Source organism: Typopeltis vanoorti, chromosome 11 (genome assembly GCF_054136105.1).
Source record: "Typopeltis vanoorti isolate ZY-2024b chromosome 11, IOZ_Tvanoo_1.0, whole genome shotgun sequence".
NCBI classification, from domain to species: domain Eukaryota; kingdom Metazoa; phylum Arthropoda; class Arachnida; order Uropygi; family Thelyphonidae; genus Typopeltis; species Typopeltis vanoorti.
Window position 1 is genome coordinate 39,337,812 of NC_143559.1, and position 947,405 is coordinate 40,285,216.

The 947,405-nt window shown below is 35.6% G+C and overlaps 5 protein-coding genes, 1 long non-coding RNA gene, 1 other non-coding gene and 1 pseudogene across 18 annotated transcripts; 5 read left to right on the forward strand and 3 right to left on the reverse strand.

The window, feature by feature from the left end:
- Nucleotides 1–596: 596 nt before the first annotated feature.
- On the reverse strand, nt 597–74,642 carry LOC150101453 (deubiquitinase DESI2-like). Of its 3 annotated transcripts, none has more exons than XM_090400613.1 (6): nt 63,272–63,354; nt 52,750–52,839; nt 39,131–39,203; nt 20,551–20,644; nt 6,653–6,794; nt 597–1,381 (listed from the first exon to the last, which is right to left on the reverse strand). In XM_090400613.1, the coding sequence occupies exons 2-6, from the start codon at nt 52,786–52,788 to the stop codon at nt 1,208–1,210; spliced, it is 522 nt and encodes a 173-aa protein (XP_090256739.1). In that variant the 5' UTR covers nt 52,789–52,839; nt 63,272–63,354; the 3' UTR covers nt 597–1,207. The 3 variants fall into 3 exon arrangements, with proteins under 3 accessions (XP_090256739.1, XP_090256737.1, XP_090256736.1); XM_090400611.1 differs by lacking the exon at nt 63,272–63,354 and adding an exon at nt 74,434–74,642 and having other exon boundaries at nt 599–1,381; XM_090400610.1 differs by lacking the exon at nt 63,272–63,354 and adding an exon at nt 74,350–74,642 and having other exon boundaries at nt 601–1,381.
- A 9,448-nt stretch (nt 74,643–84,090) lies between these two features.
- On the forward strand, nt 84,091–86,921 carry LOC150101454 (large neutral amino acids transporter small subunit 2 pseudogene; annotated as a pseudogene).
- A 1,080-nt stretch (nt 86,922–88,001) lies between these two features.
- Nucleotides 88,002–155,756, forward strand: LOC150101455 (WD repeat-containing protein 27-like). Its single transcript, XM_090400799.1, has 7 exons — nt 88,002–88,185; nt 104,466–104,615; nt 117,351–117,475; nt 131,206–131,313; nt 144,275–144,329; nt 150,233–150,400; nt 155,728–155,756. Exons 1-7 carry the CDS (start codon nt 88,002–88,004, stop codon nt 155,754–155,756), a joined length of 819 nt encoding a protein of 272 aa, XP_090256925.1.
- A 5,237-nt stretch (nt 155,757–160,993) lies between these two features.
- Nucleotides 160,994–312,334, forward strand: LOC150101456 (WD repeat-containing protein 27-like). The gene is made up of 12 exons (XM_090400800.1): nt 160,994–161,160; nt 177,367–177,467; nt 193,479–193,576; nt 215,127–215,293; nt 244,538–244,608; nt 245,752–245,836; nt 270,269–270,355; nt 279,915–280,012; nt 285,827–285,916; nt 286,059–286,228; nt 294,605–294,726; nt 312,220–312,334. Exons 1-12 carry the CDS (start codon nt 160,994–160,996, stop codon nt 312,332–312,334), a joined length of 1,371 nt encoding a protein of 456 aa, XP_090256926.1.
- Nucleotides 304,938–305,009, forward strand: TRNAS-UGA (transfer RNA serine (anticodon UGA)). Its single transcript has one exon. It is a non-coding gene; the product is annotated as a tRNA-Ser (tRNA).
- A 25,994-nt stretch (nt 312,335–338,328) lies between the features above and the next one.
- Nucleotides 338,329–381,547, reverse strand: LOC150101458 (glyoxylate reductase/hydroxypyruvate reductase-like). Its single transcript, XM_090400801.1, has 7 exons — nt 380,986–381,547; nt 369,137–369,267; nt 362,581–362,653; nt 362,164–362,280; nt 355,375–355,466; nt 353,962–354,017; nt 338,329–338,337 (listed from the first exon to the last, which is right to left on the reverse strand). Exons 1-7 carry the CDS (start codon nt 381,054–381,056, stop codon nt 338,329–338,331), a joined length of 549 nt encoding a protein of 182 aa, XP_090256927.1. The 5' UTR covers nt 381,057–381,547.
- Nucleotides 381,548–407,793: 26,246 nt separating this feature from the next.
- On the reverse strand, nt 407,794–896,235 carry spri (Src homology 2 domain-containing protein sprint). 10 transcript variants are annotated; one of them, XM_090400600.1, is made up of 20 exons: nt 895,830–896,235; nt 857,521–857,673; nt 670,908–671,035; nt 644,012–644,279; nt 608,349–608,543; nt 601,771–601,958; nt 597,668–597,759; nt 584,022–585,871; nt 569,180–569,360; nt 554,958–555,030; nt 546,170–546,272; nt 538,388–538,477; nt 505,796–505,911; nt 491,785–491,860; nt 483,696–483,827; nt 478,757–478,811; nt 447,866–448,131; nt 441,810–441,945; nt 437,016–437,090; nt 407,794–420,163 (listed from the first exon to the last, which is right to left on the reverse strand). In XM_090400600.1, exons 2-20 carry the CDS (start codon nt 857,578–857,580, stop codon nt 420,036–420,038), a joined length of 4,212 nt encoding a protein of 1,403 aa, XP_090256726.1. In that variant the 5' UTR covers nt 857,581–857,673; nt 895,830–896,235; the 3' UTR covers nt 407,794–420,035. The 10 variants fall into 10 exon arrangements, with proteins under 10 accessions (XP_090256726.1, XP_090256725.1, XP_090256727.1 ...); XM_090400599.1 differs by having other exon boundaries at nt 569,180–569,363; XM_090400601.1 differs by lacking the exons at nt 857,521–857,673; nt 895,830–896,235 and adding an exon at nt 817,073–817,111 and having other exon boundaries at nt 569,180–569,363.
- Nucleotides 839,392–858,167, forward strand: LOC150101460 (uncharacterized). Its single transcript, XR_016549034.1, has 3 exons — nt 839,392–839,630; nt 856,718–856,930; nt 857,922–858,167. It is a non-coding gene; the product is annotated as an uncharacterized LOC150101460 (long non-coding RNA).
- Nucleotides 896,236–947,405: the final 51,170 nt, after the last annotated feature.

Here is a 947,405-nt window from a genome sequence, read left to right on the forward strand (position 1 = left end):
TAATTTTACATCTGCATACAGATGAACAGTGTCCCAAACCTATATGCCCCAGTTTAATTTTTCGATCATCAGATTTACTGAGGTATACAATGTCTTAAAAAACATGGCTAGTATATGATATTGTCAATTTCTTTCTAACTTGGAGGTGCACCGATGGATCAGAGAATTTTACTGAATAGAATGGACTGGGCAAAAAGACAATATCACTAGCCATTGTGACATGGAATAACTATAGCTGATGATATATGTCTTAACAACCACATGATAACATCTTTGCAAATATGATCTGTAAAATTACTGTGAAGAGTGAGGTACTAAAAGAATTAGCATAACATGGCCTCATTACATTTTCCAGAACTAGAACGCTCAAGAATTATGTGAAACAAATTATATGGGACATGGAGGTTAAGGCACTGTATACTAAAATCCTGTAATCTTTAATATTCTGCACTCATCAATAAAACTTAATAAACTGAAATAAAAGTAAATTTTATATAGAAGAGAAAAATATAATATGCAAGATATAAATACTACCTAAATTTGTTTATATTCATAGTATTAGCTTAAAGACAGCTCTAAAAATGAATCTTTTTCAATTTCAAAAAGTTGCAAATGTTGTATGCTATAAATATATCAATATTTATAACAGTTATAAGACAATACTCATTTCAAAATTAAATGTTTAAAAATCAGGTCTTACTTATTAATGTTTAATTTCTAAATTGTACAGATCATATGAAAAAAAAATTAAAAAAAGTTGACTTTTTAAGTCACACTATCTTCAAAAATTAGGGAAGTGTCAAACTATAAATGCTAATAAAACATTAAAAATGATTAATTCTGTTTTATATGCTAGATGCCTAGTATGAATGTTATCATGTTTTCCATATACAACATAATAAAAGCATTAATTCTTTATTGTCATAAAATACTGTCGATGGTAAGGTAAATTATATGCTATATGCAACACAATGCGATTCTTAGATATATAAAAAGTTGCTTGCCTTATAACAACTTCCTGCTCTAAATAACAGAACAGAAAACACTAATCATTAAGTTTATATATCATGAATTAGTCCTCATAAGTAACTGAGGACTAGGCACAATGAAGAGACGGTTTAGACTTTTTTTTTTTTTTTTTTTTTTTTAATTATGGCACTTTAACAACCGACACGTAGTTCATAGCCAAAATGCATTTCATAAAATATCAGAGGTGTCCTTCCTTATCTTGGCTTGGTGAATCTACATTCTCCTGTATTGATGCTTGAAGAGCAATTGGAGTCAACCATTCCTTTGGTAAACAGCGCTGCAGGAATGGCACCCTGGAACTAAAGTATGCAAGTCGATTTACCCAAGAGGGAATGTCTCTACCACAAAGAATCTGTTCACAAAAACAATGGTTGAAAGTTGAAAATTAGAAAAACTAGAATAACATTATTCATACAGAGTAACATAATGAAGCACTTTTATTACACATTAAACAATTTAAATTTTGTTGGTTACTAGTTCTTCAGCATACACCACCATATACATGTTTTGTTAAGAACAAAACATGACAAGCAATCAGCTTGTTGCCAAATTGTCTGCTATTGTTTTCTTGAAGAAATTTATTTATATCCTTGATAAATAGTTAAATGTTACTTGCACACCAACAGAATATTCCTATAGTAGAAAATTATAACAGTGGGATGATAATAATAATGCAGTCACTATTGTTCATACCGAACAGCATTCATTTATTCCAATGGAGAGTACTATTATCTCATATGGGAAAATTTCGAAGTTCTAGTAATAGTGGAGGTTGCTTATGAATAAGCTTGATAACTGGAAAGCGACTTCCACAGTCTTTAGAAATGTAACAAACCAAATTAAGCTTCTGACCTAATGCCCAATCCTCACCTTATTGTGGTGCTTCCCATTAGAAGGTAGTTAACCAAAGTGTAACAAAATGATAGTACAGCATGGTGAAGTGCCATGCAGGCCAGGGACATTGCCAGTTAAACAAGCTTTCTGATGTTTTATCAATGAATCAGGAAAAAAGAGTTAAAAGTCAGCTACTAGAAAAAAATTCAAGCTGAAAGCTGACCTAACTGAAGATAGGTAAATGAATGTAATCAGCATCGATAGAAAACAAGGAACTAATAGAATTATGTCAATAGCAGAAAGACTGAAATAGTCTAACTGGTATTAAAAAGGCTGTAAAGGTGCATTACCTCTAAAGATAGATTTAGTTAGATTAATGTCACTTCTCATACTTTCCAGAAATACCTGTTTCAAATTCTGTGTTAGTGTTGAGAAGCCAAGGTTTTATTAGATTTGAAACTAATATTCTCACTTCAGTCCTACCTTCATCCAGCCATCTCGATAACAATAAACCACCTTCATCTAGATAAAGTATTGCCAGAAAAGTAAATTCATCAGGTACACATTCACTTTTTTTAATTCTTTGATGATCTCTCTCTTTCATATAAAGATTTTTTCTCAAAATTGGATCTTCCTTCTGGGTTTCAACTATCAAGGATTTTCTCAATTTTGAAAATTGACTTCCTTAACTCAATAAATCTATTTTGTTAATCTGTTCATCCAAAAAAAGACACCAAGAAGATTGTATTTTAGCATCTATTTCTAAACATCTAGATAAATAATCTGTCACAACATTTTTCTTCCCAGGAACTCAATATCAGTATTATGTAAAGACATCCAAATTTGTTTAAACAACTTTACATAATTTATATATGGAAATTTATTATTAATTGAATTATGAAATAAGAAAATAAGATGCACATAAATATTATTATACTGATAAAATTCTCAGCTATCTTGTCAAAACTATATTCTATTGTAGAGAGAAAAATGCTGGATTCACTATTAGCAGAAAACAAGTAAAGATGTAACCGCTCTAACTGCACGAGATGTAGTTAGAGCAGTTAAGCTCTAACTACATCTCGTGTGGTTGAGCTAAACAGGTAACTGATAGAAAATATTTCATTTCACAGCAAGAAGATGAATCAGCAAAAGTATACATATACTTTTTTAACATTGCTTTGGAATTAAAATACTTGTAGGCATTTTTCAGCATATATTAAGTAGCCATCAAATTAATGAGAACCATTGTTTTATTATGCCAGTGATGAATGTACTTATCTGTGATGATGACTGAACTGCTCTTTGTTGTTTTGCAATGATTGAAAATAGAGATTTGGTCAAACATCAAAATGCAGAATTGGAGAATGATACTAAATTATGCCTATGGTCTCAGAGAAAATTCTATTAAAGAAAGGGAAGCATTTTTTGAGTCATTTGACAAAAGGCAGTTGACACAAAGTAAAAGGAAAAGTTGGTCCTTGTTGGAGATCTTAACAGCAGAGCAGGAAATGAATACCAGACATACATAAATGTTTTTGGAAAATTTTGAAAAAAAGAGAAAAGCTAATAATAATGAAAAGTACCTGCTGTACTTCTGTTCAGAACATGGACTAGTTCATTATGCATGCAAATTCATATGGAAAGAGAGAAGACACAGGAAATAAGAAAAATCTCACTGATTATGTTATTCTGGATAGTGATATCTCTATGCTGGTTCAGAAGACAAGCATATACAGGGGATTTGAAATAGGAATGAGAGTGAATATTATATTGAAAAGAAAAGTGTGTAAGAAAGTTTTAAAAATCAACAAAGTTAAGCTGCTTTCAGAGATCAATTATAGACTCAAATATACAAATATTATTCAAGAAAATATGAGAGTCTGAAGATGCAAATCTTGGAGACTCAAAATCAGGAGTAGGTCAGGAGGTGCTCTGAGAAAATATAGAAGAAAAAAATTAAGAAAATGAAGCAATGAAAAATGAAGTTATCCTAACTAATACTGACCATGCAAATGTTTCATAAAAATTGTTTTATGAAATTATTTAAATTAAATTTTTTAAAATTTTAATTTATTCCTTGATATCTATTAATGTAAATGGAGTTATCCTCCTGCAGTCAATAATGTCACAAATTAATATCACATGCCTTTAATTTAATTGTTGTTCGGTTTTATGCTTATCTCTTCTTGCTGCAGTGTATCGAAAATGGCTATGAAACATAGCTGAAAATTCTATAGAAATAAATTATTTATTTATGTAAATGGCTTCTGTAATTATTTACTGTTATAATATCTTCCATTATAACGACCTTCATATAAAGGTTATCTACATGCAATTTATATGATATGCTAAAATCACACTAACATGCCACTGACACTACTGACCTGAGGTGAAAAAAAAACCTTACTACATCAAAGCTAGAGTCCTTTAATTGGTTACAAATCAAATTGCTTACTACATCAAAGCTAGAGTCCTTTAATTGGTTACAAATCACTAAGAGATATATTAAGTTTAGAGAAATGTGCTCTCACATAATTACTCACAGATAAATTAGAACAAAACAGAATAGATGGTGGCAATAAGGGCTGAAATTATTGCTTAGAGTTCTAAAGTAAAAGTTTACTGGAGAAGAGCATACATGGACTGAATGTGTGCAATCCAAATTCTTGTGATTGTTATGCCACCATTATTGTTTAGATTAGGATGGTTGATCAAAATTTCACAGGCTTCCTTGAATTTGTGTTCATACCAGGTTTTTGCATGATGTAAAAAAGGCACCTTTCCAATCAATTTGGTGTAGGGTGTTAAGAGCATGATTTGAGAGGCCTGCTTCACCAAAATTTTTAATTTTAATGTGTTATGTGTGTTCTGTTTTTATCGACATCCAGTTTCATCAACATAAGCTAAGTTACAGGTGCAATGGATCCATACCGCCTAGGGTGGGCTAAGGGGGAGGAGAGGATCCTTCAAGGAGTTAAAAATGTTTTTTTTTTAATTTTATAGGTGGTTTAACAGTAGCATTAAAACTGTAATGGTATAGAATTCTATTTATTTTATCTGATAACACTTTAATGTATTAAAGTGTTATCAGATAAAATTATGATATTTTTGCTATAGCTACTGTCTACAAATGTTGATAATAATTTGTAATTCTTGTTACGTGATGACGTGACCAGTGTATCCAAGAAAGGAAGTGAGTTTTGATTTTCAATTTCAATGGTAAATTGTATGTGCTCATGTTGTTTGTTTAGGTGGCTGAGGAAAGTGTTTCAAGTCTGAAGGCTGTGTGGTCAGATACCAAAAATATCATCAACATATCTAAGCCAAACTCTAGGTTTCAAAGTAAAGTGGTGATTCCATGGCTGTACCTTCTTTTTGTAGATAAAAATTATTTTGCCACATGAAGTAACCAGAACATAGTATTATTATTATTATTATTTGACACCTCTAGTATGTGGCCAAAGAGACAAGTAATATCGGGCAGAAATTTGTTCTGTAAAAGAAGAATTGTGTCACTGATTAATGCATTTGTGAAAAGGGCAGAAACATTAAAATTGACCAATAAATCATCTTTGCTGAGCATTATGTTTTAAATTTTGTTTATGAAGTATTGTGTGTTCTTTATTTTTTCGCCAGAGGTCAGGTAGTAGTGTTAATTGACCAAATTAGTGTGACTTTAACATAGTATGTAGATTGTAATATAGCTTGTTTCTTTGTATACGTATGTATACTCCAGATGAGGACCTTGATATGAAGGTTGAAACGTCAGATGATAATTTTAGTTTATATTCAACTGAAGTTTTACTACAACACCATAGTTATTTCCATAATATTTTAATAATGAATGTTGATCACTGTGTAACTATGAAAGAAAGGATAAATGACTATATGATTTACTCCTATTCAGATGAGATCAACAGTGAGTCATGATTCCATATGGTCAGCACAGGAGGATATCAGAAAAAAAAAAAGTTACAATATCTTTTGGTTTATATTCTAAGAAGAATGCATTAAATCATTTATCTTATGCAGAGTTTTTCAGGATTCTCTACTCCTGCAGCATCATATTTGAACAAAATGCCAGGTTTGCAGTTGCTTTTCTTTGTAATGAACATAGACTACAATTTCTATTATGAACTGGAAAAATCAGATCTTGTGGACTACAAAATACAGACTAGTTACTGAGTAAGATGGAACAAGATAGTCTACAGAAGAGTAAATCCTTATTTTAAATAGTCTGAAGAAAGCCATTAAGTATTAATCTATAGGGCAAACTTAAATCAATGACTGTCTAAAGTTCTCACAATTTTGAAAATCACTGTATTTAATTATCACTCATTTTATTTTTTTAAATATTTTTTATTAGTGCAAAAATGCTGATAAAAAAATTAGATATGCAATGGAATAACCTATAAAAATACAGGTTATCCAACTACCTATAACAGTTGTCTGAAAACTAAGTGGCATGAAATTGATTTATCCACCTTCATCTAAATAGTCATGCACAGTTAGTGCTATGCATGCTCAATTCACTAATGCAATGTGTCCAATCACTCACTTTTTCAAAGCAAATTTTAGTGTTAGTTTATTATCTTGAAAATAATCTTCAAAACAAGACCAAATTTCTGGTATCAATAAAAAAAAGTTCAGTTACATAAGCTTATTACATTTTTAAATTCACAATTATGTCTTTATATCAGATACATATCTCAAATATGAAGCATATTGTATGTTATAATCATATTGTACTTATGCTGTAATTTATATAATCAGACTACAGTCTCACCAGTGATAAAGCACCAGAGAAATGATTACAATTCTTATTCATCAAGTGATAACGATCGCCACGAAAATCTTTTCCCAACTCCTCAATAATCTGCCTTATGTCAGTATCTGTAAAATCTGTATGTCCAATTAATACGGACTGCCTATTTGGGGGGAAAAAATTAATTTTGATATTTTTGGTAAAATTAAATCACCCTAATAAAAAGAAATAGTACATTAATATGAATATATAAGCTTATACAACATTTTATTAGCTTATATATTCATTATGTATTAGCTTATGTCTGTTGTAAAGATACATCATAAACAACAACATGTATGTTTAGAATAGAAAACACATCTAAGGATAATAATTAACTTTATTTAATTATAAAATTATTAAATCAATATTGGTCGCCAGGACATCTTCATGGACACAAAGATATACACGATACCTGTGCATATCTAGGTATTAAACAAAGACTGAGTGTAAAAGGAGGATCCTAAGGTTCTAATTAGTGCCTCCATGAGTACAGTGTTCAGATTTTGATTGTTTTGCTGAGGTGTCAAGATGATCATCTTAAACATTTTGGATGGGGGAAGTAACAATATTTATCAAATATGGAGAATGTTGTAGTGCCATGGAAGATTCCAAGGATAGTTTTTCAGATTTGTATTTCTCTGTATAATAGGTTGATTTTCTTCCACTGGAAGAATGGGTGTAGTGTAGACAATGGATATAATTCATATATTCATCCATTTGGATATATGTTTTTCCTGGATAACCTAAACTGTATCCCAACTCTTTCAAAGTATGTCAGTTTGAAAGAGTTGGAATAAAGCAGACACCCAGATGATATAGATGATGAAGGGAGATCTTTTGGACAGTAGATAAGGGTAACTAACTTTTGATATGGTTTAAAGAAAGTCTATATGTTGCATTTCTCAAGGATGTATGAACTGAAGTGGTTAGGATGTAAGAGATGATAATAGATTTGTTGTGATCTAGGTTTTGGTATATGTATGTGTGTGGAGGGAAGGATTGGAAGATGATGATTTTGGAAAGGGGAAAGCAACAGAATTAAAAAAAAAAAAAAATAGCCAATGGATTTTCCTTTTTCAAAATCAACAGAACTCACTATCTCCAGCCTCTTCAAAAACCCAGTTCCCAAAAAACCTATTGCCCTTCCTTACATCTGAGGCACCTCAGAAAAAAGATTTCACACATTCATAAAATATACAACATACAGACTTCGTTTAAATTAGTGTTCTTCAAACTACAAGTCATTACCCATTAGTGGGATGTGAAATCTAATTTTGTGGCATGATTGGCATTTTTTTAAATGAAAAAAGAGATTGAAAATGAGAGTGGATCTCACAAATTCATGGCTTAAAATAGTTTGATTTGATTTTGTACATGGCTTCAAACATAACTATGAAACAAATAGATGCTTCTCTTTGTTTCATAGCTTGCAAATATCTTGTTAACTCACTTGAGCAACTATACATTCCCAATGTTGTTGCAGCATATTGAAGAGAAAACATTATCAGTGAAGACAGCCTGAACAAAATAAAACTAGAGATATTGTTAATTTCACTTCTCTGTCTCAAACATTTAACTATTATATTCCAGAAGAGAAATTTGAAACATTAAAGAAAAATGTTTGGAAAATCAATTTGCTTTTCATAACTCTGAATCAATAACTGAATTAAACTTGGCGCCTAAAGAAGAAAATGAAATATTACAGCTTAGTTCGTTATTTACAATGAAGAATGATTATAAGACATTAAGTTTATCATTATTTTAGATTAAAGAAGAATTTCCACTACTTAGTAGAAAGTGTATTAATATCATTACCATCCACAATCTATTTATGTGAACCAGGATTTCCAACCTTGAGATGACCGGAAAGAAAGAAATATGAACAATGCACTAGATATGCATGTAACACTGCCTTCATGTGTTCCATATATGTGTTTCTAAAAGGACCTCCCAGGTGAGACTTTGACTCCATGAGGTCTTGGGGTAATAATAATAATAATATTGAAATGAACAGGCAAGCACATCAATTGCATTAAATCAAATATTTACTGATTTCTGTTTTTGCATTTAGTTTGAGTTTTTTTTTTTTTTCTATGTTGTATTTAAAACTTAATATAATTTTATTTGTTATTAATTTTGTCACATTTCTGTTTTTACTTTATTATATGTGGTAAATGTACCACACACACACACACACACACACACACACACACACACACACACACACACACACACACACACACACACACACACACACACACACACACACACGTGGTGTGTGTTGTATACTGAATCACATGATGTAAAATGTATTTCTTGTTGTAGGTTACAGCCAAAAAGGTTTGAAAAACCAAAAATTAGTTTCCCTTATCTGCTTAATAAAAGATCCTCATCATTATCTACAGTTTTAAATAATCCACGGTCCCTTGTCTGGTTCAAGTTCATTCACTGCCAATGTAAAATGTGTTAGCACTAACAAAGAGACTGAACGAGAGAACATTTGTGGATAGCTAAATAAAAAAACTGAATCCCCTACAGAACAAATACGCAACAGAAATGAGCAACTTTTTTTTACACTGCTGTCCAAGACCTCAAAAACCAACTGCCAGTTGGTTTTTGAAGTGCTACAACTATAACATCTCTGTTATCAGAGATGTTGAATTTACTGAACCTGTCAACAATTTATAAGATATTTTCCCAGAATCAGTGGAAAACTGGGCCAAGCATTTTGGAGAGCTCTGTGATTTTAAAAGGGTTTTGTTAAATATTCTTCCATCTTCATGTGTTGTGTGTCCAATATCCAAAACTGACATTGGCATATTAAAAGAATAGATGAAGATGAAATATTCAATGAAGTGCATTATGTGAAGAGTATGTGTGAATCTAAGAGTGGCAATTGAAAAAATGTGGTGTGACAACTAGCGAGGGACAGCAAATGTCATACTTCTCTATAGCAAAGATTACAGCAATACACAAGGTATCAATAAACAGTCAATAAAGAGACAAATCAATAAATAATATGGAAAAAAAAAAAAAAGTGAAGCAATTCAGTATCTATACATAAATAGAATTTATAATCAAATGTGTTTGTATAAATTAATTCTTTGTAAAAAGTTAAAAACATATGCAATTTATCCAAGTCTGATAACATCTGTCACAGTGAATATATGGCTCAGCCAGATAAGTAAAAATTTCATTCCTCTTGTATGAAGTGTTAATGCTCACCAGAATATTATAAATGGTAAAACATGCTGCATTATGCACACATAGGCGGGTCATCAGCCCTCAGTAAATAAGAATATGTGCGATAAGCATGACCTATGTGAAGCTTAGCAAGAATCCTGTCTTCTGTTTCTATGTCGACTAGACTGCCAATGCTTAATATCATGCAATTAGCTTTGATCTTATAAAATGTCTGTAGTCTGTACAGCGAACTGTCAAACAATATGTGAAATTATGAGCTGATCTAGCAGCTGCATTTGTAGTCTCATTTCCCTTAATTCCAATATGGCTGGGAATCTAACACAACCAAACATTCAAAATGAAGAGTCTTCGTTTTGTACAACAGTTGTAACATCTCACAAAGCACTGATTTATGTGCACCAATAATCCAGAAATTCTTCAACTGTAAGTATTCTGTTATATATTAAGAGAAGGAGATCCATAGAAGATGATGAAAAATGTTTTATCATTTCATAATGGATGTCATCAAGACCAACTGCACTGGGATGAGACACAAAAAAACTAGCTCTTTTTAGTTCCACCTTATCAAATGGCTGAATGTACGGCACAGTCTCATTGGTAGAAAAACTGTTTCTCTTGTTGCTGTTTCAATATTAAAATTCAATTTTTGCAATGGTTGCTTGAATAATCAATGAGGTAAAATGGATCCACGATTGTTTTTGACTCCGACATCTTCCATAATGTGCTTTGGTCCCCTGATCACATTATGGAAGATGTCATCTATTACGTTTGATGTGGTGGGGTATCTATAAAACATACCCCATGCTTTGTCTTGATTTTTTTTTTAGCTGTCTTGCACTCTGGGTTCCTCCAAGGCATTGGAAAGTTTTTAGATTTGGATGAATTTGTCTTCAAATATTTCAAGGGACCTCAACAGGGTCTCCTGAAACATTTGAGAATAAAGGATTCATGCTCAAAGATTTTTTCTTTGTTCAGTGCCAGAGTTCCCCCCAGATGATCCACTGCAGCACCATTCACTTTTGTAGGCAAGCCCATTAGCCAATTTATCCTGGCCAGGCCATCCAAAACCACCCATTTTGCCATAGCTGAGGCCAAAGTAGTGCAAGACTACCAGGATCCCCTTCCCTTAACCGATGTCCATGGGTTGCACTGCATGGCAATCATGGCAAGACACTGGATCCAGGTGATGGTGGTCTGGAAGAAAGGATATTAAAAAAGATTCAGGAGAAGTAGAGTGCAGAATATGGGATGAAAAGCAAAGAAAAATGAGGAAGAATTAAAAAGGCCAGCAGCACCATCACTATGAGGTTCCTTCCACCACAAACAGGTGTCCCCATGGGGAGGAGTTGGACTGATGAAAGGAGCCAGTTGTCAGTTGAAACTGCCCAGGCAATATTAATAACACAAACACATTTTACAAGACATTTCTGATATGGACTTTTACAATTTCATAAGCAATTAGGTCATCTAAAAAAATATGACATAGATATTATTATTATTATTATGTGACACCTCCAGGGAGTCCAAAGACTCATCGAGGGAGAGTGTGCCAACAGCATCGAAAGATTGATCTCCTTCCGAACTACTAACTGCGCTCAAACTTGCTTAACTTTTGCATACGCCATTAATAGCAGAGTCGATTTCTGTCTTGGTTCCATGAGACCAATCTTTGCATATATTAGTAGTGTATGTCCTAGACCAGGGGTCGGCAAACTGCAGCTCGCGAGCCACATGCGGCTCTTTAGGTATGTACATGTGGCTCTGAAGTAAAATTGAAAATGAAAATAAACTATCATAGTTTCATTTATAAAATTTTTAAATGATTTTATTCACATAATGGTGATTTCATTTGTTTTATAGGTCTCGCAAAACTTCATGGCACTAAGTTGTGCGATGTCAGTGAGGGGAAAGTGAGTGTGGAGGTATACAGAGGGAGTGGAGGAGATGGCTGAGCACATGGTGGGCATGGCAGCCAAACAAAGTGACTAATTAGGATTAAGTTTTAGGGTGACTTGACATCTGAGGTCATTTGCAGAGCAACAAAGTGACTAATAAGTGAGAAAACGAGTGCCCTCTACTAGGCAAGGCAACGTTGGCGATGGTGCAATGTAAACGCGGAGTCCGTGTCGCTTTGCTGTTTCTGCAATTTAGTATTCTCTTTTGGTTAGGTGCATCCAGAAACTGTATTAAGGTGATAAAGGCAACCTGGCAATTATTATTATAAAAGCAATTATTATATATATATATATATATATATATATAATATTGGTTATATTATATTTAGATACGTTGACGGTCATGATTTACCACGCTGTTTTATTTCGAGTGCAACTGTTACAATAAAACGTGTTACTCGTGAGATTTATTTTTATTATATTTTCGAATTACAGTCATTTATTATTTTGAATAACCACTTGGTTCTTTTTATTTTCTTTTTATATAATCTATTTATATAACATGTTAAATAAAATATACAATATTGTTTAGGATGCTTTTCAACAAACTAAGAAAAACAACAGACGAGCATCATGACTTTAAAACTGAATGGACTGAATCTTTGGCGTTTATCTTGAACTCAGATGGCCTTCCAACCTGTCTTATTTGCCAAGAAAAACTGGCGTACAACAAAAAGTCAGATTTGGAGAGACACTTCACAACAAAACATGAGACATTTGCCAGAAAATATCCTGTCAGTGACACGAGAAAGAGAGCAGTTGAAGAACTTCAGAAAAATGTTGAAAAATCAAGTTCTGTATTTAATTATTGGAGAGAGCATGCCAATGATGTTAACATTGCAAGCTTCGTAGTGAGTCAGGAGATAGTTAAGAGAGGAGAAACATTCACAGATGGTGAATACATAAAACGTTTTGTTTTGTTAATGCATCTGAAGAACTTTTTCGGGATTTCAAAAACAAAGAGATTTTAAATAAAATTAAAAACATACCGTTATCTGCCAATACAGTAGCAGATAGGACAGTTACAATGTCCTCAAATGTGACCAACCAACAATTCGAAGACGTTAAATTAGCTTCAGCTTTATCAACTGCAATAGATGAGTCCTGTGATGTCAAGGACACAGCACACGTTTCCTTTTTTGTATGGTATGTATGGAGATATAGACTGGAAGGAAGAAAGATCGCATGGCAGGAAGGAAATGGAATTTATACACCTACTGAAAGATAATTACTTGAAGAAGTACGTGATGGAGGGTACCAAGGGTGTGAGAATAGTGGACCTTGTCATAGGATCAGAAGAGCTATCCATAACCAAGGTGGCCACACTGCCTCTGATTAGTGAAATTGACCATGCGTCTTGACTTAGGAGATTGTAAACATGAGGAATATTCTCTCAAGAAGGAGTATACTTACAAAGGAACTACAAGTCAGTTGACTATAACGAGCTTAGGAGGAAACTTGAAGCTGTGCAATAGCATAAAATCCTACAAGAGAAGGATGTTGGTACAGCATGAGAGATAGTTAAGGAGCATCTATAAGAAGCAATATTAAATTGTTTACCAGGAATGTTAACTGGGTAGCAGTTATGTGGATGAGTAATATCATTAAGAATGAGCAGCAGAAAAAAAAAAATGTTGTGTAAGATATATACAGAGAAAGGTGACCAGCAAGCTCATGATCCAAGTCTCAGATAAAAAAGGTGATCAGCATGGCAAGGAAGGTAAAATCAGATTATGAGAAGAATCTAAAAGAGCAGGTCCAAGGAAATCCCAAAGAGTTCTTTCCTTACATGGCAAGTAAGAGGAAGAATGACTATGAAAGATTAACCTTAATGTGTGGTGATGATGGTCATTGAGGTGACAGAAGCAGATAAAATAGCTGAGTTACTAAGTGACCACTTTGCAAGGGTATATCATCCAAGTAAGGTCACTGCTTAACATATGTGACAGACACTAATGTGGGAACAGAGGTGGATGAATTGGAGGTTCTTAGGATATTGCAGAATCTCAATGTAAACAGCTGTGGAATTAGATGGGACATCAGCTCGAGTTTTGGGAGAATGTGCAAGAGAACTGGTAATGCATATGACTAGGTGCTTTAATTTAAATTTCAGCTCTGGTAAAGTTCCAAGAGAGTGGAAAGAGGGCAAAATAATTCCCTTGCATAAGGGAGGTTCTAAGACTGCAGCAGCAAATTATAGACCAATCAGCATATGAGGAGTAGTGGTAAAAGTAATAGAAAAACTGGTAAAAAAGAGAATTCAAGAATGGGTGAATAAAAATATGATACTGTATGAGGGGCAACATTGCTTTCTGAAGGGTAGGTCATGCCTTAGTAATTTACTAACTTTTAACAACAGAGTAACAGCTGAGATGGACAAAGGAAATGTCTACACAATTTTGCAATGGCATTTGACAGAATACCACATGATACTCTGTTATGCAAATCAGAACAAATGGTAATGGATATGACACTAGTTATGTGGATAAGAGGGTGGCTACTGGACAGATATCAAAAAGTGATATATGGACGGACAAAAACAAGGAGAAAACAGATGACTAGTGATGTGCCACAAGGTTCAATGGTGGGACCACTAGTGCTTAATTTGTACATAAATGATACACAAAATAACCTGAAAGGAAATATTCAACTGTTTGCTCATGATGCAAAATTAGAAAGAGTAATAGTTAATCAAGAAAATGTTGAGAGCTTGCAGAAAAATTTAAATAGGCTGTCACTATGGGCAAAAGATAATGGCTATCAGTTAAATGTGGAGAAATGTAAAATTATGCGTTTTGGGATAAATCGATTACAAGAGCTGTGTATCACATTGATGGCAATGTACTCCAGGAAACAAATGAAGATAGAGATTTAGGGGTTGTGACAGAAAGAGTTAAAGTTCAGAGGACATATTGTTAATGGAAGTTTATTCACTTGGTTAGACTATAATAAATTTAATTTAATCCTTCATCCAAGTGTAAGTAAGCAAACAAAGTTTGCACCTGAAAATATCTTCAGGACTGAGGCAAGGTGGTGCAGTATACATGTCCGCAAGAAGATGTGCTTTGCATTATGGGAGATACTGAGACAAGGAGTGATGAGAGCTTGATCCACCTTTGCTTGGAGTTGCCTGGTGTTGCACCGCCTTACCTCAGTCGTGAAGATATTTTCAGGCGCAAACTTTGTTTGCTTACTTGGATAAAGGATTAAACTAAATTTATTATGACATATTGTAAAGTTTGCTAAGGTAGCCCATATGATACTTGGCTATTGATGAACACAGAACGCATTAACAAGTAGAAATAAGGAAGTTGTTATTCCTCTTCATAAGGCCTTGATACATCGAAATCTGGATTACTGTGCTCAAGTCTGATTTTCTGAGGATGAGGAAGCAGTGGAGAAGATTTAGAAGTGAGAGATCAAGATGGTGGATGGTCTGTGGAATGTTCCATAAGAGGATATATTGAGGATGTATGAATTGCAGAAATTGGTTGATAGGAGAAAAAGAAGTGATATTATAGAAGCATTTAAGTTGCTTAAAGGATTTTATAAGACTGATGTAGGGGAAATGTTTCAGCAATTGGCTAGAACGTTTCCTTTTTTGGTATCTCCCATATCATCCTTGGAAGTTGAATAAAGGTGTGGTTAATAGGGTGCGAGGACTATATTTTTTGTTTGTAGAGTTGTGAATGAGTGGAATGAGTTGCCAGAGTTAGTTGTGAGTGCTTTGTCTGTTAATAGGTTTAAGGAGAGGTATGAGAGATTGTGGATAGATTGGGTCTCCCCAATTTATTCACACTTCATGGAGGTGCTCATTTAATAATAATAATAACTTATGCAAAGAAGATTTTCTAAAGCAAATAAAGATGTACGAAGGTTGTTTGAAAAGTTTGATAAATTTCCAATAGACCATTCATTCATACCAGTGTCGGCATGTATGACCCCTGGCAAAATTTTAGCTACGTGCGTCAAGTAGTTCTTGTTTGGCAAACATTTAAAATGACCGTGCTCGCATTTTTCATATAAATGGAGAAAAACGAGTTTCAGTTATAAAACAGTTTCATTTGAAGAAGTGGACGGCTGTGCAGATCAAAGCCAAGTTAGATGCAGTTCAACGGGGACTCTGCATTTTTGGATAAATGAGTTTAAACATGGTCGCAAGTCCATCGAAGATGAAGTGCACTACAGATGCCCGACTGAGGTCACTATGAAGGAAATGATTGACAAAATCCATGACATCGTTATGGAAGACTGCTGAGTGAAAGTACGTGAGATTGTAGGCATCTCAACTGAATGGGTGTATAATATCCTGTATGAAAAATTACACATGAAAAAGCTGTGTGTGTGACAGGTGTCGCAATTGTTGACTGTCAATCAAAAATGCTTGCGAAAAGACATTTCAACACAGTGTTTGGCGACGTTTAATCACAATTTGCAGGATTTTTTGCTTTGATGATAATGTAGACGAAACTTGGATCCACCACCACTACATACCTGAGTTCAAGCAGCAGTCAAAACAGTGGAACAATGCCCGCTGAAAGAGCACTGAAAAAAGCAAAGACCGTTTTGTCAGCTGGGAAGGTCATGGCTACTATTTTTTTGGGATTCCCAAGGAATTATCATGATAGACTATTTGAAAAAGGGTAAGGCAATAACAGGAGTCTATCATGCGTCGTTGTTGGACCATTTAAAAGAAGAACTGAAGAAAAAAACGACCAAGATTGGTGCACAAAAAAGTGCTCTCATGAAAACAATGCATCATCCCACACATCGACCATCGCAATGGCAAAATTGCATGAATTGTGGTTCGAATTGGTTCCACATCCACCGTATTCTCCAGACTTCGCCCTGTGTGACTTCTTGTTCCCAAACTTAAAAATTTGGCTCAGTGGAGATTTTCTTTGAACGAGGATGTCATCAAGGCTATCAATGACTATTTTGCACAATTTGACAAATCCTACTTTTTAGATGGGATGAAAATGGAAACTCGCTGAACCAAATGTGTAGACCTCGAGGGAGACTATGTTGAGAAATAAAGGTGATTTTTTTCCAAAAATGTGTTTAACTTAATTTTTTTAAAACTTTTCAAACAACCCTCATATATGTGTGTGTGTATCATCATAATCAATCTCCTGATTTGTACCTCTAAGGAGTGTTCAGGTTACTTTGACACTACGTGATTATGTTTATATTATTATTAATCTCCTATCAACAATTTTCCTTCAAACAAGTCTATTACTTGTGAGAACTACAATATTGTCATATCTAATATTTCGTGCTTCTAAAACACTTCTCACTGAATCAATCCACCCTGACCCTGGACTTCCTCTCTGGATCTCTTTCCTGCCATCTTCACATCAAACACCTGTTTTGCTAATCATTCATCACTCATTCTATTTAAGTGGCCATACCACCTTAGATTAGATCTCTTGACACATTCTTGAATGCTAATAATGTAAAGTTTCTTTCTAATATTTTCATTTTTAATATGATTCTGCCACTGATGCCATTGGTTCACCTCCCTAATTCTTCTCAGAACCCTCATATCTGTGGTCTCTAGTCTTCGATCAAGTGCTTTATTTCTAACCCAACTCTCAGATCGATAACTTAAAACTGGTTTGAACACCGTCTGCTAGTTTGGTGTTTTGGCTAATTTCTCACTTATTCCATATAAATTTATTCAGCTGGCTACCCACCATACCAGCTTTGCTTATTCTGTTGGCTATTTCCAGGTTTAAACTGCCATCTTCGCTAAAAACTGTGCCTAAATAGATGAAATATTTTACTTGTTCTATAGGATCTCCTTCTGAATCCACCTGAAGTTTAATATGCTCCTTCCTATTTTCATAGTTTTGGTATTTTTATTGCTGATTTTCATGCCATATTTGTTACAGCTGTTATTCAATTTAGCTAGAAAATCATGGAGACTTGCACTACATGTGCTTAGGAGTACAACATCATCTGCATAAAGCAAAAGAGCTAAGTTTGACATATCCAATTCTTATATCATGCCTAACGCCACTTTCTTATCATAACATGATCCATATAAATGAAATAAGAGTGGAGATAATGTGCATCCTTGTCTTACCCCTGATGTTACATTATACCATCTTCCTGTATTTTCTTCAATTCTAACTGCTAACTGAAATACTTAAATACAGATTATGTATTGCCTGTATAATGTTTCATTTACCCCATATAATTGAAGTATTTTGAAAAGCTTTCCTCTGGGCAACATGTATGCCTTTTCCAGATCTACAAAACTTAAGAACACATCTTAGTGATAATCCCACCATTTCTCAACTATTTGCCTTAAAGTGAAAATGTGATCTTGACAACCTTTATTTGGAAGAACAACCAGCTTGTTCTTCCAAAATATTTCTCAACCTTTTTCCAAGTAGGCTTGCATAAATCTTACTGGGAATACCTAGCATAGAAATTCCTCTATAATTCTCACATTCAGCTTTATTCCTTTTTTTTTTTTTTTTTTTTTATAGATGGGTACTATGAGAGCTCTGCACCAATCATCAGGAAGTTGACCTTCTGACCAGACACTCTGAATTATGCACTGTAAAACTTTGATACCTCCATACTTATGCATTTCTGGCGAATACCACTACTCCAGCTGCCTTACCACATTTCAAGCTTTTGACAGCGTTTTCTATCTCAAGTATTGATATAGACTTCTCTTTGCATCCCTGTTGAAAATTTTCTAGTATGGTTCTGTCACTGCTAGGTGCTTTTTAACAGTCTTTCAAAGTAATTACTCCAGACATCCAGGATATCCTTATCTTCAGTTTTCTTGTCACCTTTATCATCTTTGATTCTTTTTACAATACTCTGTCCTCCATTTCTAAGCTTTTTCAGTAGCCTCCTGAACATTTTGCCACCTTCCTAATATTTATTTTCCATATTCTTATTAAAGTCTTCCCATGACTTTTGTTTAGCTATTTTTACACATAGCTGAGCTTGCTTACATTTTTCTCTGTATTCTTTTAGGATGTCTGCTGACTTGTTTGCTGGAAACTTTTGGTATGCTTTCTTCTTTTCCAGGACTGCTTCTTTAACTTCTTATGTCTACCATGGTGTTCTTAGTTTTCTATACCTGTAGACAATTTCACCACATACCTCCCTAGCTGAATCAATTAATGTCTTCTTCATAGTTTGTTACTGAGACTCCAATTTCAGTTAAAGCTGAATGGAACTTGAATGATTTTGAGTTCACATAGAAATGGGCTCAAGTAAAGTTTGTTTTACTTAGGACTCTCAGTCTGATATGTGATTTCTAACAATGGATATGACTTTGGTTATTTCTTCAGAAGCTTTCATATAGAATGCAAATTTGTTCTGAAGTTAAAGCTGTTGATAATATAGAAAATTAATCCATTCTAAAGTGATGTATGGCTGATATAATTTTTAATAATTAGTAGTGTATTCAAAGGCGGTTCTTGTTACTTTCATATAGAAAGTGCATTGGATGAAGGCATGTTTTCTTCAGTGTTCTGTGATTTTAGGATGCAAGACGAATTTAACTATCTTACTGTCATATTCAGAGCAGTCTTGGTTTTAATTGTGTTAGTCTTTCTCCTGTGTGAATTCAAAAAGGAATATGTTTCTGTAAGTAGCAAGAAACTGCCAGAAATTTTGTCTGTATAGGAATTATTGGCTTATGATAACTGAAAGGAAACTGTGGAGCTAGAATGTTTTTTCATGTTGTTTGGAGTTGTAATGTAAAGAACACACTAGCTCTTGCACAGTTAAGTAGTTGATTTGATGTTGTATATATTTGACAGTCTGTTTTTTAATGATTTTTTTTTTTTTTTTTTTGGTAAATTAAAGAATTTTATTTGGTTGCAAAAGTGTGAAGACCCAATCTCTTAATGGGTTGAAAGAATTTAAATGGTTATTAAGGTTGAATAGAAAGGTTATGATGTTTAAGTGACATCCTGAGATATGAAACTGTGTGCAAGGTTAATTAGGAGTTTAGTTTCAGTATTTTCTTTTTATTTAAACTTAAAGAGTTTCACTCACTCGAAGCGTGAGGAAGTAAAAATAAATACTTCCCACACACACTCAAACATATACAAGTTAAAACTAATTTGAACAGTTGTTCAAATTAGTTTTAACTTATGGATCTGAGAGTTGGGTTAGAAATAAAATATTTGATTTCATACTGGACACAAAGGATATGAGAGTTCTGAAAATAATTAAAGGAATGTACAGATGGCATTATCATATTAAAAATGAGGATATTAAGAAAGACCTTGCCATTGTTAGCATTTAGGAATGTGTTAGCAGAGCTAATATGAGGTGTATGGTCACTTAAACAGAATGGGAGAAGAAAGATTAACAGAACAAGCGTTCTTTGCCAGGTTGGCAAGAAAAAGATCTAGGTGGATTGATACGGTGATAAGTGCCTTAAAAGATAGAAATTTAAGATCTGATAATACCAGAGTCTTAACAAATAACAGATTAATTCAGAGGAAAACTGTCAATCAAAAGTCAGTAATGATGTAACTTTTTTATATAGTGCTATCATAATATCTTGTGCCCCCCCCCCCCTCGAAGGTACACGTCAGGAATTTGAGGATGAAAACTTATTACTAAGCATATTATTAATATCTATAACAAAAATTTATACACATGCAATTCTCATACTACTGCTTAATGATTTACAAAATAAGGAACATAAGTTGTTAATAATAAAAGCGAATTTACTTGAACTTAAATTGTTCTCCTAAATCATCAGCATCCTTTGGAGCAATTTCAAATATGCCAGAAAATGGAAAAGGGTGTCCTCCATAAGCAAATTCTAGAATTCAAAACAATTTCAAGATTGAGCTTTTCTAAAGTATTAAAATGATATTCTTCAATAGTTTAACACTACTAAGATAACTTATTTTGGAGAGAGAAGTTCAATTTCCACTTATTACTGAAATTAACAATAATATACAGAGAAAACAAACAATCTTTAAGTCATTGTCCCCTGCAAAGAGTAACAATTTTTGATTTATAAAGAGATTTTTAAAAAATATTGCACAGCTCATTAAAGTTCAAATTTATAAGTAATTTGGTTTCCAGCCATACACTAATTCCAGTGCCTTTCATGTTTTGAAAAAAAAAAAAAAAAAAAAAAAAAAAAAAAAAAAAAAAAAAAAATGAGTTATAGGACTATCATATCCCAAGCAGCTGATGTGAAGTTAACAGCCTATAAAAGTAGACTAGTCTGAACTTATACTTAGGTATAATTTAAAGGCATTATACAATAACTTGACTACACTCAGATGAATCACTTGGATTTAGAGAAGATGAAGAAACAACTAAAAAGATCCAATGGTCAGCAACCAAAATTATATTGGCCCTATGGAATTGTATATATAAGAATAGACTAAGGAAATATGTTCTTGAAAGTTTGAGTAACAGAAGGAAAAAAAGAGACATCACAGAAACATATGAGTAAGCAATCTTACCGCATAAACACAAGTGAGATTTTACAATTCGTGGCAAGATCATCTCTGGAAATTGAGTAAGAGTGTGGTAAGAAGGCATGTCATATTCAAGAATTCAAGAAAGAGAATTATAACAGATATTTAGGCATAACATAATCTGGAAGAGGTTTTCCATTATAAGTGAGCTAGCTAATATTATTATTATTATTATTACGTGACACCTCCAGGGAGTCCAAAGACCCATTGAGGGAGGACACCGACTCTAAATCTCTCTGTTTCCACAAGCTACAACTAACCACACCTACACCAATTTTTCATTGCCTTTTTGCCTTGAGAAGATGGATTTTGTATATTTGCAGCATTTTTTAAAAATATTTCTATTAAAATTTTGATGACTTCCTATTTCTATAACAACCATATCAAACTCATCATAAAATATCATTACCGGAATCACTTAAGTTAATTCAAATCTTTATTTGTAAAATTTTCAGCTAAGTTTTATATCCATTGTCAATATATTATAGGAAACCACAAAAAAAAAAAAAAAAAAAAAAAAAAAAAACAATTCAATTGAAAGTGCATGATATTATGTGTACTATTGGCTGTAGAAGAATAGCTCCATCTGCATTAATAGATATCCAGATAAATTATTTTTAAATACAACGAAAAATTAATTACAAATTAAGGAACACATAAATGGCGAGTATTAGTCAGTATAACTTCTCAAAACTGAGAAAGTTTTAGGAAATCATTTTTGTTCAGGTTTGGGTTGCAAATGTGTACTTCACAGCATTCATTGTACAGTCTTTCCAGAAGAAAATAACTTTTGTGTAACATTTTAGTTTTGTTCTACTGAATCCTGTGTTTTGTAGATAATACATGGCTTGCTAAACCAAAGATTTGTTGGGTTCTTTAAGTGAATTGTATTCCTGATGTTCTTCAGGATGAATTTGTGCAGAACAACCAGTCTGTCAATAACAATAAGCAGCAAGAGGCAGGGAATTCTGTAAACTCCAGGATAAGAAAGGGAGGATATTTGTCTTTAGATCAGATAAGGAAGGTATTAAGTTTGCAAACTAAGGAAATGTGCTCTCAGAAAATTTGAGTAGCAGAAGGAAAAATAGGAGACATGACAGCAGGGCCAGATTTAGACTTGCTGAGGCCCTAAGCTATACAAAACCCAGAGGCCCTCTACTGTTTTCAGAAAAATTTAAAATATATACGCCTTTTTAATATATGAAAATATATTGTCTTTTAATTTTTATTAAAAAAAATAATAAAGTATGTATTTACAAAATCACAGAAATAATTATATAATTAAAGGGTTTTAAAAACGACAAATAAGGCTCATAGAACAGAAAGTTTTAAATTAAAATAGGAAAATAAAATGTAAAAATTAAATTAATATAACAACATAATTGGTAGTATATAAAAAATGAATCTTTTATTCAGGTGAAAATTTGACAGTAGACATCACATAAAATTGGGTACCCAAAATTCCAAATAATACAGGTACATATATATATGTATAATAAATTAATATTGAAAATATGGAGTGGATAAATTGTTATAATACAACAATATTTAATAGAAATAATTATATTATATAATCCTCTAAAAGGATCTAAGATATAACTTAAAACATTTTCTTTATTGATTTCCCAAAAGCAAAATTATTAATTATGTCATCAAAAGATATGCTACATAACTTATCGCTTTCTATACACACGATGCTAAGTGCAGACAATATTTCTTGAGACACAGATTTTTCTACGAATATTTTTTATCAATTTTTATATATTTTTGTTTTTTTATTTGAGGCACCAGCAGATTGCGAGGCCCTTTGCTGTAGCTTTTTTTAGCTTATACATAAATCTGGCACTGCATGACAGAAACATATCAGTTAGTAAGAAATCTTACAGTATAAAAACAAATAAAATTTTACAGTTTGTGGAAAGTCAGGAATGGTGGTTAGAAAGATAGATATCTAGGAACATAAAAGTTATTTTCTTCTGGAAAGACTGTACAAAGAAAGCTGTGAAGCACACATTTGCTAAAAAAACACGATTGCCTAAAACTTTCCCAATTTTGGGAAGTTATACTGACTAATATTCACCATTCATGCATTCCTTAATTTGTAATTAATTATATTTAAAAATAATTTATTAACTAAATTATTTTATTGTAATTTATTTTGAATAACTATTGATGCAGATGGAGGTATTCTCCTGCAGCCAATAGTGCACATTATATCACATCCTTTCAATTGAATTGTTGTTCTCTTTTTTTGTGGTTTCCTATAATTTATAATATATTGACAATGGCTATGAAACTTAGCTGAAAATTTTACAAATAAAGACATTTGAATCAACATAAGTGATTCTGGTAATAATATTTTATGGTGAATTCTTCCTCTTATATATCAATTGTTAGAACAACCATGTCAAATATTACCCACTATAATCAACATTGTTTCCCCACATTAATAGTGTCTAAACAATCTTTTCTTTTAGGGTTACACGGTGATTAGCATTCATTTCAAAAATTTATGGAATTTACAACCGTATTAAAAAAACTTTTTTTTTTTTTTTTTTTTATTCCGACGTTTCGATCTTCACATCAAGATCATCATCTGGAGCGTACATAAATATACAGGACAAGCTGAGTTACATCATTAACTGTAAGCTAGAGAAACAATGATTTGATCACATGTTATTCTACTGGCGTGACCTCTGGTGGAAAAAAAAATTATTAAAAAAATAAAATAAAATAAAAAATAAATTTTTACATCAAGCTAAATTCCATTTTTACAATGACAGGAATAAACATTCTTTTAGATGGTTTTCTTTCAGAAACAATTTGTGTCCTATTTTTAGTATTACAATTCTTATTTCTGATTTACAATACTGGATTTTCTACAGTCCTGTTTATAGTTGTTCTTGGTGAGGAAAGTTGAATATATAACTTCCATATGTTTGGGATTTTTAAACCATCGTTGTTCAGATTGGGGTGATTGCTGATAATCTCACAGGCTTCCTTGAATTTCCATTCATACCATGTTCTAGTGTGATGTAAACAGCTGGTGGTTTTCCGATCAATTCTGTGTAAGGTATTCAGGGCATGATCAGAAAGGCCAGCTTCACCATAATTATTATATTTAATGTGTCGTTTATGTTCTTTTTGTCTAATAGGAATTGTGCGTCCTGTTTCTCCTATATATGTTGTAAGTACAATAAATCCGGTATACTCCAGGGTGAGCTAGTGGAGGGAGTGGGTCTTTGGATGAGTTGAGTAAGCTTTTTAATTTTGCAGGAGGTTTAAAGGTGGCTTTGAGGTTGTATTTTTGTAGTACTCTGTTTATTTTGTCTGATATTCCTTTAATGTAGGGAATGGTTATAGTTTTACTGTAGTCTAGTTTGTCTTTGTTTTTTATTGTAGTTTTGTAGAGAATTTTGTTTATAGTGTTTTAGCTGTATCCATTTTTTGTAAGTTATTACTGATAAGTTTAAATTCGTCTTTCAGTGCCTGTTCATTGGAACAATTCGTCTGAGCTCTGTTTTTTAGTGTGTTGATGACACCTAGTTTTTGTGTTGGGTGGTGGTAGGAGTTTATGTGTATATGTTGTCCCGTATGTGTCGGTTTTCGGTAAACAGTGAAGGAAAGATTGCTCGAGGGAAGACGTGTGACAAGTGTATTTAGAAACGGAAGTGTGTTGTGTTTTTCAATTTCAATTGTGAACTATATGCGTTTGTGTTGTTTGTTTAGGTGGCTAAGGAATGTGTCTAATGTCTGGCGGCCATGGGACCAGATCGCGAAAACATCCTCAATGTATCTAAGCCAGACTTTGGGTTTTAGAGGGGAGAGGAATCTAGGGCAAGTTGCTCAAAATGTTCCATGTAAAAGTTAGCAATGGAGGAGGGGGGGGGGGATAATGGCGAGCCCATGGCTGTGCCTTCTTTTTGTAAGTAGAAGGTGTTTTGCCATACAAAATAACCCGACCATAATACATGCGCAAAAAGCGCCGTGATATCTGGAGGGAATTTGTTCTGTAGGAGAAGGATTGTGTCATTGATTGGGACATTGCGTAAAGAGGGCAGAGACGTCAAAACTGACATCTCTACCCTCTTTACGAATGTCCATTATCAAATTTTGTTTGATGATGTTTATCATTATAAACATCATCAAAGACATTTCCTAATGTAATGTCTTTGATGATGTTTATGAAGTGATGTGTGTTTTTGATATAGGAAGGGGAATGACCTACCAACTCCTTGAGTGTTGCGGCTAATTTTTTGGCTAAGTGATATGTCGGGCTATCAATTCCTTCAACGATAGGTCTTAGCGGGGTGTTTTCTTTGTGAATTTTTGGTAGCCTGTAAATTCTAGAGGAGCGCGCGTAATGAGGGAAGTTTTTTGACTGTATTTTCAGGCCATGTGGTAATTGATTTAAGTAGTTTCTCTGTTTTGTTTTTTGTTCTGTTAGTTGGGTTGTAGTTAACTAATTTGTATGTGTTATTGTCAGAGACCAGCAGATTCATTTTTTCTATATAAGTGGTACGGTTTAAAATGACAGTGGCATTTCCTTTATCGGCTCTGGTTATTACTATGTTCGGATTTGTTTTAAGTGATTTTATCGCTGTTAATTCGTGTATAGTTATGTTGCTTGTTATTGTTTTGTTATGGTTTAAAATGTTCGCAGTTTCTATACGTATTTTGTCTGCTATGTTATTAGGTATGAATCTTAGGCCTCTTTCCATATTACAAATAACTTCAAGTTTGTCTATCATTTTTGGTGCTATAGCAAAATTTAAACCTTTGTTAAGTATAGAGATTTCATCTTTGTTTAGAGCGTGGTTAGATAGGTTAATTATGTTATTGATACCTGTGGGTGATTGGTGGCTCCTGTTGTTTCTTGCTTCTGGTTGGTTGTTGTTGTTCACTGTAGCAAACTTTGAATATGGCGGCTGGTTTTGTCGTTCTTTTAGTCTTTGAAATTTGGAAATTAGGTTTTCTTTCTTCGTTTGTTGGATGTGGTTTGCTGTGTTGTCCGTAATCCTTACTAGGATTATCCAGATATCTGATGCCAGATATCTGATATCTGATGATGTGAAGATCGAAACGTCGGAATAAAAAAAAAAAAGTTTTTTTAACACAGTTGTAAATTCCATAAAATTTTTAAATCGAGTGTCTAAACAACTTTACTGCTGGGCAGAAATTAAGCATAAGGAACCATATCTTAACGGCTGTTAAGATATGGTCCCTCGTGTATTATTTCTAAACAATCGATAACAAAATCAATTTTTTTATACCATCAGAACCATTTGATGATATGGTCATTGGAATGACTGCCAATGCAAAAATTAAGATTTAAAGATCATTTCAAAGTTTTTGAATAATACCACACATGCTTTATTCACTTCTACAACACGTGATGAGGTTGGACAAAACATAAAAATTATGTGTTCTGTATTGATTAGTATTTTAAATGGCTAGTTCAAACAAATCATTTTTCATATTGACCTATAAGAACTGATAGCATTGCTGATGGCTTTGAGAATGATGTGTGTGTAAAGAGGCAGTAAAGCAATTTCAGACTGGCCTAGACAGTACTGCATGAGGTGACTTACTGAGTGGCTGGTGTGTAATCTTGCCTTGCACATCCTACTCTTCTCTCAGACCATGCTTGATCTATGTATTCTTTATAATGGATGGTATGTTCAAAAGCAGCTCTTCTGTATGAAAAACAACATGAGTAAGAACACTGTATTTATGAAAACAAAACAAAAATATCTTGCCTTCCCCTCAAAAAAGCAAAAAATAAATAAAAATAGTGTTAGTGATGTATATCACCAGCATATATAGTCATCCAAACTTCCATATATTTCTAAATGAACCTTAACAAGTGAGATGGCAGTTAGGTTGGCCAAGCATATGTGGTCCCAACCAAGTCTATAAGTTTTAATCTTATAGCAAGCATATGAAATGTCATTAGGTCAACTGTAGATGAATTTTATTTACTGATATGAGATCACCCCTGCCACAACCACTAGCATGCTTACAGGAAACCTTAAGTGGCATGAAAAAGTTTCATGCTAGTCAAAGCAAGGTGTCCAAGATTATCTACCTCTTAGCCTGCACATGTACTAATGTACAATATAGATTATATAAACAAACTTTCTTGATTTTATGTTGGAGGTTTAATGGATTTTTTTTACAACACTCAGAAAGAATTAAATTAGAATTTAATACTCCTATATTTCATCCTAGTCACTAGGACATCTACAGGGATTACAAAAACAATTAATGTAACATGCACACAAAAACTTACAATACTAAGCCCAACCACGTGGGTGACACTAAAGTCCTATCTAGGTGGAGCGCCCTCTATGGGCGGTAGTAGGTGGCCTGGAATGTAAGGTGGGACCTCTGGTGATGAGTGTTTCCCAAATCTTCGGAAGCTTAATGCAACCGTATTTGTTAAGATTTGGTTGGTTTCTGAGAGCTGCTGCTGCTTCTAAGAAAAGTCTCTCTTTCTTGAATTTGCTGTGGTGGAGCATGGTGGTTTTCTTCCATGATACTCTGTGGGTGGTGTCCAAAACATGGTCAGCCAAGCCTGAATGGCCACAGTTGTGTTTAACGATGTACGACTTGTGTTCCTATGTGTGATATGACTTGATCATACCCCCCCCCCCCCTTTGCCTTCTATCCACCAAACTCTGCAGCCCACATGCCATCCTGTCTATCTTCATAATCAACATTGTACATTCCTCGTATAATTTTTGTTTTCCATCTCTGCACCCCTTCTCCAAGGTTCAATGTTCTTGTCAACATTGCTGCAATTCTCTGAGATATCTTCACAGCCTTGCAATATGTCTGCAATCATCCTAAGATCCCTTCCTTCCTTACTTCTTTTAGTATAACTCCACCAAGTGAATATGAAGCATCCAATCTGAGGATTGCAAATTTAAAACCTTACATTTAGTTGCATTAAACCGACATCCCCATACCTTTGTCTGTAGTCCTCTGACAATATCATTGATGTAAAGATTGAACAACAATGGTCAAAGAAATTCATTCATTCATTTCGTATGGTGGTTCAATGGCCATGAGCCCCTTTTACAGGGAGGTATGGCGGCACCAACTCAATCAACCCCTATTTTTTTTTTTTTTTTTTTTTTTTTTTTTTTTTTTTTTTTCGGGGCTCGGGACCGGCATAGCTGACAATTCAGACCTATGGCTGAAGAGATTGTCTTAAGTATTCCTGAATGCATCCGTGTGTGTTCACGGGTCCGGTTTGTCTGCTTGTGGGATGAAAAACCCTGCAGTCCATGCTCAAGACCAGCTAACTTGGCTGTGGCTGAGGAAGATCCTTAAGCTCCTCATGTCGTCGACGGGAATCTAACCTTGGATACTCCTTCCCCAAGCATATGGTTGTGAAGCGCATAGCCACTAGGCTAACCGTGCAGACATCAAAGAAATGAATCCTGTGGAACTCTACTTGTAACCTGGCTGCTCCCTGATACTGCTCTCCCATATACAACTTTCTGATATCTATCAGAGAGCCAAGCAACAATCCAATCCACTAACCTGATATTTAAACCCATAATGCAACTTAAAAATCAACTTGTCATGTGGCACCCTGTCAAATGCCTTGGAAAAAAAAAAAAATCACAGTATATGCCTTATTTTTATAAGGCATACCTGTGGTGCTATGCCTTATAACTGTAATTATAAGGCATTATAATTGTAATCTTCTATTGTAAAAGGTAAACAGATTACTTAAACAAGAGTACCCTTGAACAAATCCATGCTGGTCTTCATAAATAATATTACCCTCATCGCTCAATTCTGTATATGAGTTCTTACCAATTTCTCCAAAATCTAACAACTACAGAAGAAATACAAACAGGCATATAGTTTGATACTGCCATTCTACAACCACCCTTATATAATGGTACTATCTAACCCTCCTTTCTCTCTAGCAACCTGCCCCATTACAAGATTTTCATTAAACAGCCAAGTTAAAGGCACAGTCAGTTCCACAGCATATTCCCTCAAAACATGTGGTGAAATTCCATCTAGTATTCCTGCCTTATTGACATTTAGTATAGTCAGTATTTGGAATACACCCTCTTCATTCACTTCTAAAACTTCACCACTCATTATCCTTCTAGGAATAAAGCCTGCAGTACCAGGATGGAACACTAATAAAGTGATCATTAAATAGCTCAACTATGTCACCTGATTCCCATTTCCATCCTGCAAGATAATCCATCCACTGTCATTTTTCCTCCTACTTGCCACATAGCAAAAAAATTCCTTGGGATTCTCCTTAGATTGCAATGCCAGTCTCCTCTCATATTCTAATTTTTCCCTCCTTACAATACTAGTCACTTTTTTAGCCTGAGCATTTCTTAGCCTCATGCAACTGTTCTCCACCACTCTCTTTACATGCGTTCCATAAGTACTTTTTTCTTCTACAATCCAACTTTTATTCCTTTTGTCATCCATTTGACACCAAATTGCCTTCATTTCTTCCCTCAAGGTATACAATCTGTCAATGCTATCAACAATATTTTCTTAAGTATTTCCCATTTATTTTTTACATAATCTGGAAACCCAGTTCTCCAGACCAAACATGGAACTTTATCAATTACTTCACACCTCCATTAAACAGCCATGCAGTTCTGCAATACTGTTTCTCAGCCATTGCTTCCTTCTGTATGACAATGACTTATTCCAGGTGACTACCAATTCAATAAACAGTTTTAGAAATTTTTTTTACTTGGTTCTAAATTAAAGATGCCAGGACACTAGGGTAATTAATATGAAATCATCAACTTGTATATACAAGTAGCTTAGTCATGAAAATACTTACTGTATAATCTTTGTTTACTTATACGTGCATAAAGGATAAACTAAGAATATAATTTCTTGGTATCTCTAATTTAATTTATAACCAAGTGAAAAAACTTTCAACAACTAACTGTGATCCAGAGTATTTTAATAATAAGGAGTGATACCTTTTCACTATTTGCATATCAGAAATATATGAATTCCACACCCCTTTAACCTTGGTATCCCTTCTGGGGTACACTGGGCTCACACTAATGGAAGCGGTTCTGCTTGGTGGTTGGCCTTTGCCTCTGGGTGGAGCCACCTCTAAGGTTCCTGTCCTGGAGTGATGAGTTTAGTAGTGATCCTTGAGGGTCATTGAATGAGATATCTTGTAGATCACTCAGACTTTTTGGAGAAGTATCCCTGCACTTTAACATACCTTAATAACAGTCTGAGTAATGGCCTTCCCACAATGCTTAGCATTATACACACCCAAAAGGATGTGTGCTTTGCATTATTGAATATTAAGGCAATTAATGTGAAGTCATCAGCCTCTATATACAAGTAGCTTTGTGAAAATACTTCATGTGCAAACTTTGCTTACATTTGGATAAAGCATTAATCAAGAATATAATTTCTTGTAATCTTTAATTTAATTCAATATATATAGTTTTGGTGATGATAGTGTACTATACCTTGTCATTTGGTCAATCTAGCTCTACACAATTATCATGGAAAAGAACAACTTCTAAATTCTGATTTTCACACCATTCTTCAATGGTGTGAAATCTTGTAATCTTGTAACTTTCAACACTAGCAAAAGATCTCTGCTTTATTTTCCACAACATTTTTTTTGGTCTTGCTTTTGACAATATACAAATCTCCAGATAAAAAGATTTCTCTTCTTGGGATTATTCTAACTTCAAGCCTCTCTTGGCATGAACAAATTACAACTATTGCTTCTTTGACATCCAAAAAAATTAGGATTTTAATTATGCTTAATGCATTACTCTACCTCCCAACAGCTATTAACCCTATTCAAATCCCAACATTTAATACTGCTCTGACATGATTAATGACCCATCTCTTACACTCCACCGACATTCACAGATGCATTTAGTTTCTGCTTCATGCATCTTTTATAAATACTTTCATAGTAATTGTTGATCTGTAGTAGCATCAGTAATTCCCCTGCTCTCTACTAAATCCATTGAAATGCCTGCAGCAATCATCCAATATAGCTTCACAGTTTTCAATTCCCAACTCACAGAACAAATTTCTCTTCCTCCTCTTTCATTATACTGCTGTTCTCTGAAATAGCCCCCCCCCTCAAAAAAAAACATGTTTCCAAAGGAACGCAAGACACAGGTCTTCAAATCAAATGTGAAGAAATTTCTTCTTTTCTTCTTTCATGTATGGGATCAACATAAAACACAACAAAGGGAAAAAATACATAGAACCCTACAGTATAACCATACATCGCTTTCCAATACCTGTCAGTCAGACATTCTTCAATATAAATGAGCAGTGATATTAGAAATACATCCTCATTTTACAGTTAAATAATTACATTTAAAACTTAAATGTTTCACAACTGACTAGAAAAGCTTATGAGAATTGTTGGAACACCCATCCTATTCCTCAGATTTGGATCCCTCTAAAATCTACAATTTTCCTCCAAATCAGTCTGTTACTTGTCAAGACTCCAACATTATCACATCTTATATTTCTATCGTCTAAGCCACTTTGTACCATATCAATCCATCTATATCTTCCTCTGGGTCGTTTTGCTGCCAACCTGGCAGAGAACACTTGTTTTGCTAATCTTTCTTCGCCCATTCTGTTTAAGTGACCATACCACCTGAGATTAGCTCTGCTAAAGCATTCCTGGATGCTGACAATGTCAACTTCTTTCCTAATATCCTCATTTTTAATATGATATTGCCATTGATGCCATCTGTTCACACCTATAATCTTTCTCAGGACTCTCATATCTGCAGTACTTTTTGGTCAAGTGTTGTACTTCTGATCTAGCTCTCAGATCCATAAGTTAAAACTGGTTTGAACACTGTCTTGTATACAGCTAATTTAGTGTTCCAACTAATTTCTCTCTTATTCCATATGAATTTATTCAATTGACTTCCCACATACCAGCTTTGCTGATTCTATTGTCTATTTCTATATTTAATTTACCATCTTCAGTAAAAAATCACGCCTAAGTAGGCATGTTCCACAGATTCTCCATTCACAACACACTTGACATTTTCAATGATTCTGTCTATTTTCATTGTCTTTGTCTTTTTATTGCTGACCTTCATACCATATCTATTACAACTTTTATTCAATTTAGTCAGATAATCTTGCAGACTTGTAACATATTTATTTAGAAGTATAACATCATCCACATAAAGCAAAGAGCTGACATTAACATCTCCAATTTTGATATCATGTTTAATACCACTTTCCTTCATAATGTGATACTTATAAATAATGAATAATAGAGGGGATAATGTACATCCTTGTCTCACACCAGATTTAACATTAAACCATCTTCCTGTACTTCCTTCAATTCTAACTGCTGACTTACAACTCAAATACAGACTAAGTATTGCTTGATATAATGCCCCATTGACACCATATAACTGCGTACTGAATAGCATCTCTCTTGGCACCTTGTCATATGCCTTTTCCAGATCGACAAAACTTAAATACAGATCTTTGTTATATTCCCATGCTTTTTCAACTATTTGTCGTAAAGTGAAGATCTGATCTTGACAGCCTCTATTGGCCTCAATCCAGCTTGTTCTTCACCAAGCTTCTCTTCCACAACCCTTCTCAACCGTTTCTCAAGTATACTTGCACAGATCTTGCCAGGAACACTCAGTAGGGAAATACCTCTAATTCTCACATTCAGTTTTATTTCCCTTTTTATATATGGGTACTATGAGAGCTCTACTCCAATCATCGGGAATTCGTCCCTCTGTCCAAGCTTTCTGAACTACGCAGTGCAGCCACTGTGAGACTTTTATACCACCAAGCTTCAGCATTTCTGGTCAAATATCATCTATTCCTACTGCCTTTCCACATTTCAAGCCTTTGATGGCTTTTTCTACTTCAAGTATGGATATGTATTCTTGACCACATGCCTGGTCAGTATTTTTTACCACTGTGCTGTCATCACTGCTTGTTTCATTTAGCAGTTTTTCAAAGTAATTACTCCATACTTCAAGGATATCTTTTTCTCCTGTTTTCATGTCGCCTTTATCATCTCTAACTCCTTTTACAGCACTTTCCTCCATTCCTAAGCTTCTTCAACAACCTCCAGAATATTTTGCCACCTTCTTGATATTTATTTTTATATTCTTGCCAAAGTCCTCCCATGACTTTTGTTTAGCTAATTTTACACAGTGTTTAGCTTTCTTACATTTGTCTCTGTATTCTGTAAGAGTAAAAGCTGACTTATTTTCCAGGAACTTTTGATATGCTTTCTTCTTTTCCTTCACTGCCTCTTTAACTTCCTGTGTCCACCAGGGAGTTCTGATTTTTTTATCCTTGCACACAACCTCACCACATGCCTCTCTGGCAGAATCAATCAATGTTTCCTTCAGAGTTTGCCACTGAATCTCCAAGGTTTGATTCCTGTTCTCAAACTCTTTCATTGTTTTCTTTAATAATCTTTGTATACAGTTCGCATCTGAGAGCTGCTCAACTTTTATTCACTTTAAAACTTTCTTAAATGTAATTCTTTTCAACATGAAATTCAATTTTATCCTGCTCAAGACTAAATAGTGATCACTTCCAATTTCAAATCCTCTGTACACTCTGGTGTCCTGCACCAGGGAGAAAACATCACTAACAACAATAACATAGTCAATGAGACTTTTCTTATTCCTCGCCATTTCTCTCCATGTGAATTTGTGCACATTTTTATGTTGGAACATGGGGTCAGTAATAACCAGTCCATATTCTGAGCAAAAATCCAACAGGTATTTGCCATTATTATTAGCTTTTCTCCAAATTTTCCCAAAATATTTTTGTATGTCTCACAATCATTTCCTACTCTGCTATTTAGATCCCCAACAAGGACCAACTTTTCCTTTTTCATTGTGTCAGTTGCTTTTTCTAAAGCTTCAAAAAATTCATCCACTTCTACCTTAGTAGAACCTTCTGTGGGACCATAGGCACAAATAAGTCTTATTGTCCAGTTTCCCCATTCTCATATTTTCCCACATTACTCTACTTGAGGAGACTGACTGCCATTCAAGAAGATTGGCCTCGTATTTTGTGTTGAATACTATGGCTACTCCTTCTTTTCTTTGATTGTCATTGCCTGAATATAACATTTTGTATTTATTGCTCAGAAAGATCTCAACAGTTTTTGTCTTTTTTGTTTCAGTCACCCCTATTATGTTGATCTGGTACTTATCTAATTCCTCAGCTAGCTCCATTTCTTTGCATTCAGGCTTCTTATGTTGATAGTACCGATCTTTAACTCTGGTGATGTTGAGTTGGGGTTTGTTTTCAGATTTGTTCCAGTAGCTGACTTTTCGCTATTCACCCTGGTTCCCTGGCAAAAACAACGGGGGCCTTGTTTAACCGGGCAACGCCCCAGCCGGCATGAAATTTTGTCATGTTGTACCATCATTTTTTATTTTGGTTTAACCAATTAGAATACAATTTGGTTGGCTAAATCCCAAGTTGCAAGCCCATCATCAGTATCCAAGTAGATACCCAACAGGGTGCACCACGAGAAGGTGAGGATTGAACATTAGGTCAGAAGCCCTGGTTGGTTCTCCGCATTCCTTTAAAGGCTATGTGGAGGTCTTCTCTCAGTTATACAGCTTTGACCCTTAAGCACCCCTATTTTTTTAAGTTGGTTGTTTAAATGTACTAAACATGTATTCAGTTAAGTGTCTAGGCCATGAGGTCAAGCAGAAAAACAGTGCAGTATAGATCCAATAGATTACAATAAAAAAAAATGAGTAATCTTCTTAAAGCGTCATCTACACATCAGATTACAGACTGGGATCCTATCAAATCTAAAAAGAAAGAAGTGAATACATTATAAAAGAAACTAGATATTGGCTCCAAAGAAATTATCAAAAAGCTAAAATCTTATCATGTCAAATTATCTCAGATATATGTGATGCCTAAAATTCACAAACTATTTCCTCCTGTTATCCAATAGTTGATAGCACAGAACCTCACCTACAAACTGGTGAAACATTCATCCAAATCACTTCCCTCTCTCACAAGCAAGTTTCCCTCATTTATTGAATTATAAAAACTTTAAAACATTATAAAAAATTGTAATCCTGATAGATTCTGTCATTATAGTAGACAATGACATTATTTCATTGTGTTCCAATGTTCTTTTGAAAGAAACTTAATCTGATTAAGGCACATTTTTCCTCTGACATTCTTGAATTATTTAGATATTTATCATTTATTATGGTTTATTTTTCATGGAAAGGAAAAAATACAAAGAGCTAGATGTGAATGCAATGGGTACCACTCTTTCTTCCCCACTAGTCAGTTTCTATATGGAACATTTGCATAACCAAGCACTCCACATGGCTACATATCAGCATTGTTTGGATACTCTATGTAGATGATTTGCTATTTGACCTCATGATTAGATATATTTTTAGCCTACTTAAACAGCTAATATCCGAAAATGCATTTCACAATAGAAAAAGAAAATAACAATTGCTTCCCACCTTTATAGACACATATTAGTGACACAACTACCACGATTCATTACCCTTTTCTGTTTATAGAAAACTCATGCATACAAGAGGATATTTACAGAAGCAATTAAACCACCATCTATTTCAACATTATAGCATCCTCAAAACACACAGAGAGCCGGGGCTATTTGTTCAAATGATACACCCTTGAAAATGAGCTTCAGTACTTTCACAATACTTTTTAGCCTTTGCTATAATCCTTATAAAAGAAATAAAATACTCAATGCCCCTCCCCCATCCTCCCTGCAGCCAAAAGACAAGATCGTAGCAAAACTATACTTATCCATTAATGTTGAGAGTACATTGGAAAACACAGCTGATGTTCTTCACAAATCTCCATGCCACTTTTAAACTGCTCATTCAGCTAGCTGTCTTCATCCATTCTATTATGAATCAACTTCATCCATATGCACATCCTGGAGTATATATATAAAGTTTGTTGTGTCTACAGCATAGCCTACTTTGCACAGACTGGAGGATCTGCTAGAATTCACCTTGAAAAACACAAAAATTACATCTGTAATCATCTACAAGCGAAGTCAGGACCAGCAGACTATGCTCTGGATATTCCTTCACACAGAATTAAACATAAGAAACCATCTGTCCAACCCAGAAGTCATTATAGGTTTGAGAGATTATTTTAGAATCAGCATTGGTTGGCAATGAAGCACTATCCCAACCAAGTATATCTACACTAATTAGCCAGAGATCTGGGAGACATCATTCTGAGACCAAATATAGCCTCCAAATTAACTTTATGGTTATCTGACACTCCTCCAAATTAACCACACCCTCTATCCAAAAAGAAACTAAACTTCTCGAAAATAGAAGAAACTAGTGGCGCCATCTCTTGTATCTTTTTGTTGTTGAAAGCGGCAACCTTCATTAGTGCTGTGTCAACTGTTTATGACATTTGTTTGATTAGAAGCTAAGTTATAGTGCCAAGAGTGACATTGTGTTTTGATGAACAGTCGGAAAATGAGTTTCAAACAGAGTGCTGCAATTGACTTTTGTGTTAAACTTGGTAAAAGTTTTACCAAAACGCATCAAATGCTTCAAAAAGCATATGGTGATGAATGGTTATCCTGTACTCAAGTTTACGAGTGGTTTAAGCGATTTCAAAATAGTCGTGAGATGCTTGAGGACGATGAAAAGCCGGGCCATCCAAAAACTGGACAGAGCGAAGTTAACATCCAAAAAAGTACATGATTTCATTAAAGAAAACCCCAAATTGTCTGCAAGATTGATTGAAAATGAATTGGGGATTCCAAAATCAACTGCGCACAACATTTTGACCGAGAATTTGGGCCTTCGTAATTGAATTCGTGATTTGTTCCCCACAAGTTGACCGATGACCAAAAAATGTATTGAATTGAACACTGCAAGGACCTCATTAAAACCGCTTGTATGGACTCAAACTTCCTTTAAACAATCGTTACCGGTGACAAAACTTGGTGTTTTGAGTACGAACCCAAAACAAAGCACCAGAGCGCTGAGTGTAAACCACCAGAAGAGGGGCATCCGAAAAAAAGTCGCTTGGAGAAGTCAAAAGTAAAGACAATGCTGATTTGTTTCTATGATTCCAAGGGGATCAATCCACAAAGAACTCGTTCCACCTGGCCAACCAGTCAATTTTATCTCGAAGTTTTGAAGCGATTGATAGCGAGAAATCATCACGTACGGCATGAATATCGTGATGCAGGCAGCTATCACTTTTGCACGATAATGCACCATCTCATTGTTCGAACATTGTGAGACAGTTTTTGAGCAAAAACCAAGTTTATGTGTTGGATCACTCGCTGTATTCACCTGATTTAGCACCCTGTGACTTCTTTCTCTTCACCCGACTTCATTTGTTGATGAAAGGAAAGCAATATGACATCATTGAAAACGTTCAAGCGGCAGTAACAACGACCCTCAAAAGTATCCCAAGGCATCCTGCCTTGTTAAGACATTAGTTCTTTTTTCAGTTATAATCATATACACCATCTGTCCAAAAAGAAACTGAACTTTTGATAGAAAATTAAACACAGGCCAATTATAATTATTCAAATAATTTATTTCAATTAATATACTCTCAGATTTCAATCAAGTCTCTCAGCTTTGATACTGCGTTTGGCATGGTCAATTAATTCGTTAAATGAGTTGTTTATATCGGTTTTTGGGATACTGTTGAGTGCTATATGCTTATCACAGTTATAACTTGTGTTCTGACGATGATGCATGAATGTTGCTGGCAGTCTTCTTTTGAGAGCAATCAGTACTACATGCAATTGGTCTGGATCTCTGAATGTCATCAATTCTGTCCTTTGAACTACAATTTTATCTTTGGGGAAAAAAAAAAAAAAAAAAAAAAAAAAAAAAAAAAAAAAAAAAACAGTGAGTCAGGTAGTGAAGACTACTGTTATGTTGTTCTCCACTATGACAATGCTGCTGCACTCTGCAATATCTGTGCGCAAACATTTTTGGCAAGAATACCCAATTCTGTTTATGCCATTTTCTGTTATTTTTCAGAAATATCATTCCTGAAATACTCAAGTAATACAATTAGTTTAGGCACTGTATATTACTGTGCCTAATCACCTTGACTTGTCTGGCCAGAAAAAGTCCATCATTTCAGACACAGAATGGAGCGACATTTCAAATGTCTCTGAAGTAGTCTTAAAAGAGAACTTCATTCAAACTTTTTGCTCATTCACATCACTCATTCTCACAATCATGAAAAATAAGACTGATAACATTATGTGCTAGCAAACCAAATTGAAAAGTTTGGGGAATTTTTGCAATCCTGGAAGTTTAGAGCAATATCACCAATATTCATAAAAAATGTTATGTGCTTTCACCTAAAAAAATATAAAGAAAACAACAAACGTTAATCATTAGCTAAATACACTATTAATCTCTCTCTCATGATAAAACCCAAAATCAATGTAGCCAATTACTATAAGATGCGTGTGAATACCAACCAGTGTACATTAAAATATGCAATGATCAATTCTTGGCATTCAGTGAACTGTGCTGCTCTGTAATGTAACAAAATACAGTTGATTGAATAACTAATGACCTGTAAACAGAGAGGAAATAAATGGCATATTTATGGTTAAGTATCTCTATGAAGCAGATGATTGATTACAAAACCAATAATCAAAAAATTCAATAATTTCATGGTTTGAGAGAGTAAGAAAGAAACGAAAATAACTTTTATGATGGATATTAAATGAATAACTAACATGTAGTTTAATATTAAAAAGTGTTACTCACCTATACCATATATTTCTACTCCTGAGTGAAAAACACCAAGCCCAAAAGCTGAAGTATACTCATTAATCCAATACTAAACAAAAAAATAGATAAATATATACATACACATGCACCAATAAAACAAAATAATAACATACATGTATAACACTATCTATGTGTATATACAGTGCATATATAAAGAATAATCAAAAATTCCATGGAATACCAGAGATATATTAACCATATAGTGATATAAATACCAGAAATATATCAACGATGCTCTTCTATTATTCTTAATAACTTTAGAATCCCCCCCCCCACCACCACCAGATTGAAAAATGGAAAAGAAACAATATTTTGTTTAGCAAAGGTTACTTTATATAGAGTATCCCCAGTACACCCAACCCTAAAGGTCAACGAAGTACTAAAAGTTTAAAATTTTATGAATTAAATTGAAATAAATATTGATATGCAAATATACCAGACCAGCATTAAGAAGAAACCATTCTGTAGAACAGAGGTTCACAAACTTTCTCAGTTCACAGGGCCTTTAGTATAATTTTTTCATGTGCCATGAATAAAATGTACCTTTTTGTTCTTTCAATTATAAGCTTGGGAACCATTATTAGTGCAGAATGGTCTTAATTATTTTCAAAGGAGTAAGTAGAATAATGAAAAGATAATAATAGAGAAAGTGAAAAGACAACAATGAATGGAGATAAAAATAAGTTAGAAACATGGAACAGCATAGCATGAATATAAAGTTAAATTCCAAGATAAATATTAGAAAGTAAAAAAAGACCATGAATCTTCTTCTTCTTCTGCAGCTTCTCCCACTTAAGTGGGGTCACTGTTTCTTATGAGTCTCCTCCACACCTTCCTGTCTTGGGCTGTCACCGCATCCAAGTTCTTCATCTTCAAATCCTCTTCTACCAGCTCCCTCCATCTCTTCTTTGGCCGCCCACGCTTCCGCCTTCCTTGCACATCCATCTGCATGACCCTTCTTCCCACATATTCGTCCTCCCTCCTCATCACATGACCAAACCATCTCAACCTTGCCTCCTGTATTTTCGCTCCTAAGTTCGTAACTTTCACTGTTCTCCTGACATAGTCATTTCTCAGATGATCCTTTCTGGTCACACCGCACATCCACCTAAGCATTCTCATCTCTGCTACTTCCATCCTGCTAATGTTATTTTTCCTCAGGGCCACAGTTTCTATAGCATATGTCATAGCTGGCCTCACTACTGTCCTATAAATTTTGCCTTTCAGATTGATCGGCACCCTCTTATCACATAACACTCCAGCCATCTCCCTCCAGTTCCTCCAACCTGCTTGTATCCTGCATCCCACTTCCTTCTCACCTCCTCCATCTTCTTCCACTGTCGAACCTAAGTATCTAAAGTCTCTCACCTTCCTGATGACATTTCCTTCCAGCTCCAGGTCTGTCTCCTGGCCACCGCCCACTGCGCAACACATATACTCTGTCTTACTTCTGCTCAGTCTCATACCTCTCTCTTCCAGTACTTTTCTCCATCTTTCCAGTTTAGTTTCCGCTTCTTCTCTTGAATCTACACAGAGCAAGATGTCATCTGCATACAACATTGTCCAAGGTGCATCTTCTCTCACCTCCTCTGTTACCACCTCCATCACAATATTAAACAGAAACGGACTTAATGCTGACCCTTGAAAAAAGACCATGAATGATACTCATGATATACAAGACAAATCAATGACAATGTACTGAGCCATTTTGAATACTTCATTGCTTCAGTAGGAGACAAGTGCAAGAGTAATTTATGAGGTTGTTGTTGTGAAGTTTATTAGTTTATTTTATTTAATTATCATACAGATGATATTAAGTAAAGGTTATGTGATTTTATTGCATATTGGTCGGTTTGTACTGTAACAGTTTCTAATATTGTACTGTCTTGTAATTTGCTTTTAGTTGCTTGAAAACCTATGATAGAGACCTTTTCTATTTCCAGAAAACATTTAGATTGTATAGCATGCAATACTATTTCAGTGGTAGGGTTGCAATGCTATACAATCTACAATTGACATAATGTGATTGCAGCATATCAGAACATTTACATTTATAGTTAGCTGGCATTACATCCAGGTTGAGAGCAAAATTTTTAAGTCGATACGTTGGATGACATATCAACATTATGTTGATACATTGGATGACATACTAACTAAAATAATTTAATTACTATTTTCCATATTTTGCAAAGGTGATATTAGTATCATCAGGGAACAATGCACAAGATACATGCAAGCAGGCAGTAGATGAGCCTGAGAAACTAATATGAAGAAAGAAGGCATGTCCTAAATTGCACTACCTAATGGTTTTGATTGGATATTCTTGGCAGTTAGGTTGATGGTGTGAGAACAAGCATTTTCCCAGGCTCTGAGACAGTTTTAAGCATCCAAACTTATTCAAGTTAGGGGTGATTTTTTTAAGGCAGAGGGAGATCTGCGTCTGCCCTGAAAATCAATCTCTGCCTTATGTATAGCATGCAATACCATTTCAGAAGTAGGGTTATACAAGTACATATAACAAACTTAGTTTATACTGCTAGAGTCATTATACCAATATTTTTTTTTTTTAATTGGATGTAAACAGTCTGGTGTGGGAATAATGGAATCATGGTAATGTTCATATAAATGAAATCTGAGAGAATGAATAGTGGATCCAATGTAGCTAGTGTTACATTCAGGTTGACAATGAAACCTGAAAACAACACTATGTCTGATGGCGTTATTGTTGCATTTTGTTTTAGGATGTTATAAAGTTTATTATTACAAGGTGAAGATGACTTTGTAAGTGGAATATTTAAAGATGCCTTTTATAGCTTAATGGACATTGTTAACATTTCACAATCTGAAAGTGTTTTATGCATTATTCTGGAAACTCAATTTTGGGTAAGAGTGAATGGCATAGTCTAATGGATATTGCCGATAGAGATTTTTTGATAAAGTAGGGGATGGAAGAAAGAAAAGTGCAGGTAATGCCAATATTGTGGATTTATGGTATAATTTGACAAGCAAAAAAATTTTTCTTCAAAATATGGCATAGGGCTTTGTCCTATTCCATATCATGATGTGCACTGGAAAAGTGTAAGCCAAATCTTATTTTTCTTCTTTGTTATAAGCCACACTGCTAAGATAGTCCTTATTTCAAAACCTGCAAGTCTCTATGTAGAGAATATCACATGGAGAAGTAAATTTGTAGAAATCTGGATGTTTGTAGAGGGACTTACTGTTCTTTGGAGAACAAAAAAAAGTTGCTTATGGCAAGAATAGGCTTAAATGACACTTTGATGTTATGAATTTTAAGGAGGTTGGTGATTTTATGAATGGGATTGCAAAGTTTAAACACCATCCCCAAGAACATGTACAGCAAGTTCATATGCTGCTGGAAACTAGGAGACAACTGCGATGATCCTAAAGAGATACAAATTAATCTCTACTTTCTTCCCTATCAACAAAATTTCCTCCTATTACCATTCATAAAAGATAAACAGGCCTCTCTCTAACTCAATGACCTCTCGATGTTCACAAAGTTCAATGTGATTGTCTCCACCCATACGTTGGACAGACAGGAAATGCCATAAGGAACAAGAAGTTAAAAAATCACTAGTGAAAAATGAGTCTTATTTCAACCACAAAAAAACCTGCAACAGCTTAGAGTGGACACTAACCATAATATCCTCTGATCCAATATCTGTCTGTTACATCGGTGGTGGTGGTGGTGGTGGTTTAAAGAGTGTGCTGACGCACTTCTACACTGCCCAAACTTAAATCGGAATGACAGTCTATCCATCCATTAATCAAGATTCGGCGAAGTCTCATTCTCATAAGTGGCATGTCCCCCTTTTCCATCGTAATCATCAAATTCCTGATATGTACTCTCGGGGGGGGGGGGGGGTATGGGATAATTTTCTTTACAGAGAATTATTCCAGGGTAAAGATATGCGCAATACATCTCTAATACAGAGACTTAGCCTATTCTTTACCAAGATCACATTGCGTGGCGAAGAGTCACATCCTTCCAGAGGTGCCCCCGTTTTCACAGAACAGTGCGGATCTAGACTGGAAAGTCGAAAAATATTCCAGAGGAAGGCAATGGTAAACCACCTCTGTACCTTGCCAAGAACATTCCATGAACATGCCAAAAATGAGAAAGTATGATATGGTGCTGGATGATAAGACCCCCCAGCCCTGAAGGCATCCAACATGCAACTGGGGAAGAACAGAGGGCTTCCACAAGTAGAACTAGTTTTTATGATGTGTCCAAGTCAAACCCGGAAGGAAGCTTGGTCACGGATGTTGCTGGTTGGAAAAGGGAGGCTCCCTGTTTCCCAAGAAACCACAGATTGGAACTAGGAATGTTAGAAGTATGAACCAAGGTAAGCTGGAAATAATAAAGATGGAAATGGAGTGCAAGAAGCAGGATATATTGAGAATAAGTGAACTCAGATGGACAGGAATGAGCCATTTTTCAGTCAGGGGACTATATGGTGTATTACTCAGGACATGAGACAAGTCGTAAAAATGGAGTAGCTTTCTTACCCAGGAAAAAGATGGCTAGGTATGTATTAGGTTATAATCCAGTGAGTGACAGAATCACTTCTCTCAGAGTGAGTGAACATCCAATGAATATGACCATCATTCAGGTTTATACACCCACTACAGAGGCACCAGAAGAAGACATTGAAGAATTTTATGGCAAGTTACAAGAAGTGATAGATGCAACGCCAAAGTGAGATTTATGGCTACTTATCAGAGATTAGAATGCAAAAGTGGGAGAGAGTGAGGAACAAGGAATAACAGGTCGTTTTGGTTTAGGTATTCGTAATACTGCAGGGAAGAGATGTTGAGTTTTGTGCAGATAATTCTTTGTTTGTTGCTAACACCTGCTTTAAATAGCACAAAAGAAGATTGTGCGCATGGATATCATCTGATGGACACTACAGAAATCAAATTGACTATATACTTGGACAAAGAAGAAGGAGAAGTGCAATTCAGTCTGTGGAACAGACCATGAGTTATTAGTGGCTATGATGCATGTGAAATTATGGAAATTGAAAACAACACAAATGTCAATCAGATATGATCTTGGAAACATGCCAGCTGAATACAATATTAGCATACAGAACAGATTCAACACACTCGATTTGTGTGAAAGAGAACCAGATGAACTATGGGAAGAGATTAAAGATATAATTAAAACATAAGCAAAGAAGAATATTCCAACAGTTTGGAAGAAGAATTCCAAATGACTGTCAGAAGATGCTATCAAAACTGCTCAGGAAAGGAGGAAAATGAAGGCCACACGAAATTTGCAGGAAGTACGGCATTTGAATGCAGAGTTTCAACGATAAGCCAGAAGAGACAAGGAAAAATGCTTTAACCAGGAATGCCAACAAATAGAAGACTAAAACAAGAAAGGAAAAACAAGTGATCTTTTCAAAAAGATCGGAGAACTAACAGGGAAGTTTAGTACCAAGGTGACAATATTGAAAAGTAAACACAAAAGATATCTTACAGAAGCTGCAGACATCAAAGAAAGATGGAAAGAGTATACAGAAGCCCTTTACAAAAAGGACTCCAAAATAACTGAGAAATTTGAAGAGCAGGATTATACACAGGAGCGAGTACCACTGGAGAGTGAAGTGAGGTGGGCACTGCAACAGCTATCCAGTAAGAAGGCACCAGGAGGAGATGGAATACCTATTGAGCTGCTCAAAGCCCTGGGAGAAGAGGCAGTTAAAATTTTAACAGCTCTATGTCAGCGAATTTGGATTACAACTACATGGCCTAGGGAATGGAAAAAATCAGTTTATATCCTAATGCTTCAATGTATAACATTTAGATGAAATGTTCAAGAAATCACTCATTCCTGCATTCACTTTGCACTCTTCAAACAACGCTGATGTAAAAACAAGCTTTTTCACCGATTGCTGTAAATCACACCCTCTGATCCACGCAAACACTAAAAATACATAGCACTCAAGTGTTATAAATGTGTAGCTAAAAACATTAAAAACCAGTTTATGTATCTTTATTGAAGAAAGGCAATGCAAGAGAGTGCGAAAATTACAGAACTATAGCTCTGATTTCTCATGCAAGTAAAGTCTTACTTAAGATCATTCAGAAAAGACTGGAACCATTCATGAAGAGAGAGAAATGCCAGATGAACAGGCAGGATTTCGAAAAGGCAGAGAAACAAGAGATCAAATCGCCAATGTGAGATGGACAATAGAAAGAGCACAGGAACATCAAAAGAATGTCTACCTTTGTTTCCTTGACTATAGCAAGGCTTTTGACTCTGCAGATCATGTGAAACTGTGGAATGTGTTAAGAACAATGGGAGTCCCAGAGCATTTCATTATCCTTCTGAGGAATCTTTATTATGAACAAGAAGCTACTGTCCAAACAGATCTTGGAGAAACTGAGTATTTCACAATAGGTAAAGGGGTGCGACAAGGATGTATTTTATCTCCGTACCTGTTTAACTTGTACAGCAAATACATTTTAAGAATGGCAGGGCTGGAGGAATCTTCAGGTGCGACAAGGATGTATTTTATCTCCGTACCTGTTTAACTTGTACAGCAAATACATTTTAAGAATGGCAGGGCTGGAGGAATCTTCAGTTGGAATTAAAATTGGTGGGAAAAATATTAATAATTTGAGGTATGCAGATGATATCACCTTGCTAGCAGAATGCAAAGAAGATTTGGAGGAACTTATTATGAAAGTTAAAGAAGAAAGTGCTATAAATATGGTCTTAAACTTAACCTCAAAAAGACTAAAGTTATGGCAACATGTGAACTTAATGATTTTTAAGTAGATGGGAGAAAATGGAAGCAGTTAACAATTTTGTGCTCCTAGGATCCCGATTTGATAAAGATGGTTATTGTACTGAAGAAGTTAGAAGATTTTACCTCGGAAAGAAAGCAATGACAACTTTAAGCAAGATCTTTAAAGATAAAGATATTAGCATCGCAACAAAAATCAGAATCATGAAAGCAATGGTATTCCCTGTGGTACTGTATGGGTGCGAAAGTTGGACCCTGAGAAAGAGTGAAAGAAGGGAGATAGATGCTTTGAATTATGGGTTTGGAGAGGTTTACTAAGAATACCATGGACTGCAAAGCAAACCAATAAATCAGTGATAGACAGAATAAAGCCAGATTGCTTCCTCGAAGCTATGATCATCAAGCAAAAATTGTCATACTTCAGACATATTATGCGAGCAAATGATAGTCTGGAGAAGATGATGATGATGCTTGCTAAAGTTGATGGAAGAGGAAGAAAGACCAAGAATTAGATGGGTGGATGGAGTTAAAGAAGCAACTGGAGTGCGCTTGGAAATTCTGAAAGACATGGTCAAGGACGGATCTGAATGGAGAGTGTATGTTTGTGGGATCACTAGAAGTCAAAAACGACTTGATGGAACATAACAACAAAAAAAAAAAATTCTCAGAAGGTGTACAGAATATTATGATAGTACTACATGAAAAAGTTAGATCAGTACTAACTTCCTATCAACAATTTTCCTCCAAATAGTCTGTTATCTGTTAAGACTCCAATATTATTAGATTTTATATTTGTGTCTTCTAAGGTTCAGCTCACTGTATTAATCCACCTAGATTTTGGTCATCCTCTGGATCTTTTGCCTGCAATTCTGGCAAAAAAAATAAAAAAAAATAAATAATAATAACACTTGTTTTGCTACCCTTTCCTTATCATTCTATTTAAGTGAACATACCACCTGAGATTAGCTCTGCTAACACATTCTTGAATGCTAGCAACTTTAAGTTCTTGACTAATATCTCAAATTTTAATATGATGTTGCCATCTGTTCACTCCCTAACCTTTCTCTGAACTCTCATATCTGTAGTCTTCAATTTTCAATCAAGTGTTTTATTTGTACCCCAACTCTGTTCCATAAGTTAAAATTGGTTTGAACACAGTCTTGTATATAGCTAGTTTAGTGTCTTGATTAATTTCTCTCTTTTCCATATAAATTTATCCACTGGACTTTCTACAGTACAGTTTTACTAATTCTGTTGTCTATTTCTATATTTAATTTACTATCTTTTCTAACAATTGTGCCTACATTACATGAAAAATTTTACTTGTTCTATTGGTTCTCCACTAAGAATGCAGTTGCTGGTTTGGCCTATTTTCATTATCTTTGTGTTTTTAATTTGAATATGAAGATTTTCATATTCAATTTAGTCAGGGAACCCTGTAGATTTGTAGTGGATTTAATTAAGAGTATAACATTTTATGCATAAAGTAAAGAGCTGAGATTAACATCTCCAATTTTGATATCAGGTTTACCACATTCCTTCATAATATCATCCATATAGATAATAACTAACAGTGGAGATAACGTGCATCCTTGCCTCACACCTGATTTAACATTGAATTATCATCCTGTACCTCCTTCAATTCTAATATGTTAAAAGTTTATTTTTCACTTGGTTAGACTATAATAAATTTAGTTTAATCCTTTATCCAAGTGTGTGTAAACAAAGTTTGCGCCTGAAAGTATCTTCAGGACTGGGGTAAAGTGGTACAACACCGGGCAACTCCTTGCAAAGGTGGAGCAAGCTACCAACACTCCTATCTTAGTATCTCCCATAATGCAATTGGCTCCCACTGAAGAGACCTCAATGAAGGTCGAAACTAGTCTGGGTAGTGGCCCTTCCCTTAATGCATAACATTATATATATCCACAAGGAGATGTGTTTTGCTTTGTGGGAGATACTGAGACAGGAGTGTTGGTAGCTTGCTCCACCTTTGCAAGGAGTTGCCTGGTGTTGTACCACTTTACTCCAGTCCTGAAGATACTTTCAGGCACAAACTTTGTTTGCACACACTTGGATAAAGGATTAAACTAAATTTATCATAGTCTAACCAAGTGAAAAACAAACTTTGAACATCTTTCTCTAAATCCAGAGTAATTTAATAAAAAGGTGACACACCGTTTGGCAGCTCCTATAGGATATGACCTTGCTAATGCTTCTGTCTTGGTGTCTCCACTTGGGCCTGGCTCCCACTGAAGACACCTCAATAAAGGTCGAAACTAGTCTGGGTAGTGGGAGATACTGAATTGTCCGGTGTTGTACCACTTTACCCCAGTCCTGAAGATACTTTCAGGCGCAAACTTTGCTTGCACACACTTGGATAAAGGATTAAACTAAATTTATTCAATTCTAACAGTTGACTAATAACTCAAATATAGATGCCATTGCCTGATATAATGTCCTATTTACACTACACAAACATAGTGTTTTCTATCAACTTTCTCTTGGTACTTTGTCATATGCCTTTTCCAGATCTACAAAACTTAAATACAGATCCTTGTTATATTCCCATGATTTCTCAACTATTTGTCTTAAAGTGAAAATCTGATCCTTACAACCTCTATTTCGGGTTGAACCTAGTTTGTTCTTCTCCAAGCTTTCCTGTGACAATTTTTATGAAGTACACTTGCATAAGTCATGTGAGAATTCTCAATAAGCAATTCCTCTGTAATTCTCACATTGTTTTATTTCCCATTTTTATAGATGGTATTATGAGAGTTCTACTCCAATCATCTGGAATTCAACCCTCTAGCCAGGTCTTCTAAATTATGCAGTGTAGCTACTGTGAAACTTTTATACCTCCATATTTAAGCATTTCTGGTCACACATCACCTATCTCAGCTACCTTTCCACATTTCAGGTGTTTGATGACTTTTTTCTACTTCAAGTATTGTTATATAATCCTAATTGCATTCCAGTGGAGTGTGTTCTACCATCATGCTGTCACTGCTTGTTTCATTTAGCAATCTTTCAAAGTAATCACTCCAAATCTTTCTATCCTTGCAGACAACTCATTTGCCTCTCTGGCTGAATCAATGTGTTCTTCAGGGGTTTGCCACTGAATCTCCAGTGTTTGGATTTTGTTTTCAATTCCTTTCATTTTTTTTTTCCTGAATAATGTTTGTGTATTTCATTGTACAGTTTACCTCTGAAAGCTGCTCAATTTTTATTTGTTTTAAAACTTTTTCACCTATCAGCTAGTTTTTGAAGTACGCAAACCTTCAATCTATTCTCACAGGGAACATTCCATCAACCTGCCACAATCTTTGTCACTGACCTCTGGATCCACTCTGCCACTTCTTCATCCCCAACTGAATCCTGATGACCAGATCTGTACAAGTAATCAAGATGTCGCCTTATTAAAGGTTTTAATAAGGCGACACCAGTCAACCAAGTTTCATTAATGCTTATAACTTTTAGACGAGCTGAGCTAACCAATACCAAAACCTCCTTGCACTTGTTCCAAATACTTCTAGCATTAGTATACATATATTGCAGTACTCTCTTCATTCCACAACCTATCTAATCCTCTGTGTTGCTTAGCCCAGTGAAGTTAAGAATGAAAGAGCCACATTCAGCACCATGTGATCACTACTCCACTTGTTAAGCTCTAGGTAGCCTGGACCCACACTCACCTGCATCTCCACTCCTCAACATCCTAGTTCCCCTGACTGGAATTCCGAACTCTGTAAACTGTATTTTTATTTTCTTAAGACTCCTAACCCCAAATCCATTCAAATGCAAGCCATCCACCTTATATAAATTCATTTCCTTTCATCCAACTCCCTGCACGCCATTCCTCCTGCACAATCTGTGTACTGACTCCTTCATGATTATAGACATCTGTCTCAACTCGCTTGTATCATGCCATAGCAACAGACTCACAACTTTTGTTTTCTCACTCGTACTAGGAACTCTGATATCTTCTCACATACCATACCTGCCACTTGCTAGATCATTCATACCAGTGAAAATAAACATCTTTGTCAACTTCACTCTCTGCATCCTTAATCTTGGCTGCAGGGAAACACAATTTCATCACGCTCTCCTAAAGCTGTCCTACTGTACACAAGGCATTTCACCAACCGCAGATCTCACACTTTGTTCTGTGAAGAACTCCATATAACAAGCTACCTTTTCCATTACCATCTGGTCATTCTCTTCATTTTCCACTGTTTCATTCTTGTTGTCACTTGTACTGCATGCAACATCAACCGCATAATTAACAATCACATTTTCACAAATTTCATCTTTCAACTCACAGATATCCTCATTCTTACTCTCCCTGCACTTCTGGAATTCACAACACTTACAACAAACATGCTCACTAGTTTTGTTTTCCTTCCATAAATCTTTCATTAAGCACATAGAAATTGCCCACTGATGTTTTACACATTGGTGCCATGACGTACAATATAGCATACAATAAAACAAAAGTTAAAAACTTTCAAAAAGAACTTATCTTTTGGCACTTAAAGTCACAGTGTAGCATCTTCAATATTTTTTGAGTGCCAAGTGAATTATTACCTTAGAAAAGTCAAGCAATATCAGAACAGTGTTGTGCATCACGGTCTCCAAAAATGAAGTGTGACATAAAAAAAATAAAAAAAAATACTGAATGTTGCAACATATTATACCCTGATATTAAAATAACATTCATGACATATTTGCCATTAAAACAGCAAATAGCAGCAATCAGTGCTATGTCCAAATGGTTCCACACTTCTGACTCATGCAATCTGGTCCAAAAAAAGGATGGAGATTTTGAGGATAGGACACGTAAGAAATGTTAAAAGAAGGAGAGAGAGAGAGAGAGAGAAAGAGATGACATTTTAAATACACTGCTTCAGCATGACAAAAGTCAACTGAGATATAAAAAAGTGAAGGACTTGAGCAGGTTTTGTAGAAATGGTGATCGGTGTACAGACCTATGGAAGATTTTTAAATGAATTTGGATTTAGGTATTTGGAAAGATTGTTGGTCTGCAGAGAGAAGATGTGAGCAGCTAGGGTGACAACATGAGAATCTGTCAAGGCAAGTGACCATAAATGTGAACAGGAGGGAGATAAAAAAAAGTGCCTGTGTGGAGGAATTACTTGGAACATGGTAGGATCAAAAATATTTGTAAAGAGAGTGGATCTGCTATAGAGAGAAAGAGGAAATGAGTATAACATCATAGATTACCGATCTGGGTAAGACATACTATTATGCAAGGATATCTCTTAAATCAGGTAAGGATGGATCAACCAAAATAATCAACAGAAAGCATAACACAAAATGCACAAGAATAATAATGGCAAAATATTAGAAATAAAGTGAAGGATTTCTAGCACTGGTTATAGTGAATTGGTCAAAAACTGTTTGACTATGTGATTGATACAGGTGGATTTGCTTATAAGGCTGTGTTTTGTTATAGTTATTGAGCTATAGCTGAAATAGCATCTGTTAATTACATGTATTCTTCTGGCTGATTCACTTGCTTGCAGGATCAAAAACCTAGGAGAAAAAAACACTGCTATCTCTATAGGGGGTTAGCTAACTCACCTTCAGTTGAAAAGTCCTTAGAAAGAATTCAAACCTTGAGCTCTCCACCCAAAATGGCATTGTCATAAGCAGCTGAGCTGAAGAGGCTTCTATTTAATTTACAAAGTCCAACATTTTCAGGAAAGACAGAATAAGAGTGGTGGAAGTAATATTGCTAATATAGCAGAAGAACTGAATCCAATAAAGGTAGTGATTTTGGATGAGGCCTGCTGAAAAGCAGCTTTTTCTTAAAGATCTTATAAAGGTTCCTCATGTCCAGATAGGCTTGAATTCAGATTTTTCCAACTGAAGAATAAATGTTGGAATGCCCTTGTAAACTAATTGGTTACTAATTGTACTATGTTAGACTAAATTAACATTCTCTGTGCTAGGGAGTCATTTCCTTCAATTAATTGTCTGCACATTCCATGCTACCAACTTATCTCTAACTACTCCAATCTATTTAAGAACCCTCAAGAAAGTGACACATGGGCTTAAAACTTCTCATAAAATCATTTAGAAATAATACAGTTAATTATATTTCATAAATTTTTAACTGGCTGAACCAAAAAAAAATCTCACAAATCAGGCTAAAAACACAGGTCTACTAATCGTAAGAAAGAAGTTCTCATACTGCTACGAAACAATTCACATCTAAATTATCTTATGTGCATGCTAGAGTAGCATCTTTGTTTTCATGTATCCAAGGGTCTGTCTAATTAGATTTTTCTACACAGGAAATTTTGAGGATTTCTGTGAAAACTGTGAAACAATAAGAGTTTATTAAGGTGTATTTAAGGTATTCCAATTCATGTTATGATTCCTCCTCCTTAACTTCCTAGTAGCCATGTACTGTCATCAATTCTGTTCCTTCTTTTCCTCATGTTCCACTTGGTTATGTTTGATGATGTTATATATTCACAGCACAAGTCTCTTTGGATCATTCAAATATGATGAACATATGAATTACCATATGAGCACTAAATTGTGCATGCAGGATATTTGTCAAATTGAAACTGATATATTGGAGAATGTAAAGAAATTTTAGACTGACTTGTAACTTATGTGTCGTGTTCCAAAACATCCTGGCAAGGCATGCAGGAATTATAAATTCCAATAGTTTTGACTGTTGAAACAAATGGAATTAAATTTTTTTCTATTTAACCATGAATTAAGTAGGAAAAAATACATTCATAATTTGAAAAGAGCATGCATTGATATTTCACTTACCATATCATAGACATTCAATATTACTGGTTCTCTTGCCATATCCAATGTTAATCCAAATCAGAATTAATATTTCAAGAGCACACAGTGATACTATTTAAAAAAACAAAATTAAACATATTTACAAAGTATTAATTTATAAATTTTTCTTTACTCTTATTTTTAAAAAAACCGTTAAATTGTTAATGCTTTGATCAGAACATCAAAAGTTATTTAAACTACAATTTTAAATAACTTCTGAAGTTATTTAGATATTAATAATTAATAAAATACAATGATTCCTTCCACCTCTCGCACCAGGGGTAGATTGGTAAGAAAATAAGTGGATGCTAGGATGGGGAAAAAAGGAGAGAGAAATACCTTTTTTTTTTTTTTTTTTAAAACCAATATGATGTATGTGTCATGCTTAAGTGCTATCAATTAAAGTTCATTATTCTCTAAAACTTTCACTTCTAAGAGAAAAATTCTTTATTTTTTCAGACATTAATCTGAAATGTTATACTTTGAAGTAAATTGAAGATGCCAAGAAATTATATTCTTGTTTAATCCTTTATCCAAGTGTAAACGTGGCAGGAGATGAATTTCATTGCCCAGTGTGAGAGTCCCCACTTATTGGAAGCCTGAAGTGGCTTGAAAAAGTTCCATGTTTAGTTCTCTAGAGCAGGGTTTCTGGACCATGTAAAAATAAATTAAAAAAAATACAATATATATATATATAAAATTGATATAAATGGGGAAAAAAATCCTTTGCCCACCCATGGTACAAATGTGCTATAGGTTTACTAATAACCTTTCATGTAGGAACCATACACATATATAAATGCATGTGAAATGCCTTCATAACTAGATTATTTGTATATAGTGGCTAATGACTTCATATTAATCACCTTAGTATTCCATAATGCAAAACATACATCCTTTTGAGTGTGTGTGTGCAAGCATTATGGGAAGGGCTGCTACCTAGACAGGTTTTGACCTTTATTGAGGTTTTACCCGTGGGAGCCAGATACATATGTCATCTCCTTACAACAAAGCATTCCATTCACTGTCTACTCTAAGTGAAAAATATGCTTCACACTTCCTTATGCAACTAGAGATGGTCTCTGGAAGTTCTATGAGGAAGCAAATTCCTCATACAACTATTACAACATACAGAAAATAATAAATTTTCTGGATCTGGCTCCCACTGATGAGACCTCAATAAAGGTCAAACTGGTGTCTGGGTAACACCCTTCCCATAATGCTAAGCATTATACATACCCAAAAGAATATGTGCCTTGCATCATAAGATAATAAGATGACTACTGTGAAGACATTAGTCACTATATACAAGTAACATACTCACAAAGATATTTAACATGTAAACTTTGTTTGCTTACACTTGGATAAAGGATTCAACAAGAATATAATTATTATTATTCAGAAGAACAAAACTTTCACAGAATGCTATATCCAGAATATCTCAGAGCACTATCCATTTCAAAAATATGGCACCATTATATCCCTAGTATTGAGCACACAAGATTTGTTCCTCCAAAGATCTCTTAAAGAAGAATTGGAAACTATCAAGTAAACAGTCCTGCTAAATGGATACAATCTAAGAATAACTCAGAAAATAATTAACAACTCTGCTATACAGTAACCTAAACAAGAAGTCCACAGGACTCCTATACCATATATTAAAGGCATCTCTGAATGAGTGGCAAAAATTATTGGAAAATATAAACTCATGCTACCAACCAGCCTTTCAATCGAATTCATAATCTGTTGCCTTCTCCATAAGACAAACTCTGACCACTGATTTTGTATATGCTACTTGACATATACAAAGTACCATGTTTGTGCAACTCATTTTACTACAGACAAACAGGAAGATCTGCCAACAAATGCAAATCTGAACATTAAGACCACATCCAATTCATCAAACCTCACAAATCTGACCTAGCAAAGCTTGGAAATGAAAACACCAGCCACAGGATTCAATGGGGGGGGGCAAACTGTTACATAGATCCAAATATAAATATGAACATTTACATGAGGAAAGTGCTGAAGTCTTACTTCATTGACCTAACCTTAATCATAACAATTGGCTTCACCATTCCTAAAGTGTGAGAAATTGTCATTCTTGACTGTATTCTCAATTTTTTTTAAACTCGAAATTATCCCATTTAATTTTATTTTTAGCTCAATAGTGTGTGACCAATGAACACACAACTATAAATATAGAGGGATTCCAATTTAACGCATGAGCTCTACTGTTTCTTTTATTTAAATTCCTTATTTTCATTCTTGGTTCACACTGTTGATGTCTTATGATACATCTTAAGAAGAAATATCTATATAATAATTGATCCGTTTTTTACTGTGGTATTCTATGATAATGGATGTCCCATGGGGTTTTATTACTCAAGAAACAGTGATAAATGTATAAGTTTACAACCTGTTATACATTTAGGGTAATAGGATTCATGTAAAAAACTTTTTCATACTTTAATTATAAACTACTGATATACAGAATTTATCACTGATGAAGAGCATTACACCTCATCACTGTAGGATGCGGTCTTAATTGTGAAATACGATGGATGACTGAGGTTCAATATATTATGAGCAACATTACTGCTAGATGCTGTTTCACATGATACTATAGTTGATCTTACAATTAAATAAAAACAAAAAACACTGCAAACATTTGTACAAGGTCAACAGCTGTTTGGAGGTGAAGTAACATCTTAAGTGAAAGAGAAATCCTAGTTTTTTGAAAGATGAGGAGGCAATGGTTGTGATGTATTTATACCAGGTAAGGGCTGGATGTCAGGGTGATTCTAAGAAGAGAAATCTCATTTTATCTAGAAATTTGGTCATTGTCAAGGATAATACTCATTTTTTTTTTTTTTTTGTGAGAAATAAGGCAGAACTGGGTTTTGCTAGCATTGAAATTGATGAGGTTATCTGAACTCCATTGGAGGATGGCTTGGAGATCAGAACTGAAGGCAGTAGTGATGGATGTTCCGTAAGTCGAGGTGATTTGTCTAGAGAACGGTTGGGAACCCATCGCCCGCAAGTCTATTTCAATTTGCCCCTTTGCTGATGTACTCGTATTTACATGTAAATAAAATTTTATAATAATTTAAATTTATTATAATTAAATTTATTTAAATTTAAATAATTAAATATACAAAACCAAAAATAGCTATATTACATATAATATGATCATCATATCTCTGGTAAGATATATATTGTATACTACATACACATATATAAGAGTTAAAATTTACCAGTCGCCCGTGGAAGTTTTTAAATTAGCAATTTTCGCCCTTGATACTAAAAAGGTTCCCCACCCCTGGTCTAGAGTATGGTTTGTCAAATGAAAGGGAATTCATGAAACTTCTCCATGTTTGGTGAATCCAAAAGATGGGTAACATATGTGAGTAGATCTTCTGTTGATCAGCAGCAATGAAATCCATACTGATGATGTCATTTATTAGCTGGGTGCCTTCAAGATAGTGTAGGAGTTGGGAATTGATGGTTCTATCCATTTACTTTAGTTAGGATTGAGGTGAGTGAGATAGGGCAGTAGTTTGATGGCAGTGATTTGTCACCCTTCTTGAGAATGAGTTGAAACATAGGCCAATTTCATCTGAACATAGGGTCACTGGTGAGGAAAAGATCTTGGGTGTTTGAGGGGTGGCTAGGGTTATCTGGTATTCTGGTTGGCATGTGAGGGCAAATGTTTCAGCATCTCAGCCTTCTTGATCTGTACAACTGGAGAAAGAAAGCCAGATTGTGTCGTGGACATTAAAAGTTATGCATTGCTTATATCAGATACTTCTTATCATTTCCCGTGCAGTGCAACATCTTTTCTGCACCACCTCATCAACCCAATGTATGGATGCTAGTTGCCAATGGAGCTTCTCATAATCATTGACTTTATAGTTACACATATGTACCTTCTCAATGATGAACTTTCCTGTTTGACTACTTTCCAAACCAGTACTTCATGAACACTTTCACCAATACATGGCAATATTAATACTTCATTCACAACCACATTCTGTGAGGGTATCATCAATAACACCACAATCCTAGTGTTGCTTCCATCACATGCACTTAAATAAATCCAGTACAAGTCTGCAGGTTTCAGAACTAAATTGAAGAACGATAGTTCTTCATAAAGATTATGAAAAGAGGATGAACATTGAAAATATCAACTGTGTCCTGAATGAGGAATCTATTGAACAAGTAAAAACATTTCAGATATTTAATCACAATTTTTAGCAAAGATGGCAAATTAAATATGGAAATAAACAACAGAATTAGCAAAGCTGGTATGGCAGGAAGTCAACTGAATGAATTTATATTGAATAAGAGAGACATAAGTGAAAACATTAAAGTAGCAGTACACAAGGCAGTGCTCAAACCAATTTTAACTTATGGATATGAAAGATAGGTTAGAAAGAAAACAGTTGGTCAAAGACTAGAGACACAAATATGAGAGTTCTGAAATAAATTAACAGACTGAACAGATGGCATCAATGACAGAACCATATTCAAAATGAAGATATTAAGAAGGAACTTCACACTGTTAGTATTCAGGAGTGAGTGAGCAAAACTAATCTCAGGCAATATGGACATTTAAACAGAATGGGAGAAGAAAGGTTATAAAAGAGGAGTCTGATGACAGGATGGTATGAAAAGATTGAGAGGAAGATCAATATCTAGATGGAGAGATGGAGTATGAAGGTTTAGAACAGTGTTTTCTTAAACTGTGTTTCACAGACCCCTAGGGTTCTGTGAAAAGTTGTAGGGGTTCTCAATGCATACAGACATTTATAATTTGTGTTAGATGTGGTTTCCAGAAAAAAAACTTTCATGAATGGAGAAAATATTATCTGGTGAAACTATGCATATGATAACATTTATCATGGTGGGTGTTTCCAGTTATTGCAGTGAAAGTGTTAATATTACTATAATTATTTATTAGATTAATTTACTGATATGAGTAAATGGCAAGTTAGATTCTTTTTAAAACAAAAGAATATTTTTGTTTATTTAATGTTTTTTTATTAAAATAATTTGCAAGTAATTCATGGTCATACTTTCCTCTCTGAATGTTTAATGAAAATTTTCAGATAGCATCTGCAAAAAATAAGTAGTTTTATGCAGTGCTTTGGTTGTAAAATAATAGGTGCCAGTACTCATTGTTTATTAAAAGAATATGAAGAAAAAACTAAAAAATTATTTACCGATATTTTTACTTCATAGCATGATAATGTTTTTGGAATAAGAACAGCAAACTGAGTATATATATATCAGACAGTTTATTTAGCTTAAATTTATTGTACAAGTATATAAAAATTAAGTAAATATTATCATTATTATTTCTTCACCTCCAAAGAGTCACAAGACTCGATGTGGGAGATAAACACTAGTGAATATAAAGTCTATCATGCAACTCCTTAAACAAACTCATTCACTGTTTGCACAATCACCACACTCTCTCAGGCAATACATTCCTGTTCCTAGCACTCTCCGTGCAAAAAACTTTCTTCTTACCCTTTTCCTCACCACTTCCTTTTATAACCTCCAAGGATGGCCTCTTGTCCTTGCTCCTTCCACCCCATTCTACCATATGAAATATGAGTGGTAATAATTAACTGGACAAAATGCAGGCAGGTGAGGATAGTGATTCGCTTGATAAGGATAGCAAAAGCATAGCATGAGACATTTTTGCCTCATTAGCAGTTAAGCTAATGAGGCCTTTTGATATGTGACAAGTATAAGAAAGAATGATACATTTTTGGAATTCGTCGGAAGGTCACTTAAATAAAAAAACAGCAAAAAAATTAAACATTTTCCAACAGCAGTTAATATCTATGGTTAAAAGACTGGAATGATAGTCTAATCACAAGTATTATTAGGCATGTTCCTATGCCAGCAATCACATGCAGAATTTACACAAGAATGGAGAGACTGCACATAACGTGCCTAATGATACTCATGATTAGACTATCATTCCAGTCTTTTCAACTATAAATATTAACTGCTGTTGGGAAACGTTTAATTTTTTTTTTGTCGTTTTTTTATTTGTTAAGTAACCTCCTGATGAATCGCAAGAAAGTATTTCTTGTGATTCTTGAAAAAAATGCAGAGATAACTCCATAATTCCTGTATTTTTAAGGAATCAAAGAAAATACACATTCTGCAAAAGGAGCAGAGGATATATAGAAGCACAAGTTTTGCTCTTTTGCAAGCCAAAACACAAAGCCTGGATCAGACTTATTCTTAACTGAGCAAAATACATATCATCTACATTGTACTCTGGCTAATTCAATATCCCTGAATACATGAAATGTTGTAGATAGCATACATTTGAAGAAGATCTCAAGAACAGACGAAGATTGCAAACAGATTGTCAGAAAATTCAGGCATTTATACAACACTCTAGTAGCAAGACTTATACGTTGGTAAGACATAACTGGTAATTAGTTTACGGAATTAACAACGCATATAAAGTATATTAATTAAAGGTAACTTTAATGAATAACTTCTATATTTCGGCAACGTCACACTGCCATCTTCAGGAACATAAAGATATGGTACGTGCACTCAGGAACTAACACAAAGCAAATGAGGAAGAAAGCAAGAAACTAATATTGTTCCTAAAGTCCTAATGGTGCCCTCTTGTGGGCTAATTTGGTAGTCTTGGCAGTTGGGCTGAAGTTCTCATAATGAAAGTCTCCCAAATTTGGGGCAGTTTCATGCACCCAAATTTGTTGAGGTTAGGAACGTTTTTTAGAGCTGCTGAAGATTCAATACGAAAGATTATTCAAAGAATCTTCAGCAGCTCTAAAAAACGTTCCTAACCTCAACAAATTTGGGTGCATGAAACTGCCCCAAATTTGCGAGACTTTCATTATGAGAACTTCAGCTCAACTGCCAAGACTACCAAATTAGCCCGCAAGAGGGCACCATTAGGACTTTAGGAACAATATTAGTTTCTTGCTTTCTTCCTCATTTGCTTGGTGTTAGTTCCTGAGTGCATGTACCATATCTTTATGTTCCTGAAGATGGCAATGTGACGTTGCCGAAATATAGAAGTTATTCATTAAAGTTACCTTTAATTAATATACTTTATATGTGTTGTTAATTCCGTAAACTAATTACCAGTTTATACAACACAGGTCACAAAAATGGAATCTTTTGGAATTCTAACAAATTTATATTAAAACTTGAGCTTTTTTCTTGGTTTTATTTGTTGACCAGATATTTGTAAATAATATGCATGAATTGTCAACAAGTTTCACCAGCTATTCCGTCTGGCTTCTTCAGCACAAGTATAACAGTACACACTAACGTTTACTAGTAAAAAAGAAGAATGGAGTAACACAGTCAAATAAATTAAAACTGATGTGTAACATCATAAGCATGGAACGTGGTGTCTCAGTCATTGTTTATTGAGTGCGTTATATAGTTTTTAGCGAAATGAAATTCTGGTAAGCTGAGTGAACTTATTAGGCTTTTCCAGATGTCTTTCAGAATCATTCATGATTTCTGTTTAGATTTTCTCCAGAGCAGAGTACAACCACAGCTTCTTTGAAGTTTCTACATCAAAAATCTTCTTATATATAAGGCATGGAGCTTTATCCCAATCGATAGTGTGGTCAGAGATCGAGAAGTGATGGGCTAATCCTGAAGTATCTGTTCTGTTGTTGTTCACGTCCCCTATATGTTCTTTTGTTCAAATTTCCAGGCTTCTTCATGTTTGGCCTATGTAATTTAATCCACAGGAACATGGGATGTTGTATACACTTGCGTATTTGAAGAAGGCATTAATGTCCTTTGGAGATCTTAAAATGTGGGGTATTGTTTTGACAGGCTTGAGAGCAACTCTGACGTTGAAAGACTTAAGGAGTTTGACTATTTTTGTTGACACTGAGCCTGCATAAGGGATGACGATGGCCGATGTATATTGTGCAACAGGAGGTTGCTGCTGTGGAGGGTTTCTATGAAGAATCTTTTTAATTATATTTCTTGAGTAACCATTATTTACTAGGGTTTGAAATATGAGAGTGAGTTCATCAAGGAGATCTTTTCTTCTGAGATAATATTGGTCGCTTTATTTTGCCAGCCTGGCTGGCCGAGTGGTTAGCGTATCTGCTCTCCAGCCAAAAGGCTGAAGGTTCGAATCCTGCTGTGGGCATGGATGTTGTGTCTGTGGAAATACTACTGGCGGTGGTGGTTGGCGGTAGATGGCATTGGTGTAGTTGCAGTCAGTTGGTGGACTGAGTAGTGGAGACTGAGTTGTAGAGCAGGCGCCCTCCCTCGATGAGTCCTTGGACTCCCTGGAGGTGTCTAATAATAATAATAATAATTTATTTTTAAGCATATATATTATGCTGAGTTTTTGCACAATATGGCGAGATGATTTGAAGTGCAGGTAACGTCCAGTGTCTGTTGTTTTTCGATAGATTGTGAGCTGGATTTGTCCATTCTCGTTTCTTTATGAGTGTATCTAGAAAAGACAACTGGCTATTCTTTTCAAGTGTTAACGTGAACTGTATTTTTGGTGGAAGGAAATGATTTTTTTCAACAGGAGGCTTGAGAGCAACTCTGACGTTGAAAGACTTAAGGAGTTTGACTATTTTTGTTGACACTGAGCCTGCATAAGGGATGACGATGGCCGATGTATATTGTGCAACAGGAGGTTGCTGCTGTGGAGGGTTTCTATGAAGAATCTTTTTAATTATATTTCTTGAGTAACCATTATTTACTAGGGTTTGAAATATGAGAGTGAGTTCATCAAGGAGATCTTTTCTTCTGAGATAATATTGGTCGCTTTATTTTGCCAGCCTGGCTGGCCGAGTGGTTAGTGTATCTGCTCTCCAGCCAAAAGGCTGAAGGTTCGAATCCTGCTGTGGGCATGGATGTTGTGTCTGTGGAAATACTACTGGCGGTGGTGGTTGGCGGTAGATGGCATTGGTGTAGTTGCAGTCAGTTGGTGGACTGAGTAGTGGAGACTGAGTTGTAGAGCAGGCGCCCTCCCTCGATGAGTCCTTGGACTCCCTGGAGGTGTCTAATAATAATAATAATAATTTATTTTTAAGCATATATATTATGCTGAGTTTTTGCACAATATGGCGAGATGATTTGAAGTGCAGGTAACGTCCAGTGTCTGTTGTTTTTCGATAGATTGTGAGCTGGATTTGTCCATTCTCGTTTCTTTATGAGTGTATCTAGAAAAGACAACTGGCTATTCTTTTCAAGTGTTAACGTGAACTGTATTTTTGGTGGAAGGAAATGATTTTTGTAAGGAAATCAAATAAGGTAGTTTCTGTGCCTCTCCAAATTATGAAAACATCATCTACGTATCTCCACCAAACCAAAATAAAAAAATAAAAATTTGCATTAAAATTTTCAAACTATAATCTTATTAATACAGAAGATTCAGTTTTGAACAAAGACTTGAATTATGCCATCACTCCAAGACACATCCCAAAAGCAGACATATGATGAGTATCGAAAAAGCTAGTCAATTTCTGTCACCTCATGAAGTGGTAGCATTATCCACAAAATTACTTAGTGCTTCAGTTCTATTAAACAATTGCATGCCAAAAAATAATTTCACAGCTTTGGAGAAAGAAGATTTTAAGTAACAAAGATGAAATCATTATACTAAAGGCAGATAAAGGGAATTCAACAGTTGTTTTAAATAGTGCAGACTATGACATCATAATCACTTCCATGTTACTGGACTCTTCCACATATTTGGAAATGGACGATGATCCGACTTGGTCATCAAGTTGGATCATCATCCATTTGGCCAAAATGAATGATCTAATCTTTAATACTTTTGAATTTACAGAAGACCTTAAAAAACAACTCAAATCCAGACACCTGATTATTCAGATTATATGGCATGCCCAAACTTCACAAGACAGACATCCCTCTACGTCCAATAGTTGATGGCAGAAGATCTCCAACAAATCTCTCTAAACACTTATCTCACCTCCTCAAGCCTCATATAGGACATACAGACTCATATTTAAAAAAATCGAAGCATTTTGTATATAAGCTTTCAAACATTCAAATTTCCCAATCAGATATATTAGCTAGTTTAGATGTAGTTTTATTATTTCCTAATGTCCCTGTTGGAGAATCAATAGATATACTTGAAAACTTATTTCCTCCAGACATCTCTTCCAACACTGCCTAAAATCTTCATTTGTCACTTGGAAAGGAAAATTTTATTAACAAATATTTGGTCTTGCAATGGACTCACCTCTATTGCCTCTGATCACCAACTTATACATGGAAAAATTTGAAGCAGCAGCAGCTATAGAATGGGCAACTTTAAAACCATATCTATGGTGGAGATATGTGGATGACATCTTTATCACCTGGAAACACCCAGAAAGACCTGGAAGATTTTCTATATTTTCTGAATAATTAATATCATATTTATATTATATAAATATGATATTAATATAATTCACATTTGAAGTAGAAAAGAACAGAGAATTACCATTCCTAGACATCCTTGTCAATGGAAACATTGCTGAGGATTATCTGAAGTCTACAGGGAAGAAACCCACACAGGCAGGTACCTACAAGTAAGATCATTCCATCACCCTCAACAAAAATTAGGTATAATCAAAACTTTGAAAAATACACCTTTAAACATACTAAAAAATGATGACATCAAACAAAAACAAGAACTTTAAATCCTATTTCCTCCAAAACAGGTACTCAAAAAGATACTAAAGGAACTTCTATTTTTTGATGAACCATCCCATGATCACACAGAAATTAATTACAAAAGTACAGTATCTGCTCCATACAGTGGCAACGTATCAAGAAAAATAGCCAAAATATTAGAGGCATTTAACATCAGAATGGCATTCAAACCAAGCAACACTTTACAAAGCTTTCTACACCCTCCTAAAGACAAATTTCTATTTTATCAACATTCGGGTGTATACAAGATTCTGTGCTCTTGTGGGGAGATATACATAGGTCAGACTGGGAGAAGTTTCGAAACTCACAACAAAAAACATATAGGCTAATAGGAAGAAAAGAGTGGAATTGTAGTGCACATCCTCAAAGAGCATCACACAGTAATAAATTTAGTTTAATCCTTTATCCAATTGTGAGTAAACAAAGTTTGCACCTGAAAATATCTTCAGGACTGGGGTCAGGTAGTACAACACCGGGCAACTCGTAGCAAAGGTGGATCAAGCTAACATCACTGCTATCTCAGTATCTCCCATAATGCAAAACACATCTATTTGCGGATATGTATAATGTTATGCATTAAGGGAAGGGCCACTACCCAGACTAGTTTTGACCTTTATTGAGGTCTCTTCAGTGGGAGCCAGGCCTAGAAGTGGAGATATCAGGCCGAAGCAATGGCAAGGTCATCTTTACCTATAGGAGTTGCCAAAAGGTGTGCCACCTTTTTATTAAATTACTCTGGATTTAGAGAAAGATGTTGAAAATTTATTTTTCACTTGGTTAGACTATAATAAATTTAGTTTAATCCTTTATCCTAGTGTGAGCAAATAAAGTTTGCGCCTGAAAATATCTTCAGGACTGGGGTCAGGTAGTACAACACCGAGCAACTCGTAGCAAAGGTGGACCAAGCTATAGCAGTGATGTTAGCTTGGTCCACCTTTGCTACGAGTTGCCCGGTGTTATACTACCTGACCCCAGTCCTGAAGATATTTTTAGGCGCAAACTTTATTTGCTCACACTGGGATAAAGGATTAAATTAAATTTATTATAGTGTAACCAAGTGAAAAATAAACTTTCAGCATCACACGGTAAATTGGCAAGCATCCTCCATGCTATACTTAGAGAATTAACTACTTCGACCAGTTGTGCAAGGAATCTTCTGAGGTCATTCGCTGAAAAGAAGCACTAAATAGAAATCAAGGATGGATTGATATGTGTAACATTAAAGAGCTCTTCTCTGCCAGCAATCACATACAGAGTTTGTACAACAATGGAGAGACTGCATGTAACATGCCTAATGACAGTCGTGATTAGACTTTCTTTTCAACTATTGGCATTAACTGGAAAACGTTTAATTTTTTGCTGTTTTTAATTTATGTTAAGTAATTTCCTGATGAATCGCAAAAATGTATCGTCTTGCCAGGGAGACAAAGAAACAAGAAAGAATGGTAATGAAAGGAGTGTCTGTTTGTTTTATGACAAATTCAATTTAAGGCTCTGAGGGCAGTGTATTATGCCCGTAAATTGTATGTGTTCTTCTAAGTGATTTGCCTGTTTTTGTGGGATGAAAAACCCAAGTTTCCAGGAGAGAAAACCATGCCATCTCTGTATGAGATTGACTAATATACCCTCGACTGAAAACCTTTGATTAAAAAAAAAGTTCCATGTCCTGGAAAGGATTCAAACTTTTATTATTATTATTTACGGAATCTGCATGGAGTTCAGGGACTTGTTGCGGGAGACCCAAATCAACCATCATACACACAAATCCTATCACATCTCTCCTTGAATCCATTCACCGTTAGGGAACTCACAACCAATTCTTGCAATCATTCCATTCACTCAACACTCTCCACGCAAAAAATCTGGTTTGCACACCCTACTAACCACACTCTTACACAACTTCCATGGATGGCCCCTAGTTCTCTACTTGTCATATATTGAAAAATTTCACTGGCATCAATATCATAAAACCTCATGATAGAAACTTTTAATATCTTAAATGTTTTTATCATGTCTTCTCTTTTCCACCTATCAACTAAACTTTTTGTAATCCACAAACCTTCAACCTATCCTCATAGGGAGTATCCCACAGACCTGTCACCATCTTAGTCACTCGTCTCTGAATTTTTGTGACCATCTCCCGGTCCCCAAGAAACCCAGGTGAACAAATCTGTGCACAGCAGCCAAGATGTGGCCGAATCATAAAGAGGAATAATAATTTCCTTATCTTTACTTGCTAGTGTGTTTTTCAACATTCAAGTAATCTGTTGAATTATTTTACCAACTTTTGTAATATGCCCTCTGAACTTTAACTCTTTGTCCACCATTATCCCCAAGTGCCTAGCCTCATCAATTTCTTGCAAACCAATACCATCAATATGATACACCACATGCAACCTTTTCAAACTGAAGTGTTGCAGCATTAAATTGACAATCATTATCCTTTGCCCATAATGTCAATTTATTTAAATCATCCTGCAGGATATCTATATCAACTTTTATCAACTATTGCTCTCCCCAATAAACAACAAACAACTGAACATCCCCTCTTAAATCTTTCCCTATGTCTGATATACAAATTAAAGAGTAGTGGCACTAGTACTGAACCTTGAGTTACTCCACTAGTCACCATCACTATCCTAGACTCCACTCCACCATATACGACTCTCTGGTGTCTGTCCATCAGCCATCCCCTTATACATGCTACTGGCTTCTTATCCATTCCCATCCTCTCCAGTTTTTGTAATAATTTTCCATGTGGTATTGTCAAATGCCTTGGCAAAGTCATGTACTATCATGGTGTTGCCATTACCTTTATCCAATTCTGCTGTCACTTTAGGAAGATAGAACTTACCTTTACAAAACCATGCTGTCCAATATAGAACATCACATCCCTATCCACCCACTGTTGTATTTCACCTTTCCCCAACTTTTCCAATACTTCAACAACCACTCCTGATATATTAATTGGTCTATAGCTACCTCTGTCTTGGAACCACCTTTATGCAATGATACTATCTTATTGGCTTGGCTGGCTGAGTGGTTAGCATATCCGCTCTCCAACCAAAAGGCTGAGGGTTTGAATTCCCTCAGCCTTTTGGGCATGGATGTTTGTGATTGTCTGTGAAAATACTAGTGGTGGTCGGCAGTAGATGCTGTTGGTGTAGATGGTGAAAATCTTGTTGCGGTTGGTGAAATGAGTGGTGGAGACGGAGAGTTGTAGAGTAGGTGACCTCCCTCGATGAGCCTTTGGACTCCCTGGAGGTAGTACATAATAATAATAATTGCCCTCTTTCCACTATCTTGGAACCCTTTAAGAGATGAGACTTAGATTGAATAACTTCAGAGGCAATGCCAATTTCTTGCATATTCACGTAGTACATGGACTGATATGCCATCCAGTTCCACCTGTATTCACATTCATATTTTTTAATATGCTGAACACTGCTGTTCATCTACCTCAATGTTAATATGTATCTTTGCAACATCAGCAACTGCAAAATCACCACCTGGATGATAGGTACACCTTTGCAAAATGATCACTCAGCTTTTCAACAATTTCTTTTGGTTCAGTCACCTTCCTATCATGAGCATTGTTTAAAGCCATTCTATCACAGTCAATTTCGCTCGTACTTGCTACATAACAAAAAAAAACACTTTTGGGATTACTTTGGCCTGTTTGGCTAATTCTCTCTCATAGTCTGATTTGGCCTACCTTACCATATTAGTCACCCTTCTTGCTTGCACTTTGTACTGCCCATGAGTGTGCTGATCACTTTTTTCTTTATATGCCACAGTGTTTTCTTTTTTTTGCAGCTCTTACTTTATATAGGATGGATAGAGAGGAGGAGGCATGCTGCTAATGATATCGGATGACTTGAATCCAGTTAAAGTTGAGACCTATGTATATTTATTTCACTGCCACATGAAATACTAACAGTATTTCATGTGGCAGTGAGTTTGAAGTCATCTGGTGTGAGGTGGAATCTAACAAGATCAATTATATAGTGAGGTGTTGCTGCAAACCTGGTGGATTGGTTGCTAGTGACGAAGAAATGTATCACCAAATAGACAAGATGAGCGGGAAAATTGTAATCATAATAGGAGACTTTAATTATCCAAATATTGATTGGGTAGCAGTAGAATCTCATGAGAAGAATGAAAATGCTTTTATTGAGCTGTTGCAGGACAACTGCCTCAAGCAGAATGTGACAGAAGGAACTTGAGGTCAAAGAGTGTTAGATTTGATTATAGTGTCAGAGGGTGTTTCAGTTAAAGACCTAACTATTCTGTCTCCGGTTGGTGACAGTGATCATGTGGTACTCACTTGGGAAGTGAATAAGTTTATGAATGTTCCATTCAGAAAAGGTTATATGCTGAACTACAAAGCAGGAAATTATGACCAACTGAGTTCAGTGGAATGGGATCGGTTGATGGATGGGAAGAATATCAACAGTGCACGGGAAGCATTTAAACAATACTTAAATGATGCAATATCAGAGTGTATCCTGAGAGTCCGAAGAATATATAGGGTAGGAGTAAAATGGATGCGTAATCTTATTAAGCAAGAGATTCGTAAGAAAAGGATGACGTGGAAGGAATACCGTGTGCATAAGGATGATGTCCATTATGAAAATTATAAGCAGCAGTCCAAAATATAAGTTTCATACTACCAGATGTAGTCTTTACGTTCAGAAATTCTGTCCTGCCAATTTGGCTATACAAAGTTAATGGCTCCCAAGTACCTGATAAACATCAAGGAGCTAATCTTTAGGAGAACATATAAGGGATGCTAGTTTTTATGGACAACTATAAAAAAGGTCGTATCAGTGAATCTGCAGAATCTCAATGTAAATACAGCTGTGGGATTAGATGGGATATCAGCTCACGTTTTGCAAGAATGTGCAAGGGAACTAGCAATGCCTCTGACTAGGCACTTTAATTAAAGTCTCAGCTCTGGTTGAGTTCCAAGGGAGTGGAAAGAAGGCAAAATAATTCTCTTACATAATGAGAGGTTCTAAGACTGCAGTAACAAATTATAGACCAATCAGTATCTCAGGCATGGTGGTAAAAGTACTGGAAAAATTGGTCAAAAAGAGAGTTCAAGAATAGGTGGATAAAAATATGATACTATGTGAGGGTCAACATGGCTTTGTGAAGGACAGGTCATACCATAATAATTTACTAACTTTTTATAATAGATTAACAGCTGAGTTGGATAAAGGAAATGGCTATGTGATGATTCTGCTGGATCCTGATCCTGATGATGATCCTGTTCGCAAAGACAATTGACTGAATACCACATTTATTTATTTATTTATTTACGCATATGGCTTTGTGAAACTGGCAAGTGAAATGTACAGTCACAATATCCAGAAACAAATGATGAATATCTTGACATGTAAAAGTTCATTACATAAAAGGCACAAACTGCTTTCCAATTCTTCCTTTTTTAAAAAAAAGCAAAAGTAATTACAACTACAGGTCAATGTCCAGTCTGGAAAGCCAATCCAAGGTCTCATCCGTCACCTTGTGGATGTCCTGTAGGCCACCACTGTGAAATTGGCACCTTAGGCAGTCTTACACAATGAGTAATCGTTTGAGCCACGGGAGAACAATCACAATAAGGGTGGTCTAACAGCCCACATTTATGTAGTAGGTAGCCACATTTATGTAGTTAGTTCTGATCCTATTAAGTGATGACCAAATCTTCTTAGGAAGAGGAAAACCAGGCTGCAGAGCACAGGGATCTTCTATCAGGAAGCTGTTTGTTGGACCAGTATTCTCTCCACATGTCAGGGCAGCTGAAGAGAGTTCGTCCATGGACCAGAGAGGCTTTCTAGATTTTAGGCAAAGACCAGGTGGATTTATGAGAGTCTGGTGCAGGGGCAGGAGTGGGTTACTCATTGCTTTATTAAATTCTTTAATCGAGGCTTGTCTTCTCCAACGTTTGGTGGAACAATGATAGATAGGACAGGCAGCCAGGAGAGAGGGGGGGGGGGGTGCTTCATACTGTCCCACTAATTGTGCGCATGGTAGAGTTTAGCTGAGTGTCTATAATGTTTCAACCTTTTTTGAGGTCTCAGACCTCAAAAAAGGTTGAAATCGGTCTGGGTAGTGACCCCCACCCATAATGTATAACAGTATACATCTCTTAGTGAGATGTGTTTTACATTATGGGAAATACTAAGAATATTAATCAGAGCTTTACCCACCTTTACAACGAGTTGCCCTGGTGTTGCACTACCTTTAGACTTGATCTACGTTCAGGCGCAAACTTAACTATTTTGCTTACTTGGAAGGAGTTAAAAAACCAAGTTTATAAAATTACTTGGTATCCTTAATATATATTATCCCCAAGGTAAAAAACTTTTGACATCTTTATCTCATCCAGAGTTTCTTATTCAAAGTAAAAGCACCTTGTAGGAACTTGTATAGGTAACGTTGATAAGGCTCTGTATTACTAAAACCTTGGTATAATTCCCTTGGATTCCAAGAAAAAAGTCCTTTTTAGGCTCCCAGGGTAACGAATGGCAATGCTGTACCAATGAAGTTTAACTGAGGTTCGGCTGTTGCTGTTATCCTGCTGAGTTTCGAGAGTTCGCTCTCTTAGGGTTTTTGCCTTAAGGGAGCAATTTGAGTCACCGGGGAAAGTGTTCTCCGGCACAGCCCGCTGAGGGGTTCTTGTCGGTGAATTATTTTCTTCGGAATGAGCGGTTCTACTCGGTGGTCGAGTTTCACTGAGTGGAACCAACGCAGAGATTTAGACAGTCTTTCGCCCACGAATGAGTGACCTAGAGATTGTCTGATTTTTTAAAATTTTACCCTTTACCTAAACAGTTCCCAGGGTAACAAATGGCAATGCTGTAGCCAATGAAGTTTTAACTGAGGCTCGGCTATTGCCATTACCCAGCCATGACTAGAGCTTTTAGCTCAATAACACCCCATCTACACAGATTTTCTTCATTCAGATGATGGGATAAAGAGTCAAGGACTCAATCCATCTCCCGGTTCTTTTAAGAACTTTAAACCTTGGTATTTCAGGGTCTAGCTACTCACTGAGGAGACCTCAAAAAAGGTTGAAACCGGTCTGGGTAGTGACCCCCACCCATAATGTATAACAGTATATATCTCTTAGTGAGATGTGTATCAGAGCTTTACCCACCTTTACAACGAGTTGCCCTGGTGTTGCACTACCTTTAGACTTGAACTACATTCAAGTGCAAACTTAACTGTTTTGCTTACTTGGGAGAAGGAGTAAAAAAACCAAGTTTATAAAATTACTTGGTATCCTTAATATAGTAACTATAATATTTTATTTAATAAAATCACTTTGTTAGGTTACCGTATGAGTTTGGTGCTTTATATTTCAAAAAATTATGCTTTTTTTTTTTTTTTTTTTAAATAAAAAAGTAAACAAGAAGAACAAGGGGCTCGCAAATTTTAGAAAAATTTAACAAAGGGCTCGGGCGAGTCCCTTATAACTCACCACTGCTTATAACTCCTTGGACTAATATGAAGAATTGGACAAATAGCATTGGACGAAATGTCCTACTGAATGAGAAAAGTAATCGACAAAATAGGAGTAGACAAATAAGATTGGACGAAATGTCCTACTGGATGAGAAAAGTAATGTACAAAATTGAGAGAATGGACGAAATTTTGATTGGATGAAAATAATTGGACGAGCTGCCCTGAAACTCATGATTTGGGCGGGTCTGTGGGACCCCACCTTACCACTCTTGTTACATTTTCCCACCTCACCAGTGCTGGTAGTAGTGGCTGGGTTAAACTTGGGTCAACACTTGGCTAGAAAGGCTGGAACAAGGCATCATACCTGGAAGTTCAATAAAGATGTGGTTAATAGGGGTGTGAGGACTAGATTTTTTGCTTGTAGAGTTGTGAATGAGTGGAATGGGTTGTCAGAGTCAGTTGTGAGTGCTTTGCCTGTTAATAGGTTCTAGGCGAGGTATGATAGATTGTGTGGACAGTTTAGATCTCCCACGATGAGTCTTTGAACTCCATGCAGGTGCGTGTACAATAATAATCTTCTTTTTTATTTCTGCTACCTTTTTAGAAGTATCATGGACATATGAGATAGTTATAAATTTATTATAGTCTAAATATGGAAGAGATCATAGATAAGTATCAGGTATCAGTATTTTATTTCTTTTGATCCAGTGGGGGAAGGCTGTAGCAATTGGATAAGCATGTGTTTCATGTTATTGTTTAACTCAGCAGTGAAGAATTACAATCAGAGCAAATCAGTTTTACCCTGCTAATTAAAGTATTCATAATAATACTGTACTTTTTGGGAGGGATGATGGTGTGAATGAGGTGAATTTATCTCCCTCTGTGTGCATGTTTCCTGTATATAAACAGTAAAAGCTAAGGAACCATCAAGGCAATGAATAATGCAGCCATATCTGTGAAGGGCAGATTGTTACTGTTTTTTTTTCTCTAAAGTGAATTGGATTCTAAAATGCCAGCTGTTCAAATGTGTCAGGGAAAATGAATAACACATCATCTGCACAGACAAATACATGCACACTGAAACTAAATTGCAGATGTATGTAGGGAAGAGTTTAAAACATTCATACATTTAAAATGCCTAAATAAGAATACTGATACACTAAAAAAAAAAAAGTGATCACATCAATAACCAGTGCGAGTAACGATTTTTATGAAGAAAAAAATTTTCCCCCATAAGTAAGTTGTAGTACCCTATAAAATACTGTAGTGTAAACGTTACACACCAGTAAAAGTAGACGTGATTGGCATTTTTATAGCACTGTTAAGTTTAAAAAAATAAATAAATAAATCATTTCATTTATTTTTCTTTAGTTACAATAATAAAATGGTAAAGGTTTGATTTCAGAAAACAGTGATATTTCAACTGACTACACTTTCACTATTTTTTCTCTGTTACAGAATTTACTTGGTAATATTTAATATTTATTTTGTACATATTTACAGAGGTACATACTGTAACTTTGAAGGATTATGATGGCATATCATATAATCTTTACTTCATTGTGGCTTAGTGTACACAGAAATGAAAAGAAATCAAAGAAATGAAAAGATATTGGAAAGGGACCAGAGACACTTGACTAAGATAGTTTCTGATCTCTGGAACATTGGGTATGAAGACAGACTGGCACATGTAATTTGTCCAAAAATTATTACCAGATTACTGTGGAAGAGGTTTTACATAGAATTGGGCAAAGAAAGGAAGAGAAAACAAAACAAAACACATCATCCTTGGAAGCAGTATAAGGAGGGTGTGAGCAAAGGATTGAGGAGCATGTTTTTTGCATGGACAGTGGTAAGTGATTGTATTTGAGGCTTGGTATGATGAACTATGTGTGGGTGATAGTGGAATCTCCTGTAATGAGTCTTTTGGCTCCGTGAAAGTCTGTTAATAATGATAACAATAAATGAAGGCCTTTAAATTTGATGTTTGTTTGTTAGTGCTGAATTCCCAGTCACACTGGAATCAAGAAAAATAGGACTGCAGATGAAGCTGTTGATCAGCTTAGATTTTCTTCATGCTGTCTGTCAGTCATCTATACAGACAGTTCATAAAAGCAGAGTTAACTGTTCAGTGACAGTCATCCTTAAGGAAGCACTATCAAATAAATTGCATGACATTAAGCCTAAAATTAAGCACTGGAAGTCCAGTACACATACATATTAAAGAGAGGAAGTTGTTTTTGCTAGGTTCAACATAAGTCCCAGTCATCTTCCTTTTTCATATTCTGGAGGGGGGGGGGGGCAGATGACCCACCTATGTATGAACAGTACCTCACTTGATTAATCAATGCAATTTTTTCTATTCTGGTTGAGCCATATACACTAAGGAAGATCATGTCAGGCTCAAAGTGCATGAAGTTTTTAACTTTTTATAAAGAATTTATTTACAGATGCAAATGATTATAAATGTCTTTTATATGCATTTACTGCACTGTTGAAATTGTTTTAAATTTGTTTCCTAGTACATAAGATGTTATCTGCCTATTTAGCTATTTATTTTTTACTTTTTGTATTGCTGTCACCTTTATAATGGTGCAGTTTGACCTTACCAGTCCTTGCACCAATAAACCCCAAACTAACCAACCATAGCACCCACTTTTTTTTTTTTTTTTTTGCATTAGATTTATTACTAAACTAAAGCTAGTCCAACTGCTGATCCAGTAGCTGTTTGGCTAGTATCTACACTTTGCAAGCTATACTGTGAATTTAAAGCTTACTATATTATGCATATTCATGAACATCCTTAGGTGGTAGATGATTTTTTATTGTTCACTGAGAAACTACCAGTGTGCTTACTGGGATAGTGAAGAGTGGCTTGGAAAAGAAAAAAAAAACCACATGTAATCTCAAGATAGGGTTTTGAGATTATCTATCCCTTGGCCCATTCATGACACTTATGTGATACAGAATCTCAACCTTTTCTATATAATTATTACAGAAATATTACACAAAACATCTGCAATTCCTAAAATAAATACCATAATATCCACATGAAAGATTTATAGAACTCTTGAATTAACAATCAACTTTTAAAACACTAACAATTTTTAAAAATCTTTTTAAATAAATGTCTTTTTCTCTCTTTCTTAAATCAATTCCGTTTTATTCAGCAGTATATTACAAATAACAGATGGCCAAAACGGAACTTTGTCAGGTTCGTAAAAGTTTATTAACAAGCTCTTGGAAATGCATTAAGGAAAAATCAGAACAATGACTTCTGTTTTCAGCATGATGTAAAACAAAATATTTTAGCTAAACAGATAACAGAAAGCAACTAAAGAAATTTCAAAAAATACTATTTCCGAAGTCCAATATCAATTCTTCGTTACTCACCAGCTTTCTTGGCTAATTTCACGTTAAATTTATTAAAATTTTGTATAATGATTTTAAATATATTAGTAGTTTTTAATAACTGGCCTTTTCCTATCCCTTCCTTCCTGTTCTCCGTTTACTCTCTTTCGTCCTCGGTCTAATAGAACCGTTCCACTTATTTTTTTTACCTGTATGCTTATGACATGCATACTAGTGATTCGAAAACAAAAATGATAAACAAAATGTTTGAAATAGTTGTCTAAAAGCTACACGAAATCCATCATTGACTTCTCTGAGGGAACTAGATCCATGCTCCCAACATCCATTCATCCAGCAAGTGAAACTAAACCGATCGAAGCTATGTGAGATTTTTAACCACTAGAGGACGCAATATTATAGTAAAAGTTCATGAATGCGGGGAGAGTGCTGGCATTTTCATTTTAGATGAAAAAACTGATGCTGTGTTTGTTTCATCGAAAAAAAATTATCGGGAGATACTGTTAATATCTTTTTATCGCTTCCATACTACTTGTTATTATTATTTATATATACGTCCATTGAGAAGAACTATTTTTCGATACAAGTTAGCGCCTATATAATTTTTTCGTCTTTTTATTTTGCTTTATTTCTCAGAAGGTGATAACTACTCGATACATCATGGTCACCTAAAAATATCTGATATATAGTGTTTAGAGTGTTCCATGCAATTATTTCATTTCTCACCCTAGTTTGAGTTATATATCATTATGCATTGTAAGGAACTTTGCCTAATGAGGTTAATGCATGACTAACTGCTTTTTAATCATATATGAATGTAAACTAAAGCAGTCATAAAAAGATGTATTTCATCTTTTACTGTACCATTCTTATATAGTGATTTTCATCCCAATTCATATTTTCCCAAAGGCTTCGCTTCGGCGATGTAAAAATTATTTAAATTAAGGGGATATTTAATCCCACATTATTTCAAAGCCGAATAAAAAACTCTAAGATAGAAATCAAAGAGTTTCGTGCCGAATATAGCAGCTATAAAAGTTCGGCGAGTCCAAGCGTAAGCAGATACCTGGATAGTACAATACCGGGAAACTCGTAGTAAGGTGGATAAAGCTAGGATCGCTATTCTTAGTATTAATCTTAGTATTAGTGTTAAACTCATCCCCTAGGAGATGTATGTTGTTTTACATTAAGGGAGATAGGTCACTACCCAGACCTGTTAAAACCTTTATTGTGGTCTCATCAGTGAGTAGGTAGACCAATAAATTCCAAGATTGTAGTGATAATAGCTTTAATACTTTATAGTGGCCAAAATGGTCCTGTTTAAACTAAAATTGAGAAGACTGCACAAATTATTATTATGTGACACCTCCAGGGAGTCCAAAGACTCATCGAGGGAGAGTGTGCTAACAGCATCGAACAATTGATCCCCTTCCAACCACTAACTGCACTCAAATTATACTAATGAATTCAAATATTATTATTATTATGTTATACTTCCAGGAAGTCCAAAACTCAAACTATCCACTCAATCTGTCATATTATACCTCTCCTTGAACCCATTAACAGATAAAGGGCAACTCATTGAGGAAGGACACCTACCCTACAACTCTGTCTGCAACAATCAACAAACTCTGTCTCAATCAACAAACTGCAATTATCTTCATCATCTACACCAACACCACTACTGCCGACCACCACTAGTATTTTCAGACAATCACAAATATCCAATTCAGGATTCGAACCCACAGCCTTTTGGCTGGAGAGTGGGTATGCTAACCATTTGGCCAACCAGGCCATATTTAAATATGAACTTTAAAATCCATCAAGTTGATACTTTGAAAATGAAAGCAGGAGAGGAGGAAAAAGCATATCCTCCATAAAAGAGTAGGGGAGATACAATAGCATATAATAATTCCTTAAGATCTAAATATATATATATATATATATATATATATATTTGAAAGACCATTATATTCATATATAATTCATAATTATGTACGAATTGTAAGATATTGACATTAAAAAAACCCTGCATAATGAAGTTTGAAGAATTATGGGACATTGCACCTGTCGATTGGAAAAGATATGAGTTTGATTTTCATAATGATGAGAGAAATCTTTGTTTAGGCTTTTTCAGTTGAAGATGAGTTTCTGCCAAGAACTCAATGTTTTCACCCTTCATAAAGGCCATTCAGCCAGAGAAGACACACAATTTAAAGACCAAAATACCATTAGTAGTGGGTAGATGGCACATAGTGTGTAGATGGTAGTAGTGGCATTGTGTGATTATGAGCTGGAAAGTTCTGATAAATACCTAGAACAAAACTTATGTTAAAGCAACTGATATAACCACAAAAGAGAACATACGGTTATATCATCATCATCAGTTGCTATCAGTCTTAGGACTGGTAGCTCAGCAGCAATTTCCTCCATTCCGCTCTGTCATTGGCTTTCTTCTTAACCTTCTGGTAACTCCTCAAACCTGTGCTGTCTTTGACTTGGTCAAGAAAGCTTTTCCTTGGTCTGCCTCTTCTTCTTTCCCCCTCTATTTTGCCTTCAGTTATTCTTTTCACAAGTCCATCATGTTGAAGTATATGTCCAAACCACCTATCCCTTCTAATTTTGATCGATTTTATTAAAATTCTTGTTTCGTTTATCTCTCTCAGGACTTGTTGGTTTGATTTTTTTTCTGTCCATTTTATTTTGTTCATGCGACGCCAGCACCACATTTCAAAAGCCTCCAATCTTCTTACATCTTCTCTGCCTAGAATCCAGGTTTCACATCCATACAGTGCAATGCTCCATATCAATGTCTTTACTAATTTATTTTTCAATTGTAGGTTGAAGTTTCCTGTTAAAAGGCTTTTCAACTTAGAGAATTGGGCTTTTGCATTGTTTATTCTTGATCTTATGTCTTCTCTTGTTCTGCCATCTTCTGTTATTAGGCTACCTAAATATTTAAAGCTTTTCACTTGTTTTATTTGTTTCCGGCTGGTGTCTATATGCTCTGTATTGATAGGGATTTTGCCTGTAACAATTATTTTAGTCTTATCTGTGTTGATTTTCATTTTATAGTTTTCAAGGTTATTATTTAGTAATTCTAGCATTGTTTTTAACGTTCTTCTATTTTCTGTTACAAGGGCTATGTCATCAGCAAATCTTATACACATAACTTGCTCACCATTTATCTTTATGCCACTATTTATTTTATGTTTAGTTTCCTGAATGGCCTTTTCAATATATAAAGTAAATAAAAGCGGTGAAAGTGTACATCCTTGTCTTACTCCACTCCTGATATTTATTATTTTCTCCTTATCATTGATTTTAATCCGTCCATTTTGATTTTTGTAAATTTGATAAATTATTTTGCTATCCCTCAAATCTATGCCGATATTATTAGACAGTTTAGGAGTATTTGCTGGTTTACTTTATCAAACGCTTTCTCTAAATCAAGGAAGCAAATGTAAGTATTTTGACTAAGGTTCTAATCTTCTCTCTATTATTGTTCTTAAACAGAGTATTGCCTCTCTTGTTCCTGTATTCTTTCTGAATCCAAATTGGTCTTCATCCAATAGACAATCTATTTTTGAATAAATTCTATTTTGAATAATTTTTAGCAGAATTTTGCTAACATGTGGGATTAAAGCTATTGTTCTAAATTGGCTGCATTTGTTTGCATTATTCTTTTTTGGTATTGGTATTATGGTTGATTTCATAAACTCCACTCCTTTGGTATTTCTCCTCTATCATAGATTTGGGCTATTAATTGATAGAGTAAGGGTTTTGTCTCATCACCTAGATTTTGTAGCAGTTCTATAGGAATATTGTCTACACCTGGACTTTTTCCCTTACTCATTTCGGGCAATGCTTTATCAAATTCTTCTTGCATTATTGGGAGTCCTAGATTATTTTCATTTTGATTTTCTATGCTGATATCAACATCAAGTTTGTCGCCATTGTAGAGTTTTTCAAGATAATTCTTCCATTCCATTAATATATCCTCAGATTCTATTAGTAATTTTCCATTTTCATCTTTGATGGCATTGTTTTTGCCATCATTTTGCCATTGTTTTTCTTATTAAATTTGAAAGTCAGTTTGTTAATTTCTTTATAGGCTTTCTCTATGTTTTCTTTTTTAAGTAATTCATCTATGTTATTACACTGTTCTTCCAGGTATTCTTTTTTGGGCTTGTCTACATTTTCTTGTAATTTGATTTTTAAGATATTTGTATTTGGCCACATCTTCTTTAACAGCATTTTTATATTTTCTTCTTTCATCCATAAGGCCAAGTATTTCATCTGTTATCCAATGTTTTCTTTTTTCTTTTTCTGCATTTTTCAATAATTGATTTGATGAATTTGTAATTAACTCTTTAATCATATTCTGTTGGTTTTCAATATTATTCTGACTATTTATGTTTTCTGGAATGTTATGATCAGTTGCCTCTTGGTATCCTCTCTTTACTTTACTCTTTAATTTTTCAAGGTTCTATCTTATTGGTTTGCATCTTTGGATTTGTTTCCTATGTTTCAGTTCTGTTTTCATTAAGACAAGGTTATGGTCACTACTAATGTCAGCACCTGGATAGCTTTTGCAATTTTTTATTTGGTTTCTGTGTCTTTTCTTGACCAATGATATCTATTTGAATCCCCAGGCACTTTCCAGGTATATCTTCTTCTTTTTGGAACTTGAAATAGTATATTTGCTATAACTAACTGTTTTTGTGTACAAAATTCTATTAATTGCTTTCCTCTTTCATTCCTACGTCCAAGACCAAATCTTCCTGAAACATTATCATTGCTCTCTTCTCCCGTTATAGCATTCCAATCTCCCATTATTGTATTGTCTCTGTCTTTAAAGCTGCTCCAGATTTCTTCTATTTGCTCATAAATTTCTTCTATTTCTTCATTGTTATGTTGTGATGTTGGCAAGTAGACCATTATAATACTTATAATGATTTACTGGTTCATTTTGAATGCTTATCGCCATCATTCTGTCACTATAGTTAATTATTGTAGTGATTAACTTTCCAACTTTTTTATGAAGCATTATTGCAACACCTAAATTGCCCTTTTTTGTCCTGAATATATTATCTGAAATTCTTCCACTCCAGAAATCACCCTGTCCCTCCCATCTCGTCTCACTAATGCCCAGAATGTCTATTTCAAGTCTTTCCATTTCTTTTTTTCACATTTTCTATTTTACCTGGTTCTAGCAGTGTTCTTGCATTCCATGTTCCAATATTCAGCTTATTTCTTGTCTTCATTTTTGAATAAGTACCAGGATTTCGTTGGCTATCGACCTGAGAAGCCTGGTTACTTCTCCTACCGGGCATGACTCCTTCAGTGAAGGCTCTATCGCCAATCTTGATTTCATTTTTAACTTCCATTGCTGCTTTTACTTGGGAATGTAATGTGGTGGTTGCCCCTTGCCTTCCACATCATAGTATTGTAACATGTATGCTACAGGAGGTTAATACAAATAGCGCTGGTACCCACTACTATAACTATTAGTGGTTAGTTGAAAGAGGAGCAAACACCCCTAGCCCTAGAGTACTCTAATAGCTTCAGGGAGAATGGAGGACCTCCTCCTGAGATTAGTAAGCAAGAAAAGGGACAGACAGAAAGTTTTAAGTAAAGACTATCCTGCTCTGGGACCCCGGGTTAGCCATGCCCATGCCTGCAAGTCGCAAGCCCATGGGGATATGTGGTTATATTAGTTGCTTTATAATATCATTTTTGTTCTAGGTGTTTATCAGAATTTTTCAGACTCCCCCCTCTTGTAGATTGAGGATTAAGAAGTGCAGATCTTAGGTTGTGTGGCATAGAGTACCCTCCCATGATGAATCCTTGAGGAGTCATAATAATAATAATTATAATATAATTATTATGATGATGATATTATAATAATATTACTATTATAAATTTTAATAATAGCAAAATTCATACTCATCATTTTGAATCACAATTGTGTCATATTTTAGCTTGAGAAAGGAGATGATACTCAGAAGGAATACTTATTAATCTTAGATTGCTAACATGATTTCAAGGTTGTGAATCAGAAGTTACGCTTGTTAATTTATTTTCACAGTATTGAACAACACAGAATAATGAGAAAATAATTAATATTTATTAATTTATTTGCTGATATTTTGCTGATATATCCAGCATCTTCAGCATGCAAAACAGTTGTCACAGTATGCAAAACAACAACAACAATTTGGTATAACAGTGAGACTCTTTTAAAAAATTGTAACAGACAACACAAAAATCTAAAATGCTAATTAGGCACCATCTATGTTTGAAAAAGAGAGAAAAGTATTAATCAGATCTTAATGACTGTCTCCCAAATTTTGTAAATGTATACAGCCATACTTGTTGAGATTTGGAGTATGTTTTAAAGCTTCTGTTGATTCCAAAAACAATCTCTCTGACTTATAATAACTTCTGTGTAGCACTTTTGTTTTCTTCCATTTGATCCTGTGTGAAGGGTATCCAAGGCATGGTCAACTTGTCATAACAATACTGCTGGATGTATTTTTTATGTTCACCAAGACAGATGTGAACAGTTCTTCCAGTCTTCCAATAGTAAGCCTGGTCACAAGAACAAGGCACTTCATAAATTCTTGGATGTGATAAAGAAGAGAGTTTTTCCTTAGGTGAATGGATGAGAGTTGCCAGTTTGATGCAAGATTTAAATACGATGCATATCTGATATTTATTAAGCACTCTAGATATCTTTTCAGATGTGCCTTGAATGTATGGGATGGTGACTGTTTTGCTTTAGTCTTGTGTGGTAGGTAATGGGGTTGTAAAATTTACAACTTGATTTATTTATCAAAAAATGCATATTATGTAGGTTTTTACTTTGAAAACCGATGGCATTGTTCTATTTGCTGCCATGCAATGTAGTAAAGATTTTGGCACTAAGATGTTTTTCTAATTTTATCTCTTGGGTGCATGGTGCTGAAGTTTTGAATATTTCACCAATAAATGGACAAACATGAATGTAAAGTGAAAATCATTATTAAAAAAAAAATTCCACTGTACATACTCTTCTTACTAAGTAGGTGTTTTATGATGTCCCTGTGAAGGCACTGACAACAAAAGATGACAAAAAATGATATTTAATGAGCGGAACACAGTCATAACTAACAGAAGGATCAACAGAATAGTTTGTTAAATGAAAGTGATGAGAATGTTAAGTTATAATAATATATATCACATGGCCAGCAAAGGTTGGTCGATTGGTAGAGCCTCTGCTACTAATGGCTCGCAAAAAGTTAAGCAAGTTTGAGCGTGGTTAGTAGTTGGAAGGGGTTCAATCGTTCAATGCTGTTGGCACACTTCGATGAGTCTTTGGACTCCCTGGCGGTGTCACATAATAATAATAATAATAATAATAATCCCAGATTAATAGAGGAATAGGAATACTGACAAAGTTCAATTAATTTTTATGCTTTGATTATTGAATATAAAACTTTTTCTCTGTATTTTAATTCTGGGTAGGGCAATAAATATTCAAGAGGAATAGGATACAACTATACAACTTGCTGAATTCTTTCAGCATTTAGACAAGATTTCCACATATACTTAAGGCTTTGGTAAGCTGTTGTTATCCTGAGCCTCTCTGTCTTGAGTAGCACAGCCCAGTCTGTTATATCTTTCATATTGCATTAAGTGTATTCACAATAATTGGTCACAGTGCCTGATAAAATTTAAATGGACATTACAATTTTCTGTTTTGTTGGAACTAGGTTGAATATGTGTTTGTTTATGAATAGCACTGGATGTTATAATATATACCAACAGGATGTGTAATTATTAAAATGAGAGAGAGATCACAGCACTGTGAGGACCGCTGTGAGAAAAGGGTATATGTGGAACTACAAAGCTGGTGATTATGAGGAGTTCAGCAGACAGCTTGCAGGTGTAGCATGGAATGAGGAGTTAGATGGAAAGGAGATCATTGCAGCTTGGGGGGTATTCAAGAACTGTCTAGTAGAAGCAATGTCTGAATGTATTCCAAGGGTCAGAAGGTTAAATAAGATAGGTCTTTTACAAGACCTACTTTTACATAACCCCCAGCTATGAAATTCAGAGGTGGCAGTGTGACGGTGTGGTCACATATCATCACGCTGGTTTGGCCTTGGACCTCTGCTTATGGTGTCACGAACATTCTGAACAATGTAATGTTTCCTACTTTGTGGCGTTTCTATACTGACCATTGTCTCTTTCAGTGAGACAATGCACCATGTAATAAGGCTGCTGTTGTAACTGCGTGGTTGTGGACATGAATGTCACTACACTAGACTAATCTCTATAGAGCCCTGATCTCAGCCCTATTGAACATCTGTGAGATGAAATGGATGAATGAAGAGATTAAGAATGCAATACAGTGGAAATCTGTTTCCTACAGAGGAAATCATCCTTTGATTGGAAATTACCTGGGTTCAATTCTTGTTGTGACGAGGGGAATTCTTATGTGGGCTTTTTTAATTGAAGGTGAGTTAGTTGATCTCATATGGAGGTAGCAGGGTTTTTTCTCATGGAAACTCAAGTTTTTCATCTTGCATACATACAAATTGGCCTTTAGAACACACACACAGTTTACAGACAAAAATACTGTTCTTGGTGATTGTTGGCAGTAGATGGAATTGATGGTAGTAGTGTCATAGTAGAAGAATTAAGTAATAGTGGAGAGGGTGAGATTTATTTAGCAAAATAGATTGCCCTCCCATGACGAGTCCTTGGACTCACTGGAAGCACAGGGAGCCAGCTGCAAGTGCTGCCTGCAGTGACCCACCATGCTCACTGAACATGATCGTAGGGTATTACAAAGGGTGATATGTAAAAACTGCCATTCGTTGGCTGACATGTTGAATGCAGTCTTTCAGGCATCAATGGGAACGCGAATCTGCACAAAAATATTCAGAACTGAGGCTCTCAAGATTGGTTTCCATGGTAGGACTGCAATATGCAAGCAAACATTACCTGAATCAACATGCAGTGTTGTCTTTGTCTTCAGTGATGCAAAGAACATGTACAATAGGATGTGGAAGCTTGGAAATCTGTGTTATGGAGCAATAAATAATGCTACACCCTCTACCAAGTGGATGGTCAGGTGTGGCGAATGCCTGGTGAATGTCCTTTACAAGAGTGCATAATCCCAACTATGAAATTCAGAGGTGGCAGTGTGATGATATGGTCATATATCATCACACTGGTTTGGCCTTGGACCTCTGCTTATGGTGTCACGAATGTTCTGGACAATGCAACATTTCCTACTTTGTGGCGTTTCTATACTGACCATTGTCTCTTTCAGTGAAACAATGCACCATGTAATAAGGTTGCTGTTGTAACTGCGTGGTTGTGGACATGAATGTCACTACACTAGACTAATCTCTACAGAGCCCTGATCTCAACCCTATTGAACATCTATGGGATGAACTGGAGTGTTGGGTAAGGTCAAAGGACATCTACCTCCAAACATTCCAGGACCTCATTATATGCCTACAGAAAGAATAGTCCAAAATTCTCATTGATCACTATCATTTGGTTGTGGAAAGTATGCCCCGTAAAATTGCTGCAGTCACTGCAGTGAAAGTCAGGCCTACGTTTTATATATATCATATTATGTTATATTATATTTATATTATCTTATCTTATTTTATTATATTTATATCTTATTATCATATATATAATATACTTATATATACATATATATATATATTATTTTTTTTTTTTTAATTACAGACTTAAAATATGACTTTTGAAGTAACTGAATATGATTCCTTAGATTGTCACTCATCAGTACTACATGTTAATCCAGCCTGTTCTGATTTATATTTTACACTACCACTTAAGCCTGGAAATGATATTGGTGTTTGGAGATGGACAGATCCACATGATGAGGTATTTTTATTTTATTATTATTTTTTTTTAATATCATATAGTAAAAACCAAGTTTTTACTAATTTTTTTTTTTTGGTCCCAAGAAGTGAATTTCACAATCAGCAAGCAGTAGGACCAGTTTATTTTATTTTTACTGACAAAAATATTTAAATTGTTTCTTTATGTTTGCTGTTATAAAAATATAGATAATTTTTTATAGAGAATGTATTTAAAAAAAAAAAAGATGTGTCCATGATCTTTCCCTTCTCAAGAAAATATGTAAAAATAATCACAACTGTAAGTTACTTTCATAAAAAAAATTTTAAAAATTAAATAAAAAATTTATGTTTTTGAAGACTTGCTCAGAAACCAAAAACTTATCACAAATTAATCTTTATATTTTAATTTAAAAAAAAAAAACACTTGAAAATTATATAAAAATATATATAAAAAAAAAGTTAAATCAGCATGCAAAACAGCTCACATATCTACCATTTTCAGCTTGTTCAGTTATGTGATGTTTCTTATTTAAATCATAAATTTTTTGATTAGTTAATTTTTCTTTTCTTTGAAAGAGATTCACTAGCATCACTTTTTTTTTGTGGGTATGTGATAACTTGGTAAACATTTCATTAATTTAAAAATGGTTTTGAATAACTGATATTTGCTTTCAATAATAAAAACCTCTTCACTGAGAGTGTCATGTAAGATACATGACCCAGAATGTTCTTTTGCATGTTTTTTTTCACTTTGGTCTGCCCACACAATATATCTTGCTGTCTTACATAAGATGAGATGAAAAGTTGAAGATTTGTTCTTTCTCTCTGATAACTGGAAAAAAAAAAAAATCTGACTGATGTACATAATACTAACATAACACTGTTGTACATAATGTACTAACTTGGCACTGATGTACTAATATTTGACTTGCTTGAAAAATACTGAGTCTACATTCTATTTAATATCTTTCTGGGGCATGACATTATATGGCTTCACTGCTTTGCTTTCAAATACAGAGTGGCCATAATTAAACTTCCACTATTCAGAGTCTTATGTAGTTCAGTCTATCAACCACAATGTCACCAAATTTAGTAAGGAGATTAATCAAGACATGGGAAGAAGGATTCCATGAAAAAAAATTTAATTAAAAAAGTCACTGATAGAGGAATATGGTACTGTACAATGTGAAAAAAACTGTTAAAATGCACAGACAAATGAATAACAAAGACTAAACTGAAATGAAAGATTACTTTTCTGTGTTTCACTTATGATAACACAGCAATAAAACATTTGATATCAGTTTAATTTAGCACAGTAATTATGGTATTACAGTTACTAGAGCATAAATGTTATCACAAACCTGTTGTACAACTCAAGCACATTGAGTTTATCCATGTGAAAGAGGACCTGATTCAGAGTGGCCATCATTCTTGTGGACCAGAAATTGCACCCTGTGCACAGCATTCTCATTAGCACAATGTAACATGCCTGAAGGAATGTTCATCACTGTCCATGATACATTGCCCTTTAAGGCTGCCAAATTCGAGACACTGCCATGATAGACATTAGCCTTCAGGTATCCCAACAACCAAAAATTTCATGGAGTAATATCAGGGGATAGTGAGAGAGAGAGAGAGAGAGAGAGGTGGCCATGCAACTGGAAAGAAGCGACTAATCACGTTTTCTTCTTTTAAGTAATGCTGTAGAAGCTGTTGTACTTGTTGTGCAATGTGGGGAGTGCTCCATCTTGCATAAAAATGTCTTGTTCAGACACTGTTGTTGCTGAAGTTGCAGAATAATTAAACTGTTTAGCATATCATGATCTTGGTCGATCTAGGTTCAGGATATCTTTACCTGTGGAAAGCTGTTGGCTTTGGCTACTATATAGGCATAGTATAGCTAGGATTTGGACACTACGACTATTTCAACTTTGATGACTTAGAAACTAATATTACAGATAGCATTATCTTTCTACTCGGTGCTGTTTGCTTATAATGGAGGAGCTTAAAGACCCTCCCAGAAATTTGCCAAGAGTCATATTTATTTCATGCATCCTCATAACAGTTGTGTACACTATGACTATCACAGCATTCCATACAACTCTTTTGGTCAAAGAAGTGCTCAGAGCCAAAGCTGTGACCATGATATTTGCAGAACATCTCTATGGGTGGATGGTATGGATCATACCCAGCTTTGTAGCCATGTTAACCTTTGGTGGTGTTAATAGAATCCTTTTTACTTCTTCCCGGTTTTTCTATGCTGTAGCAGAACAAGGTCAAATGCCAGAAATGTTAGCCATGATTCAAGTTTCCCATATGATCCCAGCCACCTGCAGTTCTGTTTGTGGCATTGCTTTCCTCATCTACTTATGCTCTGGTGATATTTATGTCCTCATTAGCTACATTGGGTTCACTATATGGCTAGCAATAAACCTTTCAGTAGCATGTTTATCATATTTTAGGTGGAAATGGCCAGATCTTCCGTGTTCTATTAAGGTGAACCAATTTTTTCCCATCATCTACAGCCTGGCTTCTATATTTATCACTATTGTGCCAATGATTACTGATCCTATCAGCAGAGGATTTGGAGTCCTAATAATCACTACTGGAGTGCCTGTCTATTTCATATTTATCTTCTGGAAAGATAAACCAAATTGCCATAGATTCCTTTACTCACATCCTACTGCTTTTAGTTCGTCCTGAAAAGCCTGAAGACATCTGAAGTGCTAAACTAGAGGCATTCATCTGGAATAAATGACAATAAATACAACAGTACATTTCTTTGCAAGTGGGTGGAAAGGAATTTTTTTTAAAGAACAATCACTATGAAATAAATGTTGTGACTGTTTTTCGTATATCCATTATAGACTGTTTTGAAAGAAATAAGAATGGGCAATTTAGATTTAATGAAGGTGCTATGAAAAATGGTGATTCTGAGTAATTGTTGTCTTCTGCAGTATGGAATGTTTGTTTTGTTACAGTGCATGAATGTATGTATGTGTATAGATGTTTCAGAAGTACATTAATATTTTGTGTAGTATAGTAAAGGGGAGTTATGATAGCAGTTCATGGACAGGATAGACTTAAAACCAAGTAAAAAGATAAGTATTAGTAGTAAGGAAAGATATTATTGTGCTTATTTCACGACATTACTGGTATTTAAGTTTGCACTATTCGAATTGACAGTTTTTTTTTTTTTGTATAATTGTGTGGTATTTGTTTGATATTTAGTTAGGGTTTTACAATCTTGGTATTGTCTCCACATGTAGCGATTATTTTCAACATGGCAACTGCCAGTTTTAGTAACATCCCCAGTTTAAAGATTACATTATTTGTAACCTAGTTGAAGATTTTGTAGCTTGTGATGCACGTAGTATGTACAAAGATGGGAATGTGTATCTGATCTGATCCTGTGGCTTCCTCTCTTGAGAGGGTTGCAGCTGATTACTAGGGAGATAGTGATGCAAGATGGTTTTCTATTGTCTTCCTTGCTGTATTTTTTATGACTGTAGCCTGTGTATTTACGGGTCCAGTTTGCCTGCTTGCGGGATGAAAAACCCCAGATAAGCTGGCGGAAAAAACCCTGCTGTCCATGACCAAGACTGGTTAACTTGGCTATGGCTGAGGAAGATCCTTAAGCTCCTCACATCGTCAACGGGAATCCAACCTAGGACACTCCTTCCCCAGACATATGGTTGCGAAGCGCAAAGTTACTCAGCTAACTATTCGGACAGGAATGTGTATATGTGTATGAAATGCAAGCAGTCGGAGGCACTGGGAGACATGAGCATCTCGATCTCGGAATTTATTGGCAGCAGAGCTAGTGCTTCAGAAACAGGTGATTTTCAGTTTGTGGATGCCAGTATGGAGGATGGAAAGAATGTTAAAGACCTACATATAGATTTAGCCTTGGATAGTTTAGCAGACAAAGATGGTTTGTCTGATGGGTCACGACTGATTGTGAATGGTAATTGAAAACAGAATGTGTGGAGAGAGAAATAGCACTACTGAGAAAGGAGATGGAAGGAATGAAGACTGAGTTGAGGAAGGTGTATGAAGAACTTGGAACGATAGAGAGGTTGGCTAGTGTGAGAGGAAACAGAGTTGGTGTAAGAGAACAACATCAGAGAACAAGGAAGAGACAGTGGAAGAGAGGAAATTGCAGAAAGATAAGCGAGTATGGAAGCTAGGGATAGAAAGGTGAGAGAGAGGAGGGAGAGAAAGGAGAGAGAGAGAGAGAGAGATTGCAAGCCATAAAAGGCAGGAATGCCAGTGAGAGAAGGATGAATGAATCTATTTGGAATTTCATATATGGAGATTCGAAGATTCGAGGTGTGCAGAGTAAAGCAGCAGAGGAGAGCTTGCCTGATGGAATGATAAAGAGTGTTGCATTGGCAGTAAAGAGGGGTGAAAGTGTGGAGGAGATGATAGTAATAGGTGGGATGAATGATCTGAGGGGTAACATAAATCGTGTAGCATGAAATTTGAGGTTCATGCAACAGAAATCTGTGTGAGGAAAGATAGTGAGCATGTTGCCCCAGTATGATCATGTAAAGTGGAGGAGCAGCAGTGATGCCAAATGAGATAATTGCAAGAATGTGCAGGAAAAGGGGTCTGGAATATGTGGATGCATTGAGTACATTTGAGGAAGGGAGCTGGATGCAACAGATGGATTGCATTTGAATGCAGAAGGGTTCAAGCATTTGGAGATACTGTTATTTTCTGGGCAAGCGAGTGTCGGGACAGGAAGACTAGAATTGCAGAGGTGGAATGTTACAGTTATATGGGGGGGAGTTAAAAGTTCTGATAAACATCTAGAACAAAATTATATTAAAGCAACTGATATAACCACATGAAAGAACATATCTTAAAACCCTTTAATCTCATGTTTCATCAAATTATAATACTTTGTTCTTTTTCTTTTAGGATATATAAGAAGACATGTCAGAGGTTTTGAAGAAATTCAAAGACACAGAGGTGCAGGCCATCATCAAGTTTTTCATGCTGCAAGAAAAGTCCGCAACTGAGATTCACCAAACTTTGCATGAGACTTTAGGAGACTATGCTGTAACGTATCCAATAGTTGCCCAGATGGGCCAAGTTTAAAACTGGGCATCCTGAGACAACAGATGTCCCCAGATGAAGATCATGTGACAGGTCAGGAAGATCTTTCACAGAAATCACCTGAAAACATCGATGCAGTGCATGCCATGATTCTTGATGATAGATGAATACCAGCCAAAAACGTTACAAAGACTCTGGAGATATCCAGGGGAGTTGGCATCATTATCCACCAACATCTGGACACACTACTCTCAGTGAAGTGGGACCCTAAATGTTTGAATGCCGACCAAAAGACATAATATATGCTGTCATACCAAGGGATTTTGTTTCATTTTGAGAAATTAGGTATACAAATTTTTTTGCTTGTATTGTGACTGTTGATGAAACATGGCTTCATCACTATGACCCAGAGACCAAACAACAGTCAATGGAGTGGAGACACAAAGGTTCTCCATGACCAAAGAAGTTCCGAACCCAAAAGTCAGTAGGAAAGGTTCTTTGGGATATGGATGGTGTAATCCTTATCAAGTACCTCAATAAAGGTGAAACTGTTACAGCAGCAGTTTATTCAACAGCTCTGCAGGAACTGAAGGAGGTACTGAAGGAAAAATGCTGCAGGAAACTGAGCAGAGGTGTGTTGCTTTTGCAGAACAGTGCATCTGCTCACAGTGCTCATGAATTCCAACAAACATACACAACTTGGGCTTTCAATGTCTGCCTGACCCATCCTATTTGCCAGACCTGGCCCCATCTGACTATTTCCTATTCCCAAATTTAAAGAAACATAAAAGGAACAAAATTTACCACAGATGATAAAGTCATATCTGCAGCTGAAACTACTTTGTGCAACAAAAGAAAAACATTTTTCTCAGAGGATTGCAAATGATGTAGCAGCATTGTAACAAGTGTGTAATACTTTGTGTGGAATATGTAGAATAATGTGTAAGATACATGGTTCTGCCTTAATTCTTTCATGGTGATTAGCACAACTTTTCAGCACACCCTTGTAGCTTCATGTGGGAATAGCAGCTTGAGAAAAGAGGAGATGTACACTGTTTTTATAACACAGCCAGGTGGAGTATGAGGAGAGTAATAATGGCTATAAGAATACTGGCAACACACTGGTTTTCCTGTATACAAATGGTAGGAGCATTAGGAATAAAGGGAATGAGTTTGTGGCATTGATTGAAACACTCTCTTCAGAGGTTGTTGGTATCAATGAAACTTGGTTAACTGAGGAGGATGTTCTCTCAGCGATAGAAATTGAAGGGGTATAACATATTTCAACAGGATAGGGAGGGTAAACATATGGTTAGAGTGTTACTCATGATACGAGAAAAATTGTGCATTCTCAGGATGGAGAATCTCATTGGAAATAACACAAAGGGACAAGATATTTAGTGGGATGTTGCTACAGACCAGGGAATATAGATGATGATGATGTGCAGGAAATGTTTAGCAAATCAGTTTGGGAAGTGTGCAAAGCAAGCAAGCAGGCAATCAATCGTTATAGGGGACTTCAACTATAGTGATATAAACTGGCAGAAGAGACAGCATGCAGTAATGAGAGAAATTAATTTTTGGATTTCTTCAGGAACAACTGTCTTAGGCCGCATGTAGTGGAGGGAACATGAGGATTGAGAGTTCTGGATTTGCTCATGGCATCAGAGGATCTGATTGTGACTGAGATGGCATACTTTCCTCCCGTTGGTGTGTGCATGTCCATGTAGTCCTTATAGGATGAATAGGCATGGGGATGTATCAGAACAGAAGGAAGTTATTTTGAATTATAAGGCAGGTGACTATCATAGACTTAGAAACCAGATTGCAGCAGTGCAATGGATGAAAGAATTTAATGGAAGAGGGGTCATTAGTGCATTTCTCAAGTACAGATACTTAAGAAAAAATTGTTGACAGCAATGACAGATGGTATACTCGAGTGAAGAAGATAAAGCAATTTGGAATCAAATGAATGACAAAAGGAATAAAAGGGGAATTGCAGAAGATAAAGAGATTATGGAAGGCATATAAAGAGAGAGAGAGAGAGGTGGAGAACATTTGCATGAGAAACATAAGGCTCATGCTAAGAAAATAACTAGTATTCTAAGGAGAGAAAAATTAGAATATGAGAGGAGATTGATTCTACAATCCAAGGAGAATCCCAATGAGCTTGTTATGTGGCAAGTAGGAGGAAAAATGATAGTGAATGAATTATCTTGCATGATAAAGATGGGAATCAGGTGACCAAAGCCGATGATGTAGTTGAGATATTTAATGATCACTGTATTAGAGGGTTTCATCCTTGTACTACAGACTTTATTACTAGAAGGATAATGATTGGTGAAGTGTTTGAAGTAAATGAATAGGATGCATTCCAAATACTGAATAGATTAAATGTCAATAAGGCAGGGGAGACTAGATGGAGTTTCACCATGTGCTTTAAGGGAACTGACTGAGTGCTATGGAACTGACTGAGCCATTAATGTGGCTGTTTAATGATGTCTTGCAATCAGTTAGGTTCCTGGAGAGTGGAAGGAGGTTAAGATAATTATCCTAACCTCCATGATAATTGCATAAGGGTGCTGATAGAATGGAGGTATCAAACTATAAGTCTGTTCGTATTTCTTCTGCAGTTAAGATTTTGGAGAAATTGGTAAGAACTCATATACAGAATTGAACAGATGAGGGTAATATTATTTATGCAGACCAACATGGATTTGTTCAAGAGTGTTTTTGTTTTATTAATGTGCTTACCTTTTATAATAGTGTAACAAGAGCAGCAGATGAAGGTAAGGCATACACTGTCATTTTTTTGGAATTTTCCAAGGGCATTTGACAGGGTGCCACACGACAAGTTGATTTTTAAGTTGCATCATATGGGTTTGGATATCAGGTTTGTGGATTTCATCGTTGATTGGCTCTTGGCTCTCTGATAGATATCATAGAGTTGTATATGGGGGGAGTATTATCAGGGAGTAGTCAGGTTACAAGTGGAGTTCCACGGTTTTCAGCCTTGGGACCATTGTGTTCAGTCTTTATGTCAGTTATATTGTCACAGGACTGCAGGGAGATGTTCAGTTGTTTGCAGAAGATGTGAAGTTTGGGAGGGTTAGTTCAGATGTTTTGGTTCTTCAAGAGGATTTGAATAAGCTGGAAGGGCAAGCAAAGGCATGGGAATGTCAGTTTAATGCAACTAAATGTAAGGTTTTAAAATTTGTGATCCACAGAATAGATGTTTCATACTCACCCAATGGAATTATACTGGTAGAAGTGGAGGAAGCAAGCAATATTGGGATGATTGTGGATAGAGATTTAAAGTTCCAGAGGCATATTGCAAAGGTCATTGTAAGTACTTCATCACTCAGAGAACTGTAGCAATATTGAGGAGAACATTGACTATGAAAGATAAAAGTGTGCTAGTCCCATTTTATAAAGCTTTGATCAGACCACATCTAGATTTCTGTGCTCAGATCTGGTCTTCAGGAAAGGATATGAAGTAACCTTGAAGAGGGTGCAGATATGAATAACAAAAATGATATCAGGACTGTACAATATTGAGCATGAGGTTTGACTGAGGGCATGTGATCAAGACATTTAAGGTGTTGAAGGGTTATTATCATGTTAACACTGAAGAGGTTTTTAGTAGAATGAGGGAAAGGATCAAGGACAAGAGGACATCCCTGGAAGTTGCAAAATCAGGTGGTGAGTAAAATGGTAAGAAGTTAGTTTTTTTTGCATGGAGAGTGGTAGGAGTATGGAATGAATTGCCTGAGAGAATGGTAAACGCATGATAGTTTGTGTATGCTAGTGTTGACCTCCTGCGATGAGTCTAGTGACTCTGTAGGGATCAGGAAAATAATAATAATCATAGAAATTGTGTAAAAAGTACAAGAAATTTTGTGGTTAGCAAGGGTGTTAGGAATTTTCACTTGGAGGGTGGTGGAATGAGTTGTCAGAGATCATTATAAGTACTTCATCAGCAAATGAGTTTCAGGAAAGTATGATAAATATTGTGAATAATGGCTAGTGTGTGAGTAATTGATCTCCCGCAGTGAATCCTTTGACTCTATGGAGATACCTGTATAATAATAATAACAATAATATATATCAACAAAAATTCCACCATTGAAATATCATTGCACACAATACAATCTAAACACATCTCTGAAATTGATAACATTACCGTAATTGATTTACAAGATAATGAAAAAACCAATTATATTGTTCCAAATCTCTATCAGTAAGAACCAGTCATGATACTATAAACACAAAATGACCCTCTCTAATTTCACCATCTTTGAAAACAAAATAAAATACTCTTATTTAATCTTGATCCACCCAAACTTCCCTTTAGTCTCAAACTGACTATGCTCCTCTCAATACATAATCTTAAACTATGCGTTAGCTCATACTAGTTTTGCACTGTTTATTTGACAGCGATTCTTGTGAAATGCATCTTCACACTACCACCACCACCACCATCCGTTACAAAAGTTATACAAAAGTTAAGGCATGATAAAAACATTACGGCACATAGCCTACAACATTTCCAGTACTTCATAAAAAAAGGAATGAATAACTGCATTATCTTAGGCATAGTCTCAATGGGTACAAACCTCCACATCCTCCCATAAAGAAGCAAGGAATATATAAAATTCATTAGTGGAATTCACAATGTAGACCAAAAGGGACGGTCTGGAGAAATATGCATTTCTGAACACAAAGGATGTTGAGAAAAAAATGAAAGCACAGATAAGGATTAGCCTTCTATGCAGTAAATACAGGTCACCAAGTAACCAAGTAGTTCAGCCAGAAATGTTATATTGATCATAACTGTTTTAAAAGTTTGCTTTATTATGATGGAATGCTCTAATAAAGATAATTGAACAGCTCAACTATGTCATCTGCCAAGTTCCGTCTTCATCTGGCAGGGTAATCTGTCCACAATCATTTTTCCTCCTACTGGTCCCATAGCAGAATCCTTGGGATTGTCTTTGGATTAAAGCACTAGTCTCCTCTCATATTCTAATTTTTCTCTCCTTACTATACCAGTCACCTTCTTTCCTCATGCAACTTTTCTCCACCTCTCTCTCTCTCTCTCTTTCTTTACATATCTTTCATAACCTCTTTTTCACCCACAAACTTTTATCTTGCAATGTATACTCTCAAAGCCATTAATGTAATTTCTGATCTCTTCTCTCACATGGTACAAACCATCTCTTATCATGAGCAAATAATTATGGTTACTTTCTTTATCCTGCCAAAATATGCTATATCCTTTGAATTTTGTCACTGGCAGAACACCTTCCTCAGTTAATCAAGTTTCACCAATACTAACAATCTTTTGAGACACTGAGTCAGTCAGTGCCACAAACTCATTCCATTTATATATAGGGAATCTATACATTTGTGTAGAGAAAAACTAGTGCATTTCCAGTATTCATACACTGTCAATCAACAAAAATATTTGGACACCTTACATGCTATGCAAATTTTGGATTCTACTGCATGCAGATATTCAGAGAGTGTCTATGTAAGTCTGATAATAAAAAGTGCAATGTGCTGCATGTTTTGCAGTTGATGCTACCATAGCAGGAAAATGCCCTGGAGGCCATCGACACTCACTGACTGAAATCGACGAGCTCTGTCTCGGAATGTTTGAGTATCCCGCATGTCATCAGCAGTGGATCATGTAGTCAACATGGAAAATTATGCAAGGATATCTGTAAACACTAGAACTGTCTGCAAAGAGTTGCATGCCTTAGGTTACCATGGCAGAGCTGCTGCAAATAAGCCACACATCCCCATTCCCTGTAATGCCAAACAATGTTTGGACTGGTGTCTTTCACACCCCTCCTGAACTATAGATAATTGAAAAAAGGTTCCGTGAAGTGATGAATCATGCTTCCAAACATTTCACTCTGATGGTCATGTTTGGATCTGGAGATTACCTAGGGAATGGTTCCAGCAGGACTGCAACATTGTAACTGTCAAGTTTTGTGGAGGCTTGGTAATAGTATGGGGATGTTTCAGTTGGATGGAGCTAGATCCATAGAGGTGAACATGCCCAAAACTACAACATCTGATAACTACCTGGACATCCTGGGCAACTTCATGCTTCCAATGCTGTGAAAGGGGTGCTTAAGGGTCATATAACTGAGAGGAGACCTCCACATACCCTTTAAAGGAATGCAGAGAACCGACCAGAGCTTCTGACCTAATATCCAATCCTCACCTTCTCGTGGTGCACCCTGTTGGGTATCTACTTGGATACTGAACGAACGAGGATGGGCTGGCAATTTGGGATTTAGCCGACCAAATTTTATTCTTATTGGTTAAACCAAAATAAAAAATGATAATACAACATGACAAAATTTCAAATGCCGGCTAGGGCATCGCCCGGTTAAACAAGGCCCCCCATTGTTTTCGCCAGGGAACCAGGGCGTACAGCGAAAAGTCAGCTATGGGAACAAATCTGAAAACACACCCCCAACTCAACATCACCAGAGTTAAAGATCGGTACTATCAACATAAGAAGCCTGAATGGCAAAGAAATGGAGCTAGCTGAAGAATTAGATAAGTACCAGATCGACATAATAGGTGTGACTGAAACAAAAAAGACAAAAACTGGCGAGATCTTTCTGAACAATAAATACAGAATGTTATATTCAGGAAATGACAATCAAGGAAAAGAAGGAGTAGCCATAGTATTCAACACAAAATACGAGGCTAATCTTCTTGAATAGCAATCAGTCTCAAGTAGAGAAATGTGGGCAAATATGAGAATGGGGAACTGGACAATGAGACTTATTTGTGCCTATGGTACCACAGAAGGTTCTACTAAGGTAGAAGTGGAGGAATTTTTTGAGGCTTTAGAAAAAGCAACTGACACAATGAAAAATGAAAAGTTCGTCCTTGTTGGGGATCTAAATAGCAGAGTAGGAAATGATTGTGAGACATACAAAAATATTTTGGGAAAATTTGGAGAAAAGAGCAAAGCTAATAATAATGGCAAATATCTGTTGGATTTCTGCTCAGGACATGGACTGGTTATTACTAACACCATGTTACAACATAAAGTGCACAAATTCACATGGAGAGAAGAGGCATGGAATAACAAAAGTCTCATTAACTATGTTATTGTTGATAGTGATGTTTTCTCCCAGGTGCAGAACACCAGAGTGTACAGAGGATTTGAAATTGGAAGTGATCACTATTTATTCTTGAGCAGGATAAAATTGAATTTCATATTGAGAAGAATAACATGTAAGAAAGTTTTAAAGCAGCTCTCAGATGTGAACTTTAGACTAAAATACACAAAGATTATTGAAGAAAAAATGAAAGAGTTTGAGAACAGGAATCAAACCTTGGAGATTCAGTGACAAGCCTTGAAGAAAGCCCTGATTAATTCAGCTAGAGAGACATGTGGTGAAGTTGTCTGCAAGGATAGAAAAATTAGAACTCATTGGCGGACACAGGAAGTTAAAGAGGCAGTGAAGGAAAAGAAGAAAGCATATCAAAAGTTCCTGGCAAATAAGTCAACACTGTGTAAAACTAGCTAAACAAAAGTCATGGGAGGACTTTGGCAAGAAATAGATAATAAATATCAAGAAGGTGGCAATATATTCTGGAGGTTGTTGAAGAAGCTTAGGAATGGAGGAAGTTAGAGATGATAAAGGAGTTAGAGATCTATAAAAGGAGTTAGAGATGATAAAGGTGTCATGAAAACGGAAGAAAAAGATATCCTTGAAGTATGGAGTAATTACTTTGAAAAACTGCTAAATGAAACAAGCAGTGATGACAGCACAGTGATAAAAAACACTGACCATGCATGCAGTTAAGAATACATATCCATACTTGAAGTAGAAAAAGCCATCAAAGGCTTGAAATTTGGAAAGGCAGTAGGAATAGATGATATTTGACCAGAAATGCTGAAGTATGGCGGTATAAAAGTCTCACAGTGGCTTGCACAGAGGGACGAATTCCCGATGATTGGAGTAGAGCTCTCATAGTACCCATATAGAAAAAGGGAAATAAAACTGAATCTGAGAATTACAGAGGTATTTCCCTACTGAGTGTTCCTGGCAAAATCTATGCAACCGTTTCTCAAGTATACTTGAGAAACGGTTGAGAAGAATTGTGGAAGAAAAGCATTGTGAACAACAAGCTGGATTCAGGTCAAATAGAGGCTGTCAGGATCAGATCTTCACTTTACGACAAATTGTCAAGAAATCATGGGAATATAACAGAGATCTATATTTAAGTTTTGTCGATTTGGAAAAGGCATATGACAAGGTGCCAAGAGAGAAGCTATTCAATATACTACAGTTATATGGTGTCAATGGGGCATTATATCCAGCAATGCTTAGTTGTTTTTTTTTTGAGTTGTTAGTCAGCAGTTAGAATTGAAGGAAGTACAGGAAGATGGTTTAATGTTAAATCTGGTGTGAGACAAGGATGTACATTATCCCATCTGTTATTCATTATCTATATGGATTACATTATGAAGGAAAGTGGTATTAAACATGATATCAAAATTGGAGATGTTAATGTCAGCTCTTTGGTTTATGCGGATGATGTTATACTTCTAAATAAATCCGCTACAAGTCTGCAAGATTCTCTGACTAAATTGAATAACTGTTGTAATAGATATGGTATGAAGGTCAGCAATAAAAAGACAAAGACAATGAAAATAGGCAGAATCATTGAAAATGTCAACTGTGTTGCGAATGGAGAACCTGTGGAACAAGTAAAACATTTCAGCTACTTAGGCATGATTTTTACTGAAGATGGTAAATTAAATATAGAAATAGACGACAGAATCAGCAAATTATAGATCTGAGAGCTGGGTCAGAAGTAAAACACTTGACCAAAGACTAGAGACCGCAGATATGAGAGTCCTGAGAAAGATTAGAGGCATGAACAGATGGCATCAATGGCAATATCATATTAAAAACGAGAATATTAGGAAAGAACTTGACATTGTCAGCATCCAGGAATGCGTTAGCAGAGCTAATCTCAGGTGGTATGGTCACTTAAACAGAATGGGTGAAGAAAAATTAGCAAAACAAGTTTTCTCTGCCAGGTTGGCAGCAAAATGACCCAGAGGAAGACCAAGATGTAGGTGGATTGATATGGTACAAAGTGCCTTAGACGATAGAAATATAAGATCTGATAATGTTGGGATCTTGACAAGTAACAGACTGATTTCGAGGAAAATTGTAGATAGGAAGTTAGTAATGATGTAATTTTTTTCATGTAGTACTATCATATCCTTTTACACCCCTTGAGGGTACATGGCAGAAATTTGATGATGATGATGAATGCTGTGGAAGTACCTTGGCAGTGACCATTGCATATTTCAGCATGACTATGCTTCATGCCATACTGCACTATATGTCTGAGACTACTGGTTTCCACAAAAACGCATTGTTGAATTGTTGGATTGGCCAGCTCAGAGTCCATCCTCAATTCCATAGACATTTTGGGATGAATTAGAATGCCAGATTCACTCCAGAACCATAGTGGCCAGTATCAGCAATGGGGAGTAGCTTTGTGCGAGGAATAGAAGAACGTTCCTGTTGCGATGTATCAGAAATTAGTTGAAAGCATGCCCTGAAGGCTAGTTGCTGTCATTCAGGCCAAAGGTGGTCTCACTCGGTACTAGAAACGTAATTAAAATGCATTTTTTTTTAACCACAACTATGTGTCTAAATACTTTTGTCAGCATAGTGTGTTATAACTATTATTACCTCATGTGGCTCTGCAATATAGTATACAATCTCTCATTTCTCAAGCCACTATTCCCATGAGGTCATCCCTGCTACATTCAATCCTTGCAGATCTAGTTTCTCTCCCCTAGCATACTCACCTGTCCATAAAACAACAGCCTCTCCAAATGTCTGCATCGTTCATTGCTTAAATGTGATGCTGGCTAGTTGTTAGCATATTTGTTCTCCAACCAACAGACTGTGGGTTTGAATCATGGATGTTTATGATTGTCATTGCCCAGTGTGTGATCATCACCCTGATTATGGAGGCCTAGAATGGTTTGAAAAAGTTCATTAATCTTTAGAGAAGGGTTTTCCCAGACTAGGTAAAAAAATGAATGAAAAACACAAAAAAAGTGTAAAATCAATAAAAATAGATTACAAAAATATTTATCTCACTCATGGTAGGAATGTACTATACGTTTATAAATAAACCTTTCATGGGTAGAAGCCACATAAATTTGCATACAACTCTCTTCTATTCTTCACTGTACTACACACATCCACATATTCCAGACTTCTCTTCCTGCATATTCTCACTATCATCTTATTCATGATCATCACTTCTCTTCTCTTCTCCTTTATTCTGCTTTATCCTACCAAAGAAACACTATAAATTAAAGATGCCAAGAAATTATATTCTTGGTTTAATCCTTTATCTAAGTGTAAGCAAACAAAGTTTGCAAATGAAGTATTTTCATGACTGGACAACTTGTATATAGAGGCTAATGACTTCACATCACTTACCTTAGTATCCCATAATACAAGCACATGTCCTTACAGACATGCATAATGCTATGCATTATGGGAAGGGTCAGTACCCAGACCAGTTTCGACCTTTATCAAGGTGAAAAAGTAAAGAGGTGCTCATCATAGACCTAGAGTAGTTAGTATAGAGGTGCTCATCATAGACCTAGAGTAGTTAGTATAGAGGTGCAAGTGAGTCTGATAGTATTAGGAGAAAGAAAAGACAGCTAGATAGCATGAAAGATAGAGAAAAGGCCTCAGCTCTATCAGTTTTCCTTTTTCACCAATCTCATATAGATGAATGACCAAAAGACCAATCGAAACAAGTGCACAAAGATGATTGATACTCAGGTGGAGCCTTATCTGAATTATTATTATTATTATTATTTATTATTATGCAACACCATCAGGGAGTCCAAAGCCTCATCGAGGGAGAGCACCTACTCTACAGCTCTCCGTCTCAACTCCATTCTCACGAACTACATCGAACCACAACTATCATCATCATCTACACTACGGCCATCTACTGCCCACCACCACAACTAGTATTTTCACAGACAATCACAAACAACCATGCCCATGTCAGGATTCGAACCCACAACTTTTTGGCAGAAGAGTGGACATGCTAACCACTCGGCCAACCAGGAGTTAACCACCTTGACTTAGCCTGCTATGCTTGGGATTGCTCTCCAGTCATCCCCCTGCGATTGTCTATAAGATCACATTGAATTAAGAGGATGGAACCATTTAAAAAACCTCTCATAGCAAAAATAGACAGAATTTCATCAACCTTTGGTGAATATTGCATAGTGTGGGTGGTCTGCACCACCTAAAAATTTCATATATCCTAGAATGCTTCTTTCTAAATACAAAAATCGTCTGACTGAACAATAAAATTCCCACAATACAGTATTATAAAGCATTTGGATGTCATATTGCTAGTTTTCAAATTCATATTTCTTTCTAACCTTCCATAAATGGTATTTTAATTCATTAATTATAAAAATCAAAATTCACTTCCCATTACTGATAGGTATGGGTACTTCAAAAAATAACCTGTTCTGTTGTAAGTAATGAAATGCCCAACACAGTATAATCTGTTCCAAATATGCAAAGCAAGAGGGCAGATGTAGAATGCATGTTCTACTGTTTCCAGTTGGTAACAGATGTCACAAATTTGATATCCATTGTTAAAGTACCTCCATTTGATGGTATTGACTGGAAAGCGACGATATTCAATTCTACAAGCAATATTCCTCTGTTAGGCTATCCTTGGAACTTCTATAAGTTATAAATTAAAGATGCTAAGAAATGATATTCTTGGTTTAATCCTTTATTCAAGTGTAAGCAAACAAAGTTTGCAGCTGAAGTAATTTCAGGACTGGGCAATTCATATATGGAAGCTAATGACTTCACATCACTTGCCTTAGTATTCCATAATGCAAAGCACATATCCTTATGGACATGTATAATGCTATGTATTATGAGAAGAGTCACTCAGACTGACCTTTATTGAGGTCTTATCAATGGGAGCCAGACCCAGAAGTGACCCACGAGTTCTTTGCATTATGGGATACTAATGCAAGTGATGTGAAATCATTAGCTTCTATATATGAGTTGCCCAGTCCTGAAATTACTTCAGGAGCAAACTTTTTTTGCTTACATTTGGTTAAAGGATTAAACCAAGAATATAATTTCTTGGCATCTTTAATTTATAATATAACCAAGATATTCTACCATCTATTTCTAATCCAGAGTATTTTAATAATAAGGTGTGACACCTTTTGGCTATTCGTATGTAGAAATATGACTTCTGCATTACTTCAACCTTGGTATCACTTCTGAGTCTGGCTCTCACTGATGTACCTTTGTGCAGAAGTGGTTGCTGCACTGAGATATGAGTTGCTCTGTAAGGATGGGCCTTTGCCTGTCTCTAAGTGGGGCCACCGCTGAGTTCAAGGTTCTGCTTGGTGGTGAGGATGATCCTGGCATTGGGCAGATTCACTGCTGAGGTCTTCTCCCATGGCAGGGTGAGCCTGTCACTGAGTGGAACCTCTGATGACTATAATGATCCTTTGGGTTGCTTGCACTTGCTGAGTTTAGAGTGAGCTGGGGTATGTTAATGCCTGATTTTTGAAGACTTCCCTTCACTTATATAATGAAATTGGTCTGGGTAGTGACCCTTCCCATAATGTGTAGACATATATAATGCATACCATTATATATATATATATATATATATGTGTCTGTAAGAATATGTGCTTTGCATTATGGGATAATAAGACAAGTGATGTGAAGTCACTAGCTTCTATATGCAAGTTGCCCAGTTGTTAAGTTTCTTCATGTGCAAACTTTGTTTGCTTACACTTGGATAAAGGATTAAACCAAGAATTTAATTTCTTGGCATCATTAATTTATAGTATAACCAAGTGGAAAAACTTTCAACAAAGAAACACTATTCTACCTCCCTCTCTCTCTTTCTCTGAAACATTTCTGCTTCACTATGCCTAACATCAATCTCAAATCTCTTGCTACATGATTCACACCTCCTCTCATGTCATTCATGCCAGCCATCACTATCATCTCCTCTACATTTGTACCTTGCTTCATTGCCATTGCTATATTCTGTATTGTTCTTCCCAACAAGCACTTCTCTTGCACTCTGCTCTGCACACTCCAAATCATTGAATTTCCATACATAACACTCCTAACAGTTCCATCCATTCTTCTCTCACTAGCATCCCTGACCCTTAATCCTTTCTGCTTTTAATCTTTCTCTCTTTCTTCCACTCCCTCCTTTCTCACTTTCTCTCATCTCTCTCTCTCTCTCTCTCTCTGCTTGCTTCCACACTCTCTTGACTTTCTCCAGTTTCCTTTCTTTTACTGTCTCTTCCATTCTCTTGCCTCTTTCTTTCCCTTGCTCTCTTTCTCTCTCTCTCTCTCTCTCTCTATCATGCTTTTTTCATATTATTCTTATATCGTTCTCCTCACACTAGCTAAGCTCCCAGATTCCTAATCTCATCATTCACCCTCCTTAAGTCAGTCTTCATGCCCTTCCATCTCCTTTCTTAGCAGTTCTTAAATTCCATCTCCTTTCTTAGCAGTTCTTAAATTAAATTCTTGGTTTAATCCTTTATCCAAGTGTAAGCAAACAAAGTTTGCACATGAAGAAACTTAACAACTGGGCAACTTGCATATAGAAGCTAGTGACTTCACATCACTTGTCTTATTATCCCATAATGCAAAGCACATATTCTCACAGACATATATATATATATATATATATATATAATGGTATGCATTATATATGTCTACACATTATGGGAAGGGTCACTACCCAGACCAATTTCATTATATAAGTGAAGGGAAGTCTTCAAAAATCAGGCATTAACATACCCCAGCTCACTCTAAACTCAGCAAGTGCAAGCAACCCGAAGGATCATTATAGTCATCAGAGGTTCCACTCAGTGACAGGCTCACCCTGCCATGGAGAAGACCTCAGCAGTGAATCTGCCCAATGCCAGGATCATCCTCACCACCAAGCAGAACCTTGAACTCAGCGGTGGCCCCACTTAGAGACAGGCAAAGGCCCGTCCTTACAAAGCAACTCATATCCCAGTGCAGCAACCACTTCTGCACAAAGGTACATCAGTGAGAGCCAGACTCAGAAGTGATACCAAGGTTGAAGTAATGCAGAAGTCATATTTCTACATACGATTTCTCTCTCCACATAACCTGCTTTGACCTAACATATATATATAGAAGGTGTTTTATCTGATGCAACTATCAGATAAAACACCTTCCTCTGCCATTCTGCTCAAAGTCATATTCATGGACACATCTTTCAGGTTCTCTTCACTCTCTAATGCACTAATGTTATCCACAAGTCAGCACTCACCACTTTCTGAAGCACCATCTCTTGCTGCTGAATTCTGAGATCGAAACACTTTGTCACACAGTGCTTCTTACTGCCCACATTTAATGCACGCATACGCATTCCTGTTTCTCAACTGCCATTTTTAACCCACGGGATATATACATGCCATGTATGTAGCGTTCTATGAAATCCTTGGTAATGCTGTGGATAATGTCATTATAAACTGGTGGCAGGCTGATTAAATATAGACAGAGACAATAATTTGAAAAACCTCACAAATCATGCATAAAAAAAAACACAATTCAATAGTACAAATTTAAAAACCATTATTAGTAAAATATACACATAAAAATATTTCTCTGTTAATACAAGTACTATTTTTTTGCCACCTGACATCTTGATCTTTGTGTGCTAGCATCCCATTTTTACTGAAGTTATAGTAACATTATTTAAATAACTGTTTAAATAAAAAAAAACATAATTATGTTAAAATAACATACTTTAAATGTTATTTAAATTATGGACATATCATTATCTCTTACACCAATTATTTATTTAAAAAAAGTCTAGACATTTATTTAATATTTTTATATAATAAAAAGTACTTTCCTAATATTATTAACCTTAGTTTTATTTTTAAAGACTTTCCATTGCTTTCCAGTGAGCTGTTTCATAAACTATTAGGTTTATATTACTTAGAACTAGATTATAACAGCTTTGATCTTTTGTTTGTTATATAAGAAAACAGTTAATTTAATAAAATTTTGTTTAATGGAAGCTTAAATTCAGATTCTTCCAAATGTAATATGCAGATGGTGGTTCTTAAAGGTCATCACACATCAGTGACTGCTGTTGCATTATCTCATCATCATCATGGAAGACTACTTTGTTCATGCTCAGATGATAATGTTATTTTATGGGATCTTTTACAGAATGAAGGTATTAAAAAAATTTTTTTAAGTCTGAGATGTTAATGTATTTTACTCTTTTCATTCAAAAAGTTTACAATGAAGTTTGTAAAATTTTTGGTTGGCAAAATTATTATCAATAATAAAAAAATTTATATTTCATAAACTAACAGTGCTGGAATCCAGAGGCGTAACTAGGCAGGAGCAGAGGGGGGGCGGTGTGCCCTGGGCAGCACTTTGAACCTTTTTGAACTTTTGCAGTTAATTCTAAAATCTAGTCTGGAGAACTCATTTCCAAATATTGTAATACTACTGCGAATTTTCCTCACAATTGCTGTAAGTGTTACTAGTTGTGAGAGGAGTTTTTCTAAATAAAATTGATTAAGAATTACCTACATTACTATGAAATAGACTTCGCCAATGTTATCAACGATTTTGCTAACAGAAAAGCAAGAAAAATAACATTTTAGAATGTTGAAATTAAAGTTTTACTTCAAAAATAAACATAGTGTTTTAATTTATTTCCCTATATGTTGTTTTGACTCTTTGTAGTATTTTTGGTGTGTATCGAGAGGGGCAACAAACTCAGGGCAGCAAAAGCCCTAGCTACACAACTGCTGGAATCACAGTATTTTCACTCACTGATGCAGAAACTCACCAAAGTAAATCCCTAATCACTCTCTACAGATATCAAGACATGAATTTGATGATGATAATGATGCCAGTGAAAGAAGTGGCCAAGCTACATCAGTAGCAGTTATTAACTGATATAGAAGTAGCTTGGCCACTTCTTTCACTGGCATCATTATCATCATCAAATTTCCACCACATACCCTCAGGGGATGTGCAGAATATTATGATAGTACTACATGAAAAAGTTACATCATTACTATCTTTCTATTGACAGTCTTTTGCCAAATTAATTTGTTATCTGTCAAGACTCCACTATTATCAGAATCTTTTATTTTTCGCTTCTAAGTAATTTTTTATTATCAGTCCACCTAGATCTTGGTCTTCCTCTGAGTCTTTATCCCCTGCCACCCTTGCAAAGAACATCTTTCCTTTCACATTCTGTTTTAAGTCACCCTACTACTTGTGATTACCTCTGCTAACACATTCCTCAATGCTAACAATGTCAAGTTCTTTCCTAATATGTTTTATTTCTAACCCAGCTTTCAGATCCATGAGTTAAGATTGGTTTCAACACTGTTTTGTATAGAGCTAGTTTAGTGTTTTGACTAATTTTTCTCTTATTCCATTTAAATTTATTCATTTGAATTCCTACCATACCAGCTTTCCATATCTAAATTCCCATCTTTAGTAAAAAATGATACTTAAATAACTGAAATCAGTTGCATTCTACATGGAGAATGCAACTGATGTTCTTGCCTATTTTCATGGTTTTGATCATTTTATTGCTGATTTTATATCAAAATATCACAGCAGTTATTCAGTTAGTCAGGGAATCCTGCAGACTTGTTCTGGATTTATTTAGAAGTATCACATCATCTACATAAAGTAAAGAGCTGAGACTAACATCTCCAATTTGATTTCAGATTTAATACCACTTTCCTTTATAATGTGATCCATATAGACGGTGAATAGCAATAGAGATAACGTGCACCCATGTCTTACACCTGATTTAACATCAAACCATGTTCCTGTACTTCCTTCAGTTTTAACTGCTGACTTGCAACTTAAATATAGGCATTATATTGGTTGATATAATGTTTCATTTACACCATATAATTGTAGCATTTTGAATATCTTTTCTTTTGATACTTTGTCTTATGCCTTTTCTAGAGCAGCGCTTCCCAAACTGTGGGCCGCGGCCCCCTTGGGGGGCCGTAGGCTTTGTTGAGGGGGGCCGTGAAACAATGAAAACAAATTTAAAATGTTTTAAGACTAAGTAGATATTTTTATTTTAAAAGAAACGTATTTAACTTTTATTATTTATTATTTCTTTTTGTTATTTTTTATATTTTAATGGAAAAATTCACACATTGCTATTGGTTCACAAACTTTGCTTCCTGCGTATTTCGGTGCTTAATGAATATTAGTAAATATTGCTTATTCATATGTTTCATTTCAAAGCAGTAGTTAATTGTATTTACTTTGAATGCTCTCCAGGGAAGCTCCAAATCTTCCTGTCCCTTTCATCACGCATTCGTAATCAGGGACTGTTGATATTGACTTTATATACATATCAAAACTCGTTTTATATTATCACTGTCATCCGAGCTAGTTTTCTGTTACCAATAAAAGTTTCGCATATACTTCACACATGAAAAAAAGCTTAAACAAGTTCATGTGGGGAGACAGTAACTCCCTTGCAGTGGTAAACAACACGCCCTCCCTAACAGCCACTATACTGCAGAGGCAATAAAAACAAGTACTTTTATTATGCCAGCGAATAAGGTATGAGGAGTCTGTGTAATATATTTCTCAACAAATAGTGCAATTAGAGACAACTGGGATAAAAACACACTAATTAATGAATCATATGTCCCCTTATACAGAAACTATGCTGTATAGACTGAAACAAAACCATATGTTGCATGGGCAAACACAGTATCTAACTAAAAACTATTGTTATTAATTAGATGTGTGAGTTCGATTTCCCAAGGCAGCAATAAAATTCAATGGAACGTGTTAAAATTCGTAAAAGTGTTAAAACTAAGTAATATATATATATATATATATAATGAATGTGATGGCAGTTTCACATATGGAATTCGGTTGAAGAGAGTTAGCATTTCAACTCAATTGTTGGCTATGCTTTTATCTTTCGGTTGCGCAATCTTTTGTTAATACCGCACCAATTATATGCACGTTTTAATAACCTGCCTTTGCTGTCTGTTTCGCGTTTCTATATTTGGCTATGAAATAATGTTGGATTCAATATTCACTTAATTTGTACCATCAATTTGTACCATAATTACCTTAAAGGGAGAAAAGTCACAAAAGAGAAAAATGTTCCTGGTCCGGGGATTCCCTTATTCAGATAATATTCACTAATTTCATGTTATCAGTCTGTGGTGTGCCAGTATCGGTAAGTGGTGATATTATTTGATCTATTCTACGTTAAAAAATTTAACCCTGAGATGGATAAGTGGCTGATAAAAAATAAAAAAAAATTCCCGCGAACAATCAGAAGAAGCAGAAACAGACTCAAAAAAAAAAAAAAAAGACAGTATTTCCTATTTTACCATAACACCCCGCATCGTCTTCAGAACCAAACGGTAAGAGGCAAAAAATGTAATATATGCATTTGATTTTTGCAATATTCGCTGTGTATGTTTTGTATTGAATATAAATACCATAAATATAATAATAATATCTCTCTCTATCGCGATTTTTTTTGAGGGGGGCCGTGAAATATTTTAATTTTTGCAAAGGGAGTCCTGACATCCAGAAGTTTGGGAAGCACTGTTCTAGAGTACAAAACAAATACAAATACTTTTCTAGAGCTACAAATACAAATATTATATACTCATGACTTCTCCACTATTTGTCTTAAAGTGAAAATTGGATTTCTCTTTTCTAAGCTTCTCTTCAACAATTTTTTTAGCCATTTCTCAAAAATTTGTACAAGTATACTTGTATAAATTTTACTATGAGCACTCTGTAGTGAAATTTCTTGGTAATTCTCATGTTCAGTTTTATTTCCCTTTTTATAGATAGATACTATTGAGAGTCCTACTTCAATCATCCAGAACTCAGTGCTCTGACCAGGCCTTCTGAATTATGTAGTATAGTCACTGTTAAACATGCTATTCGATATGCTAAGCACCTCTAACTTTTATACACAGAAAACCTATAATGCCTCTCCTTAAACTCATTCACTGTCAGGGCACTCATGACTAATTCTGGCAATCCATTCCACTCACTCTCCAAGCAAAAAACTAGTTGGCACACCCTTACTAACCACACTCTTACACAACTTCCATGGGTGACTTCTAATTCTCTCTCTCTCTGTTTGTCATGTATTCTTTTGTGCCAGTCTGATGAAACCCTTTAATAACTTATGAGTTTCTATTGTCTCCTCTTTTCTTTGCAGCTTTATAACTGCAACTTCAACTGATCCTTATAGGCAACATCCACAGACCTGTCACCAGTTTGGTCACTTGTCTCTCTCTCTATGCTCCTCACAACCGCCTGAATCTCCAAGAAATTCAGGTTACCAAATCTGCCCACAGTAGTCAAGATGCAACCAAATCTTAGGCTATATAAATAAGAATATTAACCTCCCTGTGTTTACTTGTTAGCATGTTTCAGCTATTTTACAAATTTTTGCAATATGACTTCTGAACTTCAACTCTGTCTCCATGTCTGTAGCCTTATAACTTTCCTGCAATCCAGTACCATCAGTGTGATACAAAGTATGTAACCTTTCAACATGAAGTGCCTGATTGTACATTTTGCAACATTAATTTCACAATAATTAATCCTCAACCACAATGGCAGTTTATTTAAATCAGGATATTTATATCACCTTTATCAACTATTTGCCGCCCCTGTTTTGCATAATCAGTAAACAACTAAATTTCCCCTTAAATATTTTCATATATCATTAATTTATCATTAGTGGCACTAGTATAGAACTCTGAAGTACTCCACTAGTCACTCTCATTCTCCTAGATTCCACTCCACCATATACTACTCTCTGGTGTTTGTCTGTTAGCCACTCCCCTATCTGTGCTACCAGCTTTGTATTTATTCACTTTGACTTTAAGTTTTGTAATAGTTTTCCATGTGGTATTCTATCAGATGCCTTTGCAAAGTCCAGCAGTATCATGGTGTAGCCATTTCCCTTATCTAATTCTGCTGTTACTCTATTATAAAATCTGAGTCAATTATTAAGGAGAGGACTTATCTTTTACAAAGCCATGCTGTCAACTATAGAGTATCATATTCCTATCCACCCACTGCTGGATTTTACCTTTAACCAAATTTAACAAAAACTTAACTACCACTCCTGAGACATTAATTGGTCTGTAATTTGCTATTTCTGTCTTGTTTCCACCTTTATGTGTTACCCTTTTCCATTTCCTTAGAACCTTGCTAGAGCTGACTCCTCGAACAACTTTATTAGAGGCAATGCCATTTCTCTTGCACATTCACGTAGTGCATTAGCTTATATACCATCCAGTCCCACTGCTGTATTCACATTGATATTTTTGAATATGTTAAGCACCTTCTGTTCATCTACCTCAACTTGGCTAAATGATCATAATAGCAGCTTAACTATTTCTTTTGCTTCTCTCACTTTCTTACCATTATCATTGATTAAAGTAATCCTTCATAATGAAAAAAAAAAACATAACAGTTAAAAGTTAACTTATGTTTATTTACAAATGCCAAGAGTATCAGAAATGGAGGAGATGAAATGGTTTCACATATTGAGTTTGTTCGTCCCAAAATTGTTAGAATAATTGAAACATGGTTGAATAAAGATGATGTCCTAAAGGGAATAGAAATGGAAGGGTACAGTGTTTTTCACAAAGATAGAAAGGACAAGAAAGGAGGGGGGGGGAAATGCTGCTGATCATTGCCCACATAAGGTAGACACGAAAGAGAGAAATCATGGTAATGGTTATGAGGCAGTGTCATGTGAGGTGTAAAAGATATTTAGTTGGATGTTGCCATAAGCCAGGAAATGTGGAAGACTGAAATAATATATAGAAATTATTTCAGTCTTGCCAAAGCTACATAATTGTGATTTCTGTGATTCCTCATGTCCAAAGCATGAATTATCTTGCTCATTCTCCCTCCTGGATACCAGACCTTATGGACTCTCTCATTAACCAATCCTCTAATTCTCCATACACTGTTATTCTCGAATCACTCATCACCCTTTACCCCTTTTTTTTTTTCATTCTATTCTTCATGCTTTCATTTCTTGCTAAACGTATATCACTCCACATATTCCTCATTTCATTTTTCATTTTGAGTAACAGTTCCATCAAATCTTGTATTCCAACAACTTCACTATTTGTCACTCCCGTAGTCTTGATACCTCTTGTTCTGCCGCACTTTACTTTCATTTCCTCGTTTATCAGTGGTGTAGCTAGAGCTTTTGCTGCCCGGGGTGGTCCCTGAATTTGCTGCCCCTCTCAATACACACCAAAAATACTACAAAAAGTCAAAACGACGTATAGGGAAATAAATTAAATTGCTATGTTTATTTTTTAGGTAAAACTTTAATTTCAACATCCTAAAATGTTTTCTTGCTTTTCTGTTAGCAAAATCATCGATGACATTGGCGAAGTCTATTTCATAGTAATGTAGGTAATTCTTAATCAATTTTATTTAGAAAAACTCCTCTCACAACTAGCAACACTTACAACAATCGTGAGGAAAATTCGCAGCAGTATTACAATATTTGGGAATTAGTTCTTGAGACTGTATTTTAGAATTAACTGTAAAAGTTCAAAATGCCGACCAGGGCAGACCGCAACCTCTAGCTACACCACTGTCATTTATACTTCCTTTCGCTCCCTTATTACTTACTTTCACTTCTACATTCTTATGTTCTTTCACTCCCTCAGTTTCACTAGCTTTTGTTACCGTTCCATTTTTTTCATTTATGTTATCTTTCATATCTTCAGTCTGTTTTGCATTCGTTAACTCGTGGTTCTAATAAAATCTCACACTTCCTATAAATACCCTCTTTCTTTTGTCTCCAATTCAGTCTCTTCACAAACACATCTCTCATATTTCTGGTACCTGAAGGATTGCATAAGTTTGCACTATATTTAGGTACACTACTCCTTATTATACATTATTTGCATAATGCATGGCAAGGAGCATAATAAATGCAAAGGTAGGGCATACTGCTGTTTATTATGAGATTGTCATTTTTTATTCCATTGTAATGTGCTTATTTTTGTTTCTCAAATTCAGTTGAAGGTAGGAAAAGACATTGTAGTTGAGACAAAAGACATTCATCATTTATCTGCACTAACATTTCTGTTGTTGTGTTCCTCTTAGGTTTGTTATTTGCTTGTGACTTTTCACTAATTGAATTTTTTACATCATCATCATCATCAAATTCCTGATTTGTACCCTCAAGGGGTGTACAGGATATGATAGTACTACATGAAAAATTTACATCATTAATAAGTTCCTATCTGCAATTTTCCTCCAAATCAGTCTGTTACTTGTCAAGACTACAATATTATCAGATCTTATATTTCTATCGTCTAAGGCACTTTGTACCGTATCAATCCACCTATTTCTTGGACTTCCTCTGAGTCGTTTTCCTGCTAATCTGGCAGAGAAAACTTGTTTTGCTAATCTTTCCTCGCCCATTCTGTTTAAATGACCATACCACCTGAGATTAGCTCTGCTAACGCATTCCTGGATGCTGACCATGTCAAGTTCTTTCCTAATATTCTCGTTTTTAATATGATATTGCCATTGATGCCATCTGTTCATCCCTCTAATCTTTCTCAGAACTCTCATATCTTGGTGCTTATTATTATTATTATTTTGACACCTCCAGGGAGTCCAAAGACTCATCGAGGGAGAGTGTGCCGACAGCATCAAACAATTGGTCCCCTTCCAACTACTAACCGCGCTCAAACTTACTTAACTGAGCCATTAGTAGCAGAGGCTGGCAATCTGCGGTCTCTTTGGTCAAGTGTTTTACTTCTGACCCAGCTCTCAGATCCATAAGTTAAAATTGGTTTGAACACTGTCTCATATACAGCTAATTTAGCATTCCAACTAATTTCTCTCTTATTTGATATGAATATATTCAATTGAATTCCTACCATGCCAGTTTTGTTGATTCTGTTGTCTCTTTCCATATTTAATTTACCGTCTTCAGTAAAAATCGTGCCTAAGTAGCTGAAATGTTTTACTTGTTCCACAGGTTCTACATTCACAACACAGCTAATATTTTCAACAATTCTACCTATTTTCATTGTCTTTGTCTTTTTATTGCTGACCTTCATACCATACCTATTACAACAGTTATTCAATTTAGTCAGGGAATCTTGCAGACTTGTAGCAGATTTATTTAGAAGTATAACATCATCCTCATAAAGCAAAGAGCTGACATTAACATCTCCAATTTTGATATCATGTTTAATACCACTTTCCTTCATAATGTGATCCATATAGATAACGAATAACAGAGGGGATAATGTACATCCTTGTCTCACACCAGATTTAACATTAAACATCTTCCTGTACCTCCTACAATTCTAATTGCTGATTTACAACTCAAATAAAGACTAAGAATTGCTTGTTTTAATGCCCAATCTACACCATATAACTGTAGCATATTGAATAGCTTCTCTCTTGGCACCTTGTCATATGCCTTTTCCAGATCAACAAAACTTAAATACAGATCTTTGTTATATTCCCATGCTTTCTCAACTATTTATCATAAAGTGAAGATCTGATCCTGACAGCCTCTATTTGGCTTGAATACAGCTTGTTCTTCACCAAGCTTTTTTTCCACAATTCTTCTCAACCATTTCTCAAGTATACTTGCATAGATCTTGCCTGGAATCTCAGTAGGGAAATACCTCTGTAATTCTCACATTCAGTTTTATTTCCCTTTTATTATATGGGTACTATGAGAGCTCTACTCCAATCATCGGGAATTCATCCTTCTGTCCTGGCTTTCTGAACAATACAGTGCAGCCACTGTAAGACTTTTATACCACCATACTTCAGCATTTATACTCCTGCTGCCTTTCCACATTTTAAGCCTTTCGTGGCTTTTTCTACTTCAAGTATGGATATGTATTTCTGCCTGTATGCCAGTTGAGTGTTTTTTAACACCATGCTATCATTGTTTGTTTCGTTTAGCAATTTTTCAAAGTAATTACTCTATACTTCAAGTATATCTTTTTCTCCTGTTTTCATGTCACCTTTATCATTACTAATTCCTTTTACAGCACTCTTTCCTCCATTTTTAAGCTTCTTCAACAACCTCCAGAATATCTTACCACCTTCTTGATATTTATTTTCTATGTTCTTGCCAAAGTTCTCCCGTGACTTTTGTTTAGCTAGTTTTACACAGTGTTTCGCTTTCTTACATTTGTTTCTATATTCCCTAAGAGCACAAGCTGACTTATTTGCCAGGATTCACTACCTCTTTAACTTCCTGTATCCACCATGGACTTCTGATTTTTCTATCCTTGCAGACAACCTCACCACATACCTCTCTGGCTGAATCAATGAGGGTTTTCTTCAAGGCTTGCCACTGAATCTCCAAAGTTTGGTTCCTGTTCTCAAACTCTTTCATTTTTTCTTCAATAATCTTTGTGTATTTTAGTCTACAGTTCACATCTGAGAGCTGCTCAATTTTTATTCGCTTTAAAACTTTCTTACGTGTTATTCTTTTCAATATGAAATTCAATTTTATGCTGCTCAAGACTAAATAGTGATCACTTCCAATTTCAAATCCTCTGTACACTCTGGTGTCCTGCACCAGTGGAAAAACATGACTATCAACAATAACATAGTCAACGAGACTTTTCTTATTCCTTGCCTCTTCTCTCCATGTGAATTTGTGCACATTTTTATGTTGGAACATGGTGTTAGTTGAATACTATGGAACATAGAACATAGTTGAATACTATGGCTTCTCCTTCTTTTCCTTGATTGTCATTTCCTGAATATAACATTCTGTATTTATTGTTCAGAAAGATCTCACCAGTTTTTGTCTTTTTTGTTTCAGTTACCCCTATTATGTCGATCTGGTACTTATCTAATTTCTCATCTAGCTCCATTTCTTTGCCATTCAGGCTTCTTATGTTGATAGTACTGATCTTTAACACTGGTGATGTTGTGTTGGGGTGTGCTTTCGAATTTTGTACATTAGTGAACAAATTAATCTGAACAAGATAAATTTTCATCAAGTTTTTTGTTTTTGTCTGAGTTCACAATAAGTTCACACACAGAGCATGTGCTATGTCAAAGGACCTTTGACATAGCACATGCTCTGTGCACAGAATATTTTAGAAAAACCTGTCCGCTTAGTCCTGAGTCAGACTGTTTTTATATACTAGCTGTCCATTTTATCTCTGCTATTTTTGATGTATGGTAAAGTGAGAACACTTTTTAGTCCATGTTTTCTTGCATGTTTGCAGAGATATTTAATGATCTCTTTTAGAATGTTGTTAATTATATTAATATACTAGTACTACTAAGTATTAATAACAGTAATTAATAGTAGAATGTTATTAATAATATAAGCATGTCCATTATCCAAGCATGTCAATTTCTTGTTCCCTTTTGTTGTTCCTGCTAGATATGGGGCATGCTCTCTCTTTAACGGCTTCTATGACATCCTGTTTCTGGGCAGGATGATAGCCAGAAGCAGAATTTAAATCTACTAGTCTACTAATTGAATTATTTTCTCTAAACTTACAAAAGAAATCTAATCACTGAACAAAATGGAGTAGCTTTCATTAAGCTAATCTCTTTTGGAATGAAGAATGCAATCTAGAAATGGAAATGAAAGTTAGAATTGAAATGGCAAGAAAAAATTTTCTCATGATGAAATCAACACTGGGTAACCACAATTTAAATTTAGAGCTTAGAGTACGCATGGCTAAATGCTATGTATGGTCAGTACTGCTGTACGGTGCAGAAACTTGGACCTTGAAGAAAACATTAATAAAAAAACTTGAAGGCTTTGAGATGTGGTTATACAGATAAATGTTAAAAATCTCATGGACAGCAAAAACGTCCAATCAAGAAGTACTGGAACAAATGAGGGAAATCATGTGACTTTTAGATACCATAAAAAGAAGGAAAACTACACATCTTGGTCACCTACTTCATAATGAAAAATATAAGATACTTCAATTGATTATAATCTTCCTGACATTTCAATTCATTATTAAAGGTAAGATAAATGGAAGAAGAAGAGGACAAGGAAGATGAAGAAAATCTTGGCTGATAGTCATCAGACAGTGGACTGGTATGAACTCTGAGGGACTGTTCAGAGTGGCTGAGGATCACTCAAAATTTGCCAAGGGTATCACTGACCTCTGATAGGAGATGGCACTCAAAGAAGAAGAACCTGTTTTATGTGGCAAGAGCTGAGCCAGCATATACCGTATTTGCCAGCGTATAAGACGCACCCACTTTTTTGCACCCATTATTTAGGAAAAATGGGTATTATAATCACTGAATATTATAATGAATTTACATTATTTCAAATATAAAGTAATAAGCAGGTCTACTTTCAACAAATACCTAATCTAACTAGGAAAGAGTATCCACCTTTTAATCTTCTTTGTAAAACCCAGAAATTCATTTCCAGAGCTAAATGAAGAGAATGGGTATTATAATCACTGAATGTTATAATGAATTTACATTATTTCAATTATAAAGTAATAAGCAGGTCTACTTTCAACATATACCTAATCTACTAGGAAAGAGTATCCACCTTTTAATCTTCTTTGTCAAAACCCAGAAATTCATTTCCAGAGCTAAATGAAGAGACACTTGAAACCTCTTCTAAATCAGAATCTGAATCCTCATGCAACAAATTGTCTTCTATACCATCCAGTGCATTACTAATGCCACACTTCTTAAATGATTTAATCACTGTCTCAGTTTTCACAACATCCCATGAAGATTTGACCCACTCACAAACTTGCAAAATGCTAGGCCTCTTCCTCCTTCAAATAAACTTTTTGCCATCTCCAATAGTTCGAACTGCTTCTGCCTAGTAACTCAACTTGGGCCTGGCTCCCACTGAAGAGACCTCAATAAAGGTCGAAGCTAGTCTGGGTAGTGGCCCTTCCCTTAATGCATAACATTATACATATCTGCAGGGAGATGTGTTTTGCATTATGGGAGATACTGAAATAGGAGTCATGTTAGCTTGCTCCACTTTTGCAATGAGTTTCCCGGTGTTGTACTACCTTACCCCAGTCCTGAAGATACTTTCAGGTGCAAACTTTGTTTGCTCACACTTGGATAAAGGATTAAACTAAATTTATTATGAAGCTGACTAGTTAGACCTCCTGGAATTACAGCTAACTGAGTTTTCAATTCCTTGAGTTTATTTTTAACATCTTCTGTTCTGTGAGAACGAAACTGATCCCATACTAGCAGGGCAGGCTTCTTCAACAGTCCGCCAGAGCACCTAGACCAAATTTTATCTATCCATAATGTCATTCCTCCTCCATCCATCCAGCTTTTTGATCCACTGAACTCTACGTAACTGGAATGCTCTCACACACCACAAGGAAGCAAGAAAGAAATCGCATAGACTTGGAATAGAGAAAACCTCCAGAAATGAAAGTAATAAAAACCTGAGTATCGGCATATAGGACACACCCTGTTTTTCAGACCTATTTTCAAAGAAAAAAGTGTGTGTTATATGCTGGCAAATACGGTAAATTTTACAGTAAATTCTCGATTATCCAAAGACAACAGATTTTCTGGTTAAATAATTGAAAGATTGAATAAATGAATGTACAATTATATTGTACTATACCAGAAATTATTTGATACATTAACCCATTCAAGGGTCATTTTTAATTGAAGGTCTGTTCATATGAAAATCAAATAATTGAGATAACTGGTAAGAGATCAGAATTAAGCATGACATGCAACTGTTTTTAATCAGTCCTCTCATTGCCATACTTGCTTACAATATACTTATTCAATCTATTTCAGTATTATAGGCTTATTTAATGTTTTTGAACTACTTGTCATTCGTAATAAAAGTGTGACTTAATGATAATTATGTAGTTATACATGATATTTATTTATTTTACATTAGGAAAACCTAAGCAAGGAAAAGTACTCGTATCTTCCTTAAGGCATACTGTATATTGCTGTTTTAATTGTGATGATTCTAAAATTGGCCTTTGTCATGACAATAAAGTTTCATTATTTGAAATAAAGGTTTGAACTTTTCAACTTTAGTTTGAGAATATTTAGTGAACATTTTATGTTTTGAAAATTACTTGATATTTATATTATATTATTATTTTTGTTTTGTGAACTTGTACTTAATGATTCTATTATATTATTATTATTATTATTATTATTATTATTATTATTATTATTATATTAATATATTATTATTATTATATTAATATAATATATTATTATTATTATATTATTTTATTATAAGATTCTATCATAAGAGGTGTGCTTGGGGAGAGAGGGACAAAATTGTGTTTCCAAGGTGTAAATATTAACAATGTTAGTAAGGCTATTAGAATGCAAATAGGTAAAGTGAAAGAGTAGATTGTTTTGGCTGGAACAAGTGATTTGAAAGGAGACAAGTATGGTATCCGAGAGGATGTGAAAGAGTTACTGAAAGTGGTGAAAGAAAGGAGTGAAAGAGAGGTAACATAATGAGTCTGTTGCCATGGTATGATAGAGCTGAGTTCAGAAGGAGGCCATGATAGCGAATGAATCAATGCATAGGTTATGCAGGAGGAATGGTGTAAATGGTGTAGAGTTTGTGGATGTGAGGAGTGGGTTTGATGGATGAAAGGACGTATATGAGATGAATGGATTGCATATGAATGGATTTGGTGTTCAGAGTCTGGAAAAATTGTTGTTGATTGAAATGAAAGTAGATGTGCAAAATCAGGGAAACTAGAGTTTTTTTTTTTAGAGCTTTTAGGGGGAGCTGTTGAGTGAGTATACCAATACCAGTGAGGCAGTTTAGTGTAAGAATGTGCAGAAAATGTCTAAGGTACTGCTAATAACAAACCAGAATAGTATAAAGCATAAAGACAGCATTGGGCCTAAAGGGCTATTGCACTTCATGTATACTAAGGCCAGGAGCATTTAGAATTGAGGGAGGGGTTTGGTATTGGTTAGTTCATCTTGGCAAAAAGGTTATTGGCATTAGTGAAACATGGCTGACACAAGATGATATAGTTAGTGGGATAAAATGTGAAGGGTGTAGTGTTTTCAGGGAGGATAGAGAGAAAAGGTTGAGGAGAGGAATATTATTGATGAAAGCTGATGAACTGCAACCAAAGAGAGTAGGAGTTCAGCTACAAGCCAGTGAAAATACCACATTTGAGACCATCTGGTATGAGATAGAGGCCAGCAGAAAAAAATATGCAGCTGGTTGCTTCTATAGACTAAAGCAGTGTTTCTCAAACTTTTTTTGACTACGGAACACTTCACAAATCTTGAAATTTTCACGGAACACTTTGGTTATATTGTAATGTATAAATTAATAATTAATTGGTAATTTAGCTGATTTTTTATTATTAATCAATAATTGATAATTAATAAATAATTGATAATTAATTAAATATCAATTAAACCATCATTAAATTAATTTGTGCTTACAAATTAATTTAAAAATGACAAATTCCAGAACTTCTCACGGAACACCAGTTAAGAACCACTGGACTAGAGGATGTAAAGATTGATGGGGATAGTATGCATCATCAAATAAACTCAATCAGTAGAGGGCCAGTAATTATTATGGGGGAAGACTTCAACTATGGGAACAACATTGATTGGAAGGAGGAAAGAACACATGGAAGGATGGAAATGGAATTTATGCAGTTACTGAAGAATAATTACCTTAGGCAGTATGTATGTGATGGAATGTACTAGGGGTTTGAGAATGCTAGATTAGATCTACTAATTGCATCAGAGAATTTTGTCTATAAACCATATGACCACATTACCACCAACTGGTAAGGGTGATCATATGGTCTTGACCTGGGCGGTAGCTAAATGTGTGGAATTTTCAGTTAAGGTGGGGGGATTAGTGTGGAATTAGATGAGTTGGTAAGTATGACAAATTTAGGAGATTCCTTGGTGAATACCATGGTATGTGAAACTGCAAGGGCTGGATGTTGATAGTGTGTGTGGGAAGTGGTAAAAGAGTGTTTGCAGGAAGTAATAGTAGACTGCATACCTAAAGTCAGGAAGATAAATCAAATGGGGGTTAAATGGATGAATACAAGTCAATAAGCAGGGGCCACAAAAAAAAAAGAAAAAGTGTCTGTCAGATACCTTGTTCATATCATCTCTGCTATTTTGGACATATTAGCCATTCTGCTTTGATTAGAATCTAAGAACATCAAGCCTATATATTGTACTTTTGAAATCCAAAAAGTCTGGCCTTGCTTCTCATGCTGTTGATATTAGGCGCAGAGTTCTTTTTAACTAGACAAAGATTCTTTATTCCAGCAGGTTCAAATTTGCTCTGAATTAACTGCTCTGAATGTATGTCAATCTCTAAGTTTTGGAAAGTAATTACTATTGAATTCTAATAGTGTAATCCTATCACCTCAGCTATGATAAGACACAAGCTATTAGTCACATGCTTCATGACTCTTATGATTCATGTTTTGAATCTAGTTAACGGCCTGTCTCCCTGATGATGTCCATGTTACATTGGATGAAATATATCAGAGTTTTTGAATAAAATTCTGTATTATTTTACATGTGTAAGCCATGAAAGTTTTTATAAATATGTCTAGTACACACATTCCATTTAAACCATTTAAGACAACAGAATGGACACCAAGAACTAGTTATTAGAAACCAGGTAGACCAGTGGCAAGATGAGGTAAAAAGATGTCACAGACATTGATGGTGGAGAGATGCACAAGATCAGTCAAAATGGAAGAAACATGGAGAGGCATTTGTTCAGCAGTGGACTGAAAAAAGCTGTTGATATAATAAGTGGTATCAAGATATAATAATCTAATGTAGTTAAGTTTACATCCTATACTAGCTTCCTATCAACAATTTTCTTCCCAATGTCTTCCTAATTATTTTCAAGTTTGAAGTTTTTATCCACTTGGTTAGACTATAAATTATATATTTAGTTTAATCCTTTATCTAAGTGTGAGCAAACAAAGTTTGTCCACCTTTGCTACGAGTTTCCCCAGTCCTGAAGATACTTCAAGCACAAACTTTGTTTGCTCACACTTGGATAAAGGATTAAACTAAATATATAATTTATAATAATTTTCAAGTCTTCAGATGTTACATTTCAGTATTCTGAGGCATTATTCAATTCTGGATCTTAGTCCTACATTAACTGTTTTTCTTGCATTCTGGTGCGAAATGTCTGGTTTGTTAACATCTTCTCTCATATTCTGTTTATATGACTATAACACTTTAGGTTAGCTTGCTTCATACATGCTTCAGTTCTCAGAATGTCAATTAATTAAATAAATTATACTTGCTAAGAAATTGTATTCTTGTTAATCCTTTAACCAAGTGTAAACAAACAAAGTTTGCATGTGAAATATCTTTATGACTATGATACTTGTATATAGAGGCTGATGACTGTATATCAATTGCTCTGGTATCCCATGCAAATCACACATCTTTTCAGATGTGAATAAGACAGATGTTTATGTTTTGCAGGATCATGCTCACTGTAATCTATTGCTTTGTGGGTTAGGGGTGGATAGCAGCATTTGCAAACATATATTGAGGTTAAATTAATGCAAAAATCATGATTTCTCATATACCAGTAGTAAAAAAGTGTCACACCTTATTATTAAAATACTCTGGATCAGATATAGTTGTCGTAAGTTTTTTCATTTGGTTGCATCATCATCATCATCAAATTCCTGCCATGTACCCTCAAGGGGTATACAGGATATGATAGTACTACATGAAAAAAATTACATCATTATTAATTTCCTATCTACAATTTTCCTCCAAATCAGTCTGTTACTTGTCAAGACTCCAACATTATCAGATCTTATATTTCTATCGTCTAAGGCACTTTGTACCGTATCAATCCACCTATATCTTGGTCTTCCTCTGGGTCATTTTGTTGCCAACCTGGCAGAGAACACTTGTTTTGCTAATCTTTCCTCGCCCATTCTGTTTAAGTGACCATACCACCTGAGATTAGCTCTGCTGACGCATTCCTGGATGCTGACAATGTCAAGTTCTTTTCTAATATCCTAATTTTTAATATGAAATTGCCATTGATGCCATCTGTTCATGCCTCTAATCTTTCTCAGGACTCTCATATCTATGGTCTCTAGTCTTTGGTCAAGTGTTTTACTTCTGACCCAACTCTCAGATCCATAAGTTAAAACTGGTTTGAACATTGTCTTGTATACAGCTAATTTGTTCCGACTAATTTCTCTCTTATTCCATATGAATTTATTCAATTGACTTCCTACCATTAAAGCTTTGCTGATTCTGTTGTCTATTTCTATATTTAATTTACCATCTTCAGTAAAAATCGTGCCTAAATAGCTGAAATGTTTTACATGTTCCACAGGTTCTCCATTCATAACACAGTTGACATTTTCAATAATTCTGCCTATTTTCATTGTCTTTGTCTTTTTATTGCTGACCTTCATACCATATCTATTACAACAGCTATTCAATTTAGTCAAAGAATCTTGCAGACTTGTAGCAGATTTATTTAGAAGTATAACATCATCTGCATAAAGCAAAGAGCTGACATTAACATCTCCAATTTTGATATCATGTTTAATACCACTTTCATTCATAATGTGATCCATAGATAACGAATAACAGAGGGGATAACGTACATCCTTGTCTCACACCAGATTTAACATTATACCATTTTCCTGTACTTCCTTCAATTCTAACTGCTGACTTACAACTCAAATAAAGACTGAGTATTGCTTGATATAATGCCCCATTGACACCATATAACTGAAGTGTATTGAATAGTTTTTCTCTTGGCACCTTGTCATAAGCCTTTTCCAAATCGACGAAACTTAAATACCGATTTTTGTTATATTCCCATGCTTTCTCAACTATTTGTCGTAAAGTGAAGATCTGATCCTGACAGCCTCTATTTGGCCTGAATCCAGATTGTTCTTCACCAAGCTTTTCTTCCACAATTCTTCTCAACCGTTTCTCAAGTATACTTGCATATGTTGTATATCTTGCCAGGAACACTCAGTAGGGAAATACCTCCGTAATTCTCACATGCAGTTTTATTTCACTTTTTATATATGGGTACTATGAGAGCTCTACTCCAATCATCGGGAATTCGTCCCTCTGTCCAGGCTTTCTGAATTATGCAGTGCAGCCACTGTAAGACTCTTATACCACCATTCTTCAGCATTTCTGGTCGAATATCATCTATTCCTGCAGCCTTTCCACATTTCAAGCCTTTGATGGCTTTTTCTACTTAAAGTATGGATATGCATTCCTGACTGCATGCCTGGTCAGTGTTTTTTACCACTGTGCTGTCATCGCTGCTTGTTTCATTTAGCAGTTTTTCAAAGTAATTACTCCATACTTCAAGGATATATTTTTTTTCTCCCGTTTTCATGTCACCTTTATCATCTCTAACTCCTTTTACAGCACTCTTTCCATTCCTAAGCTTCTTCAACAACCTCCAGAATATTTTGCCACCTTGATATTTATTTTCTATATTCTTGCCAAAGTCTTCCCATGACTTTTGTTTAGCTAGTTTTACACAGTGTTTAGCATTCTTGCATTTGTCGCTATATTCTCTAAGAGCACAAGCTGACTTATTTGACAGGAACATTTGTTATGCTTTCTTCTTTTCCTTCACTGCCTCTTTAACTTCCTGTGTCCACCAGGGAGTTCTGATTTTTTTATCCTTACAGACAACCTCACCACATACCTCTCTGGCAGAATCAATCAATGTTTTCTTCAGAGTTTGCCACTGAATCTCCAAGGTTTGATTCCTGTTCTCAAACTCTTTCATTTTTTTTTCAATAATCTTTGTGTATTTTAGTCTACAGTTCACATCTGAGAGCTGCTCAACTTTTATTCACTTTAAAACTTTCTTACATGTTATTCTTTTCAATATGAAATTCAATTTTATCTTGTTCAAGAATAATAGTGATCACTTTGAATTTCAAATCCTTTGTACACTCTGGTGTCCTGCACCTGGGAGAAAACATCAATATCAACAATAACATAGTCAATGAGACTTTTCTTATTCCTAGCCTCTTCTCTCCATGTGAATTTGTGCACATTTTTATGTTAGAACATGGTGTTAGTAATAACCAGTCCATGTCCTGAGCAGAAATCCAACAGATATTTGCCATTATTATTAGCTTTGCTCTTTTCTCCAAATATTTCCAAAATATTTTTGTATGTCTCATAATCATTTCCTATTCTGCTATTTAGATCCCCAACAAGGACGAATTTTTCATTTTTCATTGTGTCAGTTGCTTTTTCTAAAGCATCAAAAAATTTCTCCACTTCTACCTTAGTAGAATCTTCTGTGGGACCATAGGCACAAATAAGTCTCATTGTCCAGTTCCCCATTATTTGCCCACATTACTTTTCTTGAGACTGACTGCCATTCAAGAAGATTAGCCACGTATTTTATGTTGAATACTATGGCTACCCCTTCTTTTACTTGATTGTCATTGCCTGAATATAACATTTTGTATTTATTGCTCAGAAAGATCTCACCAGTTTTTGTCTTTTTTGTTTCAGTCACCCCTATTATGTCAATCTGGTACTTATCTAATTCCTCAGCTAACTCCATTTCTTTGCCATTCAGGATTCTTACGTTGATAGTACCGATCTTTAACTCTGGTGATTTTGAGTTGAGGCTTGTTTTCAAGATTTGTTCCAGTTGCTGACTTTTCGCTGTTCGCCCTGGTTCCCTGGCGAAAACAACGGGGGCCTTGTTTAACCGGGTGATGCCCCAGCCGGCATGAAATTTTGTCATGTTGTACCATCATTTTTTATTTTGGTTTAACCAATAAGAATACAATTTGGTCGGCTAAATCCCAAATTGCCAGCCCATCCTCGTTCGTTCAGTATCCAAGTAGATACCCAACAGGGTGCACCACGAGAAGGTGAGGATTGGACATTAGGTCAGAAGCCCTGGTCGGTTCTCCACATTCCTTTAAAGGCTATGTGGAGGTCTCCTCTCAGTTATACAGCTTTGACCCTTAAGCACCCCCATTTGGTTGCTAAGTGAATTATACTTGCCAAAAAATAACATTCCTGTTTAATTACTAATTATATGAAGAGCCAAAGGCTTCTAAACAATATGGGATGTAATATCCCCTAACTTAAACAAATTCCTGTTTAATCCTTTAACCATGTATAAGCAAACAAAGTTTGTGTGAAGTATCTTCACAATACAATACTTTGCACTCTCCAGTTGATTCACACCTAATTCATTTGAATGCAATCCATCTTTTTAATACAATTTCCTTGGGATTCCAAAAACTCATGATTGTATTCCACTAGTGTTGAATGCATTCCACATATCAACAAACTGCACCCCTTTTCCTCACGTAGCTGCTGTGTTAGCATACTATTTGTGATTTTTTTCTTGTTGTCTCATCATTGTTATACATGGGTAATTCACTAGATCCCTTTCCTATACACTGTTGTTAACTCTTCTCGGTAGTCTCCAATATCTGTTCTTTCATTTTCTCTATGCCCAAACATATCATTCATTCCCAAAACCTCCACCACTTACTCCTTTACATGTTTACTCCTCATATTCAAAGAATCAATCATGCTGTTCATTCTCCTTTCTGGAAAACAAAACCTTGTGCATTGAGAGGTTGGATCTGACCAAACCTATCATTCACCACACCTTTAATAATGAAATCTCTATTCTTGAGTCATTTACCACCTCTTATCTCTACTAATTTTCATTTTATTCTATTGCATCCTTCCCATATCAACCAAATGCTAATCTCATTTGCACATGCTTCATCTTGTTTCTCATCCTAATTATCAATTTCTTCAAATCTTGCATTTTGGCAGGTGCTCATTCATACTGGTCAGTACACTTGATTTTGTGCTGCCATTCATACTCACTTTGTTTATGTAATTACTCTCACTTTTGCTCTGTCAGCCATCTCTTCCATTTCTGCAGTTACACATGCTTCTCACTGTTTCATACTCAAAGTCACATTTTCAGCACTCATATCCTCTCACTTACCATTGTTTAATGTTTGATTCTATTCTCATTTTCTGGCTAATATTATTATATGGTGTAAATAGGTAGTCAAGCAATATTTCGTCTATATTTGAGTTTTAAGTCACCATTTAGAAGTAAGTACAAAAAGGTGGTTTGACATATTTCATCAGGTGAGACAATGATATACTGTCTTCACTCTTATTCATGGTATATGGATCATATTATGATGGAAAGTGGAAATGACATTAAACTCCTAAGTAAATCCAGTACACATGTTGAGGATTCTTTAACTGAATTGAATCACTACTATAACACATTTGGCATGAAAATTGCAATAAAAAGACAAAAACTGTAAAAATAGGCTGAAATGGTAAAACATTGATGACATTTTCAAAGGAGAATATATAGAACAAGTAAAATATTTCAGCTATTTAGGCACAATTTTAGTGTAGGTAACAAATTAAATAGACAGTACAATAAGGAAAGTAGATAGGATGGAAGCCACTTGAATAAATTTATATGGAATTTGAGAGAATTACCTAATGGATCTAAGAGTTTGGGTTAAGAAATAAAACAGTTAATCAGTGACTATAGGCTACAGAGATTACAGTTCTGAGAAAAGTTAAGAGCCTAAACAGATGGGATAAATGGCCAGAATCATATGCAAAATCAAAATGTTAGAAAGGAGTTGACATTGTTTGTATTCAAGAATATGTGAGTATAGCTAGCTAGTTAATATGAGGTGGTATAGTTCGCTCACTACATAGAGAGTTCTGATAAAAAAACAGACTAACTTGGAGAAAAAAAAAGTTGATATAAAGTTAGTAATAATTTAAACATAATCATAATATTGTCATATTATTCTGTGCATTCCTTGAAGGTTTGTATGGGAATTTAGTCGAATGATCTATAATATATACGAAATTAAAAGCTTATTTTTGCATTCAATGATATATGAAGGGGTGCTTAAGGGTCAAAGCTGTATAACTGAGAGGAAACCTCCACATAGCCTTTAAAGGAATGCGGAGAACCGACCAGAGCTTCTGACCTAATGTCCAATCCTCACCTTCTCGTGGTGCACCCTGTTGGGTATCTACTTGGATACTGAACGAACGAGGATGGGCTGACAATTTGGGATTTAGCCGACCAAATTGTATTCTTATTGGTTAAACCAAAATAAAAAATGATGGTACAGCATGACAAAATTTCCAAAATTTCATGCCGGCTGGGGCGTCGCCTGGTTAAACAAGGCCCCTGTTGTTTTCCCCAGGGAACCAGGGTGAACAGCGATAAGTCAGCTACTGGAACAAATCTGAAAACAAACCCCAACTCAACATCACCAGAGTTAAAGATCGGTACTATCAACGTAAGAAGCCTGAATGGCAAAGAAATGGAGCTAGCTGAGGAATTAGATAAGTACCAGATCGACATAATAGGGGTGACTGAAACAAAAAAGACCAAAACTGGTGAGATCTTTCTGAGCAATAAATACAAAATGTTATATTCAGGAAATGACAATCAAGGAAAAGAAGGAGTAGCCATAGTATTCAACATAAAATACGAGGCTAATCTTCTTGAATGGCAGTCAGTCTCAAGTAGAGTAATGTGGGCAAATATGAGAATGGGGAACTGGACAATGAGACTTATTTGTCTCATTGTCCAGTTCCCCATTCTCACAGAAGGTTCTACTAAGGTAGAAGTGGAGGAATTTTTTGAGGCTTTAGAAAAAGCAACTGACACTATGAAAAAGGAAAGGTTGGTCCTTGTTGGGGATCTAAATAGCAGAGTAGGAAATGATTATGAGACATACAAAAATATTTTGGGAAAATTTGGAGAAAAGAGCAAAGCTAATAATAATGGCAAATATCTGTTGGATTTCTGCTCAGGACATGGACTGGTTATTACTAACACCATGTTCCAGCATAAAAATGTGCACAAATTCACATGGAGAGAAGAGGCTAGGAATAAGAAAAGTCTCATTGACTATGTTATTGTTGATATTGATGTTTTCTCCCAGGTGCAGGACACCAGAGTGTACAGAGGATTTGAAATTGGAAGTGATCACTATTTAGTCTTGAGCAGGATAAAATTGAATTTCATATTGAGAAGAATAACATGTAAGAAAGTTTTAAAGTGAATAAAAGTTGAGCAGCTCTCAGATGTGAACTGTAGACTAAAATACACAAAGATTATTGAAGAAAAAATGAAAGAGTTTGAGAACAGGAATCAAACCTTGGAGATTCAGTGGCAAACTCTGAAGAAAATATTGATTGATTCTGCCAGAGAGGCATGTGGTGAGGTTGTCTGCAAGGATAAAAAAATCAGAACTTCCTGGTGGACACAGGAAGTTAAAGAGGCAGTGAAGGAAAAGAAGAAAGTATATCAAAAGTTCATGGCAAATAAGTCAGCTTGTGCTCTTAGAGAATATAGAGACAAATGCAAGAATGCTAAATACTGTGTAAAACTAGCGAAACAAAAGTCATGGGAGGACTTTGGCAAGAATATAGAAAATAAATATCAAGAAGGTGGCAAAATATTCTGGAGGTTGTTGAAGAAGCTTAGGAATGGAGGAAAGAGTGCTGTAAAAGGAGTTAGAGATGATAAAGGTGACATGAAAACTGGAGAAAAGGATATCCTTGAAGTATGGAGTAATTACTTTGAAAAACTGCTAAATGAAACATGCAGTGATGACAGCACAGTGGTAAAAAATACTGACCAGGCATGCAGTCAGAATACATATCCATACTTGAAGTAGAAAAAGCCATCAAAGGCTTGAAATGTGGAAAGGCAGCTGGGGTAGATGATATTCGACCAGAAATGCTGAAGTATGGTGGTATAAGAGTCTTACAGTGGCTGCACTGCATAGTTCAGAAAGCCTGGACAGAGGGACGAATTCCCGATGATTGGAGTAGAGCTCTCATAGTACCCATATATAAAAAGGGAAATAAAACTGAATGTGAGAATTACAGAGGTATTTCCCTACTGAGTGTTCCTGGCAAGATATACAACATATGCAAGTATACTTGAGAAACGGTTGAGAAGAATTGTGGAAGACAAGCTTGGTGAAGAACAAGCTGGATTCAGGCCAAATAGAGGCTGTCAGGATCGGATCTTCACTTTACGACAAATAGTCGAGAAAGCATGGGAATATAACAAAGATCTGTATTTAAGTTTTGTCGATTTGGAAAAGGCATATGACAAGGTGCCAAGAGAGAAGCTATTCAATATGCTGCAGTTATATGGTGTCAGTGGGGCATTATATCAAGCAATACTCAGTCTTTATTTGAGTTGTAAGTCAGCAGTTAGAATTGAAGGAAGTACAGGAAGATGGTTTAATGTTAAATCTGGTGTGAGACAAGGATGTTCGTTATCCCCTCTGTTATTCATTATCTATATGGATCACATTATGAAGGAAAGTGGTATTAAACATGATATCAAAGTTGGAGATGTTGATGTCAGCTCTTTGCTTTATGCGGATGATGTTATACTTCTAAATAAATCCGCTACAAGTCTGCAAGATTCTCTGACTAAATTGAATAGTTGTTGTAATAGATATGGTATGAAGGTCAGCAATAAAAAGACAAAGACAATGAAAATAGGTAGAATTGTTGAAAATATTAACTGTGTTGTGAATGGATTACCTGTGGAACATGTAAAACATTTCAGCTATTTAGGCATGATTTTTACTGAAGACGGTAAATTAAATATGGAAATAGACAACAGAATCAAAAAAAGCTGGTATGGTATGAAGTCAATTGAATAAATTTATATGGAATAAGAGAGAAATTAGTCGGAACACTAAATTAGCTGTATACAAGACAATATTCAAACCAGTTTTAACTTATGAATCTGAGAGCTGGGTCAAAAATAAAACACTTGACCAAAGACTAGTGACCGCAGATATGAGAGTGTCCTGAGAAAGATTATAGGCGTGAACAGATGGCATCAATGGCAATATCATATTAAAAATGAGTATATTAGGAAAGAACTTGACATTGTCAGCATCCAGGAATGCGTCAGCAGAGCTAATCTCAGGTGGTATGGTCACTTAAACAGAATGGGCGAGGAAAGATTAGCAAAACAAGTGTTCTATGCCAGGTTGGCAGCAAAACGACCCAGAGGAAGACCAAGATATAGGTGGATTGATACGGTACAAAGTGCCTTAGACGATAGAAATATAAGATCTGATAATGTTGGGATCTTGACAAGTAACAGACTGATTTGGAGGAAAATTGTAGATAGGAAGTTAGTAATGATATAATTTTTTCATGTAGTATTATCATATCCTGTACACCCCTTGTGGGTACATGGCAGGAATTTGATGATGATGATGATGATATATGAATCATTTATGCTTAATGACTAAGTAATTTTTTTTTTTTTTTTTAGTATGTGTTGTTCAAATCATCTGATTCAAAACATTTTCTCTCGGAATTACTTCTGAAACCATTGTGGACATAAATGATTTTAGACTGTTAGCAAACTTCATTCTTTAAAGGATGCAACCGCCTTCACCAGGTGTGCTAAGTAGGTGAACAGAATCTGTTGAAAGGATTATGCATTTTATTATCATATTCAGTTTGATTTATTATCAGGGTAACATTACCTTTGTTTGCTTTTGTCTTAACTACATTCTTATTATCATATAGCTCTTTTAAGGCTGCAAATTCTTTTTGTGGAATATTACTTTTGGTGTAGCCAAGCTTTAATGTGGCCAGGATGTTAGCTACATCCAAGCAAATACTATTGGCTATAACTGGAGGCAGTTCGTATATTCTTCATCGAACAGATGCCATTATTTCTACTTTTGGAACTTGTCTGGATGTAACGGCAAAGTTATCATCTCGACTTAATGCATTGGCAACTTCTTTCGTTAGGGCAACTGATGATAAGTTTACCATGACACAACTCTGATGTTGCAGTTGACCCATTGTACGACGTTGTTGGCGGATTTCAAATTCCCACTGGTGCTAGCTTTTGAGTTTTTTTAAATTCCTTATCCACTGCGGCTTCAGAAATGTCAAATGGTTAAATTCTTAACCATTTGATATTTCTTAACTATGGTTATATTCTTAACCATAGTTAACAATTTAATAACATGCAGTTCATTGCACAGAGTTGATAGCTATATTTATTTTTGACATCTTGACATGGAAACACTAATTTGCTTGTATAATAGTGCTAGAGTAACCCATTTGTATTGAGCCTTGGCTGAATGAAACTTACTTTTAATTTTGACAGTCTGGGAATGGCATTTAGTGTTCTCAGCATCTTTTTAAGTAGGCGAATTTGTTTACTAGCATGCAATTTCAACTTCCACTTACTGAATTGCCATGCCATTTACAGTATCATCTTTATGTATAATCTTCAGATATGTAGAAAGGCTTGTAGTTCTGTAGAAAGATTCCGATATTGAGACCACGTGTTTTTTAGATAACCCTGCATGTTTCATAAGTTATCCGACTTGCATCATCAGGGGAACTAGTAAAAGCTATTGGTACATTCCAACAAGTAACCAGAATAAATAAACATTAAATTAATTAATGTATATGCATTAGAAAATAAATATATTATTTATTTTCACATAAGCCTTTGTGCTCATCTAATAAAATCTGTTTATTGAAAAGTGCACAGATTAATTTTCTAATCTGTAATTTCTCAGGTTGCTTTATGTATAAAATTCATATTTTTGATTTCTTTTTGTTTTTCATGATCTTTTATAAAGAAATGAGATAATTTTTTTGTATGGCTCTCACTTTAGACACGTCACTGCATAGCAACACTAGAAGAGTGTATAAATAGCATTATTTCATGTGAATTTGGATGGAATAATGTACTAATTTCTGTTTCTGAAGATTGCTCTTGTCAGGTAGGTTAAAAAAATGTGCATATTTTGTAGTCTTTCATTATTCATCATGCTTATAAATGTCAAGTGAGCACTTTTTTTTTATGGATAAGCACCTTATGGTCTATTATAGTATCCTGATTATATAGTTAATAATATTTAATACATATAAAGAATTCATGACTATTTTAATAGAAATAGTCATGAATACTAAAAAATGTGCATATTTTGTAGTCTTTCCTTATTCATCATGCTTATAAATGTCAAGTGAGCACTTTTTTTTTTTTTTTTTTTTTATGGATAAGCACCTTATGGTCTGTTATGGTATCCTGATTCTATAGTTAATAATGTTTAACACATATAAAGAATTCATGACTGTTTTAATAATATCACAACACCAGACAAACTAAATTATAAAAAGATATTTAGTAAGTGGCTTGTGTTTAGTTGGATTTCAAACAGTCATCTTCTGAGAAAAAAAAATGTTACAGTTTACACACAACAATGAGTAAAAGAAGCAATTCCAATTGTAATGTTAAAAAGATTAAAATCCTAATTAGGTATCCCCTATGGTTGTAAAAAAGAAGTATTGATCAAGTCCTATAAGTTGTATAGGAGTTGATCTTAAGATGACAGTCTCCCATATTTTCAGAAAATTAATGCAGCCATACTTTCAGATTAGGAGAATGCTTCATAGCCATTGCTGATTCTAAAAATAATCTTTCTGACCTGTAAAGACTCCTATATATATGCATTTCTTACTTTCTCCAAGGGATGTTAACTGTTAATAAACATCTTTTTATAATTTAATTTGTCTGTGGTTGTAATACCATTAAAATAGTTATGAATAGCATCCAACACCAAAATTTATCTATTAGACTGTAAAGAATAATAGAATATATTAACTCCTATATATATATATATATATATTTCTTCCCCCCCCCCAAAAAAACCCCCAGGATATTTGTTCTTTGTTACAAGGGACATCATCATCATCATGGAGAGAAGAGACAATTTGTTGACAGCATTCATACAGATATAAAAAACAGATGCATTGGCGTTCAAGGGAAACTACTCAGTAAACCAAAGAATACACTATTAGAGTATTCACAAGTAAGAAAACACATGTATGACTTATGTCTGTTTTTGAATGTTATCAATAAATCTTCTCTTCTCTCCTTGATTATGCTCTTGTTAGAAGGAAAACAGGTACAGGAGCTAATAAATTCTGTTATTCTCTACATGTTTTACCTGTTATTAACTTAATATCTTAATATGTCTCCTACATGTTTTCTTGAAATGCATAGTTATTATCTTATTTGTTGCTTACATCAGTTATTTTAATATTGTCCATTTGCTCATGCCTCAGTGTCTTCTGTAAATCATGAGAAGACTATCACAAACAACCTTCTAACTTCTATCTTTATAGAGTGCAAAATCATGTAGCTTGGTTTCCTATACACGTGTATATTTCTGATGATGACTTCAATACAGGGGTCGAAACTTCAAGTGTTATTTTATTAATAATAAGTAAAATAATCATTTCAACACATGTGTTTTGTGTCCCTAAATTTGTAAATATGAATGCTGATTACCGTGTAACCTTAAAAGAAAGAGTCATTAGAATCCATGGATATTTGACCCACAAGAAGTGCAGCCTCTATGGTAAGCTAAAGATATGTGTTTCCTTGTTAATTAATCAACTAGCCTTTTTGAAACGATGTAGAGACAGCAACTTAATACCCAACTGCATTAAACTAAAGAAGAAGTTTTCATCAGCTAAAGTGCTCCGTATCTATGCCTGGTTGGAAAAAGCTTTGTTAAGGGAACAGATCCACGAAACACGAAAAAACTTAGCATCTACCTAAGCCAAAGTTTTGCAACTAAAATTAGAGCTATCCAACTACATTAATCCAGAAATTTGGGATATTTTAGACAGGATCAAAGACGACTTGGCCAAGCATCTACTACTCAGAAACTAGGAAAAATTAATAATGAAGTTTCAAGCACTAAAACAACATGAAAGCACAAGACAATCAGTATGCCATAACGAAAGGAGCAGCCAATCACAAACCAATATCACAAGGAGCAGCTAATCACCCGCAAACGAAGTTAGGAGCAACCAACCACCATCGGACCATGGCCTGGTTATCAACCAATCAAACTACAATCTCATCGAAGGTGAACTCTCACTGCTGAAAAAAAGGTCTAAACTATGCCATTGCACCGAGGTCAGTAAACAAACTTGATATCATTTATCATATCAAGAGAGGTTTAAGATCCTTCCCTGCCAATCTAGCTGGCAAAATACGTATGGAAACATCTTGTATACTAATTTCAAACAAAAAACTAAGCAGCAACCTAAACAAAACGGAAAAACTGAACCTCAAATCTCTAAAAAATAACCAGGACATTATAATCACAAAAGCAGATAAAGGGAATTTAGATCAGACAACTTACATAGAAAAAATGAACCATTTGGTATTGGACCACAACACCTACCAACTGGTAAACTACAACTTCACGAAATGCGTCAAAAAGAAAACAACTGAATTAATTAAATCTGTTAACACATGGCCAGAAGAAACAACTAAAAAATTAATACCTCATTATGCCTGTGCCCAGAATTTATGGCCTGCCAAAAATACACAAAACAGATCCACCACTACGTCCGATTGTTGAAGGAATCGACAGCCCGAATTACCACTTAGCCAAAAAATTAGCTGCCACACTCAAGGAATTGGTAGGTCATTCCCCTTCCTACATAAAAAATACACAACATTTCATAAACAAAATTAAAAACATTACACTCAATGACCAAGATTTATTAGTCAGCTTTGACATAACTTCCCTTTTCACCAGTGTCCCAATCAATGATACTATCTTGCTCCTACAGAACATATTTCTACACGATATCACGGCCCCCTTTTCCCATGTACTCTGCTTCGGATATTTCATGTGGCGAAACAATTTTTACCTTCAAAAAGAGGATACAGCCATGGGCTCACCACTTCCCCCCCAATAGCTAACTTTTATATGGAAGACTTTGAGCAATGAGCTCTAGAGTCAGCATGCCTAAAGCCCAAAATTTGGCTCAGTATCAAGGAAAACATCAACGATATTTTTGCCATTTGGTCCCACGGCTGCGAAGCACTAAATACATTCCTTAACCACCTGAACAAACAACACAAACATATCCAATTCACCATTGGAATGAAAAAAAAACAACTCTCTTTCATTCCTAGACACACTTGTCACACGTCTTCCCTTAGGCGGTATCTCCTTCTCAGTCCCACAAACCTACACACACATGCCAGTACGTACACAAAAATTCTTATCATCACCCAACACAAAAACTAGGGGTCATAAGCACCCTTAAACACAGAGCTCAAATGATTTGTTCAAATGAACAAGCTCTAAACCAGGAATATGAGATCATCAACCATACATTTATAAAAAATGGATACAGTAAAAAAAACTATTCATAAGATCCTCCACAGAGATACTACTAAAATCAAAAAGATTTCAAGAATGCTATTGCCATACCTTATGTTAGAGGCATTTCTGAAAAAATAGACAGAACACTATACAAATACAACATCAAAACCACCTTTAAACCCCCGACAAAATTAAGACACCTACTCAGTTCTTCTACAGATCCTCTTCCACACCTAGCCCACCCAGGGGTTTACAAAATACAATGCACATGTAACCTACCATACATAGGGGAAACAGGGCGAACCATCCCAATTAGGAAGGACGAGCACAAACGACACACATTAAATACCTCCATTTTGGAAAAACCGGCCTTTCTGACCACGCACTCCGAACATACCACAGAATTGATTGGAGAGGTACCAAGTCCCTACACTGCACCAAAACCTGGTTCGAGAGGAAATTTAAAGAAGCATGTGAAATGCTCAAACATAATCCAAATCTGAACAAAAATGACGGTTTAACCATTCCAAGAATGTGGAGGACCCATTTGCAACCTTTATAGCAACTAGAACAAGCCAAAGAAAAATCTCAATACAAGAAGACTTTGGTGAAGTGTTTTTTTTTTCCTTAACATTCAATAGCGACTTGAACTGTCTACAAGCCCAGAAGAAAATTATAGTATAACAATCTGAACTGTACAAATCCAGAAGAATCTTAGTACAGGAGAACTTTAGCAGAGCTTATTGTAGTTTTATTTATTATATTTTTTTAATTTTAATTTTAATTTTTTAAAATTTTTTTGTGTATTTATTTATTTTATTTTATTATTATTATTATTATTATTATTATTATTATTTTTATATTTATCACTAGAGGCCAGGCTAAGTAAAATATCAATTAACAGCGTAGATTTAATTTACCTTTATAGAGTGCAAGAGCATGTAGCTTGGTTTCCTAACACATGTATCTTTTTGATGATGACCTCAATACAGGGGTTGAAATGTCGAGTGTTATTTTATTAATAATAAGTAAAATAATCATTTCGACACGTGTGTTTTGTGTCCCTAAATTCGTAAATATGACTTCTAACTGGAAGCCTGCCAGTTAGAGTCATATTTTTGAATTCTGTCACTGTCCCCATGGTGAATTCTTCTTTTTGTCCACATCTGTACAAATGCAATGAAAAGATTTGTAAAAAGTCTTTGTACAGTATTTTGCTAATTCATGACACCTCTCTTACATGCTCACTCACATAATTCCACAGCATGTTTTGGAAGAATAAGACATGCTTTGATTGACAAGACTGGGTTCAAATCCTGTCTAGACATGAGAAACCTTTATAAGGAATTACATAAGCAAAGTGGATATTAGATCCAGCATTATTTCAAAGTCAAATGTAGAAAGAAACAGAAATTTCATAAGTTGATCAGAGAGCTTGTGGGAATACATTCCTCAGCATTCACGAGTTGCCTCAATGTGGACTACTTAAAAGTCATAAATGCTGCCCACGTGTCTATATATTCACCTTTTATTAGTCCATTTTGATAAGGTTTCACTGTCCTGACAGTTGTATCGAACTGTTTGGTTCTCTGTGAAGAGAACCAACCAACCAGTGCAAAACAGCTGTCAGGCCAGTGAAACCTTATCAAAATGGACTAATAAAAGGTGAATATATAGATGCTTGGGCAGTGCCTACGTATTTTAAGTAGTCCACATTAAGACAAATCGTGAATGCCAAGGAATGTATCTCACAAGCTCTTTGGTCAACTTACGAAACTTTAATAGTTTCTACATTTGATTTTGAAATAATGCGAAATCTAATATCCACTTTGCTTATGCAATTTTGCATCACTGAACTGAAGCCTTTTGGCTCTTTATTTTAGTAATTACTTTATAAAGAATTTTGAATTATTGGTTAATTAACTTGTCTCATGCAGGTAGCAGCCCCCACCCCCTCTAAATTATTGCTAAATATTCTCCTGAGGATATTTACAATGTAGACGAAACAGGACTGTATTTTCGTGCACTGCCTGAGCATACTTATTTGTTTAAAAATGAAAGTACTAAAGGATTTAAATCTTCAAAAGAGCGACTGAAAGTTTTCTGTTGTACAATATGAAAGGTGAGAAATGAGAGCCCTAGTGATTGGAAAAAGTAAAAATCCGTGGTGTTTTAAAGGTGTTAAAAAATTTGCCTGTTGACTACTGTTCTATGCAAATGCTTGGATGACTAATGACATTTTGAACAATTCGTTAGTTAAGTGGGAGCTTAAATTAAAGCGAAAAATTGTCTTGTTAGTAGACAACTGCACTGCACACACAAACAATTTATCATTAAAGAACATCAAAGTAAATTTTCTTGCCTTCGAACAATACATCATTAATTCAACCATGTGACCCAAGGCATCATACGAGCTTTTAAAGCTTTTTATCGCAGAGAAGTTCATTCGTGCGAGAATTATAGCTGAACTTGATTATATAAAAGAGCAATTGCAAAGATTTCCCTTCTTGATGCATTGCATTTGGTAGCAATGTCATGGAAGCAATTCTCAGAGAAGACTATTGAAAACTGCTTCCAAAAAGGTGAATTTTTTAAGACAAACTCTGAAATTCCTTCCAAAAAATTTGAATATCTTATAAATGAAATTTTTGATAAAATGCTAGACGGTATGTCAAAAGAAGAATTTTAAAATTGGTTGGATATTGATAGCAACATTGAAGTAGTGGCTTTAATGACAATGTGGAAATATGTCAAGCTGCTTCTGATGAGAACTTTCAACTAATGAAGAAGGTGAAACCTAATACAAGTATAGAAGAACAAATTTTAGAAGCTCTACGAATACTTCATTGTGGTGTGCAACATAGAGCGACAAACTTCAAAAGGCATTATGAGTATGAGCAATTTATTCATGAACTACTGTATTCAAACACACAACAGACAACACTAGATAATTTTTTAAAATAAATTTTATGTTGTTGCTTATTAAAAAGTTGTATATAACAATAAATTAAATTATGTTCATAACAATAAATTGAAATAAATGATGCAATTTTTTATATCCTTTGCTTAATGTTATCAGCCGAAAAACGAATGTCCCAAAGTGATTCACAATAAGTGGCATCTACTGTACTAATATCAGATAATTAGAAGATGAAGTACAAGGTGTTCTTAATCCTAGTATCTATATAATCATTGATTGTGTTTCCAGATGAAACTACATGAAGTTCTTAATCCCATTATCTATATAATTGTTGGTCGTACTTCCCGCAGATCAGCAGATAAAGTGTGTCAAAAAAAAACTTTGATCATCTTCATAATAGCACAATTAGTTTCCAGCCTTCTCTTTCTTCTGTAACTAATAAATAATTAGTTAATTTGTCTGTATGTTTTTTCACTCATGATGAATTCAGCAGTTCTGACACGCATGCAATTCAAATCATGTAGTAATTTTTTGCTTACTCTTACATTTGTCAACCATGCCCTGTGCAGATGTGTTTAAACTACTGAAGTATCCTATCTGAACACATGTAGAAATCTTGTTTTCCCACAGAAATTTCACCTTATGTTACAAGATGTTGGATTTTGAGTTCTTCTTTCACATTGTTTCAGGAACAAATCATAACATTAAATATTACTGACCTTATAGGTTACATGATCTCTGTTATTGATTAAAACTTAATCTCCTGTATTGAGAGAGTTCATGAATGATAATTCAAAACATCACAATGTCTTGACTTGAATCATGTCCAACAGTGTGCAGAACTCTGTTGATATAAGATCTTTATATCTTGAAACATTCAAGTTGTGTAGACTGCAAGATTATTTGGCTCATAACATCACTTGTTATGAATTGTTTTCTAAAATGTCCATAGTCTTATGTCTCTTTAAGCATATAAAGTATAGTTGTTTTTTTTTCTTAAATATATATATTATTATTATTATTATTACAGGAATCTCCTTGGAGTCAGTAGATTCATCACGGGAGACCCAAACTATCAAAACAATATCTATCATACCTCTTCTTGAATTCATTTACAGATGAAGAACTCACAACTGAGTCAGGCAATGCATTCCACTCATTCACCACCCTCCAAGCAAAAAATCTAGTTCTCACACCCTTGTTAACCACACTTTTCCTTAATTTCCAGGGATGACCTCTTGTTCTTCCATCACTATCAGACAGCTGAAATATTTCCCCTGCATCAATCTTATAAAAACCTTTTAGTAATTTAAATGTTTCTATCATATCCCCTCTTCTCTGCCTATCAGCCAACCTCTGCAATCCACACACTCTCAATCTATCAATGTAGGGAGCATTTTTTACATCACTCACTAACTTAGTCACTCTCCTCTGAATCCTCTCCATAACCTCCTCATCTGCAAGGAATCCAGGTGAATAGACTTGAGCACAGTAATCCAAATGTGGAAGTATGAATGCCTTATAAAGGAGAATAATAACCTCTTTATCTCTAGATGTTAGTGTGTTCTTCAATAACCAACTAATCCTATTTGCAATCTTGGACACCTTAGCAATGTGCCCTCTGAACTTCATCTTCCACCAACACCCCAAGTACCTAGCCTCATCAATCTCTTGGAGTACCATTCCATCAATGTGGTACACAGCTGATAATCTTTTAATCCCAGAATGCATTAACTAAATAACTTTACACTTTTCCACATTGAACTGACATCCATTACCTTTTGCCCATTTTGCCAGCCTATTTAAATCATCCTGCAAACTCTCAACATCAGCTTGATTTTTTATTGCGCTACCCAACTTTGCATCAACTGAATATCTCCCTGTAAGCCATTTCCTATATCATTTATGTACAAATTAAACAATAATGGCATACAGAGCCCTGAGGCACACCACTGGTCACCTGCCTCATCCTGGACTCTGCTCCTCCATACACTACTTCCTGGTATCTCTCCATGAACCATTCTCTTATCCATATAGTATCTGTTCTAATTTGCATAACAGTGTTCCATGGGATATCCTGTCAAAAGCCTTAGCAAAATCCAGAAGTACCACTGCTTAGCCAGTTCCTTTGTCCAACTCAGATGTCATTCTATTATGAAAAGTTAATAGATTGCTAAGGCAGGATCTACCTTTAACAAAACCATGTTGGCCTCTATAGTGTATCATATCCTGATCCACCCATTCTTGAATTTTGTCTTTAACCAACTTTTCCAATACTTTTACCACTACTCTTGAGATGGTGATTGGTCTGTAATTAACTACTGCAGTTTTAAAGCCACCCTTATGCAAAGGAACCACTTTGTCTAACTTCCACTCCCTAGGGACCATACCAGAGTTCAAACTTAAGTTAAATAACCAAGTAAGAGGCGTTGACAATTCCTTTGCACATTCATGCAGCACCCAAGCTGATATTCCATCTAGACCTACAGCAGTGTTTGCATTTAAATTCTGCAATATACTAAGTACTTCTGATTTATTAACTTCAATTCTCACATTAGTTATTACTATAAGTACAGAGATATCCTCACTTGGGTGATAGACTTTTGAAAATGATCACTCAGTAACTCTACTATTACATCTGAATTGGTCACCTCATTACCCACTAAGGTTATCATTCCAAAGTCATTCTTCCTTTTACTTGCCACATAGTGGAAGAACTCTTTGGGATTACCCTTGATCCCCTTGGCTAAGGTCTTCTCATAATCTGATTTAGCTTTTTTTTACTATGCTGGTAACCTTCCTAGCTTGAGCATTGCACTGCTCATGGGTGTACTGATCACCTTTCTCCTTGTAAATTCTCCATAACATTTTCTTTTTTGCAGCTCAAGCCTGCTACTACTCATCCATCTAATGCCTACTTTGTTAGTCTTTCTGACCATGGGAATACGTTCTGATATTGCCTTCCTCAGATACCAGCTGATTATATCCCATGCACTGCTAACATCTTTCCCCTGCAATATGTTCTGCCATGGGATGGCTGTAAGCTCACTCCAAAGCTTGTTATAATTACTTAACCTGTAGTTCCATATATATCTCTTCTTAAGAGAGAAATCTACAAATTTTGCAGCCTTTAAAGTCAATACCACATGATCGCTCTCACAAATTGGAGGTAACGAGGGCACCTTACTTATGTATATGTCCTCTGAACCTATCACCAGATCCAACACTCTCACACCATGAGTCCCTTCAGTTATGTGCTGTTTCAAGTAATTATCTCTTAGAAGGTGCATGAATTCCATTTCCTTTTTGCCATGTGATATTTCCTCCTTCCATTTGATATCACCATAATTAAAATCCCCCATAATAATCACTAACCCTGCACTCATTGCACTAATTTGCTGATGCATGAAGTCAATATCACCCTCTGTACCTCCTTGCCTATAGCAGCAATCAACTGTATATTGGTTGCATTGGTCACTATTTCACACCAGACTGCCTCAAATGAACTATCATTCATACGTCTATCCTCTTGATACACCTTTCTTTGGCTGCAACTCATCAGCTATCATCAACAGTATTCCCCCCCCCCCCCCATTCTATCTTCTCTATCCTCCCTGAGGATAGAGACTACGTGTGTGTGTACATACATACACAGTCCTTGGGTTCTGTTGTGATGTTCCATCATAAGTTGATATAGTCGTAAGTCAGAAATCACCATGTTGTCATGTGTTATAATAGCAAGAGTTCTGCCATTCTCATACTGTTATTTTCACTTTTCATTCCTTAAAAAAAAAATAAAATAATAATACCATCTCCTTTTCTTTTTTACACCACTAGAAGAATTGCTTTTCTGCTTGCCGGTCATTTTCATTTTTAGCTTGCTTGCTTGCTATTTTTATAATGAAATATTGCCACTAAGAAAATCTTGAACAAAAAGTTTTGAATGCAGTGAAATCATAAGATGCTAGCCTTGACATAATTAGTGACTGAGACCAAAACCATAACAAACATAGCAGCTTTGTAGCAGCTGATGTTATTGTATTGCAAATGTAGTGATCATTGTTATAATTTGAACATCAGGAGCCAAAAATATTATAATATGATTAATAAGATTAGGGGCATGTGGGTACTAAAAGTTTAGGAAATGCTGGTCTACAGATTTTTCTCTGAATCTGCATAAAAAATTTTTATAATCATCAAGAAATGTCATATCCATAAATTTCAGTTATTTACCAGCAAAAAAAAACAGATCATCCTCCTTACTCTCATCTCGAAACCAAGAAAACCTTTCATTAACATGGTGACATATCACCATGTGTCTTAAGGGAATGTTCCAAGAAGTTAGCATCAGCCTTGGCCTACCTGTTTAACAAGAGTCTTGCAATATCACAAGTCCCCAAGGAGTGGAAGGAATTGTTTCACTTCACAAAGGTTGTGATAAGGTTAAGGCTATAAATTATAGCTTGTATATCTGGGTTGTAGTTAAGATATTGGAGAGGTTAGTGAGAGATAGGATACAAATGTGGGATGATAACAGTGGTATTCCTTGTCAGTATGGGTTTGTTAAAGGGAGATCATGTCTTATCAACTTGCTCATTTCCTATAACAAGGTGGCAAATGTATTGGACAAGGGAGATGAACATACAGTGACATAGTTAGATTTTTCACATACTTTTGATAGATTGCCACACCACAAATTGGTCACTAAACTGAAGCAGATGGGGTTGGATGAGACTAGTGAGTTGGATAGGTGACTAATTTTCAGATAGGTATCAGCAAGTTGTGTATGGAGGTGCAGTATCTCAATAGAGTAAAGTCACTAGTGGTGTACCACAGGGATATTTTTGGGACCATTGTTATTTAATTTGTATATTAATGATATTAGGATGGGTTAAACTGGTGATATACAACTGTTTGTAGATGATTCAAAACTGGGAAGAGTGATTGAGGAACCAAGGAAATGGCTGTAGCCTTGTAGGAGGATTTGAATAGATTGTATGAGGGGCAACAGTATGGAACTGTCAGTTCAATGTTGCAAAGTGTAAGGTTCTAAATTTTGTAGACAACATTTGGATGCACAGTATGCACTTGGTGGAGAAGTTTTGGAGGAAGTTGTGGAAACAACAGCCCTTGGAGTGGTGGTGGATAAGGATCTGAAGTGCAGAGGTCATTGCACTAGTTGTGAAGTCGTCACATTGGATAATGATGTGGAGGACCTTAACATGCGGAAATAAAAGGGGTTCTGGTTTCATGGTGATATACTCGAAAGGGTTCAGAGAAGACTGACAAAGGTAGTAACTGGTCTTTGAGATGTGTGATATGAAGACAGATTGAAGAAATGAGTTTACAGAGCCTTATGAATATGAAGATCTTGAGTGCTAAAATGCGAAATATTCCATCCAGTTCTTTGGTTGTTATCTCCTTTGGAACCTCATCTTCACATTCCATTTGTTTGTTATCTTCATATGTGCGTTGTTGTTCAATTTCAAGAAGATAGTTGTCACTTAAATCTTTTCAATTTGAATCCAATAATTCTTTAACATCTTCTGCATCAACACCATCAAAACCAAGGTCTTCACCATTTGCAACGATTTCTTCAAACCACATTGTTCACAGGATTTTGAAAATCACCTAAATCATTAGCGCATTCTGGCAAAAGGTTTTTCCAAACAGCTCTCATGCAGCAAGAAGACACTTGCTCCCATGAGTCATGAATGTTTTCAATTGCGTGTTTAATGTTAAAATTTTTCCAAAATTCTTGGAGCATAATCACATTTTCTCCCATTGTTGTTTCTACCTTTTGAGAATCTTTTTAAGAAAATAGACTTTGAAACTTACAATGACGCCTATGTCCATGGGTTGTAATAACGATGTCATATTTCGTAAAAAAAAAATAAAAACTTTCACATTCTCAAACAGATCATTAAGAGAATTTGGGTGAAATTCTTTTTTGAATTAAAAAATTTACAAAGAATGTAATTTGTAAATACAGCAGAACAATTGGAGTTTGTAATACACACAATCTTAATGCTTGATGGGAGAAATGATATCGTCATGCCCATGACTTTTTTTCTCTCGGCCAGGAAACACTCCTCGAGGCTTGCATGTTTTTGCATGGTAAATATAAAGGTGCGTTAATCAAAACTCTTGCCACGTCTATAAAGAGATTGTTGCAATTAATTTCACTGCGTTAATCAAATCCCGCATTAAGCAAAACTGCATTAAGCAAGGGATACCTGTACTGTGGGTTGGCTAAAAATTTTTTTTTTCTATTTTATTGTTTTTGTGGGGTTTTTTTGTATTATTTTAATTATCTTGATTTATATTAAATTAAAATTATTACTCTACCATAGTAGCATTCATAATGAAGAGCAAAAAATAAAAAATAAAAATCCTAGTTGCTCAAAAAACAAACAAAAAAAAAAAACTGCCATTTCGTCTATGATCAGTTACATAGTCCTATATTATATGAAAATTTCCCTACTCTTACTCTCACTCACTTACTCTTTCTCTCTCTCACTTGTATTTCAGTATTCTGTATTAAAAATAATTGCAAAAGTCATTTATTTATTTAATTATAGATACTATTATATTGACACAGATTAATATTGTAATATATATTTTTAGGTATGGAATTTTGAAAAAGAAGCATATTTGATGAAAAAGATTACCTTGTCTTCATGTGAGTGACTTAAAACATAAATATTTTCTTAGCATTGTATGTTTTTGATTTGTGGTCTGTGTGACGATGACAAGTTTATAGTGATTTTAGGTTTAGGGTCTGGCATTGAGGGTTTCTCAACAAATTACCATCATATAGAGTGTCTTCATCCTTGTGTGATTGAATTGCCCAGTTTTCTCTCAGATTGATCTCTACACATAATGATGGATGGGGTGTTCTTCACTATTCAGATTTTCATGTTAATGCAGGTGTGCCATGAGGCTCCATCATTTCACCCATCCTCTTCCTGTTTTATGTAAACAGCATGTTGTTATTGACTGGGATATCCTTGATTGGGATGAAAACAACCTAGTCAACTTCATTGCTTCCAAAATATAGTTTTGCTTGTTTTCTCACAAAAAAAAAAATCTTCAGAACTTCTCCACTTACTTTTGATAATGCTCTGCTCAACAGTCAAAACCAAATCTCTTTTTTCAGACTGACTCTTACTCTAAACCTTTCATGGCATAATCATATCACTTCTGTAGCATCATCAGCTTCCAAAAAACTTGGCATCCTTTTCCTCTCAAGACGGTCCTTTTCTCCTGACCAGTTTTTGAGATTTGAGATTTATACTCTGTATAAATCTCAAATCTGGTCATGTTTGAATACTACTCTCATGTTTGGGGTAATCCATCTCAGACCTCCCCATTGTTTGAGTTCCTGCCAGATCTACAGGAAGTTGAGCAACAGCTATTCAGCATCTCTTTACAATTGAACTGCATACTCACTGAACCTGCTACTCCTAGTTATCTTTCATTCCATTCACCTCAGTTCTGTGGAACAGCCTCTTTCATGAAGCATTTCCAAAGGATCCAACATTTTAAGAAGACTATGAACAAGAATACTCTGCTCCTTATCTCTGCCCACATTTATTTGCAATAGGCCCTGCAGCCTCCTGTGTGTGGGAGTAATATATATATATATGTATGTATAAGATACCAAATATCAGTATCTTATAAATTTGCAATAAGTCCTGCAGCCTCCTGTGTGTGGGAGTAATATATATATATATGTGTATGTATAAGATACCAAATATCAGAATTTTTTTTATTTATTTATTATTATTTTTTTTATGTTGACCCCATGCATGTAAGGTCACAAGACCTATAACACTACAGTGCCATGTGTGGACAAGTGATTAAGGAGTAAATGTAGCCCGTTGATATGTTTCTAGAAGTAGATGGTTGTATTCAGTGGAAAAAAACAATATGGGGGAGATTGTTCCACAAAATAGAGATGGATGGAATGAAGGAAGCTGATGAGAACTTAATTCGGTGTGTTCAGAACTGGACAGTACATGTATTGGTGTTGGCAAGTAGATGCTCTAGTTCTTTTATGGTTAGAACAAAGTGGAGGAATGGTAGCAGCCAATTCAGAGGAGTGATGCCCATGAAAGTATACCATGGCACTGAAACAGAGTGCTTATGACGAGTGACTGAATGGAGTCTGTGAGGGAAGGGTCGTCTATTAAGCAGATTATCCTCTTCTGAATATCATCAAGAATTCTTAGAGAGGTTTTGGTTCTCCACCCAAAATGTAGGAACAGTACAAAGTTGAACAGATTTGAGACTTATAAAGGTTAGGAGTTGGTAGGAAGAAGTAATGTTTGGAACAGAAAAGAACACCAAGCTTTTTTAGAGGCTATGTAAGTAATATGTTTGTGCCAGAATAAACTGAATGTGACAGTCAACCCAAGAAGAGGAAGTTGTTGAAAGGAAATTGGAACATTATCAAAAATGAGAGGGGATGAGGTAGGATTTTTTTTGTGGGTAATAAGATAGGCTTGAGTTTTTTAGTATTGAAATTTACTTCATTGTCTTCAACCCATTTCAGGATGTTGAGGAGGTCAGTGTTCAAGTCACTAGTTATGAAAATTCTTGAGGTTAACAAGAATATTCACAGCTTTGTCGATGACAGTGCTACAGGTTTTATTGAACGAGGAAGAGGAATGAAGGGTACTGTCATCGACAAAGCTGTGAATAGGATATGAAGTCAGAGAAAGAAGGTCGTTGATGTAAGGGAGGAAGAGTGTGGGTGAGAGCAGAACTCTGAGGCACTCCAGTATTGATGGGGAAATCTGATGAGAGGACACCATCAACCAGTGAGGAAGCTAGCAATCCAAGCACAGAGTGTAGAAGAGAGGCCATAAGATGGTAGTTTGTTTAGGAGGCCTTGTTGCTAGACACAATCAAATGCCTTAGAAATATTGAGAGCGATAACAGAATTTTCTCCAAATCTTTCCATGGCCTGAGTCCAAAGGTAGGTGAGATTAGCCATAGAACAAGAATGGCAGAATCCATATTGGTGACCACTAATTAACTTATGAGTCTCCAGGTAATGAAAAAGCTGGTTGTTGATAACCTTCTTCACCACTTTTAAATATACTGAGGTGAGAGCAATGGGATGATAGTTACATGATTAACTTTTGTCTCCCTGTTGGGTACAGGCTGGATGTGAGCTTGCTTCAATAGAATATGAAAGTTTTTATGAACGATATAGGATGGGTGTCAATTCTAGAACACTTCTTGAGCACAAACAGAAGAATACCATAGAAAAATATCCCTTCATTTATGAACTTTTCCATTAATCTGATAAATAACCCCTTATTAAGTAAATTATGCTTGCCAAGAAATTATATTCTTGGTTAATCCTTTTAATCCATGGTTAATCCATGCTTGGATAGTATTAGGTGTTTTTTAGAAAACTTTCCATTTCTGTTGTTTCCATCAACTAGTTCAACTGTATGGGATATCTTGAAGACAACTCACTTCACCTTCCATTTGCAGTGTGGCATTTCTATAAAATGCCACATTACTTCACTCTTTTTTAGTTTTTGGTTTATTAACTTCTTCAGAGTTTCTTTTCTGGTTTTCTGAGTATTCCCTAAACATAGGTCAATTGGCTAAATAACTGGACAACAATTTTTTCAAGGAAACAGAATTGTAGAAATTGTCTGTGTGTGATTCATATCCTTTATCCAAATAATTTGCCATTAGACTGATGATGATTTCTGAAGCATATCTGATATTTTGAGACTTCCATTTTCCAGAGTAAATTCTTATTTTTAAAACAATATTTTAAGATTCACAAAGTTCATGAAGCTTTGTTTTTATTTTTTATATATTGGTGAACCAACAGTCTGCCATGCTAGAGGACTGCTAATTCAACTATACACAATCATTGGTTGAGTATATAATTAGAATAAGTAATATTATTATTGAAGTGATTAAAAATAGATTTTATTTTGTATAGCCTTTCTTCATTTGGGTTCAAGTTGTCAGGAAAATATAAGAAACAAATTAGCAACTGGAACTTATTGCAGTTCATGATGATAAACACTAAAATGGTGCATTATATAAAACATCCATGTGCTAATGATGTTCTACGGAAAGAAAATTACAAGACTCCATAGGTAATAATAAGCCAAGAAAAATTCTAATTCTGTATTTTTCAGTATTTTTGCATTTACATTATCTAAAAGCACTATGCAAACATAATATCTTGTGTAGTATACAAGTCTCCTTTCTATTGGAAAGAAGACTTTTATGAGTTTTATGAGATTGTGGTTTGAATTACCAAAGGAGAACTAACATCCACAGTATATTTGGAAGGGGAACTTGATAAGAAGAGATCAAGTGTGTGGAAGGTGTGTGGAGATACTTAATGAGCAGTTCATAAAGGTCTTTCAATCTTGTGAATGTGACTTCTTGGAGAGATTGAGAGCAGTTGATGATGGGGAAGAGAGACTGACTGTAAGTGAGCAAGAGGTGTATGGGAAGTTGAGCAGACTAGATGTTAATAAGGCTGTGGGACTTGATAATATATTACCATGTATTCTGAAGGAATGTGCCAGGGAGTTGACGCTGGCCTTGACATATTTTTTTAATATGAGCTTTGTACTGGGTCAAGTTCCTAAGGAGTGGAAGTAGGGCAAGATTGTGCCACTTCATCAAGGAGGTGATAGAACTCAAGCATCAAACTATAGGCCTATCTGTGTTCAGGTGTAGTGGTTAAGTTGTTGGAGAAGCTTGTGAGAACTATGATCCAGAATTGGGTTGACAACAATGGTATTATCTTTGATGGACAGCTTGGATTTGCTAAAGAGAGATCATGTTTTAGTAATCTACTTACTTATTACAATAAGGTCACACCTGTATTGGATGAGGGAGATGGATACACAGTGATATACTTAGATTTTGCAAAGAATAAAAGCTTTTGATAGATTACCACATGATAAGTTGATAATCAAGCCATAGCAGATTGGGGATTAGATATTAGCCTGTTGTTGTTGTCGAGTCCGTTGAAGAGCTTGTAGATAGAGCTTCCATGAACAGCGTCTGTTCCATGAAGATATTAGGCTAGTGCATTAGATTGGAGATTGGCTATTTGATAGGTATCAACAAGTTGTTTATGGTGGCGCAATATCCCAGAAATGTAATGTGACTAGTGGTATGCCTCATGAGTCTGTTTTAGGGCCATTGCTGTTTAACCTGTATGTTAATGATATTGAGGAAGATTTGCATTGGGGATATTCAGTTGTTTGCAGATGATGCAAAGTTGGAATGAACTATGAGGAATAGAGCAGATGTTATGGCCTTACAAGAAAACTTGAATAGACTGGGTGAATGGACATGGGAGTGAGATGATGTTGCTAAATATAAGGTTTTAAAATTTGGAAAACAAAAATGGGATGTAGAATTTACTCTTGGTGGGGATATATATTCTCAGGTGGAGGAATTAAGAGATCTTGGGGTGGTGGTGGTGGATAACGATATAAAATTTAGAGGACACATTGCCAAAATTGTAAGGACAACACAATGAATTCTGGCAATGATGCAGAGGTCATTGACTTGTATAGGTAAGGAGATATTCTGGTTCAATTGAATAAGGCTCTGATTAGGCTATGTATAGAATACTGTGCACAGATTTGGTCGCTGGGTTTTCAAAAGGATGAAGAGATGTTGGAGGGGGTTCAGAGGTGATTTGACTAAAATAGTTTCCTATCTCTGGAATGTTAAATACGAAGAAATGCTGAGATGATGCAATTTGCAAAGTCTAGTGGATAAGAGAAAGAGGGGTAATATGATAGAGATATACACGTTGGTAAGAGGTTGTTATAGGATTAACGCTGAAGAGGTTTTTCATAAAATGGGAGATAAGGGGAGAAGAAGACATCATCCTTAGAAGCTGTATAAAGATAGTATGAACAAGGGAGTGAGGAGCAGGTTTTTTTGTACTGAGAATTGTGAATGATTTGAATGCATTGCCTGAGAGCATGGTGGCCAGAGAATTTGAATGTGTTTAAGGCACAGTATGATGAGCCGTGTGTATGACAATGATCCTCTTAGATGAGTCTGTAAATCCATGGTTAGGATAATAATAATAAGTCAACTGCTTCCACCCTCCTTATACATTTCTGCTTCCACTCTCCTGGTCTATAGCAACACCCAACTAAATATCCTATTGACCTCCAACTCACAGCATACTGCTTCAAATGAATCATGATAAATCTTTAATTAAAGTGTTTCTATAGGATTAATTCAGAGGATATTTTTGAGATCAGGACTGGTGGTGGGAGAACTAGGGGACACCTATGGAAGCTGGGCAAGAGTGTGGTTAGGAGGGGTTTAGAGTTGGGTTCTTTACTTTTAGAGTGGTAAATGAGTGGAATAAGCTGCCAGAGTCTGTTGTGGGTGCTATGACGGTGAGTGAGTTCAAGGCAAGGTATGATAGATACCGTGAGAATGTTGTATAGTTGTGTGGATATGATGTTTAGTGTAAAAGTAGATTTTGGATAATAATTATTTTAACAGCTTTAAATTATTGTGTATATATTCACACAGATAATTTTATTTTATTAGCACCATGCATTCTGGTACTTGATATGGTGAACCACTACATTGCAATAGGAATGACAAATGGAAATATTATTATCTGTTCGTCTACTTTTCAGCAGTTTAGTCAAATAAAATTGTGGAAATTAATACGAAGAATAAAAAATAAGAACTCTGATTCTACTCAGATGAGAGGTGAGATTTTTACCTTTAACAATATTAAAAATGGGATTTTTTTTAATGTGACTCTCATCCACAAAAAGGTTTAAACCTGTAGCATATTAGCACCATTCATGGATTATGGTTTTTTGTGTTGTTAAATGTTGTTTATGTTTTAAAACACCACTAAAATCTAAACTTTTCAGGACACTTCTGAGCTCCTGTAAGCTGGATGGTGATCTTGAACTTGGCAATTTAATTCATTCCCCCACCTTAAGATATTCATAACACATTCATATCCATAGCTGGATTTGAAGTTAAGGCCTATTGGTTGCAATGCAAAGATGCTATCCACTTGGCCTTATCCGACTGGCAGTTGCATTAAGTTTATGTTTGTATTCGAAATAATGATTTGAAATCTATGAAGCACAATTTATTCAGAGTTGGTTTTTTTTTCCTGTTCTTTTTTTATTGGTACAAAAAGTTTAAATGACTGTACATGGATGTTCAAAGGACAAGAATCCACCATTGCTTTTGAACTTTATTGACTTTACTAAAGCATTTGATTCTATTGACAAGGAACGACTATGGGAAACGCTCAAACTTTATGGCATTCCACCTAAACTTATCAGGGTAATCAAGGCATCCTACCATGGTGCCTTAATTGCCCTGATATCAAGGCACCCTGGATATCAAGCCACAGTACTAGTTAATGGAGACAAACAGTTTTCCCATCACCACAGGAGCCCTACAGGGAGATACTCTGGTCCCCATATCTCTTCATCATAGTGATTGACTATATTTTTAAATTAATGCAAGTTAAATCTGGAATCCTTATCAAAGACCCATATATACAGATGCACCTTGAAGACCTGAGCTTTGCAGATGATATAGTTCTCATTGACTCCAGGACATTACAGATGCCCAAAACCACTTCAACAGCCTTAGGAGAACCGCAGAAATATTTGGACTAAAAATAAACTCCCAAAAAGCAAAGATATTAAAACACCAGATAGATGGGTACATCTATATAAATCAAAATGATCACCTTGAAGAAGTAGAGAACTTTGTATACCTTGGATCACACATCTGAGATTCCTTAACAGACATTAAAACAAGAAAACAGAAAGCACTGCAGTTACACAGAAGTCTAATAAAGTATGGAAGTCGAGCCTCATCTCAAAGGAGATGAAGATTCGTCTTTACAAGCACCATCCAGTCTATCTTTCTGTATGGCTCCCAGACCTGGAACATCTCAACAAAAGCAGCGACCAATATTATAAATAGCTTTGGAACAACTTGTTAGAAATATCTTGGCTTACTCCTGGGAAGACCACATCTCAACTCTACTATATTAGATGAAACCCAGCAAGATCCTCTAGTCAGCACTATTCAAAGAAACTAAATAAATGGCTCGGCCACCAACTTAGACTTCCACCCTCTGTACCTTTGATGCTCTGGTCCTCTACACCCCTACAGATGGAAAAAGAAAAAGAGGCAGATCTTGAACTCCATATTGGAAATACATCAGCAATATTCTCCCCGTTTCCCCCACCTCTCTGCATCAGAGATCTGTCAATTAGCATATGACATAGAAGCCTGGTTTTCCTTCACATCATAACAACCTTCAAGTCCTATCTTAGTGTACACAGACTACTTATTTGTTTTGATTGGTTTCCCTATTTATAATTCTAAAATTATAAATAAATGATGATGATGATGATGACGACATGGATGTTGTTTACCAGCTACATGTTTAGAGAAAAGCACAGGTATGTTCTTGGCAGCCAGTTTGACAGACAGCAATCATTTGAATACTTATAGAAAACAACATAATGCTGAAAGTGAGCATCTTTGAGATGATTGGAAGTGTGTGAGAGAAAGTTATCTTTAAGTGGATTACCCTCTTCTGGATAGCATCAGAGAGGTTTTTGGTGCATATTAATCCAATTCAAACCTCCTTAACAATAGACCAAAAAAGGAAATCAGTTCTTTAAAATAGCTATACAGTAATAACATTACTGTTATAACTAAAGCAGAGAAAAGTAATGTAACTGTGATGATGAATTTAGCAGAATATTAAAGGCAAAATGCATATAGTTTTACGAGATCACTCTACATATCAAATCTACTATACAAGATCACTCTACTATCTCTCAAAAGAATGAAGTTTGCAAATTATTGAAGAAAGTCAATTCCTGGCCAAAAGAAAAAATTAACAAACTGAAGACTTTTCATACTAAAACATCCAGAATATATACTGCACCTAAAATTCACAAACAAAGGATGTCTCTACACCCAATTGTAGATAGTGTAAACGATCCCACATGTAAATTTGCTACACATGTAGCTAAATTACTAGCTCTCCCCCAACCCTCACAAATATTTCTTCCTCCTTTGTTAAAAACTCTGTTCATGAAAAAAGTGTATTAGAAAACCATATCTTAAAAAGTTCAGACCTGATGATTGATTTTGATATTATTTTACTATTTACCAATGTAAATAAAGTCACATCCCCCATGTATATTTGAATTATTTAAATTTACAGTACATGCAGGTTATTTTATGTGGAAGGAAAGATATACAAACATCTAGATGGGACAGCAATTGGTTTCCACCCTTTAACCAGTTTCTACATAGAACACGTGGAAACCTAGCTATGAATGCAGCCACTGATGGTTGTATGAATATATCTTCCTGATGGTTCTATCTTTTTCTGTTTATAGAAAACCCACACATACTGAAGATATTGGCACAAACATTCACATCATCATCCAGCTCAACAGTATGGTATCCTGAAAACACTAACTCATAGAGCTAGATCTGTCTGTTCCAATGGAAAATGCTCTTAGCCAATGGCTATAATCCCCATAGGATAGAAAAAAAAATACTAAATGCTAGTATTTTTAGTAGATAGATAGATAATGGAGGGAATTTCTGGGGAAATTCCCTCCATTATCTATCACACAAGACTACAGCTAAATTGTTATCATCACATACATTCAAGGCACATCTGAAAAAATATCTAGAGTGCTTAATAAATATCATCTACACATCATATTTAAACCATATGTCAAATTAGCAACTCTCATCCATTCACCTAAGGACAAACTGTCTTCTTTATCACATCCAAGTGCCCTGTTCTTGTGACCAACCTGCTTACTATGGACAGACAGGAAGAACTCTTGATATCTGCCTTGGTGAACATAAAAATATTTTCGGCACTATCGTTATGGCAAGTCAGGTTTAGAAGACCATGCCTTGGATGCCCCTTCACATAGGATCAAATGGAAGAAAACAAAAGTGCTACACAGAGATCATTATAAGTCAGAGATTGTTTTTGTAATCTACAGCAGCTTTAAAACATACCCCAAACCTCAACAAGTATAGCTGTATAAAATTAACCAAAAATCCAGGAGACATCATTTTAAGATCTAATTAATACTTTTTTTTTCTTCTCTTTTTTTCCAACAGTAGATAGTGCCAATTAGGACTTTAGTTTCTTGTGTTGTCTGATAATGTTGTTAAACTAGTCCCACTGTTATACCAGATTGTGGTTGTTTCATGTACTCTGAAAATCCTGGATATAATACCAGCAAAATATATCAGCTAATAATTTAATAAATATTAATTATTTTCTTATCATTCTGTGTCGTTATCAATACTGTTAATATTATTATTATTATTAAGAGAGAGACTCCTACCCTGTTTATTCTTTGACCTCTCGGGACACACTCTGGTATTGCATCATTTAAGTATTGTTTAAATGTTTCCCATGTCAATATTCTTCCTTCCATCAACTGATCCCATTCCACTGAACTCAGTATATGCCTTAGTTAGTAATAATTTCCTGCTTTGTAGTTCAGCATGTAACCTTTTCTGAATGGAGCATTCATAAACTTAGTCACTTCCCACGTGAGTATCACATGATCACTGTCACCAACCAGAGACAGAATAGTTACATCTTTGACTGAAACACCCTCTGACACTTATAATCAAATCTTTGACCTCGAGTTCCTTTTGTCACACGCTGCTTGAGGAAGTTGTCCTGCAACAGCTCAATAAATGAATTTTCATTCTTCTCATGGGATTCTACTGCTTAAAATTTATTTGTTTATCGACTGTGCCAGGTAGACTATATATTGAGTGTGAGAGTATAGGAAGTTAATCCAAAGATAGTGCAGATATCTTAATCGTATTTGTATTCCTTGCTTTAACCTATACTAACCTTAAATCAGTCACGGCAAATAAATAAAAATCGTATATACTTCTCTTGCACATGTTCAAATTTTTTAAGAATAGTGCATTGACAAATTACAGTTCAGTATGTTGTTTACAAACCATTTATTTAAGCCTAAAGGGTATTTACATTATTAACACAAAAGTAGTCACAATTTCCTTATTACTCTACATCCAAGTTCTGAACTAGCTTAAGACCTAAATATACATTATTCGATTATGAGACATACACTGGTCAAGCCTAATTTTATCAACACCATACAATTGCTCACAATTATTATACATGCAACCATTACAAATTTTCACTTTACACATTCTCAGTAATGCAACTACTTACAAGTCCCCTTTAGCAGACAGTCCTTCACATTAATGTAATGTTCCACAAGAATCCTCTTACCTTTCTCTTTGCTTACAGTGTTGCTCCTTTCCTTCGTGATTGTTTCTTTCCTTGCTTAAGAAGTCAACCATCCTTTTCTTTATTAGATCCTTATCATAGCGATGACATGCAGCTCCTTCCTTTCCTGATGATTCGATACAATGTTTGCCTCATGGTGGCAATCCTAGTAGATGACGAATGAAGCTTCTCTTTCATTTTCCGATAATGAATGTTGATGATCTCCAGTAAGAGAACGCCTTGAGAACCCTGAAGATCAACAAATGAGGCTTCTCTTTCACTTTCCGACAACAAATGTCGACAATCCCCGGTAAGAGAACTCCTTGAGAACCATGGAGATGAACCAATGAAGCCTCTCTTTTCTCTTCCCGACCACGAATGCCGGTGATCTCAGGCAAGAGAATACCTTGAGAATCCTGAAGATAAAATTCCTTACTGACAGGGTGCCTTATATAGCCTAGATTTCGTTTTTTTTCACATGCGCGTATTTCTTGAAACTGGTCACGTGCTCACCTTCAGGTATGTTTACGTCATGTTCGCGTGCATTTTGAGTTCCTCATTTTTGGCACTTGTTGACCTTTGGATATGATGACATCATTCTTCACAAGTCTGTAACTTTCCACTTATGATAATCCTCTTAACTCTTTGCTAATCTTAGCATTAGACTTGCTGACTATACAATAACTTACAAAATTCATCATTTCAACAAATATTTAATAATCTTTTTTAGTATATTTTCTGGAATTAAAAACCATGTAAAATCGAACATGATAAGCTATGAAGTTAAGGAAATTCTGTTGAATCAGAGGATCACAACATAACTATTTCAGTTACTTTTTTTTTCTCTACAGAGGTACACTGTCTAGATTGGCTTCAAATAAGAGAAAGTACAATCGGCGTGTTTATAATTAAGAAACAAGAAAGGAATCCAGTCAGCATCCCCCCCCCAAAAAAAAAGTTATTAGTTAATGTCGTACATACTGCAGAGCACTATTAATACAATTAATGAACAACTAGGATTTTATTATTGTACTTTATCGGGAATTCAAAATCTTTTGTGATGTGCAAAATTAGATGAAGCAGTGCTCTGAGTTGAAACTCAAAAATAAATACATAATGGAATGTAACAAATATTCATTGATGCGAGCCATTATCAGGGCATCTGTCCTAATAACAGTAACATCCCTCAAAAGAATTTCAGATATGCATGCGGATTTTCTCCAAAGGAGGGTTTTTCAAATTGCTCTTTGTACAAGTTGAACAATCAGTGGCGGTGCAGCTATTCCAGTGAGCAACAATTTCCTTAGAAGACACGCAGCGTGGAACAGGACAATCTTTTCCAGCTTTACAGGAATTTATGTGAGTAAGAAGACTTTGCATTCTTCGACACAGCAATGGGATGGAGCTGCATGGAGCCTTAGCTTCTTTGGATTGCTGTTGTTCGCACTGATGAACATGTAGCAATGCTTGAAGAGGAGTTTTCTGCTTCTGAAGAACAGGCAGAAGAGCACTAGATGAAGCAGGATCGTTAGGCAGGACTCCTTGTTTCTGAAGGTAAGTTGTGATTTCGTGGAGAAAATTACTTCGTTTGCTTTCAGCAGAATCGATATCATTTTTAAGATCTTGATTTTCCTGTTTCAGCTCCTGAATTTTCTGTTTCCCACTACTCAGCTTCCTCTTGAGTTCTTCAATTTCTTTCGCTAGCGCATTCTCTTCCTCTTTGGAATTACTTTCTTTGGATTCACCACTGTCACTTGTGGGGGGTTTTGGTGAAAAAGTAGTGGGAAACAGAAAATTCAGGAGCTGAAACAGGAAAATCAAGATCTTAAAAATGATATCGATTCTGCTGAAAGCAAACGAAGTAATTTTCTCCACGAAATCACAACTTATCTTCAGAAACAAGGAGTCCTGCCTAACGATCCTGCTTCATCTAGTGCTCTTCTGCCTGTTCTTCAGAAGCAGAAAACTCCTCTTCAAGCATTGCTACATGTTCGTCAGTGCGAACAACAGCAATCCAAAGAAGCTAAGGCTCCATGCAGCTCCATTCCATTGCTGTGTCGAAGAATGCAAAGCCTTCTTACTCACATAAATTCCTGTAAAGCTGGAAAAGATTGTCCTGTTCCACGCTGCGTGTCTTCTAAGGAAATTGTTGCTCACTGGAATAGCTGCACCGCCACTGATTGTTCAACTTGTACAAAGAGCAATTTGAAAAACCCTCCTTTGGAGAAAATCCGCATGCATATCTGAAATTCTTTTGAGGGATGTTACTGTTATTAGGACAAATGCCCTCTGATAATGGCTCGCATCAATGAATATTTGTTACATTCCATTATGTATTTATTTTTGAGTTTCAACTCAGAGCACTGCTTCATCTAATTTTGCACATCACAAAAGATTTTGAATTCCCGATAAAGTACAATAATGAAATCCTAGTTGTTCATTAATTGTATTAATAGTGCTCTGCAGTATGTACGACATTAACTAATAACTTTTTTTTGGGGGGGGGGGGATGCTGACTGGATTCCTTTCTTGTTTCTTAATTATAAACACGCCGATTGTACTTTCTCTTATTTGAAGCCAATCTAGACAGTATACCTCTGTAGAGAAAAAAAAAGTAAGCTATGAAGTTACTTATCATGAGAGATTTTACATATTAACTAAGGCAACAAACTCTACCCCTTTGTTTCTGATACGCCTAGGATTCATGTACAGACATAATAATCTACCTCCATGTTCTTTTGTATACTCTTGTCTGCAGTCTGCATGACACAGTTTGACAACTTGCAGATTTCTATTCTTCTTTAGTGCCTTATGCATGTAGACATCTTTGCACATGTTTCATGGGTCTAAACTGGACGAACACAAAGTGAAAATCAATTATTTTATTTATTTATGTATTTATTTTATTTTATTTTTCTGGCGAAGTGAAAAAAAAAAATAGCCATTTGGCTTTTCTTCTTAACAAAGTGAAAATCGTTCTCTCCTTGTCAACATTTCCATGACAAAGCTCATTCTCGTCATTAACATAGTTATATAGCATTGTTGCTCTACACTCATATTCTCACTATTCCTCCCTTTATAATTTAGTTTTGATGACTCTCTCTGTGTTAGGTCTCATACCAGTTATTAGTTTTTTTAGACTCCTGATACCAAATGCATTCAGGTGTAGGCCATCCATCTTATACAAAACTTATATAAACTTATATTTTATAATATATGTATATTTTATATATTATTTTATAATATATGTATATATTATATATATATATATTATAAATATATAAATTATATTATATTATATATTATTATATATTATATAATAATATAAGTATATGTATTATTATATAAGTTTATATAAGTATATATTATATAAATATATACTTATATAAACTAATCAATCTTTTCATTAATGACATTGGAAGGAATTTGACTGCATACATACAGCAATTTGCTGATGATGCAGAGATAGGCAGAGTAATCAGGAATGTGACTGATGGAGCACTTGCAGAATGCTTTGAATAGGCTAGAATTATGGACATATCAAAATTCTAAAATTCTAATTATTATTTCAATTTCTTATTTTATTTATTTGTTCTTTATGTTAATAAATGTAAAGTTATACTTTGGTTTGATGAGATATTCAGTGATGTATTATATTATTGGGATTATTTTAGAAGTAAAACTGGTCAGGCTAGGGATCTTGTTGTTTTAGTATATAGGAAGTTGAAGTTAAGGGACCATATAGTAGAGATTGCAAACACAACTCAGAGGATGTTGTAATGCTAAAATGAACATTACCATTTAAGGATAAGAAGTCCTTTTTCCTCTTTGGTTGGCATTGAATTGACCTCATCTACACACATGCACATGCACACATGTGCATGCGCGCGTGCACACACACACACACACACACAGAGTTTCTGATGTTATGCAAATATGATGGAGTGTGTTAAATATGATATCAATATTATGGGAATTTGGCAACAGAAGGTGCTACCAAACAAGAGAAAGTGCATTGATATGACAGAGACCAAACAAACTTCTGAAATGGTAATGCAGGGTACTATTGGATGGAGTTTTTCATTTTATGAAGATTGGGGAAAGGACAACCCTGGAAGTTGGTAGAATGAATTGGTAGAATAATCAAGAAGGGAGCAAGTTAGATATTTTCTCTCATAGAGCGATGGATGATTGGACTGGCTTGTTTTAGAGGTGATGAGTGCAGGTAGTGTGAATGAGGCACAGCTGGTGTAGGTGATATGTGGTCCCTCAAATGAATTCTTGACTCCTTGGAGGTCTCTAGATTATATATTTTGGATTGAGGAAATTACAAGTGATATGTTACAATGACAGAACTGTGCTTCAATAAACTGGTAATAATAACAATGTATAAAAAATTGGGCAGAATGGATAGATAATTGGCAGAATTGGGAATCAAGCGGGGAATAAAGATCTTCATTACAGAACTAATAATTTCTGTAATTCACTGAGAGTAAGTGTTTAGATCAGGTGAGTGGAAGCAACAGAATCCCTGGTGTCATCCTGCTTGGCACTTTTGTAGTTTCAAAAAGACACATGAGAACATATTTGGATGAAGAACTGGTTTTAGTTCTTCATCCAAATAGATAGAATGTTAGTATAATCAATGGGCAAGAAGGAACTTGTTAATACTTAATTTGAAGAGCTTTGGATTGCATTCCATGGAAAATACAGGGCCTGATACTATTCCAGATGGTGGCAGTAGAAAGGGATAAATAAGGAGGAGGAGACATTTTTTCTGTGGATTTGAACTGTGAAGGAGTGTTATGTAGTTGCTGCACATGTTTGAGTGTATTTTACACAGGGTGGAGGAATTATTGATGCCAGTTTGGATGAACATTTGCCATGGAAGTATTTGAGATGAGATGCAAGCAGCAGAAACTGTGCACCTTTTTGAGAGCAGATGGGGTGAATTGGTGAGAGATCAGTCATTAATCAGCCTAATTGCTGTCTTCTGTATTGAGTCAAGTACCTAAGTTCTCCCTACCTTTAGGTAGGGAGAACTTAGGTACACCATGCTAGATGTGTGAACATTATTCTATAGTTGATTGGTGTCATTTGTATAGTATTAATAGCTGTTCAGAGGTGAAGTAACGCTTTGAGAAAAAGAGAAATCCTAATTTTTTGGATGCCAAGGAAGCAATAATTGTAATGTGCCTATGCCAAGAGAGATCTGATAATAGAGTAACCATGAAAAGCAATATTATTATTTTATCCGGAGATTAGGATGCTTTTGAGAGACTGGAATTTAACAGTTCTTTTTCTGTGAGAGATGAGACAGAACTGTGTTTTGCTGGCATTGAAACTAACAAGTTGTTCAAACCCTAATGAAGTTTCAAAATCAGAATTTAGAATAGTACAAGTTATTTTTGTTGTTCTAGAAGTTGTGGTGATTTGTGTGGGATATGGTTTGCTGAATGAGAAAGAGGAGTATAATGTGCTATCGTCAGTAATGGTAGGTGGTCAACTGGAATAGGTCATTGATATGAATAGAAGAAGAGAGTAGGTGAGTAGTTGCATTGTTAGAAGATAAAGAACATTTGCAACTATCACAAGTAGTGTACATCCAATCAGAAAGCTGGCCGTCCAGTTGCAAAAGTCATAGGACATACCAAGTGATGGGAGTTTACTTAATACACCCTTGTGCCAGATCCTGTTGAAGGTCATGGATATATTAAGTGCCCTCTATCAGTAAAAATTCGAACTAATTTTTTTCTCACTGCCCAAAAAATCCTCCTCCTTGTGATTCACTTTTGTGCAAACCTCGCTCTAATATATCAATTTTCCTGATTTTTATGGATTATTGAAATATTTTGGAATTTATGGGGCACCCTGTATATATATATATATATATATAGCTAATAAAAATGTTTTTGCTTAAATGTGGATTTTCTGACTACCCTATAACTTCTGGGCTGCCTGAATGTATATTTATAATATTATAATGGTTGTATAACATGAAGTTTTCAATATCTACTTACTTAAATGAAAAAACAAAACAAAACAAAACTGCATCTCTTGTAGATCCTGATCATTTTGGATATTCACATGGAATGGAGTACAGCTATCAACTTTTGGCATTAAAGTTTTTTAATACATACTCTGGAAATTCATCAGATAATAGGTAAAAGATAATTAATAGTTATTTAGCAGTGTTATATATTAAATGGTAACAACATGTTCACTAGATTGAATTTTTTTCATCACTTTGCAAATAAATAAAATTTAATGTAAACAGAATATAGATAAAAAGCTTTTCTATTATTCTGACATAATCTTTATAAATGTTTCTTGTTTTTTATTTTTTTTCACCACATTCATTTTACAACTTTCTGTATTAATAATTATAATTTTTGAAATCAGTATGATAAAGAAAACTGGAAAGAAGTGCAGAAGTTATTATTATTATTTGACACCTCCAGGGAATCCAAGTACTCATCGAGGGAGGACACCTGCTCTGCAACTCTGTCTTCACCATTCAATCACCAACTGACTGCAATTACACCAATGCCATCTACTACTGACCACCACTCATATTTCCACAGACAATCACAAACATCCTTGTCCACGGCGAGATTCAAACCCACAGCCTTTTGACTGGAGAGTAGTTAAAAGTTATAAAGTTTAAAGTTAAAAGTAATTTGCTATTATTTCTATTATAAAACAAGATTGTTGGGATTGAAAAGCCAGAATTGTTTGAATCATTTTTGCATACGAGATATGTACATAATTTTAATAAGAATTATATATTATTTTTTTCCTGTCGAAAACTGTACTTATTTCTCACTTGATCAGTTAATGATGCTGATGGAAATATGAGAATTAATTCAATATTTAGCTGTAATTTAGTTGGTTTTAATTAAAATCTATATTTAACTAAGAAGAAAGAAAACAGAAGTTTAACACATTAATTTTTTGTAATATTCATGCCTAGCTTCATATGTTTGTCGGTTACTGTATATGAAGAGATAGTTCTTGGAGGTTTTCCATTGGTTATACTATAAATTAAAGATACCAAGAAATTATATTCTTGGTTTAATCCTTTATCCAATTGTAAGCAAACAAGCTTTGCACCTTAAGTATTTTCAGGACAGGACAACTTGTATATAGAGGCTAATGACTTCACATCGCTTGCCTTAGTATACCATAATACAAAGAAGATATCCATACAGATATGTATAATGCTGTGCATTATGGGAAGGGTCACTATCCAGACCAGTTTCAATCTTTATTAAGATTTCATAATTGGGAGCCAGATCCACAGGTGATACCAAGGTTGAAATAATGCAGAAGTCATGTTTCCATATACGAGTAACCAAAAGGTGTCACACCTTATTATTAAAATACTCTGATTAGAGATAGTTGTTGGAAGTTTTTCCACTTGGTATTTTTCACAGTCAAAACCGGTCTGGATAGTGAACCTTCCCATAATGCATAGCATTGTACATGTCTGTACAGAGATGTGCTTTGCATTATGGGATACTAAGGCAAGTGAAGTGAAGTCATTAGCCTCTATATATGAGTTGCCCTGTCCTGAAAATACTTCAGGCACAAACTTTGCTTACACTTGGATAAAGGAATATAATTTCTTGGCATCTTTAATTGATAGCATAACTAAGTGGAAAAATTTCAACAACTATCTCTAATTTAGAGTATTTGAATAATAAGTTGCTACACCTTTATGCTACTTGTATATGGAAATTATGACTTCTGCATTACTTCAACACCTGTATCACCTGAGTTATGGAATCAGAAGGAACATCCCAGTCCTTTTTAGGGCTTCCAGGGTAGCGGATGGCAATGCTGTAGCTAATGAAGTTTTAACTGAGGCTCGGCTAATGCCATTACTCAGCCATGACTAGAGCTGTTAGCTCAATAACATCCCATCCACACAGATTTTCTTCATTCAGATGATGGGATAAAGAGTCAAGGACTCGGTCCATCGCCCAGTTCTTTTTAGAACTTTTAGAACCTGTATCACCTCTGAGTCTGGTTCTCACTGATGAGACCTCAATAAAGGTCAAAACCAGTCTGGGGTAGTGACTCTTCCCATAATGCATAGCATTATACTTGTCCACATGGAGATGTGCTTTGCATTATGAAATACTAAGACAAGTAATGTGAAGTTATTAGCCTCTATGTATGAGTTGCCCTGCCCTAAAAATACTTCAGGCACAAGCTTTGTTTGTTTACACTTGGATAAAGGATTAAACCAAGAATATAATTTCTTAGCATCTTTAATTTATTCTGTATGAAGAGAACCTTCCCTTTCAGGACGAATAGTTTGTTCTTAATTATATTGATAACAGGGTACTTTGTGATGCTCTAGCTGTAAGAACCTGTCCTACCTTACAAGTTCTTATAGCTAGTAATCCTCTCAACTAACTTGGCTACTTTTGCACTGTGCCCACTTGAGTTCTATACTCTATCTACCAACACTTGCAATTGCCTAGTTTCATCAAATTCTTAGAGTATAGTTCTGTCTGTGTAGTACAAATCTTGTAATTTTTTTTATTCCGAAATGCATAGCTTTGTAGTTTTCCACATTAAATTGCCAGCCATTATTTTTTGCCCATAGTTTGAGTCAATGTAAATATTTTTGCACTCTCTGCCTTGATTGACTATTCTATAGTACTTCAGGCCATTAATCCCTAAATCTGACCCATATTGTTTGCATAAGCATAATTTTAGGATAAGGTAGTTAGTCTTATGCCAAAATATATATTCCCGTGTTTGTGTGTGTGTGTGTGTGTTCTTCTGGCCGGTTGTGGGATGAAAAACTTGAGTTTCCAGGAGAAAACACCTGGAAACTCAAGTTTTTCCAGCTATATCCCTGATAAAGGTTCTTAATCTTAAGTGGAATTCAAACCTAGATCTTTCCTGCTTCATGGACACTGATAGCTATGAAGGCTCTCTGATTAACTGTTATGCTACCCAAGTTTGCATCATCAGCAAACATCAGAATATTTGTCCTCGGAAGTCTGAGCACAGAGCCCCAGCATACCACTAACATGATTTCTCCTGGATTCTGCTACTTCATTTAATATTTTTGGACATCTGTCCATCAGCTACCCTTATATACTTGTTTAATATCCACTCCTGTTTGCTATGATTTATGTAACAGAGTTCCATGTGGTGTCCTGTCAGAGGCCATTATTATTAAGGCATAATCTACTCTTCATATTCTTATTCCCCCATTCCTGAGAAGTCTCTAATGCCTTTACCAGTACTCCCTAGATGCTGATTGGTCTTTTCCCTGCCTCCTACTAGGAGATGTGAGAAGGTAACTAGCCCAGATCAGAGGCAGTGCCAATCCCTTTCACATTCTCATAATAAGTAGACTTATATCTATATAAGTACACTTATATCTATATATATCTTGCTTGATCTAGCAAGTGCAAGATAAGAAAAATTGAGAACATGATCTGGAGTGAAAGGAAAATTAAGGAGCGAGTGTTATACAGCAATTCAGTAGTAAAAGGTGTAATTGATGAGAGTTTGACAAAATCGTGCTTTTCTGGTGTGAAAATCAATTCTGTAAGTGAGGCTATTAGAGCACAGAGGCATAGGGTGAAAGAAATGATTGTAGTGGCGAGAACGAATGATTTAAAAGGTAAAAAGTTTGCTATGAGAGAAGAGTTGAAAGAATTACTAGGGTTAGCAAAAGAAAAGAGCAAGAGAGAAGATAGTAAGTCTATCTTAACTCTCTCACTATTGCTGTGGTATGACAGAGTAGAGTTGAGAAGGAGGACGATAATTGCAAATGACTCTATGCGTAGGTTATGCAGGAGGAGCGGTGTGGAGTTTGTGGATATGTGGAATGAGTTTGACAGGCGAAAGGACTTATACAAGAAGGATGGTTTGCATCTGAATGGATTTGGTGTTCGGAGACTGGAAAAATTGTTGTTGAATGAAGTGAAAGCGGATGTGCAGAATCAGGGAACCTAGAGCTTTTGGGGGGGGGGGAGGAGCTGTTGAGTGCAAATCCCTTTCACATTCTCATAATAAGTAGACTTATATCTATATAAGTACACTTATATCTATATATATCTTGCTTGATCTAGCAAGTGCAAGATAAGAAAAATTGAGAACGTGATCTGGAGTGAAAGAAAAATATGCAGATATCAGTGAAGCAGTTGGGTGTAAGAATATGTATGATATGCCTGAGTTAGTATGAAGGATAATCCTTTTGGCCACAGATTATTGGCATTAGTGAGACATGGGCTAATATAAGATGATATAGTTAGTGGTATAGAATGTGAAGGGTATAATGTGTTCAGGAAAGACAGAAAAGAATGGGGAGAGGAGTGTTATTAACGATGAACTGCAGCCAAAGAGAATAGAAGTTCAACTGCAGGATAGTGAAAATAGCACATTTGAGGCTATCTGATGTGAGATTGAGGCCAGCAGAACAAAATATACAGTTGGGTGCTGCTATAGACCAGGCAATGGAATAGATGATGGAGATAGTATGCATAGGCAAATAGACTCGATGAGTGGAGGACAGATAATTATTATGTGGGATTTCAACTATGGTAACATTGATTGGAAGTAGGAGAGGACACATGGGAGGAAGGAAATGGATTTTATGCAGTTACTAAGGGATAACTACCTGAGATGGTATGTAATTGAAAATACTAGGGGGGGGGGTCCAGAGTGCTCAATTTGACTTTTGACTATAACAAATATGACCACGTTGCCACAAATTGGTGAGAGTGATTATAAGGTCTTGACCTGGGAGGTGGCTAAATGTTGTGGAATTTTCAATTAAGACAGGGTATATGTGGAATTACCAGGCTGGTAAGTATGACAAGCTTAGGAGATTGCTTGGATCGGTGCCATGGCATGTAAAACTGCAAGAGCTGGATGTTGATAGTGCATGGGAAGTGGTAAAGGAGTGTTTCAGGGAGGTAATGGCTAACTGCATACCCAGAGAGCAAATCAAGCGGGAGTTAAATGAATGAATAACACCATTAAGCTTGAACTCCAAAAAAAAAAAAAAAAAAAAAAAAAAAAAATTGTGGAGGGCGGGAACAGAACAAAGCACAGGCCAGAAGGGTAACTAGTGTGGTAAGAAAAGTAAAAGCAGATTATGAAATGAAATTAGCAATGCAAGCTAAAGAGAATCCCAAACGGTACTTTTGTTGTGCTGCAAGTAAAAGAAAAAATGTATATGGCAGAATGATTTTAAGGAATGCCGATGGTAGGGAGGTAACTGAATTAGTCGAAATAGTAGAATTACTAAGCAAACACTTTGCAAGAGTATGTCATCCAGGTGGTGATATTGCAGGAATGAAGGAACCAATGGCTTATATGGGAATTGAGATGAACAAAAATGGAGGTGAATAGTATATTACAAAACTTTAATGCATACCTAGAGTCCAGAGAGCAAATCAAGTGGGAGTTAAATGGATGAATAACACCATTATGCTGGAGCTTCAAAAAAAAAAAAAGAAACAATTGTGGAGGGAGGGAACAGTACAAAGCTCAGGCCAGAAGAGTAACTAGTGTGATAAGAAAAGCAAAAGCAGATTATTATTATACATCTGTGGGATTGGATGGTATACAGCTCAAGTCTTACGTGAAGCAGCAAAGGAATTGTCAGTGCCTTTGACCATATTGTTTAATTTAAATACAAAATTAATAACGAAAAAACTAACGTAAAAAGATTATTTAATAGTATAATTTTTGCTTGTGTGTCACAGGCATCTTCAGTACATTTTAAGCTCAAATTAAACAATAACTGAAAATTCCAAAAAGTGCCACCTAAGTAGTTAGTGTAAAATAACTAAAAAGGTCAATAAATTTCCTTAAAAAAAAAAAAAAATTATATATACAATAAAAAGTTAGGAAAGATTAGCTGAATTATAAAGTACTATCTCCCATAAAGGGAATAGACGTAAACCATCAGATCTGTTTAAGTTAGGAGAATGAAGTAAAGTTTCACATGTTTCTTTATAAAGCTGTTCCATGAGGAATCGACTTTTGTGAAGGACTCTTGTCTTTTTCCAATGAACTCTATGTCTAGTGATGATGGCATGTTCTGCAAATCCAGACTGTTCGGGTTCAAGGTATTGAATATAAAACCGGTGTTCTTCTAGCCGAATAGAGGCAGATCTTCCTGTTTGTCTGAAATAAGATAATCCACAAGAGCAAGGAATCTGGTAAACACCTGGATAATTAAGATGTGGAAGCTTGTCCTTAGGAGAAGTGAGAAAGGTAGAGACTTTTCTGAATGGTCAAAAGGCAACAAAAATATTTAGTGGTTTTAAAACTTTTGCTATACATTCACTAATGCCTTGTACATAAGGAATAGGAATGTGTGTTATTTCTTCTGTATTTGAAGAGGAAGACATATTAAAACTACTCAAAGCTCATTTGATGAAGGAATTCTTATATCCATTAAATAGAAAGGAAGAAGTAATATATTGCAGTTCTTTCTGTAATAGATCGTCTGAAGAACAAAAGGAGTGGGCACGGTGAACCAGTGTTTTAATAGTTCCTGCCTTTTGACTGCTTCAGTTACTGTTTGTCAGTTATTGTTTAATTTGAGCTTAAAATGTACTGAAGATGCCTGTGACACACAGGTGAAAATTATACTATTAAATAATCTTTTTACACGAGTTTTTCCGTTATTAATTTTGTGTTTATGTGTCTGCTCATGGTTTGCCATTATTAAAACTTATTGTTTAATTTAAGAGTCAGCTCTGGGTTAGTCCTGAGGAGGTGGAAAGAGGAGGAGAAAATAGTTCCATTGCATAAAGGTGGCTCCAAGACTGTTGTTGCAAATTACCAACAGATCAGCATATCAGGAGTCGTTTGTCAAGGTATTGGAGAAATTAGTGAAGAGAAAAATACAGGAATGGATAGGAAATGGAATACTGTGTGGGGGCAGCATGGTTTTGTGAAGGGTAGATCATACCTCAGTAACTTGCTCACGTATTATACTACAGTGACGGCTGAACCGGATAAGAGTAATGGGTTTACAATGATACTGCTGGACTTTGCTAAGACCTTTGACCGAACACCACATGGAATTCTAATCAGTAAACTGCAGCACATGGGGATGGATATAGGGTTGCTGAGATGGATAGGAGGGTGGTTGATTGTGAGATATCATAGTTATTCAGGAGTAGAGTCCAAAAGAAGGCCTATGACTAGTGTTGTGCTGCAGAGGTCTGTTCTTGGAACCATTGCTATTTAATTTGTTCATTAATGATATAGAAAAGGATCTGAGAGGAACTGTTCGGTTATTTGCTGATGACAAAGTTGGGTAGAGCAATAGTGAATATGCATGATGTCAGAATTTTGCAGGATGATTTGAATTGATTGGCAGACTGAGCTAAGGAGAATGGATGCCAGTTTAATATGGCAAAGTGTAAGGTTATGCATTTTTGGGTGAAAAGATTAGCAGTAGTATACCACATTGGTGGAACTCTACTCCAAGAAATTGATGAGGCCAGGGATTTGGGAGTGTTGGTGGACAGGGAGTTGAAGTTTAGGGGGCACATAGCAATGGCTAAATCAGATCACTTGGTTACTGAAGAATACTTTGATGAACAGAGACAAAGAGTCAAGCAGGTTATTATTCCTCTTTATCGAGCATTGATAAGATCCCATCTTGACTACTGTGCCCAGATCTTGGCACCAGGGTTTCTTCTTGATGGGGAGGAGGTAGAGAGGATCCAGATGTGATTGACCAAGATGGTAGCTGGTCTATGGAATGAAACTTATGAGAATAGGCTGAAGATCTGTGGGTTACAGAAATTAGTTGATAGGCAGAAAAGGGGTGATATGATTGAGACATTTAAATTACTGAGGAGTTTTTATAAGATTAATTCAGAGGAAAGTTTTCAGAACGTGTCTGATGGTGGGAGAACTAGGGGCTATCCTTGGAAACTGAGCAAGAGTATAGTTAGCAAGGGTGTTAGAACTAGTTTTTTACTTGGAGAGTGGTGAATGAGTGGAATAAGCTTGCAGGGTCTGTTGTGGGTGCCATGACTTTGAATGAGTTCAAAGCAAAGTATGATAGATACTGTATGAATGCTGAATAGTTCTTGGCATGATGTTTAGAGCCTCCTTCAGTGAGTCTAAGGACTCCTTGGAGTTGCCCGTAATAATAATAATATTCCATTTAATTCCATAGTCTTATTTGCATTCAGTTGCTGTGATGTCCTAAGTACTTCCAATTCATAAATCTGTATTCGCCCATTAGTTTCAGTCACATCTGTGACTAATTTCTTCTCATAATCTGATTTTGCTTTCCTTACAATACTTGTTGCCCTTCTTGTCTTTGCTTTGCACTTCTCATGAACTTGCTGATCACCTGTAAATTTAAAGATACCAAGAAATTATATACTTGGTTTAATCCTTTATCCAAGTGTAAGCAAGCAAAGTTTGTGCCTGAAGTATTTTCAGGACTGGGACAACTCGTACATAAAAGCTGATGACTTCACATCACTTGCTTCATCAGCTTTTATATACGAATTGCTCCAGTCCTGAAAATACTTCAGACACAAACTTTGTTTGCTTACACTTGGATAAAGGATTAAATGAAGTACAATATATAATTTCTTGGCATCTTTATTTTATAGTATAACAAGTGAAAAAACTTCCAACAACTTTCTGATCACCTATCTCCACATTTTCTTTTTGTAGTTCTTACTTAATGATATTACTTATTCATCTAACTTGGATTTATCTGTCCTCCTAACCTGCTTCTTAAACATCTCCCAGGCATGTTAATATCCTTTCCTTGCAGTTTCTTATACCATGGAATTGCTTCAAGCTGTCTACTAAGCTTATCATAACCGTCTAGCTTGTAGTTCCACATATATCTCTTCTTAACTGAAAATTACACTTGTTTGATCACCTGCCCTTTGTTTATGACCATATCCTCTGATGCTATCACCAGAACCAGCACTTTCAAATCCCAAGTCTATCCCCTCCCCCAACCCACACACTCCATTGCATGCTGTTTCAAATTTATTTCTTAGTAGATGAATAAATCCCATTTCCTTTCTACTGTTTAATCTTTGCATGTCATTCTCATTTTTCCTTCCAATGATAGGGTGTATTATCTCTCTCTCTTTTTCTAGTCTCTTTCTCACATTAGATTGCCTCAAATACACCATCTTCTATACCTCTGATGACCTACTCTTCGGCTGCAGTTCATCTGCTATATCAGCCAATCTCTTTCCCTGTCCTATCTGCCTTCTCTAATATTTCAAAAAATTCCTCAGTTCTTCCCTAATTAGTAGAACTTTCTGTGGGACCATAACCACAAATAAATCTCATTATCCAGTTTCCATTCTGATATTTGCCCACATCATTCTTTGCCTTCCATTCAAGAAGATTATCATGATATATTATTATTATTATTACTTGACACCCTCCCTTGATGAGTCTTTCTACTCCCTGCAGGTGTCAAGTAATAATAATAATACTACACCAATTCTACAACTCTGTCTCCACCACTCAATCCACAAACTACAATGCAATCTACCACTCACTACTGCTACTAGTATTTTCACAGACAATCACAAACGTCCATGCCCACAGTGGGATTCCAGCCCATCCTGGGCATAGATCTTTCTCCCCGATTGTTATTGTTGCATAAATATAACATCTTGTATTTGTTGCTTAGAAAGATCTAACCTGTTTTTGTCTTCTATGTTTCAGTAACATCTATTATGCTGATTTGATACTTATCCATTTCTTCTGCTAGTTTCATTTCTCTTCCATTGATGCTTCTTATATTAATGGCCAATCTTGAACTCTGCTGATGTTGAGTTAGAATATGTTTCAGTAGCTCTTTTTTCCATTCGCCTTTGTTCCCTGAAACTACTGGGGCTTTATTTAATTAGGTAATGCCCCAATTGGCATGACAGTCTGTCATGTTATACATGTTCTGACAAGTATAACATGTCAGAGAACATTATGGTTTAAGCCAATAAGAATGCAATTTGGTTGGCTAAATCCCAAATTGCTAACCCATCCCGCTTCATTTAGTATCCAGGCTGTTACCTAACAGGGTGCACCATGAGAAGGTAAGAAATGGACGTTAGGTATGAAGCCCTGGTTGGTTCTTCACATTCCTTAAAAGGCTACATGGAGTTTTCCTTTCATTTATCCAGATTTGACCCTTAAGCAAACCCAAAACTTATTGAAGAAATTATAAATGAATCTCTAATATTAAATGATCAACAACAAGGTTTTAGATATGGAAGATCCTACATAGATGCAATATTTGCAGTGAAGCCAAGAAAAATCGATAGAATATAACCTTCTGTTTTTTTTTTGTGTTTTATAGATCTATGTAAACCATTCAATAGTGTAAATTTACAAGATACTTTTAATGTAACAGTGAAAATAAAAACACAGATAATAAAGCTTATCAGATATTTATAGAGATAATAGATGTTTAATAAGATACTACAGTAATGAAACAAAGGAAACTGAAATGAAGAAAGAAATTAAACAATGTGATTCATTAAGTACTCTATTGTTCATTATCTTAATGGATGAAATAATAACAGAAATAAAGATAAGAAGTTAAATAGAATAAAAAATTGCTAATAATATAGTAAATCTAATCTGCTATGCAGATGATTTAGTAATGATAATAGACACAGAAGATAATTTACAAATAGAAGTATTTCATTTTCAACAGATTTGTAAAAATATTATATGGAAATATCAATAGAAAAAAACAAAAACGCTTGTGATTAGTAGGCAACCAATCAGGTGTAAGCTAGAAATAAACAGAAAAATAGCCAAAGAGGTGAGCAATTTTAAATACTAAGGAATTCACATTAATTCAGAGGGAATAGCAGAACCATGAAGTAAAAGAGCAAGCACTTAAGGCAGACAAGATTTCTCGATGTTTAAGCAACATAATATGAGAAAAATAAAAAAATCTAAATATTGCAAGTAAGATAAGTATATATATGTAACCGGCAAAGTGTGAAAAGCAGGCATTCTATAGAATGCCTAGGTGTTTTTTGGCAAAGTATGAAATGTCTGTTTTTTTTAATATTTTGCATACTTTCCCTAGGCATTGTATAGAATACCTAGGCATTATATACAATGACAAATACTATTTTGGATATATTTTCATTTTGAAGTTTTAAATTTTGCCACCATGGGAAGGTTGGGTTAGGTGCTAACGGTTGCTGGCGGTTGTTATGAGTGTGACAGACAATGGTTTTTACCGACTTGGAACTGATTAGATTAGGTTTTGATGTTTTAAATTTTGTCATCATGAGTGTGACAGATGATCGTTTTTACCGACTTGGAACTTCTGAAGGAATTTTAAACCAACTCTATGCCAGATCACAATTCACTTTATGTCTCAAGGACTTACTGAGAGTTGGAGATGTTCATGACCACGAAATAGCTCTCTGGTCAGCTGCTTCCACGGGTGGTGGCCAAGGGTTCGTGAGGTGTACTTGCAATACCAAGTGCCAAAATTTGAAGAGCTTTTGTATGAAAAAGACAGTTAAGTGCAATTCAAAATGCCATTCCAGAACGTCTCCAACTCTCAGTAAGTCCTTGTGAATTGTGATCTGGCATAGAGTTGGTTTAAAATTCCTTCAGCAGTTCCAAGTCGGTAAAAACCATAGTCTGTCACACTCATAACAACCGCCATCACCTAACCTATCCTAACTTATCCTAACCTAACCTCCCCATGGCAGCAAAATTTAACACTTCAAAACCTAACCTAATCAGTTCCAAGTCGGTAAAAACCATCATCTGTCACACTCATAACAACTGCCAGCACCTAACCTAACCTAACCTAACCTTCCCATGGCGGCAAAATTTAAAACTTCAAAATGAAAATATATCTGAAATAGTATTTGTCATTGTATATAATGCCTAGGTATTCTATACAATGCCTAGGGAAAGTATGTAAAATATTTAAAAAAAACAGACATTTCATACTTTGCCAAAAAAACGCCTATGCATTATGTAGAATGCCTGCATTTCACACTTTGCCAGTAACATATACACTATCTACCAATAATTGTCTGGACACTAGCAATTTAAAATTGATACCATCAGGTGAACCCTAATATCAGGTATGTCCACCTTTGGCTTTGAACACCACCTGCACACTTTAAGGGAGACTTTTCACCAGTGTGTGTGTGTGTGTGTGTGGCAGACATCAGATGGAATTTATCTCCATTCCTCCATCAAAGCAGCACTGCGTTCAGCGACAGATTAAGGATGTGCTGCTCTGGACCTCAATAGGTGCTCCAATTCATCCCACAGGTGTTCAGTGGAGTTGAGGTCAGGACTCTGTACAGGCCAGGGCAGTTGTTTAACACCCATCTCTTCATATCATTCCATAACAGCTACAGCTTCGTGGCATGGGACATTGTCGTCTTGATAGTAACACAGGTCCGTTCCATAGCAACTCCACAGTGTAGGCAGCACCTGATTATCCAGAATATCAAGGACTGAGCTGCCTTCATGGAACCATGAAAAATGACCATTGGTTTCACTCCAAACTAGCTGAATGAAACCCACATCATTACTCCTCCACCACCAAACTTTACTATTAGTAAAACACACTGTAGTAACAAGCGTTCACCAGGCTGCCTCCAAACCCACACCCTGCCATCACACTGGAAACAGGTGAACCTTGATTCATCACACCAGAGTACTGTTTTCCACTGGTCAGTTGTCCAGTTCACACGTTCTTTGCACCAGGCCAGATGAGTCCCCCTTGTTCATTGTTGTGATGTTCTTGTGTGCCGCTGCTCTTCTGTTGAAACTGACTATCTGTGATGATTGTAGCTGGCTTTTGCATACCATTTGTTGTAACACCCTCCTGTCCCTGTCAGTCATTTTTAATGGCCACCCTGGGTGTTTTCCTGTATTAGTGATGTTGCAATGTCTCCATTTGTTGATCACATCACCAACCATTGATTTTGGATGCTCCAGTTGAGTGGCATTGTCATATATGGACATGCCACAAATGTGATAGCCCACGACTACATCTCTCTCTCTCTCTCAAAGTCACTGAGTTCATTTAACGTTGCCATACCACTTGTGATGAAATACTGCTTCCTACTATCTGTACACTGAATTTTATGTTATGAACAAATCTCGAATGTTCCATAACTTCAAATAACAGTATAAGGACTACCAGTTTTAACTTATGTATCTGAAACGAGGTGAAATAGTTAAGATCAAACAGTTAAACACTACTATAGAAATGAAGACTCATAAAAAATCTGTAGGAAAAACAAAATTTGATAAAATCAGAGATGCAGAAATATACAAAAGTGTGTCCTGCAATCATTAAACAGGAAAAAAGAGTGGCACAAAAATGTCAACAAAATGCAGAAGAAAGGATAATCAGACAAATAAGAAAAAATTGTAAACAAATACCAGAAGACCAGTTAGAAGACTATGAGAATGATGGAAAGATGGATTACAAAAAACAATGTGAACAGGTCTTTGACCTACCTAAGAAAGAAGACTCATAAAAAAAAGCTGTAGGAAAAACAAAATTTGATAAATGCAGAAATATACAAAAAGTGTGTCTTACAATCCTAGATTGGTCATTCTCACACAACCTCACCTCATGGGTATCTGTATGTGCACACACATTTTATTATTATTATTATTATTATCATCATTGTATGGGCACCTCCATGGAGTCTGAAGACTCATGTCAGGAGACCCAGACTCTCCACACAATCTATCACACCTCTACTTGAACCTAATAATAGACAGAGTGCTCACAACTGACACTGGCAACCCACTCTCCAAGCAAAAAAAAAAAACAAAAAATAGTCCTCACACCTATCCCTTTACTCAACTTCCAGGGATGACATCTTGTTCTGCTCTCTATCTAGCCAAGTTTTGAAATATTTCTCCTGCATCAATCCTATAAAACTTTTTAAATAACTTAACTGTTTCTTTTTTTGCCTATCAACCAACTTCTGCAGTCCACACACCCTCAATCTATACTCATAGGGAACATTCCACAGACCTCTCACCATCTTGGTCGCTCACCTTTAAATCCTCTCCACCACCTTCCTCATCCCAAAGAAACCCAGTAGACCAGAGTACAGTAATCTAGTTGTGGACATATCAAGGCTTTATAAATGGTATATCATATTTGGATGATATACCATTGTAAAGTGATCAATCAGTAACTCAACTATTTTATCTGCTTCAGTCACCTCCCAACCATCAGCACTCATCAAGGATATTCTTCCATAGCTATTTTTCCTCTAACATGCCATATAGCCAAAGAACTCTTTGGGATTTCCTTTGACCTGCTGGACTAGTTTCTTCTCATAATCTGATTTTGCCTTCCTTACTATACTAGTCACCTTTCTTATCTGACCCTTGGACTGTTCATAAGTTTGCTAGTCACATTTCTTCTCATATGCTCTTCACAGCTTTTCTTTTTCTACAATTCATTCTTATTGATGTTACTCATTTATCTAACTGCTGTCTGTCTAACTATCTCCCATGCACTACTAACATCCTTCTCTTGCAGGGTTTTATGCCATAGCACAGCTTCGAGCTTCCTCCTAAGGTTCTCATAATCACCTGCCTTGTCATTCCACATATACCCCTTCTTGACAGAAAATTCCTCATCCTTTACAGTCTCCCAAGTCAAGAGACCACCTGGACACTTTCCCTAATTGGAGGCAATGTGGCCACCTTAGTCATTATTATTATTCAGGCGATGGAGGCCTGAATAATAATAATAATATTCATAAGTATGGCTGCATTAATTTGCCAGAGACCTGGGAGGCAGTTATTCTAAGACTCCATTTAGCCTAACTTCTCTGAATTAACTTTATGTTTATCTGGCACTTTGAGAAGTTCCTTGATACGACATTAGTTCCTTTTCAGTTATGATTTAAATTGTTACTGCAACAACCTAGTTGAGGTTGTGTGTGTGTGTGTGTGTTTGTTTCACAGCAGTCATAATTTCTGCCCTGAAGATACTGATTAGAAGTTCAGTGAAATATAAGTAACTCAATGAATTGATTATTATTATTGTGTACCTCCGATGTCATTTATTCAGTAAAGCACTACAATATAATAATTTAGTTTAATCCTTTATCCAAGCGTAAGCAAACAAAGTTTGCGCTTGAAGTATCTTCAGGACTGAGGCAACTCGTGGTAAAGGTGGACCAAGCTCTCATCACTCCTTGTCTCAGTATCTCCCATGATGCAAAGCACATCTCCTTGCAGACATGTATACTGCTATGCATTAAGGGAAGGGCCACTACCCAGACCGGTTTCGACCTTTATTGAGGTCTCATCAGTGGGAGCCAGACCCAGAAGTGGTGATACTAAGGCAGAAGCAATGGAGAGTTCATATTTACCTATACGAGTTGCCAAAAGGTGTACCATCTTATTATTAAATTACTCTGGATTTAGAGAAAGATGTTGGAAGTTTTTTCCCACTTGGTTAGATTATAATAAATTTAGTTTAATCCTTTATCCAAGTGTAAGCAAATAAAGTTTGCGCCTGAAGTAGCTTCAGGGCTCCCACTGACAAGACCTCAATAAAGACTGCTCTGGGTAGTGGCCCTTACCTTAATACATAGCATTATACATGTCCGCAAGGGGATGTGCTTTGCATTATGGGAGAATACTGAGACAAGAAGTGATGAGAGCTTGGTCCACCTTTACCATGAGTTGCCTCAGTCCTAAAGATACTTCAGGTGCTTGGTTTAATCCTTTATCCAAGTGCTTACACTTGGATAAAGGATTAAACTAAATTTATTATAGTCTAACCAAGTGGGAAAAAAAACTTCCAACATGTAAAGCACTACTATTAACAAATCATAAACTGATTTGTAATAGCATTATTAGTTCATAATATCAAAGTATCATTATTGTAAGAACTAAGGGAACAATAGAAAATTTCAAATTCAGCTGACTATTATTACTGCATTCTTAACAGTGACCATCTTTTATGTGCAATCATGCAATTTTAATTAAATGTTCTACTCTCTCACTAGAGTACATATTTCTATATTGTGATATGGACACCGCAACAATTCTCTCTATTAAATAAAAAGAGTTAATTATACCACATTTTTGTTGTAATAAAATTAATGCTAACAGAAAATGGTAAATGGAAAATGTATTAATAGATTATTAGTTTCACCCTGATAATTGAAAAATGACAGATTAAAGGAACTGATTCCTGCTGATTTGCTGTGGTTAATGCAACAGTTTACAAAGATAGGATTATGTCTGTGTCTTAAACAAAAATTATATTTTGTGACCAATGGCTTGGGTCCATTATTCTTAATGACTCTTTTTTTTTTCTTTTCTGATACAGAATTTTTCCATATCCATCTTTCTTATTTATTGCTTCCAGTGGCTGCTTTATTGCCATCAATACACACACCTCAGAGGTGTGTATGTTCTTAGATTTTCAAGGTAAGGAAAAGTTTTTTTGTGACTGAAAAATTTAGATATAGATATTGTCTCTGCTAAAGTCAGTTAAGAATCATGAATGATTGTGATAGTTTAAATGTTTAGGAAATACAGTTTTAAATTTGTGAATTATAGGATAAATAGGAAGGCAAACCTGTTGAAAATCTTGTGCAGTGGAGGTCAAAAGTTTGTAAAGTAGGTTTATTTGGTATTAACATATAAATTAAATACAGCCAACAAATGTTTTTCACTGCTTCAGTACCTAAATATTATTATCATTACTCAAGCATATCATGGAGTCCAAAGACTGGTAGGATTCCTATACTAGCCACTATTCAACACCTCTTGTACTCATACATCTCCTTGAACCCATTTAAAACTTCTGCATCAATCTCCTATAAAAGCCCATTAGTATTGGGTTGGCAAATAAGTTCATTCAGTTTTTCAGAGTGCAATGAAACACATTTTATTTAATATATATATAATGCATACTATTCTGTTATATATTGACCACCTTTATCAGTGGCCTCTTGCCATCTATCCACCAACTTCATTATGCCGTGTTCATAAAACTCCTGAGGTTTACTGGCAAAAAAATGATCCTGGTGTCTTTTGATGGCCTCCTCATTAGCAAAGGTTTTCCCGTTCAGAGAATTCTGCAACGATTGGAATAAGTGGTAATCGGAAGGTGCGGTGAGTACCGAGGATGCGGCAAAACATCCCGGCCAAAATGTGACAATTTACTCTGGGTTGATAACGATGTGTGGGGATCTGGCATTGTCGTGGTGAAAGAAAACTCCTTTCCAATTTACCAGTCCAAGTATTTTGTGCTAATTGCACGGGCCAGTCGCATTAACTGTGAGCAGTAGACAGTTGAATCAATCGTTCTGCCTGACGGTAACACCTCATAGTGGACAACACCTTTATAATCCCACCACACACAGAGAGCATGATCTTCTTTGGGTGCAATCCCACTTTTGAGTTTTTTTGTGGAGGTTCGCTCTTGTGCTCCTACTTTTACATGCCACGTTATCATACATGACCCATTTTTCATCTCCTGTCATCATCTGCTTCAAAAATGGATCGTTTTCTTGGTGATGCTACAGCGATTCACAGATGGATATGCGAGCAGTCATATTGGCCTCAGTCAATTCATGCAGCACCCAAACATTGAGTTTTGAAACATATCCCAGTCCCGGCTTGTGCAAATGGTTTTCAATGCTTGTATGGGATATGTTCAGTACTTCAGCAATCTCTTGCACTGTTTGTGATGGATTTTTGTTGACAATATCCTTCACAACACTGGAATCAACCTTGGTTGGACGACCGGTGCAAGCCGCATCACTGACGTCAAAATCTCCAGAACGGAATTTGGCAAACCACTTTTGGCATATGGGTTCTGTTAAGGCACCATCCCCATACATGCTGCATATTTTATTATGGGCCTCCACAGCTCGTTTGCTTTTTTTGAAATAAAAAAGCAAAATATGCAGGTAATGTACATTATTTCCTTCCATTTCTAAAAATATGTTACACACACACAACTGAAATAGCCAAACTAAAATTCACTGAAAGGTTATGTGAAATGTCACCTTTCAATTGCGCAATTGCATTGCGCAACAATAGCGACAGGCAAAGCGGCGTAAACTTGTACTAACGCATAAACCGAACAAACTCATTTGCCAGCCCAATTATTTATGTTTCTAACATATTCTATCTCTTTTGCCTATTTCAACTAATTTTTGTAATCCACAAATCTCAGTCTAACCTCATAGGAAGCATTCCATTATTATTATTATTATTATTATTTGACACCTCCAGGGAGTCTAAAGGCTCATCAGGGGAGGGCACTTGCTCTACAACTCTGTCTCCAACACTCAACTCCACCAACTTCATCTACCACCAACCACCACCATCACTAGTTTTTACACAGACAATCAAAAACATCAATGGTGGGATTTGAACCCACTGCTTTTTGGCTGGAGAGTGGATATGCTAACCACTCGGCCAACCAGGCCAGCGTTAATCTGTCACCATCATGGTTCAAACTGTTTTAATTTAAATTTTTAAAGTAAATAGTTTGAACCACACAGTTCGAATGAGATTGTGTAGTTAAACAGACAAGGCTTTCAGTGTAGGCAGTCAATACATGCCAGGAGGCATATTTTTTTTTATATTGTTATTATTATTATTATTTAGGCCTCCAAGGAGTCAAAAGATTTATCACGGGAGATCCTTCCTAGGAAACACAAGTCTATCATACCACTCCTTAAACACATTGACCTTTCTAGCTTTCACCACTCTATCAGGCAGTGCATTCCATGATTCGACCACCTTCCATGCAAAGAAACCACTTCTCACCCTCTTGATCACAGTTTCCTTTCGTAACTTCCAGGGATGGTCCCTTGTCATCACTCTTTCCTGCTGTTCAATTAAGCAAAAGAACTCCCCGGTGTCAACCCTGTAACCACCTCTCAACAGTTTAAAAGTCTCAATCACCCCTCCTTCTTCTATCCACCAAACTCTGCAGTCCTCATTCCCTCTGCCTATCCTCATAACTAACATTATACAGTCCTGAAACTGTCTTTATTATCTGCCTCTGTACCCTTTCCAAAGTTAATTTATCCTCTTCAAATTTTGGAGACCAAATCTGAAACAATAGTCTTAAGTGTGGTCTGATCAGGGTCTTATACAATGGAATGATAACTCTTTTATCTCTGCAGGTCAGCATCCTTTTCATTATTGCAGCAATCCTCTGTGTTACCTTCACCACCTTTGCAATATGTCCCTTGAATTTCAGATTTCTATCAATCATCAACCCCAAATCGCTTGTCTCTCCTACATCCTCCAGTATATCCCCTCCAATAGGGCATGCAGCATCCCATCGATGTGTCCCAACCTCAAGACCTTACACTTTGCTGCATTAAACTGGTACCCCCATTCATGTGCCCATCTGTCTAGCTTATTGAAATCCTTTTGCATGAATACCACATCTGCACTATTACTAATAACCATTCCCAGCTTTACATCATCTGCAAACAACTGAATATCCCCTGTAGTCCACTGACAATGTCATTGATATAAAGGTTAAACAATATAGGTCCCAGTGCTGAGCCCTGTGGGACCCCACTTGTAGCCCTCTGCCTCCTTGAAACTGCTGCACCATACACAACTCTCTGATACCTATCGGACAGCCAATCCTGAATCCAGTTGACCAACCTGACATCCAAACCCTTGTGCTGCAACTTAAATATCAGCTTATCATGTGGCACCCTGTCAAATGCCTTTGCTAAATCCAAGAAAATGGCAGTATATGCTTTTCCCCTCATTTACTGCTCTTGTAACTTTATTATAATAGGCTAGCATATTACTAAAACAAGAGCACCCCCCCCCCCCTCACAAATCCATGTTGACTCTCACAGATAATATTACCCTCATTTACCCAATGTTGTATACGGTCCCTAACTAATTTCTCCAAAATCGTAACAACTACTGATGACACACAAACTGGCCTATAATTAGACACTTCCAATCTGCTACCACCCTTATGAAATGGCACTATCTTATCTTCCTTCCATTCCCTGGGCACGTTTCCCATAGCTACTTTCATTGAAAAGCCAGGTCAAAGGAGCTGTCAGTTCCTTAGCACATTCTCTCAAAACTCATGGTGAAATACCATCCAGTCCCACAGCTTTACTGACATCCAGAGTACTCAGTATTTGGAATACTCTCCTCCTGCACCTCTAAACCTCGAACCTGCCCTATTCCTCTAGTATTAAAATTTACTCCACCAGGATGAAATACACCAATAAAGTGTTCATTGAACAATTCCACTATGTCCTCTGTATCAGTCACTCTGTTCCCATTTTTATCCCACAATGTCATTCTTCCACAATCATTTCTCCTCCTACTGGCCACATAGCTAAAAAATTCCCTAGAATTTTCTTTGGATCTTAGGGCCAATCTCTTCTCATATTCCAGTTTCACCTTCTTTACCATATTAGTCACTCTCCTGGCCTGTGTCTTATATTCTTCATACATCTGCTCTTCACCTGTCTCCTTATATATTTTCCATAGCCTCTTTTTCACATGCAGTTCCTGTTTAATATTGTTTATCATCCACTTTACACCAAATTGTGTCCTCTTCTTTACTTGTGGAATACAGCTTACTATTGCTGCTAACAAATATTCCTTCACAATTTCCCAAGCACTAATGATATCCTGGCCTTCCAATACCTCCCTCCATGAAACTCCCCCAAGTTGATGTCTAAGACTATTATAATCACCTGCCTTATAATTCCACATATGTTCCATCTCTTTGATATTCCTGCATGTCTATTTATCTTCCAAGTCAAAACCACATGGTGACTCTCTCCAACTGGTGGGAGAGATGTCGTCTCAGTTATTATCAACTCTTCTGATGCCATGACCAAATCCCAAACTCTTGAACCTCTTGTTCCCTCTATTACATGTTGCCTAAGATATTTGTCCCTCAAGAATTCTAGAAATTCCATTCCCTTATTGCTACATGCATCTTCCTCTCCCCAATTTATACTGCTGTAGTTAAAATCTCCCATAACAATCATTCTTCTTGCACTTGCCATGCAAGACTCTAAACAAACAAGGAGCACAGAGGTCCACCCTCTGTGCTCCTTGGTTTGTATCAACACCCCACTAAATATCCTGTCTTGCCTATCTCTACCTCACACCATATGCTTTCAAAATCATTAGTGTCACTGCCTTCCAAAGCCTCCACTCTTAGAGGATGTAAGTCGTCACTTATCATAAGCAGTACTCCACCACCACGCTTTCCCTTCCTATCCTGCTGAAAAACACTGTACCCTGCTACTTCTATTCCTGTTATTATATCCTCTTCTGTCAACCACGTCTCAGTGATCCCAATAATCTTTGGCCAGGCCGATGCTATCAGCACCACCAATTTCTCTCCTTTATTCCAGATACTCCTGGCATTAGTATAAAGCATAAAAATGTGACTATTTCTATACTCAGAATTATCACCTCTAGACTTCACTTGGCTCAGCACTACCTGATGTTGTCTTCCCTTCTCCCAAGTGCCCTTTTCCACAAGAGGCCACTCCTGCTACTATCCACCTTGGGCATTCTAGTTTCCCTGCATTGATACATTGACTCATTCAGAACAGTAATCTCTCCAGATGCCTACGTCCTTCCTCATTCAAATGCAAGTGGTCTCTCGCATACAATTCCTCTCTGTCCTCAAACGTTCTCCAATCATCCACATATTCCAGTCCTCTCTTCTGACACATTCTAGTTATTATGTTATTCAGTATTACTGCTCTTCTGCTCAACTCATTACTATCATATCTAGGCAACACGCACACTATCTTTTCTCTCTGCGTCTTCTTTCGTACTACCTCAAACAAGAATCTCATATCTTTCGCTGCCCAATTTACATTACCTCTCAAGTCATTTGTTCCTACCAGCACAATCATCTCATCCACCCTTTCACCCCTCTTAATTGCCATAGCCACACTTTCTATTGTTCTTCCAGGCAAACACTCCTCACGCATCCTATCTTGCATACTACCGATCATTGAGTCACCATACATTACACCTCTTACCATTCCCTCTCTCCTACTGTTTCCATTCTCTCCTCTTCTATCATTCCCATAACTCTCTCTCATTCCCTCTCTTCCACTTATCCTTTTCATCCTATTCTCTCCTCTCCTCTTCTATCATTCCCTTCCCTCTCTTCTCCTCTGTTCCCATTCTCTCCTCTTCTATCATTCCCATACCTCTCTCTCATTCCCTCCCTCCTACTGCTTCTATTCTCTCTGTCTTCTATCATTCCCAAATCTTTCTCTCACTCCTACTCTGATTCACCTTGCACACATCTCTTCCATTCTTCTAATCTTATCTTTCATACTTTTCATCTCGTTCACAAGATATTCCACCTCTTCTCTGCAAGTTAGTCACTCTTACTCGCCATTCATTTACCCAATCAAAACCATCTCTGTAAACTTCACGGTCATTCACACCTTCCACACTCCCAACTCTTATTTTCTCATTTATACTTCACTCGTCATTCTCTCCTATCACACTACTCATCTCCCGTTCATCATTCTCTCCTATCACGCTACTCGTCACCCGACATTCATTTCCCATCCCTGAAGCCAACTAGGTCGGTTATCAATATATCTAATTCATTAATTTCCTCCTACTGTCTGCATTTTGCGCATATATGCACCCCCCCTTCTCTCACCTGCCACATATCCAACTCCCAGGAAGCATACATGCTGCAAACACTGCATGCCACAAAGTCCTTTATTATATTCCTTATAATATAGTTCTTAAATGGCTGAGGACTTTGTGGCATGCAGTGTTTGCAGCATGTATACTATCCCGGGAGTTGGATATGTGGTGGGTGAGAGAAGGAGGATCTGGAATCACAAATGATGTGTCACCAAGTCCTTTATTATATTCCATATGTAACTACTAAACTAATCGCTAAAAATATATATGAACACTGTATTGTATATATATATATATATAAATAAATGCTAAATATAAACATATATATATATATTGAAAGTTGGCCACTAGAGGGCTACATGGTGTGTAGTGTTTGTAGAGAGCTCCTGAAAAGATAAGTATTATTTTAAGTAATAATTGATAAATTTGCTTGAATCTTACGTAGTATTGTTTACTTTTCATATCTTAGCATGACTGTGTGATTTTTGTGTGTTTTCTGAGTTATTTCAATTAGTAATTTGATAGATACGATTAACAGCATGCACATGGCGCTGATAAGAAGGAATGCAATGGCATCCAGACCGCCATCTTTGTTCAAAAATTTTAATATAAAGGAGTTTATTCAATGTACCGTTTGTGAGATGTATGCTTTGAGAAGAGCGGTTAGATAATGATAGTGGAGTGAATGTGTGTAGAAAGTGTGAGGAATGTGAGGATTTAAAGTGTTTTTTCAGGGCGTGAGAGTGATATCGTTGTTGAAAGTCAGAATGTTGAAAATAATGATATGAGAAGTATGAATAGTGATATTTGCGAAATAGTACCAGATAACTGTGAGAGCAACATTGAAAGTGAGAAGGAAAGTAAAAATACAGAATGAAAGAATGGATTAACGGATAATAAAAATGATGAGACAGATGCAATAAGTGAGATCGCACAGTTGCATGGAGCGATACATAGGGTGAATCGGCAGCTGGAGCATTGGCAAAAATGTTTACCGAGCTTACCAACTAATAAACGGCAAAAGATTGATAAGAAAAATAAGAGTATGACGTGAGTGTAAACAAAATGAAAGAGTGAGTGTTGTACGGCGATTCTTTAGTAAAAGGTGTGATAGATGAAAGTTTGACAAAATCATATCAACCTGATGCAGACATTAAGGATGTAAGCGAGTCTATTAGAGTGCAAAAGCAACGGGTGAAAGAATTGATAGTAGTAGCAGGAACGAATGATTTGAAAGGAGACAAAATGGCTATGAGAGAGGATTTGAAGTAATTACTTGAGGTAGCAAAAGAGAAGAGTGAGAGAGCTAGGATGGTGAGTCTGTTGCTGTGGTAAGACAGTGAAGAGTATAGAGGGAGGACCATAATTGCTAATGACTTTATGCGCAGATTATGCAGGAGGAGTGGTGTGAAATTTGTGAACGTGCGGAGTGAGTTCGATGGGCGAAAGGATTTATATAAGATGGATGGTTTGCATTTGAATGGATTTGGTGTATGGAGACTTGAAAAGGTGTTGTTGAATGAAGTGGATGTGCAGAATCAGGGAAACTAGAGTTATTAAGGGGAAGTACATATGCAGACTTTAGGGAGACAGTTGAACATATGAATGTGTGTAATATGCCCGAGCAAGTATGAAGGACAACAAATCAGAACGGGATATTTAGTATAAGGCATCAAAATAGGGATTGGACAAATGGGCTTCTGCAATTCATGTATACTAATGCCAGAAGTATTAGGAACAAGAAGAAAGAATTTTTGGCCTTGGTTGGCAGATGATATAGCTAGTGGGGTATAGTGTGTTCAGGAGTGACAGGGAGAATAAAATGGGGGAGGAGTGTTATTGATGATAGCTGATGAGCTGCAGCCAAGGAGAATAGAAGTTGAACTGCAGGATAGAGAAAAGAGCACATTTGAGGCTATTTGGTGTGAGATTGAGGCTAGCAGAACAAAATATACAATTGGATGCTGCTATAAACCAGGTGATGGAATAGATGGTGGAGATAGTATGCATAAGCAAATAGAAGAAATGAGTGGAAGGAGGGTAATTATTATGGGAGATTTCAGCTATGGTAACATTGATTGGAAGGAGGAGAGGACACATGGGAGGAAGGAATTGGATTTTATGGGATTATTAAGGGATAACTATCTGCGACAGCATGTAATGGAAAATACCAGGGGTCAGAGAGTGCTTGACCTAGTAATTGCATCTGAGAATTTGGCTGCAATGAATATGACCACGTTGCCACCAATTGGTGAGAGTGATCATAGGGCCTTGACATGGCAGGTGGCTAAAGGTGTGGAATTTAAAATTAAGACAGGGTACATGTGGAATTATCGGGCTGGTAACTATGACAAGCTTAGGAGCTTGATTGGTTCAGTGCCATGGCATGTAAAACTGCAAAGGCTGGATGTTGATAGTGCATGGGAGGCAGTTAAGAAGTGTTTGCAGGAGGCAAAGGCTGACTGTGTACCTAGAGTCCGAATAATAAATCAAGTAAGGGTTAAATGGATGAATAACACCATTAAGCTTGAGCTGCAAAAAAAAAAAAAGAAACAACTGTGGAGGGAATTTAAGGAGAAAGGTGACCCGCAGGCACATATACGGTGTAAAGCGCGGGCTAGATGGGTAACGAGTGTGGCAAGAAAAGCAAAAGCGGATTATGAAAGAATATTAGCCATGCAGGCTAAAGAGAATCCCAAACAGTTTTCTCGATATGTTGCAAGTAAAAGAAAAAATGTATACTGCAGAATGATCTTAAAGAATGCCAGTGGTAGAGAGGTAAATGAATCAGTTGATATAGTGGAATTACTGAGTGAGATGAATCACTTTGCAAGAGTATATCATCCAGTTGGTGACATTGTAGGAATGAAAGAACCAACAGCTTATGCGGGAATTGTCGTGAATGAAGTGGAGGTGAATAGTCTATTACAAAACCTCAATGTCGATACATCTGTGGGATTGGATGGTATACCAGCTTGTGTCGTACGTGAAGCGACTAAAGAATTGTCAGTGCCATTGACCATTTTGTTTAATTTGCATCTTGGGTCTGGGTTAGTCCCAAGGGGGTGGAAAGAGGGGAAAATAGTTCCACTGCTTAAAGGAGGTTCCAAGACTGCTGTTGTAAATTACTGACTGATCAGCATATCAGGAATTGTTGTCAAGGTCTTGGAGAAAATAGTCAAGAGGAAAATACAGGATTGGATAGATGAAAATGCAATACTGTATGGGTACAGCATGGTTTTGTGAAGGGTAGATCATGCCTCAGTAACTTGCTCACGTTTTATAACACAGTGACTGCTGAAGTGGATAAGGGTAATGGGTTTACAGTGATTCTACTGAACCTTGCTAAGGCCTTAGTGGGATATAGGTAAATATGACCTCGTTGTATAGGTAAATATGACCTCTCCAGTGCTTGTGCCTTGGTATCACCACTCTGGGTCTGCCTCCCACTGACGAGACCTCAATAAAGGTCGAAACTGGTCTGGGTAGTGACTCTCCCCTTAATGTATAGCAGTATACATGTCTGCAAGGAGATGTGCTTTGCATTATGGGAGATACTGAGACAAATAGTGTTGAGAGCTTGGTCCACCTTTGCTATGAGTTACCAAGGGATGTACCACCTTACCTAGTCCTGAAGATATTTTCAGGTGCAAACTTTGTTTGCTTACACTTGGATGAAGGATTAAACTAAATTGGCTATAATCTAACCAAGTGCAAAATAAACCTCCAACAGCTTTCTCTAAATCCAGAGTAATTTAATAATAAGGTGATGCACCAATTGGCAACTCGTATAGGTAAATATGACTTCTCCATTGCTTTTGCCTAGGTACCACTCTGGGTCTGCCTCCCACTGACGAGACCTCAATAAAGGTCGAAACCGGTCTGGGTAGTGGCCCTTCCCTTAATGCATAGCAGTATACATGTCTGCAAGGAGATGTGCTTTGCATCATGGGAGATACTGAGACAAGGAGTGTTGAGAGCTTGGTTCACCTTTGCTTCGAGTTGCCAAGGGATGTACCACCTTACCTAATCCTGAATATATTTTTAGGCGCAAACTTTGTTTGCTTACACTTGGATAAAGGGTTAAACTAAATTTATTATAGTTTAACCAAGTGCCAAATAAATCTCCAAATAATAATATTATACATGTAAAAAACCCGGGTTGTTTTTTCAAATAATTCACCCACATTACTTTACCCCCACTTTTCCAAAACTACCTTCCTTTAACAGTTAACAGCAGATGAATGCATATCGCCAGGATAAGGAGACAGAAAACATCAAAAAAGGTATGTCCAAATTGTCCTCCTATATTATTCTTCATATATTAGTTTTATAACATTTCAGTAATTCCCTAAAATTTGAGTAAAGAGCCAATGACATTTAAAAAGGGGGCACTCCTAAACAAAAGTAGGCTATATTAGCCATTAAAATAATAATTATATTCCTGTTTAATCCTTTACTCAAGGTAAGCCAAGTGTGCACATGAAATATCTTCATCGCTACTCCACTTGTATATAGAGGTTGTTGATGTCACATCAGTTGCCTTAGTATTGCATAATGCCAAGCACAATTCACAATGGATGTGTGTGTGTGTATTGCTATGCATTATTGCGAGAGCTAATACCTAGACTGGTTGCAGTCTATAATGGGGGTGTCATCAGCCAGAGCCAGACCCAGAAAGATACCAGGATTACATGTTAACTGTTCTGGCATGATGGATCGATTAGCCTTGTGGTCCCTTGTCAGATATGCAAAGAAATATTGGATTAAGAGTGATAATGTTGAGCAGTTGGGTTGCCTATTGTGAGTTAACTGACAGAAATATTTTTTTTTTTTAATAGATCTTTGTTTGTTGTAGTCTACCACCAAGTAGTAGACTACCTCAGATTTCGGATATTATTAAGCCTTTGGCTCACTCGTTTTGGGCTTCTGGTAGTGAGTTTAGAAAAAAAATCTTTTTTGTATTTTTCAGGGCATACTCATTGTAGTCGATCACTTGGAAAATCAAGTGATTGACAGCCTTTGCAAAGAATTTTACAGCCCTTTTGCACATTTCTTACAACTCATGGTGCATTGAGCACTGTTCAAAAATATTTGTTTTGGATTATCTGTAGTTTCTTAATGTTTGAATTTTACATGTGACTCCAGGTAGGTAAGTCATATATCAGGACTAGACTGATCAGCATCTTGTATAGGAGTAGTTTAAAGTTCTGTGCTTAGTTGGCTATGTCAGTTGAGTAACTCAACTAGCTACCCTATTAATGTGCTTTGGAGCAGACTTGGTCAGCTTCAGTCATGAAGCTAAGACCTTTATCAAGTTGTATCCTAAGTATTTGGGTGACTGTTGCCTTGGAATGGGATACCAAACTTGACTACTTTGTCCTACAGGAATACTCATCTTCTTGTAAATAAGCATTGCAGTGCTCATGTCTGCATTGACATTAATTTGCCATTTTTTAAACTATTGTTCCAATTCCAAGATTGCATTTTGCAGTTTTTCAGATGCTAATCTTGCTCAGAGGGAGTATATCATTATTGCATACCATTATTATGAAGTGTGTGTGTGTCGCACAAGTTTGTGAGACATACGCATACAATCCTTACTGCACTAACTGATAGTTAACAAATGTAGAAGGCCAAACTCTCTACAGATTGTGTTCTAGAATGCCAGTGGTCTAGGAAATAACATGTGTGAACTACAAGAAATTATGACATGCTACAGTGCTGAAGTACTCCTCATAAACGAAACACATCTCCAATCAGTCAACAACCCAAGGCTCAGGAAATAGATTAGACTATAACACAATAACAGGAATAATACTAGGAGACAGCATGGCCATCTTTGTCAACTACAATATAGAATAAAATGAAATTGTAAAATCGATGGAAGTTTTTTCACTTGGCTATGCTACCAATTACATATTTGGTTTAATCCTTTATCCAAGTGTAAGCAAACAAAGTATGCACCTGAAATATTTTCAGGACTGGGGCAACTCATTGTAAAGGTGGTATAAGTTCTGATCACTTGCCTTAGTATCTCTCATAATGCAAAGCACATCTCCTTGCAGACATGTATGATGCTATACATTAAGTGAAGGGCCACTACTCAGACCGGTTTCGACCTTTATTGAGGTCTCATCAGTGGAAGCTAGACCCAGAGGTGGTGATACTAACATGGAAGTAATGTAAAAGTCATATCACCATATACCAATTGCCAAAAGGTGTTAACACCTTATTTTTTCTCTCTGAGTCCTTGCATTTTCCTCATTCAAAAGTCCCTCAAAGTATATTCTCCATCTGTTTCTTATGTCCACATCCCTCCATAATACTCTTCCTTCAAAGATGTCCTTTGCTGCTTTATTTCTACATTTGGCTAGTTGGTAAATATACCCGAGGAATGGAGGGAGAGTACTCTTGTCTCCATCTACATGGATAAAGGGGATGCACAAGACTGTAAAAATTACAGAGGAATAAAGTTGATATCCCACACAATGAAAATTGTAGAAAGGGTTCTTGATGGAAGATTGAGGAAGGAGGTGGATATTGCAAAGGAACAATTTGGCTTCATGCCTGATAGATCAACAGCAGATGCTATCTTTGGGTTATGGCAGATGATGGAAAAGTTTCGAGAGAAACAACGGGAGCTACATCTGGCATTTATTGAACTGGAGAAAGCATATGATAGAGTGCCAAGGCAAGAAGTCTGGAGGTGTCTGAGGGAGAAGAAGGTTCCAGAGAAATATGTCAGGTTGGTGCAGGAGATGTACAGAAATGTGAAGACAAGAGTTCGGACTTGTCTGGGACAGACAGAAAGTTTTCAAGTAATAGTTGGCTTGCATCAGGGGGCATTAAGTCCGTTTCTGTTTAATATTGTGATGGAGGTGGTGACGGAGGAGGTGAGAGAAGATGTGCCTTGGACAATGTTGTATGCAGATGACATCTTGCTGTGTGCAGATTCAAGAGAAGAAGCAGGAACTAAACTGGAAAGATGGAGAAAAGTACTGGAAGAAAGAGGTATGAGACTGAGCAGAAGTAAGACAGAGTATATGTGTTGCACAGTGGGCGGCGGTGGCCAGGAGACAGATCTGGAGCTGGAAGGAAATATCATCAGGAAGGTGAGGGACTTTAGATACTTAGGTTCAACAGTGGAAGAAGATGGAGGAGCTGAGAAGGAAGTGGGATGCAGGATACAAGCAGGTTGGAGGAACTGGAGGGAGATGGCTGGAGTGTTATGCGATAAGAGGGTGCCAATCAACCTGAAAGGCAAAATCTATAGGACAGTAGTGAGGCCAGCTATGACGTATGCTATGGAAACTGTGGCCCTGAGGAAAAATAACAGCAGGATGGAAGTAGCAGAGATGAGAATGATTAGGTGGATGTGCAGTGTGACCAGAAAGGATTGTCCGAGAAATGACTATGTGAGGGGAACAGTGAAAGTTACGAACTTAGGAGCGAAGATACAGGAGGCAAGGTTGAGATGGTTTGGTCATGTGATGAGGAGGGAGGACGAATATGTGGGAAGAAGGGTCATGCAGATGGATGTGCAAGGAAGGAGGAAGCATGGGTGGCCAATGAAGAGATGGAGGGAGCTGGTAGAAGAGAACTTGAGGATGAAGAACTTGGATGTGGTGACAGCCCAAGACAGGAGGATGTGGAGGAGACTCATCATTAACAGTGACCCCACTTAAGTGGGAGAAGTTGCAGAAAAAGAAGAAGAAGAAGATGGAAGTTTTTTCACTTGGCTAACCTACCAATTACATATTTGGTTTAATCCTTTATCCAAGTGTAAGCAAACAAAGTTTGCCCCTGAAATATTTTCAGGACTGGGGCTACTCATGGCAAAGGTGGGTATAACTTCTGATTACTTGCCTTAGTATCTCCCATAATGCAAAGCACATCTCCTTGTGGACATGTATGATGCTATGCATCAACTATCTCTAATCCAGAGAATTTTAATAATAAGGTGTTGACTACTTTTGGCAACTGGTATATTGTGATAAAATACTTTTGCATTACTTCCACCTTAATATCACCACTCTGGGTCTAGCTCCCACTGATGAGACCTCAATAAAGGCCGAAACCGGTCTAGGTTGTGGCCCTTCCCTTAATGCATAGCATCATACATGTCCTCGAGGAGATGTGTTTTGCATTATGGGAGACACTAAGGCAAGTGATCAGAACTTATACCACCTTTACCACAAGTTGCCCCAGTCCTGAAAATATTTCAGGCACAAAATTTGTTTGCTTACACTTGGATAAAGGATTAAACCAAATATGAAATTGTAAAATCTTTCCACTGCCATCATAGATATAGAAATCACCTGGGTGGAGGTCCAAACTGCAAATGCAGGGCCCTTGAAAATATACTCCATATTATCATTATTATTATTATTATTACGTGACACCTCCAGGGAATCCAAGGACTCATTGAGAGAGGACACACTACTCTACTTCGCTAAATACAACTCATCCACTCCACTACTACTTAATTTTCCAACTATGACACTACTACCATTATACATACATATTATAACTATCCAAAAAAAAAAAAAACAGTTACTGGAAGAAATTATAACTGAAATTATGAACACAAACCAAGCAGTGCTAGTAACAGGAGATCTGAATACTAAGCACATCCAGGTATTCAGATTACCAGGCTGTGCTGGTAGTCTGATTACTGCAGTGTGGCAGGACTTCTGGATGTCCTTGACATAGCAATACTACTCCTATGCAAGATGCCGAACAGGTTGGTCACTAGCCTGGAAGTCATATGGCCGATTCAAATATTAAAAAGCTATAGATAATCAAAACAAGCATTTACAAATAGCATTCAATGCACCATAGTTTGTAAAAAATTTACAGCTTCACCGAGAAGCCAGTATCCCTCAGATCAAAAATTTCCTAACAGAAAGGGATGTAGTTCTTTGCAAATGCTGCCATGCACCTTAACCCATTAATGCTCCAAGTGGCAAAAGACAGCACAACCCTGCAAAACACAAACATCCTGAAACTATATGAAAGAACTTTTTTTTTTAAACTTGCACCAGAAGTCTTAAATGGGTGAGCCAATGGCTCAATAATATCCCAAGTTTGTTAGGTATGCTGTAGATTACAACAAACAAATATCGCATGATAAACATCCCAAAAAATCGTACCAAACAGATACATTTTTCAAAAAACTTTCTGCCCACAAGACAATCAAGTGCTCAATAATCACCTTTAATCCAACAATGTCTTTGCATATCTGATGAAGGGATAAGGGACCACAAGTATAATCAATCTACATGCCAGAACAGTTAACAGATAATCCTGGTATCTTCTTGGGTCTGGCTCCCACTAATGAGATCTCAATATAGATTGAAACTGGTCTAGGTGTTAGCTCTCGCCATTATGTGATGCATAGCAATATGCACATCATTAGGAAGTGTGGTTTGCATTATGAGATACTAAGGAAATTATCTAAAAATGTAAACAAATTCCTCCTTTCTTCTTATCCTCTTGCCCACATATGGCACTGATTTTCTATAGGTCTTGTGACCTTTAGTGTGTGGGTCAGATATATAAAAAAAAATGATATGAAGTCAACAGCTTCTATATAGAGGCTGTTGACTCTATATATATTAGTCAAGAGTTATTATACAATTAACAATAGCAAAATTTCTTGACGATAAAATAAATCAGTCCAAAGTACTATTTTTATTATTTATTGGGTGAGTATAAAATTTTGGAAAGGAAAAGATATTGTTTAAATATTGATATGATATTTATGTTTCTGAATTTCAGAGGAACATCCGATTTCTGAAAAGTTTTCAGTTATACCTGTTAAATCTCTTGGTTTAATCAGGTCAGCAGTGTTTAGTTCTCAGCAGGATGACACTAATGTGAGTAAATGAAAAAATAGTAATGGGTTATGAGTAATGTTTTACTTTTGGTTGGGATATATAACTAGAACCATACATTGTTATTTGTAGTCTATTTATTTGTCTGTAGCAAAAATCAACAACCCCCCCCCCTCCCTCAAAAAAGTTACAAAAATTTAATTGAATGCTTTACATGGAATATAATGCAGTCATCATTCACCATATCAAACTATTACAACAAACTTGCTCTGTTTATTAGACTGCTGAGAAATCCTAACTAAAGCCCATTGTCACAATTCTGTTTTAAATAAAATTCACTATAGCAAATTATTCACTTAACAAATTATTCTGGCCAATAATTTGTAACCTCACTTTTATTTTTCCCATTGTGAATTAGAACAATTTTTCCCACTTACCAGTCCTTTGGAACTTAGCCTGTTGTAAGAACCATAAACAGGTGTGCCAAGGGCATTATTAATTTTCTGGAGCATTCCTTCAATACATGCAGTGAGTGAACTTACTGCTTTATTAACATCTGTTTTATCTTAATTCTTCATATACCTCCTACTCGCTCACTACTAGTCTCTCCTCCATCACATCCTCTCTACTCAAACATCTCATGATGCTACATTCATGCATATAAATACAAAATTAATAACGGAAAACTCACGTACAAAGATTATTTAATAGTATAATTTTCACCTGTGTGTCACAGGCATCTTCAGTACATATTAAGCTCAAATTAAACAATAACTGACAATTCCAAAAAGCGCCACCTAAGTAGCTGGTGTAAGATAACTAAAAAGGTCAATAAATTTCCTTAAAAAAAAAAAATTAAAAAATAAAATAAAATAATAAAAAAATTAATACAATAAAAAGTTAGGAAAGATTATCTGATTTGTAAAGTACTATCTCCCATAAAGGGGATAGACGTAAGCTGTCGGATCTGTTTAAGTTAGGAGAATGAAGTAGAGTTTCACATGTTTCTTTATAAAGGTGTTCCAAGAGGAACTGACTTTTGTGAAGAACTCTTGTCTTTCTCCAATGAACTCTATGTCTAGTGAAAATGGCATATTCTGCAAGTCCAGACTTTTAAGGTTTAAAGTATTCTGTATAAGATTGGTGTTCTTCTAGCTGAATAGAAGCAGATCTTCGGAAAAATGTCTTTATTACTTCATGACTTATAGGCCTCTTACATCGGATCCTACCGGGAGTCAATTGAAGAGACTTAATTCTCTTATAGGTAATGTATCTACATGGAATGAAGATCAAAAGAAAAAACTTAAAACCTTCTTCGGTTGTCCACCTAGATTGTATGGTCTTCTGAAAGTTCTTAAACCAGGCTTTCCATTAAGACTAGTTGTAGATTGTATAGGTTGCCGCACTTACAAAATCTCAAAATTTTTATTAAATTTACTCTCCTCTTCAACTAGAAGAACTGATACTTATAAAAAATACTTCGGATTTCAAAAATAAAATTTCAGATCTTCATTTGGACGTTTCTGATATCATGATCAGTTTAGATGTTGTTTCTTTATTTACAAATGTTCCTCTTTCTGAAAGCATTGAATTACTGCAACAGGAATTTCCTTCAGACATTGTAAACTTATTTGATTTTGTAATACATTCTGGTTATTTTTCCTTTAAAAATAAGTTGTATCAACAAATTGAAGGAACAGCAATGGGCAATCCTCTTTCTCCTGCTATCTTCAATTTCTTTATGGAACATTTTGAACAACTTATCTTTGACAACATTTCTCCCAGACCTACTCATTGGTTCGGATATGTCGATGACATTTTTGCTGTATGGAATGGCTCTTCTGATGAACTTCAACAATTTCTCACTAAGTTAAACGCACTTCAACCTAGGATCCAGTTTACCCTAGAAGTAGAATAAAATAAGCAGTTAGCCTTCTTAGATCTTCTAATTCTTCGCCAACCAGATGGTAACCTACATTTCTTAGTCTATAGAAAGAAGACTCATACAAGCCATTATATCCATGCTGAATCTCATCACCATCCCAGTCAAAAGGCAGGAACTATTAAAACACTGGTTCATCGGGCTCACTCCTTTTGTTCTTCAGATGATCTTTTACAGAAAGAACTGCAATATATGACTTCTTCCTTTCTATCTAATGGCTATAAGAATTGCTTCATTAAAGAGCTTTGAGTAGTTTTAATATGTCTTCCTCTTCAAATTCAGAAGAAATAACGTGCATTCCTATCCCTTATGTACAAGGCATTAGTGAATGTATAGCAAAAGTTTTAAAACCGCTGAATATTTTTGTTGCCTTTCGACCATTCAGAAAAATCTCCACCTTTCTCACTTCTCCTAAGGACAAGTTTCCACATCTTAATCATCCAGGTGTCTACCAGATTCCGTGCTCTTGTGGATTATCTTATTTTGGACAAACAGGAAGATCTGCCTCTATTCGGCTAGAAGAACACCAATCTTATATTGAATACTTTAAACCTGAAAAGTCTGGACTTGCAGAACATGCCATCTTCACTAGACATAGAGTTCATTGGAGAAAGACAAGAGTTCTTCACAAAAGTCAGTTCCTCATGGAACACTTTTATAAAGAAACATGTGAAACTCTACTTCATTCTCCTAACTTAAACAGATCTGATGGTTTACATCTATCCCCTTTATGGGAGATAGTACTTTACAAATCAGCTAATCTTTCCTAACTTTTTTATTGTATTAATTTTTTTATTTTATTTATTTTTATTTTTATTTATATTTTTTTTAGGAAATTTATTGACCTTTTTAGTTATCTTACACCAGCTACTGAGGTGGCGCTTTTTGGAATTGTCAGTTATTGTTTAATTTGAGCTTAATATGTACTGAAGATGCCTGTGACACACAGTCGAAAATTATGCTATTAAATAATCTTTGTACGTGAGTTTTTCTTTATTAATTTTGTATCGATATTTCTACTTACGGTATACCTCTTTTAAAACTTATGCATATGAAATACCCTCATAAACTTGCTCCTTGACAACCTCCAATACATCTGCTGCAACCATTACCAGCCTACCATTGTCATCAACTAACAGCATCTTCCTATAGTCATTCTTTCTTCTACTTGCCACATATTGAAAGAATTTTCTTGGCTTGGCTGGCTAATTTCTGCTCATACTGAATTTTTGCTGTTTTTCCAAATGAATTATTTTCATGGCCTGCTCTTTGTATTCTTTGTGCAACTGATTATTACAGTATTCATCTTACGCTGCCTCCACAGTTTTCCCTCTTTCAGATTTTATGCTTAATCCTTTAATTCATCAATTTTACTTCTACCTTAATTAGCCTTTTCACCTTTGGAATATACTCAGGCATTACTGCTGTTAAATATTTTGTGCTCAAACAGCATCTGCCTCCTTTTCATCCAACTCCTCTTTCCACGTTGTTTTCTAAGTTTTTCATAATAACCAGCCTTGTAATTCCACATATGAATCTTCCTGACAGTAATTTTCTTATGACTGGCTACAACCAGGGTTATCACTTCATGGTCACTGTCACCGACTTGAAGATTAGACACTTCATTCACAATCACATCCTTAGATGATATGACCATATTAAGACACTCAGTCTTCATGTGTCCTCTGTTATATATTGCCTAAGATAGTTGCCCCCTTAAGAACTCAAGAAATTCATTCTCCTTATTGCTTGTTGCTTTCTCTTCGTTTCAGTTAATATTGCCATAATTAAAATCACCTATAATGATGACTTGTTTCTTGCTCACTAAGCCAATTTATCATACATTTCTCTCTCTCCACTTGTTACATTATCTAGTCTATAACAACACCTAACTAGATATCTCACTTGTCAACCTCCACCTTACACCCTACTGCTACAAAACTATTTTACCCTTCAATCTCAACTTTGTGTGGACATAAGTCACTATAGGTCATCAATACCTTCTACCCTCTCCTCTCTTCTTGCCATTCCTCTCTTCACAAAAAATCTCATTTGCTTTGATTTCAATATTCAATCAGGATATCACCCTCATCCAACCATGTTTGACTTATTCCAGCTATTTACAGGTGAATAAACTCGATCAATGAACACTTTCACCTCCATTATTTCTGCTATGTTTAGCATTCATAAATAAGAATGGAAATTCATTTCTTGATTCTCTAACCAGTCCTATTCATGCCATCCTTCATCTTTGACTGCTTCATACTGCTTCTATCTGCCTATCTTCCCTTTATCCCATATATATTTACAGATTCAACTGCTTCCCATGCATCCCAGGCTATTCTATTCTTACACTGACCTTCTCCTTACAAACTTACACACATTCATTACTGCTTCCAGAATCCACTCTTCTTAACTTGTATCACCCCAGTCACCCTGACTTCATCCATTTCCCTGTCCAGCTTGTATTCCTGTTAGTATGTACTTGTCTCTCACACTCCTCTCAATTCACAAATACTTCATTCTCACTTGATCTACTCTTCTGCATGTTCATATCATTTCTGATCTTCTCCGTAATCATCTAACAACATGAGGATTACCTTTCCTTTTAGCAACATCTCTCCAGTTGATTCATGCTAAATCTATACGATTACATTCAGTCCTCAAATACATTCTCCACATCAACAAACTGTGCTCCATTCTCCTCACACATCTCTGCGAGTATACCATTCATGATTTTTGCTTGTTGTATCAACTCATCATTGTCATACCTGGGCAACATACTGACTACTTTTCTTACTACACTGTTATCTTTCACTGTCATCAATAATATTTTGATATCCATTCTCACATTCAATATGTTTTGTTCAACCAAAGCATTTGTTCCCACCACTTGTATATCTGTGGTGGTAGTGGTGGGAACTTGCATGTGTATTTCTCATATCCAAAGCATAGATATGAGAAGTACACATGGAAAACAGATTATCTACATCCTTCCATCCACCACACCTCTAATAATAGGATCTCCATACAGTATTAAATTTGAATTATTTGGCTCTTCTTTTCTCCACTTTCATTTTATTCTTTTGCACATTCATGCCCATCAAATATCTAATCTTATTTTGTATTTGTCTCATCTCATTTCTCATCTTATCATCTCATTCTTCAACTCTTGCATTTGGGCAGTCTTGCTCTCTTTCATATTATTATTATTATAAAGGCACCTCCACAGATTCTGAAGGCTCATCGTGGGAGATGTAATCTATCCACACAATCTGTCATACCTCTCCTTGAACCCATTAACAGAACAAGAATGCACAACTGACTCAGGCAACCCATTCTATTCATTCACAACTCTCCAAGCAAAAAATTTAGTTCTTACACCTCTGATAACCACACCTTTATTCAACTTCCAGGGATGACCCACTTGTTCTGGTCCCTTTAGCCAAGTTCTGAAACATTTCCCCTGCATCAATCCTATAAAATTATTTAAGCAACTTAAATGTTTCTATCATATCCCCCTCTTTTTCTCCTATCAGCCAACTTCTTCAATCCACACACACACACACACACACACACACACACACACCCTCAATCGCTTCTCATAGGGAGCATTCCACATGCCACTCACCATCTGATCACTCACCTCTGAATCCTCTCCACTGATTTCTCATCCCCAAGAAACCTAGAGGGACTAGACTTGAGTGATTAGCAACCACTCTCACTTTTGCTCATCAGTTAGTCTCTGTTCTGTTCCTACAATCATTCTTGCTTTCAGCCCATCATTTGTGCTCTCTTGCTCTTCAACAATCACACCTGCATTTGCTATTTCATTCTCTTCCACATTCACAATCATATTCTCTGCAGTCATATTCTATCACTTACCCTTCCGACTAGTACCACTATTACTCTTAAATCTACCACTGTCTGATATTCACTCCTTGATGTCAACTCTCATTTAACTACCAGCAGTCTGTTAAAATATCACCCTTACTGCAACTATACCCTCTAACTTTTCTTGTTTAATCTCTTGACAAACAAATTTTTCATATTCCCTCACATATACTACTACACTCCTGACAACAAACCATATTTGAAAAATTCCACACTATTCACCACATTTTATTTTTATGCCACTCATCTGGTTGTTCTTTTTCTCACTACCATTTTGCCTCTGTTAGTTGTAAGCTGTATTACACAAATTTTTTCTGCAAAACCTACTAACAACCTCAATAATTACTATGCATTCAGTTTTAGTTATTGCTAATAAATAAATTGTCACCAAAATACATAAGTTTTTCAGTAATATCACATAAAACAGAACTTTGTTGAAGCAGTTCTATCCATAATCTTCACCATTGACCCATAGTGCCACCTGCTCCATGAAAATATGCCTCCATCTTTATCAATTGAGCCTCTGTGGCTAAGTCAGTAACAATCATGTTCTCTAGTTGGAAAGATTACTTCAATAAAATTGTACACTAATATATATATATACAGGGTGTTCGGGATAAATTTGACATATTTATAATTAATTATATTTTTCCGTAAGTTACATGTATTAACACACACTTCTCTTCATTTAAAAGTTTGGACCCTTCTTCATTCATATACAAGATGTCAGAAAGGATGGATAGCTGGAACCCACCTGAATCATGGAAGAGAATAACTTGTATCATGATGATTCGTGCCCGCCATCAAAATAAGGATATTACGACTGCTGCCCAATGCTCCCTGAATACAGTAAAAACAATCAGGCATGAACTAGAGACTTGCAATGGTGACTACGAGGATGTAGCAAGAAGAAAGATCCCTAGCAGACGATCTGATTGCGTTCGTACAGCAGAATTCCTCGCAAATCTGCAGGAACAGGTGTTGAAGAACCCTGGCATTGGAATTCGGGCTTTGTTCGTGGAGTTGCTAACTGTAGTCAAGCCCTGGATAACAAGGGTAGCCAATGGTAGGCCGTATGTATGGCAGCAGGATTCGGCCCCTTGCCACACCTCTGGGAAAAGTCAAAAATGGTTGTCTGAAAATTTCTACGACTTCACCAGTCCAAATGTTTGGCCTCCAAACTCCCCAGACCTTAACCCCATGGATTATTTTGTATGGGGCGCAGTTGAAAAAGACACCAATCGCACTTCCAGTAATACAAAAGCCCAGTTAATGGATAAAATTAAAACAGTTTTTGCGGCCCTTCCCAGGGAGACTGTAGCATCAGCTTGTTCGAGGTTCCGAAGCAGAATTGAAGCTGTGATCGATGCTAATGGTGGTTATTTTGAGTAAATCTTGTTGATAGTATTGTAATTAACTCTGCCTGTAATGTTTTTTTGTCAATTCATTAAATTTAATAGATACAAAGAAGATTTTCTTTTTCCTTACGAAACTGTCAAATTTATCCCGAACACCCTGTATATATATATAATACATCCAAACATGAATTCTGTTGAAAGTTTTTCCACTTGGTTATATTATAAATTAAAGATGATGCCAAGAAATTATATTCTCGGTTTATCAGGCTAGAAACTTATGGAACCACCCTCATATAATACTATGTATTATGGGAAGGACCATATACTATGTATTATGGTGAGGAGCGTTTGGATGTATGCCAGGAAGAGGGACAACGGATGCGATATTTGCGCTAAGTCGATTGATGGAGAAATATAGAGAGATGCAAGTGGATCTGCACATGGTGTTTATAGACCTGGAAAAGGCATACGACAGAGTGGCCAGGCAGGAGGTATGGAGGTGTATGAGGAAGAAGGGGGGGTGTCGGAGAAGTACGTGAGGTTGGTGAAGGAGATGTATGAGGGAACAGAAACTCAGGTCAGGTCTAGTGTCATAGGGCTACACCAAGGGTCAGCTCTGAGCCCCTACCTCTTTGACCTGGTCATGGATGTACTAGTGGAGGATGTCAAGAAAGAGGCACCATGGAGCATGCTGTTTGCCGACAACATTGTTCTATGCAAATCATCCCGAGAGAAGCTTGAAAATACCCTGGAAGAGTGGAAAAAGGCATTGGAGAAGAGAGGCATGAGAATTAACCTGGTGAAGACTGAATATATGTCAATGGGGGGGTGACGAGGATATGGCCATAGTGAAAGGATATGGCCAGGGTGAAAGGCTAATTTCAGGGAAGAAATTCAAGTACCTTGGGTCGGTTGTCGAGAGGAATTGTGACTTGGATGAGGAAATATAGCACCGAATAACATATGGTTGGATGAATTGGAGGAAGATGAGTGGGGTCCTGTGCAACAAGAGAGTGAGTTGTAAGAGGAAAGGAAAGCTGTATAAGATGGTGGTGAGACTGGTGATGCTCCATGGTCCAGAGATGTGGCCTATAACCAAGGCACAGGAGAGGAAGATGGAGGTAGCGGAGATGCGGATGTTGAGATGGATGAGTGGTGTGACAAAGAAGGACAGGATAAGGAATGACTACATCAAAGGGACGGTTAAGGTGGGACCAATTGGCAAGAAGATACAAGAAAGTAGGCTGAGGTGGTTTGGACATGTAGAGAGGAAGGGTGAGGAGTATGTTGGTAAACGAGTGGAGCATATGGAGTTGGAAGGAAGGAGGAAAAGAGGAAGGCCCAAGCTCAGGTGGACGGATAAGATGACAGAGGATCTTAGGGAGAGAGGATGGAGTCCGAAGGACGCCCTGGACCGGAGAACTTGGAAGAGGAAGGTTAAAGATCGGTGCGCCGACCCCGTTTAACATGGGATAAGGCATAGAAGAAGAAAGAAGAAGAAGAAGATTATGGGAAGGACCACTACCCAGATTGGTTTCAACCTTTATTGAGGTCTCGTCAGTGGGAGCTAGACCCAGAAGTGATGCCACGGTTGAAGTAATGCAGAGATCATGAAGTTACTTCATGTGCAATAAGGTGTGACACCTTTTGACAACTTGTATTTAGAAATATGACCTCTGCATTATTTCAATCATGGTGTCACTTCTGGGTCTGGCTTTCAGTGATGCTATGCTATAATATCAGGTTTTTGTTTCTCCAAGAAACATATTTCTGCAGATATAAAGATATAAAAACTTTAACAGATAGATATCCACTTCTTTCTTATTGGAGCTTTGGAAGATTTAACAGAGCTGGAATAGGAGTTCTTATTCTTGTCCCCCTCCTTGGGTCATTCTACAGAAGGGAGAATCTTGGCAATAGAGTGGAAATACTGTGGATATGTAATAAAGTTTATGCTCCATCCAATGGAACAGTTAGATGAAAATTCTTCCAGGATTGGAGCTGAACCAATTACATGTACATGAATCAAGGTATTGATATCTGTCTTGATTGAATTTATCTCTTCTTCCCTTATAAATAGGATAATTTATGACATCAACATGTCAGATCATAATCCATTTCTACTTAAGTTTCACTGCATGGAACAAGTAGAGATCAGTTCTGGACTATGGAGACTTCCACCAAATTTTCCGTTGATCTTTTCAACCAAATTCCAGACCCTCTGTGAAGACATGTCTACCACTCAAGACATCCTTCACTCCTTTCAAAAATACTACAAAAATCTGTTTGAAGACAATAGTACTGTTTTAAATTATAACTCTTGGAACATTAATGGCTTTCCTGTTCATATCCAGATGGGCTTGACAGACCCGTTACAGCATCTGAAGTTACCATAGCCTATAAAGAATGCCAGACAAGAAAATCCCCAGAACCTGATGGTCTGAGGATGGAACTTGATTGTGAGGCCTGGGATTTTATTCTTCCCATTCTAGTTATACTATTTACCATATTTGCTGGCATATAAGATGCACTTTTTTTCTTTGAAAATAGGTCAGAAAAACAGGGTGTGTCTTATATGCTGATACTCAGTTTTTTATTACTTTAATTTCTGGAAATTTTCTCTGTTCCAAGTTACGCGATTTCTTTCTTGCTTCCTTGTAGTGTGTGAGAGCATTCCAATTACGTAGAGTTCAGTGGATGCGTATGCGCTGTCATCAATGATCACAGCTGTGTTCCTGTTTGTTTAAACTTTCCAGTTGTTGTGAACGGTGATAAATATCTGCCATTAAATTTTCTCTAAATTTCTTGGCAAATTATGGCTGAAAAAATGTCGGCATTGTTACAATATTGCATACAAGCTACGTGCGATTGTGTGTATGCTAAAGAACATGGAAACAGGGCTGCAGAGAGGCATTTCGAGCCATCCCCCAACTGAGAAAATGATAAGAACTTGGTGTAATCAAGAAGAGAATCTAAAAAAAAGTAACTCACAGTAAACATAACCTACGATAAATTTCTGGGTTTTGACGAAGAAGATTAAAAGGTGGGTACTCCTTCCTAGTTAGATTAGGTATTTGTTGAAAGTAGACCTACTTATTACTTTATATTTGAAATACTGTAAATTCATTATAATATTCAGTGATAAAGTTTATTTCCTAAAAAATGTGTTCAAAAAAGGGGGTGCATTTTATATGCCGGCAAATACGGTAATTCTTTTCTCTCACCAGGACACATACCAAGTGAATTTGTAGCAAGCCACACCGTCCTCATTCCAAAGCCTAATAGAGATCACACCTTAATCAGCAGCTGAGACCTATTTCTCTATCTAATACTGACTACAAGATATTTTTCTGCATTATCAATAAGAGGCTCAAAGTGGGAATGAGATACATAATTAAGAGCACACAGGTGTATGGAGGCCGAGCAGTAGAATTTATTCTATTTCTGCTATGTAATCTAATCTGCTTAGTTAATATGAAAAAGCAGTCAATGGCAGTGCTATCAGTAGACCTTACTCAAGCATTTGATAATGTCTAGCATTTCTTTCTGTTCCACATCACCCCCAGCAAATTGGTGGAGGTAAAAAGCTGCTATCTGTTATCAAAGGAGCCTATTCCAATTCAACTACCTGCCTCCTAGTTAATGGGTTCCTATGACTCAGTCAAAATTCAAAAAGGAGTCAAGCAAGGTTACCCTCTTTGTCTGCTGCTCTTTTTATTGATTCTTGAATCTTTCTTACAGGAGTCGACAATGCACATGATGTGCAAGGAATAACAATTCCTTCAACTAAGAAGAAAAATAAGGTATTAGCATATGCCGATGATGTAGTGGGCACTTTGAAGGATAATGATTCCATATATATCTTTTTTGGTATTTTGAAAAAATTCAGCAAGATGAGTGGATTAACTACTAATGCAGACAAGACAGAATTAAAAGTTTTTGTAAAGCGGGATCTTTGAGGCATTCCTTTTGGACTAACCCTGTAGAGAGAATCCCTCATTATACTTGGAATTTCCTTCTCCACTACCCTATATTGCCAGTTCAAGAACTTATACACAGGAACTTTGAAATCTTAGAAAACTAGAAATAGGGCCACTTTCCTTTTCTTCTAAAGCCGTAGTACTCAAAACAGTAATCTTTCCTACTCGGTTGTACATAAAAATATTATAGACATCACAGAAGCTGAAGAAAAGCAATTATATAGTAAGCCTGTGCAACTTTTTGGTCCTGCCAATACCAAGAAGTTAAAAGAATTTCTTCAACTACCAAAGAAGCATGGAGACTTTGGGATTCCAGTCTTTAAATTCTGCTATTTGAGCAATACAGTTCAAAATCCATAAAAATATTGCAGCCCAATCACACATGTGCAGACCTTCTCCTGTATTACTTGGGTTTTTATCTTCCCTGTTTGGAGTAAATGATTATAAAAGTCCAAAAGCTGAGATTATTCCTGAATACACACTGTGCTTAACTCTAAGACAACACTTGACATTCTTTCCGTTAATAAAAGAAAAACTTGATATAAAGAAATCTTTAAGCTTTTTTTTTACTGCAAACTTCCACAGTTGGGTACTGACAACAAAACTTTGTTTCATAACTTATTTACTACAATCCCATTAGGGTAGTTTGAAGGATATACCTTAACAGGAGGTATCTCGCTTGAAGAATTACATATGGCCGCCTTCCAGTCAAATGGAGGTGCTTTAACATTGGAGATTCAATCTGTGACATCTGTTACCATTTGAAACAGTAGAACATGCATTCTACAGCTGCCCTCTTGCCATGCATATTTGGAACAGATTATGTAATATGTTGGGCATTCTATTACTTACAACAGAACAGGTTATTTTTTTGCAGTACCCACCACCTGCCAGCAATGGGAAGAGAATTTTAATTTTTATAATTAATTATAAAATTTATAATTATAATACCATTTATGGAAGGTTAGAAAGAAACATGGATTTGAAAATATGGCATCCAAATGCTTTATAATATTCTATTATGGAAATTCTATTGTTCAGCCAGATGATATCTGTCTTTAGAAAGAAGTATTCTAGGAGATATCAAATTTTTAACTAGATGGTGTAGACTACCCACATTATACAATATTCACCAGGGAGAAATAAAATAAAACACTGAAGTTAGTACAGGAGAAGAGAATGTTAAAGATAAAAAGGGATACATCAGAATAAATAGAGGAGCAATATAGAAGAAAGTGTAATGAGGTGAAAAAAGCAGTCAGAATAGATAAGATGAAATGGTTAGAAGCCCAATGTAATAATATTATTATTATTATTCAGGCCTCCAAGGAGTCAAAAGACTCATCGAGGGAGGTCCTTCCTAAGACATAAAGTCTGTCAAGACTCACTGAGGGGAGGTCCCCCCCCTGAGAACAGCACTATGGAGACCATAAAACTAGGGAGGTGTACATAATGATTAGAACCATTAATAAAAGGTGGCAACCAAAACAGACCACAATTAAAGATGAAAAAGGCAAAGTATTGATGAATGAAGATAAAATTGTACAGCAGTGTTCATGATACTGTAGTGAGTTATATGAAGAAAAACTAGATTTAGATAGTGCTGGGAAACTGATTGAAGAATTGAAGCAGATATCATCACCATATAGAGTATGATATGGACATTTTAAGAGGAGAAGTAGAAAAAGCAATAGGATGGCTAAAACACAACAGGAGTCCTGGTAATGATAACATCACTGGAGAAATGATTAAATATGGTGGTGAAAGTATTGTTACAGAAATGCACCAACTATGTAATATGGTATGGAAAGAAGAGAAAATGCCAGAGGAGTGGGTGAAATTGATATTAGTGACATTATACAAGAAAGGAAATAAGCTAGAATGTAAAAATTATAGAACAATTGCCTTGATAAGTCACCATGGTAAAGTGATGATGATCATATTGACAGAAAGATTGAGAACACAATTCGAAGCATACCTTGCAGATGAGCAGGCAGGATTTAGAAGGATAGAACTACAATTCAACGGATTTTGACAATGAGGTTAATAGTAGAGAAAGCTAGGAGAAAAAACAAAAACATATATACTTGCTTTGTTGATTTTCAGAAAGCATTTGGCAGTATTGACCAGAAAGTGACATTAGCAGTGCTAGAATCCTATGGAATTAGAAAACTAATAGCTATATTAAAAGATGTGTATAAGAATGCAGTTGCAGCAGTTAGAATAGGTGATGATTTGGAGAAATGGTTTAGAACAAGCAGAGGTACCACACAGGGGGATCCAATATCACCAAGCATTTTCATTGCTTATTTAGAAAGAGCAACGGATAAAATGAAGGAATATGCTAAAGGAATATCAGTACATGGGATGAGAATTAATAATCTGAGATTTGCAGATGGCATTGTTATTATTGAAGAAGACGAAAGAGAACTACAAAAAAAAACATTTAATCTGTTAAATAAGGAAGGGAAGAGATTTGGACTTGTTATGAACTTGGAAAAAACAAAGACAATGGTATTTGGTGAGAAGAACATGAAACAAAAGATGCAAGTGGATGGAATTGATATAGAAAATGTAGACAATTTACATATTTGGGAAGTAAAATTATTATTATTACCCAAGACCCCATGGAGTCAAAGACTCATCTAGGAGGTCCTTTTATCAAACACATAGCTCATCTACCGTGCTTTAAACACACTCAAATTCTCTTCAGATAATACATTCTCAGGCAAGGCATTCCAATCATTCACAACTCTGCATGAAAAAAAAACCTGCTTCTCATTCCCCTACTCTCACCCTCTTTATACAGTTTCCAGGGATGAAGTCTGGTTCTCCCCCTGATCTCCCACTATTTTCTGTAGAACCTCTCCAGCATTGATGCTATAACAACCCCTTAATAACTTGTAGGTTTCTATCATATCTTCCCTCTTCCTCCTGTCCACCAGACTCTGCAAATTGCATCTTCCCAATCTTTCCTCATACTCGACATTCCAGAGGTTAGAAACTACTTTAGTCAATCACCTATGGACTCTTTCCAACATCTCTTCATCTTTCTGAAATCCAGGTGACAAAATATGGCCACAATAGTCCATGTCTGACCTAATCAAAGTCTTATACAATGGAACAAGAATCTCCCTACTTCTACAAGTCAGTGTCCTTTGCATCATTCCCAAAAGCCTTTGTGTTGTCTTCACAATTTTGGCTATGTGTCCCCTAAATTTCAGATCCTTATCGACTATCACCCCCAGATCTCTTATTTCCTCCACCTCCAACAATATATCCTTACCAAGCATAAATTTTGCATCCCATCTTTGTTTCCCAAAATTTTTAAAACCTTACATTTTGCAGTATTGAACTCACATCCCCATTCCCGTGCTCATTCACTCAATTTATTAAAATCTTCTTGTAAGGCCACAACATCTTCTCTACTCTTCATGGTTCATCCCAACTTTGCATCATCTGGAAACAACTGAATATTATCCATCCAAATCTTCACCGATATCATTAATATACAAGTTAAACGGTAATGGCCCTAAAACAGATTCCTGAGGTACACTACTAGTGACTTTCCTTTTCCTGGATATCGCTCCCCCATACACAACTTGTTGATACCTATCAGATAGCCAGCCTCCAATCCAATGCACTTATGTAATATCCAACCCCATCTGCTCTAGTTTGACTATCAACTTATTATTCGATAATCTATCAAAACCTTTTGCAAAATCCAAGTATATTACTGTGTATCCTTCTCCTCTGTCCAAGGAAGCAGTCATCTTATTGTAATAAGTAAGAAGATTACTAAAATGTAATTTCACTTTAGAAAATCTGTGCTCTCCATCAAAGATAATATCATTGTTGTCAACCCAATTGTGGATCCTAGTTCTCACTGGCTTCTCCAACAACTTAACCACAACTCAGCGTCAACTCCCTGGCACAGCACATTCCTTCAGAATACATGGTGATATATTATCAAGTCCCACAGCCTTATTAACACCTAGTTTGCTCCACTCCCCATACACCTCTTGCTCACTTACAGTCAGTCTCTCTTCCCCATCATCAACTGCTCTCAATCTCTCCATGAAGTCACATTCACAAGATTGAAAGACCTTTATGAACTGCTCATTAAGTATCTCCACCACAGCTTCTGCAATAGCTGTCTTTATACCATTTTCTCCAATCAATGTCACCCTTCCATAATCATTCTTTCTTTTGCTGGCTACATATCAAAAGTACTCCTTAGGATTCTTTTTTGGCTTCATTAGCTATGTGCTGTTCATACCTCACTTTAGCTACCCTCACCAACCAAGTCAATTGCCTAGCCTGGTTTTTGCAATCCTCATGGAATTGGTTATTTCCACTTCTCTTATGTTCTCTCCATAATATCTTTTTTCTCTATATCACATGCTTAAACTCTTTATTCATCCATTTCACACCTACCTTATTTAACCTTGTCACCCTTGGAATACATTTAAATATTGCATCTACTAGATAGTTCTTGAAAATCTCCCAAGCTGCATTGATCTCTTTCTCCAGCTAACTGCCCTCGATGAGTCTAAGGACTCCTGGAGTCGCCCGAAATAATAATTCCATGCTACACCTTCAAGCTGTCTCCTGAGCTCTTCATAATCACCCCCCTCTTGTAGTTCCACATATACTCTTTTCTTACAGAGGTCCTCACACTGCTGGCAACCACCCAGGTAATCACCTCATGGTCACTCTCCAATTGGTGGGTGATTTGACACCTTATTTATAATTACATCCTCTGATGAGATGACCAAATCCAAAACCCTCAATCCTTGTGTGTCCTCTGTTACATACTGTCTGAGGTAGTTATCCCTCAAAAACTCTCAAGAAACTCATTTTCTTTACTTCCAGTTGCTATCTCATCATTCCAATCTATATTGCCATAATTAAAATCACTCATAAAATCACTCTTTTCTTATTTGCTTGACTTATTTGATCATACATTTCTTCATCACTACCATCCACATTATCTGGTCTATACCAAATCCAACCAAGTTTATCTCGCACCATACTGGCTCAAAACTACTGGCACTATTTCCCTCTTGCATCTCTTCTTTGTATGGACATAACTCTTTCTCTATCATCAATAACACTCCCCCTCAAAATGACATGATTTGGACTGTAAAAAAGAAATAAAGATCAGGATTGCAAAGGGAAGAACAAATCTGAAGGCTATGGGTAACATCTGGAAAATAAAGTGATCTGCGTGCAAACAAAACTAAGTGTACTGGAAAAATGCATCTTCAGCGGTGTACTGTATGGATGTGAAACGTGGGTAATAAATAAGGAATCAAGAAAAAGAATTTTGGCATTTGAAAGAACTTGTTACAGATAGATTCTAAGAATAGGATGGGTATAGAAAATCAGAAAGAAGAGCTCTATCGGAAGATACAACCAAAGTAGAATCTAATGCAGAAGATTATACAACAGAAGCTGCAATTATTTGGACACATCTGCAGAACAGAATGAGTGAGGACCAGAAGACAAAGACATTCATGTTTGGCATTATGGATGGTGTAAACAAAAGAGGCAGACCATACAGAGAATGAATAGATAACATAAAGGACTTGTGTGGAATGGGTTTACAGAAACTGTGACACTGTGCACTGGACAAAAAAAGGTGGAAAAGGATAGTGAAGGAGGCATCGAACATCAATGGGCAGTGAGCCTGTGGTTTGTGATGATGATGATGAAATAAAATTGTGTCTATTCTTGCTATGAGAGGCTTTTTTAAATAGTTCCATCCTCTTAATTCAGTGTGGTCTTATAGTCAATTGCAGGGATGACTGGAGAACAATCCCAGTCCAGGCAGAGAAGGCCAATTCAAGGCATTTAACTCAAATAAGGCTAACGACCTGGGTTAGCCTTATCAGTCATCTTTGCACTTTAGTTTCAAATGGTCTTTTGGTTGTTCATCTATATGAGATTGGTGAAAAAGGAAAACTGATAGCCTTTGGCTGTGATGATATAAAAGAAGCTGAGGCCTTTTCTCTATCTTTAATATACTATATATCTGTCTTTTATTTCTTCTAAAACTATCAAGCTATTTTGCACCCTTACACTAACTACTCTAAGCCTACGATGAGCACCCCTTTACTTTTCTACCGCAATAAAGGTGGAAAGCAGTCTGAGTAGTGACCCTTCCCATAATGCATAGCATTATGAGAAGGGTCACTACTCATGGATGTATGGGCATTGATGTTTGTGATTGTCTGTGATAATAACAGTGGTGGTCGGTGGTAGATGGCGTTGGTGTAGTAGTTGCAGTCAGTTGGTGATTGAGTGGTGGAAACAGAGTTGTAGAGCAGGTGCTCTCTCTCGATGAGTCCTTGGATTCCCTGGAGGTGTCAAATAATAATAATAATAATAATTATACATGTCCATAAGGAAATGTGCATTGCATTATGGGCTACTAAGGCAATTGATGTGAAGTCATCAGTCTCTGTATTCAAGTAGCCCAGTCATGAAATTACTTTGCTTGCTAACTTTATTTGCTTACATTTAGATAAAGGATGAAACCAAGAATATAATTTCTTGCCATCTTTAATTTGTAAACGTGAATTCTGTTTCTGCTGTTAACTGGCAGTCTAATTAATTTTTAAAAAAATTTATTTATATATATATATATATATATAAATTTTAAAAAAATATTAATTTATTTTATTATATTAATTTAATTTAACTGATTCAATCAATTTAATTGAATTTTATAAGCTACTTCAGGGGAACAAAACACACACACACACACACACACACACACACCAGTGTGTCCTTTAAGCAATGAATTTATGAAACTTTAAGAAAGAATTATATAACTATTATGGCCAGAATACAGGTTAATTTTTTTTTTCATATTGATTATCTAATTTGTCACTGTTGAACTGGTGTTTCAGTTGTGTGTATATAAAGCTTCCAGCAATCATTCTAATAAAGACAGTGCTTTCAAGCAAACTATACTTGGGAAAATCACAAAACTTGTGTGACAAAATTAGCTACAAATTACCCCAAAATATTCCAGAACTGTAGGAACCACTTTCCTAGTCAAATATGAATGGAACAACATTAGTTGAAATTTTACATAATGAATCCAAATACAGTACAAACAAATGAAACTGCTATACAAGGAGAAACTGCAGAAGAAACAGAAAAGCAATTAAAACAGCTGAAAGAATTTAATATGCAAACAAGATCATCAAAAAGAAAAAAGGAATTTTAAAAAAAATTGAGGATAAGCAAAAAAAAAAAAAAAAAATGGCAAACTAAAAAAAGGAACAAAATCTATAAAAAGGAGAAATGATAAAAATTGTAAAGGTGGAGAAGGTTGTGTATTGTTATATGAAAACTCTGGCTCAGAAGAACGGGAAATTCAGAAATACAATTAAAGAAAAAATAACATTTGCTGATGGAAAGTTTTCTTGGTATGATTATCAGCTACCTGAAAAGAAAATAACTAGCTTCCAAATTAAGAACAGTAGCCATGAAATCAAAATAATGACATGCAACTGGAAAAAAATGGAAAAGAATTTACAAGAAGCAGGCTATACAGTTGCTCTTTCACAGATTGAAGACCTCGCTAGGTTCATCCAAAATCATGTCATCTCCCTTCTGTATGTACGAGGATTCCGTGAGCCATAACATAAAAAGCTGTATGGAAACATGCTACGCTGTAATGTCAGGGTTTTTTTCTCCAAGAAACATACTTCTGCAGATATAAAAATGTAAAAATTTTAATAGATAGATATCCACTTCTTTCTTATTGGAGCTTAGGAAGATTTAACAGAACTGGAGGCAAGAATAGGGGTTCTTATTCTTGCCTCCCCTTTGGATCATTCTGTAATGTCCAAAGGGATGCAGAAGGGAGAATCTTGACAATAGATTGGAAATACTGTGGATGTGTAATAAGGTTATGCCCCATCCATTGGAACAGTTAGATGAAAATTCTTTCAGGAATTGCAGCCATATTTATACAATGCCCACTAAATCATAGCAGCTGGAGATTAGAATTGTGTTGGAAATCCCACACTGGACAAAATAAGAGGATACTCCAGAAGTGGAAAATATGTCTTGACAATCCTTAAGCTAGCAGACATATAGAGGATTCACAGTTCTAATCTCCAGGCTTATATGTACGTGAATCAATGGTACCTGTCTTGATCGAATTTATATCTCTTCTTCCCTTATAAATAGGATAATTCAGATAAAACATCATGACATCAACATATCAGATCATAATCCAGTTCTACTTAAATTCTGCTGCATGGAACAAGTAGAGATCAGTTCCACACCATTGAGACTTCCACAAAATTTCCCATTGATCTTTTCAACCAAACTCCAGAATTTCTCTTCAAATTGGAATATGTGGCTAAAATTCAAACAAGCAGTTTAATTATGAATATGATTGAATTGGGAAAGGAACAGGCTTTCCTCAGAAGGAAAAAAAGTTGAAAGACCTAGATGAAGAGATTCCTTATATAGGTCTTTCATAATGAATGCTGGTTCATAATAAACAATGCAAATGGTATAGAATGCAGCAACGTCATTAGAAACATCAACATACAGATAGAAGTGGAAAGGCAGAAACAAGTGGAATAAAGAAATTTTAAAATAAGAATACAGCAGCACTTAGCAGATAGCCTTTCAGCTGCATTCTTCAATAGACAATTCACTAAATTCTAAAGAAAAGACTATCACTCAAATCTGTGTTGATGGTGAAGACATGTCCACCAATCAAGACATCCTTGACTCCTCTCAAAAACTATAAAAATCTGTTTGAAGAAAATAGTACTGTGGGAAATTATAACTCTTGGAACATTAATGGCATTTGTGTTCATATCCAAGACGAGCTCGATAGACCTGTTATAGCATCTGAAGTTACCACAGCCTATAAAGAATGCCAGAAAAGGAAATCTCTAGGACTTGATGGTCTGGGGATAAAACTGCACTGCAAAGTTTGGGATCGAAGGGGATAAATTAACTGTGGAGAGGATGCAGATGTGGATAACAAAGATGGTTTCAGGACTGTGCAATTTTAATTATGAGGATTGGCTGAGGGAATGTGGACTGCAGAGTCTGGTGGATAGAAGAAGGAGAGGTGATATGATCAAGACTTTTAAACTGTTGAGAGGCAGTTACAGGGTGGACACTGGGGAGTTCTTTCGCTTGGTGGAGCAGTGGGGCCATCCCTGGAAAGTACAAAAGGCAGCTGTGAGCAAGAGGATGAGGAGTGGTTTCTTGGTTTGAAGGGTGGTGGAATGCATTACCTGATAGAGTGGTGAGAGCAAGAATGGTCAGTGAGTTTAAGGAGTGGCATGATAGACTGTGTTTCCTAGGAAGGACTTCCCACGATGAGTCTCTTGACTCCATGGAGGCCTGAATAATAATAATAATAATAAATATCTATGTAAAATTAAAAAAAAATAAAATAAATAAAAGTAATCTGAGAAAATGAAAAAGGGAGGGGAGAGAGAAGATAAGCTGAACTCGAGTATACACAAGTTAACCTGTATTTGAATTGGTGATTCTCATTATGTATGCCATGGCCGTGGAATTATTTTCTTCTTGGAGTTCGGTTTTTCCCCTAACAGATATAAAACTGATCTTGAACACATTTGATAGCAGTCACACATACTGCAAAGGTATAAAATATGAATTTGTTATTTTGTAGAGTTTATGCTATTGTTATGTGCAATTAATTTAAGTCTCCTGGTGGAAGGCAAAGTCAAATACATGTTCTAAATTTGTAAAATTTCATGGTATAAAATGAAAATTGACTACCATATTGAAATTGCAAAACACAACAAAACTTATAGCAGTGGTTTGGGGGGATAAGAGGGAAGCACTCAGAGTGACAGGAGTTCCCTTATAAAAGGATGCATACCTCTATGTGGAATTATACTAAAATTAAGAGGCATGGATATCAGTTATTTTCATCATTGTATTGAATTTTTTAGTACTAGACTGATAGTGCGTTGATAGACTCAAGGTTAAATTTAAAAGAAAACAGTTATTATTATTATTATTACATGACACTTCCAGGGAGTCCAAAGACTCATCGAAGGAGTGCACCTACTCTACAACTCTCTGTAGAGTCGGTGCTCTATGAACTATTTTCATCATCTACACCAATGCCATCTACCACCAGCCACCACCACCACCACTAGTATTTTCACAGACAAGCACAAACATCCATGCCCGCAGCGGGATTTGAACCCACAGCCTTTTGGCTGGAGAGTGATGCTAACCACTTTGCCAACCAGGCTGGCTTCAATAATGTTTTGAAAAAATTATATCTCACTGAGTTTCTTCTTGGAATGTCCTGCACATACTACTGCCACCCAATTATATATTTCCCCCACTGCTTTTTCACATGATAATTTACATTTTTTTTTTTCCAGATAGTGTTTCTTCTCCTGCCTTTGTTAGCATATAAATATGTCAAATTGGTCTTGTGCAAAAAAAGAAATTCAAGCAATAAAAACAGTGTCTGCAGTAAATTTAATTCTCTTAGTTTGCAGGATTCACCTACTATTGATATTTTGTCACCTCTTTCATTTCTTTCAAGGTATGTATTGCATGCATGACTTTATTTATTTGTTCTGTTTTATTATTTATACTCTCTTACAGATTTATGATAAAAGTTAATTAATTTCAGGGTCGAAGACATAAATATTTTGACCTTTATTGACGTTAATAAAGTTTAAAACCAGTCTAGGTGGTGGCCCTTTCTGTACTACATAGCATTATAAAGGGTGTATATTTTGCATTATGGAATACTAAGGGCAGTTGATGTGAAGTTTGTCAGCCTCTATGCACAAGTAGCCTAGTTGTGAAGATACTTCATGTGCAAACTTTGCTCACACTTGGATAAAGGATTATATAATTTCTTTGTAAGTTTAATTTAATTTTAAAGAAGAATGCAGTTGGTAAGAAGGTGATGGCAGGAGCAAAAGAAATAAGTTGAATTACTAAGGATCACTTTTCATGGGTGTATATAGGAGATGATGCAGTGATTGCTATGACAGGAAACAGCATGAGAATAGAGTTGGGGTGAACTGGAAGTGAATTAAGAAATCTCAGTGTGAATACAGCCATATGATTGGATGAGATATCAGCGAGAGAGGGTGCAAAATAAATGACATTGCTCCTCCCCAGGCTGTTTAATTTTTTCTCAGCATTAGTAAGGTTGGAAAGAGGATAAGACAGTTCTAAAGAAGGCTTGAAGGCAGAGTAACAAATTATGACCAGTCAGTATCTCAGGGGTGATGAGGTATCAGAAAAGTTAGTTTCGGGTAGAGTTTGGCAAATGAGTGGATTGGAATACTTTATGGAAGACAGAATGGCAGAATTGTCTAACTAATATACTCACTCTACAATAAAGTGATACTTGAATCAGATAAAGGAATAGAGGAAATGGATTTGATTATACATTTCATAGTCACTGCCATCCATATTTCCTGGTCTATAACAACGTCCAACCAAGTATTTCATTCCATTCATCTCTATCTCACACCATACTGCCTCAAAACCACTGACACTATTTCCCTCTTGCATCTCTACTTTGTATGGACGTAACTCTTTCTCTATCATCAATAGCACTTCCCCTCTCTTTTTACCCCCTCTATTGTCACAAAACACATCATATCCTTCCATCTCTATTCCTGTCAGGATGTCATCCTCATCTAACCATGTCTCACTTATTCCAGCAATTTTTGGGTGAACAGACTCAATTAGTGCAACCATTTCATCTGCCTTGTTTCTTACACTTCTTGCATTTGTATATAAACACAACAGCTCATTCCTGGATCTACAACTAGTTCCACCGATAACACTCATTCGATGTGATCTCTCCATTCTTGACTGGGGCCATTTCCCTTTCTGCTTATTCATTTTAGAACCATCTTCAATTCCAGTGGTTTTCTCTTGATCCCAGGTCATCCCATTCCTTTCCTGTCTACACATCCTCTTGGAGCATCCACCTTTCTCATCCTGTCCACCCTGAACCTCCCCGTTTCCCTGTTCATCTTGCACACCCATTCTCCTTGGGTGTGCAAGATTTGCCATGGAAATATTTATAGAGGATGCATGCAGGATACTAAACACCCTGTGCACAAGTAGTTGGAGTGAGTTGGTCAGAAATGGGTCATTAATCTGTCTAATTGCTTTCTTTTGTATTATGTTGAGTATTTTTTAGGGAACTCTTGGAGCACTGCCCGAAATGTGTGAAATAACAGCATTTCATTGATGTGCAGATTTGTGATTTGAACAGGATTAATAGATGTTCAAATTCAAAGTAATGCCTTGAGCAAAAGAGGAATCCTAATGTTTTTAGATGTCAAAGAGGCAGTGGCTGTAACATGTTTATGTCTGATGTCAGGGCGATACCAAGGAGGAGAGATCTCATCTTGCCTAGAATGTCGTCAAAGGTAAGGCCGGGAGAATATAATTCTTTTTTGGTAGGAAATAAGACAGAACTGTGATTGATGAAATTATCCAAGTCCCATTGAATAGTAGTGGAGATAAGAATTTCAGTTTTCAGAGATTGTTGCTCTGTAAGTTACATGGGTTTTTTTTTTTTTTTTGCAAGATTTGTCAAGTGGGATGGAGGAATGTAGTATGCTGTCATTGGCGAAGCTATACATTGGATTAGTGGTCATCTGTAGCAGGTCATTCATATATAGAAGGAAGAGGGTGGACGAGAGGAGAGAACCTTTTGGGACCTCAGCATTAATTGCATAGTTAGAAAATAGAGAACCATCCACCAACTTGTACAATATGCATTCTGTGAGAAAATTGGTAACCTATTTGCAGAAGTCACAGACCAAATAATGGGAGCTTAGTTAATAGACCCTTGTGCCAGACTGTCAAAAGCTTTGGAGATATCAAATGCAACCTTTTTTTGGAATTTTCAAACTTTTCTATAGTACTCATCCAGAGGTGGGTGGGTGGGTGGCATAGGGGAGGAGATCCCCCTGTTAATTGCATTGTGAAATCCATAACAGCAGTTGTTTATTAGTTGAGTATCTTTGAAGTAGCATAGGAGTTAGGTGTTGATGGTTCTCTCCATTACCTTGGAGCGGATGGGGGTGAGAGAAAGATTGGTAGTAGTTTGATGGTAAGGATTTATCATCCCTCTTAGGAATGAGTTCTACATTGGCTAGTTTACAGGGAGCAGAGTAGATTCCAGTGTAATAAGAGAGCATAAATGGGTGATAAAGAATGGGAGTCAACTCTGGAGGAGCTCAATTCTTCAAGATAAGAGGAAGGCCATTAGGACCAGGGATGCTTTTTGGTATCTAATTTAGACAAGATTTTTCTAATGACTTTCTGATTGAAGCTCACAGGAGGAATTGAGTGTTGGTGTTTGGAATGGTTGAGGGACATTTACCAGAATCATCTATGTGTGCATTTGCAGAAACATATGATGCCCAGAAATTAGCTTTTTCGTTAGGTGATGACACAATAGAACCATCTGGGTACAGTAGCAGTGGGAGCAGTACCAGGCCAAAATTATGGGCAGTTGCTTTGGCAAGAGACCAAATGACATGATTGCCATTTGGGCATGATGCATTTTCTTGCTTTTGGCTCTTTGGAAATCAGTTTTCAATGCATTGGTGATTTTCTGACAGCTGTTTCAGGCTCTGTTGTATTTGTGAAGAAAGGTGAAGTTCTTGATGATGACCATTTCTTGTATGCTCGGTTCTTCATTTGTACAGCCTTGGCACATCTTTTGGAGAACCAAGGCTTACTTAAGGGATGGGAATTAGTGATCCATAAGTGCATGTGCTTGGATCAGTAAGTCTGAGGCAATAATCCAACCAAGGGAATGGATGAGTCACTAATGTCAAACTACTTGATGTTCTTATAATGCCAAGCAACTCTTGGTTGGAAATTGCTATATGGATGTCGCTCAGTGGGTGAAGAGATAAGCACATAGTTGTGGTATGAATTACCTATTAATTCCTATGAGATTCAACCTTCATAGTATACTTGGAGGAGTCACTAGTGAGGAAATGCTCCAGAGTATTTGGAGAGTGGTTGGGGGTTATTTGGCACTCTGGTGTTCATCTGAATAATTTTTGTAAGGTTATTTATGATGACACATGACTTGGCATTTTTGCCTGCTTGATCTCTGTAGTTGGAGAAGGAAAGAACCTCACTGTGTGGAAAGTTGAACTGAAGAACGTCAACATTTAAGGAAAGAAAATCAGAAAGATCAGAGTGATTGATGGCATTAGAAAAGTGATGGAGATAGCATATAAATTTGACAGTGGGGCAGATAAATTTCAGCTTAAGAAGATCTTAGTCAGATGATTCTGAATTGAGTGCTCTCTGGCACAGTATGTCAGAGCAGACATATGTACAGACCCTTGAGCTGATGGAAGTCAAAGAGATTGGTAGAGGCTGGAGAGGCTAAAAGTTTGGTTTCTGACAAGAAATGCAAGTGGGATTTGAAGACTAGAGATGGAAGTGAATGAAATTTGGTTTTCCAGTTTTCTTGGGATTGAGGTTGGGGTGGTGATGGAAGATCAAAGGGGAATGAGCTAAATGGTGCTAATCTATGGAGTGCTTTTAGTGAGTTAGATTAACAGGTTGGGAGTTACAAAATTTTATTATTATTATTTCATGACACTTCCAGGGAGTCCAAGGACTCATCAAGGGAGATCATTAATGATGTTCTCCACTCCACAAGTCTCCGTCTCCATCATCACTCAATCCATCAACTACAGCAAACTACATCATCTACACCAACAGCATCTACTGCCCACCACTACTACTAGTATTTTCAAAGACAGTCACAAACATCCATGCCCATAGTGGGATTCAAACCTGCAGCCTTTTGGCTGGAGAGCAGATACGTTAACCACTTGGCCAACCAGGCCGGCAAAAATCATTAGAACCCTATGAGCTGGACTTGACTTGAATACACAACCTTCTGATCTGGCGTCAGATGCACTACGATAGAAACATATAAGTTACTAAAAGAGTTTATAAAATAGATGCTGAAAAAATTTTTGAAATATATGACAGAATAGAAGAGAAAAAGAGTGATGATTCCTAGAAGTTGTGTAAGGAATATGATTTTTTGCTTGAGTAGTAGTAAATGTGTGGATTAGATTCCCAAAAGCAGTTGTGATTTATTTGTCAGTCAATTAGTTTAAAGAGAGTTACAGTAGGTATTTTTGAATAAGGGTTAGTGTAGGTCCCATTGGCCTCCAGAGAGATGCCTATGTAATAAAAATAATAATAAATTCACATCAGAAGACCACAAAAAGTAAGAAAAGTCTTATTGTGTATTTATTATTGTTCATAGTAATATCCTCACACTTTGAAATTTGATCATTCCATAGATAGAACTGGACCAAGAAATTGATAAGGCTAGGGATTTGGGGATATGGTGACAGAGAGTTCAGAGCAAAGTAGACAAAATAAGCCTGTGATATCCCTCTATAAGTCTTTAGTCTTGAGCAGGATAAAATGAGCCAAAAAAAATCATATCAAAATGTTTCTGTTATAAAGTGGTCATGTGTCCTTGTAAAAGATAGAGAAAAATACACTGGTGTCCAAACCCTAAGGACAAACACTCTTTCTGAAGATTACAACTGCAAATTCCAATGAAACAGCTTGTGGCAATTTGTATAACTGACGATTTCGAGTAGAAAGCAAGTACACATTCAGATTTTTGAATCACCCCAAGAGGGGGCACATGATAGCACTTAGCAGGATAAAAGGCTGTGCTAACCGAATTTTGCTTGAAGGAAGCCCTTTTCATGAATAAAGGAATAAAGGAAAAAGGAATGAATAAAGGAATAAAGTTGCAAACTTGGATGCCTTGTAACATCTCAAAGACATCTGAATGCTTTCACGAGGGGAAGAATTGTTGGAAAGCATGAAGAAGGCTGCAGAATAACTGATATTGCCAGAGAGTTTGGAATCTTGCATAGCATTGTATCCAGCCTCTAGACAGCATTTCAAGCCAGTGGAATATGTTCCAGACATTTGCTAAGAGGTCAGCCTCACTCTGCCATGGAGCATGAAGACAGATTTTTGGTTATAACAACAAAATGCAATCAATGAACCATGTCAAGTCATCTTGCAAGTTGGCTCCATTCAAGCACGGGTACATGGATATCTCGACAAACTGTGGCAAGATGTCTGTGACAAATAGATCTATACTCCCAAAGGCTTGTGGTCTGTGTCCATTTATCAACAGCTCATCATAGTGCATGTTTTCTGTAATGTTGTATCCACAAAAATAGGACAAGACACCAATGGGCTGATGTACTCTTTACAGATGAGAGTCATTTTAGTCTTTCCTCCTTTTCTAGACAACACTGATCTAGTGTGAAAGTGTTACTGCTTACCATCATGAGAATGTTCTTGAAGGAATATATATGATGGTGCTGGGGTCATAGTGTGGGGAGGCCTTATGCTTAATAGATGCACCGAGATACAAGTGCTGGAAAAAAGGGACTGACTAGTGAAGTTCTTCAATGTCATGTTCGATTGTTCTGTGTTACTGTTTGTGAAGAATTCTTGTTTTATGGATGACAATGCCACATCGCATCGTACATGAGCAGTGGAAATACTTCTGGAGACTGAGGATATTAATCAAATCATGCTCCCCAGATCTCAGCCCCATAGAATACATTTAGGACACAATAGGGAGATGCATTGCTGCTCGAAATTCCCCTCCATAAAAAAACAAGGCCTTATCCTTGCTCTGAAGAAAAAGTTAGTCAGTTTGCCTCAAGAACTCCTGAATCACTTGGTACCAAGCATGGTACGACATTGTGAGCTGCATCACAATTCAGGGTGGACATATTCCATACTGAAATGACTCTCTGCATAATTTTCTGTAAGCATTGTAAATTAATTCCATAACTACTGGAAATTTGTAATTTTCCAAAAACATATTGCAATTTAATTTGTACAAAATTTAGAACACATTTTTTGTGTAATATAATTTATTACTATGCTGGCAATAAATTTATGTCTGCATTTGGCTATAATCATGAAAATTTTTCATATACTAGTAAAAATGTTCTTTGTCCTTAGCTTTTGGACACCAGTGTATAAAACAGCTATTTGTAAAACAAGCTTTAAAAAAAAACTCAAAATAAATTTTTCCTCGTTTAGTTTCATTTTCCTTATTCCATTTCTGGTAAGCTCTGATACAACCAGTCTATGAAAGTTAGTTAATTATTATCGCTAGACATCTGTTTCTTCCTTTGAACAAAAGGAAAAGTATAGCACATTGGTATCAATATCATAAGTGAGTTAAAAGTCAGATGATGTGGTAAATATTGCTCTGGCAACCAAACATGTAACTTTTTCTAAGCCGCTTCAGGCCTCCAATAAACAGGATAGTGGTCTCAAACTGTGCACTAAAATTCATCTGCCACCTAAAAGACATTCTAATGCCATCTAAAGCCTGTTAGAGAGTTAATACACTAAACCACTCACCAGCTAGTCTTGTCTTTCACTCAGTAGATTCAGGGGAAAAAAAGGTCAACAGTAAAAGGTAATGGAGTAATTAAAAGGAATTAAATATGATGTTAGAGATTTTAATTTTTTTTTTTTAAAGAACAATCTGAACTTCTTGAATTTCACCCTTAGCAGTGGAATTCATTAACTCCAGTAGAAATTTCTGTTTTTAGAAAAAGAAACAAAATCCTAGCTTCATATATTGAGACAAAGAATAGAATTTGTTACTACTAAAACACAGTAATATTTTAGAGAACGTTATTAGACTAAGACTGACATTTGTTTGTGGATTTTGGGCAGTTTTGTTGAATGACAGTATACTGAGAAATCTTCCATAATCTCTTGCATACAAACACATTTGTATACTCGCGTGCACACACACACACATTAAGTAGCAAGGATGCTTTTGAAAATATATTCATGATCCATATAATAATGTATAAAGACTACCACTGAAGGTGTAGAAAGCTCTTTCCCTTAATTACAATTCAAATTATATTTGACCAAAAATTATATTTTTGTTTAATCCTTTACCCATATATACATGCATTATTTACATGTAGATAAAAGAAAAAGATTACTACCTAGATTAGTTTCCACCATTATTGAGGATGGAAGCTAGACACAACAACCTCAGTATAGAAGCTATACTGAGGTTGAATCAGTACAAAAGGCATGTGTTTCCCATATGCAAGTACTAAAATGATGTTTCACTATATTAGGAAATGTGAAGTTTACAACTCTGTATATACAAGTGGCCTTGTTTTGAAGATACTTCACTTGCAAACTTTATTTGCTTGCACTCGAGTGAAGGGTTAAACAAGAATATAATTTCTTGTTGAGTATAATATACCTCAAACGTGTGGACAGACTTATGTGTTCATCGTACATGTTGTTTATTTTTTGTGTGATGTTATGTGGTGTTAGAAATTAGTAAATGTGATGTTAGAGATTTTAATTTTTTTTTTTTTAAAGAACAATCTGAACTTCACCCTTAGCAGTGGAATTCATTAACCCCAGTAGAAATTTCTGTTTTTAGAAAAAAATTATATAATATTCTGAATACGGACCTATGGGAGATCCTAGATAACATCACTGATGCAACGGCTAAAAAAGAATTCGACATAGTCAAAAACTGGCACCATAATAAGTTTGAAAATCTCCAACAATGCAACACTATACAACGACCGCAATTACAACAAGACCTCGTCGTCATGAATTTATCGTTGCTCACCTTAAGCAAAGAAGCCAGTAGTGCTTTAAGTCGAGGGCACAATTATGCCGTGACCCACAAACAAGTTCCAAAAGCCAAAATAATGCCGTCCATCAAACAGGGAATATATGACCTGTCTCCAACAATAGCCAACAACATACGTTTAGATGTGGCCAACATCCTAATCAAGTCTAAGCCTCCCAAAAATAATATCCCGCATAAGGAAATCATTGCTATAAAACAAATACAGAATAATAGCCAGATTATCAGAACAAAAGCAGACAAAGGGAATGCAACTGTGGTGATGGACACAACAGAATATGAAAACAAAATGCACACACTGTTACAAGATCAGTCAATATACAAAATTATAGATCGCAATCCCACCAACACACAAAAGAATAAGGCATGTAAATTATTGAAAAAAATCACTTCCTGGCCCAAAGACACAGTAAACAAACTCAAGCCCTTCTATGTTAAAACACCTAGGATTTATGGAGCACCAAAAATTCACAAACAAGGTACACCCTTATGCCCAATTGTGGACAGTATAAATAGTCCCACATACAAACTGGCTAGACATTGAGCTAAGCTACTAGCCACTCTCACAAACAATTCTCCCTCCTTTGTCAAAAATTCAGCCCACCTAAAAAGCATCTTTCAACACCATACCCTAAAAAAGCTCAGACTCAATAGTAAGCTTTGATATCACCTCACTTTTCACAAATGTACTACTAATAGAAAACCCTCAATCTACTGAAGTCACACTTCCCCCCTGATATATTTGAACTATTCAAATTCACAATACAGGCAGGATATTTCACATGGAAAGGGAAAATATACAAACAAATAGATGGGAGAGCCATGGGCTCTCCCCCCCCCCCCAGCCAACTTTTACATAGAACACCTGGAAAAACTAGCAATCAATACAGCCACTCTCAAACCAACACTTTGGCTATGCTATGTTGACGATGTGCTTGCTATTTGGCCCAGAGACATTGAAAACATTCTTAGCACATTTAAATAGCCAACATCCAAAAATCCACTTTACAATGGAACTGGAAGCTAATAACTGTCTGCCCTTCCTGGATACACTTATATTACACGTCTTCCAGATGGTTCCTTATCATTTTCAATTTTTAGAAAACCCACACATACAGGGAGATATTTACACAAACAATCACACCATCACCCTTCTCAACAATATGGCATTTTAAAAACATTAACCCACAGAGCGAAAGCAATCTGTTCCAATGACAATGCTCTTGCTGCTGAACTGGCTCCCTTACACCACACCTTCTTGGCCAATGGCTATGGGGATTATCTTATGGGGATTATCCTATGGGGATTATCCCCATAAGATAAACAAAATACTAAATGCTCCTAAGAAACCCCTCCTACTATCCACCACAGAGAACTACAACAAAACAGTCACTATCCATAGGGACTGTTTTGTTGTAATTCTCTGTGGTGGCACATCCGAAGAGATGCAGAGATGTCACGAGTTGGATCTACTCGAGAGAGATCCAACTCGTTAACTTCAAAATCGTACAAACAACTTATTAAAAACAATAACTGAATTATCCCGAAATGTTCGCTTATCTCTATGCTCTCTCCATCCGTTAATTCCTCGCATATATGGTGTTCCTAAAGTCCATAAAGAGAACACCCCATCACGCCCAATTGTAGAAGGTATCGATTCTCCTACATAAAATCTTTCAAAATATCTTGCCAAATACCTAAAAGATTTTTCAGGAAAGTCACCATCCTTTATCAAGAACACTACAGAATTTGTTACATACATCAAGGATATTAACAGTTGATGAAAATGACATCATGGCTAGCTTGGACATATCTTCTTTGTTCACTGATGTCCCAACAGATGAAATCCTAACATTACTCAAGGACAAGTTATCCAAAAAAATGTTAGCCTTGCTTACACATTGCATCAGGTCTGGTTACTTCAAATTTCAAGATAATATATACAAACAAAATCATGGACTGGTTATGGGCAATCCTTTATCCCCTCTACTTGCAAATATTTACTTAGAGGATTTTGAAACCAAGGCTATCTCTTCCTTTATTTTAACACCTAAACTTTGGAAACGCTATGTAGATGATGTCTTCATTATTTGGAGCCATGGACGTGAATCCCTTATAGTTTTCCTCGAACATCTCAATAGCCAACATCAAAGTATTAAGTTACTTAAGTATAAAGAGCTAATAAGCTTCATTTCGGCAATGAAAACATTACTTAAATTAAGGGGATATTAAATCCCACATAGTTTTAAAACCAAATAAGAAACTCAAAGATTGCAATCAGAGAGTTTCTTGCCGAATATAGTAAACTATAAAGTATCGGCGACACTAGCGTTAGCCAATGCAAGTGATCCTAGTACGTAGTACAATACCGGGCAACTCGTTGCAAAGGGGGGGAAGTTCAGATCGCTATTCCTAGGTATTTTCCATAATGTAAAAACACATTTCCTAGGAAATGTATGCTGTTATTACATTATGGAGGGAGGTCACTACCCAGACCGGTTTCAGCCTTTTTTGAGGCTTCATCAGTGAGTATCTAGACCTAATACCAAAGTGTATAGCGAAAAGAACTTATGTACTCTGCGAACGAGTTTTCCAAACAGGTGCAACCATTAAGTTACTTAAGTATAAAGAGCTAATAAGCTTCATTTCGGCAATGAAAACATTATGTTTATTATTTTAACGGTATAATAGAACACAGAAACTAAGTAAATAATTAATTTATTAACTTGATGCTGATATTTCGCTGGTATTATAACCAGCATCTTCAGAGCACAAAAACACTGTTTGTCACAATACGCGAGACTAAAACAACATGGTGTACATTAACAAAATTGTAGCAGCAACACAAAGACTAGAGTCCTGATTTTTGCGCCCTCTATCTGAAAAAAAAAAGAAAAAAGAAAAAGCTATCATATATTGCTAGAGTCCTAGAAAAGTGCTAGTTTTTCCTTAATATGACTGTCTCCCAGATCTTCGGCAAGTTAATACAGCCATATTTGTTGAGATTTGGGGTGTGTTTTAGGGCTTCTGTCGCCTCTAAGAACAATCTCTCTGATTTATATGGGTTTCTGTGTAGTACTTTTGTGTTTTTCCATTTGATCCTGTGTGCAGGGGTATCCAGAGCATGGTCTGCTAGGCCCGACTTCCCATAATGATATTTCCGGACGTATCGTTTATGTTCGCTGATGCGGATATACACAGTTCTTCCTGTTTGACCGTAGTGGGCTTGATTGCATGAGCAGGGTACTTGGTAGACTCCTGGATGTGATAAAGGAGGAATGCTGTCCTTGGGTGAGCGGATGAGGGTGGCTAATTTGCTACATGGTCTGAATGTAGTGCGTAGTTTATGTTTAATGAGAATTCTTGAGATCTTTTCGGATGTGCCTTTAATGTAAGGGATGGTGACTGTTTTGTTGTAGTTCTCTGTGGTGGATGGTGGGAGGGGTTTCTTAGGAGTGTTTAGTATTTTGTTTATTTTTTGTGGATTGTAGCCGTTGGCCAAGAAGGTGTGGAGTAAGTGAGTCAGTTCAGCAGTAAGAGCCTTGTCATTTGAACAGATTGCTCTCGCTCTATGGGTTAGCATTTTTAAAATGCCATATTGTTGAGAAGGATGATGGTGTGATTGTTTGTGTAAGTATCTGCCTATATGTGTGGGTTTTCTGAAAACTGAAAATGATAAGGAACCATCTGGGAGACGTGTAATGAGTGTATCCAGGAAGGGCAGACAGTTGTTGGCTTCCGGTTCCATAGTAAAGTGGATTTTTGGGTGTTGGCTATTTAAATGTGCTAGGAATGTTTTCAATGTCTCAGGGCCATGTGGCCAAATGGCAAGCACATCATCAACATAGCGTAGCCAAAGTGTTGGTTTGAGAGTGGCTGTATTGATTGCTTGTTTTTCCAGGTGTTCTATGTAAAAGTTGGCTAGGGGGGGAGAAAGGGGGGAGCCCATGGCTGTCCCATCAATTTGTTTGTATATTTTCCCTTTCCATGTGAAATATCCTGCATGTATTGTGAATTTGAATAGTTCAAATATATCAGGGGGGAAGTGTGACTTCAGTAGATTGAGGGTTTCTATTAGTGGTACATTTGTGAATAGTGAAGTGATGTCAAAGCTTACTATTAAGTCTGAGCTTTTTAGGGTGAGGTGTTGTAAGATGCTTTTTAGGTGTGCTGAATTTTTGATAAAGGAGGGAGAATTGTTAGTGAGAGTGGCTAGTAGCTTTGCTAAATGTCTAGCCAGTTTGTATGTGGGACTATTTATACTGTCCACAATTGGGCGTAGGGGTGTGCCTGGTTTGTGAATTTTTGGTGCTCCATAGATCCTCGGTGTTCTAACATGGAAGGGTTTGAGTTTGTTAACTGTGTCTTTGGGCCAGGAAGTGACTTTTTTTAATAATTTTCGTGCCTTATTCTTTTGTGTGTTGGTGGGATTGCGATCTATAATTTTGTATGTTGACTGATCTTGTAATAGTGTGTGCATTTTGTTTTCATATTCAGTTGTGTCCATCACCACGGTTGCATTTCCTTTGTCTGCTTTTGTTATGGTAATCTGGCTGTTGTTGTGTAGCTCTTTTATAGCCATGAATTCCTTATGTGGGATATTACTTTTTGGAGGCTTGGACTTGATTAGGATGTTGGCCACATCTAAACGTATGTTGTTAGCTATTGTTGGAGGCAGGTCGTAAATTCCTCGTTCGATGGACGCCATTATTTCGGCTTTTGGAACTTGCTTGGGAGTTATGGCAAAGTTGTGCCCTCGACTTAAAGCAGTTGTGGCTTCTGTGTGGCCTTGACTTAAAGCAGTTGTGGCATACAGGCAGATACTTACACAAACAATCACACCATCATCCTTCTCAACAATATGGCATTTTAAAAATGCTAACCCATAGAGCGAGAGCAATCTGTTCAAATGACAAGGCTCTTACTGCTGAACTGACTCACTTACGCCACACCTTCTTGGCCAACGGCTACAATCCACAAAAAATAAACAAAATACTAAACACTCCTAAGAAACCCCTCCCACCATCCACCACAGAGAACTACAACAAAACAGTCACCATCCCTTACATTAAAGGCACATCCGAAAAGATCTCAAGAATTCTCATTAAACATAAACTACGCACTACATTCAGACCATGTAGCAAATTAGCCACCCTCATCCGCTCACCCAAGGACAGCATTCCTCCTTTATCACATCCAGGAGTCTACCAAGTACCCTGCTCATGCAATCAAGCCTACTACGGTCAAACAGGAAGAACTGTGAATATCCGCATCAGCGAACATAAACGATACGTCCGGAAATATCATTATGGGAAGTCGGGCCTAGCAGACCATGCTCTGGATACCCCTGCATACAGGATCAACTGGAAAAACACAAAAGTACTACACAGAAACCCATATAAATCAGAGAGATTGTTCTTAGAGGCGACAGAAGCCCTAAAACACACCCCAAATCTCAACAAATATGGCTGTATTAACTTGCGGAAGATCTGGGAGACAGTCATATTAAGGAAAAACTAGCACTTTTCTAGGACTCTAGCAATATATGATAGCTTTTTCTTTTTTCTTTTTTTTTTTTTTCAGATAGAGGGCGCCAAAATCAGGACTCTAGTCTTTGTGTTGCTGCTACAATTTTGTTAATGTACACCATGTTGTTTTAGTCTCGCGTATTGTGACAAACAGTGTTTTTGTGCTCTGAAGATGCTGGTTATAATACCAGCGAAATATCAGCATCAAGTTAATAAATTAATTATTTACTTAGTTTCTGTGTTCTATTATACCGTTAAAATAATAAACAACATGTTCGACGAACACATAAGTCTGTCCACACGTTTAATGAAAACATTACTTAAATTAAGGGGATATTAAATCCCACATAGTTTTAAAACCGAATAAGAAACTCAAAGATTGGAAACAGAGAGTTGCCTGGTATTGTACTACGTACTAGGATCACTTGCATTGGCTAACACTAGTGTCGCCGATACTTTATAGTTTACTATATTCGGCAAGAAACTCTCTGATTCCAATCTTTGAGTTTCTTACTCGGTTTTAAAACTATGTGGGATTTAATATCCCCTTAATTTAAGTCAAAGTATTAAGTTTACTACTGAGCTTGCAATGGATAATTCCTTGCCTTTCCTTGATGTCAAACTGACTCGCTCTTCTGGTAAACTCAAAATATCAATATATAGAAAGCCCTCACACACCAACTGATATCTGCATAGTCAGTCCCATCATTTCCCTCCTCATAAGCTTGGAATAATTTCCACCTTGGGACATAGAGCCCGTTCTCTTCTGGATGACCCAAATGAACTTCTTACAGAAATATTCCACGAGAATCATTGAAAAATTCCTTCTTAATCCTCCTAGACATCACTCAGAAGAAACAAATAAATTCAAAGGCAATACACACACACACACACACACACAATAAAAAACTGTAGTACAGTTTAAAAAGGAAAACGTGCTGAAGTTCCAATTGAAGTTAACTATGTGTGTGAGTTATCGCGAGAGCGCCAATACCGGACAGTATAGTTGTGCGCATCAGATAATTGTAGCTGAGGCTGTTATTCATATGAGTTGAATCGAGGAATATTTCTTTAGATTCAAGTATCCTTCTCTTGAGTTCATCATAACAAGTGTGTATATTGGACGTTTGAGACCAGACTATGAGGTGTTGGTGGCCTTTGTCGGAGTTTATAGAGAATAGAACGTGGCTTGAGAGAGAGTGCTGGCTCGGGTAGTATTGTAGGATATGTCTCTTTTGTGTTCTTCAATGCATAAAAGGACAGATTTAGCAGTCTGACCATAGTATGGTTTGCCACATTCACAAATGATCTTGTAAACTACTGGATACTGAAGAGAGAGATGTTTCATTTTAGATCTACTAAGTATGGAGTGAAGTTTAGGAAATGTAGTGAAATATGTTTCAATGTTGAACTAATTAAGAATTTTTGCTAGTTTGGGAGACAGGGAACTGATGTATACAAAGATATCTATGCTGTTAGGGAAGAAGAATCTTCAATAGTAGGTAAATGACAGTGAGAGATAAGAGCATATATATCTTTGCACACATCAGCTCCCTCTCTCCCAAACTGGCAAAAATTCTTAAGAAGTTCAACATTGAAACATATTTCACTATGTTTCCTAAACTTCACTCCATACTTAGTAGACCTAAAGTAAAACATCTCTCTCTCTCTCTTCAGTATCCAGGAATTTACAAGATCATTTGTGAATGTGGCAAACCATACTACGGTCAGACTGCTAAATCTGTCCTTTTACGCATTGAAAAACACAAAAGAGACATATCCTATAATAATACCCAAGCCAGCGCTCTCTCAAGCCACGTTCTATTCTCTATAAACTCCGACGAAGGCCACCAACACCTCATAGACTGGTCTCCAACGTCCAATATAAATACTTGTTATGATGAACTCGAGAGAAGGATACTTGAATCTACAGAAATATCCTTCGATTCAACCCATATGAATAACAGCCTCAGCTACAATTATCTGACGTGCACAACTCTACTGTCCGGTATTGGCACTCTTGCGATAGTTCACGCACGTAGTTAACTTCAATTGAAACTTCCGCACATTTTCCTTTTTAAACTGTACTACAGTTTTTTATTAGATCTGTTGTTGTTATTTTATAATGTTTCTGTTATTTTTTGTATAATTCTTTGTATTTGACACCTGAAGAAGTTGATTTTTTCAACAAAACTAGTAGTGTCTCATGATTAAAACATATTTTTTTTTATTCTCGGTGTTATAGTCATTTAAACTTTATTAATATTCATAACATATATATATACATTTGAGTTTGACGAAGTCGTACCAGCCGGGTGCGAACATAAAGGACGTCAGCGAATCTATTCGAGTGCAAAAACAGAGGGTGAAAGAGATGATAATCATGGCAGGAACAAATGATTTGAAAGAGGACAAAATGGAAATGATAGAGGATGTGAGGGAATTACTTGAGGTAGCAAAAGAGAAGAGTGAGAGAGTTAGGATGGTGAGTATTTTAGCACGGTATGACAGTGAAGTGTTTAGAACGAGGGCCAAAATTGCCAATGACTTTATGCGTGGGTTATGCATGGAGAGCGGTGTGGAATTTGTGGATGTGTGGAATGAGTTCGATGGGCGAAAGGACTCATATATAAGATGGATTGGTTACATTTGAATGGAGTTGGTGTACGGAGGCTTGAAAAAGTGTTGATGAATGATGTGGAAGTGGATGTACAGACTCAGGGAAACTAGATTTATTAAGGGGGGGGGTAGATATGTAGACTTTAGGGAGGCAGTTGAGTGTATGAATGAGTATATTATGCACGAGCGAGTACGAAGGACAACAAATCAGAATGGGATAGTTAGTATAAGGCATCAAAGTAGGTATGGGACAAATGGGCTTCTGCAATTCGTGTACACTAATGCCAGGAGTATTAGGAACAAGAAGGAAGAGTTTTTGGCCTTGGTTGGCACTTCCAGACCACAGGTTGTTGAAGAGGGGGGGGGGGAGGAGTGTTATTGATGATATCTGATGATTTGCAGCCAAGGAGTATAGAAATTGAACTGCAGGATAGAGAAAAGAGCACATTTGAGGCTGTTTGGTGTGAGATAGAATCTAGCAGAATAAAATATACAATTGGGTGCTGCTATAGACCAGGTGATGGAATAGATGGTGGGGATAGTATGCATAGGCAAATAGAAGAAATGAGTGGAAGGAGGGTAATTATTATGGGAGATTTCAACTATGGGCGCATTGATTGGAGTGAGGAGAGGACACATGGGAGGAAGGAATTGGATTTTATGCGGTTATTAAGGGATAACTATCTGTGACAGCATGTAATGGAAAATACTAGGGGTCAGAGAGTGCTTTGACCTAGTAATTACATCTGAGGATTTGGCTGTAACTAATATGACCACATTGCCACCAATTGGTGAGAGTGATCATAGGGTCTTGACTTGGGAGGTGGCTAAAGGTGTGGAATTTACAATTAAGACAGGGTACATGTGGAATTATCGGGCTGGTAAGTATGACAAGCTTAGGAGTTTGATTGGTTCAGTGCCATGGCATGTAAAACTGCAAGGGCTGGATGTTGATAGTGCATGGGAGGTGGTTAAGAAGTGTTTGCAGGAGGCAATGGTTGACTGTATACCAAGAGTCCGAATAATAAATCAAGTAGGGGTTAAATGGATGAATAACACTATTAAGCTTGAGCTGCAAAAAAAGAAACAATTGTGGAGCGAATTTAAGGAGAAAGGTGACCAGCAGGCATAGTAACAGTATAAAGCTCAGGACAGGATGGTAACAAGGGTGGTAAGAAAAGCAAAAGTGGATTACAAAAGAAAATTGGCCATGCAGGGTAAAGAGAATCCCAAAACGTTTTTTCAATATGTTGCAAGTAAAAGGAAAAATGTTCATGGTAGAATAATCCTAAAAAATGCTGAGGGTAAGGAGGTAACCGAATCAGTCGATATAGTGGAATTACTGAGCAAGCACTTTGCAAGCGTATATCATCCAGGTGGTGATATTGCAGGAATGGAAGAACCAACAGCTTATACTGAAATTGTGATGAATGAAGTAGAGGTAACTAGTCTATTACAGAACCTCAATGTCAATACATCCGTGGGATTGAATGGTATACCAGCTCGTGTCGTACGTGAAGCTGCTAAAGAATTTTCAGTGCCCTTGACCATTTTGTTTAATTTGAGCCTCGGGTCTGGGTCAATCCCAAGGGGGCGGAAAGAGGGGAAAATAGTTCTGCTGCATAAAGGTGGTTCCAAGGCTGCTGTTGAAAATTACTGGCCAATCAGCATAACAGGAATCATTATCAAGGTCTTGGAGAAAATAGTCAAGAGAAAAATACAAGATTAGATAGAAGAAAATGGGATACTGTATCGGGGACAGCATGGTTTTGTGAAGGGTAGGTCATCATGCCTCAGTAACTTGCTCACGTATTATAACACAGTGACGGCTGAACTGGATAAGGGTAACGGGTTTACAGTGATTCTACTGGACCTTGCTAAGGCCTTTGACAGGATACCAAATGGAATTCTAATCAGTAAATTGCAGCATATGGGGATGGATATAGGGTTGGTGAGATGGATAGGAGGGTGGTTGACAGAGAGATATCAGAGAGTGGTTTATTCAGGAGTAGAGTCCACAAGACGGCCTGTGACTAGTGGTGTGCCACAAGGATCTGTTCTTGGACCACTGCTGTTTAATTTGTTCATTAATGATATAGGAAAGGATCTGAGAGGAACAGTTCATTTGTTTGCGGATGATGCAAAGTTGGATAGGGCAATAGTGAATGTAGATGACGTCAAAATTTTGCAAGATGATTTGGATAGATTGGAGGTCTATGCTAAGGAGAATGGATGTCAATTTAATGTGGCAAAATGTAAGTTTATACATTTTGGTGAAAAGATTAGCAGCAGTTTACTACATTGGTGGAACTGTACTCCAGGAAATTGATGAGGCACGAGATTTAGGAGTGTTGGTGGACAAGGAGTTGAAGTTTAGGGGACACATTGCAAAAGTGGCCAAATCAGCTCATCAAATCACTTGGTTGCTGAAGAATATGTTGACAAGCAGAGACAAGCAGGTTATTGTTCCTCTGTATCGAGCCTTGATAAAACCCCATCTCGACTACTGCGCCCAGATTTGGTCACCTAGGTTTCTTCTTGATGGGAAGGAGGTGGAGAGGATCCAGAGGCGAGTGACCAAGATGACCAAGCAGGTCTGTGGAATGAACCTTATGAGAACAGGTTGAGGATTTGTGGGTTGCAAAAATTGGTTGATAGGCGGAGGAGGGGAGATATCATTCCGACATTCAAATTACTGAAGGGGTTTCTATAAAATTAATTCAGAAGATTTTTTGAGAACAGGGCTGGTTGTGGGAGGACTAGGGGACATTCATGGAAACTGGACAAAAGTGTGGTTAGTAAAGGTGTTAGAGCTGGGTTCTTTACTTTTATAGTGGTGAATGAGTGGAATGCACTCCCTGAGTCTGTGGTGGATGCTGTGACAGTGAATGAGTTTAAGGTGAGGTATGATAGATACTGTATGAATGTCGAATAGTTGTGATGAATATGATTTATTAAATAAAAATCTCAGAATGAGAGAAAGATGTAGATAGTTTTGCTATCTACATCATTCATGTCGAATAGTTGTGATGAATATGATTTGGGCCCTCCCTCGATGAGTCTAATGACTCACTGGAGTTACCCGTAATAATAATAATAATAATAATAATAATAATATATATATATATATATATATATATATATGTTAAAGATACCAAGTAATATTTTTTTAAACTTGGTTTTTAATCCTTTTTCCCAAGTAAGCAAACAGACAAGTAAGTCAAGTGTGCGCTTGAACAAAGTTCAGGTCTGAGGCAACTCATTGTAAAGGTGGAGTAAAACTATCTACATCTTTCTCTCATTCTGAGATTTTTATTTAATAAGGTCAAAGCACCTTTTTGCAACTTGTTGAGATAAAATTTAAAAGCTCTGCATTAATTCAACCTTGGCATTTTTGAGTCTGGCTCCCACTGACGAGACCTCAATAATGGTCGAAACTGGTCTGGGTAGTGGCCCCTTGCCTTTAATGCATAGCATCATACATCTCCGCAAGGGGATGTGCCTTGCATTAGGGGAAATATTAAGGAAAGTGATCAGAGCTTACCCCACCTTTACAACGAGTTGCCTCAAACTTGCACTACGTTCAGGCAGAAACTTGACTTACTTGTCTGTTTGCTTACTTGGGAAAAAAGGATTAAAACCTAGCTTATAAAATTGCTTGGTATCTTTAATATACTATATACCCAAGGCAAGAAACTATCTATCTATTCATACAGAAAGTGTGAGGCTCCCCTCACAAATTACCTATAGCCCTTAAATACACCACAAGAATCCCAGAACTAATATCTCAACTTCAGGATCTACACATAAATTTAAAATGTAAAATGGGCAGAGCAGAGGTTAACAGGAGTAAGCAAATCTACTACCTGATTAATGGGCTATAAACACAATACCAGGACCAATATTAGATTCAACCTACAATTAAACTTTCATAAACATGATGTCTTTGAGCCTTTTCTCTCTCAATGCGAGAGGATGTGCCTCTGCTTTACACAACAGAATAGTCCTTGCCCATGTACAAAAACATCATATAGACCTATTACTTTCGCAGGAAACAAATATAAACTCCTCATCCAAATTATCTATAAGATGGGCAGAGTGGCCCTATGACCTACAGCATTCTGCAACCCGACAACATCATGGAGCAGGAGTTAGTTTAGGTGAACATCATCGATCACCCTACAAACTAAAAGTGATTACTGATATACCAGGATATTCTTGTATGCTCACATAAAAGCACCTAACCATGATACCCTGCATGTGTTCAACATCTACATACCACAGCACGATACTCTGGCATCACAAATCCTAGATTTCGTTCAAAACCATCTCTCTAGTATTGACCAAGAACATATCACAATAGCTGGAGACTTTAATTGCACTCTTGACCAAGAGAAAGACAGACTTCAATGTGCTGAACATCGTAGACAATTAATAAACAAACTTCAAACACTGGTAAACTATAATGAACTCATCGACGTCTTTCGGCATCAACATCCAGATAAGAAGTCCTATACATGGAAGTCAGCAATCACAGTGACTAATAGGCCACTCTACTAAGCACGACTGGACAGATACTATATTTCCAAACACGCCTTTCCTCTAATTAGAAACATCTCGCACAGTCCTTCCTACATCTCAGATCATTGCTTCGTCAAGCTGCAACTTTCTTTATCTTTGGAAGCATCCAAATCAGGAAGTGCCTATTGGATCTTCAACAACACCCTCACGAAAGATCCAGATTATAAGAAACACTCAAGCTTTAATAACCAACCTCACTCACTCGAACGTCGATAGAGAACCAATGAAAACATGGTGGCCCCACCTAAAATCCCAAATAAAATCCTTTACACAGATCTACAGTCACCAGAAAAATCAACAGAGGAACATTTGAATTTGACGACTTGAAGAACAGCTCAAGTATCTCCCAGAAGAAAGCCCTGAATATTATTCTGCCTTCCAAGCCATGCAAAGACATGCAGAATTATTGGCAAAAGGTACCCTACTTCGATCGCAGCAAGACCAGAACCACTTAGAAAACAAAATCACACTAGATAAACTGAAAACTGCATGCACATCCTTGCCAAAAAACAAATCTCCCAGACTTGATGATCTCACGTCAGAGTTTTTCCAAGTCTTCTGGAATCAGCTTGGACCACTTCTCCTCACAACACTGCAAGAAGCCTACCTTAACGGGCTCCCACAATCCGTCAAGACCTCAGTAGCGCGATTGATACCGAAGAAGGGAGAGATATCTGAAATTAGCATCCATTCTCCCTAATTAATACCGATTGCAAAATCATTTCCAAAGTTATAGCAAATCGAATAAAGCCAACACTGCCTGAAGTTATTGGCCAACATCAAACTCTGTCCCAGGAAGATCAATATATGAAAATCTCCTTTCATGTTGACTGTTCGCGATGTGGTTGAGAGATCTCATCCATATTGCGAACAGTCAACATGAAAACCTAGCACCCATCAGCCTTTGATCAGGAGAAGGCTTTCGACAGGGTAGGGCTCGAGTGCTTTGCACTGGCATCCCCATTCATTCGCCCATCTGTCTAGTTTATTCAAATCCTCTCGCAGGGCTGCCACATCTGCATTATCACTAATAATCCTTCCCAGCTTCAGATCATCTGCAGACAACTGAATATCCCCCTGCAATCCATTGACAAAGTCATTGATATAAAGGTTAAACAATACAGGTCCCAGTACTGAGCCCTGTGGGACCCCACTTGTAATCTTCTTCCTCCTTGATATTGCCCCCACCATACACAACTCTCTGATACCTGTCAGGCACCCAATCCTGAATCCAGTTGACTACCCAACATCTAAACTCATGTGCTGCAACTTAAATATCAGCTTATCATGTGGCACCCTGTCAAATGTCTTTGCAAAATCCAAAAAAATGGCGGTATATGCCTTTCCCTCATCAACTGTTCTTGTAACTTTATTATAAAAGGCAATCATATTACTAAAGCAAGAGCGCTCCTTAACAAATCCGTGTTGGCTCTCACAGATAACATTACTCTCATGTGCCCAATGCCATATGTGGTCTCTCACTAATTTCTTCAGGATCTTAACAACTACTGATGAAACACAAACTGGCCTATAATTAGATACATCCAGTCTACTACTGCCCTTATGCAGTGGCACTAGCTTACCTTCCTTCCATTCCTTGGGTACCTTTCCCATAGCCAGACTTTCATTGAAAAGCCAGGTCAACAGAGCTGTTAGTTGTTTAGCACATTGTCTCAAAACCTGTGGTGAAATACCATCCAGTCCCACAGCTTTACTCACATCAAGGGTACTCAGTATTTGGAACACACTCTCCTCTAAACCTCGAACCTGCCCTATCCCTCTAATATTAAAACTTACTTCTCCAAGATGAAATACTCCAACAAAGTGTTTATTGAACAACTCCACTATGTCCTCTGCAATCAGTCACTCTATTTCCATTTTATCCCACAGTATCATTCTTACACAATCATTTCTCCTCCTACTGACCGCATAGCTAAAAAATTCCCCAGGATTTTCTTTAGATCTTGTGCCAATCTCTTCTCATATTCCATTTTCCCCTTCCTTGCCATATTAGTCACTCTCCTGGCCTGAGTCTTATATTCTTCATGCATCTGCTCTCCATCCCTTTCCTTATATCTCTTCCATAACCTCTTTTCTCCTTCTACTGGTCACATAGCTAAAAATTTCCTTAGGATTTTCATATCCATAATCACCCCCCCCCAGTGCTACACCATGTGATTTTTTCTCTTTGTTCTGTTCTGATGACATGTCTGCTCTCTTCCTCCAGTCTAGTGCCAAGCTTATAATGAGGAGGATATTAGATGGCAGTGGTGTCATGGTTTTGATTCAATATCCACAAAACAAGCCTGGTGTCAATTTAAATGTTTATATGTAAGTATATGTATACATATATATAAAATATGTATGTGCTTTCTTTCTTTTCTAGTCAGCATGTAGAAGCAAGTGCTTGCACACACATTCACACACCTGTGATTGTGCATGTGGTAGCAGGTGCTGGATAGAGCATATTTGTGTCAAGTACAAAATTTGTACTCTAGAGAACTTTATTTTCTTTTTCTTTCTGTTTTTCTTTCTTTTTCTTTCTTTCTTTATTTTATTTTATTTTTTTTAGTAATATTCCACTAATTTTCCATCTCACTTTAATAACTATATAGTGCTCATTTCTGCTCTCTCTCTCTCTCTCTCTCTCTCTTATTGAATGGCAATATTATACTTATATGTTGTGTAGTTTGTTATGGTTACTGTGGTCTTGTTATCTGATATGTTGTTTTGGCCATTCTGTAGTTTGGACTGAAGTAATATTTTAACATGACTGTATAATGACATAAGTGTTTTCCACTAAATACTTAGTGTTCTGTCATTGCAGCCTGCGTGTAAATCATCTGTTTGTTTCCAGAATATCAGTTTTGCCATTTTGTATTGCAACAATTGTAATCTGTTAAAATTTTATTTTTCACTTGGTTAGAGTATAATAAATTTAGTTTAATCATTTATCCAAGTGTGAGCAAACAAAGTTTGCACCTGACAGTATCTTCAGGACTGGGGTAAGGTGGTACAACACCAGGGCAACTCGTTGCAAAGGTGGAGCAAGCTACCAACAACTCCTGTCTCAGTATCTCCTATAATGCATAATGCAAAACACATCTCCTTGCAGATATGTCTAATGTTATGCATTAAGGGAAGGGCCACTACCCATACTAGTTTCGACCTTTATTGAGGTTTCTTCAGTGGGAGCCAGGCCCAAGTTGAGATGCCAGGCAGAAGCATTAGCAGGTCATCTCCACCTATAGGAATTGCCGAATGGTGTGCCACCCTTTTTTAATAAATTACTCTGGATTTAGAGAAAGATGTTAAAATTTTATTTTTCACTTGGTTAGAGTATAATAAATTTAGTTTAATCATTTTTAATTAATTCGAATTTAGTAGTCAGTGGTCTTCGCGTTAACGCACAAAAAAACAAAATCAAAAGTTTCGGAAATTTCCATAGCACTGGACTTCCCTACGGTTTAACGCTACAGATATAGCCCCTAACTATACTAGGCGTGCCCTTTTCAGACACCCTAGCACTACCAATCCAAAAATTGCAGGAGACAAGCAGGGAAAGGATAAGGCTGTTCAAACCAACCTTCTTCTCCTTTTATGGCAGAGCGACAGTAATAAAAACAATCGTCACCCCAATGCTGATGCACACTGTCAATATCACAGGCATCACACTGGCACAAGAAAATAAATTATCAAAAGAACTCCTGGATTTCTTCTGGAATGGGAGAAAACACGAAGTAAAGAAAGAATACCTACAACTCAAACAGGAAGAAGGGGGTTATGCTCTGCTCGATCACAAAAGCTTGCTACAAGCAAACACGTTCAAAACCGTACGGAAGGCCTTAAACTCCAATCACATTTCTGGCCTACTAATTAGATATTTTATAGGACTTTTCCTCCCCCTCTTTGGGATCACGGACTATGCTGGACCCCGCGCAAGGGGGGTGCCCAAGTGGTACCGTACAGTAGTGAAATCGATCACAACACTCAGAGACAGACGAACAGCAATCCTCACACACAAACCCAAAGCAGTATACTGGGATTTCTTCCAACGTTCCAGGCATGATACACCCAATCTTAGTACAAATAATGAAATTCTCTTCAGAAACATCAAAAATAGCTGGGGACAGTCTTTTCATCGGGATCTAGCCTGGAGAATAGCCTACGGGCGGCTCCCGGTGAAACAGGTGAAATCCCGGTATGTACCTAACCCGTGCGACCCATTCTGCGATGTCTGCCGGGACGTGGAAACGGTGGACCACTTCTTTTATTTTTGCCCACCAGCCCAACGCATCTGGCGGAGACTCGGCACAGCATTTGGAATCCCCATGCTGACAGTAGAAGAGGTCGTACGACTACAATTCCCGCTACCAGTCCAAAATACCCAAAAGTTCACTATCTTCCTAATCAATGTACTAAAATATCACATCTGGAAAGTACGGAAAAAAATCCCAGGTACGAGACGCAAATTTAATGTATGCAAGAATAAGAAAAGGTTTCTTTTTCTACTTACCCAAATTTCTTGCACAAGAAAGGCACTTACTAGGAGACTTTAAATTTGTGAATCAATACTGCAAACCACCGACAATATGCTTTCTTATACAGGGACGCATCAAGCCCTGTATATCTCTTTAGAACCCAAAAAACCCACCATCCCCCCTCCCACCCCAGGAAAAAGAATAACCACTCTGTCTCCCCTAGCCACAAAGCTTTCGCTGGCACGGTTTCTTTACTCCAAACAAGGGGGGAGAGCTGAGAACCCGGGCGGCGAAGGCTTACTGCGAGGCGGTGCCGCTCCTCGTGAGCGGCATCTCCTGGGCCAGTCTCTTCCCCATTCTAAGTCCCAGTGGTACCAGGTATACAAGTTCCTCAGTAAGTTCCTATTCATTCCTACTTACCGGACCTTAAGTCCTGTTATTTTAGATTTAAAATAAATATTTAAATAAGTCCTATTATTTACATCTTGTCTTTAAAAAAAAAATAAATAAATAAAAAAAAAATAATTATTTACCTGGAATAAAAATAAGGATATTATATCTAGTAACATAAAAAGAACCTCCATTAATACTGGAGTAAATCATTACTTTAGATAAAATAATATGTGAACTATAGACAAAAAAAGTCTGTTTAACCTTTTTCTGAACAGATAAATTGAGATTATATGTTACAGACCAATTAGCCAATAAGGCTAAACAGGTTGACTGAGGCCTCTTTTTACCTCCTACTATCCTACTCTATCTTATATCATACTCCTCTTTTACTGTCTGCTGATCCTCAGCATGCTTTATTCTCCAAAGGCCAATGATGAGAGACATGAACTCCCATTCTACCTCAATAAAGGTCGAAACTAGTATGGTAGTGGCCCTTCCCTTAATGCATAACATTAGACATATCTGCAAGGAGATGTGTTTTGCATTATGCATTATAGGAGATACTGAGACAGGAGTTGTTGGTAGCTTGCTCCACCTTTGCAACGAGTTGCCCTGGTGTTGTACCACCTTACCCCAGTCCTGAAGATACTGTCAGGTGCAAACTTTGTTTGCTCACACTTGGATAAATGATTAAACTAAATTTATTATTGTAATCTGTTAAGTTTGTAGTCTGTACTGAACATGTATGTTGTAATTGCATATGTTAAGATTTTTTCACATAATGTCTTATAGATTAGTAGTTTTGTGTATGTGGGAGCAATGTCTTTTAAATGGTGTAGTTTGCTTGCTATTATCCAAAGTTTGATCAGTATTGAAGTGAAGTCCAGGGGATAATGTGTTGTTTCTCCCCATGTGGTTTTAACAGCATCTGTGCTATAGGAGGATGGATGCCAGATAGTGAGATGCTTAGTTTCTTTGGGTTGGGTCTGCAGTTTTTGAATACTATTAGCTTTGTTTTTTTCAGAGTTTATATGTATGCCATTTTCTTTTAGCCAGCTGGTGACCAGATTAATATCATGTTGCATTTTTGTGTAGACTGTGTTTACATTATTATGAATAGACATGATGACCATGTCTGCATATTGGAAGATATTACTTTTTAATTGAAATTGGTTAATGTTAAATGGGCGCAAAGAAAGAACAGCTTCTTGTGGTGCTCCACAGGTTACCAGTAGCTCTCTGTTGTGCACTGATCTTATATGAGTGATATGCTTTCTGTTTTCTATGTCTGCTTTGAATTCCTCTGAATCTAATGGGTGTTAGTTTATTCAACAAGGTTTTGTGTGTTAGTGTATAAATGCTTTTGTTTAGTTAATAAAAATTTTGCTCATATAAAGAAAACTAGAATTTATTAAATACTCCTATATATTTTCACTCTATGTAAAATGAGCATCATCCAGGGAGAAAGCAGAAGAATTGGCTACAGCATTTAAAATCACAAGAACGAGTCATACAGCATACTTGTGCATATTTCTACATCTCACTCACAGCTGAGTGAGTAGGAGAAAACTTTTTATGAAGTTGTCTTTTGCAGGGCCGTTTATGAGTTGTACTATGATGGTAGGTGGTTGGGAAAATTCTTCTTGTTTCCTTTTTTGAGCTAATCAGTGAATGGACTGGATGTGTTTTATTTCAATGAGGAGTGCCAATTTTGTGGCTTAATTCAACTACCATGTCTCTTAAATATTCAGCTGATGCCATTTCCAGAAGACTGTGTATGAGAAGATTGTTTTTATGCTGTTGTTGGTTTAGAAGTTCATATTGTAGTTTTAGTGAATTTAGTTCTTGTAGTAATTCAATCATTTCTCTAATTAAATTATGCTGTCTTTCTGTTAGCTTGCACTTTTACATTGTTTTTAATTTCTCTGACAGTCAGCTGTAGTACTTCTATAGAATTATAGTCAAACCTGAATAATAATAATAATAATAATAATAATAATTGGCATGTATGCAAAAAATATAGCTTTCCTACTTCTGATAACTGGTGGCAGCATTAAATAGAGAGAGTATTGGAAAACGAAACAGCAAAAATTCTCTGGGACTCTAGAATACAAACTGATCAGCATTTGGAACACGATACACCTGGATTGGATTATTGATATCACAGTACCCAGTGATAACAACATTATCAACAAAGAACTGGAAAAATTACTAAATATCGAGATTTGACAATCAAATTAAACTTTAATAAATATTTTCCGATATTTCGGCAACGTCACATTGCCATTTTCTAAAGGAAATGATTCATTCATTCATTTCGTATGGGTAGGCACTGCAACACAGTTTCTGTGTTGTAGTGCCTACGTGCACGTAACTTTTTTGTAAGTTCCTTTAGAAAATGGCAATGTGACGTTGCCGAAATATCGGAAAATATTTATTAAAGTTTAATTTAATTTATATCCTTAACTACGTTCTTCTATTCCTTAAGTGTTTTAATAATATTGGCAATCAAAGTTGGCCAGCTGTGGCTTAAACACCAAAGTCATCCCAATAGTTATCAATGTACTTGGTGCAATTTCAAAGAAGGCTATCCAACTATTTATAGCAATTAAACATCAATGAAGTGACCTCATATGATCTACAAAAAACAGCATTACTTGGAACAGTCCATATTTTACGACACTACCTAACAGACTATTCTTAGATTCTTGGGTAGAATCTGAATTGTTCTGCATCACCAGTCAAATTGTTGTTTAAATGATTCATTCATTCATTTCGTATGGTGATTCAATGGCCGTGAGTGAGTAGGAGTGAGTGAGTGGTGTTGTACCTCCCTTTTACAGGGAGGTACAGCACCACCTCAATCCCCCTATTTTTATCTGGGCTCGGGACTGGCATAGCTGACAATTCAGACCTATGGCTGGAGGGATTGTCTTAAGTATTCCTGACTGTATCCGTGTGTGTTCACGGGACCGGTTTGCCTGCTTGTGGGATGAAAAACTCCAGATAAACTGGGGGATAAACTTTGCTGTCCATGCCCAAGACCGGCTAACTTGGCTATGGCTGAGGAAGATCCTTACACTCCTCATGTTGTCAACGGGAATCGAACCTAGGACACTCCTTCCCCAGGTATATGGTTGCGAAGCGCATAGCCACTAGGCTAACCACGTGGCCGTTTAAATGATATCTTGTTTTGACTGTGTATCAATTATGTGAATAAAGGAATAATAATAATATTATTATTATTTTTGTTATTGTTATTATAAATTGGTTAAATAACCAGTTTCTTTTAATTAATTTATGGGTCAAAAATATAATGGGATGGAAAAACTGGGAGAGAGAAGAGGGAGTATTGATGTTAATCTCTAAGTGGAATTCATGTTAATTATTGTACTAGGCAAATTTAAAACTTGATTGCATGACAATATATATATATATAGATTAATCAATTTTATTTTTCAAAGGGAGCCATTAATGATGAAAACATTGGAAAGGAATGAAAAAACAAATTTGAAGAGAGGAAAATTGAAGAAAGGTAAGCATTGTTTATGTGAATACATATATCCTACCTTATTATAATCATTTTGGGAAAGTTGAACCATCTGAAAGGTTATTTCACTCTTCTCTCTGCATTGAAACTTTTTGAGATATTATTAAGGTTTTAGGTGAAAATCTATCTTTCTAAATTATAATAGAACATTTGTAGATTAATTTGTTGTGTTATCCACTCCATCTTTACCTTTCAGATTATTAAGTATACCAATTTTAAAAGATATTGCTCACACTAAGCACCACCATCAGAAGTATATGCAATCACAAAAGGCATTGTAATTCATAGTAGGACTGACTGTAGTTATATCCTTTATACACTTTTCAGTTTCTGTATTGATAATGATTTTTGACATTGATCTTTCATCTATGTCCCAAAATTTTGCAGTTATGCACAATTTGAAAAACAAAAATCTAGATAAGTTGGTTGATAGGTAGAAAAGATGAAATGTGATAAATGTTTGTTACTTAAAAGGTTTTAAAGGTTTGATGCAGAGGAAGTATTTCAACTAGCCTAGAGTTGGAAGAACAGTTGTTCATCCCTAAAATTAAATTGGAGTGTGGTTAGTAAGGGTGTTAGGACCAGATTTTTTGCTTAGAAAATGGTAACTGAGTGAAACTGTTTGCCAGGGTCAGTTGTGACTGCTTTGTCAGTGGTGAATGCTTCAAGGAGAAGTACAGTGTGGAAAGTGTAGGTCTCCTGTGATGAGTTTTCAGACTCTATGGAGATTCCTGTGCAGTAGTAGTAGTAGTAATAATAATGTTGGTTATAATCATCAATTTCCATCCTTTTTCCTGCCATTAATATCTTCAATACTATTTTTAATCTTGGTAACATATAGTGTCAATATTCTGTATTTTTAAGTCTATGTTCTCCTGTCTTTTCTCATCTTTTTTCTCTCTCATATTTGGTCTATTTTAATATGACTCAAACTTATCTGTGATCTTTTGCTTATTTTGAATAACACCCATATTTTGAATACCATGTTACTTATCTATGTTTTAGACTAGATTTTAGTCAATTTGAATTCATTAAGTAGTGACTACATAATTTATTTTCAAGTTATTTTAAAATATTCCTATTTAAACCCATTTATAAATGTTTTATAAGAAATTTTCTTTTGTGTAGATAATTTATCCAAATCAGTGATTATATCACAGCCCGTAGTATTTCATTCAAGAATAAAATCATCAGGATATACTGCTTCTCCTAAGTAGGTATTAAAGTGTTATAAGGCATTTCTTTTATAAGTCATTATGAAACATATTGTTTATAACCACCTTCACTGCCTTCATATAATTTTAGAGCTTGTTCTGGCTTCACTTTCTTCTTTCTCTTCATCTTCTTCACTTGAATTATCTTTTTGGTTAGAAGAACATGCTTCAAAGAAGGCAGTAAACTGTTTCTGTGCTGCTTATAGTCTTTCGTACTGTGTACTTTCGACATCTCAGCAAGTACAAGTACGAAAAACTATTCCTTGAATCTGTCTCAGCTCTGAAAAACTTCCCAAACCACAACAAATTTGGGTGCATGAGACTGCCCCAGTGGGAAGCATTCATTCTAAGATTGTTAGTTAAAGATACCAAGCAATTTTAAACTTGGTTTTACTCCATTTTTCCCAAGTGAGCAAACAGACAAAATGTCAAGTTTGCACCTGAAATTGATGCAAGACTAGCTGATCCTACAGGTAGTGCAAGACCAAGGTAACTCGTGGTAAAGGTGGAGCAAGCTCTGATCACTAATCTTAATATTTACCCTTAATGCCAAAACACATCTCCAAGAAGGGGATGTATGATGTTTTGTATTAAAGGCAAGGGGCCACTACCCAGACTGGTTTCGACCTTTATTGAGGTCGAATGGGAGTTCATGCCTTTCATCACTGGCCTCTTTAGATTTAAAAAAAAAAAGTTGTGCTGAGAGTCAGCTTGATAGTGAGAGAGAAGGAGAAAAGATAGAGTGGATAGTAGTAGATAGTTAAGAGGCCTCAGTCGATCTACTTGGCCTGACTTAAATGTCAGCACCAAGCAGATCTCCGACATTATCTCCCTCCATCCGTTCTTTTCAGCTTTCCCCGGTCAGTCACCTCTTCAGGTGTCTGCCCGAGGAAAGTGGGGAAAAACAAATGAAAGAAGCACCACATGAAAAAGAGGAACTAGTAAATAACATTAAAAATTACATATAACAATTTGTAAGAAACTAGGTAAATTCTGAAATTTCAACCTGAATGACCAGTTTAATACTGAGAAGAGCGGGGGCAGAGCCTGGCCTGGGTGATGCAGCCCACAAGGAGCTGCACTGCCTCGGTGTAAGCATTCGCAGCCCAGGTTCTCAAGATACCCCCTCCTGTGTGGAATAGACATAGACCTTTTTTACAACAAAAATTCTAATCTGAAAGAGGACAAAAAGAAGAAAAAACAAACCAGAATTTTTTTTTTTTTCCCCTCTGGAAGATCGATACTAGGGGTCGACTGACTTGTTAGGCGAGGTTTAAATCCTCCTGCTGTCTATTGTTGTGGGTTTTAATGATGAGATCTGCTAATTTGTCTCCACGGACATGGTTTAGCATGTAGAGGCCTCTGTGCAGTGCTAGTCCCACATCGTCCTCTGCATCGATAAGACCAATGATCTTTTCAGGAGTGATTTCATCTATATTATCGACAAACACGTCGTTCCATTCTGCACTGACGACTCTTGGCCCGTTTTGTCCTGTGAGTATCAGTTGAATATCTCCGAATGTTTCTATTGCTTTTCGTAGTCTCGCCGCCTCCGCAGGGAAATCTTTTAAGAGATGCAATATAGGTGCATTGGTCTTTGCATGAAGGAACTTTGTGGGTTCTGAAGTTGACTTTATATTTCCAACTTGTGCTGGACCTCTTTGTTTCGATTTTTTAATATTTACTTCTTCAGGGCTGGCTGGCCTCTTTTGTGTGGTTTCTGCATTGTTGATTTCAATATCTACTGCCTCCGTGTCCTTGTCTATTGTGACTGCAGTGATAGTTCCGTTTTGTTGGTGCTGCTGGTTATTTTCAGTTGCTACGTCTGTAGTGGCGGTTTGATCGGTGGCCAGTTCCTCCTGCCCTTCATCTCTCCTGGTTGCAGGCTTCTCCACTGGTCTACTTGGCAGTGTTTCGGAGGTGGCGGCATGATTCTTTGTTGTTCCCTCATACGCGGCCTTCAGGGTGGGGAAATCATTCGGTTCTGCACCAATAACATTTTGAGCTGTTGTTTCCGTGTTGGGCGTAATAGTGCCTCCCAATTTTTCGGCCAGATTTCTGTCCGGACAGGTGTCTATTTTATGGCCGTTAATGCCTCATTTTAGGCATGCCGATTGGCACTGTGCTAGCGTATGACCCGCTGTTAGGCAGTTCTTACACTTTAACTTCGGGCACTGGACCCCGAGATGAGTCAGGGCTCCACATTTAAAACATTGCCTCTTTACTCCCGGGTAACTCACCATTACCCCGGCCGAGTCGTCAGTGCAGAATGGAACGACGTGTTTGTCGATAATATAGATGAAATCACTCCTGAAAAGATCATTGATCTTATCGATGCAGAGGACGACGTGGGACTAGCACTGCACAGAAACCTCTACATGCTAAACCACGTCCGTGGAGACAAATTAGCAGATCTCATCATTAAAACCCACAACAATAGACAGCAGGAGGATTTAAACCTCGCCTAACAAGTCAGTCGACTCCTAGTATCGATCTGCCAGAGGGGGGAAAAAAAAATTTCTGGTTTGTTTTTTCTTCTTTTTGTCCTCTTTCAGATTAGAATTTTTGTTGTAAAAAAGGTCTATGTCTATTCCACACAGGAGGGGGTATCCTGAGAACCTGGGCTGCAAAGGCTTACACCGAGGCGGTGCAGCTCCTTGTGGGCTGCATCACCCAGGCCAGGCTCTGCCCCCGCTCTTCTCAGTATTAAACTGGTCATTCAGGTTGAAATTTCAGAATTTACCTAGTTTCTTACAAATTGTTATATGTAATTTTTAATGTTATTTACTAGTTCCTCTTTTTCATGTGGTGCTTCTTTCATTTGTTTTTCCCCACTTTCCTCGGGCAGACACCTGAAGAGGTGACTGACCGGGGAAAGCTGAAAAGAACGGATGGAGGGAGATAATGTCGGAGATCTGCTTGGTGCTGACATTTAAGTCAGGCCAAGTAGATCGACTGAGGCCTCTTAACTATCTACTACTATCCACTCTATCTTTTCTCCTCCTCTCTCACTATCAAGCTGACTCTCAGCACAACTTTTTTTTTTTAAATCTAAAGAGGCCAGTGATGAAAGGCATGAACTCCCATTCGACCTCAATAAAGGTCAAAACCGGTCTGGGTAGTGGCCCCTTGCCTTTAATACAAAACATCATACATCCCCTTCTTGGAGATGTGTTTTGGCATTAAGGGTAAATATTAAGATTAGTGATCAGAGCTTGCTCCACCTTTACCACGAGTTACCTTGGTCTTGCACTACCTGTAGGATCAGCTAGTCTTGCATCAATTTCAGGTGCAAACTTGACATTTTGTCTGTTTGCTCACTTGGGAAAAATGGAGTAAAACCAAGTTTAAAATTGCTTGGTATCTTTAACATAATTATACCCAAGTTAAAAATACTTTCTACATCTAAGATTGTTAGTCCAATTTGACGCCCACTAGGAGCACCATTTAGAACTCTAGGTTGCCTTTCTTCAGCCTCATTCAGCCTCATACAAGTACTCACACTCATAGTGTGAGTGCCTGCATGCATATATCATTGTTTTGTGATCCCTGAAGATGGTAACGTAGCATTGCTGAAATATAGGTAGTTATTAATTAAAGTTTTTATAATTAATAATGTAGTTTACATTGTCATTTCCAAAAAAATTACAACCTAGTAATGAATAGGTGTGATCTAAACTTAAAGTTATTAACTAAAACCTAAAAAAAAAAAAAATGTCATTGTATAGATAAACTTAAACTCACCTATAATTTAATAAACAATGAAAAGGACAATCTCAAGAGAAAAAAAAAGGCATTTTTTATAGGTGGATTTTTAGGAAACAACAGCATATCAAATGCCTGAGCAAAGTAAGAAGTGAATGTAGAAAATCCTGTTAAAAAGTGATCTCAATGATAGATGTGCAAAATGAAAGGATAAACAAAAAAAAGATCACTCGTGTAAACGTGATTACATGAAATTTAACTTTTAATAAACCGAATATAATGGTTTCTCTAACTTTTGAGTTCTTTATTTCTAACCCAACTCTCAGATCCATAACTTAAACAGAATTAGTTCAGAGTGCATTATGTCAAGATGTCAGGACATTGAAAATATCAGAACAGGAAGAAAAAGCAGACTACATATAGATTAATAACGAAGATTATTGAACAAGCACTTTATCAGCATATATCCTACTGGTATAAATGTTCCGGTACAATATATAGAAGAGAGACAAGTAGGAGAATTGGAAGTGAAAGAAACAGAGGTGTATCAGATGTTGGTTGGGTTAGATATGAATAAGGCTGTGGGAATAGATGACATATCACCATGTATTCTTAAGTAATGTGCAGCACAGTTGGTTATTTAATGAAGGTCTTGCAATGGATAGGGTTCCTAAGGAGCGGAAAGAAGGCAGAATAGTACCACTTCACTTACATGGTTCTATGACAGAAGTCTTCAACTATAGGCAGTCTGTATAACTGTGGTTGTGGTCAAGGTGTTGTAGAGATTGGTAAGGAATAGAATACAGAATTGGGTTGATGGACATATCATTCTTTATGATGGTCGGCATGGATTTGTAAAAGGTAGGTCCTGTTTTATTAATTTACTTGCATTTTATGATAAGGTGACGAGCGTGCTAGATAAGGGAGAATCATATACAGTGATATTCTTAGACTTTGCAAAAGCATTTGATAGATTACCACATACAAGGTGTACAAGCTGCAGAGGATGGGAATAGATAGTATATTGGTTAGATGGATCAGAGATTGCCTCTCTGAACAATACTAGCAGGTTGTGTATGATGGAGCAGTGTCTCGAAAAAGAAGGGTAACCAGTGGTGTGCCCCAGGGTTCTGTTCTTGGACCCCTGCTATTTAACTTGTTTGTAAATGATATATCATGTGGACTGACTGGGAATCTTCAGTTATTTGCTGATGATGCAAAGTTGGGAAGAATTATAAGTAGCATTGCTGATGCTGAATCCCTTCAGGAAGATTTAAATAGACTTTTTACCTGGACAAAAGAGTGGGGTATAAGTGGATGAGATTAGAGATTTGGGAGTGATATGATAAGAAGTACTTTAATATGCAAGGATAAGGAAGTGGTTGTGCCACTGTATAAAGCACTGGTCAGACCACACTTGAACTATTGTGGTCAGATCTGGTCACCTGGTTTTCAGTGTGATATGGAGGCATTGGAGAGGGTTCAGAGACGAGTGACTAAGACAATATCAGGAGTTTGGGATGCTGGCTATGGAGAGAGAAGTTGAAGAAATGTGGATTGCAGAGTTTGGTGGATAGGAGGAGAGAGGTGATATGATAGAGACATTTAAGTTAGTGAGAGGATTTTATCAGATTAATCCAGAGGGAATTATAAAAAGAGTAGAAGGTGAGAGGGGAAGAACCAGAAGTCATTCCTGGAAGTTATGTAAAAGTGTGGTGAAGAAGGGTGTGAGAAGTAGATTTTTTACATGAATTGTCAGTGAATGGAATACATTACCAGAATGTGTTGTTAATGCTAGAAGTGTTAAGGATTTTAAGATTCTATATAATAAATATGTTATCAGTTGAATGAACCTCCCACAATGAGTCTGTCAACTCCATGGAGGGCATAGTAATAATAATAATAATAATAAAGAAAATGCAGCATTGTGGGAAAAACTAGAAGTATTGCAATAAAAGAATAGAACAGTAAAATCTTCTGGATAGATCCAAAATTATAGAAAGAGATCAATACAATATAGGAAATGTATTGTCTCGGTAGGCAAGATTTACACACCAAGATAATAGAAAATAGAAGTACAAGTGAAGATGAAGGACCTGATATTTTTAGAGGTTTAGTAAGAGTACTTCAGTTAAACAACAGAAAACCACCAAAGATGGTATAAAAACAGAACTGATAAAAGAAGCTGGTAATCACTTTGGGCCCTTTCTATTTTATGTATTATTTTGAGAAGTATTTTTGAAGTAAGTTACAAGAGATTATGCATCTGATAATCTCTTGTAACATACTTCAAAAATACTTCTCAAAATAATGAATAAAATAGAAGGGATCCAAAGTGATGACCAGTTTGGTTTCAGGAAAGGAAAAATAAATATAATGGATGTCATATTGTCACTGATTTGTCACATACTGTCACTAATTCCCTATTTGAATTTTTTTTTTCTAGCTGGAATTCATACCCTCTTATATGTATAAAAGAATTTAAAACAATGCTAGTGTTTATTAAACTTTGCTTTAAATGGTTGATTTTAACTCTGTTTTGAAATGACACCTCCTTATTTCTTCATTGCTTATGTCACCATGTTTATTTATTTATTTTTACACAGCACTTTTCATTTTCTTCCATAAAAGCAAATTACAACTGCCATTCATCTTGAAATGTGTGATTTTTTTTTATCTGATTTCTTTTCTTTATTTCTTTTTTTGTTATTTTTAAATGCTCTCTGCTAGTTGATGGCATCAGCAGCAACTTGTTATTGTTTCCAGTTACAAAATTATTGCCCACAATAGAGAAGATAAAGAAATATAATTTCAAATGGTGACAAGCATGTTTTAAAAAAAGGCCCATTGCTAATTATGGTAATAAAGTATAACTGAAAATAAGTAAAAGAAATCCCACCCTTTGTCATTTTAATTTGATTATCAGTATAACCATGGTATAAATGTATTCCAAAGGTCAGAAAGTTCAATAAGGCAGGTGTGAAATGGATGAATGAAGCGATTAAACATCCAATACAGAGTCTTGGCGTTACATGGTCATCAGCAATCATTTCAGGCAAATTATGGGAACTACAACTGTGTTAGAAATATAAATTAAAGATGAAAAAAAGTCACTATATCTATAGTGAGAGCCAGACCCAGAAGTGATACCAAGGTCAATAAAACCAGTCTGGATAGTGGCCCTTCCCATAATGCATAGCATTATACATGTCTGTAAGGATATGTGCTTTGCATTATGGGATACTAAGGAAGTGGTGTGATCATTAGCTTCTATATATGAGTTGCCCTGTCCTGAATTACATCAGGTGCAAGAATATAATAATATAAAATCAAGAATATAATTTCTTGGCATCTTTAATTTATAGTATAACCAAATGGAAAAATTTCCAACAAGTATATAATTTCTTGATATCTTGAACATATCATTAGCAAACAGCTGAATATTTCTTGTGAAATCATTTTCCATATCATTAATATACAAATTAAACAACAGAGGACCAAGTACTGAGTCCTGTGGTACATCACTAGTCACCTGCCTTCTCCTGGACTCACCTCCTCCATTAACCACTCTTTGATATCTGTCCATCAGCCACCATCTAATCCAAATCACCAGATTCATATCCATCCCCATTTACTATAATTTATGCAACATAGTTGGGATCTTGTCAAATGCCTTTACAAATTCTAGTAATATCACTGAGTGGTTGTTTCTCTTATCCAACTCCATCGTCACTTTATTATAAAAAATAAGCAGATTACTAAGGCAAGACCTTACCTTCACATAACCATGTTGCACCTTATAAAGTATCATATTCCTATCCTCCAGGCCTGAATTCTGCCTTTCACCAATTTCTCCAATACCTTAATCAGCACTTGTGAGATGCTGATTGGCCTATAATTTGCTACATCTGTCTTGGAGTCTCCTTTATGCAATGGGAGACTATTTTTTTTTTTTTTGTAATAGATTTCACGGTTTAATGGAGGAGGTGAGTCCAGGAGAAGGCAGGTGACTAGTGATGTACCACAGGACTCAGTACTTGGTCCTCTGTTGTTTAATTTGTATATTAATGATATGGAAAATTATTTCACAAGAAATATTTTACTTATTCCCTTTTCACTCAATTAGCACCTTCCCAATACTGAGGATTAAATTAAACAGCTTGATAATTCCCTTGCACATACTCATAATACATGGGCTGATATGCCATCTAATCCCATGGTTGTGTTCTCATCCGAGGTTCTGCATTATTTTAAGCAGCTCCATTTCTTCAGCCTCTGTTCTCTTATTAGTCAATGTCGCATCTATTGTTGCTATTTCACCACCAAATGGTACAGCCCTACAAAATGCTCACTCAGTAATTGAACTATTTGGTTTGCTTCTGTTACCTCCCCACCATCAGCACTTCTTAAAGTCATCCTTCCATTGTCATTCCTCCTTTTACTTGCCACATAGTGAAATGACTCTTTATGATTTCTTTTGACCTCATCGACTAGCTTTCTCTCGTAATTAGTTTTTGCCTTCCTTATCATACCAATCACCCTTCTTATCCAACTCCATTTTCACTTCATTATAAAAAAAAAAAAGTAAGCTAATTACTAAAGCAAGACCTACCATTCACAAAACCATGTTGCCACTTAAAGTATCACATTTCTATCCACCCAGTCCAGAGTTCTGTCTTTCACCAGTTTCTCTCTTCATATACTGCACATTGAAGTCTTTCCATCACTAGCTTCATATATATATATATATATATATATATATACACATATAGTCGGGGGGGGGGGATAAACAACAAGTCTTGAATCTTAAACAGAAAATTAATGCCTAGCAATGTGTTCATATGACCAAACATACATTGCATTTTGAGACTGCTATAATTTTATGTTCAGTAAAATGTGAAATTTCAATTCATCAGTATTTTCATATGATTATATATGACAAATTTGCAATATCAAAGCTACATTTAATGGTGGTATGCATAAAAATCTGATAAGTTAATAGATATAATTTATGAAAGTTAACCCAATTTTGATATATAGTGGTATCTTGCTAATCCGAACCTCTTTAGTCTGAACCCTCCAGTAATCCGAACTGTGGTTTGAAAGAAAAAAAAGTTTTATTTATTACATATTATTATTTTATGTACTATTATTTTTATCTAATAATTATTATTTTAAATGTTATTATTTATTTTATTATTATTACAGTACAGTACAGTATTTTTTTCATACTGTTGATTGTACGGTTATACTGTAGACCTATTTTGATTTATTGTGTGTTCACGTTTGCTTTTTTATACTGTACAGTATGTACCATATTGTCGACATGTATCACAGCTGTCCTTAATGAACTTATTAGTCACCAGTATTGCACAGTGTTTGTTTATCTTTATGTTCCTTCAACTACAACAACAACTTAGCTTAAAGCCTGGTTGTATATAACACTGTTTTTCTTTGGTTATTGAAATCAAACGTTGTCTGAGTTGTCGTTTATTGTTTTGTGTTTTCATAAGTTTTCAGTGAATGATTATCGATTGTTTTAGTAAGTGATTTTATTTTTCAGATAAATTTTAAAAGTGACAGTTTTATTGTTTATTAACTTCATTTTTTATTTTATGTTTTTAACACTAAAATTTATTTTGTTAAAATAGCTACCGGGTCGAAGCCTAACAAAAGAAAACACGTAACATTATCATTGTTGGATAAGTGTAAAATAATTCAGCGTCTGGAAAAGGGTGAAGCAGCCATACAACTTACTACTAAATACAATGTCGGCAAATCTATAATCGGTGACGTAAAAAAACAAAACAAAGATAGGATTTTAACTTATGTTTCAACCACAGAAGAAGGACCAAGCAAGAAACAAGTGATTTTTCTTTACTTGATTCTGCTGTTTACACACGTGGTTTCTTCAAGAAAGAAGTCATCATACTCCCATCTCTGGAGACATTTTAAAGCAGAAAGCTAAGCATTTCCATTCACAAATTTACCCGGATCAGAAATTCAAAGCAAGTGATGGTTGACTAGAAAAATTTAAGACATGCCACAGTATTCGGTATCTATCAATATCAGGGGAAAAAACTGTCTAGTGACTTTTCCACCATAGAACTATTCCAAAATGCTTTTTTAGAAAAAATTCTTGAATTAAATTTAACCGATGATCAAATTAATAATGCGGACGAAAGTGGTCTTTGTTGGAGGTCGTTACCAGAGAAAACTCTAGTTCACAGAAATGAAGCCTCAGCACCCAGTCGAAAAACGTGCAAAGAGCGTGTCACGATAATGCCTTGTGCAAACGCCTCAGGAAAACCTAAATTAAAGGTACTTATGATTGGAAAATCAAGAAACCCAAGCCATTTAAGAACTGCTGCCTTCCAGTTTTGATCCGAAGTCAACGTAAAGGATTGATGAATATTGAACTTTTTTCAATCGTTGTGAAATCGTTTCACAACGATTTCGTACTGTCTGTTAAAACTTATTTAAAATCTCAGAATTTGGAACAGAAAGCACTTTTATTATTGGATAACTGTCCTGGACATCCTCCGGCAGATGAATTGATTAGTAAGGATGGAAATTTTATGGTTATGTTTTTGTCTCCAAACTGTACTCCATTGTTGCAACCAATGGATCAGAACATAATACAATCCATTAAATTAAAATAGCGTAAAGACCTGCTTTTAAATGAAATTTCCAAAAATTATGACGTTACCACATCGATAAAAAATATAAATTTGAAGGATGTATCATTCTCAGTTGCTGCTGTTTGGGAAGCCGTCGAACCTGAAGCAATTCGAGCATCATGGAAAAAACTGTGGCCTTTTAGAATTTACTAAGATAACTACGGTGATATGCAAAATGAGGAAATTTAAAACGTGCATAATTTAGTTAAAAATATAAATCCAGATGTTCATATTTCACCAAATGTGGAATGGATTATAGGTAGAACCGAAAGTGAATTCAAAATCAAATCAGATGATGAAATTATAAATATGACGTTACAGAATGAATTAGAAGACGATGATGACGATGAATAACTTGAAGAAAAAAAAGTAAAACATGAAGAGGCAGTTGACAGTTTTAATGTGTGTATAGAATGTGCTAAGCAGAATGATACGCCATTTCACAAAATTTTATTGCTAATGCAGCTCCGAGAAGAAGCATTTGAAAAACGTTTAGCTTCCAAGAAGAAAAAAAAAAAAAACAGTGACTTTTTTACAAAGAAATAAAAAAAAACTTTTTGTGTTATTTTGTGAAACTTTTTTTTTGTGTTCTGTACAAGAAAGTGATATTTTTTATGCAAATTAAATAATGTACTGAACTATGCAATTTTATTAAATCAGAATCCTCAACAATACAGTACATACAAACTAAGTTTTTATGTTACAGTACAGTAGCTTTTTTTCTGTTAGTTACTTCATTTATTTACAGAATTAAATTGGCATACCATTAGAATCTGATTATTTTTATCTTAAACGCTAGTTATTGTTGTCTCTTGGGGGTAAATTCTCTAATCTGAACTTTTCGGTAATCTGAACGAGCACGGTTTTTATTAGTTTGGATTAGCGAGATACCACTGTATATCATAGTGAGACTAGAAAGACTAAGAGAGGTAGCATCTTGTTAATATTGATTTGCCACTGGTCATCACTGTTGATGCAAATATAAATCTGGAATAGGATTATTAGCCGCTCTCTTACCATTAATGCCATGCCACACTGGATTTACATAAGCTGTCCCAGTAAATCACAGAACACCTTGGATCTTGACTAGAAAATTTATTAACTTTCCTGGTAGTGGATGGCTTAAGAGGAAATCTGTACTGAGGCCAGGGCCGCATTTATACTTTTTGAGGCCCTAGGTGCAACATCATAATGAGGCCCCCAAAAAATAAGTCTATTTCAGTTAATCAAATTCATATGCTTTTTTTTTTCAAATTTATTGAAAATAAAAGTCAACATTGCCATAATAACTCATTTTAATAAACTAAAAATAACACAACATTGGTATACATATATTTGCATTATATATATATATACAGGTCTGCCGAGAGAAATTTTCAGGCCAGTGACAAATCTGTGGTCCGATTCTCACTTAAAAAAGTGGAGCCCGGACCACAAACATTACTGTCAATGTAAATACTAGCTAGCGCATTTGACTGTAACAACCTTGCACGAACATCTATTGACGTCATCACCCGCTATAACTACTGCAATCCGCACCGAAAGAATCAGTGTCTTTCGGACACTCACAGTGAGCCAAAGAGCATAGCCATCTGTCTAAAACAAAACACAGTATCATTCTTAATATGCTGATATCCTTTATCATTGTTGTATTATTAGGAGAATTAAAACCATGCATTATAAACACAGTTATGTGACACTTCGGGGCCCGAGTCGCACCCTTTTCAATGCTGGGCCAGTGACAAAAGTCTCAGTGTCACCCTCTTTGGTTTTGGCTTTGGTTTTAGTAAATATATCTATAAAGTCATCATAATTAATTACATCATAATTAATTACAAATTACATCTGATTCAATGCATAATAATGACAGGTCACTTGTCTTATTTTGGTGCAAGTTGCTTCTTAAATTTTTTTATTGATTTCAACACTGAAAATGAGTGTTCAGTACTTGCATTTGAAATAGGCATCCTCAAAAATATTTTTAGAATTGTTTCTGCATTTGGAAAAGTAGACCTTAACCCATCGTTTATAAATTTGTACATTTTTAATTGAAAAATTTTCTTCATTTATCATTATTAAAAAAATTGATTAACTTCACCAATAAATTTTTCTGAATCAATATCAGCCCCATAAGATTGTAAAATTTTTTTAATACTAGTCTTGTACTTGTCTTGGGCTATATCTTTCTTCAAAAAAATGCCAAACATATCTGTCTAAATAGCTTTTGCTCTTTCCTTAATTTCCAAAATTAGCTCATCGCAAAGACATTAAAAGTATTAACAATAAAATTTTATTTCCCATGTAATATACGTGTAATCTCATCATTAGATTGTGAAATTTCGTGAGACATTTTTTTTTTAGTTTTTTCGCTCTTTCCTTCTCATCTTTAAATTTTGTCTCATCTATTAATAAATTTGCTTCTTCATTTGAAGCAGCAAAAACTATTTCTGATATCTAAAATAAAACCATCTAAAGACTGTAACAAATTATTAGCTAAAAACAAATCCATATCGGGATCTTGTAGAGATTTACTACTAGTAAATCTCTACAAGATTTATTCGTTGTAAACTTTTGTCCCACACACTGTTAAAATTGCTGTTTCTGAATTCTCAAAATGATGAGCTCTAATTTAGAAATAGGTTTCTCATGAGGAGAAATGGATACTTCAAGTAATGCCTCTCTAATTTGTTTATATCCACGGTTTCAAAGCAATACAGTGTCAGCTCTTGTGGACCACCTCATTTCACTTAATCTTTTCACTGTTAAAGATTTTTTTTTCTAAATATTTAAGGAGTATATGCCATCTTCTTGTTGAAGATGAAAAGTAATTATATACGTTTTGAATAAAACAAAAATATTACACTGCTTCTGGACAAGATTCCGCAGCATAGTTGCCAATTCAATTTTAATGCATCAAAACTTCATCCGCATTCTACTTTTTATCATGCAATTGTTCCCTTCGCCATTAATCCCTGAAAGGAGATTTTAGAGTTGTTAATGGATTAACTGTGATGGAACAACCTTTGACTTTACGTGTACTGTGTTACTTGGAATTTCCTTTACTGATTTTTATGATATTTGATTTTTTTTTTTTTTTCCTGCACAATTTTTGTGTCTTTTGCCAAAAATAAAAACCAATTTCACATGTGCAAAAATAATCAATCCTGAAATAACCAGAGATCAGCCTTTGCAATGAATCTATTTAGTAATAGTAAATTTGCTGCGTTTTATTCTTCAAATCAGTGTCACGGAACAAGACAACCAACTTTATGTTCTTGTGTAGAGGTTTAAGTGCTGTGAGGACATTATGTTGGAGGTTTAATGGATTTTTTACAACACTCAAAAAGAATTAAAATAGCATTTAATACTTCCTATATTTCGTCCTAGTCACTAGGACATCTATGGGGATTACAAAAACAATTAATGTAACATGCACACAAAAACTTACAATACTAAGCCCAACCACGTGGGTGACACTAGAGTCCTATCTAGGTGGAGCGCCCTCTAAGGGCGGTAATAGGTGGCCTGGAATGTAAGGTGGGACCTCTGGTGATGAGTGTTTCCCAAATCTTCGGAAGCTTAATGCAACCGTATTTGTTAAGATTTGGTTGGTTTCTGAGAGCTGCTGCTGCCTTCTAAGAAAAGTCTCTCTTTCTTGAATTTGCTGTGGTGGAGCATGGTGGTTTTCTTCCATGATACTCTGTGGGTGGTGTCCAAAACATGGTCAGCCAAGCCTGAATGGCCATTGTTGTGTTTAACAATGTTAAACATAATTTTGCCGTCGCCCCGAAAGAAGTGCCGGTGCTCGATGTAATGGTTAACGTCGAACGGGGGATCGGTCGCTTACTGTCGGAGGTAGCCAACAACATCAGACTCGACGTAGCCAACATCCTCGCTCACTCTTCGCCTCCAAAAAGTAACTTATCTTATGCCCAACGCATGGCTCTCCAGAAACTACGCAAAGAAAAAAGTATCGTCATCACCAGAGCGGATAAGGGTAATGCCACAGTTGTTCTTAATACCAGCGAATACAATCGTAAAATGAACATCATCCTCCGCGATCGTGCTACCTACATCCCACTAGAACACGACCCCACAAATACACAAGTTAAGAAATTAAAAATCTTACTTAAAAAAGTAACCTCCTGGCCCCCTGACGTCACGAAAAAACTTAAACCTTTCCGCTCCCGTCCCCCCCGAATATACGGTTTACCAAAAATCCACAAACCCAATTCCCCACTCAGACCTATAGTAGATGCCACCAATGCACCTTGTTACAGACTGTCTAAACAGCTGGCCAACTCTCTGTCCCCCCTCACCGGAAATTCAGCTTCCTATATAAAAAACTCGACCCACTTTAAAGCTCTCACAGAAAATTTAACCTTGAATAATACAGACATATTAGTAAGCTTTGATAACTCCTCTTTGTTTACCAATATTCCCTTAACTGACACTTTATCTCTCTTAGAAAACGTTTTCACCTCTGACATCTTACATCTCTTTTCCTTTGCCATCAACTCTGGGTATTTCTCTTGGAATAACAAAATCTACAAGCAGATAGAGGGAACCGCCATGGGTTTCCCCCCTCTCACCCCCCTTGCCAATTTCTATATGGAAGATTTCGAAAAACGAGCCATAGACTCAGCCCCACTCAAATCTTCTATCTGGCTAAGATATGTAGATGATGTGTTCTCTATTTGGCCTCATGGCCCAGACACGTTAGATTCCTTCCTCGGTCATCTCAATAGCCTACATCCAAGAATCCAGTTTACTATGGAAAAGGAAAAGAACAATTGTTTACCCTTCCTAGACACCTTAGTCACGCGCCTGCCTAATGATACACTTGCCTTCACTGTATACAGAAAACCCACACACACACAGGCAGATACATTCACAAACTCTCCCACCACCACCACCCCTCACAACAATATGGCATCATTAAAACCCTTACCAAGAGAGCCCACAATCTTTGTTCCAGTGGAACCGCCCTCACTACTGAGCTTAACCACATACACAGAACTTTCCTCTCCAATGGCTACAGCGAACACAGTATCAAAAAAATAATCAATTCCTCCCCCATTCCCAGTCCCTCTCGTCAACAAGATTTTAAAAATGCCATCACCATACCCTACATCCGAGGCACTTCGGAAAAAATAGCCAAGATACTAAAAAAGTATAACCTACACACAGCATATAAGCCCTACTGCAAACTTGCTACCCTTATCCGTTCTACGAAAGATCAGCTCCCTCCTCTCTCACTGCCTGGAGTTTACAAAGTACCCTGTTCCTGTAAGCTAGCGTACTTTGGACAGACAGGCAGATCAGCATCCATCCGCTTGGAGGAACACAAGTCGTACATCGTTAAACACAACTATGGCCATTCAGGCTTGGCTGACCATGTTTTGGACATCACCCACAGAGTATCATGGAAGAAAACCACCATGCTCCACCACAGCAAATTCAAGAAAGAGAGACTTTTCTTAGAAGCAGCAGCAGCTCTCAGAAACCAACCAAATCTTAACAAATACGGTTGCATTAAGCTTCCGAAGATTTGGGAAACACTCATCACCAGAGGTCCCACCTTACATTCCAGGCCACCTATTACCGCCCTTAGAGGGTGCTCCACCTAGATAGGACTCTAGTGTCACCCACGTGGTTGGCTTAGTATTGTAAGTTTTTGTGTGCATGTTAAATTAATTGTTTTTGTAATCCTCATAGATGTCCTAGTGACTAGGATGAAATATAGGAAGTATTAAATTCTATTTTAATTCTTTTTGAGTGTTGTAAAAAATCCATTAAACCTCCAACATAATAATAATAATAACTTTATGTTCTTTCACTTTACTGACAATATAGAAGATTTTTTTTCACGAATTTTCAAATGTTTGTTTCATTTAAAATATTGTGTCAAATATTTATATTTTTTAAATAACATTTATTGAAATAAATATGACATTTTGCTTTCTTTCCTTGCAAAATACCGTTATATGGATCGTAACATTTCAATTTTAGGAACGATTTCTTTCTTTTTTTTTTTTTTTTTTGTGAACAACAAATGATGTTAAACTGCATTACTCGGGGTTTCCGATTGTGAGTCTTTTTGATAGCAAAACTTTATATCCAATGGTATTTTATCAGAGACTCTTCGCCTTTGTCTTTAGGATCCGCATTACTATAATATCCAGTGTAACTAGTGGTGAGCTATGGAAATTTTAGCAAAGGGCTCGCATCATCGAGCAAAAAAAAAGCCATATTTCATATAAAAATGTTTATTAATACAGCTTGTCTACAAATGCCAATCAAAGAGTATGAGGGGACAATTAACCTGTAAAGGCTATTTGAACATGAAAGATTTAAAAAAATCTTTCATGATCTAAACATGAAATATTTGCACACAATCATCTGTATTAATTTATGTTACATAAGAAAAACGTTTTTAACTATCAAAATATAATAAGAATAAAATCTTTTATAATCACACATATGAAATAGTCCACATTTTTTATAAACAAAATAAATTTCTTTTGTTGCGATAGAAGTTTTTATGACAATCTGTAAATAATAAATAAATATTATCTAAATGCAATAATATTGAAGTATGTTATGTTTCTCTCGTTTTTATACTTCAAGTGATAATCAACGGTTCCAATCAAGGGGCATTATTTTATAGTCCTATTTATTTATATGCGATTACCAAAAGTGAATTCTTATTTGTAAAATGGTAGTAACAGTAACTATAGTATTTTATTTAATACAATCACTTTGTTAGGTTACCGTATGAGTTTTTCACTTAATATATTTCAAAAAATTTAGGCTTTTTTTTTTGAAAAAATAAAAAAGTAAACAAGAAGAACAAAGGGCTCGCAAATTTGAGAAAAATTTAACAAAGGGCTTGGGCGAGTCCCCGCGAGCGCCTTATAGCTCACCACTGAGTGTAACCACTGTAGATATGCTGAAAATATAACATGAAGGATATCCTATACAAAACACTTCAAAATTTAGGTCATTTTGAAGATTTTTTACTACATCTACCCCCCCCCCCTTCTCCTCTCCTGGAACTCAATTACATAACTACTTGAAATTTCTACTCCCCGCGAGTCCCTTATAGTTCACCACTGAGTGCAACCACTGTAGATATGCTGAAAATATAACATAAAGGATATCCTATAAGAAATAATTCAAAATTTAGGTCATTTTGAAGATTTTCTACTGCATCTACCCCCCTCCCCCCTTCTCTTCTCCTGGAACTCAATTACACAACTACTTTAAATTTCTACTGGTTTGAAAGCTTTCAGACAGTATTTAAAATCTGTTACTTCAGTTTACCGTTTTGATAAAAAAATAAAGTAAAATAAAGCAATAATATTGTTGTGCCGTCAAAGCTTCTAATTCTGTACCATTTCTTTGCAATCTGAAATCAGTTGTTCAGCAGTCTGCTGAAATTTCAGTAGTGTTATTTTTGTTATTATTATTATTTTTATTACTCCTTAATAATACTCCATAATAATCCTGTTAGCTGGAGGAAAAGCTAAACTTAGATTACTCTCACTGCTCTTGAGAAAGACAAGAGGGAACGTTTCCCCAGAAATCACGCTAAATTGCCTAGCTGTAGTAGAGAATACATCAAGAATGTCTTGTTTCATTTTCCATTGTTGATTACAGACATCCTAACACAGAAATACTGACATATCTTTTACAGGCTAATAAAGCAGTTATACCAAAATGATTTCTTAATTTATAGTGATCAGTGTCATTTTTATTATCAAAAAATTATAAATAATTTGATACAATTATCTTGAAAGAAAAAGATTTGAATTATTTAAAAGAAAAGGCACATATGTATTACATAATCATTTATGTTTTTTTGGGGAGGGAGAGAGGGTTATAGACCTATTCCTTTCTACTCGAGTAACAGTAACAGTCCGTAAGGTAACGAAAATTATTGAGAAAGTGAGAAACGAACACATCCAATAGATGCACTAAAATGTCCCTAACAATATACACAGAAATTTATTTTATTTTATTATTAAATTTTTCACCTTTCTGATTACTTTACAGATGTTCAAAACATGTTATTCTGATTGCTTTTGTAGGATGAAGCTGTTTTTTAAACATTAATTTCTCCAATATTACATAATTTAATGATTTATATTTATCAGGAAATAATATAAATGAAAAAAATATACAAAATTTGCTAATTTATAATAATCACAATTTAATTTCGGTATCGGAATATTAAAAGTTCTCTGGTACAGTTACTTTGGAAAAATAACGAATTCAAACAAAAAGAAAGTGCACATATGTTATCTAGCAGTATTTGTGTGTGTGTGTGTGTGTGTGTGTGAGAGAGAGAGAGAGAGAGTGAGTGAGTGATATAATTTTGGGAGGAGTTAGCCATTAAAGGTGAATTAATTCTGTGATGAATTAATGAAATTTTCCAAAATGAAATTTTGGAAATAAAATTTCATTTTGACGCATGCACCTACACAAGTTTCGAAGGATAAACTGTAGGGAAAATATCGCTACTTCAAAACTGCCGCATAATATCGAAATTAGCCGAAAATATGTACGTAACAGTTGACTTCATAACTGCTGTTTATTTCGATTTGTAGTGAGTGATTAGAAGGAAACCAAGAAAGTTGAAATGCAAAAACTTACAGATTACGTCATAAAAATTATGCATTATTACATGATATGTTTCAAGATTTACGTATGATTCTCTATAAAGCAAAATTTAAAAGTGCGAACCTTCACGCAATCTGTGAACTAACCTTCGAACTTAGATTATGAATAAAAAAGCAAACTTAATTTGGAACAGATGGAGGCTGTATTCATTTTTAGATTCGGATTTTCATGAATTTATAAAATAATTGTTTGACAAAAATAATTATCTTCAATCAAGTTCTGGGAGAATTTTAAAATGCATTGGTGATTAAAATAATTAGCAAAAAAAATTGATAGAAATTGATCTTCCAAAATGATACAATATGAAGTGAAGAAAGTATGAAAGGATTTCTTACTTTGCACTGACATTAAAATCTGTAATTATACAATAAAAACAAGCAGCAAAAAACAATTATAACTCATAAGTATTTAGTCTGATATAACTTAGATTCCGGTTACCGAGCAAACGGCAAGCAATAGGGTAATCTAGTTAAGTGTTCTTTTCAGAGTGAAGGATTTTTGCCCCTTCTAATGGACATGACAGTCAAACTGCACTTCTTATCCATGTTCTTTCAACAGGTGGACAGAATATTATCCAGGTTTGCTGGACATGTATATACATCCAGCAAAGAAATGGTATGCTTACATACATGAATTTTATGGAATACAGGAGTTCCTATTAGTTTTATATTCTAAGGAAAGGAAAGAACAATGTATTTCAAATGGAAGGGGAAGGCCATACAAATTTTTCAGTGGCCTCTAGTTTTTATATTATGAATTTATTATTTAAAAATAAGTATTTTATTTTGCAACTATAATTAGGCTGCTTTTTTTATTGTTCTTTGTGAGGAGTAAGGTTTTAAAATGTGGCCCCCATAGAGAGTGAGGCCCCAGCTTGCGCCTAATGTTAAGTGCGGCCCTGACTGAGGCCTTTACTCAGTCTGATGCAGAAGATAGTGGAAAATCACCACAATTCTCTTATTCATCAGCAGACTTGCATTTCAGACTAAAAGCAACATCAGTTCGTCCCAGGATGATCTTAAATGGCCAGAGAGTGCTAAGCAAGACCTCATTGGAGTGTGGAATGTACAAAGCCAACTTGCACCAACTTGGAAAATTTGTTATAAATGATTATAACTTCCCTCCTTAAAGGAAGGAAGCATATGAACATGGATGTCCTTCACCCAGCTGGGTGAGACAGACACGAATTGACTGCCTCTTCTTCCTTGTAATATACCTATGAAAATCACTTTGGTCAGTCCTTCTCTTTCTGCATTGTTCTATTTTTTAACAGAATTACACCAAAACAATAAATAAATAAAAAGATATTTATTAATCGCTTACATTTCTGGATTTCAAATCAGTATGATCAAAGTACAATGATATTATAATATACAGTACAAGTGACAGTGAGTATAGGAAACAGTTCGATTATAATCTGAATTCTTTGTCCATTACAATTTCAATTTTTTTCTTATACTCATTGTCACTTCTGTATTGTAATATGTAATTATTCTTGGATCATGTTGGTTTGAAATCCAGTTAAATATAATCTAATTTAATAATTATCTTTATTTTTCTGTGTGACTCTCACCTACAAAAGGTTATAAACCTATAGTACATTATAACCATAGGTGGACTAAAGATTTTTTTCTTTCTATTTATATATATATATTTTTTTTTTCTATTTTTTTTTTTTTACCTCATTCAGAAACAGAAACATCACTCTGGAATCCAAATGGAACTTTTTCAAGCCAGCTCAGGCTTCCAATAAGCAGAGTAGTGGTCTCACACCAGGCAGTGAAATTCATCTGTCATCTAAAGATAATCACATGCATCCATATTCATGGAAGGATTCAAACCCATAGCCTGTTGGTTAGTGAACAGATATATGCTAACCACATGTCCAGCTAGGTTGGCATTAAAAAGCAGAGATGAATAATGTCCAACAACTAAGTCACCACAAGACAACTAAGAAATTATATTTGTGAATTTAGGGATGCAAAACACACGTGTTGAAAGTTGAAAGAAACACGTGTTTTGTGTCCCTAAATTCATAAATATGAATGCTGATCACCGTGTAACCTTAAAAGAAAGAACTAAGAAATTAATTCTCTCTAAAAAAGTTAAAAATTTGTTACACTTTGTCCTATAAAATGGCCTCAGTTTATATGGCTCAACTAGAGTAGTATTAGATAAATACTGCTATCAAGTAAAGTGGTGACACTCCATGAGAATATACTTTATGATACTTATGATTACTGAATATTTGCACATAGCTCCTATTTTAGACAATCTACACAATCTAAAAAATATAGCAAAAGCTGTTATGGTAAATGGAGCTGCCTTTGTATTCCCACCTAAGGCTAAAATTAAGATCTAACTAATTAAAATTTTATGTATTAATAGTGTTAAAAAAGACATATCTGAGTATATATTTTTTGAAGGAAGTGATGACATAGTATTTGGTGCCATCTTGATTGAGATGACAATGTAAATGGAAAAAGTTTGAGAATAGAGAGTAAATCTTTGGGTGTAGAAAAATATATCCAGTAATCAAAATGAGACATGAATATGATTATGAATATGAATGTAGTCTTTGATAGCATACTGGGTGTGGGTTTTACACAAGAGAACATATTCCCTATAAAACATTTAGAGAGTTCTGTATATATGTTCATTAGAGTTAATTGATGTTAACTGACTTATTCATTATAATTCCAGTTAGGAAAATCTGAAAGATGCATTGAATTTCTGTCACTCTATGCTGAAGAGCAAAGTATTGAAAAGCTAAATCAGTGATTATTCCAAAACACAGGTAATCACATAAAATAGGAAATAGTTCAACTTTGCTGAACTCACACATGCATGTTCACCATATGTTAAGGCTTAAATGCTCGCCATATGTTAAGGAGAAACTCATGTTAGAAGTTTAATGGAGTGAAATAGCACTAGGAAAGGATTAAAAACAGTATTTAATTCTTCCAATATTTTGTCTCAGTTACAGAGACATCATCAGATGTTTCTGTAAGTTATATATAACATATACTTATATGTGTGTTATGTTCCATCGAGTCGCTTTTGACTCCTGTTTATCCCACAAACATACACTCTCCATTCAGATCTGTCCCTGACCATGTCTTTCAGAATTTCCGAGCACACTCCAGTTGCTTCTTTAACTCTATCTAATTCTTGGTCTTTCTTCCTCTTCCATCAACTTTAGCAAGCATCATCATCTTCTCCAGACTGTCATTTGCTCGCATAATATGTCCGAAGTATGACAATTTTTGCTTGATGATCATAGCTTTGAGGAAGAAATCTGGCTTTATTTTGTCTATCACTGATTTATTGGTTTGCTTTACAGTCCATGGTATTCTTAGTAAACCTCTCCAAACCCATAATTCAAATGCATCTATCTTCCTTCTTTCACTCTTTCTCAGGGTCCAACTTTCACATCCATACAGTACCACAGGGAATACCATTGCTTTCACGATTCTGATTTTTGTTGCGAGGCTAATATCTTTATCTTTAAAGATCTTGCTTAAATTTGTCATTGCTTTCTTTCCAAGTAATAATCTTCTTCTAACTTCTTCAGTACAATAACCATCTTTTTCAATTCGGGATCCTAGAAGCACAAAATTGTTAACTGCTTCCATTTTCTCCCCATCTACTTCAAAATCATTAAGTTCACATGTTGCCATAACTTTTGTCTTTTTGAAGTTAAGTTTAAGACCATATTAAGTTCCTCCAAATCTTCTTTGCATTCTGCTAGCAAGGTGGTATCATCTGCATACCTCAAATTATTAATATTTTTTCCACCAATTTTAATTCCAACTGAAGACTCTTCCAGCCCTGCCATTCTTAAAATGTATTTGCTGTACAAGATAAACAAGTACGGAGATAAAATACATCCTTGTTGCACCCCTTTGCCTATTGTGAAATACTCAGTTTCTCCAAGATCTGTTTTCGGACAGTAGCTTCTTGTTCATAATAAAGATTCCTCAGAAGGATAATGAAATGCTCTGGGACTCCCATTGTTCATAACACATTCCACAGTTTCACATGATCTACAGAGTCAAAAGCCTTGCTATAGTCAAGGAAACAAAGGTAGACATTCTTTTGATATTCCTGTGCTCTTTCTATTATCCATCTCACATTGGCGATTTGATCTCTTGTTCCTCTGCCTTTTCGAAATCCTGCTTGTTCATCTGGCATTTCTCTTTCATGAATGGTTCCAGTCTTTTCTGAATGGTCTTAAGTAAGACTTTACTTGTATGAGAAATCAGTGCTATAGTTCTGTAATTTTTGCACTCTCCTGCATCGCCTTTCTTCAATAAAGGTATATAAACTGATTTTTTCCATTCCCTAGGTCATGCAGTTGCGATTGCTGACATAGAGCTGTTAAAATTTTAACTGCCTCTTCTCCCAGGGCTTTGAGCAGCTCAATAGGTATTCCATCTCCTCCTGGTGCCTTCTTACTGGATAGCTGTTGCAGTGCCTACCTCACTTCACTCTCCAGTAGCACTGGCTCCTGTGTATAATCCTGCTCTTCAAATTTCTCAGTAATTTTGGAGTCCTTTTTGTAAAGGGCTTCTGTATACTCTTTCTATCTTTCTTTGATGTCTAGAGCTTCTGTAAGATATCCTTTGTGTTTACTTTTCAATATTGTCACCTTGACACTAAACTTTCCTGTTAGTTCTGTGATCTTTTTGAAAAAATCTCATGTTTTTCTTTTCTTGTTTTGGTCTTCTATTTGTTGGCATTGCTGGTTAAAGTATTTTTCCTTGTCTCTTCTGGCTTATCGTTGAAACTCTGCATTCAAATGCCGTACTTCCTGCATCCTGTGGCTTCATTTTCCTCCTTTCCTGAGCAGTTTTGATGGCATCTTCTGACAGCCATTCGGACTTCTTCTTCTTTAGACTTCTTATATAACATATATTATATACTTATATGACATTATATCATATACATACTTATATAACACACAGAAACATATATGAATCTTATAAACACTCATCCAGAAAAAAAAAAAAAATGTTTTTTTCCCTTCTTATGCTTGTTTGTTTATTTTTCACATACTAAACAAACAATCCAGTTTGAAAGCATATCTATAGACAAATAAATCACATTTTCAGTTGCTCTGTCTTGCTACCAACCTGTCAGTCTTATAAAAGTCTGAAAATTAAGATTTATGTTAATTTCTTAACCTTTTAACAATCTGATAATACTAATTTATGTATGGTTACATGATGGTAAGATTTATGTTATTTTGTGGTAGAAATAACATCGCTCAAACAATACCATGATTGTCAATCATAATTTTTTTTTTATTCATAAGCACTGAGTTGAAAAAAAATTTAACTATTCTCTCTTCATTTATAGGCGAGTAATGTTTAAGCCTCAGATTAACAAGTCTAAAAAAGCTTTATCGTTTCCAGTATTGCATTCAGGATCAACCAAAAAAATAAGGTAATATCAATTATGAACTAAGTCTGACTTTTAAAATATTGAAAACAATTGTTAAATTAATTATTTTGTATATTATAATTCCATTCCACTCCCTTGTTCATGCTCTCTTTATGCAGCTTCCTTGGCTGGTTCCTTATTCCTCTTTCTCCTTGTGAATGAATAAACGTTTCTATCATGTTATCCTTTGTCCTATATGTTATGCTTTGCAAATGACATTCCTTCAGCCTGTTTTCAATAATAACATTCCAGACTTTGATATTACCTTGAAATTATTATGAATCATTTTTCAGTTTCTTCTGTTATGCCTTTTTTCTTGGAATGATTGAGAATAGTATTGGCTGAACTTTTTCATGTGCTGCATAATGAGAACTTTTTCTATTAGTTAATTCATTCATTTCATAAGCATGCACAATGTTTACAAACTTTTTACCTTTTCGGGTCATTTAATAATTTCTACTTTTAGTCCATAGTTATAATGTGCCTGTTCTTATCTGTGAATACATATATTCTCAATACATTGCTTTTACATTTCCAAGATATATTTAAGATTGTTATTTCATTTACAATAAATACTTGTGTGGATTCACTTACAAGACAACTTCTGCTCAAGGCAGAAACAAACAAAATGGCAATGACATTATCAGATTATTAGGAAAGCCATCTATTATGTTAAAATACAGATTATTGTGGATTAAGCCATATTTCATAGCGAAATATAGTAAAATAAGTTTCAAAAATTTATCACAAAGTTTACAAATATAACCTTCAGCATCGGAGTGACTATTAAGGAGTGCAAACCAAAGTAACTCCAATGCTGAAGGTTATATATTCTCATAAACTTGCTGATAAATTTCTGAAATCTTTATGTTTCTATATTTGGCTATAAAATACTGTTAGATCAATAATATCCTCCATTTTAATATCTTACCTGTACCAAACCAAAACCTTTCAGCTGTATATTTTAATCATCTGTTATGATTACAAAGTGGCACTTGTTAGATGGCATTGCTGGTTGTAAATCAAAGTACTGCAACTTCATAGATTCATATCTATGAATCTATATAACTCAAATCCATGTAAGTCAGACATAATTACCTTACTTGTATTTACTTCTGTAAAACTAGAAGGCCTTTTTCCAGTGGATTTTGCAGCATGTATCCAAAGCATGGTCTATAGACTACAATATCTACATAGCAGAATGTTAGGTCTCTGCATGATAGAGTTATGCTTTCTCTTCAAATGTCACCTCATAAAGAAGTTAGATGGAAGGAGAAAGAGAAAACTCTGCAAGCAAATTGAGGAGATAGAGCCCTTTCCTGTACCCTCTTTTTTGTTTAAAGAGAGAGAGATCTTGAATTAGGTCAGAGGTATCAAGTGACAAGGAAAATTCTACAAACAAATAGAAGGTGCTGACACCATCACCTCTCCCAGCAGATGGCATTATAAAAAATCAATTTGCTCTGATGATAATATCTTCATCGCTGAACATAACAAGATTCAAAAAACCTTCTTAGTCAATTGCTGTAGTCCCCACTATGAAAATTCACTAAAAAGACTGAAAATATACTATCTGGTGACTACTTCAGACCACACAAAAAAATGGCATCCATTATCTGCATTTTGAGCGATTCATCATCAGATTATAGAAGAAAGAAAAGAGAAACTGGTTATGAAGTATTGCTGCAAAGCTTATAAAGCTAATCTAAAACTCACAAGTTTATAAAATGGCTCATAAGTTTTTGTGAAATTAGATTTTCTGTAATCTCATGACAAATCACTCAAACATCCAGTACCCTTTTATTAATATTGCTGATTAGTCATGATACAGATTTCTTATTTTTACTTGTTGTTTGTACATTTTTGTATTTTCATTTATTGTATGATTTATTGCTTTACTGGATTATATATTTTTATATTTGCTATTCTATGTTTGTAATTTATAATAATAATAATAATTATTATTATATGGGTATCTCCATGGTGTCAGGCAATTTATTACGGTAGACCCATCATGCACACACTAACCATTATTCACACAAAGCCTATCATACCACTCCTTGAACTTATTCAGTGATGAAGCATTCACAACCACCTCAGCCCTTTCTACCCATTAGCAACCTTCCAACAAAAAGCCTAGTCCTAACATCCTCTTGGTGTCCACTCTTGTATACAATTTCCAGGAATGAGTCCCTTGTTCTCTACTAAAAAATGTCTTCAGTGTAATCCTGTAAAACCTCTTTAATAACTTGTATACTTCTAACATGTCCTCTCTTTTTTGCCTGTCAGCTAGTTTTTGAAGCCTCCACAGACCTTCAATCTGTTCTCATAGAGAGCACACAATAAACCTGCTAGCATCTTCATCACTAGTCTCTGGAGCCTTTTACCATTTCTTCATTCCACCATGAAATCCAGTTGACCAGATTTGTGCAATTAGTCTAGATGTAGCCATATGAAAACCTTATAAAAGAGAATAATAACCTTTCTATCCTTGTTTGTCAGTGTGTTCTTCAACAATCATTTAAACTGATGTGCTGTTTTGGCTGTATTTGTAATATGACTGCTACACTTCAACTCACTGTCAACAATCACTCCCAAATCCATAGCTTCACAGTTTCCTGAATTTCAGTTCCATCAATATAGTAAACTGCACATGATCTCTTTGTCTTCCCAAAGTGCATCACCTTAGTTGGCCATGTTAAAAAGGCAGCTGTAGAAAGTTTTTTCAATTGGTTATAAATTGAACTAACTTATATTGAAAGAACTTATATTCTTGTTTAATCCTTTATCCAGCTGGAGAAAGTTTTTTCACTTGGTTATAAATTGAATTAAAAACCAAGAACTTATATTCTAGAGAAGGTTCTACTAAGGCAGAAGAGGAGGAAATTTTTAAGGCTTTAGAGAAAGCAACTGGCACAAAGAAAAATGAAAAGGAAATGATTGTCAGACATACAAAAATAATTTGTGAAAATTTGGAGAAAAGAGCAAAGCTAATAATAACGACAAATACCTGTTGGATTTCTGCTCAGGACATGGACTGGTTATTACTAACACAATGTTTCAACATAAAAATGTGTACAAATTCACATGGAGAGAAGAGGCAAGGAATAACAAAAGTCTCATTGACTATGTTATTGTTGATAGTGATGTTTTCTCCCTGGGGCAGGACACCAGAGTGTACAGAATATTTGAAATTGGAAGTGATCACTATTTAGTCTTGAGTAGGATAAAATTGAATTTCATATTGAAAAGAATAACATGTAAGAAAGTTTTAAAGCGAATAAAAGTTGAATAGCTCTCAGATGTGAACTGTAGACTAAAATACACAAAGATTATTGAAGAAAAAATGAAAGAGTTTGAGAACAGGAATCAAACCTTGGAGATTCAGTGGCAAGCCTTGAAGAAAGCCCTGATTGATTCAGCTAGAGAGGCATGTGGTGAAGTTGTCTGCAAGGATAGAAAAATTAGAACTCCATTGTGGACACAGAAAGTTAAAGAGGCAGTGAAGGAAAAGAAGAAAGCCTATCAAAAGTTCCTGGCAAATAAGTCAGCTTGTGCTCTTAGAGAATACAGAGTCAAATGCAGGAATGCTAAACACTGTGTAAAACTAGCTAAACAAAAGTCATGGGAGGACTTTGGCAAGAATACAGAAAATAAATATCAAGAAGGTGGCAAAATATTCTGGAGGCTGTTGAAGAAGCTTAGGAATGAAGGAAAGAGTGCTGTAAAAGGAGTTAGAGATGATAAAGGTGACATGAAAATGGGAGAAAAAGATATCCTTGAAGTATGGAGTTTGAAAAACTGCTAAATGAAACAAATGACAGCACAGTGATAAAAAACACTAACCAGGCATGCAGTCAGGAATCATGCAGTCATATCCATACTTGAAGTAGAAAAAGCCGTCAGAGGCTTGAAATGTGGAAAGGCAGCAGGAGTAGATGATATTCGACCAGAAATGCTGAAGTACGGTGGTATAAAAGTCTTACAGTGGCTGCACTGCATAGTTCAGAAAGCCTTGACAGAGGGACGAATTCCCGATGGTTGGAGTAGAGCTCTCATAGTACCCATATATAAAAAGGGAAATAAAACTGAATGTGAGAATTACAGAGGTATTTCCCTACTGAGTGTTCCTGGCAAGATTTATGCAAGTATACTTGAGAAACGGTTGAGAAGAATTGTGGAAGAAAAGCATGGTTAAGAACCAGCTGGATTCAGGCCAAATAGAGGCTGTCAGGATCAGATCTTCACTTTGTGACAAATAGTCGAGAAAGCATGGGAATATAATAAAGATCTGTATTTAAGTTTTGCCGATTTGGAAAAGGCATATGACAAGGTGCCAGGAGAGAAGCTGTTCGATATGCTACAGTTATATGGTGTCAGTGGGGCATTATATCAAGCAATACTTAGTCTTTATTTAAGTTATAAGTCAGCAGTTAGAATTGAAGGAAGTACAGGAAGATGGTTTAATGTTAAATCTGGTGTGAGACAAGGATGTACATTAGCCCCTCTGTTATTCATTATCTATATGAATCACATTATGAAGGAAAATGGTATTAAACATGATATCAAAATTGGAGATGTTAATATCAGCTCTTTGCTTTGTGCGGATGATGTTATACTTCTAAATAAATCTGCTACAAGTCTGCAAGATTCTCTGACTTAATTGAATAGCTGTTGTAATAGATATGGTATGAAGGTCAGCAATAAAAAGCAAAGACAATGAAAATAGGCAGAATCATTGAAAATGTCAACTGTGTTGTGAATGGAGAACCTGTGGAACAAGTAAAACATTTCAGCTACTTAGGCACGATTTTTAGTGAAGATGGTAAATTAAATATAGAAATAAACAACAGAATCAGAAAAGCTAGTATGGTGGAAAGTCAATTGAATAAATTCATATGGAATAAGAGAGAAATTAGTTGGAACACTAAATTAGCTGTATACAAAACAGTGTTCAAACCAGTTTTAACTTATGGATCTGAGAGCTGGGTCAGAAGTAAAACACTTGACCAAAGACTAGAGACTGCAGATATGAGAGTCGTGAGAAAGATTATAGGTGTGAACAGATGGCATCAATGGCAATATCATATTATAAATAGGGTATTAGGAAAGAACTTGATATTGTCAGTATCCAGGAATGTGTTAGCAGAGCTAATCTCAGGTGGTATGGTCACCTAAACAGAATGGGCGAAGAAAGATTAGCAAAACAAGTGTTCTCTGCCAGGTTGGCAGCAAAATGACCCAGAGGAAGACCAAGATATAGGTGAATTGATACGGTACAAAGTGCCTTAGACGATAGAAATATAAGATCTGATAATGTTGGAGTCTTGACAAGTAACAGACTGATTTGGAGGAAAATTGTAGATAGGAAGTTAGCAATGATGTAAATTTTTTTTTCATGTAGTACTATCATATCCCGTACCACTTGGGTTTTTGTCCCCATGGTCAGGAGGTCAAACAAGGCAGGTGTTAGATGTATGAGCAGTAGTATCAAGCTTGACCTTCAAAAAACACAAAATGTTATGGAGAATTTACAAGGAGAAAGGCGATCAGTACACCCATGAGCAGTACAAAGCTCAAGCTAGGAAGGTTACCAGCATAGTAAGAAAAGCTAAATCAGATTATGAAAAGACCTTAGATCAAGGGTAATCCCAAAAAATTCTTCCGCTATCTGTCAAGTAAAAGGAAGAATGACTGCGGAAGGATAACTTTTTTTGGGTGCTGATGGTATTGAGGTGACAAAATCAGATGTAATTGTCGAGTTACTGAGTGACCACTTTTCAAAAGTCTATCACCCAAGTGAGGATATCTCTGTACCTGTAGCAATAACTAATGTGAGAATTGAAGCTAAGAAATGAGAGGTATTTAATATATTGCAAAATATAAATGCAAACACTGCTGTTGGCTTAGATGGAATATCAGCTTGAGTGTTGCATGAATGTGCTAATGAATTGTCAAACCCCTCTTACTTGGATATTTAATTCCCCACAGACTCATCTAGGAGGTCCCTTTTGTCATACACACAGCTCATCATACTGTGACTTAAACACATTCAGATTCTCTGCAGACACCATGCTTTCAGGCATGCATTCCAATCTTTCACAACTCTCCATGCAAACTCTGCTTCTCACTCCCTTGCTCACATCCTCCTATAAGGAGGGTGTGAGTAAAAGGAGTGAGAAGCAGAGTTTATACAGCTTCCGGGAATGACTTCTTGTTCTTCTCCAATCTCTCACCACTTTATGAAAAACCTCTTCAACATTGATCCTATAACAACCACTTACCAACTTGTATGTCTCTATCATATCACGCTCTCTTCCTCATCTACTAGACTTTGAAAATTACATCATCTCAACATCTTCATATTCAACATTCCAGAAATAAGAAACTATTTTGGTCAATTGTCTCTGGACCTCTCCAACATCTCGTCATCCTTTTGAAAACCAGGTGACAAAATCTGTGTAGATTTGGTCACCATTGTATAAGACTCTGATTAGTCCATATGTGGCCTAATCAGAGTCTTATACAATGGAACCAGAATCTCCTTATTTCTACAAGTCAGTGACCTCCACATTATTGCCAGAATTCGTTGTGTTTGCAAAATTGGGTAACATGTCCTCTAAATTTCAGATCCTTATCCACTACCACCATTCCAAGATTTCATTTCATCCACCCCAAACAATATATCCCCATCAAGAGTAAATTCTGCATTCCATCTTTGTTTTCCAAATTTTAAAATCTTATGTTTTGCAACATTGAACTGTTTTCCCCACTCCCATGCCCCTTAACTCAGTCTGTTCAAGTTTTCTTGTACTAGGGGACGGGAGGAGAGGGGGGATCTGAAAAGTTCTGATATACACCTAGAACAAAAGTGATATTAAAGCAACTGATATAACCACAAGAAAGAAATAACATACTAGTAGCAGAGTTATGGAGGTAATTTATGTTCTTATATTCTTAAATCCTCATATGTTCTTTCTTGTGGTTATATCAGTTGCTTTAATATCATTTTTGTTCTAGGTGTTTATCAGAACCTTCCGGACCCCCCCCCCTCCTTCATAAGGCCACAACTTCTCATTGTTCGTCCCAATTTTTCATCATTTGCAAACAATGTATCCCCCATTCAAATCTTCCTCAATATCATTAACATACAGGTTAAACAGCAATGGTCCTAAAATAGACCCCTGAGGCACAAAACTAGTCACTTTTCTCTTCTGGGATATTGCTTCTCCATACACAACTTGTTGATACATATCAGACAACCAATCTCCAATCCAATGCACTAGTCTAATATCCAATCCCATCCGCTCTAGTTTGAATATCAGCTTGTCATTCAAGGTTAGGGAGTTTAGATACTTATGTTCAATAGTGAAAGAGGATGGAGAGGCTGAGAAAGATGTGGGATGCAGGATACCAGCTGGATGGAGGACCTGGAGAGAGATGACTGGAGTGCTATGTGATAAGAGGGTGCCGATCAATCTAAAAGGCAAAATCTACAGGACAGTAGTAAGACCAGCAATGACATATGCTATGGAAACTGTGGCCCTGAGGAAAAATAACATCAGCAGGATGGAGGTAGCAGAGATGAAAATGCTTAGGTGGATATGCAGCGTGACCAGAAAGGATTGTCTAATAAATGACTATGTATGGGGAACGGTGAAAGTTGCAAACTTAGGAGCAAAGATACAGGAGGCAAGGTTGAGATGGTTTGGTCATGTGATGAGAAGGGAGGATGAGTATGTGGGAAGAAAGGTCATGCAGATGGATGTTCAGGGGAGGAGGAGGAAGTGCAGGCAGCCAAAAAAGAGATGGAGGGAGCTGGTGGAGGAGGACTTGAGGATGAAGAACTTGGATGTGGTTACAGCCCAAGACAGGAGGATGTGGGGGGGACACTCACTAAAAACAGCAACCCTACTTAAGCAGAAGAAGAAGATTCATCCACTTAACTTCCATGGAATTCTTTTTAACTCTGGGAATGCAGTCAGATATAGTTTTCTTCAGACATCCTTTGACTAACTCTCATGTACTGTTAAATCCTCTACTATGCAGTTTCTTATTTCAAGCCACTTCCTTAAGCTGCCTTCTCAGTTTATTATAATTACCTGTCTTAAGTTCCACATATGCTCCTTCATAATGAAAGCTCTTACATACGTCTGTACCTCTCAAGTCAACATCACATGATCTCTCCATTATTCTTCTTCTATAAGTGCTTTATTCACATGCTTTTTAAAAATGGTCATCCCTGAATAACTAGGTAAATTCACTTTCCCATCATCGTTCATGTTCTCTTCTCTCCATAGTTGAAATCACCCATAGTGATAGTCCTCCTTATCTGTAAGAATTACTTCTACACCTCATAGTCCTCAGATGATCCTGGTCTATAGCAGCACTCAATTGCATATTTTGTCTTGTTGACTGAAGATTCACTCTGGTTGATTTTAATTCCTTTGCAGTCATTAACAATACCTACCTGCACCTTTTTATTTTGTCTATCCTCCCTGAATAAACTAAAACCATCACATTCTGTTCCCATAATAATGTCCTCTGTGTTTGTCAGGTCTCATTAATACATGTGATTTTTGTTTTCAATTACCAAGAATGCTTTGCCTTTATTCCTGATCTAACATTAATGCATATACGACAGCCTGACTACCATGCTGAGAAGTGTTCCGTGACCTCTTCAACCATGATCACTTCAAGTAGGAAGCCAGAGTGGAATTTCAAACACCAGTTCCTCCACCATTTCCATAGTTTTACTTTTTCTTGGCAAAAATAGTCCCATGTTTACTGGGCTCATCCTTAACATGCTGTCATTTTCTTTCTCACTCTTTATATTATTACACTCATAGTTTCAGCCTGTTAATTCTTGTATCCACCCTTCCACTCATACTTATCTTCTTCCAAATCATTTATTCTGACCAACATAATCATATCATTCAAATTCTCTTTGCTTCATATCGCTTCAGTTACATCACAAATCTTGGATCCAGAAAACATTTTTTCATTGCTCAGTTTACAGCTGCACCTCTGTCATGGAGCTGTTGTTTATTACCGTATCCTTTTTCATCCATTTCTGCTTTCTTGAACTTTTCTGTACTTCATCATGTGTTTCATCTCCTTTTCTGTTATGAAAAGCTAGTCTCTCCAACTCCCACATGATACTGAGCAGGGCTAATCAGTCTCAAATTTCAGACATCATGCTGCACTCTTTTTTTTTATGTCACATTTCTTTCTTATCTCCATTCTCACCTGCCATGTCATCTGATTAATCATTCATAGAATCTATGCAATCCTTGATTATGCATATCAGGAATGGGTGATGACTGTTTATGTTATAATAAATAAAATTCAAAAAATGTTGTCTTTATTTGTATGGGATCTGTGTAGTTGCTGCAGTTGTTTTACATTTATTTCTATTATTATTTAAGAAGTGCACAATATTTTTTAACTTAAATAATATAATTCCTATTTATATCCTATTATATTACTGATGAAATCATTTTGATTCACTGATTTCATGTGTAGATGAAGTTTACACCAACATATTTGTTTTAATATGTAGTAACAATGAATATCAAAACACCTGGGATCACGAGAAGCCTGATTTGCTTGTTTCTAATTCGTTAAATTCTCCAGCACTCACTGCTCTATATGCTTCAGGTAATATATATATATATCAGATTTTATTTCATACCAAAAATTGGTTTTTCCTTAAATTTTGATTATTATTTATGGGTTTTAAGTAAACAAGTTTTGTTTACTACATATAAGGCTTGCCCCACTAATTGAAAATGAATTAACCTTCAAAATAGTGAATTTAAAGCAGATTATTAAAGAATTACAGAAAGTCAAATGCCATTTGAATGAACATAAGGAGGAAAAGAAAATTAAGCATCAGAATAAGAAACAACAAAGCACAAAATTTAGGTAAGTTAGTAAGTAATGAAAATCATGTAAATAAGTAAATAACATTGATTGTGTAAAAGAAGAATATTATTTGGTATGGTGACTCTATCATAAAACATGCAATTGGTGAGTGGGTTTTCTCCAGTTTTTTTGGGGAAAAAATTAAAAACATAGCACATGCAATCGAAAAACAGAAAAGAAAAGTAAATGAGATCATGGTTATAGTAGGTACTAACTATTTAATTAGTGAAAAATTCAGTATGAGAGAGGATATGAAAGGGTTGTCGGAAGAGTGAGAAAGTGAAAATCGTAAGTATATTACCTCGATATAACAAAAATGAATTAAGAAGAAGGGCTATGATGGCAAATGATTTGATATGTAGGCTATGTAGAAGAAATGGATGTGAGTTTTTGGATGTGTAGAGTGAGTTTGAGAGAAGATTGAATTTATATAAGAGGGACGGCCTACATTTGAGTGGGCTTGGTATCAGGAGTCTTGAAAAACTAATAACTGGTATGAAACCTAACACAAAGAATCTGGGAAATTAAATTATAATGGAAGAAATGGTGAGAATATGTGTGTAAGAGCATAAATGTTATGTAACTGTGTTAACGATGGAACTGGCATTATCATGGGAATGATTACAAGGAGAGAAGGATTTTAACTTTGTGTTCTTCTGGTTCAGCCCATCAAACATGTGCAAAGATGTCTGCATATATAAGGCACTAGAGAAAAACAGAGATCTAGTTGACCAGCTGTGTCACTTTTGTATACAGACAAGCATATACAAAAGAACATGCAGGTAGCTTATTATGTCATTACATGAATACTAGGAGTATTAGAAACAAAGGGGAGAGTTTGTTGCCTTGGGCAGTATGTTGGGACCTCATATTGTAGGCATTAGTGAGACCTGGTTATCAGAATCAAACATACTAACTGGTATGGAGTGTGAAGGGTACAGTGTTTTTAGAAAGGATAGACTGAATAAGAGAAGAGTGTAAGGTGGAATCTAACAAGATCAAATACATAGTTGGGTTATGTTGTTGTTATGTTACATAGTCTGTTGTTACAGACCTGGTGGATCAGTTGCTAACAAAGAAATGCATCATCAAATAATGACAATGGGCATGAAAAAGAGCAATCATAATGAGGGACTTTAATTATCCAAATACTGATTGGTTAGCAGTAAAATCTCATGAGAAGACTGAAACTGAATTTATTGATCTGTTGCAAGACAACTTTCTCGAGCAGTATGTGACAGAAGGAATTTAAAGTCAAAGAGTGTTAGATTTGATTATAGTGTCAGAGGGTGTTTCATTTAAAGATGTAACTATTCTGCCTCTGTTGGTGACAGTGATCATGCAGTACTCACTTGGGGAGTGCTAAGTTTATGAATGTTCCATTCAGGAAAGGTTACATGCTGAACTACAAAGCAGAAAATTATGACCAACTGAGGAGCTTACTGAGTTCAGCATTGGTTTGCTGGATGGCAAGAATATCGAGAGTGCATGGGAAGCAGTTAAAATATACTTAAATGATGCAATATCAGAATGTGTTCTGAGAGTTTGAAGATTAAATAAGGAAAAAATCAAATGGATGTGCAATCTTATCAAGAAAGAGATTCGTAAGAAAAGAATGATATGGAAGGAATACTGTATGCATAAAGATGATGTCCATTATGAAAATTATAAGCTCCAGGCCAGAAGAGTCACAACTGTTGTGACTCTTCTGACCTGGTGACAAAGTAACAGAAAGAATGAATATGAAACAATAACTCTACTAAATGCAGATGGTGTGAGGATGACAGATGCAGTTGAAGTTGTTCAACTAATCAGTGCTCGTTTTGCTAAAAGCTATCAACCTCACTGCTACCTCTTTACTGGATGAAGAAACTCAGCTGTATGAGGAATAGGTATTAGAGCTGTTGCATAAACTGAATAAGAATTCACATGGGATATCAGCATGGGTGCTAAAAGAGTGTTCAGCTGATCTGGCTATTCCTTTGACCAGACTGTTTAATATGAGTCTCAGAACAGGGAAGATTCTGCAGGAATGGAAAGAATGTATGGTAATTCCATTTCACAAAGGGGTGCAAAGACTGATGAGGCTAGGCATCCTGGAGTATTAGTGGATAGGAAGTTGAAATTCAGGGGCCATATAGCAAAGATTGCAAAATACAACTCAAAAGATAATCGCAATCCCCCCCCCCCCGCGGTTAGCCTAGTGGCTGTGCACTTTGCAACCATATGGCTGGGGAAGGCGTGTCCTAGGTTCGATTTCCGTCAGTGACATGAGGAGCTGAAGGATCTTCCTCAGCCATAGCCAAGTTAGGTCTTGGGCGTGGACAGTAGGATTTTTTCCCCAATTTATCCTGGGGTTTTTCATCCCACAAAGCAGGCAAACCAGCCTTGAGAACTCAACACTATGGACATAGGATACACCTGGGCATAGGGCTGATCACCTTATCCTGTGAACGGTTTGAGGTCTGATGAGTAATAAACCCTCGACACCATAAGGTAAAAAGAGGGAAATAAGAAGATGAGGATAATTGCAATGCTGAAACAAACATTCACATGTAAAGATAAGGATGTCATTTTGCCTCTGCAAGGCCTTGATAAGACCTCACTTGGACTATTGTGTGCAGGTCTGGTGTCCTGATTTCCATTATAATTCTGATACAGTGGAGAGAAAGAGTGCAAAAGAGAGCATTAAAAATTATATCAGGATTGTGGCATACAGATTTGTGAAAACAGATTGAGAATTTGTAGACTGCAGACACTAGTGTTTGCTAGTGTGTCTAAACTGCAGACACTAGCAAACAGGAGAAAGAATAGTGATTTGATTGAAATTTACAAAAATTTGAAAGGTTCATACAGGATTTCAGTTGATGGAATTTTTTATTTTATTGGGAGTGAGGAAAGTACAAGAGGACATCCTTGGAAGTGCAGAATGAATGACACTAAGAAGGTGGTGAGATCTAGATTTTTCTCTCATAGAGTGGTGCATGATTGGAATGGATTGCCATTGGGTGTTGTTTGTGCAAGCAGTATGAATGAATTCAAGAACAAGTATGATAGCTGATCTGTGTAGTATGTTGACTTCATTGAGGAGCCCCTGACTCTATGGTGGTCTCTCTTAATAATAATAATAATATATCAGCTATCTATACTTTTAATCTAATACGTTAAGCGTTTTGCAGATCTTACTGAGAACCGCTACAGGGATGGGGTAATGGTGCTGGAGCATTGCTGGAATAAATGTATTAGTCTTAAGAGAGATTATGTTGAAAAATAAAAATAGTTTTGAAATGATAAATTCATTTTTTCATTGTTAGGCTGAGAACTTTTCAGACCACCCTCGTACCACCAACCAGCCCTTGCAGTTTTACATGCTTTGGCACCGACCCAAGCAATCTCCTAAGCTTGTTATACTTACTAGCCCTGTAATTCCATATATATCCTGTCTTAACTGAAAATTCTGCACGTTTAGCCACCTCCCAGGTCAAGACCATATGATCACTCTCACCAATTGGTGGCAACATGGCTCATATTCATTATAGACAAATTCTCAGATGCAATTACTAGATCGAGCACTCTTGAACTTATAGTATATTCCATCATATGCTGTCTCAGGTAATTATTCCTTGGTAACTGCATAAAATCCATTTCCTTTGTCCCATGTGTCCTCTCCTCCTTCCAATCTATGTTCCCATGGTTGAATTTCCCCTCATCATAATTATCTGTCCTCCACTCATTGAGTCTATTTGCTGATGCATACTATCTCCATAATCTTTCCTGTCCCCTGGTCTATAGCAGCATTGTTTTGCTGGCCTCTATCTCACACCAGATAGCCTCAAATGTGCTATTTTCACTGTCCTGCAGTTGAACTTCTATTCTCTTTGGTTGCAGTTCATCCGCATCATCAGTAACACTCTAACACTCCTTCCATTGTTTTCTTTCTATTCTCCCTGAACACACTATACCTTTCGCATTCTATTCCATTAACTATTTCATATTAACTGTTAGCCATGTCTCACTAATGCCAATAACCTTTAGCCAGGAAGAATTAACAAATGCCAAAAATTCCGGCTGTTCCTGGCATTAGTATACATAAAGTGCAAAAGTCCCTTAGGCCCACTGCTATCCTGATGCATTATACTAACTATCTCATTCTGGTTTGTTAGTAGTACTAACTTATACATATTATACACATTCTTACACTCTGCTGTCTCACTGATGTCTGCATATCCACTCAACAGCTTCTCCCCCCCCCCCAAAGCTCTCTAGTTTCCATTATTCGGCACTTTCATTTCATTCAATAACATATTTTGTCCATTCTCTGAACTCCGAATCCATTCAGGTGCAAACCATCCTTCTTATATAAGTCCTTTTGCCTGTCAAGCTCACTCCACACCACTCCTCCTACATAACCTATGCATCAAGTCATTTGCTATTATGGCCCTCCTTCTCTGCTCCACTCTGTCATACCGCAGCAATAGACTCACTATCTTAACTCTCTCACTCTTTTCTTTCATGTCCTCTCTCATGCCATACTTTTCTCCTTTCATATCATTTGTTCCAGCCAATATGATGCCAGCCAGCCTGGCTGGCCGAGTGGTTAGCATATCAGCTCTCCAGCCAAAAGGCTGCATGTTCAAATCCCACCATGGGCATGGATGTTTGTGATTGTCTTTGGAAATACTAGTGGTGGTGGTCGGCGGTAGATGGCGTTGGTGTAGTTGCTGTCAGTTGGTGGATTGAGTGGCGGAGACAGAGCTGTAGAGTAGGTGCTGTCCCTCAATGAGTCTTTGGACTGCCTGGAGATGTCTAATAATAATAATAATTGTCATCATCAATTTCACCTTACCTTTTTGCACTCTAATAGCCTTGCTAACATCATTAATTTTCACTCTCGGAAAGCATGATTTTGTCAATCTCTCGTTGGTCACACCTTTTATGATTGAATCGCCATACAAGACTTGCTCTTTAATTTTTCTTTCCCTCTTGGTCAAGCTCTCATTTCTCTTATCTTGCACTTTTTTCTTTCTGTTATCAGGTATACTATATATACTCATATAAGTACTACTTAAAAGTATTTGTTAAGCTTTGTACAACACTTTAGTCATATGAGGTAATATTGTTTAGGATATATTGATATGAAATCTATGTATGTGCTACTGAAGAAACAGAAATAGTTTGGTTTAATTTTGAATTATAATCTTCGAATCCCTTTCAAAGCACTCTATATCCACTATAATCTGTAACTAATAATACTCAAATCATCCTCTATAATGTCTTCTTTCAGAAAGATATGTTATCATCTAGATTATTTTGTCATCATTCTTCTTCTTATCCCCACACCTTTAGTTTTCTGTCTTCCTAACAGAGATAGGACAATAGAATAACACCAGCAATTATCATCAAATTTCCATCATCTTGTTTTAATAGAGTGACTGTATGATATGCATATAAAAAGTTAACTGAAGTGTAACAATAGTATTTAACTTCCAGTTTGCTTTAAATTTCACTGTATGTTACATGTATTTTATTTTTCTTTGCATTTGGAAGGTGATGGAAGCCATGCACTATGTGGATTTTCTGATGGCACTGTAGAAGTAATTAATATATCAACACTAAAAAGATCTTACACTTTATCATGTAAGTAATCCTTTCTTTTTTTGTCATATTGTGTGCAGAAAGAAGCTTTCTGAAATGCAGTAAACCATTCATCTCATTTCAAGATTGTATATGATTATAATTCATCCTATGTACCAAAATAAATTATAAAAAAAATTTACAGGTCACAATGGACCATTAACCACCACCAACATGAGTCACTGTGGTAACTGGTTAATAACTGGAGCTAATGATAATGTAGCTAAAGTTTGGGGATGGAAAAATAACAAATCTGAACCACTTTTAGTTTTAAATCCTGCTGAGCAACAAAATAAAACCTCAAAACGTAATCAAGTAAGTCCCAGAATCTTTTCTTATAGCATTAGTTTATGCGTATGGAACTTTCATATCATGTTTATAATTTTGGTTTTGATATACAGAGATATCTTTCACATTTCATTCTGCTTTTTAAATTTGTAAATTGTAATTTTGTTGTGAAGATGACTAGAATACTAAATAGGATAAACTGGAAATATATTATAAAAAAAAAGATTATCTTTTACATCTGACTGTCATTTAAAACTAGTGCATATCATGGCAAGCTATATGTTGTACTCAGTCAAGATTGATAGGAATGAGTAATTCACTGGTGTCTTGCTATGGAAGTCATCAAGGTCTTCGTAGTGTTTGCTTCTCTGCTTACTGTCACACTGTCACATGAAAAGAAATTTCATTTTTCACATAAAAATGAAATGAAATGAAATTTGCAGTTTATGAAAAACATAAATTACCTTTCTTTATTCCAAAATTCACAGGAGATAAAAATAGAGTGGGGAGTGCTACTTGTGATAATAGATCAGCTATGTCTTACCTGCTATCATAGAGGTACCAACCCTGAGAAAAATGGTTCTAATGGCTTTAAGAGAGTGTATACCAAGTAAGTCATACAAAATATTAGGTGGGATGTTGCTGCAGTTGGGTAATGTTGCAGGTGATGAGCATGAGATTTTTAGGCAAATAAGGTTAGCTAGTTCAAGGTAGGTAATTATTATGGGAGGTTTCCACTATTACAATACAGAATGAAAAGAAGAGAACTCACCTCATAATTTGGAAATTGAATTTATTGAATTTTTGTTTGACATTTATCTCAGACGGCATGTGGAGGAGAGAAACATGAGGAGGAGTTTTGCATTTGTTCTTGCATCAAAAGATGTTACTGTGAACGAAATGTCATTCTTTCATTCTGACGGTGAGAGCATTCCTGTTTTGGGGAGAGTAGTGAACAGACATGTAAGTTGTCTGTTCACTACTCTCATGTAAGGTAAAGGGGGGGGGAAAGAGATCAATAGTATTTTGGAGATAGTTTGGAGAGATTTTATAATGATAGTGACAGAATGTATTCCTAGGGAGAAGAATAATAAGTTTGGTGTGAAATGGATGACAGGGAGGACAAGAATAATTTGAAGTTGAAAATCCGCAAAATCGTCTTTTTTGATTTATGGTTCAAACAGGAACTGCAAACCAAAAAGAGGTTATGTCAGAGGTTTAAAGTCTAGTGAAATGTATAAAAAAAACAGTTTTTGAAAAATTCTAACACAAAAGTGTGTATCATCCTTAATTCGCTAGAAAAATATGCAAAAAAGTTTAGAAAACTCTAAAAACAGTTTTAATAAAAATCTTTTTTTTTTATAAATTTCTTTTAAATTATAACATTGAGTTTGAAATGTATCTGTTTCTATTAAATATACACTATCTACCAATAGTTGTCTGGACGCCCCTGTTATTTGAAGTTATTGTTGAACATTCTACATTTGTTAATAACATAAAAACCAGTGTACTGATAGTAGGAAACAGAATTTCATCATAGCAGTTGAATACATGTGGTATGGCAACACAACGTGAACTCAGCAACTTCAAGAGAGGTGTCATTGTGTGCTGTCACATTGGTGGCATGTCCATACTTGCCATTGCTGCTCAATTGAAGCATCCATAATCAACGGTTGACGATGTGATCAACAAATGGAGATGTTCTTGCATTACTAGTGCAGGAAAACACCCAGAGTGGCTGCAAAAATGACTGACAGGAACAGGAGGGTGTTAAAATGGGTGATATGCAAAAACTGGCTACAATCAGCACAGACCATCCATGACAGTGCCAGTAACACCATGGTAAGCACGAATAATGTACAAAAAGAACCCTATTTACTGGGTTTCAAGGGAAGAGTAGCATCACACAAGCTGAACATGACAACAATGAACAAGGTGGCTCATCTGGTCTGGTGCAAAGAGCATGTGAACTGAACAATTGACCAGTGGAAAATGGTACTCTGGAGTGACGAATTGGAACTGGAAAGTGAAAAGTTCATCTGTTTCCAATGTGATGACAAGTGTGGGTTTGGAGGCAGCCTGGTGAACGTTTGTTACCACAGTGTGTGTTGTATCCACAATAAAGTTTTGTAGTGGAGGAGTAATGGTGTGGAGTGCATTCAGCTGGTTTGGAGTAGGACCACTGGTTGTTGTCCATGGTTCCATGAAGGCAGCTCAGTACCTTGATATTCTGGATAATCAGGTACTGCCGACGCTGTGGATTTTTGTGGTATGGACCTGTGTTACTATCAAGAAGACAATGTCCCATGCCACAGAGCTGCAGCTGTTATGAAATGGTATGAAGAGATGAGTGTTAAATGACTGCCCTGGCCTGTGCAGGGTCCTGACCTCAACCCCATCGAACACCTTTGGGATGAATTGGAGTAGTGATTGATTGCGGTCCAGAGCAGCATGTCCTCGATCTGTCACTGAACTCGGTGCTGCTTTAATGGAGGAATGGAGACAAATTGCTAAAGTGTCCAAACAATTTTTGGTAGATAGTGTATGAATGAAACCAACTATTTGGTGGTTACATTTTGTAATGTAAAATGTTTAATTTTTTTAATTGTTTTTTTTATTTTAATTGACTCATATTAAAATGCAAAGACTCACAGAGGAGATGGACAGCCTTCTGAGGGGATGGTGCAGAACATCAGTAGAATGGAAGTGACGGAGGCCATGAAGAGGATAAGGAATGGACAATCAGTGGGCCCCGACAGAATTCCAGTGGAGGCATGGAAGGCACTGGGGGAAGAGGGAATTGACCTGCTGTGAGACCTGTTCATGAAAGTTTATCAACAGGAAACTATACCCGAGGAATGGAGGGAGAGTACTCTTGTTCCCATCTACAAGGGTAAAGGGGATGCACAAGACTGTAAAAATTACAGAGGAATAAAGTTGATGTCCCACACAATGAAGATCCTAGAAAGGTTTCTTGATGGTAGATTGAGGAAGGAGGTGGAGATTGCAAAGGAACAATTTAGCTTCATGCCTGGGAGATCAACAACAGATGCTATCTTTGGGTTACGACAGATGATGGAAAAATATCGAGAGAAACAAAGGGAGCTACATCTGGTATTTATTGATCTGGAGAAAGCATACAATAGAGTGCCAAGGCAAGAAGTCTGGAGGTGTCTGAGGGAAAAGAAGGTGCCGGAGAAATATGTCAGGTTGGTGCGGGAAATGTACAGAAATGTGAAGACAAGTGTTCGGACCTGTTTGGGACAGACAGAAAGTTTTCAAGTAACAGTTGGCTTGCATCAATTCTGTTTAATATTGTGATGGAGGTGGTAACAGAGGTGAGAGAAGATGTGCCTTGGACAATGTTGTATGCAGATGACATCTTGCTGTGTGTAGATTCAAGAGAAGAAGCGGGAACTAAACTGGAAAGATGGAGAAAAGTACTGGAAGAGAGAGGTATGAGACTGAGCAGAAGTAAGATAGAGTATATGTGTTGTGTAGTGGGTGGTGGCGGCAGCCAGGAGACTGATCTGGAGCTGGAAGGAAATGTCATCAGGAAGGTGAGAGACTTTAGATACTTAGGTTCAACAGTGAAGAAGATGGAGGAGCTGGGAAGGAAGTGGGATGCAGGATACAAGTGGGTTGGAGGAAGATTGCTGGAGTGTTATGCGATAAGAGGGTGTCGATCAATCTGAAAGGCAAAATTTATAGGACAGTAGTGAGGCCAGCTATGACATATGCTATAGAAACTGTGGCCCTGAGGAAAAATAACATCAGTAGGATGGAAGTAGCAGAGATGAGAATGCTTAGGTGGATGTGCGGTGTGACCAGAAAGGATCGTCTGAGAAATGACTATGTCAGGGGAACAGTGAAAGTTACGAACTTAGGAGCAAAAATACAGGAGGCAAGGTTGAGATGGTTTGGTCATGTGATGAGGAGGGAGGACGAATATGTGGGAAGAAGGGTCATGCAGATGGATGTGCAAGGAAGGTGGAAGCGTGGGTGGCCAAAGAAGCGATGGAGGGAGGAAGCTGGTAGAAGAGGACTTGAAGATGAAGAACTTGGATGTGGTGACAGCCCAAGACAGGAAGGTGTGGAGGAGACTCATTACAAACAGTGACCCCACTTAAGTGGGAGAAGCTGCAGAAGAAGAAGAAGAAGAAGAAGAATTGACTCAAAATATTCAGTTATTGAATCTCGATGATATACAGTTATCAGCTAGTTATAGTTTTGGGAAGTACTGCTGCTTAAAGTACAACATTGTATCTTTAAATTACGAAATGATAAAGTTCCTTAACTTGTCATGTCTTTGGATCTAAAAGACCAGTTGTAGATTAGTCTTTAGATAGTAGCTTGGAAGCTTAAAATATTGATGGAGCTGATGTTTGGGCTGTGATAATTTGGGTGTATGGAAATAGACAACAGAATCAACAAAGCTGGTATGGTAGAAAGTCAATTGAATAAATTCATATGGAATAAGAGAGAAATTAGTCGGAACATAAATTAGCTGTATACAAGACAGTGTTCAAACCTGTTTTAACTTATGGATCTGAGAGCTGGGTGAGAAGTAAAATACTTCACCAAAGACTAGACTGCAGATATGAGAGTACTGAGAAAGATTAGAGGCATTAACAGATGGCATCAATGGCAATATCATATTAAAAACGAGGATATTAGGAAAGAACTTTCCTAATATCCTCGTCCTAATAATTTCCTAATATAAATTCCTAATATTGTCAGCATTCAGAAATGCATTAGCAGAGCTAATCTCAGGTTGTATGGTCACGTAAACAGAATGGGCTTGGAAAGATTAGCAAAGCAGGCTTTCTCTGCCAGATTGACAGGAAAATGACCCAGAGAAAGACCAAGATATAGGTGGATTGATACAATAAAAAGTGCTTTAGAAGACCAAAATATAAGATTTGATAATATTGGAGTCTTGACAAGTAACAGATTAATTTGGAGGAAAATTGTAGATAGGATGTTAGTAATGATGTAAATTTTTCATGTAGTACTATCATATCCTGTACACCCCTTGAGGGTACATGGCAGGAATTTGATGACGATGATGATGAAATGTTTAATGATGACTTTTTTTGAATAAAATGATTTATTCTAGTGGAACAGGCTTTATTTTCAGAGGAAGGGAGGGGATAGAGCAAGAAATTGCAAGTGAATGAAAAGGATGTATTGCTGAAGGTCACAGCTAGATAATTGTATGGAGATCTCCATAGCATTTTAACATGAGTGATGTTTTAACATAGGTGTGTTTTCCACTTCACGTATAGGAACTTGCTTTACTGTATGTTATGTGCCATCCATGTTGGGCTGACATGTTTTTACAAAGTTTTCTATATATATATATATGATAATAATAATAAATATATATTATTATTATCATCTTCATCCTCCTAAGAACCCCATGTAGTCCAAGACTCACTAGTAAGTCCCTTTGTCATACACATAGCTCATCATACCTTGCCTTAAACACATTCAAATTTTCTGCAGACACCACACTCTCAGTCAAGGCATTCCAATCATTCACAACTCTCCATGCATAAAACCTGATTCTCACTCCCTTGCTCACACCCTCCTTATACAGCTTAAAGGGATGACCTCTTGTTCTTCCCATCTCCCACCATTTTATGAAAAACCTCTTCAATGTTAATTCTATAGCAACCCCTTACCAACTTGTATGTCCCTATTGTATCACCACTCTTCCTCCTATCCACTAGACTCTGCAAATTGCATCGCCTCAACCTTACTTCATATTCAACATTCCAGAGATTAGAAACTATTTTAGTCAATTGCCTCTGGAACCTCTCCTACATCTCTTCGTCCTTTTGAAAACTAGGTGACCAAATCTGTGCACAGTAGTCCATATATTGCCTAATCAGAGCCTTATGCAATGGAACAAGAATCCCCTTCCTACAAGTCAGTGTCCTTCACACTATTGCCAGAATTCATTTTGTTTTTCCTCACAATTTTGGGAATATGTCCTCTAAATTTTAGATCCTTATCCACCATCACCCTAAGATATCTTCTTTCCTCCACTTCTAACAGTATATCCCCAGTTGTAAGGCCATGACATATGCTGTACTCCTTGTAGTTCATCCCAACTTTGCACCATCTGCAAACAACTGAATATTCCCATTCAAATCTTCCACAATATCATTAACATACAGGTTAAACAACGATGACCCTAAAACAGATCCCTGATGTACACTACTAGTGACTTTCCTCTTTTGGGATATTGTTCTACCATACACAACTTGTTGATAGCTATCAGACAGCCATCTCAATCCAATGCACTTATTTAATATCCATCCCCATTCACTCTAATTCGACTATCAGCTTATCATGTTGTAATCAATCAAAAGCCTTTGCAAAGTCTCAGGATATTACTGTGTATCCATTTCCTGCATACAATATTGACTTATTACAATCACCTTATTGTAATAAGTAAGTAGATTACTGAAACATGATTCCCCTTTAGAAAATCCGTGCTCTCCATCAAAAATAATATCATTGTTGTCATCTCAATTCTAGATCCTGATTCTCACCAGCCTCTCCAACTCTTTAACCACTACACCTGACACACAGATTAGCTTGTAATTTGATGCTCCAGTTCTGTCATCTCCTTTTTGAAGCAGTGAAGTCTTGCTTTCCCATCACTCCTTTTGAACATGACTCAGTATAAAACTCATATTAAACAAATATGTCAAGGCAGGTGTCAACTCCTTTGCACATTCCTTCAAAATACATTTTGATATATCAAGTCCCACAGCCTTATTAACATCAAGTTTGATTAATGCCCCATATACCTCTTCCTCACTCTTCTCCTCATCCACTGCTCTCAAACTCTCCATGATGTTACATTCACAAGCATGAAAGACCTTTATGAACTGCTCATTCCTTATACCATTTTCTCCGATGAGTGCCATTCTACCATAATCATTCTTTTTTTTTTAAAGCTTCATTAGCTAACTGCTACTCATACTGAAATTTTGCTACCCTTATCAACCGAGTCACCCTCCATGCCTGTTCTTTCTATTCCTTATGGTGTTGATTATTACTACTACTCTTATGTTGCCTCCATAATGACTTTTTTCTCATTTCATGCTTAATTTCTTCATTTTCCATTTCACTGCTATGCTATTTAACCCTCTAACCTTTGGAATTAAAACACCCATATTATCACCCTTTTCCCATTTGTTTGGCTAATTTGCTTATTCATTTCCTTGTCACTACTCTCCACATCAACAATCTATAGCGACATTTTTTATCTCCCTTTTTATCCTTTCTATTTTCATGAAATACATCACACCTTTCCTTCTCTATTCCTGTCAGGATGTCATCCTCATTCAACTATGTCTCACTTATTCCAACAATTTTTGGGTGATTGAACTTGATCAATGTAACCATTTCCCTTGTTTCTGATACTTCTAGCATTTGTATACAAACATAACAGCTCATTCTTTGATCTATAACAAGTTTTACTGATACCACTTTCCTCAAGATTTTCTTTTTTTCTTTACTTATCCCAGATGCTATACAGAAGTGGATGAGAAGAGAGTTATACAGAAGTCTGTTATATAGAAAAGGTCGATCTGCTTAATAGGTAACAGATTCAGTTCAGTGACTTTCCCATAGACACTCTTTCTTCCCCTTCTTTTATGGACATTGCTCTGTTGAACTGGAACTACCATTCCTTCACTTTCTTTTAATCATGTAAAAACTACAGCAGCCACTGGTCAGTGCCAATACGCACTGTCCAATTCTAAACTTAAAGTTGGACAGTGTAAACTTACTCTAAACTTACTGAACTTCTTAATTACTTCTCGTCATCATCTTTCATTCCATCCACCTCTGTTCTTTGGAACAAATCCCCCCATCCATACTGTTTTTCCTAAAGAGTCCCCAAACTCTTTAAGCAATATATTAATAGATTACTTCTTTCTCCTTAATCACTTCAACATACATGTCGGTGTTGTGTTGAAGTAATCATGTGGCCTTTCCTGTATGGGGTCATTATTAAAAGGGAGGGGATTATTATTTCAGGTTGCAGGGAGGAAATTTTTAAGTTATATTGAAAGATTTACAAGCGTAAACAAACGAAAAAAAAAAAAGAGTAACAAAATTAGGAAAGGCATAAAAATATTTATGAGAAATGAGTAATAAAATAAAACAGAGAAAGATTAAAAATAGAATATTTCTAAAAGAAGAATTAACCAAAGCAAGAAGAGCACAAAAAACCTGGAGCTGGAAAAAGTAATAAAATTTATTCATTTATTATAATTTAATGCTTAATTATGTACTTTGTTGAATATGCATGTGGTTTGTATATTGTAAATGAAAAAAAAAAAATTAGTATTTTTTTTTTCTCTTCATTATTATTTTTAGGTTCTTTCTCAAGAAATACGAGCCCAGTTCTACTACATGGATAATTTTTTGTTAATATCATCTGGTAATAAATTATTCATATATTCATATCATCTTGATCCCACTAAATCTGATCTAAAAAGGTACATAGTTTCCTGATTTCTTAGTACAAAGGCCTATAACATAATCATTTATAATAATTTTCTTTTCTTTAGTAACCATTATTTTCTGTTTTATTCACTCATTATGTTCACAAATAGTATGACAGTCTAACACAATTAACATCTTCCATCCAGTTCAAGTGACTATACTTAGATTAGATCTAATTTCTTGAATATAATGTCACTTTGCTTTTCTGTTATTTTTAATACGATTCTGATGGCAGTTAAACTTGTTTACTGCATGTTCCTCAAAACTTTCATAACTGGTTTCCGTCATTGGTCACTTTTTATTTTGAACTGAACTCTCAGATTCATAAGTTAAAATATGTTTGCCCACTGTCTTGTGTGCAGCATTATGGATGATTTCACTCTTGTTGCATATAAATTTATTCAGCTGACTTCCTGGCACACCAGCCTTACTTATTCTGTTATCTATTTCCATATTTAATTTGCTATCTTTACTAATGTGATTCAATAGCTAAAATGTGTAACCTGCTGCAGAAAGTTTTTCAACCTAGTTGCAAAGTAAATTATACTTGACAAGAAATTATATTCTTGTTTAATTCATTTTAGAAATTACGGACTTTACAACTGTGTTATAAATAACTATTTTAATTTCCTGACGTTTAGACCTTCATATTAAGGTCATCATCTGGAGTATATACAAATATACAAGGACTTGCTGAGTTACATTTCACACAGCAAGCTAAAGATACAATGATTTAATCACCGGTTATTCTACTGGCATGACCTCTAGTGAAAAAATAAAATAAAATAAAATAAAAAATACAGATAAAATTACAATTTAATTAATTATTTAGAAACTACATCAAAGCTAAATTCTATTTAAGATAGCACAAGAGAAACATTCTTTCTTATAGATAGTTTTCTTACAGTAACAATGATGTCCTATGATGTCCTATTTTTAACATTATAACTGTTATATTAGATTTAGGATTCTGGATTATCTACAGTCCTGTTTATAGTTAAATCTTAGGGAGAAAGGTTCTGTGGGTAGAATATGTGCTTTCCATATGATTGGGATTTTTAGTCCATCATTATTGTTCAGATTGGGGTGGTTCATAAGAATCTCACAGGCTTCGTTAAATTTGCGTTCATACCATGTTTTGGTGTGATGTAAAGAACTGGTGCTTTTCCAGTCAATTCTATGTAAAGTGTTCAGGAAATTATCAGAAAGGTTCACCATAGTTATTATATTTAATGTGTCATTTATGTTCCTTTTGTCTGATAGGAATTGTGCATCGTGTTTTCCCTATATATGGTAGATTACAAGTACAATAAATATGGTATACTCCAGGGTGGGCCAGCAGAGGGAGTGGGTCTTTGGATGAGTTGAGTAAGCTTTTTAATATTGCAGGAGGTTTAAAGGTGGCTTTGAGGTTGTATTTCTGTGGTATTCTGTTTATTTTATTTGATGTCCCTTTAATGTAAGGAATGGTTATAGTTTTATTGTAGTCTGGTTTATCTTCATTTTTTTAATTGAGGTCTTGTAGAGAATTTTGTTAATAGTTTTGGCTGTAACCATTTTTTTAGAAAAGTATTGCTGATAACTTTAAATTCGTCTTTCAGTGCTTGTTCATTGGAGCTGATCTTCAAAGCCCTGTTTTTTAGAGTATTAATGACACCTAGTTTTTGTGTTGGGTGATGGTAGGAGTTTATGTGTATATATTGGCCAGTATGTGTCAGTTTCCAGTAAAGAGTGAAGGAAAGACTACCAGAAGGAAGATGTGTGACAAGTGTATCTAGAAACGGAAGTGTGTTCTGTTTTTCCATCTCAATTGTGAACTGTATGTGTTTGTGTTATTTGTTTAGGTGGCTAAGGAAAGTGTCTAGTGTCTGGCAGCCATGGGACCAGATTGCAAAAACATCGTCAATGTATCTAAGCCAGACTTTGGGTTTTCAAGGAGAGGAATCTAGAGCATGTTGCTCAAAATGTTCCATATAAAAGTTAGCAATAGGGGGGATAATGGCTGTGTCTTCTTTATGTGCCATTATCCCCCCCCCCTCCCCTATTACAACAGAGTTGTAAAGTCCATAATTTCTAAAATGAATGATGATCACTGTGCAACACTAAAAGAAAAGATATTCCTCTTTAACATTTACTCTAGTGTAAGCAAACAAAGTTTGCACATGAAGGGAGGAAATTTTTCTGAAGATTCATGACGATGATTTATAGTTTTAATGGTGCAAAGACAGCAAGGGTCATACTGTGCCATATCAAAGGTTATAGCAGTACACAAGGTAAGACAATCAAAAACATCCATGCTCACAGCGGGATTCAAACCCACAGCCTGTTGGTTGGAGAGCAGGTATGCTAAGCACTCAGCCAAACAAGCTGGTGTATCTTCATAACTAGTCTATTTGTACATAGAGGCATTATGGGAAAGGTCACTACCCCAATCAGTTTTGACATTTATTAAGGTCTCTTCAGTGGGAGCCAGGCCTAGGAATATACCAAGGTTGAATTATTATTATTATTGTGTGGGCACCTCCATGGAGACTGAAGACACATTGCAGGAGATCCACACAATCTATCATTGAACCCATTAACAAATAAACACTCACAACTGACTGTGACAACCCATTCAATTCATTCATAACTCTCCAAGTGAAAAATCTAATCCTCACACCCCTGAAATCTGTTGGAATTTAAATAATTGCCTTAGCAATTATCTGCATATTCAACCAAATGTAATTTTTATTCCATTTAGTTCTGTTTCTTAAATTCTGTTATTGTTTAATCCATAATTATTGATCAAATAATAGCAGGCAATTTCCCAAACTCATCTTTACATATTTATGTAAAGATGAATTTTTATTTGTATGTTTATTTAACATATTTATGTTAAATAAATATAGGCCTTGTGTGATCCCTTTCCTTATAGGGATTTTCTGTATATTTGTGTTGAGATAATTTATTATACATTAATTTTTTGTGCATATTGCTTTGATTGTTTCAATGATTTGCAAGTAGCATATTTCCTGATACGACTTTCAGGACATCTTGTAATCTTATTCTATTAAATGACTTTTTTTTAAGTCAGTGAAACACATAAATATTAAACGTGTGGACAGACTTATATGTTCGTCGAACATGTTGTTTATTATTTTAACGGTATAGTAGAACACAGAAACTAAGTAAATAATTAATTTATTAACTTGATGCTGATATTTCGCTGGTATTATAACCAGCATCTTCAGAGCACAAAAACACTGTTTGTCACAATACACGAGACTAAAACAAAATCAGCATCAAGTTAATAAATTAATTATTTACTTAGTTTCTGTGTTCTATTATACCGTTAAAATAATAAACAACATAAACAACACATAAATATTAGTTTGTTTTATTCTGTTATTTTTTTGTTATTTGCTTAATAGCAAATATAGCATCAGTTTTTCTGTTTTATTCTGTTACTTTTTTTTTTTTTGGTTATTTGCTTTATAACAATTATAGCATCTATACATGATCTTTAAAGGAAAATTCATTGTAGAATCCTTGTTGTTATAATTTAGTCTTGGTTCTAATTCTTCTTTGATAACTTTTGGTATATGTATTTTAGAGAGTGCATAGGGTTTGCTTATTTTTAAACACTAAACCTGGAAAACACTATTCAAAATTCAGACAGTCTAGGATGTTTCAGCTTTTTAAAACTATCAGAAACCCAGGACAGATCATATCATTTATTTTAAAAATTTATGATTCTGATGTAATCCATTAATTTTTATATGTTTATTTTTTAATATAAACTAATAAACAAAAATCTTTTATTTAAAACAGAAGAATTCATTTCACTTAACAAATACAAATCAAAGAAATCTTATTTCTTTGATTTGTATTTGTCCCTTGATTCTGTTTTTAAGAAAAGTTCTTTATCAATTGTTTTATTTAATGTGTAGTCATAAAATTGACTATGTTTCATATATTGAAAATTAAATTTCATAAAAATTAGCCCTTTCACTGTGTCTGGCAGTTGCTAATTTCTCACTTTGTTCCATCGAGATCGATTGGAGAAAATATGCACTTAATGTTGGTGTTGTGAGATGAGCATTGCAAACAAGTACTGAGCTAGTTTTAACATCTCACCATGTAGCTCCTCGAAACAATATATATCCACAATTATTGAAAAATTTGGCATATTTTATGCACAAGAACACAACTTTCCTCAGATGATAGATTTTGTATATATTTTTTCATATTGTACCATTGTATGAAAAATTTTGAATTGCCCACACTCACTCCCTTTTTTTTTTTTTTTTTTTTACATCAGTTTATATCATTTTGAACTTCCATCCATTGAAATATTTCATATTCTTTTATAGGATTTAACCAGATTTTGATGTATTCATAAACACATTTGTGTAACTTACTTGCATTTATCCAAAATGTATCTACTTCTTTTTGGAAGTCATTTTCTCTGGCTTTCTGCAGTAGTTTATGAACATTTAGCAGCATAAAATTATTTAAAATTCTTTTGTATAAATTAACATATATAACTGACTAATTCAGTTAATGAATTTTCACTTCTTTCTTCATTTCTTGAACTTTTGTGTGAACTATTAACATGAGAAAATGAACCAGAAATAATTGTGGCTCAGTAAATTGATTCTTTTTTTTTTTTTTTTTTTTATCACATAGTGATTCAAACATCTGTAGCAAATATCAATTTCTGGAAACATTGATAATCATCTGGTTTTGGAATTATAGAGACTTTGCTTATGTTCAGTCTCAATAAAGTCATAATAACCTTATAGCTCTTCAGTTCAAACTAAACATATATAAAAAATATGAATATATTTTAAAAATCACTACATCTATATCCATAGGTATGTTAGTGAGGCTGTTAGAGCATAAAAGGGTACATGAAAGAATTACTGGAAGTTATAAAAACGAAAAGAGTAAGAGTGTTAAGATAGTGAGTCTGTTCCCATGGTATGACAGAGTAAAGCTGAGAAGGAAGGCCATAATAGTGAAGGAATTATTGCATAGGTTATGCAGGAGGAGTAGTGTGGAGTGAATTTGGGCAAAAGGGCTTACATGAAAGATGGTTTGCGTCTGAATGATTTAGTGTTCAGACTCTGGAAAAGTATTGCAGAGTAATACATTAACGATATAATTGCAAGTTTCAAAATCAGGGAAACTAGAGTTTTTAGGGGGTGGGGGAAAAGCTGTTGAGTGAATATGCAGACATCAGTGAGGCAGTTGAGTGTAAGAATGTATATAATATGCCTCAGTTAGGACCAATGATAACAAACCAGAATGGGATAGTGGTGGGTATAAAAAGCTTTTATTTTATGTACACTAATGCAGGAGCATTCAGAACAAGTAGGAGGAACTTTTGGCATTGGTTAGTTATGCTTTCCAAAGATTATTAGCTTTAGTGAAACATGGCTTCACAGTGTAACTATGTTTACAGTGTAGTGATATCACTGTATATCACTTAGTGATGCAGTGTAGCATATCACTGTATCTTTCCTAACACACAGATAAAATAATGGTGGGGGAGTAGTGTCATTGATGATAGCTGATGAACTGCAACCAAAGAGAGTAGAAGTTCTGCACGCCAGTGAAAATAGCACATTTGAAGCTATCTGGTGTGAGATAGAGGCCAGCAGAACAAAATATACAGTTGAATGCTTCTAAAGACCAGGAGATGGAAAGGATGATATGAATAGTACACATTGGCAAATAAACTCAATGAATAGATAACAGATAATTATTATCAGAGATTTCTACTATGGGAACATAGATTCGAAGGAGGAAGAAAATGGAATTTATGCAGTTACTAAGGAATAATTACCTGAGACAGCATGTGATGGAATATGCTAGGAGTTTGAGAGTGCTTGATCTAGTAATTGCATCTGAGAATTTGTCTCTAACGAATATGACCACGTTACCACCAATTGGTGAGAGTGATTATATGGTCTTGACCTGGAAGCTGGCTAAATGTGTGGAATTTTCATTTAAGAGGGAGTATATGTGGAATTGCAGGGCTGGTAGGTACAAGCTTAGGAGATTGCTTGGACAGTGCCATGGCATGTGAAACTGCAAGAATTGTATCTTGATAGTTCATTGGAAGTGGTAAAGGAGTGTTTGAGGGAAGTAATGGCAGACTGCATATGTAGAGTCAGGAGAGTAAATCAAGTGGGAGTTAAATGGATGAATACCATCATTAAGCTGGAGTTGTAAAAAAAGAAACATTTGCGGAAGGAATTCAAGGAGAAAGATGACTAGCAGGCACATGAGCAGTACGAAGCACAGTCCAGAAAGGTAACCAGTGTGGTAAGAAAGGCAAATGCAGAATATGAAAGGTAATTAGCAATGCAGGCTATAAATAATCCCAAACAGTTCTTCAATATGCTGCAAGAAAAAAATGTTACTAAGTGAACACTTTGCAAGAGTATATCATCCAGGTGGAAATATTGCAGTAACGAGAGAAGCAAAGGCTTTTATATGGGAACTGATTTAAATGAAATGGAGATGCATAGTATATTACAGAACCTTAATATGAATACAGCTGTGGTATTGGATAGTATACCAGCTTGATTTTTTATGTGAAGCTGCTAGGGAATTGTCAGTGCCATTGACCATATTGCTTACTGTAAGTCTCACCTCTGGCAGGGGAAAGAGAGGAGGAATATAGTTCCATTGCATAAAGGAGACTCTAAGACTGATGTAGCAAATTACTGACCAATCAGCATATCACTGTGATCAGTGATCACTGTGGTCAGAGTACTGGAGAAATTAGTCAAGAGCAAAATACACGAATGGATAGATGGAAATGGGATATTGTATGGGGACAACATGGTTTTGCGAAGGGTAGGTCATGCCTCAGTAACTTGCTCACATTTTATAATACAGTTGAAATGGATAAAGGTAGCAGGTTTACATTGATACTGTTTGACTTTGCAAAAGCCTTAGCAGGATACCACATGGAATTGTAATCAGTAAATTGCAGCACATTTGGATGGATATAGGGTTGGTGAGGTGGATAAGAAGGTGGTTGATGGAGAGATATCAGAGAGTAGTTTATGCAGGAGTAGAGTCAAAAAGAAGTCCTGTGACTTGTGGCATGCTGCAGGGTTCTGTTCTTGCACTGCCACTGTTTAATTTGTACATTAACAATATAAGGAAAGGATCTGAGAGGAACTGTTCAGTTGTTTGCCAATGATGCAAAGTTTGATATTGCAATAGTTAATCCAGCCGATGTTAAAATTTTGCAGGATGATTTGGATAGAGTGGGTAAAGGAGAATGTATGCCAGTTTAATGTGGTAAGTGTAAGGTTATGGGGTGAAAAGATTATCAGCTGTATATCACATTCATGGGACTGTACTCCAAGAAATTGACAAAACCAGAGATTTGGGAGTGCTAGTGGATATGGAGTTAAAGTTTAGTTGGCACATAGCAAAAGTGGCTAAAGCAACTCATTGGATTACTTGGTTACTGAATAATACTTTGACGAGCAGAGGTAAGCAGGTTATTATTTTTCTTTATCGAGCCTTGATAAGACCCCATCTTGACTACCATGCGCACATCTGGGTGCCAGGGTTTCTTGGCAGTGAGGAAGAGGTAGAGAGGATTTAGATCTAGTGACCAAAATGGTAGCAAGTCTATGGAATGAACCTTGTGAGAACAGGTTGAAGATTTGTGGGTTACAGAATTGTTACACTGATTGATAGGCAGAAAAGTATGATTGAGATATATAAATTACTGAAGAATTTTTACAAGATTAATTCAGAGGAAATTCATAATAAGTCTGGTGGTAGGAGAACTAGGGGCCATCCTTGGAAACTGAGCAAGGGTGTTAGAACGAGGGTTATTTACTTGGAGAGTAGTGAATGAATGGAATAGGTTGTTGCCAGAGTCTGCCATGACTGTGTATGAGTCCAAAACAAAGTATGATAGATACTGCACAAATGTTGGTTAGTGCTTGGCGTGATGTTTAAGGCCTCCCTCGATGAATCTAAGTACTCCCTTGGAGTAGCCTGTAATGGCATATCATAGCCATGATGCACAGCATTGTTCAGATCATGTGTTAGCCAACCATTTCTGATCAAATTGTCATTCATTTTATTCTTTAATTGGAAAATATATTAATTAATCCTTTCATTTGTGTCTATCAAAATTGATGTAATTCTCACTACAAAATGCTATGCACTTGGATAAAAGTTTATTTTTTCTCAGTTTTCACAAGTAGATTCAATATAGTTGTATAATCTTCATGACTTGAATTCAAGATCCAATAGTTTCCATTTTGGTGGGACCATTTTTAAAATCAAAATATTTGATTATTACTGGGAACATCTTTGTTTACATATGGTTGCTAACATCCAGGGAAACAGCAAAATAAAATATGAAATATTTTGTATATTATTCAAAAACATTAGTTAATAGAAAATGGCCCAGTGATATTATTTATTAACACCAACACCTTTGTTCTTTCTAGTGCAACTCTCTCTTTTCTTCTTTTCCTAGTATGATAGCAGGTCTGTGGAATGAACCATATGAGAACAGGTTGAGGATTTGTGGGTTGCAAAAATTGTTGATAGGTGGAGGAGGGGAGATATGATTGAGACATTCAAATTACTGAAGGGTTTCTATAAAATTAATTCAGAAGATATTTTTGAGAACAGGGCTGGTTGTGGGAGGACTAGGGGACATCCATGGAAACTGGGCAAAAGTGTGGTTAGTAAAGGTGTTAGAGCTGGGTTCTTTACTTTTAGAGTAGTGAATGAGTGGAATGCGCTCCCTGAGTCTGTGGTGGATGCTGTGACAGTGAATGAGTTTAAGGCGAGGTATGATAGATACTGTATGAATGTCGAATAGTTGTGATGAATATGATTTGGGGCCTCCCTCGATGAGTCTAATGACTCCCTGGAGTTGCCCGTAATAATAATAATAATAATAATAACTTATCTTGTTACAAATGCCATAGTTTAGGTATATTTTTTTATCTGTAGTAAGTATGCAATCTGCAAATGTTTCTGTGGTTTAGCAGTTTTGTGGGAAGTTTTCAATATTGAGACTACATTATAATATAAATAAAGAGTTTAATAAAAATAGTTTAATAATATAGGTGGATTGATACAGTACAAAGTGCCTTAGACGATAGAAATATAAGATCTGATAATGTTGGAGTCTTGACAAGTAACAGACTGATTTGGAGAAAAATTGTAGATAGGAAGTTAGTAATGATGTAAATTTTTCATTTAGTACTGTCATATCCTGCACACCCCTTGAGGGTACATGGCAGGAATTTGATGATGATGATGATGATAAAAATAAGTAATTAAAACCCAGCAAGTTTCATATGCCATAAGACCTTACATCATCAGGGATAGTGGAACATAACAGTTTTACATTAATAAAGCCTATTAACAGTTACACATATTAAATGTTTTTGATAACTTCACAACTAATAAATTTTTGATAAACCAGAATACAAATGGTAAATTCATTACTGTATGCTTGTTGGGACATTGATTTCAAAGATTATCTGAACAACTTGCATCCAAATATAAAATTCACTCTGGACTAGAAGTAAATGAAGAGGAGAAAAGGTTTTCCTTTTCTGTATACAGAAAACCTACCACAACAGGAAGATTTTTAAATGCTGCTTCACACCACCATCCATTCCAAAAGATAGGCATAATTAAAACTTTACAAGACAGGGCATACAATATATCAAATATGTCAATTTAAAAGGAATGAAGAACTGCACTACCTGAAACAGGAACTTGCACTTAATGATTTTGAACCCAAGATGATCAGAAAAATTCTTAATGAATCTCCTGCAACTCCCTTACTTAAACAAGATTTCAAGTATGCAATCTCACTGCCTTATATCAAGAATGTCACAGGGAAAGTGGCTGCATTGCTCCATGAGTACAACATAAAAGTGACTTTTTTGCCTTTATGAAATATATCAAGATTCCTACATCCACCAAAATCTTCACATCATTCCATGAAAAAAACAGGCATCTACGAGATTCATTTCTCTTCTGGCATTTGTTATGTAGGCCAGACAAGAAGGTTGGGAGAGATCCGTATGTCTGAACACATAAACGACGTCAAAAGAAAAAAGAGAGCAGCATAAATCAGACCTTGCATTCCACACAACCACTACTGGCCATCATGCTCTGACAGCAAACAAAAATGCCATATATTAATGGAAGTGTAGCTCAGTTGTAGAGCATTCGCTTTGAATGTGAAAGTCCCCAGGTTTGATCCCTGGCACCTCCAGGTTTTTTTTTCTGTTCAGAGATAGTTACAGGGTTGACACTGGGGAGTTCTTTCGCTTGGTGGAACAGTGGGAAGGAGCGATGACAAAGGGCCATCCCTAGAAGTTACGAAAGGAAGCTGTGAGCAAGAGGGGTGAGGAGCAGTTTCTTTGCATGGAGGGTGATTGAACCGTGGAATGCATTGCCTGATAGTGGTGAAAGAAAGAATGGTCAATGAGTTCAAGGAGTGGTATGATAGACTTTGTGTTACCTAGGAAGGACCTCCCATGATGAATCTTTTGACTCTATTGAGGCCTGGATAATAATACAAGAAAATTTAAAGAACTTTCGCAAATGCTTAGGATCCCTACACAATGCAATAAAAATCAAGGCTTAATTTTACATCAAGTATGGTCTGCTTTCATCAAAAATTTAACTGTCACGGACCTAAGATATAACACAGAATGTATATTGTATTCTGCTTCATCAATTATATTTAACAGTTGTGAAGTTATCAAAAACATCCAATATGTGTAATTAATTGTTAATAGGCTTTTGTTGCGTAAAATGTTTATGTATACTACCCCTGATGATGTAAGTCTTATAATTTACGAAACTCATAGGGTTTTAATTGCTTTTTTTTTTTTTTATTAAACTCTTTATTTATATTATCACATGGCCACAATACTGAAAACTTCCCAAAGTATGCAGCAGTCTGTTGAATTAAAAAAATAATGATTACATACTGTGTGATATGCTAGTGTTGCTTCAGACGCTGCAGTTAGTTTTTTATTTCCTGGCTTCACAATAAAAGAATGTGAACATTAAGATTTTAGTAGATACATTTTTGAGTTTAAGATGATTTTTTTTTTTTTTTTACTTTAAATGTGGTCATTAAGGTCACATTTTTTTAGACAAGTAGATACTATTCTGCTATTCATATTTCTCTACCATTAAAAATGATGTTTTAAGGATACTTGTGACATAAAGACTGAATAATATAAGCATGTAAACACAAGAAAGATATTTAATTAACCAAACATTTCAGTCTGGAAATAGCAGACCATCCTCAGTGGCACTACAAGAACAGTTTAAAAAAAATACAAGGTGGAATACTAACAATAGATCATTTAAAAATAGAACAAGCTGCGTGATGTTATATCACTAAGTACTAAAGGGAATATTTTTAAGCAGAGACATGATTGAAATAAAGATATTAATTAATAATATTAAATAACATAAAATTAATATGAATTAATAAGTTATCCTGATTAGACTTTCCCAGATTTTTGATATAGATATACAGTCATTCCGATTCAGGTTAGGACAATGGACTAAGGCCTCTACGCTTTCTTTGAATAAACGTTCAAATTGATTCCATCTACAATCGGGCATAGTGGTATTCCAGTTTTGTTTACTTTAGGAGCACCATATAGTCTCGGTGTTAGTGGATGCATAGATTTCAATCTTCGTTTTAAGTCTATAGGCCAGTTCACCATGTGACTTATTAAATCATTGGTGTCATTGGATTCTTAGGTGTTGGATCTGTGACTAGGACACGGTAGGTTGATGTATCTGATAGTAAGCTGTTAATCTTATCTTCGTAATCACTGTGGAATTTCCCTTATCTGCCTTTAATATGATAATGTCTTTCTTTATCTAAATGGAATACCACTACGCCCAATTGTAGTTGGAATCAATTCACCCATTTATCTGTTATCTAAACACCTGGCAGGCCTCCTCAAACTACACGTCCATAATTCGGATACTTATATACGAAATTTGCAACATTTCTTAGAGAAACTGAATAACATCTCAATCTCCAATACGGATCTACTCGCCAGCCTGGATGTTACATCTCTATTCACTAACATTCCTGTGGAGGAAGTCATCAACATTTTAGGAAGTTTACTCCCACAAGATATTACTTCACAGTTCCATCATTGTTTAACATCAAGCTTTTTCATATGGAATAAAACTATATATCAGCAATTGACTGACCTTGCAATGGGTAGCTCTCTCTCCATCTTGTGCTGATCTCTTTATGGAGGATTTTGAAAGTAAAATCTTATCTAAAGTAGACCTTAAACCCACAGTATGGTGGAGATATGTGGATGATATCTTTATTGTTTGGAACAACACAAAAAAGGACCTGTTAGACTTTCTAAACAAGATCAACTCTTTACACCAAACAATCAACTTTACTCTAGAACCTTGAAAAAGATAACCAATTATCATTTTTGGACACTTGAATTAAGAAGCTAACAAATGGTGGTATCAACCTCTCAGTTTACCGCAAACCTACTAATACAAGACGTTATTTACATTTCACTTCCTCCCACCACATTTCTCAGAAACTTAGCATTGTACACATGCTGAAGAACCGAGCCTCTCTCCTTACAACAGATCAACAAGACGTCCAGGAAGAACTATCCTTGATATCTAACAACCTTACCATGAATGGAGTTCCTCGAAGACTCATCCACAAGTTACTTTTCTCTGACCTCCCCACAAAGACAATGAGATGATATATGTTATATTTCTACCATCATCATTCCATACTTAGGGACAGTTTCGAATAAGATTGCAAGACTTCTTAGACCACATAAAATAAGAGTGTCCTTTAAACCTACAGAAACGATTAGGCAATTCTTAAGATCTCCAAAAGATAGCCATCCTTTCTTCAAATATGCTGGGGTTTACAACATACCCTGCTCGTGCAGCTTGAAGAAAGGATGGCTATCTTTTGGAGATAGCCATCCTTCAAGGAGCCTTGAAATTAGGCAAAAAGAACACATTGGTGATGTCAATAATAATAGAGAAGAAAAACCGGGTTAGCTTTTCATTTGTCAAGAACGAATTATATCATAGAGCGGGATAGAAGTACAATTCCTTACATAGAGGAGGACTTCTGCAGCTGAATTATTAAAGAAGCCACAGCAGTTGCCCGCTGTATACAAAACCTTAACATGAACTAAGGACTAATCTTGCCCTTGATCTGGAAGACCCTTATTAGATCTCTTAACTCACCAGTAATGAATTACAGTGCCAACTATAGAACATTCCTAAATAATAACAAGTGAGATCATGCATGCTCCATGCATGTATTGCATGCGCTCTGTTCTTTGTCTAATATAATTGGAATCGGTTATAGTTTGTAACAGTTTTTTTTAACTTTTTAGTGCTTTACATCAGTTATGTAACCTGAAGATGCCGACAGCCTTAGTTGGTGAAACTAGTTGGTATAACATAGTTGTTTCTTATTTGTACTTGATCAATATAGTCCCATTAGAAGTCATTCCGTAGCTTTTGTGGTCAAGAAAATTAAACGTTTTTTAACATTGAATATATCTATTATTCCAAATGTTTGCTCTTTTTCTTGCTGTTGTTGTTTCCAGTAAATCCATTCTGTTTTTTCTTTGGATGCTCTGAGTTTATCTGTTTTTTTTTTACAAGAGAATATGTGTGTGGAAGTGGGGATTTGTAGGCACCCATGAATAACCAAAAAAGTTTGAGAATAACCAAAAAAATATGGAATCCAGTCTCTCAAGTAGCAGGACTGAGGTTCAGGAATAAGAGGGAGAAGTTTTTAGCATTGGTTGGTGCAACCTTCTCAAAAGGTAGAAGCATTAGTGAAACGTTTTTGAGCAGATGTTGTTACAAGGATAGAATTTGAGGGATATAGTATTTCGAGGGAGGACAGAGACAGGAAGAGGACAAAGATTGGAAAGCAGTTCAATTGAGTCAATCTGGTGTCAGATAATAGATGCCAATAGGACAAAATATTATTATTATTACGTGACGCCTCCAGGGAGTCCAAAGACTCATCGAGGGAGGGGCACCTACCTCAATTCACCAACTACAACAAACCACAACTACACCACGCAAAGGCCATCTACTGCCAACCACAACCACCACTAGCATTTTTCACAGATAATCACAAGCATACAATCCCATGCAATTTGAATCCGCAGCCATTTGGCTGGAGAGCGGATATACTAACGACTTGGCCAACCAGGCCAGCAATATATAGCTATACAGCTGGTAATATAGCTAGTTGCTGCTGTAAGCCAGATTGCAAGAGAAGATGCAAAAGGCATGCATCAAGACACATCACCAAAAGAGGTTTCAGGCTCATAGGATTGCTTGGCTATTGAAGAACATGCAGAGATCAGAAAGTTATAATTTTTTTTTTTGGTCACTTGGGTTTCTTGGAGATGAAGAAATGGCATAGAAGATCCAGAGGTGAGTGACCAAGATGATGAGGCTGCGGAATGGGATGTCATCATCTGTTTTGAGCCCTTTGTCAATGAATGCATTCAAAGAGAGGTACAATAGATATTGTATAGATAATTTAGGTCTCCCACAGTATGTTTTCAGACTCCATGGAGGTTCCCATGCAATAATTATAATAATAATTATCCACATAATACCTAAACTTTTACTGAATCAGATACACAAATGAAATGAATGGAATGCATTGCCTTTTGGCAATGCATTCCATTCATTGACTGCTCATAATGCAAAATATTTAGACTTTGGATCTTTGATAATTATACTCTTACTTAATTTCCCCTGGTAGAAGTTCTTTTTCTTAAAGTTTTCACTTCCCTGCAATAGACTGAATAATTTTTCTTACATCCGTCTTATAAAATGCATTATGTTTCTGTGGTATCTTTTTTCCATTGTATTCATTAAACTTTTTAACTTGCAAGATCTTAATTGCCCTCAAAGTGAATATTTAAACATTGTCATTCTGTAGCTTACCTGCCATCCTCTCCACAACTTCATTTCCAAAGTGACTAAATAACCAGCTGTCATCATTTCAGGGACTTATTAAGAAGCTCTTGAAATGACAATCCTAGTGATCAGCACCTTTCTGTGCAATTCAGTAATCTTTATGTTGTTTGTATCTCTTTTACAAATATTCATTGAACATCAGGTAAATTATTGTGAAATGACTGGGTAAGGAACCACTTAGGGACATTTTACTCTTGAGGATTCTGTTTGTTTTCTGACATTGATGCTGAATGATCTTTGCTTACTTACATTGGATTTAATGATAATAATAATTAACGCCACAGTACCGACCAGTCTATAATTTACTACCTTTGTATTTTATCCTACTTTATGCAATCATCATCAAATTCCTGTACTCTCAAGGGGGTGTACAGGATATGATAGTACTACATGAAAAATTTACATCATTACTAACTTCCTATCTACAATTTTCCTCTAAATCAGTCTCTGTTACTTGTCAAGACTCCAACATTATCAGATCTTACATTTCTGTTGTCTAAGTCACTTTTTACTGTATCAACCCACTTATATCTTGGTCTTCCTCTGAGACGTTTTCCTGCCAACCTGACAGAGAACACCTGTTTTGCTAACCTTTCCCTGCCCATTCTGTTTAAATGACCATAGCACCTAAGATTATTCCTGGATGCTGACAATGTCAAGTTCTTTCTTAATATCTATTTTTAATATGATATTGCCATTGATGCCATCTGTTCATGTCCCTAATCTTTCTCAGGACTCTCATATCTGCAGTCTGGTCAAGTGTTTTACTTCTGACCCAGCTCTCATATCCATAAATTAAAACTGGTTTGTCTTGTATACAGCTAATTTAGTGTTCTGACTAATTTCTTTCTCTCTCTTATTCCATATGAATTTATTCAATTGACTTCCTACCATACCAGCTTTGTTGATTCTGTTGTCTATTTCCATATTTAATTTACCATCTTCACTAAAAACCATGCCTAAGTAGCTGAAATGTTTTACTTGTTCTATGAGTTCTCTATTCACAATGCAGTTGACATTTTCAATGATTGTGCCTATTTTCCTTGTCTTTGTCTTGTTATTGCTGACCTTCATACCATATTGTTACTTCATAACAGTTATTGAATTTAATCAGGGAATCTTGCAGACTTGTAGTGGATTTATTTAGAAGTATAACATCATCTGCATATTCACGTAATGGAATTAGTTTTCTCTGTTTCTCTTCTCTTAGGGTCCTGCCATCACTAAGACTTAAATGAAATACCATGGTTAAATGTATTCCAATTCTCTTACATACAAGGTGTGAGCCAAAAGTTTGAGGAATTTGAATTTTACCATAAAAAATTATCCTAACTCCTAGTTTCTACCGTCTCCTTCGAAGTAGTCTCCTTGAGCGTGTAAACAACAATCCCAGTGGTTTTTGCATGATTCCATGCATCTCTAGAAGTCCTCAAGTATGACTGTTGAGTACCTCCTGCAATTCTGCCTGGATCTCCTCAATCATGTCAAAACAACTCCCTTTCAGCCAGAATTTAATCCTGGAGAACACGAAAAAGTTGCAAGAGGAAAGACCAGGCGAATGGGGAATGACTGTCATGTTTTTGGAAGGCAGGAAAACTGTCAAACAATGAGTGATGTGTAGGCAGGTGCATTGTCATGGTGGAGAACCTAGTCATTATTATTATTACAATGTTACACTGCTAAGAAGTCTAAGGCCTCATCATGAGAGGGCACTCTACTCTGCTACATACATAATGCCATCTCCCCCAGTATCTTATTCTCCAATTACAACATGACAACACTACTACCATCAAAATCATCTACCACCCACCACCATTAACAGCATTTTTTGTCTGTAAATTGCATGTGTTCTCATGGTTACCTGAACATAGGATGAAAAACCAGAGTTTCAGGGAGGGGAAAAACCTGCTATCTCTGTATGAGATTGGCTAACTCACCTTCAATTGAAAAAGCCCATATCAAGATTACTCTCATCATGATCCACTTGTCTGGACATTTGCACCTAATTCTCTCCCTCATCTGCTTCAAATCCCCACAGTAAAACTTCATCTATGTAATTATTAATGGTGTAAACATGGCATGGCTGGTTTGATGGTTAAATGTTACTTTCCTCATTCTCAACTAAGCTAATCAATTCTTCACAGAAATTGAAACTGTTTATTCTTAAATAACCACGGTGTTATTGTGACTCATATTTCCTTATTTCTTTTATAGTTACAATAATTTTCACTTGCTTCTATGATCTTGTTGTCAGTTATTTTCTCTTGTTTCTTTTTCACATATAATTTCGGTCCTTTTGTAATACTGTAATTCCATTTTAAATCTCACTGACTGGAATTTTTTTTTTTTTGTTATATAATATTCAATAAAGTAAGACTAGACTATTGTGATATTTATTCTAATGATTGTTATCTTTCTAAATTTCCTTTAAGGTACAAATCACACAGCTTTCAAGAATTAATAGCCACAATTTCTGTTGATGCAAAATATATCACTGCCATAGCAGCAGTAAATCAGTTTCACTCTAGTATCCTTTTGAGTAGTTAGTATTCCAGTAGGCAGTAAGTTTAAATTGTAAAAACTTATAATTTATTCTTATTAAATAAATTTTGGTCATAAATGGGCTATTCTTTCTTTCTTTTTTTTAATGGAATTAAAACAGTACTAGAAATGAATGAAATGTGAGGTTCACGACACCAATATTTGGTCTTTTTCACAGAGACATTATCAGAGATAAAATATAAGAATAGTAACATGCACACTAGCAACACTAAAACGAAGTGTAACTGATTAGACTGAAAGCCTAAAATCATATGAGAGGCACCTTCTGTGGATGCTGATAAGCAGCATTGGTTGTTTGATGTGAGGCCTAAGAATGATGATCACCAAGCTCATGATCTGTACAGAGAAATTGGCAAAAGAAGGTCTAGTATGATAAAGAAAGCAAATTCAGGTTATGAAAGGAAATTATCCAAGCAAGCTTCCATATCTTGGTGTGGTTCATACAACCATATTTGGTGAGCTTGAGTTTATTAAGAACTGCTGCCAATTCCAACAATATCTGTCACTGTCTTGTTTGTGCTCAGAATGAAATGGAAAAACAGTAGTTTTTCCATTTCATTCTGTGAAGGATACCCATGGCAGGGGCCTACTAGACTTGACTCTCCATAGTTGTGGAATTTGTGCATTGTTATGCTGTCTTCATACCATTAAATCCAAAAAATGAACTTCCTCCAGCACTTCAAGTCTAAATATACAATAAATGAACTATTATTTTGATGCTAGGAATGCAAAATCATCATTATAAAATCAGTAAATAAACATGATTTATTTTTGTTCATGGCATTTAAATGTGGCATGATTGCATTTAAACTTTTTTTTTCCCACAATATAACTAAAGGTTCACAAGTTAATAACATAAAAACAGTCTACAGATAATAGGAAGCAGTATTTCATTGTAGCAGTTGAATATAGCAAGTATGGCAACATGACATGAACTCAGTGACTTCGAGAAGGTGTCATGGGCTGTCACATTAGTGGTATGTCCATATGTGCCATTGCTGCTCAACCGGAGCATCCAAAATCAATGGTTGACGATGTGATCAACAGATGGAGATGTTCTGGCATTGCTAGTGCAGGAAAATACCCAGGATGGCTGCCAAAAATGACTGTCAGGAACAGGAGGGTGTTGAAATGGGTGATATGCAAAAACTGGCTGCAATTGGCGCAGACCATCCATGATGAGTTCCAGAGCGCCAGTAACACCATGGTGAGCATGAATACTGTACGAAAAGAACCCCATTTACTGGGTTTCAAAGGAAGAGCAGCATCACAAAAGTTGAAAATCAGAACAGTGAACAAGGTGGCATCTGGCCTGGTGCAAAGAGTGTGTGAACGGGATAATTGCCCAGTGGAAAACAGTACTCGGAAAACAGATGGGGATGTTCTGGCATCGCTAGTGCAGGAAAATACCCAGGATGGCTGCCAAAAATGACTGTCAGGAACAGGCGGGTGTTGAAATGGGTGATATGCAAAAACTGGCTGCAATTGGCGCAGACCATCCATGATGAGTTCCAGAGTGCCAGTAACACCATGGTGAACATGAATACTGTACGAAAAGAACCCCATTTACTGGGTTTCAAAGGAAGAGCAGCATCACAAAAGCTGAACATCAGAACAATGAACAAGGTGGCATCTGGCCTGGTGCAAAGAGCGTGTGAACGGGATAATTGCCTAGTGGAAAACAGTACTCTGGCACGATGAATCAAGGTTCACTTGTTTCCATTGTGATGGCAGGGCATGGGTTTGGAAGCAGCCTGGTGAACATTTGTTACCATAGTGTGTTGTATCCACACTAAAGTTTTGTAGTGGAGGAGTAATGGTGTGGAGTGTATTCAGCTGGTTTGGAGTAGGACCACTGGTGGTTGTCTGTGGTTCCATGAAGGCAGTTTAGTACCTGATATTCTGGATAATCAGGTATTGCTTGCACTGTGGATTTGTATGGAACAGACCCATGTTACTATCAAGATATCAGTGCCCCATGCCATAAAGCTGCAGCTGTTATGGATTGGTATGAATAGATGAGTTTTAAAATGACTGCTATGGCCTGCACAGAGTTCTGACCTCAATCCCATCGAACACCTGTGGAATTAATTTTAGCATATATATATATATATATATATATGTGTGTGTGTGTGTGTGTGTGTGTGTGTGTGTGTGACCAAGAGTTACATAATACAGTTCTCATACTTTAGAAACCAAACATGGAACTTTTTGAAGCTTCTCCAGGCCTCCAGTATGCTTGGTGGTGGTGATAGCAGTGTAGACAGTATCCACGTGTCCAACCAGGCCACATGGATACTTAGTGTTGTTAAAGACGAGTAAGGTGTTGGAAAAAAGTTTCAAGAGGTTTAGAGGTAGAATGCCATTGGAACATGTTGTCCTGTTGGGTAAGGTCAGGTGACTAAAATCCTAAATTATTAACATTAATAAGTGGAAGGTTGTCTTGCTGTTGCTGACACACTAAATTCCAGAGTTCTATAGTAGAGAAATTGGATTTCCTAAATTCTTTATATCAGAAATTTGTATCTGTCATCATTGAATAAATCTTTCCAATATGTAGAGAAAGCCTTAAAAAGTAAACTCCTGAAGAATTAACAAATGGGTAGGTTAAATACGCAGAGCAGACTTCGTAGGTTTTGCGATGCAAAACTTCACATGGACTTCACATGCAAACTTTGTTTGCTTACGTTTGGATAAGGACTTAAACCAAAAATATAATTTCTTGACATCTTTAATTTATTACAAATGGTGTTTACGGGTAGACCAGATGTAGCCGTATGGTTCAGGGCCATTTATTGCAATAAGAGATGTGATCATAATCCATTTTTCTCTTTGTAAAGGAATTTATGTGGTAAATCTTCACAACCTTTCAGTTGGCAAACTTGACTATATAAAGTGAGATAGAGATATCGTGTTAGAAATGATGATTTGCATCCTGAGGGATGGATTATCTGGAAAATCTTAATGGGGTTATTAATTTATTGACAGAGCTTGTAATCCAGGAAATGATAGTGCTACTAGAGGATAGCTACTACCAGGCTGGATTTTGGGAATCATGTTTTAGTTGGAATGATTAGTAATGGACTCATATTTCCTGTTTAAATTTTCTCTTCTGATTGTATTATCCAAGTCTTTTATGTTCTTCCATGTTCATTAGTGAAATGCAACATAGCTGATTTGTAATTTTATACACTTAGGTGTATTAAATTCACAAGGTGAATTTTATACACCTAAGTGTATAAAATTCACAAGGACTAGTGCGGACTAGGTTCTTTACTTGAAGAGTGGTGGGTAAGTGGAATGGATTGCCAGAGGCAGTTGTGAGTGCTCCAACAGTGAATTGGTTTAAGGAGATGTATGGTAAGTATTGTATTAATGGATAGAGCGGGTCTCCTGCAATGAGTCTTTTGACTCTGTGGAGTGCCCATATAAATAATAATAATTCTTAGGTCTCCTGCCCAACATCTAAGGCCTACTCACAACTGTACTCATAGATTGGGGGATGCCCTCATAATACTTTAGTCTTCATATATTCTAATTTATTATTATTATTATCCTAAGATCCCATGGAGTCAAACACTCATCTAGGAGGTTCGTTTGTCATACAGCTCATCAAACCGTCTTAAACACATTCAAATTCTCTGCAGACACCATACTCTCAGGCAAGTCATTCCAATCATTCACAACTCTGCATGCAAGAAACCTGCTTCTCACTCCCTTGTTCACAACTCTCCTTATACAGCTTCCAGGGAGGACCTCCTTGTTCTCCCACAATCTCCCACCATTTTATGAAAAACTTCTTCAATATTGATCTTATAATAGTCACTTACAGACTTATTTGTCTCTATCATATCACTCCTCCTATCCACTAAACTCTGTAAATTGCCTCTCTCAACCTTTCCTCATATTCAACATTCTAGAGATCAGAAACTACATTAGTTAATTGCCTCTGCACTTTTTCCAACATCTCGTCATCCTTTTGAAAACCAGGTGACCAAATCTTTGCACAGTAGTTCGTATGTATCCTAATCAAGGCCTTATACAATTGAACAAAAATCTCCTTACTTCTACAAGTCAGTGTCCTCCACATCATTCCCAGAATCTGTTGTGTTGTCTTCACAGTTTTGGCAATGTGTTCTCCAAATATTAAATCCTCATCCACCATCACCATCTCTTATTTCCTCCACTTCCAACAATATATCTCACCAAGCATTAATTCTTCATCCCATCTTTGTTTCCCAAATTTTAAAACCTTACATTTCACAATATTGAACTGGTATGCTCACTCCTGTACCCATTCACTCAATCTATTCCAGTCTTCTTAATCCCGCAACATCTGGTCTAGTCTACTCTTTGTAATTCGTCCCAACTTTGCATCATTTGCAAACAGCTTTATATCTCCATTCAAATCTTCCCCAATATCATTAACATATAAGTTAAACCGCAATGGCCCTCTAAAACAGACCCCCTAAGGCACAACACTAGTAACTTTTCTCTTCCTGGATATTGCTTCCCCATACACAACTTGCTCATACCTATCAGATAGTCAATCTTCAATCCAATGCACTAGTCTAATATCCAACTCCATCTGCTCTAGTTTGACTATCAACTTATCATGCAGTAATTACCACATGATAAGTTGATAATTACTTCAACAGAATGGGAGATGAAAGGTGCAGAAACACGTTTGATACCAAGATGGCAGGGAAAATATCCAGATAGAGACCAAGATATAGAAGATTGCTTTGGTCAGATGTGCCCTAGAAAGCAGAAGTAAAAGATCTGACAGTACTGATGTACTGACAGTCTAATGTGATATATACATGTGATAGTCTAATTTGTAGGAAAGTTGCTGACAGGAGATTAGTAATAATGCAAACTTAATTGTCATAGTAACGTGTATCTTGCACTGTCATAGTAACATGTACACTCCTTGAAGGTGCATATTAGAATGTTGATTATGGTTGTGAAGATAATCATAAATGTCAAGAATAGCAGTAGCATTACTTTTATCTGCTTTGGTAATAATGGTTACCAAATGTTTCCCACTTAATAATAATAACTTGTTAAAGCTCTTAAGACTGTTTTTGAAATCTGCTATATCTCTACAACATTCTTCCAACCTAAAGAAATATGACTATCCCATATCAATAATCTGCTGTTATTATGAGACTGCCATTTAGTACTCAGTTTGTTTGCCTTCCATATGCCTTTGTGCACATACATATTCTTATCTTTTGCTTATGAAGGTGCCTTGATGACTAATTCAAAATATTGACTTAATAATTAAATAAAATTTCATTAAATATTATATCTACTTGCTTGCTTTTTCTATTGCACCATAACACAAGTGATAATTAGCATTTAAATATCTGCATGAGGTTGTTAATATAACATAGAGGTATTGTAGCACTTATGCCTATCATTACAACAATAACCTGATTTTTAGTACTTCATACTAATATCCTGGTTTCCTGAACTGATCAAAATACTTCTTCCCCAGAGCAGTAAATACATAATAAAACAATTCTGGAGAAATAGCAGAAGCTCTGTGTCTCTTTGCATTTAAAAGTTTGCTTGTGAAATGTCATCCTTAAAGATACTGACATTATTATCAGTTTTGATATAGATTTCCTTTTCATTAAAATTTTCACCTAAAAGAAATTAGTTCTGAGGTTTCTAAAAGAAACCTCAGAACTAATTTCCTCCTGATATATCTGCCTTATTTATGTTTACAGTGAACTCTAGTTATTTTACCTGACAGAACAAAATCTACAAACAGATTGATGACACCGCTATGGATTCCTCCATGCCTTACCAATCAATTTGTGGAGCACTTGGAAAAACTTACCTTAGACAGTGCTCCATGCAAAATCACCATGTAGCTATGCCATTTTGATGATGTGTTTACCATTTGACTACTGGTATGGATATACAGATAACTCTCATTATATACTGAGATTGTGTTCTTGGGAATCACTGCATATATCGAAAATGCGTAAAACACGAGGCTTATGACATAGGATAATAAGTACTATGTTTTTAAACAGGGTGCCTGAGAGGAGACCTCCACATAACCTTTAAAGGAATGCGGAGAACCGACCAGGGCTTCTGAAATAATGTCCAGTCCTCACCTTCTCGTGGTGCACCCTGTTGGGTATCTACTTGGATACTGAACTAACGAGGATGGGCTGGAAATGGGATTTAGCCGACCAAATTGTATTCTTATTGGTTAAACCAAAATAAAAAATGATGGTACAGCATGACAAAATTTCATGCCAGCTGGGGGGGGGGGCGTCGCCCAGTTAAACAAAGCCCCCGTTGTTTTCGCCAGGGAACCAGGGCGAACAGCGAAAAGTCAGCTACTGGAACAAATCTGAAAACAAACCCCAACTCAACATCACCAGAGTTAAAGATCAATAGTATCAACATAAGAAGCCTAAATGGCAAAGAAATGGAGCTAGCTGAGGAATTAGATAAGTACCAGATCGACATAATAGGGGTGACTGAAACAAAAAAGACAAAAACTGGTGAGATCTTTCTGAGCAAGAAATACAAAATGTTATATTCAGGCAATGACACTATCAAGAAAAAGAAGGAGTAGCCAAAGTATTCAACACAAAATACAAGGCTAATCTTCTTAAATGGCAGTCAGTCTCAAGGAGAGTAATGTGGGCAAATATGAGAATGGGGAACTGGACAATGAGACTTATTTGTGCCTATCGTCCCACGGAAGGTTCTACTAAGGTAGAAGTGGAGGAATTTTTTGAGGCTTTAGAAAAAGCAACTGACACAATGAAAAAGGAAAAGTCGGTCTTTGTTGGGGATCTAAATAGCAGAGTAGGAAATGATTGTGAGACATACAAAAATATTTTGGGAAAATTTGGAGAAAAGAGCAAAGCTAATAATAATGGCAAATATCTGTTGGATTTCTGCTCAGGACATGGAATGGTTATTACTAACACCATGTTCCAACATAAAAATGTGCAGAAATTCACATGGAGAGAAGAGGCAAGGAATAACAAAAGTCTCATTGACTATGTTATTGTTGATAGTGATGTTTTCTCCCTGGTGCAGGACACCAGAGTGTACAGAGGTTTTGAAATTGGAAGTGATCCTTATTTAGTCTTAAGCAGGATAAAATTGAATTTCATATTGAAAAGAATAACATGTTAGAAAATTTTAAAGCGAATAAAAGTTGAGCAGCTCTCAGATATGAACTGTAGACTAAAATACACAAAGATTATTGAAGAAAAAATGAAAGAGTTTGAGAACAGGAATTAAACCTTGGAGATTCAGTGGCAAACTCTGAAGAAAACATTGATTGATTCTTCCTGAGAGGCATGTGGTGAGGCTGTTTGCAAGGATAAAAAAATCAGAACTCCCTGGAAGACACAGGAAGTTAAAGAGGCAGTGAAGGAGAGACAAATGCAAGAATGCTAAACACTGTGTAAAACTAGCTAAACAAAAGTCATGGGAGGACTTTGGCAAGAATATAGAAAATAAATATCAAGAAGGTGGTAAAATATTCTGGAGAATATTTTACCACCATCTTGTTGAAGAAGGTGGTAAAATATTGGAATGGAGGAAAGAGTACTGTAAAAGGAGTTAGAGATGATAAAGGTGACATGGAAACGGGAGAAAAAGATATCCTTGAAGTATGGAGTAATTTACTTTGAAAAACTGCTAATTGAAACAAGCAGTGATGACAGCACAGTGATAAAAAACACTGCCCAGGCATGCAGACAGGAATACATATCCATACTGGAAGTAGAAAAAGCCATCAAAGGCTTCAAAAGTGGAAAGGCAGCAGGAGTAGATGATATTCGACCAGAAATGCTGAAGTATGGTGGGATAAGAGTCTTACAGTGGCTGCACTGCATAGTTCAGAAAGCCTGGACAGAGGTACAAATTCCCAAAGATTGGAGTAGAGCTCTCATAGCACCCATATATAAAAAGGGAAATAAAATTGAATGTGAGAATTACAGAGGTATTTCCCTACTGAGTGTTCCTAGCAAGATCTATGCAAGTATACTTGATAAACGATTGAGAAGAATTGTGGAAGAAACAAGCTGGATTCAGGCCAAATAGAGGCTGTCAGGATCAGATCTTCACTTTACGTCAAATAGTCGAGAAGGCATGAGAATATAATAAAGATCTGTATTTAAGTTTTGTCGATTTGGAAAAGGCATATGACAAGGTGCCAAGAGAGAAGCTATTCAATATGCTAAAGTTATATGGTGTCAGTGGGGCATTATATCAAGCAATACTTAGTCTTTATTTGAGTTGTAAGTCAGCAGTTAGAATTGAAGGAAGTACCAGGAAGATGGTTTAATGTTAAATCTGGTGTGAAACAAGGATGATGTACATTATCCCCTCTGTTATTCATTATGTATATAGATCACATTATGAAGGAAAGTGGTATTAAACATGATATTAAAATTGGAGATGTTAATGTCAGCTCTATGCTTTATGTGGATAATGTTATACTTCTAAATAAATCCACTACATGTCTGCAAGATTCTCTGACTAAATTGAATAGCTGTTGTTATAGATATGGTATGAAGGTCAGCAGTAAAAAGATAAAGACAATGAAAATAGGCAGAATCATTGAAAATGTCAACTGTGTTGTGAATGGAGAACCTGTGGAACAAGTAAAACATTTCAGCTACTTAGGCACGATTTTTAGTGAAGATGGTAAATTAAATATAGAAATTGACAACAGAATCAGCAAAGCTAGTATGGTGGGAAGTCAATTGAATAAATTCATATGGAATAAGAGAGAAATTAGTCGGAACACTAAATTAGCTGTATACAAGACAGTGTTCAAACCACTTTTAACTTATAGATCTGAGAGTTGGGTCAGAAGTAAAACACTTGACTAAAGACTAGAGACTTCCGATATGAGAGTCCTGAGAAAGATTAGAGGTGTGAACAGATTGCATCAATGGCAATATCATATTAAAAACGAGGATATTAGGAAAGAACTTGACATTGTCAACATCCAGGAATGCATTAGCAGAGCTAATCTCAGGTGGTATGGTCACTTAAACAGAATGGCGAGGAAAGATTAGCAAAACAAGTGTTCTCTGCCAGGTTGGCAGCAAAACGATCCAGAGGAAGACCAAGATATAGATGAATTGATATGGTACAAAGTGCCTTAGACGATAGAAATATAAGATCTGATAATGTTGGAGTCTTGACAAGTAACAGATTGATTGGGAGGAACATTGTAGATAGGAAGTTAGTAATGATGTAATTTTTTTCATGTAGTACTATCATATTCTGTACACCCCTTGAGGGTACATGGCAGGAATTTGATGATGATGTTTTTAAACGAGTAAGATTCTGATCCTTGAAGATTAATTTAATTTAAGTGAAAATGCATCTATTTTTCATACATATTATGGCATAAGAGTAGTAAATAAAATATTCAGTACCTATAAAACAAATAAAAATTAAAATAGTTCTTTATTTTCAAGATTAATACGTTATAACATATTAATTTATGGGTAATGGGTTTACAGTGATTCTACTGGACCTTGCCAAGGCCTTTGACTGGATACCACATGAAATTCTAATCAGTAAATTGCAGCATATGGGGATGGATATAGGGTTGGTGAGATGGATAGGAAGGTGGTTGATGGAGAGATATCAGAGAGTGGTTTATTCAGGAGTAGAGTTCACAAGACGGCCTGTGACTAGTGGTTTGCCACAAGGATCTGTTCTTGGACCACTGCTGTTTAATTTGTTCATTAATGATATAGGAAAGGATCTGAGAGGAACAGTTCATTTGTTTGCGGATGATGCAAAGTTGGGTAGGGCAATAGTGAATGCAGATGACGTTAAAATTTTGCAAGATGATTTGGATAGATTGGAGGTCTGGGCTAAGGAGAATGGATGTCAATTTAATGTGGCAAAATGTAAGATTATACATTTTGGGGTGAAAAGATTAGCAGCACTTTACTACATTGGTGGAACTGTACTGCAGGAAATTGATGAGGCACGAGAGTTAGGAGTGTTCTTGGATAAGGAGTTGAAGTTTAAGGGGCACGTTGCAAAAGTGGCCAAATCAGCTCATGAAATCATTTGGTTGCTGAAGAATACGTTGACAAGCAGGTTATTGTTCCTCTGTATCGAGCCTTGATAAGACCCCATCTCGACTACTGTGCCCAGATTTGGTCACCTAGGTTTCTTCTTGATGGGGAGGAGGTGGAGAGGATCCAGAGGCGAGTGACCAAGATGATAGCAGGTCTGTGGAATGAACCTTATGAGAACAGGTTGAGGATTTGTGGGTTGCAAAAATTGGTTGATAGGCGGAGGAGGGGAGATATGATTGAGACATTCAAATTACTGAGGGTTTCTATAAAATTAATTCAGAAGATATTTTTGAGAACAGGGCTGGTTGTGGGAGGACTAGGGGATATCCATGGAAACTGGGCAAAAGTGTGGTTAGTAAAGGTGTTAGAGCTGGGTTCTTTACTTTTAGAGTGGTGAATGAGTGGAATGCGCTCCCACAGTCTGTGGTGAATGCTGTGACAATGAATGAGTTTAAGGCGAGGTATGATAGATACTGTATGAATGTCGAATAGTTGTGATGAATATGATTTGGGGCCTCCCTTGATGAGTCTAATGATTCTCTGGAGTTGCCCGTAATAATAATAATAACCACACCTTCTTTAGCTGGCATGCTGAAGTTGAAGGCTAATAGGAGGTTGAAGGTTTTTTTCAAGAATCTCTCAATGGAAACTTGACTTGCAGTTTTCATCTTCTGATTGTAGACAACCTTGTAGCATTTAAGGATTTTTCAATCTCCCTTTCACTTTAGAACTCCTCATGTAGTCAGACTCATGTTCTTTGAAGAGAGCCATGGCATGGTCTATCAGCTTAAAAAAGCTTGAGACATAGCCTTTATTGTCAGAGTTTTCTCAGGCTCAACATCCATAGGACTTCACTCCTTACTGATGTGCATTTTCTATAGCCAGATTTTCATTGCTGAGGGGTGCAAGTTATTTACAGACAAAGACAGTGGTGCATAAACCAGTAAGGCTATAGGGAAATAAATCGGATGCTGAGCCATTGAGTACAGCAGAGGTTGGTACGAAACAAGGCATGTGCACAGAAGTTTCCACAGTCTGGACGGGAAACAGCAATAGTTCTTATATACTGAAATGAAACTGCGTCTATGCAAACACACAGATAATGAAAGTGTGCATAATAAGAGTTACCTTTATTAAAAATGTTTTTAGCATGTCTTAATAATATGCAGCACCCTTGTGATCCATTCTACCATCGGAAAAGAAAACAGTTTTTTCTTCTCTTCCTTGGCACTCTTAGTTAACTTGTCTATCCAACAGAACCTTTTGCTTCTCTATCTACAGTTGTTGTTAAAACATTAGCAAATTATAACTAGAACCGTATGTTCAGATCATACCTAGCCTCTGCATTGAGATCAACCACATCAACAAAATTTTACTCTCCCTCCCTTCCCCACCCCCCAAAAAAATCACAAAAAGCTGAGTGCCTTCACTAACATCCAGGGTACTTCAAAAATAGGTAGCATAAATTCTTTCAAGATATCACATCATTCAAACCTCCTTTTTCTTTCATCAAAAATTACCAATTTTTATCTTAAGTTTCCCCTAGTCCTGCTAATTGGCCTACATTTGGCCATGTTTGAAGAACTGTCAATATCCACTTGGATGAATATTAAAAAATACATCTGTTATCAATATAACAGCTGCTCATAGATTGCAGACCATGCCACTGATTTGGATCATCATAGTCAGTGAAAGAAAACCTCTTTTATACAAATCAAATCTGAAAGACCATTTTTAGAATCTCCCTCAGCTTTGTAACACTCCTCCAGTCTAAATAAATATAACTCCCCTACATTATCAAAAATCTGGTAGATTATTCTTATGAGACTATCAGTCCAACAATCAACATCTTCTTTCAGTGTCCATAAGTAGTTAATATGGTTAGGACTATAGGATTATGCCACTTAGTATTTAGTCTGTTCTGCCTTGTGAATCTGCGCACGTGCATATTCTTATCTTTGAAAATGCCCTGATGATCAGGCAAAATATTGCTTAATAAAGAAATAAAATTTAGTTCATTGTTATCTGTAAGACATTTCTGTCTTCCATTAAAGCAGAACATCAGCTTTATTGATGGGAATATTGAGGAGAATAGTATTCACATCTGTAATACTACAAGGGGGGGGGTGATTATGAAGCGCTCAGGAGACAGTGTGCAGGTGTAGCAGGAAATGAGGAGTTAGCTGGTAAAGAGATCAGTGCAGCTTGAGGGATTTTCAAAAACAATCTGGTTGATGCAATGCTTAAATGTATTCCAAGGGTAAGAAGGTTAAATAAGGAAGGTGTGAAATGGATGAATAAAGAGATTAAGCATGCGATACAGAGAAAAAGGGCATTATGGAGACAGCATAAGAGAAGTGGAAATAACCAATTCCATGAAGACTACAAAGACCAGGCAAGGCAGGTGACTTGGTTGGTGAGGGTAGCCAAAGGGAGGTATGAACAGCATTTAGCTAATGAAGCCAAAAAGAATCCTAAGGAGTTCTTTCGATATGTACCCAGCAAAAGAAAAAATTATTATGGAAGAATGACATTGATTGGAGAAAATGGTATAAACACAGCTGTTGCAGAAGGTGGAGATACTTAATGAACAGGTCATAAAGGTCTATCAATCTTGTGAATGTGACTTCATGGAGAGATTGAGAGCAGTTGATGATGGGGCTGTAAGTGAGCAAGAGGTGTATGGGAAGTTGAGCAAACTAGATGTAAATAAGGCTGTGGGACTTGATAATATATCGCCACGTATTCTGAAGGAATGTGCCAGGGAGTTGACGCTGGCCTTGAAATATTTTTTTAATACGAGTCTTGCACTCAATCAAGTTCCTAAGGAGTGGAAGGAGGGCAAGATTGTGCCACTTCATAAAGGAGGTGATAGAACTCAAGCATCAAACTATAGGCCTGTCCGTATGTCAGGTGTTGTAGTTAAGTTGTTGGAGAAGCTTGTGAGAAGTAGGATCCAGAATTGGGTTGACAACAATGCCATTATCTTTGATGGACAGCATGGATTTGCTAAAGGGTGGTTATGTTTTAGTAATCTACTTACTTATTACAATAAGGTGACTGCTTCCATGGACAAAGGAGGAGGATACACAGTAATATACTTAGAATTTGCAAAGGCTTTTGATAGATTACCACATGATAACCTGATAGTCAAACTGGAGTGGATGGGGTTGGATATTAGATTGGTGCATTGGATTGGAGAGTGGTTATCTGATAGGTATCAACAAGTTGTTTATGGAGGAACGATATCCAGGAAAAGTAAAGTTACTAGTGGTGTGCCTCAGGGGTCTGTTTTATAGCCAATGCTGTTTAACTTGTATATTAATGATATTGGTGATGATTTGGATGGAGATATTCAGTTGTTTGCAGATGATGCAAAGTTGGGAAGAACCAGGAAGAGTAGAGAGGATGTTGTGGCCTTACAAGAAGACTTCAGTAAATTGAGTGATTGGGCATGGGAATGGGGATGTGAGTTCAATGTTGCAAAATGTAAATTTTTAAAATTTAGAAAAGAAAATTGGGATGCAGAATTTATGCTTGGTGAGGATATATTGTTGGAGGTGGAGGAAATAAGAGATCTAGGGGTGATAGTGGATAAGGATCTGAAATTTAGGGGACACATCGCCAAAATTGTGAAGACAACACAAAGGCGTCTGGGAATGATGCTGAGGACACTGACGTGTAGAAGTAGGGAGATTCTTGTTCCGTTGTATAAGGCTTTGATTAGGCCACACATGGACTATTATGCCCAGATTTGGTCACCTGGGTTTTCAGAAGGATGAAGAGATGTTGGAAAGGGCCCAAAGGCGACTGACTGAGGTAGTTTCTGACCTCTGGAATGTTGAGTATGAGGAAAGATTGAGAAGATGTAAATTGCAGAGTCTGGTGGAGAGGAGGAAGAGGGGGAGATATGATAGAGACCTACAAGTTGGTAAGGGGTTGTTATAAGATCAATGGTCGAGAAGTTCTATAGAGAATAGTGGGAGATCAGAGGAGAACCAGAGGTCATCCCTGGAAACTGAGAGGCAGGTTTTTTTCGTGCAGAGTTGTGAATGATTGGAATGCCTTGCCTTAGAGTGTGGTGTCTGCAGAGAATTTGAGTGTGTTTAAATCACGGTATGATGATATATGTGTTTGATAAAAGGACCTCCTAGATGACTCTTTGACTCCATGGGGTCTTGGCTAATAATAATAATTATATTATTATTAGCCAAGATTGTGAAGACTAAAATAGAACATAATACTAAATTTTGGAAACTTCCCCAAAATAGATATCATACCAAATGATACATATTTTGTTAGACAGAATAACTACCATCAACTCCAATGTTGAACGCTTACATGTTTTTGTAATGCTCTCTGTCCAAATTTCACAATTCTGCTCTTACATTCTGCTTCCTGTGCTGCAGCATTTATTTAAAAGAACACCGCCTTCTCTAACACCAACCAGTTAAGTCATACTGTAGAAGCATCTTTGTACAATTATTATTGACCAACAGAAAGTGAATAATTCTAAAAGAAAGATAAAAGAAATATACATGAAACCATCACTCACAAGTGATGTTTATGTAAATAAATTTGTAAAATATGTTGCCATAAACTAAGCGTGGCTAACATTTTTATGACAAAGATATCGAAAATGAAACTCTGGATTATTAACAAGGCATTCATCAGGAATAGTTAAAATAGATAAAAAAAATCAGTAACATCATCAATATTAATAGTAATAGTTGGAGAAAATTATAAGGAGTGTATTACTGATATTGATTCCCTTTAGGAAGATTTGAATAGACTTTCCCCCCCCCCCCCCCACCCCCCCCCCCCCCCACCCCCCCCCCCCCCCACCCCCCCCCCCCCCCACCCCCCCCCCCCCCCACCCCCCCCCCCCCCCACCCCCCCCCCCCCCCACCCCCCCCCCCCCCCACCCCCCCCCCCCCCCACCCCCCCCCCCCCCCACCCCCCCCCCCCCCCACCCCCCCCCCCCCCCACCCCCCCCCCCCCCCACCCCCCCCCCCCCCCACCCCCCCCCCCCCCCACCCCCCCCCCCCCCCACCCCCCCCCCCCCCCACCCCCCCCCCCCCCCACCCCCCCCCCCCCCCACCCCCCCCCCCCCCCACCCCCCCCCCCCCCCACCCCCCCCCCCCCCCACCCCCCCCCCCCCCCACCCCCCCCCCCCCCCACCCCCCCCCCCCCCCACCCCCCCCCCCCCCCACCCCCCCCCCCCCCCACCCCCCCCCCCCCCCACCCCCCCCCCCCCCCACCCCCCCCCCCCCCCACCCCCCCCCCCCCCCACCCCAAATCAGTTAACAATTATTACTACTCTGTATTGTTTCGCCCTCATTTGTCGATGAAAAAAAGTCTTGTACACAAGATCGTTCATCACTGAGTTAACAAGAGTTTTGATTGTAGCCTACAGCTTTAGACTACAATCAAAAGTTTTTTTAGTCTTACCAAAGAGCATTCCAAATTCTGCTTCTTGAGGGATTTTTCGTATTTCCGAATTTAATTCTCCACGCGATGTTCACTTGAAATCATTTCTCTGTATTTTAAATAAGTATCAATACTAAGGATATCGTTCAGCATGATGAGTACGAGAAATTCTGTATTGGTTCTTTTATGGATACAATGTACTCGGAGGTATCGTACGGTGACCGCTAGAATTCGATCGAGAAGTAATCACCAAACAGTTTTCTTCGAAAATTTTCATTCCATAATTAAGTTAAAGAAAAATTAACTTAATAAAATTGTTACAGAACAGATTTTGGCTGTTACCCCCCCCCCCCAAAAAAGAGGGGAAAATGTCAGAAATTTACTTCATATATCTTTTATGTAATCATAATTCATATAGGAAACTTAAATCTTAACACCACAGTTTCAATCTAGATTTATGAGAAGATAACTTACCGATTCTTCCCATTCCCACGATTCCTACTGTAGCTGCAGTAAGTCCCTGGCCGCAAAGCCATAAAGGACTCCAAGAATGAACCCATTCACCACTGGAAAAAATAACACAAAAAAATCAGCTCTCCAAATGTATAATTTATATTTTTAAATAATTAGATATCACAATGACACTACCATATAAGAATGTTTAACTCTGTTGATCACTACCCTTGATCTTTCCTTCACTAATTTTTTATGCTTTTCGACAGTCGCCATGGCTTATTCTATTTCTTCTTCGAACATTATTCTGAAATATCGTTTATTTGAATTGTAATATAATAGTTTTTTTTTTCATGCATTGAATATTTTTTCTAATCCAGCAAAATGTTTGTCTAAGAAAATTATGTACTTTTTTAAATATTTATTCGTTTTTTTTTTCTTTCCCGAAACGTATATTTAATTGCCTAAAATCGGTTTTCTTCGTTCAATAGCACAATATCCAGTTGAAAACATGAATTTTTCTGATAGAATAATTTTAAAACTGTAGAAAGAAAGTTTACATAACTTAGTTTACAAACAATAAGTTTTAAAACTTTCTATTATCGTTTGTCTCGGAATCTAAATGCTGATCAAAATCAAACACTCGGTCATTTCAGAATAACATTTGATGTCCATTGAGAAATCAGTAGCAATTCTTCACTTATATTTTTGTTATAGGTAGAATATTGGATTTAATACCTCTACTGAAAGAAATACAAGCATCATGGGTAAGTTTAATTTAAGTACATCCTATAATATGCTTTATGATAACATGGCACATTATTTGTATGCCTGTTTAAAAAAAAAAGAAAGCTGTTTAGCAGCCCATGTACATTGATTCATATACTTCACGTAGTCTTTCATAAACACTTCTGATTAGTTCAAAAGCGCACGTTGGGTTCCATTTAATTGTCACTCACCCTCCTGCTGTCGATAATGAGTGCGTGCCTTTTCAACGTTATCAGTTTTGATGTGGATGAATGCTGATCATCGTTCGTTTATCAGCGATGCTTGTTCGGCCGTTTTTGAACCACCCTGTATGTGATACCATTCGTGTATGGGTCGCTGCAATGAAACGTTGTATTCATGCTGTTCTTTAAGCCTTCCAATGAATTTTTGCTCCTGCTATATACTTTTCATTTCACAAAAAATCGAACTCGCGCCGTTCTTTTTCAGTTGACGTATTCATCTGAGCCATTTTGTTCAGGAAGTATAATTCAGAAAGACAACTGTTAATCAACGTCATCCCCCCCCGTATGCATTCAGCAGTATTAGCCAATTTAGAGAGGGGGGGGCATTGCAGATATTTGCTAGTTTATCATCGTATAATAGCGTTTCAAACAACATTCACTGGTATGTTAAGGACTTTATTTTGAGTTACACTCGTGTACGATATCTACGTCGACTTGGAAACAAATCACTTTGCCCATATAATCTCCAAAAATAAGTCTCTCCCGATAAAACCGTCCATTCCAGCATGAAGAAATTAGTGTTAAATGTATTTAACTGGGAAATTACGTTTTTCAGCTAACTGCAGAGCAGTTAGTCAAGTCATTACGCTGTCCAAACTTTTTTTGTGATATAATGTTGCTCTTTATACTACCGCACGCTGTTGTATTACCATTATTACAATTTCCCATACATTACTCAAGGTTACTTTAGATTATTCTCGGCATTGTCGCAAATTTTTCAGCTCATATCTTATATTTTTGCAGGGAACTATATATAAAGTATTTATATATATAATATAATATATTTGATTTAATTATTATAAGAAAATCGCTTGCTTTTCTGCACGTTTTTCAACAGAAACCGAGATAATCGTGAAATAGAACTGTCACGGGAAAAGTTATCGTTCTTGATTTATTCAGTAGCCTGATTAACGAAGAACTGTTTATAATTTTTAGGCTTATATTATGTTTTTTTTTTCTTTTGCCTAAAAATTAGATTATTTAATCTTGCAGACAGGACTTCAAGATTTCTGAACGGAGTAACTTGAAATACTGGACAAATTAATGCAGATGAAGTTTCCAGATCTATATTTGGCAGCTTGGTTGGCTGAGAGATTAGATCCAACAACAAGCTGCAATTTCTAATCCCGCCATGGGCATGTATGTATGTGATCGTGTTTGGTGGGTGGTAGATGAATTTCATCGCTCGATTTGAGAAAAGACCGACCTGCTTATTGGAGGCCTGAAGTGACTTTTTCAAATCACTTCAGACCGTCCTTATTGCTGTAGTATCTCTAACCTATAAATGTTAATGTAGTAGTTCGGCATTTCAAGAAGGCTGGCAAAACGATAATGATATCAGGATGAGGCAACCCTCTATGGAGAATAGAGCTAGCGTAACGAAATTGGGAAAGTGACGCGTTTGAGACAGATATTCATGAAACATTGTTTCCTGAAGCTCGTAACATAGGAAGAGACAGAAATGCACGAGTTGAAAGCCTCCTTACATTCTTCCTAGATTGAAATCTTATCAGGGATCGTGATTTTCTTTATTCAAAAAGTTCGAGCCAGCTCGAAATATAAGAAAAAAAAAGCCTCCTGAACTTTCAAAGTTTCTCTACGATTCTTTAAAAAAATAAAAAATAAAAAAAAAGCGAGGGGATTCTCACCCAAGAAAGGTTATTGATAAACCCTATAGTATATTTGTATACCGTGGGTAGGCTAAGGAATTTTTTCCATTTATATCGATTTCTTTAAATTTATTTTTTACATAGTCCCGGAAACCTTCTTCTAGAGACCAAACATGGAATTTTTTCAAGCCACTTACAGGCCTCCAATAAGCGGAACGGCGGTCTCACACCGGACGATGAAATTCATCTCCCACTCTAAAGCTAATCACAAACATCCATGCCCACGGCGCGATTCGAACTCGCGACCTGTTTGGTTGGAGAGTGGGTATGCTAACCACTTGACCAACCAGGCCAGCAATATGAATGCATAGTCCCCTTTCTACTATTTAGAAGGTAACATCGTCGTCATGATGAGGTCTAATTTGTATTTCCATCGAAATTTTGGACAGACATTTAATAATCATGAAATTATAAATAACTTGTAATTAGTCAAGATTAATTGGGGGAAAAAGTAATGGCATTGAATCTAGAACTTATACATTGCCATAGGTATTTTCAGTTTCATTTCTTTTATGGTCAATTACACGCATAAAAGTTATTGAAGCATCGAAATTAGGAAATTTACAAAAGTAAAAGCACTTCAATATCACCACGAATGAGATTTGTCGTTTTGCCTTCTATGGAATACGTGGCTGCTTCGGTAGTAGCTAGACTTGTGCATCTCGGATTTTCAGTCGTTTAGCAGTTTGTTACATTTTCTGGACTCTACTTTTTTTTTTTTTTAGCAGTATTTGTTTCCATTTCTCAAGGGACATATTTCCAAGTCATACTTCCTCAAGTATGACTTGGAAATGTGGTATATGTTCTTGATGCGGGCATTTTTATGCAGTAATTTCCGATTACTTTTGTTGCTGATGCAGTATGCTTGTTAAGTTCAGAAATCAATGATATAAGAAACTTTGATTTAAAATTTCTGATATTACTGATGTCTGCTCTTCAGTGAATACTTCTATAAGTAGTTATAAAGGAGAAGAAATTATTTTCAACATTGGTACTAGTATGAACAGTAATCTCCTTACTGTTAATCTCTGTAAGTGGTACCATTTGGGGTCATCCTTAAGTAGTATTAGGCTTTGAGAAAGGGGTCTGCAGGCAAGATCACATCTCTTACTGGAATAGACTTTACATCTCTAGCCATCCCTGGGAGCAGCCATCCGTATTCTCTTTCGCTTCCAAGAAACTGGATATTTCTTTCCACTCGATGTTATACATTTAAACGCCTGATTGTCCCAAATCCTCCTAACCTTAGAATATTGTTCTTATATTTCTGGTGTGTCAAAAAAACCTCCCCCAAAATGATCAAAGCCATCCCGAAGACAGAAAGCTAATCCATTGCTGTTTGCTCTCTTACAGATCCACAATAATCACTTTCTCGTAGACGCCTTATTTTTTTGTCTCTTCTATAAGGATTATCACGGGTGATATTCTGCTCAGCTAGCATTGCAAAAAGGAAACACGAGTAAGTGTTGATCACTGTCTGCTTGTTTCAGATATCTAACCAACTTTTCCTCTTTCAATATCTTTATTATTTGGAATATCTTCCTCGCATTGTTTTCTCCGAATACTGCAACCTCCAGTTTGTCAAGAAACCCATCTACGGGTTCTTATTTCTCTTGGATCACACATACAGCATCACTGTGCTATATATTTATTCAGTACGGCATATAATATAGCGGCAGTGTTACATTAATATAGAATGTGTTACTTAGGTTTTAGTTATCTGACTTCAAGACCAGCCTCTTTCAGTTTTGTTGAAAGAGACGGCAACCAGCATGTAGTTCTATATCTCTTTACTATCTTAAAGCAATGATTTTATTGCCTTTCAGGAAGTTTAGCAAATGCATCCAATTTAAAACATGTTATTTTCTGTTAAGTAAACAAAAATACTTTTTCATAGCACGGAATCATTGGCAAAATAATTCTAAATGTGTTACAAAATTTTAGCTATCACACATGAAACAAACTGATATTTATAAGTACTTTAATTTTTACTTTTTAATCGCCGACGCTGCATCAAAAAGCCTTCTTCCAACTGCCAGCATTAGGGTAACTGTGAATTCCGAAACAGAGGTCAGTGGACACATGAGGCGTATTGCTAACGACGATGTTCCTTGGAGAGAAAAATTGATTATTAATATCGTTATACAAACTTCAAAAAAAAAAAAAAATTGAAATACTTGCTATACAAAGTAATTAGCTAATGGCATAGGGGTCCTGCCATTGCCATGTATGATAGTTTAAGCTCATTATTAAAATATCCGATTATTAATAATATAATTACGGCTATTATAGCCGATTATTAATAACTTTTTAAACACTCTCGGAATTAATTCACTCTTGCAGTGGTCATTATCTGGTATACGATCTAAAGAAGAGTGATGAGTCTAACACAGTAATATATACTTATAGTACTACATGAAACTATATATTCCCTACCTTTTCTTGCATTCGTTCAAATCAATATGTTCATAACCAACTGACATGGTAGCTACGACTTTCAGTTGTGGACCTATCAATGAGAAAAGCATTTTGTATATTTATTTCGGATAACTTCGATTATTTGGGATTACAGTATAATTTTCAGTATTATTAACATAGTTTTTGGATAGAAAAATCCTATAAATTCTAATTCAGATATAGAAATATAGAAAAATAGCAATGAAAGCTAAATAACTAAAAAAAAACTTTTCTTCAAATATATGTAACTGAAATTTTCACAGAACATAATTTGCATTTATATTATGTACTGTATATTGTTACTATCTTCTCTCTGAAGACATTCCATACGGAAAAAATAAGAGTTCATTTACAAATATTAAACAAACCTTATTTACTTTATAAGTGTTATTAAAACTCTCTCACTTATTCGGAATGTTTAATATCATATTTCATCTAGTTGCAATTTATTAACCATCCCTTATCCAAATCGCTGGATTGAAATCCCTACGACTGCTAAGGACGTGTATTACAGTAGTAAATTGTATGAGCATAAATGTCTGTTCGTTCATCTTCATTTCACAGTCTCCCCCTCCCCTCCACCAATGGAAATGCACTTTCCTGTTAAGACCACACTAACTCAGTATTAGAAGGGAGAGAAAAAAATAAAGCCTAGAAAAACTGCCTTTCATAATGGAAGCGACTCTCTACAGTTTTGTTTTCGTTTCATTACGACTGGACCGAATTTCTCGGAACAACTTCAACGTATGAAACACTCCTACAAGTATATAAGAAACAAAATCGGTCGCAGATGGAAGTTGAAAGATGTAGCTTGTAGGCGCGGGAGAAAATAGTTAAAATAATGCTATTTGCCAATTTTCGCATTTTTTTAAAAGAGATGTAGTTTATTAGTTGGGTTGACAAATTTCAAATTTGGTAGACTGTGTTTCTCCAGAATTCACCTGTTAGTAAGTAGCTTATTGTAACATTCAACTGGGAAGCAGAGGTACTCAGGTTAGAAATTTGTCTGCAGTGATTCATTCTTACAATAAGAGTAATCACGAATCCATACAGCAGTTGTCTTAAGAATCACAGTTGCGAATCTTGATATCGATATTCGAAATTTTATGAAAAAAAAGAAAAAAATTGAATAATACCAACTTACGGAAAATAGCTGTCTAAAATGACAAACATGAATGACCGAAAAATGAATAATTGGTTTATTCTATATAAAAACAAATAATGCACTTACATTTGCAATAAATATTCTCATACTATTTTATAACTATCTTTAGACTTATCTGCTTTTTAGTTGCCTTAAAAGATTTATAAACGTTCTTAAAGATCTTTTATTTGTTTAGATAATTTTGTAACAGAAGTTAATTGAGCATTCCTTCGAAGTGCTTTCTTTCATATAGCAGTGGGATTGTTTAATGGATGTAATCCTGAAGCAAAGTTCCGAAAAATTCTCCCCGCCCCCTCCACTAAAAAAAAAAGAGAAAAAAGGCTTCTGTGCAGTGGTGTAGCTAGAGCTTTTGCCGCCTGTGGCGGTCCCTGAGTTTGCCACCCCTCTCAATACACAACAAAAATACTACAAAAAGTCAACATGACGTATTGGGAAATAAATTAAAATGCTATGTTTATTTTTTAAGTAAAACTTTAATTTCAACATTCTAAAATGTTATTTTTCTTACTTTTCTGTTAGCAAAATCGTCGATAACATTAATAAAGTCTATTTCATAGTATTGTAGGGAATTCATAACCAATTTTAATTTAGAAAAACTCCTCTCACAACTAGCAACACTTACAGCAATATGTGAGGAAAATTCGCAGTAGTATTACAATATTCTGAACTGAGTTCACGAGACTGTATTTTAGAATTAACTGCAAAAGTTAAACGTACCGCCCGGGACGGACCTCACCCTCCGCTTCACAAAAAGGAGAATCCATTCCGTCTTCTGGGATGAAGTGTTTATTATTACATGTCGTTAAATTAACTTCTCTTTTATGATCATTGTAGTTTTTAAAGTGGTAACTATTTTGCTTGTATAACAGTTGGGAAATTAGATTTCACAGAAACAATTTGCAAATATTTTTCATTCGGTAAAAATTTTACCGAAACGCATCAAATGCTTCAAAAAGCATACGGTGATGAATGCTTATCCCGTACTCAAGTTTACGAGTGGTTTAAGTGATTTCAAAGTGGTCATGAGATGGATGCTTGAGGACGACGAAAAGCCGGGCAGTCCAGAAACTGGACAGCGAAGTTAACATCCCAAAGAGCGCGATTTCATCAAAGAAAACCCAAAATCGTCCGTGAGATTGAAGATGAATTGGGAATTGCAAAATCAGCTGTGCACAACATTTGATTGACGAGACTAATCTCGCTTCTGTGGTAACGGAGTTTATCTAGAAATTGGACAGGAGTCATGTCGAAACTGATTATATAAAACTAAACCTTTTAGTTTCTTCGAAGAAGGCTATTCATTTCATTTTTTTTTAAATTTGTCGAAAATGAAAAAAAATCTTTTGAAAGATAAAATATGAGCCTAAATTAGCATTAATCTGATAATTGATCCTCCCTGAAACTTTGATTTTTAATCCCACAAAACACATGCAAGCCAGAAGGATACATGCAATTAACAGGCATAGCACATTGTCCTTAGTCGCTTCCTCCGTTATTTTAAAACATTCGATAAATGTTCTACATACAACATAACACACACGTTCCTCAAGCGACCAGCAGTCAGAAGTTTGATCAGATTGAATATCTTCCTGCTTCAGATGTGTCTGTGTTGAGCGTACACTGCTGCTTCTTGCCAATTCTATTTGGGTCTTATTTGATATTGTCAATCCGTCTCATTCATGTTTTATCTCTTTTCCTAACAACTTTTTGCTAACTCAACATAATCTTGTTGACCAACCGAAGGTCTTGCATTCTGACAACATGGCCGAACCATCGTAGCCTTTCCTTACATATGATAGTACTAAGAGGTGCCTCATGTGTGTCTTTCAAAAGCTGACCACTTTTGAAAGACACACATTCTCTGTGGTGATAAAATTCCATTTTACATCGTGCAATACTGGATGAAACCGTTGCTAACATAGGTTCGGATAGATCGCATAGTTAAATTCTTATTTACTTACAGTCTGTTATGTGTCATTCAAATCGTTTATTTATACGAAACACACAAATCAAAATTACCGTAGTGAAAGAACTCCTCTCACACGACAACTTCGTATCGAAATCGAAATGACAGCGCTATTACCCCCAATTAGGAATTGCTAATCCAAAGCTCCTGGTGGCTAGGAGCCTAAGCTAGGACTGTGATGTAGATTAGGATTCAGAAGTGTGGCCTTTTTATACTGCTGTGGTAGAGTCCCCCCCCCCTCCCTTTCTCAGGGGATCTCTGATGCAAGTACCAACAGCTTGCTATTGTGATGTCCGATTTGACTCTCGGATACCTCAGCATTGTGTATACTATTGTTAATCAGAGAACCAGCCCGCTTGCTGGCTTAATTTACCTACAGGAAGTGGTTCCTAATCACTTCCTGCTTCATATGTGTGCCTACAGTTGAAGTTCGGAAGTGATGATGTCATAACAGGAAGTGGATCCTGGTCACATCCTGTTTCATCGTCACGTATTTGCACGCTCGCTAGGTAGAAGTGAGTGCGGTCAGAGTGCCATCGGATGGGAACAGGAAGCGTTTTCCACCACTTCCGGTTTCGTCTGCTAGTAGCTACGGAATCCTGGAAGCCTCGTGTCCCTGCTTTTTGTATGGTATGCAAAAACACTATGTACATATGAATGATGATCTGTGACGAATGCAGCGATCGGTTGAAGCTGGCTTCGAGTACTGTATTTTGTAGCGAGGAATAAAGGTTTAGATACTCATGGTGATCTGTTTTTCTTGTGATGTCCTTCACACTACACAAACAACATTATTTTCCCATTCTCACATAGCGACTAATATATAGTGAAGCACACTATCTGCAAGACTCTCTCCCTTTTTTTTTTTTTTTTTAATTTCCGGTAATTAATCTTCCGTGTACTTACTCGTGCAATCATTTATCTACACTTTTATAATAAAGATTTCATAATACGTCTGTTTTTTATGGAAATTTTGAATAATATTGAGAACCTTATAGTATATTTCAAAAGAATAACTTTTGGTCGCTTTGGTTTTTAACTTTTTTTTTTGCCCTTTTAATATGTTACCCTGCTGCCTCTCCCACCGTCACCGAATTCTTACCCATCTTTTGTAAATCCTATTTAAATAATCTCGGATAATGAAGAGAATGTTTGAGAGAATCATTTATGTCTCCTGAACATATTGCCTTGTACTTTGAACATTAACTCTAGCCATTACTACTACTTCTTAATTTCTTCGGTCTTGGTAGCTCCTGTCAATCTTAGTATTCCCATTTATTCCATCTGAATCCATGAAGCGTCTGTGCCTTTGTTTTACATAACCACTGGCTTGTATATTTTGAATTTTGTTTTCAGCGGGTTCTATTTCCCAGTGACCTATTGCTTTTGCTAACCCATCCACTTCCAAACTACCACCTGTATTTCCGCTTTCTCTCCTTTATATGCACTACTTTAGAGGATCATGCTAACACACAAACTTTTACCACCTTCATTTTCGATGTCTTCTTCAAATCTATTGGTTTCTTTAACTTTCTCCTCTTCAGTTCAACAGAATTTAAACTTCTTAATATTAATTTTTATCACTTAATGTACCTTGATAGCCAACTCAACCCCGCTCTGTCCCCCAAGGAAGACAAAATGGTTTTAATTTAGAATTCCATCAACTCCGCAATGAACGAATGAAAACATCACTTGAGTTGAGGAGGACTAAATTATTTAAAACTTAATTTAAATCAACTATAACATAACAACAAAATATTAAAATAATTACATTTAAGTCATTTCTCGTAATTGTGTATAATGTAATAGTTTTGCGATGTGTATGAGAGAGTTTAATATCTTTAGGAATTAATTAAAATAGGTTTAAGGATAGCAAGGAAAATTGTTTCTTCATAAATCTAAGATGTTTGTAAATAAGATTGACCACCATTAGAATGTCCTTGAAGAATTACGAAACAACATTACAATAACAACGTAAAATTATAACTGGTCTTCAAGGCTACGAACAGAAACATTTGTGACGTAAGCCTAAATCCATTGCCCTTGCACAAATCTTCATTACAGTTAGCTAAATGAATGCTGGAGGAGGATTTTTTCTTTTTCTCCATGAATTAAAGTTCACTTTTAATAGCATGTAGCAAACGTGACAGTTTTCAAACACTAGCAATCTACAGTGTAATTGATGTCTTGGGTACTCAGGCAAGCATATCTCAAAGTAGGCCTTCCTGTTCACCCAGCCCATGACGAAGTGAATGTCAAATGTGATTGGAGCCGCGAACCTCCAATATTGACTGTCACAGGTGGACGCAATGACTGAATCGATAGGTTATTTGATTAAATGCCACACACGCCGAACGATAAGTGATGTCGAACTGTTGAAGCCTTGATAATGTGAAGTGTGATTAATGTAACCGAAAAGCAGAAAGAGAATTCTTGGGAAATTTTCATAATTCGCATAATATAATTTTGAAAGTATGCATACTGATGCGAATCACACGAAGACCATCAATAATGGAATTGATGAGGATAACTGAATGACTTTACCAAAGAGTTAAAAGTGCAGATAAAGAAAACAATTAAATTAAGGGGATAAAAATCCCTTTTTATTTTACAGCCAATATGCGAAACTCTAAGATCGAAAACTACGATCTAAGAGTTTCATGCCGGAGAACTATCGGCGAATCCAAGCATAAGTGAACACCTGGTAGTACAACACCAAGGCAACTAGAAGCAAAGGTGGAACAAACTCCCTCACTATCCTTGATATTTTCTCATAATGTAAAACACAACTCCTAGGAGATGAAATACTGTCATTACATTATGAGGAGAGGTCACTACCCAGACCGGTTTCAAACTTTTTTGAGGTCTCATCAGTGAGTAGGTAAACCTGGATGAAATCAAAGTTTAAGTGAAAAGAACTTACAAACCTTCTCTATACGAATGCCAGAAAGGTGTGCCCTTATATTATAACTAAGATAAAAAGCCAAACGGCTATTTTTTTCTGGCGAAGTTGATTAAATTAAGAGGATAAAAATCTCACTGATGAGATTTTTATCTCCTTAATAAACTCACTGATGAGACCTCAAAAAAGGTTGAAACCGGTCGGGGTAGTGACCTCTCCTCATAATGTAATGACAGTATTACATCTCCTAGGAGCTGTGTTTTACATTATGAGAAAATATCAAGGATAGTGAGGGAGCTTGCTCCACCTTTGCTTCGAGTTGCCTTGGTGTTGTACTACCAGGTGTTCACTTACGCTTGGATTCGCCGATAGTTCTTCGGCAAAACTCTTAGATCGTAGTTTTCGATCTTAGAGTTTCGCATATTGGCTGTAGAATAATAAGGGATTTTTATCCCCTTAATTTAATTAACTTCGCCAGAAAAAAATAGACGTTTGGCTTTTTATCAAAGAAAACAATTATTAAACTCTTGAAAACGAGACCCAGATTTTTCTTTTATTATTATGAGGTTGTCTCTCTCTCTCCTGGAGAGAGAGAGAGAGAGATAACCTCAATAGGATACTCATTCTTCTGTAGCCGATTAAAGGATATCTGCATCGATCATTTCTCGATAAAGAGGAAATGCGTAATATTAATCATCCCTCTTATGATACAGCTGTAGGTCTCTTTCGTGGAAGATAGAAGGAGCTATAGAACGTTCACATTGAGTGACCAGTTGTGACTATTTGAAGATGCTGAATCCTTGCTGTCATCTTTCTTTAGTCCTTTATGAACATGCAGTAGGATATATGGATATTGGTTTCCTGAGTGGATAGCAAAAAAAGTAGAATTCGTGTAGTTATTCAAACAGGTGGTTTTGGTACGTATTAAATGTAAATGCAAATATATAAAAGATGCTGAACATCGTCTAAACATAATTTCAACAGCTATTTTCTTGCGAGGAAATATTAGCATCATTGTGACTGCCAAATAAATTGAAAAGGAGTCGTTGCCATGGCACTCTGATGACATCGTAGCGGGTGTTCTTTGCAGGTGTTCCTTTAAGCACAAAGCTTCTTGAACAAGTTCTTTACAATGAAAGTGATCCACCACCACCTACTGATCTTCCCATACATGAAATTGAAACCACAGCTGGTTGGGTGGAGAGCAAAGACACTCTCCACTCGGCTAGCCAGGCTAGGCATAGGAATTAAAATTTACAATTTCACTTTTTTTGATTTTTAGAAATAGATTGCTGTTTCTTCGTTTATCAATTTAGAAATGTAAAATATTCAATATCTGTGATGTCAGATGTTAATGTAATTAATATGCTTTGCAATAAAGCAGTAGAGTTTCTCCTGACTTGTCATGCGTGCTCACTTCTAATTTCTCCCGACCATGTGGGAAATGAATTTTGTTGTGCATGATAGTAACCACTTAACGGAATGTTATGGGACTGTGCAAGTGGTTAACTTAAAGGACCCTTGGATACCAGTTACTTTTGTTATTAGAATTTTAATCACTTGACAATTAAAAATGCAGAAATTCTTTCACTGGCAAAAAAAAAATCCTTATTTTCCCAACATCTCTTATTTTGCAGTAGCAAATTTGCAGTATTTAATTTGCAGTAGCAAAATTTGGGAGACAATAGATCACACTGATTGGAAGATCATCTACGATTACCAAATCAATGTGCTAAAATGAAATTAATGGGAAATGAATTTCTTCGTCCGGTTTGAGATCACTGTCCCCTTTAAAGGAGTCGTTAAGTGACTTCAATCTTTTATTCTCCATCTATTGATTTCGAATTTCGTTTTTACAAATCCGATAACTTTACTTTGATCTATATTCAAAATACTTCTTATTCTGTATGACAAGAAAATGAGGTTGGAAAATATTACTCTGGATTTAACAGTTTATACTTTGTCTTTTAAAAGTATCGCTGAAGTATTAATTGGTTACAGGCAAATTCGTCGAAAAGCAGTTAATCGAAAGACAATTCACCGAATGCAATTCATCGAACAGCAATTCATCGAAAAAGCAATTCGCCGAACGACAATTTAACGAATGACAATTCGTCGAAAATGCAATTCATCGAAAAAACAATTCACCGAAAATTTTTCGATGAATTCTTTCATAATTCATCGAAAAGTCATTTTTCTCGCAAACTATTGTTTAGAAAATGTTCAGTAACAATGCGGAACGTTACTTATGATACAGACAACATATGGAAGCGGTCATTGAAACGTAATAATTATTTTCTTGCATTTTAGAGCATTTAATGTAAGTGTACATCTTGCTTCATTGTACAGTTAGCGATTTATCTGTAGGGAAGACAGGAGTACTACATGCACTTATCTCCCGAATAACCTCGAAAACATGTAATTGCAGTTAATAAGGGGAGGAATAGGCTAAGAAATTCGTTCTACCAAATTTTGTCACAATAAGTCTAGTCGATTGAAATTAAAAATTTCATTAATTTCATCCAGCCAGAGCGAAATTGCTAATATCATTTAGGAACTTCTTTACGGAAATGTCATGATAAAAGTGATCCATTACGAACTAAAACTGAACCGTGCATTCAGCTTCTTGTACTGAAAACTTCTGCTAAGTCAGCGAGTTATTGTAATACATAATTTCGACATTTTTCTTTGTCGCCCCGAATATAGCTGAACTGAAAACTGGAATGGTTCGACATTTTTTTGTAAAAGTTTCAAATACGGAATCCAAATAAAATTTTTTCATTAATAAATGTAATGAATAAATAAATTTACTGAACGTAAGTTAGTACGCCTAATACTGAGATGACTAGGCTTTTCCTCCTGGAAATAGGCAAATCCGACAAGAAAGACAATAAGAATCCATATTGTTCTGTAATTATTCCTTAGTAAAGCAGCATTGCTATACCAACCATCATTATACCAAATTTAATACAGCATTTATTCAGTTTATTTAGGGAAGCAGACTTATACTGGATTTATATGAGAGTGTGTATGTATATATATATATATTTATATATATATATTTCTTGTAGGTGCACATTACGATAATATCTAGTGCGTAACCACCGTAGATATATTGAAAATATAATATGAAGGATATCATATACAGAATGATTCAAAATGTATGCTTATTTTGAAGAATTTCTAATGCTTACGCCCCTCTCCCCTCCTTATTCTCTCCTGCAATTCAATTACATAACCACTCTAAATTTCTACATGTTTGAAAAAGTTTCCGGATAGTATTCAAAATCTATTACTTCATTTTACCATTTTGACAAAAGAAATAAGAGAATAATATTGTTGTACCGTTAAGATTCTAATTCTGTAATCTTTCCTTGCCATCTAAAATCAGCTGTTCTACTGTCTGCTGAAATTATTTGAAATTTTAGAAACACTATGCTATATTTTCAACGTGTAAAACTGCTTATATGCATACCACACAAAAGAAAGTTCAGTAGAAAGTTCAGATTTTTGTTTCTTTTTCTTAAAATAATCTAAATATTTTTACTTCTACTTCAGATGCTGGTTGCTATTTCTGAAGTAATCTACGTCTTAGAAATACTACGTCTTAGAAATATTTGATAGTAATCCTCTTAGCTGGAGGAAAAGGGTAAAGGCTTAGATTATTCTGGGTGCTATTGAGAAAGAAAAGAGAGGACACTTAGCCAGAAGGGACACTAAAGTGCCTCAAGCTGTAGTGCGAATTAGATCAAGGATGTCGTGTTTTGTTTTCAATTGTTGATTAGTAGACATCCTAACATAGAAATAAATATAGACATTTCTTTCACAGGCTGATACAGTATCTATGCTAAAATAAGTTCTTAATTTGTAACGATCAGTTTCATTTTTATTATCGAAAAATTATAAATTATTGCTTTCAATTATCTTGAAAAAGAAGATTTGAATTGTTTTTGAAAGAAAAGGAACATATGCATAATCTTATTTTTTGGTGGGGCGAGGAGGGGGGGTTATAGACTTAATCAATCTGCAGATATTTCAGAGAATTTATTTTATAAATCGTTCGCAAGACAACTGTTACAAACGTAAATCACTTGGGGAAACATCATGTTCATTCATTTTAGTGTAAATAGTAGCAAATGTTTAGCTACTTCAACAATGCCATGTATTGGCATTGTTGAAGAACTGAAAGAAAAAAATATTTATACAAGAGTAATAACATCTGCTGATGTTAGAACTCTTATATAAATACTTTTTTTCTGAAATATCTCTATTAGTTATAATGTAATCAATCTACAGATTTTTGTCCTCTTGTATTCTACCATCTTATGGGCAGCGATTTCTTCTTTGTACTACAAGAAAAAAAAATCAGATAACACAAGAAAAATATGTAGTATTTTCTTTTTCATTGGGTGAATTTACAATGTCCTTTCTTTGTGTTTTGGAAGGAAAGTGTAAATGATTATTTTCTTACTATTTTTGCCATTATAACATCTGATACAATTAGTATATCTGAACTAGCAGAAAATATATACATATCAATTTAAATCATAACCGTTAATTTCATTTTGTAATGACCAATTATACAGGGAAACCAAGAAGATTACAATATAAAGAAAATAAAGAAAAAAATTAGTGATATGATTAAAGAATTTCATTTTATTCTCTATAAAACAGAGTCGCTCAAGTAGGTCCTTCAGGAAATCTGTGAAGTATTCTTCGAAACATGATTTTGAACAAAAATATAACATAATCTTGAACCTCCGCAGCCTGTTTTTTTCAAAAATAACTCAAATATTTCAAATAATTATCGTGAATTAATTTTTTTCGAGAACAAAGAAAATGTTTTGTGGAGTAAGCGATTAGAAAAAATTAGCAAAAAAATAAAAATAAAAATAAATAAAAATGAAATTAGTGTTCCAAGGTAAGGCGATATTTAAATGAAGAAACTATGCAAGAACCTTTATTTTGTCCAGGCATTAAAATTGCTTTGTACAATAAAAAGAGAAACTAAAAATAATTTCTATATTTTTAGTTTATCCAATATAACTAGGATTCAGTTATTACCCAGCATAGAACGAGGAACTGCATTCCTTGTTATAGACAACTGAGATGCAGCTATGAGCGTGAGATAATCCGATTAACTGTTCTCTTCAGCGGGAGGGTTTATCACACCTTCTAATGGACATGCTGGCCGAATTGCACTGTCTGCGCGGTTAGCCTAGTGGCTTTGCGCTTCGCAACCTGGGGAAGGAGTGTCCTAGGTTCGATTCCCGTCCAGGACGTGAGGAGCTTAAGGATCTTCCTCAGCCATAGCCAAGTTAGCCGGTCTTGGGCGTGGGCCGCAGGGTTTTTTCCGCCAGTTTATCTGGAGTTTTTCATCCCGCAAGCAGGCAAACCGGCCCCGTGAACCCACAGGTTACAGTCATAAATACTTACGGCAAGGAAGGCAACGGGAAACCACCTTGCTCATAATCATCTCTCCCTAGAATGGTAGCATATAGCTACCCTCCCGCGGCCGTATGGCAGAAGGGAACCAGAAGAATAACTTCAACAGATAGCATTCATCGTATCCAGATTTATCTGGACGTCTATAAACGTCCTGCCCGGTTGAGGGGGGGGGGGTTAAACGAGGAGGAACTGGTACAATTAATAGATGACGTCGAACCAAATGGCGGGGAAAGTTCTTCCAAAGATTATGATTGTGATGAGTCCGTTAAAGAATTCAGTTTAAAGAAATTAGCAATAGGATTAGACTTGGCAAGAAAGTTATTTTATGGATAATGATCTCTCAATGGAGCTTTCCAGAAAATTTACGAGACAATTGGATATTTGTTTAGTTCCGTATTATGAACTTAATAAAAAATTGTAGCATAGTGGTAAGCAAGGTCTTATTACTGACTTCTTGAATTCATAACTAAACCAACCGAAGTATGCAATAAGAACTATTGCATATATAAATAAAGAACATCTATGAAGTATACATACAATTTATAATTTTTATAATTTTTTACTTATAAAAATATGTATTGGTTGCATAGTTTGTTTTCTTAACTTACATGAATTACCTGAATATGTCATTGTTTATATAATCTTAAAAAAAAGGAAAAAACGATTTGGGAACCTAAACCTACTTTTTCTATGTGATTTGAGTCTCGCATAACGCGATTTATATACAGGGTGTTCGGGATAAATTTGACAGTTTCGTAAGGAAAAAGAAAATCTTCTTTGTATCTATTAAATTTAATGAATTGACAAATTTGAGTCTCGCATAACGCGATTTATATACAGGGTGTTCGGGATAAATTTGACAGTTTCGTAAGGAAAAAGAAAATCTTCTTTGTATCTATTAAATTTAATGAATTGACAAAAAAACATTACAGGCAGAGTTAATTACAATACTATCAACAAGATTTACTCAAAATAACCACCATTAGCATCGATCACAGCTTCAATTCTGCTTCGGAACCTCGAACAAGCTGATGCTACAGTCTCCCTGGGAAGGGCCGCAAAAACTGTTTTAATTTTATCCATTAACTGGGCTTTTGTATTACTGGAAGTGCGATTGGTGTCTTTTTCAACTGCGCCCCATACAAAATAATCCATGGGGTTAAGGTCTGGGGAGTTTGGAGGCCAAACATTTGGACTGGTGAAGTCGTAGAAATTTTCAGACAACCATTTTTGACTTTTCCCAGAGGTGTGGCAAGGGGCCGAATCCTGCTGCCATACATACGGCCTACCATTGGCTACCCTTGTTATCCAGGGCTTGACTACAGTTAGCAACTCCACGAACAAAGCCCGAATTCCAATGCCAGGGTTCTTCAACACCTGTTCCTGCAGATTTGCGAGGAATTCTGCTGTACGAACGCAATCAGATCGTCTGCTAGGGATCTTTCTTCTTGCTACATCCTCGTAGTCACCATTGCAAGTCTCTAGTTCATGCCTGATTGTTTTTACTGTATTCAGGGAGCATTGGGCAGCAGTCGTAATATCCTTATTTTGATGGCGGGCACGAATCATCATGATACAAGTTATTCTTTTCCATGATTCAGGTGGGTTCCAGCTATCCATCCTTTCTGACATCTTGTATATGAATGAAGAAGGGTCCAAACTTTTAAATGAAGAGAAGTGTGTGTTAATACATTTAACTTACGGAAAAATATAATTAATTATAAATATGTCAAATTTATCCCGAACACCCTGTATATAACGCGGTATTTTTGTGGAACCTAACATCCGCGTTATACGAGAGTTACCTGTACTTCAATTTGTATCTTACCTTCCAAGTCAGCAGACTTCATTCCTGCCCAATGTGGAAGTGTTTAAACTATTTTAGAATATGCAAAAAAAAAAAAAAAAAAAAAAAAAAAAATTGACCTCTAGTGTAAGCCGAAATTGCTCTATTTTTTTTTTTTTCATTTTTATGCAATTTACATAACTGTTTACTATTAATTTACAAGTATACATACACATATCATTTGTAGAGAATTAGCCAAGAACTAAAATTAGACAAGATTTTTGCATGTGCATCTTAAATATTTTTTATGTTATTTAAATATTTTAGTTATTATCTTTATGCTAAGACCAATATTGTAGATAAAAATTCCTATTACCAACAAATTTATCATTTTTGTCAACAAATTTATTTACCAAGTATTGAAACTAATTGATTTCAGTAATAATAATAATCATATGATGATGCACGGCCGTGAGCCCCCTTTATGGGGAGGTACGGTACCATCTCATTCCCCCAAAAAATTTTTCCGGGCTCCGGAACAGCTGACGAATTAGACCTATGGCTGGGTCAGTATTCCTGACTATAATCCGTGTATGTTCACTGGACCGGTTTGCCTGCTTGCGGGATGAAAAACTCCAGATAAACTGGTGGAAAAAAACCCTGCTGTTCACACCCAAGACCGGCTAACTTGGCTATGGCATATCCTTAAGCTCCTCACGTCATTGACGGGAATCGAACCTAGGACACTCCTTCCCCAGGAGTACGGTTGCGAAGCGCATAGCCACTAGTCTAACCGCGCGGACTGATTTTCAGTCATATGATATTACGCTGTAAATGGATCATATAGTTTATATGTATGTTATCTGATTTTGCTGAACTTTTTTTTTTCCAAATAACTTTTCCATTTTCATTCAGTTTACGTGACTTATTTACACTTAGGCTGGTAGTGATGCATTTTCTCTTGCTTTTATAATATGTATAACTTGCCCTACTTTTATATTCCCGTTATTTTCCATATGTAATTGCAATTACCAGCAACTTTCGTATACTGATAATAAATTAATCATATGAGAATTAGTAAGGAAATACAATTATTCAGTGACATATATATATATATTATTAAAAAATCAGCTAACGCCTTTTTTATTCCCGTATACGGGGATTAGGCGAGGCCATTTAGCCCTATCTAACTTATGGGGACTGAGTGGGCAGTTCAATCTCCACGTGTGGATGTGGCGTTTGCATACCACGGCGCTTAGCCGCACGAAGGAAGACTTGGTTTCGAGTCTAGTCGGCGACTAGAGGAAATTTTTCTAAGCCTTTTTTCGACCGGTTCCCGAGTTAGTCGATCTCTGGCACGGGCAAGCAGGTTTTTCCTCCCGGAAACTCGGGTTTTTCGTCCTGTAAACTCAAGAAAATCGACCGTAGAACCCACATTATTCAGATATTAAATATATTATTTAAATATAAAGAGCTAATAAGCTTCATTTCGGCAACAAAAACATTATTTAAATTAAGGGGATGTTAAATCCCACATTGTTTTAAAACCGAATAAGAAACTCAAAGATTGGAATCAGAGAGTTTCTTGCCGAAAATAGTATAGTAAACTATAAAGTATCGGCGATCACTAAGCGTCCGCTAAATGCAAGTGGCCAGCACGTAGTGACATACCGGAAATCTCGCAGCAAAGTCGGTAAAGTTCTGATCACTATTCTTAGGTATTTACCATAATGTAAAAACACATTTCCTAGGAAATGTATGCTGTTATTACATTATGGTGGAGAGGTCACTACCCAGACTGGTTTCAGCCTTTTTTGAGGCTTCATATTTAAGTAACTTAATGGTTGCACCTGTTTGGAAACTCGTTTAGCAGAGTATAAAGTTCTTTTCGCTATACACTTTGGTATTAACTCGGTCTAGCTACTCACTGATGAAGTGAGTAGCTTTTGATAGAATAAATAAATAAATATATGGGCCACACTATGGAATCTGTGATGCTTGTAGCTTTCTAGTGAAAGCTCTAAGTGTATTCTACAAAAATTCTGAATTCTGAAGGAACTTCGACAATGGAAATAACTTCAACCCTAATACCCCATTAGGAGATGGAAATGAAATTAAATGTTAAATATATTAAATATCTTTGTGATAACTTCAGCGTTCTCCTTACGATTTCTTTTAACTGCAGAGAATAGGATATGTAGTTGTATCTCATTAAAATCTCAATCTGAGCTAATTTCATAATTTTTGATTACATTTCTTTCTTAATTGTGGAAAGGCGGCATGCTTTAGGTTTCCCATTACTATTGACACTATGGAAAACTGTGATGCTTGTAGCTATCTAGTTAAAGTTCTAAGTGCGTTCTACAAGAATTCTTTAAATTCTTCGTTTACGATGCAACTTTATATTCAATGATGAAACTGTTGATTTCAGCCATTGATTTCAAAAATGTGATAATATAAGAACTTTTAAAAGATAAACCAGAAAGAAACACAAATAACAGTTTATGAATAATATATTATCTATTATCTACCTTTTCCGCAACATGAATAATTATTCACTTTTAAGTGAATAATTATTCATAAATAAACAATTAAGCTGACCGTCAATTATAATTGACGGTCAGCTTAACAGCACAATGCAACTTATATCTGAGACTTCTCAACAAAACTAACGGCTTCCAAGGGGACTGCGCCCACCGTTTGGGAAGAGCTGGACTAAAATACTCCACATCTATCTCAAATAATCAAAACAACCCATAACGGTCTTTCCAAAGGTCGAAGTTCTCGAGGTAGCCAGTCAGCTAAAATACCTAGAAGTAACAAGAGATGGAAAATTGAGATTGAGGGATTAGGCCGATGAACTCTGAAAACAATATATACAGGAGCTATACTACCATTGATAATTGACGGTCAGCTTAACAGCACCATGCAACTTATATCTGGAACCATTAAAACAACTCCTATTTATTGGCTTACAATGCTAAGCAACATAATACCACCAAATCTAAGAAGTGAGGCTCTGTCACGAGAATACGACAAAGTACTCAGAAATACTGAATTGCCTATACATAATGACATATCAGAACTATAGCTTAACAGATTAAAACAAGAAAGCTCCCTCTTCGTGAAGATAAACATCTGAGAATGATTAATTAAAATACTAAAAATTAATGGAAACGAGTGTGGAGCATAAATACTAATGCCCAACTCAAAATTTAATTTGATAGTTGCTGCCTCAACATCCCAGTAGTGTTTGGCGCCTGTGTGCAAAACTTTAGTTGGCGCCCCTATCCTCCCCTCTAATAAAAAAATCACTTTAAAAAAACGTTTTTTTTTAAAAATATTTCCTCCTCTTTGGCGCCTTTACTATCATGGCGCCTGTGTGCGTCGCACACATTGCACATATGGCCGGCGTGCCCCTGTATCCCGGGTGTGGAATTGGAAAGACATGGATAACACTGAACAGGATTCGTACGCAATAGATGTACAAGCTTTGTGTACAAGTGGAGGAAAATTCCCTCACCGGAGTGTGACTGTGGACACCCAAACCAATCAATCCATCATATTTGCATTGAGTGCAGTCTTCGCGCATATACAGGTCAAAGGAGCGACTTCCTAGAGGAGACACCGCCTTCTATAGACTGGATCAGAGAACATGATCTTAACTTAATAAGTGCTTTGTCCGTCAAACGTGTAATTGCCTGTTTTACTGTAATTATTTATCATTTACACTTTTTTTTATTTTACTTTTTACATATCTGAACCCATTTTTGTAAATGTACTTTTATAACTTTATGTAGATTACCATACGATAAACAATAAATAACTTCCTGGTAGGGTTACTGTTGGGAAGAAAACGAAAACACCACACACACACACACACACACTTAGTAATCTACAGTTTATTCGACATCTGAAACAACTATCGTTCAAAGATTTGAATCGTAGGTCAGATGTCCACAGAAACTGCACTTTCTCGCGATTGTTTAGGGCTCCTGTGCAGTCAGTCGAAATGATCAATTTATTGTTTTTTCCCTTAACACTAGATATCACTCTTTCTAGACATGTAGAATGATGCTAAGCTGCAAACATAACTTTAACTAGGCAAAATAGCTGAAAATATCACGACATTTTCTGCAAAAATGGTATTGCGCAGTAAATGAATTCATTTTTTATATTTAGAAAGACATCCCAACTAATGTAATTCTGATTTTTATGTGTGGTCTCTTTGAGTTTACTTAGGTAGGGCGATATCGATGTTTATTCTTCTTTCCATCAATTTACTATTTCATAGCGAACACTCTCTCTCGTTTCGTTTTGGTTGCCTAAGAAATATCGATGTTTATTTTAATTTTTTAAATTTAGTAAAAAAAAAAAAAAAGATTACAAGCATTTATACGTCCAGTCTATTTTTGACATCCGTGCATCATGGTCGTGAAGAAATTTCATAGTGAATGCTTTTTACTTTCTCTATGTAAAAAAATGTGGCTAATATTCCTTTCTTAATTAAGTTCATGTATTTCAGTAATGTAAACTTGCGTACTACAGAACTATATATAACGTTTTATATATATATATATATATATATATATATATATATATATAACGTTTTATATATATATATAACGTTTTATATATATATATAACGTTTTTTAACTTGGGTATATTATGTATTCAAGATACCAAATAATTTTATATAAACTTGGTTTTAATCCTATATCCCAAGTAAGCAAACGGACAAGAAAGTCAAGTTTGCGCCTGCAAGTAGTGCAAGTCCAAGACAACTCTTAGTAGTGCCAGTCGAGGCAACCCTTGGTAAAGGTGGATAAAGTTCTGATCACTTTTCTTAGTGTGTATAATACTAATATACTAATAACTAACTAATATATAATATATATATATATATATATATATATAACTAATAAAAAGTAATATACTAATAAAGTATACTAAGAAAAGTGATCAGAGCTTTATCCACCTTTACCACGAGTTGCCTCGACTGGCACTACCAAGAGTTGCCTTGGACTTGCACTACTTACAGGCGCAAACTTGACTTTCTTGTCTGTTTGCTTACTTGGGAAATAGGATTAAAACCAAGTTAATATAAAATTACTTGGTATCTTGAATATATATATATATATATATATATATATATATATATATCTTCTATCTTAGCATAAACTTTCATTTCCTGATAACATGATCAGGAAATGACACTATCTACCGGCAATTTATTCTTACAATTCATTTGTAAATATATAGGCTGTGTATTTTTTAATGCCTGGAAAAGAAACTTTTTTTTTCTTGGAATCATTCATTCATTATTTGGTGCCACAAGTAAACATGTGGAGAGCTAACTTTTCTTAACAATTAACTAGAATCTACACAACTCTTAGTGACTTATCTTCAGGACCCTTCCGTGGGTTTGCTCCGCCTAAGTGCAAAATTTTTGTGCCCCCCCCCTTTAAAAATTAAAAGATCCCGAAGTACAATAACACGTTTCGAATCATTTTATTATACTGCACATTAAGAGGAAATCTCTCTCTCTCTCTCTCTCTGTAAAAAATATAGTTTATGATCCTTTTTCATTAACGTATGAATTTTTATTGGCTAATGCTGCGATTTATGATCAGAGATGTTGAAGCCTAGATTAATATCATGGCTTTTAAGACATCATTAAAAGATTTTTTTTTTAAGGGGAAGGGGCGGAAAAATATGCTACTGCACGCGGCGACAAAATTTCTAGGGTTGGCCCTGGGGCCAGTCCTGGTGAATATGGTGTTTGAGGTAGATATTGAAATCCCAAGTCGTATATTGTCTGTTGGATTTCATAATGGTGCATTGTCTTGCAAAAGCAACACGCCTCTGCTTAGTTTCTCGAACCGATTTTCCTTCAGTACCTCCTTCAATTCCTTCAGAGCTGCTGTAACAGTTTCACCCTTCTTGAGGTAAGGTAAGGATTACACCATCCATATCCTAAAAGACAATGGCAAGAACTTTCCCTGCTGACTGTTTGGTTCGAAACTTCTTTGGCCATGGAGAACCTTTGTGTCTCCACTCCATTGACTGTTGTTTGTTCTCTGGGTAATAGTGACGAAGCCATGTTTCATCAACGGTTAAAATATGAGCTAAAAAATTTCACGAGGATGAAATCCCTTTATGAAATGTTGTTTTAACATCTCAACTATACCCGCCTCAGTGGATATCATTCACTGCAACCAGTATGCCCCGCCAAAAAATCGTTTTCCGAACGAAGTAGGATAAATAGTAGTTATAAATAATAGGATAATAAAAAGATATATACCTCTCAAAATAATCCAAAACAAAACAAACAAAAAAAAAATTGCACACACATCTTCGCCCCCAGACGCCTTATAATTCATTTTTCGGTGAACTGTATTTTCGATGAATTGGGATTTTTCGATGAATTGTTGTTTTTCGATCAATTACGTTTCGATGAATTGTCTTTTCAATTAACTGCTCATCGGTGAATTGCTTTTTCGGGGAATTGTCTTTCGATGAATTGCTTTTTCGATTAATTGTTGTTCGATGAATTGTTTATTCGGTGAATTGCTTTTTCGATGAATTGTTGTTCGATGAATTGCCTTCGATCAATTTCTTTCGGTAAACTGTTTTTCGATGAACTCTCCGGATACCGTATTAATTTCGGTTGCTTTTCGTTAGCACTCGTCTGCAATTCAAAATTATTCAGTTGGATCCAATTAATCAATCCCCCCCCCCCCACCCCCCCCCCCCCCCACCCCCCCCCCCCCCCACCCCCCCCCCCCCCCACCCCCCCCCCCCCCCACCCCCCCCCCCCCCCACCCCCCCCCCCCCCCACCCCCCCCCCCCCCCACCCCCCCCCCCCCCCACCCCCCCCCCCCCCCACCCCCCCCCCCCCCCACCCCCCCCCCCCCCCACCCCCCCCCCCCCCCACCCCCCCCCCCCCCCACCCCCCCCCCCCCCCACCCCCCCCCCCCCCCACCCCCCCCCCCCCCCACCCCCCCCCCCCCCCACCCCCCCCCCCCCCCACCCCCCCCCCCCCCCACCCCCCCCCCCCCCCACCCCCCCCCCCCCCCACCCCCCCCCCCCCCCACCCCCCCCCCCCCCCACCCCCCCCCCCCCCCACCCCCCCCCCCCCCCACCCCCCCCCCCCCCCACCCCCCCCCCCCCCCACCCCCCCCCCCCCCCACCCCCCCCCCCCCCCACCCCCCCCCCCCCCCACCCCCCACAAAACTTTGGCAACACCAAATGGTAAAATTCTTTTCAACACACCTTGACCTAAATAAACAAGTATTAAAATAAAGTTATTCAAATTATTATACGTGCCATGTAAGTTGTAAATAAGTGGTAATTTTTAACACGTCTATTTTAGTACGTCATGCTTATTGCTATATTCACTAAACTAGGACATTAGCACTTTCGAGTTGAACAGGAACTCAAAATTATCCTCTTAATAAACTTTCTGTGCTTCGTCAGTTATATATTGAATATATCGGTAATCAAATGTCTAAAAGTAACCAAGAAAAACATCAACATTACAATTGAAATCTGTTCTCCTATGCTAATAATTATACACAACCAGTCTGTTCATTTATAGGAATGAACAAAAGTGCACAGATTCTGCTGGCCAGAGCTTAATCTTAAAGCGGGCAGGTTATGCTGTCTGAAATTATTGATGAATTTTCTTTTTGCATAGTCAGCAAGCGCTTGTAGAACCGTTGTTATGGATATCATCTGGCTAAAAAGACCTAGTTTGAATCCTGCTGGGTATATGTAGAATTTTTTATCAGGGTTTTTCAGCTGAAGGTGTTAGCCAGTCTCATATGGAGGTGAGGAGATTGCTCACAAAACAGGCAAACTGACCAGAACACACGCAGTTTACAAACATAATATACTGGCCTAGTTGCGTCTGAAATCCCAAACTTAACCAGCATTAGCTGCAAACAGTGTAATAAATCGTTGGATTTAACGCAAATTTACCACCATCTTTCTAATTGATGTGGAGTCAAAGGACTCAAGTCTGAATCAGTTAACAATTATTACTACTCTGTATTGTTTCGTCCTCATTTGCCGATGAAAAAAGTCTTGTACACAAGATCGTTCATCACTGAGGTAACAAGAGTTTTGATTGTAGCCTACAGCTTTAGGCTACAATCAAACGTTTTTTTAGTCTTACCAAAGAGCATTCCAAATTGTGCTTCTTGAGGGATTTTTCGTATTTCCGAATTTAATTCTTCACGCGATATTCACTTGAAATCATTTCTCTGTATTTTAAATAGATAAGTATCAATACTAAGGATATCGTTCAGCATGATGAGTACGAGAAATTCTGTATTGGTTCTTTTATGGATACAATGTACTCGGAGGTATCGTACGGTGACTGCTAGAATTCGATCGAGAAGTAATCACCAAACAGTTTTCTTCGAAATTTTTCATTCCAAAATTAAGTTAAAGAAAAATTAACTTAATAAAATTGTTACAGAACAGATTTTGGCTGTTACCTCCCCCCCCCCAAAAAAAGAGGGGAAAATGTCAGAAATTTACTTCATATATCTTTTATGTAATCGTAATTCATGTAGGAAACTTAAATCTTAACATCACAGTTTCAATATAGATTTATGAGAAGATAACTTACCGATTCTTCCCATTCCCACGATTCCTACTGTAGCTCCAGTAAGTCCCTGGCCGCAGAGCCATAAAGGACTCCAAGAATGAATCCATTCACCACTGGAAAAAATAACACAAAAAAAAATCAGCTCTCCAAATGTATAATTTATATTTTTAAATAATTAGATATCACAATGACACTACCATATAGGAATGTTTAACTCTAATCCTTCACTAATTTTTTATGCTTTTCGACAGTCGCCATGGCTTATTGTATTTCTTCTTCGAACATTATTCTTAAATATGGTTTATTTGAATTGTAATATAATAGTTTTTTTTCATGCATTGAATATTTTTTCTAATCCAGCAAAACGTTTGTCTTAGAAAATTATGGACTTTTTTAAATATTTATTCGTTTTTTTTTTCTTTCCCGAAACGTGTATTTATTTGCCTAAAATCGGTTTTCTTCGTTCAATAGCACAATATCCAGTTGAAAACATGGATTTTTCTGATAGAATAATTTTAAAACTGTAGAAAGAAAGTTTACATAGCTTAGTTTACAAACAATAAGTTTTAAAACTTGCTATTATCGTTTGCCTTGGAATCTAAATGCTGATCAAAATCAAACACTCGGTCATTTCAGAATAACATTCTGAATGACCATATGATGTCCATTGAGAAATCAGTAGCAATTCTTCACTTATATTTTTGTTATAGGTAAAATATTGTATTTAATACCTCTACTGAAGGAAATACAAGCATCATGGGTAAGTATAATTTAAGTACATCCTAGAATATGCTTTATGATAACATGGCACATTGTTTGTATGCCTGTTTAAAAAAAAAACAAAAAAACAAAAGCTGTTTAGCAGCCCATGTACATTGATTCATATACTTCACGTAGTCTTTCATAACACTTCTGAGTAATTCAAAAGCGCACGTTGGGTTCCATTTAATTGTCACTCACCCTCCTACTGTCGATAATGAGTGCGTGCCTTTTCAACGTTATCAGTTTTGATGTGGATGAATGCTGATCATCGTTCGTTTATCAACGATGCTTGTTCGGCCGTTTTTGAACCACCCTGTATGTGATACCATTCGTATATGGGTCGCTGTAATGAAACATTGTATTCATGCTGTTCTTTAAGCTTTCCAATGAATTTTTGCTCCTGTTATATACTTTTCATTTCACAAAAAATCGAACTCGCGCCGTTCTTTTTCAGTTGACGTATTCATCTGAGCGATTTTGTTCATGAAGTATAATTCAGAAAGACAACTGTTAATTAACGTCATCCCCCCCCCGTATGCATTCAGCAGTATTAACCAATTTAGAGAGGGGGGGAGCATTGCAGATACTTGCTAGTTTATCATTGTATAATAGCATTTCAAAAAAAAAAAAAAATTGCGCCAACATTCACTGGTATGTTAAGGACTTTATTTTGAGATACACGCGTGTACGATATCTACGTCGACTTGGAAAGAAATCGCTTTGCCAATATAATCTCCAAAAATAAGTCTCTCTCGATAAAACCATCCATTCCAGCATGAAGGAATTAGTGTTAAATGTATTTAACCGGGAAATTACGTTTTTCAGCTAACTGCAGAGCAGTTAGTCAAGTCATTACGCTGTCCAAACGTTTTTTTTTTGTGATATAATGTTGCTCTTTATACTATCGCACGCTGTTGTATTACAATTATTACAATTTCCCATACGTTACTCAAGGTTACTTTAGATTATTCTCGGCATTGCCGCAAGTTTTTTCAGCTCATATCTTATATTTTTGCAGGGAATTATATATAAAGTATTTATATATATAATATATATATTTAATTTAATTATTATAAGAAAATCGCTTGCTTTTCTGCACGTTTCTACGGAAACCGAGATAATCGTGAAATAGAACTGTCACGGGAAAAGTTATCGTTCTTGATTTATTCAGTAGCCTGATTAACGAGGAACTGTTTATAATTTTTAGGCTTATATTATATCATTCATGTTTTTTCTTTCTTTTGCCTAAAAATTAGATTATTTAATCTTGCAGACAGGACTTCAAGATTTCTGAACGGAGTAACTTGAAATACTGGACAAATTAATGCAGATGGAGTTTCAAATCTTTATTTGGCAGCTTGGTTGGCTGAGAGATTAGATCCAACAACAAGCTGCAATTTGTAATCCCGCCGTAGGCATGGATGTATGTGATCGTGTTTGGTGGGTGGTAGATGAATTTCATCGCTCGGTTTGAGAAAAGACCGACCCGCTTATTGGAGGCCTGAAGTGACTTTTTCAAATCACTTCAGACCGTCCTTATTGCTGTAGTCGTAGCATGTAGTATCTCTAGCCTATAAATGTTAATGTAGTAGTTCGGCATTTCAAGAAGGCGGGCAAAACGATAATGATATCAGGATGAGGCAACCTTCTAAGGCGAATAGAGCTAGCGTAACGAAATTGGGAAGGTGACGCGTTTGAAACAGATATTCATGAAACATTACTGCTGAATGCTTCATGGGGAAGGGCTATGAAGTCTTCCTCGTCCTGCATCTTGTCCGCGTAAGTTTCCTGAAGCTCGTAACATATGAAGAGACAGAAATGCACGCGTTGAAAGCCTCCTTACATTCTTCCTAGATTGAAATCTTATCAGGGATTGTGATTTTCTTTATTCAAAAGGTTCGAGCCAGCTCGAAGTGTAAGAAAAAAAAAAGCCTCCTGAACTTTCAAAGTTTCTCTACGATTCTTTAAAAAAATAAAAAATTTAAAAAAAAGCGGGGGGATTCTCACCCAAGAAAGGTTATTGATAAACTCTATAGTATATTTGTATACCGTGGGTAGGCTAAGGAATTTTTTCCATTTATATCGATTTTTTTTTTTAATTTATTTTTTACATAGTCCCGGAAACCTTCTTCTAGAGACCAAACATGGAATTTTTTCAAGCCACTTCAGGCCTTCAATAAGCGGAACGGCGGTCTCACACCGGATGATGAAATTCATCTCCCACCCTAAAGCTAATCACAAACATCAATGCCCATGGCGAGATTCGAACTAGCGACCTGTTTGGTTGGAGATTGGGTACGCTAACCACTTGACCAACCAGGCCAGCAGCATGAATGCATAGACCCCTTTCTACTATTTAGAAGGTAACATCGTCGTCATGATGAGGTCTAATTTGTATTTCCATCGAAATATTTGGACAGACGTTCGTAATAATCATGAAATTATAACTTGTAATTATTCAAGATTAATTGGTGAAAAAAGTAATGGCATTGAATCTAGAACTTATACATTGCCATAGGTATTTTCAATTTCATTTCTTTTATGGTGAATTACACGCATAAAAGTTATTGAAGCATCGAAATTAGGAAATTTACAAAAGTAAAAGCACTTCAATATCACCACGAACGAGATTTGTGTCGTTTTGCCTTCTATGGAATACGTGGCTGCTTCGGTTGCGAGACTTGTGCATCTCAGATTTTCAGTCGTTAGCAGTTTGTTACAATTTCTGGACTCTACTTTTTTTTTTTTTTTTAGCAGTATTTGTTTCCATTTCTCAAGGGACAGTCTTACCTTCCTCAAGTATGACTTGGAAATGTGGTATATGTTCTTGATGCGGGCATTTTTATGCAGTAATTTCCAATTACTTTTGTTGTTGATGCAGTATGCTTGTTAAGTTCAGAAATCAATGATATAAGAAACTTTGATTTAAAATTTCTGATATTACTGATGTCTGCTCTTCAGTGAATACTTCTATAAGTATAGTTCGCCCACCGATTAGAGGTCCCTCGACACTTCTGCGCGTGTCAGAAAAAGGAGAATCCATTCCGATAATAGGGTAATCAGTCTGTCTTCTGGGATGAGTTTGTTTATTATTACAGGTTGGATAATTTAGCTTTTCTTTTACGAACATTGCTGTTTTTAAAGTGTAACTATTTTGCTTGTATAACAGTTGGAAAAATGTACGTAGAGCGTTAACAAAAGTAAAAAAGGTATAGCATAAAACAAAAATGTAACTAAATTTATTTTTAAGAAAGTTTTCTATAAAATAAAAATAATTATACAGAAAAACAGAAATTATTTCAAATGAACTTAGATATTCTAAACATACAGTTGAGAGAACTGAAACACTTTAATGTCCTAAACTGATTAATTATTTATGACTTGTTGTGACTCTTTTAACAAACCCATGCAAAAAAAAATGTTGGAAAAAATACCATTGTCAAATTCTTTTAATCTTCAGAGTCATCTGAATCGGTGTCCGAATCGCCATCACTTTCACTTAAACTGATCACCAAACGTTCGCATAATTCTTCGATAATTCCGTCTCTGTCCCAATATATATTTTCCAATGAGGTGACATGAGAGCAATATTTTCCTCGGTTTTGAACTGTAATACTTTCAATCGCCTGTTCTGAAAGCTTAAAAAGTTTCGACATGTCAATATCCCCAGTTACGTTGCGATGGCGAATGAAACTTTTCACTTCTGCCCAAACATACTCAGTAGCATTAATATCGCAATGATATGGTGGTAGCCTCAAAGCTAGAAATCCATGCTCTTTGAGTATCGTGTCGAATTTAAATAGTTTAGTTGTGGGCGAGTTTCTTTTGACCAAATTAAGCAATTCAATTTTTCGCTTATCTGGGGAATGAGAAATGTTATTTGCAGAGAGCCAAACCATAAGAACTTGCTTCTTATTAGACCAATTTGGAACTTTGTATAATCGAATAGAGTGATATGAAGCGTCATCAATTATAACAACAGCATTTTTAGGAAGGTTTGGAATCAGTTTTTCTTCTGCCCACTTTTCGAAGATCGTAGAATTCATTTGCCCATGGTAATCTCCAATAGTTGAATTGACTTTGTATGGTAAGTTTGAATTCGGTAAAAAACCCATTTCTCCACCTGTACACAAAAATATTATGCGCCGCGAGGCATTTCCGGTTTGTAGCACTCCGCATTCTTCTTTAGACTGCCAACATTTTCCATAAGTTAAATTACTATCAATCCAAGTTTCATCTAGATACACAATCGGGCTTTTCTCCTCCCTGAAACGTCATATTGCTCTCAAATACTGCGTTCTAGATAAAACAATGTCACTTCGCTCCATGATAAGTTTCCTTTTATTCTGGGACTTTTTAAAACAAAATCCGATTTCATTAAGTATTTTCCTTAAAGTTTCTCTTTTCCAAAGAAAATTAATTTTTTCTTTAAGCACCGGAATCAATTTCGGAACAGTTGGCACTCTTTTCTCGACTACGTAAAATTCGTGAATAGTTCTTATAATGTCTACATCAAAATCATTCAAAGCTACGGTTTCGATGGTTTTCTTTCTCTGGAGCTTTTTTTTAGGAGATTTAAATTTTGGCTTACCTTCACCTTTTGATTCCCTAAGAATAGTCTTTTAATAGTCGACCCCGATACGCCCGCAATTGCACTTTTTATGACTTGAGAAAGGGGAACAAGAAGACGGCCTTCTGACGATTCTTTTTCGCAGAATGTCAGCACATTATTCAATATTCTTTTGCAAGAGCTACTGAAACGTTTAACAACAGAACTTGTTGACTGTACTGGATCCATCACAAATTAATAATAAAAAAAAATGCAAAAAAAGCGACAACAAAAATCAAGCTAGTACTAGTACAGCGACAGATAAGAAAGCACGTGATTTCGCATGTTGGCGACCAATTCGTACATTCTTCATTTCTTTCTCCCCTTCAGCATGAATCGACTATTCTTGGCAAAATGCCAAGGAGGGATCTACAAATGGTGGGCGAACTATAGTTATAAAGGAGGAGAAATTATTTTCACCATTGGTACTAGTATGAACAGTAATTTCCTTACTGTTAATCCCTGTAAGTGGTACCATTTGGGGTCATCCTTAAGTAGTATTAGGCTTTGAGAAAAGGGTCTGCAGGCAAGATCACATTTCTTACTGGAATAGATTTGACATCTCTAGCCATCCCTGGGACAAGCATATTACATCCGTATTCTCTTTCGCTTCCAAGAAACTAGATATTTCTTTCCACTCGATGTTATACATTTAAACACGTGATTGTCCCAAATCCTCCCAACCTTAGAATATTGTTCTTATATTTCGGGTGTGTCAAAAAAACCTCCCCCAAAATGATCAAAGCCATCCTGAAGACAGAAAGCTAATCCATTGCTGTCCGCTCTCTTACAGATCCACAATAATCACTTTCTCGTAGACGCTTTATTTTTTTTGTCTCATGTCTCTTCTATAAGGATTATCACGGGTGATATTCTGCTCAGCTAGCATTGCAAAAAGGAAACACGAGTAAGTGTTGATCACTGTCTACTTGTTTCAGATATCTAACCAACTTTTCCTCTTTCAATATCTTTATTATTTGGAATATCTTCCTCGCATTGTTTTCTCCGAATACTGCAACCTCCAGTTTGTCAAGAAACACATCTACGGGTTCTTATTTCTCTTGGATCACACACAGCATCACTGTGCTATATATTTATTCAGTACGTCATGTAATATAGCGGCAGTGTTACATTAATATAGAATGTGTTACTTGGGTTTTAGTTATCTGACTTCAGGACCAGCCTCTTTCAGTTTTGTTGAAAAAGACGGCAACCAGCATGCAGTTCTATATCTCTTTACTATCTTAAAGCAATGATTTTATTGCCTTTCAGGAAGTTTAGCAAATGCATCCAATAAAAAACATGTTATTTTCTGTTGAGTAAAAAAAAAATACTTTTTCATAGCACGGAATCATTGGCAAAATAATTCTAAATGTGTTACAAAATTTTAGTTATCACACATGAAACAAACTGATATTTATAAGTACTTTAATTTTTACTTTTTAATCGCCGACGCCGCATCAAAAAGCCTTCTTCCAACTGCCAGCATTAGGGTAACTGTGAATTCCGCAACGGAGTCAGTGGACACGTGAGGCGTATTGCTAACGACGACGTTCCTTGGAGAAAAAAATTGATTATTAATATCTTTATACAAACTTCAAAAAAATTGAAATACTTGCTATACAAAGTAATTAGCTACTGGCATAGGGGTCCTGCCATCGCCAGGTATGATAGTTTAAGCTCATTATTAAAATATCCGATTATTAATAACTTTTTAAATACTCTCGGAATTCACTCTTGCAGTGGTCATTATCTGGTATATTATCATTATCTGGTCATTATCTAAAGAAGAGTGATGATGAGTCTAACACAATAATATATACTTATAGTACTAGATGAAACTATATATTCCCTACCTTTTCTTGCATTCGTTCAAATCAATATGTTCATAACCAACTGACATGGTAGCTACAACTTTCAGTTGTGGACCTATCAATGAGAAAAGCATTTTGTATATTCATTTCGGATAACTTCGATTATTTGGGATTACAGTATATTTTTCAGTATTATTAACATAGTTTGTGAATAGAAAAATCCTATAAATTCTAATTATGTATAGCAAAATAGCAATGAAAGCTAAATAACTAAAAAAAAAAAAAAAACTTGTTTTCTTCAAATATATGTAACTGAAATTTTCACAGAACATAATTTGCATTTATATTATGTACTGTATATTGTTACCATCTTCTCTCTGAAGACATTCCATAAGGAAAAAATAAGTTCATTTACAAATATTAAATAAACCTTATTTACTTTATAAGTGTTATTAAAACTATCTCATTTATTCGGAATGTTTAATATCATATTTCATCTAGTTGCAATTTATTAACCATCCCATATCTGGACTGAAATTCCCACGATTGCTAAGGACGTGTATTACAGTAGTAAATTGTATGAGCATAAATGTCTGTTCGTTCATCTTCATCTCGATGAAAAATCGCAGTCTCTCCCCACCCCCACCAATGGAAACGCACTTTTCTATTAAGACCACACTAACTCAGTATTAGAAGGGGGAGAAAAAATAAAGCCTAGAAAAACTGCCTTTCATAATGGAAGCGACTCTCTACAGTTTTGTTTTCGTTTCAGTACGACTGGACCGATTTCTCGGAACACCCCTTCAACGTATGAAACACTCCTACAAGTATATAAGAAACGAATTCGGTCGCAGATGGAAGTTGAAAGATGTAGCTTGTAGGCGCGGGAGAAAATAGTTAAAATAATGCTACTTGCCAATTTTTGCATTTTTTTTTTAAAGAGATGTAGTTTATTAGTTGGGTTAACAACTTTCAAATTTGGTAGACTGTGTGTTTCTCCAGAATTCACCTGTTAATAAGTAGCTTATTGTAACATTCAACTGGGAAGCAGAAATTTGTCTGCAGTGATTCATTCTTACAATAAGAGTAATCACGAATCCATACAGCAGTTGTCTTAAGAATCACAGCTGCGAATCTTGATATCGATATCCGAAATTTTATGGGAAAAAAAAAATTGAATAATACCAACTTAAGGAAAATAGTGCAATGGTCTAAAAAGGAAAATAGTCTAAAATGACAAACATGAATGACCGAAAAATGAATAATTGGTTTATGTTATATAACAACAAATAATGCACTTACATTTGCAATAAATATTCTCATACTATTTTATAACTATCTTGAGACTTCTCTGCTTTTTAGTTGCCTTAAAAGATTTATAAACGTTCTTAAGATCTTTTATTTGTTTAGATAATTTCGTAACAGCATGTCGTCGCCGGAAGTAACAAAAGTTAATTGACATTCCTTCGAAGTGCTTTCTTTCATATAGCAGTGGGATTGTTTAATGGGTGTAATCCTGAAGCAAAGTTCCGAAAAATTCTCCCCGCCCCTCCACTAAAAAAAAAAAAAGAAAAAAAAAAGCTTCTGTGCAGTGGTGTGTAGCTGGAGCTTTTGCCGCCCCTCTCAATACACAACAAAAATACTACAAAAAGTCCAAACGACGTACGGAGAAATAAATTAAAACACTGTATTTATTATTGAAGTAAAACTTTAATTTCAACATTCTAAAATGCTATTTTTCTTGCTTTTCTGTTAGCAAAATCGTCGATAACATTAACAAAGTCTATTTCATAGTATTGTAGGGAATTCATAACCAATTTTAATTTAGAAAAACTCCTCTCACAACTAGCAACACTTACCGCAATTTGTAAAGAAAATTCGCAGTAGTATTACAATATTTTGAACTGAGTTCACGAGACTGTATTTTAGAATTAACTGCAAAAGTTGAACGTACCGCCCGGGAAGGATCCTCCCCCTCCGCCCCCCACTAGCTACGCCTCTGCTTCTGTGGTAACGGAGTTTATCTAGAAATTGGACAGGAGTCATGCCGAAACTGATTATATAAAATTAAACCTTTTAGTTTATTCGAAGAAGGCTATTCATTTCATTTTTTTAAATTTGTCAAAAATGAAAAAAAAATCTTTTAAAAGATAAAATATGAGTCTAAATTAGCATTAATCTGATAATTGATCCTCCCTGAAACTTTGGTTTTTAATCCCACAAAACACATGCAAGCCAGAAGGATACGTGCAATTAACAGGCATAGCACATTGTCCTTAGTCGCTTCCTCCGTTATTTTAAAACATTCGATAAATGATTTACATACAACATAACACACACGTTCTTCAAGCGACCAACAGTCAGAAGTTTAATCAGATTGAATATCTTCCTACTTCAGATGTGTCTGTGTTGAGCGTACACTGCTGCTTCTTGCCAATCCTATTTGGGTCTTATTGCCAATCCGTCTCATTCATGTTTTACCTCTTTTCCTAACAACTTTTTGCGAACTCAACATAATCTTGTTGACCAACCGAAGGTCTTGCATTCTGACAACATGGCCGAACCATCGTAGCCTTTCCTTACATATGATAGTACTAAGAGGTGCCTCACTACCCTTCCGACGTATCCCATTATTATTCAAGAAATCTAACTCCCAAAACACTCCTTAAAGATCGTCGATCAAAAACATCACGTCTCCGATTATCACTCTTACAAAATGCGCATATCTCAGCTTCATAATGCAAAACAGACAGAACCGGACTACTAAAGATTTTAGCTTTTATTTTTATTGATATTCTGCTGGGTTTCCATAATATTTAAACACTCCTGAAACAGTTCCTAATCTTCTACTCACTTCGTTCCTCACTCCACGATATCGGTTACGCGGCTACCAAGATAACTGAACTAAGAGAGAATTACCTTATAACACATCCTTAAAAAAAGATATAGGCCTCACATTCATATGGTTTTCATTTCCATTTCGTCATTTCATTGAAGTCAACGAAACACACAGATTCGCAAACCAAAATATTTGGTCTATGCAACTTCTTCCGTTTGAATCTGCCTTGCTCATCTCTGAGTTTGCTTTCCACCAAAAAGTCCTTTATCCTGCTGAGTATGATAATCCAGGTAACCTTATCCGGAATAAACAATAAGCTGATTCCCCTATAATTCTCACATGGTGGTGTGTAGTCTTCTTTCTTAAAATGTGCACTATTATACTTAGAGTGAAATCTCTGGAAACTTTATTCCGCTGCTATAAGATGTTCAGGATCTGATAGCCAAGTCACTATACTCTCCCTACCTCATTTCAGCAGTAATATCATTATACCCTATTGATTTATGAAGTTTTAATTTCCTTATCACCAATCTAACTTCAGATATTGTAAAGGGGACTGATAACAAATTGGGAAGTGGTAGCATTCTGTTCACCAAGGATAATTAGATCATAAGACCTGAATATTTTTTAAAAGATAATCAAAATTTGGACTACAAAGCTGGATTTATGATCAACTTCGGAGAATACTATCTTTTGGTCCCATGGTATCAGTTACTGAATGGGAAAATTGTCAGCAATGCAAGTGAATCTGAAAATGTGCTTAAATGAGGAGGTATCTGAATGTATCCCTAGTGTTCGAAGAATAAATAGGTTGGGGATGAAATGGATGTGCAACCTTATTAAGCAAGAAATCCACAAGAGATGTGGAAAGAATATCGTGAGAAGAGTTATGATTGAGTTATGAAAATATATAAAGCGCATGCCAGAAAGGTAACAAGTATTGTGCGGAAAGCTAAATCGGAGAATGAAAAGAAATTTATCGTTATGCTGCATGCAAAAAAAAAAAAAAGAATGAATAACTCTTCTGAATGCAGATGGTACTCTAGTGATTGAAACTAATGAAATTGTTCAATTAATGAGTGCTCACTTTGCTAAGATATATCAACCAGGGTACACAGCACTAATGCTACATTGGATGAAAAGTTAGAGGTCCATGAAAATGAGGTTAAAGAGCTGTTGCATAATCTGGATAACTTGTCAATAAGAGCAGATGGAATTATTATTATTTATATGGGCACTCCATGGAGTCGAGACTCATCGCGGGAGACCCACTCTATTCATTAACACAATACCTATCATTGCCAGCAAAGGTTGGTCGATTGGTAGAGCCTCTGCTATTAATGGCTCGCAAAAAGTTAAGCAAGTTTGAGCGCGGTTAGTAATTGGAAGGGGATTATTCATTCGATGCTGTTGGCACACTCTTCCTCGATGAGTCTTTGGACTTCCTGGAGGTGTCACATAATAATATTAAACGTATTGACAGCTGGAGTACTCACAACCGCCTCTGGCAATCCATTCCGCTCATTCACAACTCTCCAAGAAAATAACATAGTCCGCACACCCTTAAGCAACTTCCAAGTGAGTTAGAAATTGTCTTAAAAGTATTATAAGTTCTTATAGAATCCACTTACTAAGTTTATATCATATCCCCTCTCCTCTGCCTGTCAACTAAACTCTGCAACCCACACACCCGCAATCTATCCTCATAGGGAATATTCCATGGAACTGTCACCAGTTTGGTCACTCGTCTCTGAATCCTCTCCACCATATACCGATCCCCAAGAAACGTAGGTGACTAAATCTGTGTACAGTAGTCAACATGTGGCCGAATCATAGCCTTATAAAAAGGATTATAGCCTCCCTGTCTTTACTTGTAGTGTGCTCTTCAGCATCCCAGTTATCCTCTGAGCTATTTTTCCAACTATTACAATATATCTTCTGAATTTTAAATCTCTATCCACCATGACCCCCAGATCCCTAGACGTATCAATTTCCTGTAAACTAGTACCATCAGTATGATAGGAAGAGTGTAATATTTTCATCCTGAAGTGAATTACCTTACATTTTACAACATTGGATTGACAACAATTATCCTTTGCCAACACTGCCAATTTATTTACATCATCTTTATTAACTATTGCTTTTTCTAGTTTTACATCATCAGCAAACAACAATGTCCCCCTTCAAATCTTCTGCTATATCATTAATATAAAATTAAAGAGTAGCGGTCCTAGTACAGCTCTCTGGTTCACTCCACTAGTCACCCTCATTCGCTTTGATTCCACTCCATCATACACGATCCTCTGTCTTTCACCCCCCCCCCATCCATGCCACCAGCCTCGTATCCATTCCTATTTACTTATGTAATAGTTTCCCATGCAATTTTGTCAGTTGCTTCTTTGCAAGGTCTAGCAGTATCATGGTGTAGCCATTTCTTTTATCCAATCTTGCTGTCACCTTATAAAATGTGAATAAATTACTGAGGCAGGACCTACCTTTTACAAACCCATGCTGATCCCTATAAAGTATCATATTCCTATCCACCTATTATTAAATTTTACTTATAATCAACTTTTCCAATATTCCAACCACCACTCTAGAGATACTAATTGGTCTGTAATTTACTACTTATGTCTTGAAGCCACCTTTATGTAGTGGACCTATCTTATCCTCTTTCCACTCCCTTGGAACCTTTCCAGAGCTGAGACTTACATTAAACAACTTCGTCAGAGGCACTTCTAGTTCACTTGCACATTCTTGTAGCACACGAGCAGACATACCAACCCATCCAGGCCCACTGCTGTATTCTGGTTGATATTTTTCAATATACTGAGTACCTCCTGTTCATCTACGTCAATGATCACATCCGTCTCAATAACTGAAAGTAACCACCTGGTGATATATCCTTGCAAAGTGATCACTTAGAAACTGAACTATTTCTTCTGCTTCTGCACTTTCCTACCATCAGCATTGAGTAAAGTTATCTTTCCATAATCATTCTTTCTCTTACTTGCTACGCAGCAAAAAAACTCTTTTGGGTTTACTTTGGCCTGCTTAGCTAATTTTCTCTCAAATCTGATTTAGTCTTCCTTACCATACTTTCTTTCTTCTACTTTATACTGCTCATGGGTATGCTGTTTATATTTCTTCCACAATGCTTTTTTTTTTTTTTTGCAGCTCCTGCTTTATTTATATTGCTAGTCATGCACTTAATCCTTACTTGCTTTATCCTCCTTCCCCTGGGTATAAACTCTCATGCTGCCTCACCCAAACAATCCTTGACCACTTCCCATGCACTAATGACATTCATTCCATGTAGTTTCTTTATGCCATAGCACTGCTCCAAGTTGCCTCCTAAGTTTGTCATAATCGCCAGCTTTGTGGTTCCGCATAAACCCTTTCTTTATGAGATTGAAATTGAATATAAACTCTGAACTTGGATTAGTGTATGGTTGACAGACGGATATCAAAAAATGTTATACGGTGGATGTGAATCTGCCAGATTTAAAGGTGACCAGTGGTGTACCTCACGGTTCAGTCCTTGGGCCATTTGTTGTTCAGTCTAACAGGAGATGTGCAATTGTTTGCTGATGATGCAAAGATGGGCATTCAAATCCCTTAAAATAACTGTTATATCACCTCTCCTAAAACTGCCTAGTATATCTTGTAGCTGGTTAAAAAGAGCACATGAGGATCCACATAGGAATATATTATCTGACGCTAATTGTATATTATTCGTTATTAAATAATTCGCAATACCTGCCGTATCCAGTACTTCCTTATCGATGGGATCGGTGAGAAGACAATACAGTGCATCTTTGTCCTTGATTCCTTTCAGCAGATCTTCTCTTGGAATAGGAATCAGTTTCTCGTAGATTTCCACTTCGCATCTATAATACAAGTACTTTTAAAAATACATGAAATTCTGTTATTTATGAAAACATATTTATTTTATAACTACATTTTATTATATGGAATAGCTCAGCATATTCAGTGTTGTATGAGCTCATATGCATACGCTGGGGCCAAAAGGAAAACTTGAAATATTTGAAAATTACTAAAAAGGTGTTTTCTTTACATCATTGACGAGATTCAACTCTGATCTTTCCGACCAAGAGACGTCTTATTGACCGCGCCATAGAGGCACCAGAGAGGCCGCGTTTAGGATCTGTTTTCTCGTGTTTACTGTTGCATCAGACGAAGAGATTGTCAGTGATCATCAGATGAAGAGATTGTTGAGTGTCTGATTATTAATTGAAAAAAAAATCATCTTACTTAATGCACTTTTCAACTAATAATCAGGCATTAAACGACAGTGTTTTAAAACAATGATTTTTGCTCTTGAACAAAAATAATTTTCATATCATAGCAGTGAAATTAACCTGTGTGAGTGTGCCCGCGAGTGTGTTTATGTGTAAAAAGTTAAAAAAAAAAAAAGTATCCCAGAGACCTGCTTTGCAGCATAGATAGACCGAGAAAATAACTGTCTCCCATTGAACTCATATGTTTTTCAGACAAACTGAATATTTAGAATTTGTTTCGCAAGAATCTTAAAAGATATCAGCATATAAAGACGTCAGGCATATGGTGCTGACGGCGGATTCTATGGTGTGTGTATGCCATGAGAATGTCATGTAATAATAATATTTTATGGGAGGAGGACTCTCATATGATATCTTATCAAGGATAGCCGGGTGAAAAGCGAAGTTTGAAAAATTGTGGAGGTGCATAAAGTAAAGCTACGTAAGATAAAAACAGTTTTAAATAATATACCACTGACAACAAACTAGAGAATTTCGAAAGGAAATATAAAAATGATTTTAGGTTCAAGATTGACTGAACTGTTTTTTTTTTTTTTTCTTTCGATAATTGGACCAGTTTTTGTTAGTAATCACTGTTTCGAATCGTTTTATTCTATCCGAATAGTATTATCCGAAATACTATTCATAAAATGCCATCTACCAGATGGCATTTTATGAATAGTATTTCGGATCTCTAAAATTTTATTGGATCATTTCAATTTTGGTTTTTCAAACAAGGCAATTTAAACAGCGAACTTGAGTTAAACAAAATTACATCTGTTGTACAGTTGTGATTGTCTCCAACTGGTTCCAAACCGAATCCGTACGTAATTGCCGAGGTATTGCCAGAAGTATATCTAACCAGAAGTGGCATAACTTAATATTCAGTGGAAGAAACAAGAATGGAAATGATCCGATAATTTATATAACAAAAAAAAAGCGGTTTTAAATAGCCTTATTATATAGTAGGATTATTATTTATCAAGAGAATTTCAACCTAGAACAATCCCAATAGGGAGATGACTTGATATAAATATATAAATTTCGGCTTCAAAAAATTGGAACTTATGTACAGATAATTATAACTTACTACAGGTAACTTATAATTTTCACGTTATAATCCATATCTATAGCAATTTTGTGTAAAGAGATGAATTTCGCTGAATCGTCTAACATCTTTTATTCCCCAAAGAGTAGTAGATGGAACTTTTAGCCCAACTTTTTTGTTTGTTTGTTTGGAAATCGATGGGTAGCCACCCTTGGTTGTCACGGATTGTCCGACCATTAGATAGTTCTTGACCATCGAGGATAATTGCTGTCATTCCATTTCACATTTCTAAATTCCCACTTGGTATTATCAATATTCTACGGTCGTTTTTTGTTTTTTCTCCCCTCTTAGCTGCGATGTTAAAACCAGAGTTATCCTGGAGATAAAAACAATTCGCTCTGTCAGAGAGCGACTTTACCCCCAAAGTTCCTCTAGTAAGCGACTAGAATCATGCCTATTAACGAGCACGATTTTAGATTATCCTTCTTCTGACTGTTCTGCCATTATGGACATCTTGGTGTGCTCATTCTTTTGAGTTTTAAATCTATTCATATTTTGAAACGATTTTTTTAGAGCTGTGTATTAATTTTATCATTAAAAATTACGCAAGATCTGTTAATTTTTTTCGTTTGCCTTCCATATAAATTTCAGAAAAGCGAGAACTAAGTCGAAAAAAATCATCTTAGTCTTAAAATTTTATTCAAGAGAATAAATAACCCACATTAGAAGCGCATAGTAAATTATTTAATTATATTAATTCACTTTATGCTGTATTTGGAAACACAGGGAACCTTACTAATAACTAAACAGTTCATTTGTTCGAAAGCGACGCATTTCTTCTAGTGGAACTAGAAATCATCATTATAAAGGACAGTCTCTGTTGCTGTAATGAGTTCTTCCAGATCTCTCTCTCTCTCTCTCTCTCTCTCTCTTTCCGGCTTTTCTTTTCATTAGTTTGACTCTTTTCCAGTTAATTTAAATACATCCTCTCATAATGTATATTCGGGTCATTCTCTTCTTTTGCACGATATCTTTCCTTCTAATATGTTTAGAATTCATTTCTTGTCTCCAAGTATGTTTGGGGAATTTCATCTCGACTGTTATCAATACGCGTTTCTCTTATATTTAATGTAACATCTTTATTGATGTTTCTTTCTCGCCAATTTACTTCTAGCAGTACTCTCCAATAGTACATTTCAAATGCTTTAGTTATTTTCCCAGTCATCTGCTGTAAATAACCCAAATCTCGTAACTCTAAAAATACGCTCCGAACATTTTTTTATAAACCGATTTCATATATCTTGCTAGTAATAAATGAACTTTTTCGTTAATACTTCTTTTGCCATTGAAATTCTTCATATTTCCAACTTATATTTTCCATCTTCTTAAATAGTTCCTTCAAGTTATACGGTATGATTTTACTTATTCAATGTTGTTACCTCTAATCATGTTATCGTATTTTGTTCTTTTGAACTTGTCCATTATTTTAGTTTCAGCTACATTTATACCAAGTCCTTTATCCTAAATAATATCTGTTTTAAATCATTCTCAACTAATGCAGCTGAGAATAAGCAGGAGCGTGTCGTATATATTTGCACTCTCACTTACAGTTACTCCCCTCTCTTACTGTTTTCATTGCTCTCTCTCTCACACACCTATATATGTTGAAAAGTAAGAGTAATAGTGTCCAACCTTGTTTTACACTTTTCTTATTTCTGCAGTTCCTTCAATTTTCCTGTATTCTTAAGAATCTTTATTTTCCATTCGACATGCAGCTCCTTGGTCCTCTCTCCTGTCTATTCCAGTTTCTTTCATTATTTAAAAACAAAAAAATTGTTCCATTGCACATTGTCAGTTATCATAAGCCTTTTCGAAATCTATAAAGGCAATGTATATGGATTTATTTACTCTAGTTTTTTGTTCTTAAGGCTAGTATCTTACTTCCCTTTCCAATCTGAAATCCAAACTACGCTGGTGTCCAAAAGCCAAGGACGACTTACATTTTTACCTGTATAAGGAAATATTTTCATGACTACAGCCAAATGTGTGCACAAATTTATTGTCAGCATACTAATAAATTATATTACACAAAATGTGCTATAAGTTTCGTATAAATGAAATTGCAGTATTCTTTTGACAAAAACGCACTGCAAAATATTTCCAAAGGACGTAGTTAAGGAGTTAATGTACAGTGCTTACAGAAAACCATGCGGAGAGGCATTTCAGTATGGAATATGTCTACCCCGAACTGCCATGCCGCTCTCACAATGTCGTACCTTGCTTAACATCAAATGATTCAGGAGTTTTTGAGGTACACTGACCCACTCCTTTTTCAGAGCAAGGATAAGGCCTTGTTTTTCTTGATGGGAATTTCTAACAGCAATGCGTCTCCCTCGATTCGATTAATGTCCCTGGTCTCTAGAAATATCTGTACTGCTCGTGTACAATGTGGTGTGACATTGTCATTCATGAAAATGAATTCACGGAACAATCGAACATGACGTTGAGGAACTTCGTTGCAATATCGTTCACCGATCATAGTGCCTTTTTTTCCAGCAGTTCGGTGCGTCCATTAAGCATAATGCTGTCCACCACTGCCGTATCTATCCCTTTCAAGAACATTCTTGCGATGGTAAGCAGTACCACTTTCACGCCAGTTCAAGTCTAGAATCGGAGGAAAGACTAAAACGACTCTCATCTGCAAAGAGCATATTAACCCATTGGTGTCCAGTTACTATGGATACAACGCTACTAAAAACGTGCTCTATGATGAGCTGTTGATGAAGGATCACAGACTACAGGTCTTCGAGCGTATAATCCTACTTGTCGCAGTTTGTCGAGATATTCGCATGCCTGTATTTGACGCACCTCTTACGTCGATTACGTTTTGCTGTTATAACCAAAAATCTGTCTTCAGGCTCCATGGTAGAGCGAGGGCGACCACTTATCAAACGTCTGGAACACATTCCATTCGTTTGAAACTCTACCCAGAGCCTGGATACAACGCTACGTGAGATTCCAAACTCTCTGGCAATATCAGTAATTCTGAGGCCGCCTTCAAGCTTTCCAGTAATTCTTCCCCGCGTGAAATCATCTAGATGATGTCTTTGAGACATTACAAGACATTCAAGTTTGCAACTTTATTCCTTCACGAAAAGAGCTTCCCTCAAACGCAATTCGCTTAGCTCAGTCTCTTGTCCTGTTGAGTGCTATCAAGTGACCCCTTTGCGTGCAATTCGAAAATGTACCCACTTTGTACTCGAAATCATCAGTTATGCAAACTGCCACAAGCTGATTCGTCTGAATTTGCGTTTGTTGTAATCTTCAGAAATAGTGTATGCTTTGGACACCAGTGTCCAAAAATGTCCCATCTTTGAAGCATGATTGAGTAAACTTAGTGTTCGATAACTTTTACAGTCTGAAGCATTATCTTTCTTGGATATTGTTACCGTAAGACGTACAGAAATAATTGACTTCCTTTCCCGCTTAATAAATTAGTCTAATCTTTACTTTAAATAAAGCTTCCTTTGTTGCGTCTACCAGATTTTTTAAAACAATTTCTTTTGATATCTCATCTGTTCCTACATTTGTTTTTTTTTTCTTTTTCGATAATTAATGATATACTCTTAATTTTTTCGTCCAGTAACTATATACAGTATAATCATTTTCTCCTCATCAGTACAACAATGTTTTTCATCCTTGATTTGCGGGAGTATTGCAACTGTTTCTGATGCAATTCAAAATATACTGAGAAATCCTTTGTGCACGATTAAAATGATAAAACATAAAATATAACATTATTAAAATAATATACTCAATACACATTCTTGATAGAGAATTCAGCTTATTCTTGTAATCTCTAGTAATAACGAGAATACGCCAACGCCATGATTAATATAGTGAATATTTTAAATACTTTATGGAAAATAAATTTTGTAGCTGTAATCCTCGGGAGAGCATCAAAATGGACGCAGAACAGTGATGCTGATCATTGCCAGTATTGAACAAATAAATGCATGTATTTGTTATTACTTAAGTAGTGTTTTTATGTATATTGAAGTTGTTGACAGATGTTTATTGCCAATTGATGCCGAATTGTTTCGCGGAAACTAAGGTCTTGATGCCCTTAAACTCAAATTTCTCCCGATTAGTTTTTTTTTTTTTAAATTCAATTTTCTTTAAACTACAAATGACGGAAAATGGTTCGTCCTGATATTTTGGATCGCTTTCGAGTTCGTGGGGTAAAAAAAAAATCGGACTATTTTAACGGGAAAATTTCAGTGCGGTTATGTGACTACATGGAACAATTTGTTCGGCTTCCACATAGTAAGTGCAAACGGAAATATGCACAGTAACTTCTGTGCATTCGTTTTTTTTCTTCTTTTTTTTTTGAAATCAATCTCTGAGCTCCAGTGCCGGCTAGGGTCTTTGCCGCCCGCATGCAATTTCTATCTAAGCGCCCCTGTAACTATTCGGACGTGTGTGGTTCTTTTACGATAATAAAAATTTAAATTATTTGAAATTTCTTAAATAAATTTTGACAGAACAGCGACACGTTGGTTCGCTAAATGTAACGAACAAAGGGGTGTTGACTAGGCAGGATAATCGTTAAAAACCCGAATATTCATAAAATTCTCAAAATTTAATAAAGCCACTTCACTTTAATCGTTGAATATAATGATACAGGGCCTTCTCACCGACCCGAATCGCTAACAAAATTAAAATGAACTTTAATTAAAGTTAAAATTTATTTGAACTAAAGTTTAAAAAATGTTTTAATTTTACAAATTACTAAATTCTTAGTAATTTGTAAAACGTTTTTAATAATTTTTATAAGTGGAACTATCTTTTAAGAAAATAAAAGGAACTCAAGATAGATGAGGAAATAAGAAAAGAATTCAGAAATAATTAGAACATTTAATATAAGTATTAAAAAATGACATCTTTACATAATAACAGAAAATAAATTAAATTACATAAATATACTTGAAATTTTTATAAATTAAAATTTTAGGGTTTTTGATTTCATATTCACAAAATTAGAAATAATGGTCTTAACGTCTAATTCCGCACATATATCATTTTCAATATCTATTAACGCCAAACTAAGAAGCCTATTTTGTGACATACTTGTTCGCTTAAGTAGGTTTTAATCAATTTCAACTTAGAAAAGGTACGTTCTCCGCTCGCTATACTAACAGGTAATGTTAATACCATTCTTAAAGCAATTGAAAAGTTAGGGAAAGATATATTATCGGACACAATAAAATTAAGAATATCTAAATTATTTTGAATATCTAAATTATCCTCCCGAAAAATATTCCGGAAAGCACATAACTCGTCATATAGTTCTATTGCATTTACGTCTTTATTGTCGCCGTCCTTCAAGAGAATCTCTAAATCGTCACAATTTTTTCGTAAATCTTCGTTCTTAATTTGTAGTAATCTATACAAGAAATTGCAATTATCATAATATGTTTTTAGTTGTTCAAAACGTTCTATTAACGAACACATTGCAACGTCTAGAAGTGTATAAAACACATTCACTCTAATTTATCTTCTGGCGATTGTAGCGTTTCGTAATGATGCTCGTAGTCAAATTGTCGTGTCTTCTTTCGTCGTCGAATTTCCGTGCCAGTTTTAAATTCTTGTTCTCCACCCACCTCTTCACTCAGTTGTTTTGCCGTTTTTAGAATTTCTTTAAAATTTGTATCTGATCGATACTCTTGTAAGAATATTTTTAAGTTTTCGATAGATTCTAAAGCAAGTGTAATGTTCATATTTTTGTCTTGAAGCATTTTACTCACAGGGTTTATTCTGTTAAATCATGCCAAGTTATAAGAGAGCAAATAAATTTGTGGTCCCTTATTTTAGAACATAATGATTGTGCTTCATGCCGAGTTTATTAAAACTTTCATTATTTAAAATTTCAAAAAGTGCATCGTAAATTTCTCGTAACTGATATCGTAGAGGGCGGATTGCATTAATTTTACTTTCCCATCGCGTTTCTGATGGCTGTTTCAATGTTAAATTTTTTACGAACTTTAAAAGGATTGCCCAATTTTTAAGAGAATGAAAAGAAATCTTATATTTCTTGAATAATTGCAAAGAAACTAATTGTATCTGCATTCACTTTGGCTGCATCGTTAACGATTAAATTTAGATTATGTGCAACACATGGCACGTAAAAAAACTCGAGGATTTTTGTTCAAAAGCAAATTTTGGAGCCCATATTTTTTTCCTTTCATATTTGCCCCATTGTCATACCCTTGACCTCGCATGTCTTCAATGGGAATGTTCCATTTTTCCATTTGATCCATTATTGTTGCACATAAACCACGGCCTGTGGAATCTGATATATCTGCAAAACCTAAAACGTTTTCCCTGATCTTGACAATTCCATTGTCATAGGAAACAAAGCGAATAATAATGGTCATTTGTTCTGTTTTACTTGCATCAGGTGTGCAGTCTAAAATTATGGAATAATATTTAGATTTTCGAATTGATACTAAAATTGTATCCCTGATTGCCTTACTTAAAGTTTCCAATATTTCATTTTGACTGCCTTTAGTCAAATAGTGTATCCTATTGTTTCGTTGTAGGGCCCTTTCAACATGATTTTCCATAACGGGATCAAACTTCGCAAACAGTTCGACTAATTTTAAAAAACTGCCGTTATTCCTTTCATATAATTTATCAGGTGATCCGCGAAAAGCTAAATTTTGGCTACCAAGGAATTTTATAATTTCAATCAAGCGTCCTAAAACACTCATCCAATGTTTCTTTTCCATTTCATACATGCTTTGAGTCTGGCAATCAATAGTATATTTGTTTTTTAAATTTTTATCAAGTTCCTTCCATTTCAAGAAATTTTTCATGTGAGTTAAACTAGTCTCATGTCTATGCAAAGTTGTACTTATATTTCTCCAATCGTTATAACCTTCTACAAGACTACTTGATTCAGTAGGTGCGAAACGTTTGCGACAAAAGCAAAAAACAGAATTTAAAGTTTCGGAATAAATGAGCCTTGTTCTTGGCACGAGCTCCCGTTTTCCATTTTTCTATTATAATACGTGTCGCCAAATTTATGACCATATGTATCTCTGGGATATATTATATTTTTCTTTTGAACAGGCCCCATTTCAACTAAATGAACTCGTAATTTTTCATCAATATTTTCCCCATTCACCTGGATCTTCTAAATTTACAGAGACTAACAATGTGTTAGTTTCGTGGTCAACTAAATCTTCTCCTAACTGTTTTTCACTTAAATTATGCATCTTGTTATCTTGTTCAATAGTACTTCATGCAAACTGGATGATGTGCACGGTTCTTCAACTCTGATTTTAATGTATCGAGTTGGTTACAATCTGCATCAGAATATTTTAACAAATTTATTAATAGCCCCAGTTTGTTTCTTAATATCTGCTTCTTTCGCAGCATGACGCTTACGATTTTGTGCACCGGATAACTTTTTTTTTTTATTTTTTGATTCCATTTCTGTTTTATACACACAAGAAATTATTACACAACACCACACAGAGACGAAATAATAGTCCGTACTGCGCTACTGTCAGTAGCCTTCTGAGATGCGTACCATATGACTGGTTTACCTAGCAACAAATGTTTTGTACGAAAATTCGTTTCTGCGCATGTTCACCGTTTCACTTTAGATAGACTGCAGTAGACACAACATTCTTCAGGCAAGCATTTAGCCTGCTCTCGCTGCAAAATTGTAAACAGCCGACTGATCAAAGAGGCGGCAATATACAATTTTTTTAAAAAAATTTTTCGGTGTATCCGGCCTTAATTATTTTAATATTGATCATTGTAAGAATTTTTTGTTTTCATGATAAAATTTTTTTTCTTAAAAATTAACTTATGAACCGTGCCCCAGCGGCAGCGCCCCCTTCGTAGCGATGCTCGCTTCAGCCGGCCCTGCTGAGCTCTCTCCTGAGTTCGAAAGTGGGGCGTCCCCCGTCGCTAATGCTAAATTCAGCTGCTTGCTATTCTTTTCGTTAAATCGTATTGAACAGTAACATACTGGGTAGCTTCGATGTATGAGCTCTAATAAGATTAAAAAATTATTCGTTTGTAATTATAATATTTCCATCTAACTCTCACCGACGAATGCGATTATTTGAAAATTGAGTAAAAGGAAAATGTTATGTTATTGTTGATATTATTTCATAAAATCTTTGAAAGTAAAATTACTATCATAATAACAGGATGTCCATTATGATAGTGTAACTGTTGCTTAGTTTCGATTGCTAACTGTTGATTAGCTGGCACTGAGCTGTTCAGATTTGGATCTTGGCCAAGGACAAAGTATTTCCTTTAGTGTACAGTTTCACAGAGTTAGCGTTACTCATCATTAAAACTGCGCTTTCTTAATATTCCTTAGAAGAAACAGTAAATAAGAGTATATTTTATTTATTTTGTGACTGGTATGTACAAAATGCACCAATTCGCAACCCTGTGTAACTGTAGTCCGCGTGAATAATATTCGAGCTGAGGTATTGTGTTGTCCACATTGCCATCACGGGACGAACGGTGTGTTTATTCTTTTAAAATAGAAAACTAAGAAGCATTCTTCAGCCGGAGAAAATACATTATTTAATATTTCGGTCTGAGCACAAAAATTTGGAGGTATGCATATTAAATATCGCTCCGTGCGCAAAAATGCCTAGTTACGACACTAGTTGTTCACCTAGAATTTAATGAGGGAATGAAAAATGACTGATTTTGAGTAATTTGTAATTGCATTCATGGCCATGCCGTCCACGGGCGCGACCTGTTTCGTTTCATGAATCATTCACAACAGGATATTAAGGTGAAACGTAATAGCTTCACTCACATGTACTGTTGCTTTCTTCATTTTCTACAGTGCGCATTATATGACTGATTTTTCTGCAACAACCTCAATGTTAGCCACGTTTTTGTAGTGAGGTAGTTTCTGATAACTGTTTTGGACTTTGGTTCCACTTAGCCGTCTACCATAAAACAACTTTGTCTTAACGTTAACTGCATAATGCGAGAACCATGGCTTATCTCAATGACAGCAATATCGACCAGACCGTGAGATAAACGTAAGAAAATCGATGAATCCTCTTAACTCTATAAAACCGACGAAAATGGATTAATGTAGCTGTACAGTTCCGTTTTGTTTCAGTCGGATAAAACTAACACAAAACAGTTACTTGCGTCCAATTCCTAACTTTAAAAATTCATAGGAAAGAGAGATGTGCATCCTTCAATTACTTTTGAAGGTCAGTTACTCGGAAAAGTGGGGGGGGGGGGAAATATAATACAAATAAGGAGAAAACAGAATGGGCAAACTTATTTAATAAGCTAAGGAAGGGGCATTAAAATGTTGACTCTTCGGTTTAAATATGACATCATGTATATTAAACGAAGTTTTCAAATTTTGAGGTAATTAAATTACTTATCGCTAATTCTGTTGTCCATGTGACTTAGTTTATTAAAAAGAAAAGTCTGAAATCATCCTTATCTCTTCTGTGGAAAAAAAAGGGGGGAGGAGACAAAAAATGCGATATGTTATAAATATATTTAAAATCATGTCAAAAAGTTCAGGGGGGGGGGATTTTCAAAATTGGAAAATTGCAGTTAATAATCGGGAAGAAGAAGGATTTGAAGCTGGCTGGCAAAATGAAGATCTGAACAAACGTCAGATTTGGTTGGCAGCTGCGTACGACTGCAAAATATGAATAAAATCTAATTAAACGCTAAGCACAAATTGTGTGCTGCATGATATTATTATGCCTTATATTACGTATTCACATTGGCATGAAGTTGTCGTTGCCTAAACACTAATAACGAAACAGAAGGAAATAGAAAACTGGTCTTGCATCATCCTTCACCCAAAAAGGCTTTAATCGTTTGAATTAGGAGAGTTTACAAGCGTTTCCTATAAAAGTGGTTTGGAGTTTAAATTTTTTTGAATGCACGTTGCGCACCAGTTAGTATTAATAACAATAATAAAAACCATAGTATTGCGACGAGATCCATCAAAATAAAAGGAAAATTCGATGTGCCGCCTGTCACGTACTCCTCTTTGAGAGAGGGTCAACCCGCTGAGGATTCTTACTATAATACAGTAAACATTTATCCATGTAATGTTAATTGAACGTATGAAATATTTTGACTTACAAGGAAATGTGTCGTATCTGTAATAAGTATTATTACTATAAAGCACAGTATTACATCATGTAACACTATCTAGAAATATCAACACTTACTTTTGTTTAAGCAGATCGATACCTTCCTTAGGAATGTCTCCTCTGGTTACAAACACTTTAGGTTTTCCCATTGCTTTATTTCTACAAGTTTCTCCTCTACCACTATTGATCCCTTGGTGTTTGCACGAGCTGTTTGAACACACGGTTATTATCAGTTGTGCTAGACGACTGAGCTTACCAGTAAGACTATCACGTGGAAAGGTTTTTTTTTTAGGAAAAATCTACCGCCCTCGTTAAACGTACACGTCCAGACGGTGACGTACTTGATCACGTGTAGACTTTTATTACATAACAGCGGAAGGGCTGCAAGTCACTCCATTTAGCACTCCTTTCTTTACAAGGAAAGAATTTGTCTTTATGTTTAATCTCGTAAACCAAGTTCTTTGTTCCTGTTTCACACACAATCGCAATTCGTTTATATATGATGAACCAGTATTGAACCAAGGCGAGTTTTAAACTGTGCATGCGTGACTGATTGTATACGATGTTATACAGTAAAATGTAGCTCAAAAAAATTAATGGATTTAAAGCTGTTCGTTAAGAGAAAACCAGTCTAAAACTTCCCCGTGATGATGTTAACTTATCTTAGTAGTCGACTTCAATATGTGACCATTGATGCGCAGACTTTTCGAGTTTACATTCGAAAAGTCTGCGTATTTACATTACATCGATGTTATCAATGTTGCATTCTGTCGCGTACACGTTGTTGCATCGGATGCCGCATTGCCTACCTTGGTAGTACTCAGATAACATACAGGCTCTTTACCTCAGTTGAATAACAGTCATCCTCTGTATTATTATTTTAGAAGCCGCTCCCAGAATTTGGTTTTAATTCTTGCGTACATAAAATTTTGTAAGCCTATTTTTTCTTTAATTTTTTTTTTTTAACCATGAGACTAGGGGAGGTAAAAGTGCAAAACCTTGCTTGTGAGATTATCACTCTGAAAGCATAAAAAGAGTATTGGTTTGCTTGTCATACTTAGATAAACGGCATCTTAGCGCTATAACAAGTGGTGGTTATAAAACGTTAAACCTGATGCAGTGCGAAATGACGCTGTCGGTATGCGCATTGCGGAGTTCTTCCATCCTGTTTAAGGTTCTGAATTTACTATAAGCGTTTTACTAATTATTTAACATCATAACGTAAATGTATAATACTTTATAAACATTTCATTCATTTATGCTGTATTGTCAACAATGCAATACACCATACATAATTGCTCTCGATGTACTTATGTAAAAAGAAATTTCACATATTACATCGCACTTATCTACACAGTGTTGATTTTTTCCCAGTTGGAATGAAAAGATAGACAATTTAACAATAAGCTTAACAATATCTTATTGGGAAAAAGAAAAAAAAAACTAATTTTAACATTTCGCAAATTGCTGAATTTTTCATGGTTTTATATAAGGTTTGTGAATAGTTGCTGTGTAATAGAAAAAAAAAAAAAACTGCAACTACCTTCAACTTAAAAACCCTCACTTGATATCTGCTGTAAGCACATATCTACTTAAAAAAAATCAATATGTTAATCTGAGAAGAAATTCTAAGAAAATCTATTAGTTTCGTAATTAATAATTCTAGTTTCGCTAAGAAAGGATACCACGTATCATTTCCAAAACAGTGGAGAGTAGACCTTCTAAAAATTGTCATTAAAACTGTTTAGAATGTTTTTTCACAATAAAATGTAGTAGAATGAGAGAGTTGACACTATATTCGGAGTTATATCACAGTTTCTGTTCTGTTTCTATAATCAAGTTTATAAGAGAACGGGGGATTGATTTTGATGTGGAAGATGGAAAGGACCAGGTAAGTGTGGTGTAGTGTCTACTGCAGAGAGAGTTTTGCAGGAACTTTTGATGTCATTTACAATACATACACTTTTAATACATTCCTATTTTTAAGAAAGGTTATCAATATTTTTGAAGTAATTCCAAGCGACAAAAAGACAGAACACACAAGCAATGCTAAGCCATAATAGAATCTTCGTAGCCAGGACCGACCCTAGGAATTTTGCCGCCCCTTTCCCCCTAAAAAAAAAAAAAAAAACTCTTAATGACGTCTTAAAAGCCATGATGTTAAGCTAGGCTCCAACATGTCTGATCATAAATTCTAAATAGTAGCATTAGCTAATAAAAATTCATAAGTTAATGAAAAATGATCATAAACTATTTTTTTTTTTTTTTTTTTTTTTTTTACAGAAAGAGAGACAATTAACCCTTTAACGGAGTTTTGTTCTGAAAATGTGCATCTTCATGGGTAATTAAAATCAAATGCAGAGTAAATGCACCTGCTGTAAATTTTAAATTATAACAAAGTGGCAATTAATAAAAGTTTATTTGAAAAATCAATAATTTTATTGCTCAAAAATCATTAATATCACTAATACTATCAACACAAGCTAAAAAATATTGTTTTTTTTTAAACCATAGAAAAAAAAAGTATAGCAATTTGCAGTACGATTATAATTAATAAAAAAATCGGATTCGACTTGCTGAAAAACACTACAAATTAGGAGTGCGTTGTGCGATCTTAAAATTTTTTCGTAGAGTTTTCATTATTTTCTGAGGAAAATTAGGCGCCGTTTGCACAGTTCTCGCAAGAAATGAGTTGAATTAAGTGCAATGGTATTTTATTTGCTACGCATACAGCGTTATTGTCATAAAAAATGCAACAAATCATTGATCATTAGATTCCTTTATAATAATAAGAGAAATATTTTTAATAAAATTTTAATTTTTGTCACAAAGGGTAATTTATTTTTTTCACACGACGAGTATACTCGTCATTTCCCAAAAAGTTGGCATTTCTAAAAAAAAAAAAAAAAAATGACGAGTACACTCGCCGAACACCGTTAAAAGAAAGAAAGAAAATAATGTATTACTATTAACTTACATGTAAGTAATGCTTATCACGCCATGTAGAATGAAGACTGCTAAATCACAAACACGTAGCTTTGGTAAATATAATTTTTTTAGATTTTAGAACCCGTGTCATGTCATAACATAAGTTAATTTACATTTTCACTGTTAAAATGTAAACGTACCGTTTAAAACGAAACTTCTTGCTTTCATATTCACAAAATCACAAATAAGGCCAGTGTGGTGTAATTTTCTGTTCGATTGAAATCATGGCCAGACCTTCCAAAAGAGTTTCGGCCATTGTAGAACGTAAATAAGTTTTAATAATCTTTAGTTTTGAAAGACTACTCTCGCCGCTTGGGAAAAGACAGCGTCTGCATTTAAAGTGTCGTTGAAGATTACTTCAGGACCGGCTGCATTCCCTGGGCTCCCTCCAATGTAGGGGCACACGGAGGTGTCCACGGGCACCTCCATGGACTCATCGCGGGAGAATATCCACACAATCTATTATACAGACAAAGCACAACTAACTCTGGCAACCTTCCACTCATTCACAACTCTCGAAGCAAAACATCTAGATCTAGTCCTCACACCCCCCTACTAACACACTTTATTCAACTTCCAGGAATGACCCCTTATGTTCTCCTTAGCCAAGTGATGAGATGCAAGGAAAATGAAAGGCTTCCCCTACGTATGATGATGAGATGCAGGGAAAATGAAACATTTTCGCTGCATCTCATCATCATGCGTATCAAGGATTTAGGCTTAGCATGGCCTGTTCCGGCCTTAGAAGTCATCTTTTAAGAGGACGTCCTGGTTTTCTTTTTCCTAATGGCTTGTACTTTAAGACTTGTTTTGGTAATCTTTCTGTTTTCATTCTTTGAACATGTTCCATCCATTTATGTTTATATTTTTTAATTTTTTCTATTACTGGTTCTTGGTTTAATTCTTTCATAATTTCTTCATCTCTTTTTGTGATCAAAAGAAATTTCCCTGCATCTATCCTATAAAATTCTTTAAGCAGCTTAAATGTTTCCATCATATTCCCTCTTTTTCTCCTATCAACCAACTTCTGTAATCCACACACACCTTCAATCTATCCTCATAGGGAAACATTCCATAGGTCATTCACCATCTTGGTCATTTGCCTCTGAATCCTCAACCGCTTCCTCATCCCCAAGAAACCCAGGGATGAGGAAGCACAGTAATCCAGATGTTTGGCTAGATTCTCCTCATAATCTGATTTTGCCTTCCTTTCCATGCTGGTCAACTTTCTTCCCAGAGCCTTGTACTGTATATGAGTGTGCTAGTCACATTTCTCTTTATATGCTCTCCACAGCATTTTTTCCTCTGCAGCTCGTACTTAATATTACTCGTCCATCTAATTAACCTTCCTAATCATATGTATACAATTCAATACTACTTCCTCTAGATGACCCTTAACTATATCTCATGCACTACTAACATCCTTACTCTGCAGTGTTTTATATCATGGTACAGATTTAAGCTTCTTCCTAGCATGTCATAATCACCTGCCTTGTAGTTCCACAAAATACCCTTTCTTAATAGAATATTCCTCATGTTTTACAATCTTCCATATCAAGACTGCATAGTCACTTTCACCAATTGGAGACAATGTTTTCACCTTGGTTCTGGATAACTCTTCTGATCCTATGACTAGGTCCATCCCTAGTCCTCTCCATTACATTCTGCCTTAAGTAATTATGTCTTATCAGGTGTATAAATTCTATTTCCTTCCTGCCACGTGATCTTTCTTCCTTCCAGTCTATATCTCCATAATGGAAGTTCCCCATAATAATCACTTGACCTGTATTCATATAGCAATGCATGTCTTCCAGATCATCTCTGGAACTCCCTAGCATATAGCAAAAACCAACTATATAACTTGTCTTACTGGCCTTAATCTCACACCAGATTGTTTCAAATGAATAGCTACCCTCCTACCTCTCTATTCTTTTTGGTTGCAATTCATCTGCTATCAGCAGCATCTTATCTTCACGACCATTGTCGTGTGATGACACAAAAGTCGTGAGCCCCTTTTAAGGGGAGGTACGGCACCATCTTAAGTCCCATCACCCAATTTTATCCGATCTCAGGACAGGCATAGCTGACGAATCAGGTCGTCTATGGCTGGGTCTTAAGTATTCCTGAATGTAATCCGTGTGCTCACGGGGCCGGTTTGCCTGTTCTAGGGAATGAAAAACTCGATTTTCCGGGTGCAGAAACCACCTACCACCGTATTAGACCGGCTAACTTACCTTTCGTCGAATGAGACCAGATAAAGGTTCCTTACCTCACGGACGGGAATCGAACTCAGGTTTTCCAGACCAAAGGGCTTCGTCTATACATGCTGAGCTACTGAGGCTCTGCCCTTCACATTCAGTCCCTCTGACTACATAATCTGCTGTTAGCCACGCCTCATTAATGCCTATGACTTTCGGCACGGCTGCACTAACCAATGCCAAAAACTCTTTTTTTTGTTCCTCATACTTCTGGCATTAGTATATAGAAACTGCAGAAACCCTTTAGTCCGTCATCCGCCTTTACTTTCTGAAATGTGACTACCCTATTCAATATTTTTGCTTGAGAGACTAGAGCCCTCACTTGGTCATTTTCACACTCATTCGCTTCATGGGCCTTCGCACAAATTCACTTGCTTTCAATCTAATAATTGCTTTAAGTTTCCCTGAATTTGTACTTCAGCATGCTTGGTGAACAAAGCTCTCTCTCTCTCTCTCTCTCTCTCTCTCTCTCCAGACACCAAAACCATTCAAATGCAGTCCATCTGCATTGTACAAATCCTTCTTTTCGTCAAACAGAGACCACAGATCTACATCATTCCTTTTGCACAATTTACGTATAGATTCATTGACTATCAGTGCCCTCCGCCTCAGTTCGCCTCTATCATAGCGTGGTAGGAGACTTACGCTATCCACTTTCTCCCTCTTCAGTTTTTACCTCTTTTAACAACTCTTTTACACCCTCCCTCATAGAATACGTCTCACTTCTCAAATCATTGGTACCATCCAAGACAATCATTTCCTTCTACTTACCTTTTTGCATCCAGATGGCATGGCTAATATCGTAAATTTTTGCTCTCGGGAAACACGATTTTGTCATACTTTCGTTTAGTACTTCCCTGATTATTGAGTCTCCATACATAATTTTCTCCTTAACTTGTTTTTCTTGTTTGTTCAGTCAGCCTTTATTATTCTTTCGGATCTAGAGTTATAGTTCGCCCACCGATTAGAGATCCTTCGACACTTGTGCGCATCTCAGAAAAAGGAGAATCCATTCCGATAATAGGGTAATCAGTCCGTATAGTAGGATGAGTTGTTTATTATTACAGGTCGGAAAATTAACTTCTCTTTTATGATTATTGTAGTTAACTATGTTGCTTGTATAACAGTTGGAAAATTTTACCTATAAAGCACGTGATTTCGCGTGTTGGCGACCAATTCGGACGTCCTTCATTTCTTTCTCCCCTTCAGCATGAATCGACTATTCTTGGAAGGACGCGAAGCAGGGACCTACAAACGGTGGGCGAACTATACCGTATTCTAAAATGCCAAAATGCTGACACCCCATCACCTGAACAACTCGTTCGGGACACAAACATCTAACACAAAAATAAATACATATTTTGAAATCTTTACTTTTGTAAGCTTTTCATTAATTAGATGTAATGAGTGTGCTTATTAGAACACATGAAAATATGAGATTTTAAGTGTCATCCTAAGTCTTATGAAACAAGAGTAGGCCTACATGAAAAAGAATTAGATTTATCACACTACATACATTACTTTGCAGCCCATGCATATTTTTCACTAGACCTAATTTTCTTTAGCAGTTCTTTGTTTCGACACAAATAGTCGGACATATTTTAACATGTAAAATGTTTGTAATTAAATTTAATTATAGCAAGTCCTTTCAAAAATTCTATGGTGTCTATTTCTTTCCTTGGTCCACTGAGCTTGTATTGTGAAAAGAGCCTTTCAATACTGGCATTGTGACCTGGAATTGCAAACAGAAACTGAGCCATCTTTACAATTTCATTGTACCGTTCTTCACTCTTGCAGAATTCAATGTAGTCACACCGTTTTTTCTGACTTGACACTTCTTTTCCATGATATGAAGCAACAAATCTCTTCAAGTTGGAAAATTGGTCAAAAGATATGCTGTCATCAACTTGCACATCTCGCTCCATCAAGAAGTGTGTACATTCTTCTACACTTTCCCAGGAGAGTTCTTTAAGACCTAGCCACTTAAAACAGGAAAATTCATTAAACATGTTGCATCCACATGTTCAAATAGTCTAAACACCCTAGTGTTTCCACATTACATCAAAATTTTTTACCCGTGATTTGAAGCCAATACTTTCCATTTTCTTCAACATGTCCTTTGCTTTCAACGGTACGGTACAGAAAAAAATGGTGTGACTACATTGAATTCTGCAAGAGTGAAGAACAGTACAATGAAATTGTAAAGATGGCTCAGTTTCTGTTTGCAATTCCAGGTCACAATGCCAAAATTGATGACCAAAGTTGATGACAGCATATGTTTTGTGCCAAGTCACAAAACATATGCTGTCATCAACTTGCACACCGCGCTCCATCAAGAAGTGTATACATTCTTCTACACTTTCCCAGGAGAGTTCTTTAAGACCTAGCCACTTAAAACAGGAAAATTCATTAAACTGTTGCATCCACATTTTCAAATAGTCTAAACACCCTAGTGTTTCCACATTACATCAAAATTTTTTACCACTGATTTGAAGCCAACACTTTCTATTTTCTTTAACATGTCCTTTGCTTTCAACGGTACGAAATGTCCATTTTTCTATTGTTCAGTATTTCAATTGTTCTATAATATAACCAACCTCCTGCATTCTCGTTTCAGCAATGTCACCAACACAGGAGAGAAACCCATGGGGGGGAAAATCTAAAATGCTCCCACAGAAATGCGTACAAAACGGGTTTTTTTCGAAAATGTATGCGGACAGATATTTTGATTATCAAAATGCTGACGTATGGTAACCCTATTCGGATCATCTGCTTGCCGCTTCTGCAATTTTACAATTTCGCGCTTTGTCCTATGAAGGACAATTTTTTTTTTCCATTGTGGTCAACACTCTTGACTATTACTGACCAGTAGCACTTGTATTGACTCCTTGCACGTCCATCTCAGTATGGTATTACTAATTGTTTACTTGGGATGGCCCAATATGTCAAAAATTTGATAGGCTTGCAACATGGCTGGTATCCTATCATAACGTCTCTTTAAACCTCCATCAGTTCACTTCACATAGCCATTTCGCCTGAGCAGTTGAACATCATGTTTCTCCAATTTGTGAATCTCACATCCCGCTAGAATACTTTAATCACCTTATGACATGGATGGGTTGGGTCTGTCCATCGCGTTTTTAACTGTGCTTCGGAAAATAACTTAGCAACTATCTAATCGCTGGTCAGAGGGGATTTTTATAGGCTTTCAGTCAGGTAGTCGCCGAGTTACTTGATCTCTGCAGTTTTTATGATTACAGTATTTTTTTTTTTTTTTTTTTTTTTTTTTTTTTTAGGTGCGGCATTTTTAGTCTCTACACTTTCAAAAAAAAAAAAAAAAAAAAAGACCACAGAACTATTTTAGACAAGAAACGAGTATTAAGAACATAAGATGATAGCTTTTTTTTTTTTTTTTTTTACTCTAACTCAGAGGCGCCTTTCTTCGGTTATATTTAAGCGCTTCCATAAAATAGAATTTGCAAATTAAAATGAAATTAATTAAAAAAATATTTATTATATATAAGTACAAGATATACATATGTGTACATAAAAACAGAGCATCTCAAAAGTTTTTTTTTTTTTCACACCACCATTCAAACGTGACACGGTTCGTCAAAGCAAAGCGGTTGAGTTCACTGTTCATTTTTTTATTGCATTACTGTTTAAGTGCAGTTTATGTAGTCAAGTTTTACTATATTATTTATATACAGTATTACTATAGTGTATATAAATATCAATAATATATATATATATATATATATATATATATATATATATATATTCTTTATTACTTTACTGTAGTCATCTGCAGTCATTTCAGTGAACAGACTGATGGTTTTTAAATACAGGTAACCCTCGTATAACGCGGTACTTATACAACGCGGTCTACAAATTGTAGTATCCCCTTGTTCAACGCGTTTCGATATAACGCGGTCTTCAATTTCAAGTAACCCTTTATTTTTTTTTTTTCATATTTTTCACCGTGGGACTTAAAAAATCAAATTTTATCTTCGTTAAATTTGTGTGTCTGCCCGTATCGCGCAAGTAGTTAAATATCGAATTTGGTTTTATTGTATCACTGAATAAGGTACTGTACACAGGGCTTTTGCAGTCTGTGTCATTCTCAACAAATAGTGCAATTAGAGACAGATGGAATAAAAACGGCGCTAACTAATAAATCACATGACCCCCCTCTCACATAACTATGCTGTATAGACTTAAGCAAAACCATATGTTGCACCGAAACACAGTATCTAACTAAAAACTATTATCCATTTTTCAATTATGAAATAAGTGTTTGTTTTATTGCATTTGAAATTCTCGATGTCATTATGACAGATCACAAAGGCTAACTTAAAATAAAATTCTATCAAGAATTGAAATATGCCATATAATGAATGCGAGTTCTCCTGCCAAGAAGCCATAAAATTCAAGGGTTGAAACGTTTTGTGTGAGTTGAGCCAGTCAGTAATGAGAAGTTCCATCGGTTAACACATTCACAACAGGGTGTCATAAATGACACCCTGTTGTGAATGTGTTAAAACTAATAGTGAATGTTATGACAGTTTCGGAGGTTATGGAATTCAATTGAAGAGAATTAGCATTTCAACTCAACACTTGTCGGTTGCTTTTGTCTTTGGGTAGCGCGATCTTTTGTTAATAACGCACCAATCATATGCACGTCTTTATAACTGCTGTCTTTTGTAAAACAAAATTCAGCTAGTACGTATTGTAACAATTAAAAAAAAAACTTTAATTTATAAGCGTATAAAAGAATATCACCAGTAAATCGTTGACATGCCACCTCTGGCACGAGTGCCATAGGTTCGCCATCTAGGGTTTACTGTATAAAATGTTTATTGTTGGAAATTGTCTTCGTTTTCTGCCAGGAAAGCGCATTTAAAATCATAAGTGTGTTATTCTCAAGCTGAGCAGTTTATTTTCTGTGAGTTACATATGTAATGCTTTTTTTTATGTAAAAGTTTATTTTTCTTGTAACGGCCACTAAAACTGCAATGAAAGGGAAAAAACCAATATTGAAGAGGAAATTCATTTCTCTCGAAGAAAAAATTTAAATCTTGGATCGGTTGCAAATTGGAGAAAAACCAGGAGTTGTTGCAGGGACTCTGAATTTAAATGAATCAACCATTCGAACAATCAAACAAAATGAACATAAAATCCGAGAAAGTGTTATTGCTGGGTCAACGGTAAGTGCCAAGCGCGTTGCTCGTGTTCGCGATATTCTAATAGAAAAAATGGAGAAATCTTTATGATTTAGACAGAAGATTGCACTCAAAAGAAAATTCCTTTGGATGGACACCTTAAGCAAAAAGCTCTCGAAGTTTATAAACATTTAAAAGAACTCGATCAAGATTCTTCAGAAGAAATCTCTCAGCATTGATTTTGTGCCAGTAAGGGTTGGTTCGAAAACTTTAAAAAGCGGTTTTCTTTGTATAATTTTAAAATCCAGGGAGAATCAACATCAGCAGACGTTGAAGCTGCCCGGAAATACCCAGCAGAACTTTAAAAAAATATTAAAGAAGGTGGTTACAGTGCAGACCAGGTGTTCAATGCGGATGAATCTGGGTTATATTCGAAAAAAATGCCAAAATGCACCAATATTTCGAAAAATGAAAGATCTGCTCCTGGATTAAAAGTTTCCAAAGATAGAATTACTCTACTGTTTTGTAGTAATGCATCAGGTGATTACATGACAGAACCAATGTTTATTAACCGATCCGCAAATCCTCGTGTGATGAAAGGGCTCGACAAGTCAACCCTGCCTGTTTATTGGCGGGCCAACAAAAAGGCATGGGTTACAGCTAACATGTTTGAAAATCGGTTTTTCAAGTGTTTTGTACCGGATGTAGAAAGTTACACCAAGAAAAAGAATATGGACTTCTAAAATTCTACTAATTTTAGATAACGCACCAGGCCACCCAACAAATTTAAGCCATCCGAATATTAAAATAACTTTTTTGCCGCCTAATACTACTTCACTTATTCAACCACTCGATCAAGGAATACTATCAACATTTAAGTCATATTATATTCGAAGAACATTTCAATTTTGGAAAAAATGGAATCTAATCTAAACATGACACTGCTTCAAGCGTGGAAAAAGTTTTCAACATTGAATTGTGTAAAAATTATTTCTCTGTCCATTAAGGAATTACGACCTTCTACGCTGAATGCTTGCTGGAAAAAAAATATGGCCTGAAGCCGTTCTGGAACAAAATTTCGTACCTCCAGTGGATGCCGAGCTACGTCGTATAATAAACGTCGCACACATTTTTGGTGGAGAGGGTTTTTGCGATATGGTTGAAAACGAAATTTGTTAATTACTTGATTGAGAAACAGATTTAAATGAGGAGGAACTGGTACAATTAATGGATGGCGTCGAACCAAATGGCGGGCAAAGTTCTGCCGAAGATTCTGATTGTGATGAATCCGTTAAAGAATTCAGTTTAAAGAAATTAGCAAAAGGATTGGAGTTGGCAAGAAAGTTATTTTACGGATAATATCCCTCAGTGGAGCGCTCGGGAAAATTCACGAGACAATTGGATATTTGTTTAGCACCATATGAACTTAATAAAAAAAATTGCAGCATAGTGGAAAGCAAAGTCCTATTACTGACTTCTTGATGACTAAATCAGCCGAAGTATGCAATGAGAATTATACAAATGATGTCCAAGAGATTTCAAGTGGTGACGACCTCCGGCTACTTAAAGAACATCTATGAAATGCTATTTCTGAAGACAATAATGACGATTAAAATTTGCTCTTTATTTTGTGTCTAAAACATTTATGCGTTATATGTGCAATTTATAATTTTTACAATTTTATACTACGTATGTCTCATAGTTTATGTTTTCTTAACTTACATGAATTACCTGAATTAAATAAAAATATTGTTTTTGTTGGATATGTCATTGTTTATATAATTTAAAAAAAAAAACGATTTCGGAACCTAACCCTACTTTTTCTATGTTCTAAGTTTCGTATAACGCGATTTATATAACGCGGCATTTCTATGGAACCTAACATCCGCGTTATACGAGGGTTATTACCTGTAATTTGCTATAGCGGATTAATTCATATTTGTATTAAATCTCTGTGCCTCCTGTAGCACAGTCACACTGTGTTCCATACCACACGAAAGACCTGGATTTCTAAAAAGGCATGCGAGGCATTATACAAGCAAATCAGATGAAAGCGAGTTTTTTGCATCTGGGAACTCGTGTTTTCACCCTTTAAGAACATACCATAAATTGGTAATTATGTCTATTATGGGAATTTAAAGCATGTATACTTTAATCCATACTTTAAATTCCCATAATAGATAGATATAATTACCAATTTATGATATGTTCTCCATTATATACTGTATATGCAGTATATATTTTTCAACTTTTGAAGTGCTGGCTATATCAGTTACTGTTTATTTATCACATCACAGCTTGCTGGAGGTTTAAATTAGTAGCAATAGATAAAATCTATGAAGCAAAAAAAAAAAAGTTTATTTGCTTGGTATTTAAATATGAATATATTTCAAGGCATAAGATAATGGGATAACAAACATGAAAGCATATTGTTCGTGAGGATTGAATAGATATGAGAGAAATTAACAATGGTGCACACCATTGATGGATAGACTATCTGCATCAAAGAACTGGAGATGCAAGGCTACAAAACCAGTAAATTCTGTTTTTTTTTTTTTTTTTTTTTGTGATTTGCATGTAAGATGAAAAACTTAGTCACCTTTGTATGAGAAATGGAAGTGCATAAAATGGCCTGACTTCTGCATTTTAATATTACACTGGCAAAAATACAACACCAATTATAGAACCACATCATATCCCTCTGATGGGGGAGGGGGAAGAATTCTACTCTACCTCGATTCTACTATAACTGATCTGATGTGTTATCATTATCAAGAGATTTATTGCGGGAAATCCCACTCTCACAGCTCATCATGCCTTGACTTAAATCTTAAATACATTCACTGTCCCTGCTCAGACAATGCATTCCAATCACCCACCACTCTCCATGCAAAAAATCTACTCCTCACCTCTCATTTCATTGATATTCTATGAAAAGTCTCATCTACATTAATCTTGTAATTATCCCTTACCAAATTATGTCTTGGTCATGTTTCCCCTCTTCCTTCTATCACTAGGCTCTGTAATTTTGCATTCTCTCAATCTTTTCTCATATTCCAGAGACCAGAAACCAAATCATCTCTGCACCCTCTCCAACATCTCATCCTTTTGAAAACCAGTTGACCAAATCTATGCACAGTAGTCCATATGTAGCCTGATCAAAGATTCATAACATCCTTACTTCTACATGTCAGTGTACTAAACATTATTCCCATAATCAACTGTGTTGTCCTCACAATTTTAGCAAAAATTCCATGAATCAAGTCCCTATCCACAATCATCTCCAGAACTTTAATATCCTCCATCTCCTCTAAAATATTCCCACCAATCCTAAACTCTATGTCCCATCTTTGCTTCCCAAATTTTAAAACCTTACACCTTGCTAAGTTAAACTGACATCCCCACATACTTGCCTATTCAGATGATAATGCTGACCATTCTTTGTGAATGCACATGACTGCTGCAATTTGCAATGAATGGTCATTTCAATAGACAGCACTGTACATTGTCCTTTGCTGGGATGCTTCAGACATCTTATACTTGGAGTATAAATTCATCTTATTGTTTCACATGCCATTCAACCAGAGCTTACTATTTTATCAGTCAAATAATTAACCTACTAAGCAGTTGTTTACCTTGCAATTCTTATGTTTAATTGTTTATAATTAATGGCTTACAATTCAATTAAAACTGAATTGTAAGCCATTGGCTAAGCATTGATTTGCAAAAAGTTAGTTGGGAATAAAGGAGCTCCACTTACCTACTCACTTGAGAAATAGAATGCATTTTTTTTTATAATAAACTCTTAGCAAATAGAGAAGGAATAATTAAACTTTCTAGTAGTCCAGTTTGATTAGATGTTGGAAAGAGGATATGTGGAACAGCATTTTTATTATAATTCCCCTCTTTCCAACATATAATCATACTCTGAACTCTGTGAGTACAAAGTTTAACCATTCATTCTCTATTTTAATTTTTTTTTTGTTAATTATTCATTAAGGAATTCTATAGGGAAGATGCAGAGGATGGGGGTGCAGTATCCTGAAAGAGGAAGGTCACTAGTGGTGTACTGCAGGAGCCAGTTTTGGGACCATTGCTGTTTAATTTATATGTTAATGATATTGGGTTTAACTAGTGATATGAAGCTGTTATGACCTTACAGGAGAACTTGAATAGTTTGCATGAATGGGCAGGTAAGTGAAACTGTTGGTTCAGTGTTGCAAAGTGTAAGATTTTGAAATTTGGTAAGAAGTGATGAGAAAACTTTAAAGGAGAGATCTGGGAGTGATGGTGAACAAGGACCTGAAATTGGGGCCACATCGGATAATAGCAATGATGCATAGGACCCTGACACAAGAAATAAGGTGGTTATGATGCCATTGTATTTGGCCTTGATTAGGTCTCATATGGATTATTGTACACAGAGTTGGTCACTGTGTTTTCATGGTGACGAGGATATGTTAGAAACAGTCCAGATAAGATTACAAAGCCTTGTGAATAGTAGGGGGGGGGGAATATGATTGAGACATACAAGCTAGTCAGGGGTTATCAGGCTAACATGCAAGAGATTTTTTCATAGAATGGGAGAGGAGGGGGGGGGGGGTAGAACAAGAGGCCATCACTGGAAACTGCATAAGGAGGGTATGAGCAATGGAGTGAAGAGAAGGTTCTTTGCATGAAGAGTGGTTTGGGAGGAGAATGCATTGCCTGAGTGTTGTGAATGTAGACACAGTGAATCAGTTTAAGGCACGGTTGTATGAGCATTGTGTGCAATAGTGTGTACCTTCCATGATGAGTGTATGACACCATGGAGGTCAGATGTTAATAATCATAAAATAAAAAATCAAATATTTTTTGATTTTTTATTTCAATGCTAGTTGTTCTCACATTCTGTAGCATCGTGGATATTGTATCCTAGGTGTGTAGCAGTTTAACATTTAATGACAGCAGACCAAACTTTGTGTAGCATTATGCCTTGATTTTTGATACATTGTGTGGGGATCTGTGGCTTCCTTGACCTCTCTTGTAAAACAATTATGATCAATATAAGGCATTTTGTTTTTGCCAAACTGCTTGATGGCCTGTGGCAGTTGTATGGGATGCCAAACCTGATTTATTCTGTCTTCTCTTTTTGACATCTCTTATGTGTTCAGACATGCAGATCTCCCCACCTACATAGCAAATGCTACAAGAACAATGAATCTCATAAATGCGTTTTTTTTCATGAGATGATGTGGTTTTGGTGGATGTAAGGATCTGGAGATTTTATGCAATGTTAAAAAAAGCCACTTTAAAGTTAAATCTTGTATAAGTACAGGAGTTGTAGAAGGTGTATTAAGAAATTCATTGATCATCTTCGGTTCATAATCATTGAGGGAAAGGTTATGCCACAGATGTTTGGGATTCATCCATTCATTTGTGGCAGTTGCTACGTAGGCCAAATGGGAAAGTTGGGAGAGATCTGCATGTCTGAACACATAAGACATTGAAAAAAGAAGGCAGCCTAAATCAAGTTTGACATCCCATACAACTACCACAGGCCATCAAGTAGTTTGGCAACAAACAAAAGTGCCTTATATTGATCATAGTTGTTTTAAAAGAAAGTTCAAAAAGCCTCTGAATTTATTCATTAAAAATTTAACTGTCGCAGACCTAGGATATGATATGCACAATGCTACAGCGGCAAAACTAGCATTGTTCCAACACATATACAGTAGTTAATATAATTTTTTTTATTATTATTGTGGTTATTCATTTATGTGTATGAATTTTGAAGTTCTGATAGTCTAATATGTGTAATTAACTGTTTCTAGTCACTTTTCAGTACCACTTTTGCTAATATCCTTGACAAATGTAAGTCTGACAATATACAAAGCAAAACTTGTAGTGTTATATATTATTAAACTCGTTATTTATCTTAAAATGTGTGGTCACAATACTAGAAGCTATCTACAGGAATAGATTTATTGGGTTTTTATTTTTAGTATGTGTGTGTGTGGGGGGATGATTTATTTTTTGGCAATTGCAGCACCTATGACACAAAGTATGTTCAGTACAGTTTTGTTGTATGTACTATTAGAGCTAACAGCTCTGTTTATATGTGTTTTGTTATGGGGCTAGTCTGATGTAACTGAAAAGTTTGGTAAATTTAAGGATATGTATTATTATCATCTGACCTCCAAGCAGTCAGAGACTCATCGTGGGAAGTACACACTATTGCACACAATGCTCATCCAACCATGCCTTAAAATGATTCACTGTGTCTACATTCACAACACACTCAGGCAATGCATTCTACTCGCCAACCACTCTCCATGCAAAGAACCTGCTCTTCACTCCTCTGCTCACATCCTCTCTATACAGTATCCAGCGACACCTCTTGTTCTACCCCCCCCATCTCCCATTCTATAAAAAATCTCTTAATCCTATTCTCGAGGCTTTGCAACGTAGATTCTCTCAATCTGACCTTGGAGACCACTGACCACCTTAGTAAATCTTGTCTGGACCCTTTCTAACATATCATCACCACCATGAAACCCAGCAACCAAATCTGTGCATAATAATCCACATGAAGCCTGATCAAGGCCTTATACAATAGCATCATAGCTTTTCTATTTTTGCACGTCAGGGTCCTATGCATCATTGCTATTATTCTATGTGATGTCTTCACAGCTTGTGCAACATGGCCTCTGAATTGTAGGTCCTTGTCCACTATCACTCCTAGATCTCTCTCATCTCCTCTTACTTCCTTTAATGTTTCCCCACCAAGTGGTTACTTTGCATACCATCGTTGCTTAAGAAATTTCAGAACCTTACAATTTGCAACATTGAATTGACAGTTCCTCTTACATGCTCATTCATATGATCTATTAAAGTCCTCCTGCAAGGCCATATCATCCACTTGACTCTGCATTGCTCACCCTAATTTTGCATCATCTGCAAACAGCTGCATATCACTAGTTAAACTCATCCCAATATTATTAACATACAAATTGAACAACAATGGTCCCAAAACTAACCTTCCTCTTTGGGACACTGTACCCCCATCTACAACTTTCTGATACCTATCTGACAGCCAGTCATTGATCCAACTCAGAAGTGTGTTATCCAATCCCATTTGTTGCAAGTTATTTACCAGCTTGTTGTGTGTCAGTCTATCAAAAGCTTTTGCAAAATCTATGTACACCATTGTACATGCATCTTTCACCTTGTTATAGTGCACAATCTCCCTTTAACAAACCGATGCTGATAATGACAGAGAATACTGTTGTTAGCAACCAATTTATGTATCTTACTTATCACCAATCTCTCCAGTACCTTCACAACTTCAGATTGGCCTATAATTTGAAGCTACAGCTTTATCACCACCTTTATGCAGTGGAATAATTTTACCCTCCTTCGGAACCCGTGTTGTGGTAAGACTTATTAAATAGGCATGCCAATTCCCTGGAACATTCCTTTAGGATGCATGGTGATATATCAAATCCCTTCGCATTATTGACTGCAAGGTTATTTAGTTGAAGTACCTCCTGCTCACTCACAATTAAGCCAACCTCTACACTTAAGTTCCTCATGATTCTGCCATGCTCAGTATGAAACACCCTTATAAATTAATCACTGAACAATGATTAATTCACCTCAACAATGTCTTCTACTGCAGTTGCCATTCTCCCATTTTCATCATCTTACCATGATCATTCTTCCTTCTACTTGACACATATCTAAAAAAACTTGTTAGGGATTTCTTGGCATGATTTGCCAATTTCTGCTCATACTGCACTTTTGTTTTCCTCTTCTGGCTTGTTTTTTTATACTCTTCATGTAACTGATTATTATTATTATTATTATTATTATTCATCTTGTACTGCCTCCAAAGTATCTTCTTGTTCCAGATTGAATGCCTAAGCTATCCATTTTTTACACCTACTTTATTCAGCCTTTTGGCCTTCGGAATACATTCATACATTCACACAAATACATGCTGTTATGTATTTCTTTGTTAGTTCCCGCATTTATTTTCTTATTGCTCAACTCCTCATTCCATGCTATACCTCCTAGTCTCCAAACTTGTCATAATCATCAGCCTTATAATTCCACATATATTCTTTCCTGACAAAAGTCTGCATATTGCTAGCCACAACCCAGGTGATCACTCTCACCAACCAGAGGAAAGTGTGAAACTCAACTCACAATAACATCCTCTGATGAAATGATCCAATCTAAAACTCTCTATCCTCACCTGCCCTCTTTGCATATTGCTTGAGATAATTATCTCTGAAGAACTCGAGAAATTAATTTTCCGTATTATTCCTAAATGCTGTCTCTTCATTCCAATCTATACCATGATTAAAATCACCCATAATAATTACCTTCCTTTTGTTCACTAATCCAAGTTGTTTATACATTTCATCACCACCCTCCACAGTTCCAGGCCTATAGCAACATCCAACTGAATGTCTTCCTGTGACCACATTACCCACACTGCCTCATAACCATTGCCACTATTTCCCTCTTTCATCGCCTACCTTATGTGGACATATTTCCCCTACTATCATCAGCAGCACTCTCCCCTCCCTTCCTGTCCTTTATATATCCTCATGCAAAATACTGTATCCTTCCATTTTTATTCCCTTTAGAATATCATCTTCATTCAACCATGTTTCACACTTATTCAAATGATTTGGGTGAATAAACCCAATCAGTGAAACCATTTCATCTCTCTTATTTTTGATACTTCTGGCATTTGTAAACAAACACAGTAATTCATTTTTAGGTCTATAACCAGTCCTATCCAAGTCACTTTTTGGTTGCGATTTCTCCACCTCGGGTCTATAACCTGTGCTAATCAAGCCACTTGTTGGTTGTGATTTCTCCATCATTCCTGCCAATCACCTTTATCACTACTTACCACATCTGCTCAGTCTCAACTTCCCCACCCACATCACAATATACTTCATCTTCATGCACATTCACTGCCACTTTCAACATCTACTCTCTCTATGCCATGTCTCCCTGTCCACCTGGGCTTCTCCCATTTCCCTGTTCCTCTTGCATTCTCGTTCTCTCTTCATCTCTCACACTACTACTGTTTTCACTGCCAAGCATTTTTGTCTCTTCACATCTCTTGCACACTGTGCTTCCATCCAGCAACACTTTCTTCAGTGCACTCACTTCAAAGCCATTCAAATGCAGCCCATCATGCCTGTATAATTTCATTCTTTCCTCAAACATGGCATTCATCCACAAACTGTATTCCCTTTTCCTCACACAGCTTTGCTACCAAATTATTCATGATTTTGGCTCTCTGTCACAACTCAGTCATACCTCGGTAACACACTGACAATCTTTCCCATTACACAGTTTTCTTTCAGTCTTCTCAATAACCTCCTATTTGTCCTGACATGCTCCTATGTCCATTTAGATCATTTGTCCCCACAATCACAACCCTCTTGCTTGTTTAGTGTATCTGAAAGGTAGTCGGTTAATTTTCTTCTATAGAAAAGTGTTTTCCAGGCTATCTGCACCAAAATGCTTATAATGTATTTATAGCATGTTGTCAAATTGAAAACCTATTATCAAAAAAGTACAGCTAAACTTTAAGACGTTTCACATATGTGTGTGTGTGTGTGTGTGTGTGTGTGTATATATATATATATATATATATATATATAAAGGTGAAAAAGTGTAGAGAGAAGGCATGGTAGTGCAATTCATTTATTTCCCCCACTGTATATAATAATCAGAATGTATAGTAAAGGTAAATAAATAACAAGAAAAAATTAGAAGTAAAATGAGACTAAAGGGTAATAATTAGAACATAATATCTACAAGTCAAAAAAATGAACGATTACCTAATGAATGTCAAGTATCAATCTTCACAGGATTGATACTTGACATTCATTGTGTCATATCTAAATAAAATAAGGATGTTTAAAGCATTTAAATTTGATTAAACTGCTGCCTATTAAATTAATAAAAGCAAGAAAAGTAGCAATATTAGTTAGACTTAAAAAAAAATTAAGATGCAGTTTCTCAAAAGATTAAGATCATTATTGCAATATTAGATGAAATCATTTAAAGAAACTTAATTAAATTACAAATGATAGCTAAAAATTAGGAAATTAAAATCATTAGTATTAAAGCAAGCTGTGCTTTTAGAAATTGTTGAAGAAATTTCAATTTAATAAGTACTGTGGTGGAAAAAAGTTATTTACTGCAACTGGCTCAAACCTAATTAATAGTCAGGTTCTTGAAGTATGAGGGTATGCTGAAAAGTTGAGATAATGAAAGAATTGAGGTAGAACCATATATATATATATTCTAAAAGAAATAGAACAAATTTTTACAATTTGATAAAACATGGGGAGTTTAAAGGGATTTAAGACACATTCTTTCCTGTGTTATATCAGTTGCTTTAATATCATTTTTGTTCTAGGTATTAATCAGAACTTTTAAGCCCCCCACCCCTTGTACAGTTGCAGCAAACTTGTCAACTGCTGGCCCGTTTGGCTGAATTTTAATCCTGGTGTGAGACTATTATCTTTACTGTAGGCCTGAAATAGTTTGAAAAGTACTATGTTTGTTCTTTAGATCAGGGTTTCTGGATTATGTAAAAAAATAAATGAAAAATAGAAAAAATCCCTAGCATACTCGCACTACTAATATACTACCAGTTTACAACCTTTCATGGGTGGGATCACAAAATATAAAATAAAAAAGGTTGCAGATTCACTCTTTGGAATAAATCAGTGATAAATGATAAAACCACACTCATAAGATAAACCAATACATTTACTCAATATGTATAGTCTAATGAAGAACTCCAATATCCGTCTCCAAGTTTACTTTCATTTCAATCATGTAACACCAGCAGATAAAAATAATGAATTTCCTGTTTATAGAAATGTTCCATTCTCGAATCTTTATGTAAAGGGGGGGGGGGGACATCAACTACAACCTTATCTGGTCAGTTTTTTCTTTCCAGTTCAGATCATTATAATAAAGATCCATTACTAGTTTCTCAAGCACTCCAAGCTTTTAAATAGTTTATTTGAGTGAGATCTGTTATAGTACTATTTGCTGCAGTGAGAGGTGATTATCTTATGCAAGACAATCACCTAACTGAGTTCAAATTAGGCAATTTCATGCATCCACTTTTTTTTTGTTCTCTATTAACTCTACATATAGTTTTTAATATATAATTATAGTCTCTTAATACTCAAAGCATCTATAATTATCAAGAAAATGTATGCTGTGAATGTTTTGCAATTATCAATGGAATCTTATACAAACAAAAACCCTTACTGCATACTCCCTAAGTAATAATGCTAACGGTTAAATAGGGGAACTGTAGTCCCTATATAAGTATAGTTTTTGAAAGCTGTTCTAGGTGCAAATGTACGAACTAAGTGAAGTTGAATTACTATTACTAATGATTTTACATATATTAATCATTCTCCTATAGATAAATAGGCCAGGGAGTAGTTCCACAGATGATCTGGAAGACATGCATTGCCAAATTAGTGCAATGAGTACAGGTTGAGTGATTATTATGGGGGACTTCAACTACAGAGATATAGACTGGAAGAAGAAAGATCACATGACAGGAAGGAAATTTAATATACACCTGCTAAGAGATAATTACTTAAGGCAGCATGTGACTAGGGATGGGAGAGTATTGGACCTGGTCATAGGATCAGAAGAGCTATCCATAACTGGCGTGGTTGGCTGAGTGGTTAGCGTATCCGCTCTCCAGCCAAAAGGCTGTGGATTCGAATCCCACCGTGGGCATGAATGTTTGATTGTCTGTGGAAATACTAGGGGTGGTGTAGTTACAGTTGGTGGTGAGTTGTAGAGTAGGTGCCCTCCGTTGATGAGTCTTTGGACTCCCTGGAGATGTTACGTAATAATAATAACCAAGGTGACAACATTGCCTCCAATTGGTGAAAGTGGCCATGCAGTCTTGAGAGATTGTAAAACATGAGGAATATTCTATCAAGAAGGGATGTTTGTGGAACTACAAGGCAGGTGATTATGACATGTTTAGGAAGAAGCTTAAATCTATACCATGGCATTAAAACACTGCCGGGTAAGGATGTTAGTAGTGCATGTCATCTAGCGGAAGCAGTATTAAATTGTATATCTATGATTAGGAAGATTAATTGGGTAGGAGTTAAGTTGAATGAGTAATATCATTAAGCACGAGCTGCAGAAGACTAAGAAGCTGTGGAGGGCATATAAAGAGAAAGGTGACTAGCAAACACTCATGAGCTGTACAAAGCTCAGGCAAGGAAGGTGACTAGCATGGCAAAGAAGGCAAAATCACATTATGAGAAGAATTTAGCTGAGCAGGCCAAAGAAAATCCCAGAGTTCTTTCATTATGTGGCAAGTAAGAGGGAGAATGACTATGGAAGATTAACCTTAATGAGTGATGATTGTCACAAGGACGCAGAAGCAGATAAAATAGATGAGGTAATGAGTGTCCAGTTTGCAATATCATCTTAGTGAGGTTACTGCTTTAACAAATGTGATAGACATTAATGTGAGAACAGATGTAAATGAATTAGAAATTCCTAGGATATTGCAGAATATCAATATAAATACAGCTGTAGGATTAGAAGCTAGTGTTGTGCAAGGGAAGTGGCAATGCTTTTGACTAAGCTGTTTAATTTCAGTTTCAGCTTTGATAGAGTTCCAAGGGAATGGAAAGAGGGCTAAATCATTCCTTTGCAAAAGGGAGATTCTAAGACTATAATAGCAAATTATAGACTAATCAGTATCTCAGGTGTCGTGAAAGTACTAGAAAAATTGGTAAAAAAGAGAATTCAAGAATGGGTAGATAAAAATATGATACTATATGAGGGTCAAAATGGCTTTGAAGGGTTGGTCATGCCTTAGTAATTACTAACTTTTTATAATCGAGTAACAGCTGAGCTAGATAAAGGAAATGGCTATACGATTATTTTACAAAGACATTTGAAAGAATACCAACGGAACTATGTTATGCAAATTAGAACAAATGGGGATGGATAAGAACACTGAATAAGAGAGTGGCTTCTGGACAGATATCAAAAAGTGGTGGTATATGGGGAAGAATTGAAGCAAAAACATGACTATTGGTGTGCTGCAAATATCAGTGCTTAGACTATTGCTGTTTAAATTGTACTTGAATGATATAGGAAATAACCTGAAAGGAAATATTCAGTTGCTTGCTGATGAGAAATTACGTAGAGTAATCAAGGTGATGTGGAGAGTTTGCAGGACAATTTAAATAGGCTGTCAGTTTAATGTTAAGTTATGCATTTTGGGATAAACAGATTACAAACCATGCATCATATTGATGGTACTGTACTCCAGGAAAGAGATGAAGCTAGAGATTTAGGGGTGGTGATAGATAGACAGTGAAAGTTTAGAGGACATGTTGCTAAGGCAGCCCATAAGATTACTTGGCTATTGAAGAACACATTAACACGTAGAGATAAGGAAGTTGTTATTCCTCTTTATAAGGCCTTGATACACCCATGTCTGGATTGCTGTGCTCAAGTCTGGTTTTTTGAGGGGGTGGAAGAAGCAGTGGAAAGAATTCAGAGGTGAGGGGCCTGTGAATTTTCCCTATGAGGATAGATTGAAGGTTTGTGGATTGCAGAAGTGGTTGATAGGAGAAAAAGAGGGAATATGATCGAAACATAAGTTGCTTAAAGGGTTTTATTGTATAGAGGAAATGTTTCAGCACTTGGTTAGATGGACTAGAACAAGGGGTCATTCCTTGAAGTTGAATAAACGTGTGATTAGTAGGGGTGTGAGGACTAGATTTTTTTGCTTCCAGAATTGTGAATGAGTGGAATTGGTTGCCAAACCAATTTGTTAGTGCTTTGTCTGTTAATGGATTCAAGGAGAGGTATGATAGATTGGGTCTCCCACGATGAGTCTTCGGACTCCATGGAGGTGCCTGAATAATAATAGTAATAAATACCATTGAAAAGTTAAGAGAAACTAATTTGATCTTCTCTCGTCTATTTTTTTCACATCCACTATGTGATGGTAAATAATTCTATTCTCAAACTGAACTGATTATGAGTGTCTAAAGTTCTTTGTCATAATCACAATTAGAGACAAAGCTTACAGTACCTCTTTAAATTCAAAAGTAAATCCTATATATAGCCAACTGACTGCAAATTCAACCTAAAGTTTTTCTGTTAATAATACTAACTTTCTTATTCAAATCTTAACAAATATCACAGAGCTATTTTATTATTTTGTTACAGCGAATCATCAGTGAAAAGCTAAAAATCTACAGTGTCTGAGAAATGAACCGAGTAAGTCCAACATTTTTTTTAACCACTTCAGGATTTTAATAAGGCAAAAGTGTCATTAAAATAAGAACTTGTATTTACAATAGTAAAGAAGATTGAATAAAAGTAAAAAATTGGGTATTTAAAAATAATTTAGCTGATGATGATGGCTTCATCATCAGCTAAATTGAATAACTGACGAATGAATAACTGATGTCCAAAAATGACAAGTTGTAGTTACAGGGAATTCGATATACTCTAGGTTGCAATAGCAGTTGTAGTTTATCTTTGGAAAAAAGTAAAGAAATTTGATTTGGTTGAGTTTGTATGTGACTGCAAGATGAAATTTCTTTAGGGATGAGGGAATATTCAAGAACTACACAAAGAAGAATACTTCTTCATGCACTTCAGTTCTTGAATTTTCCTTCATTAGGGAAAAAATTCCCTTATTGGGATTCTGTACGCATGCATATAAATTAAGAAATACAAAGAAAATTTCCAATATTATTGAACTAGGAAGATTATCACTTAGTATCCATACACGGTACTAATGTACTATAGGTTGATCAACCAACCTACTGTGTATGGACATAACATAAATTTAAAAAAAAAACTTAGACTGAGATTTATATAATGAAGAACTTTAGGACTTTCTTTGAAAAGACATTCAAAATTTGATGTACTTCTATGTAAAAGCTTAGCATGATTCCAAAAGAACTGATAATACTAGTAGCAATAATAAGCTAATGTTATCAATTCCATGTTCTTCCATGCTGGATTTATGATTATTTAGTTCAACTGCTGTTCAGAAATTATGTTTTGCGACAGTAGCCAGTTTGTCCAAAAATGATAAGTTAAATGATAACAGGGAATTTGATATACTCTGTTGGCAATAGCTGTAGTTTTTTCTTTGGAAGAAAGTAAAGAAACCTTGATTTGGTTGATGAGTTTGTATGTTACTGCAAGATGAAATTTCTTTGGGATAATTAACACACTCGGAGGTGCCATGAATATAGATAATAGATATTCTACGAGAGCATCTCCTTGTAGAACTGGGAGAAAAATGCTACAACTATTTAGAGAAGACATTTTCTTGATAGTGATTTCCTGCTGAAAAGATGTGCAGAAGAACAGACTACATGGGCTCTTGATAGTAATGATTTCATAATATTGATTTTCTGCAAAGGAAAGTGAGCTGATGGATATAGCAGCCATCAAAAAAAAAAAAAAAAAAAAAAAAAAAAAAAAAAAAAATCTCTAAATGGCTATAATCCAAGTATTTATAATCTGACAGCTGGAATTTAATGAAATTTGGTATTGCAGGTACTCCCTGATTTTCAAAGAGGAAACATTCTGAAATTCTGGTCATAAGTTGAAAATACTCTCCAGCAGGTCAAGAGGAATTCAAAGAATTATAATATTTCAGTTTTAAAATAGTTTTATCATAAAGCAAAATAAGTTTTTTTTCCAAAGTAGTCACACTGTTCAGGTTCAATGATGTTCACTTTTAATTAGAAGAACCAGAGATTTGGTGTGTGTGGGGGGGATAATTGGAGAACATCATAATCTCCGATCATAAATTTCAGATGATTTACTAGTGGTGGTATCAGGGATGCATTAAAGGAACGGGCTCTTCTTAAACTACCTTTTTTTAAAGAGCATTAATAATACTCTTGCTCGCTCTCCTTTTATTATGGTGCTACCCTTGAATTCTGAACAGGTTAAAGCTGCATGCTAAAGAAGTTGCTATTGACTTGACACTATTTAACATCGGTTAGTTTTTGTTTCAAATCAATGGTTTTTCTTTCATTACTACCTAAATCACTATCACTTTTCCATTTAGAAGTGAGGATTTTTTTTGTTGAATGCTACCAGAAAATAGTCAGTACAGACACAAATATAGTGCAAAATGAAATTCCCATGGCATTTTTTTTAATATATTAATTTGAACTGAAATAATTTGAAAGAAATTTTGGTTGTAACTCAGAGTACCTATATTTAAGATACACACCAGATTAGTCCATTTTTATTGGCAAAAGAATTCTAGCACACAGTAATAATTCTGCACTAGCTGAATTGAATCATAGTGGATGGATCTTTAAACCCCTTAAGATGACTCGGATGTGAAATTAGTGTCTACATAAAGTATGTTATGACATATGCAGCCAGTAAATGTACAAAAAGAATTTAATGCACAAGATTTAATTGGTCTGAAGGTTCAAACTGCAAAATATACAAGTCACAAACTTTTAAGTACACAAATTGTTTGATTAACATCATACTTGAACTTCAAAAAACTGAGCAATTAGAGAGAAATGTCATTAAAGTACATAGAAATCAAAATTAGCAAATAAAAATAGCTTTTGTTTCTTTCAAAATCTATATATTTCTAAAAATGCTGCCAAACTTAAAAAAAAAAAAATTCAACAGCAAGGTTTATTTTCTGTTTTAATATAAATGTAACAAAACAATAATGTGAAAAAGTGAGTAATACTTTATTGAAATGTATTTATGCCAGAGCTGCAAGTAACATAAATATCATGAGCACCAACAAGTATTTATACAAAGGCATCTTTCTTGTAAACAATGTATAATGCACCATAATGAGGAAGTGCTCACAAAAGATAAGTTTCTTCAGAAAACACCACAGTCAAAAACAGAAAGGACAACGTTGAGGTTAGGAAGGTGAGAGGTTGAGAATGTGTACATACATGTATCACAGCACCACATTCTTGCATAATACAAGAAACACAGAGCTTCAGAATTAACAATCTCAAACATCTTATGCTAACCATGCCCTAGCTCAATTTCATTTGTAGCCTGAATTTTTTTTTCCCATTCATATTTAATAATTGCAGTACAACTCTTAGAGTTTCTGGCTGCTCATATACAATCGACATAAAGCAAGTGATTAAAATCAAACCTGAATTCCATTTCCATCACACAGACCACTTGAATTAATTTTAGTTTTTTTTACTTTTTCTATCTCAACACCATATGTCTTTAGAGCTGATAAATATAGTGCACAAGGTATTTCATGATCAAGGATATACGTTTCACAAATAGAATATTTATTTTGAGCACATAAAATCCTTTCTGGCAAAGAATACCATGTGTGCACAGTCGAGCTACAGTTTATGTAATCATCAAATGACATTAAAAAGAATTTCTATGCTAATTGCTTACTAGAAAATCATGTCGAATAACCTTAAGAGTATGAAAGTTAATTTGTAAGATATTTGTAAAAATTTCAGATCTCAGAACTGATTTTCAATAACATCTGCAATTTCAGTGATACAAATGACTTCAATTGCCAGTGTGCATGGTATTAAGAAATTACTGAAAATGTTTGAAAGAGCATGGTTTTTAACATCAGTTTAAGTGTAAATTTAATATACACATATTTAGTATTAATAATTTTATTTTACTGTTATCAATTTCACTTGGCTACAATGAAAACAAATGTAAGCTTAAGTCACTAGGAAAGTGAAATATCTGGCATTAACTACATTGAACAAAGTGTGTTTTGCTAAACTGCAAAGCTGTTTTTTTTTTTTTTAAATATATTGTAATAATTATTAATTAATAAAAAAATTATACATCTATTGTACATTATATAAAAGTGAAAAACATCACAAGAACTGAAGTAAAAATAACAGACTTCATATGTATTCAGTATTACTTATACACATCACCTATCATATCCTGACTTTGTAAAGTTCAAATGTCTTCTAAGATCTTGGTTATTGTTGCAGTGATTTAGCAAATAAAGTATGCTGAAGCTTGCTCAAATTTATGAAATTAATTAATATATGCAACATGTGAAATAATGGCATGTCATTCAATGGTTGTGTGGAAAACTAGACCAGATTTGTATGCTCTGTTATCTTCTCCCATGTATATTTCTCCAGCAGTCCATCTGTCTTATCAGGCACAGACTATTTCATAGAGACAGCTGGTTTCATCAAAGGCTGATGTGGAAGCTTTGGCAATCATAGAACTGTAGATACTTTAAGAAGCACAAAAGCCACTTCCAATTTGTACTGCTGTAGGGTTAAAAGCAATCTGTCCACATTTTTTTATGTCATACATAGTGAGAGAACCTCTGCAATTCTGATTTTCTTTACTATCGGAGGCTGTCTGAAATATTTAACTGTTCTTGCATTGCAACCATCTTTTTTTTAGGATCTCTCTTAGATATTTAAACCCTTGAGTACCCAATTGTATTTGATTACTTCTACAAGCAATATAAGTAAGTGTAGTCAAGCTCATGACAGAGATTAATATGTCCAAGAATGGGAAGGAATAGTTGTCTTTCACTTCAATGTAAAATTTGAATATTCTGGGATCTAAATTGTTTAAGTAGAGGTGAATTCAACCAGTTGTTCTTGAGGTCCTGATTAAACAGTCAGTCATTACCATATCGAAGTCATATTTTTGATTTTATATGATTTCAAAGTTAGTCTCATTTTTTGAATGATTCCTTACAAATATTGGCAAATTGTGGTGAACAAGCTTATTTCCAGACTTTCTATTTATAGTCTTTGTCACTGTTAACAAAATGCAATGTCTAATCACATGAAGGCTTGCTAAAAGATTTGCAGGTCCCAGGATTAGATAATATCTTCTGTTTTATCAATAAAATAGTAGGGAATTTTTGATGTATGAGTTTATTCTCTCTCACAGGGAAACACTGATTCAGGATACTAGAATGTACAGGAAATTAGAAATGCTCATTACTTAGCCTTAAGCAGGATAAAAATGAATACCATATTGAAAAGAAAAATATGTAAGAAGGTTTTAAAAAGAATTAAAGTTTGAGCAGTTTTTTTTTGTTTTTTTTTAAAGTGAAAGATTCCAAGGTTTAGCTCTTGTTTTTGAACTGAGTGGCATACTCTGATTCAGCTAAGGAGGCATGTGGTGAATTTCCTGCAAGGATAGAAAACACAGAACTCCATGGTGGTTGTGCAAAAGAAGAAAGCATATTAAAGGTTCATAGAATGTAAGTTTGAAGATGATCTAAGAGAGAATAGAAAAATATGTAAGAGAGCTGAAGCTAAGAAAAAAAAATTTTAAGTCAGACTGGCAAGAATATAGAAAATAAATATCAGGAAAATATGAAATATTCTGGAGGATACTGAAAAAGATTAAAGAAAACAGTACAGCAGAAAAAAATCAGGTGATAAATAAAGATAAATGAAAAGTAAAAATGTTCTTGATGTCTTAGGTGACATGAAAAATTTCCATTATTTCAAGAGCGCATAATACCTTGGACACATAATAGTCTACAGTGCTTACATGGTTTTAAGGTCTGTAAAGTGTACATTTGTAATCATACTTTTAAAATAACATGTATACGTAGAATTAAAAAAGGTATGTACCAAATTTTTCCACCTCTTTTATTCTACCTTAATTGCCTTCTATACTCACCAATAATGCCCTAAATATATATATACCCCTCTTGAGTATTGATAGCCAATGTATTTAAATAAGGGACCCTCTTAAACAAAAACAGGCTATAATAGTCGTAATTATAATAAACATGTATACATTTTTTGTATGTATTCTCTGGCTGGTTTGTTTGATTGTGGGATGAAATTTGCAGTTTCTAAGAGGGAAAACCCTGCCACTGCTCAGACCAGCTTACTCACCTTTAATTAAAAGGCCTTTGGCAGTTACTGCATAAAATTAAAAATATGCCTGAAACAAGTGTATCAAATCTAAACAGTCTAGATCCTAAAATAAGCTTTACACTTTGAAGACAATAGGTCTTTCTCATTTTTGGATATATCTGCCTTGAGTATGATAAACTGCTTATACTATATACAAAAAGAAATTAATTATAAGTAGATACCTACATTCCATATCTCATTCCTCTATGAACCATAGAGGAATAGAGTATGCACCATATCAAGAGAAGGAAGAGCTCAAATACCTGACAGATCCTAATTATTAAAAAAAAAACAAAGAACATGGTTACAATGTGAAAACATCTTCCAACAAATATCTAAGGAAGTCTCTGAGAAGAAAATTGAATTAAACAGAACTTTAAAGTGGCCACCACACCTTAGGGGCAGTCTCTTTCCAGAAGTTTTAAGATTAATATTAAATGCCTGTGGTATTTGTGATAGAAATCAGATGGGTTGCTCAGGGAAAATTTACATGGAGAACATATCAAAGAGAAACAGAAAAATATAGCATCCACATCTGGTCTGGCTTTTCATACATAAGTGATGGACATGATATCGTTTGGCAACAAACCAAAATGCTGTACATTGAGTATAGTTACATTTTTAAATTTAACACTCGGGAGCTCGCATCGGTAATTTTGCAGCATACAACGCGGTATATCTGAGAGATACATTCATTATTAGTATGTGCTAAAATGCAAAAAAACAAAGAAAAAACACTGCAAATATAATACATGATGGTACAAATTAAGTGAATATTGAATCCAACATTATTTCATAGCCGAATATAGAAACTACAAGAGTTTCATGCGAAATATATAGAAACTAAAAGTTTCAGCGGATGCAAGCATAAGTAGTGCCTTATAAGCAACTCGTAGTTGGTGGAGCAAAGCTCCAGACCACTTTCCTTAGTATTTTCCATAAATGTAAAGCACATCTTCTAGAGGACATGTACGATAAAAATAAGCCTTTGGTTCTCTATTGCAGTAATACATGATGGTTTATTTATTTTCAGTTACAATCTAGAAATTATTGAAACAAAGAAATATAAAGAATAAAAATTTTGATTACAAAATAATGCAAACATCGATAATGAAAGAAAATAAAACTAAACAAATGCATTTAACATTAATTAATCAATAGTTGGATTTACAAAACTGTCATCACAAACAATATTGCTATGCTGAAGGCATAACTACTTTTTACAATGCTTGCAAAAATATTTTGATAAGCGATTCATTTTGGATGCATAGCACATAAAACATCTTTTTCTGTTTGTCGAGGGAGCTGTATCTATGTCGTCATTAGAATTTCCTTCAAATTGTGTTGAAATTGAAGTTTCAGGTGTAAAGGCCTATTCATACCTGTAGAGATTTCTGAATGCCTTATTATTTGTTCTGACACCTAGTGCATTAAGAGATTTCTAATAAATATTCTGTGCCATATTTTCACATTGTTGTTCAGCATATGAATAATATGAGCATTTATTCCTGCAATATTCAAAATTGTGTAGAATATAACCATAGGCCATCTGCTGGTGTTCCTGGCTTCATTATATGCACCAATCATTTTGTCCACAATGTCAACTCCTGTCTTAGTTTGATTGTAATATTCTATTATATCAGGCTTTTGGAAATCAAAATTCACAGTGTTATCAAAGTGCATACTTGAAACTAAAATTACGTTTTTTCCCTTTTTTGGTATATGAGATACAAGTGTGCAACCTGCACCAAAAGCAAATATGTTGGATTTTTCGGAGACACCAATTCAGGTGGTAGTTGGGGTTTATTCTTACGAACAGTACCTACATATGAAAGTTACTTCTTTTTCAAAAAGTCAGCGATAAGATTTATATCAGTGACCCAATTATCGGCTGTAATCTTACTTCTTGAAGAGTAAATGGGTCTACAAGTCTCTTGATTACATCTTCTGGTTTATTACTAATCAAGTAAGGTCCTTTGGGCTGCTTACCTGCATATATTTAAAGATTTCCTGTGTAAAATGCTTTTTAATCGACCATAGCAAAAATTTTTATTCCGTAGTTACAGTTCTTTGATGGAATATATTCCATCAAAGAACTGTAATGTAATATATTCCATATATTCCTGCAAATATATTCTAAACTCACATTTGCCTCTAAACCTAGGTAACATTCATCTATTGTTATATTTTGTCCCATAGATTAGCATAATTTACAATTTTCTACAACTCGTGAGAAAATGTCTCTCACAGCTGCTAATTTGTCAACTTTCAAGCGTTCTAAGTGGGTAAGTTTGTCATCAAACCATTGTGAATAAATCTAAATCTCCGTAAAGTCATCATAAGTCTAAAAAGTTCAATCCCACTACCCATAAATCCTGCAAATTTAGCCGATTGTTGCGATGTAAACTAGCTAGATATAAGAGGCCTAAAAATGCTTTGACTGTTTTATCTATTTGTTTAGCATTCTTTCTCTTGAATACCGGTTCGAAATAGAATCGATGTATTTATTTGTATATAATAAGATTAGATCTAAAATATCACCTGTGATAAAGCAATTCCAAGTTTAAAGTTCTGTCTTCGCATTTTTTGCGTTTGGTCGAACTAACGGAAGCTGATGCAAAATATTTTGCAGCTGTCTTCTAATTGGATTTTTCCTCCATTTTGATGCTTTATCCTTTCCAAGAAAATACTCTTCACTTTCTTCACTAGAAATATCTTGTTTGGTATCCGAATCTTCTGAACGAACTTTCACATAATCATCATCTTCTAAATCACTTTCACTTTGGCATTAGAATCTATCATTCTCATCACCGGACTCCAGTAACATTCGCCGAATCTCTTCAACATCTGATGGATTATCCAATTGATACACGTGTATTTTTTCAGCCATTTTCAGGGGTAAATAAAACAACTAAACCAATGCTATACTGACATCGGAGCTCGCGGTATCTCTCAGATACAATTTACTGTCAAATATCACAAACCTTTACAAAAAACGTGTTCAACCAAAAACTGATAGCAAAAAAAAAAAAATAGTGCTGAATATCACTCGTAACATACGCATGTGCAGCTAGTCATGACCTTCAACCTATACAATAAAATATCTATGTCAATTAGCAAGTATCTGTCAGAACTGCCAGGACCTCCCAGGGTCAAATATCACAAATCTTTGCATAACATGTGTTAAACCAAACTGACAGCAACAAAAGTGTGAAATAGCACTTGTAATAATATGCACAGCTACTCATGACCTTCAACCTATATAATAGATAGGTTAAAGAATATTCATGTTAATAATTAGCATGTATCTATCAGATCAGATGTGAGCACCCGAGTGTTAAGAATGCTTCAAAAATGATTTGAACAAAACTGTGTGTAAAATATTGGATACATGAAATGTATTATTATTTTTGCAATCAGATTATTTTCAAGTTTACTTTTATATAATGTAATTGTGCTCTGTTATTTGAACATTCTTTCAATGTTTTTTTTGTATTCCCAGTCCTGATGACACCCACCCCAGTTCATAAAAATGACTGCATGTGGATATACCAGATATTTCTTTAATAAAGAATGATAACTACAGTCTCATTTTTTTTTTTTTAAATAAAAGAAGAAAAGTTATTCAGTTTCTTTTAGGAAATTGTTTGTTCTGATCATGCACAACCCCAAATTCCTGTTATGTCTGTTAAGATATGGGCTTAGTTATGTAATAAAAAAATGCACATGTTATCTATACCATTTTTTACTAATATTTTATTTCTCTTAGACATATAATGCGATTTATTTTAAAAATAGCTTATACCTTTTTAAATGTTCCATCTCATAAATTATATATTTAGTGTAATCCTTTATTGAAGTGTAAGCAAACAGTTTGCGCCTGAAGTATCTTCAGGATTGGGGCAACGCGTGGCAAAGGTGGACTGACTTCACATCACTTTATACATCTCCTTGTGGACATGTATAATGCTATGCATTATGGGAAGGGTCACTGCCCAGACCGGTTTCAGCCTTTATTGAGGTCTCTTCAGTGGGAGCCAGACCCAGAGGTGATACCAAGGTTGAAGCAATGCAGAAGTCACATTTCCATATACCAGTTGCCAAAAGGTGTCACACCTTATTATCAAATGACTCTGGATTAGAGAAAGATGTTGGAAGTTTTTTCACTTGGTTAGACTATATCAATTAAATTATGAAAACGATGCGAAAACTTTAACTGTTAGTGTGCTACGTGTGCCAGATATATAACGAAAGAAAATAGCTGGATGGTATAGGCAGTTTCCTCTAATAGTGTTTCCCAAATTTTCAGTATCCACATATAATCTTTTTAAAATTTAGTAATGCCCGCATATCCCATCTCATGTAAAGGCAATGTGGGAGAAGTTATATTTCAGTCAACAACAAATAATTTTAAAGGTACTTATTTTTTAATATTTGTGTTATAATAAATTAATAGCTTGCTCATTTTTATTACAAATATTTGATCCTGATGCATCAATGTGTTGATTCTCTCAGTTACCATAGTCATTTACATTTTCTATTGTGTTTCAAACATCCTATGTTTAACAAGTTAATCATATTAAAGGATTTAAGAAATACAAAAGAGATTAATAATTAATATTAAAATAGTTAGGCTGCACCTCAAGATTTGTTAATAACAAACAACACAGCTGCTAAAAATATATGAGTACAGGCAGCCCTCGGTTTACACCTCACTTCCGTTCCTGAAAAAATGGGCGTAAACTGAACCCAATTTTAATGGGAGGTACAAAGTTATGTTAGGTGCAGTCAAAAAATATGCACATGAAGTATGTGTAACATTATTATATTTAAAGCTTTGATAATACATACATATATATATTTGTTAAAATAAAATTATTAATAACATAAACAAAACAAAATTATATACAAAAAATATGAAGCTTCGAAAAGATATTACATATTTCTATGTTGAAGTTCCTGGTTTCGAATCACCTGCATTTTTTTTTTGAAAAAAAGTATCCAGTGTTAACTGCCTAAATTTTCTTTTTCTTTCTTTAAGGAGTTCAAGTGTAAGGTCGAATAGATGTGATTGCACTCTGTTCCCAATCATGGTCCATTTTGCAGAGTTCATCAGTGAGTGTTTCTATGCTTGCAAGGATATGCTGTAAATCGGCTGTTTTTATATCTCTCAGAGGACCTTCTTCATTTTCTTTCTCCTCCTTTGGATGTTGACTTAATTGTTTGGCTAATTCTTTTAATGCTTCATTGGAAAGCGGTTTATCATGGCTCTCTAAGACTTCAGCTGTAATATTGTCCAATCCCACCTCTCGCGCAAGCTTGGTAACGTCTTCAATAACATTCTCCTCTTGCTCTAATTCCTCAAAATCATGCATAAATGCTGGAAGAAGTTTTCGCCCTGCTCCTTTTAAACACTTCGTTCCAAGCTGCCTTGATGTTGTTAATGCCCTTCAAAATATCGAATGACCATCAATAGTCTAATAATTTTTCCTGAGGTGTCCAAGACTCTTACTAGTTCCATAAATGTTATACGGAGGTAATATGCTTTGAAGATTGATATAATCCCCTGATCCATTGGGTTGTAAAAGTGATGTTTTGTTTGGGCCATGTAGACAACCTTGACATACAATGGTGTTCTTACTTCAGCAAGGTTTTGAGGATGTCCAGGGGCATTATCCAAGAGAAGCAATGCCTTGGCTGGCGAATCATTTTCTTTACAGAAGCGAAGCACAGTAGGACAAAAATAATTTATGTACCAATCTATAAAAATGTCTTGTTTAACCCAAGCTATCTTGTTCCATTTCCAATAGGCTGGCAGCATGCTTTTAGACCCTTGAAGACACTTGGTGTCTGTGAATGGTAGACCAATGTTGGTTTAAGCTTCAAAGTTCCAGAGACATTTGCACCCAACAGTAAAAGTAGGTTTGATACATATACGTCATAGCAGCTTGGTAAACAGTAGAGTGCCTGATAGCGTCGTTTCTCAGTCTGCAGGCATCTGCCATCATTGTGAATCAGCATAAATCGAACCGTCATAAACCGAGGGCTGCCTGTATTACTTTTTTCAGCATGTGTGTGTTTATAACAGTACATCCATCACAGATTGTGATGCAAACATGTATAGATTCATACACTGGTGCCGAAACAATTGGTAAAGACAGTTAAAAATTTAAGGTACGAATGATTCCAAAATTTAGCTTATGGCGCAAAGTATTGGAATTTAAACTTTTACTGCAAACAATTCAAACTCAATGCAGTAAAATGAATTATAGATTATAACTGTACTTATCTGCAACAATACACTGACAAAATATAATAGTAAAAAAAGTCTCATACCCCTAAAGACCTTTTGCATACCACACGTTGGGAAATGCTGCTCTAATACATAATTATTTTGGAGGAACATTCCATCTATGTTGCACTATTATCCTCCCTGAATTCTACATGTCCATAACATTATTTTAGAAGGATTTCATTTCTATCATAAATTCTATAGGTGTGATGGGAAAACATTCTTATATTACATGTTGAACAAGACACAGCAAAAGGCAAAATGAAATCTGCTGGTTTTGGCATAGGCGTGTGGGGGGAAGGGGGAAATTTAAATTTGGCAAAAACAGACAATTCATACATTGATCCTTATTATTTGAAAGCATATTATATTTATATTTACCCAAAACTAAACAAATGAGCATAAAGAAGGATTGTGGTGATGACATAATGTATGTTATCCTCAGCTTCATAGTGCCCTTGGAAAATTCATAGCTAAGTGTGACAATTTTGATAATTGATAAAATATCCTACTACTGGCATCCTTAACAACTGCCCTAATGCTGAAGTATTCCTATGCCAATGATCAAAGAATGTGAATTTGAGGTTAGAGGAAATGATTCATAAGAGTAAGTGGAATATGTTACTAGTGAAAAGGTGGCAAATTTTTTAACACTGAACGAGTTTAACTCTGGTATACAAAACATACTAGAAAATTATGACTAACATCACCATGAGTTCTGGAACTCTGAAAGCTCTTTTATTCAAGTAGGTTATTAATGCCAAATATTTCATACTGTGACTGCAATGAATTTAAGAATGTCTCTAAGTCTTTATAGTTCATATGTTTAACAAAACTGGACATTTTTAACTATAAGTAGCAATATATTATGACATACACCTTTTGAACAATATAGTACAGGATCTCTACACTTTGTGTTACTGGTATTTTTAAAAATTGTTTATGCTTATTGTATATTCTTTGTACATAAGTTGAATTAGTGTATGATGTAAAATATTGTGAGCAATTCTTTATGTACTATAACATTAGTATTGAATTCTGAAGTAGGTATATAGCTTATTTTGAGAGAAACTATAGAGAGGTGATTACAAACAATTTAATCTATTTAGTTCAAGGATTATATTAAACTTTGTGGTGTGTATTACCTGAGGCAGTATATATATATATATATGCTTCTATTTGCACCCATATATCTTCTTCATGATCACATAAAGGTATATTTAAAAACAAAAATGTAAATAGTGCTGACATATCAAAGGAGCAATATCTTCATTAGTTGATAAAAATACACTATTATATTTTTAAACAGTGGCAACAAAAAAAAAGTTTAAATTCACCACTGTATAAACTATTTATGGAAGTACAGTTCAAGACCATTTCACAAAATTGTATTCTGTATATCCCTTGTACAATAATATAACATTACATAAATAACATTACAGTAGTGCTTAAAATTTCACATTATTAGCATTTGCATGTTTTTCTACATATAAAACATAATTATATTAGTGTTTATTTAAAAATACTTTAGTGTGCTGAACATAAATAGCGATGATATTGCATTTTAAGTACATGCTTATTCCTGAAAAGTTTTACAAAAATTTGTAGTCAATATGAAATAGCTCATATACAAACAGTATTATCTATTAGTAAGGATCTTAAAGTGACATTTCCAAAAACCTAGTAAATAAATTTTTTAGTTTACTTATATTTCAGTACAAAGCAAAATTTGGCACTTGGCATTCATAGAATTAAATGTCATACACTTTGGGATTTTATTTAGTTTCCAAGTTGTAATTTGTATTTGAATAAGGGTCAGAATATACTATTATTTATTCTCTGCTAGCAAGAAAGACTTAAAGCACTGTTGCATTTGCCGTATATTTCAGAAATGGTCCCATTCTTATTGCAAGTTTTCATTTTCTAAAGAAAAGTGATCACTACAAAAAAATATACAATGGAATTTTTTTCCCAAACTTACAGATAGATGCATTGCATGATATCAAATTTCTTCTGTACATAGTTCTGGTAGTAGTATTAATAATAAATAACTGAGAAAGGACATTTCATTTACACATGTGGAAAGAAATACTTACAGAAGGTTTGCTGCTAGAGCATACAAAATATACACAAAATTCTTGGTAGATATTTAAAAATTTTAGGAAGCAGGATAGCAGCCTTTTTCCCCCTCCCTTTTTTTTTTTTTAATCTTTCTGTTTTGCTTTGGAATGGTGAAGGAAAGAAGATAAAAGAATGAGCTGCTAAACAGTCATGCATATATGCAAATTTTGTATACCTCATAAGAACACTGAAGCTGCATAACAGCACTATTCAGTTACTTTCAAGCTTACTCCTTCACCATCATTAAAGCTTTAAATTAAAAGCAGCCAGTGTCAGAGAATCGAAAGCTTTAGACAGACTTGCAAGGGAAAAAACAAAAACACTACACATTGCAGAATCGTTACTACTTATCCATTACAGGCCACACAAATTTAGCATCACAGCGTTTATAGGCAAACAGGCATTCAACTCCTGGAGCTAGGAGATCAGCCTTGATGGTTTGAGGACATTCGTTGTCACCCAGTTGAGTTTCTGAAAAATTAAAAACAAAATTTTATTTCTTGCAACACTATCTTTACTGCTACCACTCAAAATATTCCATAAATTCAGTGATAGAACAAACAAAATGTAATTTTTTAATTAACATCTAATGTGTAAAATTTCTCTGCATTTACTGTATATTGTTTAATAACTGCACAATTTATATACTCAGACTGGAACCCAAAGAACCCAGCTCTGCAGCAGTGTCAGAATTAGAAAACTGAATCATAATGAATAAATTTTATCCAAAAAAGTCTGACAAAAAACTCACTAAAAACTGATTTTATGAATGACACCTCACCTAATAACAAATGCGAAAATAAAATTCTACTTTCCTTAATAATAAAACAAGTTAACTTAATTTTATGAGAAACATTAAAATAAACATTTTAAAAAATCAGAAAAAACAATGCTCTTATTTCCTTAAATGACAAAAATATTAAAGGAACATTGATTTTAAATTGGTAAGCAGAATAATTATGGATTTAATTATCAAAATAAGATCACAATCAATTGCAATGTGGAAAAAGTGATTTTTTTTGGAATAATTCTTTCTGGTTTCTTCATAAATATTTTCATCTTCTGAAAAAAAAATCTATGCATTTTAGTAGCTAGTAACAAAAGAAATTTTCTTGCTCTTTAACTTAAAATAGACAATTTGATTTTCCATTCTTGCCAATAATTGATCATTAGTTATTTTTAAACAATGGTATATATATTTTAATAAACTACTGTAAATAATTTTTTTTATACAGTTGATTCTGTTTTCAACATGATGGCAAGAATATAATAGAAGAAAAATGTTGTCAAAAACGATGTCTTTTTTAAATTGAAGGTAATAACATAATGAATATTATTGGCTTCTTCAATACCTGATTATTTTCAAATTAGAGTGAGATGATTTCTCATTAATTAGAATCTTTTCATAATAAAATTTTGTTTCACTTGAAAAATGCTAACTTAAATATTGGATCCAATATTCCAGAAATAACATAATAAATAATATTTATTTTTGAATAAAGTATCACATCATCTTTAGATAAATACATTTTCAGAATCATAATTCACAGCACTTCCAAAATTAAAGCAATATTTTAACTGATGGTTTTCTGGTAATTTCCTCAAAAGGCAGCAGTTCAATTAAAGGCCACTGTACTGATAATTCAAATAAGTAATAAAAGATTAGAAGATTAAGTGGACATAAGGAGAGTGGTGAAAGATAACAGTATGGTGGGAAAGGTTGTCAATGTGTTGAGATGAAGAGCCAGAATCATGAGTGAGATGCTGGCAGAGCAGTTTGTGGATGTATGGCATGTATATGAGGGAAGAATGGAATTATATGGACGTGACGCACTGCATTTGAATGGCTTTGGAGTGAGTGAACTGGAGAAACTTGCTAGATGGAAGTGCAGTGTGTGTGTGTGTGTGTGTGTGTGTGTGTGTGTGTGTGTGTGAAGCAAGCATGTGATCAGAAGTAAGAGGTGAAGTGAAAGATCATAAAGTATGGAAAGTACTTGGAAGTAGTAATAGTGTGAGAGACAAAGAGAGAATGGCAATGCAAAAGAAATGGGAGGGGGGAGGAACTGAGTGGACAGAGAGAGACATGGCAGAGGGAGAGTGTATGCCCTCTCTCTCTCTCTCTGAGACTGAGCAGATATATGTAGGAAGCAGAATAAAGGCAATTGGACAAGGGAAAGTGTGGTTGGAAAATCAAATCCAACAAATGGTTTGGATAAGACTGGCTATAGACCTAAAAATGTGAATTGATCTGTTTATTTACAAATGCCAGTAGTATCAGAAAATAAAGGAGATAAAATTGTTTCACTGATTGAATTTATTTGCCACAAAATCATTGGAATAAGTGAAACATGGTTGAATGAAGATGATATCTTAAGATGAATAGAAGTTTATAGAAGAAACAGTGTTTTTTGCAAGGATACAAAGGAGGAGTGCTGCTGATGACAGGAGGGGAATCATGTCCACATAAGGTAGAGGGTGACTTGAAGAGATATTTAGTTAGATGTTGATGTGAGGTAATGAACAAATTGTATAAGCAACTTGAGTTAGTGATCAAGGGAAGGGTGATTATTATGGGAGATTTTATTTATGCCAGTATTGAGTGGAATGAAGAGATAGCATTTGGGAATAAGAAAAATGAATATTGAGTTCTTGAGAGGATAACTATCTCAGGCAGTATGTAAAGGAGGAGGAGGGCACATTAGGATTGAGAATTTTAGATTTTATAATTTCATCAGAGGATGAAATTGTGAGTGGGGTTTTGCACTTCTCTCTCAGTTGGTGAGAGTGATCATTTGGGCTGTGACTAGACATAAGGCTTCTGTGAGGGAAGGATATATGCGAAATTACAAGGCTGATGATTATGAAAAGCTCAGGAGACAGCATGGAATGAGGAGTTCAGCAGTAAGGAAATAAATGTTGCTTGGGAACTGGCAAAGAAATAGCATCAGTGTGTTCAGAATGTATTCTGAAGTTCAGAAAGCTGAATAAGGTAGGTGTAAAATGGATGAATGATGGGATTAAACTTGAAATCTGGAAGAAATCACTCTGAGACAGCACAAGATAAATAATGGTAATAATCAACTGCATGATGAGTAGGCCAGGATAATGACTCAGTTGGTAAGGACAACAAAAGTGAAATTAGCAAATCAGACCAATACCCCCCCCCTTTTTTTTTGATATATGGCAAGTAGAAAGAAGAATGATCAGTGGCAGCTGGTGACAATAGAAACAGGTGTTACAGGAGCCAAAAACAACTTATTTTTTTATATTTATATAGTGGGTTCTATTATTAATTTATAGTTATTATTTCTATTACAGTAATGTTTAGTCAGAATCTACTGATGCATTGTGCTATTAATTTTTTAAAATTGTTAGGACGTAACATATATGGGCTCAACGTATTAATAACACGAAAACTTGAAAGATTTGCAGTTGCGGGCATAGCTCAACTGACTAGAGCAAAAAAAAAAAAAAAAGCTCAGCGGACTAGAGCAGTGAACCGGAAATCCAAAGATGCTGGTTCGACTCCAGCTGGCCACCCTGCAAAATGTTTTCATTTCTTTTATAAATCAATGTCGAGACTTCCGTGAAATAACGAGAAACATTTTTCCAATAAACTATCGATTTTGTTCATAGTTAAAATATATTGTTTATGGATGTAATAAAAATTTAAACTTTAAAATAAATTATAACAAAAAATGACAATAATTAAACACAATAAAACAGATCAACAACGAGAATAAATAATAAGACAATGAAAGAAATGCCCGCTATTTACGTACAAACGTAGTGACATGGGCCAGACTAAACTGGCCCCAAGATAAGCGTTGTGCCCGGTAAACAAACATTAAAAATCATAAGATGAAGTGTAAAGGATGAATAGTGGGTGAGCAAAAGGTATATGGAGAGTAAAGTAAGCTAGATGTCAATAAGACAATAGGACTTGATATCATATCACGTGTCTTAACAGAATGTTCCAAGGAGTTAGCATCAGCCTTGGCCTACTTGTTTAAAAAGAGTCTTGACAGCACAAGCCCCCAAAAGGGTAGAAGGAAGGCAAAATTGTTCCACTTCACAAAGGTGGTGATAAGGCTAAGGCAACAAATTATAGGTAAACCTCTATATCTGGAGTTGTAGTAGTTAAGGTATTGGAGAGGTTAGTGAGAGATAGGATACAATAATGGGTGATAACAATGCTATTCTTTGGACTTGTCAGCATGAGTTTGCTATTGCTAAACGAAGATATGCTTTACAAACTTGTTCATCTACTGTGACAAATGAGATGCATGTACAGTGGTATAGTTTGATTTTGCAAAGGCTTTTAATAGATTGCCACACCACAAGTTGGTCACTAAACTGAAGCAGATGGGATTGGATGAGAGAGTAGTAAGTTGGATAGGTGAATGGCTATCAGATAGGTATCAGCAAGCTGTGAATGTTGTGCAATATGGGGCAGTTTTGGGACCATTGTTATTTAATTCATATAGGTTTAACTGGTGATATACAACTGTTTGCAGATGATGCAAAACTGGGGAAAGTAATGAAAAATCAAGCAGATCTTGTGGCCTTACAGGCTGACTTGAATAGATTGTATGAGTGGGCAAAAGAATGGAACTCAGTTTAATGTTACAAAGTGCAAGGAGGAGACGAGATCTTGGAGTGGTGGCAGAGAAGAATGTGAAATCATCACATTGGATAATGACAATGATGCAGAGAACCTTTATGTGCAGAAATGAATAGGTTCTGGTTTCAATTGTATAAGGCTTTGATATGGTCCCCTGCTTTTCATGGTGATGACATCCCAAAGACTTCATCAAAGTCTTCGGGATGCGGGATATGAAGACAGATTGAGGGAATGCAGTTTGCAAAGCCTTGTGAATAAGAGAAAGAGAGGGGATATGATTGAGATTTAACTTTGTAAAAGGTTGTTACTGAATTAATATGGAAGAAACTTTTCATGTGGTAGGGATTGAACAATTGGAATGCAATTGCCTAACATCGTGGTGAATGTTGATACACTGAATGCATTTAAAACACAATTTCATTTTGCGTTTTTTGATGTTGTGCTTCCTGTGATGAGTCTTTTGACTCCATGGTAGTTTAATATTAATAATAATTGACTGATTAGGGACAAAGCTGTATAACTGAGAGGAGACCTCCACATAGCCTTTAAAGGAATGCAGAGAATCGACCAGGGCTTCTGACCTAACGTCCAATTCTCACCTTCTCGTGGTGCACCCTGTTGGGTATCTACCTCAATACTGAACGAACGAGGACAGGCTGGGATTTAGCCAACCAAATTGTATTCTTATTGGCTTAAACCAAAATACAAAATGATGGTATGACAAAATTTCATGTCAGCTGGGCCATCGCCCGGTTAAACAAAGCTCCTGTTGTTTTTGCCAGGGTACCAGGGTGAACAGCGAAAGTTCAGCTACTGGAACAAACCCTAAAACACACCCCGAATCAATATCACCAGAGTTGAAGAGCAGTATTATCAACATAAGAAGCCTGAATGGCAAAGAAATGGAGCTAGCTGAGGAATTAGATAAGTACCAGATCGACATAACAGGAGTGACTGAAACAAAAAAGACAAAAACTGGTGAGATCTTTCTGAGCAATAAATACAAAATGTTATATTCAGGCAATGACACAATCAAGAAAAAGAAGGAGTAGCCAAAGTATTCAACACTAAATACAAAGCTAATCTTCTTGAATGGTAGGCAGTCTAACGTAGAGTGATGTGGGCAAATATCAGAATGGAAAACTGGACAATGAGACTTATTTGTGTCTATGGCACAAATAAGTCTCATTGTCCAGTTTCCACAGAAGGCTCTACTAGGGTAGAAGTGGAAGAATTTTTTGAGGCTCTAGAGAAAGCTACTGACACAATGAAAAAGCTGGTCCTTGTTGGGGATCTAAATAGCAGAGTAGGAAGTGATTGTCAGACATACAAAAATATTTTGGGAAAATTTGGAGAAAAGAGCAAAGCTAATAATAATGCCAAACACCTGTTGAATTTCAGCTCAGGACATGGACTGGTTATTACTAACACCATGTTCCAACATAAAAATGTGCACAAGTTCACATGGAGAGAAGAGGCAAGGAATAAGAAAAGTCTCACTGACTATGTTATTGTGGATATCGATGTTTTCTCCCTGGTGCAGGACAAGAGAGTGTACAGAGGATTTGAAATTGGAAGCAACCACTATTTAGTCTTGAGCAGGATAAAATTGAATTTCATATTGAAAAGAATAACATGTAAGAAAGTTTTAAAGCGAATAAAAGTTGAGCAGCTTTTAAATGTGAACTGTAGACTAAAATACACAAAGATTATTGAAGAAAAAATGAAAGAGTTTGAAAACAGGAACCAAACCTTGGAGATTCAGTGGCAAACCTTGAAGAGAACCCTGACTGTTTCAGCCACAGAGGCATGCGGTGAGGTTGTCAGCAAGGATAGAAAAATCAGAACCCCATGCTGGACACAGGAAGTAAAAGGCAGTGAAGGAAAAGAAGAAAGCATATCAAAAATTCCTGGCAAATAAGTCAGCTTGTGCTCTTAGAGCAGTGCTTCCCAAACTTATGGATGTAAAGGCCCCCTTGTAAAAATTAACATATTTCACAGCCCCCATCGAAAAAAAAAAATCATAATACAGACATATATTATTATAATATTTATTGTATTTATATTCAATACAAAACATACACATACACAAAAATCAAATGGAAATATTACATTTTTAGCATCTTACATACACATTTGACATGGCACACACTTAGTCTTAAAACATTTTAAATTTGTTTTCATTATTTCACTGCCCCCTCAACAAAACTAATAGCCCTGAAGGGGCCGTGGCCCACAATTTGGAAAGCGCTGTTTTAGAGAATACAGAGACAAAAGCTAAACAAAAGTCATGGGAGGACTTTGGCAAGAACATAGAAAATAAATATCAAGAAGGTTGAAAAATATTTTGGAGGTTGTTGAAGAAGCTCAGAAATGGAGAAAAGAATGCTGTAAAAGGAATCAGAGATGATAAAGGTGACATGAAAACAGGAGAAAAAGATATCCTTGAAGAATGGAGTAATTACTTCGAAAAATTGCTAAATGAAACAAGCAGTGATAGCACAGTGGTAAAAAACACTCAACAGGCATACAGTCAGGAAAGTAGAAAAAGCCATCAAAGGCTTGAAATGTGGAAAGGCAGCAAGAGTAGATGGAAAGGCAGCAGGTGCATGATATTCGATCAGAAATACTTAAGTATGGTGGTATAAAAGTCTTACAGTGGCTGCACTGCATAGTTCAGAAGGCGTGGACAGAGGGGCAAATTCCTGATGATTGGAGTAGAACTCTCATAGTACCCATATATAAAAAGGGAAACAAAACTGAATGTGAGAATTACAGAGATATTTCCCTACTGAGTGTTCCTGGTAAGATTTATGCTAGTATACTTGAGAAATGGTTGAAAAGAATTGTGGAAGAAAAGCTTGGTGAAGAACAAGCTGGATTCAGGCCAAATCGAGGCTGTCAGGATCAGATCTTCACTTTATGACAAATAGTCGAGAAATCATGGGAATATAACAAAGATCTGTATTTAAGTTATATATATCTGGAAAAGGTATATGACAAGGTTCCAAGAGCGAGAAGCTATTCGAAATGCTACAGTTATATGGTGTCAATGGTGCATTATATCACGCAATACTTAGTCTTTATTTGAGTTGTAAATCAGCAGTTAGGATTGAAGGTGGTTTAATGTTAAATCTGGTGTGAGATGGATGTACATTATCCCCTCTGTTATTCATTATCTATATGGATCATGTTATGAAGGAAAGTGGTATTAAATCTGATATCAAAATTGGAGATGTTAATGTCAGCTCTTTGCTTTATGTAGACAATGTTATACTTCTAAATCTGCTACAAGTCTGCAAGATTCCCTGACTAAATTGAATAACTGTTGTAATAGATATGGTATGAAGGTCAGCAATAAAAAGACAATGAAAATAGGCAGAATTGTTGAAAATGTCAACTGCATTGTGAATGGAGAACCTGTGGAACAAGTAAAACATTTCAGTTACTTAGGCACGATTTTTAGCGAAGATGGTAAATTCAATATTGAAATAAACAACCAAATCAACAAAGCTGGTATGGTAGCAAGTCAATTGAATAAGAGAGAAATTAGTCAGAACACTAAATTACTGTATACAAGACAGTGTTAAAACCAGTTTTAACTTATGGATCTGAGAGCTGGGTCAGAAATAAAACACTTAACCAAAGACTAGAGACTGCAGATATGAGAGTCCTTCTGAGAAAGATTACAGGCGTGAACAGATGGCATCAATGGCAATATCATATTAAAAACGAGGATATTAGGAAAGAACTTGACATTGTCAGCATCCAGGAATGCGTTAGCAGATCTAATCTCAGGTGGTATGGTCACTTAAACAGAATGGGTGAGGAAAGATTAGCAAAACAAGTGTTCTCCGCCAGGTTGGCAAGAAAACGACCCAGAGGAAGACCAAGATATACAGGGTGTTCGGGATAAATTTGACAGTTTCGTAAGGAAAAAGAAAATCTTCTTTGTATCTATTAAATTTAATGAATTGACAAAAAAACATTACAGGCAGAGTTAATTACAATACTATCAACAAGATTTACTCAAAATAACCACCATTAGCATCGATCACAGCTTCAATTCTGCTTCGGAACCTCGAACAAGCTGATGCTACAGTCTCCCTGGGAAGGGCCGCAAAAACTGTTTTAATTTTATCCATTAACTGGGCTTTTGTATTACTGGAAGTGTGATTGGTGTCTTTTTCAACTGCGCCCCATACAAAATAATCCATGGGGTTAAGGTCTGGGGAGTTTGGAGGCCAAACATTTGGACTGGTGAAGTCGTAGAAATTTTCAGACAACCATTTTTGACTTTTCCCAGAGGTGTGGCAAGGGGCCGAATCCTGCTGCCATACATACGGCCTACCATTGGCTACCCTTGTTATCCAGGGCTTGACTACAGTTAGCAACTCCACGAACAAAGCCCGAATTCCAATGCCAGGGTTCTTCAACACCTGTTCCTGCAGATTTGCGAGGAATTCTGCTGTACGAACGCAATCAGATCGTCTGCTAGGGATCTTTCTTCTTGCTACATCCTCGTAGTCACCATTGCAAGTCTCTAGTTCATGCCTGATTGTTTTTACTGTATTCAGGGAGCATTGGGCAGCAGTCGTAATATCCTTATTTTGATGGCGGGCACGAATCATCATGATACAAGTTATTCTCTTCCATGATTCAGGTGGGTTCCAGCTATCCATCCTTTCTGACATCTTGTATATGAATGAAGAAGGGTCCAAACTTTTAAATGAAGAGAAGTGTGTGTTAATACATGTAACTTACGGAAAAATATAATTAATTATAAATATGTCAAATTTATCCCGAACACCCTGTAGGTGGATTGATACGGACAATGTGCCTTAGACGATAGAAATATAAGATCTGATAATGTTGGAGTTTTGACAAGTAACCGACTAATTTGGAGGAAAATTGTAGATGGGAAGTTAGTAATGATGTAAATTTTTCATGTAGTAGTACACCCCTTGAGGGTACATGGCAGGAATTTGATGATGATAAATCCCCCCCCCCCCAAAAAAAAAGCCACAACCAGAAGATAACTTAAAATCAGAATTCTATAAATATTATTTGAGACCTCCAGGGAGTCAAGGACTCATCAAGGTATAAATCAATCAAACCAGCTGTCATATCCTCCTTTAAATTCATTCACACTAGATGCATTCACTATTCCTCAAACTTGACTGTGAACAAACTTAATTTACATGGATGCCCAGTGTTCTCTCTCCACCCTCCATATAATGAAAAATATTTCATATCCTATAATACCTATTCAAAAGTTTATAGACCTCTATAATCATCCCCTCTTTCTCCTGTTAACAGAGTCTGCAATCTACATACTTGCAATCTGTCCTCATAATCTAAATCCCATAATCCAGATATAATCTTTGTAACTCTTCTTTACACCCTTACCACAGCTTCTTTATCCCCTTGGAGCCCAGGAAACAAAATCTGCATACAATAATTCAGGTGTGGCCTTATAAAGAGGCGAAATAACTTCCTTATCGTTACATGACAAGGTTCACTCCAACATCACAATTTTTCTCTGAGTTGTATTTGCAGCTTTTGTTATGTGACCTTCTAACTTCAAATTCCTGTCCACCAATACACCAACATGCCTTGCCTCTGTTTCTTGTAACATAACTCCACTAATATAATATGCTACTGGAAATATCATCGCACCAAAGTGCATAACTTTACACTTACTAACATTAAACTGACAGCCATTTTTGTTTGCCCAAATTTCCAGCCTATTCAAATCATTTTGTAAGTGCTGAATATCAGTAGCATCCCTGATTGCCTTGATATTCAGCCCTGGCTATTTTTGCATCATTGACAAACAATTGCACATCTGATGTTAAACCCCGCCTGATATCATTAATGTATAGAGTGAACAATAATGGTCCAAGGACTTGAATATGCAAGAATAAGATTTAGAAAAAGACATTACTTTTATACAAAATGTATTCAGCAGGAAATCCATCAAAAGAATAGGAAAACAGCAATTGAGCCAAATTCCTAATCATAAAAAAAGAAAACCCTAAAAGTAATGGAGGCATAATTATTCTGAATCCTGTTACAAAATATACTGAAGACTATTTCTGAAAGTCCAGAATGGTTTTAGTATAGATTACATTTCATGTCTGAAAGCTAAAACCATATTAACAAGAAACACTAAATAGTATTTGGTGTTTTCAGAGAGAGAAACCATTAACTACATTCAAAAGATGAGTCAAATTATGCATATATTACTTGTTGTCTCAGTCGCAGCTGAAGTACATGATATTACACTATTAGCATTCAAAGAATTGTAGTTAGATAAAAATTATTTAAAAAAAAAACTTATGAATGATTAATAGTGATCACTTCCCTAAACTTGGATATTGGCATAGTCTAATTAGCTCAGGTTCAGACAATTTCGTAGCATTTCACATTTCAAGAAAAAGACAATTGAATTTGCACTTGCTGCAATGAAGAAGTTTTGTCTGGTTCCAAAGAACTCTGTTCCTAGTGTCAATAGCATGAGAAGCAAGGTTAGACTTGTCAGATTCTAATTGGAAGACAACTTTTACTTGCAGATTCACTCATCCTCCCACCATCATTCGTCAAAAAAAAAAAAAGCGTATTCACAAGTCTTGTACATAGAGCTCATAACAGGATCAGAAGAGCTGATCACAGCTCTTCTGATCCTGTTTTCTTAGATGAACTGAATAAAATGAAAAGCAATCTGGTATGTAATGGATGCAACAAAACTATCATTCAAAAAATGATTGATGATTATCATCCTTCTACCAGACTACAATCCCTTAAAGGAACCTCAAAACAAAATAGCAAGGATTCTTTGTAAATTCAATTCATATGCTTCCTTCAAAGAAGCTCAGAAACTGTTTTCCTTTCTACCATCTATAAAGGATACATTACCACCTCTTTCCTTATCAGGTGTCCATCAAGTACTCTGCTCATGTCATCTTTGCTATTTTGGACAGACTAGCTATTCTGCCTTGATTTGAACTGAACATCAAGACTATATTACATTTTTGGAATCTGACATGTTTGGCCTTGCTTCTCAAGCTACTGACAATGGGCACAGAGGAACCATACAAAACTTCTTCATTCCAGCAAGTTCAATCGTCTTTTCCTTTAAACATGTGAAACGCTACAAGATTGTCCAAACCTGAATGGATCAGACTATATACCAATATCCAAGTTTTAGGAAGTGATCACTATTAACTGCTCATAAGTTTTTTTTTTAAATTAATAATCATCATCCATTTTTTGTCCACTGATGGATGAAGACCTCTCCCAAAGTCCTCCATTCATTCCTATCTTGAGCCTTTGAATGCTGCCATCTCTTTAATCTCATCCCCCCCCCCCCCACTGTCTCTTTGGTCTTCCTGTAGTCTTTCCATCTCTAGAATATCATTCTGATACCAACTTTGTCCATTTACATTTGGATCTTTTGATGGCTGTTATAATGTCTCCCACCCTAGTGTGAGCACTGGCCCAAGCATTGCGCTTTCTATTTAGAATAGCAATAACTAGAAATGATTTTTCCATTTTTCTCTGGGTAATTCTCAACTTGTTGGTCAATTTTTAAGTCTTAAGTCCATATGAGATAGGCTCCAAAAGTTTCTGGCCTGACAGATAGCACCATATATATATATGAGGAGCTTAGTGTACCAGTTTGACTAACACGTGGCATGCTAAGTGGCTGTAATGTTAAAAATTGAGTACTATGCTGTGATAAAGTTTTCACCAAAGAAGGACTTTCTCCAAGTGCCATCAAACAGCACTTAGATGATGCTTATAGGGAAGCTTCGCCTAGGAAACTGGGCTAAACAGTTTTGCCTAGGAAGAGAACATTGAAAATGATCCTTGTGGTCAGCTTGTGGAAGTGATGACTGAGGAGGAACTGCTTGATGACAGACAGCTGTAGCTCAAAGAAATCTCAGCAAGGTTGGGGCTTTTTATAACAACCATCTTTTGCATCATTCACAAGAAGCTTCACATAACAAAGGTCAGTGCAAGGTAGGTTCCCTGACTTCTCTCTTCAATTCAGAAGGAGAAGTCATGTGACATGTTCCTGCCAGTTTTTAGAGATTTGCCAAGAGATTCAGAGAGAAGTGCAGGAATCCATTGTCACCAGGGTAGTGCCTGCGTGCACGTGCCTTTTTGTAAGTTCCTTTTGAAAGTGGCAACGTGACGTTGCCGAAATATCGGAAATATTTATTAAAATATAATTTAATTTATATTCGGATCTACGTTGTTCAATTCCCTAAGTGATTTAGAAATTTCCTTCTTCAATGATCTGTTGCAATTCATCAGGAAAACTAGCTGCTGCTTTTTCATCGGCACGTGCAATTTCACCTTATACATGAACACTATGAATGCTCGATCGCTTTTTGAACCGATCAAACCACCCTGAACTTGCAGAGAAAGTTTCTTCTACTACTGATGCCGAATCATTTTTGCTTTCTAATTGTTTTCTTTTTAAAGTTTCAAACAAATTCAATGCTTTTGTTTTATAGTAATTTGACTAAGAGGAATTCTCTTTTGGTTACAATCTTCTATCCACACCGACAATAGCATTTCCATTTCAATCATAAGATGGCTTCTGTTTCTCATAGTTTGGGACACAGACAAGGTCGATGCACTTTGTCCTAGTTGCTTATAGTTTGCAGCGTGGTCTAAAATATGGCAAACAGTTGATTCATTTAGACTGTACTCTCTTGCAATTTTGGCTTTGGTTATGCCTGCTTCATACTTATTTATCATATGCAACTTATCTTCTAAGCTGATTGCTCTACGTTTCTTCTTGATAAAGTAGACTTGAAATCATCTTTGTTTCTTTTAGCATTCATTGTAGGGGTAATAACAACAGAAATAAATATCCACATGTACTTCAGGCAAGGGTGGATAGTTACTGGTAAGTGGTGAGAAGGCACTGTCGTATAAAAACGAAGCACTACAAGAGAGCGATACCTGGAGAGTGGCGACTCAAACTGGTTGCATATGTAGTGGGCTACATCTCGCAGCCACAATAATTCGAATTTGGAACGCAATAATTGGAATTTGGTATCAAATTATAAACCGCGATAATCGAAACCACGATAATCGAGGTATTCCTGTATATACTTAGGATGCAGGATTTCATATGGAGATGAAAAAGACATGAATACAATTATTTGTTATGGCATAATGCAAATCCCTCCCAAACATCCTTATTATAGGAAGGAAATAAAGAGAAGCATGAATCCAGAAAATCTGGCTAACTTTGACAGTGGTGAAATTCTGACAGAGAGAAGCAGCTCTTATCACTACTGGCTTCAGGCTGAAGACAAATGATGTCAGAAAGGCTCAGTGACAATTCAAAATTCATAATGATAAAAAGGTTATTTTTGACCACAAGAATTATAGGAGAGATTGACTTCTATTTGGTTTATATAGGTCAAATTTATTTCAAACTAAGTTAGAAAATACCGATAAGTTTTGCCAACTTTAGCTGTTTGGCTTCATCAGGGTAAAAAATAGATGTAAAACAACTTAAACGCTAAAACTATAAATGAAGAAAGAACTGAATACAATTGTATTTTTACAAAAAGCAGAAGAACGCATACATCATACGCATGGAGCATGTATGATCTCACTTGTTGTTATGTAGGAATGTTCTGTAATTGGCAGCAAGATTTAATTCTGGCATGTTTAAAGATCTTATGAGGGTCTTCCAAATCTCAGGCAGAATTAATCCTTGGTTTCTATTTAGATTTTGTTTTGAACAGATAACTGTTATGGCATCTTTTATAATTCGGAAGCGGAAATCCTCAAGTAGGGCATTGAGCTTTTGTCCCAGTCTATGGTATGGTTTGTCCTGGAGAAACGAAAAGCTAACCCCAATTTGTGTTCTCTATTATTGTTCGTCTCCTATGTGTTCCTTTCTTCTGATTTCAAAACTTTTAGAGGTCTGACCAATATAATTTAAGCTGCACAAACAGGGAATGTTGTAGACTCCGGCATATTTGAAAAAAAGGATGACTGCCTTTTGGAGATCTTAAGAATTGGCAGATGGTCTTTGAAGGTTTAACAGCCACTCGTATTCCATGTGGCTTGAGGAGTGTAGCAATCTTATTGGAAACTGACCCCGTATACGGAATAACGATAGTGGAATTATAACATATATCTTCAGGCTGTCTTTGTGGAGGGTCAAAAAGTTAAATTTTCTTACATATAGGGATGTACAATCCTTATATGTAAGAAAGAACACATAAGACACATTAAATATAACCATTTTGGTGAAGGAGGCCTCTCAGATCACGTTCTCAACACCTTACACCAAATCTACTGGAAAAGTACCCACTCTTTACACCATACAAAAACCTGGTATGAAAGAAAATTTAAGGAAGCCTGTGAAATTCTGATAAACCACCCAAATATCAACAATAATGGTGGCATGAAAATTCCAAGAATCTGGATGGCACACATTCATCCTACTTAATATTTAGTATCCAGCATACTTTGGGACTCTAGGGAACCTTCAGCTAGTATTGGAACGTATACGTATAATCATGGTGTTTGTATGTTTATATGTATAATTAAATGCATATGTAGAAGGTTTATAGATATAGACTTGTTGTTGCTCCCAATATAATTTTACAACCAATAGATAATATTAATAATAGGACTCTAGCATTGATGTAAGATTTTTTTTTTCACCAGAGGTCAGGCCAATAATTGTTGTAACTGTTGGTCAGTAACTTTAACAAACCATGTAGATTGAAGTGCAGCTTGCTTCTCTGTATATAGTATATATGCTCCAGAAGATGACCTTGATATAAAGGTCGAAACGTCGAATGTGGATTTTCGTTTATATTAAACTATTTACTCAAACACGGTAGTTATCTCCATAATTTTCCAAAATGTATTCGGATCACCACGTAAGCGTAAAAGAAAGGACTATATCATTCTCTTCCTAAAACTATACTCAGTCAACCAAGTCTCATTAATTCCTATAACTTTTGGTAAAGTTGAGCTAACCAATGTCAAAAACTCTTCACCCTTATTTTGAATACTTCTGGTATTCGTATACATAAACTGCAATACCTCTTTTACAACTCGAGTTGCTTAGCCCACTAAAGTTAAGAACCTGAGGTATTATGTTAGCATCATGTGATCACTCTCCCGCTTACATCTAGGTTGCCTGGACCACTGCTCCCCCCCCCCCCCAATCATTCTAGTTTTCATGACTGTGCTTCCGAGCTCACAATTGAATAACACTTTTTCAAGACTCCTGACCCCAAATCTGTTCAAGTGCAAGCCATCCACCTTGTGTAAATCCTTCCTTCCATCAAATGCAATCCACAAACTCCATACCATTCCTCCTGTACAATTTGTATGCTGACTCATTCGCCTCTATCATGGCAACAACCTTTATTTTCTCAGTCTTTTTTTTTTACCATGAACACATAACACACTTGTTTATACCCCTTTATCTTTTCACATAACACACTTGTTTATACCCCTTTATCTTCTCACATAACACACTTGTCACCAGCCAAAATAAACATCTCTTTCATCTTCACTCTCTGCATCCTTACAGCATCATTAACATAATTAATCTTGGCACCAAGAAAACAAATTTTTCATGACACTCTCCTAAGGCACTCCTCTTATCAATGAATCAACATACAAAATCCAATTCTTATTTGCATTATTCTGCCCCTGCCTTGCATCTCCCCTTTCTTTCATTTGTATCATTTCATCCACAACTCAATCTCCCAGTTTTGTTCTGTGGAACACCATGTAAGTGCGCTATCTTTTCCATTACTTTTTCCTTATGCTATCTTGTTATTCTTTTAATTTTCCACCACTTTATTTGTACTCATACACTTGTAATACCAACTCTGACAATTGCATCATCACGCATTCCATCTTTCAACTCGCAGCCATCATTCTTTTTCACAATCTTCACACTTCTGGCATTTGTTCACAAAAAAATTACAACAAACACAGTCTCCATTCACAAAGCTCTCATATTTTGCATGTGCTGAAGTGAACAAAATCATGCATGTTAAAATCGCCTGACATTGTTTTGCACACTGTTGCCATGAATCACAATACAGTATACAATCTTTGAAAGTTATAAAATTAAGCACACTACCCTTACAGTTAATCAAACACTCATAAATAAAAAAATAAATGAGTTAATTATTGCTAAACGCTTTCAAAAAAGAGAGCATTTAGCAACTATATTTCTTGGTTAGTTTTGGAACTTTCATATGGAAGTGTCTAGTTTGCTACTGATACCAAATGATGTCTTTCCTTTTATATTTATGTTTAAGCAATTATCAAGATCTCATATATGAAACACAATTTTCAACCCATGAGATTTCATGATATTGAGAAGTTTAGGGTTTCAGCAATCAATAATTTGAAACACCCAGGACAGTGAAACCTTAATCTAAAGCACATCATTTAAGTAATGCAACTTTCATGCTGAAAGTTACATTCCTGTAAGCTTATAAAACCTGTAACTTTCAAAGGTAAATGATGGCTATGAACACAAATCATCCAATTCAAATAATTTTATAATGTATGTATGCATGTCCATCCATGATTTCATTTAGAATAGTTGAAATACTTAACCTAAATGTAATTTTATGTAGCTAGCTTCTAAAATTGTTTTAGAATTAAAAATCACATACTTACCTTCACCTTTTACCAACTTAAACAGACCATAGTCCTGAGGATTAGTTACATTGAATTTGTGGGCAATCATTTTACCTGAATAATAATAAAAAAAAAAATAATAATAAAATAACTAAATATAAAATAATTAAAATTTTGCAAAGTTTTTTTTATAGAATATCATTGGATTAATGCTTTTTTTAAGGTAAATATTAAAATATTAAATATAGCAATTCTACACATGAGAGGTTACAGAGCCTATAGCACAATGGTACTATGTATAGTTGAGGGAGAAAAAAAGTAAAAAAAAAAAAAAAGACATAAGGATGAAACAGACATATGGGAGAGATTATTGAAGCAAGTCAGAGCAAGGAGATCACTAATCAGTGGAACCAATCTCTTCTGGACAGCATGAAGAATTTTTTTGGAAGTTTTTGGTGCACCACCTAGAACATGAGGAGCAGTATTGTAAAATTGGATTGAATGAGTTAAAGTAACATTTTGAGCTGAAAATGACCCAGGCAGAGGAAGCTACTGATGTGATGTGTTTATATCAGAAAAGGCAAGAAGTAGATCTCCATCTAAGAAGAGAGAGAGAGATATGATCCTGTTTGCTTATTTGTATATTTACAAACAGAAGGGAAAGTGAATACAAATTCTTTTTTTGCAAAAAAATCAGGACTGCATTTTTGGTAGTGACACCATTCAAGAAACTTGTGAAGGTCTGTGTTTAATGGAAAACACTGTTTTTAGATCTTCAAGTTTTGGAATTTTGCACATTGCAAGGTTTGTCAAATAGGTAAAAAGAATGGGGTGTGCTATTAACAGCAAAACTATGAATAGGGTTACTGGTTTGTGAGAGGTAATTTATGTATAGAACAGAACTTTGAGGCAATTCTGCATTGGCAGATAAATCTAAAGAGAGGAATCCATTCATCATGATGCACATAGGGTTGATTGCCAAGAATAATAACTAGCTATCTAATTACAGAAAATGAAAGTGCACCAAGGGATGGCAATTATTACCTGAGTAGATCAGTGCCATGGAAATTTCAAGAGCAGTGGCACAGGTTTTCCAAACCTTTCCATGGTATGTGTCCAGATGTGAGTGGATTAGGAGATATGACATGAACATATATCCATGTCATATCTCCGAGCATATCATTCATAATCTTTGCATTATCTCATCATTATCATACCTCGGCAACACTGTTATCTTTAACATTTTCATGACATCTGTCCTTACATTCTTCTTGTTACTAGTCAAATCAATAGTGCGAACTACTACCACTAACTCTTTTGCCCGCATACTCCTCTTATCCAATGCTCGAATCACCTTGCCTATTCTATCTCCTGGAAAACAGACCTTGTGCATTTTTACACTCAACCACACCTCTTATCAAATCCCCATACACTTCCACTTTCAAATCAATCAATATTCTGTTCAAATCTTTTGTGCCATTCTTCCTCACATTCCCATGAAAATTTGTAATTCTCCTCAGTTCATTCCTCATCTTTACCAACTCTGCTCTCATCTTTCAATTACTTTCTCAATGCCAACTACGCCAATTGCATTTTCACTACCTTGCACGTCTGATGTCTCACCACTGCCGGCTACACCTGCTCACTCACCACCATCTATGCATGCCGTCTTACCGTTACCATTCAAGTACTCATCTGTACCATCAACTCCACTTGCTCTGGCCGGTAGCTAGATCCATGATCTTTAGCCTGCTCCCAATAACATTCAATGATATCTCATAATTCATAAGCATGCTACACTTCTTGGGTAGTTGCTGTTTTTGTTTGAACATGCCCATCAGAAAGTGGAGGAATGACAGTTGCCAGAAGAGAAACAGAGCTGAAATAGTGCATCTGAAAGACAGATTGAAATGAGTTTGTGATGTGAGGAAGGGGATCATTTATGAGTAACTGCTCTCTTCTGTACAGGCTCAAAAATATTTTGAGAAGTTTTAGGTGCACCACCACAAACATGTGAACAGTATCCTAAGAATGTGCACCTGAAAACCATCTCTTAAACAGAAAAGAATGCCTAATTTTTTTACAGGCTGACAAAGCTATTGATATGATGTGGTTTATGCCAGGAAAGACTAGTATTGCATCTCATATTGCATTTGAATTTGTGTAGATGCTTCTATTTGAAGAGATTATGGAACATGAGTAAAAATTCTATTACATAATTTTTTTTTACATAAAGGTATTCATGTCAATTATGCTTTCTTATGTGTAAGTAAATATTGCAACACATAAGATATATAACTAGGAAAATAAAATTATTTTCCCAGTTACATTTCTATTAACACAGAGAATATCCCACTTTGTGCCAGGTTTTCTGTATATATGCAGCCTTGCTCATGGGCATGGTCTATCAGACCAGATTTTACATATTGATTAAAACATGCAATCTTTATGCAGCCATTCTGAGAGTAGCTGCTCTCCTTGTTTAGCCAAAAACAGGTAAATTATAATAGCAAAAACTCGGTATATGCTATTATTAAAATCTGACTTCCATGGAGTCAGTGACTCATCGTGGGAGGTACACACTACTGCGCACAATTCTCATCCAACTGTGCCTTAAAATGATTCAATATGTCTACTTTGCATTCCACTCACCAACCACTCTCCACAAAGAACCTGCTCCTCACAACCTCTCTATACTGTTTTCAGCGATGGCCTCTTGTTCTACCCACATCCCTCCCATTTTATGAAAAATCTCTTTCATGTCAACCTGATAACAACCCTTGACTAGCTTATATGTTTCAATCATATCCCCCCCCCACACACACACTTCCTCCTATTCATGAGACTTTGCAATTTACATTCTCTCAACTCACACTTTACATCCCAATGACCACTACAACTTTTGTAAATCTTCTCTGGACCCTTTCCAACTTATCCTCATCACTATGAAAACCCAGCGACTAGATAAGTGCACAATGATCCATATGAGGACTGATCAATACCTTATACAATGACATCAAAACTTCTTTATTCCTGCAGGTCAAGGTCCTCCACATCACCATTATCCAATGTGTTGTCTTCACAAATTGTGCAATGTGGGCATGAATCTCAGGTCCTTGTCCACTACCAGATCTCCAATTTCCTCTACCTCCATTCAAGTTTCTCCTATGTGTATACTTTGAAACACTGAACTGACAGTTCCATCTACCTGCCTATTCATGCAATGTATTCAAATCCTCCTGCAAGGCCAGAACATCTGCTCGACTCTGCATTGTTCTCTCCAATTTTGCATCATCTGCAAATAGCTGTATATCACTAGTTAAATACATCCCAATATCATTAATATACAAATTGAACAACAATGATCCAAAAACTGACACCTGCAGTACACCATTAGTGACCTTTCTCTTACACGATACCTTACTCCCCCCATATACAATTTTCTGATACCTATCCGACAGCCAGTTATCCAATCCCATCTCTTATCCAATTTATTTAAGAGCTTGTCATGTGGCAGTCTATCAAAAGCCTTTGCAAAATCTAAATACACCACTGTATATGCATCTTCCCTTAACAAACCAATGCTGATAACCACAGAGAATACTACTGTTATCAACCCATTTCTGTATCCTACTTCTCACTAATCTCTCCAGTACTTTAATCACAACTCCAGATATACAGACCGGCCTATACCTTGAAGCAACAGCCTCAAATAATTATTAAATTATTTAATAATAAGGTATGGCACCTTTTGGCAACTAGCATAGGAAAATATGACTTCTGCATTACTTCAACCTTAGTATCACCTCTGGGTCTGGCTCCCACTGAAGACACCTCAATAAAGGTCGAAACCAGTCTGGGTAGCATTATACATCTCTTGCAGACATGTATAATGCATAGCATTATACATGTCTGCAAGGAGATGTGCTTTGCATTATGGGATACTAAGGTAAGTGAGGTAAAGCCATACTACCTTTAACACAAGTTGCCTCAGTCCTGAAAATACTTCAGGCACAAACTTTGTTTGCTTACACTTTTATTATAAAGGATTAAACCAAGTTTATAACTGCTCGGTATCTTTAATTTATAGTATAACCAAGTGAAAAAACTTCCAACAAATGGTCATTTAATTGCAAGTTCATAATTTATGGTCCCTTGAGATTTGAATTTCTCAGAGTTTACTGAATTAATTATTACCTATAGAGTTTCATACATGGTTGTGAGAATTCAGTTCTACCTTTTATGGTGTCAAGGTTTTTTATTCTTACAACTGCAACCGTCCTGAGGATAAGGTGGTTGGCCCCTATGCCTCCCAGTGTGTCCTATGTCTGTAGATGCATGTGTTCACAGGGTTGCATGTGTTGATAGTTCTGGGGGAACGAAAAAAACCCCGAGTTTCCAGGTGAAAAAAAAACCCCTTATCTTTGTATGCGATCAGCTAACTCACCTTTCTTTGATAGAGACCAGATAAAAGTTCCTCATGTCACTGACGGGAATCGAACCCAAGTCTTTCCAACCAAAGGGCTTAGTCTATAATGACTGAGCTACGGAGGCTAAGAATATTGTTATAATCAAAATAGTTTCTTTTTCTCTCTCTCTCTCTGTGTTTTTAACTAAATGCAAAAAAAAAATTTGTCAGTCTAGTGAATGTAATAGGAACTGCTGCAGCTCAACATATTTTGATGAAATTTGCAGATCTAACAACACAACCAGATAAACAGTACTTAGTATTTACCCATTTTGAGCTTGCCACAAAATAATTTCAAGTATAATTAGCAGCACATGTAAGTTACCAATTTAAAGGTTAATTCTTACTTCAAAATTTTAACTTACAAACTTCTTTTGTTGTCATGTTTGGCCTAACAGGCAGTGTCTTTGAGATTATGTTGCCTGTTAGTTCATCGGGAATCATGATTTTCATAAATCCCTGCAGGTCAGCAATGCATGGGAATCTTGGTTCAGGTGAAGACTAGTAAAGAAAAGCAAAAATGATTAACAAATACATACTTCACCTTTAAAGCTACCTATTTATTATAGAAGATTAGACAAGTAGCATTACATTTACTGTATTGGATAATCACTTGACAAAATATGTAATCTTGATTTTATCTGATTATATATGCCTACAGTCAAGGCATAAGGGGAAACCTTATCTAAACTGAGTAAAGTAAATTTCGAATAACGTATGTCAACTCAGAGTTTGTTGTTAAACATACAAGGGTTGTAAATAAAGTAGTGGCAACACTGCCAGGAGATGTAGTTGGTAACTCAAATGTTACTCTTGACGGATAGAGGTGCTATTTGTATGTACTGTATATATGTGCACAAGACAACACAGACCATTCTAACAAGTGTCCTTGGGAGAAGTAGTTAAAATCAACATCTCAGTGTGCAACGTTCTAAGGTATGTTCACGAGATTAGAATAACAATACTGGATCAAGGTCCACACTGCATGAGGTAAAACTGCGAGTGACTTATCGTGGTCTTAAGAAAGCCTGTAGCAACAGTACCCTACTCTAACTAGACTGTTGTAAGATGAGTTGCTAGGTAAGATCACTGGATGATAATTGCCCTGCAGGACAATCCACCATTCCAGATGAACATGTTGAGCTTGTTAGGGGACTCCTCGCAGTTAATTGGCAATGGACTATATGCCAGTTGGTCCAGTTTTCTGGGCCAACTGGCATATAGTTGGTATGTGCAAAATTTCAACTCATTGGGTTCCACAACACTTGACTGAATCATTTCATAGCCATTGATGAAAATTGAGCAAGGGCTTATGAGCCTGAACTGAAGAAACAATCTAATGAGTGGTGGCATTCAGGATCACAACATCCAAAAACTTCACCAGGAATCCAAAAAAAAAAAAAAAAAGAATTAGTCATAATGTTCAAGGTGCTATTCTTCATCATGCTGTGCCCAATGGACAAAATGTTAATGCATAGTACTATTGATGATTTCTGGAGCACCATTTGTAACTAGCTTTAAGGAGAAATTGACCACATTTTTTTTCACGGGTTTTCCACTGTTTGTTGCAATTAGAATTTCAACAGAATTTCAGAGTCCCAAGGATTCATATTCAACAATTTGAATATGAATCCGTGGGACTTTGACTTGTTCCTTAAAATGAAAGAATCCCTCAAAAGTCTGCAGTTTTGTGATATGCAAGAGGTTTTTCGATCAGTAGGTCAGTGTATCATTGATATCAACAGGCAACACTGATAGTATCCATCAGTTCCCACAAATTTGAAAACAGTTGCAGAACATGGGAGAAGATTACTTTCAAGGGATGTAATTATATAGACTTGATAAACTATTTTACATTTTGTGCATGTTGCCACTACTTTATTTACAACCCTCATAGTTTTGCAACTTATAAAATCAATGGTTATAAATCCTTTTATGAATGACATCTATAAGCTTTATAATTCTTCAATACAGTCAATTCTCTCTCTCTTTTTCTGCAGCAAACTTACTGAGACAGAAGGAATAGGTTTTTATAATGGAAAACTCGCTATCATAAATATGATAACTGATTAAAAGTTCAAACTGCAATTTTATTATGTTGAAATGTTTCATATATCAGCCATACATATGCAAGGTTCCAGATCACTGCTTTTCTCCTCTCTCATGTGTAGATGCATGTGAGAGTTTAATAACATTTTTAAGTAGTCATATACAGTATATGCATAACTGACAAACAAAGCATTTATTTACATCATTTATGCAAAGAAAAAAAAAAAAATTTGAAACAAAAACTTATTGAAGGAAGAATGAAGGGAATGCCACAATTTCTGTATCTTCATCAAACACTCAATACTTTCTTGATGGAGATTTGTATGGACTTATTTTGTAGTGGTTTGTTGTAGTAAATCTGTAAAACCAACCTCTTTTGTTCCAAATTCAGCACCATAAGCTGACTTGTCTTTTTTTTTTTGCTTTCATGTTGGCAAGAGACTGTGGGCCTTATTCTGAACTACAGTCATAAACTCAACAACTACTTTGGTCATCTATACACACCAAGAAGTTTTTCTATTTTGGCAATAAGATCATCTATAAATATGATCGTTATGGACGATCTTATTTATAGATAACTGTAGTATTGACTGGTGTTGCACTTTTTCACTTCACTAAGAACTTTATCTTTGTTTTTGACAACTAACAAAGCAGTGCGAGGTAAGTTATCCTGCTGCTTTGTCACTGATATAATAATTTTAATCTTAGTATCTAATGTAATAAGTTAACAATTTTTGTTAACTTATTATATTAGCAGCTGATATAACCCACACAAGAAAGAACATACAAGGATATAAGAGTACAAGCTGCAGAGGATGGGAATAGACAGTATATTGGTTAGACAGATCAGATTGGCTCTCTGAACACTACCAGCAGGTTGTGTATGATGGAGCAGTGTCTCAAAAAAGAAGGGTAACCAGTGGTGTGCCCCAGAATTCTGTTCTTGGACCCTACTGTTTAACTTGTTTGTAAACGATATATCATGTGGACTGACTGGGAATCTTCAGTTATTTGCTGATGCTGAATCCCTTCAGGAAGATTTAAATAGACTTTTTACCTGGACAAAAGAGTGGGGTTGTAGTTTTAATATCAATAATGCAAGGTGTTGCATTTTAGAGTGCAGAAATATAAGGCTCTGTACTATATCAATGGTGCCATACTGCAGGAAGTGGATGAGATTAGAGATTTGGGAGTGATATGATAAGAAGTACTTTAACATGCAAGGATAAGGAAGTGGTTGTGCCACTGTATAAGGCACTGGTCAGATCACACTTGGACTATTGTGCTCAGATCTGGTCACTTGGTTTTCAATGTGATGTGGAGACATTGCAGAATGTCCAGAGATGAGCGACTAAGACAATATCAGGAGTTTGGAATGCTGGCTATGGAGAGAGGTTGAAGAGATGTGGATTGCAGAGTTTGGTGGATAGGAGGAAGAGAGGTGATATGATAGATAAGTTTAAGTTAGTGAGAGGATTTTATCAGATTAATCCAGAGGAGATTATAAAAAGAGTAAAAGGTGAGAGGGGAAGAACCAGAGGTCATTCCTGAAAGTTATGTAAATGTGTGGTGAAGAAGGGTGTGAGGAGTAGATTTTTTACATGGGGGTGTCATGGACTTTAAGATTCTATATGATAAATATGTTGTCAGTTGTCTGACGATGAGTCTGTCGACTCCATGGAAGGTGCAATAATAAGTTACCTTCCTAACTCTGCTACTAGTATGTTCTTTTTTGTGGTTATATCAGTTGCATTAATATCATTTTTGTTCTAGGTTTTATCAGAACTTTTCAGACTGCTCCCCACCCCTTAGTACTAATATAAAGCAAACCTGCAATAATAAATAATAAAAAAGGGAGGAGGTGGAGAGGATCCAGAGACAAGTGACCAAGATAATAGCAGGACTATGGAATGAATCTTATGAGAAAAGGTTGAAGATTTGTGGGCTGCAGAAATTGGTTGATAGGCAGAAAAGGGGTGATATGATTGAGACATTCAAGTTACTGAAGGGTTTCTATAAGATTAATTCAGAAGATATTTTTGAGAATAGGACTGGTAGTGGGGGGACTAGGAGCCATCCATGGAAGCTTGGTAAGAGTGTGGTTAGCAAGGGTGTTAGAACTAGGTTTTTACTTGGAGAGTGGTAAATGAGTGGAATAAGCTGCCAGAGTCTGTTGTGGGTGCCATGACTGTAAATGAGTTCATGGTGAAGTATGATAGATACTGTGTGAATGTTTAATAGTTGCTCTTGACATGATGTTAGGACACCTTGGAGTGCCCGTAATAACAAGGATATTTAATTAGTTAGTGAATTTTAAACTTGCAACCTACTAGTTTTGCTCAACCATAAAAAAACTGGTGGCTTCATGAGGACTGAATTAACATAAAAAATATATAAAAAGATAACTAAGTTAACATGAAAACACATTACAAAGAAAACAAATTCATGCTAACAAATGAATGTAAAGTAGCATGGCAGGTATCTGCAGTTAATGACTGAAGGTAACTATTGGTGAAGTTAATGATTTCCATGTTTTTGTTTTAGTACTCAATCTTATGGTTGGTTGGATTCCCTGGTAAAATAGACCAGAAAAACCTGGTCTATTTTACCAGGGAATGATTATGGAACAAGGTAGTTTCCCGTTGCTTTCCTTTCCCTATGTATTTATGATTGTAGACGTGTGTACAAGGCCAGTTTTCCTGTTTTGAGGAATGAAAAACCCAAGTTTCTCACCTTTAATCAAAAAGACTTGATAAAAGTTCTTTGTGTCATGGATGAGAATCGAACCCAGGTCTTTGGTTCGATGCACCCAAAGGTCTATACAGACTAAGCTATGGATACTCCTATCCTAGAATGATTTCCATATGTCACTTAATGTAAGCCATTAGTTTTTATTCAGTGATCCATGTGAACGGATGACCATAACTGATTCTTTTAGAAGTCTGAAGTAAAAAAAAAAAAGATTTCCAATATGGCATTGGTTGAATAATTCCAATTAACATCATGTTAGCAAGACTAGATTTTTCCTTTCTTGATACTTATCATCTGCAACATGTTTCTTTTTTCTTACCCCAAATCCATGACTTGTCTGTCTTATATGTAAGATAATACTTTAAATAAAAATGTCATTTACATATCTCCACCAAACGAGTGGTTTTAGAGTAGTTTTTTTTTTTTTTTTTTTTTTTTTTTGCTAGGAAGGTCTTTTCAAAATTTTCGATATAGAGATCAGCTGATGTAGTTGAGAGAGAGGGGAGGGGTTGCCTATTGCAAGTACAGATTGTTGTAAAACACATTATTCCACTGAAAAAAAAAAATGATTGGAGACAGTGTTCAAATAAGTTTGCAATGCCTAATGAAAAAAAAAAAAAGATCTTCAATAAGGCATCATATTCCTCCACTTTATAACAACTACAAATACGTGACTTGTTACATGGCACGATGCACCTTGTCCATGGGGGATGACCACTGACTTCTTTCCAAGCAGTGTATTTAATGGTTTATTTTAAAAAAAAAAGTTTCACGTGTTTGTAATTTATTATAATACACCTTTATAAGTAGTTATGTTTGAATGAAATATTATCTCCTCCAAAATTATCTTTGTTCAGAGAGGTACATGAGTACTGAAAGTTTGAGAACTATATCAGCAGTGAAAGGGATGCTACTCCTAGAAGGTGTACGTGAGAACCTTTTTTTTCACAGACTCCAAATTCTATTTATGTCTCTGTCGATGACAATACTCTATTCCTTTTAAGATTTGGCAAGCAATGATGGGATGCAAAGTATACACTTGGTGAGGAAACTTTAAAGGAAGCAGAGGAGATAAGAGATCTAGGAGTGATCGTGAGCAAGGACCTGAAATTCAGGAGCCACATTGCACAAGTTGTGAAGACATCACATTGGATAATGCAATTATGCGGAGGACCCTGACATGGAGATAGAGAACTTATACCATCGTGTAAGGCCTTAATCAGGCCTCATGTGGATTATTGTGTGCAGATTTGGTTGTCAGGTTTTCATAGTGATGAAGATATGTTGAAAAGGGTCCAGAGAAGATTTGCAAAGGTGGTAAGTGGTCTTTGAAATATGGAGTACGAGGACAAATTTAGAGAATGTAAGTTGCATAACCCCTCGCTAGCTTATATGTTCCCCTTTCCACCTATTCATGAGGAGCAGGTTCTTTGCACTGAGAGTGGTTGGTGAGTGGAATGCATTGCCTGAGTGTGTTGTGAATGTAGACGCATTGAATCAGTCTAAGGTACAGTTGGATGAGCATTGTGTGTAATACTGTGTACCTTCCACGATGAGTCTCTGACTGCATGGAGGTCAGATGATAAGATTAATAATAATAATAATGAGGAAAATAACTTACTGTTTTTGGGCCAGGTATCCTAGTCGTCTCTGACCTATTTGTAGAAGTTCCAAATGGACTCTGTGGATATGTACTTTGAGGGCTCTCAACAGCACAGTTTTGAAGATTTTTAAGAACATGAACAGCACTACTTAAGGTGGTTAAATAGTAGCCACCCTCACCAGACATCAGGGATGGGTGAAGTAATCCCCACATATAATCAGCTTCAATTTCAGCTGCTATTAAGCCACACTGGACTAGTACACAAATAAAGATTGGTAAAAAATCTGAAAATAGATAAGCAAATGTGATTCTGTAATATTCATAAACATTCAGTCCAATAAGAGGATACACTATTGTAGCATTAATTTAAATGGGGGAAAAAAATTAATGAAGTAATTCAGAGATGAGGAAATAATTTGTATAACTGTGTTTAATGCAAAAAATATATGCAAATAATAAAATGCACAACATAAACTGCTCCATTCTACTTCAAATTTCAAGTCCATGAGTACAGTTGACCTGCACTGTGAACAATGCAGGTTTGAACTGCGCAGGTCCACTTATATGCAGATTGTTTTCAATAAATATATTGGAAACATTTTTTGAGATTTGAAAAATTTTTGGAGCCTAGAAATATTAAGAAAAAGTTAAGTATGTCATGAATTCATAAAATATATATAGATACTAGTCTATTTTATCATTTACTGCCATAAAATGTTCAAAACTGATGCACACAAAGACTGTACACGGCGCCATTCGCAGTCGTAAACTATTTACATTACATTATAAACAATGCAGTGGGTTGGCATCCCTAACCCCCGCATTGATCAAGGGTCAATTGTGTGTGTGTGTGTGTGTGTGTGTGTGTGTGTGTGTGTGTGTGTGTGTGTGATCATATGCTTCTACTCCGTTGTTGTGATACATTTTTAAAAACAAATTTAACGACTTAAAAAACCGAGATAACTTATAAAGATTTTAATGAGAATAATACAACTAGTTTCGGCTTATAACAGCCTTCATCAGGTATTCATAAAGGAAGAGAACAGTAATAAACATTAAAGTATCTAAAAAACTGGAAATTACAGGTAAAAATTGCCACACATAATTGATACATAAAAAACGTATTTTTTCAAGTTGTTCTAACAGGCGTGCCACTGTTTATTGCAAGTGTGTGTGTGCAGGATCACGTGAATGCCAATATTAAATAACTGCAGCATGGCTATCTGGGATGTTATAACTCAAATTGTTGTTTAAGTGGACAGGATTCAGCAGGATTTCCCTTCATTCTACAATTTTTCTCTCAAACTCATCATCACAGCAAAAAATATTTTCTGATCTATCCCAGCAAACGGAGTGGCTTTGCTGATCATCATTAGGATTGTTTGAAAAAAGAACATGACTGGATAACGTAGTTGCATGTGATCTTTTGTAAGAGATGTCTCTCTTATGCTCTTCTATACATTGTTCAATAGATTTGTTAGTTTGTCTAAAATAAGGGATATTGCAATTGCACCATAATTTATATACTCCTGGATATTTTAGGTTGTGATAAGTAGGCTTTGGATTGCTGATTAGAGAACGGATTTTAGGAAGTGTGGTGAAGAACTCCTGATGTTGTATTTTTTAAGGACTTTAGCTAATTTGTTAGAGACTGTGTTAATGTATGGATTGGAGATGCTACCTTTAAAATTAATAGTTTCTGTTGTGCATTGCCTAGGAAGATCCAGAAGAAATTTCTTAATCGTTTTTTCAGAGTATCTATTTTGTTTAAAGATAAAAGAGAGGTGATTTATTTCTTTTTGTAGTTCATCTGGTTTATTCAAGAGAGAGCCTGCTCTGTGTCCTAAGGTAGATATAGTTCAAGTTTTTGTGATGGAAAATGATGAGAAAGATTATGCACATATCTATTGGTATGAGTAGGTTTTCTGTATATAGAGATTTTTAATCTTTCAGAGCATCGTGTAAGCATGACATCCAGGAAAGGTAAGGAGTTATTATTTTCTAGATCAGCAGTAAATTTTATATTAGGATGTTAAGACGATGAAGAAAATCTATGAGATGTGTGCCCATGATTCAAAAAAATGAAAATATCATCAACATAGGGTTTCCAAACTTTTGGTTTAAATGAGAAGGAAGATATGGCTTTCGTTTCAAAATTTTCAAGGAAGATGTTAGCTAGAAATGGGGACAAAGGATTGCCCATTGCCAGGCCTTGTTTTAGTTATTATTGTGAAATATGTATTCTGGGTTTCCATGCTGCTTATAACAAAATACTTCATCAGGGATATTCTTTAACAGGAAGTTGCATCCCTTTATTAAACATTCCATTTCATCTTCTTTGTCCACAGTTAATCCAAGAGTTGTCGTCAACAAGTCTGTATATTTGTAGGCTCCACCTCCTGTAGCTTTGATGACCTTTCCTTGCACGAAATCTTTTGAACCTATCAGATGCTGCTGAATGAAGCTTAAACATGATTCAATATGTTTTGTTTCAAATTTAACGAAATGAAGCCGGGCTCCTTCCACATCGATTTCAGAAATTTTCTGGTAGCCATTATTATTCATACAAGTTGCTTCTTCATCCAAGGCATATAGTGCTCGTTTATATGACACTGTTGAGTAATAGGCTATTTTTGTCAGCGATCCACCTATATCAATAGCGAACCGCTTTGCGTTCTTTAAGTTTCTAAAAACAGGATCTTGCTGAGGCAAGATGATACTTCCAGCTTCACTTTGGGAACATGTCATTATTGTTTTATTAACTGTAGTTATCAAATTGCTTCAAATTGTATATACAAAGTAAAATTATGCATAAAATGTGAAGTGAAGAATAAGCAGAAAAATTGGAGACACTAAAAAAGTAAATAATTGCAACGTTACTCATCTGGGACAGAACTTCAAAAATGGAGCACTCAGTAAGGAAAAATTAAAACCTAGCTTATTTCCTGATCCCATGATAATCAGTAACACAAAGGTACGTTTCACTTCTTTACTTAATAGGAAGTTCACAAGTTCTCAATTTCCTTTTGGCATCTGTTCCAGGATACCAACCCTAATTTCACTAGCATACTTCTCAAACTCAGTTGGTAAATGGAGTCCTGATATCTGAAGTAACCAGAATGAATGCAATGTTTTAATAAAGCAAACATTTTTTTGGATAATTTGTCCTTTAGTAATGTAAGTACCTTGTCTGTAAGAACGTTAATAAAAAAAAAACTATATACACACACACACTCTTGTAAGATTAACTTGCAAGAATTAAGTTCTAGAGACTTTCTTTAAAAAAAAAAAATCTGGTTATACAGGAAAAAAGATAACTCCAAGTTATCAACTTGGAGTTATTAAATATTAATAAAGCAAACATTTTTTTGGATAATTTGTCCTTTAGTAATGTAAGTACCTTGTCTGTAAGAACGTTAATAAAAAAAAACAACTATATACACACACACACTCTTGTAAGATTAACTTGCAAGAATTAAGTTCTAGAGACTTTCTTTAAAAAAAAAAAATCTGGTTATACAGGAAAAAAGATAACTCCAAGTTATCAACTTGGAGTTATTAAATATTAATAAAGCAAACATTTTTTTGGATAATTTGTCCTTTAGTAATGTAAGTACCTTGTCTGTAAGAACGTTAATAAAAAAAAACAACTATATACACACACACACTCTTGTAAGATTAACTTGCAAGAATTAAGTTCTAGAGACTTTCTTTAAAAAAAAAAAATCTGGTTATACAGGAAAAAAGATAACTCCAAGTTATCAACTGTATAGTGGGCATTAGCTTCAATTACTATCCAATATCATATATATCCATCCATGAATTTTTTTTTGAAGTGAAATAAACTCATTTTGTAGGTTTGTTAGCAAATGGTATATACATAGAATAGGTAGAACAGAAACTAAATATTTGTGTATATTAACCACTGTGTAGTAGTAATAGAAATCTTGTTTCATATTTCCATGCCTAAAGCAGGGATTAGATTTTTTTAGCACAGATCAAATTTTGCAATTTGTATGTTCACCACTTAGTGTGTGTATATGGGGGATGGGGGATTTAGTGAAAAAAAATAGTACAAAAATCTGTTAAATACTACTTTGATACTGCAAACACAAACATATTTAATTCTAAATTTATATATAAATTATTACAAAAGTATATAAATAATACAAACACGATATAAATAGTTATAAATATATGTAAAGACAAAATCAAACAGTAGAGTTTTAGTGACTTTCTTGGTTTTGTTCATCTTTGCATAGGATATCTAAATTTTGTTCATAATTGAAAACTTTACACATGGACAAAACTCAGAAGTGTCACATGTTAGTATACTCCTTAGTGGATTTAAAATGTAATTTATTTGAGAAAATACTTGTCTGCATATATATATATATATATATATATATATATATGACAAACCAAATACAGATAGAATAGCTACTGTGACTTTTTTTTTTCCATTGCTATAAATGTTGGCAAAATTGATGCTAAACATTCTGTTCTAATTTGACTTTTGGATTCTTTCAATAGCTCCATGTACATTTCTATAAATTTATTAGTGCATATGTTTGAACTTTTTAAATTCATTAAATTATATTCTTAAATTATCAATTTCTAAAAATTCAAAATAACAATGTATGCACAACTTTAAGTTTCATCAAAGTCCTCTGGATTAATTTTGAAACTAAATAGTATGTGCATGCATTGACAAGGAAAATAAACAAATTGTTGCTTAGATAATAAGCATAGTTCACAATGCAAGGGAAAAATGTAACCATAATAAATATAAATAAAAACAAAAAAGGAATTAACTTATTTGCTTTATTTTTAAAAATTTAAATTATTAGTTTTCAAACAAACTTTTGGTGGGTCACCACGAATGTTTCTGCAGGTTCACCCATGGATCATGGGCTGCTGACCTATGGCGTAAAGTGCATTTACATGAGACAAAGTCTGTACTGATACTTACCGACCACAAATTATTGAAATACTATAGATTGCTTTTTTAAATTTATGAAACTGGAGACTGGTGGAGAGCTTAAAAAAATCTACTCCGGACAGGCTCATAATATTTAAATATATATATATATATATAAGGTGACCAAATATATTTAGAATAATATAAAGTATTTCTTGGTTTAAACAGATTTTTAAGACAGGTAAAGCTAAAAACTACAACGAAATGTTTTTGCACATATGAAAAAATTTATCAACTTAAGTATTTAAAAAAAAAAAGAAAAAAAAAAGTGAATCACTAAAACTTATACCAAGGTGCCTAATTTTTCAATAGAGCCTATAAAAAGATAAGAACATGATGCCCTTGAAAGAAAACTAAAGGTTTCACTACTGTACTAAGAAAAAAATAAAATAAAATTATATATCAAGTGCATTTAGAATGAAATGAATTTAAAAAAATCAATGTTACGAATAAAGAAATACAACAATAAAACTGAAATGACACCTTCAACTGATTCAACTCCAATTCAGTGCACAGAACAAGGTATTAAAATTACAGGATTTGAAACTGAAAAACCAAGAAATAATCCATTAATGGATACAAAAGAAGGCTTTCATTATTATTATTACATGACTCCTCCAAGGAGTCCAAAGACTCATCGAGGGAGGGCACCTACTCTACAACTCTTCGTCTCCACCACTCAAATCCACCAACTACAATGAAATGCAACTATTATCATCATCATCTACACCAGGGGTCGGCAACCAGTGGCCTGCGGGCTGCATGCGGCCCAAATGTGCGTTTTTTTTGGCAGCCCATAAAAGGTTAACCATACTTAGATGGCACGTTGCCCGTATGCTGAATTATTTAAATAATACATTTTATAATATGAATAATAAATTAAAAACAATTTTATACCTATATACTTCTTGATATCGGCATGCAAACTGGCGCAAGTCAGCCGTGTGAGTCATCATGTGTGGGGATAACCAGGCGAATTCATTCGACGAAAACTGAGATTTTGGCGCACTTTTTTAGTGGCGTTCCCTGGTCTGTATTTAAACATAATTCAATAACATCAACTATTATTTTCAGAGGATATATATTTCTTAGGTTGCTTAAGGGTCAAAACTGTATAACTGAGAGGAGACCTCCACAAAGCCTTTAAAGGAATACAGAGAACTGACCAGGACTTCTGACCTAATGTCCAATCCTCACCTTCTCGTGATGCACCCTGTTGGGTCTACCTGGATACTGAACAAATGAGGATGGGCTAGAAATTTGGTATTTAGCCAACCAAATTGTATTCTTATTGGCTTAAACCAATATACAAAATGATGGTACAACATAACAAAATTTCATGCTGGCTGGGGTGTCGCCCAGTTAAACAAGGCCTCCGTTGTTTTTGCCAGGGAACCAGGGCGAACAGTGAAAAGTCAGCTACTGGAACAATTCTGAAAGCACACCCCAACTCAATATCACCAGAGTTAAAGATCGCTACTATCAACATAAGAAGCCTGAATGGCAAAGAAATGGAGCTAGCTGAAGAATTAGATAAGTACCAGATCAACATAATAAGGGTGACTGAAACAAAAAAGACAAAAAATGGTGAGATCTTTCTGAGCAATAAATACAAAATGTTATATTCAGGCAATGACAATCAAGGAAAAGGAGTAGCCATAGTGTTCAACACAAAATACGAGGCTAATCTTCTTGAATGGCAGGCAGTCTCAAGTAGAGATGTAGGCAAATATCAGAATGGAGAATTGGACAATGAGACTTATTTGTGCCTATGGTCCCACAGAAGGTTCTACTATGGTAGAAGTGGAGGAATTTTTTGATGCTTTAGAGAAAGCAACTGACACAATGAAAAAGGAAAAGTTGGTCCTTGTTGGGGATCTAAATAGCAGAGTAAGAAGAGATTGTCAGATATACAAAAATATTTTGGGAAAATTTGGAGAAAAGAGCAAAGCTAATAATAATGGCAAATATCTGTTGGATTTCTGCTCAGGACATGGACTGATTATTACTAATACCATGTTCCAACATAAAAATGTGCACAAATTCACATGGAGAGAAGAGGCAAGAAATAAGAAAAGTCTCATTGACTATGTTATTGTTGATAGTGATGTTTTCTCCCTGGTGCAGGACACCAGAGTGTACAGAGGATTTGAAATTGGAAGTGATCACTATTTAGTCTTGAGCAGAATAAAATTGAATTTCATATTGAAAAGAATAACATGTAAGAAAGTTTTAAAGCGAATAAAAGTTGAGCAGCTCTCAGATGTGAGCTGTAGACTAAAATACAATAAAGATTATTGAAGAAAAAATAAAAGAGTTTGAGAACAGGAACCAAACCTTGGACATTCAGTGGCAAACCTTGAAGAAAGCCAGAGAGGCATGTGGTGAGGTTGTGTGCAAGGATAGAAAAATCAGAACTCCATGGTGGACACTGGAAGTTAAAGAGGCAGTGAAGGAAAAGAAGAAAGCATATCAAAAGTTCCTGGCAAATAAGTCAGATTGTGCTCTTAGAGAATACAGAGACAAATGTAAGAAAGCTAAACACTGTGTAGAACTAGCTAAACAAAAGTCATGGGAGGACTTCAGAAAGAACATAGAAAATAAATATCAAGAAGATGGTAAGATATTCTGGAGGTTGTTGAAGCTTAGAAATGGAGGAAAGAGTGCTATAAAAGGAGTTAGAGATGATAAAGGTGACATGAAAACAGGAGAAAAAGATATCCTTGAAATATGGAGTAATTACTTTAAAAAATTGCGAAATGAAACAAGCAGTGATAGCACAGTGGTAAAAAACACTGACCAGGCATACAGTCAGTAATACATATCCATACTTGAAGTAGAAAAAGCCATCAAAGACTGGAAATGTGGAAAGGCAGCAGGAGTAGATTATATTTGACCAGAAATGCTGAAGTATGGTGGTATAAGAGTCTTACAGTGGCTGCACTGCATAGTTCAGAAAGCTTGGAAAGAGTGACGAATTCCTGATGATTGGAGTAGAGCTCTCATAGTACTCATATATAAAAAGGGAAATAAAATTGAATGTGAAAATTACAGAGGTATTTCCCTACTGAATGTTCCTGTTAAGATTTATGCCAGTATACTTGAGAAATGGTTGAGAAGAATTGTGGAAGAAAAGCTTGGTGAAGAACAAGCTAGATTCATACCAAACAGAGGCTGTCAGGATCAGATCTTCACTTTACGACAAATAGTTGAGAAAGCATGGGAATATAACAAAGATCTGTATTTAAGTTTTATATATCTGGAAAAGGCATATGACAAGGTTCCAAGAGAGAGAAGTTATTCAATATGCTACAGTTATATGGTGTCAATGGGGCATTATATCATGCAATACTTAGTCTTTATTTCAGTTGCAAGTCAGCAGTTAGAATTGAAGGAAGTACAGGAAGATGGTTTAATGTTAAATCTGTGTCAGACAAGGATGTACTTTATCCCCTCTGTTCTTATCTATATGGATGACATTATGAAGGAAAGTGGAATTAAACCTGATATCAAAATTGGATGTTAATGTATGCTTTTTGTTTAATGCGGACGATTTTATACTTCTAAATAAATCTGCTAAAAGTTTGAAAAATTTCCTGACTAAATTGAATAACTGTTGTAATAGATATGGTATGAAGGTCAGCAATAAAAAGACAAAGACAATGAAAATAGGTAGAATCATTGAAAATGTCAAATGTGTTGTGAATGGAGAACCTGTGGAACAAGTAAAACATTTCAGCTACTTAGGAACGTTTTTTTAGTGAAGATGGTAAATTAAATATGGAAATAGACAACCAAATCAACAAAGCTAGTATGGTAGGAAGTCAATTGAATAAATTCATATGGAATAAGAGAGAAATTAGTCAGAACACTAAATTAGCTGTATACAAGACAGTGTTCAAAACCAGTTGTAACTTATGGATCTTAGAGCTGGGTCAGAAGTAAAACACTTAACCAAAGACTAGAGACCGCAGATATGAGAGTCCTGAGAAAGATTAGCGGTGTGAACAGATTGCATCAATGGCAATATCATATTAAAAATGATGATATTAGGAAAGAACTAGACATTGTCAGCATCCAGGAATGCATTAGCAGGGCTAATCTCAGGTGGTATCATCACTTAAACAGAATGTGCAAGGAAAGAATAGCAAAGCAAGTTTTCTCTGCCAGGTTGGCAGGAAAACGACCCAAAGGAAGACCAAGATATAGGTGGATTGATATGGTACAAAGTGCCTTAGATGATAGAAATATAAGATCTGATAATGTTGGAGTCTTGACAAGTAACCAACTGATTTGGAGGAAAATTGTAGATAGGAAGTTAGTAATGATGTAAATTTTTCATGTAGGACTATCATATCCTGTACACCCCTTGAGGGTACATATCAGGAATTTGATGATGATGATATATTTCTTAAAAATAATTCAAAAATGGGTTCAAGAAAACATAAAATTGCAAATGAAGGAAGAAGGTTTAATGATGAATGGAACAGCAATTATTGAAAATAAGGATAATCCCCTTTGTCTTATTTGTCATAAAACTGTTGCTGTTATAAAAGAATATAATATCAGACGTCATTACAAGAATATCATACTTTATCTCGTAATCTCAAACTTTAAATATTTCTGTGTTTTTTAAGATTGATATAATAAAATTGATAACTTAAAAAGTTTTTTTTTTCACTCACTATTTTCTATTAATTAAATGCTTGCAGCCTGATTATTAAAAATAAAAGCTGAATGTGGCCCGCGAGTCTGAAAAGGTTGCCGACTCCTGATCTACACCAATGCCATCTACCATCCACCACTAGTATTTTCACAGACAATCATAAACATGGGATGTAATGGATGGGCATGGGAAAACATCCATGGCCTTTTAGCTGGTGAGCAGATATGCTAATCATTCGGCCAACTAGTACGGGATCTTAGATCACATATGATAAATATTTTAACAAAATTAATTAAACAAAAACTACAAGCTATAGTATAGCTCATAATAGGTTTTATACTTCCTAGAAATCAAGACTTACACTTTCTGAAATAAAAATGGGATGTAATGGGCAAATTTTCTCTTTATACACAATTGGAAGAATATATCAAATAAGAAAGTAATTCTTCTGTAATCACATATTTCTGCACTATATTATTATTCCTGGAAAAAGTGTATTCCTAATCACATAATTTTAAAATTTTGCACCACAAATCCAGTTGAGCTCACTTTCGAGCTGTTTTTTTTTTTTAAATATTTGATGTCAGTTGAATGAATTATAAGGCTTTACATAAATTTACTGGAAAAGAGAAGATTCTGTATTCATTTAGTGATATTTGGATATATTAACTGGAACTTTTACCCCCCCCCTTTGGAATTTGTAGATAGAATACAGAGCAGATCATGACTGATCATTACTGTATAGGAAAGAGAGACTAGGATTTTGTTCATATGTGTTCGCGATGCTGCAAAGATAGGTAGGTAATCAGAGCAGCATTTACAGAATGACTTCAATATGCTGGAACTGTGGGCAAATGTATTGAATTGATAACGGTTATCAATTCAATGTTAGTAAGTGTACTGTCATGCACTTTGGTGTAATGTAAGTTACATGTTATATCAGTTGAATTATGCTTGGGAGTAACTGATGTGGATAAAAGTTAGTTCAAAGATCATACAGAAAAGCTTGCCATATACAACTATCTGACACCTGTATTTAGATTAGGTTTCCATGATTCTGAGAGAATAAACTGTAGAAAGGGTACAAAAGAAGAGTTAAAAAGATGATATTAGGATTATGGAATGTATATTGTGAGGAGAGATAGAGTATATCTGAACTGTAGACATTAGTAACCATGAGAAGAATGGGTGATATGATAGAGACCTACAAACTTCTGAAAGGGTATTATGGGATATTGACTGATTAAATGTTTTGTTATATGGAAGTTGAGTTTGTGCACAGTTATTAAAGAAGTAAGAGCTATGTTTTTCTCTTGTACAGCAGTTGAGTGAGTGGAACTGGTTGCTGATCCAGTGAGTGCCTCTGGTGTAAATGAGTTTAAGAGAAGGTATAACAGTTGGTGGATGATTTTGTGGTCTTCCTCACAGAGTTCATGACTTTCTGGGAGGGGTCTATGATAATATGTCACATTTAACATATATAACTTTTTTTTTTTTTTTTTTTTAAGTTATATATGACAAATATGTTAATGTTATATATAAGTCATATATCATGGTTGGAACGAATGATTTGGTTGGACATAGGGAGAATGCGAGGATGAGGAGAGTTGAAAGAAAACAATGGTAGGAAGAGTAGTTTGTGTGTTGCTCAGGTATGACAATGATGAGTTGCAGTGGAGAGCAAAGATCTTGAATGGAATGTTAGCAGAAATATGTGAAGATAAAGGAGTGCAATTTGTGAATGTGTGAGATGAGCTTAAGGAATGAATGAAACTATAAGAGTGATGGATCACATCTGATTGGTTTTGGAATGAGTCACCTGGAAAGGCTGTTGCTTGAAGGAAGTTTAATCAGTGATCTAAACAAGGTATCATTGAAAGGTGGAAATGATGTAAATAAGTAGGAGAGCGTGGATGAGGTGAAACCATTGTGAATGGAGATGAGAATGTGAGAACAGGAATGCAAGTTTGACAGGAAACAGTGAGCCAGGAAGGTCAGGGAGACAGAATGAATTCTGAAAGCAGTAATGAATGCATATGTGGGAATGGTCAGTATAGGAATGGTCTTGAATACATGAGGGGGAGATAGTTGAGTCTTGGAGGGTACAGGGGACAAAGATGAGAAGCAGCATGGGTAGGACTTGGTTATAGACTAAGTAATGAATTATTTATGAATACCAAGAGTATCAGAAAAAAGGGAGATGAAATTGTTGTGTTGGTTGAATTTATTTGCCTGAAAATAGCTGAAATATGTGAAACATGGTTGAATGAGAATGATATCTTGATGGGAACAGAAATGGGAAAACATGTTTGTCGTGAAGATAAGGAGAGGGAATACTGCTGATGATGACAGCAGGAGAATCATGCCTGTACAAGGATGAGATGCAAGGTGGGGGGGGGGGTTGCAGTGGTTTTGAAACAGTATGGTGTGAAATGGAAGTTGATAGTGAGATATTTGGCTGGGTGCTGCTACAAGTCAGGGAATGTGGAGGATGGCGACATAGAAATGTTTAGTCAACTTAGCTTGGTGAGAAAGCCAAGGGTGATCATTATAGGCGATTTCAATTACAGCAATATTGAGTGGAATGAAGAGATAGCATCAGGAAATAAGCAGAATGAATTTCTTGAGTTCTTAAGAGAAAACAATCTTAGGCAGTAATTGTAATGGCAGGCACACAACAGTGAAGAGTCTTATATCTGGTTATATCATCAGAGGATGTGATTGTGAATGGACTATTTCATCTTCCCCCTGGTTGGTGAAAGTGATCATGAAGTGATCTGTTATAACCAGTCATATAAAAACTTCTGTGAAGAAGAGATATGTGGAACTACAGGGCTGGTGATTATGAAAAGCTTAGGAGGCAGATGTTTCTTTGGCATTCATCAAGAAATATTTAGCTGTAGCAATGTCTGAGGGTATGTCAAAGGTGAAAAGGCTAAATAAGGAAGGAACAAAATGGATGAATGCAGATATTAAGTGTGAAATATGGAAGAAGAAGGCACTGTGGAGCCAACACAAGATAAATGTTGGTAATAATCAATTGTTTGAAGAATACAAAGAGCAAGCCAGGAAGGTAACTTGGTTGGTTAAGAATGCAAAAGTACAGTATGAGAAGAAATAAGCTAGTCAAACCAAGAAAAATCCTAGTGAGTTCTTTTGATGTGTGACAAGTAGAAAAAATTGCTATGGAAGAATGATACTAGTTGATAATACTGGTAGATTGGTAACCAGTGCAAAGGATATAGTTGAAATATTCAATGAGCAGTTTCTCAATGCATTTTATCCTTGTGAATGCAACATCATAAGAAGCTGGAGTGTAAAAAGTATGGTAAGAGAGGGACTGATAGTGCAGGAGGTATATGAAGAATTAAGTAAACTTGGTGTTAATAAGGCAGCAGGACTTTATAATATATTGCTACATATCTTGAAGGAATGCTCTGGGAAATTAATGGCACCTTTGGCACATCTGTTTAACATGAATCTTGCAATCGGGCAAGTCCCAAAGGGATAGAAGGCAGGAAAAATTGTTCCCCTTCACAAAGGGGTAGGGGGGGGATAAGACTGAGGCTACAAATTATAAGCTGACCTCTGTGACTGGATACAGAAATGAGTTGGTAATAGCAGTATTCTTTATAATAGTCAGCATGGGTTTGTTATAGGTCATGGATTTAGCAATCTGCTTATGTATTACTACAAAGTGACAAATTCACTAGGTAAAGGAGATGCATATAATGGGTGCACTTGGATATTTCAATGGCCTTTAACAGACTGTCACATGTCAAGCTAGTAGCTAAACTGAACAGACTAATGAGTTCGATATCTGATTGACTATCAGATGATATCAACAGGTTGTGTATGGAGAAGTGGTATCCCAAAAGATGAAAGTCACTGGAGTGTAGTGCCACAGGGATCTGTTTTGTAACCATTATTGTTTAACTTGTGCATTAATGACATTCAGAGTGGCTTATTTGGAGATGTATAGCTGTTTGCCAATGATGCAAAGTTGGGAATAACTATGAGAGGTAGAGCAGATGTTGTGGGCATGTTAAGTGAAGCTATCAGCTTAATGTTGTAAAATTCAGCTTAATCCTGTAAAGTGTTGGGATGCAGAGTCCACAATTAATGGGGAAATTTTGAGACATGAGTGATCTGTAAATGATGATGGACAGAGACTTGAAGTTCAGGGGTCCCATTGCTAAAATTATAAGAACATCACAATGGATTATGGCAATAACAATGACATTGTAAAAATTCAATGTTGCCAAAATAAATTATCCAAAACATAGACTTTTTACAGTAGGAATTCACCTAAATTTTCTTGTACAAATGTATATTTTTTCTCTATGTAAAGCTATCTGTACAAAGAGCAAAATAAGCCCAAAGGGAATTAACTTGCTCATTGTTTAAAAAGGGATGTAGAAGTATTGAAACCAAGAGCAATGCCTGAAATTCGGCATGTCTTTTGAAAATTTTTTGCAAGTCCCATCGCAGGTGACCTTCAAGGTCGATATTGAAAGGGCGCGGCGCAAATCAAAAGGAAAGGCCCATAGGCAGGATTAAGGTGGTAAAGGTAGAAAGTAAGATTGTCAGAGAATTTTTCAGAAACATTATCCAGGATTCTCAAAACTACTCGCAAGACTCGCACTGGGATGCTAGGGATCCAAAAAACTTAATCCAAGGTGCAGGGACACTGGTGTTTAAAAAGTCTGGTTCGGGATGAGAAGGGCTTCCTTTTCTTCATCCTGTGTGATCCATCCATGAGAGACTGAGATCAAGAGGTGCTGTAAGTTCCGGTGGGGAAGGCGGAGAGACCCGTCCACCGATAGTCGTTCCAGTCACAGCCGAAGATATCTGGAGGCGACAAGTTAAGGAGAAATCTTGCTGTATTGGTCCTGAAGTCGAGTAAGTGCACGATCTGACCTACGCAGAAATCCTTTGCCGGGCAGTTCAAAACACCGGAAAGCCTACCCTATATCCCGCCAACTGCCGCGACTATTCATCGGTGCCCTGTAACGCTTCGAGGAGAATTCCAAAACACGGAACGGAGGAGAGAAACCCCCCCCCCCCCACCTCAAGCGCCGGAAGAGAAAGAAAAAGAAGGAAGACACAAGATAGGAAGAGACCCAGGTGAGTTTATCTATTCATTAATTGTTTGTGAATTAAGAAAGAATTTCCTATCGAACTGTTAAATTGTCTAGTTTAAGGAGATGGTATTTAGAGTGTTAACATTTCTTGTAAATGTGTGTAATCGCTAATGAGTGAAGCATGAGCGGAGTTAATTTCCCTTGGAGAAAAATTGAGCTATTGAATTTTCTTTGATTAATTATATGTGTACCTATGATTGAATTTTATGATAGAGTATGTTCCTGCTATCATATCACTGGAATGTTTGAAACTCAATGAGGTGGATTGTATAAATATAATTGCCTAGATTATGATTAAGTATTTGAAAGGAACGAGATTCTGAGAGATATATTTGTATACGTGCACATTGTATTTTGATTGATGATAAATTAGGAATGTCAAGCGCACCTATCGAATTCATGTTATGTGTATAACTTCCTGATAGTTGTAATATAAAGTATGCTTGTTGAAAGTCTAACTAAGTAGGTGCGAAAGAATATACTAGAAACCAAGTTGAGTGATTGAGAAAGACTAAGAATTACCTTTCAAAAATGAATCTTGTGATTTCATGTAATATGTACAATTATTAGACCAGAAATTAAACTTATTGTTATTGTTCTTTCTTTTAAGGTTACACGGTGATTAGCATTCATATTTATGAATTTAGGGACACAAAACACACTTGTTGAAAAGATTATTTTACTGATTAATAATAAAATAATAACTTTACGTTTCGACCCCTGTATTGAGGTCATCTTCAGAAGGATACATGTGTATAAGAAACACGCTGCATGCTGTTGCACTCTATACAGGTAAGGTAAGGTACTACATCTACATTGTTAACTAATCTTTTTTTCCTAGCCTGCCCTCTATTGATTAAAAAAAAAATAATAATAATAAAAAAAAAAAAAATACAATAAATTCTGCTAAAGTCCTCACGTGCTAGGATTCTTCTGGAATTATACGGTTATCTTCTGGATTTGTACAGTACAAGTTGCTATTGAATGTTCAGGAAAAAAAAAAAAAAGCACTTCACCAGGTTTTCTTGTATTGAGATTTTTTTTTCCCCGTGGTTGCTATGAAGGTTGTAGATGGGTCCTCCACATTTTTGGAATTGTTAGACCATCATTTTTATTCAGACTCGGATCATGTTTGAGCATTTCACATGCTTGCTTGAATTTCTGCTCGAACCAGGTTTTGGTGCGGTGTAGGGACTTGGTACCTTTCCAATCAATTCTGTGGTATGTTTGGAGTGCGTGGTCAGAAAGGCTGGTTTTTCCAAAATGAAGGTATTTTTTATGTGACGTCTGTGTTCATCCTTTCTGATTGGGATGGTTTGCCCTGTTTCCCCTATGTATGGTATGTTACATGTGCAATCTATTTTGTAAACCCCTGGGTGGGCTAGGTGTGGCAGGGGGTCTTTGGAAGAACTGAGTAGGCGTCTTAATTTTGTCGGAGGTTTAAAGGTGGTTTTGATATTGTATTTGTGTAGTGTTCTGTCTATTTTTTCTGAAATGCCTCTAACATATGGTATAGCAATAGCATTCTTGAAATCTTTTTTGTTGTTAGTGGTGTCTTTGTGGAGAATTTTGTGAATGGTTTTTATACCGTATCCATTTTTTATAAAGGTATGTTTGATGGTCTCATATTCATGGTTAAGAGCGTGTTCATTTGAACAAATGGTTTGAGCTCTGTGTTTAAGGGTGCTTATGACCCCTAGTTTTTGTGTTGGGTGGGGATAAGTTTTGTGTATGTACTGGCCTGTGTGTGTAGGTTTGCGGTAAACTGAAAAGGAGAGACAGCCTGAAGGAAGATGTGTGACAAGTGTGTCTAGGAACGGAAGAGAGTTGTTTTTTTCTATTTCAATGGTGAATTGGATGCATTTGTGTTGTTTGTTCAGGTGGCTAAGGAATATATCTAGTGCCTGGCAGCTGTGGGGCAAAATGGCGAAAATATCGTCGACGTATCTGAGCCAAATTTTGGGCTTTAGGCACGCCGATTCTAGAGCTCGTTGCTCAAAGTCTTCCATATAAAAGTTCGCTATTGGGGGGGGGAGTGGTGAGCCCATGGCTGTACCCTCTTTTTGAAGGTAAAAATTGTTTTGCCACATGAAATATCCAGAGCAGAGTACGTGGCCATGATGTCATGTGGAAATATGTTCTGTAAGAGTAAGATAGTATCATTGATTGGGACATTGGTGAAACGGGAAGTTATGTCAAAGCTGACTAATAGATCTTGGTCATTGGGTGTAATAATGTTTTTAATTTTGTTTATGAATTGTTGTGTATTTTTTATGTAGGAAGGGGAATGACCATTAAGTCAGAATGTAACCATTCTGAGAGCATGTACAAATACTGATGAAAGAGTATATGGGTACTACTGGTATACTTTTAATAATGTATAGTAATTTGCTGCTACAGAGAAGTTCATACCGAGTTGTTGGAAATATTGGAAGTGTATTAAAATTTATTTTAATGTATATTCTATTGTACGTTGTAATTTCCTTAAGCTATTTAGTAGGAACGTATAACCAACATCTAAGCATCAGGTCTATGTAATGTCAGATTTGGGAAGAGATTGAGGGAATGCAAATTGCAGAGCCATGTGAAGGAGGAGAGGGATATGATTGAGACATAAGTTGATGAGGAGTTGTTACCAGATTAATGTGGAGGAGATTTTTCATAGAGTAGAGAGAAACAAGTGTAAAGCAAGGGGCCATCCCTGGAAGCTGTATAAGTAGGATGTCAGCAGGAGAGTGACAAGTAAGTTCTTTGCATGTAGAGTTATTGGCAAATGGAATGCATTGCCTGAGTGTGTGTGGTAGGTGCAAAAACTATGCATTAATTTAAGGCACTGTTAGATAATCTTTTTGTATGATAGAGTATGGACCTCTCATGATGAGTTCTTTGACTCCATAAAGGCCAGATCTTGATAAGAAAAGAGTTAAGCAATGACCATTAAGTCAGAATGTAACCATTCTGAGAGCATGTACAAATACTGATGAAAGAGTATATGGGTACTATTAGTATACTTTTAATAATGTATAGTAATTTGCTGCTACAGAGAAATTTGTTAACATTTGCTTAAATTTTAATTTAAAGGCTGAGCTGGCCTGGTTGGTCAAGTGGTTAGCATGTCCACTCTCCAGCCAAAAGGCTGCGGGTTCGAATCCTGACATGGGCATGGATGTTTTAATCGTTTATAAAAAAAAAAATAGTAGTCGTGGTCAGCAGTAGATGATGAAGGTAGTTGCAGTTGGTGGAATGGTGGACATGGACAATTGTAGAGTAGGTGCCTTCCCTTGATGAGTCTTTAGACTTCCTGGAGGTGTTACGTAATAATAATAATAATTTAATTTAAATGTTAAAATTTGTTTAACATTTGTTAAATTAAATGTGTGCACATCTTAGACATTTGCTAACTTTGGTTAATGCATGTGGTGGTATGACAACGGAAGGTGACAGTTTAACTTCCATATGAATAATTTTGTGCAATATAGTACAAAATGTATTCAAATAAATGTGAGTCAATTGTGGAATAAAGGAGGTGAGAATTTTCCAGAAATGCATTTTGATTAGAATAATAGAAGATTTTTTTTTTTTTTTTTTAATGGCTGAAGTAATTAAGGCTATGAGGCCAGACACAGAGTAATGTCATATACTGAAATGGTGACATCTCAAACAAAAAAAAAAAAGGACTGACATGTCAGGCAGTGGCACGTGCAAGAAGGAACAAAAGCATGAATGAAAGTGTTCGAGTACATGGTGTTAGTGTGGAAGAGGTCAGAGGTGATAGAGTAATATGAAAGCAGTATAAAGTGCAGGATAACATTAAAAACAGAGGCTAGCAAAGATGAGAGAAAAAAAAGTGCTTGGTAAGTAGCAAGAAAGGTAAAAGGATATGGTGATTCCATGATCAGAGGATGTATTAGATGAGCAATGAAAGTGCAAGTGTGTTTTACTGATGGGAAGATTCTAATGTGAGTGAGGATATATGCAAAAGATCAATTGCTGAATGAGGCAAAAAAACAAGAGCAACAAAGTCAAGATTGTGATTCTTTTGCTAATGTATATGAGGAAAGTGAGACAGAGAACTACAATTGCAAATAATTCAATGTGCAAATTATACAGAAGTGGTATATATTGATATGTGGAATAGTTTGATGGTTGAAGGATTTCTACTTGCAGGATAGATCACTCTTAAATGGATATGGTGTTAGATGCTTGGAGAAACTGTTTCAGTGAAAGAGTGAATATAAATAAGGAAATTAGATGTGCTTGGTGGCTACACAAAAGCTTATATGCATATTAAGGTGAGCGATCAACATTATGATTACGATGACAGAGAGGGGAGGAGATGGAATTATTATTATTATTACATGACACCTCCAAGGAATCCAAAGGCTTAACAAGGGAGGGCACCCTTGATAAGTCTTTGACAACACTCAAATTTCCAGAAATTTCTCAAATTTCAAATGAAATTGCTCTTCTTTGATTTACTCTGACATCAAGTCTCTTCTGGCATAAATATATCACAACCATTGCCTCCTCTGCCATGGGATCCTTAGGGGTCTCATGCCAGTCCCAAGCCTGGATAAAGGAGGAGGGTCAGTCAGATGAGTGTCGATGCTCTGACCGTAAAGAAAAAACACGATTGTTATCTGATGCCTATACAATCAACAGCTACAACATGCTGGCTCGGGCATCAGCCGGATAAACAAGGCCCACGATACCAATCGAGCGATCAGAGTTGGATCGAAAAGTGGGATACTGAAAGGAAACAAAAACTGAAACTAACAGAACTGTTATCAGTAGGAACGTGGAATGTGTGGACACTCTGGATGTCAGGAAAATTAGAACTACTTCGTGAGGAAATGAAGAGATATCAGTGGGATATACTAGGATTGGTAGAGATGAGATGGACATCATCTGGAGAGATCAATGGATGTGAAGTAATATGGTCAGGACATGACATCATGCATGAAGCAGGAGTTAGCTTCCTTCTTAGCAAAAGAGCTCGAGAGGCACTGTTATGCTAAAAACCAGTCAATGAACGAATCACAGTAGCAAGATTTCCTGCAAAACCATTCAACATATCAATAGTCCAGATATATGCACCCACATCTGACAGCACAGATGAGGATATTGACTTATTCTACAAAGATCTGACAGAGACGATAGAAACAATACCAAAGCAAGATGTGCTAATTATTGAAGGAGATTGGAATGCTAAAGTTGGAATAGATAATGATGGTTGGGAAAGAGTCATGGGAAAATATGGTTTCAGAGAAAGAAATGAATGAGGTGAAAAATTGTTAGAATTTGCTGTGGACCACAAGATGATGATCTGTAATAAAGATTCCAACAAAAGGAGTGTAGATAATGGACGTGGCGATCAAATGATGGGAAAACAAAAAACTTGATTGATATGATTAAAAGAAGATGGATAACATCAGTACAGCAATGTCGAACTTTTCAAGGAACAGATATAGACTTGGACCATAGTTTAGTGATTGCAAACATCAAGTTGAAATTAAAAAAGAAACATAAACCCCAACATCAGAATAGAAGAGATACAGCACGAATAAGTGAAGCAGAAATAGGAACAAGGTACAGAACAGTGTTAGAAGAGAAACTTAAAAGTGTGGAGAAAGATAAAAAACTCGAATTTAAGATTGAAAGGAGTAATGAAGGCGATAGAAGACACAGTTGAAGAAACAGTACCAGAAGAAGAGAAGATCAAGAAGAAATGGATTACACAAGAAACAATGACGTTAGTACAGGAGAAAAGAATGTTGAAGATAAGAAGGGATACATAAGAACAAGTAGAATAGAAGAAAGTGTAATGAGGTGAAAAAAGCAGTCAGAATGGATAAGATGAAATGGTTAGAAGCCCAATGCAACAATATAGAACAGTACTATGGAGAGAATAAAACAAGGGAGGTATACAAAATGATCAAAACCATTAATAGAAAGTGGCAACCAAAACAGACCACAATTTAAGATGAAAAAGGCAAAGTACTGATGAATAAAGAAAAAATTGTACAGTGGTGGACAAGATACTGTAGTGAGTTATACGAAGAAAAACTAGATTCAGATAACGTTGGGAAACTGACTGAACAATTGAAGCAGATATCACCACCAGGTAATGAGCATGATATGGACATTTTAAGAGGAGAAGTAGAAAAAGCAATAGGACAGCTAAAACACAACAAGCGTCCTGGTAACGATAATATTACTGGAGAAATGATTAAATATGGTGGTGAAAGTATGGTTACAGAAATGCACCAACTATGTAATATGGTATGGAAAGAAGGGAAAATGCCAGAGGAGTGGGTGAAATCAATATTAGTAACATTATACAAGAAAGGAAATAAGCTAGAATGTAAAATTTATAGAACAAATGCCTTGATAAGTCACCATGGTAAAGTGATGATGATCATATTGACAGAAAGATTGAGAACACAATTTGAAGCATACCTTGCAGACGAGCAGGCAGGATTTAGAAGGATAGAACTACAATTCAACGGATTTTGACAATGAGGTTAATAGCGGAGAAAGCTAGGAGAAAAAACAAAAACATATATATTTGTGTTGAATTTTTTCTTGACAATTATTCATAAGACTATTACACTTTTTTTTTATATAATCTTTGTCAAGTAGCTTTATTTTATCCTCCTACGTGTTTCGCCAATTTTTCTATTGGCATCCTCAGGGAATACAAACTAGTAAGCTAAAATGAAGGTTACAGACTAAGTTATAACTGATGGTTCTAATTCATACAAAAAATTGGTATTGTGCGTGACAATGTGCGTGTCTCGTTAACGTGATTTATTCGTTATGGTTCATGACGTAATTGTTATGAAAGTTCATTTCTTTGATGTTTAATGATCTGATAAAAGTTTCCCAAATTTCTGGTAAAATTAGACTTTGATTCTTGAATGGTAGTTATCTTCTATGTATGGCATAAGGCTCTTATCCCACTCAATGTGATGGTTAGTAGAGGCAAAGTGGCATGAAAGGCCTGAAATGTCTTGTCTGTTATTTCTGACATATCCTATGTGTTCTTTCTTTCTCGTTTCAAAGCTTCTAGAGGTCTGACCTACGTAACTAATACCACATGAGCAAGGTATATTATATACTCCAGAGTACTTGTAGAATGGGTGAGGATCTTTTGGTGATCTTAAAAATTTCCGAATAGCGTTGATTGATTTGAATGCCACTCTGATCTTATGTGGTTTTAAAAGGTTAGCTAATTTTTTGGAAAGGTTGCTGACAAAAGGAATCGTAATTGTACTGATGTATTGGACGTCATCATGTTGTCCATGTGGTATATCAGTAAAGAGAATCTTGTTGTAGAGTCTTTTTGGGTAACCATTTAAAGAAAGTTCTCTGGATATTGTGGTTAATTCCATTAGTAGGTCATCCTTGTCTGTCGTATACTGTATAGCTCTTTTCTTGAGACTATGGATAATGCTAAGTTTCTGAGCTATGTGATGAGCTGAGTTGAAATGGAGGTAACGTCCAGTATTTGTAGGTTTTCTGTATACAGATAGGTTGATACTATTATTGGTTTGTTTCTTTATTAAAATGTCAAGGAATGGCAGTTTTTTATCTTTTTCCATTTCTAATGTGAATTTGAAGGCATTGTGGAAACTATTGATTTGGTTGAGGTAATTCATTAGTTCTTCTTTCGTATGATCCCAAATGATAAAGATGTCATTTGGTACAGATATGTAGATGACATCTTTATCATTTGGGATCATACGAAAGAAGAACTAATGAATTACCTCAACCAAATCAATAGTTTCCACAATGCCTTCAAATTCACATTAGAAATGGAAAAAGATAAAAAACTGCCATTCCTTGGCATTTTAATAATAAAGAAACAAACCAATAATAGTATCAACCTATCTGTATACAGAAAACCTACAAATACTGGACGTTACCTCCATTTCAACTCAGCTCATCACATAGCTCAGAAACTTAGCATTATCCATAGTCTCAAGAAAAGAGTTATACAGTATACGACAGACAAGGATGACCTACTAACGGAATTAACCACAATATCCAGAGAACTTTCTTTAAATGGTTACCCAAAAAGACTCTACAACAAGATTCTCTTTACTGATATACCACATGGACAACGTGATGACGTCCAATACATCAGTACAATTACGATTCCTTTTGTCAGCAACCTTTCCAAAAAATTAGCTAACCTTTTAAAACCACATAAGATCAGAGTGGCATTCAAACCAATCAACACTATTCGGAAATTTTTAAGATCACCAAAAGATCCTCACCCATTCTACAAGTACTCTGGAGTATATAATATACCTTGCTCATGTGGTATTAGTTACGTAGGTCAGACCTCTAGAAGCTTTGAAACGAGAAAGAAAGAACACATAGGATATGTCAGAAATAACAGACAAGACATTTCAGACCTTTCATGCCACTTTGACTGTACTAACCATCACATTGAGTGGGATAAGAGCCTTATGCCATACATAGAAGATAACTACCATTCAAGAACCTTTAAAGAAGCAGCTATAATCGCCGTAAAACTGAAAACCTAAACAAGAATCAAGGTCTAATTTTACCAGAAATTTGGAAAACTTTTATCAGATCATTAAACATCAAAGAAATGAACTTTCATAACAATTACATCATGAACCATAACGAATAAATCACGTTAACGAGACACGCACATTGTCACACACAATACCAATTTTTTGTATGAATTAGAATCAGTTATAACCTAGTCTGTAACCTTCATTTTAGCTTACTAGTTTGTATTCCCTGAGGATGCCAATAGAAAAATTGGCGAAACATGTAGGAGGATAAAATAAAGCTACTTGACAAAGATTATATAAAAAAAAGTGTAATAGTCTTACATATTACTTGCTTTGTTGATTTTCAGAAAGCATTTGACCAGAAAGTGACATTAGCAGTTCTGGAATCCTATGGAATTGATAAAAAAACTAATAGCTATATTAAAAGATGTTTATCAGAATGCAACTGCAGCAGTTAGAATAAGTGATGATTTGGGGAAATGGTTTAAAACAAGCAGAGGTACTAGACAGGGAGACCCAATATCACCAAGCATTTTCATCGCACATTTAGAAAGAGCAATGGACAAACTGAAGGAAGATGCCAAAGGAATATCTGTACACGGAATGAGAATTAACAATCTGAGATTTGCAGATGACATTGTTATTATTGAAGAAGACGAAAGAGAACTACAAAAAACACTGAAACTGTTAAATGAGGAAGGGAAGAGATTTGGACTTGTTATGAACTTGGAAAAAACAAAGACAATGATATTTGGTGAGAAGAACATGAAACAAAAGATACAAGTGGAAGGAACTGATATAGAAAATGTAGAACAATTGACATATTTGGGAAGTAAACTGACATATGACTTGGACTGTAAAAAAGAAATAAAGATCAGGATTGCAAAGGGAAGAACAAATCTGAAGGCCGCGGATAACATCTGGAAAAGTAAAGTGATCAGCCTTCAAACAAAACTAAGAGTACTGGAAACATGCATCTTCAGTGGTGTACTGTATCTATCTGAAACATGGGTAATAAATAAGGAATCAAGAAAAAGAATTTTGGCATTTGAAAGAACTTGTTACAGGAAGATTCTAAGAATAGGATGGCTACAGAAAATCATCAATGAAGAGATCTATCAGAAGATACAACCAAAACAGAATCTAATGCAGAAGATTATAAAACAGAAGCTGCAATTATTTGGACACATCTGTAGAATGAGTGAGGACCGGAAGATAAAGACATTTATGTTTGGTATTTTGTATGGTTTAAACAGAAGAGGTAGACATACAGAGAATGGATAGACAATATAAAAGACTGGTGTGGAATGGGTGTACAAAAACTGCAACACTGTGCACTGGACAAAGAAAGGTGGAAGAAGATAGTGAAGCAGGCATTGGACATCAACGGGCAGTGAGCCCATGGTTTGTGATGATGATGATGATTGCCTCCCCAGTTTCCAAAAAAAATTAGCATTTTTGCTTCAATCAAAACATTACATCACTTGTGAACAGCTGCTAACCTTGTACAAATCACAAACCTGCCCAGCTATTGAATATTGTTCTCACATTGGAGATAGGATCCCTAAGAGCTCCCTCAAAATGCTTGACTCAATATAGAGGAGGGCAGTTAGATTGATTAATAATCCTTCTCTTACCAACTCACTTTATCCACTTTTGCAACAGGTATTTGGTTTCTGAAGTATGTGTGTTCTATAAATAGTTATATAAATAATTAATACTGAATGGGAGAGTTGTTGTTTTTTAATTCCATGGCAAATGTGAACATTTGCCATGGAATTAAAAAAACAACAACTCTCCCATTCAGTATTAAGTCCGTAGGAACATGTGCAGCAGCCACTCAACATCTCTTCACAGAACAAGTTTCTTTTCCTCCTCCATCCCTGCTGTTGCTGTATTGTGGAACAGTCTTCTCCCTTATGTATTTCTTTAGGAAAACAATATACAGGCTTTTAAATCAAATGTAGACAAATGTTTCCTCTGATTAACTAACCTCTTGCTTATGGGCTCAACATAAAAAAAAAAAACTCTGGCCATAAAGCATCTTCAATGGCTATTTATATATAGTGGCTAATGACTTTCACGCTAATTGTCTTAGTATCACATAATGCAAAGCACACATCCTTTCACATCTGTATAATGCTACGTATTATACAGATGTGAAAGGATGTGTATAATGCTATGCATTATGTTGACCTTTATGGAGGTAACGTGTGGAGTACCTCTCCAAAAACTCTGAGTGACTGACAAGATCACTCTAAATCTCACTGAGTGACCCTAAAGGATCACTACTAAACTATTGCTCCTGACCTGAATCACTCCAGGACAGGAAACTCAGTGGTCACTACACTCAGTAACAGGCAAATACCCACCACTAAACAGACCCACTCTACTCCACATGAAGCAAGCAAACCAAAAGCCAAACATTATTAAATGTCATCAGTGGGAATCAGATCCAGAAGAGATACCAAGGTTGAAGTAATGCAGAAGTCAAAGGTCTACATTATAATTATTATTATTATCATGATTAGAGCAAGTTGTTGAAAGTTTCTTTCACTTGGTTATAAATTAAATTAAAGATGCCAAAAAATTATATTTTTGATTAATAATTTATCCAAGAATAAACAAAGTTTGTGTGTGAATTATCTTCACAACTAGCCTACTTGTAAATAGTGGCTAATGGCTTCACATTAATTGTCTCAGTATCTCATAATGCAAAGCACACATCCTTTTGGGTGTATAATACTATATCTTATGTGAAGGGCCACTACCCAGACCAGTTTCTATCTTTAACGAGATCTCATCAGTGGGAACCAGACCCAGGAGAGATACCAAGGTTGAAAAAATGCAGAAGTCATATTTCCCATATATAAGTAATGAAAGGTGCAGTAACTTTATTAAGACACTTACTATTAATGCAAGTTGTTGAAAGTTTTTTTCACTTGGTTATACATTAAATTATATATGACTTCTGCATTACTTCAACCTTGGTATATATCTCTCCTAGCCAACTGCTTTAAACATTTCCCCTGCATCAGTCAGTCTTATAAAATGCTTTAAGTAACTTAAATGTTTCTATCATATCCCCTCTTTTTTTTTTTTTTTTTTTTTTGACTATCAGCCAACTTCTGCAACCCATAAACTCTCGATCTATCCTAATAGAGAGCATTCTGGGAGCCTCTGGATTACTTCCTCATCCTCAAGAAATCCAGGTGACCAGACCTGAGTCCAGTAATCAAGGTCTTATAAAGAGGAATAATAACTTCCTTATCTCTACCTGCTGGTGTGGTTTTCAATAGCCAAGTAATCTTATTAGCTACCCTAGCAATATGCTTTCTAAACTTCAATTCTCTATCTATTACTACCCCTAAATCCCTAGATCTGTCTATTTCTTGGAATACAGTTCAATAAATGCATTACACAGCTTGTAATCTATTTATCCCAAAATGCAGAACTTTACATTTCTCCACATTAAGCTGATACCCATTTCCTTTTGCCCATACAATTAAGGCGATGTGGAACCTGGAAGCGTTCCACTATTACTCTACCCAATTTAGCATCATTAGCAAATAACAGAATAGTTCCCTTCAGATTATTGCCTATATCATTTATGTACAAATTAAATAGTAGTGGTCCTAGTACAGAACCTGCAGCACACTGCTAATGACTTGCTTTTTTCTAGGTTCTGCACTTCCTCTGTATACCACTTTTTAGCATCTGTCCATCAGTCACCCTTGTATCCATAAAAAAATAGTGTCATATCCATTCCCCTTTGTTCTAATTTGCATAATAGAGTTCCATGTGGTTATTCTGTCAAACACCTTTACAAAATCCAGCAGAATCATTGTGCAGCCATTCCCTTTATCCAACTAAGTTGTCATTATTATATAAAGTTAATAAATTACTTAGGCATGACCACAGAGTATAATTCTTATCCATCCACTCTTGAATTCGCTCTCTGACCAACTTTTCCAGTACTTTACCCTCATTCCTGAAATACTGATTGGTCTATAATTTGCTATTGCAGCCTTAGAACCTCCTTTATGCAAAATAATTATTTGTTCTCTTTCTACTGCTTTATGTAGAAAGGCACTGCCAGTTCCCTTACACATTCTATAAAATGCGAGCTGATATCCCATCCTTGTTATATTATTATTTTATTATTATTTGTGACACCTCCAAGGAGTCCAAAGACTCATCGCGGGAGGACACCCTACAGCTGTCTCAACCACTACACCGAACCTCTACTACGAATCATCTCCATCAACACCATCTAACGCCCACCTCCACCATATCTAAAGTTATTTCAAAACTGACAATATCTACAACAAATAACTGAACATAACATCTATGCAGCAAAAAACTGGCACATCTCCTCCAGAAAACAAACATTTCATACATCCAAAATAATAAAAATTGTATCATATTCACAATAAAAAAATACATATGTAAACATTCAGAATACAAATTAATTTGTAAAAGTAGTCAAAAATTGGTAAATATTTTCTGAAGGTAGAAAAGTTAGAATATTTGCATTTGGGGAAGCAGAAGTGTAGGGAGGCATAAACATCTATGTTCACAGCAGAATTTACTCACAACCTACTGGTTGGCAGGGCAAAAGCACTATTCACTTAGCCAAATAGGCTGTTAAAATTCATGTTAAAATTATGATATACAGATCAATAACTGCATGTATATTTAGGAGCTTGTGAGAGAAGGAGACCTGGACTGCATTCCAGTATATTTTATAACTAAACACCACATATTCTCTGAAATTCTTGACAATCCTCTACAATTTCTAATGGAATTGAGCTTGGTATAAATTAGACTCATACTTTTTCAATGGCCCATTTGTTTGGGCCATTGAAAAAACACAGGTAAATGATGATTCAAAGGTAATAAGAAGTTTGTCCATGAGCTGCTGTTAGTCAGAATCCAAATTTCATCATGATGGATAATTCTGCCAAAATGGAATAAATGCATCAATGCTTTACAGCATCAAGTCAAAAAAGTGATTTGAATGGAAATTCAGATAACTCATAATTTATGAAAGGTTGTAAACCCATTGTATATTTAGCAGTGTGGGTAGACTAAAGGTGAGACTTTAACCTATAGACTAAACATGAAACTTCAAGCCTCCAATAAGTGGAGTGGTAGTCTCACACTGAGTGAAATCTACTAAAGACATTCACAAACATCTATGTTCACAGCAGAATTTACTCATAACCTACTGGTTGGCAGGGCAAAAGCACTATTCACTCAGCCAAATAGGCTGGCATATAAAAGATAATCAAAAATTAGGTGACATAAACACAAATATAAATATTGAAATACAGCAATATTCCACCTTATGATGCATTGCTTTATGGTGATCCATTCATGTGATGCTTTTTGATTACGACAAATGCCCATTTTTATGATGCAGCATTCGCTCATATGACAGTTTAGCAGTAATGAGCAATTTTCATGAACTGTGTTTACAACATCATTGTTCACTGCATCTTTGTGTTTTGGTATTTCACTGTGAATTAGAAACTGCTTATAACTATTATATTACTGCTCTTAATAATGGCATATAAAATTCAAAGTAAGGGTGCTGTTGCTTCCAGTGCAAAGAAGATGCATAAATCTTTTATGTTACATGCTAAGATTATAATGATTAAATTTAACGACAATGGTGTATTGAACACTGAGATAGACTGCACGCTGAACTTACCTGGCACTACTGTTGTTAAAGATAAAATTCTTTCTTAGTGAAAAGTACTACACTAGTTAATGCTACAGTTATGATAAATGTGACAATCTTATTGCCAAAATGGAAAACGTTTAATGGTATAGACCAGGGGTTGGCAACCTGCGGCTCGCGAGCCACATGCGGCTCTTTGAATGTGAAGCTGTGGCTCTTTAGTTCCATACGCAAATATTATTTATTTTATCAAAAAAAAAAAAAAAATTAAAAATCGTTCTGAATCGATTAACGAGGATTAGGCACCGATTCTATCTCTCAGCCACTTGTACTCGCTCTTCACCGCACCCCTCCCCCGTGACACGCATCGTCACTGTCGTCAGTCCGTCGGAAGCTCTCAGAAGTTTATATGTTTGGCAATTTTCATTGATTTTGGCATAGCTGGGCATAACACCTTTACTCGTAAACTAAGTATCTAATATTTGCCAAAATTTAAAAAAAAAACTAAAATGTGCAGACTGCGCCGTGATAAACACGTTCTGACAAGTCCGTTCGTGCCAGTCGGCGATCACCGCACACGGGAGGCGACCACAGATGCGACGAAATTATGCACTTATAGTCAATCAGTACGTGAGAGAGTGAGACAAACAGTGTTTCGTGTCTAAATTATTTATTTTAATAATTAAATTATTAGAGAATTATTTATTTCATTTAGGTAGGTATTTTTAATTGGGAAATATCGTTGTAAAATGTTTTTTGATAAATTATATTTCATTATGCCCAGCTTCTCGTATCCGCTAAAACAGTACAAGATAGAATAGCTAAAATGTCTTCAAATGTAACATATTTGCAGGTGGAAGATATTCAACCTTCTTCTGCCTTATCACTTGCTATAGATGAGTCTTGCGACATAAAAGACACGGCACAAGTTGCCCTTTTTGTCAGGTATATGTCTTCCCAAGGTCCAAAAGAAGAACTTCTAGGATTGCTACCGCTCTCGGGACTAGAGGGGAAGATATAGCGAATGCCGTGCAAAAATGCCTTCAAGACAATAAGATCTTGTGGCTCTTTAAAAACTTTTTAAAATTTTGTGGCTCTTTAAAAACTTTGAAATTTTGTAAATTGTAATTTTTGACTCTTCCGACTCAAAAGGTTGCCGACCCCGGGTATAGACTGATGACCAAACTGGTTGGTGCATTCCTTTGTCATGCTATTCAGAATAACTTTTTTTGGTTGCAAAAATTATTCAAAAATTTTGTTTGTTTATCTGATGTAAATAAATGCTTTATTTACATCATTTATGCACAGGCTATGTTATTAAACTTAGTCATATTAAACCATTACGTGCAACTATAAGTGAAAAAGATATGATGTGGTCTGGAACCTAACATGCCATATAACCAGTCCTGTACAATAAATTATTTATCTATTCATTATTCTTTTTGTTTGTATATAACTAAATGTACAGCTAAAAATATTTCTCACAAAAAAAAAAAAAGCTTCAGTCTGCAAATTTGCATACAATTTTATAATGAAGAGAAAAACAAATAACATAGTGTTCAAACAACAATTCTAATTTACTAATAAATTAAAAAAAAAAAATGATATAATAGTACTGACAACTAAGAAGGCCCATACATTTTTAATTTCACCTACTCTATTTCTAGTTACATCTCAGGTTTTGGTAATATGTATTCTGTAATTCTGATATTTATGCTTTTTTATATTAAGTTTATGCCAGAGCTAAAGGCTAAGTGAGAAGGTGAAAGATCTGAACAATAAAACTCATCTGCAAATAATTAATGGAATTTTACATCTTATGTCAAGTAAGCAGCAGTCAGTAATTATATTTTAAGTTTGATTTTTCAGAAATTACATACCATCAGCACCTAAAGATGTGTGGTCTTTTCCCTGACTTTCTTTGTCTTGTTGCACCTAGAAATTATGATATTACATTTGTATGAACAATCATAATAAATTGAGAGTAACACAAGGAGGGTTGGGAGAAGTGAAGAGTCTAAATTTTATATATATATATATAACAGACTAAAAATATGACATGCTATCAAGTTGGCACCATCATTTCCATCTTTCCACTGATGAAACCTCAATAAAGATTGAAACTGGTACTCTGGAGATAAATTCTCTCCATGTTGTGGTCTACATTATCGATATCTATGACTGTCATAATGAAGTCCAATATTTCATTGTGCAAGCAGCTAATCATGAAGACACTTTATGTGTAAACTTTTATTACTTGCTTACATTAGAATGAGATATGGATGAAAACAAAAATGCAGTATTTTCTCAAGTATAATGCATTGTCCAACTTGGCATGATAATACTATCAAAATAATACTAGCAACTTTTAAAAAGTTGTCAAACCTGTTAATTTATGAAATAAATCTTATTGCTGTTACACATTTTTTGTACTTCAAACTCACTAGTAATAGTTATACTGCTTAAAAAGCAGTAGAACTATTATTATTCAGTTATTAGTAATTATGTTATTACTAGTAGAACTCCAGGACAATTATGTTATTGGTGCATCTCCACCAATTAAAAATGTATTTTGTATAATAATAATTGTTGTACTGCTGTATAAAAGCATCTGTCAGACAACATATGGCCTGTTTGTGCTCAGATTTGATTACCTAATTTTCATTGTGATGTAGAAACATTGAAGAAGGTCCAGAGAATGAATGACCAAGGCAATATCAAGAGACTATGAAATGCTGATGGAATGAAAAGTTAAAAGAATGTAAATTGCAGAGCTTTGTGGATAGGCAGAAAAGAGGTAATAATATAACAGGCCATCACCAGAAGAAGTGTAAATGTGTGGTCAAGAATGGCATGAGGAACAGATTTTGTACTTAGAAAAATGTGGGTGAATACAATATGTTACCACGATTCACTGTGAAGGTGGAGATCATGTAATACCAATATCACCAGTATTATATTTTTGCATTTATTCCTGTTAAAGACTTCCCTAATTGTTTCCTGGCTCCGTGTGATTCTTAAAATTCTTAAATTTTAAGAAGACAATGTCCAATCCAATTGAACATTGTCTTATGTCACGAGTTGCTGTTTTTGTTTTCTGAGTTTCATCTATTTTGCATGCATGAAATGTGAACTGATATGAATGACACTGACATAAACAAATAATTTTCTATAAATAATTTAACTTTTTTTGCCCATATTTACAATGGTAAACAGTGTTAACGATCTGAATGTCCTGTTTTCTGACGGAGCTTTCATGAATTGTATGATAATCGTCGAAGGAGGTTGTGTATAAATAAGTAAGTAAAATGAGTTATTTCAGCCTTTCTTTGGTTCAAATCTGGAAAAATAATTTCCCAAGTGATTACTTTTTTCGATTTCTGTGCATATTATATGACTGTATTTAAAAATCATATCAAAATTCAAATTATCTGTATCTCATTCTGGTATTTTCCAATGATAATCTCATTTCACCATGAAGCGTAAACCCTTTGTGCTTCTCACATAAACAGTGAGTGTGAAGCATAGCTATTGTTAATTTTATCTTTATACTTTCCATATTTAAAATTATATTAATTGATAAAGTAAAGTAGTTAAAGTTATCATGTAATTAATTGCAATGGACCAATTAAAATAAGTGCTGATGTGCTATGCACTCTTAAAACTTTCATACATTAATAAAAAGGCAATCACATGATCAAATTGATGTGAATTTTGCAGCACAAGTTGCATAAGCCACACAACAACACAACCTAAATGGGCACGTGACACCACTGGTGGAGATCCTGTTAGGTAACTATCTGGATACTGATGAATGAGGATGGGCTAGCAATTCAGGATTTAGCCAACCAAACTGCATTCTTATTGGCTTAAACTACAATGCAAAATGGTGGTACAACATGACAGAATTTCATGCCAGCTAGGGCAGTACCCAGTTAAACAAGGCCCATTGTTTTTGCCAAGGAACCAGGGTGAACAGCAAAAAGTCAGCTACTGGAACAAATCCTAACTCATTATCAGAAGAGTCCAAGATTGGCACCATCAACATAAGAAGCATCAATGGAAAAGAAATGGATCTAGCAGAAGAATTGGATAAGTACTAGATCAACAATAGGTATTAATAAAACAAAGAAGATAAAAACAGGTGAGATCTTTCAAAGCAACAAATATAAGATGTTATATTCAGGCAACAACAATCAGGGAAAAGTAGTAGTAGCTATAATATTCGACACTAAAATAATCATCTTAAATGGCATGAGATATCAAGTAGAGTGATATGGACAAATATTAAAATGTTGAATTGGACTGGACAATGAGACTTATTTGTGCCTATGGTTCCACAGAAGGTTCTACTAAGGAACAAACGGAAGAATTTTTTGAGGCATTACAGAAAGCAGCTGACACAACAAAAAATGAAAAGTTTGTATGTGTTGAAGATCTAAACAGAAAATTACCAGTCATATAGAAATATTCTGGGAAACAAACGTTATTCAAGAAAAAATGATAGAGTTTCAAAACAAGAACTTTGTAAACCATGGTAGACCCAGGAAGTTAGAGGCAGTCAAGAAAAAGAAGAAAGCATATCAAAAGTGCCTGGCAAGTAAATCAGCTTGCTCTGAGAGAGTACAGAGAAAAATCTAAGATAGCAAAGCGCTATGTGAAACTAGCTAAACAGCAGCCATGGGAAGACTGCTGTAGGAGCAAAATAATATCAAGGCAGCAGCAGCAAAATATTCTGGAGGCTATTCAAAAAGCTTAGAAATAAAGACATGAGTACTGTAAAAGGAATTACAGATAAAGGTGATTGAGAAGTAAATATAAAGATGTTCTATATATTATGGATTAATTACTTGAAAAATTATTAAATGAAACAAGCAATACCAGCATGGTGGTACTGCTTGTTTGAAACAATCTATTCAAATTATATACTTGTGGTAGAAAAAAAAAAAAACTGGAGTAAGATCAGAAATGCTCAAATATAGAGATATAAAAAGTTTTACAGAAGCTACACTGGATTTCAGTTACCTAAAGAATGACTTAATTAAAAATAAGTATGTACAAATTTAAAGATTGTTTTGAGCACATTAGAAAGGTAAATTTATTATTATATTACATGACACCTCCAAGGATTCCAAAGACTCATCAGGGGAAGGTACCTACTCTACAACTCTCTGTCTCCACCACTCAATCCACCAACTACAGCAAACCACATCATCTACACCAATGCCATCTACTGCCCACCACTAGTATTTCACAGACAATCACAAACATCCATGCCCATGGTGGAATGCAAACCTGCAACCTTTTGGCTAGAGAGCGGATATGCTCACCACTCGACCAACCAGGCTGGCAATTTTCAGCATGAAATGGAAAATAAAATGATAGCATAAGAATGGAAAAGTTTTATGTTGATGTTTGGTGTAATAAACATGTCTACAAATAAATACAAATGAAATTTATTTATTTAATAAATTATTACACCAATATTTCACCTAGGCATCTTCATGTCCACAGTAAGAAAGCAAACACAGACTGTGTATTAATGACAGGATTGTACAGTGTCCTCTATGAGTTTGATGATTGATACTAGCTGAAGGTCTCACATGGTGGTCTCTCAGATTTTAGGTAGAGTGAGGTAGATAAATTTGTGGAAATTTAGCACAGGTTGTAATGTTGAGGCAGATTCTAGGAAACTTTTCTGTTTTACATTTCTCCTGTGTAACAAGGAGGTTTTCTTCCACAGAATCCACTGATCTGTATCTATGGCAGGGTCTCTAACCTACAATAACAGTAATGTATGTAATTTTAACAGTGCTCAGTTCAAAACATTTGAAATGGGCACTGTTGCAACATAACATAAAATATATCTGTTAAAACAGAAGTTCAAGAATTTCTGAGTAAAAAAATTAGAACACCAGGCAGAACATTTAGGATAAGGCAACAGCATTACTTTTCAACACACCCTTGTATTTCTTCTGCTTTTCAATTTTGAAAAAAATCAGTGGCCCAATCTGTTTGAAAGCATCAGTTCTTATCTGATCACTGAAATTAAGCAAACCTCAGCCTAATTAGTACTTGGGATAGTGACCATCTGGAAACCCTCAGTGCTTCTGACATTAATTTCCATTTATTAGGATAGGGAGAAGGAAGGTGATAGAAATTATTTTGGATAATATGAATGATTGATCTAACTGAATTACTGTGGACAGATCTAATCACCTGGATTCAATGGGGATGAAGAAATGGTGGAGAAGGTCCAGAGGCGAGTGATGAAGATTATGGTAGGTCTATGGAATTGTCCATATGGCAATAGATTGAAGGCCTGGAAGGCTTCAAATACTAGCTGATAGGGGGGACATGATAGAAATACATAAGGTATTAAATGGGTTTTATAGGATGGAAAGATGGACATTGAAGACTTTTTTCAGTACATGCAGGGAACAAGGATGTAGTTAGCAAGATTGTTAGGACTAGATTTTTTGCTTGGAGAATTGTGAATAGATGGACTTGGTTGCCAGTGTGTCATCGGTGAATGAGTTCAAGGTGAAGTATGATAAGTATTGTGTGAATGATGGGTCTTTTACAATGAGTTTTCTAGCTCCATGGAGATAACTGTATTTTAATAATAATAATAATAAAGAAAAGTTCTTCAAAAAGGCTAATTATTTGGCACAGCACCACATTTATGCACTTAGGAAACAGCTGTTCATATAAAAGAAGGTCAGAAATTGAAAAATATTTAATGTTTTTTTTTTTTTTTCAATTTTTGAATTTGATTACACTGCTGCTTAGGAAACTTTTTTTTTTTTTCATACTTACACTGTTGTATATTGTAGAGATAGCAGCTAACAAATTTTCTAATTTCTTCAAAGGAGAATAAGCCTGTTGGAGCCGGGTAAGAAAATGCTTCACAACTTCTAAAGAGGTCCCTTGAGGAGGTTTAAACTCTGGCTACAACATATATACACCAGAAAAAATATATATTTACACACACACACATGGAAAACTAGAAAAATGATATTAAGGAAGTATTTAAAAGATAAAATATTTTTATGCATATGATTTTTCTTATGTGCTATAACTTCTTAATCTAATTTAAAACAAAATCTATCATTTTTGTCTTTGCTGAATGCTTAATAGACAAATTTAAATTATAGGATATGATATAAATTTTTAAGAAACATCATTTTTAAGAGAGAAGAATATGAGATTACAAGCACACTGAGTGCTTGTAATGTCATAAGTGAAAGATTATGAGGTACTGATGGTTGAGGTAAGTGGTCCTCTTCAGCACCACCTATTTTTAGAAAAGTTAGACTCCAGCTATTTATTGAGAGATTAGTGTGGCTTTTTTGTGTACATCGTTTTTGGAACACACAAAAACAGAAGTATTACTTTCACAATGACCCTGTATTCTGTTTGAAACATGGAGGATTATGATGCTGGTGCAACTGCAGAAAAAGAACAGGCTGGCAATTATTTGGTAAATGGGTGAATAATAAGCAGTACTAAGTGCAATTGCAAGTATACAATAACACATACAATGAAAAGGAAAAAAATCAGGTTTGCAGAACATATGAAACAAGAAAACCCATCATATGGCAAGATGCCTGAAATCTGTCTTATTTATAAGGACGTTTATTGAAGCTACAATCCAAAGAATTCCAAATTTAAATTAAAATGACTACTGACCCCCCCCCCCCAAGTATGTATTATTATTATTTACTTTTAACGGACTTCTCAATATTTCATTTTCTAAATAATTACCCAAAAAGTAATTGTGGGAGTTAAAATAACCAATTATGCATCTGCTGATCAACCATGACTGTAATCATTATCATTATCAACTCTCAATGTGAATATGGACTAATCATTATCAACTCTCAATGTGAATATGGACTTTATTTACCACTATTATTAGCAGAAAATCATACAGATAGAGAATATAAAAAGAAATTATTCCTCTTTATTTAATAAAAGGATGGGTTACAGATTCATGTTCACAAGAAATCAAAGAAAAAAAATAAAATAAATAATAATACAGTTCTGTAATGGATGTATGTGGGGAAGGAGGGGGGGGGGCTCTAGCCCTGTCTGCTAGACAGGTGAGAAAACACCAATTATCTTCCATCCCCACGTTGTTCCTTCTTCCCACTCTGCAGTTTCCCTCCCTTCCACTTGATCAGGTGATGACCTAAGCCTTTGGGACATTTTTTTTTTTTTTTTGAGAGTGAGGATGCCTGCAGCACTAATTTCTGACCAGCCTTCAACTGAAAGCATCTAATAAAGCAGAAACATTCCAAAATGTTACCATCATCTAAAATAGTATAGGACAAAAGTAGTTGACTTCAGTAACAAGAAGACATCACTAAGACAAACATCCCTGGTTCTATGAAGCATTTTAAGGCTTCCATACTGTTGGACTAGATAATAATGTGATTTTTTATGTAGGTATCTTTCTGGTGTGTATTGGCTTTCTATAAATAGAAAAAAAGATAGTGATCTATCTGAAAAATGAGTAGCAATGTAGTATGACAAAAACAGGCAGACAGTTATTTTGGTTCTTTTTCCAATGTGAAGTGCATGTTAGGATGTTGGCTGTTTAAGATGAACTACAAAGGAATTCAAAGTGTCTTAGCCATGGGGTCAAATGCAAAGAGCATGGCCAGAATAAAGGTGTTTGAGAGAGGCTATACCAAGTGCTTTGTTCTCGAAATGTTCCATGTAAAAACTGGCCAAAAGAGCGGGAGGGGAAAGGAGAGAAACTCACTGCAGTACTATTATTTTTATTTGTCGATTTTTCCACACAGAGGAAAGTAACCTGCATACATAGTAAATTTGGATTCAAAAATATCAGAGGGGAAGAGTTTGATTTTATTAAATCAATAACATCTGTTAATGGTAAATACGGAAGTGATATATAAACTAACCATTATGTCTGAAATTTTAAGGATGTAAATGTTTACTAGAGTCCTTAACCTTATTTTAAAAATATTAAATAAAGAGAATTTTTGATCAAAGTAGAGGAGTTACTTAGCTGTTTGAGCAAGTTTGTAGTGGGACTATCTATACTATCAACTACATGATATTGGGAAATATTGGATTTATGAATTTTAGGAGTCTTATAAATACAAGATGGTTTAACATGAATGGCTTTTAATTTGTTAATGATTTCTTTGAACCAAGAAATAACTTCTTTAAAATATTAGAGGTTGATAAATTAGGACTTGAGGTTTGTTTTATTTTTTTCCCTATCACAATTTGAATTGTTTCTTGTACTTGCTTAGTGTGTGCTGTAAACAACAGTTTTGATCTGAAAATGTTGGTTGAAATACAAGCTAGCTAATAAATATCTCTGTATGATTTGTGTTGGTGTTGTCATGAAAAAGAGATGAATAACATCCAACACGTGTGTCTACCAGATTATTTATTAGGGGTTAAAATAAACTTACGGACTCTTGATTATTGTGCATATCTTGCCTTTTTTTTTTGTGGGTGTTGTGTATGTGGGAGGGGATAGTTTAGTATTGGAAGATTTCTGTTGGAGTGTAATTCTTCTTAAAATTCAATTTAATCAAACAAATGAAAGAAAGGAATGTTGTCAACACTAATTTTTTGATACTTATTAAATAACTTAAGGAAATTACAACATACAAAGGATATAAATTAAATTAAACTTTAATCTATATTTCCAATATTTTGGCAACGTTACATTGCCACGACAGGCACTACACACTGTAAATGAGGACGAAGCAGGAAGCTGTTGTTTCTCCTAAAAGTTTTTGAAGAGAAAGCCTTAAACTCTGCCCCACAAAAACCAACCATATGACTTCACTGCATTGATGATGTGTTCGCTATTTGGCCACATGGCTCTGATACACTCCTCTCCTTCCTAACACACTTAAACAACCAACACCCCAGAATCAAGTTCATCCTGGAAAAAGAGAAAAACAACAACCTCCCTTTCTTAGACACACTAGTCACCCGCCAGCCTGATGGAACCTTGGTTTTCTCAGTTTATAGATAGAAAACCCACCCATACAGGCAGATACATTCACCAACAATCCCCCCCCCCTTCACAACAATATTGAGTTATTAAGACACTACACAACAGGGCTAAACTTATCTGTTTAAATGACAATGCCCTAACCACAGAACTAAACCACATCCTCAACACTTTCTCAGCCAATGGCTACCCTTCCCCAAAAAAATATTGAAACCTGTAAACCACAATCCCCCCCCCCCCGTTTCACAACAAGGATTACTCTAAATCCATCATCATTCCCTACATCCAAGGCACCTCGGAAAAAATCACCAAAATCCTAAAAAAACATGACTTGACCTCGTGTTATAGATCATATAGAAAATTGGTGTCCCTTATCCGCTCCACTAAAGACCAACCACTTCCCCTAGACCTACCTGGTGTATACCAGGTCCCTTGCAGCTGTAAGCTGTCCTACTTTGGCTAAACAGGCAGGACAGCGAATATCAGAACACAAGGACTACATCTGGTTTCACCAGTACAGCCACTCTGGTCTTGCAGACCATGCTCTGGATACACACCACAGAATATGGTGGAAGAAAGCCATGGTAATACACCGTAGTAAATTCAAATTTGAAAGGCTATTCATGGAATCAGCCTCAGCCCTAAGAAACATGCCAAACCTCAACAAATTTGGTTGCATGAGACTGCCCCAAATTTGGGAGACTTACATCAGAAGACCTTCAGCCCAATGGCCAAGAATATCTACATAGCCTGCTAGGGGAGGCACCATCAGGAATTTTAGGAGAAACAACAGCTTCCTGCTTCGTCCTCATTTACTGTGTGTAGTGCCTGGGTGCAAGTGTCTTTATTTTAAGTTCCTGTGAAGATGGCAGCGTGACGTTGCTGAAATATTGGAAATATAGATTAAAGTTTAATTTAATTTATATCCTTGGTATGTTGTAATTTCCTTAAGTTATTTAATAAGCATGTATAACTAACGTCTAAACCTTTCTATGAGATTTTTTTGATAGAAAACACACACACACACACACACACACACACACTGTTTACTAGAAAGAATCTAGTTCCATTCTTATTTACTAAATAAATCTTCTCATATCTTATCCCTTAAAGGGCTCTTTCAGTCCTACCATTTGAAAATTGGAGTAGGCAGCCAGTCTCATCAGGTAGTTGAGTTCACTTCTACCAGTGATTTGTAGATTTACAAGTGAGAGCTGCAAGTCAACTAATAACAGACAATGGCTGCAACTTATGTTCCTAACACTTATATTATTATTTAAAACAGTGAGAGGTAAATTTGAGTCATAGTTAAAAAAAAAAAAAAAAAAGTATAAAAGAAGTCCATCTGGTTGGCAACTAGAATCAAACTAACATGTTCTTTTGCTGAATTAATGGAAGCAATAGAAGGCTATATAGACGGTTTATTACTAAGAAAGAAATATTTGATTCTAAGATTATGGCTGAAATATTTCATTGGAATATAACAAATGTTCTAATCGCTGAGGTAATTGTTACTGCGGTGAACAGATTAGACAAATCAAGTCTAATCTGTACAAATTCACCTATGAACAAGTTTGTCATCTTGCTGACAAGCTTGTTTATAATCATCACGAAGACATTCAAATTTTAAAATATAGAGATAAAAAATAAAACATGAAAATTAATGGGCATTTTTAAATTATAATATAAATTATATATTTATAATGAATGTTAGTGATGAAAAATTGAAGTCAATTATATTATTATATAGGTACCTCCAGTGAGTACAAATGTTAAATAATGCATTCACCACTTCTTCTAAACCCTTTTTTATAGCCACCTATGGTTATAAGCCTCCCCCATTTGTTCCATCTTTTTCTGTTGAAGGCTTCCAATTCTCCATCCATCCCCTTCAGGTTGTCCTTCCATCTTCAATCTGGTCATCCCAGCATTCATCTTCCTTCATATTGATGCCACTGACTGATTGTCTTTGTCCATCATCACTTTTCATCTGTGCAATATGTCCTGCCCTCCTCCATTTCAGTTTTAAAATCTCTTTTCCTATGTCCAACACTTTTGTTTCTTATATCATTATTTCTTATTTATTCTTGCAGTCTAATGTTTAGCATAGCTCTCTCCATTCTGCACTCAGTTTTCTTCGTCTTGTCCAGTATTTGTTTGGTTATTGGTCATGTCTCTCATCCATAGGTCATAACTGAGATGATATACTGCTTGAAAAGTTTGACTATTTCCTGGTTTTATTTTACTGCACAGAAATCTTTTCAGTTTGCCAAAAGCCACCCAGCCTAGCTGAATTCTTTTCTTTATTTCTTCATGAATACTTCTTTTTTACTAATGTAAATGTTCTTCCTAGGTATATGTATTATTGTAAATGCTCTATTTTGTTATTGTATGTTATTATTTGCTCTGTTATTTGATTTCCTTCAATATTTGTCACCACTACATTCATCACTACAACTGAAAATTCATTCCACCTGCCAAGAGAAAGATCTAGTTCAGGCCTATACTAACTGTGCTCTTACTCAAGAGTCAGAACTAACCTGTTGTCTTCCTCATCCTGTAGAATTTCATCTGATTTTAAATTAGCAAATTTTTTTTCTGTATTGTATTACATCTCTTCAGCCTATTTGCCATGGTTTGTATGCTGTATTTTCTTAATATATATTATTCTGCATTCCTGATATCATCTTGGTTATCACTTACTTCGGTACCTTTTCTACTGTTTCATTATTAATGGATCTGAGTTTCAATCCCATCAAGAATGCAAAGATTTTTTTTTTTATAAAGGCTTCTTGAACTGAAGGTGATTTTCCAGTCTTATATGGAGGCGGCAGGGGTTTCATCCTGAACAGGAAACAAGCAAACCAGAAAGAAGAACACACACAACAATTAACATTATATATATATATATAGCTTCCACCCATGATAGGTGTCTATAAATCTATAATACATCTGTACTATGGATGGGCTAAGAATTTTTTTTTTTTTTCATTTTTATTAATTATTTAAAAAACATAATCCAGAAACCCTGCACTAGACTAAACATGGAATTTTTTCAAGCCACTTCAGGCCTCCAATAAGCAGGGAAGTCGTCTTACACTGGGTGATAAAATTTATCTCCCACCTAAATACAATAAAAACCAGGCTGATAATACACTGGCCTCACATCCATAGCTTCTTTGGCCATAATTCTAAATAGTCCTAACCTTATCCTTCAGAACTCTGGACTCTAGATCTCAATACAGGTCCACATACAGTCATTAGAAAGTCATGGAAAGCAGTATAATGGTTTCCTTATTCTTATTCAAGATCATTTCAAAAGTTCCACATGTTAAACATGCATAACCTGTAGAATGATGTAAGAGCTTCTGCCTTCACATCAGTTGTAAGCTAAACTCTGAGTAAAAGTATTGCTGCTTGTTTACTCTCTTTTTCTTGCTCTGCAACAGGATTTAAAAATGAAAGAAGCATCTGCCTCAGGTTGAATGCCATGCAATGGCATTCAACCTGAGGCAGATGCTTCACACCAGCTATGTTTCACATAATGTGTGATCTTGTGGAAAGTAGTGTTTCTTCATTTCCCATACTGCCCTGACATGAGCCTTCTTCAATTTGTTCCTAAGTTGAAGTGTTTCACTACAAATGATGACGTTTCTTCTCAAGTGACCCAACTTTAACAAATACATAAACAAAAAGGTTTGCTGACCTATACCCCAAATGCAGTGATAAGGCAAACCAGAGATTTATGCTAAAATCCAGTAAATTTATTTTGTGAAATAAATGTTTGGTTAAACAACAGTGTGCAGAACTTTTGAAATTACCTTTGCATGCCAGTATCCTTCTTGGTATTGCTGTTATTTTCCCATCCCCTTTTATAAATGATAAAAATATCAACTATTTAAACCTAATAAGCATTTTCAATTTTCTCTTCCCTCAATATTGCAATGATAGTCATCTAATTTGTTAATTGCCCCATTATCATACCTAAGTTTGGACCTGTTTATGGGATGCAGTGAAATCAGTAATGCAAATCAGCATCCTTATAGAAAGCTTTTGTTTGTGCAGTACATGTCTTGACAAGGTTGAGAACTATGAGAATAAAAGATGATGACACAACTTGCTAAGAGGTGTACATATTAAAACAAGTTGCCAACCACAAACTAACTAGTGGTGTGAACTTTTCTGGCAAACCTTATCAATAACAACAGAAAATAGGACCTCACTGCAGACTAGTGATATGACAAAAAGTACAGTCCATGATATAAGGTTGAATAGTGTCCGCTCTGTTTTCCCATCTCATAGAGAATATGTAGAACTAGTTTCTCAGGCCAGCACATCTACATGCAGTAAGGTGTTAGCAGCTCATTTGCTTACCATTGTGCTAAAACAGATGATGATAATATCAGTATGGAAATTAGTATAATTAAATAGTTCTTATATAAACCATGTACAGTGTCTCCCATTAAATTTTGTTACATTATGACTATGTTTTCATAAAAATGTTTTGTTTTCAAATTGTATAACATATAAAAATATCTTATCCAGTATGAATAATAAAGTAACCAAAAAAAAAGTTACTAAATGAGCAGTTCATTTTCAACAAACAATCATTGTAACCACCAAGTAGAACTGTCTTGTCAGGTAGGTCTTAGTCATATAAATCCTTTCATGTCTGTTGCTATGTCATAATACTTGAGCTTTTCACAAAAGTGAGTATATGCTTTAGGTGCCTTTCAGGACTTATACAAAGTTCAGTAAAAGTGTCCAGGTTTGCTAAATAAGTCTTCACTATAGTACAAGTTAGATGTGTTCATATAAATCAAATTCACCCAAATAGAATCATCTGTTCAAGAGAGGAACTTCAGTGTATAGATATGAGGCAAATTATCAGAAATTACTTACTCTGACTCCAATTTCTTCAGGTGTTTTAGTTCTTGCATATTTTATATTGTCAGACAAAAGTTTTAAGGAACCTGTCCTGCAAAGTGAAAATATTTTTTTTGATATTGTACACTTAGCAAACAATTGCAAACTCAGAATAAAAGGGATTCAACATGAAATTTAAATTTCTGTGGCATAAGTACTTAAAATATTTAAAATAAAATACACTTAAATTTTAAAGAAATAACCTACACTGCTTTCAATTATGATGCTGGCTGTCCTTGTCCTTCCTCCACCCCCCCACTCTTGCAAGGATAAATTTGGATCTTCCAGTTCATCCATATTATGATTAAATGGAAGATCTGTCAATACCCATCTTTGAAGAACACAAGACATACATCTGTCAACACAATATAGTCAGTAAAATCTAACTATGCCTTGGACATCTTGCACAGAATGATATAAGTAAAAATTATATTGTGTTGTAGCAAGTTCAGTGCTTTCAGTTATGAAGGAAAGAACATTCAGTTCAGGAAGTTTGACACCATAAATAACTTTAGTAGCTTTAATGCAAGAAAAATAGATCACTTACGATCACTTCTGGATATTTTCAGGCAATCTATTGTATTAAATAATTTTAATATATTATTACGTGACACCTCCAGGGTGTCCAAAGACTCGTTGAGGGAGGGCACCTACTCTACAGATCTGTCTCCACCACTCAATCCACCAACTACAATGAACTGCAACTACCATCATCATCTACACCAGTGGTTCTCAAACTGGGTGCCGCAAGTATGCCACAAGGGTTCCACGAAATTTTGAATCGTTTATTTGAATAAAGCAAAATATTCAATTGCCACAAATAACTAAATCAAAACCAAAAAAATTATATATTTTGATTTTAATGGATGAAGCATATATAAAAATTATCATTTTTTGTATCACCCTTATATCCTGGGATTTCATTAGATCACTGCGTGTCGTAGTAACTAGATATGTGACGGCACATAAATACTGGGGAAAATGAACTAATGAATGGTTAGTTGTCCTGCTGTCTGTTTTAGTATTTCTCTGTTCAGTGTGACAAGTATTATACATAATCATTTCCCCTAAACAAAAATCATGAGTCTTTTGTCATTGGTGAAAATAAACGAAGTGCGATATTAAAGTCGTTAAATTCAGTGAGTAGAGGTTTTTCTTATTTTTATATATTCCAACTATAGCGAGAGACATCCTAAACAAATGTTTTTCCTTTTTCCATCCGGAAAAAAAATTATTTACTTGAAATAAATTTTAAAATAAAATATTAAAGTTACATATGCCCTTCAAAATCATGAATAATTTTTTCCTTAAAAAGAGAAGTGAAGATTCTGACGATCAAGAAATGTCTACTTGTAGCAAAGCTAATGAACCAATTTGCACTAATAAATTATCAAAAACTGATACTTGCATTAATGAAGATTTGACTATTTTTAACGTTCGGCAACAAAAAAGCACTAATGAAACAACAAACAGAAAGAATACGTTCATGTAAAAAGGGAACAATGAAAAAGAATGTAAAAACTCGTTTATATCAAGAGAGCTATCTAAAAATGGGATTTACGTGGTGTGGTGATAAATTAATTCCCAGACCTAAGTGTATTTTGTGTGGTTTGGTTCTATCAAATGAGGCTATGGTTCCTAGCAAATTATTGCGACATTTCTCCATAAAACATGACAACTTGTCAAATAAAAATCCTGAATATTTCAAAGAGTTAATAAGATTACAAGAAAAACAAAGTAAAATTTTTGTAAGAAAGTTTACAATTTCTGACCGAGTTCAAGAAGCGAGTTATTTAGTCACTGAAATAATTGCAAAGGAAATGAAGCCTCATACTATTGGCGAAACCTTGATTCATCCGGCCTGTTCAGCAATTGTGTGAACAATTTTTGGTACTGAGGCAGAAGAAGAAATAAAGAAGATTCCATTATCAAATGATACTATGAGTAGACATATTAATGATCTGTCAGTCGATATTGAAAAGTCAGTTATAACCAAAATAATCGAATCAAAATTTTTCAGTTTGCAGTTAGATGAGTCAAGTGGTATCGGTGGTAAAGCACACTTACTTGTTTTTACTCGATTCATTGAAGATGATAAAATTATCGAAGAATTTCTATGCTGCAAGGAATTCGAAAAAACTACGACGGGTAAAGATGTTTTTGATATAATGAACACATATTTTAATACAAATGGTCTATCTTGGAAAACTTGTGTGGGTATATGTACAGATGGTGCACCTTCTATGGTTGGAATTGCAAAAAGGGTTTGTTTCCTTTGCTAGAAAAGAAAATGAGAACATTATAACGACTCATTGGTTCATTCATCGTGAATCATTGGTGGCAAAGACAATAGGCTTGGAATTAAAAAGTGTATTAGAAGAAATCATTCAGATGGTTAATTATATCAAGGCCAGACCATTAAAATCTAGAATATTTGCAGGACTATGTGAAGAGATGCAATCTCATTACAAGAATCTTCTTCTTCATACCGAAGTAAGATGGCTTTCAAAAGGTCGCGTATTGGATCGTTTTTTTGAACTTAAAGAAGAAATATTAATATTTTTCCAAAATGAAGACAAACCAGAATTCTATAAATTATTACAAGATGATTTTTGATGTTCCAAACTAGCCTATTTAACATACATATTCGATCATCTGAACAAGCTGAACTGCAAGGAAGAAATGAGAATATTTTGACATCTACAGATAAAATTAAAGCTTTTAAAGATAAAATAAAAATGTGGAAGATAAAATTAAGCACCAACAATGTAGAAATGTTCCTTAAAGTTGCCTCCAGAAAATGTAAGAACACTGATCTGCAAAAGCTTATTTACAGTCATTTAACATCGTTAGAGAAAAAATTGACCATTATTTTCCAGACATTTCAGTCAATTTATACGATTGGATTCGAAATCCATTTGTAGAGTCAACATCAGCAATGAGTGAGTTAAGTCTTATAGAAGCTGAAGAATTAATTGATATAAGTAACAATCGTACGTTGAGATTGAAGCATTCAGAAATGTGTCTGAATTCATTTTGGATAACAACTATGGAGTACTCCAATACAGGATTCAAAGCACTTAATATCTTATTGCAATTTTCTACATCTTATTTGTGTGAACTGGGTTTTTCTGCACTCGTAAATATTAAAACAAAGAAGAGAGAAAGACTAAAGGCCCTTGAAAATGAGATGAGAATATGTCTCTCAAAAACAAGGCCTAATATCAAAGAAATATGCAAACAACACCAGGCACATATTTCACATTAAGTTCATATTTTATTATCTGAACTTTTATAATAGCTTTTGTTTTGTATGTTTTTGGGTTGTTTGAAAATAAACCAATTTAGTTTAAATAAAATCTGTTTTCTTTTAAACAAGCTTTCCTTCATATCTTTAGTATCTGTAATATCAATTTATTTATGGGTTATATATGCGAGTCTTTCTGAATCAATTAATCAGCACTTTACTCTCTATAAAAAGCAAATAATACTAGGGGTGCCGTGAAATTTATTTATTGATTTTAGTGTGCCGCCAGACAAAAAAAAAAGTTTGAGAACCACTGATCTACACCAACGTCATCTATCGCCCACCATCATCACACCACCACTAGTATTTTCACAGACAATCACAAACATTCATGTCAATGGCAGGATTCGAACCTGCAGCCACTTGGCTATATAGTATTCCTTCAATTATTCAACCACAGTGAGAAAGCAGTTGGTCAGTTGGATACTAAGGGCTGGATAACCAAAGATATAATAACATACTTGTACAGGAAGTCATTTGATACATTAAGCCATTCAAGGATTGCTTATTTGGAAGTCGTGTCAGTTTGACATGCCTCACCCCTCTCCCATTCTATGAAAAATCTCTTCCATGTCAAACTGATAACAACCCCTGACTAACTTATATGTCCCAATCACATCCCTCCCCCTCTTCCTCCTATTCACGAGGCTTACATTACAACTTACATTCTCTCAATCTGCCCTCGTACTCCACATTCACCTTTGTGAATCTTCCCTGGATTCTTTTCAACATATCCTCATCACCATGAAAACCTGGCGACCAAATTTGTGCAATAATCCATATGAGGCTTGATTAAGACCTTATATGATAGCTTCATAAGCTCTCTATCTCCATGTCATGGTCCTCCACATAATTGCATTATCCGACATGAAGTGTGGCCCCTGAATTTCAGGTCATTGTTCACCATCACTCCTAGATCTTTCATCTCCTCTACTTCCTTTAAGGTTTCCCCACTAAGTGTATACTTCGCATCCCATCTTTGCTTACCAAACCTTACACTTTGCAACACTGAACTGACAATTTCACTTTCCTGCCCATTCATGCAATCTATTCAAGTCCTCCTGTGTAAAGCCATAATATTTGTCTCCTTTCTTTTAGGCTTGCACGGTGATCCGAATGCATTTTTGAAAATCCATAATATTTGTTTGACTCTGCATTGCTATCCTCAGTTTGCATCATCTGCAAACAGCTGCATATCATTAGTTAAAACCCATTCCAATATCATTAACATACAAATTGAACAACAATGGTCCCAAAACTCATCCCTGCAGCACACCACTAGTGACCTTCCTCTTTTGGGATACTGCACCCCCATATACAACTTTCTGATACCAATCTGACAGCCAGTCACTGACCAACTCAGAAGTCTGTTATCCAATCCCATTTGTTTCAAATTTACTTAAGAGCTTGTTCTGTGGCAATCTATCAAAAGTTTTTGCAAAATCTAAGTACACCACTGTATGTGCATCTACCCTGTCTGAGGCTGTCACCTTGTTATAGTACATAAGTTAGTAAAACATGATCTCCCTTTAACAAACCCATGCTGATAACCACAGAGAATACTACTGTTATCAACCTATTTCTGTATCCTACTTCTCACCAATCTCTCCAGTACTTTCACCACAACTCCAGATATACAGATTGGCCTATAATTTGAAGCTGCAGCCTTATCACCACATTTATGCAGCAGAATAATTTTACCCTCCTTCCGCTCCCTTGGAACCTGTGCTGTTGCAAGACTTATTGAACAGGCATGCCACTGCTACTGCCAATTCTCTGGAACATTCCCTTAATACACATGATATGTCATCAAATCCTATCACCTTATTGACATCAAGTTTATTTATGTCCTCAAATACCTCCTGCTCACTCACAATTAAGCCATCCTTTGCTTTGTTCTCCACACTTAAGTTCCTCATGATTCTATCCTGATCAGGGTGAAACATTGCTCACTGAATACCACAACAATGTCTTCTGTAGCAGGTTACCATCCTACCACTTTCATCCATTAACATCATCTTACCATGATCATTCTTCCCTCTACTTGCCAGATATCCAAAAAACTAGGGTTTTTCTTCACCTGATTTCCCAATTTCAGCTCATACTGCACTTTTGTTTTCCTTACTGAGTCATTCTCCTGGCTTGTTCTTTATATTCTTCATGTAACTGATTATTATTACCATTATTCATCTTGTACGTCATCCAAAGTACCTTCTTTTCCAGATTTCGTGCTTAAGCTCCACATTCATATATTTTACACCTATCTTATTCAGCCTTTTGGTCTTTGGAATACATTCACACATTGATGCTGTTATGTATTTCTTTGTCAGTTCCCATGCAGCATTTATTTCCTTACTGCTCAACTCCTTATTCCATGTTATAGCTCCAAGCTGTCTTCTAAGCTTGTCATAATCACCAGCCTTATAATTCCACATATCCTTTCCTCCCAAAAGTTTGCATATGGCTAGCCACAACCCAAGTGATCACTTCATGATCGCTTTCACCAACTGGAGCAAAGTGTGAAACTCTTCTCACAATAACATCCTCTAATGAAATGATGAGATCTAGAACTCGATCCTCACGTACCCTCCTTCATGTGCTGCCTGAGATAGTTATCTCTCAAGAAATTCATTTTTATTCCCAAATGCTGTGTCTTCATTTCAATCTATACTACCATAATTAAAATCACCCATTATAATAACCCTCCTTTCTTCACTAATCCAAGTTGTTTACACATTTCTTCATCACCATCCTCCACATTCCCAGACCTATAACAACATCCAAATAAATGTCTTCCTGTCAACTTCCACGTTACACCACACTGCCTCCTAACCATTGCCACTATTTTCCTGTTTCATGTCTACCTTGTGTAAACATAATTCCCCTGCTATTATCAGCAGCACTCCCACTCACTTTTTGTCCTTTCTTATCCTTACAAAAAAATACTGTATCCTTCCATTTCTATTCCTGTTAGAATGTCATCTTCATTCGACCATGTTTCACTTCTTCCAATGATTTTGGGGTAAATCAATGAAACCATTTCATCTCCCTTATTTCTGATACTTCTGGCATTTGTAAACAAACACAGTGATTCATTTTTAAGTCTATAACCAGTTCTATCTAAGCCACTCGTTGGTTGTGATTTCCCAACCACACCGCCCAATCACTTATCACCACTTACCACATATATCTGCTCAGTCTTAACTTCCCTATCCACATTGCAATATCCATCTCCATCTTCATACACACATTCACTGCCACTTTCAACATCCACTCTCCTTATGTCATGTCTGCCTATCCACCTAGGTTTCCCCCGTTTCCCTATTCCTCTTGCATTCCCATTCTCTCATCATCTCATCTCATACACTGCTACTGTTTCCACTGCCAGCACTTCTGTCTCTTCAATACCATTCTCCTGATTTTCCCTTCATCTCTTGCACACATCACACACACACACACACTGTATTTCCAACCAGCAACACTCACTTCTGTCTCTTCAATACCATTCTCCTGATTTTCCCTTCATCTCTTGCACACATCACACACACATTGTACTTCCAACCAGCAACACTCACTTCCGTTATTCTTCTTCACTCACTCACTTCAGTTGTTCTAATAATGTTTTATCTAAGCTACTACATGACAGCACATCTACAAGAATTCCATTGTAATGTCCACATTTCTCAATTTTTTGTGCTAAAATTTCTGTTACTGTTCTTCAACCTGCACTAAATGATGATGTATGATGATATTAGATTAAAATATCTGAGATTAATACATAATTATTTCACTGTGGCTCTATATAATATCCTATAAATCTGTAGAGCTTTAAACAACTTTTCTCTTAGCACCTTGTTGTGCCTTCTCCAGATCTACAAAACTGAAACATAGACCCTTATTATATCCCCATGGTTACTCAAATGTTTGTCTTAAAGTTAGAAATCTGATCCTGACAACTCCTATGTAGTCTAAAACCCAACTTCTTTTATAGGTTTCTTTTATACTATATTTCTTAGCCTCAAGTATGTTTGCATAAATCTTACTTGAAACACTAATTAAGGAAATTCCTCTGTAATTCTCATGATCAGTTATATTTCCCATTTTACAGATTGGTATTATAAGAGCATTACTCCAATCATCAGGAGTTCTGCTTTCTAACCATGCTTTCTGAACCTTTATTCTCTATATCTGAGAATCATGAAACTGTTGATTTCCTATACCTCAAATATTGATAAGTTCTGATTGCATTTCTCTTGAATATTTTCTACCACTGTTCCATCTCTATTTCTTTCAACATAATCTGGGGTTAGTGCTACAGTCTTGATTGAATGCAGCGGTATATTTGAGCTGTGCTAATAAAAAGTGTTTAATTAGTGTCAAGTGCAGCTTTGCATTTTTTTCCCCCTCAGGCTGGATACAAGTATCCTTCAGCAGTGTTAATGTAATTTTTGTTGTTTATATTATGTTTTGCTACTTGTTTATTCTTACTGCTTCTGAAAATGGCATTTGTAAAGAATTGCATGTTGGTGACAAGGAAAGCTTTGGTATTAAGATCAAGTTCTGCCTTAAATTTTTCCCAGTGGATGTGATGTGAAAATTGATATAGTTATGCACCGAAAATTATGAAAGGTTTGGACTGTTTGGGTAAACAAAAAAGGACAACATAGTGAAAAGATTAGAGCAAGGGTTATTAAAAATGAAAATTGAAATGAAACATAAATTAAAGATGCTAAGAAGTTATATTCTTCGTTTAATCCTTTATTCAAGTGTAAGCAAACAAAGTTTGCACCTGAATTATTTTCAGGACAGGGCAACGCTTATATAGAGGCTAATGAGTTCACATCACTTGTCTTAGTATCCCATAATGCAAAGCACATATCCTTACAAACATGTATAATGCTATGCATTATGGAAAGGGTCGCTAACCAAACATGATACCAAGGTTGAAGTAATGCAGAAGTCATATTTCCATATATGAGTAGCCAAAAGGTGTCACACCTTATTATTAAATTACTCTGGATTAGAGATAGTTGTTATAAGTTTTTTTTCACTCGATTTAATTCTTTATTCAAGTGTAAGCAAACAAAGTTTGCACCTGAAGTATTTTCAAGACAGGGTAACTCATATATAGAGGCTAATGACTTCACATCACTTGTATCCCATAATGCAAAGCACATATCCTTATGGACATGTATAATGCTGTGCATTATAGGAAGGGTCACTACCCAGACCAGTTTCGACCTTTATTGAGGTCTCATCAGAGGGAGCCAGATCCAGAGGTGATACCAAGGTTGATATGATTGTATATGGAAATATGACTTCTGCATTACTTCAACCTTGGTATCACCTATACGTCTGGCTCCTACTGATGAGACCTCAATAAAGGTTGAAACTGGTCTAGTGACCTTTCCCACAATGCATAGCATTATACATGTCCATAAGGATACGTGCTTTGCATTATGGGATACTAAGGCAAGTGATGTCAAGTCATTAGCCTCTATATATGAGTTGCCCTGTCTTGAAAATACTTCAGGGGCAAAATTTGTTTGCTTACACTTGAATAAAGGATTAAACCAAGTGAAAAAACTTATAATTATCTCTAATCCAGAGTAAAGGTTGGTCGATTGGTAGCGCCTCTGCTACTAATGGCTTGCAAAAAGTAAGGAAGTTTGAGTATTGAGTATGGTTGGCAGGGGATCAATCATTCGATGCTGTTAGCACACCCTCCCTCGATGAGTCTTTGGACTCTCTGGAAGTGTCACATAATAATAATCAGGTGTCACACCTTTTTGGCTACTCATATATGGAAATATGACTTCTGCATTACTTCGACCTTGGTATCATGTCTGTAAGGATATGTTTTGCATTATGGGATACTAAGACAAGTGATGTGAAGTCATTAGCCTCTATATAGGAGTTGCCCTGTTCTGAAAATAATTTAGGTGGAAACTTTGTTTGCTTACACTTGAATAAAGGATTAAACCAAGAATATAATTTCTTAGCATCTTTAATTTATTGTATAATCAAGTAAAAAAACTTCAAACAACTATCTAATATCTAGTGAAATGAAACATCTCTAAAAGAATATTACACATCTAAAGAAGAGAATGGCTAATGAGAAGGAGGAAGTTACTATCATGAAGAAAGAGTCAAAGGATAGTCGTATATCATTATATGGGGACTCAATCATTAGAGGTGTGATAACTAATAAAGTGCACAAACTTTCCTGATGGAACAATTAAAAAAATAATCGATGCACTGCAGAAAAGGAAAGAGCAATAATAAAAATTAGTGATAGCCATGAGCACAACTGACTTATTTGGGGAAAAAAAGAATGTCAGTAGAGATTTGAGGAAGTTGTTGCAGCAGGTAACGGATAATAATGAATAGTAAAATGGCTGAGTTGTGGGGTGAATTTGAAGGAAAGCTTGAAAGTTGACAGATTGCATTTGAATGCATTTGGTGTTGGGCATTTAGAAAAGCTATTGTTTTCTGAGAAGGCACAAAGTCAAGATATTAATTAGTAAATGATCAGAGTTTACTTATGAAGCAGGATAACACAACTAAACAGGCTGTAAGACAGGAGGAAGATGGATACGAGGTTGAAGATGTGATGGAATGCATAAAGTTGAGGAATGGACAGGTAGGAATGGAAATCAGTCAGGAGCAGGGAAACAGGGGTGGTCAGACTGAAGAGAGAGGTATGATATAGAAGCTGGAATAGAGAATGTTGGTGCTGATTAGAATGATTTCAAAGACACAGGGATTGTTATGTTTGTACAAGATGTAAAGAGTATTCAAAAGAAGAGAGTTGAGTTTGTTGCATTGATTGCAAGAAGTGAACCTTGGTTGTCTGAGGAGAATGTGGTGTGTCAGGAATAGAAATGGAAGGATATATGTAATTTTTCAAAAGGATAGGAATGTGAAAAGGGGGGGGGGGGTGCTGTTAATGATTGCAGAGAAATGGTACCCACAAAGTGTGTAAGTTGATAGTGCATGCCTAGATTTTGAATCTGTGTGGGGTGAAGTTGAAATTAACAGGCTAGTATATCTGATTGGATGCTATTATATGCTGGGAAATGTAGAAAATATTGATTGTGAAATGTTTAGGTAAACTGGTTGGGCATATAAAAAAGAAGGTGATCCTGATGTGAGACTTTAATTACAGGAATATAGAGAGTGAAAAGAGGAGATAGCAAATGGGAACAAGGAGAGTGAGTTTGTTGAATTTCTAAGAGATAAATATCTTAAGCAGCATGTGACTGAAAAAACTAGAGGATTTAATGTTTTGGATTTGGTGATAACTTCACAAGATGTAGTTGTTAATGAGGTTGATACTGCCACCAGTTAGTGAGAATGATCATGAGGTACTTGTTTGAGAAGTGATGAAACAAGAAAAGGTTACTGCCAAAAATGGACATGTGGAAGTACAAAGCAAGTGATTATTATAGAAAGCTCTGTAGTCAGCATCAGTATGTTGGGTAGATGAGCTGAGCAGAAAAGATTTTGACAGAGCATTGAAATTCACAAGGCAGTCCAGGTTTTGAATGATAAAGTATAGGGAAAGTATCACTATTTCAAAACTGCCACTTAATATCTAAACTAGCAGAAAATGTACATAACTTTACTTCATAACAGTCATTTATTTCAATTTGTAATGAGTAATTCAGGGAAACCAAGAAAGTTGAAGTGCAAAGAACTAGTTTTGGGAGAATAAAATGTATTGGCGACTAATATACGAGTAATATAATACTCATATATAACAATAATAATTAATAAAAAAAAATTTGTAATGAAATTAGAAAGTGATACAATATTTAAGGGAAGAAAGTCTGAAAGGATTTTTTTTGCACTGCATTAAAAAATATTACATGACAAAAGAAATAGAAAAAATAAATATAACTTGTAGGTATTTAGTCTAATATAACTAAGATTCCAGTTATTGCGCAAACGGCAAGCAACCGCGTTTCTTGCTATAGGCAACTGAACATAGCTATGTAGGCCTGAAGAATTATCATACCTTCTAATGGACATGACGGCCAAATTGCACTCCTTATCAATGTTCTTTCAACAGGTAGCATGAATCGTATCCAGGTTTTGCTGGCCGTGTGTGTGTGTGTGTGTGTGTGTGTGTGTGTGTGTGTGTGTGTGTGTGTGTGTGTCCAAGCTGGCAGGGAGGTTAAGTAAAGGAGATAGTGGACCCTCCCATGATGAGTACTTGACCTCCTTAGAGGTGTCATGCAATAATAAGTGCAAATATTAATTTAATTGCTTGATGGAAAATTAGGGCAACTATGATGAAAGTGAAGAGTCAAATATGAATGTACAACTACAGCTGAATCTCATTATAGCAAACTTGTAGTATCTACAGGGATTGTTTGCTGTAGTGAATTTCCTTTAGAAGAGCACTAAGAACCATGCCTGCAGGAGGCTAGGAATTCTTGATAGTTTGTTATAGTTGAGTGAGCTTGTTAGAAGTGTTTATATAGACTTAGATGCTGTCAAAACTCATGTTGACAGTTTAATAGAATGAAAACAGCACAAAGGAAGGAATTAAATATAAGTTTAATGTCTTCAATATTTTGTCTCTATTACAAGAATATGTTCATGGGTACAAATACATCTGAAGAAATAGCCAGAACTTTAAGGAAATACAATCACTGTACTGCTTTCAAGCCCTAGTATATATTAAAGTTCCTTGCTGATGCAAATTACCATAGCAGCTAACATCTGTTTAGAAGAACATATGAAATGCATCCATTGCCACAACTATAAAACCAGGTCTACAGTGAATTATACACCAGTGACAGAATCAAATGGAGGAATGCTATTATACTTCATTGCAGCAAATTTAAATATGAGAGATTTTTTATAATTTGCTTTTAACCCTGCGAAGCTCACAGTCAAAATATTGCAGCTTAGATCGTGTGTATCTGAGATATACATTCATTACTAGTATGTGCTAAAATGTGATAAAACTTAAAAACACTGCAAATATAATATATGATGGTTTATTTATTTTCAGTTACAATCTAGAAATTATTGAATAAAGAAATATAAGGAATAAAAATTTAGCCAATTGTTGCAATGTAAACCAGCTAGATATAAGAGGCCTAAAAATGCTTTCAATTCTGTGTTGTCTATTTGTTTAGCATCTCTTTCTCTTGAATACTGGTTCAAAATCTGTGATAAAACAATTCCAAATTTCAAGATCTATCTTGGCATTTTTTGCATTAGGCTGAACTAATGGAAGTTGACAAAATATTCTGTGGCTGTCTTCTAATTTGCTTATTGGATTTTTCCTCCATTTTGATTCTTTATCCTTTCCAAGAAAATACTCTTCATTCATGTCTAATTCATCTTCACTTTCTTCACTAGAAATATCTTGTTCAGTATCCGAATCATCTGAATGAACTTTGGAATAATCATCATCTTCTAAATCACTTTCATCTTCGCATTCGACTATTATTCTCATCATCGGACTTGAGTAACATTCGTTGAATCTCTTCAACATCTGATGGATTATCCAATCGATATATTTTCCCAGCCATTTTCAACAGTAAATAAATAAATAAAAAAATTAAACCAATACTATACTGCCACTGGAGTTCATGATCTCTCTCAGATACAATTTACTATTAAATATCACATACCTTTAACATAACACGTGTTAAACCAAAACTGACCACATAAACAGTAGAATATCACTCATAATATATGCATGCACAGCTAGTCATGACCTCCAAGCTATACACTGGATATGTGTAAGAATATTTATATTAAACAATTTGTTTGTATCTGTCAGATCAGTTGAAACCTCTGCAGGGTTAAAAATCAACTTAAATAAAGATGTGAAAAGCTCACCCAGATATTGGGAATTAGAATTCTTAGGCATGTAGTGTAACAATTATGGCTTCCTACTAGTGCCCATAGAGAATGCTCTTTCTAGGTATGACTCTAGTCTGTTTAGTTCTTTGGCATGGTTTGTCTGTTTTACAGTTAGTTCTGAGAGGGGGAAACCATGTAATCACTTTATGAAACTCGTGTTGGGCAGCATATAGTATACTGGCTATAGCATCATAGATCATAAAAGTTCTAAAGATTATACTTCTGCATTAAATATTTGTAGTCTTTAATTTGTAATTAAATTTTTCTAATGTCGTTTATTTTTATTTAGTTATTTTGAGTATCTGGCCTAAAATTAAAATAACAGGTTTATATTTGAAAACCTTAATTATTTTTTTCAGTATTTTGAAGGGTGGGTAAAACATTTTATGATAAATATAAATCTACAACAGAGCGCATTATCATATAAGAACAGAACCAATAATGTAAATACTTCTACAGCTACTTTTCTAACAATATAAGAAACATTATGAAAAAGGGTAATTTAAAACAAAACAACAACAACAAAAAAAAACTAATTAATACAAATTTACATGGACTGAAAACAGAAGACAGTTATTTGAGATCTTCATATAATACAACAGACTGATTAAACAAGGGTTTAATAATGTTCAATTCTAAACGGGGAAAAGCTCAGAATAATCAACTGGTTTTCCTCCCTATTTTTTGTGTATGATGCATTACAACACTCAATTGCTTTGTAATAAATAAAAAAAAAACATTTTTTATCAATTCTATTTTTCTATGTTTAAATCAAATTATGTAGAATCTTACCTAGTGTATTCATTTACAAAAAGCTGGTAGAGATAACTTTTCAGTGGTTTGATGACAAGTTTGTGCAAAGCTCCTTCAATAATGGCATCAATATTCAAAAATTCATCTGGTCTTAGCTGAGAATAAGAAATGTTTTTCTTAATAAAAATGGCAAAGATAAACAAGTTACATAAAAAATTTCAGTGTCTTCAAATATATATATATATATATATATATCAATCACATTAATGTAAGTGTGATAAGTGAAGATTCTGGAATGATTTTCAGTTCCAGAATAAGAACTATATATCAAATACATATAAAAAAAATAGCATGTGAAAGAATTTAGATTTCATAAGCCTGGTATTTTTGCATATATTTATTATCATTTGAATGCCCATGCAGTATTGACTTGGCCATTTAACTCTCACACAATACCAACATATCCATTTGTGAACCCATGCAAAACACTTTTACAGGTTTTGCAACCTTCTGTGAGAGGATATTTTTATTTAAAAAAATGTACTCCATCTGGCATCTATGAGCGAATGGATAAATGAAAAACTTTTCTAACCAAACTCTTGCCTCTTTTTTCTCTTACTCCTTAATATTGAAAAAACTGCTATTGTCTATTCAATAAACTTTATTTACTAAGTATGCTGCTAGGATCTTGTCTTTTCAACTTATTTTCTAAGCTATAGTAAATAAATTAATCAGAACAAACTGAATCTTCATCAAGTTTTTGGTTTAGTTTTTGTTTCAGTTCACAATAATTTTGGTTTTAGTTCACTATTTTGGTTGAGTGCTGCATGTTTTAACTACTTTAACTGTCTCTATGATTCAAAAGACATATTTTGGTGATTACACCACATTTTTTTATTATTATTCAGTTCTATAAAACACTGAAATAATAGTTCCCGACAAGTTTCGTAAATCGTAGGATTTACATCTTCAGGGGTAAATAGTATAACTTAAAGTTTAAACAAGAGAATTAATAAATACAAATCATAACCGTCTGGCTATTCATAAAACTCAAATAACAGAATGCAGATATATAACGTTATTCACGTTGAACAATACTGGATGATGTCACGTGTGCTTGTTCTCGTTCATACAGTCCGAGCTCAGATTGAGGTAGATTTTTTATTAGAGCTGACCACACTTGATGGAGAATTAAACCTTAATTTTTATTGCATTGGGTTGGGTTTTTTAGCATATTAGCAGCTTCTTTAAATTTTCTTATATAACTGTTGTTTTCTATGTATGACATTGTTGAACACCAAATGGCTGAACACCAAAAAGACGTACAATACAAAAGAGAACAAAAAACGGGTCTTGCTTTCCATACCACTTCCACTGGACATGATGTACTCTGGCAAAAAACAGCTCTAATAAAAAATCTACCTCAATCTGAGCTCGGATTGTATGAATGAGAACAAGCACATGTGACATCGTCCAGTATTGTTCAACGTGAATAACGTTATATATCTGCATTCTGTTATTTGAGTTTTATGAATAGCCAGACGGTTATGATTTGTATTTATTAATTCTCTTGTTTAAACTTTAAGTTATACTATTTACCCCTGAAGATGTAAATCCTACGATTTACGAAACTTGTCGGGAACTATTATTTCAGTGTTTTATAGAACTGAATAATAATAAAAAAATGTGGTGTAATCACCGAAATATGTCTTTTGAACCAATTAGCCACAGAAGTTTATGCCTGCAATGTCTCTATGATGTTTATTAATAGTGTTGTGTGTTTTTAACAGCGTAAACAAGTTGACATTCATAAATTCATAATGTTTTATTCGTTTTGTGTAGCTATAAATTGGATACATTTCTAAGAAAGCATTCAAAAATATGTACTCTTTCTCAGCACACATCCATGCCACAAAGACAATTTGCCAATGAGTGTGATGTTAGTTTGAGTACTGTTAATGTGATTTTACAGACGTACCTTTTCTCCTGAAAAGGTACGTCTGTAAAATCACACTTTCAGGAGAGACGTACCTTTTCTCCTGAAAGAAATGGAAAATGCAGGTGAAAAAGGAAAGCTACACTTACTCAAGATCATTTAATAGGTAATAAATGCAAACTGAATCCAAAATTGTCTGTTGCAGATTTGAAAGCTAGTGGGATTAATGTTTCTGACATGACAGTCCATCAAAGATTAGAAGCAGGGAGAACTACCCACAGACCAAAAAAGAAAAGTGTTGACAAAGGGTATGCAGAAAATGAGACTCCAGTGGGCAAAAGTGTAAAAAGATTGAGCTGTTGAGAAGTGGAAGAAGGTCATACTCTCAGATGAGAGCCATTTCTTTATTCAATGAGGGCAGTACCTTATTCACAAATCAGCAGTTGAGAAGACCTCTCCAACCCACCTTCAACAAGCTCCTAAACACCCAGCTAAAAAGATATTTTGGGGTTGTTTTACACAAGACAGTCTAGATCACTTGTGCTGATGACAGTATGATGAAAAGTGACTAATACATTAAAAAAAAAATATATATATATATATATATATATATATATAAAAAAGGAGAAAAGATTGGTCCCACAGATCCAGAAAGACGAAGAATTCTTCTTCCAATACGATCTCAACTCCATTCCACACTACAAAAAGTTCTCAAAAATCACAATTTCCAATTGCTTCAATGACCAGATAACTCTCCGAAATTATTGGGTTGAACAAAATGTGTTCAACCCAATAGAAAATTAGAAGGTCATAATGAAAAAGAGACTTGGAAAATTAAATTGTGATACAACTTAATTTTCCAAGTATGATTTTGAGATGCAGAAATAAGAAAAATGTGTTCTACATTGGTCAAGCCTTAGTGAACTTATCAAGAACAGAGGAACACATAAATTACTAGGTAAAGTTGGAGTTTAGTTTTTGTACATCTTTTCTTGTGAAATTAAAATTTTTCTTTAAAATTCGAGTGTTCAAATTAATTTATTCACTACTGTATGTAACATGCATTCCATGTAAATTCCATACTTTAGATGCTGTAACCTTTGCTATGGCACAGTAGGACATTTGCTGTTCTTGTACAAATAAACCAAGCAACATAGCTTAGAACAACTCTAGCATTAAAAGGCTTACATAACAATAAGTTAATGGTTTTAAAACTTATTTTTAATGGTATTAACAACACCAAATGAACTATTTTATATATATAAAAAAAAATGTTTATTAACTTGCTTATATATATTTTGCTGAATTTCAAATCAGCATCTTCAGAGCACAATGCAACATATATATATATGAGACAGTAAGTGAAACAATACAAATTGTAAAGGACAAAAGATTTCAAGTCCTAATTTGGCACCCTCCAATGTTGTGTGTGTGTGTGTGTGTGTGTGTGTGTGTGTGTGTGTGTGTGTGTGTGTAAGTATTACAGATTTTCCTGTCTGCCCATAGTAGGCCATGTTACAATCAAAAGAAACTGCATACATTTCAGAGTGTGAAGCTAGAGGGATGAAGTTTATAGTTAGACAAACGGATCAGAGTTACTAATTTAACATGGGATTTGAATGTGGTGTGAAGGCCATGTTTCATTAGTACTTTGGCTGTCTTTTCTGATGTACTTCTAACATAGGGAATAGGCATGGTAATGTGTTCCTGTGTATTAGAGGAGGAAGAAGTAATGGAGCTATGCAGTATTTTATCTATTTTGTAGGAATTGTTGTAGCCAATGGCTACAACAATTCCTACAAAAAAGATCCAAGAAAGTATGGCATATTTGAGTTCTGTGGACAGAGCTACATCATTGGAACAAATGGCTCTGGCTCTGTATGTGAGTGTTTTTAAAATACTATACTTTTGGGCTGGATGATGATATGATTGTTTATGTAGATATCTTCCTGTGTGTCTGTTGGCTTTCTGTAAATGGAAAGAGATAGTATCCATTTGAAAGGCAGGTGACTAATGTGTCAAAAAAAGGTTAACAGTTATTAAATACTTTTTCTACTGTAAAGTGGATTTTAGGGTGTTGGCTGTTTAGGTAAGTGACAAAAGCATCCAAAGTGCCTTGTCCACAGGGCAAAATGATCATCGACAAAGTGTAACCATACTAAGGACTTGTATCTAGCTGTGATAAGTATTTCATTTTCAAAGTTTTCCATGTAAAAGTTTTCCAAAGAGGGGAGAGGAGGAGAAACCAATAGCAGCACCATTAATCTGTTTGTACATTTTTCCTCCCCATATAAAGTAACCTGCATGCATGGTAAATTTGAATAATTCAAAGATATCAGGAGGAAATTTAGACTATCAAATCAAGAGTGTCTGTTAGTGGTAAATTGGTAAATAAAGAGTTGACATCAAAACTAACTGTTATATCTGAAATTTTGGCAAAAGTAAAGGAGTTGCCTGTAAAGGGGGGGGGGGGGGGGGACAAGAGACTTGGCTAATTTATAAGTGGGACTATCTGTGCTATTGACTATAGGGTGTGTGTGTGGGGGGGGGGGGATATTGGATTTGTGGATTTTTGGTAACCTATAAATGCAATGTGGCTTAACATGAACAGGTTTTATTTTGTTGATTTGTGGATTTTTTTCCCTTTGAGACATAGTAAGACCTCGATCTATAATTTGGTAAGTAGAACCATCACATAGGAGATTTTGCATTTTTTTTTGTTGTTGTTTTGTTATAATCCTCTTGATCCATGATAACTGTTGTACTACCATTATAGGGGTAACAGTTATCTGGGAGACCAGATAACTGTCATCTTTGGACACCCCCTTCACACAGGATTAGATGGAAAAAAAACTAATGTGCTATTTAGAGGTCATTACAGATCTGAAAGATTATTTTCTGAGTCAGCCATCGCTATGAAGAATTAAGAATCTCCTAACACGAACAAGTATGGTTGGATTAATTTGCCAAAAACTTTGGAGAGTGTTATCTTAAGAGCAACTCCCACATAATTGTAATACTTTTTTTTATACACAACATTAGAGGGTGCCATATTAGGATTTTACATCTTTTGTCCGTTACAACTTGTATTGTTTCACTTACTCACTGTTGCATATACATGCTGCCTTGTGCTCCGAAGATGCCGATTTGAAATACAGCAAAATATAAGCAAGTTAACAAACATCTTTTTTTATAAAATAGTTCGTTTGGTGTTGTTAATACGATTAAAAAATAAGTTATGAATAACTTTCGACATTTAACCTTATCTGTTAGACTAAATTAATTGTTGTCAGGAGAGTGATATTTACATGAAATTTGGAACGTACTCATCATAATTAGGGATATATACCTCTATATCAATATATCAAAAAATATGATGTATCTTCTCTGTTATTCATTATCTATATGGATCACATTATGAAGGAAAATGGTATTAAACATGATATCAGAAATGGAGATGTTAATGTCAGCTCTTTGCTTTATGCGAACGATGTTATACTTCTAAATAAATTCGTTACAAGTTTGCAAGATTCCAGATTTGCAAAATTTTTCATGTAGTACTATCATATCCTGTACATCCCTTGAGGGTACATGCCAGGAATTTGATGATGATGATGATGAAAAAATATGATATAATAATATGCCAATTTATCTTGTGAATTGTGCTAACCTGTTTCAGAGAATTTCCAATAAATAAAAGACCATTTTCATATTATGCACGAATTAATTAACCAACCAATGTCAAGCGTGCAGAGAAGATTCAGAGAATAGGAAAAGTCTCATTGACTATGTTATTGTCAGCAATGATGTTTTCTCCACTGGTCCACAGAGGATTTGAAATAGGGAGTGATCACCATTTAGTGATGAGCAAGATAAAATTAAATTTCATATTGAAAAGAAGAGTGTGTAAAAAAGTTTTGCAATGAATCAAAGCGAAACAGCTATCACACATGAACGCTGCCTCAAATACACAAACATTATTCAAGAAAAACTGAAAGAATTTGAAAACAAGAATCAATCTTGGAGATACAGTAGCAAGTCTTAAAATAAAATAAAATAAAAACTTTGATTCAGCCAGAGAAGCATGTGATGAGATAATCTGCAAGGAAAGAAAAATCAAAACTACATGGTGAATTCAGGAAGATGAAAAGGCAGCTAAAGAAAAGAAGAAAGTATATCGAAAGTTCCTTGCAAGTAAGTCAGCTTGCTCTTAGAGAATACAAAGAAAAATGTAAGAAAGCAAAGCATTCTGCAAAATTAACTACAAAATTTATGGAAAGACTTTGATAAGAATATAGAAAATAAATATCAGGAAAGTAGTAAAATATTCTGGAGGCTATTGAAAAAAGCTCAGAAATGCAGGAAAGAGTAATGTAAAAGGAACTAAAGATGATAAAGGAGACATAAAAACTGAAGATAAAGACATTCTTGATGTATGGAGTAATTACTTTGAAAGATTCCCAAATGAAACAAGCTGTGATAGCATGGTGGTAGAAGACACTCAACAGGAATGCCATCTGGAATATCCATCTGTACTTAGTGTAGAAAAAGTTATCACAAATGTCAACCTGAAATGTGCAAAGGAAGCTAAAATAGATGATATTTGACCTGAAATGTAAAATATGGAGGTATAAAAGTTTTACAGTGGCAAGACTACATAACTCAGAAAAAGTGGTTAGAGGGTTGAATTCCAGATGATTGGAGTAGAGCACTGATAGTACCCATCTATAAAAAAGGAAATAAAGTTGAATGTGAGAATTATAGAGGAATTTCCCCTATTGAGTGTTCCTGGTAAGCATGGAGAGATTATTAATTGCATTACAATTAATAATCAATTATACAGATTAATTGCATCAACAGATTAATGCAATTAATCTGTTAATGCAACAGATATGCAACTATTCTAGAGAAATGCACAAGAAAAATTGTGGAGGAAACGCTTGGATTGTTCTTCTCCAGAGGTTGATTTTCACTTTAAGAGAAATGGTTGAGAAATCATGGGAATATAGCAAGGAGCTGTATTTAAGTTTTGTAGATCTGGAAAAGGCAAATGACAAGGTGCTAACAGAAAAGCTGTTAAATTGCTATAGTTATATGGTGTAAATGGGACATATCAAGCAACACTTAATCTATATTTGAGTTGTAAATCAGCAGTTAAAAATTGAAGAAGGTACTGGAAGATGATTGGATGTTAAGTCAGGTGTGCAACAAGGATGTACATTATCTCCACTTATTCGGATCACATTATGAAGGAAAGCAGTATTAAACCTTATATCAAAATTAGAGATTACAGATGTTAATCTTGACTCTTTGCTTTATACAGATATCATATTTCTCTAAATCAGGGTCTCCCAAACTGTGTTCCACAAGAAGTTCTCCTGGAATTTGTCATTTTAGTTTTCTAAGCATTTTTCATGAATAAATATTTTATACTGGAAATATTCTGAGGAGAATAATATTTGTGAATATGTCGAAAAGCTCAGACCCAGAATGCCTGATAACATCTGTGTATCGTTAATTTTCACACATTGAAACTTTGGGAAAGGGAATACCGCTGTTTACGACCAGTCATAAAAATTGCCTGCAAGCAGATTATAACAATGGGCAGCATATCCTTTGTTCTCAAAACTGAAAGAAATGACATCTGTGTTGCAAATGTTAGTGACCAATCAGCATAGAAGTATAAAGAAAATTTTTCCACTAAAATTGAAGATCAAGATAGTCTGTATCCGGTTCTCGAATCTAGTAATACTAAATACTTTCTTCGCAAGTTCGTATTGTAGGGTGAAGGTTTCAAAACTGTAGTGCCGTGATTTTTTAAAAGTACCATAATAGGCCTACAGATTTAAATTTTAATATGAATAAGATACAAGGGACTTTGTTTAATTTTGGTATTAAGAAATCTCTTATTGAAGGCAGATAGTGAGTCATCCACCACCACCAGCCTACAAGTGATCTCCAGGATGTACAAAAGGAGGGAAAAACTACCAGCACACAGGAGAAAAAGTCTGCATTCACTCATAAGTACTTATATTATAAATTTTTGGTTATCAGAATGGGATATGTCAATGAAAGTCAGCACAAATTAATTTAATGATGTTTATGTTTAATTGATGTTTAATTATCAATTATTAATTAATAATAAAAAAGTTAAATTAACAATCAATTATTAATACATTACAAAGGTGTTATGTGAAAATTTCAGGATTTGTGTAGTGTTCAGTCGTAGGAAAAGTTTGGGAAACGCTGCTCTAAATAATCCAGAACAAGTCTGCAGGATTCCCTGACCAAATTAAATGAGTGCTGTAATAAATTTGGTATGGAAATCAACATTAAAAATACAAAGATAATGAAATTTGGCAGAAACATTGAAAACATCAACTGCATCCTGAATGGAAGAACTACAGAACAAGTAAAACATTTCATCTATTTGGGCACAATTTTTAGTGAAACTGGCAAATTAAATATGGAAAGAGACAGCAGAATTACAAAACTAGTATGTTAGAAAGTTAACTGAATAAATTTATATGGAATAAGAAACACTAAACTAGCTGTATACAAACCAATTTTAATTTATGGATCTGAGAGCTGGGTTGGAAATAAAACTCTTGATAAAAGACTGGAGACCACAGATATGAGAGTTCTGAGAAAGATTAGGAGACTGAACAGATGGCCTGAATGCTAACAATGTCAAGTTCTTTCCTAATATCCTCATTTTTAATATGATACTGTCATTGATGCAGAGCTAATCTCAGATGGTGTGACCACTTATAAACAGAATGGGAGAGGAAAGAGTAGCTAAACAAGGGTTCTTTGCCAGGATGGCAGGAAAAAGACTCATAGGAAGACCAAGATGTGGGTGGATTGATACAGTAAAAAGTGCCTTAGAAAGCAGAAATATAAGATCTGATAATATCGGAATGTTGACAGATAACAGGCTAATCTAGAAGAAAATTGTTGATAGGAAGTTAGTAATGATGTAACTTTTCATGTAGTACTATCATAAGATCCTGTACATCCCCACCCTTGAGAGTATTTAAGGAACTTGATTATGAGCAAGGAACAAATTGATACCTTATCCAAGCACAATTTCCTTCCAGTATCTCAGCCTTGTTTAAGTTCACCATGAACTCAGGCTATTTCGTTTGGCAAGGAAAGTTCTAAAATAGAGGGGACAGCCATAAGGTTCACCACTGTCTCCTTCCTTTACAAATTACTTCATGGGAACTTTGAAAATAAAGCCTTAACTTCTGCTGCACACAAACCTACAGTTTCACTACACTATGTTGGTGACGTGTTCTTCTTTTGGCCGCATGGCTCTCAACACTTTCCTTACATATCGTAATAATCAGCCCCAAGATCCAATTTTCCTTAGAGAAAGAAAAAACAACACAGTCTCACCTTCCTAGAAATCTTAGTTATACTAACCTAATGGATCCTTGGTATTCTCAGTTTACAGAGCGCCCCCCCCCCCACCCCCCAGGCAGATACATTCAGCAAGTCATCCCTCCGCTCCCCTCTCAACATTTTGGATCATTAAAACCTTGGATACTAGAGCAAAACTGATTAGTTCAGATAATAATGCTGTTTCTACTGAACTTGACATTCACGACACCCTCTTAGCCAATGGCTACAATCCTTACCAAATCCAAAAAATATTAAAATCCCAAAAGCATACTCCACCCCTCCAGAACAGCAACTACACCAAATCTATTACCATCCATATTATTAACAGACTTTCATGAAGTCAAGAGACTTATTGTGGGAGGTCCAACTTTCACATGCACAGCTCATCATTTGCACCACTCTCAGGCAATGCATTCCACTCACCCACAACTCTCAATACAAAAAATCTATTCCTCACCCGACTTTATACAGCTTCCACGGATGCCTCTCATTCTCCCAGTCTCCAGATATTCTATATGAAAAATCTCACCTTAAAATACCAACAAATTAAAGAGAATTCTACTGTTGTTCACCCAGTTCTGAATTCTTGTCGTCCCTAGCCTCTCTCCAGACAAGCGGATTGGCCTATAATTCGAAGCTTTAGTCTTATTACCTCCTTTATGAAGTGGAACAATTTTTCCACTTTCCATTCCTTTGGGAATGGAAAGTGGCAAAGCCCTTAGACTAACCAAAAACTCATGTTGAAAATGTACGTTAAAGGTGTTAACTCCCTGGAACATTCCTTCAAGAACATGGTGGTGATATACCATCAAGTCCCACCATGGTCTTGTTGACATCAAGTGTACTCAATTCCTCATATACTTCCTGCTCATCACCATCAGCGGTTCCTCCCTCATTCTCCTGCTCTTAAGTTCTGCATCATGTTATAATCACAGGGATGGAATAGTTTAATGAACTGCACATTTAATACCTTTACTATATCGTCCTCAGCGTTTATCATTCTCCCATTATCACTGACCAACATCATCCTCCCATAATCATTCTTCCTTCTATTGGCCAGATATTGAAAAAAAAAAAAAAAAAAACTTCCTATGATTTCTTTTAGCATCATTTGCTAACTGCTGTTCATACAACACTTTTGCTACCATTACTAAGTGAGTCATCTTCCTTACTTGCTCTTTATACTCCTCGTGTAACTGATTATCTCCACTCATCTTGTGCTGCCTCCACAATGCCTTTTCTTCCTTTCCAGTAATCTATTTTACACCTACCTTATTTAATCTCCTGACCTTTGGAATACACTCAATCATTGTCTCTGCCAAATAATTCCTGAGTAGAGACCAAGCAGCATTGATTTCCTTCCCATGCAATTCCTCATTCCATTATAATGCTGCAAACTGCCTCCTGAGTTTGCCATAATCGCCCGCCTTATAGTTCCACATATAACTCTTTCTCACAAAAGTCCTGATATGGCTGGCTACCACCTATGTAACAGAGGCTACACATGGATCGAGGGGCTTGGATTTGATTATTAAAACATATTATTCTAAATGAAGTGTCACATCATCCTTCAGTTCATGAAGTGACCATGAAGTGATCACTTCATCAACTGAAGGATGATGTGACACTTCATTTACAACAATATGTTCTAATGATCAAATCCAAGTCCCTCGATCCATGTGTGGCTTCTGTTGCAGACAGCTTAAGGTAGTTATCCCTTAAACAACTCAAGAAATTCATTCTCTTTGATTCCTGATACTGTCTCTTTATTCCTGTCAATATTACCATAATTGAAATCGCCCATTATGATCACTCTTTTCTTATCAGCTAGACTGTCTAAACACTTCCTTCTCACTGCCTTCCATATTACCAGGTCTATAACAACACCCTACTAAACATTTCATCTTGTCCATCTCCACTTCACACCCTACTGCTTCAAAACCACTGTCAGTATTTGCTCCTGACATCACCATGCTAGACGGGCACAACTCCTCTGCTATCATCAATAACATTCTTCCTCCCTTTTTGCTTTCTGTTTTTACATAAGAATACATATCCCTCCATCTCTATTCCTGTCTGAATGTCATCCTTATGCACCCATGTCTTACTTATACCTGAGGTACATCTGCAAAATTGATGCAGATGTTTTTCAAGTAAAATCTGTAAAAGCAAAAATTTGAAAAACGTACACTTTTATAATCACTTACAAGCCACATAAAAAATTGGCATCCCTCATTCATTCCCCCCAAAGACCAGTCATAGATGTTCCAGATGTTTACCGGGATCCATGCAATTGTAAGTTGCTCTATTATAGCCAAATAGGTAGGACAACCAACATCAGAATTGCTAAACACATCAAGTTCCACTACAGTCACTCAGGGCTTGCCAGCCATGCATTGGAAACCTTGGTACTACCCTACCTCAATAAACATGGTTGTATAAAACTGCCTGAAATCTGAGAAGCTTCCACTGAGAAACTTCAGCCCAACAGCCAAGAACACTCATCCCAGGTCACTAGGGGTAGCACTATTTTCAGCTTTAGACTTACTCTTGTTGTTTCTGCTTCAGTCTATGTAGTGCCTGCATGCACATATCAATTTCTCTTTGTTCCCTGAAGATAACAGTTTGACGCTGCTGAAATATTGCAAGTATTAAGTTTTTCTAATTCATATATAGTATATGTTGTTCTTTCTTTCTTAATCCTCCTCTTCTAACTTTTTATGGTGTAAAGGTTTGTTATTCTTACAACCGTAACCATCTCAAGGATAAGGTAGTTGGCCCTATGCCTCCCAGTGTGTCCTATGTCTGTTGATGCATGTGTTCACAGGACCAGTTTTGCCTATTCTGAGGGACGAAAAAACCCAAGTTTCCAGGTGAACCCCCAACACCTCTATATGAGACCAGTTAACTCACCTTTCATTGAAGAAGACCAGATAAAGGTTCCTCATGTCACAGACAGGAATCGAATCTAGGTCTTTCCAACCAAAGGGCTTCCGTCTATATCGACTGAGATACTGTATATGTTGTTAATGTTCTTAAATAATACCATTACAGAATGACCAAGTATAAGCTTTTCTGTCAGAATTAAAATAGCAAAGGGTGTTGTGGAAATTAAAAGAATATTATAAATTCAACATAATTTGATAGCCGAATAACTGAATTTGAAACTTAGTTTCAAAAATGACCAATTCAGATGTCTTATGAATACAACCTCTGGCATTGGAATTGCATGGGTACAGCACTAATTAGTAGACATGAACTGTCACTTCAACTTTTATTTAGTGCTTTTGATTGAGGTTTTACTGACTTGACAACTATTTCAAACTGTTCTTGTCAGAAACAAAAAAAAAAAACATTAAGAGAACAAAAAAAAAAAAATGCTCTTTTCAATACCATACAATTTTATGTCAGCAAGTTGTATTTTTTGGACATGAACACTGGGGAATGTTTAAGGCTCTTTCATCTAGGTGATGTAAATCTACTTTAATTGGACATTAGCCACGATACTGGATACAGTATTCTATTTTGTATTATAATGTCCTGCCTCCTTGATAATGCCCTTGTAACAAAGATGAAAAGTTAAGTTTTATTATGTAAAGTTCCTTTAATTTGACAAACAAAGTTACAAAAATAGAAGACATTATTTTTAGATATGAAATAATAAACTTATAATATCCTCTATTTCATAACTGCACATTGCAAAATTGAAGAATCTCTATCTTCAACAATTATAGCAGAAAATGTATTACAAATAGCAGTTGTGGCACATGCTTCAGAAATTTTGAACTCGGTCTCCCACCACACCTGATAATACTACTATGCATTTAGGTGAATGTGATTACACTGCACTAGGCTCAGCTTGAATGTTTGACAGAATAATGAGGAGAGCAAAAGAAAGTGCTCAATGTTTACTTTTCCAATGAAGATTACAAAGAAAGATGGAGACTGCACAGCTCAGAATAACTGACTGGTATAAGTAATTAATTTTGCCAAGCATATTGTACTTGTCATATTAATATTATTGACATCCCTCCCACAGTGTATATATATATATATATATATATATATATATGAACATTAAATATGATTGAAAAGTTCATGGAAGTCAACAATATGCATGAGAGACCATTTAATACTAAGCAGGTAGCTTTACCAGAATTTTTGCTAATTAATTATTATTATTATTATTATTATTATTACCCAAGACCTCATGGATTCAAAGACTCATCTGGGAGGTTAATATACATCTGATTATTGAAGTATCAAGCATCTGATATATTTCTTCTTTTTTTTTTTTTTTAATTGTACAACTTACTGTTACACATTTACCTATTTCGTTAATTTTATATAATTTTCAAGATGTCATTGGCTATTTACTCGTGGATTCTTAGGACATTATGAGTGTAGATGTACTAAAAAGTATATGTAGCCTAAGGAATAGAAAATTGCACATACCTTTTTCTGGGTGTTGTGGCTTTTCCTCAGTCTGTGATGTCGAAAACTGCAGAGTGTGGGGGGGGGGGGAGGGAGGCAGTTTGGTAGAATAAGTTAGAAAAACTCGGGTTTTTTCCCGTAATATATAGAAACATATACTTTTATATAGGGTGGGGTAAAAAGTGAAAGGGTTAATTTTTTTAAAATAGGGAGGGGGAAAGGTGGTTGACTGGGTGTGGACCGTTTCGACTATTCGTGGTCGTCATCTAAACACATTGGGAAAGTGGAAGCTATGTCAGGTCGGGTGAGTGCTTCTGCTTTAGAGGTGTTTGTGTTGTCTCCTATTGGTCGGGGTTGTGACCTCAATTTTATGTTGTGAAGTTTCCAAACCTCGGAGATTATGTAGGGCATGTGTACGTTGATAGAGTTCGCGTCACACTTTATAGCTATTGTTTCCGATATTCTGAGCATTGTTTCATTGTCTTGTCTGTCTATTATGATGGCCTTGTCTATCTGCGGGGTGTGTTTTTGTTCAAGGGCGTGAACAGCTATTTCCGTTTTTCCTGTGTTTTGTATACGATTTTTCTTTTTTGATGTTGCGTTTTTTAGTGTTTAAATGTTCTGGAATAGGGATGTTACAGTCACGGAAGTGTTCTTGTAGTCTTGCCCATAAAGACCTGATGGTGGAACCCGTGTAGGTGATGTCACAGTCTTTTTGGCAGGGAAATTTATAGACTACATTGTGCTGTTCAAATATTTCTTTTTGTGTGTGAGGTTTGGTGGATTTTAGGAGGTTTGCCAGTTTTTGGCTTGTGGTGAATACCAGTTTGTAGTCAGTATGTTTGAAGATGTATTTATAGGCTTTGTATGTGTTTTGGGTGTATGGTAGTTTGATAATTTTTTGTGTAGGGAAGTTCGTTTTGGTACTTGGGTTGTTTTGGCGGTTTTTTGCCGTCTTGTTTGCGTAGTTAATCAGTTGTGTAGGATAGCTGCAATTTAAGAAGATCTGTGTTAGTTTTTTTATTTCAGCGTTTAGACTATTTTGATTGGTTGAAAATTTGTAAGCATTTATGAATTGTGATAAGATGACGGATTTTTTTTACAGAATACGGATGGTATGAGTGAAAATGGAGGTAGTTTCCGATGTGTGAGGGTTTGTGGTATATTTTCGTGGCTATTTTGTTGTGTGTTCTGGTTAATGTCAAGTTTAAGAAGTTGATGGATTTGTTCTGTTCGGTTTCTGTGGTGAATTTTAATCTGTTGCTGTAGCTGTTTAGGGATGTTTTTAAGGTGGTGATGTGTGTGGGATTACCAATGCACAGAATATCGTCTACGTATCTGCCATAAAAGGTGATGCCGGGGGGAAGGGAAGGGTGGAGTAGAAGTGATTCTATATGTGCCAGGAATAATTCCGCTAGTTGTCCACTGATGTTTTGGCCCATGGGGAGTCCGAAGATTTGTGTGTACATGTTGTTGTTGAACTTGAAGAAGTTTGCCGAGATTACTAGTTTTATTAAGTTAATAATGTCAATGGGCGTTAGTTTAGTACGAGAGTGTAGGGTGTGGTCTTCTGTGAGTAGTGTGTGTGTACGATGTCTAAAGTTCTGGGGACGTCCACGTTAGTGTATAAAGAGGCCGCATCCAAAGAAGTGATGATGTCTTCTTGGGATAGGGTTAGGTTTTTTATTTTTTTGAAAAGGTCGTCCATGTTTTTTATCATGAAGTTAGACGTTGTGGTTAAAGGTTTGAGGAGTTTCGCTACGAATTTTGATAAAGGGGCTGTGGTGGTATTTTTGTAGGAGACTATTGGTCTCATCGGGTACCCGTCTTTGTGGGTTTTTATTTGTCCGAACATACAAGGGGTGCGTGTGGTGCGGGGGATTGTGTTTTTCAGTGTGGTTTTGTCAATTTTATTTTCATTTTTTAGGATGTGTAGGGTATCGTTGATTTGTTTTATGAGGTCGGAGGTGGGGTCAATTTGTATTTTTCGGTAGGTGTGTGGGTCGGTTAAGATGGCTGTTATCTTGTTGTGGTAATCAGCTTGGTTTGTGATGACTACGGTGTCCCCTTTGTCCGCTTTATTGATAATAATGTTCGGGTTCTTCTTTAGGGATAAAAGGGCTTCTTGTAAGTTGGGGGTGATGTTGGGTTTAATTATTATTTTACTGTTTATGATGTTAATTTTGTGGAATATTGTTTCTTTGTTAGGGTCATACTCTTATTTCGCTTGCATTTCGGTAATGATGTCTCTGTTTTATATGTATTTTGGGGAAACACCAAACTACATACTACCCCACCTCCGACCTCATAAAACAAATCAACAAACAAACAAATTCGTAGCGAAACTCCTCAAACCTTTAACCACAACGTCTAACTTCATGATAAAAAACACGGACGACCTTTTCAAAAAAATAAAAAACCTAACCCTATCCCAAGAAGACATCGTCACTTCTTTGGATGCGGCCTCTTTATACACTAACGTGGACGTCCCCAGAACTTTAGACATCGTACACACACACTACTCACAGAAGACCACACCCTACACTCTCGTACTAAACTAACGCCCATTGACATTATTAACTTAATAAAACTAGTAATCTCGGCAAACTTCTTCAAGTTCAACAACAACATGTACATACAAATCTTCGGACTCCCCATGGGCCAAAACATCAGTGGACAACTAGCGGAATTATTCCTGGCACATATAGAATCACTTCTACTCCACCCTTCCCTTCCCCCCGGCATCACCTTTTATGGCAGATACGTAGACGATATTCTGTGCATTGGTAATCCCACACACATCACCACCTTAAAAACATCCCTAAACAGCTACAGCAACAGATTAAAATTCACCACAGAAACCGAACAGAACAAATCCATCAACTTCTTAAACTTGACATTAACCAGAACACACAACAAAATAGCCACGAAAATATACCACAAACCCTCACACATCGAAAACTACCTCCATTTTCACTCATACCATCCGTATTCTGTAAAAAAATCCGTCATCTTATCACAATTCATAAATGCTTACAAATTTTCAACCAATCAAAATAGTCTAAACGCTGAAATAAAAAAACTAACACAGATCTTCTTAAATCGCAACTATCCTACACAACTGATTAACTACGCAAACAAGACGGCAAAAAACCGCCAAAACAACCCAAGTACCAAAACGAACTTCCCTACACAAAAAATTATCAAACTACCATACACCCAAAACACATACAAAGCCTATAAATACATCTTCAAACATACTGACTACAAACTGGTATTCACCACAAGCCAAAAACTGGCAAACCTCCTAAAATCCACCAAACCTCACACACAAAAAGAAATATTTGAACAGCACAATGTAGTCTATAAATTTCCCTGCCAAAAAGACTGTGACATCACCTACACGGGTTCCACCATCAGGTCTTTATGGGCAAGACTACAAGAACACTTCCGTGACTGTAACATCCCTATTCCAGAACATTTAAACACTAAAAAACGCAACATCAAAAAGAAAAATCGTATACAAAACACAGGAAAAACGGAAATAGCTGTTCACGCCCTTGAACAAAAACACACCCCGCAGATAGACAAGGCCATCATAATAGACAGACAAGACAATGAAACAATGCTCAGAATATCGGAAACAATAGCTATAAAGTGTGACGCGAACTCTATCAACGTACACATGCCCTACATAATCTCCGAGGTTTGGAAGCTTCACAACATAAAATTGAGGTCACAACCCCGACCAATAGGAGACAACACAAACACCTCTAAAGCAGAAGCACTCACCCGACCTGACATAGTTTCCACTTTCCCAATGTGTTCAGATGACGACCACGAATAGTCGAAACGGTCCACACCCAGTCAACCACCTTTCCCCCTCCCTATTTTAAAAAAATTAACCCTTTCACTTTTTTCCCCACCCTATATAAAAGTATATGTTTCTATATATTACGGGAAAAAACCCGAGTTTTTCTAACTTATTCTACCAAACTGCCTCCCCCCCCACACACACACTCTGCAGTTTTCGACATCACAGACTGAGGAAAAGCCACAACACCCAGAAAAAGGTATGTGCAATTTTCTATTCCTTAGGCTACATATACTTTTTAGTACATCTACACTCATAATGTCCTAAGAATCCATGAGTAAATAGCCAATGACATTTAAACAGGGGTACTCCTTAACTGAAGCAGGCAAAATAGCTGTAATTATAATAGTTTATAAAGAGGAGTAACATGGGAGTTTTCCCAGAAATAATATACATAATTTTCAAGAGTTCCTACATTCTTTTTTTTATCCCGTAGATCGCTGTCAAATCAGCAAATGTGCAACCATTGTGATCAAGGATGAAGAGTTGGTGAGTGGTATAATAGCCCTTCATTTTCTAGACTTTGTCCCAGACTTTTTTTTAATGTTAGCTGTTCTGGTTATGGAAAATGTATATTGGATCGCAGATTCCTTTTAACTCTGATGACAGATGTGTCTTGCTTAAGCTCGGGCACATTTGAAAGCAACAAGGTTTATTGTTGTCGGATATCTTCAAAAAAATGCTACGAGCTTTCTCATGAGCCTCTTTGGGTGTTGTGCAGTCATCATTCTGCCACAGCTTAGGGAAACATGGAACCAACTAGATGTTTTAGGAATTGCAGTTATAGCAGTTTGTGTAATACATTATCAAATGATTCGCTGTATCACTGATGGAAGAAGAGCAGACTATTGAAGAATCAAATTCTGCTAATGATGAGAAGTTGAGTAAGTCTGCTTGCTCAATTTTCCATTGTGATATCTGTGCATGGTTGGCCATGCAAGAAGATGTCATGGGAAAGTGATCATTCCCAAATAAATTCTCATCAGTTTCCCAATTGAAGAGTGAGCAGATAGTTAAGTTTATAGCAATGAATGTTCAGGTAGGCATATGGAAGAATGTGTTGCTTCCTATGTTTAAGAGGAGGGAGAGATCACTGTTGGCGAGCATATGCTCATCTCTTTTTCTGATGTTTATTCCAGCACTACTACACACAATGCTGTGTCCATTTAAATCCTCATTAAAAGCAGGAGGAGTAGGGGTTAAGTACAATCTGATATAATCAAGGTCATGTTGAGAGACAGGATAGCAACTGCTTCTATATCCATATTAAGTGAGACTTTCTGGAAGGGGTATGGTTGCCCACAAGGATGGCAATTCCTCCATGATCAGGATCATTTCCTGTTCTGTCCTTACAAATGATGATAGTATTTTGTAAAGCCAGATTATCTCTCAGCTTTGGGTATGTATTCTGCAGGCAGAAGCATACTGGTTTATACTTCTGCAAGAAGGCCTTGATGTTTTGGTGGAATCCCCGAAGATAACATTGTAGGAAATTTCTTATTTGGTGATACAAGCTGGCTTCATGCGTTAAGTATGTTTATAATAGAGTAACAGCTGAGTTGGATAAAGGAAATAGCCAAATGTTGATCTGCTCAATTTTGCAAAGGCATTTGACAGAATACCATATGGAACTCTGGTATGCAAATTGGAACAAATGGGAATGGATATGACATTATGTGTCATATATGTGGCTGCTAGATAGATATAAAAAAAAAGTATTAGAAGGGGCAGAATCAAGGCAAAAAAAACAAAAAAAACAGGGTGTAGTGCAAGGTTCAGTGCTAGGACCACCACTGCCATCATTAAATTCATGACATATACAGGATATGACAGTACTACGTGAAAAACTTACATCACCACTAACTACCTATCTACAATTTTCCTACAAATCAATCTATTACCTGTCAAGATTCCAACATTATATTTTATATTTCTGTCTTCTAAGGCATGTTTTACTGTATCAATTCACCTATATCTTGGTCTACCTAGATCTTTATCCTGCAAAGCTGGTAGAGAACACTTGTTCTGCTAATCTTTCCTCTCCCATTCTGTTTAAGTAACCATATCACCTGAGGTTAGCTATGCTAACGCATTCCTGGATACTAGCATATGTCAAGTTCTTTCCTAATATCCTCATTTTTAATATGATACTGCCATTGAAGTCATCTGTATAGTCTCTCAATATTTCTCAGAACTCTCATATTTGTGGTCTTGTCTTTGATCAAGAGTTTTATTTCTAACCTAACTCTCAGATCCATGAGTTAAAATTGGCTTGAACACTGTGCTTTATGCACTAATTTAGTGTTTTGACTAATTTCTCTGTTATTACATATAAATTTATTCAGTTGACTTCCTACAATATCAGTTTAGTTGATTCTGTTGTCTATTTCCCATTTAATTTATCATCTTCACTTAACATCATGACTAAGTAGCTGAAATGTTTTACTTGTTCTATAGGTTCTCCATTCACAATGCAGTTGATATTTCAATGCTTCTGCCTATTGTCTTTGTCTTGTTATTGCTGACTTTCATATATCTATTATAACAGTTATTCAATTTAGTCAGGGAATCTTGTAGACTTGTACCTGATTTATTCAGAAGTATAACATCTGCATAAAGTAAAAAAGCTGAGATTAACATTTGCAATTTTGATATCAGGTTTAATTCCGCTTTCCTTCATATGTCATCCATATAGATAAGAACAGAGGGGATAAAGTACATTCTTGTCTGACACCAGATTTAACATTAAACCATCTTCCTGTACTTCATTCAATTCTAGCTGATGACTTACAACTCGAATAAAAACTAAGTATTGCTTGATATAATGCCCCATTGACACCATATAACTGTAGTGTTTTGAATACCTTCTCTCTCTTGGCACCTTGTCATATGCCTTTTTCAGATCTATAAAACTTAAATAACAGATCTATCTTGTTATATTCCAATGATTCCTCAACTATTTGTCGTAAAGTGAAAATCTGAACCTGACAGTCTTTATTTGCCCTGAATCCAACTTGTTCTTCACCAAGCTTTCCTTCTCTCTCAAAATCCTTCCTCAACAATTATTATTATTTTTATTTTTTATTATTATTATTATTATTATTTCGGGCTACTCCAGGGAGTCCTTAGACTCATCGAGGGAGGCCCTAAACTCCATGTCAACACAACTATTTGACATTCTCACAGTATCTATCATACCTTGCCTTGAACTCGCTAACTGTCGTAGCACCCACAACAGACTCTGGCAGCTTATTCCACTCATTTACCACTCTAATAGTAAAGAACCCAGCTCTAACACCCCTGCTAACTACACTCTTGCCCAGCTTCCATAGGTGTCCCCTAGTTCTCCCACCACCAGTCCTGATCTCAAAAATATCCTCTGAATTAATCTTATAGAATCCTTTTAGCAATTTGAATGTCTCAATCATATCTCCCCTTTTCCACCTATCAACTTGTTTCTGCAACCCACAAATCTTCAACCTATTCTCATATGGTTCATTCCATAGACCTGCTATCATCTTAGTCACTCGCCTCTGGATTCTTTCCACCTCCTCCCCATCAAGAAGGAACCGAGGTGACCAAATCTGAGCACAGTAGTCGAGATGAGGTCTTATCAGGGCTCGGTACAGAGGTATAATAACTTGCTTGTCTCTGCTCGTCAAGGTATTTTTCAACAACCAAGTGAGTTGATGAGCTGTTTTAGTTACTTTTGCAATGTGCCCCCTAAACTTCATCTCCTTATCCACCAACACTCCCAAGTATCTGGCCTCATCAATCTCTTGGAGTACAGTTCCACCAATGTGGTATATTGCTGCTAATCTTTTCACCCCAAAATGCATAACCTTACACTTTGTCACATTAAATTGACATCAATTCTCCTTAGCCCAGAACTCCAATCTATCTAAGTCATCCTTCAAGACTTTGACATCTTCTGCATTCACTATCGCCCTACCCAACTTTGCATCATCAGTGAACAAATGAACTGTTCCACTTAGATCCTTCCCTATATCGTTAATGAACAGATTAAACAGGAGTGGTCCAAGAACAGAACCCTGCAGCACACCACTAGTCACAGGCCGTCTTTTGGACTTCACTCCTGAATAAACTACTCTTTGATATCTCTCCATCAACCACCCACCTATCCATCTCACCAACCCTATATCCATTCCCATATGTTGTAGTTTACGGATTAGAATTCCATGTGGTATCCTGTCAAACGCTTTTGCCAGGTCCAGCAGTATCACCGTAAACCCATTTCCCTTATCCAGTTCTGCTGTCACCTTGTTATAAAACTTGAGCAAATTACTGAGGCATGATCTACCCTTCACAAAGCCATGCTGTCCCCTGTACAGTATCTCATTTTCATCAATCCATTCCTGTATTTTTCCCTTGACTACTTTCTCCAAGACCTTGACGACGACTCCTGATATGCTGATCAGTCGGTAATTCGCAACCGTAGTCTTGGATCCTCCTTTATGCAGTGAAACTATTTTCCCCTCTTTCCACACGTTCGGGACTAAACCAGACCTGAGACTCAGATTAAACAACATGGTCAAGGGCACTGATAATTCCTTAGCCGCTTCACGCAAGACCCGTGCCGGTATACCATCCAATCCCACAGATATATTCACATTAAGGTTCTGTAATAGACTATTCACCTCCACTTCATTCATCACAATTCCCGTATAAACTAATGGTTCCTTCATTTTTTTAATGTCACCACATGGATGCTATACTTTTGCAAAGTGCGCGCTCAGTAACTCCACTATATCGACTGCTTCAGTGACCTCCTTACCATCGTCATTCCTTAAAATATTTTGCCATGTACAGTTTTTTTCTTGCTTGCAGCATACTGAAAGAACTGTTTGGGATTTCTTTTGCTTGCATAGCTAGTTTCCTTTCATAATCAGCTTTTGCTGTTTTTACCACACTCGTTACCCTTCTGGCCTGCACTTTATACTGTTCGTGTGCCTGCAGGTCACCCCTTTCTTTAAATTCCCTCCACAGTTGTTTCTTTTTTTGTAGCTCAAGCTTAATGGTGTTATTCATCCATTTAACCCCTACTTGTTTTACTATTCGGACCTTAGGTATACAATCAGCCATAACCTCCTGTAAATGCTCCTTGACCACTTCCCATGCACTATCAACGTCCAGCCCTTGCAGTTGTACATGGCATGGCACTGATCCAAGCAATCTCCTAAGCTTGTCAAACTTGCCAGCACGGTAATTCCGCATATACCCTGTCTTAGTCAAAAATTCCACATCTTTAGTCACCTCCCAGGTCAAGACCTTATGATCACCCTCACCAATAGGTGGCAATATGGTCATATTCATTACAGTCAAATTGTGAGATGCTATTACCAGGTCAAGCACTCTCACACCCCTAGTATTTTCAATTACATGCCGTCTCAGATAGTTATCCCTTAATAATTGAATAAAATCCATTTCCTTCCTCACATGTGTCCTCTCCTCCTTCCAATCAATGTTACCTTAGTTGGAATCCCCCATAATAATTACCCTCCTCCCACTCATTTCATCAATTTGTTTATGCATACTATCTCCACCATCTATTCCATCACCTGGTCTATAGCAGCACCCAACTGTATATTTTATTCTGCCAGTCTCCATCTCACACCAAATAGCCTCAAATGAGCTCCTTTCACTATTCTGCAATACAACTTCAATTCTCCTTGGCTGCAGTTCATCAGCTATCATCAATAACACCCCTCCATTTTATTCTCTCTGTCCCTCCTAAACACACTATAACCTACACATTCTATCCCACTAACTATATCATCTTCCATCAGCCATGTTTCACTAATGCCAATAACCTGTGGCCAGGAAGAGCCAATCAAGGCCAAAAATTCTTCCTTCTTGTTCCTAATACTCCTGGCATTAGTATACATGAAGTGCAGTGATCTCTTTGTCCCACCCCTATCTTGATGCATTATTCTAAATGTCCCATTCCCATTTTTTGTCCTTAGTGCTGGCTCGGTTACATTATATTCATTTTTACACTCAACTGTCTCACTGAAGTTTGCATATCCCCCCCCCCCTCCTTGGTAGTTCTAGTTTCCCTGGTTCTGCACATCCATTTTCACTTCATTCAGCAACTCTTTTTCCAGCCTCCGCACACCAAGTCCATTCAAATGCAGGCCATCCATCTTGTATAAGTCCTTTCACCCATCAAACTCATTCCACACCACACTGTCTGCCTAACCTGCACATAATGTTGTTTGCGATTATGGCCCTCCTTCTAAACTCCTCTGTCATACCGCGGCAACAGACTCACCATTTTAACTCTGTCACTCTTTTCTTTCGCTACCTTTAACAATACTTTCAAGTCCTCTCTCATAAAAAATTTATCACCTTTCAATTCATTCGTACCCACCACAATTATTAATTCTTTCACCCTCTGTTTTTGCACTCTAATACTCTCACTTACATCCTTAAATTTTGCACCCGGTAAGTACGATTTAGTTACACTGCCATCTATCACCCCTCTTAATAACGAGTCACCATACAACACTCTTTCCTTCATTTCAGAAACTCTCCCACTCTTACGCTGTTTATTTACGTTAGCCGAATCACTCTGGAAAGAGTTTTGCATGTGCTCTAATTGCCGCTGGGCATTTTGTATCACTGCGCGCAACCTAGCGATCTCACTTCCTACAAATAATTCCTCATTTTTTTTATCATTCAGAACCATTTTTTCTTTCTGTATAGTTGCACTCACATTGCCATCTTGTACATCGCAATTCCCAATCAAGCCTATTTTCACTCTCATTCTGGCTTTCTTCAACTATAACTGTCTTGCAACCTGACACATACTTCAACTCCTCACTTTGCTTACACTTTCTCCCACCACTATCACTTTCAATCCAAACTCCAGCCTCATTCGGGAATGCATACATTCCACACACATCACATTGGACAAATTCTTTTACATTATAGTTTTTGAACAATGCCGTCGTATTTTTGGACGCCATTATCTTACGTCGCATATTCAAATCTATGAAACGTATCGTTAAATACTGAATTAAATAATGGAATTCACACCGGATACAACAAGCTACCAAAATTAGACAATATTACATTATGATTTTAACCTATATTCTAATTTTCATTCAAAATTGTACTTAGCTTTCGGGAGCTCCCTGAAAATACGACCGAACGTCTGGTCCTCTAGCGACCCGACACCAATTTCTCAAGTATCTCAAGTATACTTTCATAAATCTTACCATGTACACTTAATAGGGAAATACCTCTGTAATTCTCACATTGTTTTATTTCTCTTTTTATATAAGGGTACTATGAGAGCTCTACTCCAATCATCTGGAATTCATCCCTCTGTCCAGGACTTATGCAGTGCAGCCACTGTAAGACTTTTATACTTCGGTACTTGAGCATTTTTGATCAAATATCATCTACTCCAGCTGCTTTTCCACATTTCACACTTTTGAGGGCTTTTTCTACTTCGAGTATGGATATGTATTCTGGATTGCATGCTTCAGTGATTTTTTTACCACAGTGCTTTCACTGATTGTTTCATTCAGCAATTTTTCAAAGTAATCACTCCATACATTAAGGATATCTTTTTCTCCAGTTTTCATGTCACCTTTATCATCTCTAATTCCTTTTACAGCATTCTTTCCTCCATTTCTGAGCTTTTTCAACAACCTCTAGAATATTTTGCCACCTTCTTGATATTTATTTTATATGTTCTTCCCCATATTTTTTCATGTTTAGCTAGTTTTAGACCATTTTTAGCTTTCTTACATTTGTCTCTATATTCTCTAAGAGCACAAGCTGACTTATTTGCCAAGAACTTTCAATATGCTTTCTTCTTTTCCTTCACTGCCTCTTTAACTTCCTGTGTCCACTATGGAGTTCTGATTTTTCTATCCTTGTAGACAACCTCACCACATGCCTCTCTCTGGCTGAATCAATCAATGGGACCACTACCATTTAATTTTTACATAAATGATATAGGAAATAACCTGAAAGGAAATATTCAGTTTGCTGATGTTGCAAAATTAGGCAGAGTAATAGTTGATCAAGGCAATGTGGAGAGCTTGCAGGGATAAACTTGCATTTTGGGATAAGTAGATTACAAGCTGTGTACCACAGTGATGGAACTGTACTCCAGGATATAGATGAAGCTAGAGATTTAAGGGTTGTGATAGACAGAGTTAAAATTTAGAGACATATTGCTAAGGCTGCTACAGTACCTCATAAGATTACTTAGCTATTGAAGAACACACTAACAAGTAGAGATAAGGAAATTGTTATTCCAGTTTATAAGGACGATATGTCTAGATCTGCATTACTGTGCTCAGGTCTGATCTCCTGGATTTCTTTGGGGGGGGGGGGGGGGGCGATGGATAAGATTCAGAGGCAAGCAACCAAAATGGTGAGTGAATAGTCTGTGGAATGTTCTCTATGAGGATAGACTGAGGTTATGTGGATTGCAGAAATTAGTTGATAGGAGAAAAAGAGGGGATATGATAGAAAAAGTTAAGTTACTTAAAGTGTTTTATAGGATTTGTGCAGAAAAAATGTTTCAGCACTTGGTTAGAGATGCCAGAACAAGAGGTCATCTCTAGAAGTTGAATAAAGGTGTGGTTAGTAATGGTGTGAAGGCTAGATTTTTTGCTTGGAGATTTGTGAATGATTGAAATGTTGCCAGTCAGTTGTGAGTGCTTTGTCTGTTAATAGGTTCAAGGAGAGGTATGATAGATTACGTAGATAGTTTGGGTCTTCCATGATGAATCTTCATACTCCATGGAGATGCCTATACAATAATAATAATAATAAAGTAGCTTTGTTTGTTTTTTTTCCTTTTTTAGGGAATTGAGGATGACAACCATGATTTCCATCATCAGGAAAAATTCAGTATTCACCATTTCCTCTTCATCAGGAAAAATATCCAAGAGGAATACTATCATATTGTACTCCCTATAAGATACTAGGTATGTGAATTATTTCATCTTCTTCATGGTCTCAAAGCACATTTCATTATCTTTTTTTATTAATATATTTTCGTGTACTGAGAACTATTTTGCCATGTCTTCAGGAGTGAGTCTATATCACTCCTTGATTCACTCTAAGAAAGTTGTGAGCAAGTCATAACAACTTTAATTTATAACATCCCATTCAAGGAGGTTATAAATTAAAGAAGCCAAAAAGTTATATTCTTGGTTTAATCTTTTTTTTTCACTAAAGTTTTTCCACTTGGTTATACTATAAATTAAATGGGATACTTAAGTCAAATGATGTGAAGTCATTAGCCTCTAAGTTGCCCAAGTATGAAGTTACTTCATGTACAAACTTTGTTTGCTTACACTTGGATAAAGGATTAACCAAGAATATAATTTCGTGGCATCTTTAATTTATAGTATAACCAAGTGGGAAAACTATCAACATTCAGGGATGTTGTAATTGTGATAAGGCAGGATTGATACATTTGTGTGGATCCCTGTTGACACTTTCGTTACAGCTGCCTTTTAGGTGTAAGAGGGTTTATTAGATGTTGCCACCACTTTTGTGAAAATGCCTCTTTGCCTCCTGATAATTGGCACATTACTCTGTTTTATTTTTTGGATCTGCTTCTCTTCCTTCCACCTTGGGCATGTTCAGGAATCAGCTGGATGACCTCCCTCACAATTAGAGGATTTCAGTGTTTTCCTCTTGCAATCTTTGTTTTCACTATCTTTACTATATAGCACAGGGCACAGATGAGAGAGCCACCACATGCAGTTTGAGAACGACGATACTTCTGATATTTAAAACAGCACAAAGGATTCGGGATGTAGTACATTACTGGGGAGTTGATATAGGCTACTTTGCCAAATGGTGGCTTCGTGTGTTGAATGTAAGAATGATGTTCTTGGTAGGAATCAGGTGACCATCCCTATGTATAAGTATTCTCCTCATGGCTGTCACTCCCTGATCCTTCAGTTCAGAGCAGATCTCCTTGTCTAGTATGAGGAGATCCCATTCTGATATTACACCTCTAAAGAGTTTAAAGTTTTGTAGGGGGTAACCATAATTAGTATTTTCCCTGACAGATGTTGCATGAAGTCACTTTTCTTAGATGTTGTGTCTTAGATGATGCTTTAATAAGTATATCTACTGAATGGAGCTTCTATACAGACTTTGAAAATCGTTCAAACCCTTCTTAATGAAGAAGAGTGACACTTTTCTAACAAGATGTTTCTCTGTTGAATGTGTTATTTCTCTGCTCCTTATTCTCATTTCTGTTGGTGTTTCTATGGTTTTGTGACATGGGTGCAGCTTACTGAGTGCTTCTAATAAACAAGAGAATAAAGAGGTATTCATTCTCAGGAGGAGAAGTTTAGTTTGGTGCCAGAGCTCCTCACCCACCATGGAGCCACAAATGGATGCTCACAGTCTGGCAAGCAATGATTGTGCTCAAGAGTGGAATACCAGCACTACCTCTAGACACTATACAAGCACCAAAACAAGCCTTGAAACCTGTCCTCTAACTACTATGAGGAGGGAGACTTATTGCAACATTCTTGCCCTTGCAGGTAAGCCCACTAGCCAAATGAGCCTGGCTAGACTATCCAGGAAAACCCTGGATAGCCTACCAGAATCCCCTCTCCCTTTTCAGATGTCCACAGGTCGCATCATATGGTAGCAATGTGTTTGATCCTGATGATGGTTGGTTAGTCGATTGATTGAGGTCATACTGCACCATATCAAAGGTTACATCAGTACACGAGGTAATAATCAATAGTTATAAAGAAATAAATTTCAAAAAATTCAGTTAAGCAATGCAGTATCTACATATAAATAGAATTTATAATCAGATATGTTTGTATAAATTAATTCTTTGTAAAAAGTTAAAAATGTAATGCAGTTTGTCTGTCTGATAACATCTGACAGTATATAGTTCAGCTAAATAAGTAAAAATTTCATTGCTTTTTCATGTGAAGTGCCGGCACTCCACAAGAATATGACAAATAGTAAGATGCATGTCGCATTTTTCATACATAGATAGGTCATCTGATCTCAGTAAATAAGAATGATGACTAGCCTGTAATGCTTAATTCCAAGCTTAATATCATGTAAATTACTTGTTGGTGCTTCCTGCATTGGGCAATTAGCTCTGATCTTATGAACTATCTGTAGTCTGTATACAGTACTGTCAAAAAGTATGAGCTGATCTAGCAGCTGCAGCTGCAGTCTCATTCCCTTAGATCCAACATGGCTTGGAATCCTCACAACTGATCAAAATTAAGGGTAATCATATTGTATGGAAGCTTACAATATGAAGGAGGGAGTATAAACCTGCATGGAGGAATGCTGTTATGTTTGGTGCAGGTAATGTTATCAACATTTATGCCAACAACTCCCGTAATCTCTTTAACACACACATTCCGACATGTATATTGTCCCTCCCAATATAGAGAAAAGAAACTAGTTCACATGGAATGCTCTGGAAGAGACTTTATTTTTATTTTTTAGGGCCTAGTTAAAAGACAACTGCTTCTGTCTAAGTAATAGAGCTGGTCATAAAGGCTTTGAGTGGACAACATACAAAGGCATCAATAGCTATCTGTTATATCTGTATATAAGTATATAAGTTTCATGTGCCTTTAGAGAATACACAGAACTATGTAAGAGAGCTAAATTACTCAATTTTGGTTAAAAAAAAAAATATATATATATATATATATATATATATATATATCAGGGATGATAAAAGTAACATGCCTGCAAAAGATATTCTGGATGTCCAAAGTAATCATTCTGAAAGACTTAAATGGAAAAAAGCAGTAACAGGAATAGTAGAAGAAAACAATCAGTAGCATCAATGCTACATAATGCAGAAAAAGTTAAATGTAGAAAAGCAGCTAGAGTAGTATGATATTATTATTATAATTATTATTATTATTACCTGACACCTCCAGGGAGTCCAAAGACTCATCGGGGAAGGACACTTACTCTACAACTGTCTGTCTCCACCACTCCCAATCCACCAACTAAAACATACAACTATCATCATCATCAACACCAACAGCATCTAATGTCCACACCACCACCACTAGTATTTTCAGAGACAATCACAAACATCCATGCCCACAGTGGGATTCGAACCCGCAGCCTTTTGGCGGGAGAGCGCTAACCACTCGGCCAACCAGGCTGGCAGAGACAGTCTGGTTGGCTGAGTGGTTTTATCAGAAATGCTCAAATATTGAAATTTTACAGTGGCTACTCTAAATAATTCAGAAAACAATAATAGATGGTCAAATTCTGAATGATGGGAGTCATACTTTTGACTGTAGCCAACTATAAAAAGAGAAATGCATTTTAAATGTGAGAATTCCAGAGCAGACAGAATACGATTCTCAGTAGAGAATTGCTTTACTGAGTGTTATGTAAGATTTTTGTAAGCAGAAATCTTAACTGAAGGAACAAGCTGTGTTCGGACAAATACGGGTTGTCAGAAACAGACTTTTACCTTAGCACAAATAGTCAAGAAATGATTGAAATATCATCTGTATCATTAGATCAATCACTCATAGATGAAATATACTGATATATAGATAAATGTGTAAATAACATGGATACAAGCTATGTTATTCTGATATCCAAATGTTGTTTCGGTTTCAATGGACACTTCACACTGGTGTATTTATCGATGTGTAAAACATTAAGGATGGTGCAGTAGTTAGTTATAGCCATAAAGTGTTCAAGTGTATGTGTATACTATTTTTATTTGGGTGTCTCAGTAGTTTCACAAGGAGCTTCCTTATATGTGATGTTGTGATAAATGAAGAAATTAGCTTAAAAGGCTTTAATAGCAGCAAATCAATCTTGCCAAGAAATTATATTTTGCTTTAATCCTTTATCAAAGTGTAAGCAAACAAAGTTTGCATGTGAAACAACGTTTGCTTACACTTGGATAATGGATTAAACAAAAATATAATTTCTTGGCAAGTTTAACTTACAACCAAGTGAAAAAAGGTATCTACAGCAATAAATCTTATTAAAACCAAGGATAATAAATGCATTTTATTTTGTGTCTAATATACAAATTGGGCTTTTTCAAACTAGTTCAAACAATATGACTGCTGCCTAAGCATCTACATATATATTCACCTATAATTTGGTGCCGTTGATTAAGCATTTTGTTAGCATCTGTTTTAAACTGTTACTTCTCATTTGGGACAGGAAGAAACCCAGAAATGGATAGCTATTCTCTTGAAAGTAACATAGACAGTAATCAGATCAGTGAAACTCTTAACCCAAAGCACTAATAAAAAAAAGCAAAATAATGGACCCTCAAGGCAGGATGTGTGCCCAGTGGAGTAGTATAATAATTCCAATGAAATGATTGAAGATCTGCATTTTATAAGCTCTCAGTCATGTTTAATACTTGTAAAGTTTCAAATGTTTTAGATAGTAAAAGAATTTCATTACATCACGAGTGGTTAACATGCCCACTCTCCAACCAACAGGTCATGCGTTTGAATCCTGCAGTGGCCATAGATGTTTGTCTTTGGAGGGGAGATGAATTTTCGGTGCTTGATGTGAGACCACCACCACCTCACTTATTGGAGGCCTGAAATAAATTGAAAAAGTTCCATGTTTGGTTTCTAGAGCAAGATTTCCAAGACTATGTCAAAATAAAAAATAAAAAAACGAAAATTGATAAGAATCGGGAAAAGAATCCTTAGCCCACCCACAGTGGGTAAGGATTCTTTTTCTTTAGTGAGCGAGAACCACATAAAAAAAAACAATGTAAGGCCAATGCTCTCCTTATAAGAAGGTGATGGTCACTATTTCAAGCATCTTGAAAATGTTTTATGCATTTCATGTTTGAGAGAGAAACAAAGGTTTCCAGATGATTAAACTCTTAGTTCATCTACAGTACTGTGTAGAGTAAATGAGTTACAGAAAAAAAACTGTATTTTTATAGTGATCTCTCATGTGAACCTCTAGTTCGAGGTTTCTGTCCTACTTGCTAATTCGAGCTTTTAAGGAGAAATGCTTATCTCTGGCCAAATACAACTCTAAGATATGGTGCCATGCAGGTGACTTCATAATGAAGAAGAACTAATTCTGTTCCAGTTTCAACTGATCAAACTCATGAGTTGTTGTGTGTGTCATGTTCTTGGAAGTTTTGAGTTTGATCAGTTGAAACTGGAACAGAATTAGCTTTCCTTCCATTCTAAGAAGTATTTCTTTAATTTCTTTATATTATATAAATTGCAAATCTACTCTACCTTAGAATATTCCCACAAATGAAATGGAGCACTAAAAATCCTTGATTCTAACTAGAAGAGGACAATTCAGCTATAACAATCCATTTCTTAATGACATTCACACATCATATAAATTGTGTTTTTCTACTCTTTTCTATATAACTCAATAGTTGTTTTTATTTGGAATTATAGCTGAAGGAACTAAGGCTATGAGACCAGTGGTATGATTGACTGATTATGATTTTCTCTCTCCCCCCCCCCATACACAAAGTGTTTCTGGGAAATCCTACCAATTCTATATGAAATTGGTAACTCACTCTTCATTTGAATATCTATTATAAAGATTCTTTGAATCCAAGTCTTTCTAACTAATGAGGACTGTCAATACTGAGCGAACTCCATAGGGTGCTATTTAACTGACCGAATATCCATAATTTCTTCACTTTTATCAAAATCTATAAAATAAAAACACAAGCAGCAGTTGACCTATCTGTTTGCAATTCTTGACATGCTAAATCTAATCTAAATAGGCTTTTTTTTTTTTTTAAGTTCCATTCTGTATAATATCTTCCATCCTATAGTTCTCTCTAAGAAAGACAACTGATTTGGTTCAAAGCATACTTTGAATAACATTTCTACAATTCATGTAGAAACACTAAGAATAAAGTGTTTTATTATAAAATAGTAATCATAATTATATTAATGCCATTACTATAATATGTAACTATTAATATATCACTCACTTTACTTCTTTCTTGCTGAACCAACTGTTCAAATTGGCCTTCACCATGCTTGACTAAGTAGTTCTTCATTCCACTCATAAACTGTCGAATCTGAAAAGTATACAAATAATAAAAAAAATAATAATTAATTTCATCCGCTCCTATGGATAGGCCTCAAAGCCTGATATAGCCAAGAAATTTGACTTCCTATGAATCTAATGCTACTAGAGAACACAATGTGTCAATGTGTATTCTTGCCAGTTTGTTTTACAACAAAACAAAACCTCAGTTTCCAGGAGGAAAGAACTGTCACACCTTTGTATGTAAATAGACAACTCATTTCAGCTGAAAAATTAGCTCAAAACCACTAAATATTAGTCATGTTCTATCTATATTTTCTGAAATGCCCCTAATAGATGGAAATAGGAAATTCCCCTAATAGGAAAAAATAGATAGAACACTACTTAAAATACAACATCAAGACAACCTTCAAACCCCTGGCAAAACTAAGAAATTTACTTTGCTCCTGCAAAGATCCTCTTCCATGCCTTGCCCAACCAAGGATCTACAAAATTCAATGTACCTATACCTTAAATAGGGGAAACAGGATGCACCATTCCAATCAGAAAACATGAACACAAATCACATTAAGTACCTCCACTATGGTAAAACAGGCCTATCAAACCACGCACTCCAAACATGCCACGGAATTGACTGGAAAGCACTAAATCCTTACACCGCACCAAAACCTGGTATGAAAGAAAATTCAAAGAAGTTTGTGAAATGCTAAAACATCATCAAAATCTGAATAAAAATGGATTAATTATTCCAAGAATGTGGAGGACCCCCATTTTCAACCCATATAGCAACCAGAACAAACCCAGACAGAAGAAAATCACAATACAAAGGACTGTAGAAATTGTTTAATGTAGTTCCGTCCTCCCCCCCCCGTCTCTCACCAGAGGTCAGGCTAGGATAAATGATTAACAAACATTTAGATTCATTTTACTTTTCTATAGGGCAATGGCATGTAGCTCGATTATTGTACATATGTATGTTTCCTTATGATGACCTCAATACAGAGGTCGAAATGTCGATTGTTACTTGCTTAATTAAGTAAAGTAATTATTCTAACATGTGTTGTGTCTCCATAAATTCTTCACTATGAGTGCTGACCACCATGTAACCTTAAAAGAAAGAATTTTCGCACAATATGCTTGCATAAATTATGCCTGGAACACTCAGTAGGGAAGTTCACCTGTAATTCTCGCATTCAGTTCTATTTCCTTTTTTGTAAATGAGTATCATGATAGCTTCACAACAATTATCTGGGATCTAACGAGGTTTTATGAATTATGCAGTACAGCAACCATAAAACCTTTACAATTTCATATTTCAGGCTTCTGATTCCTCTACCCCCCCCCCCCCAAAGAGAAATATGATATGCACTGCTGATTACTTTCTTAAATATTTTCTTTCAAAGTCATTTATTCTAGACATCCAGAACATTATGATCTGAAATCTTTATCACTTTTATCAACTCCAATTGTTTCTGCATCTCTTCCCTCTTTATTGGAAGAGAGAGTAATGAAAGAATGATAAAGCATGTGCCCTGGAAAAGAGTATTTGATTCTCATCAAGACATGTGGAATCTATTAAGTTTTTTTTTTTTTTTAAATTAAGAGTGAGTAAACTAATCTTATAAGGAGAAAGCATGGATTGTTTTTTTTTTTTTTTTTTTTTTTTATCTTGCTCAAAATTACGAGAAGTTTCATGTCAAAGCTATTCTTTAAGGTGATTAAGAATGCCTCACAAATATCACGAAATAATAAATCAACTTGGAAGAAAATTAGTGATAGGAAACTAGTAATAATTTATTTTCTTTTAGTGTTGCACAGTGATCAGCATTCAGTTTAGAAATTATGGACTTTACAACCATGTTATAAATAATTATTTTAATTTCCCAACATTTCGACCTTCATATAAAGGTCATCATCTGGAGTATATGCAAATAAACAAGGACAAGCTGAGTTATATTTCATGCAGTATGCTAAAGAGACAATGATCTGATCAACAGTTATTCTACTTAGCATGACCTCTAGTAAAAATATAAAAAAAAAAAAAAACAGATAAAATTAATCATTTAGAAACTACATCAAAGCTAAATTCTATTTAAGATAACGTAAGACAAACATTCTTTCATATAGATAGTGTTCTTATAGTAACAATGATGTCCTAATTTAACATGACAATTGTTATATTAGATTTAAGATTCTGAATTATCTACAGTCCTGTTTATATTTAACTCTTAGGGAGAAAGGGTCTGTGGGTAGAATATGTGCCTTCCATATGTTTGGGATTTTTAGACAATCATTATTGTTCAGATTAGGATGGTTGATAAGAATCTCACATTGATACCATGTTTTGGTGTGATGTAAACAAGTGGTGCTTTTCCACTCAATTCTGTCAAGCGTTCAGGGCATGATCAGAAAGGCCAGCTTCATCATAGTCATTATATTTAATGTGTCGTTTATGTTCTTTTTGTCTGACAGGAATTGTGCATCCTGTTTCCCCTATATATGGTAGATTACAGGTGCAATAAATATGGTATACTCCAGGGTGAGCCAGCGGAGGGAGTGTGTCTTTGGATGAGTTGAATAAGCTTTTTAATTTTGCAGGTTTAAAGGTGGCTTTGAGGTTGTATTTCTGTAGTATTCTGTTTATTTTATCTGATGTCCCTTTAATGTAAGAAATGGTTAGAGTTTTACTGTAGTCTGGTTTATCTTTGTTTTTTATTGAGGTCTTGTAGAAATTTTGTTAATAGTGTTTAGGCTGTAACCATTTTTTAGGAAAAAAGTTCCTTGAACGCAGATATTTGGACTATTCTCGAGAAGATAACGGACAACTCAGCGAACCATATCCTTCAAACTAGGAAAGAAAATCTCATATACAAATTTCATAGACTAAAGGATCAACAAAACCAACAGACATTTTTGAATTTCTCCGTAAAGACGTTAACAACCAACCAGAAGCAAGAAATAATAGGAGCCACCAATCACAGTCAGGTAAAAGTAACATAGTCAACCTATCCAACCACGCCCTAAACAAAGATGAACTCTTGCCACTCAGCAAAGGTTTAAACTTTGCCGTAGCACCCAGATCAATGAACTTCCATGAACAAAGATTCATCCCAACTACCGTAGCAGATAAAATACATTTAGAAACCACCAACATTTTAAATGTAAATTATAAGAAAACAATAACAAGCAACTGAACGAAACATGAATTAACAGAGGTGAAATCGCTAAAATCAATTCCGGACATTCTAATAACTAGAGCCGATAAAGACAATGCTACCATTACTCTAAACCGAACAATATATTTAGAAAAAAATGAATCTGTGTCTCGGACAACAGTACATATCAACTTGTTAACTATGACCCTACCAATAGAATAAAAAAGAAAACAGAGAAGCTACTTATATCAGTTACTACATGGCCCAAAGATACAGTCAAAACATTACTTCTGCACAATGCTTGTTCTCCAAGAATTTACGATCTACCAAAGATACACAAACAAAACCCACCACTCTGGCCAATAGTCAAAGGTACAGACAGTCCCAATTATCACCTAGCCAAGAAATTAGCATCGACACTCAAGGAATTAATAGGTCATTCCCCTTCCTATATCAGAAACACAACACTTCATAAACATAATAAAAGATATTACATTAGAAAAAGATGATTTATTAGTCAGTTTTGACGTCTCTACCCTCTTTACAAATGTCCCAATCAATGACACAATCCTTTTTTTACAGGACAAATTCCCTCCAGATATCACGGTGCTCTTTGCGCATGTATTACGTTCTGGTTATTTTGTATGACAAAACACTTTCTACCTACAAAAAGAAGGCACAGCCATTATCCCCCTCCCCCTATCACTAACTCTTATATGGAACATTTTGAGCAACATGCTCTAGATTCCTCTCCTTTAAAACTCAAGGTCTGGCTTAGGTACGTTGACGATGTTTTTGCGATCTGGCCCCCATGGCCCTTCACAATTGAAATTGAAAAGCAGAACATACTTCTGTTTCTAGATACACTTGTCACACATCTTCCTTCTTTGCTCCAATGAACAAGCACTGAAAGACAAATTTAAAGATATCAGCAATACTTTTCTAAAAAATGGTTACAGCCAAAACACCATTAACAAAATTCTCTACAAGACCTCAATAAAAAACAAAGATAAACCAGACTACAATAAAAACCTCAAAGCCACCATTAAAACCTCCTGCAATTATTGCACCTGTTTGTTTGTTTTTTTATATTATATACATACATATGATTTTTTTTTCACTAGAGGTCATGCCAGTAGAATAACTGTTGATCAAATCATTGTCTCTTTAGCATACCGTGTGAAATGTAACTCAGCTTGTCCTTGTTTATTTGTATATACTCCAGATGATGATGATTTTAATATGAAAGTCGAAACGTCGGGAAATTAAAATAGTTATTTATAACATGGTTGTATCCATAAATTTTTAAAATGAATAGTAATTATTTTATTTTGAGTATCATGGTATCAAATGCTTAGGTGGCAAATGATCTTCAATGCCTAGTGTGAATCAAGTACCCTAATTATCATATGTCTGAAGTAGCTTCTAGAACTACATTTTTGGTGTATAGAGCAGAATTCCAGAATTATATAACTTTTAGCTCACTTGCAGCTGGAATGCATTAAAAATATACATTTAATGATTTGCACTTTTTGATTTTCTTTAAATTTTGATCCATGAGGTCAACTTCCCTGGAGATTTTTATGTTAACAATTCCAACTGTTTTTTTCCTTTTCAAGCTGCACATGCTGAGATCTATTCTCATGCATGATCTTTCACATGGTTACCAGAAAACCCTAATAATCTCCTAACCACTCTCATAAAAAGTACAGTTCTTCTCACTAATGACCCTTCTACTCTGTTCTCTAGACAATTTGTGGAAGCTGTTTGTCCTCTAGACCAGACGAACATCAACCTGGAGTTGATGTTTGTCTAGTCTAGAGAACATGCAGGTAGATTATTACATCTGTACATGAATGCTAGAAGTATCAGAAACAAAGGGGTAAAGTTTGTTGCCTTAGTCAATATGTTGGGACCTCAGATTGTAGGTTAGTGAGACCTGACTAACAGAATCAGACATACTAACTGGTATCGAGTGTCAAAGGTACAGTACTTTTAGAAAAGATAGAGAGGACAGGAGAGGAGGGGGGGGGGGGGGTGCTGCTAATGATATCAAACATCTTGAATCCAGTTAGTGTTGAGACCTATAACTGCAATACCAGTAACAATATTTCATGAAGCAGTGAGTTCGAAGCCATCTGGTGTGATGTGGAATCTAACAAGATCGATTACATAGCGTGATATTGTTACAGACCTGGTGGATAGGTTGCTAGTGATGAAGAAATGCATTACCAAATAGAAAAGATGAGTGCAAAAAGAGTAATCATAATGGGAGACTTTAATTATCCAAATATTGATTGGATAGCAGTAGAATTTCATGAGAAGAATGAAAATGCATTTATTGAGATGTTGCGGGACAACTTCCTCAAGCAGCATTTGACAGAAGGAACTTGAGATCAAAGAGTGTTAGATTTCATTATAGTGTCAGAGGGTGTTTCAGTTAAAGATGTAACTACTCTGCCTCCAGTTGGTGACAGTGATCATGTGGTGCTTGCTTGGGAAGTGACTCAAGGTTACATGCTGAACTACAAAGCAGGAAATTATGACCAACTGAGGAGTATCCTGAGTTCAGTGGAATGGGATCGGTTGCTGGATGAGAAGAATATCGACAGTGCATAGGAAGTATTTAAACAATACTTAAATGATGCTATATCAGAATTTGTCACTCACGAGAGTTCAAAGAATAAATAGAGTAGGAGTCAAATTGATGTGTAATCTTATTAAGCAAGAGATTCGTAAGAAAAGGATGATGTTGCAAGAATACCATGTGCATAAGGATAATGTTCATTATGAAAGTTATAAACAGTAGGCTATTCTAGCCTACTGTTTATAACTTTAAGTTTGAGCAAAGTCTGAGTATGAAAAAAACTGGCTCTGCATGCTAAAGAAAACCCACAAGAATTCATCGATATGCTGCAAGTAAAAGAAAAAATGAATATGAAAGAATAATACTTCTAAATGCAGACAGCATGAGGGTTACAGATGCAGAAAAGGTTGTCCAATTAATGAGTGCCCATTTTGTTAAAAGCTATCAACCTGGTGTACCCAACATTGAGCTCACTGCTACCTCTTCACTGGTTGAATAAACTCAGGTGTATGAGGATGAGGTATTAGAGTGGTACAAACTGAATAAGAATTCAGCAATAGGGACTGATGGGATATCAGCACGTGTGCTAAAAGAGTGTTCATTTGAACTGGCTATTCCTTTGACCAGGCTGTTTAATATAAGTCTCAGAACAGGGAAGATTCTGCAGGAATGGAAATGATGTATGGTAATTTCATTGCACAAAGGTGGTGCAAAGACCAATGTATCTAACTATTGACCAATTAGTATCTCAGGAGTGGTGGTGACAATTTTGGAAAAATTGGTTAGGGTTCGCATTCAGAAACTTTGGGGGATCCTGGGCATCAGGTGAAAAGTGGGCTACAGGACCCAGCTCTCCTTGCTGAGCAATCAGGTCAGGAAACTGAAAAGCAAAAGAAATTGAAAAAACTGCACAGAAAATGAAAAGATATGAAGCAAGAATAAACCAATATGTACAAAATATGCAATTTTGACAAAACCAGCATCAATTCTTTCAGTCTCTCCAGAGAAATACAAATGCAAATGGTCATTCGCCAGAAAAAGAAGAAACACTCAAATTTTGGAAGTCAATCTGGGATAATCCTATTGAAAACATAATAAAGATACCTCGTGGATTAAGAAAAGAGAATCAGAAATGAAACAGAAACAAATGCAAAATGTCATTTTTCACTAAAGAAATGGGCAGTGTACTTGGCAAAGACGAACTACATGGATTTTGGTTAATTTGATTATCTGATTCCCTCCCACACGCCTGGATCCTAAAATCACTACAAATATTTGGAATTAGCAAAAACATATGTTCGTTTCTGGCTGCTACTATGAAATCATGTAAAATAACTTTAATAGTGAATAATGAGCGATTTGGAGATATCAGCATTAAACGTGGAAGTTTCCAAGGTGATTCCTTGTCACCATTGTTCTTCAAGATTTCTTTGATACCTTTATCTATGATTTTGAAGAAAGCAAAACTTGGATATGAAATTCCAAAATATAATATTAAAATTTGTGTCTCCTGAGAATCTCCTCTCCTTATTGAAATGAACAGGGGAATGTCCTTAAGAGGACATTCCCCTGTTCAATGTATTATCAAGAAAAGTAGTGTACTGATTTTAGTATTTAATGTATTCTGCTTTTTTGTTCTGATTTTCTTTTGTTGTTTCTGTGGTTCGATGACATGGCTGGAGATTGTTAAGGACCTCTGATAAAGGGTTACAAGTAACAGACTGATTTGGAGAAATTCTAAAAGGAAATTAGTAATAATGAAAATTTACTGGTGTAATACCATTACTACATAGTATCCTGTACACACACACACCTTGAGGGAACACAACAGGAATTTGATGCCTCCATACATTGAGACTAGACATCTATAGCACCACAGTATTGTAAATAGAATGAAATGTTTAATTATTAAATGTAATCATTAATATTAAAATTTAACTAGTATTTTAATTAATGATGCAAAAAAATTACCCCTACATACATTACGCATTACCACCATTGGATTTGTTTCATTACTCTCTTTTGTGCACTGAATAAAGTTTTCAATGGTCATTGCAAAAGTATTGTTTCTTTCTTCAGCAAGTCTGAAATTGGGACAATATTTTAGAATAAGACATACTTGTAATAATAAAAAGAAAATCAATAAAAATCATTCATTTAATTTACATACTGAAAATCTGAAAATAAATAACACTAATAGCAGTCTTATTTATTTTGAAATTACACCTGTTTGTATGAATATCTGCAACAGATGAAATCAACTCATTCAAAAATTTGCTGTTATTTCACTTCAAAAATCACATAAGAACCCAATAGAAATATTTAAAGAGGTCTGCTAGCCTTTCATAAAACAATCATATTTAAACAAAGAATGATGATCTCAAAATTTCCAAGTTTTGGTCAACTATTTTATACAGCCTCAGATTACCGAACTATACTTAACACTAATCTCTACAAACAAAATAATGAAAATCACATCAGCTAATGGTTACTTGAAAGTAGAAGTAACTTCAGTAAAGAAAAGTCAACTGAAAAACTTTTCTTTAATAACTTTAGGCTAAGTATTAAGTCTAATAACTGAATATCGGGAATTTTCTGATTGGCTGGTGTAATTAATTATTATTTCTTAATTATTAAGGGGTGCTTAAGGGTCAAGGTGGAGAAGCACTGCAGTGGAGAAGGCAACAAGAAACCACTCCACTAATATCCCTAGAAAATGTTAGTAGCAATGGATAGAACCTATAAGGGGGACAGCTACCAGCCCGACAAACCAAGGTGGTGTCTCTTGGCACAGAGAGGAAAAGAAGGTGCACATTGGAATGGATACAATATCGGGAAATAAGGATGCTTTGAGTGCTGATGTTTCTCTCAATCAAACCTCTAAAAATGACTTAAAACAAGCTATAAACAAACTGAAAATGAAAGATCACCAGAGAATCAAAATTGTAATATGGAATGTGAGAACAATGAACAGATTTGGAAAATTAGAAAATCTCAAAACAAGAAATGGACAAAGGAAAAATTGATATCATAGGGCTCTGGGAAGTCAGTTGGGAAGGAATAGATGATTTTTATAGTGACGAAGTAAGAGTAATTTACTCAGGTGGAGATAAAAAGGAAAAAGGAGTTGCACTTGTTTTTAATAAAAGAACAGCAAAGAGCTTTATTAGCATAAATGTCCGAATGACAGGATTATGGTGGTAAAATTGAAGGCTAAACCAGTGGACATAACAATAATGCAGGTATACGTGCTAACAAGTTAAGATGAAAAGCCAAACGGCTATTTTTTTCTGGCGAGGTTGATAAGTTAAGGGGATAAAAATCCCTTATTGTTTTTCAGCCAGTAAGCGAAACTAAGATCGACAACTACGATCTGAACGTTTCATGCCAATGAACTGTCGGCAGATCCAAGCGTAAGTGACCACTTGGTAGTGCCACACCACGGCAACTCGTTGCAAAGGTGGAGCAAGCTCCCTCACTATTCTTGATATTTTCTCATAATGTAAAAACCCACAGCTCTTAGGAGATGTAGTACTGTTTTACATTATGAGGAGAGGTCACTACCCAGACCGGTTTCAACCTTTTTTGAGGTCTCATCAGTGAGTAGCTAGACCTAGAATATCAGAGTTTAAGTGAAAAGAACTTACATACTTTTGCTATACGATTGCCAGAAAGGTGTGTCACTATATTATATTATAACATATTATGTTATAATATAATATAATATAACAAGTTGTGTTATATTATAACATAACACAACATATTATGTTATAATATAATATAGTGACACACCTTTCTGGCAATTGTATAGCAAAAGTATGTAAGTTATTTTCTTAAACTCTGATATATGGTACAACAGAACTAGGTATCATTGGACGAGGAGTAAGACAAGGATGTTCTCTGTCACCAATTTTGTTTAACATGTATTCCAACACAATGTTAAAAGAAGCACTGGAGAATTCAGAAGAAGGAATAAAGATTGGAGGTAGACAGATATTTGCAATATGATATGCAGATGACCAGGCATTATTATTAAATACTGAAACAGGACTACAACATCTGTTAAACAGTTAACTGGAGTCCTGTATCAATTATGGAATGAAAATTAACATAAGAAAAACACAAAGGTAATGAAAGCAAAGGAAAGAGGCAAATATGGATATCAGAATAAATGGGATAAAACTGAATCAAGAAAAGACATTTAAATATCTAGGAAGTGTGACTAGCAGTGATGGAAGATGAACAGTGCCAAATTCTCCATGCTTGCTGTGCAAGCTCATTAATTGAGAAAGAAGCAATATTTATTTGTTAATAAATGCATGCATTTATAAGCATTCCATTCAGGATTTTATTTTTGTAGATAGAAGACATCTTAAGCTTGTGCAGCAATAATTGAGCTTTGCGTTGTGTATCGAAGGCCGATGCACGCTCATCTATTCAAAGTCACCTTGGCTTGCTCGGTTGTAGGAGCTTCCAGATCCTCGTAGCAGCACTGTGATTTCATGCATGCACATAGCCATTTCACGTCATCTCACTCTGTTGCTTAAACCACAGGCCATACGCAGTCAACGTAGCTCCAGCCAGTGAGCTTCAGCCAGCCTTTACAAGTGTGCGTGTTGCTTGGGAAAATTAAGTTAACCAACTTTTTATGACGATGTTATTGACCAGTTCATAAAGAAGAACCGTAGGGTAGAATTTGTATTCAAGTAGCTAAATTGAAAAATATAGAATATCATTTGTAAAATAAATGTTGTATTTGTATGATTAAATGTACATAAATTTCTAAATATATAGTTTTAAATGGTCAGTACAGGTAACCCTCATATAACGCAGTACTTATACAATGCGGTCTACAAATTGTAGTAACCCTTGTTCAACGTGGTACTTATACAACGCGGTTTTGACAAAACCTAGAAATTGTAGTAACCCTTTATCTTTTCATATATTTTTCACTGCACAACTTAAAAATCAAATTTTATCTTCGTTAAATTTGTGTATCGCACAGGTAATTATAAGTAATGAATTTATATTAGGGGAAACACCCTTTAGCACCTATGTACATCAATTGTATACCGTATAAAGTGTTTATTGTTGAAAATTGTTTTCGTTTTCTGCCAGGAAAGTGCATTAAAATCATAAGTGTGTTATCTCAAGCTGAGCAGTTTATTTTCTGGTGAGTTACATACATAATTAATATGTAATGCTTTTTTATGTAAAAAAATTATTTTTATAGTAATGGCCACAAATTGCATTGAAAGGGAAAAAATGAATATTGAAAAGAAAATTCGTCTCGAAGAAAATTTCTCTTGAAGAAAAAAAATTAAAATCGTGGATCGGTTGAAAAATGGAGAAAAACTAGTTGTTGTAAGGATTTTGAATTTAAATGAATCAACAATTCAAACAATCAAACACAATGAATATAAAATCCGAGAAAGTGTTTATTGCTGGGTCAACGGTAAGTGCAAAGCTCGTTGCTCGTGTATGCAATTTTCTAAGAGAAAAATGAAGAAATCTATAATGATTTGGAAAGAAGATGCACTCAAAAGAAAATTCCTTTGGATGGAAATCTTATTAAACAAAAAACTTTCAAAGTTTATAAACATCTATAATGCAGACCAGGTATTCAATGCTGATAAATCCGAGTTATATTGGAAAAAAATGCCGAACCGCACCTATATTTCGAAAAATGAAAGATCAGCTCCTGGATTCAAAGTTTCCAAAGACAGAATTACTCTACTGTTTTGTAGTAATGCATCAGGTGATTACATGACAAAACTAATGTTTAATAACCGATCCTCAAATCCTTGTGCTATGAAAGATTAAAATATGCACTTATTTTTATTTTGCCTAAAACATTTATGCATCACGTGCAATGAAGCTTAATTACAATTTGTAATTTTTATAATTTTATACTATGTATTTGTGTCATAGTTTATATACTTTCTTAACTTACATGAATTACCTGAATTAAATAAAAATATTTTTTGTTGGATATGTCATTGTTGTTTATATAATTTTTTTTATTTAAAAAAAAAACGATTTCGGAACATAACCCTACTTTTTGTATGTGATCTGAGTCTCGCATAACGTGATTTATATAACACGGCATTTCTATGAAACCTAACATCCGCATTATACGAGCATTACCTGTAATTCATTATTCTGATAATCAGATTTCAATCACACCTCTCACTCCCTGAATGATAGCAAGAGCAAGTGTGAATTTCAAGACCAGCATTTGCCCCTGGATGTAAAAGTGACATAAAAGCAAGAACAGCGATGGGAATAATAAAATGTTTTGCGTGGAGTGTTGCCCTCTATGCAGCTGAAACTTGGACATTGAAGAAAGAAGAAATTAGGATTTTGGAAAGCTTTGAGATGTGGATTTCGAGAAGGATGGAAAAAATCATATGTACAGATAAAATAACTAATGAAGAGGTCTTGAAAAGAGTAGAAGAAGAAATAATTCTGTTAAAGAGGATAAAAAGAAGAAAGGGAAACTGGATTGGACATATTCTGAGATGCCATTGAAGGAAAAATAGATGGAAAAAGACCCAGAGGAAGAGTAAGGAAAACAATGCTGGATGGCATGCTGACAGGTACACAACCTTGAAAGAGAAAGCTCAGAATAGAAGAGAGTGGAAGGAAAGTTTTTGCTACTAAGAGAAGAACCTGCTCATTTGCAGAATACTTAAGAAGAAAAAGGGTCAAAGCTGGATAACTGGGAGGAGACCTCAGCATGGTCTTTTTGAGAATGCAGAGAACCTGACTAGGGCTTCTGACCTGATGTCCAATCCCCACCTTCCAGGTACATACTCAACAGGATGATGCACCCTATTGGGTATTTACCTGGATGCTGAATGAATGAGGATGGGCTGGAAATTTGGGATTTAGTTGACCAAATTGTATTCTTATTGGGCTTAAACCATAACTCAAAAATGATGAATTATTATTTAATCTCTTAAGTACTTGAGTCTAGGAGGAAGTGAAGTATCTGATAGTGGATAGTGAACTTCAGGGGATACACTGCAAAAGTTGTCAAGGTTACCAGAAAATTGCTATTGTAATGCAAAGCACCCTGACAAGTAAGGATAAGGAGATAATAGTTCCACTTTAAGCTATTAATCAGGACACATTAGGATTTCTGTACACATGTTTAGTCATCTATTATATGGGTGATAAGGAAACAAAGGATGCAGATAATCAAGACTGTCTCAGAACTCCAGAATGCTGAGTACAAAGAACAAATTAAAGAATTGTGGTCTGCAGAGAAAAACAGATAGAAGGAGAAGAGGCAATATAATAGATATGTTGCTGTTGCTGATAGGAGCACTTTATTTTCTGGTGAGTTACATACATAATTAATATGCAATGCTTCCATTTCGACCAGTCGTCGAAATGGAAGCGTCCTTGGCACAGCATTATGTGATTAAATTTTGTGTGCGTTTGCAAAAATCGCCATCGGACACTTTTAACATGAAATGCGAAGCTTTCCACGATGAAGCAATGTCGAGGGCAAGTATTTTTCGCTGGCATAAAACTTTTAAGGAAGGAAGGCAAAATGTGGAAGATCTTGAACATGAGGGAAGACCTTCAACGTCCATCACAGAAACAATGATCAACACAGCAGCAATTATCATCAAGGAGGATCACAAAATTACAGTATGCCAGCTGCATGTTGTCCTGAATATTTCTGTGGGAGGTGTTCACTCAATCATGGCTGAACATTTGGGACTGAAACGTGTTTGCGCCCGATGGATTCCCAAACTCTTGACACCGGAGCAAATGCAGCATCGAGTGGATGTGTGCACAGAATGGAAAGAAAGACTGGAACAAGAAGGTGACAACTTCTTAAAACGCATCATTAGAACAGATGAAGCTTGGTTGTATCACTATGACCCTACAATGATACAACAAAGCAGTGAAAGGAAGCATCCGTCTTCGCCTACCCCCAAGAAAGGTAAAATCGGCTGGTAAAGTTATGACCATAATGTTTTTTTGACTACGAAGGCATTATTTACCAACACGCTGTAGAACCCGGGAATATTGTAAACGGCTCATATTATGCAGATGTTTTACAGACAATGGTACAGCACGTCAAAAGGAAGCGCCCTTTGCTGAAGAATGGCTTGTTATTGCACCACGATAATGCAAGGCCACATATTGCTGGTGGTGTAGTGGACATTTTGCAGAAGAACAACATAGATATCCTACCACACCCTCCATACAGTCCTGATCTTGCACCATGTGATTTCTGGCTGTTTCCTCAGCTCAAGAAACCACTAAGAGGCCGCCATTTTGAAAGTAACAAAGCATGTGTAAAAGCTGCAGAGGCAGTTTTGAAAGAACTTTCAAAAAAACGGACTTTCACATGTGTTTAAGAAGTGGACGCAATGTTGGGACAAATGCATTGCATCTCACAGTAGTTACTTCGAAAAAGACCATGTAGATGATGACGATTAAAGGTAATCTGTTTTCTGTATAAATATAGTCTTATAACTTATTGAACAGCCTCTGTATTTATAAAAAGAAACATACAGAATCAAGTATATAAAAAATCAATAAAAACAGGTGTAAAATGATCAATGAAAAAGTGTGAAAAGATCATAAAATATAAATAATAAAACAACTAGGTATAAAAATGTTATGCTATATACAAGAAATGACTGTATAAATAAGAATAGTATAAATGATAAGATATTGTCTGTAAAAATTTATAAACAAAGGAAACATCTGCTGAGTCTGATAAAATTTGCTTGGCTGTATAGGGCTCAGACAGATTAAGAATATGACTAAAATAATGAGTATGCAAATTTAAACGCTCTCCTCATAAAATGAGGAGGGTCAGTTTAAATATGACAAATGGTGAGTCTGGTATTACAAAACTCAATCATAGGCATGTTATCACCCCTCAACATGAAAATGTGTGTGAGATGACTATTTTCTATGTGGAGCCAAGCAAGTACAAATTCCTCTTTTTGAACCCTGCACAGACTAGACTTCCATAATTTAATTTCAGGCTAAATAAGATAGAGCTTATTATTATTCTCTCTATTCCAAGATAACTGCCACTGGGATAGCAGTGCATGTCTGATGATCTGTTGGTAATCAATGTATTGTATGGTAGAGAGTGGATGTTTGAGAAATGAGTGTACCTTGCTGCAGTATCTGCAACCTTGTTTCTGTTGATCCCAACATGGCTGCTTGGAATCCAACAGAAGTGTACATCTAAGTGTAGCTTCCGTAATTGAAGGTGTTGGGATTAAGAAAGAGCACTAGATGTATTTGTAGCTCTAGACTTTTTATATTGCCTGAAGAGAATTTTGTGAATCTGAATATATTAAGCCCTTTTAGTAGCAATGCAAACTGATGTAGTTTAGTTCAAGCCCTATCACATACAGCTTGGCTGTAAAATTGGTACACTCTGAAGACATTTATGCAATATAATGCTGTCTGGAAAGATGGAAGATCCCACTAGCTATAATTTTGAGCCATCCATGTAAACAGGCATAAAATCAGAGTATTCCATCCTATAAGCTTCAAAGAGCTGCTGGCAGACAACAGAAGGTGTGAAAATTTTTGGTAGCCTGCTGAAAGATAAGATACATGCTGATATGCATGAGTAACATGGAGGAAGTGTGTTTAGTAGCATCATGGCTATGCTATGTTTTTTTTTTTTTTTTTAATACTCCAATCGATCTCTAAACTTGTGCAGGAGAGCTTTTACTTTTTACTTGCAAGGACAAAAAATAATTGGCCATGTGAGATGGTCTGGCAAGGATCTTATTTTTATTGGATGTAAGAGACAGCTATTGATGACAAAGTGATAAACAAGATTTCTTTGCCTCGAAATACAGATTAGGAATCAGTGATGTTTAAAATGCACCACTTACAATTCTGATGGCTTGATGGTGAATAGCATTTAGTCATTGCAGTGTACTCTCCCTGGCAGAAGCATAGATTTGTGATCTATGGTAGTTTTGATCTTATCAATGTTCCTGTCTCCCAAATTTTATTATAAATTTTTCTGATGATTTCAATTCCTATGGGTCCTAGACATGCAATAAGTTCAACTGGTATTTGGTCATGGCCTGGGGTTTTTCCTTTTCTGAGTTTTTTAGAGTTTCTCCAACCTCTTCTTTTAAAATGACAGTTCCTTATGGAGGTCTCTGGTGTTTTCTTTGTTGAATGAGACTGAATTATCTTTGTGTAGACCTCAGCAATAATCTTTCCATTTAAGGATGTCTGTTGGATCAGTAAGAATACATTTGTTGACATCAGCTATACTTGAATGTTTTGGTTTAATTTTTCTATTCAACAGTCTTATTTTGCTAAACAAGTCTTTGGTTTGATTCTGATTTGAATGATCTTCAATTTCTCTGCATATGTTGTCATTCTAACAGGAATGAAATGAGAGAGATTTCCATTCTTGAAATATCTTTATTAAAGGTATTGTGGTGTATCCTATGGAAAAAAGTACCAAGAATATAAATATTCAAAACGTGTAAACATTAATTAAATACTAAAAAATTGTATTATAATACAATTTTTTAATTGTATTATAAATAATACAATTAATAATACAATTATTATAATTGTATTATTATAATATATATTGTCAAAATATATCTGGACATTCATGATTGGTCTGAAATGAAATGTCTGATATTAAAGACCCTTTTACATAAAAGTTATAAAGGAAAAGGGTTTTAAATGAAATCATTAAATGGTGTAACTAATTTTGCAATGTTCTTGTATATTGTGCTTACCTAAAAATATATTGACGTATTGCTTCTCCAACAATGGTGCTTTTATTTCTTAATGCAACAACTCTTTGTGCAGCTAAAGAAATAAAATAAAAATAAAAAATTGCATGAAAAGCTTAGATTATCATTAATTACTATAAAAGAAAAACTACTACATGATGATATCAGCATCATTTTTATCATTATAAATATCTGGATCAAAAAAAAAAAAAATTAAACAGAAAGTAAATAATGCTTAACTACACAAATAAGTCAAATAGAATACTTCGTATGCACAAAAAATTTCCATCACAGAATATGGCAAAATGAATCAGTCAGCAATATTAGGACATATCAAATCTAGTCATGATATTATACAACCACAGCAGTCTTACATGGTAATTCCAACACCCCCCCACCCACCAAGAAAGTAATAAATGCTATAAATCAACTACTTTTCACTTAGTGAGCTTTGTTGAATAAAATATACAACTTGTCAATCATCCACATAAACCAATACCTGGAGAGAGAGAGAGAGAGATGGGAAGCAGATATGCTCATGATAACAGGATACATATTAAAATTTTTAAAGCATACACAACAATCTTGGATATAGAATATACAAGATTGTTGTGTATGCTCCATCTCTATATTTCTCTACTGGTCCTGGAAAGGTGACAACATATAACAATTTTTAACAGGATATACATCATAAGAGCTACAATCTTATTTAATTAAATGCACGTTGTACAAGATCTTTTTTGAATTCCTCATTACAGGAAAAAAAAAGCACAAAACAACATATTGTATCCTAACATGTCTGTAACCTAACATGTCAGTAACAATAACTATGGATATTATAAATTAAAGATACAAAGAAATTATATACTTGGTTTTAATCCTTTACACATATCTTCTCTCATATGGCACTTATATTCTTCCAAATCATTCCAACCAACAATCATATCATTTAATAGCTCTACTTGCTTACACACAGCTTTGGTCATGTCACAAATCTTCACCCCAGGAAAACATGCTTTGATTGCTCATCTAGATCACAACATCCTCAACCACAGAATACTATCTTTTTTTTTGCTCACTTTTGCTTTCTTGTACCTTCCTTTACTTCTCAGCACATTTCATATCCTTTCTTACCTTTTCTGTCATTTGAGAAGTGTTATCCTAATCTCTTATCTCCCACTTGATGTTATGAAGTACTCATCAAAACCTTAAAATTTCCAATATTGTGATGAACTCTTCGTTTTTCAATGCTTTGATATCACCTTGCACGCACATTTTTATTCACATCACCATCATGCACCACATGATGGTGATGTGAAATAAACTACCACATCATTTCGTTTGTTCCTTCATTTGAGATTCCACTTGCATTCAACACCTCACATTCCTAACAAACCCTATCACCCTTCCCCGCAACAAATTACTTACATTTATCAATGCATACATTCTACACAATCTATATATCAAACATTAGCTATATATCAAACAAAATTTCTAAGGACTCACTGCCTATTTTGTCTGATGTAGCCTATATAGAATGTATATATTGGTGAATTAAATATCACACTATCATTATATATATATATATGACCAGACTTAATGGAGATGAGATTATAGATGCTTCTAATGAAGAGGAAAACAGAGGATTCATTACACTCCCATATATTAGCTCTATTTCCATAAAACTAGGAAAAAATACCAAAGTAGTATTTATCCCCTTTATCAAGATAAGATCACTACTCCGATCCACAAAACCTCAACATAGCCAGCTAAAATATCCAGGTGTTTATCGGTTATGGTGCGATTGCCAGTCATCTTATTATGGACAGACAAAAAAATTGAATGAGCAAAGTAATGAAGAGCACACGAGATATTGAATAATGTAGGAGTGATGCCTCAGCTTTGTCATCACATGCTCCCTTCAGCTGAACACAAGATGCTTCAGCAATGAGACATCGTGGGTTATAGGATAAATTGGAATTATTACACTGTTGCTATGACATAACCAAAAGAAAAATTTGGGAATCCTTGGGGATGGCATTAGATCCTAAACATCTAAATATAAAACCAAGTATCAAGTTGTCTGAATACATGAACGTGAATGTGTAAACAAACACAACATGCTGAACAAATCAACACACAATACATCAGTCTCATCTATAACTATATTATTATTATTACCGTATTTGCTGGCGTATAAGATGCACCCCCTCTTTTTGGTACACATTTTTTAGGAAAAAAACTTTATCACTGAATATTATAATGAATTTACAGTATTTAAAATATAAGTAGGTCTACTTTCAACAAATACCTAATCTAACAAGGAAAGAGTAGCCACTTTTTAATCTTCTTTGTCAAAAACCAGAAATTCATCTCCAGAGCTAAATGAAGAGACATTTGAAACCTCTTCTAAATCAGAATCAGAGTCCTCATACAACAAATTGTCCTCTGTACCATCCAGTGCATTACTAATGCCACACTTCTTAAATGATTTAACCACTGTCTCAGTTTTCACAGCATCCCATGAAGTTTTGACCCACTCACAAACTTGTGAAATGCTAGGCTTCTTCCTGGTGACATAACCTCAAGATCTGAAGACTGCATCCAGCTGTTCCACTTGTCCTTCATAAATCCCTTAAATTTATTAATACAGACATCTAAAGGTTGAAGCTAACTAGTTAGACCTCCTGGAATTACAGCAAACTGAATTTTCAATTCCTTGAGTTTATTTTTAACATCTTCTGTTCTGTGAGTATCGGTGTATAAGAAGCACCCTGTTTTTTAGACCTATTCCCAAAGTAAAAAAGTGTGTCTTATATGCCAGCAAATACGGTAATTATTATTAACATCTGACCTCCATGGAGTCAGAGACTCATCATGAGAGGTCATGTTTAAACTGCTTCAATGTGTCTACATTCACAACACACTCGAACAATGCATTCTACTCACCAACCACTTTCCATGCAAAGAACCCACCCCCACCTCTGCTCACACCCTCCAGCAATGACCCCCCTGCTCCACCCCCCTCCCATTCTATGAAAATCTTTTTTTGTCAACCTTATAACAAATCCTGACCAGCCTATATGTCTCAATCATATCCCCCCCCCCTTCCTCCTATTCACGAGGCTCTGCAACTTACATTCTTTCAATCTGTCCTCTTTCCAAATTCCTCGCTCCACATTCCAAATACCACCAATCACCTTTGTGAATCTTCTCTGGACCCTTTTCAACATATCCCCATCACCATGAAAACCCGATGACCAAATCTGTGGGCAATAATCCATATTAGGCCCGATCAAGGCCCTACACAATGGATCACAACCTCTCTATTTCTTCATGTCAGGGTTCTCTGCATCATTGCCATTATCTGAAGTAACATCTTCAACATCAGAGTTAACAACTCTGATGTACCGTTTTAACATGAGTGTTAAAACGTGCATACACAATACTGATGTTGTAGGTTGGCTTGAAATTACGGTCGAAGTGTCTGAGACTATGACACTGGGCCAAGTAGGGGAAAGAGGAGACAAAGTTGTTCCACTTCATAAGGAAGTTGATAAGACTAAGACTGAAATCAGAGGCCAGTCTGTGTGTTTAGAGTTGTGGTTAATCTAATGAGAACCAAGAATCAGAACTGTAGTGACAACAGTGTCATTCTTTTTTGATTGACAGCATCAGTTATTCCAACACTGTTTTAGCAATCTAGTTATTTATCGAAGTAACATATTCATTGGACAAGGAAGATTCATTTTGGAAATTATGGACTTTACAACCGTGTTAAAAATAACTATTTTTAATTTCCCGATGTTTCGACCTTCATATCAAGGTCATCATCTGGAGCAGGGTCAGCTCGTCTATAGGGGCCATAGGGGCTGGGCAACCTATATTTGTATAACTAGCCCAATAATTGTAGTTTTAAAAATTATATTTCTTGTAATTATTATTTTTTGATCTATTTCCAACACGTTTTATTGTTTAATAAAAAAAATTACTGTAGTATTTTGTGGCAATATTGTATAATGCAACTTAGTATGGTCTCTGGTGTGCTACGGCTTGCCCTATTTTATACGTGTAGAACACAGGGCATGTATGAGCCACGTGCATTAGCGATCGTGTCTGTTTACCAGATGCAATGCTTATCTTGGGGCCAATTTAGTAATCTTCTTCTTCTTCTGCAGCTTCTCCCACTTAAGTGGGGTCACTGTTTATTATGAGTCTCCTCCACACCTTCCTGTCTTGGGCTGTCACCACATCCAAGTTCTTCATCTTCAAGTCCTCTTCTACCAGCTCCCTCCATCTCTTCTTTGGCCGCCCACGCTTCCGCCTTCCTTGCACATCCATCTGCATGACCCTTCTTCCCACATATTCGTCCTCTCTCCTCATCACATGACCAAACCATCTCAACCTTGCCTCCTGTATTTTCGCTCCTAAGTTCGTAACTTTCACTGTTCCCCTGACATAGTCATTTCTCAGATGATCCTTTCTGGTCACACTGCACATCCACCTAAGCATTCTCATCTCTGCTACTTCCATCCTGCTAATGTTATTTTTCCTCAGGGCCACAGTTTCTATAGCATATGTCATAGCTGGCCTCACTACTGTCCTATAAATTTTGCCTTTCAGATTGATCGGCACCCTCTTATCACATAACACTCCAGCCATCTCCCTCCAGTTCCTCCAACCTGCTTGTATCCTGCATCCCACTTCCTTCTCACCTCCTCCATCTTCTTCCACTGTCGAACCTAAGTATCTAAAGTCTCTCACCTTCCTGATGACATTTCCTTCCAGCTCCAGGTCTGTCTCCTGGCCACTGCCCACTGCGCAACACATATACTCTGTCTTACTTCTGCTCAGTCTCATACCTCTCTCTTCCAGTACTTTTCTCCATCTTTCCAGTTTAGTTTCCGCTTCTTCTCTTGAATCTACACACAGCAAGATGTCATCTGCATACAACATTGTCCAAGGCGCATCTTCTCTCACCACCTCTGTTACCACCTCCATCACAATATTAAACAGAAACGGACTTAATGCTGACCCTTGATGCAAGCCAACTGTTACTTGAAAACTTTCTGTCTGTCCCAAACAGGTCCGAACACTTGTCTTCACATTTCTGTACATTTCGTGCACCAACCTGACATATTTCTCCGGCACCTTCTTCTCCCTCAGACACCTCCAGACTTCTTGCCTTGGCACTCTATCGTATGCTTTCTCCAGATCAATAAATACCAGATGTAGCTCCCTTTGTTTCTCTCGATATTTTTCCATCATCTGTCGTAACCCAAAGATAGCATCTGTTGTTGATCTACCAGGCATGAAGCCAAATTGTTCCTTTGCAATCTCCACCTCCTCCCTCAATCTACCATCAAGAACCCTTTCTAGGATCTTCATTGTGTGGGACATCAACTTTATTCCTCTGTAATTTTTACAGTCTTGTGCATCCCCTTTACCCTTGTAGATGGGAACAAGAGTACTCTCCCTCCATTCCTTGGGTATATTTTCCTGTTGGCAAACTTTCATGAACAGGTCCCACAGCAGGTCAATTCCCTCTCCCCCCAGTGCCTTCCATGCCTCCACTGGAATTCTGTCGGGGCCCACCGCTTTTCCATTCCTCATCCTCTTCATGGCCTCCGTCACTTCCATTCTACTGATGTTCTGCACCATCCCCTCAGAAGGCTGCCCATCTCCTCTGTGAGTCCTTGCATTTTCCTCATTCAGAAGTCCCTCAAAGTATATTTTCCATCTGTTTCTTATGTCCACATCCCTCCATAATACTCTTCCTTCAGCATCTTTGATCTGCCTCACATGTAAGATGTCCTTAGCTGCTTTATTTCTACATTTCGCTAGTTGGTAAATTTTTCTCTGTCCTTCCTTTGTTTCTAATTGATCATACAGATCTTGATATGCCATGGCCTTCGCCTGTGCCACAACTCTCTTGGCTTCTTGCTTTCTCTCTTTGTACACCTCTCTGTCCTCTTCCACTCTTGACTCATCCCACTTCTGCTTTGCCTTCCTCTTAGCTGTCACTGCCACTTGTACATCATTATTCCACCACCAACCCTCCTTCTGCTCTCTAATCTTTCCAGATGTCTCACCAAGCACCTCGATTGCACAGCTCAGGATTACTTTTGAATTATGTTTCCACCAATCTTGTACACTTTCCAGTCCATCCGAAATCCTCTCTAACACTCTCTCCCTAAAATGATTCCTCACACTCTCTTCTTTTAAGCGAAACCACTTAATTGTCTTCATCCCATGGCAACCAGAAGTTCTTATCTTCGATCTTAATTTAAAGTCTGCGCACAGCAGTCGGTGTTGTTGTGCTACTTGATCTGTTGGAATTACCTTACAATTTGTCACAACCTTAAGATGTTTTCTTCTAGTCAAAATGTAGTCAATTTGTGAGCTGTTGTTACCACTTTTAAATGTTATCAAATGTTCTTCCCTCTTGAAGATAATAGTAATAATAACTATAAATCAATAATAGAACCCACTATATAAATATAAAAAAATTAAGTTGTTTTTGGCCCCTGGCCCACCTGTTTCTATTGTCACCAGCTGCCACTGATCTGGAGTATATACAAATATACAAGGACAAGCTGAGTTACATTTCACACAGTAAGCTAAAGAAACAACGATTTCATCACCGGTTATTCTACTGGCATGACCTCTAGTGGGAAAAAAAAAAGATAGATAAAATTAAAAATTAATTAAATATTTAGAAACTACATCAACGCTAAATTCTATTCAAGATAACATGGGAGAAAAATTCTTTCATATTGATAGTTTTTTTACAGTAACAATGATGTCCTATTTTTAACATGACAGTTGTTATATTAGTTTTAAGATTTTGGATTATCTACAATCCTGTTTATAGTTAGCTCTTAGGATGAAAGGTTCCGTGGGTAGAATATGTGCCTTCCATATGCTTGGGATTTTTAGACAATTATTTTTTAGATTTGGGTGATTGATAAGAATCTTACAGGCTTCCTTAAATTTGCGTTCTTACCATGTTTTTGGTGTGATGTAAAGAACTGGTGCTTTTCCAGTCAATTCTATGTAAAGTGTTCAGGACATGATCAGAAAGGCAAGCTTCACCATAGTTATTATATGTGCCATTTATGTTCCTTTTGTCTGATAGGAATTGTGCATCCTGTTTCCCCTATGTATGGTAGATTACAGGTGCCATAAATATGGTATATTCCAGGGTGGGCCAGCAGAGGAAGTGGGTCTTTGGATGATTTGAATAAGCTTTTTAATTTTGCAGGAGGTTTAATACGTTCGCTGCCACGCTACTTTGGCATGGTCTGTTCCCCTACGCCGAGCAGTTTTTCTTCTTCAAGGTCAGTACGATAATCTCGTTACCAAAGGTAAACGTCCTACGAGTATACTCGTAGTTGGCTTGTACAGAGCATATACGGTCTATGAGAATACATAGTTTTGATGCTAGCCCCACAAGCCAAGGATTTTCACTTCTTCAAGGTCACTACAATAATCTCGTTCCCAGAGGTAAGCATCATACGAGTATACTCGTAGCTGGCTTGTGAAGCAGGTTTACCCACTACGAGTATACTCGTAGTTGGCAGCGAACGTGTTAAAGGTGGCTTTGAGGTTGTATTACTGTAGTATTCTGTTTATTTTATCTGATGTCCCTTTAATGTAAGGAATGATTATAGTTTTATTGTAGTTTGGTTTATCTTTGTTTTTTATTGAGGTCTTGTAGAGAATTTTGTTAATGGTGTTTTGGCTGTAACCATTTTTTAGAAAAAAGTATTGCTGATAACTTGAAATTCGTCTTTCAGTGCTTGTTCATTGGAGCAGATCTTCAAACCCCTGTTATTATTATTAGTATTATCTGAGATCTCCAGGGAATCAAGGACTCATCGAGGGAGGCTGTAAATTACCCAACCCAGCTATCATACCTACCTACCTAATCTAGAGCATGCTGCTCAAAATGTTCCATATAAAAGTTAGCGACGGGGAAGGGGGGGGAAATAATGGTGAGCCCATAGCTGTTTTTTTGTAGGTAAAAAGCGCTTTTCCATACAAAATAACCAGAACATAATACATGTGCAAAGAGCACCGTGATATCTGGAGGGAATTTGTCCTGTAAAAGAAGGATTGTATCATTGATTGGGACATTCGTAAAGAGGGCAGAGACGTCATATGGAAGGCACATATTCTACCCACGGAACCTTTCATCCTAAGAGCTAACTATAAACAGGACTATAGATAATCCAGAATCTTAAATATAATATAACAACTGTCATGTTAAAAATAAAACATCATTGTTACTGTAAGAAAACTATCGATAGGAAAGAATGTTTCTCCCATGTTATCTTAAATAGAATTTAGCTTTGATGTAGTTTCTAAATATTTAATTAATTTTTAATTTTATCTGTATCTTTTTTCTCCCCCACTAGAGGTGATGCCAGTAGAACAACCGGTGATGAAATCATTGTTTCTTTAGCTTACTATGTGAAATGTAACTCAGCTTGTCCTTGTATATTTGTATATACTGACCTTGATATGAAGGTCGAAACGTGAGGAAATTAAAAATAGTTATTTATAACACGGTTGTAAAGTTCATAATTTCCAAAATGAATGCTGATCACCGCGCAACACTAAAAGAAGGGACAAGGAAAATGTATACACTGTGATATATGTTGAGATTTTGCATGGCTGTTAGATATATATATCAGCAAGTTTTTTTGTTTTTTTTGGGGTGGGGGGAATGGGGGACAATATCGCAGAAGAGGAATGTTACTAGTGATGTACTTCGATAGTGTTTTTCAGTTATGGCTGTAGGTTATTGTATGTTATTGATATTGGGAAATGTATGTAGTTATTCGCAGATGATGCAAAGTCGGGAAGGACTATTGCATAAAGCAGATGTGGGTTTGTAAGAAGACTTGAATAGACTGCGTGAATGGAAAATTGAGTGGTGCTACCAGTTCCATGTTGCAAAGTGTAAAGTTTTAAAATTCAGAAAGCAAAGATGGGATGCAGAGTGTACAATTAATGAGGATATCCTAAATGTGGTGAGAAGATAAGGGATCCGGATTGATGGTTAATAATGGCTTAAAATTTTGGGGACATACTGCTAAAATTGTGAGTACAGAGCACAGTGGATTATGGCAATGATGTGGATGACACTGATGTATAGAAGTAACAATATTATGGTTTCAATGTATAAGTTTTTGATCAAGCCATATTATGGATTACTGTGCATAGATTTAGTCATCTAGTTTTCAAAAGGATGAAGAGATACCAGAAAATTACCAGAGAAGATTGACTAAAGTGGTTTCTATTCTCTGGAATGCTGAGAGTATGAAGAAAGATTGAGGAAATGCAATTATAATGCAAAAAAAAAATACAGTAGTTGACACCTTTGTTAGTCTTCACTTTTGTCTACTGGGTGTTATGCTTACACCTGAAGAAATTCTATGTAATTATATGATATGTTGTGTTGTCAATTAAAATAATTGTTACCATCTTATTTTGGTGTTCTGCCTTATAAACTGCTCTTTCATATACATGAATGGCAAAATGTACATGCATGCATACACTACACACATATATTTCATAGATTAAGTTTATATGGCTATTGGACATATGTAAAAAAATAACTTATATGATTGTATAGTCAAATGATAAAATAGAAAATAACTAATTTATTTATTTCTATAGGTACCATTAGTTTCGTGAAGGGTCTACTCACAGTAGACCCTTGTTATGGTGGCCGTCAAGAAACCTGGGGTTTCTTGACGGCAACCATACTACTTATCGCCCAAGTAGTAACTTGGGCGATAGAATTACCCATCTGTCTTGCACTGATAATATGTCCAGGATCAAAGTTGCTATAGATTGTCATATTTACCCATATTCATCAATTGCAACCCACTGTTGGAAAGCTCTGATATCTGCCTATTTACCATCTGCATTTGGTTTGGGTACTCTGCATGGAGATGGCAGTGTCAACTTCCCATCTCCCTTATCTCTAATGTTTTGACTACACATAGAGAGAGAGTGTATGTAAACACCCAGTTACAAACAGTTAACATATAAACATAAAAAAGTTAATTTTGATAATATAAAAAGATGTATCCTGTTTGATATGCGGTTGACCCTTGAACAACACTGGTTTGAACTATGTGGATCCAACTTACATGCTGATTTTTTTTCAATATACTGGAAACTATTTTGGAGATTTGAGACAATTTGAAAAACTCGCAGATGAACCATGTAGTCTAGAAATATCTAAAACACTATGAAAAAGTTATATGTCATGAATACATAAAACATATGTAGATACTAATCTATTTTATCATTCGTTACCATAAAATATATGCAAGTCTATTATAAAAAGTTAAACTTTATTAAAACTTATGCACACAAACACTTACAGACTGCACCATTCACAGACAAGAGAAATGTAAACAAATATAAAGATGCTGTTATGTAGTTTTATGCAGTTATGATTTAATCATAACTGCGTAAAATTAACTGTAATTAATTACAGTTAATTAACATAAAATAAAAATTTTATAACGATTAATCAGTGTATAGGCTAGGATACTGTGAAGTAATTGTATTGATTACACTACACTAGGTTACTGTTATGTCTCTGTATTTTCGTTTCTTTATTAGAGTATATTTAAGTATGATCCAAATTGATCCAGTCTTCTCTATATCCTTTTACCTTAATTTTATATCTCTCTCATTAATATATAACCTGGTTTGGCTCCTAGGGATATTTCCTCTTCAGAAACTGGCAAATTTATATTTTATCTGCACCAGCCAGCTTCCTATAACAAGAATATAATTCAAGCTCAGGGAAATATGCTTAGGTTTTAGGCATATACGTTAATCTAGAATTCATATGCGAGTATATAGATCTCGGTACCGTGCAGTCGTAACCTAAGATCTAATCTCAATTATATAATTATCTAAACTCCTTCCTGCTATTTGGTTCTATTTTCAAAAGTGGTAGTTTGACACCTCGAATTCAGGCAAGACTCAGGTTCAAGTAGCAAAACATGTTTATTAATGCTAAAAGACAGGTACATTAAATCTTGTATTAAGTTATCAAAACTTCTGAATTGCTAGCTGAGTGAATGTATATGCTAAGCTATACAAACTGTTCAATACTAATCTAACTTCTTACATAAACTGACATGCAAAATCATGTAATACAAATGGATAATTAAACAATGTCATACTCAAGTCGAGTTCCTTCATTCACATTTACTTCAAACAGATATTTCACAACTCATTTTTCTCTTAGTTAAATTTACTCAATTAACAAAGGATTTTCACTACTTCAATCATATACAAGTTAGAGATTTATCCTATACAATTCTTTGTCTAATAGAATTGGCTGTATTAATTACTCTATCCTGTCAAAGTTCTCTAAAATGTCCTCAGTCTTGCTTTATCAATACAGAAATTCTACCTTCAAACAATCTCAAGATATAAAACAAAAGGATCTTTACTTTACCAAGTCCCTCCGAAGGTCTATTAGCTGCCACGTGTTGCTCGGGTCAGGTCTCATGGCTGAGTTGTTCCGTTCTCTGCTACCAGACACAAATCAGGAAAATGGCTGGAACTACCAGCCTTCTCCGCTCACTCAGATGGGTCATTCAGCGTTTGGCACAATTCTGCACAAGCTGTTAATTCTCGTACAGGTCTCTATGGAATACCTCTCAGCACAAGTCATGAATACGGCCAGCTGTCTGTCGACATAGCACCCTTAGATTGTCCTATCTCGCGTCGAGAGTCCTCGATCTCCAAAATCCCGGAAGAAACCAGAAAAAAGCCCAGAGCTTGGCAAGTATTGCCTTAAATATTCTTTCTCAGCGCCCTCTTTTTCTGTATTGTTTTTCGCGTGATCCATAGCTTACATCGCCCTTAGGTTGACCCCCCCCCCCCCCCGCTTTCCCTCCTTGCTATTAGGTGTTGTTTTCAAGGAAAGGTGCTTACATCAGCCTTCTCCGTGAGCTGCAGCCTTCAGCTTTATGACAGGCACTTGCAGCTTAGACGTGACCATTGATCCTTTTAGTCATTTCTTACCTTACGACTTTTTGATAGCTTAATAATACATAAATTAAGCTATTATTCCTTTACATGAAATGCTAATCTGACAGAATTCTTGATTTTAGCTTTCCGTTTGACAATAAATAATTCCAATATATTACATATACTGATATATACTTTCACATACAACAACTTAGGTGTTTCTCACCTTCCGCTGGTAAGCAGTTATTATGCAAATTTCTTAGTTATTTTGCAAAGCTTATGTTAGATCCTGAATGAATAACTTGTCAAGAAGTTCTCCATTAAATATCTAACGCTACCATTAAGCAATCGTATTGCTGATGCTTCATTATCAATGGATGAATCATTATACCTGTAAATAAATATGAATTTCTTTTTCACATTATCTTTTAATTTTTTATGTCCAGTATTAGTAACATGTATAACATGTACAGTATTTTGTATCACATAAGACAATATTAATGTAGGTACTGACAGACAGGCGATTCACTTGTAAACAGATTACATACGCTTACGGTGTCAATAAATACAGCACTTTTTTTTTCTCTAGCTTACTTGTTGTAAGTATACAGTATATAATACATATAACATACAAAATATACGTTAATCGACTGTATTTATCAGTAAGGCTTCTGGTCAACAGTAGGCTATTAGTAGTTAAATTTTTTTTTTGAGTCAGAAGTTATACATGGATTTTCAACTGTGCAGGGGGGGGGTCAGTGCTCATAACCCCCATGCCCATATTGTTCAAGGTCAAATAAATCAAGTGGATATTATATCCAGCAGATAATGAAATAAAAATAAATGAAAAAATGTATGAAAAACAATCTATAAACCAAGGAATAAGACAGAGCTGCCCTTTGTATCCAATGCTTTTTAATATTTATATTAATGAAATATTAATACAGTGGAACAGCTTAAATAATCCAGGAATAGAAATTTCCTGAAATAACAAAATGCATATGCTATTATTTGCAGATCAGGTAAAAATATCAGATAAGGAAGACAATTTACAAAGAGCGATATATAATTTAAACATAGTAGAACCTATAGTTATTTCTATAGGTTATAACTATAGTTTCATGTATAGTTTCACAATACATGAAACTATAGTATTATAGTTTCATGTATTGTGACAAATTGAACATTCTTGTGCTTTGAAGATATTGGATATAATACCAATGAAATATAAACAGAATAAGAAAATAATTAATATTTATTAACTTATTGGTGTTGCAATCAGTGCTGTGAAAATAAATTAATATTATAGTAGAACAGTTTGGAATGAAAATATTCATAGATAAAACTAAAACAATGCCATTTTGTGGAGAAACTATAGTTAGAAGTAAAATAGTTATTAATAATAAAACAGATAAATACTTTCAATTATCTACAATGTGAAATATCACATAAAGGAGAAAAAGATAAAATTAAAAACATCAACATTTTTACAGATTATAGGCGTGATAAAAAGAACACTGAATCCAAATATTATACAAAAAGAAACACACTTGAAAATATACAATGCTTTATCAGTTACTGCACTGTTATATGGCAGGGAAATTTGGGCAATGAACAAACAAGATAAACAAAGAATAAAGATAGGTGAAATGAGATTCATGAGATGAACTGCAAAATACACATTATTCAAAAGATATTTTATAAGAATTAAATATAAAATCAACAGAAGAAAAACTAAACAATTAAACAAAATTGGATAGAACATGTAAACTGAATGGCCAACACCCGATATCCTAAACAATTAATAAAATAAAAACCAACTGGAAAGAGAAGGCTGGGCAGAGGAATGCATAATGAGACTGGAACAGACCAATATGGTCTATATCCATAATTAGTGTTATGATGATGAAAAAAGTTAATATATGTATAGGTAATTAAAACACAGTAAGATTAATTACTAATCAAAATAGCTTTTGTAGAAGGCTAAATATTAACTTATTTTCTCAGCAGCAGCTACAAGAGCCCTATTATTATTACCACCACAAATTAATTAAATTGCACATTAAATTTTATATTTTATTAAAGTTACACAATTTTTTAAAAAAATTATTTTATCACTCTTTATTTTAATTATAGCAAAATTACCAGAAGAAGAACAGACAGAAGTCGCATACAAGAGCATATTAAATCCTTTGTGAAGAAGTAGTTACCTAATAAAGGTTCTAATCTTTCTTGGAAGCTTTTGTTCCGTTCCCGATCTAATGCCATAGTTGGATATTCAGAAATACTTGTATCATCCATTCCTTCACTTGCTGCATCACTTATGGCACTAACCACTGATGCACTTTCAGCATCTTCAAATCTTATTAAAGCAGGTGAATTAATCTGAATCTGCTATAAGAGGGGGGGGGGTAAAACAATAAAATTTTAATACACACATTCTAAGATAATTTTCATGTAAAATTTGAATTTTCCAATCATAATTCCTACCGTGCAGTATTCTATTCTGATTTTTCATTGTCATTCCTCTACCTATACTCAAAGAGCTCTCTCTCTCTCTCTCTCTCTCTCAGGCAAAAACTCATTAAAAATATTATGAGAAATGTTTGTACAATTTAAATGTGTTAGGAAAAAATATTTTTATATTTCTATTTGGGCACAATTAGAATATTTCTATTCTAATATTCTATAAACATAAACAAACATACAAATAAAAAAAAAGAGTCAGTTTTGATAATGAATCTGGAGCACATGCAAAGATTCTTTAAAACTATCCCTAACAATTTTGAGGTAGTAACCATTTTATCGACAATGTGGCATAACACTGCTTAGCTATGTTTATCAACAATGAATGATTCCTAGAGATAAGTCTTACTGCTGACATGTTTGTTGTTGTTTTTTATGGACAATTAGTGGACAGGCTAAGGGATTTTCATTTTATTTTATTTATTTTTATATAATTTGGAAACAATTTTCTAGAAATCAAGCATCGAATTTCTTTATGCTGCTCCAGACCTTCAATAAGTGTGGTAGCGAAATTCATCCTCCCCTAAAGACAATCAATCATAAAGAATTCCCACCTATGGCAGGATTTGGACCACCTGTTAGTTGAGGGTCTGGTACACTATCTGATCAAAAATATCCCGATGTCTGCTCATCTCAACTCTCACTGTAATATGAAAAGCATTAATATGGAGTTGGCCTGACTTGTGCTATAACAGCCCAACAATCTTCTGGGAAGACATTCTACTAGATTTTGGTACATTGCTGGTAATTCCTTTCCATTCTTCCATCAGTAAGGTCAGTCACTGATGTTAGGCAATCCGGCCTGGCTTGCAATTGGCATTTCAATTCATCCAACAGGTATTCATCTGAGGTTGAGTTCAGTGCTGTCTGCAAGCCAGTCAAGTTCTTCAACGCCCATCTCATCAAACCATTACAAGTATAGACTTCACTTTGCAGATGGAAGAGCATTTTTATGTTGATACAAGAAGAGACCTTCAAACTATTGACACAAAGCAAGGAGAGAATTGTCTAGTATGTCATTATACATTATAGACCAATGATGCAATATTCTGATGGACAATGAGGCTCGTTTAAATCAGAGTAAGGAATACGGCTTTGTAACTGAAATGGTTGTTGAGGAAGATTGTTAAGAAATCATATGGAAGTCATAGTGAAGAAAAGAATGTGAATGACGATAAATGGAGCAATAATGACGTTGAAAAAGAGAGTACAATTAATAATAAGATGTTAGTGGGGTTGATGGCAAACAAGCTCATGCGATTGATGATAAGATAGTGGGAAGGAATGACAGGGAAAAACTGTGCAAGATTTGGAAGCTGAGTTGGTGAAGATGAGGCAAGAGATGAAGCAGCTGCAGAGTGAAATGAAGAGCATTATAAGATATGTATGGAAGAGTGAAGAAGGTGGAAATGAATGATGTTGGTAATGAAAGAGGTAATGCTCACAAGTGGCATTGTATGGGGATTCAATTATTAGAAGTATGGGGAACAAGAAGATACACAAGATTTGATTTCTGGGAGCTAATGTGAATAGTGTGATTGAGATGCAAGATATGAGGAGTAAGTGAACAAAAGAGCTGGCACTGGTAGTAGGAACAAATCACTTGACTGGGAACAAGGAGAATGTAAGACTAGATATCAGATATTGACTAGATATTGTTGAGAAGGATAAAAGAAAATAATATATAAGAAACAAAGTCAGTGTGTTGTCCAGATATGATATGAGGTGGAAAAGCAAGGATTGTAAATGATATGTTAGTGGAAATGTGTGAAGAGAAAGGAGTGCAGTTTGTCAATATATGGAGTGAGTTTGAGGAACTAACTGAACTGCTATATCCTCTGCATACTGTTACATAGGATATACAATAGTTGAAATATTTATTGAGCAATTCATAAAGGTCTTTCATCCTTGTGGATGTGACATCATGGAGAGTTTGAGAGCAGTGAATGATGAAGAAAGACTGACTGTGAGCGAGTAAGAGGTATATGTGGATATGAGTAAAATAGATGTTAATAAGGCTATGGGACTTGATGATACATCACTAAGTATTTTGAAGGAATGTGCCAGGGAGTTGATATCTGCAATGGCATATTTGTTTAATATGAGTCTTACATTGGGTCAAGTTCCAAAGGAGTGGAAGGAAGACAAGATTGTACTGCTTCATAAGGGAGGTGACAGAACTCAATCATTAAATTATAGGAAAATCTGTGTTAGATGTTGTGGTTAAAGTGTTGGAGAGGTTGGTGATAACCAGGATCCAGAATTGGATTGACACTGGTATTATCTTTGATAAACAGCACAAAGGGACCTCCTGTGATGAGTTTTTGATTTCATGGGAATCTTGGGATAAGAAGAAAGAAATTATATTCTTGTTTAACATCAAGCTGGCTTATCAACTTTTATATCATATATATAGATCATACATACCATATGATATATCTACTCTATAATATAAAATGATAAGCCTTTTTTTGTCACATTTTCGTGTCACGTTTTTTGTCAAGTTATTTGAAACGTTTTGAAACTCGGGGACTACCCTGAGTGTTGAGTCTTCAAAATTCGAAGAGAACTGGCCTTCCAGTCTGCAACTCAGGGGGTTGGGCGCCATAGGCACTGGGGGGAGGAACCCCTTTCGAGTTTTCAAAATTCGAGTCATCAGAATTCAAAGAGAACCGGCCTATCAGTCAGGAACTCAGGGGGGGGACGTAGGCATCAGGGGGAAGAGCCCCCTAGTAGTAATATAATGATATAGATCATATCAGCCTCTCTACCTATAAGTGGCATCATTATGAAGATACTTCACATGCAAACTTTACCTACATACTCTGGATAAAGGATTAAAAAATAATATAATTTCTAACTTTCTTCAATAACACAAAACCTTGCTCTAGAGATCAAACCTGGAATTTTTTCAAGCCACTTTGCATATTCAATAATCAAGATGCTGGTCTCGCATTATGCAATAAAATTCATCTACTATCTAAAGACAATCACAAACATTCATGTTCACAGTGCGATTCAAAGCCATATATATCAGTGACCACTACTTATTACTTCAAATCCTGTCCATGGTTACTAACGAGAACAAACTTCACTCCTCATCCTGTTCAACAAAGTTTGCAGTGCTTAAACATTCCATGCTTCAAAATCATCTACAACCAATACCTTCAACACCAATCTTTGTGTCAACCTTCTAGATTGACACGAAGATTGGCGTCTTCATGGGAGTGGAGTTAAGGACAATGTGTGCATGTTTTGGTAATAATGAAATTTACAAGGGCAACTTCAATGTTACAAAAACATAATCCTATTTTCTTTCTGATGAGAAAGATCTCAATTCACCATGTCTTCACCAACTCCCCTTCAATAATACTACCTAGATCCACAGACAGGATTAGATCTTTCTCCTTCTTTCTTTTCCTTATTCACACAGCATTTACCACTAGCCTTGACTGGGAACACACACCATACCACATCAACAGCCTTGTCTCCAAAAACTTGGTGTCCTTTTCTACTCAAGCCAAGACATCTCACCTAAAAAACTGCTAACCCTATAGAAATCCAGCCAGTCTCAGAATTCTATTTTCTCAAATACAGTGCTGAACCAAACTGTGTTCTGTGAGTGGCATCAAGAATTTTTAAGGAAGTTATTGATGCCTGTGTCTGATTCTCTCTCACAGGCTCACTCCCAGACTTTTTTTTGTTTTGTTTTGTTTAATAGCCTTCTATAGGTACTTTCAGAAAACAGTTTCCATTGAAGTGGCTTCAGTCAACTCCTCACATTTTCTTCTAGGTTAATAAAAAGCTATCTGTAATTATCTTCTAACAAATCCTAAAATTGGGTCTGATATAAGTGACATTATGAAATGTTATGACAGATGGAGTGTAACCTGGTTAAGCAGGCTACCACTAAAAAGTTTTCATTGGGAGAATATTTCATTATCCAAGCATAAACAAAGTTTGTGTGTGAAGTTTCTTCATAAAATACTTCCAAATCTTACACAGTTTTTTCCTGTCATTCCTTCCTACTATCGTGTCATCAGTTGCATGAGCTTCTTTGCCATCAACCCCACTCAACATCTTACCATTAATTGCACTCTCTTTTCAACATCATTACTGCTCCATTTATTGTCATTCACATTCTTTTCTTCACTATGACTTTCACATGCAAACTTTGTTTGCTCACATTTGTATAAAAGAATTAAACAAAAATATGATTTCTTTGCATTTTTAATTTTATTTATAAAAGTGAAAAATTTTTCTACTTTTCACTACTTTCTCTAATCCAAAGAATTTTCATAATAAGGTGCTACACTTTTTCATTAGTTGTATATGGGATATGAGAGATAGATAATGAGTTCTGCATTACTTCAACCTTGGTATCTCTCTTCTGGTGTTGCTCCCACTGATGATGTTAATGATTTTATTTATTAATGATTCACATTAATTGTCAATCATTAATAAATAAAATTTGGGGTGCTTAAGGGTCGAAGCTGTATAACTGAGAGGAGACCTCCACATAGCCTTTAAAGGAATGCGGAGAACCGACCTTCTCGTGGCGCACCCTGTTGGGTATCTACTTGGATACTGAACGAACGAGGATGGGCTGGCAATTTGGGATTTAGCCAACCAAATTGTATTCTTATTGGTTAAACCAAAATAAAAAAAAATGATGGTACAACATGACAAAATTTCATGCCGGCTGGGGCGTCACCCGGTTAAACAAGGCCCTGTTGTTTTCGCCAGGGAACCAGGACGAACAGCGAAAAGTCAGCTACTGGAACAAATCTGTAAATAAACCCCAACTCAACATCACCAGAGTTAAAGATCGGTACTATCAACATAAGAAGCCTGAATGGCAAAGAAATGGAGCTAGCTGAGGAATTAGATAAGTACCAGATCGACATAATAGGGGTGACTGAAACAAAAAAGACCAAAACTGGTGAGATCTTTCTCAGCAATAAATACAAAATGTTATATTCAGGAAATGACAATCAAGGAAAAGAAGGAGTAGCCATAGTATTCAACACAAAATACGAGGCTAATCTTCTTGAATGACAGGCAGTCTCAAGTAGAGTAATGTGGGCAAATACGAGAATGGGGAACTGGACAATGAGACTTATTTGTGCCTATGGTCCCACAGAAGGTTCTACTAAGGTAGAAGTGGAGGAATTTTTTGATGCATTAGAAAAAGCAACTGACACAACGAAACATGAAAAGTTGGTCCTTGTTGGGGATCTAAATAGCAGAGTAGGAAATGATTGTGAGACATACAAAAATATTTTGGGAAAATTTGGAGAAAAGAGCAAAGCTAATAATAATGGCAAATATCTGTTGGATTTCTGCTCAGGACATGGACTGGTTATTACTAACACCATGTTCCAACATAAAAATGTGCACAAATTCACATGGAGAGAAGAGGCTAGGAATAAGAAAAGTCTCATTAACTATGTTATTGTTGACAGTAATGTTTTCTGCCTGGTGCAGGACACCAGAGTGTACAGAGGATTTGAAATTGGAAGTGATCACTATTTAGTCATGAGCAGGATAAAATTGAATTTCATATTGAAAAGAATAACATGTAAGAAAGTTTTAAAGCGAATAAAAGTTGAGCTGCTCTCTGATGTGAACTGTAGACTAAAATACACAAAGATTATTGAAGAAAAAATGAAAGAGTTTGAGAACAGGAACCAAACCTTGGAGATTCAGTGGCAAGCCTTCAAGAAAACACTGATTGATTCAGCCAGAGAGGGATGTGGTAAGGTTGTCTGCAAGGATAGAAAAATCAGAACTCCATGGTGGACACAGGAAGTTAAAGAGGCAGTGAAGGAAAAGAAGAAAGCATATCAAAAGTTCCTGTCAAATAAGTCAGTTTGTGCTCTTAGTGAATATAGAGACAAATGCAAGAATGCTAAACACCGTGTAAAACTAGCTAAACAAAAGTCATGGGAAGACTTTGGCAAGAATATAGAAAATAAATATCAAGAAGGTGGCAAAATATTCTGGAGGTTGTTGAAGAAGCTTAGGAATGGAGGAAAGAGTGCTGTAAAAGGAGTTAGAGATGAAACAGGTGACATGAAAACTGGAATAAAAGATATCCTTGAAGTATGGAGTAATTACTTTGAAAAACTGCTAAATGAAGCAAGCAGTGATGACAGCAGTGGTAAAAAACACTGACCAGGCATGCAGGCAGGAATACTTGAAGTAGAAAAAGCCATCAAAGGCTTGAAATGTGGAAATGCAGCTGGAGTAGATGATATTCAATCAGAAATGCTGAAGTATGGTGGTATAAGAGTCTTACAGTGACTGCACTGCATAGTTCATAAAGCCTGGACAGAGGGACGAATTCCCGATGATTGGAGTAGAGCTCTCATAGTACCCATATATAAAAAGGAAAATAAAACTGAATGTGAGAATTACAGAGGTATTTCCCTACGAGTGTTAATGGCAAAATCTATGCAAGTATACTTGAGAAATGGTTGAGAAGAATAGTAGAAGAAAAGCTTGGTGAAGAACAAGCTGGATTTAGGCCAAACAGAGGCTGTCAGGATCAGATCTTCACTTTACGACAAATAGTCGAGAAAGCACGGGAATATAACAAAGATCTGTATTTAAGTTTTGTCGATTTGGAAAAGGCATATGATAAGGTGCCAAGAGAGAAGCTATTCAATACGCTGCAGTTATATGGTGTCATTGGGGCATTATATCAAGCAATACTTAGTCTTTATTTGAGTTGTAAGTCAGCAGTTAGAATTGAAGGAAGTACAGGAAGATGGTTTAATGTTAAATCTGGTGTGAGACAAGGATGTACATTATCCCCTCTGTTATTCATTATCTATATGGATCACATTATGAAGGAAAGTGGTATTAAACATGATATCAAAATTGGAGACGTTGATGTCAGCTCTTTGCTTTATGCGGATGATGTTATAAATACTTCTAAATAAATCCGCTACAAGTCTGCAAGATTCTCTGACTAAATTGAATAGCTGTTGTAATAGATATGGTATGAAGGTCAGCAATAAAAAGACAAAGATAATGAAAATAGGCAGAATCATTGAAAATGTCAACTGTGTTGTGAACGGAGAACCTGTGGAACAAGTAAAACATTTCAGCTACTTAGGCACGATTTTTACTGAAGATGATAAATTAAATATGGAAATAGACAACAGAATCAGCAAAGCTGGTATGGTGGGAAGTCAATTGAATAAATTCATATGGAATAAGAGAGAAATTAGTCAGAACACTAAATTAGCTAAACAAGACAGTGTTCAAACCAGTTTTAACTTATGGATCTGAGAGCTGGGTCAGAAGTAAAACACTTGACCAAAGACTAGAGACCGCAGATATGAGAGTCCTGAGAAAGATTAGAGGCATGAACAGATGGCATCAATGGCAATATCATATTAAAAATGAGGATATTAGGAAAGAACTTGACATTGTCTGCATCCAGGAATGCGTTAGCAGAGCTAATCTCAGGTGGTATGGTCACCTAAACAGAATGGGCGAGGAAAGATTAGTAAAACAAGTGTTCTCTGCCAGGTTGTCAGGAAAACGACCCAGAGGAAGACCAAGATATAAGTGGATTGATACGGTACAAAGTGCCTTAGACGATAGAAATATAAGATCTGATAATGTTGGAGTCTTGACAAGTAACAGACTGATTTGGAGGAAAATTGTAGATAGGAAGTTAGTAATGATATAATTTTTTCATGTAGTACTATCATATCCTGTACACCCCTTGTGGTTACACGGCAGGAATTTGATGATGATTGACATTAGATTTGCATACTTTGTGGGGAGAAGAGAGGTTCTACTCAGTGGCAGGTTTCTGCCTGTCACTAGGTGGAACCACCAAAGTTACCTGTCCTGGAGTGATGAGTTTAGCTATCCTTTATGGTCACTCACTGAGATTCAGAATGATCTCGTAGATCACTCAGAGTTTTTGAAGAAGTATCCCCACACTTAAACATACAGTAGGAACAAATTAATCCAAAAACTCACATTTTAAAGAAAAAAGTTTAATTTTACAAGAAAATAAGTATAAAAATTAAACTCCAACTTTACCTAATAATTTATATGTGCTCCTCTGTTCCTAATAAGATCATTAATTTGCTCAGGCATGGACTCTACCAACGTAGAACATGTTTTTCTTATTTCTGTATCTTGAAATCATACTTTTATAATGGCTTGTATTAAGTTATCCTTTGTATCACAATTTAATATTCAAAGTCTCTTTTTCACTATGATCCCACAAATTTTCTGTTGGGTTAATGTCAGGAGAGTTACCTGGCCACTGAAACAATTGGATGTTGGGATTTTTGAGTAACTCTTTCACTTTTTTTCAAGAATATCAATGAAGTGTGGCATGAAATGAGGTCCAGCTGGAAGATGAGTTCTTTGTCTTTCTGGATCTGTGGGACCTCTTTTCTCCAATATTTTTATGTATTGGTCACTTTTCATCATACCATCAACAGGCACAGTGATCCTGGCCTATCATGTGTAAAACAACCCCAGAACATCTTTTTAGCTAGGTGTTTAGGAGCTTGTTGAATGTGGGCAGGAGAAGCCTTTCCAGCTGCTGATTTACAAACATAGGGTACTCACTCTCCTTGGACAAAGAAATGGCTCTCATCTGAAAATATGACCTTCTTCCACTTCTCAACAGTCCAATCTTCTTACATTTTTGTCCACTGGAGCCTCTTTTTCTGCATAGCCTTCATCAATGGTTTTCTTTTTTGGTCTGTGGGCAGTCCTCCCTGCTTCCACCAATCTTCAATGGACTGTCATGTCTGAAACATTAATCCCACTAGCTGAGAATTTACTCTATTTAAGTCTACAGCAGACAATCTTGGATTCAATTTGCTTTTCCTAACTAATAAACAATCTTGAGTAAGTGTAGTTTTCCTTTTTTGCTGACATTTTCCTTTACTATCAAGAGAAAAGGTACTCGTCTTCCTAAACCTCTTTAAAATTGCATTAACAGCACCCAAACCAACACTGCACTCATTGGCAATTTGTTTCTGAGTCATGGATGTATGCTGAGAAAGAGTACATATTTTTGAATGCTTTCTTGGAGATGTATCCATTTTAAATCAACACAAAATGAATAAAACACTATAAATGTCAACTTGTTTACACTATTAAAAATGCTCAACGCTATTAATAAAAACAATTTCACCAGTACAGCCACTCTGGGCTGGCAGACCATGCCTTAGATACCCACCATAGAATTCGTTGGAAGAAAACTAAAATAATACACCGCAGCAAGTTCAAGTACGAAAGATTATCCAAGGAATCATCAGCAGCTCTATAAAACGTTCCAAACCTCAACAAATTTGGGTGCATGAAACTATCCCAAATTTGGGAGACTTACATTATGAGAACTTCAGCCCAACGGCCAAGACAACCAAATTAGCCCGCCAGAGGGCACCATTAGGACTTTAGGAACAATATTAGTTTCTTGCCTTCTTCCTCATTTGCTTTTGTTAGTTTTCATTAAAGTTGCCTTTAATTAATATACTTTATATGCGTTGTTAATTCCGTAAGCTAATTACCAGTTGTTAATAAACATTGTAGAGACAGTTAAAACTCTCAGCCCTCAATTAAAATAGTGAATTAAACCAAAACTGAAAATAGTAAACAAACCAGAATTACTGTGAACCGAAACAAAAACCAAAACCAAAACGAAAAACTTGATGAAAATTTGACTTGTTCAGATTAATTTGTTCACTACTGTACCTCAATAAGGATTGAAACCAGTCTAGGTAGCAGCCCTTCCCATAATGCTCAGCATTATTCATGCCCCAAAAGATATGTGTTTTGCATTATGGGGTACCAAGGCAATTAATGTGACGTTATTAGCTATTATATACAAGTAGCCTAATTGTGAAGAACGGTCGCACAAATTTGCTTGCTTATATTTGGATATAAAAAATTCTTGGAATTTTAAATTTTATTGTGGGTGTTTTCTAGCAGAAGCTGTATTCTGGAGTGATCAAGATTAAGAGTAATAACATGCAATGTTCCTTTTGGACCACTCATTGAAATCTGAAGATAGCAAGCATCCCTGTACTAGTACAGTAATCTGGACAGTGACTATTCTCAGAATGTTTTACACATGGAATACATAGATAATTGATGTGAAGTCAACAGCCTCTATATACAAGTAGACTAGTCGCAAAGATAGTTCACATGCAATATTATGCTTTGGTAAATGATTTTAATCAAATATAAGCATTATATTCTTGTCAAGTATAATATTACTACTATTTTTATATGAGATCTCCAAAGATGTCCAAGGACAAATTGTGGAAGGGCACATCACCTCACTAATAATATACTTTGTAATCCATCAGAAAAACCTTGTACAAAGTTTATCAGTAAGAAAGAAAGTACACTTGATTGAAAAAGGAGCAATATTAATTAAAAAAAGGAAAAGCTAAGAAAGATGAAATGTGTTATTCATCTACAGAGCAGAGTAGAGAAAGAGCCAATGCAGAGGTAGAGATAGTAATATACATGAATATCAATAATTGAAATAAATAGATACAAGATTACCAAAAATGACTCACAATATATGTAAAGGAGGTAATAACAGTAGCCATACAGGATCACAATGAGGATGCTAAGCAGAAAGTAAAGATTCAAACAAGACAAATGATAAATGCACCGATACAGCAGAAAGTGCTTTTAGAAGATTGAATCATAAGATCTGGTAACACTGTGAGTACTAAAAAGTAAAAGACTAATTTGGAGGAAAACTGTTGACAGGAAGTTGATAATAATGTAAGCTTATTCATGTAGTAGTATCATGTACATCTCTTAAAAGTGAATATTAGGAATGTAATGATAGATGGATGATGATGTATCACTAAACAAAAAAATAACATAAGAGTATGTGTTAAGTAATCAAACATGGATCATATCATTTTTTTTTTTTTTTAATGATATGGATGGTCTCCTAGTTTAAGCATGAATACTATAAGCAGAATAAATATGAAATAACAAGGATTCTTAATATAAAGTTCTTCTGAGTAGAACAAACCAAACTGTCTTAATATCTGTACTTAAAATTTAATTTACTTATCTTACACTATTTCCAGTTTTATTCAAAAATAGCTATTATTTTTTAGCTCATCTTCGTACATTAATGTCTGCAGCTAGAATGTAACAATTTGAGAGTTATGTATTTGATGTCACTTATGAATATACATATTAAAGAATTATTTGGGCCTTGTTGGAGATCCAAATAGCAGAGTAGGAAATGAATGTCAAACATATAAAAAATATTATCGGAAAATTTGGAGAAAAGAGCAAAGCTAATAATAATAGCAAATACTTCTTGGATATCTGCTCAGGACATTTTTTTTATGATGAAATGGACTGGTTATTACTAAAACAATGTTCCAACATCAAAATGTGCACAAATTCACATGGAGAGAAGATGCAAGGAATAAGAAAAGTCTCATTGACTCTGTCAATAGTGATGTTTTTTCACCCATGCAGGACACTAGAGTGTACAGAGGAATTTGAAGTAATTATCATTTAATCTTGAGCAGGATAAAAGTTAACTGGAAGTAATTACTATTTAATCTTTAAGCCGGATAAAAGTGAATTTTATATTGATAAGAAGAATATTAAAAAAGTTTTAAAATGAATAAAAGTTGAGCAGCTCTCAGATGTGAACTGTAGACTAAAATACACAAAAATTATTGAAAAAAAAAATGAAAGAGTTTGAGAACAGGAACCAAACCTTGGAGATTCAGTGGCAAGCCTTGAAGAAAACCCTGATTGATTCAGCCAGAGAGGCATGTGGTGAGGTTGTCTGCAAGGATAGAAAAATCAGAACTCCATGGTGGACACAGGAAGTTAAAGAGACAGTGAAGGAGAATTAAGCACATAAAAAGTTCCTGGCAAATTAGTCAGCTTGTGCTCTTAGAGAATGCAGAAACAAATGTAAGAAAGCTAAACACTGTGTAAAACTAGTCAAACCAAAGTAATGGGAAGACTTGGGTAAGAACATAGAAAATAAATATCAGGATGGTGGCAAGATATTCTGGAAGCTGTTGAAACAGCTCAAAAATGGAGGAAAGAGTGTTGTAAAAGGAATTAGAGATTATTTAAATTAAGGGGATGTTAAATCCCACATTGTTTTAAAACTGAATAAGAAACTCAAAGATTGGAATCAGAGAGTTTCATGCCGAATATCGTAAACTATAAAAGTATCGGCGATTACTAGCGTGAGCTAATGCAAGTGATCCTAGTACGTAGTACAATACCGGGTAACTCGCAGCAAAGGTGGTAAAGTTCTGACTTTACTGTTCTGAATTTAAATAATGTTTATATCGCCGAAATGAAGCCTATTGGCTCTTTATATTTAAGGAATTAGAGATGATAAAAGTGACATGAAAATTGGAGGAAAAAGATACCTTTGATGTATTGAGTAATTACTTCAAAAAATTGTTAAATGAAACAATCAGTGACAGCATAGTGATAAAAAAGTCAACAGACATGCAATCAGGAAAATATATCCATACGTGAAGAAAAAGCCCTCAAAAGGCTGAAATGTGGAAAGGCAGCTGGAGTGGATGATATGTGACCAAAAATGCTCAAGTATGGAAGAATAAAAGTCTTACAGTGGCTGCACTGCATAAGGCCTAGACAGAGGGATGAATGGAGTACAACTCTCATAGTACCCTTATATAAAAAGGGAAATAAAACTGAACGTGAGAATCACAGAGATATTTCCATACTGAGTGTTCATGGTAAGATTTATGCAACTATACTTGAGAAACAGTTGAGAAAGATCTTAGAAGAGAAGCTTGGTGAAGAACAAGATGATTTCAGACCAAATAGAGGCTGTCAGGGTCAGATTTTCACTTTACGATAAACAGCTGAGAAATCATGGAAAATAATAAAGATCTGTATTAAAGTTTTGTAGATCTGGTAAAGGCATGTGACAAGGCACCAAGAGAAAAGCTATTCAAAAGGCTAAGTTATATGGCGTCAGTTGAGCATTATATCAAGCCATACTTAGTCTTTATTTGAGTTGTAAGTCAGCAGTTAGAATTGAAGGAAGTACAGGAAAATGGTTTGATGTTAAATCTTATTTCAGACAATTATCTATATGTATCACATTATGAAATAAAGTGGTATTAAACCTGCATCGAAATTGGAGATGTTAATCCCAGCTCTTTACTTTATGCAGATGATGTTAAACTTTTAAATAAATCTGGTACAAGTCTGCAAGATTCCCTAACTAAATTGAATAACTGCTGTAAAAGATCTGGTACAAAGGCCAGTAATAACAAGACAAAGACAATGAAAATAGACAGAAGTACTGAAAATATCAACTGCTTTGTGAATGGAGAACCAATAGAACAAGAAAAACATCTGAGCTACTTAGGCATGAGTTTTAGTGAAGATGGTAAGTTAAATATGGAAATAGACAACAGAATCAACAAAGCTGGCATAGTAGGAAGTTTCTCTCTTATATGGAATAAGAGAGAAATTAGTCAAAACACTAAATTAGTGCATAAAGTACAGTGTTCAAACCAATTTTAACTTATGGAGAGCTGAGTTAGAAATAAGACACTTGATCAAAGACTAGAGACCACGGATATGAGAGTCCTGAGAAAGATTAGTGGAAAGGACATGTAGCATCAATCGCAATATCATATTAAAAATGAGGATATTCGGAAAGAACTTGACATTGTTAGCATCCAGGAATGTACTAGCAAAGCTAATGTCAAGTTACATGGTCAATTAAACAGAATGGGAGAGGAAAGATCAGCAAAGCAAGTGTTCTCTGGGTCTTTTTCCCTCTTCCTTTCTTCTTCTTCCACTGGGAAAAAGACTGGGAGGAAGACCAAAATGTAGGTGGATTGATACAGTAAAAAGTGCTGTAGAAGACAGAAATATAAGATCTGATAATGTTGGAGTCTTGACAGGTAACAGATTGATTTGGAGGAAAATTGTAGATAGGAAATTAGTGATGATGTAAGTTTTTCATGTAGTACTATCATACCCTGTTCATCCCCCTCCCTTGAGGGTACATGTCAAGAATTTTATGATGATGAAGAATTATTTGCTACACAATTGTGTGTATAATAGATGTGATCTTTAAAATATTTTCTAATTAAAAAAAAAAAAAAAAAAAAAAAAACCTGAATATCATGCATACTTTGAAATTCAAGCTACTTCTTTTGTGTTTCAATAAAAGATACTGAGTTATGTGTATATTAAATGCAATATGACTTTTCTAGCCTTTGTTACTTTTAAGCATTACTTGTATATACAATATACATAGCATTTAATTATTTTAATCTTAAACAGGTTTGAATAAAGTTAATAGGATATAAAAGGAAAAATTACTTTGCTATCTCTGTTACACTTTTAATACATGCATCTTAGACAAATTACAGATATACCTGTATTAATGTTCATTGTGCTTGAATTATATCTAATTTACTTCTACTCTGCATTTATTTCATAAAAAAACATTAACAGATATACTTCACTCACCTTGTTCTTGTCATTCTTTTCCATAAATGCGTTCTTGTTGTTTTCCCTCTTTTCTCTCTGTACTGTATCATCCCCTAAAATGTCAGTTTCGGGTATAACAAGCCTTAGAAGTCTTTCCCAACGTAAACTATCCCATGGTTCTGAAAATTCTGTAGCAGTATCATCAGCAGTCTCACTACCAGCTTGTTGCTGTACTCTGCAATTTGACTCTGGTTCACACCCAAGATTATCATATTCTGAGACCCTCATTAAATTACTCTGAGTAAGTGGCTTAATTTCTGGAACTCTTAGTTCTGGAGACTTTAATGCAATTAAATCTTCCACTGTTGTTGCATCACTAAAGTGATTTTCATCATGTTTGTTTCTCAAATGAAGTGGAAACTTAGAGTCTAATGTAGAAAGAGGAATGTCTTCATCATCACTAGTATCATCTTGAGCAAGCCATTCCCAAGAAGAATCTACAGCCCATGATGAATTCTGAATTGTTTTATTTTTCTTTGGAGATGATATTCTACTAGTCTCTGAAACACTAACATGAAGATCTTGCATAGATACTTGAGTTTCACTGTCTTTTTTAAGTTGGTTTTGCCCAGTGATACGCTGATGAAGTTCGTGAACCCAGTGATTTGAAATTCCCAAGCTTTGATGCCTTCTGTGCTGTGGTGATGGGCTAAGATTTTTAATATTATCAACACTGGAGGATAAGCTAGTACCTTTTTCTTCATCTAGAGGATCAGCTTTCCTGCATGATGAACTTTGTGGCCAGTGAAGATTTGGATCAGAAAACCGGTGATTAAAAAGTCTTTGGGGAAGGAAGCCCATCTCACCTTTAATAAATTCAGTTCTCTGTTTGCTATCAACAGAATATGGAATGGAGTCAATTGGCTCAGCATAAAATGGACTAGAAAAATGACCCTCAGGGCCTGAGGTGGAGGGCATTTCAATGGGAAGTCCCACTTTATTACTACCTGTACCATCAGTATTTACAACTGATTCCAAAGCAACAGCTGTGTGTGAGGACTCTGGAAGTTCTATGAGCAACCTACCAGTTAACGGTACTGCAGGCACATTTTCATCTCCAGCATCAGTTTGAGTTCCTTGAGTAAACACGTACTTTGATTTTAAATTTAATGGTCTATCACCATCTTCTCTTTTATAAATACGATTTCCTTGTCTCCAATGCTGTACATTTCCTGAGTCTGAATTTCTTATTCCAGGAGGCCGAAAGGTGCTGAAATCTGCTCTTTTATCTTTTTCTCCAGAAACAGTTGATCCCCAGATGTCTTCATAGTCACTAATTTTATCAGCTAAGCTACTTCGATAATACATTGCTGGCGGATCAACTATATTGGACTGTTTATAATGAGCAACTCTAGCTATTTTCTTTCCAGCTTTTTTATCTATTTCTTCTAATTTGGTTTGCTGTTGAGTGGAAACATCATGTTTCTCTGAATCTGCTAAGGTTTCTTTGATGGTACCATTATCAATATTGGGATCTGTAGGTTCAAGCACAGAGGTCATGCTAATTGTGTGAGGTGTGCTTGCACCAGCAGCACTTCTGGAAGAGAGAAATGAACGTGGAGGTGGAGGGGGTGGAGGTATGCCATGACTTTGATGTTTTGGAGCCACAGGTGGGGGAGGAGAACCTGGACTTGATGACTGTTGCCAGTCTTGATGCACAAATGTCAGTGTTGAAGGTGGAGATGAAGCATTTGCAGATGTTTTTGAAGGTGTTCCTGGTGGTTTGAAACTTGAATGTTGAACATCAGCATTATGAACAAAGGAACCAGAAAAAGGAACGGCAGGAGTTCCATTGGTTGGGCTCTGGACTAGACTAGATAACCAAAAATCTGAAATGGAGAGGGAGAAAAAAAAAAAAAAAAAAAAAAAAGAGGTAAATATTTACTTTATTTGATAGTTTTATTTTCTGTCATTTAAAACTTTCATTATATAGTCATTACTTAATGACATAATAAAATTACTTTTTATTCAAATAACTTAAAGTAACTTTAAAAATAAATAAATGAATAAATAAAACATTTTTTCTTTAAATGTAGCTCCACCCACGAAAAGTTACATGCAAACCTATAGTACATTTGTATTGTGAGTGGACTAAGAATTTTTATTTATTTATTTTTATTTTTTACATGGTCCAGAAATCCTGCTCCGGAGACCAAAATGGAACTTTTTCAAGCCACTTCAGACCTCTAATAAGCAAAGCAGTGGTCTCACACCAGGTGATAAAATTCATCTCCCACGTAAAGACAAACATCCATGCCAATGGCAGGATTCAAACCTGCAGCTTGTTGGTTCGAGGAGCAGATAAGCTAACAGCTCGGCCAACCAAGCCAGCAATTGAATTTACTTACTTGGGAATACTTAGAATATGTAAAAAATCTAAAGTGAGAGAGATAGTAATATAGACAGAATTTTTATTCTCTATTGTACTTATTGTGCTGAATTCTAAATAAAATTACTAATACACCATATATAATGTTAGGAGCTGAATTTTTTCAGCTATACTACATTTAAGGAATGAAGCATCATCCATTTAAACATTCTTTATCTCCATTATACACTACAAACATTCTAGAACTATTCATGATTTTAGCAGGTTCACGGACAATTCACTGTGGCGAATTGTCCGTGAACAATTCCATGATCAATAGTTCACACGATGAATTGTCCCCTCAATTCATCGTGTGAACTATTGATCATGAAAAAAATTCACTGAAAATGTTATTCGCTAGAAAATTGAAATAATATTGCATTGATACCGATATATGGAAAGTAAATGCAGTGCAAAATAAATTTCACACAATATGTAATAGTCCGAGCAGTTAGCCGAGTGGCTGGTTGCTTTGCAACCATATGACTGGGAAAGAAGTGTCCTGGATTTGATTCCCGTCGCTAACATGAGGAGCTTAAGATCTTCTCGGATATAGCCAAGAGCCAGTCTTGGGCGAGGACTGCAGGGTTTTTCTCCACAGTTTATCTGAAGTTTTTCTTCCCACAAGCAGGCAAACTGGCCTTGAGAACATACAACTTCTACAGACATAGGATACACTGGGAGGCATAGGCCAACCACCTTATCCTCGTATAACAGTTACGGTTATAAGGAATAGAAACCTTTGACACTGTAAAGGTAAAAGAGGGAAAGATCTATGTATTATTAATTTAGATTTTCATATTTTTATTCTTATACAGTGAAAGTAATATTTTATTGATCGGCGAGTTTCCTAATTTTTGTTTTGTCATAAAATGTTATATTCTTTCTAACTTCGATACTACAGGTTCTGTTGATTGAATATTAATATTTACAAAACTGGAATAGGGTGGTTTAGGAAGAAAGGGCACCATATTTAAGAATATTTTTCTATGAACTGTTCACTGTTTTTCTGCGCACTTATACACCCATCCAGATGTGATATATATATATATATATATATATATATATATATATCACATTTTTTTTATAAAGAATTGACTGACTAGAACCGAGATTTAAGTAAGAAGGTTTTAATATAAAAACACGACTAGTTTTGACTTGTAACAGTCTTCATCAGGTGACATTATAAAAGAAAGAAAAAAAAGAAAAAACACTAAAACACTGAAGATTAAAAAAACTATGAACATCATAGAGAGAGTCTCTATACATAATTGACACTAAATCATTGTGGTTGTATTTAAAGCTGTTCTTTCGTTAGTTGTATTGTTGGGAAAGTGCGTGCTAGTAGCATCTCGTGAATGCCAATACATGATTACAGCTGAATGACAATCTGGGAGATTGTAGCTCAAGTTATTATTTAGATGAACAGGATCGAAGATGATTTCTCTAGTTTCCATGATTTTTCTCTCTAGTCCATCATTGCAACGTAAGATGTTAGTAGATTTTTCCCAGCAGACTTTGTGACTTTGGTTTTCATCATTAGGATTAGCTGAGAAAAGGATATGACTTGATAATGCACTGGCTCGCTGTCTCTTGTAAGTAATGTCCCTCATGTGTTCTCCCATACGCAATTCGACAGATTTGTCTGTCTGTCTGCTCAAAATGTCAAACTGACTTGCTCTTCTGGTAAACTCAAAATATCGATATATAGAAAGCCCACACATTCCAACAGATATCTACATAGTCAGTCCCATCACTTCCCTTCTCATAAGCTTGGTTCTCTTCTGGATGACTCAAATGAACTGCTTACAGAAATAAACCATTTCAAAACTTCTTTCGAAGTTAATGGATATTCTAAGAGAATCATTGAAAGATTCCTTCTTAATCCTCCTAGACATCACTCAGAAGAAATAAATAGATTCAAAGGCAATATATCTATTCCTTACATAAGTACAGTTTCACATAAATTAGCAAAAGTTCTAAGAAAATACAATATCAGAACCTTGTTCACTCCGCTTCCAAAGATCCGTTTCTTAATAAGCAATCCAAAACCTTGTCACCATCAACTCAAATACCCTGGTGTATATAAAATATTGTGTGACTGTGATATTCCTTATTTTGGGCAGACAGACAAATCTGTCGAATTGCATACGGAAGAACACATGAGGGACATTACTTACAAGAGACAGCGAGCCAGTGCATTATCAAGTCATATCCTTTTCTTGGCTAATCCTAATGATGAAAACCAAAGTCACAAAGTCTGCTGGGAAAAATCTACTAACATCTTCCTTCCCAATGATGAACTAGAGAGAAAAATCGTGGAATCAATCTAGAGAAATCATCTTCAATCCTGTTCATCTAAATAATAACTTAAGCCACAACCTCCCAGATTGTCATTCAGCTGTAATCATATACTGGCGTTAACGAGATGCTACTAGCACACACTTTCCCAACAATACAACTAATGAAAGAACAGCTTTAAATACAACCACAACGATTTAGTGTCAATTATGTATAGAGACTCTCTATGATGTTCATAGGTTTTTTAATCTTCAGTGTTTTAGTGTTTTTTCTTTCTTTTATAATGTCACCTGATGAAGGCTGTTACAAGCCAAAACTAGTCGTGTTTTTATATTAAAGCCTTTTTACTTAAATCTCGGTTCTAGTCATTCAATTCTTTATAAAAATATGTATATTAACCGAGTTAATGATCATTCTTTCACATATATATATATATGCACATTTTATCTGAACTAATTCAGAAGATGAGGTGTTTCAGTTACTGAATACACATGTATTTTGAAAATAACTCCACTTTTCCTACATAGGAAAGATATGTTGTACGCTGTTATCGTTAACAGAGCTAATTTAAGATGAAAGATCATAGGTGCACTTTTGAGTAATTATATTAAAGAAAATAATAAAATTATGTAAATGCTATCATAATGATGTTAATCGGCTTTAGCTAAATTGCCATCTGCAGTTGCAATACTAGTCTTTATCTTTTGCTCCAATGCTAGTATTTCAGATGAAGAAATTCATCTCTCACCTAATAACAATTACAAACATTCATGCCTATTGAGAGTTTTGAATCCACAGCTCACTGATGGGAAAGGATACGTTATCTAGTAGGTTGATCATCATCATAGTTTATTTACAATTTGTAAATAGGGAAACAAACTAAATAAATAGGAATAAGAAAAAGTTAATAATTATATGTAGTTTTCCAGGTGTCTGCGCGGTTAGCCGAGTGGTACGAGCTTCGCAACCATATGCCTGGGAAAGGAGTGTCTTGCATTCAATTCTCGTCACTGTCGTGAGGAGCAAAGGCTCTTTCTCAGACATTGCCAAGTTAGCCGGTCTTGGGCATGGACTGCAGGGTTTTTCTCCCATTTATCTGGGGTTTTTTCCTCCCGTAAAGCAGGCAAACTAGTCTTAAGAACACAACGCTTCACAGACAATTACACATGGTTTAGTGTAGGAGTAACAACCCCACCTCGTAGTTGAGTTGTGAAACCCAGAAATGGGAGGCCAGTTCCCTACATGTGGCTGTGGTGCCAAAGAAAAAGAAGAAGTTTTCCAGGCATCTCTGTTTTGAGCCAGTTGAATTATTTCTCATGGAGAGAAAGTGAGTATCTCTGCTAATAAGACATTAATATACTGCCAGAATTGTTTAGTTGGTCTTCCTCTCCATCTTTGTCCATTTGACAGGCCTTTAAAAATAAGATGTCAAATTATGAAGGAGGAGGATGTCTCAGCAAGCCAATCAAGTTGATGTCTGCATTGGATTTAAATCAAGGGTTTTTGGTTTGCCTTTTCTAAAATACTGGAATTACAAATATGATCCTTCCAAGGGTAACCGAGTAACAGTCTTAAGCAGGTTGTATTAAAACTATTAATGTTGCTTTTTGGATGGAACTGTCCCATGTTTCTCCACGATACAAGAAGATAGCTTGAGAGGTTGCTTTGTAAAGTCTAATTTTAGTTTCCAAGGTAATGAGGAGCAATTTCAATATATTTCTTAGATTCCTGTGTTGATTGAGAGTTCATATTTTCTTAATAATATGTCATTTACACTATTATTTATATTTGAGCCTAAGTATTGGAAGTCATCTACTTTTTTTTTCCCTGAAGTTGGTTGTATTCGCAATGATGGAACTATGTACTATATTTGTGTTCCAATAACTATTCAGCTTTGAAATGTTGGGTCACGTGACCGTGACGACACCGCAATGCACTTTCCGTGACGACACCGCAATGCACTTTCTTACTATTATTATATTAATAGTAATTTATATCTCATCTTCTTTATACCTGCTTTTACCTTGTGGTGTCAAGGATTTATTAATCATCAGACCTCAAACTGTTCACAGGATAAGGTAGTCAGCCCTATGCCCCAGTGTATCCTATGTCCTGTAGTGTTGAGTTCTCAAGGCCGGTTTGTAGGGTTTTTCCCCCAGTTTTATCCTGGGGTTTTGTAGGACTGCGGGGACACCCAACAGTGCGTGTTGCGATGTCCCCACAGTCAGTTGACCGAACATTATTTCAAAACCGAATAGAAATACTACATGAGTTCAGTGCCAAATATCAAAACAATAAAAGTTTCGGTGGATCCAAGCTCATCTTCTTTATACCCGCTTTTACCTTCCGGTGTCGAGGGTTTGTTAATCATCGAACCTCAAATGTACACAGGATAAGGTGGTCAAGCTCTACGCCACGGTGTATCCTATGTCCTGTAGTGTTGAGTTCTCAAGGCCGGTTTGCCTGCTTTGCAGGATGAAAAACTCCGGGTAAACTGGAGAAAAAACCCTACTGTTCATGCCCAAGAGTGGCTAACATGGCTATGGCTGAGGAAGATCCTTCAGCTCCACACATCACCGATGGGAATCCAACCTAGGACACTCCTTCCGGAGGCATATGGTTGCGAAGCGCACAGCCTCTAGGCTAACCGTGTGGACAGTAATTTATATTATTATCATTTCGACTCGCTCTACTATTCTTTGGTGGTTCGCCGTATGCTATAGGCTCATCGCCACCTTGGCCTTGCGTATGCTCCTCTCATAGGTCGCTCCATCGACGAGAGAAAAGTCTCAATCTCCTCCATCCTACTAGAGGATCTCTCCTCAAAATGCGCTTGATCTGCCGAAACTAATATAAAAATTTTTTATATTCGGCATGAAACTCTTGTACTTTCTCTATTAGGCTTTGAAATAACGTTGGATTAAATATCCACTTAATTTAAAATAATTTTTCATAGCCGAAGTGAAGCCTTTATTTCAATAATCCTTCGTGCCTTTTGTGATATGATATCTTTTGGCATCATATCACAAAATTCAACCTGGGTATATTTACATCTGGGTCTACCTATCCACTGATGAGATCTCAACAAAGGTTGAAACCGGTCTGAGTAGTGACTCCTCCCCCCCATGATGTATAGCATCGTACATGTCTGCAAGGAGATGTGCTTTACATTATGGGAAATACTAAGGAAAGTGATCAGTGCATACTCCACCTTTACCACGAGCTGTTCCTTTCATGAAAGGTTTGCTTGTGCTTGGATTTGCTGAAACTTTTATAGTTTCTCTATTCGGCTTTGAAATAATGTTGGATTCAACATTATTTCAAAGGCAGATGATACATACCTAATTGGAGAAAATGCAAAGACGATGTTAGAACAGCATTCTTCAAACATTCTGCTGAAACACTAGTATTACAAATCAACCAGGATAAAACCAAATTTTAAGAGTATATAAAAACCACAATCAAATGGAGAAATGATCAGTTTACTATCAATTTACCACTCTTATGTGTCAAATGGGATGGCAGTGCATGTACTATACTTTGTTAACTACTGAAATAAAAAAATAAAGACAAGAAAATAAAGTTGTTTCACAATATATTATTATGTACTGTCGTTTATCATAGCAATTTAACTCAGAGCAGTTTTCTACTTATGTCTTGTTCTTCTTGAGTATTCTGCAATTGAGCAGGTTCTTCCCTTGCACTCTCTTCAGTTCTGAGCCTTCTCTTTTAAGATTGTGTACCTGTCTATATTCAGCATGTCATCTAGCATTGTTTTCCTTACTCTTCCTCTGGGTGTTCTCCCTTCAATTGCATCTCTGATGATTCCATTCCCTCTCAAAATATGTCTGATCCAATTTCCCTTTCTTCTTTTTATCCTCTTTAACAGACTTCTTTCTTCTTCTACTCTTTTTAAGACCTCTTCATTAGTCATTTTATCTGTCCATTTGATTTTTTCCATCCTTCTCCAAATCCACATATCTCGAAGCATTCCAAAATCTTAATTTCTTCTTTCTTCAATGTCCAAGTTTCAGCTGCATAGAGGGCAACACTCCACACATAACATTTTATTAGTCTTTTCTTTAGGTTTCTATCCATTTTACTTCTGAATAAATTCCATTTTCTATTAAAGGCATATCTTCCCATCGCTATTCTTGCTTTTATGTCACTTTTACATCTTCCATCACTGCTAATAACACTTCTTAGATATTTAAATGTTTTTACTTGATTCAATATTTCCCCATTTATACTGATATCCATATTTGCCTCTTTCTTTGCTATTTTCATTACCTTTGTTTTTCTGATGTTAATTTTCATTCCATAATTTTTTTATTATTATTATTGTTCCGGGCAACTCCAAGGAGTCGACAGACTCATCGAGGGAGGCCCTAACATCATGTCAAGAACAACTATTCGACATTCACACAGTATCTATCATACCTTGCCTTGAACTCATTCACAGTCGTAGCACCCACAACAGACTCTGGCAGCTTATTCCACTCATTCACCACTCTCCATGTAAAAAACCTAGCTCTAACACCCTTGTCAACCACGCTCTTGCCCAGCTTCCATTCATGGCCCCAAGTCCTCCCACCACCAATCATATTTTCAAAAATATCTTCTGGATCAATCTTGTAGAAACCCTTCAGTAATTTGAATGTCTCAATCATATCACCCCTCCTTCGCCTATCGACCAATTTCTGCAACCCACAAATCTTCAACCTATTCTCATAAGGTTCATTCCACAGACCTGCTATCATATTGGTCACTCGTCTCTGGATCCTCTCCACTTCCTCCCCATCACGAAGAAACCTTGGTGCCCATAACTGGGCACAGTAGTCCAGATGGGGTCTTATCAAGGCTCGATACAGAGGAACAACAACTTGTTTGTCTCTGCATGTTAAAGTATTTTTCAGAAGCCAAGTGATTTGGTGAGCTGTTTTAGTCACTTTTGCAATGTGCCCCCTAAACTTCAATTCCCTATCCACCAACACTCCCAAATCCATGGTCTCATCAATCTCCTGGAGTATGGTTCCACCAATGCGATATACTGCTGCTATTCTTTTCACCCCAAAGTGCATAACCTTACACTTTGGCACATTAAATTGACATCCATTTTTCCTAGCCCAGTCCTCCGAACTATCCAAATCATCCTGTAAAATTTTGACATCCTGTGCACTCATAATTTCTCTACCCAACATTGCATCATCAGCAAACAAGTGAACACTTCCTCTCAAATCCTTTCCTATATCATTGATGAACAAATTGAAAAGCAGTGGTGCAAGAACAGAGCCCTGTGGCACTCCACTAGTCACAAGCCGTCTTTTAGACTCCACTCCTGAATAAACCACTCTCTGGTATCTCTCCTTCAACCACCCTCCTATCCATCTCACCAACCCTATATCTATACCCATCTGCTCCAGTTTACTGATTAGGGTTCTATGTGGTATCCTATCAAAAGCCTTGGCAAGGTCCAGTAGTATTACTGTAAACCCATTACCCCTATCCAGTTCAGCCGTCACTGTGTTATAAAATGTGAGCAAGTTACTGAGGCATGATCTACCCTTCACAAAACCATGTTGTCCCCCATACAATATCCCATTTTCATCTATCCAATCCTGTATTCTTTTCTTCACTAATTTCTCTAAGACCTTGACAATGATTCCTGATATGCTAATCAGTCGGTAATTTACAACAGCAGTCTTGGAAGTACCTTTATGCAGTGGAATTATTTACCCCTCTTTCCACCCCCTCGGGACTAACCCAGACCCGAGACTCAAATTAAATAAAATGGTCAAGGGTACTGACAATTCTTTAACTGCTTCTCGTACAACACGAGCTAGTATACCATCCAATCCCACAGATGTAGTGATATTGAGGTTATGCAATAGACTACTCACCTCCACTTCATTCACCACAATTCCCGTATAATCTACTGGTGCATTCGTTTCTGCAATGTTACCACCTGGATGATATATTCTTGCAAAGTGCTCACTCAGTAACTCAACTATATCAACTGATTCAATTACCTCCCTACCATCAGCATTCTTTAAAATCATTCTGCCATGTACATTTTTCCATTTACTTGCCACATATCTAAAAAACTGTTTAGGATTCTCTTTAGCCTGCAAAGCCAATGTTCTTTCGTAATCCTTTTTTGCTTTTCTTACCACACTCATTACCCTTCTGGCCTGCACTTTATACCGTTCGTGTGCCTGCCGGTCACCTTTCTCCTTAAATTCCCTCCATAGTTGTTTCTTTTTTTTGCAGCTCAAGCTTAATGGTGTTATTCATCCATTTAACCCCTAGTTGATTTATTATTCAGACTCTAGGTATACAGTCAGCCACTGCTTCATGCAAACACTTCTTAACTACCTCCCATGCACTATCGACTTCTAGTCCTTGCTGTTGTACATGCCATGGAACTGAACCAACCAAACTCCTAAGCTTGTCATACTTTCCAGCCCGATAATTCCACATGAACCCTGTCTTAATTGAAAATTCTACACCTTTAGCCACCTCCCAAGTCAAGACCCTATGATCACTCTCACCGATTGGTGGCAATGTGGTCATATTTGTTACAGCCAAATCCTCAGATGTAATTACTAGGTCAAGCACTCTCTGACCTCTAGTATTTTCCATTACATGCTGTCGCAGATAATTATCCCTTAATAACTATCCGCATAAAATCCAATTCCTTCCTCCCGTGTGTCCTCTCCTCACTCCAATCAATGCGACCATAGTTGAAATCTCCCATAATAATCACCCTCCTTCCACTCATTTCTTCTATTTGCTTGTGCATACTGTCACCACCATCTTTTCCATCACCTGGTCTATAGCAGCACCCAATTGTATATTTAGTTCTGTTAGCCACAATCTCACACCAAATGGCCTCAAATGTGCTCTTTTCTCTATCCTGCAATTCAACTTCTATTCTCCTTGGATCAGCTATCATCAACAATACTCCTCCCCCCATTTTATTCTCCCGGTCATTCCTGAACACACTATACCCATCACATTCAATCCCACTAGCTATATCATCTACAGTCAGCCATGATTCACTAATACCAATAACTTGTGGTCTGGAAGTGCCAACCATGGCCAAAAACTCTTCTTTCTTGTTCCTAATACTTCTAGCATTAGTGTACATGAATTTAAGACCCCCATTAGCCCCAACCCTACCTTGATGCCTTATATTAACTATCCCACTCTGATTTGTTGTCCTTATTTCCTCGGGCATATTATACTCCTTCATACATCCAACTGCCTCTCTAAGGACTGAATATCTACTCCCCCCCCCCACTTTTAATAAATCTAGAGTCCCTGAATTTGCACATCCAGCAACACTTTCTCAAGTCTTCTAACACCGTAACCATTCAAATGTAAGCAATCCATCTTATATAGATCATACATAACCCACGCATAAAGTCATTCGCAATTATGGCCCTCCTTTTAAACATTTCACTGTCATACCATGGCAAAAGACTAATCATTCTAACACTCTCACTCTTTTCTTTTGCTACCTCAAACAATTCATTCAGGTCTTCTATCATTTCCATTTTGTCTCCTTTCAAATCATTCGTACCTGCCACAACAATCATTTCTTTCACCCTTTCCTTTTGCTCTCTAATAGACTCAGTTACATCCTTTATGGTCGCACCAGGTTGGTACGATTTTGTCAAATCCTCTACTATCACACCTTGTACTAACGAGTCTCCATACAGCACTCTATCCTTCATTTTGTTCATGTTCACACTCATACGTCTATTTTTCCAGTCATACTTTTTATTATTGGCTGGTTCATTCAGACGACTTTTGCTCATACGCTCTAGCTGCTGTTTTGCCCTTTGTATCGCACCATTCAACAACGCGATCTCACTCATTACGTCTATCTCATCTTTTTTATTCTCAGTAAAACCATTAATACTATCATTCACACTTTCTACATTCACACTCTTGCAATTCTCTGGTACAACCTTGGTGTTTCTTGTCATATCCCTATTTTCTTCATTCTGAAGTTTGACAAAAATATCACACTCATGATCCGAAATACTCTTCAATTTCTCATTCTCCCTACATTTTCTGCACACATTCAATTATCATCTAACCACACTCCGACCGCACTTCGCAAAGCGTACATTTCGCAGCTAGTACACTGAATCATCTCTTTTATACTACCGTTCTTTGATAAAGATGGCGAATCATCATTACTGGCTGCCATTTTCCTTCGTACTGAAGCCATACTTACTTGCAATGTATTTTATCAAATTATAACACACCAAAAACATACAAAAAGATGCACTAAGAGACACAAGGCAAACAAAACTAAGCAATATTAAATAAATTTATCAACAATAACTGAAAATAATACTTATCTTATCCGGAGCTTTCATGAACACTACACGCTACGAATCCTTCTAGCGGTGACAGCCCCAATAAAATTGATACATTGATACAGGATTCCAATAATCTGTTCAATAGTTGTTGTAGTCTTGTTTCAGTATTTGATAATAATGCCTTGTCATCTGCTTATCTTATTGCAAATATCTGTCTACCTCCAATCTTTATTCCTTCTTCCGAAAGTGCTGAAGCACTTCTACAAACAAACTTAAACTGGAATGACTGTCTATCCGCTGCCAAGATTTGGAAGAGTCTCATCCACATAAATGGCAAGCAATAGAACCCCCTCTTTTTTAAAATTCCCATTTCATTTAAATATAAATTATGTTATTTATCTAATTTTATTGGATAAACATTAACATACTGCCATATATATAAAATTTAAAGACATCTAAAATGAAAGAATTTAATCTGCAAGGCTAAGAATAATTTCAAGTATGGTGCATGGTTAAAAAAGGCAGAACTTCATACTAAAACAACTCATATTTAAGATTTTATATTTGATGATGAAGAACTACTGGTTATCCTTTGAATATCAAAATACATGATTAATTACCTTGTCCTAAAAGAGCCAAGGAAGACAGTTCTTGTCTAGAGCCTGCTTGAGCAAGAGGGCGAGGCAATGCTAACTGGACTGGAAGTTCATCACTAAAATGAAATAAATATTAAAAATATAAGAAACAGTTAAAAATGGCAACTTATTTTAGTACTTAAATTTATAAAAAGTTTCCATCCAAGTCATCAGCTTTCTTTTAATATAAAAATAATTGGAGAAGATTTATATGAAATACCTGCCATTACTATTTATTTCTTTAAACAATGTGGTCCGAAGTTATCATTCATCTGAAGTTATCAGATAAGTTATCACTCAAACTCTAACAGGATACTCATTCACCATGCAAAAAAATCTCCCTTCCACTTCCTTATTCACAGTACCTTCATACAGGGTACTGTTCCAGGGACAGCTGGTCATGACTGCCTTCCACCTATTACCCTATATAATATCTCCTCTATATCTACCCTAATAGACTCCTCTCCCCAACTTTGGCATCTAAATCATACTGCTTCTTTTTCTCCTATCAGCCAGGCTTTGCAGCACACATGTGCTTAATCAGTCCTTACACCCAACATTTCAAAGTAGAATCTCTGTACACATTCTCTCCCTCTCTCATCTTTACATGTCGCCCAGATATCCAGGGGACCAGACTGTGGAAGGAAATCCAGACATGATCTGATTAGTGCATTATACAATGACATTATCACCTCCTTATTCCTACTTGTGTCCTTTACATTATGGCATCAATTTTTCTGAATAATATCATGAATTTGAAATGTGGCTCCTGAACACCTCCCTACAATTACAATACACCTCATTCCACCTCCTCTAGCAAAATGTAATTTTGCTAGAGGAGGTGAAATGAGGTGAAATATACTGCTGAAATATACTGAGGTGAAATATACTGCTGCTAATCTTTTCACCCCAAAATGCATAACCTTACATTTTGTTACATTAAACTGACAGAAGATGATATAATTAGGGATTGCATGTGAGGAGTATAGTGTGTTCAAGAGTGACAGGGAGAATAAAATGGAGGGAGGAGTGTTATTGATGATAGTTGATGAGCTACAGCCAAGGAGAATAGAAGTGGAACTGCAGGATAGAGAAAAGAGCACATTTGAGGCTATTTGGTGTGAGATTGAACCTAGTCGAACAAAATATACAGTTGGGTGCTGCTATAGACCAGATGATGGAATAGATGGTGGAGATAGTATGCATAAGCAAATAGAAGAAATGAGTGGAATGAGGGTAATTATTATGGGAGATTTCAACTATCGTAACATTGATCGGAAGAAGGAGAGGACATACGGAAGGAAGGAATTGGATTTTATGCGATTATTAAGGGATAACTATCTGCGACAGCATGTAATGGAAAATACTAGGGGTCAAAGAGTGCTTGACCTAGTAATTGCATCTGAGAATTTGGCTGTAACGAATATGACCACATTGCCACCAACTGGTGAGAGTGATCGTAGGGCCTTGACTTGGGAGGTGGCTAAAGGTGTGGAATTATCGGGCTGGTAAGTATGACAAGCTTAGGAGTTTGATTGGTTCAGTGCCATCACATGTAAAACTGCAAGGGCTAGATGTTGATAGTGCATGGGAGGCAGTTAAGAAGTCTTTGCATGAGGCAATGGCTGACTGCATACCTAGAGTCTGAATAATAAATCAAGTTGGGGTTAAATGGATGAATAACACCAATAAGCTTGAGTTGCAAAAAAAGAAACAACTATGGAGGGAATTTAAGGAGAAAGGTGACCTGCAGGCACATAAACGGTATAAAGCGCAGGCCAGAAAGGTAACGAGTGTGGTAAGAAAAGCAAAAACGGATTATGAAAGCTAAGGAGAATTCCAAACAGTTTTTTCGATATGTTGCAAGTAAGAGAAAAAATGTATATGGCAGAATGATTTTAAAGAATGCCGATGGTAGGGAGGTAACCGAATGAGTTGATTTAGTTGAATTACTGAGCGAGCACTTTGCAAGAGTATATCATCCAGGTGGTGACATTGCAAGAATGAATGAACCAATAGATTACACGGGAATTGTGATGAATGAAGTGAAGGTGAATAGTATATACAAAACCTCAATGTCAATACATCTGTGGGATTGGATGGTATACCAGCTCGTGTCGTACATGAAGTGGCTAAAGAATTGTCAGTGCCCTTGATCATTTTGTTTAATTTGTGTCTCGGGTCTGGGTTTGTCACGAGGGGGTGAAAAGAGGGGAAAATAGTTCCACTGCATAAAGGAGGTTCCAAGACTGCTGTTGTAATTTACCGACCAATTAGCATATCAGGAATCGCTGTCAAAGTCTGGGAGAAATTAGTCAAGAGAAAAAATACAGGATTGGATAGATGAAAATGGGATACTGTATGGGGGACAACATGGTTTTGTGAAGGGTAGATTATGCCTCAGTAACTTGCTAATTTTTATAATACTGTGACGGCTGAACTGGATAAGGGTAATGGGTTTACAGTGATTCTACTGGATCTTGCTAAGGCCTTTGACAGGATACCACATGGGATTCTAATCAGTAAACTGTAGCATATGGGGATGGATATAAGGTTGATGAGATGGATAGGAGGGTGGTTGATGGAGAGATATCAGAGAGTGGTTTATTCAGGAGTAGAGTCCAAACGACGGCCTGTGACTAGTGGTGTGCAGCAGGGTTCATGTTCTTGGTCCACTTCTTTTCAATTTGTATATGAACAATATAGGAAAGGATCTGAGAGGAAGTGTTCACTTGTTTGCTGATGATACAAAGTTCGGTAGAGCAATAGTGAGTGCACAGGATGTCAAAATTTTGCAAGATGATTTGGATAGTTTGGACGACTGGGCTAAAGAAAATGGACGTCAATTTAATGTGGCAAAGTGTAAATTTTGGGGTGAAAAGATTAGCAGCAGTATATCACATTGGTGGAACACTGTACTCCAGGAGATTGATGAGGCCAGGGATTTGAGAGTGTTCGTGGATAGGGAGTTGAAGTTTAGGGGGGAACATTGCAAAATTGGCTAAATCAGCTCATCAAATCACTTGGCTTCTGAAAAATACTTTAACAAGCAGAGACAAACAAGTTATTGTTCCTCTGTATCGAGCCTTGATAAGACCCCATCTAGACTACTGTGCCGAGATATGAGCTCAAGGGTTTCTTCGTGATGGGGAGGAAGTGGAAAGGATCCAGAGACGAGTGACCAAGATGATAGCAGGTCTATGGAATGAACCTTATGGGAACAAGTTGAAGATTTGTGGGTTGCAGAAATTGGTTGATAGGCAGAAAAGGGGTGATATGATTGAGACATTCAAATTACTAAAGGGTTTCTATAAGATTAATTCAGAAGATATTTTTGAGAATAGGACTGGTGTTGAGAGGACTAGGTGCCATACATGGAAGCTGGGCAATAGTGTGGTTAGCAAGGGTGTTAGAGCTATGTTTTTTACTTGGAGAGTGGTGAATGAGTGGAATAAGCAGCCAGAGTCTGTTGTGGATGACATGACTGTGAATGAGTTCAAGGCGAGGTATGATAGGTACTATGTGAATGTCGAATAGTTATTCTTGACATGATGTTAGGGCCTCCCTCGATGAGTCTGTTGACTCCCTGGAGTTGCCTGTAATAATAATAATACTCCTGGTTAGAATATTCATGCTCACCAGCCACCTAAAAAAAACAGCTTTCCAAGTATTTATTTAATCTCAATGAATCTTGTTCTGTTAGCTATTGAAATATTCCCCCCACGTGCCCCCTTCTGTTCAGCAGAGGTCAGGATAGAGTTGGTCAACTGTAGTTTAACTAGTGTTCCTTTATATGCATACATTTCATCTGGAATATACATACTTCAGATGAAACAAGTAATTAAGTATTGTTTAGCTTAAAGGATTACTCTAATGAAATAATAACACGCATAATGTCTTATGTTATACATAGGCATGAAATGCTATTAAAATGAAAGCAGAATAATTTATTCAATATTATAAATTAGACAGGAATGATAGAATACAATGCCCAATCCTGCTCAATCTGAACACGGGTTATATTTAATTTTATATCTGAAAAAAAAAAAGTTAATTTAATCAGAGAACTATAATACTTTATAACTTACCAGCACTGACAGTAATGTGCTACTAACATCGGAATAGCATGAAAATTATTATCTGATCCTTCCAACCTTAGTTTCCCTTCTCCAACAGTTTCTATCAAATAATGCTCAACATAGGGTCCTTTATTTTCAGGTAACCTCACTGACAATGCCATAGTATTGGGCTTACTGGACTGCCTTACAATGAAGTTCTATTAATAGAAATAAAAATAAAAACAGAAAACCACGTATCCAAATTAGTGACACATATACAAAAATTACAAAAATATAACAAGGAAAAAGTTTCATCTTTAAGTAGAACAGTCATGTGGGTGGTACTCTAATCCATTATATCTTAACTTGTATAAAAAACATTATTTCAATCTTGGTCTTGTTTAAATGCACAAAAATGATTAAAATTTGTTATTACCTAAGGATATAAAAATTATTAACTTAGTATAATAAAAGCAGACATGAAATATCATGTATTATCCTATCCAAGCTTAAGTAAAGTAGGTCTACTAAAACTCTCACAAATACACAATAACAGGATATCATATATTTATAATCATTCATGTGTCTAGTTTAGTGAATTAGTTTATATATTATAGGATTGAATAAATACAAGACACAATTCTTGTTGATCCTAAAAAAACAGCTGAAGTAAATACAGTAATTATTTAGGCAGTCTCAACTGTCGTGGTTTTAAGTGTTCTGTTTATCCTGCATTCTCCTCCCTGCCCTAAATATTCTAGCTTCTGACTCTGTATTTATAAACGCTCACAGAAAACTATTTTCTCAAGATACCAAACTCTGAATCCATTCAAATGCATACTATCAACTAAATACAAGTCTTTCATCCATCAAACTCGCTCCACACATCCATGAACTCTGCACCATTTCTCTTGAACAGAATATGCACTGACTCATTTGCAATTTGGCCCTTCTCAGCTAATCCGTATCATACCATGGCAGTAAACTCACAATCTTTACTCTGTCACTCTTCTTATTTAGTTGTATCAGCAATTCTTTCATATCTTCTAATATACTATACTTGTTACCTGTCAGATTATTAGTACTTTTCAAAATAATCATCCTTCACTTTACCTCTCTATATCCTAACAGCTTGATGGCAAGGGGAAGTTGATGCAATTGAAAGATGAAGATTGAAATGCAGATATCACCACTGGAGATTTAGCTAATAAATAACAGATTAATTTTGAAAAGACAGTTCAAGGAAACCAAGTGATAATGTGAATCTATTCATGAAGTACTATCACAGCATCCTGTATACCCTTCAGGATGCACATTAAAAATTTGATGATGATACATAAAGCTTGTTATAAAGATTATGAATAACTGATTGGCAGTACATAATTATTCTGTATACATACATAAAATTGAAGTATGCAAATAGGAAAAAAGTGCCAGTTAGGGAGTAACTACACAAATCCATTTTTAAAATACATAAATGGCATTCGTTTTCACAAGGATTTTTTCACAAACTGGTATATAATAACTGTTTATTTTCTCAAATTGATATTAAATTAATGACCAAATAAAATTTACTGATAAAATTATGAATAAAATAACCACTTATCTAGAAGAAAAGGAAAGAATAAAGTAAATGTTTATTTGGTATAAAATTTTTTCGGGAAGAAAATCTTGTTCTTTTGTCTTGTCATGACTGTTATGCGATCCTATTCTTCTGCAGTGCATCAGCAGTTTTGCTTTTGAGTGAGCAACTATACATCTATCCTCCAGAATCAAAGAATGATGTAGCACATCTGTCCTTGATTTTCCTGGATTATGTTACAGACTTAGTTGATCTGGTGTAGATGTATCATGCTTAGGTGTAAACATGTCTGAAAGCATTAAGTTTCTTGTGGTGGTGGTGGTGGTGGTGTGTGTGTGTGGGGGGGGGTGTATCTAAAGAAAGTATCTTCCTCCACACCTCATTTCAGACTTTCTTTGCTACTGTACATTCTGAGTTCCACTATTCCAATGTGATATTCTGGGTACTGAGATTGTGGCAATTAGTACTATACACACTGTAATGTGGTTCAATGCTTCAATGATAGGGAAGGATCCAACTGCTGGCAAGGAGCAGAAGAAATTCATTCAGTTTGATCTATTTTCCCATGGGATATCGATGATGGAATTGCCTATGTAAGATAGTAGATATGGAAAGAAAATGACCACAACCACAGATATGATTTTCCACTTCCTACTCAAACAGTGGGAAGGGAAGAGATTGAAAACAAGCTGACAGCAGTGAATGTTTATGTTGAGCATATAAAAGAAAGTGTTACTTTCTTTTATATGCTCAACGAAAAAAACAAAAGTAATACAAAGAAAGTGTTACTTTCATTGTTTAGTAGGAAAAGATTGATGTTGACCATGCACACTCAACAACCTTGCTTCTGATGCTAGTTTGTGCACTATCCCCAAAATACCATGGCTATTTAAGGTGCACTATCCCCAAAATCCCTCACTACAAATATAGGGAATATCAAATTCAGCACAATATCATCATAGCAACCCTAGGATACATCTGTACCATGTGGTAAGCAGATGCAACATACTGTAATAAGTGGTCTGCTGAGAGGTGAATGGCAACTCTCTATGCAAGCACTAATTTGGACTTATTCAAATAAGCTAGATTGCTCACAATTCCAAAATGGGCAGGTTCATTCCTTATCTTGTCCTTATATGATATTACAAGGTAGGCTTCTCACCAGATTTCAACTTCTCACCTCTTGCAGATAAAAGTAAACTACATATGATTTCAAGAGAGTCTTGATATCATTAAGATATCAGAATCTATTTGGTTTCTCATTTTTTTGAGGTTTGGCTTTTGTTGATCTTGGATTTTATCTTATTTGGGGAATCGTAGTTGGCCAGAGTCCATCTTTTCCTAACCAGGAAAAATATTCAGGATATTGTCAAATTCAATGCCATCTAGGATAATGTATACAGTGCTTGGAAAGAAGTCAACAGACACCATAGTGTGAGGAACAAACAGCCATGGCACCCACCTTAATAAGATGTAGGACCTCCTTTTGCTGCAATGACCTGCAGCAATCATATCAGACATTCTTTCCACAAACATGTGGAAAGAATGTCTGAAATGATATGATCTGATATGCAATAGTGATCAAAGGGAATTTTGGACCATTCTTCCTCTAGGCATATAATGAGGGCCTACACTGTTGTGGCATGGATGCCTATTGACCTCACCCAATGCTCCAGTTCATCCCATTGATGTTCGATAGGGTTGAGAACAGGGCTCTGTGGAGACCAGCCAAGTGTGGTGATGTTCATGTCCATAAACCATGCAGTTATAGCAGCAGCCTTATGGCATGGTGCATTGTCTTGCTGAAAGAGACAATGGTCAGTTCTGTAGAAATGCCACAAAGTAAGAAGCACTGCATTGTTCAGAATGTTTAGATATCTCTCAGAGTTCAATGTTCATGGCACTACAAACAGAAGTCCTAGGCCAAACCAGGAAAAACAGGACTATACCATCACACTGAAACCTCTGAATTTCGTAGTTAGGGTTATGCACTCTGGTAAGAGATGTAACATACTACAGCTTTTCAGGCTTCCACATCCTACTGTACACACTCTTTGCACCACTGAAGAGAATGCTTCATGTTGGTTTGGGTAATGTGGGGCTCACATTTTGCAATCCTACCATAGAAACCCATGTTGTGAGCCTCGGTTCTAAATGTTTTTGTGCTGATTCATGTTCCAGTCGATTCCCAGAACTCTGCATTGAACATGTCAGCCGACAAATAGCAATTTTTACATATTATCCTTCATAGAACCCTACAGTCATGTTCAGTGAGCGTGGTGGGTCACCCACTGTGGGTAGCACTTGCAGTTGTCTCCCTGAACTTCCATCACAGTATGGTATTACTAATTGTTGACCTGGGAGGCCCAATTTGTAAACAATTTGCTAAACAGATAGGTCTGCAGCATGGTACCCTATCACAACACCTCTTTAAAACTCCAATTCCCTTGTAGCAGCCACTTCACCTGGACACAGTAACACTGACTTGGGAGCATCATATTTCTCCAATTTATACTGGTTACAAACACGACTCATTATATGGCATGATGCACCTTGCCCATAGTGGTATCTTTGACTTCTTTACAAGCAGTGTATTTTAATAACATACTTCCTCTGAACCAAATCAACATATAAAAGAATACCCCAGTGGATATAAAAGGTATTCATTTCATCTATTAATGGTTGACTCTGGAGGCACCTCCTTGTATTTCTTGATGATTTTTTACAATACGATGTTATTTAGTGGTAGCATTTTTGGTATACTTTCATGAGTGTGATGAGATGATACTCTTTTTTTTTTTTTTTTTTAATCCACTCTAGTAAGTAACAGATTTAATTACAGCATTAAGGGATGATGTAATTGTGAGAAGATAGGACACTTATACATGTTAATATTCTATTAGATACTCTTCTTATTATTACCTTCTGAGTGTGAGAGGATTTTCATTAGATGTTGTTGCCTTATGATGGGAACGTTCTACTCTGTCTCAATCTTTTGAATCTCTTTTTCATCAATCCACCTCTAAAATGTTTGGAAGTATGACGGATGTTTTCCCTCGCAATTAGAGCATCTGGGTGTTTTGCATTTTATCTTTATTTTCATACTCTTTAATGCCACCTCAGGCATAGATGGCAGAGGCATGACAGGGAGTGTATGCATGATTGCATTTCTAGCATTTGAAGGAGCACAAGGGATTTGGAATATAGAATCTGACATGGCAGATAACTAGTTTTTACTGATGCTAAGGTTTCACAGTATTAAATGCAAGGATGATATCCCTATACAAGAGATGCTTCTTTTGTGAGAGAAGTTACTGTTTGTTATAGGTATTCTCCCAACAAATGTTGCTCTGAATGTTCAAGAAGCTGTTTTTACTAGATTATCTCCTGAATAAAGTTTTTTTTTTTCCCTTTACTAATTTTGGAGATCCTGCTAGCTCTTCTGAATAAAGACCGACTTTTTCCCAGTTGGAAGTTCCACTGTTGCATATAAGATTAAAAAAAAAGATTTTTTAGGTTCTCTCTTTTTGTGTGTGTGTGTGTGTTTCAATATATTCTGAACAGGGTTAGGCGGCTGGTTGAATGTCCTTTTAAACATCAAAACTCAAAGAAGATAAGGATTCAGTTGCAGAGCTCAACACCTACCATTAAACCACACATACAGAAAGAAACCAACTATCTGACAAGCAAAGCACTGTGAAGTGGAATATCAGGGCCACCCCAGACAAACACCACAGGAAGCCTCAGCCCCTGTACCTGCTGGCCCATAGGGAAAAGGGTTACTGAAATATCAATGATCCTTGTGGGTAAGCCCATTAGATAACTGTTCCTGGCTAGGCCATCCAGGACCAACTATTGTGCTGAAGCACTGCGACCTTGGTTCCCTGCAATTAAATTAAACAGCAATGGTCCAGCTGGACAGACTTTGGAGAGGATTTTACAGTGGAGTAAAAATAAGAAGACAAAAGTGACATATTGTGTGTCACAGAGCTCTTCAGCTGGGCCACTGCTTATTTAATTTGTACATTAATGATGTAGGAACAATTTAATAGAGAATATTCAGTTGTTTGCAAGGGAAAGGCAATAATTAATAACAGTAATATACAGATTATTTTTATATCCGTGGAGTAATTACTCAGACAAATTATTACATGAGGTAACAAAACAACTGAAAAATGCATGCTTCAGAAATCCAAAATGTGGTAAGGCAGCAAATAGGAGTTGCTGTCTTACAGCTAAAGCAATTTCAACTGGGAATGATGAAAGATGATGGTAGTATACAAGTTTTATAGTGCCTTATTGCACAATTCAGATGACTGGTGAGAAACCTGAATCCCAAAATCCTTTTCTGAACAGTGTTTGCATAAACATTGTTCAGAAAAGACAACGAAAAATTGCAAATGAAAAACTATTGAAGAACAAGCAGATTTAAAAAAAACAGGGATCTCAAAGACCATCATACAGACTTGATAGTTGAAATTACAGCTAAAGCAATTAAGGCTATGAGGCCAGTGTATTATGTTTGCTAACTGCATTATAAAGGTTCCTATCTGCCAGCCAACAGGTAAATGTTGGCTGGCAGATAGGAACAGCAACATTTCTTGTGACAGCATTATTAAATAGCTAAGAAATTGTGGAAGCATAACAGGATATTACTATTTAAGTTCAGTTGATCTTGTAAAAGCAGATGTTCAGATACCAAGGGAAGAATTCAAAACACAAAATCTGTACAGCTTAAAAGGAAAACCTTATACAGAACATGAATAGCTTATAATTAAATTGCACATTGACAGAACTGAAGGATGTACAAGAAAGTATCTCATTAAATCATATATAAGAGGAGGTCGTAGCCTATTTCTATTACTAAAATATATGGGTCACATTAAGGAAGATGAAATAATGCTGATACTCAATAATTTAGTGTTCTTCACACAACATAAATGATGTTATTCTTCTTAATAAATAATTTTCTGAGTTTTCAAAATAATTTCCAGTTATAGTCACAAAAATTTAAGTATTTACTTACACCTATATCCTTTCCTTGTAATAAATGCACAGCTCCAGCTCTTCCAATACCTGGTAGGAACCAAATAGGATGAGTACGAATTAACCTTTCAAGGAGTCCAATGTCACATGGGGCAAAGCTGCTGCTGGTTCTACTGCTATCGCCATCTGAGGTCTCTTGCACAGAACTGACAGATGAACTACTAACCATAGTAGTCTGAAAATATTATTTACAATTAATTTATTCTAATAAAAAAATATAGCTTACTACAGAAGAATTTATGTTACTACAATTTGCTAGTTGATGAGCATCTCCATAAGGTTCAGAGACTTATCATAAGAGAACCCAATCTTACCATTATTCACACAACCTATTATACCTCTTTTTATAGTGCCCTATTGCAAAATTCAGATGACTGGTGAGAAACCTGAATCGCAAATTACTGGAGTATAGCCAGTGCCATAGCTAGAGATTTTGCTGCCCTGGGTTTGCCACCCCTCTCAATACATATCAAAAATACTACAAAAAGTCAAAACGACATATAGGGAAATAAATTAAAACACTATGTTTATTTTTGAAGTAAAACTTTAATTCCAACATTCTAAATGTTATTTTTCTTGCTTTTCCGTTAACAAAATCGTTGATGACATTGTCAAAGTCTATTTCATCACAAAGTTGCTGTTCTATAGACAATATGGCAAGATTTCTTAAACACAAAGTGCCGCCTGGGGTGGATCGCCCCCTCCACCCTCCCCTAGCTATGCCCCTGAGTATAGCTCTTGAACCAATTTCTCACACCCATACACATTCTTGGATACATTTCTGAACAGTGTTTATAATTCATAACTGCTTCCTAACATAACTCCCTCATAACTGCTTCTGAGTCCTTATACTCTTAACACATCTTCCAGAGTAATCCCCCCCCCCAACACACGTACACACAATTCTATCTTGTACAGTCATGTATTAAAAAATTTTCTATACATTAATTTTATAAAATCCCTTCATTAACTTATGTTTCCATCAAATCCCCATATATCACAATCATATTTCATGCCGTATAAATTTTCAGTCTCTCCTTATAGGGTGCATTCCATGGGCAGTCATCATTTCTCACTCACCACTGGTAAATTCCCACTACTAACACATCTCAAATTAAAGATGCCAAGAAATTATATTTTTGGTTTCATCCTTTATCCAAGTGTAAGCAAACAAAGTTTGTGCATGAAGTCACTTCACAACTGAGCTACTTGTATATAGAGACTAATAATTTCACATCAATTATCTTAGTATCCTATAATGCACCGCACATATTATCTTTACAGACATGTACAATGCTATGCAATATGGAAATACTAAGGCAAGTAATATGAAGTCATTAGCCTCTATATACGAGTTGCCCAGTCATGAAGTTACTTCACGTGCAAACTTTGTTTGCTTACATTTGGATAACGTATTAAACCAAGAATATAATTTCATGGTATCTTTAATTTATTAGGATATTAGAATGATCTGCTTCCACAATGATGCCTCTCAGGTCTTGCTGACCATCCTGTGGATGCCTGTCACAGAATCCATTGAAGGGGGATCAGAAAGTAGCTAACTCCACAGAAATAAATAAGTATGAAAAATATATCAAATATATTCTTGAATTTGCTTTATTTAGTATTAAAGACTAAGAACTAAAGATCCAGAAGTGATACCAAGGTTGAAGACTTCAACTGACCCTTCCCATAATGTATAGTGCTATGCATTATGGGAAGGGTCATTATGCATTATTGACCCTTCCCATAATGCATAGCACTATGCATGTCCATAAGGATATGTGCATTGCATTATGGGATACTAAGACGATGTGAAGTCATTAGCCTCTATATACAAGTAGCTCAGTCATGAAGTGACTTCAAATGCAAACTTTGTTTACTTACATTTGGAAACCAAGAATATAATCTCTTGGCATCTTTAATTTATAGTATAACCAAGTGAAAAAACTTTCAATAATACATCTCAAAGAAACCCAAGTGACTACATGTGTGCACAGTTAAGATGTGGTTGCACTAAATCTTTATAAGGAAGAATAAGAACTTTTTTAATCCCTCTTGTCAGTGTGCTTATCAACTGAAGTTATCCTTCGACCTATTTTGCGATTTTGCCTTCAATATGTGCTGAACTTCAACCCCCCCCCCTATCAACTACGCTAACATCATGGCTTTATTATTTTCTTACAGTCAATCCCATCTAATTGATATACAGCTTGTAGTTTTTTCATCACAAAAGGACTTTAGAGTTTTACACAGTGAACTAGTAGCCATTGTTCTTTGCCCAAACTACCAATCTATTTAGATCATCCTGCAGGATTACTGTTCCTCCCCAGTTTAGCATCATATGGAAACAATTGAATATTCCCCTTCAAATCATTCCCAGTATCATTAACAAACAAATAGAGCAGCAGTAGTCCAAGCACAGAAGCCTGTAGCACAACACTGGTTACCTACCTTCACTGATTCAAAACCACCACATACAACATTTTGTAAAATGCCTCTTGGATGGATTCTTGTAGATGGGCATCATATACAAGAGTTCATCTCCACTTTCTGAAACTGTCCATCATCCAGCCTCTCATCCAAATTGCCATCTCTTTGCTCCAGTTTGATTTCTTTTATACAACTCAACTTTATCAAAGAAGTGAGTAGAGAAGTCAAGGCCTATCCTTTACCACACTCTCCTCCATAGAGCATTATATTCCCATACCTGATTTCTGGGACTAACTTTTCCAATAACTTAACTACCACTCCTGAGATGCTAAATGGTCTATGATTTGATATCACTATCTTCAAAATCCTTTATGTAATGGGACTATCTTGCCTTCTTTCCATTACATTAAGAAACACTATCAGTTGCAAGTCTTAAACAGCCTGATTAGGGGCACTGCCATTTCTTTTGCATTTTCTCAGATGATTCTTTTTGCATTTTCTCCTGAGATGCTAAATGGTCTATGATTTAATATCACTATCTTCAAAATCCTTTATGTAATGGGACTATCTTGCCTTCTTTCCATTACATTAAGAAACACTATCAGTTGCAAGTCATAAACAGCCTGATTAGGGGCACTGCCATTTCTTCTGCATTTTCTCATAACAAGTAAGTTTATATACCATCCAATCCTATAGCAGCAATACCAGCATTTCATCTACTTCTATTGTCATATTTCTCAGTGTCACATAAGTCACTGAATTATCTCCACCCATATGATACATATTCAAATATTCATATTTAAATTAGGAAGTGATAACCATTTAGTTCTGAAAATGATGAAAGGATGTGAAGGTTTTAAAAAGAATCAAAGTTCAATAGCTTTGAGAGGCCTCTCAAAGCTATCGAACTTTGATTCTTTTTAAAACCTTCACAGATATTTTTCTTTTCAATATGACATTCATTTTCATTCTTTTCAGAACTAAATGATTATCACTTCCTAATTTAAATTGCTTACAAACTCTTATGTCCCAAACCAGTATGAAGATATTGCTATCAATAACAACATCAAGACTTATTTCTTATGTCATATATGTGAATTTGTGAACATCTTTATGATGAAAGATGATGTTAGTAATGAATCTATGTCTTGAACAAAAATCCAGCAGGCACATACAATTATTATTATCTTTATCTTTTTCTCCAGGTTTACTATTATACAGGTATCTCTATGTTTTCCAAAGATTCATCACAGGAGGCCCTAACTAGCCTTTATACACACAATACCTATTATACCATCCCTTAAACTCATTCACAGTCAGGGCACTCACAACTAATTCTGGCAACCCATTGAACTCATTCATCAGTCTCCAAGCAAAAAAATATAGTCCACATGCCCTTACTAACCACAATCATACATAACTTCCAGGGGGTGACCAATAGTTCTCCACTTATTCATCGTGCATTGAAAATATTTCTTTATGCTAATCTAACAGAGCTGCTTTAATAACTTAAATTTTTATCATATCCCTCTTTTCCACCTACAACTAAACTTTGCAACCCAAAGACCTTCAATCTATCCTCATAGGGAGTATTCCACAGACCTGTCACTAGGCTTAGTCATTTGTCTCTGAATCCTCTCCACCACCTCCTGACCCTCAAGAAACCCAGTTGACCAAAAAACCTGCTACCACCATATGAGAATGGCTAATTCACCTTCAATTGATCCAAAATTTATTTAAAGATTCCTCCTATCTTGATGAGAGTCAAACTGAAACCGTTTTCATTTGAAGAACTCAGATCCTGTGGTTCTTCCAACTGTGCTACAGAGGCAAATTAAAAGAACCAGGTACAGTTTTATTGAACTGGCTGTCACACAATGCCTATTCAAATATACAATCCCACTAATACATGATGCGGGAGCTTTTGCCTGCTATTCTTCTGCCCTGGGCTAGTTTGTTTCTTGTTAGTCAACCTCCTAACTCTGAGTTCTCACCATATTGATAGCATGCTTATGAGGGTGGTCTGAAAAGTTCTCGCCTAACAATGAAAAAACGGATTTATAATTTCAAAATTATTTTTATTTTTCAACATAATCTCCCTTAAGACTAATACATTTATTCCAGTGATGCTCCAGCACTATTAACCCGTACCTGTAGTGGTTCTCAGTAAGACCTGCAAAATACCCCTCTATAGCTGCAGTCATCTCTCGATTTGAAGAAAAACACTGACCAGCGAGGAAGAGTTTTAGTTTTGGGAAGAGAATGAAGCCAGAGGGAGCCAAATCTGAGGAATAGGGTGGATGTTCCAACAATTCATAGTGCAGATCCATTTATTTTCCCACTGCCAAAACACCTTTGTGGGCAGGTGCATTGTCCTGATGAAAGATGATTTTATTTCTTCTGCAAACGAGTCTTTTCTCATGAGTTTTTTCATCTAGTCTGGTTAAAAGATTGGAATAATATCCACTGGTTATTGTTTTACCCTTTTCAAGATAATTAATAAACAAAATGCCTTGTTTGATATCCCAAACAGAGATGCCATAACCTTTCCTGCTGATGGAACAGACTTTGTCTTCTTTAGCGCTGAACAACTGACTTCTTCCACTGTTTGGATTCTGGTGTGTAATCGTGAATTCAAGTCTCACCCTTAGTAACAAATCAATGCACAAAATCAGTTTTATTCTTGTTAAAATGCTCCAAGCACTGTTCAGAGATTTTCATGCGAGTGCGTTTTTGATCTGCTGTGAGCAAGCATGGCACCCATCTTGCGCAAAGCTTTTTCATTTGCAATTAATAAATTCTTCATGCAAAATATATCCTACACGTTCTTTTGAAATGCCTATAGTCTCAGCAATTTCACGCACTTTAAACTTGCTGGTCATCCAATACCATATTGTGCACTTGATCAATGATTTCTGGTGTTGTTACACTTTTTGGATGTCCTTCATGTGGATCATCTTCAAGGCTGGTACGGCCACATTTATACTCGGCAGCCCATTTCTTAATTGTCGAAAACAAAGGAGAAGAGTGCCCATAAACTTTTATGAACTTCGAATGAATTTCTTTTGCTATTAACCTTCTTTTACAAAGAATTTTATAACTACAAGATACTCAATTTTTATCCATTTCAAGGGATAGACAACACTTTTAATTCAGACAACTGTATAAAACAAACTATTTGATAGAATGACTTGCAATTTCACATGGATGCTTATGACAGATGTACCAACTTAGGAAGAAAAAAAAATCTTCCCGATAGTGTTGCTATCGATAGTCAAGGTCTTTTCAGACCACCCTCTTATGTTGATCGGATGTCCATAGTAAGACTACAATCTTACTGTGGACATCCGATCAACATAGGAACATTAGGAAACAGGACTGCAGTTCTCAAACCATTCACCAGCCAAGTCTTCAGGTAGCTGGATTACAGGAGATTGGCCACAATTCCCAGCATGTAAGATATAGGATTCATTTTTTACTCTGTTGTTTAGATCTCCAATAAAGACTGATTTTTCCTTTAAATTGGCTGAGTTCTCTAATTGGTTGAAAAATTCATCACTTGTTCCTACGGTTCAAGAAAAGTTAGTAGAACCTTTCTTGAGCCATAGGAACAAATAAGTCTCAATGTCCATTTCCCCGTTCTGAAATTTGCCAACACTTTACTTGAAACTGCCTTCAAATCAAGAAGTTTATCTTCATATTTTGTGTTGAATGATATAGCTATTTTTTTCTTGGCCTGATCACTACTGCCTGAATATAACATTTTTTTTTAATTTAACAGAATCTTACCTATTAAGTTTTCTGTCAACTTGGTAACACCAGTTATGTTGACATAGTACTCTCTTGTTCTTCTGCCAGTTCTACTTCTTTTCCATTGATACTTCTTATTGCTGATGATGCTATCTTCAATTTTGGAAACATTGAGTTTGTTCCATGGCCTTTCATTATTTTCTCTAGTCTGCTTATGAAAAGAGCAAGTCTTGTTTAACCAGGTAACATTCCCCAGTCTAGACATTTCATCATGGCACATCCTGATTGTGTATTTTGGCTTAAAAACCAATACAGAATACAATTTGGTTAGCTAAGTAACAAACTGCCAGTCCATCTTCATTCATTCAGCATACATGCTGAAGGTGATGACTGGACATTAGGTCAGTGATCCTAGAAGTTACACATTCTTTAAAGGCTATATCGAGGTCTCCCAGTTATCTAGTGCTAAACCTTAGGCAACCCTGTGCCTTTACTCCACTTTTAAATTTATACTGATGATGCACTTGATACTTGGAAAAATATCATTTTATATAAGTTTTCCATTTTTTTTAATGTTTACTTGTAAAATACACAAAAAGGGAAAAAAAAATTTTTTTCATGGCAACACTGAGTCATTATTACTTGATTTCCATGTTAATCTAATCGAAAATTGATAATTTTTTTTGTAAAAAAAAGACTTGAGAAAGGCAATTTGGTAAAGCGATAAACAGTTCACCAAAACTTGACACCCATTTACACTTCCCCTGCAATTTTTCCTAGAAGTATTTTTTCTATTAATAATAATAATTATTATTAATAATTAATAAAATAATAATAATAATGATTAATAATCAATGATCTATTACTAGATTATTGATTACTTTAATTTTACTTAAATTTAAAAATCAAATTTAATTTTTAATTAGTCAAAAATTTTTTTAAATAACTGATTTTCCTAATATTACTATGATTGATGAACACTCAAATGTAACAACCTTATTGCTGAATGACTTTTTTTAATAAAATTGAAAAAAGAAAATACTTCTGTGTACTTCAGAGCAAACCGACTATGTACTTTGCACATAACCAAGTTTGCTGTGAACACTTTCTGTTACATAAAAAGTAACACTGGAAATTATGATTAAAAATTTAATAAATATATAGTGCAAGTTCATATATAAAATTTATACACAATGCTACACTGCTGAAATGAAGGCATATACATTTAATACAATTATTTTTAAATGTACATTTTATTTAGAAAGGGAACATGAATTGACTTTTGAAGAAAATATTAAATGCTTTACATACAAAATGCCTTTAGAGAAGAGATCAGAAATTGAATGAATAATATTCATTAGCCCAATTAAATAAATGGCACATTAGCAAAAATATTGAATAGGTTACGGAAATGACTTCTATTGGGATTTATTGACCAAGTATTTTTTCAGAACAACTATGTTATACGAAATACAACTATGTTATAAGAACAACTATGTTATAAGAAATACGAACTCTCAGGGGACCCTGGGACCCCTAGAGAGCGTGTCCCCTGGGTGGCGGATAGGGGAGCCCACCATGTGTGTGTGTGTACATGCCCATGAACGTGTGTGTGTGTGTGTGTATATATATATATATATATATATATATATATATATATGGTGGGGTGGACCGAATATACTGAATAAGGACTCATGGACCAACAGGGCCATAAGGGGCAATCATCTTGATTGTAAGGGAAGCGGCACACCCATGGACCCCTAGCTGGATCTGTCCTCTCCTTCTACTTTGAGGAAGATCCACTTACTTTAATCTTTCCTATAAGGCCTTATCAGCCAACTCTTCTTACTTTATGACCCTAATGCTATTAGAGTACTTGAGGGCCATGGGGTCTTTTCATTTCTGGCCTTACAACTATGCCCTCTCTATAAACCTTACTATATTTCTTCTATAATCTACTCTTTCCCCTTCAATATACCCTATTCCTCCTATGGGTTTAAATTCGGAAGAAGGCTAGTTCAGAAGCCTTAAGGTAGCAGCCCTACCACTTAACTATTCCATCGTCAGGCTAGTCCCCTGACATGGAGAACATAACCATACTTGTAAGCTGACAGAAAAAGATAATCGGATTGAATCTATGGGAAACGACCCTGGAATGGAAAAGGGAAAACGAAAATGGAAACGACAAAATATAATACACATAGTAAACTGGAATGTAAGAGGAAGAGCATATAAAGAAATAGAATTAGACCAGTTACTAAATGAAAGAAATTTTAAAATAGCAGTAATCACTGAAACGAAAAAGAAATTAAAAGGAACTATGAGAACTGAAAATTTTAATGTGATATACAGTGGAGTCGACAGAGACCAAAGAGCACAAGCAGGAGTCATGATTTGGATACATAACTCCCTTTCAAAACAGTTAAAACATTATAAATTATGGAATGAAAGAATAATAGAAGCTAGAATAAAAATAGATAGAGGCTATTTAACAATAATTGGTTTATATGCCCCAGAAGAAGGAAGAGAACAGGATAATATTGATTTTTATAATCAGCTACAAAACATATATAATAAAATAAATAAAAATGACTACATAATTTTAGCAGAAGACTTAAATGCAAGAATTGGAAAACGAAAATTAATAATAATATAGGAATACATGGAGAACACACTCTAAACAGAAATGGTAAAAAATTGATCGACTTTGTAGTTTATAATAACCTAAAAATAATAAATTCCTTCTATAAACATAAAGACATACATAAATATACTTGGGCAGCAAGAGGATGGAAATCAATATTAGATTACTTCATATTAAATGAAAAGACATCAAAATTTTCACTAGATGTTAGAGTTCACAGAGGATATGAAATAAGCAGTGACCACTTCCTTGTTAAAATAAAATTAAGATTACCACCTAAATGGCTACAAGTAACAAGAACAGCAAGAAAAATTGAAACATTTGTTTATAAAACTAGACTATTGAATGACACAAATGTACAATGGCTATATGAACAAAGAATTAACCAATATCTAGATAAAATAAAACAAAATGAAGAAATAGAAATAGAATGGCTTAATATAAAAACGATACTAAATGCAGCAGCAAATGAAAGCTTAGGAAAGACCAAAAAATTCAATAAAAGAAAAAAACTGAAGATCTGGGATGATACAATCAAAGAAATAATTAAAAAGAAAAAAGAAGCCTATCACAAATGGTTAAGCAGTAAAAGATTAGAAGATGAAATAGAATATAAAAGAATAAGAGCCATAGCTAAAAGAGAAGTCAGAAAAAGACAGAGAATCATGGAATAAATTTGTTTCTAATTTAGAACATGATTTATATAAAATAAGACCCAATGTATATAAGATTTTGAAACACCTAAATGCAGATACCAAAGAAAACATAAAATTAAATACTGAACTGAAATTAGAAGAATTTCTAAATTACTACACAGAACTGTGGACAGACAAATATTTTAAAAAAGACAACTGGCAAACAATTAACGAAAATGAAATAACTGAAGAAGAATTAGAATCAGCCTGAAAGAAACAAGAAACGGAAAATCACTTGGAGAAGATAAGCTAGGTTCAGAACTATATAAATATGCAGGACCAAGATTCAAAAAAAGACTCATTATTTTTAAATAAAATTTACTCAACTGGTATCCCCCAATAGAATGGAAAAAAGCAATTGTGATTCCTATCTTTAAGAAAGGTAATAGAGATGACCCTAAAAACTATAGAGGTATCAGTATACTAAATTCATGTTACAAAATATACAGCAGAATCTTAAATAACAAACTAATGAAATATTCTGAAAACTTTATTCTAGAGGTACAGAATGGATTTAGAAAAGGACGATCATGTATAGACCCAGCCTTTTGCCTAAAATTAATAGTAGAGAAAAGAAGAGAATATAATTTGGAAACACATATTGCATTTATTGACTTTGAAAAAGCATTTGACAAAGTTAAAAGAAACATATTATTTAACATATTAAAAGAAAGACAAATACCAAATAATATCCTAAAAGCTATCACAAATATATATGAAAATAATCAAATACAAATAAGATTAAATTACGAGCTATCATATACAACAGAGATAAACCAAGGGGTCCGACAGGGATGTCCCCTCTCAGCAACTCTTTTTAATATCTACTTAAATGAAATAATAATAAAATGGAGTAAAAATTTACACCAAGGAATTAAACTTTCACCAACAGTTAACTTAAACACTCCCCTCTTTGCAGACGACCAAATAATAATTACAAATTCTGAAGATAACTTACAGAAAGCTATTTTAAATCTAAATGAGATATCCAAAGATTATGGTATGATAATATCAACAGAAAAATCAAAAACTATGGCCTTTGAAGGACAAGATCCAGCAAGAACTAAAATAGTAATAGATAACAAGATCTTAGAACAGGTGAATTCATTTAACTACCTAGGATGTATGATCACATATGAAAATGAAAAAGATATAAACGTAAAAATTGCAAAATATTTAAAAATAACAGGTGTAATTAACTCTATATTTAAACGAAACCTAGTTCAAAAACAAACAAGGCTAAAAGTATACAATACATTAGCCTTACTGGTCTTAATGTATGGAAGCGAAATCTGGACAATAAAACAAAAAGACAAACAAAGATTAACAACAGCAGAAATGAAGTTTATGAGAAAAACTGCAAAGTATACCCTATTTGATCACAAAAGAGACGAAGATATTATGAAAGAATTAAACCAAGAACCAGTAATAGAAAAAATTAAAAAATATAAACATAAATGGATGGAACACGTTCAAAGAATGAAAACAGAACGATTACCAAAACAAGCCTTAAAGTACAAGCCATTAGGAAAAAGAAAACCAGGACGTCCTCTCAAACGATGACTTCTAAGGCCGGAACAGGCCATGCTAGGCCTAAATCCTTGATACGTATGATGATGATGTTATACGAACTAGTTTCACCAACTGAGGTTGTTCGCATCTTCAAGGTACATAAGTGATATAAGGCACTTAAAACTAAAAACTATTACAGACTATAAATCAAACAATTCCAATTATATTTGACAAAACAGAACACATACAATACATGCATAGCGCGTGTATGATTTCACTTGTTGTTATTTAGGAACATTCTATAATTGGCAATATAATTCAGTTCTTGTTTGTTTAGAGATCTAATGAGGGTCTTCCAGATCTTGGGCAAAATTAATCCTTGGTTCCTGTTAAGGTTTTGTACGGAACGGGCAACTGTTGTGGCTTCTTTAATAATTCGGGAGCAGAAATTCTCCTCAATGTAAGGAATGGTGCTTTTATCCCACTCTATGATATGGTTAGTTCTTCAGAAATGAAAGGATAAACTCAATTTTTCTTCTCTATTGTTATTAACATTTACAATGTGCTCCCTTTGTCTAATCTCAAGGCTTCTTGAAGTCTGGCCGATGTAATTTAAACTGCACGAGACGTTAATAACAATAGAGAAGAAGAATTGGGTTTATCCTTTCATTTCTGAAGAACTAACCATTAGAGTGGATAAAAGCACCATTCCTTACATAGAGGAGAATTTCCGCTCCTGAATTATTAAAGAAGCCACAACAGTTGCCCATTCGGTACAAAACCTTAACAGAAACCAAGGATTAATCTCGCCCGAGATCTGGAAGACCCTCATTAGATCTCTAAACATACAAGAACTGAATTATAGTGCCAATTATAGAACTTTTCTAAATAAGTGAAATCATACACGCACTATGCATGTATTGCACGCATTCTGTTTTGTCAAATATAACTGAAATCAGTTGATTTATAGTCTGTAACAGTTTTTAGCTTTAAGTGCCTTATATCAGTTATGTACCCTGAAGATGCCAACAGCCTTTGGTGAAACTAGTTGGTATAACATAGTTGTTCTAAAAAAATACTTGATCAATAAATCCCAATAGAAGTCATTTCCATGGTTTTCGTGGTCAAGAAAATAACATTTTAACATGAATTGACTACGTTAGTCAATTCAGAAAGTAAAGGTGGGTGGGTGGGGGAATAAAGATATGTTGCCATTTTTATATACTAATGCAAGAATTATCAGGAACAAGAGGGACAAGTTTTTGGCATTGATTAGCGCAACCTCGCCAAAAGTTATAGTCAATAGTGAGACTTGGATAACAGCAGATGATATGAAGGGTTTAGTATTTTCAGGGAAGAGAGAGAAGAAAGGATTGGGGAGGAGTACTATTGATGATTGCAGATGAATTGCAACCAAAACGAATAGGAGACAGGTGGCAGGATGGCTGAGAGGGTATATAAAGAAGAGGGTTTATATGATAGACGATATATAAAGAGAAAGGTGACCAGCAAACTCATGAACAGTACAAGGTTCAGGCAAGAAAGGTGACCAGCATGGCAAAGAAGGCAAAATCATATTATGAGAAGAATTTAGCCGAGCAGGCTAAAGGAAATCCAAACGAGTTCTTTCGTTATGTGGCAAGTAAGAGGAAGAATGACTATGGAAGATTAACCTTAATGAGTGATGATGGTCACGAGGAGATGGAAGCAGATAAAATAGTTGAGTTACCGAGTGACCACTTTGGTTACTGCTTTAACTTATATGACAGACACTAATGTGGGAACGGAGGTGGATGAATTGGAGGTCCTTACAATATTGCAGATTCTCAATGTAAATACAGCTGTGGGATTAGATGGGATATCAGCTATGGTTTTGGGAGAATGTGCAAGAGAACTTGCAATGCTTTTGGCTAAGCTGTTTACGTCTCAGCTCTGGTAGAGTTCCAAGGGAGTGAAAAGAGGGCAAAATTATTCCTTTGCTTAAGGGAGGTTCTAAGACTACATTAGAAAATTATAGACCAATCAGTATCTCAGACATGGTGGTCAAAGTACTAGAAAAATAGGTAAAAAAGAGAATTCAAGAATGGTAGATAAAAATATGATGCTATATGAGGATCAATATGGCTTTGTGAAGGGTCGGGCATGCTTTAGTAATTTAATAACTTTTTATAATAGAGTAACAGCTGAGTTGGATAAATGGCTACATGATGATTTTTCATCATGTAGCCATTTATGATGATTTTGTAAAGGCATTTGACAGAATACCACATGAAACACTGTTATGCAAATTAGAACAAATGGGGATGGATATCACACTGGGTAAGTGGATAAGAGAGTGGCTGGAGAGATATCAAAAAATGCTATATGAAGGGGAGAATCAAGGTGAAAGCAGGTGACTATTGGTGTGCTACAAGGTTCAGTGCTGAGACCACTGCTGTTTAATTTATACATAAATAATATAGGAAATAACCTGAAAGGAAATATTCAGTTGTTTGCTGATGATGATGCAAAATTAGGTAGAGTAATAGTTAATCAAGGCAGTGTGGAGAGCTTGCAGGACAATTTAAATAGGCTGTCACTATGAGCAAAAGTTAATGGGTATCAGTTTAATGTCGAGAAATGTAAAGTTATGCACTTTCGGATAAATAGATTATAAGCCGTTTATCACATTGATGGCACTGTACTCCAGGAAATAGATGAAGCTAAAGATTTAAGGGTGGTGGGATAGACTGAGAATTAAAGTTTTAGGACATATTGCTAAGGTGGCTATGGTAGCACATAAGATTACTTGGCTAGTGAAGAACACATTAACAAGTAGAGATAAGTTGTAATTAATCTTTATAAGGCCATGATACACCCACATCTGGATTACTGTGCTCAAGTCTGGTCCCCTGGGTTTCTTGAGGATGTGTAAGTGGTAGAGATGATTCAGAGGTGAGTGACCAAGATGCTGAGTGGCCTGTGGAATATGCCCTATGAGAATAGATTAAAGATGTGTGGATTGCAGAAGTTGGTTGATAGGAGAAAAAGAGGGGATATGATAGAAATATTTAAGCTGTTTAAAGAATTTTATAGGATAGATGCAGGGGAAATAATTCAGCATTTGGCTAGAGGGACCAGAACAACGGGTCATCCCTGGAAGTTGAATAAAGGTGTGGTCAGTAGAGGTGTGAGGACAAGATTTTTTGCTTGGAGAGTGGTGAATGAATGGAATAGGTTGCCAGAGTCAGTTGTGATTGCTTTTTCTATTAATGGGCTCAAAAAGAGGTATAATAGATTGTGTGGATAGATTTGGTCTCCTGCAACGAGTCTTCAGATTCCATGGAGGTGCTCGTATAATAATAATAATAATTTAGTCCTCAGAAAACAAAATTCAAGATTTTTTTAAATTTTTTTTTTTCCAGATCAGAGTCCATAACTGTGATCTCCTTACATATTCCACTCTATAGATATTACAGCACCCACCTTTTGTCAAACTTATATATCTGTATTCTGCAGAATATAGATACATAAGTAGTGTCAACAAAACTGTAAAGAATTAAGATACAAAATTCACTTGTGTTGGAAATTATTATTATTACACTCTTCATGGAGTCAGCATACATGGGAGGTTCATTCAACTGACAACATATTTATCATACTGAATCTTAAAATCCTTAGCACTCCTTGCATTAACAACAAATTCCAGTAATATATTCCATTCACCCACTTTATGCATTTGAATAAAGTAATCTATCTGCTCCTAATATGCTACATAAGCAAAGAATTCTTCAATAGGAAAGAGGATATTTATCCTTCAGAAAGGATAAGAATGAATTTAGTTTGCAAACTAGATGGAAGGAGACTTAAAGGCTAATCTTGTACACAAGCCTGGCATGCTTCTCAGACACACTAAGACATATGGAATGAAGACTAGAAACTTCTTCTGAAGGAGGACTGGAATGAACCCTAAAGTTTATCAATTACTTTATTGACGTTGGTTATCCATGCCCACAGAATAACAATTGAAAATTATAGCATAATATTAAAATACAGGTCAGCTCAGTTTGTAACTGTTATCATTCAATGGAAAGAATGAAATTCTCATCAGATAATAAATTAATATTCAAAATGAGTCCTGACAGATATTGTGCATATGGCAAGACCTGACATCAGAATCAAGAAGTATAAATCATGGTGGTCTTCTAAATGCATTTGAATAAAGTAATCTATCTGCTCCTAATATGCTACATAAGCAAAGAATTCTTCAATAGGAAAGAGGATATTTATCCTTCAGAAAGGATAAGAATGAATTTAGTTTGCAAACTAGATGGAAGGAGACTTGAAGGCTAATCTTGCACACAAGCCTGGCATGCTTCTCAGACACGCTAAGACATATGGAATGAAGACTAGAAACTTCTTCTGAAGGAGGACTGGAATGAACCCTAAAGTTTATCAATTACTTTATTGACGTTGGTTATCCATGCCCACAGTAAGATTTGAATCCATAGCCTGTTGGTTGGAGAGTGGATATGCTTACCACTCAGCCAACCAGGTTGACAATTGCTCTCGTCTATCAAGTCTAGTTTTGTAAGGAACTCTTACAAATACCACTCCAAATATGAGAAAAGTATTCAGTGGTTTGAGAGATCTGCAGTTTGTATAGTTAATAGCTGCTTAGAGATAGGTGATGTCATGAACGAAAGAGAACCCTATTTCTTGGAAGAGATAATATTTGTAATATGTTTACACCAAAAAAGATTGGAAAATAGAGTTCTCATGAAGGGAAATCTCAACATGTCTAAACATTTCTGTATTATCAAAAGTAAGAGTAAGAAAAAAAGGGTTATTTTTTGAGAGAAATAATACAGAACCAAGTTTTACTTGATTCTATTATTTCTCTCAAAAAATAACCCTTTTTTTCTAATTATATTGAATTAATTAGGAAATTTCTAATTAAATTTCCTAATTACATTCAATGTAATTAGGAAATTTCTAATTTCCTAATTACATTGAAACTAACACAGTCATCAGAAGAATAGGTTTTGAGATCATAATTTAGGCTTGAAAAATTATATTTTGGAAGGATTTTTTTTTTGCTTTGTGTAGTGCAAGGTTTGTCAAATGAGAAAGAAAAGTGTACTGTCATTTGCAAAACTGAGGAATCGATTTACTTAACTGGAGAAGGCTTTTAATATATAATAATCATAAATTTTAGAAGGATTATATATATTATTATAAGCCTCTCTTGGTCACGTTAAATAAAACTTGCAATTTCATTTATTTTAGACAGTGAAGTAATAATGGGTGAACCTGCATTAACTCAAGGAAAAACTCATACTCTATCATTCATGTTGATGTTTAATGGAAAAAATACACATCTAAAAATAAATTAAATTTATTTAGCTAATTACATAAGCAAATATTTTGCCTTGTTGCCAAGACTACTTCATGAGTACAAAGAAATATTAAGCATGTGCAAGCCAGAAGGAAGGCAAATACAAACTAATTTCAAAAGGCCAGTTCCTACAGTCCTAACTGACACACTGAGTGCAGTGGGTGAAATATCTTGCTGAAGGTCTCACAGTGATGCCCTCCGAGATTTTTTTTCAATGTGATGCAATCCAATTTGTTTAGGTTTTGGAGAATGTTGTAGTGTTGTGGCAGATTCCAGGAAGTTTCCCACATTGGATCCAGTAATATGTATCCATGCCATGGTCTACACACCAATAATGGCTGTAGTAAAGATGAAAGGCACATATTAGCTGTTCTTCCAGTTCATCCAAAGTATTTAAATTTTTAGGAACAAGGGATACTGTAGATGCCACAATAATCTCGATGGTGGAGCAGATCTTTTGGTGAAATATTGGATTATAACATAATTAGCTAAATAAATTAGCTAGTTATGATTTTCAATTTATTTTTCCTCCATTAAACATCAACACACGTGATAATCAATGTCTAAGTATCCATACTAGATCGTGCCTTATTGTGTTTCCACCTTTCTTTCATCATATTGAAATAATGGCAACATCTCCTCAAGATAAGGCATGTGACATCTACAACTTGTTTAAATGACCAAGGGAGATCTTCCCCTGTATTCCACAAACCACTTTCACAGTATGCTTCCTCTGATCTTTCAATAGAAACACAGGTAAATACTCAACAGCCTTGATACTAATAATTCCTCTGACCCAGATGGTATTATTCCAATTGTCTTTATATGTTGTCTTGCCAGAGTATATCCAACAGCATGAAAATAAGTTTTTTTTTTTCCAGTTTCTAAAAAACTAGATAAAAGCCCATATCAAACTACAATTCCAATGCTGTCAACTCAATACCATCAAATATGATGGGAGAAGGTTGTCAATCAAAAGCTATTTCACTACCTAGAGACTCATTGGTTAATTACCCCATTATGGATTCTGCCACTCTTGTTTACAGCAGATATCCTTGTATTCTTTATGAGTGTCATGGTGACATTCCCTGTTATCTGATTTTTCCATTAATGCTAGAATGTCCCAAGGCTCTGCTTTTACTACGCTTTTTCTCTACACATCAATGATCATTCTCCTGCAAACATCCAGTCCTATTTCTTGCTTGGCTGATGACAGTACACTCCAAATCTTGTAATACTCATGACTCGAGCATCGAAATCTTCCTATGCCAATGCCTTAAACTCTGATCTTCCAGCCTTCTTAAGAGTAAAGAAAATGTGAAGATAAGATAATTTAGTAAATGTTAATGCTACTAAAACACAATCCTATCTTGTTTCTCAGAAGAAAGACCATGCTACATGCTTTCCCTTATTTTACATAACATTCTACTCATAAACCAAGATCACTTCTTTCTTGGATCTTATAGATAAACACACTATGTCTATAGCCTCTTCAGCCTACAGAAAATTTGATATTCTTTTTCATCCTAAACTCTACTTCTCTTCTGCTTGACTCCTGAGAAGATTTGGAATTTATAAATCCCAAATCTGTCCAATCACTGAATTTTGTTTTTATATCTGGAGTGGAGCACCAAAAATCTTTCTCCAAATGCTTGACTGTATCCAGAGAGATCTATTATATTAAAAGATGACCCTTCTCTCGCTAACTTCCTCCAACTGCTCTCCCACAGATTCTCTATTTCTGCATTATGTCTTTTCTAGTATTCCATAGATGCTGCTTCACTGAACTGGCCACTACGATTCCTCTACATTCCTCTAATAATATATGAAGACAAACTTGTCAACACAAAGACACTGCTCAGCTCCAAACTCACAGAACCAACTTCTAATCCTCTTCAAGCCATATACCTCAGTCCTTCGGATTAGTCTTCCACATATCATTTTCCCCCAACATATACAACCTTGCCTCTTCAAGAAATACATTAATGAAGAAATTCCTTTCTTCTCTCTAAGATCACTTGTCCCCATATTGCAATGTCATGAAAGAGAAGACCTATAACACAACACGGAAATACATGAAAAGCTAGTTCTTGTGTTTTTTGAGTAACATTCAAGAAATAAGATCAATGATTCAAATCCTCTTTCTATTCAATCTCTATTCGACTCAGATTTCATGAAAATCCTGACCTTAACATCATGCATTTGTGTTACTTAAATACTAATCTGTCACACAGAGAAGCAGGCTGTTATTGTTTGTGTGTTCAGCTATCATATTTATTGACATATTTTCAAACCTTATGAAAAGATATTAAGCAGTAGTAAGGCTGATCAATATAGAGATACAGTAAAATAAGAACTTGGTTTTATTACATTAATAACTTCTAGATAAACATAAAAAGAAAACTTGCATTGAGTAAAACAGTTTAAGTATCAACTATACACAGGTGATATTAGAAGAGAAAAAAATGTTTTGTAATTATTTTTTATGAGTATTAAAGTAAGTCATGAAGCAGTCTATTTTAATGAAACAAAACTGCTTGACAAAAAATTTATTATTATTTTATATTTGAAAGCCACAAATTTTTTCTTGACCATTAATTACCTATCAAGTAAAATTCCACAATTAGCAGCACTAAAAGTGCTAGATCTTTATTACTGGAAAAACAAATAAGCATCCATAAATACTCAAGGTATTTTCTGAAAACTTAATCCTCTGAACTTCAAAAATTTCAAATTTTAAGAATTTAAATTATACATTATAATGTTATAATTTAAACTGGGCATTAATTAATTTCCAACATTAAAATAAACAACCTAATTTTTTTTATGGTCACAACAGGATTCAGAAACAGCAAAACTATACTTAAGCAAGCAGCATGTTAGTAAAAAAACAGAATGAAAATTAGTAAGGAAATTAAGTGAGCAAGAGCAATGCTTTTTTTTTCCAGTATCACCCAAAATTAGGGCTACTTGAAAAAGTTAGTTTAAAATATTTACAAAAACAAAATAATCAACAAAATAAATAACTACTAGTTTTGTATTAAACCAAATCAGCTAATTTATTTGTAACTTTAGATGCGATGGCACACAATTCTTGAATAACAGAAATCTTTATGTGAGGTGTTTGGAATTCATATAACAGACAACAATAATTTAATGCCAAAATTTCAAACCTTACGCTAACTCAAAGGTTAGGGCATGTTCTTGGATTCTTAACAGCCACAGTAACCATAAAAACATTTTCCTGACATATAACAAAACTATCCAAGAAAAATCAGAGAAATTCTGAGATAGTTATGTTAAGAATGAATGACAGAATTAGGATTATGACTTAAAAGCAAGGTGAACTACAAAGGTGATTTTTTGACACATTAAATGCTAAATCAAAAGTTAAAAAAGATTGATTTCATTAATATAATGCTCAGATCTGACAAAAAGGCATCCAAGATAAAACCAATAACAACTAACTGGGTAGGATATGTGCTGTATATAGCTGTCTTTATTAAAATGCTATGATATACATGCTCCTGGACAGAGTTCATGTCTTAAGTAGTTCCAACCAAGGCATATCTATGCTGAAAGTTATATTCTCATAAACTCTTAGGAAAATTTGAATCTAGCTTAAACAAAATCAAAAGTATGCAATATCCTTTTTTATAATATGAGATCAGTCTATTAATAATCAGAAATGGTTTGGTGGAAAGGTTATCCATCTAAATACTGGGAGACACATCAAGATGAGCAAGGTCATAAAATTTGTGAAGTTTTCAAAATATTTAAAAACAGCAGCAAAGGGAAATGTATGGAAACCTACTGGAAGAAGAGATACAAAGTATTTCAGTTAATAACAGGAGGAATGATCACATTAACAGAAGGGGAAAGTTGCCATTAAAATGTACTTTGAATATCATGTTTATATATACTACATGAAGAATAAGCTAAGTGGTTTATATTATTAACTGGAAAAATAAGCCCCTTACTGGAGTACTTCTGAGACATGTTCTTGATGTCAAAGTGTATAAAAACAAAGAAAATAGCATGAGTTGTGTTTTGCTCATCAGAAAAGATATAGATGATGACAATAATGATATATATGGAATTCCTATTCATGGCAGGAGAATTCCTATTTAAGCCAAAGTGGTGAATAATAAGCACTGAGTGCATACAGATGAGGATAGGGTGTATGCCATAGGAGAGGAAGTGGTGATTTTATGGGCACATCATTTACAGGAATAAGGGGGGGAAATTGTGTTATTAATGGGAATGAAAATCTTAATGAAAGGTACTGACTGAGAATAACACTACTAATAATAACATGAGGTAGTAAATTTCTATAGCAACGTTTTGACAGGTATCTGTAGAAATACATTCATAAAGCAATATGTATGTGAACCTACCAGATAGAAATAGGATACTGGATTTCCTAATAAAATCAGAACTAGTAATGGATCATCATATTACCTGGAAATCTTCTGTGATAGTGTTCACTGAAGACTAAGAGGAAAAATTATAATTTACATAATTATAATTATAATTCAGGTGCCAGAGAGATTATTTAATGGACAAGACACCAATACAAAATAGATAACACTCAAGAATATCTTGCATGATAAATAAAATAAACAAAATAAAAAGGGAGTCAGACAGATGAATGTAATTCGTTGAAAATTTTTTTCTCTTGGTTTTACTATAAATTAAAGATGCCAAGAAACTATATTCTTGGTTTAATCCTTTATTCAAACTTCATAAAGGATTAAACCAAGAATATAATTTCTCGGCGTCTTCTGGCAGAAAGTGAAGAATTACAAGAAATAACCAGCCGCGTTTTTGGAACATTAAAAAAATATGGATTATACATAAACCTACAAACAACAAAAACAATGATAACCTCAAAATCAGACATTGAATTCTTAAAGATACAAATTGGTAATAAACAAATTGAGAATGTAAACAAGTTCACTTATCTAGGAAGCACGTTGAGTCAAGATTGGTCGTTCAAAAACCGACAATAAATACCGAATTGCTAAAGCAACCATGGCCCTACAGAAGTTAAAACCATTGTGGGGAGATAACAGAATAGCAATCACAACCAGACTAAGACTAATTGACACCTTGGTGAATTCTATCCTCTCATATGGTTGTGAGGCCTGAACTTTATTGAGGGAAGATGAGAGGAGGCTCCTGTCTTTTGAAATGAAAACTTACAGAAGACTTTTGAGAATTCCCTATACCACTCACGAAACCAATGAAAATGTCAGAAAACTGATTGATTCAATAGACAGGAGAAGAAGGGAAATTATTCGGACAGTCATCAGAAGAAGACAGATGAAATGGTTCGGACATGTGGAGATGGCTAATGGCATTCCAAAGCAAACACTAGAAGGAATTGTTCCAGGACCAAGGGTTAGGGGCTGACCTCAATTAAAATGGACCAATAACATCAAAAAATGGACAAATTTCTCCCTTTCTCAACTGACATCAAGAACAAAAGACCAAGATGATTAGAGGAGGATAACAAAAATTATCACCTACCAGCCATGAATGACCCAACGGTCCATTTAGGACTACAGGAGAGAAGAAGAAGTATGTTGAATAAAGGAATAAGCATTCACTTTTGTTCATCTTCAAATCAGTGAGAGTAGGGATACTGTTTTCTGATTGGCAACCGTCTAAATTTATTCTAATTTACACAATTGACCATCGTTATGAAGTGAAGAATTACAGACCAGTAATCATACTCTTATTATAAACAAAGTAATGAAACAAATTAAGGAGGGTAAAAACATGGCTGTGTTAGGGAGGATTAATGTGGAAAATCTACTTAATTTTCATGAAAAACTCAGAGACAATGGATCACAGGAATGATTATGATGCAGTTTATTTGAATATCAGCAAAACCTCTGTGAACATTCCACATAACAGAACTTACTAATTAAAATGTGCCCAGCGATAATGATCACCTAGTGAAATAGGTAAGAAACTGGTTGATAAATGAGAGGAAATAACTGTTAAAAAATATTCTATTTCCTGTATGTACAAGCAATTTAGTCTTAATCTTTATAGGATGATCTTAAAAGACTAAGAATAGAATTCTTATACACACGAAGATAATGAAACAAAGTAATAAACTTTAATTGCCAAATATTTCAACCTGAAATTCACAGGAGATCATTTAATGGCAGGAAGGCTAAAAGTATAATGTAGAACATTAATAATGGAGTATTTAAAATAATACCATAAGCCATGTGATGATATAAAAAGTATAAAAGGAAGAATGCAATGTGGGTGAGATCTTGTCTAAAACACACTTACTCCACTGATGCTGCTTCAAGTTCAAATGTTTATTTGAGGAGAGTGCCAGAGCCCTGCTTCATGATCCTAATCTGAATCAAAATGACTGCCTTGCTATACTACAAAATTGGAAAGTCTAGTTCTCATCAGACATCAATAACTTTTTTTTGTATCAATTACATCACACCCACATTGCATTGTTCCTTTTATATCATCACACAGCTCATACTGTTTTTTAACAATCACTGTTAACATTCTACCTTGTACTTGATAACCTTCCTGCAAGTGATGATACCTGTAAATTTCAAGTTGAAATATTTGGCCACTAAAGTATGCTTGTATTACTTAATTGTTTCATCATCCTTGTGTGTATGCATAATCTATTCTTAATATTATGGCACAAGTATCTCTCACAGACTTCTAAAAAGACTGGAACAGTGGACAAAGAAGTGGTATTTAAAATTTCATGTTAACAAATGCAAAGGTATGCAATTTGATAAGGCAGCAGCATGGATATAAGCTACATGGACAGGTTTCAAAAGAGTTAATACAAAACTTGAGATATTTTAGATGAGGAAATTAAGCTGAAGAATCATACTTGTAAGACAACTTGTAAAGCTCATCATATTGTAGATTTAATTGAAATAAACTTTACTTGTAAAAGAAGCAAAGTTATAATATGGCATACAAGTGTATATGGTTGATGAATTGCATTGCGAGTCCGAACTTTATTCATCCAGAGGTCAGGAGAAGCAAAGGTAAAGGAAGTCACTAAATGCATTGAAAGATATCGTGAGTCATCAAAATTGGTTAGTTGCAATCTGATAAAAAAAAAAAAATTCATATAACAAAAAGTTCATAATAGTAATATTAACAAGGAATGTTAAAAAAAAACCCTAGCCCAGTTAGTACTTGAGATGGTAACCACCTGGGAGTCCTGGGTGCTACTGGCATGACAATTTCTGTTTTGTCTCTCTTAATTTTGTGGCCTAAGTGGAGTAGTGGGTTTAATCAGTGGTTTGTGAGTATGGTTAACAAAAGAATACAATGCTTTGGGGTCTTATAGTTCCATCTAATAGGCTGCAGGTTCAAATCCTGCATATGACATGGATGTTGATAAAGACTCGCACATGAACTTTCCAGAGTTTAAAAGCTTCAAGAGCATGGGTCTATCTTTTAAAATAAATAAATAAATAAATAAAAAGACTCATCAGTAACACAGCTGGAAGAATGACAGAACATGTACCTTAAGATTTTCACAAAAGACCTAGGTTCAGTTGTTATCACAATGCAAGAAATATATATTGTGAGGCAGGGTTCTGTGCTTGAACCACTACTATTTGATTTGTATGTAAATGATACAGGAAATAATTTGAAGGGAGATATAGAATGATTTCAATAGGGCAAAGACTAAAGGATGCTGATTTAATGTAAAAAAGTGTAAAATTATGGATTTTGGGAGACAAAGATTACAAACTGTGTACCACATTGAAGGAACTGTACTCCAGGAAATTGATGAAGCCATAGATTTGGGGGTAGTATAAGTAGATAGAGAGTTGAAGTTTAGAGGGTACATTGTTAAAGTAGCCAGAGTAGCTCACAGGATTACTTGGTTATTGAAGAACACATAACAAACAGAAATAAAGGAGATGAGGAAGTGGTGGAGGGGATCCAGAGGCAAGTGACCAAGATGATGAGTGGTCTGTGGAATGCTCCCTAAGAGGGTAGATTTAGGGTTTGTGGATTTCAAATGCTTGTTGACAGGCAAAAAAAAGGGATATTATAAAAACATTTAAGTTACTTAAAGGGTTTCATAGGATTGATGCAGGGGAAATGTTTCAGTACTTGGATGGGGGGGGGGCAGAACAAAAGGTCATCTCTGTAAGTTGGGTAAGAATGTGGTTAGCAAGGGTACAAGGACTAAATTTTTTTTCACTTGGAGAGTGGTGAATGAATGGAATGAGCTACCTGAGTCAGCTGTGAGTATTTTGTCTGTTAACGGTTTCAAGGAGAGATGCAATAGATATTGTGTTGATAGCTTGAGTTTCCCAAGATGAGTCTTAGGACTCCATGGAGGTGCCAATACAATAATAATAATAATAATATATAACACAGATGGAAGGCATTTTGTCACACTTCACTGAACCTGGCTCTGATAGAGCATTAAAAAGTGAAGAAGATACCTAGAACAAATATAAAAAATTAGTTTTACATCCAATCCTTTCTTTTATATTACACAATGATCAACATTCATTTTGATAAATTATGGAGACAACTAGTGTGTTAAGAATAATTATTTTAATTTTTCAATGTTTCAACCATCATATTATGGTATGCACATATACAGTGCTTGGAAAGAAGTCAACAGACATCACCCATGGGCAGGTGCATTGTGCCATGTAATGAGTTACATGTTTGTAACTGGTAAACATTGGAGGAATATGATGCTTCCAAGTCAGTGCAACTGTGTGCAGGTGAAATGGCTGCAAGAACTGATGGAGTTTGAAAGAGGCATTGTGATAGGATGCCATGTTGCAGGCCTAACTGACAAATTGGGCCAGCCCAGGTCAACAATCAGTGATAACATACTGAGATGGAAGTGCAGGGAGTCAACTGCAAGTGCTACCTACAGTGGATGACCCACCACACTCACTGAACATAAGCATAGGATGCTACAAGGGATAATATGTAAAAAACTGTAATTCATTGGATTGTAGAGTTTGGGCATCAATTAGAACAGGAGTCAGCCAGTGGGCTGCATGCAGCTCAAACATGCATTTTTGGCAGCCCATAAAAGGTTGACCAAATTTACATGGCATCTGGCATGCATGTTGAATTATTTAAATAACATGTTTTATAATATGAATAATAAATTAAAAATAATTTTATACCTATACTTCGTGATATCGCTGTGCAACTTGGCGCAAGACAACCGTGTGAGTCATGAGTGGGGATAACAAAGGCAACTTCATCCGACGACAACTGAGATTTTGGCGCACTTTTGCAGTAACATTCCCTGGTCCGTCTTTTAGTATAATTCAATAACATCAACTGTTATTTTCAGAGGATATATATTTGTTAAAAATAATTTCAAAAATGGGTTCAAGAAAATGCAAAATTGCAGATGAAGGAAGAAGGTTATGATGAATGGAACAGCAGGTATGTCTTTTTTGAAAATGGGAGTAAGCCCCTTTGTCTTATTTGTCATAATAGTGTTGCTGTTATGAAAGAATATAATATCAGACGTCATTATGAGAATGCTGTATTTTTTTCTCGTAATCTCGTACTTTAAATATTCTGTGTTTTTTAAGATTGACATAATAAAAATTGATAACTGAAATATTTTTTTACTCACCATTTTTTCTTAATTAAACGCCTGTGGCCTGATTATTAAAAATAAAAGTTGAATGTGGCCCGCGAGTCTGAATGCGTTTCCGACCCCTGAATCTTTTTTTGTGCATGAATATGCATAAAAACATTCAGAACTAAAGCTCACAACATGGGTTTCCATGGTAGGACCATAATATGCAAGCGCCACATTACCTGAACCAACATGCAGCATTGTTTTCAGTGCAAAGAGTATGCACAATAGAACACGGATGCTTAGTAAGCTGTGTTATAGAGTAACAAATTCTCTAACAAAGGGATGGATAGGCATGGCAAATATCCAGTGTATTTCATAGTTAACCCCAACTATTTTCATAGTTGGGGTTAAGATGCATTCAAAGGTAGCGGTGATGGTATGGTCCTGTTTTTTCTGGTTTGGCCTCATACCTCTGTTTGTGGTGCCACGAACACTGAACTCCAAGAGGTATCTGAATTCTGGACAATGCAATGCTTCGTACTTTGTGGTGTTTCCACAGAATGGACCACTGTCTCTTTCAGCAAGACAATGCATTGTGTCATAAGGCTGCTGCTGCTACTGCTCTAACTGAGTGGTTTGTGGACACAAACATCACAACACTTGATTGGTCCCCACAGAGCCCTGATCTCAACCATACTGAACATCAATGGGATGAACTGAGGTGTTGGGTGAGGTCAAGGGATGTCCACCCCATGCAGTCCAAGACCTCATTACACGCCTATGGGAAGAATGGTCCAAAATTCCTATTGTTCATTATTGTATGCTTGTGAAAGTATGTCTGATAGGATTGCTACAGTCATTGCAGTGAAAGGAGACCCTACATCTTATTAAGGTGGTGGCCATGGCTGTTTGTTCCTCACACTATGGTGTCCAATGACTTCTTTCCAAGCAGTCTGCATACACACACACACACCTTTGAATTATAATGTAGAGAAATTTCTCTCTCTCTCTATATATATATATATACACACATATACATACACATACATATATATGGAGTATACACACTCACTCACTATGTCAACAAAAGTATTTGGATGCCTAGTTGTGATAAAAAAAATGTTTTAATTACATTTCTAGTACCGAGTAGAACAACCACCTTTGGCCTGAGTGAAAAGAGCTATCCTTTGGGACATGCTTTCAACCAATTTCTGATATGTCACAACAGGAATATTCTTCCATTCCTTGTGCAAAAGCTACCCCTGTTGCTCATGATGACTGCTGTGGTCTAGAGCCAATTCGTCATTCTAATTCATCCCAAAGATGGGGTTGAGGTCTGATCTCTGAGTGGCCAGTCCAACACTTCAACGTTGTTTTGTAAAAACCAGTTTAGGACATGCAGCACAGTATGGCATTGAGCATTGTTGTGATGAAACATACAAGGGTCACTGCTGAAGTACTTCCACAGCATCAGAAGCATGAAGTTATCCAGGATGTTCAGGTAGCTATCAGACTCATAGTTTTGGGCATGTCCACTAATGGACCAAGCCCCCTCCCCCATCCAACTGAAACACCCCCATGCAATTACCGAGCCTCCACCAAACTTGATAGTTGGAGTGATGCAGTCCTGTCAAAACTGTTCCCTGGAAAATCTCCAGATCCAATCAGGACTATTAGAGTGAAGCATTTTGAAGCATGATTTGTCGTTATACAGAATCCTTTTCCAATCATCTACGGTCGAGGAATGGTGAAAAAAACACCAGTCCAAATGTCGTTTGGCATTGAGAGTGCGATATGTGGCTTGTTTGCAGCAGCTCTTCTGTGATAACCTAAGGCATGTAACGCTCTGCAGACATATGTCCCTGCAGCATTTTCTAGGTTGCCTGTGAGGTCTGCTGCTGATGATGACATGCAGGATGCTCAAACATTCCAAGACAGATCTAGTTGATCTCAGTCAGCGAGTGTGGATAGCCTCCTAGGGTGTTTTCCTGATATGGTAGCCCCATCAACTCTCCATCTACGAATGACATAAGTAACTGTGAATTTCAGTATACTGAGATGAGCAGTGATGTCACAGATAGAAAGACCACTGATGTGACACCCAACTAATATCCTATGCTGAAAGTGTCAATTCAGCTAAACATGGCATCTTAACATAGAGTACAGTGCAAAACATGCAGAGCATCCCTCCTTTTATTACTAGACTTATGCAGACACACTGAATATTTACATGTAGCAGGATCTGAAATTTGCATTTGCACGAAAGATGCAAATGCAAATTTAGTACTTGGGCACAAAAGGTGCCCAAATACTTAGGTCAACATAGTGTGTGTGTGTGTCTATCTATCTATCTATATATATCTATATATATGTATACAGAGAGAGAGAGAGAAACAAGCCGCATTACAAATGAAACAGTATGCCAAAGTGACAATGATTTGATCAACCATTATTCTACTAGCCTGACCTCTAGTAGGAAGAAATAACTTGCATGAAAGCTATATCCTAATTTTTTATAACATGGTCAGAGAACAAATTCATAATATCCTTTAATACTGCAACAGTGGTGGTCTAATCCATAATTTAACTTAAAGTGTTAGTAGTGAGAATGCCATGAGAAGGATAAATACTCATCTGATAGCAAAGAGCAGTGAAAATTTGGAAAAAAAAGTTCAGAAAAAGCAAACGAGAAATTTGATGAACTTAACAATCGATGGTGGTAAGAATGATGAAAGTTATACGAATGTAGCAGAAATTGAAAAACAGAGTGCAATTAACTGTAAGATGACGAACAGCATTGATGCCGAACAAGCATGTATAGCTAGGTATAAAATTGAGAGTGAAAAAATGATGCAAGATTTGAAAGCTGAGTTGGTTAAGATGAGGCAAGAGATAAAACAGACGCAGAGTGAAATGAAGAGAACTGGAGATATGTATTGAAGAGTGAGAAAATGAAAATGAATGTTTGTATGAAAGAGGTAACACATGTCCTGCAAGTAGCATATGGGGATTTAATTATTAGAGGCGTGGTGAATGGTAAAAATGCACAAGGTTTGTTTTCCTGGAGGCAAAATGAATAGAATGATTCAGGCATTGGATATGAGGAGTAAGTGAGCAAAAGAGTTGGTTGTGGTAAAAGGGACTTGACTGGGAACAAAGGACACATAAGAGTGGATATCAGGATTGTGTGCATACTGTTGAGAAGGATAAAAGGTAATAGAATGATAGGAAAGATAGTCAGTGTGTTGCCCAGGTATGAGAGTGATGAAATGAGGCAGAGAGCAAAGATTGTGAATGATATTGAATGATTATGAATTATATAATTTGTATATAAATGATATAGGAAATGGCTTAAAGGGAGATATTCAGTTGTTTGCTGATGATGCAAAGTTGTGTAGCGCAATAAAAAATCAAGCTGATGTTGAAAGTTTGCAGGATGATTTAAATAAGCTGGTAAAATGGGCAAAAGATAATGGATGTCAGTTCAATGTGGTAAAGTGTAAAGTCATGCATTTTGGGATTAAAAGATTACCAGCTGTGTACTACATTGATGGAAAGGTACTCCAAGAGATTGATGAGGCAAGGACTTAGGGGTGTTGGTAGATAGGGAGATGAAGTTCAGAGGACACATTGCTAAGGTGTCCAAGATTGCCCATAGGATTACTTGGTTGTTGAGGAACACACTGACATCCAGAGATAAAGAGGTTATTATTCCCCTTTATAAGGCATTGATACTTCCACATTTGGATTACTGTGCTCAGGTCTGGTCACCTGGATTCCTTGGAGATGAGGAGGCTGTGGAGAGGGTTCAGAGAAGAGTGACCAAGTTGGTGAGTGATGTAAAAAATGCTCCCTACATTGATAGATTGAGAGCTTGTGGATTGCAGAGGTTGGCTGATAGGCAGAGAAGAGGGGATATGATAGAAACATTTAAATTACTGAAAGGTTTTGATGCAGGGGAAATGTTTCAACTGTGTGATAGTGATGGAAGAACAAGAGGTTATCTCTGGAAATTAAAAAAGAGTGTGGTTAACAAAGGTGTCAGAACAAGGTTTTTTGCCTGGAGGGTGGTGAACGAGTGGAATTCATTGCCTGACTTAGTTGTGAGCTCTTCGTCTGTAAATGAATTCAAGAAGAGATATGACAGATATTGTTTTGCTAGTTTGGGTCTCCCGCGATGAGTCTACTGTCTCCATGGAGATACCCGTAATAATAATAATATGTTTGCGGAAACGTGCAAAGAGAAAGGAGTAGTTTTATTAATGTGTGAAATGAGTTTGAAGGAATTGAATTGTATAAAGGTGATGGACTGCATTTGAATGGATTTGTGTCATTCATTTGGAGATCTTGCTGCTGGAAGGTAGAGAAATGAGTGCAGAGAATGAATCTGATAAAGTAAGAAGCAATGTGAAAGAGCACAAGAGTAAGGAAGGAGAGATTGAAGTGGTGGTTATAAATGAAGAAGCTCCAAGAAGGTGAATTCATGTGTAGACAAAAAGGGAAGGGGATGACCTGGGATCAAGGGAAAACAGTTGAATTTGAAGAAGATTCTAAAATAAGGAAAAAAAGAAATGGCTTGAAATATCAGTGAAACTTGTTATGGATCTAGGAATGAGCTGTTTGTATACAAATACTAGACGTGTAACAAACAAGGCAAATGAAATGGTTGCATTGATTGAATCTGTTCACCAAAAATTGTTGGAATAAGTGAGACATGGTTGGATGAGGATGACATTCTGACAGGAGTAGAGATGGAAGGAGTATGATGTGTTTCGTGAAGATAGAGTAAAAGGTAACAGTGGCAGTGAGGCAGTATAGTGTGAGATAGAGATGAATAGAATGAAATATTTAGATGTTGTTATGACCTGGTAATGTGGAGGTAGTGACCATGAAATGTATAATCAAGGATGTAATTATAAATGAGGCGTCAAATCACCCTCCAGTTGGTGAATGGCCATGAAGTGATTAAGTGATTACCTGGGTGGTTGCCAGCAGCATGAAGACCTCTGTGAGTAAATGGTATATGTCTAACTACAAGGCTGGTGATTATGAGTAGCTCAAGAGGTGTAGCAAGGAATGAGGAGTTAGCTGGAAAGGAGATCAATGCAGCTTGGGGGATATTCAAGAGATTAAGCATGTGATACAGAGGAAAAAGGCATTATGGAGGCAATATAAGAGAAGTGATAACAGTCAATTCCATGAGGAATACCGAGAACAGGCAATGAGAGTGACTTAGTTGGAAAGGGTAACAAAAGTTCAGTATGAGCAGCACTTAGCTAATGAAGCAAAAAAAAAAAAATCCCAGGGAGTTCTTTTGATATGAAGCTAGCAAAAAAAAGAATGATTATGGAAGGATAAAATTGATTGAAAAATTGATATAAGAACAATTGCTGCAGAGGATATAGTTCAGATGTATAATAAGCAGTTTATAAAGGTCTCTGATTCTTGTGAATGTGATGTTATGCAGAGTTTGAGAGCGTTGATGAGGAGGAGAGACTGACTGTAAGTGAGCAACAGGTAGATGGGGAATTGAACAAACTTTATGTTAATAAGGCTGTGTGGGATTGATAATACATCACCATGTATTTTGAGGGATTGTGCCAAGGAGTTGGCATCTACCTTGACATATCTGTTTAATGAGTCTTGCACTGGATCACGTTCCAAAGCAGTGGAGGGTAAGCAAGATTGTGCCACTTCATAAGGGAGGTGATAGAACTCAAGTATCAAACTATAGGCCTATCTGTGTGTCGGGTGTTGTGGTTAAATTGTTGGAGAAGCTTGTGAGAACTAGGATCCAGAATTGGGTTGACAACAATGGTATTATCTTTGATGGACAGCATGGATTTGCTAAAGGGAGGTCATGTTTTAGTAATCTACTTATTACAATAAGGTGACAGCTTCCTTGGACAGAGGAAAGGGATAGACGGTAGTATACTTAGATTATGCAAAGGCTTTTGATAGATTACCGCATGATAAGTTGATAGTCAAACAAGAGTGGATGGGGTTGGATATTAGATTAGTGCATTGGATCAGAGGCTGGTTATCTGATAGGTATTAGCAAGTTGTGTATGAAGGAGCAATATCACAGGAGAGGAAAGGCACTAGTTGTGTGTCCTTAGGTATCTATTTTAGGACCATTGCTGTTTAACCTGTATCTTAGTGATACTGGGGGAGATCTGGATAGGGATATTCAGTTGTTTGCAGATGATGCAAAGTTAGGAAGAACTATGAGGAGTAGAGTAGATGTTCTGGCCTTCAAAGAGGCTTGAACTGATTGAGTGAATGATGGGGATGAGAGTGGGGATGCCAGTTCAATGTTGCAAAATGTAAGGTTTTAAAATTTGGGAAAACAAAGATGAAATATAAAATTTATGTTTAGCGTTGAAATATTGTTGGAGGCAGAGAAAATAACAGATCTTGGAGTGATGGTGGATAAGGATCTAAAATTTAGAAGACACATTGCCAAATTTGTGAGGACAACACAATGAATTCTGGGAATGATGCAGAGGATACTGACTGATAGAAGTAAGAAGATTCTTGTTTTCCGTTGTATAAGGCCTTGATTAGGCCAGATATTGCCTACTGTGCGTAGATTAGGTCACCTGGTTTTCAAAAGGACAAAGATGTTGGAATGGGTCCAGAGGCAATTGATTAAAATAGTTTCTGATCTCTGGAATGTTGAATATGAGGAACAGTTGAGAAGATGCAATTTACAGAGTCTAGTGGATAGGAGGAAGAGAAGTGATATGATGGAGATGTACAAGTTGGTAAGGGGTTGTTCTAGGATTAATGTTGAAGAGGATTTTCATAAAATGGTGGGAGATTAGGGGAGAACAAGATGTCATTCCTGGAAGCTGTATAAGGAGGGTGTGAACAAGGGAGTGAGCAGCAGGTTTTTTGCATGCAAAGCTGTGAATGCCTTACCTGAGAGTGTGGTGTCTGCAGAGAATTTGAATGATTTAAGGCAAGATATGAGCTGTGGGCATGACAAAGGGACCTCCTAGATGAGTGTTTGACTCCATGTGGTCTTAGGATAATAATAATATTATTATTTAAAATACTAGTCCTAATTAGAATTTATAATGAACTTTTAGAACAAAAGGTTATGTGCCATCCATATTCTTGGGATTTTTAGACCATCATTACTGTTAAGATTAGGGTGGTTGATTAGAATTTCACAGGCCTCTTTAAATTTTTGCTCATACTGTGTTTTGGTGTGTTGTAATGAACAGGTGCTTTTCCAGTCAATTCTAGTATGGAAATACTGGAAGAAAAATTAGAAGGAAGATCTCCTGGTAGACCAAGAATGTTTGGGGTTGATGATGTAAAGAAATCGATGGGGAACAAGATCTAGTACGAGATCAAAAGAATGGCAGAGGAATGGACAGTTTGATGTACCATGATTGCTAACCTTCAAATTGAAGAAGTCAGTTAAGAAGAAGAAGATGATGATGATAGGAAAGGCTGGATTTACCACAGTTATTAAATTTGTCATTTATGTTCCTTTTTCCTGATAGGAATTGTGCATCCAGTTTCACCTATATAAGGCAAGTTACATGTGAAGTGAATATGGTATATGCCAAGGTGGGCCAAGGGAGGAAGGGGGATCCTTGGAGGAGTTCAATAAGTTTTTTAATTTTGCAGCAGGTTTAAAAGTGGCATTAAGGTTGTATTTGTATAGTACTTGTTTATTTTATCTGATATTCCTTTAATGTATGGAATAGCTGTAGTGTTATTGTAATTTAGTTTACTTTTAGGTGCAGCCTTGTGAACAATTTTGTTGATAATATTTTTGCTATAGCCATTTTTAGGAAAGTATTGCTGATAATTTTTAATTCATAATCATTGTAGCAAATCTTTAAAGTTGCTTTTAGTGTGTTAACGACAAGTAGTTTTTGAACAAAACTAGGTGTCAGCCAGTATACATAGGCTTATGGTAAATGGTGAAGGAAAGAATGGTGAAAGGAAGACATGACAAGTGTATCTAGAAATAGAAGTGTGTTCTGACTTTCAATTGTGAATGATGTGAATCTGTGTTGCTTATTCAAGTGGCTGTGAAAGATGTCTGAAGTCCAGTAGCTATGAGGTCAGATAATCAAAATATCATCATCTCACCTAAGCCAGACTTTGAGATTAAAGTAAAGTAATCTGGAGCACATTGCTCAAAGCTTCCATATAAAAGTTAGCAATTGGAAGAGATAACAGAAGCCCATGGATATCCCTTCTTTTTGTAGGTAAAAAGTATTTGGCCACCCAAAATAACCAGAACACAGTACATGGGCAAAGGGCAGCATAATAATGGACAGGAATTTGTCCTGTAAAAGAAGACCTGTGTCACTAATTGAGACAACTGTGAAAAGGGCAGAGATGTCAAAACTGATTATTAATTACTTTTATCAAGTGTGATGTTTTTAATTTTGTTTACAAAGTGTTGTGTGTGTGTTTTTATATAGGAGAGGGAATAATCTACTAACACCTTGAGTGCCAATACTAGATCCTTGGCTGGATGATAATTGGGAGTTTCAATACCTTCAACTATTAGGTGCACCACTATGTTCCACTTATGAATTTTAGGCAAACTGTAAATTCATAGCTAGTGAGTGTAATGCAGAAGTAGTTTTTTTTTAATTGTGTCTGATGGCCAGGAAGTGACTGATTTAAGAAATTCTACTGTTTTCTTTTTAATCTGATTAGTTGGTATGAGTGTGCAAATTTAAAGATGCCTGTTAAATTCTAATCACTCATCCTAATCTTAACAATAATGGTGGCACATATTCTATCTACATAACCTTTTGCGAGTTCATTATAAATTACAATTAGGACTGTACTACTCCAGATCTTAGCCTGAATATAACAAACACTTATGTTTAATTATATATCAGACCACCACTATTGTGTATTAAAAGTATTAAAAGCATGACTAGAGAACAAATATGAATTTGTTCTCTAGTCATGTTATAAAAAATAGGGCATAGCTTTAATTAATATATTTCATCCAACGTTATATGGACATCATCAGGGAGACAGGCCGGTGACTACATTCAAAAGATTAATCAAAATAATGAGTCAATAAATCATGCATATATTAGCTTATGTCTCAATCACAGCTGAAGTACATGACATTATACTATAAGAGTTCAAAGGAACAATTGTAGCAAGTTGCATAAGTTTAACAAATTTTATATAATTGTTAATTAAAAAACTTATGAATAATTAAATAGTAATCACTTGCAAAGAACTCTGTGCCTAGTGTCAACAGTGCAAGAAGCAAGGCCAGACTTATCAGATTCCAAAAATGTAATAGTCTTTTTGATGTTCTTCATTTCTTATCAAGGCAGAACAAGGTAAAGTGGTTTCTGCCTAATTAAGGCAGAAACCACTGTACCTAAAACAATAAGAGAATATATCACCTACACGGTACAATCTACTTCAAGAGTTACTTTCAATGAAAGCGGAATGTGAAAGACTACATCTAAAAATTATGTATAAAAAAAACTAAAAATAAAAAAAAATTCCAAATTAAATAGGATAATTGTAATATCAAAAGATCCAAAGAATTATTTGCATGTGGGAGGGGGAAAAAAAAGCAAAGCTCTTATCCCTTTTAACAATGCCAATATTGGGAGGGATTCAATACCTGTCCACTACCAGACATTCCCAAATTATGGAGGTGAGCAGAGTAGATAGTGTAGTGAGCAGTTCTAGGAGGAGGCGCCGGAGGAGGAGGAGAAGGGGAAGAAGTAGTAGTGGGAGTTGTCCTACCATCATAGCTGTCTGAGGTTGGGGTGTCAGGCAGTCCAATAATGGACTTGCTGGTCCGGTATTCACCGTTTGGATCATCGGGAACTTGTGGGCCACCATCATCTCCTGCTCCTCGCATGAACTGTTCCAGTAGTGATGGGTGGCTAAACAAAATTCAGTAGTAATTCATATAGTACTATATCAATTTTAAAAACATTTAAATGAAAATTAAATATATCACATATTATTAAAATGTTTCTCATTTTATATGGCATGCACTACTTTTTAATTCTTATGTTTTATCTGAATCAGTTTTATGTTTAAAACAGAAATCTGTGAACACCAAATCTTTTTTTTGTGTGTGTGTGTGTGTGTTTCTTTCTGTTCTCCTGTACATTCACATGTTTGCACAGCATGTTCATAATCATAGTCCTCTCCCTCTTTCAAAGTTGAATTTTTTTTAAATTTCCAGTTGTTTCCCTCTCTTCTGGCAGTGAAATGTAGGATCCATTTTACTATTATTTTCATGGGTTCAAATTCAAATGTTAAAAATAACAGATCACCCTAACAAGTGTTTCTTCAATGAAAAACGATTATGGTTTCCTAACATATTGCATTTGCACTTTCAGATTAAGCCACATGTGTTATTGAATACAAAATGAAGAATATACAAGTGTCATTTAAAAAAGTTCAACAGTGTCATTGTAGAAAAAGGATTATCGTGAACATGTTACTAATAAAAAGACAACATAAATATCAATGTAAAGCTACAAGGTTGAACTTCAAGAAGTGATAATTATTAGTTCGCTTGGTGATAACTATTAGCCCTTACCATTATCCTAATAATAACATAGGCATGAAATTACAACTGAAAAATTTTAATAAATGTTGAAACTTGACAAGTGCAGTCTCTCGAATCAATTTTGTTGTATAATAAAAACTTCTTTGTACCTAAGAGCAGCAGCATGTTTAAGAAGTGCTACAAGGGTATATAATATGCAAAACTCGTGGGTGAGATAGAGGTTGAAATCATCCTATGTTGAAAAAATGATTTCTTCATAATAGTAAATACTATTCCCGTTTTATATTTTTTTTTAACTATTTTGGAAATTGATTTTATATATATAAAATGAATGAATGCAACTATTCCATTCAGGTTAAGTTTGCCAGCCTGGTTGAGTGAATGGAGCATTTATGCTCTGAACTGATATGCTGCGGGTATGAATATTTCAGAATGTCTTGAGGTATATGTCTGGCATACAACTAGTACCCAGTTATTGGAGAACTGAAAATGTTTCAAGTTTTTTTTTGTTTGTTTGTTTTTGTTTGTTTCTAAATCAGGGTTCCTAGCTTATCCAACTTTCAGCCTATCAATGGCACTAAAAATGAATGATGGGTGTTAAAAATTTATGTTAGGGTTAGAACTTTTCATAAGTGAGACTAGATTTAAAAAATAGTAACACAAGGTGTATTTTTTTTTTTAATCTGTGACAATCCCTTTTTCTTTTATTAATTTTTTAAAATGCTTGGTATTATTATTATTATTATTATTATTATTCATGCCTCCAAGGAGTCAAAAGACTCATCGAGGGAGGTCCTTCCTAAGAAAAAGTCTGTCAAGACTCATCGAGGGGAGGTCCCCCCCCCCCTGAGAAACACAAAGTCTATCATACCACTCTTTAAACTCTACCTAATTTTAATTTTACCTGGTTGGAAAACCCTGTAGAGACCAAACATGGAACTTTTTTCCAAGCCAGACCTCCAATAAGCAGGTGATCTCACACCAGGATGAAATTCACCTCCAGCCTACAGACAATCACAAACATCAATAACCAGGGTGGGATCTAAACCTGAAGCCTATAGGTTAGAGAGCAGATACACTAGCCACTTGGCCAACAAGGCCAGCAACCTATTGGATGTACAAAGGTCAATGGCATTTTTGTAACATTCATACAAATTTATAAGATTTCCCTATTCAGGTGAATGTGCATTTTTATTTAAACAGCTGAAACATGGAATGCTTATTTCTAAAATACAACCAATACATTCTGGTTGACCAAGTAGACAATATATCAATATTCAAACTAACAAGCTGTAGGTTAAAATCCCAGGCATGGATGTTTGCGATTGTCTTTTGTTAGAAGATTTAAGGTAACAAGTGGTGTATCAAAAGGTTCAGCGCTTGGTCCACTGTTATTCAATCTGTACATTAATCATATTGGGAAGGATTTGACAAGTGACATACAGCTATTTGCTGATGATGCAAAGATAGGTAGGGTAATCAGGAATGCTGCTGATATGCAGTACTTGCAGAATGATTTGAATAGGAAATTTGAATGGGAATGGGAAAATGAGTGTCAGGTCAATGTGAGTAAATGTAAAGTCATTCACTTCGGCATGATTAGACATCCAATGTTGTATTATTTGGTGGGATTAGTCTAGAAGAAACTGATGAGGCTAGGGATCTTGGAGTATTAATATATAGGAAGTTGAAATTCAAGGACCATGTGGTAAAGATTGCAAATATAATTCAAAAGATAATTGCAATGCTGAAATGAATGTTCACATACAAAGATAAGAATGTTATTTTGCCTCTTTATAAGGCCTTGATGAAACCTCACTTTGAGTATTCTGTGCAGATCTGGTCTCCATTGTGATTCTGATATACTGGAGAGAGTACAAAGGAGAGTTAAAAATGATATCAAGATTGTGGAATACTGATTATGAACACAGATTGAGAATTTGTAGAGTGCAGACACTAGCAAACAGGAGAAAGAGGGGTGATATGATTGAGACTTACAAACATGAAAGGGTCATATACAGGATTTCAATTGATGGAATGTTTCAATTTATGGAGGGTGGGAAAAAGACAAGAGGGCATCCTTGGAAGCTGAGAATGAAGGCTGCCAAGAAGGGTGTGAGGGCTAGATTTTTTTCTCAGGAAGGTGGTGTATGATTGGAATGGATTGCCTTTGGATGTTGTGAGTGCAAGCAGTGTGAATGAATTTAAGAAGTATGATAGCTGGTGTGTGTGTGTGTGGCCTCCTTCAATGAGTCTCTGACTCCCTGGAGGTCTCGCTTGATAATAATAATAAGATGAATTTCAACACCCACATCATATCACCATCCCACTTATTGAAGACCTAAAGTGGCTTGAAAAAGTTCCATGTTTCATCTCTAGAACAGGATTTCGAGATTATGTAAAAAATAAATTTAAAAACTGCAAAACACACCCACCCATCCGCACTGGATTCCAGTTAACTGGGACATATTAGGACTAGAACAATTTGTCCCAATTATGTGAAATCTTATGAAAAAAAAGCTAAAATATTTAAAAATAAACAAACTTTCAGTATACCTTTGTTAACCATGTTTTTATTTAAAAAAACTAAATGTACACATATCCATCAGTATCCCTAAAAGGTTAATTATACATATATTTATCTATCAAAGAAGCATATTTTCCCTAACAATTATTTTGGAGAAATAATTATTAGCCTTTCTAGACTACAACTTTCCTTTCTAAACTACAACTGAACAAAATCAGCACTGGTATCTAATTCAGATAAAGGACTGCCTTCTTGCATCAAGTAGCATTGTAACTAAGCAATAAATTTCATAGCTTCCTGGTTAGTCACTCACTCATGTTCAGGTGTGTCCTCCTCATTATTTTCCATGTCTTTTGGGATCTTTATTATTATCATTATTTGACACCTCCAGGGAGTCCAAGGACTCATCGAGGGAGGGCACCTGCTCTATAACTCTGTCGCCACCACTGAATCCACCAACTGACCGCAACTACACCACCATCTACTGCTGACCACCTCCACCACTAGTATTTTCACAGACAATCAAACATTCATGCTCATGGCAGGATTCAAACCCGCAGTCTTTTGGCAGGAGAGCAGATACGCTAACCACTCGGCCAGCCAGGCCAGCTTTAAGTTTTTGCAATTTGTTCAACAATTGCATCCTCACAATCATTTTCATGGCAACATTGAGAGCTATTGTCAATACAGAAAAACTCTTTGTAGTTTGACATGCTGCAGTTCCAAATTGATTTTATTTTCATTATCAGTCATATCTGGCATTTCCTGGTCTGGATTCCTAAAACCACAATGAGCAAAGCAGTGTTGAATTGTTTTGCTGCTTATTTCTTGCCAACTATCTGTAACAAATTGTACTTCCTGTAACATAGTAACCTTTGCAATGATTTCTTTGGCCACTGAAGATGCTGTCAGTAGATTTTCTTCAATTGTTTCAAGAATGTAGCATACCGACATCCTGTGATACAATGTCTTCAAATTTTTTTATGATTCCCATGTCCAGTGGCTGTACCAGGGATGTGGTATTAGCAGGAAGAAATTCAAGTTCAGCATGCAAAATTCTGCATCCCAACTCATTAGCCATTCCTGAAAAATAACAGAAGTCATTCATGCCTTCTTGTTGACATAATACAAAACTGATAGACCGTCCATTCTAAGCCCTTTAAAGCATTGAGGCTTGGTACTTTTTCCCAATAACCCACAGCTTCCATTTGTCACGTCCCAACATGTTACAGCAGCACAACATGATAATGTGATCCATTGCTTTTTTTGAACCTGACAGCACAGCAAGTTTATAGCTCAAGGAACCATCTGGTGTGGCACAGTAAAACAGACCTGTTTTATCAGCATCATAGATTTCATCAGGACTAAACTTTTGCAGCAATTTGGGTAGTTTAGTTGATTTCCACTGTTCAGTGCTTGCAGTAAGCACTGTCTCACTGTGTGCCTTCTTAAATTTTATTTCATGCCTGGTTTTCCATCGTGATAACCAACCATCTGTAGCTTTAAAGCTCACATGTCCCAGCTTTCTAGCTAACTCTTTTGATGTGTTTTTAACATTTGACCATTAACATGCATGCCTCATCCAGTTACAATAGAGAACCACTGATTGAGAGCCTCCTCAATGTCTCGATCCTTGCCTTCTCACTTCAGTTTTTTGAATTTTCCCTGTTGTCCATCACACAATGCCCATTCTTCTCACAATTTGTCCTGCTGGTCTAACAAATATGTAACTGTAGATTTTGGAACATCTGTTATCTCTGCCAGCTGATGATGACTGGTGTTAGACAGCTGGCTTTTTATTTTGTCAAGTGAGAGTGGTTTTATCAGCTAACATTAGATGTTTCCTTGGCATCTTAACAGGGGCCTTATTAAAAAATAAAATAAAACAAATTGCTATACTATTTGTTACTTTTTTACTAAAAAATTAATAAACACCTGTTTTAATCAAAAGTACGCTACATAGTAGTCACAGTAAGTAGAACTGTTCCACTGTCAAAATACGTGCATCCTTTCTACTCTGTATCCTGGTGCTGACTGACAGCAACATTCTCTATGCAACTCACTACATATGTGCCGTCTACAGCCAGTGTCCCAAAAAAGTGGCAAGGTGGCCCAAATAAGCAAAGCAACTTTGGGTTATATTCTCAATTTATTTCCATTCTTCAATATTTGTCCCAAATAAATGGCTGCCCTGATTAACTGAAGCCCCAATTAACTAGAATCTACTGTATAGATAGTAATGAATAAAAAATAAAAAAAACTCTGTCCATTCATGATGCTAATATACTATGGGTTTGCAACCTTTCATATAAAAAAAATGCTTATGAAGAATCGATTATGGCATAGTATAAGATCGTGGTGAGCTTCGATATAGAATCTCTATTTACCAGCATACCTCTCAAGGAGACAGTGCAGCTACTTTCTGAAACATACCCACAAGACATAATAAAACTATTCGAATTTGTGATGCATTCTGGATATTTTGTTTGTCAAAACAAATTCTACAACTAAGTAGAAGGAACTGCCATGGGAAGTCTACTCTCTCCTGCTCTAGCCAACTTTTATTTAGACCATCTAGGAAATATCCTGTTTTCATCAATACACCTCAACCTTCATTTTGGATTCGGTACATTGAGGGCATTTTTACCATGTGGCCTCATAATAAAGAAATTTTACCATTTTTAGCTACTATAAATACTTTATATCCTCATATCAAATTCACTATGGAAATTGAAAGAGACAACAAATTATCTTTTCCAGACATTCTTCTCATCCGCTCACCATCCGGTGATTTAACCAAATCAGTGAGTGTATTGAAAGCCCACTTTCACTGGATGCTACATTTTTCAACAATCTGCACCCATCCTTCTCAAAAGACAGCAATTATAAAGTTTTTAATTCGATGAGCTAAGACTAATTGTTTCACTCCTCATCAATTACAGGAAGAACTCTCAAATATCGAACAATATATGAAATTAAATGGCTTCTAAGAAAGGACTACATCTGTTTGACTCCTACAGACCTAATCTAAACAAGAAGGAAACAGTAAATTGAGTTCCAATCCCATACATTTCAGGACCCAAGTTCCTTGTGACTGTCATTTATCTTACTTTGGACAAACAGGACACTCAACAAAAAAGAGAATACAAGAACATCAATCATATATTTACCACAGGAAATCCGATAAATCTGGATTGGCTCAACACAAAATAGACACAGACCACAACATTTTTTGGTCTGAAACATGCCTAATTGCTGTCTATATAAATTTGAATGTTTAGGAGAATGCTGAAGGCTTGCTTCACTGCTCCGAACTTGAATTGGAATGACTGTCTATCATTATCAAAAATATGAAAAAGTCTGATTAGAATTACACATCATTAAATGTTTTAATACTTGCTATTAAAACTAAGAATGGTATTTTATGAAGTCATAAGGTCTCAAGAAACTAACACGATGCTATATCTATTGGGTGATCTGTAGAGTATGACATATATACACACAGTATATAAAAATTTTACAGCTATGATTAACCTTTTCCTCAGTTATAACGTGACTGGAAATGTAACATCACATGTCTCATTCTATTTCAAATAAATTCATTATTTGTGTACCAACTGTTTTTGCCACTAAAGATAGTCTGTAACTTTCAGACCGAAATATATGGCCTTATAATCAAATAAATATTACCTTTGCCTTGTGTTTTCGTGTAAATATTTCATAACTATGGTACAAGTTTCTCTAAAAGAAAGAAAGAATTCCTTAAACTCATTCACTATTCATGCTCTCTCTCACTCACTATGCAATCAGGCAACATTTCACACCCCTTCATGGAAAAAAGCAACTCCTCACTCTCACCATTCCCATCCAAACTTCCAGGGATGGCCTCTTATCTTTGCGCCTTCCCTCGTTATACCATATGTAAGAACTTTTCAAATTAAAAAATATAAACATAAATGGATGGAACATGTCCAAAGAATGAAAATAGAAAGATTACTAAAACAAGCCTTAAAGTACAAGCCATTAAGGAAAAACCAGGATGTCCTATTAAACAATTCAACGATGACTTTTAAGGTGTCGGAACAGGCAACACTAGGCTTAAATCCTTGATATGCATGATGAACTCTTAAGAGTCAACCCTGTAACTACCTCTCCCTAGTTCTACCAAACTCTGCAGTCTGTATGTCCTCAGTCTACCATCATACCCAGCATTGTATAGTCCTGATATCAGTTTTGTTTTCTGCCTTTGCACTCTCCAAGGTTAATTTATCCCCTTCAAATTCCAGTGACCAAATCTGAACACAATAACCAAGATGTTGTCTGATCATAAAATTTAATCATTACTTTTCTATCTCTAATGGTCAGCATCCTTCTTAGTATTTCGGCAATCAATTCTTTGAGTTACTTCTATCACCTTTGCGATAGAAATGTGAAATTCACCTGAAATTCACATTTTATCAATTATTACCGGTTCCTTGCCACCTCCACTTCCTCTAGTGCAGTTCCTCCAACAGAGTATGCAGCCTCCGATCGATGGACCTCAAAATTGAAGACCTTAGTTTAGCTGCATTAAACTGACACCTCCATTCTCCAACCTCATGAAGGTTGGAGAATGGAGAAGGGAAGGGGGTGATCAGCACTATTACCGATCACCCCCTTCCCAGTTCACATCATCTGCAAACAACAGAATATTACCCTGTAATCCATTGACAATGTCAGTAATATCAATGTTAAACAATATGGGTCCCAACAATGAGCCCTGTGGGATCCAACTTGATGCTTCTGTTTCCTTGATATTGCTTCCTCATACACAACTCTGATATCTATCAAAGCTAATAATCAATCCAATTCACTAATCTGATATCTAAACCCATATGTTGATATTTCAAATAACTATAATATATAATAAGATTTAATAATTTAAATCTTATTATATGGCACCCTATCAAATGACATAAAAAAAAAATTACACCTTATGTTCCCTCATCCCCCTATTGTCTATTCCCACAAGAAGCCATCCTTGCTTCCATCCACCTTTACAACCCCAGTTACCCTACATCAATAATCTCACTTGCTCAGAGACTATGATTCAGCTATTAATGTATATGGCAAATATAGTTTACCAGATGCTAATTAAGCATGAGATCACAGAAACTTCAATTTCGTCCTTCACCTAACAGTTACATTAATATGATACAGCAGTAATGGTTTCAGTGAGTTTTAATTTTATGAATGCTTCTTGCTAAGTATCCTAGAGATTGACCAAACTATTGAAAAATAGAGTCTGATGCAGATATAGTGAATTTCCTGCTTGATAAATATGTGGAAGATTATGAACATTCAGAAAAAGTTGTCTAGGAAAGCCCTTTATCCAATATAATTAGATAAAGAGCCTTCAATATAATTTTACTGCCAGTTTTTGCTGAGGATGTGGACTCTTATCTTTATTCTGCATTTGTTCATGCCACCTATGTGCAAGGAAATGAGAAACTGCTTATGGAGAGTATCGCTGATGTGTGGAGAAGGAATTATGCTTATTCTTCAATAATAGACTAAAACTATATCAATATGGCAACAATGCATTTCTAATGAAATTGTAATTCATTTTAATTTTGAAAAAATATAAGATCCTCCTAAATACTTATATAAATTTAGGCACCTACAGGCTTAAATTTATATCAATAACTTTTAATTGTTCTGGCAACTAAACATTTTATCATCATCATCAACAACTTAGGGGTGTGGGTTCATTTCCTGATATGAACCCACACCCCTAAGAGGGTGTTCAGGTTACTATGACAACACTAGAGGATTAAGTTTGGATTATTATTAATCTCCTATCAACAATTTTCCTCCAAATCAGCCCATTTGGAGGAAATTGTTGCCATATCTAACATTTCTTGCTTCTAAGCCACTTTAGACTGAATCAATCCACCTAGGCCTTGTCTTCCACTGAATCCCTTTCCTGCCATCTTAGCATCAAAAACAACTGTTTTGCTAACCTTTCCTCACCAATTCTAGTTAAATGGACACACCATCATAGATAAGCTCTGCTGACAAATTCTTGAATGCTAATAATGTCAATTTCCTTTCTAATATCTTCATTTTTAATAATAATAATATTATTATTATTAAGAGAGACCTCCAGGGAGTCAGAGACTCATCGAGGGAGGCCACATACTACACACACCAGCTATCATACTTATTCTTGAATTCATTCACACTACTTGCACTCACAACATCCAATGGCAATCCATTCCAATCACGCACCACCCTCTGAGAGAAAAATCTAGCCCTCACACCCTTCTTGGTGGCTTTCATTCTCAGCTTCCAAGGAAGCCCTCTTGTCCTTTCCCCACCCTCCAATAAATTGAAAAATTCCATCAATTGAAATCCTGTATCACCCTTTCAGAAGTTTGCAAGTCTCAATCATATCACCCCTCTTTCTCCTGTTTGCTAGTGTCTGCACTCTACAAATTCTCAATCTGTCTTCATAATCAGTATTCCACAATCCTGATATCATTTTTAACACTCTCTTTTGTACTCTCTCTCCAATATAACAGAATCACAACGAAACCAGGAGACCAGACTTGCATCCAAGAGTCCAAGTGAGGTCTTATCAAGGCCTGGTAAAGAGGCAAAATAACATCCTTATGTTTACATGTGAACATTTGTTTCAGCATTGCAATTATCTTCTGAGTTGTAATTGCAATCTTTGCCACATGGCTCCTAAACTTCAACTTCCTATCTATTAATACGCCAAGATCCCTAGCCTCATCAGTTTCTTCTAACCTAATCCCACCAATATAATACCACATTGGATATCTAATTATGCCGAAATGAATGACTTTACATTTACTGACATTGAACTGACACCCATTTTCCCATGCCCACAATTCCAGCCTATTCAAATCATTCTGCAAAGACTGAATATCAGCAGCATTCCTGATTACCCTACCTATCTTTGCATCATCAGCAAATAGCTGTATGTCACTTGTCAAATCCTTCCCAATATCATTAATGTACAGATTGAATAACAGTGGATCAAGCACTGATCCTTGTGGTGCACCACTTGTTACCTTAAACCTTGCAGACTCAGATCCCCAGTATACCACTTTTTGATATCTGTCAGTCAGCCATCCTCTTATCCATGCTAATGTTGTATTACCCAAACCCATTTTCTCCAATTTATGCAGCAGTCTACCATGCTGTATTCTGTCAAAAGCCTTAGCAAAATCCAAAAGTATCATGGTGTATCCATTCCCCTTGTCTAGTTCAATGATAACATTGTTACAGAATGTGAGCAATTTGCTAAAACATGACCTTCCCTTAGTAAACCCATGTTGTTCATTGCAAAGTAGATATTCACTGTCAACCCATTTCTGAAAACTAATTGGTCGATAGTTGGATACATCCATCTTTGCACTACCCTTGTGCACTGGAATTACCATACATTCCTTTCATTCCTGTGGAATCTTCCCTGTCCTGAGGCTCATATTAAACATCCTGGTCAAAGGAATGACCAGTTCAGCTGAACACTCTTTTAGCACATATGCTGATATTTTTATCAGTCCCTACTGCTGAATTCTTATTCAGTCTGTGCAACAGCTCTAATACCTCGGCCTCATACACCTGTGTTTCTTCATCTAGTGAAGAGGTAACAGTGAGCTCAATGTTGCATTCACCAGGTTGGTAGCTTTTAACGAAATGGGCACTCATTATTATTATGGGTATCTCCATGGAGTGAGTAGACTCATCGCGGGAGACCCAAACTAGCAAAACAATGTTTGTCATATCTCTTCTTGAATTCATTTACAGACGAAGAGTTCACAACTAAGTCAGGCAATGAATTCTGCTCATTCACCACCCTCCAGGCAAAAAACCTTGTTCTGACACCCTTGTTAACCACACTCTTCTTTAATTTCCAGGGATGACCTCTTGTTCTTCCATCACTATCACACAGCTGAAACATTTCCCCTGCATCAATCCTATAAAAACCTTTCAGTAATTTAAATGTTTCTATCATATCCCCTCTTCTCTGCCTATCAGCCAACCTCTGCAATCCACAAGCTCTCAATCTATCAATGTAGGGAGCATTTTTTACATCACTCACCAACTTGGTCACTCTTCTCTGAACCCTCTCCACAGCCTCCTCATCTCCAAGGAATCCAGGTGACCAGACCTGAGCACAGTAATACAAATGTGGAAGCATCAACGCTTTATAAAGTCGAATAATAACCTCTTTATCTCTGGATGTCAGTGTGTTCCTCAACAACCAAGTAATCCTATGTGCAATCTTGGACACGTTATCAATGTATCCTCTGAACTTCATCTCCCTATCTACCAACACCCCTTAGTCCCTAGCCTCATCAATCTCCTGGAGTACTATTCCATCAATGTAGTACACAGCTGGTAATCTTTTAATCCCAAAACGCATGACTTTGCACTTTTCCACATTGAACTGACATCCATTTTTGCCCATTCTACCAGATTATTTAAATCATCCTGCAAACTTTCAACATCAGCTTGATTTTTTATTGCACTACCCAACTTTGCATCATCAGCAAACAACTGAATATCTTCCTGTAAGCCATTTCCTATATCATTTATATACAAATTAAACAACAATGGCCCATGCACAGAGCCCTGAGGCACACCACTTGTCACCTGCCTCATCCTGAACTCGGCTCCTCCACACACCACCTTCTGGTATCTTTCCCTGAGCCATTCTCCTATCCATATCACCAATTTAGTATCCATTCCCATCTGCTCCAATTTGTGTAACAGTGTTCCATGGGGTATCCTGTCAAAAGTCTTAGCAAAATCCAGATGTACCACTGTGTAGCCAATTCCTTTGTCCAACTCGGATGTCATTCTATTATGAAAAGTTAATAGATTGCTAAGGCAGGATCTACCTTTAACAAAACCATGTTGGCCTCCAAAGAGTATCATATCCTGATCCACCCATTCTTGAATTTTGTCTTTAACCAACTTTTCCAATACTTTTACCACTACTCCTGAGATGGTGATTGGTCTGTAATTAACTACCGCAGTTTTAGAGCCACCCTTATGCAAAGGAACCACTTTGCTTAACTTCCACTCCCTAGGGACCATACCAGAGTTCAAACTTAAATTAAATATCCAAGTAAGAAGAGTTGACAATTCATTTGCACATTCACGCAACACCCGAGCTGATATTCCATTTAAGCCTACAGCAGTGTTTGCATTTATATTTTGCAATATATTAAATACCTCTCATTTCTTAGCTTCAATTCTCACATTAGTTATTGGTACAGAGATATCCTCACTTGGATGATAGACTTTTGAAAAGTGATCACTCAGTAACTCGACTATTACATTTGATTTTGTCACCTCAATACCATCAGCACCCACTAAAGTTATCCTTCTGAAGTCATTCTTCTTTTTACTTGCCACATAGCAGAAGAACTGTTTGGGATTACCCTTGACCTCTTTGGCTAAGGTCTTCTCATAATCTGATTTAGCTTTTCTTACTATGCTGGTAACCTTCCTAGCTTGAGCCTTGTACTGCTCATGGGTGTACTGATCGCCTTTCTCCTTGTAAATTCTCCATAGCATTTTCTTTTTTTTTGCAGATCAATCTTGATACTATTGCTCATCCATCTAACGCCTGCCTTGTTTGACTTCCTGAACATGGGGGGACAATCTGATATTGCTTTCCTCAGATACTCGCTGATTTTATCCCATGAACTGCTAACGTCTTTCCCTTGCAATATGTTCTTCCATGGGATGGCTGCAAGCTCACTCTGAAGCTTGTTATAATTGCCTAACCTGTAGTTCTGTATATACCCCTTCTTAACAGAAAAATCCACAGATTTTGCAACCTCCCAAGTCAATACCACATGATCACTTTCATCAATTGGAGGTAACAAGGACACCATACTTATGCATATAACTTCTGAACCAATAACCAGGTCCAACACTCTCACACCACATGTCCCTTCAGTTATGTGCTGTTTCAAGTAATTATCTCGTAGAAGATGAATGAACTCTATTTCCTTTTTGCTACGTGATATTTCCTCCTTCCAAATGATATCACCATAATTAAAATCCCCCATAATAATCACTAAACCTGCACTCATTGCACTAATTTGCTGATGCATGAATTCAATATCTCCCCCTGTACTCCCTTGCCTATAGCAGCATCCAACTCTATATTTGCTTGCATTGGTCACTATTTTGCACCAGACCGCCTCAAATGAACTCTCATTCACATGTCTATCATCTTGATATACTACTTTCTTTGGCTGTAACACATCAGCTATCATTAACAGTACTCCTCCCCCTGTTCTATCTTCTCTATCCTCCCTGAAAATACTGTACCCATCACATTCAATTCTAGTGATCACATCTTCTACTGACAGCCAAGTTTCACTAATGCCTACAACTTTTGGTGAGATTGCACTGACTAATGCCAAAAATTCTTCTCTCTTATTTCGAATGCTTCTTGCATTGGTATACAAAAATTGCAGATTCCCTCTAGATCTTGTACAGGCTTTAGAACTGATATATAAGTTACTAATTTCAGTACTCCCATGCCGATTTTTATTCCCTCTCTTCTGCAATTTATTCTGCGAATAAGGATCAATAAATATACAATCAGTGCTAAAGTTTCTCTCTCTTACATTCAACCTTTTCAATATTAGTTTCCCTGCCCAATTTCTTCAACTTGTTCAGAAAACAGTAACTTCTTCAATTGCTTATGTCCTTCCATGTTCAGATGCAGTCCATCTCAAACACACTCCAAACATCAACAAATTCCAGACCTCTTTTTTTGCACATTCTTGCAATCATATCATTCATTATCATCGCTCGTCTACTTAACTCGTAATTGTCAAAACGAAGCAGCACACACACACTATCCTCCCATTGACACTTTTCCTCTTCACAATATCTAACAATGTTCTTAAATCTTTTCCTACCCGATTTATACCACCACTCAGGTCATTTGTACCCACCATAACTATCATCTTGTCTGCTTCATGCCCCTCTCTTTATTGCTAAACCCACTCTTTCTATTGTCCCACCAGCTAAGCACTCCTCATGCATACCATTCTCCATTCCCTTAATCATAGAATCACCATATATCTTACCACTCTTAACTTCATTCAAGTCCACACAAGCGTCACTCATGGACTCATTTTCTACGCTATTCAGCATGATTCTCCCAGTTTCATTACTCAATGCTCTATTACTTACCCGCCCACTCTCACGACATCTCGTTTCTTCTAGGCCACTTGTGGTTTTATTTTGTTGACTCCCAATCACTTCCATACTATTTATTACTGCATCATTTACCAAAGACTCACCCATACGTAATTAACTGAACAACATCTTCCGCATCTGTAACCCTTCACACCATCTGGATTTAGAAGTCATTCTTTCTTTTACTTGTAGCATATCGATAGAATTCTTGTGGGTTGTCTTTAGCATGCAGAGTCAGTTTCTTTTCATAATTAGACTTTGCTTTCCATACAACAGTTGTGACTATTCTAGCCTGCTGCCTATAACGTTCATAACATATGTCATCCTGATGCAAATGATATTCCTTCCACATTGTCCTTTTCTTACAAATCTCTTGCTTAAAAAGATTACACATCCATTTGACTCCTACTCTATTTATTCTTCGAACTCTCGGAACACATTCTGATATCGCATCATTTAAGTATTGTTTAAATGCTTCCCATGCACTGTCGATATTCTTTCCATCCAGAAACCGATCCCATTCCACTGAACTCAGTATACTCCTCAGTTGGTCATAATTTCCTACTTTGTAGTTCATCATGTAACCTTTTCTGAATGGAACATTCATAAACTTAGTCACTTCCCAAATGAGTATCGCATGATCACTGTCACCAACTGTAGGCAGAATAGTTACGTCTTTAACTGAAACAGCCTCTGACACTATAACCAAATCTAACACTCGTCGACCTCAAGTTCCTTCTGTCATATGCTGCTTGAGGAAGTTGTCCCGCAACAGCTCAATAAATGCATTTTCATTCTTCTCATGAGATCCTACTGTCATCCAATCAATATTTGGATAATTAAAGTCTCCCATTATGATTACTCTTTTCGCGCTCCCTTTTCTATTTGGTGATGCATTTCTTCATCACCAACAACTGATCCACCAGGTCTGTAACAACACCACACTATGCAATTCGTCTTGTTAGATTCCACCTCACACCAGATGGCTTCAAACTCACTGCCACGTGAAATATTGTTAGTAGTATTACTACAGTCATAGGTCTCAACTCTAACTGGATTTAAGTCATCCAATATCATTAGCAGCACGCCCCCTCCTCTCCTATGCACTCTATACTTCCTAAAAATACTGTACCCATGACACTCGATACCAGTTAGTAGATCTGATTCTGATAGCCATGTCTCACTAATTCCCACAATCTGAGGTCACAATATATTGACTAAGGCAACAAACTCTACCCTTTGTTTCTGATACTCCTAGCATTCGTGTATAGACATAATAATCTACCTGCATGTTCTTTTGTATACTCTTGTTTGCAGTCTGCCTGACACAGTTGGAGATCTTGAAGATCGCTATTCTTCTCTAATGCCTTACACATGTAGACATCTTTGCACACATATGATGAGTCCGAACCAGACGAACACAAACCAGAAAGAGCTCTCACCTCGTCAACATTTCCATGACAAAGCCAATTTCCATCATTGACACAGTTATATACCATTGTTGCTCACATTCACACCATTCCTCCCTTTATAATTTTCCCTGACTCTCTGTCTTAGGTCTCATACCAGTTATTAGTTTTTCCAGACTCCTGATACCAAATGCATTCAATGCTTCTTTTTAATTCATTTTTATCATATATATGATTCATATCATATATGATATAATATATATATGATCAATGGTAGAATATGATTCTACCATTGATGCCATTGGTTCACTCCTCTAATTTTTCAGGGGAATTCTCATATCTGTAGTTTCTAATCTTTGATTAAATGCTTTATTTCTAACCCAAATGGCTTGAACACCGTCTTCTATACTGCTAGTTTAGTGTTTTGGCTAATTTCTGTCTTATTCCATATAAATTTATTCAGCTGGCTAGTATAGCTTCTTACTATTTCCAGATTTAACCTGCCATCTTTACTAAAACTGTGTCTAAATAGCTGAAATATTTTACTTGTTCCATAGGATCTCCATTCAGAATGCAGCTGATGTTTTCTATTCTCCTGTTCATTTCATAGTTTTGGTCTTTTTATTGCTGATTTTCATGCCAAATTTGTTACATATGTCATTCAATTTAGTTAAAGAAGCCTGGAGACTTGCACTACAAACTTTCTCTTTGCTTGATGTGGATGATACTATACTCCTCAACAAGCAAAGAGAAAGTTTGTTATCTCTAATTCTAATATCGCATCTAATGCCACTTTCTTTCATAATGTGATCCATATAGATGGTGAATAAGAATGAAGCCAATGTGCATCTCCACTTATCTCTGATTTTGAATCAAATCAACTTCCTGTATTTCCTTCAATTCTAACTGCTGACTATGACAACTATGTATTGCACTGTATAATGTTCCATTAGAAGTCTCTGTGACTCAGTTGGTATAGATGAAGCCCTTTGGTCAAAATCCCTGAGTTCAATTTCCGTTCATGATGGAACCTTTATCTGGTCTTTTGTGACTAAAGATGAGTTAACCATTCTCATAGAGAGGTAGAGGGCTTTTTCACCCAGAAATTCAGGTATTTTTGTTCTTCAAAACAGGCAAACTGGCCCTGTGAACACAGATCTACAGCCATAAATACTTGCCCTTAAGAGATGCAGCAGGAGTGGCGAGCAAGCAACATTAATGTTGTAAACCCCTCATTAGGGGTTTCAACCCATCCTAAGGGATAGATAAGAAGAGAAAGAAGGAATATTCTATTCTCTCCATATAATTGTAATGTTTTGAAAAGCTTTTCTCTGGACATCTTGTCGTATGCCCTTTTCCAGACAACAAAACTTAAGTACAGATCCTTGTCATATTCTGACGATTTCTCAACTATTTGTCTAAAAGTAAAAATCTGATCATCATCAAATTCCTGCTATATACCCCCAAGGGGTGTACAGGATATGATAGTACTGTAACGAACAAGGTCTAATGCATTATTGTAACGATGGCTGCTTGTTTACCTATATTGTAAGCCTGTTTGGTTACCGCGCTATTGTAACGATTAATGACTAATGCGTTATTGTAATATCTTTATTCTAATTAGCAGTGCGCTTTTGCTTTCATAACCTCTCTTACTTTTTCTATTGCATACTATGTTTATCCACCTTTCATATTTACTAGTCGTATGCCTATGAACACTGGAAAATTTATTTGTTAAGACTGCGCCACCAGTATTTCTATATCAGCATAAGACTCAGTAATACGTCTGGTAGATCTCTCTCTCTTACTAGCATAAAATTCCTTCACCAAAGTTTACGTAAACAGCCGTGGTTCTCATGTATTTAAACTATGCTTTTAATGCCTTAGTTGTTTCCTGCTTACAAGTCCGAGTTTATTTAGGAACAGTGCATTATAAAATAAATGATCAGGCGGCACTCTACTGACATATAAATAAAACACAATTATTAACATTAATATCAAAGTACATTAATTAAACAATAGGAAGGTTACTCTCTCTACCTATCCATTAGGCCTTTAGCATAAAGAAACAAACTTTCCCTTTTCAATATTAAATAACTATACAATACAATTACTTCTCTGCTTATTAAATTATTGAAAACTGATTTACTCATTAAGAGTTTAGCTAACTATGGCAAGTTATTTCACAAATCTTATGCCAATCATTACCATTCCAAATGACTCTCTTATGGACACTTCTTATTACTATTAAACTAATTCTTATCAGTCCATCTATAACATATCCACTAGGTTATAAAAGGGAATGCATAACAAGAAATGGAACTAATTTACAGAAGCTCTGCATTGCAAACTTAATCAAAGGTCCAGCACTAAAGTCCCTATGCCTTTTCTTTCATCTTAGATCTTAGGCTTCCTTCAGGAGTGTTTTTGCTTCAGCGGTATCACATCGGGATATTGGCAGGCTTTTGGACTGCAATCTGCGGTACTCGAATAGCACATGCAAAAGGTTTCAGCATACGGGCAAATTCTCCAGCACTTGAAGTTCACTCTGTAGCTAATGGCTTCAGTTGATCTTCGGCAGCAAAAAGGACATCCAACTGACACTTGGCGCAGGTATTTACATCGGCTGTTCTCTCGTCATTCCCATTTTTCTCCTTTGGCTTGGGATTGTCTTAACGTCTGGTCCTCTGGATCCTACTCCCGGGACTTCTGCTTCTAATTGCTGACTCTGAAGACTGTAACTGCCACCCCTGACTGCCGACCACGAAGACTCAGATGTGCGGCTCAGTCGCTTTTTATTTCATCTTCTCTGGGACCGTGCATGAAGGGCTGTAACCCTGAAGAATTCGGCACGACTCCTTGATCTTCAGTCAAGACCGACCCGTTCTTTCTTCTCCTCCATACACTCTTTTAAATCCTATCATGTCGGGCAGTGAAAACTTATCTGAAACTTGCTGATCTTTACACACAAACTTTAAAGGTGGTTATGTGCAGAGCTCGTAAGCAACTTTCTCATACACTTAAAACATAAACAACTTTCTTATGCCCTTACATAGAGCTATTATACAAAGTTTTGGTGGCAAAGCATTGCCTTTGTTTTTGACATTCTAAAAATTTTTTGTTAAAACGGTAAGTACAGTGAATTCCTATAGGGTTATTTACAATAATATTTAGCATAAAACATATAGAGACAAACAAGGTTATTTTTGTAACATTCTCATGAGACTTCACCCCTGTAAAAATCAATGTAAAGCGCTTTGGTACTTCCAAGCTACACAGAGTTTTACAGTACTACATCAAAAATTGCATCATTACTAACTTCCTATCTACAATTTTCCTCCAAATCAGTCTGTTACCTGTCAAAACTCCAACATTATCAGATCTTATATTTCTATCTTCCAAGGCATTTTTTCTGTATCAATCCACCTATATCTTGGTCTTCCTCTGGGTCTTTTCCTGCTAACCTGGCAGAGAACATTTGTTTTGCTAATCTTTCCTCTACCATTCTGTTTAAGTGACCATACTACCTGAGATTAGCTCTTCTAATGCATTCCTGGATGCTGACAAGTTCAAGTTCTATCCTAATATCCTCATTTTTAATATGATATTGCCATTAATGCTATCTGTTCATGCTCCTAATATTTTTCAGGACTCTCATATCTGTGGTCTCTAGTTTTTGATCAAATGTTTTACTTCTGACCTAGCACTCAGATCCATAAGTTAAAATTGGCTTGAACACTATCTTGTATACAGCTAATTTCTCTCTTATTCCATATAAATTTATTCAGTTGACTTCCTATAATACCAGCTTTGTTAATTCTGTTGTCAATTTCCGTATTTAATTTACCATCTTCACTAAAAATCGTGCCTAAGAAGCTGAAATATATCAGCTATGGGTTCTCCATTCACAATGCAGCTGATATTTTTAATTTCTTTTTGCTGACCTTCAAACCATATTTACTACAACAGTTATTGAATTTAGTCAGGGAATCTTGCAGGCTTGTGGCAGATATTTTAGGCGATGTTTTTCAGCCATAATTCGCCAAGAAATTTAGAGAAAATTTAACGTTAGAAATTTATCACCGTTCACAACTGCGACAAAAATTGGCAAGTTTAAACAAACAGGACACAGTTGTGATCGTCGATGACAGCGCATGCGCATCCCCTAAACTCTACGTCAGTGTTTCTCAAAGTGTGGTACGCGTACCCACGGGGGGGTACGTGAAAGGTCTTCAGGGAGTCCGTGGCAATTTTCAGCTATGCATCATTAACACATAGAATAAAATTCAATGTATCCGTGAAGTTCGAGATTGTAAAATGTTCCTATTGTATCACTGAATAAGGTACAGAGACATCTGCAGGCTGTGCAATGTGAACAAACTATGCAATTAGAGACAACTGGGATAAAAACTGCACTAACTAATGAATCGCACGTCCCCCTCCCACAGAAAATGCTGTTTGACTCAAGCAAAACCATATGTTGCCGGTGCAGCATATGGTTTTATTTGAGTGAACGTGTTAAAATGAAGAATTATATAGTGAATGTGTTTCATATATTATTATGTAAGGAATTCGGTTGAAGATAATTAGCATTTCAACTCAACTGTCGGCTTGTCTTTGTCATTTAGTAGCACGATCTTTTGTTAATACCGAACCAATCATATGAACGCGGATGTCTGAAGTTTGAGAAACACTGCTCTACATAACTGGAATGCTCTCACACACAAGGAAGCAATAAAGAAATCACGTAACTCGGAACAGAGAAAATTTCAAGAAATGAAAATAATAAAAAACTGAGTATCGGCGTATAAGACGTACCCTGTTTTTCAGACCTATTTTCAAAGAAAAAAGTGTGTCTTATACGCTGGCAAATACAGTAATTATCATTATTATACGACACCTTCAAAGAGTCCAAATCAACTGAAATTTTGTTTATTTTATTTTTTATATACTGATCCTATACATGAGAGGTTGAAGGACCTCTATGCACCTGTGTGCAGCGTCTTCTGGGATGCAAGTGAGGAGTGAGAAGTTTGACTTTTTTTTTTTTAAGAGATGCAGGTCATAGCTGTTTGGAAATACTTTTGGAAGAAGAAAGCAGGTTTGAATGATAGAATGATGGCTGCCAGTTCAGGATCAATGACAGCTGAAGTATCTGTAGAACAGACAAAGTTACGCACCACATCTGCAAGACAGAGATTGAAGGGAATCTGTAAGAGATGATAGTCTGATCTAGGGGTTCTCAACCTGTGGTACATGTATCCCTTGGGAATATGTGATAAATTTTTCGGGGATATTTTTTGAGCCATGAGAGCTCAAATGTCACTAGATCTAGTAACAAAGTCACTAAGTTGGCAACACTGCTGCTGATTAATTTCTGAGAACTAAGTGACAGATTACCCACCAAAATGTTTATAATTTTATAAGATCTGTTAAATTGTTTGCGTCACTAAGTGTTTATCAATATATGTAATTTATAAATACAAAATTTAATGTGTGTGTTTTATTCCCATTGTTATACTATAACTATAGTTTTATCTATCTTTTATCTATCTTATTTATCTTATTTATCTATCTTTTTATCTATCTATCCAGTTATATACACATTTCCATGGGATATGTGAAGCATAAAAAGTTGAGAACCACTGGTCTAGTCTATGAGCTGGCCTGGATGACCATGTTGATAGCACCTGTGCTTAAGTCCCACCTTAAGCCTTATCAGGCTTGTCTTTATTGTAAAAATAAAAATCGATTGCACTCCTCTGGACAGCATCAAGAATTTTTTTTTTTTTTAGAGAAGATTTAGGTGTTCCACTCCAAACATGTAAGCAGTATTCTAAACATAGGGGAGATTTGTATATTGTTAGGAATTGGTTGGCTGTAAAACAGCATCTTGAATGAAAGAGAATGCCTAGTTTTTTTTGATGCTGACGAAGCTATTGTTGAGATATGTTTGTGCCAGGAGAGGCTGGAAGTGAATGTTAGTCCAAGCAGAGAGATCTGATCTTATTTGACGATTTATGTATTACTGAGGGTAAGGGAATGTAAGCTAAGATTTTTTTTGTGAGAGAAGAGTCAAGACTGTTTTGGTAGCACTAAACATAACCAGAATTAACCTCCCCCCCCCATTAAAGGATAGTATGAAGATCAGTATTTAAGGCACTAGTTATGGATGATCTTGATGCTTGGGGATATCTGTACCCTGAGTGGCTTGTCAAATGAGTACGATGAATGAAGAATACTATCTTCTGCAAAGCTATGTATAGGGTTAGTGGCGATTAAGAGTAGGTCATTTATGTAAATGAAAAAGAGGATAGGTGATAGGACACAGCCTTGAGGTACTCCAATACTGGTGGTGAAGCTCAAAGAAAGGAAGCCATCAACCATGACAAACAGTGAATGACCAGAGAGGAAATAAGCAACCCAGTTACAGAGTGGCGGCTGGACCAAAGAATGGCAGTTAAGCAGGCCTTGATGCCAGATAATCTCCAAATCAAAATGAAGCTTTTCATTGCATATGTCCAGTGGTAGGTAATGTAAGCTAAGAGGTCAGCAGTAGATCTTGAATGCCATAATCCACATTGGTGATCGCTAATTAATTGATAGGCCTCCTAGGTAGTGGAGAAGATGGCTACTGATGACTGTCTCCATTATTTTGGAGAGAACTATTTTGGAGGTGATTGCAATTGTTCAGTAGACTTTTATTTCCCTTTTTTTGGAGTAGGCCAGATATGAGATCGCTTCCACACATTAGGATAAGTACCTGCTATGTATAATAGATTGTAGAGCATGGGTGTTAGCTCTACAGCACAATGAGAGCACATGGAGACATGCCATCAGGACTAGGTGGCTTTTTTTGTGTCCAAGCTATTTAGTAATTTTTTGATGTCTTTTTTGTCGAAAAACTACAGGAGGCACATGTTGCTTGGATTCCAGTATGGCAGGTGTGATTTCTTTTGGTCATCTATGCAGGAGTTTGAATAAAAGGATGCTAGGAGGTCAGCTTTATTTGACCTCCTAGCAACCTGAGTGAAGTAATAACAGTGGTGCCATCAGGATGAGAGAGTGAGAAGTGGAAATGCAGATGAGCAGAAGTTGCATCCTACAGCCTTTATGAAATCAGATTTGGATTTACTGATGACTGCCTTGCATTTGTTGCATGCTTTGGTATAGGCAAAGTATGAAACCCGGAGTTCTTGATGTAAGCCACCTGCAGTAAACTGAATTTTTTTGCTTTAACTGTTCTGATACACTTTCTGTTGAAGTGCTTGAAAAGTAGGCAAGGATTCCAAGTCCAATGAGGAATGAAGGTTTTTATGCCGGTAAGGATAATTCTTGTGACTCACTCAAAACAAGTGTTAGGGTTGGATAAGCTGAAGCAATAGTCTGACCATGAAAAGGGAGAGTAGAAGTTCTGGAAGTCATCCCATTTGGTGCCTTTGAAGTGCCAGAGGATGAGAGGCAGGAGTAGCATGAGAAAGAGCATTCTGCAAAAAAAGAGGGGGACTTGTACAAGATTGTGTTCTGAGTTGCTGAGAGGAGAGGTGACACCTATGGAGTATTTGGAAGGCAAACTAGTAAAAAGAGATCCACAGTATTAGGTGAGTAAATGGGTTGTCAGGAATTCATGTAGGTAGATGAACGATTCATGATAGGTCATTACTTACAGCAAATATTTTAAGCCTCTTATCCAGCTTGGTTCAGTGAGGAAGCTATTGTTGAGATCTGTTTGTGCCAGGAGAGGTGGGAGGGAATGTTAGTCCAAGCAGAGAGATCTGATCTTATTTGGTGATTTATGTATTACTGAGGGTAAGGGAATGTAAGCTAAGATTTTTTGGAGAAGAGGAACCTAATTGGAATTATAGATGCTGAGGTTGCCTAGGAAGATGATCTCACTATCTGGATGACTTGATTGCAGATGGTAGAATTTCATGCTCAGGAATGCGATGAGATCCAGATAGCTGCTGGAGTTTGCAAAATGGTGAATGCAGCAAATGAATATTAATAGATGGGAAAGGAACACTTGAGCCAAAGGAGGTTGAAAGCAAAGGGTTCTAAATTAGCCTCTTTCTCTGGCATGCAATGTCAGATCATCCAAAAGCACAGGTGCCCCTTATGGCATAAGGAATTGTGTATTGGCCATTGGAGGTGGACAACAGACAAAAACTCAAATAGGATATAGATGCTATTTGAGTTTCTGTCAAGAGCAGGAGGTCTGTTCTAGATAAATAAGTGAGAGTGAATGTCAAATTCTTCATAAGAGCGATATGTTTTCTTATTTTTGTTGTCCACAATATGAAAAAAGATAATTACTTTAAGAAAACAAATTTATTCACATAACTAACACACACTATGCTTTGCTAACAGGTAAATGGAAAACATAAGTACCGCATGTTTACATAACTGTTATGACTACTACTAATGAGCAACTGGCATGTATGTACCTTTGTTAAATTCTGAATGAAAGGAATTATGTTATAATAGTGTTTCATTCAGGATTTAACATGATCTACCATTCCTTGAGCCAAATTTGCTCATCAGATAAATATCAAATTATTACTTACTGTTGTATATTCCATAATTATAAAATAATCATATATTCTAATAGTTGTTAGTTATTTATCTTGTGCTAATTTTTTGTAGAGTGTATATATCCTATGTAAACTGTGCACGGAAACTCTGAATTTAATCCCAGTTATGTCCATGGCTATGTCCATTGCCAAGGACATAGCCAGCATAACAGAAACTAAGTGCTGCGAGACATTATGAAGTTATCTGCCAGTGTACATTTTAGCACTAATTACTATGCTGTGTTAACGGAGAAATTTTGGCACAAATGGGAGAGAAGAGACATGTGCTGTTGATATAGAAAGGGAGAACGAAGCAGGAACTGGTGGAACCGAGTGGAAGAGACAAGGGAGCTCTCTGTTGTTTGACTTACCTTTTCTCGGGCTCTTGTTTGTATCCGGAATTCTATTTCCTCGTCCAGTAATAGTGAAGGACAAGAGGCATGACAAGGATTGCCAAAGAAACCTGAAGGATAGTCAATTTAGAACAAGGAGGCATATGTTCCCGAGCCAACCAAACTGCTACTAAAACCCAAGGTTCTTTCATACTAATGTGAGCTGAGAGAGAAAGCTATTAAGAAGCAAAGAAGTGTTTTCGAGAACCAGTGATAATAGGCAAAGTATACCAATTGTTCCGGTAAGGAAACCCTTTATGTTTTTGTGAATATACTAAAAAGGAAGCGTATATTGCCATAATAACAGTTCGAGTCTGAACGTATGATTTCGTGAAGCCCTGTTCCAAGAGAACATGATATAAGTTAAGGACTGATTTACTAAGAATTACAGTAATAGACTGATAGGACTTTAGAATTCCTTGGTGTATATTTAGTGAAGTGTGCTTTATATATCCTGAACAGCTAAACAGAGTCAACATTTGAAGAACATTAAATAGATAACCTTGTCTAAAAGGAAATTTGTGCTTAGAAGCTTTTTAACAACAAGAAGGGTAGAAATCTATATGTAAACAAAATCAAACCATGCTCAGTGTACTCTACAGTGAAGTTATTATTGTCTCAATAAGAACTTATTTATTTCATGATCATATTACTTATGTTTAGAATTTCTTTGATTAATGTAATTTCATGTGTTAATGTATTAAATGTTTCCATTTGTTTTGAATCTTGTGCTTGCCTGATTTCATTTCATTTCATTGCACTGCTCATTTAATAGTTGGAATCTAAACGGGAACCCTATTTAATGAGAAAGTAATATAAGACTAGAGAACCATGACTGCTATATAATTGAAGGATAAATGTCTAAGGAGAGTTTCGATCTGAATTAGATTATATAACATTGTGCTTGCTGATGATTGATTGATTCCACAGTATTGTCCATACAAATGTGAACACAGAGTGGCGCAGTTAAAAATAAATTTTCTTTGTGTTCAAAAGTGGAGTCAGTCAACAGCCAGAACATACAACGGAGAAGAAAGACATCACAACACCTTGTCATGTTCATTAACAATGAATACTGGGAGCGGAATAGGACTACTATAACGTAGGTTATATAAGTTGCAAATTCATCAAGTGGAGTTTTCAAGTAAATTTACTTCTAAGAATAGATGTACTTTTGGTAATGTTATTAGAACGTGAGCACTATCTTACTTTGAATTCTACTACACACTTTTTAGCAAAGTGCGCTCTTGATAACTACTGTCTTAAGAGGAATAAACGAATATATTCTTGGTGACTGAACTAAAAATCTTTACCCAATTGATGTCATGGACACCACTGCAGTATATCACATGTTCTGAAAAAAAGTATATATATATATGTATACTTCTTATACATAATGAGAAGTATAATATACTTTAAGAATCTAAATATACACACATATACATTTCTTATATTCTAGAATACTAGAAGTCATATATATATGACTTCTAGTAATCAATGATTCAATGAGTCTACATTCACAACACACACACTCAGGCAATGTGTCTGCATTGTGTTGTAGAATGTAATGTAAGTACATATGTGTATACTTCTTATATTCTAGAATACTAGAAGTCATATATGTGTGACTTATAGTATTAACAAACAAACTAGTACAAACAAATGTGAAATATATTAATATAAAGATTTGCAGTATCAAATAAATTTAAAATGTTCAATTTTATTATTTACAGAAAAACGTTGACTGCATCTTTCTTGAAAGTCATGTATATATCTTATTAATGAATCAGCTACTATGAATATATCAGTTAATGATGTTTAGAATTTGCTAATTGCAATTTAACATACCCAGCAAAGGCGTCTTCCACTGTGAAGTCATCGGTGAGTCCATATTCTTCTCTAAGTGGAGATGGAATGGAGTCAGGAAATAGATCCTGGAGCATAAGATCCAAATCATGGGCAACACCACTGATCAGCTGCAAATTTGAATAATACTTATTAAAACAAAACTCACAAGATCAGAATTATTATTATTATTAAGGGGGAACTGCTGGTAGTCAGGGACTCATAAAGAGCAACCACATACTACCTGCATACTACCAGCTGTCATACCTTTTTTTTGAATTCATTCACACTACTTGCACACACAACATACAATGGTAATGCATTCCAACCACTCTAGCTCTCGCCCACTTTTTGATGGAATTCATTTCAACTTTCAAGGATGCTCTCTAGTCCTTTCTCCTCACCTCTCCCATAAAATGAAAAATTCCATCTATTGTTATCCTGAATAACCCTTTCAAGATAACAATAGGATAACCCTGTCTGCTAGTGTCTGCAGTCTACAAATTCTCAATCTGTCTTGATAATCTGTATTCCACAAAACCTGATATTTTTAGCACTCCTTTGCATGTTCTCTCTCCCCACTGTATCAGTTTAGAAATCACCACAGAAACCAGGTGACCAGATCTGTGTGCAATAGTCCAAGTGAGGTCTAATCAAGGCCTTACAAAGAGGTCAAATAACTTTTTATCTTTAAATGTCAAGGTTTGTTTCAGCATTTCAATTATCCTATGGGTTCAAGGACCATATAGCAAATATTTGCAATATTTGCTATATGGTCCTTGAACTTCAATTTTATGTCTACTAAAACTTCAAGATACCTAGATTGAACAGTTTCTTCTAGCATCTGACCAATATATTATGACACCGAATATCTAATCACACAAAAGTGCATAACTTGACATTTACGAGGGTGGTCTGAAATGTTCTTGGCCTCGACCATAGATGGCAACACCATCGGCAAGATTTTTATTTTCTAAGTTGTACATCTCAAATTGCAAGTTTCATTCTATCAAGTAGTTTTTTTTTTTTTTTATATAGCTGTCTGAAGCAAAAGTGTGTATCCCTTGAATGAATAAAATTGAGTATCATATCATGCACTTATAAAATTCCTTGTAAAAGAAGGTTTAACACACCAAAACAAATTCCTTCGAAGTTCATAAAAGTTTATGAGCACTCTTCTCTTTCATTTTCGACAATTAAGAAATGGGCCGTCAAGTTTAAATGTGCCGTTTCAGCAATGAAGATGATCCACGTGAAGGACGTCCAAAAAGTGTAACAACACCAGAAATCATTGATCAAGTGCACAACATGGTGTTGGATGACTGGCAAGTCAAAGTGCATGAAATTGCTGAGACTACAGGCATTCCAAAAGAACATGTAGGATATATTTTGCATGAAAAATAGCAAACAAAAAAGCTTTGTGCAAGATAGGATCTGCGCTTGCTCACAGCAGATCAAAAACTTACTCGCATGAAAATATCTGAACAGTGCTTGGAGCAGTTTAACAAGAATAAAACTGATTTTGCACATTGATTTATTACTATGGATGAGACTTGGATTCACCATTACACACCAGAATCCAAACAGCAGTCAAAACATTTTGGACAGAAGTCAGTTGTTAAGTGCTAAAAAAAGATCAGTTCCATCACCAGGAAAGGTCATGGTATTGGTGTTTTGAGATGCTAAAGGCATTTTGATTATTAATTATCTTGAAAAGGATAAAACAATAACCGGGGAATATTATTCTGATCTTTTAACCAGACTAGACAAAAAAAATTGTGAGAAAAGACCCGGTTTGCAGAAATAAAATCATTACTATGGATGAAAGTTCTTTCATCAGAACAATGCAGGTGCATTGTTCTTTTGCCACAATGGTGTTTTGCCAATGGGAAAATTATGGGATCTGCACTATGAATTGTTAGAACATCCACCCTATTCTCCAGATTTGGTTCCCTCTGACTCCTGTCTCTTTCAAAACTAAAAATCTTCCTCACTGGTCAGCATTTTTCTTTGAATCAACACGCGATGGCAGCTGTTGAGGGGTATTTTGCAGATCTTACTGAGAACCACTACACGGACGGGATAATGGCACTGGAGCATCGCTAGAATAAATGTATTAGTCTTAAGGGAGATTATGTAAAAATAATTTTGAAATTATAAATTTGTTTTTTCATTGTTTGGCTGAGAACTTTTCAGACCACCCCTCGTACAAACACTGATAGACATTTTCACCTGCCCACAATTCCTATTCCAGCATATTCAAATCATTCTGCAAGTTTGTCGACCAGCTGCATTCTTGATTACCCTGTCTATCTTGGTATCATCAGCAAAGAACTGTAGTTTGCCTGTCAAATCCTTCCCAATGTCATTAATATATACATTAAATAACAATGGACTAGGGGCTGATTTTGATAGCTATCAGTCAGCTATCCATTTATTCACAACAATATTTTATAATCCAATCCCATATTCTCCAATTTATGCACTGTCTTCCATACTGAAATCTGTCAAAAGCCTTAGAAAAATCCAAAAGTATTATGTGTATCCTGTCCCCTTGTCTAACTCATTGGTAACATTATCATAGAATGTGAGCAAGTTGCTCAAACATGACCACTTCTATAAGTAAACCCATGCTGTTCATTATGAAGTAGAGATTCTCTGTCAACTCATTTCTGAATGCAAGCATATATGACATTAATACTATACTATATATTATCATCATCAAATTCCTGCCATGTACCCTCAAGAGGTGTACAGGATATGATAGTACTACATGAAAAAAAATTACATCATTATTAATTTCCTATCTACAATTTTCCTCCAAATCAGTCTGTTACTTGTCAACACTCCAATATTATCAGATCTTATATTTCTATCGTCTAAAGCACTTTGTACCGTATCAATCCACCTATATCTTGGTGTTCCTCTCGGTCGTTTTCCTGCCAACCTGGCAGAGAACACTTGTTTTGCTAATCTTTCCTCACCCATTCTGTTTAAGTGACTATACCACCTGAGATTAGCTCTGCTAACACATTCCTGGATGTGTTAGCAATGCATCCAGCATCCTGGATGCAATGGATGCAATCCAGCATCCTGGATGCAAATTAAACACATTCCTGGATGCTGACAATGTCAAGTTCTTTCCTAATATCCTCGTTTTTAATATGATACTGCCATTGATGCCATCTGTTCATGCCTATAATCTTTCTCAGGACTCTCATATCTGAAGTCTCTAGTCTTTGGTCAAGTGTTTTACTTCTGACCCAGATCCATAAGTTAAAACTGGTTTGAACACTGTCTTGTATACAGCTAATTTAGTGTTCAGACTAATTTCTCTCTTATTCCATATGAATTTATTCAGTTGACTTCCCACCATACCAGCTTTGCTGATTTTGTTGTCTATTTCTATATTTAATTTACCATCTTCAGTAAAAATCGTGCCTAAATAGCTGAAATGTTTTACTTGTTCCACAGGTTCTCCAGTCACAACACAGTTAACATCTTCAATGATTCTGCCTATTTTCATTGTCTTTGTCTTTTTATTGCTGACCTTCATACCATATCTATTACAAGAGCTATTCAATTTAGTCAGAGAATCTTGCAGACTTGTAGCGGATTTATTTAGAAGTATGACATCATCCGCATAAAGCAAAGAGCTGACATTAACATCTCCAATTTTGATATCATGTTTAATACCACTTTCCTTCGTAATGTGATCCATATAGATAATGAATAACAGAGGGGATAATGTACATCCTTGTCTCATACCAGATTTAATATGAAACCATCTTCCTGTACTTCCTTCAATTCTAACTGCTGACTTACAACTCAAATAAAGACTAAGTATTGCTTGATATAATTCCCCACTGACACCATATAACTGTAGCGTATTGAATAGCTTCTCTCTTGGCACCTTGTCATATGCCTTTTCCAGATCGACAAAACTTAAATACAGATCTTTGTTATATTCCCATGCTTTCTCGACTATTTGTCGTAAAGTGAAGATCTGATCCTGACAGCCTCTATTTGGCCTGAATCCAGCTTGTTCTTCACCAAGCTTTTCTTCCACAATTCTTCTCAACCGTTTCTCAAGTATACTTGCATAGATCTTGCCAGGAACACTCAGTAGGGAAATACCTCTGTAATTCTCACATGCAGTTTTATTTCCCTTTTTATATATGGGTACTATGAGAGCTCTACTCCAATCATCGGGAATTCGTCCCTCTGTCCAGGCTTTCTGAACTATGCAGTGCAGCCACTGAAAGACTCTTATACCACCATACTTCAGCATTTCTGGTCGAATATCATCTACTCCTGCTGCCTTTCCACATTTCAAGCCTTTGATGGCTTTTTCTACTTCAAGTCTGGATATGTATTCCTGACTGCATGCCTGGTCAGTGTTTTTTACCACTGTGCTGTCATCACTGCTTGTTTCATTTAGCAGTTTTTCAAAGTAATTACTCCATACTTCATATCTTTTATTCCAGTTTTCATGTCACCTGTATCATCTCTAATTCCTTTTATAGCACTCTTTCCTCCATTCTTAAGCTTCTTCAACAACCTCCAGAATATTTTGCCACCTTCTTGATATTTATTTTCTATATTCTTGCCAAAGTCCTCCCATGACTTTTGTTTAGCTAGTTTTACAGTGTTTAGCATTCTTGTATTTGTCTCTGTATTCTCTAAGAGCACAAACTGACTTATTTGACAGGAACTTTTGGTATGCTTTCTTCTTTTCCTTCACTGCCTCTTTAACCTCCTGTGTCCACCAGGGAGTTCTGATTTTTTTATCCTTACAAACAACCTCACCACATGCCTCTCTGGCAGAATCAATCAATGTTTTCTTCAGAGTTTGCCACTGAATCTCCAAGGTTTGATTCCTGTTCTCAAACTCTTTCATTTTTCCTTCAATAATCTTTGTGTATTTTAGTCTACAGCTCATATCTGAGAGCTGCTCAACTTTTATTCGCTTTAAAACTTTCTTACATGTTATTCTTTTCAATATGAAATTCAATTTTATCCTGCTCAAGACTAAATAGTGATCACTTCCAATTTCAAATCCTCTGTACACTCTGGTGTCCTGCACCAGGGAGAAAACATCACTATCAACAATAACATAGTCAATGAGATTTTTCTTATTCCTTGCCTCTTCTCTCCATGTGAATTTGTGCACATTTTTATGTTGGAACATGGTGTTAATAATAACCAGTCCATGTCCTGAGCAGAAATCCAACAGATATTTGCCATTATTATTAGCTTTGCTCTTTTCTCCAAATTTTCCCAAAATATTTTTGTATGTCTCGCAATCATTTCCTACTCTGCTATTTAGATCTCCAACAAGGACCAACTTTTCATTTTTCATTGTGTCAGTTGCTTTTTCTAAAGCCTCAAAAAATTCCTCCACTTCTACCTTAGTAGAACCTTCTGTGGGACCATAGGCACAAATAAGTCTCATTGTCCAGTTCCCCATTCTCATATTTGCCCACATTACTCTACTTGAGACTGACTGCCATTCAAGAAGATTAGCCTCGTATTTTGTGTTGAAAACTATGGCTACTCCTTCTTTTCCTTGATTGTCATTGCCTGAATATAGCATTTTGTATTTATTGCTCAGAAAGATCTCACCAGTTTTGGTCTTTTTTGTTTCAGTCACCCCTATTATGTCGATCTGGTACTTATCTAATTCCTCAGCTAGCTCCATTTCTTTGCCATTCAGGCTTCTTACGTTGATAGTACCGATCTTTAACTCTGGTGATGTTGAGTTGGGGTTTATTTTCAGATTTGTTCCAGTAGCTGACTTTTCACTGTTCGCCCTGGTTCCCTGGCGAAAACAACGGGGGCCTTGTTTAACCGGGCGACGCCCCAGCCGGCATGAAATTTTGTCATCTTGTACCATCATTCTATATTTTGGTTTAACCAATAAGAATACAATTTGGTCGGCTAAATCCCAAATTGCCAGCCCATCCTCGTCCGTTCAGTATCCAAGTAGATACCCAACAGGGTGCACCACGAGAAGGTGAGGATTGGACATTAGGTCAGAAGCCCTGGTCGGTTCTCTGCATTCCTTTAAAGGCTATGTGGAGGTCTCCTCTCAGTTATACAACTTTGACCCTTAAGCACCCCTACTATATATTATAAGAGAAATAATACATGATTTAAACAATGCAATTAAATTTTATTCAGCAGCAAATCAACAAACAGCTTTTATTTTTTTAAATAGAAATAGAGAATATTACGAATCATCCTTATTTTGCACCCAAATGTATAAAAATTTAGAAAACTTCTTTTAATTCATGCAATATGAATTTAATCAGAAAAATTAAGACTTTCCTCAATCATAAGCTAAAGAATTATTTTACAACAGGCAACATTACTAAAAACACAACTATCATATATGGTGTTTAGTAATCTTGTCTGATTACCAAAGAAAACAGAGTAATCAGACAAGAAAAGAAGAAATACTATTCACTGCAGAAAGCCTGGAGAGCCATATGAGAAATGGCTCTGGAAGTATTCTGTTTCCTAATTCTTTGCATTAATTTATATTACTCAGTCACAGAAAACTAAGAGATATATTAGATGTCAATAAAATATGGAACCACATAGCAGCTACATAATTAGGAAAAATGCAACTACCTGTTCAACCTTATTAGCTCTTGTAAAATGAAATAATGAAGTACAAAATGGAAAGAGGGACGAATTCCCAATGATTGGAGTAGAGCTCTCATAGTACCCATATATAAAAAGGGAAATAAAACTGAATGTGAGAATTACAGAGGTATTTCCCTACTAAATGTTCCTGGCAAGATCTATACAAGTATACTTGAGAAACAGTTGAGAAGAATTGTGGAAGAAAAGCTTGGTGAAGAACAAGCTGGATTCAGGCCAAATAGAGGCTGTCAGGATCAGATTTTTACTTTATGACAAATAGTTGAGAAAGCACGGGAATATAACAAAGATCTGTATTTAAGTTTTGTCGATTTGGAAAAGGCACATGACAAGGTGCCAAGAGAGAAGCTATCCAATAAGCTGCAGTTATATGGTGTCAATGGGGCATTATATCAAGCAATACTTAGTCTTTATTTGAGTTGTAAGTCAGCAGTTAGAATTGAAAGAAGTACAGGAAGATGGTTTCATGTTAAATCTGGTGTGAGACAAGATTGTACATTATCACCTCTGTTATTCATTATCTATATGGATCACATTATGAAGGAAAGTGGTATTAAACATGATATCAAAATTGGAGATGTTAATTTCAGCTCTTTGCTTTATGCAGATGATGTCATACTTCTAAATAAATCCGGTACAAGTCTGCAAGATTCCCTGACTAAACTGAATAACTTTTGTAATAGATATGGTATGAAGGTCAGCAATAAAAAGACAAAGACAATGAAAATAGGCAGAATCATTGAAAATGTCAACTGTGTTGTGAACGGAGAACCTGTGGAACAAGTAAAACATTTTAGCTACTTAGGCACGATTTTTACTGAAGATGGTAAATTAAATATAGAAATAGACAACAGAATCAGCAAAGCTGGTATGGTAAGAAGTCAATTGAATAAATTCATATGGAATAAGAGAAATCAGTCGGAACACTAAATTAGCTGTATACAAGACCTTGCAAACCAGTTTTAACTTATGGATCTGAGAGCTGGGTCAGAAGTAAAACACTTGACCAAAGACTAGAGACTTCAGATATGAGAGTCCTAAGAAAGATTATAGGTGTGAACAGATGGCATCAATGGCAATATCATATTAAAAACGAGGATATTAGGAAAGAACTTGACATTGTCAGCATCCAGGAATGCGTTAGCAGAGCTAATCTCAGGTGGTATGGTCACTTGAACAGAATGGGTGAGGAAAGATTAGCAAAGCAAGTGTTCTCTGCCAGGTTGGCAGCAAAATGACCCAGAGGAAGACCAAGATATAGGTGGATTGATACGGTACAAAGTGCCTTAATTGATAGAAATATACGATCTGATAATGTTGGAGTCTTGACAAGTAACAGACTGATTTGGAGGAAAATTGTAGATAGGAAGTTAGTAATGATGTAATTTTTTTCATGTAGTACTATCATATCCTGTACATCCCCTTGAGGGTACATGGCAGGAAATTGATGATGATTATGATGATGATATTTTAAAATACATAAATAAAAATCCTACAAACATTCTTAAATGGTGTAATCTTTAAATATATACACACATATTATCCCCACAGAGAAGCGGGATTAGAAAATGTATGTTAATGTAAGGGGGCAAGTAAGTAAGAAGTAATAATATTTCTTGAAGACATGAGGCCTGTAATCCTGAGTGAAAGAGTGAGGATAACTATTCCACAGGATCTATCTATCCCAATGGCTTTAACAGGCCTTTAAGGCCCACAACCTTCCAAGCATGCTTGGATTTCGTAACCGAAATACGAGGATAGAATGGTCACTCCTATGCCTCAAGGTATTCTTGACTGTATCCCTGTGTGTTCAAGGGTCCGGTTTGCCTGCTTGCGGGATGAAAAACACCAGATAAACTGGCGGAAAAAACCCTACTGCCCACGCCCAAGACCGGCTAACTTGGCTATGGCTGAGGAAGATCCTTCAGCTCCTCACGTCTCCGACGGGAATCGAACCTAGGACACTCCTTCCCCAGCCATATGGTTGCGAAGCGCAAAGCCACTAGGCTAACCGCGCGGACATTCCACAGGATACACAGTTGAAATAAAAATGAAGGATGAGCAGTCAGTTCAAAAGGTTTGAAGGTGGACTGCAAAAGATCAAAAATAAGCAACTGCTAGTTAGAGAGTTGACAGAAATGACTACAGAAGGAGCCAGATGGCAAAGATTTCATATGGGACTCAACCAATCATATGATAAATGAGAAAGAAGCAAATAAAGTTAAAACAGGATTACATGAAAATGAGGGATGACAGCAGCCAGTGTGCAGCAGAACAGTGCTTGTACAAATACTTCAGAAATGGCATAAAGCAGAGAGAGAGAGAGAGAGAGAGAGAGAGAGAGAGAGAGAGAGAGAGAATCTGTGAGAAAGTGATTAGAATTAAAAGTCAATGAGAGAGGTCACTATTGACTGGGATGCCCTTTTCTAACATGCTATTTAGAAGAATATCATGTGTTCATATGTGAAAACAGTATTCTAATGCTCAAGTGGCACCACCAAGAAGTGACATGAATGGGAAAGAGCAGTAAAATATTTGAAGGCTATGGATAGATATGATATGTTTATGGCAGTAAAGGATTTAAGCATGAAATCCGCTGTTGTATCTGGATATCAGATCAAGATAAAGAAGGAATAATGTGAGATCTTGCATGCAAAAAAGAAGATGTTTGATAGATTCAAAGTTGACAAGGTTATTCTCACTCCATTAGAGATTGGCAAGAAGATATGAAAGTATAAAATATTTCGGCATTAGAGAGTGTGTCAAATTAGGAAAAGAAAGGAGCACAATAACATGAGCAGAATGATGGATAACATTTGAAGTCAGTGAGAAAGAATTTTTGCTTCTTTTTGCTATCCGTCAGTAGTGTTCAACCTTTTTTACTACACGAGCTACTTTTCTATAAAATGTTATTCAGCGATCAACTCTCTTATATAGATCACATTCCCCAACCTGATATCTGATTACGCACAAATAAACAACTAAAAAAAAATACACAACTAAAAACTTTATTTGTGTATTTAAAAATTTATTTATCACTTTTAATTATTTTAATACAACAAAAAAAAACATATTGGAATAAAATATTTAGTTCTCTATTTTGGAAAACCAAAGTTAGAAAAAAAACAACAGATTGATTACAAACTCACAAGTTACAGGAAATGCTGGTTGATTTAAAAAAAAAAAAAGTTAATGTGAAATTTGGCATTGTTTGGACCTAGCAATATTTTCATAGTCAAGTTGATATGAAGAAGTGGCCAATTGCAGACAATCATCCAAATGATCATTTGTAATGTGGTTTCTTAATCGATTTTTTATGACGGTCATATTTGAAAAAGCGGATTCTGACAAATATGACAATGTCGATCCGAAACGCAATAGAATTTTTCTAGCAATATCAGTTAATATTGGGAATTTTTCATGTGCATACTTCCAAATGACTTCATTGTTTATTGATTTTAAATGTAAACTATTCAGAATGTTTATTATCTCAAGTTCTACTTCAGCTTGGTTTATATCAAACAGCCCATTAATTTTATTTGAAATTTCTGTGATGTTCGAGTTTTCTTGAAAAGGATTATTGATAAAAGATACAATCATTTCAGTTTTATTAAAATCTTTAAATCTTGAATTTATTTCTCCCTCAACTAATTCTATTTCACGAATAAATTCTTTTAAATCATAGCGAAGCAGTTCTTGATTTTGTTCAAAAAAATTTAATAAATATGGGAAATGTCTAAATTTGCAGTAATTTATTTGTTTCTTTAATAAAAGTAAGTATTGTTAGAAAGTTTTTATTGAACTTAAGATGCCAATTAAATTTTTATCTCTACCTTGTAACTCTAAATTTAAATTGCTTAATTTCGTACAGAAATCTACTAAAAATGATAAGTGTAACAACCATCTTTTATCACTCAATTGTGGATAAATATCTCCTTTTTCATCAAGAAAAATTTTATATCGTTAATTAATATTTACGATATAAATCTTTCTAAAAATTGACTTCTGTTGAGCCAGTGAACATTATTGTACAACAAAAGTTTCCTATCATCATCTGCCTGTCATTCAAATAACCACCGTCGCAGGGCTTTTCCTCAAACAGAATTTACAATTTTAAATGTAATATCCAAAACATCTTTTGTGTTTAATCTTTTACTACACAGTACTTGTTGGTGAATAATACAGTGGTACGTTAAAAAATCTGGACATTTGTCATCGTTTTTACATAATGAAATGAAGCCTGATTTATTACCTATCATTGCAGGAGCACCATCAGTAGTAATAGACACAAATTTTAAAAGAGGAAGTTTGTGTTGTTTCACAAATTGATCAAATGTCAAAAAAATGTCTTCTCCCCTAGTCCTTCTCAATAACGGTATAATTTTCAAAAGTTCTTTACTTGAATAATCTTGAAATACCATGCGAATAAATACCATTAACTGAGCAATATCGGTGAAGTCGTTTGATTCATCAAATTGTAATGAAAATGCAACACACTGGTGAATGTCTGACATTAACTGAGTATTCAGATCAGCACTTAAAATTTCAACTCTTCTCATTACCGTTGTTTTGGAAAGTTGTAAATCGTTAATTATTCAAAATGATTTCATTTTTATTTTTAAAATCAGAAAATAAAGATTCTGCTGCTGCAAGAAATGATTCTTTTATTTACCCTGCATCAGTAAAAGGCTTTTTTGTTTTTGCTAATAAATGACACGCTTTCAAAGATGCAATAGTGACTTGGTTTATTTATTACTTTCGAAATCATATTTTGTTGTCCAGAAAGTCCTGCCTTTAAATTTATAATTTTTGATTTACGTATTTCGGAATTTTTGGGAAAATCTTCATCATATTTTGCATGTAGTGATCGAAAACGTCTCTCAATATTACCTTTTTTTGGAATTGCTACAGATGAATTTTACAAATCAAACAACAACACTTTCCATTTACCACTGTAAAGAAAAAATCCGTTTCCCATGCCTTGTGAAAATGATACGTCTTCGATTTCTTTGATACACCCATGATTATCCTCAAATTAAACGAAACGCATACGATGTGCTTTTGTTATACGTCTACTTTTGCTATCCAGTTGTCACTGCGACATTGTAAACGTTTATTATTATTTAACTTTGTATATTTGTAATTTCTATTAATTACTCTATGTCTTTTACTCTATACTTTATTCTCCGTTATTCTAATTTGCTGTGCGCGTTTCCTCTCTCTCAGAATCTCTCTTGTTTATCTTATTATGTGCTATGTTTACTACCTTTCGCATTACGAGTCTTATGCCTAAGATATTAGAAAATTTATTTAAAATGAGACTGTGCCATTAATATCTTTGATTAGCAAAAAGAACTCAAATATTCGGCTGGTAGATTTCTCTCTCTCTTTCTCTAACACAAGTTCCTACATTAAAACTTGCGCAAACAGTCGTGGTCTATTCTTTTTCTTAATTTCACGCTTTGGCCAACTCACTTAGATTCCCGCTCAACAAGTCCGATTCTTTTAACAAGAAAGTCAAATGACAATTATTTACATTACTATGAAATAACAATTTTAACGTTAGGGAAATTGCTTTCTCTATCCATCTATAAAAACTCTTTAGCAAAAATTAGAGCCTTCTTTCTTCAAGATTAAATACTTTCTTTAACACATAAGGTTACCTATTCTCGTAAAGAGGTTACCTAAATCTGTGTTAAGTTATCTTTACACATTTGATATCAACCTCTAACATGCCAATTGATTCTCTTATGGACATTTCTTAACACTATTAAACATATATATCTTAAAATCTTAAAAGTCTTTCTTGTATCAACTGTTACAGGAATTATATAAAAGTTTTGAACTTACAAAGGCTCTGTATCTCACATTCAGTCAAAAGTCTTTCACTAAAAGTTCTATGGCAATTCTTTAGTCTCAGATCTTCTTCAGGAAATTTTGGTTCGGCTGCATCTCATCGGGAACGTAGTGGGCTGTGGGCTCATCCAGCTCCGGCAAAAGGTTACTCTCCCTCGGCGAAAAGAAAAACTTACGACAGAAGGTGCTTCAGGAAATTTGCCTTGCCTTTTCTCCTCTGCTTGGGCTCGCCGAAAATGCCTGGATGACTGCCTTCTTTTTCTGCCGTTTCAACAGCTAGAACTGCTGCCAACTGTTAACTGGATCCCTCTTTGGCCTGGAAATTTTTCTCTGGCAATCAGAACTCTTCCTTTCAGCAATTTGAAACCTTGTCTGTGGCCTAGAGGTAGTCTCTCTCTCTCTAGCGACTTCTCGAACCGAGAAGCTCCTTTCTGGAAGCAGGAAACTCCTCTCTCAAGCGACATGGATCTGGGCATGCTCTCTGATGGCGACTCTGGACCAGGCAGCCTCCTCTCTGACAGCAATTCTGGAACTGGGCCCCCTTCTGCTTGCTTCAGTCCCTTTTTATTTAACCTCCAAAGAATCTATATGAGTCTTTCATCTTAAGTTTCAAGTTCGGCACGAGTTTGGTCCTCCACTTTCTTTTCATTGTTAGTTGCCAGCCATCGGAAAGTTGTTTGAACTCTTTCTGACTGACTTCGGAGATGTTTACACTTAGAGCCTGCAAGCCTTTCTCATACATACACGTTTCAGTAACAATCTTTCTAATGCTGCCATGTACAACTTCTGTGACAAAAACATTGCCTTTGTTTTTAACACTCTAACATATTCTTATTAAAGCAGTATATACAGTTAGCTTCAAAAGAGTTATTTACAAAAACATCAAATACAAACTATACCGAGACAAACAAAGTTTTTTTTTTTTACAATATGCACATGGGACTTAACCTAAGTAAAAAAATCGATGTAACGTGCTTTGGAACATTTAATATTTAAGCTACAATCGAGTTTTTACACTTTGCTTATAATCATATTCACTCGGCTCACTGTTTGACTCCACTGATCGAAATTAATTCATTTACCTGGACTTATAAGAAAATTACTGATTTGACAATTTTAATGAAAAATAAATAAATAATAGCAATACACTTAAAGTGAATTAAAAATAATACAAAATAATGATAAATAAAATATTATGTTTTCAGTTTTAATTAAATTTGTAAGTAAGGAGGAATAACCTAAGATCGACCAAAAATCGCTCCGCAATCGACAGGTTGAACACCCCTGCCATAGAGTGTAGGAAAAGGAAACGGGTTGAATTAACAGTTTTTGCTAATATTTGCACTTTGTATTACCATAAATATCACGGCAATTCAAACCACAGATGCTTAAAGTCAAATATGATTAAGCTGCAGGAGAAATATTAATAGAAATAAGAAGTCTGTTTAATAAATGTCTGAAGCAGAAGGAATTATACTGTTATGCTACTGTTGTTTACAAAGTGACAAAAAGAAAATTATTGGCCTATAAGCTTGCTTTCACAAGTATATAAACTATAAAAATAACAAGTGAGGCTCAACCTGATGAATAAGTTGGATTCAGAAAGGGGTTTAGTACAGTGGACTGTCTGCAAACACTGAATTGCTGAAGAAACAAATGCAGAGAATGCCCACCAATTTCCTTGAATTTTTAGCACTACTAAAAAGCTTTTGATTAATTTGTAAACAAACAAGCAACAAGGATAATGCATTTAATATCATAGCAATGAAGAAACAGGGAAGTAGAAGCAAGAAGCAATTGCTTATATCTATATCCTTATATGAATAAAGCAGTTCATTTAAAATAAAGGAGAGCACTACAGAGATAACTATCTCATCAAAATTATTCAGTACAGTAGTTGAATATATCCTAAGTGAACTAGATTGGAGCAATTAATATCGTTGATTTAAAGACAAAAAAAAGTTAATCATTCTGTATGCTGATGACATTGTGGTAATGGCAAACAATAAAATAGAACTAAATGAAATGATGAAAAAACTTTTATACTAAACCCAGTATCAAATAAAAGTATGAAAAAGAATCTGCTTTTTCAAATATGACTGTCATAAAAAATCAATTAAGAAACCAAATTACAAATGATCATTTGGATGATTGTCGGCGATTGGCCACTTCTTCATATCAACTTGACTATGAAAATATTGCTAGGTCCAAACAATGCCAAATTTCACATTAACTTTTTTTTTTTTTTTTTTTTAAATCAACCAGCATTTCCTGTAACTTGTGAGTTTGTAATCAATCTGTTGTTTTTTTTTCTAACTTTGGTTTTCCAAAATAGAGAACTAAATATTTTATTCCAATATTTTTTTTGTTGTTGTATTAAAATAATTAAAAGTGATAAATACATTTTAAAATACACAAATAAACTTTTAGTTGTGTATTTTATTTTAGTTATTTATTCTTGTGTAAGCAGATATCAGGTTGGGGGAACGTGATCTATATAAGAGAGTAGAACGCCGAATAACTTTTTATAGAAAAGTAGCTCGCATAGTAAAAAAGGATGAATACCACTGCTCTATGGCATATATTGTCAGGAGTAAAATGTAATTTGAAAAAAAAAAAAAATTATATTAACAGATTGATTGCTAAAACATAAATCGACATATATAAAATTGTTAAAGTGATGGTGAACATCACACTGATATGTATCAAACATGTGGTGGCTCATTGTCGAGCTGTGTTATGTAATGCATCATAAACTAGTTCTGGCTTCTTAGAACTTTGCATCCTATCAAAGTTGGTTTAAAACAAAACCTTGATTCTTGTTGCATTGCAGACATGTGTCATTTCAGTGGCTTCTCTGAATTTGATGACATAGCTGTTGAATTTAATACACAACATTCTTGTGAGCTTCCAAAGATGTTTTTCACTGGTAATGTAACCTAAGCAAGATTTGTGAGTGTCATTTCTCTATATTTTTCATATGTTCATATGGTGTTGTCAGTAGATATGGTGACTCTTTGAGTGTCTTTATGACACCTTGCTTAAGGGCAGTGATGTGAAATAGCATGTAAATATCTTCCAGTGTTGAAAGAATCCATGTGAATCTTTCCTGAGCATACTGTAGGTCTGTAACAGATAACAGAAATAAATATACCTAATCTCTTAAGTGGTTACCTCAGCATCATGGAGATCTTTGTCATCACTGGTGTAAGGCAAGTTTTAAGTTGTAAAGCTTTAGCATGTCAGCAAATTTACCAGTAACATATAATGCAAGGTTAAGAAACTGCAGCTCTGTAGCTGTTTTCTTGTATACTGAAACATTTGATGGTGTTTGTGAAATGCTATTTGTAGTTTTAAGATTATAGCCATTTTTGAGGAGTATCTTTATGAGGCAAGCCATTTCTTGTTCCTTTTTGGTGGTGGTGGTGGTGTTGTCAGTAGATATGGTGAATGTTCTATTTTTGAGTGTCTTTATGATACCTTGCTTCATGGCAGTGATGTGAAATAGCAAGATTTGTTTAAATATCTTCCAGTTTTTTACTACAAACTATGCAATATAAGCATTGCATACTGCAAAAAGACTGTTTTGATCAGTAACTGAAATCAGAACACCTAGAAAAGGAAGACTCCTTTTTTTTCCATTTTCTGTTGTAAAATAAATTTCGCAATTTAAACTATTCAGGGAGTTTGTAAAACAAAGTGTTTCTTTTTAGGACCCGACCAGACAAGGAAAATATCATAAAATTAGTTTAATCCTTTATCCAAGTGTGAGCAAACAAAGTTTGCACCTGAAAGTATCTTCAGGACTAGGGGTAAGGTGGTACAACACCAGGGCAACTCGTTGCAAAGGTGGAGCAAGCTACCAACACTCCTATCTCAGTATCTCCTATAATGCAAAACACATCTCCTTGCAGATATGTCTAATGTTATGCATTAAGGGAAGAGCCACTACCCAGACTAGTTTCGACCTTTATTGAGGTCTCTTCAGTGGGAGCCAGGCCCAAGTGGAGATACCAGGCAGAAGCATTAGCAGGTCATCTCTACCAAATGGTTGCCAAATGGTGTGCCACCCTTTTGTAATAAATTACTAGGAGTGTTGGTAGCTTGCTCCACCTTTGCAACGAGTTGCCCTGGTGTTGTACCACCTTACCCCAGTCCTGAAGATACTCTCAGGTGCAAACTTTGTTTGCTCACACTTGAATAAAGGATTAAACTAATTTTATGATATTTTCCTTGTCTGGTCCTGAAGATACTTTCAGGCACAAACTTTGTTTGCTCACACTTGGATAAAGGATTAAACTAATTTTATTATACTCTAACCAAGTGAAAAATAAACTTTCAACATCTTTCTCTAAATCCAGAGTAATTTATTAAAAAAGGGTGGCACACCATTTGGCAACTCCTATAGGTAGAGATGACCTGCTAATGCTTCTGCCTGGTATCTCCACTTGGGCCTGGCTCCCACTGAAGAGACCTCAATAAAGGTCGAAACTAGTCTGGGTAGTGGCCCTTCCCTTAATGCATAACATTAGACATATCCGCAAGGAGATGTGTTTTGCATTATAGGAGATACTGAGATAGGAGTGATGTAAGCTTGCTCCACCTTTGCAAGGAGTTTCCTGGTGTTGTACCACCTTACCCCCAGTCCTGAAGATACTTTCAGGTGCAAACTTTGTTTGCTCACACTTGGATAAAGGATTAAACTAATTTTATTATACTCTAACCAAGTGAAAAATAAACTTTCAAGGAAAATATCATTGACACACCTAAGTCATACTTTGGGATACTGTGTGGTATTTTTCAAGGGTAGTCTTTTCAAATGATTCCATGTATATATATCTGCTAAGTGTGGAGAAATTGAAGTCCAGTGGTAGGCCCTGTTTCTGTTTGTAGTAAATCTCTAAACTCAACAACATGCTCTTTAGACAAATTTTATATTTTAATTCCAACTTCTCATAGATTTTTATTATTTTTAATATATATTTTGCCACTTGTTCTTTCTCCAATTCTTGTATTTCTAGAGTATTCTCTTCCTATTCTTTCTACGTAATCTTGTTTTCAATAGTGTATAATCAATTTCCTCATATGTACCCTCAAATGGTGTACAGGCTACTATGACAGTACCACATGATTAAATTTACATTATTACTAATAACCTATTACTGCCCATTAACAATTTTCTTTCAAATTAGTCTGTTATTTGTAAGCACCCAATTTTGTTATATCTAACATTTCATTCTTTAAGGCACTCCTAATTGAATCAATCTACCTATATCTTGGTCATCCTTTGGGTCTTTTCTTGCCATCTTGGCATCAAACATCTGTTTTGCTAATCTTTCCATTCTCATTCTGTTTAAGTGACTATACATACCACCTTAGATTAGCCTTGCTCATGCATTCTTGAATGCTAACAATATTGACTTCTTAGCCACAGATGACCAAGTGCTTTATTTCTAACTCAACTCTTATATCCATAAGCTAAAACTAGTTTGAACATCACATTATATACTGCTAGTTTAGTGTTTTGGCTAATTTGTCTTATTCCATATAAATGTATGCAACTGTCTTCCAATCATATCAGCTTGGCTTATTCTGTTGTCTATTTCCATATTTAATTTACCATCTTCAGTAAAAACTGTGGCTAATTAGTTGAAATATATTACTTCTTCTATAAAAACACATTCTTGAATGCTAATAATATCGACTTCTTTTTTATATTTAATTAATATTATTTAATTAAATATAAAATATTTAATTAAATAGACTATAATTAATATTATTATAGTCATGTATATAATAATATTATATACATGACTATATAGCATTGAGGTAACACCACCATAATACTAGACACCAGCAAAAGACTAGTACAGGTTTCATTCTTGTTGCCAACTAGAGAAACTTTTTCAAGGCCAACTTCCTTCGAGTTCCTGAGTTTATCTATCTTTGACGTAGGATTTTTTTCTTCTCAGCAACTGAAAATTGAATTGCAGAACTCGCATTTCAGGGAATTGTAGTATAAAACTGTCACTGGATAAACTGAAGGAGGTGAATGCAGCAGTTTGAACAATGATTTAACATTTTATTTAAATTTTGTGTTATAATTTAAGTTCTGTTTTATTTAAATAGAATGGATGGTTGGGTTTGAGTATTGATTATTGTGTTCAAACACAATTATACTCAAGCAAGTTTCCAAATAATATTTTTCATTTAAATTTTTGATTAAGGTAATGTCCCATTGTTTTTATTTAAACAAAATGTTTTCTGGAAAAGGAAAGGTCATGGACACATTTTTTACATATGTCACTATGTAAGATTCCCTCCCCCCTCCACTGTGAGCATTTGCGCTGCAAAAAATTCAAGTGAAGACTGATAGTTATTCAAAGAAGTTGTATTAGAATTTGAAGAGCAATAAAGACAACAAGCAAATACAGCATAATGAGGTATAGACATTTTGAGCAGAGATCAAAAGTAGTAGATTCTTGGTTTGACTTTATCTGGCACAGAGTAAGAAATTATGATGCATGCATATGTACTAACCTTGTGATTGAAGAAATCAAAGTGTATTTTGAATAGGAGAACAGTGGTTATGGCTGCTAGTTGAAAACAGCAAGCTGAGTTCACTTAAAGCATCAGTGTTGATGAAGTGGATGCGGAAAGGTTTATTAAGATGCTTATGTAGCTCATGACCAAAGATCAGCAAATTGTTATGGGTTTTATTTTAGTTGTCAATCAAAGGATCTTCAAGTCTTTGCTGCTGCTTTTCTTTTTTTCTTCCCAGATGGCTCCTGAATTAGTCAATCTTTGGAGCAGGTAATAATCCTCCTCCTCCTCCCTCACAAACTTAAAAAAAAAAAACATGCAATTTCAGTCAATGATACTTATCAGGAATTAGGAACATGAGACCCCCATATGTCCAGAAATTATCAGCAGTGGTAAACTCAATTACCAGTGATGAGTAAGAGGAGAAACTGGCTACTCATCAATTTCCAAACATGAGGGATAAATAGATGGAGGATTTATCCATTTATTTTTATTTATGTTTTTGTGTTTCTTTTGATTTTTTTTTTAAAATTTTTGCTATAGTTCTTGTGGGAGTTCATCCTTGTTGATAGTGTACTTTTTCACAAATTCAAAAGATAATTGACTGCAAACCCATACATCAGCTATGAAAGGTAACACACCTTCTCGTGACTGACAGCAGAGAAAAATTAAACAGTATGGGCTCGCATTAGCAAACTAGCAGATGAGAAGACTTGGCAAACACGTCTCCTGTGCACAAAGCTTCCTAATTCCTAGCAAATGCACCAACAATGATTACTCTATGCCCCCCTCCACACACACATGCACATCTGATTTAAGTGGCAGCAAGACTGTTTGCTATCTGATCAAGAAGTCTTCTGAAGCATTACTATGTAATAACTAGCAGCTGACCTGTGGAAATACTTTATTGCTGTACTGTCGGGAGAAATTTTGTGTAGTTGAGAATGTCCTCTTAATGAATGACTTAACCTCATATCTCTAATTCTTCCCAATGAATTAAAATATCTACTACATAATTACAAATTTAATTTTTCTTCATCCTTACTTCTTTATTCTAAGAATAAATTTTCTTTCCTGAAAAATCATAGAATTTCAATCATTATGCCAAAATAATTTTGATTACAGTCTGTTTCATTCAAGACTGTATGATATGAGACCAATATTGTGGTTTGTTCATCTTGTGGGATAAAACCCCTCCCTTCTATCATATAAAGATCAATTAACTCATCTTGGGCCAAAAAAAAGTTAAGACCAGTGTGTCCATAAAACTTTCACAAAAAGAGTTGGTCTGAAAATAATTCTGATGGTTGGGGGGTGGGAGGGGGAGCATAGAATTCCTTCAAATGTTTAATTATACTACAGATGAAAAAAGTTACTACAGACTATGTTGTGACCAGAGCTGAACAAGTGGAGCACCTTTCCTAGGAGCAGCAAAGTTAGGTGCACAATAATTCATGCAAATAGTAATGTACTATTATTTTTAAGAAATTATTTTTAAATAAAAATTAAACACTAATCAGAGTCCTTCAGATGCAAGGAGCACAAATTAGAATTTTGCTCAGGAAGCAAATATTCTGATAAGACTATTATCATATAAGCACAAAGATACCTTGCGACACTGACAGAAACTGTTTATAATCTGGGTTCCAACTGTGATTTGCACTCAACACATGAAGATGCATAAGTTTGATTTTTGAATCAAATTTGAAATTTTAACAGTGACTTTCAAATGTAAGCATTTGTGTTTGATATATACTTTGAAATCAGTATCTAAAATTTATGGAAGGAGAAGAAAAACATAGTCAAAGATAAAAATAAAGAATGAAATTACAAAAGATTACTATAACACAAAATTCACATTTGCTAATAGAAATGTCTTTTAAATAAATGCCAGTGCATTCAGATAAGTATATTATAATAAAATAAGTCAAACATTCAATACAGAATTACATAAACAAAAATCATGACATGAAACTTGCATTTTGCATCTGATTTTATGCGAGAAAAAAAAAAAAATAAAAATAAAAATTCCTATCATAACTCAACTCACAGTTCATTTCCTTCCTTCTCTTGAATGTTTGAAATTTGAAGAGAAAAATGCTTAATGTCAACTACGCATTTTATGTTTCTTTAATATTCTGCAAATTACTATAAAAATTAATAATAATAAAAAAACTGCAGTATGTACACAAATAAGTAGCACTGGTATGCAGAAAGAAACAATGCACACTGTGTGTGTGTGTCTAGCTGGGATGCATCGTTCGTACTAGCAGCTAGCCACACTACTTACGATTCCAGCATGAATGAAAGTGAGGTTTAATATAGAACATATTAATCCAAGGGAGGGAGGATTAATACATGGTGATCACTCTCCCGAAACACTGCAGCCTTGCATCTGTCGCAATTATATCAAATGAAAATGGAATAGATAAAAATTTACATTTTGAAAAATGAGTAAGACAAGATTTTTTATTATTATTATTACTTAACACCTCCAGGGAGTCCAAAGAATCATCGAGGGAGGGTACTTGCTTTACAACTCTCCATCTCCACCACTCCAACAGCTGCAACTTCCTTCATCATCTACACTAACACCATCTACCACAACCACCACCACCACTAGTATTTTCACAGACAGTCGCAAACACCCATGCCTGGGGTGGGATTTGAACACACAGCCTTTTGGCTGGAGAGTGGATACTCTAACCACTCGGCCAACCAGGCCGGCAAGATAAAACTGTTTAATTCTTAGCATGTTGTAAGATGTAAAAGATTTAATAAATTATTTTTTCAAAACATGATATGAATGATAGTTTTTTTGTTTTTTTTTTTTTTTGGGGGGGGGGGGGGGGGGGGCTGACAAAATTTCTAGGGGTTTCAAGAAATTTGGAGGCCCACATTCGTATCTTGCACAGGATCCAAAAATATCAGGCCGTCGTGATTTTGCACTTTCAAGTGTTTTGGTCCTCCAACTAAAATATGGGAAAAGGGGAAAGAAAACCATGGAGCCTATGTGCTTAACTCGGGGCATAAGTGGCTAAAAAATATGTTATACATTATCTAACCCTTAGCCACCTCTTGTACTATTATTAATGTATTACGAAGACCAACAATCTTGCATAGATAGGATTCAGAAATGCTTCTCAAAGTTCCACATTGCAGAATAATGAGCGGTACAAATCCACTGATGACAATTTTTATGCAACAGAACAGAAATATTCTTACTAGAAAAACGTTCACACCCTCCCCATTTGAAATGGTGCACGATTTTGCGTTAACTAGACCAAATAATGAAGAACATGGAGTAATTGATAGGTTCAACTTTATAATTTTAATAATAGCGATGACAGTGACCGTCGCTAAGTCAAGATTAACAATATTTAGTTTATATCTGCGTTTACATGTGCTTCACTATAAAAATTAAAAAAAAAAAAACTAAAACTCTGCATTTCAACAATGGAAGGTAGTTTAAAAAAGCTGCACTGCTTTACATGAAAATAATGTAAAATAACCACGCAAAGTGTGGCAGTTTTATTATTTCCTTAGTTTATTTTCACATTTCTTTTATGTGACCATGGGATAGGGATTTTTATTTTCTATTATTTTTGGTATGCAGAAATGAAACAATGCACACTAATCCTTGGGTAATCCAGAAATACCTCTTCACACACACACATTACTCTAGAAACCAAACACTGGAAAACTTTAAGTCACTTCAGGTTTCCACAATAAGTATTAATTTTAGTGAAATGAAATTAGTGCTTATTGTGGAGACCAAAATCATACCACAATCATATCCAAGCTTCGGGATTCGAACCTGCAACCTACTGATTGAAGAGCAGATATGCTAACCTCTCAGCGAATCCAGATCTTTATTTATCTTTATCTGAGAATCAATCAATCAATAAAAATAAATAAAAGCTCTGTAATAAAACCTATTGTTTTTATTTTGAAATAATACATTAACATCAGTTCAAAGACCTATATATATATATATATATAATTGTTGTTAACAGATATCACCATGGAGTCCAAAGATTCATCGTAGGAGAAATAGAAACATAATTCACAGCATGCGCCCTCCACAATGCAAACAAAATTTCATCATGAAAGTAAGAAACTAATTATTAACCATTATTAACACGGTGCCTATGTTAATAAGAAACCATTATTAACACAGTGCCTATCATACCTCTCCTTAAACTGGTTCACTGACAAACTGAGAACCACCTCAGGCATTCCACTAATTCACCACCCTTGATTAAAAAAAAAAAAAAAATCCAAAACTGAATCTTTACTCAACATCTAATGACGAGCTCTTGTTCTGTCACCACTTGCCATATACTCAAAAAGTTCCTCTACCTCCATTCTATAAAACCCTTTCACAGTAGCTTGAATGTTTCTATCATGCCATCTCTCTTCCTTCTGCCAATTTTTGTAAGCCACAAATCTTCATTCGATCTATCTTGGTACAATACATTCCACAGACCCCCCCCAACCATCTTGGTTATTCACCTCTGAATCCTCTCAATCACCTTCACAACAAGAAATGCAGGTGACCAGATCTGAGCACAATAGTCCAGATGTGGACGTGTCAGACTTATAAAGAGGAATGATGATTTTTCTGTCCCTACAAGGGATTTTCAGCATCCAAGTAATCTTTTGCAGGGGTCATTGTTGCAAAAATTTGCAACATGACCCCTGCATTTCAGTTCCCTATCAACCGTAACTCACAGATCCCTAGCTTCATCAATTTCAAGTAATGAAACCTCACCAATAGAATACACAGACTGAAAGTTTTTCAATCCAAAGTTAATAACTTTATACATTTTGCTACATTAAAAGAAAAACCATTATCCTTTGACCACAATGACAGCTGAATTAAATCATTATGCAGGATTGCTACATCATCTTTATGTACTATATAGATCTTCCCAACTTAGCAACATCGCAAACTGAATATCACTCTTGTGGAACACCACTGGTCAATTTTTTGACTTTGGACTCTGCTCCACCATATGCTACTCTCTGATGCCTGTCTCACAATCACTCTCTTATCCACCTCACCCATCCTGTATCCATTTCCATTTGTTTTAGCTTAATAGATTCGCAATGCACCATATCAAATGCTTTTGCGAAATCCAACAATATAGGCATTACCTTTATCCAACTCTAGTGTTACTTTGTTATAGAAACAAAATAAATTGCTAAGGCAAGATCTTCCCTTAACAAAACCATGATGACCTCTAAAAAGTATCAGATTATTTTCCACCTAATCTTGAATTCTGGCTTTAACCGACTTTTCCAAAACATTAACCACCACTCTCGAGATAGTAACAGGTCTGTAATTTTCAACCTTCCTTTGTTTTTTGACTCGCCATTTATGCAATGGAACTATCATACATTCCTTCCATGCTTTTGAAACTACACCTGAGCTGAGACTTAAATTAAAAAGCCTAGTTAATGGTAAGGCCAGTTCCCTTGCACATTAATGCAACCAGGGCTGGTGCTACCATTTAAGCAAACTAGGCAACCGCTTAGGGCACAAGCTATGAAGGGGTGCAAAACTTCAAGCTATGCTTTATTCATACTTTACTAAAATATCAAAATTAAATAGTGATATATGATTTAGTTATCGATTCTTTTTCCTTATCCCTCACACATCACACTATTTTACTATTTAACTCTTGGTTCTTTTTTGTTCCTTACCTAAATGATTTGAACTTACCGCTGTTTAAAATTCAGTTAAGATAAATATTTTAAAACATTAACATTTTAAAATATTAAATTTCGGTATTTTATAACTTTTTTTTTTTTTGTAAATGAATTAGAACAAGAATTTTCAAAATAATTAAAAAAAAAAAAAAGCCCCATTAATTTAACCGGAAAGACATTTTAGTTTATGAAATAAGGGGCGCAATTGTAAACTTTGCCTAGGGCGCAAAATAACCTGGCACCGGCAGTGAATGCAACACACACACACGCCGAAATCCCACCTAATATGGAAGAATTCACATTGGGATTTTTTAAATATCCCAAGCACCTCTAGTTCGTCTACTTCAAAGTTCATATTCATGCCTGTCTCATCAGCTACTATATATCAATGATTTCAGAAACTGGACGTTTATTTATGAGGAAATACGAACTTGTATCAACTTATACTAAAATTAATTCCAAACGTAAATTTTTCCCTCCGTTTCTCATATTATAATCAACTACTGTATAGTTGCCATAATTATTCATATAAAATAATACACACCGATTACTATGTGGATGCACTCGTTATTCTATGTAAATCAACATACATACTTTACACCGGCTTCTAATACTGGTAATTACTATAATTTCTTTAATGTAGTCTTTAACTTAATATATACTGCAACTGCAATTTGTGATTTAATTACATTGTCGCTACAATGTTTTAAAAGTTTTATTCTAAATTCCATTATCTCAATAGACAAGTGCAGCAAGCAGGAATTGGAAACCTGGTAGAACAGAATCATATTTTCTGAGCTCACATGCTATGGCTCAAAAAATATGCTATATCAGCATTTTTCAAATTGCAGGTGACGACCCATTAGTGGGTCGTGAAATTAATTGAATGGTCACAACCAGTATTGTTTAATGAATAGTATAAAAAATGTGCAGCGTCAGGTGGTGGGGGAGCAGGGTTTGACTTTCTTCCCTAGGGATCACTCTCATCAGCATCTGCCTTTATTATATATTATATAATATATATATAATACCATTTAACTTGCAGACTGATGTCGGTTACAAATTATTATTGCGTTTTCGGAAAGGAAGTTATCGAGCGTCATATGTTTCATGAAGATTTTGTTTCAGTTTTGTTTAGGGTCGCCACATAAATTGTATTTCTTTTTTATTGTAAATAAAAATTTACAGTTAAAGTTAAATTGGTAAACAGTTAGTATGACAATCACAAACATCATGTTCCTGGCAGGACCCGAACCCACAGTCTCTTGGCTAGACAGCGGAGATGCTAACCAGTCGACCAACCAGGCAGGCGCTAGTTGAAGTCAAAACGGTGTTGTATTCTTAATTGCAAAATAATGCATAACGTTGTGAAACAATCAGATGACTAACTTATACCTTTAAGGTTTTTTTTTTCTTATCCTTCTATAAATAAAGTTTCGTTTATTATAATGAATTTAAGATAGCATGACATACTTATAAAGCCATATCCAGAATCTTAACTAGGACTGTAAACTGTCAGAATATTGTAGGGTTTTTTTTTTTTTGTAATAGTGGAGCCTTTTCAGCAACGCGAATATGACTATGCTTTTATAGTAACGTACGTTACTATAAAAGCATGGTCAATTATAATACTACATCATGTTGCTAGAGTACCATTGCATATTATTCCATCGTTATGACTTTTCCTGGTTATAGGAATATTCTGCTATACAATATGATAGTGTCGTCAAGGACACAAGCAAATTACGGTGTCAAAAATAGTACACCAGTGTCAATAAGTATGGGTGTGAATTACGAAGGATACAGCGATTCAGCTCGATATGAGCACCAAAAGGAGATAAATGATACTGCGTATTAGTGCGTTAGAAGCGATGAAGGGCGTAGTATTTGTCTACAAGCAAAAGCGAATTGTCCATAAAGTTATCTGACAAATACCAGATGGAAAAGTGCTGCTATGATGTGACATCAACACGATAGGCTGTATTAAATGATTTTTGAATACTAGTCAAACTGATTTTTCTCCTATCTATTAGCCTTATGCCTCAGGAAGATGCCTATAGCGACGGCATGGTATGTTTATGTGTATTCTAACTTTTTTTCGAGTGGAAAATCGATTTTTTTTACTATAGAGAGGCCCTATAGCCTGAGAGCAAGTAACTCTGCGAAGAACGATAATGTCCAATAAACATCTTTAACACGAAATTCACAAGTAAACACCTTTTATTAAGCAAAGCTATTACCAACTCAGCCAAGGAAGCGCCAAAAATATTAACAGTACATATTTTACAGCAAATAATAACGAACCGATATATATATATATATATATATAAATCTAAATTATAATGGATTACAAGAAGGTAGTCGAGATCGTTTATCCTGAAAGTGGGATATCTGAAGAATAAGTTCAACTGCTGTTAAATCTACATAAATTACTATCTTCCTCCTGCTCTGAACATCAATTACGGTACATTAGACGACACGGCTGTATCTTAAACCAACGCTTCCAAAATTGTGGATTGCGACCCCCTTTTTTTCGACGGGGGAAGTAAAATATTTTAATTTTTCCAAGGGGGGGGCCTCTACATCCATAAGTTTGGGAAGCACTGTCTTAAACAACAGATATACAGTATAACATCCACTGTTCTGTTCGTTTAATAACATACTTTTTCATGAGAATATACTATTAGGTAGCTTCATGACAGTACCGCCGGAGTTCAGCAAGCTAGTCTTATTAGTATAAACCAGTGCTTCCCAAACTAATGGATGCCAAGGCCTCCTTTAGAAAAATTAGAATATTTCACGGCCCTCAGAGAAAAAAAAAAATCGTAATATAGACATATATTATTATAATATTTATTGTATTTATATTCAATACAATTTATATTCAATATAATTTATATTCAATATTTTGTGTTTGTAATTTTTTTTTTGTGTTTCTTATCAATACCTTTGAAATGAAACTTATATGAATAAGCATATATTTACTAATATTTATTAATCGCCGAAATACGCAAGAAGCAAAATTTGTGAACCAACCCCAATGTATGATTTTTTCCATTAAAATATAAAAAATAACAACAAAAAAATAATAAAAATTAAAGACCAAGTAATTTTTTTTAAGATTAAAAAAAAAATCTACTTAGTCTTAAAACATTTTAAATTTGTTTTCATTATTTCACCCCCCCCCCCTCAACAAAACTTACGGCCCACAATTTGGGAAGCGCTGGTATAAGCTATGAATACTGTTATTTGTAAGCATTACTTTAGAGCACAGTTAATTTTACGCATATCGCTATAGGGGTGAGAAACCTTTACTGAGTCAATAGCAATACGTATAAAATATATTTTTATCAGGGAAAAATAAAACTACAGCAACACTTGGTTGAAATATATAACTATAAAAAAAATCATCCATTATATCATCCATCCATGTGGAAGAGTTCACACAATGCACTGAACAGTTGAGAATCTGGACAACTCGTCTTATCCTTTTGTCATTAAGAGAGTGTGACGTGAGCAAAAAGTAATACAGGATATTGCTATTTTTTAATTATCAACTCGCAAGGCTATAATACCAGAAGGAAAAAGTCATTTCATCTGAATCTTCTCTCATGAGATCTGGGGCCTCATGGGCCAACCCTAACTCCACAGCAGAATCGCTACTACTAATTGTTTTCATCCGATTCAGAATATGTCAATAAAGGCAATGAAACTGAAATACAACAGCTTACACAAAGCGAATTAAACGATATGGAGAGAGACTGATGCCTGCCAAAGAATTCTGAACACAAAAATTCTGGAACAGAGACTCGAATCTAAAACTTGCTTGATTCAGAGACATCTTTATACCATATTTTTCGCACAAAGGCTCATTAACTATACTTCACTAACTCATCTAAAAATGTTTGAAAGTTGTTCAAAGCTCTAATGTCGTGTCCATCCCAGTTACTCATTCTATTTACTTACGATTTAAGAACATCTTGAACTTCGAGATAAAGTGGAATATAAAAGAAACGCGAAATTATTTTGTGGAGATATGAAAACTTTCTCTACGCTTCTTAGATCAGCAATCCCACCAAAAAGGATGAGAAATCCTAAATGGACTGCTATCCAGTTAAGTAAAAAACTCAGTGAGCAAGGGGATTTCATTCTAGGCGCTAAAAATATTTTATGAAGAGTTTAGTGGTTTCACATGTTTGTAACTTATTATAAGACATGTTAAAATATAAATATCTTTATAATTCGCATTTAAATGCAATATTATAATCTCTCATATTACCTTTTTTCTGGGGGGGGGGGGTACGCTAGTGCTACTAATATTTAAAAGGAGCACACATATCGAGATACTGAAAAACACTACATTGGACAAAATAGTGAAAGTTTTAATAGCCAGTTATGTGAATTCAATATGCATACGGTAGAAACAAAAATTATTAAATTTTCAATGATAAAACCAATTTAATAAGATGAAGTAAATTTAGTGGAGAGTTCCGACCGCGTGGTTCGAACTATTTGAATTTAAATTTTTAATGCAAACAGTTCGAACTACACGGTTGGAAAGCGATGATGCCGTCACCCAGAAGTTGCCCTTAAGGAGTTCAGTTGATACATGCCAAGAGACATATTTTCTCGCTCTTATTTTTTTAGTTATTGAAAAATTATAGAATAGACTTTGCATTTATCTGCGACAATATGGCGACAAAAATATAAAAGTAATCACTATTTTAAAAAAAGTGCCTCATATCCCTGGGAGTACGTTTACCACCACTTCAGGAAACACTGATGTATCATGTCTCTGTTACAGCTTTCCGAGTCTTTCAGATGTCATGCTCAAAAAAATGTATTATGGTGTCAAATAAAGCAGGCAAATGGTTGGAAATAACTGAAAAGGAGGCATGCGTTGGTGGGTTCAAAAATGTAGTAACAAAATGTCTTACGAACAATGATTCTAATTTGACGGCCAAAAAAATAAAATAAAATCTTTCCACGTGTATATTACCTCATGCAACATAATGGAAAGTTATTGTGGGACACAAATTTCCATTAACCTAAGCATAAAATGAATGAAAAATAATGTCGTTCGTAATAATTTGTGCACTCTGATTTTTGATGTTGTTGACGGACAACACCAAAGTTTGCTGGCCTGGTTGGCCCAGTGGATAGCGCTTATTCGAATCCGCTATTCAAATCTTATTATGGTCGGGTATTTTCTTTTTTAAAAATCTTACTCCCCAAAGAATTTGTAAATGTCTTTGGTTGTAAGATGGTTTTCACCTCCCAGTATTATACCACCATCCTCCTTATTCAGAAGACATGAAGTACATGGAAGGAATTTCATTTGCTCTCAAGAGCTAATTCCGGATTATTTAACCGGTAATCCACCTATGGTACTAATTTACGTTAGGTTTACGATTTTTCGCAGGTGTAATGCAAATAAAAATCTCTCTCATACTGCAGAAAAAACAGTGCATCCCACGATATCCGTTTTTTCATTATGATTAATTACAAACTAGTTAGTTATTCCTGCCACATAGTCATCTTAGCCAGAAAATGATTTTGATATCATTTTCTGGCTAAGAGAAACACGATATCTCCAGATATCGTGTTTCTCTATGGAGATTTTCATTTCGCTGCAGATTTCTTCGTTAGTCCAATCTTTGTGAATTTTTCCAATTTTTGGAAGTCTAAATAACAAATTTCGAACATCCGCAAATAACCAGCAATATTTGAGTACCAACAGTTATCACAGATGTGATGAAGTTTTGAAGACATCGTGATGATGCGCCTCATCAGAAAGAACTGTATTACCTCAGAAACGTTCCTAATAAATTTACCTATGGATCTTTAACGTAAACTTAGGTTGTTGGGCAATATGGCGGATCGCTTTGTGTTCCACGCGTTAAGATGCTACTCAAAAAATATCCTTATATTTTTGCAAAAAAAAATGTAAGAAAGTTTCGATGGGATAGAAAATGCATTTTCAGGGGAAGGGGAAAATTCTCTAAGGGCACACTATTAAGCAGGTTTTTAAGAACTCGAGTTCCTTGGCAGTGACAAACCAATGAACTTAAACGAAAATGGTGGGTGTGTGCGCATATATTATTATATTATTCATTAGGACACTAGCCCTAAACAGTGACATGTATTAGTGAGGCATGAAACACATCGACTGCTGAAAAACTACGCTGTAAATTCTGAACAAAAAAACATACGTGTTGCTAAAAATGCCATTATTGATAAGTGCTTTAAATTCGAAGTTCCTCCTCTTGTTGTTCCCATTGCTTGTTTATTCCTTTCTGGACGGAAAGTTAGCTACCAACAGAAACAAGTAATCCATTGTTTTGACAAACATATTCACAGGATGATATAGTTCAATACTTTAATATTCTTTTTGAACAGCTCATCGAACTGTCAAAAAATACACGCTGAAAGAATAAATAAATAAATTAGGTATTTACAAACCAAACTCAAAAGTCGACTGTGGGCACATTTGTACAGCGTTAACTTTGCAATTAATTTGATTCATTCACGCATACAATAACAGGCAATCAATGCGACGTGTGCTGCGGCAAAATAGTGCGGGATACGTAGGTAGCAGGCGCATTACATTCGAATGAACGACAAACAACGCTCTATGACAGATGGCCTTTCGTGACATTTCTCTGGGCACTTCAGACGTTCAGTACGAAGCATAAAAGATGCGGTGAAAGTGCAAAATTGAAACGCAACAATTCTTTCCGTGTGGTCGTTCATAATACATGTTGGGAAAGCACAGATCTGTTGTTTTCCATAAATGGTTTAAATCAGGATTTATTAATAAAAGTAACCTTTCAACAAAGCTTGCCTGATAAAAGTCAGAGAGAAGATGTACAATATAAGTTATATCGATATAAAAATAAATAAATAAAACATTCAATTAAGAAAAACAATATATCATAAGAAAATGAGGTCGAACCACGTTTCAGGAGAGGTTCATATTCATAACAAAAATGCTGCATATTAAAAAAAATAATAATTGAAGTCTATCATTGAACTTTCGCATGTCGAGCAGCATTTTTTAATGCTGAAAATTCTATAGTGAAAGTTAATTAATATCAAACAATACTTGTCATTGATGAAACAGCATTAACTTACTCTTGATATCAGTTTATTAGCGACTAGCTAGGAAGCATTAGTTAACTAAATAAAAACACATACGTAGTCCTGCAACGTTAAATATTTTCATTTCTGGAAAGCAAAGAGGCGGCACTTTCCAAATTAAGAATTATGAATGTGTTTTTTATATATTATATTATTAATTTTTCCCTGCAATGCAAGATACCTAAACAACTCGAACAAAAAAATAGGACAAATAACTTTTTTAAATAATAATAATAATAAATAAATAACCACACACACACACGCGCGCGCGCGCGCGAGAAATCAAACATAGAGCAGTACTGTGAGCAAGTGTGGAGAAAAAGAAAGAAAGAAAAAAGAAACACCTGAACAGGTTTCCTAACAGTTGTATATGAAGGCTGTTCCAAATTACAGAAATTATGGAATGAAAGAGGGGATGAGAACTTCGTTCGGTAAATATAAAGTTGAACTGTGGATAGATGTGATGTTAGTCAGCAGCTGTTCGTATTTTTTCACATGCCACCCAGAGGAAGGAAGAGGGCAACTGCCAGCCTGGTTGGCTAAGTGATCAATTTATTCGCTCTTCTACTGCGGGTTTGAATCCCGCCATGGACGTTTGTAATTGTCTTTAGGTGGGAAATGAATTCATCGTTCGGTGTGAGACCACCGCCAAGCTTACTGGAGGTCTGAAGTGGATTGGTCTCTAGAGCAGGGTTTCCGAACTATATAAAAATAGAAAATCCTTAGCCCGCCAAAGGTACGAATGTACTTATGGGTTAAAAAAAAAAAAAAATCGTGGATTCCCGCTACATATAAAAAAAAAAAAAAGAAATCAGAACAGCGCCATTGAAAATATCTGCAGAACATGCAAAAGGAAGACGCAGAATATTATGAAAAAAGTGATTCAAATGAGTAGTGAAGGGTGTGTGTGTGTGAGAGAGAGAGAAACGGGGAAGGGACAGAAGTTGCATCCAGGCCCGGCTGGTGGCGTGTGCGAAGTGTGCAATATACACAGGCGCCGCAGAAGAAAAGGCGCCTAAAAGATGTCAAAAAATATGAGATAAGAGTTTAAACGAACAACGAATGGTACATATAATTATGAATGTACATAGTCTTCCGTTCGGGCCCCCTTCAGATCTTTCCGGAAACGAAAATTCTGAAATTGTATCCTGGACCCGATTATACCACTGTAATTTTTTATTAAAATTTACGAAAATATACCTAAAATAGTTCTTTATTTTTTGATGTATCATAAATCAACTTATGATTAATTGTTGAGTTCCGTGTAAAAAAAAATTGTATAAGCAGAACTAATCCGTAGGTAATATTATACTGTAAAGCGGTTTTCATTTGTTTTTCATTTCCTGTTCGTTTTATTCACACTTAATTCAAAAAAAAAAAAAAAACTTTTTTGGAAAGGTGCCGAACATTAATCGCGCGCACAAGAAAAATACTAGGCGCCGGCGTTGGTTGCATCCAACAGAAAGGAACTGAAATGCTCGACTAAGAACATTGTACTAAATTTGACCCTTTCAAGTTGGATTTAGACTTTTATAATTTATTTATTTGTTCAATATTATTATTTACAATTATTGTGTTCAAAGTTGGGTTTTTGACTAAAAAATTAAGCATATTCAAGACGCTCATCTTGGACCGCGGCACTTGGAAAATCAAAACTTGCATAGTAGTTGAATTTTGGGAGTGCAGTGGAATTATGAAGGCGTTCATTGCAGTAAGGATGATTTCAATTATTTGTTCAGCGCCGCTATGTGCATCAGAAGAGTGGAACCAGTAAATCAGGCCATGGAGAAATTAAAATCATGGAGGTCATTCTATTTGATATACCGATGCAGGACACAGTGTCCTTTGGCACTATCTGAAAGACATTAAAACAAGCTTCAGGTATAAATAATTAAGGAGGTAAAGTGCAATCCGAATTTGGAGAAAGAACAGTTTTGTGTGTGTACGCATGTGCGAACGCGTACACACACAAATTCGGAGTTAAATATAACACCCTCACATTATCGAGAAATTGAGTGCAATGGAATCAAAACTTATTTTCTCGTTTCTACTATCCATTTCATTATCTTTTCACCCCCCCGTTCCTGAGTAAAAGAATACATGAAGAGACCTCAATAGCACTACTATAATCAAATTGTCCAAATCTTAAGCCTACTGAGAACTGATAAATACAGCAAAACGGAAGGAAGCGCTAAGAACGAAAACAAGAGAGCAGGAAACAATGAGAACAATAGCTTGAACTCAGTACGGACGTTTTAAGCAATCTGATTTCCATCATACCAGCAAAATGTGCTACAGTAATGAAGCAAAAGGACGTCACGAAATACGAAAGAAAGAAAAGTTTAATCATACAAAATGCCATTTTGGTATACCATTATTGTATATTTATTATTCAGTACTGCTCGTATCACACAGGAAGCGTGAATCATTTGGTTACATAACATGCTTCAATTTTTGTAATTTCTTAGAGATTAGACAAAATGATTTAAAACAAATCCAAGAGTTACACGATAAACAGTCAAAACCAAAAAAATTTGAGAATTTCTTTTATCTTGAATTTAATAACAATAATAATAATAAAAAAAAAAACTTTGGTATGCTCCACATGTCTAAAAGCAAAAATGACACATGACACTGCTTCGTAAAGACAGATAAGCGTCGAAGCAAAAAGTTTATCTCAAGAAACGTTTGACGTTAGGTGAAGAGAGCAGAGCCTCTGCAGAGTATTTCTACAGAGGCAAGTTACGAGTAAACACAACTTGACAACAACTTATATTGAAGTATCTGGAAATATTTTTCTCAGTCAGAAACGTTCACTGAAGCCAGACCGTGGTAGTACTAAACAAAATAAAGTGAAATGGCAAAAAATATTGAGTGGCAACAAAAACAACAACAAAAGTATGTTCGATGTATCTTCTCGTTACTTTCCCACAGGAAAAAATTGAAGTTGACACACACACACACACTAATAGTTTCAGTGTCCAACAAACTTCACATATGGCACGAGGAAGCACTCCAAGAATTATTAAACCAAAACACAAGTGAATAGGATTTGTTAAAAGTTATAATAAACTTTTAACAAAGCAGAAATTTCAGGAATCTCAAAAGAAGAATGGATATAACATTATAAAGAACTATGGTACAATCCATTCCTTAGTAAAAGAAATAGAAAATAAAAATGTAAGTAATACAGGAATAGATTTATTGGAGATGATGGAATTGAAAGAAAGCTTATCAACAACAACAACAAAAAAAAAAAAAAAATAGAAAAGCAACAGGAATAGATAGAATTGCCTCAGAGTTAATTAAGTATAGTGATATCTCAATCTGTTAAATAATTGTTGGATTCCTGCAATATAGCCCAAGTATGGAGAAAAAAAAAGGCTAAAATAATATCAGTTTTGAAGAAGGGAAATAGAAATTTTTGTGAAAATAAGTATTAGCTTATTAAATACAGCCTGTAAATTGCATAATAAAACTTTAAATAAAATACTTGCCACTACTGCCGATAGTTTGTTATTTTATATATATATATATATATATATATATATATAAGGAAGTGAAAATCTGCAAGTATACCCAGGAATAAACATCAATCAACATACAACAGTAAACATACCTTTTTTTTTTTTTTGCAGATGATCGACTAATTGTACAAAAATCAGAAGACCATCTACAGAGATCCGTTCCCCATCTACAGCAATTAACTAGTGAATACAATTTAGGAATCAAGACAACTAAACCTATAGTATAAATATCCCATACGAACAAAAATAGTAATTGAAAACCAAACTCTAGAACAAGTAACTTATTATCAATATTTATGATGTGACATAACATTGTAATGATATAGACACCGTTTTCAAGTAATCTGTGGTACTATAAGACGAACAACAAAAGGCAAAACAATGAAGGAAACAGCAGTACCAACAATACTATACGAGTTAGAAAGTTGGATACATGGGGGGGGGGGGGCATGAAAGTAAAACACAAGCAGCTAAAATGAAATTTCTTAGAGCAGTTAAAAGGTGTACAAGAATAGATAGAATACGAAATGATGAAATCAGGAAGGAATTACAAATGCAAGCAATAAATGATAAAATAAAAGAACGCCAAACGAATTGGAAAGAACATATACAAAGAATGGAGGAGAGAATGCTACCAAAAGAAGTAACAAAATATAAACCCAAGAGGAAAAGAGACATTGGAAGACCTAGAAAGAGAATGAAAATATAGTTCTTAGGATGCCAAAAAAAGCTTTTAAAAAACCATATAACTTGAAAGGTGAAGTTTTAAAAAGTTAATTCCCGGTCGGTGAGAAAATAGAATTTATTCAACCAACTATTTATTCGGTAACGATTTTAAATAGCATATGAATGTAACGTCTAAGAATTTCACTCTTAATTACTTCCTTTAATGTCGTCACTCATCTGATCTTAAATGACATGCCCAAGTCGGGGGTTCTGCACCGGAATCAATACTGTGGGAACCTCAAAAACTAAGCAAATATAGTGTACAATAACCAATTTTATATATTCTGTAATCTGAGAAGGTCTAAGGTAAGGTTTGGCTTTTGCAAGAGAAAAAGCCTGACTGACACACACACACACGGGAAAAAACAGATACCTGGGAATTAAAACATAAAAGGAAACCACATTCGCAATGCGTGCTAGAACTGGTTTCTCAAGTGCAATCTTTGTGGTGAATGACAAAAATTTATCTTTCAATTTATTTATCAAGATAATTTTTCGCAGTAAAAATTTGCCTTCTCACCCCCGCCCCGACACATTAATGAAATTTCTGCGTGATGATGAATTCCTGAATTCCAATCAATACACCAGTCTTGATTACTGTTTTTAAATCTAAGTAAAATAGAATCCACATTTCCTCGTTAATGATCATGAGTGGTAGGAAAGCAGGATCAACGGGAAAACTTAGTCTTCGTATGAATTCATATAAGCCTTTGTCCTCAATTCAATATCCGGATGCTCGCCCTGGAAATGTATAAATGATCGTGAATAATTTTGCGGTTCCATGTGGCAAGGAGATCCCGAGCTCTCAAATATTCTCCCGAGCACAGACTATCTTTTGAGATTTCAAAACAGAGGATGTCTGAATATGTTTTTAGCTACGGATCAGATATTTAGGATAAATGCTATTAGATAAAAAAGGAAATGCAAACAAAAAAAAATTTGATGCTACCTCGTAATTTGTAGTTTCCTGTAGTGATTTACTGGTATTAATAATCAAAATTTTAATTTAAAAGTATCAAAACAACAACTATGGACAATTCTCTGATCGCCAATGATATTTCTATTATTTTTAAGATGCTTCCATTCATGAAAGCTCTTAAATAAATCTGTAATCATTGCCATTAAGTCAGTTGTGGCAACCTAACTCTGGAATGTCTATACATTCCACATCGTCTTTTAACTATAGATATTCACAATATTGATCATCATACAACTCAGAGAAATCTTTCCAAAAACTTAATTACATTTGCAATTTCAGGAAAGATTTCTCTGAATAAGATGTAGGAATGATGTTGTTGTTGTTGAATATCGTAGTCTATAGTTAAAAGACCGACGCGGAGTACACGTAGACGATAGTACAGTATATGAAAAACAATTGCCACAGAGACTATCATCGTTATCATAACTGGTCTAATGGCAACGACCTCGGAATACTGACGTCTCCGAAAGGAAAACAAAATTTTATTATTATATTTCACCCACGAAAGGTGGTAAACCTATAATAATATTTTGTGTCGTGTATGATCTGGGAAACTCTATTCTAGAGACCAAACATGTAACTGTTTTCGAAGCACGTAAGGCCTCTAAATAAACAGGGGTGGGAGGTCTCAGAGACCGGGCAATGGAATTCGTCTGTCACCACCGTTCACAAACATTCATGTTCATGGTGAGATTCGAACTCGAAGCCCGTCGTTTGGAGAGCAGCTAAGCTATCAGTCGACCAAAAGTGGAATGTAAAAGCTTACATCCTATTCGTTGAAGAAAAACATTTCTACCTCAGAATAAGACCAGCTAACTCTTCTTTAGTTGAAACTGCTTACAAATATTCTTCATGCATCGTAGCAGGATTGCACAATGGAAGCGCATTGTAATACTACTTGTATAATGAGCATATTCGAGAGTAAAGAGATTGAAATCCATTACAGAAATTCTCTCTTTACTGGCTAGTAGGTAAGAGTAAAGGAAACCAACGTTTAATTAAATTACAGTGCAAATAGTTGTGTATCAGTTATTTTTTAATGTAAGAAATTTAAGAATCACATTAAACCTCCACATATAACAGGCGGTTAAAAGTTATCCGAAATATTTAAATGGTTTATATCCATGAAGACATTTTGATGAGCCATACGATTCTATAAAGTTGGATAATATCAAAGAAAACAGATATATATCGACGATAAAATCAAAAACAGAAAAATAAATGTTTTCTGTTCCGTCTTTAAACAAGCCACTTTAAAATGTCTGTCCGTCATATCTCCCTAGTGCTTTTTGAAGTGGCTGCTGTGATATGACTGTAGCAGTAATATGACACTAATCAAGCAACAATGACACTATACCAAAAGCAGTGTGAATTTACAGCTACACAGATGACTGAAATAATAAAAATGTGTTGAAAGGGTCCTTTGATACACGCATTTCAAAGAACAACTAAAACTCAGTCATCGTTCTATAACAAAGCTTTATTCATATAAATGCGTCACGCAGTGTGGGATAGGTGGGGAGTGGAGATAAATAATTAATCCATCTCCTCTGGTATGGCCTCATTGCAGACAGGATTCTTCGGGGAAAAAAAAAAAAAAAACTGAGTGCACTCGTGTTAGCAAATGAAATCTCAGGATGAGATAATTTTGAGCATTGTTTCCTGTTCTAATGAGTATTGAGCAATTAAGAAGTCCAAGTTCACAGCAGGCAATAAGAATTAACGCAATTCCACGGATTGTTACACCAAGCCCATTTCACCAGCTAAGCCTAAGGCTGACCAACGCACCTTGAAAGGCTGGTTATCTCAAACATGAAAGAAGTTTAGAAATGCGAGCAGCCACAGGCGATTTCATAAGTGTTTCCACGACACGAAAAGAGCTGCATGGCATGAATTTTCACGGAAGAACCGCAGCCCGCAAGCTTTTGCAACAACAATGAATACACATCGTCGATTGACATGGGCCAATGAACACAGAAATAAGGACTGGAGAGCGACAAGTCATGCTACGTGCTCTCCCAATCCGATGGAATATGTAAGATGCCTAGAGAAAGTTTTTTGTGGTTTTCTCAAAGGTAGCGTAAGTCTAATAACGTAAGGTTGCTTCTCGCGGTATAGATTAGATATGACGATCATAGAGTACGGAATCATGGCTGCTAGATTCCACATATGTTCTGGACAAGCGTGTCCAGAACAAGCGTGCAGTTCGATATCATCACAATTCAATGGCGGTAACATTAGACGCTTAAATCAGCACATGACACTGTACTATGTCTCAAAGCAATGACTAGAAACATATAGTATGAGGAGAATAACATCGAAAAATTAAGGTAGGCAGCAGACATCAGCAAAAGAATGTGGGGTGAACTGGATCACAGAATTAGGACACGGTGAAGACCTCTCTAATAATGGAAATGAATTCAAAGCATAAGTGGAAAATAATAATAATAAACATTTTCTTAGAAATTAATACAAAGTTTCCATGACGCACTGACAATTATTACGGCCAAGGCGGGACACTACGTTAATCATTTCTGTTAATAAAAACAATTAGTTTATAAGTACATCTCATGAGTTCTGGTAGGATAATGTACATGTTGGTATAGTATATTTTTTATGCAAAAATATTCCAAAATGGTAAACAGTCAGCCAATTAAAAAATATAAATCATATTGGAATCAATTTGGTTGGCTGAGTGGTTAGCGAATTCGCTTTCCATCCAACAAGCCCCGAGTTCGAATCCCACAAGGGGCGGGAATGTTTGATCTTCATTAGGTGCGATGATTTCCAACCCATCGCCGGGTTTGAGACCATCGCACTGTTTATTGGAGACCTGAAGTAGGTTGAAAAAGTTCTATGTTTAGTCTCTAGGGAAGGATTGCCGGACGATGTAAGAAAAGTTGAAAATTAAAAATAGAAAAATATATATAAAATTAATCAAAAATAGAAAATAAATCTTTAGCCCTCTCACGTTCCATAATATAACTATAATACATAGTTGTCAAAGGCGGTTCAAGCGGCCCCAAGGTATGGGGACGCTTGAACCGCCTGGAGCCCCAAACTATGTGGAAAAATTAAGAGATCTATAAGAAAATATAGAAATTACGCATTTCGATGATGAATTGGAACAGTTTCTACTATTTTTAACAGACAGACAAATTCAATACTGCCACACACAAGTATATCAGACTGCAAGAGAAATGTCAACTTTTCCAAATGTAGAAATATTTTAGGGGTCTCGTAAATTTTATCGCCAGGGGCACCAACCTGCTTAATCCGCCGCTGATAGTTATATTAGACAAGAGAGATGAGTTTACGTCTTCCTGTTAATAATCAAGTGTCTTTGAAACATTTTTATCAAAATGTTAATGGAATGCACTCAGGATAATAAAGGGAAGTTTTTGTGGTCAGGAAATTAAGAACCACTGCTCAGACCAAGGAAGCAAAATTTACTCCAACTCGGGGATTGTTTTTTTTTTTTTTTGATATCTATATTTATTATTATTATTAGTAGTAGTAGTAGTATTAAGAGAGACCTCCAAGGAGTCAGTGACTTATTGAAGGCCACATATCACCAGCACAATCTGTCATACCTTTTCCTGAATTCATTGACACTGCACTTACCCAACTCAAAAGACAATCCAGCACACTCTACGAGAGAAAAATCTAGCTCTCACTTCCTTCTTGACTTCGTTCATTTTTAATTTCCATGAACGCCCTTTTGTCTCCTTCCCACCCTCCATAAAATGAAAAATCCCATCTACTGGTATCCGAATCCTGTATGATCCTTTCATACGTTATAAGTCCCAATATCATCCTCTTCTTTTTTGCTAGTGTCTGCAGTCCATTAATTCTCAATCTGTCTTCATAATCTATAATCCCGATATAATCTTTAACATTCTCTTTTGCACTCGCTCTCCATTGTTATCAGCATCACCACGGAAATCAGACCAAACCTGAGCACAATAGCCCAACTGAGGTTGTAGCAAAGGCTTGTAAAAAGGCAACATGGCTTCCTTATCCTTACATGTCAAGGTACATTTCAGCATTTCAACTTCTCTACTAAACTTCCCCCAAGATCCCTAGCCTAACAATTTCTTACTGCATAATGACACTGGATATCTCACTTCCAAGTGTATAACTTTACATTTACTAACATTTAATTCAGAGCCATTTTCACATATCCACAATTCTAGCTTATTCAAATCATTCTGCAAGTAGTGCTCTATGTCTCTTGTCAACTTTTTCCCAATGTTATTAATGTAAAGATTGGATAAGAATGGACTGATCCTTGTAGTACATTACTGGTCAGCCTTAAATCTTGCACTCACATTCCCCATATACCACTTTTTAATGTGTGTCTCTGAACCATCCTTTTATCCACGCTAATACTTTATAACTCAATCCCATACTCTCCGATTTATGCAACATCTTCAGTCCTTTATGCTGTCAAAAACCTTAGACAAGTCCAAAAATATATCCATAGTGCATCCATTCGCCTTGTGTAACTCAACGGTAACATTATTATAAAATGTGAGCAAATTGTTAAAACATAACTCGCTTTAGTAAACCTCTGCCGTTCTTTCCGAAGTATAGATTATCTGCCAACCCCATTTCTATGCGAGTTCTTACGAACTATTCCAAAATCTTGACCAACTCAAGAGATACTGATAGGTCGAAAGTTGGCCAGATCAGTCTTTGAACCACCCTTATGCAATATATTCCTTCCACTCCTATGGAATCTTTCCTATTCGGAGACTCATGTTTTATAGCCTGGTCAAAGGAACAGCCAGTTCGACTGAAGACTTAGCATCCATGATGATATCACATCAACTCCTACGATCGAATTCTTATTCAGTTTGTGTAACAGCTCTAGTACATCCTACTCATACAATCTGAGTTTCTTCGTCCAGTGTGGAAGTAGTATTAAGCTTTATGTTGCATACATTAGGTTGATAGCTTTTAGCAAAACGGACACTCAAGTTAAACAATCTCTGCCGCATACCATCGTCATTCAGCAGTAATTCTTTCACATTCGCTGATTTATTCATTGTGTTGTCTTTAGCTTGCAGAATCGGTTTCCTTTCATACTCAGACTTAACTTTCCGTACAATACTTAACTCTATTGGCTCGCTACTTATAATTTTCATAACCGGCATCATCTTTATGCACTGTATTCCGTCTCTATCATCATTTTAAGAGCCAGTCCAACTGGATTTATTCTTCGAACGCTATTGCCACATTCCGATATCGCATGAGTTAAGATTTTTAAAATGCTCCCCATACATCTGCCGATATCTCTACCATCTCGCAACTGATACCATTGGACAGAACCTAGCATGTTTCCCAGTTGGTCATAATTTTCTACTTGGTTTCTGAATTTAACATACATAAACTTAGCCACTTCCCAAGTCACTCAACAACCGGAGGCAGTGATCAAGCTGTAACGTCTTTAACCCCCCCCCCCTCACTTCATACTATAATCGGATTTAACATTCTTTGACCTAGAGTTCATTATGACGCATGCTGCTTAAGGAAGCTGTCTCGCAACATCTCAATAAATTCAGTTTCATACTTCATTCTTATTTGATGGCATTATTTTTATAGCAGAAAGATTAGAAAAATAATATTCAAATTTAAGACAAACCATATAAAGTAATGCAATTAATTTTAATGTAATTTGTTTTAATGTGTTTCAAAATATTGCTAATGACTAATAATAGAATTATTAAGCATAATAACATTCATAGAGTTTTGATTTTTTTTAAATTGTTTTAAGAGCCGGATATAATTCTCAAATGATCGGATCGCTTGGTTTGCTTACGCAAATTTATGCCTTAAAGAAAAGTAGTGCAGCTAGTGAAATAACTAAAGTTTTGAGTAGGGAGACATAATTATGTTCCCTTTTAACTGAAGAATGCTTCTTAGTTTGATTTTTATTTAAAGACAGTTTCTTCTAAAACAATACATTAATACTGAAATAGGCAAAAAAAGGTCGGTTGCGTTTTGCTCCTTGCTTCATCCAGTCGTAGTTATGGCAACGATAGGGAAAAAAAAGAAAAGAATCACATCTCTGTAAGATCCCACGTGACAGTTGTACTACAACGTATTTAGGGGGAGGGGACGGAACGCTGGGTATCATAATGACAACATTCCAAAGTCAAATGAAGCAAATAATAATATTAATAAAGACAGTTAAGAGAACTTCCTTCCCCCACTAAAGGAGCCATAGTAAAGTATACTTGAAATGAAAGCTGAATTTTAACAGCTAAAATTATTAATAAACAAGGGATCGTACTTTCTAACAGAGACAAACATCCGAATGAAACTGAATTACTTAGCTGAGTATCATTAATAAAATAAGTAAATTTAAAATAACACGCAAAATTAGACCAAAACGTGCTTTACGCTTCAGTTAATTTTAAGATAATGTGCAATGCAAATAAATACATGCAATGCGGCATAAGAAAATTCGTAAAGTGTGAATGAACACACACACTATACACCAGTGGTAACCAAAGGTTTTGGGTCAAACGCCTTTTTTCTTCCAAGTACAGTATCATTTTCTAATGCCCCTTTCATGGAAATAATAATGTGACTCTCACCTGGCCAATCAACTTGAAAACAATAGGTGTAAAGTCGATTGTCCAGGTGTGAGTGAATCTGTAATGCAAAAAAGAAAGTAGCACGCCAGAAATTTTGTGGAGATAAGCTTCACAAGAGTAAAGAAAATTTATATTAAAATCAAGCAACAATAAAACTGGGGGAAGGAAAGCGTCTGTTCAAACATACGGTACCAATTTTTTGAAACGGGAAAAATTCAACAAAAATGAATGTTTATATCACGGACTGAAACTCAAAAATAAATAAATAAAACAAAATAACAATAAATAAACAAAGGAAATATTTAGTATCAAATTAGAAGGATAAACAAAGGATCATTGTAAAAGTCAACAATAAACAGACTATCCTTTCAGCGGTTATCTGAAACATGATAATACCATCTGAATTTATTAATTTATTTAAAAAAATATGTGAACTGGTTTCATTACTTAAGTGGGATTTGGCGCTCTCTACTGTCTCACTGACACCCACCACCACTACCACACACTTTATCGATGCGACAAATCAAACTGTCACAAATTTCGACAACTTGGGAGCCACTGCTCTAAATTAAGGATATGGTAAGGATCTGTATGTTTTGATTTCAACTTCACTTAATCCTATTGTTTCCGACATATTAAATTTACATATTTTGAGGAGTCAAAAATGAGCGATTTCTCTTTTAAGTTCGCCGTGATACAAAAGCTTCTCAGAAATAATAGCCAGCCTGGCTGGCCGAGTGGTTAGGGTATCCGCTCTCCAGCCAAAAGGCTGCGGGTTCGAATCCCACCGTGGGCATGGATGTTTGTGGTTGTCTTTGGAAATACTAGTGGTGGTAGTCGGTGGTAGATGGCGTTGGTGTAGTTGCGGTCAGTTGGTGGATTGAGTGGCGGAGACAGAGCAGTAGAGAGCAGGTGCCCTCCCTCGATGAGTCTTTAGACTATGGAAGTGTCTAATAATAATCAATTCGAATTTCCATTCCATCTACACCAAATGTCTTTCCAGACCACTGTTTAAAGTTATATTCAGTTCATAAAAGATATATTAATCTTTTAACCCTTCTCCATACTGTCAGAAAATTCGCATATTTTTGTAGTCTGCATTCATAAAATCGTATCCTTAAGGCTGAATATAAACAAAATTCGAAACTGTGTTCAGGAATAAACAACCTTTGCATTTAGCAAACACTTCTATACTTTTCAACATTAATCACAATCTTCTATATATATTTATATTCTGACTTTATTAAATTAGTGGTTACTAAAGGAAACAAACTTCAGTCTTTTATTTGAGAAGAATTATATTGTCCTAACCCATGAATAAAAATATTAACAAAAAAAAAAAAAAAAAAACGTCAGTATAATGGTAAGGTATCAATGAAAAAGTAAGCTCAGTTTAAAAAAATCAATCACTACAAATAAACGTTCATTTAATTAGATACAGCAGAAATTCGGTGTAAGCATCAACAATAAGTCCATTGTTCAATGACACAGTCTTGACAAATGAATACAACTAGTTAAAAGAGACGTAGTATCAAGTTATGTCATCTCCTTTCATTTCTGTAAATCAAACTACCAACATCTCCCGAGATTCACGGTCAATATCTATCATGTATTTAAAATTATCACTTAACAAATCTTTGTTGGTGGTGATTTATTTGATCAAGAAGATTTCCGTTCTTTGACAAGATCAGTAAGAACCGGTTTTGAACAAAATAAACAGTGCCAAACCCTTGAGATATTCAAATAGCGTAAATGGTGTGGTTTGAAAAGTAAATCTTTGTAAATGACTTAAACTTTAACAGTGAATTTCCATTAGCAGAACTACAGGGAATTCTCTAAATAAATTACCCAGAGAAATCTATTGCTCGGTACACTAATGTCTAAATATCAAATTCCAAAGACAAACGAAACTGATACGTTAATTATTCATGTGCAATCAGATAAAAATAGCTACTAAATTGCATTGCATAGCGACTATCTACTGATAGTCGCTAAGATTTTCTTGACCTTTGAAGAAAATTAATTTTCTGTTGTGATTATTAACCAGGAAAGCCGATTTCACTTAGTAAACGCTACTTTTTACTTAAACAGGAGAAATTCGAGCCAATACTAAAAAGTAGTCTTGAAAAACATAGCCATGGGGTTAACGATACCAATCGCTAATCAAAATTTCACATGGGAATTCAATAAAGGATAGTTTCAATATTTTATGTAGCAGAAACTTTCTAGAGTGAAACCAAATTCATTTCAACATTAAAAAACGGGGAAAGAGTGGCGGGGGGGGGACAATTCATATTTCGAATATCGTTTGTCCCCTAACAACAAACGATAATTAGGATAAAGGAAAAGAAATAAAGCAACTGCGACAAATAAGAAAACACTTAAGAAAACCTTGCCAACTGCACGATTAATAAAAATAAAGAACAAAAGGCACATTTATGGTATAGTACTGATCTAAACAAATACCTTTTACCATAGGTATCAAAATGGGGCGTAATATTCAATGGATGTCAAATAAGACGTACTTGATGCTTCTCGTTTAGGAATACTAAAAAGTCAAGTAAAAAACATCACGGGGTATCATTGTTCTTGGACGTTATTCTCATCATGCATCTATGCAACATATATTTTGTGTTTGCTTATCACTCAACAGTCGCTGTTCACTACACATAACTAGTAACTGTCGAAAGCGCCTAAAATCATGACCGAAATGAAGTATTTCAATGAGGACATTATATTATATTTTTTACTCGTAGTAGAGAATTTTTGGATCTTGATCCTTTACATCAACGTGACTCAGGTATTCTCTGCATGAATCGACTCCCTTGAGTCGGTTTCACTAATGAATCATCTGTGTGATTTTCAGTGTGATGATAAAATTATCTTGAGCGGAATATTATAATCTCAGTTTTGCTGCTACAGGTGGCATTTAGTTTTCTAAGTGCTGTTTTCAAGAAGTCTGCAAACCATGTACATAAATATACAGCTGTCTGTATGTAGTTATAAAGTGGATGCTCATGGGGGATGTGAGTGTATATATTGAGTCTGGAAATGTGGCCGATTAAGAAAACAAAACAGCTGTTTTTATCTCGAAAAGTTACGGCATTATGTAGTTAGGTGCATATAAAAGAATTCGTCAAATTAATCACTGATTCTAAGGTAATACCGTGTAGTTGTATTACCTTAAATTTGCTGTCATTAATGGAGCTAGGAAACTTCTGCTGTGGTTTAAGTGTTTTAAGTTTGTCGTCGAGATCAACGTGAAAAGATAATTAAAAATGAGCTAAAACAAGTTTTTATTTTTTGATGTTCACTTTATTTATTTTTTTAACATCTGACCCATGATATTGTATATGATCTAAGAAATGTATAAGGAGGAAACTTTTTCTTGATGTAGATTTTTTTTTCTTCTCTTTTCCTTGTTTCTGGGCTTCAAATAAGGAACGTGGCGGCATCATATCAAGTGACTGAAATCATCTGTTATCTAAAGAGAAAAAGAATTGTACTACTAATTCATTGATAGAATTTAATACAATTCACAAATCTAACTCAAATTTAGACTTCTTGTATTGCAACTTCCGAATATCGATCTGTATTACTGTATTTTCTTCGATGACTTTAAAGTACAATTCTAACTCTCTTCTTTTTCTAACCTCCAGCATTTTCCTCTTCTACTGATCGGACTAGATTGTTGAATCATATTCGAACAATGATCTCATTCAAGTACCATTTACCTTATCGGAATTTCCAGTAACCCTTCCCCTTAGCCTCCTGATGCTATCCTTCTCAAGGTATTCAGAAAACTTCGTACAGACTTCTTGATGAAGATGCTCCCACATTCATTCTCAACTCCACATGTCTACCCATAGCAGCGTGAAAAATGGAATAATCTCTCATTTTTATCCTTCCTTCCCCTGAGTGGACTGCTTTATCTTCCAATTCCTACACGAGCTGAAATTAATCTCATCGACTCACTGTATTTGGATTACTATCCTTTATTGCAACTTCCGTTGGAGAGAACCAAGGTTCTCTCCAACAAATGTAGTGAATGGCAGTTCGTAATAGAAAATACAGCATGACTACATTACACGTAGGATGCCCAAATAATTTAAATCACAAACAGCGAATATCAGCGGAACGTCAACAATCTCAAATACTTAGCATAAGGTAGTAATTCGAAAAACAGTACGTTCGATATTTAAAGCGAAATGAGAAGTGATGGTTTTCATTCCTATGAGAAAGATTCCCTGATATCAAAGCAACTCGGTGTCAGGCTAAAAGAAACAAGTCCAACTATAATGAATAGCAAAATAAACTAGGGAGATTATCCCATTTCGTACGATTAGGATGTTTGTGGGAAATTGGTGCAACAATGGGTATCTCCAATATCCTTATAAAGTTTACTAAATAACCTTAGGTTTAGATTTATCTGATTCCGTCGATACGTAGCTCATCTGTTATACCAGTAATGACAGTAAAGTTCTGAATGTCGTTACGGTTGCAGATGATTACTCGTGGTGAAACCACTACCCATTTTATTGAGATTAGGGAAATAGTTTCATGTCTGGTCTGTAGAGCAGGATTTCTGTAACTTGAAACCAATCAGTTTATCAAGAGCATACTGTCTGTATTTTAAATCTACTAGTTCGCACATGCTCAACTCCTAGTTTATCCATCTACTCCACTCAGGATTAGTCCTTTCTTCTTTTTTGTAAAATAATATGAAATCAATTAATGCTAATACAAAATTAAAGTAGATAAGGGTAATATGAACGTACAGTAATGGAAAAGCAACTAATTAAGGTAACGTAGAAAATCATATAAAAACAGATTACTGAAATAAAAAAAATAGAAATTTTGCTCATTTCATCAATATAACTTCCATATTTCTTGTTTATTTGCTAACAGAATTTGATTTGAGTCGCTTCTAAATCTACTTTAGCAGATACAGCAGGGTAAAAAACTAGAAACAAAGAAAGCAGCTAAGGATGTGAGTCTTGAGGATATGAAATATAAATTGTGCTATGCAAATCAAATAACAATGTTAAAAAAATTAGGTCTGAGTGTTATGTGTAGATAGATGTGAATTTACAGCAAGGATTAAAAAGACTAAAACACGTCAAAAGGTTGAAAATACGAGCGACTTCATACGGAAGCATCGCAATAGGAAAAACTGTTAAGCAACTGACTAAAACAGGTGGCAGGAATAACTAGGGGAAAAAAAAAAACATCGTTCAGATATTCAGTTACAGGGGTTAAATAATGTTAAATCTCTCATGGAATGGCATTTGTAAAGGCCCTTACAAAAAATTTGAAATACATCAGATTTAAAATAATAAATAAAATATTTTACACTGAGGTACACAACTTGAGTATGGCTTAGCAAAAAAAAAAGAAAAAAAAGAGATATCTGGATTAGATACAGCGAGGTTTATGGATTATCCTATCCTTGACCCATCTAATATTTGGGTGGAATTTTCATTTTCAAAAACATAATTAAATACAACAATTTGGAAACAAGGCAAGTATATAAATAATTAACACAAAAATACAGACCTCGAGGTTTCGCTCGATTTTTTTTTGTAACTATCATTATCTAGCGTACACCATCACAATAAGAGACAGAGCATTAATGGATCAGTAGTCAAGCAGGTGCTTCGTTGAGGAAACACCTGCTTAGCTACTGATCGGGCCAGAAGAAAACTGCTTCCTTAAGAATGAACAGAACTACTACCGCTAGGGTTGGTTTCTTTTGAGAGCTGACATTGGCGGGCGATCTAGAGCTCTAAATCTTTTCATGTGCTGACCACCATATTCTAGGTAATTTAATCCCACCATCTTCATTTGCATTATTAGAATGTTACAGCAGTGTCTCAATAAAATCTTTCATATCGGAATTTTGATCTGCGAAATAATTTAGTGCTGCGCAAGTGGACAAATCGAAATCTTTAATTGCATGTGAAGTAAGGTCTGATTGACGAATTAAATTTTGTTTTCGTAATGAATTTTACCATATCATATTACACCCAAATGTGATATAGTTTAAGTCCCAACGCTCGCTCATTAGAAACGTATAAAAATATACATGTTTTATCCCATTTCCTTTTTTTGACGAGGCAACATTTCACAAAATTAATAAGAAATCGGCAAAATTAACTGGGAAACAGATCTACCTCGTGAATCTATTAAATATAGGGAGATCTGTTAAAATGATCGTATCATAAGCCCTTAATGAATGCTTATGCTATCTCTACGCATAAGTAACATATCTGGATATCGGAGGGTGGAGGGGGATTATCGTGTCACAAAGGCTAGAAACTGATTTTTCAGCAAGATAAGATCAGGTATATTTTAATAACTAAGCTAATATTAGAATCTGAATGAACGATCTCTACTTCTAATTAACTGAATGAAATGATCCGATCTAGTGTAGAACCTCAAAACCGAATCGGAGTGAGGTTATTGTTTTGGATTTACGGCGGAAGCAACTAAGGCCAGGAAGGCAGTGCACTGTCTGTCCGTCTAGTCCCGGGGTCGGCAACCTTTTGAGTCGGAAGAGTCAAAAATTACAATTTACAAAATTTCAAAGTTTTTAAAGAGCCACAAAATTTTAAAAAGTTTTTAAAGAGCCACAAGATCTTATTGTCTTCAAGCCATTTTTGCACGGCATTCGCTATATCTTCCCCTCTAGTTTGTTAGATACTACAAATATTAGATACTTAGTTTACGAGTAAAGGTGTTATGCCCAGCTATGCCGAAATCAATGAAAATTGCCAAACATATAAACTTCCGAGAGCTTCCGACGGACTGACGACAGTGACGATGCGTGTCACGGGGGAGGGGTGCGGTGAAAAGCGAGTACAAGTGGCTGAGAGATAGAATCGGTGCCTAATCCTCGTTAATCGATTCAGAACGATTTTTAAATTTTTTTTTTTTGATAAAATAAATAATATTTGCGTATGGAACTAAAGAGCCGCAGCTTCACATCCAAAGAGCCGCATGTGGCTCGCGAGCCGCAGGTTGCCGACCCCTGGTTTAGTCGATAGAGTTTTGCGGAATGAAAAATCCGACTTTCCGAGAGGAAAAATCCTACCACCTGCGTATGTAAATCGGGGTAGGGATTCGCTACTATAAATGCCGAAAAGTTAAAACAACGTGTCATAATAAGTAAATATTTCTGACATTTCTTGAATTTTAAAAATGAATCATTTTCACTAATGAGACAATAATAATAATAAATACACAGTAACTTCGGAATTCATTACTCACTGAATTGCTATTTGTAATTTCAGTTACTAACACTTTGCTGGATTTCATCTTCAGAGCACAAATTACAACTGTGGTAAAACACACAGTCCATAATCAGACATTAACATTTCTGGCTAGATGGGTGAAGCAAAATTGCTTTTCATATTCCCCTTTGTCTTGTAATGAAAGAACTTTGAATGGAGTGTTTGTGAGCTGTATTGAGGGCAGTGAAGTTAATTGTGTTCAGCTGAACTTAAGATAGACTTTTGTCTTTTATATTTGTTGATTTCTGCTTCATTATATTCCGAGGCTTCCTTGATTAACGGGTTTGGATGGTTACTTGTCTTGGTAAAGAACTTCTCAGCTAGATTTATGAGAAAGGAAGAGATATAAGGGATTTTAACTTCTCTATGGATCTGGGTGTTTCTTAATAAACCAAGGGGCATCCATAATCATCCTCGGGCACTTATTCTGTAATCTCTGAAGTTTTAGAATGTTTGAATTTGCGGTGTGGCTCCATGCTGGGGATGCGTAAGTGATAACCGGTCGAATTACCATCTTGTAAATTATTAATTTTGTTTGCGTGTCCAGTTTACTTTGTCTGTTAATCATAGGGTAGAGCTGTGCTAAGACGTTGGATATCTTTGAGGTAATGTAACTAATATGTTTGTTGAACAGGAGTTTACTATCAAGAATCACTCCAAGATATTTAACTTCAGTCTGCCATGGAATCTTTACTCCCAGTAAATAAATATCCTCCATGGTATGGATTTTCTTTCTAGTAAACAATATAGCTGAGCTTTTCTGGGGGTTAACTTGGATCCTCCAGTCTGCCATCCACTTTTCTAAAGTGTGTATGCTAGTTTGTAGTCTTTTCGTAGCTAGTTTTGGGCTAAGTGATCTTGCCATCAGTGCAGTATCATCTGCATATAATGCAGTGAATGTTGTTCTTGGGTTCAGAGGGTTGTCTGCTACATAGATTGAAAACAGGAGAGGTGCCAGAAGATATCCCTGGCCTGCCGAGATCCTGCGTCTGGTCGAAACAGTTTGGCCTACCCTGACCTGCATATATCTGTCTTTCAGGTAAGAATGTATAATTTTTATTAACTTGACTGGAAAGTTAAATTTTATAAGTTTGTAGAGAAGACCTTGATGCCATACTTTGTCGAACGCCTTCTCTACGTCGATAAAGATGGCAGCTGTATTGAGTTTCCAGTTGAAACCTTTAGTAATGATTTCTACCAGCCGGTGCACTTGTTGAGCTGTACTATGGGCCCTACGGAAGCCGAACTGTTCATTAGGCAAAATTCCTAATTTATCTGTTTCTACTTGGAATCTTGAGAGGATCACTTTCTCTGTCACCTTTCCGAGGCTGGACAATAGGCTTATGGGTCTGTAGCTTTCGGGAAGGTGAGCATTTTTCCCTGGCTTCTTCAGTGGTATGATTGTGGCTGTTTTCCATGTAGTAGGGAAATGCTGGAATCTTAAAGATGGCATTTGTAATGTTGACGAGATGGACTATGGCCTTTCTTGGAAGTAGTTTTACTATTCTGTTAGTTATGCAATCCGGTCCTGGAGCTTTTTTATTGTTTAGATGGGAGATGATATTTATCATTTCTGTCGGATTTGTAGGAGTGATATGTTCGGAGGTAACCGTGTTCTGTCTTAAGGTTGTCCTAACATGACGATGAATCTTGTACATAAGGTTGATACTTAGATTTGTATAAGATGGGTTGCACTGAGATTCTAGGTTATCTACTAGTGCTTCGGCTTTCTCTTCATCTTTGTGAACTGTCCCTTTCTTGGTTTGTATAGGGGTTATGAGTTGATTTTTGGTGCGGATTGCTCTTAAGAATTTCCATACAGAATGATCTTAAGAATTTCCATACAGAATGATCTTCAGTATTGATGTTAGCCAATTTGGCTTCCCATTGATGGTTTCTGTGTTTTTGAAGAGCTTCTCGGACCTGCCTGTTTAGATTGTTCAATACTGTTTTATCTTGTGGGGCTCTGGTATTGTGGCATCTCTTCCTGGCTCTATTTTTTTGCTCTGATTAGATCCCTGATTTCTTCAGGGATACGGTTGGTGGGGTGGAAGACAGTGGATTGTCGGACTGATTATATTGCTTTCTGAATTTGTATGGTTATTTATTGCTGTGTCAATCTATTCCTTTTTACTGATATTGGGCACCGGACCAATATGATCGGGAAGAACCTTGGCTAACTTGTCCCATGGTATGAATGTGTGCAGAGGAGAGAATTGATCTGATGAACCTAGATTAAGCACTATGGGACTGTGGTCAGAAGATAATTCGTTGGTTGATTCCAATTTGAATTGGTATCTTAAATTTTTAAAGATGACAATGTCCAGCACATCCGAGACACCCGAAGGGCTGAAGTGGGTGGGCTCGGTAGGGCCGGTCACAACAACAGATTTAGATTTGAGCATTGCATAGTTGAAACGTGTGTGGCCTTTGGTGTTAGTTGATGAGCTGTACCAAGCTGTGTGTTTTGAGTTGAAATCTCCTGCTATTATTATGGAGTCATTTGGACCAAGTATGGAGTCCAGATGTTGTCAGCAGAGGAATGCTTGGAGAGTTATAAGCAGCATAGATCTTGAGACTCCCAGCATTGGAGGTATGTACCTCCACACCGGTCACCTCCAGGTTTACTGTTTTGGGCTTGTCTATTGTATTATGATTCAAATAATTCTTAATATATACAGTGGCTGTGCCTCCACCTCTTGTGCCAATCCTGTCGTTTCTGTACATAGTGTATCCACCGATTTTGGGGGTTATTAGCTGGTCTTATGTATGTTTCACCAATCAAGATGATATCAGCACTGAGACGAGTTGAAAATTCTTGAAGTTCCAAAATCTTGTTCATCAATCCATTTGCAGTCCATGCGATTATTTTAAGAGCTTTTGATTTGAATTTATTATTCATGACAGATGGCTGTTATGTTTTGAGTGCCTTGCAGGAATCTCTTTCTGGAAGATGTTGAGGGTCGTATCTTGCTGAATTTTTGCAGCAAGTGAGGCTGTTAAAACGGATGTTATGTTGGAGCTTTCTAGCTCGAGAGATGTAGGAGGCTTAGTTCTTGCAGCCTCAGCATATGTTTTGTTCATGGATGTTCCTTCTTGTGAGGTAGAAGGCAAGGTGTTTTGGACTGGAAGACGATTTGTTTGGTTGCTTAAAACGTTGTTACGTGGAGGAGCAAGATTGACTTTTGTTGGTCCTCGATTTTTTGGATTGGAAAGGCATCCCTTGTAGTTGGTGGGGTGAGGTCCTCTACAGTTTGCACAGCATGCTGGAGGTGTACAAGGTTTGGTGAAAGTGATGGTCTGGTGTCCCTCGCCGCACTTCAAGCACCTGAAGGCTATCTTACATAATTTTTGGGCATGTCCAAACCTGCAGATGCTCTTTTCCTAAGAGGCTAAGTTGAAATTTTGAGACCGCATACTACAGTCAGTTCATAGATCTGCTTTTGTGTGTTGTTTATTTCCACCAGCACCAAAGGCATTGGTCTTTTATCTGATCTGAGCATTCTGCTCACTTTAACTAGGGACAGGCCCTGTCTGGAGAGATCAGTGGTTACATCTTCAGGAGTGATACCTTCAGCTGTCCCACGTAAAACTACCTTCAGGTTCTTTTCGCTGGGTAAAGTGAAGGTATGATATGGGACGTTAGCATTGTCCATAAATCTGGTCATCTGTCTGTAATTCGAGACAGTAGTGGGTTGTATTTTAACTCCTTCATCTGAGTTTTTAGCCCATGAGAATGAGATGTTTTGATCTCTGAGGGCTGATGAGACAGGGATCCATTTTTCCTTATCCCTTAATATGACTGGTGGTATCTTTTCTTTAGGAACATTGAGTGCATCTATCCCTGTTGTTTTGGGTTCTTCCACATTGGTGGAAATTTTCCTCTTCTTTTTGACCAATTGGAACTCTGTATCTGATTGCGTCTGAGTTATGGGCTCTTCACTCATGTCATCCATATTGTCCTCTGTGACTGCTGTGAGGGGGGGGGGGGGAAGAATGTGTCTAAGAGCTTGACTTTTCCTGGCCAATTATCACTCAGCAGCTTTCCTAGTCTGAGGAATTCCATGTATACTTCCTCGAATCTGGCCTCACTCAGAAGTTTTGCCATGATGACAATAATTTAGAAATGTGTTAAGACACTGATGGAGAAAGAGTAGGGATTGCTCAGGTGTTCCGAGCAGATAAAGATAATCCTGTGGACTTTTGAGGGTCCACTAGCAAATCCCGTAGACACACTAAGGTGTCTACCAGCAATAAGATGTCACGATATAAAATAAAACAATGGCGATACTAGCGGCAGTAGGCCTAGCGTATCGCCCTTGTAAATTCAATTGACTTACCTGGATAAACCAGTATGGAAAATAAAGTGTCTGTCTATGGCTGCAAGCAATTAGCTGCTATTACTAATGAATAAGCATAAATCTCTAAAAACATATCAGTCAAATTCACAATTCACCATCAATAATACACGACACGAAACACCAACACGCGAGCCGCCATCACTGTCAATCATCATCAGCCAGTCTATAATCAGATTGCTGTACAAAGAATTTATACTCTAAATAAAATATCAATGCGCCCTCTAGGGACAGGATGAAAAATGAAGTTAATTCAGAAGTGTTTTAATTTAGTTTACTTGAGAAGTTATTATTCAGGTTATGAGTGTTTAACAGCTGATGCTGATTCTAAAAACAGAATGAGTATCAGCTATGGATCAAGAGTGACAGAACATACTCTGGATACCACAGAATTAAATGGAAGAAAACTGTGTTGCATAGAAGTCTCTTTGTCTAACGATCCAGAGCATCTTCTGACAATCCTGATTTGCCATAAGGATATGCAGGATGTCGGTTTTATGTTCAAGGTGGATGTTAACAGATCTACCGGAATGTCTAAAGCAGGCTTCTTAAACCTTACACACTCTTTACACAAGTGAATCATAGAGCAGGATTGCTAGATGGATGTGTGGTTTAAAAATGACATGGATATTATATTTATGAAGAATTATTGCTATCTTTTAGACGAATCCTGGATATAGGGAATAATTTTATTGTGATGTTGAGTGTCAGGTGTGGGAAGGAAAGGGGGTATGCGGTATTTTGTTTAAATCAGTCAATGGCTACAATCCAAAATGTGAGAAGAGGGGCAACGAAACGACTACATATATTTTAAATATCGGTTTTGATATTTAAAAATAGTATTCCAATACTAAAAAGTTTATTAAATACTAAAGGTGGTTTATAATCGGTTTGCAAACAGATCTCTTAAGTTGTTTTGATAAGGCGCAAGCTATAGCTTATCACACCCCCCAAAAAAACTTAGTTCTAGATACTGATTTTTTTTTTTTTGTTTTTGTTTTCCTCCAGTCATTCTTTATATGGCAGTCTTTGTATTATGCGTAGGTGACTTGATAAGAAATTCAGCTTACTTTATCCAAGTTCCTATTTCGAGTTGGACTGTTTAAAATTACAGCCAAAACCATTAACTCTGTGAGCCCGTGTTCTGAGGTCAGTTTGCTTGTTTTGCTGAATGAAAAACAAGCTTTTGTTTTTTGTTTTTTAATGTTCTATATGAGATGGGGTTCACGATAAAGTAAAACATAAAAGGTTTTATTGCTTATATAAATATTTATAACATGCAAAAATCAAAAGGCGGACATGTTTTACGTTATATATTATAGCATCTTATATTACTAGAGGCTCCCCCACCAGCAGCTTTTGGCTTCCAACCGAACTGATCAGTCTGCTTCTCCCCAACTCTGATGGAAAGCTCGTAGTGTTTAAGTTGTTCTCAAAGAGTGTGCCGGAAAGTTTTGGATGTTGTACCACAGGCAAAAGAAATTTTATAAAATTGCTGTTTAAAATAATTCGCAAAATAATCATCCTCAGTTTTTTTTTTTTTTAACGAATCTCAACTTTTGTTACTGCCAGTGACTCATCATTCACATTTTTCCGCTTAATTAAAATCCATATTAAATTTGATAACTAATTTTAAAATTTTACAGTAAAAAAAACAAAATGAACAATGCACTTGTGCACTAATCTTAAAACGATAAAACTTTGTTCTCGCAAAGAAAACAAAAATAGCTGCTCTTTTTTTAGACATACTGCACGTGCACGAGTCTCCTGGCTTGCGCACAATGTTGCCAACTTAAATATTCAGCTTGCCATCTTAGTGTTACCATCGAACATAGAAACAATTATACACTATACTGAAATAAGTACTAGATAGCACTATATCTCATAGCAGCCGAAAAATTGTAAGAAATATTATGCAAACATTTTCACAAATTAAACTGTACGGTTAGCGCGCGTATACACACCTCATGAGTAAGTGAGCCTTTGGCTCTCATCGCATTTTCTACAAGTTATTGAGCAGTTTGTAATAACTGGAGTCGGGGAATTTAGATCAGCATTTCTTAAACTGTGTTCCGCGAAAACTTAAAGATTACCCCCAGGGCATACAGATAAACTTATATTAGATGCGGTTTCTGAAAGAGAAACCTCCAGTGAATGGGGGAGGGAATACTAATTTTTATTAAAATAACTTATGACTGAAATATTTTAATAGTAACGGCCATGATTCTCGTCCTGTAATTTTTAATTGGAATTTTCAGATGAAAAAGTAGAACATGGACTGTGTTCATATCGAAATCTGAAAAAGAAACTGTTTTAGATCATTCAACATGAGCACAGTCCATGTCCTACGCACTAGTCTGTTTCGCATCGGATGTTCCATTTCGCTCCAGTGGTTTTTATTGCATTGAGATTGAAACCTGGTACATACACACCAATCAGTTTAACATTTTTCTTAGAACATGGTGCAACATCTTCCCTATATCGGTGCACTGTCATTTTGAAAGAGACGAGTCTATTTTGTAAACCTTCACAATATAGGAATCACCAACCTCCACAGGATGATTTTTGTTAGCTAACTACCATATATCCTATCTAGAAAAGGATCGCTTCACATCACTCACTCCGGATATGCTATGAAGCAGTCACAATATTATTTGCAATAATGTAGTTATTTACAACAGTGCAGTCTGCCTTTGTGTAGCAATCATGAGTGTGCATCTCCTCACGTAGTGTCCACTCCCAATCTTAAATCACAGTAAACGCCCTCAGCTTCTCACTGACCGTTTCCACATCGAACTGAAACTATGACATTCAAGTTTATTCGCATATTATTTGGGACCACTGATCAGAAGAGAAATTATTGATTGCGATGGTGGAAGTGATCAGTTAACACATTGGTTGAAAACACCACTAGGTATCTATGGCACAGTTTGCGAATTGCAGAAGTGAGTATTTGTTCTACTGTGGAACCCGTAGAACAAACCACTGATGTGCAAGAAAAAATAGGTCAATGACACTTTTTTTCGGCAAAATAATATTCGCGCATTCTGATTATGTAAGGAGAAATAAAACAGCTTTATGTAGCTTGTTAAAGAAATGCACAGTTAAGGCTCGCAATGGCGACCAACTCTAAAAGGCATGCGAGTCGTCATGGTTCGATAGGGAAGGGCGTGTACACCCAACCACCCAATGACTCACTACTGTCGACGGTCTGGTAAAGCCACCAGGAATCGTCATAATGGCATCGAAGCGTATCTCGTGATTCTGACAATCAAGCAAGTCAATAACCAGAGCACTGCAACAAGTTTATGCTTTTATATCCCTTGTTTAAATTCGAGCCTTATAATACCAAATACTTAATCTAAACTGTGGTAAGCATTTAAAGGAAGTTAAAACGTAACTTCCGACATCGCACAATACCTCAATGCTAATAAATACGTACAACATAATTAAAATGGATGAGCCGCAAAAGATAGGAAAACAAAAACTAAATATATTCTGCAACGTAAAATAAAGAGAAGTGCTGTCAGCCTAATAGTAAACTTGTTTTTACAATTCCAATTGACATTTCTTACATCCTGTCGTTAATCATCAACAGCAACCACTACTTTAAAGTGTACGACATCGTTAGGGGTTATGACCTCCTTCAGAGTGACAGACAACGTTTCGCCACTACCGTTCGTTGACCTCTAGTAGTCAACATCCGGGAGTCCCTGACAGTTTCGATGTGAGGATGCTAGTGGACGACATATGGTAAAAAGAACTGATTAATTAGTAAACTAATTACTTGATTTAATTACTATGCGCCTTTAGTAACGCAGTAAATTACATTTGCCATTAATTACTGATTTGTAGTTTATACTCCGTTAAACTGCTAAGTGCCCGCAAGAACAATTTACATGATAAAGCAGGGATCGTTTGGGTTGGTTTACCAATATCATAACTGCAAGATGTAAATTAAAGTTATCATTTCAATATTCACATATAATTAGGAAACAAGATGCATCACGAATGAATTAATACCTTTAAATCAGTTGGATAAACGGAATTAAAGGTGCGTGCGATACAAATGATTGCAAGCGAATGCGAAGCATAAATAACCAATTGCAATCTACGTAGGGTATTATTATTATTCAGGGACGCCTCAAAAATTAAGCATGCATGTATAATAAAAAATGAAATATAAACAAAAGGCTAATTATCTGAGAAATCTCGTTTTCTCTTGTAATTTTCAGTCACATGGGAATTCCGGTTGATGCTTTTAACATCAAGAAGACTCCACCCTTGCATGTCAACACTCGAGACGGAAATGACGAAGCACTCCTAACAAGGCAATGGCTATCGAAAGAGAGGGAGAATTTTAGCTTAAAGGCAACGGAGCTAAATAGGTTAAGGTAGATGACGCTGTGGCAGTATGCTTTGTTCTGACAAATTTGGATATAACACGCAAAAGTGCGATAACTCCGACCTTCAAAGGTTAACTTAATATTCACTGGAAAGGGAACATTTGGACTTGATTCCTATGTTCTGCTAATAAAAGATAGTGCAAAGCAAGTGAGTGCCCCATTCATTTGGATCGTTTTATAATTAAACAATAAAAACATTTTGTGAAGGAGATAAAACTTCACGAAGGTTATTTACAGTTCGTAGGCGATATTACTGGGCGAAAACTCTTGCCATAAACACACATAAATTTCATTATGCAGCTTACAAAGTAGTAATGAATCAATGACAATTTCTTTCGGTAAGTAATTAAAAACTATCCCAGATTTCACGGATCCAAATCGACTATTTTCATTTATGAGAAAAATTAAAACAGTTTATTGGGTTGAAAATATAAACGTGACAGATTTTCTTGTTCATCTTGCTATCATTAATATAACTGACTAGGAGAGACGAACAAGAGGCAAACATAATGGCTTCTTTTATTTGGGATAGTAATATAACATTGAATTCAAAGGAAGGTGATTTAGTTCTATTTTATACCGTGTAGAACTTTTAAAACCACCAATGTTCTGGAAATGATCGCCAGGTTAGGAAAATAAAACTTTCGGCATGAGTTATTTAGGTATTGTAATATTTAAGACAGGAATTCTACCCAAGAGATTGTATATTCACCTGTTATTACTATTTGAATTAAAGCAAAAGAATGATTTCACACACAGCTGTTTTCGAACATGAACTACTCAGGTATTTTGTGGTATAATTGGTCTCTGGTGAGAACTATCAGTTCGAAACAGCTACCAGCCCAGTTAACAGTCGAAAGCACTAATAAATTGCGAATATAAAAGCTTTGCGGAGTTCGTGTCTTGGTCTGAAATACCAAAGTGACTTATGCCAAAGGTGGTAATTTTTTGAAGCTTTCGATCGCTTTCTAAAGTTTTACAGATTCAAAGACAAACATAACATCGACTATTAAATTTAACAATTAAAGTATATATAACTTCGGTATATACTTTACCAATACTATCTACATGACCAATGCTCCAATATGAATATCTTGAAATAACTGACAATAATTCTGAATTTCTGTTCATAAAACTACAAGTGAATTCACCTCTCTACGAATGGCATTTTATCTTAACACAGAGAAATGGGCGAACTTAAACAGCACATTAAAAAAAAAAAAAAAAACTAAAAGTAGTCTGTGATCCAGTAGGTTTGGGCAACCTATCCAAGTACAAACGCCTATTACACTCTTCGAAAAGTGAAAAATGCTGACTGCACCTCTAGGCAAGTAGCTCTACAAATTGCGCCTACGATTTCAATCACACATCAGAAAAACTATGCACTTATTTTATTTTATAAAATAAAGAGAAAAAAAAGTAAAGATAAATTAATACAGTTAATTTAATTAATCATCGAAAATTGGCCTATGAATGCCATTCTTTTTTAAATGGAACTATTAGTTCCTTTGGAATGCATTTGTTTTGAAATTTCATCCTTAAAATGTTTACATAATACAAGCTGTTTATTTTAGAAATAAAAAATAAGTTTATGATAAGAACAAGATCATAAAGCTGGCCGTGCAATGTGAGATGAGGAAAAACACATGGCCCGAAACAATATATATATATATATATATATATATACACACACACACACACACACACATATATATCTCAACGGCCTGTTGACTATTAATGCTCATATTGAAACAGCTGTTCGTGTGATTCAAACAGATTTGATTTTATAAGTCTAATAAATAATGCGAGTGAATTAAAATAGGAAAGTCACTTTCTTGGTATTATTAATCAGATGATTTTCTGTTCTAATAACGGAATATCTGAACATTTCAAAACAGTGCTAAAATTTTAGCTACGCGATTACCAAAACCTATTCAGTTCTTTAAACACCTTTCTCTCTCTCAACATTTTCATTTCACTGGAAATAACAGTTTCTCAACTTTTCTTGTGTAACAATGGAATTTTTATTTTTATTTTTTTTTAAAAAAAGGCGCTACTGGAAGACTTTACTGCTACCAGTAAAATTCACTGCAAAGATTATAAAAAGACTGTGTTGAAAAGCGAGTACAAATTTTATGCACCGGAGCAAAAAATCACTGTATAATTTTATTTAATATTTTATTCAACAATAAATACACTTCATTTTGTGACGACAGAAGTTACTGAAAAATTACAATTTCGCAACCTGATTCTAATCAGTTTGTTATTTTTATAAAACAATGCTATTTTCCATATCAAATGAATAACAAAAAACGAACAAATATCGTGTAAATTAAAAAAAAATAATAAAGATTAAAAACAAATTTCTTTCTGTATTAGAAATCGATATTTGAAAGATAATCTCCATCGATTACGAACAACTACTCGCCCTTCCACTATATATCTCCTGAATATACGACCTCTTATGAATTGTGCACGCAAGTATGTTCGTAACAAATACATGGTGCATGTGTCATGAATTCGTTTCCAATATCTTGATTTCAGCGAACGGTACAGCCAACAGTCGTTTCGGCGCCAGCCAACCAACGACACTTCTGCGATGAAAATTACATCACCCGCCATACACACCTTTCAATGCCTCAGTATCAATGCGAGCAGCCAGGTATTGATTTTACTGTGAGAATCTTATTTTGGACAAGATTTTAGTTTTTTCAGCTCCGAAGTTTTTCATAAATACAATTGAAAAGTACGTAAAACGAACTTAGAAATGCTTTCTAGAGAAATTCTGAATATTCTGAAATTCGACTGCTACAACTGAATGATAATACTGTACAGTACTTATACTTAAAAAAAAAAAAAAAAGAGTACAGTATTATGTAGAGTTTTACACAATAATAAACTGCAAACCTTACATAATCCGAAAACTGAATCTAGAGAATGGAGATGAAAGTTTTTCAAACCACTACAGGCTTCCAAATAAGCAGGGCAGTGGTCTTACTGGGTGGTGAAATTTATCTCCAAACTAATTCACAAACACCTCCATATTCACAGCGAGATTAGAACCCACAGCTAGTTGGTTGGAGAGCGGATATAATAAGCACTCGCCAATCAGGCTGATGTATTTTTGTTTCGTAATTATGTTTTTCATATAAGATATTCGTTACTGTGTACTGTAATATTTCTTGTGCCATTGGATTTCCCTTAAAGCAACGTAAAAGCAAAGAATTTCGCGTTCTTTAGACAGTACAAGAAAATTTAAATTAGCTACTTCTCGTGAATAAACGTGGAAATGTAAACAAACTTTAAAAATATGAGATACTTTAAGTATGAAAACAATAATACTCGAGCACATCATGCAGTAATAAAATCAGTAAAAATAAAAAAGAAATGTCCGCATGAAAACAAAGAAATAAAGAGAAGGCCTCTGAATTTAATGTTCATGTGACTGGAATTGAAATTAGCTGAAGCAACTAATGTCACGAGGCCAGTGTACTGTTTGTTAATTGCTTATATTCGCCGACCCATTAGTCTGTTTTGCGGGAGAGAAAACCTTGTCATTTCCGTATGCGATTGGTTAACTCACCACCACCACCAAAAGTGCATATAAAATCCTTACATCAGACGGGGTGTAATTCAGCTTGACACTCTGGGAGAATTTACTTTTATCTATATTCCTTCATGTTTTTACTCCTTTCGTTAATTACCTAAGTTCTCGAAAGAAGAGTAAAACGAGCACTCAAGTTGGCAATAAACGCTATATTTTCTGGAAACCACGTGGAATTATATAACGCGGCAATGAATAAGAAAGACGACTAGAGAATAAACCTATTAAAATTATATGGGTAAGTTTCGAAGAATCAACAAGCACCTTTTTACTTTATTATAAAGATAAATCATTTTTGTCAAATATGCATTTTGATATTTTCAAGGTGTAAATTCAATATAAAATGAAAAGCAGGTTGTTAAATTGCTGAATAATTTTTCATTGCTCTTTTCGCTGGTAATTTACGTGCAAAATCTAAAAGATCGGGTAATTTTTCGTGTACGAAAATATTAAATTACAAACCCATGAAAGATGTTTCTAATTTCAAGATATGAAAAATTAAGAGTGGCCAATGTATCTGAATTATGTATCTGTATTTTGCGTATCTAAAACTATGAGGTAGAATGAACTACCTCATAGTTTTATTGCAAACAGTTCAGTTAAAACATACTTTATTATTGTATATAATCTTGTGTGTATTCTTCTGCATTTGGAATTTCAGAATGCTCTTCCTTTCAAACGATGTCCGAAAATATCGGGACGAACACACACACACATCCACAGACATTAAAAAGGTAACCTACTAATGATTCCCAGATGAAAATTCTACAATTTTTTTTTTATCATGTAAATTATCCGTTCTTTTATAATGGTCCAATAACCTCTGTATCAGAAGGTCTCAAAGTTGGTTCGCAAAGAAAATGGGTAATGCTAATTATTTTCAAATAGCTTATTAATCACTATCAGAGGCAAATTCTCCATGCTTGCTGCGCAAGCTCATTGAGAAAGAAGTAATATTTGTTAATAAATGCATGCATTTATAAGCATTCTATTTAGGCTTTTATTTTTGTAGACAGAAGACGTCTTAAGCTTGCGCGGCAATAATTGAGCTTTGCGTTGTGGTTTACTCGGTTGTAGGAGCTTCCAGGTCCTCGCAGCAGAACTGTGATTTCATGTGCGCGCATAGCCATATCACGTCGTCTCACTCTGTTGCTTAAACACATGCCGTACGCAGTCAACGTAGCTCTAGCCAGTGAGCTTCAGCCAGCCTTTTACAATTGTGCGTGTTGCTTGGGAAAATTAAGTTACAACTAACTTTTTATGACGATGTTATTGACCAGTTCATAAAGAAGAACCGTAGGGTAGAATTTATATTCAAGTAGCTAAATTGAAAAAGATAGATATCATTTGTAAAATAAATGTTGTATTTGTATGATTAAATGTACATAAATTTCTAAATATATAGTTTTAAAGTCAGTAATTCATCATTCCGCTAATCAGACTTCAATCACACCTCTCACTCCCTGAATAATAACAAGAGCAAGCGTAAATTTCAAGACCAGATTCGCCCCTGATCACTATTTACTTTAACAGATGTCGAACAGTCCTTATAGCCGATAATATATGATTTTTAATTTTTACAAAGTATCTGTTCTGTGCTAAAATATGTTTTGTTGCAAAAAGTCCAATAGGCATCTTGATTGTTGTCGCCACGATCATTCTTTATGACATTTACTTTTTGCATAAATCTGAGTGCATGAAAAATCATTACACGCTGTGCGCTCTATAAATTATTAGAATGTGGATGTTACTATCTGTAGTTTTTATGGAAATTTTCTTATTTAATATGTTTAAATATTTTAAAATTTATTATGTCATGGTTGCATTTTTGGTACTGATTAACTAATTATACATATTTAAGTACAGTATAACGCTAATTTGATAATATAAGAATTTCAGAAAAAGGGATTCGCAAAGCGTGTGTTCTTCTAGCCGGTTTGCTTTATGCAGGATGGAAAACTAGTTGCAAGGGGGGGGGACCCTTTCCACCTCTGTATAAGACCGGCTAACTCACCTTCAATCGAAAAACATTTAATGGGTGGGCTGAGGTTATGCTAAGAATAGCAGGTATGGTTTGCATGAATAAGTAATGGTAGCACTGTTTTCATTACTGTTAAGGTCACAAATCTTGAAGTCGATCCAAAAACTTTTATTTTATTTATTTTAAAAAAAAATTTTTTGAAGAGTGTGTCCGTGTATAAGAAATTCTAACTGCAGTATATCTCTACTTGCTTAGGAGTTAGGCTTTCATCCACTTAAAATTCGAGTATGATCATCCAAATCTAACTATCGTACAAAGTACTTCAAATTCTAGATCGATTTTATTAATCCGAATGGCCATCTTCACTAAGCTGATTATATTTAGCTTTATTTCCATCGCAGAATGGTTTTTCTACAATATCTCTTACCACAAAAAAAAAAAATAAATAAATAAAAAACTATCCCCGTAACCTTTTTTTAATCAAACATAGTTTAAGAATAATGAGTTATAAGTAACCAAAACACAATCGAAGATCAATTTGTACTGCACACAAAACGGCATGAGAACTGTAAATAACTGAACTGCAGTTACTGAAGCAACGAACTGCGAAATATCTGTTAGCGAGATGTCAACGAACGTTTTCCAAAGTTGGATAATTGGACTGATGCCTTATAATAATGATATTAATTAAACAGTGTTGGATAACGAATGCAAATATCATGGTGGTCCGGTGGTAGTATGGGTAATGTCGACAACGGTAATATGGGCATTTGTTAAACTTTTAAACTTTGAAAGCATGTTCGAGTTGTCGAGAAAAAAACAAATAAAAATAAAACGGTATGTATATCTTGACAAGGCTTATGGAGACCTGAAGTGATATAATATTTGGTCTATAGTCAGAGGCGTAGTGAGGCCATGGCCAATATGATCCGGCCATAGGCGCAAAAATTGAGATTTTTAAAGGTTTTTTTTTTTTTTTTTTTTTTAGAACGGCGCAATTTTCTTTCCTGGCCATAGGTGCCAAATTCCTCACGACGTCTCTGCCTATAGTGAATTCTCGGCTTGTTTATCTAACCTTCGATTCACCCAGAGGATCAGTATACCGCAAATTTTCAATCATGTACGGGTAGGATTAATCGCCAAATCTTTAATATGCAATTATCCTAGATGGGGTGGTTTAATATAGCGCTATTTAACAGAGATGAACTGCAGGTAGGTTATGCGAAAGAAAACATCTTCCACCTAAAGACAATCACAAAGATGGGCGTTTGTAATTATCTTTAGGTGGGAGATGAATTTTCACTTGGTTTCAGACCACTGCTCTGTTATTGGAGGCCGTGACGTGAAAAAAGTATCATGTTTATATATAGAGCAGGCTTTTTAAGATTCTGTAAAAATTAAAAATATAAATAAGAGAATAAAATTTCTGATCCACTCACAATACTACTCTTTAATTATTATTTATTTTGCTTGGCTCTTTCTCTCATTATAAACAATTCTATCATCGTCATTTATTCTAATCTATGAACTTTCGAAAGGCTTCATGGTTTGACTTAATTGCTTTTATAACTCTCAATCCACCTACGTTCCCCCCCCCCTTTCTTTTTCCACTTCTTGATCAAGTCAAAGGCCATTGGTAAATTACAATCTGTAATTAACTCATGGCCTGGACCTTATCCAAGATGCAAACTGTTACTTTACCTCTGTTACAGCACCTACAACTTTAGTTCTCTCTCTCTTCTCTGACATATGTACTTTCCATAAACACCTTAAAGGCAACTGTAAGAAAACTATGATCTTCATGTAATAGACGGTGGTCTTAATGGAGGTCCGTGAATTTCTTATTCCAGTCTTTATCAATCATGAAATAATTTATTTTCGATTTTTGTTCACATCCCAATTATACCTTGCAATTCTGCGGCTCTATCTCCAGCTGTTTCCAATTTAAAGATCATTTCTGATGCAAAAACTTAATAATCTTTGTCCATCATTTCTTCGACCAAAGCCAAATGGCCCTAAAATTTTTTCCACTCTTGTCTACCTTCTCTAACTTGTGCATTAAAATCTTCTAAAATGAGTATAATCTTATTTTGAATGGAATTTTCTTTTGTTTTTCCTGATGATAAAAAACACTAATTTTTGAATGGTTGTAAGCTCCTTTCTAAAACAAAAGTCTCCTCATAAGTTTCTCTTTCCATGTTGTTTCTATTTTGTCTCACTTGAACTCAAAACATCTTACTTCCTCTACATCGCAACATCCACTCGCTCATCCTTTTTTATACAAGGGCTTTTCAAATGAAGGTGAGGTAGCAGAGTTTTCCTCCAGCGAAACAAGCAATTTATAGACATAATACACTGCCTCACAGCCTTAGTTGCTTTGGCAGTAAATCAAAAATAACTAATTAACTCTACCTATAATTTCTATTCTCATCAACCTTTCCAGTCTAGGTCGTTTACCATTTATATAAATTCATCCAGCTTTGAATTCTTTATAAGCTGCTAATAAATCCATTGCTGGGCCTTTGCAAAATCATCAGTATTTATGTATGTATGGAAAACAGAAGAACCAAGATCGGCTAAAGTTGCATTCAATGGCTTAGAAATTACCATAAATTGAGCATGATTGTCATTTAGGGATAATACAAGTCTTGGAATTTTCAAAATAAGTTTCGGACTTAAAAGTTTTACAACTTACGAGATTCATCTTGAGTATAAAAGGAACCCTGAAATTTGATGAAAACCAGTTTACACATCAAACTACACACGAGAAGTTAAAAAATCTATAGATCATGAGTGTCGTGTATGGACAAATCTCGGATAAGTATCCGCATATTTGTTGGAAATTTGAACATTATTTTGAGGGGAAAGGAAATTATTCTGAGATGAGAAATAAATGTGTTCCTACCCATGATTGTTTCAGTAATTCGATTACTGTAAATATCTACATAGGAAGATTGAAACAGCAATGGAATAAAAAAAAAAAAAAAAAAAAGAGTAGAATCCCACGCCCACCCCAAATCCATTTTCTATTCTAATGGCAAACCACCAAAAAAACAAAATGAGAGAAGCTGCTCAAGTGATGCTCCATAGAAGAAAATGCCATCAAGTATGATCTAAACTATCTAGAGAACAAACTACCATCACTTACGACTATTGGTGAGGAAGAGATCACGTTAAAATTGGTTCGGATTATCTGTTATGGTGGTAATTTGTACGGGACCATTAGCGAAGAGGCTATTTGCTACATCCTTGCGGATAGGAAACATATCTAAGGCTGCTAACAGGCACCAATGTGAGGGTGAAAGCAGAGATTTGTTTAATGCAAAGCGATCGGACTACTTCAAAATTCGGCATACATGGAATCTGAGGTGCTCTGAATATCGGTTCCAATCAATGTTATCCAAGCAGATAATATAATACGAATGCGCGCGCAAAAACAAGATTACTAGCTATCTTAAAGCTATTTTTAATTTCTTGATCTAAATAATAAAAAAAATATTATTTATAATTTTTTTTTTATTATTTAAAGAAACTATTGACAATATAAATGGAAAAGTAAATCTCTTCCATTCATTAATTACCAAACAGGTAATGCTTTCTGACATAATATAACCTGCATTCTGAAAATAGGTCAAAATATTAACAAATACGAAAATAATCAGACAATAATAAATAAAGCTAGATATCAATAACAACATTCTTGTATGGGAAATCATTATCCCAGCAACTGAAACTTGGGTCGTTTCGGTTTATTTTTTATGGGGCTCCCACTCATGAAAGGTTTATTTATAAACCTATAGTACATTTGAACCGTGGGTGGTTTAAGTTTTTTTTTTTTTGCTATTTTAATGATTTTTATATGATATTTTTTGTAATTTTGTTGTTGTTGTTTTTTGCCCTGTGCGAAAAAACTGCTCTAGAGATCAACATGAAACTTTTTTCAAGTCACTTCAGGCCTCCAATAAGCGAGGCAGTGGTCTCATACCGGGCAATGAAATTCATCTCCTGCTTAAAGACAATCACAAACATGCATACTCACGGCGGAATTCGAATCCGCAGCATGCTGCTTGGAGAGCAAATACGTGGACTACTCGTAGAGACAGTTTGATATTTAAATACAATTAAGTTTTGAATCGTTTACCCAAATTCTACCACTAAATGTTCCATTTTATCCAAAAAGAAAGATGAGCGGCCAAATTCCAGAATATCAAATCTCTATAACATCGGTTTAGAGAAAATGAAAAGGCGTACGGATAGGCGGGCATAAACAAAACACTTCTAATACTCAAGCATTTTGCGAAACGCAGCAGACTAATTATATGAGTATATTTATTTGTGTACAAATCATATGGTAAACGATTTTCACCGCCCGCTTTGAGTCCTACCAATCCCGCTTACTGGAGGTCTGAAGTGACTTGACTAATGTACTCTAGTCTATAGAGCAGGTTTTCCGGATTATCTGATCGACAGTTCGCCCACAGTATTAATGTACCGTCGGTGTAGTTTGTGTTGAATTTACATTAACAACAATAAAAAAAATTTTAAAAAAAGGGGGGGGGGAGAAAGAAAAAAGAAATCCAATGTCAACATCAAACACTTCAGTTGCAAGTCTTGATCATCTTTAATGACACATCACGAAAATGAATAAGCGAAAGATTGGAAAAGGAAGAGACATCAACAAAAATAAAGTACCTGTCGTAATCCGAATAAGCTACTTAGTACACGTTGCCAATTTCTTTCCTTCAGTTTATCAAGGAAGGATGAAAACATAGAGGAAAAAAAAAGGAAAAAAAAACAGGACAGTCGGATACTGATATTTGACAAAATGATCTTCTGTGACAATTTCGAAGACTTATCTCTGATCAGCAACTCGCGTAAGGTAATCTGGGGATACTCTAATTTAATCTTCTGAGCCAAGTTAGTTCGTGGCTAGAAACTTCTAGCATCTACAGGCATCATCATTATCACAGTTTTTATTACCTTCTTTGTCGAAATCTAATTTTCGGCGAAAACAAACAAATAAAAGGAAAAAACAACAAAACGGAACGGAAAAGTTACGTTTGTAACAATTTTTCTTTGTAAGCTTCCTTCCTATGGTGCAAAAACCCTGATTTTTTTTCATACTTCAAATCTACTCATCCAGAGTTCTCTGGATGTATATTACCCAATGAATATATTTTTCAAACTACGCCTTATATATGTATAAATTAATACAATGTCAAGATTTATTGTCCACGTTAAACTCATCTCTTCGCAACTATAATTAAAATAAATAAATAAAAATAAGTATGTATATACTTGTGCGTGTACACACACACACATAATATATTTCGCAGCTCTTGAGTCATTCTTTCCAACACATATCAGACAGCAAGAAGATTGTAGTATTCCCTAAAACAACTAAGACTACGAGATATGTGTAATTATGTCCTTAATATATGTGTTCTTTGGACAGTTTAGCTGTTATGCGGGATGAAAAAAAAAAGTTCTTCAGAATGAGAGACTAACTCGCTTTCATTTATAAGGAAATCAATACGAAGGAAATCGATCTCAGATCTTTCAATTAACAGCGCCTCTGTTCTACAGAGGCGCTGTTAATGTTGAGATGTAAGGTAGGATTTTTCGAAACTGCGATGTATGTCTTTGAACAGTACGAAAAGGCGATTAGTTATGTTAATATCAGTTCTAAGTTCCGTTTATAAAAAACCATATAATATTGCCTGCCTTCTAAAATAAAATGCATGGCACCACTACTAATTATGAAACGTGGTAAAGTGAGACTTGAAGCTACTGGATTAAGACTAGTTGTAGATAGCCAGTCGGCCAAGTTTTTCAATCTACAAATAACTAATTGGAGGAGACAAATATTTCAGAATCAACAAGATGGTTGTCTTCAAGGATTTAGCGGCAAACGTTCGTACTTGCTGACTACGCCCGTGGAAGGGAAGAACAGCACAGATATCAAAGCAGCACTATAGTAAACAGAAAATGGCAAAGCAATTTCCGTAACTGAGCAGGCCCTTTCATCCAACTAAGTTAACATATCCCATTTAATAAGTAAATGGAATATATATATATATATATATATATATATATGGGATATATTAAAGAATAATTATTAATTTGACATTCCTATATGCATTTTTGGAATGTAAAGATTACGGTACTTAGAACAGGACACGATCAAAGCTGAGATGGTATGTAATTTAAAGGTGTTAAAGATGAAGTACCGATAACTGAGAAATAGAGATGCTTATCAGATAGCAAAAAAAAAAAAAAAAAAAAAAAAAAGAATAAACCCAATAATGAAAAATATAAAAATAAATAAACAAAACTATGAATTTAAAACATCTGAAAACAGAGAACAAAGGGAACAAAAATAAATAAATAAATACTCTTATAAACATGCAAGCCCATCGTCTTATTAAACTACGTGACAAGCACGCCATCATGTTACTAGCTTATTGTATATAATAGGTTTTTTTGTTGTTCCCTTGTTCTTAATTTTCAGCTCTTAATATTTTTTTTTTTTCGTTATTGGTTTCATTGATGTTTGATAAGTATCCGCAGCTCAATTATCGGTCCGTCTTCAACACCTCCAAATTACACACCATCACAGTTCTGATTAAGTTCCTGTTCCAAATACTACATCAAATACCTTCAAAAAATGCATAGATGTATGCCAAATTAATAATCCTTCCTTAATATAATTCCATTGTAATTAAAAGGGGACTGCTTCATTAATAAAATAGATCTTTTTTCCCCTCTCTCACTTTATTGTCAAGTTTTAGGAAACCACTACTATTCTATCAGATTAGTTTAAGTATTCATTATCGCTACAGTATTTTTCGCTGCTTAAATGGCGTCTTAAATTTGACAAATATATCTAATTTGTTCAGCCCAAGATGCAATAAAAATTTTAAATATATACTGATAAAAATTTATTTATCCTTTAAAACTCATATTTTCTCCACTTTCTAAACCATTTCTGAAAGATTTGTTTGGAGATGTACTTTCAATTTTATGGTATCACCATAATCAAAGTGCCTCCTTTTTAACGATGATTTCAACTGCGGTTACAAGTCGGGAGAATATAGCGGTGGAAGAATTGAGATGCTGGGTGTATTCAAAAACTCTGGGACTGTTATGTCGAAATGAGTGGATCTACTGATGTACTGACAATTTTGACAGATAATTTTGCTAATTGCCTAACGGTGGCAGTTTTTTCTAGCAACATTTTTTTTTGCCTCAAAATGCAAAAAAGATGTTTTGAATTTCGGGAAGTACCATCGTAGTTCGATGATACCAGATCCCCTTTCCCATAGATGGCGAACCTGTGGCACGTCCGAGAATTTTGCTGGCACGTCAACGATTTACACCTGATATCCTTTTATACGCTTATAAATTATTCAATTTTTTTTTTAATTGTTACAATACGTACAAGTTAAATTTTGTTTTTCACCGCAGAGATGAAGACATGCATATGAAGAATCATATGAAAACATGCATATGATTGGTGCAGTATTAACAAAAGATCGCGTGACCCAAAGACAAAGGCAACGGACAATTGTTGAGTTCAGATGCTAATTCTCTTCATCCGAATTCCATAACATGTGAAACTGTCATAACAACATTCACTATATATTTCTTAGTTTTAACACATTCACGACGGGGTGTCGTTTATCATTCTGATGGAACTTCTCTTTATCGGTGGGCTCAACTCTCACAAAGTTTCAACCTTCGGTTGAATTTTATTGCTGCTTGTTTGCGTTTGAGCTGGCACAGGAACTCACACGTGTATTATATGGCATATTTCAATTCGTGGTAGAATTTTAATTGAAGTTAGCCTTTGTGATCAGTCATAACAACATCAAGAATTTCAAATGCAATAAAACAAACACTTATTTCATGTAATTGAAAAATTGGAGGGAACATGTGATTCATCAGTTAGCGCCGTTTTCATTCCAGCTGTCTCTAATTGCACTATTTGTTGAGAAATATATTACATGGACTGCAAAAGACTCCATACCTTAATCAGGGATACAATAAAACTACTTGTTTTTCTTGCATCTGCAGTATACTGGCTGTTGGGAAGGGAGTGTTGCTAACCGCAGGGAGCAAGTTACTACGCCTCGACGTGAACATGTTTAAACATTTTTCGTGTGCGAGGCATATGCAACATTTTTTAATGTCTTTTTTCGTAAAATAAAATCAGAGGTACCAGTTATTTTCTAGTAAATATTGTAAGCATTTCGCCAACAAATTGACATCCTTCTGCTGCTTCCATTGCTCAGCTAACTTCGATCGTGAGTTACAATGCATAAACATTTTTCTCACTACTGTTTTTTTTTTCAAACCAACATAATGAAAATCCAATAATACAATAATCAATTTTACACTGAATAATATTATAAATTTATATATAAATAGATATTATAAATAAAATAAAATATTATTTATAAAATCATAATTATTTATAAAATATTATAAATAAATATATATATATATATATTATAAATTTATAAAAAAATAAATTAAGTTAGATTAATTTTCTATTAATTTTTTCCCTATTAAAAACTGCCCGGCACGTCAGCAAATCGAATGGTAAATTTTGGCACGCGCTGGCACGTCAGCAACTCGATTTGTAAATTTTTGGCACAAGCACATAAAGATTCGCCACCACTGCCCATCTCCTTCTTCTAAAAACAAAACAGTAATTTTCAGGCCAGTTATTAGTCCCACAACGCGTAATGGAAATTATTCACTGTGAGTTTCAAACCATACGCGCTGGAGAGCAGAAACGCTAACGAGTCGACCAACATTGCCAGACTTAATTCTGAATTTAATTTTTTCTTCTTCTTTTCTCTCTCTTTTTTAACTAGCCTTGATGAGTGATATTTTGAAACTGTGATGAACCTTGGAATTGAACCTACTCTTAAACCTCGGATCGTTGAAGCTCTGTACTTCAAGGCGGAAAAGTTTGATGTTCAGATCAAAGTTTAGAAATCAACTCTGCGAAAAAACGAAAAGTTTTTAAATCTTTTTCGGAATAGAGATAGACTAGAATATACCAAACGACTTATATTTCATCAGCAATTCCATTAACTGTTAATATCTGAAGCAATTCGCGAATCGACATAAGGGTTATCTGGTTTTGATTTCAACTGAAGTTCGTCCATTTTTGAAATGAAAATACCATTTAAAAAACCAAGTTTCTCGAAGCATTGTCTACATAGGTAGTTTTTAAAATGTCGAAGGTTTCAGATGAGTCGACAGTGTTTAAAGCAAAATGCAATTTAGATTTGCTCAATCAATGCACTTTAGTCTATACATTCGATTTCTCTTAAGTGGTAAAGATATTTTTGTAATATCAAGCTTTTGTGGCTGTTTATTATATGTAATTACTTTTTTTTCCCTTCTCTTTATCACACCTGGCATGCTTATCAAAATATCTGATCAACTTGCAAGCTTAGACCGATTCTATGGACAAACATTAATATCGGTTTGATGTTGTAAGTGCAAAGTTAGGTATTTTGGATTGAAAATACTGCAGACTTAGTATTATATTAATGGGGATTTATTGCAAGTGATCGATGATAGGCGGAGACCTAGAAATAATGGACACTGAAAAATTTTAGATTTTCAGTGTCCTATCACATTGCCTAAGGTGGTTAAGACACACATGGGATAACTGCGATGTTGAAAAGAACATCAACTTGAAGGAGTACAGAAGTTATTCTCTCACTTTAGAAGCCATGACAAGATATCTGGACTACTGTGCTCAGATAGTCGAGTGGATTCCATGAAGATAAGGGAGGAGTCGAAAATATTCAGCACTGGATAACCAAGATGACTTTGGCTGTGGAACTTTGCATGTGAAAACATACTGAAGGAGTGTAGCCTTCAAAATTTGAGAAACATAAGAGATCTAATAGATACACCTAAGCTAAGAGAATTTTATAGCATAGATTCTGGGCGAATTTTATAGATCATGGTATGCGGAGAGGAGAATTCGAAATCATCCCTGGAAGTCAAGTAAATGTGTGGTCAGTAAGTATATGGGGTCCAGGTTCTTTTCATGGTGTGGTGAGTGAATGGAATAAGCTGCAAGTGAACAACTGTAAATATGCTTTCGATAAATATTTTCAAAGAGAGGTACCTAAGCAATCCATGAGCTATAAAGGCCCTCCTTTGATGAGTCACTGACTCCCTGTAGGTGACAATATAATACTAAACATCATTTAGGTATTATTCAATACTTTTAACACTAATTATCAGTTCAAGAATGTGTACAATATTTGATTCAAATATTTGAATAATCTGATATTGAATTTTTTTTTTCAATTAAAATTGCAAAAAGTAACTCGACCTAAAGCTGTATTTCTCAACTTAACATGTCTTGATAGGATTTGAAGTAGCTTCCAAAAATATCAATAAATATTTGTTTCATAAACAGAACATTGTCGTTTTTTCTTATAGTTACTAGATCAATGGCATCGAAAATAGAATATCAACATCGATATTCTATTTCTGGTAGTTCATACGCTGATACACATGGGAAGTAGACGTCAGAATGCACGCATAATAAAAGAATCACATGCCAGAATGCAAAGCTAATGCAAAATCAACATCAGTGGGGAGAATTAAAGAAGAAGCTAAATTTCAAAGAGAATATGGTCCTGAGGATCCACTCAAACAAGAAACGCATTCTAAGAGAGAGAAAGATTTTTCATCTGTACGATTTTCGTACAATGCTATTTTCTGGTAACTAACATGTATGAATTGCCCATTGGTTTCATTATGTTTTCGTTAGCCAGTGGCGACAGCAAATCGTGTGATTAGCACGTGCAACCAGGGTGTGTGTGTTATAAAACTGAAGTGTTTTAACAAGACATATACTATGAATTGTGTGAAAAAGTATCACACAAAAGGTGCAAGTTCTCCCCCCCCCCATTTTCCCATAGGGCACTGTTTGATATTTATCCCCTGCTAACCAACTTCAATTAACAGTTCCGACAAATAGTCCTATCATCTCACATACGATGGTGCTTAAGCCACATAAAACTGATAAAAATACTACTGAAAACTAGCTACATGTGTAATGAAATTGAAATAGTGTGATTTAGCATTATTTTTATTTAAAAATGTAATTTTGTCAGGCCTCGTATATAACGGATTTCGCTTATAAGATTTTTGAGGAGGCATGAAGCAACTCTGTTAAAGCCGGGTTGACCAATTGAAAAACTTACGTGTAGAGTAATTAAACAAAAATAAAGCCTTGCCGTATCAGTTCCTATTACCGTTGATAGTGGAGAATTATGCTTAGCTAGCATTACTAAGAAATAGATGACAGGAAGCCACACGAATTTTTTCGCCACTGTTACTAAGAACGACTCATTATTAACGTTTTTAGTTATTTATTTTACGCAAGTCTAAAACAGCAACACGTCAGTGTTGCGATAGTGCATTTTTTTTTTTTTAATCTCAATTATGCATGACGACCATAGAAGAATATGAGCAATGACGAAACGCTACATTAAATTTATTTTACTTGGGCTGTTAGAGTTGCAATTTCTCTCTCTCAGATGTTGCATGGCTATACTATGCAGTGACAAACATGAATAAATCTGAACACAGACATGAAATGCAAGGTACAGCGACAAGATCCGTCTCAAGTCGAAAATAAATCCTGACAAATGATAGCTTTAACACACGCTTCGCGAATGCATGGTATCACTACCAGATAGATGCTTTTTTGTTTATTATTATTATTCGAGTGCCATACACTGCTTATTATTCAATGTCGCTGTCTGGTGGATTTCACTGACAATTCAGTATTGAGTTCTTTGACAAATATTTTACGAACATTTCAATTTTCATTTTAAGTTTTAATTGTGAACCGTTTGCAGGGGAAGAAATATGGCAGAATATTTCGAAGTTATTATTTTGTAAAACTCTGAAATTTGATATTTAGAATCTTCACTAAAGTTCGTTCCATAAACTCAATTTTAGTTTCGAAATGGATAATTTTAATGGAAAAAAAAATGTAACGAATCAATTAGAATGATAGCAGCAATTCTGGTCTAGCTCGCTGAAATTAATGATATTTGTCATTTAAGATATTTACTAGTGTATTCGGATTATCTTACTTTTGGACTCTTTATTAGTCAAATAATTCATCTCTACAATGCATAAAAACACTTACCCGTTCTTAGTATCTTTTGATGGTTTTTGATAATTTTCATACTTGTTTATTGTTGCCATGATATCGCGTGACGACCTCTGCCAAGTCTTAATAAGGCGATTATATTTTGTCAAGACTGACTTCACTGAAAATATCAACCCCGATAACCTGATGTATATCATGATAATATCACAGCATCACGATATATGCTCAAGTAACTAATGTTATCGTTTCAAAAATCTCTTAATAAGAAAACCACAAGGGCCGTTTCTTATTAAATGTTGTGTTCCATAACGCTGTATTCCCTTAATTTCAGAAAATTAATTTTGTTGCTCAAAACAAATAATCAAATTGCATGTGTATGAGATAAAAACACTAAGTGTAGATTTGCGTGGTAATAAACAAAACACCGGTACCTTATGCTAATAGTTTCATTTTAAATGAGCGAATTAAAACAACTGCATGTGCTAAAGTTGCATTAGATCGTTTCCGCCGAATAACGAAGTAAAGGAAACAGGTTCGGAAAAGATAGCCACATGTACCAAGTGACCGGATAAAGCAATTTAATCGGGAACTGTTGACTATTTAGTCTAACAAACTAGATTGCGAACTTTCTGTCGTTTATGAGGTCATAAAATTTATGACTAAATGCTTTAATAATAGCCATTATATTACGGAATCATAATATTAGCTAATTTAAATTTTACTATTTATTTCTCAATTTCACACTCAAGACTACGAGCTTAAAATTGATAAATATGATTTCATAAACAAAAATCCTGTATTAGTATTTCGGATCAGGAAAAGGAAGACGACTATATCCTTCAGTTAAATAGTGTTAACCAGCATATATAAATTTCTAATATTACTACTGAAAGAAAATGACTGTAGATTTTAGCCTCTGTTCTACTGCTGCTATTATCATTGGGAATACGGGCGAAGCAACTAAGGCTGTGAGGCCCTCGTTCCGTGTGTTCTTCTGGTAGGTTTGCGGGATAAAAAACTCAGAGTTTCAGAGAGAAAACTCTATATGAGACCGGCTAACTCACCTTCAGTTGAAAAGTCCTTAAAATTATACGTGTCCTAGATGGGATTCGAACTCAGGTCTTCCCAATCAAAGGACATCGTCGATATCAACTGAACTATGGAGGCCTCCCTCTTTCTGCATCTGGAAGCAATGACAAGCGAAATTCAATACCAAGTTGAATTTTATGTTGTGATGATGTTTCGAAATTCAGCGAAATGTCAGCATGATAATTTATTCTGCCTCTGGTGTTTTTTTTAAACAGTTATATACAACTGTGAATAACAAAACTGGTTTGTCTCGTGTTAAATTTTCGTTTACTCTTTGCCATGAAAAGTTCCAAATGACTTTTGTCAAACAAAAGTAAACTCTGAATACCACTAGCAATAAATACAGTCAAAAGCCGGCGTTTAGTTAAGCTCTACAAATCATTCAAAATTCACGATGCGTAATACGGAAAATCCAGTCGTGACCATGTACGATCTCAACGCACGCCAGCTTTGTGCTAATCCAAATTAAATTATGAACAATTCTCCAGAATATAAATAGCTCTCAATTACGACATGAAATGTTGAATTGTGTGCTAACGTAAGTCACGAATACAGATACATGATCCATTACAGCCCAATAAAATAGCTACGAGGATTTTGTAACATAATGTATACGAGATAATCAAAATGACGAAGCAACAGAAATAATTGGCCATTCCGTGAAATGTATAAAACTTTTCTGAACAAGTGTTCTGTGGTACATATTTTTCCAGCACTAAGCCTGTAATTTCCCAGCAATGTAATAATAACTTGCTCAACAGCCCTGTGCAGGCCCTGAACTTCCTCACACACTTTTGCTTATCTTCCTTGTTAACTGCTAAATTCCTCTAGTTTTTCACTCCCAGGTCCTTAATATCTTTCATCACTCCATCTTTCCATCTCAATTTAGGTCTTCAAATTTTCTTCTTTCCTTCTAGTCAGCACCTTAACTATAACATGTCCAGTCCAAACTAATCAGCTGATTTGAATACACTTCATAATATGGCTTATTAAATAATCTGTATGATTACTGGTATCAGCAGAGTAAAGAGCACAATGACCTGTGAAGAAAATCTAGTACCGCACTGTTCTCATATAATATCAGCGTTTATCACCTTTTCCTCACTCCTCCATTATAAACCAACTTCTTCAGAGCTGAAATAAATTTTACATATTTCTCTGATAATTTTCCTTTCCATTTCTACTAACGAATACACTGAATCTCGATTCGAGGAACCATTATGTACTATTTTAACACTGTGGTGGTAACCAAACAAAAGCTACTGCTTGGCGCAAGTATAATTTGTGTCTCATAACGTCTTTAACAATAATAATGTCCCTTTCAGTCATTTATGATATTTCTTTTAAAAAGATAATAAAATACGTTGTTCAATTCTCAATAGTACTTTCAACTTATTAAAATATTATTAAATATTTAACATAAAAATGTCTTAAAGTACACCCAGGACCATTGTTTGGGTATATGACGTCCCTAAGGAAGCACTGTTTTGATGCTTCTAAATTCCAGAAAATATCTTATTAATATAAAATAAAAAAGGTGATTTTATAGCTAAAATGTAATTTTGTCAATTGACGCCCTCCAAATTTGCAGATTCCAGGCATTGCATTGTGGGTTACGATGTCTTTGAGTACACCAACAAATTAATTAAATAAATAAATAATAAATAGCATTATGAGTGAGACTATAACAAGATATGACAGTGGAGAATAAAGCCTGTGAATGAAACAAACTTACTGATATCATTCGCACTTAAACGTCCCCCCCCCCTCAAAATAAATAAATAATAATAATAATAAATAACAGGTACAATTTCAGAATAAGGATTCGTTATGGAGAAATATTGGTTCCTCTTCAAAATAAAATCAAACTTTGATGAAATTATTTTTTATTTTTAAAATGACTATTCTGTATATAGTTACTATTTGTTTGCATTCGTTTAGTATAACCAATGCATATATAAATATAAACACAAAAATAAAGTAAACGCTTTAACCTTATGATTAATGTGGTGTTTTTAATCAGAGCAATATTTAAGACTTGCTTTCATGAATGCACAGATAAATGATAATTAAAAAAAAACACGGAATCAAAGTTCATAGAATATTATATCCTGAGCGGTGGGGCTAGAATAAACAAGAGGATTGGAACTGTACACATCCGAGTCGGTAAAAGTTGACAAAAGCAGCATTCGTTATTCATCAGTATCAAAATTATTATTATTATTATTATTTGACACCTTCAAGGAGTCCAAAGACTCATTGTGGGTGCCAACAGCATCGAACGATTGGTCCCCTTCCAACTACTAAAAAACAGCATTCAAGCATGACCTATCTTAGCCTATTTTCTAATCTAAGATTAATTCAAAGGCAACGGCTAATTTCCAAAAATGTTTTTTAATAACCAAAATAAAAATAATAGGTTAAATAAATAAATGGAACAAATGAAAGGGAATGAGAAAATTAACAAGGTAAAATAAATATATTTTAAGATGCCCGAGGGAATTAATATTTTGAATCCAAACAAAGGGGTTATTCGAAGTTCGATTTTTCGTAATTATATAACTTTTCCCCAGTCTAATAAATAAGTTTCATTGGCCACTTCTCTCTGCAGCATTTCGTGACAAGATGGTGGTTATGCGTGTGACCATGTGCCAAATTACACAGATCTTCATACTAGCAAGTGGGCTTATTAACGCTACCAGCTGAGGCCCTGAGGTGATTGTTCTCAGCTGATTTTCGTGCTATGTGGGATGAAAAACTCCGGCTTCCTAGAAGAAAAGACCAGTTAAATGACTCTTGCATTGAAAACATTGCACTGCACTTATAAATGCTCGTCCTGCACTAAACTGGGAATTGAACCCAGTTCTATCCAACCAAACGAAATCACTGTAATCGATGGTACTACAGGTGCGCTACTGCTAGTATACGTTCTGTAGTAATCGCAATTCTGATTCAGGAGGGATCAGGAATCTCTTACTCAACAAATAATGCCGCAAATTCTACAACATTTATCAAATAGAGCTTGCAGACATCTAGCGGTGGGTACTTTAAAAGGTTCCAGTGAACGGCTAAATGTCTCCAAGAGACTTAATAAATCAGGATCTGATCAGAACTGAGCCAGTTTTATAATTTACAGTAAATCTGTTTTAGAATTCAATGGGGAAAAAAAGTTTGTAAAATAATTATGATTCGGAGTGACATTCAATATCACTTGTTAACTAACTGATAGATGGCCAATCCCTGATATATCTCCAATTATCAGCGTGTGGGGAAAGGGGGGGGGGATTAGAAAAGGTTTTTGGATCTTCATATCGTTGTCAGATAGCATTTTAGAAAATAGATATATTAAAATTTGCTTGTATAGAGAGACCTGTGAAGTTCCCCATTATTAAACATTCACACGTGTGCCATAGTTAAAAATATTTATTTTACAATATATCTTCTTACTTATCGTAAGACGTAATTCCTTACTGCTGTTCTTCGCCCTCACGGCGAAGAACAGCGGTAAGGAATTTGAACGATAAAACAGTAGAGCGCATGTGCCAAATTTAAATCGCTCTGTACAAGTAGTTGCGCGTTTCTTACGTTAAAAGCTATTGGGGCTGAAATGATTAATTATTATGATACAATATATTTAATACAAGAACCTCCGTAGCTCAGTCGATATATTGACGAAGCCCCTTTGGTCGGAAATACCTGGGTTCAATTCCCGTCCATTACGTGAGGAACTTTTATCTGGTCTCTTTCGACTAAAGGTGAGTCAGCCGTTCTCATACGGGAGTATGAGAACGGCTGACCTCAGAACAGGCAAACTGGTTCCGTGAACACATATGGATTACAGCCATGAATACTCATACAACCCAGCCATAGGTCAGAAAAACCTCGTGGCAAGGACACCTACAAAGTTACCAAGAGTCGGATACGACTGAAGGGTTAAATCAATCAATCATATTTAACAATTAAGCATAACAATTTCCCAAACTTTTGGGATAGTAAACCAATCGTTATGATTAAGGTTTAGTCTATGAAGTAGGGCTTCAGTACTTCCTTTGAATACAGATATGAAATATATATATGACGTACAGATATGAAAGGCTATTCTACTTGCTTTACTATCCCAAAAGTTTGGAAAATTGCTATACTCATTTGTGTTAAATTGACTGCTTCATAATAATTATATTTATCATTTCAGCCAAATAGTTTTAAGAAAAGCGCAACTACTTGTTCAAAGGGATTCAAATCTGGCACATGCGCTGTACTGTTTTATTGTTCAAATTCCTTACCGCTATTCTCCGCTCTCACTGATGTCTAACGATACGTAAGACGACATATTTGTAAATAGATAATTTTTACTGTGGCACACGTGTGAATGTTTAATTATTAGATATATTAAAAAAACGATGAATAAGTACTAAATAAAGAAATTGTACAATCGCGCATGCAATACTGGAATCAAGCAATTAATTTCATTTTCCAAGCAAACACTTTGCAATAAACTAGTATATATGTTAATATAAAACGTTTTAATAAGTTTTATTAACAAAGCAATTATTAATAAAAACGGCTATTAACATGCAAATACGTGTAAAAGGATACTTCAGATGAACAAACATTACCATTTATAAACATAACGATGCTCTTCTCAACTGAATGTCATATTTACTAGTGTGTGTGTGAACATGAATAGCAAAAATTAAGCTAATTTATATTATTATTTGGTAATGAAGAAAGGATTTCACTCACCCCAAAAAAAGGTATTAAAGTAGTCCCCACACAGAAAAAGTGATGGGCATCATTGTTCTACTACGTATGTATTATCAGACTTCTTGCAATGCTTCTAAATCCAGTGGACAGTTTCCACAAGCTATACATACCAGTGCAGTGTTCTCGAACTTTGAACACGCAAGCATCCTGAGAAGTTAACAGATAATACCCTCCCAGCACCTCTCAAGAGTGGTGACTGTTATACAACATATTTTATCAAAAGGTTTTCTTAATCTTGAAGTACCAAGTTTAAGAATTACTGTCAGATAACAGAAGAGGGGGTTTACTAAGAAGAACAGGAAACTATTTATATATGAAAATATCATTAAAATTACACCAGCCTTACTGCATACTAATATCCAACTATCCCTTGTGTAATATCCATGACTGATGTAGCTCTGTACATTTGGAAACCTAATCTCTGATACGATAATTAGTAGTTTAATTTTAATTGTATTAACATGCATCTTCAGGTATGGGTTATCTACGAAGATCAAATTATTATTCTATCAATTTAATACATATGTATGCCTCTTACTGGTGTATTTATCGGAACAATATTCCTCGATTTGCTCCATAATAAGCCATAAGTTATCTTGCATATAATATAAAGAGAGATATATTCGTTTATGGATGGCATTTGAATGGTTTCCATACTTAACTATTTCTATAACCATCTCTGGTCCAGAGTATTTTAATTATAAGGCGATACACATTTTTTTGTTAGTTGTATATGGGAAATATATAATTTTGCATTAACTTAATTTAACCTTTAATCCTCCTGGGTCTGGCTCCCACTAATGAGACCTAAATAAATGTCGAAACGGATCTGGATTACCCTCCCCTTAATGCATAGCAAAATAGACACATCCAAAAAGAAGTGTTTCGCATTGCGGGATGCTAAGGTCAACTGCTTCCATACACGTGGCCTAATTGTTAAGATACATCATGCGCAAACATTGTTTGCTTACACTTGAATAAAGGATTAAATATGAATATAATTTGTCAAATTTAACTATGGAAAGACCGCAGGTTACAATTAGATTTGAGAGGATTTGAGCCTGTATCACTGATTTCACATCTTCGCTGTCTAAGGATTTTATGGAATACACGCTAAAGCGAGACGTTTTAAGACTCGCTGATTACTTTCTTTTTCTGACTGCATGCCTGCTTGAAGGCATGCAGTCAAAAGGCCCTCAAATGAATAACTTTTTGTTATTCAAAATTCAAGCTGCATTTAGATAGCATTTGTAGTCTGCTGGAATATTTTCAGTGTCAACACTTTATACCATCTCTTCTCTTTCAGAAAGAAAGAGGAGAGATGGTAATTACTAATTCACTACAAGAATCGCTGATTCGTTATTTGAATATCTAGAATTATCGTTTAATTGACAGTGGAGACGATGTAAACCAGCATAAGTCTAATTTCGTTACATTTTCAAGGTTTTTTTTAAAAAAATATGATTTTTATTGTTGACTTTGTAAGACAAAAACGTTTAAAAACAAACTAATGAATATGATTAACGTTTGAACAGAGGGGGAACATCCCGTGGGGGCTCATAAAAGGTTGGAAACATATAAAGAAGGTTGAATATGTGCTAAGGGAATGGGGGGAAAACGGTTAACAGTTTGATCAACTGAACAGAATGCGATTTCATTATCTGTAGTTTTTAAAAATATTATGTAGAAAAGATAAGTCTGTGTATGGAAGGCTTTTGAAAGATGATTAATTAAAAATTTAGGATATTCTCTAAGGAATCTTGAGATTGTCATAATATTTAGATAGAATATTTGATAGGATAGGATATTTGAACTAAATGACTATTAGCAGAACTGTTACAGCATAAGCCTCGTTATTTATTATACAATTTAAGATTAGCTAGAGGTAATTACATATAATTTTTCGATTTTTTTTCTCATTAGAACACTATGGCGTAATGCGGTAACTTTGCAATTCCTTCAGTGACTAAAGCAAAAATATAATCATTACAACTAGTTAAAATACGTTTTATGGCATATGTTGGCATTATCATCAGTAAAATGGTGAAGTCATTCGCTGTTTCAGTTTACTTTGAAATCCCCCTGAGGGGAACACTGTTTAGCCATCAGTGACTGACTTCTTGTGACAACTTCTGTAATAATTCTGACAATGTGAACTTTGCTTCTCAAAACTTATGGAGAAACCTTATCATGAAAATAGTCGTGTTTTATTTTTCCTTGCAGCCATCTAGGTAATGGGTTTGATGTAGAAATGCATGCAACGCCGTAAACTGCAAGTATCGCACAGATGATGTCACAAATTTTAAAAAAGTGATTCACTGTGACCCCAAGGTGACAACTAATGCCGTTTTTCACTTTCCAGTTTTTACAGATACAGTCGAAAGATTGGAGTGCCTGAGGACATCTTTGGAAACCAGATGAAGGGGAAAAAAACCAAAGGCAAACGCATTCGCAATCTTCATCCCCCCCCTTTTAATGCTGTTGACATACCTCCTACAGCCTGCATAGAAGCAAAGCACTACTAAGGCGCCACCTTGTTTTCAAAATATTTCTCAAAGACTGTATATGTAATGCAGTTGGATGAATATTATAGCTACGCAAGATGAAAAAAAAATAATAATAATAAAATACAACCAGGATCTGAAAATCGGCATCTGAATAACTAAAAAAAAATATCACTCGATAAGATAAGTGATAAAAATATACGGTTCTCGCCAACTTTATAAAATTCAGCAATTTTTAAAAATTGCGATGTCAATGGGAGAACGAGTATATAAAGTTAAGATCTACAAAATAACCACGGCGTCCAAAAAGTTCATCCAAAAGCAAGTAACATTTGCAAAGGCTGCCACGCTGCGATATACAAGATATCCATGCGTATTAACTCACTGGACAGTGTGCATTATGTCCAATAATAAATATCCCTTTATCGAATGTTTTACGATATTCGATTAGGAGTTTATATATCCTGCAGTATGAGGAACACTACCTCATACTGCAGGTAGTGTTCCTCACTTTCCAGTTATAAATTTCTGATCGAATATTGTAAAATATTCGATAAAGGGATATCAAAACTACATGCTAGTAACAAATGTAATGGGAATATTCTATTTCTTCTTCTTGGTTAAATGGATATAAAGTCGCATTTTACTACCAGGTATTTCTTACGTTGAATATACATTATCTTTTGATCGATTACCAGCCTTCAACGAAGGAGTCAATAAAATGAAATGTTCACAACCAAGAAACTGAATTTTAAATTTTTACCACTATCAAAACAAATAAAAAGTTAATTTTAAGTGTCTAGTGGAGAGTTCTGGATATTTTAGACCTTGATCTACATGATCCAAATGTGCAAAAGCTTTAACCTTTGGTTATTTTTATGACTATCCCACCACAAAAGGTTAAAGCTTTCGCACATTTAGTACTTCATGTAGATAAGACCTAAAACATCCAGTATTCTCCACTAGACACTCTTCTTCAAGCCATTTTGGCTCTCTAATGAACAGAATGGTGTCATCAGCGCAACAAAGTTGCACTATCAAGAGCTGAACTCTTTACAACCATTTTAATTATGACAGAAATCGTCAATCGGGTGTGCAATAGTCAAATACAGAAAAATTGAACTTTTTTTCTTAAAAAAAAAAAAGTTCCCTTTTATACTATAACACCACAGACTCATCTACTGCATGTGAAGAAATATTTTTAATCAATATGCTTTATAGAGAAAATGTTCCATTCAGTTCTGGATACTTTTCCCTTCCCTCGACAGATACCGCCTGTCATTTGCACTGCGAAAAAAGGTCACTGACCCCTTATATGAAGGTTCATTCAATAGAGTAAAATATGAGTTGTAAAGTTTTAGAAACTAAACAAAAAGGAATATTTCAAAATGTCTTTCTAATACCAAATTCTGAAATAGTTGCTTACCTAGAGAATTCAGAGCATTATACATATTACATAAATCCAATACTATCCACTAACAAAGTAGGCAATTTAAATATTTAACAGATCAATAAAGTAACTGCTGTACGGCGAAACCACTCCAAGGCTAGAGAAGTCCAACGAAAGTTTGTGAGCAAGGATCAAAATTGTCTTACACATTAATAGTGGTTTGCTGTTGCATTTTGACTGTTGGAAAGTTGCTCCAATTTTATAACGATATGCTTAGAAAATGTTTGTAGCATTTTTCTTTGAGAATATGTTAGTGCAGGAAGAAACTCAAATGAAAGTTTTCACTATTGGCAAAAAGATTAACCTGATAAAGGTACCTGATATGCTTTATTTTGCTCACGATCATGCTTTATGTGTTACCATGATTTATTTGTTTCAGAAACTACTCCAGAAGGAAATAGTGTGTATGAGAAATTTTACAGTAATATCTATGGGGGGGGGGAAATCCGATAATATTCTCAAGGAAAGAAACAAACCTTGATTCCTATCTATCCAGGATTACAGACCCACAGCTATCAACAAATGCCAGTTTTGAAATTAAAAACAGGATGTCGGAAAACAAAGTTTCCAAGATTACAAATGATATCTACAAAATAAATCATTACTTCAATAGCTATGAAAATTTCCACTCGATTCTTTACTAGAGCTAGATCAAAAAATCCCAATGATCTACAAGCACAAGAAGCGTGATACATAGGTCTTTCGCATAAGGGTCAAAGCGCTACTAAATACTGCGGCTGCTTTTAAGCTTGCTTTATGAGAGGTCAGGATTCGAAATTCAATTAACTTGGTCGTAACAGTCTAATACGGAAATAAAAAATGATGAACTTTAAGAGCACTTGCCCAGAGTACGGCTGTAGAAGTAAAGGTTGTTGTATTTAATGATCTGGAGCTGATAAACCTACAAAAAGTGAGGTCGACAAGTTTCAGAATTAGCCGTTCTTGAAACTTCTTTCAAGTGCGTTTCTCAAAATATGTAACCTAATGTGAATTAGATCATTCCCACCCCATCCGTTTCAATGCGTATTATAACATTTTGCATCTTTACGAGAATTTGTCAAGCCAACTCACAGTTTGAATGTTACTATTTGTAAAAGTTTGCAATGATACAAAGGAGGTATTCCGTTCTAGTGGATGTAATTTAATTGACATAGGGCCTAAAGAGTTGTCGTGTCATATCAATTTGGTTTAAATCAACCATTTTAGTCCCAAAATTACAATTCTGGACTACTTCTTTAGTCTTTTTCCATTAACTGCTAGATATGGCCTTCTCTCCCTTAACCTTTTCAGTTCTTTAATATACAACGTATATTATTTTTATACATGTATATCATAATTCATACGATATACAAGAATGTGATATTTTGCCTTCTTGTATGTCGTATACAAAAATGTAAATTGAGTAGCATTTTCAGAACCTTAGCTTGCAAAGATGTGCTATAACCTGTTGTGGGTAGGGATTAACAAAGTCCCCCCCCGCTTTTTTTTTTCTCTTGTGGTTTGGGTTATTATAAAAGGTTGGGAATACTATTTTAACATCCACCTGTTCTCAACAACGATTTTCCCAAGTCCGCTTCCATGATCATTTATATTTAACGAGTTGGGAAATTAACTTCCTTTTGGAGAGAAACTCTCCGGTTCATGAAAATAGGTGGCCTAAATACAATCCCATGAAACAAGCTTCCTGTACAGAATGCAGCGTTATTATTCATGTACCCGGATATTTTGGAGTCAGAGGTTTTTTTTTTTTTTTTTTTTGTCCCTTTGATTGTGTGTGTGTGGGGGGGGGGGGGGGTAGAAAAATTATATGAACCAAAAATAAAAGGTTTAAATGGAACGATTTGCGAAGGTGTCAAAAGTCTAGAAAATTTTAATATTTCGAGCTACTACTCGAAATATTAAAGAACCAAACTATTTCAGTGAAACTGAAAGTATACCTATTGACAACGAACAGAGAGCGGACTGAATAATTTTATGGATGTATTTAAAAAAAAATTCAGAGAACCGTTCAATACTAAAAGAATGAATTCGTCGTAAGTGATGAAAATTCCCAGAAAGTTATTGTTTAAGTGCATTAGAAATACATGAGGAGAATGTGTCTCGAATACTAAGCGCTCTTTGGGCGCAAATAAAGCATTTTGGCTACGTGTATTTGTAAATTTTCGATCGGGAAAGACTAATTCGCAAATAATGCTTGCGAAAGCCATGCCTCGTTACAGTACTTGGCAAGATACAGTATAACAAGCAAAAATTCCAAATATAACTGATCACATACACACTTATGCTGAAGTAAGTACTGGGACATTTTGCCGGATTTTAAAATGAAACATACCGATATGTATATTCCTCCTGCCATATGTACCAGAACAGACATACATATATACATACATATATATATATATGTATATTGTGAAGGATACGTGGAAACGTCCCCTTCCTCTTCACAACCTCGTGTAGTCTGGCATCACAACAATGCCAGGTGGGAAGATCTCCGTGACTTTTTCCTTTCCATGGTCATACATGTGACCTTATTAGAGAAATTATCCATGTTGAAATGGAGGTTTTCATTCCTGGTTTTGCAAGTTTGGCGTCAGAGTAGCTTGAGACAAATCCCCCAACTTCACTCGAAACCTGCACTGACGCCAAACTTGCAAAACTAGCATTCAAAATGCGAATCTGATTTTCAATAGGACGAAATGTAGAAAATTCCCGACCTGTGCCAATGGCATTCGTGCTTTCCATTCCATCGCAAAAGCTGTTGTGCATAACCTGTGTCCATCTGTGTTTCCACTTCTTTTTCATCCAAATGGTAACATTACATCACCGAAAGATAAGGATGAGAAAGAAGTGGAAATACAGATGAACATAAGTTACGCCAAACAGCAAGTTTGGCGTAACTTATGTTCGAATAAGTTAAGCACGAATGCTATTGGTACAGGTCGTGAATTTTCTACATTTCTGACCTGGGTTCATTCTTTTCAGCCAACTCCTACATAAGTGAAAGTAAATCGTCTCCTCTAATTGGAACATGCATCGTATACCTCTTGTAGCTTTCCGCCAAAAAGACAGAAGAATCTTGAACCTTGACAATAAAAAGCTTCCGGTTCTGACGGAATTCCACCAGTTGTGCTCTTAACCTGTTCTTTATCATCTATACACTATATTATACTCAGATGGCATCCACGCTACATCATGGAAGCAAGCCCACACACAGTCACAAAAAAAAAAGCGGTAAGCGTCTACACACTACGACCTATTGATCTCACCTGCGTTGTCTAAAGCAATTGAGATCATTAACTTCTTCCAGATACGGAGAAATGTCAATCTAATCAATACCTACCACTATGGATTTCAACGATCAAGATCCACAAGATCTCTCGGCTCATATCACCCACCTCTGGACACAGGCCAATGTGGAGAAACCTGAGCTGATAAATATGATATCTCCAAGGCATTTTTGACAGTGTCATTGAGGGCTTTTCAGCAAATTGCTAGTTTATAGCTGTCATCCTCCCATTTGTAAACGAACTGCCAGTCTTCTCTCAGGTCATTCACTACATGTGATGGTGGAAGGTGTTCTCTCTGTATGATTAACCTTACAAACCTCAAACTATTCGTTTTAATGATTATAGCACTCTTCACCTATCCTACTCATACGATAAACCTTGCAGTGCTCAAACATCTTAAGTTTCAAAATGTTTGAGCAATGGAACAAATAACAACTTAGTCACCTTCAATGCTTCCCAAACACAATTTTGCCTGGTTTCTTGTAAAAAAAGAACTTATTCTCCACTTACTTTTGATAATGCTCAACTTAATAGTCAAGACCAGATCTCTCTCTCTCTCTCTCTTTTCTTGGAGTGACTCTCTCCAAGTATTTCTCTTATTCCTAGTGATGTGACATAATCACACCGCTTCTATAACATCTTCAGCTTCCAGAAAAGCATACTTTCGCTTAAGACATTACTTCTCTACTGCCCAGCTGGCTGCTTACTTTATACTAATCTTGAATCCACCTAACCTTGGAATACTGCTAGCATATTTGGGGTGGTGCACGGGCTCAGTTGATTGGTGACCGTCTCTCACACACTCTCTTCAGTGTGTCTGAAGAGAGTCTGTGTCTCATCAACGATCGGTTTCTGTATTGTGTCCTTTCTACTGTCACTGTTCAGCAGAACTAGTATCCATTATGCCCCTCCCTATTTCTACTAAAACTTACAGGAACACAGCAGCAGCTGCCCAATACACTTTTCCAATTAAATTATAGAGTCACTGACTCTGTTATTCCCAGTCACCTTTTATTCCATCCATCTCAGTTCTCTGGAACAGCCTCTCTCAAAATTCTTCACAAAGACTATAACCTCCATCTCGACAAGAAGAATATCAACAATTACTTTGCTCTTGATCCAAGCCCACACAACATTTGCTATTGGCCTCGTGTGTGGGAGTGACATAAAAAGAACTTCAAAAGATATGTTATAAAATAAATTTGTGGCTTTTACTCCCAAATAAACGCGCAGGAAGGCACAAAAAGGCTAATAATAAAAGATTGCAGTCTCAGAGAGAATCTGCAAGGATTAAGATAGTTTGTAAAATAATATGAAGGGCTGCAGTTTCAGTTTGTACTCAAGGACAGCTTCATATGAAACAAACAATGGCAATCGATTGCACAGACTACACTGTGGTAAAGGGCATCATGGGTTTAATGGTTGCGTGACAATCTTAAGCACGATGAATCATATCTATGAGGTTATGGCAGAGATGTATGCTCTGGAACTGTTTTTCCCTGGTATAAACTTAGACCTTTGGTTATGGTACCCAGAAGGATGATCATCGGCCGAATCTAGATTAACACTTATGGATAGCACAATGCTTCCAACGTAGCTTTGTGAAAAGACTCGTGTTCATTTCAACAAAGCATATTGTGCAGTCGATGACATGTTATGCTCGACAAAGTTTGAAGGAAATAAAGTTAAGCTTGATTGTCTGCACTCTCAATCTCAACCTCACAGAATACTTGTTATCAATGGATCCAACAACAGTACATGGGCCTTTAGTCACTTTGAAGGAAGAATTATCTGAAATAATTGAGTTATCATAAACTTGCGGATACTGTGCGTAAAAAAGACGGTTAAATATCATCGTGGCCAAATGAGGTATCATATATCATTATGCAATGAAGTCCGTGCTGCGAAAACAACCGTTCGCGAAACTTGGGGGGAGGGGATGGAATTCACAGTAGAGATTCTGCTTCGTGAGTAGGTCCTACATACAGTCTTGTTTATCTAACTATATTGATCTAGTCACAAGTCTCTCTCACTCTCTGGAGGCTCTGTAGTCAGCCGGCAACAATGCCCTTTGGAAAGACCTGAGTTCGCAAATGGCAATCCGAAGAATACAAACAATTAACAGACATAACACTCTGTTGGTCTTAGCTGTTTTGGCTGTTATTCCAAAATAACCCAATCACGCTTCCTTCCCTCCCTCCCTCTCTTCCGAATGAAAGTGGAATTACACCGGGAAAAAAAAAAAAATAAATAAATATATCAAGAAGTCTTGAAACCTAAGAAACTACTTCTGTTCTGCGTTCTACACATTACGCCAAATGGTAATTAGGGCCAGTGAGCTTTTATCAACGTTTACTCGTAAATATGTTACAAGTTAAGGGTGTTCAAAGCAGGATTTCGATTGTCGATACTTGTTTTTCTGAGAACTAGCGTTTGCAACATTTGCTGTTATTCAAAAGACTTATCACGTTTGAAAAGAGAGAGAGAAACGATGAGTGTCAAAAGTTAGTGTTCTAATCAACCTTGGACTTTTTTTATGGTTTTAACTGTAGACATAAGTTTGGTTTGCCTAATGTTGCCGAGAGCATGAGACTGCCTTTAGGTAGAAGATGAATTTCATTGCCCGGTGTTGGACCATTTTCCCACTTGGAGGCCTGAAAGTGGCTTAGAAGTCACTTCAGCTCTCCATTACAATATTGCTGCAACCTAACTGTAAACAGCTTATTGGTTTGATTTCGATTATAACCGAAGTAATTAAAGCTATAAAGCCACTATATCGTGTCTGGTAATCGCATTGTGTTACTTAAGCCAATTTGCCTCTTCAGGACTGCAAAGGGTATGATGAAATTGCAAAGTAGATATAGCAAATTGCAAGTGAAATACTGCACTGAACGAACTTCGAAAAAATGCATTTTTGTCTTGAACTCATAGTGATACATGCCAAGTCATATGTGTGTGTAACAGACATTGTGCCCATTGAGCAATGCTATAATACTAAATTATGTGCTATCCGAAGCGTCTCCATAAACGGAAGATGACACATCATTTACCGTTGGTTGACGTTCGATTCGTCAATTTGTCCCAAAGTGAATGTGATTCGAATCCTGTCTATGGGCGCGAACTGTTTGAAAGGTATTCTCAGATGAAGAGTCAGACACTGTGTCTTCTATTCAGGTGACAAGAATTTTTCCTCCCGCAAAATAGACAAACTATGGCAAAAAACAGACACTATCTAGCTTCAGCCTTTAGTTCTTTCGGTCGTAATTCCAACCAAACCAAATGGTTGTTCAAACCTATTTTAGGCATTCTTTCATTTTTCTGCTGCGAATCGCCTTAACCGAGTCTTCTCAAAACAGGAGCACGCAGCATCACCTGGCTGGTTGATGAAATCGATTAAGTATCAGCTGATTCTAATGTTTTGGCACCTTTTACATGAGGAGGAGAAGGGAGACTCTTCCAACATGGTCTCTCTTCATCTTTCTACTGCAATCCAGATGATTATGAACCAACGATTTCCCATTAAGTAATTCAACTGTCCATTCACCAATAGCCACAATTATTAAACAAAACCAGCTGCATTAAGCGCAACTGTTTCAATAAACATTTTTTCACGCATATCCTACAGAACTGAATTCAAAGACATGATACGTGCAATATTTAAACATATATCAATATAATAAAATCTGAATGTGTGCAAACGCTTGTATATTACATCTTACGGAGTAAATTATTCTTTACTTTTCATGCAGTCCCTTTTTTATATTCGTTAATATTGAAATCCCGTCGATTATGAATCTACGACTTCTTAAAAAAGAAAAAAAAAATCAACGCATAGCATTTTATGAAAAAGAAAAATTATTCATCATTACGAAAGTTTGGGTTCAATCAGTTCAAGAAATATTAATGGCGGACCAAAAGATTGTTCTGATTTGAAGAAAATTTCATTGTAATTTATTTAATTATTTATTTTACTTAATAGTTTCAAACATGTACCTCATTAGCTGACGAACACACCTTAATAAGTAGAGAAGGCTAGAAATGTCAGAACACAAGATGATGTGCAAAGTCCACGTGTCTTGTCGTTCATGTTATTGTTACAGTTCTTCAGCATTACGTTGCTGACACGCTCCAGTGGATTAGTCACCCAAGTGCACACGAAAGATTTCAAGCGTAATTGCGTGAACATATGGCACGCACGAGAAAATGATGAAAACAAAGCAATAACCTTATGACATTATGAAAACAAACAACAAAAAAAGTCGGAATGAGTAAGCAAAAAGGGGGGAAAAAAGTTATGAAATCTGAATTAACGTAGAACGCCGTAAAAGGCAACATTAACGTTCATTTGAAGTTACACATCGCTGCAAGAGTTGCGAAGACTAAACTCACAAGGTGAAGAAAGAATTATCTTAAGTAGTCAAGCAACAAAAGTGACCTATTTAAATATTCTCGTCAAAAATTGGTAATCGAAAACTGAAAAGACTGAACATATGATTCAGTGATTTGCTGGAATTTTCGAATACTTCTCAACCTTAAGAATTCGAAAATTAAAGGAAAATAAATGAACAGAAAAAACGTCCATTGCTATTGTGTTACGTGCTCAACATTCGATATTACTTAATTGAAGCCAAGTGCTAGCTGACATTGCATTTATCTAAAATGATAAATCTAATCTTGGTCCATGCAATTTCTTAATTTTTCTCAACACAACGTATCAGATTTTACAGGAAATCCCACGTTACAAAAGGGTTGCGTTCCAAAAGTTTGTTCTTCTATTCAGAACTGTTTATTTAACTCGGAATTTGCACAGTGCGGCATGTTTCCGATGAAGAGTGGAAAAACAAAATATGGTTGCGATTTCAATAATAATAATAATAATACGAAACAGAAAAACAAATGAATAGCAAAACATTTTTTTCCCCCATTACCTATGGCGCTCTGTCCGTCGAAATCGAGTTATCGATACAGAACGTAAATAAGGTAAAATTCGCAAGTGCAAATAACGCAAATATAAACAACGTGCATGTGTATTAACACGCGTTTGTTTATACTGTTTAATAAAGGTTCAGAAGGAAGGAAATTTTCTTTCTGGGAAACAATCTTAAAAGGAAAAATTCTGATTCTTTCCCGAGCTTATAGAATTGATGACGATAGTTCTAAGATCACATATTAAATATATATTCTTATTAATGCCATTTGTGCCTGTGTAGTAATTTCAGTGTTCGCTGGATCGGCAGGAAAATAACAGATACAATACCTATAGTTGGTAATTAATTGACTAAGCAACTTTTCTAGAGCTAGTCGTCCAGGTAAAACTCGGATTTGTTAACGTGCAATTTCGAAAAATCAGAGTTGCATGGAAGAGCACTCTTTTTTTTTATTATTATTATTTCTAGGTACTTTTGAAGTAATACAAATCTGGACACCGATCCACTGTTTCAATCAAAGCATTTTCTTTCATTCTAAAATTAAACAGAACCAAAATCAAATACGTTTCTAAAGATGATGCCAGGAAAATAAACCTTTGCTCATCAGCAAAGAGCCTATTTCAACTGGATCAATTAAGAATGTTATGTCTAAAAAAAATTCCTTTGTAGGCATGGATGTTTATTAAAGGCTACTCTGAACGAGCATGTATAGTTCGTCCAGTAGCAGTGACATTATTAAAAAAAAAAAAAAAAACTTAGAATTAATGTGATGTGTTGAAACCACAGAAACAATGCATATGTAACAGAAAATTCGATGAGCAAAAAGAAAGTGAAGATCCACGCAGAAATAGAGTTTAGGCGGATTCGAACTTACGTGACCCGATATTTAGCCAACCATAATTTATCTTAGCACCCAACACAAAGTTGCACGCTTAGAGACATTCCGGAAAAATCTGAGAAATGAGCGCTGAGGAAAAATGAACCAATCTGTTCACACTTAATGCTCACGCCATGATACAATATAGACACAACTTAGTGATGATTATAATCATCACTAAGTTGTATCTGTATTGTAATTAAATAACAAAAAAACGTATACTAAGCATCGTTTGTAGATTTTGTTGCAGGGTAGGAAAATTTAGCTTTTCTGTGGATTTTCTGCACTAGTGTCTCTCTCCCCTCCTAAATTTATGTACTAAATCGGAAAATCCTGTCCTGTTTACACGATGCTCTCAAGAATGCATGTAGCACTTCCGGAGAGGACTCTCCGCCACATTCCATACATTTTTCGTTACTTGTAACCTTATCTTACGCTCGTGCTCATGTCAAATGCGAACTTAGTATAATCGCTGAAGACTATCACATATATCCAATAGCTTTTAATGTCTTACTCGTCTGAGCTGTGGCTACAGGATCTATGGTAATTACCACAACCTTTCGTAGCGGGAGTCTCATCTATAGCATATTATTACTGTGGGTAGACTAAGATTTTTTTTCTGGTTTTTAAATTTTATATATATATATATATATATAGTGAGACCGGAAGATAAAATTCATCTAACACCTGAAGACAATCACATACGTCCATGTCAACGGCGACAGTAAAAATCAGCAGCCCAGTAGTTAGGTCGTATCAATATCTTATGGCCTAGTTGGCCACATGTTAATATGAAACCAATATCAAAGCTTCAATTGATTTATTATAATTCGCCAACTCTAAATGCTGCTAACTCGTGCTGACAATTATACAACTCATGTTCTCTACCCACTGGAGAACCATAATCATTATTCCTTTTATGCATACTTACCAAATATTTGTTAAACGCATCCTCTATTAAGAGAAAGGCGGCCTCTCCATAAAAAATAGATAATACACAAAACGCAAGTTATCCCTCATTTCTAATTATAGAAATTATGGTAAGCACAATAACGAAAATTATAGATGATCAGAATGATGTCTGTATCTGAATAGCACTAATGTAATAGTCATTTTCTGGAGGAAGTAGGATGCCACTGAATTGTAACCCCCTCTAATAAATAAACAAAGTGAATGCCCCTCTCTTTAAGAAATAAAAACGTGGAAAATTTATAACATACATTTACTCTGCAGATGCCAACCAGAAATACTATAAGAATGTCATTTTGGGTTATCCAATAGCTTTTAATGTCTTACTCGTCTGAGCAGTGGCTACAGGATCTATGGTAATTACCACATTTCCTGCTTTGGTGCTTGTCTGTCATTTGCTCAGACTAGGACAACTAGCATGAAAACAAAAGAGCATCCTCCTTCACAAACTCTCTCCTCTCCCAACTACTTACTTCCAAAGCACTCTCACTGGTAATACAAATGAAAATAGCCTTCACAACATAATTCAAAATGACAGACCTTCTCTGTGTGCTTATGGGCTATAAATGCTTTAACTTCATATTTAGTCGAATCCTTATTAACCCTACACATGATATAAATATAATGCGAAAAGCAAATTGAACAAATTAGAGTGAAACACAGCACACAAGGGTTTTGGTCCACGAAATGTTATGTGAAAACCGTAATTCAAAAACTGAAATGATCAAGTTAATAATAATAATGGCAATATTTGAAAAGATCATTTATTTGTATTTTTGATGGAAATTGATTTCAAGGGAAATGCATTTAGCGCGATATATTTCAAAGCTTTTTCGATAATTTTTTTCAAAACAAGATTGACGAAACTGATAAAAAAATGACAAGTTATATTACCTTTTATTTTAAACCTACTTTGAGAACACGCCGAATTTGTCCTTTGTTTTTATCACAATCAGCGTCTAATAAACATTTCAAAAATAGCATTCGACTGTGAAGAATAGTTTCAACTTTCTCCCTTACTGTTTTCTTTCACGAAGAGAAAAGATTGGAAGAAGCTAACACTTTAAACATTCTCCGTTAAAAGCATGCCTCCCTTAAGTCCATCACAGTAACAAAATCGCCTCTTATTTGTCTTTCTCCCGTTACATACGGCTCAGCAATCTCTTTTAAACTACGTTGCTCTATGTGAATGAATATCGTTTCCCTGGTGGTACTTCTTAATGAAATAAATTTAGCTGTTGAAGGAGGAGCATCTGGATTTCTGCTATCGTTGTGTGCAGCTTCTTGGGCTCGAGCATCGATCGAATTATTTAAGCTTCAGCAACCAGATACAGACACAAAGAAGCATCGTCGAGTTGCGTAACTACATACCTTAAAAAATCCATTATAACAGTAAATAAAATGCCAACAAAAAAAAAATTTCATATTCCCCCTTTGAAATTTGGGAAATAAGGCGTCTCTCCAAGTTTCGATTTTTAATTGGCATTTTAACTTGTCTCGGGAGGAAATAAGACTTTGCCAATTAATAGCGCAAGCGGAGTAGGGAAAAAAAGTAACATAACAGTAGAGAACAGAGTTAATTTTAAAAAAATAAATAAAATAAAAAGTATTCTAATCTGCAATAAGGAGTCGCATATGGGAGAATACATACTGGAACACAGAAGTGCATGACCTTTTCATTAGCAATCTAGATTTAGAAAATAATAATGAATACGCAATAAGATTAGTGGTCTGGGTATAAGCATGTTCGATCCTTCAAGAAGAGAGAATGTTTGAAATGTATTCCTACTGAAATGATCTGATAACGTTAATTTCTCTGAACATTTACAATCTCTGAGAACGCATCGATTTTAAATGTTAGACTATAATATATATAACATATTAAAATCTAAGATAAAATATTAGAAACAATTATCTGGGAAACAATTAACTATTGGTAACCAATATATTTTTCATATTAGCAACTATATGAATCCCCAAATCATCAACGTGCGAAATGGAAGACTATACATATATAGCAATCCGAACGATTAAGAACTTATAATGAGCCGTTACAAGTGACTAGGAGGAAACCAATTGCATATAAAAAAATAATAATTTTAAGTTATAAAAAAATATGGGAAGCATGTCGGTTACTATCTGGTGGATGGGTTGGAGCAGTGTTCCACAAATTTTCGGTACCTGCGTATCCCCTAGTAACACATATCAAAGGGACTACGAAATACAAGAGAGATTAATATTAGACTGCAGTTCAAGATTTAATAATAATCAACAACAGAAATTTTAAAAATATGAGTATTATCAAAGCGCGTATAACCTGTATTCATCATAGTCACAACTACACAAATACAATTACACATGTGTAGATGCATGCGCAGGCGATGAAACAATCGCTCTGGACCATTACAATTTAAGATACGAAGGATTTCAAAATTTAGAGGGGGAATTTCGACCGCATAGATCGAACTATTTTAATTAAACTTTTAATGCAAACAGTTCAAACGCGATCGTGTCATCAACCAGAAGGGTCCTCGTTAAGAGGCACGTTTTTGTTCCTTTTAGATGCTTTAGTTACTGAAACATTAATTGTATAACAGACCTAAGCTTATTTGAAACAATAGAGCAACAAAAATATAAAAAAAATTAAGAAATTAGAAATAAAATAAAATAAAAAGGATTTCGTATCCCCTTAAAGACGTTTCGCGTGCCACACTTGGGGGAAACACTAGACTAAAAATTAGACAAACCGAGAATGAGACGTCGTAATACTTTTATTTTGTCACGTTGTATTAGACCTATAGACAAGGTAGTGATGAAATGGCAGATGTCTTACTACTCTATAGTGAAGTTCAAGAAAAGAACAGATTTCGTATAAATATTTTAATTTTAGGTTGTATCTTCGGAAGACAAGACGAATGTGAACGAAGAGAGCGATTCCAATTTGAAAGCTGGCTTTAACAGAAGCAAAAGCTTTAAAAAAGGGCTATGAGAAACATCATGAGTATGCAGAATGAAAGCATGTTTCACTCGATGTCTCCACCAAAAAAAGATTCTTCTAATCGAAATAGGGATTTAAGTGAATAGAATGCCAAGTTATCATTGAGCTTAACGATACTGATTGCTCTAACATACTTATATTAGTTACTGAAATTACAAACGCTTAAACTTAATCAAATTTTAGGTTTCATGCAAACAAAGCGTTCCTTTTTTTAGTCGAAATATGTAGATAATTCCGTTTAGGTCTAAAGCCTCATGGCAGAGTAATTACAGTATTTGCATATTTCTGACAATTCCCCCCCCCCACCACACACACACTTGTGAGGTCGCTTATTGTCGTATACTGGAAGAAACATATCACGACAAACTCTTCAAGTACGTCATGTTCTACATGAGTCAGAGTTTTTAAGAATTCGGAATAATACTACCTATTCAGGTCCAGAAAACAATGATTCTATTCTGTCTTCAAGCAGTATGATTGCCAAGAAAATGCATTGTGATCGTCATGTTGAACTGCTATTATTTATTTTACGTTAAGCTTTCGTGCAAAGTCAAAGTCTCGATATATCCATGGAGGTTCGTAGCATCTCAAATACAGTATATATTATGCTAAGTAACTCCAGCATGAGACGTTACCCTAACTAGAACAAGCTGCATATTTCAATATCTTTCATAACGATGTTCACGATATTTATTGCTTTACAAGCTCCTAACTGACCTGTAAAGAAAATTAACGAGTTTGAAAGAATGCAATGCTTTTCAGCATGACCTAAAAAAAAGTGATGAATATAAAGGACTCTTCGGAGATGTGTTTTAAGCAATGTAACAAACAACACTATATACCTCAATGCTAACTTCATTGAAATAACATATTTCATAAAATAATATTGATTTCTGCGATTTTCATATTATACTTCCTGTATTCATAAAAATAAAAGCAATATACTTAACTTCCACAGGATCTCAAATGCAACATGCTTCATTTTTGTATTTTTAACATAGGCCGAGGTGTGATATATCTAAACAACACAAGAAAGGTCCAAAGACCTACAGCACAACAGTGCAGTGCGATGATTTACTTTCCTATGATTAACTCAACATAATTTATTTATTAATACGTGAAAAGAAAAACCTAATTGAATATGATAGGCAATTACTACGAAAAACAAGAGAAAAACTTCATTTAAAAATTTTTTTTTTCTTCTCTTGCTAACGCTCTTTTTTTCCCAACCCCACTCCCCTCTCATGCGGAAGTGGCAGGATTTTTCCTCCGAAACTTCAGTTTTTCATCCTGGAAAACAGAAAATTACATATACACGTAATTACGGAAAGAACACATACATCTCATAGCCTTTGTTGATTCGGTGGTAAATCAAAATAACAATATCTCCATTCCCTCGCTTAGCAGGAATTCAAGCTCGACTCATTGTGCCTCATCTTGTTTCTATTCATATCGGCAGTTCTCAGCGTACTTTCCGTGGTATCATGCCACTGTACCTCATCTCGCTCCACTTCTAATTCATAGTTTTAGTGTCGCTGCTAGTTGGGAGAATGGTGCTATTGACACCATTCTCTCAACAAACAAACACGGTCTCTGCGTTTTAGTATTATATTTAAACATGAGATACAAATTGTTACTATTCTTTATGAAGTAGTGGTAAAGACAAAGGAAGAAGCAGTCGTCTATGAGTAAAGCTATATAGAGATGAATCTGAGCTGGCCGAAAACAGCATACAGAAAAACATTATATATACAGAATCAAAAGCAACGAGATTTTTAACTAGCTGTACAGCCTTGATTGGCGAGTGGATAGCTCTTCTGCTCTTCAATAAGTTATGGGTTCGAATCCTGCTGCGGACGATGTTTAGGATTGTTTATAAGTGGTAGATAACTGACATCTAGGTGTGAGACCTCTCTCTCTCTATATATATCTCTCCAGCTTACTGAACGCCTGAAATGAACTGATAAGTTCCATTTTGGTATCTTAGAACAGGTTTCCGCGCGCGCTAAACCAAAGCATAAGAATTATCACAGATAACTTTTACTGTGTTTCAAATAAAAGTACTATTTTCCGTTATTTCCTATCCGTCCATGCGCCGACACATTGTAACTGTTTAATTCGCAGTTTAAATGTGCAAGAAACTGATATGAACGAATCATATTATTCGAGGAATTCAAGTTTCATTGCTAGACTTCTTCATATTTCTGTATGGACACATTCACGTGAATTCTGTCAAAATGGGATTTTGATCCATTTGGATTTTCTAAAAGAAAATACAGCACTTCCATCATTCGCGTCACTGACAAGAGTGGGTGAGTTTGGGAAAAAAATAAATAATTCATAAACAACAACTGAACTGAATTAAAGACGTTTAATATGTGTGATGTATAATGTAGTGAGAAATTTTCTTCTAATATTAACAATAAACGCGCATTCAACAAGGGAATTACAGCTGCATAAAATATTTAATCGCTCTCACTCTCTTATCTTTTCAAATATTTCATAAAATTAACTAACAAATTGCTTAACTTGTTATATCTTTCCAGTTAATTTTTATCTAAAAGAAGTTTCTGTTACAAAATGGCAATATTTTAGCTTCTCAGTCGCTCATTGAGATTCCTTAAAGTCCTGAACTTACTCCTGATAAAGTGAAATATAAATCTGGGACAACCCAGTTATATTTCTTTGCCAAAAAGACAACGCAGTCCTGTAATTAGTAATGGGTCCAAAATCAGTAGTCAAGAAAAGAAATATTCATTCTAGGTTTACAAAAATATTTATCCACGATGGGTTGGAAGATCTGAATTTTAAGTTCATTCAAATCTCAGTTATTTTCCTATTGCTTTATAAAAAAAATTAGAGTTAATGTGGCAGTCTGTTAGGGCATTAGATGAGAATGGTGCATAACCTTTGCTACAAATTTCCATATCTTTTGGGCGTCAAACCAAATATATTTTTGTGGTGTCAATACAAGAAAATTCAATGCAGATACATAACTTGAAGGAATAATGGTTACAATTGGAAAGAAGCATGAAATGATTTCAAAAATGTAACAGAAAAAATTTTAAGGAACAAAAGATTCTGGTTTCAAAAGCAGAGTTGAAAATATGCTCAATTTCTTGAGGATATTTTTCAGGCTGCATGATCGTTCGTTTTCTTGCTATCATTTAGAGTACTTCACAAAGAACGTGGAGCGGCGAGAGCAGAGTAAGTAAGTAAGATTTAAATGGGATATAAGAGATAGAAAGAATGTTGGCATGACTGTGGATTATTGTTAGTGTTTAAAATGAGGAGCAATTATGAATGACTCGACATCACATTAAACAAGTGAATAAAAAACAAAACATTTTCATCAAATCGATTAGGGATTCCAATTAAACTTTTACTTTTCAATTCTTTTCTTTTTTATTTTATAAAATAGTGTTCATTTGATTAATAGATATCAAACTTCGCAAAATTAATAATTCACTAGGCAAGTTTAGTAAGTTACTCGGATGTAAATGCCATTCGATAAGTTTCGATTTATAGGGGGGGGCGTATTGGGGGAGGTATTAAAATTTAGCAGGAGATATTGAAATAGTCACCGAAATTGGACTGGAACGATTACAAATACTTATGAAGGATCTTCTTAAATATTTCTGACGGTTACCATTCCCTTTTTTTCGTTCACATTTATTACCCCCCACAAACACAGCTTGTGAGTTCATCTGTATAGTCACTGTCTCTAGTTTTAACGTAAGGATTATTCGTTCTAATGCTGTGCACAAGACTGTGAAGAAACTGTACTCTAGTTCTGATAATAATAATAGGACTATTGAGAATGCATCGACTTCCAAAGGTTTTCCTGAGGATTTCCTTTAGTTGCGAGAAATATAAATTAAAAAATTAACGTGCAAAATACTTAATTTTCTTTATTATCTGTTAACTTAAACAATGGGCAATTAAAAAAAAACTTTAATGGGAATTTATAATAGTGTTACAATTTTGTGTGTACCCAAAATAACTTATTGTAATACTAAATTCTTTTGCGTGCGTACTTGAACAAATGACGCATGCAACCAATGAAATTCATCGTCCAGTAAACCTGGACAAAATAAATAAATAAATAAAATATATAAGTAAAGTAATGAGTGCTATTAAATAACATTTCTCATAGTAACTGGGGGTAGTACATACAGTCCATAAGGTCTTTTTATCTCCTTTTTTATGTCGTATTAAAGTCCTATTAAGTCACATATAAAAGTTAGTCTATAAAACAAGCGTGGGTAGTTTTTGGTTATGTTTGTGTGGTTCATTTACAAGTGTTAATTTTTCATCTAATGTATTTCGTAGTGTCAAATAAGCGGTAAAATAAATAAATAAATAAATAAAGATACGGCGCGCAATTTTTAAGATAAGCCCTTTTTTTTTTTGGAATATATCATGAATTAGTAATAATGCTACATTCGAAATTGTCACTTAACTGTTCTTTTGTGGCTGTCGGGGCATGTAACTGTCGCTGGAAGATGAATTGAGAAAAACAATTCAACACGTTTATACCCATCTTACATCATAGAATACTGTAAGATAGTCATTTGGGGTACTCACTTGTACTCAGACATTTTTGAATATCTTCTTTCTTTCTGATTTATTGTTATGTCGCATTAAAATCCTATTAAGTCACATGGAGGTTATAAAACAAGCGTGGATAGCTTTTGGTTGTGTGTGCGGTTCATTCACAAGTGTTAACCAAGATAACAGTTAAGTTGTAAAATTAATTTGACTCAATGAATTCGGGATACTAATGATTTGGTAAGAACCAAAAAGTTTCTTATTTAATGAATCTGGATTTTCTATGGAAAACAATTTAATATCGTACTAAAACTTATGATCTGTCGTAAGACCAAAGCCTCGCTCATTAGGTCTTTAAGCTGTTCAACATTTTAAGATACGTCAATGTGAGCAGTACTCACATTGACGTATACCTGCTTCAGGTGTGGATAGGAAATCATGGTCATCAGATGAACGCATTCACGAAGTCGTCAACAAACTTCAGCTAAATGAACAGAAGAAAATAAACGATCTTGTGAGAGAAATGAATTTATGTAAACCTGAATTGCTTGGATCTTGTCAACCAAATAGGAATTATTAGATCTATGAACCGAAACTTCAGTTTTTACGAATAGAAACAGAATAATGACTGCATATTTTGGAGTAAAGAATTTAATTTGTTACTGCCGTGACGTAAACATGAATCCAAATCAAGCCCTCCATACCCAAGTATGAAGACTTGAAGATGGGATGAATAGGAAAACTACTAGTGCAATTTGTGGCAATTTAAAACTGCATTTCAGCTGAGTATGTAAGAAGGATTTGAAAAACATTGCTTTTAGTGTTGATGGAACAAGAGCATGAAAAAGCAGCAATGCCGCTCCGTCGTTACTTTACTATCAGAGGAGCAAAGCAACAACAGGCATTATGTCAAGAAATACGGCCTTTCCGAAAAGATTTGCACCAGAAAAAAATAAAAAACATTCCCCTCGGTAACTGCAAGAAAATATTTCTCACTGCATATTAAACTGGGTCTCGTGAAAAATGTTACAAAAAGCAACTGCATTCCAGTAACCAACTGCAGGTTTTCCAAATATTTCAGAATTTAAGTTAGATTTCGTGATCAAATTAGGAAAAGATTAAGACCGAAATAATTCGAAAAGGGTCTCGATAAAATCTCGACGAAGCTCAGATATATTGTTAAAGGGTTTCTTGACAACACCAAAGCAGAAAATTATGAAGAACTGAATCAAATTATAACATAGTAACAAAAAATGGAGGCTGCTCACTGAAGATTCAATTCCTTCATTCTCATCTACACTTTTTTTCTTGATAATCTTGTTATGATGAGTGATGACAAGCTGCATAAAAAGCATATCACGATAACGTAGCAATGATACCAAGGAAAAATGGAATGTTAGTATATTTTTTTCGGCAGAGAGAAGCACAAAGACTCATTGTTCACTATTAGTACAGTCTTTATTCCCTTTTAAGAGGAAGCAAAGTACAGTACTAACAATTAATTATGCGAGTACTTTAATTTGGCTGTTTATTTCATTTACAAAATACAAATGTTTATACCTGATAATAATTTTCCTTATTGTTGAATACTTAGCCAAGCTTACATTTTGTTATACTAGTAATTAATTAAAAATGTTTATGAGTCGGAGTTCTATTTTCAAATTATATGCCGTAAAATATATAGAATCTGCCTATTCTGATCCTAGCTACAGAAATCCTTGTTGAATAGTAACATCAACAGTATAAAATACGCAAAAAGGAATTCCAGCAGAAAAAACGTTTAACTTCCCAAGTTCATATATTAATATCTGAACTTGGAAAGATAATTTCTTCTATTTTAACTTATTTGCACTATCATCAATCTTTTCGTGCTTCTAATATATATATATATATATATATATATTTTTTTTTTTTAAGAATATGCATAAAATAGTCTCTCAGAAAGGCAGACTGTGACAATACCGGAGTGCTAAATCGAAACAAAGTTGCTTGTCACTTATAACTGCGTTCGATTATATCTGTTAACCATGTTATGTTCCCCAAGACGGTTAGAAAACACACAACCAACTTCCAGGTGAAGGAAACACTAGACTTGCTAACTCACCTAGAGCTGCCCACTCTTAGAATTAAAACGCCACTCTTTTCAATCAAAGAATGCGTATAATCATAGGGAAGAAACTAATTATACTTGTGATCATGTACATTATTATCCACATATCTAAATTTAATATATGCAATAAAGTAATAATAAAAAATTCTACATAAATTCAGTGACGTTACGAAAGCCGAGGCTAATGGTTATGTATTCAGTTTTAACCCATTTCGTAAGTGAACTGAGTTCAAGAGTTTTCTTCGATAAGAACATCAGTAAGGAATATGCTATCAATTATCGAAATGCGTTCCATTTTGGGTAGAGCATTGGTCCATGTGCGTGCGTTGGCCTCATATAAGCGCTATCAGATTTTTCTTGTTTTGCGGTCGATAGTCATATGCATTACCAGCGTTCTGAATGATATATCTAAAAGAAGAATAACATTCATAATTCAACTCATCGCTGCATCATATATGAATTATAGCCATCTTTAGTATCATATGTCAACATCCCCACACATCCATATCAAAGTGGTTTTTTTTTGGGGGGGGGGGGGGGGGGGCACAGTAACCAATGAGTCTTTTTTTTCCTTTTTAATTCGAAAATGTAAAGACCATTTGGAAATAAAGAAAATCGCAACAATTTTGAAGCAATGTTCTGTTATTTTTTATTTGATACAAAGCGTACTAGGAATCGGATAATGCAACATTAAAGTGTCAGTTAACGACACGTTATCACCGAAGTGTCAACTAACGCGTAGCTGCTCTCTGTAGAAACAAATGAGTCACCAACTCATTAGCTGAACGTAGTCAATGATTATTACTTCTCAGAGCACTAACCCAATTCCCTGGTCTGCGATAAAAATTGTCCCTTTAGGCTGGTTTCTGCACTAGCTACAATTAATTATAAACGCCAGATAATTTACACACACAATTACGAGTGACACCATCAGTATGGAAAGCGTAAAGGAAATTCACGCGAACAGTTTAACTGCGCGGCAATATTAATTCTTAGTTTACTAATAGGATAAATGAAATGAGTTTCAGTTGGAAGACTGTAACTTATACCTATATAACGGCATTACAGAAAAGCAAAATATTTCAGAGAAACCAGTTGCTATTGTTGGCAAACGTGCAACTCAATATAACCATTAATCGCATATTTAGTAACTTGAAAAGATTTCTTTTCCCTTTTCTATTACATAATGACACATTAAATAAAAGAGAAAAATATAATGAACAAAGAGAAAATTTATAGATCACAATGGGAGTATAAATAATATTACTGAGATAATAAAATTCAAATTCTGTGACAACATTAACTACTATTTAAACTTAAATAACTGTAATAATCATTAATTATTATAGTTTTATTAATTCCAATCATTAACTACTGGACAGTATCTATATCTATAGAACAAAGAAAAGTATTTATAGCAATTAAAAAATAAGATATGTCAAAAAATTATGAGTCTCAGAAGTTACAACCTACACGATTATGATTTACTCTCATTTATTTAAAAATGTGAAGGCCTCAATGGAAAATCTTCCCTCAACCTTTAGGTTCAACAACTAGCTTTGGACGTGTAATCTATGCTGCTATAAATGCGATGAATTCTATCTACTAAGTCTGCTACTTCTGTCACTTTCAGAAGTAGCCAGCTTTCCAGTTTTTCACTTCTGAAACCCTATTATCCACGTTAAAAACCTTATTATCCACGTTATAAGATCAGCTAACTCACCTTCGAATGAAATGCCCTAATATCGTGCTCTGATGGGAATTTGAACTTAGATGTTTCCAATCAGGCTCGTCACTACGCTATCTTAATCACTTAACATATTTTAAAGTAGTCAATCGCTAGGTGTTAGAGTTTGTAAAGCAAATGGTTATATATTTATGCCTATTAACTCTTGTAAGTTTGCGAATCCCACCTATAAAAGATTGTAAACCTATCGTACATTAATAATATACGTATAAATTATTTATAAGATATAAATACCGTATCATTTAGAACAAAGGAATACTGAATTCGATAAACAATGTTTTAACATTTACGACTTAAACTGCTAATTATTTATAACCCGGCAGGTTAGAATATCCTGTGGGTGCTTGAAGAATTCATATTCTGGACTTTCTCTGCATATGTCTCCCCCCTACCCCCGAAGAGGACCACATTCAAAACTAGTGAGGGTGGTGAAAGAGCTGAATCTCTAAAACCTAATACAAATCCTGTCAAGTTTCCGAGCTAATTATGCATTTTATATGCAAAGATCTTGTAATTTAGTGCTTTTTAAGGCCGGTTATACTTGAAGACCTTCAGATTGTAAAATATTTTATAACTGAAATCTGTTATCCAGTACCAAATTACAAACCGGCTGGAGTTCCCAAGAGAAGCTAAACAAATGTTTTATCATTACGTGTTTAACCAGAAGTGAAGAATTTTCAGAAATCACGTCTTAAAATAATACCATATTATAAAACTCGTTCTATTTCTACCTAAAAACGATTTTGGCTATAGATTGGAAATTTAAATACCTTATCTCTTAAGACGACTAACGGATTTAATTATGGCGGAATAATTGTTCTGAAAAAGGTTCTACAGAAAGTTTGTGAAAGAAAGGCATGGTGATTAACAGTGAAGACGAAACAGAAAATAAAAGTAGCCTGGAACTGCAGAATATCAAAGGCTATAATACTGCCTGCTATTTTTAACTAGAAAAGTAGGCGAAAGAAAATCGAAGCACAAATCCATATTTGAAGAAATTCTTGTTAGGCAGTGATGTTATATATATTTTTTTAATGTTCTGGCCTTAAATATTACCAGTGGTGTAGCTAGAGCTTTTGCCGCCTGGGGCGATCCCTGAGTTTGCCGCCCCTCTCAATACACACCAAAAATATTACAAAAAAAAAAAGGCAAAACAACGTATAGTGAAATAAATTAAACCAGTATGTTTATTATTGAAGTAAAACTTTAATTTAAACATTCTAAAATGTGCTTTTCTGTTAGCAAAATCGTCGATGACATTGGCGAAGTCTATTTCATAGTAATGAAAGTAATTCTTAATCAATTTTATTTAGAAAAACTCCTCTTACAACTAGCAACACTTACAGCAATTGTCAGGAAAATTCGCAGTAGTATTGCAATATTTGGAACTGAGTTCTCGAGACTGTATTTTAGAATTAACTGCTAAAGTTCAAAAAGATTCAAAGTGCCACCCAGGGCAGACCGCCCCTGCCTCCTTCCTCCAGCTAGGCCTCTGATATTACTGCAATACTTGATCGAAGGAGACACCTGCAGCACTTGAAAATATGAAAGAACAGCTGAAGACCAATAAGGATACTTTGATCTCAGGATTTCACAGTCACCATTAATTACAATATTTCAACACAATTGAAAATAGTAACAATAATAGGAGGTGAGCTCAGAGAAAAACCTGTGGGTAGTCGGAAGAGCTTTAATTTGCTTTTCATTATCCATATTTGCTTATAATGTTTTCGAGACCATTCTCGGCAGTTGAAATCCATTTTTTTTTTGTTTGTTTTTGATCTGTTATTCTGCATTTTATATACTGTCCTTATTTCCATATTCTGCCACTAATCCTGCCTGTACTCCATCATGGCAATCCCACGTACGTACATCAATACACAAGCTATCATAGGAGGCGTTTTCAGGTTCGGTTAAAAGTCGGGCAGAGAAAGTTAAACCGAAACGCTTGAAGAAATCGAAGTTTAGAAGATCAGACAGCTACCTAGAAATCGACGAGGAAAGGAAAGTTCTATGGAAACAACGTTGTTCTTGTAATTATAACTTAGTAATCAGACCACTAACGAAAGACTGCCACCTCATTATGAACGCTGAAGAACTAACTCTAACTGCATGTGTGTGTGTAGCGAGTGCGACAACTTCTTTAAGGCTTGTCCTCCTGCCAGTTTCTTGGAAATCCTACAAGCAATAGCGAAATTTCACGCCACAGAGAACGATTCAGAATGACAGCGCTGAAATGTTCTGAAAAACATTTGGAATGAAATTTGCACGTATAAGGTTTTTTTTTTTTTTTTTTTTTTTTGTCTTCGAATAGTTGGTCCCAACCCAAGAATGTTAAAAATCACATTTTTTCTTCTTTATTTATATTCTTTTTTACTCATTCCATATAAATAATTTATATGGTATAAATACCGCGCCATTTAGAACCAAGGAAAATTGAATTCGATAAACAATGTTTAAACATTACAAGCTACTATCGATATAAAGCATCTGGAGAATGCTACAACAGTGAAAATATATTCATTCCGCTTACTATTAGCATATACAGAGACATTTGTGAACATTAAATTCTAAGCATTTCTGAAGATTTTTCTTCGCCAAATGACAGCTGTTTGGCTAGACAAAGAAATCGTCGTCTGTTCTTTCTTAAAGTAGGTCAACGATGCAAGAAATAAACGGAAAACAATATTAGTTAAACTGCACTGATGTGCAGTCTCAAACGGCAGCAAAAGAAATAAAATGTTTTGTTTATACTCACAATTGTCCGATGCCACAAATTAGAATGTCTTAACCTTGAGGGACAATTTTGTTTGCTGCTGTAACGACAGCACACTAAGATTAAATTCAGCGCACTGAAAATTTCAATTATTTTAGAGGTAATGAAACTATCAAAACTGAATAGCAAAAAAAAAAAAAAAAAAAAAAAAAAAAAAAAAAAAAAAAAACAGATATATCATTTCGAAAGAACTGGCAGCTCTCCGTTTTATTAAGTTTTTCACGAGTGAGGAAATTAAAAACTAAAACTGCATATTGTATATCTCAAAAAAAAAAAAAAGTTGGTACAAGTAAAATTTTAAAAGCGCTATTGCTTACTGTCCCAGATGTATTCTATATGGGTGTAAATTATATTATTTACATATTATGCTATTAGTTACAATGATATAATATGTAATTATTATTTATACTGATAGAGAAACTATAATAAATGCGACATCTGCTTTTGATCAAAAACTGGAGCTGAGACGTTTGCTTAGCAAGTTATTTTTATTATTTCTTAGTAGCTCTAATGACGTCCTGGAGCTCATTAACGGATATCCAATCTACATTACACAAATGCATCTTGATAACTGCGTGTGTTCTCTGGTCGTTACCTGTTGCTTTCAAAAAAAAACTCAGCAGGAGACTGATTAACGCACGCTAAAATAAAAACTCCCTTACAGAAATCGAACTCGGATCTTTTCTCAATAAAGGCGGTACGTGTCATATCGTTCTACCAACTACGCTAAGGAGGAACTCCAAGCATGCTGTTGGTTCCACATGTCTGGAGTTGAATTATATATGAATGTTGATCAATCAATAGCCGCTCATGTTCTTACATGATTAGAGGAAAGCAGCGGAATGTAGTTGCCAATTTGGTTGATCGATGCTCATGAAATACATCTAAAAAGTTTGGTTTCTGCACTGTACCCATGAGAAAGTGACTGGAGGGAATTTGCGAGGGGGGTCACCTATTAAACGAACTGACTTATTCGATAAACGGTGAAGAATTCTTAGGGTAGTTTTGGGTGCAGAAGTCGAACTGTGAGACCAATATTCTAAGGTCGGTAATATTTGGGACTTATAAAGAGTTAGAAGATGAGAAGTAATGTTTTGACTATAAAAAAAAAAAAAAGAGTACTAATATTTTTGGAGGCTACGGATGTTGCCACATTTCAGAAGAATGGTTATGATAAATAAATAATTGCCAATAAATTATTTCGCACTTATATAAATCAGGAAAAGGCAAGCGGAGGCGTCTCAACATAACGTGTTGGAGGAATCTACGCTCAGGAGACGGATAAAAAGATGAATCTAACCTATGGCAAGCAACAAGAAACTCTGATGTTAGTGAAAGTCTTTCAATGAAAGCGGTTCAGAACAGCAAGGTGTTCTGCACCGCTTTACGCAAGAACGTAAAGAAGGAACACCGATCTCTGGTGAAATTATTAGGAAATAAGCTGAAAACAACTAACCAAAGACAAAAAAAAAAAAAAAAAAATACATCCATCACAAGAAAGTTATCGTTCAAGATCGTAAATATCATTTACGTTCAACAAAAAATTACAACTTAGACGAAAGAGAACTTTGTTATCGCAAGCTTCCGATCAGACACTAACTTGTAAATCCGATGAAGGAGGGGATGCTATCGTTATTTTTGTCAACGAAACCAGTAGAAGCAAAGTTAAACCACCTGTGTGTGTGTGTGTGTGTGTGTGAGAGCAGAAAATCCGAGGGCCCAAGGGGATTCCACAATGAAAATGTGAGGGTGTTAACGTTTTGGTATCGACACAGTAAGAATGCCAAGATTGCAAAGATTATGGAAGAATGATTTCATAAATTTTTTAGCAATCAGTGTATAATCATTTAATGATTATACACTGATATAACCTGAAGCACTTTATTACTGGACAACTATAAACAATAAAAAGCGCGCTCGCTATAATGCGGACCAAATTTTTGGATCTTGTCGCCCGCGTTATATAGGGTCTACAAATCGAAATGGATTACAATAATAATATACCTCAATATATAACGCCACTCAAAACGGCTGCGGCGTGCTGAAAGCAAAACGGTCATGATGCTAGTGAAAAGTCGTTTCTAAATTACAACTAGCTGCTTAAATTATACGGTATTAGCTCATTTTATTATCAAGAGACATAAATCCATCTAAGGTATAACGGCGCTAACACCGAAAATTATCCAAATTCATATCAATATCTGAATATACACACCTAACTATAAGGAATTGCTATCTGGAATTACTGAAAACTTTTGATGGCAGATCTCACTTTCATGTGCAAAATCTGATATTGCAGCAATTAACCTAAAATAACCTAAAATATCAAACGATTTTTAGGCTAAGCATGTTCAAACGCTAGACCGAGATGAAATGGGATGTAAGACGATTTTCAGTAGCGAGTGAAATACAATTGTTTTGCTGAAAGCGTTTTACTGGGGAAAATGGCCTAGAACGAAAAGCGAAAATCATTCTTTTCCCATTAGTTTGAGTTTAGCCTGCATACAGTTTAATTAAAATAGAGTGAAAGTTCAAACTTTTTGTATATAACGTTACTCAAAACGGCTGCGGCGTGCTGAAAGCAAAACGGTTTAGTATCAATGTCGTGCATAACTTAAAAATCTTAATTATAAATTTAAAAATAATATCCATAATATCCAAACTGCAACACAGTTTTGACCATACAAAAGTAGTGGTAACCCTGTTTTTTTTTGTTTTTTTTTTCAATGGATAACGCAGTGTACTTAAAGTACTCACACTCGGTATTCGATGGTGTGTAACCTTTATTACAAAACGTTGTTATATCCCAATAAATGATTTTACAGAAAAACGTAAATTATCAGATGTTTTCAATAGTTTCAATTTCAATTTATATCACATCAAAGGCTGAGCGTGTTTCTTTTGTCAGCAATGTACAATTTTTAGGACCAACCTTTATCAATATATGTAGCAATTCCGCTCACGCAAGGTTGTAAACACGCTAAGGTCTGTCATCGAATGGCAGAAAAGAGAATAAGAACTGTTGGCATTGAAGTTCCTGAGAAATACTGAAAGCAGAATATTACCCTGTTTTTAAAGGGGGGATAGCAAGAACGAATAGTAGTAGGTAATGGATGTCCAGGTAGATCGCCAAAGAATGGTGCTAGCTGTTTTACCCTATTTCCAGGAAGGCGGTTATTGTTTATGATCATGCGAGGTAAGTACATTCCTGTCTGAAAATACGATTCCTTTCACCACTGTATGAGAAGGCTAACTTAGTGTGTTACACTTTTTTTTTTTGCCTGTGACGCACAAGAGGAAACGCATTTACAGCAATCCTGCATCTTGTTATATCGGGACCCAACACACACTAAATCGAAAGAAAAAAGTTTCACGAAATGTTACAACTATCGCGAACTTGAAAAATATCCCACTTCATAACGTTCTTTCTGAAAAACACACCGATGAGTGGTAACCGACATCGGTTAACAAACGTCCCCACACCCTGTTTGGCACATTAGCAAGTGTAAACATTTTCGTAAGCATGGCGCCCATTTGGTTTTTTATAGTTAGATTTGAACACTTAAAAAATCTAATCACACTGTTTTTGAAAATCTGAGATCCACTCCGATATTTAGTATTCTGTTTCATTTTTTTTTTTTTTTAGTGCAGTTCGCGACCTATTAAACTAACGATTTAAAGATTAACGATCTATTAAACTAAAGATAACGCAATGTACTTGAAGTTTATCAGGAAGTTCTCACATATCGTGGCCCACTAACGGATCGTGACTAGCAGTTTGAAAAAAGAGTGACTCATCTGCGGATGAATGGCTGTGATACGGATGTGTCATGTCCTGGATGGAACCCAGATCCTTCAAACAACAGGACATGGTCATTCTTCCAGATGCGCTACAGAGATGTTGAAAAGAGCAGTAGCTGAATCGCAGATATCAAGAAACGATAAACTGACATGAATAATTTTAAGAGTAGCTTGTCTTAAATTATTAAATGACCACTCTTGCTTTAACAAGTGGAAATGGTTGGTTAGTTGGTTATGAATTTACTTCTGAAGCAACTAAGGCTACGAGGTCTGTGCACAATGTCTGTAAATTAAGTGGACGGGTGGGCTGTTTATTTTTTATTTTATTTATTTTTATTTGATTTGATTTTTTTTTTTTTTTTTTTTTTGATGGATGAAACCCTGCTACCTCTGTATAAGACCGGATAACTCACCTTCATGAGAAACTGAACACTGAAATTCTCAAGACTGAAATCTTGAGAACTTCAGTCGGCAATTTCAAGAAATAATTGTTGTTCTCTACCTAGACGGTATTCGAATCCAGGTCTTTTCAGTCAAAAGGCATTGTCAATACCGACTGAGCTACGGAGGCCCAGTGGGAAAAATGCTGAATGGTAACTATCTACACTAAACAGAAAAAAATAATTATAAAATAGAAATGCATGACATGCTCAATGCTTATTAGAAATTTTAAAGATTGCGATTTCTATAATATTTTTTCCTATAAAGGTAAAACAGCACACAAAAAAGAACTTCTGGAAATGGGATTTACCCTTAACATATCAGAGGTCAATTTTTTTTGTATAATATACTGTAAGCAACCCCTACAGGGATATATGATCATATTATATATAATTTCAGCGAATATAGATGAAATTCTTAGAACTAGTTGACTGAATTGACGATTCAGTCTTACAAAGGGAAGAATGTATTTTAATCTGACAATTTATCATACTGAATAAGCTACTTTGGCAGCAGATCTAAGCTTACACACAGTATTTATTTGCTACAGGCAGTGTGGTCTCTCGATCTTATATAAGATCGGCTGGTAAACGTAGCTGCTTGCCTATTTAGCCATTTAGATTCAAATCAGAAGTAGCACAGAAGTTCTGTTAATTATGTCTGTAAATACCTAATGAATTTCTTCTGAAGTTTATAAGGCTTGTCTTTTATAATAAAATGAACAGCGTGCATTATGTCAATGAGAAATTTTGTCCAATGTATACAATTATTTTTCTTCATCTCAGTAAATTAATTGTAATATAACTTGATAATACAAAGGAAAGTGAAAATGGTCACTTTCAACAGCATTTATTCCTAGTATTGATTCTAGAGCTCAGAAATTAAAAGCGAATCTTATATAAAGTTAAAAATTAGTGACAAAGAATTCATTTGGGTGGCGAGCTAAATCAATCAAAACATAGAAATAACGATAAAGGACGTTTGGAAAGAAACTGAATTTGTAATGTTTCTTGTAAGTATGGAATTTGCTACTTACTGGAGTAGCATTACCAGAGCTAGAGATAGTTGTTCGGAATTACGGCCGACAGCTAAGGGGCTACGGAGCCATTGTCTGTTAACTGCGTGTGTTCTTCTAGTTGTATTGCCAGTTTTGTAAGATGAAAAATCCAAATTTCCGAGGAATACAATTTCCAAAATTAAGCTACAAGAAAGCCTCATACGCATATTAATGATGATAATTAAAATTTAAAATATTCGTGGAACTAAGACAACCGTCTAGAAACCAATGGTGAAAGAAAGAAACGCAAGTGCATCTTGAATTTCAAACAAAAACTGTAATCTTATTAGGAATTCTCTGCCAAAACATGAATTATAATGAAAACTAATGAATAAATATAGTATTCAAAAAAAAAAAAAAAAAAAAAAACTGAAAGAAACGAATATGCAATATGTGTGTGTGTTACAGCCTTCGTGTTGGGCGTGGCTTGCATTAAAGTCAAAATCTATTAACAAAAGGTTGAACAAATTCATAGCACGACTTTTATATAAAACCTGAATGGATCTGGATGCGGAACGATATCGTTTTAAACGTGACTAGATACTGTTCCAAATGTGCTAATTTAGAATTATGAAGATAACACCCCACGTGACTCTCGGTACTTGGCATTTCGACGGCAATCATTCCTAGATAGAAACTATTTATTATACCAATATTCAAACAAAGAGTCTGCGAAACTTTTCCCCTTGTCAGACTTGTCTTTTGACATTTTTGATTGTGATGCATGCAATGATATCATCAACGATATTATTCTTAAAGAAAACCTTCCTAACGGAAGAAAATTTGAAAGCATATAACAATGCTTTCAAATTCTCTACCTTATTTGCACAAAAACTGTTTGATATGGCTTGCAAGAAAATTTCCAGCTTCCTTTTTAAACTACATTAATCCTGTAATAGTTGCAAAGAATTATCAACAAATCCAAAATTGATTTTGAACAGAACAATGAAAAACACCTTTGTTCAAATTCAGTCCTTTGCTTTCTTCTATAAATATCATAATGCGACAATACCTAAGAACAGGAGACTGGAGCTGTTTCGTCTAGCTAGAATCCTCTGAATTAGTGGTTTAAAAGTTAGGTTGGTAATGGAATCGGTGGTCAGACAGTTAAATTTTCAAATGGAATTTTAAAGAATTTAGTACTGTACTGGTATATATTAACATTTCGTCTGTTATTAAAATTTTATTACTTTTTTATAACAATCCAAGCTATGAAATGTACACCTATACTCCTATAGCATAACACCGACAGTTATCTGGAAACCCTGCTCTAAAAACCAAATATGGTACTCTTCAAACAGCTTCAGGCTCCTCATAAACAACATTTTATAGTACGGTAAGCTCTCACTGAGTGTTAGAAATGATCTACCATTTCACAAACATTTTGCATAACATGAATCGAATGCACAAGCTAAGTTGAAAACGGAGAGTTACAGCCTTTTTAATATTTATCGAGTTTTTCACATTCGATGCCTCTTACTGGACATCGTATGGTCATCCCGTAACTCATATGATTGTGGGAAGAAATGGCAAAGTCGCAATGCTTTTCCACAAAGAATTAGTAATTCTGTGGGATTCGAACCCACAGCCTGTTATTTAGAAAACGGGTATGCTATCCACTCGGCCTAGCAGGCTGACAGGTTTCGTATTATATTACTTGAATTACTTTCATATTACCTTCTTATTATATATAATTTTGTATTAGGCACTTTTGAATTTCTTTCTCTTCGATTAATTTAATATTATTCTTGTACCGCCGCTACTTTTATTAACTTATAAAAATACAATTGAAAATTAATAATGAGAAATAATATGCAAACTGAAATGTTGCAACTATGCTCGTATTCATCTTATTTGCAATAAAGAGAAGCACTACCATTCATTATAATCGAATTTCAGATATTAAGTAAAATTTTAAATAATGGAGAAATTCGTTAAAGGCAACGCAACCTTGAAACCTAGTGTAATTAATTTTCACCGGCTATCAATTCATCCTAAGAGAAACCTTTTTGAGTCGAATTCAAATATTATTAGATATCTGGAAAACTTTGGCCAAACTCAAGTAGTTGTTCTTTTAATTTAATTTGGCATGAAAGTCATCTTAATAAACACCCATCTTACGGTCAGTGTTCCTCTTCGGTGGTTCATTACATATGGTGAGTAGTTATTTATTCAAACGCCCTGCTAAAAGATATTTAGCACCTTTATTAACTCACAAGAATTAATTCTCCATTCGGGCATCCTACCAAAGTTTGTTGCAAGAAATAAAATGAGCAGGACTGGGATAAAAGTTCGTTGCATCCTAGGCGTCAAGTATTCGCTAACATTTGACGCCTAGGATGCAATGAACTTTTATAAGGGCTTTTCAATTTAAGGTTAAAGTAGCATTTTTAGTTTCCAGGAAATGTTTTTCTTTTTTCATCCCACAATACAGACAAACTGGCCTTATAGGATTCGATTTTAATTGCAAACCAACTTTTTTTTTCCCCTTGCGCTTCTTTCATTAATACAAAACCATTGTTTTGTTAATGATAGCACATTTAGTTAATTTTACATCTGATAAGCATACGAACAAGATCAAACCATCTTATGATCTTAAATATTCATATGTAGACACCATCATACACTTGAAAAGTAAAAATGACTGGACGATGTATGGCTTAACTTAAATACTTGTTTACTGTAACTGGAATGACGGCTGGAGTATCTATTAAATGCCCTGGACAACTTTGAAGGAAGAAAAGTCATGCTTCTGAAAGGACAAAAACTGCTACTTCACCTTGAACAATTCTTAGAAAGGTTCTCCGCGTCCTAGAAGTAAAATATTAGCCAATCTAAATTCTGCTTACTGTATATCTCACAAACAAAACAAAAAGTTACTTCCTGTTTTTTTTTTCATATAATCTCTATTTTATACTTCTTTCGACGTCGAGGAAGGTCATTATTAAAATTTTATTTCATAACAAAAGTAGTTAGTTATTATACACCAATAGCCAATTTAAAATATTACGCCAACTCTGGATGAATGGATACAACCTTAGCTTTGAAACCGAAGGTGCTTGTATTCAATTCCAAACTTTGAATAGGAAGCTATCTTCGCATGATATGAAGTCACCACACTACTTACTGGAGGCCTGAATGGCTTGAAAAGTTATCTGGAATGTTTAGGTCTCTAGAGCAGGGTTTCCGTACAAGGTAAAAAACAAGTTTAAAAAATTCATAAAAATAGAAAAAATAAATAAATATAATCAAAAATAGCTTTACAACCTCTCGCGGTGGGAGTCTCATTAAAAAAAAAAAAAATCACGTTTATCTAAGCTAATGCTAACAACTAAGAATAAATAAGCTTTAATAAGTTACTCCAGAAAGGTTTTTTAATGCTTTTTATATGAGCACACATTAAAACTGAAATGGATCACTGATTTCATTTTAGTCATATGGGTGAAGCAATACATTACAGCGAGAGTCTTCAAATTTTATTATTACTACTACGAATGGAAAAATCGGATCCAAAATGGTTTGCAAGAGAAGCAAAATAATGAAAGAAGATCGACACAGTTTGGTTAAATAGGTTTGATAAAACCCCATTTGGTCAGAATTACTGACCATTTTAAATGTCGTATGAAGCTTTAGAAGTTTCAACCAAAAATATTAGCTTCATAATTTCTCTATATAGTAAAAACAGTTTGAAGTAACCGATGAATGCAACTGAATGTTTCCATTATAATAACAACGGGTTCCACTTTTCTTAAGGGAGCATAAGATGTGAGCTGCAACTTCTAGAAGTTCGAATCAGCTATTTTATTTTTATTATTGCATGGGCACTTCCATGGAGTACTAAGATTCATCATAGGAGACCCAAACTATCAAAACTATCATACCTCTCTTTGAAACGATTAACACACAAAGCACTCGCAAATGACTCTGGCAACCCACTCCATTCATTCACCACTCTCCAAGCGAAAATTCCAGTATTCAGGCCCTTGGTAACCACACGCTTCAGATTCATTCATTCGAAATCATTCAGATGTGGTCGTATCTAGCAAGTGAGCTATACTGGCTGATTTAGCAATATGCTCTCTAAACTTCAATTCTATCTTACCCCCCAAACCCCTAGCCTCATCAATTTTCTAGATTACAGTTCCCTCAATGTAGTACACAGTTTGTAATCTTTTTATCCCAAAATGCATAACTTTACACTTTCACACACACAATATTGACATGCTCCAACATCTTTTGAAATGATATTTAAACAAGACAGGAATTTACGGGTTGGTTATTTAGTCAAATTTATACTAGTGAACAGGCTTCACTTTTTCTTTCTTTTTTTTTTTTTATTCAACTGCAAAATACAAATATTAGGCTTTTTCTTATAGCACCATGAAGCTTCTCGCGTACACTACTGGATTGCTGTATTTCTTATATTAGGATACATGTAAATATTTTTGATCTTCCTTCCCTTTAACATGTTTGGTTTATGGCCAGGCAAGCTGTCTTCGTATACACTTAATTAAAACTATGATAGGACGGTTATTAATTCTATCTGCATCGTCCGTTATGTCTGTCAATGCATATATTTTGGCTGGTTTGTCTGTCTTGAGGAATGCGAAATTAGAATTTTCCCAAAGGGGAAATCCTCCCGCCTCCGTATAAAACCGGTTAAGCTCACCTTCAGCTGTTAGAGGGGCTCTTATGTCTTCGGCCTCCTACACGGCATGAAAACTCGGATTCTGCTTAGCAAAGGGCATCATTACCAACTGAGTTACGAAGCTTGTATACGAGCACACGCACATACACGATTATACCAGTATACAAATAACGTATGTGTGTTGCTGTTTTAGACTTAAGGTAGAAGTAAGGCTAAGCTTATTTGCAATTAACAGATGTCGGTTCATTGCATGGGTTTTGGTCGGGTTAGTTTTCGGCTGATGAAAACGTGAGTTTCCTGGAAGAAAAATCCTACCAACTCCGTATGAGGTCAGCTAACTCAGCTTCAATTGACAAGCCTTTATAAAGATTTTTTTGCGTCCTTTAGGATGCAAAATGGGATGCGAGTGAGTGCACGAGAGCAACTAACTTAATGTAACTGAATACAGCTTCCATATATGGTGTGCAATACCCATTAATTATCACTGAGTAATGAAATGATTTTTTTCATAATAGTCTTAAGTGCCTAAAGAAAATTAATTGTAAAGCTAATCTTTAGCTTTACAATTAAAATTCCCCATAGAAATATATAAATGTGACTTTCTAGCCAGTCATTCAATTGACAAGCCTTTATAAAGATTTTTTTGCGTCCTTTAGGATGCAAAATGGGATGCGAGTGAGTGCACGAGAGCAACTAACTTAATGTAACTGAATACAGCTTCCATATATGGTGTGCAATACCCATTAATTATCACTGAGTAATGAAATGGTTTTTTTCATAATAGTCTTAAGTGCCTAAAGAAAATTAATTGTAAAGCTAATCTTTAGCTTTACAATTAAAATTCCCCATAGAAATATATGAATGTGACTTTTTCTAGCCAGTCATTAAGAAATTATCTTTATTGCTTTATGTGACTGTTCATCAGTTCAAGTCGATGCGAAAAAGGGTCAATATAGTGTTCTCTGTTTGGAAACATTATATTTAAGGGTAAATTAAAATGTTCCCTGTTTGGCACTAGAAGAGGAGGGTTCCCAAAATATCTCACATAATTCATGAACGATACTAATGAAAACTATAGATTAATAAACTTGTATTTACAAATACAGGCCTCTTATTTCAGTGGCTTTGAAAATGCACAAACAACGAAATCATAAGAACATCTAAAATCAATTCCTTACTGAAGTGGGGAATAATTTCAGTTCTTCTAAAACTCAACCGCGTATCTTTCCAAATAAGAAATCTCAATTAAATAAGAGATTTCCCTTCATTTAACAGTGACTCTAAGCTCTTTCTTTAATATACACATATCACATACCTACAAGCAGTCTCAGAATCTCAAAAGCTGAGATTGCTTACCTTCAAATCTGAGATCCACTCGAGTATGAAACACTACTAATCATGTTTCAGGGGGGGAAATCATCAACGCTTTCTTAACTATCCTATTCTGTTAAACAGAGAACATCTAAATGATTAATGAGATCTCTTTAGCGAATTATTCTTTTCCCTGGCACACAGATGCTCCCAGAGTAAGGTCTGCATTACGTCTACAGAAAAAAAAATCGCATTTGCTGGCTAGGATAAAATCCAAGCTTGCAAGCTGAGATAAACTCTTTCTGTACAGTTCATCTTAGAAAGAAGGAAGAGTTTATCCTAGCCAGCAACTGCGATTTCGATTGTCTACTCAACGATTTAAAACTCGAGCAGCAAGTGGTTACCACCAGTTCGCAGTCTAACTTTAAATTTCCATATTAACTACTGCTCTTCTTCATTCCTCAACTCTATTCTATGGAATACTTTCTTCATCCGCATTTCATAGAAATAATTCTCCTATCCAACCGTACAGAGTATCCTTTAAGCAGGGATTTACAAACTACACGATAAGTCACCTTTTTAAATATATGTATAAACTTGGTGACCCCTTTTTGAAGAAATCCATATCCTTCCCCTTCGTACACTAACTTCCTGAGGCGCCTTTGGTTTATTATTCAAAAACTGTGAATATTACATTGTTCCTAGCCATGCCCCAAGGCCTGTAACCGCGTTCCAAAATAACAATAAAATTATTAAACTCAAAACAGTCTCTCTCTAAACACATAAGTACACTTCTGTCAATTCCGCTTTTCGGAAATTTCCGAAAGCATCTGGCATATTCAAAAACCTCGGCCCGATTTTTATGTGCATTTATTTTCTTCGGTTTGAATTTTCTTTTGCATTAAATAAAATTTAAATAAGCTCTCGGAATTTTATTGATGTTTTATTTATTATTTAATGTAGGTAATTTTGTTTGTAATATCTTCCCCAATATTCTGTTTAGAAGTCGCTTTAGACGGCAAGGATTGCAAAAATATGAAAAACGATTGTCGCAAACGGTTCTGGTGCACAACATGCAAGAAATTTTCATAGCTTCAAACTACCATTTACTCTGCAAACTCTAAAACATCGTAGAGCGAGAGACAGACTTTTAAATGTAAAAAAGAACCAGAAGAAATGCACTGAACTAAGTTTAATTTCCAATTATGACATCGAATAGAGCTACAAAATCATTTCTTCTAGCTGAACCAATCATTCAAATACGACAACTAACATCTAAAACATGTAGATAATGGCAGAATTTTTGTAATGATAAAAAAATGATTTTTTTTTCAGTCTTTGAAATTTATATTCAATACCTCATACTAAAATACATTAGAAGTAGGATTTGTTTTCGATTTGATGGAAGGGCAGTAACCTTGCACTTTACAATCTTTTTTTGCGTAGAAATCTATAGTAATAGATTTCAAGAATTAATATTATACATAAGAACAACTTTCATTAGTACTTGAATTCTCAAAAGGCGTCCAAAGCGAAGACAAACACAAGTTAAGAAAAATTCAATTATTCGATATGAAAATATTTCTGCATACTGAATATGAATATATAGCAATGAATGAGAAAACTTACTATAAAGCGGGGGGGGGGGGGAATCGCACGTCGGCCAAAAAAATCAATGTGAAAACTTTATTTATTACATGTGATATAAATAAATTTACATTCAAAGTCATCTTAAATGCTTTAATTTGGTCTCTCTCTCTCTCTCGGTAGCCTTTTCTCTCTAGTCAGTTATAGTGGATGGCTTCCAGTCTTCTCCACTAGTACAAGCGCTACAGAAATGTTCTGTCGCTTATTTTTCTCGTATACATAAATGATCTCCTCTCATTAACCAATTATGTTATCCATAACTGATGACAGTACACTCCATTCCTCGTATTCATTTCGTAAATAAACCTTACAGTACACAAATAGCCCAAGCCTCAAAATCTTTGCGTATGTCTTGAACATGGACATGCCAGTTTTCAATGGAATGAGGATTCTGCTTCTTTCTCGCAATAAAGATCTCAATTCAGACGGATGGTTGTGTTTTCAGAGAGCTCCCGAAAGCTAAGTACAATTTTGAGTAAAAATTTAGAATATAGGTTAAAATCATAACGTAATATTGCCTAATTTTGGTAGCTCTGTGGGATTTTGGTGTGAATTCCGTTATTTAATTTAGTATATAACGTTACGTTTCATAGATTTGAATATGGCGCCAATGCGACGTAAGATAATGGCGTCCAAAAATACGACGCCATTGTTCAAAAACTATAATGTGAGAGAGTTTGTCCAATGTGATGTGTGTGGGATGTATGCATTCCCGAATGAGGCTGGAATTTGGATTGAAAGTGATAGTGGTGGGAGAATGTGCAGAAAGTGTAAGCAAAGTGAGGAGTTGAAGTATGTGTCAGGTTGTGAGATAGTTATGGTTGAAGAAAGCCAGAATGTGAGTGAAAATAGTGGCTTGATAGGGAATTGCGATGTACAAGATGGCAATGAGAGCGGCGATATAAGAAAGAGTGAAAGCAACCATACAAAGAGAGAAAATGGTTTAAATGATAAAAATAATGAGGAATTATTTGTAGGAAGTGAGATCGCTAGGTTGCGCGCAGTGATACAAAATGCGCAGCGGCAATTAGAGCACCTGCAAAACTCTTTCCAGAGTGATTCGGCTAACGTAAATAAACAGCGTAAGAATGAGAGAGTTTCTGAAATGAAGGAAACAGTGTTGTATGGTGACTCGTTATTAAGAGGGGTGATAGATGGCAGTGTAACTAAATCGTACTTACCGGGTGCGAAATTTAAGGATGTAAGTGAGAGTATTAGAGTGCAAAAACAGGGTGAAAGAATTAATAATTGTGGCGGGTACGAATGAATTGAAAGTGATAAATTTTTTATGAAAGAGGACTTGAAAGTATTGTTAAAGGTAGCGAAAGAAAAGGGTGACAGAGTTAGAATCGTTAGTCTGTTGCCGCGGTATGACAGAGAGGAGTTTAGAGGGAGGGCCATAATCGCAAATGACATTATGCGTAGGTTATGCAGACGGTGTGGTGTGGAATTCGTAGACGTGTGAAATGAGTTTGAACGGCGAAAGGACTTATACAAGATGGATGGCCTGCATTTGAATGGACTTGGTGTGCGGAGACTGGAAAGAGTGTTGCTGAATGAAGTGAAAATGGATGTGCAAAACCAGGGAAACTAGAACTACCAAGGAGGGGGGGGGGTGGATATGCAGACATCAGTGAAACAGATGAGTGTAAGAATGTATATAATGTACCCGAGCCAGCACTAAGGACAAAAAATGGGAATGGGTCATTTAGAATAACGCATCAATATATAGGGGTGGGACTAAGGGATCACTGCATTTCATGTATACTAATGCCAGGAGTATTAGGAACAAGAAGGAAGAATTTTTGGCCTTGATTGGCTCTTCAATTGGCATTAGTGAAACATGGCTGACGGAAGATGATATAGTTAGTGGGATAGAATGTGTAGGTTACAGTGTGTTTAGGAGGGACAGAGAGAATAAAATGGGGGGAGGGGTATTATTGATGATAGCTGATGAACTGCAGCCAAGGAGAATTGAAGTTGTATCGCAGGATAGTGAAAGGAGCTCATTTGAGGCTATTTGGTGTGAGATTGAGACTGGCAGAATAAAATATACAGTTGGGTGCTGCTATAGACCAGGTGATGGAATAGATGGTGGAGATAGTATGCATAGGGAAATTGATGAAATGAGTGGAAGGAGGGTAATTATTATGGGGGATTTCAACTACGATAACATTGATCGGAAGGAGGAGAGGACACATGTGAGAAAGGAAAAGGATTTTATTCGATTATTAAGGGATAACTATCTGAGACAGCATGTAATTGAAAATACTAGGGGTGTGAGAGTGCTTGACCTGGTAATACCATCTGAGAATTTGACGGTAATGAATATGACCATGTTGCCACCTATTGGTGAGAGTGATCATAAGGTCTTGACCTGGGAGGTGGCTAAAGGTGTGGAATTTTCGATTAAGACAGGGTATATGTGGAATTACCGTGCTGGCAAGTATGACAAGCTTAGGAGATTGCTTGGATCAGTGCCATGGCATGTACAACTGCAAGGGCTGGACGTCGATAGAGCATGGGAAGTGGTCAAGGAGCATTTACAGGAGGTTATGGCTGATTGTATACCTAGGGTCCGAATAGTAAAACAAGTAGGGGTTAAATGGATGAATAACACCATTAAGCTTGAGCTACAAAAAAAGAAACAACTGTGGAGGGAATTTAAACAAAGGGACGACCTGCAGGCACACGAACGGTATAAAGTGCAGGCCAGAAAGGTAACGAGTGTGGTAAAAAAAGCAAAAACGGAGTATGAAAGAAAACTAGCTTTGCAAGCAAAAGAGAATCCCAAACAGTTCTTTCAATATGCTGCAAGCAAGAAAAAAACTGTACATGGCAAAATGATTTTAAGGAATGACGATGGTAAGGTGGTCACTGAATTAGTCGATATAGTGAAGTTACTGAGCGCGCACTTTGCAAAAGCATATCATCCAGGTGGTGACATTGAAAAAATGAAGGAACCATTAGTTTATACGGGAATAGTGATGAATGAAGTGGAGGTGACTAGTCTATTACAGAACCTTAATGTGAACACATCTGTGGGATTGGATGGTATACCGGCACGGGTCTTGCGTGAAGCGGCTAAGGAATTATCAGTGCCCTTGACCATGTTGTTTAATCTGAGTCTCAAGTCTGGTTTAGTCCCGAAAGTGTGGAAAGAGGGGAAAATAGTTTCACTGCATAAAGGAGGATCCAAGACTACGGTTGCAAATTACCGACCGATCAGCATATCAGGAGTCGTCGTCAAGGTCTTGGAGAAAGTAGTCAAGGGAAAAATACAGGAATGGATTGATGAAAATGAGATACTGTACAGGGGACAGCATGGCTTTGTGAAGGGTAGATCATGCTTCAGTAACTTGAAGTTTTATAACAAGGTGACGGCTGAACTGGATAAGGGAAATGGGTTTACAGTGATACTGCTGGACCTGGCAAAGGCGTTTGACAGGATATACCACATGGAATACTAATCCCTAAACTACAACATATGGGAATGGATATAGGGTTGGTGAGATGGATAGGTGGTTGGTTGATGGAGAGATATCAAAGAGTAGTTTATTCAGGAGTAGAATCCAAAAGACGGCCTGTGACTAGTGTGCCGCAGGGTTCTGTTCTTGGACCACTGCTGTTTAATCTGTTCATTAACGATATAGGGAAGGATCTAAGTGGAACAATTCATTTGTTCGCTGATGATGCAAAGTTGGGTAGGGCAATAGTGAATGCAGAAGATGTCAAAGTCTTGCAGGATGACTTAGATAGATTGGAGTTCTGGGCTAAGGAGAATGGATGTCAATTTAATGTGACAAAATGTAAGGTTATGCATTTTGGGGTGAAAAGATTAGCAGCAGTATACCACATTGGTGGAACTGTACTCCAAGAGATTGATGAGGCCAGGGACTTGGGAGTGTTGGTGGATAGGGAGATGAAGTTTAGGGGCACATTGCAAAAGTAGCTAAATCAGCTCATCAACTCACTTGGTTGTTGAAAAATACCTTGACGAGCAGAGACAAGCAAGTTATTGTACCTCTGTACCGAGCCTCGATAAGACCTCATCTCGACTACTGTGCCCAGATTTGGTCACCTCGGTTCCTTCTTGATGGGGAGGAGGTGGAGAGAATCCAGAGGCGAGTGACTAAGATGATAACAGGTCTATGGAATGAACCATATGAGAACAGGTTGAAGATTTGTGGGTTGCAGAAACTAGTTGATAGGCGGAAAAGGGGAGATATGATTGAGACATTCAAATTGCTAAAGGGATTCTATAGGATTAATTCAGAGGATATTTTTGAGATAAGGACTGGTGGTGGGAGAACTAGGGGACACCTATGGAAGCTGGGCAAGAGTGTGGTTAGCAGGGGTGTTAGAGCTGGGTTCTTTACTTTTAGAGTGGTAAATGAGTGGAATAAGCTGCCAGAGTCTGTTGTGGGTGCTATGACGGTGAACGAGTTCAAGACAAGGTATGATAGATACTGTGAGAATGTAATCGCATAGTTGTGTGGACATGATGTTTAGGGCCTCCCTCGATGAAGGAGGCCCTAAGGACTCCTGGAGTTGCCAGAAATAATAATAATAATAATAATAATAAAAAAATTCCCTCTTGCTGGATTGACATTTCCCTCTAAGCCTTTCCTGACGAACATTTCACATCAGTAAGTATCTCAACTTCTTAAAAATTTGGCGTCATTTTCCACTCAAGGAGCAATTTTTTGTGAGGCGATGCATCAAATACCTTTCTAAAATTCTTGTTCTTTTGAGGGGGAGCAAGTCGGCTGATCTGTAACTCACTTCCACCGTATCTCAGATATCATTTTGTTTACCCGTGAGTCTCCAGCGATGCTCCAATGAACTGGCATTCATTATTTCTCTTCCCCCGCCCACTAAGTCTTTTTGGAACACTAGGCAGTGCTTGCCGTATCATACCTATTTCTGTTCTCTGGAGTAGCTTTCCTTGCAAAATGTTACGCGAGTACAGAATGTCTTTTACTTTAGTAGCATCAATTCTGATCACACCATAGGCTTCTAATAAGAAACTAATCAAACAAGCTTTAATAATAATAAATTATATATTACTATGTCTAATCGTGCTAGGAGGAAGCAGGGTATATTTTTCGCTATGCAAGAGGTACTGTCGTGTGATTAGGCAATCCTTGTGTTGGAGGCATATCATCCTCACGCAACGTGACCCTGCTCTCTAATTTCAGATATTACCTATTATAAAAAATATTAACAAAAAAAAATAATAAACGTGTCACTGCAGGTCACAAAAAACAGGAATTCATAAAAACGAAATAAAGACAAAAATCTATAAAATAATAATAATAATGGATCCTCAATTGTCAGCGTTCACTAATGTTCAGTTCAGCTTTCTAAACTGTATTCTGCACGATTTCTTCTGTAGGAAGAGTCAGACTATCTTACGGGAACCTTCTTAATAATCACAATGTATACTATCGCTATTCCATGGCAGAGATTGCTGAACTTCAAATCGTCTCTATGACTTGCTGCCTGAAAACATTTTCCACAACTTGGTTGCTTCTACTACCTTCAACCAACTCTTCTAATTCCAAAAACCTCTCTGGTTTTATATCTCTGAAAGATTACTTTCCACAGTAATACAGCAATCCCTCGATTAGTTCGCCTAATGCGTTCTTTAAAACAGGCGCATTCATCGAAAACGCACTAATCGAATATAATAACCTATGGGAAAATGTGTAATTCGTTCCTCATATTTCTTTTTTGACCCTATTTTTTTTTTTTTTTTTTATATATAAAAGAATTAGGGTATGTCTCAGGGTTAAAGGAAAACCATGAAGCTGAAAGACAATAAAACATATTCAGAATATAAATTTATTATTCTACTTCTTAACAAAGAATTGAGCTAACGAGTTTGGCGGGCATTTTGTTTCTTTTTTTTTTTTTTTTTTTCATACAACCGACTGTATGGCCCTATTGCCTCTTCTATTCGTATGCAAATTTTAGCGCTTTTCTCTTCATCAGGGTCAGCCTCTAAGAATTGCTGCTTAAAAACTTCGATTGTACGAAAAATATTTTCAAATTGTTTCAGTGAAATCTCTTTTGGCTGACTATCAGTGGTTAAATTTTCTTCATATTCTTCTGGATCTTCCCATTGGGCATCTAAATTTAGCAGGTCGGAATCACTCAATTCTTCAGAATGAGATTTAATTAACTCTTGGACGTTATCATTGAAGGGGAGAAAGAAATTAAGGACGTACGAATTGGTCGCCACCAAGCGAAATCACGTGCTTTATAGATAAAATTTCCCGACTGTTATACAAGCAAAATAGTTACCACTTTAAAAACTACAATGATCATAAAAGAGAAGTTAATTTTCCGAAGTGTAATAATAAACAACTCATCCCACATTGATCACCCTTTTATCGGAATGGATTCTCCGTTTTGTGACATGCACAGAAATGTCTCGAATCTGTAGGCGTACTACACAGACGACATAAATTTTGGCAGTAAAAATTTGGAACATGGAAGTAGTGTAGTATGCCATTAAAAATAACTTTGTAAAATGTTTTAAATCGGTAACTAAATTTCATTTTGGTGAATGATTTTTTATAATAGTTAACCATAAAAATGTATAGATAGAAAATTTTTAAAATCTGTAACATTTATTTTTAAGATGTATATAGGCGCACTAATCGAATTTGGGTATCGAAAAAAATGACGCACTAATCGGGGGGGGGGTGACATTAATCGAGGGATTACTCTCTCTCTCTATATATATATATATATTACTCCTAACTGTTTGTCCATGGCTCTCCTTTTCCATGTTCCTCCTGCAAATCTGATATCAATCCACCGTGATTTAGGTAGGCGTCGTAGTCGTATTTCCTCTCGTGGAATCCAATCCAGTACTTTTGTCCATTGTTCATCTTGTCTTCGGGCAATATGCCCAGCCCATTGCCACTTCAGATGTTTCACTCTTCCCATGATGTCAGAGACTTTGGTTTGATTTCTTATCCATGTATTCCTTTTGAGATCCAATCTTGTGATACCAAGATTGGATCCCAAAAGACTGAATTTCCTTTGCATTCAGTGTCTATGTTTCACAGCTGTCAGCATAGGAAGAATACATTGGTTAAAAACTTTTCTCTTCAGGCATAATGATAGTTGGCTCTTGAATATTGAATGTCATTTTCCAAATGCTATCCACCCATGCATCGTGCGACTTTCAATTTTGTCCATAATATTTTGTTCCATTGATATCTGTTGTCCTAAATATATGTAATGATCTACTTATTTAATTTCTTCATTAATTTTTATTATTTCTGGTTGGACATAGCTATTGAACATAACTTGGGTCTTCTTTAGGCCAGCTGTTTTGCTAGCAATTTGGAGTTCATGGATACGAGTCTATAATTCATGCGCAGTTGAAATAAAGATAACTATGTCATCTGAAAAGTCTAAATGGCTTAAATATCTTCCTATCTTCAGACCTTTCCCTTCCAATCAAGAAGTTTGAATATTTCTTCTAGGTACGCTGTGAATAATTTGGAGATATTGTGTCACCCTGTCTTATACCCCTGTGTATTCCCACAGTAGAGATGTGATGTTTCCATTGAAATGAACTGCTGCTGTGGCATTGGTGTATGCTGATTTGATGGTCCTGATGTATGGCTCCTCCATTTGTTAGTTTCGTAATGCTTTAAGTATTGCATAAGTTTTAAGTGAATCAAAGGCTTTCTCATAGTCAATAAAACAAGGCATAGTGGTAATGGATATTCATTACACCGTTCAATAATCTGCTGTACAACTTGAATATGGTCCATTATATGAAATCCCCTTCGAAAGCCTGCCTGTTCTTTTGGTTGTGCTAGGTCTAGAGTCGCACAAAGCCTATGAGCCAAGACTTTTTGTAAACACTTTGTAAACCACTGACAGATCGGTAGTTCGTCAAGTCTTCTATCTCACCTTTTTTTATGTATCAGAATTAGGATAGCCTTCTTCCATGTTGTTGGTACATCATTTTTCTTCAGCCATAAAGTAAATAGTTTTGCTAAGAGTTTGTAGATTATTTCTCCACCTATTTTTAGAAGTTCAACTATAACTCCATCCTCACTTACAGCTTTCCCATTTTGCAAGCTTTGGATGCTCCACATAACTTCTGGTAGAATCTGTGGTACTTCAGCTGTGTCGTAGTTTTCTTCTTCATTTAATTCACCATCCTGATATAATATTGAGTAAAATTCTTCGACTATTTTTGCTATAGCATATCTATCTTGGTGATAGTCCCGTCTTGTAGTTTGACTGCAACCATCTGTTCGTTGCTGTTTGGCTTTTTTTGAGACTACGGTTGTTTTCAATTGTTGTATGAATTTACAATTGAATTTTAATGTGATAATGATTTCTTCTGTGATACCTTTTCTCATCGTTTTGCACAATTCAGTGTATTCAATTTTATTCTGTAGGTTAACTGATTGTTTCATTTCTCTTCGTTTCTTCAGAAATCCTGACTTGTTTCTGTTCTGTAGTACCAGCTATTTCAAGTGAGTATTGTAAGAAGTGGGCGTCGTGGTCGTTATAATGTCATTACTTTCTGATAGATCAGCATTATCATCTATAATAGGATGTTTAAATCTATTATCTATTGTTCAGTTCGTGTTGGAATATTTTTTTTTTTAATGTTGAGTTTGTGTACATCTATGTTTTGCTTTGATCTCCAAAACATTTTTCTTCTTTCTTTTTGGCAGTTTATTTGGATTTTACTGGGTACCATACGATGGTCACTTCCAATATTGAAGGTGTTTATAATAGCGCAGTCTTTAAAGATGTTTTTCTTATTGCTGAGGATAAAGTCAATTTCACTAGTTTTTCCATTTGGACTTTTCCATGTCCACTTTCTATGTGTTTTTTTTTTTCCCCTTGAAAAAGGAATTCATGATATACAAGTTTTCTTTTTCTGCAAATTCTGTTAACCTTGCTCCTCTGTCGTCTCTCATGCTATATCCAAAATTTCCCATTGAGCTTTCATCTGAATGTTAACTCAGATAAAAGCTCAATGGGATACATCATGGCAGAAGGCTTCAATTTCTTCGTCAATATGACTTATTGTTGGTGCGTAGACTTAGATGATTTTAAGAGTGTATCTTTTGGGATTTGAACAGCGGATACACTGTCAAATTCTATTATGTTGTTCTTCAGTTTTTTGTTGATCAAGAATCCAATTCCACTGATTCTTTCCTTATCTTGGCCTCTATAATATAGTATGTCTCCATTTTTTAATTGAAGAATTTTTTCACCATTACGTCTAACTTCGCACAGTCCAAGAATGTACCATTTTAGTCGCTTTAACTCTTCAGTTAGCCCATAGTTAGCCGTGCTTCACTGCTCAGGGTCCTACAGTTTAATGTTCCAAGGTCTAGTTTCCAATGGCAGCATGATCTGGTTACCCAGGGATTCTTAGCATCCTCTGCCTTCATGTTCAACTGCCTGCTGGCATAGGTGGTAACAATCCGGCCTCTGGGGAATGAGAGCCATTTTATTTCTTTCGGATTCATCTTGGAAGGTTAGGCCATAAATTCAACACGCTGTCCAAGTGCAGGTTGGTGAATGGCAATATTTTCACATGGGCTCGCCAGTCCCAAAACCACTGGTCCACGGCTGCCCTGATATCCAACGGATGGTAGTCAGAGTTTCTCCACTACCTAGGGGATGCGCTCGGTAGCCACGATATATATATATATATATATATATATATATATATATATATATATATCAGGTTTTCTATAAGCAACTGAAGCGCCATGACCTTGTCCAGATTTCCTTCTCTGCAGATCGTCGTTCACCCAGTCATTCTTCATGCCCATATCTACTAGCACCTCAGTGGTACCAAAACGGATAGCGTCCATGATTTATGCGCTTCTTCATATTCTTATCACTGTTCTCGTATCCAAATTGGCTGAATAACTACAATAATTCTTACTGGAATGATAACTTCATCCTCTCTCCCTCCGGCTTGGTTGTCCGAGTGGTTAGCATATCCGCTCTCTCGTCAAGAGGCTGCACATTCGAATCCCGCCTAGAACATGGGTGTTTGGGATTGTCCTGTTAACAGTTTACCATATGTACTGCTGTGATCTGTGTCCTGGCGCAGTAGGACCTTTGATGTCTTTGCGCCATAACTAATCAAATAAAATAAAAAAAACCGCGCTCTCACACACTTCACACAAAAATCCCTGGACTAATGGGTCTCCAACAAGTGTAAAGCAGTCCAAGATAAAAAGTAACTACATTTCAAATGACTGAAGTCAAAAACTGCAACTTCTCACTTCGAATACAATACAGCTCACAATAATTGTAAATTTTCTGTATTTGGCTTCTGAAAAGGCCAAATACAGAAAACTTGTCTGCTCAAACAATAATCGCGCCTTATGGTTCCCTGCTAAGTCGAAGGAACAAAACTTTTGCGTTGTTTCTGACCATCCCTATAGTGCCATGGTAATATCATCACCACCCACTCCTCAAAAATGACGGATCGCTTGGCATTGGTCTTTTCTTCCAGCAAACGCATATTGAGAAAAGGAAACTTACCTTCCACTATACCACAAACAATCCCATTTATGTCTCGAAAGATAGAAAAATTCACATTATGCTAGATTTCAATGCCTCCTGGTCCTGATTGTATCATCCACTATCAAATGCACTCAATATTGGAGATCCTAGAGTTAACATATATCCTAATATCGCCTATACAAACTGCCTTCTACTTGCCTGGTATTTGGCCATAAGAATGGAAGACAGCCTATATCTAATCACTTAATAATCACTAAATTGGATTCCACTATTCTCAATCCATGGCAGATCTTCGAGCCAATCTTATCCACCTTCAGATACAAACCATAGAGATTTCGAGAAATTTATATGGTTATTCTTGATTGCTTATAGTCTGCATTTAATGTTTTGGGACTGGGTCGTGGGTTTGTTCTCTAGTTATTCGCTGTATCATGATGGTATTCAAATTTCTCTCTTAATGCTGAAGTACACAGAGGGCTTGGTGCTTTTGTCCTTAATGTTTCTCCAATTCATTCACGACTATCGCTCATTTACCACAAATCCTAACACAGTTTTATTGATAAGATTACTCTGTTCATCTTCTTAATTTAACAAAACTTTCAGTGTTCGAATGAACCAAGCTTCGAGATTTTCCAGTATCTCAAACTGTGATCTTACCATTTTGCAGTGGGATTAAAAATAATTCAGCAAATGTTAATGCCCATAAAACAGAGTCCTGTCTTATTTCTCGTAATACAAATTTCACTTCTTTTCCCCTTACTTATGATAATATTCAGATCTCCCGTTAGGATCGGATTTCTCTTCTTCGGTTGACTTGCACTTCTAGCCTTTCATATACAACCAATATGCGCATAGCCTCCAAAAAAAACTGGAGTCCTCCGTTCAAGACAGTACTTTTAGCCTGCACAACTCCTAACATTATATAAATCCCAAATCCGCACAAGTTAACTAGAGTAGAGATAATTCCTTATAGAGCATCTGTAGCTTGTATGACATTTTATAAAGAATTAAGAAATTTTCATTCCATACGTTATTTGCATGGTAATGTAGTATTCACAATGATAACGTGCGAATTACTTCTACATTGGAGAAACCTTTTTTTTTTTTTTTCTACAAATAATGCCGTTGTTGCTATTGGAATGACTGGCTAATCGTTATTATTATGACTGTAGAAGTAGCTGTTTGACAGACGACTGCAAATTAATAAACAAGATTCCTCCCAAGGCGAATGGTTCCAAATGAAACTGAAAAAAAAAAAGAATCTTAACCTTTGTGTTTCATGACTACCTGATCTTGGATGAGAATAGATAAGTAAATAGAATGTTCATAATCTGACTTCATTGTGATAACATTGTTGAAATTATTTTATAAAGAAATTTGCACCAATCTAGTATAATTTTACCAATTTCTGAAATCATTTCTTTAAATAAAATATGCCACAAGACACTGTAAATACTATTATACGCACCACTTTAAAAATTATGGCAACTAATTACACATCACCACCTATCCCCCTCCTTTCGAATCACTGTCTTGTCATACAGAGTGAGTGAAAGATAAATTTCGACATATGCGATGAGACGACAGCAGAGTACAAGGAAGAAAAAGTAGCAAAAGCTGAATTTGAGCATAAGGCCGAGGTTTCGATGACACCATTTCACCTTTTGGTAGTTCAAGATTATCGTTGTCGCTTTGTTTCTGATCCACTAATAATCCTAGGTACTGCGATAATGTTTCTTGTCAGGAGATTTAGCCTTTTGATACTGAAAAGCAATGCGATATCAGTGGAGTAACGATCGGTATATATTGTAAATGAGCTTTCGGTTCTCTAGTAACTGCAATTCAACCTACACTTATTTCTGAGCTGAATGATGATGAATAGCTACATCATTAAGCTAGGATATCGATTCGTAGCAAGAGGAGCTTTTCTCGTTTCCAAGCAATCAGAATTCGATATTTTGTTTGGACTGGGAGACAATGGAGTGCCCAATAAGACACAAAATAAAGCTTTGATAGGTCGTGCTCTTTTTTTTTTTTTCCGAGTAATCGAAGGAGCGCACTCGTTCCTCAGATAGACAGCAGTATGCAGCAAGTTTGCACATATAAAGGCTAAAATGTTGCATCTTCTTGTGAATCGTGTTTGGTATTCTCCCCTTCCCTTTATTCTGTGAAACTGAGCCATTTTCTCTAGTACTTAACTTGGACATATTAATCAAGCTCGAGCAATAATTGTATCAAATATGATAGTTTTAAGAGGTTTATCAAATATACAGTGTCCGAAAGATAAATTATAATATAGCAGAGTAGACAAAATTATTTTTTATATGAATTCCAGCCACAAAAGATAGTAAACCTATCGTACATTAATTAGTACAGTGGGTGGGATAAATATTCCAGACCTGTTTCAGCATGTCAGGCTTCCATAAATATTCCAATAACCGGGCGATGAAATTCACTCATCTCTATAAAACATACAAAACATGCATGTCAGCAGTGGAATTCGAACTCGCGGCCTACTGGTTGGAGAGCGGAGAACTTACCCACCAGTTGTAGTCATTTGTATTATTATTACTGAAGAGGATAATGAGGAAACCAATATCTTCTGAAAAATAATGTATGTTCAGAGTGCTAGACAGTTTTTTTTATTGCCATTTTATTAGTCATTTTCTATTGTGAGAAAATTTTCTGAAAGTTGTAAGGAGGATTTACTATCTTGCAACTGGTATAATTAGCTGTTAACTACTGGTAGTGACGGTGTAATTGACATGGGAGCCTACCTTTTTTTTTTTTTTACTGATGATTTTGTACAATGGCTGCGAACAGTGCTGTCAGTACGAATATATAACACAAAGATTGGAAAAAGCAAATATCGATTCAATCGCCAGATTGAATAATACATGAAAACCATCTAAATAAGGGTCAACAGCACTGTGAAGGACTTGCTGTTATACGGATCAGAGACATGAAAACTGACAAAGACATGAGAAACCAAATTAAATAGTTTTCAAAGTATTTGCGAAAAATATTGAAATATTTTGGCCACACGTATAACAAATGATGAGTTATGTAAACAAAGCAAGCAAAAAAAAAAGTATTTGCCAGTGAACTAAAAAAACTGTAGAAGGAAGTGAAATTGGCAATGAAGAAGTAATTCCAAAAGGTAGTTTTGACATGAATCAAGGTAGGAAAACAGATGAAAATCTAAACTAACTTATGGTACACAAAGAAAGGGCGGCGAGTTGAAAGAGCTAGATGTTGAATTTCGGCTTAATTATGTAACACGGAGAGAATAAGTAGATATTGTAAAATAGAACACTGAGTGATATGAAATCTCCACCTTAATAATTTAACTGTCTAGAACCGTGTAGAACCTTACAAAACAGATGTTCATTCATTAAAACACTCTTAAAAGACGCCAGATTGTAACTATACAGTATAACTATTGAATACTGTTGTTATAAATTAACGTCAATGAAGCGATATTCCAACTCGCAATAAACATTAACGATCATCTAGCCTTTTGATACCACCAGTTGTAGTCATTTGTATTATTATTATTATTACTGAAGAGGATAAGAATTAAGAATTTCAACTAAAATATAAGTAATAAGTCAATTCAGCAACTGGACGATGTCAAGGTATAATATATAACACTCGTGTACATCTACGGTATTAAACAATAACGGCTATTCATAGCGTGTGAACATGAACAGTGCGTATTTATTTACACACTGAACATGATGAGCGAGAGGCCAAGCGTTAACGGTTCGATTTTTATGTCGGTTTTCTTAAACCAGTTTCTTCTGTTTCGAGAAATTATCTGTCATCCCTATCAAGCATAATTACAGTACAACAAAAAGTACCCACATATCATGACTTACTATAATTAAGTCTGCTATACATCCGGGAATGGTCCAACTGTCCAAATTTCTATCCGGACTTCAAAATGTCTAGGATTCCAAAATTTTATTTCACTCGCAGTACCTAACGTAACTCGTTAGGTACTGCGAGTGAAATAAAATTTATTTCACTAACTACACTTTATTTTTGTACAACCAATTGCAAAATCAGTTCCCACTTAAATCTTGGTTTGCTCTTTGGCTACGAGATATTTCTTCTGTTGGATTTCATATTATACGCCTAACATTATTTATTTTTATTTTTTTATTTTTGTAGTCGTGACTTTTTATTAAAAATAATTTTAAAGGAAGGTAGAGAACATTGCGTTTATAGGAACTATTAAGTCAACTGTAATTCTCGTGAAATTTCCGATAAAAGATATGTAGACATACAGGCTAAAAAAAAATTACAGTGCTCTATGCATGAAAAATATAAATATTAGTCTGATGCCTACTGATAAAAGGAAGGTATGTGAAAATCAATTATAATGGAGGTTCGCGATATTGAAGAAACAGAAGAGTAGTCACATAAAATAGTCCCCGACTTACGCAAATTATCTTCAAAGGGCTAATTCACCTACGTTATTCGCTCGCCATCTGCCAGCGGTCTTTGGATCTCTGTTAGATGGCGAGATGGATGATGGTTAACTTGTTATCTAGAGCTTTATGAAGGGAACAAACAAGCGACTGTTCAGTCATCTCTTGATAATTTCGGCCAAATTTAAAAATTTTGTCTATTTCCTCATGCTATTTATATTATATTATATTATATTACTTCGCATTAATAATAACATGTTAAAATTCGAGATTTTTATGTGAATTCTACAAGCTAAAAAATGACCTTTAAAGAATCGTAATACACTGCATTGCTATACAACCAACAACTACAACATGCCGGCTCGGGCGTCGCCCGGATAAACAAGGCCTGCGATACCAATCGAGCGATCGGGGTTGGATCGAAAAGTGGGATACCGAAAGGAAACAGAAACTGAAACTAACAGAACTGTTATCAGTAGGAACATGGAATGTACGGACACTCTGGATGTCAGGAAAATTAGAACTACTTCGTGAGGAAATGAAGAGATAGTGGGATATACTAGGATTGGCAGAAATGAGATGGACATCACCTGGAGAGATCAATGGATGTGAAGTAATATGGTCAGGACATGACACCATGCACGAAGCAGGAGTTGGCTTCCTTCTCAGCAAAAGAGCTCGAGAGGCACTGTTAGGCTACAAACCAGTAAATGAACGAATCATAGTAGCAAGATTTCAGGCAAAGCCATTCAACATATCAATAGTCCAGATATATGCACCCACATCTGACAGCACAGATGAGGATATTGACTTATTCTACAAAGATCTGACAGAGACAATAGAAACAATACCAAAGCAAGATGTGCTAATTATTCAAGGAGATTGGAATGCCAAAGTTGGAATAGATAATGATGGTTGGGAAAAAGTCATGGGAAAATATGGTTTCGGAGAAAGAAATGAACGAGGTGAAAAATTGTTAGAATTTGCTGTGGACCACGAGATGATGATCTGTAACACAAGATTCCAACAAAAGAAGTGTAGAAAATGGACGTGGCGATCAAATGATGGGAAAACCAAAAACATGATTGATATGATTATGATTAAAAGAAGATGGATAACATCAGTACAGCAATGTCGAACTTTTCGAGGAGCGGATATAGACTCGGACCATAGTTTAGTGATTGCAAACATCAAGATGAAATTGAAAAAGAAATATAAACCCCAACATCAGAATAGAAGAGATACAGCACGAATAAGTGAAGTAGAAATAGGAAGAAGGTGCAGAACAGTGTTAGCAGAGAAACTTAAAAGTGTGGAGAAAGAAAAAAACTCGAATTTAAGAGTGAAAAGAGTAATGAAGGTGATAGAAGATGCAGTTGAAGAAACAGTACCAGAAGAAGAGAAGATCAAGAAGAAATGGATTACACAAGAAACACTGAAGTTAGTACAGAAGAAAAGAATGTTGAAGATAAGAAGGGATACATCAGAACAAATAGAAGAGCAATATAGAAGAAAGTGTAATGAGGTGAAAAAAGCAGTCAGAATGGATAAAATGAAATGGTTAGAAGCCCAATGCAACAATATAGAACAGTACTATGGAGAGCATAAAACAAGGGAGGTATACAAAATGATTAGAACCATTAATAGAAAGTGGCAACCAAAACAGACCACAATTAAAGATGAAAAGGGCAAAGTATTGATGAATAAATAAAAAATTGTACAGCGGTGGACAAGATACTGTAGTGAGTTATATGAAGAAAAACTAGATTCAGATAGCATTGGGAAACTCACTGAAGAATTGAAGCAGATATCACCACCAGGTAATGAGCATGATATGGACATTTTAAGAGGAGATGTAGAAAAAGCAATAGGACGGCTAAAATACAACAAGAGTCCTGGTAACGATAACATTACTGGAGAAATGATTAAATATGGTGGTGAAAGTATGGTTACAGAAATGCACCAACTATGTAATATGGTATGGAAAGAAGGGAAAATGCCAGAGGATTGGGTGAAATCAATATTAGTAACATTATACAAGAAAAGAAATAAGCTAGAATGTAAAAATTATAGAACAATTGCCTTGATAAGTCACCATGGTAAAGTGATGATGATCATATTGACAGAAAGATTGAGAACACAATTCGAAGCATACCTTGCAGACGAGCAAGCAGGATTTAGGAAGGATAGAACTACAATTCAACAGATTTTGACAATGAGGTTAATAGCAGAGAAAGCTAGTAGAAAAAACAAAAACATATATACTTGCTTTGTTGACTTTCAGAAAGCTTTTGACAGTATTGACCAGAAAGTGACATTAGCAGTTCTGGAATCCTATGGAATTGATAAAAAACTAATAGCTATATTAAAAGATGTTTACCAGAATGCAGTTGCAGCAGTTAGAATAGGTGATGATTTGGGGAAATGGTTTAAAACAAGCAGAGGTACTAGACAGGGAGACCCAATATCACCAAGCATTTTCATTGCACATTTAGAAAGAGCAATGGATAAAATGAAAGAAGATGGCAAAGGAATATCTGTACACGGAATGAGAATTAACAATCTGAGATTTGCAGATGACATTGTTATTATTGAAGAAGACGAAAGAGAACTACAAAAAACACTGAAACTGTTAAATGAGGAAGGGAAGAGATTTGGACTTGTTATGAACTTTGAAAAAACAAAGACAATGGTATTTGGTGAGAAGAACATGAAACAAAAGATACAAGTGGATGGAACTGATATAGAAAATGTAGAACAATTCACATATTTGGGAAGTAAACTGACATATGACTTGGACTGTAAAAAAGAAATAAAGATCAGGATTGCAAAGGGAAGAACACATCTGAAGGCCATGGATAACATCTGGAAAAGTAAAGTGATCAGTCTGCAAACAAAACTAAGAGTACTGGAAACATGCATCTTCAGCGGTGTACTGTACGGATCTGAAACGTGGGTAATAAACAAGGAATCAAGAAAAAGAATTTTGTCATTTGAAAGAACTTGTTACAGGAAGATTCTAAGAATAGGATGGGTACAGAAAATCACCAATGCAGAGCTCTATCAGAAGATACAACCAAAACAGAATCTAATGCAGAAGATTATAAAACGGAAGCTGCAATTATTTGGACACATCTGTAGAATGAGTGAGGACCGGAAGATAAAGACATTTATGTTTGGTATTTTGGATGGTTTAAACAGAAGAGGTAGACCATACAGAGAATGGATAGACGATATAAAAGACTGGTGTGGAATGGATGTACAAAAACTGCAACACTGTGCACTGGACAAAGAAAGGTGGAAGAAGATAGTGAAACAGGCATCAGACATCAACGGGCAGTGAGCCCATGATTCGTGATGATGAATACACTGCATCCACATACTGTTAACACCTAAGCAAAATGCAATTAATGGGAAAACTTATTAAATTCGAGTTACATAAAATTTGCAGAACGTAACGTAAGTTGGGAATGTCTGTAATTCCGAACAATGTAAAATAAACGTCGGCTAAACATATACAGTATTTGTTTTGTCGAAGTTCTTGATTATTTTCTTTCTATGAACAGCTCAAAGTGCCCGTCAATACAAATATCGCCAACAGGCTGGGAGAGTCGAATGTCACTGTGGCAGGGATATTTGTAAATGCATTAGGTGGCAGGTGATTTCATCGCTCGATGTGAGAATTCGACTGCTTATACGGAGGCACGAAGTGACTTGAAAATAAAATGTTCCCTGTTTGGTCACTTGAGGAGGAGGGGCCCCAAAATATCTCACATAATTCATGAACGGTACTAACGAAAACTAGAGGTGTATAATCTTTAAGCAGGATTCACAATAGATACATAAAATAAAAGGAGAGGAAGATATGTATTGTACTGTATGTTGTTAGATATTTATCAAGAGTGAACTGCATACTGTTGTTATGCTGCGTATTTGCAACATACGAGTATATACGAGTATTACAGTCCTTTTAAGTACGCTGTATTGTGTAATTTTTGTTCAATACAAAATACCAGATAGGAAAAATGTACAATATAAAAATATTGTGCATTTTTCCTATTTGGAATTATTTTCTGTTGTTATAGATGTATTTTTGTAAACTTATTTTTAATAAATTGTAAAAATGATGTAATATCTCGCAGCAGATTGAAACCCACTGATCTAGAAGAATGAAATATTAATGCCTCGGGAAGTAGGCGAGAAGAAACTTCAAAGAAATTTTAAAAACTATGTTTAAGCACAATCGAATTCAGTGTTTTACGATAGCCTCCGTGGCGTAGTTGGGAGGACGTTACGATAATTGTCCTCGGGGTAGAAAGCGCGAAGTTCACGATGAGCCTTATAAAGGCATTTCAGGTGAAGATGAGTGAGCCAGCTTATACTGCGGTGATAGTTTCTCATCCTTTAAACCAGCTGGAAAACACAAGCAGGTAAAATATAATACTTTGGCCACATACCTCGGTCGTAAAAAAAAATCTAGCTCGTGTATTCAATTTTTGTTAATGCTTTCAATTAAGGGCTACACTGACCTAATAGCACTGTTTCAGGTTTCGGTTCTCGTCTGAGGCTGAAAAACAACAACATCGATTTGTATATTAAGTAAGTACACGTTTATTATCCCTCTTTCCAAAATAATATAATCATTAAGATCTAGTAGCGTTTTAGGGAGCCCTCTTTAAAAACCCCGTGTATAATTTGAACTAAATGTAATGCAAAAAAGTTATGATGAGAGTTCAAAGTTGTTTGCTTTAGGAAAGAGAATTGATATGGATGTCGTCTGATGATAGAGCTATACTCGATATACTTAAAATGCAACAGTATTTTTAGAGGATATCCCCTCGGAACAGAGTCCTTGATTATAAAGAAACTCCAAACAGCTTGTTGCAGAACACGTTTCCCCAAAAGGCAGCGAGCTGTAGCCATGGGAAAACTAAAGTAATTGGGACAAATACACATCCAGAAGATGGTGGTCCATTGTTAACCCATCAAAAGGCTGCCTACTCGGGGCTGTTCGAGAAAGAATGACAATAACATAACAATTAATATCCCTGAAAAAGAAACCGGTGGACCAAAACGTTTTCGGAATCTAAAACACTGTAATCGCGTTTTGTCTGAGTGCTTTCATGCATATCCAGCTTCGGAATGGTATTAGTTAATCAAGATAACTGCAATTCAGAAATAGGATGTTGAAATACCTGCGTTTCTTATTTAAAGACTTTACTAAAGTCTCAAACAGGTTTCAAGCACTTAAGACATTCCTTTATGTTACCCCTTTTGAGGATTACAAATAATTTAAAACTGAAAAAAATTATTTACCTTCATTTCTCCCTGACCTTAGTGATATACTTAAAATCTCTACAAGTTTTCATACACTGTTTTCTTCACTGTAAATATTTTTATTTTACAACAATTATTTATTACAAAGAATTTTAATGTCTTTTTTAAAAGGTAAAAAATAATTGATTTGCATTTCCGTTTAAGTCGAGTATGAATTTTTAACATACAAGGGGAAAAAAAACGAAATACGTAGCACTGAAGCTCATTGTAACAATTATCATTTGCATGCTTTAGGGTTCAGCAGTATTAAGGAATCACACTGGGGGGGGGGGGGTTAAAAGGAGAAAAAATATATATATATCCCCACTTCAACCCTACAGAAAAGGAGACAAAATTTCGAATGCTTCACAAATAAAGAAGTTCATTTAGTGTTTTATTATTTACTTTTAACCATAACTCATGCAATTTGTACAGTGCGCAAAAGTGTAGCCCCAAAAGAATGTCAGACACTGTAGTATGACTGGGAGTTATCCTCCAAAAATTCAGTATTTAACTTATAACAGACAACTTGGTTATCGAATTGCACGCGATTAACAGACTATATTAGTCTCGTGGTCAAACTTGCCTTTTCTTAATTTTAACTAAACCACATCCATTATCTGTAGCCGCGAGGTTGAGAAGAATGTATGCGCATGCACAAATGCTGATATTACTTTACTTCTAACGATAATTACTAAATTCTCGTAGAATTAAATTAAAATGAATGTGTGAATAAGTATTCTCGTATAATCAATAATAGAGCTGTAGAATAAATGCGCGAAATGTTCGCTATCGATTTTTTTGTTTTAGTTTATAGGGGTTACTCAATTTTGCTCTTTTTTATCAAAACATTACCTGAAACATTTTAAACATATTGAAGAATTGGTAAATAAGGAAAAAAAAAAGTGTATTTTTGCAAAATCACTCTTAGTAGGGAAGAGCGAATACGTCTAGAACAATTTTCGAACTCATTTTCCGTCAACTGAAAGCCACTTCGAACCACTTTTCAGGCTAAAAAAATTCGACGGTGGGCATCGACGATGTCATCTAGCTGGAAATACTTGGGTTCGAATTCTGTCTAGGAATACGAAGAACTTTCCTCCATAAGGGACTAACTGAAGGCGAGTTTAACGGTCTCATAGAGGTAGAAGAGTCCTCCCCACCCCTCTCCCATCACTTCGGACACTCGAGTTTTTCATCCCTCAAAACAGACAAACCAGCCAGAAGAAAGGAACATATGCAATTAACAGACATAATACACTGGTCTCATAGTCCTAGTTTTCAACCAAAACCAAAACAGCAAGTGATCCCTTTTCAATCCATGACACCAGTTCCTCGATTATACATACCGTGAATCTTATAAACATTGACATCATTCATTAGCCTATTGACACGCCCAGCAAAAGTAATCCCGCACTTTTGTATCTTTATTTGGCTTTTGTTTAGAAGAAATGGTATCGATCATGTTACAGTTATTTTGTCTGCGGGTTACGTGCAACATTTTTATTTTATTTTATTTTTTTTATTTGTTATTTTTGCAAATGCGGTGCTTTATTTATTTGTTTTTTGCTTAAAAACAAAAACACTAAATTTATTTTTGTTTATTTAACTAGTGTTTTATATAAAAAACATTTTGTTTTTTAGTGTTTTTGTTTGTTTGTATTGCGTGTGCGAAGAACGTTCTTTGGGAAACCTCTTGTATTGACATCACATTTTAAGGTAAATAACGAGTTTAATAAAATAAACAATTATAACCCCATAAAGTTTCGTTAGTGGCCTTCACAATGTATAATATAATTGTATTATATGTACAATTATATTATACATTGTGAAGTTCTTATAACATCTAATATGTTCTTATAACATATTAGATGTTATAAGAACTTCACAATTGGTACATACAAATAAGTAACAGAATAAAACCGTTAAATTCATTATTATATGCATGTTGGAACACTGCTAGTAGTTGCTGTACGTTCTGTGGCATAGCACGTATCGTATCCTAGGTCCGTGGCAGTTAGATTTTTAATGATAGCAGACCAAACTTGGTTGTAAATATATATATATATATATATATATATATATCTAGCACGTCGATTAAAAGGAATGAACTACACTACCTAAAACAGAACCTCGCACTCAATGGCTATGAACCCAAGACGATCGACAAAATTCTTAATGCAACTCCTTTATAAACAAGATTTTACGAATGTAAAATGGCTTTTTTACCTTTGCATAAAATCTCCAGATTCTTGCATCCACCAAAACCTTCACATCATCCCATGAAAAAAAAAATTAGGCGTTTATGGGATTCATTGTTCTTGTGGCATTTGTTATTAGATCAGACAGGAAGACTGGGAGAGAACATGTAAAAGACATCGGGGGGAAAAAAGGAAAAAAAAAAAGAAGATAGCATAAATCAGGCTTGGCATCACACACAACTACCACGGGCTATCAAAGGCAGCAAACAAAAATGTCTTATATTGAACATAATCGTTTTACAAGAAAGTTCAAGGAAGCCTTGTAAATGCTAAGGATGCCACACAATGTAACAAATCAAGGCTTAATCTTACATCAAGTTTGATATGTTTTCATTAAAAATGTAACTGCCACCAACTCAGAATATTAGAACGCAGACATGCCACAGAACGCGACAGCAACAACTAGCAGTATTCCAACACGCATGCAGTAATGAATTTAACGTTTTTATCCTGTTTACCTCTATGTACCAATTGTGAAGTTCCCATAATATCTAGTATGTGTAATTAATTGTTTTTAGACTTTTGTTGTCTATAACTTTTTTTCTAGTACTCCTGACGATTTACGAAACTTGTAAGGTTATAATTTGTTTATTTTTTTTTTTATTAAACTCGTTTTGACCTCAAAATGTAGTCTCAATACTGGATGCTTCTCACAGAACTGCTAAGCCACAGAAACGTACATTTTCATAAATATATATATATTTTTTTTACTATTCTTTGTTACCTGTTTGATGAGCAATGTTGTGCTACTTTAAAAATGAATTCCAGTACTTAATATATATACTTTAACATTTTTTGAAAGCATAAGTGTTAAGTGCTTTTACTACATCTGTGCAATTCAAGTGGTAACGTCTGTTAATTTAAAAAAAAAAAATTATATTTACTACGTGAAACTAGACATACGGGAATATCTCAATTACATCATCAATAGTATATTCACGCGATTGCTAGCTTTGAGTTTTTACTTGAGTAAAGACCCAGGCCACCTCCTTTATTACCCGAAGTAGCTTATCTGAAAGCGTCTGTTAAATGTAAACTTTAATAGTATACGCTGGGAAATGTTTCTAAAATAAACGATGCTTTATTTTTTGTTATTTTTAATCTGGTTACATATCAGATTAAATATGAATAATTGAAATACAATTTCCGTAATATAAATATTACGCCTGGAAACTGCATTTCAATTACTCCTATTTTCTTAATCTTGAAGCGATGCTTGTTATGCGAGTATCGAAATCCTGTCGGGGGAAACAAGGCAAAAAGAAAAATAAACTGTTATCGGAAGCAACAGTGTTCTACAACAGTATGTTTCGTAGTTATGACGGAACTCATGAGTTCGACGAATAGCCACTTTCTACAGGAGGTTGTTAAACTACGGATGTCCTTGACTAGACGTCTTTAGGTGGGAGTAAGAAAAAGGATGGTAATATGATATTTATGGCGTACTTAATATCTTGACTCACTGCGATAACACTACTTAATAAACCTATGGCAGTATTGTGCTCGCGAGTTCTGGTCTTTTGGAAAGCAAGAAAATTAGGAGGATATTTGTGAAAATACAGAATTACACTGGATAGTTTTGTATATAAGAGGGGAGGTAATCTGTTTAATCTAGGAATTTTTTGCTATTTATTAATTATAGTTTGTTATTTATCACAACTGTCAATTCTATGCCTCAAACTCCTTAGAGAACTGACGTTGCTTAACTGCAAACTAGGAGGCTCTTCGCTATCCCTACTACTACTTGAATATTAACTGATGAATTCATATATAAGATGGTCATTACAATGTTGTTTGGTTATATCAAATCTTGTGCCAGTAACAGAAGCATACATCGCACATGCTTATAACTTAACTCCTTTGCGATATCACAATTTACTTTCTTTTAGTAACTTTAAAACTTAACTTAAGTCAGTACTTCGGGGTGCGCTTAAAATCTCATTATCGAAGTCTACCACGTCGACACGGTTCATGTTTCGGTGTAGGCAGTGTTTCATGTTTTTAGGGATTTCCCAGAGAATACAGAATGCATTTATAACTTGTACTAGATGCAGTTTCTGAGGGGGGGGGGGGGAATTTAGTGAATGGGAAAAATACTATCTGGCGAAATTATGCGACTTATTTCTAGAACACATTACTTTATTTATAATATCAATATGTATCATGCACCTTCTTGGTAAAACATTTTGCAATAACCGTTCACTGTTATTGCAAACTATTCACTGTCAATTTCCATTGGATCGTTTTTTAACCAAAATTCTCACACAGATTCAGCAATTGTAAATAGTCCTCTTAACGATGAGTAAGAGGACTACTACACCTCCATTTCCTCATCGAGGAAAATCTGTCATATTAACCACGAACCCTTTCTACTAGTCTGAGTTTTTAATGGTTTGCTGACTTGTATGTGTGTGGGGATAGGATAAAACGTTCTGATAACTTGCTTGAGATCGGTTAATTTAATTTGGCCTTCACTACGTCAGTCTTCACTGAGAGAGAGAGAAGAATTCTAAACGTGGGAGGAAGGGATATCCAAGATATTTTGGCCTTTGCACTTCATCTATGATGGCAAGTGATCGTAGACTCAGTCCGAACCGTATAGTGTATCATTTTGGTGGAAGCATGGGTCAAAATATCTGTGCCCAGTAATCGGCCGTTTCTGTGGAAAGTCTACGCAGGAGTGACAACAATAATCGGTCAAGGGTACTGGGGTTTATGGAAAACTCATGTGCCCATATATATTTTTTTATTTAATACAGTGTAAAAGGCTATATGTGAGGGGAGGGGGGAGATGCGCCAAAATCGCTTTCTCGGGACGCAAACTGGAACAGTGTTCCGAAACCTCAAATGAGCCTCGTAACTTAGTCAGTTTCGAAGAAGCCCTATGGTTGGAAAGACCCAAGTTCGAATTCTGTCTAGAAAGTGAAGAACCTTTATCAACTTTTCACAACGGAAGGTGAATTAGCCGGTCTCATACGGGAGTAGCAGCGTTTCCCTAGCGAAAACTCCGGTTTTTCGTCCCGCAACCAGTCAAAAAGTACATCGCAAACAATACTAACACTAGTTTCATAAGTTGGTGGCGCACCCGCTCACGGCCGTTATATCACCATTCGCTAAATAAATAAAACTTAAATATCATAAGGAGACGATATTAAGAGAGTTACAACGGTGACTTAAGCCAAATATACTGTAAGTCACTGACTACATATACAAGAACAATTAGAGCCAGAATTCGACTTTTAACTCCAATTTAGTCGTCAGAGGTATTTGGCACACAAGAGAAAGTCCAACTTTGAAGCGTTAAATCCAATTAATGAAAGAATTAGAGTACTTCAAAAATTGCCAAAAAAAGCGTGGGAAACTTCTCGGTCTCTTCCAATCAAGTAAAATACTGATGTTCCGTAAAGCAATGTAAGAGTTATGTGCTTCTAATATAATTTGCACTTTAGAAGGTTAATAAGCAGCACAACAGCCAAGTGATGCAATCATCACAGACTAGCAGCTAAAAGAAACATCATTTCACAGTAATAATTCCGAATTACCAAGTCAAATAAGAGGAGGTCTTAAGATACGGACGACAGAATAATAATTCATTTATCAACATGCATTTGAAAAACTATTATTGGTACAAAAAGTCAAAGCAAGACATCTTACGGTTTTTTCTGTTATATTCCTTCTCTTTATATTTTAAACGCAACAACGCTCAAATCATCAACGAATTAAGCCAGTCGAAATCAGCTCAGTTTACCATAAAGATTGACTTTTAAATGGTTGTTTAAATACTTTTCTACCACTAGCTCATTTCCTAAGTAATTCACGTTTTCACTTGATGATTCAACACATGCTTGGTATCATTATATCATTTAAATAATATATAAGCCAATTAGAAGACTGCGAATTACATTTGTAGTGACTACACTACAGAGACGAACTAGCTGCTTAAATAATTCTGTTTTGTCCATTAAGAAGCCTTTGCTTTTAAGTATTTAACGGCCTATTTTTTGAGGGAGGACATTTAAATTTTGTGAAGGTTAAAAGTACGATATAGGTTGTAAAATTAACATGAAAACATCAAAAAGTTTCTCTCACTTATCATTCAGTATATATAAAGCATTAAATTATTACTGATTCAGATTATAATTTAAAATTATAAACACAACAGAGAATTCCTAAGATATATTTTGAAGTAATTTATTCATTAAGAGATGCTACAGCCAGGCATCAAAACGACAACATTCCTTATACATAATTCAGAAATGACGAAAAATGAACTAGGAATCAAGGTTTCTGTCAAGGAAATACTGCAGCACTTAATTTAACAGATGTAAATAAAAGTACTGCAGCTTACGAAGTGATGTCCAACTGGATTGCGCATTCTTTATATATGAGATGTGGAGGGGGGGGCGGCGAGAGAGAGAGAGAGTGAGGAGCTAAGACATCACTTCAGTTGTAGAAAAATATATAAAACTGAATAATCAATAAAGATGTTCAAAAAGTAGCTACGTAGCTTAGTTCCTCTTTGAAATATTAGTATACTTGTGTGTGCGTGTGTGTGGAAGGGTTGTCATCAGTTCTACATTTTAAATAGTGCTTGGTAGGTTCGAATCGAGTTTAGGAGAGGAACATTTCTAAGACCACGTTACCTGATCCATGAGAAAGTAGCAAGCGTCTGATTCCTGAACGCAAACAAACCAGTTGGAGACATTTCAGACTATAGCGTACAGTAGCCTTGAAGAATCCTAAAAGGGCGCTCTACTTTGCTTAGAGATCCAAAACAGGTTATGGATGGGAAAATTCCTTTGGTATCATTATATTAATTAAATATAATGATTATTCGTTATTCCTTGTTTTGTGTTATGACTACAAAAAAGGAATAACGCTACTGCAACCATGAAACATTCAATGTGTTTGTAAGAAGAAAGTTCAGTTCTAATTGCGAAAAAATGCCAATGGCTGGTTCCAGAGAATATGGTTGGACTAGAGCTTAGCCAATGAAACACGTTCAGGCTGACTGTTCAAGTTAAATAATCGTTAGTGTCGGTCGTTATTTGCATTTGCAAAGATGGAAAAGTGTCATAATTTGGAAAGTGGGTTTATCGGCCTGGTTACTGTAGTGGATAGCGTTGCTGCTCTTCAACTAACGAGCTCTGTGTTTTGAATCCCACCGTAGCATGAATATTAACGTTAAGTCTTAAAGTAGTAAATAATTTTTCAATGCTGGATATGAAGCCACCATCCTGCTTACCGAAGACAAACTAGTAAACTAGTAAAAAGCTCCATGTTTGGTCTCATAAGGGGGGGGGGGGGATTGTCCCTTGAGTGAGTTAAGAAAGGAACTACCACCAAGATTCACATGAAAATATTTGTGCTCCAGTTTTCGAGTGAACTTCAAGCGCCGTTTTTGAATTCTTACAGATGAAAATTTATCACAATATTAAGAAGGGATACAGTAAGCGGCAGAATTGGTTATATCATCATCATTGAAGAGAGTTTGTAGAAAGTTTTTTTTTTTTTTTTCGTGCATCAGGAGGAGGCTGGAGATATACAATAATTATCTGCATGACGAAAAGTGGCAGCAATGAACAGAACTTTTTTTCTTTTCCTTTTTTTAATGGCAACTGGATTCAAGAATGATTGAAAAGCAATAACAATACCGCGGGTGGGCTATACCAAGAATCCTATTCTTTTTTCTGCTTCAGTCCTCTATTGGGCAGGTTGGCTGCTTAAAAACTGTAGATAGTAGATTGATAAAACTCAACCTACTATCTAAACAACATCAACTTTTATGAAAATTTGATTTAATCATGTATTTCGTTTTAAGAATGGGAGGAAAGCTTATTACCTATGGAATGGCATTAACACTGATAAACATCTCTCGCTTTCAGACATATTTCCATGTCTGGTCACAGATTAGCGACGTTGCTTCCGTTATTTCCAATTGACGCATCAAATTTCCGCACGCCTAAGTAAAGCTGCAGGAATATTGCCTGGCGACTTCAAAAGTTAAAATGATAAAAGACAATGAATAATACTTAATTGTTACATGGAGCGGTTTGATCTTTTTTTTTTTTTTTTACTGCTAATTCTACTCGTATTTTCTTTTATCTTTTTATCATTCCGAAATTCGAATTTCGGAATGGTTGCCCTATCCTGTCGAAATTTCGACGGAAAGGGGGCAATACGATCATCCTCAGTTGTTTTCAGGTTTTTTTTTTTTTTTTTTTTTTTTTTTTTTTTTTTTTTAATGTTGGGCCCATATACAGGAGGTTGGCTGGTCACCCTATAGTACGTTAGCACCGTATATGGGTGATGGGTTGTGAAAGGAGAAACTTGTTTACATTTGATTTGAACGCCTGTATATTATATTCCTTGGGAAATACGTCAGGGGGAAGACTGTTCCACAGTACTGCAGTAGCAGGGATGAATGAGGAGGAGGAGAAGAAACTTGTTCTGTGGGTTTCAAGGTGTACTGTGAAAGGATGTTGGGCGGCAGCTGTACGTGTTCCAATGGGCTTAGTACAGGGTGGAGGGATTATTGATGCTGTTTCAGATGAACCTTTCCAGTGAAAGTATTTATAGAATATACAGATTGCAGAGACCAAGCGTCTATGTGAAAGTGGGGGAGAAGCGAGTTGGTGAGGGATGGGTCATTTATTAGTCTAACTGCTCTCCTCTGTATTGAGTCAAGCATTTTGAGGGAGCTTTTTGGAGCCCCACTCCAGATGTGAGAGCAGTATTAGAGAGCTGGAAGGATTTGTGACTTGTATAGTGTTGACAGCTGTTTAGAGGTGAAGTAGCGTCTTGAGTGAAGGAGAAAACCTAGTTTTTTGGAAGCTGAGGATGCAATGGTTGTGATGTGTTTATGCCAGGAAAGGCTTGATGTCGAGGTAATTCCGAGTAGAGAAATTTCTTCTTGTCTATGAATTTGAGTGTTATCGAAAACAATGCTGGAGGAAAATGGTTCTTTTTTGTGAGAAATAAGACAGAACTGGGTTTTACTTGCGTTGAAGTTGACAAGGTTGCCTGAGCCCCATCGGAGGATGGCTTGGAGGTCGGAATTAAAGACAGTAGTGGTTGATGTTCTGTGGGTTGAGGTGAGTTGTGTAGGATAGGGTTTGTCAAATGAAAGGGGGGAATGTAGTGTGCTGTCATCTGCAAAACTGTGTATTGGGTTAGAGGTCAACTGAAGTAGGTCATTGATATATAGAAGGAAGAGGGTAGTTTGTATTACTTTAAAGTTACTTTGAATTACTTACAAAATAAGGAATTTTAATAACAAACCTAAAATTCCTTATTTTGAAAGTAAGTAATCGTAATTGTCATATCTGTCAATTTTCTGCGTTCTCTGGTCGTTTTACCATTTGTGGGAAGAAAATTCCCAGTTTCAAGTGAAAGTTAAATGGATGAGTAGCATCATTAAGTAGGAGCAATATTAAAAACAGAGTTGTAGAATAGATACTATGAGAAAGAGATTGTGAACAGTATATATAGCTCGGGTAAGAATAGTGACTAGCACATGGTAAGAAAGATAAAATCAGATTACATGAAGAAATTAGCCAAGCAGGAAGCAAATGGAAGCCTAATGAGTTCTTTCGCTACGTGGGAGTAAAATGAAGAATGATTATGTAAGGATAACTTTAATGAATGCAATGTCTTAGGAAAATGATAGAGCAGAAGAAATAGTTTAATTAGTAAGTGATCATGTTCCAACTTGTATTATCGAGGGCGAGATGATAGAGTAGTTGATGTTATGGAAATTGATGTTCTCAATATCTTTCCATCACATCACTGTATTGAAGTAAATAAACTGAAGTGTCCAGGATATTACAAAATTTCTGAATAAAACAAAAGGATTGCATCGATTTTTTTTTCTTCATGAAATATATAAAAAGAAATTTGACAGTGCTATTGACCAGGTTGTTTTCTCTGCAATGGCACGGTTCAATCATATAAAGCAGTGCTTCCCAAACTTCTGGATGTCACGGCCCCCTTTGCAAAAATTAAAATATTTCACGGCCCCCCTCGAAAAAAAATCGTAATAGAGAGATATATTATTATAATATTTATTGTATTTATATTCAATACAAAACATACACAGCGAATATTGCAAAAATAATACTTATATTACATTTTTTGCCTCTTACCGTTTGGTTCTGAAGACTATGCGGGCTGTTCTGGTAAAATATGAAATACTGTCGTTTTTTTTTTGTTTTTTTTTTAGTCTGTTTCTACTTCTTCTGATTGTTCGCGGGAATTTTTTTTATCAACCACTTATCCATCTCAGGGTTAAATTTTTTAACGTAGAATAGATCAAATAATATCACCACTTACCGATACTGACACACCAGAGACTGATAACATGAAATTAGTGAATATTACCTGAATAAGGGAATCCCTGGACCAGGAACAGTTTTCTCTTTTGTGACTTTTCTCCCTTTACGGTAATTAAGCTTAACGCGAAACAGACAGCAAAGGCAGGTTATTAAAACGTGCATATGATTGGTGCGGTAATAACAAAAGATCGCGCACTGAAAGATAAAAGCATAGCTGACAATTGAGTTGAAATGCTAACTCTCTTCAACCGAATTCCATATGTGAAACTGCCATAACATTCATTATATATATATATATATTACTTAGTTTTAACACTTTTACGAATTTTAACACGCTCGGTTGAATTTTATTGCTGCCTTGGGAAATCGAACTCACACACATCTAATTAATAACAATAGTTTTTAGTTAGCTACTGTGTTTGCCCATGCAACATATGGTTTTGTTTCAGTCTATACAGCATAGTTTCTGTATGAGGGGACATGTGATTCATTAATTAGTGTGTTTTTATCCCAGTTGTCTCTAATTGCACTATTTGTTGAGAAATATATTACACAGACTCCTCATACCTTATTCACTGGCATAATAAAAGTACTCGTTTTTATTGCCTCTGCAGTATAGTGGCTTTTAGGGAGGGCGTGTTGTTTACCACTGCAAGGGAGTTACTATCTCCCCACATGAACTTGTTTAAGTTTTTTTTCATGTGTGAAGTATATGCGAAACTTTTATTGGTAATAGAAAACTAGCTCGGATGACAGTGAGAGTATAAAACGAGTTTTGATATGCATATAAAGTCAATATCAACAGTCCCTGATTACGAACGCCACGTGATGAAAGGGACAGGAAGATTTGGAGCTTCCCTGGAGAGCATTCGAAGTAAATACAATTAACCACCGCTTTGAAATGAAACATATGAATAAGCAATATTTACTAATATTCATTAAGCGCCGAAATAAGCAGATAGCAAAGTTTGTGAACCAACACCAATGTGTGAATTTTTCCATTAAAATATAAAAAATAACAAAAAAGAAATAATAAATAATAAAAGTTAAATACGTCTCTTTTAAAATAAAAAAAAATCTACTTAGTCTTAAAACATTTTAAATTTGTTTTCATTATTTCACGGCCCCCCTCAACAAAACCAACAGCCCCCAAGGGGGACGCGACCCACAGTTTGGGAAGCGCTGATATAAAGGAGACCCTGAGACAAAAGTAGAAAATTATAAACAAATCATGATTATAAAAGTGGTAGTTAAGGTACTGGAAAACTTTGTTAAGGCGAGAATTCAAAAACAGATGTACAGGGATAGGATTTCTATGGGGTAGTAGTGGTACAGCACGACTTTGGAAAGGAGAGGTCTTGCCTTAGTAACTTACTTTCTGTAATAAAGTGAGCTGAAATGGATAAGGTAAATGTCTATACCATTACCGCGAAGACATTTAACAAGTTACTGCAAGAAATCTAATAATCAATCGGAGCAAATGGGAATGGATATTGAACTATTAGGAGAGACAAAGTGATTGATAAACATCAGGTAGTAATACATGATGGGAAGATGAACTAGGGGAAAGTATGCGATTCCATCAATGAAAAAAAGTCGTAAATGAATACTACAATGTCCTGTGGGTAGACTCTGGATTAGATAATCCAGAAACACAGCATTCACAAAATCTTCATCTCAATGGTGAGTTCGAAACAAAATAAAAATAAATAAATAAAAAGGGAGACGCAATCCACTCGACTGGTTTGTTGCAAAGCGTATACTTTGCAAGGTCGAACTGACAGTCATTGCTTTGTCCACAATGTCAGTTTACTGAAATCATCATGTAGTAAAGTTATGCATCTTTATTGAGAATATTACAAGGTATTACATCAATGAGGCAAGGGATCTGCAAATGATTCACATAATGATGGATATCAGGAAGTTAGGTTCAAGGATCATTTGTGAAGTAGGCAAAACACTCATTTGACCTGAAGAATTGAGACACAAAATTTGATTGATATGAGGAAAAGAAACAAAGGGACAGATGCGTAAGAAATATTTCAATGCATATCATGAAGAGGACAAGGATTTATACCGAGGATGAGCGCAAGGGCGATCAGCAAGAATGAGAGGACCAACATCCTCTTATTTGCATATCAACAAGAATTAGAGGTAAATATACAATATCCACTACGTTGGCAAAAGTAGACGGTTTTAGAATGAACTTACTGATATGTATTTCTGACGTTACGCTTGGTCTTTTCTTAGACAAACAAATAGGCTGGATGTTCGAATGTTGATAAAAGGCGGTCAAATAAAATCAACTGCAGATATTACTGGCAAATGGAAATGTGAAGGTGGTAATCTCAGCCAAAAAAAAAAAAAAAAAAAAAAAAAAAAACCGCCTTCTAAATTAAGAAGTGTTTAGAAGGATAATATGGAAATCTTGGCAGTCCGATGTAGATGTGATTCACAGATTCTGCAAGTGTTCATATTAGTAGAAAACTGCATAAAACCCAAACAATAACAATCATGGCATTCAACACACTGGTGTAAAGAACATTGTGAGCAATCCACTGCTTTAGAGCGTTGAAAGTCCGAGGTGTGGAGATAGAGCGAGGAAATTACGCCGTACCTTTTTTTAAAACCCATCAAAAAAGCGAGTTTAAGTATGCCTGGATAATCGCCTTTTCTTCAAATATATCATCCAAGGGTATACACTTTTGTGACGGAGCTGTTTCTCTTATATCAGAATCGTGCCTTTGATCGTAGTGATCTGGAGAGAAACGTTGTCGGGAATTACGGCCGAAGTAACTGACAGTTTTAAGGACTGCCATGAGTCTCTTTCAACACAATGTACTGATTACCGCCGATAATATTACCACATTGTTTGAGGAAGATGTCAAACTCGACAAGCATGCACATTGGGATTTTCAACCTCTGTTCAGGAATCCACTACAAAGAATTGTTGAGAAATTCACTTCACTACTTGGAAAAAAGCCGAGTAGGGCAAAAGATGGGGCCACAAGCTACTCAAGTATGTGTGTGTGTGTGCGCGTGCGCGCGTTAAGAAATATTGTTATCCGGATTCTTATTTAAGCAATGTGAAAGTTTCTTCCTTCTTTTCGTTTAGAATATAATGAAGCGGAATACTGAGATCAATGAATATCGTGCTCTTAAAAGAAACTGAGTTAATGCGTATATTAGCTGCTTTTGCAGTGAAACTATTGCCTGTATGAAATTTTTTATTAGTACACAGAAGATGGTCATAGACAACATCTCCATTATAGGCTATACCTTTGTCTATGATGGCATTCAGTGTACTTCTAAACAATTTCACACTGTGGAAACGGTTAGGATATGCTTTCTCATTCAATTCCTTTTAAAACCACGAGGTATTTGTCTCGATATTCCTATTCAGTATATATTACGTCGTATTGTTCTAAACCAGAGGGAAGAAAACTTTCTGTGTTGCTAAACATCAATCATTTTTATACTGACTTGATAGTTAATAATTCTATAGAAGTTAATAAAACTGAGCACAAAAAAAAAAAAATAATAAAAATCGATATTTTCGTTCTGTGGACAACTACACTGGAGAAGCAATTTATTTTCTATCAAGTTACATAGACTCAAAAACAAAGTAATTTGACCGTCCAGTAGATACCTCATTTAAAATCGATACCTTTCATTAATTTCGACAGCAATTTCTCACATTTTAAGGTGTGCGCGACACTTTAAAATGAAATAACACATTTTTAATCTACTTCTGATGTCTCATAACACGGTTTTTCTAGAACCGCATTTTGTGCTCGCAGTAATGCTAACGCATATCACGTTACAAGCACAGCAGAAAAAAATGTTTCCACTCTCCTATCGATCATTTTACACAAATTTAACATCACTTAGCTCATTCCAGTTCACTTATACTTTATTGAATGCTTTCGTTCATACATAGTGTAAATTTTCAAAATGCTTCCAACAGTTCAGCATCGCCCATATTAAATAATCAATCCCAATCTTCTTCTCTGAAGAGAAGAAGACTATCTTTAGCACTTCTAAGCCGTACCCGTCCCGAGGATAAGGTGGCTGTCATATGTCTCCCGGTGTGTCCTATGTCTGTGGCTGCGTGTGTTCACGGGGCCGGTTTGCCTGCTTGCGGGAGGAAAAACCCCAGATAAACTGGGTAGAAAAACCCTACAGTCCACGCCCAAGACCGGCTAACTTGGCTCTATCTGAGAAAGATCCTTAAGCTCCTCACATCGACGACGGAAATCGAACCTAGGACACTCCTTTCCCAGGCACATGATTGCGAAGGGCATAGCTACTCGGCTAACCGCATTAGGTTGTGTAGCAGCATTTCTCAACCTTTAAGCCCAAGGACCGTAAAATGCCAAAAACAATTCTACTGGCCACTAAGTTATGTACCGTATTTGCCGGCGTATAAGACGCACTTTTTTTCTTTAAACATAGGTCTGAAAAACAGGGTGCATCTTATACGCCGATACTCAGTTTTTTTTTTTACTTTCATTTCTGGAAATCTTCTCTGTTCCGAGTTACGCGATTTCTTTCTTGCTTCCTTGCGGTGTGGGAGACCATTCCAGTTACGTAGAATTCAGTGGATGCGAATGTTGTCGCGGTTGTTTGTTGTGAACGCTGATAAATTTCTGCCGCTAAATTTTCTTTAAATTTCTTGGCAAATTCTGTGCAACTGAGAAAATAATAAGAACTTGGCGGAATCAGGAAGAGGATCTGAAAAAAGCAACTCACAGTAAACATAACCTACGAAGTGGAACTGCAAAATGGCCAGAACTTGAGGCAGAACTGAATACTTGGATTTTAGACCACAGAAAAGCGGGACTTTCAGTGTCTACAAAAATAATTATTCATCAAGCGAAAGAGATAGCCACTAACAGAGGGATCGCCAACTTTACTGGATCAACTTCATGGTGTTCAAGATTCATGAAGAGAAACCAGCTATATATGCGGACTAAAACAAAAATAACACAAACGATGCCAGCTGAATATGAAGAAAAAATTATTGAATTTCATCGATTCTTCATTAACGCAAGGAAACGAGAAAATTTTGAACTTGCGCAATTAGGAAACATGGACGAGGTTCCGCTGACTTTTGATGTGCCCTCAAACAAAACTGTAGATTCCAAGGGTACAAAAAGGTGTTACTGTTAAAACTTCGGGGCACGAAAAAACTCACTACACGGTTGTTTTATCCTGCTGTGCTGATGGGACAAAATTGCCGCCACTATTGATTTTTAAAAGGAAGACGCTACCCAAAGAAAAACTGCTTAAAGGAGTGTTTGTACATGTTCATGCAAAAGGCTGGATGGATGGAGGAGGAATGAAGTTATGGATAGATAAAATTTGGTCTAGGCGCCCTATAGGACTGTTGAAGAAGCCTGCCCTGTTAGTATGGGATCAGTTTCGTTCTCACAGAACAGACAATGTTACAAATAAACTCAAGGAATTGAATACTCAGTTAGCTGTAATTCCAAGTCTAACTAGTCAGCTTCAACCTTTAGATGTTTGTATTAATAAATCATTTAAGAGATTTATGAAGTGGAACAGCTAGATGCAGTCTTCCAATTTTGAGGTTACGCCATCAGGAAGAAGCCTAGCATTTCGCAAGTTTGTGAGTGGGTCAAAACTTCATGGGATGCTGTGAAAACTGAGACAGTGGTTAAATCATTTAAGAAGTGTGGCATTAGTAATGCGTACAGAGGACAATTTGTTGTATGAGGACTCAAATTCTGATTTAGAAGAGGTTTCAAGTGTTTCTTCATTTAGCTCTGGAGATGAATTTCTGGGTTTTGACGAAGAAGTAGATTAAAAGGTGGGTACCCTTTTCTAGTTAGATTAGGTATTTGTTGAAAGTAGACCTACTTATTACTTTATAATTGAAATACTGTAAATTCATTATAATATTCAGTGATAAAGTTTTTTTCCTAAAAAATGTGTTCAAAAAAGGGGTGCGTCTTATACGCCGGCAAATACGGTAATTTTTAAAAAAACCTATGTGGGGATTACCAACATTTTGAAAAACTGTGCCATTTATAAATAATAAATCTAAAAGCATGTTCTGAATACATATGGAAACATAATTAAGTTGGACGTAAACGATTAAAAGGATACCATCACCGAACAAAGTTTTAATTTTTATTAAACAAATAAATAAGATATAATTATGTTATTACTTACTTTTAATGAGATGGTTGAGCTTCTCGGCCCTTACAGAGTTACTGGCTCAATATTGGTCAATTGACCAATATTGAGCCAGTTGAAGATCGGCACACACTCACACTAAGACGATTTCTGTATTTTGTTTTTATTTGAAGGAGCGATGAAAATCCTTTCTCGCAAAAATTGGTTGTAGAAAACTGCATGACGATTTTCAATGCTTCTTCAGATAATTCGGGAAATTCACTTCTCACTGAAGGTGAGATCCAGAATCGAGCCGAACCAAGATCACGGAATTGCATTTTAAGCCCCCTGTCACTTGAAAGCTCAATTAACTCTTTTTTCGATAATGAAAGTTCGTTCTCGTGACCGTAAGCCTGAAATGGATCGCGAACACACAGAAATTTCTTATAAAAGTTATTTGGAAAATGTGTTTCAAAATTCTGTTTCAGAGTTTTGAGGTGGTCACAAACTCTTTCCCGAAACTCAGAAGCAACAAAAATATCATTTTTCACTAAAAAGGATTCCAATGTTGGGAAAAGCTGCAAATTGTCTGTCTTTTACATAACTAATCCATAACACCAGTTTTTTCTCGAATTCCTTTATTTCGTCGTAAGCATCAAGAACAGAATTTCCCTGAAGGGAGAGATTTAGTTCATTTAATTTCGAAAAAATGTCTAAAAGATAGGATAGTGTTGATAACCATGCTTCGTCAACAAGGAGTGATGCAAAATCAGAATTACGTTCATTTACAAACAATAAAATTTCGTGCCTTAACTGAAATAACCTCGTTAGTACTTTGCCCCTGGAAAGCCAGCGAATTTCAGAATGAAGCAAAAGTTGTATATATATATATATTCACTGCCCATTTCATCGCAGAGTACTGAAAATAACCTGTTATTTAACGGTCGAGCCTTAATAAAATTAACTAGCTTTACAGTGTTGTATAGTAGTTTTAAATTCTGGTGTCATTCCTTTTAATTCGTATCCGGAGCTACTTCCTTGACCTTAGAAACAACCCCACTATGTCTGCCTGTAAGGGCGCATGAGCTCCACCCAAACAGAAGCCTATGTATTTTTCCAACTGGATCCCCTTTGTGTATTATGTAATTATTGAGAGTGTGAAATATTTCTTCTCCGCTTGTTCGGGATGACAAAGTTCTACAAAACAGAATATCATCATGAATGTTGTTATCATGCGCATATCTTACGTAGCATATTAACTGCGCATCATTTGTAACATCAGTAGTCTCTTCTATTTGTAACGCATAATAAGAGCTCTTCTTAACTCATTCGATTAACTGAGATTCTACGTCATCTGCCATATCATTAATTCTGCGACCGATAGTGTCAGTTGAAAGAGGAATCAAATCAGCATCTTTTATTAACTTGTTGGCAAACATAGTTTTTACCACATCTTTTATAGCTGGAAGTAGTAAATATTCCCGATAGAATGAGGGTTGCCCTGTTTTCGCTATGCGCAAACTTAAGAGATAGGATGCTTCCAGTGCCTTGCTATTAATCGAACCTATGACCGAAACTATATCTTTCCCATGATTTAATGTCCCTAAGCGTCGCTGAAAAAATTCAATTGGCTTATTTTTCACATCACAATGTTTAGTTTCTAAATGTCGTCGGAGTCTCGCAGGTTTCATGCACCCATTCGACAAATGAAGGCGAGTTATGAGCTGATAATTCTACCCCCCCCCACACACACACACCACCACCACCACCACTCCGTAAAAACAGAGAAACCGACGGAAGAAGCTGGAAATTGATTTAACAGACATAACATAGTAATTTCACAGGCTTAGATACTACAGCCGCAATTCCAACCTGTAATAATATCCACGAATACTCAAAATCTCTACCTTATTCTGTTCATTTTTTGTTGTTTCTATCTTCTCTCCGATGTCATCGATCGTTCTAAACTTCATTATTGAAGATCTTAATGCCACAACACAAACTGGCCGTCTTCAACACCACTCTTCTCGATTGTAGAGATCACAGACTCCCTTCAGTCCCTTTATCATAGGCGCTCTGCTTTTTTTTTTTTTTTTTTCTAATAAGTACTTTCATAGCCATTGCTCCTCTGAATTGGCTACTACCATTCCTCCACTTTCTTCTTATCCTAGAAGAAGTAGAGGAGACACTGGCCACAGCCATACACTACCCAGCTTCAAACACACCGAAATAATTTTTCATCAACTTCCTTCATTCCATCCAACTATCTTCTGTGGAACAATTTCTCCCATAATGTTTTTCCTATTGAGTTACAACCTCCTACAAACAAATCAACAGGCTACATTTTTCTCCTTAATCACTTGCTGCCCATGCGTGGTACTGCAGTGGTATTCGTCTTGTGACCTTTCATGTGGTCAACATGAAAAAAAAAAAAAAAAGTAAGGGAGCATTTCATATTATAACTTTCATTTCTTCTCCCAGCGAGCAATATTCACCTAGATATTTAGCATTGGGTGCTGCCCATGAATTACAAGAATGCGAAGTGGATGATCATAGTTTTCATCATTTCATTGAATACTGTTTTCTATCATTAAATCTTTTGCTGAAAATTTTTATACGTACAGAAACATTCATCAGATTCTCTCCCCTTTATATCTAAGGAAGATTCTCTTCACTGGCCACAAGAAATATGCCAAAGCTAATGTATACACTGCAGCTTTAATCTAAATCTGGCTATCTATAACGAAGCCTGTAATGATCTGCAAATAAATTATCACCATATCAAATAGTTCAAAATGTTTTCAAAGAGGTCAAATATACATAATTCCCAGTGACAATTGCACTTGCTAGTCTTTCCTATCAAAGATATTAGTCGTTTCACTTTAGTCCAATCTTGATTCCATCAATAATATCAGACCAGGTATATCTGCTGCATCATCCATACAGAAACCAATCTTTTTGGGGCCCACCATTCCACAACTTCTTTTTTCTCCAGAAAGCGATCAGAATTCTGTATTATTATTGCACAGGTACCGCTGTGATGTCATAAGACTCATCGTGGGAGACCCAAACTATCGACACAATATGAAGGTGGAACTGAAAAGTTCCGGTAAACACCTAGATCAAAAATGATATTAAAACAACTGATATAACCACAAGAAAGAACATATCTTAAAACTCCTTAACCCCCATGTTTCATAAAATTGTAATATATACATATATTCTATAATATAAAATAAGCCTTCTTTTGTAACGTTTTTGTGTCACGTTTTTTGAAACGTTTTGAAACTCAGGGGCTACCCTGAGTGTCGAGTCTTCATAATTCGAGTCATCAGAATTCAAGGAGAACCGGCCTATCAGTCCGGAACTCGGGGGGGGGGGGTGCCAGGGAGGGGGGAACCCCCTTTCGAGTTTTCAAAATTCGAGTCATCAGAATTCAAGGAGAACCGGCCTAGTCCGGAACTCAGGGGACGACGCCCCCCTTTTGAAGACTCGACACTCAGAGGCTAACCTGAGTGTCGAGTGTTCAAAATTCGAGTCGTTAGAATACAAGGAGAACCGGCCTACCAGTCCGGAACTGAACTGGGAGGGGGGAGACACTCCCTTTCAAGTTTTCAAAATTCTAGTCAATAGAATTCAAGGAGAAACAGCCTACCAGTCAGGAACGTGGGTGGTTGGGCGCCGTAGGCGCCAGGGGGGGAGATATCCCTCCCTTTGAAGATTCGACACTCAGGGGCTACCCTGAGTGTCGAGTCTTCAAAATTCGAGTCATCAGAATTCAAGGAGAACTGGCCTACCAGTCCGGAACACGGGGAGGGTTGGGGGCGCCGTAGGCGCCAGAGCCCCATAGTGTGTGTATGTGTGTGTGAATATATATATTTATTTATTAGAATATATAAGAAGACAGAGGCTTTGAAGAAATTCGAAGACATAGGTGAAGGCCGTCATCAAGTTTCTCGTGCTGCAAGAAAAGTCCGCAACTGAGATTCACCAAACTTATTGTGAGACTTTAGGGGACTTTGCCCCAGCATTTCCGACAGTTGCCAGATGAGTGGCCAAGTTTAAAACTGGGCATCCAGAAACAACGGATGTCCCCAGGTCAGGAAGACCTTCCACCGCGATCACACCTGAAAACATTGATGCAGTTCATGCCATAATCCTTGATGAAAGACAAATACCAGCCAAAAATATTGCAAAATCTCTAGGGATATCCAGGGAACGAGTTGGGGTTATTATCCACCAACATTTGGACATGCAGACGCTCTAAACGAAGTGGGTCCCCCAAATGTTTGAATGCCGACCAAAAGAGAGAACGTGTGCTGTCAATCTCAATGAATTTTGGGTCATTTTGAGAAATCAGATGTATTTTTTTTTTTTTTGGTTCATATTGCGACTGTTGATGGAACATGGCTTCATCACTTCTTCTTCTTCTTCTACGCGTTATTCCCGCTTCCTATGCAGGGTCCGCGTGTTCATCACTATGACCCAAAAATCAAACACAAGGTTCTCCACAGCCAAAGAAATTCCGAATCCAAAAGTCAGCAGGGAAGGTTCTGCCATTGTCTTTTGGGATATGGATGGTGTAATCCTTAGCAAGTACCTCAAAAAACGTGAAACTGTTACAGCAGGGGTTTATTCAACAGCTTTGAATGAACTGAAGGAAGTACTGAAGGGAAAACGTCACGGGAAACTAAGCAGATGCGCGTTGCTTTTGCAGGACAACGCACCTGCTCTCACTGCTCATGAAACCCTAAAGAATACACAACTCGGACTTTCAATGTCTGCCTCACTCACTCTATTCACCAGGCTGGCCCCCATTTGACTATTTCCTATTCCCAAATTTAAAGAGACATTTGAAAGAAACAAAATGTACTATAGATGATGAAGTCATATCTGCAGCTAAGGACTGGTTTTGTACAAGGGGAAAGAATTTTTTTCTCAGAGAACTGCAAAATGATGCAGCAGCGTTGTAACAAGCGTATAACACTTCGTGGGTCTACCTCAATTCCTTCACGCTGAGTATCACAATCTCGAGACACAATTGATTCGTCCCAAGTCATTCCTTCTCTAAAGGAAAATCCCAGAAAAACTTAATGTTCTTAGTTTGTTTTGCTAGCTTCCTAACCTTACTATGCTTAAACTCTTCTAACTTGAAATCTTTACAGAAGTCACCGTAAGTGTTCATTAATTCCATTTTTGCATTTTGACTATAACTTTCCTCTTTTTGAAATTCTGGCATAATTTCTCTATTTATCTTTCAGTTCTAGTTAACATAATATGCGATTGCTATCATCAGGTATTTCTTATCTCCACACACAATCTTTTTTTCTACAGTACTTCAAGATGCTTTAATTTTTTGTATTTTTATAAACTCTTGCCCTCAAATTCCACATATATCCTGTTATCCTAGATACCCACATGGCTGAGTAAATACAGGCCACATAATCTTCACACCAACCGGTAGAAAAATTGCCATTTTCCTGTTACAATCAGGTGAGCAAAAGAAGGAAAGGACAGCTGTCATTATTAAAGATATATCATGATCAGAGAGAAGGGGGATCCACCACAAACGCGTTACGATGTGTAAAATAAATTATGCAGATCTGACGTCGAGAGCAAATACGTTTTCACAAATTTAGCAAAAGCAGCAAAGCGAGTGAATGGAGTGCATTCATGAATAAGGTTTTTTTTCTTTTACTAATAAGTTTACTATTTTCTGTGAAACTCATTTTTAAATGATGTATTATTCCCATTTTAGACATCGTATTCGTCATGATGAAATATCTGTTAAATGAATAATTAAAATGAACGTAGATTTATTTAGAATAATTTATTAGTTTAAGAATGAAAATTATTAGCAAAAATATCCTTTTAAATCATATTGATTTACAAAGGATTATTTACTTAAGCATATTAATACTTTATAGAATTTGTTAATTTTTTTAAAGCGAGTATCTCATGTTTTTCAATACTGTCAATAAATCAACTGAAAAAAAAAAAATCATTATACATACAAACTGAGGTCTCATCGTCTCTACTATCATGATCTCCGATAACAAACAGCCAGCCAAACCTCAACATGTCAACATTCGCAATGGCCAAGCTGAGCTGATGGGTTTTGGTTCCGACTCTTGTCAACATTAACGATAAAAAATTTAGTTATACATGAACTGAATTTACATGAAAATCGTTGAAATATCAACAGTTTTCGTGAAAAGAAATCGGACTAATAACATGAAAATTTATGAAAAAAAGTAAACAAATATAAAATATAAAAAGGCCAAGAGAAGCCCAGAGAATCACCAGGTTGAAAATAGGACTAAAGAACAGAGAAAAACATCGGGTGGGAAATATAACTAATTTTTTTTTTTGTGCTACAAGATAATAGCTCCATCGAATGAACGTGTAGTGATGTCTACCATAACTAGTAATGCCTTATTTTACAGCGATACTCTACCATTTAATGAAGTGGAATTTAGTAAGGAAATTATATTAATGTAATCAGTTATAATAATTAATAAAATACATAATGTTCCAATCTCGGTGATTTGTACATGGCTGACAATCTGAAGTACTGTTAAGCTGCTCAAATTTGGGAGATTTACCGACCCTTGTTCTAAGAAACGAGCATTCTTTGGTACTGCAACAAAATAACTCCAAAAACAAAGTGTTAGCCAAAGTGAACATCAGAACTGAAACCACAACGATGATGACAAAGTACAGGTAACCCTGAACTACAACGCGGATGTTAGGTCCACAGAAATGCCGCGTTATACAAATCGCGTTATGCGAGGACTCAGATCACATAGAAAAAGTAGGGTTATGTTTCGAAATCGTTTTTTTTTTTTAATTATATAAACAACAATGGCATATCTAACAAAAATATATTTTTATTTACGTGATTCACGTAATTCATGTAAGTTAAGAAAACATATAAACTATAAAACATTACAAATTGTACGTAAACTTCATTGCCCATAATGCATAAATGTTTTAGGCAAAATAAAATAAAATGCATATTTTAATCTTTCATAGCACGAGGATTTGAGGATCAGTTAATAAACATTGGTTTTGTCATGTAATCACCTTGTGCATTACTACAAAACAGTAGAGTAATTCTATCTTTGAAAACTTTGAATCCAGGTGCTGAGCTTTCATTTTTCGAAATATAGGTGAGTTTTTTTGTTTTTTTTTGCATTTTTTCCCCAATATAACCCGGATTCATCCGCATTGAACACCTGGTCTGCACTATAAATGTTTATAAACTTTGAGAGCTTTTTGTTTAATAAGATTTCCATCCAAAGGAATTTTCTTTTGAGTGCAATCCAAATGATTCTCTCCAAATCATTAGAGATTTCTCCATTTTTTCCCATTAGAATATTGCGTACACGAGCAACGCGCTTTGCACTTATCGTTGACCCAGCAATACACTTTCTCGGATTTTATGTTCATTTTGTTTGATTGTTCGAATTGTTGATTCATTTAAATTCAAATTCCTGCAACAACTTTGGTTTTTCTCTAATTTTCAGCCGATTTTAATTTTTTCTTCTAGAGAAATGAATTTTCTTTTCAATGTTGGTTTTTCCCTTTCGTTGCAGTTTGTGGCCATGACTATAAAAATAATTTTTTTTGCATAAAAAAGCATTACATATTGTATGTAACTTACCAGAAAATAAAGTGCTCAGCTTGAGATTAACAAACTTATGATTTTTAATGCGCTTTCCTGGCAGAAAATGAAGACAATTTTCAACAATAAACACTTTATACGGTAAACAATTGACGTACATCCGTGCTAAAGGGTATTTCCCCTAATATAAATTCGCTACAAAGAATTTACAAATTTATAACTACATGCGTGGTACGGGCAGACACAAAATTAACGAAGTTAAAATTTGATTTTCAAGTCGCACGGTGAAAAACATATGAAAAGATAAAGTGTTACTACAATTTATAGACCGCGTTATATCGAAACCGCGTTTATAAGAACAGCGTTATACGAGGGTTACCAGTATATTAATAAAAACAAGCAAATTTTATAAAGATGGACAATCTTTATACAGGGTGTTTAACTCTTAGGAGACCCCAAGTTATCGTTTATTTCAGGCATAATATACAAGATAAGCAAACGTAATTGTGATAGTACATACCTTGAGAAATGGCCAACGTATCGCATCACATCAAATGCATGAAGGAGGCACTGGGTTGCCAGGTGCCTCCTTCCTGCAGGCACCTGGCTCTCCATATTTGTGAATGTCTCAATTAGCTGAGCACGGCTGATGTCAATTGCGGCAGTAACGTTCGCTTTCAATTGCTGGAGTGTGCGTGGTTTATTGGCATAGACCAGTGATGGCGAACCTTTTTACCCAGGTGTGTCAAAACATGTTTTTTTTTTTTTTTTTTTAAATATTGACGTTATTGATGTGCCACTTGCATTATAAATTTAACTACATAATCATAGATGGTGACTTATACATATCATATTTAGGCTATTTATTTAATAGGACATTGATATACAATCTATGAATTCATATTATACAATTAATTTAATAAACTGAAATTAGTTTTTTCATCAGAATACCAATATTTTTCAACATCCAAGGTGTGTCACCTGAAACCCTCAAGTGTGTCAGTGCTGACATGAGTGTCATAGGTTCGCCATCACTGACATAGACCTTTCTCTTCAACATGTTCCACAAGAAGTCTTGGGGGGGGGGGGAATCCGGAGACCCTGGTGGCCATATTCCTTCGGAGATTATGCGATCTTCGAAGAAGCTGGTTACAACTGGCAACCTCTATAACTTGTATATTACGTCTGTAATAAGCGATAACTCGGAACCTCCTACGAGCGAAACACCATGTACCTATACCAAAATGTCCTACTCGTTAGCTCCTCTGCTTACTTAATAGCTAAAACATTCAGCATAATATCGCAATAAATAGTCGACTGCTTGTTTGCCTAATAAAAGCCAACTGGTTATGGCACAGTTAGCAGATTACATTATGCTTTCCTAGTAAGGATAAATCTCAAACATTTCTTAATCGCCATTATTATTTGAAGCAAAATTTCGTCATACAAGAAACATTACTGTCCAGAATAATCTGAGATGCTCACGAGATTAAAACTGAATAGTAATGCAGTAAATTCAATAAATAATTTGCAAGTTATGCATACATTCGGACATAAACATTTAGCTATATTTCTTTTGTTTGCTTTAGTTGCATCAAACTCAAAAACACGACTGTAATTTTATTAATTAAGTTAAATATATAGGTTTAGATTCTCGGCTTCCTGATCTAAATCTTCCATTCCTTCGATATGAAAATGTCGCCTTATTGCTTAAAAGCTAGCCTTGGAAACGGGCCTTCGACGTAGGTTAACATATGACTACAAAGATAGCACTTAACACGGCAAAATCAATACTGGCCTCTCATTTATCTTGACTCATTCTCAGCCGCTGTCTGTTACTGACCGTGAAAAACAAAACTAACCGTAAAATTACACTACACAATTCTACTGTAAACATGAACTATTCTGTTCATAAAATATTTGTACTTATATTGTGTACTACGAATCATTTCAATTAACAATAATAAAGCTACAAGATGAGCATTATAAGAATGAAATTCGTATACACAACATGCAGAATATCCATTATCCTAAATTTGAAAATAATTTATACATGAGCTCAGAAAATCTCTAATTATTCAACCTGAATGGATAATTCAAAATGATATAAGCTGTAAAATTAAGAGCACTGTAAGGAAACTAAATAAATACAGTATTAGATTGAATACAAATTTAGAAATGTGTAAAGGAAATTCATCCTCGGAATATCACCGCAACCGGTCTGATTATTAAAAATGAAGATCTTGTATTAGCAAACCTATTGAAATGCTGATGGACATTGCACTTCGTTGAATACGCTGATAATTTTTACTATTTCCATGCAGAGAGAGAGAGAGAGAAATGAATCCAAATGAAATAATTTATAAAAATCTTTAACGCAATTAAAAGTGCCTCGCTCAAGGAACACAGGAAATTATCTTTGCCGTTGTTTTGTAAAACAGTATTTTTAACGTTACCCATGCAACAAAGAAAACCTAGCAAATTACAGGGGCCACCTAAATGTGCAAGTAGTTAACATTAAAGTAACCAATGCTGACACTCACGAACACTCGTACCTGTCGTTCCACTCATTTAATAAACTCGCAACAAGATTAATTCCTTATACAATGCAAAATCCCTGAACAGAGAATTCCTTCAACCCAAAGCGAATCAGGAGCATGATTCTTTTCAAATAAGTAAATGATAGTTGGATACTAATGACTTATGCACAATATTCATCCTGTTTGCAAAGGGACAAGGATCTTAAACTGACAATTTAACTATACAGCCAGGCTGGCATGGAAAGCTGTTCTGAAAGCGATTCAGTATACGTTGGATCGACTATTAAAATTGCAATTGCTGACTTAAAAAAAAAGGGGGGGGGGGATGAAGTCAACAGCAAACGAAACCGCTTCACAAGCTTTATGTACAATATAAACACGTACCAAGAACTGAAAACGCATTTATTTTTGATTTTCAAAATAATGAAATAAAACTAAAATATATATCAGGAACCTCTAACAATCGGAACCTATCTTTTAACACCATAAATGTCTATAGATCCAGTGCTATTATCAACTATTGGTTAAAAAAATAAAATTCTGACAGAAATTTACGATCAATTAGAATACATCAATATATACAAAACGTTCCGGGTAAAGAGACATTTCTTTGCGTGCATACTGTAAATAGAATTTAGTAAAATAGTATGAGGTATTAACCACTGGTATGTACTCTCTCCATATAGAGTATTAATAATGAATACAAACTATTTCCAAAGCTATTTTTGAAGCAGCTGATACCATAATAGGAAAATTTCGCAGGATAACCAAACCTTGGATTACAGAAGACATTTTACAACTACGTGATTAAAAGGGAACCTTAAAATACACTATAAACAAGGATAACAATAGCAGAGAAAAATATAAAGAACTAAACAAAATAATAAACAAAATTAAAACAGTTAAAACTAATCGAATTCTGAATGAATATGGAAAGACTGAACAAGAATTACAAAGAAACAACCCTAGAAGCGTTTTCCAAGTGATAAGGAGATTAAAAAAAACCTTCACTAACAAATTGGTCAATTGATGAAAATGGCAAGTTTTTGACTGGAAAGGAGGGAATCTTACTGCGTTTGGCATGCTTACTCGGCTAACCTTTTCTCAGAAGACAGTTGCCTTTATAATCAAAACCTTGAAGACATAATACAAATGGCATTGAAGGAAACTTTCCTATTTTAAGAGAAGTGGTAGCAGCAATTACTTCTCTGAATAAGAAAAAATAACTAGGCATAGTTGAAAACTTCAAAACAACTGAAAGCGGGGGGAGGGGAACCTATAATAGATAGCCTGTTCAAAAATTGCCAAGATGTATGGAACAATAAATCATAGCCTAAAGATTGATGCACTTCCATTCTGATTTCTGTTCCTAAAAAAATAGTGCAAATGTAGCAATTATAGAACTATCAGTTTAATCATTTAATCAGTCATCGAAGCAAAAATTTCCTAAAACTCTTACTCTCTAGGATTGAGAGGCAAACAGAAGGTATAGTTTCAGGGAACCAAGCAGGATTCCGTAAAAACAAAAGTGCAATAGATCATTTACAATAAATCTCATTAGAGAAAAATATATTGAACATAATTATGTCACAATTTATAGATACACAGAAGGCCTTCGATTCAGTATGGCACGAGACACTGTGGAGAATCAGTACGCCTAATTAAAACTCTTTACAGTTCCTCAGAAATGTTAATAGAAATCAAAAGAGCAACTACAGCAAGTCTTTCACAAAATGGAAAGAAGTGTGTGTTAAGGCTGAATATTTTTGCAGATGCTTTTTAACCTTTATTAGGAATATATAATAAACTTAGCCTTGGAAAACCGTGATACTGGAATTACGGTAGATGAAAAAAAAAAATAAATAAATCTTAGATACGCCGATGACATTGATGAACATCAGTTACAATAATTAAGAGTTTCTAGGATACTTAGTAATTAAAGATTGGCATTCAAAATCAAAAACAATGTCGGGTAATAAGCCTATGAAAATTTCAGTTAACTCTGAAAAATTGGAATAAGTAAAAAGATTCACTTACTTGAAGAATACACCAGAGAGTTGACGAGTCTAAATAGGACATTAAAGCACGCATTGCTAAAGCAACAGTTTTGGAAGTTTCGAAGATGTTAACACTTCAGATGTTACAACCCACTTTGGAAGGACAGCAAAATTCAGTCAACTATAATACAAGACTATCTCATCGATATCCTTGTTAGCTCTGTCTTACTATACGGATGTTCGAGAGTTGGACACTGCTAAAGGAAGATGAGAAAAGACTATTGGCCTTCGAGTTGAAGTGCTACAGAAAACTTCTGAAGATACCACACAGGCACACGTAACAAATGACGAGGTTGGAAGGAAAATCTGCTCCACTGCTAGAACACAAGGAAATGTCATCATAAAATACGTCGGAAACAGCTCTGATGGACGGGCCACATATTCAGATCAAGATAGCTCACCTAAAATAGCACTAGAGGATTTGACTTCTGGTAAAAAAAAAAAAAAAAAAAGGGGGGGGGGAGAGAGAGAATATTATCATTTCCTAATGATAATATTAGGAAATGGTCTAATTCTTCGTTTTCCAATTTGTTAAGGAGCTCCTAAGAGAGAAACACTTGGAGAAAGAGAGAGTATGTTAGGACTATCACCTTTATAGTACCCCCAACGGTCTACATCATAGATGGCGAACCTATGGCACGCGTGCCAGAGGTTCGCCATCTATGATGGAGACTTTTGCTACAAACCGAGAATTTTGCTGGCACGTCAACGATTTACAGGTGATATCCTTTTATACGATTATAAATTATTCAACCTTTTTTTTTTTAATTGTTACAATACGTACAAGTTAAATTTTGTTTTACACCAGAAAGCAGCTATGAAGATGTACATATGATTGTGCGGTATTAACAGAAGGTCGCGCGACCCAAAGACAAAGGCAACCTACAATTGTTGAGTTGAAAAAATGCTAATTCTCTTCAACCGAATTCCATAACATGTGAAACTGTCATTTCTTAGTTTTAACACATTCACGAGGGGGTGTCGTTTATCATTCTGACAGAACTTCTTTATCGGTGGGCTCAACACTCACAAAGTTTCAACCTTTGGTTGAATTTTATTGATGCTTGTTTGCGTTTGAACTGGCACAGGAACTCGCACATGCATTATATGGCATATTTCAATTCGTGGTAGAATTTTATTGGAAGTTAGCCTTTGTGATCTGTCATAATGACATCGAGAATTTCAAATGCAATAAAACATAAAACAAACACTTATTTTGTAATTGAAAAATTGGACAATAGTTTTAGTTAGATAATGTGTTTCCCGTGCAACAGATGGTTTTGCTTCAGTCAATACAGCATAGTTTCTGTGAGAGGGGACATGTGATTCATTAGTTTTTTTGCACTAATATATGAGAAATATATTACACAGACTGCAAAAGCCTCCCTACCTTAATCAGGGATACAATAAAACTACTTGTTTTCTTGCATCTGCAGTATAATGGCTGTTTGGGAGGGCATGTTGTTAACCGCATGGAGCGAGTTACTATCGCCTCGACGTGAACATGTTTAAACATGCAACACTTTTTAATGTCGACTTTTTTCGTAAAGTAAAATCAGGGCTGCCGATTATACGCGAGGGAGAGTTATTTTCGAGTAAATACGGTAAGCGTTTCCCCGACAAGTTGACATCCTTCTGCTGCTTCCCTTGCTCAGCTAACTTCGATGGCGAGTTACAATGCATAAATATTTTTCTCACTACTGTTTTTTTTTTAAACCAACATAATGAAAATCAATTTAATAATGCAATAATCAATTTTACACTGAATAACATTACAAATTTATATATAAATAAATATTATAAATATATTATTTATAATATTTATTTATATATAAATTTGTTTTCTATTAATTTTCCCCTTTAAAAACTGGCCGGCACGTCAGCAACTTAATTTGTAAATTTTTGCCACGCGCACATAAAAAGGTTTGCCACCACTGGTCTACATATGGGTATGTCTTAGAATAGTCTTATTAGTTCGGGCATACACTGTTTAGTTACACGGCTTTAGGGCCACGTGCCAAAAATTCAACAATGGAATAACAAGTGGTGATAAAATTTTGTTTTAAATTAGCTTGCCTCAGAAACATTTCATTACTTTAAAATCGTGTATGGGGATGATCGCACATCAGCAAACAGTTCGACTGCAGACACTGTTTTCAGTCCATAAACAATTCAATAACCAATTGCTTATAAACAATGTGTTTTGGAAGGCCAAACTGTTACCAGTCCGTAGTATCTAGATGTTGTGCAATCTGAATCAATGTATGAGAGGGGAGCGGTAATGAATGAGTTTGCTGTTGCTGCACATTGTGCACTAAACGTGAATCTCGCTTCCTTCTTCTTCTTCGTCTATGATCTCTTGTCGAAATTTTGCCAAAGAGATTTCCATGCCGTCCTGTCCAAGGTTTGTTGTTTTCCTTCTTTCCAGTTAATTCCCTTCTTTTCCAATTTTTCTTTAATTTCCTTTTGCCAACCTTTCCTGGGTCTGCCTATGTTTCTTATTCATATTTTCTGGCTTTCGTATAGTTTTTGCTATTCTTCCTTCCATTCGATTAAGATGTCCAAACCATCTGATTTGGGCTTGTGCTATGAATTGATTCAGAGGTGCAACTTGAAGGCCGTCTCTTATGGTTTGATTTCTTATTCGGTCTAGTCTTGTTTTTTTGTGCTACTTTCCTGAGATATTTCAGTTCAATTGTTTATAGTTTGTGTTTCCTGTTGTTAAACACCAAGACTCACAACTGTATGTTAATGTTGGTAGAAACAATGAACGGTACACTGCCATTTTGGTATTCTGGGTGACTTCTTTCTTATCTAGGAGTGGGCCTTTCATTGCATAGAATAGCTTTGTTCCCCCTCTTATCCTGTTGTTAATTTCTGTGTCTAGTCTACCATCTTCTTGTATATATGACCCCAAGTATTTAAAGGAGTGGACTTGTTCCAGTTGATGATTCTCTATTTTTATTGTGTGTTTTTGTTGGTTTCTAGATATAATCATTGTTTCAGTTTTATTTATATTTATGGTCATATTCCTTTTCTTTGTTTCTTCATATCAAATGTTGACATTGTACTGCAGATCTTCAGCTGTATTTGCTAGAATTACTACATCATCTGCAAAAGCCATGTGTGAAATCCTGGTTTCTTTCAGTTTCCTGTATCCTAAGTGGAACTTTTTTGTTTTTGTTTGGCATGCCCTTAAAATTTCATCCATTACTATGATGAAGAGAAGAGAGCTGAGGATACAGACTTGCCTCACTCCTACATTTGTTTCAAATTCTTTGATCTATTATTACAGGTTCTTACATAATTTCTAATACTTTTGTACAGGATTTTTGTATGGCTGCTATTAAGTTATCTTGTTTTTCTTTAATGTTGGCCATATTAAGTGTCTGGGAACTCGGTCAAAGGCCTTTTCAAAATCTATAAAACATGAATGTAGTTCTTTTCCATATTCCAATGTTTTCTCTGATATTTGTCTAAGACTGAAGATAAGATCCTGCATGCTTCTATTTTTTCAAAATCCATATTGCATTTCATCCAGTGTATCCTTTATTTGATTCCTAAGCCTCACTTCTAAAATACGGGCATATAATTTTCCTAGAACGCTCAAAAACTAAATTGCTCTATGGTTTTCACATTTGCGGTTGTCTCCTTTCTTAAATATAGGGATTATTATAGCTACTTCCCAGTCTTTGGGAATAATTTTTTTTCCATAGAACATTGAATAGGTGTAAAAGAAATTTTATGGCTTTCTTTCCTAAATTCTTTACCATTTCTGGTATTATTTGGTCATGGCTGGCCTGCTGATTTGCCCAGTTTTATTTTATTTATTGCTGCTAACAATTCATTTGCATGAATTTCTTCACTCTGATCTTCTATTTTGCTTGTGTGTCTTGCTCTTAGGGTTCGATTTTTTCATGTCCTGCATCTTCCAATAATTCTTGAAAGTACTGTTTCTATCTTTCCATGATGCCTTCGGAATTTGTGAGTAACTTTCCATCCTTATTTTTGATAAACTTTATGGGGCATTCTTTCTCTGACCTCATTTTTCTTAAAAGATTTTAGAAGAGTCTTTGGTTTCCTTTAAAATTTTGTTCTAAAGTATGTCTGAAGTCTTCCCAGCATTTTCTTTTCTCTTCTTTCAATAAGGTTTTAACTTCATTTCTTTGGTTGTTGTATAGTTCTCTATCAACCTGCATCTTTGATGTTATATATCTCTTCCATAATTGCTTTTTCTTTTTAATTTCTTCTTTTAGTTCTTCAGTCCACCAAGGTGTTTTATGTTTCTTCTGTTTATTATTTAATGATACACCACAAATTTCTTTGCATGTTTCTAGAAGAAGTGTTTTGAACCTGTACCATAGATTTTCTACATCTTGGCCTTCATATATCTCTTTTCTACTTCTTACATCTTCTCTTCTATTTTACTTTTATACTCAATGGCTGTTTCTTCTTTCTTTAGTTTGTAGTTCTTTATCTTAATATTTATTTCCTTGCTACTTTTTCTACATGCTTCAACTTTTATTTTATGGATTGTTTCCAATACTAATAAGTAGTGGTCACTGCCTATTTCAGGACCTCTATAGACTCTTGCATTTTTTTGTATACTTCCAGTATGATCAGCTTATGATGATATAGTTGATTATAGATTTTTCGTTTCTACTGGGCTCTTCCCTGGTAAACTTATGGATTTCTTTATGCTTGAACATAGTATTCGCTATTACTAAATTATTTGTAAGGGAAAGATTTATTATTCTTTCTCCATTATTATTCCGGGTTATTTCTCCTTGTGATCCCAACACTTGTTTCATTTCCTCATCTACTTGATTCTGTACCTGGCCATTAAGGTCTCCTAGTAGTATGATATGCCCTTGAACTTCTTCAATTGAATCAATCAGATTATATTGAAAATAAATGATTCATTTTTTCTGTGGATTTTTTTTTTATTTTTATATGAATTTTACCTCGTTAATGGACACATAACTGCATATGAGTCTTTCAAGTCCACCTTTAGCTTAGGGAACACCAGTCAATGGGGAATAACATAACAATTACCAAAGATCATTTTATGATTTTATTCTACTGTAATTAACTTTCAATATCATTTGAGGAAATGCTTTCATTCTAGTTTACATAATTTATTTTGCTTCATCGTCGTTCTAAGGAGCATTGTAATTCTCTGTCCCCATGATGAGTTCCTTCTTCCACGTCTCTCTATTTTTGGATTTTTCTCTTTAATAACTTATGAGTTCTTCTGGTTAACCAAAGTGCATCTTCCAATAACGTATATTTGGATTATCCTCCTCCTTTTCCAAATATTTTCACTTTTAATATGTTTGATTCATTTCTTATGTCTTCGTATCTGAGAAATTTCATTTCATTTTCTGTCTTTTTCAATACTCAATTTGAGAAATAAAAACCAATGAAGACTTGATTCATTAGTTTTTCTGTCTTTCTTGCCAATTTACTCCTAGTAATACTCTTGAATAGTATTTGAAATTGTTCAAATCTTTCCAGTCTCACTCCCAAAACTGACAAAAAAAAAATCTTTTTTTTTTTTTTTGCATGTCATGCTTGTAATAAAGGATCACTTTTTCTTCAATATCTCTTGTGCCATAGCAATTATTTTTTGTATTTTCAACTTACATTTTCCATACATTTCGACCTTGGTTTACTTATCCCTGGATAAAGAATTAAACAAGAGTACAATTTCTTCGCAAGTCTAATTTATTTTCTAAACAAGTGAAAAAACTTTCTGCAACCATCTCTAATCCACAATATTTTAATAATAAGGTGATATACCTTTTTTCTACTTGTATATGAGAAATATGACTACTGCATTAATTCAACCTTGACACCTTCTGACACTTGATTCCCACTGATGAGACCTCAGCAGTTGAAACTGGCCTGGTTGTTGTAGCATTATGCACAAGAATATAATTTCTTGGCAAGTATAATATAGGTTATAAACTAGCATATTTAGCACTACAGGCAGGCTAGGTCCAGAAATCCTATTCTCAGGATTTTAAAAATGTGCTCATCCATAATAAGTGAAAATTTTTAGTTAACGAGTAAAAAAACTAGAAGAGTTTAATAAATATATGTGTTAGGAGCAAAAGTGTAGCAAAAATGGTATTATTAATAAAAAATAATAATAATATTGAGTTGGCAAATAAGTTCGTTCGGTTTTTCAGAGTGGAATGAAACACATTTTATTTAATATATATAATACATACTAGTCAGTTATATATTGACCCTCTTTATCAATGACCTCTTGTCATCTGTCCACCAACTTCATTATGCTGCGTTCACAAAACTCCTGAGGTTTACTGGCAAAAAACTGATCCAGGTGTCTTTTGATAGCCTCCTCATTAGCGAAGGTGTTCCCATGCAGAGAATTCTGCAACAATCAGAATAAATGGTAATAGAAAGGTGCCAGGTCCAGTGAATACGGAGGATGCGGCAAAACGTCCAGCCAAGACGTAACAATTTATTCCGGATTGTTAACGATGTGTGGGGTCTGGCATTGTCGTGGTGAAAGAAGACAACTCCTTTCTGATTTGCCAATTCAGGATGTCTTGTGTTAATTGCATTAACTGTGAGCAACAGACAGTTGAATCAATCGTTCTGCCCGACGTTAACACCTCGTAGTAAACAACACCTTTATAATCCCACCACACAGAGAGTATGATCATCTTTGGGTGCAATCCCACTTTCGAGGTTGTTTGCGGCGGTTCGCTCTTGTGCCCCCATGATCTTTTATGTACCACGTTATCATACACAACCCATTTTTCATCTCCAGTAATCATCCGCTTCAAAAATGGGTCGTTTTCTTGGTGACGTCGCAGCGAATCACAGATGGATATGCGAGCAGTCATATTGGCCTCAGTCAATTCATGCGGCAACCAAACATTGAGTTTTGAAACATATCCCAGCTTGTGCAAATGGCTTTCAACGCTTGTATGGGATATGTTCAGTACTGCAGCAATCTCTCGCACAGTTTGTGACGGATTTTTGTCGACAGTATCCTTCACAACACTCGAATCAACCTCGGTCAGGCGACTGGCACGAATCGTTCCACTGATGTCGAAACTTCCAGAACAGAATTTGGAAAACCACTTTTGGCATACGCGTTCTGTTAAGGCACCATCCCCATATACGCTGGATATTTTTTTATGGGCTTCCGCAGCTCGTTTGCCTTCTTTGAAATAAAAAAAAGCAAAATATGCCGGTAATGTATGTTATTTCCTTCCATTTCTAAAAATATGTTACACACACGCAACTGAAGCAGGCTGAACGAAAATTTACTGAAAGGTTATGTGAAACGTTGCCTTTCAACCGCACAATAGCGTTGTGCAGTAGCGATAGGCAAAGCGGCATAAACTTGTACTAATGCATAAACTGAATGAACTTATTTGCCAAGTCAATAAATGATCACTTATCACTAAAAATGCATGAACTTTTTTTTTTCTTAACAGACTCTTATTATGCACACACATGAATATATAATTAGTTAACATATTTGCTTCAACAATGGTAGTTATACAGGATTAAAATGCCATAGCATTACCAAAGCTCATAAATTGATTAAAATTATAAAAAAATGTTGCAAGCCCTGCCTGTTCTACAGATCAAGCAAAGGACTTTCCAAGCCACTTCGGACCTCCAATTAGTAAGTACAATCTCAAAGATATTTCCTATCCTATCCTTCTCCTCCGTCTAGGATGGGTTGAGTCCCCTCCTAATGAGGGGTTACTGGTGTATTAATGGAGCCGGTTTGCCACTCCTCTGCTGCATCCCCTAAGGGCAATCTATAATCCGTGTGTGTTCATGTGGCCGGTCTGCTTGTGGGATGAAAAACCCCAGATAAACTGGGGAGAAAACCCTGCTGTCCATGCTCAAGACTGGCTAACTTGGCTATGGCCGAGGAAGATCTTTAAGCTCCTCACGTCGTCAACAGGAATCGAACCTAGAACACTCCTTCCCCAGGCATATGGTTGAAGCGCATAGCCACTAAGCTAACCGTGCAGATCAAAGACATTTACAAACATCAAAGCCAGAGTGTTAGTCAAACCCAAGGTTATAGGTTGAAGAGCAGTGACACTATCCACTCAATTAACCATGATAGAAAAAATAAAAATAAACTGCCATCCAATCCTCACCTTCTCATGGTGTACCCTGTTAAGTATCTATCTGGATACTAAATGAACAAGGGTGAGCTGGCAATTTGCCTACCAAATTGTATTCTTATTGGCTTAAACCACAATGTAAAATGATGGTACAACATGACAGAATTCTACTCTCATTCTATTTAAGTGACTCACCTGAGATTATTTCTAACAATATCAAAATCCTTCCCTTAGGAAGGATTTTGATATTGTTAGAACCATCAGTGACTCAATCACATTTTTAATGTGATTGAACCATTGATGCCATCCCTTCACTTCTTTGATTTTTCTTAGCACTTTCATATCTCTGGTCTTTGTTTAACACTTTGTAACCCAAAGAACGAAAAGTTACAATTAGTTTCTTCTGTCTCATATACAGTTTGTTTTGACTAATTTCTCTTATTTCATTTGCATTTATTCAGCCAACTTCCCATCATACATAATTTGCTGATTCTGTTGTCTATTTCCTTATTTAATTTTCCACCTTCACTAAAAATTGAGCCTAAATAAATTTTACTTGTTTTATATATTCTTCATTCAGATGCGACTGATCTCTTCTATGTTCCTGCATATTTCCATAGCCTTTGTGTTTTTATTACTGATTTCCATAACAAATTTGTTAGAAGTTATTCAATTTAGTACCCTCGTAAATTCAAACCAAAACCTAGCACTAGATTAGCAGAATTTGTTACAGGTGATGTGTGTTCAAAGAAATTTGATATTATTTGAATTTTGAAAAAAAATGCAGTAAAAAATGAAATAAACATATATTAAAACAAATTCATATTCAAAAGCCAGCCCGGTTGACCGAGTGAATAACGTACCTGCTCTCCAACCAACAGGTTGTGGGCTCAAATCACACCTTGGCTATGGATATTTGTAAAAGTCTCCTAGAGTTTATAAGGCTTGTCTTAAAAATCTTTTTTTTTCTCTCTGACAAGATGTGCATACACACACACACAGATATTCTGACTAAGAATTTAATACATCAGGTATTAAAACCAATTGGCATATAGTTCACCCATCGTTTGTAGATCTCTACTTGGCATTTTGCCAAGAATAGTCGATTCATGCTGAAGGTGAAGGATGTACGAATTGGTCACCAACGTGCGAAATCACATGCTTTCTTGTCTGTTGCTGTACTACTACTAGCTTGATTTTTGTTGTCACTTTTTTGCATTATTTTTTTTTATTATTAATTTGTATGATGGATCCAGTACAGTCAACAACTTCTGCTGATAAATGTTTCAGTAGTTCTTGCAAAAGAATATTGAATAATGTGCTGACATTCTGCGAAAAAGAATCGTCTCCTTGTTCCCCTTTCTCTAGTCATAAAACGTGCAAGTGCAATTGGTGGCATATCAGGGTCGACTGTTAAAAGAATTCGTAGGGAATCAAAAGGTGAAGGTAAGCCAAAATTTAAATCTCCTAAAAAAAAAAAAAGTGTCAGAATAAAGAAAACCATCGAAATCATAGCTTTGAATGATTTTGATGTAGACGTTATAAGAACTATTCACGAATTTTACGTGGTCGAGAAAAGAGTGCCAACTGTTCCGAAATTGATTCCTGTGCTTAAAGAAAAAAATAATTTTCCTTGGAAAAGAGAAATTTTAAGGAAAATACTTCCTGAAATTGGATTTTGTTTTAAAAAGTCCCAGAATAAAAGAAAACTTATCATGGAGCGAAGTGATATTGTTTTATCTAGAATGCAGTATTTGAGAGCAATAAGACGTTTCAGGGAGGATAAAAAACTGATTGTGTATCTAGATGAAACTTGGATTGATAGTAATTTAACTTATGGAAAATGTTGGCATTCTAAAGAAGAATGTGGAGTGCTACAAACCAGAAATGCCTCGTGCCGCATAATAATTTTGTGTGCGGGTGGAGAAATGGGTTTTTTTACCTAATTCAAACTTACTATACGAAGCCAATTCAACTGCTGGAGATTAAGATTACCATGGGCAAATGAATTCTACGATCTTCTAAAAGTGGGCAGAAGAAAAACTGATTCCAAACCTTCCTAAAAATGCTGTTGTTATAATTGATAACGCTTCATATCACTTTATTCGATTAAACAAAGTTCCAAATTGGTCTAATAAGAAGCAAGTTCTTATAGATTGGCTCTCTGCAAATAACATTTCTCATTCCCCAGATATGTGAAAAACTGAATTGCTTAATTTGGTCAAAAGAAACTCTCCCACAACTAAACTATTTAAATTCGACACGATGCTCAAAGAACATGGATTTCTAGCTTTGAGGCTACCACCATATCATTGCGATATTAATGCTATTGAGTATGTTTGGGCAGAAGTGAAAAGTTTCATTTGCCATCACAACGTAACTGGAGATATTAACATGTCAAAACTTTTTAAGCCTTCAGAACAGGCGATTGAAAGTATTACAGTTCAAAACTGGGGAAAATATTGCTCTCGTGTCACCTCATTGGAAAATATGTATTGGGACAGAGACGGAATTATTGAAGAATTATGCGAACCTTTGGTGATCAGTTTAAGTGAAAGTGATGGCGATTCGGACACCGATTCAGATGACTCTGAAGATTAAAAGGATTTGATAATGGTATTTTTTTCCAAAATTTTTTTGCATGGCTTTGTTAAGAGTCACAACAAGTCATAAATAATTAATCGGTTTAGGATATTAAAGTGTCTCAGTTCTCTCAACTGTAAGTTTAGAATATCTAAGTTCATTTGAAAAAATTTCTGTTTTTCTGGATAATTATTTTTATTTTATAGAAAACTTCCTTAAAAATAAACTTAGTTATATTTTTGTTTTATGCTATACCTTTTTTAATTTTGTTAATACTCTATGTACATTTTTCCAACTGTTACACAAGCAAAATAGTTACACTTTAAAAACTACAATGTTCATAAAAGAAAAGCTAAATTTTCCGACCTATAATAATAAACAAACTCATCCCAGAAGACAGATTGATTACCCTATTATCGGAATGGATTCTCCTTTTTCTGACATGCACAGAAGTGTCGAGGGATCTCTAATCGGTGGGTGAACTATACTCGACCACGTTTTAGGTGGGGTGGAGTTATAGCAATATACATGCAAACAAAGGAGTATACTCTTGAGTTAACAAACTTAATTAAAATTAAATTATTCACAAAAAAGTATTAAGATATACTAAGACACAGAATTAAGATACATATAGATGAGTTTAATTGGGGCTGTTTCTGCGAGCAGATAATACATAACATTGCATAAAATTTACAAACATTTGATATGTGAATGCAGATGCATAAGTTTTCTAAAACAGTAAAAACAGATAGCAGTCACACCTCTGGAGTGACATTTACATTAAGTAGGTATCAAAGGCAAAACTAAGGATCAGAAGATTGGAAATCCAAAAAGTAAGCTAAACTACATTCAAACAATGAGTAAATTACAGAGAATAGACGAGATCTCTCTCTCTCCTCTTGGTCTCAGGGACCAATCAGCTGTTTGGAATAATGTCAGAATGAGGAGGGAGTTCAATATGTGAACAATAAATAAAATGGCAAATAACCATATAATGAAACAATCAATTTGGACTTTTTCCCAATGTTTGATATTTAGTATGTTAAGTCTGAGAACTACACAGTTCGATGTTAGGAATTTGGACCATATAACATTATAAGGATACTTCATGTATTTAAGCATTAACATCATGATAAAGTTATTTTTTCTGTTTTCTTTACATAGTTTCAAACTGTTAGGCTTGCATATTTTAATAGTGTGAAATGAATTTTTGAAAATTCCATATAACCATATTACCCTATTATAAAAATAATAGTATCATTTTCTTTCAACAACATACCATATTTTTCCATGTATAAGATACTTTTTTTCTGAAATTTTTAGACCAAAAATTGGGGATCATCTTATACACAGGGGTAACTGGTTGAGAGACCTGCATGTGCCGTGGCGAAACTGCCGGTACCTTGTCTCCGTGAACAGGCTTCCGCCAATCACTAGCCTTCGTAAAACTCTGTTGATTGACGTCATTAATGGCTGATTCTGAATAAACCAATCAGAATTATGAAAGCATTCATACGTCTGCAACTCGTTGGCAGGGTAAGTTAATGCATTAACAATATTTTGAGCACTAGCCCATAAAAATGTCTGAAAATAAAAAAGGATGAAGAAAATGATATGCCCAGAACTGAGAGTGATGCATAATTTCTTAGTATGTATCTTAAAATTATTACCTAATTACTAAATATACTTTGAATATTTAAAACAATATTCAACGTGTTCTGTTTTATGTTTAAAATATTGATTTCTTAATTTTGGGTTCAAAAAAGTAGGATTAGTCTTATACATGGGAGCATCTTATACAAAGAAAAGTATGGTAAATAAATATACATAGAAAAATACTAAGATAATTCAAAATTAAAATTTTCCTTTTAAATTGCTGACTAGATTTATGATTAACACACAGATGTATGCACACATGCATTTATATCTTGGTAACACCATATTCAGTTATTTGTTTTCAGAAATATGGAGGATTCCAAATGATTCTAAATTCCTCTCTTTTGATAATAAAATATTATTTTTGGAACCTTTGCAAAATTCATTCCATTTATGTGCAGAATATGAACTTTTATGTTTAACATGTTCATTATTATGTTAATATGTAAAAAGAAAAATAAACCCCTTACCTGCCAAAATGAAGATGAAGGACCTTGAGGGCTCTGCTGTGGGGTCAGTTTGGCAGCCATAGCTGAGCAAGTTAATCATTGTCCTTCCCAGCTTATTATTTATTTTAAGCTGCCACCAGAACAGTCTTAGTGGGAATACATCAAGCAAAAGAACTAAAGAAAAGAAGAAAAACGCATAACATTAGTGCTAATGTGAAGGTTATTCCATCAAAAGCACATAACCTTTTATCATGATCATAAGTGTTTCAAATACGTGAAATCAATTATGCGAAATTTTTTCACAATAACAGTTTTCAGCACTCTTTTGCACTTTTAATGAAAAGAATACATGTTGAAGATAGAAATGTTCATTTTTATGATTTACAAATTGATTCATTGATTCATCTCATCCATCCCTTTAGGACAGACAGAGTCCCCCTCATGAGGGGTTCATGACGAATTGAATGCAGCCGGTTCATCACTCCCAGCAATATTCATGACTGTGAAAAAAAAACAAAACACAACCCTACTTCTGTATGAGAATGGCTACCTCACCTTCTGTCAAAAGAGACCAGATAAAGGTTCCTCACGCATCACTGACAGGAATCGAAACCAGGTCTTTCTGACCAAAAGGCTTTGTCTATACCGACAGAGCTACAGAAACTCTATTTACAAATTACCATTTTGTATCTCCAACTATCATATGTTAAAAAAATCGTTAATCAATTAAAATTCTTTTAAACAAATCCAAGTACAAAATACTATTTATTTTCAGAAAAGTCATAAAAAAAGCCCTGTTAGCAAATTTCATTGGTCAAAAAAAAAAAAAAAAGTTTTAGTGATACACCAGTTTTTTTTTTTTTTAGTAGATGAATGCACAATGAGCCACCAACAGATATTGGAAGTGCAATAAATCAGCTTCTCCCAGTCAATTGACAATCCTGCCTTTTCACGGTATAGCCTGTTTCCATGAAAGTGTTCTGGCTAAAAAAATAAATAAATAAAAATATCTTTCTAGCTGAAAGAAATGCCAATCAAACTCACTAGATGGAAGAAGACCATCAACCCAATTTTTAACCATATTTTAACTGACTATTATCATAGAAATTCATCATCCTTCTCATCTGCCATAAAAGTAAGATGAGGGTGCCATGAACAACAGCTTTCCAGATCTAACCTATCTGTAGACAAGTTATTTAAATTTCTAAAAGCATTCAGATCATTTATATTCTTGATGTTATCAATAAATTTCCTTCTTGGTCTTGTGGAGGTACCTATCCTTCCACTCTTCTCTTTTGTAAGAATTTGAAAATAATCTTTTAATAATTCTGTACATATGTCAATACTACTGCAGCTGTTCTTGCTTGATTCTTGCTATTATTGGAATATGGTAGTGAAATTCTTCTCTGATCTGGAGAGTTTCATTTCAATCATGCTGTTTAATTTTCCTCAAATACTTGTTTTCAATCTTTCTTCTATTTGATAAAGAACTTGTTTTCAATCTTTCTTCTATTTGATAAAGAACTGTGAGGCATACTACTGCGCTATACACCTTGATTTTAAGTTCTTGGAAGAGATGTATTTTTCCAAATATCTATTGTGTTCGTTCATAGATTATTATATGTTTAATACCTTCTTTATAATTTTAACCTAACTGATTAACATGGCTTCCACTTCTAAGTCCTCTATTTCACCTAATGACATTGTTTTGGTTTCACAGAGATTTATCTGTCATGCATAGTCCTGGTTGATTTTATGTAGGCTTTCAATCACATTAAGTTTTCCTTGTTATTTGTAAATAATACTGTATCATCTGCATATTTTATATCATGTAAATTTTGTCCATTCACAGTTACTCCCTGTTTTTTGGGAGACTTACCAGCTCCTCCAAGCACAAGTTAAATATGGTGAGAATAGACAACCCTGCACGATTCACCTGTTTTAAGTCATGCAGGGTTGATGACAGAATTTTATTATCAGAATCTATATTTATCTCCTTCTTTGAAGTTTTTACATTTTGGAATGATGTTTTTCATTTTGTAGAATATAATCAATTCTGGTATTTCAGAAGTTTTAACTGCTCCAAATTTTATGGTTATCATGGTATTTTTATAGTACTGGAGTACAACACTGAGTATTTTTTCCTTTATTTTTTGTTTTAAAATTTCAAATAATTTATTTCTGCTCATGGATTCAAATATTCACTTAAGTATATAACGCAGTCATAAAGATCCCCCCCCCCAGATCAATTCAGATTGTAAGAGCACAGAGTGCATCTACTGTGACTTAATAAAGTTATTGGTCTATGCAGTTTGCACATTCCTGAAAAGAGCCTTTATTTATATATGGAAATTATTCTACCCAATTTCCAGTCATTAGGAATTTCTCCAGAACTTAAGACTTGGTTGAATAACTGCACTATATATAATACTGTTGTTTTTCCTCCATACTTCCAGAACTTTCAGTATTGCATCTCTACCTGGGTCTTTATCTGTTTTCATTTGTCTGATCACAGCATCTATTTCCATCTTTAATATTTTTGGGGTCTCACTATTTTTTAACAAACTTTGTTTTTTCATAAAGTGCCAGCTTTATGGCACGTTATGAGGTCTGTCCAGACCTCAAGTCCGTCCAAACTCAAGAATTTTTTTTTTTATTAAACTTCAGTCAAACTGCCTCTTATCTTTCACTCTTAGTTATAGGTCCATACTTTTGAAAATTCTTTTACTGTACTATATGCTAATTTTGTATTATATGGATAGCTGTTTTTTTTTATTTATCCAATTTGATGTAATTCTCTACATTTACAAGTCATTTTATTTTTTAACTGTTTATGGTTTTCTAGTAATTCGGGTGTGATCTAAGTAGAAAGATTATCTTCTTTTGATAGCAAGAAGTCTATTTATTTCAACAGTAAGACATTATTATTAGGTCTGTTCAGTGATGTTTGTTTATTGTATGTAACATCACTTTTTCACAAAATTTCTTCTATATTTTCAAGTTAAGGCTCTTATTTTATAATTAATTTTTTTTCTTGAAATGCATTTTGTTCAATGACATCTTAATTTTGAGATGTCAAGCCTTAGAGGTCTTTTCCTTCCGGTGTTTGTTTTGCATTTAAACTTTATTATCAGAATCTATATTTATCTTCTTCTTTGAACTTTTTACATTTTGGAATGATGCTTTCCATTTTTTGTTGAGTAGAATATAATCAATGCAGTTTTTAATTTTGCCATCAGGTGAGGTCAATGTGTATTTGTGACTGTCTCTATAAATATCACCAATTGCAACTTTTGTTTCTTTCATCAGCTCCATTACTTCCTTCATGTCCTCAGAATACCTCTTTTTTGGCAATAAAGTCTCCCACTGCTATCAACACATTTATATTTATTTATATATACAGGGTGTTCGGGATAAATTTGACAGTTTCGTAAGGAAAAAGAAAATCTTCTTTGTATCTATTAAATTTAATGAATTGACAAAAAAACATTACAGGCAGAGTTAATTACAATACTATCAACAAGATTTACTCAAAATAACCACCATTAGCATCGATCACAGCTTCAATTCTGTTTCGGAACCTCGAACAAGCTGATGCTACAGTCTCCCTGGGAAGGGCCGCAAAAACTGTTTTAATTTTATCCATTAACTGGGCTTTTGTATTACTGGAAGTGCGATTGGTGTCTTTTTCAACTGCGCCCCATACAAAATAATCCATGGGGTTAAGGTCTGGGGAGTTTGGAGGCCAAACATTTGGACTGGTGAAGTCGTAGAAATTTTCAGACAACCATTTTTGACTTTTCCCAGAGGTGTGGCAAGGGGCCGAATCCTGCTGTCATACATACGGCCTACCATTGGCTACCCTTGTTATCCAGGGCTTGACTACAGTTAGCAACTCCACGAACAAAGCCCGAATTCCAATGCCAGGGTTCTTCAACACCTGTTCCTGCAGATTTGCGAGGAATTCTGCTGTACGAACGCAATCAGATCGTCTGCTAGGGATCTTTCTTCTTGCTACATCCTCGTAGTCACCATTGCAAGTCTCTAGTTCATGCCTGATTGTTTTTACTGTATTCAGGGAGCATTGGGCAGCAGTCGTAATATCCTTATTTTGATGGCGGGCACGAATCATCATGATACAAGTTATTCTCTTCCATGATTCAGGTGGGTTCCAGCTATCCATCCTTTCTGACATCTTGTATATGAATGAAGAAGGGTCCAAACTTTTAAATGAAGAGAAGTGTGTGTTAATACATGTAACTTACGGAAAAATATAATTAATTATAAATATGTCAAATTTATCCCGAACACCCTGTATATATATATATATTTATTTCTATTTATATATTTGAGAGAAATTCTTTATATTCATCATCTCCAAGAGCATAGCTGGATTAAGGTTTTGTAGCCTCTATACCTATTAAGGAGCTCCTCGACTGAGAAAATCATTTATACTGAAGCAGATACTCTTAAGCTGAAGCTGGTCTAGCTCGCAAATCTGGTCCTGTCCATGACAATAATCTGGAGCAAAAATCTGTATTATCTTAATGTGTTTTCTTTTTTTGCCTTTAATTTTAGTGAGATTAATCTTGATAATACTGAAATAGTATCTCTTATTGAATTTAGATGATAATTTTTTACTAAAATGCTGTTCCTTCTCTAAATGCTCTCTTTTCTTACCGAGTAAAATATTCTTGCATTCTGGATGTTAACACATTCCTCATTTGTCCAAAGGGTGTTGTCTAACATAACTGCTATGCTCTATGTATTTTTTTTCTTATTCTTCTTCTAACAATTTAAGCTTTCTAGTTTTATATAATGTTCTGACATCAATTTTTAATATATTTGTAATATTTTACAACAATGTCTGGAAAGATGTGTCAACTGCCTTGAATGTAGTAACACTGAATGCATCCTATGACTGTTTTATTTTGTTCATAATGGTTATAAGCAAAATACTGCAGCCAGCTTGCCACTGAAAGTGTCCATTAAGGATAGGACCAGAACCTTGAGAGAGAAGGCAGACTACTGATGCAAAAAAAAAAAAAAAAAAAAAGGAATGGGGGAAAGGAAAATCCCCCCAACCCTCAAATACTCTAATAGCAATCGCTGGGGGGGGGGGTCAAAAGGATTAAGAGAGATGATGGCGACAAAGGGTAGGGACAGATTTATAGGTAATGCATCAGAAGTAAATTTCATCAAGTAAGAAAAAGTCTGGCATTGAGTACTTTAGGCTTGCCATTTCCAGACTCACTCTAGTAAGTAAATGGCGATAATTGTAGAAATTATCTTTTAGTAATTCAAAACTAGTTTTACATTCACAAAGCAGGAATGAGATTCATTCCAAAATAATTGAGCCTTTATTTAATTAGTATTTAATTAAATAGGTATGGTGTAGCTATGCATTGTTATAAGTTATGCATTGCTTTGTATTGTTATAAGTGAAATACCACTACCTTGCCTTGGACCCTCTGCTCTAGCATTCCAGACAGACTAACATACAGGAAAACCTGGCATAATGCGAATTTGATATGCCCGATAATCAGATAGCATGATTGACTGAAATGATACTATTTCCTGCTTTAAGCAAGTGATTAATCAGTTAACGCAAATTTTTTATATTATGCGAAATTTCATTGGTTTCAATAACTCGGCTGATAACATTATTGAAGAAATCAGCACAACTGGAAAAGAACTTTGATTTAATGAACTGGATAATGAAGATGTGAGAAACTTGCTCAATTTCTATTCAGAACAGTTAAGTGAGAATGATTTCCTTCAATTAGAAGAACAGTGTGCATATGAAGAAGATAAGGAGTGCGAACAAGAAGAGATTACAACTAAGAAGCTAACTGCAAAAGAACTTGAGCTCGTTTTCAATCACATTGAGCATGCTAAGGAAATTTTGTTTCATGCTGATCCTGATATGGAACGAAACTTCGAAGTCCGACGAAATCTTGATAAAGCGATCGTCAGCTATCACAAATTTCATGACAAGATGAAAAAGTCAAGCACTATACAAACATCTTTACTTAATTTTTTTTATAAAAACATAACTCAATCAAATGTTCAGGCATTAAATAAAAACTAAACAATAATAAATTTAGTTTAATCCTTTATCCAAGTGTGAGCAAACAAAGTTTGTGCCTGAAAATATCTTCAGGACTGAATATGGTGTTGTACTACCTTACTGGGGTAAGGTAGTACAACACCGGGCAACTCGTAGCAAAGGTGGACCAAGCTAGCAACACTCCTATCCCAGTATCTCCCATAATGCAAAACACATCTCCTTGCGGATATGTATAATGTTATGCATTAAGGGATTAGCCACTACCCAAACTAGTTTCGATCTTTATTGAGGTCTCTTCAGTGGGAGCCAGGCCCAGAGGTGGAGATACCAGGCAGAAACAATAGTGAGGTCATCCTTACCTATAGGAGTTGCCAAAAGGTTGTACTACCCTACTAGGGTAAGGTAGTACAACACCAGGCAACTTGTAGCAAAGGTGGACCAAGCTAGCAACACTCCTATCCCAGTATCTCCCATAATGCAAAACACATCTCCTTGCAGATATGTATAATGTTATGGATTAAGGGATTAGCCACTACCCAAACTAGTTTCGATCTTTATTGAGGTCTCTTCAGTGGAAGCCAGGCCCAGAGGTGGAGATACCAGGCAGAAACAATAGGAGTTGCCAAAAGGTGTGCCACCTTTTTTTTTATTAAATTACTCTGGATTTAGAGAAAGATATTGACAGTTTATTTTTCACTTGGTTAGACTATAATAAATTTAGTTTAATCCTTTATGCATAACATTACAGATATCTGCAAGGAGATGTGTTTTGCATTATGGGAGATACTGGGATAGGAGTGTTGTTAGCTTGGTCCACCTTTGCTGAGTTACACTTGGATAAAGGATTAAACTAAATTTATAATAGTCTAACCAAGTGAAAAATAAACTGTCAACATCTTTCTCTAAATCCAGAGTAATTTAATAAAAAAAGGTGGCACACCTTTTGGCAACTCCTATAGGTAAGGATGACCTCGCTATTGCTTCTGCCTGGTATCTCCACCTCTGGGCCTGGCTCCCACTGAAGAGCCCTCAATAAAGGTCGAAACTAGTCTGGGTAGTGGCCAATCCCTTAATGCATAACATTATACATATCCGCAAGATGTGTTTTGCATTATGGGAGATACTGGGATAGGAACGTTGTTAGCTTGGTCCACCTTTGCTACGAGTTTCCCGGTGTTGTACTACCTTATCCCAGTAGGGTAGTACAACACCCACCTTACCCCAGTAAGGTAGTACAACACCATATTCAGTCCTGAAGATATTTTCAGGCGCAAACTTTGTTTGCTCACACTTAGATAAAGGATTAAACTAAATTTATTATATTTAGCTTTATCAAGGAGATGTGTTTTGCATTATGGGAGATACTGGGATAGAGTGTTGTTAGCTTGGTCCAGCTTTGCTACGAGTTGCCCGGTGTTGTACTACCTTACCCCAGTAGGGTAGTACAACACCATATTCAGTCCTGAATATATTTTCAGGTGCAAACTTTGTTTGCTCACACTTGGATAAAGAATTAAACTAAATTTATTATAGTCTAACCAAGTGAAAAATAAACTCAAAAATTTAACAAATTGCTTTTTATTAACTTTGATGATTTTATGCTCTAATATAGCTTATATTTTTTTTTTTTTCAAATTTATGCTGATGGATGAATTATAATTATTCCTATTGTTTATTGGATTCACTTAGTGAGCATTAATTGATGGATTAATTAATCGCGTTGAGCAAGGTTTTGCTGTATACAACCAAATCTAATAGTAACACATCAGTTTTTTGCAATCATCTAGTGCATAATCTTACTACAACCTACTCTATAACACGACTTGTCAGTGTTCACTTTGTAATGAGGTATGTATGACGCCAACTATCAAAGATATGTTAAGACATGGAGACTGGTTGCTCTTTATATGGAAAAGAAGACAGAGTATTTATTCATGGACTGCCTGACTAACCATTCCTCAAAAAAATTAATTAATTAAGAAGAAAACTATCCTCAAAGAAATTATTATTACATGACACCTCCAAAGAGCCCAAAGACTCATCAAGGGAGGACACCTACTCTACAAGCTCTCTATCTCCACCACTCAATCCACCAACTACAACTACCATCATCATCTATACCAATGCCATCTGCCACCCACCACTAGTATTTTCATAGATCACAAACATCAACGCCCACAGCGGGATTCAAACTTGCAGCGTTTTGGCTGGAAAGCAGATACGCTAACCACTCAGCCAACCAGGCCAGCAGAAAAACAACACTCACTGCATAAACAAACAAATCATGTACACCACTTTCAAAAATTTACACCCATTTAACTCAGCTTCAAATTAGAGTTATGATAAAAACCATATTTTATTGTCTAAACTGTATTGCATAAGTCCTTTTAATAAAAATTGTTACACCTGGAATCCGTTCTTTTTGACTTTTTCAAGTTCGATTTCTGAAAATCACCCAAATTTCAATTTTTATCTCTGAAGCTTCAGTTTTGTACATTCTATTACCTAAATAGAAAATTCAATTTCCATGATGACATTTATGTACTAAATTCCAACTAGCTTCTCTTTTCCAATTCTGTGACAAGATACAGGAGAGATCTGCTGACATTATTAACAGTACTGTTAGCACTTGGGCATTAATGAGAGTCATCTTTCAATTTTCATCCAGACACTGGCAGTTGTAGAGAAGATACAACTCTTGACAGTATTTTATCAACAAGAATAATGAATGCTTCAAAAATCATTTAAAAACTCATTTGTTCAATCACAGATGAAATTTGTAAGGTAATTTGGGCTCAGTACAAATTATGAGAAAACTGAAAAGTGCAACCTAACTTTCTTGAATTGATCATCTTCAAACGTAATATTGTCCTTTTAGATGCAGAAACAAGACAAAATTATTTCAACATTATCATCTCCTTTACAAAATTCTCAATTATCAGACTAACTATACCGAATTTCTATCCTTATGTCTAGAAGTATTCCAACCCACAAATTCCCTTACCTTTGCAAAATAACTTCAGAAATTCAAAAACAAAGAAAATTTCAGGATAACACACAAACACTAACTTATTCCATGCAGATCTACAACTCAACAATGTCTTATAAATATTAAATAATTTTTTGATGGGATATTGGCCCATGTTACAAGAAGGTTCCAGACAACTGGCAGTGCCTCAAACATCTCTAAGTGCTGTTTGACTATATCTCAGCTCTAGCCTGGCCAAAGCTGGTACTGTTTTGTCCTGGAAGGAGGACAAAATAGTTCCATTACACAAAGAAGGCTCTAAGACAGAGGTGGCATATTACAATCCTATGAGTATCTCAGAAGTGGTGAAAGTATTGAAAAAATGAGTAAGGAAAGAATTCAGGAAATGGGGAAGTAGGAATATAATAACTTTATGGGGAACAAGCATGCAGCTGTGAAAGGCAGGCCTTGCCTTAAGTAATCTAGTCTGTTTTTTTTTTTTTTAAACAAAGTAACAGTCAAATCACTAATTAAACTGGACTGCAAGAAACTGACAAAGGCTAGGGTTTTAAAACACTGGCAGACATGGAATTAGAGTTCAGAGTATCGATATATTACGAAAGTGGGCAAAAAAAACTAAAGGGTCATTTTAATATTGAAAAACCAGTGATAAGTTGAAAAAAGGCAGTTATTAAGATTAATCAGATGGTACAGAATGAAGGATAAAATAAGATAGGTGGGAGAGATACTGCTGATGATAGCAGGTGAGATATGAAAGGGAGTACAAGGTCAACAGGAGAAAATTATTATTATTGCATGGACCATTTCATACAGTCTAAACACTCATCATGGAAGACCCAAACTATCCATATGATCTATCATACCTCTCATTGACAAAGACCTCATAACTTAATCTGGCAACCCATTCCATTCATTCATCACTCTCCAATCAAAAACAATCTAGTGCTCTCACTTCTGTTAACCACACTGTTATTCAATTTCCAGGAATTCTGTCCTCTGGCCCTAAAATATTTCATCTGCATCAATCCTATAAAACGCTTTTGGTAGCTTAAATGTTTTTAACATATCCCTTCTTTTTTTCCATCAATTAACTTTGGCAAGACTTCAATCTATCATCCTAAGGACATTGCAGACCACTCACTATCCTGGTCATTCTACTCTGGATCCTCTCTACATTTCCTCATTCCCAAGAAATCCAGCTGATCAGCTGGAGTTCTTGATGGACATATCAAGGACCTATAAAAAGGAATGATAATCTCAAGCTTGACAACCTCAGCAATATGTCCTCTGAACCTCAACTCTCTCCCCCTCCCAAATGTCTAGCTTCATCAATTTCCTGAAGTACATTTCTCTCAATGTGGTACACAGCTTATAATCTTTTTATCCTAAAATACATAACTTTACATTACATTACATTAAACAGACACCCCATATTAACCTATTTAAATCATCTATAAGCTCTCTACATTGCTTGATTACTATTAACTTATAATCCAGTTTCATATCCATCCTCATTTCTTCCAATTTATGTAACAGAGTCCCAAGTGTATCATGTCAAACACTTTTACAAAATCCAGCAGTATCATCATGCAGTCATTCTCTTTATCCAGCTCTGCTTCACTCTATAATAAAAAGTTCATAAATTACTAAGAGCATGACTGCTCCCCTAGATTATCATATTCGTATCCATCGATTCCTGAATTGTCTTTGCTCAACTTTGCCAGTACTTTTACCATAACTCCTGAGATACTGATTGATCTATAATTTGCTACTACAGTCTTAGGGCCTTGTTTATGCAAAGGAATTATCCTGTCATCTATATACTCCCTTGGGACTTTTCCAGAGTTGAGACTTAAGTTAAACATTTTAGTCAGAAGAACTGCCAATTCCTTTGCAAACTTGCAAAATACAAGCTGAAATGTCACTTAATTCCCTGGCCATATTTACAATATCCTAAGTACTTCCACTTCACCAACCTCTAATCTCACATCAGTTGCTATAATATCTGCCAAAGCAGTGTCCTCATTTGGATGAGAAACTTGCAAAGTAGTCATCTGCTTCTATCAGCACTTGCTAAAGTTATCCTTCTATAGTCATCCTTCCTTTTACTTGCTTATAGTAGTAAAAGAACTCTTTGAGATATCTTTTGGCCTGCTCAGATAATTTCTTCCCATAATAATCTGATTTTTGCCTTCTTTACTACGCTCATCTTTCTTGCCTGACCCTTTTACTGTTTATGAACTTGCTGGTCGCATGTCTCCTTAATATACCCTCCATGACAATTTTTTTCAGCTCCTGCTTATTGATACTACTCATTTACCTCCTACTTGATTTATTCTCCTGACCTTGGGTACACAGTCTGCTATTCCTTTCTTCAGCAGTGGCATGGCCTTCCTATGCCATGGCACTGCTTCAAGCTACTCCTAAGCTGACCATAATCACCTACCGTGGAGTTACACATATACACCTTCTTAACTTGTCAACATCCAGGAATGCATTAGCAGAGCTAATCTCAGGAGGTATGATCACTTAAACAGAATGGGCGAAGAAAGATTAGCAAAACAAGTGTTCTCTGCCAGGTTGGCAGCAAAACGACCCAGGGGAAGACCAAGATATAGGTGGATTGATACGGTACAAAGTGCCTTAGACGATAGAAATATAAGATCTGATAATGTTGGAGTCTTGATAAGTAACAGACTGATTTGGAGGAAAATATAGGAAGTTAGTAATGATGTAATTTTTTTCATGTAGTACTATCATATCTTGTACACCCCTTGAGAGTACATGGCAGGAATTTGATGATGATGACCTTCTTAACTGAAAATTCTACATTTCACAACCTCTCCCTTGGAGACAATGTGTCCACCTTGATTACAGACAGATCTTCTGATCCTATAACTAAATCCATCACTCTCATACCCCAAGTCTCTTCTCCCACATGCTACCTCAAGAAATTCCATTTCCTTCTTGCCATGGGATCTTTTCTCTTCCAATTTGTCTCCATAGTTGAAGTCCTTATAATAATTAAGTGATCTGCACTCATTGTACTAATTTGCTGATGCATGCCTTTACATCATCCTTGGCAACCCCTAGCCTATAGCAGCAACCAAGTGTATATTTTGTCCTGTTGGCCTCAATCTCACACAACTGCCTCAAATGAACTGCCATCCACATGCCAGTCTCCTACTCTTTTTGGATGCAATTCATATGCTATCATCAGCAGTACCTGTCCTCCAAAATATTAAACCCTTCATTCCATACCTGTAACCACACCATCTACTGTCAGCCAAGTTTCACTAATGTCTATAACTTTTGGCAAGGTTGCACTAACCAATGAAATAAACTATTCCCCTCTTCTTCTTCCTGATACTTCTAGTATTAGTATATATGAATGGCAGTATCCCCTTACGCTCCCAACAATCTTTGCATACTGTAATGATTATCCCCATTTGATACTGTTTCTTGAGACTTCACATTTTTTTGTCATTCCTGCTCTCACTCACATTATGGGTGCCTGCATGCACAGACACACACATTAATTGCTCTAATTTTCATGACTCTGTACTTCAACACTCTTGGTGAACAAAGTTCTCTCTCTCTAGATACCTAACTCTGAATCCATCTAAGTGCATTGATTCATTTGCAATCAATGCCCTTCTTCTCCTCAATATTTCTCTGTAGTGGCAGCAGACTTACATTCTCACTGTTCTTTTTCACAACTTTCAATAACTCTTTCATGGGTGAGGTTAAATAATTCTTGACTACTGTCTAATCAGTACTGATCTCAATTCTTCATTCCATGCTATAGCTCCAAGATATCTCTTGAGCTTTTCATGATTACCAGTTCTACAGTTTTATAATATACCTTTCTTTATATGGCTAGCCATCAGCCAGGTGATCAGCTTCATAACAGAAGAAAGATTCAACACTCCATTTACAACAGCATCCTCTGATGAAAAAATCAAACCCAAGACTCAATCATTGCATGCCCTCTATTACATACTGCCTACAGTAATGTTCTTCAAAAACGGAAGTCATTTTCATTACCTTTAATTGCCATCTTTTCATTCCAATCTATATTATAATAATTGAAGTTGCCCTTATTTGCTATACACTTCCTTGACAATCCTCCACATTTCCAGGTTATATCATTCTGCAGTACCCTACTGCCTCTAAATCATAAACTATTTCTTCTGTTCCACCTTAGGCATGTGCATGCATAACTCCTATGATACCATTAAGAGCACCCCTCCATTCTTGCTCTTCCTCTCCTCACACAAAAAACTCATACTCTCACTTTTATTCCCAATACAATTTCCTCATCCAACTGCATTTCAATTTACATAAAAGAATTGTTTTAAATAAGAATATCCTGTAAAAGACTAAACCAACAGCACTTTAGTATCATGGATGGTATAGGGATTAGATTAACAGAATCTCCTGCCCAAGAACAAACAAAATTTTTTTCAAGCCACTTCATTTCGACAAACAGTTCTCACACTGAACAATGAAAATATTAATAATTATTATTATTACATAACATCCTCCAGGGAGTCCAAAGACTCATCGGGGGAGGGCACCTGCTCTACAACTCTCTGTCTCCACCACTCCACTAACTGCAGCTACCTTCATCACCAACACTTGCGACATCTACTGCTAACCACCACCACTATTTTCACAGACAATCACAAACATCTATGCCCACCGTGGAATTCAAACTCACAGCCTTTTGGCTGGAGAGCAGATATGCTAACCACTCAGCCAACCAGGCTGGCATAGAGTTATAGAGTTATAATTCTTTTCATTGTCCAGTGTGAAAATGAAAAAGAAAATAATTATAGAGTTATAATGGGATATAATGTATACTACTCAACTTTGTATAAATAATGAGTGCTAATAAATCTGTAAATAAATATCCTTACAGAAAGAAAAATCTCAGGAAACACATGCAAAAACAGTGCAGACAAAACAAAAGGACTTTAAAGTGGTAAAATAGTCTTGAAACAATTCACTGATATGCCAATCCACAGTTGCAGTTCAATAAACATTGTAATAGTTTTGCTGTTTTATTTTTTTATTATTATGGTAATCTCATACATGAGATGGTTCAAACCTATATTATTAATACTATTAATACATTAGCACTAATGAGAGAAAGAAACTTGTTAGTGGTTAACATTGAAATGATGACCTCTGTGTGTGTGTGTGTGTGTGTGAGAGAGAGAGATGTCAATCAATGTAACTGCCCTCTTCTCTGTACCAAGTATTTTTTAAGGGAGCACTTAAGACACTATCTCCAAATATGAGGACAGTATTTAATGAATGATATATTCATGATGGCAGGGCTTCCTCCCAGTTTTCATGACATAATTCTATCATCTCCTGGGGCCTTTCTATTCTTCATTTCCCGCAGTGCCATTTCTACTTCACCTTGTAAGATCTCAAGGACATCGTATTCTTCCTCACTCGAGTTATCCCTATATGATTCTTGGATGTCTCTGTCTTCATAGAGTTAAGTATAAAATGCCTGAATTCTTTTGATTATTGCATCTCTATTTTTTTTTTTTTTATAAGTTCACCATTTTTTCCTCTTACAGCAGCTATTTCCTTCATTCCGACTGATAACGTTCGTCTTAGGACCTTCATATTACTATTGTTTCTTTAATTGTCCTAGTATTATATGATCTAATTTCATGTTTCATTCTTTTACGTATAGTTTTACAAATTTCCACATATTCTATTTTATTGGTGTCATTCAAATCTCTTTTCACATCTCTTCTTTTCTTCATCAGATCTAAGGTTTCCTCGTTTAGTTTTTCCTCTCTTTGGTGCCTTTTTATACCTCCTATTTCTAGTGCACAATTCAAGATAGATTTTGTTAAGATTTCATTAGCTGGTAGTAGCTAATTTCATCTATGGTAGTAGCTGTGTTTAACTTTTTTTAGTTCATTTTTGAGTGATTCTCTATAACAGCTTTATTGTGGTAGAGGTTTTGTAGATTCACTAAATTGGACTTTTTTTCTTATGAGCTTATTCCATTCTCATTTTTTGTTGATCCATACTTTTGCCCTTACTAGTCTGTGGTCACTTCCTCTATTGAATCTACTGAGCACTTCGGTATTATTTATTATATATATCTTCTGTTGAAGAGGATGACGTCTATTTCATTGTAAGTTTGTCCATTGGGCTTCTCCAAGTCCAAATGAACAAAAAAAGCTGTTCATAATAAAGAGGTTATTTTGTTCTGCGAATTCAATAAGTCTTTCTCCTCTTTCATTCCTCTATCCAAATCTACCGATGGAGTTCAGATGGTCATCTCTGCTTCCAATATTGGCATTAAAGTCACCCATTATGATTATGTAGAATTCTTTAGAATTATTTAATGTGGATTCTAATGTTTCATAGAAATCTTCTCTCTCTTCATCTGGATGGTCCGTAGTTGGGGTGTATATTTGTATAATTTTCAGTTGGTATCTTTTATTTATGAAGAGACTTAATTCAGCTATTCTTGATGTTATTTTATTAACAAACAGGACACTGTCCTTGATTGTTTTTATTAGGAATCCTACACCACCAGTTGGGTTTCTATACCATTCACAGTGATAGAGTAGATGTCCATCTTTTCGCATGAGTTTCTTCTTTCCTGCTTATCTCTGAAAGGCCCACAGCATCCCATTTTATATGGTCCAATTCCTTCATCAGTTCTTCCAATCTATCATCATCCTGTTGAGATATGCAGTTATAAGTTCCTACTAATATCCTTCTATCATTTGCACTGTAGCTGGTCTCATTGTAGCTAGTGGAGTATTAAATGCCTTTAATAAATGCTTAAAACAGAGAAAAATTCCAAAAAATTGGAACAATTCACTTCTAATATTAATTTTTAAAAAGGGCAATAAGGAAGAAATTAAAAACTACAGATCTATAAGCCTACTCTCCACCATATATATGAAGTCTTCACAAAAATTATAAATAATAGAATAAAATCTAAACTAGAGGGAATGCAGTTCTGTGAACAAGCTGGATTTAGGGGGTATTAGAATACTTTGAACCATATTCACACATTAAGACAGCTCATTGAAAAATCAATTGAATACAATAAACCCTTATGTCTGGCCTATATAGACTATGAAAAAGCATTTGATTCAGTTAAACCATCTGCAACACTAAAAGCACTTGAAACCCAGGGAACTGGGAAACCATATATATTGAAACATTAAAACATATTTACAATAATGCAATTTCAGTAATTAAATTATATAAAAACAGTGAAAAGTATCCGATACAAAAAGGCATCCAGCAAGGCAGCACCATATCTCCCAAATTATTTACAGCTGCACTAGCTGTAAATAGATCAAGGCTTCTAAAAGAGGAAGTCTTTTAGAAGCCTTGATCGGGAAACAAAAGGAATAAACATAAATGGAGAAAGGCTGAATCATCTGAAATTTGCAGATGATGATGTCCTAATAGCAGATAATCTTGAAGTTCTAGAAGAAAGGCTAAATCAAGTAAATAAAGCCTCCAGAGTGAATTGGATTACAAATAAATAGAGAAAAAACAAAAATAATGATGAATAAATACATAAACCATAGAACTGTCAAAGTTGAAAACCCATGAAATAGAACAAGTTACTTCATATGTATATTTGGGCCAATCGTTATCCTTTGAGGAGCGCCAAATAAAAGAAATTGAACGAAGAATTCACCTTGGATGGATGGCTTATGGGAAAAATGAGAGACATATTTAGAAGTGACATTCCTATGAGTCTAAAAAGGAAAGCTTACTTCCTGTCCTAACATACGGAGGAGAAACATGGATTTTAACAGACGCTCTAAACAAAAAGCTGAGAACAACACAATATCGCATGGAGAGAAGTATGCTAAAATAACATTATGAGATAGTAAGATAAGATATAAGATACAGGTCACCATTATCATGGTGACCTGTATCTTATCTTATCATGATAAGATAAGATACAGGTCACCATGATAAGATCACAAAAGCATGCAATTCTACAAAAATGGAGAAGGCACTCATTCAGCCTAGAATAATCCTGGGGTCCATACCATTTTGCAGGGAAGCACAAAGGTTGCAGCTATTCAACATTTCACTACTCCCAACAATCCTTTCATATCCATTTAGATACTTATTCTTACCAAATTTTTTCTTTTACTTTGTTTTTTCATTTATCTCCACAGTCTCTAATGACACATAACAATTTGTCAGGAGTTTTTCTATTTCTATTTTAGGAGTTTTTTTTCTACTTTTATCTTTTACTGGGCTGTTTCTTTAATATCTTGTTCTCATTCTCTGTCATTGAAAAACTGTTTCACTACAGATTTCAGTGCATGTTTATTGATTCAATCAATATTTTCTTCAAGTTTGCTATTTAGTTTGTAAGGCATAATTACTGATTGCAAATATCTAATATATTTCATTAATAAATTTGCATATTTGTTGAAAGTTTTTCCACTTGGTTATATTATAAATTAAAGATGCCAAGAAATTATATTCTTGATTTCATCCTTTATCCAAGTGTAAGCAAACAAAGTTTGCACATGAAGTAACCTCATGACAGGGCAACTTGTATATATAAGCTAATGACTTCACATCAATTGTCTTGGTATCCCATAATGCAACACACACATCCTTACAGACATGTATAATATTATTTTTATAAAATTATAAAAATTACAAATTGTACATAAATTTCATTGCACATAATGCATAGATGTTTTAGACAATAAAATAAAGCGCATATTTTAATCGTCATCACTGTCTTCAAAAATAACATTTCATAGATGTTCTTCAAGTGGCCAGAGGTCGCCACCACTTGAAATCTCTTGGACATCATTTGTATAATTCTCATTGCATACTTCGGCTGGTTTAGTCATCAAGAAGTCAGTAATAAGACTTTGCTTTCCACTATGCTGCAATTTTTTATTAAGTTCATAATAAGGCGATAAACAAATATCCAATTGTCTCGTGAATTTTCCCGAGCGCTCCATTGAGGGATCATTATCCGTAAAATAACTTCCCAACTTTCTTGCCAAGTCCAATCCTTTTGCTAATTTCTTTAAACGGATTCTTTAACGGATTCATCACAATCAGAATCTTCGGCAGAACTTTCCCAGCCATTTGGTTCGACGCCATCTATTAATTGTACCAGTTCCTCCTCATTTAACTCTGTTTCTCCATCAATTAATTCACTAATTTCGTTTTCAACCATAGCGCAAAAGCCCTCTCCACCAAAAATGTGTGTGACGTTTATTATATGACATAGCTCGGCACCCACTGAAGGTACGAAATTTTGTTCCATTACGGCTTCAGGCCATATTTTTTTTCAGCAAGCATTCAGCATAGAGGATTGTAATTCCTTAATGGACACAGAAATAATTTTTACACAATTCAATATTGAAAACTCTTTCCACGCTTGAGGCAGTGTCATGTTTGGATTAGATTCCATTTTTACCAAAATTAATTAAAATCTTCGCCAAATATAATATGACTTAAATGCTGATATTATTCCTTGGTCGAGTGGTTGAATAAGTGAAGTATTATTAGGCGGCAAAAAATTTATTTTAATATTCGGATAGCTTAAATTTGTTGGGTGGCCTGGTGCGTTTTCTAAAATTAGTAGAATTTTGAAGTCCATATTCTTTTTCTTTGTGTAACTTTCTACATCGGGTACAAAACGCTTCAAAAACCAATTTTCAAACATGCTAGCTGTAACCCATGCCTTTTTGTTGGCCCACCAATAAACAGGTAGGATGGACTTGTCAAGCCCTTTCATCGCACGAGGATTTGCGGATCGGTTAATAAACATTGGTTTTGTCATGTAATCACCTAATGCATTACTACAAAACAGTAGAATAATTCTATCTTTGGAAACTTTTAATCCAGGAGCTGATCTTTCATTTTTCAAAATATAGGTGCGTTTTGGCATTTTTTTCCAATATAACCCAGATTCAATCACAATGAACAACTGATCTGCATTGTAACCACCTTCTTTAATGATTTTTAAAAGTTTTGCTGGTATTTCCGTGCCGCTTCAATGTCTGCTGATGCCGATTCTCCCTGGATTTTAAGATTATACAAAGAAAACTGTGTTTTAAAGTTTTCGAACCAACCCTTACTGGTAGAAAATCCATGCTGAGAGATTTCTTCTGAAGAATCTTGATTAAGTTCTTTCAAATGTTTATAAACTTTGAGAGCTTTTTGCTTAATAAGGTGTCCATCCAAAGTAATTTTCTTTTGAGTGCAATCTTCTATCCAAATCATTAGATTTCTCAATTTTTTTCTATTAGAATATCGCAAACACGAGCAACGCGCTTTGCACTTACAGTTGACCCAGCAATAACAGTTTCTCGGATTTTATGTTCATTTTGTTTGATTGTTCGAATTGTTGCTTCATTTAAATTCAGAGTCCTTGCAACAACTCCTGGTTTTTCCACAATTTTCAAAAGATCCAAGATGTAAATTTTTTCTTCGAGAGAAATGAATTTCCTCTTCAATGTTGGTTTTTTTCCCTTTCGTTGCAGTTTTAGTGGCCATTACAATAAAAATAAACTTTTACATAAAAAAAAGCATTACATATGTAACTCACCAGAAAATAAATTGCTCAACTCGAGAATAACACACTTATGATTTTAAATGCGCTTTCTACAGAAAACGAGGACAATTTTCAACAATAAACACTTTATACAGTAAACCCTAGATGGCGAAATCACAATGGTGGCACATCTGAGAATTTTTCTGGCATGTCAACGATTTACAGGTGATATCCTTTTATACGCTTATAAATTATTCAAGTTTTTTTTTTTAATTGTTACAATACGTACAAGCTGAATTTTGTTTTACACAAGACAGCAGCCATAAAGACGTGCATATGAGTGGTGCGGTATTAACAAAAGATCACGCAACCCAAAGACAAAAGCAACCGACAAGTGTTGAGTTAAAATGCTAATTCTCTTCAATCGAATTCTATAACATCTGAAACTGTCATAACATTCACAAATAGTTTTAACACATTCACAACAGGGTGTCATTTATCGTTCCGATGGAACTTCTCATTACTGACTGGCTCAACTCGCACAAATGTTTCAACCCTTGGTTGAATTTTATGGCTTCTTGGCAGGCAAATTCACACATTCATTATATGGCATGTTTCAATTCTTGGTAGTCTTTTATTTTAAGTTAGCCTTTGTGATCTGTCATAATGACATTGAGAATTTCAAATGCAATAAAACAAACACTTATTTCATAATTGAAAAATTGGACAATAGTTTTTAGTCAGATACTGTGTTTCGGTGCAATATATGGTTTTGCTTAAGTCTATACAGAATAGTTTCTGTGAGAGGGGACATGTGATTTATTAGTTAGTGCCGTTTTTATTCCATCTGTCTCTAATTGCACTATTTGCTGAGAATGACACAGACTGCAAAAGCTTCTGTACAGTACCTTATCAAGTGATACAATAAAACTAAATTTAATACTTATAACTACTTGCACGATACGGGCAGACCCAAATTTAAAGAAGATAAAATTTGATTTTAAGTCCCGCAGTGAAAAATATGAAGGAAAAAAAAAAAAAAAAGGGGTTACTAGAAATTGTAGACCGCATTATATCGAAACCGTGTTGAACAAGGGATACTACAATTTTTAGACCACGTTATATCGAAACCGCATTATACGAGGGTTAACTGTATATATATATATACATACCAGGTGATCCAAAAGTAGCAGAAAAAGTAAAAATTCAATAATTCGAAAACTAGACAGTAGCAAAATGCTGTTTTCACAGAAATGCACAGAAAGACATGGGATGTTTATTAATAACGAAATATTTTATTGCCAGAATAGTTATATTTGTCACTGACAGGTGGCGCTGTAGCGGTCCTGGAACTGCTGCCTGTCGCTATTTAAACCGTGAGGTACATAAATTTCAGATGTAGTGAATACTGAAGTTAAACTTTCAGCATTTAACCTTTATTACTGAAGTTAAACTTTCAGCATTTAACCAAGGTGAGGCATGTTATCGTTACGAGACAAAGCACTTTTAGTTAAGCTGTATAATCAGAACTCCTAATGTTCAAGTGCGGCTTTGCGCACCTATCGTTCAATGCAGGGTATTAGAAGTGGAAAGTGACCGATGTCTTGTTCCTCACTGATAGCTATGATAAAAAGGTTCGAGGACACTGGCAGTTTGGAAGCATGTGCAAGCAGGAGACCCAAAAAACTATTGCAGTTGTGCACGAGGTTGAACACGAGACCAACACACAATCTTCAGCTTCCACACATGGGGAATGCAGTTCGCGTGAAATTTCAAGACGAACTGGCATTTCGTACAACTGAAGCGTCACCTGTCAGTGGCAAATGTAAATATTCTGACAATAAAATTTTTTGTTATTAAAAAAAATCTCATGTCTTTCTGTGCATTTCTGGGAAAACTGCATAGTGCAATTTTCTATACTTTTCGAATTATTGAATTTTTACTTTTTCTGTTACTTTTGGATCAGACTATATATATATATATATATATTATTATTATTTTGGTAACGTCGATGGAGTCTGTAGACTCAATGGGGTCTATATATATATATATATATATATATATATATATATATATATATATATATATATATATATATATATATAGGATGGCCATAATTAAAGAGGAGGTGTTCAGAGTACTGTAACAAAAAATGCACTGGACAAAATTCAACCACATTTGCTGGTGACTGTAACAAAAAATGCACTGGACAAAATTCAACCATAAGTGGCGGCCAGGTCGCCATGTTTAAGAGTTTTGATGTAAACGAATTTATGCAATGTGCTGTCTGTGAGATGTATGCCTTGCGAAGAGCGGTGGGAGTCTGGTTAGAAAGTGATAGTGGAGTTAATATGTGCAGAAAGTGTAAAGAGAATGAGGATTTCAAGCGTGTTTCTTGTGTCGAGAGTGATATCGTTAACGATAGTCAGAATGTAGAAAATGGTGGTGTGCTAGAGAATTGCGTGGTAGTAGTGCCAGATAGGTGTGAGAGCGTCGCTGAAAGTGTAAATGAAGGTAGAAATACAGAAAGAATGGATGATTTGATCGATAATGAAAATGGTGAGATAAATGCGAGTAGCGAAATTGCCCGTTTGAACGGTGCAATACACAGAGCTAAAAGACAACTGGAGCATATGGAAAAATGTGTGTTGAACGTACCGACAAATAACCGGCGGAAGTCTGTGACGGCAAATAATAGAATGTTTGTAAACGTCAATAAAATGAAGGAGCGAGTGCTGTATGGGGATTCGCTATTAAGAGGTGTAATAATAGAGTTTAACGAAGTCGTACCAGCCGCGTGCGAACATAAAGGACGTCAGCGAATCTATTCGACTGCAAAAACAGAGGGTGAGAGAGATGATAATCGTGGCAGGAATGAATGATTTGAAAGAGGACAAAATGGAAATGATAGAGGATGTGAGGGAGTTATTTGAGGTAGCAAAAGAGAAGAGTGAGAGAGTTAGGATGGTGAGTATCTTACCGCGGTATGACAGCGAAGTGTTTAGAAGGAGGGCCATAATTGCCAATGACTTTATGCGTGGGTTATGCATGAAGAGTGGTGTGGAATTTGTGGATGTGTGGAACGAGTTCGATGGGCGAAAGGACTTATATAAGATGGATGGGTTACATTTGAATGGAGTTGGTGTACGGAGACTTGAAAAAGTGTTGATGAATGATGTGGAAGTGGATGTACAGACTCAGGGAAACTAGATTTGTTAAGAGGGGAGGGGGAGTAGATATGCAGACTTTAGGGAGGCAGTTAAGTGTATGAATGAGTATATTATGCCCAAGCGAGTACGACGGACAACAAATCAGAATGGGATAGTTAGTATAAGGCATCAAAGTAGGGATGGGACAAATGGGCTTCTGCGATTCATGTACACTAATGCCAGGAATATTAGGAACAAGAAGGAAGAGTTTTTGGCCATGGTTGGCACTTACAGGCCACAGGTTGTTGGTATTAGTGAAACATGGCTGACAGAAGATGATAAAGCTAGTGGGATTGAATGCGACGGGTATAGTGTGTTCAGGAGTGACAGGGTGAATAAAAAGGGGGGAGGAGTGTTATTGATGATAGCTGATGAGCTTCAGCCAAGGAGTATAGAAGTTGAACTGCAGGATGGGGAAAAAAGCACATTTGAGGCTGTTTGGTGTGAGAGAGAATCTAGCAGAACAAAATATACAATTGGGTGCCGCTATAGACCAGGTGATGGAATAGAAGGTGGGGATAGTATGCATAAGCAAATAGAGGAAATGAGTGGAAGGAGGGTAATTATTATGGGTGATTTCAATTATGGTAACATTGACTGGAAAGAGGAGAGGGCACATGGGAGGAAGGAATTGGATTTTATGCAGTTATTAAGGGACAACTATCTGTAACGAACATGACCATGTTGCCACCAATTGGTGAGAGTGACCATAAGGTCATGACTTGGGAGGTGGCTAAAGGAGACGAATTTACAATTAAGACAGGGTACATGTGGAATTACCGGGCTGGTAAGTATGACAAGCTTAGGTGTGTGCTTGGCTCAATGCCATGGCATGTAAAACTGCAAGGGCTGGATGTTGATGGTGCATGGGAGGTGGTTAAGAACTGTTTGCAGGAGGCAATGGTTGACTGTATACCAAGAGTCCAAATAATAAATCAAGTAGGGGTTAAATGGATGAATAACACTATTAAGCTTGAGCTGCAAAAAAAGAAACAATTGTGGAGGGAATTAAGGAGAAGGGTGACCATCAGGCGCAAGAACAGTATAAAGCTCAGGCCAGGATGGTAACAAGGGTGGTAAGAAAAGCAAAAGCAGATTACGAAAGGAAATTGGCCACGCAGGCTAAAGAGAATCCCAAACAGTTTTTTCAATATGTTGCAAGTAAAAGGAAAAATGCTCATGGTAGAATGATCTTAAAAAATGCTGAGAGTAGGAAGGTAACCGAATCAGTCGATATTGTGGAATTACTGAGCGAGCACTTTGCAAGAGTATATCATCCAGGTGGTGACTTTGCAGGAATGGAAGAACCAACAGCTTATACTGGAATTGTGATGAATGAAGTAGAGGTAACTAGTCTATTACAGAACCTCAATGTCAATACCTCTGTGGGATTGGATGGTATACCAGCTCGTGTCGTACGTGAAGCGGCTAAAGAATTGTCAGTGCCCTTGACCATTTTGTTTAATTTGAGCCTCAGGACTGGGTCAGTCCCAAGGGGGTGGAAAGAGGGGAAAATAGTTCCGCTGCACAAAGGTGGTTCCAAGGCTGCTGTTGAAAATTACCGGCCAATCAGCATAACAGGAATCATTATCAAGGTCTTAGAGAAAATAGTCAAGAGGAAAATACAAGATTGGATAGAAGAAAATGGGATACTGTATCGGGGACAGCATGGTTTTGTGAAGGGTAGGTCATGCCTCAGTAACTTGCTCACATATTATAACACAGTGACGGCTGAACTGGATAAGGGTAATGGGTTTACAGTGATTCTACTGGACCTTGCTAAGGCCTTTGACAGGATACCACATGGAATTCTAATCAGTAACTTGCAGCATATGGGGATGGACATAGGGTTGGTGAGATGGATAGGAGGGTGGTTGACAGAGAGATATCAGAGAGTGGTTTACTCAGGAGTAGAGTCCACAAGATGGCCTGTGACTAGTGGTGTGCCACAAGGATCTGTTCTTGGACCACTGCTGTTTAATTTGTTCATAAATGATATAGGAAAGGATCTGAGAGGAACAGTTCATTTGTTTGTGGATGATGCGAAGTTGGGTAGGGCAATAGTGAATGCAGATGACGTCAAAATTTTGCAGGTCTGGGCTAAGGAGAATGGATGTCAATTTAATGTGGCAAAATGTACGGTTATGCATTTTGGGGTGAAAAGATTGGCAGCAGTTTACTGCATTGGTGGAACCGTGCTCCAGGAAATTGATGAGGCACGAGATTTAGGAGTGTTGGTGGATAAGGAATTGAAATTTACGGGATACATTGCAAAAGTGGCCAAATCAGCTCATCAAATCACTTGGTTGCTGAAGAATACGTTGACAAGCAGAGACAAGCAGGTTATTGTTCCTCTGTATTGAGCCTTGATAAGACCCCATCTCAACTACTGTGCTCAGATTTGGTCACCTAGGTTTCTTCTTGATGGGAAGGAGGTGGAGAGGATCCAGAGGCGAGTGACCAAGATGATAGCAGGTCTGTGGAATGAACCTTATGAGAACAGGTTGAGGATTTGTGGGTTGCAAAAATTGGTTGATAGGCGGAGGAGGAGATATGATTGAGACATTCAAATTACTGAAGGGTTTCTATAAAATTAATTCAGAAGATATTTTTGAGAACAGGGCTGGTTGTGGGAGGACTAGGGGACATCCATGGAAACTGGGCAAAAGTGTGGTTAGTAAAGGTGTTAGAACTGGGTTCTTTACTTTTAGAGTAGTGAATGAGTGGAATGCGCTCCCTGAGTCTGTGGTGGATGCTGTGACAGTGAATGAGTCTAAGGCGAGGTATGATAGATACTGTATGAATGTCGAATAGTTGTGATGAATATGATTTGGGGCCTCCCTCGATGAGTCTAATGACTCCCTGGAGTTGCCCATAATAATAGTAATAATTTGGTCTAAGTACACTCTGGAACATGGAGTTTTGATTTACAGGAAAAAAAAGGTACAAAATTCTGCTATCGTAGGACAACTGGCACTAGAATCGCGTGATATTTGCATAATCTCGTGGTTTCTACTGATGAATTGTTGGATATAAGGAAGACTGAACAGATTCATGTCATTCTCATAAGAATGAAGTGCTTTGCTAGTCAAGTTTGCTATCAACAACACAGTAATGCCGTGCTTCGAGAATTCCCAGCATTTGAAAGATAGGAGAAAATGTCCAATGACAATAACAAATCTTAGAAAAATGATTTTAAGATTTCAAAATAACAGACCTTTAGGCCAGGACGAGGGCACAAACAGATTATTCTTCAACAAATTGACGAAGTTGCAACTGCCATCATGGAACACGGAATGAATAATGCACAAGGGTCCAGTAGTGCTTGGGCAATATCAAGGCACCTGGACATGCCATACTCAATTGTGTGGAAAATCCTGCATCAAATGGTGAGGTTTTCCCCTACAAGATCTCCCATACTCAAGCTTTGTTTCATTATAATTTGGATTCTCAACTGCAGTTTCCTCTGACATTCTTAGATCAAATGGATGATGCATGGCCATGGAAAATCTTGTGTAGTAACAAGGCACATTTTTATCTGAATGACAGTGTTAACTCACACAATTGTTGCTGCATTTGGGCTGTGAATAACCCTCATGTGTTCCATCAGACCCTTTACACTCACTGAAAGTCAGAGTGTGGTGTGGTTTCACTGTATCGTTTATTATCAGTCCATACTTTTTTCAAAAAACTTTGCCGGACAGGACCAGTGACTTGTACCGTCTCTGCTGTTAGGTATTGAGATACTGAACTACTGTTGTTCTGCAACTGCAGCAGTGAAGATGCCTTAACACTACCATATTCGTACAGGATGAAGCACCACCTCACATTGGATTGCTGGTACAGCAAATGTTACGAAAAACTTCACAGCATGGCCACCTCATTCACCTGATCTCAAACCCTGTGACTTAGTTGTGGGCCATTTGAAATGCATGGTGTATGAAGGACATGTTCCTGATTTAGCAACCTTGAAAGACAATAATGCAGCATGTAAGGTAAATCAATGTAGATCTGTTGCATTTCACTCTAGAAAATGTCTTCACAGAATGGAGTTCTTAGAACATGTGAAAGGAGGATATATTGAACCACATCTGTAAGTTATATGAACATGAAAATTAATTTCTTGTAGGCGTCAGGGGTCGGAGTCCCCCTAGTTACTATATAAACTACTATGCTTCATCACAGCAAATACAAACTTGACTTTTTATGGAATCAGAAGATATGAAAAACCAAATCTAAATAAATATGGTTTGTTAAACTTACCAAGATTCGGGAAACATTAATTTGGACCTCCTGCCGGACAGCCAAAGCTAGTTATCAGCACCCACATACAGGGGGGCACGCTTAGGACTTCATCAACAACCATTGGTCCAATGCCCATAGGTGTCTGATGCCATCTTGATATGATTCTTCCATTGCATTCTATTTTGTGCAAGATGACTCGGTTTGTGTATAGTTTCTGCACCATTTGATGATGTCATCACCCCATTCTCTGTTTGGTCTTCCTCTTTTGTTTCAATCATTCCAAACAGCAACGTTTTTAATTTTCTCTCTTTGCAATATTTATATTTTATCCCAGGACATTTTATCCTTAAGAAAGACAGAATATTGGCACTATGAAACCGGTGGATATTTCATTGTGCTGTTTTCATTATTATATCTAATTAAGAGCTTAAACTAGCACCTAAGCCTGAGTTTGGCATAGTTGCTTGCCTCATTTTTGCACATTCCTTAAAATATGTGGTGATATGTCACTAATTCCCACAGTCTTATTAACATCTAACCCAAGCAACACTTGAAATACTTCTGATTCTTTCACCTCTAATTCGTCTAATACGAGAGTGGTTTGAAAAGTTTGGTAAAAAAATAAGTTAAACACATTTTTTTGTAAAAAATCACCGTTATTTCTCAACATAGTCTCCATCAAGGTCTACACATTTGGTCCAGCAAGTCTCCAATTTTTTCATCCCGTCTAAAAAGTAGGATTTGTCAATTTGAGCAAAATAGTCATTGATAGCCTTGATGACATCCTCATACAAAGAACATTTTTTCCCACTGAACCAAATTTTTAAGTTTGGGAACAAGAAGAAGTCACACAGGGCCAAGTCCAGAGAATACAGTGGATGTGGAACCAATTAGAACCTCGATTCGTGCAATTTTTCCACTGCGATGGCCGATGTATGGGACGGTGCACTATCTTGATGAAAGAGCACTTTTTTTGTGTGCCAATCTTGGCCGTTTTTTCTTTAGTTCTTCTTTTAAATGGTCCAAACAACCCTCGTATTTGCCTCCCTCCTTTCTACATATTGCCCAGCATCATTTAAACAAGCATGATATATACTGATAAAATACTCATTAAATAACTCCACTACAACCTTTGCTATGATCACTTAAGTTACATCACAATTATTCTACCTCTTGCTTGTCACATAGAAGAATTACCTTTGACTTGATTATCCAATCTCCTATTCAGTATTATAATTTTTTGTTCCTCTGTGTAATACAAGTTATGTCAAATGAGGATGATGAAATGTGCTATCATCAGGAAAACTGTAAATTAAATTTGCAGTCAACAAAGAAAGTTTCTGATATTCAAGAAGGAAGAATGAAAAAAATAGATGAAAGAATAGGGATAATAACAGAAGAAAAAACAAGTCATAAGATGGCAACTTATTTCATAAGTCGTTGTGCCAAACATGATCGCCTTCAGAAGCAACTACTTCAGTTGCTCCAAACATTTTTTTAGTGATCATTTACCAGCTAAGAGACTTCCACATAAGAAAAGGTGACAATTAATGACTTATGAGTGAATGGTTTAATTTAATAGTCTATGTTTACAAACAAGCTCAAGGAAGGCTTGCAAACACTGCAGATCCCCACACAATGTAACAAAAATCCTAGTTGGGTCTGTTTTCTAAAAATCTAACTGCTGCAGACCTAGGATACAAAGCACAAAGCAATGATGTATGTATAGTGACTTATGAAACTTGTAGGATTATATTTGTTTAGTTTTATTAAACTTGCTTATCTAAAAATATGTAGTCTCAATACTGGAAGCTGTCTACAAAACTGCTAAACCATAGAAACTTGTGTATTCATTTATGGATTAATCCATTACCTACAGAAATGGCTGAAATAAAACAACTCTACAGTAATCTGATAGTAAAGATTTAGCCTTACTTAGGAATAGGCTAGATATGAGACAATTTCCAAGCTGCAGGATATATACCAGTGAAAACTCTGGTACTAATATGTATATATATTTGTTTAAGCAATTCAGGAGTTGAGGAAAAAGAATTATGTCATGAAATTAGCTTTGTCTGCAGGTATATGCTAGAAATGTTTCTTATGTGTGTATTTCTTGTGTGTATGACGTCTTGTACCTGCCTTGGAGATGGCTCAGTGACTGGAAAAAATACTAGGTAATAAAGTTATAAATTACCAGCTATTATTAACTGATTATTAGCTGTTATTATTAACTATTAGGTACAACCTCATCGTACATAAACTCTACTGCTTTGTTAATGATGGTATCACATATCTATTCTGAGTTATATGAAGCAGGTAGGCTGAGGAACAAGGAACTAGTACATGGTACGACCAGAAATGACTAAATTTTTTTGCCACCTTAAAAAATTTTATCCCTACTCTTTTTTGGTGACTTTTTTTTTTTACTATACTGATTGAATGCTAACACCTTTTATTCCCCTAAGGGGGAGTAAGCAATACTGTTTTAGCCCTATTTAACCTTTGGAGACCGAAGAGAAAGTTCAATCTCCACTTGTATCCATCAGATAGCTAGCCTAAGCCTATCACTAATTATAAACAGCATCCAGTGAAGCAATGGCTGACAGGTGCCACCATCTTGCGGTCCCTAATACTATATTTATTGTCTGAAATAGTGCGAGGTTCTATGGTTGATTTTCTTGGGTTTACAGGACAAAAACCTTAGTTCCCAGAAGGGAAAACTCCACTCACCAAGATTGATGGCTAGAATTGAACTTAGTTTTATCTTCAGGCAGACTAAACTGTGCTGCATATTCTACTTCTGCAAGCTACACAGGCTCCTGATGTAATACTGCTCTTTGTAAATGTGTCATCACCCCAAGCATGCACTCACTTTGCTTCTAGTGAGCTATGGGTACAACTGAATGCAATAAATAAGAAGGTAAATGACTGGATGTAATATGACAGTTTATGTGATACTCCAATGCAAGTAACACTGCTGTGTATGAACAACAACAATGTCACTTGGAATACTCTAACCTCTTCAGGTATTCCTGCATAACAGCATCTAGTGCACAAAGGTCTAACAATCAGAAAACATCCAACCAATAGCAGTCCTGCATCTAGACAGCATGTTGATGTGAGAGTGTGACTGGCAGCTACAAGAATTGCAAAGTCTGACAAAGACCACAATTAGTCCAATGGTATAGTATGCTCACACTTGCTTGCGCTTCACTTGGCTTTGTGCCAAGAATAGTCGACTCATGCTGAAGGGGAGAAAGAAATGAAGGATGTACAAATTGGTTCGCAAACACGCAAAATCATGTGTTTTATAGGTAAGATTTTCCAACTGTTATACAAGCAAAATAGTTACCACTTTAAAAACTACAATGATCATAAAAGAGAAGTTAATTTTTCTAAGTGTAATAATAAACAATTCATTCCACAATAAGGTTTGATTACCCTATTATCGGAAGGAATTCTCCTTCTGTTGACATGCGCAGAAGTGTCGAAGGGTCTCGTATCTGTGGGCATACTATAGTACAATAAAATAGCAGTCAACGTAACAGATTAGAATGTGCAATCTGACTGTCACAGATGGATTATAGCAGCAGACAGTTCACTGAGTTCTAAGTTAAAACCAAGCAATTACAGCAGGAAGAAATCATATTTAATTAGAGAAATAGAGCAGCATCTCTGGAACACTTTGATGAGCAGAAAATGATCACTTTATCTAATGAACCCCAATTTAGTTGTTCTGCACTAACCACAGGATTATGCACTGATCATACTAATTAATGGATCCCTTGTATTAAGTGGCAATACTGCAGAATAGTGGTGTATGATGGCATAAAAGTGCTTTCTTGGCATTGGTTTGAAGAGTACAGCTATACTTTGCTTGCTTGCTCTGTAAATGAAGCTTAATTAAACTGAGCATCTGTGGGATGAGGTGGAAAAAAAAAAACTGTTTGCAACAGGGATCTCATTCAGTCCAATCTGAGATGAATGCAGGAAGAAAATCACATTTAAATAGAGCAGCATCTCTGGAATGCTTTCTGTATCCGGCACAAGTTCATACTCAGAGGTAATTTCCCACAACCTAATAACAAATAGCACCCAGACAGTAGAAAGCTACTTACTGTTAGATAAGTAGGTGTGCCTAATAAACTGGCCAATCAAGTTATAATTAACCTGCATTTGTCTTATCCACAATATCAAACCATTAACACATAAAGTACTTTATCACTGTGTTAGTCAAGTAATAACCTTTCTCAAGGATTGAAAGGAAACTAGCAGAATGTTAAATATGCATCATCATCATCATAAATTATACTTCTAAGATTATATTCTTGTTTTCAACTTTTAATGCAAACACGAGCAAACTAAAGTTTAGATGAAATATCTTCAATGACTAGGCTAGTACACATTTGCTCATGCATGAAATATCTTCATAACTAGGTTATTTATATACTGATAATACATATTCTGTTTGTTCATTGCTAAACAAAGGGCAGAATACAAAAATAGGTGTGCCTATTTCTGTATTCTGCCTTCTAAAGCACTCATTTTCTTGTCAAAGTTGCTTTCCTTCACAGCAAAAAAATCATGCTGCATTACGTCACTAGAATTTTCTGTTAAATATCCTCACGAGATGTACCAGATATATCAATCAACACATATTTCATGATTATTTTCAAATCAACAAATTTCTTACCAAATTGATCTTATTTGTAATGTTTCCAATTTAATAAGCACTTATATTTCAATCTTCTAAAGCACTCATAATTCAAACTATTTATATCTTAGCTGTTCTTCAGGTCTCCCCCATATATATCTCAAATACTTGTTTTGCTATTCCTTCACTTCCTACTGTTAAGTACATACCATCTTAGAGTGGCTCTGTTTACACATTCTTGAATATTAACCACCTTACCAGCCATTAAAGCTCAAATACGCATCCTAAAAAGCTTCATATCCATCATAAATTTCAATGTAATATCAATGGTATTACAATTTTAATATGCACTTTGCATCCATGGAAATGTGGACGTATATATAGGTCCTGACTGGTAGAGTGATTAACAATGTGAACTTATTTTCTATTATATTCATTCTTGAGACAGTTCTGCCAATGAACATGTTCATATTTCTAATTTTCCCTAAAACTCTCTTATCTGTAGTCACCAATCTATATGCTAAAATTAGTTTGAGCATAGTCATGTATACTAGCTTTTTTTTTTTTTTTTTGAGAAAAATAAGAAATGTGAACATCTTATTTTTTTTACCCCCTTACTCCTCTGAAGACAACTCCTAGTCGAAACAGTCCATACATGCAAGTTTTATTTTGGTTTGTTCTTTCTTCATGGAAGCTCATAATGTCACCACAGTATATATTCCTCTGTTTTTAAAAAAATTTTCCATATATTTTCATCTATATTTTATTTCCTTCTAGTAAAAAATGTCCATGCAATTTTAATCTACTTTAAGGTTTTGGATTCCTCTCATAAATTATTATTCTTCTGAGTTTGATTCCTTTTGTCATTTATTACTCTTTTAAGAGTTCGGGTTATGAATTTATATTAAGTCAAGAACACAAAGATCTTCCCTAAGTAACATCTAAAAAATATCTTTCATATTATCGCATTTTTAATATATGGCTGAATATATATCATTTATGTTTTAATATTTAATCACAGGAATAACCAGTGTTTCTATACCAGGGGTGTCCCTTAAGAATATAGGCAAATTTGATATATTGTATTGATTTAAATTTCAGAGAACACGAAAAATTTTCAAGATAGCATCTAAAAAACTATCGATTGGGATTAATTACCAGAAATTTCAATTTCTGGGGGCACAGGTGCTTTCCCACTCAGCAAATTGGTGGTCTCAACACTTTCAGACCCTCAGTCCTCATATGATAACCTTACTATTTTAAAATTCATTTAAAACTGGAATACATTTTACAAAGCTATCAAAGTAAGCCTGAAAGAAAGAACCAAATTTTTCAATTCTATCAAAGTCTTGTTTGTGAAAACAGGATGTACCACGAGAAGGTGAAGTTGACAGTTGGGTACAAGATGCCATGATTGTCATATCACCACTCCACATGTCTCTTTTCCATTAATAAGGATACTATTCATGACTATGGAGAACAGTTAATGAAATAACTAGAGATCTATAACAGACAATTTTATGCCCCACTAAACTGAGAAGAAATGTGGTAAACACTGCATTCACTTTGTAATTTTAAAAAACGGTAAAAATTATTTTGCCAATTTTTTAAAAAGAGGGACTTACATAAGCGAGTTCTTTATTTCATAGAATTTTCCCACAAGTATGGGAACCCTCAATATAAAATTCAATTAAACTAGGATGGGAATAGATATCAAGACAGCTGATGGACAAATGCCAAACAGTAGTATGGAGGAGCATGTATTCTATTTATGTCTTCTGGTGTTTAGGCTTATATGTTGATTCTCATGCATCATGTTGTTTCAGGAAATTAACGTCGACTACATAACTAATTTTTTTTTTTTAAATTATTACTTCCTACATTTCAACAAAGTTAAATTGTCATCTTCAGGGATTAATACACTGGTATTAAACATGTGCATGCAGGCACACTTCATGTGCATGCAGGCTTTGGTTGTGTGTGTTCTTGGCTGTTGGGCAAACTGTTGGCAGATGAGGATTTCCAATATGAGATGCAGTTTGATACAGCCATATTTGTTTAGGTTGGAGTTGAGGAAAAGCCTCTCAAATTTAAATTTGCTTCAGTGGAGTAAGGAGGCTTTTTCCCAATGGATCCTGTACTAGGTATCCAGGGCATAGTCTGCAAATCGTGAGTGGCAGAAACGGAAGTACTTCTGGTGCTCTGATATACAGATGCTGGCTCTCCTGCCTGTTTGACCATTCTTAAAATCTTGGCTACCTTTCCTGATATGACACGAATATAAGAAATAGTGATGGCCTTGCAGAAATCTATATTTGAAAGGGAAAGAGGGATGTGGGTATGTGGTGTTAGAATTTTTTTTATCTGATGGGAGGTGTAGTCATTATTCAAAAGTATCTCAAATGTCTCTATTTGTTAGTCACCACATCCCTGTTGCATAAGACAATGGGCAAAAAGAGTAACTTCTGTTAATCAAAAAGATTGCACTTCAGTGGGACCTGTTCCAGAGTAGATACACTGTTAAAAAAAAAATTTTATCTAATGAAAACCCTCCCATTATCTACTAAACTTTCCAGATATTTGAATTTTTCACTACTCTTCATGTCTGCCCATCTGCACACACAGTAGAATACATGCAATGGAAATTAATTAATTTCCATTGCATGGATAATGTTGGCAAAAAAAAGAAAGATAAAGTGGAGATTAGAAATGATTTCGACTAGAAACTGTGGAAATGCTGTCAGGTCTTGCTTGAAGTGTGTTTAGAACGAATACCAAGAAGAAGAAGAAGAAGAATGTATGAAATGTAAATTGAGGGGAAGAGACCAAGAGAAGGAGCATGGAAAAAGTAAAAAGACCAAATAAGAGATGATTTAAGAAAAGGAAACCTGAAGTGGAAATGTTCACAATAAAAGAATTTAGGAGGATAGAAAGAAATGGGGAGCTTTGAACCACCTGATCTGACAGTGTCTGTTGAAGCAGTTGTTCATGAAGTATATGAAGGAGCAGAATCCAGGAGAAAGCAGATGACTAGTGGTGTGTTCCAAGACTCTGTGCTTGGACTACTTCTGATTAATTTGCACATAAATGTATAGGGACTGATTTGAATGTAAACATTCAGTTGATTTTCTCATCTAATTTGCAAAATTAGGTGAGATAATAGTTAAGACAGCTTGCAAGATGATTTAAATATCCTAACAGCATGGACAAAAGGCAATGGGTGTGTACCAATTTAATGTGGAAGAGTGTAAAGTTATGCATTTTGTGATGAAAAGATTAAAAGCCGTGTACCAATATGATGGAAGTGGAAATGAAGTCGGGGATTTAGGAGTGTTTGCAGATAGAGTACTGAAGTTCAAGAGTACACTGCTAAGATGGATAAGGTAGCTTAAAGGATTTCTTGGCTAAAGGATACACTAATAAGCAGAGATAAGGAAGTTATCATTTTTCTTTATAAGGCCTTGATACAGCCACTCTGGTCTGGTCACCTGTGTTTCTTGGAGATGAGAAAATGGTAGAGAGGATCCATAGATGTCTCCAACAGATTGATAGTTTGTGAGCTGCAAAAGTTGGATGATACACAGAAAAGAGAGATATGATAGAAACATGTAATTTACAAAAAAAAAAAAAAAAGGATTTCAAAGGATTGAGTGAGGAAATATTTCAGCACTTGGCTCAAGGGGAGAGAATGAGATCATCCCTCAAAAGTAAGAGTGTGGTTAGCAAAGGTACGAGGGTTCGATTTTTCACTTGGAGAGTGGTGAATTAGTGGAATGGGTTGTCAGTGTCTTGCAAGTGCTTTGTCAATCAGTTCTATGAGGTATGATAGATACTGTGTAGATGATTTGAGTCTCCCATGATGTCTTTGGATTCCATAGAGTTACCCATGTAACAATAAGTTACAAAAATGAAGATTCAACAATAAGAATGTGAGCTACATGGTCCAAACAGCATTTTTTGAAGAATTAAAATAAGATATATACATATTTTAAAAAAAATTTAATATATTAATATAACATTAACCTCACAAAAAAAAAAAAAAAATCAATGAAGTTCAACCAAATACTCAAATGTATAAATAGCAAGAACAAATTAACTTACCAGTGAATAATGACGAAGTAAGTTATCTTATGTATTATATTTTTATCTTATCTATATCAGATTTTTCATTCAAATTAACACTGCTAATTATCATCATCCAAAAGAATACTATGAAATTAAAATTATTAACAACATATTCTTCACAGAATACATACTCATTGTGGGAACAATGAGGAATAAAATGCTGAATGCAAAGAGTACATCCATCTCTTATTAAATTTTTATAGCAATATGACTAATTACAGAAAATAAGCAACCAATAAAGCTGACTTAATATCAGCAGTTGGTATGATTTTGCATTATACAGAAAGCTTGAAATTCAGTAGCAAGAAAAGTAATTATTAGTAATTTACAGGGAGAGGGAGTAATAATATGTTAAAGCTTACCATTAATGTTAATAAATATTAGAAGGTATTAATATATTTGGTATTCCATTGCAAGTTGAACAATTTTAATTATACAGAGCACTCCTTATATTTTTTAATAATTTCGAACAAACATTGTATAGAATATAGATGTGGGGAAGTGGTTCTCACTTAGTAAATCTCTCACATGCAAAAGGGTTTTGAGAAAAAAAATAAGTAAAAGAAATACCGTATTTATACAAAAAAACACATTTCAAAAATATAAATTCCTATAAATAATAAATTAGTGTTCATTAAACCAACGAAATTAATGAACGCTTAACATATGTTAATTTTAAGTTGGACCCTACAACTACACATTCTTTCTACATAACGAATTTAAGTTTTTATTATGGATGTCAACAAAATTCCTATATAAGGTAGTTCGGGCAAATAAATTACTTGGCTAGATGAACTGTAATATATCTGCATCGAACTTGGATCTAAAAAAACACATACATCATGGTCACTTTCCGTATTGGAAGTGAAGCACTGTTTACACGTTTAGTAAGAATAACAAAACATTTCTGTACGCACCCACGAACTATTCATTCCTCTTTGTTCCTGATATTAGTTTTCCTAATAATAGATCCCTAAAATCGGAGTCTGAATTGAATACAAACCCACTGCCAAAGAATTTAACAGAATACTCGTATTGAAAAATAATAAAATAAAATAAAATAACAGCTATAGTGAAATTTCTAACAGTGAATTGGTTGTTTCGGATTTATGGCTGGAGTAACTCAGCCAGACACCAACTGGCCTCGGGCTCTGAAGCCAGTGGGTGTGTTCTGATACCTCCATATGTGACCGGCTAACTCACCTTCTGCTGAAGAACACTTATATTCTTCTCCTCCTAAACGGGATTCGAACTCAGGTCGTCTTTCTAATCGTCGATACCTACGGGGCTATCTAATGATGCAGTCCTTATATTCTCAAGACAAACGAGAAGAGGAAGAAACTGGTACAAATGACCGGGCCGGGCGGTCCGGAAGATGGCCCAGAAACCGACAATATTGCATATGTTTGTCTTTCTTGATAGTGTCATTAGCCGGTCAATCCCTTGATGGGAGGGGCGGAGGATATTCTTTACTGGACACCGAATCTCCTCACATCGGCGTTGTATATCGACTAACCGCAATTACTGAAATGACTTTGCTTGGAACTGACAGGTTGATGTAAAAACAATGTGACAATTAGATTCTATAATCATCAAGCAAAATTTCCAAAGGATTGCTTCAACAATCAATAGGAAAAATATAGAAGAATGTTAAAAGTAACATTAATCGCAAGATTTCATCTCACGTCGCACCGAAAACTGTAAAGTAATAATAGCAATGAACAAAATACAAACTTGCATTTATGAAAACCAGGAAGCAGTATAATAATATTACTGAACATTTAATTATTTGTATTCTAAGCCTCAAGACATATATTAAAAATCGATTAATGAGGAGCGGAGGAAATAAAACATTCACGTACTCCGTATTGCAGTATTCTTTGTTATATGTATATCCTGTTTCATGCAGATGAGAAAACGCGAAAGAGAGAAGAAAAATACAGCAGCCTTAGCTAATTTGAAAGAGAGATCAAAAGAAGGCAATTGCAACTAGTTTTAATCCGAATTATGATCAACTTCAAACATCTATTTTTTTTTTCCTTAATAAAAATAAAATATCTCCAAAGAATAATTAGTTACAGCAGTACTGACAACCATTGACTAGGAATACTATCAAGTATTGAATGAATACTTCAAATATAATTTCTAATAAGTGAAATTTGAGACAACCAGTTACTTAGTGATTCTAGTGGTCAGTATAAGTTCTACAAATACATCAATAATTGCATTACCAATCCACATTATGCTACAATAAAAATTAAAAAGCTAATGCTCAGTAAATCTTTCTCTCACATAAAAGGCTGAAACATCGATAACCTTATCCTATTTGTAAAATGACTATCCAAATTAATCAAATAAAATGCCCGGCAATAATATTTAAACCCCCCAAAACGGTGCACATATAAGCGAACATTTGTCAATGAATTAAGAAAACCTCCTCCTTACGTTTATTTTTGTAATGCATGCAATGTCAACATACTTACATGATCATGTCCGCAAATCTTAGAATTTCTTCTAGCAAAATGAATACTTTCAAGCAAGAGAGAAGAAGCATGGTCGATTTAATGAAACGTGCTATGCTGGATAATAAAATATCAGTCCACAAACATAAAATCAGTTTATTAATAATAAAAACAGTTTTCAGCTTAAACCACGCTGTGCAGAGTGATAGGTAAAATCAGTTGTCAGAGAAATTATCACAAAACGATTTCCTATTCCATAAACTGGAAACAATTGAAAATATTCAAATTGATTTTAATCCTTCAACGGGCAGCATAATGAAGATAAAATAAACACACTCCCTTTTCCAGCTCAGCGAATTTTAATCAAAGTTTACCAAACGTAACACTTAAATCACACAACACAAACACTAAACCTCCTACTAAGAAAGTCAGCGGACTACTGAGTTACAGCACTCGCTATACTTCAGCGCCACCTCAAAACCTTCATGTACAGAAAAAGGTGTGGCGCATATCCGGTTCATCAAACATATCCATGTTCTGATAAATTTTACTTCAAGAATGTAACAAATAATCACAATATGCACACTCAAATAAGGAGGAAATCATTACAGAGTAATGTTATAATGTTATATTACTGATTATCAACAAAAATATAATACACAACCGATGCACATACAATGGTTATGAAAGCCATGAATGAAAAAAAAAAAATAATAATAATAATAATTTAAGTATAAAGAGCTAATAAGCTTCATTTCGGCAATGAAAACATTATTTAAATTAAGGGGATATTAGATCCCACATAGTTTTAAAACCGAATAAGAAACTCAAAGATTGGAATCAGAGAGTTTCTTGCCGAATATAGTAAACTATAAAGTATCGGCGAACACTTAGCGTGAGCTAATGCAAGTGACCCTAGTACGTAGTACAATACCGGACGACTCGTTGCAAAGTTAGGGAAAGTTCAGATCGCCATTCTTAGTTCTCCACCTTTGCAACGAGTCGTCCGGTATTGTACTACGTACTAGGGTCACTTGCATTAGCTCACGCTAAGTGTTCGCCGATACTTTATAGTTTACTATATTCGGCAAGAAACTCTCTGATTCCAATCTTTGAGTTTCTTATTCGGTTTTAAAACTATGTGGGATTTAATATCCCCTTAATTTAAGTAATAATAATAATAATTATTATTATTATTATTATGTGACACCTCCAGGGAGTCCAAAGACTCATCGAGAGAGAGTGTGCCAACAGCATCGAACGAACTCCTTTCAACTACTAACCGCGCTCAAACTTGCTTAACTTTTTTGTGAGCCATTAGTAGCGGAGGCTCTACCAATCGACCAACCTTTGCTGGCATCCAATATGCAGAAAAGTCAATAATGAAATGAAATGCAGCCAAAAGAAAGAAATAGAATGCTTTTCCCTTTATTAGACAGTAAAAAAAGTAATGCTGTGGAATGTATTTGTGTGGAAAATGTTCCTTCTTGCTCTAGTTGCAGGACCGTTGTTAAGGTATACGTTGCTAATAGGCAAGTACTAGTTTTTCGCCCTTAAATTCAAGAAAATATATAAAATTGAAGAAAAAAACGTATTTTTAAAATGTTGCAAAGTATATTTTTTCACTGGAAAGAGTACCACAAATGCTCTCCCAGCGTTCCTGTTGACACCATTTTGTGACACCTCTCTCTCACTCTCTCTGGTGTATGTGTGTGTGTGTGTCAGCTGTATCATAACTAGGAGATGGAAGTGGGTATGAGCTCCTCGTGGAGAAAAGTCATTTATACGAAACTAGGGTGGGAAATAAAAGGTCATAAAGTAAGTATACAAATAATAGAAATGCTGGCTAACTTATGCAAATATTTTTATAATATTCTTATACAATTTGTTGATATGTAATGTGTTATCACCAGCGAATCTTCGTTAAAGATTCGTGGATTTCAATTTCGACTTCAATCAGCAGTCTCGTTCATTCAGCTCGCCGTGAAGAAGGAACATTGTTATGTGCTGCCCTATGATTGCTTACAATGTCGCTGAGCTACACTGTAAGCAATCTGACTTTTTGTGTCGGGATGGAGTATTATTATTATTATTATTCCTGATACCTCCAAGGAGTCCGAAGACTCATCGTGGGAGGACATCTACAATTCTCTCTACACCTAACCTCTACTACGAATCATCTCCATCAACGCCATCTACCGCCCACTTCCAACACCACCACAACTAGTAATTTTTGTCTGTAAATTGCGTGTGTTCTGATGGGCCGATTTGTATGTATGCGGGATGAAAAACCCGAGTTTCCGGGAGAAAAAACCCTGCTACCTCCATATGAGATCGGCTAACTCACCTTCGATTGAAATCGACCAGATAAAGATTCCTCCCGTCGCGACGAGAATCGAACTTAGGCCTATTCCAATCGAAGGGCGCAATGTACCGTCGTTCTTCCAATTGCGCTACGGAGGCGCTTTAATCAGCATATTTCTCCTGGCGCAAAAATGAATGATTCCGCTGCCATTAACAGCTAATATTATTCTGTGCGAGAGCATTGAACGCGACTTTTGATAATCATTCTCACAGCTACATATTTTATCGATAAAGTTTGATTCCTGGAATGACCGTTCACAATGGAAAAGGAAATTACTGGGCAATCTCTGAGCAGTGAAAACGCCTTTCAAAATAAGTTATCTTTATCTTTCTGCACCCAACTATCTAAACATGAAATCATCTTTAATATTCACAATTCCAATTGGCATACCTTTCCAATCCATTTGATCATGCTGGAAAGACATTCTGATATGTCTATTGTTAAAATAACTTAATGCAAATCTTCCTTCGACACAAAAGAATACTAGTAACCACTTTCCCAAAGTACTTCATCTTATCTATATTTCAATAACTCAAATTATAAGCCTGTGCAATTTCATTTTTTATGGAGCACCTCTCTGCCACCATCTTCATACTCCTTTATAACTGCATTAGATTAAAGCAGGATTATCTCTGAGACATCTAAACTTCTGTACCATGATCAGACTGCGAGATTATTAGTTTTCTAATCCAAACACTTGCTCTAATCAAATCACTCAGATAATTCTTTATGGAATGTAAATATTCCGTAAAAAATATTTTACACTCAAAAACGCTATACGCTATTTAGACGAGTTTTCAATTAGAAGGCCGTTTTGAGAAAAAATTCAATATATATATAATAAAAAAACACAAATGACTTTGAAACATCTAAATGCAAAAAGGTTACAACCTGCTTAAAGTGCCTATCAGACAATCACAAATTTTTTTTAACTGAATTACCTCCAGTTCATTCGTCCATCTCTCCTCCACCCACTGTAGCAATGCCCAAAAAGCAAAACTGACCTCCAAGCATCATTCATTTCCCGAAACCACTCTATAAATAACTTAAACAAATCACTTATCTACTATACAGAGAACAGTGCACAGCATCCTTTGGTGGTCCTTAATTAGAAAGACAGAAGAATACTGAATGATTTGAATACCAAGTGGGCTTAACACACCGATCACTGGAAGTAACATCCCTCTCACCATCTCTCAACAAACTTTCGTAAACATCCTAGAGTAGGAAAGGGAGTCAACAGAAATTTCTTTAAAAAAATCATAAATCATGATTATGAAAATCAGCCATTAAAATATCCCATATTCTCTTTGCTTAGATCTCTCAAAATCGAGGTCATCAACAGTCAAAATCATTGTGAGAAGAATTTCTGTATGCAATTGAACGAACAAAACAATACGCCATTGTACAGGGTGATTCAAAAAGATGGACTCAATTTTGTAAGTCTATATATCAAACATAAAACTAGTGACAAATATGACGTAAAGTATATTTGATTATATCTACGCTCAAAAGCTTTTGGGCTACGCTCAAAACTCTGTTGAATTCGTCTTACGTTTTCTTCCGATACACGCGGTCTTCCTGCGCTTTTTCCTTTACAGACAAACTGTTTGCTCAAATTGATAATTCCAACGACAAATGCTCTTCCTCGTTTGGAGGTTTAATGTTGAAACGACGACGAAACGCACGCTGCACAGCAGTCGTCGACTCGGTTTTAATGAGCTCACGAAAGCAAAAAAATTGTGCTGCATAGTAGCCATTTTGCTCACGACTGACGCTGCTGCACGGCTGTGAGCTCTAGCGGTAGTATTTCCAACTTTAGAACCTCCTCTTTCAAATATTATGTAGATCATTCACGTGCGATGTATAGTTCAGGAAATATAGTCGTACGAAATTAAGTCCATCTTTTTGAATCACCCTGTATGTGAACCGACTTCTATTCTGACGTTTACTAGAGGAGTAATCAATAAAAAAACATTCGCAGGTAACAACTGGTTAGTCCTAGGAGAGAATTATACAAGGAAGGTGAATTTTTTGGAACAGATTTCAAAAACCCACTTCCAGTTATTCAAGAAACTCATCAAATCCGTCTTTCTCCTTTCCCATTAACTGTACTGTTCTGTTATAATCTATAACATAAAATAAAAAAGAATGTATTAAAACAAAATAATATCCAATAAAACAAAAACTGTGTTTTCTCATAATACTGTACATCATATAATGAAAATATCTGACCTGTAGCAAAAGCGACCGTTATATGATATCCCAACGAGCACGATTAGAAGTGTCCCTATGGATTTCTCCTTTGCTAAACACAATGTCTGTAGCATCTTTCTTAGAGGTTGCCTACAGTCATACTTAAGTTGAGCACATTCAAATACACGTACGCGTGATTTGATATGACAACACAAGAAGATGACAAAGAACTATTCTTAATTGATATTATTGTGTTCTACAGTAATAAGTTGTACATCCATTTGGGGGAGGGGAAAAAATTATTCCGCTTATTTACCTCTGTCAAAAATCGCCTAACTGCGGGGAATGGGGAAGTAACTAGTTGGAAGTCTCCTCTGTCTATCTATTATCATGGAAGTTATCACAAGGTAGAGCCTCCCAAACTTGGACGTTAACGACGATGTCCTTTGATTGGAAAGAGCCCTTAGTTTCAAATCTTGTATAAGACACTAAGAACCATGATAAAGAGTTTTATCACGAAGGTGAGTTAGTTAGTTCTATAATGTGGAAGGGTTTTTCTTACTGGAAATTCGGATTTTTCATCCTTTTTCATCCCACAAAGCAAATCCAGATTATACGCAATTTACAGACGGTAATTAACGGGTCATAAAATTAGTTGCTTCCACTATAATTCCAGACACATGACCACATAGCTATGCAGAAATCTGTAAAAAAAATATCGTTAACCATTTGTTTAATGATGTTGATGGCTGTAGTTTCTTTTTATTTTTATGTGATTTATGCAGACATAATGGTGAAGTAATGCAGTGAAATATTTTGATTATACCTTATTAAATTCAAAAGATTCACTATATATATATAACAATATTGGATCTAATAATAATAACTAATGGTTACTTAACAAGGTAAGCACAGAAAAATGCTAATTGAAACTCACTAAGAGAAAGTAGTTATTTATTTATTTCGTATCCGAACACAAGGGTACAAATTTATTCACAACAAATTAGGATCATTACAAATGAGAACAGCTTAAATTTCATAGGTAAATTATACAGGGAATAATAAGTAAAATATGAAGAAAAAGAAACTATACATAAGTTATATACAATAAATATGGTCAGATGTTCTTCCAGTATCTTGGCGATCAACTGTTCTTTCTGTGCAGGATATAAAGTCCTCTTTTCTCCAAGCTGATTGAAGAAAGGGACAAGAAAGAAGGTGTTCCATGGACTCTGTTGTCCCAAACTCATAATTATCTGGTCCAGTGAGGTGGTCTTATTTGATGAGGGTTGTTTTTGCAGCGTCCTGTCGATCGAAGTCTGTTGAGACTTTTCCAAGTATTCCAGTACAAGCGGGCACCACGTGGAAGATGTTCGGCTGTTGGAATACCAGTATTATCCACCGGGTATAATGGAGCCACTGTTGGTCTCTGGAGGGTTTTTAGGTGGATCAACAGTTGCTAGGAAGCTATGTCAGGATCTTAGTCTTTGGAGCACTGCGGTCTGGCCGAATAGTGGGTAGCGTTCATCATTCGTCTGCTTCTTTTGTCAGCTGAGAATGCAAATCTTCGAACTGAAGGGAGTGCAATACCAGCCCAAGTCTTTTAGTGGTGTTGATTTCAGGCATCCTGAAATTAAGCGGCAGCTTTCATTTAATATGCCAGGATCTAGACCATACCGTACAGGAATGTAGTAGATAAAAAGAGCATAAGGGAAAAAATGGCGAAAAGATCAGAAGGTTGGAGGAAGGGGGGGGGGGAATAGAGCACTTCATAGTGATTGTTTTGAAGGACACTGAAGGGAAAGTAGACACTCGCTTACTCTGGCAACGCCTTCAGCAGGACACTGTCAAGAAATAGGAGGTTGAAACTGATACCTACTGCTCAAGAACAAGTACTACAAATAAATGCGATCAAGGCAAAGATTGAAAAGATCCAAAATGATAGCATATGAATTGTGTAGAGATAAAAAAGAGATAATCTGATTTTCATGCCGAAAGATTGCTCATATACACAGTATAAACAAACACATGAACCGTGGAAAAAGAGCTTGTGCACGAAATATGGCTCTCCCCTACTTCCAAAACCTCTTGGAAATACACAGTTGAAAAAGTTATCGAAAACAAAAATGCAAATATAGATATTAAACTTTAAAATTTATCAACTATAGTGATCACCAACGTGTGGTTTCTTGAAGTGCTATACTAGAGAATAATATAATAGAAGGAAAAGTGCACGAAACTTTAACTAAGCATGAATGTCTCGAAATTGATAATCAACAAATTTGATTATCAATTTCAAACAGAAATAATGTTCTAAAATTGTGATAGGAAGGTTGGGAGCAATATCAAATTCGGAAATGTTGAACTTACCAGATTTAACACTAACTCAAGAAAACACAATATGAGGGACATTCATTAAAAATAATTATAATATGTCATTTGAATTCATAACACTAGACAGAAAGAAAGACTTTTATAAGTTGGATTCTACACTGCTCAACAAAATACTTAGAAAAATGTAGTGTAACTCGTGTAGTCTGCGATGAAGCAGAACAAAATTTGGCATGGAGGTGTAGAACAGAATAACAGTGATATGAAGAGACAAGAAGAAAACGTGGGACAGGTATAAAGCACAATGCATAAGGGTGTATAAGAATTACCAAAAATGTCACATTACAAAAGTCAACAAAATATGATCCCACTCTAACGGCTAATTAGCCTGACAATCGGAAAGCAAGATCGATATAATGATGTCTATAAGATTCTGCGGTAACAAATCCCATTCTTTCACCAAGTGACTGAGGCGGTGGCTGTAACGTGAAATGTGACGACCAACGGTGTACCATACACATATTCGGCTCGACATTGGATAGTGGAGTATCATGTTTATACTCCACCATTTGAGCTTTATAAGCAGTAGTAGCACTACTATAAATGAAAGAAAATCTGGGCCAACCGTATCCCTGCAACGTTGCACATAACGGCCGATAAGCATCTGTACTTCTGTGCAGTTACGGTATTTCTATGAAAACATGAAGGGTGCGGTTGTTATTATTCTGCCTCACATGAGAACACTTCCTCCATCATAAGTATCCTTTTCTCTGATATTGGAGGGACAGTGCCACATTTTTCTCCAGATCAAACAACGCTTAGAAATCCGATTGTAGGTTAAAACAGGATTCATCTGAGAACAGAACTGTGCTCCATTTGTCAGGACTCCAAGTTACATGTTTATTTCACCAGCTTTGACGATCTCAGTGGTGAGATATGGTTATTAGAATACAAACTACTGGCGTCCATACGTTAGGTCCACTTGAATTAAACCTTCTTAACACAGTGTAGTCAAAAATGTCTTCGTTGCAGCAACTCAAGAAACATTTGGCGACAGGACATCGAGATCCCGTCTTGCTGTTAGAGCTGGATAGCGTTCTGTTCTTGATTGAGTAGCCCTCAAGTAACCTTGGCCAGCTCTTCTCGTAAAGGCTACTGTTTCCATAATGATGACTTAGTTTTCCACCTAGTTGCAACACCTGCGACTGTCCGTCTTCATATCATCCAACGGCCTTCTATCTCAAGGATAACTTGCCATCCTGAAGTTACTAAGGATGTAGCTATCCTACTAAGCAAGCAAAGAAACCAGAACGAAAGTGATGTGATCGCAATCCGTGTGTTTACAGGCATGAGTAATTTGCATTATGAGCAGATCTGTTGAATGATAAATCAATTTCTATTAGATGCTCGGAATTTGTAAGACAGAATGCCTATCATATCAAATATTGGTTTTCGGATACAATGTTAAAAATAAAATATTCAAGAAAGCTATTTTGTTCTTTTAATTTTGTCAAGTAGTATAGCTGCTGACTAGAGTAACTTTTTCCAAGGCTTTCTTAAGTTATCTCTGGTTATTCGATCTTGAAACGAACAAGCAGAATTTTCTTCTGGAAACTTGGATTTTAAACAGCATTTCAAAAATTCAACCAAAGAACCTTTCATTACGTTAGTACTGACAATTACGTGTATTAGGATTTAAGGAGAACAGCTGATAGCTGCTGCTATACTCTCTCTCTCTCGCCTTGATTCACTGATAGCTTTGTCTCACTATTAGTGTCTGAAGGATGGTGACTGGCTGCCCACCTGTCTTCAAAAAATTATAGCCTAAAAGAGATCTGCTTACTGGCTTTGGGGAATAAAAGAAGATTATGTATTTTATAAGCAATCCATGGTACTTACAGGCCCAAATAAATTCATAACTGAAATAATTCTCTAGTTTCTCCAACTGTGGAAAATATGGATTTTACACAACTTTAGTAAAAAGCATGGAGTGTTATTTATAAAATTCGGTTGAGGAAAGTATATCGTTGAGAATAATGTAAGATCAGAAAGAGATTGCTAATCTTATCGAGAACTTATCAAGACTTCCCAAAGATAAAGCTCATATAAAAATAATTCAGACAATTATTAAATACCCTAAAGAGGAAGTAGGTTACAACTAAATCTCAGTATACTCATCACTTTACGAGGTAGAAACTGCTTTGAGTTCAGTTGCTTTTGATAAAGAAGCTTGTTTCTACTAGCCTATTTTGTTACAACCAAAATAGAAACATATATTCAGTTTCCCAGAAACTGTGTAAAACAATACCCCCTCCAAAAAATAGCCTTACCATTTTTTAGAATATTGTGAAAACTGGTTACGAAAGTCCAATAACATAGGAACTATCAAAGAAATTTAGAAGACCAAAAGGTGTCGCCTTACTGAAACTAAGGAAGTCACGTGACGTTAATCCGTTGATTACTAGTTTTATTCAGTATTGCACTTGGGAGATTTCATTGCCGAGCTGCATTGCTAAAAGAATAATACAATTAGTCTTCAAATGACTGGGCTAAAATGCCTCGCCTACTCAGTTCGACAAAGATTAAAAAGCCATAGTCCACCAAAGGCACCATGAATTGCACAACCATAAAAGCATGGCTAACGGGACTGGAGACACTACCACTAACCTTCAATATTAATGTTACACACCTAACCACAAGTTTTAATCTTTCCCCGCAGCCAGTGATTTAAATTAAAATATGGTAAGAAGTGGTCATGGAAGACGTGTTGATTTAAAATAATAATTGGGCTACTTGAGTCTACCAGCATCTGATTGTGCTGTACACGCCGGACTATCAGCCACATTTTTGCTGAATGCCCATTAATAGCATATACTAGTCCAATAACTTCGGAAATGACTTTGGAAACTACCTTCAGATCTGGAGGCTGAATGCTCTTGATATAACACTGTAAGTAACAACCTATTGACTGAACACTACGTGCAAAATGTCTCTCACTATAAAATGTTATATGCTTTGCTCGTTGCTTATAACATTTATTACGTTTGGACATGTCATATTGTGTTCCCTGCTTTTAAATTGAATTTATATATAAAGAAAAAATTCTGGCCTAGTTGGACGAGTAGATAGCATATCCACTCTCCAACGAACAGGGATTGTGGGTTGAATCCCACCGTGGGTATGAATGTTTGTAACAGCTCGGATGAGCTTGCACTTCTCCTCGAGTTTATTAGGCTTATCTATTTAAAAACCAACAAATAATTAAAAAAAAAGGTATGCTTCACCATGTGGATTCGAATCCCAAGCTGAAATATTTAAAGTATACAAGTGTATAGGTTCTTGAATTTATAAGGCTTGCCTAAAAATTCTTGTATTTTCTATCTATTGTAAATCGTCTTTTTTTTAAAATAAACTGAATTATTTGTTTAAAATTCCTATAAAAATCTATACATGCTTTTAAAAAGTGAGTGCTCAAAATATATATATAAATGTATTTAAAACTGTAAATCTAAAGATGCATTTAAAATCCACAAATGCTGTACTTCCTATCCTGTAAATATTTCATACTTTTCATATTTTTGGAGTCCAAAAGTTAATTATATACAAATATCTACCTAATTGTAAAAGAAATCCAACCAACACAATTCCTCGTGTAAATACAAAGTATATAACTTGCAAGTACACAGCTGCATCATTTCTATAGAGTATTACTGTCCATGCAACTGCTACCTTATTCTTAGAAATGTGGATTGTTGTCATAATGAATGACATCACTATACGAGAAATCTATTACGAAACAAATCTTGCAATGATTATCGCCAGTGTTCCGATACTTGCAGTTTTATCCACCTTGACGTATTGGGGGGGGGGGGGGTACATATCACTATGATCCTTCGAGTTATGCCAGCGGCGCAACCCAAGCCGGACAGGTCAAAGAGGAGAAGTCAAACAAACACCGCCACTCCTATCCCCAAGATTGAGGCTGAGTATAGACTGACAACCCCATCTTGTGAAAGATCTGCTGGTCACGATATAAGAATCAAATATAATCTTCACTGGACGGATACAGATTCCGTCCAGTGAAGATCTACTGTATATTAACTGAAGCCAATATACAATATGAATAATGGATTCCGAATAGGATCGTGAGAAATTTGTATAGAGCCGGAGTATTTCATTTAAACAATTAAATGATGTGCAATTGATAGAAGAAACGAGATAGGTAGGGGAAGGGAATTTGATTGAGGACAATCTTTTACTCCTTTATGGTGGAAGCAACTCAGATAAACATGAACTAAGAACAGGTTTCATTATTAGAAAAGAAGGGAAAAAAATATGGTGATCTGTGATTGAATGTGAAGCTTTTAATGAAAGAATAAGCAAGCTAAAAATTACAAACAATATATATAGCCTTTCATAAAGAAACAAATATTTATTTTTATTATTATTTATTATTACATGACACCTCCAGGGAGTCCAAAGACTCATCATGGGAGGGCACACTACTCTTCGCTAACACATCTAATCCTCTCCACTACTAATTAATTCTCCAACTACGACACTACTACCATCAACGCCATCTATCGCCCCTCATTACCAACAACAGTATTTTTTGTCTGTAAATTGCGTGTACACTGAAGGCCGATATTTGTCTGTAAGCGGGATGAAAAACCCGAGTTTCGGGGAGAAAAAACCCTTCAACTGAAAAAGCTCACGAAGAGAATCGAACACAGGTCTTTTCCAATCGAAGGGCGCAATTTACCGCTATTCTTCCAATTGCGCTACGGCGGCTTAATGAAGAAAGACTGATTAATTTGGCTAGATCTAGTAATTATGATAAATAGCATTATGTTGATAAGGAAGAATATACACAAACATGGAAATCTCCCGATGGATATATTTAATCAAACTGACCATATCATAATTAAGAAAAGACATAGGAATCACATCCAGAATTTTTCGAGTTACACAGCGATCACTGTAACTGGTGCAATTCTTAGGTTCAAAACAAACAGCAAATATTTTTCAGCACATATGAATCAATTAAGATACAGTATTAACAAACCATATAATACAGAGGAGAACAAAATTTATGAGTACGAATTAAAACAGACATTAAAAAATAATCAGCTGAAAGACAATGAAAATGTCGAAAACATCGGCAATTGTATCAAGTATGATGGTTACGTTTCTTCTGTTTTTCTTAAAACGACAGATGATATACACACACATTCTGAAATAAAATTTGAATCCAGTGTACTCGAATTTATAAATGTCTTTCATATTTTGTTTAAGTGTTTAAAAGAAACAAACAACCATATATGTGTGTGTGTGCGTGCGTACACACACACACACACACACACACACACACACACACACACACACACACACACAAATTCATCGTGTAATAATTTGCATACTCATAGCCAGTGGCGCACTCAGGATTTAATCTTGGAGGGGGCCGGGCGCTCAGGATTTAACCTTGGGGGAGGGGGGGGGAAGTTGAGTAGACGATTTGCGAATACACACGACGCATCGCATACGACCTATGACTGAGCATCTCAGTGATCGCTAATTCATAAGCAGTATAGAAATAGAAGACACGACACAACATAAATAAAAAAAAATGAATTCTAATTAGGAAAAGATTTTTGGAAAATTTTCTAGTGTTTTTTCCTTTTCTTTGGGAGGGTGCCCGGGCCCCTTGCTACCCCCCTCCACCCTCGCTGGGTGCGCCACTGCTCATTGCTGTTGAGCGCCGATGCATGTCGTTCATTGCTGGATGAGCTAACAGATAGTGTCGCACGCTACGAAGTGCCTTCGGGTTCGAATCTCATTGTCACACGGATGTTTGTGAAAGTCCTTAGGTGGATGTTAACTTTTATCTCCTGGAGTGAAACCACCACCTTAATTACTGGAGGCCAGGGATGACCTTGGGGAGGAAAATGTCCTTTCGAAGAAAGTTTCCGGTTCTAAGCTGAACAAACAACTATGGTTGCTAAATGTACTACCGGATTCCAACCTTAGACTAAAACTATCGCGCTGCCTCAATTTTAAATTTTAATTGAAATTGAGAATCTCAAAAAAAACAAGGTCATTATAAAAGAGAATAATATTTAACGGCGAAATGATTCCGAAGGATAGAAAGTAATAAATATGACATGGTTGATTAAATGACATTTGATATTTGAAATGGTCATTAAAATTTGTCAAGCCATCGCACTTTTGACTTAAATCGGGCTATTTTTAATGCCCGTATTAGGCAAAACGATTAGAAAACAATGCAATAATAATATTCATTTCAAATCACAATAATTTCTTTACAGTATTCAAAACCAAACAGGACCTATGTTCAATTTTCTGAGATAATGATGTCATGATATGACGTCAGAATGCTATTGAGAAAAATTTTTGCGATTTGTCTCGAATCATTTTATATTTTTCGAGATCGTGTCTGCTCTCTAGAAGTATGAAAATAATGAGAGAGAGAGAGAGAGAGAGAGAGAGAGAGAGAACGTGTTGGTCTCTAAAGCAAAGTCCCGGATTATCTGATCCTTTTCCAACGGCACTGAATGTACAAAAGTTTTACAACCATTAGTGAATGGATTCATAGAAGGGAAAAAAATATCAAAACAAAATAGAAACTAGTCCTGTATTTCCAGCATGAACCTTCCCCCCCCACACACACACTTTCTTCTAAAACATGTTAAATTCTAATTCCCTCCCCCCCTTTTTAAGATGTTGGTGACAGGATTTTTCCTGAGAGGAAGCACTTTTCTTTTACTCGCTAAGGCAAACAGGGAGGTAAATACATAATTACATAATACACTTGCCTCGTAGCTGGTTGCTTTTGTTATTCAAAACATTCAAAGAGTATCGAGTAACGTGGCTACTTTTAGAAACCTAATTTTGTTAATTAGGTGACCATTATTAACCCTATCTTCAATCTGATATACTGTGTGTGTGTTATGTTACGATTAAAGTGATAAATCCGGTTATTATTAATAATTACCAGTTAAAGTGGATAATTTACGAGAATTAATCACTTTAACCGGTTAAGGTGAATAATTCCTAGAGAAGTCTGGTAAATGTAATAAAAACATGTTTACATGTTTTATATATAGGTTTTCATTCTCAATAGAAATTATAACAGCTTAGGTTAGGTTAGGTTAGTTTATAATGAAAAAAGTAAGGAAAGCACTTCTTTTGCACTCAATGAAATCAGAAATCATTAAAAACTAACCTAACCTAAACTAAACTAACCTGGATGTTGCATGTCGAACCAGAGTGTAGTCGTAGTTTTTCGTGGGCAGAGTAATGGGGATAAACGATAAACGTTGTTGTGGGCCAAGCTTAATGATTGCGTGCAGCTAAATGGGGATAACAAATAAAAGTTGTTGTGGGCAGATGAATGGGGATAATAGATAAACGTCGTTGCAGTACCTCTTTCCTCATCAATGGAGAAAAACACTGATCAGTTCCTCTCTGATTTATCTATAATCCCCAATTCATCTGCCCACAACAACTTTTATTTGTTATCCCCATTTATCTGCCCGCAATCATTAAGCTCGGCCCACAACAACGTTTATCTTTCATCCCCATTAACCTGCCCACGACAAACTACGACTACACTCTGGTGTTCGACATCCAGGTTAGTTTAGGTTAGGTTAGGTTAGGTTAGTTTATAATGATTTCTGATTTCATTGAGTGGAAAAGAAGTACTTTCCTTACTTTTTTCATTATAAATTAACCTAACCTAACCTAAGCTGTTATAATTTCTGTTGAGAAGGAAAACCTATAAACATGTTTTTATTACATTTACCAGACTCCTCTAGGAATTATTGACTTTAACCGGTTAAAGTGATTAATTCTAATCACTCACTTTAACCGGTAATTATTAATAATAACTGGATTTATCACTTTAACCGTAACATATATATATATATATATATATATATATATATATATATATATATATATATATATATATATATATATATATATATATATATATATACTAGCACCCCCCCTGGCGCCTACGGCGCCCAATCCCCCGAGTTCCGGGCTGGTAAGCCGGTAAGACAAAAAACGCGACATAAAACGTTTCAAATTTAGGCTTATCTTTTTATATATATATATAGAGAGAGAGTAGATATAGATATATGAACTCTGTCATATCGGCGTCCGGCAAACTCGGGTCTTTCCGAACAAAGACACGTGCCGTTCTTCTAAATAAGGAGAAGCATCTGCAGATATGATAAAGGAGGAAACGACTGTTTATTGATCCTAACTTTTTTTTTTTTATGTGGAATTAAAAACACGAAGATTGGATTTTTTAAAAAACTCAATTGCTAATTATGTTTTAATTAATTAGGGCTTTTTATTTGTTTACAATTCTAAATACTATTTCATGCAAGATATATTTCCTGTATATCTATAACGAAAGGGATTATTCAGAAATTTACTAAAGCTGTTAACCAATATGACAATCAGCTGCTTTTTTTTTTTTTCACTTTAATATTAGTTGAAAGTTTTCAGCATATTTTCGATGCGCACATCCAAATCCAAAGGACAACAAAATCAGTTATTTTATAACATTGAGATTTAGTACATCATGAATATCAATTAGGTTACATTTTTCTTCTTGCATCAGTGACAAAACAGAAATATTTAAATATAAAAAAGAAATATTTAATAAGCTCAGTTTTATATAATTATTGTTGCTCTTCTTATCGTAGTTAAGAGAGAGTTTCTTTAAGGAGCTAGATCTTAAGTGCACGTTTCTTGACCCTATTAGGAAGTCGACCAATTCAGGCAATTGATACGTTTCTTAAATGTAATGCAAACTTAACTTTTAAATATATTATAAGCCAAGCAAGCTATGCTTTCACCTCATAATCTACAAATTACGCCAACTTCGGCAAGAAAGTGCGTGTGTGTGTGTGGGGGGGGGAGTGGTAGCAGCAGGAAACGTGGGATGCCGCTGGGTTTTCCGTATCAGTTATCGAACCTGATGTAGCCCAGTGTTTGCCCAAGGGACAGGATGCTTTTCAACATTCTTATTCTTAGCTTAGCTAAAGTTTACTGTTAACATTCTGTGAGATGGGAGCGCCGAGTCTACTTGAATTGTGGGGTGTTGAAATACGTTCCAAACATCTTATTCATTGCTGAGATACTTATGCTATCACTAATATCTTAAGAACGTTAATTATGATCCCAACTGAGCATGAAGGCTTATTTAATAAGAATATGCATCGCTCCACAAACATATATAACTGACACTGTTACAGGCACCTGAGTAAAACATGCAAATAATAATAAGCAATGAAATGACAGTAAAGTCAATTATAAAATAGTGATTCTTGTGTAGTGACACTATTCGTTATTACTAGTGAATAGTGACGTTCTATATATATAGTAATTTTGATATGGTAATACTTTTGTTATTGTTAAATGTTGCCATTATCATCCGCCAAAAAATAATGAAAATTTGATTTGTTGACGATTTCTTTATCGAACGCAGATGTCGCTGCTTGCTACGGTACTGTTTCGACTGTAATTATTTTCCTTCTATTTTTCTCTTATACTTTTCGGTACTCTACTGAACAAGTTCTTTATATTATTATTATTACATGACACCACGAAGGACTTATCATGGGATATTACCCAACTCTTCTTCGGAGATTGGGTAATAGAGCTGTTAAGCTAAACAGTTGAAGTGGGAAAGTGATTTTGATATCCTTACTTAATGCCATAGGTTCACTAGTGCGTGTTTGCGTTTTCATAAAAAAACGGTTAAATGATAGAAAGCTGCAGGAAAAAAGCGATTCTAACAGTGATAGACAATTGCTGTCTTCGAATCTGTTTCATTCGCCCTGTGAAATATCATTCTTTTTTTTTTCTTCTTTTTTTTTTTAATTTACTGAATAAATTGGAAAATTATTCTCATCAAAATCGGTTGATATGAACTTTTAAAGTATGAATGAATGAAATCATCGCTGGTACAATTAAGTTAAAAACAAACATAGATTCTTAATACAAATTAAATAAGTTCAAGATTTGATGAGTTGAATAAAAGAATAATTGAGGTAATATGGAAATGAACAAAAGGAATGCATGAGTTGATCTACTGTATCAGATTAAAGTGATCATTCGTCCCCAATTTGGGGATCAGTCCCTGAAACAAGATGCATTTTCCAGCCTATTTCAGGGAGCGATATTTTATTTATTTGTAATTTTATTTCACTTTCCAGATTATGTTTGCTATTATGCGCTCTCATATAATTAAAACAAATCTTTGTTTATCGTGTGAAATATTCAGTGGGAAACTAGCAATCCGGTATATATTGAAAAAACATTCTCAGGGAAAAGATTTTACCTCTTAATTAACGCGCCTAGTAAAAAATCCGTCTTTTGTAAAGATATATACAAAAATGTCTATAAGAAACAAATAAAAATGGTGCCTCTCCTCTCCGAAATCATGGTTTGAAAATTATGATTTAAGAAAGTTATCTAAATAAAGCTTTCTTCCTCTCAAGAGACCGACGATCTACTCAATAAGAGTAAAAACTTCTCAGGAATGGAGTGACAAAGCTGACCGGAAAAGGGTGGAAGTGCAGTGGGAGATCTGACAATTGTCTGGCGTTTAGGCAATAAAAATATAGGAGGCAGGAATAATTCTTGATTTTGAGCAGGAAAGCTCATCTGTCTATTTTTTATGATCGTCTTTAACTGTTATCGTGCATGTCTAGTGATTTTAACGGGGGCTTTACAATACAGGAGAACTATCGAGTTGGAACAGAACCTGCTCTTATGGACGCACACTCCCGTCTGTGTCAACAGCCGAAGGAAAACCCAGTTAAGATGGTGATCGAGAATTTGTACTACACCGAACTACTTTCAAATTTCTTCGCCTCTACTCTCATTCGGTTTTCGGAAATATAATTTTCATCGCTCATATAACATCCCATGGCTGTTCACCCTTCATACTTCGCGCTCACAGTAGTGAGATGAGCTTGTACGTAATTGACCTAGGCATTTTTAACAACACATGTTAAAAACACACATGAGATAGGGTTACTGTTCTCGAAATGTTAGCTCATCAGGTTATTGTTTATTATAAAATTATTACTTGACTAAACTCGTTGCATTAGTCTTGATCGCGATAAAGAAGAGTCAAATCTTTAGGTTGGCAGAGTTAATCGGACTGAAAGAAAAGATAGAAAAACTCCACCAACAAAAATAAAGAATAACGTGTTGTGGACAAAATAATCACAGCATTTAGGAGCCCATGAATAAATCTCCAAGCCAGTAAATATCCCCAACGATGAACTTTCGAAAATGAATATACTGCTCTTGGCATAAATGAACACATGATGTTTAGCGTATTTCTACATCCAGTTTAAAAAGAGCTTTCCTAAAATTAGTTAGGACTAAAAGAACTTGGCGTATTCCCTTTGGGGAATAAAAGGACATTAAAAGTTTTATTTATTTTTATTATTTTTTTTAAATCTCTCAGCGCTTCTCTTGAAATTGTACATTATTAATGTAAGCAGATACTGAATAGAACATATAAAGAAATAAATAAAGATAATTAAAAATAAAAGATAAATAAAGATATAAAGTAATTTGAATTTTGAAACTTAAGAATCTTAAATAATATCTAAAAAACATGTATGATTGAACATAATACGTACATTTGTAAATGTACATACTTTCTCCTTTAACCTACTCCTATCAGTCATGTGGTCTCCCTTGAGAAGCCCGATGAGAGCTTCCCTTGCAATTAAAGCCAGAGATATTATTAGTGCAGACTGACAAATCCACACTCAATTATGTCCAAGAGACCTACTGTTTGGAATTACATCCGAATTAACTATGGGTATGAGTCAAGTCTACAGTCTATTACGCCTATTAAATGCATGTGTTTTTCTCGCCGGTTTGCTGTTTTTGCGGGAGTAAATATGTATCATAAACTCATTTAATAAGAAAGTGTACTAGAATAATTGGAGAATGATATTATATATAAACTTCGTGTTGTATTCTATATAAATATTTAATTCTAATTCATGAATTCATTATCAGTGTTTTTTTTTTGTTTTTTTTTACAGTGTTTTCATAATCGATCGTAATGCCACTTTGCATTAGGGCTTAGGCATAGTGCTCCCCCCCTTACATTCATAGTATATAACTGTAATGATATTTCGCTATTTAATACTTAAATTCAAGTAGCAACCTGTAAATCATAGTATAGTACTACTTTTTAGTTGGGGGGGGGGGGACTAAAAGAACTTAGCGTATTTGAAAGGGCGTTAGAATTCATTTTTATTTATTTATTTTGATATATATACATATCCAATTCCATGTGATATTTAAAGTAGAGTTGAAATAGTTTAAATGCATGTTTAGATGACACAAAATACTGTACAATACAAAAACACCGTGCCTTTAAACAGAACACAGAATCGAAAGTAACGCAGGACAGAAATATTTGCATAAAACGGAATTTAACATAAGTTCGGTTTGATAGGTATCAATATCTTAACTATGAGGCAGGTTGTTTTTTTTTTTTTCTTTTAATGTTCTTTTCTCTATGATTCCAGCTTTATAACAGAAGTACTGGATATGGTTATGAAATAAAATCTCACAGAACTTTCTGGCTGCTTTTTTTTAAGAAAGAGGCGTTTAGAATGAAAGTATTCTGATCTGATCCTGTGGCTTCCTCTCTTGAGAGGGTTGCAACTGATTACTAGGGAGATAATGACGCAAGGTGGTGTCCCGTTGTCTTCCTTGCCGTATTTTTATGACTGTAGCCTGTGTGTTCACGGGTTCGATTTGCCTGCTTGCGGGATGAAAAACCCCAGATAAACTGGCGGAAAAAATCCTGCTGTCCACGCCCAAGACCGGCTAACTTGGCTATGGCTGAGGAAAATCCTTCAGCTCCTCACGTCGTCTCCGACGAGAATCGAAACTAGGATACTCCTTCTTCAGGCATATGGTTGCGAAACGCAAAGCCACTAGGCTAACCGCGCGGACAATGAAAGTATATAATGTGCATAAAAACGATGACAGATTGTATGAGCAAATTATAATCCAGGGATCTATTCATTATTTTTGCAGTAAAGTTAAACTTGAGATGAAGGTTACTTCTTAATAGCCTTAATACCAGATTAAAGAAATACCAATTCTGAAATTACCTCCTGCACTCAAACAAATAATGTTGACTACAACTTCTTACAATTTCCTGTAGCTGGTATAAATAAGCCGAATTAGAGGCAATTAGGTGCGTACAAAGAGTTAGGACCTTTTGATTGGTAGGCAAATTTATTTTCTTTTACAGCGACAGATTTAAAACTTCCTTGATGAACAGCATAATAATAATGGCCTCATTAAATTTAAGGTAATCCTAGTGTCGCATTTATTAGAATTTAATTTTTTTTAACTCCCCGTATGAGACTTTTTGAAATTCCTCTTTTAAGTGGAGATGCAGAAAGAAAACCAGAAAAGAAATGTTGCTTATGCAACCTGTTTATATTAATTCCTTTACAATATCATAAATATCAGACTTGTCCTCTATAGCGGTCATTTACCCGTATCATCTTTCATCGTTTATAAATAAATATATTTAGCAGGATTGTCACTTTGAAGAGGGAGAAAAATGATAGTACATGCGGATAAACAAATTGTTGCTTTGACCAACGATGATATTGTTGAATTCATCTGATATAGCAATCTAGTAGTGACGAGAACGAATGACGTGCTAAGGAAAGATGAGAAACTAATCTACGATTAACAAGACAGATTAGAATTGAGTAATGAAAATTTCATAGTGTGTTTACGACTTATTCGTTCCCACCATGATGTACAGATGTGTTGTGTGTAAACTACCCAGGGTCTACGGGTCGGTTTATTTGTTTTTCTGGATTAAAAAATAAAGAAATAATATTAATAAAAAAAAACTTTGGGAAGCACTCGCATGCAATATAACAACCTAAAAGCTACTTAGTACTCAATAAACTCCAGGTAACAATTCCATTTCAGCGAGGTTCAAACACCGGAACCGCATTACTCCAGAGTCGAAATCTTACTGAGGAAGCCATGGTTATCCAAAATCTTAACGGATTATATAATTTTATTTCCAAAACTTTTGTTTGTTTGGACTCAGTGAGTTAGCCTTCTCCCTCCTGTCAACATGCATAAAGTTTACATAGGTCATGTAAGTTTGGAATGTCAAATAGCTAGTCATATTTTCGCAGCAGTTCGCATCATCTACCGGGAAAATATGAAGAAATTTCATATTTTATACACTAGCAGCCTTCATTTTGGATTCGTTATATAGCCGATTTTTGCTATCTGGTCTCACAATGAAGAAACATTAAGTACATTTTTAGCTAAATGTACTTAATGTACTAATAAATAACCCACAAACACGAATTAATTTCACTACGGAAATAGAAAAAGAAAGCAAATTATTCTCTCTAGACATACTACTCCACCGCTTGTCTTCAGGTGAATTAATTACTTCTGCATATCGAAAACATATTCACGGGACGCTATATTCAACAACAATCGGCTCACAGTATATATTCTGCACCACAACAACTACATCAAGTACCTGTAAACATCAAACGATATATGAAACTGCACGGGTTTTTAGATCGAACCACATAACGTATTTTTGATGCCATAGCTCTAGCTCAAATATAATAAGGAAACAGTACGTAGAATCCTTATTCCAACATTTCTGGCATCTCAGAAGCAATCTTTAGAATTCTTAATAAATATAATCTAGTGACGATGTTTATTCTATTCAGCAAACTGTCACATAGTTACAATCGTCGAAAGATAAACGCTTCCCTCTGGCATCTACCAAATTTCATGTGATGGTCACCTCTTTTATTTCGGACAAACTAGATGTTCCATGAAGAAACTAATGCAAGAACACCAGCCCTGCATTATCAATGGGAAACCTGAGAAATCTCACCTTGCACATCATGGAATAGGTACCAACCACAATATCCTATGGTCTGAAACACGCTTACTTCATCCTTGATACCATAAGTTCGAACGTTCATTTAAAGAAAGCGCCGAAAAGCCTTGCTCTATCGTCCGAACTTGAATCGGAAGATTGCTTCTCACTTTCAAAAATATGGGAAAGTCTTATTCTAATCACCGTATAATTAATTTTTTTAAATTAATAATACAATTAAGTAATAGCTAATAATACCATATTTCCTGAATTTTTTTGCTTTGCTTTGCTTTGCACTGTTTTAATTTGTCTATTGTTTTATTGTTTTACCTCTACCTCGTATTCTATTACCTAATACAATTGAAGATTATTTGTTAATTTTCCATATAAAAAACCATATCAACACACACACACACATACATACACACACACATATATATATATACACACACACAGCTTTTTATTACATTTTATTCATTATTTCTTGTGTCATCTTATGAATTTTATATCTAACCCTTTGCTCACCACAGCATTAAAACGTATGATAAGTTTATGGTACAAGTATCCTTGAAATAAACAGGTAAATATCATCCACGAAAGGTTGTAAACGTGTCATACATTTTACTAAACACGGTACTTGATTCAAGCCGCTTCATACCGCCAATAAGCAAAGATGGTAGTCGTACACCGGGTGACGAGAATTGTCTGCTGCTTAAAGACTTGGACAAAAATTCTTGGACAAATATTCATGCCACACGGAGGAGGATTCGAACTCTTATCCTATTAGATGAAGAGCAGAGATACTATCTATTAGACCAAGAAGGCATGTTATTTTTCTTAAAACATTTAGTATGATAACAAGAGTCAGATACCGGAGATGTGGCTAACCACTGAGCAAGCTAAAAAACGGTAATGAAGCGATGTGGATGTGAAGGACGCGTATATGATTTCGGGTTCATATGTCCACCAAAACCTCCACATCCACTCACAAAGAAACCAGAAGTGTATAAAATTAATTGCTCTTGTGGCATTTGCTATGTAGGCCAGATGGGACGGTCTGCAGAGATACGCATGTCTGAACACATAAATAAAGGACGTTGAGAAGAAAAAAGACAAGCCTTCCACACAACACTTAAAGATCACCATATGCACATAAATAAAGCATAGGCTCCTCTTTTGCTACTTCCAGCAAGACTTTTATGTCTTCCTTCATACTTGTCATTTTCAGATAATGCGTACCTGCTAAAAGGATCAACTCTTTTCACTTTACCTTTCTGCAACCTAATATCATCTTCAGTTCGTGGAAACACGATTTCGTCATGCTTTCTTCAAACACTCCTCTTAGAAATATCGAATATCTGAATAAAATTAAAATCAAGCTTTACGATATTTGTGCAGCCTCACCAAAGTCTGCAATGTCTATTCAATCATATACAGCCATGGCAGCCACAAATTAGGTTCTTTCACGATAACAAAAAAGATTCCCGAATAGTTCAGGTAGATCGACAAGGTTCTAACACGTTCTAGTCCTCGCAGATAGCCCACATCCTATTGTACACAAATGTAACATCCTGGAGGGAGCAAGTGCTATTTAACTTTCTTACTTGAAAGATATACTGCTTAACAAATGTACCAAAATCCGTTTGATATAACTGTGACTGCTTCTAGACTCTTGCCTGTAAATTTATTACTTGTTAAACACATAAACAAGTGATCAGAAACACTCAATGTCAAAAATATAATCCCAAATAGAAAAATAATTTTTCAAAAATTCACAGATTTCGTAGGTGTGTAGTAATTATTTTTAAAAACAAGTAAAACATCTAGAAATAAAAAAGGACAAAAAATAAGTTTCGCAATAAAAACAATTAATCAAGTCGAGATAAAGCCTGAGAGAGCAAAATCCACGAGTTTATTATGGTATGATTCTAATCTTCAAACTAAAGATAGTGAGAGTTAAAAATCACTTTGCTATCATAGTGAAGACATTTCTATAAGTTATACTTTTCTTATCGTTACCTAATCTGATTAGACAGGACATTTTTTTCTTGAAACATTCATCTGTAATGAATTTAAGAAAGTTTAGTGACCTAAAAAACAACGAATGATCCTCTTGACTGAAACATATATGCAGTTTTAATAAATACATTAGCATTATATTGAAATTAGGACATATTACTTATCCTGACAGCAGTTGGGATAAGGCAACCAGTGAGTTTTGTTACGATTGTTCAATAACTTTATTTCCATTTTTTTTAACGTTTCGCATTTTTGTCAATCTTTGGTGTAGGTATAAGTAGCCTTACCCTCAGAAACCTTGTTTAGAAACTCAGACACTCAGAAAAATCACCCGTGAATTTCAAATTTCAGGCAATAATACTATTATGTTAAGGACACCTGCCGAACTCCCCTCAGCCAAAAGGCTACCAATCAGAAATAAAAATGATATTATTATTATTATTATTATTAGACATATCGGTGACAAGGACGAAGGAGCTCACTGCTTACCGTTTCTAAATGTTAAGACTAAAAAAAGTTTGCGAATTGAAAAGACGTCACCTGTAAATCTTTCTTCTCACCTAGAGTAAAGGTTACTACGAGCCATACAGGCAAGCTTAATTCTTCTAGATTTCATTGAAATGATGTTAATAATAATGACAACACAGTCACGATACAAGTATCTACAGTATAATGAAATCTATACGTGATAAAATTTACTTTTGGTTTCTAAAAAAAAAAAAAAAAAAAAAGAAGAAAAAATATCTTTTTTTTTTTTTTTTTTTTTTTTTTTTTTTTTTTTCTGGAGAGGTTGATAAGTTAAGGGGATAAAAATCCCTTATTGTTTTTCAGCCAGTAAGCGAAACTAAGATCGAAAGCTACGATCTGTAACGTTTCATGCCGACGAACTGTCGGCGTATCCAAGCGTAAGTGACCACTTGGTAGTGCCACACCAATCTGGGTAGTGACCTCGCCTCATAATGTAAAACAGTACTACATCTCCTAAGAGCTGTGTGTTTTACATTATGAGAAAATATCAAGAACAGTGAGGGATCTTGCTCCACCTTTGCAACGAGTTGCCGTGGTGTGGCACTACCAAGTGGTCACTTCCGCTTGGATACGCCGACAGTTCGTCGGCATGAAACGTTACAGATCGTAGTTTTCGATCTTAGTTTGGCTTACTGGCTGAAAAACAATAAGGGATTTTTATCCCCTTAACTTAAGAAAAAGATCTGTTACTCTCGGACCAGTACTTTTATTTACCATGCAAATTAGTAAAAAAAAAATAATAAATAAAAAATACGCAATTAAGAACAATAAAATAAATTTTTCTTTTTTTTTCTTCTGCAAAGGGATACATTTAGGGAAAAATTGCAAGTAGAAAGCAGATAGTTCCATTTTTATTTTATTTTTCAACGGAATGTGCCATACTACAGATCAGAGCAATTAGTAGATTGGCAGCTGTCACCAATTATATGTAAGTGCATAATAATAAATTGCATTATATTCAATTTTACGTTAACTTAGTAATCGTTATATTTATATCGCATTTAGATAAAATTAACAAATAATACCCATTGCTTAAGCCTGCAATGAAAAAGTAAATTATTCCTATAAACAGAAATTATCACAAATTCTACACATATACCATCGACAGGCTTTTCTTTATCATTATATAAACAATCTTGATAGAAAGCAATTATAAACAAGTAGTTTTTCTTTTATATCAGAAATGGAGATTTTAGATTGTTTGTAGGAAATGACAGATTATTATGACCGTTCTCTTTGCAACAGAGAAATTGTTGCCTAAACAACTATAGCAATATTTATGAAACGTAACGAGCGCAAAACGTAAATGTAAAAAATAAAAATAAATAAATAGATATAAAAGTACGCTATTTTATATTGTATTAAGATAGTGAAGTGAGGAGACAGTAGTTTTAGTGACGGATTATTCTCAAAGTATTGGAACCTTATCACAAAAAGGACTACAGGAGCGTTTCTGGGTGCAAGAACTCAGACAAACCTACTAAGGTAAGTAGTAGCCAATTCTCTATATAATTTAGCAATACAAGACCATGGAAAAGCCCCTAACGTTCGAAGAAGTTTACAGAGTTCCTAAGATTAGGAAAACTCTTAAACGATAACTGGCTAGGGAAGGTAAAACTGTACGACACATTCCCCCCCCCCCTCCTGCAGCAGTCACAGACGACATCATGGATGACCAAAACAACGAAGACGACACACACACACTCAACAAGAGTTAGCACTCTTGCCACAACCAGAACAAGTAACACATAACAACGCCTACCAAACAGCAGAATCGCACACAGACTTCCAGAAAGTACAAAAGAAAAGAAAAATATCTAACACGACAAAAGTACCCAAATCAAGAGAAACAGACAAAGGAACAAATGAAAGAATACCCCCAGTCATCCTAAGGGCCAAGGAACACTGGACATCGATCGCCACTGCTCTGAGAACAACAGGAATCACCTTCACAAAAGCAACAAACACGAAAGAAGGAATACGCATTCAACCTAAGACAACGACAGACTACAGAAACATAAAAAATTCTTGGATAACAACAACCTACCGTATCACACATTCCAACTCAACAGCGACAAACATCTGAAAGTAGTACTAAGAGGAATCACAGAAACAATATCAACAGAAGAAGTCACCATAGACCTACATAACAAAGGATTTAACCCCCATTAAGGTAAGCCGAATGCACAGAGCAGACAAGACTCTCTACCCCTTGATCCTAGTCAAAATCTCAAAAGACCAGAAAGATATATATATAAGACCTCCAAACCATCTGCGACCTAATTATAAAAGTAGAATCTGTGAGACGCAAATCCACAACACAATGTCACATATGTCAGAAGTTCGGTCATGCACAGTGAGGCTGCAAAGCAGAATTTCGATGTGTGAAATGTGGAGGAAAACATGCCACACTAGAATGCAAGAAACCACGCACCCAGCCAGCGAAATGTGCTAACTGCGGGGGCCCACACCTCGCCAACTACAGAGGGTGTACATCACATCCCCCAAACCAGAAGATACAACCCCAAAGCAGCAAGCCCATACAAGAAAGCAGACCCACCCAACAAATCACAGCCTCCACAACAAACGGAAGAACATATGCAGAAATTGCAAGACCAACCCAACAACAAGACTCCAAACCCAAAACAAACCGCCCACAGCAAACCAGCAAGACCAATCTCCTCAACATAACAAGCTGCATAGGAGAGATACTTGCAGAACTCCGACAAACTGACAAAACACAAGAGGCCAAGGACACCATTCTAAAACACACACAGATTTTATTCTCTGCAATCCTTAATGGATAAAAGCAAAATAAAACCCAACTCTCTAGAGATTATCAGCTGGAATGCTAACGGACTACCCAACAAAGCAATAGAACTACAGGAATTCGCAGCAGAAACCCAAGTAGACATCATCTTAGTAAATGAAACACCTGCGTCCATCTAACAAGACAAGAATCAACAACTACACCATATACCGCACAGACAGAACCTATGCAAGAGGAGGAGGAACTGTCATCTTCATTAAAAGAAGTATAAAACACAACGCAATCGCCACACCTCAAACAGAACACATGGAAACAATAGGAATTGAAATACACATGGTATTTGCAGCATACATCCCCCCAAATAAAAAAAAAAAACTCCTAGAATCAGATCTGGACGAAATACTAAATGCAGGTAAAGCAGTAATCATAGCTGGAGATTTTAATGCCAAACATTCAGCCTGGAATAGCAGAAACTCAAATATTAACAGAAGAATACTCAACTCTTATACTACTTCACGAAACATAGCAGTAATAGGACCCACACACTACGGAGCAATCGGACATCCTGATGTACTTGATATAGCTATATTAAAAAACAGCGCACAGCTATCAAATACATGCAATCAACGAATTAAGTTCTGATCACAACCCCATCATATTGCAACTAGGCACCACACAAGATTTAACGGAAAATACTCCCCACCTTTATAAACTGGCAACAACTTCCCTCAGCCTTCCAGGAAATTCTTGGCCCAGTACCACATATAATATCCACTGAAGACATAGAAAAAGCAGTAAAAACCTTTGAAAAGCAAGTACTAACAGCAGTATCCAGGTAACACATACAACCAAATGTGCACCACCAAATAAACTCCCAGAGGACATAAAATGTCTTATCCGAGAGAAAAACAGGTTAAGAAGAAAATATCACAGAACACTGGATCCTGCAGATAAGCAGGCAGTTAAGAGCTACAAATCAGGTTCGGTATGCCCTAAAGGATCACCGTAAAGAACTCTGGAATAACAAAATACACCAATTAAACACAGAGGATTAATCATTGTGGAGAATGATGAGATCACTTCATTCAAAACGTAACACACTTCCCCCAATCCAAGGAGAATATAGAATCGCCTACAGTGACGAGGAAAAGGTAGAAGCATTTGCAGACAGCTTAGAAAGACAATGCAGTCCCAATTATGCCAATGTAGATTTAAATTTCATAAGAAAAATCCACACCCAAGTGCGTAAAATAACTCAAAACGCCTCACTCCAATCCAACAGCAAATCCGTGTCACCAACAGAAATATATGACATCATAAGAAAACTAAACAACAAAAAGGCTCCGGGTCCAGATGGTATAAGGAACAAGGTGCTCAAGCTACTCCCACGTAAAGTGGTTATATATACATCTGGTAGCCATCACCAATACCATCCTTCGGCTTAATTATTTCCCAGAGCGATGGAAGCTTGCAGATGTCTTCCTAATTCCAAAACCTGGGGAAAATGCACAATTCCCACAGAACTATCGGCATATCAGCCTTCTATCATGTGTAGGCAAGATAGCCGAACGCGCTATACTAACACGGATTCAAGAAGCCACAGATAACAACCAAGTCATACAAGACAAGCAATTCGGATTCAGAAAACACCATTCCACGACCCTTCAAATTTACAGAATCATTGAATACATCACCCAAGGGTATGAATGGCACCAACATTCTGGCACAGTCTTCTTGGACATGACACAAGCATTTGATAGAATTTGGTAGAATTTGGCATCATGGTCTAATTTTTAAGCTACACCAAGTAGGAATCCTAATACCACTTGTTCTACTTATCAAATCATATCTCAGTAACAGAAAATTTAAAATAAAACTGAATGGAATCAGATCCACAGAAAGGAGAGTCATGTCACGAGTCCCACAAGGCTTTCTGCTATCTCCTCTACTCTTCTCCACATACATGGTGGATCTCCCCAAGTTGTCCCCATCCATCACCGCTCTTTATGTCGACGACATAATTATCATAGCCAGATCCCTCCGTTCAAATTTGGCCACAAACAAGCTACAGAGAGCAGTCAACGAATTAGAGGCCTGGTACACCAAATGGCGCATTGCCATTAATCCAGGAAACAGCTCTGCAGTACTTTTCACCAGACGTAAAGCAGAACCGAACACAAGCATACAAATGTTTGGAGAAATCATCCCTTGGCACAACTCTACTAAATATCTAGGAGTTCATCTTGACAAACGCCTGCATTTCAAGACACACATAAATAGTATCTCCACCAAAGCAAGTCAGACAATAGCACAGTTATATCCACTTTTGAATAGAAAGCGCTTCCTAAACAACATAAATAACAAAATCCTCCTCTATAAATCGGTAATAACACCACAACTCACTCACGCATCACCAACCTGGGGACATACAGCTAAAAGCAACATCGACAGATCACAGACGATCCAGAACAAATGCCTGAGAATGGCATTTAATGCCCCTTGGTTCATGAGAAACCTCCAGTGACACCAGGAAGCCAACCTTCCAGATACCAAGACCTACATGACAGGCATTGAAGAAAAATTCTTCACAGACAGAGATAATCACCCATCACTCAAATCAGCTAATTCAACAGGCAGCCGACTACAAACCCTCAGATCATTTCAAACATAAAAAACCAAAATCCTCCATCGCAAGATAAAGCTAATACAGCTTACAATGCGCATAATGAGTGGGTAATTTACCCACAATAATCCTCTCATACACAAGCTAAAATCAGATGAAGGAATAAAGAGTCAAGGACTCGGTCCTTCTCCTAAAGAAGTTCCAAGTATTTTATATTGTGTTTTTAAATTTCGGCAGCAAGCCGCTTTAGACACACAAATTCTGCAACACGCTGCAACTCATTTTGATAGGGTTAATAGTAAATACTGTATTTAACATATTGCATTTAGTAAAATTTAACTTGTTACATTTAAATTTTGGTCATTTTTGGGTCAGGGTGCAAGTTAGACAATTGCCACAGGCGTTTCATAACCCTCGTTACTGTACTGCGAAAAGTTACCCTATCATTTCATTTTGCCTATATCTATCTATCTATATATATATATATATATATATTTATTACCTAATTTATCTAATCCCAAGTATGCAAACTTAATTGTTTGCATACTTGGGATTAGGAGTTAAAATAACCAAGTTTATAAAATTACTTGGTTATCCTAATATATATATATATATATATATATATATATATATAACATAACAAAAAAATATGCCTTTATTAAATATCCAGCTCAATGTAAAGAGTATCGATTTTGTCTCCTTAGCAAACCTGCCAACCTCACGAAACTTAAGTTTGATCTTTGTGTTAAAATAAAGCAGATACACTAAATATACATATAAATACATATAAACATAATTATGTCACACAAAAAAATACTGTAATTCGTCCTGTAGCCGCTAATCTCTAAGAAAAAAAAAAAAATCAAAATTATGAGATGTTTCACAAGTTATAGATCGATTGGTTTTATTTATATTATATTAAGGACTTCAATTTTTTTTTTTTTTTTTAACTTGAATTTTATCATGTTTTTACTAGTTTCTTCCTTAGGGTTAAGTGTGCTTGATCACAAGTTTTCTAAAAAAAAACGCGCTAGTCTTCCATTACATACCAGAGTCGTCTTTTTTCACCTGTAATAGTTCCCCCCCGCGGCCCTTCGAATTGGGACATGAAAAGTTTTACGCTTTTTTAACATACTGACTATGCAATGTGATGGGAAGGGGAAAATTAAAATCCTAGCAACTAAAATTAAAGCTGTAAGGTATGAAGAAAAAATACGCAATAAATTCTCTAACGAGTTTTATTTCTCAAAGGGAGTGGGCGGAGCTCCTTTAGCCCCAATTAACTTATTTATTTTTTTTTTTTGCCGACAGGTGCATAACCAGTCTCGATCCATCATTCAAGCTCAAGCCATCAAACAAACCAAGTTTTTTTTGGGGGGAGGGAGGGGGGGAGGGGGGGGGGGGAGGGGATGATAACTGCCGCCATATTGTGGTCATAAACTCTAATGGGTTTATTAGGGGTGAATATTAAACTCCGAATTTCCTAGAAGGGGAACCTTACTTGTCCATTCCGAAGATCGACTAATCAGGACCTAGTTGAAATGATGCAGAAAACGCTCCTGCTGTCGACAACTAGAACTGAACCTGTAATCGTCTTTCTTTTAGCAGACTAGCACAATGCATGCAAACATTTAAAAAGGTGAATTGAAAGCATGATGGTTGGGGATCAAAATGCTTTTATGCAACTCTCAAAATAAAATTCCTTAAAGTAGTTTCTTCAAGAAAGTTAATTTTTTCCCCTGTCTGTACACTTAACTAATGTACATTGCTACAATGCAAAAAAATCACTCTATTCTGGTAGAAGCACTGTAAACTCCAGTCAGTAGCGCACTCAGGATTTAATCTTGGGGGGGGGGGGAAGCTGAGTAGACGATTTGAGAATACACACTACGCATCGCAAGTAGTATAGAAATAGAAGACACGACACAACGTAAATTTAAAAAAAAAAAAATTAATTAAGAAAATATTTTTGGAAAATTTTCTAATGTTTTTTCCTTTTTCTTGGGGGCTAGGGCCCCTGGCATCCATGATGCACCATTGCCTCCAGTAAATTAAAGCTCTTACCCCTAAAACTAACTAAATAAATGCAATAATCTGTAGAAAAAAAATCCAACCAGATGGTATGAAAACTTTTTTTTTTCCTTCAAAAGTTACATAAGTATGGATTCCTGTATAAAGTTATTTTCTTGGTTATCAAGAAATGTCGCTGGCTTATTTATAAATATATTAAAAAATAAATTAGTTAAAAACTTTGTTAGTCAATAAAAATAAATTACATTATTAACAAACTAAATTATACATAATTTATTTGTTAGTGCACCCACTTCTATATGGAGGAACTTAAGTAGTGATGCAAACCACCAAAACTAGTGCAATGACTTGAGGAAGGGAGGGTGATTGCTTCAAAAATTTACTCTGTAAACAATTTTTATCCAGTGCATAGACAATTGGCTTTTGTAGTCTTGTCAACACATTTTATGGCACCGTATATCTCCTTTTCATGAACATCTGAATACAGTAAATTTTACAATTCAAAATCCAAATCGTAAAACAATCCCTAGTTGTTTTATGTTCGTTTATAGTTCGTTTTCTGTGTCAGCTGAAAACGTTTTCTGTGTCATATTGCATAACTTAAGGAATTCACAACGTATATTAGAATATAAATTAAATTAAACTTTAATATATATTTCCAATATTTCAGCAACGTCACGCTTCCATCTTCACGGGAACTTAAGCTAAAGACAGGTGCACGCAGGCACTACACACAGCAAATGAGGAACGAAACAAGAAAGTTATTGTTTTTTCTAAAGTCATTCCAAAGCTCACACACTACACTTGCAACACACCATCACACATAAAAAAACTCAGCCCACTTCAAAGCCAGTGTAGAGAACCTTACACTCACATACTGGTCAGCTTTGACGTCTCCTCCTTATTCACAAATGTCCAACTCAAGGAAACCTTAGAGCTAATCCAAGCTAAATTTCCTCCCAATATCTCAGCCCTGTTTCAGTTCACAATGAACTCAGGCTATTTCGTTTGGCAGGGAAAATTCTACAAACAGATAGAGGGGAGAGCCATGGGTTCACCACTTTCCCCACCCTTGGCTAACTTCTTTATGGAGACTTTTGAAGAGAAAGCCTTAAACTCTGCCCCACAAAAACCTACTATATGGTTTCGGTATGTTGATGATGTGTTTGCTATTTGGCCACATGGCTCTGATACACTCCTCTCTCCTTCTTAACACACTTAAACAACCAACACCCCAGAATCAAGTTCACCCTGGAAAAAGAAGAAAACAATAGCCTCCTAGTTTTCCTAAACACACTAGTCACCCGACAGCCTGATGGAACCTTGGTTTTCTCAGTTTATAGAAAACCCACCCATACAGGCAGATATTCATCCCCCCCCCCCCTCACAACATGGAGTTATTAAGACACTATACAACAGGGCTAAACTAATCTGTTCAAATGACAATGCCCTAACCACTGAACTAAATCACATCCTTAACACTTTCTTAGCCAATGGCTACCCCCCCTCCCCCTTCACAACAAAGATTACTCTAAATCCATCACCATTCCCCACATCCGGCGCACCTCCGAAAAAAAATTACCAAAATCTTAAAAAAACATGACTTGACCTCTTGTTACAGACCATATAGAAAATTGGCATCCCTTATCTGCTCCACTAAAGACCAACCACATCCCCTAGACCTACCTTGTGTATATCAGGTCCCTTGCAGCTGTAAGCTATCCTACTTTGGCCAAACAGGCAGGACAGCGAATATCAGAACACAAGGACTACATCCGTTTTCACCAGTACAGCCACTTTGGGCTTGCAGACCATGCTCTGGATACACGCCACAGAATACGGTGGAAGAAAGCCACAATAATACACCGAAGAAAGTTCAAATTTGAAAGACTATTCATGGAATCAGCCTCAGCCCTAAGAAACATGCCAAACCTCAACAAATTTGGATGCGTGAGACTGTCCCAAATTTGGGTGATGTCCATCAGGAGAACTTCAGTCAATGGCCAAGAATACCTAATATAGCCCGCTAGGGGGCACCATCAGGACTTTAGGAAAAACAATAGCTTCCTTGCTTCGTTCCACATTTGCCATGTGTACGTGTCTTTATCTTAAGTTCCCATGAAGATGGCAGCGTGACAATGCCGAAATATTGGAAATATACATTAAAGTTTAATTTAATTTATATTCTAGTATATGTTATGAATTTTTTAAGTTATTTAGTAATCATGTATAATCAATGTATAAGCCTTTCTACAAGAAGTAAATTACTCTAATTTAAAGTGGCATCTCTTTTATAATACACACTTTCAATAACAACTGGAATAACGGAAGCCATGAAGAAAGTGTATTACAAGTTTCACTACATGTGTATACTCTGGGTGGTTTGTCTACTAAGATGGCAAACTCGGTTCAAAACCACCTCCACAAGACCAGTTAACTCATCACAGAACTTTCCCAAGTGAAGTAAAAAACAACTAATCAACTTAAATTTTTATGAGTTTCAACATACTCCCTGTAGGGCCTTAAGTGAAAATTTCTAGTTCTAAAAGTGTGATTATTTATAGCTGCATTATTTTTTATTTTTTTATTTTTTTTATTTTTTTTAAATATCAGAACCAGTGCTCACTTTAACAAAGAATAGTTACAAGCTTTCATTAAATGGTCCACAGGACATAAACAGTGAATAAATATTAAACTTATTTGCTGATAATGTTGATACACTGGGCTTAATGTTTTACATTTCAGTTCATATTTACTATTATGATACATGAGAGTATGAAATACAAACTGTTAAGTGTTAGAAAACAAACTAGAAAAAATCATTCAAGAGAATAATGTCATCGACATTATTTCTTGATATATGTTAAAGATACCAAACTATTTTAAACCTGGTTTTACTCCATTTCCCAAGTAAGCAAACAGACAAACAAGTCAAGTTTGCGCCTGCAAGTGTTGCAAGTCTAGCTGACCCTGCACGTAGTGCAAGACCAAGGCAACTCATGGTAAAAGTAGAATAAACTCTGATCACTAATCTTAATATTTACCCTTAATGCAAAGCACATCTCCTGGAGGAGATGTATGATGCTTTGTATTAAAGGCAAGGGGCCACTACCCAGACCGGTTTCGACCTTTATTGAGGTCTCATCAGTGGGAGCCAGGCTAGAAATACCAAGATTTTTGTAATACAGAGTAATACACTTATAAGTATTTTACCAGAACAAGTTACCATAAGGTGTTTTATCTTTATTAAATAAAAATATCAGGAGGAGATATAAATGTAGAAAGTATTTTACCTTGGGTATAATAAATGTTAAAGATACCAAGCTATTTTAAACCTGGTTTTACTCCATTTCCCAAGTAAGCAAAACAGACAAACAAGTCAAGTTTGCACCTGCAAGGCGCAAGATTGCAACATTCTAGACTTGCAACACTTGCACCTGCAAGTGTTGCAAGTCTAGCTGGGCCCCTTGTCTTTAATACAAAGCATCATACATCTCCTCCAGGAGATGTGCTTTGCATTAAGGGTAAATAATAAGATTGGTGATCAGAGCTTTTTCTACTTTTACCATGAGTTGCCTTGGTCTTGCACTATGTGCAGGGTCAGCTAGACTTGCAACACTTGCAAGCGAAACTTGACTTGTTTGTCTGTTTGCTTACTTGGGAAATGGAGTAAAACCAGGTTTAAAATAGCTTGGTATCTTTAACATTTATTTATACCCAAGGTAAAATACTTTCTACATATATATATATATATATCCTCAAAGGGTTCTGCAATTAGTAAATCACTCATAGTTAAATTTATAACAGAATTACATACTGGTCAATGCAAGACTGGCTTCTGATCCATGTTAGGCCCTATTACTAGGTGTCTGCCTGAATATATTCTAAATAAATAGGATAGAACCGACTACACTGTGTTGGCTTAAACCACATAAGAGTACATATTGTACAACAGAGAATAAAATAAACAACAAAAAAAATCTTATCCACATAAAGAACAGAATTAAACTAAGTCTATGTCTTGCAGCAGTGTAAGTAACATGCTGATATACTTCTCAATTTATTCTAAATGATATGGCATTTCTTAAAATCAAAACAATCAATCTCAACAGTTATAAGTATCAAAAAATTAAATACCCTGCTACAAGAAGTTAGCTCTCCTTCATGCAATCATTTTACAACATTAGTTAAATAATAACCAGGAACATCAGACACCAACTAAAAAGTCCAGAACAAATATTATGATAGTTCTTAAGGAAAACCAAGATATACTGAATTCAAAAATTCAGATCTAACCAATATTATTATTTATCTATTTATTATTATTATGTGACACCTGCAAGCAGTCCAAAGGCTTACTGAGGGAGGGCACCTACTTTCCAACTCTCTGCCTCCACCACTTAATCCACAAAGTACACTGAACTGTCACTACCATCATCATCATCTACACCAGGGCTATCCAACCTTACGTAATCCGAGGGCTGCATTACAAAAAAAAATTTATCCAAGGGCTGCATCACAACGAGTATCTAGTAATTTGGTGAACAGCAGCGACACATCCTCAAAAGCTGAACAAACGAACAACACTAATTGCACGCTCACATTCTCCATGAGCTCCTGGAGCATGCACGTTGGAACAAAACAGTATAAGAACTCTTCTTTGACGCATCTAATATTTGAAAAATATGTGGATATATAGTGATGTAAAAACATCAAATAAAATTATCAACATCGAGATTATCAATTAGTGATAGAATTAAAATATCTAATATGCACGCGATTCAAATTATTTTATTTTTTCACTTATGAAAATCAAAACCCACACCCAGGCCGCATGCAGTGCTTTGGACAGCCTTGATCTACACCATTGCCATCTGCTGTCCATCACCACTAGTATTTTTTGCCTATAAACTGCGTGTGTTCTCAAGGCTGATTTGTCTATATGTGGGATGAAAAACCTGAGTTTCCAGGAGAGAAAAAACCTGCTACCTCCATATGAGATCAGCTAACTCTCCTTCAACTGAACTAAAGATTACTTAACACCATATAAAGATTCCTCTCATCATAACAAGAATAGAACTTAGGCCTTTTCCAATCTAAGGGCATAATGTACCATTGTTCTTCCAATATCAAACTGTATTATACATAAATAATACGTGCTTTCTAGTTTGTGTATTTTTATTTTTTTAAATGTCACTGCCACCCACATAGCATGTAAACCTATGGCACATTTATAACGTTAGTGGACTAAGGATTAGTTAATCCAGAACCCCTGCTAGAAATATTGAACTCTTTCAAGCTGCTTCAGGCCTTTAATAAGAATGGGGTGGTCTCATGCTATGCAATGAATTCATCTACCATCAAAAGACATTCACCAAACATCCATACTTGCAGTAGGATTCAAATGCGCAGTAATAGTTGAAAAGCAAAGCTAACCACTCAGTCATTATTGTTAAATGAAGCAACAACTTAATTTTATGCAATTTTTTGTTGTTCAAAGAAAATGCTTTATTAAAAGATATCCAAATTTAACTACATAGTAATTACTTATGCTATTGCATTACAAAAAATACACATAGTGTGATGTATACTGTATACTTGCAATAATGGTGTTTCCCCCCCCCTCCAAAAATAAAGGTTCCAAAGAATACCACTAATCTATTAGATAATCATCTTCACAGTTTACTGTGAAGATGATTATCTAATATCCTGGTTATAGTTTTGCATCTGTTCGGTTTCATACAAGAAAAAATTTACAAATGTATTTTAACATAGTAATCTGAAATTTAAACATAATTAACAAAGATACTAGGTAGACTTCAATCTGACCTATGAGCCAGTTGGACATTCTTGCTTTAGTTTGCATTCTGATATGAAAAAAAATTATCTTCAACCCTATTATGAATTCATGCAAGTGCCTTTTGTTAGTTGTAAAGTATTTTCAAAGCTTTCACAATGTGCATTTTCTATACACGTAATAGTTCTGGCTTTTAATATTGTTACCAAGGTGTAACTTAGATCTAAAAAAAAAAAAAAAACACTAAAAGACCAGTTACAAAAACTACCCTACTGACTGCCTTGTCTGTTTGAGTTCATCTACATCAGAATATAGTACACACACACATGAAGTTTTTACTTGTGTGGCTATGCCCTCCCATATGAAATGCCACACAGTTGTGGATGCCGTGATTGCCATGAAGATTTTAAGTGTGTTTCATGTACTTCATTATTTTTGTTCTGTTTCACTGATATGAGTTGTTTTACTAATCAACTACACTCCTCAGTGAGTGTAGTTGATTAGTAAAATTTTTAATATTTTACACAAATATTTTATTTGAAAACTATTTAATTTAGCTTCTTAATTTTTGATTAATTTCCATATCTCTCATCCATATAATAATACAACTTTAACATTGTTATTGAAGATCTTTATTTCAGTTGTAATACACTGTGGTCCCCCTAGCAGAATGCTAAATTATGAGAGCAATAGTTTTTGCCTTTATTACTATTATTATGTGACACCTACAGGGAAGTCCAAGGACTCATTGTGGGAGGGCACACTACTCTACTTTACTAAATACATCTCATCCTCTCCACTACTATTTAATTCTCCAACTATGACACTGCTACCATTAATGCCATCTATCGCCCATCATCACCAACAACAATATTTTTCAGTCTATAAACTGCACATGTTCTGAAGGCCGATTTGTCTGTATGCAGGATGAAAAACCCTGCTTATATCCCATGCATTAAGTACTACTATAAACCACTATGTGGTAATATTATCATCAATTCTATGCCTTTGTCTAACATCTAAGTATTTATTTATATGTATCCCAGGAAGTCAAAGGCTCAGTGAGAGAGTGCTTTTTGTAGATCATATAATGCCTAAATTTATCATACCTCTCTTTGAAAGCATTCACAAAACTCAAAATACCTGCTAGCAACTTATTTCTCCTACTCAGTCACATGAATTTGGACCTTGCATGTTTCCTGATCATACCCTAATTCAGCTTCTGGGAATGACCTTGAGTTCTCCCCACCTAACATACAAGCTACAGAATTTTCCTTATAATTATTATTATTATTATTTCGGGCGACTCCAGGAGTCCTTAGACTCATCGAGGGAGGCCCTAAACATCATGTCCACACAACTATGCGATTACATTCTCACAGTATCTATCATACCTTGTCTTGAACTCGTTCACCGTCATAGCACCCACAACAGACTCTGGCAGCTTATTCCACTCATTTACCACTCTAAAAGTAAAGAACCCAGCTCTAACACCCCTGCTAACCACACTCTTGCCCAGCTTCCATAGGTGTCCCCTAGTTCTCCCACCACCAGTCCTTATCTCAAAAATATCCTCTGAATTAATCCTATAGAATCCCTTTAGCAATTTGAATGTCTCAATCATATCTCCCCTTTTCCGCCTATCAACTAGTTTCTGCAACCCACAAATCTTCAACCTGTTCTCATATGGTTCATTCCATAGACCTGTTATCATATTAGTCACTCGCCTCTGGATCCTCTCCACCTCCTCCCCATCAAGAAGGAACCGAGGTGACCAAATCTGGGCACAGTAGTCGAGATGAGGTCTTATCAAGGCTCGGTACAGAGGTACAATAACTTGCTTGTCTCTGCTCGTCAAGGTATTTTTCAACAACCAAGCGAGTTGATGAGCTGATTTAGCTACTTTTGCAGTGTGCCCCCTAAACTTCATCTCCCTATCCACCAACACTCCCAAATAATCTAATGTATACCATAAGATCCTCTTACCAACTTAAACATTTCTATTACATCTCCTCTCCTTTATTCTCAAATTTTGCAGCTCACATTCCTTAAACCTGTTTTCATATGCAAAATTCCACAAGCCACATAACTTGGTTAGTTGTTGCTGGATCTTTTCGACTATTTCCACATATCCATCGAACCCAGGCTACCATATCTGAGCACAGGAAGCAGAAAAATATAAAACTAAGAAAACTGGAAGTAGAACTTACCTTGCAAAAGTATGTCTATAATGCAATGCATTATGTTTTAATTTTAGATACTTTATTACTTGAAAAAAAAAAAAAAAAGACACTTGTAAAACAAACGGCACTAGTAATCATAAGCTATCAACAAGTGCTGTCTTTAGCATGAAGATACAAGCATACTTCACCTTAAATATCCCAAGATCCCAAACCACCATGAAAAAATGTCACTGAATGTTCTTAAAACTATTTTTTTTTGGTTATAAATAATGATGACACTTCATGTTATATTTATTTCATCTACAAATATTGAAATGAAAGGATAAGCTAACATTTAAGAGTGCAAGTGTGTGTGTGTGTGCGCGTAACTTAATGATGTTGACAGATTCTCAACATCATATACCTCTGTTTTGTCACTATTTCTGCTTCTCTCCAGCTCTCCCAACCAGTCAATTTTTCTTTCCTTTGCTATCATTCTCTGCCAAGTTAATTTAGGCTTTCTCCTTTTCCTTCTGGAATCCATACCAAAACTACTCTTGGAATATCTCTGCTGTCCCTTCTCAGAACATGTCCAATCTATTTTTTTTCCCCTTCCCCACTGGTGCTACATTTTTTGCTCAGTCAGTTTATATATAATTCATTGGAACCAAAATATTTTACACAAATATTTTATTTGAAAACTATTTAATTTAGCTTCTGGATTTTTGATTAATTTCCATGTCTCTGATCCATATAACAATACAACCTTAATATTACTATTGAAGATCTTTATTTCAGTTTTAATATAATATTTGGATGATTTCCATACTTTGTTCAGTTTTCTGAAAGCAGCATTTACTTTTGTTGATCTTTATATCCTTGTCAGTTCTACCTTCAGTATCAATCAACATTAGCTTTAAGTATGTAAAGTTCTTCTATTATAAAATTTTGTTGCATGTTGATCAAATTTAATTTCTTTGTGGCAGTGGCTGCTCAGTTTAAGAACTTTTTTTAATCATATATATTTTAAGGCCAATCTTTTCATTTGTTTTAAAAAATGCTTCACATTTTGCTTGTATATCAACATATTTTAATAACATAAAAACTGTTTTCTGCATAATCCAAATTTTCCAGCCATGATATTTAATTAAATAGGATTCTATTTAATTCCACTTCTTACACTCGTAATTTTTGTCATTATTCCAGTCAATGACTAGGTTAAATAGCAAACTAGACATTACACAATCTCCTATCTCATACCTCAAATCATTCTGTTGTTTGCTGTGCAATAACAACTTTTACTCCCTTGATACATTTATGATTCTCACATTGTCAGGAATTCCATGACTTCTATAATTATCCACAATGTTTCTCTATCAATATTGTCAATGCTTTGGAAAAATCTACAAAATTTAGGCATGAGCTTCTGAATTATATACTTTGTTCAATGATATTACTTAAGATAAAAATGTCACATGCAGTACTCTCACTTATTCTAATACCAACTTGATCATGCCTTAATACCGCTTGGAAAGAAGTGAGTGGTCACCCCTATGGGCAAGGTGCATCATGCCATGTAATGAGTCATGTGTTTGTAGCTGGTATAAATTGGAAGAATATTATGCTCCCAAGTCAGTGCAACTGTGTCCAGGTAAAGTGGTTGTGAGAAGGGAATTGACGGAGTTTGAAAGAGGCATTGTGATAGGATGCCATGTAGACCCATCTATTCAGCAAACTGCTGACCAACTGGGCCATCTGTGGGATGAATTGGAGCATTAGAACAAGGGACATTTGCCACACAACAGGCCAGAACCTCATTACATGCCTACAGGAAGAATGGTCCAAAATTCCCATTGATCATTATCATATGCTTGTGGAAAGTATGCGCTGTAAGAATGCTGCAGTAATTGCAGCAGCAGGAGGTCCTACATCTTATTAAGGCCATGGCTGTTTGTTCCTCACACTATGGTGTCCATTGACTTTCCAAGCAATATATCTTTTCGATTTCACTTTTAATCCTATTCATCAATATTCTGCATAAAATGCTTGCAGCTACTGACGATAGACTAATCCCCTCCCCAATTTTCACATCCAGTGATATCTCCTTTTTTTGGAATTATAGTTATCACTGCTTCTTACCATTGTCTAGGTATCATGTCAGTCTCTCGCACATTGTTAAAGCACTTGCAACTTATCAGCAGCAATTTCTTTTGCTATACAGTCATTGTCACATGTCTTTTTTCCAATTTTCATTTTTCTTTATTATGTTTATTTTTAGATATTGATTCTAATATAATATTAGAATCTATGCTTATAGAAGCTTCTTCCATTATTGAACTTCTCATGTCAGTTACATTGCTTTTTTCCACTTTTAAAACTTTTAAAATCTAAAAGTGGTTTTTCCATCTTCTATTATCTTATCCTCTTCATTTAGCAGCAAACCATTTTTATTTCTTATAGCAGCATTTTATTATTATTAGCATCTGACTTCCATGGAGTCAGAGATCCACCATGGAACGTACACACTATTGCAGACAATTCATCCCACCATATACCTTAAACTGATTCAATGTATTTACATTCACAACACACTCAGGCAATGCATTCCACTTACCAACCACTCTCCACATAAAGAACCTACTCCTCACTCCTCTGCTCACACCCTTCTCATACAGCTTCCGGGGATGGCCCTTTTTCTATCCCCTTCCCCGATTCTATGAAAAATTTTTCTACATTAACTCAGTACCACCCGTTTACCAACTGAAATGTTTCACAAGGCTTTGCAAACTCCATTCCCACAATCTATCTTCATATCCTATATCTTAAAGATCAGTTACCACCTTGGTCAGTCTTCTCTGGATCCTTTCCAATACATCTACATCACCATGAAAACCAACGGACCAAATCTGTAGACAATAACCCATATGAGGCTTGATCAAGGCCTTATACAGTGGAACCAGAACCTCTCTATTTCTGCACGATAAGGTCCTCTGCATCACTGCTATTATCTGATGTGACGACTGCACAACTTGTGCAGTGTTGACATCCCATTGTTGACTACCAAATTTCACAACCTTACACTTTGTAACATTGAATTGACAGTTCCTTACTATTATCCACTCATATGATCTATTCAAGTTCTGTAAGGCCATAACATATGCTTGATTCCTTATCACCCTCCTCAGTTTTGCATCATCTGCAAACAGTTGTATATCACTGGTTAAACCCATCCCAATATCATTAATATACAAATTAAATAGAAATGGTTCCAAAAGAAACCCCTGTGGCACACCACTAGTGACTTTCCTCTTCCAAGATGCTTCACCTCCAGTTGTCTATCTAACTCACTAATCTCTCATCCAAAACCAACTACTTCAGCTTAGTTACCAACTTGTGATATGGCAATCTATCAAAAGCTTTTGCAAAATCTAAGTATACCACAGTATATGCATCTCCTTGTCCAATACATTTGTCGCCATGTTATAGTACATGCTAGTTAGAAACACGATCTTCCTTTAACAAACCTATGCTGATAACTACAGAGAATACTGCTGTTATCAACCTATTTCTGTATCCTACTTCTCACTAACCTAGAGGGATTGGTGAGAAGCACCTTCCAGATATATACAGATTGGCCTATAATTTGTAGCCACAGCCTTATCACTGACTTTATAGAGTGGAACAATTTTACCTTCCTTCCACTCCCCTTAGAACCTGTGCTGTTGTAAGACTTGTTAAATAGGCATGTCAATGCTACTGCCCATTTCCTGGAACATTCTCTTAAGACACTTGGTGATATGTCATCAAATCCTATCACCTTATTAACATCAAGGTTATTTATTTTCTCAAATACCTCCTGCTCACTCACAATTAAGCCATCCTCTTCTATTTCTCAGTGCACATGCACACACTAGGTGGCAGTACTCATTCTTTGATAGGAGGAAGAATTGCAAACGTATTAAAAAAAAGTTTTATATAGCAAATATCTCAACAATACACAGTGAAGAATGCAAATTTTATCTAATAACTATTCTTATTTGCATGCTAAGTAAATATGTGAAAAATTACTGAATAGTACAAATTTCTTAATTTACTGCTTCTGTATGTCATCATTGTTAATAAAGGTGCTGGTATTCTGTACTGTTGCACACTGTCCAAAAAAGTACTGATGTTTATAATGGAAGAGAATAAACTGTACCCCCCCCCCCATAATAGTGATTCAAGACATATAAGTGGTAGAAGCAAAAACAATGATAAATGATCTTGTATCATTTATAAAATGCATGATATTTTTCTTTGTAGACCAATAAATATACTAAAAATAAATATAAGTAATTAACATATTTGCTTCAACTGGTAGACAGAGTAAAATTTAGACACAATGTTAACAAAAAAACTTATATACTGACCATATCCAGGAATAAACACAATGACTATCACACAATAGATAGCTATAACTGGTGAACCAGCTCAAAATTTAAGGCCTTTATATTAGGAAAGAACTTGACATTGTTAGCATCCAGGAATGTATTAACAGAGCTAATCTCAGGGATATGGCCACTTATACAGAATGGGAGAAAAAGAAGTGTTCTTTTACAGGATGACAGAAAAAAAGACCAGATGAAGATCAAGATCTAGATGGATTGATACAGTAAAAAGTGCCTTGAAGACAGAAATATAAAATCTGATAATAGTGGATTCTTGTTGAGAGGCTTATACGCTGGTTAAACATGATAACTAATATTTAAGGAATTGACAGCGTATACTAGAAATATAGATTAAATAAACTTTAATATATACTTTCCGATATTTCGGCGAACGTCACGTTGCCATCTTCTTGGGAACTTATTACAAAGACACGTGCACACAAGTACTAATAACAGCAAATGAGACTGAATCTAGGAAGCTAGCGTTTTCCTAAAGTCCTGATGGTGCCCCCTGGCGGGCTATATTGGTAGTTCTTGGCCTTTGGGCTGAAGTTCTTCTGATAAAAGTTTCCCAAATTTGGGGCAGTCTCATGCATCCAAATTTGTTGAGGTTTCGCATGTTCCTAAGGGCCGAGGCTGATTCCATGAATAGTCTTTCATACTTGAACTTGCTGCGGTGTATTACTGTGGCTTTCTTCCATCTTATTCTGTGGCGAGTATCCAGAGCGTGGTCTGCAAGCCCAGAGTGGCTGTACTGGTGAAATCCGATGTAATCCTTGTGTTCTGAGATTCTGATATTTGCTGTCCTACCTGTTTGGCCAAAGTAGGACAGTTTACAGCTGCAAGGGGCCTGGTATACACCAGGTAGGTCTAGGGGAAGTGGTTGGTCTTTGGTGGAGCGGATAAGGGATGCCAGTTTTCTATGTGGTCTGTAACAAGTGGTCAAGTCATGTTTTTTTAAGATTTTATTGATTTTTTCCGAGGTGCCTCAGATGTAGGGAATGGTGATGGATTTAGAGTAATCTTTTTTGTGAAGGAGAGGGAGTGGTGGGTTGTGGATAACTGGGTTAAGTATTTTTTGGAGGGGGTAGCCGTTGGCTGAGAAAGTGTCACGGATGTGATTTAGTTCAGTGGTTAGGGCTTGATCATTAGAACAGATTATTTTTGCCCTGTTGAATAATGTCTTAATAACTCCATATTATTGTGACGGGGGGTGATGGGATTTTTGGTGAATGTATCTGCCTGTATGGGTGGGTTTTCTATAAACTGAGAAAACCAAGGTTCCATCAGGTTGGCGGGTGACTAGTGTGTCTAGGAATGGGAGGTTATTGTTTTCTTCTTTTTCCAGGGTGAATTTGATTCTAGGGTGTTGGTTGTTTAAGTGTGTTAGGAAGGAGAGGAGTGAATCTGGGCCATGTGGCCAAATAGCGAAAACATCATCAACGTAGCAAAGCCATATGGTAGGTTTTTGTGGGGCTGAGTTTAAGGCTTTCTCTTCAAACGTCTCCATGAAGAAGTTGGCCAAGGGTGGGGAAAGTGGTGAACCCATGGCTGTCCCCTCTATCTGTTTGTAGAATTTTTCCTGCCAAACGAAATAGCCTGAGTTCATTGTAAACTGAAATGGGGCTGAGATATCGGGAGGAAATTTAGCTTGGATTAGCTCTAAGGTTTCTTTGAGGGGGACATTCGTGAATAGGGAGGAGACATCAAAACTGACCATTATGTTGGAGTGTAAGGTTTTCTATACTGGCTTTGAAGTGGGCTGAGTTTTTTTATGTGTGATGGTGTATTGCCAGTATAGTGCGAGAGCGCTTTGGCTAAATGCTTGGCTAGTTTATAAGTGGGGGAATCAATGCCATCCACTATGGGACGTAATGGCACATTTTCTTTGTGTATTTTTGGGAGCCCATATATGTGGGGGGGGGGTCTAGAGTTATAGGGTTTTAGTCTGTTGGTAATCTCCACAGGCCAAGAAGTGACCTTCTTAAGAGATCATCCATGGAGATCTCTTCGCACGCAAGGCCCGCCGTTACGGCAAACTGAAGCTGAAGTTATCCAGACAACTTAACCGTCTGGCATTCCTAAAACGCTGCTGGGATAATCAAGTCATCCCGAACTGTGTTAAATTTAAACACCGCTTCATCTCACAGAAAGCTCTCCGTATTTACAACCGCGCTAGTCAGGCATTACTTCAGGAGCAAATTACCGCTACACGCGGTTCCCTAGCCGACATAAACAGAGCTATTTCAACGCTAGAAAATGAGCTTTCACTTACGCTGAATCACGAGCTTTGGTAAGTCCTACATGACGTCTCGTGTACGGCAGCTAGAAAAGAATTTGAACGAGTACGGAGCCGACATATCAACAAGTTTGATAAATTAATAAAGAACTCGGCGTCCAAACCTAAACTACAAACCAACACTGTTGTTAACCTTTCTTCAGCTACCTTAACACGTTGACCGCCGTATGAATCAAATACGATTCACACTACATTTGTTCAATGCGTTGCGTGAATCATATTTGATTCGCATAAAGATTTTTCTTTCAGGCCGTGTAGTTCACCTGTGATTCGTATCTAAATGAAATGCTTATGGGTAATGGAAATGTGGGGCCTGGTAAACAGGTTTATATGGTTAGCACAGTAGAATTTCAACTACACGACCTATTATAGGGGTTTTATTTTTACCTGATTTAGGCCAATTTCTAATGTTGAATAAAACAATAACAATGGTGCTAAATATTTATTTATAATATATGTCATTAGAAAAATTATTACAATTACAAACTACAGTTATGCACAATAGTAAAACAACGAACACAGTAAAATTTTTTGCACTGAACACATTTCCACCGTGTTTGTGTCGCCTTAGATGTTGCATATTTTCTATTATGTTCTTCGGTTAACTTTTTGTAGCAAGATGTACATCTTCTCCTATTACTGGTACCAACCTCTTCTAAAATATGTTTTTCCTTGTCTGAAGTCGAAGCGACATTATTTTCCTTTGGTGTAATTCCTAATAACTCTTTTGCGATTTTTTCTCTAAATTCTGTGATGCTAATGTTTTTATCAGTAACTCGCTTATATACTATAAAAGCGTTCACCACAGCAGAACCTAAAAGAATTTCAACTGCGAGTTTTCGATACCATTTCACACTTCTTCGAAGACAAGAAGCATAGGCTTTTATCTGATCAGATAGATCAATAAAACTTTTGCTTTTGTTATAGTCCATAATAGCTTCCGGCTTTTGCACTTCATTACCATTTCTTGCTGTAAGGGATTTCATTTTGTTTGTGTGTTTTGTTGATAACATAAGCACTTCATGTTTATCGCACCATTTTATTACCACCACCCCTGTGTCACTTTCTTTACCAATTATTTCACCCTTTTTCAATTTCTTCTGGGTAACATCCTGTGGAATTCCCTTTCGATTTTTTCTCAAAGTGCCTACAAGGTGTGTTTGTCTATTCAAAAGTTTGTGCGCTAATTCAATACTGGTATAATAATTATCTACAAATATTGTGCGTCCATGGTCAAGAAGATTCTCACAAAGTCCCATAACAATTGAAGTTGGAACACTATTAGTAGCATTGGTCTTTTCTGCGCCGCAGTATATCTTGAAATCATATGTATATCCATCTTCAATACACAATTTGAATAGTTTTATGCCAAATTTGTGTCGTTTATTCTTGATGTACTGTCGAAAGGCAATACGACCTCGGAAAGGAACTAAAGTTTCATCAACGCAAATATTACTCGAAGGCGTCATTATTTTCTGGAAATTTTTTCTTATATGATTTATGAGAGGTGTAATTTTATAAAGTCTTTCAGAAGTATTTCCACCCTCGTTGTCTGTGAAGTGCCAGTTACTGAGAAGAAGATCGAACCGATTCCTTGACATAACTTGTTTGATTTCTGTAGAATAGAGGATGTTATTCGACCAATAACACTCTAATTTTGGCATCTGCACTAAACCGAACCAAATTTGCAGACCCAAAAATATCTTCATTTCATTGGGATTTGTGTTTTTCCACTTTCTTATCCTTGCTTTTGGTAAACTTCTCTTACTGAGTTTTTGAAGAGCGTATCTGTTAGTTTCTTGCACCATTAGGTCCAGCAGTCCTTCATCAACAAACATAAAAAAGAAGTCTACAGGCTGTTTATCATGCATTTCTTCAATAACATTTTGTTTTATTCCAAAATTATTATCCACAAACTGAAAATGTTTTAGTTTATCACCTGTAATTTCATTCCATTGTAGGTCGGTTGAATTCACATTTCCAAGTATTTCATCTGAGGAATTTCTTATAACATCATCAATTGTTTGGTCTACAGAATGAGCAGCAGTAAACTGAGATGTACTAGGAGCGAAAACTTCGGTATTACCAGTTGTAGATACTTTTATTCTCTTCCTAGCAATGAGAGAATCAGAATCTGAAGACACAGAACTAAGATCACTTCCGTAGTAACTTTCCGTAGAATATTCATATGGTTCGTCATCAGATAGAACTTCATTTATCAAGGCTTCTAAATGACGTTGCTCTTTTTTGTAGTCTCCCATATTAGGGCAATTTATAACAATATTTATCACTATAACAAATTTATTCCACCGGACAAAACACTCAACACATATAACTGTTCGTAGGCGTCATATATATCCAAGTTTGACCTTGTGTGAAGTGCGAATCACGTGTGCACCGCTCGGCCCAGCAGTAAAAAAATTCTTCTCAGGCCGCGCGGTGCACACGTGATTCGCACTTAAAAAATCTATTTAGCTGCATGAAATAAATAAAAAATCATAAAATATGATTATTTTATGTTACTTTAAGCAAATTGTAAAACAAAAAGAAGTTGGCCTGGGGATCAAAAAATTTTTTAACATTACGGCAGTCAACGTGTTAAAGCCTGAAGCACTCCACGCTCTGTCACGTGGTGACAACTTTGCCATTGCTCCTAGGAAATTACCGGCCGAGGAATTAATGATCCAAATTGAACGCGGGATTCGCCAACTTCCAAACCACATCGCCAACGATATTAGATTGGATGTAGCCTGTGTTCTCAATAAAGCAAAACCTCCAAAATCCAACATATCCATTAGTGAATACAAGAATTGAAGAGAAACAAAAAAATAGTGATCACCAAAGCGGATAAGGGGAACGCCACTGTGGTACTCAATCTTAAAGACTACACAGGTAAGCTCAAGGCTTTATTATTAGATCATTCCACTTACCTCCCCATTGATTACAATCCCACCAACTCACAAATTAGAAAACTCCATAGGCTCCTTAAGAAGGTCACTTCGTGGCCTGTGGAGATTACCAACAGACTAAAACCCTATAACTCTAGACTCCCCCGCATATATGGGCTCCCAAAAATACACAAAGAAAATGTGCCATTACGTCCCATAGTGGATGGCATTGATTCCCCCACTTACAAACTAGCCAAGCAATTAGCCAAAGCGCTCTCACACTATACTGGCAATACACCATCACACATAAAAAACTCAGCCCACTTCAAAGCCAGTATAGAAAACCTTACACTCCAACATAATGACATAATGGTCAGTTTTGATGTCTCCTCCCTATTCACGAATGTCCCCCTGTCCCCCTCAAAGAAACCTTAGAGCTAATCCAAGCTAAATTTCCTCCCGATATCTCAGCCCCATTTCAGTTTACAATGAACTCAGGCTATTTCGTTTGGCAGGAAAAATTCTACAAACAGATAGAGGGGACAGCCATGGGTTCACCACTTTCCCCACCCTTGGCCAACTTCTTCATGGAGACGTTTGAAGAGAAAGCCTTAAACTCAGCCCCACAAAAACCTACCATATGGCTTTGCTACGTTGATGATGTTTTCGCTATTTGGCCACATGGCCCGGATTCACTCCTCTCCTTCCTAACACACTTAAACAACCAACACCCTAGAATCAAATTCACCCTGGAAAAAGAAGAAAACAATAACCTCCCATTCCTAGACACACTAGTCACCCGCCAACCTGATGGAACCTTGGTTTTCTCAGTTTATAGAAAACCCACCCATACAGGCAGATACATTCACCAAAAATCCCATCACCGCCCGTCACAACAATATGGAGTTATTAAGACATTATTCAACAGGGCAAAAATAATCTGTTCTAATGATCAAGCCCTAACCACTGAACTAAATCACATCCGTGACACTTTCTCAGCCAACGGCTACCCCCTCCAAAAAATACTTAACCCAGTTATCCACAACCCACCACTCCCTCTCCTTCACAAAAAAGATTACTCTAAATCCATCACCATTCCCTACATCCGAGGCACCTCGGAAAAAATCAATAAAATCTTAAAAAAACATGACTTGAGCACTTGTTACAGACCACATAGAAAACTGGCATCCCTTTTCCGCTCCACCAAAGACCAACCACTTCCCCTAGACCTACCTGGTGTATACTAGGTAGGTCTAGGGGAAGTGGTCATTCGGGAAGTTTACAGCTGCAAGGGGAAGAAGTCCCTTGCAGCTGTAAACTGTCCTACTTTGGCCAAACAGGCAGGACAGCAAATATCAGAATCTCAGAACACAAGGATTACATCGGATTTCACCAGTACAGCCACTCTGGGCTTGCAGACCACGCTCTGGATACTCGCCACAGAATAAGATGGAAGAAAGCCACAGTAATACACCGCAGCAAGTTCAAGTATGAAAGACTATTCATGGAATCAGCCTCGGCCCTTAGGAACATGCGAAACCTCAACAAATTTGGATGCATGAGACTGCCCCAAATTTGGGAAACTTTTATCAGAAGAACTTCAGCCCAAAGGCCAAGAACTACCAATATAGCCCGCCAGGGGGCACCATCAGGACTTTAGGAAAACGCTAGCTTCCTAGATTCAGTCTCATTTGCTGTTATTAGTACTTGTGTGCACGTGTCTTTGTAGTAAGTTCCCAAGAAGATGGCAACGTGACGTTCGCCGAAATATCGGAAAGTATATATTAAAGTTTATTTAATCTATATTTCTAGTATACCTGTCAATTCCTTAAATATTAGTTATCATGATAATAGTGGAGTCTTGACCTCTTCCTGATTAATTTTAAGGAAAATTGTCCATTGAAAACTAGTAACGATAAGACTTTTTCATGTAGTACTATGAATAATATCCTGTACATCCAGTGAGGGTAAATATCAAGAATTTAATGATCATGATATATATTTATATAACTTAATAGTATATAAACAGATTGTTACTAAACTTTGGATTTCAGAAAGTTTAAATTAAGAAATATTTTTATTCACTAACAGCCCATAATGCATACTTTTTTTTTAATATTTTAACAAAATGCAAAATATTTTTTTTTTAAATCTCAAAAGAATTTATAGATAGCTACTAGAATATTTAATACA

What these genes read in the sequence shown, in the direction of transcription:
- LOC150101458 (XM_090400801.1), bottom strand. Translation starts at nt 381,056, where the DNA reads ATGGGAAAACCTAAAGTGTTTGTAACCAGAGGAGACATTCCTAAGGAA. An exon ending in GGAAGTACTGGATACGGCAG is followed by an intron (nt 362,654 to 369,136) that starts GTATTGCGAATT and finishes TCTCATTGATAG; the next exon opens with GTCCACAACTGAAAGTTGTA. An exon ending in CGTGGGAATGGGAAGAATCG is followed by an intron (nt 354,018 to 355,374) that starts GTAAGTTATCTT and finishes TTGTTTATTTAG; the next exon opens with GTCAAGGTGTGTTGAAAAGA.
- spri (XM_090400599.1), bottom strand. Translation starts at nt 857,580, where the DNA reads ATGGCTGCCAAACTGACCCCACAGCAGAGCCCTCAAGGTCCTTCATCT. An exon ending in AAGATTAGAACCTTTATTAG is followed by an intron (nt 555,031 to 569,179) that starts GTAACTACTTCT and finishes TTATTTCTTTAG; the next exon opens with CTGCACAAAGAGTTGTTGCA. An exon ending in TTTGTAAATGAATACACTAG is followed by an intron (nt 491,861 to 505,795) that starts GTAAGATTCTAC and finishes TTCACTTTGCAG; the next exon opens with GACAGGTTCCTTAAAACTTT.
- LOC150101456 (XM_090400800.1), top strand. Translation starts at nt 160,994, where the DNA reads ATGAAGTTTTCAATATCTACTTACTTAAATGAAAAAACAAAACAAAAC. An exon ending in CTCAGCAGGATGACACTAAT is followed by an intron (nt 193,577 to 215,126) that starts GTGAGTAAATGA and finishes TTTTTTTTCCAG; the next exon opens with ATAGTGTTTCTTCTCCTGCC. An exon ending in GAGAGGAAAATTGAAGAAAG is followed by an intron (nt 244,609 to 245,751) that starts GTAAGCATTGTT and finishes TCTTTTGTGTAG; the next exon opens with ATAATTTATCCAAATCAGTG.
- LOC150101453 (XM_090400613.1), bottom strand. Translation starts at nt 52,788, where the DNA reads ATGGCAAGAGAACCAGTAATATTGAATGTCTATGATATG. An exon ending in AGTAGAAATATATGGTATAG is followed by an intron (nt 20,645 to 39,130) that starts GTGAGTAACACT and finishes TTTGAATTCTAG; the next exon opens with AATTTGCTTATGGAGGACAC. An exon ending in GGAGAACAATTTAAGTTCAA is followed by an intron (nt 6,795 to 20,550) that starts GTAAATTCGCTT and finishes CCCCCCAAATAG; the next exon opens with GCAGTCCGTATTAATTGGAC.
- LOC150101455 (XM_090400799.1), top strand. Translation starts at nt 88,002, where the DNA reads ATGAGCATCTCGATCTCGGAATTTATTGGCAGCAGAGCTAGTGCTTCA. An exon ending in CTGAAGATTGCTCTTGTCAG is followed by an intron (nt 131,314 to 144,274) that starts GTAGGTTAAAAA and finishes ATATATTTTTAG; the next exon opens with GTATGGAATTTTGAAAAAGA. An exon ending in TGATTCTACTCAGATGAGAG is followed by an intron (nt 150,401 to 155,727) that starts GTGAGATTTTTA and finishes AATCTTTTTTAG; the next exon opens with TATATTTTCTGGAATTAAAA.